The sequence below is a fragment of the Nycticebus coucang genome, chromosome 12 (assembly GCF_027406575.1).
Source record: "Nycticebus coucang isolate mNycCou1 chromosome 12, mNycCou1.pri, whole genome shotgun sequence".
NCBI lineage: Eukaryota > Metazoa > Chordata > Mammalia > Primates > Lorisidae > Nycticebus > Nycticebus coucang.
This window is the reverse complement of record NC_069791.1, coordinates 91,754,857-92,791,194: the sequence shown is the minus strand read 5'-3', so window position 1 is coordinate 92,791,194 and position 1,036,338 is coordinate 91,754,857. Positions and strand designations below refer to the sequence as shown.

Below are 1,036,338 nucleotides of genomic sequence, written 5' to 3'. Positions count from 1 at the left end.
GCATAACAAATGTTGTATTCCTAAACCACATCCCTGATCTTCCCCTGACCCCCAATACCTGCCTCTCCCACTGGCTTCCCTCTTCAAGCCGCTCAAGTCAGAACCCTTGGAATCATCCTTGAAATAAAAAAACATACATATGAGGGCTGTCTGGAAAGTATCCAGTTGTTGTTTTTCATGTTTTCTGTATTACATGGCTGGATACTTTCCAGACAACACTTGTGTGTGTATCATGTACCCTACATCCAACCAGCAGAGCCTGTTAAAACCTGTTCTTTTTACTTTCAAAATAGACCTGAAATTTGATCACTTCTCATCACTTTTGCCCTTGTTGAGGTGCCATCCTGTCTCTCTCCCCTGAATTATTTCATTAGCTTCCTAACTGGGCCCCCCATTTCCTCCGTAAACCATCCTGACCTGATACAGTTATAAAAACATAACCAGGGTGGGTTACGGTAGCTCACGCCTGTAATCCCAGCACTTTAGGAGGAGGAGGCAGAAGGATTGCCTCAAGTCGGGAGTTCAAGACCAGCTTGGGCAGCATGGCAAGACATTCATCTTCAAGAAAAAATGTAAAAAATTAGATGGACCTGGAATCCCAGCCCCTCGAGAGGCTGAGGCAGGAGGATTGCTTGAAACCAGGAGTTTGAGGCTGCTGTGAGCTATGATCATGCCACTTCACTCCAGCCTGAGTGACAGAGTAAGACTCTGTCTTAAAAAATAAAAAGTCTAATCATGTCACTTCTTTGCTCAACCCCAACCCCAGTAAATTTCCATCTCTTAAAGTAAAAGTGAAAAAGGTCCTACATAACCTGGCCCCATAGCATTCACCCCTTCGTCTTCATCTTTCCTACTCTCCTCTCATTCCACTCAAGCCACACTAGCATTCTTGCTGTTCTTGAGCACAAGGGGAGCTGGGAGTGGTGGCTCATGCTTGTAATCCTAGCACTCTGGGAGGCCAAGGCAGTGGATTGCCCGAGCTCAGGAGTTAGAGACCAGCCTGAGCAAGTGTAAGACCCCATCTCTAAAAATAGTCAGATGTTGTGGTGGGCAACTGTATTCCCAGCTTCTCAGGAGGTTGAGGCCAGAGGATCACTTGAGCCCAAGAATTTGAGGTTGCTGTGAGCTATGATGCCATAGCATTCTACCCAGGGCTGCAGAGTCAGAAAAAAAAAAAAATGTTGATCCTTCCCTTCCCTGCTTGACTTTCAGATGAGACTGAAACCCCAATCAATATCCTGTGAGAGACCTTGAATCAGAAGATCCAGCAAAGCCATGCCTAGGCTCCTGATCCGTAGAAACTGTATAATAATAAATGCATGTTCTTTTAAGCAGCTAAGTATAATTTGTTAAACAGCATTAGATAATACTTCACCTTCTCAATCTGGTCTTCCTTGACTTTTCTCTTTAAAATAGCAAACTTTATCCTCTCTGCCAGGAACTCCTAGCTCCTCTTCTCTGTTTAATTATTCTAAATAATGCATATCAGCTTGCGACATATCTTATACTTGTTGTATTTTTTAGTAGTCTGTCTCCCCAACTAGAAGTAAGCTCAGTGAGCACAGGGGTTTTCTGTTAATTTCACAGCTGTACCCTAATATCTAGCACAGTGCCCAGCATGTAGAAGGCACTCGATAATGTCTCTGAATAAATGAATGAATGAATTCTACTGACAGTCTTCCTACACATAAGTGGACAGGGCCCTAATGGATGCCAACTTTACATTTTCTCAGCACGACAATCCCCATAAGAAAAGAGATTTTTCCAGACATCTGTATTTGTCAATCCAGCGAAGTCCCAACCGTTGGGTCTTGTTCCTTCTTGTTAAGGGAAATGTGGGAAAATTTCCTTAATAGAGCCTGAGACCTTCTGACTTCTCAAGGGCAGTAGGTGAGGGTTTTGTTTTTTGTTTTGGTGCAGTTTTTGGCCAGGGCCAGGTTTGAACCCACCACCTGCGGTATATGGGGCCAGCGCCCTACTCCTTTGAGCCACAGGTGCCGCCCGGCAGCAGGTGAGTTTTAACACTTTCTGTTGTTCTCAAACAAGGTTCACCAAGCCCCATGGACCATTTCAGGAAAGACCTTGCTTCTGTGGTGAAGAAGAATTCGGCATTGTCTAAAGGGCGATTGCGCCACACAAACTTGAATGCAAATGTTCTCAGTAGCATTATGCGTAGTTGCCAACAAGCAGAAGCAATCCAAAAGTCCACTGGGACACGAACTGATAAAATCTGCTACAGCCATACAATGGAATACTTTTCTGCAACAAAAAGGAATGAACTATTGATACAAGCTGCAACATGTATCAATATGCTAAGTGAAAGAAGCCAGACACATAATGGTATGACTCCATTTATATGTAATAATCCCGAAAGGGAAAATACATAGAGACAGAAAGTGCAGTAGGTTAGTGGGGTAGAGGGTGGGAATGGGGACTGAGGGCAGATAGACACGAAAGATTTTAGGGCGGGGGAGTGATGGAGAATGTTCTAGAACTCTATTGTGGTGATGGTTGCATGACTCTGTGAATCACCAGAAGTTATTAAAGTGTACATTTAATATGGGTGAGTTTTAGGGCATGTAAATTGTACATCAACAAAGCTGTTTTAGAAAAGAAAAAGCTCTTGCTAAGAGTTTTTTTGGGTTCTATGTCTAAAGGATCTTCTGTCAAATTGTCTTTGAGAATGCTGCTTCCTCACTTCCTTAGCTGTGTTTCTATGAAAGATCAATGAAAAGCTTCCATCAGTGGCCTAAATAATATAAATGAAGTTTATAAATAAATTAATTAATACTTCCAAATGGCCTGATTTCTGCCCTGCAGAAAGCAGTAAAAGGGGTCATAATATTCTGACCATTTGAAATGGGTTTCTGGCAAGTTTACAGAATCTCTGTTGTGTGACCTCATCGCTGAGTGAACTGCACCAGGTTAAGGGATCACTGCACATTACAGCACTTAACAAATGCCACATTCATATAGGGAACAGCAACAGTGAAAGTAAAATCTTGCAGGGTGACTAAAGGGGGAAGGATGAAATACTGTGATTAGTCTGTCTCAATGTGACCTGCAATTCCCATTTCAATGCAGCCCAAGGAGGATGGAGGTAGCCTGGACCTTGGTAGCCTCTAAAGCACCACCCTGGACCAATGGCAGGTGTAAGGGAGGATGTAGCACTGTGATTGGCCCAGGCGGGGTCACAGCCCATGGCTGTGGAGGAGGGGGTAGTGCACCAGGATTGGCAGCCCCACTAGAAACATATGGAAAAAGAGAAGGACAGTTCCCAAAGGAAACAAGAAGACAGAAACACCAGGTAGCTTCTATTATTCCCACGTGTGGCAAAATCATAATGAGCCAAGCTGCCCTGTGGTTTAGGGCATTCAGTGTTGTAAAAGACAGTTTAACACACGCTCATGGGGAGTTATATTCAGGCCTTTTGTTAAAGCTAGCCCCATATACATCCCAGTCCTCGCTCCATGCAAGGGGACTTACGAGTATTGAAGAGTCTGGGTAATCCACATAGTAGGCAGCTCAGCGCTGAGTCCTTTTCTCACCCTATGCCTATGCAATACTGGCTACAGGAAACCAGCAGGCCTCAGTGCCAAATGAAAACACGAGGCCTCTTATTCCAAATTATTAAGAACTGCAAGATGGGCAGCACCTGTGGCTCAGTGAGTAGGGTGCCGGGTCCATATACCGAGGGTGGTGGGTTCAAATCCAGGCCCGGCCAAACTGTAACATAAAATAGCCGGGTGTTGTGGTGGGCGCCTGTAGTCCCAGCTACTCGGGAGGCTGAGGCAGAAGAATCACCTAAGCCCAGAAGCTGGAGGTTGCTGTGAGCTGTGTGATGCCACAGCACTCTACTGAGGGCGATAAAGTGAGACTCTGTCTCAAAAAAAAAAAAAAAAAAAAAAAAGAACTGCAAGATGGTGGCAGTGGTGCATCAAACCAATCATAGAGTCCCTCTGAGTGCCAGATCTTTACTACTACCCAGGTCTCATGCTGTGTCACCAGTCCTGTCCTCAGTGCATAAATTTCTTCTTCCTTGTCCCACTAGAGGACTTTAGTACTTCCTCCCTTGCTCCTCCGAGTCACCCCTGTACCCTCTCTTCCTTCAGTGTCACCCTCCCTCCCTTGAATCCAGAATTGAAAACTAAAATATGAAACAAAAAATCCAAATGATGAAAATAACCACTTCCCTCTGCAAACTCAAATCTAAGTATCACAGAAGCAGGAGAATCCTTGCGAGGCAGGAGATTGTCCCTTTTAAGAGCTTATCCCTAAAGTGTGTCTCACAGTGTTTACCCTTATCTTTGCTGAGAAATAGGCTCAGTATTCTTTGTGGGGCTTGACTTAAAGACAATGAAGAGAGTAGTTTCTGAGATGGAGCTCCAATCACCAGGGTTGTTGCCACTCGATAGTGTTTAATAGTAATAACTATTTCTTTTTATTGAGCCCTAAAAACAGTACCTGCATGTATACCTTGTTGTCTTCACATGAAGCCAAGCACAGAAGCAGAAAGAACTACTTATTGCATTTTTCAAGAAAAATGTGATGCAAAGAAATGTTTAGAAAATCATTCTATTTTTGGCTTTCAGAGGCGGCCAGGGTGCAACTTTCTTTGGTCATCCCAAATCTGGGTTCATCTGACACCAGCTGCCTCCACCATGCCACCTAAGTTAGACCCCACTGAGATCAAAGTCATGTTCCTGAGGTGCACTGATGGCAAAGTCAGTACCCCATCTGCCCTGGCCCCCAAGATTGGCCCCCTGGATCTGTCTCCAGAAAATGTTGGTGATGACCGTGAAACTGACTATTAGGAATAGACAGACCCAGGTTAAAGTGGTACCTTCTGCCTCTGCCTTGATCATCAAAGCCCTCAAGGAACCACCAAGAGACAGAAAGAAACAGAAAAACAGTAAACACGACAGAAATATCACCTTTGATGAGATTGTCAATATTGCCAGAAAGATGTGGCACCAATCTTTAGCTAGAGAACTCTCTGGAACCATTAAAGAGATCTTAGGGACTGCCCAGTCAGTGGGCTGCAATGTTGTTGGTCACCACCCTCATCATGTCATAGATGATGTCAACAGTGGTGCAATGGAGTGGCCAGCTAGTTAAAAAGTATAAAGGATAATATTTCAATAAAGGATCATTTGACATCCCCCCTCAAAGAAAATCATTTGAAGTCAGACAACCCATAAGTGGCATAGCTAGGATTTGAATCCAGATCTGATTGAGGGACAACATCTGAACACTCCATTTCTAACCCCATAGTGTCCTAGAGACCAGACATAGGTCAAATGGAGACCTTATTATCTTAAGCTGCATTTTTATGCCTTTTGCAATGTTCAAATTCTGGTAAGATTGATCAACCTCAAAGGTTATCATGAGATAAAAAAAAAACAAAGAGGCCAGCCAACGTGATTTTGGTGTAAGTTAATGTCAAACCCTACCTGAATACCCATTACTGTGGGTTCAGAGTTGAGATCAATGAAGCTCCAGCCGCTAATCTTACTGAATAAACCATAATAGGTGATTAGTAGAAATGGGTAAGTGCAAAACATGGGTGGGAGATTGGGATGCCAGAGAAGAGAAGGCACTAAAAGAGTGGAAAGTTTCCCAGCTCTGCCCGAGACATTGCTTGGATCATTTATTCCACCAAGTGCATTGAGCATGAATTTATATGAGCCAGCGCCATCCTGGGTGTGAGCGCAGAAGCTTTTGCACCCAAATTGCTCAGCATTCAAGACCTTTTCAAGACCGACCTGTCTTGTAGAGGGAATGCAGACAACGTGGAAACCTGGAGAAGGGGAGGGATCATACTGGGGAGAGCTGACTTAGAGGAGTGGTGCCAGGCATGGAGACGGGGGAAGTGTCTGTTGACTGTCATACCCTGAGTCGTGTTAACAGTGACTCCTCTTTGCAGCTGGGTGACTTCACTGGGGGACAATGTTTGCCTCCCTGACCACTAGACCTCCCTGATGAGGGATAAGGTTTCCCACCACAGTCTCAGAAAGGATGGCATCCAACACCGAAGGGTGCATTTGGGATGAGTTCAGCCAATAACTCTAGGACTCTTCCCTAGATCTGGGATGACCCAGAGACAGAAAGACTGTCCCTGCCCTCAGCCCCATCCTTCTGCAAAGAAAATGCTGCAGCAAGTAACCATGTAATTACTGAGTGAGGCCAGTCTCAATCCCAAGCCCGCTGTCAAGCTGTTGGTTCAGTCAGCTTCTCAGAAAGAGCCACCTGTCCCTGTCCCCTGATTCAAGTCTTGCAGGGGATCCTCATTAGGTACATCGGAGCCTCCTACTAAGTGTCCCCTGCCGCCAATCTTATAAGGCTCAGACCCTTTCTTGTCTCAGAAAGATCATCTTCACTTGTGGGGTATAATTATGTGAACCCTGAAGTGCCCTGGAGCAAACGTGTCACTTACAGACTATGATTCAGTTGTGCAAGATGAGTGAGGTTCTTTGTTTCATGATTCTTCTCATCTGGTCTGAAATGGCTTCCTGGTTTAAGAAACTTGTCCTTTAGAGATAACTCAATCTCCTCTTATTTGAAACAGTCTTTTTCTAGGAAATAGAACTAACAGGACTCTGCCTCAGCTCAAGGGGTGTCCCTTTCCTGAGATGGATGAAAGGAACATGTAAGGATCCCAGTGGTGGATGGTGCCTGTGGCTCAGTGAGTAGGGCACCAGCCCCATATTCCGAGGGTGGTAGGTTCAAACCTGACCCCTGCCAAACTGCAACAAAAAAAATAGCCAGGCCTTGTGGTGGCACCTGTAGTCCCAGCTCCTCAGGAGGCTGAGGCAAGAGAATCACCTAAGTCCAAGAGCTGGAGGTTGCTGTGAGCTGTGGCGCCACAACACTCTACCGAGGGAGACAAAGTGAGACTCTGTCTCTAAAAAAAAAAGAAAGAAAGAATCCCAGTGGCATTCTGGGAAGACTGCTGAGTCTGCAGGACCTCAGCGTGGGGGTGGGGGTGCTCATCCACTGCACTGGACTGGGACAAAAATGGAGCTTGGTGCTGCACTTGCACCAGCCCTGAATTTTGCATCCTAGGTGCTTCCCTTGCCTTGAACCCTGCTTTGGCTCTCTGCCAGCTTCTGCTCTACTGTTTTCGCTGAGGAGTTGCATGTCTACAGTGGTCTGTGATGGGTTAGCTCCTGGATTTCATGCTAGAGTCTGTGCCCAGTGATAGTGGTCTGTTCCCATCTCCACATGCATGCTCCTATGGTTGTTTCTTGGGGGTGGGGGGTGCTTGGAGGTGTGGAAGTTCTGCACCTCAAGTACACCTCCACTCTGTGTCTTCCCTCGGTCTTTGTTACTCAACCATCCTCATGCCACCTTGAATGTGGTGCTGCACCAAAGCAGGTTTCTCCAGGAGACCTGCGATCTCACTGGGCTGTACCACAGAAAGTGGGACACCATCCATGATTCTCTCAGATCCCCCCCAAAACCTCTCTGGAGAGTTCTACAATGCATTTGCTTTTGCTACTTCTCCAGAAAATAGGGATTAAGGGCTCTTGAACCTAGCTCTGACCTCCTGTCCTTTTTCCTAGTTCTCTTTCTTCTAGTCCAATAGATGGTTTACCTCCCCATTATGTCTTAGAGGAAGCCCCTTTTATCATTGCCTCCTGTTTTCTTCCTGTGCAGTAGTTCCCAAAGTATGGTCTCCAGAACAGCAGCATCCACGTCACCTGGGAACTTATAAAAAATGTTAATTCTTAGCACCCTTCCCAAACCTTCTGAACCACAAACTCTGGGGTAGACCCCAATAATCTATGTTTTAATAAGTCTTCCAGGAGATTCTGATGCGTGTTCAAGTCTGGGAACCACTGCTGTAGGGTATAAACCAATGGTTCTCCATCCTGCCTGCCTTAGAATCACCTGTAGTGCTTTTAAAAATTATTGATGTCTAAGCTCCACTGCAGACTAATTCAATCAGAGGCCCCTGAAGAAGCCAGTCAAATATCAGTCTAGCCAGGTCTAGATCAACAAAACTATCCAACTGAACCATAGGCTCTTAAGCAATAATAAATGACTACTGTTTGAGGCAACTAATTTTGGGGGTACTTTGTTATGCAGCAATAGCTAACTGATACACAGCATCTCTATGAACTTCTGATGGTACATTGATCTCCCTCTGTCCTCAAACTCAGCCCTCAGTTCTGTTTCATGGGTGTTCCAGCCACTGGGAATATATCCTGGCATAGCTCCCCAAGCCAGACCTTCCCACTGACCCTGCTGTAGAGCACCAGAAAAGAGAACCAGTGAGGAGCAGAAAGAAGCTCCAAATCAGGGCTGGCCAATAGAAACATAACATGGGCCACATAATTAATTTTACATTCTTTAGTAGCCAAGTTTTTGAAAGGGGCAAAAAGAAACAGTAAAATTAGTTTCAATAATATATTCCATGTGTATTTTATTTTATCATATATTTTCTTTATTCCAGTATATCCAAAATATTATCATTTCAACACATGGCCCTAGGCATATTGCAGGTGTTGACCACCCACCTGCAGCTACCCTATTGGACAGAGCAGCTAACACATGCCTCTTCTAGAGCAATGGTGACAGCAGGTGTGAACAGGACAGAGGAGCAAGAGGAGATGAGCCTCTCGCCATGTCAACCAAACCTTGACCCAAGAACAATTACATGCTGCCAGTGGCAAGACATCTGCCAGTATTGTCCTTTTGCCTTTCTGCCCATTCTGCCTGACTCAGCTCAGATGCCACAACTTCTGTGAAGCCTTTCTTGAATGCCCATAGCACTAACTTCAGAATTCTAAAACAATTCTAAATAGCCTATCCCAATAACAGCTACCATTTTTTGAGCACTTACTAAATGGCAGGTGCTGGGCTGAGGACTTCACTTGAATTATATCATTGGATTCCTCATGCACAATACGCCGAGATAGCAATTATTATCCCCATTAACAGAAGAGGAAACAGGCCTGGCACAGTGGCTCACACCTGTAATCCTAGCACTCTGGGAGGCCAAGGCAGTGGATAGCTTGAGCTCACTATTTCGACACTACCCTGAGGAAAAAGTGAGACCCTGTCTCTACTAAAAGCAATAGAAAAACTGAGGCAAGAGGATCGGTTGAGGCCGAGAGTTGGAGGTTGCTGTGAGATTTTATGCTACGGCACTCTGCCCGGGGCCACAGCTCTGTCTCAAAAAAAAGAAAAGAAAAACCTGAGGCAAAAACTGAGGCTCAGGGAGGTAAAGGGGCTTCCCCAGGCTCACTCATCTAGTAAGCAGAGGAGCCAGGACCAGAATCCATGGTTGTCGGGCTCTGGAACCCATGCTTTTAATGCCTGGCCTGTTGCCAATCAAAGTGTGGTCCTTGCGCCAGCAGCATCAACACTGCCTAGATACTTAGGAAAAATGCAGAGTCTCCGGCCATATCGCAAATCTGTGGAATCAGAATCTGCATTTTTACAAGATCCCAGGTGGTTCGTGGGAATATTAAATTATGAGAGGGTCTAACCAAGGCCAGCTGTGTTGTAGTTACTTGTATATCTATGTGTGTCTCACCTCTAGGCCACCAGCCCATCAAGGGCAAGGACTGTACTTTTTCAGCTGTTTCCTGAACACCTACTGTAGAGCTTGGCATAGTAGGTGCTGGGATCAGTTTCATAGTCAAGTTCTTCTCATCCCACCCGTTCACCCTTTGGAGTTTGTATAAATTGGCCCACTTCTTTTTTCTTTTTCTTTAAATCCTGCCTGGGGGAAAGAACAAGAATATGCCGTGCATGACTAATTTAAAAACATCTGCCTGTGTCCTCAACAATAGACTGTTCCACTTAAAAGTGCAAGGCCTGGCAATGCCCTGGCATTCCTGGTACCTAGGATGGACTGCACCCACTGCGGAGCTAACCCCCCAAAGCTGTCGGAAGCCAGGGCCAGGGCTCGGTGCCAGTCTGATGTTTGCTTTTCAGGAAAGTAGTCTTTCCTAATAAAATGCATTCTGCTATTTTTTTTTTTTTGAGACAGAGTCTCACTTTGTCACCCTCGGTAAAGTGCCATGGCATCATAGCTCATAGCAACCTCAAACTCTTGGTGATTCTCTTCCCTCAGCCTCTCAAGTAGCTAGGACTACAGGCACCTGCCACAACATCTCACTGTTTTTAGAGGCAGGGTCTCCCTCTAGCTCAGGCTACCCTCGAACTCATAAGTTCAGGCAGTCCATCCGCCTTGGCCTCCCAGAGTGCTGGGATTACAGGCGTGAACCACCACACCCCACCCAATTATGCTATTTTAGAAAGTGCAAATCTTTCAGAGCTGCTTAGCAGAGGTGGGGACTAGAAACAATCGTGCAGAGCCTGGAAATTGCCAGGACAGGGCTGACACAGAGGACTGCTTCACTGAGCCTAAGACACACCCGGCCTTCAGAGGATGGTCAGCCTATAGACAAAGGAAGACAGGAGGCTAGAACTGACAGTTAACCGGATACAAACCTGCAGGAGCAAAGACAGGGCCTGAGGCGCAGGCTCTGGGAACTCAAAACAGCTTCTCCTCTGCAGGGGAATTTACCTGGGACAGAAACAAATTCCCGCAAAGTTGTTCTGTTCTGTCAGTAACATTAATCAGGGGTGGGGCTGGAACTGAGTGAACACCCCCCAGCCTCCATCAAGAGCCCCAGGTTGTCAGGCCTCACCTCCCACGGCTAGATAGAGGCAGAGCGCAGCGGCCTGGCTGAGCAGAAATAGACTTCCTTGTGATTCAGGCAGGCGTAAACCCCTAAAGTATCTGTTCACAACAGGCAACTGAGTCACAGCCCTGCGGGGCTATCAGTGACTGGGTGTGACAGAGGTGCAAGGTGGGGAAGGAGGCATCAACCTTCCCAGACTGATCTATTTGCTGGGTGGGTCCTCCTGACTCCACACAGCACCGGAACAAGCCATATCTGAGTAGTCACCAGACCCCTGAGATCCAGTTGCCAGAGACCTTTTAAACTGACCCACCTGAGACAGGTGCTAACTGAGACAACTGATTCGGACTTTTTGAACTGAGCCAATAGCCCAAGGACTATTCAGGTGGTGCCCTGGGAGTGTGGTTATAGGAAGGTTTTATTTTCCTTTTCCAATTGTTGCTTGTCGGGGGCAGGGTGACTTAATTGCTGGTATTTCTCCACAGCTGAGACTTCAACCCAGAGTAACTGTTTCACTAGGGTCGAACAGAGACCAGCTGAAAACAAGACAGAACCACTTAGCCCAACCACACCAAACAGGTCCCCAGTTTCTCAGGCCATAGCACTGTACAGGTCCTCGATAATGCTCCAGGGGGAAAATCAAACGGTGTAAAACAATCATGGGGTGTAATCGGCGGAAAAACTCAGGTAACATGAATAACCAGAATAGATCAAATCCCCCTCCCCAAGGAAAGATATGGCAGATGTAACTGAAGATCCCATTCATAAACAGCTAGCCAAGATGTCAGAAATTGAATTCAGAATTTGGATTGCAAACAAGATTAATAGAATGGAGGAAAATTTGGGATTAGACATTCGAGCACCAATTCAAAAGTCGGAATTAGAAATTCGAGGAGAAATTCAAAAGTTGTCTCAAGAATTTAACAAATTTAAAGACAAAACCACCAAAGATTTTGACACAATGAAGCAAGATTTTGCAGCCCTCAAAGATCTGAAAAATACAGTAGAAGCCCTCAGTAACAGAGTGGAGCAAGCAGAAGAAAGGATTTCTGACATTGAAGATGAAGTCTTTGAACACTCCCAAACTCTCAAAGAGGAAGAGAAGTGGAGAGCAAAAATGGATCATTCTCTCAGAGAGCTCTGGGATTATTTGAAGAAGGCTAATATCCGCCTCATTGGAATCCCTGAAAGTGATGAAGTGGGCTCGCAAGGCACAGAGGCCCTTCTCCATGAAATTATGAAAGAAAATTTTCCAGACATGCCAAGAGATCCTGAAATTCAGATAGCAGACAGTTTCAGAACCCCGGCATGACTCAATCCCAATAAGACATCCCCCAGGCATATCATAATTAACTTCACTAAAGTTAATAAGAAGGAGAAAATTCTGAAAGCAGCCAGATGTAAGAAATCCATTACCGGGCGGCACCTGTGGCTCAGTGAGCAGGGCGCCAGCCCCATATACCGAGGGTGGCGGGTTCATACCCAGCCCCGGCCAAACTGCAACAAAAAAATAGCCGGGCGTTGTGGCGGGCGCCTGTGGTCCCAGCTACTCGGGAGGCTAAGGCAGGAGAATCGCCTAAGCCCAGGAGTTGGAGGTTGCTGTGAGCTGTGTGACGCCACAGCACTCTACCGAGGGCAATAAAGTGAAACTCTGTCTCTACAAAAAATATATATATATAAAAAAAAAAAGAAATCCATTACCTACAAAGGGAAGAATATTAGAATGACTGCAGATCTCTCTGCTCAAACTTTTCAAGCCAGAAGAGGGTGGTCGTCGACTTTTAATCTCCTAAAGCAAAATAACTTTCAATCCCATATCCTGTATCCAGCTAAACTGAGTTTCATTTATGATGGAGAAATTAAATACTTTAATGACATTCATATGTTGAAGAAATTTGCCATACCAAACCAGCTCTTCAGGATATTCTCAGACCTATCCTCCATAATGACCAGCCCAATCCTCTACCACAAAAGTAAACTCACTCAGAAACTTTTGATCAAACTCCATCTTCCACAGTGGCGAAAGGATTAAAAATGTCCACTGGACTTTCAAAAAACTTGATACCCAAAATTTTACCAGACTTATCAATATTCTCCATTAATGGGAATGGCTTAAACTGTCCTCTAAAGAGGCACAGGTTAGCTGACTGGATACAAAAACTCAGGTCAGATATTTGCTGCATACAGGAGTCACATCTTACCTTAAAAGATAAATATAAGGTGAAAGGATGGTCATCCATATTTCAGGCAAATGGTAATCAGAAAAAAGCAGGTGTTGCAATTCTATTTGCAGATACAATAGGCTTTAAACCAACAAAAGTAAGGAAGGATAAGAATGGTCACTTCATATTTGTTAAGGGTAATACTCAATATGATGAGATTTCAATTATTAATATCTATGCACCCAACCAGAATTCACCTCAATTTATAAGAGAAACTCTAACAGACATGAGCAACTTGATTTCCTCCAGCTCCATAATAGTCGGAGATTTCAACATTCCTTTGGCAGTGTTGGATTGATCCTCCAATAAGAAGCTGAGCAAAGACATTTTAGATTTAAACCTAACCATCCAACCATTTGGATTTAGCAGAACATTTCATCCCAAGAAAACTGAATACACATACTTCTCATCAGCCCACAGAACATACTCCAAAATCGATCACATCTTAGGTCGCAAGTCTAACCTCAGTAAATTTAAAGGAATAGAAATTACTCCTTGCATCTTCTCGGACCACCATGGAATAAAAGTTGAACTCAGTAAGAACAGGAATCTGCATACTCATACAAAAACATGGAAGTTAAATAACCTTATGCTGAATGATAGCTGGGTCAGAGAGGAGATTGAAAAGGAAATTGCCAAATTTTTGGAACAAAATGACAATGTAAACACAAATTATCAGAACCTCTGGGATACCACAAAGGCAGTCCTAAGAGGGAAATTTATAGCACTGCAAGCCTTCCTCAAAAGAACGGAAAGAGAGGAAGTTAACAACTTGATGGGACATCTCAAGCAACTGGAAAAGGAAGAACATTCCAACCCCAAACCCAGTAGAAGAAAAGAAATAACCAAAATTAGAGCAGAATTCAACAAAATTGAAAACAAAAGAATTATACAACAGATCAATAAATCCAAAAGTTGGTTTTTTGAAATGGTCAATAAAATAGATAAACCTTTGGCTAATCTAACCAGGAAAAAAAGAGTAAAATCTCTAATCTCATCAATCAGAAACAACAAAGACGAAATAACAACAGACTCCTCAGAAATTCATAAAATCCTTAATGAATATTACATGAAACTTTATTCTCAGAAATATGAAAATCTGAAGGAAATTGACCAATACTTGGAAGCACATCATCTTCCAAGACTTAGCCAGAATCAAGTGGAAATGTTGAACAGGCCCATATCAAGTTCTGAAATAGCATCAACCATACAAAACCTCCCTAAAAAGAAAAGCCCGGGACCAGATGGCTTCACGTCAGAATTCTACCAAACCTTTAAAGAGGAATTAGTACCTATATTACTCAACCTGTTCCAAAATGTAGAAAAAGAAGGAAGACTACCCAACACGTTCTATGAAGCAAACATCACCCTGATCCCCAAACCAGGAAAAGACCCAACAAGAAAAGAAAATTATAGACCACTATCACTCATGAATATAGATGCAAAAATATTCACCAAGATCCTAACAAACAGAATCCAGCAACACATCAAACAAATTATATAGCATGACCAAGTTGGTTTTATCCCAGGGTCTCAAGGCTAGTTCCATATACGTAAATCTATAAGTATAATTCAGCACATAAATAAATTAAAAAACAAAGACCATATGATTCTCTCAATTGATGCAGAAAAAGCTTTTTTTTTTTTTTTTTCTAACAGTTCTGGAAGCTGGGAAGCCCAAGATCAAGGCACTGTTACATTCAGTGTCTGGTAATGGCTTGCTCTCTGCTGTCAAGGTACCTTCTCGCCATGTCCTCACATGCAGGAAGAGTGGGAGAGCAAGGCAGGTCTCTGAAGCCTCTTTCATAAGTCCTGTCACAGGGTGGAGCTCTCCTGACCTAATCACCTCTCAGACGCCCCACCTTTTAAACCATTGCCTTGATAATTAGGTTTCAACAAATGAATTTTGGAGGAACTTATACTACATACATCCAAACCACAGCAATTGCTATATGATTGCAGAGCAAAACTAAAGCAAATACCATATAGAAAAAGCTTTTGATAATATCCAGCATCCCATCATGATCAGAACACTTAAGAAAATTGGTATAGAAGGGACATTTCTTAAACTGATAGAGGCCATCTACAGCAAACCCACAGCCAATATCGTATTGAATGGAATTAAATTGAAATCATTTCCACTCAGATCAGGAACCAGACAAAGCTGCCCATTGTCTCCACTGCTCTTTAACATTGTAATGGAAGTTTTACCCACTGCAATTAGGGAAGAAAAGGTGATCAAGGATATCCATATAGGGTCCGAAGAGATCAAACTTTCGCTGTTCACAGATGATATGATTGTATATCTGGAAAACACCAGGGATTCTACTACAAAACTCTTAGAAGTGATCAAGGAATACAGCAGTGTCTCAGGTTACAAAATCAACATTCATAAATCGGTAGCCTTTATATATACCAACAATAGTCAAGCTGAAGAAACAGTTAAGGACTCTATTCCATTCACAGTAGTGCCAAAGAAGATGAAATATTTGGGAGTTTATCTAACAAAGGACATGAAAGATCTCTATAAAGAGAACTATGAAACTCTAAGAAAAGAAATAGCTGAAAATGTTAACAAATGGAAAAACATACCATGCTCATGGCGGGAAGAATCAACATTGTTAAATGTCCATACTACCCAAAGCAATATACAATTTTAATGCAATCCCTATTAAAGCTCCACTGTCATACTTTAAAGATCTTGAAAAAATAATACTTCGTTTTATATGGAATCAGAATCACACTTTATAAACCTATTTTAATGTTGTCTAAACCATCTCAGTTAAATGATACTTGAAATTTATACATATGTTTTATTCAAAGCAACAAATCACTTTTTTTTTGTACCAGTTTGAGACCATTCTTTCTTTACAATGGAATCATATAGGATCATTAGGCTATAAAATTCTAGGAGATACCTCGCACAGGGTAGCCTGTGTTCATAGCACCCCCCAGAGGTGTGCAGAGCACAGCTTGCTCAGCCACACATATGAAATCATGCTAAATTTAAACTTCTCTGGTCCTCGATTTCTTCATCTGCTAAGTGAGCTTGTTCTGGGAAGATTTGGAGGTCCCTGTGAGACCTTAGATAATATGGTGACAAACCATAACTCTTCACACAGAAGAATAATGGGCAAGAACGTAAAAGGGTCTTATGTTTTCACAGGAAATGTTGCTGTTGCTTTGCAATGTGAAGAATAGAAATGGTACTGAAATATTCCCCACAATGCAGGGGGTTTTTTTTGCTATAAAATATCATTGTCAACAATCCAGAACACTCTGGAGCTTAATTTCCTTAGGAACAAAGTATGTCCTTACAGTAACCTAAAAGTGTTCCCTCTTCTTCATCAGACTAACAGCCAATAGGCCACTGATCCTTGAAGGATGCTATTTATGGGCAGTGTGCCCGCTATGATTTGGCATGACCTTTTTTCCCATATCTGTCTACTCCCCAGAGGGACTGACCCTCTTATTACATTTTCCCAGCCTGGAGTTTAGCTCCACAGGCAACCTCCTGTCATTTATTTGTCTGATGGGTATTATTTCTTCTAGAATCTAATTAGGGTCTTTTAAAGAGTTCAGCCTGGGAGGGAGGGAATTAAATATGACTCAGAATGTGTGCTGCCCAAAGTCAGGCAAAAAGTGAGACAATTATTCATTGATTTATTCATATATTTATTCAGTCCACGAGCCCTGACAAGAAACCTTCTTTCTGTGCCAAGCTATGCTAGGAGTTGAGGCAAAGATAGAAATGGGGAAGATCCTCCACCTCTCAGAGGAGTTCAGCTACGTGTAGGAGAGAGCCTCCACTTAAAAGGAAGTAATCAAACATGTGGCACACAACGCCATATGGCCACCAAGTCCCCTTTCATTTTCCTCTTTGTTTTTACTTTTCTTTTATTATTATTATTATTATTTTCTTTTTTGAGATAGATTCTCACTCTAGGCAGAAGTGCAGTGGCCTTACCACAGCTCAAGATAGCCTCAAACTCCTGGGCTGAAGCGATCCTCCTGTCTTAGTCTCCCGAGTAGCTGGGACTACAGGAGTACACCACCATGCCTGGTTAATTGTTTTATTTTTTGTAGAGATGGGGTCTTGTTCTTGCTCGGTCTGTCTTGAACTCCTGGCCTCAAGCAATCCTGCTGCCTCGGCCTCCCAGAGTGCTAAGATTACAGGCATGAGTCACCCATTTTTCTCTTTTTGGGCATCATAGGAAGACTATATTTCATAGCTACCTTGCAGTTGGGTGAGGCCATGTAACCAATTCTGAACAACAGAGTATATTGGAAGTGACCAATGGGAAGCTTTTAACCCTCTGTTACCCTGATTTGGGAGCCAAGATCTGTCAGCCTGAGCCTCTGAGTGACTGTATGAAACAGAGCCCCTCCACCCTGACCATCCTTATTTAGATGCTTAAAAGAATGAGAAATTACCTTTGTTTTCTTAAGCCACTGAAATTTAGGAATTAATTCATTACCACAGTATAATTTAGCCTCTCCTGAGTAATTTAAAATCTTAACTTTCAAACCAGTTAAACTGATGATGGTAGGTAGACTTGGGGAGAAAAACTATATACTGTATTTCATTTATTTGGTAAGAGTTTGCAGAGTATAGATTTCGTGTGCTGGGAGTTATAAACTGAGTAAAGTCTCTGCCTTAACAGGACTCATAATCTGATAATAACGACACAAGGCCAACATGTAGTAATTGTTCAATAAATAATAGCACTATAATTGCAGCTCAGGTGCAAAAAAGATTCACACATGCAATGCACTCCCAGATTATAACTTAACACATCCAGATTATAACTGAGGAAATAGTGCCTTGGATTGTGTTTTTTCTTGTTGCTGTAGTTCCCTTATAAGCATTTTACTAGCCTGTGACAACTTAAAACAGTTATTTACAAAACTTCAGAAAGTTGCCCTTTTATAAGGAAAGTCAAATTCAAACTCACTTCCCAAAATATTGACCTTTCAAAGAAAATCAGAGTTAGTAAGTGCGGTGTGGAATCCTGGATTTGATCTCAGATCAGAAAAAGGACATCAGTGGAAAACTTGATGAAATCTGAATAAACTCTAGAGTTTAGCGAGTAGTATGTGAATTTCTTAGTTTTGACAAATTCACCATAGTTTTGTAAAGTGTCCCCATTAGGATAAACAGATGAAAAGCATAGCGGAACTTGTACTATCTTTGCAACTTTTCTGTAAACCTAAAATTATTTCAAAATAAAAAGATAGGCCCGTCACGGTGGCTCATGTCTGTAATCCTAGCACTCAGGGGGCCAAGGTGGGCAGATGGTCTGAGCTCAGGAGTTCAAAAGCAAGCAGCCTGAGCAAGAGCCAGACCCCAGCTCTAAAAATAGCTGGGTGTATGGCAGGTGCCTGTTGTCACAGCTACTTGGGAGGCTGAGGCAAGAGAATTGCTTGAGCCCAGGAATCTGATGTGTCTGTGAGCTATAACACCACGGCGCTCTACCGGGGGGCAACAAAGCGAGACAAAAAACAAAACAAAATAAAATAAAAAGATAGGTACAGTGGCTAATGCCTGTAATTCTAGCACTTTGAGAGGCCGAGGCAGGAAGATCACTTGAGAACAGGAGTTCAAGACCAGCCTGGGCAACTGCCTCTAAATTTGTTTTAAAAACTTAGGTGGGGCTCAGTGCCTGTGGCTCAAGTGGCTAACATACACCTGAGCTGGCAGGCTCAAATCCAGCCCGGGCCTGCCAAACAACAATGACGGCTTCAACCAAAAAATAGCCAGGCATTGTGGCAGGCGGCTGTAGTCCCAGTTACTTGGGAGGCTGAGGCAAGAGAATCGCTTGAGCCCAGGAGTTTGAGGTTGCTGTGAGGTGTGATGCCACAGCACTCTACCCAGGGCAACAGCTCGAGGCTCTGTCTCAAAAAAAATAAAACAAACAAACTAAAACAACTTAGCCAGGTGCAATCCAGGCTACTAGGAGGATAGCTTGAGCTGGTGAGTTCAAGGTTACAGTGAACTATGATCAGGCCACCCCTCTCCAGCCTATACAACAGAGGGAGACCCTGTCTCTCTCTTTTTTTTAATGTTTAAAATTCAGTATTTGTGTTTTCCAGGTTCCTACTTCACAGACCGTGTAAGTGAGGTGAATCTGTTGGTAGGATTGTCAGAAAAAAATATAGCATCACCTCCAGGCTAAGGTTGGGATAGGCACAGGGGTTGCAGGCGTGACTATGACGTGGGCCCTGACATCTAGTGTCTCTCAGTCCAGCCTGGAAACAGACTAGAGCCTGCGCACAGCCGAGGCCCTAGCCTAGTGCCTGGAACTGAGCCCAGTTGCTGCTGGTTGGATGAACAGATGCCTGACCTCACCGGTTCAAGATGCACTCACAGAGTACCTACTGTGAGCAGGGCCCTTTTCTAGGCACTGCGGATGCAGCAGTGACCAAAACAGACCCCCAAACTCTCTGCCCTCATTGTGCTTATCATAGGCCAGTGGTGGCAGGGAGGAGAGCAGTATCACTTTCTGACAGTGATAAGTGCTACAGAGAAAAACGGAGCAGAGCAGGGTTCTCAGGGGAAGGAGGCAGGGGAGCTTACAGGGCAGCCAGGGGAGCTTCTCTGGGTGAGATTTAAGCAAAGACCTGCGGGAGGTGAGATGTATATAAAAGTGAAGGGCTCAGTGCTCTGGCTACCATAACAGAGCATCAGACTGGGTGGCAGAACCAACAGAAATCTATTTCTCATAGTTCTCGAGGCTGGAAGTTCAAGATCAGTGTGTTGACAGCTTTGGTTTCTCCTAAGGCCTCTCCGTTGGTTTGTCAACAGCCACCTTCTCATTGAGTCCTCACGTGATCTTCCCTGGCTCCTGTGTTTTCTGTGCCCTTCTTCTTTTTTTTTTTTTAGCAGTTTTTGGCCGGGGCTGGGTTTGAACCCGCCACCTCCGGCATATGGGGCCAGCGCCCTACCCCTTTGAGCCACAGATGCCCCCACCCTAATCTTTTCTTATGAGGACACCAGTCATATTGTATTAGGGCCCAACCATATGACCTCACTTTACCTTAATTACCTCTTAAAGGCCCTATCTCCGAATATAGTCACATTCTGAGGTACTGGAGATTAGGACTTCAACAGGGGAATCTGAGGGCGACACAATTCAGTTCATGACAGTGAGTGAAGGAGTGAATGCACGTAGAACCAGTCTGCTGCTTTGCTTCTGGGCAAAAGAGTGAAGGCAGACAGAGAAACACAGAACTGAAGAAATGGGGAACAGGGGCGAGCAGTCACGGAAGAAAAAAAGCCAGAAATTTGACATGTGTTGTTTTTCAATTCCCTCTTGGCCAATTCAGAACGTGTTTTTCCCAGCTCTGGCTCTTAACTATTTCCAGAAATGGTTTTATTAACTGCTGGCCTGCCGCAGGATGTAAGAGAGAAAGCCCTGAATTTGGAGCCAGAAAACTAGGATCAGTTCTGCTGGGTGACCTTGGGGTAAGTCCCTTAACCTCTCTGAGCTCCCCTTTCTTATTCTATAAAATGGGGGTGAGAATCCCTGCCACATCGCAGAACTGCTTTGATGAGGTAATTGATGGGCAGATGAGAGCTTTGTAAACAGGGAAATGTAATATAAATAAAAACATACGGTATTACTGTGAAGCTTGCTGCGAAAACCACTGCAGACAGCTGATGACTGGGGCCCTCAGGCCATTTCACAAGGAGCTTATTTATTAAACCACAGCCCTTCAGGATAATCAGAGAACTGGGGAAGTCAGGGCTGGGGAGAAGAAAGGCTTAAAAAGAAAGACAGGGAAATATAGTTCACCGAAGCACAGAGCTGGTGACTCCTGCATTACCAGGGATTCTTGCTAACACTTGTCACCTACCATTGACACTGACAGGAGCTGACATTATTTATGAGCATCGCCCCTCACCCCCATCCCCGCCACCAGACTCTGTGCTAAGCCCTCCCTACACATCAGCTCACTGAGGTTGGAGCTATTGTGTACCCATTTTGCAGGTGAAGAAACTGAGGCTCAGAGGAGTTAATAGTTTCCCAAGGTCCTATGGCTATTAAGAGGCTGAATTGGGCCCAAACCTGTCAGCTACTCTCTTAACCTTCACCTACAGCCCCTCAGAATTCCTCAAAATGTCTCGAGGTGTGCCTGCCACTTAGTGGGTGCTAAAGATATTTAAGGGCTCTAAATTCTCTTGTGGACCCCAGCTCTGGTACTTCCCAGGTAAATAATTTGAACAAGGACAGAAACCACTATACTGCGCTCACCTGTCAACTCTGCTACTGCCAAGTGTGAGTTAGGAGTTGTTACTTAACCTCTCTGAACCTTAGTTCCCACAGCGGTAAAATGGGATGATAAAAGTCCATATCCCAAGGGTAAAACACACAGCCCAGTACCTGGTACATAGTAAGTGGTCAACCTGCCAGCTGGCGTTTTATAACAACAGCACAGTATCTATACCCGTCCAGGGCAACCGAGAGGAGCAAAGATAAAAACACAGGCTGGCAGGATAAATTTCAGATGTTCACATCCTGCTCCTTTCAGAACTTAGGATCAAGAAAATAATTATCTCAGCAAAAGACGCGCAGTTTTCCTTTGATTAAAAAACAAGAAATCGTGTGATGCGTTGTGTTTCTCTTATTGCTCTGCCAGAAAGCTCAGAGCGAAATCTAATTCTTATTAATTCTAACTGCATGAATCTGTGTTTAGCCCTCCGTGATGTGAAGAAGTATTTTCAAATTTCTGTTCTATCGGCTTTATTGTTCCTGTAACATTTAGAGTTGACTTTAAAGAAATTACTCATCCAGAGGCTGGAAAAACAGGTGAGGTAAAAATGATCAATACATATTATGTCATTGTAGTTTAAAGTAGTGCATCTGAAATCAAAGCATTACCTGTTACTTAAATTTTAGGCAAAAAAAAGGTAAAAGAGATTACTGTCAGATGAGATCGGGCACATTCAGGGTGGTATAACCGTAGACGGAGATTAATTTCAAAGTGAAATTTGTTCACATGAAACATTTAGGGGGTAAAAAAAATTGTAAATCCTCTCCGAGCTGCCCAGTCCTGTTTGTAAGCAAAAAGAGTCCATTGCTAGGTCCTCTGGGCCCTACCCAGCTGACACGTAGTTTTTTTTTTTGAGTCCCAGCTAGCAGAACAGAGGCCTGCCTCGTTTTCCCATGCTGGAGGGATTTCCTGTTTATCTTTCCGGATCATGTGTCCACACGCATGAGATGTGAATCTGGGGCAGAAGCCAAGATGACAAGAGCTATTTCTGTAAGCAGATGGATGTTAAACGTGCAGGGAGTGAAGGGAGTTTACATTTAAATTCAATTTCAGTCATGTTCCCATTGTCTGGGCTCTCCAGAAAAAGTAACTGTGTGGTGGGGGGGAAAGTGTGTATGTGCGTGCTTATATCCAAATGTGATATTCTCTCCGAATACTGTAGACCGTTCAAGGGTTTTCATTTTGGTGCTGGTGTAATGGCCAAAAGATTGGAAACAATATAACCAATGGGAACCATTAAATGATACATCCCTAAGATGGGGAAGAATTGCAGGCATTACCCAAGAAGGACACAACCACTTTGGAAAAGTTTGGCAGTGTCTAATCTAGCAACACTGAACACACATCTGGCTCCTGCAATAAAACACAAAGTTTTATCGTCTACCTTGGGGTTGCCCAATCAGGCCGCTGTGACATGCGGGGCCAGACCAGACTTGGGTTGCCGGGCCATCCTAGGCATTGCTAGGTGTTCAGCAGTATCCCTGGCCTCTAGCAGCCCCTCTGCAAGTTGTGACAACCTAAAATGCATCCGGCTATTGCTAAAATGTCATTATGTGCCACAACAGGATAAATATGGCAAACAGTGGTTAGCCAAAGAAACGCACGCACACAGAGTACATACGAGGGCCGTCTGAGTAGCTGAGACTACAACGCCGGCTATTTTTAGAGGCGGGTCTCACTCTTGCTCAGGCTGGTCTTGAACCTGTGAGCTCAGGCATCCACCTGGCTTGGCCTCCTAGAGGGCTAGGATTACAGGCGAGAGCCACCGCACCCGGCCTTCCTCAAGTGTTTTTCATAGTGTGAAACTTCATTGTGCTGTGCACTTTACCATAATCACGTTATAGTCCAAGAAGAGGTTTTTAAAATGAAGCGTATCTTGATGCCTTGATATAGAAAGATCTCCTATACATGTGGCAAATGAAGAAAAAGCAAACTGAAGAATACGGATATCACAACTCCCTTAGTGTTTGTAAAGGATGTGCCGGAACAGAGAGGACTCGCGCTGCTTGCTGATGGGGGTATAAATTGTTCAGCACCACAGAGAGCCCTGACTCATGAATAAATGCAGAAGTTGCTCAGACCCTGCCATTCAGCTCTTCTGGCCCCTGGAGATGTACCTTAAAGAAACTCCTGCCCTTGGAGCAAGGGGACATGGATAGGATGCTCACTCCAGGGCTGCTGGAGTATCCAGCTGAAGTTCAGAGAGGTAACTTGCTAAAGATCACACAGTGCATGAGTAGAAAAGCCAGGAGCCAATCCCAGGTCCACTTGCACTCAGAGCTCGAGCTCCTAACCACCTTGCTAAGGGACTGCTACCACCAATCCCTGCTGTAGGGATGGCTTGGAGGGGTGGTACAGCCAGGAACATGTCCAGCAGGCTCAGATGGCTTCCCAAGGACTCCCATCAGTGCTTCACTTCCCCAATGCAGAGTCCTCAGGTACTGGGAGGTGGGGCCTCCCTAGTCCATGCAGCTCATCCTCCTGGGTATGGGCCTCCTTCCTGAATCCTCCTGGCACCCCTTTATTCTGCTATCCCTTCATCTTGTCAACCCCTTGCACCCCAAGAGGTTGAAGATCTCACTTCTCTCCAGTCTGAGTTCACATCTGGCTAAGGGAGGAGAGCTTTCCAACCCCAGGGTGGGAGCTGGGCGGGGTGGGGGGGGTGGAATCCTGCTCAGCAACCTCTGAAACCAGTCTGTGTGTACTGATGTACTTTGGCTCCCCCAAAAGCAGACCCTGAAACAGGGATTGGAGCGTCGTCAGTAGCTTGTTCCCGAGGTGATCCTGGGAAACATTGGGAGGCAGCAGAGAAGGAGAGATGGGGGAAGGATGGCAGTCAAGGATAGGTGTATCACCAAGCATGTTCCTGCCCTGGGGACTCTGGGAGCCAGAGCAAAGCACGCATGCTAGAGGCATCTCTTGGGGAACCCGGGGGAGCTGAGGCATTTATCTACCAGTTCTCCCCATGGCTGTGGTTGGTCGAGGGCTGCTCCCTGAGGCTCTAACCCTCCAGCATTTCTGTCTTGTCCTGCAGTGGGTGCAAGAGTCCTGGGGCCAGAGCTACAGGTGTTCACAGTGGGCTGCCTTCAGCACCGGGAGGTGAGCGCAGCATTATTACCCAGGCTGGGGGTGAGCTGTGCCATCAACTGTGTCTGCCTCCTTCCCAGCCTTGAATTATACCACTACTTGTTCTCCTTTCCCTGCCTCCTCCGTAGGAGGTACCGGCCTTGGGAAATGAGGGGCAAAGAAAAGGACTCCACCCTCCCATGACTGTGGTTAACCTGGAATCCCTCCCTTACCCCCGCAGCCCAGTGGGAGACTTAACAGTGACAGCAGGCTCAGGCTTGACAGAGCTAAGCTTTTGCAGGAGGAAACAAGGGGGCCTCCTGCCTTTGGGAAGGGAAAAGCCAAGAGTTGATTGAAGTGATCAAAGGCAACTGGATCCTTTAGAGATGGAACGAGCTGCCAACACTTTCCGCAGGAGAGATTAAATGAACCCAGAAACTCTGTCTCTAAGCTGCAAAGAAAAGTCACCCATAGGGATGAACACGCCCTAGAAACTCTTGCAGGAGTCTGAGCTGTCCCTTGCTTTCTTTCCTCCTGGTTGGATCATCCACCAAAAAGGCAAATTCTTTCCCATAATGAAGGTGATGATAATAATACTTGCAAATGTCACTTTGGTAAGGTCTTTATATCTAGCAACTCCTCTCATCTTCCCAAGAAGCTGAAAAAGGAGGCTCTTATGATGTGCCCCATTTTGCCAATGAGGAAACTGAGGCTCAGACAAGGGAGGTCAGGGGTCACAAACTCAAATATGCACAGAGGTGGGCAGGCAGGCCATGTAAACAGGTGACTGAATTGGGTGGATATCACACATTGGTTATGATTATTGAGGACTCTGTGAACTAGAGATGGGGGCGCTCATGCCCCATTTGAAGTGCAGCCCTTCCTTAGACCCAGGCCCACTGCTGCACATGAGAAACTGGGCCCAGCATGGCCAATCTTATTTTTTAAGTGAAGATTTGGGTTTGAATGTGATGTCTGAGGGACTTTACCTAACAATTGCAATCAGTGTAACCTGGCTTATTATACCCTCAATGAATCCCCAACAATAAAAAAAAAAAGAATGTGATGTCTTCCCATTTTTATAAGCAGGTGAATCAGTTAGAATTAAGTCCCCCCTTCTAATAACAAAACGACCTCCTTATAACAAAATAACAGGGCTGAGCTAAAATCATTTCTTTCAAAAATTAAAAAAAGGCATTAGTGGCTGGGCACAGTGGCTCACACCTGTAATCCTAGCACTCTGGGAGGCCGAGGTGGGTAGATTGCTTGAGCTCACAAGTTAGAGAACAGCCTGAGCAAAAGCTAAACTCCCATCTCTACTAAAAATACAAAAACTGAGGCAAGAAGTTGCTTGAGCCTGAGTTGGAGATTGCTGTGAGCTATGTTGCCACAGCACTCTACCCAGGGTGACAGCTTGAGACTGTCTTGAAAACAAAAAAAAGGGGGGCATGAGTGATAAATCATCAGTTCAGGGCTGAGACAGAGTCTCCGTGGTGTTATCAGGAATACAAGCTGTATCTTCCTGTTTAGCCATCGTCAGTTCATCATTTACACTGTCAAGTTTACCTCATGGATCAAAATAGCTGCTGGTGCTCCGGTCATCTCTCCAAAGTAGAAAAATGAGCAACAGCCTGAGCAGATTATTTGATTTTTCTCCCCTCTACATTTGGCTTCCTTAGTTTATTTATATTGCCTACCAGCCTCTGTGGGCAATTGAATCTACAGGCCTTGGACTAAAACTAGGGAGAAAAATGAAGCCAAACTCTCTATTAGCCTTTTAGTATAGAGTTCTGCCTCACCCACAGATTGTTGACAGGAACTAATTGGATTCTTATATCCATGAATGTGGGATGAATCTCTCATTAGCAAAAAGTCATGGCTTGAATTTAAGAGCAACTTTTTTTTTTTTTTTTTTTTTTTTTTTTTTGTAGAGACAGAGTCTCACTGCATCGCCCTCCAGTAGAGTGCCATGACATCACACGGCTCACAGCAACCTCCAACTCCTGGGCTTACACGATTCTCTTGCCTCAGCCTCCCGAGGAACTGGGACTACAGGCGCCCGCCACAACGCCCGGCTATTTTTTTGTTGCAGTTTGGCCGGGGCTGGGTTTGAACCCGCCACCCTCGGCATATGGGGCTGGCGCCCTACCCACTGAACCACAGGCGCCGCCCTTAAGAGCAACTTTTTAAAGATAGATTGAATAACTTTGCTATGGTATTTTGCAGCTCCTCCAATCAAGAAATGGTCTTAGCCAGGCAACATGGCTCACGCCTGTAATCCTAGCACTCTGGGAAGCCAAGGCAGGTAGATTGCTTAAGCTCAGGAATTTGAGACCAGCCTGAGAAAGAGCGAGACCCTGTACAATGGTGCCTAACTGCTAGGATGGTCACAAGGATTTGTTCAGTTAATTCACCTTTAGAGTGACATCTGGTGTGTAGTGAATGTTCAATTAACATAATTATTATTAGGCTGGGCTCAGTGGCTCACACCTATAATCCTAGCATTCTGGGAGGCTGAGGTGAGTGGACTGCTTGATCTCAGGAGTTTGAGACCAGCCTGAGCCAGAGTTAGACCCTGTCTCTAAAAATAGCCGTGCATTGTGGCAGGTGCCTGTAGTCTCAGCTACTTGGGAGGCTGAGGCAAGAGGATCAATTGAGCCCAAGAGTTTGAGGTTGCTGTGAGCTATAAAGTCACAGCACTCTACCACAGCATCAAAGTGAGACTCTGTCTCAAAATAATAATAATAATAATTAGTAGTAGTAATTCTGAGGACTCTGGATTCCACCTGAAATGGTCCCCCTCCTCAGCACGGGGGCAACACTGGCTCGGGGCTGAACTCTTTCCAACTAGGCTGATGTCACATTGCTATATTGGAAGTCTACATCCTGTCATTGTCCCCTACACCAAGGTCTCAAGGCAGGGACATGATGTCATAGGAATTGATGTTTTTGTCCTGAAATTCTGGGCAAAGATGGATGGGGAGGGGCCTTTGTAGAGCAGCCCGTCTCTTCCATTCTGGTTGCAAAATGGGGAAGCTTTGGCCTGAGATTCTAGGGGTGTCCAATGATCTTCACTTCTTTCCCAGACATTTCTGTATTATTTGAACTTTTTACAGTAAGCATATATCACTTCTATGATCAAAAACAAAGGAGAAAGCTATTTTTATTTTGAATAACCAATCCGGGGCTGGCTCATGGCCTTTTGGCTCCCCAGGGTCACTTTCTGACCTATCTGGGTCACCTGCTCCTTGGCCTGGCTCTCTCTAAAAATAGTCCAGAGGAACCAGGAGGCTCTCCCTCAGTTCCTTTATGTGCAGATGACCCTGAGTCTAAAATGGAAAAAATAACACTGTCTGCTTCCTCGGCCCAAAGAAGCCAGAGACTGTAAAGAATTTCACACTGTGCCCAACACAGAATGAGCCCTTAATAAATGGCTCATTTATTATTATTAACAAGTGTTATTATGTTCTGTGCCAGATACCATGCATGCCTTATTTAATCCACACAAAAACCCAAGAGGGAGTTCCTATTATCATTCCCATTTTACATAGGAGAAAACTGAGGCTCAGAGAGGTAAAGAAATTTCTCCAAGGTTCTGAAGTCAAACCACATTGCATCTTCTGCCTGGAATGTCCTCTCTCCCAGTTTCCCCCAGTCCGAACTCAGTCCGATGTCACCTCCATGGGCTGCTTCACTCATCTGCTCCTTCCCTGAACAGTGCCTCCTTTGTCCAATTCTTTTTTTTTTTTTTAAACTAATTTATTAATAAAAGCATTCCCAGTCCTCTATTTGTAAGTTTTTTTTTTTTTTGCAGTTTTTGACCAGGGCAGGGTTTGAACCTGCCACCTCCAGCTTATGGGGATGGTGCCTTACTCCTTGAGCCACAGGCACCGCCCTTTTTTTTTTTTTTTTTTCAGAGACAAGAGTTTTTTTTTTTGGCCGGGGCTGGGTTTGAACCCACCACCTCTGGCATATGGGACCGGCGCCCTACCCGCTGAGCCACAGGCACCGCCCCAGCCAATTCTTTTTTTTTATTAAGTCATATATACATAGATCATGAACACATTTATGCCTTTGTGAGATTCAATGTGTTGGTTATTTGTACACATTGGAGTGCTTACATCCTACTAATCAACATAGCTTTCACCTCATTTACTTAATCACAGTGTTAAGACATTTGTGTTGAAGACTTGATAGATTTGACTTAGACCCTTGCAATATGCTCCATCTGGCCGAGGGCATCCCTTGGCTTCACACTGGAATCACCTAGGGAGCTATGAAAACGCCTGTTCCCAGCTGTACCTGAATCAATTATATCAGACTTTGGGTATAATGGTAACTTGGGGAGTGACAAGCGTCTAATACTGCGGGCTCAGTAGTGGTACTTAGTAATACTCCGCAGGTGATTCCAAGGGCAGCCAAGATTGTGAACAGAGGCTGTAGAGTCATTTGTGGGACTGTCTTAACTTTCTTTTAGGAAGGGCTGAAGTAGAGTGACCAGCTGTCTGGTTTGCCCAGGACTTAGGAGGCTCTGAGGACCTGGGGCTTTCAGTGCTAAAACTAAAAAGTGCTGGGCAAAGAGACTCATCAGTCACCTTGGCCGAAACCAGGTTCCCCTGGAAGAAAACCAAATGTGTCCAGGTGCCAGGTCAGTAACTAAACGTGCAGAGTCACTGGGGGAAAGCCCAGGAGGCAGCGACCAGCGCTGGTGTGAAAGCACCAGACCACGAAGAGGCCGTGCCCTGGCTGATGCCTTCAAATATAGTTTCCTGTATATGTTCAAAAAACTAGAAGAGAGGATTTTGAATGTTCCCAGCACAAAGAAACAATAAATGTTTGAGCTGATAGATATGCTAATTTCCCCAATTTGATCATCATACATTGTATTCATGTATTGATCTATGCTCCACGATCATTATGTGTCAACTAAAAATAAATTTAGTTTTTATTGAAATAAACATAACAAACGGTGCTGTGCTATCAAAGCAGACCTGCTTGTTTTGAACTTCCAGCAGATAACCTTCAACTTCTGCTCTACAACCCCCAGAAGAGCATCTTCCTGCAGTGGAATGTTCATGGACCAGTCCAGCTTCACATTAGCATGACCTGGGAGTTTAAAAACTCCAGATGATCAGGCCCCAGCCCAGACCAACTGAGGCCCAGTTTCTGGGGGTCACTGTAATGTGTGGCTAGGACTGAAGACAGCTGCCACGGATCATCCCCAGGTAAAGGGGGAAAGGTGGGGGTGTCTTCTCTTCTTCTTCAGTGTCTCTCTGAGCTCCTGGTGTTGACTTATAAGCTTTGAAGAGGATTTCTGTTCTCCCTGCTTTCTGCAGCCTCTGTTAAAAAATCTGGCCAGTTTGGCTCAGCGCCCATAGCACAGTGGTTATGGCACCAGCCACATACACGGAGGCTGACAGGTTCGAACCCAGCCCAGGCCAGCTAAATAACAATGACAACTGCAACCAAAAAATAGCCCGGCACTGTGGCAGGTGCCTGTAGTCCCAGCTACTTAGGAGGCTGAGGCAAGAGAATCACTTAAGCCCAAGAGTTTGAGGTTGCTGTGAGCTGTGACACAGCAGGGTGACATAACGTATCTCAAAAAAAGAAAAAAATCTGGCCAGGTGTGGTGTCTCATGTCTGTGATCCCAACACTTTGGGAAACCAAATTAGGAGGATCGCTTGAGGCCAGGAGTTCAAAAATAGCCTAGGCAATATAGTGAGCCCCTATCTCCAAAAACATAAACGTTTTTGAGATCAGCCAGGCATGGTGATATACACCTGTAGTCCCAACTACTGAAGAGGCTGGGGTAGGAGGGTGGCTTGAGCCAAGGATTTCAAGGCTACAGTAAGCTATGATCATGCCACTGCACTCCAGCCTGGGCAGCAAAGCAAGACTGCATCTCTAAAAACAACAACAACAACAACAAACAACAAATAAAAAAAATCAATAGTGAAATACCAAATAGGTACTTCCAACACGTTCATTCATTAGGCCCCATTGAAACTCTAAATACTGAGAGGTCCACATATACTCCCAGCTCCACTGTGTGACTCTGAGCAAGATGCTTAACGTTTCTGTGCCTCCGTGAATTCCTCCACCGTGTGACTCTGAGCAAGATGCTTAACGTTTCTGTGCCTCCGTGATTTCCTCCACATCCAACATCAATCGGGAATTGAACACTGAGGCACCCTGTGGCTATTCCAAGTGGCCTGGGGAATCCAGGGTCTCACCCTAGGCCTCTTGGCAGTGGAGAGAAACTTAGCACAATGATGTGAAAGCAGCAGGGGGTTCCAGCATGGGGAGAGCTTCTTGTGCAGAAGGGAGGAGGAAAGGCTTTTCAAGGCCATAGGAGGGTGTCACTGTGGTCTGTAGAGAGGGAGAATGGGATGCCCAGATTCGTGAGTGTGAGCGTCTGCCAGGGTATGCACGCTGGTAGCATATGGGTGTGTGTAGTTGAGTCTGACATGAGAATGTTTCTGTGCTACTATGGATTTGTGTATATGTGAACTTGCCTGAGGACTTGATGCACCTATGAGGATGTACACGCGACTTTGTAAGTGCATGTGTGTGTGGGAACTATGATGAGTGCATGCTGGATACGTGTGTAATGTGTGAGTATGTAGGCACGTGCACATCTGTGTGAGAGAATGGGAGGAGTGTGTGTGTGTCACTACTGGGTGTTGCTGGGCAAGACATTGACCTTCAGTGCCCCTGTTTCTCCATCTCTAGAATGAAGGTAGCACTGACAGGGGTGAATTAAATTCTTGCCAATTCTTGCCACCCCTGCCATTGATAGGTGAACCTGGGCTGGACCTGTCATTTGTTCTAATAGACTCTGGGCCTTAGGGGAGCTGCAATTCCTCGTCTACAGGTGTGAACATTTTTCTTGGCTGTGCTGTGAGAAGATAAGAGTCAAATGGTGAGGCTGCATGGAGGAAATGCACTGTCAGCCCCATTTCAGTTGCACCTCAGATGACTGTAGTTTCATCACCATGACAAGGAGCAGACCTGGCCAGCTGAGCTCAGTCAACACAGAATAATGAGAGAGAATGATGGCAGCAGTAGTTTTTAAGCCATTCAACATTAGACTTGTTAGTTATGCAGCAATAGGTAACTGATACCTCATTGAGCTTTTAAGTCCTTACAACAGGAGTTGGCAAACATTCCCTGTATAAAGGGCCAGAGAGCAAATAGTTTAGATTTTGCAGGTCAGGTAGTTGTTATCATAAGTACTCAACTCTGGTGTTGAAACGCAAAAGCAGCCACAGATAACACTGTATGTTAATAAATGAACAGAGCTGTGTTCCAATAATACTTTATTTATAGAAACAGGTCACAGACAGGATTGGGCCCACCGGCCACAGTTTGCCCTGACCCAGAATACTGCCAGGAACACAGTGTTAGCTGTGAGTGAATGTGTGTGAGGTCACGCGGGTACATGTGCTGTCTACACGTCAAGCATGCATCTGAATGACTGTCGATGTGTCTAGTGGGGGGTGAGGATCTATTTAGTCCTATGTCACAGCAAAGCAACAAGCTTGTACCCTTCAATATTTTAACACATTTATCCCAGGACTTCCTGCTTCTATTCTGGGAAGAAAGGGAAGCATAGGAAAGGCCAGAGAAGAAAGAGCTGGTGTGTCCCTGTCATTTTCATTTGGGTTAAGACTAAGAGGAAGCTATGATTGGCGGCTGGGCTACCATAGGGCAGGCAACCCACGCCTTCCCCTCTGCAAGAAGAGGATGAAGTCAGCCCTCTGGGGGAAAGGAGGCTGGGAGGGCACACTGTAAAATTTGAAAAAGGAAGCGTTTTAGACACTGCTTTTAAGGAAGGAATGGGGGAAGATCCCCCCCCTTCTTGCAGTGGCTTTTCCAGGCAACTTGTAAACATCTGCTTGCTTGTTTCATTTTAATCTCCCACTGTGGGACTCCTGAGAGGCTACTTCCTGTATGACTAACTTTCTTGGCTGGGTTTGCAAGGGCCAGAAATACAGAGAGCATTAGTTCCAGAGTCAGCAGATGTGGGTTCAAATCCCTGTTTGTACTTCCTTCCTAAATGGCTTTGGGGCGTATGACTTCATCCCACTGAGCCTCAATTTCTTCATCTGTAAAATGAAGGTGATATTAGCACCAGCTCCTAAGACTGTTGCAAGGATCAAACAAGAATCATGTGTGAAAAGGAGAATCACGTGTGTCCAGCATTTTAGCACCGAGTTTTGCTCTCGGTAAGTGCTCCACAGAAGGACACCCCGAAATAGATCTCCATGGGCTAGTGTGGTGGGTTTTCAGACTTCAGGGAAGCCATCTCTAATCCCCCAGGCTGCATGAGTTCCTTTTGATTTACAGTGTTATAGAAACTGATTTACCTCTGTTCATTATTTATCACTCACCAGCATGCTTATTTGACAAGTGGCTGTCTTCTCCAACAGACCATAAACTGCAGGCAAATGAGATGGTGTCTGTTTTGCTAACCACTGTCTCCCCAGAGCCAGTACACAGCCTGGCACATAGCTGACACTCAATGATTATTTACTGGCACCCATTGGGGTTTTCCAAAATAGAGTTATGATAGGAGCTCTCTTGAGCATTCTGGTGTATTAGTTAAGTTCGGCTGGCTATGCTGCAGGCTGCAGTAACAACAAAAAAACCTCAACATTTTGTTTCACTGATCTAACATCACAAAAGTTTCTTTCTTTTTTTCTTTTGAGGCAGAGCATTGCTGTGTTGCCCTGGCTAGAGTGCAGTCATGTCATCATGGCATCATAGCTCACTGCAACCCCAAATTCCTGGGCTCAAGCAATCCTCCTGTCTCAGCTTCCCGAGTAGCTGGGACTTAGGCCTGTACTACCACTCTGGGTTAATTTTTCTAACTTTTGTAGAGACAGATAGAGTTTTGCCCCTGCTCAGGCTGGTCTTGAACTCCTGACCTCAAGCAATTCTCCTGACTCAGGATCCCAAAGTATTGGGATTATAGGTGTGAGCCACCACACCCAGCCACAAAAAGTTTATTTCTGACTCAGGCAAAGTGCAGAATGAGCTGGGTGACTCTGGCAGGGTGCTGTTCTCTTTGCAGTGACTTACCTTATCTTATGACACCATGATCTTGACCCGTGGTTTTATTGCCTCTACAGAATTGTGCATAAATCCCTTCTGCTCCCTGCCCATTGGTCAGAACAAGTCACTTGGCCCTGACTAACTGCAGGGTGGCTGGGAGGTAGAGGTTATTGATGGATATTCTGCATGTAAAAGTGTTTCTGCCACATGTGGGGAGGGCGCAGACTTCACGGCTGATCTTAGGGCCTGGGTTTAGTGACGGAAGTTCAAATGTACTTTCAAGACTTGGAGAGTGGGGATCCATAATAATTAGACGGCTTTTGAAAACCAAGTATTTATCAGAGAAAAAGCAATCATCATAAATCCCTTGCTTAACATGTGGAGCAGTGTTTCCAGTCTATAGTTTCTTGCAATACAAGATCCGGAAGGCTTCTCATCTCCAAAGGCTACAACCATTTGTCTGCATAGTTGAAATATGTTTTAATGGTTTCATTGTGATAAGGATTGATGATTGCCCATCAGAGGCATAGCTCTGAAATTCGAGGAAACTAATGATTGAATAAACCATGAAGATAAAAATCTTTTTAGAGATAGGTCCTTAAAAGCTTTTAGCCTGAGTCTGGCATGCAATGGGACTCTTAAATTTTTTCTTTTTCTCTGGCTTTATTGGAAGGTGCCTGGATGGACTTTAATTATTTTTAAAAAGCCAGCTCAGAGTCACCACAGATGAGAGAGAGAGAAATTGAGACAATGTGGGCAAAACCACTGAATATTCATGAAAATAGCCAGCATTTTGCAAAGACAGGCTGTGTGATGATGTGTGTTATCTCCAGTCTGGAAGACTTAAAGAACCAGGGCACCGACCCTCTGAACACAGAGGCTTTGCTTTGCTGTGAAGTTTGAGGATGACTCTGATGCCCTTTATTTTGTTTATCTCCTTGTTCTTGGGGTTAGAGAAAGGAGGAACTGCCAATGGCATTAAACCTTGCACCTGCTTGGCAATGATATTTTGCCTCGGGTCTCTCAGCTGAAGAGCCCTTTCTTAGGATTTTATCTCACCACCATCATCCTATCGCCTGTCTCTGTCACAAAGCAGACCTCACACACACGAGCTGGGGATTCCACAATACCTGGTGGACAGATCACAACTACTCTACTGAAAGGTTCCAGAAGGGCCCATCTGACTTAAGTTAGTGGCCGACAACACTGGCCACACTCTAAAATCATCCAGGGATTTCTGCACCCTCAGAAGTTCTGATCTTGCTGGTCTAGGAAGGGGTCCCAAGCATGGACATTATTACAGAGCCCCTCTCATATCATTACAGAACCAGAATCGAGAACCACTCACCTAAGCTTTCTGCCCAGAACACAAGCAATGAAAATCAAACCAGGGAGAAAACTCACAGAAGATGACACACTTTAGAAGCAAGAACAAGATATGGGGGTGGTTGATCCTCTCACTGGATCTTCTGCCTTCTGGGTATGAGTACAACAAATATTCACAACTGCAGACTCATTCACAGTCCTCTAGGGAAGGACGTTGGGTGGTAGGGAGACGTCGGGCCTGTGAGTACCTAAGGACTATCCTATCTTAAGAAATGGACTCACACTTTTTTCCATTTGGCAGCAGCCGTCAGGTGAGAGGGAAGTACAAGTACATCCAGGAGCTGCGGAGGAAGAAACAGCCTGATGTAATGCTCTTTCTTCTGAGCAACTGCTGCTGGCAGTACGGCCAGCTCTCTGCACTCCACAGGGCCCCCTGCCCTACCCTGTTGGATAAAGAATACAGACTGGGATACAAAGCTAAAAGGTTATGTCATTTGTAGAATTCCTGTGCGCTGTGGTGGCCGCAAATGCCCAGTTCCTACAGGTACAACCTATGGCGAACCTATCCATCATGGTGTTAACCAGTAAAGTCTGCACAAGCCTTCAGTCTGTTGCATAAGCCTTCAGTGTGAGCTACTGTGGGGCTGTCAGAGTCCTGAATTCTTACTGGGTTGGTGAAGATTCCATGTACAAATTTGGGGGGGTTGTTCTCGTTGAACTATTTCAATTGGCTATCAGAAGAAATCCTGACATCCATCCATTGGATCACCAAATCAGTCCACAAGCACAGAGGGAAGTGTGGGCTCACATTTGCAAGCCAAAAGAGCCATGGCCTTGGAAAGAGCCACAAGTTCCACCACACTATTGGTGGTTCCCACCATGCAGCCTGGAGAAGGTGCAATACTCTCCAGCTCCACTGTTACCACTAATGTAAGTGGTACTAATATATTAGTGGTACACTAATATAAGTAGTGTTTGTAAAATTCAAACCTAATAAACAATTTAGGATGGTTAAAGAAAAAGAAGAAATGGATTTATCTTCCCTTGTTTCCAAAGATGCTAATGCACTACTCCTAAGAGAACACAGCTAACATTTGGGTAACACTTTCTAATTTCACATGCATTACTTATTGACTCTCCCAATAAACCTATCAAATGAGGGATTATAACCCCCATTTTGAAAATGAGGGGACTGATGTCCAGACAAGTTAACGGACTTGCTCAGTGAATGGTACAGCTGTGACTTCAATCCTTATTATGGAGCACTTACTATATCCTAAAGTGTAGACAAGTAAAAATTATGTAATTATGGAAAAATAAGTTCCCTAATTCTCACTTATTTGACACAATCTTCAGGTATTTGTTTCTGGTATTTCTGTGACAGACTCTTATTTACCCACTAATACCCATTCTTTCTTCATATTTTGCTCAGGGTTGCTATATGCCATGTCAGAGACTCTCTTTCCCAGCTTCCCTTGCAGCTAAGAGTGGTCATGTGACATGATTCTGGCCAATGAGATGTGAGAAAATATCTACTGCGCTCCCCAATCCACTCTCTTTTCTCCCTTCTTTAAACAAAGTCACAATGGCTGGAACTACAATAGCCTTTGTGGGATCTTGACACAACAAACATGAAGATAATAGCAAAAATACCTGGAATAGCTGGACGCAGTGGCTGACACCTGTCATCCTAGCACTCTGGGAGGCCAAGGCAGGTGGATTGCTTAAGCTTAGGAGTTGGAGATCAGCCTGAGCAAGAGCAAGATCCCCTCTCTAAAAAATGGCTGGGTATTATGGTGGGTACCTGTAGTCCCAGCTACTTGAGAGCCTGAGGTAGGAGAATTGCTTGAGCCCAAGAGTTTGAGTTTGCTGTGAGCTATGACACCATAGAACTCTATAAAGTGAGACTCTGTCTCAAAAGAAAAAAAAAAACACTCTGGGAGGCTGAGGTGGGTGGATTGTCGGAGCTCACAAGTTTGAGAACAGCCTGAGCAAGAGCGAGACCCCATCTCTAAAATGAGCCAGGCATTGTGGTAGGCACTGTAGTCCCAGCTGCTTGGGAGGCTGAGGCAAGAGAATCGCTTGAGCCCAGGAGTTTGAGGTTGCTGTGAGCTATGACACCACGGCACTCTACCGAGGGTGACAAAGTGAGACTGTCTCAAAAAAAAAAAAAAAAAAAACTCAAAAGTACCTGGAATGGTAGAGAAAAAAGATGCAGGATGCCTGGGCCCTGATTCATCTGCAGTCTGCTGACTACCTACCTCCAGGCTTTTGGCTACATGAGAAAAACAAGTCCCTATTTCTTTAAGTCACTATAGGCTAGGCTTTTATAAAGTGTGGCCAAATGTATTTCATTTCCTACATGGTCTTTATTGTTGTTCTTTTCCTTTAAAATTGAATGCACCATCTACCTCCGTAACGCCAGGAAGCAGGAGACTGAGGCTGCAGCTTAACCACACTGGGCACACTGAATCATCGTGTCACTTGTGTTACTTTTGAAACCTGTGGCATCTTGTCACCGAATCAGCACTTTCATTTTCTCAGCTTCCATTTGCTTTGACAAGATAAGGCAAACACAAGAACATATTCAAACAGCTGTGCAAACACTTTGCACAGAGATGGCAGCAGTGCCACAACTCAACCCCTGCACTGTGGACCAAGCACCCCCACTGTGCTGCAGCTGATGAGGGAAACCCATATTTGCTGTGGTGAAGGTGGTTTTGACTTTTATATAGTCAAGCACCTATAGAAAAACACCTAATGGCTGTTTGAAAGTCAAAAGTATAGAAGTTAAGAACTTCCAAACCAGATTTTCCTAAGCATCCAAGTTCATTATTGCTGAATAACAAACTATCACTAACTCAGTGGTTTAAATCAGTGCTATCAATCTGAGTGGTACAATTATTGCTCAGCACCTAGGGCAGCCGGATGGTTCTCCTGAATGGGGCAGGCTCAGCTGATCTTGGCTGGGCTTGCTCAAGTGTTCCCAGCAGTCAGGTGGATTGTGGGGTGGGGAGAAGGTAGAGAGGCTGAAGTGGGATGGCCTCAATCACATGTCTCCTAGTCAGCTGGCTGTCAGTTCTAGGCACAGGTTTTTTGTTTGCTCCTGTCACAACACCCAGCTATTTTTTTTAAAGACAGGGTCTCACTCTTGCTCAGGCTGGTTTCGAACTCCTGAACTCAGGCAATCTACCCACCTCAGTCTACCAGAGTGCTAGGATTACAGGCGGGAGCCATCTCCAGCAGAGTGCGGGGTTGACTAAACCACGTGACCGCTCATCCTCCAGAAGTCTACTTGTTCCCGCCGCCTTGTTCCCTCAGCCGTCTGAGGCATAAACAAGTACTCTTGAGGCCTAGGCATGGAACTTGCATCACATCCCTTCCACCACATTCTATTGACTAAAGAAAGTCAGAAAACCATCCCACATTCAAGGGGTAGGCAAAAAGGCTCCTCTTCTTGATGGGAGAGACTGCAAAGTCGCTTTGCAAAGGGCATTGCTCGGGGAAGGGTTGGAGAACAGGGACAGTTTTTGTTAATCAGTCTGCCATAGCATCTAGAGTAAAATGTTTTCATAGTGGGGACTGTCACGGGCCTCACAGAAAGAGATGAACAAAAGCTGGATAGCAGAGAGACGGTTGTGGATGAACCATAGGAAAGAGACCCTGCAGTGCAGAAAGGATGAGCTTCAGCCAAGTGAGCAGAGGAAGAGGCAGGAGACACAGACCACGCGGAAATTCCATTCCCACAATTACTTTTACATTGACTTGTCCTGGGCACTTAACATGTGTCAAGCACTCTGCTTGCAAAATCTCACTGAATCCTAGTCACTTCTATCAGTGAAGTTCCATTGTTAATCCCATTTTATAGATGGGGGATCCAACTTCAGAGAGGATTAGGTAACTTGCAGAGAGACAACACAGCTGGGACAAAGTGCAGGTCACAAGATTGAAAGACAGGTCTCGGCGTTTACGCATGCTACTTACTGTACCGTCTCTAACTTGTCTTGTGGCCTCTGTCATAATTACTCAACTCTGGCCTTGCAGTCTCTGCCCTTGCAGTGTGGAAGCAGCTATAAACAGTAAGTAAATGAATGGGTGTGCCTGTGTATCAATGACCTTTACAAAAATAAATCTCAGGTGGTAGTTTGCCAACCCCCTGCATAATCCACTCTCCATGTTGCAGCCAGAAAGAGGTAAACTCCAAAGTGACAATGCCACTCTTTGTCTAACGCGATTCGCCAGTGCCCTCAGGATCAGTCCAAACTCTCAGGTCTGCAGAGTCGTGTGTGTGTTGGGGGAGGTGGGGGGTGATGCTGGAGCAAGTGTGGACCCTGGACCAGCAACATCACCATTGCTTAGGAACTTGATAGAAAGAGATGATCTCAGGTGCTGTTGAATCAGAACCTGCCTTCTAACAAGACTCCCAGGTGATCCACACTCTTCAGCTTGAGCTCAGACCTCAAAAGCCCTGGTGTCCAGTGCCTTCCTATCACTTCTCCCTCCCACTCACTTCTACTTTCTAGCCAAACTGGAATGTTCCTTTCACTTGTGCATTCAATACAGAATTCTTCTCCTGCATACCTCCCTTCACTTGCCTGATTCCAATCTTTGGAGATTTGTTTTTGCTTAGGCTAGACTACCCTAGCATCAGCGTCACAGCAACCTCAAATTCCTGGGTTTAAGGGATTCTCTTGCCTCTGCCCCCCTGAGTAGCTGGGACTACAGGCACCCACCACAACACTTGGCTAATGTTTTTCTATTTGTAGTAGAATCTTGTGCTTACCAGGTTGGTCTTGAACTCCTGAGCTCAAGGGAGCTCCTGCCTTGGCTTTCCAGTGTGCCAGGATTACAGGCATGAGCCACTGCACTGATGTAGATCTCCATTTAGGTGTCACTTCTTCCCAGGAGCCTTCTATAAAATCCTGCATGGGGTTCCCCTCTTTAGAAATTTTTCCCTGCCCAGCACCCATCAGACTGTCTGGAAATGCCTTCTTTAATCCTGCCTCTGTGAGCTCCTAACAGAAAGGACGTGTCTGTCTTGCCCACCTCTGTGTGTAGGTCTTCCATGCCCTGGGACAGTATTACTTATTGAAAAGTAAAAGAACATACCCCACCAACTTTTTTCCCTCTGGGCCAGTATCCTATGGAACTACTATTTCATCAACCTGTGGCTGCAGGTTTCCCTAAACTTTCACCTGGCCCTGAGGCTTTGAACAACCCTACAGAGTTTCCAAGATTCCACCCCATGATAAACCTGGTGGTTTTTCATATTAGCAAATGTTTACCACTTGGAGAGGGCCTGAGAGACTTCTGGACAGAATTCTTGAGCCACAGGCCAGGACTTGAATGGTGTTTGGGTATGGGGAGGGGGCAGACAAGAGAGGCAGGGGCAGAAGGCTCTAGGTATGGGGAAAGACTTGAAGACAGGCTCCCAGGGTGCACAGTGGTGGGGCTATGGACTGACATTTTTTTCACCTGTATATGGAGCAACTTTTGACTGCCTAGGAAAAAACCTCATACACCCCAGATGTCCACCAGCTAGTACAGGCACAGGGGAAGATGAGAGCCCTCCCCAAGTCTGACATTCAGTCCAGAGGTTTTTACAAGTTCCTTTATTAATAAAGCAAATATAAAAGAACAAGGTCCCCAAATGACCCATATGATTAAAAGTGCAAATTTACTTCAACCTGAAATAGAAAACAAATGGCAGGCCTTGACTGGACCGTGGAAATTTGGTGTGATTACGAGGCCTTTTAATCACACAATGGTAGCAGCTGAACCATATTTGATTAACTCTTTGGTCTCTATCTTTGGAACAAAACTTACCCTATGACTGCAGTCACCAGACTGCATCCTAATACAGTTTGCTATTTAAAATACCAATAAAATAGGAATGTTTTAAGTCAAGCAACTGAATCAAGGCACTTTTCTTTTTAAAGCAAAAGCTGAAAATATTCCCAAATATTAGACTTCAAAAACCAGATTACAGTATATATGATTTACCTGCACATTTTAGTCTCTTTCCGTACGTGATCGCACATTCTTCCCCTTCAACCACCTTACACTTGCTGTATCTCCACTCAATCATGTGCTAAGTAGGCATTAAAAAAAAGTCCTGTGAGGAAGTAACAGACAAGTGTTTTTTTAAAAAACTAAACAAATACCACAATGATAACACTAAACTCCTTTCCCTCTTGAGGGACCCTGGAAATGTTAGATTCATTTTCTCCAGACGCTGGAGAGGGAGGTAACAGTTTTTCCCCATGTGAGTAGATCAAAAGCCATTACATTACAGAGAAAAGGGACTTGTTCCACAAGCTAAACAAGATGCTTTGGAAGCACAAGAGTTTAATTCCTTCAGGTGCTAGGATGCCAATTTTAGCTGGAAAGAGATAAATTAAGGAATGAAGTCTGATCAGAACAGTGTTCTCAGAAATGGGAATGGTATAAGCCTAAGAAGTGTGCCCTCCCCTACCCAGCACTTTTTCTGGTGTTCACCAATCATCATTGCAAAGGTACAGGCTAGGATACCACTCCCCCAAAAGTTATTTTAATGTAAGAATACAACGCAAAAAAAACAAGTTATTCTGCAATCCTTCCTGATTACTCATCTGCAAACTCTGACAGAGCCAAGTTTACTCCAAATCACCAGGAAACAAGTGCCAAGAACCAGGGCCCCAAGTAATTATAGGATCTGACTTCAAAAGATGAACTCCAGGATCAAGGGTCTTTCTGGGAATTACGAGTTAAGTGTTATCTATGGCCATGTTAATTTTTTTTTCTTGTTTTTTTTTACTACAATAAAACTTAGTTCTGAGAAAGATGATGTGAAACATTCCAACTATACATACCACTACTGTATCCATAACAAAAAGTAGAACCTTATACACATTTGGGGTTGGTAACTGCATAAGGCAGGGGTTGCAAACTGGTGGCCCCCAGGCTCAACCACATGGTCCTTTGCACGTTTTAAGCTTATGTGTTTAAAAATCAGCAAGTTTCACTTTTCAAAAAAAAAAAAAAAATCCCAATTTCCAGCCTCCCCTCCCCTCTTTTTACTGCACGGAGCCCAGTAACAGCTGCCCTGTTTAAGGTGGGCACGGTTCCCACTGCCCGCCCACTTCTTTCCTTATTTACCTCCCCCCTTAGGCCTGCAGCCTGCCGAGTTTGCAACCCCTGGTCAGAAACAGCAGGTATATCTCCTAATCCAAACCTCCCTTGCATCCTCATGTGATTTTCACCTCGGTTTCCCTTCTCCCCTCTCTTCCTTTCACTTCCATCTTAAGTCCTCCTCCCAGTCTTCTGATTTCTTTTGGTTCATTCGAATTCCCCCTTCTTTCAGCTTCAGTTTCATTCTGCAAAAAACATCTCCTCTCAGCAGCCTAGGAGCATTCATTCCAGCAAGACTCCCAAGACCAGCCAGTGGGCGTTACTGAAGGGTGTCTCAGGCCCAGAACGGCTGACTCATCTTCCCCAAAAAGATTTTCTTCAGGCACTAGCCAGACAACTGGTTTTTGTTGCCCTTGTGGTGCCTTTGTGTATGAGAATATTTGCATATATGACTCTCCAGTACCAAGCATACACTAAAAGTGTGTACATTTCAGATGAAGAACAGGGCAGAGCCCAAATAAAATACAGAACTGAGCTTAATTTAAGTGCCTCGGGCAACCATCACACCCTGGCTAATGCACCATATTATTTCATTTGTACACAGTACACGTTTTGGCTTACTAAACATAGATCAAAATTGATCGAACTCTTAAGTTTTGGCTACCATGTACAGAGAATAATTGCTCAGCATGGCATTTAAATAAAACATGAATGTTTTAAAAATTCACAAATACAATGCCCCATTAATTAAAAAAAAATAAAATTTAAAAACCTTGAGGATGGATGAGGCTTTGGGTAAATAACCTGAAGAAAAAAAAAAAAAACAAGAACACTACAAGAACAGTAAGTTACCAGATTTATACTTCAAAATACTATTAAGATTTTTTTCAAAAAGGAACCCACTGATTCAAAAATATTTGGAAAATTCAGCTTTTAAAGCTTTATAATCCCTCCAATACCCTCACTGTCCCCCACTCCAATGAGTACAAGGGAAATGGTGACTAAGCATGGAAAAAATATATATATATGTAAAAAAAAATCTACTCTTGCATTTTAAAAACTAATTTAAAAAAATACTGTGCAGTTTCTATGCAGGAAGTTGCTGGACTGATCCCTTAGCTCAATGTAGTACCTTATGACCTAACATTGATCTCTAAAGCTAGGAATGACCTTTGTGGGGAACAGTCCCCCAAACATAAAAGAGACAGCACATTTGCAGCTGTTTCTCTTTCAGCCCAAGGTTGCAAAGGGTATATAACATACAAGAAGCTTGCAGCTCTGATGAAAAAGATTCCCTATAAATCATTTATTCACAATGACTTCCCACCAAATGAGTCTTCCAAAGAAAGGTTTATAGAGTCCCCTCAAAAAAAATTCAGAAACAATGCTTCTATTCACATAGCTATTTCTGTCTTCTAAGTTATACTTTCATGAGCCTAAGGAAGTACATGTCTTTGATTTTTAAAAAAAATCTCAATAATGCTGGGACTGGCTGCTTTTCCAAGATGATGGACTTTTCTGAACTGCAACTGAGGGCTGTGAGAAATTTGGGAGGACAGGAAAGATTTCAGAATGAGCCCTTCCTGGCTACAAAATATATCCAATCTGGTGATATTTATGCCCAAAGAGAAAAAAAGAAAACAAAGCAGAGTGCTATTGAAAGCTGTCTCCTCTGCTCAATGACCACAGAGTAACTATCTTCAAACATGGAGACCCAGACACTGAACTGTAAGTGAAATGTTCTGTAAAACCTATGGTGAATCAACAGCTCAAAGTTAGCTCATGGGCCCACATAAGGCTGCCAGGGCAAGGAAGAACCTTCCAACCACTAACCATCACTAGCATTCATTGAAAGCGCTATGTGGTAGGCACTGCAGCAGGCTTTTCCTTTTCATTAGTTCATTACGCTAAGCAGTTTGCTAAATAGCCTTAAAACAACAAAAAATTCTGCCTCCAGCCAGCAGCAAGCCCTGAAGAAGCACCTTTAAAGGCAAAGCCTGAAACACATCTTTCTCCAGACCTGACATGTTTTATGCCCTCACCAGTGCTGTCTTGAATGTGTATTTTACTGCTGCTTTGCACTGTGGCTGGCTCATAGGAGACGGGCAACGAGCCGGTGTTGACTGACTGGTATATATCCCAGCTTATACCTGCGGGGATGTTAAGCCAACATGCTGGCTGCTTTTCAAGCCTGCACATTTCTTAATGCTAAATGTAACTGGCCTCCCTTTCAAGACGCAACACTTGGTGCTAGCAATTACCACAAAAGGAGAGAACTGATCAAAATAAAGTGCTATTTGCTCTGGACGTGTCTCTAACCAGCTCTTGATTGCCTCTCGACACGTATGACTTAATTTTTGACAATCCTGTCGAACACCTGTGATTGCACTATTTGAAAAATACATTAATATTAATTTGAATAGTGGAAATTATGTTCCTCAGAACATTAACCTCTAGAATAGAACTTCAATTCCAGTTGTGGATAAAAATTCAGATTTTTTAAAAATACAAAGACAATAGAAAAATCCCAGTACCTAGCAAGTAGTTAAGTCAAAAATATTAGTTTGTTTTTTTTTTTTTAAGTTTTTGGGTGGATAAATCTGTATCTAAAAACTGAGAGAAGGAACTTTCCCTGTGGCTAGATTTTGCTTCCTCCACTGGACTAGCCTAAAAGCGAGATACTTCTACAGAATCATTCCACACCAACCAACATTTGGACAAACTCTTAGACGCTGCACTTGCAGAACTTGCCCAGAGCCTTTCCAGAGCTTTCCATTGCTTGCTCAGAACACACTAGTGGGTGTGAAGAACATGCTGTAAGTATTCAGGATTGTCAGGAGTGGTGACATTTGGGCCACCAAAGCCTGTGGCATCCTCCATATTTTCTAATACCTTCTACAATCTTGCATTTAACTGGCTTTATGGCCATCCCCACCCCCCACTCAATGGGAAAGGCTTTAGGAGCATTTGGCTAGGTGGGTGCTGCAGGGTTTACGGTTCCTCTTCAGGGAACCCCTGGGTGCGCTGACTCCGGGGTGGAGGGCACCTGGCAAGGTAACGGGGACCCCCGTAGGCCCGAAGAAGCTGGGGTAACCTTCGCCACGTGGACAGCAACCGCGCTGCTGCAAGTTCCCGGGAATGCCTGTCAAAAGAGGCCAGAAGATCAACTGGAGCAGCCTCACGCAGTACCTTTGGAAGGGGGCCCACCTCGGCAGCAGCCCCACCAGGGCCCAGGACACAGTGGAAGAGAGTTTGACGTCGCAACAGGCAGTCCCTGAGGAACTGCACCAGCTCTTCCAAGCACTCGCCTAGGTGTGCTTCGTCCCAGCCTTGTGCAGGGGTCCCCTTGCGCAACAGCACCGCCAGCAGCACTGTCTTGAGCACATATGAGGACAGGATGCGTCCCCACTGGGTGGCCGCCGTTAAGTCCAGCCCACGGGCACCCAGGTCCCGCAGAGCCTTTAGCAACTGCAAACACTTGAGGTAGCAGGCACCTGGAGGAGCCCGTTCCTGCAGCCAGCTCAGCAGCCTCTGCTCCTGGCGCGCCGTGTTCACACCCCACAGTACCTCCATGCGCAGGCCCCCAGGGAGCTCTGACAGGGGCCCAGTGGGTAAGGGTGGCAGTGGTGGTGCCACAAGGAAGACTCCATCTCCCACGTGGACTGCGGGGATGAGACGCACCGCCATAGAAAGGCGGCAGCACCCGTAGTCCGTGCGGCAGGGCAAGATGTGTAAAGTAGGGGGTTGCTCCAGGCCACCGGGGGTCAGGGTGACCCGGCAGCGCCCCTCCAGGCTGTAGCGCACGGTGGCCAGGGAGCGCTGCAGGTGCGACTGGAACCAGCGCAACACCAGAGTGGCAGAGAGGTGGCGCCGCCCACGCACATCCAGGCAGAAACCATCAGAGAAGGGTTTGCATTCCCGAAGCCAGTGGCCTCCTGAGGCCCCAGAGGGCGAGGGCGATGGCGAGGGCGGTGCCTTGAGGGCACAAACGAAGCAGCTGCGGAAGGCCGGGGCCAACTCTGGCTCCGCGCCCAGACTCCGTGGATCCAGCGCCACCAGCGGCGGGAGACGCAGAGGCACCAGCACGTCGAAGCCGTCGGGCCGGCGGATTTTATGCTGCTCGTAGGCGCTGCCCACCTGGATGAAGTCTCCACGGAAGGCCAAAGCCAGCGCTCCCCCTGGGATGGGGCCTGGGGACCCCCGGGCGCGGCCAGCCCGCACCAGCTCGCCGACGATCCGGCTCACGTGCGCCTTGCTGTGCCCTAGCACGTGCGGAGACAGGCGCACCTCGTGCTCGTAGTAACTCTCCAACAAGATGCTGAGTCCCGGCTCTTGGAAAGGTCTCCGGGAGAAGGTGGAGCGGTCTCCCAAACGGGGAGACGCAGGCAGGAAGCGCTGCCGGACTGCGTGGCGACAGCGCAGGAGGACATAGCCGAGGAAGAGCAGGGCGGCCGCCTTGAGCAACGAGAAGCCGCCGTCGGCGCCGTCGGGGGGCTCTGCCCGAGCGTCCCCGCTTCCTCGCAGCACGTGGTACAGGCACACGAGGGCGGTGCACAGACCCGTCACCAGGGGCCAGAAGACGCGGAGATTGAGCGTATAGTGCACCGACATGCCGGGCGCCCGGGGCCGCGGTGGTGGAGCAGTCCAGGGCGCGAGCCCCGGAGGCGCCCCCGGCCCAGCATGCGCGCAGCACGCAAGCAGCCCGCCTGTCCCCGTCTCCTTCGCCTCGGCGGCGGCTTCCCCCTCACAGGGCCGGGGGCAGCCGCCCTCCAGCTCGGCCTCCTCTTCCAGCTCAAGTGTTCCTTCCAGCTGCGGCCCGCCCTGCACTCTCGGGCCCCGGACCGCGCCCTGCGCCTGCTGCGCTCTGCGTCCGGCCGGGCCGCCCTCCCTGCCCGGAGTCCCGGCGCACCGCCCTCGGCCAGCTTCTGGCCCGGCCTGGCTCGCCTCCTACCCTGGGCGGCCCTGCTGGCTCTCGGGCCGCTCCCCTCCGCGCTTGTTCCCGTTACTCAGACCCCGGGAGTTTCCTCTTCCGAGGGGAGGTGAGGCCACGCCAGCTAAGCCGGGAGGAAATGCCGAAGTCTGCAGCGGAGCGCCGGGCGGGCGGGCGGGGTCGGCCTCCTCCCTGGCCTCCTCCTTAGAGCGACGCGGGGCGGCGGGAGGGACTTCAGGAGGCGCTTGGGACTGGCCTCCCGCGGGCCACCCCCATTCTCCCGCCCCGAAGGCACAACTGAGAAGGCCTGAAATCCGGGGCGGTGGCCTCGTCCAGGGAGCCTCTGGAGTTGTGCTCCGCTGAACTTACACTGGGAAGTTGGAAAGAGGAGCGCGCACGGCCAGCCTGCCCAACCCTCCCCGCCCCCGCCAGCCGTGGTGGCGTGGCAGGCCCTGGGACGGAAGTAGCCCCTGCCCGCCGCCGCTGTCTCTTCTTCAAACGAATATTCACTGAGCACCTACTCTGTGCCGGGGAGGAGACACGGAGCTGGGGAAATCGCCTTGTAAAAAGGGAATTTAAAAAGAAAGGCTCCTAGGTGGGCGCGGTGGCTCGTGCCTGTAATCCTAGCAGTCTGGGAGGCCGAGGTGGGTGGAATGCTTGAGCTCAGGAGTTCAAGACCAACCTGAGCAAGACTGAGACCCTGTCGCTACTAAAAATAGAAAAACTAGCGGGGCGATGTGGCGGGTGCCTGTAGCCCCAGCTACTTGGGAGGCTGAGACAAGAGTATCCCTTGAGCCCGAGAGTTTGAGGTTGCTGTGAGCTATGACACCAGAGCACTCTACCAAGGGCGACAGAGTGAGACTGTCTCAGGAAGGATCCCTGAGAGAGAAAATGCTTTGAAGAAACAAAACCATACAGAGGGAGTGAGAAGATGATGGCTGACCCAAGCGAGGCAGAGGAGCCCTGTGGGGTGACATTTGGTCTCAGACCTGGGTGAGGAGGAACCTGCCTTGGGAATAACAATACTAGTTTTACAGAGCATCTGTGTGCACATGCTGCTTTGATCACATGTGCACGTTCACTCCTCACATGAATCCTGTAAAATGGATGCTGTTATTTTCCCAGCAGCAAAATTATTATTTTATTATTATTTTCTGTTATTTTCCCAGGAAAACTAAGGCACAGATCGCTTCAGCTGCACACCAAAAGTCACACAGACTGTGCAGAGCTGTGCCTTGAACCCAGGCATTTAAACCCAAAGAAGCCCGAGGGCAGGACTCCCAGGGACCAGGGAATGGAAGGGAGCTTCCTCATCTCTGGGAATTTTTCTGGGTCCTTTATCAGGGCTGGAACCTCAGTCCGGAGAAGCCTGTTTGGTTTCATCACAAGGAGCACTCCCTGAGATAATCTGGATTTATTTAAATAATTATCTTTATTCCTTCACACTCATTGTACTTTCCTTGCTCCTACTGCTATTTAAGGAGAGCAAGGGAGCGGCACCTGTGGCTCAGTGAGTAGGGCTCCGGCCCCATATACCGAGGGTGGCAGGTTCAAACCCAGCCCCTCCAAACTGCAACAAAAAAAAATAGCCGGGCGTTGTGGCAGGTGCCTGTAGTCCCAGCTACTCGGGAGGCTGAGGCAAGAGAATCGCTTAAGCCCAGGAGTTGGAGGTTGCTGTGAGCTGTGTGACACCACGGCACTCTACTAAGGGTGATAAAGTGAGACTCTGTCTCTAAAAAAAAAAGTAAGGAGAACAAGGGTGAGTGGATTAAAAATTTCTGGCAACCAGGACTCAGAAGACGGCTCTTAGGCTACTCCCAAGAAATCCTGGATTGGGCCTCTGAGAGCTAAGCAGATCCGCTTTAGATCCCATCTATTAGTTATGAGACCATAGTCTCTTAGTCAAGATTCTTCAAGTTTCAAGTGACAGAAAAACAGCACAAACTCACTTAAGCAAAATAAAAAAGAATTTACTGTATCATGTTAACTGAGAAGTCCTATAAGGGCTCTGTTTCAGGTACAGCTGGATCTGGGTGCTGCAATGCTGTACAGACCTGCTTTCCCTCCACTACTTAGCTCTGCTTTCTTATAAGTGGGCTGTACCTCTCTGGCAGGTCCTTTCCATATGCCCTGGCTGCCCTGGTCTCCTCAGTGTGGAGAACAAGAGGGACCTACTTTCCTGAAAACTGCAGCAAATATCATGCCTTGGGATAGCCTTGGGTCATATGCTAAAAGTGACTAAGTTAGAAAATGCACTGATTAGACTTCTCTGGGTTGTATTCCTCATTACTCCCCAAATCCATATGTTGAAGTCTAAATCCTCAATGGGACTGTGTTTGGAGACAGAGCTTTTAGTCAGTAATTAAAGGTAAATGAAATCATAAAGGAAGGTCCTAATCCAATAGGACTGGTGACCTTATAAGAGGAAGAGAGAGATCTTTTTCTCCATGTGTTTGCAACAGAGAAAGGCTATGTGAGGACATAGAAAGGAGGTGGCCCCCTGCAGGCCAGGGGAAAGCCCTCAGCAGAAGACAGACCCTACTAGACCTTGATTTCTGGACTTTTTAGCCTCTAGAACTATGAGAAAACAAATTTCTCTTGTTTAAGCCACCTCATCTGTGGTATTAAGGCAGCCTGAGCTGATTAATACAGTTGGTACCCAAGCCTGAAACCAAGAGGTGGAGTCAGCCCTGTTGAAACTGTGGGAGTTGTGGAGGAGGGGTGACCCCCAAGGAAAGTCATGGTGCTGGGATTGGAGGAAGATGAGCAAGATGTTTTGGCACATAGAAAGGACAGATGGCCACCTCATGTGGATAAGTCTCTTAACTTCTTTTTGTTTCAATCTCTCCATCTGTAGAATGGGTACTACTACTAACAAGATGATTAATTTTCTCCCTGGCAAACAGAGTGGTATGCTATTTCCAACATACAAATAAAGGTGGTGCTCTATATCAGAGGTTGGCAATCACTTTTTTGTTTGTTTTTTGAGGCAGGGTCTCACTTTCTCTCCCTGGGTAGAGTGCCGTAGCGTCATAGCTCACAACAACCTCCCAAGGAGCTGGGACTAAGATGCCTGCCACAATACCCATCTATTTTTAGAGACAGGGTCTCTCTCTTGCTCAGGTTGGTCTCAAACTCCTAAACTCAAGCAATCCCTCTGCCTCGGCCTCGCAGAGTGCTAGGATTACAGGCGTGAGCACTGCACTTGGCTGGCAGTCGCTTTTTGTAAAAAGCCAAAGAGTAAATATTTTAGGGTTGGTGGGGGCATAAAGTCTCTACTACAACTGCTGAGGTCTGCGTTGAAGCAGCTGTATTAGATTCCTGTGCTGGCATAACAAAGTATCACAAACTTGGGAGCTTCATACAATAGAAATTTACTCTTTCACAGTTCTAGAGGCTGGATACTCAAAAGTAAATTGTTGGCAGGGCCATATCCCCTCCAAAAGCTCTGGGAAGAATCCTTCCTTGGCTCTTCCTAGCTTCTGGGGGTTGCTGGCATTCCCTGGCTTGTAGCCACATCATTTCAATCTCTGCTTCTGTCTTCATGTGGCCTTCTCCTCTGGGTCTGGCTCTTCTCCTTTTCTGTTTCTTGGGTTTTTTTGTTTGGTGTTTTTTTGTTGTTTGTTTTTGGGTTTTTTTGAGACAGAGTTTCAAGCTGTTGCCCTGGGTAGAGTGCCCTGGTGTCACAGCTCACAGCAACCTCCAACTCTTGGGCTTAAGTGATTCTCCTGCCTCAGCCTCCCAAGTAGCTGGGACTACAGGCGCCCACCACAACACCTGACTATTTTCTTTTTTTGGTTGTAGCTGTCATTGTTGTTTGGCAGGCCTAGGCTGGATTTGAACCTGCCAGTTCCAGTGTATGTGGCTGGCGCCCTAGCCACTGAGCTACAGGCACCAAGCCCTTTTCTGATTCTTATAAGGACATAGCAGTGGGATTTAGAAACCATCTGGGTAATCCCAACCATCTTATCTATAGAGCCTTAATTTAAGGATCCTGAACTTAAAGATCCTCAATTATGTCTATTAAGGTCCCTTTTTGCCAAAGGAGGTCACATTCACAGTCTCTGGAGGCACATGTCTTTGGGGACACAATTCATCCCACTATACTGAGTAAATGACGTTTTACTGCTAATTGGTCTCCATAGCTCATTTCCTCCAAAGTGTTCAAGGTTCAGGCCTCAGTATTTTGCACTTTGAAAATCTACTGTATGTGTCAGAGCAAATATGGAGATTCATTTATTCATTAATTTATTACTCACTTTTGTAGGTTCATACCATGTACCAGCCCAAAATGAAGGAAAAACAGGGCTCTGAGCGTAGGCTAAAACAGTAATTCAGGCAGTGTGGGTGTAGGTTAAGAAAACTCTCATGGTTTTTCAACTTTTGACAATTATTTCATTAAAAACCTCCTTTAATGTTTAATATTTAACACAGACCTCTCCTGTGTTTTTAATAGCTCAGTAAATATTTATACACATTCCCTCCCAATGTTTCTGACACCCAGGAGGTGTGTCCCACAGAGGAAGAATGGGAACACTGACGAAAGGAAAAGAGAAAGAAGTGACTTGGGAGAACAAGGACAGCTCGAGGGCAGGTGACATATGCTCAGGCTCTGAAGGGCAGAAAATGCCTGTCCGTTTGATGTCACATACCTCCTAGATGTGGCTTTTCCTGTGCAGTGTCTTCTGGAAGGCTGCAGACAAGCCCAGTGAGGCAGGTGCTGTTATTATTAGCATTTTGTTCATAAGACAAGTAGAGAGGTTAAATAACTAGCTAGAAATCACACAGCTGGCAAGTCTGACTCCAGAGCTGGGCTCTTAATCCCTGCGCTTCTCTCTCCTCTGCATCGTAAAGGGTTTTATAGGACAGAAAGCGGGTATTCTGGAAAGGCAGGTTGATTTCTAATGCATGTCCGTCTCCCCACCAGGTGAGGAGGATCTTGAAGTCAGAGACTTTGCCATATTCATCTTAGTATAACCCAGTAGCCTGTGCCATGCCTGGTACTTTATAGAGACTTCTGAATGAATGAATGAATAGGATTTTGATGAGCAAAAGTTCAGAGAGAACATTCCAGGTAATGAAAACAAAATGTGCACATGCTTGTGGTCAAGGAGCATGTGACCATTTGGGGTAATAGCTGGCCATTCATCCCAGCCCTACTCCAGGGAAATACATTCCCACGTTCCGTGGCATGAGGGAAGGAGCTACCCCACTTTGCTAGCGTGGCTGGTGGTTGAAGCAGGAGGCCTGACTCTGCAAGCAGCTCCCAGATGGGGCAGGGGCAGTAGCTCCCTTGGGGGCCCACGTCTGCTGGGTGACCTAGGAGTTCTTCCTGGAAGCTCTGCTCAGTCCTTTCCTGCATTTCCCAGTGATTCTCCAACTACCTGTGATAAATTACCTTTTACTGTTTTTTTTTCCTTTCAATTTTCCATTGGTTCTACTGTGCAAAACTCTTATACGACTCATGCCACGTATAACTCACAACTTCTACATCAGACTATCCCCTGCCCAGACAGCCCGACCCATCCATCACACCCTTGTGGATGTCATAGCAATGTCATGCTGAGGCAGGTGTTTCTAAACACTCTCAAGTGACTGGACCAGGGCAGCCAGTAACATGGGGCCCCACATGCAACTTTGCCAACAAAGCCATCCATTGACCAAGTGACCTAAGCTCATCTTTTTTCTTGGGGAGTCTGAATGGATGGGACACGGAAGCTGTGAGGAAGCAGAATCCAGAATTAAGTAGATACCGTAAGTAAGCAGACGCTATGTAACAGGCAAAGGCTGTGCAGCTATAGAAACGTTGGCAGGTCACAGGAGACTTGCATGAAGCCAGGGGAGCGAGAAGCTGACTCCAAGAATGGTGAACTATTCCAGCTGATTTGGGGGTTCGAGTGAGTAGCCACCTGGGTTCCCTGTAGTCCTTATATCAATCTATGTTGCATTCTGAGATCACAGGAAAGTGTCTTGTCCTTGCAACCCAGACTAGGGGTGGTGGTAGCTAAAATGGGGAGGCATGTGCCCCCAGATCCCTAGAAAACAGAACCTAAGGCTACATCTTGCCTGTGAATGTTTTATAGCAGGGTGCAAGTCCAAGGAAGCTTTGCAGCAAACAGAACTGGTTCCTCAGTCTTCAGAGTCTCCAGAGAGGCTGTACAAAGCTTATTCATCTCTAAACAGTCTGGGAGGAAAACGAGCAAGCAATTCAACTGATGGCTTTTTCCTATCTCCTGTCTCTCACTGATTAAAATGTGCCCATGGGGCCTTAATGGCGCCACTAGCTGGCCATGTCATTGGCTGATGGAGAAGCTGGCATCCTGAAAGTGCACATGTGGGTATGCTGTCCTCAGCCACACACAAGGAAGTCTTTGGTCTGTGGCCAGGGTGGCGGCTACAGGTTCTTTCCAGCTGTGAAAATGGAGTGAGCCATTGCTGGGTTTTCTCTGGTCAAGAAAAAGGCAAGTAGCTGGAGGCCCAGGAGTGTGGATGGGGCCAAATGGGTCTGGGGTGGCACATCAGCTGGGACTGGTACAAAAGGTTTCCTGGAGGAGCTGATTTTGGAGGATGGATTGCTAATTGTCAGATAAGAGGAAAGGAGAGGGCACACTGGGCAGAAGTCCCTTTGTGTATGGACTCCTGAAGAAATGAAAGACTGGGGTTTGGGATCCAGTGGGTCTGGAGTTTGGGGGTGTGGGGAGAAACGTTGAGAGATGAGCCTGGAGAGCTTCCCATGAGGCAGGTCGTGGTGGAGTCTGAACCACACTGTTTGGTTAGGATGCTCTTGACTGCAAGTAACAGAAGACCCCAATTCATCTAATTTAAACAAAGGAACATGTACTAGCCTCACATAACATGAAATTTAGAGGTGGAGTGACTCCAGGCACACTTGATTCAATTGGCTCAATCATGGCATCAGGATCTTTCCATGTTTCTGCTCTACTATCTACAGACTGGCTCTCCTCCTGGTTACAAAATGGCTGCCACAGATCCAGGCATCATATCCAGACTTAGCAACAGCCATCAGAAGATGAACCTATTAAAATAAAAAAAAAAAGGAAAGAAAAAGAAAGAAGGTGGACCTAGTACCATGTCAGGTACTTGACAGGTGGCTATCATTTTCTTGGGTCTCTGATCTATCTATTTTGAGACAGAGTCTCACTCTGTTGAGTCCAGGCTAGGGTACCATGGCCTCAGCCTCACTCAACAACCTCAAACTCCTGGGCTCAAGCAATCCTCTTGCCTCAGCCTCCCAAGTAGCTGGGACTATAGGTGCTCATCACAATGCCCAGATAATTTTTATATCCTTAGTAGAGAGGAATCTTGCTTTTGCTCAGGCTGGTCTCAAACTCCTGAGCTCAAGGGATCCTCCCACCTCAGTCTCCCAGAGTGCTAGGATTATAAGCATAAGGAACCACACCTGGCCTTGGGTCTATGTTAGAGGAAAAAATCTTTAGCAGAAAGCCCATAACTGGGTGACACCTGTGGCTCAGTGATTAGGGCACTGGCCTCATATACCAAGGGTGGCGGGTTCGAACCCGGCCCCGGACAAACTGCAACAAAAAGATAGCTGGGTGTTGTGGTGGGTGCCTGTAGTCCCAGCTACTCAGGAGGCTGAGGCAAAAGAATCACCTAAGCCCACGAGCTGGAGGTTGCTGTGAGCTGTGATGCCATGGCACTCTACCGAGGGTGACAAAATGAGACTGTCTCTAAAAAAAAAAAAAAAAGAAAGAAAGAAATCCCGTAACTTAGATATATAGTCACATGTAATAGCAAAGGAGGCTAGGAAATATAATCACCATCCTAGATTCCATGTGTCCTGCTGAAAGCAAATGTTTTATCTCTACAAAAAAAAAAAAAGAAAGTGAGTAAATATTGGGGGACAACTATCAGCCTTTGCCACAGTAGGAAACCAATAGTATCTGCTCCACGAGCTGTTATTGGTTTGCTCCAAGGCTAATTGCAATTCATTATTTGTGCCATTACAAATTAAATGACTTTCAAATAAGTTGTAAGTTGTTTTGAGAACAGGGATCATGGCTATCTTAGAGGTGCTCAATTACTAATTGTCAAATGACTGAATGAAATAATGAATGAATCTTATTTCAGAAGTGCAGCAAAGTAGGAAATGCTCTCCCTGTTCTCTGTTTTAGAGGCCATTGTCTATATAGAGTCATGAAGGATGAAACCAACATCAGTCAAAGGAAAGCTTTGGTCTGGCGGAGATGAAGGGCCACAAGAGAGCTAATAAGTCTCTAATGCAATTTGGTGCCAATAAAATGGTGTGATATTAAATTCAAGGCCATGAGATTTACACTATAAACGCAGCACAATTATAGACTAAGAATCTGATTCCCTACCTGCTCCAGTTCTCATTTGAGTCATTTTAAGGACGCCAACTTCCCACTGACATTGTCTGGTGATGTCAGGATGAGAATTTTGACAGTCATTAAATTTCTGGCTGGAGGGTCAGCAAGGCCAACGAGATTCAGAAATGAATGGGGCATAAAAACACAAAGTCCAAAAAGCCACTGTCGACAAAGGTAACATGTCAGCCCTGAGGCCCCCTCTTTCTGCTCTCCTGCTAACATTATAGTGATAAGGGCCAGCCGTCTTGACTGTTTTCTAGGAGAAAGGCAATGTTGTCATTAGCCATTTCATATGATTTAACTCAATCAGCCCTCACAATATAGAACAACCTTATAAGGTGGATTCTATCTTTATTCCCATTCTGCAGACCAGCGAACTGAGATATTGGCAGGATATGTGCTTTGCCTGAGATCACATAGCCAGATTCAAACCTACATCTCCTCTCTGATGTCTTTTATCGCCCCACACATGGCCTCGAGTAAGGTGTTTCCAAATAAATACCTAGGCTTCTATCTGGTGATGTTTTCCACAGTCTGGAACAAGAGCTGCAAAGTATGACATATGAAGGGAATTTCTCATAAAGCTTCATTTACAGTGGCATCTCCTCCTACAGGTCAGGGTCATGTCAAAGTCAGCACATACAAAATGAAAATTATATTTACTTCAATTCACCCTTACCCTGGATATATCAACGTAGGAGTTTGGGGTATACATTTGTTAAAAGTCATCAAATGGTTCACTTTAGACTTGTGTATTTCATTGTATCTAAATTTTGCCTCAACACCTTGTAAACACATATTGGATTCTGGTGAGTGATTAAGCATGCTGAAGGGTTCAGAAGTGATGCGTACTGTCCTCAGCAATTGCTCTTAAAATATATCAAAAATAAAATGCATTGATGAATGGAGGGAGTGGTGGCTAAATGGCTTGACATAAGATAAGGCCAGTTAAGTTAAATGCTATTGGCAAACTGGGTGCAGTGGCTCATGCCTGTGATCCTAGCACTCTGGGAGGCCGAGGCAGGTGGATTGCCTGAGCTCAGGAGTTGGAGAATAGCCTGAGCTAGAGTGAGACCCCATGTCTAAAAAAATAGCCAGGCATTGTGACGGTGCCTATAATCCCAGCTACTCAGGAGGCTGAGGCAAGAGAATCCCTTGAGCCCGAGAGTTTGAGGTTGCTGTGAGCTGTGACACCATAGCATTCTACTGAGGGTGACATAGTGAGACACTGTCTCAAAAAAAAAAAAAAAATGCTCATGGTAGCATCTAGGTTGTGGGCATATGGGTATTCATTGTATAATTCTTCCAATTTCTCTGTGTGTTTGGAAAAAATATTTAAGTATAATGTTGAAGGACAATGCTCAGTTGAGCATTTGAGGAAGGAGTTGGTTTGCGTGTAGGAGCCATGTTGTATGAATAATATGTCCCTTTTAGCACTCAGTATAGGGTGATTCTCACAACATGAGATAGTATCAAACCAGCAAATGAGGCTGGGAAATAAAGCCAGTGTCTTAGATTTCATGTGTTCTGATAACAGTAAGTTTTGTTACTATAAAAAAAAGAAAAGAGAATAAATATTGGGAGACACCATCTTTACACTCTTTAAAGCATTCTCTCCCCACCCCAAAACATTTTTGTTTGTGTAGCTGATTCCAACAACTGTAACTTATATATGATGTGGTTTCCATATAGTTATCTCAAAAGTCTGTCCTTTTTGAATTCAAGCAAATCAGCAAGAAAAAAAAAAATCAAACAACCCCGTTAAAAAGTAGGCAAAAGACACAAACAGAAAATTTTCAAAAGAAGATAGACTAATGGCCAACAAATATATGAAAATATTCAATGTCTGTAATCATCAGAGAAATGCGAATCAAAATCACAATGAGATAGTATCTAATTCCAGTGAGAATGGTTTTGATCAAAAAGTCCCAAACCAACAAATGCTGGCATTGACGCAGGGAGATAGAAAAGCACTTATGCACCGTTTGTGACGCTGTAAACGAGCACAACCTCTATGGAAAGGAGTATAGAGAGATACCTCAAAGATCTCGAAGTAAACCTACCCACCATTTGATCCAGCAATACCTCTAAGTATTTAGGCAAAGGAAAAAAAGGCATTTTATAAAAAAGACATCTGTATTTGAATGTTTATAGCACACAATTCATAGTTGCAAAGATGTGGAGACAACCCAAGTGTCCAATAAAAACAGGAGTGGATTAATAAAATGGGGTATATGTGGGGCGGCTCCTGTGGCTCAAAGGAGTAGGGCATTGGCCCCATATGCCAGAGGTGGTTGGTTCAAACCCAGCCCCGGCCAGAAAAACTGCAAAAAGAAAAAAAAAATGTGGTATATGTATACCACAGGGTACTGTTCAAGTCATTTTAAAAAATGGAGAGCTAATACCCCTTGTATTAACCTGGAGACCATTCTTCTAAATGAAGTATCACAGGAATGGAAAAACAGGCCAGGCGCAGCTGCTCACACCTGTAATCCTAGCACTCTGGGAAGTCGAGGTAGGTGGATTGCCTGAGTTCACAGGTTCGAGACCAGCCTGAGCAAGAGTAAGACCCCATCTCTAAATACTCTTAGAGTATTTTTTTTTTTTTTTGTCCGGGGCTAGGTTTGAACCCGCCACCTACGGCATATGGACTGGCGCCCTACTCCTTGAGCCACAGGCGCTGCCCTTTTTTCTTTTTTTCTTTTTTTGGTTTTTGGCCGGGGCTGGGTTTGAACCCGCCACCTCCGGCATATGGGACCGGCGCCCTACTCCTTGAGCCACAAGTGCCGCCCCTCTTAGAGTATTTTTAAGGGGTTTAAAACAATAAACATTTATCATTGTGGCAGGAGCCTGTAGTCCCAGCTATCAGGAGGCTATGGCAAGAGAATTGCTTGAGCCCAAGAGTTGGAGGTTGCTGGGGAAAGGCTTGCTGAAGAGGAAAGGACCACAGAGACTAGAGTACAGTACAGGAGAGCTGCGAGGCCACGGCACTTTACCAAAGGTGAAAAAGTGAGACTCTGTCTTAAAAGAAAAAAAAAAAGGAAAAACAAATATCATATGTACTCACTATTAAATTAGAACTAATTGATCAACACTTACATGCACATGTGGAAATAGCACGCATCAGAAATCAAGCAGGTGGGAAGAGGGAGGAGCAGATGGGTACATTCATACCTAACATATAAAATGCACACTATCTGGCTGAGGGGCACACTTACCACTTTGACTCTAACTGTACAAAACCAATTTATGTAAACAAAATATCTGTATCCCCATAAACTGAAGTTTTAAATATATATTTTAAAAATCTGTTCTTTTGGAGAATTTGTTCTGGGAAAATCCAGTTGGCATATTGTTAGGGCACTCAAGGAGTCCTATGGAGAGGGCCCCCTGGTGAAGAATTGGGGCTTCCTGCCAACAACCAATACTAACACGCCAGATATAGAACGAGCCGCATTGAAGTGCCTCATCCAGCCCCAGGCGAGCCTTCAGATGCTGCAGCCCCAGCTGGATCACAACCTGAGAGACCCTGAGCTAGGCTGCTCAGTGAAGTAGCTCCCAGATTCCTAACCCACAAAAACTGTGTGACATGATAAATGTTTATTGTTTTTAAATCCCTTAAAAATACTGTAAGAGAGGGTGGCACCTGTGGCTCAAAGGAGTAGGGCGCTAGCCCCATATACCAGAGGTGGTGGGTTCAAACCCAGCCCCAGCCAAAAACTGCAAAAAAATTAAAAAATTAGATTAAATTAAAAAAATACTCTAAGAGTATACACTTCTACTTTGTTGGATGTTAACCATTTTCTTCTAGGGAGAAATTAATACAAATGATAGTTAAAGCAGCTTTCTTTCCTTGAGTCCCAACTTAGTAAAAAGAAAAGTTGGCAATCCTAGGTTAACCCCTCAAATAATTTACCTGCTACCACTCAAATGTAGGCAGGGGTTTGCCTGCTTTGTTTCCTATTATCTCTCCACTGCCTGGCACACGTAGTCAATAAGTAAATATTTGTTGAATTAATTTCACTGGCTTGTAAAATCTAAAAGGTTGAGGAGAAGGCTACAACAAGATACCAGAAGTCACTAAGTCGTTACTGAGTACATGGATTGTTCAACAGAGGCCCCTAAACTATGGCCCAGTCCTACACAGACACCCTGTGATTATGTGTCTATAGATATAGTCCTCACGACACCCTAGTCAGTAGGAACAGAACCACAGTCTGTCCAGAATCCACTTTAATGCAAATTGCACACTCTCAATTTCACCCCAAGGAAGGAAAGAATGGTTCTTTCATCTCCTCAAAAACCAAGAAGACCCTGTGTGTTTTGATGGTCTGAAAAAGATTACTTGGCGTTTGTATTTCTCTGGTGGAGGAGGAGCAGAAGGGACTCTTCAAGGAAGCCTATCGACCAGTGAGTGAAACACAGCAGAGAGGAAACCCCAAGCCACCATTTAGGAGCACTGCCTCCCTGCGCTCTGCAGGGGCACTGCAGCAAACCACGCCACTTCCTGACATTTGATTACTTGACAGCTGGGTGCGTTCACAGCTAGCTCATGATTCAACGTACACAAACAGTAAGTTGCCCTGAGCCCTTGCTGTGTATCAAGCACTGTGCTTTAGGTATGTACTGTCACTAATACTCAGGGCCAGTTTTTAAGGTTGTTATTAATGTCATCGTTCATTTTACAAATAGGGAAGATTCAGAGGGATTCTGAAACCCATACGAACAAGAACAGATAGAAGCAAAAATTAAAGTCGTTTCATCTGACTCCCAGGCCAAGGCCCCTACCACCACACCACGATGACTCTTTGAATCAAACATTGAAGTAGTGTTGTCTTTAGGTCTATTCTGCAAATGAGAACTAGACTTGGAACCATATACTCAAGCTCCCAACAATTACTACGTATGGAGTTAGAACCTCCTAGTAGATGTCTCTTATTTTATCCTCTTTGGTATCCTTTGTCCCTTTTTCTGGTGTCAGCACTCCTGATTTTTCTCCACCCCTCCCCAGCTCTCAGTTCATTTGACAGGGTGACTTTGGCCCCAATGCCCAACCCAAGGAGAAGACACGTAACCTAAGCCTGTGCGATTAGAGTACAGTACGTCCCTGCTCGCTGTGTGGTTCACAGTGAGAAGGTGATCCAAGTAGATCCAATGTGTCTGTTGTACATGTGTCTGTTGGATTTTGCTGCATAACAAACAGTCCAAAACTTAAAGACTTAAATAATAAACATTCATTATTTTTCTCAATTCTATGGACTTGCAGGTGGTTCCCTGGCCTGGGCCAGCTCAGCTCATGTGTGTGGTCTCTTGGGGGGTGGGCTGGAGCTGAATGGTCTAGGATGGCCTCGCTCCCACATCTGGTGTTTGGTAGGCTGGTTCGCGAGAGAGGTCCATACCTGGAACTTGTCTCTGCTCCATGTAATTTCTCATCTCATCCCGTCTCATCTCGGGCCATTCCATGCTTGTCTATGTGACAGCAGCATTGCAAGAGAACCAGAGGAAACACTGTCACCTTTACCACATTCTATTGGTCAAAACAAGTTACAAATCTTGCCCAGATGTAGGGACAGGAGCAATAAATTCCACCTCTCAGTGGAAAGAGCTGCAAAGAATTTGAAGCTATTTGCAATTTACTTCAGAGTTGATCTTGGGACTTTAACTGGAAAATTAAGAATGAGAAGCCATTTTCCCATCTGGCCTACTGGCCTATTAAGCCTGGAGACGCTGGCAGATACAGATGTCCTGCAACCACAGGGGAAAGACTTGCTGGAAAGGAAAGGACCACAGAGACTAGATGTAGAAATTGGCTTCATTGGTGCTTCTAGATCCACCTCTACCTGAAGTTAGACTTTTTCTATTTATATTGGTTTGAGTCATTTCTGTAAGGGATTGGAAATGAGAGCAAGAAGGGTTTCTTTCCTTCTGAATGTCTTCTCCGATTCTCAAAGTGTCCCAAAGTCCGTCTCTGGAGCAGTGACAACAGTCATCCTCCATACTTGAATACTGTTCCTTCGATGATATTTGCGTTCCTGGTCTATCTTTTGTTACCCTTATACTGAAGTAAAAGACTTACCTAGAGGTGAGTGTGAGAAGCGATTGGTAAAGAAGATGATCCTGACACTGGGTTTCACATCAGTGTCTGCTTTTGACTTCAACAGATGGGGTAAGACTGTAGGAGTCCTCAGAAAAGATGTCAGCAGAGTTGTAACGTACTAATGCCATGGTGAGCAGGTCTATGGAAACCTTTTGACCCAGAAAAGGTGCCTGGTATAGAATATTGGTCATTTTTTTTTTGTATTGTCTTAATCTCAACCCTGAGCATTCACATCTCTACCGTTAGCAGTATACCCATTAGGGTCAAACCGAGAAGCCTTATCACAAAACCTAACCTCAGTGTTTACAACTTGGTTATTTGTACCTCTGAGGCCTTTCAGAAGGAAACACCTAGAAGTGAAAATGGATCATACAGAAATGGATGGGAATTACTGAGCTCTGGAATGTAGGAGAGTCACATCAGGAACACTTTTAATGTGTGTGGATTCAATCACAAGCACATGCCAGAAAGAGGGAGAGAGAGACTGTGACAGTCAAAATATTTCAGGGGAGGCATGTGCCATTGAATTCTCGCAGTGCATAAAAGAAGGGAGCTGGAATCTGCCGTTGTCCCCTCAGACTACCCCAGTTCCCACCTGATGAATGAGACTAATGCTTAAAGATTTCTATTTTCCTTCAATATGGGCCCTAGAAACAACAGCTTCTCACAGAGTTTACCTGGAGAAATGCAGTGATGTGTTCCAGCCCTGGAAAAAAATAAACCAGGTGTATGGCGCTCCTGGTAGACAGTACATACTGTGCTTTGCAGGGAATTTAAGGGATTATTTCAAGAATAGCTTAGACAATGCGTGGTTCTCACCATCCATCTGTGCTTGGAAACTCCTCCCACCTTATCCCCACCCTGAGAGGGATGGGAGAAGGAATAGGTCGCCTATTCACTCTGAAACCTTTAGTACCTCTCATCCTTTGGAATATTTAAGTCAACTGAGTTTCAAATACTCAAACTTGCAGTTTCAAATACACACCTTAACCGGTTTGAACCCGTGGCAAATGTTGATGTGATTTCTAAATCTTTGAAAGCTAATCTCACTCTGGAAGCTCTCCAGCAGCCTTCTACAACCAATCGCAAGTGGCCTAATTGTGCTGTGCTGGGCTGGTGTGAACAACTTCTACTGAGAGCCTCACCAGTAGCTTCACATCTGGCCACATCAGGCCACCCCAAGCCTAAGCACTTTGTCACTGTCTCTGGCCATCAGCTTGACTGCACGCCAAGTTGTCTTTGTGTACCTTGTACTTGAACACAGAAGCCCTTACTATTTCCTACTTTGCTGGGACGCTTTGTGAGGAAAGAAAGAGTGAATTTGGCTGTCTTTTTATAGCCCTCTCCAAAGGTCAGCCTTTCTTCTGTGGCAGCAAGTGGCCCACGACACACTGTGTGCCTAAAAGGGCTGGATCTTCAGCCCTGCCCTTGCACTAGGATTGCTCCAAACACAAAACCTACCACCCCTTTCTTTGCAAAACCACCTAGGGGTTTGATTTGATGTCTTTCAGTTCTGAACCTGCATGAAAGACACCACCCCCCCCGCCCCAAACACCTGGATCCTTTAGGAGGCCTGGAACAATACCCACCTTATCATTCATCTGGGAGTGCCCTGTTGGGACTGTACCCAGTATGGAGGTATGGAGCTGGTGTTCACCTTGCATGAGTAAAAACACAAAACCCAAGGTAGGCACAACTTGTTGTGACCACACAGGGGAACACTGTGTGACTTTTGTTCACCTGATAGGCATCTCTGTGCAGTATAGATAATTCATTCAACATTCATTGATTCAACAGATATTGTCTTAGTCTGGTTTTTGTTGCTTATAACAGAATATCTGAAACTGGGTAATTTATAAAAAAAGGAATTTATTACAGTTATGAAAGCTAAGAAGTCCAAGATCAGGGAGCCTCTGGTAAGAGCCTTCTTGCTCATAGTGAGAGGGCTGAGTGTGTTAATGCTGGCTCAGGACCCTCTTCCTTTCTTATAAAGCTGATAGTCCACCCTTGTGATACCCCTTTGATCCATTAATCCATTAATTGGATTAATCCATTTGTGAGGGCTCTTCCTCTTAGAGACCCCAGCTTTCAATAAATACTGTCACATTTGGGATTGAATTTCAACATGAGTTTTGGAGGGGATAAGCATTCAAACCATTAACACTTCTTTTTTTTTTTTGAGATAGCATCTCACTTCGTTGCCCACAATAGAGTGCTATTACATCACAGCTCACAGCAACCTTAAACTCTTGGGCTCAAGTGATTCTCTTGCCTCAACCTCCCATGTAGCAGGGACTACAGGCACATGCCACAATGCCTGGCTAGATTTTCTATTTTTAGTAGAGACAGGGTCTTGCTTTAGCTCAGGCTGGTCTCGAACTCCTGAGCTCAGGTGATCCACCCACCTCAGCCTCCCAGAGTGCTAGGATTATAGGCATGAGCCACCATGCCTGGCCTCCAGGCCTTTTTTTTTTGACTAACAACATTTTATTTTCATTTTATTTCTTTATTTCTGAGACAGGCTCTCCCCTCATCACCTAGGTTGGAGTCCAGTGGCACAATCATAGCTCACTGTAACTGTGAACTCCTGGGCTCAAGCAATCCTCCTGCCTCAGCTTCCAGAGGAGCTGAGACTACTGGTGCAGGCCACCATGCCTGGCTAATTATTTTATCTTTTTACAGATGGGGTTTTGCTATGTTGCCCAGGCTGATGGATGGCATTTTTGTAGAAAAATTGCACCTAGTTTCACATACGATGAATCTCCAAATACTTTAAATATGTCCATGGTTCTCTGACCCATAAATTAAGTCATTACAAACTGTTGTGGATTTGAAGAGCAGACGATGATTCCAATGAATTAAATTATGCTTCAAAGCCCTCTCTACCTGCCAAGGAAATGGATTTGAAAGCAATGTGAGGAGGTAAACTGACTGGTTTTAAGAGGAGTTTGATGTTGGAAGTGAGGCCGAAGAAAGAGTCCAGGGTGAATTTGGGCCTCTAGGCAGCTAGGTGGATCTTTTAATTCCCAGTAGCTGAACTATATCTGGCATAAGGCGGATGCTAAATAAATGTAAATGAAAAACCTTCTTGCCCTAACACCAGTCACTTCCTTTGACTTCCTTGTTTTTGATCATTTCCCTATTTGTTCCACCTAAAACTCACCACTGACTCATCTCCCCTTTAGGTTCTTTATTAATCAGGGTTCTCCAGAGAAACAGAACCAAGTATATATATGGGGGTGGGAGAAAGATTGATTTATTATAAGGAATTTGCTTATGCATCTATGAAAGTTGCGAAGTCCCAGGATCTGTGGCCAGCAAGCTGGAGACTGCGGAGAGCCGATAGGGTAGATGCAGTCTGAAAGCCACTGGCTTGAGACCCAAGAAAAGCCAGTGTTTCATTTCGAACCTATAGTCACAGCTCATGCAGTCAGGCAGCAGGAATTGACTCCTATCAGAACTTTTTGTCCTATTCGGGCCTTCAGCTGATTGGATGCGGCCCACCCACATCGGGAAAGGCCGTCTGCTTTCCTCAGGCTAGTGTAGTGATTTTCAACTGTTGTGATACGAGAGGATCTTAGGTGTGCCTGGAAAAATTTTAAAGATCTTTAATTAAGTTATTTTCAAAAGAAGTTTAAAGCACATAAGTATATTCTTTTTTTCCACTCTTTTTTTTTTTTGAATCAACATAATGTAAGTGGGCTGTGGAAGTTTAACTATAGGTTCAAGTGTGTCATGAGATAAAAAAAATGGTGAAAAACAATGGTCTAGTGACTTAAATATTTATCTCACCCAGAAACACCCTCAGAGACACACCCAGAATAATGTTTGACCAAATATCTGGGCAACTTGTGGCCCAGTCAAGTTGATACATTAAAAAATAAATCAGACTTGGTGCCTGTAGCACAGTGTTTATGGACCCAGCTGGTGGGTTCGAACCCAGCCCAGGCCAGCTAAACAACAATGATGACCACAACAACAACAAAAAAATAGCCGGGCATTGTGGTGGGCACCCGTAATCCCAGCTACTGGAAGGCTGAGGCAAGACAATTGCTTAAGCCCTGGAGTTTGAGGTTGCTGTGAGCTGTGATACTACAGCACTCTACAAAGGGTGATGTAGTGAGACTCTGTCTCAAAATGATAATAATAATAATAATAAGTCCTTTCCAGCTATTCAGCAAAATCTACTTTTTCTGGAGAGTTGATTTCTAGTCAATCAGGGTCCTGGCAAGGAGGAGAGGAACATGCAGAAGAGGATAATTTAAAGGAATTTAGGGACTATTCAGAAAGGTTAGGGAAGGCTGAAGGGAACTTAAAGTTGAAGGATGGTGAATCCCCTCAAGCACCTGCAACTGTTAGAAGCTGCTACAACTTCTGGATCTGAGGGGACAAGCATTATGCCAGACATTGTTCAAAGCACTTCATATGTTAACGTTAAAATAAAGTTTTATTGAGATATAATTACATACTGTACAATTCACCAATTGAAGGTGGACAATTCAACCGTTTTTAGTATATTCACAGAGTTCTGCAGCCATCACCACAGTCTTAGAACATTTTCATTGTCCCCAAAATAACCACCACCCCCACTTGCCATTATCCCTGCATGCCCCTGTTCCTCCAGCCCTAGGCACTCACTACTCTACCTGCCTGTTCTGGGCATGTCATGTAAGTGGAATCACCTATGGTGGCAAAATGTCAGTAGGGCAGTCACAAGTGAGTCTCTGTGACTGGCTTCTTTCACTTTGTGTATCATTTTCAAGGTTCATCCATGACAACCCCACTGCTCTCATTTTAAAAGTGAGGAAATTAAGGCACAAAGAGGTTAGGGAACACCTGGCAAGTGGCAAAGCAACGGTCCTTGAGCTCCCAGGTAGTGCAGACCATTACTCAGTCACCTGGGTCTTCATCCAACCCTTGAATGCTCTGTTGTGTATATGTCCTCACTTGTTTCAGTCTTCCCATCTCCAGTCTATTCTTCCCCTACTGCGATTTATATGCATTTAAATTCTGACTCCATCATGCCTCTTGGATTCAACAGACTTCAGCCCTTTTTATCTGTCCACCACCTGTTCTCCCTTCCCTTGCTGATGGGACTCTGCCTTCCTCTGCTGGAACTACCTCTACCTGACTCTCAGCCCAGGTGGTTTGGGTGGAGTTATTCCCACTCCACCTGCTTCAGGAGCAATCATGTGACCAGGCCTGGCCAATGAGAGCACCACATAGTCCACCAGATACAGTGATTGGTCAAGGATCAGGAATATAACCCGATTGGAGAAAAATGAGGCTAGAGGTAGAGAAGGGGTGTATCTCAGGGATTCTAGGAAAGCAAAGTTTTCCCTCTCTTGCAGATGCTAGAAGAGACTCATCTTTCTGGTGGATGGAGGGGTGTTGAGAGGAGGTGTGAGGAAGTATTATGAACATTTTGCTGCTGTGCATGAGGAAGGCCTTGCTGGTTGAGGGGAGCATTGTAAGCCTAATTCTGACAGTGTTGATATTAAAGGAGCAGGTGGGCGTTTGGTTTGAGCTCCTGGAGCAAGCCATACCTGAAGAGAATTTTGGGTTCTTCGTTTAGCAGAGCAAATAACTTCCTATTAGAAGCAAAGTGAGATGTTTCATGTCCCTTCTAAATGACATATGGGAGAAGTGTTAATTTCATGTTCTAAAATTCTGTTATTCCACATCGCTTGGAATAATATGTGCCCTCAAAGCAGTCAAATGAATAACTTAGATAATTATACTTTTAATGCCCATGTGGTCTTACTTAACCACATATCCAATGCATCAGCAACCAAGCACGACAGGTGTCATCTCGGTGCAGTTTTTTATTGTTGCAATAAAGCTTCTTGGAAATTAAGCATGGAAAATTCACACAAAGGCTGCTCTCCCCCACACCTAGCAGAATGGGGAGAGTGGCTGTTTGCCATTGTTTCCACCTGGTGAAGACAACTTGGTCTGTCACAGAGTCCTGACAGCTGGAAATATGAGTTGGAAAAAATTGCAACAGGTCACATACTAGCAGAAAACAGTGCAGGAAAAGTGGGACAGAATGGAAATCCTGAATTGGTCCGGGCAAGCAGGAAGTAAAACAAAAGAAGTTCATCCATGAGGGGGCAGATTTACAGTGAAGGCTTTTGTGGACTTGAATAAGCCATTGCTTCTTAACTAAGGCCATACACCAGAGCTCCTGTGTGAGTTTTTAAAATGTATTCATCCCTTAAGTTTCTGCTTCAGATTGAATGGACCAGAAGTAACTGCAGATTCTTTTTTTTAATCTTGAGTTTATTCTGATGTATATGTGCAGTTAAAAGCTTCAGCATTGAGCACTGGGAAATTCTAATCCTAGAAATAAAACTGAGGTTCTGTTTGTTTGTTCGTTTATGAGACCAAGTCTTGCTCTACTCCAGGCTTGAGTGCCATGGCCTCAGCCTAGCTCACGGCAACCTCAAACTCCCAGGTTTAAGGGATTCTCTTGCCTCAGCCTCCTGCCTAATTTTCTCTAGAAGAGTGTGTGTGTGTGTGGGGGGGGGTGTCTAGCTCTTTCCCAGGCAGGTCTGGAACTCCTGAGCTCAAGTGATCCTCCTGTCTCATCCTCTGGGAGTGTTAGGATTACAGGCTGTGAGTCATGGTGCCAGCCATGATTTTTTTTTAAGGGACAAAGTATCATGAAGAGGAGTCCTCAAAACCCAAAACACAGGAGCAAGAAATAAAAAGCAGTCTGATGGAGAGTTGAGACAGTGTTGTGGGTTAAATGTTTGCCAGGATCGGTTATGCTGAGTTTGGATGTAGATGGACAAGAGGACTGAGGGACAAGGTTCACCTCTTTCCCGACTTCACTCTTCCACCCTGAAGTTTCTAAGAGTGTTCATACTTAGACCAGGAGAATCATTTGTCATTACAACTGCTAGTCTCATTTCGTTCCATTCTTTGATTCCACGTGATTTTTTAGCTTAATTTATCAAACATTGGCTGAAAACGTGCTATTGGATCCTGCTTGATAATGGAAAGCTTTCCATTATCATGAGGTTGCAGTCAAGATTAGGCAGACACTAATTACCCCAACCCACCCCCTGATTTCTTCTCTCTCCCTTTTCTGAAAAAGAAAACGTATCCAGCTGGCTAAGGACACCCCAGTCGGAAGGACCGCGCATACGGGGACAGCCCGCGAGGCCCTCGGCACCTGGCAGGACACACACGTGACGCTGCGCTCAGGTTTGGCAGCCAGAGATCAGAGCGGATTGATGGGGCCAGTATCACCACACCGAGCAAACACCTGGCCTTGCCGTCGGGCGTCGTCCCTGCCTCCTTCGGAGTGGCGGCGGCAGCGGCGACGGCAGGCCAGCCTCGGGCTGGTAGGCGGGGCGCGGGCGCCCTCTGGGGGACACGGGCGGGCGCCGCGGGCAAAGACCTTCCTGGTCCTAGACGCGCGCGGAGCGATCTCCAGCCGAGGTCCGGAACCGCAGGACGCTCGCTCTGCCACTTCAGAGGCTCACCCGCGAAAACATTGAATGGGAAAGAGCTCAGAGCTTCCCGATGTTTCTCGGGAAGGGCAGAACGGTTTCGAGGCTGACGCTCCTCCACTTAGAAACGTTTCTTTTCCTTCCCTGAGTTGGAAGAGGTCGTGTTTTCTTGGTCCTCCAATCACCTGGATCATCTCAGGATCGCGGGGTCTTAAGCAGGACTTTAAAGGCGTCCTGAGGTGGGGGTCCAGATAGTAAATTCTCAGAGGTATGGAATCTCTAAAAAGTTAAAAACCTTGAGCCAGCACTTCTTCCCCAGGGGTCCTGGCTTCTGAAAGATTAGAAGTAACTCAGATTTCTGCCAATAGATGAAAAAATAAGGTAAGGAGAGGCGAGTGGCTTAGTGCTGAGGTGTGCAGACTGGAGGCGTGGGGGGAGTTCAGTGAGTGAGGCCCTCAGGACAGTATCTGGCCGTGGTAGCAGCTAGGTCAGTAGCAGTGGAGGCTTGCAGGTCCCGGGATGAAAAGCACAAATGGCAGGTCAAGGGCGTAACGTTTTCCATCAGGGAACGGTACAAACCCAAACATGTACTATGTGGACGAAAGGTTTCTTTTTTTTTTTTTTTTTTGTAGAGACAGAGTTTCACTTTATTGCCCTCGGTAGAGTGCCGTGGTGTCACACAGCTCACAGCAACCTCCAACACCTGGACTTAGGCGATTCTCCTGCCTCAGCCTCCCGAGTAGCTGGGACTACAGGCGCCCGCCACAACGCCCAGCTTTTTTTTTTTTTTTTTTTGTTGCAGTTTGGCGGGGGCTGGGTTTGAACCCGCCACCCTTGGTATATGGGGCCGGCGCCCTGCTCACTGAGCCACAGGCGCCGCCCTGGACGAAAGGTTTCTAAAAAGCACCTGGAAAGATATGTATTGAATTAATAATGGTTGTTTCTAGGGAATAACTTTGGAAAGGAGCTTTTTTCTTTTTTACTTATATGCAGTTTATATTGGATTTTGAGTTGAGGATTAATTTTAGAGATTAGAAATAAAGAAGAAAATGCACTGTCTTCTGTAGAAGGCTACTACTCACTAATCACAAGGCAACAGAAGAGGTCACAGAATTTGCTGTTAATCAACAGGAAGTATACGTATCACTGTAAACACCCTTAGCACTGCTGGAATATTTTACCACATGCATACAGGTATTTATTACAAAAAGTTTTAACCTTTTGGGTGGCATCTGTCGCTCAGTGGGTAGGGCGCCGGCCCCATATACCGAGGGTGGCGGGTTGAAACCCAGCCCTGGACGAACTGCAACAAAAAAAATATAGCCAGGTGTGGCGGGCACCTATATATAGTCCCAGCTACTCGGGAGGCTGAGGCAAGAGAATCGCCTAAGCCCAGGAGATGGAGGTTACTGTGAGCTGTGTGACGCCATGGCACTCTACCGAGGGCCATAAAGTGAGACTCTGTCTCTACAAAACAAAAAGTTTTAGCCTTTTAAAAATAGGACAAATTAACCTTGTATTTAGTAAGACAAAAGAAAAATTACTGTCAAGCACTGTGCTTAGCTCTGAAGACATGAAAATGACCCAGATGATCTCTGCCTTCAAGGAGTTCATGGTCTGGTTTGGTGCTTCTCCAAAAAAAAAAAAAAAATTTTTTTTGAGGTTGCAGTCTGTAGTCATCTGAAGGGTGGCTCCACTGGGGCCAAAGGATTCACTTCCAAGATGAAGTACTCACACAGCTGTCAGCAGGAGGCCTCACTGCTGGGCCATGTGATCCTATCTGCTGACTAAATGCTTGCATATCCTCAGGATGTGATGGCTGGTTTCCCCCAGAGTGAGTAATCCTAGAGGGAAAGGCAGAAACTGCAATGTCTTTCATGACCTATCCTTGGAAGTCACACTCTATCATTTCCACCATCTTCTGTATGTTAGAAACAAGTATATGCCTCCTACCTTCCATCAACAGGAACTTTAGGATGAAGGCTTGAAGGTAGTTGGGACATACAAAGGAAATGATTATAGCCAGTACTCTCTCTGGTCATCTGACACCATCGGCTCCTACACCGCGACCAAAGATGCAACCAAAAGATGTTGTGGCAGCAGGGAGTGTGGAAACGATGAATGTGGAGACTAAGGGAATGAGAGACCAGCGACTGATCTGCAGAGAAGAGCAGCAGAAACCAGTGATGACCTCGTCCCATTTGGGGACTGACCAACAGTGTCTTGGTGTGGTACCATTTCTCAAACTTCCAAAACAATATATCAGGCTATAGCTGCCAAGGCAGGCTATGGCACCTCAGGGAGTTCCCATAAAACTTATTAACATTTCAGATCATGGTCCAGATGGAGCCCACGGTGGCTGGAGAGGTTCTCTGCACCACCTCATCAAGGCCTACCTTCTCAGGGACACTTCAGTGAGAGGGAGAGAATGTCCACGTCTGAAGTGGCCAGTCATGGAAAACCTCTTCCACCTGCTGAGTGAGGACAGCTAAGAACTAGGATTACAGCAACTGAACCATCAGATTAATCAACAGACCCAGCTACATGGACTAGAGGCTGTTAGTAACAGGCTGGTGTTGCAGAGGCAAACGCCCTGGCAGGCCAGCCACAACCCCCACCACCACCTCCAAAATGGCCTGGAATGATCTCAGGTGAGCAGCTGAGCTTGGTATTGCACCAGGTGGAAAGAGAAATTAAGGAAGAGAAGCTGGGAACTGAGTATGGAGAACCAGTGTTCTCTCTGGACATGAAAAGTGAATTGAATACAAATAAACAAGCAGAGAATGGACAACCAGAACTGTAAAACAGTTCCAGATGAGGACCTCGTATTGACATTCCATGATGTACCGAGTGGGTCAGCCTCGACACAAGAGAATATCAGCCTCCTATCAAACAAGACCGGCTCTCTCTTGGCTTGATGCCCGTAGATCAGTGGTTATGGCACTGGCCATATACACAGGGGATGGCAGGTTTGAACCCGGCCAGGGCCTACTAAACAACAACTGCAACAAAAAAATACCTGTGTGTTGTGGTGGGTGCCTGTAGTCCCAGCTACTTGGGAGGCTGAGGTAAGAGAATCACTTGAGCCCAGGAGTTTGAGGTTGCTGTGATGCCACGGCACTCTACTGAGGACAAAATAGTGAAATTCTGTCCCCCTCCCCCCCCAAAAAAGACCAGCTCTCTCAACCTATTGGAGAATCCTGAAGGAGGAGGAGATAACAATGATGCCCAGAAATCAGGAGTTACTCCAAGTTCTCCCTAAAATATGAGTCATAATTTTATCTTTCACTCTTAATCAATTTGTAGGGCATAGGGGTAGGACAATGGGTAACCTCCAAACTTTTTTTCTAAGTGTGGTCAGAGAAATCCAGGAAATGTACCAGAGGCAACCTGCACAAACACCACTACTAAAAACAAACTCTGCACATAGTTCACATTAATGCATTTTTAATGTAAAGAAAAAGAAAATCAGCAGTACCTGCAAACAATTCAGATTAAATTTGTTTTGTTCTGTGGGAAAAAGAAAGTACAGCCCACACTCAAGGCAAGGAGAATTATGCTCCATCAACAGAGTATCAGGGAATTTGTTAGACATACATTAAAACCACCACAACTTGCTAAAATGCAAATTTTTATTGAGTAGGTCTGGAGAGGATCCCCAAATTCCACATTTCTAACACCCTCCCCCACATGATGTCAGTCCCTGGCCCCCACAGTGAGGGAATCAAAGACATGCAAAGAACTGTAATTCAGGTTCCCTCTTTGAAACTACACTGCTTGCAAGAATATAATTCTCTGTCATTCTGGCATCATCTCTGGATGGTATCCAATTTTAAAATCACATTTCCCCTGAAAGGTCAGATCAGTGAAGTAAGGGAAAGACAAGATTACCTTGTTAATACACGAGGACAAGCTGTAATGGAATTAAAAACAATCAAAGGAGGATTCAAAAAATCTCCCTGGCCTCGTTCTGGAAGCTCTCAGAAGCATAAAACATCAGCCATCAATTCTGAAGAGGAGGCTAAACAAACAGCCGGGGCTTTTAATAAGGATTGTACAAAGTGCCCTCCTAGGACTAAGATTCCTGGCTGTATTACAAGTATTTTATAATACTTGAAAAAATATTTTTTATAAATACTTGAAAAAATCATTTTCTCATTTAAAATCTTGGATTAGTGTTTGAATAAAACCATATAACCAGACTCTCTCTCTCCTGTGCTTGCATTGGGATCGCATCCTATCATTGTCTGGTTATTACCTGCTTTCCTACCATCTCTCCAAGCTTTGGTGGCAAGCTTCTCAAACACAAGGGCTACATGGTTGGCTGACTTAAAGAGTGATAAGTTAAAAAAAAATAATAATTTTTTCATTTAACAGCCTGGATTGAATATGCAGAAAGCTACATATCCTGCATTTTTCTTATTGGTATGGTCTATGCTATGCTTTGAAAGTGGTTTGTCCCCACCAAAACTGTGGTTGAAATTTAATCCCCAATGTGAATGTTGGTAGGTAGAATTTTATGGTTGTCTGTTCTGTGTTACTATAACACCAGAGGTATTTGGGTCATGTACCCTGAGCCCTCATAAATAAATTAATGCCCTCCGGCTAGGGTGGGCAAGTTCTCTTTCTTTTGGGAATGGATTAATTCTTGAGAGAATAGGTTGTTAAAAAGAGTCAAAATCTGGCTTCCTCGGTTTCACTCTTTTGCATCCTGTCTATGTGATCTGTGACATGTCCTCTGCCCCTCCACTTTCTTCCATGAGTGGAAGTGGCCTGAGGCCCTTACCAGATGCAGCTGCCCAATCCTGGACTCCCAGTCACCAGAATCATGAGCCAAAAGATCTCTTTATAAATTACCCAACCTTTATAAATAACCCAGTGTTTTGTTATAGCTACACAAAACAGACGAGACAGCTGACATACTGTAAAATCCAAAATTGTAAAGTATGTGATCTAGTGGGTTTAAACATATTCACAAAGTTGGACAACTATCACCTCTAATTCTAGAACACTTTCGTCACCTGAAAAAGAAACCTTGTAGGGCGGTGCCTGTGGCTCAGTGAGTACGCGCCGGCCCCATATGCCAAGGGTGGAGGGTTCAAACCCAGCCCCGGCCAAACTGCAACAACAAAAAAAAATAGCCGGGCCTTGTGGCGGGCGCCTGTAGTCCCAGCTACTCAGGAGGCTGAGGCAAGAGAATTGCGTAAGCCCAAGAGTTAGAGGTTGCTGTGAGCTGTGTGATGCCATGGCACTCTACCCGAGGGTGGTACAGTGAGACTGTCTCTATATAAAAAAAAAAGAAGAAAAGAAAAAGAAACCTTGTATCCATCAGCAGTTACACCCCCATTCTCTCCACCTTCTATCTCTGTGGGTTTGCCTATTTTGCATATTTCATGTAAATGGAATCCTACAATAAATGACTTTTTGTGTCTGGCTTCTTTCACTTAGCATGATTTTTTAAAATTATGGTAAAATATACATAACATTTGCCATTGTTAAATGGCATTAAGTACATTCACGTTGTAGTAAGACCACCACCATCCATCTCCAGAATTGTCTTCATCTTCTCACATGTTTCCACGGTTCATCCAGGTTACAGCCTGTTTCAGTATTTCACTCCTTTGTTATGGCTGAGTGAGTAATACTGCACGGTAGGAATATACCACATTATGTTCATCAGTCAATGGATACATGGGTTGCTTCCACTTTGGGTTATTGTTAATAATTTTGCTATAAACATTCATGCGTTAGTGTTTGGTTGAACATGTTTTCATTTCTGTCGAAATATTTGTACCTAAGAGAGGAGTTGCTGTATCACAGAGTAACTGTGTTTAACTGAGGAACTGCCAGACTGTTTCCAAAGCTGCTGCACCATTTTACATTCTCACCAGCGGCGTGTGAAGATTCCAAATTCTTCACATCTTCACCAACACTTATTATTTTCCATCTTTTTTTATTCCATCTTATTGTGGTTTCCCTAATGGCTAATTATGTTGAGTTTCTTTCCATATGCTTATTAGCCATCTGTGTATCTTTGTTGGAGAAACGTCTACTCAAATCCCTTGCCTATTTTTTAATTGGGCTATTTCTTTTTATGGTCGAGTTATTGAGTTATTTATATATTCTGGATACAAGTCCCTTATCAGATACGTGATTTGTAAATTGTCTCCCATTCTGTGAGTTGTCTTTTCATTTTCTTCATATTGTCTTTTGAAGCAAAGTTTTTATTTTGATGAAGTCCCAACTACCTTTTTGTTTGTTTGCAGCGTGAACTTTGGGTGTCATGTCTGAAAAACTACTGCCTAATCTAAGGTTGCAAAATTTACCCCTGTGTTTTCTTTTCAGAGCTTTAAAGTTTTAGCACTAACATTTACATTTTAGTCTAGTTTGAGTTAATTTTTGTATGTACTGTGAGGTAGGGGCCCGAACTCATTCTTTTGCATGTAGATACCCTGTAGGTTTTTAATTACCAACAAGAAGCATAGGGAATGGCCTTCTACAGTTTCCTTGTGGCATCTTTTCAATAAATCTCCACTGAATTTTCCTGTGATGCACACAGGACTAATCTTAAATTACCAGTTACTTGAAAATCACTTCTAGGAAGGGGAAACAATTTCTTCATTCAATTCTATCATCAACTATTTACTGAGAACCTATTATGAGTTGGTGATTATAACAAAGATTCCTGCCTTCATGGAGTTTATGTTCCATTCTAGCAGAAACAGGTAAGAACATAACAAGTAAATACATTAAATGATGCAGTAGAATATCTAAGCAAAGGAGATGAAGTGTAGAGTGGGGTGGGGTTTGCAATTTTGCAAAAGGTGGTCAGGATGGGTCTTCCTAAATTTGAGCAAAATCTCAGGAGTTGGTGAGGGATTTGATCACATGGACATCTGGGAAAGAACACTCCAGGATTTGATGACATGGACATCTGGGAAAGAACACTCCAGGCAGAGGGAGCAGCCATCTCAAAGTCCTTAAGCGGGAGTGTACCTGACCTTTTTGAGTAGGAGCAAGGAGGCTGGTGTGGCTGACGCAGAGTAAGGACAGGGATTAGAGGTCACAGAGGGCCAGGTCCTGTAAACCATTTTCGAGATGCTGACTTTCTATGTGAGGGAGCCATAAATAGCCACTGGAGAGTTCTGAGCTGAGCAGTGATATGATCCAGCTTATAGTTCAAAGGATCACTCTGGAGGTTGGGTTGAGAATGGATTGTGGGAGAACTGGGGCAAAACAAGAAGAGTAATTGGGAGGCTTCTGAAATAACCCAAGCAAGAGAGGAGGGAGGCTGGACCCTCAGTGGCAGTGGTAGACATGGTGAGAGGGAGTTAGTAAAACCCACAGGATGCCCTGGTCACTGGACAGAGATGTGCTAGAGGCAGGAGGCAAATGGGACTGCAGTGATTCTGACCTGAGCACTGGGAGGAGATAGTCACCATTAACTGCAAGGGGGAGCCCACTAGGGAAACAGGTTTGAGGGGTGGAGTGGAAGGCGAGGAGTCCAGCTTGGGGTATGTGGAGGTGGAAATTCTCTTTAACGTCCAGTGCCTCCTCTTGGACAAGTAGGCAGCAATTATAGATATCTGAAAATGAGAAGTCTGGACTGGAGATACAAATGTGAAGGAATAGCCTCAATGAAGACAGCCAAGGAAAAGATGGTAGACTGAGAACAGGGCCAAGGACCGCACGCCCAGACCCTCTGCCATGAAGAGATATAAGGGGGGCAGGACAGACAAGTGGGCTGTTTCCCAGATTTACAGCTGGGAAACATCTTTTGCATCTTTTTCCTTCCTTCCCCTTCTCTTCTCCCACCCTCCTTTCTTCCCTCTAAATTTCTTCCCTTTAAATGGGCACCTACTATGTACTAGGACCCAGAAACAAATATTCTTCCCTCAATAAACTCAGTCTTACATAGGAGAGAAAGAAAAAGGTACACACTTATAAAATAATGTAGACAAAGGCAACAACCAGAGCTTGGATTTTTAGTTGTTAGTCAACACTACACTACACTACAGACATCTCTTGTAACCTGGCACAAAAGACTTTGGAACCTAAAACTGTCTTTACTCTTATTCTCACCCATGTTGAATTTAGCACAGTTATAATCAGAGATATTCATTTAATCACATAAAATTAAACTCACTCTTGGTTGAAGAAAGAGATAGATTGTAGAGGATTAATCCAAACTATCCTGGTGTCCACTGTCCTCCAAAGCCAGACCCTCGAGAATAGCCCTGCCCAGTTGTCAGGTGCTAATCAAACACAGGGCACTGCATGGGAGACAAAGACCTAAAAAATGTGATTCTTTACCAGGCGTCATTGTGGGAGCCTGTAGTCCCAACTACTTGGGAGGCTGAGGCAGGAGGATCATTTGAGCCCAGGAGTTAGATGTTGTTGTGAGCTATGATGCCACAGCACTCTAGTCTGGGGCAACAGAGTGAGACTCTGTCTCAAAAAAAAAAAAAAAAAAAACAAGATAAAAAGAAAACCTTTTAGTTTATCAACAAAACTCAAATAATGATAATTGTACATTTCCTTCTCTGTAAATGCCACTTGTTAAATTACTGTCATCTTTTATAAACAGGGATAAATGGACATACTTCAAAATCTTTCTGATACATATATTGCTGCTCTGCAACCCGCTTGGATAACACTCTTCAAGACAGCATATGCTGGAGCCTGTTAAAAACAACAAGCAAATAAAAGAAACACATTATATGCTGATTTTTAGTTTAAGTTTCAGGGCTGGCAGTGCTGGCAGGGTTTGGACTTCCCTGGATAAGAAATACGATCTGACAAACAACTTAATTTGGAAAAAAGTCATTCAAAAGATCAAAATGCCTCTGCTACTGCCAAAATACTGGACTCATCCAATTTCTCATAGGAAAGGGAAAAGAAGCTCCTGAGAAAAAAGATAAGGAATGAAGCAAGAAATAATATTCCCAATCCAGAGCAATGTGCTTGCTTGCTTTTTTTGTCAAAGCAACGTCACTGGTTTTCTTCCCTTTGGCCATTACTTTATAATTTATTTTTCCGGAAACAGAAACCTCCTGTCCTCTCAACTTTCCAGATATGGTGCCCCAAAGCACTATAAGTAACAGAAGGTCCCTACCAATTCTGCATCATGGTCGAGACCTATATCATGGTGCTCAAGCTCTTCATCCCGAAATTTCTTTATCACCTGGTTAAATAAAAAGAAATCGCAGATAGTCAGCATTCCAACTCTCCTGCCATTCCATCTTATTTTGGAGGCTAAAGCGTCATAGTATAGTCTAAGACAGGCATAGGCCAACTTTTCCTGCCAAGGGCCAGAGAGTAAACACGTTAAGCTTTGCAGGCTATACAGTCTCTTGACCAACTACTCAACTCTGCTACTATAGCCCTGGAAAGCAGGTGAAGACATGTGCACGACTAGGCATGGGCATGTTCCAATAAAACTGTAAATTGTTATTTACAGAAACAGGTGGTTGGCCATGGGCCATAGTTTGCCAACCTCTGAGTTAGACTTTAAAAATTAAACAGTTCCCCTTTTTACGGGGAAAAAAATATCTGAGGGTGTCTATCAATTCTTAATTCATTTATTTAATCTAAAGGGTTCATGTTCACAGCATTTGCTCAGGGACAACAGAGGATAAAGACACAGAGAGAAGGCAGGCGTGACAGGATTCAAGAATCTCAGCTCTGCCTGAACTGTGTGACCAGGGCTGATGGCTTTACTTTCTATGCGTCAGTTTACTCACCTTTAAAATGAGGCACTGACTTGAATATCTCACCTTCCTCATCTCCTAATATTCTCTTATATTTTGTCTTTTTACATATACACATATCTGCCGATTTTCTCCTTGAACAGCCCCTTTCTGGAAGACAGTCAAATACCTGAAGAAGTTCCTCATATTTTTCAGGGTCCTCTTCCATCAGTGTCCTGATCTGGTTGTTGTAGTGATGCGCTATGCTCTCTTCCACTGCCACCGTGCAGGCCATTGCACCTTCCTTCCCAAGCAAGGCAGTTCCCGCCCCTAGAGTTGTTAAAACCGAGAGAAGGAAAGTAAGGGATAGATACCACTGGTGATGCAGAACATTTCTGGTCATGGTTTTTCGACTTCAGTACTACTGGAATTTGGACCTAGGTCATTCTTTGTAGTGGGGGCCGTCTCCTGCACTGTAGAATATTTAACAGTATACCTGATCTCTATCAACTAGATGCCGGTAGCACCAAGTGAGTTGTAATCCCAAAAGTGTCTTTAGGTATTGTTATGTGTCCTCTAGGGGGGGAAAGTTGCCCAGGTGGAGAATCACTGCTTTAGGTGGTACCAGATCCCAGTGTTAGACCTTGAATCACATAGTAAGAAAGTTATTGTCTTCTCAGTGCTCTTTTAACCTTCTGATTATGACCAAGATAAAGTCTGCATTTGGGATGAGCATGTCTTTGATCTTTTATACCACTTTCTCTTCTCCCTTTTTAAAAAAGTCAACAGATCTCAGGGTTAGAATCTTCACCAGGGAACAGTATCTGGCTACAATTGAATTATGTTAGCTTTCCCCTCTGTTGTGTATATTTTAATTGTACTTTCTATTTATAAAACTACTGACTTTAAGACTCTATCTTAAATAAATTGAAGCAAAATAGGGCGGCACCTGTGGCTGAGTGAGTAGGGTGCCGGCCTCATATACTGAGGGTGGCGGGTTCGAACCTGACCCCGGCCAAACTGCAACAAAAAATAGCCAGGTGTTGTGGCGGGCACCTGTAGTCCTAGCTACTAAGAGAATCGCCTAAGCCCAAGAGCTGAGGTTGCTGTGAGCTGTGATGCCACAGCACTCTACCAAGGGTGACAAAGTGAGACTCTTATCTCTAAAATAAATAAATAGATAAATTGAAGCATGCAAGAGGGACTTTACCTAACAATTGCAATCAGTGTAACTGGCTTAAAAAAAAAAAAAAAAGAAAAAATAAATAAATAAATAAATTGAAGCAAAATAAAAGCTGTCAATTTATCTTTAGAAAATTATTAAGTAAATGAATAAAAACAAGGATGTAAGAAGATACAGCAAAAATTATGAAAGTGGTACCTGAATGATTTAATCATCCTACATTCTTTTTTTTTTTTTTTTATTGTTGGGGATTCATTGAGGGTACAATAAGCCAGGTTACACTGATTGCAATTGTTAGGTAAAGTCCCTCTTGCAATCATGTCTTGCCCCCATAAAGTGTGACACACACCAAGGCCCCACCCCCCTCCCTCCTTCCCTCTTTCTGCTTCCCCCCCCATAACCTTAATTGTCATTAATTGTCCTATCAAAATTGAGTACATAGGATTCATGCTTCTCCATTCTTGTGATGCTTTACTAAGAATAATGTCTTCCACTTCCATCCAGGTTAATATGAAGGAAATCATCCTACATTCTTAAACTCACATAAGCTCTTCCATACAGACACGCACCTAGTACAAACCCCAACACGTTCCAAAATGGCATCAGAACTGTTGGCCGGACCCTGAATGTAACCATCAACTCATTGAACTTTTTCAAATGATCTTTTTCTTGATCCCACATTTTCTGCAAAAAAAAACATAAAAATAAAGACATGTAAGCATTCCATAGAGGCCTCCTGCTATGCAATGAGGAAGCTATGTGGCCCATCCCTGTGGCATACAAGCAGCAAAACAGAAATGGAGAAAATGGTGGGACCTGCTGTCTCCTCCACTCCCCTCAAAACATCAATGAAAAAAGTAAAATATCAGACTAAAAGGCATCTTTGATACAGAAAAGAGAATATCAATAAACCAAAAGATGAGCCAGTTATTTTAATTCCAGGTAAGAACAGTTCTGACAGAAGACTCTCACATCTACAGTGTGCCTATAATATGAAAAGGGTCTATACACATGAAAATGAGACATTTAACCCACTTCAAAATCAAAAGAGCAAAATACAGCTATTGGGTGATTTCCTTTCTATTACTAGCATATTAGTATCATTTACATCAAAGGAAAAAGGGAGAAAGATAACAGCTAACACTCAGATTAAGTGCCAGGTGCTGTCAAATGGCTTTATACAGGCAACTCACTGAATCCACACAAGTGCCCTGTGAAAGACAAAGAGATTAAATAACTTGCCAAAGGACTCAGAGCAGGCAGTTAAACTTGAACTAACTCATCTATTATATGCTAGGCATGGTGTTAGTTGCTCTATACCAGCCCATTTATTCCTTACCCAAACCCAGGCCATTTTGTGTTTACAGAAGTGAAGACCCAGAGAGGTCATATGATATCCAAGGTCACAAAGATAGCAGGTGACAAAAAGCAGAAATATGAATCCAGGTCTGTGTGACTACCAACTCTAGGCCCTTCCACTGTCTTTCAGTACACAGAATTTCCCTTGGTGCTCCATAGGGTAGGATTAAACCCCTCAGCATATGGTGCTTTCACCTAATGAAGTTATTTCTTGACCTTTTTTTTCATTATTGCCTGCCCCTGCCATGAATTTTTAATACCACAGATATATGGTTTGTTTATGCAGTATATATCTACCTATACTTTATACAGAAAAAGAATAAAATGCTTTTCACTCCCCACTTCCCTCAAGAACCAATTTTTCACTCTTGGGAGACAACCGCACGAATCTCCCTTGGGAATGTGATTCATGATTTGAAGTCCTTCAGATCCACCCATTGATAGGCCAGGCTGAGAGAGACAAGGCAGTGCCCACCTGAATGATGGGCCCGATGCTGGAACGACCCAGGATAGCCATCTGCCCGGCATAGATGCGGTTGGCTCCATATTCGCCTGCATGATCCACCCTGATTATTCGATCCACAGCTGCCCTATTGATAGTGTCCAAGGTCATTCTTGAATTGTAAAATCTGACACTGATTCTTCTTCCATAAGCTGAAATGCAAGTGTTTATTCTTCATTACTCTCTAGTAAAGCTGAGATTTTTCTCTTACAGAAGAAAGGGGCACTTTAGGACCAAGATCACAAATAAGCTCCCTGTGGGCTGCATATGCCCATTAATATATTCTGTTTAACATGCAGTGTTAAAACAGAGGATTTTACCTAAAGATCTGAATTTCTGGCCTGGTGTGGTGGCTCACACCTATAATCCCAGCACTCCGGAAGGCCAAGACGAACTTGAGCTAGAGCAAGACCTTATCTCTAAAAAAAAAAACTAGCCAGGCATTGCGGTGGGCACCTGTAGTCCCAGCTACTTGGGAAGTTGAGGTAAGAGGAGCACTTGAGCCCAAGAGTTTGAGGTTGCTGTAAACTAAGATGCCAAGGCACTCACTCTACCAAGGGTGACCAAGTGAGATTCTGTCTCAAAAAAAAATCTGAATTTCTTGCTTCACTTTCAGTGTATGCAGATCTGGAAATCCTGTCTGTCTTCTCAACAGTTAATATAGCAGCTGCTTCTAGATGGGAGTGGTTCTACAGTTCACCCACCCCTCCCAACCTGCTTCTCCCTAGCCAGGCTATACAGTAGAGAGCATTCAAAAACACAATGCTTTTCCCTAATCAATCGGCAGGGTGTGTGTGTGTGTGTGTGCGTGTGTGAAAGATACTGATATTTTTAAAAATCTCCTGCAGGCTCGGTGCCTGTAACACAGTGGTTATAGCGCTGGCCACATGCACTGAGGCTGGCGGGTTCAAACCCAGCCTGGGCCAGCTAAACAACAATGACAACCTCAACAGCAATAAAATAGCCAGGCGTTGTGGCGGGCACTGATAGTCCCAACTACTTGGGAGGCTGAGGCAAGAGAATCACTTAAGTCCAAGAGTTTGAAGTTGCTGTGAGCTGTGAAGCCACAGGACTCTACTGAGGGCGACACAGAGAAGACTCTGTCTCAAAAAAACAAAATAAAATAAAAATCTGTTGCACAAATCACCTCTGTAGCCAAGGTTGAGAACTACAGAAAGTTTCCTTAAAACACCCACATTCACTGGCGTTTAACTTTCAGACTGCAGCCTCTGAGCTTAGGTTTCACCTCATTATGGTCCAATAACAATTCAGCTAAACTTCTCTCATATTCAAAATGTAAAACTTTTTTAGGACAGACTAGATTTCCTCTTTAAAAAAAATATCCTAAGTCCTTAATTATATTCTCTGAGCCTTATATTAGGGTATCTCAAAAGCTCTCTCCTTCCTGTAACAGAAGAGTTTTGCAGGATGCTTAGGTGTGTAATTCACCTCATTTCACAAACATGGAAATAGAGACCCAGAGGTCATTTAATTTATAATGCTAGTTTCGACCTGCACTGGTATCACTTAGAAATATTTTCAGGGCTTGTATTCTGTGACTAACATGACCATGTGGGGAAAAAAAACTCATTTTGGATACATCAGTGGCTCTTTCATTAAAAAGGCTTGAGTGCTTTGGACACAAAATGATGGAGTGGGTTGCACTGAAATTTGGGGTGTTTCTGCATTTGAATTTTTATAGCAGGTAGGGTTTTAAATGCCACACATTAAACAAAAAAGCATAGACAAGGGGAATCAGAAAATGCATGTCTCATCTCTAACACTAACTTTGGATAAATTAGAATAGAAATTTCTTACATATAAAATTGGCAATAATCAGGCTGTCTCCTTAAGGGAAAAGATACAATAATAAAATTTTTCTGAGTGATGAGGATACGATGAGATATAGAAAGCAAAGTAACTTTATAAATAAAAATGAGTGATTCTTACTGTTATGCTCATTGGCTCAACAGAAACAAAAAAATAGCCGGGTGTTGTGGCGGGCGCCTGTAGTCCCAGCTGCTTGGGAGGCTGAGGCAAGAGAATCGCGTAAGCCCAAGAGTTAGAGGTTGCTGTGAACCGTGAGATGTCATGGCACTCTACCTGAGGGCGGTACAGTGAGACTCTGCCTCTACAAAAAAAAAAAGTTCATTTTTGGCCAGGTGCAGTGGCTTATGCCTATAATCCTAGCACTCTGGGAGGCTAAGGCAGGTGGATTGCTTGAGTTCAGGCATTCAAGACCACCTTGGGCAACAGCAAGACCCCATCTCTACTAAAAATAAAAAAATTAGCCTGGTGTTGTGGCAAGGGCCTGTAGTTCCAGCTACTTGGGAGGCTGAGGCAAGAGGATCTTTTGAGCCCAAGAGTTTGAAGTTGCTATGAGATATGAAGCCACAGCACTCTACCTTGAGAGGAAAAAAAAAGTTTTTTTTTTAATAAATAAAATAAAAATTATAAAATTCTCTTCCAATCCTTTTGATTTCATCAAGGAAGATATCTCCATTTACAGATGGTATATCCTGAACCTTCTAACACTAATCTCCCTTTCTAACAGAAAAAATTGGTCTTAGGTTCAAGCCCTGTTATATTAGCTATAAGAATCTTATAACTTGGCTCAGCGCCTGAGGCTCAAGCGGCTAAGGCACCAGCCACATACATCTGAGCTGGCCAAATTCGAATCCAGCCCCGCCAGCCAAACAACAATGACGGCTGCAACCAAAAAATAGCTGGTTGTGGCAGGCGCCTGTAGTCCCAGCTACTTGGGAGGGTGAAGCAAGAGAATCGCTTGAGCCCAGGAGTTGGAGGTTGCTGTGAGCTGTAATGCCACAGCACTCTACCCAAGGTAACAGCTTGAGGCTCTATCTCAAAAAAAGAGAATCTCATAACTTTTTGTTTTCAATGTGATTTTTATGATTACTCATCCATTTGGGGCAGGCAATTCTAATTTTCCATTTACCATAAGGATTTAGTTAGTTTGTTTTTTGAGACAGTCTCACTCTGTCGCCCTGGGTCTTGGCTAGAGTGCCCTGGCATTATCATAGCTCACAGCAACCTCAAGTCTCCTGGGCTCAAGGGATCCTCCTGCCTTAGTCTCCCCCATAGCAGAGACTACAGACGCTTGCCACGACGCCAGGATAGTATTTCCCCCGGCCCCCATTTTTAGTAGAGATGGGGATCTCACTCTTTCTCAGGCTGGTCTCAAACTCGTGAGCTCAATCAATCCACCTGTTTCGGCCTCCCAGAGTGCTAGGATTACAGAAGGGAGCAACTGCGCCCACCTAAAGATTTAGATTCTATTAAATTATTTTATTTAATTAATTTATTTTTTTAAGACAGAGTCTCACTATGTCGCCCTGGGTAGAGTGCGCGGCATCACAGCTCACAGCAACCTCAAATTCTTGGGCTCAAGCGATTCTCTTGCCTCAGCCTCCCAAGTAGCTGGGACTACAGCCGCCCGCCACAACGCCCGGCTATTTTTTGGTTGCAGTTGTCATTGCGTTTGGCCGGCCCGGGCTAGATTCGAATCCGCCAGCTCTGGTGTATGTGCCTGGCGCCCTAGCCGCTGAGCTACAGGCGCCGAGCCAAATTATTTTATTTAAAATGGGACATGGTTATACAAGAACCATATTTAGTAATCAAAATTTCAGGCAGTTCTGCCATAAAGTAAAAATTCCCGAGGTGAAACACGAATGATTTGAGAAGACAACCTCATAACCATTTTCCGAGACAGCTCAGAAAGCAGGAGCCAAGATCCAAAACTCAGTCTGTCTACCCCAAATTCCATGCTCCTTCCACTGCACTTACGTTTTCATAGTTTACAGTGCATAAAATGACCCGAAGGTCTTAAAATACTAACACTATGTAGGTCAGGGATGGGGCCCAAGAAAATGCACTTTTAACAGGCGCCCACAAGAGGCTGATGCTAGTGGTTGTCGGGCTACACTTTGTATGGCAAAGCCGAGGGGAAAAGACTACGTACGGAGACACTCTCCGTACACTGAACTTTCACTGTCGCCAACTGGCCTTGCTACGGAACCTCGAACACACCCGCAGCGACGTCACTGCACAGGTGTGCAGTTAGGTCACTCCCCAACACAACAAACCCACACTGACCCAACACCCCAAGAGTCACCGACGAAAACCAACCCTCTCCAGCCCATCTCTCTAGCCGCGTACTACAGGTTCCGCCCCGCAAATAAGGGACGCAGCCACTCTGTCGCAAGCCAGTGACGTAAAACGTCTCCAACGTGACCTCTACGACCCGAGCTTCAGGAGAAAATTCCTTAGTTCATCAGTCAGCACGTGACAACGACCGCGGGTCCCGCTGTACCTGAAAGGGGCCGCCAGATGCCCAGACGAAGCCACCGCAGGGAGGGAGCCGCCACCACCCCGGCGCAATTCATTGCCAGGACAACAAAGCAGCCACTTAGTTAGAGGGGAGCCAATCGTGCCCTTGGCGCGAACTGATGACGCACAGCAGGCGTAAGAAAGACGGGACCCTCCCTGGCCCCGCTGGAAACGCCCCAGACCCCTGCTTCCGTTCGATTGGTTGGTAAAGGCAAAAAGAAAGATTCTATTGGATATGGTCACTGTCAATCACCGGGGAAACGGTGGTATTGTCGCCTTAGGTGGCCAAGAAGTTAAGAATGGTAAATTACTCGCCGAGATTCGGAGAGTGTGTTTATTTCTCACCTAAGTTCTCGGGAAGGAAGGCTATAAGGGAACTACTTATTGACTGAGGCATAGTATTTTCGGCTTTACCTACGTAGAAAGAGACTTTTCTGTATTTGTGTCGTACATCCACTTTAAAATACTAGAAGTTACGTGCTGAAATTGAATTCTCCACATGGTCAATAGTGTCATCTCTAGGTGGTAGGGTGAAAGTTGGCTTTAAATTTACTCCTAGTCCTTTTCGCTATTTTCAGATTTTCCACGGGGAACATGTATTGTTTTTGTATCCACTTTACTATATTTTTGGTGTGCATGTATATTGTAGCAAGTTGGGGTGGGGTTTTATTATTTGGAGAGAAGGGGAAACTTAGCAACATGTAACACCTTTTAGAGTGCATATTAATTTATACAGCGTAGGGATCTAGTCAACAGAAACAGTTTTTCAAATGAGTAAGGTATATGATGGCAAAAATAAAGATGCATATCTTAAAGTATAGAAACAAAACGTTTAATATTTGTTGGGATTGTGAGAAGGGAGCTTTTACTCTCTACAATTACCTATCTATTTTATTCGAGTGTATTTATTTCCTTATTTTTTGAGACAGAGGCTAACTTACTCTGTTGCCCCAGGCTCGAATGCCCTGGCTTCCGCCAAGCTCCTGGGTTCAAAGGAACCTCCTACCTCAGTCTCAGCCTCCCAGTAGCTGGGACTGCAGAACCCTGCCAACACATTCAGCTAACTTTTCTATTTAGAAGAGCTGAGGTCTCACTGTTCCTCAGGTATGGTCTCCAACTTCTAAACTCAAGTGATTCTCCAGCCACGGCCTCCCAGAGTGTTAGGGTTACTGGTTTGAGGCACTGTGCCCAGCCTATCAGAGTTCATTCTAAAATATTTTAGGATACAAAACGTGTGAAATAATTTAATTTATATTTCTAGTTTTTGTAAAACTGTGTTCGAATTACTATAATAATTTAAAATTAAGATTTAATATTTAGTAAGGCTGATGTAACTTTCTCAGGTAAGGCTACTGAGAACATAAATCTGGCTCTCAAAAGCCTTAAAATGTTCAAAACCGTTGCCATAATCAAACTTCTAGTCTCTATTCCTAAGAAGAAAATGTTGACAAAGATTTGTATGTACCAGTTATTTCTTGCTGGGAAAATTTGGAAACAAAATGTAAAACAGGGGAATATTTTTAAAATTATCCATTTGTGGCCAAGTGTGGTGGCCTTAAACCTGAAATCCTAGCACTCTGGGAGGCTGAGGCTGGTTGATTGCCTGAGCTCAGGAGTTTGAGAACAGCCTAAACAAGAGCTAGACCCTCTCTCTACTAAAAATACAAAAATTAGCTAGGTGTTGTGGCAGGTGCCTTTTGTCCCAGCTACTTGGGAGGCTGAAGGAAGAAGATCACTTGAACCCAGGAGTCTGAGGTTGCTGTAAACCAGGGGTCCTCAAACTGCGGCCCGCGGGCCACATGAGGTGGTGTGAATTGTATTTGTTCTTGTTTTGTTTTTTACTTCAAAATAAGATATGTGCAGTGTGCATAGGAATTTGTTCATAGTTTTTTTTTTTTTTAAACTATAGTCTGGCCCTCTAACTGTCTGAGGGACAGTGAATTGGCCCCCTGTTCAAAAAGTTTGAGGATGCCTGCTGTAAACTATGATGCCAGGGCACTTTACCAGGACAACAGAGTAAGACTCTGTCTCAAAAAAAAAAAAAAAAAAAAGATAAGATTAACAATAGATGTCTATGGTGTTATGAGTGATTTCATTTTTCTGTAGTTTTTGATTTTCTATAATATTTTTTATAATGACGAAATTTCAAAAAGAAAAAGCTTATTCTCTAATTCAAAACTAGAAAATAAAATGAATGTGTATATATATATATATATATATATTTTTTAGACAGTGCCTTATTCTGTCACCCAGGCTGAAGTAAGTGGCACTAATATAGTTCATTGCTACTTCAACCTCCTGAACTTAAGTGATCCTCTCACCTCAGCCTCCCTGGTAGCTAGGACTATAGCTCTGCACCACCACACCAAGCTAATTTTTAAATTTTTTGTAGAGACGAGTTCTCACTGTGTTACCCAGCTTAGTCTCAAACTCCTAGCCTCAACTGATTCTCCTGCCTTAGGCTCCCAAAGTGCTGGGATTATAAGGCAAAAGCCACCACACCAAGCCTTATATATATTAGTTTTCCATTTTAAAGATGAAATAGAACTCAAGTTCATGACCAGCCTGAGCAAGAGCGAGACCCTGTTTCTACTAAAAATAGAAAAACTAAGGCAAGACAGTATCTTGGGCCCAAGAGCTTGAGGTTGCTATGAGCTATGATGCCACAGCACTCTGCTCAGGGTGCTAGAGTGAGACTCTGTCTCCTAAAAAAAAAAAGGTAAGGGAACTATAGCTCAGAGAAGTGAAGACACTTGAACAAAATCACACAATTAAACAAGTAACCCAGCTATTCTGTGTCCCAAGCACATCATATGCATTGGAAATACACCACATGGAACTTAACTAGTAAAGCCACACACTGTATAAAGAAAATAGATTCAGAAGTTCTTTCTTCCCAAGAATCAAACCTTGTAATGACACCCTGGAAAAATTAATTCCATTCTTCTCTGATATTTATATAAGAGGGTAGTTACAATCAGATTTATGGCTGCAGGAATTTATTCTTCCAACTTACAAGTTAATGCAAAGTAAAGACTTGCCTAACTGGATTCTTCTCTTTGCTGGGATGAGAATATTCTGTGATTGTGTGAGCCTGCAACGCTGCCTTAAGAACAAGGGCCTGGAGCACACTGGGGCAAGACAGACAGGGTTTGCAGGTTCTTTCAAACTTTCAGTTTCCAATGTTTGTAAAGGAGGAGAGGGTGAAAATCACCTAAGTATATATTAGCCTTGGAATGGTTATGAAGTATACCATTTATGCTACAGAATGCTATGTAGCCACTCAAAATACTTTCAGATGTTATTAAGGAGGGAAAAGGTGGGATCTCAGATACACATTACTTTACACATATAGCCACACATATGTATCTGTTTGACTATGTAATTCTCTGGCTTCAGCAGAGCTAAGAAGTCTTTCTTTTTTTTTTTTTTGAAACAGTGTCTCACTTTGTCACCCTGGGTAGAATGCCATGGCATCATAGTTCACAGCAACCTCAAACTCTGGGGCTCAAGTGATCCTCTTGCCTCAGCCTTCCAAAAAGCTACAGGTGCCCAACACAACATCTAGCTATATCTAGAAACAGGGTCTTGCTCTGGCTCAGGTTGGTCTCAAACTCCTGAGCTTAAACAATCTTCCCTCTTCAGCCTCCCATAGTGCTAGGATTGTAGGCATGAGCTACCTCACCTGGCCTCAGAGCCAAGGAATCTTAAAAGCACTTATCTGGCTCGGCACCTGTTGCTCAGTGGTTAGGGCACCAGCCACATGCACCCGGGCTGGTGGATTCGAACCTGGCCCAGGCCTGCTAAACAATGACGACAACAAAAAGATAGCTGGGCATTGTGGCAGGTGCCTGTAGTCCCAGCTACTTGAGAGGCTGAGGCAAGAGAATTGTTTAAGCCCAAGAGTTGGAGGTTGCTCTGAGCTGTGATGCCACAGCACTATACCAAGGGTGACCAAGTAAGACTCTCAAAAAAAAAAGGCACTCATCTGATAATTGCATTAAACACCCTTTTCTTCTCTTTGATTCTAGGAAAAAGCAAAAAACAACTCTACAAATTGTTACTGTTTTCCATGATCATTTGATTCGTAACAAAAAGCCTCCATGAATTCAAAATCAGAGTCACATTTTAAAACCTTCAAGACATGTTTAATCAGTAGTTTTAATGCACATTTGTCAGAGAGCTGTACTTTAAAAATAATACAGACATCATCTGGTTATTAAAGTTACCAAAACATATAAAAAATTCAAGTACGAGGTATATAAATTAGCAGCATCTAGCTAAAACTAATATAGTAGTTAGCATATTTCAGTATCACTTTTATAATAGGGAAAGAAAACAGCCATATATTTTCATTGTGTACATCTCGCACACACACACACAAATAGAAAATTCAAGGGTCTTCAGAAGCATGCTGAAGACAAGAAAATTGTATTATAGAGGCACTGGGCTAAAATATGTATAATCAGAATTTGTTTTAAAGTAAGGTTGGGTGAACTGTGAGTTATTCAGAATTTCACGATACCAGTTATTAGATTTAGACACTTAAAAACTTTAACAAGACTGCAAGGTGAAAGGCTCATTGATCTCACAGGTAATTATCCCATGCTAATACTATCTTTGTGGAAGAACAAGAAAACAGTTGTGGCAAAGGGACAAGAATAGTATCTTTGGTCTTTGGAGCAAGGAATCAATCATTTTTGAGGAATGGAAGTAGGGGTGGGGATTATTCTTAATAGTGGCAGCTTTCTAACACCTGCCCCCACTTTAAGTTCCAGGCTACTCCTCAGGAAAGGTTTAGAGCCACTGAAAGAAAAATAACGGAAGAAAGGCTCCAACAGTCCATTACGAAACTACAGTACTTTGAAAAATATTTTGAAGATATTAAAATACAAAGCGATTACGTTAAACAATAACTTAGGCTTTTGTTAAAAGGTTCAGAGCTTTCAATTTCTGGTAAGCTTGTGATGAGGTATTTATCGCATATGGCTGTTACAGTAACAGAAATCTTAGATATTCTGCATGTTTTGTAAAACAAAGGCACACGCGTTTAAAATTGTAAGCATAGGAAAATGATAGTCCTTAAAAATGTGGACACATTTTAAGAAACCAGCCCCCAGTTCAGCTCAGTACACATTCATGGGCTGGTCAGATTATTGGCTGAATGGCAACCCACATCTCCAAACTCTTACATAAACTCTCAGCTCCAGTGTCAAACTGCCCTTTCCAGCCTGGCTCTGAAATTGTATAAGTGTCCTTCAGAAATGCAGGCCTCAGTGTATACCAGGAAGGGAAATGGCATTTGGAAGTCTGAGAGACAAACTTTACCTGTCTCTTACTTTGAAGGCACTGGGTCCTCCTCAAGTCTGAGAACTCAGGACTAGATGGGAACTGAAGGCTTGTGGATAACTAACCCCCTAAAGACAGTCTTCTCCTGAGTAATAAATGAGGCTACAGCAAAATGCTCTGAAAGCTAAAAAATCAAAACAGCCATGCTGCAGCAATTCCCTTCCTCATGAGGTTTAATCCAGGTCATTCAAGGACTATTCGCACAGTAGGGATGGGATTTTTATTTCCTATTACTACTACTATGAGCTGAAATAACATAACCATCCTCTTTATATTCTCACCATTTGTTTCCAACCTCACTATTTAAGGACTTCTGCTCATTAAAAAAAATATATGTATCATGTTTTAAGTCAGCCAAACCTTTGAAAAGGGTCACTGCTTCTTAAGGAATATTCCTCAGCCTAAAACCCCTACAACATGGTTCACAGGAAATAATCCATCCTCGTGAACAATAAGCTCTAAAGCTAACTTTAAAAGATGACACAAATAAGCTCTTAAAAGACAGAGAAGTCTCTCCTCAGTTCCTGTAAAAGCTTGAATAACTTAATAAGTTAATGGTAGAGTCATCAACTGAGCTGCTGGTCTCCAGGAAAAGGCTCAGGTTTGCCCTGGTTTTTGAAGTCATAAGGGCTGGGTTAGGTAAACACAGGTACACATATGGAGCCACGCTCAGGAAGAGCCTAAACTGCAAAAAATATATTTTGAAATTTCCTCTGAAAACCCTGGTGGACTTCATGGACTTGACAGAGCCAGCACATCAGCTGAGAAGCAACAGGCAACAGCAATGGCCCGCTCAGTCTATGCCGGTGGGTTCCTCATCGGTCTTTGCTGGTTGGTTCTTCATGTCCCTTTGGGCTTCTGTTAGTTTCTGGATGAGGTAACGTTTATCACGACTTTCCTAAAAAAAAGAAATGAGGTCACAAGTACACTTAATATGTTTGAAACAAATCTCCTAACTATCTTCCAGACTCAGAGCTAGGGGTTCTAACCACTGGACTATCATAATGACTTCTGATCTGATCTGCCTCTTTCCACTGTGTCCCTTTCCCAGCCTACTATCCCCATAGGACTAATGCTTTTTTATTTATTTATTTTTGAGACAGAGTTTCACTTTGTCACCCTTGGTAGAATGTCATGGCATCATAGTTCACAGTAACCTCAAACTCTTGGGCTCAGCGTTCCTCTTGCCTCAACCTTCCAAGTACCTGGGACTACAGGTCCCCACCACAACGCCTGGCTACTTTTAGAGATGAGGTCTTGCTCTGGCTTAGGCCGGTCTCAAACCTGTGAGTTCAGGCAATCCACCTGCCTCGGCTTCCCAAGTGCTGGGATTACAGGCATGAACCACAATGCCCAGCCCTACTTTTGTTGTTGTTTTTTTTAAAAGATGCACATAAGGCCAGGTACAGTGGCTCAGATGGCTCACTCCTGTAATCCTAGCACTCTGGGAGGAAGAGGCCAGAGGTCACTTGAGGTAAGGAATTTGAGACCAGTCTAAACAAAAGTGAGACCCCATCGCTACTAAAAATTGAAAAAATTAGCCAGGCATTGTGGCTGATGCCTATAGTTCCAGCTACTCAGGAGGCTGAGGCAGGAGGATCGCTTGAACCCAGGAGTTTGAGGTTGCTGTGAGCTAGGCTGACACCCTGGCACTCTAGCCCAGGCAGCAGAATGAAACTGTCTCCATAAAAAAAAAAAAAAATGCACATTAGACTTCCACTTAACACCCTCCAGTGACTTCCCATTACACTCCTAATAAATGCCAAACTTCTTCCAGACCCTTAGGCTATGCTATGACTGGCTGATACTACGATGTCTTCTAGTTTCTTCCTATCACTCACCACCCCACAGCCACACCTCTCTCTCCATCCTGGCCCCAGAAGTGCCTAGATTATCACTCTCTTGCCTAATTGCCTAATTAGGACTTCCAGTAATTGGCTCCTCAAAGAGGTCTTTTTTTTTCTTTTTCTTGAGATGGAGTCTCACTCTCTGCCCTAGCTAGAGTGCTGTGGCATCATACCTCACAACAACCTCAAATGATGGGCTCAAGCAATCCCCTTCCCTCAGCCTCCCAAGCAGCTGGGACTACAGGTGTCTGACACAAGGCCTGGCTAATTTTTCTATTTTTAGTTTTCTATTTTTCTCACTCTTGCTTAGGCTGGTCTCAAACTCCTGAGGCAATCCATCCACCTCAGCCTCCCAGAGTGCTAGGATTACAGGTGTGAGCCACCGCACCTGGCCTCAAGAGGCCTTCTGCAGCCACCATCTACATCAGCAGATGGCCGCCCCCTGGTCACTCTGCCTTGTTTTCATTATCTTCATAGCAGTTGTGATTCTTGGAATTTATCTCATTTCTTTAGCTACCTAGCAGTTTTGTCTATCATGTCACCAGTGTATCCCAGCACCTCCCACCATACAGAGCACACAGTAGGTGCTCAATATACAGTAGAACCTCCCCGCCATAGTTGACCATCTCCATAACATTGACCACCACCTTAAATTGACCTAATTTTCATAGACTGGACATGCACCCCATGTACGTGTCAGTACAGTAGGCCTAGTTCCTTCCATTGACCAGTTTTTTACAGTCCCATGGGCGGCCAACTTACAGAGGTTCTACTGTATATGTTGAAGAGAGAGATGAGTCAGTGAATGAATGAAGCTGCAGGTGGCTAAGACTGAAGGCAACGTTTGGGGGAGGTGGCAGTGAAAAGCGGCCACAGCAATTCTGCTCCCTCCTTGGGAAAAGCATCACTTCTCAAATGATGACCTAGATAAATGGCCCTAGCCATGGCTCTCTGGGCCTATGCTTCCTTACCAGGGACAGCTGCTCTCGGAGCTGGACGACCACACGTTTGTGTGCCCCAGCTAGGGCGATGAAGTAAAACATAACGAGGCTGCAACACAAGACAGACAGGTCATGAAGAAGTTCGGCTCATTGAAGGCCACTAGAAAAACAATGTTAACACATTTTGCCTGGACCAGTTTTACTCTTGTTATGAAAAAAAAAAAAAAAGAAAAGAACACCCTCATTTCTCATTTCTCCCAAGTAGAGTGTGTGAAAAACAGCTTGTGGAGTTTTTTCTATTTTTGCCAATGGCAGGAGAGTCTGATGTAAGCCTTGGTTGTGAGCAAATACTAGAAGTTGTTGATGGAGAGTACAGAATGAGAGACAGATGGTCTAAATCAGCTGGGCAGATAATTAACATGTGGATGATCATGGTGGAAGCTCTCAGGCTTATTTCCTCATCTGTAAAATGGGAAATTGTAGTAAACCCCAGTGCTTGCAAGCTTGAGATAATACTCCTTTGATTAAAAGCTATTAAAAACTAGTTCCTGGCAGGTGGTGTCTGTGGCTCAAAGGAGTTGGGCGCCAACCCGATATGCTGGACGTGGCGGGTTCAAACCCAGCCCTGGCCAAAAACTGCAAAAAAAAAAAAAAAAAAAAACTACCGTAGTTCCTGTCTTCTGTGCAAGCCCAGATCTCAAATGGGGGTCATTGAAGTTATTATCTTTGGTGAGAGGGGCTGGTGGCATGGGGCAGGCCCCCATGAAAAACAGTAGGCAACCTCCTTTACTGAAGGAGAGCGGGTTTCCAGTCCAATATCACCACATTAAGACTAATGAAATGAGAGCCAGGTAACCAGGAGATCCTGGAAACACTGGTATCTTCTGGAAGTCCCTGCAAGCTACACAAGAACGGCCTCCAAAGACACAAGAAGTCAGATCAGATAACTGCCACCAGGTGGCGCCAGCCAAACCACAGCTGGGATGAAATGATTAGGGTGAGCAGCTGGAACCCCCAGATCCTGTGAATTCCAGGCTCAGTAGCTGCACAGCTCCCCTGTGTCATTTAATTAATCTTAGCAGAGGCATCTGACTTTTTACAGATGATTTTTTTTTCTGGCCCACTTCTTGCAAGGTGGTGGAATTGTACTTTAATAACATCAATCAATACATCATAGGATGATTTCACGAGTTAGTGCAGGTAAGGTACAATCAATTCCAGTTGTTCATGGCTTGTAAGTGGTAGAGCCAGGGTTCGTGTGCATGCTCCTAATCTGGTACTCATCTCTCTGTCCAGTAATCTGTTTCTTTTCAAAGAGCAGGCGATTTTGTGAATAATCAGTAGTGTTAACAATAGGCAAAGTTTATTGAGTTTTTACAAGCCAGGCATTGGGCTAAGTGCCTTACATATGATCTTTCTGAATCTGCTCAAAGACCCTCTGGAAGAGTGACTATTATTATAACCATTTTAGAGATGGGAAAGTGAGGCTGAGAGAAGCTTAGTGACTTGACAAGTTCAGGGTGCCCCCATCCCCAATTTCCCAGCGGGAGGAACCCACATGCCTCAGATGAAATACTTGCCAGGGTCTAGGTGCTTCTCACTCACCAGATGATCATGAAGAAAGGAACTGCAAAGGCTTCTGATGTGATGCCATGGACCAAGGATTGCAGCGAGCTGGGGAAGGTGCCCACCGTCTGGGGGATGACCTCCCAGGTGGTATTGTAGTTGGTGAATGGTCCACAGGCCTTAGAGGATGGGATGCTGCCAGGACATGGACCAAGGGGCTCAAAATGAGGTGTCCAGCACAGTTTGAATGTCCCACCTCTGGACACCCAGAACATTTTGCTAGCAATGGCTTACAAGGAACCACCTGACCTTTTGGGCCCTCTGGAATATTCTGCTCAAAAATACTTACCTTGAAATGTCATCAATTCTCTAGCCCTAACTTCCAGTTTAGTGGAAATTGAGGATGGAAAAGCAAGTTAAATGACACTGTAAGAAAACAGACAAATCATAGGCAGCGCCCATAGCACAGAGGTTATGGCGCTGGCCACATACACTGAGGCTGGCGGGTTCGAACCTGGCCTGGGCCATATAAAACAACAGTGACAACTGCAACAAAAAAAATAGACGGGTGTTGTGGCGGGCACCTGTAGTCCCAGCTACATGGGAGGCTGAGGCAAGAGAATCACTTCAGCCCAAGAGGTGGAGGTTGCTGTGAGCTGTGACGCCACATCACTCTACCGAGGGCGACATTGTAAGACTCTGCCTCAAAAAAAAAAAAGAAAGAAAACAGACAAATCCAGAATATGGGCATTCTATTCTCTGATCTCTTAATTTAGAACAAGGAAATTTGCCTGGACTCTTCAAAGAATGGAAGATTAAAAGAAACTGAGGAGATACAATAAATAAAAGCAATGGGTAGAACTTGATTGTTATTTTTAAAATTAAGCTATATGAGACTATTTTTGGGATAATTGGAGAAATTTAGAAATGGCAGGAATGTATTAGTATTAATTTTTTTAGGTATGCTATGTTATTGCAGATACACATGAAGGAGCACGTTCTTATTCTTAGGAGCTGCGTACGGAAGTACTTAGGGGTGAAAGGTTTTGGTGCCTACAACTTAATTTCAAATGTTCATCATCATCAAAAAAGGGGGGGGGCATACAGTAGAACCTCCGTAAATTGACCACCCAAAGGACTCGAACAAACTGATCAACATACAGAGGTGGTCAACCTAAGGAACTAGGCCTGCTGTACTGATACGTACATGTGGTGGGTGTCCAGTCTACGAAAATTGGGTTAACTTAAGGAAGTGGTCAGTGTAGGAAGGTGGTCAGCTATGGAGGTTCTACCGTATATGTAATATATACATAGAAAACATATAATCAATCCTCCATATCTGCAGTTACTGCATCAGCAGATTCAACCAACCTTAGATAAAAAATATTAGAAAAGGCTTGGCACCCATAGCACAGTGGTTATGGTGCCAGCCACATACACCAAGGGAGCCAGGTTCAAACCTGGTCCAGGCCAGCTAAACGACAATGACAACTGCAACAAAAAATAGCCAGGCCAGAGTGGGAAGGATGGGCGGAGGGAGGGTGATTGGTGGGATTACACCTGTGGTGCATCTTACAAGGGTACATGTGAAACTTTGTAAATGTAGAATATAAATGTCATAACACAATAACTAAGAAAATGCCAGGAAGGCTATGTTAACCAGTGTGATGAAAATATGTCAAATGGTCTATAAAACCAGTGTATGGGGTCCCATGATCGCATTAATGTACACAGCTATGATTTAATAATAATAAAAAAAATAGCCAGGCGTTGTGGCGGGTGCCTGTAGTCCCAGCTACCTGGGAGGCTGAGGCAAGAGAATCACTTAAGCCCAAGAGTTGAAGGTTGCTGTAAGCTGTGACATCACGGTACTCTACCAAGGGTGACACAGTAAGACTCTGCCTCAAAAAAAAAAAAAAAAAAATTAGAAAAAACAAAAAACCCCAATACAACAATAAAAATTACAAATAAAAAAAATAGTATAACAACTATTTATAGAGATTTACATTGTATTAGGTATCACAAATAATCTAGAGATGATTTAAAGTATATTAAAAAAAAGGATACGTATCAATGCAAATATTATGCCATTTTATGTCAGAAACTTGAGCCTCTGTGGATTTTGGTGTGCGTGCAAGGATGTTTTCGAACCAATTCCCTAAGGATTCTCAAGGGAGGACTACATAGCAAAATGTGAACAACAGGACGTCCTGTTGATGAGTATGTGAGTTTCACTGTTGCTGTTTTTTTCAACTTTTCTATAGAGCTGAAATTTTTCAAAATAAAAAACAGGAAAAAAATGAAAGAAAATTACAATGGAAAAACACTAAAATTAAGAACCGAAAGAACTGCCTAAATCCACATCACAAAGGTCTATGTTTAAGATTTTCCATTGCAAACCTACTTATACGTAGAGATAAAAATAAATTCCTAGAATTAAGCTAAATATAGTTTAAAGAAATAGATGAAGAATTTATAGTCCCTTCATACCGTGGAATACTAAAGAATCAGTGAGAGAGAAAAGAAATAGAAATAAGCAGATGGCTGTCTCCCAGAAAAGCTAAGTACTGTAGGCTCGGCGCCTATAGCTCAGTGGCTAGGGTGACAGCCACATACACTGGAGCTGGCAGGTTCGAATCCAGCCCAGGCCCACCAAACAACAATGACAACTGCAACCAAAACATAGCCGGATGTTGTGGCGGGCGCCTGTAGTCCCAGCTACTGGGGAGGCTGAGGCAAGAGAATCGCGTAAGCCCAAGAGTCAGAGGCTGCTGAGCGGCACCTGTGGCTTAGTGGGTAGGGCACCAAGGGTGGCAGGTTCGAACCTGGCCCCGGCCAAACTGCAACAACAAAAAAAAATGCTGTGCATTGTGGCAGGCGCCTGTAGTCTCAGCTACTCAGGAGGCTGAGACAAGAGAATTGCCTAAGCCCAAGAGTTGGAGGTTGCTGTGAGTTGTGATGCCACGGCACTCTACCGAGGGCGATAAAGTGAGACTCTGTCTCAAAAAATACAAAAACAAACACACACAAAAAAACCACTAAGTACTATAATTGGCAAATAGAATTAGAAAATGAATTTTCATTATATTTTCTTTTACAAATTTTGAATTTTTGCTATGTGAATGCATTCCTTATTTTATTTTATCTTTTGAGACAGAGTCTCAGGCTGTCCCCCTGGGTAAAGTGCTGTGGTGTCATAGCTCACAGCAACCTCAAACTCTTAGGCTCAAGAGATCCTCTTGCCTCAGTTTTTCCATTTTTAGTAGAGATGGGGGTCTTGCTTTTTCTCACTTTTTGCTCAGGCCGTTTGCCCCATCCCCATCCTTATTTTAAAGAAATCAAAGCTGGCTGGGCGAGGTGGCTCATGCCTTTAATCCTAGTACTCTGGGAGGCTGAGGTGGGTGGATTGCTTGAGCTCACGAGTTCAAGACCAGCCTGAGCAAGAGCAAGACCCTGTCTCTAAAATATAGAAAAATTAGCTGGGCTTTATGGTGGGCACCTATAGTCTCAGCTACTTGGATGGCTAAGGCATGAGGATTGCTTGAACCTAGGAGTTTGAGGTTGTAATGAGCTATGATGATGCCACTGCACTCTAGCCCAGGCAACAGAGCGATAACCCAAGTAGAAGTAGGCCAAGACATTCAGTCATGAGGGACTTGTCAATCTCTGCAGGTAGAACACCATGAGAAAAGCCAATAAAGCATGCTATGGACTCTTTAATATAAAAGAGGAACAGGTCAAGAGGCCAGGAAATGTTCTAGAAAACAAAGCCATATTTACCGTGACATGCTGATTGTCAGAGGTATTATTGCCAAACACAGCCCGATCAACAATACCAACAGGAAGAAGAAATTAGAATTGGACGCTCTGAACTGCCTGGGGGAGGGTCTGCAGGTATAAAGAAGACTCAACTAAGGGAAGAAAAGGAAAGAAACATATTAAGATCAGTAAGTACAGCTTCCATGAAGTGAAATTAGCATGTTCATGCACTGCGGCAAGAACCTAAATCGGTCTAACCTTTCTAGAGGGTAGTCCGCTGTGCCTCAGTCGGTAGGGTGCCGGCCCCATATACCGAGGGTGGCGGGTTCAAACCCGGCCCTGGCCAAACTGCAACCAAAAAAGTAGCCGGGCATTGTGGCAGGCGCCTGTAGTCCCAGCTACTCGGGAGGCTGAGGCAAGAGAATCGCTTAAGCCCAGGAGTTGGAGGTTGCTGTGAGCTGTGTGAGGCCACGGCACTCTACCGAGGGCCATAAAGTGACACTCTGTCTCTACAAAAAAAAAAAAAAAAAATGAAAAAAATGTTTAATCCAGACTCCAATTATGGGGAATTCATGATGATGAAATAGAAAGGAAAAACGAGCCAAAACATCTGAGAGGATGTTTCCTGCTGCAGTCACTGCTAACAGGGCATAACTGGAAGCAATCTAAACACCTATCAGTGGGAGTCAGCAGGTTAAAGTTAAAGGTTAAAGTACATCAAGGTGAAGCATGGCGGTCATGCCTATAATCCAAGTTATTCTGAGGAGGCAGAAGGATTGCTTGAGGACAGGCATTTGAGACCAGCCTGGGCAACACAGTCAGACCCCGTCTCTACAAAAATAAAAAAAATTGTTTTTTGAGACGGAGTCTCAAGCTGTTGCCCTGGGTAGAGTACCATGGCATCATCATAGCTCACAGCAACCTCCAACTCTTGGGCTCAAGCAATCCTCTTGCCTTAGTTTTTTCTATTTTTAATAGAAGTGAGGTCTCAATTTTTGCTCAGGCTGGTCTTGAACTTGTGCGCTCAAGCTAGCCACCCGCCTTGGCCTCCCAGAGTGATAAGATTACAGGCATGAACCATCATGCCTGGCTTTTTATAAATTTTTTTTAAAAATTAGCCAAGCGTGGTGGTGCATGCTTACAGTCCCAGCTACTAAAGAGGCAGAAGTGGGAGAATCCCTTGAGCCCAGAAATTTGAGGCTGCAGTGAGCTATGATGATACAACTGCACTCCAGCCTGAACAAGAGAGTGAGAACCTGTCTCTAAAAAATAAAAAATAGGCCGGGTGAGGTGGTTCATGCTGAGATGGGTGATTACCTGAGCTCAAGAGTTTGAGACCAGCCTGAGCAAGAGTGAGACCACATCTCTAAAAAATAAAGAACTTAACTATTTTAGACTGTTATATAAAAAAAAAAACCCAACATTTATATCACAGGATCAAAACAATTCTTAATAAAACTCAAAATTATAAAAATGTGAACAATTCATTCAGAATCTTTCCAGAATAAAAAATATATTTTGAATAAGGGATGCAATTTTAACACGTCTCGCAGGATGTGGGGTAGGTTTCAAACATAAGATCAAGAATGATCCAGAATCTGACCCCCCACTTCCCTCTTCTCCTTACCTCTTTCACATAAAAGATGATAATGAATTTCAAGGTTGCAATTGCAGGAAGAAGAGGTGAGAAAAAGGCCCCAATCCAGCAAATGGTCTGCCCATAAACGATCCCCAGGACATTATCAGGAATGGCAAACTCCTGCTGTCCCCAGCACTGAATCAGCTTCCATGAGGAACAGTAGGTCACGAGGAGCCTGGAAACAAACCAATTACTTTCTTTTCTTTTTTTTTTTTTGAGACAGAGTTTCACTCTGTCACCATGCGTAGAGTGCCATGGCGTCATAGCTCACACAACCTCAAACTCTTGGGCTTAAGCAATCCTCCTGCCTCAGCCTCCTGAGTAGCTGGGACTACAGGTACCCACCTCAATGCCCAGCTAGTTTTTTTTTTATTTTTAGTAGAGACAGAGTCTCACTCTTGCTCAGGCTGATCTCAAACTCTTGAGCTCAACCAATCCACCTGCCTTGGTCTCCCAGAGTGCCAGGATTACAGTGTGAGCCACTGCACCCAACCCAGACAATTTCTTACCTGGGCTCCCAGTGTCTGCCAACGCCACAGAACCATGTCCACAAAATCAGGGCCATTTCCATGCATATTTCTCATGGAAACTGCACGTCTTAAAGACAAACTGTAGTGAACTCTGAGCGCACTCAGAGTCCAAGTCTCAGATCCACAACTCAGTACAAGTTTCTTTGAGTACAAGTTCCTTTGACTTCCTCATTTTTCTCATCAGGCACATGGAGGGCAGGATTACAATGCAACCTACCCTACAGGGTTGTGGTGAGAATAAATGACAAGGGAGGCCTCTTTACCCTGGACTCTTGACTTGCTATTTATGACAGAAAGTATCTGCATCCACAGAGAAAGTGGCTTACAAGGCCCCCCCACCTAGCAATGCCACCTCCCAGAATCCTAGAAGCTTCCTTCAGAAGTCCCAGGGCAAGGGGCCCCAGACAGACATACATAGGTGTTCACTGCGGCATTGGCACAGATCAGCAAAAATACCACCGGCAACCTGAGTGCCCATCAGTAGGGGCTGGACTGATAAATAACTATAAATCATGGATACAGTGAAACATTATACAGTCTTTAAAATGAATGAAGAGGCCAAGTGAGGTGGCCTGTAACTCTAGCACTCTGAGAGGCTGAAGTGGGAGGATCCATTGGAGTCAAGAGTTCAAAGCCTGCCTCGGCACCCCTGGCACAGTGGTTAAGGTGTCGGCCACATATACCGAGGCTGGCGGGTTCGAACCCAGCTGGGGCCAGCTAAACAACAATGGCAACTGCAACAAAAAAAATAGCTGGGTGTTGTCCCAGCTACTTGGGAGGCTGAGGCAAGAGAATTGCTTCAGCCCAAGAGTCTGAGGTTGCTGTGAGCTATGACGCAACAGCACTCTACCCAGGGCAACATAGTGAGACTCTGTCTCAAAAAAAAAAAAAAAGACTCAAGGAGAAGAAGAGAATAACAAAAGTGATGACACAGAATGGCACTCTTGATGGTGACAGTGGTGTTTTGTTGAGTTCTGTACCATGGAATGTTCTCAGTGCTTTCATCTCTGTTAATTGTCTCATGACATGGCTATCCCCATTCTACAGGTGAGAAAATAGGCAAAGAGCTTAAACAACCTACAGAAGGTCCCATGACTAGCAAGGTGCAGGGAGAGGCCTTGAACCCAGATCAGGAGATGTGGCACTCACTGCCACCTGGGGGGTCTACTCTGACAGTACTATGCTGGTGGCAGAAGGTCATCCTCAGTAAATCCTCATGGAAAGTGGTGCTGTTAATAATACTTCCACTCGGGCAGTGCCTGTGGCTCAAAGGAGTAGGGACCTGGCCCCATATGCTGGAGGTGGTGGGTTCAAACCCAGCCCCGGCCAAAAACTGCAAAAAAAAAAATACTTCCACTCTCCAGCAGGGCATGGTGGCTCACGCCTGTTATACTAGCACGCTGAGAGGCCAAGGTGGGAGGATCAGTTGAGTTCAGAAGTTCGAGACGAGCCTGAGCAAGAGCAAGACCCCTGTCTCTACTGAAAATAGAAAAGTTAGCCGGGCACCTATAGTCCCAGCTACTCAGAAGGCTGAGGCAAGAGGACTTCTCAAACCCAGAAGTTTGAGGTTACTGTGAATTAGGCTGAGGCCACAGCATGCCAGTCCAGGCAACATAGTGATACTCTGTCAAAAAAAAAAAAGATTTCCACTTTCCTTGTCACCTTTATACAGGCAACTAATAGACCCTGAGGGTGATGGCCTGGAACCTGCAAAACACCGGTTGTCAGTGGTTCCCGGGGCTGTGGAGTCATCCATCACTTTCTGGGGAGAGGCTGCACGGGGGACCACCAGCTGTGTGTGTTAGGGGGAGGGTATAGGTGTAAGAGGGACACCGCTCACACTTACTTTCTGGGAAAATCCACAAAGAGCGTCACAGCCAAGATAATGATGAAGTCGAAGATCATCAGCTTGTACATTTCCTGCCCAACTTGGGTCTCCCAGCACTGAAACCAAAGAGAAAGAGGGAGACTGAGAGGTCCTATTGGAGGCAGAGAAAGCTCCTCACACTCCCCCTTCAGTCTCCAGTCCCGCTGATCCAGCATCAGCTGACATGACATGCCTTTGAAGCTTCAGAACAGACTACAGTTTCCAAGCCCTTAAAAGCACCTGGCATGCTTTTAAGATGCTACTTCACACCTGTTCTCTTGACCACAACACTGTACCCCAGAATGACCTGCCCAGCCAGACACCCCCAGCCCCACAGCTCACTGGGTAGAGTTTCTGGTTGTAGCCACAGAGTTCACACGTGCCGTTCTCACAGGACGTGATCTTGGAGCCCAGCGTGAACACCAGCACACAGATGGTGGCCAGCCGCATAAAGACACACCTTCAGGGAAGAGAAGGAGGAAGGGGGATGGGTACAGCAGGCCCTCGGGGCAGGCAGGACTTGGGATCTGGGGTGGCATGCAGGAGCTGCCTTTCTTAAAATCAAACCTGCAAATGGGTTCAGAGTCTGATGAGGAAAGTTCTGAAGATTGACGGTGGTGATTCTTTTTCTGTTTATGTTCTTTTTTTTTTTTTTGTAGAGACAGAGTCTCACTTTATGGCCCTCTGTAGAGTGCCATGGCATCACACAGCTCACAGCAACCTCCAACTCCTGGGCCTAAGCGATTCTCTTGCCTCAGCCTCCCGAGCAGCTGGGACTACAGGCGCCCGCCACAACGCCCAGCTATTTTTTGGTTGCAGTTCAGCCGGGGCCGGGCTTGAACCTGCCACCCTCGGCATATGGGGCCGGTGCCCTACCGACTGAGCCACAGGCGCCGCCCTTTTTTTCTGTTTTTAATACTTTTACTTATAATATTTAAAAAAGAAATGAGTTTTCAAATCCTGAGTTCTGCGGAGGGACCCTGAATGGTTGGTTCTTGGATCTCTGATGAGGAGGCACAACCTGGTGCCCAGGAGGGTAACCCCAAGAGTACAGTCCACTGCACAGTCAGTACTGGCAGAGGGCTGTGGCTGCTGGCATTCCTTTCCTTTCCATTCCCTTTCCCTTCCTTTTTTTTTTTCTTTTAAGACAGAGTCTCACTCTGCTGCCCTAGGTAGAGTGCCCTGGCCTCAATGCTCACAGCAACCTCAAACTCTTGGGCTCAAGCAATCCTCTTAGCTCAGCCTCCAGAAGTAGCTAGGACTACAGGTGCCCTCCACCACACCTGGCTAGTTTTTCTACTTTTAGTAGATATGTGGTCTCACTCTTGCTCAGGCTGGTCTCAAACTCCTGAGCTCAGGTGATCTACGGGCCTCGGCCTCCCAGTGTGCTAGGATTATGGAGTGCGCCACCAACACCTGGCCCATGGTGGTGATTTTTGCACAACACTGAGAATGTGCCTCATCTACTAACTTGTACACTTAAAGTGGTTAAAATTATGTTTTACTACAATTAAAAAAAAAAAAAAGGATCAGGAAGCTGAGAACTCCTAATTCTGTGATAATATAGTTACACCACAGAACACTATTCATCCCTAAAAAGAACAACTTGAATCTTTCATGTATCAGCTTTGAGGGGCATCTGATATACAGAGAAGTGGGAAAGGGATGCTGTGGGATATCATGTAGATATGATCCTATTTTTAGAAGACAGGTAGACATGTGTGAATGTTTATTTCTTGGCAAGAAAACCCAGGACCATGGAGAGGGAGGCACATTGGCTATTCCCAGGGATTCAAAGGAGGTGAGCAGAGAGGGAAAGTTGTTTTTTAAAGATGGTTTTCTACTGGGGCAGTGCCTGTGGCTCAAAGGAGTAGGGCGCCGGCCCCATATATTGGAGGTGGCAGTTCAAACCCAGCCCTGGCCAAAAACTGCAAAAAACCAAAAAGGATGGTTTCCTATTGTTTGGTTTGTATTAAAAACTAGATAGAAACATTAAAAAATGGAAAAGTTCAACTCACAACCATGTGCTTGCACTTATTACTAAGTCTGTTGCCCCTGATGGGACCTCCTGATGGGATAAAGCAGATAGGACATCACACTTCCGATGAGGTTTCCATAACTAAAAAGTGAAATGGAGTCTAATAAAAACTCTGACTCTGCACCGTAGTTTACAGAAACTATGGGTATAGAAAAACAGATTAAACATACCCCAAGAAAACAATGAACGAAATCCAGAATAGGAGGTACGTTACAGGATAAATGGCATCACAAAACGGGAGGGAAAATTCTTACAACAATAAAAAGGATGTAAGTGACATAACAACCAAATCACAGCAGGTGATGTGAACAAATCAACCACAAAAAGCCATCTGCCATCCCACCAGGCCACCAGGGAGACTGACTCAATTTGATTAGGTGTGATGATGGTTATACAGCAGAACCTCCAGAGCTGACCACCTCCCTGTGTTGACCTAATTTTCACAGACTGGACAGGCACCCCATGTATGTATCAGGAGAATAGGCCTCGTTTCTGATGTTGACCAGATTTTTAGAGTCCACTGGGTGGTCAACTTACAGAGGTTCTACTGTATTTTTTAAAAAATCCCTTATTACTTCAGAGATATACTGACGTGTTTACAGGTGAAATGACATGTTGCCTGAGATTTCCTTAAAACAATCCAGCAAAAGTGGGAATGGGGGATGGATAAAACAAGATTAGCAAAAGGTTGAGAATGGTTGATGCTATGTGATGGGCACATGGGAGTCTGTTATACTACCCCGTATCCCCGAAAATAAGACATCCTCCGAAAATAAGACCTACTTACAGGAAAGATAAGGTGTCCCCTGAAAATAAGACCTAGCGCATCTTTGGGAGCACACCTTAAAATAAGACACTGCCTTATTTTCGGGAAAACAGGGTATTTGTTCTTTTGAAAATTTCCAAAATAAAAAACTTTAAAAAGTAAGATGTAGGGCGGGCGTGGTGGCTCACTCCTGTAATCCTAGCACTCTAGGAGGCTGAGGCAGGTGGATTGCCTGAACTTGGGAGTTCAAGAACAACCTGAGCAAGAGACCCTGTCCCTACAAATAGGAAAAAAAAAACAAAAAAAAAAACTACTGGGGAATTGTGGCATGTGCCTATAGTCTCAGCTACTCAGGAGATTGAGGCAAGAGCATCACTTGAGCCTAAGAGTTTGATGTTGCTGTGAGCTATGATACCATGGCACTCAACCCCAGGGCAACTGAGACTCTGTCTCAAAAAAAAAAAAAAAAAAAAAAAAGATGCAAATGTAAGCTCAGGAATTTGAGGAGCAGAAAGAGAACTCTGAAGTTTCATACAATTCCTACCTGGTCCTCTGCCCTGGACTCTGCCTATGCCTGTCATTTATGACAGCTTCAGAGCAATACTTTCTTGTATGGGCCTGAGCCTAAGTCCTCAGCTGTCAGTGTGCTAATACCTGGGCCAAAAATGTAACACCATGACTAAACTCTCAAATCAAAGACATTTCACTGCTGGTATAGACACTGATTCATTCATGGGGGCTGTCTGAAGGTTGAGGATTCTTATTTCAGCGGCAAGATGTACCACCACTGATTAGTAATGTCTGCCACAGGCAAGGAGCAGACAAGTGGTGGTCTGCTTGGCATGCAGGCCATCTTCGAGTTATGCATTACCGAAGAATTGTAAGCCGGATCTCAAAACCTGGGGAATAATCCTCATAGTGGATGATCTTGGCGAAAATGATGGGGGTGATAAAATTGGCCAGTGTGATCACGATAGATGGTAGGTACAATATCAAGAGGTTCTCTCCAAAAACCATCTTGTCAATCTCCTAGGAAGATAAAAAAAACTTACTGGTCAAAAGCATAATAAATTGCAACCAAATGAGTTAACACTAAAAAAATTCAACTACGCACATTTGACAAACAAAACACATGGTCAACATGTGTTCAACATGGCCTATAAACATAAGTCATCTCCCTCCTCAGGTGCCCAAACACAGGTATCTAGCACCATGCTGGAAGAAAAATGAGCTCTGTTGGATTTATTTAGGTGACATATAAAAAACACAATCCATGTATTCGGCATAAATTGGCAAATCAAAGTCTTTTCAAGGATGTAGTAGTGATGAATATGGAAGAGCCATTTTCTCCTTTCATAGCAACACACTATTTAGCCACATACATAGCTATCCAGAATAAAAAGCAAACGTCCTGCCATGCTCTTTGGGAGGCCAAGGTGGAGGATTGCTGGAGAACTGGAGACTAGCCTGAGTGACTTGAGACCTTGTCTCTGCAAAAAATGTAAACAATGAGTGAAGTGTGGTAATAATGTCTACCTGGTTGGCCCAGCTACTTGGGAGGCTGAGATGGGAGGGTTGCTTGAGCCCAGGCGTTGGAGATTGCAGTGAGGTATGATCAATTTTAAGACCCCGTCTCTTAAAAAAAAAGGAACTATCTTGGCCTCCCTTATAAGTAGGTACAGCTGTGACTAAATTCAGGCCAAGGGGATATAAGTTTAAGTGCAACATCCAGATCATGACCTTCAAGGGAAGGGATGTGCATCTCAGCCCCTTCACCTCCTTCCTATTGCCTAGAGTGTAAACATGATGGAGAGCTCATTTTTACCACACAGAAGAGGGCCATGCCCTACAGACAGCCATGCAAACTGGGTCCCAGATACATGATTTCAGGAAGCAGTGCCACTAGTCCAACTTCAGTTTTCAAAACCACTGCCACTTTAGGTAAACTGAGGCCCTAGCTAGTAAGTAGAGGCATAGGGATGTCAGGGTACAATCCAGGCAATCCAACCTAGATTTGAATATTGTGAATTCCAGGACAAGTAGGTGTCTCAAACACTCTTATTTTAGATGCTTTTTAAAATTTAAAAGTGGAAATTGATCATCTCAGATTTTCGGCTCTCCATCGTATCAGGCAAACTTTTATCCCTAAGCATAAAACAGAAATGATGGCAGTATTTACCGCACAGGTTCACAATGGAGTTAACGCGATCCCCAACCAGACTACAAGTTAAACTGACCCTCGAGGAGTACTCACTTTCTTCATGTGTTCTTGCGAGAAGATAGTTGCTATATAGATCGCATAAAAGCACGCGACTAAAACAGCCAGAACAATACAGTTCAAAAACAGTCTCAGAGAGTAAATGCGTATCGTTTCTTCTGAGGTCCTTTCTGCTATTTTCTGCCGTATTCTTTCTTCCTCCAGATCTGCCTGGGGATCAAAGAAAATTTATCTGTGAGTGCTGGAGATGTAGGAATATTCAGGAATCGGATCTTTGATTATACCCACCCCATCCATCTGTACAACTTGCCTTAAATATTCATCTCTACTGAGATACGTTCCCAGACTAACCCAAACAAATTGTTGTGACTTCTAAGTGCCTAAGACAAGGCAGAAACTCTCATTTCACTCTGCAATCAGGCTTCGCAATACACATGAAAACAGAGCTATAATCTATTCATGGCATTTCCTACATATAGTATGTGTCATTTTTTTTTTTTTTTTTTTGTAGAGACAGAGTCTCCCTGTACCACCCTCGGGTAGAGTGCCGTGGCGTCACACGGCTCACAGCAACCTCTAACTCTTAGGCTTACGCGATTCTCTTGCCTCAGTCTCCCGAGCAGCTGGGACTACAGGCGCCCGCCACAACGCCCGGCTATTTTTCTGTTGCGGTTTGGCCGGGGCTGGGTCCGAACCCGCCACCCTCTGCATATGGGGCTGGCGCCCTACTCACTGAGCCACAGGTGCCGCCCGTCATTTTTTTTTTTTAAATAGGGGAAAGCATAAATGCAGTCCACTGATACCACAAATTAGGCAGTCCAGTTTCCCACATTTGGGGAAATCACAGGAGTCAGTGCATCTGGAGTGCAATGGATAAGCCCAGCCCTGGGAAAACTACCTTGGTGATCATGGTATTGCTCCTGCCAGTTAAGTATAGTATGTGTCATTTTTTTTTTTCTTTTGAGACAGAACCTTACTTTGTTGCCCCCAGGTAGAGTGCCCTGGTGTCACAGCTCACAGCAACCTCTTACTCTTGGGCTTAAGCGATTCTCTTGCCTCAGCCTCCCAAGTAGCTAGGAATACAGGTGCCTGCCACAATGCCCAGCTATTTTTAGAGGTGGGGGTCTTACTCTAGCTCAGGCTGGTCTTGAACTCGTGAGCTCAGGCGATCGGCCCACCTCGGCCTCCCAAAGTGCTGGGATTACAGGCATGAGCCACCGCGCCCAGCATGTGTCATTTTTTAAACAACATATAGGTGGGTATTGTTATTTTTTCTTTTAACCCCATATGGTAGTCTCTTGATTTTAATAGGAGAATTCAATTTGCTCAGATTCCATGTAAGAAATAATAATACATTTGATTTTATTCCTTCCACCTTATTTTATTAGGCTTTGATTTACATGGCTCCTTCTCTTTCTCTTTTTTCTTTTCTTTTTTCGAAACAGCATCGTGTGCTGTTGCCTACGCTAGAGTACAGTGGTGTCATCATAGCTCACCCCAACCGCAAACTCCTGGGCTCAAGAGATCCTCCTGCCTCAGCTTTCTCAGTAGCTGGAACTACAGGTGTGCACCACTACGCCCTGCTTATTTTTCTATTTTTTTTGTAGAGACAAGGTCTTGCTCTTGCTCAGGCTGGTTTTGAACTGCTGGCTTCAAGTGATCCTCCCACCTGGGCCTCCTTTTTCTCTTTGATGGGTTTGATCCAGATGCTCTTCATTACTCTTCCTCTCCTTATTAATTTGGAAATTTTCTTGCACAATTTCAGACACTTACTCTCCACGCCACCCTGTTATCATAACATTCACTCCTCAGTTCCCTAGAAGGCATGTTGGGGGGGGGCGCACAATCTCCTAGCCACGGTGTGTCCCCACCTCTTCACCTCTTTTCCCAGACCCAGTTCACCAGCGCCCCTGCTTGGATGCAAGGTGATAAACCCCTGTAAGCTATTGGCAGTGAAGAGCTCTTGAAAACTACATAGGGGGAACTTGCTAAGCATCGGGGACAGCCTGGCCCCCACCCTAGATCCTCTGCAAGCTGCACACTCAGCCTCCCAAGGCAGAACTTTGCAGGTGGGGACCCTTCCCAGGAAAACCCAACAGCACTTACCCGGAGCTCGTACCTCAAGCTGCTGTGCTTCAGATCCGCAGTGGTGCGGTTGGTGATGCAGAAGTTCCAGCCAGCAAAGATCTTGTTGCAGTAACTCTGGAAGTGCTCCTCACTCCGAATCAGGTTGATTTTGAACCCTTCCACTGACCTGACCCCAAAACACAATCATCCTTCTTGTAAGAACAATAGCAAAATAGAGGTTCAAGAATTGGTTTTGTGTAAAATTTAAAAAGTTACACGTGGCTGCATGTTTAGCCCATTCTGACATGGTCAAGTTGGACCATTCTAAATACATGTGGTGGAGTGCCGGGTATCTCATTGTGAAAAATCATTTCCTTTCATTCACCAAATGGCGTCTAACACCACTGGAATAAAATGCAAACTCTTTAATACGGCCTAGGGATCCCCTGCCTCTCCTATGTAACTACCCTGATTCTCCTGCCTTTCCATAAACACGCACATCCCTAATCCTGCCTCGGGACCTCTGCCCATGGTGCTTCCCACTAAGAGATAGTTCTTCTCCTGACTCCTCCCGTGGCTGGGGTCCTTGCTGTTTTAGCAGGTTTCAGCTCAAATATCTCCTTTATGATTCCTAACCCCCATCTAAAGTCACAATACTTCCACTGCAAGTCGGTTCCTTTTATTTTCTTCATGGCAATGACCTTAATCTGAAATTTTCTTCTTTTTCTGTTTACTACTTAAAGCCCCTTACTCTAACTAAATTTTAAATTCCTTGAGGGCAGGTACCCCAGCTGTCCTGCCATCTTTATATCCAGAATGCCTGGGCCATACTATGGCCAATATGAACTCATGGATAAATGAATGAATATATGACTTAGATAATAAGTTAAACAGATACTTAGTGAACATCTGTTTAGGCCAAATATGACTCTGTTGCACATTTCATAATTTTTATTCCTTCAAATGCTTTCATGGAAAAAATATACCCTTTATATAAAAAATATATAAAAACACTACATGCCACACACAGTCCTCTGTGGATGAAATGGTTTATTTTCAGGATTTGCCAGCGAGGTGTAAAGAAAACAGATTGAGGGCGGCGCCTGTGGCTCAGTGAGTAGGGCGCCGGCCCCATATACCGAGGGTGGCGGGTTCAAGCCCAGCCCCGGCCAAACTGCAACAAAAAAAATAGCCGGGCGTTGTGGCGGGCGCCTGTAGTCCCAGCTGCTCGGGAAGCTGAGGCAAGAGAATCGCGTAAGCCCAAGACTTGGAGGTTGCTGTGAGCCGTGTGACGCCACGGCACTCTACCAAGGGCGGTACAGTGAGACTCTGTCTCTACAAAAAAAAAAAAAGAAAGAAAACAGATTGAAGTGGAAGGAATTATTGTGGTCAATCATTCTGCCAAAGGGTCACGGCAAGGATTTCATATCAGAATCACCTGGGTTGTTTTCTTAAAATGCAAGTCCCCCAAATGGGTTCATAATCTGAGATTTTCAATTTAGTAAATCTCTTGGTGCAGGGAATATCCAGAAATACACTATTTTATAAAGCTCATGATGATTCATCCCAGTTGAAAACCTCTGATTTATCTTTTTTTTTTCTCTTTTGAGACAGGGTCTTGCTCTGTTGCCCAGGCTGGGGTGCAGTGGTCTCAAATTCCAGGGCTTAAGCATTCCTCCTGCCTCAGCCTCCTGAGTAGCTGGGATTACAAGCACGTGTCACACATGGAGTAATTTTTTAATTTTTTGTAGAGATGAGGGTCTCACTGCCCAGGCTGGTCTCAAATGTCTGGCCTCAAGTGGTCTTCTTGCCTCAGGCTCCAAAATTGCTGGGATTATAGGTATGAGCCACTGTGGCTGGCTGAAAACCTCTGATTCAGGCCAAACCTATGTTTTACAGATAAGGAAGCTAAGATCCAAAGAAAGGAATATTATTTCTTTTCTTTTCTTTTTTTTTTTTTATTTTTTTTTGTAGAGACAGAGTCTCACTTTATGGCCCTCGGTAGAGTGCCGTGGCCTCACACAGCTCACAGCAACCTCCAACTCCTGGGCTTAAGCGATTCTCTTGCCTCAACCTCCCGAGTAGCTGGGACTACAGGCGCCCGCCACAACGCCCGGCTATTTTTTGGTTGCAGTTTGGCCGGGGCCGGGTTTGAACCCGCCACCCTCGATATATGGGGCCGGCGCCTTACCGACTGAGCCATAGGCGCCGCCCTTCTTTTTTTTTTTTTTTAGAGACAGAGTCTCACTTTGTCACCCTTGGTAGAGTGCTGTAGCATCACAGCTCACAGCAACCTCCAGCTCTTGGGCTTAGGCGATTCTCTTGCCTCAGCCTCCCAAGTAGCTGGGACTACAGGCACCTGCCACAACACCCAGCTATTTTTTGTTGTTGTTGTTGCAGTTTGGCTGGGGCCAGGTTCAAACCCACCACCCTCAGTATATTGGGCTGGCGCCCTACTCACTGAGTCACAGGCACCGCCCAGGAATATTATTTCTCTAGATCCAGGGAGTTGGAGCTGGTGCTAATTTGATGACGATAATGATGATTTTAATTTTATAGATGTCTATGAGGTGCTGGCTTGTTCAGTGAATCCTCCCAACAACCTTCCCAGGTGTATATATTCCTTGTTACAGTTTGGCCCGGGCTGGGTTCGATCTGCCACCCTTGGTATATGGGGCCAGCATCCTACTCACTGAGCCATAGGTGCTGCCTCAGGTTTATATATTTCATAGGTGAAGAAAATAAGAATCAAAGAGGTGAAGTGTCTGACATTCAGACCTTCGTCTCTGGATTCCAAAGCCCGTACTCTTTGCCACTCTATAGCACTCCCTCCTCCAGTGCCATGGCAGGCCTTTCCCTCATTGCATCACACCCAGCCTTCCCTTCACCATCTTGCCCAGAAAGCAACCAAGGCCCTGAGGTTGGTGAGCCTGAGCAAGATCAAGCTGTCCATCAAAAATCTGTGAGTCAGGCTTGGCACAGTGTCAGCCACATACGCCAAGGCTGGCAGCTTCGAACCTGACCTGGGCCAGCTAAACAACAATGACAACTGCAATAAAAAATAGCCGGGTGTTGTGGTGGGCACCTGTAGTCCCAGCTACTTGGGAGGCTGAAGCAAGAGAATCGCTTAAGCCCAAGAGTCTGAGGTTGCTGGGAGCTGTGATGCCACGGCACGCCATGGAGGGCAACATAATGAGACTCAGTCTCAAAAAAAATCTGTGGTTCACCTTCTATAGTACAGTGTTACCACTGGGAAGTGGCTGCCCAGCCAGGGACATTTCCCAGCCTCCCTCACAGTTAGCTATGGTCATGTGACAGAGTGCAGCCAATGGGATGTGAGTGATATACATCACTTCCAGGAATGGCCTATAAATACCTTCCACATGGCACTCCATCATGCCTTCTCCTCCCAGCCTTCAGCAGAATCTTCAAAGCCACATGCTAAAGATGGCCGTACTTCAGTCAATGTAAGTCCGAGAATGCCATGAGAAGGATTCTATCACACTAACCTGTGCCCCTACCCAGAATTGTCATGTAAAAAAGAAAGATAATGTCTATTATGCTTGAGTCATTGTACCTTTGGAGACAATCGTCTGTTACAGTAATTAAATTTCCATTTTCTTGGAAATTACTATCTCTCATTAAACCACTTATCTACCATGGAAAGCCATGTTGTCCTGTGACCCTAACCCCCTGGCCATAGTTGAAGTGTTGGGGCTGAGTACCTGAATGAAGCAAAGCCAACATGTCTCTTCAAAGGATTTCTGCACCTGTGCCAGGAAGTCACAGGCAGAGGGAAACTATAAGATGCCCTATTTCCCACTACTTAAGGAAACTGCCACTCCACAAAAGAATTAAAGATGAGGGAACTTTTGTTTTTGATCTTGTTAATAAGCCGTGGCTCCATCTCTGTCCTTACTGTAATCTGAGTTTCCTGCCTTCCTTGGTTCTCTCAGGCACTCAATACCTCTTTGCCCCAGCTAGCCAGATTGGGATTTCTGCCACCTACAACCCAATAGAGACCTAGTTAATATACAACCATACTAAAGATAAGGTGTGCACAGGTGCTGATGGGATTGCCAGCTGTGTTCAATAATGACTGAAGTAACCGAGGCTGCTACACCAGCTCCCAAATCCTGCCTCCCACTTCATCCAGGTCTCCTTGGGTGCCAACATACTCACAAATCTTTCCCCACAAACCCCACCCCTGAATGCCACTCATCCTTTGGGCAAAGGCTCCCAGAGCTCAGAGCTCAGAGCTTACAGACACCAGCCATGAAAGGTAATTCAGAGATAACACAATGACAAGATGAATCCTTATGCCAAGTGTGGTGGCTCACGCCTAGAATCCTCGCACTCTGGGAAGCCAAGGCAGGTGGATTGTCTGAGCTCGGTAGTTGGAGACCAGCCTGAGCAAGAGTGAGACCCTGTCTCTTAAAAAAATAGCCAGGCGTTGTGGCAGGCACCTGTAGTCCCAGCTACTTAGGAGGCTGAGGCAAGAGAATTGCTTAAGTCCAAGAGTTTGAGGTTGCTGTGAGCTATGATGCCAGGGCACTCTACCCACGGTGACAGATTGAGACTCTGTCTCAAAAAAAAAAAAAAAGATAAAACTTTACCTTTTCACTATCCAAATAAGGCTCAGGGCCAGGTAGACAATTGTGCTTAACACATAAGCCAGGGGAAGATCATAGGTGAAGTTCTGAAATTTCACGCCGTCGATGGTGTAATGTCCATAAAAGAGGCTGGTCTCCTCCAAGAAACCCTGAAAGAAACCCAAGGGCATGAGGTCAGACTGATCAGCTCACTGTAAGGAACCAGAAGCAGTTCCCGCCTCAAGGTACTAACACTACATACGTATCTGAGTGTCCTTACTTCATCCCCAGAGATTTAGGGGTACCCAGTCACACTGACCAAACCTTAGCATTACAAATGCACAAGTAATAATCCAAAACTGAAATTAAGAACAAAATTCCATGTGCCACAGCATCAAAAAAGACTAAAACACTAAAAAAAAAAAAGACTAAAACACTTAGGAGTGAATTTAACAGAAAAAGTGCAAATCTCATAGTCTGAACGCAGTAAGTCATTGGGGAAGAAAATTAAGGAAAGCTAAACAAATGGAAAAACATCCCATGTTTGTGCGTCAGGGGATCCACTGCAGTACTCATCAAATTGATCTACAGATTCAACAGAATCCCTAACAGAATCCCAGCCAGCTTCTTTTTAGAGACTGACAAGCTAACCCTAAAATTTATATGGAACTTTACAAAAGACCCAGAACAACCAAAACAACCTTGAAAAATAACAATGGTGGAAGGTTCATATGACCCCACTTCAAAGCTTATTACAAAGCAACAGTAATCAAGATATGTAAAGCTGGCCTAAGAACATATGGATAGGGCCAGGCAAGGTAGCTCCCACCTGCAATCCCAGCACTCTGGGAGGCCGAGGCAGGAGGATCATTTTAGCTCAGGAGTGAGACCAGTCTGAGCAAGAGTGAGACTCCCTTTCTAGTAAAACTAGAAAAATTAGCCAAGCCTTGTTGTGGCAGGCACCTGTAGTCCCAGCTACTCAGGAGGCTGAATTGGGAGGATCGTGTGAGCCCAAGAGTTTGAGGTTACTATGTGCTATGATGATGCCACTGTACTCTACTGAAGGTGATAGGGCAAGACTCTGTCTCAAAAAGAAAAAGAAAAAACAAAAACAAATGCCATGGACAAATACCAGGCTTTCTACCCATCTGTTCAGAAAAATGGAAGCTCAAAACCATGACAACTTTCAGAATGATATTACTATTTATTTGTACTTCATAATATAGCAGAGCTTCTCAACTGGGGGCAATTCTGTCCCCCAGAAAACATTTGGCAGTGTCTAAAAACATTTTTTGTTGTTACAGCTGGACAGAGTGTGCCACTGGCATCCAGTGGATAGACACCAGGGGTGTCCCTCCACATCCCATAATACACAGGATGGCCCCCACAACACAGAGTGCTCTGATCCCAAACACCGATAGTGCTGAGGTTGAGAAACCCTGGTTTAGAAGGCACAGATGGCCTCTTTTCATAGCTGCAATCTAACTTGCTAAAAAAAAGTGGGATGAAAAAACTAACACATACCCACAAAATCATTTTTTCAGAAGATGATAAGAAAAAACTTTAGAACTACTCTAAGAACAATGAAATTAATTCCATTTTAGAGCAGGGGGTATTAACCTAGCATCCATAGACTTTTAAGACATTTCAAGGAATCTGTGTAGGCCTGTGTACATGAGGTGTGTGCAGAAGTGAGTCTGTGCATCACACATGTTTCTGTGTGTGATTTCTGGGGGGTGGGGACACAGCTTTCATCCATACAGTTTAGCACCCCAAAATATTTAAGGTTTTCAGCATCAGAGAAATTAAATAAATTCTATCCAGGTTCATTTTCACTGAAACTTCTTTCTGTGGGGGGAACACGGTATTTTGTTACAGTAGGAAGGTGACAAGGACTGTGAAAAGGACAATGGCTGCAAGTGACAGAGCGTGTTTCCTGTCCTGCTAGCAGGGGTGGGTGAACATTGTCCTTACTGCTGTAATCACAAGTCCTGTTTCTTTTGTGCTTGACTCTCACTGCACGCATTCAGGAAACTGATCTTTAAATCCACCAATTTTCAGTATATTTAGGGTCCAAATAAAAGATTATGTTAAATACTTACAGTTCCAGAAAGCAAGTCTATGATATAACTGTAAAAGTAAATGAGTCCAGAGCTACTTATTGGATATTCTGTGCATTGTATATCTGCAAAGAACAAAAACAAGAACGTCAGCTGAAAGGCTTTTGTAGTCTCTGTAACTTTTTTTTTTCCCTGACAAGAGTCTCACTCCATCACCCTAGGGTAGAATGCCTTGGTCATCATGAGCAGCAGCCTCAAACTCTTGGGCTCAAGAGATCCTCTTGCCTCAGCCTCCCAAGTAGCTGGGACTATAGGTGCCCCCCACAATGCCCAACTAGTTTTTCTATTTTAGTAGAGACAGGGTCTCAAAACTCAAGCAATCCACCTGCCTCGGCCTCCCAGAGTGCTAGGATTACAGGCATGAGCCACTCTGCCCAGCCCCAACTAGTTTTTCTATTTTAGTAGTGACAGGGTCTCATTCTTGCTCAGGCTGGTCTAGAACTCCTGAGCTCAAACAGTCCACCTGCCTCAGCCTCCCAGAGTGCTGGGATTACAGGTGTGAGCCACCATGCCCAGCTTCTGTACTTGTTTATCACAATTTGTATATAAGCACATACAGTCATATGTTGCTTAACAATGGGGCATGGTGCTTACACAAACCTAGATGACTTAGCGTGCCACACACCTCAACTATATGGTACAGCCTACTGCTCCTGGGCTGCACACCTGGACAGCATGTTACTGTACTGAATATTGCAGTCAACTGCAAGACAATGGTACGTATTTGCATAGCTAACCATAGAGAGGTACAGCAAAAATATGGTATTATAATCTTATAGGACTACAAATGCAAACAATGTAACCTAATCGTATATATCCTCATATTCATCCCAAATTTAAAAAAAAAAAATCTTACTACTGTTGCATATGTGGTCTGTTGTTGAATGAAATATCATTATGTGCCATATGACTGTATATATACGTTTTTGCTTATTTGTTTGTGAATGTGTACTTGTGTATTTGTGATTTTCTATGTGTAATCCCAACCCTAATATGTCAAGTACAGTAGCATTTCCTTCTATTTTCTTCTTTTTCTATTTTCAGTATTTCCTTCACTATTCTCCCTAAACATGTGGGGAATAGATGTCTTCTCTATACATTTCGTATGGGGATCCATATTGAAAACATGTTTTCTGGCTTGGTGCCCGTAGCTCAGCAGCTTGGGCACCAGCCACATACACTGGAGCTGGCAGGTTCGAATCCAGCCCAGTCCTGCCAAACAACAATGACAACTACAACTAAAAAACATCCAGGCGTGTGGCAGGTGCCTGTAGTCCCAGCTACTTGGGAGGCTGAGGTAAGAGAATCACTTAATCCCAAGAGCTAGAGGTTGCTGTGAGCTGTGACACCACGGCATTCTACCAAGGGTGACAAAGTGAGACTCTGTCTCAAAAAAACAAACATGTTTTCTGCTTGTACGTGTGTTTTGTGATTTGGGGTTCATGTCTGCATACGCTTAGGGATATGTGATTCATATAACTGTTATCCCATCTGAAGTACAACTAATATAGAAAGATTGCTATGTGTAAATACATTGTTTTACTTTCAAGAAATCCATATGGTCAGGTGTGGTGGCTCACACCTGTAATCCTAACTCTCTAGGAAGGTGAGGCGGGTGGATCGCTTGAACTCACGAGTTCAAGATAAGTCTGAGCAAGAGTGATACCCTGTCTCTACTAAAAATGAAAAGCTGAAGCAAGAGGATTGCTTGAGTCCAAGAGTTTGAGGTTTCTGTGAGCTATGACACCAGGGCACTCTACCAAGGGCAACAAAGTGAGACTCTTGTCTCAAAAAAAGAAAAAAAAGGTAGTTGAACCAGTTTCTCTAAGACAGTTCTCAAACTGTGGGTCGCGACCCACAGGAACTGTATTAAAGGGCATTAGGAAAGTTGAGAACCACTGCTCTAAGGCCATTTTCAGCTCAGCTCTCTTATAATTGTAACATGCATGTGTTTATTCTTGCAACAAATGTTTCTTCATCCCTCTGCAGCAGATATAATAGTAGATAAAAAGATGAATAAGAAACAGTGGTTATGGCGCCGGCCACATATACTGGAGCTGGTAGGCTCGAACCCAGCCCAGGCCAGCTAAACAACAATGACAACTGCAACCAAAAAATAGCCGGGCATTGTGGCAGGCACCTGTAGTCCCAGCTACGTGAGAGGCTGAGGCAACAGAATTGCTTAGGCCCAAGAGTTGGAGGCTGCTGTGAGCTGTGACACCACAGCCCTCTACCAAGGGCGACATAGTGAGACTCTGTCTCAAAAAAAAAAAAAAAAAAGAAAGAAAGAAAACACAAGTTCAGCACCTATTGTAAAGTCTGGCACACAACCAGTATTAAATAAATGGGACTCGACAGCCACAAGCAGGCTTGGAGAGGGAGAGACAAAGGAGGCAATGGGAGAGCACAAAGGGAGCGAGGAATGAAATGAGACAGAGTCTCACTTTATGGCCCTCGGTAGAGTGCCGTGGCCTCACACAGCTCACAGCAACCTCCAACTCCTGGGCTTAAGAGATTCTCTTGCCTCAGCCTCCCGAGCGGCTGGGACTGCAGGCACCCGCCACAACGCCCGGCTATTTTTTGGTTGCAGTTTGGGTTGGGTGGATGGGTTTGAACCCGCCACCCTCAGTGTATGGGGCCAGCGCCCTATTGACTGAGCCACAGGCGCCGCCCTATAAGTTGGCTCTTTAAAGACAGGAAACGTGTCTTATACCTCTATTAGCTCCTCCATGGCATCGTGGTACACAATAAGTTCTCAGGGAACGCTTGCTGAATTGGACTGAATTTAGAGAATCAGAAGCCACCTCAAAGCTCATCTAATAATCTCACTACTCAAAATGTGGTCTCCAGAGCATCAGCAACACCCGAGAACTTGTTACAGATGCAGAATCTCAGGCTCTACTTCAGAGTTACTGAATCAGTTTCTGCATTTTTAACAAGCTCTGCAGGTAGTTCCTACAGTCCTTGAGAAGTTCTGATTTAGTAGCTCATCCCTCCCTGCCTCCCAGAACTTCTGCCTATTGCAAGACATTATTTCCATCCATCACCTAGAATCATAGAAACCATGAGCTTAAGCAGGCTATCCATCCAGTCCACATCTACAGGAGGATCTCTGTGGATATGAACTCACTGTGGCAAAGGTCTGTTCTACAGTTGCAATCAAATCAGATTGAACAGAATCCAGTGGGCATTCAGAGAGTCTGAAGAGCAGGACCTTGCACCCAGCCTGTGCTCAGTCAGAGGTTGTTGGGGGAAAGGTTTGAATCATCTACTGTGATCTCCCTGGATGATCCCTGTGATAGTTAATTTTATGTGTCAACTTGCCTGGATGTGGGTGCACAGACATTTGGTCAAACATGATTCAGGGTGTGTCTTTGAGGGTGTTTCTGGGTGAGATGAACATATAAATCAGAAGACTGAGGAAAGCAGATTGTCCTCCCTAACATGGGTGGGCTTCCTCCAGTAAGATGAAGGCCTGAACAGCACAAAAATGTTCCGTAGGAGAGGATTTTGGCCTGCCTGACTGCTTGAGCTGGAACATTGGTCTTCTCCTGACTTTGGAATCTACCTGAAACCTTGGCTCTTCGTGGGTTTCAATCCTGCTGGCTCTTAGACTTGAATTTACATCATTGGTTCTCTTGTTCCTCAAACCTTCAGACTTAAACTACAACATTGATCCCCTGTGTCTCCAGTTTGCTGACCATAGATCTTGGAATTTCTTAGCTTCCATAATTACATGCTACAATCCTTCTCAAAAAAATAAAAAAATAAAAAATAAATAAATGGGACTCATAAGCATTATCCTTATCAGAGATAAAAATCTTGAAATAAACAGTCTACTTTTGTTATCCTGCATTACTCCTCCCAAATGCCCAGATGCACTCAGCAGTGGCCAAGTAACTTGCATTTTTATGTGTCATCTCTAGGCAGAAGCGACAGGAGCTAGCATAGGTTACAGTTCCTTGGCCACTGTAACTGACTGATCACTGACGATCAATGATCCAGACAGAGGCTGTTCCATCAGATGGAACCCAGAGTGAAAACCACCAACCCATGATGGATATATAGGCTGTGAGTAAGAAATAAACCATTGTGGTTATCAGGCACTGAGAGTTATGGGGTCATTTGTTTCTGCAGCATAGCCTAGGCTATCCAGACTAATACAGTTACCCCAAACTTACAATAAAGATTCTTAGCCAAAGAAGCATTGTAGCAAGGTACGCAGCAAAAAACACGCTTCATGGTAAACTAGGCCTAGGACTCACCTGTGTCTTTGAATGGAATGAGCACAAAGCTGCTGTTGGTGATCTTGTATTTGGTAAGTAAGATTGGGAGCAAAACCAGCATAAAGATGATCAGAAATATCACCAAATTCAGCAACACCAAGAACCGCAAGAAGGAGAAATAGGATTGAATCCCAGTGCCAAATTTCCCTGGAAAAAATAAATTCAGACATCATTGACCAAAAGTATTGACTGACCCACAGATGTTGTAGCTTCAGATAGCCACAGAAAGCTAAAGTTAGATATATCTTGGTGGGAACTATTCCCATGTAAATCTACAACCTTGAATTAATTGTATGAGAATGCTGAGGGAGGCCTCAGTATTTATTTTCTCTCATATGAAAAAGACCAGACTTCATTTTATTTATTCATTGCCTTTTGGGGAAATCACTTGACCGTATATGTATGAATTTGCTTCTGAACTCTATACTGTCCCATGGGTCTACTTGTCTATCCTTGTACCAATACTAGACTGTCTTATTTATTCCATATTTATAATAAGACTTTCAGCTTTGTCTCCTTTAAAATTATCCTAGATATCCTTGTCTTTTGCTTTTACACTGTTTGCTTCTACACTTTTGCTTGTACACTGTTTGAATCAGTGTATTGATTTTCACACACACAATCTGCTGAGATTCTAACTGGAATCACATGAAATATTATATACAGGTCAATCTGAGAAGTGATATCTTTTTATACAATTGAGTCTTCTGATCCATGAACATGGTATATTTAGGTCTTCTTTAATTTCTCTCAATCATAGTTTATAGTTTTCTGTGCAGAATTATTGCATATCTTTCTTTTTGTTCTTTTTCCCTTTTTTGCATATCTTTCTTTAGCTATATTCCTAGGTATCTGACATTTTTGATGCCACTGTAAATTTCATCACTTAAAAAATTTTATTTTCTGGGTGGCGCCTGTGGCTCAGTTGGTAAGGCGCCAGCCCCATATACCAAGGGTGGCGGGTTCAAACCTGGCCCCGGCCAAACTGCCACCAAAAAATAGCCGGGCGTTGTGGCGGATGCCTGTAGTCCCAGCTACTCGGGAGGCTGAGGCAAGAGAATCGCTTAAGCCCAGGAGTTGGAGGTTGCTGTGAGCTGTGTGAGGCCACGGCACTCTACCGAGGGCCATAAAGTGAGACTCTGTTTCTACAAAAAAAAAAAAAAAAATTTATTTTCTACGTTTGTCAGTAGCACAATTAGTGCTACAATTAGTGGACTTTGCTAAATTAACAATTAACCTTGTTAAATTAACGTATTAATTCTAATAGTTTTCATATTTATTTTCATCTGCAAAAAAAAAAAAGACATTTCTTCCTTTTCAATTATTATTCCTTTTACTCCCCTGATACTACATCAGGTAGTACTTCCAGGGTGATGTTGACTAGAATCTGTAATAATAAGCATATTTTTCTCATTCTCAATCTCAGAGGAAAAGCTTTCAGTATTTCACTGTCAAATATGATGCTTGATGTAGAATTTTTGCAGATGTTTTTATTACATTAGGTAAAGTCTCATCTATTATTTGCTAAGAATGAGAAGGGAAAATTATCAATGCTTTTTTTCCGTATCAATTGGGATGAGCATATAATTTTTCTCCTTTGTTCTGTTATTGTGGTGAATTATGATAATTTATTTTCAAATAGAAAACCATCTTTCCACTAGACAATGATTAAATTGCTGAGGACAGACAGCATCCTGAAGAGCAAGGGTGTCTGCTGGTTCTTAGTGGGGACAAAGAACGTATCTTCAGAGACAAAAATATAAGATATCCAGTCTTTGCCTCTCTCTAATAATAACGTGCCAGAGGCAAGAAGCTTGCTTATCACCCCTTCTCTCATGCCAAATGAGCACCCAGCCAGCCAAGAATTCACAGAGGCAGAGCAACTGAAGAGAAAATCTAAGTCCCAATCCCAGACAGAACCTGCCCTAGAATGCACAAGTTATTTTCTGAATGAAAATCAGAGTACAAGGGGCGGTGCCTGTGGCTCAGTGAGTAGGGCACTGGCCCCATATGCCGAGGGTGGCGGGTTCAAACCCAGCCCCGGCCAAACTGCAACAACAACAACAAAAAAATCAGAGTGCAAGATTTTAGCCACTCTGTCCAGTTCTGAAGCCTGAATGCCTGGGTTCAAACCCTAGCTCTGCCTCATTCGGGCTGAGTGAACTTGAGCAAGATCTTAACCTCTCTGAGACAGGCATATGGTAAGTACCTATATGAATGGTTCTTATGAAGATTAACTGAGATAAAATGAGCAATATGCTTACCACAATGCCTCGTTTATACAAATGCTCCATAAAAGTTAGCTTTTATTAGTTTGTTCCAAACATGATGTTACACTTAAATCTCAAGAGAAAAAGTATGAGTGTGTGGTTGAAGTTTTAAGGGAGCCTATGAAACCCATTACAAATATGCCTACACTCTTTCAAGTAAACCAACAGCAACAAAAAGGTATGTTAGCAGTTTTGAAGAAATGCTTGAGAAATGTTTTGCTTGATTGCTCACAGCAACCTCAAACTCCTGGGTTCCAGCCATCTTTTTGCCTAGGCCTTCCCAAGTAGTTGGGACTACAGGTGCCACTACAATGCCTGGCTAGTTCTTCTGTTTTTAATAGAGTCGGGATCTCACTTGCTGAGGCTGGTCTCAAGTTTTTGAACTCAGGCAGTCCACCTGCCTTGGCCTCCCAAAGTGCTAGGATTACAGGTGTGAGCTACGATGTCCAGTCGAGTCTTGCTCTATTGCCTGGGTAAAGTGCACTGGCATCATTATAGCTCAGCTCCCAGCAACCTCAGACTCCTGGACTCAGGCCATTTTCCTGCTTCAGCTCCCAAGTAGCTGGGACTACAGGTGTATACAACCACACCAGCTAATTTTTCTATATTTAGTAGAGATGGGGTCTGCTCATGCTCAGACTGGTCTCCAACTCCTGAGCACAAGAAATACTCCCATCGTGACCTCCCGGAGAGCTAGGATGACAGGCGTGAGTCATGGCACCCACCCAACCTAATAACAACCTTCCTATTCAATTTCAAAGTAGCAAACACATTAGTCTTAGTAAAGCATCACAAGAATAGAGAAGCATGACTCCTATGTACTCAATTTTGATATGAGGACAATTAATGACAATTAATGACAAGTGGGGGTGGGGAAGGGGAGAGCAGAGAGAGAAAGGAGGGAGGGGTGGGGGAAAGGAAAGCAGAGAGAGAGAATGAGGGAGGGAGGTGGGGCCTTGGTGTGTGCCACACCTTTTGGGGGCAAGACACAATTGTAAGAGGGACTTTACCTAACAAATGCAATCAGTGTAACCTCGTTTCTTATACCCTCAATGAATCCCCAACAATAAAAAAAAGAAATTTCAAAGTAGTGATGTGTGTGAATGAAGATAATGACAACAGCTGGAAAGGAAGGAAAACATCCATAATTTGCCCTGATGGTGAAGACATAGGTTCCACCAAGCCTAACAGTGGTTTGTTGCTAACATTCATCATGGAAGGAAAGAAAATGCTCAATTCAGCTAGTGTTTATTAAAAATGAAGCTGTACTGGGTGGCGCCTGTGGCTCAAAGGAGTAGGGCGCCGGCCCCATATGCCAGAGGTGACGAGTTCAAACCCAGCCCCAGCAAAAAATGCAAAAAAAAACAAAAACAAAAGATGCTGTACTGTTTTTTCCCCAGACACTTCTGCAGATGAGACTGCAGAGAATTTGAGGTACAGTACCTTCTATGCTGCGAATGTCATTTCGCCACAACTCCAGATGGGTCGTCATCTCGCGAGCCTTCTCCAGGAATCTCTTCCAAGACTTGCTGCTATACCGTTTCCATTGATCCCACTCGGAGAGATACTTCATTTGGGTCTCCTGAATGTCCCTGTATTAAAAACACGATCATGGGGCGGCGCCTGTGGCTCAGTGGGTAAGGCGCCGGCCCCATATACTGAGGGTGGCGGCTTCAAACCCGGCCCCGGCCAAACTGCAACCAAAAAATAGCCGGGCGTTGTGGCGGGCGCCTGTAGTCTCAGCTACTCGGGAGGCTGAGGCAAGAGAATCGCTTAAGCCCAGGAGTTGGAGGTTGCTGTGAGCTGTGTGAGGCCACGGCACTCTACCGAGGGCCATAAAGTGAGACTCTGTCTCTATAAAAAAAAAAAAAACACGATCATGGCTCAGCTCCTCTGGCACAGTGGTTATGGCGCTGGCCACATGCACCGGGGCTGGCGGTTGGAACTCGGCCCAGGCCAACTAAACAACAACGACAACTGCAATAACAACAAAAATATAGCTGGGCATCGTGGCGGATGCCTGTAGTCCTAGCTACTAGGGAGGCTGAGGCAAGAGAATCACTTAAGCCCAAGAGTTGGAGGTTGCTGTGAGCTGTGATATCATAGCACTCTACTGAGGGCTGACATAGTGAGACTCTGTCTCAAAAAAAAAAAAAAAGGCTCGGTGCCTGTGGCTCAAGCAGCTGAGGCACAAGCCACATATACCTGAGCTGGCAGGTTCAAATCCAGCCAGGTCCCGCCAAATGAGTGCTGCAACCAAAAAACAGCCAGGCGCTGTGGCGGGCTCCTGTGGTCCCAGCTACTTGGGAGGTGGAGGCAGGAGAATCGCTTGAGCCCAGGAGTTTGAGGCTGCTGTAAGCTGTGATGTCACGGTACTCTACCCAGGGTGACAGCTTGAGGCTCTGTCTCAAAAAAAGCCCCCATGATCATGACAATGGCAATGGCAGCATCATCGCGCCTCCACATCCAATAAAACTGCAGCTGAGAGGGTGGGAGAAACCTGGAGGCTCACACACCGCAGCTGGGACTATAAAGCAGTGCAGTCACTGTGGAGAACAGTTTGGCAGTTTCTCCACATGGTAAATGTGGAATTACCATATGAGCCTGCAATTCCACTCCTAGGTACAAACCCCAAAGCACTGAAAATAGGGCTCTGCAATGAAGATGTACCATGAATGTTCATAGCACCACGATTCCCAATGGGCAAAAGGTGGGAATGACCCAAATGTCCACAGAGAGACGAGTAGGTTAAAAGTCCTGGTGTGGCCCCACAATGCAGTATTCCGCTTTAAAAAGAAATGATGTACCGATTTGTGCTACAACATAGACGAACTTTGAAACGCGCTAAGTAACAGAAGCCGGACACAAAAGGTCGTGTTACTATAGATTCCACTTGCACTAAATATCCAGAGTAGGCAAATCTACAGAGACAGACAGTAGGTTAGGGGCTACCTGGGGCTGAGGGGAGCGGGAAACAGACAGTGGCTGTTTAATGGGTACCAAGTCTCCACTGAAGGAGATAAAACATTTCCGGAACTGGACAGTGGTGACAATTGCACAACATTCTCAGTGTACTGAATGCCACTGAATTGTACGCTTTAAAATGATTCAAACTAAACTTTATGTGTATTTCTTACAATAATTAACAAAAAGGGTTTTGTTGTTGTTGTTGTTGTTTTTGAGTCACAGTCCTGCTTTGCCACCCTTAGTAGAGTGCCACAGCATCATAGCTCACAGCAACCTTAAACTCTTGGGCTCAAGGGATTCTCTTGCCTCAGCCTCCCAGGTAGCTGGGACTACAGGTGTCCACAACAATGCCCAGCTACTTTTAAATATGGGGTCTCGCTGTTGCTCCGGTTGGTCTTGACTCCTGAACTCAAGTGATCCACATGCCTTGGCCTCCCGGAGTGCTAAGATTATAGGTGTGAGCCACCACAACCTGCCTTGTAACTAACAAAACATTGTAAAAAAATTTTACAATTTTTTAATTTTATAACTCCTCATTATTTACAGAATAAAAAGCATATCCTTTCAGCTGGAATTCAAAGCCCCTCTCAGCCAGGCCCTGGCTTCCAGGCTGCTCCGGTCCTCTCCTCGGCCCCAGGCCAGGCATGTCTCATGGATTCCTGAACCTGCCCTTGGGGTTTTGGCACCTGCCTCTTTCTACTCTGTGAACACTGTACATTCTTCCTCTTTTCCAAAGGAGGCATAAAAATTGCTGTATGGCCACCTCTATTTCCTTTCCCTCCTTCTAAGTTGCGAAGCTGGTATTACAGGCCAGGCACTGGGCTTATCTACAAGGGCTTTTCTCTTCTCTTTTCGGGAGGAGGAGACAGAGTCTCACTCTGTTGCCCAGGCTAGAGTGTCATGGCCTCAGCCTAGCTCACGGCAACCTCAAACTCTTGGGCTCAAGTGATCCTCCTGCCTCAGCCTCCTGAGTCACTGGGACTGTAGGTGCCTGCCAGAATCCCCCACTGATTTTTCTATTTTTTAATAGAGATAGGGTCTCACTCTTGCTCAAGCTGGTCTCAAACTCCTGAGCTCAAGTGATCCTCTTGCCTTGGCCTCCCAGAATGCTAGGATTATAGGCCAGAGCCATTATGCCCAGACTTCAGTGGACTTTTCGATCTTGCACAGATCCAGCATCTCTGGTCTATACCTACTAGATGCTGGTAGCACTACCCTTCAGTTGTAACAATCAGACCTTGTCAAATATCCATCAGGGGGCAAAATTTCCTCCAGGTAAGAAACACTGGTCTAGGCACTGCCTGTAGCTCAGCAGCTAGGGCACTGGCCACATACACTGGGGCTGATGGGTTCAAACCCGGCCCAGGCCTGCCAAACAACAATAACAACTACAACAAAAACATAGCCTGGCGTTGTGGCAGGCACCTGTAGTCCCAGCTACTTGGGAGGCTGAGGCAAGACAATCGCCTAAACCCAGGAGTTGGAGGTTGCTGTGAGCTGTGATGCCACGGCACTCTACCGAGGGCGACAAAGTGAGACTCTATCTCTTAAAAAAAAAAAAAATGTATTTTATGAATAAAATGCATCTCTGCCCATAACGTACATTAGGTAGTTTCCAGGCGACTAACAGACAAACCTTAGTCTCCGCTTCTCGGAGATGTTCAGCGCATACTTTCGAATGGATTGGCTATTGAGATTATCAGTGAGTCCTTCCTCCAGGTTGGAGCCATAAGAGTCTGTCGGCTTCAGCAGAATGCCACTTGGCTTGTCCCGGCTAAGGATGTTTGTCCTCCTGCGTGCAATGGACCGGTAGCTTGGCAATTCTTGAAGGAAGTTGACAGGTGGAGAGGAGAAGCAACTGGAGTCCAGAGAGGGGTTCTCTGGGTAAGAGAGAAGAAAGCCATTATTCACTTCAGTGAGCTTGGGAGCCAAACTACAAAACCTTAAGAAGAGACTTGGACCCCATAACTAAACCTTGCAGATAATAACTGGCAACAAGAACATTTGGATCTGGGTGGGCATGATGGCTCACTCTTGTATTCCTAGCACTCTGGGAGGCCACTGCAGGAGAATCCCTTGAGTTCAGAAGTTTGATACCAGCCTAAGCAAAACTGAGACCTCATCTCTACGAAAAATAGAAAAAATTAGCCCGTATTTCAGGGGGCACCTGTAGTCCCAGCTACTCAGGAGGCAGAGGCAAGAGGATCCCTGAAGCGCAGGCATTTGAGACCAGACTGAGCAATGCAAGACCGCATCTCTACTAAACTAGAAAAACTAGCAGGGCATTGTGGTGGGTGCCTATAGTCCCAGCTACTCAAGAGACTGAAATGGGAGGATCATTTGAACCCAGGAGTTTGAGGTTGCTGTGAGGTAGGCTGATGCCACAGCACTCTAGCCTGGGCAAAAGAGTGAGACTCTGCCTCCAAAAAAAAGAATATTCACATCTTATTTTATTTACCATGATGTTGTTTATGGCAATGAAATCGTCTGCAAATGGGTTTATGTTCTACAGATTTGTGGGTAAACGTGCTTTATTGTATGATATCTGATTTCTAATCTTTGCCTACAGCCCATTAGCTAAAAGTATGGCATTGGGCAAGTTTTCTAAATTCTTTTTTGCATTTGTCAAATGGCGCTTGTAATATTAGCTCCAAGAATCCAAACGCACAGAGACAACAACATCAACAACAGTAATAATAGCATTTACTGAGCCCTCCCCATGTGTCAGGCCCGGTGTCAAGAACTTCCCACATATTTATGGAATTTGGGCTGGCCTGGTGATCTGCTCAGACCAAGGGAGTACAGTATAAATGATGCTTTGCCCTCTCTAAGCCCAGCCTTTGCTGGCCTCTGCTCTTCTCTGCAGCCCTGCAGCCTTGAGCTCATGGCTGAGACCATGGGGGATGATGTCTGAGCTGAGGCCACCCCAAACCAGCCTTCAGAGTGAATGACATCTATAATTTGCTTGCATTTAGAGAGCTGGTGATTGGGGGTGCTAGAAGAAAGCCAGGTCTATCTGACTCCAAAACCCTTATTCCTTTCTAGAAGCAAGCTTTGCTGTAGCAGTCGAAGGCAGGTGGACTTTCTGTTGAAGAGGAGGGAAGCTATCCTCATGCCCGATCAGATTTTACTTGTGGGAATTCTGAGTAGAGACAGACAGGACTCAGGAAAAAGAAAGAGGACGCAGGGCGGCGCCTGTGGCTCAGTGAGTAGGGCGCCGGCCCCATATACAGAGGGTGGCGGGTTCAAACCCGGCCCTGGCCAAACTGCAACAACAAAAAAAAATAGCCGGGCATTGTGGTGGGTACCTGTAGTCCTAGCTACTCAGGAGACTGAAGCAAGAGAATCACTTTAGCTCAAGAGTTTGAGGTTGCTGTGAGCTGTGATGCCACCGCACTCTACCGAGGGCGACAAAATGAGACTCTGTCTCTAAAAAAAATAAAGAAAGAAAGAAGGGCGGTGCCTGTGGCTCAAAGGGGTAGGGCTAGGGCACCGGCCCCATATGCTGGAGGTGGCAGGTTCAAACCCAGTCCGGGCCAAAAAAGAAACTGCAAAAAAAGAAAGAAAGAAAGAAAGAAAGAGGCAGCATAATGACCTCAGGAATTGCCCCTATAAGCAGCAAAGCATCTATGACTTTATGCAAGATGCTAAATTGCTTGGGTTTGAATCCCAGCTCTGTGGTATGTTAGCTGTGTGTCTTTGGGAAAGTTACTAACTTCTCTGTACTTCACTTTCCTCATCTTGAATACACACGCCTGCAACAACTCTATCTACCATGTTTCTTTTTTTTTTTTTTGTAGAGACAGAGTCTCACTGTACGGCCCTCGGGTAGAGTGCCATGATGTCACACGGCTCACAGCAACCTCCAACTCTTGGGCTGAAGCGATTCTCTTGCCTCAGCCTCCCGAGCAGCTGGGACTACAGGCGCCCGCCACAACGCCCGGCTATTTTTCTGTTGCAGTTTGGCCGGGGCTGGGTTTGAACCCACCACCCTCGGCATATGGGGCCGGCGCCCTACTCACTGAGCCACAGGTGCCGCCCAATCTACCATGTTTCATATCTGGTGCTAGGGATACTGCAGTGAATGAAGGAAATGCCCTGCTCGAATAGCGCTTATATTCTGAGATGGGGAAGGAACGATAAGAAAATGAACAGGCGGCTCGGTGCCTGTGGTGGCTCAGCATCTAGGGAGCCAGCTACATACATTGGAGCTGGTGGGCTTGAATCTGGCCTGGGCCTGCCAAACAACAATGACAACTGCAATAAAAAATAGCTGGGCATTGTGGCAGGCGCCAGTAGTCCCAGCTACTTGGGAGGCTGAGGCAAGAGAATTGCTTAAGCCCAGGAGTTTGAGGTTGCTGTGAGCTGTGATGCCACAGCACTCTACTGAGGGTGACATAGTGACCCTCTGTCTCAAAAAAAGGAAAGAAAAGAAAATGAACAGGCAATAAACATTATGCAATGAAAAAAAACCCAAAAAACAGAGTGATGTAAGAGCACAGAGGTGACACGGGGGTATGTGCTGTTTTTGATAGGGCAGGGTCAGGTATGGTTTCCCTGTGGAGGTAAAAACCTGGACAGAGGGAAACAGGAAGTGCAAAGCTCAGGGATGGGGGTGTGTGCGTGGCATGTTGGACAAGAGTGAATGGCAGGAGGCTGTTTTGCAGGTGGACATACACGTGCGAGGCTCCTTCTGTGCTCCCCTTTGATCTAAGCTAGACCGGTGACTTGCTTTCCAAAGGATGCAACAGAAGTGATGCTTTGCCAGTCACAGCTCCAAGTCCTAAGAGGGCCTGGTGGCTTCCTCTTCTGTGCTCTTGGGACCTAGGCTGCTGTTGAGATGCCCAGCTACTTGGCTCAACCATGTGGAGAAGAGGCAGTAATCCTACGAGGGAGGAGAGCCACAGGTCCCCCCCATGTCCCTAACACCCTGGGGCATCCTCACTGGGCACTGCCACGGAGGCTGTCATGGGCGCTCCGACCCCAGCAGACGGCCCATGCACTGCTTCATTCTCGTGCACAGAATCAGCAGAAATGACAAAATGGCTTAAGCCACGGCGTTTGGGGTAGTTTGTAAAGCAACAATGGAAATACTGAGGTCAGAGAGGTGGCTGGGGCCAGACTGAGTCAGGCTTTGTAGGCTGTGGCAGGACCTTCCTATGTGACTGTGCCAGGAAGCCACTAAGGGCTCTGGACTGAAGCATGTGGACACTTTCAAGAGTCACTCTGGAGGGTGCAAGGCTGAGGACAGGACTCCCGCCACACTCAACACTAAAGATAATCACAGGGGGCTCAGCACCCGTAGCACAGTGGTTACAGCACCGGCCACATACCCCGAGGCTGGTGGGTTTAAACCCGGCCCCGGCGAGCTAAACAACAATGACAACTGTAACAAAAGATAGCCAGCATTGTGGCGGCCGCCTGTGGCCCCAGCTACTTGGGAGGCTGAGGCAAGAGAATTGCTTAAGCCCAAAAGTTTGAAGTTTCTGTGAGCTGTGATACCACAGCACTCTACCGAAGGTGACATAGTAAGACTCTGTCTCAAAAAATAAATAAATAAAATAAAATAAATGATAAGATGATCACATGGGTAGAAGGTCCCAGGGCAGAGCCTGGCACATGTCAGACTCCGTGAATGCACTAACCGGAAGGGCTGGGGGAGGGCTGGAATGGGCCGGCCATGGCCTGGCTCTTATTGGGCCCATCTGTAATCTTTCCCTCTTGGACGGGCATGTTTAGACGCAACAGAGCAGCTTTCCCACTAAAGATGACAAACGGACACAAGCCTGGGGCTCTGCCAATGCCATGGGCAAGCCTGTGAGTCTCCCCCACCCCTTCCTGCCCTGCCCAGCATACCCTGAGGGTATGACACACTTCCACAAGCAGCTCCCTACTGGGGGCCTAAAGGGTCCAACGGCTGCCACCCTCCCTCTGGGCAGCAACAAAGAACTACTATTAACCAGAAACAAGGGCCTTTGAATATGGAATAGCACAGACTTACTGAATATTTAACAGCAGTGAGGTCAGGGACCCCAGGCTGAAACACTGGACATTAGCCAAGCCACACCCCCCCCCCCCATGACCAAGCCACCCCAGGGGAGACAACAGCTGCCTCAGAGCAGTATTTTTTCATCTCAAGAACAGGTCATAGAATACCATAGGTGGAGTTACAAACACCATAAATAACAGTGGCTAAGATTGATGGAACATTTACCTCCTATCAGCTATTCAAAGTAACACTCCAAACTATTCTTTGAATAGAATTATCCCCATTTTACAGATGAAGAAACTGAGGCTCAGAGAGTTTAAGTATCTTGCTCACACAGGAACTAGAAGACCTATCACAGGTTTGTTAGACCCAAAGCTGCAGCCTTCCCCATGAAAAGATTTAGTGGGCTGTGGATTTGAAAGTGCTTTGTAAAAGTTAAAATGCCATATAGATAAACTAGATAATTATTTGTTCTATCATCCACCGCCACAGGAAAAATATGTTCTATTCACATTTCATATAGACAGTCCCCAGTGGAAAACTACTTGCAAAAACAGCCGTCATGGAAGAAGAATCATTTTTCTCCTTCAGACACTCTGGGGAAGTTCCCTACCTTCAAACAAAAAATGTCATGACCACATCTGCGAACACAGGCATCGCTATTTTTATGACTAGGATCCACCTCCTCTTGTTTTCAGGCAGGAGCATGACATCACCGATTTCTCACACCAACCTGCAGAGGTAGGCAGAGAAGGCTTCACGGCCCTGACTCTTCAACAGGGGTAACTGAGGCCCAGAGAGGTGACATGCCCAAGGCTTGGCTGTCAAGACAGACTCCTGATTTCACTGCCACTCACTTCATAACGCAGAGCGTCAGTTTTCTTCTTATCCGTAGAGATTAAGAAATCTCCTTATAGTTATTGTCAGACCTTCTACTGAGTTCGTCCAGCCAAGAGTGTCTCTGTTGGCACAGCCACTTAAGTCCTGTGGGGGAGCATATTTCAGATATTGGGGTGCCTCCATCTAAGACTACCTAGAACTTCCTGGCCACTGGAGTCAGATTTTCAGCAATTAGGAGATGATAGTTTAGGTGGGAGGATGACTGGGTAATTACAGGAGATGAAGGAGTGGGGGAGGTGGAGCTACTTTTTCTGCTATGTTGTAGTTTTCCAGGTCTTTAAGGAGAAAGTGAGTCTCTCTGAGGCATAGAGTGGTGTCTTCTTCACAAAAGAATGAATGAATAAATGAATGAATGGATGGATGGATGGTCAGAGCAGGAACCTGCACAGCAGCCTGAGGTCTTAACTTTCTCTGCAGCTCTTTCCACAAGACACCAAATCCTACCAAGGAGCATGAACCCTTCCAGGATGTAGGCACCAGCCCAGTGCGATCTAAATGGCACTAAAACCCCTGCCAGCCTCCTCAGTGTGCTTGCCAAGAACCTGGCCCAACCCTATTTGGTGCTGTGTTCATGCACAGTTTAGCTTCCCACTCACTGGGAACAGAGCACGGAGGTCATCAGGTCCAGGCCTCTTGCCAGCTGCCATGGGAATTAGTTCTGCCTGACAACTTTCATGGAGCCCTCTTGCACCAGATTCCGGGCTGGAGGCTAGGACTCAGGAGAGGATGAAGACTTGCTCTCTGCCTTGATGAGCTTTTCTTTTCTTTTTTTTGAGACAGGATTTCACTCTGCCACCAAGGCTGGAATGCATGCCTCATGATAGCTCACTGCAACCTTGAACTCCCAGCCTCAAATGATCCTCTTGCCTCAGTCTCCTAAGTAGCTGGGACCATGGGTGCCCATCACAACACCTGGCTCATTTTTCTATTTTCTTCCGAGATGAGTTCTCATTATATTGCCCAGGCTGGTCTTGAACTCCTAACCTGAAGTGATCCTCCCACCTCGGCCTCCTAGTGCTGGGATTACAATCTGACCACCAGGTCTGACCTCCATGAGCTTTTGCTCACTCCGTCAACCATCACGTAACTCCTGTGGGCCCATTCACTGCGCTCACCCATCATCAGTCTGTCTTTTCTGTTTACTCCTCTGACTCTCTTCCTCCCTATTAGGCTGCAACATCCATGAGCGCAGGCACCTTGTCCCTCTCCATCGCCCCTGAATCTCCAGGGTCTAGAATAGTCTGGCACACGGCGAACGCTCAATAAATACCTGCTGAGTGAATGAATGAATGGATTTGATGCTGTGGACACAGGCAATGCCCAATCACCAACCAAGCTGACCAAAGTACGTGCTTTGCACAGCAGCAAAGCAAAGGGTGCCAAAAAAATAAGAAAAATATTGATGAAATTTAAGCATTGAACATTATTCTTTCCTATAGGGATGATACATTTTTTTACAATTGAAAAAAATTACCAAAGGAGGAAAAAAAAAAAAAAACTGACCAAAAATACTGACTGAGATGTAGACTCCATATTCCATTCTTCTTATTTCGGGTTACTTTATGCAAACCAGCCCTATTAGAAATGTGCTCTGCTGGTTTTTTTCCTCATTAAATGATAAATGTTGTACACACGGAGAATCCAATATCACCAACAAGGCAAAGCAGACATTGATTTCGGCACGTTTTAGACTCCTTTCCACTTGCTATGGTTTGACATTTATTTCGGATGCTAAGTGGAGTTTGGGTGCCTGAAAAATCTGGGCTTATACCTACCAAAGGGTTTTAACCCAGGTGCTCCAACTGTCCCAGGACACTAGTTGAAGCTGCTATGACGCAACTATGAAGTAAAAAAAAAACGGTTCCAAGGCCAGGGAGTCATCACTGCCCCACCCCTGGAGAGAACACCCACCATTCATCTGTTCTTTCATTCACTCACCCACTCAGTCACTTGAAAACATTCACTACATGAGTCAAGCCCTTTTCTAGGACTGGGACGCAGCCTTGACTACAACAACACAGCACTTCCCACTTTTGCAGACCTGATGTGCTATTTGGAGGAGATACACATTAAACAAGAACAATATACTTCACACATGGTGGTAGGTGTGTGGAAAAAAAAATAAAGTCTGGAAAATGGGGAAACAGGTTGGCTAAGGATGGTGTCCTGAGAAGGGGGCATTTGAGCAAAGCCTTGAAGGGAGAGAGAAAAATAGCCCTTTAGCTGTCTGGGAGAACAGCACCCAAGGGAGCAAGGAGGGTAAGTACAAAGGCCCTGGGGCAGAACGGTGCTCACAAGGGAGAGATGGAGAGGAGGTCAGGGGAGAAACAGGCCAGGCCACCCGGGCATGCTGAAGGTACTGGCTTGTTCTCAGCTGGGAACCAAGGCAGGGCGGAGGGATTACAGCAGAAGAGTGACTATCTGATTCAGATTTAATAGCATCCCCCTGGCTATTTCTGTCTTTAAGCTACACAGGGTAGTATGGCTGAAATCCAAACCAGGGCACCACTTGTTGGGCTTCTGCAATGAAGGTCACATTCTATACCCGCATTGTGCAGTATGGTGACCACTAGCCCCATGGGTCTATTAAATAAGTAAAATATGACTGGTGTGATTAATGGATTTTTAATTGTATTGGACTTAATTAAATTGACATTTCCATAGCTGCATGGGGCCAGTGGCTGCTGTCTTGCACAGCCTCGAGGGACCTTGCTCACGGGCAGTCCAGATCCTAGTCTGAGAAGAGAGGAGCCAGAGGCCCTGGGGGCCTCCTGTGTCTGCCACATTCCAGAATAGCAGGACAGGAGGACCCACATGAATCACCATAACCAACACCTGGGTGGGGCCTGGTGACTGGCTGGCTCCAAAGCTTTACCACCAGATGAGCAAACAGTCTTCAAAAGCAGTGACTAACTCTGTAATCAGAGCAACTGCTCAGCCTAGAACCCAACTCTCCTGGGTTTCAAGGCCGGAAATCATACAGTGAGCTGTCTGTGGAGCAGTCACTGATTCTGTCTGTCCAAGAAAGTGGCAAGGTACAACAGTTAAGAGCACAGGCTCCAAAGAAACCCTGCCTAGATTTTCATCCCAGCTCCACCTGCCATCTGTATAAGCTGGCAAATTTCTTGACCATCCTGTGCCTCTGTTTTCCCACCTATAAAATGGGAACAACAGTTCCTACCTCATAAAGCTGTCCTGAGGATTAAGTGGCTACCATATTTAGAAAAGAGGGCTCGGCGCCTGTGGCTCAAATGGCTAAGGCCAGCCACATACACCTGAGCTGACAGGTTCGAATCCAGCCCAGGCCCGCCAAACAACAATGACATGTACAACCAAAACAAAATAGCTGGGCATTGTGGTGAGCTCCTGTAGACCCAGCTACTTGGGAGGCGGAGGCAGGAGAATCGCTTGAGCCCAGGAGTTGGAGGTTGCTGTGAGCTGTGATGCCACAGCACTCTATCCAGGGTGACAGCTTGAGGCTCTGTCTCAAAAAAAAAAAAAAAAAAAAAAAGAGGGTGGCGCCTGTGGCTCAGTCGGTAAGGCGCCGGCCCCATATACCGAGGGTGACGGGTTCAAACCCAGCCCCGGCCAAACTGCAACCGAAAAATAGCCGGGTGTTGTGGCGGGCACCTGTAGTCCCAGCTACTCGGGAGGCTGAGGCAAGAGAATCGCTTAAGCCTGGGAGTTGGAGGTTGCTGTGAGCTGTGTGAGGCCACGGCACTCTACCGAGGGCCATAAAGTGAGACTCTGTCTCTACAAAAAAAAAAAAAAAAAAACTTAAATAAAAAAAAAAAAAGAAAGAAAGAAAGAAAAGAGGTCAGCAAATCTCTTCTATGAAGAGCCAGATAGTAAATATTTACTATTTACCATATCGTGTCTTGGAACTACTTATCAGCTTTATGCAGGAAAGCAGCCACAGACAATGCGTAAATGGAAGGGCATGGCTGTGTTCTTTTTTTGTTGTTTTTTTTTTTTGAGACAGAGCCTCAAGCTGCTGCCCTGGGTAAAGTGCTGTGACATCACAGCTCACAGCAACCTCCAACTCCTGGGCTCAAGCGATTGTCCTACCTCCGCCTCCCAAGTAGCTGGGACTATAGGCTCCCACCACAACTCCTGGCTATTTTTGGTTGTAGCCATCATTGTTTGGCAGGCCCGGGCTGGATTCCAACCTGCCAACTCAGGTGTATCTGGCTGGTGCCTTAGCTCCTTGAGCCATAGGTGCCGAGCCGAAATGGCTGTTTTCTAATAAAACTTTATTTACAAAAGTAGTTGGCAAGCTGGATTTGGCCCAGGGTCCATCCTTGGCATAGAATAGTGCTTGATATTTTATGCCATATACTTGAAGGCTATAGCTCTATTTGTTTATTTTTACTTTTAATTTTTTTTGAGACGGACTTACTCTGTCACCCTGGGTAGAGAGTCATGGCATCACAGCTCACAGCAACTTCAAACTCTTGGGCTCAAGAGATCCTCCTGCCTCAGCCTCCCAAGTTGCTGAAACTATAGGTGCCCTCCACAATACCCAGCTTTTTTTCTATTTTTGATGGAGACAGGATCTCACTCTTGCTCGGGCTGGTCTCTAACTCCTGAGCTCAGGCAATTCACCAATCTCAGCCTCCCAGAGTGCTAGGATTACAGGGGTGAGCCACTGCACCCAGCTGTTTGTTTATTTTTGAGATAAGGTCTTGCTCTGTTGTCTGGGCTAGAGTACAGTATTGTCATTATAGCTCACTGCAAACTCAAACTCTTGTGCTCAAGTGTTCCTCCTGGCCTCAACCTCCAAAGTAGCTGGGACTACAGGTGTGCCACCACACCTGGCTAATTTTTCTATTTTTTGTAGAGATGGGGTCCCACTATGTTGCCCTGGCTATAGAGTATAAAACACTACAAGTAACAGAAAAAAATAGCTCTTGGCTTTAGCCAAAATAAGCACTGTAACATGGAAGTGTTCCTGTTACTGCCAAATAAAAAAAGGGATGGTACATCTTACCCACATATGGAATTTTTTTTTTCTCGAGACAGAGTCTATGTTGCCCTCAGTAGAGTGCTGTGCCATCACAGCTCACAGCAACCTCAAACTCTTGAGCTCAAGTGACTCTCTTGCCTCAGCCTCCCGAGTAGCTGGGACTACAGGCGTCTGCCACAATGTCCAGCTATTTTTGGTTGTAGTTATTGTTATTTACCAGGCCTGGGCTGGGCTTGAATCTGCCACTCTCAGTGTATGTGGCTGGTGCCCTACTCACTATGCTATGGGTGCCAAGATGGAATTTTTTTTTTTTTGAAAGAGACAATTCCTGGCCTTAAGCAATCCTCCTGCCTCAACCTCCCACAGTGCTGGGATTATAGGTATGAGCCACTACTCGCAACCCTCTGGCTTTTTTTTTTTTTTTTTTTGAGACAAAGTCTCACTATGTCACCCTCAGTAGAGTGCAGTGGTGTCACAGCTCACAGCAACCTCAAACTCTTAGGCTTAAGAGATTCTCTTGCCTCAGCCTCCCGAGTAGCTGGGACTACAGGTGCCACAACACCAGGCTATTTTTTGTTGCAGTTGTCGTTGTTTAGCTGGCCTGGGCCAAGTTCGAACCCGCCACCCTCAGTGTATGTGACTGGTGCTGTAACCACTGTCCTATAGGCACCAAGCCCTTCTGGTTATTTACTGATAAATGTAATATACATGAAGAGTTTAAATTTGCAGTGGGGGATCTTCTTGCTGTGGACCAAGCTATCATCATATTCATGTGGAGTGTTTTTTTCTCCTTGGCCAAGACCTCTTTCAAAAAAAGGTTCCAATGTTTCTAGAAGCAGTAAGAACAAGGAGCCTTTATTGAGCTTTTAGCATGGGCCAAGATTGTATCAAAACCTAAATACTTAGCTCCTACGAGCCTCACAATTCCTTTATCCTATGGGTCCTTCTTATGTCATATCCTCATTTTCCAGCTCTGAATATAAGGTTGAGCTAAGGTGTGAACCATAAGACTTCAGCATGTCTTATCTACTCTTATGCCTCTGGCAATTAGCATGAGGCCTGGCACATAATAGGTGCTCAAAAAACACAAGTCAAATGATTACACGGGAATATGAGCTTTAGAACTCAATGTTCTTCTGTCAGTAACCTGTCAAGTAACTTCTCCAAGCCTTAGTTTCCACAGGGGCAACACAGGCAAATAACACATCCTTCAATGAGTTGCTGTGAGAAACTGAAGTTTCACACACAGAATCCAAAACGGAACTGCTGACCTGGGCCAACCAGAGCCTCATGAACCAGCTCCTGCCACCTGACCTCACTCATCTCTTCCTCAGAGCTCCAGACCTCCTCAAAGGTCATTCCCACCTCCAGTCCCCTGTGCCCTGAACGCTGTTCCCACCTGCACTTCTTACAACTGCCTCCTCTACGCCCTTCAGGCCTCTGCTCAGAAGCCACCACCTTGGGATCACCCCATTTAAGCAGCTCCTTACCCTCTCTGTCTTATCAGCCTATTTATTTCCTTCCCAGAAGTTAGGGCTAGCTCCAATCATCCTATTTCTCTCCCTCCATCTCTTTTTTAGAGATAAAATCTTGCTCTGTCAGCCAGGCTACAGTGTACATAGTTCACTGCAGCCCCAAATTCCCAGGCTCAAGCTATCTTCTTGCCTCAGCCTCCCGAGTAGCTGGGACTATGAGAATGCACCACAGCACCCAGCAGACTTTTTAAAAAAATGTTTTGGAGATGGGGTCTTGCTGTGTTGCCCAGGCTGGCCTCATGCAATCCTCCCATCATGGCCTCCTATTTTCCCCTGTATCTGTTTAGTGAATCCCCCTTGAACAGAAGCTCTGTGACATCAGGGACCCTGCCCCTCCTTCACCAGCAGATTCCCAGGGCCTGGCACACAGTAATCACTCAAGGTCAGTTCTCTTCCCTTCCTCCTCCCCTGAGGGTGGGGACAGCCCGGCAAAAGGTCTAGGTGGTCCCAGACTCAAACAATACTCCTTCAAAAAGCAATCAGATTCCAACAAAGGTTACAACACTAAAAAGTTATTTCCCCCTTTTATCCCTCTAAATTCTTCACTTCCTGAAAAAACAAACAAAAAAGGCCACCAGGGGCTTTTGGGCCTATTCTAGGCCTGAGTTGCTGGGCAGAGCTAGTCTTTCTAGACAGAGAGGAAAAAAATAACTCAGACGGGTGGGTCACCTGAGAACTAACCAGTCTGAAAACGGCCTGTGTAATCTATAGCTGTGTCCAGACCTGCCTCCTGCCAGAGACACTTTTAAGGGTGATGAGTGACTGAGATGAATGGGTTTAGCAAATAAGGGGGAAAAATAAACAAATGGTTATTTGTCTGCAAGCTTCATACTAAAACAGGCCCAAGAATAGTTATTCAACTTTATAAATCCCAAACAGCACATCTCTAGAAAGTACAAGCACTGCCCAGTCACCAGACCTTATAACCTCAGGGCCAGAGAAGGCCCAATAATCATAAGAATAAGGGCACCAATAGATCCCACTTAGTGCTCAGTTTTCTGTTTTGTTTTGTTTTTTTTGAGACAGAGTCTCACTCTGTTGCCCAGGCTAGAGTGCCATGGAGTCACAGCAACCTCAAGCTACTGAGTTTAAGCCTCCCACCACAGCCTCCCGAGTAGCTGGGACTACAGGCGTCCACCACAATGCCTTGGCTAGTTTTTCTATTTTTAGTAGAGATGGGTTCTCGCTCTTGCTCAAGCTAGTCTTGAACTCCTAAGCTTAAGCAATCCTCGCACCTCAGCCTCTCAGAGTGCTAGGATTACAGGTGTAAGCAACTGGGCCCAGCCTTTTTTTTTTTTTTTTGAGATAGGGTCTCACTCTGTCACCTGGGCTAAAGTGCAGTGGCATGATCACAGCTCAATGTAACCTCAATCTCCTGGGCTCAAGCAATTCTCCTGCCTCAGCCTCCAAAGTAACTGGGACTACAAGTGCTGCCACTATACATAGCTAATTTTTCTTTTCTTTTTTTTTAGAGACAGAGTCTCACTTTGTTGCCCTCAGTGGAAGGCCATGGCTTCACAGCTCAGCAAACTCGGGCTTAGGCGATTCTCTTGCCTTGGCCTTCTGAGTACCTGGGACTACAGGCGCCTGCCACAATGCTTGGCTATTTTTTTTTGTTGTTGCAGTTTGGCCGGGGTCAGGTTTGAACCCACCACCCTTGGTATATGGGGCCGGTGCCCTACTCACTGAGCCACAGGCACCACCCAATTTTTCTATTTTTTGTAGAGACAGGATCTCCTGACTCCACCTCCCAAAGCTACTGCACTGGCCCTGAGGGTCAGTTTTTGACATGCTTATCTCCTTGAGTCCTCTCAGAGATCCTAGCAAATGGGGTATAATTATTTGCATTTTATAGATGGGAAAGGTGAGGCTCTGAGAAGTTACAGGACTTGCCCAAGGTTACACAGCTGATCCACAAAAACCACTGCCAGAGGTGTTCTTCATTTATTTATAAAGGGGAGGGGAAGGGAGAAAGGGAGGAAGGAAGGAAGGGAGGGAGGAAAAATGGAAGGAAGGAAGGAAGGTCAGGTTCCAGCTCCTCCTACAGGAGCAGCCCAGAGGGGCTGCTGAGTTGGGTCCCTTTACCTAATAGATGTTTCCTGCTCCAGAAGCCCAGACCAAGTCTCACCCTCTGGTGGGCAAGGTCAATCCAAGTATAGTCTCATCAGGGCCTTCCAGGTCCCTTCGTGAGAGCAGTGCCCCTTCAGGAGGGCACAGGAGAGGCTGGTGTCTCTGCAGTCATACACCGTGGTCAGCTCTCGTCAGATCACCACTTTATGGCCATATAGAGATCCTGTTTGAGTCATTTCAGTACCCCTCACCCTTGTCCCTGATGAACAATGGTGATAGTCACGCATCACAGAAGGTGAAAAGGCACTGATTTTGGCCATTCCTCAAAAAAGTTAAGCATAGGCAGGGTGCAGTGGCTCACGCCTGTAATCCCAGCAATCTGGGAGGCCAAGGCAGGAGGATTGCCTGAGATCACGAGTTTAAGACCAGGCTGAGCTACAGTGAGACTTCATCTCTAAAATCAACCAGGCATAGTGGTGGGCACCTGTAGTCCCAGCTACTTGGGAGGTTGAGGCAGGAGGATCACTTGAGCACAAGTGTTTGAGGTTGTATGATGACACGGCCCTATACTGAGGGCAACATGATCCAGCAATTCCACTCCTAGACACATATCCAGAAGATCTGAAAATAGGGCCGCATGTGGTGGCTCACACCTGTAATCCTAGCAGTTTGGGAGGCTGAGGCAAGTGGATCGCCTGAGCTCACAAGTTGGAGACCAGCTGGAGCAAGAGGGAGACTCTCTCTCTGAAATAATACGTGGGCATCATGACAGGTGCCATAGTCCCAGCTACTAGAGAGGCTGAGGCAAGAGAATCACTTTAGCCCAGAGTTTGATGTTGCCGTGAGCTAAGACACCACGGGACTCTACCGATGGTGACAAAGTGAGACTCTGTCTAAAAAAAAAAAAAAAAAAAAAAAAAATAGATATTCAAACACTTGTCCATAAATGTCTATAAGCAGCACTAGTCACAGTGGCCAAATGGTGGAAACAACCCACATGTCCATCAATGAACAGATAAGTGGATAAAATTCCACACAATGGAATATTATTACTCAGCCATAGGAAGGAATGAGTTTCTAACACATGCTACAACATGGATGAACTTTGAAGACATTATGCTAAGAAGCCAATCACAGAAGATTACATCTTACATGATTCTACTAAGTAAAAAGTCCAGTCTAGGCAAATCCACGGATACAGACAGCAGATTTTTGGTTGCTGGAGGTTGAGGGGTGGGAAATGGGGACAGACTGCTTAACGGACATGGAGTTTCCTTTTAGAAAGATGAAAATGGGGTGGCGCCTGTGGCTCAGTGAGTAGGGCGCCGGCCCCATATACTGAGGGTGGCGGGTTCAAACCAGCCCCGGCTGAACTGCAACAAAAAAATAGCCGGGCGTTGTGGCGGGCGCCTGTAATCCCAGCTGCTCGGGAGGCTGAGGCAGGAGAATCGCGGAAGCCCAAGAGCTAGAGGTTGTTGTGAGTCCTGTGACATCATGGCACTCTACTGAAGGCGGTAAAGTGAGACTCTGTCTCTACAAAAAAAAAAAAAAAAAGAAAGAAAGATGAAAATGTTCAGGAACTAGACAGGACATTTAAGATGGTCTATTATGTGAATTATACTACAATAAAAGAAAAAACGGGAAAGAAGGGATGGAGGGACGAAAGCAGGCAGGCAGGTGGGCAGACGGAGCTGGTTGAAAATAAGCTGGTATGAGGTACTCAGTGAATGAAATATGGCAAACATTTGACAAAGGGAATGAAGAGTCCATTCAACAAACAGCAAAGATGCCAGGTACTAAGGGACCAAGAGGCAAAGTAGTCTCAGGGACCATGAGTGACTCTCAAGAAGGTACTTCAGATAGGGCGAGGCTTTTGCTGGGGAAGTTGACGTGGTGATTAGTAGTGAAGAGGGTCTGGTCTTGGGAAGGGCATGTGATGTGAAGAAAAGGGAATGACAAATGCAAACACCTAAGGAGGGAAAGGCTGGAAGAGACTCCCAGGGGCTGGGACTGCCCGGGAGAGAAGCAGCAGGAACAGAGACTGGGGAGAAGAGTTGGCAGGGGCTGGCCCAGAGCAGCAACCCTCACTAGAGGCCGCTGGGATAAGGTGTTTCCCTGCTGTTTTCTCCTATTTTATAGATGGGAAAACTGAGGCTCAAGGCCACACAGCTTATAAGAGACTAAGTCAGGGCCTAAACCCAAGTCTGTTCGATTTGTCCCAGCTCTTAAAGATGACACAACTCAAGGGAAATGAGAATACAGTTCAAAAGATATTTTGATAGGGTGAGTCCAGGAGGCTATGTGGGCACAGACAGGGACCCAAAGTCTAGTCTGGGTGAAGGACAGTAGCCTGCAAAGGCTTCTAAGAGGAAGTGAGTGACACTACATTAAAAGAAGAGAGGTGGGGGCCAGGAGTGGTGACTCACACCTGTAATCCTAGCATTCTGGGAGGCAGAGGTGGATGGATTGCTTGAGCTCAGGAGTTTGAGATCAGCCTGAACAAGAGCGAGACTCTATCTCCATTAAAAATAGAAAAATTAGGGCGGCGCCTGTGGCTCAGTGAGTAGGCGCTGGCCCCATATGCCGAGGGTGGTGGGTTCAAACCCGGCCTGGCCAAACTGTAACAAAAAAATAGCCGGGCGTTGTGGTGGCGGCATGTAGTCCCAGCTACTTGGGAGGCTGAGGCAAGAGAATCGCCTAAGCCCAAGAGCTGGAGGTTGCTGTGAGCTGTAATGCCACAGCACTCTACTAAAGTGAGACTCTGTCTCTAAAAAAAAAAAAAGAAAAGAAAAATTAGCCAGGCATTGTGGCACTCACCTGTAGTCCCAGCTACTTGGGAGACTGAGGCAAGAGGATCACTTAAGACTAAGAGTTTGAGGCTTGGCACCTGTGGCTCAAGCGGCTAAGGCGCCAGCCACATACACCTGAGCTGGCGGGTTCGAATTCAGCCCAGGCCCGCCAAACAACAATGACGGCTGCAACCAAAAAATAGCCGGGCGCTGTGGCCGGTGCCTGTAGTCCCAGACTGTGGGAGGCGTAGGCAGGAGAATTGCTTGAGCCCAGGAGTTGGAGGTTGCTATGAGCTGTGATGCCATGGCACTCTACCCAGGGCGACAGCTTGAGGGTCTGTCTCAAAAAAAAAAAAAAAAAGACTAAGACTTTGAGGTTGCTGTGAGCCCTGATGATGCCATGGCACTCTACCCAGATGGAGTGAGACTCTGTCTCAAAAATGTATAAGAGAGGAGTATGTTTGCTTACAGTCCTGAGAGAGGAGGAAATAAGTAGTTTGGCAGCTCAAGAAGCCAGATGGAGACCAGATCATAAATGTCATTAGGCTTCAACCTTACTCTCTAGGATCATCCACTTTGGGGGAAGCCAGCCACCATGTCATAAGAACACTCAAGCAGGCTTGGTGCCTGTGGCTCAAGCGGCTAAGGCACCAGCCACATACACCCGGGAGCTGGCAGGTTCAAATCCAGACCAGGCCTGCCAAACAATGATGGCTGTAACCAAAAAAAAAAAAAAAAAATAGCTGGGCATTATGGTGGGCACCCATAGTCCCATCTACTTGGGAGGCAGAGGCAGGAGACTCGCTTGAGCCCGGGAGTTGGAGGTTGCTGTGATCTGTGATGTCAAGCACTCTACCCAGGGCGACAGCTTGAGGCTCTGTCTCAAAAATAAATAAATAAATAGGACAGCGCCTGTGGCTCAGTGTGTAGGGTGCCTGCCCCATATACCAGAGGTGACAGGTTCAAACCAAGGCCTGGCCAAAAACTGCAAAAACTGCAAAAAAAAAAGAAAAACAAAAATAAATAAATAGGGTGGTGCCTGTGGCTCAAGGAGTAGGGCGCCAGCCCCATATACCCGAGGTGGTGGGTTCAAACCTGGCCCTGGCCAAAAACTGCAAATAAATAAATAAAATTTAAAAAATAAATAAATAAATAAATAAATAAAAATATTAAAATAAAAAAAAAAGAACACTGAAGCAACCCTCTGGGAGAGCCACATGGAGAGAGACCGAGGCCTCCTGACAACAGCTGGCATCCAGTCACCACCCACGTGAGGAGGCCGAGGCCATTTGGGAGGAATCCTCCAGCCCCAGTCAGACATTCAGATGACAGCATCCCCAGATGACAAGATCCCCAGTCAATACCTTCACTGTAACCTTGTAAGAGACCCTGAGGCAGAACCATCCAGATAAACACTCTCAATTCCTGATCCACAGAAAGTGTGAGGATATAAATGATTATTATTGCTCTAAGCCACCAAGTTTGGGGGCAATACATAAGCACATAGATAACTAATACAAGAACTTACTAAATTATTTAAATAAAGGAACTCACCTTCCAGTAATCCTTATAATGACCCCCTGAAGTAGGTATTATCATTAGCTCCATTTAATACATAAGGAAACTGAGGCACCAAGCACAATTGCCTTGGTCAAAGACAAAACAAGTTAAGAGAAGAAACAAGCATTTGTGCTTGAGACTCCAGAGTCTCTCTATATAACCACTACATTACAGCTGCCAGTGTGGCTAGAGGTACATTTATTCCAAATACATGTAGCTTTTGCCATGTGCCAGACACCATTCTAGTTCTAGGGAAACAAGACAAAGCCCTGTTTTTCATGGCACCCACATTCATAGCTAGAGCAGAACCAGTTGAGGGAAAGTCATAGGTGATAAGGGCCTAGGAGAGGGTCTGGGGTTCAATCACCAGGCCTTCTTGGACTCCATGGAAGAGCCTGGAATTCTCAGGGCAGTGAGAAGCCACTGGAGAGGGTTTTTGTTTTGTTTTGTTTTTTAAATTCTTTTTTTTGAGACAGAGTCTCACTTTGTCACCCTGGATAGAGTGTCATGGTGTCATAGCTCACAGCAACCTCAAACTCCAAGGCTCAAGGAATCTTCTTGCCTCAGCCTCCAGAGTAGTTGGGACTGGGCGGTGCCTGTGGCTCAAAGGAGTAGGGCGCCAACCCCATATACCAGAGGTGGCGGGTTCAAACCCAGCTCCAGCCAAAAACTGCAAAAAGAAAAAAAAAGAGTAACTGGGACTACAAGTGGGTGCCACGATGCCCAGTTTGTTTTTCTATTTTTAGTAGAGATGGTCTCATTTTTGCTCAGAGTGGTTTCAAACTCCAGAGCTCAAGGCATCCTCTGGCCTTGGCCTCCCAGAGTGCTAGGATTACAGGCCTGAGCTACCATGCTCCGCCCACTAGAAAGTGTTAATTAAGCAGGGAAGTGATTTGTCCTATCATTTAGAAGGATGTTTGCTTCCCATTCTTTAAACCAGACCCCCTTTGTCTCTTGTCTTCTTGTCCTCCCTCCTCCAGCAACTGTCATTGCACGGTGCCCATACAATGGGTCATTGTTTACTAAGCGCTACAAAGTTACGCACACGGTGCCAATGTGAGCCTCCCACCCACGTTGGTGTACAAGGTCAAAAATTGTCGTCTGTCCAAGGGGAAAGGAGTCCTTTTAGTTAGAGGGGCCGGTTACAGTACTCATAAAAGACATTTAGAGGGTTCCCTCTAAGACTCAGCAAAGATCCAATAAAGATGAATCTCATACCCTCTGTATGGGAAATGTTTGTGCTAAAGTAAGACAAAGATAAATAGAAACCCACTAGGAAAATATGTGAATGGCTATTATTGAAAGGCAGAAATTGAGCTGATGACAGCAGTTTTAATATTGAGCTAGGAATTAATTAGCATTGAACTCAGCCTGACTTTTGTTTTCTGATTTCTGAGCACTTTTCCCAGGGTTTGAGTCTCTTCTAAATTTTTTATTTTACACAGTAAGAACAATGCATACATGAGAAGGGCCCAATGCCCAAATCTACATTTATGTTACTCCAAATCCTTAGTTTTGTTAAATCTTTAATCTCAAAATGAAAAAGAGAAAACACTGCAAATAAAACTCACAGCAGGGTCTTACACTTTGCTCAGGACAGACATAAGATTAAAATGGTATAAGGAAGCCAGCCTGGGTGCTGGCAACTTTTCCATCTTGACTGGGTGGCGGTTATACATATTTATGTAAAAACTCATGGAGTTGCACGCTTTACTGAAAATTCTATCCAATAAAAAAGAAAAATGATTATAATATTTGGCTGGCTCCCATTTACTGTGGCTATATATAGTACCAGGCACTGTGCTAGACACTTCACACGTTTCTCAATTAGTCCTATCGCTGTCTTATTCACATTTTAACTGCTTAAGATTCTGAAGCTCAGAGAAGGCAAGCGGCTTACCACAGGTCACACAGCAATGAACAGTCGCGGCAGAGCTGCATTTCAACTCGGTCTAATTGTAAAGCCTGACATGTTCAGGAAGGCAGGCATCTCTTACCAGAATTAGGCTGTTTAGCGCTGGGCGGCTCTAGTAATCTTTTCATTTCACAGATAAAGTAATCTGGAGACTGGCCCGAGATCTTTCGGTAGACTACAGAAAGGCAAGCCCACCACGGCCCGAACTGCCATTCTAGCGCCCCCTTTGGCCGGGCACGTTCTCTCTGAATGGGGGTGAGGATGGATTGCAGGAAGGAGCAGGGATAAAAAAGATCCCCTTCTCACGTGGCGCCCTCCCTGCGCCCGGAGTGCGATCGCCGCGCGGCGTCCTGGCCACCTACCTTGGTGTGTGACCGGCTGCCTGCCAGGCCTGCCGGGCAGGACCGCGCTGGCGCTGGCCTCGCTCACGCTCATGGTTGCGCCCCGCGCCCCCGAGACGCCGCCGCCTCCCTGGTCTCGGCTCCCGCAGCTGGGATTCCACTTTCCGGAGCCGACGTCACAGAGGCGGGGGCGGGGCACCGAGGTGGCCCCTCCCACGCCCGCCGCCCGCGGGACCCCCTGAGGGATCCATCCGAGAGACCCGGGAAAGGCTCCATCCAGCGGCGGCGGCAAGGAGCCACCTCCTGGATGTCTTCCTAAAATGTAAAAAGATAACAATACTAAAAAGAACCAGAGCGCTTTCATTCTATTTTATAGAACGGAGGTGACCCTGATATAAAATTTTTACAAATTAATTAATTTGCAGGGAGCTGTGAGGACGTCACTGCACTGTAACCCGGCGACAGGGCCGAGTGAGACTCTGTCTCAAAAAAAAAAAAAAAATCGAAAAATGAGAAAGACTAAAAAAAAAGAAAAATGAGAAAGACTAAAGATTCCTGACATAACTGATGCTATTTTTTAAAAAGACCAAAAATAATTAATTTAAAAAATAACCAAGATGGCTCGGCGCCCGTGCCACAGTGGTCACGGTGCCAGCCACATACACGGAGGGCGACGGGTTCAAACCCGGTCCGGGTCAGCTAAACAACCCTAACGAAAAAATAGCTGGGCGTTGTGGTGGGCGCCTGTAGTCCCAGCAACTTGGGAGGCTGAGGCAAGAGGATCGCTTGAGCCCAGGAGTTGGAGGTTGCTGTGAGCTGTGATGCCACAGCACTCTACCTAGGGCGACAGCTTGAGGCTCTATCTCAAAAAAAAAAAAAATGCTGAACAAACAAGTATATCTGGTAAGATACAATTTACACACAAAAAGAAAAAAAAGAATATATAAGAATATAGTTTAGGCAGTTACATGTTTGTAACTGCCTAAACTATCTCAGAAGAGAGTGTGCAGGAAACTGGCTGCCAGCTGTTGCCTCGGGTGAGGACTTGGGGGGCTGGGTGAAGGGAGGATTTTCACTACAGGTAGTGTTTCTCTTTTTAAATTTTTACACTGTATCTTCGTTTCATCTCTACCTCTATACATATCCATATCCAGTTTAAAACATAAAAGTTATTACTAAGTATAAAAATAAATTACTAAACACATAAAACGATACATGGGGAAATGTAGCTAAACCTCCTGTACAGAATTCCAAATGATTTACCTAGATACTTCACAAGGGGCAGTAAAACTTTACAGTAGGTAAAACTTGGCACGCACTTTCGCAGACAGGTTAATCAAACTTAGCATCAATGAAGTCATGCAGGTGGGTGATGAGAAGGGTGCTTTTCCTTGGTGATCTTTCTGCCCCAAACCTGTAATCCTAATCTAATCGTGTGGAAAATATCAGACAAACTTAAGTTGAGGGACATTCTACAGAATACCTGATCAGTATTCCTCAAAAACTGCCAAGTTCATTAGAAAAGAGAAAAGTCTTTGGCAAGTAAGATTGTTGCAGAAAGAAAAAAGAAAAGTCTGAGAGATTGTCAGAGAGAAGAGGAGCCTTTTAGAAGAGGAAGGAGGCAGGCAGGTGGACTTGGATTTCGGACAGACGGTGAATAGGACAGAGACCAGCGAATCCATGAACTGCTCTCTTATTTCAAGAAGGTGCAGGCGTCTTCCCACAGCGCCCCCATCATCTCTCTCAATCCTAGCACTTTATTTTTATTTGTTTTGTCTATTTCCCTATACAACAGGGTGTCCCAAAGGTTGCTCATAAAGTTGCTATACATAGGAAAAATGAGAAATTGTAGCTAAATATACCTTTATTTATAAAATATTCAAAACAAATTTTACAAAGCGGTGGCCAACGCCCAGAGAATATTTACAAAACTTTGTGAATTGTCTATAATCCCAGCTACTTGGGAGGCTAAGGCAGGAGGATGGCTTGAGCCCAGGAGTCTGAGGTTGCTGTGAACTAGGCTGGTGTCATGGTCCTCTAGCCTGGGCAACAGTTGAGACTCTGTTTTAAAAAAACATATATTGGGGCAGCACCTGTGGCTCAAAGGAGTGGTGCACCAGCCCCATATGCCGGAGGTGGTGGGTTTAAGTCCAGCCTGGCCAAGAGCTGCAAAAAAATAAAAAACATATATTGTAAATTATTTTAGTTACAGTTATTACAAAATTATTGTACTACAATAATTTACAATATTTTGCAACCGTGGTTCAGGGGATCAAAGTGGAAGCGCTCCTCTTTGCCCCAGCCCTCCAGTAGCTCACCTAACCCAGCACCACAACCTCTGCCAAGTCAAAGCCTGCCTCTTGACTGTCCTCCAGATTCGTCTAAGTCAGGTCAACCAGCACTCAGAGCCAACCTTTCAGAAGAGGAGGTCTGATCTTGTCACTTTCTTGCTTAACCAATGGTTTCCTCTTGTCATGTAGAATCCATACTCACCCTTCTAACTCTAGGCTGGCTCACCTCTTCTGTGCCATTTGGAAATGTCTAACATGTTCCTGCCTGTGGACTCTTCCTCCCCCTCTCTAGAGCCTGCACCTCAAGGCTCTCTCTCATTTCATCTGCTTCTTTCTTCACACATTAAAAGATGGCCACATCACAGCCCTAAGATTACATAAACTTTGCAAAGATGGAGTAGTGGTCTCCGCGTTGCAATTCTCAAATCCTGGGAAGAGTCTGATATACTTAAATCAAGGATAAATTCCTGGGCAGTGCCCACAGCTCAGTGGGTAGGGCTCCTGCCACATACACCGAGGCTGGCAGTTTCAAACTTGGTCTGCACCAGCTAAAACGACAATGACAACTGCTACAACAACAACAAAATAGCCTGGTGTTGTGGTGGGTGCCTGTAGTCCCAGCTACTTGGGAGGCTGAAGTAAGAAAATCGCTTAAGCCCAAGAGTTTGAGGTTGTCGCAAGCTGTAACGCCATAGCCCTCTACCAAGAGTGTCATAGTAGACTCTCTCTCTCTCTCAAAAAAAGAATAAATTCCTGGCCCTATCCACTGTGGCCTCAATGCAGGTAGCCATTGTAGCAACAGGCCTCCTGGGGCATCTTGCTTCCTTTGCCCATCATCCTACCTCCCACAACTGTCACTTTACAAATTATCTACAAGAGAAATCCTTTGCAAATTGTAAACCTAAGTAAATGTTAATGCAGTAGCCATGGCTGTGTAAGATTCATAACTTTTGGGGTGCAAAACCAAAGAACAGGGTATTGGACACACCCAAAGAAAAATACTATTCCTCTTAAGACTTCTGACGCCACAGGTGTGGGTTTTGTCACACTAACTAGATCTCTAACTCTTCTAACACCAACTGGGTATCTTATAAATCAATTTAATTCTGACACTACCTACCTGGAGTTAATGTCAAACTCCATAGATAAGAGCTCAGTCCCAAAAGATTACCCCCACTTGAAGTTTAATTTCCAGTCTCCACTTGAGATGCCAGCTGTGAGTGACCCATAACTTCAGCCTGTCTTGGCTACAAATTGGCTGTTCCCACGACCCCCACTTCACATTTGATAATTTACCATGAAACTCAGGGAAACTATTTATTTTTGAGTCAGAGTCTTACTCTGTTGTCCTAGGTAGAGTGCTGTGGTGCCATAGCTCACAGCAACCTCAAACTCTTGAGCTCAAGTGACCCTCTTGCTTCAGCCTCCCAAGTAGTTGAGACTATAGGCACCCACCACAACAGTTGGCTGGTTTTTCTTTTTTTTTTTTTTCAGAGACAGAGTCTTACTTTATAGCCCTCGGTAGAGTGCTGTGGTGTCACAGCTCACAGCAACCTCCGGGACTTAGGCAATTCTCTTGCCTCAGCCTCCAAAGTAGCTGGGACTACAGGCGCCCGACACAACACCCAGCTATCTTTTTTTGTTGCAGTTTGGCCAGGGCCGGGTTCGAACCTGCAACCCTCAATATATAGGGCTGGCGCCCTCCCAGCTGAGCCACGGGCACTGCCCTAGTTTTTCCATTTTTAGTAGAGACAGGGTCTTACTCTTCCTCAGGCTAGTCTCAAACTCGTGAGCTCAAGCAATCCACCTGCCTAGGCCTCCCAGACTGCTAGGATTACAGGCATGAGCCACCGCCCCCAGCCAGGGAAATAATTTTACATTTACCATTTACTATAAAGGATACAAATGAATAGCCAGATGAAGGGCAAGGTATGGGGAAGGAGTGTGGAGCTTTCTGCCCTCTCTGGGAGCACGACTTTAGAAGCACCCCATGTATACACTAACTCGATGCTCTCTAGAAAGCCCGTTGTCTAGGGTTTTTATGGAGGTTCCATTACTAGGCATGATTAATTAAACCCATTAGCCATTGGTGATCGAAGTCAATCTCCAGACATTCTCTCCTTTCCAGAGGTCCAGGGTCAGGCTGAAAGTTTCGACCCTCCAATCACATTGCTGTTTCCTTTGGCAACCAGCCACCATGCTGAAGCTATCCAGGGACCTCAACCACCAGTCATCTCATTAATTACCAAATGACACTCTTATCACTGGAGAGTCTAAAGGTCTTAACATTTCTTGTGTCAGGAACCAGGAACTAAGAACAAATATTGTAACAAAAGTTGTTCCTATCACTCTTATCACTTGGGAAATTACAAAGGTTTTAGGAGCTCTGCCAGGAACTGAGGGCAGAGACCAGATATATTTTTTAGACACACACACCAATAGAGGCATGCTCATAATTTTAGTTCATTTATAGCAAAAGAATTAGCCAATGTCTTTGCTTTTCTGAATTTTCATGAATAATTTGAGTTTGCTGTTGGCTAGTTTGTTTTCTTTGGATACAAAGTCTCTCTGGCACCCAGGCTGGAGTGCACAGGCACAATCATAGCTCACTGCAACCTCCAACTCCTGGGCTCAAGTAGTCCTCCTATCTCAGTTTCCCAAGTATCTGGGACTGCAAGCAGCCAACACCATGCCTGGCTAATTTTATAGGTGTGTGTGTGTGTATAAATATACATATATATTATAAAATATATGTTATATATTATAATATATATTATATAAATAATATTTATTTAGTTTTCCTAAAATATTCTTTTTTTTTTTTTGAGACAGAGTCTCACTTTGTCACCCTTGGTAGAGTGCTGTGATATCATAGCTCACAGCAACTTCAAACGCTTGGGCTCAAATGATCCTCTTGCCTCAGCCTCCCAAATAGCTGGGACTACAGGCACCCACCACAACACACAGCTATTTTTAGAGACAGGTTCTCACTCTTGTTCAGGCTGGTCTGGAACTCCTAAACCTGCCTCAGCCTCCCAGAGTGCTAGGATTATAGCCATGAGCCACCATAACCTGGCTTGCTTGCTTTTCTTTTCTTTTTTTTTTTTTGAGACAGAGGACAGAGTCTCACTCTGTCACCCTGGGTTGAGTGCTGTGGTGTCATAGCTCACAGCAACCTCAAACCCTTGGACTCAATCCATCCTCTTGCCTCAGGCTCCCACTGTAATGCCCAGCTAGTTTTTCTGTTTTTAGTAGAGACAGGGTCTGGCCTCAAACTCCTGTGCTCATGCTATCCTCCTGCCTTGGCCTTCCAAAGTACTAAGATTACAGGCATAAGCCACCATGCCTGGCCCTGGCTAATTTTTTAAATTTTTTGTAGAGACAGGGTCTCCCTATGTTGCCCGGGCTGATCTCAAATTCTTGGCCTCAAGCGTACTCACACCCCCTCCCCATAAGGCATTCAGAAGCTTACACAGATAGCATCCTGGCAAAACAGGTTATGGGAGAGGAAGAAGTGGAATTCTGTTGAAGGGCAATAAAGGATTACCAGGGGAAATGAATGGATCAGGAATAGAGATTAATTGGTAAATACGGGAGAACCTCTGTAAGTTGGCCACCCAAGGGACTGTAACAAACGGTCAACTTATGGAGGTGGTCAACATAAGGAATGAGGCCTATCATACTAGTAATACACATGTGGTACATGTCTGGTCTATGAAAATTAGGTCGACTTAAGGAGATGGTCAATGTAGAGATGTGGTCAACTCTGGAGGTCCTATTGTAGTTCTCTTTGATAGTGAAATGGTCTGTCCAGGTGTGGTTGCATTCTTATAAAGAGGGGAAGAAAAAACAACTGTTCTCAGGGGTCTGGATTTTTTTTTTTTTTTTTTTTTTTTGTAGAGACCGAGTCTCACTTCATCGCCCTTGGTAGAGTGCCATGGAGTCACACAGCTCATAGCAACCTCTTGCCTCAGCCTCCCAAGTAGCTGGGACTACAGGTGCCCACCACAAGGCCCAGCTATTTTTTTGTTGCAATTTGGCTGGGGCCAGGTTTGAACCCACCACCCTCGGTATATGGGGCCGGCACCCTGCCCACTGAGCTACAGGCGCCGCCCTGGTCTGGATTTTTGGTAGGTGAAGATCTGGGCTGTGGGAGAGACGGGGAGTGGGAAAGTGGGAGTGGGGTGGGTCAGAGACCCTGAGGCTTCTTCAGTTCAATATGTCAATATGCCATATTTTGGGGTATCTGTTTCTGAGCCCCTAATATTTAGTAGTAACCAAATACTTTTTCCCAACAAGGAAGAAGAGGCAAAGTCCTTACTCAGTATCGATGCCAAAACACTTGCTGCCTCATTGGGGCCTCTCTTGAAGAAAGACATTGACACCCCAGTAGGACCAAGGCTTAGCAATCCACACAAATGGAGATACTCACACCCACACAGATGTCTCCTCCTCAGGAGGTCAGCAGCCATTTTCTGCCACCTGAACTGGAAAGCAGATGGCCAGCATACAATGTGAGAAGGAAAAAGCCGCCTCAAAAAGAAGCTAAGAGGAGAGAAGGGAAGCGAGAACCCCTGCCCTAGTTCACTTCAGTCTTCACTTCTATCCCCTTCTGAGGCTCAGTTACTTCCCACCCAATATTTTTTCCAATTAGTTCCCATTATCTCTTAAGCAAGTTAAACTAGATTTTTTGCTGGCACAATTATAAGAGGGACTCTACCTAACAAATGCAAACATTACAACCTAATTCTGTGTACTCAAATTAACCCAAAACAACAATTAAAAAAAAAATGTTAGGGGTGGTGCCTGTGGCTCAGTGAGTAGGGCGCCGGCCCCATATACTGAGGGTGGCGGGTTCAAACCCAGCCCCGGCCGAACTGCAACAAAAAAATAGCCAGGCGTTGTGGCGGGCGCCTGTAGTCCCAGCTGCTGGGGAGGCTGAGGCAGGTGAATCGTGGAAGCCCAAGAGCTGGAGGTTGCTGTGAGTCCTGTGACGCCATGGCACTCTACCGAGGGTGGTAAAGTGAGACTCTGTCTCTACAAAAAAAAAGTTAGATAAGCATTCATAACCAGCCTTGAAGACCACAGTTGGACATTCCTGGTAGGCAAACCAGCCAAATGGGTAAAACAAACACGCTTGGGCAGGCTCAGTGGCTCACGCCTGTAATCCTAGCACTCTGGGATGCTGAAGCAGGAGGATTCTTTGAGCTCAGGAGTTCAAGACCAGCCTGAACAAGAGTGAGACCCATCTCTGCTAAATATACAAAAATTAGCCAGGCATGGTGGTGTGCACCTGTAGTCCTAGCTATTCAGGAGACTGAGGCAGGAGGATTACTTGGACCCAGGAGTTTGAGGTTGCTGTGAGCTAGCACTCTAGCCCTCTAGCCTGGGGCAACACAGGGAACTCTCTCAAAAAAAGGGGGCACTTTCATTTACTTCATAAGATGTCTCAGGGCTTGGAACCTGTAGCACAGTGGTTACGACACCAGCCACATACACCCAGGCTAGTGGGTTCGAACCCAGCCCGGGCCAGCTAGAACAACAATGACAACTGCAACAAAAAATAGCTGGGCCTTGTGGCGGGTGCCTATAGTCCCAGCAGGAGGCTGAAGTAAGAGAATCGCTTAAGCCCAAGAGTTTGAGGTTGCTGTGAGCTGTGACGCCACAGCACTGTACTGAGGGCAACATAGTGAAACTGTGTCTGGGAAAAAAAAATGTCTCAGGATGGGCCTGGAAGCTCAATAATGTCATCAAGGACTCAACAAGGACTCAAGGTCTTTCTCTCTCTGCTCTGTCATTGCCGAGGCCATAGAAAAGCTTTTTCCTCTACCACTAACAGTTCAGTGAAAATGAACGGAGAAAAGGCAGACCAATAGGAGAAAAAGGCAAACATGGTTTATTCATGTGCGTATGGGCTTGAGAGCCTCACACAGAGTAAGAGACTGAAGAGAGGCCAGATGGTTGAGGCTTAAATATTTCCTTCATAGAGAAGCGATGTATAAAATCTGAGGGAGACTTTTTTTCTTTTTTGGTAAGTGATTCTCTTTGTAAACTGTATGAAACCGGTAAGTTACTCAGGAAGGTGGAGGCAGAACTGCGCAGGAACAAATCTTTCAAAGGCGTCCTCAAAGGATGAAAAGTCTGTCTCGGCATGCTGAGAACTCCCAGCCTCTTCTCCTGTGGTTAATCTTTCCTGGTTATTTGATGAGATTCCTTCCTAGGGAAAGGGCCTTAAGATAGACATCTTTCTTTTTTTGAGACAGTGTCTTGCTCTGTTGCCCAGGCCAGGGTCCAGAGGCATCATCATAGCTTATTGCAACCTCAAACTCCCTGGGCTCAAGTGATCCTGCTACCTTAGCCTCCCAAATGCTAGGATTATAATCAAGAACCCCCATGCCCTGCAAATAGTTACTTTTCTTTTGTTTTTGTTTGAGACAGAGTCTCAAGCTGTCACCCTGGGTAGAGTGTCCTGGCATCACAGTTCACAGCAACCTCAAACTCTTGGGCTCAAGCGATTCTCTTACTTCAGCCTCCCAAGTAGCTGGTGCCCACCACAATGCCCAGCTATTTTTTTGTTGTTGCAGTTGTCATTGTTGTTTTAACTGGCCTGGGCCGGGTTCGAACCTGCCAGCCTTGGTGTATGTGGCTGGCACCCTACCCACTGAGCTACGTTCGCTGCCTATTTTTAGGAATTTACTTTAAGAAAATATAACGCCAGCTTGGCACCTGTGGCTCAAGTGGCTAAGGGGCCAGCCACATACACCTGAGCTGGCGGATTCGAATACAGCCTGGGCCCACCCAACAACAATGACGGCTGCAACCAAAAAATAGCAAAAATAGCCAGGTGTTGTGGCTGGAAAATCGCTCGAGCCCAGGAGTTGGAGGTTGCTGTGAGCTGTGATACCATAGCACTCTACCCAAGGTGACAGCTTCAGGCTGTCGAAAGAAAGAAAGAGAGAGAGAAGAAAAAAAAGAAAGGAAGGAAGGAATGGAAGGAAGGGAAGGAAGGAAATATAATGCCAGGGTCAGACTTCATGGCTCATGCTTGTATTCTTGACACTCTGGGAGGCCAGGTGGGAGAATCTCTTGAGCTCATGACTTTGAGACCAGACTGAGCAAAAGCAAGGTACTGTCTCTCCTAAAAATTGAAAAACCAGCTAGGACAGTACTTACGGCACCAGCCACATACACTGAGGGTGGCGGGTTCAAACCCAGCCCGAGCCAGATAAACAACTGCAACAAAAAAATATTCAGGCGTTGTGGCAGGTGTCTGTAGTCCCAACTACTTGGGAGGCTGAGGCAAGAGAATTGCTTAAGCCCAAGAGTTTGAGGTTGTTGTGAGCTGTGACGGCACAGCACTCTACTGAGGGCGACATAGTGAGACTCTGTCTCAAAAGAAAAAACAGCTAGTGTAGTGGTGGGCACCTGTAGTCCCACTTACTCGGGAAGTTGAGGTAGGAGAATCGCTTGAGTGCAGGAGTTTGAGGTTGTTATGAGTTAGACTGACACCACAGCATGCACCCTCGCCTGAGCAATAGACAGAGAATATATATATATAAATAATTCAAATATCTTACCATGGGCAGTGCCTGTGGCTCAGTGGGTAGGGTGCCAGCCCCATATACCGAGGGTGGCGGGTTCAAACACGGCCCTGGCCAAACTGCAACAAAAAAATAGCCGGGCGTTGTGGCAAGCAACTGTAGTCCCAGCTACTTGATAAAGTGACAAAAAAAAAAAAGAAGAAGAAGAAAAAATATATCTTCATCAAGCATGGTGACTCATGCCTGTAATCTCAGTGTTGCAGGAACATGAGGCCCAACAGAGAGAAAGAGCACCCAGACACCATGTTTATAAGAGGAAGGGCTTTATTTACTGGCCGGGAGCTTACAGCACAGAAGAATTCCAAACGACTGCGCACCCACCGGCTTGGTCTTTCCCTTTTTATCGACAGTCAAAAAGTTCCACCCCACAGGTACCCTTCTCACTGGCCGGTTTGAGTCAAGTGGGAGATGCTATTCCAGCCCCTACAGAACTGCAGAATTTCACGGAACTTGGAAATTTCCAAGTTCCAGGAAGTTAAGTTTACAAATTCCCAAGAGCTGAGTCACCGTGGAGAGGACCCCACAGGTGTATCCTTGTGGTCCCCTTGAGAAGACCTGTTCTCCTAGACCTCACCTTTCTCAGGCATCCTCTCTCATCAGCACTTTGGGAGGCTGAGGAGGGAGGATCCTTGAGCCTAGGAGTTCAAGGCCAAATTGGATAACATAGCAAGACCTGGTCTCTAAAAAGAAAAATTTTTTTTGAGATAGAGTCTCACTTTGTCACCCTCAGTAGAATGCCACGGTATCACAGCTCAGAGCAACCTCAAACTCTTGGACTTAAGTGATTTTTCTGCCTCAGCCTCCCAAGTAGCTGGGACTACAGACACATGCCACAACACCTGGTTTTTTATTTTTTTTTTTAGAAACAGAGTCTTCACTTTGTCACCCTGGGTAGAGTGCTGTGGTGTCACTGCTCACAGCAACCTCCAACTCCTGGGCTTAGGTGATTCTCTTGCCTCAGCCTCCCAAGTAGCTGGGACTATAGGCGCCTGCCACAACCCCCGGCTATTTTTTGGTTGCAGTTTGTCTGGGGTATACCTGGCTATTTTTAGAGATGAGGTCTTGCTGTTGCTCAGGCTGGTCTCGAATCTGTGATCTCAGGCTATCCACCCACCTCAGGCTCCCAGAGTGCTAGGGTTACAGACATGGGCCACCACGACTAACACAAACCAGTCATTGTTGCCAAAAATGCTGGGGACTGCTGCTTTAAAGATATAAGGGCTCATGTTCCCTTCCTAGGGGGCTCAGACACATCTGGAAACCATCTCCTTCCAGTCTCTGGATTTTCTACCTCACTGTGTCTGATCCAACCCAAAGCCACTTCCTCCCCTCTTCACTCAGCACAGACCAGCCAGCTCCTTCCCATCTCCCCGGAAGGATCTATTTTTAAACCCCTTTCCTGCCAAGAGCTGAATCCTAATAAAGGCTGAGATTCCGCCGGGGGAATGCTCAGGGCATAACAACCAGCTGTCCAAGAACACAAAGGCCCAGGAACCATTTCTGTGAGGGAGGAAGGGAAGGTCTCTTAATTTTTTTTTAGAGACAGAGTCTCACTTTGTCACCCTCCTTAGAGTACTGTAGCATCACAGCTCACAGCAACCTCCAGCTCTTGGGCTTAGGCGATTCTCTTGCCTTAGCCTCCCAAGTAGCTGGGACCACAGGCACCCGCCACAAAGCCTGGCTATTTTTTGTTGCAATTTGGCCGGGGCTGAGTTTGAACCCACCACCCTGGGTATATGGGGCCAGCGCCCTACTTTCTGAGCCACAGGTGCCGCCCTTTTATTATTATTATTATTATTATTTTTGTACAGACAGAGTCTCACTTTATCGCCCTCGGTAGAGTGCTGTGGTGTCACACAGCTCACAGCAACCTCCAGTTCCTGCGCTTAGGCGATTCTCCTGCCTCAACCTCCCAAGTAGCAGGGATTATAGGCGCCTGCCACAACACCTGGCTGTTTTTTGTTGCAGTTTGGCCTGGGCCTGGTTTGAACCCGCCAGCCTTGGTACATGGGGCCGGCGCCCTACTCACTGAGCCACAGGCGCCACCCAATTTATTTATTTATTTATTTTTCAGACAGTCTCACTTTGTCACCCTCGGTAGAGTGCTCTGGTGTAATAGCTCACAGCAGCCTCAAACTCTTGGGCTCAAGCGATTCTCTTGCCTCAGCCTCCCAAGTAGTTGTGACTACAGGTGCCTACCACAAAGCCTAGTTATTTTTAGAGACAGGGTCTGCCCTTGCCCGAGCTGGTCTCGAACCTGTGAGCTCAGGCCATCCACCTGCCTTGGCCTCCCAAGTGCTGGGTTACAGGTGTGAGCCACCACACCCGGCCTCTAAAACTGGCTTTTATAAGGAGTGCACAGATGGGCCTAGGAGACAGTTCAGTAGCTTGACTAATGCTGTTTGACCTCTCTGTGTCTAAGTTTCCTCATCTATAAAATAGACATGATAATAGCAAGAGTAGTGTATTGTTTACAACAAATATTTATTATTTCTCACACTTTCTGGGAGTTAGGAGTTCAGGAGGGCTTAGCAGGGCAGTTCTGACTTAGGGTCTCTCATGAGGTGAGATGATGTATGGGACTGCAGTCATCTGAAGGCACAACAGGGGCTGGAGGATCTGCTCTTCAGGTAGCCTCAGTTCCTGGAGGCCTCAGTTCCTCTCCACATGGGTCCCTCCATAGGGTTGCTTGAGGATCCTCACAACATTGCACTTAACTTCTCCTAGACTGGGTAACTCAAAAGAGATAAAGAAAAAGGAAGAAGTGGTGGTGTCTTTTATGACTTAGCCTTGGAAATCATATACCATCATTTCTAATATATTGGTTACACAGATTGACCCTACTCAGTGTAGGAGGGGATTATACAGGGATATGAATACCATGGGCCAAGGATCATTGAGAGCCATCTTGAAGAGTGACTACCACAAGTACCTAACTCAAAGAGCTGCTGCAAGGATTAAACACATTAATATGTGGATTCCAGACCAATGGCCTGTATATAGTAAGTGCTTATAAATGTTAGTTTTTACTCTTATTGGCCCATAGGGTATGAGTTTCACTACATATCACTATCACTGTCTTTTTTTTTTGAGACAGAGTCTCACTCTATTGCCCAACCTACTCACAGTAACGTCAACTCCTGGGCTCAAGTGACCTTGAACTCCTGAGGTCAAGCAATCCACCTGCCTCAGCCTTGTAGAAGGCTAAGATTACAGGCATGAACCACCACGCCCAGCCCAAACAAGTCCTTGTTGCCAAAAATGCTGGGGACTGCCTTAGCCTCCTGAGTAGCTGGGACTATAGACACCCACCACAACACCTGATTAATTTTTCTATTCTTGGTAGAGATGGGGTCTTGCTCTTGCTCAGGCTGATCTTGAGCTCCTGAGCCCAAGAGATCCTCCTGCCTCAGCCTCCCAGAGTGGTAGGATTACAAGTGTGAGCCACCACCCCTGGCCATCTCACTCCCCATGGCATGACCACGCCAAGGTTTTTTCCGAGTGGGTAGGGGGACATTTTCCTAATTTGTGATGTCAGGTAGGATGGAATAATGGGATAGTGAAATAGTTGGATCCCCACATAGGTCGGTTGGCTTGACTCCATGTCAAATCTACAATGCAGTATTAGAGGGCTCTGAAAGTCACTATAGGCTGAGATCTGAAACATTATAGTTCTGAAACTTCCTAGCATGGAGATTTTAGGCATGTTTTGTTTTGTTTTTGTTTGTCTGCATCTCTCTCTCTCTCTCTCTGTTTCCATATTTGCAAAGCCACCTCATGGAGATGTTAAATGAGGTCACACGTGATGTCAAGTACCAGGCAGGCTCCTGGCTTGAAGTGTTGAGTCTAGCTCCCATTCCTTGGTCTAAGTTAGCTCCCTTTTCTGTTACCTCACCTCGGGAAAGTACCCGCAAGGGGGCACTGGTGAGCAAGTGCAAGTGGATTACAGCCATCTCCTGAGAGACTGGTGTTTACACCCTGCAGAGATGCTCAGCGGCCACCCTTGTGTTAGTTGCAAGCATCTCCAGAGTATAAACACCATTCTCTCAGGAAATGGCTCAGTGACATTGTCTTGGATATAAATGAGTGCTCCAGGGGCTGGCCACAGCTCTACTCTGCCTCTAGGGAACCTCCCTTCTGGTTGCTGTGGAATTTTCACAGCCACTTTCATCCTATAAAGCACTGACTGAAATCCCATTTGTGACAAGGAGCCTTAGTTTTCACCACCTTTAAAATAGATGGTGTCATACTGTCCAGTCTTTTCCAATCAGATTAGCTGAGGAAATCCTGCCAGAATCAGGGCCTTTCAAAAATGCTTGAACGAAGGCAAAGTAACATGGTTACATTAAAAAAAAAAAAATTTTTTTTAAAACCAGCTAATTATGTGATGATCCAGATCTTTTTTCTTTTCTTTTCTTTTTGTTGCAGTTTGACCGGGGCTGGGCCACCTGAGCTCAGGAGTTTGGAGACCAACCTGAGCAAAAGTGATACTCTGTCTCTACTAAAAATAGAAAAACTAGCCAGCTGTGGTGGCAGGTGCCTGGAGTCCCAGCTACTTGAGAGGCTGAGGCAAAATTATTAGTTAAGCCCAGGAGTTTGAGGTTGCTGTGAGGTATGATGACACCACTGCACTCGACCCAGGGCAACAGAGTGAGACTGTTTTTTTTTTTTAAAAAAAAAAAAGGACATGGTTGAATCACTGTTCTTCACTGTTGGGTACCTTGATCCTGGATCCTGGGAAAGCCCCTGGGCTTTGTTTCTCCATCAAACACTGGGGTCTGGAAAGAGTATAAATTGTAACTGTACTAACACCCCTCTCGTGAGGTTTCATAAGTGTCACACATGATAACAGGCATGAAAATGCTTTGCACACTGTGGATCATGGTGCACACGTGTAAGGAATGTGCCAGCAAAGTTGAAGCTGATGAGGATGAGGATGAGGACTATAGGTCCCCACTGAATTTGAGAGTTGCTTTCTTTCTCATTTCTTACTTTTAGCCCCAATGACTGAATTCATTCAACAGATATAGGATTTCTGTTATATGCAGGCTCTGTCCTAGACAATTTTTTTTTTGAGACAGAGTTTCACTTTGTGGCCCTCAATAGAGTGCTATGGGGTCGCAGCTCACAGCAACCTCAAACTCTTATTTTTTGGCTGGGACTGAGTTTGAACCCACCACCTCCAGTATATGGGGCCAGTGCCCTACTCCTTTGAGCCACAGGCACTGCCTGCAACCTCAAACTCTTGGGGTCAGGTGATTCTCTTGACTCAGCCTTCCAAGTAGCTGGGACTACAGGCGCCTGCCACAGTGCCTGGCTATTTTTAGAGACAGGGTCTCGCTCTTGTTCAGGATGGTTTTGAACTTGCGAGCTCAGGCAATCCACGCACCTTGGCCTCCCAGAGTGTGAGGATTATAGGCATGAGCCACCACGCTAGGTTTTCTGTCCTAGATGTTGAGGATTCAACAACTAGAGAACACAGCAGACAAAAGTCCTGGCTCTTATATTCCAGAGGAGGGAAGAAGGCAAAACACACATGCACCTATAATGTGTGTGTCAGGCAGGGAGGAGTCTTTTGAGAAAAAAATAAAACAGAAGGGGTAGGAGAGAAACCTGCCTGGGGAATGGTATTTGAGTCATCAGATGTGAAAGAAAAAAGGGAATGGGTTAGGTAGACTTCTGAGGGAATGTTGGCTGCTTCAGGCTAGGGAATGGCAAGTGCAAAGGCCCTGAGGCAGTACTGCTACAGAAGGTGGGGAATAGTAGGTCACAGGGGTTTAAGGGTACAGCATGAATGGCCCTATATACAGTTTGGGGGACTTTGGCTTTTGTTCTGAGTCAGCTAGGAGCCACTGAAAGGATCTGAACCGAGCAAGGCAGGATTCCATGGGCAGTTATAGCTTCACTCTAGCTGCAGGGCTGAAAATAAACAATCTTGTGGAGGGACGAAGATAGATACTGAGACCCCTGAAGAAGGCAGTCAGTAATCAAGAGAGTACCGCTACTATTATCCCCGTCTGATAAGTGATAAAATAGAGACCCAGAGAGGGCTAGAAACTTACTCAAGGTTACTCCTACACACAGCTAGGAAGTGCTAGAGGCAAGCTTAAAAGTTTTCTCTGTCCAAACTCCAGTTTGTGTGTCTAATCATTGTGCACACAGCCTTTCTGCTTGAAGTAAAGACGTGGTTGAATCATATTTTGATTTCTGGACCCAAGAGGTGTTAGTAGATGTGGTAAAAAGTGGTTAGATTCTGGACCTAATTGGAAGACTGAACCACCAGGATTTGCTGACAGAGCAGAGGTAAGAAGTTAAAAACAGGAGAGGCATCAGGATTTCGCTAAGATTTCTGAGCTGCCATTTCTTGTTTGGGGAGATTACGGAAGAGTAGATTTGAAGAGGGAGTTGCAGGAGGTAATTTTAGCCTTGTTAGATTCAAGATGCACCCTACATTATTTTTTTGTTTTCTTTTTCTTTCTTTTTTTAAGACAGAGTCTCACTATGTTGCCCTCGGTAGAGTGCCGTGGCGTCACAGCTTATGACAACCTTAAACTCTTGGGCTCAAGCGATTCTCTTGCCTCCTCCTCCCAAGTAGCTGGGACTACAGGCTCCTGCCACGATACCCGGCTATTTTTGTTTGTTTCTTTGTTTAGCAGATTTGGGCCGGGTTTCAACCCATCAGCCCCTGTGTATGTGGCTGGTGCTGTAACCGCTGGCAACCACTGTGCCATGGGCGCTGAGCCAGTGCACCCTACTTTGAAGTGGAATGATGGATTCTGATCTTGCAAGGTGACATTGCAAAAAGGTATACTTACAGGGATAGGAGGAATGTGTGACCCTTTTGCAATATATCATAGCATATAAAGTGGTCAGCACAGTTGTTATTGTGTACTTTTTATTTTAGTTAACAAACACTTACATAATCTTTATGTGTGTCAGGCACAATACACACACACCCATACACAACCACATTATATGTGCCACTCAATAGCCCAATATGGTAGATACTATTATGGCCTCCCTTTTACAGATGAGGAGAGGCTGAAGCACAGAGATTAAAACATTTACCCAGGATAATAAAGCTGGCAAGGATATAGCAAAACTGGAATCCAAATGCAAGTAGTCTGACTTCAGAATCCCTGCCCTTAATTACAATGTTAATTAAATAATTAACGAACTGAATTATTTTTCAGGACATGTAGGCTGTTTTGTCATTATTTTCACTAATTCTATCCTCAAAGCAGAAAAGTTCAGCTGGGCAGAGAAATGCACTGTATGCAATAAATTTAGACTGGTGGCTTGGCGCCCATGCCACAGTGGTTATGGCACCAGCCACATACATTGAGGATGGCGGGTTCGAAACTGACCCAGGCCAGCTAAACAACAACAATAAATAAATAAATAAATAAATAATAGCCAGGCATTGTGGTTGGCGCCTGTAGTCCCAGCTACTTGGGAGGATGAGGCAAGAGAATTGCTTAAGCCCAAGAGTTTGAGGTTGCTGTGAGCTGTGATGCTACAGCACTTTACTGAGGGCAACATAGTGAGACTTTGTTAAAAAAAAAAAAATTCAGACTTGCCATGTGAAACCTCCCTCCCTCCCCCCACCACACACTCACATTTAACTCGGACTCAGATGCTTATGGAAGCATCATTTCCTTAGGGAAACCTGCCTCGACAGGCAGAAAATCCCTTCAATCAGACAATTAGAAATTCTTCTTTCTCTCTTTTTCTACTAGCAGGATTGACTGGGTATTCAACTATAAATTCTTTTTTTTTTTTTGTTTTTAGTATATTGTTGTACACTACTCTAGAACATTTTCATTTTGCAAAACTGAAATATGGGTATTTTATTTATTTTTTATTTATTTTTTATTTTTTTATTGTTGGGGATTCATTGAGGGTACAATAAGCCAGTTATATGGGTATTTTATTAAACACGAATTCTCCCTGTCCCTCCCTTAAACCCTTGGCAACTACCTTCTACCTTTTTTTTTTTTTTAAGATGGGGGGTTTCACTCTGTCACCAGGTTGGAGTGCAGTAGCACAATCACAGCTCACTGCAGCCTCAAACTCCTGAGCTAAAGCTGTCCTCTGTCCTCCACCTCCAGAGCAGCTGGGACTTCAGGTGCGACTGGCTCTGCTCTATTTTCTGTTTCTATGATTTTTTTCCCCACATCTATGTACTGAGGATTTCTATGATTTTGATTGCTTCAGACACTTCACGTTGAGTGGAATCATATAGTTCTAACTATCTGTCCTTTTGTGACTGGCTGATTTCCCTTAGCATAAGGTTCTTGAGGTTTATTCATTTTGTAGCCTGTAACAGGATTTCCTTCTCTTCTAAGGTTGCAAAATATTCCATAGCACCTGTATAAACACATTTTCTTTACCCATTCCTCTGCCCATGGACATTTAAGTTGCTTCCAATGCTTGGCAATTGTGACCGATACTGCAACAAACACGGGTGTGTAAATATCATTTTGAATTTGGGGGGGTAGACTGCTGGATCATATGGTAATTCTGTTTTAAATGTTTTGAGGCTACGTCATACTGTTTTTCCCTAATTTTACCAATTCTCACCAGCAAAGGACAATTTCTCCAAATTCCCACCAATATATACTATGTATTTTGATAACAGGCATCCTAATGGGTACGAGATGATACTTGTGGCTTTGATTTGCGTTTAGCTTATGATTAGTCATAATCAAACCTCTTGTTATTAGATGATGTGGCTACCCGCCAGCGTTTTGGAGAGGGCAGCCCAGCCCGCGCGCCTTCTGGGTCCTCTGGCCGGCTCACAGCATCTGGTGGGCGCTGGGTCAGGCTCGCTGGATGGAAGTCAAAAATGAAGGCAGACTCCGGGCAGGGAAGAGAGGTCTGGATGCCAGCAGGTGTCCCAATTCAGCGCTCGCAGGAACTCGCAGGAACTCTTCGACCAAGAAGAAAGCAATGGGCCCTCCAGGCAGGAAGTCCGGCTCCGGCGCCGAGGTGCGCCACCTGCGGGCTGCCCGGGACCCGGGTGGCAGATGCGACCCGCAGCTGGGCGTACTCGGCGGGCGGCGACAGCGCCAAGCGCTGGGGACGCCAACACCGGCTCAGAGGTGAGGCTAAGGTCTGGCCAGCGCTGGGGCTGTCACCGAGAACCGGCTCCTTGATTACGAGAGGATCGGTGGGAAGAACTGGGTGCCCCAGTGGGGTGTGTCCCCAACGCAGGGCAACGGCGGGGTGGACAGGTGTGGCAGCTGTGGAAGGGGAGCGGAGAGCGGGCGGAATGGGTATAGATAGAGACAGAGCTACCAGGGCAGGAATTGGAGAGCGGGTGGAATAACGCTTCTGAGGAATGCACACCGTCTGCCACCCCCTACCGCCCACTCCTCCCTTCAGCCCCCCCAAACACGGCCCTCCCCGAAGCTGCAAGAAGCAAAGAATAATCGCACCTCTTTCCTAGGTCTTCACCCGACCACTAAGTTTTACTGCCGTGCGGCGACATGCATCACAGTGCCGGCTTTGAAATCGCACAGTTTGTGTGCTGGGCACCTTTGAACAAGTTGCTTACCCTCTCTGGGCTCCACTTTCCGTTTCTGTAAAAAAGGGCTAAAAATAGGATTTTCCTTATGGGAGTTCTGCGAACCTTATATGTACTGGGGACCCAAAAAGTGCTTCCTAAATGTTAGATGTTGTTAATCTCCTGAGATAGGGCCTCTTGGCCCCATTTTACCCACAGAAAATTTGGGCTCAGTAATTTAAGTAACTTGCTCATGGCAATTAAGTGGAAACCGCAGGATGTGAACCCAGGAAAGTCCAATTGGATTAATGTTCAATTCAGTTCCCACTATTTCCCAGAAGAATGAACTAGGGTTAGTTGCTTTCTAAGACGTCTTTTCCCTTCTGTGAAATGAGTTTAATAATGCTCCCTCACCTACAGGGCAGGTGATATTCTTTCTTTCTTTTTTTTTTTTTTTGAGACAGTCTCACTTTGTCCCCCTTGGTAGAGTTCCATGGTATCACAGCTCACAGCAACCTTAGACTCTTGGACTCAAGTGATTTTCTTGCCTCAGCCTCCTGAGTAGCTGGGACTATAGACAGCCGGCACAACGCCCAGCTATTTTTAGATGTGGGCTGGGGTCTCTCTCTTGCTCAGGCTGGTCTGGAACCTGTGAGCCCAGGCAATACACCCACCTCCCAGAGTACTAGGATTACAGGCTGGGCCTAGGGCAATGATTTTCAACTGGAGTGCTGCGAGATGATTTTAGGCATGCTGAAACATTTTTTTAAAGAGCATTGATTGGGGGCGGCACCTGTGGCTCAGTGAGCAGGGCGCCGGCCCCATATACCAAGGGTGGCGGGTTCAAACCCGGCCCCGGCCAAACTGCAACAAAAAAATAGCCGGGCGTTGTGGCAGGCGCCTGTAGTCCCAGCTACTTGGGAGGCTGAGGCAGGAGAATCGCCTAAGCCCAGGAGTTGAAGGTGGTTGTGAGCTGTGTGATGCCACGGCACTCTACCGAGGGCAATAAAGTGAAACTCTATCTCTAAAAAAAAAAAAAAAAAAAAAAAAAAAAAGAGCATTGATTGGCTTGGGGCCTGTAGCACAGTGGTTATGGCACCAGCCACATACACCGAGGCTGGCAGGTTGGAACCTGGCCTGGGCCAGCTAAAACAACAATGACAACTGCAACAAAAAAATAGGCTGACTTTGTGGCGGACGCCTGTAGTCTCAGCTACTTGGGAGGCTGAGGCAAGAGAATCGCTTAAGCCCAGGAGTTTGAGGTTGCTGTGAGCTAGATGTCACAGCACTCTACCAAGGGTGACATAGTGAGACTTTGTCTCAAAAAAAAAAAAAAGCATTGATTAAGGCCAGATGCAGTGGATAAACCTGCCCCATGTCACCTGAATGGTCTGTAAAAGAGTGGACATTTGAACCCAGATGTATTTGATCATAACATCGGTATGGTAGTCATGGCAGCAGAGGAGGCTTTGGGAGGAGCTTTCAGGTGGGGAGGACAATTGTGGAGTGGTTATCCCAGTAGATCTGGGTTCATATATTAGCTCTGAGTAATTCCCATTACCTCCTATCTGTGTGAATGTAGGAATTATTTGACTTCTCTGTGGCTCAGTTTCTTTACCTGTAAAAGGAAGACAATAATGGTGCCTACCCCATATGGCTTTTGTGGGGATTAAGGATGAAACACTCAGAAGGGTGCCTGGCACTTAACAGATAATCAACATCAGCTATAGTAAATGCTGTGACCCCCCTCTACAAGAGTAGGCGCTGACACAGCAGGTGTGTTCACTTAGCCGGCAGAGGGAAGTGTGGGATGGCAGGAGCCAAGGTGACAAAGGAGCTTCCCTGCCTTCTGAGGGGTCCACAGAACCAGGCCCCTGCTTACTCCCCACTGCTCAGAAATTCCTGAGAAGCCTCTTGTGTTCTCTGCAGAGAGAGGGCTGGCTGTCACCCCATGTCCGCACTCTTCATCAAGGGCACCAAGAGGCTGTCTCAAGGACCCTCCACTCTTGTTATACAAAGAGGGCACAATGTCCTCTCCACCTCAGTTTGTTCCTGCTTGCAGCAGATGAGGCTTGGGGGGAGGTTACGAGTGGGAAGGACAGTTGTAGGGTGGTTATCCCAGCTAGATTTGGCTCCAAATATTAGCTCTGAGTAATTCCCAGGTCTGAAACTCCCACAAGTTGCCTTCAGAGCCTCAGTTCCCTCATGTATAGAATGGGGACAATAATAGTACTTCCTAGGGTTGTTGGGGGGATAATCTGAATCATGTGTAGGAAGCATTTAGCAAAGTGTCTGGTGCATAATAAATGACAGCTATTATTGCTCCTGTTATCTGATGCTTGGGCCTCTTTCTCCCTTCCCAGCCCTAGGTTCTGGGGCTGTACCAGTAGAATTATCTAGGAGGAGTAAATAAAGCCCCCTCCCCCACCCCCATCCCCTTCTCACCTACAATGTCTTAGTCCAGGGATCTCTGCTTGTCAAATTCTTGGACAGTTTTATTTTCTGACAGACAAATGCTGCCCTTAAAAGTACTGGGGCAGTTTCTGGGGCCAGTAAAGCTGGCATGGGATGGGAAGGACACTGCTCTATTCTCTGGGCACTGCATGCTTTAATATGGGCACTTGGTCAGGAGAGGGATCCTAGACTTTTATCATAATCATAGTTTTTCACGTCTGTTCTGCCTAGGCCGTGCCAGGCATTGTGCTAAGCCCCAGCTCCTACTCATTTACAGAACTTGGGCTCCAGTGCCAGACTGCCTGGGTTCAGATCCTGTGTGCTGTTGCACCAAGTGACTTCAGCCCTCTGTGCTTTAAACGACTCATCCACGAACTAAGGTGATTATGATAGTACCTAACTCATGCAGCTGATATGAGGATTAAATACAACACATATATGGTGAGTAAATGTTGATGCCAGGTGTGGTGAATCACGCCTGTAATCCTATCACTCTGGGAGGCAGAGATGGGTGGATTGCTTACAAGTTCATCTCTAAAAAAGCTGGGCATTGTGGCTCACGTCTGTAGTCCCAGATACCTGAGAGACCGAGGCAAGAGAATTGCTTGAGCCCAAGAATTTGAGGTTGCTGTGAGCTATGACACAACAGCACTCTACTGGGAGTGACAAAGTGAGATTCTGTCTCAAAAAAAAAAGTCGGCCATTTATATATGTTATAATTATCTCCATTTTATAGCTGAGAGACAGACAGTATGCTCAATGACACACCGAGTTATCATACTCTTGCACCTGCCCATTTATTTCCACTTCCATCGTAAGCCACAACTCGCTGATTCCATACCCGGTTTATTCATCAGCCTCTGTCTAGGATCACTGCTTCCTGTGTGTGAGGCTCCCAGCATCTACTGCTTTTGGAAGCTTTCCCTCTCTCTAACTTCTAAAACTTTAGGGACTCCCAGTGACCTTGGAAATAGTTTTCTTTTCTTTTAATCTTTCTATTGTTTTATCCAATTGCAAACATAATCATATCTAAGTTTTTTTGTTTGTTTTTTTTTGAGACAGAGTCTCAAGCTGACACCCTGGGTAGAGTGCCATGGCGTCACAGCTCCCGGCAACCTCTCACTCTTGGGCTTAAGTGATTCTCTTGCCTCAGCCTCCCAAGAAGCTGGGACCACAGGTGCCCACTACAATGCCCGGCTATTTTTTGTTGTTGTTGTTGCAGTTGTCATTGTTGTTTTAGCTGGCCCCAGCCAGGTTCGAACCCACCAGCCTTGGTGTATGCGGCTGGCGCCCTACCTACTGAGCTATGGGCACCACCATATCTAAGTTGTTTTACAATTTTTTTTTGTAAAAATATTTGCATAGAAGATGAAAAACCCCTCTGGTTCATTCTCTGGTAATAATCACCATTTACAATATTTCTTTCTTTTGCTTTTTTTTTTTTTTATTGAGACAGAGTCTCACTCCATCAACCTGGCATCATTCACAGCAACCTCAAACTATTAGGCTCTAGTGATCCTCTTGTCTCAGCCTCCAGAGTAACAAGGACTACAGATGCCACCACAGAGCCTGGCTAATTTTTCTATTTTTTTTTTTTTTTTGTAGAGATAGGGTCTCGCTTTTGCTCAGGCTGGTCTCAAACTCCTGAGCTCAGGCAATCCACCCGCCTTGGCGTCCTAGAGTGCTAAGATTCCAGGTGTGAGCCACCACACCAGCCTGTTTGGAATTTCATGTATGTTACTCCAGGGGCAACATACATGATGCCCCTCCTCCTGGATATGATGATAGGGAAGACTTTAACTTGTTTTTAACAAAAAATGAGATCATACTGTTCAAACTGTATGTAACACACAGGAGAAAATTTTCAAAATTTAACCTATTTTTTTTTAAGTTCCATTGTCAAAACGTTTAAAATCTAAGGGATATCTAAACAAATATTAAAAAGTCTGTCCCGGGCAGCGCTTGTGGATCAGTGGGTAGAGCGTCAGCCCCATATGCCAAGGGTGGCAGGTTCAAATCCAGCCCCGGCCAAACTAAAACAAAAAAATAGCCGAGTGTTGTGGCTGGTGCCTGTAGTCCCAGCTACTTGGGAGGTTGAGGCAAGAGAATCACCTAAGCCCAAGAGCTGGAGGTTGCTGTGAGCTGTGACGCCACAGCACTCTACCAAGAGCGATAAAATGAGACTCAGTCTCTACAAAAATAAATAAATAAATAAAAAATAAAAAGTCTGTCCCTTCATATATGTCCCTAGCCACCAATTCCTTACTCTAGAAGCACCCACGATTGGCAATTTGGAGTCCACTGCAGACACAGCAAGGAACATGTAACTACAGTTTATGGGGCAGAATATAGATGTCATAAGCTGAACTATATAAACGTATGGTATAATTTCTAGAAGGGGAGAAATGGTGGAGAAAACGCTAGTGGAGAAAATACTGAGGTGCTAATTTCCTTGTCTTATGCAATGGGGAGTCAGGAGATACTGTCCAAAGTTCAAAGGACTTTCTAACATTTACAGCTGTGGCTCGCAGCTGGGGGCAATTTTGCCTTCCAAGGGCTATTTGCCCTTTCCTGAAGACAGATTTGTTTGTCATAGCTTGCAGGCAGGGAAGAGCTGGGTGTCCGGCTGGCACCTAATGAGGATGTTGCACAGAACGGTGTCCCACGACAGTTGTCTGTCCTGACTTATAGCCACAAAAGGATCACAATTGCTACTTTTCTTCACCTTCATCCCTTTTGGCATAGGTCCACATTGATTGGCAGGCAGAGCACCGTGACCCAGGTGTTCCTGGAACCACACGCTTCCAGGTACTGTCTTCACCCCACAGAAGACAATTTTTGGGGAAAACCAAACTACCTTCTTGGAGACCATCACTTACCTCCTCTCATTTCCTCTAATTGTACAATTTATAAATCACATCTCTGGCACAGGAGAAAGTTTTGTTTCTCCTTTGGAAAGCTACTATTTTGCATTGGGGGGGGGCTAATACATCAAAGATTGAGAAGTAACTATAGGCCCCCGATTCTTCTTCGGAATTATAAAAATAGGGCATCCTTTTTTTCTTTTCTTTTTCTTTTTTTTTTTTTTGTGGTTTTTGGCCGGGGCTGGGTTTGAACTCGCCACCTCCAGCATATGGGACAGGCACCCTACTCCTTGAGCCACAGGTGCCACCCCCCTTTTTTTCTTTTAAATGATAGTCACCCAGATTCAAATGCCATGGGAAACAGATCTTGTTTGTCCTGGCATTCAAAAAAGTACAGAAATTTTACTCAGCCCTGGATTGTCTGCTTTTTTCCTTTCTTTCTATATGAATACAAAGCCTCCTTCCTAGAAATAACCCTTTGTGGAGGATTAGCATTCCTTCCATTGGGGTTTATTTATTTATTTTTTTGTAGAGACAGAGTCTCACTTTATGGCCCTCGGTAGAGTGCCGTGGCCTCACACAGCTCACAGCAACCTCCAACTCCTGTGCTTAAGCAATTCTCTTGCCTCAGCCTCCTGAGTAGCTGGGACTACAGGCTCCCGCCACAACGCCGGGCTAACCATTAGGGTTTAACCCTGGGAACTTGAGTCTTTGCTGGCTAGAAATAATCTGAGCAGTAAAATAGTCTAACCTTTTTCAAAAGTTAGCTGATGTAGCCCTTGTCAACACTTTGAGAAGCAGAGTATATTGCTCCCAATTTCCAGATTTGGGGAGGGTGAAACTGAGGCTCAGAGGGCTGGAGGCATTAGAGTCTTAGAGTGCTGGAGTCAGGATTTGAATTAAAGTTGAGCATCTTGAAATGTGAGCTGGTTTCACCATGCCTGTTTTTTTGTCCCTGAAAGGGACATTCCATTGGTGATCATATTTACAGAGTTAAACCTGTAGTCAGAATGTGGCCCCAAGGGAGGTATCTACAGAACAAAGTGGCCAGTGCCTGGGGGTGTCTAGTGGAGCATCCTGTCCCAGAAAAATGCTTCATTCTCTGGGGTTAAAAAAAAAAAAAAAAGCGTTGTCCAATTGTGAGAAATAAAATAGAAAGAAAGTTGCTCTTTTTTTTTTTTTTTTTGAGACAGCGTCTCACTCTATCACTCCCCTGGTTTGAATGCTGTGGCATCATCATAGTTCACAGACACCTCAAGCTCTTGGGCTCAAAAGATCCTCCTGCTTCAGATTTTGGAGTAGCTGGGAGCACAGGTGTCCACTTCAATGCCCAGCTAGTTTTCTATTTTTAGTAGAGATGGGCTCTTGCTCTTGCTCAGGCTGGTCTCAAACTCCTGAGCTCTAGCAATCCACTTGGCTGGGCCTCTCAGAGTGCTAGGATTATAGGTGTGAGCCACGGTGCCCGGCTAGTCAGCTCTTTTTGTTGCACTGATACCAAAAGAACATTAGTGAGAGAGAGGGGCTGCGGTTCAGGTAGAAAGAAATGCAGAATTTGGGACCTGAGTTAGGGCTTCATCTTTGCACTCAGTACACCAAGGTCGTAGATGCAGTCATGTTGTGGAGGGTGGAAGACTGATTTGCATTTTAACCAGATGAGACCTAGTTATGCACTGGCTGAGAAGGAAAGAGATGATAACCACGGTGGCATAAAATTGCAACAGAGCTAGATAAACAACCTCTCCCTGGGAGTTTTTTTTTTTTTTTTTCTCTCTCTCCCTGGGAGTTGAGTGGCACCCAGCCCAGCAGTGTGACCAAGACAGCAAGGAACGCTGCGTTTATGGGAACACAGCGCAGACACAGAAAAAGGTAGAAAGAGGATCTCTGTCTCCTGGCTTTGGACCACAGAGTGGATATAAACTCATCTGGATACCCCTACAGGACTAAGGGCAGGTAAGACAGGGAACTTTGGAGGTGGGGACAGAAACTGAAGCTACCTGCTGCTTACTACCGCAGACAGGTCCAGAATAGATACACAGGAAATTTCTGTTAGAAGAAAGAATGACAATGGGGAAGTGAGAGGCCAGAGAGTGTGTTGAGAACAAAAGCAAGCCTGGAGCTTGAGTTGGGATCTGGGCTTCCCTGGGTCCTGACTGTGTGAGAGTCATTCTACCTTTCTGGCCTTGGTTTCCCTGGCTATAGAATGGGTAGTACGCTGATGGCTCTCACCTCCTCGGATGGATATCAGAGCTAATAAAAAAATACGGTGCACTGTAAGCACTCAATAAATGTTACCTCTATGTCCTCTTCCTCCGCCTCCTTCTCCTCATTCTTATCCTTCTCTTTTTCCTCTGATAACAATGATGTCGATGATGGTGATAATCAAAGTTCAGGGTCTGCAGTCAGAGAGGTATGGGTTTAAATCCCATTCTTTCCCTCTTTAGCTGTGTGACCTTGGATAAGTTACTTAACCTTTCTGGGCCTCAATATAATAAAATGGGCATAATAATACCTCCCCATAAAGTTGTTTGAGGATTCAACTACTAATGAAAGTGAAGGGCATAACACCACGATTGGCACTCATAGTCTTTATGCTTATTATTATTGTTTGACTAGATCCCTTCTGCTCTGTAGAGAAGAAAAGCTCAGTGCAGATGAATGTCAAAGGGGGGTTATTGTCATGTTTTGCTAAGAATGGTCCTCTCCCCAGAAGACAAGTTCAGGTTGAAGGTATAAAAGTTCAAGGAATCACTTGATCAATCCTGTTTCTCAGAATAGGGTGGCAGGAGATGACTATGTCATTGCTCAGGTTATTTATGGCCATCTAAGGTTCAGAGATAAACCCCAGTTGCTGGAATTCCATCATTAGGTAGGGTCATTATCTGTGAAGGAATTCACAGAGAGATTAATTATCTATCGGGAAAGAAATACTATTTCCTCATTTTCACAAATGCTAGAACAAATTCCTATGGCATTTGAATCTAGGTGAGTATCATTTAAGAAAAAAAAATCCTATTTCTAGAATTCACAAGAATTGGGAGCCTGTGATTACAGTTCCCAACTTTTGATGCATTAGAACCCACATTAAAGGCAAAACAGTGGCTTTCCAAAGGAGGAATGGAATTTGCTCCCGTGAGAGAGAATTGAGTTATAAATTATATGACCAGAAGAAAGGCCTTAAAATAAGAGGAAGTGGGTGGCAGTCTCCAAAAAGATGTTTTGATTTATCCTAAGAACTGTCGTTTGTGGGGAGAGGGACAGTACATGGCAGAGTGAGATTCACCAAACACCTGGATCTGCCTGCCAGTCAGTGTGGTACTGAGCCAAATGGGCTTGAGGCAAAGATGGAGCAGTAATTCTGATCCTGTCTTTACTGAAAATGATGATATTTTATTCATCATAAATTCTATTTCATTTACTTTTTTTGTTTTCTTTTCTTTTTTATATTTTCTTTTCTTTTAAGTATTTATTTATATAGACAGAGTCTCACTCTGGGTGAATACCCTGGCATGATAGACCACAGCAACCTCAAACTCTTAGGCTCAGGCGATCCTCTTGCCTCAGTCTCCTGAGTAGCTGGGACTACAGGCACCTGCCACAACGCCTCACTATTTTTAGAGATGGGGCCTCACTCTTGCTCAGGCTGGTATCAAACTCCTGAGCTCAGGCAATCTACCCGCCTCAGCCTCCCAAAGTGCTAGGATTTATAGGCACATCACAGGTGAGCCACCAAGCCTGGCCTATTTTTATTTTTATTTTATTTTATTTTATTTTTATATTGAGTTGAAATATATATATTTTTTTATTATTTATTTATTTATTTTTATTGTTGGGGATTCATTGAGGGTACGATAAGCCAGGTTACACTGATTGCAATTGTTAGGTAAAGTCCCTCTTGCAATCATGTCTTGCCCCCATAAAGTGTGACACACACCAAGGCCCCACCCTCCTCCCTCCGTCCCTCTTTCTGCTCCCCCCCCATAACCTTAATTGTCATTAATTGTCCTCATATCAAAATTGAGTACATAGGATTCATGCTTCTCCATTCTTGTGATGCTTTACTAAGAATAATGTCTTCCACGTCCATCCAGGTTAATACGAAGGATGTAAAGTCTCCATTTTTTTTTAATGGCTGAATAGTATTCCATGGTATACATATACCACAGCTTGTTAATCCATTCCTGGGGCCTATTTTTATTTTTTAAAATATTGTATTAAAATATTATTTATCCTGATTACTGGGATTTGGGGCTCTTTTTTTCATTATTACTTTTATAAATAATGTCACTCTTCTCAAAATAATTTTGTTTTGGAGACAGGGTCTTGGACTCAGCACCTATAGCTCAGTGATTAGGACGCCAGTCACATACACAGAGGCAGGCCGGTTCAACCCGGCCTGGCCTGCTAAGCAACAATGACAACTACAACAAAAAAATAGCTGGGCATTGTGGCAGGCACCTATAGTCCCAGCTACTTGGGAGGCTGAGGCAAGAGAATTGCTTAAGCCCAAGAGTTGGAGATTGCTGTGAGCTGTGACGTCACAGCACTCTACCCAGGATGACGGAGTAAGATGCTGTCTGAAAAAAAAATTTTAATATATATTTATATATGCTGTCTCCCAAGCTGGAGTGCAGTGGTGCCATCATAGCTCACCACAACCTTAAGCAATCCTCCTGTTTCAGCTTCCCCAATAGCCGGGACTACAGACACACACCAGCATGCCTGGCTCACTTTTTCTTTTTTTTTTGGTAAAGATGGTGTCTCACTATGTTGCCCAGGCTGGTCTTGGATTTCTGGCCTAAAGCCATCCCCACTTGCCACCTCCCTTGGCCTCCCAAAGTGCTGAGATTGCAGGCATGATCCACCATGCCTGGCCTGAGCCCACTTTACTTTTGTGTCCTGAACCAGCACATCTTACTCCCTTACCCTAGTCTTGGCCCTATTTCGAACAGCACTGAATCTACAAACTTCCAAACTTGACATCATACTTACCCTGCATGGGCAAAAAGGTAGCAGAATTCAAGAGATGAATGTTGAACAAATCAGAGTAGAAAGGTAATTTGCTTCCCAGAGAGAGATGAAGGAGGGACATTTAGGATACTATATTCCTAAGAAAACACTACTTTGGAGTCACTGTGCAGGCATCTCTGCTGACTTATGCACTCTGATTTCTTGGAAACCTCTGCCAGTCGTGTGTTTTTTATTATTTATTTATTTTGAGACAGAGTCTCACTATGTCACCTTGGGTAGAGTGCCATGGCATCACAGCTCACAGCAACCTCAAACTCTTGGGCTTAAGCGATTCTCTTGCCTCAGCCTCCCAAGTAGCTGGGACTACAGGTGCCTGCCACAACACCCAGCTATTTTTTTTTTTTTGTTGTTGTTGTTGTTGTTGTTGCAGTTGCCATTGTTGTTTAGCTGTCCGGGGCCAGGTTTGAACACGCCACATTCGGTGTATGTGGCTGGCGCCCTCATCCCTGTGCTACAGACGCCGAGCCTGTGTGTTTGTATTTTTTTTTTTTTTTGCAGTTTTTGGCTAGGGCTGGGTTTGAACCCACCACCTCCAGTATATGGCCCTACTCCTTGAGCCACAGGCACCGCCCGTGTTTGTATTTTTTAAGTCCTTACTTAACTTGTTTGTCTTTTTCACCTGGATTTTTAGACGTCGCATCTTTCATTTTCAAAAAGTTGTAAGAGATACATGCATGACCAAAAATATTTCAAAAGACACAGAACAGTAGATAGTAAAAGTTAAGAGATTCCTTATCCTGTCTCTTACACTAAATCTTGTACCGTGGAGGTAACCACCCTTAGCCATATGTGGTTTTAGTTCTTTTCACTGGTTACCACCAAAAATCTAAATGACGTCTTGCTTTGTCATATGTCGAGAGTAATTGACTCTATTATATGAAAGCTCCAGAATTTAGCTCACTTAGACTTTGTCCTTTCTCCTTTCTCTTCTCTTCTTTTCCTCATTTTATTCCCTCCTAGTTTTGTTTTATTATTTATACATTGTTGTTTCTTTTGTAGGTAGACATCAGGGTATCAGGACTTTTGCACTACTGACAGCTTGGCCCAGGTCATTCTTTGCTGTGTGGGGCCGTCCTGCACATTGCAGGATATTTAGCAGTATCCCTAGCCTCTACCCAGTAGATGCCAGTAGCACACCCCAGTTATGATTACTAAAAATTTGTCAAATATTGGTTGGGGGCAAAACCACCCTCAGTTGTGAACCATTGTTGATGGGTGTGTGTGCAATTGCAGAAACTTGGACAGTGTCTCCTCACTCCCCACTTCATAAAATGTGGCTCTGAGTTCCCCCACATCTTCTACTCAATTCTTCCCCCCTCCATTTCTCCACTTCTAGAAGTTGTATTTTACGTAGTGTAGCTTATAAACTACATTTCTATGTTTCTTGTGTTGTAGGCTGAATATTATGAAAACGCAGTTTTTTCCCACTATACTCTCAGCACAGAACTCTTCTGGGATCAGATGTGTGGGTATTTTTCTACAGCAACCAACTCTTCAACATCAGCTGGGTGCCCTCAAATTTAATTACATTCTGACACAATCGGCTGGGAGAGGTGGCTCAGGCCTAGCACTCTCTGAGCTCAAAAGTTGGAGATCAGCCTAAGCAAGAGTGAGACACTGTCTCTAATAAAAATAGAAAAATTAGCTACATGTTGTGGTGGGCATCTGTAGTCCCAGCTGCTTGGGAAGCTGAGACAGGAGGATCGCTTGAGCTTAGGAGTTTGAGGTTGCTGTGAGCTAGGCTGATGCCATGGCACTCTAGCCTGGGCAAGACAGTGAGACTTTATCTCAAAAAAAAAAAAAATCCTGACACAATCTGAAGTTAGTGTCAGAACCCAGTGATTAAGTGCTCAGTCCCATAAGACTGCCTCCTGCTACAGATGCTAATCACATGTCCAGGCTCTGGAAACTTCTGACTGACCAGCTATAAAGTAGATGTTGCCATAGCTCCTTTTCAGGATTGATCATTTACTAGAACAGCTCACATGGCTCAGGAACACCTGCTATTATGAAGGAGATGATGAAGGATACGGATGAACAGCCAGATAGAGAGGTACATAGGGTGAGTTCCAAGTTCAGGAGTTTCGGTCCCCATAGAGCTGGGGTGTGTCACACTCCAAGCGTCTGGATGTGTTCAACCCGGAAGTTCTCTGACCCCTGCATTGAGGGTTTTTATGGTGTCATCACATAGCATGACTGATGATTTTTTTTTTAAGAGACAGAGTCTCATTTTGTTGCCCTCTGTAGAGTTCTGCGACGTCACAGCTCACAGCAACCTCCAGCTCTTGGGCTTAGGCAATTCTCTTGCCTCCCAAGTGGCTGGGACTATAGGTGTCCGCCACAACGCCTGGCTCTTTTTTTATTGCAGTTTGGCTGGAGCCAGGTTCAAACCTGCCACCCTCGGTATATGGGGCTGGTGCCCTACTCACTGAGCCACAGGCGCCGCCCAAAAATGACTGATGATTAACTCAACCTCTAGCCCAGCTGTTCTCATCCTGTGGGTCATGACCCCTTTGGGGGTCAAATGACCCTTTCACAGGGGTCGCCTAAATACATCCTGTATATCAGATATTTATATTATGATTCATAAACAGTAGCAAAGTTATAGTTATGAAGTAGCAACAAAAACAATTTTATGGTTGGGGTCACCACAACATGAGGAACTGTATTAAAGGGTCCAGCATTAGGAAGGTTGAGAACCACTGCTCTAGCTCCCCTGAGTTCCCAGAGGATGGGGATGGAGTGAAAGTTCCAAGCTTCTAATCCTGGTTTGGTCTTTCTGGTGACCAGCCCCTACCCAGGAACCCCATTTCGAGTTATCTCATTAGAACAAATCACACTGCCATTATCCAGGAGATTCCAAGCAATTAGGAGCTTTGTGTCAGGAACCTGGGATAAAGACAAAAGATATATTTCTTTTCTTTTTTTTGAGACAGAGTCTCACTATGTCAGCCCTTGGTAGAGTGCTGTAGCATCACAGCTCACAGCAACCTCAAACTCTTGGGCTTAATCGATTCTCTTGCTTCAGCCTCCCAAATAGCTGGGACTACAGGCACCCACCACAACGCCTGGCTATTTTTTATCGTTGTTGCTGTCGTAGTTGTCATTGTTGTTTAGCCTGGTCTTGATGTATGTGACTGGAGCCATAACCACTGTGCTATGGGTGCCAAGTCTTCCCTTCCCCTTCCCTTCCCTCCCCTCCTCTCCCCTCCCCTTCCCTTCCCTTCTTAGACAGAGTCTTAATCTGTTGCCCTGGGTAGAGTACCATGGTGTCATTGCTCACAACAACCTCCAACTCTTGGGCTCAAGCGATCCTCTTACCTCAGTTTTTTTTTTTTTTTCCTATTTTTAGTAGAGACAGTGTCTCACTTTTGCTCAGGCTGGTCTCAAACTTGTGAGCTCAAGCTATCCATCCTCCTTGGCCTCCCAGAGGCATGAGCCCCAAAGATATATTTCTTACTATAAAACACAGTATCACATACGTGGATCATAAAAATTAAGACTAAGGGCTTGATGTGGTGGCTCAAACCTGTAATCCTAGAACTTTGGGAAGCTGAGGTAGGAGGAAGAACTTGATGCCAGGAGTTTTAGTCCAGCCTGGGCAACATAGAAAGACCCCAATCTCTACAAAAAGTAAAACAGAAAATAGCCAGGCATGGTGGTGTATGCCTATAATCCCAGCTTCTCAAGAGGTTGAGGCAGGTAGATCACTTGACCCTAGAAGCTTGAGGTTGTAGTGATCTACAATAATGCCAATGTCACCTGGGTGACAAAGCAAGATTTTATGTCAAAAAACAAAACAATTGAGCACTAATAAACCTGACTACAAGGCTATGGTTACGTGCCTATTAAGGAAGTTGGGCCCATAGAAAGGAACCTGTAACTAACTCTAAGTCACTTAAACTGAGCCTCTGAAGGAAGTGGATTCAAAGGTCCAGGTGAGCTGATTTTTCTTTTCCTGACCTTCCTTGATCACGCACATTCAGGTCAGAGTTTAGTTTGTTCATGTCTGAATCCTTCTTTACATCTCTTAGGGGATTGCTTGTTTTGGAGTTTCTTTCCCTCCCTCCTTTCCTTCTCTTTCTTTCTTTTTCTTTGACACAGAGTCTCACTGTGTTGCCCTGGGTAGAGTGCCATAGCTCACAGCAACCTTAAACTCTGGGGCTCAAAAGATCCTCCTGCCTCAGCCTCCTGAGTAGCTGGGACTACAGACACCCTCCACAACACCTGGCTAATTTTTCTATTTTTTTTTTTTTTTGAGACAGTCTCCCTTTATCACCCACGGTAGAGTGCTGTGGCGTCACAGCTCATAGCAACCTCCAACTCCTGGGCTTAGGCGATTCTCTTGCCTCAGTCTCCCCGGTAGCTGGGACTACAGGCGCCTGCCACAACACACGGCTATTTTTGTTGTTGTTGTTGCAGTTTGGCTGGGGCCGGGTTTGAACCTGCCACCTCGGTATATGGGGCCAGCGTCCTACTCACTGAGCTACAGGCGCTGCCCTAATTTTTCTATTTTTAATAGAGATGGGGTCTCACTCTTGCTCAAACTGGTCTGGAACTTCTGAGCTCAAGCAATCCACCTCCTGGGCCTCCCAGAGTGCTAGGATTATAGGCGTGAACCTCTGAGACCCCAGCATGAAGTTTGTTTGACAGAGAATTTTTGTTGCTTGACAATAATTTTTGTTGTTGACAGAGAAAACAGACAGCCTTTACTATCTCGGAGGTCACCCCAGACTTAATTCAATCTTTGTTGAGTGACGTCATTTGAGCCAACTGCTTTCTATACCTGAGGCATTTCTTCCTTTCTCTCGAATACTTTCCTATACACTTGTTCTTTAAAAGTTGCTTGTCCTGGCTTGGCACCTGTAGCTCAGCGGCTAGGGCACCAGCCACATACACCAGGGCTGGCGGGTTCGAACCCAGCCTGGGCCTGCCAAACAACAATGACAACTACAACCAAAAAACAGCCAGGCGTTGTGGCGGGTGCCTGTAGTCCCAGCTACGTGGGAGGCTGAGGCAAGAGAATCGCTTGAGCCCAAGAATTTGAGGTGCTGTGAGCTATGATGCTACAGCACTCTACCAAGGGTGACATAGTGAGACTCTGTCTCAAAAAAAAAAAAAGAAAGAAAGAAAAATTGCTTGTCTTGGCTCAGCACCTGTGGCCCAGTGGTTAGGGCACCAGCCACATACACTGGGGCTGGTAGGTTCGAACTCGGCCCGAGGCAGCTTAACAACAATGACAACAACAACAACGAAATAGCTGGGTGTTGTGGCGGATGCCTGTAGTCCCAGCTACTTGGCAGGCTAAGGCAAGAGAATCTCTTAAGCCCAAGAGTTTGAGGCTGCTGTGAGTTGTGATGCCACGGCACTCTACCGAGGGCTACATAATGAGACTTTGTCTCAAAAAAAAAAAAAATTCCTTGTCCCTTATGTGTGGTTTTGCATAGATATTCATTAGTGAAATTGGTCTGTAGTTCTCCTTTTCTGTTGGATCCTTTCCTGGTTTTCTTATCAGGGTGATGTATGCTTCATAGAACATGTTGGGGAGGATTCCTTCCTTCTCAATGTTTTGGAATAGGTTGAGAGGAAAACTCAATTCAAGTTGGGTGGAGGGGGAATGAGGGAGGGGGAATGGTGTGCTCCCATTTAATGGACATGATGTAAGGGTACATGGCACCCCTCCTGGGTGTAGGGCACAATTTCTAAATGGACTCTACCTAACAAATGCAAACATTGTAACCTAGTTGTCTATACCCTCACATTAACTTGAAATTTTTAAAAAAGCCACAGTAAAAAAAAAAAAAAAAAATTGCTCATCCGGAAAGCACTTTTTAAAGAACAAATTCATAGGTGGTTAACTTTCATAGACTTGAACTATCTGTGTATATCTCTGTTTTGTCCTCAATATTGCTTTGTAGCTTGTTGGACACAGGAGTTTAGGTTAAAATCATTTTTCCTCAGTGCTTTGAGGGCACAACCCTATTGCTAACACGTGTGCTGTGATGTCTGATGTCAGTCGTCCTTTGTAGATAGCATGGTTTTATTTCTGAACGCTTTCAAGATTTCCTCTTCAGCTGTGATGATTCTACATCTTATGAGGATGAATTTCAGTGTGGCTGTTTCTCATCCATTTCATCCACATTTGGGGGCCCGTTCCGTCTGAAGATCATGTCTTTCTTCAGCCCTGGGTATTTTATTTATCTTTAATAATTTCAATGCCTGTATTTTCTTTGTTCTGGAATTTCTATTTTATAGAAATTGTGCTTCCTAGACCAGTTTTCTAGATCTCTTACATTTTCTAACATATTTGACATTTTTTACTCTTCATTCTAGGAGGTTTTTCATGACTTCATATTCTGACCCTTCTATAACATTTTAAACACTTAGGTAGTCACAATTTTTAAGCTGTTCTTTTCCTGTAATAATCTGTTTGTTTTTCAGTGGATGGAATTTTCTCTTAAATTTCTTTAAGGATAGCAATTATAGATCAATCCTAGATTTAATGAAACTTCCCCCTGTGCACTCAGATATCTCAATGAATCCTGCCATTCAGGGACAAGGTCTGCAGGGGAAATAAACCTGCAGACTAATATCAGCTATATTCATTGATTGAATTAAAAGCTCTTAAATTCTTTTCCCCAGGGCAGAACGAGATGACTCATGCCTGTAATCCTAGCACTCTGGGAGGCTGAGGCAGGTGGATTGGCTGAGATCACGACTTTGAAACCAGCCTAAGCCAGAGTGAGACCCCATCTCTAAGAGGGAGACCCCATCTCTAAAAATAGCTGGGTGTTGAGGTGGGTGCCTGTAGTCCCAGCTACTTGGGAGGCTGAGGCAAGAGAATCACTTAAGCCCAAGAGTTTGAAGTTGCTGTGAGCTATGACATCACAGCACTCTACTGAGAGTGACAAAGTGAGACTCTGCCTCAAAAAAAAAATTCTTTTCCCCAAATTACCTCTATTTCTGCTAAAGTTCATAATTTTTTTTTAATTTTTGCTTTCAATTTCAGCTGGATTTCCCTCTTCTTAGTTTGAAGTTTATTTTATTTTATTTTTTATTTTTTTTCTGTTCTTCCTTTAGCGATTCTCTTGCCCTTTGCCTCCCAAGTAGCTGGAATTAGAAGCGCCCATCACAAGGCCTGGCTTCTTTTTTTTTGGTAGAGATAGGGTTTCACTCTGGCTCACTCCTGCTCATAGTGGTCTCGAACCTCCGAGCTCAGGAAATCCACCCGCCTCTGTCTCCCACAGCACTGGGACTACAGGCATGAGCCACCATGCCCCGCCAAATTTTTGTTGTTGTTCTTATTGGTCCACTTCTTCCGTGTCTTTGATTTTTTGTGTGTGTGCCTTTGGTGATCCTTGTTTAGTTATTTTCTTTCTTACTTTTTTTTTTTTTTGAGATAGTTTCACTCTGTCACCCTGGATTGAGTGCAATGACATCACAGCTCACAGCAACCTCAAACTCCTGGGTTCAAGGGATTTTCTTGCCTCAGCCTCCCAAGTAGTTGGGACTATAGGCGCCTGCCACAACACCTGGTTAGTGTTTTCTATTTTCAGTAGAGATGGATTCTGGCTTTTGCTCAGGCTGGTTTCAAACTCCTGAGCTCAAGCCATCCACCGAACTCAGCCCTGCGGCAAAGAATTTAAGAGCTTTTAATTCAACCGATGAATATAGCTGATGTTAGTTAACTCTGCGGAAGGCAGGTTTATTTCCCCTGCAGACCTTGTCTGTGCATGGCAGGAGTCTTTGAGATATCTGAGTGCACAGGGGGAAGCTTCGTTAAATCTGGGTTTTCCGTGGGATGCCAACTCTCTCCTTTAGGGCTTAATTCTTCCCAGAAAGATCATAGCATTGGTTTAGAGAGAGGCTGTCTGTGTCTGTGAAGCTAGAGGGAACCGTCCACAGAAATCCGCCCCCTCCTCATTCTTAACACCCACAGCAAACTCTTGGGTACTGAGTCCCCAAGGCCACCTTTGGGTACAACAATTCTTTTTTCCTTCTTTCTTTTTTTTTTAGAGACAGAGTCTCATTTTGTCACCCTCAGTACAGTGCTGAGGCATCACAGCTCACAGCAACCTCTAGCTCTTGGGCTTAAGCGAGTCTCTTGTCTCAGCCTCCCGAGTAGCTGGAACTACAGGTGCCTGCCACAATGCCTGGCTATGTTTTTTGTGGTTGTTGCAGTTTGGCTGGGGCCGGGTTCAAACCTGCCACCCTCGGTATATGGGGCTGGTGCCCTACCCACTGAATCATAGGTGCCGCCCCCTCAATAATTCTTTATAAGGATTCACAGAACTCAGTGAAAGCTGTTAGGCTCATGGTTCTGGTTATGACAGCTAAAGGATGTAGGCCGAACTCAGCCAAGGGAAGAAGTACACAGAGCAGCCTCTGGGACAGAACCAAGTGCAGATGCTCCAGTTGTCCCCTCCTGTGGAATCCTGGACAGATCAGCGTGAGACAATATGCACTGAGTGTTTTCAACCTGGGCAGCTTACCTGAGCCTTGGTGTCCAGAGTCTTTACTGAGGCTCAGTTACGTAGATGTGGCTGATGTCCACATGGCTGAGCTCCATCTCTAGCCCCTGTGCAAGTCAACCCCATGACCCAAAACCTCCATACTAAATTTCATTGTCCCCAACTGGCTAGCCCAAGGCTGCAGATAAACAGACACTTTTATTGAGTAGGACATTCCAAGGTCTTAGAGATGACTTGCCAGGAGCCATGGGCAAGGTAGGATCTTTAGGTAAATTCATTGTTTTTTGTTTGTTTGTGTTTTTGAGACAGTCTCAAGCTGTCGCCCTGGGTAGAGTGCTCTGACATCACAGCTCATAGCAACCTCAAACTCTTGGGTTTAAGCGATTCTTTTGCCTCAGCCTCCCAAGTAGCTGGGAATACAGGTGCATGCCACAACACTTGGCTATTTTTTTTTTTTTTTTTTTGCAGTTTTTGGCCAGGGCTGGGTTTGAACCTGCCACCTCTGGCATATGGTGCCGGCGCCCTACTCCATTGAGCCACAGTTGCTGCCACGCCTGGCTATTTTTTGGTTGCTGTTGTTGTAATTGTCATAGTTGTTCAGCAGGCCCAAGCCGGGTTTGAACCTGCCAGCCCGAGTGTATGTGGCTAGTGCCCTAGCTGCTGAGCTACGGGAGCCAAGCCTCTTCTAGGATTTTTATCATTTCATGCCTTAGATTTAAATCTTTTACCCATTTTGAGTCAATTTTTTTTTTTTTTTGTGGAGACAGAGTTTCACTTTATTGCCCTCAGTAGAGTGCTGTGGCATCACACATGTCACAGCAACCTCAAACTCCTGGGCTTAAGAGATTATCTTGCCTCAGCCTTCCGAGTAGTTGGGACTACAGGCACCCATCACAACACCCAGCTATTTTTTTTGTTGCAGTTTGGCTGGGGCTGGGTTTGAACCCGCCACCTTTGGTATATGGGGCCAGCACCCTACTCACTGAGCCACAGGCGCCACCCATTGAGTCAATTTTTGCAAGTGGTGAAAGAAAGAAGCAGGGCTAGGGCTGTGCCTGTAGCTCAGTCGACAGGGCCCCACCCACATACACCAAGAGTGGTGGGTTCAAACACGGCCTAGGTCTGCTAAACAACAATAACAACTGAAACTGAAATATACCTGGGCGTTGTGGTGGGCGCCTGTGGTCCCAGCTACTTGGGAGTCTGTGGGATAATTCGGGTGTTTTTTTTTGTTTGTTTGTTTGTTTTTTTTTGAGACAGAGTCTGACTATGTCACCCTTGGTAGAGTTCCGTGGTGTCACAGCTCACAGCAACCTCCAACTCTTGGGCTTAAGTGATTCTCTTGCCTCAGCCTTCCAAATAACTGGGACTACAGATGCCCACCACAACAACTGGCCATTTTGTTGTTGCTGTTGTTGTTGTTGTTGTTGCAGTTGTCATTGTTTTAGCTGGCCTGGGCCAGGTTTGAAACCACTACCCTCGGTGTATGTAGCTGGCACTGTAACCACTCTGCTACAGGCACTGAGACAAACATTCGGGTTTTTTTGACACAGAGTCTTGCTGTGTCGCCCTGGGTAGGGTACTGTGGCATCATCATAGCTAACAGCAACTTCAAATGTTCTCTGACTCCCAAGTGTTCCCCCTACCTCAATCTGCTGAGTAGCTGGCACTACAGGCTCTCAGCACCATGCCCAGCTAGTTTTTCTATTTTTAGTAGAGAAGGGGTCTCACTCTCGCTGAGGCTGGTCTTAAACTTCTGAGCTAAGGCAATCCCACCCACCTGGGCCTTCCGAGTGCTAGGATTGTAGGTGTCAATCATCACACCAGGCCCTTAGGTAAATTCTTTACTACACAATGTCCATCCTAAAAATCAGAGGCACACTATAGGTGCCAACATGGAAGCAACCTATTTCAACTACATTGGGACTTTAGGAGGAAGGCAAGGCCAGCCTGTGGATTTAGCTTGACATCCTGAATCGACATCAGATGTCTTTGTTCTGGGCTAAACATAATATGATATCCACTATAGGATTTTGCTCCTTCATCATGAGCCACTTCAAGAAATCTGATGTGTGACCAGTCAAGGACAAATCAGATTTGTCTTGTGGCTCAGTGCAGGCACCTGGAACTTGGAGTTCAGTAGACTCAGGTTCTGACCGTGACTATGAACAAGCCATTTATCTTTGGGAAGTCACTTTATATCACTGGAAAATATAAAGCATGGGGTGGCGCCTGTGGCTCAGTCAGTAAGGCGCCAGCCCCATATACCGAGGGTGGCGGGTTCAAACCCGGCCCCGGCCAAATTGCAACCAAAAAATAGCCGGGTGTTGTGGCAGGCGCCTGTAGTCTCAGTTGCTCGGGAGGCTGAGGCAAGAGAATAGCTTAAGCCCAGGAGTTGGAGGTTGCTGTGAGCTGTGTGGTGCCACGGCACTCTACCAAGGGCCATAAAGTGAGACTCTGTCTCTACAAAAAAAAAAAAAAAAAAAAGAAAATATAAAGCATGATGGTGCCAATTTTGGAATCAGCCTGCCTGACTGATTCCAGGTTCTCTCTCTTACTGGCTGTGATTCCAGGCCAAGTGACTTGGCCTTTCTGTGTGTCAGAATCCTTTTCAGCAAAACAAGGATAATAATAGCACCTATTCCTAAGGCTAGGGTCTGGTTTTAATGGGTTAATGCCTGTCAGATTCCTATTGACAGTATTTGGCGCATACATTTTAGTTGTTGGTTTTGTTATCATTGGTTTCTGGGTCTGTTTTCCACTCTGCAAATCCAGAGCCATGATACCTGGGTTGTTATGTAATGTTTGTTTAACTAGGCATTATAGGACTATAATAAGGACCTGAATTAGTCTGATTAAGAACTAAGCTACTGGTCTCAGGGGCAGATCTGGAAGGAGATTCTTTTTCCCTATAAGAGAGAGGCTTGACATAGACCCAGACTCAAGGGTGTGGGTAAAGCTCATACCAGCTTTATTGCCTCCTCCTGCCTCTCTCAAACTGGTGGTGGAGAAGAGGGAGGATCCTTAGGCCAAGGTTGATCATTTCCCAACTGCTCCTGGAAGGATTCTGAACATACTGAGAGTAAGAAAGGGGAAGACAATGGGTTTGTGTAGCCTACAGGTCTCCAGGGAGTAGAGGCGCAGAGCAGCCTGAGCAGGAGGGAGTTGAGTAGCAGAGCAGCCCACTCCTAGAAGATTTCAGCGGGTGCAAGAGCTGGGATGTGCACCTTGAGTTGTGCCCTGCTCTCCTAGTGAGGGAGGGGTTCCTTGCTTGTCTGGGATCGGGTGGGACAGTGCAGCCAAGCTGCCAAGGCTTAAGCAGAGGCAGTTTTTCCCTGGTCTCAAAAAAAAGTGTGTCTATCTATCTATCTATATATCTATATCTATCTATCTATCTATCTATCTATCTATCTATCTATATATAAACTCTTCTTTTTTTTTTTGAGTCTCACTTTGTCACCCTTAGTAAAGTGCTGTGGTGTCATAGCTCCACAGCAACCTCAAACTCTTGGGCTCAAGCTATTCTCTTGCCTCAGCCTCCCAAGTAGTTGGAACTATAGCCACCCTCCACAACACCTGGTTATTTTTAGAGATGGGGTCTCACTCTGGCTCAGGCTGGTCTTGAATCCATGAGTTCAGGCAATCTACCTGCCTCAGCCTACCAGAATGCTAGGATTATAGGTGTGAGCCACAGCACCCAGCCCTTCTCATCTTTTTTTTTTATTTTTAGCCCTTCTCATCTTAATCCAGTGTTATAAGAAGCACTTGTTGCTTCAGTGGTAAATACATTAGACCATTTTCTTGATGGAATTTTCTAGTCATATCTAGATGATGCCCTTGTGCAATTAAAATTCATTTTCTTTTTTCCTTTTTTTTTGCAGTTTTTGGCCAGGGCTGGGTTTGAACCCGCCACCTCTGGCATATGGGGCCAACGCTCTACTCCTTTGAGCCACAGGCGCCGCCCCTCTTTTTTTTTCTTTTTTTGAGACAGAATCTTATTCTGTCAGCCATGCTAGTGTGCCATGGCATGAGCCTCATTCACTGCAACCTCAAACTCCTGGGCTCCAGCAATCTCCTGCCTCATCCTCCCAAATAGCTGAGATTACCTGCTATGATGCCCAGGTAATTTTTCTATTTTTAGTAGAGAAGGGGTCTCACTCTTACTCAGGCTGCTTTCAAACTCCTGACCTCCAGCCATCCTCCTACCTTGGCCTCCCAAAGTGCTAGGATTATAGGTGTGAATCACTGCACCCAGTTAAAATTCATTTTCATGTTTTAGCTTCTGACTTTTTTTTTTTTTTTGTAGAGACAGAGTCTCACTTTATGGCCCTCGGTAGAGTGCCGTGGCCTCACACAGCTCACAGCAACCTCCAACTCCTGGGCTTAAGCGATTCTTTTGCCTCAGCCTCCCGAGTAGCTGGGACTACAGGCGCCCGCCACAACGCCCGGCTATTTTTTGGTTGCAGTTTGGCCGGGGCCGGGTTTGAACCCGCCACCCTCGGTACATGGGGCCGGCGCCCTACCGACTGAGCCACAGGCGCCGCCCAGCTTCTGACTTTTTTTTTTTTTTAGACAGAGTCTCATGTTGTCACCCTCCGTAGAGTACTGTGGTGTCATAGCTCACAGCAAGCTCAAACTCTTGGGTTCAAGAGATCTTCCTGCCTTAGTCTCTAGAGTAGCTGGGACTATGGGCGCCAGCTACAATGCCTGGCTATTTTTTAGAGACAAGAGTCTCCCTCTTGCTCAGGCTGGCCTTGAACCTGTAAGCTCAGGCAATTCACCCGCCTCAGCTTCCCAGAGTGCTAGGATTACAGGTGTGAACCACCACACCTGACCTAGCTTCTGACTCTTTATCACTTGTTTAACAAGCTGAAAATGTTATATTCTCTTTGAATTCATAAAAAATACTGTAATGACCTGCCCTACAGACTTAAATAAATGTCTTAAAAACTTAGTAAATTCTTTTGAGGAGGGCAAACACTAAAAAAGAACAAGGCAGCCTGAGCAAGAGTGAGATCTCATCTCTAAAAAAAATAGCTGGACATCGTGGCGGGTGTTTGTAGTCCCAGCTACTTGGGAGGCTGAGGCAAGAGAATCACTGGAGCCCAAAAGTTTGAGGTTTGCTGTGAGCTATGACAACACAACACTCTACTAAAGGTGACAAAGTGAGACTCTCTCAAAAAAAAAAGAACAAGAAAACATAACTATAGGTATTTTGCTGTATTTATACTTCCTCCTTCCTATTCATAGCTTTGATATTGCTGCTTTAAAATCAAAGACTATTTCCTGAGGAGTCTTGAGTTTGGCTCCAAAAAGACCCACAGTTGTTAGATCTCACGTTAACAAACGTTTAGTTGTGGGGAAATTTTTGTTAAGTGAGTGATGGAAGGAATTGCCCTCGCATGCTTTTTAGACACTATTTATGTTCCCTTTATTTCCTGGTTCTAAACATTACACACCACATACAAAGGAGTTCCGAGGCGTTTATTTGTTATTGCAAATAACAAAGGACAACTGACAGCCAAAGCAATTGTTGAGTTAACATGACAAGCTAGAAAGAACAGCGCAGCTCAGGGAAACAAAATCAACACCTCCGCTGAAATGCGTGTGTATCCGAGCATTGCTTGCCCTGGTGCCTGGGCAACTGCTTATGAACTTGTGGTGGCCATCACCCTTTGTGTTGGGATTGTCTTTCCAAGATCAAGTGCCTGCAAAAGGAATCAAAGCTTCCAGAATTGTTATTGTGAAAGTTTGGTTGAAACAAAATGCCTGGGAATAAGTGGTTTCTTTCTTTCTATTTTTTTAATCACCTTTCAAGAATTCTTAGTATTGTTGGGGTGCAGTGGCTCACAACTGTAATCCTAGCACTTTGGGAGGTCGAGGCGGGTGGATTGCTTGAGCTCAGGAGTTTGAGATCAGCCTGAGCAAGAGTGAGATCCCGCCTCTACTAAAATATAGAAAAACTATCTGGGGCCTGTAGTTTTAGCTACTGGGGAGGCTGAGGCAAGAGTGTGGCCAGAGCCCGAGAGAGTGAGGTTGTCATGAGCTATGATGATGCCAGGGAACTCTACCCCGGGTGACAGAATGAGACTCTGTCTCAAAAAAAAAAAGAATTCTTAAAATTATAGACTGGTAAGTATTCTCTGTGTGGGGGGAGGGGGGAGTGAGGAGTGAGGGGAGTATGCAATTGTATTATTGCTTAACGTCCACTGTTACCCCAAACTTTAGTTATTTGCATTTCACCTCCATCACTTTTACTATTCTTCTTACCATGCATACCTTTTACTTTACTGAATAAATTTATCTTAAAAGGAAACTTACGTCACTATTGTCAAAGGGAAACTTGTATCAGGTGCTTATAAACATTGGCGACTATATATTTATAGACATATGCATACATTCAAGGGGGAAAAGAAGCCATGTTATTAAATTCTAGATAGATTATGCCCAGTGGAAGAAGCCAGTCTCCAAGGGCTACATATGGTGTGATTTCGTTTATGTGACATTTTGGAAAAGGCAAAACTGAGGAGACAAAGATCAGCTCAAAGGTGGGATAAAGGGAGAAGGAGAGGTCGACTGCGGAGGGGTAGCAGGAGGATGGAACTGTTCTGTATGCTTCATTACGGTGTTGGTTACATGACGGGAGATCCACTCAGAAGTGGCTCTGCGCCTGTAGCACAGTGCTTAGGGCGCCAGCCACATACACCCAGGGTGGCAGGTTCGAACCTAGCCTGGGCCAGCTAAACAACAATGATAACTGCAACAAAAAATTAGCCAGGCGTTGTGGCGAGCGCCTGTAGTCCCAGCTTCTTGGGAGGCTGAGACAAGAGAATCTCTCTCTCTTTTTTTTTTTAGAGACAGAGTCTCACTTTATCGCCCTTGGTCGAGTGCTGTGGCATCACACAGCTCACAGTAACATCCAACTCCTGGGCTTAGGCAATTCTCTTTTTTTTTTTGAGACAGAGCCTCAAGCTGTCGCCTGGCAAGAGAATCTCTTAAGCCCAAGAGTTTGAGGTTGCTGTGAGCCATGACGTTACCTCTATCAAGGGTGACATAGTGAGACTTTGTTTCAATAACAAGAAAACTGATAGAACTATATATCAAAAAAAATTTTTTGTTGTACGTTAGTTTAAAAATGAAACTCTTAAATTCTAGTCATAAGTTGTGGCCTAATGAAGATTCTGAATTTGAATCTTTGCTTTATGTTTGTTCAAAAAGAGTCTGTGGAAAATTTAGAGAGGTGTTGAAGATGTTTTAACACCAACTGAGACTTTACCTACTTATTGACTAGGAATATTGAATACGTATTTAAAAGAAAGTAAGGATTGCTGGGAAATTCCTTGTTCATGAGGGAAATCCTTTTAAGAATTCCTAAAACTGGGTGCCTGTAGTGCAGTGGTTAGGGTGCTGGCCACATGCTCCAAGGGCTGGTGGGTTCGAACCCAGCCCAGACCTCCTAAACAAAAAAATAGCCAGACGTTGTGGTGGTTGCCTGTAGTCCCAGCTACTCAGGAGGCTTGAGCCCAAGAGTTTGAGGTTGCTGTGAGCTATGATGCCACGAACTCTACAGAGGGTGACAAAGTGAGACTCTGTCTCAATAAAAAAAAAAAAAAAAGAATTCCTAAACCAATTCCAAGCCCTCAATTTATAAATGGGATGTGTTTGCAAGAGAAGAAAATCAGTTCGGTGCCCGTAGCACAGTGTTACAGCACCAGCCAAATACATTCAGACCATAGTAAGCAGTTTAGATTTTGTACTAAAAAGCAGAGATGAAATGAAATGTCACTGAAGAATTTTAAGCAGGGTTGGGGTGGAGGTGGGGAATTACTGAATCTTTTTGGTGGTGGTTGTTAAACTGTGCCCTTCTGTTTTTAACTGTCTCTAGTTTTTATGGTATGCCTGGGAAGTGCTGCCTTCTGGGTCCCCAAGGGAATCTTCTTCACTCTCTTTAAAACTCCCAGCTTTTGCCTTGTCTTTGCTCCTTGGTCCCCCGGTAGGAGAGGCAAGCATGAAAGTATTGCATTTGTCAGCTGTCTTTGTCAGGTGGGGGTAGGGTTGCAATGTGTTCAGGGATGCTGGTTTTTTAAATTCCCTTTTATTGCTGTGATGACTTATCTGTTCAATACTACAATAGCAATTTTATTGTGTTTGCTTTGAGGCATTAAGTAAATGGCATAATTCAAACTCATGGAACTTTATAGCTAACTTTGATTTATTATTTTATTTTATTTTTTTTTAGAGACAGATTCTCACTTTATTGTTCTCGGTAGAGTGCCATGGCGTCACAGCTCACAGCAACCTCCAACTCCTGGACTTAGGCTATCCTCTTGCCTCAGCCTCCCAAGTAGCTGGGACTACAGGCCCCCACCACAATGCCTGGCTAGTTTTAGAGATAAGGTCTCGCTCTGGCTCAGGCTGGTCTTGAACTTGTGAGTTTAGTCTATCTGCCTGCCTCAGCCTCCCAACTCTGATTTATTTCAAAGCTTCTGTAGCTTATTTGGAGTTTGTACATGGGAGAAAGAATCCACACAGTAGGATTATTTCAGCTGTTGTTTCTTCTTTCCCCCTTTCACCCAGACACAGTGCTTTATTGCTTATCTCCTTTCTCTCAGCTTTGTTCATTGTTTACCTTTCCATAAAGAAGGCTTCTTTTTAACTGGACTGCACTCATTTTGTTTTTAATTTTCTGCCTTTAATTAGTGGGGGAGAACTTTTTTCTTTTTTTTGAGACAGAGTCTCATTTTGTCACCCTCGGTAGAGTGCTGTGGTGTCATAGCTCACAGCAACCTCCAGCTCTTGGGCTAGGGTGATTCTCTTGCCTCAGCCTCCTGAGATGGGACTACAGGCACCTGCCACAATGTCTGGCTATTTTTTTGTTGCAGTTTGGCCGGGGCCACATTCGAACCCACCACCCTCTGCATATGGGGCCGGCACCCTACCCACTGAGCCACAGGCATTGCTCAGAGGGGAAAATTGTTGTCTCAATTTGTTTTTCTGCTTGAAAAATCTTAATTGATTTCTCAAAATATATAACTAAATAAGTAAATTAAAAAGGAATGCAGTCGGTCAAATGTAGTGAAGAACTCACTCAGCTTATATTTAAATTCCTGTGCCCGCTTATCATCTGTGAGAACTCATAAAAATTATGAAGTTCTACCAAACCTCGTTGTTCTCATCTGTAAAATGGAAGCATGAAGCAACCTCTACTTGTGAAAATTAAGTAAGCAGACTGGATGCCATGGCTCACTTATTTAAGTATGGACTTGCACTTTGGAAGTATGAAGCAGGAATATTGCCTGAGGCCAGGAATTCAAGACCAGCCTGGGCAATATAGCAAGATCCCAACTCTAAAAAATTTTTCTTTTAATTAGCTGGGCATGGTGGGGCATGCCTGTCATCCCAGCTACTCTGGAGGCTGAGGTGGGAGGATCACTTGAACTCAGGAGTTGGAGGTTGCTGAGAGCTATGATTGTGCCACTGGGCTCCAGCCTGGGCAACAGAAGGCAACCCTGTCTCTAAAAAAAAAATCAAAAAGAAGATTAGGTTAGAGTACCCGTGCGCGCATCATTCCTCTTGATAACCTGGCTCAAAGTAAGCAGTGGAATTTATGATGTCTCAGAAGTACACCTTTTCTTACTTTATCTATCTCTTCCTATTTAGGATTCACTTTCATCTAAAATGTCACCTTTCTGTCTAATGAAAAGATCTTTCCTCTGCTTAACTTCCTTTTGCTTTTTTCTTCTGAATTTTTCTTTACATCATTGACTTAGAGAGCCCTTGAGGTCTTCCCCTGTTAATCTCAGCCTGAGGAAACCATTCTCAAACTTGTGATAGAGTGGGGTGGGGATGTTGATTTTGCACCCCAGAGGACATTTGGCAGTGCTTGGGACATTTTTGGTTGTTACGACTTGGGGCAGGTACAAGTAGCATCTAGACGGTAGAGGCCAGACATGCTGCCAAATATGCTCCGATGCATAGGACAGCCCCCGCTGCCTGCCAAACAGAATTATCCAGCACAGTGTTAATAGTGCTGAGATCGAGCACACTGGTTTAATGGAGGCTCATGCTGCAATTCCTGGTTCTCTGTGTTAGTTTCTGGCACTGCCTTCTTGGAGGCTGCGCAGGGCTCTTTGATTGGGTGTAGTCTAGAGAAAGGGAAAATGAATTTAGACGAATATTCCTGGTTGTCCTTCTGGGATGACAACATGAAAATGAATAGGCTACTTACCGTACCTGTTGGAAATCGGTACAACTGCTTGGAGGAACAATGGGCCTTCTCCAGTGAAACTGGAAACACCCTAACCAACAACCCAGCACAACCACTTCCAGTTCTCTTCCTTTGGAGAAACCTTCACACAAGTGAGTACAAGGAGACCCGGATGAGATGCACGCCGATCGCTGCTTGCCATAATAAAAATGGGAAACAGCCCAGATGTCCAGCAGAGAAGGAGTAAAACCCGGCAGGATGGTCACAGGCTGGTACACAGTCCTATGATAAAGAAACTTCTAGATAAAGAAGCTTCAGTTACTAGAGCTACCAAGGCAGATAGAACTCAAAACCAATTTTTGCTGCATAAAATATAGATGGTGTGATATTATATATATACAATATGTATACATAACTTAAATATAAGGTACATATTTTTCATATTTTTTTTTAGAGATGGGGGTCTCACTATAGTGCTGAGGTTGACCTCAAACTCCTGGAATAAATAATCCTCTTGCCTCAGGCTCCTGAGTAGATAGGACTTCAGGCATCTTCCATGATGCACAGCTAATTTTTCTATTCTTAGTAGAGACAGGGTCTTGCTCTTGCTCAGGCTGGTCTCGAACTGCTGAGCTCAAGTGATCCTCCCGCCTCGGCCTCCTGGAGTGCTAGGATTACAGGCAAGAGCCACCATACCCGGCCTCTTCCAACTTCTGGTAGACCCAGATGCTCCTTGCTGTGTGGGGGGATAACGCTAATCTTCCCATGATCTCTCGCCTGTGTCTCTTGACATGGCCCCCTCCCTGTATGTCTGTCCAGATTTCCCTCCAAAGACCTCATTTTGACTTGGTTATGTTTGCAAACACCAAGGCATACATTCCAAGGTTCTCGGGGCTAGGATTTCAACATAGTTTTTTGTGGGAGACACAATTTATCTCATAACAGTGGTCAAAGGATGAATAACATGTCCTGAAAAGCCACATGGCACACACATGAGCGTGGTTTCCTCCAGGCAGAGGGGAGCAGGGAGAGGCAGGAGAGAAGTTTACCAGTACTGTTTCATTTCTTCGATAAAATAAATGCAAATCTGGAATGAATATGAATGGGTCATCAAAACTATTTTGTCATTGTCATTCAGCTAATTCAGGAATCTTTAGGGGATAAATTACACCCTAGAATATAGATAAAGTCACACTCAGACTATTTTTATTTGGCTCTGTGCTGCTTCTTATATTCAGGTTTTTATTTGTTCTTTTTATTCTCTATGCTTCACTATTGTCTAATTTTTTTTTTTTTGAGACGAAGTCTCACTGTGTTGCCCTTGATAGAGTGCTGTGACATCACAGCTCACAGCAACCTCAAATTTTTGGGCTGAAGTGATTCTCTTCCTCAGCCTCCCACGTAGCTGGGACTACAGGTGCCCGCCACAACACCCAGCTATTTCTGTTGTTGTTGTTGCAGTTGTCATTGTTGTTTAGCTGGCCCAGGCCAGGTTTGAATCCGCCAGCCTCAGTGTTTGTGGCTGGCACCCTACCCACTGAGCTATGGGCACCGCCTGTTGTCTAATTTTTTGTTGTTGTTGTTTTATTAAGAGAAACTAAAAGGAGGCATTTGAGACAGCATTTTCCACTCGGAATTGTACCTGACTGGCTTGTACAGTATGAGAACATCTTATACAGAAGTTAAAGTATTCTCTCTTCTGCTTTTCAGGATGTGAAGCTCAGCCTGCAGTCAGTAACTTGGAATATTTAGACATCATTCCAGCATCAGAGATTATAACCTCCTATAGATCATCTGTAGCTCAGGTCCTATCCAAAGCCAGCCTGAGAGAAAACACAAGGACATGTGACTCCAGCTATTCCCAACAGCATCAGAAGACTAAGTTGGTTTGTACAAAGCTTGCATCTATTCGGGACAAAGCTAGAAAAAATAAGGACAAAAAAGTAAGTGTTCACAAAGCTAAATTTACTCACTTAATTCAACTTCCTTCTTTTTTAAATTAAAAAAAAATTTTTTTATTTAATTTAATTAATTAATTTTTTGAGACAGAGGCTTGCTCTGTCACCCAAGGTAGAGTGCAGTGGTTTCTTTTTGTGTGTGTAGTTTTTGGCCAGGGCTGGGCTTGAACCCACCACCTCTGGCATATGGGACAGGCGCCCTACCCCGTTGAGCCACAGGCACCACCTGAGTGGTTTCTTTCTTTTTTTTTTTTTTTTTGTAGAGACAGAGTTTCACTTTATGGCCCTCGGGTAGAGTGCCATGGCATCATACAGCTCACAGCAAACTCCAACTCCTGGGCTTAAGCGATTCTCCTGCCTCAGCCTCCTGAGCAGCTGGGACTACAGGCACCCGCCACAACACCCGGCTATTTTTTGGTTGCAGTTCAGCCGGGGCTGGGTTTGAACCCACCACCCTCGGTATATGGGGCTGGCGCCTTACCGACTGAGCCACAGGCGCCGCCCCCTGAGTGGTTTCTTGATAGATCACTGCAACCTAAACTCCCAGGCTCAAGTGATCCCCCTGTGTCAGCTTCCTGAGTAAGTGGAACTATAGGTATGTACCATCACACTCAGCTAATTTTTTTGTTTCTTGTTGTGTTGCCCAGGCTGGTTTAAAACACTTGATCTCAAGCATTCCTCCCACTTTGGCCTTTCCAAGTGCTGGGATTACAGTGCCATGGCATCATAGATCAGAACAACCTCAAACTCTTGGGCTTAAAGCAATCCTCTTTGCCTCACCTCCCGAGTAACATGGACTACAGGCACCCACCACAACACCCAGATTATTTTTCCATTTTTAATAGAGATGGGGTCTCACTGTTGCTCAGGCTGGTCTTGAACTCCAGAGCTCAAGCACTCCACCTGCCTCAACCTCCCAGAGTGCTAGGATTACAGGCATGAGCCACTATACCCAGCTGCTATCATCATTTTTAATGTCCTTATTTAGCAAAATAAATTGTTGGTGGCTCTAGATTCTTTCCTTCTCCCTTCCATACAAAAACAATTAAAAATTATTTGGTTGATCTATTTTAAGTCAAATAGGTGATGGTTCATTGGAACTAGTTAAGAGTTTCTGTAGAATCACTTTTATAATCTTGACAGTGGGTCTTAAATGTGTATTTTATATCATCTGCAGGACTATCGTTAGCATAAAGAAAATTAATTGCATTTGGGTTGAGAGGTTAACCTTGTTATGTGTTGACACGACAAAGTTCACCCCTTTAGAAGATAAAATACACAGCTGAAGTCAGACGTGTGGCCTTTTTGGTTTTATGAGGCATCTTCCTGCATGCGGTTGCTGGTCAGGTTTGGTGTTTTATAAGCTCTTTTCCCTTTCTTGACTTTCAGGTAGGAAATGGCTTCAATTAGTAAAATTAAGTTTTGGACAGTTCAGTGTCTGCGTGTCTACATGTTCTAGCCTGGAGCCAGGGTCAGGAGATGGGAAAAGGAGATTAGACACAAGAATCATAGCACACAGACATCTGAAGTGTTCTCTATGACAGCTCCATGATATCCCGCAGTACAGAGGATGGTGGGGTTTTGAATAGTTTCCTTTGTTCATCATTACCTCCATATTTGGGCCTGGCACTCCTTAGTGCTTCCACCTGAGTCTGTATGTTTTGTGAGATCACTTTGGAGATGCAGAACAGAGCTGGTGATCTTGGTTTATGTTAGCTTGAACATCAGAAACAGCAGGGAGCCAGATAAACAGTCTGAGTGTGATGTGTGACCCCATCTATATTCTAGAATGTAATTTTGTTTTTTTGGAACAGAGTCTCACTGCGTCTCCCTCAGTAGCGTGTAGTGGCATCCCAGCTCACAGCAATCTCACTCTTTTTTTTTTTTTGTATACATGCATCAGCTTTTATTCATTTAAAATGCACAATTCAGTGGCATTTAGTATACTCCCAAGAGTCACGTAATTGTCACCTCTAATTCCAGAATATTCCATCACCCCCAAAAGAGGCCTTGTCCCCATCAGCACTCTCACCCCCTTCCCAGCCCTGGCACCCATGAATCCAAGTCCTATCTTTGTGGATCTGCCTGTTCTGGACATTTCACATAAATGAATATCACACTGTGTGTCCTTCTGTGTCTGCGTCTCTCACTGAGCACGATGTCCTCAAGATCTGTCCACTATGTGACCTATGTCAGAGCCTCGTTCCTTGTCACAGCTGAGTGATATTCCAGTGTGTGGATAGACCACGTTGTCTTTATCCACTCATGCCTCGTACGGACATTTGGGTTGATTAACTCATTTATACCTGTGTGCGTATTCTTTTCTTTTAAGGAACTCTGCTTTGGAGTTATCGCCCATAACAATTGTGGCTTCTCACTCTTTTTGTGGAGGTGAACACTAAGGTGTCTACTTGAGGCTTTAAAAATGTCTCCTAAGGATGAAACCAAAATGATTTTTATTGGGTTTAGCTAAATAGAGGCCACCAAAGGTAGCTTTGCCAGTGCCTTCTTGGGGACATAGACCCAGGTCCGTGCTGCCAGCTCTGTTCTTTTAGAGACAGACTGTCCAAGTTCAGCCAGGACCTGAGGTACATGTTTTAACTTTTATTTATTTATTTTTTTTATTGTTGGGGATTCGTTGAGGGTACAATAAGCCAGGTTACACTGACATTATTCTTAGTAAAGCATCACAAGAATGGAGAAGCATGAATCCTATGTTCTCAGTTTTGATAGGAGGACAATTAATGGCAATTAAGGTCATGGGGGGTGGGGAAGGAAAAGCAGAGAAAGGGAAGGACGGAGAGGGGTGGGGCCTTGGTGTGTGCCACACCTCCTGGGGGCAAGACATGATTGCAAGCAACCTCAAACTCTTGGGCTTAAGTGATTCTCTTGCCTCAGCCTCCTAAGCAGCTGGGACTACAGGCACCCACCACAATACCGGGCTATTTTTTGGTTGCAGTTGACATTGTTGTTTAGCTGGCCCAGGCTAAGCTTGAACCTGCCAGCCTTGGTGTATGTGGCTGTCATCCTACTCACTGAGCTACAGGCGCTGAGCCTCTAGAGTGTAATTTATTCCCTGAAGATTCCTGAATTAGCTGAATGACAAAGACAAGATAGTTAGGATGACCCGTTCAAACCAGGGTGCCTTGCAACATCAAAAAAGGCTCTCCTGATTAGCAGCAAGCTATTGCTTGGAAATGTGATCAAAAGCCATTAAAATAGTGAAGTGAGAAACCCTAAATGGATGTCAAAAGGAGAACTTGAAATAAATATTCATAGTTGAGCAGCCCTTATTGAGGAGGTAGAAAAATGAAAACTAGAGAAAGAAAAAGAAGATAGTACCCGCTTTGTATTTTTTCCCAGGATACCAAGAAAAATGATCTTTTTTGAACAGGCAGCCTGTTTCATTTGCTCCTCTAATAGTTTTTTTTAAATTTCAGAATATTGTGGGTTACATGAATTGATTTTGCACAGTATGAGTCAAAGTTGTAAGTGTGCCTGTCACCTGAATAATGTGCATTAGAGCATCAGTGTGAATTTACCTCTCCCACCTGCTTTCTTTCTGTCCTGGAGTTCTACTACTAGAACTGCCAGTGGGTGCTGATGGGGTTCCTCTAATAGTTAACAGGAAACTGGGAGTAAGGTTCTCGGAGGGCCACTCCCTCTTCATTTGAAATGAATACATGACCGTTTCCTTGTGGTCACTTCCTTCTCTTTCTTTCCCAATCCTTTTCTGTAGGCTTAGCTTTTTGTTTGTTCAGAAATCTGTTCCAGTGCAGGTGGGCGTGTGAGAATACCACTGTGTCCAGACTGTTCAGAAGACATGTAATACATAAGCGCCTGTCCAATGTCAAGAGAACAGAGAACTGTGCCAATGTGCCAACAGACATGAGGCTCATAAAACATCTATCCATCCATTTACCAATATATCTGTACATGCTGTATGCGCATCTATCTGAGTAAATATATACACACATTGTGTGTATATACACATACCTATATATGTATTACATATGTGTATAAATCTGTCACAGAGTTCATACAAAGACCAAAGGATTTGTATCAGTCAGGCTAGACTAAGCTCTGCTGCATCAAAATAAACTAAAATCTCAGTGGCCTGACAGATAAAGGTTTATTTTTTGCTCATGAAAAGCTATTGTGGGTTGATTAGGGTGGCGGTGGGGGTACAGTGTATGCATATAAAGTCCTGCAAAAACCCAGGCTGGTGAACTGGTCCCCACCTGGATTGTCACTGGTTGCTGTGGCAGGAGAAAAGGGATCTGGGCCAGGTGCAGTGGTTCGTGCCTGTAATCCTCGCACTCTGGGAGGCTGAGATGGGTGGATTGCTTGAGTTCATAAGTTCAGGACCAGCCTGAGCTCGAGCAAGACCTCATCTCTAAAAATGGCCAGGCGTTGTGGTATGTGCCTGGAGCCTCAGCTACTCAGGAGGCTGAGGCAAGAGGATCATTTGAGCCCAAAAGTTTGAGGTTGCTGTGAGCTATGACACAACAACACTCTACTGAGAGCGACAAAGTAAGATTCTGTCTCAATAAAAAGGCAGGGAGGAGGATCTGGAGTGTTGTGTATTTTTTTCTGGAGCCAGGGTCTTGCTATGCTGTCCAGACTGACGTGTGGTGGCTCCATACAGGTACAACCATAGCTCATTGCAGCCTTGAACTCCTGAGCTCAAGCAATTCTCCCATCTTAGCTTCTGGAGCCTGAGTGACTAGGACTACAGGCATGAGATGCTGTGTGGCTTTTTTCTTTTCGTTTTTCTTTTGTCTTGTTTTGAGGGTAATGTGGCTCTAGCTTTGGCCTGGAAGTCACTTACATTCCACTTCATTATCCAGAAGTGGCTCTGTGTGCACCTCCTCACAATGACCTGGAAGGGACACATGAGTTTCTAATCAACTCCTCTCCTGCATCTTGTCCTGGAGTCCTTAGAGCTTCTGAGCGTTTTGTTTGCTGGTGACCTTAAGCCGTGGCTTCATTTAGCTGTTATCTGATACCTTTGGAAAGGTTCTTATGATAAATTCTTTTCATAAGAAAATTTCATGGGCTCGGCACCTGTGGCTCAAGCTGCTAAGGCGCCAGCCACATACACCTGAGCTGGCGGGTTTGAATCCAGCCAGGCCCACCAAACAACAATGACGGCTGCAACCAAAAAATAACCAGGCGTTGTGGCGGGCACCTGTAGTCCCACCTACTTGGGAGGCAGAGGCAGGAGAATGGCTTGAACCCAGGAGTTGAAGGTTGCTGTGAGCTATGATGCCACGGCACTCTACCCAGGGCAACAGCTTGAGGCTCTGTTTCAAAAAAAAAAAAAAAAAAGAAAATTTTATGAATGATCAATTTCATAAGAAATTATCATAAGATCCTGGGGGAAAATGTGGCCCTCTTGAAAAACTGATATGCTCCCTTTTTCTTCCCTCTCACCACAAAAATAAGTTCATGGGAAAATTCATTTCTCAGCCTAGGAATTTGTAGGATTGGTCCTTCCTCTACTTGATTAGAAGACATTTCCTGTCTTCCTTCCTTCCTTCTCCACCTACCACCACCACCGGGACAGGGTCTTGCTCTGTCACTCAGGCTGGAGTACAGTGGCCTGACATAGCTCGCTATAGTCTCCAACTCCTGGGTTCAAGCAATTCTCCCATTTCAGCCTCCCAAGTAGGTGGATCTATAGATATTCATCACCACACCCGGCCATTTCCTATTTCTTTAATCATGCCCTGGTGAGTGCATGATTTTTATCGCTTACTGACTTTTTTGTTTTTGAGACAGAGTCTTAAGCTGTCGCCCTTGGTAGAGTGCTGTGGCGTCACAGCTCATAGTAACCTCCAACTATTGGATTCAAGTGATTCTCTTGCCTCAGCCTCCCAAGTAGCTGGGAACTACAGGCACCTGCCACAACGCCTGGCTATTTTTTGGTTGTAGTTGTCATTGTTTGGCAGGCCCGGGCTGGATTCAAACCGACCAGCTCTGGTGTACGTGACTGGCGCCCTAGCCTCTGAGCTACAGGCGCCGAGCCTGTTTACTGACTCTTATCTGTTTTGAAAGTTACCAGGGGTTACCTCGTACATAAATTAAAATGGCTGTAAATAATAGCGTCCATTCAGTGATTGCTTCCTTGATGCCGGCTGCTTGACGTGCCTTATCTCATTTATTTCTTACCACATCCTAGGAGATATTATTGACACTATTGTAGGGATGAGGAAACAAACTCAGAGAGGTTAAATGACTTGCTCAAGTTCACCACACAGCCAGCAAATGAAAACCAAAGCTAGTTCTGCCTTACACCAACGGCTGCGTTCCTAACCACCTCCATCTTACGGCATCAGATAGACAGACAGTTCAATTCAGGTAACGTGTCCTGTCTTCACCTAGCTTTTGTTTTCATGAATACAAATTTTCTGTGATTTATATGTAAGAAAACTGAAAGTATTTGTGAGCTACCATCCTTTGTTTATTTCAACTGGTATGATGGCCCTTGGAGAAATAGAAGGGTCTACATCATATTTTCTGGTTTAAGTATTTTTCATTTAGAAATAATACATTTCTAGCAATGTGCACAACTCTCAAGTATGCAACATTTTTTTCTTCTTTTAAAAATTTTTTAAATATTTTTTTATTAAATCATAACTGTGTACATTGATGCATTTATGGGTTTCAGTGTACTGATTTGATATGCAATGTGAAAAGCTTACCTTAAACTAAGTAACACATCCATCACAATTATACTCTTTTCTTAATAGTTTTGAAATGTACCACTGCATCATGCACATTAGGTGAGGTCCCCCAAATACTCCCTCCCCCCTCCCCCCCTCTCCTCTTCCCTTCTACTTTCTGGACTATAGCTATGTTTTGCCATTCGTATGAGTGTGTAGGTGATTATATATTGATTTCATAGTAGTATTGAGTGCATTGGATAATTTTTTTTTCCCATTCTTGAGATACTTTACTAAGAAGAATATGTTCCAGCTCCATCCAGGTAAACATAAAAGATGTGAAGTCTCCATCTTTTTATGGCTACATAATATTCCATGGTGTACATATACCACAGTTTGTTAAACCATTCATGGGTCAATGTGCACTTGGGCTGTTTCTATGTCTTGGCAATTATGAATTGGGCTGCAATAAACTTTCTGGTGCATATGTCTTTGTTGTAAAATAATTTTTGATCATCAGGGTATATACCCAGTAGAGGAATTGTAGGATCAAATGCTGGGTCTACCTTTAGTTCCTTGAGTATTTGCAAACTTCTTTCCAAAAAGGTCGTATTAGCTTGCATTCCCACCAGCAGTACAAGTGTGCAACTTTATAAATTTTTACACATACACACTCATATATACCCTGAGTAGCCACCACCAAAGATCACCACCCACCTCCCCAAAGACTTTCTTTCTTTTTTTTTTTCTTGAGACAGAGCCTCAAGCTGTCACCCTGGGTAGAGTGCTGTGGCATCACAGCTCATAGCAACCTCCAACTCCTGGGCTCAAGTGATTCTCCTGCCTCCGCCTCACAAGTAGCTGGGACTACAGGTGCCCGCCACAATGCCTGGCTATTTTTTGGTTGCAACTGTCATTGTTGTTTGGCGGGCCCTGGCTGGATTTGAACCCACCAGCTCAGGTGTATGTGGCTGGCACCTTAGCCGCTTGAGCCATAGGCACCGAGCCCCCACAGACTTTCTTAAGGCAATTCTTGTTTCCCTCCCCAGGCTAGCGCTATTCTGACTTCTTGCATGATTTATTAATTTTGCTCTTTTTGAACTTTGCAGAAATGTTAGAGAGCATGAACTCTTTTGTGCCCAGCTCTTTCTCCTCATCTTTATTATACCTGTGTGTTTCCTCCACATTATTGCAGGTAGCAGAGGGTTAGCCTTTGTTCTGCGGCTTTTTTGTTTTGGAGACAAGAGTTTCGCTTTGTTGCCCTTAGTTTAAGGATTGCTTAAACCCAAGAGATAGAGGGTGCTGTGAGCTAGGACACCACAGCACTCTACCCAGAGCAATAGATCAAGAGAGTGAGACTCTGTTTCCAAAAAAAAAAAAAAAAAAGGTTCTGTGAATATTTTTATTATCGTTTGGTAAATAGACTTATCTCTCTCCAGCTAATATATCTGTATCTGTTTTTAATTTTTTGAATTTACTAGGCATTGTTTAACTGATTAGATATAATAACTTGGGCTTTGATAGGCTATGGAAGTTCCTAGATTATAATTACATTAATTTCTAGTTTTAGAACACAAACAAGTTCGATGTCCATATTATGAAAAATACTTTGCAATAAAACTGAGCAATTAGTCTTCATAGCGTTACAGATAGTTTGTACTGATGTTCTTGTTGGCAAAACCAGTGTATTAGAATTCTTCTCTTTCGATGTCAAATGACGGAAACCCAGTTGAGATTAACTTTAGTCAAACAGAGAATGTAAAGACTCAAGCCTCTGGTGGTTGGCTGCCTCCAGCTACAGCCAGATTCAGGTGCTTAAATGATACCCTCAGCATCTGGTCTTTCTGTTTGCTCTGTTCTCTTCCCAGCTGGCATCATTCTTAGGCAAAACTTCTCCACTGTGACCACTGGCAGCTTCAGGTTTATAACTTCCTAATTCCAAGTCTAGCAGAGAAAGAGAGAGCTTCTCTGTTCTCTACGGTTCTGGCAAAATTCCCAGAATTTTTTTTTTTTTGAGACAGAGCTCATTGTCGCTCTGGGTAGAGTGCTGTGGTATCATAGCTCACAGCAACCTCAAACTCTTGGGCTCAAGTGATCGTCTTTGCCTCAGCCTCCTGAGTAGCTTGGACTACAGGTGCTCACCACAACACCCAGATAATTTTTTCATTTTTAGTAGAGATAGGGTCTCACTGTTCCTCAGGCTGGTCTCGAACTCCTGAGCTCAAGCAATCCACTTGCCTAGGCCTCCCAGAGTGCGAGGATTACAGGCGTGAGCCACCAGACCCAGCCCAAATTCCCAGAATTAAATCTCACTCTCTCTAACTGGAGTGTAGGCCTCAACCCAATCACTGTGGCCAGGAAGAAAATACTTCTCATTAGGTCACATGCCCACCCCCAACCCTCAGGGATTAAAAGAAAGAAAAGTTATGCAAGGAAAAGTATCACCACAAAAGAAAGAAATGGATGCTGGGCAGGGCAACAGTAATGAAAAACAGACTTCAACTCTGCTGAGAAACGTGGAAGGGAGTTGGCAAATGAACCTTCTGAGACTATAGGTATTGGCAGGAAGTTAATATTGTCTTTAGCTCTAATTACTCAAAAAGTTTAAGCCTTGCCATTTACAGAGAGATAAAATTGTAAACGTTGGCTGAGCCTGAAAAATATTCTACTTCCTTCTTTCGGAGGCCTCACCATTCATCTCACGACACTGGTGTGGACCTGTGGATGTGTGTTTGTCTTTTATCCCTTACCCTTTCCATGTTGGGTCGGGCAATAAAGACTATTGGTTCTTCCTTTAAATTTTCTCCCCTGCACATTTTCTTCCTGGTCCCACTGGCTCCACACCAGAAGCTCCAGGCTAACGTTCCATCCTTTAGAAACCCCAGGGAAGTGAAAGCACCGCTTTCTCAATAAATCTAGCCCAGGTCCTGAAGGGCCAGGTTGGGTTATGTGCTCGTTCCTGAGCCAAACCCTGTGGTCAGGGGGATGGTGAGCAGTGATTAGCCTGGCCTGGGTCGTGTGATCATCTGGGAGAGGGTCAGAAATGTAATCGACTCTTCCCTGCATCCCCTGGACCAAGAGTAGGGGAGGGAAAAGATGTCCAGAGGAAAATCAGGGCATTAATGCCAGAAGGGGGAATGGCTAACCAGCAAACAAAACCAACAGATCTCTAGCATACTTAGAAACTAAAACCCTATCACTTCTGATTTGAAAGTACACCGTGTCTGTAGATTGGAACTCAGGAAATCATGTTTTCAAACTGGAAGAGGTCATAGCAATTGTCTCCTTACCCAAGTCCTCTCGTTTCCATTAACTATTTTTCTTTTGCGCACTCATACTAATATATGCTTTGAACCCTACAACCTCACATGCAACCAAATCTCAAAAAGTCCTTGCTCATTTCAATCCTTTGGTTCACTGCTCTCCTTCCACCCTCCAACGGAGGGAGTGTATTGATTAAGATACAAGCTTGGCTGCATGTATCAAAGACCAAAAAAACAGTGGTTCAAATAAGATAATAGTTTCTCTCTTGCATCATAGTCTAAGCTGATATGATGGCTCTGCTCCATCAAGTCACCAGCAACCCGGGCTCCTTCTAACTGTTGTACCAAGGTGGGTGCTGCCTTGGTATGCATGGCCAAGATGGCGCGATATCATTTTCATGTTCCAGCCCACAGGAAATAAAAAGACTGAGATAGGGAGGGATAAAGCCTTTCCTTTAATAGCACAACCCGGAAGTTGTAGGCAGTGCTTGTGCTCATCCTTCGACCACTCTCATGTCCACACCTAGCTGCAAAAGAGTCCGGGAAATAGCATCTTTATTCTGTGCAGCTATGTACCCAACAGTGAAAGAAAGAACAGATACCTGATGTTAACCAGCAACCTCTGCAGGGAAGAGAGGGGGAAATATCTGACCTTTTCTTTTCTTTTTGTTTTTTAGGCATAAGAAAAAATATTCCTGACTAATTGCAAATTGGAAACATTTTAACACTCCGGGGTGAAGAATCTGTACCATATCAGCATGTCTGCCTACTACAGAAATAATAGGTACAAGGACGATCCAGATGACCCTGACCATTCAGGGTCTCAGCACCGTAGGCAGGGATATTCAATAACTCAGGATCATCCAAATTTTCCAGCTCCTGCGAATAATCCAGACTACCCCAGCACCAAGAGAAATCCATACTCTAGAGGCTCCAGAACAAGTCCAGACTATCCTGTATCTTTTGCAGAACCAGATTATCCTGCATCTCCGAATAATCCAGTCCATCCTAGCACCAGGAACAATTCATTCTCTGCAACTTTTAGAACCAGTCCAGACTACCACAGATCCCTACAAGAGCCAGGTTATAATGAATTTCAGAGGAATCCATACCCCCCAGGCTCATCTGGACAGTCACATTACCCCACATCTCATCGAAATTCTGATTTTACATATTCTAGAAGCAGTAGAAATTATGCAGACTCTGGAACAGATCCAGATTATTTTGGCTCCTTAGGCGAACCAGACTACCCTGAAACTCAGAGCAACACTAACCATCGTGGCCCCAAAGGCAATTCAAATCATTCAGGCTCCAGAAGGAATCTACAATATGCTGGTTCCAGAATCAATACACACACAGACTCTCTGGGAGAGCCTGATTATCCAGGTGCCAAAAATCAACCTAACTCTCCACACTTTTTTGGAGAACCAGACTATCCTGGTGCTGAGGACTATCAGAACTCTCCAGACATTTGGGGAGAACCTGATTATCCAGATACTGAGAATGGGCATGATTATGGCTTTTCAAAGACTTGGGAAATGACCAGGGGGTAAGTTTAGACTTATCTCTCCAGTGGGAGTGGGGCTGAGTGCTAAGTCATCAAGTCAATGGAATTTGGTTGGTATGGTTTACATTAGGGTCATGTACAATGGTTTCCACGATCTGATCTCATACGCTACCTATGGACCTTGCCTGGGCCATAGACTCTCAGCCTGAGGCCTAAAGTCCTTACCTGAATTTAATCTTTTTTATTTTCATTTTATTTTTATTTTTTTACATTTCAATTTTTTTCTTTAAAAGGAGTGAGTTGTGTACGGGGGGTTAAATGCTTTATAGACAAGAAAAAAACCCTGAGCTAGAACTAATGTATTCATCACCATCATCTTCATCTTCCTCATCTTCATCATCCTCTTCGTCTTCCTCATCTTCCTCCTCTTCCTTCTTTCTCTTGCTTTTTTCAGCCTTGATGACTCCCTTTTTCGCTGCATCAGGTTTTCCTTTAGCTCAGTCTGCAGCAACATCGTTTTTGTATTTTTCCCTCAGCTTTGCAGCCTCCTTTTCATCAGGCTGCTTGTCCTCCGCAGCAGTGTTACTCCACATCTCCCCCAGCTTCTTTGCAACATCACCAATGGATAGGCCGGGATGTTCTCCTTTGATTTTTGGGTGATACTCAGAACAGAACAAGAAAAAGGCCGAAGGAGGCCTCTTGGGTGCATTGGGATCCTTGAACTTCTTTTTTGTTTCCCCTTTAGGAGGGATGTAGGTTTTCATTTATCTTTCATAATATTTCTCTTTCATAACTGTCCGCCTTTGCCGTATCTTCAAATTTTCCTTTCTCTTTAGCAGACATGGTCTTCCACCTCTCTGAGCCCTTCTTAGAAAACTCTGAGAAGTTGACTGAAGCGTCTGGGTGCTTCTTGTGCTCTTCCCGACAAGTTTGCACAAAGAATGCATAGGATGACATTTTGCCTCTCGGCTTCTTCAGATCTCCTTTGCCCACGTTTAGTTATTTTTCCTCAGCAAGGCACAGAGTCGCCCAGTGCCCGTCCGGCTCTCACTTGCCCCAGCACTGTCTCTATGGAGCTCAATGTACTGCCTTTATTTTTATTTTTTGAGACAGTGTCTCACTTTGTTGACCTCAGTAGAGTGCTATGGCTCTACTGGTCATAGCTCACAGCAACCTCAGACTCTTGGGCTCAAACGATTCTCTTGCCTCAGCCTCCCAAGTAGCTGGGACTATAGGTGCCTGCCACGATGCCCAGCTAGTTTTAGAGAAAAGATCTCTCTGTAGCTCAGGCTGGTCTCAAACTTGTGATCTGAGGCAATCCACCCACCTTGGCCTCCCAGATTGCTGGGATTACAGGCATGAGCCACTGTGCCCAGCCCTGAACATAATCTTTCATCACCTCTTGTTTGGATCACCTTCCTAGTCTCCCATTTTTTCCTATACCAATCTCTGTAAGATATCTGGATCCCCACAATTTTGGGGTTTTGTTTTTTTTTTAGTAGAGATGGGAGGGGGCTCATCATGTTGCCCAGGCTTGTCTTGAACTCGTGGCCTCCAGAGATCCTCCCACCTCAGTTTCCCAAAGTGCTGGGATTACAGACGTGATCCACCACATCAGCCTCACTGGTTTGACTGTGCTACATTGCCAGTGGGGTTGGGGTAACACTTGAGAGTCATAAATACAAAACAAACATTTTAACCAGAATTACATTAACGGTAATGAATTTTTTTCAAGAAAATCTTTTGAAGGTCTAACTCCATGAAGTCAATTTAATTCCTCAATAGGTTTTCATAGAAGATGTTTGTACCACTTCTGATTTTTCTACTTTCATTTTTATTGTCTGAAATCTTTGTTGTCAGAGTTGATTATTTTTGACAAAAACTTTATTACAGGATTGATTCATTGATCTTCTTCATTGTTATTTTCCTCCAATTTTACTGATTGTAATTTTCACCACCGGCACCATTCCTTTAAAGCCATTTTTTCTTCTTTTTTTGAGACAAGAGTCTCACTTTGTTGCCCTTGGTAGAGTGCCATGGTGTCACAGTTCACAGCAACCTCAAACTCTTAGGCTGAAGTGATCCTCTTGCCTCATTTTTTCATTTTTAGTAGAGATGAGGTGTCACTTTTGCTCAGGCTGGTCTCGAACTAGTGTGCTCAAGTGATCCACCCACCTCAGCCTCCCAGAGTGATAGGATTACAGGCACAAGTCACCTCGCCTGGCCTTTTAAGGCCATTTTTAAACGTTAAGTTTTATATTAAGGCCACATTTAAACATTAATTTTTTCTCGTTTAGATTCTGTGTATTTAAATTTTGTCTGAAATATTTTAACCTTCTCTTTAATCTTTTGTCCTTGACAAATTTTACCAGATATAATTCTAGACATTGATAGCATTAGTTTGGGTGACTTAATTCTATCAAATCTAATTTTTTCTGTGTCAAGTTTGTCCATGTTTATGTTGCAAGAAGATGTGATTTTTAGGTCAGTTTTTTTTGTTTTGTTTAATCTCTAACAAATTTTACCATGTGAAATTTTAACCAATATGAGTCTTATTTTTCATTAACTATTTCTACAAGTAATATTTATGAATTTGGTAAAAACTGATGGTTTCTATTTATCTCTAGAAATAAGGGTAGAGGATATAGGTGGACAGTATTCGAAGTATCTTTAGGACTTAAATATCAATGTTAAGCAGACTAGTTCAAACATGTCTTCCTTGGTCTTATCTTCCACTGCCTGATTAAGTATTCAAAAACACACCTTTGATCCTGTCACTCCTCTGCTTTTCATCTTCCCAGGGTCCTCTTAACCTCTGGGAAAAAGGCTACACACAACTTCAAGTGTAGAAGATTCATGAATCAGGGTACACTGTGCTAAGGGAAGATGCCAGCCAAAGGCCAGCCTATTCGATCTCCTCCTATCTCTCCTACGCTCATCCTGCCTTGACCCTATACTCAAGGTCAGTGGTTTTTGACCTGAGCTGATCCTTAGAGTTACTTGGTTACCTGGGAAACTCTAAAAATAATACAGATTCCTGAGCCCAACTTTCAAAGCTTCTGATTTAATTGTTTGGGACAGGGATTAGGAGTTTGTGTATATTAAATAATAAATTGAGTATTGTAGCTCTAGGTTAGTTGATTTCATAACACTTCCTTTATATATTCAGCTCTTTCTGGCCTCACTTCGTTATTTATGCTGTTCTTCATCCTTGGAATGCTCTCCTCTGATCATGAATGTATCCTTCCAAGCTCACTCAGTTGTCTCTTTTCCGTGTAGATCTCCCCACCACAACCACCTCTTAGTCAGCATTCTCTTCTTCCTCTGAGCTCCTTGGGCCTGTCTTCTGATCCTTCCCCATTTCTACTTGTACACCGTAGTATAATTGCTCACAGCTGTGTCTAAGAAGCTGCACCAGATTGTTCTGGGAGCCTCTCAAGGGCGGAAATCCCATGTCTTCATCTTCGTGTCCTTACCCCATAGCCTGGGCCTAATACGGATGGGTGGGTGGATGGATGGACAAATGGATAGATAAATGGGTAAATGAGTGAATGACTGTCCTCACCACACTATTGGATGGATAGTGATCCATCATTTTGGGTTGTTAGGACATCTTCAATAAGCCTTCATTTCATCACAGGGGTGATGGCTCCTTGGGCATCCTTAGCGGAGAGAATGAAGACTACCCTGAAAACATTGAGATGACATCCATGGGGATGGCACGTTCACATAGGCACCCTCTGCCAGGCGCTCCTGGAAAAGGCTATGGTAAGCATTTGCCAAGCAAGGATCATATCCTGGGAAGTAAAATCCATGGACTGAAGAATGTAATCAATAAGGAGCATAGCAACAGAATTGGTGTGTCTTTGCCCCCTCCAACACATCCTCCTTAGACACAGGCGTTGAGAACTCAGTGTCTAGAGAAGCCATTTATCATCAATTATCAAAGAAGGCAAGTAAAGGGTGTGGGAAATGGGGATCTGGTTGTCCTGTGCCTCCTGACGGTGGCCGAAGTTCAATGTGGCCCAGTGTAGTTATGTGGCAAAGTGGGCTCAGGGTGGCAAGATCCTCAGATTTTTCCAAAAGAAGCTAGACATTTGTTTTTTTATGTGAAACCTGAGTTTTTTTTATAGGCTCTGAAATAATTGTTAAAAATTAAAATCGTTGACCCAGCACAGTGGCTCACTCTTATAATCTAGCTGTAATCGCCTGAGCTCAGGAATTTAAGACCAACCTGAGCAAAAGTGAGACTCAGTCTCTACTAAAAACAGAGAAACTAACCAGGCATTGTGGTGGATGCCTGTAGTCCCATCTACGCAGGAGGCTGAGGCAAGTGGATAACTTGAGGCCAAGAGTTTGAGGTTGCTGTTTGACTGACCCTATGGCACTCTACCTAAGGCACAGAGTGAGACTCTGTCTCCAAAAAAGAAAAACACTGAGCTGGGCAAACAAAATTAATTTTCTTGTGGTTTTCCAGCAGCTGCGCTTAGTTTAGTGTATTCTAAAGGTGTCCAGGGATCAGTATATGTGTGTTCAGAACTTCATGGAAGGCAAAGGGAGTCAGAGGCAGCTCTGTCCTCAGGTCACTTCAAACCTAAATAGATAAACCAAAGCGGCACATCAAGACTAAAGAAAATCAGCAAGCAGACTACTAATATTTGAAAAATCATGTTGTCTGGGCGGCGCCTGTGGCTCAAGGGTTAGGGCGCCGGTCTTATATGCCGGAGGTGGCGGGTTCAAACCCAGCCCCGGCCAAAAAAAAAAAAGAAAAGAAAAATCATGTTGTCCTCCTACAAAGTACAACAAAAGTTGTGCCCCACTTTTGTGGGTAAAAGCAAGATGCTTAGCTCCAGGAAGCAAAGGACATTCTGAAGAGTTCTTACCTTGCAGGAGGAGAAAAGGGATTTGTCCCTCTTAGGGGAATCCAGTTCAATATCCAAGCCATGTTATAGGAATTTAGAGGCTCTGAAGGACAAAAAAGAGAGGGCGTGTTCAGCCAAGAAGAGAAGAAGCAATCACATGTGTTGCGTTACCCCATCCTGATAAACTCTTTACCCTTAAGACTTGGTATTCACCTATGTCTCCTCCAAAGCTCTGAAAGGTGTTAGGTGGTCTTCCTAGAGTCACAGTGCCTGGCACACAGTAGGCACTTGAGAAAAACGAACTGAACTGACAGCAACAATGGTAAGAGTCATGTCAGTTTGTCATCAGCACTGGAGGTGCCCGTGGAGGACTGGTCAGCCCTGAGGGAGAACACGAAGAAGGCAGAGTGGACGCGATGCATTGCCACAGACTGATGAAAGGCACTAACTGTTGCACATTGGCATAGAAAGTATTCATGCTGAAGCCCAGGCATCCGTTGTTCAGCCCATGCCTTCCTCAGTAGGGTGCAATGCCAAAGGAAGAAAATTTGTTCTTGAAAGGCCAGAAAAAATAAGTCTCACTCTTTATATGTATAAAGCACAGATATACAGGTAGTACATAAACAGACACACCATTTACCACAGATAAATGGATCTGTGGTATTAGAATTTCATGGAGGAGGGTGATGAAGAAAAATGTCTAAAAAGACCCTTGAGGGGACGGATAATGAAAATAGATTGAGACACTGACCGACTCTAATGCAAGTGGAACTAAAATGCTGAGCAGTTCTTCAAGCTTCCCGTGCCCTGGGATTGCCAAGAGCCTTATTTTTATTTTCTTGTTTAATCTGTATAACAATCTTTCAGGCAGGCACACTACTGCTCTCCTTGTCTTAACAGATAGGAAAACATATCCAGAAAGAACCATGTCCAAGGTCACCCAACTATACCCAACTACTCAATCGACAGAGCCAGGATTGAATCCAGTCACTCTGACCCGCAACCTGACCTCTTACTTACCCTACATTACTGTTGGGTAGAATCAGGGCAAAGACAAACAGGTCTCTGCCCAAGCTCTATTAAACACTGGAAGTTAAAATGCTTTGAGAAAATAAAAACCAGTCAAGTGTGGCTTCCTTCTCTGGGCTCCTTTGTAGGACAAGGGTTTTAGCCCTTGGCAATTGCTTATGCCGTGTCACCCCATCCTGATAAACTCTTCACCTTTAATAAGAATTCATATTCATCTATGTAGCCTCCAAGGTTCTAAAAAGTTTTAAGTGGTCTTCGTAGTGTCACAGTGTCTGGCACATAGTAGGCACTTGAGAAATATTAACTGAATCAATAGCAGCAATTGTAAGAGTTGTGTCAGTTAACCACTGGCGCAGAAGTGCTGCATAACAAACAAGTCCATAAACCCAAAGTAATACAATAAACAAGCATTTCTTTCTTTCTTATACGTCATCAGGATTGGTTAGGGTTTGGCAGAACTAGGCTGAGTTTGATTGTGCTTGGCTTCTGGTCATGGGTTCTGTTTAGGTACAATGTCCTCCTTCTTGGACCAGTGAGCTACCTCGGGCTCCTCCTGTGGCATAAGCTGGAAGTAGCAAGCAGAAACACACAATGTCTTTATTTATTTATTTTTTTTTCTTTAGAGACAGAGTCTCACTTTATCACCCCAGGTAGAGTGCCGTGGCATCACAGCTCATAGCAACCTGCCATAAGGCCTGGCTATTTTTTGTTGCAGTTTGGCCAGGGCTGGGTTCGAACCCACCACCCTCAGTATATGGGGCTGGTGCCCTACCCACTGAGCTACAGGCGCCGCCCAACACACAATGTCTTGAAAAGCCTTGGCTTAGAACTGGCAGACAGTCAGTTCTGCCATATTCCTTTGGTAAAAGCAAGTCACATGAGCAATCCCAACATGAGTGGAGGTGGCCAAGATGGAGCACATTGTAATATGTGCTGAATAACAATTAATCTACCACAATATATGTTATGAGTTTACTGTGTGCTAGGATTATTGAATCGCTTTGCAAATATTAACTGATTCAACTGCCCCAACGAGACTATATGAAGGTCCTTTTATTATTCCTGTTTTAGAGAGTAAGATATTGAAGTTCAGAGATGTTCAGTAACCTGCCTGGGGGCACACAGCTAATAAGTAATAGAGCCAGGGATCATTCCCAGGCAAAAAGTTCCAGAACCTCCGGCAATAGATTTTTGTGCACTGTCTCTATCAAAATGTGTTCCGTTTTCTCTATTGAAGAGTTTATGTTTAATGTTTGCCATGGACTGAATAAAAATATATTGAAATGTGACGCTGTTGAGTCAATGCTAAGAGTGGACTATGCCTAAGGAAATGACGCCATATTTCATGTTTATTCATGTGTCACCATAAAATGCCACAGTTGGAAAGAACTTCTATACTCACCTAGAAGAGTATTTTTCAAACTCTGAGTTTAACTCATTAACAAGTTTTAAAATAAATGTGTAAAATGAAACAGAAAAGTGTGGAATACAGTAAGAATATGTAATAGTGCAGTTTATTAATCAAGCAAAATATTGTTTGGTGAAACTTGTCTTTCTGTTCTGTATGTATAGGTGTGTTCTGGATCTCAATGTAATTTATTTTTAACTATGGCTCATAGCAGTGGTCCCCAGTCTTTTTGGCACTAGAGATGGGTTTCACGGAAGACAGTTTTTCCATGGACGGGGGAATGGTTTTGATACAAGTCTTCAAGAAACTGGCTTATTATGGTCTCTGTGCATCAAACCTCTCTGCTACTGATAATCTGTGTTTGCAGCCCCTCTCTAGGACTTGCATCACCACCTCAGCTCCACCGCAGATCATGAGGCATTAGATTCTCACAGGGAGCACATGGCCTAGATCCTTCACATGTGCAATTTACAGTAGGGTTCACTCTCCCATGAGAATCTGATGCTGCTGCCGATCTGACAGGAGAAGGAGCTTAGGCAGTGATCTGAAGGATGGAGAGCAGCTGTAAATACAGACACAGGTGTGTTCACTCACTGCTACTCACCTCCTGCTGTGCAGGCCAGTTCCTAACAGGCCACAACCTTATACCGGTCCATACCCAGGACTTGGAGACCTCAGGCTTATTATCAAATGAAAACAATTGATCCAGGCTGATTATATTTAACAGTATTGTTTTTGCATTTTTGTCCTATTTCCCATCCAAGTTCTCATTTTATTTTTTTAAAAGAATTCATGATATGTAACCCAAATACTTAATCATTGGTCTGTTAGAACCTCAAAGATAAGGCCTCAGTCTTAGGAACCCTTACTGAGCGTTATTGACACATGATAACTATTGCAGGCTCAGAAATATCTAGTGTGGTGAGATTAATTGGCAATGTCTCTCTCGTCTTTCTTCTAGTGAACCCTGCTTACATAGGTGAAAGTGGTCCTGTCCGTGCTTATGGAAACCCACCATTGTCTGAAAGTGATTGGCACAAGTCACCCCAAGGTAAGGCTTAATGGACAGCCACCAAAAACTCAACCGTGGAGAAGGAATCTAGTCATCGCCATTTCTTCGTGGCCTCTGGTGCAGCAATTTATGCAGTCCTTGCTTAATTCATCCCAAGGGAGTTTTCTTCTAAACATACAGTTTTTTCTTTTCTGCTTATCATTAGAAATCTTCTGATTGTAAATGACAGAAACCCACCTCAAATGGGCATTGGCCCAAGAAGAATGTATTGGCTCATGTGTTGGGAAGCGTATGAATTGAAAGCAGAAATACTCCCACTACCTAGCAGAGTGCCAGGCACATAGTAGGTATTTCAGAGATAGTTGTTGGATTAAATTTGTTGAAGGAGTTACAGAAGCCAGTGCCCCCTGGACTCTCGTTTTCTATTCATTTCTCATCTTTGCTTGACTCACTTCCTCTTAAACTTGACTCCAGCAGAGTCAAGTGTTGTCCACAGGCCACAGAACATGGCCAATGGCAGCCCACACGAACCCCCAGCTTAGCTACCTCTTTAGGATGTCTTTTTTTCTCCCTGGGTCTGCCCACCAGTGCTGGGAAGGACTCTGGCCAGCCCTACTTGGAGCACATGCCCACACTTGGACCAATCATTTTTACCACAGGGGACAAAACTGGATCATCTGTGTAGGTAGGGATGAAGTGCATTGATCTAACTTTTCTTCAACAGTCATACAGTTATTATGATGGTACAGTGTGGAAACAATCACAGTGGTGAAAGACAGAAGGCTTTGAAATCAGTTAGAAGCTCTGTAAGGTATCACTGTGTGCAGTGATGAAGGTCTGATTGGAGGCAGAGACTGAGAAGTCAAAGGAAGCAACAGGAGTAATCTAGGTAACACTGGAGCCAAAAGGCAAGTTTGTGAACAGCAAAGAATAAACTAATAAGGCCCTCTATATAAAAATGCATATGGAGGCTGGGTGCAGTGACTCATGCCTGTAATTCTACCACTCTGGGAGGCCTAAACAGTAAGATCCCTTGAGCTCAGGAGTTTGAGACCAGCCTGAACAAGAGCAAGACACCAACTCTACTAAAAGTAAAAAAAAATTAGCTGGGCATTGTGGCAGGGGCTGATAGTTACAGATACTAAGAAGACTGAGGCAAGAGAACCACTGGAGCCCAGGACTTTGAGGTTGTTATGAGCTAGGCTGACACCATGGCATTCTAGCCTGGGCAACAGGGTAAGACTTTGTCTCAAACAGAAGAGGAAAAAGAATCACAAAATTGCTTTGAAAGATGGACTAGATGTTGGTGTTGGTGCATAGCTTCCCAAGGGGAGTACTTTGAAGGTGACCTTAGTGATATTCAGCAATGGGGTTTGTAACACTTCTTCTAGGATGGGCTCTCAAACTTAATCGTCAGATCTTGTGTGCGTCTCTGTGTGTTTGCATTTACAAACACATACATACATGGGTATATTTCATAATCCATGTGTATCACAGGGACCCTATGGAAGAAGAGTCCCCAAAAGGCAGAGAGTAGTAAAGAAATAGAGGACCCAGCAAGAGAAAAGATGAACCTTGCTGTCTTCACCATTCTGCTTTGTGTTGGTTCCAATTCTCAAACCATGTACAATTAATTAATTGGTAAGCAGCCTCATGATAAAATGTAGCTTTAGATTGAAAATGGCATAAATGTATTTATGATCTATGCACCAAAGACGTAATAAAAAAAAAACTGGGCAAAGAAAAAAGTAGCTTTAGTTGATTATGCTATGCACCTAGAAAGCACCTAGCACATAGTAGGCACTCATAAACATGAATGAATGAATGAATGAATGAATGAAACATCAGCATCTTGTTCCAGGAAAGGGTTAGGATGAAGTAATCAAGAACAGTGACTTAGCAGTAAAGAGGTTTATTTTTCTCATATAACAAGAAATGTGGAAGGAGTCCAAGGTTTGTATAGCAGCTTCAGCCACAATGCCTTCAAGGTCTGAATCTCCAAGCTCCTTCTATAGCTTCTTTCTCCACCGTCCTTAGCAGCTGAATGTTTATTCCCTTGTTTTCAAAATGGCTATGTCTAGGCATAAAAGAGGAGAAATTCTGAAGGGCAAAGTGTCGCCTTTTAAAGAGCATTTCTGGAAGTCACATATGTCATTGGCTAAAACTGGGCCACAGATTCACCCATAACCACAAAGGAAGGTGGGAGATTTTTAACTGAGGATGGTGTCCACACAGGAAAAGACGTTTCTGCTAGTATGAGAAAAAAGGAGAATGGATATTGGAGGCAGACTATAGCAGTGTCCACCACCCGATGAGCCACTATTCAAGACAAGCAAGAGATAATGAGTGTATCACTATAAACCCATCTGGACTCATGTAGGCATATAACAATGATAAATATAAAATAAAAGTTGAGGCCAGAAGCACTACATTGATAACAAAATCTTGCCCTTTGATTAGGAGGCATTTAGAAGAATCTCTTCTTCCTGTTTCTAGAATTCCACTGTCTTAAATGAAAGATTCTGTTTCTGATCTCCTGCCTAGCTACCGAGACAGAATTCTCGGCAGGAAAAGACACCTCCTCCTGAGAAGACCCCTCTGCGGGTAGATGTGGGAAGTTACGTTGCAATTTGTGGGGGGCTGGCTTTGGTGATCTCATCCTGGTGATCACATCCTGGAGATGTGACTGGTGCATCCTTTGGTGATTGCCGTCACTTTTCCCTGGGAGGCCCCACAGTGCCGGTGTGAGTGCTGTGTGAGGTCTTTGGAAGCCCATCGCAGGGAAGAACAAGGCTTGTAGGAGATAAGAGATGCTGTCTGAAGACCAAGGGAATGAAATTGTCATAGAGGTTGAGAATGTTCCATCTGGGCTGCAAAGCCATCCACCTTCAAATTGGATTTGTCAAGAAAAGGTACTGGTTAACTCAAGCTTCAGCTTGATTTCCTCCGTGTCTGACGTTGACGTGATAGACGCTCAGATTTTCCGCAAAAGGAACGATAAAAAGGGCAACCGAGTGTTACGGTTTTCAACATCTCTGAATGAGTCAATTTCTCAGACCCTTCACCGCCCAGAATGCCTGGGCATGGACGCTTCTTGTTCTTCACATGAAACCATTCAAGGTAGTAAAATCCCGGGAAAGAGGGGGGTTGGGGAGGTGGCCAAGAAGCCTTCCAAGTTGTGTACAAGGTTTTTTGTTACTTTTAAGACATCTAGTAATATAGAACGTTTGGGAGGTGAACTTAGGATGCTGGAGATGAAGGAAGGGACCAGTTGGAGAACTCCCTGCGATTATAACAAAAGCTCACTTTCATCAAGCTTGTTTCATGCTCAGAACACCTGCTTTTGTTATCCATCAGATTTAATTTTATTTACTACCCACGCTGCACCTTTGAGGCAGGCACTTCTATTTGCTTGGTGAGGAAACTGAGGCTCAGAGAAATTCAGTGACGTGCCAGATCTGGGATCCAAATGCGCGTCTGTCTGATTTCCCAGCCAAAGTCGTTAGCCACTGCTCGCCTTGGTCGGATCCCTCCTCATCCTGGCTTCAGGCAACATAGATGCCTCTTGCCGCCAAGAGACCTCCCAGCCTCTCTGCTCCTGACCCCAACAGAGATGTTTTTCTTGTTTTTCCTCCATAATATTCTAGACATAATGTCTAACAGCTCTCAGTGATTTCTGGGAGAAGAGAAAAATCCCTTGGCACCAAAGTATTTTGTGGATTTAGCTCCTTTACTGAAAAAGACTAGGGCATCACTTCTCATGTGGGCGTCTCCCTGCATCTGTTTTTCCCCTTCTCCTTTCTTCCTCTCAGTCTACTCACTCTTCCCACTCAGAAGAGACATAATTTCCATGTCTCCAGCAGAGCTCTTTGAGGGATTTCCCTTCTACCTAAAGCATGTTATTAAAATGAGCCTGGTGCTTTCTCCTGGGTGTTCCAGCTCAGTGCTAGGCCCATGGAGCCAGCCGGCTCCCTGTGCTCCTTAGCCACCGCCAGCACATCACTGTCCTGCTGGACTCCAGCTGGCTTTACTCACTGGTGCAAGATGGTGACAGTATTCCAGTATCACATGCAGACACACAATATCCAAAGGAAGAAGGTTCTGCCTTTTTCATGCTTTTTGCTTTTATATGAGAAGGAAGAGAACTTCTCCAAGAAACTTTCCAGCAGACCACCCCTCAGAGAACATTGGCCAACCCCGTGTCACATGCCTGTGCTTAAACCAATTGCCTGCGTTGGATGGTGGGTGGTGGGAGTTGGACAGGACTATTGGGATTGGCTTAGACTCACTGAGACCTGCTCCCACCCCACAAGAAAGCTCAGGGTCATGTGAGAGAGGGGGTAGATTCCTAACCACAATTGGGGTGGAGGCTCACATCTGTAATCCTAGCACTCTGGAAGGCCGAGGCGGGTCGATTGCTTGAGCTTAGGAGTTCAAGACCAGCCTGAGCAAGAGAGAGACCCTGTCTCTATTAAAAAAAGAAAAATTAGCCTGGCATTGTGGTGGCACCTGTAGTCCCAGCTACTCAGGAGGCTGAGGCAAGGGGCTCACGTAAGCCCAACAGTTTAAGGTTGCTGTGAGCTGTGATGCCATGGCACTGTATCCAGGATGACAAAGTGAGACTGTCTCAAAAAATAAATAAATAAATAACCACAATTGTGATTCTATTAACAAGAAGAGAATGATTTGGGGGTAGGTGACCAGGAGCATCCACAACCATTGACTGAAAATATGAACATGAGTTAGTAGGAGAAGAGGAGGGAGTCGTTGCAGTTAGGTGGAAGAGCATATAGCAATAGTCAAGGAGTGGAAAGGAGGCACTTGGGCCTGGGTTCGGGGTTGGGGGGCAGTGGGACAGCAAAAGGAAGCAACCTGGCATGTTAAGGCGAGAACAAAGGGGTAGGCTGACCAAACATGCAGGATCTTGTTGGCTTTACAAAATGTTTTTTGTCATGAGAAAGAGAAAAATATTAAATTGGAAGAGAGTGCAACCATTATCATTTGCTCTAGCTTTGAGCTTTAGCACATATATATGTCTTCTTGTTGTTTTCCTTGGTGAGCTGTGGGGATCCCCAATATTATTCTTCCCCTGTGCTCTTATAAAAATATCCCCTACCTTCAGCACTGTACTTTAAAATGTTATGATCCTATTAAAGAAAAAAGAAACAAAACTCCATTTATTTATTTTCTTTTTTCTGCAGAACAAAAGTTAATTGCATCTCTGATACCCATGACATCCAGAGACAGAATTAAAGCCATCAGGAACCAGCCAAGAACCATGGAGGAGAAAAGGAACCTTAGGTATGGATCAAAAACTTCTCTTTTTTCCCGGAATTCATGTGAACCTCAGGCTTCTACTTTTGTCCCATCTCAAAAAGATAAGAAACAAATAATGTGGGAGAAGAGACAAATCTTCCTTACAGAAGAATTCTAAATAACCTGGGTAGGTACTCCTCTCTCCCATGATGAGAAGGACATGTCCCTTCTGTGGTGTTCTCTCCTAAAACCCTTAACTCCAGTGTAAACAGGGAAAACATCAGGCAAATCACAACTGAAGGACCTTCTACAACTGCTGAAGTCATCAAAACCAAGGAAAGTCTGAGAAAACATGGTAGCTAAGAAGATTCTAAGAAGACATAACAAATATATGCAATGTGGTACCTGGATAGGATTCTGGAATTTAAAGAATGCACATCAGTGGGAAAAATAGTAAAAATCTCAATAGCCTGGAGTTCAGGTAATAGTAATGTACCAACCTCAGTTTCTTAGTTTTGTTGGAAACTTACATGGAAAGGTAAGGTGTTGAGAGGGGAGGCTGGTGAGTCTCTGCCTTTGCGTCTTCACTAAATCTCAAACTACTCTAAAATAAATAGTTTACTTTGCAAAACAAAAAAAGGAAGGCTGTAGATATTTCTGAGTCCAGCAATTCAAAAACAAGGATGAGGGCCATTTGAGCCCTCAGATATTACATTAATTATTTTTTTCTTTATTTTTTTATTAAATCATAGCTGTGTACATTAATGCAGTCATGGGGTACTATTACATGAGTTATTCCTCAATCTTTTTCTTTTTCCTTTTTGCAATTTGTAATAGTCGGCAGACACTAGTAGAGTGGATGTAACAATTGCTTATAAATGATTAAGGATTTAGTTTTTCCTAAGGTTTCAAAGATCAACCTCAAAACCCAGCAGGGATTTGTCACTAAGGAACTCATGAGTGGCAGAAAGAAAATCAAGCCAAATCAAGATGGAAGAAGATTGCAAGGGGAGGACCAAAAAGATCTGGTCTGTCCCAATCTTCTGGGGCAAAAAGGGGGGTGCGGTGGGGGCAGATTTGAGCTGAGCATTGAAAAAACAGTGAGGTGGAAGTAGGCATTTGAGGCCGACCAAAGAAAGCCAGGAAAGGACCAGAACACAGTAGATGCAGTGAGTTCATGGAAGGGTAAAGACATCAACTGCGACTGGGTCTTTCTCCGAACATTCTTCTATTTCAAATTCTGCCCAGTTCCCTCTGTCACACAATAAGGGCCTCCAAGGTTTTATGGTAGGGTTTCTCAACCTCAGTATAGCTGACATCCTCGGGCTGTTGTGGGGGCTGTCCTGGTCATTGCAGGATGTTTAGCAGCACCACTGGCCTCTACCCAGTAGATACCAGCAGTACCCCCCATTCCAGTCTGATAACCAAAAAAGTCTCCAGGCATTACTGGTTGTCCCATAGGGGCCAAAATCGCTCCAGGTCTCCTCCATATTATCATTCATATCCTCTAATTTTTCCTTTGCTCATTCTGTTCCACCCTGACCTCCTTGCTGTTCTGCCCCCGTTTGGGGCTTTTTTTTGAGACAGAGTCTCACTATGTTGCCCTCAGTAGAGTGCCGTAGCATCACTGCTCACAGCAACCTTGAACTCTTGGGCTTAAGCGATTCTCTTGCCTCAGCCTCCCAAGTAGCTGGAACTACAGGTGCTCACCACAATGCCCGGCTATTTTTTGGTTGCAGTTGTCATTGTTGTTTAGCAGGCCCAGGCTGGGCTCAAACCTGCTGGCTTTGGTGTATGTAGCCAGTGCCCTACTCACTGAGCTGTGGACACTGAGCCCATTAGGGGCTTTTTGTTGGCCATTCCATGTGCATCGGACATTGCCACATTCATATGACCAATCCCTCCTCTCCTTTTAACAGGATGAGGCTGAGATATCATTGTATTTCACATTTTAATCCTGTCCCTGCACCATTATTTTTTATCTCTTTGCTCTGTTTTTTTCTTTTTCTTTCTAATGGTGCAAATCACCTTCTCATATACTCTAGTTAGTCCATTTTGTTATGATGTTTATCGTTTATTGTCTTTCCCTTCCCATCCCAACAAGGATGTTGGCTCCATGGGCTGAGGAAATTGATCTCTTACCACCTGGAACCGTGCCTGGCACAATGGGCACTCAGTAACTATTTCTTGAATGAATGAGTTACAACATTGGTATCTCTCATTTTCTTCTGCTTTTCTCACAGGAAAATAGTTGACAAAGAAAAAAGTAAACAGTCCCATCGTAGGCGTGAGCTCAATTGCTGCGCTCAGTGTGTAAACTCCATTTCACAAGTAAGTCAGGCTTTTTCATAGTCAGGAGAATGGGCACAGCAAGAGAGTGAAAAGAAGGAGGGAGGGAAGTGAGGAGAAAGAGGCCGAAGAGAAAGATGAATCAATATTCAGGGTGATTTCATTGCTCGGAGCCATTAGGTCAGTATTGGTGTGGAGAAACCAGGCAGGCATAAGGAAAATCTAAGAGGATGCTTAGTTAGTTGGCCATCTGGGCCGCTGAGCAGCGCCTTCCTCAACCACAAACCTGGGAAGTTAATACCACCTTAGAGGGTAGTTGTGAGGATTAAATGAGATAATATTTGTAGATATGCTTAACACTGTGCCTGGCACATAGTACTGCTCTAGAAATGGTGGCTGTGTTTACTATTAGGTTACCTGCTCGGTAGATGTTTGTTGCATAAATATCAAGCCATCCACTTTGCATCCCACCCAACTCCAGGCTTATCAGAAATCCAAGAACAGCCTATCGGAAATCCTCAATTCCATCAGCCTATGGCAGAAGACGTTCAAGGTCATTGGAGGCAAGTTTGGCACCAGCGTCCTCTCCTATTTCAACTTTCTGAGATGGCTTTTGAAGTTCAACATCTTCTCGTTCATCGTGAACTTCAGTTTCATTATAATCCCTCAGTTAACCTTGGCTGAAAAGAACACCCTCCAGTTCACTGGACTGGAGTTTTTCACTGGGGCAGTAAGTTCTCTATTTCCCTGATCCCAAGTTTACCAACTCAGAAACCCAGCAAGTGACTTACCTTGCTGGTCACCCACTTAGACCTCTCATTTTGCCTGGGGGCCAATTGGATGGGGAAAGGTGTTGTTTAAGGTTTTTTTGGCGGGGCGTGCTGTCTCATACCTATAATCCTAGCATTCTGGGAGGTGGAGGCAGGAGGCTCCCTTGAGCTCAGGAGTTCAGACCAGCCTGAGGAAAAGCAAGACCCTGTCTCTACTAAAAATAGAAAAATTCTGGGCCTCCCCAACAACAATGACAACTACAACTAATATATATAGCCAGGCATTGTGGCAGGTGGCCTGTAGTCCTAGCTACTTGGGAGGCTGAGGCAAGAGAATCGCTTAAGCCCAGGAGTTGGAGGTTGCTGTGAGCTGTGATGCCACAGCACTCTACCCAGGGTGACAGCTTGAGGCTCTGTCTCAAAATAAATAAATTAAAGAAAGAAAAAGAAGGAAGGAAGGAAAGAAGGAAATAAAGGCAAGATTATCTGGGCACGGTGGTGGATGCCTATAGTCCCAGTTACTTAGAAAGCTGAGGCAGGAGGATTGCTTGAACCCAGGAGTCTGAGGTTGGTGTGAGCTAGGCTGATGCCACAGCACTCTAGCCTGGGCAACAGAGTGAGACTCTATCTTAAAAAAAAAGCGGGGGTGGGGGTGGGGGTGGAGTTTTCTTTCACAGTAATATATAGGCATCATAGTAGATTTTCTGTCTCCAGAGGTGACCACCATCGTAGTATACAATATAGTATATGGATAGCATATGGAAAGGAGAAGTGAGCTAGATGCTTGGGACACTAAGTAATCATAAGAAACACTGGTAACATCTCAGTAATATAACACCTTGGTGGTTGGGCGGTGCCTGTGGCTCAAGGAATAGGGTGCCGGCCCCATATATGAGGGGTGGTGGGTTCAAGCCAGGCCCTGGCCAAAACTACGAAAAAAAATAACACCTTGGTGGTAAGGGCATGGGAAAGGGTTTCGGCTCTCAATATGAGAACATGAGAGCTCCCGAGACGAGAGCATCAGGGATTGGCAGTCTCTACACCTGTGGTGCAAGAGCCACGAGGTGTAAGAAGCTGCAGAAGGCAGCGAGAGAGCGGACGAACATTCTCACTGATCCGCTCACTCACCCTGACCATTTCACTTCTCCCGCCTGCAGAACGCCTGCATGGCGTTTCTCTATGAAAGACTGCTAAGATTCATTCTCTTACTAAGACTGCTTCTCTTTTTCAGTCTTTCCCTCTTTCTCCCTTCTGCTGAGGCAAATAGCCCGTAAGCACCTAAGGATAATTGTTCCCGAGCAAGATAATAGCATAGCGGTCCGTGTCTGGACCATAGATAAGCCGGGTGGGAGACCTGGCCAGTCCTGGCCCCCCACACACCATGAACAGCTTGTTTATGTTGTTATCCACATTTCTCTTTTCTGACAATTTTTTTTTTTTTTTTTTTTTTTTAGTCAGAGTCTCACTCTCTCACTCTGGGTAGAGTGCCATGGCATCATCATAGCTCACAGCAACCTCAAACTCTTGGGCTTGAGCAATCCTCTTGCCTCAGCCTCCTGAGTAGCTGAACATACAGGCACTCACCACAAAGTGTGGCTACTTTTTCTAGTTTTAGTAGAGACCAGGTCTCAGTCTTGCTCAGGCTGGTCTCAAACTCCTGAGCTCAAGTGATCCTCCCGCCTCGGCCTCCCAGAGTGCTAGGATTACGGGTGCGAGTCACTGCACCTGGCCTTGTCTTTCCCCTAATGATATAGTGGACATCTCTTCTTGTTGATATTTATAGATCTATGCTTTCTTTTTTAATATTTATCTCTACAAAGTACAAGGCTCCCTTTGAAACATTCCTACTGTAGATAGAAGAGAACTAAGAAAGTTCATTTTACCTCTCTTCCCTGGTTCTACTATTTTTAGACTGTGTTTACTTTCTTTGCAAACACTGATAATAGATAGGTAGGTAGATGATAGATACATAATCATAATTTTAAAACTAAAAAAAGGTTAGGATTTTGCTATATGTCTTATTCTATGGTGATGTGGAAGGGATTAAGCAATCTTAAAAGCTTTTTGCAGAATGTCATGAGAGCCAGGCTCCTATCACACTCACTACTCGGAAATAACTCTATACATCTGAAAAGGTCTCTCTTGACTTATCTACAAAAAGTACCATATTACTTTTTTTTTTGAGACAGGGTCCTAGCAGTCTGGGAGGCCAAGACAGGTAGATTGCTTGAGCTCAGGAGTTCGAGACCAGCCTGAGCAAGAGCAAGACCCTGTCTCTATCAAAAAACAAAAACAAAAAACTAATGGGGCATTGTTGTGGCTGCCTATGGGCCCAGCTACTTGGGAGGTTGAGGCAAGGGGATCACTTGAGCCCAATAGTTTGAGGTTGCTGAGAGCTATGATAGCACAGCACTCCATTCAGGGCAACAGAGACTCTGTCTCAAAAAAATATAAAAAGCATAATTATTGTGTACATTTTCTCTTTCATTTTTTCTCATTACTATTTTCTTTTATATATTTGCATGTAGGGAGCATTTTATTAGGAAAAATTTCAAAGATACAGAAAAATAAACACCCGTATACTCACTATATAGATTTTTTTTTTTTTTTTTTTTTGCAGTTTTTGGCCAGGGCCTGGTTTGAACCCACCGCCTCCAGTATATAGGGTCTGCACCCTACTCCTTGAGCCACAGGTGCTGCCCACTATATAGATTTTAAATTGCTGTATTTGTTTTATTTTATTTCTGGAAGCATTTACAAATAACTTACTTCAGGACATTTTACTCTGAAATTCTTCAACATGCATTTCTTTTCTTTCTTTCTTTTTTTTCTTGAGACAGAGTCTCACTTTGTCTCCCTCGGTAGAGTGCTATGGTGTTATAACTCACAACAACCTCATTCTCTTGGGTTCAAGTGATCCTCTTGCCTAAGCCTCCTGAGTCACTAGAACTGCAGGCACCTGCCACATCATCCCACTAATTTTTCTATTTTTAGTAGAGAAGGGGTCCCACTCTTGCTGAGGCTGGTCTAGAACTCCTGAGCTCAAGCAATCCACCTGCCTCAGCCTCCCAGAGTGCTAGGATTACAGGTGTGAGCCACTATGCCCAACAAGCATTTCTGAAAAATAAGGACACTTTCCAGGTCAGACACAGTGGCTCATGCGTGTAATAGAAGCACTCTGGGGGTGGCACCTGTGGCTCAATGGAGTAGGGCGCCAGCCCCATATGCTGGAGGTGGCGGGTTCAAACCCAGCCCCATCCAAAAACTGCAAAAAAAAAAAAGACATACTAAAAGGTAAACTGTTAAAAAAAAAAAAAAAAAAGAAGCACTCTGGGCGCATTGCTTGAGCTCACAAGTTTGAAATCAGCCTGAGCAAGAGCAAGACCCTGCTTCTACCAAAAAAAGAAAAAAAAAAAAAAAAAAAGTCCACTGTTGTCCAAGCTACTCGGGAGGTTAAGGCAAGATGATTGCTTAAGCCCAAGAATTTGAGGTTGCTGTGAGCTATGACAATAGGGCACTCTACCCAGAGTGACACAGAGAGACTCTGACTCTAAACTTTAAAAAAAAGGACACTTTTCTGCAGCTACAATACCCTTATCATGTCTAACAAAATCAAACATTAATATTATTTAAAATCCAAGTCATTGAAATTTTCCCAATTTTTTAATAGACAAAATATATCTTTTATAATTTGTTCAGATCAAAGATCAGATTTTTGCATCCTGTTGCTTTTTCTCCTTACATCTCTACTAACCTAGAATTAATCTTTCAGTCCCAGCAGTGGCTTTATATAGAAACTGGATCAGTTGTCCTGTAGTTTCCAGTGTCCTACACCTTTTGGAATTGTCTGATTATTTCCTTGTTGTCTCTTTCATTTGTTTCTCTGGCTCCTTATGTCCTGTGAGCTGAACTGCAGACCTGAAGGCTTCATTTGTTCCCTAATAAGCATGTTTGGTTATAATACTTATTAGGTGACGCAGGCACATAGTGCCCGGCTATGTTGCTCCTGCTGATGTTTCACTTGGTCACTGGGTCCAGGTGTTTACAGCTGGATGTCTTCATTTTAAAGTAACATTGGTTTGGGATTCCCAGTCTGAGAGCCGAGTGATAAAGAGTCTAGGTTCTCAGTGACCTCAGATGGGTGCCTCTTTCATGGAAATCTACATGTCTACATTTCTCACATTCAGAAGAGGTCAACTCTGCTGACCACAGTCACTCGTTTTCTCAAAAGATCCACCTAACTTAGGGTTTATTGTCCCTTTCAGGGTTATTTTAGGGACACGGTGATGTACTATGGCTTTTACACCAATTCCACCATCCGGCGTGGGGCCAGTGGGGCATCCTACAACATGCAGCTGGCCTACATCTTCACAATTGGAGTTTGCCTGGTCATCTGCTTTTTCAGTTTGCTCTTCAGGTATGGAGTGTCTGCATGTCCTGATTCTGAGGCTTATTTTAGAGTTAGGCAAAAATCCAAGAAACTTGAATCATACCTGGGAATAGTTTCTCTGCACTCTCGGCTTTCTATTCCTTGTCTTGCAACATAAAATACGTCTTTAGAAGAGAGGTTTTCCTGTGCTTTTAAAGAAATCTGTCAGGGCGGCACTTGTGGCTCAAAGGGGTAGGGCGCCAGCCCCATATGCCAGAGGTGGTGGGTTCAAACCCAGCCCTGGCCAAAAACTGCAAAAAAGAAAAAAAAAGAAAGAAATCTGTCAGTCTGCATATACAGATGTGATGACCCAAGCAATGATATAGACAGAAGAATAGGATGGGCAATGTCGCAATGTCACACAAGAGGTCAGACAAGAGGTCCACATGGAAAATACACACACTGGCTGGGTGCCTGTAGCTCAGTGGTTAGGACACCAGCCACATACACCGGGCCTGGTGAGTTCAAATCCAGCTGGGGCCTGCTAAACAAACAAAATAGCCGGGCATTGTGGTGAGTGCGTGTAGTCCCAGCTAATCAAGGAGGCCGAGGCAAGAGAATCGCTTAAGCCCAAGAGTTTGAAGTTGCTGTGAGCTGTGATGCCACCACACTCTTCCAAGGGTGACAATAGTGAAACTCTGTCTCCTTTAAAAAAGGAGCCGGTGGGGAGGGGGGGCGGGGGGGAGGTGGGGGGTGCGGCTCGGCACCTGTAGCTCAAGCGGCTGGGCACCAGCCACATACACCAGAGCTGGCAGGGTTGAATCCAGCCCGAGCCTGCAGAGCAACAATGACAGCTGCAACCAAAAAATAGCTGGGTGTTGTGGCAGGCACCTGTAGTCCCAGCTACTTGGGAGGCTGAGGCAAGAGAATCAATTAAGCCCAAGAGTGTGAGGTTGCTGTGAGCTGTGCCGCCACAGTACTCTACCAAGGGCGACACACTGGAACTCTGTCTCAAAAAAACCCAAACAAACAAACAAAAAAGGAAAATACACAATAACAAAAGTGTTCAACCTCCATATGAATTTGCTAGGGTGCAAGGAACCACACACTGGGTGGCTTAAACCGTAGAAATTTATTTACTCACAGTTCTGGAGCCCAGAAGTCCAAGATCAGGGTGTGAGCAGGGTTGTTTTCTCTCAGGCCTCTCTTCTTAGCTTGTAGATGGCCCCTTTTCTTCCTTGTGTCTTTACTTGATCTTCCCTTGGCACATGTCTATGCCCTAATGGATTAGGACCCACTCTAATAACTTCATTTTTAACTTAAAGACCTCCAAACAGTTATATTCTGAGGTCCTGGGGGTTAGGGTTTTCATATATGGATTTGGTGGTGGGGAGGAGACAATTCAGCCCATAACCACCTCACTTCCAGGACACTAATTCAAAGTAAAATGAGATTTTGTCCCATTCTGTCCAACTAGGAAGTGTTTCTCAAATTTCTGTTACTGAGTGGCAGCAAATTTCAGAACTGCAGTAGCCACTTTTTTCAGCATTTATTTTGTGCCAGGCTTGCACTAAGTGCTTGCTGAGCCTGAGATATCCCATAATAATAACAGCTACCTTGATCAAGAGCTTGCTGCTCTAAGTGCTCAACTGACTCTTGTGGAAGGCTGAATAATCTGCCTCTAACCCCCTAAATGTCCTTGGCTTAATTTCTGGAACTTGTGATTATGTTACTTTACATGGCAAAAGATGCTACAGATGTGATTAAGTATCTTAAAATGGGGAGACTATCCAGATGGTCCCCGTGGACTCACAAGAGACCTTACAAAAGGGAGGCAAGAGGTCAGAGAGAGAGATAGAAAGAGTGGCTGGCTCTCTGGCTGGCTTTTGGGATGGAGGAGGTGGCCATAAGCCAAGGAATAAGGACGGCTTCTAAGAAGCCAGAAAGAGCAAGGAACTGGACTCATCTCTAGACCCACCAGAAGGAACACAGCCCTGCCAACACTTCCTTTTAGTTCTGTAAGACATATTTTCTGACTTTTGACCTCCAGAAGTGTAAGATACATTTGTGTTATTTTTTTATTTTTATTTTTGTAGAGACAGAGTCTCACTTTATGGCCCTCGGTAGAGTGCCGTGGCCTCACACAGCTCATAGCAACCTCCAACTCCTGGGCTTAAGTGATTCTCTTGCCTCAGCCTCCCGAGTAGCTGGCACCACAAGTGCCCGCCACAACACCCGGCTATTTTTTGGTTGCAGTTTGGCCAGGGCCGGGTTTGAACCCGCCACCCTCGGTATATGGGGCCGGCGCCTTACCGACTGAGCCACAGGCGCAGCCCCACATTTGTGTTATTTTAAGCCACTAAGCTGGGAGTAATTTGTTACAGCAAAAAACTGTAAACTGAAAACTGTTAGAAAACAAACACAATTCTTGTAACAACTCTGAGAGGTTGGTACTGTTGTTATCACCAGATGGGGGAAACTGAGGCTAAGAACAGCCAATAGGACAAAGATCTCTCAGTTGGCAAATCCAGGATGCCAAGCCAGCCATGTGTGATCCCAAAGCCAGGACTGGCTCTTCAGCATTACGCTTGTGACCACACCTTCCAGACCAGACAAAGAGCTTGGGGCTGACTCTTTCATGTTGCCTTTCACCATTAATGATAGGACTGTCCTTTGTTTAATCCCCACACTCCCCAATACCTGCTGTAATAACTCTTGGTTTGGTTTCTGCCTTCCCTAGCATGGCCAAGTATTTTCGGAACAACTTCATTAATCCCCACATTTACTCCCGAGGGATTGCAAAACTTATTTTTTGCTGGGACTTCACTGTCACCCATGAAAATGCTGTGAAACTAAAACAGAAGAATCTCAGCACTGAGATAAGGGTAAGACAAGCTCACTCTACCCAACACCTTCCTTTGACCAGTATCCTTGCCTTCTCCAGTATGGCTGTAACTTTCTGCACATAATAATGGGTTGTTGGGTGGTGCCTGTGGCTCAGTGAGTAGGGCGCCAGCCCAATTACCGAGGGTGGGGGGTTCAAACCCAGCCCCAGCTGAACTGCAACAAAAAAATGCCAGGTGTTGTGGTGGGTGCCTGTAGTCCCAGCTACTTGGGAGGCTGAGGCAAGAGAATCGCTTAAGCCCAGGAACTGGAGGTTGCTGTGAGCTGTGTGATGCCGTGGCACTCTACCGAGGGCAATAAAATGAGACTCTGTCTCTACAGTAATAATAATAATAATGAGTTGTTGTACAGAACTGAAATATGTCCGATAGCTATGAAAAAATGAATTATTGTTTTATTGCCCATGAGATTTGCAAAATTTAAAATATTTGTAATGCCTGGTTCTGGTGATGGTGTAGAGAAATGGACATTTTCACATGACAAGGTGGGTTTGTAACTGGTGCAACCTTTCTGGAGACCGATTTAGTGATTTATATCAAACTGTTAAATGTACATGCTTCTTGCCTTCACAAGTTCTACATTTAAAATTTTATTCTAGGCCAGGCCTAATAGTATAATTCCAGCACTTTGGAAAGCTGAGGTGGGAAGATCACTTGAAGCCAGGAGTTGGAGACCAACCTGGGCAATTTAGCCAGACCATGTTTCTAAAAATATATATTTAAGAAATTAGCCAGGGACTGGGTGCAGTGGCTCACACTTGTAATTCTAGCACTCTAGGAGCCCAAGGCAGGTGTATTGCTTGAGCTCAGGAGTTTGAGACCAGCCTAAGCAAAAGAAAGACCCTATCTCTACTAAGAATAGAAAAAACTAGTCAGGCATTGCTGTGGGCACCACTGGTCCCAGCTACTCAGGAGGCTGAGGCAAGGGGATCTACTGAGCCCAAGAGTTTGAGGTTGCTGTGAGCTGTGATGATGCCAAGGCACTCAACCCAGGGCACAGAGTGAGATTCTATCTCAGGGAAAAAAAAAAAAAGAGGCTCGGCACCTGTAGCTCAAGCAGCTAGGACACCAGCCACATACACCAGAGCTGGTGGGTTTGAATCCAGCCCAGGCCTGCCAAACAACAATGACAGCTACAACCAAAAAATGGTAGGCGTTGTGCCAAGCGCCTGTAGTCTCAGCTACTTGCGAGGCTGAGGCAAGAGAATTGCTTAAGCCCAGGAGTTGGGGGTTGCTGTGAGCTGTGATGCCACAGCACTCTACCCAGGGCGACAGCTTGAGGCTCTGTCTCAAAAAAAAGAAATAAAAAAAATTTAAAAAGTAATGAATTTTATTCAAGGGAAGTGATTTTCAACCCACAGCAATCTTGTCCCTCACCCTGCAGGAGACATTTGGCGACATCTAGAGGCTTCTTTCATTGTTACAGTTGGGGAGGGGATACTCTTGGCATTTAGTGGCCAGGCTGATAGAGGCCAGGAATGTGGCTATATGTCCTACAATGCACAGGACACCTGTCACAGCACAGAATTGTCTGTCCCAACATGTCAATAGTACAGAGGGTGAGAAACCCTGGTCTATAGAAGCAAACTTACTAGAAAGAGCAAGCAGAATTTATAAATAAGGGGCTTTGAGAAGAGGTTGCAGATGGCAACTTCTTCTTCCGTGTGGACACTCAGCCTTATTCTTGAGAATGAGCTCTGCGATCTCAGTGCACTTCCCTCCAGAGCAAGGTCCCAATCTTGTCTTAGTCCCGTGGAAATGGAGTTTGGGATTCTTGGCCCATTTGAGAGTGCCCCACCGGTCTCTCAAAATCCATATCTTTCACGAACCTTCCCCTCTCTGTCACCTGTGGGATTCTGCTCGGTCTGTGTCCCCCTGGGGATCTATGCTCGCAGTGGATCTGTGGGTTTACTTGACTTTCTTGCATTTCTAGGAGAACCTATCAGAGATCCGTCAGGAGAATGTCAAGTTAACACTCAATCAGCAGCTGACTCGCTTCTCTGCCCACGTGGCAGGCTGGGTTGTCTCTACTGGAGTGGCCGCCGCCTGCTGCGTAGCTGTTTATTACCTGGCTGAGTACAACTCAGAGGTAACCAAAGAGGCAGGAACACCAAGGTCGGGAGCAAAGAGAACCAAGTGAAGGGCTGGGATGCTGAGGGGAGAGTGATGTAGAGCTCACTGCTCCACCCAGGATCTGTGGCCGGTAGCGTGAGCACCAGCAGGGAGCTTGTTAAAAAAACAAAGAATCTCCCCTGCCTGTGAACTCAGAAGCTGCTTCTTAGCAAAATCCCAGATGATGTGTATACATACTACAGTGAGACGTTCTGGGCTAGTGGAGAGGTGGGAACTTTGGCTGAAGACCTGGGATCAAGCTCTCATTTCTTCCTTTTTTTTTTTGGAGTCTCACTTTGTCATCCTTGGTAGAGTACTATGGCATCATAACTCACAGCAACCTCAAACTCTTGGGCTTAATTGATTCCCTGGCCTCAGCCTCCCAAGTAGCTGGGACTATAGGCACCCACCACAATGCCTGGCTATTTTTAGAGACAAGGTCTTGCTCTTGCTCAGGCTGGTCTCAAACTCCTGAGCTCAGGCATTCCACCCGCCTCAGCCTCCCAGAGTGCTAGGATTACAGGCGTGAGCCACCACGCTCGGCCCTCATTTCTTCCTTTATTATTGTATCCCTGATACCTCCCACAGTACCTGGCACATACCATCAACTGATGGGTTCTGGCAAATGATTTAATCTTTTCAAGACTGGGCTCTTTATCTGTAAAATGAAGTGTGACTCTACCTGGCTTTTGGCCTGTAGTAAGGACTAGAAATAAATTACGTGGTGAGTCTACCCAGTACCTGGTACCATGTGGGATAAAGAAATGATTTGGGGCCAGGGACAGTGGCTCATACCTATAATCCTAGCACTTTGGGAGATTAAGGCAGGAGGATTGCTTGAGGTCAGGCGTTTGAGACCAGCCTAAGCAAGACCCTGTCTCTACAAAAAAAAAAAAACAACAGAAAAATCATCCAGACATGTGGTATGCACCTGTAGTCCCAGCTACTCAGGAGGCTGAGGCAGGACGATCACTCAAGCCCAAGAGTTGGAGTTTGCTGTGAGTTACGATGACACCACTGCACTCTAGCCCATGAGATGAGTAAGACCCTGTCTCAAAAGAAAAACCCCCCAGAAATTATTTGGGTTCTAAGATTAGTTACCTGGATGACCTGGACAAAGTAGTTTTTCTATAGGTTCTATAGTTTTTCTTTCTCCTCTGGAAAATGGGGCCAAAATATCCAATCTGCCAACCTATAGGACAGGTTGGTCTGATTATGTCATTTTCTTTAATAGCTTCTCATTACCCTCAATATAAAATCTGTCCTCCAAGGCATATGTGAAAGATCTTTTATAATCTGACTCCTGCACACATTTCTAGCCTCGACACCCCATAACTACCATAACTCTCACCAACAATACTAAGCAGGGTGTCCATAGTTCCTTAAACACACTGTGTATATCCTGGTCTGTAGCCAGAAACATGCAGTTCATTGTCCACTCCCTACTTCTTCCATCGGGCAAACTCCTTAGCATGGGTGTCACTCCTCCAGGAAGCCTTCTCTCACCTCCACCACCCCCTGCGCTGGGCTGAGTGGGGTGTTTCTGTTTCCCCTGTGCTTTTGTCATGAGCGCACTGAAAATGCTTGTGCATGTGTCTGTTTCTTCCTGGCACCTGGCCCAGCACATTGTGCATAGCAGGTGCTCAACTAAATGGATGAATAAGTGAGAAGCCTGCAAAAGGATGGGTGTGTGATTATGCAAACCTCAGGGTTTGCCATCGTTGGAATAAGGTCTGTCCTGATAGAGGAGAAATTGAATCTCAGGCTTTAGGGGCCTGGCATAGCTTACGGATGGATGTAAGTGGGGACTAGGTAGCTGCAGTTTAAAACAGACTTACAAGCTCCATTTTTGCTCACCTGAGATGAAAGGGGGCAGCCCAGGACAAGAGGTGGGAGTGGAATTGTTCCCTCTGAACATCTGCTCTGTGCCAGGCAGAATCAACTTTTTGCACAACTCTGGTGTTCACCAATGAATGGTGACCGTGATTCCCTGTGAATCACCCCAGCTGTGCCATTTAGCAGCCATGGGGCCAGATCTGGCCTTGCTTAATCTTATTTAATTCTTGCAACATCTCTATGTGGTTGTGTGGTTATCTCTCCATCTTACAGATGGGGCTCAGAGAAGCTAACCATCTGGCCCTAAACCTTGCAGTTTGTAAGTGTGTGTGTGTGTGTGTGTGTGTGGTGGTGGTGGTGGTACAATGATATTTGAACCAAGGTTACCCTGGCTCCAAAGATATCCCCAAGAGTTCGAGGGATGCTTTGGAACCATCTAGAGCAGGCGTCCTCAAACTTTTTAAACGGGGGCCAATTCACTGTCCCTCAGACCGTTGGAGGGCCGGACTATAGTTAAAAAATAAAACTATGAACAAATTCCTATGCACAATGCGCATATCTTATTTTGAAGTAAAAAACAAAATGGGAACAAATACGATTCACACCGCTTCATGTGGCCCGTGGGCCGCAGTTTGAGGATGCCTGATCTAGAGGTAGATGGAGGCAGGATGAGGCCTTGAAGGGAGGAGGTGGGAGTGTGAGACATCAGAAAAATCCACTGGAATCCCAAGACCTCGGGCCCTACTCCAAGCCAAACGCGAGAGTGCTGCATCCCCTGGAGGTGCGGTGCCCTCCTGCCCTCACACAAAGGTGCTGTGTGGGCTGGCAGAGGAGCCACATCCCCAGGGCAGTACTCAAGGACAGGTGAGGCCTGGTGGACATGAACAAGGCACAGGGGGAGGGGAGCTGTTCTGTGGTGATTGGTAGTATTCCCTTGTGCTGTGGCTTTAGCAGACTCCTCTTAGGCTCCAACATTGAGAGAGCGTCTCATCGCTCCAGGCTTTGGGTATAGAAAACAAAGTCACAGAATGACTGAGCTCAGGCCTCTAGCTTAGACATGCCCTTATTCCTATCTGCTACTTCCTTGCTGGGTGACCCCAGGCAAGTGTCTTTGCCTCTCTGAGCCTTAGTTTGTTTGGAACAGGGTTAAGTGCTAAATACATGGTAACTTGATAGTCCACCATGAAGGAGCTAGTGTTTTCCATCAAGAGGGCTTTCTGGTACAAAGTTATGATTTAATAAAAAGCAAACATTTTTAATGGCAAAAAAAAAGAAAAGAAAAGAGGGCTTTCCGAGGGAGGTAGAGAGAGGTCCAGTGTACAGAGGGAACGTGATTCTCTCCTCCCCTCTCGCAGTTCCTGAAGACCCACAGGAACCCCGGGGCGGTGCTGTTGCTGCCTTTCGTGGTGTCCTGCATCAACCTGGTGGTGCCACGCCTCTATTCCATGTTCAGGCTGGTGGAGAGGTACGAGATGCCCCGGCACGAAGTCTACATCCTCCTGATCCGGTAGGTGCTCTGTCAGGGGGTGATGCAAAAGGTGATGCTCCAGCATCAAAGCTCTGCTCTCCACAAAGAAGGAATTTCAAGAGTAGAGTGTGTTTGGCATGACATGGGCTAATAACTATAAAATAGGAGGTGCTCTGAGAAAATACAGTTACGAAATACGAATGCCCTTTGCTCAAAGTAAGCTTCCCTTTCTCAGAGGCTGCCTGCCTGAAGATTAATGTAGCTCCCATGGATGATGAGGGGTACAGACAGGCAAGCTGTGCACTGCACCAAGTTCCTGCTAAGGACTTGTGTGGGGACAGAAATCATCTAGTGTCCCCTTAGTCAAACTGTGAATCCATACCCATTGCATCAGATGGGAAGAAGAGGTGTATTTTTGTAATTCAGCCACCAAAAGAGAGGTGAGAGGAGTGCTTTTGGCAATTCATTGGCTCAGAAGGGGTGTCTTTTTGTGATTCCCACAAAGGCATCATATGGGCTAGAGGTGACCCCAGGTCTTTGATAAACAAAGCCTAAAACTACCCATGTTTTGTCTTTTTAGCTTCTTCCTGGCAAGTTCTCTGACTAGTTCTTGGTTATGGTGGCATTTATAATAATAGGTCTGTACAATGCAAATTGAATTTCATTTCTTTTCTTTTTTCTTGAGACAGTCTCACTATGTTGCCCTCAGTAGCATGCTGTGGGGTCACAGCTCACAGCAACCTCAAACTCTTGGGCTTAAGTGATTCTCTTGCCTCAGCCTCCCAAGTAGCTGGGACCACAGGTGCCCGCCACAATGCCTGGCCATTTTTTGTTACAGTTGTCATTATCGTTTAGCTGGCCCAGGCCAGGTTCGAACCTACCAACTTCTGTGTATGTGGCCGGCACTGCAACTACTGTGCCATGGGCGCCATGCCCAGATTGAATTTCTTTACAGATCAATTCCAGAGTCCTTGACTTACTATGGCCTTGAGACCTGGCTCCCAGCCAGCTCTCCAGCCTCATTTCTTTCTTTCTTTCTTTTTTTTTTTTTTGAGACAGAGCCTCAAGCTATTGCCCTGGGTAGAGTGCTGTGGCATCACAGCTCACAGCAACCTCCAGCTTCTGGGCTCAAGCGATTCTCTTGCCTCTGTCTCCCAAGTAGCAGGACTACAGGTGCCCACCACAATGCCCAGCAATTTTTTTGGCAGGCCTGGGGTGGGTTTGAACCTGCCGGCTCAGGTGTATGTGGCTGGTGCCTTAGCCGCTTGAGCCACAGGCGCCGAGCCTCCAGGCTCATTTTCTACTCTGCTCCCTCACTGACCTCCTAAGTGCTTACAAACACTGGCCCCACCACTGGGCCTTTGCACTGGCTGTTCCTTCTGCCATGAATGCTCTTCCAGCAGATGGTCATAGGGCTTACTACATGACTTCATTTTGGCTCCTGCTTAATAGGAGTCACATCCCAAAGGGGAAGGAGGACTCAGGTACTGACCACTGATATTTTGTATATTTGTTTATTCAGGACAACAGAACATACAAAAGCAAAACATTGTTGGGGTCAGTCTCTGACACTCTGTCTTTGGGATGTGTAATGTCACCTTCTTGGAAAGGTCTTCCTTGAGCACCCATTAAAAACAATAGCTTTTAAATCTTCCATTCAGGTGATTAGAAAGAATAGTACTAAAGTAAATAATACAAATAATAAAATTAAAAAATAATAAAATAAATTAAAAAATACAAAATAAATAAAATAAAAATAACACCTCCATCCTGCCTTCCTCTCCTGCATTACCATTTTCTTACCACTTCCTGACATTTTTGTATTTATTCATGTATTACCTTCCTTCTCCATAAATTATGGGGGAATCTTTGCATTGTTCAAAGTGGCTGGGAATAGGTGCTCAAGAATAATTGGTGAACAGATGAATGAGGAAATCAATCAGCCAACCAGTTAGTCAATTATATCTGAATTCTATACCCTCATTATTCCTCACATCCCACCCACCAGGTCCAGGGCACCACTTTTTTTAGGTATGTGTAACGGGGGACACATTAGGTCTCACTGGCACCCCATAATCTTGCATATTGGGCAAGAAAAACATAAAATATCATCAGCCTGATGATAGAGTTGTTAAGATTAAGGGAGATGATTTAATAACAGTTTTAGCAGAGTATCTTGGGTCAGCAGCCAGCGAATATTTGTACATTTACTGTTATAATCGGAAGTTGCTGGATGTCGTGGCTCACACCTGTTATCCTAGCACTCTGGAAGGCCAAAGTGGGAGGATCACTTGAACTCTGGGGTTCAAGACCACCCTGAGCAAGAGTGAGACTCTGTCTCTACTAAAAATAGAAAAATTAGCCAGGCGTTGTGGCAGGTGCCTGTAGTCCTAGCTACTCAGGAGGCTGAGGCAGGAGGATCCTTTGGACCCAAGAGTTTGAGGTTTCAGTGATCTGTGAGGATGCCACTGCACTCTAGCCTGGGTGACAGACCAAGACTTTATCTCAAAAAATAATAATAATGGGGAGTGAAAACAGATCATTCAGAGATGCAACAAGAGAGTGTATCAGTTGGTATGAATTAGCTTGTGTTGCAACAAACACCTCCCCACCCCGCAAAGTCTCAGAGGCTTGTAGCACAAAGATTTATTTCTTGCTTACGCTTCACATGCATTGTGAATTAGCAGGAGGGATCTGCTCACGTTACTCAGTGAGGGATCCAGGCTGAGAAAGCAGGAACTGTCTTAAATATTGCTATTTGCTATTCTAAAGGGACAGTAGGGAGTTCTGGAGAGAGATACACTGCCATTAAATGTTCCAGCTTAGAGGTGACACGGATGATGCACATTGCTTCTACTCACAATTCATTTGCCAGAACGAGCCACATGGCCCCACCTAACTCTGGGGAGGGGCAGGAACTTCTGTCCTACCATGGCCCAAAAGGAAACATTTGCAAACGGCACAAAAGCCTGCCAGGAAAGGGAATGATAAATGTTTTCTCTTTTGTTTAGAAACATCTTCCTGAAAATATCGATTATTGGCATTCTTTGTTACTATTGGCTTAACATTGTGGCCCTGTCCGGTGAAGAGGTGAGATTTCCATGCTGTTCTGCCTTGAGTTTGGTTTCTCAGCTTATGGGACCACCAGGGAGGACATGAGTTTCTTGAGAGCCAGTAATCCCTTGTGGGAAAAGAGAGAGAAGCTAATCTGGAAAACACCATAAAGCGGGAGTGGTCTTAACAAAAAAGCTCAGATTCCAGAGTCAGGGAGACCTGATTCAAAGGCCAGCTGTGTCATCTGCAGTCACTTAACTGCTCAGTTTTCTCGTGTATAAAATGGGGATTAAACAATATCATGTGCAGTATAAGTATAATGCCCAGAATATGGTATATGTGCAATAGCTGGTGGTAATTTTAATGCCAAACTGTTCTAACAGCCTTGGGTTTTGAACAAGATTCTCTTTGATCCTTGATGTTCTGTTTTCCCGATTACTTGGATTTTACCCATCTACAAGCGCATACTGCTGCGAGTAACACTCGTGTCCTAACCCTGATTGATCCTGACCCTCCCTCACTTGACGATAGCTTCTCAGTCCTCCCTCACTTTAGGGGATGGGAGCCTGACCCCCTTTCCTGAGAGCGGTGTTCCATGTGGACTCAAGAACAGGCTAACCTCCTGGGCTTCTCATTGGAATGTCCCTTCCCCTGCTAATGGGTCTCCCATGAGAATGGGCCGCCTCCTCACACCAGCCATCCTCAGCTCATGGCCATTCTGACTCTTCACTTACACAGGGTGCCCTGTGGCTTAGAGGAGAGTCAGGGAAACTGAGGCCTCTCTCCAACTCACTGCCACTCTTTGTTCCTGGGCCTCAAAACATCCCTGCTATATCCAGACACAAACCATGAACATGGCACCTTCAACTTTTCTCCCTAATTATCAAGGAGGTTCAAAAACTTGCCCTCCATGTTATTTGGTTAGAGTAATTCTTCCATCTATCCCTTGATTGATCCATCCATTCATTTATCCATTTGTCCATCCATGTATTAATCCATCATTAAACCACTTATCCATCCATATACTTATCCATACTCATCATCTATCCATCCTTCCATACTTGGGCTGTGTATCCAAAACTTCCCTTCCTTCTTAAGCCAAACCCAAAATCTCCCAGTCTATCAGCTGATAGCACTGACTTCCTGCAAAGATTATATAACCACCAGTTTTTCTTTGTTGTTTTTTTTTTGAGATAGAGTCTTACTATGTCACCCTCAGTAGAGTGCTGTAGCGTCACAGCTCACAGCAACCTCAAACTCTTGGGCTTAAGCGATTCTCTTGCCTCAGCCTTTCAAGTAGCTGGGACTACAGGAGCTCGCCACAACACCCAGATATTTGTTGTTATAGTTGTCATTGTTGTTTGGCAGGCCCAGGCTGGGTTCAAACCCGCCAGCTCTGGTGTATGTGGCTGGCACCCTAGCCACTGAGCTACAGGCATCCAGCCTTAACCACCAGTTTTTATAAACTAATTCAAACGTTCAGTTTACAGTTGCCTGATAAACCTCTGGGCCATTTTCTTAATTAAGCAGATATTAATTGATTTTTTTGTGAGGTCAATAAGCAAAACGGTGGAGGCATTCTTAGCCATCCTTAGCCACCTGCTGTGTTAAAGAAACTGATTAGCCCTGGCTGAGAATCTGGATCCAGAGGGGATAGGATGGAGATGAAACAATTTTTTTTTTTTTTTTAATGAGAGACAGAGTTTCACTTTATCAGCCTCACACAGCTCACAGCAACCTCCAACTCCTGGGCTTAGGCCATTCTCTTGCCTCAGCCTCCTGAGTAGCTAGGACTATAGGCACCCACCACAATGCCTGGCTATTTTTTGTTGCGATTTGGCCGGGCTGGGTTCAAACCCGCCACCCTTGGAATATGGAGCCAGTGCCCTACCCACGGGACCACAGGCGCAGCCTGGAGATGAAATATTTTAAGGGGAGAGATCGTGAAAAGGGAAACTTTTGATATTTGTGGAAGGCAAACCTTAATGAGGGGGAAGAATGAGACCAAAAAGAGAATAAGCACCCCTGAAAAGAAACTCAGCTATATTTCTGCAGAGAGGGGCCTACTTTTCTGGATACACAAGGACTCAGTCAGACTGAGCCTCCAGCCAGGTTCTGACAAGATGGGAGTTGAGCTGCTGCTGTAGCCCCTTGCAGCATCCTGACTCTTGTTTGCCTTCCAGTGTTGGGAAACTCTCATTGGACAGGAAATCTACCGGCTCCTTCTGATGGATTTTGTGTTCTCTTTAGCTGATTCCTTCCTGGGGGAATTTCTGAGAAGGTAAATATTTGTCAGTATGAGTAATTAGTACCTGATTCCGTAACCAAAAGCTGATTCTTGGCTGAGTGGGCGTTCAGGTCCTTTATGTGATCAAAGTGTGCACTGTCTGCCTATCATCTTTGGGATATTGTTCTCTTTTAAATTAATGAAAATTTCACCTTAACCTGACAGTCCTGTTGTTATAGTTCATTTGGTTTTCTTGACCCTTTACAACTTCTTTTGCAAAAAAAATTCAAGAAATGAAAGACAAAAACTGAGCTAATTGAAATCTTATCCACTGTAGATAATTTAAAATTCCTCCAGAGTTTTGTATGTACACATTGCTGTGTGCAACTATACTATATACTGCTATATAATTTTCAAAAAAAAAAATGGCATCACACTGCAAAGTCATTGTAGAGTTTGCTTTTCTTAATCGATCACTAAGCCTTGACATCTTCTCATGTCAGAACATATAGTTCATCTCATTGTTTTAATTTAATTTAATTAATGTGCTAATATTTATATTAGCTAGCAGGTCTACAAAACTGAGGCACTGTCATCCTTGGCCCCTGTGTAGCTCTTTGTTATGTATTCATCCATTTAGTTTGATTTTTTTTTTTTTTTTGTAGAGACAGAGTCTCACTTTATGGCCCTCGGTAGAGTGCCGTGGCCTCACACAGGTCACAGCAACCTCCAACTCCTGGGCTTAAGCGATTCTCTTGCCTCAGCCTCCCAAGTAGCTGGGACTACAGGCGCCCGCCACAACGCCCGGCCATCTTTTGGTTGCAGTTTGGCCGGGGCCGGGTTTGAACCCGCCACCCTCGGTATATGGGGCCGGCGCCTTGGCGCCTTACCGACTGAGCCACAGGCGCTGCCCTTTTTTTTTTTTTTTTTTATTTTAGAGACAGAGTCTCACTCTATTGCCCTCGGTAGAGTGCTGTGGTGTCACAGCTCACAGCAACCTCCAGCTCTTGGGCCTAGGCAATTCTCCTGCCTCAGCTTCCCAAGTACCTGAGACCACAGGCACCCACCACAACGCCTGGCTATTTTTTTTTTGTTGTTGTAGTTTGCCCAGGGCTGTGCCTGAACCCACCACCCTTGGTACATGGGGCCAGTGCCCTACTCACTGAGCCACAGGCGCCACCCCATCCATTTAGTTTTTAATACTGTGATGAGCCTCTCATTCCTTGTAGACATTTATGTATTTCTACAATGTGCTGTAGTGATCAGATGTTATGACCCAATGTTGATTCTTTTTTTTTTTTTTTTGGTAGAGACAGAGTCTCACTTTATGGCCCTCGGTAGAGTGCCGTGGCCTCACACAGCTCACAGCAACCTCCAACTCCTGGGCTTAAGCGATTCTCTTGCCTCAGCCTCCCGAGTAGCTGGGACTACAGGCGCCCGCCACAACGCCCGGCTATTTTTTGGTTGCAGTTTGGCCGGGGCCGGGTTTGAACCCGCCACCCTCGGTATATGGGGCCGGCGCCTTACCGACTGAGCCACAGGCGCCGCCCCCAATGTTGATTCTTACCTTGTGGGTAGGATCGATGCCAAATTTCCTCACTCGGTTCTACCAAAACACACTTTTATGCCAATTTCTGTCCATGGCCTGGAATAAAAGGTGAAAAAAGTCTTTTGACAGAACTTTTTTATTGGAGACTCCTCTTTTATGAAGAAATTGACATGGTCTCAATCAAGTTCTCCAGATAAATGATTTCCTCCTTATGGATTTAGAAAACAGAAAAATATCATTCATTTGCTAGTAGTAGCCACAAATTTAAATTTTGAGTTCAGAGGTGCTGAATTTATCTGGTTTATGCAAAAAGGTTTAATAAGAAAAGAGGAGTATAAACAAATAATAGGTGGGAAAGTTTAAATAATTAGGGTAACAAATGATCTCTAGAATTTTTTTAAACCACGTTAGTGGTACCTCTACTTGACTACATTATGTTAAATCTATTTTCTCTCAATTCTCTCAACTAGTTCTTCAAAACTATGCTTATATACTTAGAACTTTTCAAAAGTTTGCAAGGGTTCTCATACAAGTTAATTCCAAACTGCGAGGGTCTCTTTTGTTGATTGTTTTAGTCTGGGGGGTTCTTGAAAGAGGTTTTGATTTAGGCATGATTTGAGTACTCACCCCAGTATGTTTTCACAGAATCATTGGGACGAAGTTTATCGCAAATCTTGGCTTACAGGAGTTTGACATTGCCAGGAACGTTCTAGAACTGATCTATGCACAAACTCTGGTGTGGTAAGTTTTGTGACTCTGTGGGATACTCAGTAGTTGCGACCTGACTGTGGAGTTGGTATTTTGGTGATGAGACTCCAAAATGTGTTGTTTTTAAAGTGACATGGGTGTTACCAAATCCAGCCAGTTTGAGAGCCATGAATATTTAGCATTTAGACTATTCTTTTCTCTAAAAAAAAAAAGAAAGAAAAAGAAAAATACAGATGCAGTGGCACTTGCTTGTAGTCTCAGCTATTCGGGAAGCTGGGACAGGAGGATCACTTTCATCCAGGAGTTCTGAGCTGTAGTATGCTGCGCCAATCAGGTGTCTGTGCTCAGTTCAGCATCAATATGGTGACCTCCCTGGAGCTGGGGGGCCACCAGGTTGCCTAAGGAGAAATGAACCGGCCCAGGTCAGAATCAGAGCAGGTCAAAACTCCCATACCGATCAGTAGTGGGACAGCGCCTGTAAATAGCTACTATACTCCAGCCTGAGCAACATAGTAAGTTCCCCATCTCCAAAAAAAAAAAGAAAGAATGAAAAAATAGACTATTCTTTTCCTTTGTGAGAACTTGAGGGCTTCAGACAAGAATCAGTATTAAAGCAGAGATCTTAACCTGGAGGCCCACAGGCCATGTCCCACCTTCAGGTGTGTTTTGCTTGTCCCATATGGTACTTTTCTTAACAATTTTAATTAACTACTGCTGTAGTTAGAAAGTCTGTATGCCCCCCAGATTCATATGTTGAAACCTAACCCCCAATGTGATGGTATTAGGAGTTGGAATCTTTGAGAGGTGATTTGATTTTTAGTGGTGGATCCTTTATGAATGGGCTTAGTGTCCTTCTAAATGAGGCCTCCCAGAGATCCTTTGCCTCTTCCACGTGTGAGGACACCTCACATGCAAGAAGGCACCATGTATGAACCAAGATAGCAAGCCTTCGCTAGACACCAAATGTGTTGGCACCTTGATCTTGGACTTCCCAACCTCCAGAACCATGAGAAGTAAGTTCCTATTGTTTATAGCCACCCAGTTTCATTATAGCCACAGAAATGGATAAGACAATCACTTATATTTAAGAATTAGGAGATTTCATATAAAATTTAAATTTCTGGCTTCTCTCCAGAAAGATGTGGCCATCTCTCATCATAGCAATATTTGGCCAGGCCTTGACCTGGGGTGAGCATCTCCGGGTTGCCACAGTTTCCACCTTGAACTCTTGTCTCCCAGCACTGAGCTGCCGTTTCTTGCTGCCTTTATGGTGTTATTTTGGATGCAGACTTTACTTTGCTTCCATGTCTCAAGAGAAGTTAGAGAAGCAATAAAGGACAAGAAGGCAGTGTGTTTCCTATATTTGTCCTGCTTCACTGATGTGCCATTTGGTGGGGTCTCTAGGGGTCTTTAGGATTTAAGACTTCTGGTTTAGCAACTGTGTGTGTGTGTGTTGTGAATAGCCAGCTAGTCACATGAATTTTTCTTTATAAACTCATCTAAAAATCTCAAACCAATAGTCAATGACTATTTTTCCTTTTTTTTTAGAGACAGAGTCTCACTTTGTCACCCTTGGTAGAGTGCTGTGGCATCACAGCTCACAGCAACCTCCAGCTCTTGGGCTTAAGCGATTCTCTTGCCTCCGCCTCCCGAGTAGCTGGGACTACAGGTGCCCGCCACAATGCCCAGCTATTTTTTGTTGCAGTTTGGCCAGGGCTGGGTTGGAACCTGCCATCCTCAGTACATGGGGTCGGCGCCCTACTCATTGAGCCACAGGCGCCGCCCTCTTTTTCCTTTTTTATTTTAGCATGATGGAGTTAATACCAGATGTCTTGTGGTGGTATATCACATTTCCAGGTTCCATCTGATGGTGGGGTGGGTAATTTGAAAGTAGTAGATTTGGAATTGGATAAACTTTGATTCTAGGGATGGCTCTGACACTCACTGAGGTCACTAGGCTTCTCTGAGCCTCCATAAATGGAGCTGTTGTATTATTACCCTGTGTTATATGATTTACCCACATTACTTTTTTTAAGAAAAAAGAAAAATAAAAGTGGGCTTGTAAGTGCTATATGACTGAGCAATTTTACTTCTGGGTATATATCCAGAAGCACTGAAAGAAGGATCTGGAAGAGATATTTGCGTGCCTATGTTCATAGCAGCATTATTCACAACAGCCAGAAGGTAGAAGCAACTCATGTGTTCATGGACAAATGAGTGGATAAACAGAATGTGCTTTCAATCTCCTGACCTGTAAAATGTGCATAATAATAGCTGCCTTTGGCAGGACGAGGTGGCTCACACCTGTAATCCTAGCACTCTGGGAGGCCGAGGCAGGTGTATTGATTGAGCTCACGGTGTATTGATTGAGCTCATGGTGTATTGCTTGTTCAAGACCAGCCTGAGCAAGCAAGAGCAAGACTCTGTCTCTACTAAAAATACAAAAAACTGAGGCAAGAGCATTGCTTGAGCCCAAGAGTTGGAGGTTGCTGTGGGCTCTCATGACTCCATGGCACTCTACCCAGGGCAACAGCTTAAGACTCTGTTTCAAAAAGAGAAATAACAAAATAAAAATCAAAAATAATAGCTGCCTTTGAATTGTGTTGTGGATTAAATACCAAGATAGATGAAAGCTGCTTCACAAACTCCAATATACCATACAACTGGAAAGTATTTTGTTTTCTGACTGTTTAAAGTTGATTTGAGTGATTTAGCTATCTGCAGATAATTCAATGTCAGTGAATTTATTTTTAGAGATAGTGAGGACTTCTCTCTGGTAGTTGAAGTGATGTATTTGCTCACAGCCAGGTCACCCACTGGTGATTTGGCAGCTTACAAAAGCCTTTTACCCACATTACTTCCACTGTAATGCCTTGGGCCAACTTCCTGAAACTCTCTCTAAAACTTAAGTTTTCTAATCTTCCAATGGTGGAGATTTAATAGCTCTTACAGGGTTAGGGAGAAGATTAAATAAGAAAATATATATACTAAGTGCTTAGCATGTACTTGACCCAGAAATGTACAAATGGAGTTATTACAACTGTTGTTATTCTTATGAGCACTCTTTTTTAAATTGTAGTAAAAAATGCACAATGAGTATATTCACAGTGTTGTGCAGCCATTCTTAGGGCTTTTTAATCTTGCAGAACTGAAATGCCATATCAGGCTACAATTCCTCATTTCCTCAGTGTGGGGCTAGAATTTCTTTAATTCCTAACCCTTGCCTATTTCCCCTTAAAAAACAAAAACAAAAAAAAAAAACAATAAAAGAGCAGGCTTTGGGCTGAGAGCCTTGACAGACAGTGGTCACCGTGGTGACCACCATTTTACTGTCTGTTTCTATGAGCCTGACTACTCTAGATACCTCATATGGTCTTTTTTTTTTTTTTTTTTTTTTTTGAGACAGAGTCTTACTGCTCTGTCACCCAAACTAGAGTGCCGTGGTCTCAGGGTAGCTCACAGCAACCTCAAACTCTTGGGTTCAATGATCCTCCTGCCTCAGCCTCTTGAGTGACTAAGGTATCTACCACCATGCGCAGCTAATTTTTTTTTCTATTTTTAGTAGAGACAGGGTCTTGCTCTTGCTCAGGCTGGTCTTGAACTCCTGATTTCAAGTGATCCTCCCACTTTGGCCTCCTAGGGTGCTAGGCTTACAGGTATGAGCAACCCAGTCAGCATTCTTCTTTTTTCCACTGGCTTATTTCACTTGGCACAACGTCCTCAATATTCATCCCTGTTGAAGCATTCCCTTTCTAAGGCTGACCAATATGCCATTGTATGCATAGAGCACATTTTATTGTTTTTTATTTTTTATTTTTTTTTGTGACAGAGTCTCACTATGTTGCCCTCAGTAGAGTGCGGTGAAGTCACAGCTCACAGCAACCTCCAACTCCTGGGCTCAAGCCATTCTCCTGCCTCCGCCTCTCAAGTGGCTGGGACTACAGGTGCCAGCCACAACGCCCGGTTGTGGTTGCAGCCGTCATTGTTGTTTGGCAAGCCTGAGCTGGATTCGAAGCCGCCAGCTCATGTGTATGTGTCTGGCGCTTTAGTGGCTTGAGCCATAGGCACCAAGCCCATAGACCACGTTTTATTTATCCACTCATTTGTCCATAAATGATCGGGTTGCTTCTACCTTTTGGCTGTTGCCAATAATGCTGCCATGATCATGGGTGTGCAAGTATCTCTTCCACATCCTGCCTGTAGTTCTTTCAGATACGTAACCCAGAAGTAGAATTGCTTGATCATATGGTACTTATAAGCACTCTTAAGGGTTTTTTTTGTTTTTTATTATTTTACTTTATTTATTTTTGAGGCAGAGTCTCACTCTGTTGCCCCATACTAGAGTGCTGTGGCATCAGCCTAGCTCATAGCAACCTCAAACTCCTGGCTTCAAGCAATCTTCCTGCCTCAGCCTCCCACGTAGCTGAGACTACAGGCTCCTGCCACAACACTCAGGTAATTTTTCTGTTTTAATAGAGCCTAGTTTCACTCTTGCTCAGGTTCATCTTGAACTCTGGAGCTCAATCAATCCTCTCACCTTGGTCTCCCAGAGTGCTAGGATTACAGGCATGAGCTAATGTGCCTAGCCTGTGTTTTTGTTTTGTTTTGTTTTTTTGAGGCAGAGTCTCACTTTCTCACCCTTGGTAGAGTGCCATTGCGTCATAGTTCACAGCAACCTCAAACTCCCAGCTACTTTTTTTTTTTTTTTTAAGAGACAGGGGTCTCACTCTGGCTCAGGCTGGTCTCGAACTGTGAGCTGAGGCAATCCACCCACCTTGGCCTCCCAGAGTCTTAGGATTACAGGCGTGAGCCATCTTGCCCAGGACCTGTTTTTTGGTTTTTTTGGGGTTTTTTTGGTTTTTGGGGGGCCAGGCCGGGCTTGAACACGCCAACCCCAGTATATGGAGCCAGCGCCCTACTCCTTGAGCCACAGGTGCTGCCCTGTTTTTGAGACAGAGTCTCATTTTGTCGCCCTCGGTACAGTGCTGTGGAGTCACAGCTCACAGTAACCTCCAGCTCTTGGGCTTAGTTGATCCTCTTGCCTCAGCCTCCCGAGCAGCTGGCACTACAGGTACCTGTGGCAACGCCCAGCTATTTTTTTGTTGCAGTTTGGCCGGGGCTGGGTTTGAACCCGCCACCCTCGGTATATGGGGCCGGCGCCCTACTCACTGAGCCACAGGCGCCGCCCCATTTTTGTTTTTTAAAAAATAATGTGGTCATTCTTTCTCCTTGTTTGTATAAAGGAAAAAAAGAAAAAAAAAATTAAAAAACTAAAATAATAATGTGGATTAATTATATGATATAGGGTAATGATAATATAGCCACATTTATTGAGAGCTCACTGTGGCCAGGCTTTTTAATCCTAGATTTTGAGCTCTCATAATACTAATTTTTTTTTTTTTTTTTTTTTTTTGGTTTTTGGCTGGGGCTGGATTTGAACCTGCCACCTCCGGCATATGGGACTGGCACCCTACCCCTTGAGCCACAGGCGCCGCCCAATACTAATTATTTAATGAAGGATTCACAGAGAAAAAATGACAATAGAAATGACCATTATAACTTACGGACCTTTGAGGTTTTTGTTGATAAATTGTCAATAAGCACCATTGAAAACACTCATCTTTTTTCACCATGGCAATTGTAGATTTATCTTTTGTGGGTTTGAGGAGAATATTGCCTTTAAGTTTGTAAAGAATATAATAGAATGACAGAGAAGTAGTGTGTGTCAGGGATGATGGCAGAGATAAGGTGGGGAACATGTTTTCCAAACTTAAGTCTTTTCCACAGCAGCCTGCCTATTTTTTGGCATAGCACCTGTATTTTTATCTACATGATATTTTCTTTTAAATTGCTTGCCTTTTAAAAATCACTCAAATACATTTTAAAAGAAGTCTTTATTTTACAATCATTAGTGGAAAACCAGTGCCATTTGGCAGAAATCACAAGTAACTGGAAAAATAAAAGCAATTTCATTTTAAATAGTCATTAGAGTCTAGCTAGACGCTGCTGTGTGCTGAGGCTCTTGGTCCAAAGCCTACTCCTTTTTTAAAAAAAAATGGGAAATTGCCAAGTGTTAGGAGCTGAAGACATTCTCAGCCCTACACTGTGAGTTTCTTATTTTGGTGCTCAGGAGCCTTGAAGGAGACTTGGGAAGAAAAGGCTTTTCTCATTTGTAACTCATGCAGTTGAATGCTTTGTCCCAGCAGGACCTCAGACCTTCTGGAATAGGATGGGGCTGGAGAAAAATGGAAGGGGGTGGGGGGGAGGGAATGTCCTGTGATTGGGACATGCTAGCTTTGGGCATGCTGAAGGCCATCTGTGGGTCTAGTGGCTGTGTGAGTGATTTTTCTACAAAATCTCCTTTCCAGAGCAGGACAGAGGGCAGCTGTGGATACTGTGTGTGGCAGGAATTTGTCTGCTTTGCTGTGATGAGAGAAGTCCCCTCTGTGTTTTTTTTTTTACTAGGGTGACCAGAACACAGTACCATAGACTGGGTGGCTTATAAAGCAGCAACTTATTTTCTCATAGTTCCGGAGAGTGGAAGTGCAAGGTCAAGGTGTTGGCAAGGCCAGTTTCTTTTGAGGGCCACGAGAGAAGGATCTGTCAGGCCTCTTTTCCTTCCCTTTCAGATGCTCATCTTCTCCCCATGTCTCCACGTGGTCTTGCCTTTCTGTGTCCTAATCTCTTTTAGGGACACTGGTTGTTTTGGACTAGGGCCCACCATGGTGACTTCATTTTCCTTCCATGGCTTCTTAAGGTCTCTGAAATACAGTTACATTCTAAGGTACTAAGGGTTAAGACTTCGCCGTACAGATTTTGGGGGAGTCACAATCTAGGCCACACCCACCCCCTGCTTTTACTCCCACTCCCTGTGTCTATTCTGACCTCTGATGCTTACCCTCTCTCCCACACAGGATTGGAATCTTCTTCTGCCCTCTGCTGCCCTTTATCCAGATGATTACTCTTTTCATCATGTTTTATGCCAAAAATGTGAGTCAGTCTGATGTTGCAACCAATTGGCTTTGCCCTGGCACATGTGACCTGGTGGCGGTTGAAGCGGAGAAGGGGACACAGGGAAGCTGGTGCTTGGCTGGGATCCCCTCTGGCCACACATGAGGGGCGGCTGCTTCTCTCTCTTCAGATCAGCCTGATGATGAACTTCCAGCCTCCAAGCAAGGCCTGGCGGGCCTCCCAGATGATGACTTTCTTCATCTTCCTGCTCTTTTTCCCATCCTTCACCGGCGTCCTGTGCACCCTGGCCATCACCATTTGGAGGTAGGAGACGGTGACCCTGGGTGAGCATTTAGAGACTGGGTGACTAAGCATTTGTTTTAAGATGTAGATTTTATTATGATTCAGGTATGGTGAGGCCAACCAATCAGGATATGATTGCCACTGAGTTCTTAAGAGGAGGAGGCCGCTCAGTGCCATGCAGGGCTTCATGGGACCACCAGGGTCTGGCAGGAGGCAGAGGGAGCAAGGGAAAGACATGGGAGAGAGCCTTTGTTGTGGTTCCTGTGGTAAGGAATGGGGGAGGAAGGGGAAGCAGACTCAGTTCTACTAGTTTGAATAATCTCAGCAGGCTCTGGGGTTCAGGGCCTGTCTTGAGTTGTCCAGCACCTGGCCCTGGGGTGATTAGGGCTAGAGAAGAGTGGCCTATAGTGTGAGAGCCTATAAGAGTAGGAGGTGGTTGGAGGTATAGGATCTGGATTGGTTAGTTTGCATATGAAAGGTGTGCTCTGCAGCCTGGCCCTGCGGAAGGACAGTTAGACCCTAAATGTCAAAACCCTGGGTGTGGTGGCTTACACCTGTAATCCTAGCACTCTGGGAGGCCCAGCCAGGTGGATTGCTTGAGCTCAGGAGTTGGAGACCAGCCTGAATTAGAGCAAGACCCTGGCTCTAAAAAGAATAGCCAGGCATTGTGGTGGGGGCCTGTAGTCCTAGTTACTCAGGAGGCTGAAGCAAGAAGATTGCTTGGGTTCAAGAGTTTGAGGTTGCTATGAGCTAGGATGCCATGGCACCAAGAGTGACAAAGTGAGACTTTGTCTCAAAAAAAAAAAAAGAAAAGAAAAAAGACTTGCTTGATACAGTGTTTAATCTAAGTTTCCTTGGTAACCATAGATACTAAAATCAAGAGAGGAGCCAGGCATAGTGGCTCACACCTGTAATCCTAGCACCCTGGGAGGCTGAGGCAGGAGGATTCCTTGAGCTGAGGAGTTCGAGATCAGTTTAAGCAAGAGTGAGACCTCATCTCTACTAAAAATAGAAAAATTAGCCAGGCGTGTTGGGGCAGGCACCTGTAGTCCCAACTACTTTGGAGGCTGAGGCAGGAGGATCACTTGAACTGGGGAGTTTGAGGTTGCTGTGAGCCATGAGGATGCCATGGCATTCTAGTTTGGGGCAACCGAGTGAGACTCTGTCTCAAAAAATAAATAAATAGATAAATAAAGGGAGAGAACAAATCCTAGTTTGGTCACCACCCTTTAAAGTGCTATAGTCAGGAGTAGCTTCCTCACTTCTGCCAAGAACTGAAACTTCCCAATCCCCACATCAACAACAGAGTTTCATTTCCATTATATGAAGGGCTGAGTGACCTGGCTCCCTCCTACCCAGCTGGCCTCCTCTCCCTTCAGCTCTCTAGCGTTCCAGATCCTCCAGGAAGTGCCTTCCTTTTGCTTGGCTGCCTTCTCTCCACCCTCCAGGTTTCCAGCTCCAAGGTCATTTTCAAATCTGACCTTCACAGCCCTCTTGGTCAGTTGTCTGTCCCCACCACTGCTTTCTCTCAGGCCTGAGTTTCTTTCCTTCATTCCATCCTTCATAATTAGAAACACCTTTGTTTGAGACTTTGTTTACTCATTGCTTATTCAGCTTTCCTGCTAGAATGTGAGCCCAAGAGGGCAGGGACTATGTCTTGTTTAATATGGAACCCTCAGAGCCTGGCTAGTACAGAGCTTGGTAGAATAAACCTCTGTTAAATGAATGAATGAGCAAACTAATGGGTGAATGAATGAACAAACAGAGGAGTTGATGTTTAGGACCTGTGGATCTGGAGCCATGGGGAACACAAGCAGCTTCAGAGAAGGCTGCTTTGCTTCGCAGTGCCCTTGTTCCTCTTGGCCTCCTACTCGCTTTTCTTTCTAACCAGTTCTTTGTTGTCCTCTGCTCATTCACGACAGCTGACCACACCTGGTCCTCATTGCCAGCTGTGGCTTCTATAGTTGACAGCCAAAAAGTACCAAAAAGTACCTCTTCTTAAAGAGCACTTTGCAGAAATTTTGCTCTTTTTTCATTAAGTTTGAGTAAGAAGGTTTTACCTTGTAGGAGAGCCTAGTAACATCTCTACGAATTTTTTAATTCAAGTTCCCAAGAAAGTAGTCTGATTGCCCCAATCCATTTCTTTGAGCTAAGACACTGCAGAGGTCACTCTGCCTGGCCTTTGGATTGGCCACTGTTGGATCAGGTGATGCCTCTGGTCCAAGAGCTGACCCTTGGAGTGTAAGTCACACCAGCAAGGCAGTGAGTGACAGCATTTCTGTTTTTCAAGGGGCATGTGGATAGAACAGGCAAGAATTGCTGTTTCTAAGTCCAGAGCCCAGAATGGACACATTGATTCTAAAATAACTATACCTCTATTACGTGGATGCGTGAGTATGAGGTCATCACCTGGGTGGGGCAGGGCGGTTTGAACCAGACAAAGACGGAACCCAAGCTGGGCACAGGCAGTGCACACGGTTCTGTCAAGAGCCGAAGATGGCAGTGAATGTACACTGGACATCAGTCACTGGTAATAACTTAAGTCGTCATGACGTACTGGCCCGGATCAATAAGTCTCTGCAGCTGCATCTGACAAAGATCGAACAGTTGTGTTCAAGGGCTGTCTATTGTCAGTTTATGGACATGCTGTTCCCTGGCTCCATTGCTTTGAAGAAAGTGAAATTCCAAGCTAAGCTGGAACATGAGTATATCCAGAATTTCAAAGTATTACAAGGAGGTTTCAAGAAGATGGGAGTTGGGTGGCGCCTGTGGCTCAGTGAGTAGGGCGCCGGCCCCATATACTGAGGGTGGCGGGTTCAAACCCAGCCCCGGCCGAACTGCAACCAAAAAATAGCCGGGCGTTGTGGCGGGCGCCTGTAGTCCCAGCTGCTCGGGAGGCTGAGGCAGGAGAATCGCGGAAGCCCAAGAGCTGGAGGTTGCTGTGAGTCATGTGACATCATGGCACTCTACTGAAGGCGGTAAAGTGAGACTCTGTCTCTACAAAAAAAAAAAAAAAAAGAAGAAGATGGGAGTTGATAAAACCGTTCCTGTGGATAAATTAGTAAAAGGAAAGTTTCGGGACAATTGGGAATTTGTTCAGTGGTTTGACAAGTTTTTTCATGTAAACTATGATGGAATAGCCAGACAAGGTCAAGAAATTTCAGTGGCTTCCTTCTTTGGTACTCCAGGTCCGCATAAACCAAAGATTGGCCCTGACATGGTGGGAAAGAATCTTGGCGTGAGGGCGGCGCCTGTGGCTGAGTGAGTAGGGCGCTGGCCCCATATGCCGAGGGTGGCGGGTTCAAACCCAGCCCCGGCCAAACTGCAACAAAGAAATAGCCGGGTGTTGTGGCGGGCACCTGTAGTCCCAGCTGTTCGGGAGGCTGAGGCAAGAGAATCGCGTAAGCCCAAGAGCTAGAGGTTGCTGTGAGCTGTGTGACCCCACAGCACTCTACTCGAGGGCCGTACAGTGAGACTCTGTCTCTACAAAAAAAAAAAAAAAAAGAATCTTGGCGTGAGTAGCAGGGATGACCAGGCAGCCAAGTTGATGAAGCAGATCAGAGTATTGCAACTTGCCCTTGAAGACTTGGAGAAAAAGAGAGATTTCTACTTCAGAAAGCTAAGGAACATTGAATTGATTTGCCACGAGAACAAGGGGGAAAATGACTTTGTATTGCAGAGGATAGCAGACATTGTCTATGATACACATGAAGGGTTTATGTTACTTACGAAGGAACAAGAAGAGTATTAACAGCCTGGAGCAGCAGAACATCTGAATTCTTCATGCCAAGAATATGCTTAATTGCAAAATATTCTCCTTTATTAAGTGCCTCTTCTTAAAGAGCACTTTGCAGAAATTTCACTCCTTTTTCATTAAGTTTGAGTAAGAAGGTTTTAGGAGAGCCCTAGTAACAGCTAGTTGGTTCACCTGGGGAGCAGAGAGGCTGCGGCAGCAGTGGGTGGGTGGGTGGGGAGGTTCACTGTGTGAACCTGGGAGCAGAGAGGCGGCTGGGGAGGGGGAGAAGTTCATCATTGCATACAACAAAGGTGTTATGTAATATGCTGAGGTGGTGACCTTAGTAGAGCAATGTAAAGACTGAATTGAATTTTAAGCTAATGTGAAATCTTGGCAGAGAACATTGTAATAAATAAATGCCTTGGGGGTATTTAAAATATGCTTTCATATTTCAAAGTATAACATATAATATGACAGGAGATTTTATGTGTTTGATATTGTATCTGGGAAGGAAGGGGCAGACCTTAAAATCTTTGGAAACTGGTGTCATGGGGTCTTACAGGGCTATTCAAATCCTCATAGGCCCAGGATTGACCCAAAAGGAAAGTTTAAAAAGTTGTTCTGTAAATCCCTTTGGTGTCATTGAGCAATCGCACCCCTTCTAAGGAAGCAAGAGGCCTGGTTGCCTGGATGACTAGAGGGTGCATTTCAGCACTGAGACGTTATGAGTTGAAGAGCTTGATTTTCATTCAGCATTTCTCTGATGACTTTTCCAATTATCCTTGAGATTTCTATGTAGTACGTCTTTTTGGGAAATGAGATGTTTTTTAGTCTAATAGCTACTCTTGGGGACTTGCCCACATCTCTGGGATTTGCATGGGGGTTGTGTCCCATTTTACTGCCTTCTAGGTTTGCTCCCTTTGGCCACAGGGAGGCTCCTCTTTGGTTCTTTAAAGTGTGTTGCTTAGAGTTAAAACCGTAGCAGGCTGGTGATGGTGCTGCAAGTTTTTTTCTAGGCCTCTGACAATAGAAAATTAAAATTTTTTTAAATTTTTAAATTTTTTTGGCACTATTCTCTTTGGAGGCAAAATTCATTAGTGTGTTACTAAATGTTAATTTTATTTTGCAAACAATTCAGCATCGTATATTAAAATATTTCCTTCCTTAACTCCCTCCTCCCCCCATTTTCTTTGCCCACAGCCTATTCAACCCTTTTGTTTGGCAGAATTCTGCAAACTGTCTTTCATCCACTACTGAGATTGTTCAGGCCCTGATGTATTTGTATCTATTTGTTTCTGGTGGTAGTTTGTTTTAAAATGTGTGTAGAGGCTCAGCGCCTGTGGCTCATGCCGCTAAGACGCCAGCCACATACACCTGAGCTGGTGGATTCGAATCCAGCCTGGGCCTGCCAAACAACAATGACGGCTGCAACCAGAAAGTAGCGGGCGTTGTGGTGGGCGCCTGTAGTCCCAGCTACTTGGGAGGCAGAGGCAGGAGAATCACTTGAGCCCAGGAGTTGGAGGTTGCTGTGAGCTGTGATGCTACAGCACTCTACCCAGGGTGACAGCTTGAGGCTCTGTCTCAAAAATAAAAATAAAATGTGTGTAGAAAGCAAGTATTTTGTGATAAAATTGTGTAATGCGTGCTCTGGGTGGAATTCAGAGGAAAACCCAGATTCAGTGATTAACAATGCCAAAAAATGCAAGTAAGCAGCCATTGTTCAAATGACAGTGATGTTACTTCTCTTTTGTGGCCTTTTAAGACTTTTGTTGCCTTAAAATTCTATGTTATTGGGAACCCATTTTCCACCTGGTCTTTCTTGACAGGGTTTCAAATTCTGTATTTCAAAAATAAAAATAAAGTAGTAACAATACCTGTGTCTTGTGCTAGAGATGTTTTTCCATCCCTTATTTTACCAGACTGAAACCTTCAGTGGACTGTGGTCCATTTCGGGGTCTGCCTTTCTTCATTCACTCCATCTACAGCTGGATCGACACCCTAAGGAAAAGACCTGGCTACCTGTGGGTGGTCTGGATCTATCAGAACCTCATTGGAAGCGTGCACTTCTTTTTCATCCTCACCCTCATTGTGTTGTAAGTGGGGTACCTCGGGAAACTAGTTGGGGTGAAAAGCCAAGAGCTGGGGGTGGCACTTTATTAATATGAGATGTGGACAGCCCAAGGGATATTTGGTTGGAAAGCAAAGGGTTGCAGCATACATAGCTCAGTGTTATGGGGGATTCTACATGTAAATAGGGTTTTAATAAGTTACTTAACATCTTGTCCTAGTTTTTTTTTTTTTTCCTGTTTGTTCATTCTATTCCTCTTAAGAGAGGCTATGAGGGGCGGCGCCTGTGGCTCAAAGGAGTAGGGCGCCAGCCCCATATGCCAGAGGTGACGGGTTCAGACCCAGCCCCAGCCAAAAAAAAAAAGAGAGGCTATGAGAATACTATGAAAAAATGGATATAAGAATGTTGAGAAAAATTATATGGGCGGCGCCTGTGGCTCAAGGAGTAGGGCGCCGGTCCCATATGCCGGAGGTGGTGGGTTCAAACCCAGCCCCGGCCAAAAAAAAAGAAAATTATACACAGGGTGCCAAAAAATGAATACACATTTTAAGAAAGGAAAAAACTGTATTAAAATTGTAATACTCTAGGCTGGGCATTCTGGAAAGTGCCTGTAGTCCCACCTATGTGGTTGAGGCAAGAGAATCACTTAAGCCCAAGAATTTGAGGTTGCTGTGAGCTGTGACGCTATGGCACTCTACTGAGGGTGACATAGTGAGACTCTGTCTCAAAAAAAAAAAAATTGTAATACTCAATTCATGTGTAACTTCTGCAATTATAAGAGAGAAAAGATACAAGATAACAAACATTATCAGTATATATTGAATATTACAACTTTATTAATTTTTTGAGACAAATTCTCACTTTGTCACCCTCTGTAGAGTGCTATGGCATCTTAGCTCCCAGCAACCTCAAACTCTTGGGCTAAAGCGATTGTCTGCCTCAGCCTCCCAAGTAGCTGGGACTACAGGCACCTGCCCCAATGCCTGGCTATTTTTTAGAGATGGTGTCTCGCTCTTGCTCAGGCTAGTCTCAAACCTGTGAGCTTAGGCAATCTACCTGCCTTGGCCTCCCAAGTGCTGGGATTATAGGTGTGAGCCACCATGCCTGGCCAGAATATTATAATTTTAATGCAGTTTTTTCCTTTCTTAAAATGTCTATACATTTTTTTTGGCACCCTCTGTATATTGGATTCTTTCTGAGACTGTACTATGTTAAAATGGTTTGGGCATTATTGTATGCTGGCTATCATGCTTTAATTTTCAAATTTAAAAAGAGCAATGTCTTATGCCAGTATTGCATGAAGCTGGGAACAAAAAGAGCAATGTCTGACTTCTCGTGAAAAAGTAGATTTGCTAACACTAGGCCCATTTTCCTGCCTGTCATAATTAGTTGGCTGATGTGTGACAGTCCCTCTTTAAAATCTTAGCCCTTAGGGCATTTGAGATTGTAACTCCTCACGTCAAGAGACACAACTCAAAAACAAACTATTGGAACCAGTTGATGTAGACCACTGTTTTCAACCTTTTTCATCTCATGGCACACTTGAACCTATAGTCAAACTTCCACAACACATTTAAGTTATGTTGATCAAAAAAAAAAGAATATACTTACTGTGCTTTGAACTTCTTTCAAAAATAAATTAATGATCTTTAAAAATTTCTATGGCACACCCAAGATCCTCTCACAGCACATAGCTTGAAAATCACTGATGTAAACTGTAGAGAAACTCCTCAATTTTACAGATAAGAGTGATGAGACTTACAGAGACAGGATGATTTGCAGAGACAGGATCAGAGGGAGAGACTGCAGGGCCTCTCAGAGATAGAGGATACTGGAACCTGGCTCTCCTGGCTCTAGGTCACACTTTCCCTCCCAAATGCCAGGCTGCCACTTGGCTCCTTAGAAAGGTGAGTTCTGGTGCCTCACTCCTCCAGACTTCTCCTAATTTACTGGGCCTGTGCTGTTTTTATCCACTTTTCTCACACCAACCAATTCTCCAACTCTCTGAACACCAACTGGGTATCCTGCAATTTAATTCAATTCTGACACTACCTACCTGACCTACCATTAAATCTCACGAGTTAAAGGCTCAGTCCCACAAGATTGCCCCCACCTCAGATGCCAGTTCTAAGCTCTAGCTCAGGCGTCCTCAAACTTTTTAAATAGGAGCCAATTCACTGTCCCTCAGACCATTGGAGGGCCAGACTATAGTTTAAAAAAAAAAAAAACTATGAACAAATTCCTATGCACACTGCACATACCTTATTTTGAAGTAAAAAACAAAATGGGGGGCGGTGCCTGTGGCTCAACCAAGTAGGGCACCGGCCCCATATGCCAGAGGTGGCAGGTTCAAACCCAGCTCTGGCCAAAAACTGCAAAAAAACCCAAAATGGGAACAAATACAATTCACACCGCCTCATGTGGCCCGTGGGTCACAGTTTGAGGACCCCTGCTCTAGCTTATCACCTGTACTTCTGATCTACCACCTACACATTCAATGGTTCCCTTCTCATGTTTAATACTTTTCTGGAATGACTTACATAACTCAGGAAGGCATTTTACTATTGCTGGTTTAATAAAAAATGTACAACTTAGGAAGGACCAAATGGAAGACATGCCAAGAGGAAGGAGTGTGGGGAGGGGGTGGTGTCGAGCTTCCACTCCATGATTGATTACATCATTGGCCACTAGTGAATCATTCAGTTTGCAGTCCTTCTGTTCTCCCAGAGGTCATGAAGGGGGTATGGGCTGAAAATCCCATCCCTCTAATTATGCCTAACATGCCTTGGGCTTCTGGTAACCAGCTCCTATCCTGAAGCTATCTAGGCTTTTGGGGCCCCCAGCCACCAAGCATCTCATAAACATTCAGAGAGTCCAAGGGTTAGAGCCAGGGACAAAGGCAAAATACTGTATAAATAATATATTTATCACTGCAGCAGCTTGTGAGAAATGCAAAATCTTAGGCCCTACCCCAGACCTATTAAACCAGAATCTGTATTTGAACCAAACCCTAGGAAATGTATATCACATTGAAGTTGAGAACAGCAGTGTCCAGATTCACAAACTCTAGCTGCACATTAGAATCATGTATGTTTTAAAAATTCTGATATCTGGCCCCATGCCCAGAGATGCTCAGTTAATTGGTTTGAGGAGGGATCCTGGCATGGGTCTTATCTCCATCTCTTCTGTGTGCAGAAGAGAGATAAGAGATTCTGTGTGCAGGCAGGTTAAGAAGGATTTCTCTAATGTACATAACCTATAACTCACCCTGACACCTTTTCAAGAACATGTTTGGGCCAAAATCTATTTGCAAGCAAACATTGCTGTTCCTTTGCAGTTTCCCATTGAAATTCAGAATCTACAATGCATGGACAAAAGTGTTTCTCATTCTTTTCTTCCAGAATCATCACCTACCTTTACTGGCAGATCACTGAGGGGAGAAAGATTATGATCAGGCTGCTCCATGAACAGATCATTAACGTAAGTCACACTGGACACTTCTGTTATCCTCCCCACTCTATCTAACACTTTAGAGGGAAATTTTTAAACATTCTAAAATAGAATAGTACGTTATACAGGCATATCCTTGTCACCCAGCCATTAACATGTGTATACTCTTATTTCACCTACATGATCTCTTCCCTACAAATCTCTGTGCTGTTTTAAAGAAAATCTTATGCTTTATATGTATTTTTAATCTGTTATAACTTTTGTATACATCGCTATGAGATAATGACTTTTTAAAAACATAACCACAACATGGGCATGGTGACTCATACCTGTAATCCTACCACTTTGGGAGCCCAAGGCAGGAGAATCACTTGAGGCCAAGAGTTCAAGACCAGCCTGGGCAACATATTGAGAACCTGTCTCTACAAAAAAATAGAAAAATTATCTGGGTATGGTAGCTAATTGAGTGAACCCAGGAGTTTGAGGTTGCTTTGAGCTATGATGACAGTACTGTACTCTGGCCTGGGCAGCAGAGTGAGATCCTATCTCAAACAAACAAACAAACAAACAAACAAAAATAACCACCATATCATCATCACACCAGGAAAAAAAAACTTAGTAATTCACTGTCATCTAAAATCCAGTTAAATGTTCAAATTTCTCCGATTGTGCCATTAAGTTTCTTTGAACAGTAGAGCTGTTCAAATCAGAATCTGAAAAAGGTCTTATGTTGCAGTTGATTATAACTTAATTTTCTTATAATCTATAGCCATTCACAGCCCCCCTTTTCTTGCCTTTTTATTGTTGGAGAATGCAGGCCATTTGTTTTACATATTTCCCATATTCTGCTTATATCTGATTTTCAACCCTGTGGTGGTATTTGGTATATTTCTTATTTCCTTTAAAGTAGTGATGAGAGCTAGAGACCTGATTAGATCCAAATCCAATTTTGTAGGCAGGTGATGCAATGTCCTTCTGTGACATTGCCTGGAGACAGATAAGGTCTGGGTGTTCCTTTCTCTATGATGTTAACAGTGATCAGCTGGTCCAAGCTCTTTTAGCCCGGTCCATCCATCTTAAGGCTCCCATAAGCCTTCCACCTAACGGATTTAGCAGCTTTTGTTTAGTAATGCCTAGAACATCCATTCATTTCCTTAAAAATTACAACATAGTCTATAATTCCTCTAGCATTTATTAGCAAGGATTCGTCTATCTACAATACTTTTTGTGGCTGGGTGCAGTGGCTCATGCCTGTAATCCCAGCAGTCTGGAAGGCTGAGGCAGGTGTATTGCCTGAGGTCATGAGTTTGAGACCAGCCTGAGGAAGAGTGAGACCCCATCTTTAAAAAATAGAGACATAAGTACTTGTGTCTAAGAGCATGGGAAAGAAGCAGAAATCCCTAGTGTTATATCTGCTGCCATTGGGGTTACAGAGAATTTGAGTTGTTCTTTTGGAATGTAAAGAAAGGGCATAGATTAGTTATGCTTTTCCCCCCTTCTTTGCCTTCAGAAATATCATCAATGTTTCTGATGGAGAGCTCTGGATGGTTTGGGAAAGTCTTATGAAGATCTCAGAATGGGAGGAATTTGGTTTCAAAGCCTAGCGTTGGAGGGGTGTAGTGCTAAGTCAACTGGGGGAACATTTGGATGGCATGATTTGAAGGCACTACAGACAATGGACCACAAAGCCAGGGACATTATCTCCAAAAGAAACCAGAAAAAGAGGCTGGGAACAGGTTCTGCAACAATCCTTCTCAAAGTATGATCACTTACATCAAAAACACTTGGATGCTTGTTAAAAATGCAAATTCTTACTGCCTCGTCTCTCAACCAATAACAGCAACAGATAACATTTGTTGTGTACTTACGTGATGCTTGGCCTTGTGCTAAGTGATAAACAAAAATTCCTATTTGATTTTTAAATCAATCTTTTTCTTTCTTTCTTTCTTTTTTTTTTTTTGAGACAGAGTCTCACTATGTTGCCCTCAGTAGAGTGCTGTGGCATCACAGCTCACAGCAACCTCAGACTCCTGGGCTTAAGTGATTCTCTTGCCTCAGCCTCCCAAGTAGCTAGGACTACAGGCATTTGCCACACGCCTGGCTATTTTTTGTTGTGGTTGTCATTGTTTTAGCTGGCCCAGCCTCTGTGTATGTGGCCGGCGCCCTAGCCGCTGAGCTACAGGTGCCGCCAATCTTTTCATTTCTTTAACTTTCCATTTTAATATTAAGGAAACTGAGACTTACAGAGTGAAGCCATTAGCCCTAAGTCACAGGACCAGTAAAGAATAGGATGTGAACCAGGCAACTCGAAAATTTGTGTTCTTAACTATAATGCAGTTTAGTCTCTGGATAGAAATCTATTAAGGATGGCCTAGGAGTCTGCAGTTTTGCACAGTCTTCTAGGTAATTCTAATTTGCCCTAGAGTATGAAAACACCCCCTACTGGCCAGAGATTTCCAAACAAGCTGGTCACATCAAAGACAGTTCGGGGACTTAACATTTTAACTGCCAGGTGAGTTGTAGTTAACTCATGCTAGTTTTGACCCTGGGGCCTTGTGACACATATATAACTCACATGTCTCTTCACCTAATAAGATACTGTGGCCCTGGCTGGGCAAGGTGGCTCATGCCACCTTGCACTCTGTGATCCTTGCACTCTGGGTGACTGAGTAGGAAGATCACTTGTGATCAGGAGTTTGAGACCAACCTGAAGAACAGCAAGATGCCCTGTGTCTACTAAAAATAGAAAAAAAATTATCCAGGCATTGTGTCAGGTGCCTGTAGTCCCAGCTACTCGGGAGACTGAGGCAGGAGGATCACTTGAACCCAGGAGTTTGAAGTTGCTGTGAGCTAGGCTGATGCCATGGCACTCTAGACTGGGCAACAGAGTGAGACTCTGCCTCAAAAATCCCCCTAAAAAACAAAAAAAGACCTAACTAGTGAACTCTAAATAAATCCTGTAATTAAAAGAAAAATCACTATGGCCCCAAGAGAAAAGAATTTTTTTTCTAGTTTGGCATTATTAGTGGGCACTAATTCCCAAAGACAGTTCTTCTGGGCGGCACCTGTGACTCAAAGGAGTAGGGTGCCATATGTTGGAGGTGGTGGGTTCAAACCCAGCCCCGGCAAAAACAAAACAAAACAAAAAAAAAAACAGTTCTTCCTTACAGAAGAATTCCAATTAACAAGTATAGAAGGATCCAGGCACCATGGCTCATGCCTGTAATCCCAGCACTCTGGGAGGCTGAGGCAGATAGATTGCCTGAGCTCACGAGTTCGAGACCGGCCTGAGCCAGAGTGAGACCTTGTCTCTAAAAATAGCCTGATGTTGTCCCGGGCACCTGTAGTCCCAGCCACTTAGGAGGCTGAGGCAAGAGAATAGCTTAAAGCCCAAGGGTTTGAGGTTGCTGTAAGCTGTGATGCCACAGCACTCTACTGAGGGTGACACAGTGAGGCTCTGTCTCAAACCAACAAACAAAAAAACGTGTAGAAAAAATGAAGGAAATAGAAAATTATCTTGAAGCAAACATCACGGTAATAATTCTTACAATCAAGATCCACTGGTGGATGCTAGAATTAGTGGGTAAAAGTTTAAGGAGGAACAAGGGCATGGAAATGGGATTGCTACAATTGACCTTGACTACCTCTACACACAGGTGGAATGTTCTGCTCTCTTATCTGCTACAGTTTCCTATTCACAGGAAACTGATTGATTACACCCCCCTGTGAGAAGGCTTGCCCCTTCCTTCCTTCCTCTGCCCAACTTGAACTACTGCCCTCCATCAATCAACACAGATATCTTTGAGAAATGAAATGTCCTTGATGTTCTTAGGGGCAGATCTCTGAACTTTGGCTTTCTCAGTGGGAGGACAGGGAAGACCCAGGCAATACTAGGTTCATAGAATAGGCTTGTGGGGCAAGGAGCATGCCAGGAAGGAGGATACTGAAAACTCCTGGTCCTGGGCATGTAAGTTGTTGCTTCTGGCCGCAGACTAGAGGCTGCTGCTCCATCTTGCTAGGGGAATTGTTTTAGAGGAGAATGTTGTAATGCAGAAGTCATAGTGGAGAGAGGGGGTGATAATTTGGCTTTGGGGTGAAATGTTTCTTTTCTTTCATTAAGCACAAACATGGCAGCTATATCCATCCAACTTCTGGGACCTTACCTGCCTGAACATCATCAACCTTCTTGCCCTCAGTTGCTTCTCAACCTCACAGCACCATTCAGCCAAGTGTTTGTTTTCCCTTTTGGCAGGAGGGCAAAGATAAAATGTTCCTGATAGAAAAGCTGATGAAGCTGCAGGATACGGAGAAGAGAGCGAATCCCAGCGGTCTTGTTCTGGAGAGGAGAGAAGTAGAGGTGAGGCTGCAGACTGCATCAGGGAACTAGAGACCAAGCTGTTGGGATCTTCAACTTCTGTGTTCAGGCATTCCTATGATTTTTATTTAAAAAATAATATTCCACCAGGTGCAATGGTACATGCTTACAATCTTAGCACTTTGGGAGGCTGAGGAAGGAGGATCCCTTGAACTCAGGAGTTCAAGACCAACCTGAGCAAGAGCGAGACTCCCTGTTTCTACTAAAAATAGAAAAATTAGCCAGGCATTGTGCCACGCACCTGTAGTCCCGGCTACTCAGGAGGCTGAGGCAGGAGAGATCGCTTGAGCCAGGAATTTGAAGTTACTGTGAATTAGGCTGACGCCACAGTCTGGGGCAACAGAATGAGAGTCTGTCTCAAAAAATTAAAAAAAAAAAAAATTCATTCATTTAATATTTTCCATGCTGGACTTATTCTAGGCGCTGGGGTATGGTGAACAAACTTGCATGGTTACTTTATAGAACTCAATGACACCAAAGTAGGCCCACTGAGTTGAAAAGTACCCTGAATCTCATCCCACTATTAATACTTCAGTATATTTTCTATTAGATCTTCTTCCTTAGGCATCTGCAAACACACCTGCATCTGCTAATACTTAATACTTGAATTTTCTTATTACAAAAGTGAGACGATATTATACATATGGTATCATAAAATTTTCCCTCCGCTTAATATTAAATCTCAGATATTGTTTCATTTTGTACATCTTTGGACATTTGGGTGGTTTCCAGGTTTTTTAAGTACTAAAAATGGTATGTAATGGAATATTTTTGTTACAATTATGTATTTCTGCCAGAGGGTGCTTACATTATAATGTTAATGGATATTGCTGTATCATTCTCTTAAAAAGATCTTACCAGTTTCATTTCTACCAAGAGGGCCTAAAGATGCCTAAAACCTTGTTCTAATTCCAACCCCCTTGCTGGCTTCTTCGGTGTCCTGGATAATATGGGTAAATGGTAAACCCACCGTAATTCAAACGCCACTCATCTTAGAAGTTGTGATCTTGATAGAAGAGACTATTTGTGACAATTAATGCTGTCAGCCTGATTTAGGTAAGGGATCTGGAGGCCCAGTGCTAAATCCTGTTAGGATAGCGGCCTGTTTGTATTCTGGGTCCTAATATATTACCTGGTATAATGTAAATGCTCAGTAAATATCTGTAGAATGAATGTATGGAATTACTGCCCCTAAAAAGCAAAATGTATTTGATATTTCTATAGCTGAGGCTTGGTCTTAATGTGTTGCCCCTTAATTTTAAAATTGTGGGGGACTCACAAAGGGTGTGAACTATGCAACAAGTCCCAGAATCTACATTCTTTCATAGTGATGTGGACACCCATTTTCTTTTTTTTTCAGCAACAAGGCCTTTGGCACTTGGGGGAATGTGATGCTGTCCCTGGTGAGTAACCCAAGTGGCACAGGACAAGACACTAATTTGTCCAGGCATATATCCCAAGATGCAGGGTCGCACTTGTTTGTATATCCATTGCTCTTTCGATTGCAAACCCAACTCAAATTGGCTTCAGCAAAAATCCAAGAATGATTCTTACTTTAGGCCTGGCCCAAAACTGGAGCCTGCAATGTCATCAGAACCTGTTTTTTTTGTTTGTTTGTTTGTTTTTGTTTTTCCAGTTTGGTTCTTATCCATAATCTTAGTTCCTTTTATAAATAGGGATCTTCCGAAAGACAGCTGTATAAACTTCTTGTATCTTCCCAGATTCAATCTAGTGGGAAAGAATGGGGTACCCAGAGTTCTCAGAGTGTTTCATAAGATCTTATTGGGTGGTCTACCTATTCTTTTTTTTTTGTTTTTTTTGGATTTTTTATTTTTATATTTTTTTATTTTTTATTTTTTTTATTGTTGGGGATTCCTTGAGGGTACAATAAGCCAGGTTACACTGATTGCAATTGTTAGGTAAAGTCCCTCTTGCGGGTGGTCTACCCATTCTTGAGGCCAATTGCTATGGCTATGAAAATGTGGCAGTTCCCTTGGTCAGATATGACCCACGTGCCTTATCTATAGATACAGGGGGTGCAACCATAAAGATCACAGGACTGAGAGTAGAGAAGGTGGTTTCCTAAAGAATATCTGGGGCTGATGCTACAAGGAAGAGTGAATGCTGGGCAGGAAACACACACACACATTCATCTTTTGGAATAGTGTTTACTCGTGACATCTAGTGATGGGAATTCAAGAGGGAAGGTTACAGAAACTAAAAAGGAGCCAAGGAAGGCATGAGAAGCTGTGGGATCTTGGAGGCCAATTTGGTTTTTCCTTTATAGAGATGGGGTAGTGTCTTATTTCATTAACTTCTCTTTCCCGTGTCAAACCCAGACCTGCGATTTAGGCAATCGGTTCAAGAAGATAATCCAAGAACTTGATGATTATTGTGATATCCAGATACCAATCAAACAAGGAAAGATGAAATATTTTCCATGACATCTTCCATGGGCCTTTAGGGATTTCCCAGAGGGCAATACAAGCCTTCGGTGAGGAGCGGAAACTGACTACAATGTAAATATCCAAGTAAAAATTGGGCATTTCCTGCTACTTTTTCAACACCTGGATTACAAAGTTTTCAAGACCAAGTACCTGAGGTTTTCCAATAAAGACTGTTGTCATATTGAACCTAGCCCACAAAAACCTGGGAAGAGATAACTTGGGAATGATGTGTTTTGTTTTATCTTCAAGAAATAAGTCTATGAATGATTAGCCCTTGGGAATCTTCCTTCCCAGAGCTCCTAGACCTGGCAAAGATTTAAAACTCCTGCTAAGAAAAGTGATCCAGTTTGAATAAAAATGTGATCCTCAAGTAGAGTTGTGAAGTTTCTGAGTTATGGAACCTGTATTCATGACTTTGAGCTAAAAACATCCCCATGCCTCCTAAACATGAAGTATAACCAAAGGTCTTGTCTCAGAACTTTCTTGCATATTATATACACAAGTATTTGGAATAGGACTGGAGTGATGGAGGGAGTTCTCTCCTATGAGGTTTTATTTATTTATTTTTGAGACCGAGCCTCAAGCTGTCACCCTGGGTAGAGTACTGTGACAACACAGCTCACAGCAACCTCCAACTCCTGGGCTCAAGTGATTCTCCTGCCTCCGCCTCTCAAGTAGCTGGAACTACAGGCACCTGCCACAACGCCTGGCTATTTTTTGGTTGCATCCATCATTGTTGTTTGGCGGGCCCGGGCTGGTTTTGAACCTACCAGCTCAGGTGTATGTGGCTGGCGCCTTAGCCGCTTGAGCCACAGGTGCTGAGCCTGTTTTATTTTTTGTTTTGTTTTGAGACTAGATCTCACTCTGTTGCCCAGGCTGGAGTACAGTGGCATCATTACAGCTTGGCATCACTACAGTCTCAAACTCCTGGGCTCAAGCAATCCTCCTGCCTCAGACTTCCCTTGTAGCTGGGACTATAAGCACTGTGCTATCAGCCCTGCCTAATTTTTCTATTTTTTGGATGGTGGGGGTGGTGGTATGCACTTGTAGTCCCAGCTACTTGGGAGGCTGACACAGGAAGATCATACCACTGCATTCCAGCCTAGGTGACAGAGTCCCTGTCTCTAAAAGCAAAGTAAAGTCTTATGTTGAACCAAACATGAACCCGGGGTGATATATGAAATGTGTGTGTGCATATGTAATCAATGTGCATGTATATTTTTGCAGATTCACCAAATGATTCACAAGGCATGTGACTGTTATTAAAAGTGAAGGGTCTAGCAGATGGGTGCAAATTACTCAGTGGAGAGGAGTCCCCTCTGAAGTATTCACTGTCATTAAATCTAATTGGAATTGAATTTAGAAAACATTTAAGCTACCTTTGAAACACAAGCACCCAACCAGTATTATTGCATTCACTTATTCATTCCTTAGTTCACTTCATTAGCAGAATTAATTTCTTTTGGTATCATCTTTGGTAGTGGTTGCTAGTAGATTTGTTCATTAGTTCATTCATTAAATATGGGTCAAATGGTGGCGAAACAAGATGAACAAATCATGGCACTTGCTGTCTAGCAGATTAATTTAGACATGAACTTAATGCTCAAACAATATTATGGTTGTGATAGGTGTTCTGAAGGGGCGTCACAGGGGAATAAGGGAGACTTGTCTGTGGGGTCAGTAAAGCCTTGGGATGGTGTTTGAAATGATTTCCCTCCTCTGGGTCATCATGATGCTGTTTGTGCTGCTTTGGTTTCTGTACTGAAATGTGAGCTCCCTTTCAGAGTGTCACTTCTGGTTGCTTACCACCTACTAAGTGCTTCTCTAAGGAATTCTTCTCCAACTACCTCCCTCCCTTATCTTCAGTACAGCCCCTGTGACTCCTAAAGGTATAAATGCAGTGGAAAAATCTGGTCACCAGGTCTTATGTACACATTTTGATGTGAGAAGGATGCTTTCAACACTTCCCTTGGGGCTGGGTGTGGTGGCTCACACCTGTAATCCTAGCACTCTGGGAGGCCAAGGCCTGCAGATCGCCTGAGCTCACAGGTTCAAGACCCCCATCTCTAAAAATAGCCAGAAGTTGTGGCGGGTGCCTGTAGTCCCAGCTACTGTGTAGGCTGAGGTAAGACAGTCACTCAAGCCCAAGAGTTTGAAGTTGCTATGAGCTATGATGTCACAGCACTCTACAGGGGGCAGGGGGACAAAGTGAGACTCTGTCTCAAAAACAAAACAAAAAAACATTTGCCTTGAGACAGACCATAACAAAACAGACTGGGCGGCTTAAACAACAAAATTTTCTTATAGTTTTGGAGATGGAAGTGTAAAAGTGTTGGCAGGGTGGGTTTCCTTCTGAGGCCCCCTCCTTGGCTTGCCTTAGCCACCTTCTCACTGTGTCTTCACATGGTCTTTCCTCAATGCACTTAGATCCCTGGTGTTGTGTCTAAATTTCCTCTTGTTATGATGCAGGTCAGATCACATTAGGAACTACTCTAACGGCCTCATTTTCACTTAATCACCTGTTTAAAGGCCTTGTCTGCAAATACAGTTACATTCTGAGATATTAGGGGTTAGGACTTCAACATTTTCATTTTGGAGGACACAATTCAGTTTGTGATGGAGGAGAATTCTATGGTTAGGCAGCAGGGTTCTCAGGGAACTGCTTATAGCAACCAGGCCAGGCCTCACTGTAGACCAGCTAAGTCAGCATTGTTGAAGCAGAACCCAGATATCTGTACTTTTTTTTAAAGCTCCCCATATGATTTTAGTGGGAAGCCAGGTTTGAGAACCATTGAGCCAGGATCTACAGTAATTCTTTCCAAACTTGCCTGACTGTAAGACTGCAAATTTTGTCTCAAAGTGATAAATTTTTTTGCATTTTTTTTTTTTTTGGGCCGGAGCTGGGTTTGAACCCTCCACCTCTGGCATATGGGGCTGACGCCCTACTCCATTGAGCCTGCAGGCGCCACCCCAAAGGAACATTTTCTAACGGTCCCTTGAAAGCTGGAAGATCCCCTATAGTTTTAAATATCAAAAAGGGTAACTGTTTTAGAATTTCTGCAGGATTCAGGCTTCAAATGACTATAGTGAATGGCCGGTTCATTTCTTATGAGGCAATGAGATGATTTTGTGTGTAGTTCAAGTCTATAAGGAGTGATTAAATAGCATAAGATTTGCTTATGTAATTATAATCTTTGAAATGAGGGCCGGGAGAGGTGGCTCATGCCTCTAATCCTAGCACTCTGGGAGGCCCAAGAGGGTGGATTGCCTGAGCTCAGGAGTTCCAGATCAGCCTGAGCCAGAGTGAGACCTCATTGCTAAAAATAGCTGGGTGTTGTGGCGGGCTCCTGCAATCCCAGATACTTGGGAGGATGAGGCAAGAGAATCGCTTGAGTTCAAGAGTTTCAGGTTGCTATGAGGTATGATACTGCCAGGGCACTCTACCAAGGGCAACAAAGTGTCTCAAAAAAAAAAAAAAAAAAAGAAAAGACAAGTGCTAAGAATTGAGCTCATTAATGGAAATTGTCTTTCAGAATGGTAGCTCAATTCTTAACACTTGTCTTCCTTTCTTTTTTTTTTTTTTGAGACAGAGTCTCACTTTGTCACCCTTGGTAGAGGGAGAGCTCCCTAAATTCTCAAAGTTGGAACTTTTTCATTTTTATGACTGATTAACAGTGAGAAAGACCCCAGAGAGGAGAGCTTAGGTATGGAGCAGAGGAAGCATCTGCTTTGCTCAGGATCGTACCTGCATGAGAAAAATAATGCCTTCACCTGTGTAGTGTTACTACTGCCCTACCCCCACAGTGTTTCTCCAATCCTGATCACCTAGGGATCCTGTTATAAGGCAAATTTTAACTTGTGAGGACAGGGCCAGAGTCTGCATTTCTAACAAGTACTGTGGGTCTGAGAATTAGAGCACTTCCATTTTTTTTGTTATTTAATCTTCGTAAAAATATTATACTATTAATACTTTTTTTTTTTTTAGACAAGAGTCTCTGTTGCCCCAAGCTAGAGTGCTGTGAGGTCAGCCTAGCTCACAGCAACAAATTCCTGGGTTCAGGTGATCCTCCTGCTTCAGCCTCATTGGCACCTGCCATACTACCCAGCTAATTTTTCTGTATTTAGAAGAGATGAGGGCCTTGCTCTTGCTCAGGCTAGTCTTGAACTCCTGAGCTCAAGGGATCCTCCTGCCTTGGCCTCCGAGAGTGCTAGGATTATAAACATGAAGCCCAGCACACCCATCCTACACTGTTAATGTTTTTCAAAACACTTCGTTATCACTATAATTTTAGAGCAAATATTATGATTACCTTTTGATAGATGATGAAAACTTAGGCATGCCCAGGTTAAGTGATTTGTCTGAGGTCTCAGTTAGTGACAGAATGGAGGACTCTGAGTTTCCTGGAATCCTGTCTGAAATATGTTTCTCTAACTTGGAGGTTCTGAGACTTGAGTGTGCATCAGAACCATGTTAACAGCTTGTTATAAGAGATCATGGGAACCCAACCAGAGTTTCTGGTTCAGAAGTTCTGGGGTAGGATTTAAGAATTTGCATTTCCGCTAACTCCCCATAATGTGGATGTTGAGGACATGTCCAAAAAGACAGCATCCATCCTTTGAGAACCACTTTGCATTCTCTGTTTGCCATTCAGTGTTCTACTGATTATTAAAGTTTGGTAACAGAATAAATAAGGTCATTGTTCTTCGATATTTTTTATCAAAAAAGTCATATAACCTTGCCCTACAGTGACTATCACTCAATGCTAACTAACAAGTGTGATGCTTACATCACTTTACCCTTGTGCTGAAAGCTGGGGTTGATTGTCCTGTTGAAGCCCTGTACCCACTTTAGGAAGTGGTAGCTGGTAAATGGTAAAAATAGATCTTGATCAAATTCTTATTGAAACAGGATTGCAGACATCAGTCTCCAACTAAGAAAATGAGTATTGTGTAATCAAGGAATAGTGGATTGCTTAAGCCTTTTGAGGTTGCCCTTTGTTATGTCTGTCTTTGGCACCCTTCGACACAGAGGGGCAGTCAAATAAGTAGGAGAGGATGTGATTTTAATCTGTGCTTTCTCTTGCAAAGAATGCTTATCAAGCATGATTTTAGCCAGCCTCGGCTTCTTTCTTGATGCTGCTCAATCCTCAATCATTTGTCTATAGCCCTAAATTTTCATCTCACTCTAGGTCTATCTGTGGTTTACACAAGAAAATTTCCATTTGAATATTCTGTAATTAGTAATTTATTGAGCATTAACTATGTAAGTGGCCCCATGATAGGTGTTGGTAATGATTAAGATGGTTCAAAAACATTTTTTGAGTCCTTGCCAGGCACAATGATAAGGGTTAAGAGTATGGGGTCTGCCAGGCACGATGGCTCATGCCTGTAATCCTAACACTCTGGGAGGCCAAGGTAGGAGGTACGTGTGGTCCCAAATACTCACGAGGCTGAGGCAGGAGGATATTTTGAGCCCAAGAGTTTGAGGTTTCTGTGAGCTATGATGCCATAGCACTTTACCCAGGGTGATAGAGTCTCTAAATGAATTAAAAAAATAAAAACTGGAAAAAAAAAAAAAAAAAGAGTATGGGTCTGGAATTGGATCACCTAAGTCCAAATCCTGATTCTATCTATGTAACTTTGGCTAAGTCACTTAACTTACCTGTACTTCAGTTGCCTTTACTGCAAAATGGGATTATAGGGTACCAACTTCATAGTGTTGCTGCAAGGACTAAATACTGTACATAGAAAGCATTTGAAAGTGTCTAGGACATGGCAGGCAGTCAATAAATGTTAACAAACATTTTACGTGCACTCTTTCATTTAATCGCAACCATCCCCTGAGCTGGTACAAATTGTACCCCTTTTTTACAGATAAATTAAATAACTTGCCCAAGGTCATACAGCTAGTAAGTTGCTCATAAGGAATTCAGATTTGCCTTTCCCAATCCTAAATCCTGTTTTTAATGCTTTACTAATCCTTCCAAGGAAGTACTTAACTACTATTAATAGTTGTTAACACCTTACTTTATTATCTAAATTCTCCATTGTTTAAAGCCCAGACCACCTTAGCAGATGACCTAAATCCTTAATTTGGCTTGGCTAAATCAAGGGCAAAATGAATTTGGGATGACAGCCAAGAGACAGAGAACTCCTGGCTGTCCAGTGGTCTTCACACAACAGAAAGGAAGTTATTAATTTAATACTTCCCCCAAGAGAAACCCTTCCCTGTCCATTAGTTGCCTGTGCATTCTCAGAAGGTACTCTAGAGCTGCATTCAGTCTCCAGATGTGTCTTCTTTAGTTACCTTTTTGCCCATCTTTTCACTCTAGTCATAATGTGGCATGGATGTATTAATACATGCAGTTTAGAAATTTGTTCCATTTAGGCGGCACCTGTAGCTCAATGGGTAGGGGGCCGGCCACATATACCAGGCTGGCCTGTTCCAACCCAGCCCAGGCCAGCTGGACAACAATGACAACTGCAACAACAACAAAAAAGAAATTTGTTCCATTCATCGAGCAAATCTTTGTTAATTTTGAAATTCAAAAAAATTTCTTTGTCGTTGTTGCTCAAAAATATGCCATGTCCCAATTATTATGTTCCTGCTAACACTGACTGTTTGCTTCTCATGGCCCCCTAGCTGTGTGGACTTCTGGCTTTGCAAAACTCTCAATGCCTGGCCCTACAGGGGTGAGGCTGTTGACCTGTTGGAGAGGTGCAGGAAGGAAGCCACAACAAAGTTGTGACCTAGGATGAAGGCCGTAGATGGGATGGAAAGGTGGGAAGGGGTAAGCTAGAGGAAATAATAGACACTTTGCCATTTTTTTAAAAAAAAAAGTCAACTTTAAATATTGCTGCTTAAGTTCATGATAAAACCCATGGAGGTTCATGTGGAAAAGAGCACAGGGTTGGGCAGACTTGCTGAGTGGTTAAGAGCAGTGGCTCTGGAGGCACCTTAACCTGTGTTGGAGTATCAATTGTACCACAGACTCAGAGACCTTTGTTGTGACTTTAACAAGGCATTGCCTCAGTTTCCTCATCGGTAAGAAGAATGTTAACACCTCCCTAAGATTTTTGTGAGGGTTGGATAAGATAATGCAGGTTAACCCACTTATATATTTCCTGGCCAATTGCAAACAAGAAATTTTAGGTATCATGAGATCAGGCTCTGCTATATATCACACACAAGCTGTGTGATTTTTGAGGCAACTCCTTCCTTGCCATAGGTTTTAGTTTTCTCATTTGTAAAATGAAGATAAGCCTAGATAGTCTTGGGAGGTTTTTCTAGTTTTAATTATCTATGATCATCTGTTACAGAGCAACCTAATAAGCCAGGTGCAATTCAGCTTGCAGCACTTAATTCAAAATATGACAAATAATTCCCCAGACTGGTTTCCCTACCATTTGTTGCTACACACTGAATTCTCGCTGGATTACACATAGCAGCTTCCCCAAATTCCTTATGCCTTAGGATAGGATTTTTGGGACACAGTTTTCCCTTAGTGCTCCTTTTAATAATTTAATTAGTATAGCCTCAAGTTTGACATCTACAGTACATTGTTAACGTAGCTGAATACAAATATTTGAAATAATTAAGATACGTAAGCATGGCAAGTTTTAAAATGTCAACTCTTGAGTTATCATGCACGTCTCATGCATGTACATCTGCATCCCCAACTGCACAACCCAATCTGTGCTTATCCTCACTCGATCCCTGTGTCTGTTTCATATAGGTCGGGGCAGTGGCTGTTGTGCCTTTTCTCAGACCCAGATTTTCAAGAGCAACAGTGGGGGCGGCGCCTGTGGCTCAGTGAGTAGGGCGCTGGCCCCATATGCCGAGGGTGGTGGGTTTAAACCCAGCCCCGGCCAAACTGCAACAACAACAACAAAAAAAATAGCCGGGCGTTGTGGCAGGCGCCTGTAGTCCCAGCTGCCCGGGAGGCTGAGGCAAGAGAATCGCGTAAGCCCAAGAATTAGAGGTTGCTGTGAGCCGTGTGACTCCACGGCACTCTACCCGAGGGCGGTAAAGTGAGACTCTGTCTCTACAAAAAAAAAAAAAAAAAAAGAGCAACAGTGTTGAACTCAGGCATTCATGGAGCATGGCGGCAACACTGGGTTTTGTTTTAGTTCAAGTAAAAATGAAAGTACCAACTATTGCTTGTGTGAGCCATCTGATCCCCCCAGGACCTGGGCTAGCACAAAGGGTATTCTGATATCCCTGCCTAGAGCCACTGGCAGTTTCTGAACCCGTATTTCCTCCCCTACGTAAGTCTAGAAGTGAGGTTCACAGTCCTCCAACATGCTGTCGGTGATGTAGCTGGAACCAAGATGGGATTCGTAGTAACTTTTTTCATCAAAGGTATTAACAGTCCAACCAACAACCTGAATTCCTTTAGCTGACCACTTCTTCAAGTAGTCCCTGGAGAAAGAAGAAAAACCAATCCTGTTAGAATAATGTCCAGCTATCCCAGGAATCCAAAATGGTCATTAAATACGGTGTTCATTGTGTATCCAGAGAGAACCTAACTGGCCACTTCTCTGCAATCAGATGGATGCCACAAACCCAGCATGTTGTGAACCTCCTCCACAGTATTCCAGCTTAAAGTTCTTTCGTACCCCGTTTTCCCCAAAATAAGACATCCTCCGAAAATAAGACCTACTTACAGAAAAGATTAGACGTCCCCTGAAAATAAGACCTAGCACATCTTTGGGAGCACACCTTAAAATAAGACACTGTCTTATTTTCGGGGAAATAGGGTAGCTTGCTGACTGATACTCACCTTCCCTCCAATGTCTTGGCATAACCACTGAAGGGCCTGGCCCTTAGCTGTTTCTTTGGCCTCATCTCATACCACACTTCCCTTTTCTTTTCTATGCTGCAGAATATTAATTTTCTTTCAATTTCTTGCAAGAACGATGCTCCTTCCTGCCATAACACATTTGCGGGTGTCTTTCCCTCTGCTGGGTTACCCCAGATCTTATTCACCCTCAGCTCCTAGCTTAATTACCACTTCCTTGGGAACGCTTTCCCTGACAACTCAGACTAGCTCAGATGACACAGGCTACGCACAATGTTCTCTCCTACATGGCATGCATTTTAGATATCTTAGTTGTAATTTTATGTTTATTGGCTTTTTATTTGATCAGTCTCTCTCTCCCTCCCTCTCTCTTGGATTTGGCTGTGAACTCCATGAAGGCAGTGACCATGGCTTTGTTTCTTCAACACTGCATCTTTAGCTTCTTAATATGGTACCATACAATAGTATGGGCAACTCACCAAATATTTACTGAATTAGACACATGTATGTCTAAAATGAAACTTACAACTCTAATCTGCTGAAATATACAGCTATAAATGTGCCAAAAGAAAGATTCAGAGATTGCCATCAGGTTAGGGAATGGAAGGTTTTTTGGACAATATGTGGCCTATAGAGCCTACGACGTACAGGTAAGCAGGAGGGAAAATACTAGGAGTGAGGCTGGTGCCTACAGATGCCTTCACCATGGCTCTACTTGACATCTTGTGTTGGTTTTCAAAATGAGCCTAGCGTAAGAAATAAAATAATTTCCTCACTACAGTTTGGAAGATTCAGTTTTTCTCAATATGCTAAAAAAAACCCAAGAATATCTGATGAATCTGAAGAAAAGAAGAATGCTATAGAACCAACTCAATATTTTGGAAATGGTGGGCGGCGCCTGTGGCTCAGTCGGTAAGGCGCCGGCCCCATATACCGAGGGTGGCGGGTTCAAGCCCAGCCCCGGCCAAACTGCAACCAAAAAATAGCCGGGCGTTGTGGCGGGCGCCTGTAGTCCCAGCTGCTTGGGAGGCTGAGGCAAGAGAATCGCTTAAGCCCAGGAGTTGGAGATTGCTGTGAGCTGTGTGAGGCCACGGCACTCTACCGAGGGCCATAAAGTGAGACTCTGTCTCTACAAAAAAAAAATAAAAAAAAAAAGGAAATGGTGAAATATGCTTGAATTCTCCCCACCTAAGAAGCCAGCAGCTTTCCAATTTAGAGGCACTGTAAGCTTTGCAGGTCAGAACCAATCCTGGATGTCAACTCTGTTATGCCTTCCAAGAAAAGCATTCAGGAAATGTGTCAGAAGAAAACAAAAAACCTTCCAACTTACGGGGATACAAAATCCTTTTGCATGAGGAAAGCTGAAATTCCACACAGGTACCACAAGATATTATGCATGCTCCAATCGAGCAAAATGTCCATTACCACAAACATGGAATGTTTCCAGAAAGAATCGAAGCGTGGTTTCCCATCTCCTGTATGGCTAAGGCTCCAAGGTCTGTGAGTCAAAGCTGTTATTACATTCTTATCTGTTTTTCTCATCTGAAAAGGAATTTTGAGAAGTAAAATAATTATAAGTCAACTAATACTCATTGGTTTAGATTTAGCCAATGTACTCAATCAGATGAGGGATCATAGTACTCTGCTCCAATCTCTATTAATAAGTTCTCTTTTGTAAACGTTTTGAGAAAATGATGTATAAATGTGAAGTATTTAATATGCAGTATTAAAGAGAATTTTTTTTTCACAATCCTAAAACTGCATCAATCCTATTTTAATATGAGAAAATTACAATCTCAGGGTCAAATTTCAATGCCATAAGAGTAAATTTTTAACTGGCTATCAGTTTAAATTCTGACCAGATATAATTAATTATAATTCGCCATGATCACTTCAAGAAGGGCTGGTTAGCTTTGATCCTTTCCACAGCAAAAGGCTGAAAAGAGTTGTGGGTATGGGGAGGTGGGATAAGAAGGACATGAGAGAAGGGACTATGAACAGAGAATGAGAATCGGGCACAGGAGATATGGGTAGATGTGGACAGAGTTCCTCAGTCTGGGTTCTCCCCCTCCTCTTGAGAAAAGTCTCATACATTTTGATGGTTTCTATGGTCAAGAAAGTTTGGGAAACACTGTTCCAAATGTCAAAAAGCCCCATGACCCTAATCTCAATGTTAGCTTCTATCTTGATAGGCTCTAATTTCACTGTAAATATTTTAATGTATGCTTGTTGGTCACTGTTGAAGAATGCTATAGAACCAACTTAATATCTTGGAAACTGGTAAATAAAGGGGAAGATTATATCCATTTATCCTTCCTGTTGGTAACTAAATAATAGAGGAGAAATTTCTTTTATAGAATTTAAGTAGACTGATACAAGAAGAAGAAATACACAATGAAAATATCAAATTTTTTGCAACCCCCTAAATAAATACAGAGATCTGGTCACGGAAGTATCAATTAACAGCTAACAACAACAACAACAAAGTGGACCAGATGTCACAACAACAAAGTGAACCAGATGTCACCTATCTCCTGATGGAAAAACACCCTCACCTACAAAATTATCTTGCCAAGAATAATCAACTCTGACCTGATTAACTCAAGCCCATCTACCTATTTTATTTCCTACAAAGTCCCAGGACCCTAATGTCAGCTTCTATCTGGATAGGATCTACTGTCTAGGAAATAAAAAGAATGTATTAAACTATATTATTTTAATCGGCAAAATCCAGACTTGGGTAAACTCTACAAAACAAATAATCTCGTTTCTTTATAACACAACACAAGAAGAAAAAGAACTTGCAGGTTTTAAGATTTAAAATTATAATACGTAGACCTTATTTGGGTCCTCATTCCAATGAACAATTTATAGAAAACAAACAAAAAACCACTTATGACATTTCTGAGAGAAGTGAAAATTTATACGTTGGATATTTGTTAATAGTTTAAGATGGGACAATGGCATTATGGCTATTTTTTTTTTTTTTTTGTAGAGACAGAGTTTTGCTTTATTGCCCTCAGTAGAGCACCGTGGCGTCACACAGCTCACAGCAACCTCCAACTCCTGGGCTTAGGCGATTCTCCTGCCTCAGCCTCCCGAGTAGCTGGGACTACAAGCGCCCACCACAACGCCCAGCTATTTTATTTTTTGTTGTTGCAGTTTGGTCAGGGCTGGGTTTGAACCCGCCACCCTCGGTATGTGGGGCTGGCGCCCTGCTCACTGAGCCACAGACGTCACCCCATTATGGCTATTTTTTTTTTTTTTTTTAGAGACAGAGTCTCACTTTATTGTCCTCTGTAGAGCACTGTGGCCTCACAGCTCACAGCAACCTCCAGCTCTTGGGCTTAGGTGATTCTCTTGCCTCAGCCTCCTAAGTAGCTAGGATTACAGGCGCCTGCCACAATGCCTGGCTATTTTTTGTTGCCGTTTGGCCAGGGCAGGGTTCGAACCCACCACCCTCAGTATATGGGGCTGGCGCCCTACTCACTGAGCTATAGGCACCGCCTGACATCATGGCTGTTTCTAAAAGGGCATACTTCTGGCTCGGTACCTCTAGCACAGTGGTTATGGCGCCAGCCACATATACCAAGGGTGGCAGGTTCAAACCCGGCCCAGGGCCAGCTAAATAACAATGACAACTGCAACAAAAAATAGCTGGGCGTTGTAGTGGGCGCCTGTAGTTCCAGCTACTTGGGAGGCTGAGGCAAGAGAATTGCTTAAGTCCGAGAGTTTGAAGTTGCTGTGAACTGTGACAACACAGCACTCTACTGAGGGCGACATAGTGAGACTCTGTCTAAAAAAAAAAAAAGACATACTTTTAAAGGTATTTAATGAAATGTTTATGGATGGAATGTTAGGATTTGCTTCAAAATAACATTGTGGAGTATCAGTGGGGATATGAGTGAGATGAGCCAGATCATGGTTCAAGGAGGGTTCATTGTATTATACTATTTTTATGAATATTTTAAGTTTTCCATAATTATGAGTTCTTTTTTAAACATATGTTCTGCTTTAACAGAAATTGGGCTACATAACTCTTTTCTGTTCTGAGATTTTTACCAAAGGAATCTAAATGAGTCTGTAAACAATATAAAAGAAGGGGCTAAGAAGAAATCATGGCATTTTAAAATGAGGTATGAACCCAGGCACAGTGGCTCACAACTGTAATCCTAACACTCTGGAAGGCTGAGCTGGATGGATCTCTTGAGCTCAGGAGTTCAAGACCAGCCTGAGCCAGAGCAAGACCCTGTCTCTACCAAAAATTATAAAAACTAGCTGGGCGTAGTGGTGGGTGTCTATAGTTCCAGGTATGTGGGAGGCTGAGGCAGGAGGATCACTTCAGCCCCAGAGTTTGAGGGTGCTGTGAGCAGTGACACCACAGCACTCCACTACCCAGGGTGACTGAGTGAGACTCTGTCTAAAATAAAATAAAAATAAGGTTAAAATAAAATAAAATAAAATAGGGTGTGAGTACATTCCCCTTCTGGAGTTTCTCTTACTAACATAAAAGAGGAACCTCTTGGCTCGGTACCTGTAGCTCAAGTGGCTAGGGCGCCAGCCACATACACCAGAGCTGATGGGTTCGAATCTAGCCCAGGCCTGCCAAACAACAATGATGATTACTACAACCAAAAAAAAAAAAAATAGCCGGGCATTGTGGCCGGTGCCTCTAGTCCCAGCTACTTGGGAGGCTGAGGCAAGAGAATCACTTAAGCCTAAGAGTTGGAGGTTGCTGTGAGCTGTGATGCCATGGCACTCTACCCGGGGCAACAGCTTGAGACTAGAGAAAAAAAAAAAAAAAAGAGGAACCTCTTAACTGTCACCGTGATTTAATTCAATTTAACAGGCATGTATCTTAGGTTTTCTCAGCCCGCTACTATTATCTCTACCAGTTAACCTAATATTATCTACAAGAAAAAAATCCTGAATATTACCTTATAGATAACTTCTGGCAAGAAAGAGCAGACTATACTACTATTGTATAGTTGTGGAAATTCCATATACATTTTCTTTAGAGCATCAGTAGCCTGTAAAATAGAGAGATTGACATATTTAAAATCTATTTAAATGTGACAGTCCCAGCCATAAACTATTATTAAATATATAATACAGGTGGCCATAAAGTCTCATTATTTTAAATTTCATATGGTCTTTACAGCCACCCTGTATATTAAGTACAACCCTATGAAATGAAACCGAAGTTTACTAATACATAGTGATAATGACAGCATTGGCAGACTCCATTATCCACAGGGTTCTATTTTAAACTCATACCAGCAGTAAAGAAAGACGTAGTTAGGGAAGTGCCGCTTGATCATCTCAATGAAAGGCACACCCCTTTTGCCAACTTTTGGAACGTATGGCAGGCTGTAGGCCAGAGGAGGCTGGACACAAAATTTTCCTTTCCTTGTATCCTAGTTTAGCTACTATGAAAAGTACTTTTATACCGCTAATTCTATCACCTTCTGCCTCTCCTAGATGAAGTGTGAGCCAAGCAGCCTGGGAACTACAGAGGGTAGATTTCCTCAGTCCAGGGGGCTGGGAGGACACATCATCCATCACCAACATGGAAGGAGAAGCAAGGGGATGAGGGGGGAACTGGGAAGGGCTGGAAATCTACTAATTCTTCTCAAAGTGAACAGAAGTTTCTTTCTATATTAGATTATTAAGAATGAACTGTTTGATTTGCGTAAGTACAAAGTTTTACAGTTGGTATTTCTGACATTTCACTTTGACACTTGTTATTTATTTATTTATGCATTTATTTTTTGAGACAGAGTCTCACTGTATCACTCTCAGTAGAGTGCCGTAGCGTCACAGCTCTCAGCAACCTCCAACTCCTGGGCTTAAGTCATTCTCCGGAGTAGCTGGGACTACAGGCGCCCACCAAAACGCCCGGCTATTTTTTTTTGGTTGCAGTTGTCATCATTGTTGTTTAGCTGGTCCAGGCCGGGTTCGAACCTGCCAGCCACTGAGCTATGGGCGCCGCCTTGTTTTATTTTTATTGTGAAGGTACATCTTCATTCTTTCAAATACATGTTTTGGCTCGATTATCTTTCACATTTTTTTTAGAGCAATTTTTGTGAAACCATGGATAAGGCAGAAGTTCATATTACTTTCAAATATGAGTTCTGTTGCACAGTCAGTGCCAGCACAGACAGCTTGAAGCATCAATGAAGTGTTTGGGAAGGGTGTGGCTAAGGAACACACAGTACGTCGATGGTTTGAAAGTACTGTTCTGGTGGTTTTGATTTTGAAAATGTGCCATGTGGGTCATTAGTAGTACAGCTAATAAATGAAAAGGCCACAGTAGACTTTAAATACTGACATTTTGTAACCCCTGCTGAATTGACAGCGATAGCAGCTGACAACAGAAAGGACACTAGACATTATGTGGACTCAATGCTGCTGCATCACAATGCTTGAAATACTGCTAATTTTTGGAATGTCACACATAACCCATAACTAAATATAAGCAACAAAATTCATTCTCCCCTCAAAAAAAAAAACAAAAAAAAAAAACCAAAACACAGAAATCATTCATGTCATGCTTCCTCTTCACTAATAACTGAAAGAACTGCAGGACTAGAGATGTTTTCTTGGTATTTGAATTAACACATGCACTGCAGTAACTCTTTGCCTACACTACTAATTCAATTCTCATAACAACCCTATTGTGGAAGTTTCTTTTATTATTCTCATTTTGCCCAGGAGAAAACTAAAGTGACAGAGCTCAGTAAAGGTCTGTAGGACTCCAAAGACTGTGATCTTGGCTACTCTGCTCTACTAGCTCCATTTTGTTGCCAACAGTTGTCCTCTACACTACCATTTTGGTGATTTAGATCACTATGTTCTATGCAGTTTTGGTGGAATACTTGTGAGCACCCATCTAGAAAACTCAAACACCTGGATGTTTTTTAAAAATTTTTTTCTACTTTTTCTTTCTTATTCTAAGGGAATAAGCATGAAAATCGTCAGTACGCCATGGGTGAAATGTGGGGCCTATTAGGGTTCCCAATGAGGGCTGCATCAGCAACAAAACCTGAGGTGCTCATTAAAAATACATGTTACTCAATCCCACCCTGGACATTTTCAGATCACGAGGTATTCTCCAGGAATTCCAAGTGTCTCTGGTGCAGACCAATTAGAAACAGATATACCCAACACATCAGTTCATTGAAATAATAAATTAACATTCTCTTCTTTCTTCAAAAATGAGAGTTTGTTGTAATAAAATTAGATCTTAGGCACACATTTCAGATTTTAGCAGCTGGTTCCACCTGTATTATGGGATTAATAATAAAAAAAAGTGGCATCATCAGAATTCTTAACCAGTAGATGGACATTAACCGATTATAGACAGTGCTAGGGGAAAAATGCTCAAATTGCCCAAATTGGAAAAAAATACTTGTTCTTGAAAAGCTGGTTTTAAGAGAAAAAACGTGATCTGAACATATTTCCCCATCAATTTTAATTGCAATAATATGTTTTTATGAATAGAGGTGCATATTCTAAAATTTAAAATTTTATCTAGCACTGTCATACACATTTGAAGAAATAAAGTAATTCTCCAATAAAAGTATACTTACTAAAATCACTAAATAACAAAACTAAAATAAAGGATAGAAATTATAGAGGGAAGACTATGTAAAAGATACATATTCTGTTCACTATTAAAAGCTTTAAATGTCGAAGTTTCTTTAAATTTAGCTTGTAGTTGTCTATTTAAGGTCCTTAATTTAAAAGCCAGATGCAATTGGCAACAACTGCATCTGGCTTGTGTACAAGCTTGTGTACACATCTGGCTTGTGTACAACTCCTAAATTTGTTTTTATGAGGTTACTTGAATGGTCTATCCCAGAAATGTATCTTTTTTTTTTGAGACAGTTTCACTTTGTTGCCCTCAGTAGAGTGCTATAGCATCACAGCTCACAGCAACCTCAAACTCTCAGGCTCAAGTAATCCTCCTGTCTCAGCCTCCCAAGTAGCTGGGACTACAGGTGCCTACCACAACGCTCGGCTATTTTTAGGGTTAGGCTCTCACTCTTGCTCAGGCTGGTCTTGAACTCCTGAGTTCAGGTGATCTACCCACCTCGGCCTCCCAGAGTGCTAGGATTACAGGAGTGAGCCACCGTGCCACCGCACTCGCCTCCAGAAATGCTTGTTTACTGATTACTTACTATCTTTTGTAAATGCTTTATGCAAATAAAAGAAATTTGACTCTTTCTTCTAGTGCTGGTTGTAGGATACTAAAAGGTGTTCAAAGGTTCCATAAAAGGTAAAAGGTTATAAAGTTCCACAACTTACTGTTTCCTTAATAGATATAGATTTTTACATTGTATACTTATATTAAGTACTTTATAATTTATATAAATCATTTTTTTTTTTTTGAGACAGAGTTTTACTTTGTCGCCCTCGGTAGAGTGCCATGGCATTACAGCTCATAGCAACCTCAAACTCTTGCGCTTAAATGATTCTCTTGCCTCCAAGTAGCTGGGACTCAGGTGCCCACCACAACGCCTGGCTATTTTGTTGTTGTTGTTGCAGTTGTCATTGTTGTTTTAGCAGGCCTGGGCCAGGTTCTAACCCACCAGCCTCAGTGTATGTGGCTGGTGCCCTACCCACTGAGCTCAGGTGCCGCTCACACATAAATAATTTTTAAGAGAAAATATAGTTAATTTTGGAAATGACTAGCAATTAATTTTTTTTTTTGTAGAGACAGAGCCTCACTGTACCGCCCTTGGGTAGAGTGCCATGATGTCACACGGCTCACAGCAACCTCTAACTCTTGGGCTTACGCGATTCTCTTGCCTCAGCCTCCCGAGCAGCTGGGACTACAGGCGCCCGCCACAACGCCCAGCTATTTTTTTGTTGTAGTTTGGCCGGGGCTGGATTTGAACCCACCACCCTCGGCATGTGGGGCTGGCACTGTACTGACTGAGCCACAGGTGCCGCCACATTTTTTTTTTTTTAAAGACAGAGCCTCAAGCTGTCGCCCTGGGTAGAATGCTGTGGCATCACAGCTCACAGCCACCTCCAACTCCTGGACTCAAGCAATTCTCCTGCCTACTCCTCCCAAGTAGCTGGTACTACAGGCGCCCTCCACAACACCCAGCTATTTTTTGGTTGCAGCCATCATTGTTTGGTCGCCCAGGCTGGATTTGAACCCGCTGGTTCAGGTGTATGTGGCTGGCGCCTTAGCTGCTTGAGCCACAAGCGCCATGACTAATTTTTTTCTTTTTGAGACAGTTGTCTTACTTTGTTGCTCTGGGAAGAGTGCTGTGGCATCATGTCTCCCAGCAACCTCAAACTCTAGGGCTCAAGCAATCCTCTTGCCTAGGGCTCCTGACTAGCTGGGACTACAGGCACCTGCCACAGTGCCCACTTATTTTTAGAGATAGGGGTCTGCTCTTGCTCAGGCAGGTCTTGAACTTCTGAGCTCAAGAGATCCGCCTCCCTCAGCCTCCCAGAGTACTAGGATTACAGGCATGAACCATGCACCCAGCCTTTAAATGTCTTCTTAAGAAAGTAAATTCCACAGTATAAATGGTACCTTTTTTGCATGGCCTTTTACATCAAAGAAGATTGTGAGGTTATAGTTTAGGCACTCTGCAACAGCTTCCCTCAGGGTAGGGATCTTTTCATTAGGGAAATCATTCCTATAAGAGAGAGAAAAGGAATAATACACTGTAGGAAAGAGAGAAAAAAGTTTAGTGGAATATTTACAAATGTCTCAATCAAAAGTAAGGAGCATTTTCCTTACAATATATTGTTGGTAAATATAGCCACCCTACTGTGTTAGAACTTACTCCTTCTATCTAACTGTATGTTTGTGCCCGTTAATTAACCTCTTTTCGTCTCCCCCCATAGCCTTCCGAGACACTGATAACTATCATTTCATTTACTATCTCCATGAGATGAACTTTTTTAGCTCTCACATATGAATGAAAATATGGAATATTTGTCTTTCTGTGCCTGGTCTATTTCACTCAATATCATGACCTCTGGTTCCATCCATGTTGATGCAAATGATAAGATTTTGTTCTTTTACATGACTGAATAGTATTCCATTGTGTGTATATACCATACTTTCTTTCTTCATTCATCCATCAATGAATACTTAGGTTAATTCCACATCCTGGCAATTGTGAATAGTGCTACAATAAACATGGGGGTGCAAGTATCTGTTTGATATACTGATTTCTTTTCCTTTCTTTTCTGGGTTGTACAGAAGTTCTGTTTTTAGTGGGGCTTTTTTTTTTTTTTTTTGAGACAGAGTCTCACTATGTCACCCTCGGTGACAATGCCGTGGCATCACAGCTCACAGCAACCTCCAACTCTTGGGCTTACGTGATTCTCTTGCCTCAGCCTCCCAAGTAGCTGGGACTACAGGTGCCAGCCACAATAGCTGGCTATTTTTTGGCTATAGTTGTCATTGTTGTTTGGCAGGCCTGGGCCAGTTCGAACCTACCAGCTCCAGTGTACATGGCCGGCGCCCTAGCCACTGAGCTACAGGCACCAAGCCTATTTTTAGTTTTTCTCTGTATCCTTCTCAGCATCTGTTATTTTTTGTCTTTTTGATAACAGCCCCCTTCTGAGTGAGATGATATATTATTGTTTTGTTTTGTCTTTCCCTAATGATTAGTAATTTGAGCTTTTTTTCATATACCTATTGGCCATTTATATGTTTTCTTTTGAGAAATGTCTGTTCAAACCCTTTTCCCACTCTGTAATGGAATTTTTTTTTTTTTTTTGCTGTTGAGTTCCTTGCATGTTTTGGATATTAGTTCCTTGTCAGTTGAACAATTTACAAATATTTTCTCTCATTCAACAGGCTGTGTGTTCACTCTGTTGACTGTTTCCTTTGCTGCATAGAGCTTTTTAGTTTAATATCATATCATTTGTTTATTTTTGTTGCCTGTACTTTTGAGGTCTTAGCTATAAAATCTTTGCTTAGAGCAATGTCTTGGAGTATTTCTCCTATGTTATCTTCTAGTAGTTTTATAGTTTTGGGTCTTATGTTTAAGTCTTTAAAATCCATTTTGAGTTGATTTTTGTATATGGTAACAGGGGTCTAGTTTAGATCTTCTGCATATGGATATCTAGTTTTCCCAGCATTTACTAAAGAGGGTGTCCTTTGCCCAATGTGTTTATAGTGCCTTTCAAAAATCAGCTGGTTGTAAATACATGGATTTACCTCTTGGGTCTCTATTCTGTTCCATTGGTCTATGTGTCTTTTACACTGATACCATGCTGTTTTGGATATTGTAGCTTTGTAGTATATTTGGAAATAAGTCACGTACTGTGAGGCATTCACATCTTTTTTCTTCTACTTAGTATTGCTTTGGCTATTCAGGCCTTTCTGTGGTTCCATACAAATTTTAGGATTGTTTTTTTCTATTTATATGAAGAATGTCATTGGTATTTTGATAAGGATTGCATTGAATATGTAGACTGCTTTAGTATGATTATTTAAACAATATTAATTCTTCTGATCTATGATTATGTAATATCTTTTCATTTGTTAGTGTCCTCCTAATTTTTTCTTTCTGTGTTTATTGTAGTTTTCCTTGTAGAGGTCTTTCATCTCTTTGGTTAAATTTATTTGTAGGTAGTTTTGTTTGGTAGATATTATAAATGAGATGCTTTCTTGATTTCTTTATCATCTAGTTCATTATTGGCATAAGAAATGCTACTGATGTTTGTTAATTTTGTAGCCTGCAATTTTACTGTTTATCGGTTTTAATAGTTTTTTGGTGGAAAATTTAGCTTTTTCTATAAATGAGATCATATCATCTTCAAAGAGGGATAATTTATAACTTGCTCTTTTCCAATTTGAATGCTTTTTATTTTTTTCTTGACTGATTGCACTGCTGGGACTTCTAAGACTATGTTGACTAGTAATGATGAAAATGAGCACCTTGTCTTGTTCCAGTTCTTAAAGAAAAGGCTTTTAGCTTTTCCCCATTCCACAAGATAGGGTTAGCTATGGATTTGTCATATATGGCCTTTATGATGTTGAGGCATGTTCCTTCTAGTTTGTTGAGAGTTTTTATCATGAAGGGTTATTGAATTTTATCAACTATTTTTTTCTCTCTCTACTGACATGATCATATGGTTATCTTTTTTTTTCTTTTGAAATGACGTATTGTGTTTATTGATTTGTGTATGTTGAATCATCTGCATCCTTGGGGTAAATCCCACTTGATCATGGTGTATTACCTTTTTGATGTGTTGGATTTTGTTTGCTAGTATTTTGTTGAGAATTTCTGCCTAAGTGTTCATCAGGGATATTGGCCTGGAGTTTTCATTTTTGTTGAGTTCTTGTCTTGTTGTGGTATCAGAGTAATTATGGCCTCATAGAATGAGTGGAAGAATTTCCTTCCTTTCAGTTTTTGGCAACAGTCTGAGGAGGACTGGTATTAGTTCTTCTTTATAAGTTTGGTAGAACTCAGCAGTAAAGCCACCTGGTCCTTGGCTTTTCTTTGCCTGGATACTTTTTATTACTGATTCAATTATGTTACTCATTACTGGTGTGTTCAAGATTTCTATTTCTTCCTAACTCTATCTTGGTAGGTTGTATGTGTCCAGAAATTCATCTGTTTCCTCTGTTTTCCAATTTGTTAGCATATGATTATTCATAATAGTCTTTTTGTAAAGACTAATGACCTTTTGTATTTATGTGGTATCAGTTGTAATGTCTCTCTCTCTCTTTTTTTTTGAGACAGAATCTCATTCTGTTGCCCAGGCTAGAGTGTCGTGGTGTCAACCTAAGTCACAGCAACCTCAGACTCCTGGGTTCCAGTGATCTTCCTGTGTCAGTCTCCTGAGTAGCTGGGACCACAGACACCCATCACAATGCGCAGCTATTTTTTCTAATTTTAGTAGAGACAGGGTCTCACTCTTGCTCTTGCTGGTCTCAAACTCCCGAGCTCAAGTGATCGTCTGGCCTTAGCCTCTCAGAGTGCTTGGATTATAGAAGTGAGTCACCATGCCCAGCCTCCTTTTTTCATTTCTAAGTTTATTTACTTCAGTTTTTCTCTTTGCTTTGTTAATCTAGTTAGCAGTTTGATTTTATCTTTTCTTTTTTTTTTTTTTTTTTTGGTTTTTGGCCAGGGCTGGGTTTGAACCCACCACCTCCGGCATATGGGACCAGCACCCTACCCCTTGAGCCACAGGCACCGCCCGATTTTATCTTTTCAAAAGACCAATTTTTTGTCTCATTGATCCTTTGTATTGTTTTTGTTTTTTTGAGACAGAGCTTCAAGCTGTTGCCCTGGGTAGAGTGCTGTGGCATCACAGCTCACAGCAACCTCTACCTCCTGGGCTCAAGCTATTCTCCTGTCTCTGCCTCCTGAGTACCTGGGAGTACAGGCACCCACCACAACATCTGGCTATTTTTTTTTTTTTTTTTTTGGTTGCAGCTGTCATTGTTTGGCGGGCTCAGGCTGGATTCGAACCTGTCAGCTCAGATGTATGTGGCTGGCGCCTTAGCCGCTTGAGCCACAGGTGCTAAGCCTGTTTTTTTTTTTATAGTCTCCATTTCATTTAGTTCTTCTCTGACTTTTATTATTCCTTTCCTTTTACTAATTTGGGGTTTGGTTTGTTCTTGTGTTCTATATCCTTGAGATACATTGTTCAGTTGTTTATTTGAAGTTTTTCTACTTTTCTGATATAACATTTGTTGTTATAAGCTTTCCTCTCAGAGCTGCTTTTACTATATCTCATAGGTTTTGGTATATTGTGTTTCCTTTTTCAATTGTCTCAAAAATTTTTATTTCCTTCTTAATTTCTTCATTGACCCAAATGGTCGTTTGGAAGTATATTGTTTAATTTCCATGTATTTATACATTTTTCCAAAGTTTCTCTTGTTATTGATTTCTAGTTTTATTCCATTGTGGTCTAAGAAGATACTTCGTATGATTTTGAGTTTTTAAAAATTTGTTGAGAGTTATTTTGTAGCCTAAAATATGGTCTATTCTGGGGAATGTTTCATGTGCTGATGAGCAGAATGTGTATTCTGCAGCTATTGGAAAAAATGTTCTGTAAATGTCTGTTAGGTCCATTTGGTCTATATTAGGCAGTTTAAGTCCAGTGTTTCTCTGTTGATTTTCTATCTAAATGATTTGTAATCATACAGTATGTAGCCTTTTCAGATTGGCTTCTTTCATTTAGTAATAATGCATTTAAGATTTTTCTTATTTTTTTGTGACTTGATAGCTTATTTCTTTTTAGTGCTGAATAAGGTTCCATTATCTGGATGTATCACAGTTTATCTATCTGTTCACCTGCTGGAGAACATCTTGGTTATTTACAAATTTTGGCAATTATGAATAAGGCTATTATATACATCCATATGCAGATTCTGTGCAGACTAGACATAGAATTTTTCAGGCCATAATTTTTCATTTTTAATCCTTAGTTTAATCCAGAACAGTGGCTGGTAAATTTGACCCAAGCAGTATTAATAGTTACAAATCTATTAATAGTTTCTGCTACACCTCTTCACCAAGGCAACCAATTCAAATGTTAACAAAGTCAACGTAAAGGTTGAAAGAATCACGATGGAGGTTATTTAATCATATTATTCAGAGTTTATTGTACTTGGGACTGAGTAGATTAAGAGTATCCACTAAGTATACACTAAATGTAATCACGAATTTCCTTTATATTGTATGAGACCTTCAAACATGTTGTGGTCTTTTTTTTTTTTAATTAAATCATAGCTGTATACATTAATGCAATCATGGGGTACAATATGCTGGTTTTATATACAATTTGAAATATTTTCATCAAATTGGCTAACATAGCCTTCACGGCATTTTCTTAATTATTGTGTTTAGACATTTATATTCCACACCTAGTAAATTTCACATGTACTCGTGTAAGATGCACTGTAGGAGTGTTCCCACCCATGTTGTGTCTTTTAACCATAAATAGTTGAGGATGTAATTATGTAAGAAGCAACAAGTAAATGGCTTGCACGAGCACTTTTATAAAGGGTCAGGCAACTGGACCTCATGGTGGTGCCCAAGATATTTTTAATTCAGATCCTGGTAATAAGTTAGCACTGACAACATAAGACTAGTAGATGAGTAGAATTGACACAGACAGCTGAACACAAACTAGAGATTAGAGATTGATAGTCTTTGTTTTCTTATGTTATAGATGTTCCTTTTCTAGTAATTCTGTGCTTCTGATTGACTCTAAATTGGGGTTCCCTTGGGTTCAACTAATTTGCTAGAGTTACATGCACAAATTCAGAAAACATTTACTCATGTTTACTGATTTATTATAAAGGATAGTACAAAGACTACAGATGAAGAGATGCATAGGGTGAGTCATGGGGAAAAGGGTGCAAACCTTCTATACCCTCCCCTGGTGTGCCATCCTTCAGGAACATTCATGTGTTAAAATTACAAATTTCTTGACCAAAAAACAGCAGAATGACAAAAATCATGTAATTTTTAGGAAACCACTAAATTTCTACTGATTTAATAACATAATAAGTAACCCTCCTTACCAAAGGGCATGGTATATGCTGCTGTTGGAGAAATCAGACTTAAGATTATAATTTCTCTAGTAAAACTCTATGCAGGAGAAATTTGTAGGAATACATAAGTCTACTGACGATATTGGGCATTTATTTAAATGTAACTGCTTAAAATAATTATTTTTCTTTTTTTTTTTGGCCAGGGCTGGGTCTGAACCCACCACCTCTGGTATATGGGGCCAGCGCCTTACTCCTTGAGCCACAGGAGCTGCCCAATAATTATTTTTCTAATACATAATTTTTTGAAAATGGTGGCTAAGTTCTTGACATAAGAAATCAGCTTTTCTCTTGTTTGAAATTTTACTGTACATAATTTAACTTATGGTAATTCAACTATATTATTTTAACTATAAAATCTTGGGTTTTAAAAGGAATAAGAATAATTTAAGTCTTATAGGTAATTCTGCCAACCTTTCTAGTTAATGTCTATTCCCTGGGAGAGAAAGATGGGAGATCTGAATTTGTTGTGAGGCTAGTTTGACTAGTCTTAGTCTCCTTCTCCACGTCTTAGGATAAGCATCTCACCACAGTGGGCATAACTTTAGAATATCTATTTTTTCCTACAACATGGTCCCTAAACATGCCAATTATTTCATTTAGTGTTTAATCAAAGAAAACACATTCTGTTCTAATTATGGAGCAAATATTAGTTGTGTTAAATATATTAAGATGGTACACTGCCTCTGATATGCCTTCTTAAGAAATTTTTAAGGGTGATGCTGACCTTAAGCATTTTTTGCTTTAAGTATTAATTTTAGCTTGAAATCTTATTAGCTACAATGGTAATTTTAAAGCCAGCCTTTCTCTTTCACGCAGCAGAGCAATGAAATCTCTAATGACACTCAAGAACAGCCTGGACTTGTAACTTTCAAGTATTATCAATATTCTTTCCAGTCTGCAGTATGATTTCCTTTGGCTGACTTGAATTTCTTTCCTATCCTAGGAAAATAAAGTCTAAACCGTCTTTCAGGGAGAATGATAACTTAATCACTGGGTCAAACACTCAATATTCAAGGAGTATTGATCGCTGTTCAGATAATTGATATTACCTCAATAACAGTAAGCACGCCCTTTTCAGTATTACAAAGACAAGAGGAGAGGGATTCAAATGACTACATTCCAAATACATTACCCAATATACCAATTCTTTTTTTTTTTTTTTTTTTAGAGACAGAGTCTCACTGTACCGCCCTTGGTAGAGTGCCGTGGCGTCACACGGCTCACAGCAACCTCTAACTCTTGGGCTTACGCGATTCTCTTGCCTCAGCCTCCTGAGTAGCTGGGACTACAGGCGCCCGCCACAACGCCCGGCTATTTTTTTTTTTGTTGTTGTTGTTGCAGTTTGGCCGGGGCCGGGTTTGAACCCGCCACCCTCGGCATATGGGGCCGGCGCCCTACTCACTGAGCCACAGCGCCGCCTCCAATATACCAATTCTAAGAGTATTTATAGCTACTAGTGATGGTCAGGGTGTGGGTTCTATGGTCATATAAGTTTGAGAAACTCTGTGTTAAAGTTAAGAATTGATTGATGTGGACTTTATGTCCCCAAGAGGAATAACCAGAGTATAGTGTCTGATGTTATTTGATCACAGAACACTTTTCTTGCAGAATATCTTATAGGACTAGTTCTGATATATATACTTTGGAAGCTACCAGTTTAAACATACCAGGAGGGACTCAAATTAGTCATCTAAAAGACCTTACACTCTCACATGGTTGAGAGACATTGGGTGCAACAAAAAACAGCATGATATAGTGGATGTTTCTTTGAACTAGAAACTGGGATATCTACATTCTAGACTTGGTTTCTTTACGTACCAGTTCTGTGTCCTCAAGTAAGTCATTTAACTTTTCTGGGATTTTCTCTGAAAGCAAGATTGATCTAGATCTATGATCTAGATCTATCTAATATGGTAGCCACATATGGCTATTTAAGTTTAAATTTACATTTAAAATTCACTTCCTCAGTCTCACAAGCCAATTTCAAGGTCTCAGTAGATACAGTTGGTTACCATATCAGATAGCACAGTCTTTCCATCATTGCATAAAGTTCTACTGTACAGTACTATTCTAGATGATTTCCAGGATACTATTTCTATAAGTGTGATTCCTCAGAAGCTTGTTACAAGGATATGAAGAATTAAAAGGGTTAGGTTAAAAGGTGATCTTACTACTCAAAGATTTAAAAGAATGTATAATTTGTTTCTTGGAGTATATGAAGGCAAGTGATTGCTTTCAGCCCCATGATTCTATAATTTATTTATTTATTTTTTTGAAGTTCTGTTTTCCTTTATCTTTCTATAATTTAAATGACGGTACAAAGTAACTGTTAGTGACTAGACAGAGTATTATCATAAGAATAATTCTCAGTTGGAAAGATTAAAAACATAACGCCAAAGTTCTATTGTTTCTGGCACCTGCTCCTAACTTAGGAAACCCATTTATAGTTCAAAACAAAGTGAAATGACTCTCTTGAAGCAGAAATGTAATTAGAAGGGGCCTAGTCTGTGACCTCCAATAAACGCTAAAAGATATGTTTAAGTGACAATAAACTACTTACCTGAGTCTATGATTTGCTGCAGGATTAAGCTTCCTAATTTGTTCAAATGTCAAATCACACAATCGACCAGTCCCATCAGTTGTCCTATCTACTGTGTTATCATGCATCAAGACAGGAACCCCGTCAGAAGTAAATTCAATGTCCAGCTCCACTCCTGTTGCTCCGTTCTTAGCTGCCTTAACAAAAACATCAGCAATATTACTGTCAAATGGCCACAAACATCATTTTGCATCTAAACACTCAGAAGACAAACAAGGCTAAGTAGATAGTGTTTTGGGGTTTTTTTTGAGACAGTCTTATTTTGTCACCCTCGGTAGAGTGTTATGGTGTCATAGCTCACAGCAAACGCAAACTCGTGGGCTCAAGTGATTCTCTTGCCTCAGCCTCCCAAGCAGCTGAGACTACAGGTGCCCGCCACTATGCCCAGCTATTTTTAGAGACAGGGTCTCATTCTGCCTCAGGCTGGTCTTGAACTCCTGAGCTCAGGCAATCCACTTGCCTCAGCCTCCCAGAGTGCTAGGTTTACACAGGTGTGAGCCACTGCACCAGGCCTAGATAACTGTTCTTATTGATTCCTTCCGCTTCTCCTACCAAAAAGCAACCCTGACTTGTTTTCCACGGATGTTAACCTTACTTTAACTCTTGACTGATCCTTTAAAACTTCAAATTTCCCTACCCATCCCACTCTCACAGTGGCAGACAGGGAAACTCAAGGAACTTAAGTTTTCTCTGGATGCTTTAACTATATGGGTCATCAATGGCTTACAAATAATTAGACAAATTCCACTGTTTACCTACTCGGTCGGTACAGTAGCTCTGAAGATTACCTCGTGTTTGTTGATGAGTTACATAGCTCACTACTTTGACATAAACAAGATGAGTCGAGTTTTGTTGGTTTAACTCACCCTCTACAGAAACACCAAGCCTGCTTCTAGGAAACACTATATAGTAGAACCTCTGTAACCTGCCCACTCAAGGGACTGTAACAAACCAGTCAACATAAGGAACTAGGCCTACTCTACTGATACATACGTGTGGTGCATGTCCAGTCTCTAAAAAGTAAGTCAACTTAAGGAGGTGGTCAGTGTAGGGAGGTGGTCAATTATGGAGGGTCTACTGAATTTTTAAAGGTAATATAATTAATCACTTTTAACCGTTACAGGTAGAAATTTTTCTACTTAAAAAAAAAATCCTTGGGTGGCGCCTGTGGCTCAGTCCTTAGGGCGCTGGCCCCATATACCGAGGGTGGCGGGTTCAAACCCGGCCTCGGCCAAAAAACTGCAACCAAAAAATAGCCAGGCGTTGTGGCGGGCGCCTGTAGTCCCAGCTACTCGGGAGGCTGAGGCAAGAGAATCGCTGAAGCCCAGGAGTTGGAGGTTGCTGTGAGCTGTGTGAGGCCACGGCACTCTACCAAGGGCCATAAAGTGAGACTCTGTCTCTACAAAAAAAAAAAAAAAATCCTTTCCTACTCTCATGTGCAAAAGATACACAACTATATTTTCTTCTGAACGTCAAAGTTTGGTCTTCACATATATGACCTTGATATCCGTACCCCCATCCCAATTTCATCACTAACTAGCTATGTCATTTAGTCAAGTTACTTACCCATTCTAGCCTCAGTTTTATCATTTTTAAAATGATATTTCTATAATGATACTAAGAGGAGTTGTGGAGATTTAGAAATAATGCATGTAAATTACCAAGCTTTATGCCTGGCTCAGAGTTGTCACTCTGTACATATAAGCCATTATGATTAGGAAAGCCTAGGGAAAAAGTCATTTCAATAATCTATACTGATTATTTTAAAAGATAGGGCTTTTATAAATTAAAGACAGAATAATGTACTGGTATGTCAGCACAGGCTATATATTTTATAAGATAAAACATATGGTACATTTTTCTCACTGTAATATAAATATTATTCTTATTCCTTGTTGCCGGCACTATAATTGGATTAAATTATACTTCTGTTCATCTTTATTTGACTACAACACAAAATGGTGAGACATGGGGGCGGCGCCTGTGGCTCAGTCGGTAGGGCGCCGGCCCCATATGCCGAGGGTGGCGGGTTCGGGCCCCACCCCGGCCAAACTGCAACCAAAAAATAGCCGGGTGTTGTGGTGGGCGCCTGTGGTCCCAGCTGCTCGGGAGGCTGAGGCAGGAGAATCGCTTGAGCCCGGGAGTTGGAGGTTGCTGTGAGCTGAGGCCACGGCACTCTACCGAAGGCCATAAAGTGAGACTCTGTCTCCACAAAAAAAAAAAAAAAAAAAAAAAAAAAAAAAAAAATGGTGAGACATGGTATGTTAACAAGAATACTAAAACAAATGAATAGTTCATTTGTTTTTTTCTAAGTGGTTTATTAAGGCCAAAGACAAAAGACAAAAATAAAAGTTCTATAAAAGAAACACTGGTGTGGTGCCCGTAGCTCAGTGGTTGGGTGCCAGCCCCATATACCAAGGGTGGCGGGTTTGAACCTGGCCCCAGCCAAACTGCAACAAAAAATAGCTGGGCGTTTTGGCGGGAGCCTATAGTCCCAGCTAATTGGGAGGCTAAGGCAAGAGAATCACTAAAGCCCAGGAGTTGGAGGTTGCTGTGAGCTGTGACGCTACAGCATCTACTGAGGGCAATAAAGTGAGACTCTGTCTAAAAAGAAAAAGAAACACTATATTAGAGTTTCTTAGACCACATTGTCTAATGACTGCTTTCAACTTTCTTTACCAACACTTCTATGTTATTCCAATTATAGAGACAAGATAAACACCTGGTTCTAATTCATATATTAGTATATACAGGCATACTTCAGAGATATTGCAGGCTCAGTTCCAGACTATGATAGTGAAGTAAATATTTCAACAAAGAAAGTCACACAAATGTTTTGGTTTCCCAGTGTATACATAGTATAAAAGGTATGTTTACACTATATTATAGTCTACTAAGTGTGCAAAAGCATTATCTAAAAAATGATGAATACGTCTCAATTAAAATGTACTTTATTGTTAAAAAATGCTAACAATTGGGCAGCTCCTCTGGCTCAGTGAGTAGGGTGCTGGTCCCATATACTGAGGGTAGTGGGTTTGAATCCAGTCCAGGCCAAACTGCAACAACAACAACAAAAAAATAGCTGGGCATTGTGGCGGGCCCCTGTAGTCCCAGCTACTCGGGAAGCTGAGGCAAGAGAATCACCTAACCCCAAGAGCTGGAGGTTGCTGTGAGCTGTGACGCCACAGCACTCCACTGAGGGTGACAAAGTAAGATTCTGTCTCTAAAAAAAAAAAAAATATATATATATATATATATACACACACACACATATATATACACACTAACAGTCATCTGAGCTTTCACTTAGTAATGATGTTTTTGCTAGTGGAGGGTCTTACCTTGATAATGATGGCTGCTGAACACTAAAAATCTGTTCAGAGGAGGCACCTTCACTAAGGATCTTAGCTAGATCTTCTGGATAACTTGCTGCACCTTCTACATCAGCATTTGCTGCTTCACCTTGTGCTTTTATGTTACACAGAAAATTTCTTTCCTTAAGTTTTTTTTTTTTTTTTTTTGTAGAGACAGAGTCTCACTTTGTCACCCTCAGTAGAGTGCCGTAGCATCTCAGCTCACAGCAACCTCCAACTCCCGGGCTTAGGTGATTCTCTTGCCTCAGCCTCCCGAGTAGCTGGGACTACAGGCACCTGCTACAATGCCCGACTATTTTTTTTTTTTATTGCAGTTTGGCTGGGGCTGGGTTTGAACCCACCACCCTTGGTATATGGGGCCGACACCCTACCCACTGAGCCACAGGCGCCGCCCCCTTTCCTAAAGTTTTATGAACCTGTCTCTGTTTCAAATTTTCTTCTGCAGCTCTTCACCTTTTTTTTTTTTTTCTTTTTAGAAACAGAGTCTCACTTTATCGCCCTTGGTAGAGTGCCATGGCGTCACAGGTCACGGCAACCTCCAACTCCTTGGCAGCGATTCTCTTGCCTCAGCCTCCTGAGAAGCTGGGACTATAGGTGCCTGCCACAAGGCATGGCTATTTTTTGTTGCAGTTTGGCCAGGGCTGGGCTTGAACCCGCCACCCTCAGTATATGGGGCCAGCACCCTACCCACTGAGCCACAGGCGCCGCCCAGCTCTTCACCTGTTGTAGTCTTCAAAGAACTGAAGAGAGTTAGGGCCTTGCTCTGGATTTGGCTTTGGCTTAAGGGAATGCTGTGGCTGTTTTGATCTTCTGTCTAGACCATTAAAACTTTCTCCATATAAGCAATAATGTTGTTTTGCTTTCATATCAGTCGTGTGTTCACTGGAATAGCAAGCACTCTTAGTTTCCTTCAAGAATTTTCCCTTTGCATTCACAACTTGGCCAGCTAATTTTCTGCCTATCTCAGCTTTACACATGCCTTCTTCCAAAAGCTTAGTTATTGTAGCTTTTTATTTAAAGTGAGATATGTGCTACTATTCTTCCTCTCACTTGAACACTTAGAGGCCACTGCAGGTTATTAACTGGCCTAATTTCAATGTTACTGTATTTCCGGGAATAGGGAAGCCTGAGGAGGAAGACAGAATGGCTGTTTGGTAGAGCAATCAGAACACACACAGCAATGATTAAGTTCACCATTTTATATGGGCAGGGTTTGTGGCACTCCGAAACAATTACAATAGTAACAGATCACCGTAACAGATATAATACTAATGAAAAATCTTGAAATATTATAAGAATTACCAAAATGTGATACATAGACAAGAAATGAGAATGTGCTATTGGAAAAATGAAGCTAACAGACTTGCTGGGTGCAAGGCTGCCAGAAAACTCCAATTTGTAAAAAAACACATTCTCTGCAAAGTGCAATACAGCGAAGCTCAACAGAATGAGGTATGCCTCTACTTCATACTCATCTTTTTATGTTAGGAAATTTATCTTATCATAATATTTTTTTCTTCTAAACATACAAATTTCACATAAACTAGCTTACACAAATGTTGCACTTTTATTACATTTTTATGTTATTTGTTGGTTCGGAACTATAACAATAAAGTTCAGTAGTAGTATAGTACAATATAGTTCAGATCCATGTTTGCCATGTGTCAGATGCAGGGGTAGGAGCTGACTTCTAAAAGGGCACAAAAAAATATTTTAGGAAATGGATTTGAGTTGTACATATTTACGAAAATTCATCAAAATGTGCACTTAAAATATCTTTTATTGTATGTAAATACTTTGATAAAGTTGATAAAAAAAGTTTGCCTTAGGCTCAGTGCCTGTAGCTCAGTGGTTACAGTGCCAGCCGCATACACCAGGGCTGGCGGGTTTGAACCCCACCTGGGCCTGCAAAACAACAAACACAACAACAACGACAACAACAAAAATAGCTGGGCATTGTGGTGGGCGCCTGTAGTACCAGCTACTTGGGAGGCTGAAGCAAGAGAATCAGTTAAGCCCAAGAGTTGGAGGTTGCGGTGAGCTGTGATGCCACGGCACTACCATGGGTGATATAGTGATACTCTGTCTCAAAAAAAAAAAAAAGTTTTGCTTTGACAAATTCATTATATTTAACACACTGCCACACTAGAAAAAGTTTTTTCCTTGGGGCCATATGTTTTATTTACTAAAACAGAAAAAAACTTATAAAACAAAATGATCCTAAAACATACAATAAAACGTAATATAAAAACTTGAAAATAGTGTAAGAAGTTAATGTGAAACTTGAAAAACAGTTCATAACTCACATGGCAGTTAATGTGTTAAATGGCTTCTAAAATGTTTCACTGAAATCTATCTTTCAAACTAATCCCTGTAATGTAAGTTAATACACCGTAAGAACTTACTTAATGGTGACTGACTGTGAAGAAAACCATCGACTCTACTACTCTCATAATACAGAATGGCACAGAGGTTTTTCAACGAGATTTTCCATTCTGATCAAGTTGAAAATCATAATCCTTTTTAGTTACTAACTTTTATATACTAAACAATTCACCCATTCAAAGTGAACAATTCAATGGTTTTTCAGTATATTTACAGAGTTTTGGAACTATCTCCACAATCAATTTGTGGATATTTTCATAACACTCAAAAGGAAACTTGGTACCCATTAGCAGTCAGTATGAATTTCTGCTCCCACCATCTCAACCCCTGGCAACCACCAGTCTACTTTCTGTCTCCATGACTTACTTTGCCTATTCTGGACCTTTTATTTAATAGAATTAAATAAGTAGTCTTTTGTGATTGACTTCTTTCACTTAGCATAATGTTTTCAAGGTTCCATGTTACAGCATGTATTAGGACTGCACTCTTTTTTGTGGTTGGATAAACATCTTATAGTGTGGATATACCAGATTTATTCATCCATTCATCAGCTGACAGACATGTGTGTTGTTTCCACTTTGTTGGAAATTATTAACAATGCTGTTATGAACATTCATGTGTAAGTTTTTGGGTGGATACATGTTTTCAATTTTTCTTTTCTTTTTTTTTTTTTTTGAAGATGGAGTCTCAGTCTCACTATATTGCTCAGGCTGGCTTCTAACTCCTAGACTCGAGCAATCCTTCCACATCTGCCTCCCTAATAGCTGGGACTGTAAGAGGAGAAATAGCTTCAAACCCCTGCCCCCTTAGCTGTAAAAGTTACTTAAAGACCTAACTAGTTTCCACATTTTGGTGTTGTACATTGAGCTGCAATGAACAGTCTAGTGCAAGTGTCCTTGTGGTAAAAGGACTTTTCTTCTTCTGGGTAGATGCCCAGCAATCGGATTGCAGGAGCAAATGGGAGGTCTAGCTTGAGTTCTTTGAGGGTGCTCCATACTGCCTTCCAAAAAAGTTGTATTAGTTTGCAGTTCCAGCAGCCGTGTAAGAGTGTTCCCTTCTCTCCACACCCATGCCAGCATCTGCAGTTTTTTTGTTTGTTTTGCAGTTTTTGGCCAGGGCTGGGTTTGAACCTGCCACCTCCAGCATATGGGGCCGGCGCTCTACTCCTTTGAGCCACAGGAGCCGCGCAGCCATCTGCAGTTTTGAGACTTGGTGATGTGGGCCATTCTTACTGGGGTTAGATGATATCTCAGGGTGGTTTTGATTTGCGTTTCTCTAATAATTAGGGATGATGAGCACTTTTTCACACGTTTGTTGGCCATTCGTCTGTCTTCTTTAGAGAAGATTCTATTCATCTCTCTCGCCTAGTGATCTAAGGGATTGTTGGCTCTTTTTATGTTGTTAATTCAAGTTCTCTGTAGATCCTAGTTATCAAGCTTTTGTCTGAATGCCCACCAACCTAGGAATGGATTAACAAGCTGTGGTATATGTACACTATGGAATACTATTCAGCCACTAAAAAAAAAAAATGGAGACTTTACATCCTTTATATTAACCTGGATGGAGGTGGAACACATTATTCTTATTAAAGCATCACAAGAATGGAGAAATAAGAATCTTATGTATTCAATTCTAATATGAGGACAGTTAAGGTCCTAGTACACAGTGGGGGGTGGGGGATGGGGAGAGCTGAGAAAGGGAAGGAGGGAGGGATGGGAGATCAAGGGATGGGATACACCTTTTGGGGATGGGACACAAATATAAGAGGGTCCTTATCTAACAAAAGCAATCACTGTAACCTGGTTCTGTGTACCCTCAATGGATCCCCAACAATAAAAAAAAAAAAAGATGTAACTAGTTATCAATTACCATCCACCAGTATCAGTCACACCCACCACTCCCCCACCTGACACCATGAAGGTCATCCTGACCCTGGGCTGAAGAAAAACCAACAGATGGAACAGATAAAGAATGTGAGAGAGTCCTGTGGCTAGAGATTAGAGGGCTGGGTGATATACAGCTAAAAACAGTAACTCTGGGGGATGGTATAAGAATTCTGTGAAGTTTCTCAAAGTAAGGAAGGCTTTGAGAATAATTTCCCTGTTTCCTGGCATTCTGAATCTTATTAACAAAGGACACCTTTAACCCACATGAACGTTTGGCTCTTGCTCCCCATTCTGGCACTCTGACTACAGGACTATAGGTGTATGCTACCATGGCTGGCTTATTTTCAATTTTCTTGGAGTAGAAAAGTAGAAATGCTCGATCATATAGTGACTATATATTTAACCTTTAAAGGAACTGCCAGACTATTTTTCCACTAGCAGTGTAGGAAGGTTCTCAACATCTTTGCCAACCCTTGTTATTTTGATGATTGCCATTCTGGTAGGTATGAAGTGACATTTCATTGTGGTTTTACTAATAATATGCATTTCTCTGATGGCTAATAAAGTTGAGTATCTTTCCTCAATGGACATACTGACTATCTGTACTCCGTAGTACTTCCAACAAGTATTTACTGAGTACCTACTATTTATCAGGTACCATTCTAAGCAGTTAGTGGTAAGCAAGAGAGGAAAGTCCACAAATATTTACTGAGTGCCTATGTATCAGGCACTGATCTAAGCAGTGAGATAGTGGTGAGTAAGAGAGAAAAGGATCATGGATCTTACATTTAAGTAGGAAGAAACAGATTACAAACATGTAACACATAAATCATAATAATGATAAATACTTTTTATATTTTGAAGAAGAAAATAGAGTAATGTGAAGTTAAGGTAGGTGGGGATCACTAGACAAGGAGACCAGAGAAGTCTTCTCTGAGAATATGTCATTTGAATTGGCTGAGACCTTAATGGTAAAAAGGAGTAATCATACAAAGAGCTGGGGAAAGGGTCTTCAAGCAGAAGAAACCAAGTATAATACCAAGGCCACAAGGTAGAAGGGCACCCCAGGTGGCAGAAAGTGTTGATTACCTACAAATCTATTTCTCTTTTTTCCCCCGACAATGGAGACATGTTCTGCCCCAGTGTTCAGCTTTCTTCTGTGTTTGAGTAACAACCTGAACTATTTCCACCCCACAAGGAAGGAAGGCTTCTCAGACACAAGAAAGAGGGAATAGAGTCTTTCCTTGAAATTGGATTCTGGTAGAAAAAATGTGATGCCTGGGATTGCACTGGCCACCTGGCAATTACAACGAAGGCTAGCAGATACAATCAGTCAACAGAACCTGGGCTGTCCATAATCACAAACTGAACAGCTGGAGGTCAGACGTCCTCCACACACATACTTCTCTCCTGCAATGTGAGATAATAAGTCTGCTCATTGACTAAGATATTTGAAGTTGGGTTTTCTATTACATGAAGCCAGAAGTGTCCTAACAAACACCAAGAGTGGCTCAAACAGAGAGAGCAGGGGCCTTGAGAAAGGTACAAAACAAAAGGTTTTCTGATTTTATCTAACTGCAATAGGAAGTCCCTGGAGGGTTTTAAATAATAGCAGGATATGACCTGATTTGTACTTTCATTCTAGTCCCTGTGTAGTAAATGTACTGTGGGTATAATTTCATTCCTTTGCCATTGTTTAAAATATGATAGTATATCTGATTTTGGAACACATTTATTTCACGTACATCAAGTATTCTATATCTAGTTTATAATCCACCAGAAATTCTACCACTGTCAGAACGTCCTCCTTGATTTTTTTACATAGTAAAATGTTTAAGAATATAAGGTATGTGGTATGAGCAGCAAACATAAAAAGGGATAAGAGGATAGGACAAAAAACAAACTTTGATGGAAATAAAAGTATGTACAGTTGTCCCTTGGTATCCCCAGGAAGGATTGGTTTCAGGGCTCCCAGGGATACCAAAATCAGCTGATGCCCCAAACCCTTATATAAAATGGTACAGTATTTTCACATAACCTACAGACATCCTTTTATATGTAGTCCTCACCAAATGTCATCAATGAGTTTCTGGAAACTGTGACTTTAAGTAAAAGGATGTTCAGCAGTTCCTTAAACAACCTAGTTTCATTTAAATTTTTTTTGTTTTTTTGAGACAGAGTCTTATTATGTCACTCTAGGTAGAGTGCCGTGGCATCACAGCTCACAGCAACCTTAAACTCTTGGGCTTAAGCGATTTTCTTGCCTCATCTCCCAAGTAGCTAAGACTACAGACTCCTACCACCACCACGCCCAGCTATTTTTTTGTTGTAGTTGTCATTGTTGTTTAGCAGGCCTAGGCTGGTGTTTGAACCTGCCAGCCCTGGTATATATAGCCGGCGCCATAACCACTGAGCAACGGGTACCAAGCCTGTACTGGTTTTGTCTGTATTAGTTTCTAACATTGTATTGTTATTTGTTATTTTATTTTATTTTATTTTTTGAGACAGAGTCTCACTTTGTCGCCCTAGGTAGAGTGCTATGGTGTCAAAGCTCACAGTAATCTCAAACTCTTGGGCGTAAGGGATGCTCCTGCCTCAGCCTCCCAAGTAGCTGAGACTACAGGCACCCACCACAATGCCCAGCTATTTTTTTTGTTACAGTTGTCATTGCTGTTTAGCTGGCTTGGGCCGGGCTCGAACCCACTACCCTCAGTGCATGTGGCTGGAGCTGTAACCACTGTGCTATGGCACCACGCCTGTATTGTTATTTTTTATTGTTTTTTTTTTGTTGTTGTTTGCTTGTTTTCCCAAATATTTTCAATCTAGCTTTGTTGAATCTCAGGAATGGGAACTCACAGATACAGAGGACTACCACATTTCGTTTGAAGTCAACAGAGAAGTTATGACTAAAAAGTTCCCTGGTAATGACCTTATATTTTAACAAGCTTAATTACCACATCTCATTTCCTCTTAAGACCAGGAACTAACTTGGCACAATGTTTATTACCATTATTACATTACACGAAGACATGCTCAACTTAAATATATAAGACATGAATGTAATTTAATATAATCTCTTTGTAACACAAGAGGATATGAAACACTAGAGGTGTATGTGTATTTCACATACATACTTCCTCATCATTTAGTATGATTTGCATTCAGTCAAACATGTTCCTAGTCGAGCTGCCACATCTGTCAGTAAATACCTAAAAATACTTTCTGCACTCAGTTAATAGTGAGCTATACTTTAAGGCAACTTACATCAAGGTAAAGATGAAATGGAAGACAATTATGTGCTTTTTTTATAGTAATTATCATCCTTCTTTATATGACAATGGTATCTAATAGCAAACAAAATGTAATACTAACATATGTATAGGCAGTCCCCAAGTTACAAACAGCCAACTTACATACAACTTTCATTTATAAACGGAGGCTATTACAGGTAATAGGTATCTATTCCAACTTACATACAAATTCAATCTAAGAACAAACCTAAAGAACCTATCTCACTCGTTACCTGGGGACTACCTATATATATTACTTCATCAGGCCTCTCTGAGTTTAAGAATGCAAAATACATTCTTCCATAGCTTTAGATTTATTTTTTATTTATTTATTTATTTATTTTTTTGGCCGGGGCTGGGTTTGAACCTGCCACCTCTGGCATATGGGACCGGCGCCCTACCCACTGAGCCACAGGCGCCACCCTAGATTTATTTTTTAAAAAGCTGTTCTGTTTCTCTTCCATCACAAAGAACCAAGTGAAGAGAAGTGTAAGAGATGTTTAACCTTGGTATACACAAAGAAATTAGTTGCTCCCCGTGAAGTCAAAGGTTGCCCACCTGACCTTTTTCCTTACTTTATTTTATTAAATCATAGCTGTGTACATTAATGCAATCATGGGGTACAAGGTGCTGGTTTTATCTACAATTTGAAATATTTTCATCAAACTGGCTAACATAGCCTTCAGGGCATTTTCTTAAGACATTTATGTTTTAAGACATTTATGTTCTACACTTAGTAAATTTCACATGTACCCTTCTTTAGACTTAATTTTTTTTTTTTTTTTGTAGAGACAGAGTCTCACTTTATGGCCCTCGGTAGAGTGCCGTGGCGTCACACAGCTCACAGCAACCTCCAACTCCTGGGCCCAAGCGATTCTCTTGCCTCAGCCTCCCGAATAGCTGGGACTATAGGCGCCTGCCACAACGCCCGGCTATTTTTTTGTTGCAGTTTGGGTGGGGCCGGGTTTGAACCTGCCACCCTTGGTATATGGGGCCAGTGCCCTGCTCACTGAGCCACAGGCGCTGCCTTAGACTTAAATTTTTTACTTTGATTTTAAAGAATCACGTCATCTTTGGATTCTTGGAATAAATAGTTTATATCTGTGTGAGTCCTACCAGGCTTTACTTTATGTATTTTAGCTCACTGAATCCTCACAACCTATATGCTATATAGCATTATTATTCCCATTTTACAGATGGTGACACTGAGGACAGAGCTGAGAGGAGGGCTAAGAGAGGTGCCAAAGGGTGCCTTGCTTGCGGCACACCCTAGTCACAACCATGAATGGGGGACACAGGGAACTTAACTAACTTCTTCATTACACAATATCACCCCCCAGCTGGACAAACAAGCCAAGTTTTTACATCCTGGAACATATTATCATCTATGACAAAGAGTATTGAGGCATGGAATCAGAAGGCTAAATTCCAGAAGGAGCTGTGTGTGCTTTGAATCATGGTTTCCCTATCCATTCAATGTTAAAATAATATCACAAAGAAATAAGAGGGTCAGATATATTTACACAGATGCAAATATGCCTAATGAACTGAAAAGCCCTCTTACTATACAAGCTGGCATTATCATGAAGTTGGGAGACTGTCAAAAACCAGGTGGTATCAAGAGTCACAGGGATGTCTTGTGGAAAAGGGAGGCAAAACTTGAACCTGAGTTCAGCTGCCAGGGTTCCGTGAGAGTGAATGTGTTTAGGAGTACAGATGATAAGGAGATGACTCAAGTAATTTAGAGGACAAAACAAAGACTATTGTCCTGTGAAAGGTGATGGATTTAGCAAAACCTCAATGACTGACCAAGACCCTACTTGACCCGGCCCATTTTGTACTGTATTGACAAACCACCCTGGGCTCTCTGTTCCTTGAAGTCAGGCCACATAACGCTTCTTCTGTTGCCTGAACATTCCAACACCATTCCCATCTCAAGACCTCAACATTTGCTTTTCCCTGGCTGGCTCCTTCTCATAATTGCGGTTTCAATTCAAATGCCACTTCTTCAGAGAGGATTTCTCTGATGACTTTTGCCTAAAGTTGTATAACTCCTTCCGCCCCTAGTCATTCTTTATCTCATAACTCTGTTTTTCATTGCACTTTTCACTTTCTTAAAGTATCTTATTTATGTGTTTACTTGTTTAAGGCCAGTCTCTCCCACTCCAGTGTCAGCTCTGTAAAGCAGGGTCCCTTAGGGTCTTGTTGCTGGCTGTAACCTCGATATGTAGCACGTAGCAACTATATAAATATTTGCTGTGGTCTGCAAACATCTGTAGTTGGGAGATTCCTAGACACTGGAAGGGATCAAGGGCCACCGGAACGTATTCCTTGTGGACGAGAGAGGAACTGACAACGGGGAGCCCAGGGAACCCGTGGAAGGACGTAAAGAAATCCAAGTTCTTCTGGAGGACCGAGGGGCCCGAGGCGTGGGGGGCTCACCTGCCGAATGGCCGCCAGCGTGTTCTCGGGCGCGTCGTGACTGCCGCCGCGGTGGGCGATGGCAGAAACGCGGTCCCGGGGCTTAAGCACCTTCAGGGCTCTGTGGGAAGGCACCGGCTCAAAGCTGAAGATGCGCAGCAAGATGAAGAGGCTGCCTGTGAGGAGGCAGGCATTAAAGGGGCTGCGTGTCAACACCACCAGCACCAAGAGGAGAAAGGAGAAGGGGCCCATGAGCCCGCCCTGGTCCTCCCACAGCCACATGCCGGCGCCCGCACGGGCACTGACGGGAGTCCCGGACCTGCCGGGACAGGAAAGCGAAAAGCGGGGAAGAGCGCCCCAGGCACAGCTAGCACCCTTTGAGAGGACCAGCGCCGCACAATGGCGGCGGCGGACACTTCGGGAGAGGCAGCCGACTGTCCAGCCAATCAGGGCCTGGGATGGCACCATTGGGGGCGGGGTCGCTCCGTGGCAACGTGGGCGGTCCTGATCCTCAGGCCCCGCCCAGGCTCTAATTCTAAAGTGCCTTTAGCACTCCCTAGGCGGGAAGGGCAGGAAGAACTGTCAGGTTATCGAACTCACGAGGCGGGGTTTAATGTTATTCGCTGCACGGAGCTAATTACTGAGATAACGAGGATTGTTAAGGGAGAAAGGATTTTTCTTTTTTTTGTTTTGCAGTTTTTGTCCGGGGCTGGGTTTGAACCCACCACCTCTGGCCTAGGGGGCTGGCGCCCTACTCCTTTGAGCCACAGGCGCCGCCCGGGAGAAAGGATTTATTTCAGAAGACGTGTTAACTGGGACAGGGAGGCATAGGCTACCTTAAATCTACCTCCCTGATTAGCAGGGAGGTTTTTATGGAGGTTGAAAATGAAAAAGTATAAATATATTATTATATGTTTGGGGTGAAGTGCAGGGCATGTAAGTGTAGTGAAGAATTATGTTAGTACATCCATCTTATGAACAAAAAATGGACTAATTCTTTTTTAAGGTGGAAATTTTAGTATTATAATGAGCTGGGGTTAATATGGCTCATTATTTTAGTCTTGTGTGTAGGTTTAATTACTGTAGAATTGGAAGCAAATTTAGTGATTCCTTTATCTGCTCTTGTAAAAACTAAAGTCCAGGGAACCTTGAATGGGCAGGGTGCTTATACTATTTATTTTACTTCAATTCAAGGTGTCACATCACCAGTTCAGTTGCTTTTGACACAGCAATGACCCCCGCAGGGTCCTTGCTCTTGTGATACTCACATTCTCCTGGGGAAAATGAAGCACAGCTAACATTTACAGAGCATTTACCATGTCCCAGAAAACACTTCATATGGCTATTTTTCTAACAATGGCTTTGGTATTATCTCAGGAAACTGATTTCCATGGACTTTAGAAGAATTTTTCAGGTTATGAGAGAATAAAAGAGCCTTACAAAGGAGGCACAATCAGATTATATGTAACTGGAAGGGTTTCTAATGATTCCTTTATTTCATAAAAGTCAGCAGTTAATAGCACAGTTAGAACTAACATCAAGCTCCCCATGGCTTGTGACCTTTACATTACTACTTATACTAAGGGCTTAAGTACCAGGCGCTGTGCAACTGCTACAATTGTGCATAGCTAGCTACATTTGTGATAGGCACTTTTATTTTTTTTGTAGAGACAGAGTCTCACTTTACTGCCTTCGCTAGAGTGCCATGATGTCACAGGATTCACAGCAACCTCTAGCTCTTGGGCTTCCGCGATTCTGATAGGCACTTTTAAAACCGCAATTTTACATACGCAAAAATAGACACTGAAAGGAAGGTCCCGGCCAGAAGATAAAGCTGAGTTAGGGAATGGAAAGGGGACACTAAATCATATTTTTAAAAGCTCATAACGTGTTAGATAGAAACTTTTGCAAAATATCCAGGAATTTTAATATTACCCGTTACCTCCCCCCCCACACCCCGCTGATTTGCAAAAGGCTATAGATATCTTACGGCTTCGAATTGGCATCTTAGATTCAGCAAGTTTTATCTACAGTGAAAAAAATTTGGAACGTTGGAAAACATTTCAGCGCCCATACAGACTTTATCTCTACACAGATAAACAAAAAATGGCAACTTCAAGGAGCATAAGGGGCTTCAGATCCTGAAAAGGGTTCTTATTAAAACAAACAAATAAATGAAAGACTAAAACATAAAAGAGGGGCTACCTTTCAGTGAAGACTACGTTTCCCGGCGTGCAGCGCGCTTGCCGTGAGTACTACCTCTCCGTCAGGCGTGCTCAATGCACCTTGGGGATTGTAGTTTTCTGGAGAGCCAACCGTTCCAACTGCCCGGGAGGAAACTACCGGAAGCGCCGGCCGGGAGAGGTGGAGTCTGAGTGGCGGCGGCCGGGGCGGCGGCGGCGGTTGCCAGGAGCCCGCGTTGCCGCCTGAGACCCGTAATATGGCGGGGAGAAGGAGGAGAAGGCGGCGGCGGATCGAGCTGCTCCCTGTCGGTACCAATTGAGCCTCTTGCTTCCTGACAGGGTCCGTGGCGAGGGGAGAAAACCTGACGGGACCGTGGGGAATCAGGTGTGTGCATGAGCAGGGGCCTCGACCCTCGGCGGGTCGGAACTGAGAGGCAGCCTGGCGAGGCAGAATTGGCGCCCTGAGGCTGCTGAGGGCGGGCTCTTTGCTGGCTCCCGGGTCTCGAGCCTCTGGAGAGGCACGGGGGGCGGGAATGCGGGAGCCCGGGGGCAGGGAGCCCCGGGCTTTGCGGTGATGCTCCGGTGCTGGCAGCCCTGGTGGTCCCTCGGCCCTTGTCTTCAGAGGAGCTGGTGGAGCTGGGCGCAGGGCGCTGGGGTGAGGCAGAGGGTCCCCGGTGAATTAAACCCGAGGCAGAGCCAGAGAATCATCTCCTGGTGATAAAACTGGGCCGTTCTTTTTTTTCACTCCCCCCTTCGGCGCTGGAGAGGGATGTGTCCCCAGGGTGTGCACTGACCATTTCTGAACCCCGGTTACCAAACCTAGGGCCCAAGCTGGGAGTGCTGTTTACTCCGCCTTTGCCACTCTGGGGCATAATAAAGCGAATATTCTGGATTGCTCGTAAGGCTGCTAGGTGGTTCCCACCCTTTGCCTCTACTGCCTAGTTATGATCTCAGTCCCCTTTCCCTACCCCACTTTAGGCAAATGGCAGCCATCTAGAGGTTGATTTGATGGGGAGGGCTTGCGGGACGGCGAAATGAGGACGCTGTTGTCCCCCTTTCCATGTTTTTAAGTTACGTTTGAATCCTACCAGGAACTAAGCTCTGTCGCTGCCCTCCAGAGTTCACAGTCTAGCGTCCTTTTCGTGAGAAAAATAGCCCTCATTTATTGATGCTTTCTGCGTGTCCAGCAGTATGCTAATTGCATTCATGTATTAGCTCGTGGAATTCTCCCCAAATCCCTTTGAAACCAGATAATCAGAATTTTACAGAGATACAGAATTTTACAGAGATTACGGAATTTTACAGATAATCCATTTTACAGAGAAGGAAACTGAGGCCTAGGGATGGTAACTGGCATGTCAAGAACATACAACTGGTAGAAATCTTCCCATTTACTGCTGCTTCAATAAGTTTGCTTCTTTGGGGGAACTGATAGGTAAACTACCAGCTAGGTCTGATTTGAAAACAAGGTAGGGTCTGTTCCCGTGTCACTTTTAGCATTCCTTTTTGCGACGTTGTGGCAGCGTAATGGTAAGGAACAGATAGGACCACAGTCTGTGGGGTTTGCAAAGAGGCTCGTTCGGAAAAGGGTTAGTAGTAGCACTCCGTGATATAAATGGAGAAGGCAAGGCGTGTCTGAACTTGGCTGCAGCTGACAAATAATTGATGGAAGGAGACCAGTAATGCCTGATAGTGAAGTATGGGGCAGTAGATTTGTAGTCAAGACTTTATTAAAATAAAACCTTGTTAACAGTAGAAATTGTGGTGTGAGAAACATAATGCCCTCTGCTTAATCTTGGGATATGGACTGGTCACTTTTTTTTTTTGTAGAGACAGAGTTTCACTTTATCGCCCTCGGCAGAGTGCCATGGCGTCACACAGATCACAGCAACCTCCAACTCCTGGGCTTAAGCGATTCTCTTGCCTCAGCCTCCCGAGCAGCTGGGACTACAGGCGTCCGCCACAACGCCCAGCTATTTTTTTGTTGCAGTTTGGCCGGGGCTGGGTTTGAACCCGCCACCCTCGGTATACAGGAGCTGCCCTGGACTGGTCACTTTTTAAATGTTACCTTTGCAGTTCATAGGTCCCAGTTTCTCAGACCTATATGAATGAATGAAACGAGCATTCTCTCAATTCCATTCTTCCTAGCTAGCTTCTTTGGTGTATAGTAGTCCACCCTCTTCTTTTTTCTCCAGTTTACATTATTGTTTGAGTAATTACCCTAATTCATTTAGTGAATACTTTTATCAAGATCCTACCGTGCGGAGACATTGTTCTGTGTAATGGGGATTCAGTGAGCAAGACTGAAAAGGTACCTATGCTTATGGAGTTTACATTTTGATGGAGGAAGACAGACAAAAATCCAGGAAATAAGATAATTTCAGATATCTTGATACGTCTGAAAATTGGGAAATAGCAAGGTAGTGTGGTAGCGACTGAGGCAGGGCTAATTTAAATGAGACAATCAGGGAAGGCTTCTCTTAGGACATCCAGGCTGACAGTGAAGGATAAGAAGGATCCAGTCATGCTCCAGGATCATTTGGTAATTGCCATAATCTCCATATTAGCACTTGTATTTGAATGATTAATACATTGTCGTAAGCTGTAAATTATGCTATAATAGTTATGTATAACTATACATTAGCAATATGTAGGACATGTACTATTTAAGGGATCTGAATAGCTTTTTGAAACAATGAGGCATATCTTTATGATGTTATTGAAAGAAAAATAAAGCTATTGCCTTACATTTTCTAGACTTTTAACACTGAATTTTTCACTTTGCTTGCATGTTCATAGAAAGTATATTACTTCATTTATATAAATAACCTATTTATGTTCCCTGCAATACTGAATGCATGGGTTGTTTCAGAAAAGTACTTTAAAGTAGTTTAGCAGAAATGGGTTCATCTGAATGTCTTTTACATCTTAGCTACTGCATACTTTGGTTGTTACAATACATGTATAATGTGGGTTGAAACCTAGACTAAAAATATTTATGCAGTAGGGTGTTTTATTGTTTTACTTAAGTTATTTTTATGAACATAAGCTTGGAAAATAATCTCATTCATGCTCTAGCTAACCTTTCTTTAAACTCTCACTTTGCATAAATTGAACATAGATATAATTGATGGAATTGTAGGAAGTTTTGTTATTGATAAAACTACCAGTTGGCCAAAAGTAACAATATATCTTATTTTTTCTTTATCTAACCATAATTTTGAATATGCTTTTTTTAATTTCTAATTGCACTACTTGTCTCTGTCACTTAAGTGTACTGAATTTTTAAGTACTTTGTGGCCTACTGTAGTATCATATTCTATCTTATTTCATCTTTGCCCATGTCATTAGTTGAATTTCCCTACCATCTCTTTTTTTTCTTAAGTAGTTAATTCTTTTAAAATGAATACATATGAGATGAAATACATCAGGCCAAAAATAAATAAATAAATAAATAAATAAATAAAATGACACATAAAGGAATATTATTGTATTAGTTTTCTGTTTGCATAGTTCATACCTTTGTTGGTTATGATTGTTATTTCTTTTCCCTCATTTAAAGGAAACTGCCACACACAATGCTATGCAAACAATAGTTAATCAATATTTAATATTTGTTAAAAGAATGAATATGGGGGGTGGCACCCCGTGGCTCAGTGGGTAGGGTGCCAGCCCCATATACCGAGAGTGGCGGGTTCAAACCCAGCCCCAGCCCGGGCCAAACTGCAACAAAAAAATAGCAGGGCGTTGTGGTGGGTACCTGTAGTCTCAGCTACTCAGGAGGCTGAGGCAAGAGAATTGCCTAAGCCCAGGAGTTGGAGGTTTCTGTGAGCTGTGTAATGCCATGGCACTCTACTGAGGGAGATAAAGTGAGACTCTGTCTCTACCAAAAAAAAAGAATGAATATGGGGCTTATCCTTCCTGGTTACCTTTTAGTTTCATAGCTGCCATTAAAATTTCCCAGAAATTGTGAAATTACTCAATTGAAAGTTTTAAGTAGTTTGGTGATGGTTCCAATTCTTAACAGTAAAGTAGAATTAATATCATTGGTATATGGCATACTTCCTGGACTACAGCTCAGATTTTACTTTACAAATGTAAACAATATGTAATCAAATTGTACCCTCATATTAATCTTTTTTTTTTTTTTTTTTTGAGACAGAGTCTCATTATTTTGCCCTCAGAGTGCTGTCACATCACAGCTCACAGCAACCTTAAACTCTTGGGCTTCAGCGATCCTCTTGCCTCAGCCTTCCAAGTAGCTGGGCTACAGGCACTGGCCACAATGCCTGGCTATTTTTTTGTTATTGTTATTATTATTTAGCAGGCCCAGGCTGGGTTTGAACCCACTAGTCCTGGTGCTTGTGGCCAGCGCCCTAACCACTGCGCTATGGGTGCCAAGCCTAAAATTAAAAAAAAAAAAAGAAAGAAAAGTTCACAATATATATAAATTTAAAAAAATAGAATTAACACCTGTCAGTGGATTTTTTGTTTTTCACCTCTGAATTGGCTGGTGCCATGGAGTCAAATAGAGTCTTAAGATATGCAAGCTGAGATGGGATGATCACTTGAGCTCAGGGGTTCAAGGCTGTAGCGTGCTATGATTCCACTTATGAATAGTCACTGTAAGCTAACCTGGGCAACATAGTCAGATTCTTTCTCTTAAATAAAAAAAAGTATCCAACTAGGGTAGTGCCTGTGGCTCAGTGAGTAGGGCGCCGGCCCCATATACCGAGGGTGGAGGGTTCAAACCTGGCCCCGGCCAAACTGCAACAACAAAAAAATAGCCGGGCGTTGTGGCGGGTGCCTGTAGTCTCAGCTGTTCTGGAGGCTGAGGCAAGAGAATCGTCTAAGCCCAGGAGCTGGAGGTTGCTCTGAGCTTTGACGGCACGGCACCCTACCAAGGGTGATAAAATGAGACTCTGTCCCTTAAAAAAAAAAAAAAAAGCATCCAAGTAATAGCCTTTGAACTTTATAAAAGAAAAAGAATTTTTTTCTTTTCTTTTGTTTTTGAAACAGAGTCTTATTTTGTCGCCCTCGGTAGGTGTCACAGCTCACAGCAACCTCCAACTCCTGGGCTTAGGTGATTCTCTAGCCTCAGCCTCCCAAGTAGCTGGGACTACAGGTGCCCACCACAACGCCTCGCTATTCTTTGTTGTTGCAGTTTGGCCAGGGCTGTGTTTGAACCCGCCACTCTTAGTATATAGGGCTGGTGCCTACCCACTGAGCCACAGGTGACACCCCAAGGAAAAGAATTTTTTTTTTTTAATTAGAAAAAGAATTTTAAAAAGTAAATATTCTTGCCAGGCCTGGTGGCTCACACCTGTCATCCTAGCACTCTGGGAGGCTGAGGCGGATGGATTGCTTGAGCTAACGAGTTCTAGACCAGCCTGAGCAAAAGCAAGACCCCATCTCTATTGAAAATAGAAAAACTTAGGCAAGAGGATTGCTTAAGCATGAATTGGAGGTTGCTGTGAGCTATGACCCCCATTGCACTCTACCCAGGGTGACAGCTTGAGACTCTGTCTCAAAAAAAAAAAGTAAATATTCTTTTAAGTAGATCTTATCTTTTTTGCATTTTTACCTTTGTATGGTCTGTATACTTTATAGGTACTTGTATGTGATGATAAATACTATCAAAAAAATACGTGTATATATCTTATTTTACAATCTGTTTTTGTTTTTTTGTTGTTCCAGTTTGGCCAGGGCTGGGTTGGAACCTACAACCCTTGGCATATGGGGCCGGCGCCCTACCCACTGAGCCACAGGCGCCGCCTTATTTTACGATCTGAAGTTGGTAAAGTGGTATGGAACTTTGTTTCCTTTAAGGAGAATTGTTAATATTCGTCTTAAATAGTCACATTTAAAGATTAATTTACATACAAAAATATTAAAAAATATTTAATATTTAATATATGAAACGATTTTGTTTTCAGGTGATTTAGTATACCGGAGAATTAGCTCATGGTTAGTCAGATAGTACTGGGAAGATCAGTTATAGGAACTGTGAATGCCAGGACTGTATTCTGGTCTACAAATTTGTCAAGTAATTAAGATCTGGTTTTCTCAGCATGTTAAAAATGCTTTTTTCTTCCTGGTAGTATAATTGTGAGAAGATGGAGGAGTATGAGAAGTTCTGTGAAAAAAGTCTTGCCAGAATACAAGAAGCGTCACTATCCACAGAGAGCTTTCTACCTTCCCAGTCTGAAAGTATTTCACTTATTCGCTTCCATGGAGTGGCTGTGCTTTCTCCACTGGTAAACTTTGTTCTTGAATAATTTTTTCTGTAATGAACCATGCGGGTACCTGACACTTCTCTCCTAAATATTCTGGTATACGTCTCCTAAAAACAAGGGCATTTTCCTATATAAAACCTTAATATCATAATCACACCTTAAGAAAATGAATAATAATTTTTAATAGCACCTAATATTCTGTTCATATTCAGATTTCCCGATTTGTGCTCAAAATATCTTTTATAGCTTTTTTTCCCTAATGTGGACCCAGTGGAAATTCACAAATAAAATTTTTTATTATGTTTTTTTAATTTCTTTTAATGTAGAACAGTACTTGTACCTCTTAAAATTTTTTTTATGATATTGAATTTTTGAAGAGATCAGACAGATTGTCTTGTCTAGTGCCTCACATTTTGGATTTGTCTAATTGTTTCCTCGTGGTGATATTTAACTTCTTCCTTTAGTCCTTGTGGTTCTTGTAATTTGGAAGTTAATTCTAAAGTTTGGTTAGAATCAGCTTAAACATTTCTGGCAAGAATTCTTTGGAGATGATGCTATGTACTTCTTAAATTAAGTCAGACGTTATATAATGTTTAGTTGTTCCTCTAATTAGTGATGTTTAGTTTGACATCACTTGCTTATAGTGGTGACTGTCAGATAGTTCTTTAATATACATGTTTTTTCCTTTTTGTTTATCAAGTAAACTGTGTAATGATTCTTTGGTACCAAGTAAATAGAGAAAAAACTTATTTATTTATTTATTTTTTTTGAGACAGAGTCTTACTCTGTTGCTCAGGTTCAAATTCTGTTGTGTCAGCCTAGCTCCTAGCAAACTCAAATTCCTCCTGCTTCAGCCTCCCAAGTACCTGGGACTATAGGTGTCTACCACAACACCCGACTAATTTTTTATTTTTACTAGAGACAGGGTCTAGCTCTTGCTAAAGCTAGTCTCTGAACTCCTAAGCTGAAGGAACCCTCCTACCTCGGTCTCCTATACTGGTAGGATTACCAGCATGTGCATCGTACCTGGCCAGGAAAAAATTTTATAATATTTTTATCAGCTATTTGATGACATGTTGCTTGACTTAATATGGACCAAAATGTCTGAGGCTTGCTGTGTGGAGCCTATGACTCCATCAGTTATTTATTTATAAACAACATCTGATATTTATACACCTAATCCACACTTTTATGTTGTATTTGATAGACAAATTGCAATGTTTGAATCATTTTTTAATGATTTTTTTTTCATTTACAAAGTATAAAATAAGTCTTGACTCTTAACATAATGACTAAACTTCCCAGGACTTAATTAAGACGTTAATCTATCATAAAATGATATGTAATGCTGGGCAGTACCTGTGGCCCCATATGCCGGTGGTGGTGGGTTCAAACCCAGCCCCGGCCAAAAACGGCAAAAAAAAATGTAATGCTTAGAAGCTTTCAATTTTTTTAGGTAGATTAAATGTTTATTGGAGGTTACAATCAGGTGAAATAAAAAATGTGTTCTGATTTTGTAGGCAAATAAAACATCTGTTTCTTTTATCATTAAACCTTCATTTTCTTGAGGCAGCAAAGAGATAAGTGCACTGATTAGAAGATTAAACATTGAAGAATCTAACTGACCCAGTGAAGTAAGATACTGAAAACAAAATAATATTAAAGTGAATATTTAAGTGAAGTAATGAAAAGGTTCAGCAATGGCCAATAAAGTAATGAAAAGCTTCAGCAATGGCCAATAAAAGGGCTAATGTTATTTCTATTATTTTAGAACATTTGATAAGTGAACATTTTTTTCTTTTAACTTTTTTCAATTGAGAATTATTTACATACAGTAAAATGCACAGATCTTAAAGTGTCAAAGTTCCATGAATTTTGATATGTGGCATACACCAATGTAACTTACATCCACACAGGAGATTTTCATTACCACAGAAAGATCTTGTATGTCCCATCTCACTCAATGTCCCTACACCACTGTTCCTATTTCTTTCAAAATAGATTAGTTTTGCCTCTTGCACATGTTTTAAATCATTCTCTTCAAATATATTCTCTGATTTTATGGTATTTTTTAGCTGAGAAATAATTACATTTTTATGATGTTTTATAGCTTAACATTGAGAAAAGAAAAGAAATGCAACAGGAAAAGCAGAAAGCACTTGATATAGAAGCAAGAAAGCCGGTTAATAGGAAGAAATCTTTACTGACTCGTGTGCAGGAGATTCTTGAAAATGTTCAGGTGTGTAATTTGACCATTCTACCTCTTTTAGGTTATAATTAAGAAATCATAAGGTAAGCATTGATGATAATTTTTCAGAAATATATTTGTTTTCTTTCTTTCTTTCTTTTTGAGACAGAGTCTCTCACTCTATTGCCCAGGGTAGAATGCCCTGGCATCCTCATAGCTCACGGCAACCTAAAACTCTTGGGCTCAAGTGACTTTTGCCTCAGCCTCCCAAGTAGCTAGGAAATACAGGCACCCACCACAACACCTGGATAGTTTTTCTATTTTTATTAGACACGGGGTTTCACCCTTACTCAGGCTGGTCTCAGACTCCTCAGCTCAAGCAATTCTCCTGCCTCAGCTTCCAAGAGTGTTAGAATTAGAGGTGTGAGCGAGCACACCTGGCTTTTACTTAACTAATCATCAATATACTTTACTGTTACGTTTGAAAAACTTTATAATTTTTGATATTCCATTTCAGTTACTCCAAAGAGAATACACTTGCTCGTTAGTGTTGCTCAGTACTTGAATCAGAGGATACTTAGACAATGGAGCCACATACTGAATATAATTGCTTATTGTCTGCATCTTATGACTCTAAAAACATTGAATTCTTAATGATAAACTGATAGAATTGGTCATTGTGGTTTACCCCTAAACAAATCAGACTATTGACTAAATGACCTTCTTCTCATTCTCTGCTAAATAACTGCCTCCAATTTTTTTCATGAAAATTCTAATCTAATTTAGATTAGATAAACAGATACCTGGATGTATCCTAGATCCAAGTTAAAATCATTTAAACAACACATCTACCTTTTTACAATTATTTTTATTTTGATTAATATTGTATAGAAAATTTGTTTTAAGGTCTGCATCACTTTATACTAAAAAGAAAAATGAATTAAGTTGAAAACATAATTTCTGGGCAGCGCCTGTGGCTCAAGGAGTAGGGTGCCGGTCCCATATGCCAGAGGTGGTGGGTTCAAACCCAGCTCCGGCCCAAAAAGAAAAAAAAAAAGAGAACATAATTTCTGCCATATACAGCACTGTATTGCGGTCAACGTCTTTTTGTTTTTTCATAATCTTAGGGGTTTGTGGTTTGTGTAGTTCATACCAGGTAACACATGTATGATGAACCTTAGGGTATTTCTGCTACTGCTACCTTCCTTTCTCTGTGGGTAGTATGTAGTGTGAGTAGTAGATTTTAATTTGCAGTTATAATAACTGTCAATAATAAGTTTAAAAATATGATGTGTAAGGCTAATTTAATAAGAGGTAGGTTTTTGATTTACTAGATATTGCCTATTATTGAAACAAAAATGGCATAGGGTTCTTGGTCCACTGAGGAAAGATAAAATATACTAGTAATAAAATTATTGTTGCATTTAAAAGCTTTCTATTTAAAAGAGCATATACAATCTTGAATTGTGATGAATTATTCCTATAGAGAAATTTTATACAAACAGATTTCTAGTGTCTACTTCACTTGTAAAACCTGTGATTCTGTGATGTTTTTGTTGTAATATTTAACTTGTCGAAGGTTCATTTTAGTGGTATATAAAAAAACATAGTTGCTGAATATTATAAATGCAAAATGTGAAATATTTTAACATGGAAATCTAATTTGCTTAAACTTAGGAACATTTTCATGGATGTAGTGAATCTGTATCTCTTTTGGCTTATTTTGGTCCTGAGGCTTGCTTTGTTGTACTGTTTATTGCATAGTACCTGGAAACATTACATGTCTTGGGATTTGTAAAGTAAAATAGGAGAGCCATATGGGTCTAGGTCAAAACAAACACATACAAAACAACCTGAAAATCATTTAGTATTTAGTATTTTGAAGTCTAATGGTTTCTGCCAGCGTAATACTTTCTTTTATGTTCTTTGGAAACCATCCTAGTTTTCTTTTTATTCTTTTGCAAAGTTAGATTTAGATACATTATTATTATTTTATTTTATTGGAAATTTTTAGAAATATCTTTTTTCTTTTTCACTTTGTTGCCCTCAGAAGAGTGCCATGGTGACACACCTCATAGCAACCTCCAGCTCTTGGGCTTAGGCGATTCACTTGCCTCAGCCTCCCAAGTAGCTGGGACTATAGGCCCCCGCCACAACACCTGGCTATTTTTTTGTTTTTTTGTTGTTGTTGTTGTTGTTGTTGCAGTTTGGCTGGGGCCGGGGCTTGAGCCTGCCACCCTCGGCACATGGGGCTAGCGCCCCACTCCCTGAACCACGGGTGCCACCCCGCTTGGCTATTGTTTTCGTTGCAGTTTGGCCGGGGCCAGGTTCAAACCTGCCACCTTGGTATATGGGGCCGGCGTCCTACTCACTGAGCCACAGGTGCTGCACTGGATTTAGATACATTACAGTTTATCTATTTTAACATGTATTTTATTTTTTATTAGATCTCTTGTGTATATAGTTGTTCTCATCTTAATGCATCAAATTTTTGTCTATTATGCTGCTCTAAAATGCATTAACAGGCTGTTGTTTTAACTCACAGTTAATCTAACCGAATTTTGTTTTAACAAATTTAGTTTTACGTTGAACTATTTCTTATTTCTAAGAAATATAAGCTAAATGACTGGGCTATTATTTACTATAAATTTGCCTCATTTTATGGAGGGGTGTTAAACCTTGGAGTATGCATGTAGGAGTTAGGAGTCTTATTGCTGAATTATTTTTGCTTAATCAGTTCCTGAACAAGTTAATCTTTGTTAGAAAGGGATTATTTACATGCAACACTTAATTACTTGCTATTTATTGCATATTATTATTGTTAGGTGATAGCTGTCTTAGGAGGAACAATTTGGTGATATGAATAAGAGAAAGTTAAGGAAAATACTTCTATTCTAAGATTAAATTATACATGGATATATGAATATGTGTGTGTATATACACGTACATTTATGTTTATATTTTTATCAATTTAGATGATTTCCTTTTTTTCTTTTAAGAAATAGGCCTTAATAACCAATAGATGTTTTTATAGTAATTAGAATCTCATGTGACATAGTTTACCTTAGAAACCAGTCATCTTAGCTTTTGTTTATATTTTCAAATGTTAGAACTCTAAATCTTCAGTTTTAGTTTTATGTTAGAAAACAGTGAGGCTTTTTGTGCAGTGAGGAAATACTAATTTTCAAATTTCCCTTTTCAGGTTAGAAAAGCACCTAATGCCAGTGATTTTGATCAGTGGGAGACTGAAACTGTTTACTCTAATTCAGAAGTCAGAAACTTGAATGTTCCTGCTACATTTCCAAATTGCTTTCAAAGCCCTACTGAACATTCTAATTTAGCAAAGCTTGAAAAGATAGCTGGAATTTTGCCATTGGAGAATGAAGACCAATGTAAAACTAATGAGATAGACTTAGCCAGAGATTCAGAAGGATTTAATTCTTTGAAGCAATGTGATAGTTCAAATATTAGTCATGCAGAAAATGAAGTTTTTCCCAAGATCTCTTCAGCAACCCCACAAGAGACTCTTATTTCTGATGGTTTCTTCTCAATAAATGAAGAACAGGATCCATCACTTTTGGCAGAAGTCACCCCAGATCCCTATGTAATGAGTCTTCAGAATCTAATGAAAAAGTCGAAAGAATATATAGAAAGAGAACAATCTAGACGCAGTCTGAGAAGTAGTGCAAAGAAGAGTGTTAATGAGAGTCATTCAGACAAAGAAAATGAGGCTGTTAAAGTGACTGAGTGTATAAAGGAGAAGGCCCAGATGATAGGCAAACACTGTGTTTCAACTATTCCTGACAAACCAAGCCTTAATAAATCAAATGTTCTTCTCCAAGGTGCTTCAAGTCAAGCAAGCAGCATGAATATGCCTGTTTTAGCTAGCTTTTCTAAAGCAGATATGGCTATACAAGCTGGCCATCCCACTGTTCAAGATTCTGATTCTGATTTTAAAGTTGTTCCTACTTTTGTTACTGAAAATAATGCTATCAAAAGTCTTACAAATTCATATGCCAAATTACCTAGTCCAGAGCCAAGTATGAGTCCAAAAATGCATCGAAGGCGTTCCAGGCCATCATCAGAATGTCATATACTTATAAATAACCCAATAAATGCCTGTGAATTAAGCCCTAAAGGAAAAGAACAGGCGGTGGACTTAATTGTCCAAGATACTGATGAAAGAATAAATGTACCTGAAACTGTGCCAAAGTTACCAATTAATTTAGCAGGAGTTTCCTCAAGTAAGGTTTATATCAGCAAAAATACATCCGAAGTCATTGAGGATGTAGTTTTAGGTAAATCAACAGGACATCAATTAGAAAATAAAGTTATTCATGGACTTGCCACTGTGGAAGGTCAGTTAACATCTGATGAGAGAGGAGCACACAAAATGAACAGTACTTGTACTGCAGTGCCAAAATTGCCTGAACCATATGCTTCCACTCAAAACTTTGGAACTGTGGGTGGACTCAATTCAGCCAGCATGTCAGAGAAAAACTCCTGCAATTTACAAATGGAATTGAATAAATCTTATGATGTAAAAAACCCATCTCCTTTACTGATGCAAAGCCAGAATACCAGACAGCAGATGGATACACCTACAGTGTCCTGTGGAAATGAACAATTTTTGGATAACAGTTTTGACAAACTTAAACGGAGACTTGATTTAGATATCGATAGTTTGCAAAAAGAAAACTGCCCTTACGTCATAACTGGAATAGCTGAACAAGAAAGGCAACATTTGTCAGAAAAAAGATACTCTAAGGGATCTATCTTTATTAATAAGAATAAAATGTTAGATACTAACTCCAAAGGTAAGGAAACTTTGAAGTGTTTGATACTTGGTATGTAGATATTACCTTCATTTTACACTTTTAATTGATGTTTTAAAAAATTGTATTAATCTGTTCATATGGCCACTTCATTTATTTTATTAGAAAGTATATAATTAGCTGTAATTCATTATTATTCGATAACCTTTTTAAAAGGATTTTCTTAAATGGCAAAGCTTTCATAGTCCACTTGATATTGAGAATATTAGTATTATTATAAAATAATATAATATTAGTGACAGAAATAGTTCTTACATGAAACATCATATGTAGTTGTAATCCAAAGTATTGCTGTGAGAACTTTTGGACTATGATTTCTTTTTTTTTTTTTGAGACAGAGTCTCACTGTCTCCCTTGGTAGAGTGCTGTAGTGTCATAGTTCACAGCAACCTCAAACTCTTGGGCTCAGCCTCCCAAGTGGCTGGAACTATAGGCACCCACCACAATGCCTGGCTATTTTTTTGGTTGTAGTTGTCGTTGTTTGGTAGGCCTGAGCTGGATTCAAACCTGCCAACTCCAGTGTATGTGGCTGGCGCCCTGGCTGCTGAGCTACAGGCATCGAGCCTGGACTATGATTTCTAATATTTTTATCAATTTGTTCTTTCATCTGTAATGAGATCTTCATGTAGTTGGCCCCTAGAGAAAGCATCACAAATAAGGCTCTGAATATTGTTTCAAGAATAATTGTTTTATTAATAAAAATTATTTTTTCAGGATTTTTGTTCTTTGCATCCAGTGTTACATTGACAATTTGTTAAAGTATGTTTTTCTTCTTCATCACTTCATGACTTTTGTCATGGTTCATAATTCTTCCTTACTGATATGGAAGACATAAAGTAAATTTTAAGTTCTTAAGCTTATGAGAAATACAGGGTTGGGACATATCACTTAAAACCTGTGCATCTTTATAAAAGCTCTAGTAAGAACAACTGGTACTCGGGGAGCCAATTTGGATCCTCCAGGCAGGCAACATAGCAAGGCTAGAGGCCGCTTCAGTGAATATCAAAAGTACACAAAATCAACTAAGTGGCAAATCTGGCAGTGTTTTAGTAAGTGCTTTAAGATGAGGCCAGTTATGGAGGCAGCTTGGGAGCTGTCACGGTGGGGTGAGGAGGCAGTGTGGTGCGCTGAGATGCTGAAGCTGCCCACAGCTACGTGAAAGCTTTTATTATCAGATAGAGCTGAATGGACTCCTGATGTTAACTGAGTGGTTGAGCTGAAGGTTATAATTCTACTCCTGTTTTTCCAGTTACCCTTGACTATGAAAAACTATAAATAAAGTATAAATTGTTGCTGAATAAAGTGTATTTAGGAACAAATTATGGGAAGACTACAGCAGTAGCACAATAGTACATAATATACTTATTTTTAGAGACAATCATTGTGTGTTTGGAAAGAACGATTCTTTGAATTTAGCTGAGCTAGTGTATAATGGATCCATGAATATATACTTGATACATCTATAATACTTGGTATTTCAGCATTTTCATATGTCTTATTACAGCTTTCTATTCAGGAAGTTTGCGTAGTCATGATGATTTCTCTTGTGCTTTTTAGTTAGTAACTAAAATATCTGGAATTTTAATGTTCAGTTTTTTCTGGAATTTCAAGCTGAGAAATCTTGATACCATCAAAGGAATATTTACTTTAAAAATCAAAACAAGCAAAACTATAAAATGCAAAACCAGAGATGCTGGAGAAGGACAAGAGTCAAAAGATAAGTAGTGTTAAGATGCAGCTGAGGACCACATCAACTAAAGTTAGAGTCAAGAGAATCTTGCCTGAACATATAATCTTAGCTCTGTTAGTTCAGATTGTGATAAGATCTGTTGAATGAGTGGGTATAGGTGGTGAGGTACAGGTCTGTCTTTATTAGACAGCGTGAAGTACGAACAGTGGCAAATGACAATGTGGTTTAAAATGGAGACCTGGCTATATCTTGATTGTATTTTGTCAGATTCAAGAATGCTTTCTTGTCAGAAGAACAATTTAAATTGATGGTATAAGGTATCAAATATTAGACTTGTAATGAATCTTCTAAATTTGAGGGGATGTATTTCCTTACAGAAAGCGAGGAGATACTAAAAAACAAGATGTTAGCTTTTGAAGAAATGCGAAAGAGACTAGAAGAACAACATGCCCAGCAGTTATCACTACTCATAGCTGAGCAGGAAAGGGAACAGGAAAGACTGCAGAAGGTGAGGAATTAAAATGTAAGGGGAGATTGGGCTGGTATTGAAACTTAGCCAAAGATAACTATGAATTTTGGTCATGTATAGAATACTTGTAATTTTTCCCCATGTATCTTAATCCAAGAGAGTTATTGATTTTGATATATGGGTAGTATTCTTTTTTTTTTGGAGACAGTCTTAACTATGTCAACCTTGGTAGACTGCTGAGGCATCACAGCTCACAGCAACCTCAAACTCTTGGGCTTAAGCAATTCTCTTGCCTCAGCCTCCCTAGTAGTTGCAACTACAGGTGCCCGCTACAATGCCTTGCTATTTTTTTGTTGTTGTTGCAATTGTCATTGTTGTTTAGCTGGCCCGGGCCGAGTGCATCTGTCAGCCTCGGTGCATGTGGCTGACTCTATAACCACTGCACTACGGGTGCTGAGCCATGGGTAGTATTCTTATTGTCAAAATGTGAGGTTTTATATTTAGATACTTATCTAAAAGTAATTGTATAATTTATCAAAAAGATACTTTATTGAATCTTTAATTTAAAACATTTAATATTTTTAATAGACTTTTTTTTCTTTTTTGAGACAGTTTTTATTTTGTCGCCCTCGGTAGAGTGCGGTGGCATCACAGCTCACAGCAACCTCCAACTCCTGGGCTTAGGCAATTCTCCTGCCTCAGCCTCCTGAGTAGCTGGGATTACAGGTGCCTGCCACAACGCCCGGCTATTTTTTGTTGTGGTTTGGCTGAGGCGAGTTTTGAATCCCCCACCCTCGGTATATGGGGCTGGCACCCTACCCACTGAGCCACAGGTGCTGGCCAAAACATTTAATATTTTTAAGAGATATTTTACAGATATATGCTGAAGTACACACTCTGTAAGAACTATATGATAAGAACACTTGTTATAATAATGTATCACATTTTAAAATCAAATAAATTTTCATAGTTTTATTTGAGGAGGAAAAGTTGAAATAAATACTAACAATAATTTACTGATTATGTCTTCTTTTGGCTAAGCCTAACATGGTACTGTTTTGGGATGTAATTAAACACAAGCTCTACCATCTTATAATAAACTGTTAATCTATAGGAAATAGAAGAGCAAGAGAAAATGTTAAAAGAGAAGAAGCCAATCCCAGCAGAAGCCTCTGAATTGGACATTGACAATATGGTAGAGTTAGAATGGAGAAAAATAAGTGATTCTGGTTTGCTAGAAACAATGCTGTCTCAAGTGGATTCACTCCATACTTCAAATTCAAATAGTTCTGGTAAAGATTTAAAAATCCTTTTCCATTTGAAAAAGTTATCCTACAGTAAGATATTTTATTTGGCACACTTTATAATTGTAGCTCCTTTTAAGTAATTCCATCTTCAACCTACAGCTGTTTGCCAGCTGCTTAGTAACCAATGAAAAACGACATGATAGCAGATCAAAGACTTGTGAGCAGGTGCTCATGAGAAAAGACTGCCTTAGTGAGGAAAATATTAGGAAATTCAGTTCAGAGCCCAGTCTGTGATCATTCATGCAGCAGGTGATCTACTTCAACTGAAAACAGTTTGCTGTCTGCCAAGTGATCTTGAATTACCTCTAAGTCCCGAGTCCCTGTAGTAGCTTATCTTCACATCTTCAATTATCCTGAGATGTTGTTTGTGTTAAAAAGATCCATCTGTGCATAAAGCTTAAAGTTCATAAATATTTAAGTCTGCATGTGGATCGGTTTACTAGAGTAAAATGGCATCGGTTGTTATTCTCTCTCTTTTTTTTTTTCTTTCTGAGACAGAATCTCACTCTGTTGCTCTCGGTAGAGTGCCGTGGTGTTTTATCTCCTCAGACTCCTAAGTTTAAGCCATCCTTTTACCTCAGCTTCCTGAGGCACTAGTACTACAAGTGCCTGCCACAACGCCCAGTTAATTTTTCTTTTTTAGTAGAGGTGGAGGTCTTGCTCTTGCTCGGGCTAGTCTCAAACTCCTGAGCTCAGGTGATCCACCTTCTTGGCCTCCCAGAGTGTTAGGATCATAGACATGAATCACTGCGCCCGGCCTCAGTTGTATTCTTAATGAATATCACAGTGTTTAATTTGATGTTCTTCATATTTTTATTATATGACATCAAGTATAATTATGTATATTTCTCTAGGTTTCACAAATTCTGCTCTACAACATAGTTTTGGTTCTTCAAATGAAGCACCATTCTACCTCTGGGGGTCATCACCTAGTAGCTTGACCAAACTCTCAGTAACAAGGCCTTTTGGAAGGGCCAAAACTAGATTGTCTCAGGTGAGCGAAGTTAATGATCTATAGCCGTCTTTCTTTTTTTTTTTTTTTTAAGAGCTATACCTTCTTATGTTGTACAAATGAGCATCAATAGGTATCATGTTTGTCTTTTTTCTCCTAGGTTTTTAGTACAGAAGTACAAGCAAAATTTAATAAAATAACTGCAGTGGCAAAAGGATTTCTTACTCGTAGGCTTATGCAGACAGATAAGCTGAAGCAACTTCGACAGACTGTGAAAGTAAGATTGTTATAAATTATTTGTATCTCATTTAAAATTTCTATTAGCTAAGCTGACAGATTAGTTCAGAACTTAGGCAGATCAAATATTTTTTTAGTCACTGTAATTATTATTATTATTATTATTTTAGAGACAGAGTCTCACTTTGTGGCCCTAAGTAGAGTGCTGTGGTGTCACAGCTCACAGCAACCTCCAGCTCTTGGGCTTAGCTGATTCTCTTGCCTTAGCCTCCGCTAGGACTACAGGCGTACACCACAATGCCCAGCTATTTTTTTGTTGCAGTTTGGCCAGGGTCAGATTTGAACCCACTACCCCTGGTATATGGGGCCGGTACCCTACTCACTGAGCCATAGGCACCACCCTGTAATTATTAGTATTACTCAGATAATTGTATAAGTGATATGTAAATGAAGGGGGGGGTTCTTTTTGTTTTGCTTTTTGGTTTTTTTTGGAGATAGGGTCTCGCTCTGTTGCCTAGACTCACTGCAACCTCAAACTCCTGGGCTTAATTGATCCTTCTGCGTAAGCCTCCCTAGTAGCTGGAACTACACATTTGTGCCACTATTCTTCGCTAATTTTTCCATTTTTTATAGAGGTGAAGTCTTGTGTATTGCTCAGGCTGGTCTCAAACTCTTGGCTTCAGATGATCGTCTTAGCTTAGCCTCCCAAAATGCTGGGATTATAGGCATGAGTCACTGTGAAGAATGTTTGACTTTTAATAAGTAATAGTTTTAGTTTTGATCTTAGGATAGTCAGCCCACTGTATTTGTGGGTTCCACATCTGTATTTTGCATCTGTTAATTCAATCAACCATGGATTGAACATATTAAAGAAAATGATGGTTGTATCTGTACTGAACATAAACAGACTTTTTTCTTGTCATAATTCCCTAAACAATATATTGTTAACAACTATTTACATAGCATTTATGTTGTGTTAGGTATTATAAGCAATCTGGAGATGATTTAAAGCAGCGGTTCTCAACCTGTGGGTCACGACCCCTTTGGGGGTCTCTTGCATATCAGATATTTACATTATGATTCATAATAGTAGCAAAATAACAGTTATGAAGTAGCCACGAAAATAATTTTGTGGTTGGGAGTCACCACAACATGAGGAAGTGTATTAAAGGGTCACAGCATTAGGAAGGTTGAGAACCACTGATGGGAGGGTGTTTATAGACTATATGCAAGTACTATATATCATTTTATGTAGGAGACACGAGTATCCATAGATTTTGGTATCTTTGGGGGTTTTGGTACTAGTCACCTACAGATAATGTGGGACAACTATAATTTTGGATTGAGAAAAAGACAAAAAGGAAACTAGTGATAATGAGTCTTTCTAGAAAAATGTTTTTGAAAGAGCATTTCTTTTTTCAGGATACTATGGAATTCATGAGAAGTTTTCAGTCAGAAGCACCATTAAAGAGAGGCATTGTTTCAGCACAGGATGCTTCACTTCAGGAAAGAGTGTTAGCTCAGGTAACAAACCACACATATCCTTAAGGCTTTTAAGAAACAGAAATTTTACATTTTTTCTCTTTCCATTTAATCACCGAAAATAGGTTTCAATGACAACTACTTTAACTTTTTTTTAATACATAAAAAAGTGTTAATAGTTTATATAATATTACTGAACTCCACTCATCTTTTAAATGCATATGGTATTTTTTCTTTTGAACCTAGTTGCGTGCTGCCCTGTATGGCATTCATGACATATTCTTTGTAATGGATGCAGCTGAAAGAATGTCTATTCTACATCATGATCGAGAAGCTCGAAAAGAGAAAATGCTCAGGCAAATGGTATGTTACATGATTTTCTGATGAGTGGAGTTCTTTTGGGTTTAGGGTAGTTGATACTAAATGTCATTTTTTTATTGACCTCATCACCTTTCCAATATTTGTTAAGAAATTCTTAGGATTACTGGCAACATTTAAATCTGTAGACTGATTTAAAAGAATTACATAATGAAAGAATTATATATTATTTTCTGATTGGATTTTGGAGTTGGAGTTTTGAATGTTTTGCTTGGATGGCTTGTAAAACACTTAACAACAGGCTCAGCGCTCATAGCACAGTACTTAATGGCACCAGCCACGGACACTAGGGGTGGTGGGTTCAAACCTGGCCCAGGCCAGCAAGACAACAATGACAACTGCAACAAATAATGGCTGGGCGTTGTGGCAGGCACCTGTAGTTCCAGCTACGTGGGAGGCTGAGGCAAGAGAATTGCTTAAGCCCAAGATCTTCAGGTTGCTATGAGCTGTGACGCCATGGCACTCTACTGAGATTGACACAGTGAGACTCTGTCTCAAATAAATAAATAAATGAATAAACAATAAAATAAAAAATAAAAAACTTACCAGCAGCTCCTGATTAAATTCCCTGAAACTCTGATGTGGATTTTGCCTTTTTTGAAATCAGTTAGAAACAGACTTCAAATTACTTTGAAATATATCAGTATTGGTAGTTTGTGATTTGAATTAATGATCTTAGTGTGGTTGGCAAAGGGAAAACAAGCAAAATTTATTTCACTGGGAAAAAGTAATTTTAATTACTTGATTATTAGAATCAGGCTGTCTCAGAAGACTAAGTTAAAGATAAAAATGTTAGTAAAGAAGACTGGGTGCAGTGGCTCATGCCTGTAACACTGGGAGGCCAAGGCGGGTGGATTGCCTGAGCTTAGAAGTTTGAGAACAGCCTGAGCAAGAGAGACCGCATCTCTAAAAATAGCTGGGCGTTGTGAAGGGCACCTATAGTCTCAGTTACTTGGGAGGTCAGCAAGAGGATCGCTTGAGCTCAAGAGTTTGAGGTTGCTATGAGCTGTGACGCCACGGTACTCTACTGAGAGCAACAAAGTGAGATTCTGTCCCAAAAAAAAAAAAAAGTTAGTAAAGAAAAGCTTTTCCAGGAATTTTGGGATCATCCTATATTATGTTATAGTATTATTGGCACCAGAAGTTTTCTGTTACTTTTGTATTTTAAAGGATAAAATGAAAAGTCCCCGAGTGGCTCTTTCAGCGGCAACACAGAAGTCTCTTGATAGGAAGAAGTACATGAAGTAAGTTTTTTAATATTATGTTATATTAATTAGTATTAAGCCAATTAATTTTAGTCATTTGTTGGTCTATTTATATATCAAATTAGAAAGAACAGTTAACTTTTCTACCATTGATCTGCTAGAAATTCCTTTTTATACAAAGAAGTTTTATTTGCTTGGCACCTGTAGCTCACTTGTTAGGGCGCTGGCCACTGGTGGGTTTGAACCTGGCCTGGGCCTGCTAAATAACAACAGCAACAACAACAACAACAAAAATATCTGGGCGTTATGACGGGTGCCTGTAGTCAACAACAACAACAACAAAAATATCTGGGCATTATGGTGGGTGCCTGTAGTTCCAGCTACTTGGGAGGCTAAGGCAAGAGAATTGCTTAAGCCCAAGAGTTTGAGGTTGCTGTGAGCTGTGACACCATTGTGCTCTACAGAGGGCAACATAATGAGACTCTGTCTCAAAAAAAAAAAAAGAAAAAAAGAATAAAATCAGGTGGTAACATCTGATTTCATCTTTAGATAAATTTATCAATTCCTAAATTTGTCCACATTTAACTTGTATAGTTGATAGCCAGCCAGCAGTCTTAAAAACAGTAAATCCTTATATTCAATATTTACCTTCTTATCTTTTAAACATATTCTTTTTCTGATACCCTAAAGATTCCCTAAGAAGAAAAACTTAATGAGAAGAATATCGATAAACTATCTTTTACAAATCGTTCTTTCTTGAAAGTAATCTTTATATGCTTAGAATACTTACAGTGGTAAACCAATTTCTAAGCGATGATTTATTTGTGTCATCCAATATTAGACTTGTAAGGATGTTTTGTTCCCTTCTCTAAATACATTGTTTGTATCCTTATTTTTATATTGTGTTAGAGCTGCTGAAATGGGAATGCCAAATAAGAAATTTCTGGTTAAACAAAATCCTTCTGAAACAAGGTGAGAAAAATCACTTAGTCTCAGTGAGAGGCTTTTTTAAAGAAAAAGTTTTCATAAATCCTGATCTTCTTTTTTGTTGACTTTGTTCTACTTTACATCAGTAAAACACTCCTTGCTGGAGGATCTTGGGCTTAGGATTCATGTTAATACCTGGTCATATATCTAGTCCTACGTGTCAAATCAGATGTACTTGGAGCTTTGTGTGGGACATGGTATCTCTGGTGGAAATTTGAGCTTGATATGTCTTGAGTTCAGTCCACATTCCAGAGAATCTTTGAGAATTATAAACCTTAAAAAGGCTAACTTAGTATTTCTGAACCATTTTCTATTCTTTTTTTTTTTTTTGCATTTTAATATTGTAGCATTTATTAAGAATTACAGAAACAGATGACATACTGTTTTAATATACTATTTAAAACTTTAATAGTATTTCATTTTAAGTGATGGAATCATTCCTTATGAGCATAATAATCAGAATCATCTCCAGAAATGTCTTTTAGACAAGTTGTAATGATGTACGAGAGTTTTTTTTTTTTTTTAGAGACAGAGTCTCACTTTATGGCCCTCGGTAGAGTGCCATGGCATCACACAGCTCACAGCAACCTCCAACTCCTGGGCTTAAGCGATTCTCTTGCCTCAGCCTCCCAAGTAGCTGGGACTACAGGCGCCCGCCACAACGCCCAGCTATTTTTTGGTTGCAGTTCAGCCGGGGTCGGGTTTGAACCTGCCACCCTCGGTATATGGGGCCGGTGCCTTACCCATTTTCTATTCTTTTAAAATGAAAGTGATATTTTCTTCTCTCACGTTTGAAAGGAAAAGTTATCTTTTGTTAAGTATATAAGAGAATGACCTAAAATCACAAGGGTTAATGCATGTTGGACATCTCTTCCTCATAAAAACCTAAGGTTTGGGATCTTGGTGAACAAAATATAAGTACCCCCAGCCAGGCGCGGTGGCTCACGCCTGTAATCCTAGCACTCTGGGAGGCCAAGGTGGATGGATTGTTAGAACTTACGCGTTTGAGACCAGCCTGAGCAAAAGTGAGACCCTGTCTCTACTAAAAAAATATAAAACTGAGGCAAGAGGATCACTTGAGTTGGATGTTACTGTGAGCTATGATTATGCCATGGCACTCTACCCAGGGCAACAGCTTAAGACTATGTCTCAAAAAAAAAAAAAAAAGTGTGTGTGTGTATAGAGAGAGATGTACCACATTAATATGCTTTAATCAATTTGCTTTGCTTTGTGGTTGTATCATTGCATACATGACTTCCATTTTACTGTCATCATCTTTCATCCATTGAAAGAAAATGAGAAAACAGAATTAGTTTTTTGAATTAACTTTTTATTCAATTTGTCAACAGAGTCCTTCAGCCAAACCAAGGACAGAATGCACCTGTTCATAGGCTACTTAGTAGACAAGGGTAAGAATGTGACATACATGGGTATTTAAGAATATTCAAATCAAGATTTGCTCTGAGAAGGAAAAATATAACGTTCTTTACATAAAGGATAACTATTTTTCAGTATGTTTTTTTATAGCATTGGGAAAATCTTTTAAAAGTTTTGTCTTCAAATATAACCCTCTTCGTGTAATGTTGTATATTTTAATTATCATCTTACGTTGGCATGTTTTTACTTTTCATTTCATACCATTTTACTCCTTAAATAATTTAAATATCCATATAGTAGATTCAGCATCAACAAAGTGATTCTCCAACAAAGTATAAGTCATGCTGTAGTCTCTTGCTGAAGCAAAAGTATAGCTTTCCTTACTATGCACATGCGTGAGACTTAAATTCTTTTCAAGCTTATTTGTGCTTTGAACATTTGATGCAGTGTGGTTGCTTTCTTTGAATTTTGAAAATTTAGACCTTAATGCAAGTGACTTATTAATTTTTTTATATTCAATTAGAACCCCTAAGACATCAGTGAAGGGGGTTGTGCAAAATAGACAGAAGTCTTCACAGAGCAGAGTGCCTAACAGAGCGCCTGTTTCAGGTGTGTAGAAAATGGATTCCTGAAGCCCATTCAATAGAAAGAAGTGCACACGCTTCCCTGTAACCCAAGCCACTGAAGTTTAGTATGTTGTCTTTCTTTGCCACCATAATTTTGGCATATTCACAGTCATTCCTGTTAGGGTTCCTTGGTATATTTTGTGACAGTCAAGAAATCTTAGTAAAATTGTGGTTCTAATCTTGATTTCTTTAATATTTCTATGGAAAACTTTTTATTCTGAAAATTTTGTAGAATTATCCATGCTCAATTCAGAAAGCTTTTTTTTTAATGAGTAGAAGATAATGATCATCTGCTGCTTAAATCTATGTATGTCTCTTCAACTTTGGGGGAGTCTATCACCTAGGAATATTTGTGTCTGTGCGAAAAGGGATGAAAACGTTCTCCCTCTGACCACAAGATCATATGTGAATATGCCGGGTTAAGGGGGGGGTCGGTTCTTAATGTTTTCCTTAATGAGAAGCTTGAGCCAAGTCTCTCCTTATGTTCGTTATTGGAGGAGCATTTAAAAGTTAACTGAAAACTATTTTAAAATTTTGTTTATGGTGGCAAGAAGACAAATTCAGTGTTGAGCTACCTTAAAGCTCCTAACTAAGTGCTTTAATACTTTTTAGGTATATTTGTTAAGACACTTTAAGTTCACTTAAAATTATGTGATCCATTTAAAAAATGCTTTCAAGGTTTGGGCACTTGTGGCTCAAATGGCTAAGGCACCAGCATACACCTGAGCTGGTGGGTTTGAATCCAGCCCAGGCCCGCCAAACAACAATGATGGCTGCAACCAAAAAATAGCCGGGCATTGTGGCAGGCACCTGTAGTCCCAGCTACTTGGGAGGTGGAGGCAGGAGAATTGCTTGAGCCCAGGAACTGGAGGTTGCTGCGAGCTGTGATGCCACAGTACTCTACCCAGGGTGACAGCTTGAGGCTCTGTCTCAAAAAAAAAAAAAAAAAAGAAAAGTTTTAAAAATGTTATACATTAATTTAACTATACTGCTTTCTGAACATTTAAAAGAAACCTAGATTAATCATTAGCAATTAAATCAACTGTAATCTTTCCATTATATAATTAGGCAAATTTTAGAGCTTTTATTACTGATTTCCTTAGATTTAGGAGGGAACAAGCAATATAAGTGATGTCTTCATGTTATCACCATTTGTTCACATAAGTTCAAAGAGGGAGCAAACTATTGATCATGACTTTGAAATGATGCTGACTTTTTGTGTATATGTATTGCATATGATTCATAATGTCATACATATATAGGATAATTTAAAAGGTCATCTTTTGGAAATCACTGTGACAGTCAATTGACTTGTTTACATACTTGAAGATTTTGCTTATTCCATAGGCAGCAGCTAATTTGAGAGATAACCGTTTGGAAAAGCTCAGACTTAACACCAGTGGAATTTTCAGACATTTTCAGTTATATATTTTTGATAAATCTTAGCTAGTTGGAAAGTGATTGAGGAATCAATATTGTTTTGCCTAATATTATCAATTTGCCACAGTGACTCTCCATGTTCTTTTTCATACATTTCATTTCCACTATTTGTCACTTGTGAATTTATAAGCCAAATAGCAACTACTGTTTTACACTAAAGGTGTAAAAGATCAACAGGCAGTCATTGATGTTAATAACATGGTGAGGTCCAGTACTTAGAACTATTGAGTTTTAATTGCATTGCAATTTAATTATTAATACAAATAATTGTAATTGCTTAACCTTTGAATTAACATGGACAATTAATATGTTCCTAAACAAGCTACCAAAATTCTTTCCTGTATTTTCTGAAGATTTATTTATATATGCGTGCATATTTAGACAATTGAAAGTGTCTAAAGAATTTTATTTTTTTTTACATAAACTGAGAATTTGGGATACTGACTGGTTAAAATGCTAACTATGAATCTGAACAAAGGAACCCATTGTTGCTCTTAGATTACTCTTTCTTGCTTAGATTTTTAATGGCCTGGATTATGTTTCATCCAAATTTGAAATTATGCTTTGATTTGCTCTACATGGAGATAAACCTTTATGAAGTTTATAGGGACCTCATTTGTGTTATGATAAAAGTAGACTGAAGTAAAATTCCAAAGTGTTAAAGTATGCTGCAAAGCATTTAAAGTTATTTATAGTTTTAACAAACTAAATTGCAATCTCTGATGTCATGTCTTGAAACATATTTCTTGATTTGATGTTTTGTGCTTGACTAGAGTTTGTAGTGAAATTCAGAAACTACTGATCAGAGTAGGAGGTGGTCATGCAAAATGGTTAAGTAAAATAATGAATCAAATGGAAGTGGGTTCTTAGAGGTCTACTTCTAGTTTTGTTAACTAAAGCAGGTACTCTTCTATGCTTCAGTTATGTTATCCTCTACTTCGTGATTATTTCCTGTAAGGAGTAAATATGATGAAGATGTATATTGCTTAGCTAAGTGCTTGGTACATAGTAAGCACTCATTAAATGGTACCATAGAAAAAGCTACCGTTGAGAAATAATATTAGTTTTGCTTTATTTTTAGGAGTATATGCAGGAAAAATCCAAAGAAAGCGGCCAAATGTTGCGACAATTTAAGAAGACAGCATTCATTAGGATAAAAAGGGAGAGGAGGATTATTCTTATATTCCCTACCCAAGAGTTTTTATTTAACCCTCAACTCTGTTTACACCACTGACATCAAAAGGCTGAGCAATTATGTGGAGAATGTGGTCAGTCTGGCTAATTCCCGCCACATGCCTCCATTTTCCTCTCAATAATAGGTTTGGGTAAGACAAATTAGTGTTTAAGAATTGCCTCATCTCTGTGCTTAACCTACACAATTACCAGTTTGTTTTATGCACCCAGATATCTACAGAGATCCTTTTGGTAAACTTAACAGACATTTGGATTTATTTTTAGAAAATATTGAAAAGATGACAAATTATAAGTTCTAAAATTTAATTCATCTCTATGTACTTATTGCTGAATTTGATAAACAAATTAGATACTATTTTATGCACGGGGAAATTATTACAGAAGATTGTTTTTCCTTGGCTTTAAACTTTAAATGCTCAGATTAGTCTCTCAATATCCATAGTCTTTGATTTACCATATAGCTGACTGGTCCACCTAAAATTAATCATGGAAGTAGCTTTGAGTCACATCCTATCAACAAGTTGTCTTACACATGTATGTTACCCCAGTACTTACTGTCAGAAATATTTGTACTAGCTTATAAGATCTTTTTGTGAAGGGTAACCAGTTTTGAGAAGATAGCACAATCTTCTTGAATGTAGCACTTAGGAATGCATTATTACATACATCTCTGTAAAATAAGAATTACATGTGTTGCATGCAGTTACATTTTCTAGTTAGCCTGTGTATTTTGTTTCTTCATAGTCTGCTTTTTCTAGCATGTTTGATTTAGAAGAGAAAAAAGGGCTATATAATTATAATGGTAAATCCAGATTTCATATGAGATAATAATATTGCCTAGTTAAAATTTTGCATCTTACCTGGTTGATCCAGCTAGTAGGAAAAAAAAACCCAAAAAACTCTGCATTGCTTAAAGGCACGAATGTTTAAGGTTTTTCATCACTAACATATTCATTAAAAGTATCAACTGATAAATGTTAACAAGAGAACATGATTTTATGAAAGAAATGTCACTGTTAATTTATCATTTTTAAAAAGGGCTTTGTGCTTCTCACATAAAATTGAGACTGTGTATACTTAATCTTTCTAACTTCAGTTTTAAAGAGATATTGGTATTTTGAAAATGCAGCATATATATTCTTAATGCCCTTTTAAGAATATGGGATAAAGATAGTTTTTTCTGATTTTTTGTTCTGTTTACATCTAGCCATAGACAGAAAATAATAATCTACCCTGGGTGTAAACTTGATTTTCTTTATTGCAATAAATCATTCACTGAATGAGTGAACGAGAAAATTAGAAGACAGTCAAAAAAGTCCAAGTTACCAATTTTTAAATTTATGGGCAAAGTATATTAAATTATCTTCTTAATATGATAAACTGTGCTTTATCATTCTGAAAACTCAGGATACGGTTTCCTTACATTATTGTAGGTTTCTTTGGTAAGAAAAATGCTAAAAGTTTTGTGTGTACTAATGCAAATTAGCTAAAACAAATAGTATGTTATAGAGAAAGGTAAAACTACTTTTAGATTAAGGATGAAAAACTTGAGTGGTGTTTTTAATTTAAAGTTAAAAGTATGTGTGTTTTACACTTTTTTTTTTAAACGTTCACACCTTTTCCTCATACAAGTGCCAGACATTGTTTTGTGCTTTTGATGGATTTTTATTTATATACATTATTTTTATCATTTTTACTTTGAGTGGAATGTCCATTAATGTAAATTGTATTTATTTTTATACTTTAATTTCCCTAGTTTTGCTTCTAGGCAAAAGGTAAAATAAACTTTTCATCTTAAAGGAAATCTGGTTTTATCTTTTTTATTTATCAAGGAAATGACTATTAAGGAACAGATATTGAAAAGTTAATGGCCAAAACAATCTTATAATGTGATCATGTTTTATAATTAAGTTCCATGAAAGGTATATCCACCATTTAACATGTGACCCATGCCACTGCTTAGTCCATCATTGTTGGCAGAAGTTGGACTTTTGCTGGACATTTCTTAGCTTATTAAGGGCTCGGAGCCACTGGGGAAGTAGAGGAAGAAAGGAGAGAATGCTGAGGTTGAAGGTCACATCATAGCTGCTGATTTGCACAGCTTTGAGAGTCCTGGTCTTGCTACTGCCTACTCAATCTAATGTGAGTGTAGTTAAGTCCCCCTCACTTGCCCATTAATAAGGAGATGTTGCATTTTATCCTCTGCAAGGCTGTAAGGAAAAAGCCCTCTCCTTTGGCTACCTTTCATCCCGTTTACTTCATATGTTGGGAATAGTGGATATGCCTGGAAACTCCTTATTATTCACACTGAGCTAAAAAACTGAAGGACCCATTCTGGAGATGAAGATCCTTTTCCACCCTTTGTCCCATGAACAATCACAGACACCACCTTCAAATGAAAAGAGTTATAAAAACAAACAAATGGAGTTGGAACACCATTTCCAAAAAGGGCTTTGTGCTTTTTACATAAAGTTGAGACTGTGTATATTTAATTGTTCTAACTTCAATTTTAAAGAGATATTGGCATTTTGAAAATGCAGTATATATATATATATATATATTCTTAATATCCTTTTAGGAATATGGGATAAAGATCATTTTTTTTTTCTGATTTCTAAAGGCCCATAGTGTACATCTGTGTAGGTTATAAAAATAATTTTTAAACAGGAGAACTTTTTGTTACTGCATACAGCAAATCAAACTGGAATATGGTATACTTATCTATTCTCTTCTTTGGTCAGTGTTTCTTTATGGCTCTCAATTCTTTTAATTTCTCAAGGACATGAACAAAGCTGCCACCAGAACCTTGGGTTTGCTTCTCATCTTATGGTGGAGAAGATCTCTTAGTTACTCACATATTCCATAAAGTTAACAACCTATTTCAGAATTACTTCCATGGTCTGTTTCCTACACATGATCTAATTGGGGTTTGGTTGAATATGCTTAACAGGATACTGCACTGCCCTATGGCCTCCCCCATCATCCACAGTTGCTGCCATTACTTTGGTGTCCAAAGGGACCACCAGCTGCAACGCAGCCTAGGAACTTGTTAGAAAGGCAGAAGCCCAGGCCGCACCCCACATCTCAGAGCCTGCATTTTGATGAAGTCTCTAGGTTAGTGATGTTTACAAGGAAATGTGAGAAGCACTGCTCTTTTGGTAGACTGCGCAGTAGTTGCCTCAGACAGAAAAGCTCTGAAAACACAGATATCACATAGGTACCATATGATTATGTGCTATCCTCAAAGCATGGTTTCTCTTGATTGTTGACCATGTGCCAGGCATTTTATACTCATCTCCCTTCACCTTAAAAAATCAGAATTATCAGCCGGGCATTGTGGCGGGTGCCTGTAGTCCCAGCTACTCGGGAGGCTGAGGCAGGAGAATCGCCTAAGCCCAGGAGTTGGAGGTTGCTGTGAGCTGTGTGACGCCACGGCACTCTACCAAGGGCAATAAAGTGAAACTCTGTCTCTACAAAAAAAAAAAAAAATCAGAATTATCGTAATTTCACAGATCAAGAAACCAGGATTCCGTGTGCAAAAGTAGAGCTGACAGTATATTCTATTGCCTTTTCCAGAGGAACTTGAGACCATGGCTTTCTGACGTCTTTCTGTTAAAAAAGAAAAAAACCACTTGAAAGTAAAAGTAAAAAGCAAGGATCAGATGCTGCCTTGTGATCAACAAGAGTGTCCCCCATTGTTTGGTTTGGAATTAAAAATAGATGATCACGGTGTTTATTTCAGAGCCTTATAGGGAGGAAAAAAATGAAGGTTGCATGCAAAGTTTTCAGCACAGTGCCTGACACACAGTAATAAGCATTTAGTAAATGGTAGCTGTTTTGAAAATATGCGATATTACATCCACTTTTTTAAAAATCAGAGAAAGCACAAGAGTTCATAGTTCTGTAATTGAAATGTGTATCCACCATCATAGTATGAACTAAAAATCTTAAGTCCTCCTTCCAGCTGACTGAATGGACCCCCTTCCTGGCCAAAGGGCCCCCAGAAATACCCTTCTAAATGCTGGTGGTCTTGAGAAGGGTAGTCAGACATGCCTCCCCATCCTCCCCTCTCAGCTTGGAGCTACCCTTTGTAACTCATTAACAGGCCTAAGACTATACAAGACAAAGCTTTAGTCACACAAGCAGGTTAAGACAAAGCATTTCTTTAACCAATTAGAAATGAAAGAATATTTAAACCCACCTATAACCTGTAATTCCCTGCTTCAAGACATCCTTTCTTTTCATGCCACATCAACATATGCCTTCTATGTATTGATTTATGAATTTACATGTAATTCCTGTCTCTTTGGAATGTTTAAAATCAAACCGTGACCCCAGCGAGACCACTGTGACTTCTTGGGCGTGGCTCTCAGGACCATCCTCACGGCTGCACGCATTGGGCACTGAATAAAATTCTTTAAATTATTTTACAGAGTTCGGGTTCTTTTCTGTTCTCAATGTTAACGTACAGCTTTGCCAAGTGTGAGGAAATGCTAACCCCAATTCCCCCATTGGGTCTAGTTCCTGTTAATCACATTTGTATCCAGGGCAGCCCGGAGATCCAAGATGTTAGTAGTGGGAAGGGGATACTGGAAGTTCCTCACTCCCGGAAAAGCACACAAGGAAAAGCGGGGCCCTAGAGAGGGCGTGTGGCTTATTTAGAAGCAACAGCGAATTGGGGCAAAACCAACTGGCTGAACCCAAACACCCTCTTCCCACTCCGGCTGCCATTTGCCATCTCCGCTACGCCAGCGTCTGAATTCTTCTCCGCCCCTGGAGGGCGCAGGTGAGCTCGACGGCCAGCCGCATAGTCGTGCCCTTCACCATCATGGCCCCGGTGGCCTTGCCGCGCAGCCAGCTGCCCCTCACAATCATGGCCACGGAAGCGCTGTGGAGCACCGCCCGGCCCAGGGCTTGCCCCTTACAATCATGGCGCCGGCGAAGTCATTGCCTGGGCTCTGAGGAGCCGTGCTTGCCCCTCACAATCATGGCGGCCAGGGCGGGGTCTGGCTGGGAGACGCCGGCCTGGCGGTCTTCAGAATAAGCAGTCATGTGACTCGGAAGATGGCCGTCTTTCCTTGGTAAGGAAGAATCCGCGGGTGGGTTTTAGCGGGGCTGTCCTTACTGTCTCTGCGAGTGTGAGTTGCTCTCCTTGTTGGGTCTGGTGGCCTCTCACCCCACCTCGAGTTGTCTTGACCACAGAATCCGCGGCCGCTACTGCGGTCCAGAGGCGCAACCTGAAGCCGGACCGGTGGGTTCTCGGTTCTCCCTCCGTCTACAGCCTCGCTGCGTCTTCCCTGGCCCTCTCTCCATTCTTTCCCTAAAGCAAATCTCAAGCTTCCAGTGTCCACTTTCCCAGAAGTTGGCTTGGGTTCTGTGGGCAGTGGATGAGGGGAACGGAGGACTCAGCACTGAGTCTGCACGACTCTGGGCACTGGGCTGTTGGTTTCCTGAGCTACTCTAGTTCACCTACAGCTAGGGGAAGGCTTCAGAGAGGAAGAGACTTAAATTGGGGTTGGGGGAATGAATAGAGTTCACCATATGGGAGGGAATGGCATGTGCCATCTTTGGCAGCCTGGAGGGCTCTTGTGGCCGGAGTAGCTAGGAGTGACTGAAGCTTCAGGCTCCAGCAGGTGATTGGCATGTCTGTGTGCAGGCAAGAAGTGGAGCAAGTTGTGATGCTGCTAGTGACATTGTTGGGGATGGAATATCTCTCTTGTATCTCAGAAAACAAGATAATTTTCTGATCTTTCTCTTCAAATGATGTGAAGTAACTTACATGGAATGAATGAGTGAGCAAATGAAAAGTGTAGCCCTAGACTTTAGAAATAATCAGGTACAACTTGCTGATTTTATGCTTGGCAAACAGTTGTCTTTTATTCCCTTCACTTGGCTGACACTTAGGAAACCACTTCCTTGACACACTAAATCAGCACCATGTACCTCTGAGCACTTCCACACTGTTGAGTTTTCTTGGACCTACTTACTCGTGCTGGCTTGACCAAAAGGCTAAGCACCTTTTTGAGAATCAGTAAGGCTGAAGCACCAAAAACATGAGAAATAGCTGCTTGCAATGAATTTACCTGGAATTTGTAATCAGAAAATTCAGGAAGATGCTATTTTAATCTCTACATCCAAGTACATTTTTACCTTTGGTATTTTTATTTTAAATTAGACACGTGCCATAACCTGTTTAATGTCCAGCGTCTAAATAGTTGGAATCCTCATTCTAAACATTTCTGTGTGTGGTACTGCATGTTTGTCATTCATTTATTCATTTTCTCCATTAGACTTCTTGCCCCCTCAAAGTTAAAGGGACTGAGTTTTATCCATCATTGTATTCTCAGAAACTAGAACATAATGTCAGGTGCTAAATAATATTTAAGAATGAATGGGGGGAGGGGAGAAGGTTTTTATACAAGAATAATAAAGTGAATTAAGTCTGGAAAAAAAGGGGGTTTATACAAGAATAATAAAGTGAATTAAGTCTGAAAAAAATGAATGGGGAAACTGGGGAAGATCACAGACGAGGCATGTGTTTCTGTCATTAAATTTACATCTATCAAGCCTTTATTTTGTGTCACTTATCATGCCAAGTGCTTAACTTGCAACATCTCATTTAATCCTTATAACAATCCCATTTTTCAAGTGAGGAAATGGAGGCAGAGAGATAAAGCAATTTACTTAAAATCATACATACAGCCCACAAGGAGAGCTGCAGTTTGGAACTGAGGCTGCGATTGTAATCCTTGTCAGCTAGACATCAAATCTAAGCCTAGGCTGAAGTTTTTGGCTTGTAGGGTTCCCCAAATCCCACTATGTTGTCAAGGGTATCCCAGAGAATGCCTTCTTTTACTCACACTTTTTTTTTTCCCTGATACTTTGTCCTGGCCTAAGATAGGAGATGTCATCTTTATATCTTGAATCACATTCTCTGTTTAATCCTGTGAAGCACGGTTGGAAATACCCCATTTTTGAAGTCGGAATTTCTACATCATTTTCAATGAGCTTTTTTTGGAGGGTAATATTGTGATTGTGGGAGAAAAAACTGTGTGGTCAGATTATGGGTGACTAGAAAATTGCTTAAGTAAAATAGCTGGCAAAAACCCATTTAGTGGATTCCAGTGTTTCCAGTATAAAGGGATTAATTTGATACATCCTAATGGCATTTCTGTGTATCCATATTATCAGAGGTAAGTAATTTTAAAATAAGGAGTTGTCATCCTCTAATGTGCATATAAGCCATCTGAGATTTTTGTTAAAACACAACCAGATTCTGATTCTGTAGATCTGGGGATTTCAACCTTGTCAGGTGATAACCATTGCTAGCCATCTGTGGAACACACTTTACATAGTGAAGGGCTAAACCGAGTGACAGTGTGAAATGGGGGCCTTTTTATGTGACAACTGACTTTGAACTAGATGGGGCCTTTGCATTGCTGAAGGTTAGGATTGTGGGGAATTTTTTTTTTTTTTTGCAGTTTTTGGCCAGGGCTGGGTTTGAACCAGCAACTTCTGGCATATGGGTCTGGTGCCCTACTTCTTTGAGCCACAGGCACCGCCCATTGTGGGGAATTTTTACTAGCTATAGTATAATCAGCTGTATTAGCAGGAAAAAGATTTTTTGAAAAGATGCTCACTAGAGGTCGCTGTTAGCCTTGCCAAAGACCTCAGGATTGAAAAAAATGTTTTTTTACTCTTAAATCCAGTGGGACATCTTTCTGTACTGTTTAGAATTCATTTTCTAGTTTGAAAGTACTTTAGAATTTGTGTTGCAGTTGTGTATTAGGCAATAAACTCACTGTCATTTTTGTTTTCAACTTTTGACCAATGAGACCATTCAAGTAATAGGGGACAAGAACTCTCCTTACCTTAGGCTCCTCTGAACACACTTTTCCACAAGGCCTTGGCCTCCCTGTGTTCATCTTGTTCTGCTGATCAATCACATCACACTTGATATCTGATCAAGTTCCCCATCCCCTACCTTTGATGTTGGTGGCCTGCCTTTAGCTAAATCTGTTAGGCCATTAAGCAGCAAGAATCCTTCCCCACACCACACACACACACACACACACAAAATGGCTCCTCTCCTCATTTTCCATCTACTCACTTTGTTGGCTGTAAATTATCAGCCTCTGTTGAAATTCAAAGTTGAGCTTCATCTTTTTCTCCCTTGCAGTTGAGTTGACCCTTATTGTAGTACTCTTGAGTATAGTCTTTTTACTGTATTAACAAGTATCAGAATAATCATTTCTTTAACACAGGCCTGCTTGGTATTTTCACTTTGGAAGCCAAAAGCAATAAAACCCTGTTCACATATGAACTCAACATAAAGTTGTTCTGTTCAGATGAACATAATGATATTTTTTCTTAAATCTGTTAATTTGGCGAATTAAACTGAATAATCTTCAGGATGTCAAATGATGTTTAGAGTGTTCCTTCTTAGCATAGGAAAAATATTTGTGCTTCAGTGGAAAACTCAGCTGGAGGTTGCCTTCAGTCTCTTACCAACATGGCATTGTGTTTTGTCAAAGCGTGCAAGCCCAGAAGGCAATGGAGTCTGCAGAATGGAAATTAGCTTTTCATAACACAGTGACACCCCATCACCTTGTCCTGTTGGGAGCAGGTCACTAGTTCCTGCCACACTCAAGAGGAGAGGTTTATGCAAAGGTATTATTAGCAAGAAGTGGGGACAGGTGTAGTGGCTCACGCCTGTAATTCCAGCACTCTGGGAGGCCGAGGCAAGTGGATTGCTGGAGCTCAGGTGTTAGAGACCACTCTGACCAAGAATGAGACCCTGTCTCTTTCTACTAATAAATAGAAAAACCAGCCAGGCGTTATGGCAGGTGCCTGTAGTCCCAGCCTACTTGCGAGGGTGAGGTAGGAGGATTGTTCAAGCCCAAGAGATTAAGGTTGCTGTGAGCTAGGCTGATGCCATGGCACTCTACCAAGGGTGACAGAGTGAGACTGTCTCAAAAAAAAACAAAACAGGAAGTGGGGGATCCCTGAGCGTCATCTTTAAAAATCACCTACCACACCAAACTACAGAATGTGTGTTCTTTGGATTCTCCTTGCAATAGGTTGTGACATCTCACCAGTTTCTTCATTAATGAGTTAGTCTTTAATATTTGTTTACTTTTATGTCTGTATAGTTTCTGGGAGAGTTTGTTTAAGATCAGCATTCTATATATTCAGAAGATTTCTTCTGTGAATTCAGATTTCTCCTATAGATGACTACACAAATATTCTGTTTCTTTCATCATTTTTGCTAAGTTTTGGTTTTCTAGGAATTTGTTCATTTTATCTAAAATTTCAGACATATTACTAAAATTATATTGTCATACTATAAAATTATTCATAAATATTCTTTATGATCTTTTTAATGATTGTGAGATTTATAATTGTAGCGCCCTTTTCATTCCTAAAATTACTGTTTGGTGTCTTTTTTCCAATCATTCTTGTTATGGGTTTTATCAATTTTTATTTTATGTTTTTTAGCGACAGACCACCCCATTTCACAGATAAGGGAACTTAGGATAATGTGCCACTGGTTGTGATGGCCCATCACAATTTTTATGAAAGTACTCGGCTCACAGAACCTTATGTATCTTATTTTTTTTAAAAAAAGTTTATTTATTTATTTAGAGGCAGAAGTCTCACACTGTCACCCAGGCAGGAGTGCAGTAGAACGAGATCTAGCTCACTATAGCCTGGAACTCCTGCGCTCCAGGGATCCTTCTGCCTCAGTCTCCTGAATAGCAGGGTCCACTGGAGTGAGCAGCTGCATCCGGACAATTCTTATTAATTCTTATGAACTTGTTAACGAAACACGTTTTGGCTTTGTTGATGTGCTCTTGTACATTTGTTTTTTATTCCATCATTTGCTGTCATTTCCTTTTATGTGTTTTCTTGGATTTAATCTGCTCTTCTAATTTCTTTCTTTCCTTTTCCTTTTCTCCTTCCTTCCTTCCTTCCTCCCTCCATCCCTCCGTTGCTCCCTCCCTCCTCATTCTGTTGCCCAGGCTAGAGTGCCATGGCATTGACCTAGCTCACAGCAACCTCAAGCTCCTGGGCTCGAGCCATCCCCCTGCCTCAGCTTCACAAGTACCTGAGACTACAGGCTCCCGCCACAATGCCTGGCTAATTTTTTTATTTTTAGTAGGTCTCATTCTTTCTCAGGCTGGTCTCAAACTCCTGAGCTCAAGGGATCTTCCAAATTTATAGGGAAGAGCCACCGTGCCCAGCCTGTTCTTCTGGTTTCTTAAGATGAGTACTTAGATTGTTTACTTTTGGGCTGTCTTCTTTTCTGATGTATGTAATTAAGGCTATAAATTTCCTTTTAAGCACAGATTTAGCTGTAGCTCACAAGTTTTAATGTTATATTTCTGTTATCATTTACTTAAAAAATATTTTCTAATTTCCACTTTAGTTTTTTCTTTGACTCATGTCATTTAGAAGTACAGTTGAACCGCAACCATTTACTTAACATGCAGATTTTTTTTCCTCCTCTACCACCCTTGAGACAGCTAGATGAACCTCTCCTCTTTCCTCTCCTTGTGCTTTTCTTTTTTTTTTAATTTTGAGACAGGGTCTCACTAAGTTGTCCAGGCTAGAGTGCTGTGGCATCAGCTTAACCCATAGCAACTTCAGACTCCTGGTTCAAGTGATCCTGCCACAGCCTCCCAGGTAGCTGGGACTAAGCACCTGGCTAATTTTTCTATCTTTAACAGGGTAATTTTTCTATTTTTAGTAGAGATGGAGTCTCACTGTTGCTCATGCTGGTCTCTTAACTCCTGAGCTCAAGGAATCCTCCTACTTCGGCCTCTGAAAGTGCTAGGATTATAGACATTAGCCATTGTTCTTGGCCTCCTTATTATGATTTTCTTTCTTTCTTTCTTTCTTTTTTTTTTGCAGTTTTTGGCCTGGACTGGGTTTGAACCCTCCACCTCCGGCATATGGGGCCAGCACCCTTACTCCTTTGAGCCAAGGTGCCGCCCGCCTTATGATTTTCTTAATAGCATTTTCTTTTCTCTGGCTTACTTTATGGCAAGAATATAGCATATGATAAATGTAACATACAAAATATATGTTCATTGACTGTTCATGTTATCAATAAAGCTTCTGGTCAACAGTAGTCTAGTAGTAGTTTGGGGGGAATCAAAAGCTATGTGGATTTTCACCTGTGTTGGGTCAGCATCTCTACCCCCTGTGTTGTTCAGGGGTCAGCTATAACAGCCGTCCATAAAGTTCTGAGCAGTTTAAAATTTACAGCTATTTTAAATTGCACGTGAACTTTGTAGACACCCTGTATAATGTTCTATTTGCAAACATTTGGGGAATTTTTCAGCTTTTAAAAAAAACTTTTTATTTTGAAATAATTACAGATTCACTGGAAGTTGCACAGTTGACTGTGTGGAGGTCCTATGTCCCCTTCGCCTCCTCTCCCAGTGGCAACATTCGACTTAACTGTAGTGCAAAAACAGGAGATGAGCAATTCGCAGATTTTATTCCCATTTTACCAGTTTTCTCTATACTCATTTGTAAGTGCGTATTGTTACTATTATGATCGTTTCTGCCCACAGAACACTTACACCAAATGTGGGGTCTGCTCCCTCATACCAACCAGTGTTCTAACTTTCTGGATGCTAACTGGGTGTCCAGCGATTTGATTTAATTCTGACCCTGCGTACCTGGAGTTAGCCTCAGGTCCCACAGACTGTGCCCCTACTTCAGACAATTGCCAAGCTCTGGGCCTCCTACCCACACCTCTAACCAACAGGGTATAAAGTGGGGTTTCCATAATGCTGTCTTGAGTTCAGTAATTTGCTAGAGTGGCTCACAGAACTCAGGAATTGAGTTTATATGCTATTGCTAGTTTATTATAAAGGATACAGCTTAGGAAGAGCCGCCTAGGGCAGGGTATTGGTGGGGGCAGCACGGAGGGGTGAGGGTGGTGGAGCGTCCGTGCTGTCTGAGCACACCACCTTTCAGCACCTCGATGTGTTCACCAGCCCAGAAGCTCTGTAAGCCCTTTATTTAGGGGTTTTGGAGGATCCATGACGTAGGCATGATTGATTAAATCATTGGCCCTTGGTGATTGATCTCAACTTTCAGCCCCCTCTCCTCTTATTTGTAGGAGTGGGGAAGGGCTGAAAGTTTCAACCCTTCAAACATGTCTTGTTCTTTCTGGTGATCAACCCCCATCCAGAGACTATTTAGGGGTCCCCAGCTGCCAATCATCCCATTAGCACGTTACAAAATACACCCTCATCACTCTGGAGATTCTAGGGGTCCTAGAAGCTCTTGTGCCAGGAATTAGGGACAAAGACCAAATATGTATTTCTTATTGTATCATAATATTACAGTTGTTTTTATTGTTTTATTGTGTGTAGACCCATGTAACTACCACCATAATCATTAGAAACTGTTCCATCACCACAAAGGTTCCTTATGCTGGTCTTGTGGTCACATCCACTCCTGCATCCCCCACACCTCCACCAGCCCCATTCCTACCTCTTGGCAACCAGTAATGGTAACATTTCTACCGGAAATGTTAGGTGGGGGGTGGTGGCTCACACCTGCAATCTTAGCAGTCTGGGAGGCTGAAGTAGGTGGATTGCCTGAGATTAGGAGTTTGAGAAAAACTAGCCGGATGTTGTGGCAGCCACCTGTAGTCCCAGCTCCTTGGGAGGCCGAGGCAAGAGGATCTCTTCAGGCCAAGGGTTTGGGGTTGTTGTGAACTATATGATGCCACAGTACCCAGGGCAACAGAGTGAAACGTCTCAAAAAATATATATATATATATTCTGGGGCGGCACCTGTGGCTTAGTGGGTAGGACGCCAGCCCCATAAACCTTGGGTGGTGGATTCAAACCCAGCCTCGGCCAAACTGCAACAAAAAAATAGCCAGGCGTTGTGGCAGGTGCCTGTAGTCCCAGCTACTCAGGAGGCTGAGGCAAGAGAATCGCCTAAACCCAGGAGGTGGAGGTTGCAATGAGCTGTTGACTCCAGGGCACTCTACTGAGAGTGGTAAAGTGAGACTCTGTCCACAGGCGCCGCCGGCCCCATATGCCGAGGGTGGCGGGTTCAAGCCCAGCCCCGGCCAAACTGCAACAAAAAAGTAGCCGGGCGTTGTGGTGGGCGCCTGTAGTCCCAGCTGCTCGGGAGGCTGAGGCAGGAGAATCGCGTAAGCCCAAGAGTTGGAGGTTGCTGTGAGCTGTGTGACGCCACGGCACTCTACCGAGGGCGATAAGGTGAGACTCTGTCTCTACAAAAAAAAAAAGAAAAAAAACTTAACATTTAAAGTGAGACTCTGTCTCAAAAAAAACTTCTGAAATGTTGTCATATCAATGTTACATAAACACAATCATATACTATGTAACCCTTTGAGCTTAGCTTCTCCCACACACACTCCCCCAAACACACACTCAGCATAATACCCTTGAGACCCATCCAGGTTGCTGCATGTATCAGTAGTTTGTTTCTTTCTATTGCTGTCTAGTGTTCCATGGCATGGACCTGCCACAGTTCACCATTTTACCCACTGAAAGACATCAGAATTGTTTCCAGTTTTTAGCTATTACAGATAAAGCTAAAACATTTGTGTATAGGTTTTTGTCTAGCCATACACTTTTATCTCTCTGGGATAAAGGCCCAGGAGTCAGGAGTGTGACTGTTGGGTCCTATTGCAAGTGTATGTTTCGTTTCATATGTACTTGGAAAGACTGTGTATTCAGTTGAAGAAAAGTATATTCTGGCTTTAAAGAACAGCAAGCTTTAAAGAACGGCAAGTGTATCATCTGCCAGTTAAATCAAGCTTGTTCAGATCTTCAGCACTTTTTTTTTTTTGGTATTCTGTAAATTATAGAAAGTGGTATGCTAATCTCTCCCTCTTGAGATTTCAAGTTTGTTTGTTTGTTCTTTTAGTTCTGTCAGTTTTTCTTTTATGTATTTAGAATTTAGAATCTACTGTTGGGCACATGCCAACTTGATTATCTTCCTGGTTTATTGGCCCTTTTACTATTATGAAATATCTCTCTTTACCTCTTTTTTTTTTATTTTTTAGAGACAGAGTCTCATTTTTTTGGACCTCATTAGAGTGCTGTGGCATTATAGCTCACAGCAACCTCAAACTCTTGGGTGCAAGCAATCCTCTTGCCTAAGCGTCTCTGGGACTATAGGCACCCACCACAATGCCCCGCTATTTTTTAGAGCCTGGGTCTCGCTCTTGCTCACCTGGTTTTGAACTCCTAAGCTCTGAAAATCCACCCACCTCGGCCTTCCAGAGTGCCGGGATTATAGGTGTGAGCCACTGTGCTTGGTCCACTCTTTATCTCTTGACCTGAAGTATTCTGAATCTGACATAAACAAGAGCATGCCAGGCCTTTATCTTTTGGTTAGATCTGACAGAGTATGTCATTTTCTATGCTTTTTACTTTTAGCCTCTCTGTGCACTTACATTTAAATTATGTGTCTAAGGACGTATGATTGGGTTTTGGGTTTTATTTAGTCTGACGTTCTTGATATTTTAATTGGATATTTGGTCAATTGCATTTGGTCTAATATATCTGGGTTATATTGTTAGTAGTGGTTTTTTGTTTTTTTTTGAGACAGAGTCTTGCTCTGTCACACTAGATAGAGCTCAGTGGCATCATAGCTCACAGCAACCTCAATGTCTTGGGCTCAAGTGATCCTCTTGTCTCAGCCTCTGGAGTAGCTGGAACTACAGGTGTCCACCACAATGCCTGACTAGTTTTTCTTTTTTTTTTTTTTTGCAAATATTTGGTAAAATTTTGTAGTTGGTATTTTCTTTTTTTTTTTTATTGTTGGGGATTCATTGAGGGTACAATAAGCCAGGTTACACTGATTGCAATTGTTAGGTAAAGTCCCTCTTGCAATCATGTCTTGCCCCCATAAAGTGTGACACACACCAAGGCCCCACCCCCCCTCCCTCCTTCCCTCTTTCTGTTTCCCCCCCCCATAACTGACTAGTTTTTCTATTTTTAGTAGAGATGGGGTCTCACTTTTGCTCAGCTAGTCTTCAACTCCTGAGCTCAAGCGTTCCACCTGCTTTGGCCTCCTAGAGTGCTAGGATTACAGGCGTGAGCCACTGCACCCAACCTGAGTTATATTACTATTACGTTCTGCAGTCAGTATTCATTTAGTTTTAGGCTAACTTGTACTGCTTGCTGTTCTTTAGTGTGTGCATGTATGTAGATGTGTATACACACATGCATATGTATGCATACATATTTAAATATATACCACATATGTACATATGGTTGATGGTTTCAACTGAGATTATTATTATGATGCTTTCAGCCCCCCCCCCCCACTTTTATTTTTTTTGGTGAGGCAGTCTCACTCTGTTGCCCAGGCTAGAGTGCTGTGCTATCATCATAGTTCACAGCAACCTCAAACTCCTGGCTTCAGGTGATCCTCCTGCCTCAGCCTCCGAGTAGCTGGGTGTACAGGTGTGAGCTACCAGGTCCTGCCCAGCATTTTGTCTGAAATGTTCTGATGCTGATGCTGTTCTCAGTTTTCATTTGACTGGAAATTTATTTAATTTGTTCTTATGTTTGAAGGAGAGTTTCAGTAGGTTAGAATTCTAATTCTAGGTTGGCAATTATTTTCTTTCAGTACTTTATTATTTTATTTTTGAGACAGACCCTTGATCTGTCCCCTAGACTGGAGTACAGTGGCATTATCATAGCTTACTGCAACCTCAAACTCCTGGGCCCAAGCAATCCTTCCTCCCAAGGAAGGGACTACAGGTGGGCACCTCCATGCCTGCCTAATTTACTGTTTTTTGTAGAGATGGGGTCTTGTCATGTTGCTCAGGCTGGTCTTAGACTCCTGGCCTTAAGCAGTTCTCCCACCTTAGCCTCCCAAAATGCTGGGATTATAGGCATGAGCCACCATAACCCGTCTTTCGGTACTTTAAAGATATTCCTATGTCTTATGCCTTTCATCTTTGTGCTGACATACTAGTCTTATTGTTGCTCCTTTGAATATAAAGTATCTTTTTCCTTTTAAGAAATTCTCTCTGGCTTGACTGTAGTACAGTAGTTACAGTGCTAGCCTCATACACCAAGGCTGGTGGGTTCGAATCCAGCCCAGGCCAGCTAAAACAACAATGACAACTGCGCCAAAAAATAGCCAGGCATTGTGGCAGGCGCCTGTAGTCCCAGCTACTTAGGAGGCTGAGGCAAGAGAATCACTTGAGCCCAAGGGTTTGAGGTTGCTGTGAGCTGTGATGCCACAGCACTCTACCAAGGACAACATAGTGAGACTCTGTCCCAAAAAAAGAAATCCTTCTCTTTCAGTGTCAAATGACAGAAATCCAGTTCAGATTAACTTTAGTCAAACAGAGAATGTAAAGACTCAAGCCTCTGGTGTTTGGCTGCCTCCAGCTACAGCCAGATTCAGGTGCTTAAATGATGCCCTCGGCATCTGGTCTTTCTGTTTGCTCAGCTCTCCTGGCTGGCATCATTCTTAGGCAAAACTTCTCCGCTGTGATCACTGGTAGCTTCAGGTTTATGACTTCCTAATGCGGTGGCTCCCACCTATAATCCTAACACTCCGGGAGGCTGAGGCAGGTGAATCACCTAAGCTCAGGACTTAGAGACCAACCTGAGCAAGAGTGAGACTTCATCTCTAAAAAATACCCAGGCATTGTAGTGGGTGCCTATAGTCCTAGATACTTGGGAGGCTGAGGCAAGAGGATCACTTGAGCCCAGGAGTTTGAGGTTACAGTGAGCTATGACATCACAGCATTCTACAAAAGGGTGACAGAGTGGGACTCTGTCAAAAAAAAATAAAAAATAAAAAAAATAGCAGGGTGTTGTGGCAGGCACCTGTAGTCCCAGCTACTTGGGAGGCTGAGGCAAGAGAATCACTTAAGCCCGAGTTGAGGTTGCTGTGAGCTGTGATGCCATGTACTCTACCAAGGTTGACAAAGTGAGACTCTGTCTTTAAAAAAAAAAAGAATCAGCAAATGCCTGAGAAGGAAAGGTGGATGAAGGGAGCTGGAATCACCTTAGCAAGTGTCCCTTCCTTCTGGTTTCTGGTCTTGTAAGCCTAGATTTAAAAAAAAAAAAAAAATTAGTGTTTTCTTGTTGGTCTTGGTAGAAATATGTTCTGCTTTAAACTATCCTATCATTTATAAAGTCTCAGCAAAAGTTCTTCCTGTTTTAGGTGCCCTAGGAGTTAATTGGCTTCTATGTTTTGCTGTTTACCAGGCATTCCAGGAATAGGAACTACAAAGCTGAGTTTGCATCATGCCGCCTAGAGGCTGTGCCACTGGAGTTCGGGGACTATCACCCTCTGAAACCTATAACTGTAAGTTTTGTTAAGGGTCCCTCTAGGTGACAGTCTCATCCCCTGAAATGACAGACATGTCCAGGGTTCTTTCCATTTTGCCATGGAAGCTGCTTTTGCATATTTGAATCACCTCGTGTGTTCCCGGCCTTTCCTTTGCAGTGTTGGCCCTGCCCACCACTGTTTTTGCTCCCTACTTTCTCATGTTAGTGAGGTCGTCAAGGGAAGGAGATGACTTTGTTCCTGTACAGATGTGTCAACAAAATACGTCTTGCTGCTTCATTTTTTTTTATTTGGAATAGCAAGAATCCCTCTAATTACTAGTGTAGGGCGCTGTCCTGAATAGCCTCTCAGTCTATTTATGAGTTTATTTAAAAAATAAAACAAAAACAGGCAAGAGACACAGACAGTCCCTCTTTCCTGGGTTAGCACTCTTTCATTAGCAAGGAGTGGCTACTTGGTGGTTATCAGTGGGGAGCACGTGCGGTTGTCAGCATGGGGAATCTGAGACTGTGTGGAAATGATTACATACAGCAGAAGATCCCAAGACCGAGATTCAGCTTCCCAGGGCTCTTCAAGACCCCAGACTCTCATGTAGAACAGTGGCTGACCCCACAGCAAGTTGCTTCCATTGCCCGGAACTCATTCCCCAAGTGCTAGCAGAACAGCTGCAGCAGCTCCAGGCTTATCCTGCCAGCTTAGCAGCACCAATAGCAGAGAGATTTCTTTTCTTGACAGTTTGCATTGACCCAGTTTTGTTAGTGTCCCTCTCTGAACTGACTTGGTGACCAAGGTTATAAAATATGCAGAGTAATTGGGTTAGGTCTAGTGCCCATCCTGGGAGCTGGGAGCAGGGAGCAGGGTCCATCCCACCAGGCCCATAGGAAATGAACAAGGGGGAGAGAAGTTTTCTCAAAGAAAATTTGGAGACAGAATCCTGGGTACCAGGCAGACAAAAACAACAAATGTGCAGCAGCAAGAGGAGCTTCTCTCTCCTACGCCGCAGTCCGACTCATTTCAGACACCAGTCACCCAGAGTTAGTGTCAGACTCCACAGGTTTTTGAGGGCGAGGCCCTCAGTAAGGCTGCCTTCACTTCAGGTGCCAGCTGCAAATTCAGAGGGCCCCAGGCTACAAATCCAGGGATTTCCCACAGTCCCCAGCAGGTTTGATAATTTACTAGAATGACTCACAGAACTCAGAAAAGAGTTACTCTTACAATTTTATTGTAAAGGATACAAGCAGAGACCATCCAGATGAAGAGACATATAGGGCAGGTTTAGGAGGAAGCACAGAGCTTTCAGAATCAGGCACATCACCCCTCCCAACCCCCTGACGTTAGTGTGTTCTCCAACCAAAAGCTCTGCTGCGTCTTGGTGTTCAAAATTTGTACTGGAGTTTCATACAGACTTCAAATCCTGGGTTGGTCTTTCTGCTGACCAGTCCCCATCCAGCAGCCCACCGGGAGTCTCCTCATTAGAACATATGTTCCTGCCATCCAGGAAATTCTCTGTATCAGAAAATGAGCAAAGTGCAAATAAATATTTATTGTGTTATAATCACCTTCTAAATTGCAATGGCCCTACTTTTTCCTTCTATTTAAAGATAAACTTAGACACATTAAAATTTTATTGAATTCATTTGAGCATTCAGCATTTCATGAATCAGGCAGCTTTAGACTTCAAACAGGTCAGGACTTCAGTGAGGGGGTGTGAAGGGAAAATACCCTATAAAAAATTTTTTATTTTTTTTTTAATATAAAGCCTCACTCTGTTGCCCAGACTAGAGTGCCATGGCATCAGCCTAGGTCACAGCAACCTCAAACTCCTGGGTTCAAGCAATCCTCCTGCCTCAGCCTCCCAATTAATTTTTTTTTTTTTTTGAGACGGAGTCTCATTCTGTCATCCTAGATAGAGTGCTGTGGCATCATATCTCCCAGCAACCTCAAACTCCTGGGATTTAGCAGTCCTCTTGCCTCAGCCTTCCGAGTAGCTGAGGTACGGGTACCCACCACAACACCCAGCTAGTTTTTCTATTTTTAGTAGAGGTGGGGTCTCACTCTTGCTCAGGCTGGTCTCAAACTCTTGAGCTCAGGCCATCCACCCACCTCAGCCTCCCAGAATGCAGGGATTATATGCATGACCATTTAATTTTTTAACACTGCCTAAGCCCTACTCCCTACTTTTCCTTCCTTCATTGCTGTGATTGAGTCATGTCAATTTATCATAAAAAATAAGCACCCTCTGCAGATTGATAAGCTCCTGCTGCAAACAAACCTTCGATTCAGCTACCAGAATGAGATGAAATAACCTAAATGAGTCTTTCACTGGGAAAAGTCAGGGGAGACCTACATTTCTTACCTCCAGTAATTTCCCCCACAGGTCACAGAATCAAAGACAAAGAAAGTGAACCGGAAAGGAAGCACTTCTTCCACGTCCTCCTCTTCCTCCAGCTCCGTGGTGGACCCGCTGAGCAGCGTGCTCGATGGGACTGACCCCCTGTCCATGTTCGCAGCCTCTGCCGACCCTGCAGCCTTGGCAGCAGCCACGGTAACACGCCCCAGTGCAGCTGCGGGATTGGTTCTGTGTGTGCAGGGACGAGTGGTTTTCTTTGCCTTTTTGTTTCTAAGTTGTGTAAGTAATGCACATGGTTCATTCTGATGTAGCAATTTATTTAGATCATCCCTGTCATTCACGGGAGGACATTGCTGGTGAGAGACTGGTGTAGGTTTAGAAGTTTCTTTCTTTTTTTTTTGTTTTTGGCCGGGGCTGGGTTTGAACCCGCCACCTCTGGCATATGGGACCGGCGCCCTACTCCTTGAGCCACAGGCGCCCCTTCCTTCCTTCCTTCCTTCCTTCCCCCCTCCCTCCCTCCCTCCCTTCCTTCCTTTTTAATTTTTTTTTTTATTATATTTTTCTTTTTTTCCTCTCTCTTTTTTTTTTTTTTAAATAGAGACAGTGTCTCACTCTCTTGGCCAAGGTGGAGTATAGTAGTATAATACAACTACACTCTGGGGCTCAACTTCTGGGGCTCAAGCAGTCCTCCTGCCTCAGCCTCCCAAGTGGCTGAGACTACAGGCATGCACCATTATGCCCAACTAATTTTTAAATTTTTTTAGAGTTGGGGTTTCACCATGTTACCTAGACTGGTCTCAAACTCCTGGCCTCAAGCGATCCTCTCACCTTGGCCTCCTAAAGTGCTGAGATTACAGGCTTGAACCACTGACTGTGCCTGACCAGCCTATGTATATTTTTCTAAAGATTAAAATGATATTACCCCTGAAGAGATTATCTTGCCTTTCCTTAGGACAGCTCCAGAAAGAAACGTGATAAAGATGATAACTCCATTGTTGGATCAGATTTTGAGCCTTGGGCCAGCAAACGGGGAGAAATCCTTGCCCGTTACACAACTACAGAAAAGCTATCTATTGTGAGTACCAATAGACATTCTCCTGGGGCCTACTTCAGAGTTAGTAGGAATTTTTTTCTTTTGTTTTTTGAGACAGAGCCTCAGGCTGTTGCCCTGGGTAGAGTACGTGGCATTACAGCTCACAGCAACCTCCAACTCCTGGGCTTAAGTGATTCTCTTGCCTCAGCCTCCCAAGTAGCTGGGACTACAGGCGCCCGCCACAATGCCAGGCTATTTTTTGGTTGTAGTCTTCATTGTTGTTTGGCAGGCCTGGGCTGGATTTGAACCCACCAGCTCTGGTGTATGTGGCTGGCGCCTTAGCTGCTTGAGCTACAGGCACCGAGCCAGTAATTTCTTTTTGTTGTATTGCCCCAACTCCTAGGTTCTGTAAGTTTCACTTACTTATGTCAATGTTCCTTGAGAGGAAAATATGCTGATTGGTTTCTCAAAACAGTGTGTGAAGAATTGATGTGGGACAGTTCAGAGGAAGAATTGGACCAGCAGGTCCTGTTTGGGGAAGGTTTGTAGAGATGGGGCTTCACAGAAGAGAGGAGAATACCCCCCCGGGGAAGGACAGTGTTGGCTTGGTGAGTGCCACATAGCTGGGTTTTCTCCTAGAGCTAGCAGTTACTGTTTATTTGGGTGTTTACTAGAGAAAGTAGTTGGCCTGAACCTGGAGACGTATATGGAGCACAAGGCTTATCCTCCACTTGGCGAGTTGCTCATGGAGGAAAGGCTCAGGAGAGCCAAGACCAACCAGAGGAAGGCAGGTCCATGCTGGTATTACTTAGGGTTAGGTTTAGTTGCTAATAACTGAAACTCCCTACAAGGATATAATTAAGAGTGCTGACAACCTTTCTTTATCCTGAGACAAGTCTAGAGGTGGGGAATCCAGCGCTGGTATGGCAGCTCCAAGGTCATCAGGGTCCAGCTCTTTCTGTCTTCTCTGCTGTGTTTAGTATGCCTCATGTCCAGGTTGGTAGACAGAAGGGAGACAGGGAAAGAAAGCTGTACCTCTTCCCATTTAACACAACTTCCTGGAGTCTCTGGAGTCTGTAACTGTATCTCAGTTCATTTGTCTTAAAGGTAGTCATAGGCCACACAGCAGTGTACCCACCTTCAAATCAAGCTGTGAAGAGGGAGGACAGCAAAGGCTCCGCTACGACACCACTCTGCTCCCTTTTTCTCCTAGGGCAGGCATGTGCTCATTGAGCAGAATGATAGGCAGAATTACTGGACTATTTACTTTTTTTTATTCTTTTCTTAACTTGGATCACTAATTCTCATCTGAGAGTAATTTTATCCCCCTGGAGGTCATCTGACAGCATCTGGGGCCATTTTTGATTGTCTGAGGGTGCTACTGGCATCTCGTGGGTGGAAGCCGGAGATGCTGCTAACCATCCTCCAGTGAACAGAATCGTCCCCCACAACAGACAGTTATCTGACCCCAAATTACAGTAGTGCAGAGGGTGAAAAACCCTGATTTAGAGAAGGTTCAAATGGTTCTAGTCTGTGACTCTACCGCATATCACAACTTTTGGTATTTGTTGGCTCACCTTGAGAGAGCCCTGAATTAAGTAGACATTTGACTCTCTAGTTGTTGTTAGTGACAAATATTTTCCTTCATTGAATATGTATTTCTGTCTTTCACTTGGATGAAATATGATGACCCTGTTGTCTTAGATTTTTAAGACTATTAACGATTTTCTTATCTTTGCAGAATCTGTTTATGGGATCTGAAAAAGGTAAGATGAGGTTTTTCGTTGTTGGTTTGCTGGGAAACTTCTGCCATCACCTTTAATATAATTTTACAAAGGAATAAAAAGTTTGTATTGTGCAATCCTAATGTTTAATTCACTTGATACTTTTATCTCTTAGATTGTGTATAGACGTAGAATTAAAGTGTAACTTAAAGCATGAATAAAAAAAAAAGACCAAAGAGGTTACTGGGAATAAAACATAAGCTTATTGTTTCAGAGTTGCAGAGGAATAGTCTACCCTCTTAGTACTGCCTCTGTCAGCAGGAAATTGCTTTAGAGACCCTTCCCTTTGCCTTAAGTCTTTGTCCCTGGTGAAATAAGATACTGGAAAGGGTGGTCACCTGCTCAGGATTACAGGCCACTGGTTCTTGAATAGAGCAGTGCTCACTTTCTTCTGCCAAGACACACCGTCCAAAGCTCTGAAACACGGTGTCTCTGACTGCTGTGCAGCAGAATTACCTGGTTCTGGAGTGACTAACAGATCGCATGCTAGAGCAGGAACAGCTTTGCTGTGGACCTACTTCGATCCCAGACCATAAAAAATAAATCATACCAGAGCGGCGCCTGTGGCTCAGTGAGTAGGGCGCCGGCCCCATATGCCGAGGGTGGCAGGTTCAAACCCAGCCCTGGCCAAACTGCAACAAAAAAAAATAGCCGGGCGTTGTGGCGGGCGCCTGTAGTCCCAGCTACTCGGGAGGCTGAGGCAAGAGAATCGCATAAGCCCAGGAGTTAGAGGTTGCTGTGAGCCGTGTGACGCCACAGCACTCTGCCCGAGGGTGGTACAGTGAGACTGTCTCTACAAAAAAAAAAAAAAAAATCATACCATCACATACCTATCAGTTTGGAAGGATCAAAGAGATCAATGATACCAAGTGTCTTAGTCTATTTAGTATTGCTGTAGAGCAGTGTTTTTCAACTTTTTTTTTTTTTTGAGATAGTCTCACTTTGTCACCCTTGGTAGAGTGCTGTGGTGTCATAGCTCACAGCAACTTCAAACTCTTGGGCTTAAGCTATTCTCTTGCCTCAGCCTCCCAAGTAGCTGGGACTACAGGCGCCTGCCACAACACCTGACTATTTTTTTTCTTTTTTTGAGAGACAGGGTCTCACTCTTGTGCAGGCTGGGCTTGAACCTTGTGAGCTCAGGGCAACCCAGCTGCCTCTGCCTCCCAGAGTGCTAGGAGTTTTTCAACCTTTTTTTAATCTCATGGCACACTTGAACCTATTGTTAAACTTCTTCGGCACACTTAAGTTGATCAAAACTAAGAGTAAAGAAAAGAATATACTTACTGTGCTTTGAACTTCTTTTGAAAATTAATTAATGATCTTTACAAATTTTCATGGCACATGTAAGATCCTCTCATGGCACACCAGTGTGCCAGAGCACACTGGTTGAAAATCAGCTGCTACAGGGCAGCGCCTGTGGCTCAGTCGGTAAGGCGCCAGCCCCATATACCGAAGGTGGCGGGTTCAAACCCGGCCCTGGCCAAACTGCAACCAAAAAAAAAAAAAAAAATAGCCGGGCGTTGTGGTGGGCGCTTGTAGTCCCAGCTGCTCGGGAGGCTGAGGCAAGGGAATCACTTAAGCCCAGGAGTTGGAGGTTGCTGTGAGCTGTGTGAGGCCACGGCACTCTACCAAGGGCCATAAAGTGAGACTCTGTCTCTACAAAAAAAAAAAAAAGGAAAAAGAAAATCACTGCTACAGAGGAGCACCTGAGTTTGGGTAATTTATATTGAAAAGAGGTTTATTTGGCTCACAGTTTTGCAGGCTGTGCAAGACATGTGGCACCAGCATGTTCTGCTGAGGACCTCAGGCTGTTTCCACACATGAAGGAAAACAAATGAGAGCTGGTGTATACGGAGATGACGTGGTGAAGGAGGAAGCAGGAGAGAGGGGGAGGAGGTGCCAGGCTCTTTTCAACAACCAGTTCTTATAGGAATAAGAATGAGTTCTCTCGGGCAGCGCCTGTGGCTCAGAGGAGTAGGGCGCTGGCCCCATATGCCGGAGGTGGCAGGTTCAAACCCAGCCCTGGCCAAAAACTGCAAAATAAAATAAAATAAAATAAAATAAAAAAGAATGAGTTCTCTCTAATTTAATTATTGGGAGAATGACACTAAGCCATTTATGAGGGATCTGCCTGCCCTGTTTTCTCAAACTACTCTTACCAGGCCCCACCTCCAGCATTAGGAATCACATTTCAACAGGCAAGTTGATGGGGTCAAGCAAACCATGTCCAGCCCATAGCACCAAGTATTGATCAGAATGTTGAGCTATGTGAACTCTCACACACTGCTTGTCAAAATGTAAAACGATACAACCATTTTGTAGAAATTTTGCTTTATACACTAAGTTTGAAGATGAGTGCAATGTTCTGAATGTTTGTGTCCTTCCAGAATTCATATGTTGAAATCCTAACCCCCAAGTGATGGTATCAGGAGATGGGCTCTTTGGGGAGGTGATTACGTCATGAGGGTGGAGCTCTCATGGATGGGATTAGTGCCCTCACAAAAGAGGTCCAAGGACTCACCCTTACTCCTTCTGCCATATGAGGACATAGCAAGAAGGCACCCTTTATGAACCAAAAAGCAGGCCCTCACCAGACACTAAATCTGCTGGCATCTTGGATTTTCCAACCTCCAGAACTGTTAAAAATAAATTGTTGTGATTTATACGCCACCCAATTTATGTATTTTGTTATAGCAGATCAAAGGCATTAAGACAGTGGGTCTGGCGGCACCCGTGGCTCAGTGGGTAGGGTACTGGCCACATACAACAAAGCCGGTGGGTTCAAACCCAGCCTAGGCCAGCTAAAAAACAACGATGACAACTGCAACAAAAAAAAACAGCTGGGCATTGTGGCAGGCACCTGTAATCCTGGTTACTTGGGAGGCTGAGGCAAGAGAATCTCTTAAGCCCAAGAGTTTGAGGTTGCTGTGAGCTGTGATGCCATGGCACTCTACCCAGTGTGACCTTGAGACTCTGTCTAAAAAAAAAAGATAGTGGGTCAACTCTTTGATCCAGCAGTTCCACTGCTGGAGTATACCCTCAATCAATAAGTTGCTCAGCTACGTCCTGTAGGCCAAGTCTTGTTCACTACCTGTTTTTGAAAATAAAGTTTATTGGAACACAGCCTGATTTGTATACCTGTTACCTATGTCTGCTTTTCTGCTACAATGCTAGAGCCAAGTAGTTACAACAGAGAGACTACATAACTCACAAACCTAGAATATTTATATCAGGCCTTTTATAACAAAAGAGTTTTCTAGCCCTTCCCTAGATCCATGTTTCTTCAAGTAGGCGCAAGGACCAGCCACAGTGACATGACATGGGAGCTTTTGAGAAATAACAGCCTTGCCCCAGACCTTGTTTCACCTTGTCCTGTGTCTGGCCTGCAGCCTGGAGTCCTTTCCTTCATCCCTCCCCTCCGGTCCCTGCTGACAGTGAGATGTGTGCTGACAGATGCTGGAAGGAGGCACAGCTAGTCCTTTGCTTGAAGAAGGCTTTGAAGCCCTGGTCTTTCCACCTAAGGGCAGACAGTGAGATGGTTGTTGTGTTAGTATAAGGGCACACCAGTTCTACAGTGTGAGTATGAGCCTGAGAAGGCCTTTTGTTCTTGGAAAACAATTAAATGATGGATTTTTGGCGTCCGTATCTGGACCACTTTTCTTTAGCAATAAACAAATGATACAGAGCAAAGTTCGTAAATCTGGAATGTGGCAGTTAACCTTTCTCTAGGCTGGCCCCCTGTGTTCCCAGAGGCGGTTTTAAGTGGGAAATGTTTTGGATGGAACTTTGGTTACATAGGGAAGTTGCTTTGACAATCTCAGTTTTCTGTAATGAAATCATTTTCTAACGTCTTTATTCATGAAGTGTGGAGTGAAAGATGCCTTCCATCAAGGGTATTGGAAAAGCCACCTGGGTAACATAAATCCATTCTGTTTAGGCAAACCTGGGACTGCTACATCTGCGATGTCAGAGAAGGTTCGGACCCGACTGGAGGAGCTGGATGACTTTGAGGAGGTGAGCAAGTTATTTGTGGGGCACAGAGAATGGGGAGGGGGGTCCTTCTCATTCCTTCTGCCAAGTGAGATCAATCTGAGTGGCTGCTCTTTGATTAATTCTTGAGCAGCACATCATGCTCAGTCCTCCTGAGGCAATGACTCTATCCAGGGAAAGGTGCCAGCTGTGCAGTTGGCCGAGCTGATGGAAGCCTGACTTGGGCTGCGTTTCTGAAGACTTCTTTTCTTGTTGTAATGACTGAGCAAAGCTGGGTCGTCTGGGGACAGTGTCTAATGATAAAAACCAGCTGGAGTCACCTTCCTGGGAAACAGCCTTGATAGTATAAAGATCTTTCTTTGCAACAGAAGTTGCATATGGCTGCTCTGCTGGCTGGATATGGTCCACAGGCATCTTTTAATTGTTCTGCATGCAGTTTGACTCTTAAAAATTGGTAAATTTGGGCTGGGCACAGTGGCTCATGCCTATCATCCTAGCACTCTGGGAGGCCAAGGCAGGTGGATTGCTTGAGCTCAGGTGTTTGAGACCAGCCTGAGCAAGAGCGAGACCCAGTCTCTTAAAAAAGTAGCCGGGTGTTGTGGCAGTTGCCTATGGTCCGAGCTCTTGAGAGGCTGAGGCAAGAGGATTGCTTAAGCCCAAGAGTTTGAGGTTGCTGTGAGCTATGACGCCTTGACACTCTATCCAGGGTGACAAAGTGAGACTCTCAAAAAAAAAAAAAAAATTGGTAAATTTAACAGACAAATGTAGATTTCTGTCTCCTCTCAAAAAATTCCACATGGCAGCTATGGGCCCACAGTTTTGCATTTGAGCAGAGTATGCGTTGCCCAGGTTACTATGGGCCTTCCTGTCCTGATTCCTTTGCAAACAACACTAGCCTGGCCCTTAGAGATAGGTGAGTTTGTATCTTCTGGAATGTCACTTCGAGAGGCAGCCTGGCATGGTGGGTCAGAGGACAAAATGTGGATCCAGACTCCTGACTTTGAACCCCAGCTCTGCCATTGGGTAATTCTGATTTTAGACAAAATTTTAACTGTTCTGTTCCTGAGTTTACTTATCTGTAAACGAGGTTGATAAACAGTACCTACCCATAGGTACTGTGTTACAGGGATTAAGTTAATGTATATGAAATGCTTAGAATGGCACCAGCACATGGTGTAACCATCATTACCCTAAGTGTAGCGGCCATAGTCAGACTGCTTACCAACAGAGCAGTTGCCATGGGCATTCACCTTTCCTGTATCTGTTTCTCCATCTATAAAACAGGGATAAAGAATAGGTGTGCAGATTGAATGAGTGTACTGTGGAAACCACCAAGGGCCACATAATGGCTGTTGCTGTTGCGCTGTCCTTCCTCTTGCCCCTCAGTGTAGGATCCGCCCAACTCTGTGATCAGAGCTGTTATGTGCTCAGCTGAGTCTAGTAGTACAGTTTTTAATTTCCAATTTGGAAATGATGGATTTTGAATGATAGTGCTCAAGAACCTCAACCTGTGTATTGTCAGCCAGCTCTGGCTGGTAGTGAGGAAATTGCTGAGGGATTTAATCAAAGCTCTTTAGTCTGAATCTGAAAGTTACCAAAGCTGGCTTAAGTTGAAAATGAAGCTATATTGGAAGGAGACAGGGGCACTACCCTGAATCCAAGGAACCAAAGAGCCTCCTAGAAACATGACAGCTGTCCTTTCTGTTTCTCTCCTGTTTCTGTGTAGCCCCTGGTTGCCAATTCATTCTCTGGTTCTCCGTTTTTTTGTTTTTTTTTTTTTTTCTTTTTTCTGCAGACTGGTTTCCTTGCCTCTCCCTTTTTGCAGCAGCAATTGGCTGTCCCATGGTTTCCAGGTTAACATATATCAGTAAGGATATGGCTAGGTTATGCTGTAGTAACAAACAAATCCCCTGTCTCTGTGGTTTAATATAACAAAGGTTTGTTTCTTGCTCATGTTACACATTTAGTGCAGGTGATAGACGCAGCACCATCTCACAGTGCTGCCATCTCAGAGTTTGGCTTCCAAGGTTGTCAATAGCAGAGGCTGAAGAGAGGGTAATTTTTCACTGCCTCAGTCCAGAAGGGGCATGTACCACTCTGCTCGTAGCCCATTTGTCCAAACTGGTCACTTGGTTCCTGCTACTGCAGAGGGGCAGGAAAGTCTCTACACTTTAAATGACCAGTTGAGATCAGTCTAAATGACCTGAATATTCTTTTTTTATTTCTTTTCCCTTCCCTTCCCTTTCCTTCTCTCTTTCTTTCTCTCTCCCTTTTTTCTTTGAGACAGGGTCTCACTTTATCACCCAAGCTAGAATACAGTAGCATTATTATACCTCACTTTAGCCTTAAACTCCTGGGCTCAAGCAGTCCTCCTGTCTCAGCCTCCCAAGTACCTGGGACTACAGGTGCATGCTACTATACCAGACTAATTTTTTAAAATTTTTCGTAGAGATGAAGTCTCACTGCATTTCTCAGACTGGTCTCAAACTCCTAGTCTCAAGAGATCTTCCTACCTCAGCCTCCCAAAGTGCTGGGCTTATAAGCATGAGCCATGCTTCCCAGCAACTTTTATTTCTTTAATAGGAGTTGCTCACTTGAATTCCAGGAAATGGAAATATGAAAAGAGCCCTCATCTTATGATGTGTGAGCATGACCCTCACTGCTGTGAGTTGTATGAGTGGCCTCTTAACAATAGCTGAGGGTTTTGAAGCACTTACTGTGTGCCAAGGACTGTTACCATTTCATCTTGCTCTCATCTATGGTCTTCTCTCTGCCTCAAATATGGTCTCCTTGGTTTAGTTGCCACCTCCCTATGCCTAGTTAACACCTGTGCTCCACTCTCACATTGGGAGTTTGTCTCGAGCATCACTTCCTTCAGGAAGCCATTCCTTACCCCACCCTCCCTGAGTCTACAGTCCATTTCTTTGTTACCATTATTTTTCCCATTCTAAGAAAACTTTTTCCTTCACATGTGAATATCTCTGAAATATGAGTGCGTTCCTCTGTTGGTGCCTATCCACGCATGATCAGTATTTAACTTCCTTGGTGGCCTATGAAATTGTTGTGCTTTTTTCAGTAGGCAGCTCAGATTCAAAGAACTGTGATATGTGGCCTCATAAAACTGTGTTTCCTCACAAGCGCTTATCTCAGTTTGTGTTAATGTCCATCTTATCCTTGGTAACTTAAGCTCTATCAGTGCAGAAATATACTTTTTTATTTTTTGAGACAGAGTCTCAAGCTGTCGCCCTGGGTATACTACCATGGCGTCATAGTCCACGGCAACCTCAAACGCTTGGGCTGAAGCCATCCTCTTGCCTCAGTTTTTCTATTTTTAGTAGAGACAGGATCTCACTTTTGCTCAGGCTGTCTCAAACTCAAGAGCTCAAGCAATCCACCTGCCTTAGCCTCCCAGAGTATTAAGATTACAGGCCTGAGAAATATATTTAACCCTTGAACAATGGAGGGATTAAAGGTGTCAACCCTTGGCACAGTCAAAAATTTTTAATTTTGTCTCTTCAAAAACGTTAATAATAGTTTGTCTTACTGAGAACATACACAGTCGATTAACACTTTTTGCATGTTATGTATAATCTACTGTGTTCTTACAAGAAAGGAAGCTAGAGAAAAGTAAATGTTATTAAGAATATCATAAGGAAGAGAAAATATATTTACTATTGATTGACTGGAATTGGGTCATAAAAGCAGTTTTCATCCTGGCTGTCTTCACACTGAGGAGAGGCTTAGGAGGAGGAGAGAGAGGAGGGGTTGGTCTTTCTCCCTTAGAGGTGGCAGAGGCAGAAGAAAATCTGCATCTTTGTGGACCCACACCTGTGTCATTCAAGGCTCAGCTGTGATGTCTTTGCTTGGGAATCCTGAACAAAAATATCTATATGCATCTAGGACCCTGCCTGGCACACAGTAGGCCCAATAAAAACTGGTTGCATGAGGTAAGTCCTGTTATTTTGATTTGCAGACAGGGTGCAAGGAAGAAACCAGCAAACCCAGATGCATATAGCTAGTAAGTGGCTGAGCGGGAAGGTGGCTTAGGTCTGACTCGCCTCCTTAGCTAGTCTATTAACTACTATACCTCTGCCTATCACTGTCAGAAAACTCAAAGAACCTGGTGGGGATATGAGGAAAATTTAGAGACTAAGCTCACTAAAGCTCATCCCCAGTATTCTTCATGGGGATGATGGTGGAACATCGTTTTTCTACTATTCATTCACTTTCTATTCTTTCCCCACAGGGTTCCCAAAAGGAGCTATTGAATTTGACTCAACAGGATTATGTGAATCGCATAGAGGAGCTCAACCAATCACTGAAGGATGCTTGGGCCTCAGACCAGAAAGTGAAGGCTCTAAAAATAGTCATCCAGGTCTAGTCTAGTGATCTTATTTTTTCCCCCTGTCTCAGAACTTCCTGTATAAAACTCCTTTTGTGGATAATTAAGGTTTTTAGAGGCCTACCTTCAAAGTCTTACCATCATTTTTTTGTTCATCTCTTTCATTTTCACATGCTTGCTCTGATAGCCGTGATTATGAACTTCAGGTCCACCATATACATCTGCATAATTCCAGAAAGCGTCCTTCACTCTAGGATACAGAACTAATGATACCCTTCGGTCGTGTAGTAAATTGGCTGTAGTACAACCCCTGACACATTTATGACTCGTGCACACTAAAGATTGAGTAACGGTCTTTTGGGTTTACTTGACGAGATTGGCTTGGGTACGCATATCTTTGGGATTAATGGCACATGTCCTTGATAAATGCATTTTTTTTTCGTAGGGGGCCAGGAAGATTGTGTCGAGATGACAAATGCATTTTTAAGACATATGCTGCGTAATTATGTGACAAGGAAAAGAGGTTTGCAGTGTTAGGAGAGATTATTGCATTTTTTTGTTGTTGATGAATTTGTTGATCCAATGACAATTCTTTGATCACAAGAACAAACACAAGAGCTGTTTTCATTCAGAAAACAGCTTATTCTGTTTCTTGGCCCCGAAGATCTTCTTATCGCAGCAAAACATGCTCTGAAGTACACTATAAAGGGAATAATTATATATATTTTCATTTTTGGAGCAGAGTTAACAAAGGATATCTGAATAGCCATTTTAGTTCAAAAAGACAGATCCCATTCTCAATTTATGGTAATGTGACATTTGTTTTCTCACCTGTCTTTTGAGAGAGAGGAGAGCCCAGGAGTCTTTGCACTGGACACTTGAAGTCCTTTGAGATGACTTCTGATATGGCAGGGGTGATTTTTTTGGCATTTCATGATAAGAGGCAAGCCCAAGCCCGTTTCTCTTCAGTCACTTTTGTTTACAGAGTAAATACTCATGAAGAATGGTCCTCTTGTCCTGGAAGCACATGATGAGGGTTGCTTGCTGAGTGGCTCAAGTGAGAAACTATCTGTACTAACACGTGCTGCTTCAAAGTGTTTTCACTGCCAGCATTTCTCCGTAGATGACTGGAGTGCATAGAGCTCAGGCTTCTGAATGTTTTACATCTGGAGGAGATTTGATTCATGTTTTCTCAAACAAAATAATCATAAGAGTGTGTGATTAACTCCACGTCTGGTTAACAGTAACAATCCTACAGTATTTTTTTTTTTTTTTTGTAGAGACAGAGTCTCACTGTACCGCCCTCGGGTAGAGTGCCGTGGCGTCACACGGCTCACAGCAACCTCTTAACTCTTGGGCTTACGCGATTCTCTTGCCTCAGCCTCCCGAGCAGCTGGGACTACAGGCGCCCGCCACAACGCCCGGCTATTTTTTTGTTGCAGTTTGGCTCGGGCTGGGTTTGAACCCGCCACCCTCGGCATATGGGGCCGGTGCCCTACTCACTGAGCCACAGGCGCCGCCCAATCCTACAGTATTTTAAAGACTGCCTTCTTTATGTAGAAAACAGGTATAGGTACAGAGTGTGGGGAAATGAGAACAGTTCACCTTATTTGCTCTGTAGTAAGGTTTCTTTTTGGTGGGAGTTGGTGGCTGCTTTAGTGAGGCATATTTTACATATCATAAAGTCCACCCCTTGTAAATAAGTCAGTGATTTTTAGTAAATTTATAGCATTGTGTAACTATCACACAATCCAGTTTTAGAATATTTTCATAGCTCCTGAAAATTCTTTCAAGCCTGTTTGTGATGAAACCCGGGCTGCCACACCCAGCCCTGGAAAACACTGATCTGCTGTAAATCTGCCTTTTCCTGGACATCTTACGTATATATGGGATCATTCACTATGTAGTGTTTTTCTGTGGCTTTTTTTTACTTAGCATAGTGTGTTTTTTAAACTGATATATACTAAGCCTAAATGTTTATGGGTACAGAGTCGTATTTCTGTACATGCATACAATATATAATCAAATAAGGCTAATTAGCATATCCATCAACTCAAGCATTTATCATTTCTTTGTGTTGGGAACATTCAAAATCCTCTCTACTAGCTATTTGAAAACACACAATAAATTGCCATTAACTATAGTGAACCTACAGCACTGTATAACACTAGAACTTACTCCTTTTGTCTAGCTGTAATTTTGTACCCATTAACCAACTAATTTCTCTCAGTCCTCTTCCCCCTAACCCTCCCACTCTCTGTTCTTCTCTCTCCTATGGGTTCAGCTCTTTTCTTTTTTTTGAGATAGAGCCTCAAACTGTCGCCCTGGGTAGAGAGCCGTGGCATCACAGCTCAAAGCAACCTCCAGCTCCTAGGCTCAAGCGATGCTCCTGCCTCTGCCTCCCAAGTAGCTGGGACTACAGGCGCCCGCCACAACGCCCAGCTATTTTTTGGTTGCAGCTGTCATTGTTGTTTGGCGGGCCTGGGCTGGATTCGAACCCACCAGCTCAGGCATATGTGGCTGGCGCCTTAGCCGCTTGAGCCATAGGCGCTGAGCCGGGTTCAGCTCTTTTTAGTTTCCACATGTGAGTGAGAACATGTATTTATCTTTCTGTGTGTCCTCCAGGCTCATCATATTGCTGTGAAAGACATTCATTTTTATGGCTGAACAATATTCCATTGTGTATATATACCGTATTTTCTTTATCTACTCATCTGCTGATGGACATTTAGTTTAATTTTATGTCTTAGCTATTGGGAATAGTGCTGTAGTACACATGGGGGTGCAGATATCTCTTAGATACACACATTTCTTTTCCTTTGGAGAATACCCACTGGTAGGATTACTGGATCATATTATAGTTCTATTTTTTTTTGAGAAACTTCCATGTTATTTTCCATGATGGCTGCACTAATTTACAACCCCACCAACAGCGTATAACAGCTCCCTTTTCTCCACATCTTTTACAGCATTTGTTGTTACTTCTCTTTTTTCTTTTAGATATGGGGTCTTGCTATGTTGTCCAGACTGGAGTGCAGTGTCTGTTTACAGGCATGATTGTAGAACACTATCGCTTTGAACTCCTGGGCTCAAGCGTACTCCTGCCTCAGTCTCTTGAGTACATGGGTCCTCAGGTTGGGAATACACACAGTGTCAGGCCTGTTTTCTCTCTTTTTGATAACAGCCATTCCATTGTGATTTGCATTTGCATGTCCCTGATTGTTAGTGATATTGAGCATTTTTTCATATACTCATTGGCCATCTTCTTTCGAGAAATGTCTCTTCATCTTAAATCATTCGCCCATTTTTTCTTTCTTTTTCTCCCATCCCCCAAAACAGGGTCTTTCCCTTGGGCTAAAGCATAGCTCATCATAGCTCACTGCAACCTCAAACTCCTGCGCTCAAGTGATCTTCCCGCCTCAGCCTCCCAAGTAGCTGGGACTACAGGCACATGCTACAACACTTGGCTGATTTTCCTATTTTTTTGTAGCAAGAGATAGAGTCTCGCTCTTGCTCAGGTGGTCTCACACTCCTGACCTCAAGCAGTCCTCCCATCTTGACCTCCTAAAGTGCCAGGATTGTAGGCATGAGCCACTGCGTCCAGCCTCATTTGTCCATTTCAAATTACTTGTTTTTTAGCATAATGTTTTTGCAGTTCATCCATGTGGTAGTATGTATAAGTACTTTGTTCCTTTTTACTGGTGAATAGTATTATTTTGTATGGATAACCACATTTTGGTTATTAATAAGTTGAATGACATTTGGGCTATTTCTATTCTCGGGCTCTTATGACTAATGCTTCTGTGAATAATTGCATACAAGTCTTTGTGTGGACTTAACCTTTTCGTTCTTCTTGGGTAAATCTCTAGGAATGGAATTGCTGGGTCATAAACACAATCATAGCTCACTGGAACCTCAAATTCCTGGGTTCTGCTTTAACTTTCTAAGTAGCTGGGACTATGAGCACGTGCCACCACACTTGGCTAATTTTTTTTTTTTTTTTTTTGTAGAGACAAGCTCTTGCTTTGTTGCTCAAGTGATCCTCTTCCCTTGGCCTCCCAAAATGTTGGGATTATAGGTGTTAGCCCCAGCACCCAGTCTCTTTAGATAGTTTTGATACTAGTTCTTTCTTAATAGAATGATCTCCTGGTATGTGGGTTGTTTTATCATTTTTGTAATGGTGTCTTTTGAAGTGCTGAAGTTTTAAAGTTTAACAAGATCTTATTTGTCAGTTTTCTCATTTTAGCTTGTGCTTTTGGAGTTGTATCTAAGAGCTCTTTGCCTAACCCAAGGTCATGAACATTTTCTTTCTGTTTTCTTGAAGTTTTATGGTTTTAGCACTTAACATTTAGGTCTATGGTCCATCTTGAATCAATTTTTGTGTATGAGTGAAGGGTCTGAGTTTATCATTCTTACATGTGGACAGTTGTCCTAGCAGCAAAGAAAAGACTATCTTTTCCCTATTAAATTATCTTGGGACTTTTGTCAAAAATTAGTTCACCATAAACGTAAGAGTTTGTTTCTTAGCTCTCAGTGTTATCCCATCTATCTATAAGTCCCTGTGCCGGTTCTAGTGTGTTGATTATTACAGCTTTACAGTTAGTTGATTATTATTATTATTTTTTTTGAGATACACTCTCACTTTGTTGCCCTCGGTGGAGTGCCGTGGTGTCAAACTCTTGGGCTCAGGTGAATCTCTTGACTCAGCCTCTTGAGTAGCTGGGACTATAGGTGCCCACCACTACACCAGGCCATTTTTAGAGACAGGGTCTCACTCTTGCTCAGGCTGGTCTTGGTCTCTTGAGCTTAAGCAGTCCACCTGCCTCAGCTTCCCAGAGTGCTAGGATTATAGGCATGAGCCACTACGCCCGGCCTATAGTCAGTTTTGAAACTGAGTAGTGTAAGACTTTTAACTTTGTTCTTTTAAAAAATTGGCTATTCTGGGTTATTTGCATTTCTATATGATTTTTAGGATTAGCTTATCAATTTTTACCCCAAAACCTCCGCCAAACCAAGAAAAACTTCTGGTATTTTGATAGGGATTGCGTATAAAAGAGTCTTCTGATGCGTAAATTATACTATCTAATCATGGGCATCTGCTTCTTTTCTTTGTTCTTCATTATGAACAGTGGTACTGCGCTCATTCTTGGGCATGTCTGCTGGTGCCTATGAAAAGCATTTCTCGAGATAAAAGCACATACCTCAAGAGTGAAATTGCTTGGTAGTAATAAGCCCTGTGCCTCTTTAGCTTTACAGATAATGCTGAGTTGTTTTCCGTAGTAATTGCGCCAACATACCCTCGCAGTAGTGGTGGGCACATGAGAGTCTCTGCTTCTCTGTGTTCTACCACAGTTTGGTATGAATAGATTTTCTATTTTAATTTTTCCAGGTAATACAATCACCTCTTAATTGTGGTTTTAATTTCAGCTCCCTACTTATAAATTATGCATATTTTCACATGTTTTTAGGCCATTGAGGTTTCTTTTTCTATAAAATGCCTTTTGCTGATTTCCATTATGATGTTTGGATTTTTTTTTTTTTTTTTTTTTTTGTAGAGACAGAGTCTCATTTTCTGGCCCTCGGTAGAGTGCCGTGGCCTCACACAGCTCACAGCAACCTCCAACTCCTGGGCTTAAGCAATTCTCTTGCCTCAGCCTCCCGAGCAGCTGGGACTACAGGCGCCCGCCACAACGCCCGGCTATTTTTTGGTTGCAGTTTGGCCGGGGCCGGGTTTGAACCCGCCACCCTCGGTATATGGGGCCGGCGCCCTACTCACTGAGCCACAGGTGCCGCCCTGGATTTTTTTTTTTTTTTTTAACTGAGTTTTAGGGTTTTAAAAATACATTCTGGGTGATAATGGTATCCCTCCCTCCCTTTGTCCCTCCCTCGGCACTCAGCCACAGCCATCTTTTAATTTATTCATTTGTTTTAGTTATTTAAATATTTTTTAAAATCTTAATTTTAAAAACTGCTACTGTCCTTCCAGAAAATTGCTCATTAGAAACAAAAGGAAAACACCCTTTCAGTATATTTCCAACAATGTTGGTAGGTTTGATAGCAACTATTGATGTTTCAGCAAGAGTAATTTATCAGTCACTTGTTCAGATAAATATTGTTACAAACATTCTCAAGCTTGGCTGCACGTTAGAATCATCTGGAAGCTTTTCCAAATCCAAGTGTCTTTTAAAGTACCCAAAAGACTAGAGTGGGAATGTTAGTAATGCAAATAAATTTTAAATGCCTAAAGTGATGGGTACCCCTGTTACCCTGATTTGATTAATTCACATTGTATGCCTGTATCAAAACATCTCATATACTCTATGAATATATACAACTATTATGTACCCAGAAAAATTAAATAGAAAACAATTTTTTAAAACCCAGTGTCAGTTGGGCACCTGTAGCTGGGTGGTTAGGGCACTGGCCACATGCTCCAGGGCTGGCAGGTTCAAACCTGGCCTGGCCCTGCTAAAAAAAAAAAAAAAAAAAATAGCCAGGCGTCGTGGTGGGCGCCTTTAGTCCCAGCTCCTAGGGAGGCTGAGGCAAGAGAATCGCTTAAGCCTCAGAGTTTGAGATTGCTGTGAGCTATGACGCCACTAGACACTTTATAGAAGGTGACAAAGTGAGACTCTGTCTCAATAAAAATAAAAACATAAAAACCCAGTGTCCAGGCTGTACCCTATACCAGTTTAATCAGAGTCTCAGGGTGAGGGTGGTAAGGAGTAGCCACCATTATTTTTAAAAACTCGCCAGATGATTCTGAAGTTGAGAACAGTTATTTTATAAAATGCTTTTATCCCATTCAGAATGTACTACAGATTATGAATAGCACAAACCCAGTGTTTCCAAACTTGTTTGTATTCCCAGTTACTGGAGCCCTTGTTAAAATACTGTTTCCTTGGCTGGAGGTTGTTTTTTTTTTTTTGTTTTTTTTTTCTTAAAGATACAGTCTTGCTCTCACTGTGTCACCCAGGCTGAAGGGCAGTGGTGCAATCATAGCTCACTGCAGCCTGGAACTTCTGAGCTGAAACTATCCTACCATCCCAGCTTTTGGAATAGCGAGGACTACGGGCATCCTGCTAACTTTTTTGTTTAGCTGGCGATTTTGACCAGTAGGAGTGACATGGAGCAGGAAATTTGTATTTTTAACAAATAACTTGATTCTTACTAGACAAGTTTAAGAAAAGGCACCAGAGCTTTAAAAACTGACCTCTTCAAGATAGTGATTTTAAAAGTAACTTCAATTTATTAATATAATAAGATTATAATGGCTTTAACTTTGGATAAAAAAAATTCTGGTTCTGGTTAACCTTTACAAAATACATGTTCTGTGAAACCAACTTGAGAGGAAATCAGTGCACAGATGTTCGGGAAGTCCCAGCTGTGTTTAATTTGAAATCTTCTGTTTAAATTCTCTCTCTTTCACCTCACCAGTGGGCAGTAAGTCATCCCTGAGAAATCTGTAAGCAAGGTTCTGGGTAGTAACCTGGGAGCTGTCATATTCCTAGGAACCAAGAGCTGTGTATTGTAAACAGTCTCTAAGATTCCGGGTTGTTAGTTTTTTTCCAGCCCTGAAATCTCATGGGGCGATTATTTAAGTTGGAACTCTCACAAAGGGCATATGAAGATCACAAAGCAAGGCGCCGGGAGATGGAATTCCACATACATCCAAATGCCACGTTTGGTGTCAGCACCACTGTTTTAACAGCTTACTTCCCCCCCTTTCTCCCAATAACATCTGGGCTGTAAGAGGATGTTTCTCAAATCAGACACATTGTTTACTTTTAGGCTTGTAATGCTAAGGAGAAACTTGGTGACTCTAACAATTTAGATATTGGGTAACATGGCCAAACTGAAAACATATGTCAGCCTGTTAGAAGACATTTTAACCATTCTCAGACATATTAGAGATCATTCTAGGTGTGTTATTCTCTGTATATTGGAAGTGTATATGAAAGGGCCCTTTCTAAATGTCCAAAAGCTTTTTTATTGTTAAGTGATTTTTTTTCCTGAGGGTCAACAACTGGAACAATAAAATAAGCAGTTACTTAATTCCTTATGCTGACTTTTGAATTTGTAAAGACTCCCAGGCATTAAATTTAGTTCGTCTAAGTAGAAGTACCTTTTTTGTTTCTGTGTAAAAGATGACTTAATCTAGGGTGGTGGGGCCACATCGTGTGGCCATAGTCTTCCGTTAAGAGTTCTGAACATGTCAGTGGCCCTTGGGCATAAGTGAGAATATAGGGTTGAACAGTTCCCTGCAAAGCTGAAATGTTCTCAGTGATAAGGATTGTATTTCCAGAGAAACGTGTACTTTTTGGAGCTCATCCTACTTCCTTTTTAGAGGGAAATGCAGGAGTGAGTATAAATAATTGATGTGAGTTTCTGAAGCCTTGAGTATTTACTTAAGGGATCATTTCATAGAAAAGCACTATAGAATCCAGACCACCCTGAAGTAAACCAGAAGTCAGGCTGGAAAGAATTTGGAACAAAGATGGGATTACCTGAGAGGCCTATGACTTGTGAGGTAACCTTGATGTCTCTCAGTGACTTCGAGTGCTATTCCTGTTCAGTATACAAGTAGAATCATTCCGGATAAGACTTCATTCTGGGGTTCCTGGAGCCAGGTGATAAATGTCTTTCCTTAAGAGGCTCTGTGGTGAGCAGTCTGGCTCTGTCTGTCCAGAGCACAGTGGTTTCACTGATCATTATATCCCAGAGCCTAGGACAGGGCTTGGCTTATGCTAATTACCTTAACTTGTGTATAGAAGTCATTAATTTTCCAGGCCTGGAGAGTCCTAACCAAGTCAGACTCACCAGAGTAAGTTTTCTTTTCTTTTCTTTTCTCTCTTTTTCTAGTGTTCCAAGCTTCTTTCAGACACCAGCGTCATTCAGTTCTACCCGAGCAAATTTGTCCTTATCACTGACATACTTGATACATTTGGTAAGTCCCGGTCACATTCATCTTAGATCTAGGAAATGTGTTTGTTTTGTCGGGAATTGGGTGGTAGAATTACTCTAAATTAAGTTCTGTGATTTAAATAATTCGGTAATTCATGGGAAAGACAAAACCGTATCTCCCATGCCCATTAACAAATGTATTATTTTTGAAAGAATCATAAATTTTATTTCCTTTAATCTTCTGATGGGCTAGTAAAGTGGAGCAGGGCAATCTTGGAATGCATATGTCCTATCTGAACCAACTCCAGTACATTGCTGTCTCATGGGCATCTGAAACTGACTTGGCATCTATTCCCAGCCTTGTCCCTCCCTTGCTGGGTTTCTGTCTAAGGAAATGCACCATCATTTGCCCAAGCTGGAAATCTGAGAGTCTTTTCCCATATGCTCACGTCCAGTCACCAAGTTCTGCAGTTCAGCTTCCTAGATCTCTCCCCAGGATGTCCATTTTTCTCTGTCTTTGTTGTTAAAATCCTAATCCTAGTTGTCATCCTTTCCTACCTGGATGATGGCTACAGCTCCCGTGAAGTGTTCCTGCATAATTGTGGCTGTCCCTGGTCTCCCATGCTCCATGCCACAGGCAGAATGATCTTTGGGAGCCCAGTAGAAAGGTCTAGACTGACCCTCTGAAGTCCAGTAAAAATGTCTAGCCTGGAGAGGATGACCTGAAGGAGCGGAGGCCCCTGTGCTGCTTGGCAGTGGTTGGTTGAGCCAGGACATGATGACAGCAGTTTGCCCAAACCATGCAGCCCTCTCCGCTGCCTGTGATACTCAATGGCTGAAGAAGTAGGAAATAGGGTGGCCTTCTGAACGCTGAACACACAGGAGGTCAGAATGGAAGCATTCAGCGTCTTACCAGTGGAATCTCAACCTAGCAAGTCTTGTCCGTAACTCACGAAAAGATCTAATATGTCAGAAAACAAAACGTCTGTCAGAACTGTTCAGCTCCGCGATCCCAGTCTTGCCCAGGAGACTGAGCCTGAGTGTATTAGCTAACGTAAGTGGCAGAAAACCTAACTAGCCATGGAAAATGGGATATTTATGGGCTTACGCTGAAAAGTCCAGGATCAGTTTCTGGCTTCAGGAGGTGGGATGTAGGAACTCAGAGAATATTATCAGAACCTTATCTTTTTATGGTACTGTGCCTTGGGTTGGCTTCCTTGTCAAGCTTCACAAAGTGTCCTGAGCTTCTGGCAGCTTTACTGCTAGTGGTCCTATAGCAAGGAAAGAGCTGTTTTCTCCAAGCATTTCAGCAGCACTCTCAGGATTCCACTTAAGTGACCTGGCTCAGGCCACATGTCATTCCCTGGGCATTTTTAGTATCAAGGGATACAGATTTTCCAGGTCTAGGTCACCCCAAAAGAAAAGAGGTGATGCTGTTACCCCCCAAAAGGAGTAGATGCTCAATGAACAGAAGAGAAGAGATGCCCCAGCTGAAAGATAGGACCTGTTGAGTTCAGATGACTTGGAGAGGCAGTCTGCTGGCACTAGAGTGCATTAGCAAATAGAAGTCTGTAAAATCCCTGCCTTGGTGCTTGTTTCAGTGAGGAGAATTTGCAGAACAGCTAGGTATGGTAGACGGTTGTATATTAGACAATGACTTTAATGTAGAAAAAGGCAAACAAATAGAGCAAGATGGTGGGGGGGGTGAAGGGGAATGCAGGGGACTGGGCGGGTGATAGTGGGGACTGCAGTTTTAGGGGGGGTCAGGGGAGGCTGAGAGGTGGTGTGAGCAGGTGCTGGAAGGAGGTGAGAGAGAAGCTGTGTGGCTCTATGAGGTAGGGGGCCAAGGAGCACCTGCTGCAGAGATCCCAGGTGGGGGCATTGGGATTATGCCAGGCAGGTTTGGAGAACTGGCTATGGTAGTTGGAAGGGAGATAGGCAAGGGGGAAATGGGCAGGAGCTGACGTGGCCAGAGATCACATTGTCCTTGGCGGCCGCCGGAAGGACTTGGGCTTTGACTCTGAGGGCATGAGGCGTCTCCAGAGGGCGCCTTCAAGGAAGCGGGGGCATCAGTCAGGAAGAGGCCAGCACCTATTTCTGATTTTTGTGGCTGTCCCATTTCTCCTGGTGAATCTGCCCACTGGCCTGATTTCCCTCACCTTCCTCCTGCAACTTTCTTTTGCATGAGTCAGCACCCCTGAGCTGGACTAGTTCTGGGATGCTAATGAGATCCAGTTTCTGCCTTGCAAGCCTTGCCAGACCCAGACTGTGCACTCACCTTGCAAGAACTTTGGACAGTCACTGTGCCAACAGCCCCCCGCTGGCGGCACCCCCAACCCCACAGCGAGCCAGGCTGTAATATGTACCTGCCATCTCTGCTACAGTCCAGAAAATAGCTGGGCGGGGGCTGGGGGGGTACCATTGTTTGCATCTTTGTTGATAATATTCCTCAGGCTGGCTGGATGGCTCTGGCCTGTAATCCTAGTACTCTGGGAGGCCGAGGAGGCGGGTGGATTGCTTGAGTTTAGAAGTTCGAGACCAGCCTGAACAAGAGCAAGAGCAATCTCGTCTCTAAACATAGCTGGGTGTTATGGTGGGCGCCTGTAGTCCCAGCTACTGGGGAGGCTGAGGCAAGGCGATCACTTGAGCCCAAGAGTTTGAGGTGGTTGTGAGCTGTGACACCATAGCACTCTACCCAGGGCAACAAAGTGAGATTCTGTCTCAAAATAATAATAATAATAATGATGATGATGATAATAATAATAATAACAATGTTCCTTAGGATTATTGAGGCAGCTTGCATGGACTGGTGTTCATGGAAACTTTGTTATGCTATGGGACAAATGAATTTTCACTTCTTTTTTTTTTTTTTTTTTTTTTGTTTATTTTATTTTATTTTATTTTTTATTGTTAAATCATAGCTGTGTACATTAGTGCAATCAAGGGGTATGATGTGCTGGTTTCACATACAATCTGAAATATTCTCATCAAACTGTTCAACATAGCCTTCATGACATTTTCTTAGTTATTGTATATAGACATTTGTATTCTTCATTTAGTAAGTTTCACCTGTACCCATTATAAGATGCACCGTAGATGTGGATCCACCCATCACCCTTCCTCCACCATAACCTCCCCCCAACCTTCCCCTCCCTTGGCCCTTTCCTCATAGTCTTGTGCTATAATTGAGTTATAGCCTTCATGTGAAAACTATAATTTAGCTTCGTAATAGGGCTGAGTACATTGGATACTTTTTTCTTCCATTCCAGAGATACTTTGCTAAAAAGAATATGTTCTAGCTCCATCCATGTAAACATGAAAGAGATAAAGTCTCCATCTTTCTTTAAGGCTGCATAATATTCCATGGTATACATGTACCACAATTTGCTAGTCCATTTGTGGGTCGATGGGCACTTGGGTTTCTTCCATGACTTAGCAATTACGAATTGGGCTGCAACAAACATTCTGGTACAGATGTCTTTGTTATATTGTGATTTTTGGTCTTCTTGGGATAAACCTAGTAAAGGAATTACAGGATCGAGTGGCAGGTCTATTTTTAGGTCTCCAAGTATTCTCCAAACATCCTTTCAGAAGGAACGTATTAGTGTGCATTCCCACTAGCAGTGTAGAAGTGTGCCCTTTTCTCCGCATCAACGCCAACATCTCTGGTTTGGGGATTTTGTTATGTGGGCTACTCTTACTGGGGTTAGGTGATATCTCAAAGTAGTTTTGATTTGCATTTCTCTGATGATTAAGGATGATGAGTTTTTTTTCATGTGTTAGTAGATCGTGCGTCTGTCTTCTTTAGAGAAGTTTCTCTTCAAGTCCCTTGCCCACCCTGAGATGGGATTGCGTGTTCTTTTCTTGCTAATACATTTGAGTTCTCTGTGGATTCTGGTTATTAGACCTTTATCAGAGGTATAACCTACAAATATTTTCTCCCATTCTGAGGGCTGGTGTTTGCTTTACTTACTATGTTCTTGGCTGTGCAGAGCTTTTTAGTTTGATCAGGTCCCAGGAGTGTATTTTTGATTCTGCTTCAATTGCCTGGGGAGTCCTCCTCATAAGATATTCACCCAGGCCGATTCCTTCAAGAGTTTTCCTTGCACTTTCTTCAAGTATTTTTATAGTTTCATGTCTTAATTTTAAATCTTTTATCCAGTGAGAGTCTATCTTAGTTAATGGTGAAAGGTATGAGTCCATTTCAATCTTCTACAGGTTGCCAGCCAGTTCACCCAGCACCATTTGTTAAATAGGGAATCTTTTCCCCACTGAATGTTTTTAATTGGCTTGTCAAAGATCAAATATCAATAAGTAGCTGGATTCATCTCTTGGTTCTCTATTCTGTTCCAGACATCTACTTGTCTGTTTTTGTGCCAATACCATGCTGTTTTGATCATTATCGATTTATAGTTCAGTCTCATCTGGTAGTGTGATTCCTCCTGCTGTGTTTTCATTGCTGAGAAATGCTTTGGCTATTCAAGGTTTTTTCTGATTCCATATAAAACGAAGTATTATTTTTTCAAGATCTTTAAAATATGACAATGGAGCTTTAATAGGAATTGCATTAAATTTATATATTGCTTTGGGTAGTACAGACATTTTAACAATGTTGATTCTTCCCAGCCATGAGCATGGTATGTTTTCCCATTTGTTAACATCTTCAGCTATTTCTTTTCTTAAAGTTTCATAGTTCTCTTTGTAGAGATCTTTCACATCCTTTGTTAGGTATACTCCCAAATATTTCATCTTCTTTGGCACTACTGTGAAAGGAATAGAGTCCTTGACTGTTTTTTCGGCTTGTTTATTGTTGGTATATATAAAGGCTACAGATACATGGGTGTTGATTTTGTAGCCTGAGACATTGCTGTATTCCTTGATCACTTCTAAAAGTTTTGTAGTAGAATCCCTAGTGTTTTCCAGATATACGATCATATCATCTGCAAAGAGTGAAAGTTTGATCTCTTCTGATCCTATGTGCCCTTGATTGCCTTTTCTTCCCTAATTGCAATGGCTAAAACTTCCATTACAATGTTAAAGAGCAATGGAGACAAAGGGCAACCTTGCCTGGTTCCTGATCTAAGTGGAAATGATTTCAATTTAATTCCATTCACTATGATGTTGGCTGTGGGTTTGCCATAGATGGCCTCTATTAGTTTAAGAAATGTCCCTTCTATACCAATTTTCTTAAGTATTCTGATCATGAAGGAATGTTGGATATTATCAAAAGCTTTTTCTGCATCAATTGAAAGAATCATATGGTCCTTATTTTTTAGTTTGTTTATGTGCCAAATTACATTTATAGATTTACGTATATTGAACCAGCCTTGAGACCTTGGGATAAATCCCACTTGGTCATGGTGTATAATTTTTTTGATGTGTTGTTGGATTCTGTTTGTTAGGACCTTATTGAGTATTTTAGCATCAATATTCATTAGTGATATTGGTCTATAATTTTCTTTTCTTGTTGGGTTGTTCCCTGGTTTGGGTATCAAGGTGATGTTTGCCCCATAGAATGTGTTGGGTAATATTCCTTCTTTTTCTATATTTTGGAAGAGGTTTAGTAATATAGGTACTAGTTCTTCTTTAAAGGTTTGGTAGAATTCTGATGTGAAGCCTTCTGGTCCTGGGCTTTTCTTTTTAGGGAGGTTTTGTATAGGTGATGCTGTTTCAGATCTTGATGTAGGCCTGTTCAACATTTCCACTTCACTCTGGATAAGTCTTGGTAGGTGGTGTACTTCCAGGTATTGGTCGATTTCTTTCAGATTTTCATATTTCTGAGAGTAGAGTTTCTTTTTTTTTTTTTTTTTTTTTATTGTTGGGGATTCATTGAGGGTACAATAAGCCAGTTACACTGATTGCAATTGTTAGGTAAAGTCCCTCTTGCAATCATGTCTTGCCCCCATAAAATGTGACACACACTAAGGCCCCACCCTCCTCCCTCCATCCCTCTTTCTGCTTCCCCCCCCATAACCTTAATTGTCATTAATTGTCCTCATATCAAGATTGAGTACATAGGATTCATGCTTCTCCATTTTTGTGATGCTTTACTAAGAATAATGTCTTCCACTTCCATCCAGGTTAATACGAAGGATGTAAAGTCTCCATTTTTTTTAATGGCTGAATAGTATTCCATGGTATACATATACCACAGCTTGTTAATCCATTCCTGGGTTGGTGGGCATTTAGGCTGTTTCCACATTTTGGCAATGGTAAATTGAGCTGCAATAAACAGTCTAGTACAAGTGTCCTTATGATAAAAGGATTTTTTTCCTTCTGGGTAGATGCCCAGTAAGGGGATTGCAGGATCGAATGGGAGGTCTAGGTTGAGTGCTTTGAGGTTTCTCCATACTTCCTTCCAGAAAGGTTGTACTAGTTTGCAGTCCCACCAGCAGTGTAAAAGTGTTCCCTTCTCTCCACATCCACGCCAGCATCTGCAGTTTTGAGATTTTGTGATGTGGGCCATTCTCACTGGGGTTAGATGATATCTCAGGGTTGTTTTGATTTGCATTTCTCTAATATATAGAGATGATGAACATTTTTTCATGTGTTTGTTAGCCATTCGTCTGTCGTCTTTAGAGAAAGTTCTATTCATGTCTCTTGCCCATTGATATAAGGGATTGTTGGCTTTTTTCATGTGGATTAATTTGAGTTCTCTATAGATCCTGGTTATCAAGCTTTTGTCTGATTGAAAATATGCAAATATCCTTTCCCATTGTGTAGGTTGTCTCTTTGCTTTGGTTATTGTCTCCTTAGCTGTACAGAAGCTTTTCAGTTTAATGAAGTCCCATTTGTTTATTTTTGTTGTTGTTGCCATTGTCATGGCAGTCTTCTTCATGAAGTCTTCCCCCAGGCCAATATCTTCCAGTGTTTTTCCTATGCTTTCTTTGAGGATTTTTATTGTTTCATGCCTTAAATTTAAGTCCTTTATCCATCTTGAATCAATTTTTGTGAGTGGGGAAAGGTGTGGGTCCAGTTTCAGTCTTTTACATGTAGACATCCAGTTCTCCCAACACCATTTATTGAATAGGGAGTCTTTCCCCCAAGGTAAGTTCTTGTTTGGTTTATCAAAGATTAGGTGGTTGTAAGATGTTAGTTTCATTTCTTGGTGTTCAATTCGATTCCAAGTGTCTATGTCTCTGTTTTTGTGCCAGTACCATGCTGTCTTGAGCACTATGGCTTTGTAGTACAGACTAAAATCTGGTATGCTGATGCCCCCAGCTTTATTTTTGTTACTAAGAACTGCCTTAGCTATACGGGGTTTATTCCGGTTCCATACAAAACGCAGAATCATTTTTTCCAAATCTTGAAAGTACGATGTAGGTACTTTGATAGGAATGGCATTGAATAGGTAGATTGCTTTGGGAAGTATAGACATTTTAACAATGTTGATTCTTCCCATCCATGAGCATGGTATGTTCTTCCATTTGTTAATATCCTCTGCTATTTCCTTTCTGAGGATTTCATAGTTTTCTTTATAGAGGTCCTTCACCTCCTTCGTTAGGTATATTCCTAGGTATTTCATTTTCTTTGAAACTATGGTGAAGGGAGTTGTGTCCTTAATTAGCTTCTCATCTTGACTGTTATTGGTGTATACAAAGGCTACTGACTTGTGGACATTGATTTTATATCCTGAAACATTACTGTATTTTCTGATGACTTCTAGGAGTCTTGTGGTTGACTCTTTGGGGTTCTCTAAGTATAAGATCATGTCGTCAGCAAAGAGGGAGAGTTTGACCTCCTCTGCTCCCATTTGGATTCCCTTTATTTCCTTGTCTTGCCTAATTGTATTGGCTAGAACTTCCAGCACTATGTTGAATAGTAAAGGTGACAGAGGACAACCTTGTCTGGTTCCAGTTCTAAGAGGAAAAGCTTTCAGTTTTACTCCATTCAGTAAAATATTGGCTGTGGGTTTGTCATAGATAGCTTCAATCAGTTTTAGAAATGTGCCACCTATGCCTATACTCTTCAGTGTTCTAATTAGAAAAGGATGCTGGATTTTATCAAATGCTTTTTCTGCATCTATTGAGAGGATCATGTGATCTTTATTTTTGCCTCTGTTAATATGGTGGATAACGTTTATGGACTTGCGTATGTTAAACCAGCCTTGCATCCCTGGGATGAAGCCTACTTGATCATGATGAATGACTTTTTTGATGATAAGCTGTAATCTATTGGCTAGGATTTTGTTGAGAATTTTTCCATCTATATTCATGAGTGAGATTGGTCTGAAGTTCTCCTTTTTGCTTGGGTCTTTTCCTGGTTTTGGTATCAGGGTGATGTTTGCTTCATAGAATGTGTTGGGGAAGATTCCTTCTTCCTCAATTTTTTGGAATACTTTCTGCAGTACAGGAATAAGCTCTTCCTTGAAGGTTTGATAGAATTCTGGAGTGAAGCCATCTGGACCAGGGCATTTTTTAGTTGGAAGCTTTTTTATTGTTTCTTTGATCTCAGTGCTTGAAATTGGTCTGTTCAGGAGCTCTATTTCTTCCTGGCTAAGTCTAGGGAGAGGGTGTGATTCCAAATATTGATCCATTTCCTTCACATTGTCAAATTTCTGGGCATAGAGTTTCTGGTAGTATTCAGAGATGATCTCTTGTATCTCTGTGGGATCAGTTGTTATTTCCCCTTTATCGTTTCTGATTGAGGTTATTAGAGATTTTACTTTTCTATTTCTAGTTAGTCTGGCCAATGGTTTATCTATTTTATTTATTTTTTCAAAAAACCAACTCCTTGTTTCATTAATTTTCTGAATGATTCTTTTGTTTTCAATTTCATTGATCTCTGATTTGATTTTGGATATTTCTTTTCTTCTACTGGGTTTAGGCTTAGATTGTTCTTCTTTTTCCAATTCCATAAGATCTCTTGTGAGATTGTTGATGTGCTCTCTTTCTGTTTTTCGAATGTAGGCATCTAAAGCGATGAATTTTCCTCTCAAAACTGCTTTTGCAGTATCCCACAGGTTTTGGTAGCTTGTGTCTTCATTGTTGTTATGCTCAAGGAAGTTAATGATTTCCTGTTTTATTTCTTCCTTCACCCATCTGTTATTCAACAGAAGATTGTTTAATTTCCATGCCTTTGGGTGGGGTTGAGCATTTTTGTTAGAGTTGAGTTCCATCTTTAGTGCCTTATGGTCTGAAAAGATACAAGGTAAAATTTCAATTCTTTTGATTCTGTTGATATTTGTTTTGTGTCCCAGGATATGATCAATTTTGGAGAATGTTCCATGGGGTGATGAGAAGAATGTATATTCTTTATCTTTGGGGTGGAGTGTTCTATATACGTCTATCAAGCATAGTTGGTCTAGGGTCTCATTTAAATCTCTTACATCTTTGTTTAATTTCTGTTTAGAGGATCTGTCCAGCTCTGTAAGAGGTGTGTTAAAGTCCCCTGTTATGATGGTATTATCAGATATCATATTGCTCAGACTGAGTAAGGTCTGCTTCAAGAATCTGGGAGCATTTAAATTGGGTGCATAAATATTTAGAATTGAGATGTCTTCTTGTTGTAGTTTTCCCTTGACCAATATAAAGTGACCATCTTTGTCTTTTTTGACTTTAGTTGCTTTAAATCCACATGTATCTGAAAATAAGATTGCAACTCCTCTTTTCTTCTGAATTCCATTTGCCTGAAAAATTGTCTTCCAACCCTTGACTCGGAGCTTTAATTTGTCTTTTGAAGCCAGGTGTGTTTCTTGCAGACAGCAAATGGATGGCTTGTGTTTTTTAATCCAGTCAGCCAATCTATGTCTCTTCAGTGGGGAATTCAAGCCATTAACATTTATTGAGATAATGGATAAGTGTGGTAGTATTCTATTCGTCTTATTTGGTGAGAGTCCATTGCTTAGTTTTATCTTTTGCATCAGTGTGGAGGTTAGGTTCTGTCCTTTAATTTCTGAGTTCTTACTATGCTGCTGATCCATTGTGGTGGTCAGTGTGCAGAACAGGTTGAAGTATTTCCTGTAGAGCTGGTCTTGTTGTGGCGAATTTCCTCAATGTTTGTATATCCGTAAATGATTTGATTTCTCCGTCAATTTTGAAGCTTAGCTTAGCAGGGTACAGAATTCTGGGCTGAAAATTGTTCTGTTTAAGTAGATTAAAGGTAGATGACCATTGTCTTCTTGCTTGGAAAGTTTCATTAGAGAAGTCTGTGGTAACTCTGATGGATTTGCCCCTGTAGGTCAACTGGTGCTTACTCCTGGCAGCTTGCAGAATCTTTTCTTTTGTCTTGACTTTGGACAGGTTCATCACAATGTGTCTTGGAGAAGCTCGGTTAGAGTTGAGGCGACCCGGGGTCCGATATCCCTCTGAAAGCAGTGTGTCAGAATCTTTGGTGATGTTTGGGAAATTTTCTTTTATAATATTCTCTAGTATGGCTTCCATTCCTCTGGGGCATTCTTCTTCCCCTTCTGGATTCTTTTTTTTTTTTTTTTTTTTTTTTTTTTTTTTTTGTAGAGACAGAGTCTCACTTTATCGCCCTCGCTAGAGTGCCGTGGCCTCACACAGCTCACAGCAACCTCCAACTCCTGGGCTTAAGCGATTCTCTTGCCTCAGCCTCCCAAGTAGCTGGGACTACAGGCGCCCGCCACAACGCCCAGCTATTTTTTTGTTGCAGTTCAGCCGGGGCTGGGTTTGAACCCACCACCCTCGGTATATGGGGCCGGCGCCTTACCGACTGAGCCACAGGCGCCGCCCTTCTTCCCCTTCTGGAATTCCTATAATTCGTATGTTGGAACGCTTCATAAAGTCCCATAATTCTGACAGTGAACGTTCTGCTTTCTCTCTCTTCTTTTCTGCCTCTTTTACTATCTGAGTTATCTCAAGAACTTTGTCTTCTACCTCTGAAATTCTTTCTTCTGCATGGTCTAACCTGTTGCTGATACTTTCCATTGCATCTTTAAGTTCCCTAATTGACTGTTTCAGTTCCTTCAGGTCTGCTATATCCTTTTTATATTCTTCATATCGTTCATCTCTTATTTGATTCTGTTTTTGGATTTCCTTTTGGTTATTTTCCACTTTATTAGCAATTTCCTTCATTGTTTCCATCATTTCTTTCATTGTTTTCAACATGTGTATTCTAAATTCCCTTTCTGTCATTCCTAACATTTCTATACTGGTGGAATCATCTGCAGTAGCTACCTCATGGTCCCTTGGTGGGGTTGTTCTAGACTGGTTCTTCATGTTGCCTGGAGTTTTCTGCTGATTCTTCCTCATGAGTGATTTCTTTTATCTGTTTGCTTGCCCTAATTTTCCTTTCACTTCTTCTTGCTCTTTAAGTTCTTGTGCCTGTGGACTAAAGGTTACAGGACCAGAAGGGTGAGAAGGTTGAAGAGCAAAAAAAAAGGGGATGAAAGAAAGGAGGACCGAGTGATAAGAAAAAAAGAAAGATAGAGAAAGGAGAGGGGGTGGGTATAAGGAATATTGACAAAAAGAAGAGAGGCACAGAAAGAGGGAGACAGGGCAATATAGGTGTACAGTAGGGTACTTTGACACAACCTTAAAAAACCCCACCTTCTGGGGGTGCCCAGTTTGGTGGTTCCCTTGAGGTCAGCAGCTCTTTGCTAACCTGATCAGACACAGTACCCCACCTCCACCAAGTAGAGAGGAAAGACAAAAATGGTATAAATCAAACCAAAAGAAGCAAACAGAAAACTTTACAGGGATAAAATTGGGTGAAAAACCAAATTATATCGGTAGAAACACTAGCAAAAATGAAGTTGAAGTTATTAAAAAAAGCAGCAATGGGAAATTATAATTAAACTAGGAAAATTGAGAAAGAAAAAGGGATCTGTGTGGAAAAGATTGAAATTAAAAAAACAAAAGAATATCAGCAACGTCAAAATAAACAAACAAAAAAAACAACCAAGCAAAAAAAGAAAGAAAAAAATACACAACCAAAAACAAAGCAGTTTGTATATGTTATTGAATATTGTCTGGGCAACACGTGGTCTTCTGGGGTATGAGATGTTAGTCACAGTTCAGATACGACTGGAGGCTGCTGATTACTCAAACCCCAGCAGGTAGACACCCTGAATCTCTCTTCAGCCTACTTAAAAGGCACTTCGCACTTGTAAACTTGTTGAGCAGAAGCTTTCCCAGCTTTCTTGCTAGAATCGCTGCTGAAGTGGCTATCCACTTACTCAGTGTGCCAAAACCGGTCTCACTCTGCCCCTGAGGGTTAGGGCTGCAAGGCGGCTCAGACCCCACCCTTAGGCTACTTGGTTGCTGGGTTACCAGCTCCCACCCGTTTCTAGCTCTGCGACCCTGAGGGCGGAGCTTGCCGGGGCAGATCGCTGACAATGGATCCGTGTGACCCACTGCCAAACACTATTAGCTCCGTCTGGCTCAGCGGCTCAGACTGGGGCCCTAGACAACGGCCAGAGTTCTCGCACTCCCGCTCAGGCCTTCCCCAAGGCAGTTCAACTCAGTGCCAAGTCCAAGGACATCAAAACAGTTCACAGGTAAGGCCTTTCTGGTTTGCAGTCTCGCTGCTACTGAACTTACAGTTGTGGGCGGGTTTAGACGGATTGAACACACGCGACCACTTGCCGGTTTTCCACGGATTTAGTCCTCCTCTTGGGGTCCAGAAGTATCTCGCTGACTCCCTGTATCCTCATAGGAGTGATGATAGGCAGTTCCCACCAGCCAGAGACGCCTGGAGTCCTATCTCCCCAGACTCACGGTGCCCAGATGCAAGGAAGCTGTTACTCGGCTGCCATCTTGCTCCGCCTCCTCGAATTTTCACTTCTTAAGAAAAGGACTGAATAGGGTGGCGCCTGTGGCTCAGTGAGTAGGGCGCCGGCCCCAAATACCGAGGGTGGCTGGTTCAAACCCAGCTCCGGCTGAACTGCAACCAAAAAAATAGCCGGGCGTTGTGGCGGGCGCCTGTAGTCCCAGCTGCTCGGGAGGCTGAGGCAGGAGAATCGCGAAAGCCCAAGAGCTGGAGGTTGCTGTGAGTCCTGTGACATCATGGCTGTCTACCAAGGGTGGTAAAGTGAGACTCTGTCTCTACAAAAAAAAAATAAAAATAAAAAAAAGGACTGAATCTCTACCTTGCTTGGTGAAAGTCTGGAGGCCTGGGGTCTGCCTTTTTGTGCATTGTCATGGCTCTGCTCCATAGGACGATGCACGATGCTCCAGAAGTTCAGTGGTTGTCGACAGGTTGATAGAGCATCTTGTGGTGCAGGGGTATGGGACAGGGCCCTGGAGTCCAGAGAGACTGGCGTGCACAAGTGGGAACAAGTGCGCCTGGCTTTTGTTGTGATTTCACTAGAGGCAGTGGTATAAAGGCTTTGATGCCTGCCACTCCTTCAGAGTTGTACAAACTGCAGCCTCAGTTTCTTCTCCTGTAAAATGGGGATACCATCGATCATACCTGCTAGAGTTTCTGGAGAGAAGTAAATGAGAGAATATGTAAGAAGCATATGATGATTTTGCTCTCCTAAGAGCTTGCTGGCAGGATGAGCAGAATCAACTTCGAATGACACTTGGCACACAGTCAGTACTCAGTGCCAGCTGTTGCCACTGGGTTAGTTACCTATTTTCTGGTCTTTGATTTATGAGAAAGTGAGTCAAGATAGGAAATAAATCTAGGACCAAGTATTATTTAGTTGTCCATTAACTTTGTAAGAGAAAAAACAGCTATTCAACCAAAAATAATTTTGCAGGCTGGTGATGGTGGCTCGTGCCTGTAATCCTAGCACTGTGGGAGGCCGAGGCAGGTGCATTGCCTAAGCTCAGGAGTTCGAGACCATGCTGAGTAAGAATGAAACCCTGTCTCTAAAAAATAGCCAGGTGTTGTGGGGGGTACCTATAGTCCTAGGAACTTGGAGGCTGAGGCAAGAGGATTGCTTAAACTCAAGAGTTTGAGGTTGCTTTGCACTATGATGCCATGGCACTCTCCTGAGGACAACAAGCTAAAACTCTGTCTCAAATAAAGTAAAAATAAAAGTAGAAAAAGTAGCTGGGCATTGTGATGGGTGCCTATAGTCCCAGCTACTTGGGAAGCTGAGGCAAGAGGATCACTTAAGGCCAGGATTTTGAGGCTGGTGTGAGCTGTGACGCCACAGTACTCTAACCAGGGCACATAGTGAGATTCTGGGGATATAAGGTGAAATATACTTTTTATGGGGGGGGATTATCTTTATTTTTAAAGAAAGTACTTTTAGAGAGATGGCAACTTTTAATATAGGACGTAGAGGCACTTTGTGCTGCATCCATTCTGTGCACATAGAGGCTAAGAAGTCACGCAGCTGCCCATCATGGCTTTCTGTGTCATGGTCAGGGGTAAAATCACAGCAGCCACAACACTGGGGTCCTGCATGTGTCACAGGAGAGGCCTAGGAGCACACGGCCCTGGCTAAGGAAAGAACATCCCAGCAGGAGGAAAGAGGCAAGTGGCTTTGAAAACTGGGGCTTGTTCTCTAAGGCTTCCTAGGATCTTCTAAGTGGAATCGACGGTTTGGAATGGCGCTTCTTATCCTTGGCTGCACACTGAAATCACCTGGGGAGTTTTAAAACACTCCCGATGTCCCAGCTTACCCCCTAGACCATTTCTATCACAACCTCTGAGGACAGACACAGACATCCACACATTTTCAAGAGCTCTAGGTACTCTGAATGTGCAGCTAGGTTCAAGAAGCACTGGTGGAGAGGGAGGAGGGAAGCTTGTTGCTGTTTCTGGAGATCCTGGAGCTAAGGCAAATTTTAGCTCAGAGGCCCACTGGCATATGCCTAAATCAGTGGTTCTCACACTTCCTTGTGTATAAGAATTTACTAGTTGAGGTTATTCAAAGTCCATATTCCTAGTTCTTACTCTCCAAAATATTCTTTTTCTTTAGCTTTGTGGGCTCCAGAAATGTGTATTTTTAACAAGTGTCTTTTATTTGTTTATTTTTTAAGACAAAGTCTTACTGTATTGCCCTGGGTAGAGTGCTGTGGCATCATCATAGCTCACAGCAGCCTCAAGCTCTTGGACTCAGGAGATTCTCTTGCCTCAGCCTTCCAAGTAGCTGGGACTACAGGCACCTGCCATAACGCCTGGCTAGTTTTTTTTGTTTGATGAAGAGCTCTTGCTCAGGCTGGTGTCAAACTCCTGAGCTCAAGCGATCTACCTGTCTCGGCCTCCCAGAGTGCTAGGATTATAGGTGGAAGCCCCTCTCCCAGCCTTCAACGAGTGTCTTTGGGCAATTGTAATGTAGGTCCCCAGTAGGAGAGGCTCCCAGGGGGTACCTCTTAGCTTGGCTGGCTTCCTTCACTTGGTCCTATCATTATGTCATTGCTTGGTGATGACATTTGAGCCCATGTTCTTTGACTAGAAATGCGCCTTACATTTTCCATTTTCCTTTCTCTTTTGCCACGTAAAGACAATATATGTTGTTCTTTACTGCCCTGAGAGATAGGATTATGGAGGAAAAACTCCCACATAAATAGAAACACTTTTACATTGAAGGTGATTTGGGAGGATTTAGAAAATGAATAAAAACTGTAATTTTTACCTGCTGCATAATGATAACATTTTCCAAAATATATGTACAGAATAAATAAAAATTTTGGTACTAGTGTAGGCTTCCCTACTACCCACCTGTGTTTATAGAGTTTTACTGGAACACAGCTGCGACCATTTGTTTACATACCGCCTGTGGCTGCTTTTGTGCTACAGTGGCAAAGTTGAGTAGTTACAATAGTGACCAGTGACCTGGAAAACCTGAAATATGTTCGTCTATCCATCTAGCAAGTCTTGTGAACCCACTGTATGCCAGGCACTGATCAGGCTGGAGCTGCGTCCATCTGGGTAGTGTATGTGCCATTTCAAGGGGCAGCTACTAATCTGCTCTCGTTGTGTGTTAACTTGAAGGGACATGGGTACATTCTTGGCACATCTTATATGAAAAAGCAAGAAACCCAGTTTTCTTACATGTGAGTTCTCCCAGTTTTTACCTATTGGTAACTAATTAAAAAAATGTTAAAGCATTTTGTGGGCTGTTGTGGTGTGGGCCTAACAAAACTGATCGTAGATAGTATGTTCCCACCTCTGGTCAGACTACTCATAGACCGTAGTCTGTGAGTGAGACACTAGCTGCTTATTGGGCCCCAAGTTTCAGTTAAGACTCCAAAGGGTAAAACCAGTCATTTTCCTGCTTCTTACAGAAAGTAAAAGTCCCCTTTTCATTAGAAATGAAAAACAAAAACAAAAGGAAAACATGGCTTAAAATCTGTCCCACTAGATGGCAGCATACCATTACAAGTTAGAGCTTGTCCCAGAGAGCACATTGCCAAGTCCCTCGTTACAAACGTGTATTTATTTAGTGTTTGCTTTGGAAGAGTGAGAGGCTAACACCATCTGTCCTTCCCTTCCCAGGAAAGCTCGTGTATGAACGCATCTTTTCCATGTGTGTGGATAACCGCAGTGTCTTACCAGGTAATGCCATACCTATTTCTTGAATGTCATTCTGTCCTAGAGTCAGGATTCATTAAGACTCAATAAAATTTAGCCAGGTGTTGTGGCGGGCACCTGTAGTCCCAGCTACTTGGGAGGCGGAGGTAGGAGAATGGCTTCAGCCCAGGAGTTGGAGATTGCTGTGAGCTGTGATGGCACTGCATTCTACCCAGGGTGACAGCCTGAGGCTCTGTCTCAAAAAAAAAAAAAAAAAAAAAACAACAACAAAAGACTCAATAAAATTATTAATTTGGGATGTGTTAAAAGGAAAGAAACAAAACATAAAAGAAACTTTGAAGATTTCTGATCATCTCAATCTTCCAAAAACATTAGAAGGTTTCTTAAAAGGCCTGTCTAGGAATTTGTACGAGTGGTTTGAATCTGCAAGAAATGAAAAAGTCTGACAGATTCAGCTGGAACTTTCACACCAACTTATTTTCCTCTGCTGCTTGACATTTTAGTATTTTTTCTTCCTTCCTTTCTTTCCTAAAAAGCAAATTGTTTTGGAAAAAAACTTCATATATATTAAAGAACCATGTCAAATAAATACTAGTAACTGACACATTAAATTCAAACTATACCCAAGTGATTTTGCATTAAATATATTACCAATCAAATTTGAATTCTCAAGAGCTTATAATGGGACAAATACCTGAACAATTTCTTTTGCCATATAAATGATAACAGTGGCATGTCTAGGGTGGTGCCTGTGGCGTAGTGAGTAGGGCACTGGCTCCATATACCAAGGGTGGCTGGTTAGAACCTGTCTCCGGCCAAACTGCAACAAAAAAAGGTAGCAGGGCGTTGTGGCAGGCGCCTGTAGTCCCAGCTACTCTGGAGGCTGAGGCAAGAGGATCACCTAAGCCCAAGAGCTGGAGGTTGCTGTGAGTCCTGACGGCACGACTCTCTACCAAGAGTGACAAAGTAAGACTCTGTCTCTTAAAAAAAAAAAAAAAAAAAGACACGTCTGGCAATGCAGAACTCTCAGCTAGCTTCCTTTTTAAAAAATTCCTCATTTTAAGTTCTAAGGACTGTTGTGAGGAGATATTCATATCCATAAATGTTCCCTCTTCACTCTGACTCCCTCTGCTTCTAGCAGTGTTACCTCCCCAGGAGATGAAGAGAGAGTAACCTATCATTTGACCCATATTCTTTTACTTTCTTTTCTCTCTCCCTTCTTTCCTTCCTTCCTCCCTCTCTCTTTCTCTCTCTTTCTCCCTCCTTTCCTCCTTTCCTTCTCTCTCTCCCTCTCTCTCTTTTTTCTTTTCTTTTCTTTGAGATAGAGTCTCACTTTGTTGCCCTGGTTAGAGTGCCATGGTGTCATCATACCTCACAGCACAAACTCTTGAGCAAGGACTTGAGCAATCCTGTTGCCTCAGCCTCCCAAGTAGCTGGGACTACCAGTGCCTGCCACAATACCTGGCTCTAAAAATAGTAGAGATGGGGTCTCACTGTTGCTCAGGCTGGTCTCAAACCCCTGAGCTCAAGCAATCCACCTGCCTTAGCCTCCCAGAGTGATAGGATTACAGATGTGAGCCACCACACCCAGTCTATATTATTTTTTCTTTGCCTCTTCCTTCCTTCTACTATTTCTTCTCTTTTTCCCTCTCCCATCTCACTACTTATCTTTTCAAAACCATTTAATGTGCACATTACTCTACTTCTAGGCCTAGAAAAGCTCTTCAGAACCATCTTGTATCATTATGGACAGGCAAAACCAGGGCAGAATAGTCAAGGTCTTGCCCAAGGCCCTGCCACAGCCAGGGAGAGCCTTGCTCTTATCTCTGCACCTGCATTATCCAATATGGCAGCCACCGGCCACATGTGGCTCTTAAGCATTTTGGTTGTGGCTAATCCAAATTGAGATGATTGAGATGTGCTTTGAGTATAAAAAAAAGACATGGTGGCTCATGCCTGTAATCCTTGCACTCTGGAAGGCTGAGGCATCTGGATCTTCTGAACTTAGGAGTTTGAGACCACCCTGAGCAAAAGTGAGACCCTGTCTGTGCAGAAAAATAGAAAAATTAGGCTCGGCACCTGTGCCTCAAGCAGCTAAGACAACAGCCACATACACCTGAGCTGGCGGGTTTGAATCCAGCCCGGGCCCGCCAAACAACAGTGACGGCTGCAACCAAAAAATAGCCGGGCATTGTGGCGGGCGCCTGTAGTCCCAGCTATTTGGGAGGCGGAGGCAGGAGAATCGCTTGAGCCTAAGATTGTTGGAGGTTGCCATGAGCTGTGAAGCCATGGCACTCTACCCAGGGTGACAGCTTGAGGCTCTGTCTCAAAAAAAAAAAAAATAGAAAAATTAACCAGGTGTTGTAGTGGACACCTGTCGTCCCAGCTTGGTAGGGTGAGACAAGAGGATCACTTGAGCCCAGGAATTCGAGGTTGCTGTGAGTTGTGCTGATGCCATTGCACTCTGCTGAGGGCAACAGAGTAAGACTTTGTCTCAAAAAAAAAAAAAAGGTAAGTATTTGATCAGGATGACTACAGTCAAGTCCCAGAAAAATTAGGAATAGCCCTTGAAGTTCAGATGTTACTGAAGAATAGGAAAAACCATACTGAAGTACCATAAATACTGTTTCCTGTTTACTCACCACATTGCAAAAAGGGAGGTAGGAAAAGCAACGATTACTAAGATCACAGTGTAGAATACTTTAAAAAAAGAAGACATCAGATTCCAAAGACCTAGAACAAACAAAAGACCCTACAGTAGCTCAGAAGTAATTTTTTTCTATTGATTACATGTTGAAATAGTATTCTGGATGAATTAGGTTAAAGTATACTATTCAAGATAATTTCACCTGCTTCATTTCACCTTTTAATGCGGCTCACATGGTATTTCTGGGCCCCTCGCCTCCACTGCATGAACGCCTCTGATGATGGTTTTTTTTTTTTTTTTGTAGAGACAGAGTCTCACTGTACCGCCCTCGGTAGAGTGCCATGGCGTCACATGGCTCACAGCAACCTCTAACTCTTGGACTTACGCAATTCTCTTGCCTCAGCCTCCTGAGTAGCTGGGACTATAGGCGCCCGCCACAACGCCCGGCTATCTGATGATGTTTTTTTACTAACTCTTCCTGTGCACTCGTCTTCTCAAGTTGGGAGGCGGTAATCCTGGAAAGGCAGGCACAGGGTGACCTGACTGTAAAGGTCTTCTCTGCCTGCTTGAGAATTTGAGAAATCTTAGTTCATTTATTTAATTTACACTTGCCAACTGGCATTGCCTGTGTTGCACCAACAGCAGCAACCTTCCACCAGCAGGTGGAATTAAACAAGTAGGTGTTTTCTTTGGCAGTAACAGCATATAAAAAAAAAAAATACTTTTTGATTCAGATTTCATCTCTTTCTATTTTCTACCTAACCACTTACAAATATTTATATTACTTGCCTGTCCCCCAGAGGCACTTGAGTTTGCATTTTCAGTGACTATACAACATTTTAGGACCAATTAAAGAAAAATTCCTAGTAATTAACTCCCTACCTAAACCTCTGAAAGCTCAAAATAAAAGGCTGGTCCTTGTCTAGCTATATTAATTAGCACTTCTACCCCTAAAATTCTTCCCTCACCAAATACCTGTTTTTTGCCTTGAGCAATGCAAATTAGGCTTTTGCATTATTTTTTTCCTTTTAGTTAAAATCTTAATCTGTACGTGTTTTCTCTGGTTCCAAGAACCTGAAAGGGAAAGGGGACAGACTTTGCACAAAGTTGTCAGTGATCTGGGGAATGACTCCTAACTATTGTGAAGAATGCTTTTGAAATCTCCTGTGCAGAATTCTGCCCAGAGAAATTATATATGAAGAGAAATCTGGTGGCATTTGTACTCATTCTTTCCATTTGAATCAAGTTCTGACTGGTGAAGCCCTTTGCCTTCAAGATGCAGTGTCTTTTGGGTTCATGAAAAGTACATACTATTTGATTTTTTTTTCTAACATTTCTTAATCCAGATCTGGGTGAAGAAGCCATTTATTCATTCTGAATGATAAGATCATTTTATTTCCAGCTTGGGAAAAATAATTTGGGTTTTTATTTTTTTATTTTTATTGTTGGGGATTCATTGAGGGTACAATAAGCCAGGTTATACTGATTGCATTTGTTAGGTAAAGTCCCTCTTGCAATTGTGTCTTGCTCCCCAAAGATGTGGCACACACCAAAGCCCCACCCCCCTCCCTCCTTCTTTCTCTCTCTGCTCTCCTCTTCCCCCACCCCCACCGTGACCTTAATTATCATTAATTCTCCTCATATCAAAATTGAGTACATAGGATTCATGCTTCTCCATTCTTGTGATGCTTTACTAAGAATAATGTCTTCCACGTCCATCCAGGTTAATACGAAGGGTGTAAAGTCTCCATTTTTTTTAATGGCTGAATAGTATTCCATAGTATACATATACCACAGCTTGTTAATCCATTCCTGGGTTGGTGGGCATTTAGGCTGTTTCCACATTTTGGCGATTGTAAATTGAGCTGCAATAAACAGTCTAGTACAAGTGTCCTTATGATAAAAGGATTTTTTTCCTTCTGGGTAGATGCCCAGTAATGGGATTGCAAGATCAAATGGGAGGTCTAGATTGAGTGCTTTGAGGTTTCTCCATACTTCCTTCCAGAAAGGTTGTACTGGTTTGCAGTCCCACCAGCGGTATAAAAGTGTTCCCTTCTCTCCACATTCACGCCAGCATCTGCAGTTTTGAGATTTTGTGATGTGGGCCATTCTTGCTGGGGTTAGATGGTATCTCAGGGTGGTTTTGATTTGCATTTCTCTAATAGATAGGGATGATGAACATTTTTTTCATATGTTTGTTAGCCATTTGTCTGTCTTCTTTAGAGAAGGTTCTATTCATGTCCCTTGCCCATTGATATATGGGATTGTTGGCTTTTTTCATGTGGATGAATTTGAGTTCTCTATAGATCCTAGTTATCAAGCTTTTGTCTGATTGAAAATATGCAAATATCCTTTCCCATTGTGTGGGTTGTCTCTTTGCTTTGGTTGTTGTCTCCTTGGCTGTACAGAAGCTTTTCAGTTTAATGAAGTCCCATTTGTTTATTTTTGTTGTTGCAATTGCCATGGCAGTCTTCTTCATGAAGTCTTTCCCCAGGCCAATATCTTCCAGTGTTCTTCCTATGCTTTCTTTGAGGATTTTTATTGTTTCATGCCTTAAATTTAAGTCCTTTATCCATCTTGAATCAATTTTTGTGAGTGGGGAAAGGTGTGGGTCCAGTTTCAGTCTTTTACATGTGGATATCCAGTTCTCCCAAGACCATTTATTGAATAGGGAGTCTTTCCCCCAAGGTAAGTTCTTGTTTGGTTTATCGAAGATTAGGTGGTTGTAAGATATTAGTTTCATTTCTTGGTTTTCTATTCGATTCCAAGTGTCTATGTCTCTATTTTTGTTCTAGTACCATGCTGTCTTGACCACCATGGCTTTGTAGTACAGCCTAAAATCTGGTATGCTGATGCCCCCAGCTTTATTTTTATTACTAAGAACTGCCATAGCTATATGAGGTTTTTTCTGGTTCCATACAAAACGAAGAATCATTTTTTCCAAATCTTGAAAGTACGATGTTGGTATTTTAATATGAATGGCATTGAATAGGTAGATTGCTTTGGAAAGTATAGACATTTTAACAATGCTGATTCTTCCCATCCATGAGCATGGTATATTCTTCCATTTGTTAATATCCTCTGCTATTTCCTTTCTGAGGATTTCATAATTTTCTTTTTCTTTTTTTTTTTTTTTTATTGTTGGGGATTCATTGAGGGTTAAAGTCCCTCTGGCAATCATGTCTTGCCCCCATAAAGTGTGACACACACCAAGGCCCCACCCTCCTCCCTCCGTCCCTCTTTCTGCTTCCCCCCCCCATAATTTTCTTTATAGAGGTCCTTCACCTCCTTCGTCAGGTATATTTCTAGGTATTTAATTTTCTTTGAAACTATGGTGAAGGGAGTTGTGTCCTTAATTAGCTTCTCATCTTGACTGTTATTGGCGTATACAAAGGCTACTGATGTGTGGACATTGATTTTATATCCTGAAACATTACTGTATTTTTTGATGACTTCTAGGAGTCTTGTTGATCTTTGGGATTCTCTAAGTATAAGATCATGTTATCAGCAAAAAGGGAGAGTTTGACCTCCTCTGCTCCCATTTGGATTCCCTTTATTTCCTTGTCTTGCCTAATTGTATTGGCTAGAACTTCCAGCACTATGTTGAATAGTAAAGGTGACAGAGGACAACCTTGTCTGGTCCCACTTCTAAGAGGAAAAGCTTTCAGTTTTACTCCATTGAGTAGCTGTGGGTTTGTCATAGATAGCTTCAATCAGTTTTAGAAATGTGCCACCGATGCCTATACTCTTCAGTGTTCTAATTAGAAAAGGATGCTGGATTTTATCGAATGCTTTTTCTGCATCGATTGAGAGGATCATATGATCTTTATTTTTGCCTCTGTTAATACAGTGGATAACGTTTATGGACTTGCATATGTTAAACCAGCCTTGTATCCCTGAGATGAAACATACTTGATCATGATGTATGACTTTTTTGATGATAAGCTTTAAACTGTTGGCTAGGATTTTGTTGAGAATTTTTGCATCTATATTCATGAGTGAAACTGGTCTTCAATTCTCCTTTTTGGGTGGGTCTTTTCCTGGTTTTGGTATCAGGGTGATGTTTGCTTCATAATACGTGTTGGGGAAGATTCCTTCCTCCTCAATTTTTTGGAATAATTTCTGCAGTACGGGAATAAGCTCTTCCTTGAAGGTTTGCTAGAATTCAGGTGTGAAACCTTCTGGACCAGGGCATTTTTTGGTTGGAAGCTTTTTTATTGTTTCTTTAATCTCAGTGATTGAAATTGGTCTGTTCAGGAGCTCTATTTCTTCCTGGCTAAGTCTAGGGAGAGGATGTGATTCCAAATATTGATCCATTTCCTTCACATTGTCAAATTTATGGGCATAGAGTTTCTGGTAGTATTCAGAGATGATCTCTTGTATCTGTGGGATCAGTTGTTATTTCCCCTTTATCATTTCTGATTGAGGTTACTAGAGATTTTACTTTTCTATTCCTCGTTAGTCTGGCCAAAGGTTTATCTATTTTATTAATTTTTTTCAAAAAACCAACTCCTTGTTTCATTAATTTTCTGAATGATTCTTTTGTTTTCAATTTCATTGATCTCTGATTTGATTTTGGAGATTTATTTTCTTCTACTGGATTTAGGCTTAGATTATACTTCTTTTTCCAAGTCCATAAGATGGCTTGTGAGTTTGTTGATGCGCTCTCTTTCTGTTTTTCAAATGCAGGCATCTAAAGCGAGAAATTTTCCTCTCAAAACTGCTTTTGCAGTATCCCACAGGTTTTGGTAGCTTGTGTCTTCGTTGTTGTTATGCTCAAGGAAGCTAATGATTTCCTATTTTATTTCTTCCTGCACCCATCTGTTATTCAACAGACGGTTGTTTAATTTCTATGCCTTTGTGTGGGGTCGAGCGTTTTTGTTAGAGTTCCACCTTTAGTGCCGTAGGGTCTGAGAAGATACAAGGTAAAATTTCAATTCTTTTGATTCTCTTGATATTTGCTTTGTGTCCCAGGATATGATCAGTTTTGGAGAATGTTCCATGAGGTGATGAGAAGAATGTGTATTCTTTATCTTTGGGATGGAGTGTTCTATATGCGTCCATCAAGCACAGTTGTTCTAGGGCCTCATTTAAATCTCTTACATCTTTGTTTAATTTCTGTTTAGAGGATCTGTCCAGCTCTGTAAGAGGAGTGTTAAAGTCCCCTGTTATTATGGTGTTATCGGATGTCATATTGCTCAGACTGAGTAAGGTCTGTTTCAAGAATCTGGGAGCATTTAAATTGGGTGCATAAATATTTGAATTGAAACGTCTTTTTGCTGTATTTTTCCCTTGACCAATATAAAGTGACTATCTTTGTCTTTTTTGACTTTAGTTGCTTTAAATCCACATGTATCTGAAAATTGGATTGCAACTCCTCTTTCCTTCTGAATTCCATTTGCCTGAAAAATTGTCTTCCAACGCTTGACTCAAAGTTTTAATTTGTCTTTTGAAGCCAGGTCTGTTTCTTGCAGACAGCAAATGGATAGCTTGTGTTTTTAATCCAGTCAGCCAATCTGTGTCTCTTCAGTGGGGAATTCAAGCCATTAACATTTATTGAGATAATTGATAAGTGTGGTAGTATTCTATTCATCTTATTTTGTGAGAGTCCATTGCTTAGTTTTATCTTTTGCATCAGTGTGGAAGTTACGTTCTGTCCTTTGATTTCTGAGTTTTTACTTTGCTGCTGATCCATTGTGATGGTCAGTGTGTAGAACAGGTTGAAGTATTTACTGTAGAGCTGGCTTTGTTGTGGCAAATTTCCTTAATATTTGTATATCCGTAAATGATTTGATTTTCCATCAATTTTAAAGCTTACCTTAGCAGGATATAGAATTCTGGTGGAAATTGTTCTGTTTAAGTAGATTAAAGGTAGATGACCATTGCTTCTTGCTTAGAAAGTTTCATTAGAGAAGTCCACAGTCACTCTGATGGATTTGCCCCTGTAGGTCAACTGGTGCTTACTCCTGGCAGCTTGAATCTTTTCTTTTGTCTTGACTTTAGACAGATTCATCACAGTGTGTCTTGGAGAAGCTCCGTTAGAGTTGAGGCGACCTGGGGTCCGATATCCCTCTGAAAGCAGTGTGTCAGACTCTTTGGTGATATTTGGGAAATTTTCTTTTATAATATTCTCTAGTATGGCTTCCATTCCTTTGGGGCATTCTTCTTCCCCTTCTGGGATTTCTATAACTCTTATGTTGGAACACTTCATAAAGTCCCATATTCTGATAGTGAACGTTCTGCTTTCTCTGTCTTCTTTTCTGCCTCTTTAACTACCTGAGTTATCTCAAGAACTTTGTCCTCTACCTCTGAAATTCTTTCTTCTGCATGGTCTAACCTGTTGCTGATACTTTCCATTGCATCTTAAGTTCCCTAATTGACTGCTTCAGTTCCTTCAGCTCTGCTATATCCTTTCTATATTCTTCATATTGTTAATCTCTTATTTGATTCTGTTTTTGGATTTCCTTTTGGTTATTTTCCACTTTATTAGCAGTTTCCTTCATTGTTTCCATCATTTCCTTCATTGTTTTCATCATGTGTATTCTAAATTCCCTTCTGTCATTTCTAACATTTCTTTATAGGTAGAATCCTCTGCAGTAGCTACCTCCTGGTCCCTTAGAGGGGTTGCTCTGGACTGGTTCTTAATGTTGCCAGGAGTTTTCTGCTGATTCTTCCTCATGAGTGATTTCTTTTATCTGTTTCCTTGCCCTAATTTTCCTTTCACTTCCTCTTGCTCTTTAAGGTTCCGTGCCTGTGGACTAAGGTTTCGAAGAGTCCTTTTGGTACAGGACCAGAAGGATGAGAAGGTTGAAGAGCAAGATGGGATAAAAGAAAGAAAGAACAAAAAGAAAATAGAGAAAGGAGAGGGGGTGGCTAAAAGGGAATATTGACAAAAAGAAGAGAGGCACAGAAAGTGGGAGACAGAGCAATATAGGTGTACAGTAGGGTACTTTGACACAACCTTAATGAAACCCCAACCTCTGGGGGTACCCGGTTTGGTCATTCCCTAGAGGTCAGCAGCTCTTTGCTAGCCTGATAGGGCACAGCACCTGACCTCCACCAAGTAGAGAGGAAAGAAAAAAATGCTATAAATCAAACCAAAACAAGGAAACAGAAAACTTCACAGGATAAAATTGGGGGAAAAAAAAAACAAATAATAGGGCTAGAAACACTAGCAAAAATGAAGTTCTAGTTATTGAAAAAGGCAGCAATGGGAAATTGTATTTGAACTAGAAAAATGGAGAAAGAAAAGAAAGAAAAAGAAAAAATCTGTACGGAAAAGGTTGAAATTAAAAAACAAAACAACAGCAACAAAATAAAAAACAAAACAAAAAAAAAACAACCAAAATCAAAGCACTATATATATCTTGTTGAATATTGTCTGGGCAATAGGTGGTCTTCTGGGGTATGAGCTGTTAATCACAATGCTGATATGACTGGAGGCCTCCACTGATTTCTCAAACCCCACAGGGTGGAGACCCTAAATCTCTCTTCAGCCATCTTAAAAGGCACTTTAAACTTCTAAACTTGGCTAAGCAGAAGCTTTCTCAGGAAAGTGCTTGTCACTGCGATCACTGCTGAAGTGGCTATCCACTTACCCAGTGTGCCAAAGACGGTCTTACTCTGCCCCTGAGGGTTAAGGCTGTAAGGCAGCTTAGTCCCCGACTTTAGGCTGCTCAGTCACTAGGTTACTAGCTCCTGCCCAGTCCTTGCTCTGTGACCCTGAGGGCGGAGTTTGCCAGGGCAGTTCCCTCACAATGGCTCCCTACGGCCCACAGCCGAACACTATTATCTCCGTTGGGCTAGGTGGCTCAGTCTGGGGCTCTAGACAACGCCCAAAGTTGTCCACATTCCTGCTCAAGCTCTCCCCAAGGCAGTTCAACTGAGTGCCAAGTTCAAAAACACCAAAACAGATCATAGGTAAGGCCTTTCTGGTTTGCAGTCTCACTGCTGCTATACTTATAGCTGCTGGAGGGATTAGATTAATCAAACACACGCAACCACTTGCCAGTTTTCCACTGTTTTTGTCCTCCTCTTGGGGTCCAGAAGTCTCTCTCTGACTCCCTGTATCATCAAAGGGATGATCATAGGCAGATCCCACCAGCCAGAGATGCCTGGAGTCTTATCTCCCCAGACTCTCGGTGCCCAAATGCAAGGAAGCTGTTACCTGGCCACCGTCTTGCTCTCCAATTTGAGTTTGTTGTATGATGGTTCTCATTATCATCATCTCAGCATTCTCACCTGCAGTCTTTCCCCGTGGCTGGTGTGGGTCACATGAGAGGAGGCAGTGGCCTTAACTAACCTGGCCTTCCCAACATGGACTAAGGATGCCAGTCCCTATAATTCTGTTACCTAAAGAGACCTTTAACTGCCAGTGTAGAGAGTTGGCAAATAAATGATGGAGAACTAGACTCATGGTCTCCTGCCTCTTCCTAAAATATCCACAGAAGTTCAGGTTTGAAAAAGAAAGCACATAAAAGAAAAACAAGTGAGAACTAGAAGGAAAATCTCTGTTCTTTGTTATGTCAGAGTCTCTTCTGGATTAATTTTTAGATTTTGAATTCATTCCCACATAGCAGGCTGAGTCCTAAAATATAAATCATGCCGTGCTGTGCTACTCCTGTGCTCAGAACTCTCAAACTCCCCACCAAGGCTGCAACCCTAGTGTGAGCTAGTGTGTGTCACCTGCTTTTCCCATTGTGCAAGACCCACTGGCTTGCTTTCTTTTATGTAACCATGTTGAAGTCAGACCTACCTTAGGGCCTTGCCCCTGCTGGTTCCTCTCCATGGACTACATCTCCTCCACATCCAAGTATGGCTTGCTCCCTTTTGTAATTCAGGGCTCAGCTCAGATTCCTCCCTCTGCGGGAGCCTTCTCTGACCATTATATCTAAAGAACTCTACCTCGCCCCCAAATGTCACTCAGGGCATTCTGTGTTCCAATGCCTAGTTTTATATCTTTCATAGTACTGGCTACTATTGGATAGTATTTTAAGGGGAGGTTGCCTGCTTATTTTTTTTTTTCTTCTTTATCATTTGTCTTCCCCCACTGGAATGTAAACTTGATGAAGATGCGCCCTGCCTTATGCATAGTTACCTCCTCAAAGCCTAGAACATTCTTTTAGTTGGCCCTTAAGGCATATTTGTGACGAGTAAATGAGGTAAAGAAATGTAATATTTAGTATGCTATAAGATTGTAAAGTCCTACATAATATAATCTATTTCTTAAATTGTCTCTTGAGCTAGAAGGAAAGCCTAAAGACTTTGTGTTGGTACATGCCAGAGGTAGGGAACTTTTCATGTTGGAAGGCTGCATTAATCTAGCTATAATCAAATAAGGCCACATTCAAGAAACTTCAATTAGGTATGCTCAAAATTGTACATTATTTGATAAAAATCTACTGTGACTTAATTTCAAAAAATGAAAACTGTTAATTTTAAAGTTAACCTTTCTTTTTTGTTTTATTGTTTCAGATTAATTGAGGGTACAACAATTTAAGTTACATTGTTTGCGTTTGTTAAGCAAAGCCCTCTTATAATTGTGTCGCACCCCCAAGATGTGTGCCATGCACCCTAGTAATTAACCTTTTAATGACTTTGTTGTGTCTGCTTTTTGTCGGAAAGCATTTGAATGTTCGGTGGCAACACAGAGGTCTGCAGAGTCGGTTGATCCTCTAGAGGGATATCAGTCGTTTGTGACCTTAATGTTGTCTTAATTTGGGTTCAATAGGAGAGGGTAGATTTTTAGCAATAAGTGGTTGAAAAGCAAGAAATCTTTCTTCAGGCAAGTTGCAGAAGGTGTGGGTATTCTACTCCATTTTTCCGTATTTCAATCGGATCTTTCTTAGCATCAGGCAATGCCTTTAAAATGTCATCTACCAAGAGCTCAATCTATTCCTTCGATAGTTCTTTAGGTGCCTTGGTGATATCAACCAGCTGAAGCTAGAATGTTACCTTGAGCATGATGTCATGATTCTCAAAGTCAGGGAACCTTTCATTGTGTTCTCCAGTTAATAGGTCTATAACAGCTGCATATTCTTCAGATGACTGGCATATATCATCCTGCTCATCAGTGACCTTTGCTAACTGGGGAAAATGTTCATCTAAAATTTCCCTTTGAAGAAAAAAGTGTTTTGAAAAAAGAAAGCTTTTTCATATATAGTTCCATCATATAGACTTAGTTTTACCATGCAAAGAAATATTCAAGTCATTTTGATTTGACATGATATCACACAGAAATGCTACATTCCTATAGAAATCTTCTTTCAATAACTCACATTGCTGAATCTGTTCTTCATAAAACTTAACTATCTGTTCTCACGGAGAAAAATTTTGGCTAATGCTATTGCTGTAATAGTGCTCTTAAACATGATATGCAAATCCACACTGAATACCTCATGTTTCATGAAACTGATGATGCCGTGTTGTATTTGTATGATACAGTTAACAACGCTTATGACTGTTGCAAAGTGTCAGTTAAAATAGTAGGTTTAGCACAGAGATTCTGCTGATAGAAGATACAGTGAAAAAAAAATGAGAACATCTGGATATGTTAATATTTTTTTATCTGTGCAATAAACCCTTCATGTTTTCCTATCATGCAAGGAGCACTGTCTGTACTTAACGCTCACTAAATTTACCAAATTCAGTCCAACTTCACATTTATCTTGAAAGTTATTAAAGTAACTTCATCCGTTTCTGTTCACAAAAATGCCCGAAGCAAGTGACTCTTCCTAGCAAAGAAAATCTTCTGTTATGACCCCAATGAAGTATAGCTTCCTTTTCTGTTTTTTGATTTTCTTTATGGGACGATGGAAAGATGAAATGAGACAACCCGAATGAAGTATAAAACCTGCACCGAGTCAGTTGATTGATCCAAAGAGATTGAATAATATATATTTTCCTTCAGAAATATAGCAGGAAGTTGTTCTGTTAAGCTGTGGCTGATTCGTGCTGACAGTCAGTTAATGGTTCTCCTTGAAAGAGGCAGTTTGTACTTTGAAACATTATTGGGGTCTAAGTATCCTACAGTTTTGACCATGCATTCTTTCACAGTTTCTTTTTTTTTTTGTAGAGACAGAGTCTCACTGTACCGCCCTTGGGTAGAGTGCCGTGGCGTCACACGGCTCACAGCAACCTCTAACTCTTGGGCTTACGCGATTCTCTTGCCTCAGCCTCCCGAGCAGCTGGGACTACAGGTGCCCGCCACAACGCCCGGCTATTTTTTTTTGTTGTTGTTGTTGCAGTTTGGCCGGGGCTGGGTTTGAACCCGCCACCCTCAGCATATGGGGCCGGCGCCCTACTCACTGAGCCACAGGCACCGCCCCTCTTTCACAGTTTCTACATCACTGAATGGCTTCCCTTTGTCCCCAAATATGTAAGCTACTTTTTTAATAAGTTGATTTAGTGGCATCACTTCCAGGTCTTATTGCTGCTTGAAAGAATTGTCTTGGATTTTGATCTTTTAATTTCTGTAATACAACCTTTTATGTCACTTCCTCTAATTAAAAATATTTCCAGTCCTTATGAGTGTTATAATGCTGATGAGCACTGATTTTCTTTTGGAGACAGAGTCTCACTATCTCACCCTCGGTAGAGTGCTGTGGTTTCACAGCTCACAGCAACCTCAAACTCTCGCTTAAGCAATTCTCTTACCTCAGCCTCCCGAGTAGCTGGGACTACAGGCGCTCGCCACAATGCCCAGCTATTTTTTTTTTTTTTTTTTTTTGGTTGTAGTTGTCATTGTTGTTTAGCAGGCCTGGACCAGCTTCAAACCCACCAACCCCTGTGTATGTGGCCGGTGCCCTAATCACTGAGCTATGGGTGCCAAGCCAGCATTGAATTTCTTTAATGGCAGTGTTACAGTTGCACAAAGCAAGCAAATCATCGCATCTTTAGCAGAAATAAGATAATATTGCAATTCCCAGTCCTCCCTGAGAAATCTGTTTTCCTTCCTTCAGTGTTCTCTTGGTCTTTGACATGATAGGCTCTTCAGCAGACAGAATTAAAAAGTACTGTTGAGATGCACAGCTGTTCAGAAATTGGCTTCAAACAGAAACATAGTGCACCTTTATCAAAAGTTGATGACAGACTGGCACCCCATAAACTCTCATCAGTGGGCCTCATGCAGTAGGGGCCTGCCAGTCAGGCAGGGAAAGTTAGAACTAGATCATGAGTGTAGCAGCTGTCATTTACCCCTTGTGGCTTACTAATGTTCTAATTGTGCCAGTCATCTGGGAGGATTATTTCATGAAAACTCATTTTATTCCCTGGTATTTTAAAAATAAAATAAAAATATAAAAGATGAATTAAAATGTATTAACAAAAATAAAAGGTTTTCTTTATATAAAATTTTGGTTTGGTCAAAAGGCTGTGCTTAAGGACCTAGAAAGTTACATGTGGCTTTAAGGCCATAGATTCCCCTCCCCTAGTTTATGCAGATTGTTATACGGCTTGCAGTCAGTGTGTATATTCAGGACTATCTGCTTTTAGAGTGATTTCCAGATCTTTTAGGCAAACTGGATCACTGTTTCACCCTTTGCCGACCCTCACTTCCCTCAACTATAGAATGAAAGCTTTTATAAATGACCTCAGACATCTGTTTTTGCTTTTGGATTTTAAGACACACAATTCAGTCATATAAAAGGAAATTATCCCCAAAGGACAAGATTGACAAGTGAATTTAAGAATATCCCTTATCCAGGCTGGGTGTGGTAAGCTCACGCCTATAATCCCACCACTTGGGAGGTTGAGGCAGGTAGATTGCCTGAGCTCACAGGTTCAAGACCAGCCTGAGCCAGAGCGAGACCCTGTCTCTAAAAAATAGTCAGGTGTGGTGGCAGGTACCGGTAGTCCTAGCTACTTGGGAGGCTGAGGCAAGAGAATCGCTTGAGCCTAAGAGTCTGAGGTTGCTGTGAGCTATGATGGCATGGCACTCTACCAAGGGTGACCAAGTAAGACAATGTCTCCAAAAAAGAAAAGGATATCCTTTATCTTTGCCTGACTGGGTCTCTTGAAAGTAGAAGAAAACTTAGTTTATGTGTACGGATTCAGACAAGGAAGGGGAAAATGGTCATTTCCCATCCTTTTGAAAACAGCAAATTCTCAAATGAATAAAGCATGCCAGACATCCAGAAATAGTAAATACTTGAGATTACAGTTTCACAATATCTACAGTTGTGATTAGTGACTGTTCTTTATTAGAGAAGTACCTAGAGGCTTATCTTTTTTGCTGATTTCATAGAAATTTGTTTTGTTTTGTTTCTCGAGACTGAGTCATGCTCCATTGCCCTATTTAGAATTCAGGGGTGTCATCATAGCTCACTGCAACCTCAAACTCATAGAGACTCAAGCCATGTTTCTACTTCAGCCTCCTAAGTAGCTGGGATTACAGGCATGCATCACAATGCCTGGCTAATTTTTTCTATTTTTAGTAGAGACGGGGTTTCCTTCTTGCTCAGGCTGGTCTTGAACTCTTGATCTCAAGCCATCCTCCTGCCTTGGCCTTCTAGAGTGCTAGAATTACAGGCATAAGCTGCTATTCTCAGCCCTGATTCCATAGAAATTTTGATAACTTTAATCATATTCCAAGTTGTCAAATTAGAGCTACTCACTGTAAAAGAAAATGAGAGCTGTATTCTAATTAACTTTTCTCTTTTTGGTTGAATCCTAAAAGTATAAAACATGCTCAGTGATGGAATGGAGCTCCAATCTTTGCTGAAATCATTTAGAAGAAATCATTTCTGTGTGAGAGTTCGACAGTAGCCTTTTCTGTATCGATGAATTTGGTTATTTCTTCATGTTTCATGCTCTCTTCCATTCCTTAAGATATATATCAAGTCTAGATATGAGAAATACATTGCTGTTATTGTTTTTAATTAAAAAAAATGTTTCAAGATTAGGCTTGGGTGCCTGTACCAGAAAACTTAAAATAATAATGAAGTTCAGGGAGATTGGGGCAGCTAGCCTCTGGTGCCAGGGATCCTGACTTCTGTCTTATTGTTCTCGTGGTCCAAAATGGCTACAGAGGTTCCAGCTATTGTATCTGCATTCCAGTCAGCACATAGGAAGAAGGAGTAAGAGAGGGCAAGCCCAGAAGTTGCACTTCTCTTTCTATATCTTGGTGCAGAACTCACATGTGCATATGACCACACCTAGACGCAAGGATGGCTGTTTGCCCAGCAGAAAAAGGAAAGCTCTATTGTTAAAGAGGAAGAGAAGAGATAATGGGATAAAGTGGCAGTTTCACTGCATGGTGACATGGTCTGTGAGTCATCTTGAGCTGGAGCTGGCAGCCTAACTCTGGCTGGTTTCTCACCTCAGGGTCTTGCTTTACCTTCAGTAAAATGTAAAGCACTGGTCCACATGATGCATAGAGCAAAAGCTTAGTCACATTTCATGTTGTAGTTGCAGTTCCCTAAAGCATCTAGAATCCTGAACAATATTGTCTTAGTCACTGGTAGGTAACCAAGAACCCCTGGTTACATTAGAAGCAGTGATTAAGAAAGTAGTCAAGGAGGCTAGAGTGCCTGGGTTGAATTCCTGCTCTTACATTTGCTTTCTATGTGCCCCAGGCAAGTTTCTAATCTCTGTGCCTCTTCTGTACATCTGTAAAAGAGGATAATAAAAGTACATGCCTTGCAGTGCTGTTGCAGGGATTAGGTGAGCTAACATCTGTAAAGCACTCTGAACAGCACCTGGCTCCTAGAAAACCTGAGTGTGGTCAAACTCTTGTTATCTGTTGCTTCCTAATAATGATAATGATACTTGGAAGGGAGGGCATCGAGGGACTGAATACCCTGCCCCCTCTTCTGCTCCATGGTAACTTGTTCCTATTCCAGGACTCGTAGAATTTAGGGGGGCTGATGGTTATTGTTTTTGTGTTACAGATCACTTTTCTCCAGAGAATACAAATGACACAGCCAAGGAAACATGTCTAAATTGGTTTTTCAAGATTGCTTCCATCAGGGAACTCATTCCAAGATTGTATCCTTTTTTTGTCTGATGATTTTAAAGATAATAGAAGCCATGTGATGGGATGCCCTGAAATTCCTGTTGAAAATCTGGTCTCGTTACGGTTGCTAGCCTGAAAATACAGACACGCCACGCTGTAGAAGCCCTTGGACTCTTGCTCTCTCCAAACAGTTTTTTGTTTTTTACTTTGAATATGATGCCGTGTATCAGGCTTTTGTTTCCTTGAAGAACATGCCTACATTAATTCTCTCGATTGAAATGCTTCGTCTTTGTGTTTTCTCTGGTTCTAAGAACTTGAAAGAACAGGTCAGGCTCTTCTGCACAAATGCCAATATTTGTGAACCGAAAATTCAACATGTACACAAATCGTATCTTAGTTAACTAAAGCTCATTCTTTCCCCCAGAAAGCCTTGATTGGAAATGTTCAAAACCCAGTTTAAATTTCGGCATGCAACCAGGAATCAACATGTAACGTTTTCCATAGTTTATTTTAAATTAGTATGAAAACTTGAAAACCATGTAGAGAAACCACAAGCCACTAGCTTACTTCAAGTTTGGGATTGTTTAGGGTCATGGTGACCCCATCTGAGACCTGCCTACTTTTGTTCATGAATAGTTTATAGTTTTTTCCCTGTAGCAAAAAGGCTGTCTGGAAAATGTCTTCCTTAATAGAATGTGTTTGTAGTTACGTGGAAGCATCCATCCTGAAGTGTAACAAGTTCCTCTCTAAAACGTAAGGCTCTTTTCTAATGCCTAGAATTATAAAATTGCTAAATATCAAACACACACATACATACACGCACACACATTAATGGCAAGTGTAATAGTAGCTGTTATTCCTTGAGTACTTAATGAGTGCTTCTCAAATGAAAACTTGATGGAGACACCATCTTAAGTCCCATGTTACAAAGGAAAACTCAAGCTGAGAGAGGCTGGTTGAGTAGTCTGTGGAAGATTTGAATTCTGGCTGTGCTATTACTAGCTTTGTGGTCCTGAGCAAGTTACTCAGGGTCCCTGAGCCTCCGTCTTTTTCTCCTTTGAACATAGCCGGAAGAAGAGGTCTATGAGGGTCCTCTGAGCTCCATGTGCAAAACTAAGTCTTACCCGGCAGCAGGCCCAACTCCCTGTTGCTGCTGCTGTTGTTGATGAAAACTCTGATGTTAGAAGCAGAAGCCTATGCCATTAGGGCTTAGGGCTGGTTCATCACTAACATTGGTTTTGGGGTTTCTTTTAGATGGAGTCTCACTATGCCGTCTAGGGTGGTCTGGAACTCCTAGACTCAAATAATCCTCCCACTTCAGCCTCCTGAGTAGCTGACACTGCAAGCACATGTCACTGGGCTTGGCTACATCACAGACATATTTTGAGAATAGTTTACAGAGCTTGGGAAATCCAGATCTGTTTTCTGCAGAGCTGGGGAAACGCTGAGTCATATTGGATAGCTAGGTAATAAATTTTTTGAAGCCAGGGACTGACTCATGGTGCTCCATTGATAGCCTCTATGACTGGATTTATAATTTATCCCAGATGTATCTATCTGATTGGGATCTAGGGATGCCTGGGACAGTTTGGGGGGATAACGGGTACTGAAGAAACAGTTATTTTGCCTCAACAGTTGGGGGAGCCTAATGCCTTAGGAACAGGGAAGTCCTATGTTGTAGGAGAAGTAAATCGTAATTCAGACTGACGGGGTGGGAGGATGTCTGTGTCAGCCTCAGGTGCTAGGAAGGAACAGGGGAGAGCACAGTAATCAGTGCCCAAGGAATATAGATGGGGAGAGCAGATCAAGGAATGACCAGTCAATGGAAAATCACTGGAGACAAAAACTGTTAAAATTAGTGAAATGAATATGACCTCCAGCAGAAAATAATGTGGTTAGCCTCCAGCCCTGAGCAAATGATAAAGATGAAGGAAATCGCTCAATGAATGAATTGTATCAAGAGAGAAGCACTGTTGTTACATTGCCTTAGAAAGCTCTGAAATTTTGACCTTGGTGTGTTCCTGAAACTTGATCCACCCCCCTGAAATTTAGGAAGTTTTAGCTTATTTTTTTTTTTTTTTTTCAAAAAATAAAAGAACAGCGAGTTCTCACATTGGGTGTAATGCTGTCCTTCTTTTTGTCTCTGACAGGGGAATTTCCGAGTGCCTGCCTCGATTAACATGCATGATCAGAGGGATTGGAGACCCCCTGGTGTCAGTGTACGCCCGAGCCTACCTGTGCCGGGTAGGCCTTGCCAGACGCTGCCCTCTGCCTCCATCCTGTGTCCTTAACTGTCCACGTGGGCTTCTCCTGCCCTGCCCCACAAGTCATTGAGAGAAGGACTTGATTAGCTGCTAATTTTAGAACATGGCTTTTCCACAGAAAGTAGAGCTGTAGGATTTCTTTTAAAAATTAATTTTAAAGTAGAACAACTTCCTATAACTTTAATTAGGAAGGATTTAAGGTCATCCTCTTAGAAATGAACTGGTTTTCAGAATTAATTGTTTCTTGGTTTTTGCTGGGAAGGAGCCTCCCAGAGCCGGTCAGACAACAGGTTGCTTTTCATTGACTTGAAACATGCTCTCCCTGTGTCTTGAATTTGATTGCTTTATTAGTTCTTTTGTCCTCTTGTTAAAGAGTTGGCTCAGGTGCAAGTTGGCAAGGCTGTTGGACAAGGGAGCAGTGCCCCATGGGACAGCAGGTCTCAAGGCTCAGAGGGCTTCAGGCCTGCTGTAGGCAGCTATTCTGATGGATTGGGAGGGTGTGTGTGTGCTGATAATAAACCACCTGTCCTTTCTCTCCTTTAAAGCACCGTGAGGCTTCTACTTAAAACTAGTACGGTTTTTCATTTGCAAAAAACACCACCCTTGAAACAGATACGGTCACTTTCCTCCAACCCTAGCAGGGCTGTATCCTTGTGAGGACTTCTGGAGTAGTAGGATTCTTCCATCTTTGTTCCTTCGGCATCTTGTACCTTCAGAGAGAGCTGTTGTCCCGATGAACCCCAGGCATCCTTGAGGACAAAGCTCCAGTTAGAAACTCCCTCATGAGCCACTCTGCATGTTATTAAATCAGAAGGCAAGAACTTGTAGCCTTTGATTTGCTTCTATATGACATCTAGCAAATGACAAGAAGCCCTATGGTCTCAAGTGTCACAGAATACTCAGTCCCTGCCCTTGGTAAATAGTAGACATCCATTATGAAGGACATTTTTTATAGGTCTTCTTGATACTGAGAATGAAAGAAAAAGTCTTTGTTTACAGGCACCCTGCTTGCACTTTGGAACAGAAGCCAAAGTGTCCATCACCCTCTGCATAAAACTTGGGGGGCACTTTTCATCCAGGAATAGCAGGTATGTTTCCAAGGCCTTCAACTTTTTTTTTTTTTTTTTTGTAGAGACAGAGTCTCACTTTATGGCCCTCGGTAGAGTGCCGTGGCCTCACACAGCTCACAGCAACCTCCAACTCCTGGGCTTAAGCGATTCTCTTGCCTCAGCCTCCCGAGTAGCTGGGACTACAGGCGCCCGCCACAACGCCCGGCTATTTTTTTGTTGCAGTTTGGCCCGGGCCGGGTTTGAACCCGCCACCCTCGGTATATGGGGCCGGTGCCTTACCGACTGAGCCACAGGCGCCGCCCGGCCTTCAACTTTTGAACATTGAAGCTTGAATACTCCTCCCAAGTCAGCGTTTGCCAAGGGCCTCCTGTACACGAGACAACCTGCTGAGTTCTGTGGGAGAGACGCAAAGATATCTTTGCATATTTCCATTCTACTGCCTCTCACCAGGATGTGGCAAATTCTTTGAACTCACTTGACATCCGTTGACTAATCGATTAATAAAGACTTAGAATCTCTGCTGTGGAAAGATGATTCTGGTTATTTAAGAGAAAGCAGAAAGGGAGGACATACACATTTCTTGCAAACCTGTTTGGTTTTAAAGTTTGAAGTAAAGTACATGAGCTAGGGAAAAGATCACATTTGTTATATATAAAGTGCCTTTGAGTGGCAGATGCAACTTGGAAACATAGTGACAATGAGGAAAAGATGCAGAGGACAGATCAGACCCATCCCAGAAGACTGGTAGTGGAATGCCCCGCATCCATTGAGCTCCTTCTTACTAGTCCAGGCAATGCCTTGGTTTCCCCGGTTGGGTAGTTACTAAAAGTCTTTTGACATAGAAAGAATAAGAGATGACCTGTACATTAGTAAGGGTCTTTTCCATTGCAAGTGGCAAAAATCCAATAAATTCTATTTCAAGCAAAAAGAGGAATTTATTGGCTTGTGTGTCGGGGAAACCCGGGGTAGTGCAGGCACAGTTAGATACAGGACTTAAGAGACCCTTGTCAAGAGTCTACCTCTCCCTCCATCACTCAGCTGTGCTTTCTTCTGAGCTGGCTTCATTCTGTGGCTTGCTCTTTCTATATGGTGGCTCATATCAACTCTAGGCTTCTAGCCTACCAATGTAGGAACCTGTTGGAAAGAGTGTCTTTACCTCAATAGATCTAACCAGAGTCTCAGGGCTGATTCTCAGCGGGCCACCACAATTACCAGCCCAATCCCACATTAGTCACTGTGGCCACGGGACAGGATGTGCTTAGTGACCAGGCCTGGCTCACATACTCACCCTTGGAACTCAAGAGTGTGGTAAGTCGGGTACTACCACAAATCTCATTGTCTGGAGAGGAAGGTATGATCCTCTCCCCCAAACAAATCATTTTGCTGATACCACAAACAGCAGAAGTGGGGTGAATGCTGGACAGACTGCAATAGCAGATGGAAATCTCAAGCAACTACCTTTGTTGCTCTGGGTAGAAATCTTTTAGACCCGAGCAGATTTCCAAGCTGCTCATTTGGCTTGATAAGAAGGGATAAACAAAAGCAGGGAATGGAGTCTGGCGTGGCGGGGCCTGAAGCTGTTTATTAGAGGAAAGTATGACTAACCCCTTCAGCTCATCTCTAGTGCTTACCCACCAGGTTGGCCTTTGCTGTCACCTAACAGATAATTATTGCCTTTTCTATGATATGATTAAGTGGAAGAAAGACAATAGAATCAGCACTCAGAAGAACTGGATCTGATGTTTGTTGTTACTATTTTTTTAATCTATGTGCTTGTCCTTGGAAACATCCCTTCTTTTACCCAGCAACCACAGAGCTGCTCCTGGAATTTAACACCCTTTCGAATAATAAATCTTCCCAAAGAGAATGTTTGCAGCTATCTAAAACACATCATTATTGTTAACCATCCTGACTTCTGGGTGTGGGGAGGTGAGTGGGAGAAGTCAGTCCCTATTTGAAGCAAGGGGTTTCCAGAAAGCATCTTCTTTTACGAAGTTGTTTTTGTTTAGTTAAGCAGCAATTTGGAATTGAGGCGTTTCAGAGGAGCTCAGTATAAAGACTATTATGAAACACTTATAAAGCAGTATAAAGAATATTATGAAATACTATAACACAAATGTATGTTTTAAACATGCGAACTCCCCTCCTTGGCTCCTACCTTCAATTTGTCTAACCCCTTTGCCCCTCTGTCTAACCCCTTTGCCCCTTCTTCATAATTAACAATTTTCTTCAGCTGGAAATGTTATATGATCTGTTTTTTAAACAAGGAACTCAGGGGCCCATGGATTATAGTATTGTTATGCTTCATTTTGTCTTATATACAATTGCTTAAAATATATTAAAATTTACATTTGCTTCCCTGGCTGCCTAGCAAAGAATGAATCTGTGTAGCTCTTAACATGCGGGAGTGGCAGCACACTACCTAAAATCGAAGCTGACCCTCATCTAATAAGTATAACCACATGTGTGTTTATCATTTTTTTTCTGAGAGGAAGAGAAGATTTTAAATGTCATCTTGAGAGTACATTCCTTTTTAGGGCTATATTGATTTTGTTCTCTTGATCCTCTGTTCTGAAGTCCATTTGTTACCTTTGGGAAATCACAAAGGTGATTACTGCAAATGTGGCCCTTTTTAAATTATTATTAAAAATAGCTTCTGTGGTTTTTCTTATGAAAGCAATGCCTGTTTGTTGAATAAGAAAACATAAGCAGAAAGAATAAATGTTTATCTTTGGACTTTTTCTCTGTTACATACGTGTATATATGTATTTTTTGATGAATAAAAATGCCATCACGCTGTAGTTATCATTTGCAACTCGTTTTTCCTTTGTCAAGGTAATCTTGTTTTGTTTGGCTGCAGGTGGGAATGGAAGTGGCTCCACATCTCAAAGAAAGCCTAAATAGGAACTTTTTTGACTTCCTCCTTACATTGAAACAGGTAAGAAAACACTCCCAGGACAGCTAATTGATAGAACAGTTATATGACAGCAAATTCACAAACACCTTTGGTTTTCCAAGTTGAGAATGCCTTAAAGCTCTTCAAATATGCTGCAGACCCCAGAAAATTACACGAGTGTCTGTTGTAGACAATTAAAATGTGTTGATTGTACTGAACAAGTGAAGAGAGTTAATATGCATGTGTTAACAGGAAACGTCTCCTGTTGATCAGCCTTTCTTCTCAGCATCTGCTGGCTCCATTTTTATCAGGTTACTTCTTTCCACGGTGTGTATTCCCAGAACAGCTCAGTTTGGTGACATGAGAAAGTTTTTGTATGTTTTTTCTAGTTTAAAAAAAGAAAACCAAGTTGAGAAACCAGGCTGTTTCTCTTGGGGACATCCAGATGCTTAGAAATGCATAGTCTTTGAGTTGCATCGTCTTTGTTTATTGTTTGATTTTTCTCTTCCTTTTCCTAAGTGTTTATTTGGTCTCCTGTAGATTCATGGGGACACCGTCCAGAACCAGCTGGTGGTCCAGGGAGTGGATCTCCCATCCTACCTGCCCTTGTACTCCCCGGCCATGGACTGGATCTTCCAGTGTATCTCCTACCACGCCCCTGAGGTACCTGCAGGTGGCTTCCGTGTGACGCTCCCCTTCACCTCCCCCTCCCAGGAGGGACACCCAGCTTCTGTCTCCAAGCTGTGGCAGCCCCTGCATTCTCTGCCCCAAAATGTTAACAGGGCCCTCTCCTAACAGCTGCAGCAACATCAACACTCTCCATCCTTTACAGGATGCTCACCTCATGGCTGTCTCTGTGCTGAGTGCTTTTCCTAAATCGTTCATTTTGGGGTGGGGTTGGGATTTGGGGGATTTTTTTTGTTTTTTGTTTTTTGTTTTTTAAGACAGAGACTTACTCTGTCACCTGGGTAGAATGCTAGGGCATCATCATAGCTCACAGCAACCTCAAGCTCTTGGGTTCAAATGATCCTCTTGCCTCAACCTCCCAAGTTGCTGAGACTACAGGTGCCCGCTACAAAACCTGGCTAGTTTTTCTGTTTTAGTAGAGAAGGGGTCTCACTCTTGCTCAGGCTGCTCTCAAACTCCTGAGCTCAGGCTATCCACCCTCCTCAGCCTGCCTGAGTGCTAGGATTACAGGTGTGAGCACCTCATCCAGCCAATAGTCTTGTTTAACAACTCTGGGAGAGGGGCTGTAATCATTCAAAGATGCCACATACCTGTGTAAGGTCACCCAGCTAGCAAGTAGTGGATTCTGGACACAAACCCATGGACTCTGACTTCAGGGCCAATAGTTTTATAAGCCCCTTCGTTTACCTTCCTTTGTCCCATTTTTTTGTAATAATCCAATAACATTAGTAGAACAGTTAATATTTTCCCCATTTTATGAAAGAAAAGTAAAATTTAGATAATTACGCTTACAAGATTATTTTGGGGGGTCTAATTTTAGTATTGTGAGGAGTTAAAGTAACATCAGAATCATAACAGAGATACTATTTTTTTCTTCCCTGAGATTGAGCAGGGAACTTGTTATGCTAGTTTTGACCCCAGGGTTTCATGAAGCATATGTAACTCACATGTCTCTTGACCTAATAAAACACTGTGACCCCTTTCCCTAGGATGGCAGTTAATGTGTTAAAGATTCCTGCCTTTTCATCAGTGGGGCCAACACACGGTGAAAGCCTTCCAGAAAAATAAAGGACATGATTTTGACTAAACAATCCTACTTCTAAGAATTTATCCTGCAGAAATCATTAGATGAATGCATAAATATAAACATACACACACACAGGTTTGTTCATAGTAGTCCAGAATTGGAGGCAGGCGTCAGAGGGGATTGGTTAAATTATGGTATGTGCATTGAGTGGAATGTTATGATGCCATTTAAAACAATGGAGACCCATGAAGATCTGTCCATACTGACGTAAGGGTGTTCACAACCTATTGCTGAATGTAAAAGAGTGGTTACACACGTGGCTGTGGGTGTCGTCAGTGGCAGTGTGGCCTAGTGTTCAGGTGTGAGCCTGAGTCACAGTACCTGAGGGTGCATCTCAGCTCTGTTATAGCTGTTGTGATAAAGGAGGCTCTGAGCCTCCTTTCCTCATCTGTCAAATGGGAGTGGTAACAACAATTCCTACTTCTAGTCTGTTGCAAGGACCAAACAAGACCTTGCACCTGCAGGGCTTGGTATAGTGTCCCCCACACAGAACTTGCAAACACCTTTTTTCTCTGCATGAGAGAGTTGGGAAGGAGACATGACAGAATATCACTGGAGGGTAAGATTTGGGGCCATCTTATTTTTCTTTGCCTATCTGTGTTTTCTAACTTTTCAGCAAGTATATGCTGTTTGTATTTTTTTCTTTTTCAAATTCCAAAATTGGAGGAGAAAAACGGGACATCTTACATTTCAGGTGAATTTTCTTACTATCAAGTACATTGATTTTAATCAAGCTGGTATGAAGGGAAGATTGGTTGAAAAATTGCTGCCTTTTCTCTGGGATCCTTGGCATAGTTTCAGCAACTACGTGCTGTCCCCACCTTGGGGGAAAACCTATTACGAACTTGAGTGTCAAAAGCTAATCTGCTGAATGACGGAAACATGCAAGCAAGATTGATGTGAGGAAGATAAGAACACTTATTTTTTCTTATTTTAATGAAAGGCAGAATCAGATTAAAAACAAAAGGTATGTGTCATAAGGCATTCTTCTTTTTATTTTAAGCTTCAGTAATCTCAAAGGATGGCAGAAGCTGGGAATAGAGTTTCCCTGGGACTAAAGCTCTAGGAAATCATTACTGCAGTAGAATAAGTGATTAAAAAATCAGGTCACCTGAATAATAATAAACTCTGATTCTTGGGGGAGTTAAATAAGGCATGTGTAGTGTCTTGTTAAGAAAAAAAATTAATCATTTTCAAAATGCAGGAGAATCGATGTCAGTAAGGAAGGTTGTGTTGCAGATGTGTGTTACAATTTGATGGCTAAAAGCTCTTGACAGTGCTGCATGTGAGTCAGCTAGGGAGTACAGGCATGTGTGTCTTTAAGAGGTGAGGCCTCCAAAGTAAAGGCGGGTAAAGTTTGGTTGCAAAGTTGGAATATGTGTACATGGCAGGCAGTTGGGAGAGGGAAAGGAAGAATGCCTTTAGCTGTGAATATCTGATGTACAAAAGTTTCAAATCAAAATTGAAATTATAAAAAATAAGACCATGAAGCATCTTAGTTCGTTTGGCTGCTATATCAGAGTCCCATAGGTCAAATGTCTTATAAGCGACAGACATTTATTTCTCACAGTTCTGGAAGCTGAAAGTCTGAGGTCAGGATGCCTGAGCCAGGTTCTAGTGTGTGCCTTCTTCTTATCGTATCCTTACATGGTGGGAAGAGAGCCAGCTCCATCTCTGCCTCTTGTAAGGACACTGATCCTATTTATGAGGGCTCCAGCTTCATGACCTAATTACTTCTCAAAGGGACACCTCTTAACCTCTTTACTACCATCATCATAGGGATTAGGATTTCAATCCATGAATCTGGGGAGACACGAAGATTCAGTCCATTACAGGGAGTAATGATTCAAAAAGTTTTGTTGTTGTTGTTGTTGTTGTTGTAAGACAGGATTTTTTTTTTCCGTGCAGTAAAAAGTGGATTTATGTATCAGATTTCAGGCACAGTCTGCGCTCAAGAAAGCAACCTTTTCATAATATCTGCCTTTAGGCAATGAAAACAACTCCCTTGATAAACTTCTCATCTTTGTCAGGCAGCAGCTGATTGCCTATTGGGGTGGGGTGGGAGGTGTAGAGGAAAAAAGGCCCATCAGCAGGATGTAGATGGTATGGAGTCTCCTGATTTCTGGCTGAGCCGTGGGATGTAAACCGTGTATGTTGAAGAAGTAGAAAGTACGTCATTCAAGGTTGGGACAGGCACTTGGCAGACCTGGTTTAAATGCTGCTGTGTTGCTGTGGGCTCTTGATGTCCCTGTGCCTCAGTTTTGCCAACTGTAGAATGGGACCACTAATAGAAGCTTCCTCTAAGGGCTGTTATGATGGTGACTGTCATGATCCACTTCAGTGCATGGCCAAGACCTGGCACTTAGTGGGCACCAGGCAAATGAGGGTGGCTACCACCGTTATGGTCAGTTCTGACAGGCCTCACTGGAGCAGACAGGGGCTTGAGCCAACCTGAAGGCCAGGGACAAGCAGGGGATGGAAGGGACCTGTACGAACAGAGGCAGGTAACAGGCATGATAAGGGGACCAGCGTTACTGGAGAAGGGTGAAAAATGAAGCAAGCAAGGAGTAGACCAGGTTGCGTGGGCCACGTTTCAAAGGTTGTTGAACAAATGTCAAGAGAGCAGAGCATTCCGAAGGTTTTTTGCTCAGGGGAGTGATTTGAACAAGGTGGTGCTTGACAATCAAATTGGCAGAAGCAAACCAGATGGATTAGGAAAAGGTGAACTGGTTGGAGGCCATGGAAGAACAAGAGGTGGAATGGATAAGAGGGAATTTCATAATCAGGAAAAAAATTGTACTAATAAAAATATAGATTTATTGGGCGGCGCCTGTGGCTCAAAGGGATAGGGCGCCGGCCCCATATGCTGGAGGTGGCGGGTTCATATCCAGCCCTGGCCAAAAAAAAAAATGCAAAAAAAAAAATATATATATATATAGATTTATTGAGAATAATTTGGAAAAGATAAAAAAAATTCCAGAAGAAAAACAGCCACCCCAAATCCTGCCATCCATCTGTAACGGGTCAGTGCTAACATTTGAGTACATTCTTTCTCTCCTCTCCCTCCCTCCCTCCCTCCTCCTCCTGTCTCCTCTCTCCCTCTTCCTTCTCCCCATCTCTCCTCCTTCTCTCTCCTCTCTCCTGTTTTGCAGGTCAGAAATTTTCCCTTCTTTAATTTTTTTTTTTTTGAGACAGAGTCTTATTATATCACCTTCAGTAGAGTGCTGTGGCATCAGAGCTCACAGCAACCTCAGACTCTTGGGCTCAAGCAATTCTTTTGCCTCAGCCTCCTACTAGCTGGGACTACAGGCGCCCACCACAACACCTGGCTGTTTCTTAGTTATTGTTGATAGTGTTGTTTAGCAGGCCCTGGCTGGGTTTGAACCCACCAGCTCCGGTGCATGTGGCTGGCGCCCTATTCACTGAGCTATGGGAGCTGAGCCTCCCATGTTTAATTTTGTTATGATTTTCCCTCTCTTAACATCATAGCAAACATTTCCCTTGTTTCAGAAGTTTTGTGCCCATCAATCATTTCAGTAGGCCTTTATAAGGTGGAGCTTTTTGCAGATGGAGAATGGAAGTAGGAGGTAGATGCAGCTAAACTTTCGAGGCTCTTGCACAATTCCCTCTTTTATGAGGCTCAGTCTGTGCTGAGCTCTGTGTCAGTTGCTTTCCTTGGCTTTTCCCAATTCAGTTTCATGGCTTTTTTAGGCCAAGTTCTACTGTTGTTCCCAATTTACAGTTAGGTACTCGAGGCTTTGAAACTGGCTTAAGGTCACACAACTAGAAAGAATCAAAGCTACCTATCCGTTTTGGTGGTAACTCTTGAAACCAGCAGGTTCTTTGAACTCCTCCTCTGTACTTTTTCTTTCTAGGTATCTGTTACTGATTGCTGTGCTTGAGATGGGATTTAAAGGTCCTAACAGATTGACCCATGGGACTATGGACATACTATAAATTATAGTTTAAACATTCTAAAACACAATTATCCTAGTAATGCAAATTCAAGAATAGCCTTGGTCACTGTGAATCCCCCTTAAACGTATAGTCCTAATATTTTGAATTAGAAAGAAGTCTCAGTGAAAGAGAAATAATAGGAAAAATTAAAATTTTCTCTTTTTTAATACCTAGGGTATAGAATTTCTTTTTATTCACATTGAAATATTGTATTTCTTTGAAACTTGAGCATATTAACTCTGGATTAGGAGAAGGGTATTAGATTTTAAGATTAGTTTCTAATTTTGTTCAACGTTTATATTTTTGCTTCATTTAGGAAAATAAGGGGGAGAAAGAAGAAGGAAAATACAACTTGCATATGATTTCATTCTCTTTCATGAAGCAGTATTTGTAAACACTGGAGTTTATTTAGTAAAGACAGAAGGACAAATTTGGCAGTAGCTTGGACTTCATATTAGTTAATCTTGGTATAGAAAACAGAAATGCAGCCTTGGCCTGGCTTTTCTTAATTTCCTGTACTTTTGAAATGGGGAAATTAACCCTAATCTGGGATCACCCTAAAAAATTAATTTGTTGGCTCGGTGCCCATAGCACAGTGGTTATGGCGCCAGCCACGCGCACCGAGGGCCTGGGTCTGCTAAACTACAATGACAACTGCAACAGCAATAACAACAACAACAAAAAAAATAGCTGGGTGTTGTGGCAGGCACCTGTAGTCCCAGCTACTTGGGAGGCTGAGGCAAGAGAATTGCTTAAGCTCAAAAGTTTGAGGTTACTGTGAGCTTGACACCACAGTACTCTACTGAGGGTGACCTAATGAGACTCTGTCTCAAAAAAAAAAAAAAATTCATTTGTTAAACATGGTAGTGGTTCTACAGATTTATATATATTGATGAAATATCATGGAATTAGACACAAAAGCATATTCTTCCTTCCAAAAAAGGCTTTTTTATAAAACCTGGTGAAATAGTCTAGTTAATCGTATTAGACCAGTGTCAGTTTCCTGACTTTAATAATGCACTATAGTCATAGAAGATGTCACCAATGGAAGAAGCTCGGGTGGTGAGTACCCAAGGCTGCTTTCTATGTTTATCTGCAATTACGTATTGGCCTATAATTAATTCAAAATCAAGAAGGTTTTAAGAATCTTATCAATTAGGGGCAATTTGAAAAATGTTACAATATATCCATGGTATAGACTCCTCAGGCATTAAAGAGTAAGGCCTGAAACAGTAACCAAAGTACTGTTAAAAAATAATAATAATAAAAAAAGAGGAAGGTCAATTTGAGTGTACTAACATGGGAGGAGAGAGGACTGTGCTAGATTCTGAAGTAAAAAAGGCAAGTTGCAACCCAATATTTATAAAGTTATTCTGTTATGTAGTAGAATACTTTTGCAATAATATATACCCACAGGGCATAGGGAAAGTTCTAAATAAACACCACTGTGCGGACAGTGGTGATCCCTGGGAAGTGGCAGGTGACGGAGGGAGGGCGCGTGCGTCTTTCTCCATGCATGCTGGTGCTGTTTGAACCTTTGTCCAGAAGCATTCTTTATAGTTACAAGTTTTATAAAAACAATACAATTTTGTATATAAGTGACATGTAGGGGCAATGACAACAACAAAAGCCTAAAACGAAGATGAGTGTTCTGAGTAAATGCCTGCCTTGTGAATCTTCTGAGCCTTCAAGCTGCGACGCCTGTGGAAATGGAATACGCTGAGCTGTGAGGTTTTCAGTGGTTGATCCCAGCCAAGAGGCTCGTTCCGATCTCAGTCTGTTTTGAACTATTGTTCATCTTGTTCTTGCCAAAGATAATCGATTCCGTCACTTCTCAGAAAAAAAAGAATTTAATAACCCCCAGCTGACCTGCCTGGGAGCCATAATGTTTGGCTCTCTGGGCACTTACTGTATTCCTAGATTCCTATATGACAACAAAGCTTTTTAAAAAGGTTATTATGTTCTTGGATGCGTTTTTAATGCATTCATCCTTTGTGAAAAAGAAAACTTCTTAAGCATTTGTCGTGTCTTAATGATGAGAATCTTTTGTCTATGTGTTGGCATTTAACTGGGTGCTTCTTTCCAGCGGTGGTAGGCCGAGACATCTCATTTCTTTGTGTGTGTTGGTATGTGCTTCCACAGGCATGTATGCAAGTAGAATGCGCCCGTGCGGGCTTGTGTTCCTGCCTGTCATCCTCACTGTCTTATCCTCAGCACCTACAGTAATGGCTGGTATAGCTGTCCCCCAGTATGCTCGGGGATCGGTTCCAGAGCCCCCATGTATATCTAAATCCACACATACTCAGTTAGCCCTGTGGAACCCACGCATACCTTGGTTTGGCATCCTGAGATTACTGCATTTGGGCGAGTGAGTGGTTGGAATAAAAGAGTCCACATGTAAGCAGACCTGTATGGTTCAGACCCTTAAAATTGTTCATTAGGTAGGCATTGAATGATTATTTGTGCATGTTGGGGAGTGTTGGTGCGATACACAGAATATCCCTTTCCCTTTCCTATTCTTTTTCTAAAACCATGTTGGTATTGGTCTTTAAGAATGGCTTTCAAAGATAAATACCCCGTGAGTGGGTTAGGGAAGCCATGTGTGACGTCATTAGTTTTGTTTTCAGTTAGGCTGCTGCTTCTGGATGCAAGGCTCAAGCATGTAACTAGCACAGCCTGCAAGTGTAATTCAGCGTTTCCTCTCCTGCAAGTACAGGCTATAGACCAGGCAGCTTCAGTCCATCTTTCTGCTCTGCCATCCGATTCCGGCTAGGAGCAGAATGGCTGCAGCCATTCCTGGTATCATGCCCAGATGTGACTGCATCCAGAGGTGGAAAGGTAGGGGGCCTTTGATTCTTGAGTCCCTGTTTACGAAAGCAAAACCTTTCCTCAAAGCTCCCAGAAGACTTCCCATCCTGCTTCTTACAGTTGGAAAGGGGTCACGTGCCCATGTCTAAACCCACCTGAACAAGGAGAATAAAAGACTGTCACTGATTTGGACTTTTGTTGGTCTGCTTGGGCTCCCATTATAAATATCACAGACTAAGGACTTAAACAAAATAGACTATTTGTTCGCAGTTCTGGAGGCTGTAAGTCGAAGATCAAGGTGCTGGCAAGATTGTTTTCTGGTGATGCCTCTCTCCTTGGTTTGCAGACAGCCGCTTTTTTCTGTGCATCCTTCCTGTCTCTTCCTCTTCTTTCCATAGGGACACTACTGTGGGATTATGGCCACACCAGAATGACCACATTTAACCTGAATATCTCCTAAAAGACCCATGGTCAATCATCACCTTTATTTAGGCAACACCTGGTGACACAGAGGGACATAGCTGGAAAGGGTGGAATTGTGCTTAAGATGATCCTTCTGTTTTCAGACTTCAGGGCCAGATTTTGATACAACTCTCATTTCCACCACTTACTGGGAAGGGGCTTAACTCTGAGCTTTGGCTTCCCCATCTGTAAAATGGGATGTTATGTGGGCCGCACAAGGCTGCAGGGAAGAGTAAACAAGAAAAGGGAAATACAGCAGTTAGCTGGCACCTGGAGCAGTGCTCGTGTCCTAGTCCTAGGGTTGACCTTCCCCAAACCACTGCCCTAAAGGACACTTCTTTCATTGATTAAAAAAAAAAAAAAAGGAGCTCTCTCAAAGATATGTAATTGTCTTAAGATAGCTCCAAAGCCATTAACAGTATTCCAATGAGTAAAACATCTCCTTCCTTTTGAGAAAAAAATATACTTCAAAATGTGTTGGAGAAGAAATAAGGCAAAGAACGTGGCCTTTGATGTCAGCCTGCCAAATTCCCACCTAGCTGCTGTCTCAGGCTCTGTGACCTTGGGTGAAATGTGGCACTATTCATGGCTCGGTTTCTTGTATGTGGAATGGGAGAATTAGAGCCCCGCCTTGAGGGTGGTTGGGAGAGGTGAGACCCTACGTGCAAAGCACTTCTTGCCATGTCTGGTGGGCACTAAGCTGTGGCCCAGGGCTGGTCACATGCATTACTAAGTATACCATGGGCACTTTGTGAAATGGGAAGGAGCATGGGGGTCAGAGAAGAGGAGGGCAACACATAATTTCCACTCTTCCTTGTGCTCTGGAGCTCAGGAGGTGACCCTGCCATTCTGTAGTAGCCTTTTTTTTTTTTTTTTTGAGACAAAGTCTCACTTTGTTGCCCTTGGGAGAGTGCTGTGGCATCATCAGAGCTCACAGCAACCTCAAACTCTTGGATTCAAGCGATCCTCTTGCCTCAGCCTCCCGAGTAGCTGGGGCTATAGGCATCTGCCACACCACCTGCCTATTTTTTGAGAAGGGGTCTTGTTCTTGCTCAGGCTGGTCTCGAACTCCTGAGCTCAAGCAATCCACTCACTTCAGCCTCCCAGAGTGCTGGGGTTACAGGTGTGAGCCACCACACCCAGCCCTATCCTGTAGTAATCTTGCAGATGGGATAGTAGCATTTTTATCCTCAGAGTAAAGATGAGGCGACTTAGGCTTAGCAAAGTCTGAGACTCACCTGAGGTCTTGCTAATGGTAGTTGGTAAGGCGAGATTTGAACCCAAGTATACCTGACACCAGGGCCCTGCCTCCTATCCATTCTGCCAAATTCTAGAAAAGTATCTTTCCTCCTCTGCCCTCCCCATCCCTACCAGGCACTGAGAATTATGTAAATGGACATGTGGCTACATTCACTTAGAGTATTACTTTGGAAATCTCTTAGAAATGCTGCTTTAGAGCCTCCAGCCTGATGATTTTTTTGTTACTATTTTTAACATACTAGGCTCTGCTGACTGAGATGATGGAGAGATGTAAGAAACTAGGAAACAAGTAAGTATTTTAAGATTCATAATTCATGAGTTTGAAAATGGACTTGACTGCTTTTTTTGAACTCGGTGTACTTATTACCTGAGCAAGAGAGCTGACCCAGAGGCAGGTTAGCACAGAGGCTTAGACTGCTGCAGTCCAGGTGTCTGCCCTCCGATCATGGCTTCACTCCTTCTTAGCCTTGTGCCCTTGGGCTGCTTACTTGACCTCTGTGTGCCTCAGTCTCCTTATCTGTAAAGTGGGGATAATAGTAGTATTTTCCCCATGGGGCTATGATAGGTGATTGGCCAGGAGGAACTTGGTCTTGCTGTCTCCCACACTTATGAGGTTTCCCCGCTGCTGGCCTTTCGGTGGTAGATGTGTGACTTTTGTTTATAACTGTGTTCCTAGTGCCTATAACATAAGACCTCTTACATAAGAGATGTGGATATATATTGGCAGTGTGGCTTAATATTGTTACTTAATGTTTAACTTTATTAGTGTACCTGCCTACTGAAGGCTTGTTTTTCTTCTGTTTAAGTGGATTGGATTGCTTGCTGATTTATCTGTCTATTCATCCACCCACCTATCTGAACATCCAGTTCATTCAACATTTTTCAGGTTCCAAATACATACATAACACTACGTTAGTCTCTAGAATCTTCCCCTCTTCCCCAAACTTACCATTAAAGGGCTTCCCAGCAATGTACGTCCTAAAATTAAAGCCCCTTTCATAAAGCGCTTCAGCTGACTTGGTACGTTTTCTGTCTCGCAGTGCCTTGCTGTTGAATTCCGTCATGTCAGCCTTCTGTGCGGAGTTCATTGCCACAAGGTCCATGGATTTCATTGGGATGATCAAAGAGTGCGATGAGTCTGGTTTCCCCAAGGTAGGCTCATGACTATGCTCAAGGAGAGAACAAAGGGGCAGTGTCTGTCCAGTAGCTCTCGAGGGAGAGAATCTGGTGTTGGGGGCAGCATAGGCCAGCTGGAAAACAAGTGAAGACTCTGTTCCTGAGGAATGTGACAGAAGATAAATGAGAGGGTGTGACTGTTAGACAGCATGGAATTGCTGTCCATCAGGTTAGCTTGCTTTGAAGTATTTAGGAAAGTCTTGGGTCTACCATCTTTAAAAATATATCTCAGTCATTTATGAAATGCTTTGTCCAGTGAAGTATTTTGGCCCATGAATTAGACAGATGCACAGAGCCAACTCTTTACACTGCTCTGCTCAGTGTGTGGATCTGAAGGAGAACTTCAGAAGGAGGTTGTTGGAAGATTAACTCTGAGAAGGACTGAACATTACAACCTTTTCTCTTTTTTGTTATGCTCAAGGTACTTTGACTTAAAATCTCCAGTAATATGATGGTTTGGTATTTTTCTTAGCATCTCCTTTTTCGGTCCCTGGGGTTAAACTTGGCCTTAGCTGATCCTCTGGAGAGTGATCGGCTTCAGATTCTCAATGAAGCTTGGAAAGTTATCACTAAATTGAAGAATCCACAGGTGGGTGACCATTTGGATTTTAAATTGACCATTTGTTGTTTAAGTTATGTGGTGTACTTACTCATTTAAAAAATTATCTTTCTGGCTGGGCATAGTGGCGCACACCTATATTCCCAGCACTTGGGGGGCTGAGGCAGGAGGATTACTTGGAGCCAGAAGTTTGAGGCTGCAGTGAGCTGTGATGGAGCCACTGTGCTCTAGCCGAGACAACTGAGCAAGAATATGTCTCAAAAAAAAAAAAAAAAAATTAAAGAAATGTATCTTTCAGCTATCATTTCTCCCGATAGGTAAACAAATGATACAATTAAAATAAATAGGTTTCTTTAAAAACAAAAAGCTATAATTAGTGAAAAATTAATTCACATACCCCCCCCCAAGAATGCCACCCTTTGATTCTTTCGATTTTTTTTTTTTTTTTAGAGACAGTCTTGCTTTACTGCCCTCGGTAGAGTGCTGTGGCGTCACACGGCTCACAGCAACCTCCAGCTCTTGGGCTTACGTGATTCTCTTGCCTCAGCCTCCCGAGCAGCTGGGACTACAGGCATCCGCTACAACGCCCGGCTATTTTTTTGTTGCAATTTGGCCGGTGCTGGGTTTGAACCCGCCACCCTCGGTATATGGGGCCGGCCCCCTACTCACTGAGCCACAGGCACCGCCCATATTCTTCAAGCATAGTCTAGCTTCCCAGATTTGTACCTCGGCCCAAGGACTAATTCTGAATGGAAATCTAATTTGTTTCAGGCAATGTATGTTTTTCTATAACTTAAGCCTCAGGGTTAAATTATCAGTGGGGCACAGTTTTCTATACATGAACCATTCTTGTAATTCCTATCACTCGTCAACTCTTGGAATTGGAAGGGATTTGTATGAGATGAACTTTTTCCATAAGGTAAAGCATGTTGTGCATATTGTAAAGATGTTTTACTTTTTCTTTGTAGGACTACATTAATTGTGCTGAAGTGTGGGTGGAATACACCTGCAAGCATTTCACAGTATGTATAACTGTGGTATTGTTTTTATAAGAATTATAGTTTTTCATGTTTGCAAATGAAGCTAGTTTAGGCACTTAGGCATTTTACAATGATAATCATTCTTATAGCTTATAAAAATTGTGTTCTTTATAATAAAGTAAGGTAGAGTATTAATATGTGCACTGTAACAAAAGTGTTCCATGCTTATATGTACTTGGGAAAGTCTGCATTATACAAAGTTAAACAGTGTTTCTCAGTGTAAGACACCTTAGAGACTTTTATGCTTACATGTAATGTGACTTTGCATGGGGGTCTGATAAGCGTCATTTCCTAACTATGTTTGACTTGCATGTAATTTTTTTCCTAAGCAAACAGAGATGCTTCTTTCACTAGGCACAGATTAGAGCCAGAGTTTGGGGAATACCAGGCTTGTCAAAGAGCAAACACGTTAGAAGTAGATGGGAATGTGTTTGTATGCCATTGCCAGTTGCTTTTTTAAATCATTTTTGAAAAACTGAAGTATAGCATTGTTATGGTCTGAATGTTTGTGTCCCCCTAAAATTCATACACTGAAATTTAATCCCTAGTGCAATAATATCAAAACCTTTGGGAGGCGATTAGTGGGGTTAGTGCCCTTATAAAAGAGACCCAAAGAGGCTTGTTGGCCCTTTCCACCATGTGAGGACATGGCAGGAAGGCGCTATCTATGAGGAATGGGCTCTTACCAGATATCGACTCTGCCAGTCCCTTGATCTTGGACTTCTCAGCCTCTAGGATAGTGAAAAAATAAATTTCTGTTTATAAGCTACTCAATTTATGGTATTTTGTTATAACATCCAGAGCAGACTAAGATAAGCATATGAAAAAAAATGCAGATGTTGGGCGGCGCCTGTGGCTCAGTCAGTAAGGCGCCGGCCCCATATACCGAGGGTGGCGGGTTCAAACCCGGCCCCGGCTGAACTGCAACCAAAAAATAGCTGGGCGTTGTGGCGGGCGCCTGTAGTCCCAGCTACTCGGGAGGCTGAAGCAAGAGAATCACTTAAGCCCAGGAGTTGGAGGTTGCTGTGAGCTGTGTGATGCCACAGCACTCTACCGAGGGCCATAAAGTGAGATTCTGTCTCTACAAAAAAAAAAAATGCAGATGTTGTGAGTTTGCTGCTCAATGTATTTTCATAAAGTACACCCATGTAGTTACTATCCAGAGCAAGAAGTAGGAAATAATTTACCCCCAGCACTCCCCAGCACTAGTCACACCCACAGCCTTTAGAGAGTTGAAGATAACCCCCATCCTGGTCTTTAACACCAGAAATTGGTTTTGTCTCATTTCGAGCATTACCTAAATGTTGGTCCATTGATGTTTTTTTTTTCTTTTTGCAGAGAGACATACTTTATTATATTTTTAAATTGTTGAGTGCATTCACAAGGCAGAAAAAAACAAGCTTGTGCAGGGTGCTTCAAGCTGGGTGAAGCAGACTTAGGCATTCACAGCAATGAAAGCTCAGCACTATCAGAACAGACTTCTGCAGCTGCAGGCCCTATTTTTATTTTACATTTTATCATGGAAATTTTTAACATACGCTCTTCCTTGTTTCCATCACCCGGAAATTATCTACTTGTGATAAATCTTGTTTCATTTATATCCTTACAACTTCCCTGCACCCCTGGAATATTTTGAAACACATCTTAAACATCCAATCACTTCTGCCAGTATTTCAGCACATCTGTAAAATACAAGGATTCCCTTTTTGAAACAAAATCTGAATACATTATTTTAACTTAAAAAGTTAATAATTCTTCGGTATCATCAAATAGTCAGTATTCCAGTTTCCCCAATTGTCTTTTAATTCTTTTAGTTTATTTGTTCACATCAGGATTAGAATAAGTTATTAATATATACATTGCTGTGGACTTCTTAGGGTACTTTTGATCTGTAAGTTTTCTCTCAGTCGCTTTCTTTCCCTGTTTCTCGCCCCCCCTTCCCTATAATTTGTTTTTTGAAAAAATTGGGTCTCTTGTTCTGTTGAGTTTCCAAGACTGGGTTTTGTGGATTGCACCCTAGTGATGATGTTTAGCCTGTCTTTCTGCCTGCAGTTATTTTCTGTAAATCAGCACTTTGCTCTAGAGACTTGAAAACCATCCCTCTAGTGAGCCATACAGAAATAGGCCCTGGGCTGGGTTGGCCTGAGGTCACTGCTGATGTACATGGCAAAACTGAACAGTGAGCAGTTAGATCAGGTGGCTTATGGGGATGAGACTGTGCTTCCCACACAATGTCTCACTGCTTTCCCTGCAGGTGCCTAAGGGAGGCACCTGGGTTGGGTGGGCAGGATGTGGCATGGCCAATTTCACCACAGCTCAGAGAGAACAGGCATGATGTAAGGCCTCATGACCTTGGAGAACAGTGTTTAGTCCTGACTTTGTGCAAGGCTATAGAACTAGACCAAGTTGTATGGGTGGGATTTCCCTCCTTCTGTTATTTTTAGCAGAATATTTGAAACCTTTTCCTGGAAGAAGTGTGATATATTCTGAATATCTTAATTCTTTCCCTGATGAAAATGGTCACTGATTTCCATTTAGTAGGATATAGGTTGATTTCCTTTCCCTGTTTAGAAACGAGAGGTGAATACGGTTTTGGCTGATGTCATCAAGCACATGACTCCAGATAGAGCATTTGAAGATTCCTACCCTCAGGTAACGGATTTGCATTTCTCATTTCAACAGTGTTAAGGATTTTGTTCTGTTGAATTAAATAGTTGTGTTTGAATCATAGCTGTGCCATATCCTAGCCATGTGCCCTTTGATCAGTTACTTAACCTTGTTGTGCCTCAGTTTTCTCACCTGTAAAATGGGGATAATGATAGTCTTATCCTAAGAATTGTTGTGAGGCTTAAAGAGATGTGATATGGGAAGCCCTCATACAGTTGCTTCACACCTGGAGAAGCAGGAGCATTGATGTCACCTGTAAGTAGGATACCTATGTTTTGGCTGGGCACAGTGGCTCATGCCTATAATCCCAGCACTCTGGGAGGCTGAGGCAGATGGATTGCTCAAGCTTAGGAGTTCAAGAGCAGCCTGAACAAGAGTGACACCCCATCTCTACTAAAAATAGAAAAAAACTAGCCAGGTATGGTGGCTTATGCCTGTAGTCCCAGCAACTCGGGAGGCTGAAGCAAGAGGATCAATTGAACCCAGGAGTTTGAAGTTGCTGTGATCTACGGTGACACCACAGCACTCTACCCAGGGCGACAGAGTGAGGCTCAAACTCAAAAAAATAAATAAAAAATGTCTATATTAGTTAAATTAACTTTTTTTTTCTTTTTTTTTTTATTTGGAAATAAATTTAAGCTTATTGGGAAGTAGAAAAGAATAGCTCATAGAACTCCTATTTTCGGGCAGCACCTGTGGCTCAAAGGAGTAGGGCGCTGGCCCCATATGCTGAAGGTGGCAGGTTCAAACCCAGCCCTGGCCAAAAACTGCAAATAAATAAATAAATAAATAAAATAAAATAAAATAAAATATTAAAAAAAAAAAGAACTCCTATTTTCTTTACCCAGATTCACTACCTATTAACACACACAATCATATGTGTTACTACATGCATGTGTGCACATACATGTATATATGTTAATTTTTTCTGAATTATTTGAGAATAACTTTATACATCATGCCACATCTTTGTTTCTAAAGAGTTCAGTGAGTATTTCCATAGAACAAGGACATTCTCCTACATAACCTTAATTCCATTATCAACTTTAAGGAATTTAACATTATGTTAAATTATGTCAAGTATCCCATGATTCACACTCTAAGTTTTGTCAGCTGACTCAGTGTTCTTTATGGCAGGGCTTTTCCCCATCAGTTGTAGAATCCAGCTTGGGATCACTCTCTATAAAGTAAGTCTAGACCGAGGTGAGATTTTTATTTAACAACGTGATGTTCCAGAACTATTGCCTGATACTGCTTTTGAACTGTACTTGGTGTAAGGCAGTTAGATATATATTTTTGTAAGAATTTTAGAGTTTTTATCTTTTGCTAATTTAAGAATTTTTCACCATTTGCTCATTAAAATGGTTCATCATTACAATTTACTGGGCAGCTACTGACTACCTGGCCTTTCTCTAAGTGTGATAGAAACAAGCCATGGTTCACGCATGGCACCTGGTGCATAGTAAATAAATATCACTGAATGAGTAAAACTTACAGATGAGATGGGTCATTTCCTGGGGCTTGTCAAGACTTCACATGAAAACTAGTATGCATTAGAACTTTTGCTGAAGAAAATAATGCCTTGACTACTAGGGTCCCAGTTAGTTGAAAACTTCAAAGAACAAAACAATTTTAAAGCAGTCTGTTTCAAGAGAGAGTAATTATATTGTATTAATTTGGTCCTATCCAAGCACAACTTTTTAAAAGACGCCTTGGGGGTGGTGCCTGTGGCTCAAAGGGGTAGGGCACCAGCCCCATATGCCAGAGGTGACGGGTTCAAACCCAGCCCTGGCCAAAAACCGCAAAAAATAAAATAAAATAAAAGACACCTTGGAGCCAGCCAGCCCTCAAGACAGCCATCCAAATCGGCAGAGAGCTTCTTGCCTGGAAGGAATTGTGTCTATGGAGAACTGGCTTACTCTAGGTTAGAGACAGGAAAGTATAAAGTGAGTGTGGAATGAACACACACAAATGCATATGTATGTATTTTTTTTTTTTTTTGTACCAGAATGTAAGGAAGTGATTGAAAAACTAATGGGGGTGGGGGGGAGAAAAAAAAAGAAAAACTAATGGGGACCTATGGAAAGGGTACAGGATCAGCTGGAAGGGGCTCTCATGGGCTTCTGCTTTGAGCATCAAAAAAAATTGGGACAATAATGGATTGTAACCCATTGAATAAAATAGGAATCCATGAATCCATCCGTATGAGGAATAGATACATAGATGAGGGGATTGATTGAGAAGTGCAGAAGGGGCTGGGCACCTGTAGCTCACTCTGTGCACCAGGGGTGGCGGGTTTGAACCCAGCCCAGGCCTGCTTAACCAGAAAAAAGAGAGAGAGAGAGAGAAATGGAAGAAATGGTAGAGTTGGAAATCACCATTGTGCAGCCATCACTGTAAAGACAAGGATTGTCTGCATTCAGACACAATCATTAGCACATGTTAAACCTGGGAAGAAGAGTTTAGCATGCGTTGATGAGGAGAGAGATTCTTTTGAGACCTGTGCATATCTTAAAGGGTCTTCCTATTGAGTAGGTGTTAATTGCAAAGGGGTAAGTAGTGACAATACAGCAGAGAAGCTGAACCATCCTCAACCAGCTAGCAGTGAGAGCAGGTGGCCAACGGGTATCTGGAGATGTGGTACCCTAAGAAAGACATAGCATTCTAGTCAGTAATGTACAAGCTGAATCTCAGCACAAGAGAACATCAGGCATGCCCAAATTGGGGAGACTTACATAATTTTTCAAAAATCTCATTGACACAAGTAACAGAGACAGGCTAGTAAACTGTTCTGAGTTAATACAGATTAAAAAGACAAGAAAGCAGAATGCAATGTGTGATCCCAAACTGGTCCTACACAGAAGAGAGGAAAAATAATGCTATTAAGGACTTACTGAGACACCTGATAAGATTGGAAATGCATGATAGATCAGATCAAAGTGTTTTCATTATGTCAGTGTTAACTTTCCTAAACTCGGTAACAGCAAAGTGGAAATGTCAGAAAATGTAATTATTAGGATAGAAAATGAAGTATTAATGGGCATGGGACATGATTCCTGCAGTCTCATGTGGTTCAGGGACAAAAATATTAGGGTAAAGCATATATGGGAGTTCTCTTACTATTTGAGCTTTTCAGTAAGTGTGAAAATTATTTAAAAAAAAAAGTAAAAACATATAACACATGTTAAAAATGTCTTTGTTTATAAATTCTATCATTGGATGGATAGATGAGGGGATAAAGCAAATGTAGCAACATGCCAGCTTTTTCAGAATCGAAGAAGTGAGTAAACAGGGGTTTCTTGTGTAATTCTTTCAGTTATCTCTATGTTTCAGCATTTTTAAATTGAAAAAATATAGTTTATGTGTAACTATGCTTAAATATTAAAATGTGTTCTTGTTTTAAAGGGATTAGTTGCTTGTGTTCAGACAGGACGGCAGTCTCATAATGCTCCCCCTACAGCATTGTTCACCATGAAGTTTTGAAGTCCTTTATTAGTCTTTTGCTTAACTCACCTATTAAGCTGCCTACTTATGAAACGGGCTTATACATCTTCATACTCTTTGTTACTAGAACATGAGAGATTTGCTTTGGAAATGATTTGAACAGCAATTTTTTAATATAAACAAAGTGTCAGTAAATTTTCTTGCCAGCAACTAGAGGCAGGGAGTTGTATTTTTTTTTTTTTTTAGAAGTAACACTTTCTTGCTTCTCGTGGACCAAAGCCCTGTCCGTTTCGTCAGCCCTGTGCATCTCAGGATGAGGAGTGGTAAACATCAGTACCTGGGCATTTGTGAGACAGACCTCACAGATTGTGCCACTGTCCTCAGGAAATGCAGTAACCTTTGACCCAGACAGCAAACTGTTCAAATCTTCTCCACTGAAGTAGTCAAGAAACTACTCATTGTGACATAGAGTCCCAAGGAGTTAGAATAAGGATTGACAAACTGTGGCCCATAGGCCACCTGTAGCCGGCCACCTGCTTTTGGGAATAAAGTTTTGTTGGCACACAGCCACACCTATTCATGTACATGTTGGAGTTGAGTAGTTGTGATGGACTGTAGGCCCTATATAGGAAAAGTTTGCCCACTCGTCTAATAATAACAATAGCTGAATAGTTAATGGAGAATTTTCTAAGGGCAGGCACCACAGTCAGCACTGTATATGAACCATCCCATTGAAGTCTCATAGGTATTGCTTCAATCTTTATTTTACAGATGGAAGAAGGTAACACTGACGCACAGCTCCTTCCCCAAGACTACAGAGTAGGATGGACAGAGTAAATGGGCAAACTCAGACTGAGAAAGGGCCTAACCTAACCCCAATTCCCCATTCCTTGAACAAGCCAGGCTTATTTTATTTTATTTTATTTTTTAAGACAGAGTCTCAAGTTGTCACCCTCGGTAGAATGCTGTGGTGTCGTAGCTCACAGCAACCTCCAACTTGGGCTCAAGTGATCCTCTTGCCTCAGTTTCTCTATTTTTAGTAGAGATGGGGTCTTGCTATTACTCAGGCTGGTCTCAAACTCGTGAGCTCAAGCAATCCACCCGCCTCAGCCCCCCAGAGTGCTAGGATTACAGGCATGAGCCACTGCTCCTGGCCCAGGCTTACCTTATTATAAACTATAATTGTAAATTATGAAAGACAACTACCTTTTTTAAAAATTCCAAGCTTTATTAAATAACCTGTGTTTTTTGTTTTACAGCTTCAGTTAATAATTAAGAAAGTTATTGCCCACTTCCATGACTTCTCAGTTCTTTTCTCAGTGGTAAGTAGCATTTCTTAATTGTCAGAGGTAAGAGGTTCTCATGATACCCCAGGCCTGGAGAAGTACTTAACGGTTCCTTTTTGAAGTAGTTAGGTCCAAGCATCTTAAGTCTTTATGTCCCAATAACTTAAGCAGCATTTGGAATAAATAATACACATAAACTGAAAGAAAAATGCTATTTCTTTTTCATTCGTTTCTTAGTCATGGGATGTGTGCATCTGTTGGTTATTGTACAGTGTCTCAAACCTTAGAATCGTATTGGGAATCCTCGTTTCTTCTTCCATGTTGATTTTCACTGGGTACTTGCTTTTTATCACACAATTTAATGTTGAAACTGAAATTCATCGAGCTAGTAGTTGTCTTAGTAATCTGACAGAGTTGAGATTTCCTGTGACTCCCTCAACAACTTACAGTATCCTGTGGCATCTCTTTGAGTTTGCTGCAGTGCCCTAGGCAAGTAGGAATCTAGGCTGTTCTCCATATAGTAGCATCCTCTGTTAACTTCTGTCCTCTAGGATCCATTCATGTGTACTCCCAGGATTGAAAGGTTTTGTGTTTCATAATAGAGGCTAAGTACACACAGGGCTGGCACTTCACATGCGTTGCTTCATGTCATTTTCACACCACCGGTGGGAAGTAGGGTTGTTGTTATCAGTAGTGGCTTTTTATCCATAGGGGTATGTTCAAAGACCTTCAACAGAAGCCTGAAACCATGGACAGTACCAAACCCTACAGATACTGTGTTTTTTCCTATACCTACATACCTGTGATAAAGCTTAATTTATAAATTGGTCACAGTAAGAGATTGACAATAATAACTGATAATAAAATAGAGCACTTGTTAATATAATAATATGTGGGCATCATTACTGATAAGCTTTGTGGCCCTTATTGAGTGAAATACAGGTTACTTAAACATAAGCACTGCAATACCTGGAATTTTCTATTTAATATTTCTGGATGACAGTTGATCAGGGGTAACACAAAAGCAAAACTGTGGATATGGGGAAACTGCTGTACTTCCACTTTACAGATGAGAAAACTGATGCTGGTAGAGGTAGAGTAACTTGCACAGGGTCTCACAGTCACTGACAGCGGGGTCAGATGTCAGAGCCAGGCAGTCAGGTCTCAAGGTCACTCTTTGACCAGCTCTGCTCTGACTCTCCTGTCTCTGCTCATTAACACAATCACATAAAGGCTCAAGTCTGCCTTGCATTTTGCAACTTAGAAAAGCTTATGGTCACCTACAGGCGGCCTAGATAGTTTGCCAAAATATTAACTGGTTTTGGCACCAATCCCTTGGATACATATATAAGTTGTTTTAATAATCATAGTTTTAAAAAAACCCAATTGGATCTTCTCCCTGCTTTCAGGGGAGTCTTTGTCTGACCTGCCTCAGACAGGTGAACATCTCTTCTCCTTTTTTTGACTTCTAAAGAAAAAGTGACCCATAGATTCCTTCCTTACAGTGACGTATGTCAATTGCATGTAGAGTGCTTTCTTTATTTTTAGGAAAAATTTCTGCCATTTCTGGACATGTTCCAAAAGGAGAGCGTGCGGGTGGAGGTTTGCAAATGCATCATGGAAGCCTTTATCAAGTGAGTGCAACATGGTGTGATCAGAAGCCTTGATTCTCAATGCCTTTGTGAAACTTGCTGAGAAGAAATCAATTCATGCACTTTGAGGCTTAGCGCCGTGTACATTATTTCATACCAAAACCACCAGTGCAAGGAAACCCACATTAGAAGTAGCAGTCATGAGAGAAGTATATACTTAGAGCTTAAGCAGACAGACTAGCAGGTAATAGTATGAGCCTGACCAAAAGCTATTTTTTTCTCTGATATGTCTTTGGAAAGAGCAGTCTTCTGATGAACTGCCTCCAGAGTAACATTTTACAGAATAAAAATAAAGGCATACTTATGAAAGCACCAGTACTAGAAAGGTTTACATTTTCGGTTGACTAAATTTGTGATCAGTTTTCAAATTTACTCCCTTTTATTCTGTTTTACTAAGTCTGTGTTTCCCAAAACTTCCCTACTGCTAGTGGTATATGAAATAATTTTAAGGGAGTATGTGGAGAAAAGATTTTTTTTTTTTTTTTATTGTTGGGGATCATTGAGGGTACAATAAGCCAGGTTACACTGATGGAGAAAAGATTTTTAAAGTTATTTATTGATTTTAAATTTATTAGATAATATGTAACTATTTAATGTGATTTCGTGTATGGTATTTTTTTTAGGACAAGATAAAGTAAAAAGCTACCATTGTTTTAAATATGAAGTATATAGATATGGTTCAGTTTGGAAAATTGAGTTTAGTATTGCTCACATGTTTTAAGCTTTTCTTGTCATCTTTCTAAAAGATTAATTCCTTGCTAAAGATTAATATTCTTCAATTCACAATTAACATGCTTAGAAGAAATACACCTACCTACTTTACCTATAGCTACTCTGGTTTCTTTTCAGATCAATAAATCTTTCGCCTTTTACTACTTTACCTATAGAAAGATTTGTTATGAGAGTTTATCCCTGCTACAGAGGAACCTTATTTAAAACAAACAAACAAATAAATAAAAAGAATTTATCATTTCACATTATTTGAAAAGCCAAATTAATAGTTTTGCCTGGCACTTAACTCAGTTACAGACAGGCTGTAGATAGCTTCAGATGGTTCAAGAAATGTTAAGAAAACAGGTTTGCCCTTTATCTGACTTAGGAAAGGGAGCAGTTTTATGATGATTTTGCAATTAGGAGTTACAGTCTGTGTGGAAGAGCAAACTGGTTATTTAAAGAAGAATTATGAGAAACCCAGAACATCACCCATTGCTGGTGAACTAGGCTGGGTGAAATGGCAGCCGGATAATTTGCTGCTTCTGAAATGTGTACGGTGGATGAGAACTAAATCTATGCTTGCATTGCTGTCAATGGACAGAGCTTTGACCATTACCTTTAAATGTCTTCTTAGGCATCAGCAGGAGCCCACCAAGGACCCCGTCATTTTGAATGCCCTTTTGCACGTTTGCAAGACCATGCATGACTCTGTGAAGTAAGCTTTGCTTAAGGCTGAAATGTAACATGGATTGGGTTTTAATACCATCTGATAGTACGTTAGGGAATGACTTCTCTAAGCTGCCACTGTGAATAATATTACTTTATTGGGTCCATCGAAATTCTTTCTAATGAAGACATTCCAGCCCAGGGTAGGAGGGAGGCTGAGGGTAACCTTTTTGAGAAAATGAGATGGCAGATGGTTTTACAATGGAATTTCTGTTGCGGGGAGAAAGCCTGGTTTCATTCAAGTGAACTCAAACTCTATGTCTCCTGGAGATTTCTGAGAATAGCAGATAGTGTAATAATGAGTTCACTCATCCAGTAACATAGCCTTTTAATTTTATCTAATTATTAGCCAGTTATTTGAAATGCAAATGCATTGTTTGCATTTCTTACATGAAGGACTTTGCTCAGCATACTTGAGGCTCAGACCTGTCCACAGGCCTTACCTTTCAAAAGTTGAATTATGCTTCCTTTGCTTTCTAATTTTTTTTAAACGTGTTTTCATTTGAAACTATGACTATGCTTAAGGCAATTCTTGCTTATTTGTGGCTGAAATTTTAGTTCCCCCCAAAATTTTAAACACAGCAGCTTGAATTATTGGAAAATATTACAAGAATGAAGAAAATTGTTTTGGAATTTAGCCAACAACAAGATGAATTATAGGTGAGGTGTGGTGTCTCACACCTGTAATCCTGGCACTCTGGGAGGCTGAGGTGGGTGGATTGCCTGAGCTCAGGAATTTGAGACCAGCCTGAGGAAGACACCATCTCTAAAAAAAATAGCCAGGTGTTAATGGTGGGTATCTATAGTCCCAGCAACTTGTGAGGCCGAGGCAAGAGAATCATTTAAGTTCAAGAGTTTGAGGTTGCTGTGAGCTGTGACAGTACAGCATTTTACTGAGGTTAACAAAGTGAGACTCTGTCTAAAAAAAAAAACAAGATGAATTATATTATTTCTTTTTTTTTCTTCTTTTTTTACTCTCTTAATTTTAGAATCTTTATGTCCATGACTTTTTGTGCTTTCAAATTCATGGGTAGTTATAAAAATCAAAGTATTGAGACTTTATATAGTAAATGGAACTCGTAGATGTTAGTTGGACAAAAATAGAAATAAAGACACAGAAACATTCAGAAAGGCACTTATATTCATAGGACGTTGGGTTTGGGGCTTAAGTAAAATAGAAGGTTTATTTCTCTCTTCTTCAAAGTATGAGTGAGTAGAGAGACCAGAGGTGGGGTAGGGTAACTCTTTTCAGATATCATCCAGGGACCCGGGTTCCTTCTATCTTGTTGCTCTGTTCTCCCATTGGGGTGTTGCTCTTGTCTTCCTGCTGGAAGCTGACCTACTTTAACCGTGTCCATGTTCCAGCCTGTAGGCATTGGAGAACACCAGGTTTCTTTTAGGGACAACACTTGGAAGGCTCTGATATCGCTTGTTTTCATATTTCGTTGTTCAGAACTGTCTTATAGCTATGCCTAACTAGGACAGAGGCTGAGAGTGCTGTCTTTTAAGAACTAAGGGATTGTCTTGGTGCTCATAGCTCAGTGGTTAGGGCACCAGCCATATGCACTGGGGCTGGCAGATTTGAACCTGGCCTGGGCCTGCTAAACAACAATGACAACTACAACAAAAAAATAGCCAGGCGTTGTGGCGGGCGCCTCTAGTACCAGCTACTTGGGAGGCTGAGGCAAGAGAATTGCTTAAGCCCAAGAGTTTGAGGTTGCTGTGAGCTGTGACACTACGGCACTCTACTGAGGGCAACATAGTAAAACACTGTCTCAAAAAAAAAAAAAAAAGAAAGAACTAAGGGGTCATTGAATGTTGAAGTACAGTGAGAAATCTTTGCCAAAACTTATTTTCCCTTAGAACAAACCAACAAAAAGCTTGATTCCTATTTTCTCTGGGCTCTTAAAATTTTTTGAGAATAAATTTGAGGAACTACACTAGAACCTTCATAGCTGATCCCTTCTGTACATTTACCACCTCCTTAAGTTGACCTAATTTTCATAGACCAGACATGGACAATATGTAACATCAGGACAGTAGGCCAAGTTGCTTATGTTGACCAGTTTGTTCCACTCCCTTGGGTGGTCAACTTACAGAAGTTCTACTGTATATAGGCCTTCACGTATATAATCAAAACTGTAAGGATTCAACATTTTCTTATTTGTACTTGTGTGAGTTTCCTATTAAACTATAGCAACTGAGATCTGTGATTTACTTTAAGGTACATCTGAAAAATAAGATGGGTTGTTGGACGGCAAGGGGAACAGAAAATTCTATGATAAAGCAAGTATTGTAAAATGGTAATGGTAGGATCTTGATGATGGGTGTATGGATGTTTGCTGGAAAGTTCTTTCAACTTTGCTGTATGTTGGAAATTTTTTATAATTTGTTGAACAAAATTTTTCTGAAAGGTAGAATTAGATCTTGCTCCCCAAATTCCAAGGAAGAGAAAGTTTATCTTTTATTTTCCTGTTAATAAGTATATCTTGAGAATAGCATCTTTGAGGGAGGTGAGAAATACATTGAAATTGTGTTAATTTGGGTTACATATTTTTATCAAAAGAAAAATAAGCAGCCTGTTTGGGGGAGGGGGTTTAAATCTAGAAAAATGCAAAATGTTCTTACTTTTGAAATTTTTTAACTTCTTATGTTTTTTTTTAGATCCCTTCCTTTATTGCCTCAGTGTTAATTATGTACTATTATTGATCTTAGTGCACTCACTCTTGAAGATGAGAAAAGAATGCTGGCATATTTGATAAATGGATTTATAAAAATGGTAAGTATTAGGGAAGAAGTTTTAGTGCACTTGGAAATGTGATGTAATTGTTTATCCTCATGCTGGTGAAAGCAGTTAACATTATGTTCCATGGTGCTTTTCATTCTTACTGAGATAAGATGAAATTAGAAAACATCTTACATTAGCCAGCACTCTCCTGGGAGCAAAGAGAGCCAACACAAACTGGCTTAAGGGGGTAAAAAGTGGGGAGGGACATTTCTTGGCATTCATGACGAGAAGTCCAGTGGCGGAACTCTCCAAAGGCACAGCTGGCTTCAGGACCTCCGTGATGTCCTCAGCACCTGCTGTCCACGTTCCTCTTTGGCTCAGTGCCCTGCCCTGTGGGCATCCTGCTGAGGTGGGATCGGTCCCCGTGACAGCTCACAGTTTCCCTTCCCCCCAGCACTGCAGCCCAGCATGAGCGGCTCCAGCAGAAGTCCTAGGATTGAGTCTCTTTGGGTTTCGAGCCCGAACACACCTGTTGGCTAGGCCTGAGGGTCATTTCCACATCTGGGTGACCCAAATCACCAGGACCAAGAGTAGAGAGAAGAAGTCCCTGAAGTGCTGATCATCAGATGATGGAGGAAACCATGCTGGGGGTGGGGGGCAGAATACCAACTGTCCCCAATCCCACCCATCTTGCTTATCTACTGCTGTGTAACAACTCGTCCCCAAACTTAGTGGCTTTAAATAAGAGTGTTTTATTAGTTTCTACAATTCTGTGGATTGGCTGTGTAACCAGAATGACCCAAGTAGTGTCTACTGATGTGGCAAAATCAAACTGGAGGATTTGGGGTGGCCTCGCTCACAGGCCCACCTCAGCAGGATGCCCCAGGGCCATGGCACTTCCTGTAGGCTGAGGCAACTCAGTTTTCTTCCACGTGGCCTCTTTTCCTCTCTCTAGTGTTCTCTTTCCAGTCAGTGTTCTTAGTGGAGCCCTCTTACATGGTGCTGGCGTAAATGGAGCTGCACGGGCTTTGAAGGCTGAGGTTTAGAGATCGCAGAATGAACCTACGCTACGTTCCATGGCATTTTGTTGGCCACAAGTCACAGGACATCTCCCCCTCCCCCACCATGGAGGGTGGAGACTCTACCTCTTGATGGGGAGCGTCCAAAGGGATGTTGTAAAAGGACAGCAGAGTAGAAGGGATTATTACAGCCTTCTTTAGAAACATTTCACCATTATACCATCTTAGCCTGAACCGTCTTTGCCTCAAAGCTAAAACACCAAGTGCAGCCTGCATCTTCTGTTTTAGTAGAGAGGTCAAAACCAGCTCTGACCAAGATGAAACTGATGAGGTCACTTTGTAAATAACCTTGAAATTATGATTTGTTCAACAGTAGGGGTTGGTTTAACTGTCTGCCTGACTGTAGATAAAATATCAAATCAGTTTTGATGAAAATTCAGAATTAGCTTTTCAACTTCCACATTAAGAAACATACGTATGGATTTTCCCAGGTGACTCTTCTTTGCTCTTAGTTTATATACTGATCGTGAGGTATTTATCTTTTTATAGTTTTGCCTGAAATTTACTGAGTTATAAAGAATATGAGGAAATAAGATGTGAAATCTGATAACTGGGAGGCGCCTGTGGCTCAGTGGGTAGAGTGCAGGCCCTATATACTGAGGGTAGTGGGTTCAAATCCGGCCACAGCCAAACTGCAACAAAAAAATATCTGGGCGTTGTGGCGGGCGCCTGTGGTCCCAGCTACTCAGGAGGCTAAGGCAAGAGAATTGCCTAAGCTCAGGAGTTGGAGGTTGCTATGAGCTGTGAGATGCCACAGCACTCTACCAAGGGTGATAAAGTAAGACTCTGTCTCTATTAAAAAAAAAAAAAAAAAAAAAAAACTTGATAGCTATAATAGAAATAGCAATGTTAAACCTCCTCTGGACAAAATGATTGATGTAGTAGAGTTTTTCCTACTATTCAGCTGTTCATAAATCTGAAGAAAAAGGAAAAGAAGGGATTTTTAATGATAGAAAATTTTCCACCTGTGTTTACAGCAACCACCAGTAAGCTGCTGAGGTTGGATCTCCCATCAGGAAGCAGACAGTTATGACTGTTTTTAGGGAAAGCCTTCTGACAAATGGCTGCCAACAACCAAATTTATGTTCTGTGAAAAGGCCACAGCTGACAAACAAAATTCCATTATTCTCTTTCCAGTGGTTTCCTTCTAAGCCTGGAAAATTCTATTTACACTTTGAGCTTCTGTTTTGTACCCTTTGACTTTTCCTGTTCTAGTTCAATGCCCGTGTCATAAAGATGAAATAGTCATAATACTACTTCAGTTATACTGTGTGTGCATGGAGGTTTTTGTGTGGTTTTTTTTTTTTTGCTTGTATTTTCTTTGAAAATAATATTGGCCTGCTCAACATCTTTCTCCTTGATTGTAGGTTTCCTTTGGCCGTGATTTTGAACAACAGCTAAGTTTTTATGTGGAGTCCAGGTCAATGTTTTGCAATCTGGAACCTGTTCTTGTGCAGTTGATTCACGTAAGGATTCTCATTCATTAGTTTGTTCTCTTGATAAATGTTTATTGATCATCTACATCCCAGTCTTAATCTAGGATTCTTCTAGCCTCGATTGTTACTGTTCTCTAGTGTATGAAAGGCGGGTTCTTAAAGGTTAGTAAATCTACAACTTTGCTTAAATCTTTGGATAGTTTTTTGAGCCTCCTTTTTTCCTGAAATTTGCATTTTCTCATTTCTGCATGCCAGCAGCAAAGAGTTAAGTGATTTGCACTGATTAGTTATAGAAGTACTGGCCAGTACTTCTTGCCTCCTGTCCAGAGGTATCCACGTTTCTGGGATCATGGCATCTTCTGTAACTTTTCATCCCCCATTCAAAAGGTTTAATAACAATTCTGTTCATTGAGATGTTAGGTTGAACTCTGGAAGGCCAAGTTGGGTGCATTGCTTAAGCTCAGAGGTTGAGACCAGCCTGAGCTAGAGCGAGACCGAGTCTCTAAAAATAGCCGGGCTTTGCGGTGGGTGCCTGTAGTCCCATCTACTTAGGAGGTTGAGGCAAGAGAATCACTTGTGAACCCAAGAATTTGACGTTGCTGTGAACCATGGCACTCTACTGAGGGTCAGAAAGTGAGACTCTGGGGTCGGCGCCTGTTAGGGTGCCCGCCATATACTCCAGGGCTGGCGGGTTTGAACCCAGCCCCAGCCTGCTAAACAACAATGACAACTACAACAAAAAAATAGCCAGGCATTGTGGCAGGCGCCTGTAGTCCCAGCTACTCGGGAGGCTGAGGCAAGAGAATCTCTTAAGCCCAAGAGTTTGAGTTTGCTGTGAGCTGTGATGCAACAGCACTCTGCCAAGGGCCGACATAGTGACTCTATCTCAAAAAAAGATGTTAGGTTGAGACAACTTAAGTATTATTTTTATTTCATGCTTAAATGATTGTAATTACTAATGAGGTGTGTGTATCTACTAGGCATTTCACAACTTCCTAAAATTTACACTCAGATTGGCCACCTACCCTTATTTCCTCTTTCGTGTTGATTTTTACACAGTACTTGGTTTTTATCACGGTAGCTGCAGAAACCATTTCAAAAGTATACGACGTGGTTGGAAGGAATTTAATGCTGCCCAAATTCATAAAGGAATTTAATGCTGCCCAAACACTGGCCCTCTGCACAGTGTTGAACACCAAATATTGCTGGTTTCCCTAAAAAAATTTTTAGTGCAGTACCTTAGGCACCATGTTGCCCAGTCTGGGAACCTTAGGTCCAATGTTTTTTGTATCTGTGGAAGGGTTCCCTAAGGCTCTTGAATGACTTTAAGGAGAAAAGAGCTATTCAAGGAGAAAAGTCTTTGTATGTATTTGTTCGCTGGTTGGTAGGTTACTTAGCCTAAGTTAAGGTCTTAAGTTTAAGACCTAAATGTAGAGATCTTATCTGTAAAGCCAGGGAGGTTATAATATCTACCCTGTGGGATCGTGAGGATTAGGTGAACTAATGAACGTACAGCTATTAGAATAGCATCTGGGACACTGTAGGTAATGATGTGATTTCTGTCTTTACTGTTCTTATTGTTAGTATTGCGTAGCTGAATTGTGTGGTCTGCTCTCAGATTTGGAGGTTTCTCAAGATCTTTACAATCTTTAAGCTCAGTGTGGGGGGCATTCCGGAATTGGAGTAAGTGAACCCAGGCTATTCATTAAACCAGAAAATGATGATTTTTACTGCTGATCGATAGGCATGACTAAGTGAGTGAGTGCCTTTTTTCTACCCTCTTGGAGATGTTTGCTCAAGCCAAGATTGAATCAGGGCTGGTGACCCTTCTGGCATTTTAGGGTTCAGTGCTAACCAGTCTTGATTAGCTTGTTCTCACTGTCTGTCTGTAGTTAACGTTCAACTCTCTATGGAAGATGTTAGTCTGAGTTAGCCATCATTTCACTACTGTTACTGTTGTATTTATTAACAAATTCAGAGTGTGAACCGCTTGGCAATGGAAACGAGAAAAGTGATGAAAGGAAATCATTCCAGAAAGACAGCTGCATTCGTCCGGGTATGTTCTAAAGATAAGGGCTCTCAGATTTGGAACTCCAGTGGGCTGTTTACTTTGCAGGTTACTAAATAACTCTTCCCAGAAAAAGACAAGTATGTCCTGATAAGAGTGGTTAAGTATCAATTTTGGGGATTAATTTTTCCTTGAGTATCTATGGGATCATCCATTTCCTTAATGTTTTCAAAAGAAAGATCAAAAAAGTCTGAATTTGAATGTGTTCTAAGGAGGTGGATGAGAGGTGGTTTTGCATTTTAATGTACCAGCCAAATTGGCTCTAATTTTCTCTAATAAAATAACAATATAATATTACTATATTTTTATGCCATTATAAAATACTTTCTGATATGGTAATTTGTGTATTACTGATATAGTAATATGTGCCTGTAACTGGAAGGCCTGTTTTTCCTCTGAATAAAAGTGATGCTGAACTTTAAAAAAATTTTTCAGCTCAAAATGTTATCAAATTTGATGCTGCTCAAAATGTTAACAAAGCAATACATGTCCATGTTTTAAAAATGAAATTATGCTGAAAAGATTACAGTGAGAAATAAGCACCCTGGCCCTGCTTTCCTCACCTGGTGCCTTGTGCCTCAGGGTCAGCATCCCAAACCTTTCCAAGCAGCTTCCCTGGTTGCTTCCATATTTTTAAGGAATCTGTTGAAACGGTTGCTTCTTAGTTTATCAACGTTAGGCGTTAACTTATTTACTTCCTGCAAGGATGGACGAGGGTTTGCTTTTTTGTATACTATCATTCCCCTCTCCATTCTTTCATCAGATGGTACAGAGAGACGGAGGGAGTCACTGATTTAAGTGTTTTTGTGTGGAAATGGGCGGTGGGTGAGAGGAGTATTGATTTACCAGGATGGTGTTGCTGATGTACCTGCTGTGCTTCGCCCTTTCTTTCCAGGCCTGTGTTGCCTACTGCTTCATCACCATCCCCTCCCTGGTGGGGATCTTCACACGTCTCAATCTCTACCTGCATTCTGGTCAGGTGGCCCTGGCCAACCAGTGTCTCTCCCAAGGTAAGCCCTTCATTCTGTCAGCGCTGCATTGCTGCTTTGGAAAGCTGTGTCTGCGTACGTGCATGTGTGTGAAAAGAGAGAGATTCCTTTAGGGAGGAAAGAAAAAAAGATCAATAAATGATGAGTTTTAAATCTGTTTCTCTAGTAGGAAGCACATCAGACACATACACGTTGGTAGAGTCAGACAGATGATCGAGCACAGACATTCTTCCTATAAGTACTTTCTTGAATCTGTCTCAGACAGAATAGGCCAAGCAGCAGACATCCTGAGCTAAACATGCCTAGAGAATTTGAGAGGTTCGGACTGCCTAACCTCTCATTTGTTGTGGTGGATGTGATGTTTGTTTCTGTGTTTGAACCCCCGGAGACACCCCCAGAGAATCTAATCTGTGTAAATGAATACCCTGTATCTTGAAGTTTGGGATAAAGATTCTTCCCAAGACTGATCTTTCTGTACTACCCACAGGAACCATCCACGAGGCAAGGGTGCAAGGGATAGTTTATTTGGAAGGAAGCGATCCCAGCCGAGTTTCAGAGATGTAACGGGGAAGCGAGTTGGGGAAGGGAAGGAAGGGAACAGAGGGGCACTTGCGAGCAGGGTGATGTTTTGGGCAGGTGAGGTTCATTCCCGTCAGGCAGATGGTATGAAACACACTCAGCTTTACTCCACCTGAGGGGCAAAGAAGACAAGCTGTTTACCCCTTGCTCCCATCTGTCATCAGCTGAATGTTGCTCCTGGGACATCAATTTCCTGGCATTCTGGCCTGCTTCACATCTGAGCCAAGAGAATGCTTTCAGGTGGAGAGTCCTAGGTGTTTTCTTCAGAACACCCTGGTCCTCACCTGGGACAGTATATGCCAAGGACTTGCAGTCAGGTCACCAGCAAAGCATCCACCCACAGGCTGTAACACAGAGGGTAAAAGAGATCTTGGTGTGACATTTATGGAGCATTTGTTATGTGACAAGCCCTTTCCATACATGATCTCACTTTATCCTCCTAACAGCCACATGAGGCTGTTCCTATGGTTGGTGCCTCATTGCCCAGGTTAGAAAACTGAGGCAGGGAGTGACGAAGTGGTTTGCCCAGGTAGGTCCTGAGTCATTAAGCCAGCTCTCAGTTCCCAATCTGTGGGGCTCAAGGCTGAGCCCTTTACCACAAGATTGACTGGGCGGTTTAAATGAATACTAGGGGACTTCCTTAACACTGTAGGAGGTTGACTGATGTTTTCGGGGATGGTTCCCCCCAACCTCATGGATTATCCAGCGGTTCTCAACCTTTGAGTCATGATCCCTTTGGGGGTTGAATGACCCTTTCACAGGGGTCACCTAAGACCATCCTGCATATTAGGTATTTATATTACGATTCATAACAGTAGCAAAATTATAGTTATGAAGTAGCAACGAAAATAATTTTATGGTTGGGGGTCACCACAACCTGAGGAATTGTATTAAAGGGTCACAGCATTAGGAAGGTTGAGAACCACTGGATTTTGCCATGGATAGCCTCTCACCACTAGCTGCTGGTGGCTTGAATGGGAGAGTGGTTATTGCTCCATGCTTTTCTTTTTCTTTCTTTCTTTTTTTTTTTTTCTTTGAGACATAGTTTTTGTCAGCCTCGGTAGAATGCCATGGCATCATTATAGCCCAGAGCAACCTCAAACTCCTGGGCTTAAGCGATCTTCTTGCCTCACCCTCCTGAGTAGATGGGACTACAGGTACCCATCATGATACCCTGCTAATTTTTTTTTATTTTTAGTAGAAATGGAGTCTCACTCTCTTGCTCATCTGATCTTGAACTCCCAAGCTCAAACAATGGCCTTGGCCTCCCAGAGTGCTAGGATTACAGGGGTGTGTCAGTGTGCCCAGCCCGTCCATTCTTTTAACCACTGGCATGGCGGTTCTGGGGTTCATCTGAATCTTGATTCAGGTGAGTCAGCTCTGGGCAGTGATGTCTTCATACATGGTTGCTGTCTGAGAACATTTTTAAGTTCTGCTTGATTTTGCTTTCAACTCCTAGGGAACTGGCAGTAGCTTCCCCATGCAACCACACACGGCCTCTGAGTCTCTCTGGGATCTGGTACTGCCTGCTTTCCATCCTCTCCTCCCACAGGGGTTAGCCATGCAGGCCTTTTTCTGTTCTTTGAGCATACTGAGTTGTGTCCCAATTCAGAACCTTTGTGCTTGTTGTTCCCTCTTTCTAGAATGATCTTTCCCCAGATATTTGCATTTTTTTTTTGATTTTTTATTGCAAGGCAGATGGTGAGAAGCAAGCCACAGCCCTTCAGGGAAACCTCTCCTAATCACTCTCCCCAGTCTACAGTACTCTGTGCCATGATCCTCAGTCTCATCACTGCACATTCCATACGCTGACATTTCTTTTTTTGTTTCTTTGTTTGTTTTGTTTGTTTTTTGGAGACAGAGTCTCACTTTGTCACCATTGGTAGAATGCCGTGGCATTATCATAGCTCACTGCAACCTCAAACTCTTGTGCTTAAGTGATTCTCTTGCCTCAGCCTCCCAACTAGCAGGACTACAGGCACCTGCCACATCAACCAGCTATGTTTGGAGACAGGGTCTTGCTTTTACTCAGGCTGGTCTCAAACTTGTGAGCTCAAGCAGTCCACCCACCTTGGCCTGCCAGAGTGCTGGGGTTACAGGCGTGAGCCACTGCGCCTGGCCCATGACCGGACATTTCTTAACTGTGTGTTTGTTTACTTGTTTAGGGTCTGGGACACCCCTTCTCCCCACTAGGACAGGCACCAGTCCTTGTGTGCTTTGTCAACAGGGAACTTTCTCTTAGTTCATGCTGTGGTAAGGATGATGGGTTAGCAACAAACAGAATTTTCAAAAATGAATAGCACAAAAAATCAGATGATATGCAAAGTGAAAATTAGAAAATGCTTCCTTAGATGTTAGAAATTGTAAGTCTTCTTCTGAACTGGTTGTCTCTGAGAAAGTGCAGGCATAGTAGACCCAGATGAGAACACCTCAGTTTGATTTCACCCGTGGTGTTAGGAATGGACTGTGAACTCCAGATATCAGAGTTGCAAACTGCAAGTAAAGCAAGCCTAGGTCTGTCTTCTTCCCCCTTTATAAAATCAGGACCATTATTTTGAATCTTGTACATCTTAGAAAATTTATGACTAGATCCCAAGAAAAGGCTTCATGCTATTTTTTTTTTTTTTTTAAGCAAAACAAAAAGCTAAATAAAGGCTTATCCATCATCAAATATTTGGTGCTCCCAAGAACTGGTCAAGGAGAGCAGTGAATGGTTTTCTCCCTGTTGTACTGCCCTCCCTCCCTGTTTGTGTCCCTGGGTCCCTGTCACGGGCTCTGTGCACAGATGTGGATGGCACCCCAATGTTGAAACTTGGAGCTCCTCGCCTGCCGCCCACCCCAGACACTTTAACCTCCTGCCAGAGAGCAGGAATGTGGCGTCCACTGCATGTTTAATAATTTAGCTGATGATTTTTACTCAAATCTCTGAATGCTATGGTACTAAATGTAAAAGCCTATTATTTTTGTTCTGAAAGCCACACGCCGTGACTGCTGGCCAAAATAAATAATGCATTCAATTACTGAGCATGGGAAGGCTAAATATAAATTAAACGAAGCTTATGGAAATAGGCCACTTTTGTTTGCCTCCCTAAACATCCTCCCTTTTCAGCTGGTTATAAAATATCTGCCTCCCTGGAGTTCGCTTTCTTGCCTTCCCTAATCCAGCCTTGGTTGTGTCTTATTTATCTGGCTGCGGCTTTGCCAAGGCTGAGTCCAGCCCAACAAGTAAACTCCCGTTGAACCCTGAGGCAGGCCAGTGCAGGATGCTGACGCAGGCTCCTCACGGGGAGGCCCGACTCTCCCAGCTCTGTTCCTTTGTGCATATGGGCATGGAGACTGGATTGTGCAGAGATTTGGTGCAGAAGCTCTTGCCCCCACCCCTGCCCCAGGGTATTTTGGAGAAACAAAGAACTTGCAGACCAATTATTTGGTCATTTGCTTTTCAGCTAGCCTGTGACCTGTGATTGTCTGTTTATCTCTTCTTTCCACCCCTTCTCTAGATAACTTCTTGCCCTTGTTTGTCAATGGCTCTTTCAAGATTAGTTACCAGCCACAGCAAGAGCAGATTGTTTTGCTCTTTATTTTAACCTTTGTTCCTTTATCTTTATAGTTTCTAATGGGGGGTGGGTATTAGAAGTAGTATTTAAGGTGGGTCATAAAAGAAGAAGGTAGGTTTATGAGGACAGTGGAAGGGGAGAAGGAAGGGACTGTTGATATTCCATGCAGAGTAATTGGCCTGAGCCGAAGCCTAGAGATGTGGAGTTATATGGTGTAATTGGCCAATAGTAGGATATAGGATGAGGCCCTAATGAACAGTGGCTTTGACTCTCCTTCCTGCAGTGTTCCCATTGTGACTCTCATAAGCCAGATGCCAATGGACAAGTCCACCTTTCTGTGCCTCAGTTTCCCTTTCTGTAAAGTAGATTTGATGACAGTCGTGTCTGTCTGTTGAGTATTAGGTCAGACCTGGCTAACGCACCTGGCCCGCTGGCACACAGTAGCTGCTCAGCAAGTATTATCTTCCCTCAAATGATGGAAGTATGCCTGGGGGTTGGGAGCTAACTATATACAGTATCACAGCTCTTTGGTTTCAGAGTTTCAAAAGACAAGTTATTTCTTATATACAAAAGCTGGAGGAATCTATAGGAGAGCCGTTCTTCTTTTCAGGTTTAAACTGCTGAGTTATACTGGAAATAAGAGATTTGCAGGTCCTCCAAGGCTGAAACAGAATAGAAAGAACAATTAAAGCAAAATAGTGGTAAAAAGAATTTTTTATTTTTTGTTATTATCACTAATAATTTGCCCACCTTCTTTGGGGTTCTGTACCTTTTTTTAAATTTTACTTTCTTTTATTTTTTTGTATCTTCATCCTTCAGAACCCACCTTCTCTACCCCCCCCCCACATCCCTAGACAAACAGAGAGTGAGGTCAGCTTGTCCTGTACCATGTGTCATCACACACATGCTCTTCCTTCCTTGCACTTAACGACATTGTTATTTAGCTAGTAAATATGTAAGTAATTGTCTGCTTGCCCCTGTAAGAGTGCCAGCGCCATCAGGTCTCATCTCTCTGGTTTGCTCAAAAAGTTTCAGATTTTGGAGCCTTCCAGATTTAGGATTAGGGGTGCATGACCAGTATCATGGCGCCACTGGGAACTATAATGACTAAGGGAAATCACCTGGGACAATCGTGTGGAAGAGAAAAATAATTTTGTATTTCCTCTTCCTGGGGAGTCAAGAGTGGCATGTGCAGAATGAGAACAGTTCCCATACTTGTCAAGTCTTTGGAGTTTATGTTTTTGTTTTTAGATAGAGTCTCACTCTGTTGTCCTGGGTAGAGTGCCCTAGTGTCACAGCTCACATCAACCTCAAACTCTTGGGCTTGAGCAATTCTCCTGCCTCAGTCTCCTGAGTAGCTTGGACTATAGGCGCCTGCCATAACTCCTGGTTGGTTTTTCTATTTTTAGCAGAGATGGGGTCACACTCTTGTTCAGGCTGGTGTCAAACTCATGAGCTCAAGCAATCCACCTGCCTTGGCCTCCCAGGGTGCTAGGATTACAGGTGTGAGTCACTGTGCCGGCCAAAAGTAGATTATTTTAGCTGGAACAGTTCACAGGTGAGCAGATGCATGATGCTTGTCATCCACGTTCACACCTTGTTCATGCATGATCTGTCTGTGTTGGAGAATGTAAGAGCCCGGGCTAGATGGCAGCCACTGATGGAACCCATAGAAAAGGGGTAAGGGTAAGTCTCTGCCTTAAGTTCTCTCAACTCCTGGCAGTGGTAAGCCCTATAATTTGTTTCCTCCTGTCGGCGATCCTGGTCATTTTTACATGCAAGCCACTGTGCCAAGCATTGTGCTGGGAACAATAACGTACGTAAAGAGAGTGCATGCTGGTCCAGGAGAGCAGGTCTATTCACAGTTATTGCACAGGGCAGCAGGTACATAAGATTTGCCAGGAAATTAGAGAAATCACCCTTGATTTGAATGGGCAAAAGAGCTTCATTGAAGAACCTGAGAAGTCAGGGCTGCATATGCTGAAGTGAGGCAGGGGGCGTTCTGGGTTGAGGCAACAGCACAGGTAAAGGCCTGGAGGCTGGGACACCGGTACACCTGGAAGAATGAATTGGAGACCAAGTCACTGTCATAGTTTGAGGCCTCATTGTTGAGGGTCTGAACTCCCAGCAAAATAGTTTTATTCAGCGTATGTTATTAGATAGGTGGTTTATCTTCATTTTACAGATGAGGAAACTGAGGCTCAGGATTTGTCCAGTGAATAAGCAGCCTTTTCTGACTTAAAATGCTCTTTTAATCACTATACCTCCCTGTGAAAGGTTAGTTCCAGTCAACTATGGTAGACTGAACATTAGGTAAACTTATTTAGGAAACAAAGAACCAGAATTTCTTGCTTGAGGAATTGTAGGCCTGATATTCCCAGAGAGAGCACACAACTCACATGAGTTACTACAGGGATGAGAGAGGGGTGAGCCTGCTGCAGTGGGCCTGATATTCACAGAGAGAGCACGCAACTCACATGAGCCACTACAAGGATGAGAGAGGGGTGAACCATGCTACAGTGGGCCTGATATTCACAGAGAGAGCACGCAACTCACATGAGCTACTACAGGGATGAGAGGGGTGAGCCATGCTGCAGTGGGCCTGATATTCACAGAGAGAGCACGCAACTCACATGAGCTGCTACAGGGATGAGAGAGGGGTGAGCCATGCTGCAGTGGGCCTGATATTCACAGAGAGAGCACACAACTCACATGAGCCACTACAAAGATGAGAGAGGGGTGAGCCATGCTGCAATGGGCCTGATATTCACAGAAAGAGCACACAACTCACATGAGCTGCTACAGGGATGAGAGAGGAGTGAGCCACGCAGCAGTGTCCCAGAGGCAGGAGTTAGGCAGCACATGGACTGAATGTGCCTTGACAGTTCAGAGATGAAAGAGGCAGTGTGTGTACTGCTGAAACTGGGAAGTAATTTATATAAAACCAACTGGGGTTTTCACATTCTATTGATATTCAGAGTGAAATTAAAGGACATTGTGCTTAAATCAGGTGGCAAAATCAAGGTTAGATGAAGCTGTTGTTGGTAACAAGCATTAGTGAGGTATTTAGTTGTTCCTAGGCATTCATATTTCTTTTTTTTATTTTTGTAGAGACAGAGTCTCACTTTATGGCCCTGGGTAGAGTGCCGTGGCCTCACACAGCTCACAGCAACCTCCAACTCCTGGGCTCAAGCGATTCTCTTGCCTCAGCCTCCCAGGCAGTTGGGACTACAGGCGCCCACCACAACGCCCAGCTATTTTTTTGGTTGCAGTTTGGCCGGGGCTGGGCTTGAACCTGCCACCCTCAGTATATGGGGCTGGCGCCCTACCGACTGAGCCACAGGCGCCGCCCGGCATTCATATTTCTTTAACTCTTGCTCTGTGTACATATCACCAAAATAGTGACTCCTAAATCCTCAAGCTTGAATATGTTTTATTACAAAAACTTAGTTTAGTAAAAAATGGTATTCTTTTTTTTTTTTTTTTTTTTTGTAGAGACAGAGTCTCACTTTATGGCCCTCGGTAGAGTGCTGTGGCATCACAGCTCACAACAACCTCCAACTCCTGGGCTTAGAGCGATTCTCCTGCCTCAGCCTCCCGAGTAGCTAGGACTACAGGCGCCCGCCACAACGCCCAGCCATTTTTTTTGTTGCAGTTTGGCCGGGGCTGGGTTTGAACCCGCCACCCTCGGCATATGGGGCTGGCGCCCTGCTCACTGAGCCACAGGCGCCGCCCGGCATTCATATTTCTTTAACTCTTGCTCTGTGTACATATCACCAAAATAGTGACTCCTAAATCCTCAAGCTTGAATATGTTTTATTACAAAAACTTAGTTTAGTAAAAAATGGTATTCAATCTCTATTGCTGATTTGCTGTTGAATACATTGGTCATTTGGAACTTGAGCTTTACCAAAGGCACCCCGGTCTCTTGGTGATAGCACATCATCTTCATTGAAACAGTTTGCAGGAATAGGACATGCCCTAATGTTTTCTGTACACAGTAGTTTCCATTACATTGTCAATCAAAACCTACACTTATATAGGGATAAAAAATCTTAAAGACTGGGAAAGATGTTTTGCAGTAGTATTTATAGACCTCGAGAGAGTGATAATTCTTGTGGCTAGAACCTATTTTAATAAAGTATATTCAAGGGATAGGAGTCTTTAACCCCTTGGAACATTTTGTCTTAAGAAATTGCGATATTTTCCTTACTAGATTTTCCTGGACTGGGATAGCTGTCTGTCTGAGTTATCTGGGAGGGCTTATGATGAACTGAAGGTCTGGGAGTAGAGTGAATTACCTTTGAGGGCTTATTTAACCTCAGGAGTTTATGACTCTGCCTCATAGTAAAGCTTTCCATTAGCACAGACCTAATGTATTATTAAAAAAAAAAAAAAGGCATCTCTGAGGGTGGACTGGGTTATCACTTCCTGACTGTCTCTTAGGATTCATGATTGAATCCTATTCCATATCACCAATGCCAAAGACACAGGATGAATTTATTCCTATAGGTCATAGTCAAATTGGAATTTATTATTTCATGTGTTGAGAGTGTTCAGGGGATATTGTCCTGCATCCAATTGAAAATATGGGCAATATGTATGTGATTTTATCATAAAAGTTCAGAATGCTCATTTAAAAACATGTCAACAATACAGAAATATAGGACTTTTAAAAAGCAAATAGCCCCAAGATGAAAGTCCCCAGTAATATGATCGTTCTCTTCTTCATTTTACCCCCCAAAATATGCTGTTAACAATTTGGATTTTTTGTTTTATATACCATTTAAAAATATGCATTATTCATTCTTGCTATGTTGCCCAGGTTGGACTTGAACTCCTCGAGTGACCCTCCCACTTTGGCCTCCAGAATAGCTGGGACCACGGGGGCATGCCACTGTGCCAGGCTTCATCATTCTTCTGTTCTCTCTGCCTCTCTGTGCTGCCTTCCTTCCCCTCGTCTTCTCTTCCTTACTCATCTCTCCACGTTCTCATATATGCATGCACTTCCCTCCCCCTTAGAAATAAAACAGGGGCCAGGCGGATGGTGGCTCATGCATATAATCCTAGCACTCTGGGAGGCCGAAGCGAGTGGATTGCTTGAGCTCAGGAGTTCCATACCAGCCTGAACTAGAGCAAGATTCCATCTCTAAAAATAGCTGAGGACTGTGGTGGGCACCCGTAGTCCCAGCTGCTTGGGAAGCTGAGGCAAGAGGATCACTTGAGCCCTAAGAGTTTGAGGTTGCTGTGAGATATGATGCCCCGGCACTCTATCAAAGTTTGAGACTCTGTCCTAAAAACAAAAAGAAAAAGAAGAAATAAAATGGGGTTGTGACTTCTACAGTGTTTTTCATAAGCTTTTTCTGGCTTATCAGAACTTGATCTCTCCCCACCCTGACTCTTGTCACTGTAATGACTGTTCTGTATTCTATTTCATTTTTTTGGAAGTGCTATAAGTTATAATATTTCCCCTAACTTTGCACTTTTGTTCCCGCTCCAAACTCCCATTGAAAAATATTTGGACTTTTTCCACATTTTTGCTCTTGTAGACAATGAGCAACCTGCATCTTAATTCTAAGCATTTTGAAGCTTTCCGACAGTTGTCCAGTTGACTGACATGGAACAAGGAACCCTATTGTTGAGCCAGAGAGGTATTCAGTGCCTCAGTACGCAAATCAGATATGGGTGGGGCTCTTCAGGTGGGTGTGCCTGTGGGCGACCACGGCCCTGAGTTATCTGCAGGAGCCAGAAGAGGTCCTAGAGCACAGTGTGAAACATTTTCAAAGCCTTAAGAAGAATCCTTGCCAGTGGAGCTGCCTGAAGAGCTTCAAGTCTGAAGTCCAACTCACTTCATGGAGCTAATCACAGAGGCATCCTGTGCGGAGCAACATTCCTGGTCGGTCCCCACAAAGTGTGGGCCACCCTAGGTTGTGCCTAACTATGTGCCTTACGTAGACAAGGCACGGGGTAGCAGGAGTGCAGAGTCCACGCAGCGTGTGGCCGCCCCCTCTGCCGGGGCTTGCTCTGCTCTGGTTAAGTACGAAGAGGGATGCTCCTTAGAACTACCGTTTTGCTGTATTGCTCACTCTCTGTTTTCAACATTTCTTTCTTTTTTTTTTTGAGACAGAGTCTCACTTTGTCACCCTTGGTAGAGTGTTGTGGCATCATAGCTCACAGCAACCTCAAACTGTTGGGCTTACTTACTTCAGCCTCCCAAATTGCTGGGACCTACAGGCACCCACCATAATGCCCAGCTATTTTTAGAAATAGGGTCTTACTCTGGCTCAGGCTGGTCTCAAACTCCTGAGCTCAGGTGATCTACCCACCTGGGCCTCCCAGAGTGCTAGGACTACAGGCATGAGCTACCATACCTGGTCTTGTTTTCTGCATTTCTGTAACTCAGAATTTCACAGCAAACGTTATTTATCTTTATATACTCAAGAAATATTATTTCAAATATTTATCTTTAAATTCCAAACCTGTAACCTAGTAGCAGTTAGTGAAAGATCTGATTTTCCTTCATTCTCATCTACCACTCCAGGATCACAGCAACTAGTCTGGCATTTATTTTTCTTTTCTTTTTTTTTTTTTTGAGACAGAGTCTCAAGCTCTCGCCCTGGGTAGAGTGCCACAGCATCATTGTAGCTCACAGCAGCCTCTAACTCTTGTGCTCAAAGTGATCCTCTTGCCTTAGTTTTTCTATTTTTAGTAGAGATGGGGTCTGGCTCTTGCTCAGGCTGGTCTTGGATTTGTGATTACATTACATCATTTGCATTTGTTAGGCAAAGTTCAGGTTGTAGTTGTGCCCTTCACCCAGGGGTTGTGCTGTATACCCTTCCATTGTGCCCAGAGATGAGAGTTTACTGATACCCGTGTCTCCAACCCCGCCCCTTTCTTTCCTCTTCCTTCCCCCCACTTGAATTTAATTGTGTTTTTTTTTTCTCATGTGGGAGTGTAGTTGTTTTCTGTTGGTCTCATGTAAGTAGAGTACATTAGATATTTGCTTTTCCATTTTTTATGGTACTTTACTAAGAAGAATGAATGTTCTTCAACTCCATCCAGGTAAATACAAAAGATGTAAAGTCACCATCTTTTTTATGGCTGAATAGCATTCCATGGTATACATATATCACAGTTTGTTAATCCATTCATGCATTGATGGGTACTTGAGTTGATTCCATGTCTTAGGGGTAATCATTCTACCATAAAGACATTTGTACTAATTTGGCATTTATTTTGCCTGGCTTTTGTTTTTTCCTTTTTTTTTTTTTTTTTTTTGCCTGTACATAAGTATATACACATTTTTTTCTTTGCAAAGATAGTCTCACACTGTGTACACCTATATGCCTTTTTACATTTAATATGTCAGAGGCATCTTTATACATCAAAACATACATGTACATGTGCCTTGTTCTCTTTATATAATTTCCTCAGTGTGGTGGTACAATAATTTCTGTAACTAGTCCTTTACTGTTGAGTTGTTTTCAGTTTTTCTCCCAATGAGCTTAGAGTTGTTATAAAGACATCTTTCATTCCAAAAGGACAATTGATCCCATTATTTATCTTAGTTACACAGCATGGATAATCCAGACATACAGCTTACCTAGTATCTTCAGTTGAGTCCTGATTTCCAGCTTCTATTTGCATCTCACCTTCCCACGGTTGTTTGTGACGTATATTTTGGAGCCTGTTCTATAAGGTTTTAGGTACTTTGTGTTTTGGGTGTGTTTGGTTTCTCTTGGGGTCCTTGAAGAAGTTTTTCCAATATCATGTTCTTTTGATGTTCTATAGACCCTTTGAAACTTCCCAGGCTGAGAAACAGGAGAGGCTGAAACCTCAGATGGAAAATTGAAATTCAACTGTTCTATGATAATTGTCTAATAAGTATGCCTGGCCTTTACCCATTATATAAACACACACATACATAAACACAGTATCTGTGTTTGAGAAAGAAAGAAAAAGAAAAGGGAAAATATATATGGTTAGAAACATACCCAAGTAGCAGGGAAGGGGGACCTGGGTGATTAGTCTGGTTCAGTACATTTAAGGTGAGCCCAGGGAGCCCATTTAAAAAATAACCCCTTCAAAGAATACAGTCCAGCGGTTTTGTATATTCACAGAGTTGGCAGCCATCACCACTAATTCCAGAACATTTTCATTACCCCAAAAGGAAGCTCTATACCCATTAAGCAACCACCCCCTATTTGCCCTACCCAAAGTCCCTGGCAGTCCCCAGTCTGCTACCTGTTTCTGCGGATTTACCTGGATTAGATATCGCATGTAAATGGACTCTTATAATATAGGTCTTCTTTGACTGCCTTCTTTTACTTAACGTGATTATTTCAGGGTTTACCTAGGTTGTAGCACGTGTACATGTATATAGCATGCATGTAGACTTTGAAGAACCACCAGGCTATTTTTTTTGTTTTTTTGTTCTGTTTTGTTTTTTGGTTGCAGTTTGGCTGGGGCTGGGTTTGAACCCGCCACCCTCGGTATATGGGGGTGGCGCCCTTCCCACTAAGCCACAGGCACCGCCCCACCAGGCTGTTTTCCAAGGTAGCTGTATTCTGTTATATTTTGGTTTGAGGGTCTGAGAACCTGTATTTTTAGGAAGGATCCTGGGGATTCTTACAGTAGAGTAGTTTTCTTATTTTTTGTTTTTCTTTAAGACAGGACCTTGCTCTGTCTCCCAAGCTAGAGTGCAGTGGTGTCATCATAGTTCACTGCAACTTCAAACTCCTGGGCTCCAGCCATTCTCCTGCCTCAGCCTCCTGAGCAACTGGGTCTATAGGCACGCACCACCACACCTAACTCATTTTTCTGTTTTTTTGTGGAGATGGGATCTTGTTCTTCCTCAGGCTGGTGTTAAAACTCCTGCCCTCCAGTGATTCTCCCACCTCAGCCTCCCAGAGCCAGCGTGCCCCTCTGGTGGAGCAGTTGTGTAAAACACTGCCTCTACGAGTAGTGCAGTCCCTCTTACTGTGAATACAGGGGTGGTGTCTGTGCTTGCTCTCTGCCAAGTACTCAGCAGTGTTGTAGGACATGTTGATTACGGCATGGAAGGCAACAACCGAAAAAGCATAGTCTCAAGTACAATGAGCCATAGGTTGGGGTCAGCCCAGGCCTGAGTGTTTATTTGGTTTTGATTTTAAGATGGGGTGTGGAAAAGAAAGCTGGGTGTCCTGTGAAATCTTGGAGGATTTGGATGAAGGAAACCAGTGTGTGTACTTTCTGCTTTTTCCTTCCCCTCGTAGAACAAGGATAATATTCTTTTCGAATGGGAATCTGAATTCTCATTTAGGTCTTTTTTTAAAAAAGCCTAACTAATCCGTATTACCTTGAATTATCTTCTGTGGCTTTTAACAGCTGCAAAGTAAAGTGTTATGTGATGCTGACGTGAGTATTCTGAACTTTATTTTTTTACCCTCAGTAGAGTGCTATGGCATCACAGCTCACAGCAACCTCAAACTCTTGGGCTCAAGTGATTCTCTTGCCTCAGCCTCCCAAGTAGCTGGGACTACAGTAACCTACTACAATGCCTGCTATTTTTTTTTTTCAGACAGAGTGTCACTATGTCGCCTTTGGTAGAGTGCTGTGGCATCACAGCTCACAGCAACCTCAAACTCCTGGGCTTAAACAATTCTCTTGCCTCAGCCTCCCAAGTAGCTGGGACTATAGGCACCCATCACAACGCCTGGTTATTATTATTTTTTTTTAATTGCAATTGTCATTGTTGTTTGGCAGGCCTAGACTGGATTCAAACTCACCAGCTCTATGTATGTGGCTGGTACCCTAGCCACTGAGCCACGCTTGACTATTTTTTTTTGTAGAGACAGAGTCTCACTGTACCGCCCTCGGGTAGAGTGCCGTGGCGTCACACGGCTCACAGCAACTTCTAACTCTTGGGCTTATGCGACTCTCTTGCCTCAGCCTCCCGAGCAGCTGGGACTACAGGCGCCTGCCACAATGCCCGGCTATTTTTTTGTTGTTGCAGTTTGGCCGGGGCTGGGTTTGAACCCGCCACCCTCGGCATATGGGGCCGGCGCCCTACTCACTGAGCTACAGGCACCGCCACGCTTGACTGTTTTTAAAGACGGGGGTCTTGCTCTGGCTCAGGCCAGTCTCGAACCTGTGAGCTCAGGCAATCCTCCCACCTTGGCCTCCTAGAGTGTTTGGATTACAGGCGTGAGCCACCGCACCTGACGTCATTCTGAACTTTAAAGCGGAAAAACTATCTTCACATACAGTAGGATCTGGGTTCTAATTACTAAGATCGAGTACTTTCCCAGACAAGATTTTCTATATGGGGCAAGTCTTCTGAGGATAGAAATAAAAATCTGTGAACCCTGCAAGCCTCATCCCTTAAATAACTGTTTACTTTAGCTCCCTCTTTGAGTCTGGGAACTAGGTGGGGAACTGAGAAGAGCCAAGTGCTGGGGATAAAGCTGTTCTCTCTTTAATGAAGCATAATGACAGCCACATTCTCTGGGCTGCTCTGTAACAAACGCACACATGGGGGGGAAATGGTCTTTCAAGTTGCTCAGAGCAGAATTTTTGTTCCCACTGAGAACCTTGTTTCGTGATATCCTTACTTTACTGTGAGACTGCTGGAGGGACTAAGAATATGAGCCACTCAGCTTGGCGCCCGTAGCACAGTGGTTATAGTGCCAGCCACATACACCGAGGGTGGAGGGTTTGAAACTGGCCCGGGTCAGCTAAACAACTGCAACAAAAAAATAGCTGGGTGTTGTGACGGGCACCTGTAGTCCCAGCTATGTGGGAGGGTGAGGTAAGAGAATTGCTTAAGCCCAAGAGTTTTGAGGTTGCTGTGAGCTGTGACGCCACAGCACTCTACCAAGGGTGACATAGTGAGACTCTGTCTCCAAAAAAAAATAATAATAATAAATAATAATAATAATAATATGAGCCACTTAAAGGCAGGGCTTAGGAGTTCCTATGGGTTCCATTAATAGTGCCTTCTACTTCTATTTGTCACTATTTGCAGCCTCTGACTCGTTCTGGAAGGTTCAGAATAGACATTTGGTACCTTTTCCCTGAGCCCCATATTTAATCTCTGTCCCCAAAAAGATTGAGGTCAGCTGCTTCATGTCTTACTTAGCCGGAAGTCCACACTAGGTTCCCAGAAAATGAGCTTTAATTACTGTGATTATGTTGGTCTCATTGCCACAGTGATGTTGTCTATTCTTGTTCCCACTTTTTATTTCACCCGCCCAGGAGAGTGCCCTGTTCACAGTTGGCGCTTAATAAAGTTGCTTAGAGGAGTATGAAAAGGGAGTGAGTGCATGGTTCAGGAGAAAGCCTTGGGAAGAAGCTTCCAGAACAGAGCAAACTTTATACAGAAAGCTGTGAGGATTGTCTTTCTATGACATGGCTCTTTTCCTTTGAATAAGCGAAAGAAGCCAAAATCTCAGCATCTGTCTTCAGATACATACTCTTTTCATTAAATGTGGGCCCTTGTTCCCAGGAAAGGCAACGTTTGTTGTTGGCTTTGCCCTCCAGTGTCCTGGTCAGGTTCCTGCTCTAATTCAGGGTACCATCCACCACTGCATTGTTCTCTTTGCCTCACTGGAAGTCCTTTCAAGGTGGAAGTATATTTAGACCATGAAAACTTTTGATCATGTTGTGTAGTTTAAAATTTCATTTTTCAGGTCATTGTTTTGATTGCTTTGACCTTGAGGCTTTTTCTCACAGTTGATACCTTGGCAGTTCTAGCAAGAACGCTCTCCCGCTCCATTTTCCCCTCCACCTCCGATCCCTTCCTCTCTCCCCATCCCGTCCTTCCTCTGTCCTGTTTCTCTCTCTGTCTCCTCCTTACCTTCCTTTTTCTCCTCCCTTTGAACTCTTCTCCTTTTACAGATTATTTCATAGCTCTTAAAAATATCTTCGTTTCTCTCATGATTCTGTGGAACTATTAATCAAGAGTCTCTGAAGCTGTGTGTATGGTGCGTGCATGTGTCTGTGTGTATGAATGTGTTCTTTCAGACATTTCGATGGTTATTTCTTTAACAAAAATGGTGTGCACAAGAACAGATTCAGACAAGCCAGGGCTCAAATTCAGAATTTGAGCTGTGGCTTCCCTACCAATCAATGCTGGGACCTCCTGCAAACATAAGATGTCTTTGCAGGACACCTTATTCCCATCTGTGAAGTAGAGCAGGTGACAGCACTTTCTCACATGGTGGAAGTGACAATTCATTGAACTAGTCCAGGTTGAGCCCTCAGCCTAGGTAACTGTCATTTCTAGACTACAAAATTTTCTAGAAAAAAATTTGCTGCCTGCTTTTCTCATTTAATGATCTAAAGGCAATTCAGTGGAGGGTTTAACAGGGGCACTCTGTCACAAATTGCTGGCTGTATTGGGCCCTTGGCATGGCCTGATTTTCACATAAGTCAGGACAGGCCTCTAGGCCATGTGAAGTAGAAAGCCAACCCTAAATTTTTCAGAGTTTTCATACATGAACTTTTCTTCTGTTTTGCAGCTGATGCTTTTTTCAAGGCCGCGATAAGCCTCGTTCCAGAAGTTCCAAAGACGATTAATATCGATGGAAAGATGCGGCCATCAGAATCATTCCTCACGGAATTCCTCTGCAATTTCTTTTCTACTTTATTAATAGTTCCGGTACGTTTTCCTGGAGGAGCCATAGGAGAAGTCATTCTTTGACTTACCTTATGGTGTGTATAATACGTATTCTTAGCCCTGTAAGTGCAGGGATGGTCTAGCTAATATTTTTGTGCTGATTTTATGATTAGATGTTTGAATTGCTCAATGAATTTTCCATTCTTGCCATATCTGGGGCATGTTAGTTGTGCTTTGTGTTAGCCTGGGCTGCTATAACAAAATACGGTAGACCAGGTAGCTTAAACAGCACACAGTTTTTTATTTCTCATAATTCTGTAGGCTGGAGTCTGAGATCAGGATGCCAGCTTGCTCAGGTTCTACGGAGGCCCCTCCTTCAGGTTGCAGACAACCATGTTCTTGTTCTGTCCTCATGTAACAGAAAGAGAGGGCGAGGACAAGCTCTCTGGCCTTCTGGGCAGTTGGTCCTCTGGGACCTCTCAAAGGCCCCACCTCCAAATATCATCACAATGGGATTAGGGTTTCATTATATGAATTTCAGGGGAGAGAAACTTTCAGTCCATTGCACACTCTGTACAGCTAAGGCAGAGGGTTGCCCAGTAGTTAAGGGCACAGTCCTCTAGACCAAGGTGCCTGGGGTAGAATTCCAGCCCTGTCTTCCAGCTCTGCAGTCTCAGGCAACTATATGCTATTTATTACTGGGCTGCAGTTTCTTCATCTATAAAATGGAGATAATGTTTTAGCATCTCCCTATCTGATGCTGTGAGGATTAGGTTAGCGCATGCTGTTCATGTGGTCAGAACAGTGCCGTGACATGTGATAAGTTCTAGGAAAGGTCACGTCATGGCAAAGTTCTTTTGATGGCAAGTAAGAGAAATCAAAACAAGATAGTGGAGGTCAAAAGGAACATTGTTGGGTGGATGCTGGGTTTCTAGAGGAATGGGAGTGATGGGCACTCAGGCTTGTGCTAGAAGAAATTAAGGAAGAACCGGAGGAATTCCTAGATCCTCTCTCTAGCAAGGGTTCTTAACTCAGGATCCACCTACTGCCTCCTGGGAGTCTGGCAGAAGGACCACATAAATTTGAGTGCGGAAAGAAAAAAAATGACATCTTTATTTTCATCACCCTCTGAGTACAGTTTGCCTTTCATTCAGTTACGAATTGCAGGCATCAAGCCACAATAGTAGTAGCACTATCTGGGACTTGGTCACTAAAAGAAATCAACAAATATGTTCATGTCACATTTCAGGTGTGAAAGATACTTTGGAAGATTGTTTATGCTCTTCTTTCCTTAAAAAGCACAGTGGTTACTTGGCCCATTGGTAGGTCTGTTAATACATTGATTTTGCAAGTAAGCAATAGATTATAATATCACAAATGCATTGAAAAAATATTCCAGCAACTAAATTTTAGTGTAGTTGGTTTTCTTTGCAGCCTTTTATGTTTTATTTTCTACATTAAAAATAGTATTCCAAGGAATCCATAGGCTTCACCTGGATGTCACAGATCCAAGGCACAGAACAGGTAAAGACCCCCTCCTTGAGCTAAATGTGCATAGGAATCCTTGGGCACTTGTTAAAATACAGATTCCTGGGGCTCCTCCCAAAGAGTCTCACTCAGTAGGTTGAAACAGGCCCATGAGTTGGTATTGTTAGAGCTTCCTCAGTGATTCAGATGTAGGTTGGTCCTAAGAAGCACCCTTTGGGGAACGTCACTGTGAACTTGGGCCAAAAAGTGACTCAGCTCCCATGGATGCAAGGTTCCTTTTTAGGGTGATGAGAAATGTTCCAAAATTCATTGTATAGATGTGATGATTGTACAACTCTGTAATATGCAAACAATCATTGAATTGGTTATTTTAAACGGGAATATTGTTTGATGTGTGAATTATGGCTCAGTAAAGCCGAGAAAACAAAAAGTGAGTCAGCTTCCAACTCTCCCTTTTCAGATTTCAAGTTTTGGAGTGAGTGGGTGGTCAGGAGGCTGGGCTCAGGCTGCAGATCTGTCAGCAGGGCGGGGCCTCTCCGTGTCCTGTGAGCAGGCTGGGCAGCACCCCAGAATGGGACAGTGCGGAGTCAGCCGGCAAAGCTGCAGAGACCTCTTCAAGAGCTCCTTCACTTGGCGCTTGAATTTAGCGCTTTCGGATCCCTGCATTGGTTCTTTATGTTCACTTTTCCCTCCTCTTCAGATAGTCTACTGAGGTCTGACAATTAAGGTCTCAAATTCATCCTAATAGAAGTGCTACATGCCTCATTTCTGAATATCAAACCAGTCACCAGGTGGCCAAGTAGAGTGCTTTGGAGGTGACCTTAGTGATAGGATAAGCTCATGAAATTAATTGTCCAACCTTTGGTAGTTCCAGTGAAAGGATAAAATCAGGATATTGAATGATGTGGTTGATAGAAACCATTGATCACTATTAATTGGGATGTGTTTACTGCCTGCATGTTAAAAATCACTGGAGTCTTTTTGAAAAACCTCCTTAGAATCAGAAACTTGTGTTCAATCCTGACCCAAAGACTTCATTGCTCTGGGTTATTAAAAACGTTTGGTAACTTCTTAGAGCCTCAGTTGTTACCTTTCTCAGATGTCATCAGAGTGCCCAGCTTGAGGGAGTACTGTGAGGATTGGATGAAATGGTAGCTATACAGGTGCTTTGTAAACCATAGTTTCTGTCCCTGGGGTGACAAACTGGTAGCCAGAGGGCAGGCTAAATACCCTGTGGTACCTGCAGAGTTGTTACTGACAGTGCATCTCACAAGGAGGTACAGGGTTGTTAATGATCGATGACCCTGAACAAATACGGCGCACTGTAATGTTTCAGGCTTGGTCCACGCAGGGCAGTCATGATGACTGGCTTTTTAAAGGCTAATATCCCATTTTATGTGTAGGCAGTCCCTGAGTTACAAACGTTCAACTTACATACAGCTCGTACTTACAGACAGGAGCTATTCCAGTAAATCCCTGAGTTACAAACATCCAGCTGCCATATGACTCACACGTATGAATGGAGGCTATTACAGGTAATAACTAAATGTACCTGTTCCAAGTTACATACACATTCAACTTAAAAACAAACCTACAGAACCTATCTTGTTCATAGCCTGGGGACTTCCTGTATGTAACACATTTGTTTATGGATTCATCTGTTAATGGACATACACATTGTTCCCACATCTTGGCTGAATAATAATGTAATGTAATGTAAGTAATGCTGCCATGAACATGAGAGCGAAGATATATCTTTGAGATAAAATAGCCTAGCTAGAAACGGGATATATTGTGGGAGTAAAAATATACCCAGTAGTGGGATTGTTGGATCATATAGTAGTTCTATTTTTAGTGGGGTTTCTTTTCTTTCTTTTGTGACAGACTTTCACTGTGTTGCCCTGGCTAGAGTGCCTTGGCTTCAGCCTAGCTCACAGCAACCTCAAACTCCTGAGCTCAAGTAATCCTCCCACCTCAATCTCCATAGTAGCTGAGACTACAGGTGCCCACCACAACGTTCAGCTATTTTTTAGAGATGGAGGTCTCGCTCTTGCTCAGGCTGGTCTCAAACTCCTAAGGTCAAGCGATCTTCCTGCCTCGGCCTCCTAGAGTGCTAGTATTGTAGGTGTGAGCCACCATGTCTGGCCCTATTTTTAGTTTTTTGAGGAACCTCCATACAGTTTTTCATAGTGCCTGCATCATTTTGCTTTCCCACCAACCATGTGCAAAGTTTTGTGGTTTTGAGTTTTTTTTTTCTTCCCTTCAATTTTTTTGTAGAGACAGAGTCTCACTGTTACTCAGGCTGGTCTCAAACTCTTGAGCTCAAGTAATCCTCTGGCCTCAGCTTCCCAGAGTGTTGGGATTACAGGTGCAAGCCACTGTGCCCAGCCTGCAAAGATTTCTTAAAGGATGGGTTTGGAAAGCTTTGATTTATTTTATTTGTTTAGAAAGATTAAAGCCATTTGAGACCATATAGTCCCTGGCCTGCTTTTCTTTTTTTTGGAAACAGAGTCTTACTATGTCACCCTCGGTAGAGTGCCATGACGTCACAATTCACAGCAACCTCAAACTCTAGGGCTTAAGTGATTTTCTTGCCTCAGCCTCCCAAATAGCTGGGACTACAGGCACCCACCGCAACACCCGGCTATTTTTTTGTTATGGCTGTATTGTTGTTAACAGGTTCGGGCCGGGTTCAAACCCACCAGCCCTGATATATGTGGCGGGCACCTTAACCACTGGACTACAGGCACCGAGCTGGCCTGCTTTATTCATACTTGAAAATGTAGAAGTCAATGTTCCCCAGCGTGGCCCTCTCCTCTGTAGACAGTGAACTCTTGGAGCATTTTGAAGCCTTTTGTTTTGGTGTCAGTAGTTGTCATCCTCTTGGGAGACCACTTTGCTGAATAAATAGTCTTCTCTATATAATATAATTGAACTGATGCATTTCATGTAACAACACGTGGTAAGACAACTAAAGTAGAATTGACTGAACAAGTTCAGTGCCGCATTTCCTAAGGCCTAATCCATTGTGAACGTGTGTTTGATTCAGTTGCGATTTGCAGGAAATGGAAAAACTATTGCTATTTTTTGGCACTATTCATCAAGGATGCAGCAGGGAGATGTTATTTCTCCTTCTGATCCTGATGAAAAGGTCCTGCCGTGAGCATAGCAAGGTGTCAATGTGTAAGTTTCACTCATTCAGTCAATCCCATAAATATTTGTTGATCCGAGAATTGAGAAGTGAGCAGGAGAAACACATCCTTCTATTCAGGAGGACAGACTTAATGCTAAATTAATACTTAACTGCAATTATGTAAGTGTCAGGAAGAACTGCAGGTGCCTCTGAGAGCTCCCAATCTGAGAAGTCAGGGGAGTTACCTGAGAAAGTGCCATTTAAGCTGAGATTGGAGGGAGAACTAGTAAGTAGTTAACTAGGTGCAAGGGGGAGAGGGGGGGGCATGCTGGGTAAGGGCCTCGAGGTAGAAAGGAGCCCAGTGAACTGGAGGGGCCAGCAGAAAGCCACAGTGACTGGCACGTGGGGAGAGCACGAGGGATGCCTGGGAAGCTGGTGAGGCAGATGGGGCCAAGACAAGCAGCAGGCTGGTGGCTGTCTCCCCTGCTCCAGCTCTGCCTTCCTGTCCCCTCCTTTCTTTCCTGTCCTGCTCTCCCTCCCAGCCCACCTGTGTTCTGTCTGGCGCCTTTTCTTTTTTTTTTTATAAATGTACTTTATTGTATTAATTTATTTTATTGAGACAGGGTCTCACTCTGTCACCCAGGTTGGAGTACAGTGGCATGATCATAATTCACTGCAGCCTTAACTCCTGAGCTCCAGCAATTGATCCTCCTGCCTCAGTCTCTGGAGTAGCTGGGACTACAGGCACCACGCCCAGCCTGGCTCCTTTTCTAAAGGTCTTTATTATTTGTTTAATCAACAGTCATATAGCTCATACTGATGAGCCAGCCAACAGTTCACAAATAAATCCTCAAAAAAAACCTGTTACTGTCATTTTCACTTCACAGAAGTGAAATTAGGCACAGAGAGGTAAAGCGAGGCACACAAAACTGAGAATTATAAGTCAGAGTCCCAGCCACAATGTCTGGGCTCAGCCACCATCTTCACTGCCCCTCATCTTGGCTTTCCTAGGAAGGTAGTCACTTCTGTGGTGTATTATTTCTCCCAAGGGAGTGGGGTTTAACAGAAGAATTCCTGCAGACCAGAGGTCCAGAGGGATATTGCTAATGGGGGGAGTCAGGCCCCTGTAGGCTAGGTGGGCAGGAGTTGGAGCCCTGCCAAGCACCCCTTTGGGAACCGTCTTTTCAGCATTTTTTTGCTCTGCCTGGAGAGGTAGCCCTGCCTGGGACACGCAGGAATACTTTTTCCCACTGGAACTGCCATCTGAATCCAGGCACTTTTTCTTCTTTAAAAAAAAACAAAAACAAAACCTCTGTCCACATTGCTTCAGTTGTTGGCATTGAACCATCAAAGTATAATTTTTTGGAAAATTGTTACAACCACTGAAGCATAGATATCACGTGGAAAATATTTTCCCTGTTGGGGAAAGAAGGTTGGAAACAGAAGAAGGTTGGAAAATATTTTCCCTGTTGGGGAAAGAAGGTTGGAAACAGTCTCTTACCTCTTCAATTGTGAGCAAGAGCTCACAGCGATGCCTCACTACAAACCTTTTCTTGTTCTACATTTTGGAAAACGTGTTGCATGCTCTCCCACAAGAGTTACGGCATTTGTATTGAAATTAAGTTACTGGAACATTCAGATTGTTGTCTCTTCCCAAAGCAGATCCTTACATAAAATATATTTTTGAACATCCACATAGCGAAAATAGCCTAGTTAGAAACAGCTGTTAGCAAAGGAAGGCCACAAGTAGTCAGTTGCCAGCTGAGACCCAAATGGAAGGCGGACCTCGGCATGCACAACTTTGATGCATGGGGTTCGCAGCGCTCAGACCTTGAGCACCACGTGTCTTCTTTCTGGTCCATACCATGAAAGCAATTACTGCAGATGTTACCAGCTTCCGTAAAACATCTCGCGCCGTTCCACCATGAGGGCTTTCACCCACTGAAAGCCTTACTGCATGCGCTATAGACGCATGTTCATGTTGGATTAGGCTGTTTTTGATTCCCACCCTCCTTGGCGATAATGCTTCTCACGTTCCAGGCTTGTATTCAAAATAGTTGGCTTCATGTATGCCTTGTCCCTGGTTAATCTACAGAGAGGCAGTGTAAATATAGCATCAACAATTAAGAATGTCCGCTCTGGAGCCAGACTGCAAGGATATGAATCTTGGGTCCCCTAGATACCAGCATTGTGGCCTTGGGCCACATAACCTCTCTGTGGCTCATTTTCTATCTGTGAAATGGGGGCATCTTCCTGGAACATAGAAAAGCTATGGTAGCAGCTACACGTTGGCTATTATCATTTGTTTTTGTTCCCACCCCAGTGTCTAGGACATAGAAGGTATTGGAAGAAGTGTAGTCTTTCAGCATTATTTACCTGGTGTCTGCCATCTGCCCAGCGCCATCCCGGGAGCCAGGGCATCATTCACATTGTGCTCCTGGAGGCGCATTGACAATACAGTGTGCGGGCCAGCAGACTGGCAGTGTGTTAGCAAACACGACAAATCCTGCAGATTATGGGCTAGAGAGAGAAACTGGTAAACCAGGCAATATTGCGGGGCTTGCACTGAAGGAGTATGATCTTTTGGAATGGTGAGAAGTGATCTGAAGATAACAAGACAGGCTGATTGGTAAAGAAAAGTCCCCTCTAGAGTGAGGGGACTCTAGACAAACCATCATGGAAGGTGTGTGGAGGAGCAGATGTGTAATATGAGAGCTGAAGGATGCCTGGGGGCCGGTCTGGCCAAGCCCTGGGCGCCAGGACCGCAGTCAGAGACAGCAGGCCTGTGCCAGCACACACATCACCCCCTCCCTGCCTTGTGCCGGGGAGTCTGGCTTCTGGGGACTGTGTCACCTGCCTTGCCTTCCTCTGGCTCCCATTTTTTTCAGCCAATAGAAGGCACCAGCAGCATGGGGGTGAGGGGGTGGGGGGAGTTTCTCTCCCTGCCCCCATGCTGGCTGGGCCATGGTTTAGCAATGGCTTTGTTCTTGCACCCCAGGTGGCATCTAGTGCCAGATGGCCTCCCCCAGCTGCGGGGCTTGCAGGTCCCAGGAATGCCTTTCCCCACATCAGGGGCACTGGTGAAGGTGTGAGTGGGGCAAGTGAGGGGGACGTGCATGAGACAGGGCACTGGGCGTGGAGGGGCTGCCTGAGCACATCTTCTGCCATCTGCCTGGCATGGGAAGCCCTTGGAGCATTTTAAGCAGGGAGAGCCTCATAATCACACTTGCCTTTTTGGAACTGAATTGAAACCACTCACTTTTTGACATCCTCCTAACACTTTTTTTTAGGATTCTTTTTAGCATCTGAAAAACAGTGTTTGCTGTAAACTCTGTGACTGTCTCTTGGGTTTTTCCTCTCCCAAGAGGATCCTCCATTTGGCCGTTGCTGTGGTTGAACGTCCTAAAGAGTGAGGCTCTATTTAAAGTCAGTGCCTGGAGTGGTGGCAGTGATCATTTGTGGGCTTATCTAGCGTGGGTGGCTTCTGTTCCATCTGCCACGAGACCCACAATCTTGCTTTTCTAATTGGAACAGGACTGACTTTTTTCACTGCTATCTACAGAAAAACAAGAGTGTAATTTTAGAAACAGGCCATTAAACTGACAGGTAACTTTGCTTTCTACTTCCTTGGACCTGAAAAGGGAGGCTCTCAAAATGTGTTTGCCCAGATGGGAGTGTGCCGATTAGTGGAAATCACGTTTTGTCACTTTCCTCTGTACAGTTTAACCAGGCGTAGGAATGCACCTTGCCTTTGTTAAGTAACTAGCGTTTTAATTTCTCCTAAGCTGTTGAAAGGAGGACTTGGATCTCTGTGCTGATTTTTTTTTTCTGTTTACTTCATCTCTAGGATTATTTATCCTTTCTTATTTCTCCACTAGGATCATCCTGAACACGGGGTCCTGTTTCTGGTTCGAGAGCTTCTTAATGTGATCCAAGACTACACCTGGGAGGACAGCAGCGACGATAAGACCCGCATCTACACCTGCGTCCTGCACCTCCTCGCTGCCATGAGCCAGGAGACCTATCTCTACCACATAGACAAAGGTAGTAGCAGCATCCCCCCCTGCCAGGCCTTGCTGCACTTGGAGTCCACCAAAGGGAAAGGGAAGGGACCATTTTCATTTTCTCTTTCATTTATTTTCTCCTTGTGTTTTGACTACCCTAAACTTCTGATCCAGGGTTTCCCTAAATTTACCTTGATCTACTACATACCCAGGAAAGCTCTTAAGAGTACAGATTTCTGAGCCCCACCCTGTCCCTTCTAAGTTAGAATCCCCAGGGAGAAGCCTGAGAATCTGTATCTTTAACAAGCACCTAGATTATTTTGACCATCAGACCAGTTTACAGAAATACTCTTTTTGATCGGCTACAGAATGACCCAGGACAATGGCTAAATGTGCACACAGGTGAGCTTCATGCCAGGGCTGATGCTTACCATAGTCTCAGGGGGGCTTCCAGCAGGGGAGTTTGTGACCTGCTCTTCAAGTGATGCCACAGTTCATCCAGCCCTTGGTTCAGGTGATTGGGAGGAAGGAGGTCCCCTGCCTGCTATTGGCCATTTTGAATTTGCTGGTATGAGTTTGGAAGCAGCCTCCTCACGGTGTGAGTGTAACACGGAACCACCCATTTCTAGGCCTTCTGCTACTGAGCCTAAGTGTCATCCTGATTAACAGAACCTCAGTTTCAATTTTTGGCTTCCAGAAACTGCCCCATTGTTAAAAAGTGCCTTTGCCAGTAATTGTACACCTTGCAGTTTTAAAAACTGTCTCTAAGCTGGGCGTGGTGGCTCATGCCTGTAATCCTGGCACTCTGGGAGGCTGAGGCAGACAGATTGCTTAAGCTCACAAATTCAAGAGCAGCCTGAGCAAAAGCCAGACCCTGTCTCTAAAAATAGCCAGGTGTTGTGGTGGGTGCCAGTAGTCTCAGCTACTTAGGAAGCTGAGGTAAGAGGATCACTTGAGCTCAAGAGTTTGAGGTTGCTGTGAGCTATGATGCTACGGCACTCTACTGAGGGCAACAAAGTGAGACTCTGTCTCAAAAAAAAAAACAATAAAAAAAAACTGTCTCTATACTTGGAAGTGGCAGTAACAAATAGCAGTACTAAGGGATGGCCCTCTGTCATATCTCTGTGAGGCTTTCTCTTGCTGGAATTTAGGGGCTGCGGGTACTGATGCAACTAGGGAGGCTGGTGAATGTGAGGACGGCGGCTCCCCCGACCTGAGCACCAGCTGCGTGCCAGGGATCACTCCCGACTCTGAAGGCCTTTTCCCCCTTCAGTCCTCTTGCTGGAATTTAGGGGCTGCGGGTACAGATGCAACTAGGGAGGCTGGTGAATGTGAGGACGGCGGCTCCCCCAACCTGAGCACCAGCTGCGTGCCAGGGATCACTCCCGACTCTGAAGGCCTTTTCCCCCTTAACAGCTTTGCTATGAGGACAGGCATTATAATGCCCCAGGGAGACCCAGAAAGACATTATTTACTGAAGGGGTTCTACTAATTAGTGATGGGATCTTTTAATTAAAGTATAGTGGGCGGCGCCTGTGGCTCAGTGAGTAGGGTGCCGGCCCCATATACCAAGGGTGGAGGGTTCAAACCCGGCCCTGGCCAAACTGCAAAAGCAACAACAAAAAAAAATAGCCAGGCATTGGGGTGGGCGCCTGTAGTCCCAGCTATGGGGGAGACTGAGGCAAGAGAATCACCCTAGCCCAAGAGCTGGAGGTTGCTGTGAGCTGTGACATCACGGCACTCTACCGAGGGCAACAAAGGGAGACTCTGTCTCTAATAAATAAATAAAGTATAGCATGTGACATACATAAAATGAATTGTAAAACTCAGTGAATTATCACAAAGTGAATGCAACCAGGTGACCACAGCCCAGATCAAGAAACAGAGCACTGCCAGTTCCCTAAAGACACCCCCCATGCCCGTTCCAGGCAGTTCTGCCACCTCCTGTCTGAAGGCACACCGCTCTCCTGGCTTCCACTATCATCAATTCATTCTCTGGTTTTTGAATTTTGTGTAAATGGAATCCCTTCACAAGCATTCTTTGGTATGTGGCTGCTCCCACTGAGTATGAGGCGTGAGACTCACCCGTTGCTGGTTGTGTATAGCTGTAGTTACTGTGGCGTGTTCTGCTGTATGAACATGCCAGGGGGGTTCATTCCTTTATGGAGGGACGTCTGCATGACGTTTAGTGTCCGGGTCCGTGTCCGGGCTGCTCTGAGTAGTGCCTCCTTGAGCTTCCACGTATGTGTTTCTTGGTGTCCATCTCTTTGGCTATCTGCTGTGGGCGTGGGTAGGATTTGCTCCTATTCTCCCTTGGTAGATGACACCTCATGGTTTCCAAAGTGGCTGGGCCCATTGACATTCTCACCCGGCGGGAATGGAGCTTCCATTTGTTCTGTTGGTATAGTCAGTTCGTGTTAGCCGTTCTGATGAATGTAATTTGCGTTTCCCTGATGGCTAATGAGTTTGAGCACTTTTTCCTATAATTGATGGCATTTTTATTTCCTCTTCTGTGAAGTGCACCTTGTGAACAATACAGAGAGTTCTGAGGACCACACAGGGACATGGAAGTGGCCCCGTCACAGGAGCATGCCCTGGGCTTTCCCTACCCTACTCTTCCTCAAGTAGATTCAGTTAATCCTGTATCTGAACAAAACACCAGGGCAGACTGCAGAGCCAGATTGCTGGCAACAGGAGCGAGGCTATATTTGATAGGCAGGAGTCTAGTTTTCTAGCTTTTAAAGATGAGGACAGAAGGATGGATTTTCTTTTTCTTCTTAGCCCAGCTGTGTTTACTTTGGATACACAATTGTGACCTGTCGAGTGCCTTAGTAGGGGAGACTGGCGGGGGTGGGAGAGGGCTGTGAAGGGGCTCTGCAGGGGGTGGGGGCTCCATTTTTCCCAGAAAGGGAGCTTTTTAGATATACTGACACAGCTTAGAACTTCTGGAAAGAGGGGTTAAATACTTTTTGCACTTAGGAAAGATCCCTTAGCTGTTTTCCTTCCTGATTAATAGAAAGAGAAGGCTCTGAGATTACCTGGACCAGTAACTCCAGTTCTTTCACAATAACCTGCAGGAAAGTGCACGTTTGGTGTAGAAAGGAAGAATATTTTTAGACACCAAATGTTTGTTTATTTTTGGACAGAGTCTCACTCTATTATCTAGACGAGAGTGCAATGGCCTCAGCCAAGCTCACAGCAACTTCAAACTCCTGGGTTCAAGTTATCCTCCTGCCTCAGCCTCCCAAGTACCTGGGACTACAGGTGCTGGCCACTCCACCAAGTTAATTTTTCTATTTTTAGTCTCACTCTTGCTCAGGCTGGTCTTGAACTCTTGAGCTAGGATTATAGGTGCCTCGCCAGAAGGTTTATTTATTTAATGTGCAGAGAGAGTATATTTTTGTACAACCCTGGGTGCTTCTGTGAAGCTGAGGCACAGCCCTCTCCACTCTTCTATACCACCTGCCAGGCCCTTGAAGCATTCGGGCTTGTGACCCGGGTCAGACAGATGCAGGGATCATGGGCTATTTTTAGTGGCCATTTGCCAGGAACATCATCTCTCCCCGTCACGAGAGCCACGTCTGGACTCATAGGCCCTCTCTGCACTCTGGCCTGACCAAACAACCTCTATTCTCAAATCTACCCTTTTCTTTCTCCCTCTATAGAAAAAAAAACCACCAAGTGGCAGCAGGGAAAACTCATTTACCCTCTACTAACCCCCTTTTCCACCTTCTGTAGTGAATTTAGCCTTTAGGGCTCAGCCTAGATCTCATTGGGGAATTCCATCCCAAGCGTAGATTTTAGCATATCATGGTCCCCTGTATTGTTCCTTCCTGGTACTCAGCGCATGCTGTGGCAATTGCCTGTTTTCCTGTCTTGTCTTTCCTGATAGACTGTGAGCCCCACAAGAACAGGGTCAGTTCAGTCTTGCCCCAGTTCTTAGCCCAGAACCTGAGCAGGCCTTATTCACTAGGTGCTGTTGTGTGTGTGTTTGTGTGTGTGTGTGTCTACGTACACACGACCCATCATGTGTGAGGAAGCAAGCCGTCTGCTCTTAACACACCTCTGGCCCCTCTGTGAGTTTGGCCCTTCCCTCTTCTACAGTGCTGGGATGTTCAGAAAGAAAGTAAACTCCAGGCTGGGCAAAGTGGCTCATGCCTGTAATCTTAACACTCTGGGAAGCTGAGGCGGGTGAATTGCCTGAGCCAGGAGTTCAAGACCAGCCTGAGCCAGAGCGAGACCTCATCTCTAAAAAAAAAAAATGGCTGTGTGTTGGGCGGCACCTGTGGCTCAGTGAATAGAGCACCAGCTCCATATACCAAGGGTGGCGGGTTCAAACCCAGCCTCTGCCAAACTGCAACAAAAATATAGCTGGGCCTTGTGGTGGGCACCTGTAGTCCCAGCTACTCGGGAGGCCTAAGTCCAAGAGCTGGAGGTTGCTGTCAGCTGTGCTGCCATGACACACTACTGAGGGCGACAAAGTGGGACTCTGTCTCTAAAAAAAGAAAATAAAAAAAAAACATGGCCGGGCACCTGTAGTCCCAGCTACTTGGGAGGCTGAGGCAAGAGAATCACTTAAACCCAAGAGTTTGAAGTTGCTGTGATCTGTGATGCCACAGCACTCTACCCAGGGCAATAAAGTGAGACTGTGTCTCAAAAAAAAAGAAAGAAAGAAAGTAAACTCCAGCCAGGAGGAAGACTGGGAGTTTATGCCAGGAACTATTCTGGTCCTCAGCAATAGACGTGAGAAATTCCTTCACCACCAGTTTTGCCTCCTTGCAAAATCAGGTGGTAGTAAAGGACTGAATTGAATTCTTTCACTTCTAACAAAAATAACTGCCATCTTCAACCTGGGAGATAGTAGTCATGACATTGCAACCACAGCCATCTCAGATATTCTAAGATTGACTCCTATGGTCCAGGGCTGTTTACTCCCAACCTTGCATCAGAGAAATATTTGCAAAGGAAAGCAACCCCAGAAGAGTCCCCATAAGTGGGCTGTTCAGGATTAGATTAGCGATTACCTACAGACAGAGAGGCTGGGGAACAAAACAGAAATCATCCATTCTTCTTACTCTTAGGCAGTATGTCTGCAACTTGCTAAAAATGGCTCATTAAAAAAAACATTGCATATCTGTACTTGGATGTAGAGAGAGCAGACAAGAGCGCTTGCACAAAAGTAACAAAATGTTATTGATGAGTGATTCCAGGCAAGAAGTAGGCAGGTGTTCGTGGTACTGTTTTTTTCTACTTTTCCATAGCCTTGACATTTTTCATAATAAGCTGAGGAAAAGAAGAATCAAGAGTTTTTGTTAGGGCCGGGTGAGGTGGCTCACGCCTGTAATCCCAGCTGTCTGGGAGGCCAAGGCTAGAGGATCTCCTGAGCTCACAAGTTTGAGACCAGCCTGAGCTAGAGCGAGACCACTGACTCTAAAATTAGCCGGGCATTATGGCAGGTGCTTGTAATCCCAGCTACTGGGGAGGCTGAGGCAAGAGAATCGCTTGAACCCAAGGGTCTGCGGTTGCTGTGAGCTGTGATGGCACAGCACTCTACAGGGGTGATAAAGTGAGACTCTGTCTCAAAAAAAAAGAGTTATTGTTAGCCAGGCAGTGGTCGTTTAGGCCTGTCATCTCAGCACTTTGGGAGGCCTAGGCGGGTGGATTGCCTCAGCTCAGGAGTTCGTGCATTGACGCCATGGCACTCTATTGATGGTGAAAAAGTCACACTGTGTCTCCAAAAAAAAAGTTATTGTTCTTGGAATATGGACTAGAAATGAACAAAAATCACCTCTGAAATTATTTTATCTATTAAATTGCTATATGCTTACACATGCCCATGTCCCAAAAGATTCAAGGCAGATTATAGGAAATATGTAAAATAATGAAATAAATTTTTTAAATTTAAAAGGTTGGTTCTTAGGAAATTAGAAATTAAGAAGTAAATATATATATTTACTATAATTAAGAATTAAATAGATATGTGCTAAATATAGGGGCTTTACTATGTATCTTGTCATTTTTTAAAAAAATTAATCATGTATGGTAACTTTTAGTAATAGTATGCTATAGCAATAATTGTAACCATAGATTGTGTATATTTATACCACAGAGCATGGAACCAAAACTCTCTTGATGGTCATTATGTTACTGCTTGTACCATCATTATCAACACCAGCGTAATGAACACCACAGACATGCATGTTTGTGCACCTGTTGAATTATTTTTATTATTTTTGAGACAGAGTCTCACTCTGTAGCCCTGGGGTTGAGTGTCCTGGCATCATCACAGCTCACAGCAACCTCAAACTCTTGGGCTCAAGGGATCCTTTTGCCTCAGCTCCCCTAAGTAGTTAGAACTACAGGCATGTGCCACTGTGCCTGGTTAGTTTTTTTAATTTTTTTGGTAGAAATGGGATTTCACTCTTGGCTCAGGCTGATCTTCAACTCCTAAACTCAAGTAATCTACCACCTTGGGCTCCCAGAGTGCTACGATTACAGGTGTGAGCCACTCTGCCTCACCTAGATTATTTTCTTAGGATAAGTCTCTTGGAAGGGTTTTTCCAAGTCAAAGCATATGAATTTTTTTGTACTAAGACTTAAAAAAATTTCGTTTTTATTTTATTGTGGTAAAATATACATAACATAAAATTTAGCATTAAGTGGACAATTCACTTTCATCAAGTACATTCACAGTGTTGCATAGCCATCACAGTTATCCATTTCCAGGATATTTTCATCATCTCCCACAGAAACTCAGTGAGCAGTAACTCCTCCACACCCCCTCTCTCCAGCCCCTGGAAACCTCCATTGTACTTTTTGCCTCTATGAATTGGCCTATTCTAGCAACCTCAGATGAAGTCATATAGTATTTGTCTTTCTGTGTCTGGCATATTTCACTAGGAATAATGTCTTCAAGTTCATTCATGTTTTAGCATGTGTCAGAATTTCATTCATTTTTAAGGCTATATGATATTCCATTGATGGATATTCCACATGTTGCTCATCTGTTCATCTGGTGATGAACCCTTGGGTTCCAAATCACCCCTCTTAACTATTGTGAACTGTGCTGCTGTGAACACTGGCATACATGTGTCTGTTTGAGTCCCTGTTCTCAATTGAGTTCGGATACACCTAGAATGACAATTGCTAGGTCCAATGATAATTTTAAGTTTAAATTCTTGAAGAACTGCCATAATGTTTTCCATAGCAACTGTACCAGTGTACATTCCCAACAGAATGTATGAGCATTCCAGTTTCTTTATATTCTTGCCAGCACTTTTTTCCATGTTTTATTTTGTTTAATAATAGACATTATAGTGGGTGTAAATGGCGTTGGACACTTTTAAGCCTTTTCACACCTATTTCAAACTATTAAACATCTGCCAATAATTTTCCCAGACCTACATCAAAATCAATTGTTATCATTCTTTCTCACCTTTGTTGTATAAGTGATTATGGTTCTGTGGTTTATTTTTCCATTCTTTGATTTCTAGTGAAGCTGATATTTGTTATAAAATTATAGGGCAAATAAAGACCTGGGCTTCTCTGAGCATTCATGGCAAGTGCCTGTCAAATGCGATCCTTGTTTCTGTAGCTGATAGCCAGCGGTCTGGTGAGTGTTTCTGTTCGGTGACAGATGGCTTGTGACTTACACGGCAGTGCACTGTCCACTGCGGTGTTCTCTCACTGTCTGCCTCACCCGTCAGCAAGTGAGTGCAATTTGCCATTTGTTACAACTTCACAGCCCTCCTGCATTTCTCATGAATATTGTCTTTCGAATTATGTATATATGAGAGAACTTCCTACTTGTTCCTTAGAGACAGTGATGAATATTCTTTAAATGGGGTGAGAAAAGCAAAACAAATTACATTACACTGGATGCTCGGTCTCGTCCTATGACGGCTGCTGCCTAGAGTAAAACATGTCCAGCCAAGGGCAGCATGAGTCTCTGCTCCCTCCTCCCATCAACTGACCTTCATGCAAATGCAAAGCGTGATCTGGGTGAGGAAGGAGATTCTACAGGGTGCGCTGCTGCTCTGTACTTTGCTTTTTGCATGTATTTGTCAATCTTGGATAAAAAGATAATAATCAATCTTGGAGCTATTTCCATACCAGCATTCAGTAGTCACTTCTTATTCTGAGGGATAAGTTCCAAGACCCCCCATGAATGCATGAAACCTCAGACAGTATTGAAACCTGTATACGTTATGCTCTTTTCTACAGTGTTATGGGTGGGCAGCATCACAGCCCAGATAAGCTGAATGGGGGATGATTAACGTTCTGGGCGGAACAGAATGAGATTTTCTTATGCTACTCAGAAAGGTGTGTAGTTTAAAACTTAGGAAGGCTGGGCGGCGCCTGTGGCTCAAGGAGTAGGGTGCCGGTCCCATATGCCGGAGGTGGCAGGTTCAAACCCAGCCCCGACCAACAACCACATTTAAAAAAAAAAACTTAGGAAGGCTAGATGGTTTATGCTTTTAATCTCACACACTTTCAGAGGCCAAGATGGGAGGGTCGCTTGAAGCCAGAAGTCAGAGATCAGCCTGAGGAACATAGCAAAACTCAATCCCTAAGAATAAATAAATAAATAATTAGCAGGGTTCATGTGACTGTCATTTGTCCCAGCTACTTGGGAGGCATGAGCCCAAGAGTTCACAGTTACAATGAGCTGTGATTGCACCACTGCAACTCCAATCTGGATGATCTCTATCTCTAAAAAAAGAAAGAAAGAAAGAAAAATTAAAGAAAAAAGAAAAGCAACTTACAAATTATTTCTGGGACTTTCTGTTTAATATTGTTGGACCATGGTTGACCACGGGTAACTGAAACCAGGGAAAGTAAAACTGTAGATAAGGGGAGCTCACTGTCGATAGATCTGCTGGAGTTTTTGGAATGGCTGAATTATATGGTGTGATGGTGAACACTTCAGTTGTTTACTTTCTTTTCTTCTTTGGCTAGGGCCTGCTACAAAACCTGGCGAATCCCCCTCTGCCTTACAGTGTTGGTTCTTTCTCTCCATCCTCCCTTTCCTTCTGGATCCTTTTTGGCTGCTTTTATCCCAGTTTCCAAACCCTGCCTCTCCCTGGCCAGGATGGCTGTGGGGCTTATCTCACTGCTCTTGTTTGTTCATTCCATCAGTTGACTCCAATGACAACCTCTATGGGGGAGATTCCAAGTTTCTGGCAGAAAACAACAAGCTGTGCGAGACGGTGATGGCTCAGATCTTGGAGCACCTGAAAACCCTGGCGAAGGATGAGGTGAGCACCCTCTGCCCTGCCACTTGCTCTGAAAGCACAAGTTTGCAGGGTGGTTTGACGTTGCTTCATTCTAGAAAGGAAATGACATCATGTGAGAAATGTGTTTCTGTGCAAACCATTTATTGAGCACTTCAGGGGCTTTGTTCTTGCTGTTTTCTCTGCCTAGAATGCACCTCCCCTGGGGCTTCCCCTGGCTGTTTCTTCTCATCATTCAATTCTCACCTCAAAGGTCCTTCCTGGGCCCCATCTCCAGTAGCGGCCTTGCTGCTGCATGCCTCCACTGACTTGGCCCGGTGGCACTTGATCCCAGTCTGAGATGTTCTATACATGTATCTGCTGGTTTGTCACCTGCATCCCCTGCTAGAATGTGGGCTCCATGGGGGCAGGGACCTTGTGAGTCTTGCAGAGACTCTGTATCCAAACGACCAATTTGAGACAGGGTCTCAGGGACCCATCCCCTCTCCACACAGAGCCTCGCATACAGCAGGTGCTCTACCAGTGTGTGGTGAATAAATGGCAGCATAGCTTCTTATACTTTGACACTTTCAAAACCCACAATACCCCTGTGACATGTAGATGTTACATTTATTCTCTCTGAATGGGAAGGGAAACTGAGGCTCACAGAAGGTGTGCATAAACCCTGCGGTTTCCTCTGGCTGTGACAGCAGCAGAGATGATTCTTTTTTTTTTTTTTTCTTTTGCAATAGTCTCACTTTGTCACCCTGAGTAGAGTGCTGTGGCATCATAGCTCACAGCAACCTCAAACTTTTGAGCTCAAGTGATTCTCTTGCCTCAGTCTGCTGAGTAGCTGGGACTATAGGTGCCCTCCACAATGCCTGGCTATTTTTCAGAGCCAAGGTCTGGCTCTAGCTCAGGCTATTCACCCACCTCAGCCTCCCAGAGGGCTAGGATTACAAGTGTGAACCATATCACTTAGCCTTCTTTTCTTTTTTTTTTTAATAATTTTTAGTGTTTATTCACCAAAAATTCGTTGAATATGTACTCTATATCTAGGATACAGGAGTTAGAAAGATAGATAACTCTTTAATAAACTAACATTCCACTGAAGGAGACAGCAGTGAACAATATCAGGTAATCATAAGAGTTGTCAAGAAACTAAAGCTGGTGGAGAAAAGGGCACACTTCTACACTGCTGGTGGGAATGCACACTAATATGTTCCTTTTGGAAGGATGTTTGAGAACACTTAGAGATCTAAAAATAGACCTGCCATTTGATCCTATAATTCCTTTACTAGGTATATACCCAGAAGACCAAAAATCACAATATAACAAAGACATCTGTACCAGAATGTTTATTGCAGCCCAATTCATAATTGCTAAGTTATGGAAGATGCCCAAGTGCCCATCAACCCACGAATGGACTAGCAAATTGTGGTACATGTATACTATGGAATATTTTGCAGCCTTAAAGAAAGATGGAGACTTTACCTCTTTCATGTTTACATGGATGGAGCTGGAACATATTCTTCTTAGCAAAGTATCTCAGAAATGGAAGAAAAAGTATCCAATGTACTCAGCCCTACTATGAAGCTAATTTATAGTTTTCATATGAAGGCTGTAACCCAACTATAGCACAAGAAATATGGGGAAAGAGCCAAAGGAGGGTGGTGGTGGAGGGAGGGTAATGGGTGGGGCCACACCTATGGTGCATCTTAGAATGGGTACAGGTGAAACTTAGTAAATGCAGAATACAAATGTCTACATACAATAACTAAGAAAATGCCATGAAGGCTATATTAAACAGTTTGATGAAAATATTTCAGATTGTATATGAAACCAGCACATTGTACCCCTTGATTGCACTAATGTACACAGCTATGATTTAATAATAAAAAAATAATAATAAAAATTATGGAAAAAACAAGAAACTAAAGCTGGATTAGGGGGAAGAAAGTGGTATCATTTGGGAACTTGGAAGGATGTCTATGTTATCTTATTTTAAATTCAATTTTATTTCTTTATTTGACGTGTAATTTTTTTTTTGTTTTTGAGACAATCTCACTTTCTTGCCCCCTGTAGAGTGCTCTTGCGTCACAGCTCATAGCAATTTTAAACTCTTAGGCTCAAGCAGTTCTCTTGCTTCAGCTTCCCAGGTAGTGGGACTATAGGCGCCCACCACAATGCCCAGCTATTTTTTAGAGATGGGGTCTTACTCAGGCTGGTCTCAAACTCATGAGCTCAAGCAATCCACCTACATCGGCCCCCCAGAGCACTGGGAATATAGGTGTGAGCCACCACACCCAGCCTGACATGTAATCATTTTATAGATTTATGGAATACACAATCACGTTTTGAAACATCTGATATATAGATTGGATCAGGGTAATTAGCATCTTAATCATCTTAATCATCTCATATGTGTTTCTTCACACTAAAGCAACAGTTTGGTTTAATTAGAGGTGGATACTGACCACATAAATGGCCCTTGCCTAGAACCCCAGTGCCCACAATTAAAATAAGGTCCAGAATCATTTCATTTGAAGCTATTTTATTTAAAGTTTATGTTTCTTTTTCTTTGGGGGAAAGGGGTTGATGATGATAATGACTCTAAATCAGAACTCTAAAAAAATAGAAAAGCTGGAATGTTTCTAAACATTTCACCTTATATAAATACCAGGGACTTTCACTGAAGTTTTCCATATATACACATGTATTAGAAGAATGTGGGTGGATTGAGTTGAAGTTGAACATAGCATTCTTCGTTTTAATAGCACAATGTGGGGCAGCGCTTGTGGCTCAGTGAGTAGGGGTACCAGCCCCATATACCGAGGGTGGCAGGTTCAAGCCTGGCCCCGGCCAAACAGCAACAAAAAGATAGCCAGGCGTTATGGAGGGTGCCTGTAGTCCCAACTACTTGGGAGGCTGAGGCAAGAAAATTGCTTAAGCCCAAGAGTTGGAGGTTGCTGTGAGTTGGGACGCCACGGTACTCTACTGAGGGCAACAAAGTGAAACTCTGTCTCTACAAATAAAAAAACAAAAAACAGCACAATGTGAAGTTCAGCACAAGCGACCCCACTGGAGTTCTCCAGGGTCTGGTAGCCCAAGAGCAGGTCTGGCCCTTGTGCCTGGACCCCTCAACCCAGGAAGGGCCAGGTCGTATTTCTCCTGGCCCATATTTCTCCTGGCAGCTTCCTGCTGTGGGAAACCCCGGTGCTGTGCCCACCATCCCATCTCTTAGCACTGGTAGCAACTCCGCTTCCAGAATTGTCCCCTTAAGTCCACATGAATGTGCCAGCCGTTTTAACCATGAGCTTTATTTTGTGAAATTGTTTGTTTGGGTGTGGTGGAGCTGGGAATGATGCCAGACCATAGAGCTTCCTGGAAATGACAATTCTCATAGGAAAAGTAGCTCTTTTCTATTTAAAACCTCTGGTGAGAGGAGGGGGCCCCAAGGCCCTGATTTGGTCTCCTGTGTGTTCGTGACGTTTTCAGGATTTGGACGTCTGCTGGCGTGCTTTCTCATCCCTCAGACATGTCTCTAATTATTTCACTTTTAATGCGATGGCATTTAAAACATGTTGGAATTGAGCTTTTTAAGGTAAAATGCTTATTGATAAAATATGGAATGGAGAAATAGTCAACTAGATTTATTTTATGTTCCTTGATTGACTTTTTAAAAAATCTCTACTGCTTCAGTGAGAGTCTCCTCAGGGGAGACTTTTAGTTGAAATAGAATTTTCTTTTAACTTGGTCTAGATCTAGGAAAGTAGGGCGCTTCTATTGTTGTAGGCATCAGACAAGGGCCAGGTTAAAAAGGAAGCAGAATGGCCTTGGGTTCCTGACTGAGGCAGAACTGATAGGACAAATGAAGACCCAGCAGGTGGTCAGTTTCAGTTAGTGAGTCTGTGCCCAGTAGGTGCCGGCACCCTCTGCTCCTTTGGGCTCAGGCGCCCGAACCACCACCTGCTCCATGATGATTAGGCTCTGTGAGGTTGGCTCAGCTGCTTTATGATGGTTAACTGGTCTAGGCTGTTGCCAAGGCAGGCTCAGTGGGGGGTGGAGGGGATAAGGTTCTTAATTGCCATGCAGCCATCCACTCAGGAGAGGACAGCAGGAGAGGGTGACCAGTTGGCTCAGTAGTCAGCAGAGTGTGACACTCAGTGAGTGCCACGTGAAATACTCGTGGGATGTAGAGTGGATAAATGTGCTTTGGTTTAAATCAAATCAAACCATTCTCAACCTTAATCTCTCCAGGCTGGCCAGCTGCAGCAGGCAAGTTCCTTACCCTCTTCCTTACCCTACCCTATATGATGTAACCAAGGATCCATGGCCCAGGGAGGGATGTGGGTCTGAGCACAGGGTCTGGAGTTGGAGAACTGGATCTCCAGCCCGCCTCCTGCACTTACCAGCTGTGGTCCTTAGGCAAGTTCCTTAACCTTTCTGAGCTTCAGGCCCTCATCAACAAAATGGGAGGATATTAGTTTCCAGTTGCTGCTGTAACCAATTGCCACAAACTTAGCAGCTTAAAACATCTATGGCAGGTCAGAATCCAGTGCTGGCTGGGCAGATGTCTCTGTTCCGGGTTTCCCAGTGGGGCTCTTACCGGATGCCCCAGGAAGAATCCATTTCCCTGCTCGAAGGGTACAGCCAGACTGAAGTCCTGTGTGATTATAGGACTGAGGCCTTGTTTCCTTGCTGGCTGTTGGCCAGGCATCCTTCTCAGCCTCTGGAATTCACGTGTTCTCCTCTGCTTGTGGCCCCCTTCTTCCATCTTAGACACTAACGGTGGTGGGTGTGTCCTCCTCCTGCTTCAGATCTTCTTGCTCATCTTCCCTCTCCTTTTTTCTTCCACTGCTCATCTCTGACTGGCCAGGGAAATTTCTTTGCATTTAAGGGCTCACGTGATTTCCACTGGGCCCACCGGATGATCCAGGGTAATCGCTCTACCGTAACTCTGCCTGCAGAGTCTCTTCATAGCAGCACCTGGATGGAATCTTGGGGGACAGCTTAAGAATTTTGTCCACCATGGGAGGTTAGGAATGTACCTGCCACAAAGAGTTGTTGTGAAGATTAAATTAGGCGAGTCGTATAAAGCATAGGGCAAAATCCCTGGCACACTCTCTGGGCTCCGTGGCCATCAGCTGCCAGGGAGCAAAGCAGTTTGTAGGAGGCTCCTGGAAGCATGGATACTCTGCATAGTGTAGCCAGGACCACCCCACAAGGGCTGGAGCATCAGCTCTGACCTGGTCCCATGGGCTTCTTGAAATAGCAGATGCCCACCTATTGATGTAACCTTCCCAGGGGCCTTCGTTTACCTTTGGGAGTTTTCTTTTTTCCTGGGCCTGGTGTATTTTGGAGATTGATTTTCCCTTTTGTCTGTGCTGTTCAAAGCTGGGGTTGAGGTTTCTTCTACGATGATATTATGGTTAGACTTTTTTTTGGTAAGGTACCTCTCATACCACATTATTGAGCAAAAGAAGAAAGATGTGGTGTTAGCATATGAAATGGTTCTTCTTAAAGTGACATGGGAGCCAAGTGTTGGCAAGCTGAATTCGTGGGGAGCCATCATTTGGTCTTTATTATCAGCACCTACAGGAAAGGAAGAGTGACCACAACTTTGGGCAGTTTGAGGACACATCTGAAATAAACATGCTAAAGCCTTTCAGTTTTAAATTGTACTTGCATTTAAGCAAGGCTTGTCGATGGGCTAAGCCTCATTCCCCAACCCTACTAACCGTTGAGTCTTTTCCATGTCAGGAGTAATGACCATCTGTGGGGCACAGAGCTGCATCAGCTTACTGAATTCCTCCCTTATCCTATGCCATGGGAATCTTATTGTCATTTACAGAGGAAGAAACTGGACTGCTGAGAGGTTAAGCACCTTGCCCTACAGCAAATATGTAATAGAACTGGCACTGGAAGCCAGGCATGACCTAGCCCAGAGCCAACAGCATTTCCTGAACCTCAGTGAAAGGTACTAACCTTCCTTTTCTATTTCAGGCCTTGAAGCGCCAGAGCTTGTTGGGACTTTCCTTCTTTAACAGCATCTTGGCCCATGGGGACCTGCGTAACAACAGACTTAACCAGCTCTCTGTCAATCTGTGGCACCTGGCACAGAGGCATGGCTGTGCAGACACCAGGACCATGGTGAGGCATTCAGAGGGCCCCACCACATAAGCCTGCCAGCCAGCATACAACCATCCTCAACGTAGCATCGGGACCTTGGCATAAAACAGCCCCAGCCTCCCCTTTTAGGAAGGCACCAGGCCCCAAAGTTCTGCTGGGTCACTTCTAGTGCTAAAAAGCAAAGCATTCAGTTTACTCCCTCTGAAAAAACAAGAAGAAAAAAACATCAGTCATTCTTGACTGCACCCAAATCTGATTTTAGGTCAGGTTACAATCTAAGTAGTTTTATCTTAAAGACTTTGATTTCTTCCCTTCCCTCATCCTTCAAAAGACCCCCTATTCTCTGCTAAGAAGCATTACGTTCACCTAATGGCTGATTTGTTAGAGCCCTGGGTCCAAGGATAATGAATCAGAAAGGAGATGTATCTTTCTTTTTCTTTGTAGGTGAAAACACTGGAATACATCAAGAAACGAAGCAAACAACCAGACATGAATCATTTAAGCGAGCTGGCCCTCAGACTGCCTCTGCAAACAAGGACCTGACCCCTGGGCTCATCCTCAGGCTCAGGAACTTTCATTGCCAAGTCTAGAAAGTCGTTTGCTGCCCCAAACTCTCATTGGAATTTAGGTTTTTTGTTTTCTTTTTTTTTTATTGTTGGGGATTCATTGAGGGTACAATAAGCCAGGTTACACTGATTGCAATTGTTAGGTAAAGTCCCTCTTGCAATCATGTCTTGCCTCCATAAAGTGTAACATACCCCAAGGCCCCACCCACCTCCCTCCTTCCCTCTTTCTGTTTCCCCCCCATAACCATAATTGTCATTAATTGTCCTCATATCAAAATTGAGTACATAGGATTTTGTTTTCATTTTTACATATATACAAATTGGTTTAATCTTTGGCCTCTACCCAGGTTCTTCTGACAATGCAGAAGTGGGAATTGTCAGAGCATTAAAATCAAATCGTCTTCATCCAGAAGCAGCATTTTACTGTTTGTTTGCACAAGTGCCCTTCAGGTTCTTAGTAAGCACCAAGGGCAGGAGCCAATGGGCCTTTAGTGAGAAAGAAAAGAGGGCAGTAACATCTTTCTTTTCTGGGAGATGTTTATGTTTTATTTCTTAGAAAAAGGACTTAGAAAGAAGTCCACTTTTAAAGTGCCATTGTTCTTAGACACATTCTAGACTTTGTACCCTAAAGTTAGAAAGCACTCGAAGTCTGGAATTCAGTGCTACTTACACCTCCTAGAGGGATTTATACAAGGCAGATTTATCACTTAACTCCTTTTCCTATCAAAGGCACCTCTTGATTGGTCCTAGAATACGTCAAATCTGAGATCCACTGTGGCTTCAGTATACTTTACACTGTATATGTGAATAAATGTCCTGAAGGAACATTTATGTTTATGACTATTTTTGACTCTTTCTCCAAGAGAGAATGCATCTAAATATATTAGCCTGGTTGGCTTTGCAGCCGTAACTCTAACAGCATGTGATCCTGTCTACTGTTCTATTACCAGTTTGGTGAAACCTGATTCTTATATTACTGCTGGTTGAGCTTCTGCCTACACTTCATTTTGAATCAGTAAGAGCATTAATACTGATTGGTAATTGACAACCCATGGAAAAGCGTCCAAGTTGTGGATAAATAATAGTACCTGACCTATTGGGCTTGTGAAAGATATACACTGGACATAGATTATATTTCTTCTTTACTCTGTGCAATACAGGATTACAGGTAACACATGGCGAACCTCAGAAAATTAAAAGTGATTTTTTAAAAATAAATTCACCATTTTAGGACCAGTATTATTGCTTTGGATTTTCTAGCCAACTTGATGGCAAACACCCCACTTCTGCCCCCTAGGAATTCTGTTGAGAAAATAGCCTCCATAAAGAGTAACAGACACTGAAGAATGCCTCATTGCCTCCCCTTTACCAGACACAAACTCAGGAAGCATTGTGGTTTACTCAAATATTCTTGTCTTTATTTCAAAAAATTTTCATTAAAATTACTTTACTACTTTTACCATGTGACACTATTTAAATGAAAAACAACTGACAGATGCACAAATTATGCTCTTTAGGTCACTTCTACTGTGAGGTTACACATGTTGGACAGCATAGTTACCAAGCCTGGGCCAGTGAGTTCTTTCTCACTGCTCTTACATGAACCTGAAATTGGACTTTCACATTAGGTTGGGTACATATTATACCAAATGACCTTATGAATCCTACCGCCTGGCCCAGGCAGTGACGTAGATTTTCTATGTTCTGTGTTCTTGTGTACAGTTTCCCTCAGCCCATTACTGATTGAATAAGCCAGTCGTGAAAATCACAGTCTACCTAGGAGGAAGTCTACTATTGTTAGGAATGATGGAGCAATAAAAGATCCAAGAACTTTTAAGTATGGTAAAAAATGAGGAAAACCTCTGCATGAGACCTATATTAGTTTTCTATTGTTACTTTAACAGACTACCACAACCTTAGTGGCTTAAAACACAATTTTATCATCTGACAGTTCTGTTGGTCAGAAGTCCAGCTGGTTTCACTGGGCTAAAACTAAGGTGTCAGCAGGGCTATAATCTGTTCTGGAGGCTTCAGGGCAATGAGTTTTCTGACCTTTTCCAGCAAAAAACATTGCTTGGCTTGTGGCTCTTTCCTCTCCATCTTCAAAACCAGCAAGTGGGTGGTTAAAGCTTTAAGTCTCTCTGACACTGACTTTTGCTTCGGCATTTTAGGACCCTTGTGATGACATTGGGACCAACCAGAAAATCCACAGGATAATCTCATTTTAAGATTAGTTGATTTGCAACCTGTGTTTCCTTCTCTGTAACCTAACGACGTCACAACTCCCAAGGATATTTGGGTGGGGTGGGGGCTTCTGTTTGCCACAAAGCTGAATATTCTAATAGTTTCCAGAGCTGAGCACACAGCTTCTTTTAAAGGACAACTGTGTCTACTTGGCAAATACTTTTGATGGGCCAGTCTGGGTGTGGAAAGGTGGCCTCAAGGAAGGGCCTGGTGGGTTAAGCAAAGACAGGCAGGATTCACTTCAAGGAATAAAATGGTAAGAAGCATGAAGTTTTGTAGACAAGTGTAAACAAGGCAATTGTTTGCAGGAAACAATTGTAAGTAGGAAAGGATCTTGCCTTGCCCTAGAGTCACTAAGAAATCGCTAAGGGAAAAACAGCCAAGGTAGAAAAGAGGACTATTAAATATTCAACTAAGGTCTTCCTTATTTATTTTGGAGACAGTCTTATTTTGTCACCCTCGGTAGAGTGCTCTGACATCATAGCTCACAGCAACCTCACTCTTGGGCTCAAGTGATTCTCTTGCCTCAGCTTTCCAAGTAGCTGGGACTACAGGTGCCTACCACACCTGCCTAGTTTTAGAAATGGGGTCTTGCCCTTGCTCAGGCTGGTCTCCCAACTCCTGAGCTCAGGCAATCCACTGCCTTGGCCTCCCAGAGTGCTGGAATTACCAGGGTGAGCCACCATGCCTGGCCTTTAACTAAGGTCTTATCTGTGCTATGTACCAGACCTGCACTACTATCTCTTCCAAGTTCCAATGCCTTATTGATAGGCTGTGTTCAACAGTCGAGACACAAAGAACATGAAAAGCACACTAGAAAACAACAGTTTGGAGAGGATGTTTGACACAGGAAAAGAAGGGGCAGGGCAGACTCAAGCCAGTGTTAGTTAATTTTCAAAGAATGAGAGCACAGAGAGTAACTCTCCCCAGACTGAACTGTCCCCAGACAGGGACCTGCTCCTTTGAGTGATGGTAGTCTGCACTAGTAAAAAGCAGAAAGACGAGGTTAAGTTCATTGTGAGGACACTAGTCTTGGCTGCCCAACCTTCTCTGGTTACAGAGTAAGTTCTTATATACATAGAAAAGCAATAAACCTTCTCCTAAGCAAATGGAACTCATAAGCCAATGGTGATATATCAAGTCAGAAAGTCAAGCTCTACTACAAAGACGACTTACACTAAGTAAAAGGCCTGGCTATCACATCCTACTGAGAGCCATCAGTCACCAAGGCTTGGATGGGGCAAGGCAGTAGACACTGAATCGTCCTCTCCAGAACCACCAGAAGGATGGCTGAGCACATTCACTGGTGAGGTGACCTAGGGCATGTCCAAACTGTAGTGTGTGACATCTTGGCAGGACAAAAACGAGAGCAGAACAGTTGGTTGGTTCCATTTTACACCAAGTGAATTCCTATAGTGTTTCTCAAGGTCAGGAGAGATTTGTTCCTCTGTCGAAGGAGCAGGTGCCCACAAAGAGCTAACTCAAAGAAGGAAGCCTGCCTTCTGGGCTTTTAGATGGCCTTTCCCATTGTGTATCTCAACGTGGAAACCAAGTTCTTGTCCTAAGGGAAGTGACCTAAACAGGTCCTTACTAGTGCTCCCTGATGCTTGCTGGTTGTAGTCAAAGCCCAGAAAAGGCCAGCTACAGAAATGCCTTCCTCATCTTTGCCCCGTGGGTCAGCAGTGGACACCACTCTCGGCTCCTAGGCATCTACCTCTTACTCTTCCAGACTGACCTGAGGGAATCTCCCTCCTCGTGAAGGGGGCTGGTCCACGAACAAACAACGAGTCATGAAGAAAGGTCTCTTGAAAGGCTTCTAGAAGTTCTTTTAAACCACAAAAAGATTTTTCTTCCTCAAGAGCAGGGGTTCTCAACCTGTGGGTCACGACCCACAGGGCTTGTATTAAACGGCTGCGGCATTAGGAAGGTTGAGAACCACTGCTCTGGAGTATTCTAGGATCTTGATATGCTGCCTGAAATTCCTACTGCCATCCTTCTACTAGCTTGATGAAACCAACACTGAAGATGACAAGGCAGAGAGGAAAAGACTGTTTCCTTGAAGGGCTGCTGAATCAATCCCCTACATCAGGTCTTTCTGCCACATGGTACTGATTTCCTGGCTGCTCAGGCCTGCCTCAACTGGGATGACTGTAGCAGGTGCATTCAGGCCACATGATGTGAAAATTTAACCACCTATATTTGGGGATGCAAAAAGTGAGGTGCATGGAAAGCAGGTGGTCAAGTGTGACTTGGATTATTGTACCTGAAGCTCTGTGAGGATTGCTATGGAGTCCAGGCTTGTGAACACTGTCCCCATGGCTGATAAGGCAACTTCCTATATCATCCCCATGGGCCCGTGCCACCTTATACTTGACCTCTGCCACTTATGTCACCTGGATTCTCCTTGTGACTGAAGAGACTCTAATAAAACATATCCCTGGGAATTTGCTATTGGTTCATTTGCAGAACCAACCACTTTCTAAAATGCCTTGGTCAGAATTGTTGCGGCACAGAAAGCTCAAATCCAAGCTCAGCACGTAGGATCAAAGGAGGGCAGCTGGAAAAGTAAGCTTTCTCAGCAGCAGAGGAAGCTCGGTCACATAACTTGGTGACAACTCAGACACCTCTTTTCCTACAAGCTATTCCAAGGTGAGGGAAAGGAAAATGAGCTTGCTACTCATTATGTATCATGAATTCCCTTCCCATAAGAGATTCTGACATATCAAAAAAAGTCTGTTTCCTCTCAAAAAAATTTTAATCCCCAAGAAGGAATAGGGATAGTGGCTCATAACTATAATCCCAGCACTTTGGGAAGATAAGACGGAAGGCTCTCTTGAGGACAGGAGTTTGAGACCAACCTGGGCCACATAGTTGAGACCCTATTTCTAAAAGAAAAAACATTTTAATTAGCCAGGTGTGGTAGCATGCACCTGTAGTCCCAGTTTACTTAGGAGGCCAAGGTGGGAGAACTGCTTGAGCCAAGGAGTTCAAGGGAGCTATGACCACACCACTGCACTCTTGCCTAGACAGTACAACAGGACCTTGTCCTCCAGTGCGCCCCAAATAAAAATCCCCCCCAAATATTCCAGGTGAGATGAAAGCCCTTAAAGGGACAGTCCCTCTAATAAATAGTAACTCAGGGGGTACAAAAGTATAATTTACGCTTACTGGTTGGGCAACCCTGGGCAATTTTATCACTGTATCCCTGAACCTCACTTGCCTCATCTATAAGATGGGGGTAATTATAGCACCCTTTTCATATTTATGAAGAGTAAATACATTAATGCAAAGAAAACACTTTAGTATGTGCCTGACGTGCTAAACACCCAACAAATGTTAGCTATTGTTATATATACATATGCATGTCTCCAACATGGATGGAATGCTTAACACAGAAAAAAGTTAGGTTTCAGCTACTCACATGTTCTCCCAGCTCCTGAAACATGAGCAACCCCACCCCAGCTCATCTAAGCCCACCAAGATAGTTGTCCTTAATCTTCACAGGTGTCCAGTTCGAGACACCTGGCTTTCATCAGTATAACTGAAGAATAAAAGCAATTTTGGCTGTTTTGCAGGACAAAACAGTAGAATTTAATCTTCAAACCTGATAGATTTAGAAGCGTTTCTGTCGATATAAAAGATTTTGTCTGCGGCATTAGAGAAACCAAGGCCAGCTCCTCGGCTGTACTTCCAGCTCATGGCCCGATCGTAGTCCCGCTGCAGGTTCTGCTGCAGAGTGTCCGCTGCCTTCTTGTTGAGGGCCATGTTGGGCCTTCCAGCCATGCTAGGGGGCCGGTTGAATGAAGGAGACAGATTTTTAAAGCCACCCATAAGTTTGAGAAATTTCAGTTTCTGTTCCTCATTTTCAAAACCAGCAGTATCCCATTGGCCAAACTGGGTTCCCTGTGGTAAGAGAAGAAAGGAGGTTATTTTCCTTGGCTCCAAAGCCCTTTCCTTCCCCTGATCCCGGCCTCACCAGGGAGGACCCAGCTGGTTAAACACTTGCTATGCCCCAGAAACAGTGCTAATATCAAAGCTCAACAGTGATAATTTTATTAATCCTAACAAAAGCCCTGTGAGGAATACTGTTGTTATTCCCTTTTTACAGATGAAGAAAAAAGAGGTTTGCAGCTTAACTAGAGACACAAACCCAGTGGAATTCCCACTCAGATTTAGAGTCAACACCTGAGGCCACTTGGGCATGCACAGCTGCCTTTCTTCCCTATTCCTTCTCCTACACGTCAACGGCTCAGGGCACCTCACCTCACTATACAGAACACCTCGCCTACCCATGGCATAACTCACACTACCCACACCACGCCTCACCTCACCTACAGCACATCTCACTCCACCTCTCTACACAGCACACCTCACCTCACCCATAGCACACCTCATGTCCCAACTCCCACAACAGCACCTGGCTGTTCATCTATCAGCCTAACATTCTGGCCAGCTGGGTGGGAACCTGAAATGCATTTCTCTTCTCAGAAGCACTGCATTTTATAGCACGCAGGGGTGAAGGCCCACCAAGGTGAAAGGTTACATAGCCAGGTCAGAGGCTAAGCCAAGACCAGGAACTTGGGGAGCCAGAGCCCTCTACCACCCGTGAATCCCCATGTACAAGAAAATGCAAGAGAGCCCCTTATGCCCCTTCCTTCTCACTTCTGTGGAGAAGCAAGAAACCCAGCTGCCCAAGAAGACATGACTTTGAAGTTACACAGACCCAGGGAGAAAGCCCACCTGGATGACCCAGGTCAAGTCACCTCATCACTCTGAGCCTCTATGTCAGTGGTTCTCAACCTTCCTAATGCCGCAACTCTTTATTTAATACAGTTCCTGTGGGTCGTGACCTATAGGTTGAGAACCGTTGTTGATGTCATCTCTAAGAAGGGTCACCTCTAAGAAGGGGGCGTAACGTCCTCTCACAGGGCTTTAGTGAGGCTGAAGTCAGATTTTTTTTTTTTGAGACATAATTTCACCATGTCGCCTTCAGTACAGTGTTGTGTCATTACAGCTCACAGCAACCTCAAACTCTTGGGCTCAAGTGTTTCTCTTACCTCAGCCTCCCAAGTAGCTAAGACCATAGGTGCCCGCCACAACGCCCAGCCATTTTTTTTTTTTTTTGGTTGAGTTGTCATCGTTGTTTAGCAGGCCCCGGCTGGGCTTGAACCCGCCGCCTTTGATGTATGTGACTGGTACCCCACTCACTGAGCTACGGGCGCCAAGCCCTGAAGTCAGATTTTATACCAAAACCCCAGAGCACAATGCTTGGCAACATTTTAAATTCTCAATAACTGGCATTCTTCTCACCTGTCCCCAACCAGACTGCTGGCTTCCATGCTACCTGGGAACTTTCTGCCTAATAAGCCAAATGCCAGCCTAGCACTTACTTCTAGGTCAGCTTTGGAAGAACAATAAAAACTAGTTGTCACTACAGCTGCCCTGAGTGAACTGGTGACACATTTCTCCCAGCTCCACGGTGGCCCAGGCACAGAATTACAGCTTCCCTGACCTAACCTGCAATTTTCAGGGCAAGAAGGCACCAGTGACAGCTTCACTCTGGGTCTGAGGAGGGCTGCTGCCCCAGTGCCCATCAGAGGGGCCCGTGGCCAGTGTTGAAGTGACCCTAGGTTCTACAGATCCCAGCTGTTGTGCTCTAGGATCACCCTCTTGCCATCAGGTCCTACCAGCGAGACCACTGGGGCCACTGGCTCCCAGTCACACTACCCTGCTCCCTGCTTTCCTTGCTCAATCAAGGTATCCTACCAGCCCTGCTCAGCTCAACAGAGGCAAGACACATGACAAAGTCCCACCGCAGAACCCAGCGACGTGCAGTGTCTAAGCTCAGAGCCCCAGAGGCCTGCCACCACCCCCACCCCTGCCTCCTGCTGCAGTTCCCAGCAGCTCTCTGGGGCATCGTTCACTGCTGGCAAGAACTTGCCATAACAAGTCCTCAGCAATCCATCCGTGAACACCCCACCTGCCCAGGACTGGAAAGAAAGGTTCAGGTGGCTTAACTGGCCTGGCCAGCTCTTCAGGAGGAAGGCAAACATCCCTTTCAGAAGGAAGGAAGTTAAGTTCAGGACAAACTCTGCTGTAGGCTGAAGCTGGATAGACTTGGTTCCCCAATTCCAACCTCGTGCTGTGAGGAAGGACAGGGATACCCAGCACACCCATCTCAACCCCAACGGGGCCCTACCATCCAACTCACCGTCCACTTCCTGGTTTCAGACGCTTCTGTTTTGCCCGACTCACGATCAATCTCTTCTTGCAAGGCCTTTCGCCTCACCTGAGCAAGGATGAAAGAGGGAAATGAGATAGAGAAAACTCTTTTGAACTTCAAACCCTAGAGCCTAGACAGATAAGGAGCTGGAGGTCTGAACTTTACTCTGCTACAGCGATGGGGGCAGCTTCCATCTAAAGCGTTCCAAGCATCTCAAGAGCTGCTGCAGTCCCTTGGCCTACAATGAGCAGGCTCATTGATCCTGTTTGACCAGGGTTTTTCTTGAGAATGAATCTTCCCAGAAACTGAAGCTTATCCTACCTTTAGAACATTTTTTTGTGTGTAATAGCCATTTGGGGTGGAAACTTTCCCAAAACACAATGGCAAACCCCTGGCTTCTTGTGCAGAGGATACTGTAGTGAACATTTATGAAAAAGAGCATTGATTTCTAGAAAGAAGATAGACTGCAGTCAGGCAGAAGCTAGTTTGAACTCTAATACTGCCATTAACTAGCTGTGTGGCCACAGGTCACTTAACCTTTCTGGTCTATTTATCCACAAAGGACTGGAAATGTCAGCTATGCTGAAGAGTAAATGGGAAAAACACAAATATGTAAAGAACCTAGGAGAGCACCAGGCACACAGTAGTTTCGTCTTAAAAACAGTTGCTGGCGCGTCTCAGGGCCGCCACTGGAGCACCAATGAGTTTACTGCTCTATATAAAAGATTCCAGGGCATTATCTTCCATCCCAAGGAAGAATTCAAGTGTAACTGTGCTTCCCCCAATTTGTGGCTCTTCCCTCTTCTAATATGCCACGGCTGCAAAATGAGATGATCGTTTATCCTCAAACTTTTTTTTTTTCTTTTTTGTAGAGACAGAGTCTCACTGTACCACCCTCGGGTAGAGTGCCGTGGTGTCACACGGCTCACAGCAACCTCTAACTCTTGGGCTTACGCGATTCTCTTGCCTCAGCCTCCCGAGCAGCTGGGACTACAGGCACCCGCCACAACGCCCAGCTATTTTTTTGTTGCAGTTTGGCCGGGGCTGGGCTTGAACCCGCCACCCTCGGCATATGGGGCCGGCGCCCTACTCACTGAGCCACAGGCGCCACCCTATCCTCAAACTTTCTAAACAGGGGGCCAGTTCACTGTCCCTCAGACCGTTGGAGGGCCGGATTATAGTTTAAAAAAAAAAAAACAAAACGATGAAAAAATTCCTAGGCACACTGCACATATCTTTCTTTTTTTTTTTTTTTGTAGAGACAGAGTTTCACTTTATTGCCCTCAGTAGAGTGCCGTGGCGTCACAAAGCTCAAAGCAACCTCCAACTCCTGGGCTTAGGCGATTCTCCTGCCTCAGCCTCCCAAGTAGCTGGGACTACAGGCGCCCGCCACAACGCTTGGCTATTTACACTGCACATATCTTATTTTGAGGTAAAAAAAAACGGGAACAAATACAAATATAATCACACCACCTCGTGTGGCCTCATGTGGCCCAGGGGCCGTAGTTTGAGGACCCCTGTTTAAAACTACATAAAAGAAAAAGCTCTAGGGATGAGAGAGAAAATGAAGGTTCACCACTCTAGTGCAATCACACTATGGATGTGGAATGATAGTAACAAGTGTGCATTTGCCAAAATGGAGAGCAGTTCACAAATTAAATGATAAAAGTACAAATAACATGACTCAATATTGTTTGAAAACTGCATGTCTATATAGTCACAAGGGAAAAAATCCGGAAGGATATAACAAAGGGTTAACAGAGATTATGATTATGCAGTAGGATTTCAAGTATTTTCTTCTCCCAAAGCATGTGGTTTTGTCCATTTTTAAAAATAATGAATTTTTACTATTTATGAGAAAAATTTGCCAAATGCCTATGAATTTTCTTAGAAATTATATTTAATAGGCTCAAATAATTACAAAGCAAAGGGGTGTTGACCGCTCAGGGGTGCAGGATCTTGCAGTATCCTCAGGGGCTAAGGATACATGGAAAAGGAGCCCAGGGAAAGGTCTGGGGCCTGGATGATGGGGGGTCTATCACTTCCATCTCCATGTGGCCACACAGCCCCATCACAGCAACTCCAGCAGCATTGGCCCCAGCCTTCTCCTGGTGACCCGAACACCACTCTGACCCGCAAGGAGACTAGTGAGCTCCCATCTCTTTGGCACAAAGCCCTAGCAGGGGTCTGTCAACAATCCTTTTGGCCTCACTGAGGTCCCCTCTGGGTCTAGGCTTAGGGAGTGCTCCCCAATATCCCAAATCGAGTCTGGTACTTCCTCATCTCTGGCAGGTCTCCCTTCTCCCAGTCAGCTCACTTCTAAGCACTCTCTCCATTTCTTCTTTGCTCCAGGGCCACAACAGAGGACCATCTATGTCCCACCCTCACCTATGGCTTCTCTCGAGGCACTGATGCAGTGGTCAGCCTATTCCTTGCTAAGGAAGCATGAAGATGGCAGTCAGGGAGTCGGCTGCCATTTATGATGCACAGATATGAGGCCACCCCTGCTGAGTGCCCTACAAACACAACCTCATTGGGTCTTCACAGCAATCTGCAAAGGCCTCTGCTGTTATGATCCCTCCTTCACAGAAAAGAAAACTGAGGCTGTGCCTGACCAGGGTACCTGGGTAATGGTCCAACACCAAGCCTGTGCAGCTACCCCTGTCCTGCCAGGCGTTGGGGTCACAATTACACCTTCTCCTCCAAGGTCTCAGGGACATGCCCCTCCCCCCGCCAACTCTGCAGCAGGTTATAGGGAATAACCATTCAGGCCCCTCCGCCATAGTCGAATGGTCCCAGCAAGAGGTGGGAAAGGGCACGAGTTCCCTGTCCCCAGAAGAATGGAGCAGAAGCCAGCCAAGTGTCTTTTGGAGTCCCCAGCACCTCTCAGCCCAGGATCACATGACCTGGCAGGTGGGGACTGTGCCTCTGGGGGTGGCAAAAGGCAGCGGAGGGGACCAGGAAGGATCATACCTGGTCAATGTGTGCCTCATCCATGTTCCCTTTCTTTTCCAACACCACCTCTAGGTCTGGGTCTGGATCCTGCAAGAGAGGACAGGGGAAGGGAAGGTGATGAATGGTCTCTGTCACAGCAACCCGGCCAGGGTGAGATCATGACAAGTCCAGAAATGACCCCAGATAATATTATCAACCCTGCCACCCAGATAAATCTGTCAACAAATCCTTCCTATTCTCTCTCTTCCAAGATTCACCCCATAAAACAGTGGCACTTGGCTATTTCACAGACAAAGAAACTGAGGCTCAGAGATTACAAGGTCACTCCACAGCTCAGCAACATGGGCGGATTCTAACCAGGTCCCCTGACTCAGGGTTTAGTGTGCTACGTATCCTCCTACATATGTCATCTAACCTCCTATGGTGACACAAACCAGCCCAAGGACAGAGGCCGTGGGCCTGCTGACAGCCCTCTCCTCCACACTGCCACCCTTGAGTCCTGGTCAACACCTTCTCTAGTGCCTAGACGACCATGACCATCTCTAAGTGTGCTTCCCCACCTGCACCCCCAGTCCACTCTGCGCTGTGGCTTAAGTGACTTTAAAAACTGAACTGGTTCATGTCACCTCCCTCCCCCAAACCCACGAAAATCCAGACCCTGAGGCTTCTGTGGCTCTCTACAATTTGGCCCCTGCCCTCCTCAACGCAACCACTGGCCTGAGCTCCCCTACCTCCCTCTAGCTGGGTCTCTGCACCTGCTGCTCCCTCGCAAGGATGGCTGGGACCCAGGTCCGCCCTGACCATGCTGACACAAGCCACCCTCTCACTGCCCTTAACCCCCAAGACACCCCTAACAGCGAGACCTCGGGCCACTTTCGATCCTTCAGTAATGACAACTGCTGACATTTCACACTTAAAGCCCTTACTTTCAGTGTGCTCCGCCTGGCACCCAGGGTCCTTTGTGAAGATCCCTGAGTGGTTCCCTTCACTCACAACACCCAACCAGGCCTGAAGCACGTGTGTACCTACCTGACTCAGTAGCTGCTCCCGGAGTCCCCGTCACAGCAGAGGGAACTACCTTTCACGGGGCTCCTGGAAAGATTCAAGACTCTGACAGGGGCTGGGGCAGGCCTCCAAAGCCTCTAGCCTCACAAACTCAAGTTCCTGTTTTTTGTTTTTGTTATTGCAATTATGAGGGTTTAAATTTTTAGCTTACATTGTTTTCACTTCCAGGGTAAAGTTTCAGTGGTAAAAAAGCCCCTTACCCGGGGGTGTGTTATACACCCTCACAATGTGCACAATAGTTGAGATCCTGCCACATACCCTCCTCCTCCTTCTGCAAATCCTCCTCCCCCTCCCCTGTACTAGACTATATTTAGTGTTTATTGTTTTATTGTTCATATGAGCATGTAATTATTTATATATTGGTTTCATATTAGTATTGAGTACACAGTGAACTTATTTTTCCATTCTTGTGATACTTTACTAAATAGAATGTATTTCAACTCCATCCAGGTTAATATAAAAGATATAAAGTCTCCATCTTTTTTTTTGTAGAGACAGAGTCTCACTTTATGGCCCTTGGTAGAGTGCCGTGGCATCACACAGCTCACAGCAACCTCCAACTCCTGGGCTTAAGCGATTCTCTTGCCTCAGCCTCCCGAGTAGCCGGGACTACAGGCGCCTGCCACAACGCCCGGCTAAAAGTCTCCATCTTTTTTAATGACTGAATAATATTCCAAGGTATACATATACCCCAGTTTGTTGTTGATCCAGAATTGATTCTTGCTGGATAAGACTTAAATTTAAGACATGAAACAAACAAAAAAAAAAAAAAAATAAGACATGAAACAATAAAAATTCTAGAAGAGAACGTGGGGAAAACTCTTGAAGATACTGGGCTAGGAAAAAAAACTTTATGAGGAAGACCCTCACCCCCTTGGCAATTGTAGGAACACCAAAAATAAGTAACTGGGATTTGATCAAGCTAAGGGTACCACAAACAAAGCAAACAGACAGCCTTTGGAATGCATGGTGTGAATCTGACAAAGGCCTGATAACCAGGATCTACAGAGAACTCAAACAATAAGAGCAAACAACCCCTTCTCTGAAGATGACAGACGAATGGCCAAGAAACACATGGAAAAATGCGCACAATCTTTAATAATCAGATAAATGCAAATCAAAACCACTCTGAGATATCACCTAACCCAAGTAAGATTAGCCCACATCCACAAAGTCCCAATACCAAGTTCCTGAATAAGAAGACAGTGGTGAAACCAAGGACTAGGGCAAAGCTGGAAAAATCCAGCAACCAGAACTAACTCCTATAGGGCCCTAATATGAAAGCCACCCCTGCCTCTCCCAACCCTGTTAGCTAAGTGCAGGCCACATCCACCCTCCCGACAGTCCAGCTCCAGAGGGCTCACGTCTCAGAAGTGCTGAAGACATTAACAGCCATCGTTATCATGGCAGGCATGTAGGGACATGGCTGGTCACCCAGCAGACTGGTGCAGCGCTGGGGACAGAATGTGGGGATTGTTTTAATGGAACATAGTCATTTCCTGGGTTCCATAATACTGGCTCCTAGGAGAGGTCACACAGATGGTTTCTGAGAAGGGATAAATCCCGACTTCAGAAGCCAGACTGCCTTGGTTTGAATCCCAGCTCTAGCTCTCTCTCCCTCTCTCTTTTTTGAGACAGAGTTTCACTAGCTCTAGGCTATTGAGAGCCTAGCTCTAGCTCAGCCTACCTCACAGTAACCTCAAATTCCTGGGTTCAAGTGACCCTCCTGCCTCAGCACCCCAAGAAGCTGGGACTACCGGCACTTGCCACTACCCCCAGCTAATTTTTCTATTTTTAGTAGAGACTGGATCTTGCTCTTGCTCAGGCTGGTCTGGAACTCTTGGAGCCCAAGTGATCCTCTCACCTTGGCCTCTAGGATTAGGATTAGAGACATGAGCCACCACACCTGGCCCCAGCTCCATCTTTTAACAGTTAGGTGATCTTAGAGAAGGCCTTTAACTCTCTTTTTGTCTGTTAAATGAGGATACCCACAGCAGCTACCTCACTAGACTTACCAGGATAAAACAGGTTAGTACATTGTGAGCACTTAGCATAGTGACAGGCACATAGTAAGTGCTCAAAAATCATCAGTCACCAGCCACTTGGATGGGCCAGACACCTGCTTAGAGCAGGACACATATCATGAAACAGGGCAAACCCCATCCTGTTCCCTGGCCCTGGAGGTGGGACAGCAGGAAAAGGCCACAAGTCTGAGGAGCCCCCAGCCCCTGCTGCTCACCTCTAGCCTCCAAACCCACACTCTGGGAAGCTCGTCACCACGGAGATGGGCCATCTCCCATTCCCTCCTGTTAATAGAGCCCAGGTTTTCCTTCCAGAAATTGAAGCCTCCATCTCAAGACAGTGTGGCTTAGGCGGGATTGACACCTTCAATCCCTCACCCCATTTCAGATGAGGGCTTTTAGCTAGGGTGTCCCAGCCAAGCCTGTGAGAGCAGACATGGGACATTTCCTGTCACCAGTTGAGAGGTGACACTCTTCTTCGAGAGTGGCTGAACTACAGGCAGTCCCTGGGTTACAGACAATCTGACTTACGGCGTTCTGTTCTTGTGAACGGGCTCCCAAGGCTTCCCCACAAGGATAATTAAATTAGTAACTCAGGGGCCCATTTCTTCTGCGCATGCAGACAAACCCGCATAGTGTGAGCTGTTCCTGGGTGCAGCATCTTTATGCTAGTACCCAGTGTCACAGAGAAGTAGCTGACAGAAACACAAGAACACCAAGTATCTGATCCAGAGCCAAGAAAGTTTTTGACAAAAGAATGAACTGAAGGCTTTTGTCTCTCTGAAGCAGGATTTGCTAAGCTTAAAGAGCAAGATCCCAACACCAAATGATTTACAAAGGCTTACAGGGTAGTTAGAGAGAACATCAGCTGATACAAGGCCATTTATGATGAAAAAAGGGAAAAGGCCAGGCAAACCCTAGATGCTTTTCTCAAGAAACCAACTTCTGCGCTAGCTCTCCTCCTCCAGCAAGAGAACAAACCTGAGTCTCCAGCCCCCACTCCATCCTCTCTAGCACCATTTCCATCACCATCTATTGAGGCACCTTGTGCCTCAAAAATGCCCTCCCAGTAAGCAAGACACAGATGCAACATTAGGTGAATGTTGACGTTTACCTTTTTTTTTGTAGAGACAGAGTCTCACCGTACCGCCCTCGGGTAGAGTGCCGTGGAGTCACACGGCTCATAGCAACCTCTAACTCCTGGGCTTACGCGATTCTCTTGCCTCAGCCTCCAGAGCAGCTGGGACTACAGGCGCCTGCCACAACGCCCGGCTATTTTTTTGTTGCAGTTTGGCCGGGGCCGGGTTTGAACCCACCACCCTCGGTGTATGGGGCCGGTGCCCTAGTCACTGAGCCACAGGCGCCGCCCAACTTTTACCTTTTCATTTTTAAATCTCCCTATCCGGTTTCAAGTTTTTGTATGAGTTTGTTCTTGTGTTCGCTTTGCTTGAATTAAAGAGCACAACAGTTTCTGTAGCTTATTATTACAGTAGGGGAGCACTATTTTTATTATTACAGTGCTACGCTGTATTATTATAACCAAGTAAGAGCCACTATAGCACTGTTAGTATTCTCACACATGAGCAGCTCATCAGGGATCTGAGTTACACACAAATCCAACCTAAAGATGTTCTCAGGAATGTATACCACCCATAACCGGGGACTGCCTGTATTTGGTTCCTGAGTATCGGATAGCCAAGTGGCAAGAGTTCAGAAGGCAAAAGATTTGAATTTGAAAAACGATCCCAACGGATTCAGATCCTAACTGAAGACAGTGAAAATTTGGGTAGAGTTTTGATAGCAAGGAATACCTGTATTACTCATGATACTGCATAAGCCTTTCTGGATCACCCATAACCTTTCCAATTACATTTGTCAACAAACCCCCTTTTCTGGCTGAAGTCTATTTAATCAAGAGTTCTGGCAGATAAAAGCCCAAGCACCCATGAATGTGCACGCACACACCATCCCAAATCCCACCTCGTTCTCTTAAGGCAAGAGTCTGTTTTTGGAGGAAAACCTACCTCCTTCCAAGGGTCTCCTGCTACCCCGCTGTCTTTCTTCCTCTTCTTCTTCTTCTTCCTTTTCACAGCCACCTCCTCCAGGACTGGCTGCTCTACCTTCTTCTTGGATTTCATTTTTTTCTTTGCTGGTGCCTTGGGGCCATCTCCTAAGGGGATGTATTCTGGAGCATCAATTTTAACTGGCTTCATTCTACTTCCTTTCCCACTGCTCTCCGTGGACCCAGACATCTTGGAGTGGCCTAGGAGAGAGTCTCCCTCCTGGTGGACCTTTTTTTTCTTCTTCCCTTTCCCACTTGATTCCCTGGCACTCCCCTGCTTCCGTTTCTGCCCTGCGGCTGCCTGCTCCTTACCCTCCCGCCCCACCGAACAGGTGTACCCGTCCCCAGCACTGCAGAACCAAGGGTCCCGGACTGAAAAGGCTGTGGGGTCCTGGGCCTTTTTTTCCTTCTTGTGTTTTTTGAGCTTCTTGCCAACTCTGGTCACCGCCTCCTCATTCTGTCTGGGGTCTGGAGAGGTCTTTGCCCCCAACCCATGGGACATGGTTGGAGGTAATGAGGACTTCCTCCTCTTTTTCTTCTCCCCACTGAGAAATTCCGAGTGGCCAAGCGCCTCCTTCCTGGGGCTAGGTGACTTCTCTGTCTGTCTGGCATGACAGGTGGTCTCAGGTTCTAGCTGTTCCTCACAAGGGGTGCTATAGCCTTTCTTTTTTTTCTTTTTCTTCACTAGAGGCATCTCAGGTGTCTGCCCTTGGACCACATTCTTAGAGGGGGATGTGGCTCTTATAGGAGAAACATTGGCAAAACAATTGTCCCTGTTTAAAACTGAGTATTGAGTCTCTGGTTCTTTGACCACCTTCTTCTTCTTCTTTTTCTTCTCTGGTAGCCCAAGGCCCAGGTCTGCTTTTTGGGTCTTGGTGATCATTCCTGAAAAATAAAACAAATGGTACAAGTTATTCCCACACCAAGCCACCCTGTATCTAAGTCTACCAAGCATTGCCAAGAGCCATGTTTCTTTGGTAGATGGTCTAAAACGTGAGAGGATAGGGGAAAATAGATATGTTTCCTTTGGAGCAAAAAGAAACGATGGAATAGCACGAAGTTTAAATTCAGACAGCCCCCAAGTTCAAATCCAAATTGCTCTAAGTCAATCAGCTAACCTCCCTAAGCCTCAATTCCTGTATCTGGAAATAAAGGAAAACATCATAATGCCTCCTTCCTCAAAGGGGTGTTGGGAAGAATAAATGCAGTAATCCATACAAAGTGCTTAGTACACTGTTAATTCCTTTTTTTTCTAACCCCCTTCCTCAAAACTCTAAACCTAAGGATTTACTCAACAGATATTTACTGACTGCCTGATACGAGCCAGCCACTGAGGACACAACTGCTAACAAGCCAGACAGACCAGACCAGCCACTGCCCTTGGGGCCTTACCTTTTACTGGATGAAGCAAAAGAGAAATCTAGAGAAGAGGTTAGTCCTTTTTGCTGGTTCCCATCAGAGGCAACAACAGTGGCAATTAACCCCTTTATCTGTGGTTATCTAAATAGCTCTCTGCTTTGGGTCTGGAAATGAATCTCCCCACTCTCACCCTGAATGACTTCCTCTCCTAATTGCCTTCCCAGGTGGCTAGTAATAAGAGCAAGCAGTTCAGTGATAAGAGGAGCCCAGGCTGGCCTCAAAAGACCTGGGTTCAAAGTGACTCTGACAAACTCCAGCCACAAGGTCTTGGTTTCTATGGACTTCAGTTTCCCATTCACAAGACAGAGCCTGAATCAGAAGTTGCCCGGGTTAGGGACCACATCCAACCTGCAAGCCTATTTCACTGTTTTTAAAATTTCAAACTGATTGACAACATTTAAATCATTAAATGCTGATGACACACAACAATCTCAAATACCCAGCTTTTCCTGAACAAATGTTAGAGGTACCGTGAGAAGGGACTGGGGTCCTCAGTACACTTCAGCTACCAGCTGGGCCATTTGTACCCAGTCACAGCATAGTTCCTGCTGTTTCCTGGGCCACAGGGCACAGAAACATTCAGGGAACCTAGAAACAAAATATCCCCTTGTAGAAGTTAAGGTTATGGGAGCAAAAAGTCAGGAGCTGCTCCAAGATATAGACCTCAGCCTCAGAGCCTAGAGGGTCCATTTTGGACTTGGCTCACTCCTAGCAGCTTCAAAGAGCCAGGCCAGGTTCTGTTCAAGTTCATTTATAACCCAGTCCAGGAGCATCTGGAGAATCAAGGGAGTGACCATACTCACTTATTCATTCCTGTCTATCCTGCTTCCTGGCATATTCCCAGAGCCTAGCTGACACACAGCAAATGCTCAATACTCACTGATGCCTGAATGAATGCTAGAAATACGGATATAAGATAAAAACCCACCCATCAAGCAACAAGTAGGCCAAGCACAGTGGCTCACACTTGTAATCCCGGCCTCTCAGGAGTCTGAGCCTAGGAGTTAAGAGACGAGCTTGAGCAACACAGCAAGACTCTCCTCTCTAAGAAAATTAAAAAATTAGCTGAGCTGTCGTTCAAGAACGTATGGGACAAGATCTGTGAGGGTACGCAGCCCGGACTGGCCAAGTGATGGCACTTGTCTGTAGTCAAAGCTACTCAGGAGGGTGAGGCAGGTGGACTCTTGCCTGTGTGACAGAGCACAACCCCATTTCTTAAAAAGAAAAAAAAAGGTAGGTGATGAAGGTAACAAGGTATACCAATGACAATTCAGGTTATAAAAAAAGCAAAGGCACTGTTAAGGTCAGGATGATGGAGCTTGTATAACCTGCCCTGGCTATGGTCAGGAAGTTTCTGAAGTGCAGAGGTTTCCAGGTTGGGCAACTGCAGTGTGGTGGTGTTAACCCCTGAGACAAAAGGTACTGAAGGTGGGTGGTTGAAGGCATGGAGGAGACAGGCTGGTTTAGACAGATGCCTTGGGAAATCCAAGTGGAAATGTTCACTGGTCAGGTAGATAGATGGGTCAGAGGCTCACGGATGAGCGTACTAACACAGGCAACATAAACTTAGGGAGAGTAATTAAGCTTTAAAGAGAATGAACCTGAGGCAATAGCTCAAGAAACACAGTTGTCCCCCTGGGTTTGCCCTTCTGAAGTTTCAGTTACCCATGATCAACCGTGGTCCAAAAATAGGTGAATACAGTGCAATAAGATATTTTGAGGTATTTTGTGTGCACACGTGCATTCACGTATTTTATTACAGTGTAATTGTTCTATTTTTTAACTAGTTATTGTTAATCTCTTACTGTGTCTAATTTATAAATTAAACTTTATCATAGCACACATAGTAAAAAAACTTAGCATTTATAGGGTCTGGTACTATCCATGGTTCCAGGGATCCACAGGTGGTCTAGGAACTTATCCCTCACGGATAGGGGGCTGCTGTACCGATGTTTAATAAATGGGTAGGAAAAGAGAGACTTCCAAAGGAGAGAGAAGGTGCAAACCTGGAGAGGCGGAGCCAAGGAGGTCAAAGGTCAAGAGGGCTTCAAAAGAGAAGCTGATAAGAACAAAGAAGGCTACAATGGGAGGTGGCAGATCAGCTTAAATTTATGTTCCTCCTTTTCGCCACTCAGAACCCTGTAGCATCCTCCTCTTCAGCCCTGCGACGCCAAATGTATTCACTTTTCAAGGAGAAGGGAAGAAGTGAACCTCTATCTCCTGCAAACGCTTTCTCCAAAGCTCTCTTAAATAATCGCAGTAGCCTTGTGAGGGTCGGCGTGAATATCCCACCTCATAGGCTTCGGAGACTTTAATTCACTTGCCCTAAGTTCCAAAGTCAGTAAGGGGCAAACCAGGGACTGGCAAACCCCGCCAGTGTGACTTCAAAGCCAGTGCAGCAATACTTCCGAAGAATCAATAGTAGGACGCAAAGGAGCCAGGAAGTGAGATCGCTCCATCCAGCGTTCCGCGGCACCAACACTTCCGCATAAACACACACAGGATTACGTGGGGTCCCGGGCCAGCTCCAAGGCGGGAGAGCTTCCTAGAGGCGGCTCTGGCCGAGGCGTTCGCACACCAATTTGGGGTGCAAGGGGGCTGCTTTTACCCCCCTTCGCTGCCGTGCAAATCCCGAGGACCAATCTCCAGACCCCGCGCCGCGCTGCGCCGCCCCGCCTGCATCGTTCCCCCAGCACTCACCGACAAGCCAATCCTCCCCGCCTCCACGTGAGAGCCCGCTCCGCCGTGACCCGGAAGTCAACTTCCAGTCGCTGGCCCGCCCCCTTGGGTTCCGGCTTCTTCCGGGTCGCGGTCGAAAGGCGCAGGCAGTTGCCGTGGAAACCGCAGCCATGGCGGCGCCGCAGGGGCTATCTAGCCGTGGCGCTCCGCGAGAGGAGCCAAGCGGCTCCGCGAACTCGTCGTTCACCCGGACGCCAGTACTCACTGCGTCCCCTGAGTCCCTGATTGTCTCGCTGGGGCAAGTCGCCGAGCCGCCGGGCAAGAGCCTGTGGGAGCAGATCTGCGAGGGTAGGCCCGGAGGGGCGGGACCCGGGCGGCCGGGCGGGGGCCGCGTTTTCTGAGCGCCCACTGTTCGCCAGGCGGCTGACGCGCGAGGCCGACGGACAGCAGCGCTGCGCACCTGCAGCGCAGAGGGAGACTGACGCTCAGTGCGGCCTCTAACCTGGATCCTTAGGTCAAAGAGGAGGGAAAGCAGACTAAAGAGAGCCATGTGGTGTGGACCAGAGGTTCTTAAATCTCATTTAGTGATCAGGGAGGAACGCTGGGGCCGAGATGGTCACTTTAAAACGCAGGTGGGATCCAGGGAACCTGCACTTTGAGGGGACACCCAACGTGATCTCATATAGGTAGTCGGTGGCCCACACTAACCATGGCGTGGACACATAGGTTTTAATCCCTTCTTCCTTCATACTTGGTCTCCAACACCCCCAAATGGAGTTTACCTCACCTTTCTCTGTGGCCCTTCGCATACCTTGGTCCTGAGGCTCTACAATACTCTTCACTTATGTGGGACAAGTTGTTTATTTGCACTCTCTGTAAGGTGGGAGTGATAATGGCATCTATTTCTTGGTGTTAGGAGGTTGGAACCAGACAGTTACAGAAAGTGCTTAGCAAACTGCCTGATTTGCAGCAAGAGCTGAGTAAGTGTTCTTAATGAATAATGTTGAATGGTGGGGTGTTTTTTTTTTTTTTTTCTCTACCTGAGGATGGTAAACTCGGGGTCAATGACACAGATGTTTCCATCTTGTGGCCACCGTCACTATCTCAACTGACTGAAACAAGCGCTGTCTAATATAACTTTCAGTAATCTGGGCTGTCAGATATAGTAGCCACTAACCACAGGTGGTTATTTAGCATTTAGAATGTGATTAGTGCATTTGAGGAACAGAATTTATTTTACCTAATTTTAATAAATTTGAATAGCCACGTGTGGCTAGTGGCTGCTGTATTGGACAGTGCAGGTTAGTAAATGTTTTCTGAATGGAAAAAAAATGATGCATATCACAGAGAGAAAAAGAGAGCAATTAGGTGAAAGAAGTGAAGCAAAAGAATGGTAGGCTCATAGTTGGTAGATACGCGTAAAGGCCATGTATTTCAAGTCCATCCTGTACGTAAATTACTTCTCCATCATTATATTGCACTAGAAAAGTCTGTTTCATTTTGAATCATCTTATGGTAACTTTCAGCCTTAGGTCTTTACCCTTGGGTACTCTGACGCAAGGAGCTAATTACTCTACTACAAAGAATCTGCTCAAATATTTGAAGGTAGTTACTATGGCTGGTTTTTCCCCAGAGCTTTCACTTCACCAAGTAAACAGCTCTTTACAATTCAATTTACGGGTGGGGTGATGTTGGGGAAGTTGTTCAGCCTCATCTGTAAGAAGGGGATAATCCTACCTACCTCACAGGGATGTTGTGAGGACCAGATAATATTATGTATGCAAAGGTGCTTAGCACAGTGCCTGGCATTTAGAAAGTAGTCAATAAATGTTCATTATTGTTGACAAACATGCTTTGTGTTGTGTTTTGCAGTCAATTTTTTTTTTTTTTGGTCAATCAGGCCTATGGGGAGAAAGCAAAGGCAAAGGGTTTTGATGGTGTCTGAAAAGCAAGTGAATTGACACCACTTATACAATGATAGTTACCAGAGGAAGTCAGTGAGGTCAACACTGACAGATTATACACACGGGCACTAGGGTGGTTATTATAACATAGATGAATAAACTCAATTCTTTTTTTTTTGTAGAGACAGAGTCTCACTTTATCGCCCTCGATAGAGTACTGTGGCCTCACACAGCTCACAGCAACCTCCAACTCCTGGGCTGAAGCGATTCTCTTGCCTCAGCCTCCCGAGTAGCTGGGACTACAGGCGCCCGCCACAACGCCCAGCTATTTTTTGGTTTGCAGTTCAGCCGGGGCTGGGTTTGAACCCGCCACCCTCGGTATATGGGGCCGGCGCCACCCTAAACTCAATTCTTAAACATCTAGCAAGTGGAGTTTATATAACAAACATAATAGTAAGTAAACTTAGTTTCTCACAATGAACATCAAAAAATAGGCTTTGTGGTGATCCTATATTTGAGGTTAAAATTATCATTCTATTAGAACAGTGGTTCTCAACCTTTCTAATGCTGTGGCCTTTTAATACAATTCCTGTGGGTCATGACCCACAGGTTGAGAACCACTGTATTAGACAATCTCCATATAGAAAACAGACCTGCCAAAATCGGTGAATAAATGTGACTTTTTTTTTTTAAAGACAGTTTCACTTTGATGCCCTGGGTAGAGTGCTGTGGTATCATAGCTCACAGGAACCTCAAACTCTTGGGCTCAAGCAATTCTCTTGCCTCAGCCTCCCGAGTAGCTGGGACTACAGGCACACACCACAATGCCCAGCTGTTTTTTTTTAAGAGACCGGGTCTCACTCTGGCTCAGGCTGGTCTTGAACCTGTGAGCTCAAGCAATCCACCTGCCTCGGACTCCCAGAGTGCTAGGTTTACAGGCATGAGCCACCGCACCCGGCCAACATGACCTTTAATGTACCTGAGTAGTGCTCTTTTGTATGTATGTGCATGCCTGCCTCTGTGTAACTTATTTGTAAGTGTTCTTCAGTTTTCTTCATCGTCACTCCAGTGACAAGAGCTTTGTATTCTCAAAAGCACTAGCACCAATAAGCTTCTTTCCCGCCAAGGCTTCTAACTGAATTTTGTAGTAGCTTGTGACTCATGGTTAACTATGGTTTTAACCAAGACTGAGTCAAGGTATTTGGAGCTTACAGTTTTCTATTTTGATACTTTTGTGATTACTCTCAACAACATCCTTATTATTGTCTTTGATTCATCACATAAGTTAATCAAACATCCTCTGGCTTCAGCTCTGAATGCTATGATAAAAATCTGGTCGCCCCATTCCACCTGCCAGATACTGACATGATCACTTCTGAATCAGTGCTTGTTCCTCCAGCATGGCAACTAAGCAAGCCAGAGAAAAATGATCCCAGTCGGCTCTCAGCACTGCTCAGCATCAGCATCTATCGTTGCTTTCTCCTGTTGCCTACATCTACTCATCCACATGTTTAACTCCCTCCTCAAATGTTCTGTGGTACCACTTAGCACAGGAGGCATTCACCAGAAGAGTTAGGCCAGGGGCCCTCAAACTGCGGCCTGCGGGCCACATGAGGCGGTGTGATTGTGTTTGTTCCCATTTTGTTTTTTTACTTCCCAATAAGATATGTGCTGTATGCATAGGAATTTGTTCTAGTTGTTTTTTTTTTTTTAAAAACTATAGTCCGGCCCTCCAACGGTCTGAGGGACAGTGAATTGGCCCCCTGTTTAAAAAGTTTGAGGATGCCTGAGTTAGGCAATCAGGAGTGGGGAGGGACTTCTGCAGTGTCTTTACACCAACACACATTTGCATGCGTTCACATGAAAGATGTATTCGCCCAATTACACACCTCTCAGCCCCTGCTGTGCTCTTGCTATCTTAGGATCCTGCAGTATCACTCTCCTCTCCTAGATCTTAAACTTCTCCTCTGGCTTTTCCTTCCAAACACTCTCAGGTTTGTCATCTCAGGAATAATGCTCATCTTAACCCCTTTCCTCTTCTAGTTGCTATTACTGTTCCCCTCTCAAAACCAGATTCTGGAAGAAACATACTGCTCTCTGACTTATATCACTTTAATTCCCATTTATCAACTCAGTGCAGACTAGCGTTACCTTGTTTCTCTAAAGAAATTATTCTTATACATCCAGACAACCTATATTTACCAGCGCTGGGAACTGTTTTAAATCCTGGGCCAGGCATGACTCTAGGCATTCTTCTAGACACAAACAGCTCTCTCTGCCACCTCAATAAATGTCACCATTGTTCACTCAGCTGCCCGGTCCTGAAACCAAGGAGTCATCTTCCCTTTAACTGTGATCCCCACGCTCATTTGCCAATAATTAGACAACCTACCTGCTTAGCATCACCGCCCTGCCCCAACTTTCCACCCCTCCCCAGTCCTCATGCCTGCCACTTAGATCAGGCCCTTACCACTCAGTACCCCTCTAAAATTTAAATCTACTTATATTATGCTGACCTACAATTATTTCCATAGCTTTCATGATAAATTCCTTAGCTTAACTCTTTAGTCCTTTATGCAATCTGATCCCTGTTTACTATTCTTGGCTTATTACACACCATTGGCCCAAATCCTCCTAATGGCAAATATTTATCAAACTGTTCATTATGTACCAGACACTGCTAAGTGCATTACTTCTTAATTTAGGCCTCACAGCAGCTCGGTAAGGATTTTGCCTGTTGCACAGATGAGGAAATTGAGGCTTACGTTAGGAAACTTGTCCAAGAAAGTGGCAGAACTGAATTACACTCATGTCTGTTTGACACTCAAGTCCCAAGCCCATAAGTGAGATACCAGCATGCTTCAAAGTGTAGACTTGGAGTACCTACGTCAAAACCTTCTACATACTTGGTTTTTTTTTTTTTTAAACAGAGTCTTGCTCTGTCACCTGGGCTAGAGTGCCATGGCCTCACCCTACCTCACAGCAATCTCATACTCCTGGGCTCAAGTAATCCTCCTGCCTCAGCCTCTCAGGTAGATGGGACTATAAATACCTGCCATCACGCCCAGCTAATTTTTCTATTTCTAGTAGAGATGGAGTCTTGCTCTTGCTCAGGCTATCATAAACTTCTGCCTTGGCCTCCCAGAGTGCTAGGATTACAGGCGTGAGCCACCACAGTTGGCTGGAAACTTGTTAAGATGCAGATTCCTTAGCTCTATCCTCCCTGACCTGATGACTCACTCTTCAGGGGTAAGTCTGTGGGCTCTTAATGTTACACACACACTCTACAAAAGGTACAAGGCAGGGGATCACTGTTCTATACTGTGCTTTTGAGTGCACTCTTACCAGTGTGCTATGCTGTTCCTTTCCTCCATGACTTGTACAAGCTTTGCCTCTTACTGGAATATCTCTGCCTTCTTCTTGTTTCTTTGTCTCTAAACATTCAGTCCAAGTGGCCTTTCTGGAAAGCCTTCCATAATTCCTCAGGCCAAGTTCAAAGCACCTTCTCTTCACTACTTCTAGATCTTTGGTGTAGCAAAAATTCATATTGCTACACCCTTGGCTTACTAGTCACTGCCTCAACAGAATATAAGCTCTTCTGCCTTATTCATTTGGCTCTCCAGCAATCTTAGATAACCCCTTGCTGTAGCATATGCCCACCAAATGTTCATCAGATTTACTTCCAGCTTCTTCACCTTCCTGGTCCATCCACTCCCAAGAGGCTACTGCGGGAAATGTTGTATTTTAATTGATATGTCCGTTAGAAACACATTCAGCTGCAAATAACCGAAAGTCCAAATCCTAATGAATGGCCTAAACAATAAAGACATTAAATTCTTCCATCTCAGAAGTGTGGAAGGGAGAGGTTCTAATTTTGGTACAAGGGCTCCACTCTGCCAACTGGATTGCAGCCTTCTTCTGCTGGCTCATTCTGCTCTGGCTCTCTTGCAGAATATTGCCTTTGCTGTATTAAATGAACATTCACTTTCATTTGTTCTTAGATTAATGTTCATTTGTCATGCATATAACATTAATTCCCCTAATCAATTAATCTTATTTATAAGCTTCACTAATTGAAAGAGTGTAAACATTTATAAATTTGACATACCTGATTTTCTTAAGCACTTCTAATGCACAACAGAGCAGACAAATTTTTCTAAGCACTGAAGCAACTTTTAGAAATCTAATTAATCAAACTATGGTAAATCAAGTTGTTCTACACAGTTCAATACTCTTTATAAACTTAATCAAATTCTCTTATGCCTTTCAATGCAACAGTACCAGTCTATAATCAATTATATATTTCCAATTGAAATCACAAGGTAAAAGTGACAAATTCTCAAATATGTCAAATTTTCAAATATTTTTGAGGCTTTAACAAACATCAGAGTTGATGGAGCTCGTATATTTTCTTATCCTTCTACATAAACATTTCAACCATATATCTTTTCTTTTTTTTCCTTTGTCTTTTTTTTTTTTTCTTTTTGAGACAGAGTTTTGCTCTTTCCCCAAGGCTGGAGTTCAGTAGTGGTGTCATCAAAGCTCACTGCAACCTTGTAACCTCCAACTCCTGGCCTCAAGCAACCCTCCTACTTCAGCCTCCCAAGTAGCTGGGACTACAGGCATATGCCACCGTGCCTCAGTACATTGCCCAGGCTGGTCTCAAACTTCTGGCACAAAGCAGTCCTCCTGCCCCAGTCTCCCAGAGTGTTGGGATTAAAGGTATGAGCCACCATATCTGGCCAACTACATATCTTTTATAGTTACGTGATGAAGAAGTTTGTATATTTTATATGAAATTTAAACTCAGCAATTTCCATGGAAAAAATATAAATGGCAAGTAGTAATTAAATAAATGGAAGTGCAAGTTAAATGTCATTAAAAATATGTACATGTATTAGATTGATTTTACTCCCAAGAAAAAGGCAGACTTTCACTATTAGGAGTATATATGGCAATTTGGCCCAAGTTTTACATTGTTCTCTCCTTTGACAGAAAAAGTTCACATCTAAGAATTAATACTATAAAACACCTATATTTGGGTCAATGATATGTCATATCTGTTACATAATTTATGTATATATACATACATAAATGTGCTCATTGCAACATTGTTTGTAATAGTGAAACATTGGAAACAACCTGAATGTCCACTGAGAGTACAGTGGTTAAATCAATGCAGCACGTCACATATGTAGCACCATTGAAAGAAGTCCAAGGTTCAACACCTAGAGTTCTTTTTGGTACATAATAGGCTCTCAGCCAATATGAATGACTAAATAAAGAGAAGTAACTTGCTACTTTTTATTTTGTTCATTTGTTCATTCAGCAAATATTCTTTGGAGGTTTAGTGGTGAGCTCAAACAGAACCAGGCACTTCCCTCACAAACCATAAGTCTATTGGAAAATATAGTCATTAATTTTTTACAAATTTCCAATAGGGAAAACTAGTACGAATTATGAAGAAAAAGGATATAGTGCTCTGAGATTCTATGCTTGGGCAAGTTGACCTAGTCTAGGAGATTTAAAGTAAGCAAATGTATACTAGACATACATATATTAGTAAACACAATGCGAATATCCTGTGGCTTTCTACATAAGACATTTCTGTATTATTTGAAAATTTCTTTCAATTAGTATGTCTAGCTTTTGTAACCAAAGGTATAAATGTTTGTACTTTAAACCCAGTTTTTCACACAATATCAGTGATTTTTGAGACAGTGGAGAAAAGATGAATATACAATACTCACCTGAGAGGAAAAAATAAAGGTGGTAGAGCTACATCAGGTGTGGTGGGCAAAATTCTACCACAGCCCCTAAGACTCTTGACACCTAGTGCACGTACTTCTCTATTATTCAGTCAAACACAATTCCATGTGCTGCTGAAAAAAAGTTTTCTCAATGCATATAGTTTTTAATCAGTTGACTTTTAAATTAGGGAGATAATCGTGGGTGGGCCCGAACTAATCAGGTGAGCCCTTAAAAGAAGTCAGAGAGATTCAAGCGTAAGTGACTCTCCTGCTTGCCTTGAAGTAGCCAGAACCATGTTGGGTGTTGACCATGGCAAGGACCTGAGGGTTGCCTGTAGGAGCTGTTCTCAATTGACAACCAACCAGATAACAAGGACTTCATACCTATAACCACAAGAAAATGAATTCTGCCAACAATGGATGAGCATAGAAAAGGACTCCAACCCTCAGATAAGATCACAGCCATGGCTGTTGGCTTGAATTCAACCAGATAAAATCCTTTTCCATTGTCAGACTCTTGACTCAAGGCAATTGTGAGATACTAAATTCAACTTGTGGCTCGGTGCTGGTCACATATACCAGGGCTGGCGGGTTCAAACAAACAATAACAACTACAACAAAAAAATGGCTGGGCATCGTGGCGGGTGCCTGTAGTCCCGGCTACTTGGGAGACTGAGGCAAGAAAATCCCTTGAGCCCAAGAGTTTGAGGTTGCTGTGAGCTGTGATGTCACAGCACCTTACCGAGGGCCCAAGGGCAGCATAGTTAGACTCTGTCTCTAAATAAATAAATTAATAAATAAATCATCCTGCTTTACATCACTGAACAGAAAACGAATACAACTGGTATTGGAAATCATAGTTGCTTATAAGCCTGATGTACTTGTCCGCAGTCTGATATTTAGGAGTTGGGAAAAAAAAGTTGAGAGGCTGAGCCTTTGCTACCTGGTTACGTAACTAGTAATGGAATAAAATTTGTGTCTTCTACAGCTATATTCCACTAATACCGTCTTGCCCAGAAATTTATTTTTCCTCATAACTGCAAGTGATTGTGTAATTGCTCTTTCCAGAAATATTTTTAGCAGGCTTAGTTTTAGGCATGTAGCTAATAGAGCCCATGAGCATTTTCTGCCCCTCTCTGAGCCACAGTTGTTGCTTCCCTACAGAACCCGTGTAGACTGCTGTTTGCATTAGTCCACCCTCCATGTATGCTATTGGCATCTTTTCTTAACCACCCTCCATATTCTCCTCCTCGCTTTATTCCTTGTAGGTGTCATAATATTTGGGTCTAATCTGAGGTTGTGTCTTCTCAGAGTCTCAGCCTTGAATCTTTCATGCAAGAGACCACCCATCTCTTTTTTTTTTTTTTTTTTTTTTTTTTTTTTTGTAGAGACAGAGTCTCACTTTTTATGGCCCTCGGTAGAGTGCCGTGGCCTCACACAGCTCACAGCAACCTCCAACTCCTGGGCTTAAGCGATTCTCTTGCCTCAGCCTCCCGAGTAGCTGGGACTACAGGCGCCCGCCACAACGCCCGGCTAGAGACCACCCATCTCTTACCTGTTTTTACTAAGATGGCTCACATTAATTATTAACTTGTAAGGGCCAGTTTTTGTTTTTGTTTTTCCTTTCTGCATACCTCCAACCAAAATAAAATGTAAGAGTGTTTTATTCAAAGAAAAGGACATTATATCGCAAACTGCAACGAAGTATGGAATTGAGGGTTTTTCCCCCTTCTCTTTAAGAATATGACGCTGAGCAGCCTCCCTTTCCAGAAGGATGTAAAGTCAAAGAAGAAGCTGTGATTTCTGTGAGTATTGCCCAGGCATCCATTTAAGTGAGAGGCTTTTCAATGATAATAACACTGAGGACCAGTGAATGACTGACAGGAAGGTGGCTAAGGGAAGGCACTGGAGCTAGGACCATAAAAGAACTGGGGCCAAGCCTAAACCAGCTACTAATGGTGTGACTCAGAGGGCATCGCGTGACTTCTTTAAGCCTTAGTTTCCATGTCTATTAAATTGGATAGACAATCCTTAACTAACTCACAGGGCCCCTGTGGGGCTCAAATGAGATCCTGGATAAGAAAAGTCTTTCCAGTGGATCTAACACGATGCCCAAGTTGGGGACAGCTGCAGATGATGCAGGTTTCTCCACGTGCCAGGGTGGGCAAGGTGAAGACTGTGCTAAAGAGACAGGGCCAAGAAGGCAGCCGGGAAAGGAGTCTGCCTTGGAACTAAAGAGGGGCTTAATGGAGTTTAAAATTTAAAAATAAGCAAGGTTCTGAGCGATGAAGGAACTTAAACAGGGTCACAGGAACAGAACCAAAACCTATACCTCTAGATAGGTTTTCCTATTACTGGCAACTTCCATTACTGCAGCAGCCTCTAATGTAGGATTTTTGCTTCTAAAACATCTTTCTTATTCTGAGATTGTTCCTTTTTTCATAGGACCCTGTCCTTGCTTTATGAATATAATTTTTTTTTTTTTCTTTTTGCAGTTTTTGGCCGGGCCGGGCTTGAACCCGCCACCTCTGGTATATGGGGCTGGAGCCCTACTCCTTTGAGCCACAGGCGCCGCCCTAATTTTTTCTTAAATTTCTCTGCAGATACTAATTATAGTCCACTCCCTGAATTATTAGTCCTTCCAGGGCCAGTTGATCTGTAAAACAGTTCTTGATCTTCATTTTTTTTTGTTTGTTTGTTTGTTTGCTTTTGAGACAGTGCCTCAAGCTGTCCCCCTGGGTAGAGTGCTGTGACGTCACAGCTCATAGCAACCTCCAACTCCTGGGCTCAAGTGATTCTCCTGCCTCCGCCTCCCAAGTAGCTGGGACTACAGGCACCTGCCACAATGCCTGGCTAATTTTTTCGGTTGCAGCCGTCATTGTTGTTTGGCGGCCCAGGGCTGGATTGGAACCCACCAGTGAGGCTGGCGCCTTGAGCCACAGGCACCGAGCCTTGATCTTCATTTTTTATGCTGTTGATTTTCTTGATCTATGTAGAGAGCTCTGATTGTTCATTAAAAATTTAAAATGGAGGCTTCAGTGAATTTTTCTCTACAGCTGGTATATTAGGGTTCTCTGGAGAGAACCAATAGGATATATATAGAAAGAGAGAGATGAGAGGGGATTTACTAGGGAAATTGGCTCATGCAATTATGGCGGCTGAGAAGTCCCATGGCAGGCCATCTGCAAGCTGGAGAACCCAGGAAGCTGGTGGTGTGGCTCAGTCTAAATCCAAAAACCCCAGAACCAGAGGAAATGATGATGTAACTATTAGTCTGAGATTGTGACCAAAGGCCTGAGATCCTCAGGAGCCGCTGTTGTGAGTCCTAGAATCCAAAAGCCAGGGAATTGGAGTTCTCAGGTCAAAGAGCCATCCTGGCTCTGGAAGAGAGCAAAATCCTCTGCCTCTTTGTTCCCTCTAGGCCCTCAGCTGCTTGGATCTGAGAGCAGATCCTCCCCCACTCAGTTCAGCAACTCACATGTCAGTCAGAAAGAACGCTTTACCAGCTATCGAGGTATCCCTCAACCCAGTCAGGTTGACACCTAGAATTAACCATCACAGCTGGTGTAGTTTTTGCTATACATGTGGCTTTGTTTTCTGAATGGGTCTTTTATATGAACAGAAAAGTGCTGGCTAGGAGCTCAGGAAGAATGTCCACTGGAAGACTTTTCTTCAGGGTGAGCAGGCAAAGAGTCAGTACGGCATGTTCCGAAAGTGACCCATAAAGTCACCTATACACAGCAAAAATGGGAAATTGTAGCTAAATGTACCTTTATTTAGAAAATATTCATTACAAAATTTTATGAAGAGATGGCCAACATGTACAGAATATTTTGTAAATTTTTTTTAAATTTTGCAATGAATATTTTATAAATAAAAGCTACGGTTTCATTTTCCTGATGTATCCTAGGTATGACAACTTTATGAGACACTTTTGGGACATCTTATATTTTAGGATCGGGCAGGGAGTCTTTCCAAATCAATTGTTTTTCTTTTGGCCACCAACATGACACCTACATATTAAGTTCTAAGTAGTACTGCTCCTTCCCAGGGCTGTTTGTTTCATTTGTTTACAGAGAGTCATTGGAAAGGAGGGGGAGCTGGATGTAAAACACTGGTGTGAACACAGCTTCATAAGTACTGAGAGGGCCGAAGCTGAGGTGGGGAGTGTGGGCAGAAGGCCAGTGAAAGCCAGTCAGATTGCCACTTAATACTCTGAATATTGCTCCCTTGTCCTTCCCGCCCTGTAACACCTGTCAATTCTGAGTGTTGAGCCCTTTCGGGATTCTGGTGGGAAGAATAGACTTCATCCCTGTTTTTTTTGGATATGTTTGCAAATCTTGCATCCACAGATGGTCCTCTGATTCTTTTCTCTACTAGGGTTTTGCTCCTTAACTGTCATTCATAGGTGTCTTGGGGGGAAAGATTTAAATTCAGTGTGTCCCCTTGAACCTGAAGTCTGATACAGAATTTTATTCCTTTGGCTCAACACCCATAGCTCATAGCTTAAGGGTGCTGGCCACATGCACTGGGGCTGGGGTTTGAACCTGGCCTGGGCCTGCTAAACAACAATGACAACTACAACAACAACAAAAAATAGCTGGATGCTGTGGCGGGCGCCTATAATACCAGCTACTTGGGAGGCTGAGGTAAGAGAATCGCTTACACCCAGGAGTTTGAGGTTGCTGTGAGCTGTACTCTACTGAGGGCAACACAGTGAGACTCTGTTTCAAAAACAAAAAAAGAAAAGAAAAGAAAAAGAATTTTATTCCTTTGGAAGTTTATAAGAGAAAATTTATTTATACTGTTTATATGAATTGACTCTCCTCCCCTACCTACCACCAGGTTTCACCATTGGAGGAAATGCTTTCCCATGGCCTCAATATAGAGCAATATTTTCCAGTTCCCCAATTCCCTATGGTCCCACAGAAACCCTGTCCTGAAGATAAACCAGAAACAACTGATCCAAAAACATGTAAGTAAGGAAGTTAAATTTCATTTTTTATTGTTTTGGTCTTTTAACATTGCAGAACCATGGAGTGGGGATGGAAGTGGACAAATACACCTCAAGGAGCCCACATAAATGAGAAAGAACGTGTTCTTGTTTTAACTTTTCTTTTTAAGAAAAGTCCTTTATTCCACTGGGATTTAACTTAAGGTTAAAATGTAGTAAAGGTAATAAATGACAACGAACCTACTTTGATCCTACATGAGTGAAGGGTAAACAAATGTAAAAAGTAGAAGAAAACATGGTGCTGCCTTGTGTGTCTGTGGCAGCCAGAGGTGTAGGCTGCAAATCTGAGCTCAGTTCCTTGGGCCCTTCCCTCCTATTGGTTTGTTCTGTGCCCACTGATAGGCTGCTTTGGGCCTGGTCCAACCACTGCCTGCAGCACTGTGGCCATAGGCTCTGACCACTACAGTACTTGCCTTGCTTTTGTCCCCCTGGCCACATTGGCTTCCTTGCTGTTCCAGCCTTGGGAACCTGGCCTTATGTAGGACTCCGCCTACATCCTCGTCAGACTACAGAGGCTCCGAGGAACATTTTAAGTTGCCTTAGTAATACAGCCCAACTCTGCAGTCTGGAGTAAAATGTAACATTTAAGGTCATGTTATGGAACGGACAGTACCTTTTTCTGGCTCAGAAGTAAACATTTCTCCCAGATCAACTTGAACCATTTGAGATTTGCACTGGGAGGTTTTCTTTGTTTGTTCTAGGTCCCCCCAAAGAATATTTGGAAACTTTCATCTTTCCAGTTCTGCTTCCTGGAATGGCCAGCCTGCTTCACCAGGCAAAGAAAGAAAAATGTTTTGAGGTCAGTTGTTTGGCAGGGTTTCTTTATTTTTAAACTCTCAATAATTCATTTTTATCAGAGGATAGCTCATTATCTCAGTATCATCAAGTTGTTCTCAAAACGATCCCTTTGGGAGGGAAAGCCTGTGTTTGGGTCGCTTACCCAACGCCAGCCACACCACCTAGCTGTGCACATACATGCGCTGCCATCTGTCTGGCCACTGGAGCTCCGGAGAGGTTTTCTGCCTTGCCTGGCCCCCCTGCTTGCTTCTCCTGTGCATTTGGCATCCCCCGGCTCTCTTGTGTCCTGTTCATTACATGTGCTGCTAAAAGCTCTCCTTGCCTCTCATTTGGCTCTGGATGGATCTTACCCCTCTTGCCGCTCCCTGCCCCACTTCACGCCACCTGTCATGCATGTAACTTGCTTCTGGAGAGGCCTGGCACACAGTAAGTGCTCAGAAAGTAGCAATCATTATCACACTGCAGCCAATTACCTGTACAAACTGAGTTCTGATCCTGACACACCCCCATGTAGACACCTATAAAGGCTCCCTTCCTCCTATAATTCACAAGATACTTTGGGTATATGTGTTCCCTGCATGTCTTGAATTCTAAATTTGGATAATTCATACAAACAGAGTAAAACATTTAACATTGACCAAGCACTTGCTTTGTGCCAGACATTTTTCTAAGTGCTTTGTTATCCATTATTTCAGTTAATCCTCATAATAGCCCTGTAAGGCTCCCTCTATTATTATTATCTGTATTCTGCAGATAAGAAAATAGAGGGACAAGGCTGGGTGCAGTGGCTCACGCCTGTAACCCTAGCACTCTGGGAGGCCGAGGCAGGTGGATTGCCCTGAGTTCACAGGTTCGAGACCAGCCTAAGCAAGAGTAAGACCCCGTCTCTAAAAATAGCCAGGTGTTGTGGCCAGCTACTAGGGAGGTTGAGGCAAGAGAATTGCTTGAGCCCAAGAGTTTGAGGTTGCAGTGAGCTATGATGCCAGGCACTTTACCTAGGGTGACAAAGTGAGACTCTGCCTCAAGAAAGAAAGAAAGAAACAAAGGAAGGAGGGAAGGAGGGAGGGAAAGGGGAGGGAAGGAGGGAAGGAAGAAAGGAAGGAAGGAAAGAAGGAAGGGAGGAAGGAAGAGAATGGAGGAACAGAGGTTTGAAATGTAATCAAGGGCACATGGCAGAGCTAGGGCTCAAATCCAGATGAAATGATTCGAAATTACACTAAAAAAATTGGCAGTAGGGCGGTGCCTGTGGCTCAAGGAGTAGGGCGCCAGTCCCATATGCCGGAGGTGGCGGGTTCAAACCCAGCCCCGGCCAAAAATCACAAAAAAAAAAAAAAAAAAATTGGCAGTAATTGCAGTGCCAATGCCCATCAGTATGATACCTCTGGGGTCCGTACTACCATTCAGAGTTAACAATATCACCGAGTAATTGCCTTTTACCACAGATCCCTGTCAGAGGAACTGCATACCGGCCTGATGGTGCTTTTAGATACCGAGGAGACAAAGTTTTCACGTATTCTAGGAAATATTCGATTTTTCGTTAGCCATGCCTTGACATTACGCTGCCTCTCCTACCTCTGAATCACCCGTATTATACTTTCTCCTTGTTGCCTGCCACCTGACTCACTCAGCATAACATTACTCTCACAGACCTCACTGTGACAGTTGTGTCTTTACTTGAGGCAGAAATGTGTTATGAGACATTGATCAGAATTTGGGCAGCACAGTGATAAAGGAAGAATTTGGGGTATACTCCAGGCCGCAGCACAACAATTGACAGTGATGGATACACATGCTGAAGACAGTAGCCCTCCGCCTGACTTTCAGGGTCCTGCCCCATCTTCTCCTTCCAGTCTCATGTCCCTCTCCTCTCCTTCACTGCTGGCACCCTCTGGCCAAACAGAACCATTCTGAGTCTCCTACACTCGCCCCTACTGCCTAGCCTCTGTGCATCTGTTCCTTCTTTTTTTTGAGACAGTGTCTCACTATGTCACCCTCAGTAGAGTGCTATGGTGTCACAGCTCACAGCAACCTCAAACTCTTGGGCTCAAATGATTCTCTTGTCTCAGCCTCCCAAGTAGCTGGGACTACAGGCACCCGCCACAACGGCCACTTTTTTTTTTGTTGTAGTTGTCATTTTTGTTTGGCAGGTTCGGGCTGGGTTTGAACCTGCCAGCACCGGTGTATGAGGCTGGGGCCCTAGCTGCTGAGCTACAGGCACCAAACCAGTTCCTAATTAAAAAAAAAAAAAAATCCTTGCAGTCCTCTGCATGTTTAAGTTCTTCTTGTTTTTCTAAACTCAGCTCGTGACATCCCCCGCAGGCTTCTAGTCACTTCCTGGCCCAAACTAGAAGTAATTGTTCCTAGCTCTCAGATTTCAGAATATTTCATCCATTCCTCATTTTATGACAAATTAAGACATCCTTAACTAAGACATTCTTAACCCATGTATACTTAATTTTATATGTATCTGTCTCCCCCAATATTTGAAGCTCCTTGAGGACAAATTTTCTGTCCTACAGATTGTCTGTATTTTTTTTTATTTTGTATTTGTTTGTTTTATTTTTTGAGACAGATTCTCACTCTGTTGCCCAGGCTGGAGTGTAGTGGTAGGATTCGTAGCTCACAGCAGACTCAAACTTCAGGACTTCTAGGGGTGTGTTTTTTCTTTTTTGCCGCACACTGGAAGGAGAGTTGTCTTGGGTCACACATTAAATACACAAAAACTAACAAAAGCTGATGAGCTAAAAAAAAAAAAAAAAAGGTTTGTGTATAATCTTCCCAATATTCAACATCACAAAAGAGCAAAACTGTTATCAAGTAATCTGCAGGCAGGCGGTCCCTGGGCCACAGGTTGGACACCTCTGGAAGTGATCTGCCTGAGCCTCCTGAGTAGCTAGGACTACAAGAGTGCACTACCCCACCCAGCTAATTTTTCTTATTTTTTGTAGCGATAGGGTCTCACTCTGTTGTGTAGGCTGGCCTCGAACCCCTGGCCTCAAGTATTCCTCCTGCCTCAGCCTCCCAAGTAGCTGGGACTAAAGGAGTGGGCCACAGCACTTGGCTTCATTTATTTTTGTATCTTAATGCCTAGCACATGGTAAACATATAGTTGGCTCTCAATAAATGTCATATATATTGAGTGTATAGTTAGACATCAGAGAGCATCACTATTACCATGTCCTTGACCAAAACCCAGCTCTCTTGTCTCTGGGAAGGCTGATCTATTGGACTCATCCCTGTAGGAAAGCACTGGAGGGGAGAGTGGAGAAGAAGATATCCATTTCATGACTTTAGTCAATGGGGGCAAATAGCATAGGGTGAGTCTCTATCTTATATTAATGATGCAAGTAATTTGTAAATAGGGCCTTGATTTATAGCATAGTTATTAACAGCATGACTCTGGAGTCAAAGTTACCTGATTTTGAAGTCTCCCTCCATCCCAGCTGGCTACACAGCCTAGGTCAAGTCATTTCATCTTTCTGAGCCATTATTATTTTCTTACAAGTAAAATGAGGATGATCATAGCACCTGCTCATGGAGGTACTGTGCTATTGAAATGAGATAACACATGTAGAGTGCTTAGACCAGTCCCTGGGCCACGGGAAAAACTTAATAAATGTTAACTTATTTTATTATTATTATTTTTTTTTGAGACAGAGTTTTGCTTTGTTGTCTTCAGCAGAGTGCTGTGTCATCATAGCTCATAGCAACCTCAAACTCTTGGGCTCAAGCCATCCTCTTGCCTCAGCCCCCCGAGTAGCTGGAACTATAGGTACCCAGCACAACACCCGGGTATTTTTTTTTTTTTTTTTTGTGGTTTTTGGCCGGGGCTGGGTTTGAACCTGCCACCTCCGGCATATGGGACCAGCACCCTACTCCTTGAGCCACAGGCGCTGCCCAACACCCGGGTATTTTTTTAAAGAGATGAGATCTTGCTCTTGCTTAGGCTGGTCTTAAACTCCTGAGCTCAGATAATTCACCTGCCTCAGTCTCCCAGAGTGCTACAATTAACAGGTGTGAGCCACTGCACATGGCCTAAATGTTAACTTATTATTTATCATCAGTGTTCCTGTACTTCCCAGATAGGATTGGTTAAACCTGTTACCTGAGTGGCCTCACCTTTAGTTCCTTGGCACCTAGAGGCCTAGGTCAAGACTTGGTCCCAGCTCCCAGAAAAACCATCCAATCCGACGGTGATTACATGAGGAAGGTTTATTTAATGGATCATTTCATGAGGGAGGTGGGGAAGAGGGTACTTCATTAATCAATCCTGTCTAGAGATGTATCTTACCAGGGTATATGTGAAACTTGGTAAACGGTCTGTGAAGCTAGTGAATGATGCCCCATGAATATATCAATGTACACAGCTATGATTTAATAAAAAAAAAAAAAAAGTCCTGTCTAGAAACATTTTTGTTTTCTCCAGGCAACCCCCGGTCCACACACCCTTTGCGGATCCCTTCTAGATTCAGCTCTGATTGCATCTCAGCCTTTTGGCTAAAATCAAGTGTAGTACCTATTCTAATCAGTTTAAAATCTGATGTGTCCTCTACCTGAGGACAATATGTTAAATGGATTTTTGGAGCAGGCAGTTGGAATAGGAGCTGGCTTCATCCGATCCATGCATCGACCTGGTATTGCAGTACTTCTAGAAATGGTGCACCTGCCTCAGGGAATAAAAAACAAAACAAACAAAAAGAAAACAATTCAGCTCTGGCTCTCGTCTTGGTGGGAGCTTCACGTCTCTCATTTTACCAAAGACACAGCTGTGAGGCTTTCTTCATATTGCTCTGTTGTCAGAACTGCTTAGTTTTGACTCACAGCCCTGGTGAATTCAGATCTAGGAACCTCAATCCCAGACTTGCTACCTCAGATCTGGTTGTCCTGTTTGAACCAGGAAATATCACAGTGATCAGGTATAGACTATTAAATCCTGGTGGTCACTTTCCTCTTACCTCATAGCATTAGTGTTTGACGATGATAATTGTCAGAAATCGTATGAGAAGTTGGAGAAGGTGTCTCAATCATCAGTTGCCCAGTAAGCATCAGCGCTGGTCAAAATGCTTTCCTGGTTTCACCTTTATGGTAACCCTCTAAACCAGTTCCCCTTTTTCATCAGCCACTTTTTACAGAAGAGGGCCCTGGAACTCAGAAAAGTTGAGCGTTATTTAAGATCTCCCAGTTAATAAGTGACAGAATACACCATCAACCAAGGTCCATACCAGGGGTGTCCAACTTATTTTTTCTCTGCCATACATTGGAAAAATAAGAGTTGTCTTGGGCCACACATTAAATACACAAACACTAACGAAAGCTGATTAGCAATAAAAAGGTCCATGCATACTTTTTGTGATATACAACACCATAGATAACCAAAAAAAAAGTCTTCACAATATCAGCATGCAGACTGCGGGCCACAGGTTGGACACCCTTGGTCCAGATGATCCTACAGCTTGGGCTTTCATCCCTCCCAAAAAATTGGAATTGGAAGCTATTCTCTAAATAGTTCCTAGAAATACTGATTTTTTTCATTCATAGCTATTTTCTGGAGAGCAGATTGTGACTTGCCTTAGGTTATAAAGTCTAAACGTCTTTTAATTCCTTATTTTTCGTTTGCTCATTAGGTTTCCCCTAACAACTGAATTCTTATCCATTATTCATAACTAAACTTCCCCTTCTATATGTAGCATTGGACAGGTCCAAGGTGTGGCTGGAATGGGAGTAAGGCGGGCAGCAGGAGAGGGTCAGAGAGCAGAGCCCTTAGTCTGGCCCTGCCATTGTCAGATGGTTTTGTCTCTGTGGCTTCAGTTTCTGCTGCTAAATGAGGAAGACCAGACCATCTCGTAAGTCATGTGTCAGTGATGGTATAGTTTTTTTTGTTTGTTAGTTTTGCTGTTCACCAAAGTATATTGAGTGCTGTGCTTTTTGTTACATTGAACAAAGGATGGAATATCATGATGAAACAGTGAAGTGAGCACCATGGAATAATCTTTGTTTGCATACATGTAAAGAATTTCTGCAAGCAGGTTAAGTCACCTGGGTTTAGTTCTGTTCAACTAAAATTTATTAAGCCCTGCTATGTGCTGATCAGGGGGTCACAGAGAGGATAAGCCAGTCCCCTGTCCTCCAGAAAACCACAGACTAGTAGTAAATCCTTTGGTAGGTTAAGGATGATGATTAACTAAGGTTGGTTTTATTTTTCTCCTCTTTCTGTTTTTTTTCACTCCTGCATGTGAGAATGAAGGAAGAGAAACAACGAGAGTGGATCTGGTGCTGGGAATTGATTTCTAGACCTTGGGGCAGCTATATTCCATTGTTTAGCCTTTATTCTGATTTATTCAGCTTTATTCTTCTGATTAATATCCCTTCATAGGGCATAAAATCAGCTAAAAGGGCAGTAATTAAGATTTTACACTGAAGATTGCATATTTAATATTTTCCTATAAATAATTTTATAATGAGAGGGCTAGACACTTCTGGCCTCTGGGCAGTGATACAAAGCTCTTAAAGAATCAGAGGAATTTCTATTTGTATCAGAGATGAATGAGGCATCCTTGTGCCAACTTATTTTTCATCTTTGATATCCTAAGATGAGCTGCTTCTGGGACTAAATGAAAACAATCTAAAGATCAAATGTTACAGGTGCTTGAATGGAGCAGTAACGTTTAAATTTTATGATGAATGAACAAGGAATGTAGAATTAAAACTGTTCACTTCAAGAATGGATAAGCTTTAAAGGTAGCCAGGCACACTGGAGTTCTTAATCCTATCGGACCACTTCCTTACAGGGAGGCCCTAAGTAATCTGTGAGCCTCAGTTTCCTCTGCTATAGAAGAGATGATAGAGCTGTCCTGTCATTGGGAGGAAGAGGGGAAGTATTTCATCATCCTCACAGACACAAGGAAAGTTAGTTTCCTACCCCTCTTCCTTTTAGGCTGTGCCAGGAAGCTCAGTATTTTGAATGCTACAAATATGCGAGGCGGGTAAACTATTATTAACTTTTTTCATTTTCCTGGCTTAGGATTTCTTAATCAAATCTAATTCTTTCCATTTTCTCCCCTGGTCACGTAGTCGTTTATGAGTTATTTTTGCAGACTTAAAAATTACAATATCGCCATCTCAACATTTGTTACACCCAAGTAGAAAGTCGGTTGTACAACAGATTTATATTTTCTTAATTCAGCTGTTCCTCACACCCCATCACTTGGAGTAGATGCTTAAACTGAATGATAACCGGCCTCCAACCAAAATTACATAAGTAGAGCACTCTTATCTATCACCCTCAACTGCACTTGCATTCTAAGGCTCTTACATAACAGTGTAATTCATTGTTTATTGAGACCATTCAAATTATATCTTGAAATAGCATTTATATTAAGTTGCTCAAGAATAATTGCTGATTTGTATTTGGCTGTTAAAATGCTGACTACTATTTATTTATACATTATTTCATTATTTTCTGTTTTGTTCTATGTTGTTCCAGCCCTCACAGTGCCTGGAACACAGTAGGGACCCAATATTTATTGGATGAATGAATGAATATGGTTTCCCTAAAGGCAGAGTATGTTTTTAAGACAGGAATTTAGTTACCAGAGCACTCTGTGGAGGTTGGTGACCTTTTTGTCAGTTTGCCATAGCTGTTACATGGTTATTTATTAACTATACCTGCAGTATCTGGATCTCCTGCCTCTGGAAGGAGACTGCCCAGGTCTGTTGAGCCCCTTGGAGCTAACAGCAAGGAGCAAGTCCCCTGAAGTTAAAGAGGCATCATAGACAATGGAGAGCCAGAGGGTTAACAAGAGGCTGGATTCAAGAACACTTTTTAGAGCCCTTATTTTGTACCACACTTTTTCTATGTATATACATACTTTACCCCAGGAACTCACTTAATCTTCCCACCAATGCTTGGAGGTGAGTACTGTTATCAGCATCTTACAGATAAGAGCTGTACAGTGCTGAGGTTAATCAAGAAGCTCAAGTACACAACTGGTAAGTGGCAGAATCAGGACTGGATCCTGAGTCTAAGAATTTGACTACTACACCAGGCTGCCAGTTGATCTAATAGCTTCCCAAAAGCAGAGGCCAGATTCTGATATGAAAGCTAGGTCTGGAGGCTGTGGAGAGGAAGGGTGAGAAGATAGCTAGCCTTTATTTGGGTTGTCCCGTGAGTAGTATGAAATTCCAAGAAAGAGTGGGGCATAGAGCAGAGAGAGAGAGGGCAGGAGGTAATACCTAATTATTAAAATACTTTGCCATAGAGCACTTGGCCAATTGTACACATGCCCGATGTATGGTGTGTGGTGTGTGTGGGTGTAGGAGCAGGTGTGTTAAGCAAACATGAGGCAGAACATACAGGTCTGTCCTCAATAACCTATGTAAGCTTGATGATTTTGATTTTGATTCACTAACCATCTGATTGTTTTATGTATATCATTTTAAGTATTATGAATTTAATAAAGTTGCTAACCGAATAGTTTGCTTATCCTTAGATGTTTAACTCTTAAATTCTCAGAATAAAATTTAGCTTATTTAATAACCAGGTATTTCTCTAGCCCTTAATTTGGCGGTTCTCGACCTGTGGGTCACGACCCACAGGAACTGTACTAAAGGGTTGCAACATTAGAAAGGTTGAGAACCACTGCCTTAATTTTTGGAGGAGATTATAATTGGGAGAATAAACATATAAGCATATAATTTCCACGAATTATCTCAGCCTAAGAATTAGAACATGACTCTATGCATTTCGTGGTGTGAGTTTAGCAAGTGAAATAGATTGATTTAACCCTTTCTCAGATAGTTATTTTCAACCATCTCTATAAAGGTCATAGAGAAGATTTAAGAGACATTTGTATGACATTAAAGTGACAGTCTATAAATAAAGTCAATGGGCCTTCTACTTTTACTGTGAAATTAGTCAGTGCCAGCAGTATTTTATATTGTGTTGAACAATATACTTTGTGAAAGATAAAGAATGGAAAATGATTGCCTTGTGCAAATAGCTAGTGGAAATACATCTGTGGGCCGACAATAGATATTGTATAGACATTTCCTGTGTACACTTTTTTATGCAGCATGTGTAGCCCAAGCCAAAGGTAATTAAATGCAGATAATAAATAGTATCTAAATGTGTTAGCCAATAAAGGAAGAATCATGCATAAGTCGAAAATGAGATGAAAATTTTGGGTACTTTGCTGTCCTAAATTATATTCTAATATTTTTACAATATTTAAAAATTTTCAAATAAGAGACCCAGTGCAGAGGCTCATGCCTGTAATCCTAGCACTCTGGGAGGTCCAAGACAGGTAGATTGAGCTCAGGAGATCAAGACCAGCCTGAGCAAGATTAAGACCCTATCTCTAAAAATAATAGCCAGGCGTTGTGGCAGGCGTCCTTAGTCCCAGTGACTTAGAAGGCTGAGGCAAGAGGATCACTTGAGCCCAAGAATTTGAGGTTGCCATGAGCTATGACTCCATGGGACTCTATTGAGAGTGACGAAGTGAGACTCTGTCTCAAAAAAAAATTTTTTTTTAAATAAGTACAAGTTACTTTTGTAATCAGAAAAGATAGACATTATAAATAATAATAACATTTAATAACATTAATAATAATAACATTTCCAAGTCGGTATATTGACCTTCCTACCCTGACTAGGTTATTTTCTCTTTCTTCCCTTTTTTTTTTTAAATTTCCGATCAATATGAGGGTACAAACAATTAGGATACAACGTTTGCATTTGTTAGGTAAAGTCTCCGTGGTGGTTGTGACCCGCACACAGGAGGTGTGCCACGTTGCATCCTCCCTCTTCTCTTTTCCTCTCTCCCTCCTCCCCTCAACTTGAATTAGTATGTTTTCCTCTTCTGTGGATGTGTATTAGTTCATCTACTGGCTTCGTATTGGTATTGACTACATTGGATACTTGCTTTTCCATTCTCGGGACACTTTACTAGGAAGACTGTTTTCAACTCCATCCAGATTAATATAAAAGATGTAAAATCTCCATTTTTCCTTCCTTTTCACTGACACACTGAGTGAATAGCCTCACCTCCGTCTTTTTGCCATCCATTCTCTTTAATGTGACACTCTGGTATCCAAATGCTCTGATACAACTCTTTTCGAGTTTACTGAATGACCCAGTACTGAAAACTTCGGTGACCTATTTCAGAGATGCAAAGGAGGCTAAGATGGGTGGGGCAGAGCAAGAGGTGATTTTGGCAGGGTCAGCCCAACTGTGGCTGTATCACACAGGGCCCTATTGGCTGCGTCAGGTAGGCCAGTGAAGAGTGTAGGTTTTATATTAAGAGAGAGGGAAATAATTAGAGCAGTGACTTCCACCCTTTTGAGCCCAATGCTCTATTGTCATAGTTTGTATAGTGCCTGAAATGCTGAGATAATATAAACCTATTCATCAGTTACCTGATTGCTGTGTTGTATAACAAGCGACCTGAAAACTTCATGGCTTGAAATAATGATTTATTGTTTCTCGTGATACTGTGGGCCCACTGGGTGGTTCTTCTGCTGGTCTCCCTTGGGCTTGTTTGTGACTGTGTTCAGCTGTTGAGTGGGCTGGGCTGGAAGGTCCAATTCAGTCTCACTCATGTCCAGGACCTTGGTGCTGGCTGTGGGCTGGAGCACATAAATTCTCCTCTGTGTGGCCTCTCATCCCCCAGGGGGCCAGCCCAGCTCCTTTATAGTGCGGCAGCTTTCCAAGAGGGAGAAGGCAGAAGTACAAGCCTAGGCCTTTGGGAACTCCACCATTACTTCTGCTGCATTCCATTGGTCAAAGCAACTCATAAGGAAGGGAAAATAGAGTCTTTTCAACTTCTGGTAGAAGTAGCAAAGTCACATTGAAAAGGAGCATGGACTAATTAGGGGTCGTTATCTATCTATACAGTAATTTCCAAAAAGTATATAGTGATCATTTATAATATAGCAAACTATAATGTAAAAGAGAAATAAAATGCAAGTAATTTATAAGTAGTACATATTTTTCTTTTTTATTTATTTTTTTATTTTTAAATCATACCTGTGCACATTAATGTGATTATGGGGCACCATACACTGGTTTTATACCCTATTTGACATATTTTCATCACACTGGTTAACATAGCCTTCCTGGCATTTTCTTAGTTATTGTGTTAAGACATTTACATTCTACATTTACTAAGTTTCACATGTACCCTTGTAAGATGCACCGTAGGTGTAATCCCACCAATCACCCTCCCTCCGCCCATCCTCCCCCCTCCCTCCCCTCCCTCTCCCCCCTCCCTCCCCTCCCTCTCCCCCTTCACCCTATTCTTAGGTTATAACTGAGTTATAGCTTTCATGTGAAAGCCATAAATTACTTTCATGGTAGGGCTGAGTACATTGGATACTTTTTCTTCCATTTTTGAGCTATTTTACTAAGAAGAATATGGGCACTTAGGCTTCTTCCATGACTTAGCAATTATGAATTGGGCTGCAATAAACATTCTGGTACAGATGTCTTTGTTATATTGTGACTTTTGGTCTTCTGGGCATAAACCTAGTAAAGGAATTATAGGATCAAATGGCAGGTCTATTTTTAGGTCTCTAAGTATTCTCCAAACATGCTTCCAGAAGGAACATATTAGTGTGCATTCCCACCAGCAGGGTAGAAGTGTGCCCTTTCCTCCACATCCACGCCAACATTTCTGGTTTTGGGATTTTGTTATGTGGGCTACTCTTACTGGGGTTAGGTGATATCTCAGAGTAGTTTTGATTTGCATTTCTCTGATGATTAAGGATGATGAGCTTTTTTTCATGTGTTTGTAGATTGTGCATCGGTCTTCTTTAGAGAAGTTTCTCTTCAAGTCCCTTGCCCACCTTGAGATGGGGTCACATGTTCTTTTCTTGTTAATACGTTTGAGTTCTCTGTGGATTCTGGTTATTAGACCTTCTTTTTTTTTTTTTTTTGAGACAGAGTCTCACTTTATGGCCCTCGGTAGAGTGCCGTGGCCTCACACAGCTCACAGCAACCTCCAACTCCTGGGCTTAAGTGATTCTCCTGCCTCAGCCTCCCGAGTAGCTGGGACTACAGGCACCCACCACAGTGGTTATTAGACCTTTATCCGAGGTATAACCTGCAAATATTTTCTCCCATTCTGAGGGTTGTCTGCTTCCTTTACTCACTATGTTCTTGGCTGTGCAGAAGCTTTTTGGTTTGATCAGGTCCCAGTAGTGTATTTTTGATACTGCTTCAATTGCCTGGGGAGTCCTCCTCATAAAATATTCACCCAGGCCGATTCCTTCAAGAGTTTTCCCTGCACTTTCTTCAAGTATTTTTATAGTTTCATGTCTTAAGTTTAAATCTTTTATCCAGTGAGAGTCTATCTTAGTTAATGGTGAAAGGTGTGGGTCCAGTTTCAATCTTCTACAGGTTGCCATCCAGTTTACCCAGCACCATTTGTTAAATAGGGAATCTTTTCCCCACTGAATGTTTTTAATTGGCTGTCAAAGATCAAATAACGGTAAGTAGCTGGATCCATCTCTTGGTTCTCTATTCTGTTCCAGACATCTACTTCTCTGCTTTTGTGCTAGTACCATGCTGTTTTGATCACTATGGATTTATAGTACAGTCTCAGGTCTGGTAGCGTGATTCCTCCTGCTTTGTTTTTATTGCTCAGTAATGTTTTGGCTATTCGAGGTTTTTTCTGATTCCATATAAAACGAAGTATTATTTTTTCAAGATCTTTAAAGTATGACTATGGAGCTTTAATAGGAATTCCATTAAAATTATATATTGCTTTGGGCAGTATGGACATTTTAACAATGTTGATTCTTCCCAGCCATGAGCATGGTATGTTTTTCCATCTGTTAACATCTTTGGCTCTTTCTTTTCTTAGACTTTCATAGTTCTCTTTGTAGAGATCTTTCACGTCCTTTGTTAGGTATACTCCCAAATATTTCATCTCCTTTGGCACTACTGTGAAAGGAATAGAGTCCTTGACTGTATGTTCGGCTTGGTTATTGTTGGTATATATAAAGGCTACAGATTTATGGGTGTTGATTTTGTAGCCTGAGACATTGCTATATTCCTTGATCACTTCTAAAAGTTTTGTAGTAGAATCCCTAGTGTTTCCAGATATACGATCATATCATCTGTGAAGAGTGAAAGTTTGATCTCTTCTGACCCTACATGGATACCCTTGATCGCCTTTTCTTCCCTAATTGCAATGGCTAAAACTTCCATTACAATGTCAAAGAGCAATGGAGACAATGGGCAACCTTGCCTGGTTCCTGATCTAAGTGGAAATGATTTCAATTTAACTCTATTCAATACGATATTGGCTGTGGGTTTGCTGTAGATGGCCTCTATTAGTTTAAGAAATGTCCCTTCTATACCAATTTTCTTAAGTGCTCTGATCATGAAGGGATGCTGGATATTATCAAAAGCTTTTTCTGCATCAATTGAAAGAATCATATGGTCTTTATTTTTAAGTTTGTTTATGTGTTGAATTACATTTATAGATTTACATATATTGAACCAGCCTTGAGACCCTGGGATAAATCCGACTTGGTCATGGTGTATAATTTTTTTGATGTGTTTTTGGAGTCTGTTTGTTAGGATCTTTTTTTTTTTTTTTTTTTTTAACTTTATTTTATTTTGCAGTTTTTGGCCAGGGCTGGGTTTGAACCTACCACCTCCAGCATATGGGTCCAGCGCCCTATTCCTTTGAGCCACAGGTCCTGCCCTGTTTGTTAGGATCTTATTGAGTATTTTAGCATCTATATTCATTAGTGATATTGGTCTGTAATTTTCTTTTCTTATTGGGTCTTTCCCTGGTGTGGGGATCAAGGTGATGTTTGCTTCGTAGAATGTGCTGAGTAATATTCCTTCTTTTTCTATATTTTGGAAGAGGTTTAGTAGTATAGGTACTAGTTCTTCTTTAAATGTTTGGTAGAGGGCAGCGCCTGGGCTCAGTGAGCAGGGCGCCGGCCCCATATACCAAGGGTGGTGGGTACAAACCCAGCCCCGGCGAAACTGCAACAAAAAAATAGCCGGTCGTTGTGGCAGGTGCCTGTAGTCCCAGCTACTCAGGAGGCTGAGGCAGGAGAATCGCCTAAGCCCAGGAGTTGGAGGTTGCTGTGAGCTGTGTGACGCCACGGCACTCTACCGAGGGCAATAAAGTGAAACTCTGTCTCTACAAAAAAAAAAAAAAAAATGTTTAGTAGAATTCTGACATAAAGCCATCTGGTCCTGGGCTTTTCTTTTTAGGGAGATTTTGTATAGTTGATGCTATTTCAAAACTTGATATAGGCCTGTTCAATATTTCCACTTCGTTCTGGCTAAGTCTTGGTAGGTGGCATGCTTCCAGGTATTGGTCGATTTCTTTCAGATTTTCATATTTCTGAGAGTAGAGTTTCTTGTAGTATTCAGTAAGGATTTTTTGAATTTCTGAGGGTTCTGTTGTTATTTCATCATTACCATTTCTGATTGATGAAATTAGAGATTTTACTCTTTTTTCCTGGTTAGGTTGGCCAAAGGTTTATCTATTTTATTGATCTTTTAAAAAAACCAGCTTTTGGATTTATTGATCTGTTGCATAATTCTTTTGTTCTCAATTTCATTTAATTCTGCTCTGATTTTGGTTATTTCTTTTCTTCTGCTGTGTTTGGGGTTGAAGTGTTCTTCTTTCTCCAGTTGCTTGAGATGTTCCATTAAGTTATTGACTTCCTCTCTTTCCGTTTTCTTGAGGAAGGCTTGCAGTGCTATAAATTTCCCTCTTAGGACTGCCTTTGCAGTATCCCAGAGGTTCTGGTAATTCATGTCTTGATTGTTGTTTTGTTCCAGAAATATGCTGATTTCCTTCTTAATCTCATCTATAACCCATGTATCCTTCAGCATAAGGTTGTTTAGCTTCCATGTTTTTGTATGGGTATGCAGGTTCCTGTTGTTATTTAGTTCAACTTTTATTCCATGATGGTCTGAGGAGATGCAAGGAATAATTTCTACTTTTTTAAATTTGCTGAGGTTAGATCTGTGGCCTAGGATGTGGTCGATTTTGGAGTATGTTCCGTGGGCTGATGAGAAGAATGTGTATTCAGTTTTGTTGGGATGAAATGTTCTGTAGATGTCTGTCAAGTCCAGATGTTGAATGGTTGAGTTTAAATCTAAAATTTCTTTGCTTAGCTTCTTTTTGGAGGATCTATCCAGGACTGCCAACGGGGTGTTAAAATCTCTAACTACTATGGAAGTGGAGGAAATTGAGTTGCTCATGTCTGTTAGAGTTTCTCTTATAAATTGAGGTGCGTTGTGGTTGGGTGCATAAATATTAATAATTGAGATCTCATCATATTGAGTATTACCTTTAACAAATATGAAGTGTCCATCCTTATCCTCAATTATTTTGGTTGGTTTAAAGCCTATTGTGTCTGCGAACAGGATTGCAACGCCTGCTTTTTTCTGCTTTCCATTTGCCTGGAATATAGATGACCATCCCTTCACCTTGAGTCTATATCTGTCTTTTAATAAGATGCGATTCTTGGATGCAGCAAATATCTGGCCTGAGTTTTTGTATCCAGTCCGCCAACCTAGGCCTCTTTAGAGGACAATTTAAACCATTCACATTAATTGAGAGTATTGATAAGCCTTTCGAGAGACCGGAGAACATTTTTAATCCTTTTGTGACTGTGGAAGTTGGAATTTGATCAAAAATTTTTGGGGTGGGTTTACTTTTGTGGTGGAGAATTATGCTGGTCTTTATGGAGGATAGGTCTAAGAATGTCCTGGAGAGCTGGTTTAGTTGTGGCAAATTTCTTCAACATGTGAATGTCGTTGAAGTATTTAATTTCTCCATCATAAATGAAGGTCAGTTTAGATGGGTAAAGGATCCTGGGTTGAAAGTTATTTTGTTTTAGGAGATTAAAAGTTGATGACCATCCTCTTCTAGCTTGAAAGGTTTCAGCAGAGAGATCTGCAGTTATTCTGATATTCTTCCCCTTGTAGGTAATGGTTTTCTTTCGTCTGGCTGCTTTCAGAATTTTCTCCTTCATATTAACTTTAGTGAAATTGTTTATGATGTGTCTGAGGGATGTCTTATTTGGGTTGAGTCTTGCTGGAGTTCTGAAACTATCTGCTATCTGAATTTCGGAATCTCTTGGCACGTCTGGAAAGTTCTCCTACATAATCTCATGGAGAAAAGACTCTGTGCCTTGTGAAGCCACTTTGTCATTTTCAGGGATCCCTATAAGACGAATATTGGTTTTCTTCAAATTATCCGAGAGCTCTCTGAGAGAGTGGTCTGTTTTTGCTCTCCATTTCTCTTCTTCTTTGAGGGATTGGGAGTGTTCGAAAGCTTTGTCTTCAATGTCAGAAGTCCTTTCTTCTGCTTGCTCCATTCTGTTACTGAGGGATTCTACTGTGTTTCTCAGATCTTTGAGGGATGCAACTTCTTGTCTTAATGTGTAAAAATCTTTAGTCATTTGGTCTTTGAATCCATTGAATTCTTGAGATAACTTTTGGAATTCTAATTTAATCTTATTTGCTATCCAGATCCTGAATTCAATTTCTGACATCTCAGCTATTTGTTTGTGCATGGGGTCTTGTGCTGGTTCTGTCTCATTGATCTTTGGGGGAGTTGATCTACTCTGATTATTCATATTGCCAGAGTTTTTCTGTTGATTTCGCCTCATGATTGTTTTTCACCATTGCCTCTGGCTGTCCTCAGAGTTGGGGAGGTGTCTCTCCAAGATTAGACCCCAGTGGGATCACTCTATTGTTGCTGGATCTTTGTAGGGAGTGACCCTGTGTAGTTCCTCTGGGGCTGCTCTAGCTAGGGAGTTCTGGTTGTGGAAGCAGCTCCGGTTTGTGACACAGCTGGATCCAGCAACAGGGCTGGGGGTGGTGCGCATGGTTCTGGGAGTGCCAGGCGCCCAGTGACCTTCGCACAGAGAGCGCAAGGCTCCAGCAGTCTCTGGCCAGGAGAAGAGCTGTGCACAGAGGCAGGGAGGGCTCCAAAGGGCACACAGCTACCAGAGTCCCTGTCCAGATGAACGGGCCAGTGTTGACGCTGAGAGGACACTTAGGGAGGACGCAGGGTTGTGTGGCTCCTGCAGTTCCTGGTCAGGGAATGTGGAGGCCCAGTGGGTGCGGGTCACCGGTCAGGGGTCGCTACACAGCTCTTATAGAGGTCTGGGCAGCGCCAAGCCCAGGAGTTTGAGGTTGCTATGAGCTGTGACGTCACCGCACTCTACCCAGGGCAACAGCCCAAGGCTCCAGTGTGCCAAAACCGTCTCACTCTGCCCCTAAGGATTAAGGCTGTCTATTTTTTCAAGATCTTTAAAGTATGACAGTGGAGCTTTAATAGGGATTGCATTAAAATTGTATATTGCTTTGGGTAATATGGATATTTTTACAATGTTGATTCTTCCCATCCATGAGCATGGTATGTTTTTCCATTCGTTAACATTTTCAGCTATATCTTTTCTTAGAGTTTCCTAGTTCTCTTTATAGAGATCTTTCACGTCCTTTGTTAGATAAACTCCCAAATATTTCATCTTCTTTGGCACTACTGTGAATGGAATAGAGTCCTAAACTCTATTCCATTTTTTTCTGCTTGACTGTTTTTTCTGCTTGACTGTTGTTGGTATATATAAAGGCTACCAATTTATGAATGTTGATTTTGTTACCTGAGACTCTGCTGTATTCCTTGATCACTTCTAAGAGTTTTGTAGTAGAATCCCTGGTGTTTTCCAGATATACAATCATATCATCTGCAAAGATGAAGGTTTGATCTGTTCTGACCCTATATGGACACCCTTGATCACCTTTTCTTCCCTAATTGCAATGGCTAAAACTTCCATTGCAATGTTAAAGAGCAGTGGAGACAATAGGCAACCTTGTCTGGTTCCTGATCTGAGTGGAAATGATTTCAATTTAACTCCATTCAATATGATATTGGCTGTGGGTTTGCTGTAGATGGCCTCTATCAGTTTAAGGATTGTCCCTTGTATACCAGTTTTCTTAAGTGTTCTGATCATGAAGCGATGCTGGATATTATCAAAAGCTTTTTCTGCATCAATTGAGTCATATGGTCTTTGTTTTTTAATTTGTTTATGTGCTGAGTTATACTTATAGATTTAGGTATATTGAACCAGCCTTCAGACACTGGGATAAAACTGACTTGTTCATGATGTATAATTTGTTTGATGTATTGCTGGATTCTGTTTGTTAGGATCTTGTTGAATATTTTTGCATCTATATTCATCAGTGATATTGGTCTATAATTTTCTTTTCTTGTTGGGTCTTTTCCTGGTTTGGGCATCAGGGTGATGTTTGCTTCATAGAACGTGTTGGGTACTCTTTCTTCTTTTTCTATATTTTGGAACAGGTTGAGTAATATAGGTACTAGTTCCTCTTTAAAGGTTTGGTAGAATTCTGAGGTGAAGCTATCTGGTCCCAGGCTTTTCTTTTTAGGGAGATTTCTTATGGTTGATGCTATTTCATAACTTGATATAGGCCTGTTCAACATTTCCACTTGATTCTGGCTAAGTCTTGGAAGGTGACGTGCTTCCAAGTATTGGTCAGTTTCCTTCAGATTTTCATATTTCTGACAATAAAGTTTCTTGTAATGTTCATTAAGGATTTTTTGAATTTCTGAGGAGTCTTGTTATTTTGTCTTTGTCATTTCTGATGGATGAAATTAGAGATTTTACTCTTTTTTTCCTGGCTCAGTTAGCCAAAGGTTCGTCTATTTTATTGACCTTTTCAAAAAACCAACTTTTTGATTTATTGATGTGTTGTATAATCCTTTTGTTTTCAATTTCATTTAATTCTGCTCTATTTTTGGTTATTTCTTTTCTTCTACTGGATTTGGGCTTGGAATGTTCTTCCTTTTCCGGTTGCTTGAGATGTCCTATTAAGTTTTTAACTTCCTCTCTTTCCGTTCTCTTGAGGAAGGCTTGCAGTGTTATAAATTTCCCTCTTAGGGCTGCCTTTGTGGTATCCCAGAGGCAGAGATTCTGATAATTCATGTCTTCATTGTCATTTTGTTCCAAAAATTTGGCAGTTTTCTTCTTAATCTCATCTCTGACCCAGCTATCATTCAGGATAAGGTTATTTAACTTCCATGTTTTTGTATGAGTATGCAGATTCCTGTTGTTACTGAGTTCAACTTTTATTCCATGGTGGTCCGAGAAGATGCAAGGAATAATTTCTATTCCTTTAAATTTACTGAGGTTATACATGTGACCTAAGATGTGATCAATTTGGGGGTATGTTCTGTGGGCTGATGAGAAGTATGTGTATTCAGTTTTGTTGGGATGAAATGTTCTATAGATGTCTGCTAAATCCAAATGTTGGATGGTTAGATTTAAATCTAAAATTTCTTTGCTCAGGTTCTTATTGGAGGATCGATCCAACACTGCCAAAGGAGTGTTGAAATCTCCAACTATTATGGATCTGGAGGAAATCAAGTTGCTCATGTCTGTTAGAATTTCTCTTATAAATTGAGGTGCATTCTGGTTGGGTGCATAGATATTAATAATTGAAATCTCATATTGAGTATTACCCTTAACAAATATGAAGTGACTATTCCTATCCTTCCTTACTTTTGTTGGTTTAAAGCCTATTATATCTGCAAATAGAATTGCAGCACCTGCTTTTTTCTGATTACCATTTGCCTGAAATGTGGACGACCATCCTTTCACCCTGAGTCTATATTTATCTTTTAAGGTAAGATATGATTCTTGTATGCAGAAAATATCTGGCCTGAGTTTTTGTATCCGTTCAGCAAACCTGTGCCTCTTGAGAGGACAGGTTAAGCCATTCACGTTAATGGAGAATATAGATAAGTCTGGTAAAATTTTGGGTATCAAGTTTTTCGAAAGTCCAGTGGACATTTTTAATTGTTTCGCTACTCTGGAAGTTGGAGTTTGATCAAAAGTTTCTGAGTGAGTTTACTTTTGTGGTAGAGGATTGGGCTGGTCATTATGGAGGATAGGTCTGAGAATATCCTGAAGAGCTGATTTGGTTATGGTAAATTTCTTCAACATGTTAATGTCATTAAAGTATTTAATTTCTCCATCATAAATGAAACTCAGTTTAGCTGGATACAGGATCTGTGGTTGAACATCATTTTATTTTAGGAGATTAAAAGTCGATGACCACCCTCTTCTGGCTTGAAAAGTTTCAGCAGAGAGATCTGCAGTCATTCTAATATTCTTCCCTTTGTAGGTAATGGTTTTCTTACATCTGGCTGCTTTCAGATTTTTCTCCTTCATATTAACTTTAGTGAAGTTAATTATGCTGTGCCTGGGGGATATCTTATTTGGGTTGAGTTGTGCTGGGGTTCTGAAAGTGTCTGCTATCTGAATTTCAGAATCTCTTGGCATGTCTGGAAAATTCTCTTTCATTATTTCATGGAGAAGGGCCACTTCTTCGCTTTCAGGGATTACAATAAGGTGAATATTAGCCTTCTTCGAATTGTCCCTGAGTTCTCTGAGAGAATGATCTGTTTTTGCTCTCCATTTCTCTTCCTCTTTGAGAGTTTGGGAGCTTTCAATATCTTTGTCCTCAATGTCAGAAATCCTTTTTTCTGCTTGCTCCACTCTGTTACTGAGGGATTCTACTGTGTTTTTCAGATCTTTGAGGACTGCAAATTCTTGCTTCAATGTGTCAAAATCTTTGGTGGTTTTGTCTTTAAATTCGTTGAATTCTCGAAAAAACTTTTGAATTTCTCCTCGAATTTCTAATTCCAACTTTAAATTGCTCTTAGAATTTTTAATTCCAACTTTAAATTGATCCAAGAATTTCTAATTCCGAATTTTCCTCCATTCTATTAATCTTGTTTGCAATCCAAATTCTGAATTCGATTTCTGACATCGCGGCCATCTGTTTCTGAATGGAATCTTCAGTTATATCTGCCATATCTTTCCTTGGGGGGGTTGATCTATTCTGATTATTCATGTTACCAGAATTTTTCCACTGATTCCACCCCATGATTATTTTACACCATTAGACTTTTCCCCTGGATCTTGCCCAGGACCCGTACAGTGCTACGGCCTAAGAAACTGGGGACCTGTTTGGTGTAGTGGGGCTAAGTTGCTCTGTCTTTTTTCAGCTGGTCTCTGTCCAACCCTAGTGAAACAGTTACTCTGGGTTGAAGTCTCAGCTGTGGAGAAATACCAGCAATTAAGTCACCCTGCTCCCCACAGGCAACAATTGGAAAAGGAAAATCAAACCTTCCTACAACCACACACCCAGGGCACCACTTGGATAGTCCTCGGGCTATTGGCTCAGTTCAAAAGGTCCAAATCAATTGACTCAGTCAGCACATGTCTCAGGTGGATGAGTTTAAATGGTCTCTGCCAACTAGATCGCAGGGTTCTGCTGGCAACTCAAATATGACTTGTTCCAGTGCTCTGTGAGGTCAGGAGGACCCATCCAGCAAATAGATTAGTCTGGGAAGGTTGATGCCTCCTTCCTCACCTTGCACCTCTATCATACCCAGTCACTGATAGCCCCGCAGGGCTGTGACCCAGTTGCCTCTAGTGAACAGATACTCCAGGGGTTTGCACCTGCGTGAATCTCAAGGAAATCTCAGCCAGGTCATTGCTCTCTGCCTCTATCCAGCAGGAGGAGGTAAGGCTTGACAACCTCGGGCACTTGATGACAGAACAGAACAGAACAGAACAACTTTGCGGGAATTTGTTTCTGTCCCGGCTAAATTCCCCTGCAGAAGAGAAGCTGTGTTGAGTTCACAGAAACTGCGCCTCAGGCCCTGTCTTTGCTGCTGCAGGTTTGTATTTGCAGCACAGTTAGCTGTCAGTTTTAGCCTCCTGCCCTCCTTTGTCTAGGCTGATGATCTCCTGGGGGCTGGTGCATCTTAGGCGCAGTAAAGCAGTCTTCTGGGTCAACCCCGCCCTGGAAGTCAGCTGGCACTCCGCATGCGTTTTCTAGTCCCCGAGCTCCACCCAAGCCAGTACCGCCTCAGGCAAACCCTTTACTCACGGGGCCTGCGTTTCCGTCCCAGATCTGTTCCGTGGTGGTTGCCACCTGAGTAGATGCCCGGCCTCCTCTGGTTGCCCAGGGAGACAGGGAGTGTGGCTTCGGAATATCCGGGAGTGAGCTCTATTGTTGCCAAAAGACGGTTGCTGCTTTGTGCCTTGGGGCACCATCGCTCCCATGTGTTTCCCTCTCAGCTGACCATCCTCTCCTCACTCCTGTGCCATAGAATCAGCACTGGCCAGCTGCAGTTTAGTCCCTGTCCACACCCCTCAAGGAATCACCCAAGAATCTGGACTCCTGGGGGACATGCCTCCAGACCTCAGAGTGAGAGTGGAGGGGAGTGCTGGGAGCTCAGAGTTGCAGGTAGAGAATATATACAGTTTTATACAGTTTTATGCCTGGCAGGAGAACGCCGTGGCACCCTAGTAGGGGAGGTAGGTCCAGTTTTTAGAGGGTCTCTCCCGTGGAGTATAATGGGAGGATTTTTGAACTCTGCTTGTTTGTTTATGGGGTACTCTGAGCCATTCTCATGGGGAAGGGGACTCCCGTCGGCTTGGTGATGGATTTTGTACGTTTGTTTGTATCTTTGGGGTCACAGCTCGCCTCAGCAGGGTTGATGTGCATTCTTCAACCTTCTCTTGGTGCAGCTCTAATCCTCCAGGTTTGCTACATTTCTGTCCTTTAACTCTCCTTCTGGACGGTAGCCTCTGTGGAAAGCTGGCTTCAGTCAGCCATCTTGTCTCCTTCCCCATATTTTTCTTTTTTAAATGCTCAATTAAAATCTCACCAGAAGATACGAAGTAGTCACTTCATATATGTATGTAGAATCACCACGCATGCAACGCTATAGAAGGCAAACTGAATCCCATGTGTTGTGCCAGTTGCTCAAATACTATAAGTGGTGTTGCCCATGGTGACAGGATTTTCTGAATTGGTAGAAAACTCTTAGAACAAAGTACAATTTTCTTTTGATGTAACATGATAGTTGCTCTTCTAGAAAAATCAATGTGTATTATTATAAAGCTATGCAAAAAGACATAACGTTCATTTGTTAAGTGGAGTAAGGCTCTAGGCTCAGGTAATTATAAACAAGTTGATCCAGTAAAATATTTGAAAATATTTGGTATGTAGGAGAGTTTCTGATTGCATGCGACAATCCTGTTCCATTGCAGTATATAGTATAATTCTGGTTTAAAAGTCTAAATGGATCGGTAGGGGAGAATCTATTTTTTTTTTTAACCTCTTTTTGTTTCTAGAGGCCAGCAGCATTCCTTGCCTTACGACTTTCTCATCTTCACAACCCATAACAGTATCACTTCCACCTCTGCTTTGGTCATCACATCTGCTTCTCTGTCTCCGACCCTCCTGCCTCCCTTCTTAGGATCCTTATGATTACACTGGGCCTACCTGGATAACCAGGTTAATCCCCCCATCACAAGACCCTTAATTTAATCACATCTGCAAAGTTCTTTTGCCATAGAAAGTAACCCAGTTACAGGTTCTGGGGATTAGGTTGTGGACACCTTGGAGGGTCCATTCCTCAGCTGTCCACATCCAGTGTATCCACCCTGTGTATCTCAAGGGAGAAACATTCCAGGGCTGCAGGGCCAGGTAGGTAGTGAAACGGGCCTGGGTTAACAGCAGAAGTCTGAGGAGGCAGCTGCTGTGCTTCTCAGTTCCTGCTGATTGTCACCATTAGGAGACTGCTCTCAGTATGACCACATCTTTGGGGTTTTCTTTTTCTCTGTTTTTCTGTTGTTTTTTTTTTTTTGCTGTTGGGAATCACTGAAGGTACAAAGAGCCAGATTACACTGCTTGCATTTGCTGGATAAAGTCCCTCTCTTTGGGATTTTTAATTCAAGCCTCCAGATTTTATCATGAACTGTCTCATTTTTTTCTTCTTTGAATCGGGATCTACCTATGTTGCCCAGACTATTCTAAAACTCCTGGGCTTGGGGGTTCTCCTGCCTCAGTCTTCTGAGTAGCTGGGATTACAGGTGCCTACCACAGCCCCGACAGTCTGAATTTTTAACTGTTGATAATTAACGTTAAAAAATTAAATACAGAATGTGAGCTAGATTTCCCCAGCTAGTAACCCCTGTTTTGTGTTCTTGACTTCTATGAGCTCCTGGCCTGCCATTCTTAGCTATCAGTCCACCCTGCCTCAGGTCCACCAAGACAAAAAGAAGCGTCCCAGGATATACCCTTGGGAACACAGCTACTACTATTTGTGAAGTACCTTTTTTTTCCTACAGTTTTGTTGAGGTGAAATTGGCAAAAAAAATTATATATAATTAAAGGGCTACAGCAAGATGATATGATATGCCTATGCCTTGTGAAATGATTACCACAGTCAAGCTAATTAACACATCCACCATCTCACATAGTGTCTTATCTGTTAGCGTTACTATATAACAACGTACCATCAATTGGGTAGCTTATAAACAACAGAGTCTTTTTTTTTTTTTTTTGTCACCCTTGGTAGAGTGCAGTGGCATCATAGCTCACAGCAACCTCAAACTCTTGGGCTTAAGGGATTCTCTTGCCTCAGCCTCCCAAGTACCTGGGAGTACAGGTGCCTGCCACAACACCCAGCCATTTTTAGAGACAAGGTCTCGTTCTAGCTCAGGCTGGTCTCTAACTCCTGATCTCAGGCAGTCCATCCTCCTTGGCCTTCCAGAGTGCTAGGATTACAGGCATGAGCCACCTCACCTGGCCAGAAGTTTATTTCTAATAGTTCTAGAGGTTGAGAAGTCTAAGCCTTAGCTCTTAACTCCAGGAAGTGGCCTCTTAAGCCAAATGGGGATGACTAGAGTCCACCTGGCCACATTTCCAGGCTGCTTGAAAGCTTGTTAGCCGTGTAACTGCTGGCTCCTGGATTCTCTCCCTCTACTTTCCCCACCAGACTTCATTCCCTCATCCTGGATCCAGATGCTGGTGTGGCTCACCTGGCCTTTGGGTGTGGACCTCACCTCACTCACTGAGCCTCAATTTTCTCATACATGAAAGGGGAACAATAATATTAATGTCTACCTTGCCGGCTTGTTCTGATCACCAGGCTAGATCATGTGGGGAGTTGCTTAGCAGTACCCCCAGCATATGGCACGCATTGAGTTCTCCATAAACTCACTATTAGGATTATTCTTTTTTTTTTCTTTTTTCTGTTGCTCAGGCTAGAGTGCCATGGTGTCAGCTTAGCTTGCAGCAAACTCAAACTTTTGGGTTCAAGTGATCCTCCTGCCTCAGCTCCCCATGTAGCTGGGACTATAGGTGCCAGCCACAACACTTGACTAGTTTTTCTATTTTTAATAGAGACGGGGTCTTGCTCTTGCTCAGGCTGGTCTAGAATTCCTGAACTCAAGTGATCCTCCCACCTCAGCCTCCCAAAGTGCTACAGGCCTGAGCCACTGTGCTTGTCCCTGTTATCATTCTTATGCACTATTGTAAGCATTTGCAAAATAGCAACAATGAATATCACAGTGGGCCTGACCTCATGCTACCCATAATCCCTGTAAACCTCCTAGTCCAGGCATTTTGCATCTCCTATTTGATCACTGCCTTTAATTGGCTAGACTCTTCTACTAATCTGTTCTACATATGTGGAACATATATAACAGGTTAGTGTCCAGATCATAAGGAATTCCTACAAATCAATATGAAAAAAAGAGAGCAACACAATAGAAAAATAGACAAATGATCAGGAAGTTCACAAAAGGGGAGACCTAGAGAGCCGAAAGCAAATCAGATGCTTAACCTCAATAAATATCAAGGGAAATAAAAATAAAACCACAGGAAGATCATTGCTCACAGATTGGCAAAGGTGTAAAAGTTTGACAACATAAGGAATGGATGAAACTGTGGAGAAGGGAACTTTCATACACTAGTGTATAAGAGAAGAATTTGGCAGAACCTAGTAAAATTGAAAATACATATACTCTATAATCTAGATTTCACTACTAAATCTGTACCATGGCTAGAATACTTTTGCTCTGAAGAAGGGATATTAAATGCAACATTGTTTAAAATATTAAAAAGTGGAAGTAACCTTAAACGTCTATCAATAGTAAACCAAACAAGAACATACCTTGAGGGAAAGACTCCCTAGTCAATAAATGGTTCTGGGAAAACTGGATATCCACATGTAAAAGACTGCAACTGGACACACACCTTTCTCCACTCACAAAAAATTGATTCAAGATGGAGAAAGGACTTAAGTTTAAGGCATGAAACAATAAAAATCCTCAAAGAAAGCATAGGAAAAAACTGGACGATATCGGCCCAGGGAAAGACTTCATGAAGAAAACTGCCATGGTAATTGGAACAACAACAAAAATAAATAAATGGGACTTAATTAAACTGAAAAGCTTCTGTATAGAAGCTTGAGACAACAACTAAAGCAAATAGACAAGGAAGGATCTTTACATATTTTCAATCAGACAAAAGCTTGATAACTAGGATCTATAGAGAACTCAAACTAATCCACATGAAAAAAGCCAACAATCCCATATATCAATGGGCAAGAGACATGAATAGAACCTTCTCTGAAGAAGACTGATGAATGGCTAACAAACATATGAAAAAATGTGCATCATCCCTAATTAGTAGAGAAATGCAAATCAAAACCACCCTAAGATACCAGGGTGAGAATGGCCCACATCACAAAATCTCAAAACTGCAGATGCTGGTGTGGATGTGGAGAGAAGGGAACACTTTTACACTGCTGGTGGGACTGCAAACTAATACAACCTTTTTGGAAGGAAGTATGGAGAAACCTCAAAGCACTCAAGCTAGAAGTACAAGTTGGATCTATCAGGTGTAGCATACAAATGTCTTCATACTATATAATTGGGTAAAAGAGGTGAAAGCTATGTTGATTAGTAGGATGTATGCTCTCCAATTTGTACAAATAATCAACACATTGAATCACATAATGGCATAAATGTATTTATGATCTATGTACAAATGACTTAATAAAAAAAAAAAAAGAACTCAAGCTAGACTTCCCATTTGATCCTGCAATCCCATTACTGGGCATCTACCCAGAAGGAAAAAAATCCTTTTATCGTAAGGACACTTGTACTAGACTGTTTATTGCAGCTCAATTTACAATCACCAAAATGTGGAAATAGCCTAAATGCCCACCAACCCAGGAATGGATTAACAAGCTGTTGTATATGTACACCATGGAATATTATTCAGCCATTTTAAAAAATGGAGACTTCACATCCTTTGTATTAACCTGAATGGAAGTGGAACACATTATTCTTAGTAAAGCATTACAAGAATGGAGAAGCATGAATCCTATGTACTCAATTTTGATATGAGGACAATTAATGACAATTAATGTCATGGTGGGGGTGGGGGAAGGGGAGAGCAGAGAGAGAGAGAAGGAGGGAAGGGTGGGAAAGGAAGAGCAGAGAGAGGGACGGAGGGAGGGGGGTGGGGCCTTGGTGTGTGCCACACCTTTTGGGGGCAAGACATGATTGCAAGAGGGACTGTACCTAACAAATGCAATCAGTGTAACCTGGCTTATTGTACCCTCAACGAATCCCCAACAATAAAAAAAAAGCAAGTCTATCAATAGTAAGATAAAACCTCTTTATAACAGCTTTATTGAAGTATAATTAAATCTACTCATTATGTCCAAGTGTGTATAGATAGATGAATGGATAAACAGAACGTGGGCGCACGGAGTGGAATAGTATTTGACCTTAACAAGGAAGGAGACCCTGACACATGCTATGAGATGTATGAACCTGGAGGACATTAGGCAAAGTAAAATAAGCCAGTCATGAAAAGACAAACAGTATATGACTCTACTTATATGAGGTACCTACAGTAGTCACATTCATAGAGATGTAAAGTAGATTGGTTGTTGCTGGGGGCTGGGGGAAGAGGAGAATGAGTTGTTGTTTTTTAATGGGCAAAGAGTTTCATTTTTGCAAGATGAAAAGAATTCTAGAGATTGGTTGCACAACAGTGTCAGTGTACTTAACACTACCAAACTGTACATTAAAAAATAGCTAAGATGGTAAATTACATGTGTATTTTACCATATATATATTTTTTTTTATTGTTGGGGATTCATTGAGGGTACAATAAGCCAGGTTACACTGATTGCATTTTACCATATTTTTAAAAGAGATTTAAGAAATCTACTCATTTTCAGTCAAGCAATTTTTTTTTCTTTTTTTGAGACAGAGTCTCAAGCTGTGCCCTGGGTAGAGTGCTGTGGCGTCACAGCTCATAGCAATCTCAAACTCTTGGCGTCAGCCTCCCAAGTAGCTAAGACTACAGGCTCCCGCCACAATGCCTGGCTTTTTGTTGTTGTTGTTGCAGTTGTTATTGTTGTTTAGCTGGCCCAGACCGGGTTCAAACCCACCAGCCTACGTGTATGTGGCTGGTGCCCTACCCAGTGAGCTACGGGCACCACCGTAAGTCTAGCAAATTTACAGAATGGTGCAACCTTCACATCAATCTAATTTTGGAACATTTTCATCACCATACACCGCCAAAATCTCTCATGCCCATTTTAGTCATTCTCCATTCCCACTTTCAGTCCCAGGTAACCACTGATCTATTTTCTATCTATAGATTTATCTGTTCTGAACATTTCCTATAAATAGAATCTTACAGTATATGCGATTTCCATCTGGTTTGTTTACTTAGTACCATATTTTTGAGATTTGATGTTGTAGGAGATATTAGTACTACATTTTTGTTACCAAATAATATTCCAATGTAGGAAGATACCATATTTTGTTTGGGCATTGTTTCTACTTTTTGGCTATTATGAATAATGCCACTGTGAACATTTGCATACAACTCTTTTTATGGACATACATATTCATTTCTCTGGGATAGATACCTAGGAGTGGAGGAAATTGGGTTTTTAACCTGACCTATTACGTTTAGTTGGATATTGTGACATTTAAATAAGTCCAGATAGCAGAACCCAATTTCTAATTTTAGAATGTAGCACTTAAATATGAAATATGGCCTCTAGTGAGGGCCTGTGTGTCATGAATTACCAGTTATCCTAAGTGAGTGTTGGAAGGCTGACCTTTCCCAAGTAATGGTGATCACTTTTAAATGGCAATTATTGTCAAATATTTTTTATATGGCAAGCATCATTTCACACTGTGGTTTTATTTAATCATTACAGTATGCCTGTGCATGGGTGGTTTAATCTTCTCCATTTTGTAATTGAGGAAACTTAGGCCCACAGAGACACCCAAGTTCATATGGTGCTAAGAGAAAGACCCAAGGTTTGAACTCCAAAGGCTGACATTCTTTCCTACTTATGTCTCCTGGTGACGAGGCAGTGGGTGCTGAAAATATCTCCCACTGTGACTCTTGGAATTGCTGTCAGATCCAGTTTGTAAGCCATGCAAGAAAATCTTATTATAACTTTACAGTCATGCGTCTTTTCTTTTTTCTCTTTAACAAAAGATCATTGATCACTTCATTTCCCAAACTTGGCTGGGAGTTGCTTTTGTTTCTAAAAATCAAAGTCATCCTCAAAGAACAAGGCTTTAAAAAGAAAGTCAACAGACTCTGACCCGAGAGTGACCCCATGGTTCTTTTACAAAATAAAGGGCAGTGGCTTTGTGGCAGAATTTTCCTTCAGTGGCCTGAAGCTTTGTCCTCTTCATTTCAGAAGCATGGCCTTATGCCAGATGGCTGTGGTGGCAGTCTTGACTAACTGCCAAAAAAGGGGACCATTATCATTTGGTCATAAAGTGCATTTCAATTATTACATACTGCACCAGTTAACTGTTTGCTGCATAACAAACTACCTCAAAAGTTAGTGGCTTAAAATTGCAACCATTTGTTTAGCTTGCTATTCTGCAAGTCAGCAATTTAGCCGGTGTTGGCTGAAAGGTTTTCCTTGCCTTGGCTGGGTTCATTCAACTATCTGTAGTCAGCTACCAGGTAGACTGGGTGGCTGGCTGGTCTAGGGTGGCTCAGCTGAGGTGAAGCACCTCTATTGCACTTGATCTCTCATCCTCCATCATCTTAACCCTGGGTTGTCCATATGGCAGCCAGAATGGGTTGCTAGGATTCTGATGGACACCCTCAAGGCCTCTTGAACCTGAGTCATTTTCACAACCTAGTGTTACTTTCACACATTACGTTGGTCAAAGCAAGTCACAAGCCAGCCCATATCCAAGGAGTTAGGATAATATCCTTCTGCAGCATCGGTATTCACACCAACAAAGGAGATAGGAAATCAATTCTAATTCTTTTTTTAAATTTTGTATAAATGTGTAGGGTACAAGTACAATTTTGTTATATGATAAAAATCTTATAGTGGTCAAGTCATTACCCATTGCTTGAATTAAGTAATTTCTCACCATCCACCCCTCTCACACTCCCTCACACATCTGAGTTTCCATTGTCAGTCATTCCACTCACTACATCCATGCGTACACATTTTTTAGCACCTACTTATGAGTGAGAACATGCCATATAAGACTTTCTTTGCCTGGCTTGTTTCACTTAAGTTAATGACCTCCACTTCCATCTATGTTGCTGCAAAAGACATGATTTCATTCTTTTTTTATAGATTCCACTTCTTGATGAGAAGAGCAATAAAGTTCAAATTGCAAAGGGTGTGGATGCAGGAAGGGGTGGAGGATGGTGGCCCTTTCTGCAAATTGCCCCATACACTGCATTAGAAATAATATGGACTGGGCAACAGCTGGCAAGTTTGACTTCTGGCTAACAGCCTGGTAACTTCAAGGAAGTTACTTGTCTGCAACTCTCTCCTCTCCTCATTTATAAACTATATGTAAGATTATTGAGAGGATTAAATGAGCTAATGGGTGAAGGGGCTAGATCTGGAGTCCCAATATCTAGGTTCAAATTATTATTATTATTTTGACACAGAGTCTCACTATGTTGCCCTCGACAGAGTGCCACGGTGTCACAGCTTACAGCAACCTCAAACTCTTGGGCTCAAGCAATTCTCTTGCCTCAGCCTCCCAAGTAGCTGGAACTACAGGCGCCCACCACAACGCCCGGCTATTTTGTTGTTGTTGTTGTTGCAGTTGTCCTTGTTTAGCAGGCCCGGGCCAGGTTCGAACCCCCCAGCCTCGGTGCATGTGGCTAGTGCTCTACCCACTGAGCTACAGGCACTGCCCTGGGTTCAAATTCTTATTCTTCCATTTATTAATAAGTGACTTTTGGCAAGGTATTTAGCCTCTCTGTGCTAGCATTTCCTAATCTGTAAAATGGGAATAATATGTAGTACCCAGTGGTAATATGTAGTTGTTCTGAGGATAAATGAGTTAAAATTTAAAAGAGTGCCTGGCATTTAGAAAACACTCAGTATATGTTAACTCTTGTTAACCTTATTAGTGTTATGCTTGGAAAACAGAGAATCTGAAAAAGGCGTGTTATCCCTGGAACTGTCCAGATTTTTGTAGTGGTAGCTGTTATGAAGGAGGCAGTACAGTGTAAAGGAAGCTTAACGATTAAGCATAGAATTTGGAGCTGTTATTACCTGAGTGTCGGGCCTACTTCCACCTTTTTCTAGGTAAGTGAATTTGCACTTTGCAAACACTGTGATCATGTAATCTTTATCTTTCTAAACCTCACTTTCTTCCTCTCTAAAATGGAAACAATAACAGTAATTGCTTCATATAAGGGAGTGTGTGAGAATTTAATAAGATAATGCATTAAAGCTGCAGGCCCAACTTTGGGGCTGCAGACTGGTACTGGTACTTGTCTATGGCCTATTAGGAACCAGGCTGCACAGCAGGAGGTATATGGCGAATGAGCAAGCAAAGCTTCAGCTCTGTTTACAGCTGTTACCCATTGCTTATATCACTGCCTGAGCTCTGCCTCCTGTCACATCACTGCAGCATTAGACTCTCATAGGAGTGTGAACCCTACTATAAGCTGTGCATTCTAGGGATCTAGGTTACATGCTCTTTATGGGAATCTAATTCCCACTCCCTTAATCCCCAGACCCATTTTTTTGTTCCATGAAACTGGTGCCAAAAAGTCTGGGGACTACTGCATTGAACCACTCAGTTCAGTGCCTGGCACACAGCTACAGTGAAAGGTAGCAATAAAATAAGAACAAGATTAAAATGGAAACAAAGTTCCTTAGACTTGGAATGAAAGACTGAAAATGAAGACAGTCTGCAAGGAAGAGGTGGGCTGAGACTGGCTGTATGGGGGCATTGAAAGGTGGGTGGTGGTCTCAGAAACCTGGAGGCCAGCTCCAGCTCAGAAAGGCAGGGTGACTGGGCAGCTAGCTCCAGACCCCTAGGAAGATTCCTTAGGAAGATTCCTTAAACTCTGCAAGCATCAGTATTTTTTATCTGTTAAGTGGTAAGGGAGATAATCATAGTACTTAACCTCACTAGGGCTGCTGGGGGATTGAATAAGATGTTGCGTGTCAGCACAGTAAGTGGTAGACACTGTTACTAAGAATTCTGCTTAAAGGAGAGAGGCAAAAGTGAGCAAGTGAAAAACAAGAGAGAGAAGAGATGGTCCAGATTGACAGTGAGAGAAAGGATAAATTGAATGTCAGACAGAAATAGTGAGAAGCATCAGGACAGACTTATCATCAGAGCTTTTGCCAGAAGCTTCTTCCATTTACAGAGGTCTTGCCTTCTCCAAACAGAAAGCAGGCTTTGAAGGAATGCTCCAGACTCATTGGTTTCTTGGAGGCATGACTGTGAAGCTGGGTTTGCGAATAATTTTGGTCCTGAAAAAGGAGTTTTAGTGGGAGTAGGGTTTTTGGAAAGACTTGCCTTCTCCTTCTTCAACGTGCGTTAATGCTGACCTTGCTGATCTTTCTAATATAGTGATAGCTGCTTTCCCTGGTGTCCCTGGGCTGGCCAGAATCTATAAGAGTTGGAAAGGGAAAAGGTTCTAAAGCAGAAAATTAACTGTAATTGTTAAGAAACTTCAGCATTCTCCTTAGACTGGTTGGTTAAAAGGCCACAATGCCATTCTGTTCTACCACGCACTGGTTGTATTCCACTGAAACGAATTAACTTTGAGAGATAAATAGCATCATAAAAATTAGACATTACACTTAGGTTGATGTTCTTAAGCAATTCCTTGACATTCAGCCATGCCTTTGGATTAGTTTAATTGGAACACAAGAGATCAGAACTTAATTAGAATTTAATTGAACTGCTATATTAAACAGAGCTGGCTCAGTGGCTGCGTTGTGAACTCCACTTGAAAATTCTTTCCGATGCTTCTCGGAAAATATTTTGGGCAATCAGAGTAAAGATAATGATTTTTACTGTAAGCAATTTTTGATAGAAAGGGTTATAACTTTAGCAGTAAAACGTAGTGCAGACTCAAACAAGTTTGTTTCAGCTGGGAAGTGTTAAGTATGCAGAGATAAGCTCACATTTGCTGGTGTTAACTCTTTGAGGCAAGGTCCTGAAAGTGACAGAAAACCCTGTTCAAACTGACTTAACTATAAAAATAATTTTTTTTTCCTTTTTTTAAAATGCAGATGAGAGGCCCACAGGGAGATCTTCTAGCACAGTTTAATTTGGTGGCCCAGATGATGCCTTTACCAGTTGTTCTTTCTCTCTCCATCTCTTGATGCTGTTTCCTGTGTACTGGCTTCACCCTCAGGGGGGCCCTCCCCTTGTGGCACCAGTCTAAGTACCCCAGTAAGGCTCAAGTGCAGCAGGAAGAGAGAAGATCTTACCCAGAGTTTCTAATGGAGCCAACTCAGATCAGTTACCTATTTTAGAGTAAGTCCTTAGAACTAGGGGAATTTAGTGCACTGTTAAGCATGGAAAGAGGTCCACCCAAAGCACCTAGTTTTAGAGTTGGGGAAGGGTAGATTCCCAAAAGGAACTAGGGTGCTGTTACCAAACGAAGGTGGAAGGAACACTGGGTGGTTGTCTTGGTTAGTTCTTAATATGTTGCAGCTGATAGAAAACGAGCTTCCACGTTAAGTGGGATTTATTGACTCAGGAAACTAGAAGGTTCCAAGGCAGAGAGGGAAGGCTTCATGATCTGTCTGATTCAGGGGCTCAGTGCCACAATCGAGGAGGTGCTCCTCTGTCTCTCTGCCAGGCCTCTTGCAGAGTCCACTTTATCCTTCGACTGGCTTTCCTCAGAGTGGCAAAATAGCCCCACCACAGGCCTAGGCTTTGCATCCATCTACTACCTCAAATAGATGGAAAATGTGCAAACTCTTTCAGAAAAGCGAAGGACATTTCTTCCCAGAAGCCCCAGCATGTCTCCTCTCACATATCCTCACTCTGAAATGGGTCACGTGCCTATTCTTGATTCAATCAATGAGTCTCTTTGATCAGGATAAATGTGGACCCGATTGGCTCAGGTATGGGTGTAGACTGTCTTACTTGAAGTGGAATTATCTTGCCTGCCTTATCAGGGTTCATATCTAGAGCTGGAAATGGAGTCAATTACCTGCAACCATCACAGGTTACTACCCAGATCAGGAATTGGGGGAGTGATGGTTGCTGGATGTTGAATTAATAATCACACTAGGGCCGGGCGGCACTTGTGGCTCAAAGGAATAGGGCGCCAGCCCCATATACCGGAGGTGGCAGGTTCAAACCCAGCCCCGGCCAAAAACTGCAAAAATAATAACAATAATAATAATAATAACAACAACAACAACACTAGGGCCATGTCATTGAATTAATAATCACACTGGGGCTCATTTTCTTTATCTCTGGTGTTTAGCACAGGGCTGGACACATAGGAGATTCTCAGTAAATGTCTGTTGAATATTGAATAGTGCACCATGCTTAATGCAGAAAGAAATTAGGAGTTTTATGTATAAGTAAAATGATGGCTGAAAATAAATTCCATCTCAGCTTTATTTTTTTTTTTTATTAAATCATAGCTGTGTACATTGATATAATCATGGGGCATCATTCACTAGCTTCACAAACCATTTACCAAGTTTCACATATACCCTTGTAAGATGCACTGCTGGTGTAATCCCACCAATCTCCTTCCCTCTACCCACCTCCCCCCTCCCTCCCCTCCCTTTCCCCCTTCCCCCTATTCCTAAGTTGTAACTGGGTTATAGCTTTCATGTGAAAACCCTAAATTAGTTTCATAGTAGGGCTGAGTACATTGGGTACTTTTTCTTCCATTCTTGAGATACTTTACTAAGAAGAATATGTTCCAGCTCCATCCATGTAAACATGAAAGAGGTAAAGTCTCCATCTTTCTTTAAGGCTGCATAATATTCCATGGTGTACATATACCACAATTTATTAATCCATTTGTGGATCGATGGGCACTTGGGCTTCTTCCATGACTTAGCAATTATGAATTGGGCTGCAGTAAACATTCTGGTACAAATATCTTTGTTATGATGTGATTTTTGGTCTTCTGGGTATATGCCCAGTAGAGGAATTACAGGATTGAATGGCAGATCTATTTTTAGATCTCCAAGTGTTCTCCATATCTCTTTCCAAAAGGAATGTATTAATTTGCAAGAATTTGCAGCCCTCAAAGATATGAAAAATACAGTAGAATCCCTCAGCATCTCAGCTTTAAATATAGATTAAATGTGGAGTCTTTCTTTGACCTGTTGGTTTATTTTTATTTCCTTGCTTATTTTTTATTTTTATTTCTTTGATTTTTATTGTTGTTGTTATTGTTGTTGTTGAGACTGAGTCCCACTCTATGCCCTGAGCAGAGTTCAGTGGTGTCATAGCTCACTGCAACCTCAGACTGTGGCATCCCTCTGCCTCAGACTCCAAAGCCGCTGGGATTACAGGTGTTTGCTGCAGCGCCCAGCTGGGTTTTTCATTTTTTTTATGAGTCGGGGTCTCACTCTTACTCAGGCAAGTCTTGAACTCCTGAGCTCAAGCAATTCTCCCTCCTCAGCTTCCCACAGTGCTGGGATTATGGGTGTGGGTCACCTTACTGTTGACCTGTTGGTTTATTTAAAAAAAAAAAAAAGGTGGCATCTGGGGAGAGGCTATGAGACCACTTCTCCTATCCTATCCCATGGACCATAAAATTTTCCCATTCGGCTTTTGGGTGCTCATCAAATTCCATTACAATGAAGAATATTGTAAACCACAGTTAATATCAGGAAACTATTTCTAACTCCTGACAAGTCCTTTGATGATCTCATGACACTAAAATTTGCTACTATGAATAATTCCGTAAAACAACCCCTGTTTTTTCCTCTTTACATTCCATGCCCTTGTCATAATCATTTATTAAAGTTGCTTTCCTTTTTTTAATCAAATACCTGAATATCTTTTTTTTTTTTTTTTTTTGTAGAGACAGAGTCTCACTTTACCGCCCTCTGTAGAGTGCCGTGGCGTCACATGGCTCACAGCAACCTCCAGCTCTTGGGCTTATGCGATTCTCTTGCCTCAGCCTCCCGAGCAGCTGGGACTTCAGGCGCCCGCCACAACGCCCGGCTATTTTTTTTTGTTGTTGTTGTTGTTGTTGCAGTTTGGCCGGGGCTGGGTTTGAACCCATCACCCTCGGCATATGGGGCCGGCGCCCTACTCACTGAGCCACAGGCGCCGCCCCTGAATATCTTTTTAAAAGTACAACTCTGGTCACTGAGGGGAGAAACTCCATTTCCTGGGTTTGACCGATAGGAGAAGTTAGAAATGCCATCAACTTTTGTTTGAAAAAAATTCTAAAGAGTAGAGAAAATAGATTCTGGCAGGAAAGGTGTGGTAGAATTATTTCAGCATTATTCCTTTTCATCAAGAACACTTTTAGAAATGACCGTGTGGTCTGGGTGGGGGTGGGGGTGGGGCAGCTAGAAGTCTTAGTCAATGTTATTAGTGCATATTTTGAACTTCTGTTGAGAAGTATTATTTTTCTCTGATGAAATTCTGACTTGGTTTAAAAAATGTAAACACCTGTTGGAAGTTTGCTATGATAAGTATTTTGGCATCTGCTCATAGGCAAAGTGGTTGCTTGTTTCTGGGATCATAGTTTTTGACTAGTGTTTGTCATGTCTGGGAATTCTTGGGTATCTCAAAGTGTATTGTAGAAAATCTCTTATGGGGGAAAGGATGTTCTATGCACATGGCAGGTCCACGGTACTTAAGTGCTGCTCTTCATCCTTCCTGTGTCCATGTCCACGTCACCCGGACTATAAGTGATTGAACTAGGGGTGTGTATCAGGCCCTTGGGCAGCCCCTTTTAGATGGCAAAGTGGCCATGAAATGGTATGGTCCAATTGTTTTGCCCAACAGGAATAATCTGTCCTGGGAGCGTCTAGCAGATCATTTCAATGAGATTCTCCTTTCTGGGGAGTTGGTATGTTGTATTATCAAGAGAAAAGGCAGACTGCAGTGGACTGTAGTGTAGGTAGAAGGAGAGATATGCCAAGCAACAAGGACAAAGCTTTAAAAGCCATTAGATAGCAGGCCTTGAAGGCAGAGAGAGGAAGGAGAGAGACTCTGTTAGAACTGCAGAAGAGAAGCAGCAAGCAATAAAAAAAGCCATGCCAAGGAGATGAGTTCCTCATAGAACTAGAACTAGAACTGTTGGTAGATGACTGTTGTTAGGTGGCCTCTCCTGTGCCCTAAGCAGCCATGAACAATGGTGCAGTTCTTCCTGAGATCTGGCTCTACCACCAGCCAGAGATTTTTTTTTTTTTAGAGACAGAGTCTCGCTTTGTCGCCCTTGGCAGAGTACTGTGGTGTCATAGCTCACAGCAACCTTCAGCTCCTGGGCATAGGTGATTCTCTTGCCTCAGCCTCCTGGGTAGCTGGGACTATAGGTGCCCACCACAGTGCCCAGCCATTTTCTGTTGCAGCCTGGCTGGGGGCTGGGTTTGAACCCGCCACCCTCGGTATATGGGGCTAGCACCCTGCCCACTGAGCTACAGGCACCACCCAAGATTTTTTTTTTTTTTTTTGGTTTTTTTGCAAGGGCTAGGTTTGAACCCACCACCTTCGGCATATGAGACCGGTGCCCTACTCCTTGAGCCACAGGCGCCGCCCCCAAGATTTTTATTTTTAATTGGGGGAGACAGAATCTCACTTTGCTACCTTCTGTAGGGTACTATGGCGTCATAGCTCACAGCAACCTCAAACTCTTGGGCTCAGGCAATTCTCTTGCCTCAGCCTCCCTAGTAGCTGGGACTATAGGCACCCAGCACAATGCCCAGCTATTATTTTTGTTGTTATTTGTTTGTTTAGCAGGCCCAGGCTGGATTTGAACCCACCAGCCCCGGTGCATGTGGCTGGCGCCCTAACCACTGAGCTACTGGCACCTAGCCCAATGAGATTCTTATTTTTCCTACCACCCCTTCTACCTTTCCAGTCACCTGCTATGCTAGAATACATTATTGTTCAAAAATGCTTTGGGTCTCTTTTGAAGGATCATGTGATTCCTTTGCTCAGTGGAATGGATGGACCCGACATATGTTATTTTCAAACACATGCTTAAAAAGTCAAAACACAGTTCACCATATTCTTTTTATTGGTTGTGCTAAGAGGTGAGACTTTAGATAGAAGCAGCTCTGTCAGCCTCAATCTCACGGTAAAGACCACATGAGACAGAGAGCCGTGGCTGATTAAAGTGTTCATATAATATGAATGAAAAATAAACTATTGCTGATATAAACTACTGAGATTTGGTTGTTCTTGCAGCAAAATTTAGCCTGATCTGACCGGGGGTGGGGAGGAACCCAGTAACAGAGATGCTATGCTCTGAATGTGTTGTGTCCCCTTCAAATTCGTATGATGAAACCTAATCTCCAGCATGATGATGTGGGGGGACAGGGCTTTGAGAGGTGATTAGGTCATGAGGATGAAGCCTTCTGAGTGGGATCAGTACTCTTATAAAAGAGGCTCCAGAGAGCTAGCTACCTTGCCCCTACCTTGAGAGCACAGTGAGGAGGTGCGATCTATGAGGAACCAGACACCAAATCCACTAGCTCCTTTGTCCCGGACTTCCTAGCCTCCAGAAGGTGAGAAAGAAATGTTTATTGTTTATAAGCCAACTAATTTATGATATTTTTTATATAGAAGCCCAGATGGACTAGGATGGTGAATAAACTGAGCATATTTTTATCCCTTGCAATAATCTCAAAGAGTCTCAACCAACACAATGCCCTAGCCAGCCACACTCAGTCCACTGAAGTCACAGCCTGTGCTTTTGACTTTTCTGGGGTGAAATTCTGTTAGTTGCCCAGTGCAGATTCAGTTGCTTTCAAATTCCGGTTGTTTTTCTTCCCAGTCCTCAGGCCTCTAGTGTGTCTCTTATAGGTTTACCCAACATAAAAATTGGTACAAAATACTGTCTGGATTGAAACCTTATGAATTTCGGCCTTTTCTTTCATGTGGTCTTGGTCTATGATGATTTTCTCCTCCTTTGTCTGCTGCCACTCCATTTATTTTTATTTGGTTTTATTTTGCTTTTTTTTTTTCTTAAGAGAAGGTCTCTCACTCTGTTGCCATGATCAGAGCTCACTGCATCTTCCAATTCCTGGGCTTAATCAGTCCTCCTGCCTCAGCCTCCTTAGTAGCTGAGACTAGGATTACAGATGTGTTCCACCATGCCTAATTTTTTTTTTTTTTATTGTTTGGAATTCATTGAGGGTACAAAGAATTAGGTTACACTGATTGCATTTATTAAAATATGTCTTATAATTGCGTCTGGCCCCCAAGAGGTGTGCCATACACGGTGACCCCCGTCTCCCATCCTCCTCCCCTCTCCCCACTCCCTCATTTCCTTACACCTGACTTATATTAGGTCATCTACTGCCTTCTTATTAGAATTGAATACATTGGATTCTTGCTTCTCCATTCTTGTGATGCTTTACTAAGAAGAATGTGTAAAAAAAAAAAAAAAAAAAAAGAAGAATGTGTTCCACCTCTATCCAGGTTAATATAAAAGATGTAAAGTCTCGGGCGGCGCCTGTGGCTCAGTTGGTAGGGCGCCTACCCCATATACCGAGGGTGGCAGGTTCAAACCCAGCCCCGGCCAAACTGCAACCAAAAAATAGCTGGGCGTTGTGGCGGGCGCCTGTGGTCCCAGCTACTCGGGAGGCTGAGGCAAGAGAATCGCTTAAGCCCAGGAGTTGGAGGTTGCTGTGAGCTGTGTGAGGCCACGGCACTCTACCGAGGGCCATAAAGTGAGACTCTGTCTCTACAAAAAAAAAAAAAAAAAAAAAAAAGATGTAAAGTCTCCATCTTTTTTAATGGCTGAATAGTATTCCATGGTGTACATATACCACAACTTGTTAATCCATTCCTGGGATTAGATTGTTTCCACATTTTGGCAATTTTAAATTGAGCTGTGATAAACAGTCTAGTGCAAATGTCCTTATGATAAAAGGATTTCTTTTCTTCTGCGTAGATGCCTAGTAATGGGTTTACAGGATCAAATGGGAGGTCTAATTTGAGTTCTTTGAGGACTCTCTATACTTCCTTCCAAAAAGGTTGTATTAGTTTGCAGTCCCACCAGTAGTGTAAAAGTGTTTCTTTTTCTTCACATCCACACCAGCATCTGCAGCTTTGAAACTTTGTGATATGGGCCATTCTCACTGGGGTTAGGTGCTATCTCAGGGTAGTTTTTGTTTGCATTTCTCTGATGATTAGGGATGATGAGCATTTTTTCTAACTAATTTTTTAATTTTTTATAGAGACAGGATCTCTCTATGTTGCCCAAGCTGGTCTGGAACTTTTGGTCTCCGGCGATCCTCCTGCCTCAGCCTCCCAAAAGATTGGGATAACAGATGAGAGCCACTGTGCCTGGTGACCCCCTCCCATTTTATTATTATATAAAAAATGTTTCAAGCAGATAGAAGAACTGAGAGACTTTTAGAGCAAATATCCACGTATCAGCCACCTACATTCTACATTTACTATTTTGTTTGATTTATTTTATCACAAATCTATTCACCAGTCCATCAGTCTGTCCCTGTGTCCGTGCACCTTGGCTTTTGGCTGCATTTCAGAGTAAGTTGCAGACTCGTGATAATGTCTTTTTCCTTGGCACTTAGTTTTTTTCCTTTTTAATTCTAGATTTAAAAGACAATTTTTTTGAGCTTTGTTTGAGGCTCCCTTAACTATTTCCTCTGCTCTCCCAAATTTGCTCATTTTCACCCTTTAACAATCTAGAGCTCAGTGCATTTGTCCACATTATATAAACCATGGGTACCCATACTATCTGAATCTCATGCTTTAATTTTTCTCTCTTCCTTCCTCTCTTATCTCTTCACTCACCACAACTTTTCATTTGCTTTCTTTCTCTCTTTCAGCTCCCCAGAAGATAATTTTTAAACTAAACAACAGCTGAACAATATCCCCACTGTTCTGCCTGTCTGGGTATGCACAGCACGTCCACACTTGCCCAGAACAGAAGGAAAACACAATTTCTTCTATTTTATTTCTTTGCATCAAAAGTGATTAAATATGTCTGCATGACCTTCATACATCAGACTGTTTGGCTATTTTTAAAGTCTATTTATTAGGATAAGTCAATCTGCATTCCCTTCATAGAAGAAATCTTTACCACTAAAGGATGCGATAAATGCCAAGGGAACAATGCATCTTTTGTGGGATGAGAGACAAACACTGCCATCTAACAATTGCCAGATTGTTTAAATATTATACGGCAATTCATGCTAGTTACATATTAGCATTGTTGTACAAGTATTTTCTTATTTTGGACAAAGATGGTTTTCTGAAGGGAATCCTACTCTTGCAAGGCAGATGAGAAGACCCCATTATGAGGTCTAGTACATTCTGTGTTATTGCCCTGGCCAGCAGTGTTTTAACTTTTTTTTTTTCTCATAAAAGCTTATTGGCAATGAGGTAAAAGACTGCAAATTACCTCCATCAATTCAGGCATCGCTATATTTTATTTACCAAAAGCTATAATAAAGCTTTCGGAAAAAATCTTAAGGCGACTTTCCTTTTGGTTGAACATCAATTATCACAACAATCTTTTCAACCTGATCTGGGATTATACAGGTGTGTTGGCCATTTCAAAGTGATGGGAGGAAAAAAGAAAAAAAAATACAGAAAAAAGCTTATAAAGGACTCATGCATGTTTATCTAACAAAAGCAATCAACCTCTCTTCCTTTGTCCTACTCAGATGGGCAAAGTAAGAATATATTAATATGATTAATTGACTTTATGCCAAATTCCAACACAGTCAAATATCTGCATATAGGCCAAGTGCAGTGGTTCACACCTATAATCCTAGCACTTTGGGAGGCTAGGGCAGGAGGATCACTTGGTGAGGTCAGGAGTTCAAGATAGCTGGGCTGTATATGACAGACTTTGTCTCTACAAAAAATAGAATAATTATCAGGGCATGATGATGCACTTGTAGTCTCAGCAACTCAGGAAGCTGAATCAGGAGGATTGCGAGCCTAGGAGTTTGAGGGTACAATGAGCTATGATGATGCCACTGCACTCTAGCCTGGGCAACAGGATGGAATCCTATCTCAAAAAAAATTAATATACAACTTTTGACTCCCCCCAAACTTAACTACTAATAGCCTACTGTTAATTGGAAGCCTTATTAATAATAGAGACAGTAAATTAACACTTATTTTGTATGTTATTTGTATAATATACTGCATTCTTTTTTTTTTTTTTTGTAGAGACAGAGTCTCACTTTATGGCCCTCCGTAGAGTGCCATGGCCTCACACAGCTCACAGCAACCTCCAACTCCTGGGCTTAAGCGATTCTCTTGCCTCAGCCTCTCGAGTAGCTGGGACTACAGGCTCCCGCCACAATGCCCGGCTATTTTTTGGTTGCAGTTTGGCCGGGGCCGGGTTTGAACCCGTCACCCTCGGTATATGGGGCCAGCGCCCTACCGACTGAGCCACAGGTGCCGCCCAATATACTGTATTCTTTTTTGTTGTTGTTGTTGCAGTTTTTTTCTTTGGCTGGGGCTGGGTTTGAATCCGCCATCTTCGGCATATGGGGCTGGCGCCCTACTCCTTGAACCACAGGCACCACCCAATATACTGTATTCTTATAATAAAGTAAGGTATAGAAAAGAAAATGTTGGACAGGGCGTAGTGGCTCATACCTGTAATCCTAGCACTCTGGGAGGCTGAGGCAGGTGGATTGCCTGAGCTCACAGGTTTGAGATCAGCCTGAGCCAGAGTGAGACCTAGTCTCTAAAAATAGCCAGGCATTGTGGTGGGCACCTATAGTCCCCGCTACTCCTATAGTCCCAGCTACTCTGGAGGCTGAGGCAAGAGAATCACTTGGGCCCAAGAGTTTGAGGATGCTGCAAATGGAAGACATTATTCTTAGTAAAGCATCACAAGAATGGAGAAGTATGAATCCTATGTACTCAATCTTGATATGAGGACAATTAATGACAATTAAGGTTATGGGGGGGGGCAGAAAGAGGGATGGAGGGAGGGGAGTGGGGCCTTAGTGTGTGTCACACTTTATGGGGGCAAGACATGATTGCAAGAGGGACTTTACCTAACAATTGCAATCAGTGTAACTGGCTTATTGTACCCTCAATGAATCCCCAACAATAAAAAAAAAAAAAAAAAGAGTTTGAGGATGCTGTAAGCTATGATGCCATGGCACTCTACCAAGTGCAATAAAGTGAATCTCTGTCTCCAAAAAAAAAAAAACAGAAAAGAAAGTTTTTAAGAAAATCATAAGGAAAAGAAAATATATTTACTATTCTTTAAGTAGAAGTGGAGCATCATAAAGGTCTTCATCCTGCTCATCTTCATGTTGAGTAGGCAAGGAAGAGTCAATTGTCTCAGAAGTGGCAGAGGCAGAAGGGGAGGCCAGAAAGGCAGGTGCACTCAGTGTGACTTCATTGAAAAAAAATCCACATATAAGTGGACCTATGCAGTTCAAAGCCATGTTGTTTAAGGGTCAGCTGTAATTTAATTATCTCTTCTCTCTTTAGAGGAAAAGAACCAAATTCATTGCCTGTGATTTTCTGACCGAGTGGTTATACAAGTAAGTTGTTCATGTCTTTGAATATTCAGTGACCCTAAGGATTCAGTAGTGTTCATTTGTAAGCAGAACAGCAACAATTGACTTGAAATCTTGCTTATTGTTTTCTTGTTCAACATATGGCATCATGACCAGCCAAAATCCAAAGAGGATAGGGGAGCAGTTCACAGAATTCTTCTCCATTCCGTTTGTGAAGGAGTACCTGGAGAAACAGTAAGTACAACACAGGCATTGGATAATTTATTACCAATTTTAAGATTGTGCTAGTGATAGTTTTCTCCAATCTAAGAGTATCTACTCATGTGATTTATCTAGGACTCTGGGTCAGTTATATCTGTGGCTCTTGTCTCTGGCTATTTTTAGCCTAGGCTAAGGTCATCTTATCCTTGCCAGTAATTTACTCAAGAAGCACTTCAGAAATAAAATAGAAAACTAAAAAAAAAAAATTCTTATCATAAGTAATTTATCTCTCCATTCTCTCATAGTTTCTCTCTCTCTCTGAAGGTCATTATGTCTCAGGAACTATTAACTAAATTTTCTAAATATTAAATTTTAGTTGTATGCCTCAATTTCCCATTTATAATGTTAGATAGAACATGACAGATAAATCTCTCATTGACCATTCTAATCTGAGTGTCCTTCCACCATGGAGGTAATCGGTTCAGACTACAGTGCATCCTTCCAGAGCTCTTAAAATTATTTCACTATATGAAATTAGTTTATATCATAACAAATCAGTAGTGTTCTTTGGTATGAGCTATTTCTGTCAATGCTATATAACAGTGATGATGATGATGGTGGCAGCTAATATTTATTGAGGACCTATATCATTGTTCTCAGCATTTATACCAGTGAACCAATTTGTTCTTTATAACAGTGTTATTACCAGTTCTGTTTTGCAGATAAGGAAATGTATTATTCTGCAGCTTGTTTTTATTTAGCCTAAATACATACTTTGTGTGTATATGTGTGACACAATCTTGCTCTGTTATCTGGGCTAAAGTGTAGTGATATCATTGTAGCTCATTGCAACCTCGAACTCCTAGGCTCAAATGATCCTCCCGTATCAGCCACCACACATGGCCAATTTTTCTATTTTTTGTAAAGAAAGGGCCTTGCTTTTGCTCAGGCTGGCCTTAAATTCCTGGCCTCAAGCAATCCACTTCCCAAAGTGCTAGGATTACTGGCGTCACAACCCCGAATACATACTTTTGAGATCTAGCCACATTAATTCAATTATAACTAATTCATACCTTTTGATGGCTTTATAGTATATTTTATTTCTAGATTTGCATAATACAGCCATTCATACAAGAAATAGTTACAGAGTACTACTATGTGCCAAACATCATTCCAAGTACTTGAGATAGAACAGTGAACAAAGTAGCTCTAAATCCCTGCCTTCATGGAATTGATAATATGTATGTTATATATATTTACATATGTAGTATATTCCAGATCATAAGTAAATAAGTAAAATAAAGTAAAAAAAAGAAAAATAAAGCAGAGGCTGGACATGGTGGCTTATATCCATAATCCCAGCACTTTGGAAGGCCAAGGAGGGAAGATGACTTAAGGCCAGGAGTTTGAGGCCAGCCTGGGCAATACGGTGAAACCCCACCTCCACGAAGTATTTAAAAATTTGCTGGGTGTGGTTGCACATGCCTGTAGTTCTAACTACCCTGTTTCCCCTAAAATAAGACATCCTCCGAAAATAAGACCTACTTACAGGACCGATAAGACGTCCCCTGAAAATAAGACCTAGCGCATCTTTGGGAGCACACCTTAAAATAAGACACTGTCTTGTTTTCGGGGAAACAGGGTAGCATGCAGGAGGCAGGGTGGGGGGAATACAAGTATATGGAATATTGAGGGGGCTAAATGTATAATAAAATTATATGTTAATTTTATATATAGTAGTCAGGAAAAATCTCACTTAGAGAATGACAGTCAAGCAATGTTCAAGACATACCTGGAAGAAAAGAGAGCTCAATGTAACAAAAATAACATATTTTGCCTGTTACTTTGAAAATGTTTCCATGCCTGGTCTTGCAAGAACAATGGCAGGAAATGGAATCCCAAGGAAATCAAGTGAGACTTACAAATTCACATATTAAGTAGAATAGAAGACCTTTAGTTAGACACTTAACTCTCAAATGTCACATCTTTTGCTTAAATCTGCTCCCCTTGAGAATGCCAAGTTAAATAGACTCTTGGCTGACTTTCTCCATTTTGAGAATTAAAAAACTCTAGATATTATCAGCTTTTTTTTTTTGTTTGTGTTTTTGCAGTTTTTTTTTTTTTGTTTGTTTGTTTGTTTTTGGCCGGGGCCGGGTTTGAACCTGCCACCTCCAGCACATGGGGCCGGTGCCCTACTCCTTTGAGCCACAGGCACCGCCATTGTTTGTGTTTTTGAGACAGAATTTCATTCACTATGTCGCCCTAGGTAGTGTAATATGGCTTCATAGCTCACAGCAACTTCAAACTCTTGGGCTTAAGCGATTCTCTTACTTCAGTCTCCCAAGTAGCTGGGACTACAGGCTCCCGCCACAACAACTGGCTATTTTTTTGTTGCAGTTGTCATTGTTGTTTTTTTGCAGGACCGGGCCATGTTGGTACCTGCCAGCCTCAGTGTATGTGGACTGCGCCCTAATCACTGAGCTATAAGCACCAAGCCATCAGTTTTTATTTTTTCTTTCTTTCTTTTTTTTAAGAGACAGAGTCTTACTTTGTTGCCCTCAGTAGAGTGCTGTGGTGTCACAGCTCACAGCAACCTCCAGCTCTTGGGTTTAGGCAATTCTCTTGCCTCAGCCTCCCGAGTAGCTGGGACTACAAGCACCGGCCACAGCACCTGGCTATTTTTTTTTATTGCAATTTGGCCAGGGCTGGGTTTGAACCTGCTACCTTCGGTATATGGGGCTGGTGCCCTACCCACTGAGCCACAGCCGCTGCCCATCATCTGTTTTTATTTATTTATTTATTTATTTATTTATTTTGAGACAGAGCCTCAAACTGTCACCCTGGGTAGAGTGCCGTGGCATCACAACTCGTAGCAACCTCCAACTCCTGGGCTCAAGTGATTCTCCTGCCTCCGCCTCCCAAGTAGCTGGGACTACAGGCTCCCACCAAGACGCCTGGCTATTTTTTGGTTGCAGCTGTCATTGTTGTTTGGCGGGCCTGGGTCGGATTCGAATCCACCAGCTCAGGTGTATGTGGCTGGCACCTTAGCCACTTGAGCCACAGGCACCGAGCCATCTGTTTTTATTTATTTATTTATTTGCAGTTTTTGGCTGGGGCTGGGTCTGAACCTGCCACCTCTGGCTTATGGGACTAGCGCCCTACTCCTTTGAGCCACAGGTGCCACCCCTCTATTTTTATTTTTTTTTTAATTTTTTGAGACTACACTTTGAAAGGAGGGCAATATTGGAAAATCTTGTTTGTTATTTAGCTTATATACCTGTGCCTAATTTTGTCCACTATGAAATGGAAGGCCCATAATTTATTGGTTTGCATATTTTTTTCTAAGACAAGATTTTTTTCAGTATCATTCTCCAAGTTGCTGCTTTGCGTCGAAAATGAAACATTTTCCCATGTAATAAACAATGAAAAAGAATATTAAAAATAAGAGAATTTCCCTAAATGAGAATCCATTCAAATCCCTAGTCATTTATTGTACAAATTTCTTAATTTAAAATGGCATCCGACATTTGCTACTTTACTTATGCTATAAGGTAGCAGTAACAATCTTTTCAGCTGCACTCATCAACAGAAATACAAGAACTCTTGCTTTAACTGGCATTTGTATTCTCTATCCAGACATCCTCAAACTGCGGCCCGCGGGCCATGTGAAGTGGTATGAATTGTATTTGTTCCCGTTTTGTTTTTTACTTCAAAATAAGATATGTGCAGTGTGCATAGGAATTTGTTCATAGTTTTGTTTTTTTTTAAACTATACTCCAGCCCTCCAACGGTCTGAGGGACAGTGAACTAGCCCCCTGTTTAAAAAGTTGGAAGATGCCTGGCTCTATACCATTACCTTTCAGAGAGATGCCCAGATGCATGATAAAAATTAACATGATACTAATCTAATTCATCTGATGCAACTACCCAGTTAAACTGCACAAAGCTTGGTGCTGTGGGAAAAAACAGCCTCTGGAGTGAGAGAGGTGTGGTTTACAACCAGTTAAAGTTTCTATAGTGAGCACTATAATACAGATGGTAACAAAACAGGAAAGGAAAATGTGGAAGCATGAGACCATCCACGTGCTCTCCCTAGCAGGCCTGGAGCCAGCCCAGCTGGGACAGTGGCCAAGCCTGTTTGTGCCCAGATTTGGTCCTGGGAGGCAAGAAGTCAGGTGCTGTTTTCTTCTCAACGATGGTCTTGAGCAGAAATAGACAAGCAAGTAGGAACCACGGTTTTTAAGGAGAATGAGGATGGGAGCTGGGAAATGATAAATGTCTAATCCACGTTTTCTCAACCTCAACGCTATTTAGGACTAGATCACTTTGTGTTGTGGGCAGCTGACCTGTGCATTGTAGGATGCTCAGCAGCATCTCTGGATGCCAGTAGCTCCTCCTACAGTTGTGACAGTCAAGAATATCTCCAGGGGCGGCGCCTGTGGCTCAGTGAGTAGGGCGCCGGTCCCATATGCCGGAGGTGGCGGGTTCAAACCCAGCCCTGGCCAAAAACCATAAAAATAAAAAAAATAAAAGCTTAAAAAAAAAAAAAAAAGAATATCTCCAGACACTGGCAAATGACCCCAAGGGTGGGTGGGGCAAAATCTCCCATGGTTGAAAACACTTGGTTTAATTCAGTGATTTTCTGTCCTGATTACACTTTAGAATCATCTGTAGAACTTTGGAAAAATATTGGTACCTGGCTTTACTCAAGATCCATTACACCAGAATCTTCAGGTATAGGATGGGCATTGGTATTCTTTTTTTTTTTTTTAGTTTCCCAGGTGATTGTAATGTATAGCCAGCTCATCTATCCATAGGGCATAAAAAATGCTGCATCTAGGAAATAATAAATAGTACAACTGAGCCATTATTCTGCTCAGCGTGTAAGCACTTTTAGATGTATTCTCTCATTTCACCTTTACAACAACACTAGGATATAACTACTAAAGCTGAGACTGGGAAGTCAGGAAGTTGACAGTGCAGTGAGGTGGGTCTTGGGCAAATATGGTGATTATTGGGGCAGGAGCATGATGGATGGACATTGTGAGTAGAGCTTAAAGATGTAGAATGGGCTCGGCTCCCATAGCTCAGTGAGTAGAGTGCTGGCCACATACACGGAAGCTGGCGGGTTCGAGCCTGGCCTGGGCCTGCTAAACAACTGTAACCAAAAAATAGCCAGGTGTTGTGGCAAGCACCTGTAGTCCCAACTACTCAGGAGGCTGTAGCAAGAGAATCACTTAAGCCCAAGAGTTTGAGGTTGATGTGGCCTGTAATACCATGGCACTCTACCACAGGTGACATAGTGAGAATTTGTCTCAAAAAAAAAGTAAGTGAGAGGGAAACTCTGTTAAGGCTTTTTAAAGGAAGCAAAACTTAAATCACAGTAGGACTTTAGGCAGTATTGGGTTGAGGTTAAGAGTATAAGTTTTCAGGACAAACCAATAGTCAAATTTCTACTCTACCACTTACTGATTGTGTGACCCTGGGCAAATGTTTTATTTATCTATTACTGTGTAACAAATTGCCCCAAAACTTAGTGACTTGAAACAATACATATTTATTATCTTAACAGTTTCTGTGGTTCAGGAATTTGGTAGCAGTTTAGCTGGATGGTTCTGGTTCAGAGTCTACCATGCGGTTTCAGTTGAGATGTCCCTGGGACTGCAGTATCTGCAGGCATCTGAAGGTTTGACTGGAGCTGGAGCTTCTGCTTTCAAGGTGGCACACCGTGGTGCTGGGTATTGGCTGGAGGCCTCAGATTTTCCCCTTACAGGTCTTTCCATGGGCTGCTTGTTTATCCTCACAATGCGGTGACTGGCTTCCTTCAGAATGAAAGACTCAATTCAAGCACAAGAAGGAAGCCACCCTGCCTTTTATGACCCAGTCATGGTATTCAAATGCCTCTATTTCCACCACATTCTATTAGACTAAGTACCCTATTTGAAGGGAGCATAATTAAGCATCATCTTATGAAGGGAGGAATATCAAAGAACCTGTGAACATACATCACGTTTTAAAAGTAGCATAGCAGGTCTGTCTCTAACCCTTCATTTCCTTGCTGGTAAATGTGGTGGTTGTGAAGCTGCAGGAAAATGATACAGCTACAAATGGGATGATGAACAGGTCCAGCCTGTAGTAATATGTGGCTCACTAGGTGCTAAGTAGTGGCTTGTTGCCATTGGCAGACATTGTAACTTTGGAAGGACATTCCGGGCTAAAGACCTAAAAATGGTAAAAAAAAAAAAAAAAGACAGGCCTTGGTCCAGCATAGCTGGCTTCTGGGGTGTGTGAGGACATAGGAATGAGAAGGGAGATAAGGCTGGAAGGTATTAATGATTACAGGATGAATTAATGGTTTTCAGTAAAAGTACGAGGCTTGGGCATTATTCCATAAGCAGGAGAGAGTATTCAAAGGTTTTTGAGTAGAGGTGTCATGGGATCAGACTGTTTTGGAAGGATAATTTGCAATGTAGTGCAGAGGATATATGAGATAGGGAAGGCTTGAAGTTTGGGCTACTGGTTCCAAGGCCAACCCCATGTTTATAGCCCTGGTACACTTGAGTTAGGGTGATGAGAGTAGAAACGAAGGGACGTAGGATGGGTAAAATGGACAGATGACACAGGTTAACTTTAAGGGTGTGCCTGAAAAGGTGCGCCTTGCTCCTGGGTATGTGGGAGGTCCATAATGGAAGCCAAGAGACCTACCCAGAAAAGTAAGTGCAAGGGTAAATGTGATGATTCCTGATTTGAGATTGAGACTTAGCAGTAGCGTGTGGACAGAAGCGTTGATTTGGGAATCAAGATCCCCACCTCTAATGTATGGAGTGAACCAAGACAGACAGACTGAACTTACGGGTACCCCATAGTTGGTTCCAGAAGTTCAGTGAAGGAGGCACTTATTCTGAGTCATGAGGTTGGCAGTGGTGCCCATGGCTTGTCTTGAAGTTGGGTTTGCAAAACAGCCATCATTTCAACTTAGATTCTATGTTGATTGGAAATAACCAGCGGGCATGGATAAGGGAGTATTCAGTTTCTGTTGCTGTTGTTAACAATCACCACAAACTTGGTAGCTTTAAAACAACACAAATTTATTACTATACAGTTCTGGAGATCTGAAAACTGACACAGATCTCACTGGGCTAAAATCAAAGTGTTGGCAGAGATATATTCTTTCTTGCAGGCTCTACGGGAAAACTTGTTTCCTTGTCTTTTCCAGTTTCCAGAAGCAACCTGCCTTCCTTGGCTTACGGCCCCTGCCTCCGTCTTCCAAGCTTGCCTCTCCCTGACCCTCCCTCTCAGTCATCTCTCCCTGATCCTCCCTCTCAGTCATCTCTCCCTGACTCTCTTTGGCCTCCATCTTTCCCTTTTAAGGGCTCATGTGATTCCCTTAGCTCATCTAGATCAGTGGTTCTCAACGTGTGGGTCGCAACCCCTTTTTTTCATTTGTAGATACACGACAGTTAGGAAGGTTGAGAACCACTGATCTAGATAATCCAGAATAATATAATAATCCAAGAAGAGTGGATCACTTGAGGTCATGAGTCGGAGACCAACTGAGCAAGAGTGAGACCCCATCTCTAAAAAATAGCCGGGTGTTGTGGTGGGCACCTGTAGTCCCAGCTACTTAGGAGGCTGACACAAGAGAATTGCTTAAGCCCGAGAGTTTGAGCTTGTTGTGAGCTCTGATGCCACGGCATTCTACCGGGGGCAAGAAAGTGAGACTCTGTCAATAAATAAATAAATAAATAAATAAATAAATACAATGGTATTATAGGTTTTTGTTTTTTTTTAAATGACATATGGCTCAGTGCCTGTGGCTCAAACGGCGCCAGCCATATACACCTGAGCTGGCAGGTTCGAATCCAGCCCAGGGCTGCCAAACAATAATGATGGCTGCAACCAAAAAATAGCCGGGTGTTGTGGCTGGTGCCTCTAGTCCCAGCTACTTGGGAGGCAGAGGCAGGAGAATCGCTTGAGCCCAGGAGTTGGAGGTTGCTGTGAGCTGTGATGCCATGCCACTCTACCCAGGGGACAGCTTGAGGCTCTGTCTCAAAAAAAAAAAAAAGACACATACTAAGTGAAAAAAACTCTAACAACACAGAAAAATTAAAAGGAAAAGGACACAAATCATCTAAGAACGCACCTCCTGGTTACCGCCATTGTTGACATTTTCGTGAACTTCTTTTCAGATACTTAGTTCTCCATCCATCACCACACATGTATAGCTACAAGAGACGTGTATTTATCCCTCAGAGACCAGAGCTAAAAGGGAGAGGAAATCTGAGGTGAAGGGGGAAGAGTGGAGGAGGTTCACGATGGGAGCTGTCATGTTGCTTGTCCCTGTGGGTGTGAAGGCATCTGCCGAGAGGGAGGCCGAGGCAGATTCTCCAGGCTTAGGGAGGACGGGACGGGGTTACAACAGCTGCTCTGGTGAAACCGATAGGGAATCAGCTAGGGATAAAAAGAGACGCCCAGCTGATGGCCTGAATTTGTGGTGTGAATAAACAGCCTGCTTATGTGTGTCTCTAGCAGCCCCCTGCAACCCTGGGAAGGGGGTGGAGAGAACAGATGGTTGGTGAAATCAGGGTTGAAGACTGGCAAAGCTAATCTGGTAGAAGGTCTAGACTGGGCCCAGGGACTCTTAGGTACAAGTGAAAGCATTGTTTCCTTTTCTAAGAATAATATCTCACATTTTTGTCACAAATTACTGTATTTCCTGAATTACGTGTTAACGCTTTAATAGCCAATTTTCAGGAAGAGAAAGAAACACGACATTATGTGTTCACATTAAAAGTAAGTGACATACCAAACTCAGAAACACTAAAATGAGCTTGGGAGGAGATCTTAGAATCAAGAAAATACGTTTTTAAAAATTCCAGTGTGTGGCTTTTAATTGGATCTTGAATCAAAGAAACAAATTATATAAAAAAAGCAGGAGACAATTGGAAATTGAAACAGTTAATAGACAGTTGATGAAATAAGGAATTATGATTTCTTTTGAGATATGATAATAATGATTTCATAGTAATAATTAAAAAGTTTTACCTCTTAAAGAAATGTGCTGGAATATTAATGTATGAACTTATATATTCTATGGATAAGGGTGGGGGGAGGGAATTTACTATTAACTGATATGGAGAATAGTGTATTTAAAGCTAGCTGGTGGAGGCTTGGCACCTGTAGCTCAAGCAGCTAGGGTGCCAGCCGTGTACACTAGAGCTGGTGGGTTCAAATCCAGCCCAGGCCTGCCAAACAGCAATGACATCTACAACCAAAAAATGGCTGGGCATTGTGGCAGGCACCTGTAGTCCCAGCTACTTGGAAGGCTGAGGCAAGAGAATCGCTAAGCCCAGGAGTTGGAGGTTGCTGTGAGCTGTGATGCCACAGCACTCTACCCAGGGCGACAGCGTGAGGCTCTGTCTCAAAAAATAAAAAATAAAAAAACAAAGCTAGCTGGTGGAGATGTGGGTTCATTTTATATTTTTCTGTCTACTTTTCTGTATCTTTGAAAATTTCCATAATAAAAACTTAAAAGAAAAAGGAAAAATGAGATTTTTCAAAGCTCCCCGTGAGCACTATGGGCAAGGAGGTATATCTATTGAGTGATAGTGAACCAGGAGGGCTGGGGGCTGTTCCCTACCAGAGGAAGCTGGAGTGTCAGGCAGTGGGGGACTGCATTTTCATGTGATCATGCTGAGAAACTCAAATAGAAAATGACCCTGGGGCAAGGAGAGATGGCAGGTGCAGCCCAAGCAAGAAGTGTTGGGGATGGGGAGGCTTAGGTCACCCCCTGGGCTACCCCTCCTGAGGCCTGGCTCTGGCTGCACATACTATCCTGACCAGTTCTCATATGTTAGTCTCAAGCTCCCTTACCTCTCTGACCCAAACCCAAGTCCCCTCAGCAATGATAAGAAGGAGGACTAACATGATCAGAGCCTTGGGTCTGCCATAAACAATGTGGCTCCAATCATCTCAGAGTTCCTGGGGAACAAGAAAATGGATTTCTAGGTCAAGACTCAGTAAACTTTTCTGTAAAAGATAGTAAATTTTGGGCAGTGCCTGTGGTTCAAGGAGTAGGGCTCCAGCCCCATATACCAGAGATGGTGGGTTCAAACCCGGCCCCGGCCAAAAACTACCAAAAAAAAAAAAAAAAAAAGAAAGAAAGAAAAATAGTAACTTTTGTAGCCTTCACAAACCACAGGTGGTCTCTCAACTACTCAACTTTCTTTTTGTAGCATGAAAACAGATATAGACAGTAGGTAAATGAATGGGTATGGCTGTGTTCCAGCACAACTTTATTTACAAGAAGAGGTCTTGGTTAGATTGGGCCCACAAGGTTATAGTTTGCTGATCCCTATTCTAGGTGGACAACAGTAACCTTCCCAAACCATGTTGTTAGGTAAAGGCAAGAAACAGTATAAATAGAAATGAGTAGGTGGGAAAGATGGAAAGACGGAGAATACTATAATGAGATCAAGAATTCAGGAATTTCAGGGCAGCACCTGTGGCTCAAAGGAGTAGGGTGCCCCCATATACCGGAGGTGGTGGGTTCCAACCCGGCCCTGGCCAAAAACTGCAAAAAAAAAGAATTCAGGAATTTCAGCTGTGAAATGTGAAAAGTATTCAGTGATGAGCCATTCTAAGATGTGACCATTCTATTGGGTTACTGACATAGGCATGAGCCACCATACCCAGCCTCATAAAAATATTATCCCGGCGGCACCTGTGGCTCAGTCGGTAAGGTGCCGGCCCCATATACCGAGGGTGGCGGGTTCAAACCCGGCCCCAGGGTAGGGTAGGGTCGTTGGAAACATGTGGACCCAAGGCCACAGTTTTAGAGGTGTCAGCAGCATAGGTAATGAAGTAGGGGAGAAGATTGGTGGGAGATGGTTGAAGAGGATGACAGTAAGTCAAATTCCAGAGCTGTCAAAGGAAGTATAGCAATGTCCTGGAAGTCAAAGAAGTGGAGTGCAGTGCAGTGGTGAGGAGCTTGGGCTCTGGAACCTCAATCTGCAATCCCAACCCAGCTCCACCACTCTCAGCTCTGTGACTTTGAGCAAAGATGACTTAATCTTTCTGAGCCTCAGTTTTTTCATCTATAAAATGGTCTTAAATATAAACAAAGAAAGTTCCCTACCTGAGGGTAATTCTGGGGCCAACTAGTAAGAGAATACCTCTTCTTCTCTACTTTTTTTTTTTTTTTAAAGAGACAGAGTCTCACTTTATCACCTGCAGTAGAGTGCTATGGCATCACAGCTCACAGCAACCTCCGGCTCCCAGGCTTCGGCGATTATCTTGCCACAGCCTCCTGAACAGCTGGAACTACAGGTGCCTGCCAGAATGCCCGGCTATTTTTTTGTTGCAGTGTGGCCGGGGCCTGGTTCGGATCCACTACCCTCGGTATATGGGGCCAGCGCCCTACCCACTGAGCCACAGGCGCCGCCCATCTACTATTGATACATATACCAAGCAGGTACATTCCAGCTATCTAAAGAGAGTTATTTAATTTATTCATCTAATATTTATTGAATACTTAAATGTGCTACAAAATTATGGTACAGACATACCGTAATGCCTTTGAACTATGAAACAGAAAAATGTGGTTCTTGTCTTCATGGACAGACAGATATTATGTATACTTGACTGAAGTATATATGTACTTAATTTATGCTAATTCAACAATATGGTCTTGGGAAAAGAGAGACAGAGAAGAAGAATAGAATGAGAGTTTTTAAAATGTAGGCAGTTCTTGCCATTGTACTCTGGAGGTGAAACATAAAATAGGACATATGACTCAGCTCTTTTCTTAGTTGTTCTCAATTTTGTGTGACCCTCATAACACAAGCAGCTCATAAAACAACTGCTTCCTTCTGTCTATTTGTCTGTGTGGATATATTCCTACCTACCACAAATATATCATGTTTACTTGGGTACTACTCAATTTATAAATATTACCTAATGCAACTCATAACATAAAAGTGTCGCCACAAAAATATATTTATTTATTTATTTATTTATTTTTTGAGACAGAGTCTCACTTTTTTCATCCTGGGTGGAGTGCCATGGCGTCATAGCTCACAGCAACCTCAAACTCTTGGGCTCAAGAGATTTTCTTGCCTCAGTCTCCTGAGTAGCTGGGACTAGAGGTGCCCACCACAATGCTTGGCTATTTTTTTAAAGACAGGGTCTCGCTCTTCCTCAGGCTGGTCTCGAACTCCTAAGCTCAAGCAATCCACCTGCCTTGGCCTCCCAGAATGCTAGGATTATAGGCATGAGCCACCATACCCAGCCTCATAAAAATATTATCCCGGCGGCACCTGTGGCTCAGTCGGTAAGGTGCCGGCCCCATATACCGAGGGTGGCGGGTTCAAACCCGGCCCCAGCCAAAACTGCAACCAAAAAATAGCCGGGCGTTGTGGCAGGCGCCTGTAGTCCCAGCTACTAGGGAGGCTGAGGCAAGAGAATCGCTTAAGCCCAGTAGTTGGAGGTTGCTGTGAACTGTGTGAGGCCACGGCACTCTACTGAGGGCCATAAAGTGAGACTCTGTCTCTACAAAAATATATATATATATATTATCCCTATTGTATTAGGCTAAACTAGGCTAGGTTGCAGTTATAATCAGTACCAAAATGCCAGTGGCTTGACCCAATAACAGCTTATTTCTTGCCCACAAAAAAAAAGAGTTGTAAGGTGAACAGCCCTCTTAGAAATCATAGCTATTTATGGGCAGTGCCTGTAGCTCAGTGGGTAGGGTGCTGGCCACATACACTGAGACTGGTGGGTTCGAATCCGGCCCAGGCCATCTAAAACAACAGTGACAACTGCAACAAAAAATATAGCCAGGCATTGTGGTGAGCACCTGTGGTCCCAGCTACTTGGGAGATTGAGGCAAGAGAATCTCTTGAGCCTAAGAGTTTGAGGTTGCTGTGAGCTGTGATGCTATAGCACTCTACCCAGGGTGACTCCGTCTCAAAAAAAAAAAAAAAAAAAGAAAGAAAAGAAAGGAAGGAAGGGAAAGGGGAGAGGAGGGAAGGGGAAGGAAAGAAGGAAGGAAGGAGAGAGGGAAGGAAGGAAGGAGAGAAAGAAAGGAAGAAATCATAGCTATTTAATTTAAAATATGTGACCTCTGAGGTCACTGAGGCAAAGGAAGAAAAGAAGGGAGGAGGAGCCTCAGTTCATAACCTTCTCAGTCTAGAATGTTGTTAACTTTCTCATCTGTCCTCCAGAGCATGGCCTCAAACCAACTGCGAGGAAGCTGGGATATATAAGGGAACACTCGGATAATGGTTGAACACTCGCTGTCCTGGCTATAGGCATACACATATTTCTTTCTTTTTTTTCTGAAGCAGAGTTTCATTCTGTTGCCTGGGTACAGTGCTGTGGCATCATAGCTCACAGCAACCTCAAACTCTTGGGCTCAAGATATCCTCTTATCTCAGCCTCCCAAGAAGCTGGGACTACAGGCCCCCCCAGCAATGCCTACTAATTTTTCTATTTTTTTTTTTTTTTTTTAGTAGAAGCAGGGTCTCACTGTTGCTCGGCTGGTCTTGAACTCCTGAGCTTCAGCAATCCACCTGCCTTGGCCTGCCAGAGTGCTAGGATTATAGGCGTGAGCCACCGTGCCCGGCTGGCATGCACGTATTTCTGAGAAAGAACTGAGGCACAGAGAAATTGAGTTTTTGTCCAGAGTCACAAGCCGTAAATAGCAGAGGCGAGATTTGAACCCAGGCACTCTAGCCTCAGAGGAGTCCGGGCTATTAAGAACGTATTTGACTGCCTCTTCCATTCACTTGGTCCCTAAAGTGATCAGCACCAAGAACAGGAGAAAATTGACTGTGTGAGGAATACTTGAAAGACACTATGTCTGTAGGTGGGTAATTTAAGGGATTTTAAGGGGAAATTCTGACGAAATGCATTTTCATCTATGTCCTGATTTTAGACTACAACCCCTATGCAAGATGCAATCCCTTTGTCTATTATGTGTTTGCTGGCATTTATTGCCTTAAATATTCTTTCCTATCAGCCTGGGGAGTTGGGGTCTTATTTTAATGTTCTTAGTGAGACAAATTCTACCAAGCCCAGCTGTCTTCAGTGCTCGGTGTCATTATATTGTCAAATCACAGCTGGTAGGTTGGGGACATTTGTCATGGGCGGCTGCCGATTGCTTATCACATAAATGATGGGGCTTTCTCCCACAGGTTCCACCATAATTTAGCATACTCTGCAGTCTGTCTGCCCCTTCTGCGTTACCCATTTCTTTTCTAGGACTTTTTTACATGTTGGTCTTTTCAATGAAATCTGCCTTTGATCTGAAATTAATTTTTGTGTAATGCTGTTTCCACTTTTTACACAAAGAATAGGTATTGCTTTTTTTTTTTCATTAAGAAAAACTCAAGTTTTCTTTTTGACCAGAGGAACAAAAGGTACATTTTAACAAAACAGTCAAATCCACAGAGAACCCCAGAGCTTAGGCCAAAGATCTCTGTTAAGACCTCAGTTGAAATTAGCATCTGAAACCCATATTTGGGGTGGGCAGCTCTTACGACTTTTTTTTTTATAGCTACATTTTTATATAGCCAGGGACACTGACAACCCTGAAAAAATACTCTTAGGTTTATAGAAATAACTATGTGTAAAATATGCATATTTATTAAATAAATTTTACAGTGAAAGGAAAGGTTTAAAGTAAAGGCTCATCATGGAACGAAATAATTCTGGACCTAAAAATATCATGCAAAAGGATGTTTTATTTTAAATGGCAGGAACATGGCTGACTTTTATTTTCTCCTTTATATTTTTCTATGGCTTTCATATTTTCTAAAAGATTACTTTAAGAATGACAGTCACGCCTGTAATCCTAGCACTCTAGGAGGCCGAGGAGGATGGATTGCTTGAGCTGAGGAGTTCGAGACAAGCCTGAGGAAAAAGCAAGACCCCCATCTGCACTAAAAATAGAAAAAAAATCTAAGAGAAGAGGATCGATCGCTTGAGCCTGACTTGGAGGTTGCTGTGAGCTATGACGCCATGGCACTCTACCCAAGGCAACAGCTTGAGATGCTGTCTCAAAAAAAAAAAAGAGAGAGAGAGAGAAAGAATGATAAACAGTTGCAAAACTAAAGGGCATTTGTTCAATTTCTTGCTTTCTGTGGCAGACATTTATGTTCCTCAAAGGATCACCCCCTTTCATCCTTGGTCTGTATGGTTGAGGGCATGAGCTGACTGTACCTCTGGATTTGGGCTCAGGTATGTGACCCAGGCCTGGCCAGTCAGAGCAGTGGATCCCACTGATCATAATAGTTGCTTCCCAGATTGGTCCAATCAGAGATAATCTCAAGACTTTTCAAGAAGCAACCAGGGAAAAGTTTCTCTCTTTTCCAGTAAACTTTGAGTTTATAATTTTTTTTTTTTTATTGTTGGGGATTCATTGAGGGTACAATAAGCCAGGTTACACTGATTGCAATTGTTAGGTAAAGTCCCTCTTGCAATCATGTCTTGCCCCCAGAAAGTGTGGCACACACGAGTTTATAATTTCTAAAGAGATTGTGCCTGACATAACAAAACGACTGAGAGTTAACAAGTATCTGAGTCCCTGTGATACTCTTTCAAACATTCTGGCCATGCCTAAAGCCAACACTATCCTTTTTCAGTTAAGTAAGGCTATAAATATCCCCTCTTTTTGATTTGTTTAAGCCAATTTGAGTTAGTTTTGTTATACTTGCAAATGAAGGAGTCCTAACTGATATATTCTCCTGCATGGAATTGCTCCAGCTATCCTCTAGTACTGGGTATTGGTCAGCTTTCTTTAGGTTCTGCTGCAGTAACAAACATCCCCCAAACCTCAGTGCTTTATGACACCACACATTTATTCCCCACCTGGTTATATGTCAGCTGTATGTCAGCTTTGGCTCTGCTCCACGTCTCTTTTCATTTCAGGATGTAGGATGAAGGGACATCCTCTCCTCAGTCCCACAGCAGAGGGAGAAGAGCAATGACTATTTAGCTATGCACATTCCATTGGCCAGCGCAAGACATATGGCTAAGTTCAATACCAGTGTTACAGGAAAGTTGACACTTATCACAGTAACTGTAGGTTTTATGGCAAAGAGTAGAGTTGCATGATTCTGACACAGAGAAAGGCTCAATAATTAGGAAAAATAATACAATCTACCCTGTACTCTAAAGTTTGATGAGGGCGTTTTCTCTTTCACCTACCTTTACCACACTGGTGGGTTATGTCATGTCTCCTATAGTCCCTACTCCTATTTAGGGATCCAGCATCTCCCTCTTCTGCAGGATGTAGTCAGAGGCTATGAAATTATTTGCTAGTATATTAAGAACAGGAAAAGTTTTACTTATTTCAGCCAAAAATAATTGCCCTCAGTCAGATTCATTTGCAAAAATGAATAACTAAATAGGTGCAGAGAACAAAAGTGCACCGTGGCCTCTATGGCCTCCTGTCCCAGGGGAGCAGGCTCATGAAAGACATCATTAAAACCAAGATCTCCAAGGAAACAAAGATTGCGTTTTTGAAGAGAAAAGAAAAGGTTGCTTTGGGTGAAATGTCTTTTCAGCTAAGTTTTATCCTTAGACAAAAAAAAAAAAAAAAAAGAAATCCACGATACTTTCATGTTGGGGAAAGGTATCTTATGACCAAAAACTGAGGTGGGAACAAAAGTGTCCCTGTGCCATTTGAGGACAAGCTCCAGCCATAGGATGATCTATTTGTGCTGAGGTTAATGGTGGGACTGAGAACGCTCATGTCTTCAAAATGACACAGGAAACTGTACTTTGTACTAAAGATTATAATTAAATAGTAGCATGGCAGAAAATTTGCAATTATGCCCTCTTTGATTAAAAAAAAAAAAACTCCTTTTAACATATTTTGTCTTGCACAAAAGGAGATTTCTGTGTTAGTAATTTGGGGAGCCAGAGAGTCTCAAGAGGATAGTAAATTGTTTTTGCTCGTTACGTTCACATTCAATCTTTACACCGAGGTAGGGAAGAAAGCTGTTCCCTGAATTTGGGAGATGCTAAGGTGTTTAAACCCTCGAAGTGCCTCCTCTCACTGGAGGTGTGCCATGGGGGTGGCCCTTTCTCTGGAGTTTAGGAGCTGTGCTGCTTCCTTTCCCCTTTCCTGTAGTTTCTAGACGGCTACTTAAGAACAAGCCTGAGGGAGGCAGTGAGGCAGGCACATCTAGGTTTGTCTTAGCTCAGCTATCCATTAGTTTAATAGGGCTGCTGTAATAAAATAGTAATACCACAAACTTGGTGGCTTAAAACAACTTAAATTTATTCTCTTATGCTCCTGGAAGCTAAGGTCAAAATCATTTTTACTGGGCTACAGTCAAAGTATTGGCATGGTTCCTTCTGGAGACTTTAGGGAGAATACATTTTCTTACATTTTCTGGCTTCTGCAGGTCACCTGTGTGCCTTGGCCCATGGCCCTCTTCCTGCGTCACTCCAACCTATGGCTTCTGTCTTCACATCTCTTCTGTAGCAGCCTCTCCATCTACCTCCCTCTCATAAGCAGTTACATCTTTGGGCCCACCTGCGGAATCCAGGATAATGGTCCCTTCTCAAGATCCTTAAGTTAATCACATCTACAAAGTCCCTTTTGTCACACAAGGGAATATACAAAGGATGCCCAAAAATGCATACACACTTTTTTAAAAGGAAAAAACTATATTAAATTTGTAATGCTCAAGTCCCATTTGACTTCTGCAAGAAGCAATTACAAGATGTGCTCAATGTGACTTATATTCATCTTTTGTTATTGGTAAATATATTGAGTATTGTAATTTTAATACAGTTTTTCTTTCTTAAAATGCGTATGCTTTTGGGGGGGTGCCCTCTTATATAGGCTATTGCCATCCCTGCAGGAAGTTTCTTTGGACAGTGCTATTTAGAGTTTCTCTCTTAACCAATCACTGGGTGCTCTGTGACCAGTCCTGCAACATCACACACACACATACATATTTTTCAGCACCTTCTGTATATTCTCAGGGTCTATGAAATGGATTTGGAGGGCAATAAAAAGAAAAACCTCTGTTTTTCTACTTACAAGACATCTGACACCAAATGGATGGGTTTTCCACACCAAGCAATCCTCCAACTCTCTGAAAATACCATTTGGGTGTCCTACAATTTAATTATGACACTAACTGCCCAGACTTGGCGCAGACCTCGCAGGTAAAGGGATCAATCCCATAAGACTGTTTTCCATTTCAGAGGCCAATCTAAAGGAATGGGTCTCCAGGTTTCTACTTGGCTACAAATTAGAGGTTCCTGTAACCCCTTCTTCTGTTTTGATAACTTTTTAATAATGGCTCAGAGAACTCAGAGAAACACTTACTTACATTTACTGGTTTATTATAAAGCATATCACAAAAGATACAAATGAAGAGCCAGATAAAGAGATACACAGGGTAAAGTCTAGAAGAGTCCCAAGAATTCGAGCTTTTGTCCCTGTGGAGTTGGGGGTGTGCCACCCTCATGGCACATGGGTGCTTTCACCAACCCAGACAGTTTAAATCTCGTTGTTCAAGAGTTTTTAGAGAGCTCAATCTCCAGTCTTCCACCCCTTCTGGTAGATCTGTGGTTGGGTCTGAAAATTCCAACCCTGTAATCACATGGTGTTTCTGGTGACCAGCCACATCTTGAGGCTGTCTGGAGGCTCCACCCCAAGTCACCCTGTTAGTATAAGCTCAGATGTGATCAAAAGAGTCTCATTATGAATAACAAAAACCATTCCTATCACTCAGGGAACGCAAGGGCTTAGGAGCTCTGAACAGAACTGGAGACAAAGATCATATATATTTATCATTATACCCGAGGGACCATTTTTCAGCTTACCGTTCTTGGATAACCTGGAACCAACCAGTCCATTCGCATCTCAGAGCCTTGCTCCCTTCTGTGATGGTGATAGGAATAACCCTTACCTTGGATTGTTACTCTGAAGGTTAAAGATGGAATCAGAGTTCTTTCATACAAGCAACAGAACTTTAAGAGCTACTTAAGAAAAAGGAGTATATGTTGGAAGAGATAAAACTAACAGGCATGAAGAAAAAGGCAAGGACCTGGCCTTGGAAAGCAGATATAGAGATCCAGGGAGTACAGGAATCCTCCAGGTTTCTGCCAGTCCACTCAAGATTCCTGTTCCAGGGAAACAGCATCTGCTTGGCCACACTTGGTCCCCAGGGGCACTCCTTGGCCAGGGAGGGCCAGGCCCTGTGGCCCACATGCCCCAACTCAGGGTAGGGAGCTGTCAGAGCAAAGTCTGAGGGCTGATACCAGAAGACTAGGGGAGGGTATCATGAGCATATGAAAATGAAAGCTGCACAGGGCCCATAGCAGGTGCTCACAGAATGCTGGCTTTTACTTCAGCCTTCATCTGAAAAGAATAGTAGTTGCTGCTTTTGTAAAATGGAATGTCTGTTGGTAGCAGAATGACCAGGCAGGTAAAAGGTCTGCATTTAACCTCAGCTCTGTCACTGAGGAAGAATCACAAATTATCGGAAATAAAAGTATAAAAAGTTCCCCCACTCTCAATAACTATCCACTGTATTATGTTGATTCCTCTTACATCAGGGGAGCAACCCAAATTCCCTAACTTTCTGGTCATTTCCATTGGAGCAGTGCACGTTTAATGTCACTGTAAGGATTCAGACTGTATATTTTTATTTTTATTTTTTTGAGACAGAGTCTCATTATGTCACCCTTGGTAGAGTACCGTGACGTCACAGCTCACAGCAAACTCAAACTCTTGGGCTTAAGTGATTCTCTTGCCTCAGCTTCCCAAGTAGCTGGGACTACAGGTGCCTGCCACAATGCCCAGCTATTTTTTGTTGCAGTTGTCATTGTTGTTTATCTAGCCTAGGCTGGGTTCAAACCTCGGTGTATGTGACTGGTGCCGTAACCACTGTGCTACGGGCACCGAGCCCATCCTGTGTATTTTTAAATCCTTAGTATTCAATCTCATACTGGATGTAAAACTCATCTTCCATTCTTAAAGTCACAACTTTCTATGATTCAAGGTTCTGGAACTTGGAAGAAGGAGGAAATTATCCCTTTATTTTCACTAATCTCTAACTTAAATTCAGTGTCTCCTTTAAGTATGAATATGGGCAACAAGCCTTGGTGGCATCTGTAGTACCTGTGACTTTGTCATTAATAGCAATTACATATATTTTCATATATTATAGTTGTTGCAGAGATCATGAAATATCATTTACACTTGTCACTCCTTTCAAATGAGAGCAGTTAATTAACCTTGTAGTTGCTCTTGTTATTTACTGCATAATTTAGAAGCACATATATTACTATAGCCTTAGGTGTTCTTTTAATACTGTGATGAATTTATTTCAATAAAATTAGTTTGTTCTAAACCTAAGTATTTACTTTTGTGTTAAAAATATTATTCTGAGAAGGAATCTGAACCACCAAAGTAGAAAGGGGTCTATGCCACAAAAAGGCGAATATCCCCCGTGAGAAGTTTGCAAAGGGTGGGAGGAAGGTAGTCTGCCTTTGCCAATATTCCCCTTGGCTGGGCTCACCCTTTGGAGCTAAGGGAGGGAGGGACAATATGCAAGAAAAGGTTTATTTAAGTTTTTCGGTAAGTCATGTTAGAGAAAACATGTAATCAGTTACAAAGAAGCTAAATAACATCACGATAGGGGCAAAAAATATCAAGTATCACAGCCTTGGTTTTTCAGGTTGTTATACCCGAATCCCACGGAGTGAGCACATGGTATTGCAGTTTGTGTGGGGAGCTGTTATCTAAACACACACGCAGCTTATGCAGCTTCAGTGATGAGGTTGGTAAAATTGGACTCGGCTCTGTGTTTAACCAGGACAATGATTCAGCCTGATGTTGGGGTAATAACTGCTTGTTGATCTCTCAAAGTGGAGATTAGCGAGGAGGATGAAAGCAGCATCTTGTTTTAATAACGTGATTTAAGGCATGAAGGAGTAATGTTCCACTGGATTTTGGAGCTATCCTTCTGTTCATAGAAGGCTGCAATGAAAGAATCCTTCGGGATTCTATCCTGATGGCTAGTCACCCTATGTCTGGAAGGACCAGTCCAGATAACTTCTATTGTACTTCTTACAAATATTTGGCATTCATAAGTCAGAAATGTGATGCCTCCAACATAGAGTGCTTGGGAAGCCCATTAAGGTGAATGGCAAGACCTCTGTAAGGGCTCTTTCACTGAATATGTCAGATGGACATTATCATATACTGAGCCAATGTAAGACTTTATGATGATTGATTTAGGACCTGTGCCATCTTTGTAAATAGCTTTACATCTGGGTTGTGCTCGCATGTTCCAAGAAAACAACTTAATCTCTTAGCTAATAAAAAGTGGATAGAATCTGAATCCCAAAATCCAATTTTCAATCTGAAGCAAGCTTTTCTCCTTTCTTCTTTATTTTGTTTAAATGTAATTTTGGATGGTACCTCTTTAATTAGAACTTAGAACTTAGCCAGGTGTGTGGCAGGCACCTGTAGTCCCAGCTACTTGGGAGACTGGGGCAAAAGAATCACTTGAGCCCAAGAGTTGGAGGTTGCTATGAACTATGACACCATGGAACTCTACTGAGGGTGACAAAATGAGACTCTGTCTCCAAAAAAATAAAAACAAAAATAATCGTCTTAGAACTAGATGGAGAAGTTGATAATTCTACTTTCTCAGATTTTCTTGTTATGTGTTTTGTTAGTCCTGCAACTCCTTTACTTAGCATCCAGAAAAGAGGAAAGAAGAAAGAAGTGTATTTATATATGCACAACAACATCAGAAAAATAAATTCTTGTTCCTTCTCAGGATGATAGCATTGATTCTTACAGGTCAAATATGTTTAAATTCGCATTTGAAAAAAGGAAGAGGACATGACAAATGAGCATTGCCAATGAAGTAATTCCTCCTGGAAGCATACTCACCGGTACTGTCGTGCCTGTTTGAACATGCAAAAGCGGCTGCTCTGAGGATGTCTGGTTTAAGCCCTGGAGGAGCCTCAGCTGCCTTCTCCTGTGATTGACACACTCATGTCCTCCTCCCTCCCCAGTTCCCTGGTGATGAGCAGTCGCCTCTTTATTTTTATTTGACCTGAAGCCAGTTGTGCTGATTCCAAGAGAGAGAAAGGGGCCTGGCATGGCTTCTGTCCCTTCAAGCTGGCCTGCTGAAATGATTGCTAATTCCCAGGGACTACTCTTGGAAGAGTAAATCCTTTTCATTTGGCCTAATCTACAGGAGCTTTCTCATACTTATTTTTGGTTTGGGAATGAGACAGCACCCCATTATTTCGCTATGAAAGCAGGGATGTCACTAAAGGTGGCCTCGTATTGCTGCTTAAAGGCCTATTAGAAATCTCATTTTGCTTTTTGGAGATGTCATTGTGATGCAAAGCGGTTCAGGGTTTCATTTCTGGTGAAAGCCCTTTGTTGATCTGCAGTTCTCCTTTCCTCCTGCTATTCCAAAACAAGAATACTGTTACTTTGAGGATTTCATGACATCAGTGGTGAAAAACATACTTCAAGCAAGAAAATTACAGCTGAACAGAAAGGCGCCATCAAATCTCCTCTCAGATACAAGTGACAAACTCCACTTTGTTCAGCTGTCTTCACACAGGATTTCCCTGTGGAGGTTCAGACAAATGAGTATCTGCTGGATTATTACCGTGAGCTTCAATGGGAGGGCATTTTCTATGATGAAGGCCCCCTCCCCCATTTTTTTCCTTTGAGGCAAATGACAGTGTTTTCTTCTATGTAACACTCAACAGCTGCTAGACCCTGACTTCATGTTGATGACCTTTTGTGCTGGCCCTTTCTCGTCTCTGGGCCATTGCCAGTGTTTCCTGGGCATTTTGCATTTTCAGCAGGAAATGTTCAGTGACTTTGAACACAGAGTCCCTTTACCTCTCTATGCTTTAAAGCATGTTCCTTTAGCTCTAAACAAAGGGTAGCGATAGTTGATTATTCATGTGAGGATTTAACAAAATCACATGCAGAAAGCATTTAGTGGGCTACTGGGCGCCGAGGAGACCACTCATCCCACAAGTATTTATGGAGTACCTACTATGTGCCAGATGTTTTATCCTAAGTGCTGGAAATACTAAGAGGACCAAACACAGGACCAGTCTCTGCCCTCATAGAACTTTCAGTGTAGTAGAAGATTCGAGTATTTATTGGATAATCACATGGGCTTATTTCTCCATATTGGGTCAAGAACTAGAAAGAAAAGTTACAGGGAGCTTCATTGGGCCCTGACCTAAGCAAAGGACACTTTTCAATAACACATGAGTGGAGATCAGAAGGAATAAGAGGAAACCAGGAGAAAGAGATATTGAGCCCCCACCAGCCCTAGGTGCATTTGAGCAATTAGGAAAAGGTGTCTCCACTATTTTGGGTCCCCACACCAGAGAGCAGAGCATGGGCTGGGTTTTAGTGCCCTCTGGCTCATCTGTTGGGTGCCCTGGAGCAGAGGGACGACTTGATAGCTGTACGGGGTATCCCTGGCTGGGAGTAGGGGGATAGAGGAGGAAGAGTAAATGCCTTTGAAAAGGCCCTGAGGTGGGAGAAGATGCACACCGAGGAGCTGCAAAGGGCCAGCCTGGCCAGAACGCAAGGAGCAAGGCTTCTGGGAGGGGTCCAGAAACCCTCAATTAATACCAGGGGGTGTTAACGCTTACAGCACTGCCCTCAGACACCACTGCCAATACACCAAGGTCTGCTTAGAAACAACAAGGTCTCTCCAGAAGCCGTAAATCTGTCACCAGTGAAGGGAAATTAGTTCGGGGATGTGATTTGTTGGCGTCAAACAACTGAAATGTGTCGAGTAAGGACAGTAGATGAGGAGCGACATTTAAGGCAAAAGGCAGGTAGCCAATGGGCCTCTAGCAAAAGTTGAAGGTACCATCACAGCCCAGGAAACTGGATATCAGTCGAGAAGAGGTGAAAACCGAAACAACCAAAAAAAAAAAGCCCACCACATTATGCAAATAAAAATGGAACTGAACATTAGGGAAACGTTTTTAACAATGCTATCATTTTGACGGTGTAATTATCTCTCCAAAGAAATGGAAGAGTCTCCTTTACTTGGTCTCTTAGAAAGGACCTGTCCAGACAGAAAACCAGAGCTGGCAGTAGCACTGCCCTTGCTGTAAAGGGTGTTGATAACCCTCATGTTCTTCCTGGTTTTGATTTCTTTGATTCTGGAATAATTCAAAAGAGCATTCATTTATTCAAACAGATATAGTGTATCAAGGTTTTCTTTCTCCTTTTTTTTTTTTTAAAGACAAACTTTAAAGGGAAATAAAAACCCTGATCCTAGAGAATCATGCATTGTTGCCCGTGGCTTTGCAGTCTGAGCCAGGCTAGGCATCTGCAAATGTTTGCCCAGTTCGGGTGCGGTGTGTCAGCATGCTTTGTGAGGGAAGCCTGGGCTTTGGGATGGGATGGGTCTGGGCCTAGATCCTGGATAGACTATCCTATAAGCCATGTGACCTTGGGCAGGTTGGTCAACCTCTGCACACAATTACAGTTACTGCAAGCTCTAGTTCAGGGGTCCTCAAACTTTTTAAACAGGGGCCAGTTCACTGTCCCTCAGACCATTGGAGGGCCGGACTATAATTTAAAAAAAAAAAAATTATGAACAAATTCCTATGCACACATCTTATTTTGAAGTAAAAAAAACAAAATGGGAACAAATACAATATTTAAAATGAAGAACAAGTAAAGTTAAATCAACAAACTTACCAGTATTTCAATGGGAACTATGGGCCTGCTTTTGGCTAATGAGATGGTCAATGTTCAGTTCCATATTTGTCACTGCTAGTTGTAACGAGTGATGCAAGTGTGCATCAGTTAGTCTAGACCTGGTTGGAGATTTCAGATGTTTCATTCTGGAAAAAGTTTGTTCATAGACATAAGTTCCACTAAAGATGGTTGCCATTTTGACTGCATGGTTCCTGAGATTAGAATATGTCTCAGAAGGGAGAGATGCATAGAAATTAGGCTGCTTGACTTGAATGCATCTTTCAGAGAGTCACAATTCTGCAGTTCAGCCAGTTCCATTTGGTAAATCGTATCCACATTTTCAATCTCAATAGAAAATGGGTTATGGAAAAGCTGTATGTCCTGTTCCTGGAGATGAAGCTCTTTAAATCTAAATTGGAACTCCTTTTGCAAATTTTCCACACATGTTTTATTTGGGAATGCAACCAATGGATTTTCTGCTAACAGATTTTGAGTTGTGGGGAGGTGGCAGAAATTTTCCTCTTTCACTTGTTTGATGAGGGGGCCTAATTTTACTTCAAATGCTTTCACATGTGATTGCATATCACAGATGAGCTTCCCCTTTCCTTGAAGTTACACATTGAAATTGTTGAGTAGCTCTATTACATCTGTCAGAAAGGCAAAGTGCCATTTCCATTCTGCATCATTGAGCTCTGGTACTTGTTTTTTGAAAGCAGAAAAGCTATAATCTGTGGAAGTAGGTCATAGAAATGTTTCAAAATTCTCCCTCAACTCAGCCAGTGGACTTCTGTGTGGTACAGAACATCTTCACAGGCAACATTTAGCTCAGACAGAAATTTCTGAAATTGTCTGTGGTTTAGTGTATTACCTCTAATGAAGTTAACACAAGATACCACAGTTTTCATAACAGAGTCCCACTTCGGTGATTTATTACACAGCGCTTGTTGGTGGATGAGGCAGTGTATGGCTGTTGGATGAGAATGGTTATGTTTGTCCATCTCTTGGTTAATGCGAGCAATTACTCCTTTCTTAGATCCCACCATGTTAGAGCACCATCAGTTGTCACACTGGCTAGTTTTGCCCAGTCCGGCTCCAAACTATTCACAGTTTGCCAAACCTTTTTATAAATATCCTCTCCTGTCATTGTTCCTTTGATTCTTTGCAGTGCAGGATGCTCTTCTGTGACTTCGAAATAGTCATTCATACCACGAATAAAAATTAGAAGTTATGCAGAATCATGAACATCATTACTTTTGTCAAGTGCCAAGGAAAAATAGGAAAGGTTTTTTGCAGAGTTTTGCAAATGCTGATGCAAATTGTCTCCCATTTCTTCAATCCTTCGTGTAATTGAGGGTCCTGAAAGACACTGTACTAAATAAATTGGCCTTCTCTGGACACATCTCTTTGGCAACAGAAAGAAGTCATTCTTTAACAAATTCTCTCTCCATGAATGGTCTGCCAGTGCATGCTATTATCTTGACAACTTGAAAATTTGCTCACAGTAATGAAGTATTTAGCTATTTCTGCTTCACAAAAGTATTTTGCTGAGTTGTCAATGTATATTTCAGTTTTAATATTTTATCTTTTCTCACTTCTCCGACCAATCATATTTATTTTTATGTTGAGTTTGATAATGTCGATGCAAATTGTATTCTTTGAACACAGACGCTATATTCTGACATATCAAACACATAGCTCTTTCCTTGTACTGCATGAAAAAGTAATCATAGGGTGGCGCCTGTGGCTCAGTGAGTAGGGTGCCGGCCCCATATACCGAGGGTGGTGGGTTCAAACCCAGCCCCGGCCAAACTGCAACCACAAAATAGCCGGGTGTTGTGGCGGGCGCCTGTAGTCCCAGCTGCTCGGGAGGCTGAGGCAAGAGAATCACATAAGCCCAAGAGCTGGAGGTTGCTGTGAGCCATGTGACGCCACGGCACTCTACCGAGGGCAGTAAAGTGAGACTCTGTCTCTACAAAAAAAAAAAAAAGAAAAAAAGTAATCATAAGTCCACTGTTCTTTGAATATCCTATACTCCGAGTCAATTTTTCTCTTTCTTGATATCATTGTTTCCTAGGGATTCCAAATTGCTATTAGTAAAATACCAATATATATATACACAGTGCTCCAAAAATAATATACCAGCAATAACTTTGCCCACACAGAGACATATAGACTGCACTTCCCATCAGTACAGTCTGATCAGTGTCCATCAATGCAGCCTTGCCAGTCCACATCATTTCAGCCTCACCAGTGCCCATATGGTGGAACTCTGCTTTTACCTCAGGCTCACACTGGTGTGATGTGGGAACAGGCATGATTACAGAGCTGGTTCCTCCACCACATTTCCAGTTCATACTACCCTGTGCGAACCGCACTGCAATCTGTGAACTCACACAGGACTGCAGGAAAAAAGAGGCATGTATGCCTTTTTTCTTCCAAATCTAATGCGAGTTGAGCCGTATAAGCATATGGCTGAACTCACACTGCTCAGAGATCGCAACAGTGTGAACTGGGGCTTACACAGCACACAACATACAACATCATACACAACTGAATAGCAATCAGAATATAAATGCACTTACTGGCAATTAAATTAGGTTTCCTACTCCTTGGCTGTCTGCAGAGCCGGATTAAGTTCCCATGGGGCCCTAGGCAGATTACCAGTTTGAGGCCCCCATGCGATAACCTGAGCACTGACCATTTGCAATAACACTGCTGACAATTTGCATTAATACTGAACGCTAACAATTTGCATTAACACTGAGCACTTACAATTATCATAACCACTGAGCACTGACCATTTGCATTAACACTGAGCACTTACAATTATCATTACCACTGAGCACTGACCATTTGCATTACCTCTGAGCACTGACAATTTGCATTAACACTGAGCGCTGACTATTTGCGGTATCACTGTGATGCAACCCCCCTAGAAACTACCCCCAACCAATTAACCAACTTTAAAAAAAAGGCTTTCCTAACTTCAAAAAAAAAGCTCTTCTAACTTCAAAAAAAGGTGCCCCCTATCTGCAAAAAAAAAAAAAAGACCTCCTAACTTCAGAAAAAAAAGGCCCCCGTTAATTGCAAAAAAAAGGCCCTACTAACTGCAAAAAAAAAAAAAAAGACCTCCTAATTTCAAAAAAAAAAAATCTGAACTTGTTCTTACCTCAGTCCTTAGGCAGCAGCAGGCTATGCACAGGCAACCTGGTGACTCCTCCGATTACACCAGAGACTGAGAGGAGGAGTCGAGAGACAGAGAGAAGGAGGGGCGGGGAGAGACAGAGAGAAGGAGCGGAGTCGGAGAGTTGGCGCACATTCCACACATGCGCACTGCGGCCCAGCCAGACAAGTCGGCTACTAAGCAGGACAGGCAGCTGTGGCAAAAACACCCAGCGGGCCGGATAAATGTCCTCGGTGGGCTGCATGTGGTCCACGGGCCGCAGTTTGAGGACCCCTGCTCTAGTTGATATGGGGCAGAGCTTTGAGGTGAGGGCACTTGGGAATCGCCTACTTGCAAAGTCTGTTTTGGGGATCTGGCACGAGGAACAGCCTCTGTGTGGTCCACAGCCTTTCAAGAGTTTATGCCTTTGTACTGTATCTGAAAAAGCTTGGCCCCTGCTTTTCAGAGATAGCTGTGCTTTGCTTTCAGGAAACATAAAAAACCAGAATTAAGACAGACTTATGAGATCTGGTCCACAGTTAATGCTGTTATTACATTTTTAGGGAAAAAAAGACTATGTACTCTTGATTTTTTAATGTGGGAAGTATGATCAAAAAATTCCATAACAATCTGAAAAAATACCACAAAAGCAGACACTATCAACTGACCCAACATTGAGATGTTTTATTTCTTATTATGAATGCAATAAGAACTTTAAAATATGCTTGAATTTAGACCATATTGATCTGGAACACATACTAATCAGAGATAAATTACAATATTTTGCTTTCAGGAAGGAGATGAACTATAGTACTTAATTTTCTTTCAATAGCAAGAGCCCTTTATTATGTTTCAGTCACAATGTAGTATAAAGACTACTGTCTCTCTGCCTCTTGCATTCTGTCTATATAGTCTTATGTCAATAACATGTATGTTGCACCTTTGGGACTGACATGCAAATTTAGCCACCTGAGTCTTTCAAGGGTAGAGCAGGCTAACAGAAATTTAAGATTATGCTGGTTTAAAAAAGATCCATCTCAGATTTTAAAATGAGAAATGCCAACTCAAGCATGCGCTTTTCTATCCAAAATGACATTGCTGCTGTCTAAGAATGGATGGATGAAGCACTTAGTCAGAGAGACCATTATGTTGTCAAAGGTAGTGCCAAGGCTAAAGGATGTATTCTCAGGGGCATATGCCCGTGTTATTGCTTTTCAGCCCGAGGCCACCAATCCCACTGTCTCTCCTGCTGACAGAAGTAGAAGCTGCTCTCCTCGTTCAATCCTTCTGGAGAGCCTATCTGGTAAGAAGCACGTGCAATCATGGTGTTTTATTATTTTTTTTATTTAATCATAGCTGTGTACATTAATGGGATCATGGGGCACCATACACTGCTTTTATAGACCATTTGATACATTTTCATCACACTGCTTAACATAGCCTTCTTAGCATTTTCTTAGTTATTGTGTTAAGACATTTATATTCTACATTTACTAAGTTTCACATGTACCCTTGTAAGATGCACCGCAGTTATAATCCCACCAATCACCCTCCCTCCACCCATCCTCCCCCCTCCCTCCCCTTCCTCTCCCCCTTCCCCATATTCTTAGGTTATAACTGGGTTATAGCTTTTATGTGAAAGCCATAAATTAGTTTCATAGTAGGGCTGAGTACATTGGATACTTTTTCTTCCATTTGATATATTTTACGAAGAAGAATATGTTCCAGCTCCATCCATGTGAACATGAAAGAGGTAAGTCTCATCTTTCTTTAAGGCTGCATAATATTCCATGGTGTACATATACCACAGTTTATTAATCCATTCGTGGATTGATGAGCACCTGGGCTTTTTCCATGACTTAGCAATTATGAATTGGACTGCAATAAACATTCTAGTACAAATATCTTTGTTATAATGTGATTTTTGGTCTTCTGGGTATATGCCTAGTAGAGGAATGATAGGATTGAATGGTAGATCTATTTTTAGATCTCTAAGTGTTCTCCAAACATCTTTCCAAAAGGAATGTATTAATTTGCATTCCCACCAGCAGTGTAGAAGTGTTCCCTTTTCTCCACATCCACACCAACATCTCTGGTCTTGGGATTTTGTGATATGGGCTAATCTTACTGGAGTTAGATGATATCTCAAAGTAGTTTTGATTTGCATTTCTCTGATGATTAAGGATGATGAGCATTTTTTCATATGTCTGTAGGCCGTGCGCCTGTCTTCTTCAGAGAAGTTTCTCTTCAAGTCCCTTGCCCAGCTGGCGATGGGATCACTTGTTCTTTTCTTGCTTATACGTTTGAGTTCTCTGTGAATTCTGGTTATTAAACCTTTGCCGGAGATATAATCTGCAAACATCTTCTCCCATTCTGAGGGCTGTCTGCTTGCTTTACTTACTGTGTTCTTGGCTGTGCAGAAGCTTTTTAGTTTGATCAAGTCCCAGTAGTATATTTTTGAAGCTGCTTCAATTGCCCGGGGGGTCCTCATAAAATACTCACCCAGACCAATTTCTTCAAGGGTTTTCCCTGCACTCTCTTCTAGTATTTTAATAGTTTCATGTCTTAAGTTTAAATCTTTAATCCAGTGAGAGTCTATCTTAGTTAATGGTGAAAGGTGTGGGTCCAGTTTCAGTCTTCTACAGGTTGCCAGCCAGTTCACCCAGCACCGTTTATTAAATAGGGAATCTTTTCCCCACTGAATGTTTTTAATTGGCTTGTCAAAGATCAAATAACGGTAAGTAGCTAGATTCATCTCTTAGTTCTCTATTCTGTTCCAGACATCTACTTCTCTGTTTTTGTGCCAGTACCATGCTGTTTTGATCACTGTTAATTTATAGTATAGTCTGAGGTCTGGTAGCGTAATTCCTCCTGCTTTGTTTTTATTTCTGAGTAATGTCTTGGCTATTCGAGGTTTTTTCTGATTCCATATAGAACGAAGTATTATTTTTTTCAAAATCTTTAAAGTATGACAGTGGAGCTTTAATAGGGATTGCATTTGAATTGTATATTGCTTTGGGTAATATGGACATTTTAACAATTTTGATTCTTCCCAGCCATGAGCATGGTATGTTTTTCCATCTGTTAACATTTTCAGCTATTTCTTTTCTTAGAGTTTCATAGTTCTCTTTATAGAGATCTTTCACGTCCTTTGTTAGATAAACTCCCAAATATTTCATCTTCTTTGGCACTACTGTGAATGGAATAGAGTCCTTAACTGTAGCTTAACTATTGTTGGTATATATAAAGGCTACCGATTTATGAATGTTGATTTTATAATCTGAGACGCTGCTGTATTCCTTGATCACTTCTAAGAGTTTTGTAGTAGAATCCCTGGTGTTTTCCAGATATACAATCATATCATCTGCGAAGAGCGAAAGTTTCATCTCTTCTGACCCTATATGGATACACTTGATTGCCTTTTCGTCCCTAACTGTGGTGGTTAAAACTTCCATTACAATGTTAAAGAGCAGTGGAGACAATGGGCAGCCTTGTCTGGTTCCTGATCTGAGTGGAAATGATTTCAATTTAACTCCATTCAATATGATATTGGCTGTGGGTTTGCTGTAGATAGTCTCTATCAGTTTAAGAAATGTCCCTTCTATACCAATTTTCTTAAGTGTTCTAATCATGAAGCGATGCTGGATATTATCAAAATCTTTTTCTGCATCAATTGAGAGAATCATATGCTCTTTGTTTTTTAATTTGTTTATGTGCTGAATTATACTTACAGATTTACGTATATTGAACCAGCCTTGAGACCCTGGGATAAAACCCACTTGGTCATGATGTATAATTTGTTTGATGTGTTGCTGGATTCTGGTTGTTAGGATCTTGGTGAATATTTTTGCATCTATATTCATTAGTGATATTGGTCTATAATTTTCTTTTCTTGTTGGGTCTTTTCCTGGTTGGGAGATCAGGGTGATGTTTGCTTCATAGAATGTGTTGGGTAGTCTTCCTTCTTTTTCTACATTTTGGAACAGGTTGAGTAATATAGGTACTAATTCCTCTTTAAAGGTTTGGTAGAATTCTGATGTGAAGCCATCTGGTCCCGGGATTTTCTTTTTAGGGAGGTTTTGTATGGTTGATGCTATTTCAGAACTTGATATGGGCCTGTTCAACATTTCCACTTGATTCTGGCTAAGTCTTGGAAGGTGACGTGCTTCCACGTATTGGTCAATTTCCTTCAGATTTTCATATTTCTGAGAATAAAATTTCTTGTAATATTCATTAAGGATTTTTTGAATTTCTGAGGAGTCTGGTGTTATTTCGTCTTTGTCGTTTTTGATTGATGAGATTAGAGATTTTGCTCTTTTTTTTCCTGGTTAGGTTAGCCAAAGGTTTGTCTATTTTATTGACCTTTTCAAAAAACAACTTTTTGATTTATTGATCTGTTGTATAATCCTTTTGTTTTCAATTTCATTTAATTCTAGTCTAATTTTGGTTATTTCTTTTATTCTACTGGGTTTGGGGTTGGAATGTTCTTCCTTTCCAGTTCCTTGAGATGTCCCATCAAGTTGTTAACTTCCTCTCTTTCCATTCTCTTGAGGAAGGCTTGCAGTGCTATAAATTTCCCTCTTAGGACTGATTTTGCGGTATCCCAGTGGTTCTGATAATTTGTGTCTTCATTGTTGTTTTGTTCCAAAAATTTGGCATTTTTCTTCTTCTTTTTTTTTTTTTTGTAAAGACAGAGTCTCACTTTATGGTCCTCAGTAGAGTGCCATGGCATCACACAGCTCACAGCAACCTCCAACTCCTGGGCTTAAGTGATTCTCTTGCCTCAGCCTCCTGAGTAGCTGGGACTACAGGTGCCCGCCACAACGCACAGCTATTTTTTGGTTTCAGTTCAGCCGGGCCGGGTTTGAATCCGCCACCCTCAGTATATGGGGCCGGTGCCTTACTGACTGAGCCACAGGCGCCGCCTGGCATTTTTCTTCTTAATCTCATCTATGACCCAGCTATCATTCAGCATAAGGTTATTTAACTTCCATGTTTTTGTATGAGTATGCAGATTCCTGTTGTTACTGAGTTCAACTTTTATTCCATGGTGATCCGAGAAGATGCAAGGAATAATTTCTATTCCTTTAAATTTACTGAGGTTAGACTTGTGACCTAAGATGTGATCGATTTTGGAGTATGTTCCGTGGGCTGATAAGAAGTCTGTGTATTCAGTTTTATTGGGATGAAATGTTCTGTAGATGTCTGCTAAATTTAAATGTTGGATTGTTAGGTTTAAATCTAAAATTTCTTTGCTCAGCTTCTTATTGGAGGATCGATCCAACACTGCCAAAGGAGTGTTGAAATCTCCAACTATTATGGAGCTGGAGGAAATCAAGTTGCTCATGTCTGTTTGAGTTGCTCTTATAAATTGAGGTGCATTCTGGTTGGGTGCATAGATATAAATAATTGAAATCTCATCATATTGAGTATTACTTTAACAAATATGAAGTGACCATTCTTATCCTTCTTTACTTTTGTTGGTTTAAAGCCTATTGTATCTGCAAATAGAATTGCAACACCTGCTTTTTTCTGATTACCATTTGCCTGAAATATGGATGACCATCCTTTCACCCTGAGTCTATATTTGTCTTTTAAGGTAAGATGTGTCTCTTGTATGCAGCAAATATCTGGCCTGAGTTTTTATATCCAGTCAGCTAACCTGTGCCTCTTTAGAGGACAGTTTACGCCATTCACATTAATGGAGAATATTGATAAGTCTAGTAAAATTTTGGGTATCAAGTTTTTCGAAAGTCCAGTGGACATTTTTAATCAAAAGGTGAGTTCCTTATTCATATTAATTAATATTAAAGTCCCTTATTAATATTATCATGTCAGTCCTCAGGAAGGATGCACTATAAAAAATTCCTATCAAATACATATGAGAGTAGTATTGTGTATCTTAAGCTAAAAAGTGTACATCTTCTCCAGTTCCTTGGCAGATAGAGCATGAATGTTAACAAGCTTCAGGTACACACGAAGCTCCCTTCCTAGGTAGCTACGTGGGTCCATCCAAGTCTGAGAGTCAGATGTCAGTGGAATTTAGATTTAATACTAGCAGTGGCCAATACCACCACAGGGAAGAGTTCCAGTGGACTTATGTGGAGGCCAAAGATCTCCATATTGATGCATTTTTCTTATCTGGTGTAGGAAAAAGAGACTGAGATGAATACACTGGCAAATAGTTATCCATCAAGAAGCTACATTAATCGCAATGAGCTATAGTCAGTCAACAAATGTTTGCTGTGTGTTCGTTAGTGGAATTGTCTATGAGCTTAGGAGCATAGGAGCTTATTATCTAAGGCAATATTGTCCAGTCTTTCCACTCCATTCCAGAAAACATGGGCAAAAGTCAAGTGTGAAAGTTAAATAAGAGACTTGCACAATAAAGGACAGTCTGTGCTTAAAGAGGTGAAAAACCAGTTTCAAAAAGACCTAAGCAAGGTAAAGAAAACGGGCTTGGTGCCCACAGCACAGTGGTTACGGTGCCAGCCACATACACCAAGGGTGGCAGGTTCAAACCCAGACTGGGCCTGCTAAACAAACAAACAAAGAAACAAACAAATAGCCAGGCGTTGTGGTGGGCACTTGTAGTCCCAACTACTTGGGAGACTGAAGCAAGAGAATAGCTTAAGCCCAAGAGTTTGAGGTTGCTGTGAACTGTGACACCATGGCACTCTATCAAGGGCAACATAGTGAGACTTCTCCTCAAAAAAAAAAAAAAAGGTAAAGAAAACGTAAACAAATAAAAGACATCTTGTGTTCACTGACTGGAAGATTTGATGTTATGAAGATGTCAGTACTTCCCACACTGATCTATAAGTTCAAATAATCCCTATCAGAATCCCAGCTGGATTTTTAAAAAGAAATTAGGAAGCTTATCCTAAAATTCATATGAAAATGCAAGGGACCCAATAGTCAAAATAATCTTGAAAAAGAAGAACAAAGTTGGAGGACTCGTACTTCTCTATTTCAAAACTTAGTGCAAGGCCAGGAGCAGTGGCTCGCATCTGTAATCCTAGCACTCTGAGAGGCTGAGGCGAGTGGATTGCTTGAGCTCAAGATTTTGAGACCAGCCTGAGCAACAGGGAGACTCCAAGACTCTAGTCTCTAAACAAAAAAAAAAATGGCCTGGCAATGTGGTGGGCGCCTGTAGTCCCAGCTACTTGGGAGGCTGAGGCAAGAGGATTGACTGAGCCCAAGAATCTGAGGTTGCTGTGAGGCTGTGGCACTCTACTGATGGTGACAAAGTAAAACTCTGTCTCAACACACACACACACACAAACTTACTACAAAGCTAAGTAATCAAGACTGAATGGTACTAGCATGAGGATAAATATATATATTATGGAAAAGAATTAAGAGTCCAGAAATAAACTCTTATATTTATGGTTAATTGATTGCCAACAAGGGTGCCAAGAACATTCAGTGGAAAAACAAAGTTTTTTCAACAAATGGTGCTGGTACAACTGGATATCCACATGCAAAAGGATGAAGTTAGACCTCTACTTCATATCGTATACAAAATTTATTTCAAAATTAATTAAAGACCTAAATGAAAGGGTGAAAACTATTTAAAAAATTGAAAGAAAACTAAGATGTAAATTTTCATGATCTTGAATTAGGAAACTGTTTATATAACAAAAACGTAAGCAATAATAGGAAAAAAATAGATAACTTGAATTAATCAAAATTAAAAACTTTTGTACTTCAAAGAACATCATCAAATGAGTGAAAAGACAACCCACAAATGGGAGAGAGTATTTGCAAATTATATATTGGATAAAAGTCTAACATCCATAATATATAAAGAATTCTCATAATACAAATAGTCAAAAATGCAAATCCAATTACAAGATTCACAAAGGATTTGAGCAGACATTTCTCCAAAGAACATACACAAATGGCCAGGCGGGGTGACTCACACCTGTAATCCTAGCACTCTGGGAGACCAAGGCAGATGGATTGCCTTTGCTGACAGGTTCGAGAGCAGCCTGAGCTAGAGTAAGACTCCATCTCTAAAAATAGCCAGGCATTGTGGTGGGTGCCTGTAGTCCCTGCTACTCAGGGGGCTGAGGCAAGAGAACTGCTTGAGCCCAAGAGTTTGAGTTTGCTGTCAACTATGATGTTACAACACTCTACTGAGGGCAACAAAGTGAGACTCTGTCTCAACTCCCCACCCCTAAACCAAAAAAACAATAACAACAAAACATACAAATGGTCAATAGCATTACTGGTTATAAGGAAATTAACCGACCACATACAACAAAACATACAAATGGTCAATAGCATTACTGGTTATAAGGAAATTAACCGACCACATACAACAAAACATACAAATGGTCAATAGCATTACTGGTTATAAGGAAATACAAATCAAAACCACAATGAGATATCACTTCATACACTAGCATGGCTATAATAAAAAAGACAGGTGTCAGTGAGAATACAAAGAACTTGGAACCTTCTTGCACTGCTGTTAAGAATGTGAAATGGTGTAGTCACTTTGGAAAAGTTTGGCAGTTCCTTAAAGTGTTAAACTTTATGATCCAGCAATTTCACTCTTAGGTGTTTTAAGATAATCAAAAACATTTTTCCACACAAACACTTGTGTATGGATGCTCATAGAAGTATTATTAGTAACAGCCAAAAAGTGAAAATAATCCAAATGCACATCAACTGATAAATGGATTTCAAAATGGTACATTGATAAGATGGAATATTATTCAGCCATAAAAATGGCATACTAGGGGCAGTGCCTGTGGCTCCGTGAGTAGGGCGCTGGCCCCATATACCGAGGGTGGCAGGTTTGAACCTGGCCCTGGCCAAACTGCAACAACAGAAAAATAGCCGGGCATTGTGGCAGGTGCCTGTAGTCCCAGCTACTCAGGTAGCTGAGGCAAGAGAATAGCCTAAGCCCAAGAGCTGGAGGTTGCTGTGAGCTGCGATACCACGGCACTCTACCAAGGGTGATAAAGTGAAACTCTGTCTCTAAAAAAAAAAAAAAAATGGCATACTAGGCTTGGTGCTCGTGACTCCTCAAGTAGGGCACTGCCACACTGAAGCTGGCGGGTTCGAGCCCAGCCGGGGCCTGCTAAATGACAATGACACTACAATAAAAAAAAAAAAAAATAGCCTGGCGTTGTGGTGGGTGCCTGTAGTCCCAGCTACTTGGGAGGCTGAGGCGAGAGAATCACTTAAGCCCAAGAGTTTGAGGTTGCTTTGAGCTGTGACGCCATAGCACTCTACAGAGGGCGACATAATGAGACTCTGTCTCAAAAAAAAGGGATACTATTAAATGCTACCAATTGATGAATCTTGAACACATTATGCTAAGTAAAAGAAGCCAAAGAGAAGAGGTCATGTTTTTGCATTAAAAGATTCCATTTAAATAAAACATCTAGAATAGAGAAATCTATAGGCGGAACTAGATTAGTGGCTGTCAGGGGCTGGACAGAAGGGAGAATGGGGTTACTGCTAATGGATACAGGGCTTCTTTTGGAATGATAAAAATGTTTTGGAACTAGATAGTGGTAAAGGTTTTAAACAGCTTTGTGAATACACTAAAAACCACTGAATTGTAAACTTTAAAAAGGTGCATTTTATGGTATGTGAAAAAAATAAATACAATAGGAAAAATATAAAGCAAGCCAGCATTCTATGTATTCTTCGGATACACGTTCTTGATTTGGGGGCTGATTTTGGCAGTAAGGACTAAACGTACTGTGACAGGCAAGAAGGGGCTTTCAGGAATTTATGAAATAGATTCTTAAGGCTCCACTCACAGCAAGTCCTTACGCATACCTTTTCCTTACCCACTACCACGTACGTCTGACTATACTTGCCAGGAAGGTTTTTATTTTAATTAACAAACCTTTACTTGTATTTTCTCAAATACTATGAAAGAAAAATATAGTCTCCCATGAAGTTTTTACGTGTGCAGTAAAATGCGCATTACATAAAATTTACCATCTTAACAGTTTTTAATTGTACAATTCAGTGGCATTAAGTATATGCACCCATCAGCACCATCCATCCATCTCTAGGACTTTTTCATCATTCTAAGCTGAAACTCTGTCCCCATTAGACAGTAACTCCCACTTCTTCCTCTCCCCAGCCCCTGGCAACCACCATTCTGCTCTCGCTGTCCGTGAATTTTACTACCCTAGGTACCTCAAACAAGTGAAATCATTCAGTATTTGACCTTTTGTGACTGGCTTATTTTACTGAGCATAATGTCCTCAAAGTTCATCCACATAGCTGTGTCAGAATTTTCTTCCTTATATTTATTTATTTTTTTACATTAGGTTTCCATTTTTCTGCCTTCACAAAATTAAAAAGGCTTAAAATTTAATAACAATAATAATATTTAAGTAAGGACTAGAAACAAAAACCTCGTAAAGAACAAACAAGCAAAAATACATTCAGAAAAGGAATCAGACAATTGCTACATCGAAATATTAAGCAATAATAATAATGATGATGCAAAGAAAGTAACATTTACATTGTCAAATAAGAGTATGTCTATTATAGAATACTTTGAATTTTCTTCCTTTTAAAGACTGAATAATCTTCATGCCATGAAGTCTTAAAATCTAGAAGTCTGACGTCTTTAGTCATCTAACACAAAAGTAGCCAGACGTCTCATTAAAAATATGTTTTAACCGACCACATTAACAGAAATGTCATATGATAAGAGAAGCTGTTGGTAGTGCACTGTTCTTGGGAGCTCTGACTTTTTAGTTTTGTAAATTTTATGACTAGACTTAATAAGCACTTCTGTAATAACTGACGTTCTCTCATTTCTTCTTGCAAAACACTAGATTAGTGGTTGGAAAGTCAGATTCTTTCAACATGCAAAATTTAATGTTGGTTGTTTTTCTTAAAACTATTTGAATATTGTGAATGAAATCTTGTCCTCTGAAAACTCCAAAATGTGGTGGGTGATAAGTCACACTCTGCTGTATCACTGGTGCTGTTTGTTTTCTTAAATCCTGGATACAGTTGGTAACAGTCGATTAAGAAAATCCTGCTCTTTTGTGAAGTTCAAATGAGGTTCTTGCAGCCATAATGATTGGAATTTCTTTAATGATTCAAGAGGCAGAGACCAAATAAATCCACTGTATATTTATTCTGTCTAAATAAGTTCCTGCAGTTTTATGCCTTCTTACTCATTTGTTTTATTTTATTCTAACTCAGCCTAGATACCCAGGCATACGTTAGCAATCCTTCCCTCCTCCTAACATCAGCTGCCCGCCAGGCATTGGGACAACTGATAATCACAAAGGCTATCAGTCATTACCCACGATTTGATGAACAATTTGGTGTGAGGTTGCTCCAGCAGCCCCTCTGTGGCCTCACAAAATAAAAAACAAAAAAGAAAAAAAAATGGAGATTTTTGATCTCTACTTGCAGAGAACAAGAATCTGTGCATTGATCAAACTGACGGGAGGGGAGTGAATGAGCGACCCTCCAAGGAGAAACAGCTTGATGTAAGCAGAGTAAGGGTTTAAAGTGAGACAAGCATCACTCTAACTGTAGGGGACACTCACTACATCCCTTTGGCCACGGGACTTAGTTCATGGTGGGCAGGGGACAGAAGTCAGGCCTGTCACTCTGGGATCTTCATTGGAGATGTTGGGACAGAGCAGCAACCCATTCAACCATCTTAGTACTGTGTGAAGAGCCTGTTGGAAAAGTGGCCACAGAGACAAACAGAGCTAAGAGACAGCGAAGGGAGGCTGGCCTGTGAGGACATCGTTTGAAACCTGGATTCAGCTATACCATATATTCAAGATGGATTTTGGTCACTTACAATCTAGAGTCCTGACAATATAATTTTCAGTATAAAAATTTCCAGATTTTTTTTAAATGAGACAGAGTCTCTCTCTTATGCCCAGGCTGGAGTGCAAGGGCATCATCACAGCTCCCTGCAACCTTCAACTCCTGGGTTCAGGTGATCCTCCTGCCTCAGCCTCCCAAATAGGTACATACTACAGGTTCATACTACCACACCTGGCTGATTTTTAAATTTTTTATAGAGACATGTTCATTTTGCTGTTGCTCAAGCTAGTGTTGAACTCCTGAGCTCAAGCGATCCTCCTACTTTGGCCTCTCAGAGTGCTAGGATTATAGGTGTGAGCATTACACCTGGCCCTAGACTTTTGATTACTTATACACAAAGGAAGATGTTGACACACAATAAAAATCTAGGTCCCCTCATGCAGAGCAACCATCCCAGTTTGTCCAAGGGAAAGACTGTGGCTTATATCAGGTAGAAGCTTGGAAGTGGCTGCAGAGGGGATCCTACCCCAGAGAGCTTGAGCCCAGGAGTCTGAGGTTGCTTTGAGCTGTGGCACCACAGCATTCTACTGAGGCGACAAAGAGAGACTCTGTCTCAAAAAATATATATATGTATATATATATATTGTTTTTATAAAGGAATAAAAACTTTATTTAAATAAAACTTAGAAACCTAGGTTCAACCATGCTAATTTTTCGCGTTCTTCTTTAGTTAACATTTGGCATCATTAAATTATTTTTTTCTGAGCCTTTTTAGTACTCTGTGTGTATGTTTGTCTAAATGAGTTATTTATGTTTCCAGTTGCAAAAAAGTTTGATGATTTTGCCTGTGGACCTACTGTGTTACTGACAACTAATAATAAGCCACAAATCATTTGGAGAACAGTTTGTTCTCATACACAGAGAAAGTGTGTGGGAGGCTGAGGCAAAAGAATCACTTAAGCCCAAGAGTTGGAGCTTGCTGTGAGCTGTTACGCCACCGCACTCTAACAAAGGCAACATAGTGAGACTCTGTCTCTAAATAAATAAATAAATAAATGGCATTCTGAAGACCCTAAATAAAAAGTGGTGGGCATTCAAATGTGATTGGGTATGATTTTCCTTTATTTTATTTTTTCATGATAAACTCTTCTTTTCTTTGTAGAGAAGACATGACCTATGCTGTTAGGTAGAACATGGATGAAGAAAACAACCTGGGATAAAACCAAGCAACTGTGTAAAAGCTCTTCAAAAAAACACAAGAGGAATAGGGTTTCTTTTGGTTTTGTTTTTGTTTTTTAAGGGAAATATTTTTGTTATGCTTCCCATGCTTTTTCTTCAGAAAGCAGAAATTCCAGCTTACGCCTTAGCACTTAATTTTTTTTAATTTGAAATTAATAATTTATTTATTTTTTTTTATTACAAATTAATAGAAAAAAGTTTTATTCATGTCAGGCAACTGGCTAGGCTATTAGGCATGACAATTTTTTTTTTTTTAAGATCTCCTGAAGGTCCCATCACTAGCCTTAATTTTCATGTCTTAATGTTATGTCTGAATGGAAAGACTTGTTTTATTCTTTCCATGTAAAACATGCCCTATGGCAACTTTTTTTTTTTTTTAAATTTCAGATTAACAGGAGAGCACAAAAAATTGGGTTACATTGTTTGCATTTGTTAGGTAAAGTTCAAGTTTTAGCGGAGGCCTTCACCCAGGGGTGTGGTGTACACCCTTTACATTGTGTTCATTAGGTGAGAGTTTATCAGTCCCCCTGGCTCCTCCCCTTTCCCCTTTTCTTCACCCAACTTGAATTTAATTGTGTTTTTCTTTCATGTGGGGGTGTAGTTGTTTTATTTATTGGTTTCATGTTGGTGTTGTGTACATCAGATACTTTTCCATTTTTGTGATACATTATTATGAAGAATGTTCTTAAACTTCACGCAGGTAAACAAGTTTTTAATAATGTGGAGGCTGGCCATTATGGCTCATGCTTGTAATCTTAGCACTCTGGAAGGCTGAGGCAGGAGGATTGCTTGAGGCCAGGAGTTTGAGACCAGCCTAAGCAAGAGTGAGACCCTCTCCTCCACCCCCCCCAACTAAAAATAGAAAAACTAGCCCTGTAAGTAGTCCCAGCTACTTGAGAGGCTGAGACAAGAGGATTATTTGAACCCAGGAGTTTGAGGTTACAGTAAGCTGTGATGGTACTGCACTCTAGCCCAGGTGACAGAGTGAGATCCTGTCTCAGAAAATAAAAATAATAACTCTAACAGTAGACAGATCTATTTGAATCCTGACACATCATGTTATTAATAACTTTGGGTAGGTTCTTTAACTTTTGAACCAGTTTTCTTTTTTTTGAATTTTTATGTTTACATTTATTTCATGTTATTTACATTTTTAAACTTTTTTTTATTAAATCTTAACTGTATACATTTATATGAAGGTACAGTGGGGGACAATGTGAAGATTAAATATACAATGTGGAGTGCTTAAATCAAACTGAGTAACATAACCATCACCTCATTTACTTATTTTCTGTGGTAAGACATTTGTAATTTAATTCATAGTTATTTTTAAATATACCCTTGCATGGTGCACAGCCTACCAAATGCCCTCCTTCCTCCTTTCTCTCCCCTCCTTGCTAGACTATTTTTGTGTTTTATCACTCATATGAGTGTGTAAGTGTTTATATATTGGTTTCATAATAGTATTGAGTACATTGGATACTCTTTCCCATTCTTGAGCTACTTTACTAAGAAGAATATGTTCCAATCCATTCAGGTAAACATAAAAGATGTATAGTCTCCATCTTTTTTATGGCTGAATAGTATTCCATGGTACATATACCATTTATGAATTGATGGGCATTGGGGCTGCTTCCACAACTTGGCAATTATGGAGACAATAAACATTCTGGTGCAAATGTGTTTGTATATTAAATAATGTTTGTTCTTCTGGATAGATACCTAGTAATGAATTGCAGGATCAAACAGAAGGTCAATTTTTAATTACTTGAGTATTCTCCATACTTCTTTCCTTAAAAGTTGTATTAGTTTCAATCCTACCAGCAGCGTAGAAGTGTTCCCTTCTCTCCACATTCACACCAGCATCTGCAGTTTGGGGACTTTGTGATGTGGGCTATTCTTACTGGGGTTAGGTGATATCAGAGTGGTTTTGACTTACATTTCTCTGATGATTGCAGACAATGAGCATTTTTTTCTTGTGTTTATTGGCCATTCAGGTGTCATCCTCAGAGAAGTTTCTGTTCAAGTCTCTTGCCCACAAAGAAATGGGGTTGTTTGTTCTTTTCTTTGAGTTCTCTAAAGGTTCTGGTTATCAGACTTCTGTCAGAATCATAATATGCAAAAATCTTCTCCCATTCCAAAGGCTGTTGCTTGCTTTAGTAGTAGTGCTTTTAGTGCAGAAACCTTTTAGATTGATCAAATCTCAGTAATTTATTTTTCGTGTTGCCTCAATTGCCAGAGGGGTCTTCCTCATAAAATATTTACCCAGGCCAGTATCTTTAAGTGCTTTCCCTGCACTTAAAGTATTTTTATAGTTTTATAAAAACTAGTATTTTTATAGTTTTATGTCTTAAATTTAAATCTTAAATTTAAATTGATTCAGTGAGAATCAATTTTTCTTAGTGGTGAGAGGTGTGGGTCCAATTTCAGTCTTCCACTGGTCTCTAGCCAGTTCTCCCAGCACCATTTGTTAAATAGGGAGTCTTTTCCCCGGTGCATGTTAATCAAAGATTAAATGATGATATGTAGCTGGGGTCATCTGTAGATTCTTTATATTCCATATATCTACATCTCTATTTTTGTGCCAGTACAGTGCTGTTTTGACACTGTAGATTTACAGTATAAACTGAAGTCTGGTAGCATGACGCCTCCAGATTTGTTCTGATTTCTAAGTATTGTATTGGCTATTGGGGATTTTTTCTGATTCCATATAAAATTAAGTACTATTTTTTCAAATTCTTTAAAGTATGACATTGGTGCTTGGGGATTGCATAAAATCTATAGATTGCTTTGAGTAGTATGGACATTTTAACAGTGTTCATTCTTCCCCACCACAAATGTGGTATGTTTTTCCCTTTGTTATTGAACCAATTTTCTGTTTGTAAAATGGGAATAATAAATAGTTTCTGCCTATGAAGATTAAATCAGATGTTTAATCCAAACAAGGGGCTTGGCACAGTGCCAAAAACTTAGTAAATTCACAGTAAATATTATCTATCATTGTTATTTATTTATTTATTTTTTCTTGAGACAGAGACTTTATTGCTCTTGGGAGAGTGCAGTGGCATCACAGCTCACAGCAACCTCAAACTTTTGAGCTCAAGTGATTTTCTCGCCTCAGCCCCCTGGGTAGCTGGGACTACAGGCGCCCAGCTATTTTTACTTCTGATGTCTCCACTCTGCCTCAGGCTGGTCTTGAACCTGTGAACTCAGGCAGTCCACCTGCCTCAGCCTCCCAGAGTGCTAGGATTACAGGTATGAGCCACTGGTTGTTGGGCCAGTTGCTGTTATTCCTGTTTTTGTTGGTTCTACTTTCCTTAATAGGGCATCTCTTTTTTTTTTTTTTAAAGAGACGGGGTTTTGCTATTTTGCTCAGGCTGCTCTTAAACTCCTGGCCTCAAGTGATCCTCCTGCCTTGACCTCCCAAAGTACGAGGATTGTACGCATGAGCCACCACTCCCAGCCAGGGCACCTAACTAGTGGCCGCCTTGCAGTTATTCAAGGGCAGCAAACAGGCCTCTATCCAGGCTTCCATCTACTTACTGTTGTTCTTTGCACCTGCAGCTGTCAATCCCGGTGCCTTTTCTTGCTTCGTCCAGGGTTCTTCTTTGATGTCTCTCCTGGTCACCTTTTCTAAAGTAACACCCCCTGGCCACCCTCCAGCCTCTTATTCTGCTTTATTTTCTTCCTATCACTTATCACCTACCTGAATTATATTAGATGTTCACTTGTTTCCAAGTTCTGAGCTCCTTGAGAACAGAGGTTGTTTGACTTGTTCATTGCTGTATCCCCACCCCTAGGCCAATGTCTTGCATACTGTAGGTACTTAAAAGTTGCCAATGAATGATCGAATCCCTTAAATGATGTCCTTACTGAGTGCATCTGACGACAAAGAAGGGCAAACTGTATTGTTCCATGTTCTAACCTTCCTCTGTGATTTGCATATAGACACTTTACTTTTGTGGTGAGTTGCTTATGCACTGGGATCTTTGAACTCAACAGCCACTGGCTTGTGACTCACCCAAAGATTACACTTGAGAAAAGCATATTTGTTTTATCATTGGCTTTTGGGAACCACCTCCTCACCAACCCTTGTAATATAAAGAAAGGAAGTGTGCTATTGGAAATCATGGCCCCAAGGCAGGCTTGAAAGGAGAGGATCAGCTAAAGGTGCACTCAGGCATAGTTCTTCTGAGTAGTGGACAGGAAAAGTTTTTATGTGGAATTTCTCTTCTGATTGCTGATATCGGCTAGCAGGTGCCCGGCTAGCAGGTGGGTAGACTCTGCCAGCCAAAGTCAGATGCGTATTGTGCAAAAGGAATGCTAAAAATGGGCGTTGCATCAGATTGCCTCCAGTTCCTCACTTGATGGCCCACAGCCATCTCCTAATAGCCTTAGAGGGTTGGTCATACCTTTGTGACTTGATGGGCCATTTCTGCCCAGACTTCTCTAGTGGGAATTCCATATAGAAGGATTTATCTTCTGTATGGAAGCTGCTTATCATGTGCTGGCTCATGGTTATAGTTTCAGTACATTTCTGCTGCTGCATTACCCTCCCAACCAAACATTTAAAATCTAAGTAGTCTTTTCTAGAGCCATCCCAGATATACTTTTAAGACCTACACATTTCAAATTAGTTTTTAATATTTTATAACTGGTAAAAACGGTGTTTTGCTTAGGGAGGCCAAGGCCACCTATACAAGGCTCACTGATCAAGTGAAATAAAATTGCCAAGCTTTTCAACAACGTAGAAACCTTAGTTCTAGATTGAGCATTTATACGTTAGCTAAGATTTGAAGTGGAATGTACCCAAGCATTGCTGTCACCAACCCTTCTGCCATTTCACTCAAATAGAGGCCTTGCGCCTTCCATTGAGACATGACCTCCTCTGATTATTCTTTCATTAGACAAACATGTATTGGGATCCCTACCAGGAACAAAGCTGGGTACTATAGAAACATGCAGAATATCCTCTACACACTGCACCAGTTCCGTGAAGTAGGCAGTTATCTATTACTATTATCTTTTTTTTTTTTTTTTGAGACAGAGTCTCACTTTGTCACCCTTGGTTAAGTGCTGTGGCGTCACAGCTCACAGCAACCTCAAACTCTTGGGCTCAAGGATCCTCATCCTCTTGCCTCTGCTTCCCAAGTAGCTGGGACTACAGGCACCTGGCTATTCTTAGAGATGGGATCTCGCTCTGGCTCAGTCTGGTTTCAAACCCGTGAGCTCACACAATCTGCCTGCCTCTGTCTCCCAGAGTCCTAGGATTACAGGTATGAGCCACCGCGCCTAGCCTTAGTACTATTATCTTAGGTGCTGATGAACACACCAAGGCCTAGCAACCCTAAATTGCTTGTCCAACCAACATCACACAGTAATAAGGGGTAGAGCCAGAATTCAAGCCTAGGTCTGACTGTGCCCAGAACCCCATCCCTCTTTTGTAAAAAAAAATCCACTTTTACATTCTTACCAGCAACGTAGGAGTGTTCCAGTTGCTGCGTGTCCTCATCAACATTTGGTATGGTCAGCCTTTTTAATTTTAGTCATTCTAATGGGTATGTAATGTTATTTCATTGTATTTGTGTGTTTTAATCAGGATTATCAAGATACATAGTGACATATAGCAAAATCTATCTTTTTCAGTGTGTAGTTTCTGAATTTTAACAAATGTATACCACCTAACCTTATAATCAAGATATAAAACATTTATATTATGCCCCCAAGTTCCCTCTGTAGTCAATCTTTCCCCCACCAGCCCTTTGGAAATCACTGATTTGTTTTCTGCTCCTCTAGTTTGCCTTTCCCAGGATATTGTGTAAATGGAATTATGCTGTGTATAGCTTATGAGTCTAGCTTCTTTCGCTTGGCCTGATGCTTTTTTTTCCCCCTTGGAGACAGTGTCACTTTGTCACACTGGGTAGAATGTCATGGCATCATAACTCATAGCAACCTAAAGCTCTTGGGCTCAAGAGATCCTCTTGCCTCAGGCTCCTGAGTAGATGGGACTACAGGTACCCGCTAAAACATTCAACTATTTTTTAGAGACGGGGTCTTGCTTTTGCTCAGGCTGATCTTGAACTCCTGAACTCAAGCAATCCACCCGCCTTGGCCTCCCAGAGTGCTAGGATTACAGGTGTGAGCCACCAAATCCAGCCCTTGGCCTGATGTATTTGAAGTTCTTCCACATGTTTGGGTATATAAATAGTTCTTTCCTTTTTCTTGTTGAGCAATATTCCACTGCAGAACCTTCAAAGAGAAAAAGCACAAAGGAAGGAGTTTTTAACTCCGTTGGTGAATAAATGGATGTCAGTTTTACGTAATACTGGCTTATTTGTATACCTATGGATTGCAATGGTCTCAAACCTTACTATGTATCAGAGTCACCCATGCAAGTTTTTTATTTCATTATTTCACTGAATAGAAGCAAGCCACAGAAATATTTTATTTTTTAATTTCTACTACTTAGGACCTCATTCCCTTGAATTCTTATTCAGCTGGCCATGGTGAGAGCAGGAGATGGGTGTTTTTTAAAACCTCTAGGTGACTGGAACATGTAGCAAGGGTTGACACTTCCTGATAGATTAGAATTGACTTTGCTGCCTGCCAATCGAATGACCCAGGACAAATCACAGAACTCCAAATCTCAATTTCTTTCTCTTTAAATTGAGAATAATATTAATCATCCAGTCCAGCTCACTAGGTTATCGTGAGGATTAAAATGTGGCAACATGGGCTGCGCCTGTGGCTCAGTGAGTAGGGCGCCGGCCCCATATGCCGAAGGTGGCGGGTTCAAACTCAGCCCCGGCCAAACTGCAACCAAAAAATAGCTGGGCATTGTGGCGGGAGCCTGTAGTCCCAGCTGCTCGGGAGGCTGAGGCAAGAGAATCACGTAAGCCCAAGAGTTAGAGGTTGCTGTGAGCCGTGTGACGCCATGGCACTCTACCTGAGGATGGTACAGTGAGACTCTGTCTCTACAAAAAAAAAAAAAAAAGAAAAGAAAAATGTGGCAACATTTGAGAAAGTATTCTTAAACTATCAATGTAAAAATGAATGATAGCATGATTAAGGATATCTCTGGAACAAAGGGTGATATCTTCCTTAGTGTGTTACAGGAAGAGAAGGCCCAGTGGAGAGAAAAAGCACCCAAACAGCACGTTTATAAGAGGAAGGGCTTTATTTCAGCCAGCAGTGCTTATGGCATAGAAGAATTCGAAATGGCCATGCTCCCCCACTGGCTCAGTCTTTCCCTTTTTATCTCTAGTCAGAAAGCTCCAACCCACAGGTACCTTTCTCATTGCTCAGTTTGAATCGAGTGGTCGATGCTGTTCCAGCCCCCACAGAACTACAGGATTTCATAGAAGTGGAAACTTCCAGGGTCTAGGAAGTCAAGTCTACAAATTTCCAAGAGCTGAGTCACCATGGAGAGGGCCCCGCAGGTATATCCCTGTGGTTTCCTTGAGAAGACCTGTTCTGGACCTCACCCTTCTCGGGTGTGCTCTCTCAAGTGTACCTTGTTTCTTGGGACAGAATGGAACCTCAGACCTTGTGAAAGTGACTCTGACTCCTGAGAAAGAGGCCCATTTGAAAAAGAGAACAGGTACACTCTGGGGGATCCAAAAAGACCTATAATTTTATCAGTCTTAAAAAAAAAAAAAAACCTCATCACCATAGTGCAAATAAACAAAAAATATGAACCTGTTAAAACTACAATTCTAGGCTACAACAGGATTTTACTCGGAGAATGCTCACATCATCCCTTTCATATGGTTTGTGATTAAGGTGGTGATACGAAGATGGCCTGGGAATAAATCAATTTCTACAAGTTAGAAATAGGAAGGGTTCATACCAGCCTGGTGCTGGCTGGTACTTGCCTTGGGTAGCCCTAAATTGGTGAGTGTGAAGTAGTTCCATGAGCCCTGAGGCCCCACTGCCAGTGCTGCTCAGGCTGCAGCTGCCCTTCAAGCCAGATGTGCATTTACTGGGTGTTATGTAACTTCTGGTTCCTTCACCCAATATGCCTAGTCCAACTTTTTTTTACCAATTAGTCACTTCCTGGGATCCAGTGTATAAATCTAGTATTGCATGTCTTGCATGGAACTGTTTGCAAAGGTCTTATTTTGTGTACCATATGTATCCGTAGTGTGCACTGCCATATAATATAAAGAAAGGTCTACACATAAGCAATGTAACCGTCTATCCAAGTGTTATACCAACTAAAACACCAAATAAACCTTGAACGGTGAAAAAAAATGAGTGATATCAATATAGATGTAATTATATATCCATATCTTTCTTATTTGAACAATACCAAAGTTTCCATTTTGCAAACAGATAGATATGAGAAGTTTTAAAGAGCAAATGGAAGGAGCACTCTTTCTCCATCAATTTTATGCATGCCATTGAAGATCACTTGATGTATCAAAGAATAACTGGGATGCCAACAGACATGGTGCAGGGAAGTGAGATCAAGACTGGGGTGATGCTGGCAGAACTGGGCACAGCTGCAGGCCATGGTTCTTTGGCAGGATGGGTTAAGTCAGCGTGTTTGCAGAAAGTAAACAGTGGTGTAAACTAGAACAAGGTGAGCAGAGGCATGGCTCCAAGGATGCTATTACAGAGCAGCTCACCAATCCTCACATCAGAGCAAGCGAAGGAAAGGGCCCTTGTCCCTGGCAAATCTCCTGGGAAGAGAGATGTCACTTTGCAACCACATTTGACCACATTTGAAAATATTGCAAGAAGCAGGTGTGTTGGTTTGTTATGGAGGAAAATGGACATCTTTTAATGGAAAAGACTTTATTAATACTTTTATTATAAAAGAGCAGCTACTCATTACTAGCAAAAGTCAAATCATACGCAAGTGTTTTAAAGTAAAATGTGAAAATCACCATTCCTGGCCTACCCCAAACTTGCTTCTCAGATGAAACCACTGTTAACAGGTATGCATACACCTTTTCTGCGTTTTTCCTTTGTGTATATGAACATTTACGTGTATTGATTGTAATGTGTGTCTTTTTATAAATATGACTTTTCTAACATAAACATGGGTTCGGACCACATGGCCATTCTGCAGCTTGCCTTTTTCATTTGGCATTGAGAGTAGCTTTCCACATCAGCACACAGAGATCCATAATGAACATTTGTACTTGAAGAGAAACACACTACCAGCATAGCTGATAGCTTGGAGCATAGCCAAATATTTTCATTCAAAATAGTCCCAACCAAGGTGAGCCCTGAGATGGCAGGACTGAAGAAATCCTTAGGAGCTGGTCTTGATCTGATTTGATTTCCTCATGACGTTCCGACAGTTATTCAAGGTCCAGATCCTTTTTTTTTCCTTCTGCTTTCTCTTGGGTGTTGCTTCCCCATATTGTTGGCCTGCTTTCCTGAGCTTCCTCCTCCTCCCTTCTGGGAGGGTGTCTCCGGGTGCAGCTGTTCCAGGCAGGGGGCTGGGGGTAGGGTGCATTTCCTCTCTGTGTGTGCATTAGCCATCCCTCTGGCTTTCCTCTGTGGACAGACACCCAACCAGGTGAGCCAGTGTCATGTAAAGCAGTACTTAGCAGGCTGACTTGTGGTGTGGCCCAAGTGAAAAGAGATGGCACAGAGACAAGGGCAAACAGCTTTGTGTGAGTCACATTTTCCTGGTGTATGGCACGCTGTCTGGAACTCCTGCAAGACAACTTTTTAAAACTTTGCAATTTGGGGGGCTAATTTGAAAGCTATATAGCATGCTGGGTAAGCAGGTAGGCGCTACAGTTGGCTCAGTTCATTCGTGAATATTCATTCACTAGATGAATGAATATGAATGTATATGTATATGAACCAAATGTATATGAACATTTATGTGTATTCATTGTGTGTCTTTTTATAAATATGACTTTTCTAACATGAACATGGGTTCAGACCACATGGCCACTGCCTCCTATGTGGCAGGCAGGCAGGCATTGTTCTAGACTAGTGACTTCTTTATTTTTTTATTATTTTTATTTTATTTTATTTTTTTGGCCGGGGCTGGGTTTGAACCTGCCACCTCCGGCATATGGGACCGGCGCCCTACCCCTTGAGCCACAGACGCCGCCCTAGACCAGTGACTTTTAATCTACATGCCATGCCGCCAGAGGATCTTAGGCGTGCTACAAAAGTTTTTAAAAGACCATTAATTTGCTGGGCCTAGTGGCTCAGGCCTGTAATCCTAGCACTCTGGGAGGCCGAGGCGGATGGATCGCCTGAGCTCATGAGTTGGAGACCAGTCTGACTTAGAGCTAGACCCCATCTCTAAAAATAGCCAGGGGTGGGCCGCGCCTGTGGCTCAGTCGGTTGGGCGCCGGCCCCATATACCGAGGGTGGCGGTTTCAAACCCGGCCCCAGCCAAACTGCAAAACCAAAAAATAGCCGGGCCTTGTGGCGGGCGCCTGTAGTCCCAGCCGCTTGGGAGGCTGAGGCAAGAGAATCGCTTGGGCCCATGAGTTGGAGGTTGCTGTGAGCTGTGTGAGGCCACGGCACTCTACCGAGGGCCATAAAGTGAGACTCTGTCTCTACAAAAAAAAAAAAAAAAAAATAGCCAGGGGTTGTGGCTGGTGCCTGTAGACCTAGCTACTTGGAGGCTGAGGCAAGAGAATTGCTTAAGCCTATTTGCAGTTGCTGTGAGCTGTGACCCTACAGCACTCAACCGAGGGCAACAAAGTGAGACTGTCTCAAAAAAAAAGTTATTATTTAAATAATTTTTGAAACAAGTTCAAAGCTCAATAAGTATATTCTTTTTTTTTTACTCTTTTTTTGATCAATGTAATTTAAGTGTGCCATGGAAGTTTAACTGTAGATTCAGTGTGCCGTGAGATAAAAAGGGTTAAAATACACCATTCTAGACACTGGGCATACTGCAAGGAAGAAGACAAAGTCCCTGTCCTCATGGAACTTGCGTTCTTGCAGGAGGCTATAAACAAATAGGTAACATAATGTCAAGGCGTGTGTCAGGTAGCTACTGTCACAGTAATGCTGCTTAACAAGTCACCCCATAACCCAGCAGTGTACCATGTGCGTGTACCTCTCACTCACATGTGTGCAGGCCAGTCATGTTTCACCCGCTGTCAGTTGGGTTTTGGTAAACTTGGCTCCAGGCCATGGGGTTCTGTTTAGTTTTGTTCTAGGCCAGTGGTTCTCACCTTCCTAATGCTGTGACCCTTTAATGCAGTTCCTCATGTCGTGGTGGCCCCCAATCATAAAATTATTTTCGTTGCTACTTCATAACTAATTTTGCTACTGTTATGAATCGTAATGTAAATATCTGATATGCAGGATGGATAGGGCGACCCCTGTGAAAGGGTCATTCGACTCCCAAAGGGGTCGCGACCCACAGGTTGAGAACCTCTGTTCTAGCGCCTTCATTCTTCTGTTATCAGCAGGCTGGGCTTTGGCACATGTCACTTCCACACCTATCCCATTGAGCAAAGCAAAGTCACATGGCCAAGCCCAGCGTCAGTGGGGCAGGGAAGTGTACTACTTGCTGAACAATTATTTACTACAAATAACACTGTGAAACAGGCTGGGGATGGTGGCCCACACCTGTCATCCTAGCACTGTGGGAGGCAGAGGCAGGTGGATTGCTTGAGTTCAGGAGTTCAAGAATAGCAAGAGCAAGACCGTGTCTCTACTGAAAATACAAAAATCAGCTGGTGTGGTGGGCGCCTGTAGTCCCAGCTACTTGGGAGGCTGAGGCAAGGAGTTCTCTTGAGCCCAAGACTTTGAGGTTCTTATGAGCTATGATGATGTCATGGCACTCTACCCAGGGGGACAGAATGAGACTCTAACTAAAGGGCTGGAGAATAACTGATGCTATTCTTTAGATGGTGAGTTTGCTTAGGTCAAGGCTTCTCTGAGAAGGTGTAGTTTGAGCAGAGACATGAATGAAAGGAGGGTCAGTGTGGTTGAGTAAGGTGCGCTGGGGGTGAGTGGGAGAGAGGTGAGAAAGTAGTCAGGGATCAGACGCTCTGGTGTCCAATGCGCATTTTCATCAGAATTTTATTCTGATTTGTGGTGGTATTTTAAGCTGCTGGGTCTGGTGAGGGGATTATAGTGCAGCAGTGGAAACGCACACAATAACTCAGGCTTCTGTAGAGAGAGCACATGTGGTGGGAGGAGGGAAGTAGAAGCAGGAAAACTTCCCTGTGATATCCTCACCATCTGTAACCATTTGAAAATACAGAATCCCAGGCCCCACCCCAGGCCTCCTGAAGCACAATCTGTATCTTAGCAAGATCCCTGGGTGAGTCTTTGCATGCTGAAGTTTGAGGAGCAGTGCTGCAGCTGACAGCCTGGGTGAAAGTGGTTTTAATCCCAGTTTGCCAACTTTGTGACCTTCTGTAAATTATTTAATGTTCTAAGCCTTCATTTATTTCTTGTAAAACAGGGATGATAACGGTGCGTGAGGGTACAAGCGAAATGGTGCACATCAGGTGCTCAGTGCAGTGCTTGGCACATGATGAAGGCCTCATAGCTCTTAGCTCTTTTTTTTCTTTTTTTCCTGGAGACAGGATCTCACTTTGTCACCCCCAGTAGAGAGAGCGTGCTGTGGGTCATAGCTCACAGCAACCTCCAACTCCTGGGCTCAAGTGATCCTCTCGCCTTAGCCTCCTGAGTAACCGGGACCACAGGCACTTGCCATAGCGCCAGGGTATTTTTAGAGGCAGGTTCTCACTCTTGCTCAGGCTGGTCTCAAACCCATGAGCTCAGGCAGTCCACCTGCCTCGACCTCCCAGAGTGCTAGGATTACAAACATGAGCCACCATGCCCAGCTCTTAGTTCTTTATTGACTGAATCTGATTCAGGCATTTGCTTCCCCAGGAATATATTCCTGATAATTTCCTAATGGTGTTCCTTTCATGTTTCTTTTTTTTTTTCTTTTTAATTCTCTGTCAAAGAAAATCATGTTCTTTTTTTCAAAACATCCTTAGGCACATCAGAAAAACGTTTGTCCTGTTAGTTCCAGCCATACTCTGGAGTAAAGGTAACCAGTGTCCATGGTCAGTTTCCAACCCCAGTTCTCAGGGCAATTTTCAGGGCCATCCAGCAGACCAAAATAAGCCACAGCACTATAAATAGTGGATTTGGGCTGCTTTGGGCTTAAATTCTCAGGCCAGGCCCTTCCCCTCCCCACTACCTACTACTGTAGTTGTTTAAATATATTTTAGGTTTTAGCTAAACGAATTTTCCTTTATATGCCCAGAAAATGCTTTGCCAACTTGCCAGACTGTCAGCAAAACCTCGCCTTTTATTTGTTCAGTCAGAGTGTACCCCAGGTATGTGATGAAAGCTGATAAATCAAACTCCAGGTTCAACTCAGTGGTTCACTTAGAGTTCACCACAGTGATTGGCATTGGGCCTCAGGGATTTGAGAAGCTTGAGTGCCCTCTTCCCTTGCCCTGTAGCCTTTTATTAGCATTTCATTCCTCTGAGCCTCATTTTCCTTATCTGTAAAGTGTGGCTGATAATAGTAATGAATTCTAGTTCCTGGGGTGGTTGTGAGGAATAAATGAGAAACTGCTCATATAATAGGACTAGCTATATAATTTGTTAGGGCCCAGTGTAAAGTGAAAATGCAAGGCCTCTTGTTTAAAGTTATTAAGAATTTCTAGATGGTGACACCCGAGAATAAAGTAAGTGTGAGGCCTTTCTAAGGACAGGCCCTGTGCAACTGCAGAGGGCAATGCCTGGCCCTGCATGTGAGGCACCTAGCACCCTGCCTGGCATTAGTAACAGCCCAAGCCCCAACTTTCCAGGGTCCTATTCTTTCCTTCAGGGCAGAGTTTATGGGTAAAGTGCACAGCTACAATTTAGTCCCTTCTGCTAAGTAACAATTCACCCTAATACTTAGTGACTGAAAACCATAGCAGAGCTCAATGGAAAATAAAATAGCACTTGATTATTTTTCATGATTCTGTGGGTTGGATGTTTCCTCTCTGGTCTTACCTGGGCTCGCTTATGTGGCTGTGTTGTCCTGGTGACCAGGCTGTGCTAGAAGGCCCAAGCTGGCCTCACATGTCTGCCAGTTGGTGCTGGCTATCAGCAGGGGCAGTTTGTTCTCCTCGTGTGTTCTCATCCTCCAGTGGGCCAGGCCAGCTTTATTAAATTGTAGTGGAATTTACAAACCAAGGGGACAAAAATAGAAACTTCAAGTCTCCTTGAGGCCTATACTCTGAAAGGTGCACAACCGCACTTCAGTTACCTTCAAGTGATGGAAAGGCTCACATTCAAGAGAGGGCTGATAGGATACCCCATTTAATGAAAAGAATGGCAAAGTTTTCAAAGGGGCAGGAATTCAGGGAGCTGTTATTCACCAGGGCCACAGTGGATGAGTTCTTAAAGTTTACCCTGCATCAGAATTATCTGGAGGGCTGGTTAACACAGAGATTTCTGGGCCCACTTCCAGAAAATCTGAGTCAGTAGGACCAGAACGGGGCCTGAGAACTTGCATTTCAACCTAGTCCTCAGGTGATGCTGATGCTGCTAGTCTGAGGACAATACTTGGAGAGCCGCTGGCGGAGGAGTGAAGTGTTCACATTTTGGTCTAGACCAGGCGTCCTCAAACTGTGGCCTGTGGGCCACATGAAGCAGTGTGAATTGTATTTGTTCCCATTTTGTTTTTTACTTCAAAATAAAATATGTGCAGTGTGCATAGGGATTTCTTCATAGGTTTTTGTTTTAAACTATAGTCCAGCCCTCCAATGGTCTGAGGGACAGTGAATTGGCCCCCTGTTTAAAAAGTTTGAGGATGCCTGGTCTAGACCAATGGTGTTTAACGTTGACTATATATTAAAAGCACCTGGTTGGCATCAAGTTTTTTTTTTTTTTTGTTTTGTTTTGTTTTTGAGACAGAGTCTCACTCTGTTGCCCTGGGTAGAGTGCCCTGGTATCATCATAGCTCACAGTAACCTCAAACTCTTGGGCTCAAGTGATCCTCTTGCCTCAGGCTCCTGAGTAGCCAGGACTACAGGTGCACACCACCACACCCGCCTGGCTAGTTTTTCTATTTTTAGTAGAGATGGGGTCTCACTCTTGCTCAGGCTGGTCTGCACTCGTGAGCTCAGAAGATCCACCCTCCTCGGCCTCCCAGAGTGCTAGGATTATAGGCATGAGCCATTACACCCGGCCCATCAGCAGTTTTGCCACCATGCCTGACCCATCAGCAGTTTTGTTTTGTTTTTTGTAGAGACAGAGTTTCACTTTATTGCCCTCGGTAGAGTGCCATGGCATCACGCAGCTCACAGCAACCTCCAGCTCCTGGGCTTAAGCGATTCTCTTGCCTCAGCCTCCCGAGCAGCTGGGACTACAGGCGCCCGCCACAACACCCGGCTATTTTTTGGTTGCAGTTCGGCCAGGGCCGGGTTTGAACCCACCACCCTCGGTATATGGGGCTGGCGCCTCACTGACTGAGCCACAGGTGCCGCTCCCATCAGCAGTTTTTTAAAAACATTCTCCCAAGTGATTCCAATGTGCAGCTGGAGTTGAGAAATACTTCTTAGAAGTATTTCTATTAGTAGACTAGTTGGGTTCAAGTCCTCACCAGTACATACAAATTTAGGTAAATTATTTCACCTCTCTGACTTTAGCTCCTCATTAAAGATGCAGATGGCAACAGTTCCTACTTCATAGGGTTGTCCTGAGGATTAAAAGTTATTATGTATAAAACCCTAGAACAGTGTTGGCACTAAGCATGTAATAGTGGAAGTACTACATAAATGTCAGTTCTGAGTATTAGTGGTAAAGAAAAGATCAAAGCATTGTGCAATAATAAGGTCTTTGGCATAGCAAACTTTGCTGTAATTTAACCCTGTAAATCATTGGGGAATTCGTCAAATACTTTAAATGCTTTTGCAGTTTTTTCATTCCTTAATTATTTGGGTAAACAAGTCCCCAGGACAGTTGGATTAACTTTATCAGAACTGTTATCTCAGAGCTGTTGGGGGAAATTCCATTTTTTCTAAGTAGGCACTGTGATATGGCCTCATTATTAAAGGGACTTTAACAAACAATAGGTGTGACTTCCTGGGAGAAGTCCCTTTTAGGTCTGACACTGTAAAGACTACTCCACCAAAAAGCAGCTGCTGTTTATGAGTCATGCCTTCCTGAGCACTCCTTCTTGACTTTAAGGATTGGCAACTATCAACATGGCATTTGTATAAGAACTGAAACCAAAGCTGTACAGATGTTGAGGTCATGAGACTTGTAACATTAAATTCATTATTAGCATTCTCTTCATTAGAACAGGATTCCCTAAACCAGAGCATTAGAATCACCTGGGGTTCTTGCTGAACGTACTTCCACCTCCTGAATTAGTAGCTAGAGGGCAAAAGCCCGGGATTCTACTTTTAACAAATGCCCTAAGTGATCTCAAAGTCATAAGGTAAATTTAGGAAATAGTCTTAAAGTAATAACATAGATGGAAGAGGCAAGAAGGTAAGGGCTACAGTTCTAATGTCCAGTCAAGGATCAGAGCAGGGGCTAGCAACTACAGTGTATGAACAAATCTGGCCCACTGCCTGTTTTTATAAATAAAGTTTTATTGGGACATGTTGTGTCCATGTGACCATTTTTAAACATATTGCCTGTGGCAGCTTTTGTGCTACAATAGCAGAGTTAGGTTGTTGTGACAGAAAACATATGGCCCACAAAGCTAAAAATATTTATTATCTGATACTTTACAAAAAAACGTTCACTAATCCCTGGAAAGAGACATAATCTCAGACCTGGGCAAACTTGGAATTGAAACTAATAGTTATGAGCTCATAATAAAAAATAAACCAACAGGAAAGAGGGGGAGTCAGTAAATACAACCAATTAGAAAATCTAGGCCTCTAAGAGTAGCAATTTGAGACTTTGAAATAATTATGTTTAAGGTGATTATAGACATTTACTAGAAAAATATGAATGTGTATATAAACTTCACTAAAGAATAAGACAGTATGAAAAAAGGGGAGAATTCAGATTTGAAGAAGAGTTAAGTGTAACTTCTAGAAAGGAAAACAATTGAGTCAATGGTCTAAAGTAGTGCTTCTCTGGCAGGGCGTGGCGGCTCATGCCTGTAATCCTAGCACTCTAAGAGGCTGAGGTGGGTGGATTGCTTGAGCTCAGGAGTTCAGAGATCAGCCTGAGCAAAAGTGCGACCCCAGTCTCTTAAAAAACAACTGGGTTTTGTGGCCGGTGCCTGTCGTCCCAGCTACTTGGGAGGCTCAGGCAAGAGGATCTCTTGGGCCCAAGTGTTTGAGGTTGCTGTGAGCTATGACACCATGGCAACATAGCTACTAAGGAAACAACAAAGAAAAGAATAGAAGAAAAATATAAAATAGTGCTTCTCAAACTTCAGCGAGCATCAGAATTTCCTAGCGATTTTGTTAAAATCCAGATTCCTAGGCCTCACTCTATAAAATTCTGAATTAATAGGTCTTGGGTGGAGACATTTCTTTTTTTTTTTTTTGTAGAGACAGAGTCTCACTTTATGGCCCTTGGTAGAGTGCCGTGGCCTCACACAGCTCACAGCAACCTCCAACTCCTGGGCTTAAGCGATTCTCTTGCCTCAGCCTCCCGAGCAGCTAGGACTACAGGCGCCCGCCACAATGCCCGGCTAGGGTGGAGACATTTCTAACAAGGTCATGAGTAATGCTGATACTGTTAATCCATGGACTGTCTTTGGGGCATGAGCTAAACAGCAGATAAACACAGCTGAGGAATAGTAAACTGGATGACTGGTCTGGGGGAGAGAAGGCAGCAGAGAGATAGAGATGAGAAATGTGGAAAAATAGTGAAGAGACAAGGATAGAATGAAAAGGTCCAACATAAGTCTAATAGGAATTCCAGAGGGAGACAGTAGAATGAATGAGGGAGAAGTAATATTTACAGAGATACTGAGTAAAAATATTCCAAAGTTGAAGAAACATGAATCCTGAACTCGATCAACAAGGACAAAGCTATACCAAAATGCTTCATGGTGAAACTGTGGAATGCTGAAAGCAAAGAAGAAGCCCCCGAACTATTGATATCTCCAAGGAAAGATTACTTACAAAGGAGAAACCATTGGAGCGGTTACAGACTTCCGATCAGCAGCATTATATGCCAGAAGAGAGTAAAGTGTATAATCATCTAGTCCTGAGAGAAAATAAGATTCAACCTAGAATTACATGTTAACTAAATTATCATTCAAGAAAAAGGGCTATAAATAAAGACTTTAAAAAACACATCTCCACTGAAAGAACCACTGAATTATATACTTCTGTTAGAAGGAAGCCGAACCTGTCAGGAAGGAGAAAGATGCAAGAAACAGTGGTGAATGAGGAAGCTGATATGTCTAAATAGCTGTTAACCAATGGGAAATAGACATGGGAAAACTGAAATATTAGATAACATGAACGTTAAGAAAGAGCAATCGGAATTAAAGCATTCTCAAGTCCTTGTATTGTTTGTGAGGGGACTGGACAGATTGGTTTTAGAAGTTGTTTATTACATTATAACAAAATCTTAAAGAATATAGAACATGAAGTAACAGCTCAGTAGAAGGAAACAAGTAGAATACAGAAAATCCAATGCAATAGAAAGCAGGAGAGGAAAAAAAAAACCAGAAAAGCAGGATAAGTAAAAAAATAAACAAGAGACAAACACAAATACATGACTAACCTCAATAAACGTAAATAGAATAAAGCCTTCTCTAATTTTCAAATTGGATTAAAAAAGAAATCTGCCTCTGTGCTAGAGGTACAGGAAACACAAAATGACCTGAAATGGTAAAGAGATGGGAAAAGACAGACACCAGATTCTAACCAACAGAAGGCTCACCCCACATTATTAATAGCAAATAAAATAGGCTTCCAAGCAAAAATCATTATCAAGAATAAGATAATGATAAAGGAATAACTGTCCTTTTCTGTATTTTCTACTTGATTATATGTTTTAATGCCATTTACAACCCATCTAAGTGAATTTACTACTCACTAATGTGCTGTAACCCCACTGTTTGAAAAATGCTACTCTAGAACACATTTCTAAACCTCTGTAAAAGCCCCAAGTAACTCTAAGAGACATACTGCCGTACCACAAAAGAGTATCTGGAACACTTCCACTATACCAGGGAATAGGTGATAACTACAGGTTTTAGAAATTAGGTCCCTAAGACAGTAAGGAATATTAATAACCACCAGAATGAGAAATCAACTTTTGTTTTGCCAACAATCTGAGAAGAAATCCCAAAATTTCCTTATCAGGAGAAAATTAAATTCATGAGACAGTGATGAACTCAACATTTTATTGGTAACTTTTTTTGTTTGTTTGTTTTGTTTTGTTGAGACGAGAGTCCCACGCTATGTCCCTGAGCAGAGTGCAGTGGGTGCCGTAGCTCACTGCAACCTCAGACTCAGGCTGTGGGCACCCCACTGCCTCAGCCTCTGGAAACCACTGGGATTACAGGTGCTCGCCCTGGTGCCCGGCTGGGTTTTTCCATTTTTTTCATGAGTTGGGGTCTCACTGTCACTCGGTGGCTCACGCCTGTAATCCCAGCACTGTGTGAGGCTGAGGAAGGAGAATTGCTTGAGATCATAAGACCAGCCTGAGCAAGAGTGAGACCCGTCCTCTACTAAAAATAAGAAAATTAGCTGGGTGTGGTGGCAGACGCCTGTAGTCCCAACTACTTGGGAGGCCAAAACAAAAGGATATCATCTAACTCCAGCAAGAGTGGCTCACATAACAAAATCCCAAAACTATAGATGTTGGCAGGGATGTGGAGAAAAGGCAACACTTCTATACTGCTGGTGAGAGTGCAAGCTAATACATCCCTTTTGGAAGTATGGAGAATACTCAGGGATCTAAAAGTAGACCTGCTATTTGATCCTGCAATTCCTCCACTAGGTGTATATCCAAAAGACCAAAAATCACTTTATAACAAAGATATTTGCACCAGATTGTTCATTGCAGCTCAATTCATAATAGCCAAGTCATGGAAGAAGCCCAAGTGCCCATCAACCCATAAATGGATTAATAAATTGTGGTATATGTATACCAAGGAATATTATGCAGCCTTAAAAAAGACAGAGACTTTGCCTCTTTTACATTTACATGGATGGAGCTGGAACATATCCTACTTAGTAAAGTATCTCAAGAATGGAAGAAAAAATATCCAATGTACTCAGTACTATTATGAAACCAATTTACAATCACTCACACTTTCACATGAAGAATAGATCACAACTATGGCCCAGGATGAAGGAGGGAGAAGGAGGAATGGGAGGGGAGGAGGGAGGGCAGATTGAGGGAGGGTGAATGGTGGGATCACACCCATCGTGCATAAGGCAAGGGTACATGTTGGATCTATTAACTATAGAGTATAAATGTCTTAACACAATAAGTAAATGAGATGTGGTATATATTAACCAGTGTGATGTAAGCATTTCTAATTCTATATGAAACCAGCACATTGTACCCCATAAATTCATTAATGTATACATGATCTATGCATTTATGATTTACTAAAAAAAATATAGCATTAATATAATAAATATACTCACCAATAAAAGCACTATCAGATTCTAGTAATGAAAAAAAAAGAAAAAGAAAAAAAGAATCTTTTGAGCCCTAGAGTTTGAGGTTGCTGTGAGCTACGATGATGCAGCAGAACTCTACCCATGGCAATAGAGTGAGATTCTGTCTCAAAAAGAAAGAAGGAAGGAAGGGAGGGAGGAAGAAAATTGCAAATATATATTTCCTTTATGTTGAAACCCACTTTTCTTGAGTATAAAATCCTCAGTATGGGGCCAGGTGAAGTGGCTTATACCTGTAATCTCAGCACTTGTGAGGCCAAGGCTGGTGAATTGCCCGAGCTCACAGGTTCGAGACCAGCCTGAGCTAGAATGAGACCTTGTCTCTAAAAATAGCTGGGCATTGTGGCAGGAGCCTGTAGTCCCAGCTACTTGGAGGCTGAGGCAAGAGAATTGCTTAAGCCCAAGAGTTGGAGGTTGCTATGAGCTGTGACGCCACAGCACTCTACCAAGGGTGACATAATGAGACTCTGTCTCAAAAAAAAAAAAAAAAAGTCCTCAGTATGATCATTAGAATGCACGTCATAGGACAGATCTAAGAAATTTCCATGAGGCATCTCAGGCCAAGTTGGTGGTTCCGTGGGCCGTTCTGAGCATTACTGAAGGGTCTAACCATTATGTTCCTTTCCAGCAACTGTAACATAGCAAGGCCCTTTCCTCCAAGAAATTAGAAAAACTCCAGGGAATCACTCAAAGAGGGTGGCTGTTGCTAGGTTTTTGTCTGTTTTGCCAAGAAGCAGGGAAAACAACTGCGCTAAGAGGAACCCAGAATGACAGATCTATGAAGGCTCTTTTCGGAGTCCTGGGCAACAGCCTTCCTCTTCCCTGCCTGTAGTGACCTCCTCACAGCCCCAGTACTCTCCACCAGCTGGCTAATGCCTAAAATTATAAAATCATGTACGTACTCAATACTTTGTGACCCTTGCGAGGAGGCCTTGCTTTCAATTTTATGAATCATTGGCTCTTTAGCCACTTGGCTTGGTGTAGTCAGCACTTGGCAGCGCTTAGAGCCAAATCTTGATTATTCTCATTACTTTATTAATTGATTTAGGAAATTACTAACACAGTGAGAGCTTACTATACGTCAGACACTGCTTTAGCACTTTAAATGTATTATCTCAGCTTGTTTTCACATCAGCCCAAAGAAGAAAACATTTTTATTATCTCCACTGTACGGGTGAGGAAATTGAGGTTCAAAGAGTGTAAGTAACTTACTCAGGGTTCCTGAGCTTGTAATATGTATACCGGAGGTCCAGGTAGTCCCAACTTCTTGGGAGCTTGTAATATGTATACCTGAGGCTGCCTAATTCAGAATTGGCATTTGTACTGGCTTTCAGCACAGATATATTTAATTGACATCCGCATAAAGGAGTTTTTTGTGTGTATTTCTCTTACCTCAAATTCAAGTACTTAAATAATGTATACTTTATTTGCATGCCTATCTTAGAAGAGCAAATGAACACCACACAGTGATTTTAAAAAAAGAAAAGAAAACCACTGGTGAGGTAGCCTTTGTTTTACAATGAAATTGTTTATGTGTTAAACATTACACTGCACTCTGTGGTATTTGCTGATTGGCACAACCACCACCATTGAAACCAATTCACTGATCGTAATAATAATGACTGGGATTAGCCCAGTTCAATGGGCGCATGCATCCCCCAGGACTCACAAAAGCCTTCTTTAGAGATCCAGGCTTTCCTGGTAATGAGAGGTTAACTAACAAAGCTGCTGTATTCTACACGGGTAAATAGAAGTTCTAGTTCAAAATGAAGGAAATCAAGGAAAAGATGAAAGACTCTCTGGCCAGAGGGAAATCATGCTAACCTGGTCAGCAGAATGCTATGAACAAGTGCAGGCTTCTAGAATGATGGGGAAATGCGTGTTTCTCTGTGTTGAATATTTAGATGATGGAGAACCAAATGATAGTAGGAAAAATTCATAAATTATTTTTAAGTTAAAGAACTGAAGCCTATTACTTAAAATTTAGACACTTGTTATATTCCTAAAATAATAGATGCACATTGTAAAAACCGAAATAATCCAATCCACACAAATACAACATGAAAAATGGCAACCCCAATCCCACTTCCTCCACAGACAAACCGACTTCCTTGTACATCTTTCCAAACATTAAGAAGCAGCCATGGGCCTTTGTGACATACCTCTGGCAGTGGTGGTAAATCTCGGGATCATGGGCTCCTGGTTTCAAATTCAATGTCCTATCTGTCATTTGGTGACTCCAGAAGAAGATTAGATACAAGAAAATACTTCTGAAAAATCATCATGAACCCCAAACTGGAATGAATCTTCTCTTGAGCTCTCTCATTCCATAATGGCAGTCCTGTGGCAGGAAGGATCTCTCACAGTGGCTGATGGCAGAGGAAGAGGTCTGTGCCTGGGGCCAAGAAGCAAGCTGGCAAAGAAATCACAAGTCTTTCTTCAAACTTTGAGTTGTTGCTACCAGGAGATAGACCTTACAGGGCTGTCACAAGACTCAGGGAGTTCATGCCACAGTTCCTGACCCCAGAAATACATGTTAGGGAGCAGGTACTAGAATAGGTCCTGACCCCTGCCTGGGAAGCTGCAGACCTAGGTAAGATAATATCATCCAAAATGTGGAGAGAGGGCATTGATTATGCTGGAAAAGTTGAAGAGACAGCATGAAGGAAGGACAAGCCACAGATGGTGTTACTGAGAATGAGAATAAGAACTTGACTCCAAAACAAAACTTGACTCCAAAACACAAGCTATGACTTGTGACGGGGGAATCTCTCTAGAACGTCAGCATCAATGCTATTGGCCTGGTAAAAGCTTTAGTTACTGGGGGGTGATTATTTGGCATCAAGCAGTCTGTGCTGGAGAGAATCTCTTTGTAATCAACAAGTTTTGAAAGGCTTTTGTTTATAATGGGCCTTCCTTTCCCACCGTGAGATCCACTATAAGGAAAAATGCTACCATATGAGGAATGTGAGAAAGGCTTCAGCCAGGCTAGCCTTATTTCACATCAAAGAATCCACCTAAGAGCGAGAGCATAAATGTGATGACCGTGAGAAGGCTTTCAGCGAGGAAACCTTACAGAACCTGTGTGAAATGGAGGAGACCTCCACCCAGACATCAGGAGAGACATCTGAGAAACGTGAATTTGGAAATCTTTTTCCATGAAATCACCAGCTTTTTTTTTTTTAGTACTGAAGAATTCACATTAAAAAATCCTGCCAGTGTGATGAGTACAGAAAAGTCTTGCAGAGATTGGACCTTGGGAAATGTCAGCAAATTCACATTAAGGAGGTTCTTATAAATGAGAGAACTGTAGACAGAGATCAAGTCTCAACAGCAGAATCTCCACAGTACTGAAAGGCTAGTACAATTGATGTGAATAGACAAGTTGTACAAGGAGAATTCTTTGTTTTTTTTTTGAGATAGAGTCTCACTTTGTCACCCTCAGTAGAGTGCTATGGCATCACAGCTCACAGCAACCTCAAATTCTTGGGCTCAAGAGATCCTCTTGCCTCAGCCTCCCAAGTAGCTGGGACGACAGGCACCCGCCACAATGCCTGGCTATTATTTTATTTTTTCACCATACACTGGTTTTGTATACCATTTGACAAATTTTCATCATACTGGTTAACACAGCTTTCCTGGCTTTTTCATAGTTATTATGTTAAGACATTTATAGTCTATATTTAGTAAGTTTCACATGTACCCTTGTAAGATGCACCGTATGAAAGCTATAAATTAGTTTCATAGTAGGGTTGAGTACATTGGATACTTTTTCTTCCATTCCTGAGATACTTTACTAAGAAGAATATGTTCCAGTTCCATCCATGTAAACATGAAAGAGGTAAAGTCTCCATCTTTCTTTAAGGCTGCATAATATTCCATGGTGTACATATATCACAATTTATTAATCCATTCATGGATCGATGGGCACTTGGGCTTTTTCCATGACTTAGCAATAATGAACTGGGCTGCAATAAACATTCTGGTACAAATATCTTTGTTATAATGTGATTTTTGGTCTTCTGGGTATATACCCAGTAGAGGAATTGTAGGATCGAATGGCAGGTCTATTTTTAGATCTCCAACTGTTCTCCAAACATCTCTAACAGACATGAGCAATGTGATTTCCTCAAGCTCCATAATAGTCGGAGATTTTAACACTCCTTTGGCAGTGTTGGATAGATCCTCGAATAAGAAGCTGAGCAAAGATATTTTAGATTTAAACCTAACCATCCAACATTTGGATTTAATAGACATCTACAGAACATTTTATCCATCACATCTTAGGTCACATCTTAGGTCACAAGTCTAACCTCAGTAAATTTAAAGGAATAGAAATTATTCCTTGAATCTTCTCGGACCACCATGGAATAAAAGTTCCTTCTGGCTATTTTTTTAGAGATGGGGGTTTCACTCTAGCTCAGACTGGTCTTGAACTTGGGAGCTCTGGCTATCCACCCACCTCACCCTCCCAGAGTGCTAGGATTACAAGTGTGAGCCAGCCCCCGTGCCAGGCCTTAGGAGTGATTATTTTAGATTGCCCATTTTAGCCACTAAGAACATTAAATAAATGTCTCACATCAAGAAAAGTAAAGATCAGAAGATCTTTTTCCTTTTCCAGAGATATCTACGTATGTAAGCAACCAGAACTTTTGAAATTACTTGCATCTCTGGACTTGTGATCTGTCTCCTGGATGATTATCTGTGGATTGGGTGACATGTTATTTCCTTTACGCCTACTCCAGTCTCCTATCTTTAATTCATTCAACAAGTATAGTCAGTAATATCATTGTATGCTGTTTGTTGTAAATATGTATTTTATTTTTCTTTGTGGGCTAAATAGGCTTGTATAGGTACCCCAGGAATCAAAAAGCACATGTATAATGTTTCAGTAAATTGTAAAAGGAACCAAATCGTTGAATTGCTAGGCACTTACGTAAATTTGGGATTGCCTCTGTGTTCTCCAACACAAAGCCATGTAGATGTCCCTTGGAGATTATATTTTTTCTAGCTTTGGTTTGGTTATTTTTTTAAGATAGAATAATAAACCAGGCATGGTGGTTCAGGTCTGTAATCCTAGCACTTTGGGAGGCTGAGGTGGGTAGGTTGCTTGAGCTTAGAGTTTGAGAATAGCCTGAGCAAGAATGAGACCCCATCTCTACTAAAAATAGAAAAACTAGCTAGACATTGTGGCAGGTACCTGTTGTCCCAGCTACTCGGGAGGCTGAGGCAAGAGGATTGCTTGAGCCTAAGAGTTTGAGGTTGCTGTGAGCTGTACACCATGGGCAAGAGAATGAGACTCTGTCTAAAAAAAAAAAAAAAAAAGATAGAAACATATATTTCACATCTAGTCCATTGACAATTGACTGGTATTTTTTCTTATAGATAACACGTAATATAACATTGTGAAGGCTAATACTTTAAGTAACTTATCATTTTCAGTTCTAAAACTTAATAGGCTAGAAGAGGGAAGAGTATTTACATAAGGTGTCTGTTAGCAAGTTGATAATATAGCTCAATCTTTGCTTGTCATAGGAGAGTGAGACTTGTACGTTTTATAGTAGGTCACTAAATGTAGGAACCATGTCTTTCAAAACTTTACAGTGATTATTTTAGTCCTGGCCTTATGCCTGCTATACATCCTTACATCTTTTGCAAGTGTATTATAGTCACTATTTTAAAAGAGGACGGCATTCTATAAAAGCCTTTTCCAGCATTTATGGAAATCACATTTTTTCTTGGATTTTTCTTTTCTTTTCTCACTATGTCGCCCTCAGTAGAGTGCTGTGGTGTCACAGCTCACAGCAACCTCCAACTCTTGGGCTTGCCTTAGCCTTCCAAGTAGCTGGGACTACAGGTGCCCGCCACAATGCTCAGCTAGTTTTTGGTTGTAGTTGTCCTTGTTGTTTGGCAGGCCCAGGCTGGATTCAAACCCGCCAGCTCTGGTGTTTGTAGCTGGTGCCCTAGCCACTAAGCTACAGGTGCATAGTGGATCTGGAGCCTTAGATCTATTATTATATAAAATAATTTCTTTTTTTTTTATTGTTGGGGATTCATTGAGGATACAATAAGATCAAATAATTTCTTAATGTTGAAACTACCTTGCATTTGCGGAATAAAACTCAGTCATGAAAAAGGAAAAAAAAAAACTGTAAAGAAAGAATTTGACCATAATAAAACATAGTCACCTTGCTAATTATAACTGGTGTTGGCAATTCTTTGATGATTCAGAAGATCCTTTGTGTTTATTCTCATTGAGGTTATTGGTTATCGCAGTATAGAATTATGGGTACTCATTCCTTGTACAACTTGTCTATTCCTGTGTGCTTAGATCTCAGCTAATAGGCAGCTTGTGGGAAAGTCGTAATCGCTTTTTTTGCCCTCCCCCGCCCCCCAGGAGGGTTTGGGTTTGTTCCGACCATAGCTGAAGCTATGACTGGCGAGATATAATAACTCATCCTCCCCAGAACAGAGATGTCCCAGGTGCCTGATCCTTATGAACACAGATGTTAGGAAACTGTAAAAACATTGGTTCATAATATTAATATATAAAGAATTAGAGGGCCTAGCTTATGTTCTATGGCATTTAATATAGAGCCTTTTTTTTACTCTCTGGAATTTATGTGATAGTACTTTACATATATATAATGTTGTTACATATATTTATAGATACATTGTATATATTTGTTGTTAACAGAGAATCTTTTATTTAAATGTTTAGCTGGAAATAACCAGCTGTCTTTACTTGGGGGGGGAAATTACTTGAGTAATTTTCTTTTCTTTTCTTTTTTTTTTTTTTTTTGAGACAGAGTCCCACTATGTCACCCTACGTAGAAGGCTGTGGCATCACAGCTCACAGCAACCTCAAACTTTGGGCTTAAGCGATCCTCTTGCCTTAGCCTCCCAGGTAGCTGGGACTACAGGCACCAGCCACAATGCCTGGCTATTCTTTTGTTGTCATTGTTGCTTAGCTGGCCTGGGCTGGGTTCAAACCCGCCACCCTCAATGCATGTGGCCAGCATCATAACCACTGTGCTACGGGCACCGAGCTAAGTAGTTTTCTTAAGACAAGTTAGTCACCCATTTCCTTGGAGAGGATGTCATAGGAAGGACTTTATCTTGCTTCAGTGTGATAAGGCCATCCGTCCTAATTCCTCTTGGTGAATAGAATTCTGGGGTAGAATTGTATCTATTTGCATAAAGAACCTAGGAATCTTCTGAGAGGAGAGGGCTTGAGATGGCTCTGACCCCAGCATTTCTCCCTAAGATTCCGTCCTAGCACTCTAAGAGGCCAAGGTGGGAGGATCGCTTGAGTGCGTTTATTTGAAACCAGCCTGAGCAAGAGCGAGATCCTGTCTCTACTAAAAATGGAAAGAACATAGATGAGCATGGTGGCAGGTGCTTGTAGTCCTAGCTACTAAGGAGGCCGAGGTAGGAGGATTGTTTGAACTCAGGAGTTTGAGGTTGCTGCCACGGCATTCTAGCCTGGGTGACAGAGTGAGATTCTGTCTAAAAAAAAGATAGGCTCAGCACTCTGGGAGGTGGGTGGATCACCTGAGCTTAGGAATTCGAGACCAGCCTCAGCCAGAGTGAGATCTCATCTCTAAAAATAGCTGGGTGTTGTGGGGGCACCTGTAGTTCCAGCTACTTGGGAGGCTGAAGCAAGAGAATTGTTTGAGCCCAAGAGTTTGAGGTTGCTGTGAGCTGTGATGCCATAGCACTCTACCAAGGGCTACAAAGTGAGACTCTGTCTCAAAAAAATAAAAATTAAAATTAAAAAACACTATCAAGAGGCTGAAAATATAATGTACAGAATCAGAGAAAATACTATAAATTATATATCTGATAAGGGTGTAATGCCCAGAGTATATGTATAATGAAAACTCTTACAACTCAGTGACATAACTGACAGACAACCCAATTTTAAAAGGGGCAAAAGACTTCATACACATTCTCCAAGGAATATATACATATGTTCAAAAAGCACATGAAAAGATGCTCAGTGTCCCTAGTCTTTTGGAAATGCACATAAAAACCACAATGAGACACTCACTAGTATGACTATAATAAACAGCTGAGCTGGTGACATACACCTGCAATCTCAGCTACTCGGAGGACTGGGACAGGAGGATTACTTGAGCACAGGAGTTTGAGTCTAACCTGGACAACATAGCAAGACACTATCTCTAAAAAAAATAAGAAAAATTAACCGGATATAGTGGCATATGCTTGTAGTCCTAGCTACTCTAGAGGCTGAGGTGAGAGGATCGCTTGAGCCTAGGAGTTTGAGGTTGCTGTGAACAATGATGACGCTATTGCTCTGTAGCCAAGCTGACAGAGCAAGACTGTGTCTCAAAAAGTAAATAAATAAATAAACCCCGAACTGTTTATATATATATATGTATTTTTTTTTTTTTTTATTTTGTAGAGACAGAGTCTCACTTTATGGCCCTAGGTAGAGTGCCGTGGCCTCACACAGCTCACAGCAACCTCCAACTCCAGGGCTTAAGCGATTCTCTTGCCTCAGCCTCCCGAGTAGCTGGGACTACAGGCGCCTGCCACAACACCCGGCTATTTTTTGGTTGCAGTTTGGCCAGGGCCGGGTTTGAACCCGTCACCCTCGGTATATGGGGCCGGCGCCTTACCGACTGAGCCACAGGCGCCGCCCGCGAACTGTTTATATTTAATAGTTCATCTGAGAGCTGAAAGAGCAAACCATTATCATGGAAACCTCTTTGGAAAATGTGGTCTTCTATTCTCAGGCTGTCTCACAGCATTCTTTTCTTACTCTTCATTTATCTTTTAAAATGAACTTGACATATATCCACATATGTAAAGTCACTCACTTCCAGACTGCGAGGCTGACTCCTCTGGCAAGTGGAGAGGTAAACAGATGACTCAGGAAGAGGAAGGGTAGGAGTGGCTGTGATTTTTCTGTGCCTTCTACAGCTTTCATCTCCCAGGACTGTCTCATGTCCTTGTACCTTTTGCACAGGCCGGTATCTCTCTCTGGGACACTATTACCCTCCACCCTCTTGTCCTCATGGCTAACTCTAGTTCATCCTTCCAAGCTCAGCGCAGGGGCATCTGCTCCATGAAGTTTTCCCTCACTCTTTCAAGCTGGGTTAGATTCCCTCTCTGTGTTCCCTTGGACTCACCAGTTTCCTTAGTCTTACACACCTTCTTGATCCTATTCCTGTGTCTCCTACTAGAGTCTAAGTTTCTTTTCTTTTAAAACAGAGTCTCACTTGGTCACCCTCGGTAGAGCGCTATGGTGTCTCTCACAGCAACAGCAACCTCAAACGCTTGTTCTCAAGTAATCCTCTTGCCTCAGCACCTGCCATAACATCCAGCTATTTTTTATTTTTTAGAAATGGGGTCTCACTCTTGCTCGGGCTGGTCTCCCAACTCCCAAGCTCAAACAATCCACCATATTGACCTCTCAGAGTGCTAGGATTACAGAGGTGTGTCACCATGCCCAGCCTTAGACTCTGAGTCTCTTAAGAGCATTCAGAAGCAATATACCTGAGTTCAAACCCCAGCTCCATCATTTCCTAGCTGTATGACTTGGCAAGCCACAAAAAGTCAGTTCTCTCTTCTGTAAAATGGTGATAATCATTCCTGCCCTGTTGGGTTGTTTTGGTCACTAAGAATTTTTTTTTTTTTTTTTTGCAGTTTTTGGCCGGGGCTGGGTTTGAACCCACCACCTCTGGCATATGGGATGGCGCCCTACTCCTTTGAGCCACAGGGGCTGCCCTGATTACTAAAATTTATAAAACACTGAAACAATGCCTGGGAAATAAGTGCTCAGTAAATATCAGCTATAGTAGTAATAAAATTAAAATAATTGTTATTACCATTAATTATCTCTTTATTTTCAATGTCTAGTGCAAAGGCTAGTGTAATTTAGGCACTCAGTCAACTGGTATTAAATGGGGCATTAGCTGTGATTAATCAAGAACTGTGCTGTTCTATAAAGTATCCACCAGCTAGCTGTGGCTACTAAGCACTTGAAATGCAACTAATCCATATGCAAAATGCTCATCGTCCCAAATCATCAGAGAAATGCAAGTAAAAACTATCCTGAGATACCACCTAACCCCAGTGAGACTGGCCCACATCACAAAGACTCAAAGTGGTAGATGCTGGCATGGATGTGAAGAAAAATGAACACTTTTACACTGCTGGTGGGACTGCAAACTAATACAACCTTTTTGGAAGGAAGTGTGGAGAACCCTCAAAGAAGTCAAATTAGACTTCCCCTTTGATCCTGCAATCCCATTACTAGGCATCTACCCAGAAGAAAAAAATACTTTTATCATGAGGACATTTGCGCTAGACTGTTTATCGCAGCTCAATTTATAATTGCTAAGATGTGGAAACCACCTAAATGCCCACCAACCCAGGAATGAATTAACAAGCTGTGGTATATGTACACAACGAATACTATTCAGCCACTAAAAGAGATGGAGACTTTACATTTTTTGTATTAACCTGGATGGAGGTGGAACACATTCTTCTTAGTAAAGTATCACAAGAATGGAGAAGTAAGAATCCATACTAGTACTCTGTTCTAATATGAAAGCAGCAGAAGAGCTAATACAAGGTGGTGGGGGGTTAGGAGAATGATGGAGCAGGGGGAGGGTAGGGGGGGGAGGGGAGGTCACGGTGTATGGCACACCTCTTGGGGGTGGGACACAATTATAAGAGGGACTTTACCTAACAGATACAATCAGTATAACCTAATTCTTTGTACCCTCAATGCATCTCAAACGATAACAAAAGAAAGAAAAAAGAAATCCCATTAATTAAAAATGACACGTGCTATAAAGTGCAAACTCGCACATGTTGAAGCCTTAGCATGGAAAACCGAAAGTAAAATACAAGTAAATTTGTGTATTGATTACATGTTGAAATAATAAGAGTTTGGATATTTTGGTTTCAATAAAATATCTGCTTAAAAATAATCTCATCTGCTTGTTTTTACTTGTTTTTACAAGTAAAAACAAGACTGTAAGGAAATTTAAAATTACACACGTGGCTACATTATATTTCTGTTGGATGGCACAGACCTAGAATGTTCTCAGCCTACCACCAGCATAGCAGATCTTCCCACAACCTCAAATATGATGTGAGCTTTAGGAGTATAGATAATTCATTTAGGGCCAGGTGCGGTCCTCACACCTGTAATCCTAGCACTCTGGGAGGCCAAGGCGGGTGGATTGTCTGAGCTCACGGGTTTGAGATTAGCCTGAGCCAGAGCGAGACCCCCTTCTCTAAAAATAGCTGGGCATTGTGGCCGGCACCGATAGTCCCAGCTACTTTGGAGGCTGAGGAAAGAGAATTGCTTGAGCCCAGGAGTTTGAGTTTGCTGTGAGCTATGATGCGACAGCACTCTACTGAGGGTGACAAAGTGAGACTCTGTCTCAAAAGAAAAAAAAAAAGATAATTCATTTAGAACAATGATTCATTGAGCATCAAAAGTACATCCACTTGATTTGTAAAGGATTTTGTATGCGGGGTTAGTCAGGTATGTACAGAAGTATGTAAAAAGATGGACTGAATCTTCGCTGGAATTTTCCAGGTTCGCTGTAATCCTGAGATTCAAGAATTGCGTCAGTGGCAGAAGAAACTGCGTGAGGACAAGCACATTCGCCAGCGAGTCAGAATGTTCTGGATCAACCAAGAACACAAAGGTCAGTTGCTCGATTCACAGCCCCTTAGTTTATTCAGGAAAAGTCTGATTCTTATTCTAGGCTCAAGAGGGAAGCCTCTGAGGTTTTATAAAGTCCTTGTGTCTGTGCAGAACTCAATTTGTCAATGAGGAAAGTGGCTGCATATTAAGATTCTACCCTGGAATGACAGAGGTGATGTGATATAATTTACATGGTTATTTCTCTCTCCCAGGGACAAATTCAGTGTTACCTTCTGTCTGCGGAGCTTTATTTTTCAAGCTGTAAGACATGGAGAGTAACCCATTATTTTGGAAACACAGTGTCTGTCAACATGATGGATGGTTATTCTTCTAAGTTGCTGATTGTGTGTCTGAACTTAAATGGCATTTTATACTGTCTTCTCCCCTTTGTGATGGTTAATTTTATGTGTCAACTTGACTGGGCCACATGATGCCCAGATAGGTGCTTAAACATTATTTCTGGGTCTGTGTGTCAGGGTGTTTCCAGGGAGCTTAGCACGTGAATTGAAGGACTGAGTAAGGCAGTTGGTTCTCCGCAATGTGGATGGGCGTCATCCAGTCTGTTGAGGGCTTGACTAGAACAAAAGGGTGCTGGAAGGTTGAGTTAAACTCTGCCTATGTGAGCTGGGACATTGGTCTTCTCCTGCCCTTGGCACTGCTCCTGGTTCTCAGGTCATTAGCCCTGCCTGGAATCCACATGCCATTGGTGCTCCAATTCCCAAGCCTTGGAACCACATCGCTGGCTTTCCTGCATCTCTAGATTGCAGATGGCAGATCATGAGGACTTTTCAGTCCCCATAATTTTGTGAGCCAATGTCCTGTAATAAATCTCTGCCTTATGTCTATTTAAGATTACTTAAATTTCTTTCTTTATATATAAATAATAAATACATAATCTCCTAGTGGTTTGTTTCTCTGGAAACCGCTGACTGACACATCCATTTTTGAGAAATTTAAAACATATACACACATACACACACACACGGTACAAAGAATCATAGGCACCTATCATTTGTCATACACAGGTGTCACCATTTTGTCCCTATTTGCTTTTATTCTTTTTTTTTTTTTTTGCAGTTTTTGGCTGGGGCTGGATTTGAACCTGCCACCTCTGGCATATGGGGCTGGCGCCCTACTCCATAGAACCACAGGCGCCGCCTGCTTTTATTCTTTTTTATTTTTAAGCTTTAAGTTACCACATATTCACAGTCGGAGAATTAAAAAAAACAATATGTGGAAAGGAGGGAGACATAGGGGCATCTGTCTCTCCCCCTCCATTGTGATTTTCTCTTGGCTGCTTCGGTGTCTCTGGCAGAGACTGCTTGCCCATGCCCGGCCTGTGGGCAGGCATCCCCACCTTGGTTCTCCGACTCAGTATGTTTCAGTATTTTTCCCACAGGAGACACCATGTTGAAGAACCTGACTCTGACTCTGTTTTTTCCACAACCACCCTAGATTCCCCTGTGTCAATGCACTCCAAGCTTTTTGCCCTTGGAGTCTCCTTACCCAGGGGTTAGCCTTCTTAAGGACATTAGAAAGGCAGTTCAAGTTACCTCCCAATGTCCACTTGAACCACAGGAAACCAATGGTGGACACACAGACTTCTGCCCTCCTCTCTTTCTCTGCCCCACTACGTCTCTCCACGGCTGCTCAAACAGGCAGAATTATCTGCAGATCTGCTCTTAAAGCACATGTCTACCCAGGTAACAGGATAACAGACTCCCTTTCCTGAAGATACCCTTAATCTTTTCAAGTTGTTCTCTTTGATCTCCCCTTCCTTGCCAGGAAAAAATAATTTTATATCACAATCTAGTTCATAAAAACATACAGATGTTTTCATATATAACTAAAATTTTTATAAAGACACTTGTACTAGGCTGTTTATCGCAGCCCAATTTACAGTTGCCAAAATGTGGAAACAACCTAAATGTCCTTCAACCCAGGAATGGATCAGTAAGCTGTGGTACATGTATACCATGAAGTATTATTTTAAAAAAATGGAGATTTTGCAGCATTTGTACTAACCTGGATGGAGGTGGAACACATTATTCTTAGTGAAGCATCACAGGAATGGAGAAGTGTGAATACTATATATTCAATTTTGACATGAGGACAATAATGACAATTAATGACATGGTGAGACATGGGGGAAGGGGAGAGCAGACAGAAAAGGAGGGAGGGGCTGAGGGAAAGGAAAAGAAGAAAAAAAAACAAGAAAAGAAAAGAAAATAGTGACTAATTTCACATAAATTGGAATTAATTTTGACCAAAGTACATTACTTAAACACTAATTTTTAATTCAACTGGTTAATATGTTGTTTAGGATATTGCATCCTCATTTATAAGTAATATATGTTTGTAATTTCCCCTTTATAATAATATATTTTCTCCAATTTTAATATTAGGTGTGCCCAGATCAAGTAGTATGATTTTGAAGTATTTCTTCTCTTTCTATTGTTTATAAGATTTGACATGATCTGTTTTTCAAAATTATCTTTTACTTTTATTTATAAATATTAGTTGTCTATTTTTTGATACTTAAAAAAAAATAAGTTAATTAATGACTCCCTACTGAATCTCAGAGTCAAAGCCTTCTATAATAAACATACTCTTATTTGACAATGTGAATGTTACTTTCTTCGCATTATTGTTATTATTATTATTATTTAATATTTTGATGTAGCAATTGTCTGATTCCTTTTCTGAATGTATTTGTTCTTTCTTTACGAGGTTTTTGTTTCTAGTCCTTATCTTAAGCATTGTTATTGTTATTAAATTTTAAGCCTTTTTAATTTTGTGAAGGCAAAAAAATGGAAACCTAATAAACACATGTATATGTAAAAATTAGAAAAAAAGTTTTAGGAAAAATTATTACATGCAATGCCCTCCAATATTTTCTATTCAACTTAGGTTTTTGTTTTTTTTAAATGTTAGATACAACCTAACATAAATTGATTTCATGGCCCACTAATATGTCATTGGATGGCACCCGATGTCAATGTTAACATTAAGTTTTCCAGGTTTTATTGCTCGGCCATGATGGAGACCCTGACGAGATGTGGGATCCCCCATTTGTTTTATGCTTTTTTGAAAATGTGGAACCCTTTGTGCCTCCGTGTCCTCAGCTCTGGGCAACAAGCCAAGGCCTGCTGATGCTTGACTGTACATCTGTTGTTTGTTTACTTGTCTTCCCTACTAGAGTATAAGCTACATAAGAACAAGGACCATGTCTGGCTGGCTCACCTCCTAGGACAGTGCCTGGCATAAAGTGAGCACCGAAGAGATGTTGATAGAATGAATTAGTGAATGAATACCTGAAGTTGTAAGGTTTAAATGAATCAACATATGGAAAGTGCTTGGCGCTAACCAAATTGGCGGTCTTAGGGGCCCTTACAAAGATGCAACACGATCTATTACTGTGTGGCTAGCTCAGCACAGGCCTCTCTTCTAAGCTCAACTGAAGTTTCATTTCACTTCAAAATTAGAAGGCAGTTGGGGCTGTCATCAGTTTAAAGGTCGAGGAAAGTGCAGCATGCCTGTTTCTTTCTGTGGTTCATTATTCTTCAGAGTTGATTTGCACTTGGTTGGCGGGTGGAGTGGGCTTGCCCTGGAGCAGGGAGAGTAGACTGGATTCCATGCCGTCATCCAGCCAGCAGGGGAAGGGCTGGAGGGGCCAATGGAAGCTTTCCATTTCTACCACCTGCTACTCATTTCCTTTGCCACCTTCCACACTTTCCAGAGCAAGCAGTGCTTTCCAAACACGATGATGTGAACTGATGGATAAATTCCCATGTATGTGGAGATGGACATGACCCTTGGGCAAAAAAGTCAATTCTGAAGACTGTCCCCAGGTCTGTGGTCAGCTAAGAAGGAAGTCAGTAGAATATAACAGTAAAATATCTGATCTAGTTAACTTCATTAAGCCTCAATTTTCTCTTGTACAAAATGGACTAATGATAGTACCTGCTTCATACAGTTGTTGTTAAGGGATTACAAGAAATAATCTTTACAAGTTCCTATAAATGTTAGTTATTGTCATGCTAGTATTTTAAAATATCAATGTGCTTTTGAACAATTTTGTATTGATTTCTTCTAATAGACTCTAAGCTCCATGGGGTTCCATGTAAAGACCATGTTTGTCATATTCAACATGATCTGGCACAGAGCAGGTGGCCTGTACATATTTGCAAAGGAGGCTTTGAGCTTCATTTTACAGGGGAAGAAATAGAGGCCCAGAAAGACTGAGTGACTTCCCCAGAGTCACGTAGCAGTGGAGGGCCCAGGAGTTCCTTTTCTCTGTTTAGTGTTCTAACAGAACCCCAGTGAGAGACACAGAGAGATAAAGCACTCTCTTGGATTCTATCGTCAGACCCAAAGTTCTCAGGAATCTTCTGGAACATGACATATGACTTGTCTGATTTCTTATTATCTGGGCTTCAGTGTTCTTGCTGTTTACATTTCTACTGACTGAAACCCCTAGCTGTGGGTGCAATCTGCTGCCCACCAAGGAAAGTAGAACTTTTTGTTCCCTTCAAGTGTCACCAAGCTGAATCATTATTAAGTTCATGCACTAGAGTTACTTACTATTTTAAACCCTATGAATCTTGGTAGTGTGGAGGTTTAGAAAATAAATCTCCCCTGCCAAGGTGACACAGTAATTAGACCTCAGAGACTTCCAGTGAAGTGAGAAAATAGATGTCAAGCACATGCTAGTTCTCTACAGATTTGCAGTAAAAAATAGTGGTGCGATTGCAAATGTAAATGGTTTTTCAAATTCATTAAAAACAACAGCAACTCGTCATTGTACAAATCTAGCAGACATTATCTTTTTCCGGTATTGGTATCCATATTGTGCTCTGGTATTTACAGTATGAATAAATTTTGCCAAGTTCCAATCTTGGAGCAACCTTGGCGCAGACAGGAGGTCTGAGGGAGCGTCACATCAGCTGTCGGGGTGGAATCGTGGTCTTATATAGCCTGTCTCACATTACACTGAGTCAGAGGCCGCCCAGCCCAAGCAGTATTTTCTTCTAGGACAGGAATGGCGTGAGTTATCCTTGTGTCTCTATCCATTGGGACAGATGCGAGAATTATTTTGAAATGCATGTGGTAAGAATTTCAGCCAACATAATTCAAAAGAAGATGCCTAAGTAATTTTTGAGATATAGTCACAAATTCTGTCTTGATTAATAACAAATTTTTAGCTTCACATAATTAGTAATTATTTTAAAATATGCTTTGTAAGTGAATATCCACATTTTATTTGGAAATCTAATGTGAACAAGGAGAGAGAAACCATAGAAATGTTCTCATAACATCAGATAAAGTTTTGTATATATAGGCACATTTGTGTACCTATGTATATGAAATTTATAGGTACACACACACATGCCTGTATATCATAACATCAGATAAATTTCTCCTATATGTGTTTGTAACTGTATTATTTATATATGTACAAATGATCTTTAAATGACTTTATCTCTTCTTGATGTTTTGAATAGAATGCAGAAGTTGCAGGGAAAGATTGATCTGTTAAAAGAAATGGATTGTTTACTTTTGTTTGCTTAACTATTTCCTACTTCATTCCAAGAGTGGTTTGTATTATAGTAGTTATGGAAACACATAATATTTTTAGGTAAAGGTGGTAATTAAGCTAAGGAAAAATAAAGGTTAGGGAAAAAATAAAGCCACTAAGTGCAGCAAGTGAAATACTAGCTCAACGGCCTAAAATTGTAAAATATTTAATTGACAAATAAAATTTACATTCAAGGTATACAATGTGATGATTTAATATACATGCACAGTATAATTAATTATTATAATCAATCAAATTAATTAAATTAATTAACACATCCATCACCACCCGCAGTTACATTTGTGTGTGTATGTGTGTGTTGGGGGGAAGGAAGGTAAGGTAAGGCTTAAAGCCTGCTCTCTTATCAAATTTTAAGTCAACGATACAGTACTGTTAGCCATCGTCATCACGTTCTACATTAGATCCCCAAGACTTACTCATTTTATAACTGAAACCTACTATACCCTTTGACCAACAAAGAAATTTCTTCGAGATAAAGATGGTAATACAATCTGTTACATAATTCACAGTCTCTATGAGGAAAGAAGACAAACCAGTTCAGGAGATACTTTAGGTCCTTCTCGAATGCATTCTGCAATGTGAATAACAGCCTCATAAATGTTCCTATAATAAGTAGAAGTGACTCTGAGCTTCCTAGAAGCCACAACAATAAAGGAAGTAAGATCATTAATAGTTTACTATGTCCTTAAGATTTAAAAGTTTCTTGGAAGAACACTTATGCCTGGAGCCAGATTTGATTGTTTTCTCCTAAAGGGGACACTGTAACAGTGAACATCATCCTTTCCCTAAATATAACAACAAGTTGTGGAAGGTGCTGGTGGCTCAAAGGAGTAGGGCGCCAGCTCCATATACCAGAGGTGCTGGGTTCAAACCCAGCCCCGGCCAAAAAACGGGGGGGCGGGAGGGGGGAAGTTGCTTATAGCAACATTTACTTCTAGAGGGAAAAGATGAAAGCTGAGGGCAGGGAATGGAAACCAGACAATGTTCTTTTCCCTATGTTAAATTTAGAATGTAATGACGAATCCTAACTATTAGGATTTCCCTGTGCTTTAAAGGCTGTTCTTAAAATTAGCCCCTGTTCTTGGCCTCCCCACCTGCTTATGACCTTAGGATGCACTAGAAGTTATTTCCTTCTTACCCTGTGTTATTGGGTAAGACAGCAGAGAAGGAGGCCTGCAACTCGGGAGTAGCTGTGATTTATCAAGCTAAATTTGTAAGCTATGTACTAAGCACCTTGTGCTTCCACGGAATCCTCACACCTGCTATCTCAGAGAGATGATAGCTCCACTGTACAGATAAGGAAACTGGGGCTAAGAGGATACAGGACTAGCACGAGACCACATAGCTAGAAGGGCCTAGGGCCAAACATCAGGGCTTTGATGTGCTAGATGCCAAGGAGGCCAGGGTTGTCCCAGGCCATGCTGTTTAGTAATTCAAGTGCCCAACAGGGCATGTAGGCCTAGTACAGAGATTCCCAATTGGGTGCCCAAAGGTCCCCAAGCTGGACAGTGGGCAGCATTTGACCACGCCTCCTTGCCTGCACCCTAACACCAAAATGGCCCCAGGCTGCTGGTATAGGAGGTCTGGGTGTAGGGAAGGTTAAATCTCCCATCTAAAGGTTACAGGATCTGCACCTATATTTTGGAGAGATGTGTTTATCAGAGCAGGAACCCAGGGCTAAGTGAATAAGGATGAAGATGCTCTGATCTCCCTCCTTCCAAATCCCCTGTCCATCTACAGATGAAGAGCAAAGAAGGGTTTTGCCACCAAAGAAGGGACCTGTGTACAAGGAACACTCTAGCCTGAGGAGGTGGGTTCTGACATTAGTTGAGGCCCTTTGCGACTGACAGTCTATCACATAACAAAAAATGTCACATCTTTAGGGAGTCATTTTCCAGAGATAACCACTGTTGAGTGTGTCAGCCCTCAGAGTTTTTCCATCCATCTAGCAATATACAAATATATATATGTGTGTGTGTGTGCAACCATATTATATCTATTGTATTTTACCTTGCTTCTTTCTTCACTTGACCGTGGTCATTGACATCTTTTCATGCCAATACATACAGATCTATTTCATTATTTTTAGTGGCCTTATAAAAAGGATAGATCTGTTTTATTTTTGAGACAGAGTCTCATTCTTTCTTCCTGGATAGTGTACCATGGCTTCATGGCTTACAGCAATCTCAAACTCTTGGGTTCAAGTGATCCTCTTGCCTCAGCCTCCTAAGTAGTTGGGACTACAGACACCCACCCCAATGCCCCAGCTAGTTTTTCTTTTTCTTTTTTTTTTTTTTTTTTTTGAGACAGTCTCTTTTTGTCACCCTTAGTACAGTACTGTGGCATCACAGCTCATAGCAACCTCAAACTCTTGGGCTTAAGCGATTCTCTTACCTCAACCTCCCAAGTAGCTGGGACTACATATGCCCACCACAATGCCTGGCTGTTGTTTTAGAGACGGGGTCTCACTCTGGCTCTGGCTCAGGCTGGTCTTGAACTCAGAGCTCAGGCAATCCACCTGCTTCAGCTTCCCGGAGTGCTAGGATTACAGGCCTTAGTTTTTCTAATTTTAGTAGAGAGGAGGTCTTGTTCTTCCTTAGGCAGGTCTCGAACTCCTGAGATCAAGCGATCCACCCACTTTGGCCTCTCCCGTGATAGAATTACTGGCATGAGCTGCTGTGTCTGGTCTGTACTGTACTTTTTATTTTGAACCAATGCCCAGGAATGGATATTTGGCTTGTATTGTGAACAATGCTCGCTAAACATTTTTATAGATAACAGTCTTGTATACTTACAGGGCTATTTCTACAGGACAAGTTCCTAGAAGTGGAATTGCTATGTCAAAGGACATGCGTATACGACTATGAAATTAGACAGTAATTACCATGTTATCATCCAAAAATGCCACATCCATATATACTTACTGCCACCAACCCACTGTGGGACTTTAGATGGATGATGTAATCTTCGGCTACGTTTTCTCTACTCATAAAATGAGAATCATTATCCCTCAGTAGTAATTCCAAATGAGGTCATTGTTTTGATAATACCTTGGCTCTTTAAGAAGAAATATCTCTGTAAATCTAAGGTGTTATTTTCATTTTATTATTTTTTTCTCTTACATCTCTTCAAACATCAGTTTATTCTCCATTCTAACCCACCAAAGAATAAAAATTTGATTAAAAGACATCTAGTGTCTTCATGCCTTTGTATTAATTTCATCCCCACTGGGATGGGGATGTTTGGATGACATCAACTTTCACATGTTACCTTTTCATTTAAAATTTGCAAAAGTCTACATGGCTAGGATATGCCTTGTATTGAAATGCTTAAAGATCCCTACCAACAGGATCTGCTGAGATTAAAAAATAAAATAAGAGATGATTTTCTTTCTTAATGGCTTGTCCCCAGATTTCACAATCCTATATTTAAGTTTGTGCAGATGATCTCTTCCAACCTCATTAGCTTTGTTCCTTCCTCGGATTGTTTAATATTCTTCTATGTAGTTACATAGATGTAGGATGCTTTTGTAGGGTCTGAATAAATCTACAAACCTCTAGAAATCTCATGGCCAGATTGGACTAACTTTCCCATTTCTCAGTCATGCAACCTTGAGTGGATTGCTTAACTTCTCTGTGACCCAGTTTGTATAGCAATATAATGGCAATGCAGAGTTTTTGTGAAGATTAAGGGAACTGGAATAGTGCCTGATTCATAGTAAGTGATGAATAAGTGGTAATTATTATTATTAAGCAATATAGGGTTAATATATGTTGTTATGAAGAATATTAGCTTTCGGAGTCTGACAGAACTGGAGTCCTTCCTCTTACATCAATGTGGTTGTAGGCAAATTGCTCATCCATCATCCTCTCGAGGCTCTCTGCTTTTATCCTCTGCTATATGGGGACAATTAGAACCTGCCACAGAGGGCTCTGGTGAGGATTAAATAAGACAGCCATATATGGGATTAAACAGATGGCTAGCACCAAGTGAACGGTCAGTAACTGGTGGCTGGTTGTAGTAATACTTTTAAAGCAGTCAGCAACAAATGAAGTTCTTATTCCAGGTAATTTACCTATCCACTGGTTCTCAGTCCTAGCTGCAGATTAGAATCTCCCGGGGGAAATTTATAAGGCTATATCAGGCTAGAGGCCAGGGAAAGTGATTACATGGTTTATTCTTAGTAGAGAATGTGTTATAACCACATCAGTAAAGCCCTAATACTATGGATTAGCTACAATATCCCAGTAAGAGCTTTGGATTCAAAGAAATCTTCTTTTGTGAGACTCTTCTCACTAATGCAATTTCATTCGGATTAAAGTTCAGGGAATGTGAGTTCCTGCCCAACTCTGCAATTTACCAGCTACACTGGCCTGGCTTTCTGCTTTAAAAAATTTAAGAGGTGAACAGAAAAATCTCTGTGACAGTGGAACAGAATATCCATAGGCGTTTGCTGAAGTATCTGCTGCCTTCGATGCCAGAGGCCTGCTCTTGGGCAACTCCAAACCTTGCTGTTGTCTTGGTGGTGGCTGTTGGGTTTGGGAATTTGGTCTCAAGACTGAAGACCAAAACCATCTATGTTCAACATAGATGGTGAACATTCTGCTAACTACTGGGCTTTCGTCAGGGAGAGTGGGGTAGGATGGTGGGAGGCCAGAAAGTAACCCTGGAAGTTTAGAGGTTGATGAAGGGTAGAGGGAGTGTGGATTGGGTATTTGGTGATGCAGGAGTGTTTGAGGGAAAAGAATAGGGATATTTAGGAGGTTTTTGTGAAATTTGATCATCTACGCTGAAACAGGGCCCCTCCTGTCACCACCTTGAGGGAACTCTAAATGGAAGTTAGAGCTAATAGGAAGGGCAATGGAAAGTTGTGCCTGGTGTGTCCTGTTGTGTCCTCCCGTGGCCCTGAGCTGCCAAGCCTCCGGTGTCTGTAAAGGTCCTTGATCTTCATAATAGCTCTACTTAAGTGTCTACCACATGCCAGGCACTTTCCACATGTTACTTCTAATCTCCATGGCAAACTGAAGGAGTAGAAACAATTACTGCCCTCATATTTAGGGACAGGAAACTGTATCTTGGAGACGAAATCATTCTCTTCGGTCACACAGCTGTGGAAATTTAGAACTTTCCACAATAACACCCCACTTTGCTATTCTCACAACCTTTATTTCACTCAGACCTCGCACAGATAGACTGAAGGAGAGGTCTGGAATGCATGATCTCTGAAAATGCAGGCGGAGCTCAGTGCAGAAGTGACGGCCGTGCCCCTGGAAAGCATGAAGCACTGAGAGCTGCTACAGCAAGGACGAGTCTGGAAAACAGCGTGCTAAGTGAAAGAAGCCAGGCACGCAAGGCCACTCATTATATGATTCTATTTATGTGAAATGCCCCAAACAGGCAAATCTGCAGAGACTGAAAGTGGATTAGTAGTTGCCTTAAGGCTGGGGTCCGAGGCGAGAGGATTGTGTGCTGGGGGGGTAAAGGGGTGATAGCTAAAGGGTACAGGGATTCTTTTTTGGGTAATGAAAAATCGCAAAATGATAGTGCTGATGGTTGCACAACTCTGTACATATAGTAAAAGCTATTTAATTGTGTACTTTAAATGGTTGAATCGTAGGCCCGGCGCGGGGGCTCATGCCCGTAATCCTAGCACTCTAGGGTAACAAGGTAGGTGGATTGCTTGAGCTCAGGAGTTTGAGACCAGCCTGACCAAGAGCGAGACACCATCTCTACTAAAAATAGAAAAACTAGCCAAGTGTTGTGGTGAGTGTCTATAGTCCCAGCTACTTGGTAGGCTGAGGCAGGGGGATCACTTGAGCTCAAGAGTTTTTTTTTTTTTCTTTTGAGACAGAGTCTCACTTTGACCCTCGGTAGAGTGCCATAGCGTCACAGCTCACAACAACCTTAAACTCTTGGGCTTAAGTGCTTCTCTTGCCTCAGCCTCCTGAGTAGTTCAGGCACCTGCCACAACACCCGACTATTTTTAGAGAAGAGGTCTAGCTCTGGCTCAGGCTGGTATGGAACCTGTGAGCTCAGGCAATCCAGCTGCCTCAGCCTCCCAGAGTGCTAGGATTACAGGCGTGAGCCACTGCGCCCAGCCTATCCCAAGAGTTTGATTTGAGGTTTCTGTGTGCTATGACGCCAAGGCACTCTACCCAGGGCAACAGAAGTGAGACTGTCTCAAAAAACAGCCAAAAAGGCAAAAAAAAAAAAAAAAGGTTGAATTGTATGATATGTGAATTATATCCCAATAACAACTGTTACAAAAAAGAAAGAGTGAAGGCCCAGACCCCAAATAGCCCTGGCCAACTCCCTCACCTCCATCAGCCTCTGCTAATGTCACCTTCTCAGTGAGTCCTTCCTAACCACCTGGTCTCTTCACCTTTATACCCATCTTGTCCCCATTTAACATGCTGCCCATGGGGTGATTAAAGAAGAACTGACCACTGTCATATCTTTATCACAGCATGCCACTTCTGATGGGGATAGATCAAGAGCTTGGTGTCGATGCCACCTCTCCTTCATAGCCATGGGAAGTTAACACATTGTGGCTGCCGTTCAGCCCCTGCTGTGATGAGAGATACGGACTGAAGCTGGCTCCAGGGTGGCTGAGTGCCGTGCTTCCCGTCCACGCTATGTGGGGCTTAGTATGGAGTACCTGTTACGTTGCAGAAGTAACTGTGTTAGTTCCCTCACAAATTATCTTTGATTATGTGGCACATTTAACTTAGTCACCAATTTGTGATTTATAAGCCAGGTGCAGTGGCACAGGCCTGCAGTCAGTCCTAGCTGCCTGGGAGGCTGAGGCAGGATGATTGTCTGAGCCCAGTAGTTTGAGGCTAGCCCAGGGAGACAGAGCGAGACCTAGTCCCTAAAAATAAGTAAGTAAATAAATGAAATTCTCTTTCAAAATAATTTTAAGCATTAATTCTTTTGTATCACCCAGGATTTTAATGATTTATTTTGTTTGTTGTCTGTGTCACTGTACTAGAGTGTGAGTTCTCGGATCTTTTTTTTTTTTCCTTGCTGTTTTGTTCACTGGTCTATCAGCATTTAGAACAGTGCCTAGTACATGGTAAACATTCAAGAAATAGTTTTTGGTTGAATGAATGGATCTGTGTTATGTAACCTCCTTCCCAAGTCATCCAGCTTAGTAGATGCTCTATGGGCAAGGTCAATCTAAAGTAAAGAGAGGGAGGCACCTGTGGCTCAAGGAGTATTGTGCTGGTCCCATATACCAGAGGTGGCAGGTTCAAACCCAGCCCCAGCCAAAAACTGCAAAAATTAAAAATAAAAAAAACAAAACTCTTTTCAAATAAATAAAAAGAAAATAATAGGCTTCCATATACTGTAGCACCTCCATAGTTGACCACCCCATTCAGTTGACCTAATTTTCACAGACCAGACATGCACCCCCTGTGCATAGCAGTACAGTGGCCTCGTTCCTTAGGTTGACCAGTTTGTTGCATTCCTTTGGGTGGTCAACTTATAGATCTTTTACTGTAATATATAACCACATAAAGACAAAAAGTCTACTAGAATAGAACCCCAAAATGTAAACGGCAACTGTCTCTAGGTGATTGATGAGTTGATTGAGGCCTTTTTTCTAAAATTGAAACACAAGTGATAATTTTTCTTTTTTGATTATCCATATTTTCTAAAATAACAAGAAGTGTTCATGTTTCCTGCGTGATTAGCATGAAGCAAGCATTCTCCAAAGCACTTCACTTGTGCGTGTAGTAGCTCAATTCATCTTCACAGCAGCCTTTTGAAGTAGGTACTATATAATCTCCATTTTACAGATGAGGAAACTGAGGCACAGAGAGATTGAACAATATATCCAGGGACATAGCGAGAAAGTAGCAGAGCTGAGCAGCTTCACTCCAGATTCCTTCCTCTCCCCCACCTCGTTATGCTATAATGCACAGATGTTATTTATGGAGTTAAAATGCTCGAGAGAAATCTGTTGGTGTTGGGTTTCATACGAAGTCCACCAGGACCTTTGATTGTATTGCCAAGGGCGTAAAGGATGTGCTCCTTTATGCCTGTTAGCCTGGCTTACGCGTAACGATGCCGCCTGCCAAACTGTCCCTCCTTCTCCCTGTGAGCGCTCGTCCAAGCTGTTGACACATGGTATTCACCCTTCAAATCTAAATTTAGTATCTGAACAGCTAAAGTGTCTTGCCAGTTCTCAGATTTAACTCTTCATTAGTCTGGGATGGGGAAAATTTTAAAGGCACAGAGCTGTGGAGGCTGGATGTTAAGAAACACAAAGCAATTCCTTTCAAATAATTTAAAACCTGTTACTTTGTCAAGGTAATACCTTCTCATTATGAAAAATGCAGAGAAGTATCAAGAGATTTTAAAATGTTACCCACCTCACTGACACTGGTAATACTTTGTTGTATAGGAAAACTTTTTAAAAGTATCTTATTTTGCCCCACCCAGCTGGGAGACTAAGACATCTTTTCCTTATATTGTTACCACGTGCCTTGAATTTTTCTCATTTTCTTTCTGTACTCTCCAGAGACTTGTCATTTAAGAGATGTCAAAGTGACATTTGAAGCTGTCCCAGGAGGAGCAGCTAATAATGATAGAGTCGTGGTCTTGGGGTACTAAGACCTCTAATTTGAACTTTGTCTAGAAGCTTCCTAACCGTGTGTCCTTAAGCAAGACACTTACCTTTCTTCATCATTCATCTTTCAAGTGGAAAATTAATTATTTTTCTTACAAAAGTTTATTCTTGGCTCAGCGCCCATAGCACAGTGGTTAGGACGCCAGCCACATAGACTGAGGCTGGCAGGTTCGAACCCAGCCTGGGCCAGCTAACCAACAATGACAACTGCAACCAAAAAATACCCAGGCATTGTGGCGGGCACATGTAGTCCCAGCTACTTGGGAGGCTGAGGCAACAGAATTGCTTAAGCCCAAGAGTTTGAGGTTGCTGTGAGCTGTGACACCACGGCACTGTACTGAGGGTGACATAGTGAGACTCTATCTCAAAAAAAAAAAAAGTCTATTCTTCAATGTACAATAGACTTGAAGACAACACTTTATTTTAGCTATAGGTGGCAAAAGATATTATGGCAGGGAATATAGATGTTAAATAGGAATCAAGGGTCACCATCATCTTAGGCACAGGGAACAGCTTACTTTTTGCCAAATTTTTTTTTTCTTTTGAGACAAAGTCTCACTATGTCACCCTCAGTAGAGTGCCATGGCGTCACAGCTCATAGCAACCTCAAATTCTTGGGCTTAAGCGATTCTCTTGCCCCAGCCTCCCAAGTAGCTGGGACTACAGGCGCCCGCCACAATGCCCAGCTATTTTTTGTTGCTGTTGTCGTTGTTATTTAGCTGGCCCAGGCCGGGTTTGAACCTGCCAGCCTGGTTGTATGTGGCCAGCGCCATAACCACCGTGCTACGGGCGCCAACACTGCCAGATTTCTTAATTCCAGCTGCGGCGAGGGGGCCCTTCCCCATGGCCTTCATGCTGATATTACTCTTCCATCTCCTTGGTCTGCTTCTTGGGCTGTTTCAGGTGCTTTTTTTTTTTTTTTTTGAGACAGAGTCTCACTGTGTCTTACTTTGTAGAGTGCCGTGAGGTCATAACTAACAGCAACCTCAAACTCTTGGGCTCAAGCGATTCTCTTGCCTCAGCCTCCTGATTAGCTGAGAAGCGATTCTTTTGCCTCAGCCTCCCGAGTAGCTGAGACTACAGGTGCCTGCCACAAGGCCTGGCTATTTTTTGTTTAGCAGGCCCCAGCCGGGTTCGAACCCACCAGTCCTGGTGCATGTGGCTGGCATCCCAACGACTGAGCTACAGGCACCAAGCCTCAGGGGCTTTTTCTTGCCACCTTCACGGTGGGACATGGCAATGCCACCCCTCCCTCAGACTCTGCCGCTAGAAACCCTGTAAAATGAAATTAACACCCCCAATCCCAAAAAGCCCAACTAAGAGGCAAATTTACTTGTGTTTCAAAAAAAAAAAAAGCTAATACTAACCTACTAATTCTTACTGGCTATGTGACCTTAGACAAGTTACTTAACCTCTTGAGTTTTAGTTTCTCCATCTGTACAATGGAAATAATGAAAAGTACCTAAGTACCCCCCTGCACTGGATCCCAGAGAGTCTCAAATGAGATAACGCATGCTCCATGCTGAGTTCAATGTCTTGCACATACTAGATGCTCAGTCATGATCAGTGACTACTATTGGAAACCGTACTATTTTCTAATTGTCTTAGAGCATTGTTTTTTTCCAGAATGAATGGTAAAATCAGTTGGTGGATGGCCACAAACATTTTCAAAAATGAAACAGAATAGAGATAGCAAACATAATAGCATGCTTAGCTTATAGTAAGGGCAATATTGTTTGGGGACGTTTTTGTTTGAGGTGTGTTTTGTGTATTTTAAGAGCAATGTAAAATGTATTTTTTTAAATTGTAGGTGACAGTTTAAAAATATGAAAACCACAGGATTAGATAACATTATATATATTTGGTTCTCTTGGTCTTAGATTTTACCTGATTTGGCAAGGTATTGTGTCTTTGGCTTTTAAAACCAAGGTAGTGCTAGGAAATAGCAGTATTGCTTCTGTAAAAATGTATTTTGGGGCCCAATTCCATTAAATTCTTTTCAAAAATAAATCCATATGAGAGATGTCATCTACCAAATGGTGCTAGGAAAAATGTTGTTACCCTGGGGAAAATGGTTTGCTTCTTCCCTGACTTGCCTTTTTTGCCTTATCTGCCAGGATGCTCAGAGGTCACTCTAACGCTCATTTATAGCAACTTCTTAACTGTTATAGTTAGCATATCTAAATTCTTCATTTCTCTTTAGACTTGGTTTTCTTTTTCTGTTTTTATTTACTGTCTTTGGTCGTAAATTGTCTCAAATCCTTTTAAGGAGGAAGCAGGATGTAAATACATTCAGGAGGAGACAGGTATTTTCCTAGTTTACAACACAGAGAGGATGTAAACTTCGGATGAGATGTACATCTCAGATGAGATGATGTGAAAGAACAGGAAATGTTGAGAAGCCCTGGAAGGCTTCATCATACATCATTAGGGTGTATCTGGCTTGCAGAGGTGGGAGTTTCATCTGCTTTGTAGACAGGAATATTGCGGGCATTTGAACAGAAGTTTAAAAATAGCTTTCTTCTTAACAGTATAGAAGAAATACTTGCCTTTTGGAGAAAACTGAACAAAACGTGGGTAATTTTAAGTCTTACCATCTAGAAATAATCATTATTAAAATCTCATCTCTCTTAAGCAGTTTTGAGACAAAATTCATATATCGTACAATTCAAAGTATATAATTCAATGGCTTTTAGTATATCACAGATGTCACAGCAATGTCACAGAATTTGCAACCATCACTACAATGAATTTTAGCACATTTTTATCATCCCATTCCTCCCAACTCCAGACAGCCACTAATTAACTTTCTTTTGGGGTGGGGCAGGGTGGCTCATGCTTGTAATCCTAGCCCTCTGGGAGGCTAAGGCTAGTGGATCACTTGAGTTTAGGAATTCAAGACTAGCCTGAGCAAGAGCGAGACCCTCATCTCTACTAAAACTAGCTGGATGTGGTGCTGGGCACCTATAGTCCCAGCTACTCAGGAGGCTGAGGTGAGAGAATCACTTGAGTCCAAGAGTTTCAGGTTGCTGTGAGCTATGATGCCATAGCACTCTACCCAGGGCGACAGAGTGAGACTCTGTCTCAAAAAAAAAAAAACAACCCCCAAAACAAAACCCCCCAACTTTCCATCCTTATGGATTTGCCTATTCCTGATATCTCATATAAGCAGAGTCATATAATATGTAGTTCTTAATGACTGTCTTTTTTCATTGAGCACGTTTTCAAAGTTCACCTGTGTTGTAGCAGGTATCAGTACTTTTATTCCTTTTCATGGCTTATATTAGTTAGCTTGGGCTCCTATAACAAAATACCACAGTTGGGCAGCCTAAACAACAGAAGTTAATTGTCTCATAGTTCTGGAGGCTGTAAGTCTGAGATCAGGGTCCCAGCATAGTCAGGTTCTAGTGAGGGCTCTCTTCCTGTCTTGTAGACAGCCGCCTTATTATGTCCTTACATGGGAGAAGGAGCTCTCTGATGTCTCTTCCTCTTCTTATAAGAACACTAGCTCTACTGGATCAGGCCTCTACCCTTGTAATCTCATCCCCCCCATTAATCTTAATTACCTCACTAAAGGTCCTATCTCTAATACAGGCATATGGGGGAAGTTAAGGCTTCATTATATGAATTTTGAGGAGGCGGAACTCAGTCCATAGCATGGCTGAATAATATTCCATTGTATGGATGTATCACATTTATTCATTCATCAGTTGATGGGCATTTGAATTGTTTTGGCTATTATGAATAATGCTGCTATGAACATTCATGTATAGGGTTTTGTGTAGATAAATGTTATTCATTCTCTTGAGCATATACCTAGCAGTAGAATTAATGGGTCATATAATAACTTTAGGTTTAATTTTCTTTTTTGGAGACAGTTTCATGCTGTCACCCCGGCTAGAGTGCTGTGGCATCATAGCTCAAAGCAACCTCAAACTCTTGGGCTCAAGCAATCCTCTTACCTCAGCCTCCTAAGTAGCTGGGACTGCAGGCACCCACCACCATGCCCAGCTAATTTTCTATTTTTTGACCTTCTGACTTCAACTGATCTGCCTGTCTCAGCCTCCCAGAGTTCTAGGATTATAGGCATGAGCCACTACTCCTGGATGTTACCGTAGGTTTAACCATTTGAAGAACTGCCAGACGGTTTTCCAGACTGGCTTAACCATTTTACATTCTCTCCAGCAGTGTATGAGGGTTCCAGTTGCTGCACATCTTTGCTAACACTTGCTATAATCCATGTTTCATTATAGCCATCCTTGTGGGTGTGAAGTGGTATGTTATTGTGGTTTTATTTATATTTCCCTGACAGCTAATGATGTTGAGTATCTTTTCATGTGCTTATTGGCCATTTATTAGTATATCTTCTTTGGAGAAGTATCTATTCATATTCTTTGCCTTTTTTAATTGTATTATTTGTATTTTTATTATCAAGTTGTAAGAATTCTTTCTATATTCTAGATATAAGTTCTTTATCAAGTATATGATTTGCAGTTCTCTGAGTCTTATTCTTGATGGTGTCTTTTTAAGCATGACAGTTTTTTGTTTTTTGTTTTGAGACAGAGTCTCACTTTGTCATCCTGGGTAGAGTGCTGTGGCATCATAGCTCACAGCAACCTCAAACTCTTGGGCTCAAGTGATCCTCATGCCTCAGCCTCCCAAGCAGCAGGGATTACAGGTGCCCGCCACAACGCACAGTTATTTTTTTAGAGATGGGGTCTGGCTCTCTCTGACTCAGGCTTGTCTGGAACCTGTGAGCTCAGGCAATCCACCTGCATCAGCCTCCCAAGTGCTGGGATTACAGGCGTGAGCCACCATGCTTGGTTTAAGTGTGAAAGTTTTTAGATTTTTCATAATGTTTACTTTATTTTTTATCTGGTGCCTATTCTATGATTCTAAGAAATCATTGCCTAAGTTAAGGTCACGAAGTTTTACTCATTTTTTTCCTAAGAATTCTCTGGTTTTATCACTTTCATTTAGGTCTTTGACCCATTTCAAGGTAATTTTTGTATTTAGCATAAAGTAACTTCATTCTTTTGAATCTGGATGTCCACTTGTCAAGCAGCATTTGTTTTTTTTTATTTTTTTATTTTTTTATTTTTGGCCGGGGCTGGGCTTGAACCCGCCACCTCTGGCATATGGGACCGGCGCCCTACCTGTTGAGCCACAGGCGCCGCCCAGCAGCATTTGTTGAAGAGACTCTTCTTTCCCCTTTGAATGAACTTGGCACCCTTGTTGAAAATTGATTGGCCATAGTGTAAGTCTATTTCTGGACTTTTCAATTCTATTCCATTGATTGTTATGTCTATCCTTAGACTAGCACCACACAAGTTTTTTTTCTTTTTTCTTTTTTTTTTGTTTGTTTTTTTGAGACAGAGTTTCACTTTGTCACCCTTGGTAGAGTGGCCGTGACTTCACAGCTCACAGCAACCTCAAACTCTCAGGCTTAAGCGATTCTCTTGCCTCAGCCTCCCAAGTAGCTGGGACTATAGGTGCCCACCACAATACCCGGCTATTTTTATTTTTTTATTTATTTTTAATTAAAAGATCAATTTTATTTTATTTACTTTTTTATTGTTAAATCATAGCTGTGTACATTAGTGCAATCAAGGGGTACAATGTGCTGGTTTCATATACAATCTGAAATATTCTCATCAAACTGTTCAACATAGCCTTCATGGCATTTTCTTAGTTATCGTATGAAGACATTTCTATTCTGCCTTTAGTAAGTTTTACCTGTACCCATTCTAAGATGCACCGTAGGTGTGGCCCCACCCATTACCCTTCCTCCCCCCTAACCTCCCCCTTCATAGTCTTGGCCCTTTCCTCATAGTCTTATGCTATAGTTGGGTTATAGCCTTCATGTGAGAGCTATAATTTAGCTTCATAGTAGGGCTGAGTACATTGGATACTTATTCTTCCATTCCTGAGATACTTTGCAAAGAAGAATATGTTCCAGCTCCATCTATGTAAACATGAAAGAGGTAAAGTCTCCATCTTTCTTTAAGGCTGCATAGTATTCCATGGTATACATGTACCATAATTTGCTAGTCCATTCGTGGGTCGATGGGCACTTGGGCTTCTTCCATGACTTAGCAATTATGAATTGGGCTGCAATAAACATTCTGGTACAGATGTCTTTGTTATATTGTGACTTTTGGTCTTCTGGGCATAAACGAATTATAGGATCGAATGGCAGGTCTATTTTTAAGTCTCTAATTATTCTCCAAACATGCTTCCAGAAGGAACGTATTAGTGTGCATTCCCACCAGCAGTGTAGAAGTGTGCCCTTTCCTCCACATCCATGCCAACATCTCTGGTTTTGGGATTTTGTTATATGGGCTATTCTTACTGGGGTTAGGTGATAGATATCTCAAAGTAGTTTTGATTTGCATTTCTCTGATGATTAAGGATGATGAGCTTTTTTTCATGTGTTTGTAAATCGTGCATCTGTCTTCTTTCGAGAAGTTTCTCTTCAAGTCCCTTGCCCACCCTGAGATGGGATCATGTGTTTTTTTCTTGCTAATACGTTTGAGTTCTCTGTGGATTCTGGTTATTAGACCTTTATCAGAGGTATAACCTGCAAATATTTTCTCCCATTCTGAGGGCTGTCTGCTTACTTTACTTACTATGTTCTTGGCTGTGCAGAAGCTTTTTAGTTTGATCAGGTCCCAGTAGTGTATTTTATACTCGGCTATTTTTAGAGATGAGGTCTCACTTTGGTTCAGGGTGCTCTCGAACTTCTGAGCTCAGGCAATATACGCACCTTGGCCTCTCAGGTGCAGAGAAGTTTTAAAATTGGGAAATGTGAGTCTTCCTACATTGGTCTTTTATTTTAAGATTGTTTTGGCTCTTCTGGGTCCCTTGAATTTCCACGTGTCATCTTTCTAGTCAATCTTTTTGAAAATGCATTTCTACCTTTAATTTTATCTCTATGAGACTATACTGCATAGCAGTTATTTTCATGTGTCCCTGTTTTTTTACCTGCCTCTATTTTATAAAGTCTTTCTTTTAATGATAAATTTATTTTACATGCAATTCACTATATAATTTGGCTATTTTCCTATTGGACACTTCTTTCTAAATTTGCCATTGTAAGGCCGGGCAAAATGGCTCACACTCTGGAAGACCATGGCAGGTGGATTGTCTGAGCACAGGAGTTCTGAGACTAAACTGAGCAAGAGTGAGATCCCTGTCTCTACTAAAAATAGAAAAACTAGCCGGGCATTGTGGTGGGAGCCTGTAGTCCCAGCTATTCACTGAGGCAAGAGGATTAATTGAGTCTAAGTATCTGATATTCCTGTGAGCTATGATGATGCCACACCTTCTCTACCCAGGGCAGTGGAGTAAGACTCTGTCTAAATAAATGAATAGGGGTGGTGCCTGTGGCTCAAAGGAATAGGGTGCCGGCCCCATATACCGGAGGTTATACTGGGTTAAAACCCAGCCCCAGGAGAGAGATTAAAGATGGCGGCCGAGTAACAGCTTCCCTGCAACTGGGAACAGCGAGTCTGGGGAGACAAGACTCCAGGCATCTCTGGCCGGTGGGATCTGCCTATAATCATCCCTTGAGGATACAGGGAGCCAGCAAGGGATTTCTGGACCCCAAGAGGAGGACAAAAACAGTGGAAAACTGGCAAGTGGTTGCGTGTGTTCAATCGACCTAATCACGCCGGCAACCGTAATTACAAACAGCAGTGAGACTGCAAACCAGAAAGGCCTTACCTGTGAACTATTTCGGTATTCTTGGACTTGGCACTCAGTTGAACTGCCTTGGGGAGAGCTTGAGCAGGAGTGTGGAGAACTTTGGGCATTGTCTGGGGCCCCAGACTGAGCCACTGAGCTGGGCGCAGGAAGCCATTATGAAAGAACTGCCCCGGCAAGCTCCGCCCTCAGGGTCTCAGAGCAAGGATTGGGCGGGTCAAAGTAACCTACCCACCGAGCAGCCTAAAGGCGGGGACTGAGCTGCCTTACAGCCTTAATCCTTAGGGGCAGAGAGAGACGGTTTTGGCACACTGGAGCCTTGGGCTTTTGCCCTGGGCGGAGTGCCGAAACATCACAGCTCATAGCAACCTCAAACACCTGGGCTTGGTGCCACTCATTCCTCCCTAAGAGCTGTGCAGTGACCCCCGAAAGGTGACCCGCACTCACCGGGCCTCCACATTCCCTGACCAGGAACTGCGGGAGCCACGCAACCCTGCGTCCTCCCTCCTGTGTCCTCCCAGCTTCCACACTAGCCCGTTCACCTGGACAGGGACTCTGGTAGCTGCGTGCCCTTTGGAGCCCTCCATGCCTCTGCGCAGAGCTCTTCTCCTGGCCAGAGACTGCTGGAGCCTTGGGCTCTCTGTGCCGAAGTCACTGGGCGCCTGGCACTCCCAGAACTGAGCACACCACCCCCAGCCCTGTTGCTGGATCCGGGTGTGTCACAAACCGGAGCTGCTTCCACAACCAGAACTCCCTAGCTAGAGCAGCCCCAGAGGAACTACACAGGGTCACTCCCTACAAAGATCCAGCAACAATAGAGTGATCCCGCTGGGGTCTAATCTTGCAGAGACATCTCCCCAACTCTGAGGACTGCCAGAGGCAACGGTGAAAAACAATCATGAGGCGAAATCAACAGAAAAACTCTGGCAATATGAATAATCAGAGTAGATCAACTCCCCCAAGGATCAATGGGGCAGAAACAGCACAAGGCCCCATGCACAAACAAATAGCTGAGATGTCAGAAATTGAATTCAGGATCTGGATAGCAAATAAGATTGAAATTAGAATTCCAAAAGTTATCTCAAGAATTCAACGGATTCAAAGACCAAATGACCAAAGATTTCAACACATTGAGACAAGAAGTTGCATCCCTCAAAGATCTGAGAAACACAGTAGAATCCCTCAGTAACAGAATGGAGCAAGCAGAAGAAAGGATTTCTGACATTGAAGACAAAGCTTTCAAATGCTCCCAAACCCTCAAAGAAGAAGAGAAATGGAGAGCAAAAACAGACCACTCTCTCAGAGAGCTCTCGGATAATTTGAAGAAAACCAATATTCGTCTTATAGGGATCCCCGAAAGTGACGAAGTGCCTTCACAAGGCACAGAGTCTCTTCTCCATGAGATTTTGAGGGAGAACTTTCCAGACATGCCAGGAGATTCCAAAATTCAGATAGCAGACAGTTTCAGAACTCCAGCACGATTCAACCCAAATAAGACATCCCCCAGACACATCATAAACAATTTCACTAAAGTTAATATGAAGGAGAAAATTCTGAAAGCTGCCAGACGAAAGAAAACCATTACCTACAAGGGGAAGAATATCAGAATAACTGCAGATCTCTCTGCTGAAACTGTTCAAGCTAGAAGAGGATGGTCATTGACTTTTAATCTCCTAAAACAAAATAACTTCCAACCCAGGATCCTGTACCCAGCTAAACTGAGCTTAATTTATGATGGAGAAATTAAATACTTCAACGACATTCACATGTTGAAGAAATTTGCCACAACTAAACCAGCTCTCCAGGACATTCTTAGACCTATCCTACATAAAGACCAGCGTAATTCTCCACCACAAAAGTAAACCCACCCAAAAAGTTTTTCATCAAATTCCAACTTCCACAGTCGCAAAAGGATTAAAAATGTTCTCCGGTCTCTCGAAAGGCTTATCAATACTCTCAATTAATGTGAATGGTTTAAATTGTCCTCTAAAGAGGCCTAGGTTGGCGGACTGGATACAAAAACTCAGGCCAGATATCTGCTGCATCCAAGAATCACATCTTACATTAAAAGACAGATATAGACTCAAGGTGAAGGGATGGTCATCTATATTGCAGGCAAATGGAAAGCAGAAAAAAGCAGGCATTGCAATCCTGTTCGCAGACGCAGTAGGCTTTAAACCAACCAAAATAATTAAGGATAAGGATGGACACTTCATATTTGTTAAAGGTAATACTCAATATGATGAGATCTCAATTATTAATATTTATGCACCCAACCACAACGCACCTCAATTTATAAGAGAAACTCTAACAGACATGAGCAACTCGATTTCCTCCACTTCCATAGTGTTAGAGATTTTAACACCCCTTTAGCAGTCCTGGATAGATCCTCCAAAAAGAAGCTAAGCCAAGAAATTTTAGATTTAAACTCAACCATTCAACATCTGGACTTAACAGACATCTACAGAACATTTCATCCCAAAAAAACTGAATACACATTCTTCTCATGAGCCCACGGAACATACACCAAAATTGACCACATCCTAGGCCACAAATCTAACCTCAGCAAATTTTAAAAAATAGAAATGATTCCTTGCATCTTCTCAGACCATCATGGAATAAAAGTTGAACTAAATAACAACAGGAACCTGCATACCCATACAAAAACATGGAAGCTAAACAACCTTATGCTGAAGGATACATGGGTTATAGACAAGATTAAGAAGGAAATCACCATATTTCTGGAACAAAACAACAATCAAGACACAAATTGCCAGAACCTCTGGGATACTGCAAAGGCAGTCCTAAGAGGGAAATTTATAGCACTGCAAGCCTTCCTCAAGAAAACGGAAAGAGAGGAAGTCAATAACTTAATGGAACATCTCAAGCAACTGGAGAAAGAAGAACACTTCAACCCCAAACGCAGCAGAAGAAAAGAAATAACCAAAATCAGAGCAGAATTAAATGAAATTGAAAACAAAAGAATTATACAACAGATCAATAAATCCAAAAGCTGGTTTTTTGAAAAGATCAATAAAATAGATAAACCTTTGGCCAACCTAACCAGGAAAAAAAGAGTAAAATCTCTAATTTCATCAATCAGAAATGGTAATGATGAAATAACAACAAACCCCTCAGAAATTCAAAAAATCCTTAATGAATACTACAAGAAACTCTACTCTCACAAATATGAAAATCTGGAAGAAATCAACCAATACCTGGAAGCACGCCACCTACAAAGACTTAGCCAGAATGAAGTGGAAATGTTGAACAGGCCTATATCAAGTTCTGAAATAGCATCAACTATACAAAATCTCCCTAAAAAGAAAAGCCCAGGACCAGATGGCTTTACGTCAGAATTCTACCAAACATTTAAAGAAGAACTAGTACCTATATTACTAAACCTCTTCCAAAATATAGAAAAAGAAGGATTATTACCCAGCACATTCTACGAAGCAAACATCACCTTGATCCCCAAACCAGGGAAAGACCCAACAAGAAAAGAAAATTATAGACCAATATCACTAATGAATATAGATGCTAAAATACTCAATAAGATCCTAGCAAACAGAATCCAACAACACATCAAAAAAATTATACACCGTGACCAACTCGGATTTATCCCAGGGTCTCAAGGCTGGTTCAATATACGTAAATCTATAAATGTAATTCAACACATAAACAAACTTAAAAATAAAGACCATATGATTCTTTCAATTGATGCAGAAAAAGCTTTTGATAATATCCAGCATCCCTTCATGATCAGAGCACTTAAGGAAATTGGTATAGATGGGACATTTCTTAAACTAATAGAGGCCATCTACAGCAAACCCACAGCCAATATCGTATTGAATGGAGTTAAATTGAAATCATTTCCACTTAGATCAGGAACCAGGCAAGGTTGCCCATTGTCTCCATTGCTCTTTAACATTGTAATGGAAGTTTTAGCCATTGCAATTAGGGAAGAAAAGGTGATTAATGGTATCCACGTAGAGTCAGAAGAGATCAAACTTTCAGTCTTCGCAGATGATATGATTGTATATCTGGAAAACACTAGGGATTCTACTACAAAACTTTTAGAAGTGATCAAGGAATATAGCAATGTCTCAGGCTACAAAATCAACACCCATAAATCTATAGCCTTTATATATACCAACAATAACCAAGCGGAACAAACAGTCAAGGACTCTATTCCTTTCACAGTAGTGCCAAAGAAGATGAAATATTTGGGAGTATACCTAACAAAGGATGTGAAAGATCTCTACAAAGAGAACTATGAAACTCTAAGAAAAGAAATAGCTGAAGATGTTAACAGATGGAAAACATGCTCATGGCTGGGAAGAATCAACATTGTTAAAATGTCCACACTGCCCAAAGCAATATATAATTTTAATGCAATTCCTATTAAAGCTCCATTGTCATACTTTAAAGATCTTGAAAAAATAATACTTCATTTTATATGGAATCAGGAAAAACCTCAAATAGCCAAAACATTACTGAGCAATAAAAACAAAGCAGGAGGAATCACGCTACCAGACCTGAGACTGTACTATAAATCCATAGTGATCAAAACAGCATGGTACTGGCACAAAAGCAGAGAAGTAGATGTCTGGAACAGAATAGAGAACCAAGAGATGGATCCAGATACTTACCGTTATTTGATCTTTGACAAGCCAATTAAAAACACTCAGTGGGGAAAAGATTCCCTATTTAACAAATGGTGCTAGGTAAACTGGCTGGCAACCTGTAGAAGATTGAAACTGGACCCACACCTTTCACCATTAACAAAGATAGACTCTCACTGGATAAAAGATTTAAGCTTAAGACATGAAACTATAAAAATACTTGAAGAAAGTGCAGGGAAAACTCTTGAAGGAATCGGCCTGGGTGAATATTTTATGAGGAGGACTCCCCAGGCAATTGAAGCAGTATCAAAAATACACTACTGGGACCTGATGAAACTAAAAAGCTTCTGCACAGCCAAGGACATAGTGAGTAAAGCAAGCAGACAGCCCTTAGAATGGGAGAAAATATTTGCAGGTTATACCTCTGATAAAGGTCTAATAACCAGAATCCCTAGAGAACTCAAATTTATTAGCAAGAAAAGAACACGTGACCCCATTTCAGGATGGGCAAGGGACTTAAAGAGAAACTTCTCTAAAGAAGACCGACACAAAATCTACAAACACATGAAAAAAAGCTCATCATCCTTAATCATCAGAGAAATGCAAATCAAAACTACTCTGAGATATCACCTAACCCCAGTAAGAGAAGCCCACATAACAAAATCCCAAAACCAGAAATGTTGGCGTGGATGTGGAGGAAAGGGCACACTTCTACCCTGCTGGTGGGAATGCACACTAATACGTTCCTTCTGGAAGCATGTTTGGAGAATACTTAGAGACCTAAAAATAGACCTGCCATTTGATCCTATAATTCCTTCCCAGAAGACCAAAAGTCACAATATAACAAAGACATCTGTACCAGAATGTTTATTGCAGCCCAATTCATAATTGCTAAGTCATGGAAGAAGCCCAAGTGCCCATCGACCCACGAATGGACTAGCAAATTATGGTACATGTATACCATGGAATACTATGCAGCCTTAAAGAAAGATGGAGACTTTACCTCTTTCATGTTTACATGGATGGAGCTGGAACATATTCTTCTTAGCAGAGTATCTCAGGAATGGAAGAAAAAGTATCCAATGTACTCAGCCCTACTATGAAGCTAAATTATAGCTTTCACATGAAGACTATAACCCAACTATAGCACAAGACTATGGGGAAAGGGCCAAGGAAGAGGAAGGGAGGGGGGAGGTTTTGGTGGAGGGAAGGTAATGAGTGGGGCCACATCTATGGTGCATCTTAGAATGGGTACAGGTGATTGCACTAATGTACACAGCTATGATTTAACAATAAAAAATACATAAATAAATAAATAGAGAAGGAGAATAAAAAAAAAAAAGCCCCAGCCAAAAACTGCTAAATAAGTAAATAAAAATAAATCCAATGAATATACAAGAGAGAACATATAAAAACCTATAATATTTTTAAAAAGTAAATAAATAAATAAATGAATAATAAATAAATTTGCCATTGTAAATATTGCTGTAGTGGCTGTCCTCATTTCTAAATTTTTGCATGTACATAGGATTACTATCATAGGATAAATTCCCTATAAATGGCTTTAAGAGAGTCAACTTTAATTTTTGTAGCTATTGACGATATTTTCATGTACTGAAGGCATTAATCTTTTAATCCAAACTTTGATGTGATTTCCCTAAAAGCAGCAGAACAGGTAGAAAAAAGAGGACTCAAACCTCACATTTGCATCACTAACCTTTCTGAGCCTCAGTTTCTGAGGATATAATAGTACCGTCATAGAGTTGCTTCGAAGGTTAAATGGCCTAGCAGAAAATATGACATCTTATAGGAGCCCAATAAGTAGCACTACTATTACTAATTATTATTTTAATTATTGTTGTTGTTATTGTTGCCGGATACAGTAAAAGTTGCAACAGCGAGCAGAAATGGAGCTATAAACCTATGATGAGATGGTGGGATTATATCCAAGTATCTCTAGTCAGCCTGGGAATTTCAATCATAATGAATAGGTGTCAAATAGTTTTTCACATTAGCCAAAGAGAAGTGTTTTGATATCATGGCATCAAATTCATGTCTTCATTCCTAAATCTTTGTAACAATCTTTTCCTAGCAGTGGCTTTGAGAACATTTAATTCTACTTTGTGTAGTTATTGAAAATATTTTTTATATACTGAAAACATTTATTTTTTAATCCAAACGTACCTTAGCTCCAAAAAAGCAACAGTTCTGTCTGCCGTGTTCATTTTAGTCTAGTAGCAAACCCATAGAAGTTGATGATGAAGGTCAAGAAGGCAAAAAGGAAGGGGGCGGCCGCCCAAGTTGAGGTTTGTTGGCTTCTGGTTACCTTGTGGCAGTGGCAGTGTCTAAGGAGCTTAGCCTATGAATCCAGGCAGACTGTGGTTCAAGTCATGACAAGGGCTGTCATTTGTTATGCACCTTCTATGGGGAAAAAACAAATTCCGTTTCCTCTTCTATAGACTTACAACACTTGTAAGTCAAAATGTGCACGTGGCGGGTATCTTTCACATCAAGCAGCTTTTCAGTTCTCTACAGTACCAACTGGGCATTCTACGGTTCAATTCAGTTCCAATACTACCTGCAGCTAGTGCAGACCCCACAGGTTCAGTCTCAGCCCCACAAGACTGTCTCTACTTCAGAAACTGATCACAAGTAGTAGGTCCCCAGGTTACCACAGCTTCTGTCCAACTTGGCTACAAATCACAGCTTCTCATGACCCTCTCTCAGGTTTGGTCATTTGCTAGTGAGGCTCACAGAACTCAGGGAAACAGTTTACTTACTAGGTTATCAGTTTAGTGTAAAGGCTATCACCTAGGAACAGCCGGGTGAGAGAGAAGGACAAGGTATGACACGTGGGAAGAGACGTGGAGCCTCCGTGCTTACCACAGGCTTGCCACCCTTCTCAGCACCTGCAGTGCTCAGCAACCTGGAAGCTCTCTGAACCCATCCTTTCGGGTTGTTAGGGAGGCTTTATTATGTTGGCATGGTTGATTAAATCATTGGCCAATGGTGATCAACTCAACCTCAGACCCTCTCCTCCCTAGAGTGTGATCACGTGGTTGGTTTCCCTAGCAACCAGCCCTCATCCAGGAGAGCCCCTGTCACCAGTCATCTCATTAACATACAAAAAGACACCTGTCTCTTCAGAGCTTCCCAAGAGTTTTAGGAGCTAAGGGCCAGGAAACCAGAATAAAGATCAGAATATATTCTTTAAATTATATCACAATATCACATATCTGTTGTGTGCCAGGCACTCTTCTGCAGGATTTTTTGTGTGTGATCTCAGTTAATGTATTTAAATATTAAGATCATCCTATGTAATAAGACTCACAAGGAACCCAATTTTATAGCTAATGCAAACCCTTCTGATACCAAAGTTTGAGCATTCTCACTGAACAGGAGCACCTTCACATTGCTGGGAAGGCTGTGTGTCCTTTGGACAGCCTGAAGGCTAAGAGAGTGCTGGGGCATTAACAGGAGGCTGGAGTAGGGTTTTGTTCTTTGGTTCAACAAAGCCTAACTGAGCACCTGCTCTGGGCAAAGGACCGGGCCTTGCCAGATGCTGGGGATGCCAGGGAAAACATTAAGCCAGCATGTACCTTGATCTGCCAGAAACTCCAAGTCTAGTGGGGAAGGCAGCCACTATTCAAGTGATTACATGAATGCTTGATTACAAGCTGTGAGGAGTGCTTTGAAGAAGTTCAGAGGAAAGGCCTTGGGTGGGGGATTTGAGATCACATCTGTAGGATGAGATCTGAAGTGCTGTAGGAATTAGCTAAAATTGGAGGGCTTTCCAGGCTGAGGGAATGACCCTGTCTCTCAAAAGGGAACTGAAAAAAGACCCTTATGAAGGAGCAGGAGAATGCAGTGGCCTACAGGCCTTGTTGAGGTCTTTGGAGTAAATCCCAGTGTTAGCCCGGCTGCCAGGATCACAGGGCTTTATGCAAAGATGAGTATGGTGCAGGTCGGGGATGGATTGTATGACCTGGTGGCAGTGATAATGGATAGAAGTGTATAGATTGGTGGCGCCTGTAGCTCAGTGAGTAGGCCACCAGCCACATATACCCAGACTGGTGGGTTCAAACCTGGCCCCGGCCAGCTAAACAACAGTGACAATTGCAACAAAAAAATAGCGGGATGTTGTGGTGGGTGCCTGTAGTCCCAGCTACTTGGGAGGCTGAGGCAAGAGAATCGCTTAAGCCCAAGAGTTTGAGGTTGCTGTGAGCTGTGATGACACAGCACTCTACTGAGGGCGACATAGTGAGACTCTGTCACAAAAAGAAAAAAAACAGAAGTGGATAGTTAGGAGACATTGATGGGTCAAAACTGACAGAAGTGAGATGAACGATCCTTTCTAAAAACTTTGGAGATAAATGTTTCTCACTGTAGTAAGTGGTTGAAAACATTCATATTTTCTTTTCAGCATACCAGGGGCCTTCCTATTCGAAAGAACTCTGGATAAAACCCTTGGAATGTTAACTCCCCTCTCTTTCTCTTAGCATTTTCTTAGTCCTTGGAGTTTCTGGACTTGAGCTGTCTGCCTTGGGTTCTGAGTCAACCATCAAGATGAGTGAATATTGCTTCAGAATCCCTAAGTACAGATTGACATAATTTCTCAATTATTTATTACCTTGGTATGCTTACAGAGGAACTATTTAAAAATAAACTGGAGGATTTGGTTTCCATTTCTCTTAAAGGCAACATTTAATATACAGAGCTTCTGCCAGTCTGAACTGGATGAGAACTGTTTATACCCTAAAGTCATTCAAAATGCCTGGGATGTTTCTAAAGGTTCAGTTTTGGCAGCAGCAGCTGAGAATGCAGAGATAAATAAAAAAGTCGTAAGACATGGCTGAAGGAGTTTGTCTGTGTTCATTCACACCCATGACTCACTAGGCTTTTGAAGATACAGAATTTCGAAGGACAGCCAGATGGTGGCTGTTTAAACTGCGCTGTGGTGCTAAAACTCCAATCTTGACGCAATTCAGCTAATTGTGAAATGAAGACACCCTTGCAAATTTCAGTTGTAGGAAGAAAATACTCATAGATGTATAAACACAAGTGAATAACATAAACAAAGACTTACCCCAATGATTTAAAGAAATTTAGTTTTAAGTATTTGTTTTCAAAATTCTGTATTTTCCAGTTTTTATTTTATTTTGTAATTTTTTCTTTCTTTTTTTTTTTTTTTTTTTTTTGTTTGGCTGGGGCTGGGTTTGAACCCACCACCTCCAGTATATGGGGCCAGTGCCCTACTCTTTGAGCCACAGGTGCTGCCCTGCATTTTCCAGTTTTCTGTAGTAACTGCATTATTTGTATAATTAAGAAATAATTTTAGTGAACATTCACCATATGCCACACAATGTGTACCATCTTGTTTTATCTTTGCATTCTACCAGACATAGTGGTGGTGGGGTCTTACTATCCCCATTTTGTGGCTGAGAGAGCTGTCCATAAAGTTGAGATGACCCCATTGATAAATGGTGGCAGGACTCAAAGCTAGATCTCTCTTCTTCTAGGAGATGTACTCTTAGCAACTAAGCTGTGCCTGGATGGCCCCTTCTTGACTCCATTGCTGGCTTTGCTTCCGTAGCTTCCCTTCCCCTGTCAGGACCTCAGTTTTCACCTATAAAAACCAGCATTTTATTAAATGTATCCCTTTCCAGGAATCGCGATCCTTTCCAGGGTCAAAACTGATAATCCCATGATTCAGTCTCCATAGAACCAGTGTTGCCATTTCCAGGACCAAGTGTGCCCATTAAAATTACTACCTTCCAGGGCACTTTGCCTGTAGTTAACTTTAGCAACTCTGTTTAGAAATCAACAACAAAAAGCTGCAATTATTGCACATTCAAGACTGTCAAGTTCTCCCCGAGTTCCTTATTCCTTCCAAGTTGGCTCAACTTTCCTAAAAATAAGGCAGTACAACATCTGGCACTGTGGAGAAATAGAGGTACATTTACCAGACTCCTGACATTTACCCCCCGAATGTCAACATTTATTTCTTTGTAGAAAGAAATCATCCACAATTTGTTCTTCCAGTGTGTGCGTATAGAGGAGGGGAGAGCAATAGAAATTTTTTTTCTATGTTTTTCTATATCTTCAAATATTGTATTGCTTCAAATAATGTATTGCTTTTTACAATGGAAAAATTAAATCTTGGTAATATATATTGTACATTCCCCCCTGCCTTCCTAATTTTAGGACCCAATTCTTTGTGTGTGTATGTGTGTGTGTGTGTGTATGACATGAAGGTTAAGAGCAAAACATGGGCTTTGGATTCAAACCGACCAAGGTTAGAGTCTTGGCATGGCCATTAACTTAGCTCTGTGACTGTGGGTAAGGTGTTTAGCATATGTGAGCCTCAATTTCTCAGTCAATAAAATAGAAATGATGGGCTCTGCATCTGTAGCTCAGCAGCTAGGGCGCCAGCCACATACACCAGAGCTAGCGAGTTCAAACCCAGCCTGGGCCTGCCAAACAACAACAACTACAACCAAAAAATAGCTGGGCGTTGTGGTGGGTGCCTGTAGACCCAGCTACATGGGAGGCTGAGGCAAGAAAATCACTTAAGCCCAAGAGTTTGAGGTTGCTGCGAGCTGTGACGTCATGGCACTCTACCAAGGGTGACACAGTGAGACCCTGTCTCAAAAAAATAATAATAAAATAAAAATAAAATAGAAATGATGATACAGTATCTACCTCCCAGGGTGGTGGCTCTGACCATAGTATCCAGAATCCAGTTAATGCTAATTTCCTGATTAATTCAGTGATATTGTAAATATTCTGTTGCAAGTGGTACCCTCAGGGACTGCATAGGTAACTGCTTTGGGTCTGCTTGGCCCTGGAGCCAAAGTTAAAGGTCTTCAGGTGTTTCTGCCTATGCCTTCCTTCCTCCCCATTTTTCCTATTTTATTTTTTGTGATTGAGGTAAAACTTACATATTGGAGGGTGCACTGGTCATAGCATACAGCTTCACGAATGTCTTTATATGTACACACCATATAAGCATCTCTCCTTGATGGAGATAGAGCACATGTCCAGCACCCCAGCCAGCTCCCCTGTGCCCCTGCCCAGTCAGGACCCACCTTCCCCCCAGGTAAACTTCATTCTGACTCCTTTCACCACAGAATCATTTTGCTTATTTGCTATCGTCACATAACTGGAAAACGGCATGAACTCCTTTGTATCTGACTTCATTTGCTCAATATTAGGTCTGGGAGATTCAACTAAATTGTTGAGGGCCGTGCTGGTCTGCCCCTTTTCATTGCTTTATAGTAGTCCTTTGTATGAATATCATGTCAGTTTGTATCAGTTCACTTAAGGATGGATGCTTGAGTCATACCCAGTTTGGGGCTGTTATGAAAAATGCTGCTTTTTTGGGCAGCACCTGTGCCTCAAGGAGTAGGGTGCTGGCCCCGTATACCAGGGGTGGAGGGTTCAAGCCTGGCCCCAGCCAAAACTGCAAGAAGAAAAATGCTGCTTTGAACATTATTGGATTTTTTTTTTTTTTTTGAGACAGAGTCTCACTTATTAAACCTTGGTAAAGTGCTGTGGTGTCACACTTCACAGCAACCTCCAAATCCTTGGGCTTAGGTGATTCTCTTCCTTCAGCCTTCTGAGTAGCTGGGATTACAGGCATCCACCATGACATCTGGCTATGTTTTTTTTTTTTTCTTTATTGTTGGGGATTCATTGAGGGTACAATAAGCCAGGTTACACTGATTGCAATTGTTAGGTAAAGTCCCTCTTGCAATCATGTCTTGCCCCCATAAAGTGTAACACACACCAAGGCCCCACCCACCTCCCTCCTTCCCTCTTTCTTCCCCCCCCATAACCATAATTGTCATTAATTGTCCTCATATCAAAATTGAGTACATAGGATTCATGCTTCTCCGTTCTTGTGATGCTTTACTAAGAATAATGTCTTCCACGTCCATCCAGGTTAATACGAAGGATGTAAAGTCTCCATTTTTTTTAATGGCTGAATAGTATTCCATGGTATACATACACCACAGCTTGTTAATCCATTCCTGGGTTGGTGGGCATTTAGGCTGTTTCCACATTTTGGCGTTTGTAAATTGAGCTGCAATAAACAGTCTAGTACAAGTGTCCTTATGATAAAAGGATTTCTTTCCTTCTGGGTAGATGCCCAGTAATGGGATTGCAGGATCAAATGGGAGGTCTAGCTTGAGTGCTTTGAGGTTTCTCCATACTTCCTTCCAGAAAGGTTGTACTAGTTTGCAGTCCCACCAGCAGTGTAAAAGTGTTCCCTTCTCTCCACATCCACGCCAGCATCTGCAGTTTTGAGATTTTGGGATGTGGGCCATTCTCACTGGGGTTAGATGATTATCTCAGGGTTGTTTTGATTTGCATTTCTCTAATATATAAAGATGATGAACATTTTTTCATGTGTTTGTTAGCCATTTGTCTGTCGTCTCTAGAGAAAGTTCTAGTCATGTCTCTTGCCCATTGATATAAGGGATTGTTGGCTTTTTTCATGTGGATGAATTTGAGTTCTCTATAGATCCTAGTTATCAAGCTTTTGTCTGGTTGAAAATATGCAAATATCCTTTCCCATTGTGTAGGTTGTCTCTTGGCTTTGGTTATTGTCTCCTTAGCTGTACAGAAGCTTTTCAGTTTAATGAAGTCCCATTTGTTTATTTTTGTTGTTGCAATTGCCATGGCAGTCTTCTTCATGAAGTCTTTCCCCAGGCCAATATCTTCCAGTGTTTTTCCTATGCTTTCTTGGAGGATTTTTATTGTTTCATGCCTTAAGTTTAAGTCCTTTATCCATCTTGAATCGATTTTTGTGAGTGGGGAAAGGTGTGGGTCTAGTTTCAGTCTTTTACATGTAGACATCCAGTTCTCCCAACACCATTTATTGAATAGGGAGTCTTTCCCCCAAGGTATGTTCTTGTTTGGTTTATCAAAGATTAGATGGTTGTAAAATGTTAGTTTCATTTCTTGGTTTTCAATTCGATTCCAAGTGTCTATGTCTCTGTCTTTGTGCCAGTACCATGCTGTCTTGAGCACTATGGCTTTGTAGTACAGACTAAAATCTGGTATGCTGATGCCCCCAGCTTTATTTTTGTTACAGAGAACTGCCTTAGCTATACGGGGTTTTTTCTGGTTCCATACAAAACGCAGAATCATTTTTTCCAAATCTTGAAAGTACAATGTTGGTATTTTGATAGGAATGGCATTGAATAGGTAGATTGCTTTGGGAAGTATAGACATTTTAACAATGTTGATTCTTCCAAGCCATGAGCATGGTATGTTCTTCCGTTTGTTAATATCCTCTGCTATTTCCTTTCTGAGGATTTCATAGTTTTCTTTATAGAGGTCCTTCACTTCCTTCGTTAGGTATATTCCTAGGTATTTCATTTTCTTTGAGACTATGGTGAAGGGAGTTGTGTCCTTAATTAGCTTCTCATCTTGACTGTTATTGGTGTACACAAAGGCTACAGACTTGTGGACATTGATTTTATATCCTGAAACATTACTGTATTTTTTGATGACTTCTAGGAGTCTTGTGGTTGAGTCTTTGGGGTTCTCTAAGTATAAGATCATGTCATCAGCAAAGAGGGAGAGTTTGACCTCCTCTGCTCCCATTTGGATTCCCTTTATTTCCTTGTCTTGCCTAATTGTATTGGCTAGAACTTCCAGCACTACGTTGAATAGTAAAGGTGACAGAGGACAACCTTGTCTGGTTCCAGTTCTAAGAGGAAAAGCTTTCAGTTTTACTCCATTCAGTAAAATATTGGCTGTGGGTTTGTCATAGATAGCTTCAATCAGTTTTAGAAATGTGCCACCTATGCCTATACTCTTCAGTGTTCTAATTAGAAAAGGATGCTGGATTTTATCAAATGCTTTTTCTGCATCTATTGAGAGGATCATGTGATCTTTATTTTTGCCTCTGTTAATATGGTGGATAACGTTTATAGACTTGCGTATGTTAAACCAGCCTTGCATCCCTGGGATGAAGCCTACTTGATCATGATGAATGACTTTTTTGATGATAAGCTGTAATCTATTGGCTAGGATTTTGTTGAGAATTTTTGCGTCTATGTTCATGAGTGAGATTGGTCTGAAATTCTCCTTTTTGGTTGGGTCTTTTCCTGGTTTTGGTATCAGGGTGATGTTTGCTTCATAGAATGTGTTGGGGAAGATTCCTTCTTCCTCAATTTTTTGGAATAATTTCTGCAGTACAGGAATAAGCTCTTCCTCGAAGATTTCATAGAATTCTGGAGTGAAGCCATCTGGACCAGGGCATTTTTTGGTTGGAAGATTTTTTATTGTTTCTTTGATCTCAGTGCTTGAAATTGGTCTGTGCAGGAGCTCTATTTCTTCCTGGCTGAGTCTAGGGAGAGGGTGTGATTCCGAATATTGATCCATTTCTTTCACATTGTCAAATTTCTGGGCATAGAGTTTCTGGTAGTATTCAGAGATGATCTCTTGTATTTCTGTGGGATCAGTTGTTATTTCCCCTTTATCATTTCTGATTGAGGTTACTAGAGATTTTACTTTTCTATTCCTCATTAGTCTGGCCAATGGTTTATCTATTTTATTTATTTTTTCAAAAAAACAACTCCTTGTTTCATTAATTTTCTGAATGATTCTTTTGTTTTCAATTTCATTGATCTCTGATTTGATTCTGGATATTTCTTTTCTTCTAGTGAGTTTAGGCTTAGATTGTTCTTCTTTTTCCAATTCCATAAGATCTCTTGTGAGATTGTTGATGTGCTCTCTTTCTGTTTTTCGAATGTAGGCATCTAAAGCGATGAATTTTCCTCTCAAAACTGCTTTTGCAGTATCCCACAGGTTTTGGTAGCTTGTGTCTTCATTGTTGTTATGCTCAAGGAAGTTAATGATTTCCTGTTTTATTTCTTCCTTCACCCATCTGTTATTCAACAGAAGATTGTTTAGTTTCCATGCCTTTGGGTGGGGTCGAGCATTTTTGTTAGAGTTGAGTTCCATCTTTAGTGCCTATGGTCTGAGAAGATACAAGGTAAAATTTCAATTCTTTTGATTCTGTTCATACTTGTTTTGTGTCCCAGGATATGATCAATTTTGGAGAATGTTCCATGGGGTGATGAGAAGAATGTATATTCTTTATCTTTGGGATGGAGTGTTCTATATGCGTCTATCAAGCACAGTTATTCTAGGGTCTCATTTAAGTCTCTTAGGTCCTTGTTTAATTTCTGTTTAGAGGATCTGTCCAGCTCTGTAAGAGGAGTGTTAAAGTCCCCTGTTATTATGGTATTATCAGATATCATATTGCTCAGACTGAGTAAGGTCTGTTTCAAGAATCTGGGAGCATTTAAATTGGGTGCATAGATATTTAGAATTGAAATGTCTTCTTGTTGTATTTTTCCCTTGACCAATATAAAGTGACCATCTTTGTCTTTTTTGACTTTAGTTGCTTTAAATCCACATGTATCTGAAAATAAGATTGCAACTCCTCTTTTCTTCTGAATTCCATTTGCCCGAAAAATTGTCTTCCAACCCTTGACTCGGAGCTTTAATTTGTCTTTTGAAGCCAGGTGTGTTTCTTGCAGACAGCAAATGGATGGCTTGTGTTTTTTAATCCAGTCAACCAATCTATGTCTCTTCAGTGGGGAATTCAAGCCATTAACATTTATTGAGATAATTGATAAGTGTGGTAGTATTCTATTCGTCTTATTTTGTGAGAGTCCATTGCTTAGTTTTATCTTTTGCATCAGTGTGGAGGTTTGGTTCTGTCCTTTAATTTCTGAGTTCTTACTTTGCTACTGATCCATTGTGGTGGTCAGTGTGCAGAACAGGTTGAAGTATTTCCTGTAGAGCTGGTCTTGTTGTGGCGAATATCCTCAGTGTTTGTATATCCGTAAATGATTTGATTTCTCTGTCAATTTTGAAGCTTAGCTTAGCAGGGTACAGAATTCTGGGCTGGAAATTGTTCTGTTTAAGTAGATTAAAGGTAGATGACCATTGTCTTCTTGCTTGGAAAGTTTCATTAGAGAAGTCTGCGGTCAATCTGATGGATTTGCCCCTGTAGGTCAACTGGCGCTTACTCCTGGAAGCTTGCAGAATCTTTTCTTTTGTCTTGACTTTGGACAGGTTCATCACAATGTGTCTTGGAGAAGCTCGGTTAGAGTCGAGGCGACCTGGGCTCTGATAGCCCTTTGAAAGCAGTGTGTCAGAATCTTTGGTGATATTTGGGAAATTTTCTTTTATAATATTCTCTAGTTTGGCTTCCATTCCTCTGGGGCATTCTTCTTCCCCTTCTGCAATTCCTATAACTCGTATGTTGGAACGCTTCATAAAGTCCCATAATTCTGACAGTGAACGTTCTGCTTTCTCTCTCTTCTTTTCTGCCTCTTTTACTATCTGAGTTATCTCAAAAACTTTGTCTTCTACCTCTGAAATTCTTTCTTCTGCATGGTCTAACCTGTTGCTGATACTTTCCATTGCATATTTAAGTTCCCTGATTGACTGTTTCATTTCCTTTAGCTCTGCTATATCCTTTTTATATTCTTCATATCGTTCTTCTCTTATTTGATTCTGTTTTTGGATTTCCATTTGGTTATTTTCCACTTTATTAGCAGTTTCCTTCATTGTTTCCATCATTTCTTTCATTGTTTTCAACATGTGTATTCTAAATTCCCTTTCTGTCATTCCTAACATTTCTGTATAGGTGGAATCCTCTGCAGTAGCTACCTCATGGTCCCTTGGTGGGGTTGTTCTGGACTGGTTGTTCATGTTGCCTGGAGTTTTCTGCTGATTCTTCCTCATGGGTGATTTCTTTTATCTGTTTCCTTGCCCTAATTTTCCTTTCACTTCCTCTTGCTCTTTAAGTTCTCGTGCCTGTGGACTAAGGGTTACAGGAGCAGAAGGGTGAGAAGGTTGAAGAGCAAAAAAGGGATGAAAGAAAGGAGGACCGAGTGATAAGAAAAAAAAAAAAGAAAAATAGAGAAAGGAGAGGGGGTGGGTAAAAGGAATATTGACAAAAAGAAGAGAGGCACAGAAAGAGGGAGACAGAGCAATATAGGTGTACAATAGGGTACTTTGATACATCCTTAAAAAAAAAAACACCTTCTGGGGGTGCCCAGTTGGGTGGTTCCCTTGAGGTCAGCAGCTCTTTGCTAACCTGATCAGATACAGTACCCCACCTCCACCAAGTAGAGAGGAAAGACAAAAATGCTATAAATCAAACCAAAACAAGCAAACAGAAAACTTTACGGGATAAAATTGGCTGGAAAAACCAAATAATAGCGGTAGAAACACTAACAAAAATGAAGTTCTAATTATTGAAATAGGCAGCAATGGGAAATTATAATTAAACCAGAAAAGTTGAGAAAGAAAAAGGATCTGTATGGAAAAGGTTGAACTTAAAAAACAAAACAACAATCAACAACATCAAAATAAACAAAAAAAACAACCAAACCAAAAAAAAGAAAAAAAAAAAAAACACAACCAAAAACAAAGCAGTATGTATATGTTATTGAATATTGTCTGGGCAACACGTGGTCTTCTGGGATATGAGATGTTAATCACAGTTCTGATACGACTGGAGGCTGCTAGTTTCTCAAACCCCAGCAGGTAGACACCCTAAATCTCTCTTCAGCCCACTTAAAAGGCACTTTGAACTTGTTCACTTACTGAGCAGAAGCTTTCTCAGGGAAGTGTTTGTCGCTGGAATCACTGCTGAAGTGGCTATCCACTTACCCTGTGTGTTAAAACTGGTCTCCCTCTGCCCCCGAGGGTTAGGGCTGCAAGGCGGCTCAGACCCCGCCCTTAGGCTACTGGGTCGCTGGGTTACCAGCTCCCACCCAATTCCAGCTCTGCGACCCTGAGGGCGGAGCTTGCCGGGGCAGATCGCTCACAATGGCTGCCTGTGACCCAGAGCCAAACACTATTAGCTCCGTCTGGCTCAGCGGCTCAGACTGGGGCCCTAGAGAAAGGCCAAAATTCTCTGCACTCCCGCTCAGGCTCTCCCCAAGGCAGTTCAGCTGAGTGCCAAGTCCAAAGACACCAAAATAGTTCACAGATAAGGTCTTTCTGGTTTGCAGTCTCGCTGCTACTGAACTTACAGTTGCGGGCGGGTTTAGACGGATTGAACACACGCGACCACTTTCCGGTTTTCCACTGTTTTAGTCCTCCTCTTGGGGTCCAGAAGTCTCTCGCTGACTCCCTGTATCCTCTCAGGGGTGATGATAGGCAGATCCCACCAGCCAGAGATGCCTGGAGTCCTATATCCCCAGACTCACGGTGCCCAGATGCAAGGAAGCTGTTACTCGGCTGCCATCTTGCTCCGCCTCCCCGGCTATGTTTTTTTTTTATTGTAGGGATTCATTGAGGGTACAATAAGCCAGGTTACACTGATTGCATTTGTTAGGTAAACTGCCTCTTACAATCATGTCTTGCCCCCAGAAGGTGTGGCACACACCAAGGCCCCACCCTTCTCCCTCCTTCCCTCTTTTCTGCTTTTCCTCCCCACCCCCATGACCTTAATTATCATTAATTGTCCTCATATCAAAATTGAGTACATAGAATTCATGCTTCTCCATTCGTGTGATGCTTTACTAAGAATAATGTCTTCCACTTCCATCCAGGTTAATACGAAGGATGTAAAGTCTCCATTTTTTTTTAATAGCCGAATAGTATTCCATGGTATACATATACCACAGCTTGTTAATCCATTCCTGGGTTGGTGGGCATTTAGGCTGTTTCCACAATTTGGCGATCGTAAATTGAGCTGCAATAAACAGTCTAGTACTAGTACAAGTGTCCTTATGATAAAAGGATTTTTTTCCTTCTGGGCAGATGCCCAGTAACGGGATTGTAGGATCAAATGTGAGCTCTAACTTGAGTGCTTTGAGGTTTCCCCATACTTCCTTCCAAAAAGGTTGTACTAGTTTGCAGTCCCACCAGCAGTGTAAAAGTGTTCCCTTCTCTCCACATCCACGCCAGCATCTGCAGTTTTGCGATTTTGTGATGTGGGCCATTCTCGCTGGGGTTAGATGGCATCTCAGGGTGGTTTTGATTTGCATTTCTCTAATAGATAGGGATGATGAACATTTTTTCATATGTTAGTTAGCCATTCGTCTGTCTTCTTTAGAGAAGGTTCTATTCATGTCTCTTGCCCATTGATATATGGGATTGTTGGCTTTTTTCATGTGGATTAGTTTGACTTCTCTGTAGATCCTAGTTATCAAGCTTTTGTCTGATGCAAAATATGCAAATATTCTTTCCCAATGTGTAGGTTGTCTCTTTGCTTTGGTTGTTGTCTCCTTAGCTGTACAGAAGCTTTTCAGTTTAATGAAGTCCCATTTGTTTATTTTTGTTGTTGTTGCAATTGCCATGGCAGTCTTCTTCATGAAGTCTTTCCCCAGGCTCATATCTTCCAGTGTTTTTCCTATGCTTTCTTTGAGGATTTTTATTGTTTCATGCCTTAAATTTAAGTCCTTTATCCATCTTGAATCAATTTTTGTGAGTGGGGAAAGGTGTGGGTCCAGTTTCAGTCTTTTACATGTGGATATCCAGTTCTCCCAACACCATTTATTGAATAGGGAGTCTTTCCCCCAAATTATATTCTTGTTTGGTTCATCAAAGATTAGGTGGTTGTAAGATATTAGTTTCATTTCTTGGTTTTCAATTCGATTCCAAGTGTCTATGTCTCTATTTTTGTGCCAGTACCATGCTGTCTTGAGCACTATGGCTTTGTAGTACAGACTAAAATCTGGTATGCTGATGCCCCTAGCTTCATTTTTATTACTAAGAACTGCCTTAGCTATAAGAGATTTTTTATGGTTCCGTACAAAATGCAGAATCATTTTTTCCAAATCTTGAAAGTACAATGTTGGTATTTTGATAGGAATGGCATTGAATAGGTAGATTGCTTTGGGAAGTATAGACATTTTAACAATGTTGATTCTTCCAAGCCATGAGCATGGTATGTTCTTCCATTTGTTAAAATCCCCTGCTATTTCCTTTCTGAGGATTTCATAATTTTCTTTATAGAGGTCCTTCACCTCCTTCGTTAGGTATATTCCTAGGTATTTCATTTTCTTTGAATCTATGGTGAAGGGAGTTGTGTCCTTAATTAGCTTCTCATCTTGACTGTTATTGGCATATACAAAGGCTACAGACTTGTGGACATTGATTTTATATCCTGAAACATTACTGTATTTTTTGATGACTTCTAGGAGTCTTGTGGTTGAGTCTTTGGGGTTCTCTAAGTATAAGATCATGTCGTCAGCAAAGAGGGAGAGTTTGACCTCCTCTGCTCCCATTTGGATTCTCTTTATTTCCTTGTCTTGCCTAATTGTATTGGCTAGAACTTCCAGCACTACCTTGAATAGTAAAGGTGACAGAGGACAACCTTGTCTGGTTCCAGTTCTAAGAGGAAAAGCTTTCAGTTTTACTCCATTCAGTAAAATATTGGCTGTGGGTTTGTCATAGATAGCTTCAATCAGTTTTAGAAATGTGCCACCTATGTCTATACTCTTCAGTGTTCTAATTAGAAAAGGATGCTGGATTTTGTAAAATGCTTTTTCTGCATCTATTGAGAGGATCATGTGATCTTTATTTTTGCCTCTGTTAATATGGTGGATAACGTTTATGGACTTGCGTATGTTAAACCAGCCTTGCATCCCTGGGATGAAACCTACTTGATTGTGATGTATGACTTTTTTGATGATAAGCTGTAATCTATTGGCTAGGATTTTGTTGAGAATTTTTGCATCTATATTCATGAGTGAGATTGATCTGAAATTCTCCTTTTTGGTTGGGTCTTTTCCTGGTTTTGGTATCAGGGTGATGTTTGCTTCATAGAATGTGTTGGGGAAGATTCCTTCTTCCTCAATTTTTTGGAATAATTTCTGCAGTACAGGAATAATCTCTTCCTTGAAGGTTTGGTAGAATTCTGGTGTGAAGCCATCTGGACCAGGGCATTTTTTGGTTGGAAGATTTTTTTATTGTTTCTTTGATCTCAGTGCTTGAAATTGGTCTGTGCAGGAGCTCTATTTCTTCCTGGCTAAGTCTAGGGAGAGGGTGTGATTCCAAATATTGATCCATTTCTTTCACATTGTCAAATTTCTGGGCATAGCATTTCTGGTAGTATTCAGAGATGATCTCTTGTATCTCTGTGGGATCAGTTGTTATTTCCCCTTTATCATTTCTGATTGAGGTTACTAGAGATTTTACTTTTCTATTTCTCGTTAGTCTGGCCAATGGATTATCTAATTTATTAATTTTTTTCAAAAAACCAACTCCTTGTTTCATTAATTTTCTGAATGATTCTTTTGTTTTCAATTTCATCGATCTGTGATTTGATTTTGGAGATTTCTTTTCTTCTACTGACATTAGGCTTAGATTGTTCTTCTTTTTCCAACTCCATAAGATGGCTTGTGAGTGTGTTGATGCACTCTCTTTCTGTTTTTCGAATGTAGGCATCTAAAGCGATAAATTTTCCTCTCAAAACTGCTTTTGCAGTATCCCACAGGTTTTGGTAGCTTGTGTCTTCATTGTTGTTATGCTCAAGGAAGTTAATAATTTCATGTTTTATTTGTTCCTGCACCCATCTGTTATTCAACAGAAGATTGTTTAATTTCCATGTCTTTGTGTGGGGTCGAATGTTTCTGTTAGAGTTGAGTTCCACCTTTAGTGCCTTATGGTCTGAGAAGATACAAGGTAAAATTTCAATTCTTTTGATTCTGTTGATATTTGTTTTGTGTCCCAGGATATGATCAATTTTGGAGAATGTTCCATGGGGTGATGAGAGGAATGTATATTCTTTATCTTTGGGATGGAGTGTTCTATATGCGTCTATCTAGCACAGTTGTTCTAGGGTCTTGTTTAAATCTCTTATATCTTTGTTTAATTTCTGTTTAGAGGATCTGTCCAGCTCTGTAAGAGGAGTGTTAAAGTCCCCTGTTATTATGGTATTATCAGATATCATATTGCTCAGACTGAGTAAGGTCTGTTTCAAGAATGTGGGAGCATTTAAATTGAGTGCATAAATATTTAGAATTGAAACGTCTTCTTGTTGTATTTTTCCCTTGACTAATATAAAGTGACCATCTTTGTCTTTTTTGACTTTAGTTGCTTTAAATCCACATGTATTTGAAAGATCGCAACTCCTCTTTTCTTCCGAATTCCATTTGCCTAAAAAATTGTCTTCCAACCCTTGACTCGGAGCTTTAATTGACACCTGGGTATTTTTGTTGTTGTTGTTGTTGTTGCATTTTGGCCAGGGCTGGGTTTGTACCCACCACCCTCGGTATATGGGGCCAGCACCCTACTCACTGAGCCACAGGCACCACCCTGGATATGTTTTTTGATTACATGAATCAGTTGTAGATTTTGAATTGCTGGATCCTCGTATATACAAATGTTCAATTCTATTAGCTATGTCCAAGTCATTTTCTAAAGTGGCTGCACAGTTTATATTCCTAGTGTATATGTGACATGTGTGAGCATTCCAGTTGCTCTGTGTCTTCACCAAATTTCAATGTAGTGAATCTTCTTCATTTTAACCATTCTGGGGGAGAGAGTAGTGGCTTCAATTTCCTTGATGACTAGTGATTTTTCTCCCCCCCACCCTTTTTGTGCTTATTAAGCACTGGGAATACCATTTCATTCCTAAACCAAGTTGTGCTTTGGGATATCTGATAGATCAACTTGCCAGAATGAAGTTTAAAGCACGAGCACATATGACACATGCTCTGAGTTTGGGTAATACATTTCTGAACATCTACACTGGTCTCCTTTGCTTACTTTCAAGTTCTTGGGTGTGTTTAACAGTGGAGCTTGCGAGATCATTAACTTGCAGATGAGTGACATCTTAGGAATTTTAAAAAGATACTAAGTGAACTCTTTAGCAGTAATTTCTAAAAGTTTATATTTACACAGACCATTTGGGGGGAAAGGAAGTCACATGTGCCGAGTACGTACTTGGTGTACCAGGTGTTAGTGTCACAGGAAAGTAATTCCTAATGCTGGGAATCATGGATGTCCAAGTGGGTCCTTGGCTTTGCATGAGAAGGAATTCAGGAGCCAGCCAACAGTGTAAAGTGAAAGCAAGTTTTATTCATGAAATACAGAAGATCTACTCCACAGACAGGAGAGGCTAGTTCTCCCTCCTAAGGAGAACAGCTTTTATGATTTTCTGGAGTTTTTTTTTTTTTCCTTCAATTTAAGCAATGTCTTAATCATAAGCTAAGCAGGGGAGGAGTATTCATGTTAATTTTTAGAAAGGGGTGAGATTTTTCTTGAACCGGGAACCCTGTCATGGGGTCAGTGGGAGTTCCTTTTAGCATGCTAATATATTATAATTAGAGTATAATGAGCTGCAAGGTCAAGCAGCTGCTAATTTTCTTGCCATCTTGGTTTCCACTGGTCTTAATTTGATTTGTCACCACATCATGTTTTTGATTGGGGTGGCTAGGGGCTTTTGCCTGTGTGTTAAGCAGTGCTTACCGGTTCCCTGCACACACTGAACCAGGCATTTTAAATGTGTCATCTCCTCTAATCATCATAAGGACCCTGTGAGGTGGAGATTATTATACCTAAAGCTCAAGTGAGGAAATTGAGGCTGGGGGCAGGGGTGGACTGTTACGCAGCTATTAAGTGGCAGAGCCATTATTTGAGTATGGAAACTGCTGGACCAAAAGTCTGCCTGTCTGTTGGCAAGCAAACTGGGGGGTGAGCAGAGAGGACATTATTTTTCTAGCATTTCACTAATCATAAACTTTTCCTAGCAAACATTTCATAAATATATCTTTGAACAGTCGCTTCTCCTATGGCAACTTCACATGTGGGTGGCTGTCTTTCACAGCCTCCCTCCATTGGATCTGATGGTCCTGGGAGGTCAGAGTACTTCCACAGCTTCCAGTTGCTTGTTTTTTGTTTTTTGTTTTGAGAGAGAACATCTTGCTCTGTCTCCCTGGCTAGACTGCAGTGGCATCATCATAGCACACTGCAACCTCAAACTCCTGGGCTCCAGCCATCCTCTTGCTTCAGTCTCCCAAGTAGCGGGGACTACAGGCATGTGCCATCATGCCCAGCTAATTAAAAAAATACATTTCGGGCGGCACCTGTGGCTCAGTTGGTGGGGCGCCGGCCCCATATACCGAGGGTGGCGGGTTCAAACCCGGCCCCGGCCAAACTGCAACCAAGAAATGGCTGGGCGTTGTGGCAGGCGCCTGTAGTCCCAGCTACTCGGGAGGCTGAGGCAAGAGAATTGCTTAAGCCCAGGAGTTGGAGGTTGCTGTGAGCTGTGTGAGGCCACGGCACTCTACCGAGGGCAATAAAGTGAGACTCTGTCTCTACAAAAAAAAAAAAAAAAAAAATACATTTCTAGAAACAGGTTCTTGCTATATTGCACAGGCTGTTCTCAGACTTTTGACCTCAAGCACTCCTGCTTTGGCTTCCCATAGTGTTAGGATTATAAGAATGAGCCACCGTGCTTAGCCTCAAATGCCTCTGAACCCCATTTCTTATCCTGCCTGCCTTGCCCTCATCTTTGAGTACTAACTGCGGTAATAGTATTTAGGGATTGATTCCTCTGATTTTTTTTCTTCCTTCTGCTATATTTGCAGATGATTCCTTTATTTTATGTATTTATTTATTTTGTATTTCTGTATTTATTTATTTTTTTGAGACAGAGTCTCACTATGTCTCCCTGGATAGAGTATCGTGGAATCACAGTTCATAGCAACCTCAAACTTTTGGGTTTAAGCCTGTGGTTCTCAATCTTCCTAATGCCGCCACCCTTTATTTATTGCGGTTCCTCATGTTGTGGTGACCCCCAACCATAAGATTATTTTCGTTGCTACTTCATTACTGTTATGGATCATAAGGTAAATATCTGATATGCAGGATGTATTTTCATTGGTCGCGACCCACAGGTTGAGAACCGCTGGAGTGATTCTCCTGCCTCAGCCTCCCAAGTAGCTAGGACTACAGGCGCCCGCTGCAACACCCAGCTATTTTTTTGTTGCAGTTGTCATTGTTGCTTTCAGCAGGCCTGGGCTGGGTTCAAACCCACCAGCCCCAGTGTATGTGGCCAGCGCCCTAACCACTGAGCGATGGGCACAAGCCTGATGATTCCTGTAGAAAGAAAGTTTCCCCCAACAATAGCAATTCCCCCTACATGTATATTGTAGGACATTTAGGAAAACAGAAACTCATCTGATTCCTTTCAATCATTTAGTTCTTTTTTTTTTTTTTTTTTTTTTTTTTTGTAGAGACAGAGTCTCACTTTATGGCCCTTGGTAGAGTGCCGTGGCATCACACAGCTCACAGCAACCTCCAGCTCCTGGGCTGAAGCGATTCTCTTGCCTCAGCCTCCCGAGTAGCTGGGACTACAGGTGCCCGCCACAGCACCCGGCTATTTTTTTGTTGCAGTTTGGCCGGGGCTGGGTTTGAACCCGCCACCCTTGGCATATGGGGCCGGCGCCCTACTCACTGAGCCACAGGCGCCGCCCCCTTTTTTTTTTTTTTTTTTTTTTTTTTTTACATAATTGAGATGCAATGCTGTAACTTGAGACAATGGGTGCGATTTTGGGGGTAATGAATATAATTTTGTACTGGGAGTCACATTTAAGGGTTGTCCTATGAAAACCTCACCCAGGATGGATGTGAAATAGGAGTCACTTGTTAAAAAACAAAAAACAGGGCGGCGCGCCGGCCCCATATGCTGAGGGTTGGCGGGTTCAAACGCAGCCCCGGCCAAACTGCAACAAAAAAATAGCCGGGCGTTGTGGCGGGCGCCTGTAGTCGCAGCTGCTCGGGAGGCTGAGGCAAGAGAATCGCGTAAGCCCAAGAGTTAGAGGTTGCTGTGAGCCGTGTGATGCCACAGCACTCTACCTAAGGGCCGTACAGTGAGACTCTCTCTCTACAAAAAAAAAACAGACTTTTTTTTTTTTTTTTTCAGCTTTGGAAAGGCAGGAGAAGGATAAAAGATAAGGTAACTAAATCAAAGAACTGAGTTTCTGCCGTATTGTTAGAGACATCCCAGTTGGCTTTCAACTCCAACAGACAGAAGCCTGGGAGCCCCTGTGCTGTACTTGTACTCCTTGGAGACACTGCTAACTTTTTATTAAGCAATTTTAAATTCGCATCATCAAAATTTATAAGACACATGCCACTGTATTTTCCTTTTAAGATCGCGCCTACCTTAAACTTTGCTAAAACATTTTTTAATGACATCATCATATTTTGTCAAGGTTACCAGATACTTAGTCATTCCCTGTCAGGCATTGAGGTTGTTTCCCGACTGTTGATGTGTCGAGGATGTGGGAAGAAGCACTTGCATCTGCGTCCATCACTATCTCTGATCACAGAAATCTTTACCACCCTGGTGGAAGGCAGTTGTGAGACCGTGACTCAGTTGAGTTTAAGACCATGAATACACAAGCCAGACAGCCCATGGTGTGACCTTGAGCAAGTTACATAACCTGTCTGTGCCTCCATCTCCATATCTGTAAAACTGGGGAAAATAAAGGTATTTAACCTCACTGTGACGTCATCTGTGTCAAGGGCTCCGTAAATACTATAAAAGGATTTGCTTTTAATATTTACCAGGAATCCTAGAAGTTGGGTGCTAACTGGTTAAAAAAATAACATTTCACGGTTTCCTATATATATTGCTGACTTGAGAGTGTGAATTGATCTCTTTTTTGTAACCTTTGGCCCTAGCAACATTATGTTCAGATCTGTGTGTTTGATGAACATTTATTGAAGCAACTTCTCTCAGCAGCTTGTGAACATCTCTTGGTTCTTTTAATTCTGTTGATTTTTCTGCCTCCCCCTCTAGTCTGTGAATTCCTTAAGGGCAAAGACTATTGGCTACGAATAACAATAGCTAATATTTAACCAGTGCTTACCTCTCAGCAGCGCTGAACACTTTGCATGCCTTGCCTTGTTTCCTCTGCCCAGCAACCTTAGGAGGCAGGTGCTGCCCTCAAACTTGACCCCCAGTTGTTGACTCAGGCCCTAAGCAAACAGGCAGTGAATGCCAGGCTGTGCTGCTCCTTCCCAAACTTGCCAGATCAACAGAATCACCCACAGCACTCAGGTGGAGGGGATGCTGATTCTCAGGCCCTATGCCTAGAGATTCTGATTCTAAGATTGGGGCAGGGCCCAGGAATCTGTATTTTCACCCCAGGCAATCCTTTCTGCTGAGGCCTTGACTGCACAGCAGTGTACTAGTGGCTGATGACCTTGGGGCCCCCAGGTTTCCTCGCCTTGAGCTTTAGGCTGCTGGCTGGGAGGCTTTTCTCTGGGCTGTGAATGGAGTTCTCAGCCCTATCACTGGCTGAGACAGAAGAGGATTCAGGAGACCAGGGGAGATGATGTACCCACTCTCATTAGTATGCAAGGCCCTTCTTGTCACATTGCCTTTAATTGAAACTGAAGGGCTGGCACATCTCTCACTGGGATTTTCCACTCTCAGCCCTTCCGGAACTGGCCCGGCACCAGCCTGCCAAGGGAGACAAGGACGGCACAGGGGCACTGAGGCATCTGTCTCTTGGTATTGGAAGCCAACCACAATGATGTAGAACTCAGGTGGAAACTGGGTTCTTTCAGCATCCCTGCTCCGCCTCCCTCACCCCAGCTTTCCTCCCTTCCTCCCTTCCCCCACTTACTGAATTGCTATCTGTGTTAAGTAAGTTACCTTCTGTCCAGATCAGAAGAAGACCACGCAGAGATTTGATCTGTTTCTTAGTTTTCAGCAAAATAGTCCTTGCACATGGTTCTCATGGTTCATAAGATACACAGGATAAAACAGAAGGTCCTACTGAACATCTTCAGTCCTTCCACTCACTTCAGCCCTAGATATAATGACTTTGAACTCTTAGCTATTTCTCTGGTGGTTATGTCTGTGTCTCTAACAGGCTTATTTTTATGGCAGATAAGATTTATATATAAAAAAAGATTTTAGACAGGATTTACTGATTTTCGGCCATAATAGATGAAGGTTAGCCCACTTATAGCCTATCTCTATCATCCCCCAAACAGCTAAATTGTTTTTCTGTTCTGTTCCTTTATTGGTTGACTTGGTTAACTTCAAGCAATTTACTAACATCTTTCTTTTTACTATTTTGGGGATGGAACATACATACAATAGTGACTATAACACATATACTGAGTAACTATAAAGCAAATACTCATGCAGCCACCACCCAAGAAACAGAACATTGTCACTTTTTTTTTTTTTAGAGACAGAGTCTCACTTTATTGCCCTCGGTAGAGTGCCATGGCATCACACAGCTCACATAAACCTCCAACTCCTGGGCTTAGGTGATTCTCTTGCCTCCGCCTCCCAAGTAGCTGGGACTACAGGCACTCACCACAATGCCCGTCTGTTTTTTTGTTGCGGTTTGGCCGGGGCCGGGTTTGAACCCGCCACCTTCAGTGTATGGGGCCCGGCGCCCTGCCCACTGAGCACAGGTGCCGCCCCAGAACACTGTCACTTTAAAGCTCCTCCCCAAACATGAAGTCTCCTACCCTGAGGTTTGTGATAATTGTTCTCTTGCTCTTCTTTAGCGTTCTCTTCCCTCTGTATGAATCTCTCAACATTTAGATTTGCATAAATAGAATCCCACTGGATGTATTATTCTGTGCCTTGCATCTTTCTTTCAATGCTGTTAAACTGATCCAAGTTGATGTGTGTAGCTGTGGCCCATTCATGCTCACAGTTGTATAATCACTGGCCAAGTAGACCATAATTTGTTTGTCCAGTCAACTGTTGACAGACATTTGGGTTGTTTCCAGTTTTCTGCTATCACGAGGACCCTAACGCACATCTCCCAGTACACGTGTACAAGGGTTTCTGCAGGGGGAATGCAGGATTGGAATACCCCGTTACTCATTGCCAGACCCAGGTCCACTTGATAACACCAGTCACCCTCCAGAGACTGTGACATAATTGTGTGGGGCCTGTGCAAAACTCCCCAGTGTGAATTCCACTGTGAAGTTTCATATCTCACCTTTATTTCCAAATTGTTTACTGTGTCTCAACTCTGCTTTGAAGGTCCCTAGTTCATTCCTTTCTGGTCTTCTCTCTCAAGGTTTATGTGAGACCTTTTCCCAGGCAAGACCAAAGTATAAGGGGTGGTAACAGGTTATCAAGGCATGGACAGGAATTGGTTAAAATACTGGGATAAAGGCATGTAGGTGAATTCTTCCTTCTGGAAGAACTGAAGAAAACTAAAAAACCTCAAGGGCTAGGGATTCCTCCCAGAAGCCAATCTCTCCCTCCAGCTACTATAGCCTCCAGCATCTATCTGCCGGCTGTATACCAGAGCACTCTAACAGCTTAGATAAAATTTTGAGACTCCTGGTCGGCCAGTACAATGCTTAGAAGTTGAGGGGAATTCTAGACTCCTCTGAAGGTCCTACAGTCATGTTTCTTTTCTTTCTTTCTTTCTTTTTTTTGCAGTTTTGGCTGGGGCTGGGTTTGAACCCGCCATCTCCGGCATATGGGGCCAGCACCCTACTCCTTTGAGCCACAGGCACCGCCCAGTCATGTTTCTTTAAAGTGATTCCAATCCCAGTCTGTTCCTCAACCCTGGCAGATCATTAGCAACACACCAGAGCTTTGTCTAAACACCGATGCCTGGGACCGTGCCAATGACATCAGTTTCCGGGTGGACACACAGGCACCAATAGGTTTCAGAAGCTGACCATGTGATTCTCAGATACAGCCAGACTAGAGAACCAGTGGATCTCAAACTTCAGCATCCACCACAATCACTTGGAGGCCTTGTTAAAATGCACATGGCTGGTTCCAGCCTATTCTAGTTTCTATACACCTGGAATGGGGCGCTGCATACGTCCCCCAACCACACTTAGAAAACCATCTTGCAGGTCTTGGGCGGCGCCTGTGGCTCAGTGAGTAGTGCGCCGGCCCCATATGCTGAGGGTGGCGGGTTCAAACCCAGCCTCTGCCAAATTGCAACAAAGAAAATAGCCGGGCGTTGTGGCAGGCACCTGTAGTCCCAGCTGCTCGGGAGGCTGAGGCAAGAGAATCGCGTAAGCCCAAGAGTTAGAGGTTGCTGTGAGCCGTGTGACGCCAAGGCACTCTACCCGAGGGCGGTACAGTGAGACTCTGTCTCTACAAAAATAAAAAAAATAAAAAAAAATAGAAAACCATCTTGCAGGTCTCAAGTTCACACCTGATACTCTCCAAGTTTACCTGCGTCCCTCCCTGTGAGGATCCAGAGCATCCCAGCTTGTGTTATGCAGCCAGGTTGGAGGCTTGCAATAGGCTGTGGAAATGGCACATGCCACAAATCAGGACATTGTCTTAACTTCTATTCAGCTGTTAAACAATCACCAGCACATCATGGATCAGTGGGATAGTGGGAGAGCTCTTAGCAAGGTGTGATGAATCCTTGGCTATTCCTGTTCAATGTCATTGCCAATAGCGTCTAGATCAGGGGTCCTCAAACTACAGCCTGCGGGCCACATGCGGTGGTGCGAATTGTATTTGTTCCCGTTTTTTTTTTTTTGCAGTTTTTGGCCGGGGCTGGGTTTGAACCCACCACCTCTGGCATATGGGGCTGGCATCCTACCCCTTTGAGCCACAGGCGCCACCCTTGTTTTTTACTTCAAAATAAGATATGTACAGTGTGCATAGGAATTTGTTCATAGTTTTTTTTTTTTAAACTATAGTCCGGCCCTCCAATGGTCTGAGGGACAGTGAATTGGCCCCGTTTAAAAAGTTTGAGGACGCCTGGTCTAGATGCAAGGGTCCTCACTGTCGTTGTCCATAGCACTTCCATATTACATAGAACAAAAAAGGTGTATACAGTGAAAAATATTATTTTGAAAAAGTCCATGACCACAAGCCCCAAGTATTAAAAATATTTTTCTAGTTTGAGTTACTAATACAATGATTACTAATACACAACAGCAAATAAATACATTACACATTTTGATAGTTATTAAATATAGAAAATAGACTCTGGGGCCTCAGCATTTCAAATTGCCTTCTTGTTCGGCATTTGGGGATTGTCTATACACTGGGCCAAAACTAAACAAGTCCACGCCTAGAAGCTGAAGAGCTGAAAATGGATTTCCTTTAAATGAACCAAGACCAAGAACCCTTGGAGTCTTTGTGTACCCTCAGTTTGAAAACTGCCAGGCTGCTCTGTAGCGCTGAAGTCATTCATCCCACTTCCATCAGGAAATAATGGCATTGCATAGGACAGTATACACACCCCACCTCTGTGCTGACATCTGGCTAGTATATGCCCTTATCTGCAGGGAGATCAGGACTGGAGGCAGGTTCGACTGAAACCTCAACCCTACCCAGATACAACTCCACATACCCTTTCTACCAGAACAGCGCTTCACACAAATCAGAGCCTGCAATCTGCTCAAATGACCTTTCTGGCATTAACATACAAGACAAGCCTTTGGGACACTAGACAGAAAGCTGTATTAAATAAAAAAGGAAAGGTCTTTCTAAAAAGACCCCCCCTCCCCCACAGACATAGGGGACTGAGTTTCCATATTTATTTTGGGAGGGACTTTATACACGTAGGGATGATTTTCCCTTAGAAACACTGCCATACTGTGTGCCCAGCTAACATTCCTATTTGGCAGACTCAGAAAATCAGTGGTGTCACATTCTTGTCCAGACCGTGACACAAGAAAAAAAAAAAAAAAGATTCTCTTCTGACCTTGCAATTGACCCTAGCAATAACCTGTTTTTCATTCTGGGTTTGTGGAGGGGAACAGGATTTGTGTTGACAGGTTGAGTTGAGTGGGAAGCCTAGAATCTGTCATCATCTTTAGTAAAACTTCCTTCCTTCAGTACCCTGACCTGCAAAGCACACTTTTGACCTTCTTCTGAACGGAATTAAGAATTTCCAGGAAGCAGTATTGAAACTTCAGGTGCTGCCCTTAGAGCACAATGGCCCAGTGTTCTTCTTGGCGGATCTGTGGGGCTCAGTGGGTTTTGGTGCAACTGACTTTGTCCACACATCAGAGTTTCCGGGTTCCAACTGACAAGTCTGTCTACATATGTAAATTGATCCTGACTTTCTCTTTTCATTTCTTTGTAGTGAAATGCAAAATGGAGGATGATGAGGTGCCTGCATTATGTTAACCACAGTTGGTATCTTTTCCTGTCGGAGCACAGCTTACCCTGGGCAAGGAAAATGTCTAAATTTCGTTAACGACAAGACTTGGTACAGGTGAAAATAGAATCTTTTCCACACAAGATAGCATGTGTTGCAAACATGGTTTAGTGCAAATAGTTTATAAAAGAAAAATACCAGTCTTAACTTTCTGCATTATCCCCAAACTTTATTCTTTTATCTAGATATTTTTTCAGGGCTTCAGGAGTCTACATCACCTGCTGTTAAAATGTACAGTGATGAACTCCAGTCCCAGGAGATGTTGAAGTGCTCTTCTTACCAGTGTTCCCACTTCAGGCTACTTTTGCGAAGATCCATAATCTCATTTAAGTCCCAAACCTCTGAATTGTGTTTTACGTTTATCTGGTGACTACTCTTTTTATAAAAAAGACATTATTGCTTATGATCATTTCCAAAGGAGACCAGACCTTGACTTTTATGGCAAGCCCAACAAGATGACATTTAACCCAGATGACAGTAACAAAGGAGTTTTGTTGTCTAGGCCCAAAGTATAAAAAATTCCCACTTTGAAGGGTACATTAATTTATGACCCTCATTTGTTCTGTGGTTTGCCCATTAACTAAGATTCTTCCATTCAAAATGCCACAGATTCAGCCTCGGGGCAAATAAGCCTAATAGTTGTATTGAGTTGTTTGACAAGCTACCACGCACCTTAAGTAAATAGTAAAGCTTTTATTTTTGTGTTAAGAACAGCATTTTGAAAATAAAACCTATCTGCCCATGCTTTACAACCTTTTAAATTTGTAATATTTATATAGTCATTTATGGTATACATTGATTGTCTTGAAATGTCTTTTATGATTTTTTTTATAAGTATGCGACAGTCAGCCAGGGGAAGATAAAGGTACATTATAAAACATACATTAATGCATTTAATAAATATATATTATCTATCAAAAATGAGCCATAGCTCTTCATTAATTAATAAAAAGCACCTGCTGAGAACTCCTGTAAGCTGGTAGAATCATTGCATCATTGGATTATAAAAGCCACAATGCTCCCTTTCAGTTTGGGGTTCAGCCTGAGGTGGTCAACTCAGCCTTGGCCATCCAAGAATACCACTCCCAGGGTTCAGCCTCAGGCAGTCAACTCAGCCTTGGTCACCCAAAAACACTACCCCCACTTCACGCCTGTTGATGGGCCCTGATGGCATCTGTGCTAAAAAAAAAAAAATCTCTGGGCACCCAGCTTCCAACAACTGGATCTTCAACCCTAGAAACCCTTGAGACACACATAAATTCCCAGTTTGTAAACTGTCAGATCCGATTCCCTTTTCCCCTACCCTCCATCTCCAGTGGAGAAACCCAGGATGGAACGACAACTTTCTATTAAAAAGGGGGACAAGAGTGGCTGTTATAGTCCCAAAGCGATTTTAATAACCAGACATGGAACGATTTGTGCTTACAATGAGGGATTTTGATCAGAGATGCTCTCCTTCCAGGTCGTTTTCCCTAAACAAGTCTTATTTACACAAACAGATCTTTAACAGAGGTGCCATTTAATTTTGACTTTACACTTCACTCCATGCAGGCAGCCGGCTGCCACCTGCCACAGTCTCTTGGCAAAGATGCTTCCTGGTACTTTTCAGGTGAAGTCAAAGAGCTGCCCTCTCCCTTCTTCCCCCACTCTCGCCTCCTTCCCCCTTGTGAAGGCATTCAGCCCACTCTCAACCTTAAAGTCACAATAAAACAAAACCCAGAAGCAGCAAAAATGTATTAGATTTAAAAGGGGGGAAAATGATCTCATTAAGTGAAGTTTACAGTGGTTCATAGATGGTTCTGTTTTTATGGTGGGGAGACACTGCCTCTGGCAGCCAGTTGCTGTGCTCACCTTACTTGGTTGGACAACAAAGAACTTAGAAAAACGATCATGTGAATCACTCCATCCCTCGAATGGTATCAGAAAGCTCCAAAGGACTCCAGGGAGCGGGGGTGAGCAACCATCTCCTGGCACAAGAATGTGTAACACTGTCGTTTTTTGACTGCACTGGATCAAGGTGTATGGAGATTATTTTTCTTTTCATAATACTGGGTCTGCATGCAGCTTCCCTATTCCAACCCCCAGTCCTAGGATCTTTCCCTCCCCCCCCCCGCCCACCTCAGTCCACCCAATGATGGTCCTTGAGCAGAGGATTGGAATTGGATTCTCTAGAAGCAAGCACATGCTCTGGGCAGAGGCAGGGTGCTTCCTGGAAGGTCAAGTAGGAGTGACATTCTGGGGCCATGCTTTTTCTTCCCCATGCAGGGTAACACAAGGAAATAAACTAGCTGTTAAGGAAACCTGCAGGAGAGCCATACAGGGATGGCTGGATTGACCTCAGTTTCCCCAGGGCTTTGCAAGGATGGGGGAGGGGGCACAGCAGAGACCAGGGCCTTGAGAAATATCAAAAGGTTTATTAAAACATACTCAGCTCAAATGTGCTGGCTTATGAAGAAGTCAATTCCCCCCACCCCCAAACACTAACCTTTTTCGTTTTCTTTAAAGGTTAAAGGCTTACGGGTAGTTTTATAGAAAAAGCAATGTAGTGATTAGAGTATATGCAAAAGGACCCACCCTTATTTATACATTCCATGACGTCAGTTTAAAACTCTTTGCATTGAATCCCTGCTAGCGATTATGCTGGCCAAACAGTGCAGAGAACATGGGGCTTTTGATGGCCAAGATGTTCAAAATGCTAAATAATGAAAGGAATGACTTGCTTAGGACAGATGGAAACCATGACAGAAACAATGGGCTTTGAGAAAGGCCATTTTCATGGAACCTGCAGAAAACCAAGACAAAAATGCCCCACACACCCATCAAAAGCAGCAAAAAACCCTTGTGTGATCTTTTCCACCCAGGAACTTCACCATATTCATGGAGAAGACCCAAGAAGTCCCTGGTTGCTAAGAGGCAGAATGTCATCTCCCATCCTGGAGGGCAGGCTGGAAGCTCTGCCATGTGACATCATGGAGGAAAGCCTGCACTGCTGCCTGCCTTCCAACCTGCCCCACACAGGGGCTTTAAAATGGTGGCCCCATCTGAGCTTTTGACATGAACATGGGAATAAAGTTGGCAAGGGTTTGGAGGGGTACTCCTAACTACGGGAAGTGAGTGAGATGATCTGGCCCCAATTCAGAATGTTCTATGGCTCTACAAGGGGAGGCGCAGGACTTTTTCACCATTGGTGCTAGAGCAAGAGGCCCACAGAAGGAACAGCAGTTGGTCACCACTTTCTAAATGTGATAGTCACTTCAACGCCCAGCAAGCCTCTTCTTTGGCACATGCCAAGGTCTCTTCACCACTACTGGCTATAAAGCTCACCCCACGATTCATTTGGGCCTTGCCTTGGAAATCTCTGTAACTCTGACACCCCCTGAAATGTGCAAACCACCAGCAAGCCAGTGGAAAAGTTCGCATTTGTCCTCCTCAACAAAATGGTCATCTCCAAGGGGCCACCTGATGTCCAGCATTTGCTGGGGAGGGGCCATAGAGTAGGGGCTCCCCCATATGCAGCTGACACCAGCCTGGCCCACCAGCTGTGGATTTGGTTCTGTTCTACCCCTAGAGGATGAAACAGTCTTCCCAGCCACATATTCGAGGCAGCCTAATACTATTTGCAATTAGCTTTGCTTTAGTTTGCGGGGATTGAGGTTGGTTTGGTATTATGTGTCTGTGTGTGTGGCAGGGGAGGGGAGGGCAGTCGGTGTTAGCTTTTCAGTTCATCAGTGTTCACATTTACATGAAATCCCCTTGGCTGGGATTTCCAAATTTCCTGGCTGTGAGGCGGCCTTGTTCGGCTACTATTACCAATTTCTCCCTCACGAAAGTCACAGCCAGGGAATAAAATTGGTAAGAGAGATTCTTATTCTCTGGAACTTAAAGTCTTTCACCAAAGGTGTCTTCCTGTGTGACTTGGCGGAGCAGTTGGGATCTGGAATAACACATAAGGATAACACACTAAGAACTCTATGCTTTTGTAAAGTCAACATTAGAAACCAATTCATTAACAAATTGCCATATTTTTATCTAGATAGGCTGAACAATAACTCTCAAGAAAAGAAGCAACCACTGCGTGTTATGCTGCTGGGGTTCCTGAGACAGTCACGTCTCCCCTTTTCTATAACCGTCCACCCCTAAAGAATATAAGTTTCCTTACCCAGAAACCCATTCACTTTCTAAGTCCTGGGTGTTTTTACACGCGTTGGCTTGAAGGAACCAGGAGGGCTTAAAAGTGAGTGATGGGGCCTTTTCTAACCATATTTATTATAACACACAGGCTGAATGCTTGTGAGTCAGGCGTTTCTCAGCCCTGGACAATAGAGCAGCCCAGTGGATGGCAGGGGGTTTTAAGAATGCAAATCTGTGATTCTATTTATCTTTGAGCCTGTTCCAAACCAATGCCTTGAATACCATTCAAAGGCCAGGAAACCTGAATTCCCTTTAGAGATCAAAGACCATCCCTAACTCACATTAAAAAAAAAAAAAAAAGCTCAGGTTGAGTTATGGAATTGGCACATGATATAAAGGATGGAAATCCAATTTACACATGTAAACCGGCTCATGCATCATTTCTGAAAGAAACATGTGGCTATGTTTGGAAATTAAATGTAGGAATGACAGTTGTGTCTTTGGATTGCTGGAGAAACAAAATGATGTACTTCTGCGGAGGCAAACATAAACGATGACAATTCTGCTAGAGGTCTGTTTGGCATCAGATAGTCAAACTGCTTTTCTGTTTGAGGGATGGTAATAGCTTCAATTCCTTAAGACTTCTCTTAGGAAGTGGGGGGTACCCCAGGGGTACCAGCTGGGGCCCAAAGACAGAGGGAGACCCAGGGACTTAAAATAATTGATGTCAACAAAAACTGCTAGGGAGTTCATCATTTTGGGCTTTTCCTAAAAGTCACCTCGCAGGGAGAGGCTTGGTTGGGATACTGTATAAAGAAAGCCAAAAAACTCAGTTGGGTACAAAAACCCCAAGAAATATGGACTCTTTCCAATGAATCTACAGGTGGTTAAGTAAGTACAGGTGGATTTTTCCGTGCATGGAGAAAAGGGGCAGAAACAGAAGAAAAACAGAAGCTTTGCATGCATTCTAGCTGCAAGGGATGTCGCCTTGAGCTGCTGTCTTTGCAGGCTGAGGATGCAGCCTTCACAGAGCAGCAAGTCTCAGATGAAGCTGCTCCCGCACACGGTAACGCTCTTAGCCTTCCTGCCAAAACATCACATCTTAATACTTACAGTCCCACCGTTGAGCACAACGGCCATCTCGGTCGGCTGATACACGTTGCTTCTAAACGGAGCGGTGGGTCTTTTCCCCAGGCTGCCACTGGGTCTTTTCCCCAAGCTGCCATTGGGAAATCCTGCTGTTCGCAGAGCTGAGGGAGAAAGGAGTTGGCAATACAACAACACCAAAAGAGAAACACAATTTTGTTTTCTTCCCCCAACAACGGGAGCTCTGGGCACCCTGTCCTCGCCTACTCCAATAGCTCCTCCCCTTTGTCACAAGCCTGATTCAAAACAAAAGTCACAAAGGAGCTTTGTTCTCAGGCCCTCTAGGAGTCTGACTGGTCTCAGGGAGCTGGGCGAGTGGTGATAGAGCCCAGGGCTGAGGCTACGTCCCTCCCTTCAGCCACCAACCCCCTGTAAGCTATGGGCGACGAGTACCCCTTAGGTCTCCTTTGACAAAAGATCTCCTCACTACAGAATGTCATTCATGTAACATTCAACATCCCATCACTCAGAACTGCTCTTTCTGGATACACAGAGAGGAGGAAAGCCCTAAACGTGGACATCAAGTTCACAATAGTATCCCTCATCTTCATCAGAAAGTGACCGAGCAGAGAGCAGGACTCTAACCACACAGTCTTCTAAACAAGAATAAAAGGGACCCCTGAAGTCAAGATGGCAAAATCTGTTGGCACTTTTTCCCTCTGAAAGGTAGGTAAAACTGGTGTTTCTAACTCACTGAACTTTTAGAATATTTCAATTTCCTTTTTTTGTAAAGAAAACCAAATAGAGGGCGGCGCCTGTGGCTCAAAAGAGCATGGCGCTGGCCCCATATGCCAGAGGTGGAGGGTTCAAACCCAGCCCCGGCCAAAACTACAAAAAATAAATAAATAAATTAAAAAGAAAAGAAAGAAACCAAATTGATATGAAAAGACATAGAGGAGTCCTAAATGCATATTGCTAAGTGAAGAAGCCAATGTGTTTAAATTAAAGCTACTATATGATGCCAACTTATATAATGTTCTGCAAAAAGGCAAATTTATAGAGATTAGTAGTAGCCAGGTGTTTGGGTGGGGGAGGGATAAATAGGTAGAATTCAGGACGTTTTTAGGGCAGCAAGACTATTTTGTATGATGCCATAGGGCGGACGCAGGTCATATGTATTTGTCAAAACCCAAGGAATTGGGCAATACAAAGACTGAACTTGAATTAAAACATGAACTTTACTTAATAATAATGAATCAATATTGATTCAACAACTGTAACAAATGTCTAAGTAATCCAAGATGTTAATAGTAGGAGAAACTCTGTGTATGAGCTGGGTGGGGGATGGCATGGGGAACTCCCTGTACTTCTTAATTTTTCTGGAAACTTACAACTATTCTAAAAAGATAGTTTTATTAAAAAAAAAAAGTGAAAGCACTATTAAAAAAATAAAGTTGTTTCAATTGCAAGATGGCATCTTCATTATTTTCATTGAAAGTACAAATTTTGCTTTGCTATGATAAACCTCACTTAAAAGTCTTCCCCAAAGGGAGGCACTTTTCTAGCTAAAAAGCGGCAAGACAGCACAGGTTTTCTACAAATTACCCTAGGCAGGGACCAAAATCAACTTAGTAAAATAGTTAATCTGTCCAGAGTGCCAACCAGGAGCCAGGCATTGTGAAAAGTACTTTAGATGTATAACTCTATGTTGTACAAAAACTCATGTAATTTTCATAGTATGAGAGGTACTTTTATTATTTCCACTTTACTTGGGGCACAGAGTGTAAGTAACTTGCCCGAGGTTCCACGGTGGGGAAGAGCCAGAAGCAGCATTTGAACCCTGGCAGAGAATGTGTTCTTACCCTCACGCTTCACTGGTGCCACACTTTTTAACCACCATACTTGGTTACTTAGAAGCAACTTGAAGTTAAGTGATATTCAGGACTGTTCAGCTCAGACTGGATAAAAGAAACTGAGGCAGGGTGGGAAATGCATGTTCCCGTGATACTTATGAAAACCTTCCTTGCTTTGGCATCACCACACCTTCAAGCAGCTCACTCAGTGCTTGGCAAGGAGCTGCCCTTCCCAGGAAGTAGTGATGAGATTCCTGGGAAGCTGCACAGGGCTGTGGGAAACTTTAGTCTACAGACTTACTGTTCTCCATTACCAGGCCGGACGTGCCTGGGGCAGGGGGAAGTCCAAACAACACTGCTTTCCCTGGCACCTGTGGTGGGGGAATCTGCCTCCAAACACATACTGGCTCTCCTGTCCATCTGTGGGCTAGGGTACTTTGGCCTCAAGGGCCCTCCTCCTTAATAGCTATTTGTGGTTTTCCTCTGGTAAATATCCCTGCCACATAGACCCTGGAGTGTTGGCTACAACTGTTTCTCCCTGGCCTAGCAGGTCATCACATTGGCTCAGGGAAGGGCAGTCAGCTAACCCTGGGATTTTTTGTTCAGGCATCTTGGGCAATGTTCCTCTTTTCCACTGGGTCTCTGTGCAAGCCTGCAGCTACCATCATGGGGCTGCCATAATGGAGAGAGACCAAATCCTGTCACTACTTCAGTCTCCTGAATCGAATCAATCCTTAAGTCTGCTTCATTTTTCTAGTGCTTATTTGAATTGTATTTTTTATTATTTGCACCTTACTCCAACTAACTATAACTCTACCCTGACCTGGGCCAGATCTGAAAGGCAAGCACAGCTCACCCATGGGGGATCCCCATGAAATGAAAGCTCATGTTAAACGCCAGCCTTTTCTTACACAGACACTGCCAAGTAAGGCCAGGTTGGCCCTGTCCCCAAAACCAACTCAGGGCCTTCCCGTAGGAAGCAAAAGGTCAGTTTAAATAACCCCTGGCTCTGAGAGCCCAAGGCCCCTAACAGAAGAAAAAACACTTTTCTTTCTTGCTCCTTTGAAAGGGGAAATTTAATGTGCCTTGTTAACGCTTTCCAAGATGTGACCCAAAGTGCTACATCCCTCAGTATATTTTAATCTTCTATCACACACCTCATGTCTTGTTGATGCTTATTCATATGTAAATGGGTGCAGTTGTACTCCTGTGGAGTCTCACTCTTGGGGAAGGAAATATGGGGCAGAGGCTGCTGGGGTTTGGCAGAGCCATAATACAGCCTGGAGAAGGCCCTTCCCATTTCATGAGCATGTCAAGATGGACTCTCAAGGGAAGAGAACTTGACAGCCTGATGAGAGAGTTAAAATGCAAGAGAAACAGGCCAATGTAGCCCTGGGCCTGGCTACTCTATGAGACCCAAGGATTTGGGCAAGGGTAAGGCCCCTCCTGGGGCCTGGTTCTTAAAATACAAGCTGGCTGAGGTCAGCACCAAAGACTCCAACAGCTGTTCCCTCAGTGCCCAGGAAGCGTACCCGGAGGATCCCCAGCCAGCACACCAAAGGTTTCTAGAACAAAGGCTATCTTAGCCAGGACTCCAACTCAGCCTTTCTGCATGAGCTTTCTCAGGCTTTGCCTGAGGCCTATTCTGCCCCAGCCCATATGCATTTTGGTGGAGACACATTTGGCATGATTCAAAAGAGGGTTACTGAAAAAAAAAAAACAAAAAACAAAAAAAACAGTCTGGGGGTGGCGCCTGTGGCTCAAAGGAATAGGGCGCCTGCCCCATAATGCTGGAGGTGGCGGGTTCAAACCCAGCCCTGGCCAAAAACTGCAAAAAAGAAAAAAAAAAAGTCTGACAACAGCTGAGGTTGCTAAAGAGGAGGTGAAACGAGGCTGTCATGCAATTATCAATTTACTGTCATGAATTAGTTCTACTCTTCTGAGGTGCTGTACGTATAGTAACTCCTCACTTAAGTATCATGGACGGGTTCTTGAAAACTGTGACTTTATGCAAAACAACATACAGGAGGGTCCACGAATGATGTTGTTTGGTTATGAAGTTGATGAGAAAAAAAAAAACTGGCTTTGTTTTATGTTGTTTCGCTTGAAGTTGAAGTTTCCTAAAATCTATTGATGATGTTAATTGAGGACTCACCATATTAAGCTTTTAAGTGCAGACTCTTCAACCCATATTTAGGAATATTTTTTGCAAGAAGTTAATCAAAAGCCCGAAGATGAATGCATAAGAATGTTCACTGCAGCACTGTTTATTGTGGAAAGCCAAAGTTAAGTAGACTATTCCACAGCTAAAGATCAGAAAAATAAACGAAGGTGCCTAATGGGAAGCTCTGCATTATGAGAATACCATAGGTCTGCAGTTACTGACCTGGCAGGGCCTCCATGACACTGACTTAAGTAAGTACATTGAAGACCACCACTTAGACCAGGGGTTTCAACATGGTTATATCTTAGAATCTCTTGGGAGCCTAAAAAATACCGACTTCCAAACTTAGACTTAAGCAGAGTGAGGGGGCAGGCACTGGTAATTTTTTCAAGTAGCACAGGCGATTCTACCAGGTGGCCAGATTAAGAACTGCAGTGTCACGTCGTGTGTGTGTGTGTGTGTGTGTGTGTGTGTGCGCACACGTGTGCACTGAGAGATGTCTGGCTAGATGGGAGCAACCCGTTGGCAGTAGTTGTCTCTGGCAAGGGGATTTTGAACAATTTTTCTTATTTTTACTGACCTAACCTGCATGGTTTCTTGCTGATTCTACATCGTTATTGTTGCTCCTTTACCACTAGAAAGGAATAATAGAAGGATTTTTGCTTTGGGAAAGAAAGAGGGGATGGAAGGAAGGTAACTTATTTGTTTTGGAACATGTCAGAGGGTGAAGCCACTGTGAGGAAGATGGGGGTGTAGGGCACCTCTCAAACCCTCTATCATCCCCTGTACAAGCATCGATCCTGTCAGTACCAACGTGGGTTCCAGACCCTGTGGATCTCTGGCCCTTCTGTGGATGTGAAGTCCTGGCTGCGTTTTTACGAGAAAGAGTGTGTGTAATGGAATTCAGAAAACCAACTTTCCCCTTCCCTGCTCTGCTGTGAACTTACGAGTTTGAACAAGTTGCCTGACATCCCTGGCCCTCAGTTCCTTCCTCTGCAAAATGGGTCTGATCACCTTCATCTTTCCAAATGCACAGAGTTGTCCTGAGACCATAAATCAACTAACGTGATTTAAGAAGAGGAGGGTAAGTCCATGGAAAAGTGGCTAAGCCTGTGAGCTCTGGATCCAGCCTGCCTGGGTTCAGACCCTGGCTCTGCCTCTTAGGCAAGTTGCTTAGCTGCCCTGTGCCTCAGTTTCCCCATCTGTAAAACAGATCTCTTGGAGTTATTGTAGGGCTTAAGCGAGATCAGCCACTGAAATCCTCAGAACAGTACATGGCCCATGGTAAGCACCTAACAAAGGTTATTCTTAACTTTAAAGACCATAATACTCGAGTAGTTCTGGCATCTTGGTTTTTTTTTTTTTATTTTTTTATTTTTTTGTAGAGACAGAGTTTCACTTTATTGCCCTCAGTAGAGTGCCGTGGCGTCACACAGCTCACAGAAACCTCCAGCTCCTGGGCTTAGGCGATTCTCCTGCCTCAGCCTCCCTAGTAGCTGGGACTACAGGCGCCCGCCACAACGCCCGGCTATTTTTTTGTTGCAGTTTGGCCGGGGCCAGGTTTGAACCCACCACCCTCGGTATATGGGGCCGGTGCCCTGCTCACTGAGCCACAGGCGCCGCCCTCTTTTTTTTTTTTTTTTTTGAGACAGAGTCTTATTATGTCGCCCTCAATGGAGTGCTGTGACATCACAGCTCACAGCAACCTCTAACTCTTGGGCTTAAGCAATTCTCTTGCCTCAGCCTCCCAAGTAGCTGGCACTATAGGCACTCACCACAACACTCAGCTATTTTTTTTGTTGCAGTTGTCATTGTTTAGCTGGCCCTGGCTGGGTTTAAGTACGCCCGCCTCAGTGCATGTGGCCGGCACCTTACTACTGAGCTACGGGCGCCACCCTGGCATCTTGGTTTTACTACAAGGAAATAAACATCTCATTCAACAACACTGGTCTTAACCTTTTGGGGGCCACAGGTCACTGTGAGAATTTTCCTGGACAAAATTTTGCATCCACTTTAGGTTCCATAGGAGTCCATGGGTCTCAGATAAAGAAGGTCCTCTCTGGGAGGAGATGGCAAAGGGATGGTCCCAGGGCTGACCTCTATTTCAGCCCTATCTTCTCCTGGCACCCCAGGGAGCCACTGCCTTCCAGCTGGGCTGCCGTCCTGGCCAAACCTCTGGACAAACCCATGCTGGAACTTTCTGGTCAGAAGAGAGCAACTCTGATAAAGGCCACATGGGAATTTCTAACCCTGTCCACACTGGGGTTCCCTCCTGGGAGTCTGGCCAGGGGGAGAGGTGCAGAGGACAGCAGGTACATCCTGGTAGGAGGAAGGGATGTGGACAGCTGCAGAAGATATGATGGTTTGATGTGCTCCCCTCAGTCTGAGCCCTCAACCCAGCGAGGCTGACCAGGTTGTATGACCAGTGCCTGAGCACCAGGCCCCTGGGTGGACATCACTGAAGAGGGAATTGTAACAGTCTGGAAGGGGCCACCTCCTACCTTACATTCCCGGGCAAGTCATTTAAATTTCTTAAGCGCCTCCATTTATTCATCTATAAGATAGAGACTGATGAGATAATGCAGGTTAAAGACAGGATAGTGCCTGGCACATGGTTAGTGCTCAACAAACAGGGACTCTACCAGATAATCATTATCACTACTGTTAGTTGCTGTAGCCCCTGATACAGCTTTAAGTAACTGAGAAAAGGCAATTTTATTTAATCTTGAGTGCTGGGAGTCTAATTCTCTTCAAGTGATGATTCCAAGAGATACTTCCTAAGCACAGTAGAGGGGATTCGGTGCCTGTAACAGACCCTTTAGGTAGGCCACCTCTGGATCCTGCTAGAGCAGTGACAGACAGTCCTCGGTACCCAGTGTCACCACCAGAGCCTACCACATCGCTGTTTTTATTCCTTGGAATCCAATGGAACTCATTCAGCCCATTCACAAGTTATGTAGGCTGCTGATGACAATGGGAAACAGGAGTTGGGGACAGACGCCTGACCTCCTGTCCTTCCTGGGCCAATTGTGAGGCTCATTCTACATATCTCCTCAGAGACTTCCCAGCAGAATTGAGCCCCATCTGCCCATAGCGGTAACTGCCTCAAGAATGCCCTTATTCCGGCATTTCTGCCTTCCCCATCTCATTCTCCCAGCCCTCTTCCTGGCTGGGACGACCTCCCAAGTAAACACCCTGCCCTGAGCCCTCGTCTCAGACTCTGCTTTTAGGGGAACCCAGCTAAGGTGCACATACAACACACCGGGGGCCAGGGAGGCTTCGCGCTCACCGTTAACTTTTCTCAACAGCTCTAGGAGGCACATTCTTTTATTATGTCCACTTCACAGGTTTAAAAAGAATGGAGGCTTAGAGAGGTCATGTCATTTGCTCAAAGCCACACATCTAGGAAGTGGCAGGGCCGGATCTGAAGCTAGATGTCTGCCTGCAGGGCCCAAATCTATACACTATGACTGAGGCAGGGGAGGGGACAGGAGCAATCTCTGTGTTGGTATCAGCACAGGGGCCAATGTTTGTGGACTCTAACCCACCAGGACTTCCCTGGGACCAGAACCACCTATCCCCACTGCAGAGAAGGAGGAACCTCCCTGGGACGATGAGTCGCTGGGGCTGAACACAGCCAGGTGGCACCCCCTGTACCTGCATTGTGTTCATCCATCGAGAAGGCCTTGTTCTCCATGTAGGTCCTTGGCAGCTGCACGTCCTCCTCGAAAGCCGTCTCTCGCATCCTTGGCTGCGATGTGTCGAAGTAGTTGGGCGTGTTTTCCTGCAGGGCCGGGAGAAGGGTGCAGTGGATCTCAGGGATGGCGTGGAAGATGACGAAGACCCAACCGCTGGCCGCCAGTGTGATGGCCAAGGTGGGGTCGTCCCAAGCATCCCCTTCCTGAAGCTTGATGTTGCCGAAGAGGTACATGGTCATCCAGGCCACCCAGATGAGCACAGAGAGGAAGGCCGTGATGAGGAGGAAGGCCCCGTTCAGCTTCCACCTCTTGAACTTGCCGCACAGCGTAAAGAGGGCCAGCCCCAGGGTGACCACGAGCAGTACCATGTCATAGATGAGGGCCATCACGAAGTCCATGGGCTCATAGTCACAGGCTGGCCTGGTGTCACGCAGCATGGTCAGCACCAGCCACTCCACGGCGATGATGACCTGAACCAGCATGAGGCACAGTGCCAGGCCCACCAGCTGCCAGCCCGCGGGGCCTGTGCCATGGCGCACCAGCCTGCGCACACGCCATGCCTGGCTCAGCAGGCAGGAGAAGCACAGCGCGAAGAGGACGCCCCAGAGGAAGCGGCGCACGGAGCAGATCGTCTCATCCTCCTGGATGATGAAGGCGAATGTCAGCCCAAAGAGGCCCAGGGTCCCCAGGAGGAAGAGGAAGTGGAGGCCCACCGGGCTTTTCTTCTCCTTGTCCTTGATGAATGGCAGCCGCACCAGGAGGATGAGCGTCAGGAGCAGCGTGATCAGGGCGCCCGCCCCGGCCACGGCCTCCACCACGATGCCCCAGATGGCGTCCAGGTCGCACAGGGACACGTACTGAGGGAGGAGGTCCAGCCCGCAGCCCCGGGACGTGCTGGCGTTTTCAGAGGCCACAGAGGTGATCGTGGAGAGCAGAAGGAAGGCGAGCACCTGGTGAGTTCTCATCTTTCCCTCTGATACCACGAACATTCTAGAAAAGCCAAGAAGAGGGGACGTGAGGAAGAAAGATTGATTCGTTGCAAGATTCCCCTTCTCCTTACCTCTTGATGAAGACCCAGCTCATTTCAAACCTGCTAGCCCACACAGACACCCTGGGAAAAGGTGCCCCTTTCTCTAGGCAGGGGTATTTTGGCTACAGCTGCAACCCTTGGCTGGTGCAGTGAACAACCTGGGACCATCATTGCTAGGGGCTGCAGGACAGAGAGGGAGACTCAATTTGCTTTCTCTGTGTACTTTTTTGTATTCTTTGAATTCAAGACTCCAGGCCACATCTGACCTCTTATAAAATAAGGGAATAAAATGAAATGTCAAAGAGACAGCCACTGGCCAAGTGCTGTGCTAGGAGAATGGGAGGGATCTCCTGGCTTCACCCTCTCAAGGCTAACATTTACTGAGTGACTCCAGGCCGGGAAATACTCACACCAGTCCTCAGAATGCCCTGTGAGGCAGGTCCTATTATGAGTTCCACTTTACAGTGGACGAAACAGTCTCTAGGAGGTGACAACCCTTGCCCAAGATCACACAACCATACTTCTGAAAGTGTCCCCACTCTACAGGCTGCCAGCATTTCAGACGCAGTATGCCCCAGAGAAGTTAAGTCTCCCTCAGTTCCACGTGTTGTCTCTTCCTCACACACTCCATGCTCCCCCTCCAAAAGATCTGAGGACTCTCCTATTCTCCTTTTCCTCTGTCCCAGTCTGTCTCTTCCTGAGACGCCTGCTGGACCCTCTCTGCCACCTGCTTTCCTATCCTCATGTGAGCTGGACATAGCAGGCTTGGTGACAGCCTTAACCCAAGTCTCTTGCCCCTCCAGCTCCCTCTGCCTGGACCCCCCCACCCCCGATGGGCTCAACTTTGAGGCCATCAACTCAGACCTTGGCCAAGGTCATACTCCACCCCTCTCTACCATAGCCTCTGGTCAACTTCTTTCTCAGCTCTAATTGTGTCTGTCATTTTCTTTCTGTTTATTTTGTCTCCCCCTTCCCTCCCCCCTTCTGCATTGCAAGATGTGTGTGACAGGGCAAGGACATGGGCTCTCTTGTCCATCAGTAGACCAAGCTTTCTCATGCTCAGCGTGACTGACATTTGGGCTGGATCATTCTTGGTCCTGGTGGGCTGTCCTGTGCACTGTAGATGTTTAGCAGGATCCGGGGCTCTACCTACTGACACAACCCCACCCCCAACTGTGACAACCCAGAATGTCTCTAGACATTGCCAGATGTCCCCTGGGGGAGCAACATCTCCTGGATGAGAACCACCAGTGCAGACTCAAGCACTACACATGGTGCTGAGCAGAAAGTAAATACCATGTGAACAAGAAATGAGACGAGCATGGGAGACTGTCTTCCATACCACTGTCACCAGCTCCATGTTTTTGAAGGGATCCTGGCCTTCAGGAAAGCCACCGAGGAAGCGGTGCTCGACACTCACTTCTGGGCATCTCAAGCCAGATCTACTGCCTGAGCCCAGCCCCTGCGGGGTTGCGTTCAGCCACCTCCCCGTATCTCCAGAGCATCCCTGGGGCTTCCTTAAGTAAATGCAGTATCGACCACCTCTCTCTGCCGGAGGGCCCATGAGTGTCTCAGATCCTGCCTTGGCTGTGAGGCCTTCGACTGGCATAAATTATTGATGCTGCTGAAGCAGAAGCTGCCTGGTGTTGTAGGGCTCACATCCTTTGCCTACAGATGAGAGGAGGCAGGCTTGGCACAAAGGGCACTGTGCTAAGGTTCGCTCCTTAAACAAGCATCCCAGTATCCTCTCAGGCACATTAAGGGGTGAGAACGCACCCCCAGATGTCGACAACAGCCTGCAGCCCAGCACTATCTGTGGCCCTGCAGCGTCTATCACCGGAGGGCCACCTGTGTGTGTGCGCTTAACTGTGTAGTTGTTTGCTTAACTGACTTAACGGAGTCCTTTGAATCAATCTACTTGAAAGAAAACCAAACACATTAAAGTATTTATCTTTTGACATTTTAAAGTCGCTTGTTGATGTGATCCATGTTGCATGTCCCAATGTCGTGCCCTTTGGAAAAACATTATGCTAGACAGAAGTGCTTATCGTGATGTCCCGGAAGCATTCCGGGAATCAAGATGTAAGAACTGCATGTGTCAGAACAAAATGCCATCAGTCCCTGACATGGTGGAGGGGACCTGGAGCAGACACCCTCAGACATCTCATCCATGGCCAACTCGATTAAGAGGCTTCTCAGCAAGTCCCAGCAAAAAACAACCCAAGCAGCCCCTCTAAGTGGCCCACCGGTCAATGCCATCCTTCCATCCATCCATCCTCAGGGTGGCAGGGAGGATGACAGGTAGGAATGAGTTTTGACCACTACTCCTACCCTACCCCTCCTCCCAAGCCCCTGAGGACAGTGGTTCTCATCTGGGGGCCACTTTGTCCCCTGGGGACATTTTTGCTTGTCACAACTGGAGAGTAGGGTGCAAATGGCATCTGGTGAATAGATATGAGGGATGCTGCTACAATCTTGTAATGCATAGGACTAGCCCCCACAACAAAGGATTATCCAGCCCTAAAGTGTCAATTGATTATCCAGTCAATATTGTCAAGGTTGAAAAAGGCTGGTTTGAACACTCCAGGACAGCATTGAACCAGGCGGGCTCCTCCACTGCAGGGTCGTGCCCCGCCCCACCTCATCCTGCTCTGACAAGAACTCAGCCTGAATCTCCTCTTTCTAAGCCTGCCTGCAAACTGAGACTGTTTTTCCAGCTCCTTCCTTACCCTCCTTAGCCCTCCAACTACAACAGAAACCCAGGGGGATGAGGGGAACCCCAGGATAGTGACCGTGATTCTGCAATTGCACCGAGTCCTATGGCCTTGGTCCAGGCCTCCTCTCTGACCCAGGAAATGGATACACTCTTGCTTTCTGCTTTCATCCCATAGGGTGGAACCCTCTGCTCTTTCCTGGACAGCTGTTGTTTTTGTTGCTCAGCATCCGGTTCTCCTATTTCCAGAAAGAGCTCCTGGTTTTCCTTTGGAGAGCTACCTTGAGCACCAGCTCCCAGCCTGGATAGCAGGCCCGGGCCTGGCCAGTCAGAGCATTTATCCTACCTACCCTTTGACCAGTGTCTGGTTCGTGGACAGGCACATGATCTGAGCCAGACCCATGAGAATGAGCCATGGGACTGCTGCTTACCCTAACTGGAAAGAGGTCTCCCCTTTCTGCTGGGGTCGATTAGGCTGTAAGGATAGAGGCCTGATGCTGGAGAAGAACACATCTGCCATCACAGGGAGAACGTGTCCGACAGCAAAGTTGACCCAGAGCCCTACTACAGTGAACAGCTGGATTCACCCATTCCTGAAGCACGCACTGGTCTCTGCAGTACCAGCAGCCAATCAAGTTCCCTTTGTTTGGATTAAGCTAGTTTGAGCTGAGTTTCTGTCACTTGCCACCCAAGAGGTTCTACTATTCCTCCCACATTTCATAGCCTCCTTCTTCCAGGAAATCCTGTCTACTAGACATCTAAGCATGTAGATGCCACTGATGGCAGCCAGGGATAGTTGGAGGGGTCCAGGTGTTTCAAGTGGGTCTTAATCATTGTAAGGATGTACCCATGAGGTGACAACAGCCCCACTCTGTAGAACAACGTCCAGGATGGTTGAGAGGTGGTTTTCCATACCTCTTCACAGAATGAAGCTGAGGCAGGCTCAACCAGGATGTCTGGGGGATGCAGAACTGCCCTGCAGAGTTTTCTATTACTGCAGTAGCCACAACAGCAGTGAGCTGTCAACTCTCACAGGCTACCTGTGTTCTGGGCACACTCTTGCACATCACTTGGAATAGTCTGTACAACAACTCCGATGAATCAAGTACTATGACCATCCCCACCTTGCAGGAGATAAAACTGTGGTACTGGGAGGTCAGTAGGCTTGTCCAAGGTCACAGGTCACATTGCCTGAAAGAGGTGGAGTCATGAGAGAAACAATTGTACTATTGTTTCTGAGCTCTTAGTATAGACTGAGGCTTTCCAAGTGTCACTTGGTGAGCTTTTTGCTGGCCATTCCCTCTAAATTAAGTTCTCCCTGCCCCTGTTAGGGTCCGTGCCAATACTTTTGATTGTTGTCTTTGCAGCATGTGCCACAATTTTTAATTATTTTATTACATTTTTGGTTTGTTCCTCACCGTCCACTTCCAACCCATGCCCAGGACCTTGTCTGTCTTGTTCCACACCAACTCCCCAGTGCCTGGCACGTGGACAGGGCCCTTGATCCAGTCACTCAATGAATGAACTGATAAACAGGGTCTTCAAACCTCACACCACCCCAGAAGGGCGAATGTTCTCATTCCCATTTATAGAGAAGAAAACTGAAGATCTGAGAGTTTTTTGTTTTTTTTTGAGATAGAGCCTCAAGCTGTCACCCTGGGTAGAGTGCTGTGGCATCACAGCTCACAGCCACCTCCAACTCCTGGGCTTAAGCAATTCTCTTGCCTCAGCCTCCCAAGTAGCTGGGACTACAGGCACCCGCCACAATGCCCAGCTATTTTTAGGTTATATTGTCATTGTTGTTTGGCAGGCCCAGGCTGGACTCGAACTCACCAGCTCTGGTGTATGTGGCTGGAGCCTTAGTTGCTTGAGCTACAGGCGCCAAGCCAAGATCTGAGAGGTTTAAAGACAAACTCAGGTACTCAGGGCTGGGCATGGTGGCTCACACCTATAACCCTGACACTCTGAGAGGCCAGGAGTTTAAGACTAGGCTGAGTAAGAACAAGACCCTGTCTCTACAAAACATAGAGGTGTGTCCCTGTAGTCCCAGCTACTCAGGAGGCTGTGGCAGGAGAATCCCTCAAGCCCAGGAATTTGAGGTTGCAGTGAGCTGTGATGCCACTGCATTCTAGCACAGGCAACAAAGCAAGACCTTAATCTCAAAAAAAAAAAAAAAAAAAAAAAAAAGTCTGGCACTTGGACTGGTAACAGCAGTATTAGGAAGCTTGTTGGAAACACAGACTCTCAGGGGGTGGGTCCCACCACCCTTATTTCCACAAGCCCTGCGGGTGGGATGCTTGCTACACTGAGACTGGATAAACAGGACAGATACAGCAAGGGACCAGGACCCACAGCCCTGGCTCCTTCCACCTCACCATCCCAGTTCGAGACAGGTCTTTCCCACTCAGGAGCTGTTGCCCACTCTCACATAAGCCTCCATCCTGCTAAGTTAGCCACCTGGAGTCTCCCACCCCCAAGAGCCTGGCAGCTCCACAGGAAGCCTCAGCGGAACAATACCAGATTAGAGGTTTCAAGTCAGCCTGGAGGCAGGGCTGACTGGGAAGGGATGAATATATGGCAACAAACCCGTGGGATGCAGGCGTGCGGCCTCAAAAGGAGTAATGAATAAATGTGAACAACACGCAAGACTCGGCTCTCATACTAATTACCCTTGCTGTCAGCCAGCCTCCCAGAAATGTGACTCACTCAGATGCTCTTAAATATACTGCATCTCACACACACACACACACACACACACACACACACACACACACACACTCCTCAAAGGAGAAGCAGCGCGCTCTCCTCTGCACCAAGGCTGTAAGAGGCTGCAGAGGCTGGAAAGTTTGAACACAGGCAGGCAGGATTCCTTGCATGAGGAGGACAGGACGTGCCTGGAGGCCACACACATGGCTGGCTCTCCTGGCCCGGAATCAGACCTCCCAGCTTCAAGTCCTGCCCTGGGCCACTTGCTAGCACCTTGTGACCCTGGGCAGCTGATTTAACCTGTCTTGCCTCAGTTCTATCATCTACAAAATGGGGGTGATAATAGTGCTCACAGCATGGGGTTGTGGTGAGGATTAAAATACTTAATAATTAGGACAGTTAGTTAATACAGGGTAAGTACTTTATGTAAAGTGTCCACTAAATAAGCTAAAAATAAATAGGCTGGGCACAGAGGCTCACATTTGTAATTCTAGCACTCTGGGAGGCCAAGGCGAGCGGATTGCCTGAGCTCACAGGTTTGAGACCAGCCTGAGCGAGAGCAAGACCTCGTCTGTAAAAATAGCCGGGCGTTTTGGCGGGCACCTGTAGTTCCGGCTACTTGGGAGGGTGAGGCATGAGAATCACTTGAGCCCAAGAATTTGAGGCTGCTGTGAGCTATGATGCCATGGCACTCTACCAAGGGCAACAAAGTGAGACTCTGTCTCAAAAAAAAAAATAAAAAGTTAAAAATAAATAAAGATTGGCAAATGCTCTCTTGCCTAAAGTGGTGAACTCTCTTGAAACCGATTTTTCTAGGAAGGGCAGTTGCGATGGAGGTGGTAGTGTAATTCAGGGGCTCACTTGGGTGTTTGTCCTGGGCTGGTTTCCAGCTTCCTCCATCACACACCAACCAAAGAGGTCCCTGAGGTGGTTTGAAAGGGAAATGCCTGTGGGGGTGATCTGCCCTGGGGACCCCCAAACTCTCTGCTACCAATCGCAGGTGCTGTAAGTGGGGACCTTGCTGTGAAGGTAGAACTCAGGACAGAGGACCTTGGGATTTCCTGAAACCAGGCATCTCTCTTGTGGAGTCAGAGCCAGGACATCTACAGACTAGATACCAGCTATTCTCCCGGAATCTGCATCCCCCATCTTCCCATGTACCCTTGGGAAAAGAGAAACAAAATGTATAAAACCATTCTGGAACACACCATTCTGCCTGGCCTTGCCCCCGCCTCTGCCCTGGGTTCCCTCCCAGCCCAGCATGTGTCCTCCCAGGCCTGGCAGCTCAGAGGCATCTAAACCCACCTTCTCTAAAGATGAATCACTGGAACATAGAAGGGAGAGAAAATGAGTTGACTGAGGGGAGGTCTTAGCTCCGGGCATATGTAATAGTTCAGTACACAGATAAACACCTGGCACCGAGTTCACACTCTTATCAGACTCCTTGGGAATGGAGTCAGACAGAACTATGTGACACTGGGCATTCCTTAACCTCTCTGAACCTCAGTCTCTTCATCTGTAAAATGGGGATCATTATAGTGTGCCTTCAGGAGGCTGGTGGGAAAAGTGTGAAAAATATTCAGTTTGGAACCTGACACAGAGTAAGCAATAGGTATGGATTTGTTAAAAAGACTATCAAGATTTTCACTGCCCTGTTGGGACAATGAACGCTGAGAGGTGAAGCAGCTTTGGGCAGAGACTTACTGGGATTTACAGGTCAACCCGGGAATGGAATCCATTTCTCCCAGCTCCTGACCCCGAGGTCTTTCCACTGCACTGCTGTTCTGACTCCCCCCACACCAGACAGAGGCCCAGAATGGGGCTGCGGAGCCGGTCTCCCCACGCATGCTAGCGTTACACTCGAGTCCCAGCCCACTGTTGCGTTTCCTGCTCACCAAGATTAGACTGTTACAAGGTTTCCTGACATTAAACACTTTCCCAGACCCACATATCTCACTCTCTGATATCTTTTCCAAGTTGTAGGATCTCAGAATCTTAATTTCTCTATGCAGACTAGACCACGGCCTATTTGGGGGCTTTCAAATTAAAAAACCCTCCTAGGTTAGTAAACAGCTTTACAAGAACACAGGCTCCCTGATCATGAATATGCAAAGCAGCTCCAGTCCTGTAAATAAAAGCCATCATTTAAATGCAAATTACATCCCGGGCTGCCCTTACAGGGTGGATGGCTCCTCTCTGGGGTTCTTATTCTGAGGAGAAAATGTGACTAACATGGAACCCCCAGGAAGTCCTGCAAAGTGAGAGTGCTTGGGGAGGGCAGGACAGCGGTGGGGGGCTCTCGGTAGGGTTGGTTAAGGTGGGTAAGAATTGCTGGGAAATGGGCAGTAGATTTTAAACCCCGAGCCGCTCTTTTAGTTACCTCACAGCACTGGACAGGCTTAAAGCATTCCCCACAGGCTGAATGGAGCCCCTTGGAGGCATTGCTATCCCTATAGACTGAATGGAAGGGGAGCTGCTTTCTCTTGCAGTGGTCAGGGGAGCTTTTAAAAATCAGATCCCGTGACTTTCTGCTCAAAACCCTCCAAGGGCTCACTGGCCCAAGCAGAATGAATCTTAAACACCTTTCCACAGTCCAAAAGATTGTGATCTAGCTGGTTCCTGCCACCCCCCACCCACCCCCAAATCTGTCCACAGGGCCAGCCACAATGGCCTTTGTTCAGCTCTCTAAGCCTTTGCACTGGCAATGAGCTCTTCTTGGCTCTGTCCTCCCCAGAGATCCCCCAGTGGCAGGTTCCTCACCTCGCTGGGCTCCAAGTCAGTTCTCAGGTGCACTTTCTTTTACATCCCTGTTTTATTTTCCCATTGGCTCTTATCTCAATTGGATGTTACATACTTATTTGCTATTATTTATTTGCCTGTTTAGTGTTTGTCCACTCACCTCCCCCATCCTCTGAGAGCAGAGGCCTGTCCATTTTATACAAGGTAGTACCCCAGCACCCAGTGCTGTGACTTGCACATTGATTCAAAACTAAAATTAACCAATACAGATTTGGGGCTTAGCTTTCTAACAAAACCGCAGGTCTTGCTGCCTCTGCTCCAAATGGCGCCACCCCCTTTCTTTTCCAACTCAGCTGACCCCTTTTCAGACTCAGAGCAGGGAGCAGATAGGAAGCTGCGTTCACTCCACAGTCTAGATACAAAACTGACCGGGAGGGTTTCCAACCAACAGATGCCAATTTGCATTCTATTTACATGTCATTTGCATGCAGTTTAACTCAAAGTCTGAAGGCTCCACAAGCCCCTAGTCTCCACTAAGAAACTTCTGAATTAAGGTTCCTTGGCAGCAGTGCGAGGATTTTTGTGCCAGATCCCTCCCCCTCTCCACTTTGCATGTATTTGCGGGGTCCCCCTGTGCTTCCTGGACTCCGCTCAGGTGCCCCCCAGCCTGGTGCAGTTGGGCAGCCAATGTGGCGCGTGGGCTGGGGCCCCAGGCAGGGACGCCGCTGCCCGCCACACTCCAGGGGCCTTTGTCCGCGCTCCAAGGAGCCGCCCCCTTAGCGAATGGGGGACGTGAAGGGGGAACTGGCTAGGCCTGGGTGTGACAGAGCAAGAACCGGGAATGAACTCGTTGGGCTGCGAGACCTCTGGGGCAAGGTCGGTGTCTCCTCCCCCCCGGAGCCAAGGCAGGAGTGGGTTCCTCCCGTGCAGGCGGTATAGACCCTGGGATGTGTGCTGTCCTGGAGGGGCTGGAAGCCCATGTCCCCCAAGGAAAGAGGCCACAGCACAGGGACAGTCCTTCCGTCCCCCCTCTGGCCGCCTCTCCCTGAGGTCCCAGTGCTCTGTGTCTGGAACTGAAACCCCACCCCCCACCCTTGTATGCAGTCCCCCCACTCCCTCAGCCCAGATCTCAGCCCTGCTTCTTTTCTCCCCTCCGTGTCCTCCTCTTTCCTCTCCCCAGCTGGGTAATGCAGAGCCACGGCCGGCTGCGAGCCGGGCCCCCAGCCCCTGCGGCAGGTGCGGCTGCTACCCCAAGTCCGACCCTCATGCCCCCGGCTGCGTCTTCCAGGTCCATGGTCAGCCCCCCACCCTCTTGTCATGCGGCCCCAGGACCTGCCCCCGGCTCCTAGCACACGACTAGTCACTCGGGCATGGCTGGACTCCTTTACCTGGGGTCGCCCTCGACCCTCCTCCAGGACTCGGCTCTCCGCCGGGTCCTGTACGGTCCTCCTCCCCCCTTGCACTCCTCTCCTGCCGCACTGTGGTTCTCTTAGCTTGACCCCACATTTCTCCCAGCAGAACTCCTTGGGAGGGGGCCTGGGAGGTTTAGAAAAGCACAAGAAGCGGACGCCCCAATCCTCCTACTTCTACGGCGGGAAAAGTTTCTGGGGTCCCCGCAGCGTCCTCCACCGCCTCGGCGCAGCTCGCACTCACCGACCCCCGCGGTCCCGCAGCGCCGACGCTCCCGCTGGCCCTCGGCCAGAGTCACATCTCTGCAGCGCGGCAGCTGCTCCAGCTCCGCGCGCGCCTGCCTGCGAGTCCGGCTTCACTGCGTCGCTGTCTCGCGCTGCTGCCGCGCGAGGCGCCCCCTGGCCCGGCCCGCGCTGCTGCAGTGGCCCCCGCCCCGCCCCCGCCCCGGGATGGCCACGCCCCCAGCCCCGCCTCCCGCCCACTGGCTGCTCTGCGCTGGGCTGGGCGTCCGCAAGGCTGATACCCGGGCGCGAGTTCACAGCTTAGTACCCAGATCGCTGAAACGATCCCCTCCCACCTCCGGTGTCCCTAATTCCGACCACCCCTCCAATCCATCGGGCGCCCATAAATATCCCAGACGCTCCGGGCAGCTCCCCAGGGTGGGGGGCATTTCCCAGACACCGAGGGACACGGCCTCCGCCGCGGGGGTCCCAGCAGAGGGGCCTTCCTCCGCCCCTGTCGCTCCACCGCAGGTTCAGAAGCAGTGACTTCCCCGAAACACACCAGCACCGGGGTCCAGGACGCAGACTGGATTCGGCCGGTGCCCTCCAAAGTCACCGGCGCCCCGGCCACACTTGGATGTACACACACCGCTTGGCCTCCTCCCGGTGGGTCCCTCCTGGACACCCTCCTCTCTCTTCTCTATCCGCACACCCGGGGGTCCCGGTGCCTTTACTCACACTGAACCCAACCCCCGCGTTCTTGACCGCTCCACACACACGTCCACACACAGGGTGCACCCCCTCGCGAGTCTGCGCGCAGGATCATCGCTTCCCCTACCGCACATACCACCCACGTACGCGCAGGTCCGCCACTCTCCTGTCACTCTCAGCCGCCCAGGTCACGGGCCGCGCGCTGTGCGACACTCAGGGTACCAGCCGCGACGCGTGCCCACCGGGCGGCCGGGGGACCTGCCTGAAGGAGGGCTCCGGGGCAGCCTCCCACCCTGGCACTGAGACCCCCTCCTAGCTCACCCGCTGTCCGAGGTAGCCATTGCCCCGACCAGGCCCAGGGAGCAGCAGCGCGTCTTGGAGCTGGTTCCCTGGGTGACCTTCAGACCAGTAAACCCGGGCCTGTCTCAGGTCACTCCTCTCCGGCCAAAAACAGACTTTTGAGGAGCTCCCTTTCTCTCACTCTGATTTCTCAGGGTGAGACCCAACTCCCATCCCCAGCCACGTAAGACACGGCAGAGAGATGACCCCCGCTTCCCCTCTGGGGGTTGGGGGCAGGAAGGCGAGCTGCAGAGTAACAGTCCCCTTCTGGGCGTAGCTGCAGTCCCTGATCATTCCGCAGCGTCAGATACCCAGGACCCTCCGACCTCCCGGTTTCTGTCTCCGGTCAGGTCACGCACCCCTCGGGCAGCCATCTCCGCCAGTACCTTTTACTATTTTTAGACACAAATAGAAAGAAAGAATCACAGGGTAGAATTTTCCTCCCAGTTTTATTTGCCGATGTATCATCTGCGCCTAGAACAATCCCTGGCATACAGTAGGCGCTCTTTAAATACCCTTTCCCGTGTTCACGCAGGACCGTAGAATTGGAAAGTGGATGGGTACTGCCACCTGGTGGTCTACAGGGGAAGTGACGCCAAGATCCTCCTGTATACATGGGTTAAGGGCCCCTTGGAGAGCCTCAAAGTCCTCTTCGGTAAAATGGAAATCATTTTCATGTTACATGCCTCTTGGGGATGTTGAGAAGAAGTTTAAAGATCCATGGATTGATACTATAACTACTACTACTACTAGCTAGTGTTTACTGAGTGTTTACTGTGTGCCAGGAGCTGTTAAAATCTTTAATGTACTATGATAATAATACTTAATATTTATATAGTGCTTACTGTGTGCCAGGAGCTACTAAAATCTTTAACTCATTTAGTCACCCTAGGGACCCTTTAGGCCAGATACCATTCTCCCCATTTTACAGGTGGAGATACTGAGGCCCAGAGGGTTAAAGTACTGGCTAGGGTTATACAATTGGCACAGCCAGGCTATCTGGCTCCACAGTCCATGCTTTAAACTTGGTGTCACTTATTGCAAAGTTAGACATTGTCACAGGAGCCTTATGGCCTTGGAAGCTTACTCAGTCTCCAGCCTTGGAGAGAATGGCTTTAGGAGATCTGGGGAACTTTGTCACCTTCACAAATGCTCAGTCCATTTTAGGCTAATGAAAACCAGTGGCTTAGCCAGGTGCAGTGCCTCACACCTGTAAACCTAGGGACTTTGGGAGGCAGAGTGGGAGGATTGCTTGAAGCCCGGAGTTTGAGACCAGCCTGAGCAACAGAGCAAGCAAGACCCTGTCTCTTAAAAAAAAAAAAAAAATTGGCTGGGCATGATAATGCGCATTTATAGTCCCAGCTCTTGGAATGCTGAGCCTGAGGCAGGAGGATTGCTCGAGCTCAGGACTTTGATGTTTTGGTGAGCTGTGATGAAACCCTTGTTTTCCAGCCTGAGCAACAGAGCAAGACCTTGTCTCCAAAAAAAAAAAAAAAAAAAGAAAAGAAAGGAAACAAATGGCCCCCCTGGTTTTATTCCTCCCCTGGTGAAGAATAGAACCATAGTCTCTGCCTGTGGCCGCCCAGTGACAAATGTCATGGTGTGTAGTTAGGTATTTGTGTGGCTATTTGGTGTCTGTCTATATCTCTGGACTATATCTCAGTGCTGTCCAATCTGGACTCTCCAATACAGTAGCCACTAGTCACATGTGGTCACTTAGCCCTTTATATGTGACTAGTATGACTGTGGAATTGAACTTTCAGTTTCTTTCTCTTTCTCTCCTTCCTTCCTTCCTTCCTTCCTTCCTTCCTTCCTTCCTTCCTTCCTTCCTTCCTTCCTTCCTTCCTTCCTTCCTTCCTTCCTTCCTTCCTTCCTTCCTTCCTTTCTTTGTGCTAGGATTACAGGTTTGAGCCACCACACCTGGACTTAGTTTTATTTACTTTTAATGAATTTACATTTAATAGCCACATGTGTCTGATGGCTTCTGTATGTATAGTACATCTCAAAGCTCAATGAAAAATTTCTTGATGAAAAGAATAATTTAGTTCTAGGCTTGCTTTCCCCTTTAAGGTATATCTATTCTGGGTTCAGATCTTTCATGATCCTCTTTTCTCTGTGAACAAGTAGATCACCTCTTCTCTTTAAAGATGGAACCTTCCGAGGTAGTGTCTGTATCTTGCATGTGATAAAACTAAGGCTTAGGAAAGGTTGAGGGACTTTCCCTCAGCCTCACAGCTGGTAAGTGGCTAAGACAAGCTTACCTATCTATGGTCTTCCCACTTCACCCCATTGCCTCACAGGTGAAATTTCTGGAAATAGCAACCTAATTTCATGGGGTTAGGTTGAATTAGTTTGGATTTTCTAACATGTAATGAGCAGTGTAAGTCACAGACTGTAGGTATTAAAAGCAGGAAAGAGTGCTGCAGTTGATTGGTGATGTCTGTCATGGGCACAAAATAGTGGATAGAAGGCAATGGAGATGTCCCACATTTGGGTGCTCCTGGCTGATCATTTTAAAGATTCATTCAGAGATGCAAATATCCTGGAGTGTCAGGCTGAGGTTTGGTGGGGGTTCAAGCACTTAGTGACTGCCTGAACATAGGACCCCAATGGTTTATACTAAGTGCCAGGCTCTGTGCCAGAACCTGTTGGTCCCTAGATGGATGTGATCCCACCCTCTGGGAGCTCCAGGTCAGTGGAGGAGGCAGACTCCCTTAGTAGAGTGAGGGAGATGTTAGCCAGGGCATTGTGAATCCACCTACCAGCCATCTTCTTTTCCTTTCCTGTGTTGGTGTTCACAGGTTCTTGTCTGTGGTACGCAGATTGCTTGGACTAGCCTTATCATGGCACTTATGGTCCCTGGGAGGCCACCATGGGGGGACATCCACCCAATGTTCCCAAAGCTGTCAGTTAAGAAATGTTCGTGGGCGGCGCCTGTGGCTCAAGGAGTAGGGCACTGGTCCCATATGCCAGAGGTGGTGGGTTCAAATCCAGCCCTGGCCAAAAACCACAAAAAAAAAAAAAAAAGAAATGTTCGTGTAACATGACAATTTTTTTTTTTTTTTGGTTTTTTGTTTTGTTTTGTTTTTTTGTTTGTTTTTGAAACAGTGACTTGCTCTGGCACTCTGACTAGAGTGCTATGGCATTATAGCTCACAGCCATCTCAAGTTCTTAGGCTCAAGTGATCCTCTTACCTCTGTTTTTCTATTTTTAGTACAGATGGGGTCTCATTATTGCTTAGACTGGTCTTGAACTCCTGAGCTCAAGCAATCCATTGCCTTGGCTTCCCAGAGTGCTAAGATTACAGGTGTGAGCCACTGTGCCCAGCCGCCGAACGGAACAGTTGCTATGGTTTAAAGATTAAGGATACTTATTATCACAGAATGATAAGTTGGGATGTAAGTAATCTCACAATTGGTTTGTTGTTCAATGATGGCAACAAGGGCACAGATTCTTTGCAGTCTTCTCTGCCACCCTTAACGTGGCACCTCACAGTCACAAAATGGCTGCCACAGCACCAAGCATCAAATCTTCACTTGACAGTCTCCAATGTGGGAAAGAAGGTTTTCAGGAAAGAGAATTCTCCTTGTGAGCCTCTCTATTAATCAGAAAGAAAATCATTCCTAGAACTGCCCCCACTTTCTGCTCCAGATACAGGATTCCCCTCATATTTCCTTAGTTAAAAAGGGTTATGTAGTTTTCCTGAGTGCAAAGGAAACTTGGGAACTGAACACTTGGCACTAACAGACTGAAAAAGGAGGGTGTGGGAAAGGTTGTTGAGGTAGAAGCTGGCTGCGTCTGGCCCAGGTGTCCCGCCTCAGAGTGTGCAAGGAGCATGGGGCTGGATATGCATATGCTATGTCCACCCATGAAAGTGGCTTCTGAGCATCTGACTCTTACCCCTGTGTCTCAGAAGGAGCAAAACCAGACCTAGTGCTGGATAGGAAATACATGCTTCTCACCCCTGCTCTCCTCCCCTCTGTTTCTTCTGAAGCAACTATGTCTCCATAGAAGTGTCTTTCATGTCTCTGTGGAAGGTTTCTGCTTTCCCATTCCACCACCAAAAAGGAGCTGTATGTCCCTAAAGGCAAACTCAAGTCTCCACGTCTGTGTAAAACAAAGAACTGTTTGCCTGGTGCAGTTCTGGGTTATTTATTTTAGGCTTCCATGAAGCTCTCCATAGAAGTTTCAGAAATCTTGGACCATTTATCTTTACTCAGTTATCAAGCTCGGAGTAGTGTGGGCTCCACTTCAAGAGAGAAGCCAGAGGTGGAGCCCAGCTGTGCCCAGGCTGTAACTACTGCCTCAGCTGGTCATCTCACCCCTGGGCAGAAATCCTATCATCAGTGGCCTTAGTTTCCCCTTAGCACACTGTGCTGTGCTTTCGGTCACCTGGACTCTTGTCCAAATGCACGTTTTAGTTCAGAAGGATGGGAGAGGATTCTGCACCCCAATAAGCACCTGGGTGGGCTCACAGAACCACACTTTGAGTAGCAAGACCTTGGCACAGTACCACTCAGTTCTGGGTGCTCATTAGAATCCCTTGGGTCATAAAAAATAAAGATAAAGAAGCACTTGGGTTCTTCCTGGACTAATTATGTCAAAATCACTGCGGGTAGGGTTCAGGGATCAGTCTGAAGACTGAAGCAGGCTGGGCAGCTTCTGTGGCTCAAGGAGTAGGGTGCTGGCCCCATATGCTGCGGGTGGCAGGTTCAAACCTGGCCCCGCCAAAACTGCAAAAAAAAAAAACCGCAAAAAACTGAAGCGGGCTTAGGCCATTGTGGAGCAAGGTAGGAGACAGCAGAAATATAGGGATTGAATCACCAGATGGTCACGTAACCTTAGACAAATCACTTAGTTTTTCTGCATCTATAAGGTGAGGGGATCATAACAGTCCCTACCTGTTAGAGCCATGTGAGTGGTGACCGAGTGGACACTTGCAAAGGACTTTGCATCATACTTTGGACAGAGCCAGGGGCCAGGAAGTGTTAGGTGCTGCTGTTTTGTTTTTTTTTTTTTAGACAGAGTCTTACTTATGTCACCCTTGGTAGAGTGCTGTGGCGTCACAGCTCACAGCAATCTCAAATTCCTGGAATTAAGTGATTCTCTTGCCTCAGCCTCCCAAGTAGCTGGGATTACAGGCACCTGCCACAACACCCAGCTATTTTTTTGTTGCAGTCGTCATTGTTGTTTAGCTGGCCCAGGCTGGGTTCGAACCTACCAGCTTTGGTGTATGTGGCTGGCACTGTAACCACTATGCTACGAGCGCGGAGCCAGTGCTACTGTTTTAATTTAAAAGGACTTGGAGGAGATTTCGGTAAAGAAAACAAACCCGATCTCTAATTACTCGTTACTCCTTTGGTGAGTACAAATTGGGTGAAAATATGCAAATATGCCTGTTTCTTTCCACTTTCCCCCTTTCCTCAATGTACCGGCTGATTCTCAAAGTGTGGCCCAGGGAACTTTTCTGTGAGACCTGCAGGATCAAAACTGGTGTTTTTTGTTTGTTTGTTGTCGAGACAGTCTCATTCTGTTACCCGGGCTAGAGTGTAGTGGTGTCATCACAGCTCACAGCAACCTCAGATTCCTGGTTGCGAGCAATCCTCTGGCCTCAGCCTCCTGAGTAGCTGGTCAAAACTGTTTTCATAATAGCATTATGACCTTTTTCTCCTTTCTCACCATCATTCTCACATGTGTATACAGTGGAGTTTTCCAGTGGCTTTCAGACACCTGATATTGCAACAGCCTGATGGCAGCAGCAGATGTGAAGACCCAGCTGTCTTCTATCAAGTCAGACATTACAGAGAATTTTAAAACATGGAAAATGTCTCTGAGCTGCTCACTAATTGCTTTTTGTTTTGGAAACTACAGTTATTTTTCGTAAAGAGCTTTTATGTTAACGTGCAAAGGGTTTACTATTGTTGTCTTTACATAAATGAATAAATACTTAAAAAATTCCTTGGCTTTAATTTAAAATATGGTAAATTTATTTATTTATTTAAACTCCTTCAAGTCCTTTTAAATTAAAACAACAGCTCTAAACTCCTACTGGGCACTGACCATCAGAGGCAGTTCGCAAAATACTGGGGGTCTTTGGGATCATCCATCAATTTTAAGAGTGTAGAAGGGTCGCAAGACCATAAAGCTTGAGAACCACGTGAAGGCACAATTATTTAGAAATGCTCTTCAAAAATATTAGCAAACAGTTACATAGCATTTACAGTTTTCCAGGCTCCGTTCTAAGCACTTCATATATACGTAATAAATAGATACACATACAGTTTTCTGGTCCTCGTGTGCTATGACCCCATTTTGCAGAAGTGAAAGTTGAGGCACAGAGGGGAATTATCAGAAAGCTGTTTGAGTTCCCAGACTAGGGGCCATGGCCCTGGGCCTAGGGGGCAGAAGAGGCTCCTCCTGGGGCTGTTCCTGCCGGTTGAGGCCTGTTCCTGTTCAGCCCCACTGCTAGGGGAGGGAATAGCCTCACTCTCTTCCTCCTCCTCCTCCTCTCTGCTTTCCCCATTTCTTGCTCAGGGCTTGGCCCAGCCAACTGTGAAAGATTGGAGCAGACAGGCCAGTCTGAGGTGGGAGCTGTGAGGTGGGGCCGGGAGCCTGGGATGACTCGCATTACATAAGGGACAGGGGACAGTTATATAACAGAGGGAGAGGAGGGCAGGCCGGCGAAGTAAGTCAGGACAAGGGGAGAAACAGGGAGATGGAAGAGGATGGAAGGAGAGAGCAGAGGAGACTATCTGTCTCCAACCTGGGAGGCTGCCGTGCAGGAGGCAACTTGGAAGGGGGGTGGGGCGGGGTCCTCCGTCCTGTCACCACCCCATTGCCAATGCCTGCCCTGGAAGGCTCCATCCTTCACTCTCTTGGCCCCACTGAGCACAGATGATTCTGGAAATCCTCTAATGTCTTTTACCATTTAATTAATTACAGCCAGTTTCTTTTGCTTGCAAACAAGAACCTGGAGTCCTATAGAACCCTTTCCTGCCCCAGTACTAGAATGGATAGGGGTCTAGAAACTTCTAGGCACCTGGGAGGTGCTCAATGTATGCATGTCGAGTAATAAATACACAATAGGTACTTACACATTTTCTTGTCATAGTTTTCACTGGCATATTTTTCTACCTAGTGACCACTTTGGCAGGCCAGTACCCCAGTGACATCTATTCTCTGCTGCCAACAGGGGAATGGTCCTGCTCTGACCTTCATTTAGTCAGTCAGCAAACGCTACCCAGGTGCTGTGCTAGGTTCCAGGGATGCAGCTGTGAACAGGGTGTTTGCGCTATTCGTCCAATATTTCTATTGGAAGCTCACCGCCTTTGAACACCGCCTTTGAACACCTGGTAGGACTGGACCCCCAGACTCTCTGTGGGTGGCTGTGTTCTGTGACACCACTACTGGCGAGTTCTGCTGGAGGTGATTGGTGTCACTCTATGAAAAAGATTTCGTGACTGGCGTGAGACCTTCCAGTGCTCTTTTCTCTCTGTAATGTGCAAGATGGTGGCTGCTGTCAGCCTGGGACTCTCTTGGGAGTCTGGGTGCCTGGGTGACCACAGTGAGCAGAGACCCAGGAAGGATATGTTGCACAAACAAGAAATAAATTTTGCTCTTCTATTTCACTGAGCATCAAGGGTGTTTATTTTTCCCAGTCTTCCAGGAGTTTGCAGTGTGATTGGTGGAGGAGGCACACGTGTGCTTTGTTTCTCTCTGTCATTCCCACTCCTTTTTTTTTTGTTTGCGGTTTTTTGCTGGGGCTGGGTTTGAACCCGCCAGCTCCGGCATATGGGGCTGGCGCCCTACTCCTTTAATTCTGACACCATCTACCTGGAGTCAGCCTCAGACCCCACTGGTAATGGGGTCAGTCCTGCAAGACTGCGCCCCCACTTCAAACACCATGAGTGCAAGTTGTCTCCTGTGCTGTGACTGACTGGCTATAAATAGAAGTTCCATCATCTGCTGGAGGGGCCCCCAGAACTCAGGAGAGCACTTAGTTTACTGGTTTGTTATAAAGGTACACAAAGGGTTCGGATGAACAGCCAGGTGAAGAGGTACGTAGAGTGAGGTCTGGGAGGGTCCTGCTGTAGGAGCTTCTGTCCCCTGGTTGTTTTCACTGACTCGGAAGCTCTTCAACCCCTTCATTTAGCGTTTTTTTTTTTTTTTTGAGACAGAGCCTCAAGCTATTGCCTTGGGTAGAGTGCCGTGACGTCACAGCTCACAGCAACCTCTAACTCTTGGGCTTAAGTGATTCTCTTGCCTCAGCCTCCCAAGTAGCTGGGACTATAGGCGCTCACCACAATGCCCGGCTATTTTTTACTTTTTTTTTTTGGTTGCAGTTGTCGTCGTTTGGCAGGCCCTGGCTGGATTTGAACCCGCCAGCTCTGGTGTATGTAGCTGGTGCCTTAGCTGCTTCAGCTAAAGGCACCGAGTCATTTAGGGTTTTTATGAAGTTTCCATCATATAGGCATTGATTAACTCAATCTGCAGCCCCTCTCCATTCCCAGAAGATCAGAGTGGAGGTGAAAGTTGGAAGCTTCTAATCTGGTGACCAGCCCCCACCCAGGAATCCCATTGAGTCACCTCCTTAGAACAAAAGATGCTCCCATCACTCGGGAGATTCCAAGGAATCTGTGCCAGGAATTCAGATCAAAGACCAAATATTTGAACAAAAGGTACATCAAACACCCTTATTGTTCAGAAAATTACCAGCATTTTAGAAGCTCCAAGGACTAGTGGCAGAGACCAAATCTGCATTTCTTATTGTATCACCACATTAAATCTACCCTCTGGGTGCCACGCCTGTAGCTCACTGGCTAGGGCATCAGCCACATACACTGGGGCTGGCAGGTTCGAACCCAGCCTGGGACCTGCCAAACAATGACAACTACAACAAAAAAAATAGCTGGGCATTGTGGAGGGTGCCTGTAGTCCCAGCTACTTGGAAGGCTGAGTCAAGAGAATTGCTTGAGCCCAAGAGTTTGAGGTTGCTGGGAGCTGTGATGCCATGGCACTCTACTGAGGGGGACATAGTGAGGCTCTGTTTTTTCTTTTTTTTTTTAAAATCTGCTCTTTAGCTTCTGGTTGAGTTCAGCAGAAGAAGGGAGAAGGAGGAGACTTACGGTATTTATTCTTCTGGCTTCCTCCTTGAACCTCAGGCTGGCTAAAGCCCCCAAGTAAAGGTTATTTCTTTTTGTGGGGCAGCCAGTTCTGTGGAAATTCTCCCATCTGGCTTTTGGTAACAGGTAACCACTTCATCCCCCATGGGACTGTGAAAGCCCCATGCTGTGCGGGAAGGCCACACGGAGGAGAACTGGGGTGTTCTGGTCCACAGCCCCAGCGGAACTTGCAGCCACCAGCAGTACCATCTGCCAGCCATGTGAGAGCCACCTGCACACCCAGTGCTACTGAGCCCTCAGATGAGTGCAGGGCCCACTAACAATAGGAAAGGAGAAGAATCAACAGCTAAACCCAACTAAACCTCAGAATCAACGGAGATAGTAAGATCTTATTGTTGTTTGAAATCACTAAGTTTGGGGTTTTTTTGTTAGCCAGCAATATTAACCCAAACAACATTCTTCACATTGTTCTATTTTAAGGGTGTTATCTTTTTTATTTTTATTTTTTGCAGTTTTTGGCCGAGGCTGGGTTTGAACCCGCCACCTCTGGCATAGGGGGCTGGCGCCCTACTCCTTTGAGCCACAGGTGCCGCCCAAGAGTGTTATCTTTTTGTTAGAACTCTGACTCATACAATCACAAATAGATAATTGTAAGATACAGTATGTGCTCAGAGAGAGGTAGTTTGGGGCCATGTGAGCTCAGAAGAGGCTCTAGAGGGGGAATGTCAACCTAATCTGATTCTTGAGGGATGACTAGTAGTGTAGGTGGGTGAAAGGAAGGGAACAGGCCTCGATAGCATCTGAGGAGCTGCACGGAGTCCAAGGTGGCTGGTGCCCAGATAGCAGGCAGGCAAGTGGAAGGACGAGGAAGGCTGCTGCCCCATGGTTGGGAGTTTAGGTCTCATCTTGAGGGCCACTGGAATAAAGCTACATGATCAGAAGCATGTTCTGCAACTTTCATTCTGGCTACTGGAAGGAAGATGGTTGGGGACCTGCAGGGATGTCGCTGCAGTTAGAGAGAGAACAAGGAGCTGATGACTGGACTTTAGTAAACCCCACCACGACCATGGTCAGCCTCAGCTGCCAGAGAAGACTAAAATGTCTGTATAGGAACCATGGAGGGGTCTTGGGGAGACTGAGACCTCTGTCCCCTTCCCTTCCCTTCCCTATTTTTCATTAATTAATTAATTGCCCTTGGTAGAGTGCCATGGAATTACAGCTTACAGGAATCTTAAACTCTTGGGCTTTTTAAAGAGATTCTCTTGCCTCAGAGAATCTCAGGTGCCTGCCACGATGCCTGGCTATTTTTTTTGTTGCAGTTGTCATTGTTGTTTAGCAGGCCCGGACCAGGTTTGAACCCACCTACCTCGGTGTATGTGGGCAGCGCCCTAACCACTGAGCTACGGGTGCTGAGCCCCTAATTTTATTTTTAAAACAGTTTATAGTAAAACAGTTCCCTTCCCCACCATGAAACTAACATATTCTTATTGTAGAAAATCCATAACATGAAACTAACATATTCTTATTGTAGAAAATCCATAAAATACCATAAATTTCAAATGAAACAAATTCACCATGATCCTGCTGCTCAGAAAGAACTGCTTATTTTTTAAATTCACTGATACATACTTTATTTATTTTGTAGTTGTATTCTTGAATTAATTTATGTATAGTTTTAAGTTCTGATTCAAACATTTTACACTGTATACTGAATATCAGGGCATTATGACTGAATAGTTATTTGAAAACATTTCAATGACTGTGCCATTTTCAATTGTCAGCCTAGATAGATGATAACCTGGTAATGTTTGTTTGTTTGTTTGATTGGTTTTGTTTTAGAGCCAAAGCAAGTTTGTTAAAGTTACAAAGACGCCCACTCAAACATACTGACAATCAAGGCGCTGCATGTGGCCCCCACCACCAATCTGGGTGGGCCCAAGTGCCGCCTCCATGTCTCACTGATGGTGCTGCACCTCAGCGTGGACCAGGATGCCCTTTTCTTCCTCAAAGACTTCTTCACAAGCCTGGAAGCCAGTATCGATCCCATGGTCCCAGAGGAGACCTCTGCTGAGGTTTGCCCTGAGACGTGAGTCCAGCCCAGCAGCCCACAGGAAGCTACAGGCAGTGGACGCAGCTCCTCCGCTACTGCTCAGCAGCCCATCTACTTCAGGGAGTTCCGCTTCATGTCTGAAGTGCCAATCTGACTGGACTGCCACGGCAAGCACGTCACCATGAACCAGGTGGGCACATTCGCTGGCCTCCTCATTGGCCTGGCCCAACTCAACTGCTCTGAGCTGAAGCTAAAGCGCTCTGTTTCTGGCGTGGGCTCCTGGGTGTGGACAAGGTGCTCAGCTATGCTCTCAGTGAGTGGCTACAAGATATCCGCAAGAACCAGCTACGCAGCCTGCTGGGGGGTGTGGGCCCCATGCACTTGGTCATCCAGCTCTTTCAAGGGTTCCAGGACCTACCGTGGCTGCCCATCGAGCAGTACCAGAAGGACAGGTGCCTCATGCGGGGGCTGCAGCGAGAGGCTGCCTCCTTCGGCTCATGCACTGCTTCTGCCACCCTGGAACTTAGCAACTGGTTGGTGCCGGCTATCCAGACCTAGAGGGATCCCCAGAGAAGCTGGGAGCCAGCCTGTGAGGGAGACAATCCTGAGAGCCCTATAGTCAGTGCGATGAGTTCTGTGGTGGGGGAGGAAGGCCCTGGTGGTGGGGGCCACAGCTGAGACGGTATATGACATCCTGTCCCCAACAGCACCCGTCTCATGCTCCCTGTAGGACAAGTGCTCTGCAAGAAAGCTGCGCAAGGGCCAGAAGCCCGCTGACCCTGGCATGGCCAAGGCATATGACACAGTTCGAGAGGGCATCCTGGACACAGCTCAGACCATCTGCAACATGGCATCTCGAGGCCATGAACAGAAGGGGCTGACAGGTGCCTTGGGGGGCGTGATTCGCCAGTTGCTTCCAACAGTGGTGAAGCCACTCATCCTAGCCGCGGAGGCTATGTCCAACCTGCTTGGGGGAATGTGCAACCAGATACTTCCTGATGCACAAGGACCACAAGGACCATGCACTCAAGTGGTGCTCAGAGAAGGCCCAGGACTGAGCATGGGGCATCTGGGATTCGAAGGGGTGCTGCCCACCCACCCTCTTAGCCTGCCTGCCGTGCTTAAGTCAGTGCCGCCAGCTCCTGAGCCTACCAAGAGCTCTGACTCACAGCTGGGGCAGGCCCAGGCCCTTCAGGGCATGGCCACCGTGACGGATACCTTCCCAGCCTGCCCACTGCCAATCAGCTGTGAGAGGGGGCCTCCCTGCCTTGGGGCCTTGGCCCTATCTCTGCACTTTTCCTCTGGGGAGAAAGGACATTGCCTCTCCCTCCCACCTGGGCCCACACTGCTGCCCTGTCCCAGGATGGAGGCTTTTGGACCCTTGGACCCCAACCCTACCTAGCCAAGTGTCTTTCTGTGTCTTGGGGGGAGGGGGACAGACACCGTGTGGTTCGATGTATTATTTTTAAGCTCCATGAGCATGTGGGACAGTGTCTGCATGAAGTGGAATAAACTGTGCCCACCGCCAAAAATAAATAAATAAATAAACAAATAAAGTAACAAAGACACAAAAGGAAGGCTTGCTCCATTGGCACGGCAGCAGAGAGTCGCCTGATAGTGTTCTCTTAAAACAAATTTTACACATAAAACTTTGTGAAAACTAATTTATGAGCATGGATATTGTCTCCCCAGATCTGCGATTAGGTAACCATTTTTCTTTTTGTTGTACAGTTAGATTATATCTAAATTTTCCCAGCTTAGTAACAGTCTGGAAGCAGAGGTACTTATCTATATGATTTTTTTCAAAAATTATTTCTTTAAGTTGAATTTCTTTTATTTATTTTTTTAGAGACAGAGTCTCATTCTGTCGCCCTTGGTAGAGTGCTGTGGTGTCACAGCTCACAGCAACCTCTAGCTCTTGGGCTTATGTGATTCTCTTGCCTCAGCTTCCCAAGTAGTTGAGACTACAGGCACCCACCACAATGCCCGGCTATTTTTTTGTTGCAGTTTGGCCGGAGTCAGGTTTGAACCCGCCGCCCTCTGTATATGGGGCTGACGCCCTACTCACTGAGCCACAGGTGTCCTCGTTTCTTTTTTTTTTTTTTTTTAGAGACAGAATCTCAAGCTGTTGCCCTGGGTAGGGTGCCATGGTGTCATAGCTCACAGCAACCTCTAACTCAGGCCCAAGTGATCCTCTTGCCTCAGTTTTTCTATTTTTAGTAGAGACAGGGTCTCGCTTTTGCTCAGGCTGGTCTCGAACTTGTGATCTCAGGCAATCCACCCACCTTGGCCTACCAGAGTGCTAGGATTACAGGTGCGAGGAACTACGCCCGGCCTGAGTTGAATTTCTCAAAGCAGATTTTCTGTTTTGGGGTGTATGAAGACTGGTAAGGCTTCCAATCCAGGAATTTTGTAACAGTGCACACTATTTAAAGTAACCATGACTTTTAAAATTTATTTTTGGGTGGATACTTATGTTTCCATGGAACAAAAACAACAGTGTAAAGAGATACCTGGTACGGAGTTTCCTCTGGTGGGAGAGCTGTAGAGAGCTTTTCCATGGACAGGTCAGATACATTTTCTCATGGAAGCAGCTGGGGCTCAGTGGGAGAAAAAGACACCTCTTTTTTTCTGTGAGACTCTGTCACAGTGGCCACAGCTTAGTGAGTACGACTGGTCCGTCTCAGCCCCTCTTACTTCCTTGCCCTGCGCTGGGCCCACACGGTCTCTGTTGCAGCCAAGTTCTCTATCCCTGCAGACGTTCACCCCACGGAAGCTCCCCGCAGGTAAGCTCCCCCACCTGCGCATGCTTTCACAGGTTTTTATTTTTTGATATTCAAGTATAAGCAAATAGGAGTATAGTCTCTTGCCTTTTTCACTTAACAATGTTATCTCCTTCTGCATGAAGTTCAAAGAATGTTAGGAACTGAATATTTGTGTCCAATTTTGTGTTTAAAGTTCAGATGCCGAAATCCTAACCCTACAGTATTAGGAAGTGAGGCCTTTGGGAGGTGATTAAGTCATGAGGGTGGAGCCCTTATGGATGGGATTAATGTCTTTCTTTTTTTTTTTTTTTTTTTATTGTTGGGGATTCATTGAGGGTACAATAAGCCAGTTACACTGATTGCAATTGTTAGGTAAAGTCCCTCTTGCAATCATGTCTTGCCCCCATAAAGTGTGACACACGCCAAGGCCCCACCCACCTCCCTCCAACCCTCTTTCTGCTCCCCCCCATAACCTTAATTGTCATTAATTGTCCTCAATCAAGATTGAGTACATAGGATTCATGCTTCTCCATTTTTGTGATGCTTTACTAAGAATAATGTCTTCCACTTCCATCCAGGTTAATACGAAGGATGTAAAGTCTCCATTTTTTTAATGGCTGAATAGTATTCCATGGTATACATATACCACAGCTTGTTAATCCATTCCTGGGTTGGTGGGCATTTAGGCTGTTTCCACATTTTGGCGACTGTAAACTGAGCTGCAATAAACAGTATAGTACAAGTGTCCTTATGATAAAAGGATTTCTTTCCTTCTGGGTAGATGCCCAGTAATGGGATTGCAGGATCAAATGGGAGGTCTAGCTTGAGTGCTTTGAGGTTTCTCCATACTTCCTTCCAGAAAGGTTGTACTAGTTTGCAGTCCCACCAGCAGTGTAAAAGTGTTCCCTTCTCTCCACATCCACGCCAGCATCTGCAGTTTTGAGATTTAGTGATGTGGGCCATTCTCACTGGGGTTAGATAATATCTCAGGGTTGTTTTGATTTGCATTTCTCTAAAGGATTAATGTCTTTCTAAAGGAGAACTCAGAGCCTTCTTTCTATGGTAGGAGGACACAGTGAGCAGATGGTGTCTGTGAGGCAGGAAGCAGAACTTACTGGACATCAATTGGCCAGTGCCTGGATCTTAGACTCCCCAGCCTCTAGAACAGTGAAAAATAAATTTACGTAGTTTATTGATTATCCAGGCTATGGTATTTTCTTACAGCAACTTGAATGGACTAAGAAAAAGGGATTAGGCTTTTCAGGACAAGATGGCCACACCAGCAGTGACAGCAAGTGACCACTCCTGCCCCAGCGCCGGCTGCACTTCTGTCCTTATCTTCAGACCCGGCAGGGGCAGTGTCTACTACAGCTCTGGGCCTGATGCGGCATCAGCACAAGCCCCAGCGCAGACCCTGTGCCCTCACTGACCGGTCTGGCCCTTCCAGGGACCTTCCCTGGCGGCCACATGGTCAAACTGCACCCAGGCATTTTGGGCTCCATCATGCACGACTACCAGAGATGAAATGAGGGAGCTGCCCATGTTACCGGAACCCTCCTGGGAACTGTTACAAGCACTCAGTGGAAGTTACCAGTTGCTTTTCAGTGTGGCACAATGAGTCAGAAGATGAAATGGCTGTTGACATGGAATTTGCTAAGAACATGTATAAATTGCACAAAAAGTCTCTCCAAATGAGCTCATCCTGGGCCCATATGCTACAGGCCAGGATATCATAGAACACTCTGGGCAGATCCATGAGTACTACAGCCTGGAGAGCCCCAACCCTATTCACCTCACCGTGGACACAAGTCTCCAGAATGGCTGCTTGAGCTCAAAGCCTATGTCAGCACTTTAAGGGTGTCCCTGGGAGGACCGTGGGAGTGATGTTCACACCTCTCACAGGGAAATCACACTTATGTAGGACACTGCACACACTGAAGTTGACCTGATCATGAAGACCTGTTTTTTCTTTTTTTTGAGACAGAGTCTCACTATGTTGCCCTTGGTAGAGTGCTGTGGCATCACAGCTCACAGCAACCTCCAACTCTTGGGTTTAAGTGATTCTCTTGCCTCAGCCTCCCAAGTAGCTGGGACCACAGGTGCCCACCACCAATGCCCAGCTATTTTTTGTTGCAATTGTCATTGTTGTTTAGCAGGCCCGGGCTGGGTTCGAACCCACCAGCCCGGGTGTATGTGGCTGGCACCCTAACCACTGAGTTCTGGGTGCCGTGCCCATGAAGACCGAGTGACTGGACTCTCAAGTGACTTGTGGCAAGTAGGAGGGCGTCAGCTTGCATCCTGGATGCTGTAAGCTCGGTGTTGCAGCATGCAGAGGATGTACTGTCTGGAGAGGTGTCGGCTGACAGTACTGTGGGTCACTTCTTGCTGAGCCTGGTAAATAGCTCCTGAGGACTTGGAGACCTGCTCAGTAGCAACATCAATGATCTGCTGATGGTGATCTGCCTGGCCCATCTCATACAGTCACAGATTGCTCTGAGTGAGAAACCTGTGAACCTGTGACTGGGCTCCAAGCAGCTCTCCTGCCAGTCTGGGTCTCACCCTAGGACTGAGAATAAAGTAAAGGAGAAATGGTTTCTTCATGGTCTTGAGTCACACTGAGTCAGTCAAGCACTTGAGACTCTGATAAACATAGTCTACCTGTTATAAATGAAAAAAAAAGGGGGATTAGAACTTCTTTGGTATATTGGGATAATCTTCAGTGAAACTAGGATGTGAGCTTGTGTCTTAGGTTCAGTGTCAGAGCTGGGGTTTTTATTTAGGGAGAGGGTCTCTTCTGATACGCTGGGTGGCTGAGGCTGACAGCCTCTAGGACTTAGGCCCTCTGGCTGGAGCAGTGGCTGAGAATGTGAGTGCGGGTGTGGGGCACCTCTGCAGCTCTGGGGGAACAGGGCAGAGAAGGGCAAACTCACATACATGGTGGTGGGGTGCAAGAGCATCTTTTCAGATCCTCCTATATATTTGATGAGCTTTCTCTCTTGACTCTTAAAAAAAAAAGCCCTACTATGAAACTAAGCTTTCATAGGAAAGCTATAACCCAATTATAATCTAAGAATATGGGGAAAGGGGAAAGGGAGGAGAGGACAGGGGGGAGGATGGGTGGAGGGAGGGTGATTGGTGGGATTACACCTACGGTGCATCTTACAAGGGTACATGTGAAACTTACTAAATGTAGACTATAAATGTCTTAACACAATAACTAAGAAAATGCCAGGAAGGTTATGTTAACCAGTGTGATGAACAGACGTCAAATTGTTTATAAAACCAGTGTATGGTGCCCCATGATTGCATTAATGTACACAGCTATGATTTAATTAACAAAAAAAACTCCGCTGACCTTTATCTCTTCGATTGCCTATAAACTTTGTTCTTCTTAACCCACCCACTTCCCTTGGTTGCATACCAAAAGAGGCGGCATTGGTGAAGGAAAGTGCAGGAGAGAGACAGGCTTCCTTTCCCCCAGGCTCTAACTGAGAGTAGCCTGCATCCCAGCGGAGGGGGCAGTTTATCCTCCTCCGCCTCTCTCTTTGGGAGATGTAGCTCTCCAGCATGGGAACCATGCCATGTGGGTGGACGTCAGAGGTGGTGGTGTCTGAGCTGACCCCTAGACTTCAGAGACACTTATGAAACAGAATAATTGCATGAGAAGGTATCTTAGCTTAGGCTGCTATAACAAAATAGCATAGAATGGGTACCTTACACAACAAAATTTCTCGCAGGGGTCCTCAAACTACGGCCTGTGGGCCACATGAGGCGGTGTGATTGTATTTGTTCCCGCTTTGTTTTTTTACTTCAAAATAAGATATGTGCATAGAAATCTGTTCATAGTTTTTTAAAAAAAACTATAGTCCGGCCCTCCAACGGTCTGAGGGACAGTGAACTGGACCCTGTTTAAAAAGTTTGAGGACCTCTGAAGCTTAGACGTCTGAGATCAAGGTGCCAGCATGACTGGGTTCTGAGGAGGACTCTCTTCCTGGCTTGCAGACAGCCACCTTTTCACTAGGTAGTCATGAGACAGAGAGAGAAAGAGTGTTCTGGTTTCTCCTCTTCTTTTTTTTTTTAACAGAGATGTTATTTAGTATTTTATTTATTTATTTATTTTTTCTTTTTTATTGTTGGGGATTCATTGAGGGTACAATAAGCCAGGTTACATTGATTGCAATTGTTAGGCAAAGTCCCTCTTGCAATCATGTCTTGCCCCCACAAAGTGTGACACACACCAAGGCCCCACCCCCCTCCCTTCGTCCCTCTTTCTGCTTCCCCCCCCCCGCATAACCTTAATTGTCATTAATTGTCCTCATATCAAAATTGAGTACATAGAATTCATGCTTCTCTATTCTTGTGATGCTTTTCTAAGAATAATGGGGGCTCTGCCCTCATGGCGACATCTAAATCTAATCAGCTCCCAAAGGCCCCGCCTCCTAATACCATCACATTGGGGATTAGGGCTACAGCATATGAATCTGGGCGGGGATATGCAAGCATTCAGTACATAGGAGAAAAAATATTTGGGGGATCCAGGTTGAGCAAGAGGTGCTCATGGGTGTGTGCACAGAGAGAAGATGAAGTCAAGTGGGAGAATGCCGCCTGCTGGGCTGCCCTCCCCCCGGAGGCTGGTGTTGCAGGTGAAGACCTTGGGAAGCAGGCTCTGAGATGGAAACTGGCACACAGAGAGGCTTTGGGGAGTGTTCTTGGGATCAGCACCTGGGGAGGAAGGAGGCAGCACTGGGCAGAGGGAGAAGTTGGGCTTTGGGGCTTTACACTAGCTCTGGAACTGGGCTGGCACTGCAGAGTCGTCCCACACTGGGGTGGGGGGCTGGGCCTGTATCCTCCTATCAATGCTGGCTGACTGCAGACCCTGCATGTGTTTGCTTACCCCTTCCTGAAGGGGGGAGGCTGGGTGGTGACTCGCCTGGGAGCAGGTGTTCATTGTCTCTGCTCTCTACTACTCACTCTCGCTCCCCTTGCTCTTGGCTGGGTCCCTGCTGGCCTCGACAGTCTACCTGGGCACTGCCCGAGACCACTCTCCCTGAAGGTCCAGAGCCCACAGTCACCGTCCCCTCCTTTCTCAGACTGTGGCTATTGCATCTGACCATTTCCCAGCAAAGGTGAGCCAGAGGTGTCCGAGTGGAGTCACCTGAGGGCTAAACACCTTCTCCCCTGGCCCCACAGCAGGCAAGCAGTCCACCTCCTGCTCAGGACCCATTGATTCTTCCCCCCAGGGCAGGGGCTCCTTTCTCTGCCTGTGTGTCTCTCTCCCCACATGGAGCCAGAGGGACCAGATGGCGGCTGTAGCTTGAAATTAAATGGGAGGTTGTTTGTGTCCCCTGGTGGGAATGTTTTTCCTGTGGAGCCGAGACCCCAGCATGCTGCAGAGCCCAGAGCTAGGAGAGTCTGTTCTCACCTTGCTCCCCACACTGTAGGTGGCACACCCAGCTTGCCTCCCCCAGGGTCACCCCTGCCCGCTCCAGTGGGCACTGGCCTGCAGTCTTGGTCATGACGTGTCTCTGACTCCACATTTAAGTTCACTGGTTCACTTTCAAATTCCTATTCAGTGGTAAACTTGAACTAGGATTGATCCCCTTTCTCCTGCTCTTGGACAGCATTTCCTGCAAGTCCCACTTGGGGGAGACATCTCTCTATGTCCTGACTGTTAAACGGTTGTCTCATTTTTAATTTTTTTTTTAAAATTCTGACAGTGTCTTGGGTGGGTCCTACACTTTGGGCTTGGTTGTAAGTGAGAAGATGGGATCCAGTAGAAGAAGTTATAGTATCCCTGACAAATGTTTGACCTTACAGCCTCTACAGTGCCCAGAGGGACGCGGATCCCTGGGTTCTCAGATGTGAAACTGGACACATCCTTAAAGGTGTGTGAGAATGTCTAACTTCTGAGAAATAGTAATATTATTTATAATGTATATGAACATATACTGGTTTATAAGTTTATTCAATTATTCATTTATTCTTGGCCTTATTTCAAGAAAAAAAAAAAGAGGCAAGCCAATATATTACCAATTGAATAGCTTTGGAAAGAACATACTTTTTTTTCTTTTAAACAGTTTCACTCTGTTGCCCCAGGCTAGAGTGCCATGGTATCAGATCACAGCAACCTCAAACTCCTGGGTTCAAGTGATCCTCCTATTTCCGCCTCCCAAGTAGCTGGGACTACAGGTACCCACTACCACACCGGCCAATTTTTTTTAGTAGAGATGGGATCTTGCTGTTGCTTAGGCTGGTCTCACACTCCTGACCTCAGGCAATCCTCCCACCTGGGCTCCCAGAGTGTTAGGATTACAGGCATGAGCCACCTCATCTAGCCAAGAACATAGTTTAGAAAATAATCAAATCGGGTGGTGCTTGTGGCTCAACAGAGTAGGGTGCTGGCCCCATATGTTGGAGGTGGTGGGTTCAAACCCAGCCCCTGCCAAAAACTGCAAACAAAAAAAAAAAAAAAGAAAAGAATCAAATCACAGTGTGCTTGTGCTGAATTTGCTTGGGATCTGAAAGGTCCAAGCATCAGCAGGTGGTATAAATTCACAATAGTGAGGGCCACTGTTGAAGTTGCCAGCACTACACAATCAGCTGCTCCAAAGTGCAACAGCTTAAAAATACAACCTTTGGGCTCAGAGCCCATAGCTCAGTGGTTGGGGTGCCGGCCACATACACCAGGGCTGGCAGGTTCAAACCCTGCCAGGGCCTGCTAAACAACAATGACAACTACAACAAGAAATAGCCAGGCATTGTGGCGGGTGCCTGTAGTCCCAGCTACTTGGGAGGATGAGGCAAGAGAATCGCTTAAGCCCGAGTTTGAGGTTGCTGTGAGCTGTGACACCATGGCACTCTCCTGAGGGCGACATAGTGAGACTCTGTCTCAGAAAAAAATAAAAAAATACAACCGTTGATTTGCTTATGACTGTGTGATCTGCCCAGGGTTTGCCTGTGCTCATCATGGCATCGGCCAGGGCTGGAATATGGAAGGGGCCCTCTCTGCACGTGGACTTTTTCTCCAGTAGGGGAGTTAGTCAACACAACAATGGCCGGGCTCCAAGAGGGCCAGTCCTACCAGGCTAAGCCTCAAAGCAAACCTCTGCTGGCATCCTGCTGGCTAATGTCCTGTTAGCTGGAGCAAGTCACACGGTCAAACCAAGTCAGTGTGGGAGGGCACGAGGGCACTCATGGGGGCCACTAATGCCACTGTCCACAGCAGTCACTTACCTCTCCTGCAGGAATGTTAGACAGACCTGTGCTTGAATCCTGCCCTGCCATGTACCTGTTTATTATGGGTTGAAATGTAGCCCCTCTGCTATGGTTTGAGCCTTTGTCCCCTCCAAAACTCGTGTTGAAACTTAATCCCCAGTGTGACAGTATTAAGAAGTGATCGGATCATGAAGGCTGCGTTCCCATGAATGGATTAATCCTCTCATGGTTTAACAGGTTAATAGCTTATGATGGGCGGGGAACTGGTGGCTTTATAAGAAGAGGAAGAGAGTCCTGAGCCAGCATTAGCACACTCAGCCCTCTCACTATGTCTTGTCCTGTGCTGCCCTGTCCACAGTCCCCACCAGGGAGAGGCTCTCATCAGATGCACCCCTGACCTTGGACTTCTTAGCCTCCCCAAAACTGTAAGAAGTAAATTCCTTTTCTTTATAAATTACCCAGTTTCTGGTATTCTGTTATAAGCAAGAGAAAAGAGACCAAGACACTTCCCTTTCTAAACTTACCTGTTGAAGCTCTCCCCTCTCCCACGGCCCCAGGACATTAGAATGTGACCTTGTTTGAAGTTGGGGTCATTATAGAGGTAAGCAAGTGGAAGCGAGGTCATTAGCCGGGTGCTGACCCAATATGACTAATGTCCTTGTAGATGGAAAGGGGAGGTTTGGACACAGAGACAGACATACACAGGGGAAGATGATATGGAGGGACAGGGAGAAGACAGCCATCTGCTGGCCAAGGAGAGGCCTGGAACAATCCCTCACAGGTAAGGGACCACCCCTACCACCACCTTGGCTGTGAGCTTTTGGCCTGCAGAACTCTCAGACAATGAATTTCTTTTCCTTTTCTTTTTTTTTTTTGGGGGGGGGGGCACAAACTTCCTCTAGAGTGCAGTGGCATCATTATAGCTCACAGCATCCTCAAACACCTGTGCTTAAGCCTTCCTTCTGCCTGAGCCTCCCAAGTAACTGACACTATAGCTCGTGCCACTGCACCTGGCTAATATTTCTAATTTTTGTCAAGACTGTTTCTTGCTCTTGCTAAGGCTGGTCTCGAACTCCTGAGCTTAAGCAATCCTCCCAGCTCGGCCTCCCAGAGTGCTACTATTAAGGTGTGAGCCACCGCGCCCAGCCAAGATGATGCACTTCTATTATTTAAGCCACCCAGTGTGTGGCACTTGCTGTCAGCAGCCTCAGGATGCCAAGACATAGCTACAGAGCCTTGGAAAAGTTATAGAACTTGTTTGCAGTTTAGTTTTCGCCTCTGCAAAAGAGATTTAATAATAATAGTGACATGGTTTGATGCCACGTGCAGTCAATGAGCACTTCTTTTTTTTAGACACAGAGCCTTGCTTTGTAGCCCTTGGTACAGTGCTGTGGTGTCACAGCTCACAGCAATGTCCACCCTCTTGGGCTTAGATGATTCTCTTGCCTCAGCCTCCTGAGTAGGTGGGACTACAGGCACTCGCCACAATGCCTGGCTATTTTTTTGTTGCAGTTTGGCTGGGGCTGGGTTCGAACCTGCCACCCTTGGTATATGGGGCCGGTGCCCTATTTACTGAGCCACAATGAGCACTTCTTAATTACCAGGCATCATTTGAGGCCCTGGGGACACAGCAGCATGGGAGATAGATGAGGATCTTAGACTCCTTCGTGGCAGGCCAAAAATAAGCAAGTGAATAAAATAATAGAGAAAATTTCAGATAGTGATAAGTGCTATAAGAGAATAAAAGAGTGATGGGTGTGGGTGCAGGCATCTTTGGATGTAGTGGTCACGTCAGGCCTCTGAAGGAAGAAAAGGAGCCACACGTGGAAGATGAGAGGGAGGGGCCATTCAGACAGCAGAAAGGGCAAGTGCAAAGGGCCTGGGGTGGGAATGGGCATCACATGTTGGAGAAACAGGAGGAAGGACAGAGTGGCTGGAGTGTGGTGAGCAAGATGGAGGGTGTCCAGCCGTGAGGTCAGGGGAGGTGACTGAGGACCAGATGCTCAAAAAATGTAATTGGAAGTTTGGGTTTCATTCTAAGTAAGGGGGAGACCTGGGAGGGGGGACAGCAGAGCAGCAATGAGATCTGATCTTTGAGTTAAGGAAGTCACTGTGGCTGCGGGGTGAATGGCACTGAAGTGGAAACAGGGGACCAGGTGGGAGGCTGCGGAAGATGTCAGGAGACTTTCACTGAACACGAACTTCTGGCTGATCTCAGCCCTCTCTGGCCCTTCGCCTTGTGGTGGCAGAAAGATGCCACCCAGGACACCTATGGCTTAGTCCCCAGATCCTGTGCATATTTACATGGCAAACGAGACTTTACAGACGTGATTGATTTAGGGTCCTTGAGATGAGAGATCATGCTGGATTATCTGGGTGGGCCAAATGGAACCACAAGGGTCCTTCTAAGGGAAAAAGAGAAGGAGAGTCAGAGGGAGATGTGACGATGGAAATGGGGTGGAGAGACTTGACTGCTTACTGGAGAGGGACTGACGGGGTTCAGGACATGCTGTCCCCAAACATGGCGCCTTGGCACGTGAGGAAACAACAGAAGTAGGAGGGTCTCTCTCACCTTCCCCTATCTCTTCTCCCCTGGAGTAGGTCATCACAGCTTTATTTCACAGGTGCCCTCCTGTACCCGGAGGAAAGGAACATCCTTATCCTGAAGACGCAGAGGTGCCCAAAAGAATCCGAGCGAACAGGCCTCGCTACACTCCTCCTGGATTACCATAGCCTGCTGTATCCAGTCATAGTTCTCCTTGACTGTCCACTTTCCAATGACTGTATCACAAAAACCTGCAGGTTCCCCAGTTTCTTTGGGTCTTCACTGAAGACTCCTGTGTCCTGTAAAACTTGTGTTCGATACATTTGTGTGCTCTTTTCTTGTTGATCTGCCTTTTATAATAGTAAGTGCTTCAGCCACAAACCCAGGATGGGTGCAGAAATAAATCTTTCCTCCTTCACAGGACAAGCCAAGGAACGCAGGCAGCCTCAGAAAGCTGGAAAAGACAAGGAAATACTGACACCTTTGCTTTTAGCTCAGTAAAACCTGTTTCAGACTTTCAACCTCCAGAACGTTAGGGTGATAAATATGTGTTGTGGTAAATTGGGAAATCTTAACTTCACAACCCAGCAGGCTGGGATTTCCTCACTGCTACACTGCCGATCCCCCACTAGGGGTCAAAATTGTCCACCAAACCCCAGGGAAACAGGAGAATGAGCGGTGGGCTTGGAGCCAGCCCCACCTGAAGGCTGCCAGCCCCACCTGAAGGCTGAGAGTGTAGAGCAGTGATTTTCAGCTGGTGTGCCCTGAAAATTTTAAAGATAGTTAATTAAACCGTTTTCAAAATAAGTTCAAAGCACAGTGTTTTTTTTTACTTTTTTTTTTTTTTTTGATCAACATAATTTCACTGTGCCATGGAAGTTGAAATACAGGTTCAAGTATGCCATGAGATTAAAAAGGTTGAGAAACACTGGTGGAGAGTGTCTGACAGCACCTACGTGCTGTTTGGCTGCATGTACACCAGTGTTCAGCATAGAGCAAGGCATTTACTTGTAGAAGGAAACATTTCAGAGAAAAATAATGTAATAAAGAATCTGTGCGGGCCGGGGTGCAATGGCTCGTGCCCATAATCCTAGCACTCTGGGAGACTGATGTGGAAGGACTGAGCTCAGCGAGTTTGAAACCAGCCTGAGCAAGAGCAAGACCCCTCTCTACCAAAAAAATAGAATCTATGCCAAGCAGGGCTGTGCTGAACAGGGTATACATGTCATTCAACACAAATACGTGCCTCCTGCTTTTGAATGTGTGGAGCAGGAACCAGTGTGAGCTTCCTAGGGCGGCTGTAGCCTATTACCAGGTAGCTTAAAACAACAAAAATGTATTCTTACCCAGTTCTGGAGGCTGCCAGCCTGCAGTCAAGGTGTCTGCAGGGCACGCTCCTCTTTGCCTCTTCCAGCTTTGGGCCCCCCCATACTTGTGGCTGCGTAACTCTAACCTCTGCCCGTGCCTCGCCTTGGGACCTCTCTTTGGGACCCCTCCTTGTCTTATAAGCAAACAAGTCTCTGGATTTAGGTTCCATTCTTGTGCTTATCCTAACTAACTCCAACTTTTAAGGCCTTATGCCCCCCCCCAAAAAACACATTCTGAGAGGACCTGAATTTTGGGTGGGTGGGGGGACAATTATTCAGCTCCCTTACAGAGCCCATTGATTGAGGACTCATTTGCGCTTCACTGCTTGCAGTCCCAGAAGGCACTTGAGGAAGGGATTGTTTTAATCTTTGTTTTACAGTTGAGAACATTGAGGCTCAGGGGGCCTTAGCAGCTTGACCAGGTCACTGAACCATTTGTTCGTGTATTCAGTAAATAAATATAGTGGGGCCCGGGGCACTGTCTTTGGTGTTGGGGACGCAGCAGGCAGCAGGACAGTTGAGAATCCCTGTCCTGTTACAGCTTATGTTCTCCTGGGGAGAGGCGACCAGCAGAAGACAGTCTCAGATCCTGAATCATGTAGCACCTCAGATGGGGGTGAACAGTGTGGGGAAAGATACAGTGCAGGGAGATGGGGGCAGGGGTGCCGGCTGTGCCATTTATTTATTTATTTTTTGATAGACACAAAGTATTTAATTAAAAAATTGTACATGAAGTTTGATAAAAATGGGTTCTGTTTTTGGTGAACATATTTATTTATTTATTTATTCATTTTTGAGACAGAGCCTCAAGCTGTTGCCCTGGGTAGAGTGCTGTGGCATCACAGCTCACAGCAACCTCTAACTCCTGGGCTTAGGCGCTTCTCAATTGCCTCAGCCTCCAGAGTAGCTGGGACTACAGGCACCTGCCACAACACCTGGCTGTTTTTTGGTTGCATCCGTCCTTTTTGTTTGACGGGCCCGGGCTGGATTCGAATTGCCACTTAGGTGTAGGTGGCTGGCGCCTTAGCCGCTTGAGCCACAGACACCGAGCCAACGTATTTATTTTAAACATCTAAAAATGATTATTAATGACTAGAAAATTCACTGTCTTAAAATGAAATAATAGAAGTATTAGGAAAACATTTACAAATTGCCATCATTTTTCTGATGTCATAGACATGATTTCATTTACAATGACCATACTATCCCCAGCATCTAATATATTATCAGAAACGTAGATTCAGACAATTGAGTACTGTATACTATGAATGAAAGAGTTTATGCAAATTTCCAGAAAAAATATTAATGTAGTTCTTTTAAGCGACGACTATGGCTAACCTATGTTCTATAATGAGAATGTATCATTTTACAATATATTTTGTTACTCAAAAACATAAAGAAGAACACATTTGGGCTGAGGCTTGGAGGGGTGCCAGGTGGAGACACGGGGACATCTGGGGAAGAGTGTTCCTGGTATGCCACGCTGCGCTCTTTCTCTCCTAGGCCTTGTTAAATTTTGCCAACCTTCAAGAGCCAACGGAGCTCCCTCCCTTCCTGTGCCCACTTCTGAATCCCAGAGGGCTCCTGCCCCTGCTCTGAGACCCCACCGTGACCGTCCCGCAGGTCCAAGGAAGCGGCCTGCAGTGGAGCATAGTGGCCACAGGGTGGCAGTGTTTCCCGCACACGGAGTTCCTCGCCCAGCTCCGAGGCGCTCCGGGTGTAAGTGGTTAAGCCAGGCCTGTTTCTCTTTGTCCTTGAAAGGATAGCAACTTTTAGCTCCAAAGAGCGTTTTCCTTTGTGCTCGATGGCTCTTTGAGCCTCCACTTTCTGCTTCTGAAGGATGAGTAAAGACGAGGGGCGGGGGCGTCAGGGTGTGGAAAGAGAGTGGGACTCTACCTGGAGGCTTGTTGAGGTGATCACAAAAAATTTTAGGGTTTGGAGTAGGATAAGGAACTTAACCTCTTAGTGCCTATGTTGGTGGAGATGTAAAAATGACCCCAACTTGGGGAATCAGGCTCATCTGGTCTCAAAACCCATTTTCCTTCTAGCTCTGTGATCATAACCTCTCAACCTCAGTTCCCTCCTCTGTAGAGTGGGTTTAATAATATTATGAATCAACTAGGTAATCCAGGTAAAGAGCCCAGCCCAGTCCTTGTCATGTTATAAATGTACGCTGTATTTTAATCCTGGCTTGGGGCAGGGAAGGGGATGGTAGTTATGGGGGGAGGCATCGTGGGGGCTCAGAAATACAGCAGATGAAAACACCCAGTCATTTCCTGGGGTGGGTTGGGGAAGGCTGAGAATCTTGGCTTTAAACCAGAAGTGAAGATAAAATAGCAACCACAGCAGCTGCTGTTTCTGGGTATCTGTTATTTCATTTGTTTCTCACCACGGTCTTAAGAAGTGGGGTTATTATCTCCACTGTCGTTGAGGTTAGTAAATTGCCTAAGGTCACATAACTGATGGATCTGAACTTTCAGATGCCAAAGCCATTGAGCTCAGCCACTGTGCTGTAATGTCCTCCAGTTTCCCTGATAATATGATTTCCTAATCTGTACTGATAAGGGCTCTGGAGATGATAATCTCTTAGAACACCTATTTTGTGATGTAGATTTCTGACCCACCCTGGCCCACACCTCCCCTGCTGATAGTCTCCAATTCCTTTTTTTAGAAGCAGGATCCTGCCCAGGCAGGAGTGTAATGGTGTGCTCTTAGCTCACTGCAGCCTCCAGCTTTTGGCCTGGAGCAGTCCTCCTGCCTTAGCCTTCCAGCGTGCTGACATGACGGGGGTGGGGGGGTGGGGATGGGGGGCGTGAGCCACTATACTGGGCCTTCAATTCTTCCTAAAAAACAAAAACAAAGTGGGAATTATAGCCTGGCTCCAGAGAAGATGTATGCCCACCTTTTTTTTCTGAACAATTAATGTTTTAAAATTTTACTTTTTACTTTTTCTTTTTTTTTTTGTAGAGACAGAGTCTCACTCTATGGCCCTCGTAGAGTGCCGTGGCCTCACACAGCTCACAGCAACCTCCAACTCCTGGGCTTAAGCGATTCTCTTGCCTCAGCCTCCCGAGAAGCTGGGACTACAGGCGCCCGCCATAACGCCCGGCTATTTTTGGTTGCAGTTTGGCCGGGGCCGGGTTTGAACCCGCCACCCTCGGTATATGGGGCCGGCGCCCTACCGACTGAGCCACAGGCGCCGCCCACTTTTTACTTTTTCTTATGGTAATTTTCACAATCACACACAGTATGTGCATGTGAGGTGTATCCATCGCCCAGATCCAGTGGTTGTTAACATTTGCCATCTTGTTTTATCTATCCCCACAGCCCAAGTCCAAAATTTTTTTCAAGAAGGAGTTCTCAAGATTAACTTGAAAAAAAAAAAAATCTGGCTGACATGTGGCTCACACCTGTAATCCCAGGGCTCCGAGAGGCTAAAGCAGGAGGATTGCTTGAGCCCAGGAGTTTGAAGCTTGCAGTGAGATATACTTGCGCCCCTGCATTCTAATTTGGGCAACAATGAGACTCCCATCTCAATCAAAATCAAATCTTGTTGGTGGGGTGTGGTGGCTCATGCCTGTCATCCTAGCTCTCTGGGAAGCCAAGGAGGGAGGATTGCTTGAGCTTGGGAGTTTGAGACCAGCCTCAGACTGGTTTGAGTTTGAGCAAGCGTGAGACCACATCTCTACTGAAAACAGAAAAATTATAAGCGGGCACTTGTAGTCCCAGCTACTCCAGAGGCTGAGGCAGGAGGATGCCTTGGGCCTAAGAGTTTGAGGTTGCTGTGAGCTATGGGGGATGCTATGACACTCTACCCAGGTCGATAGAGTAAGACTGTGTCTCAAAAAGACCTGAAATCTTGTCAAATCCACTCCACTCCACTCCACCCTTCACACTAAGTTTTTTTGTTTGCTGGCAGTCCCCGAGTTACAAATATTTGACTTGCACTTATGAATGGAGGCCATTATAGGTAATAGGTAAACGTGGCTGTTTCTAACTTACATACAAATTCAAGGTAAGCACAAACCTGCAGAACCCATCTCCTTTGTTAAATATGGCTGCAATGGGAAGTTAGGAGGTAGGCAGTTAGAGAGTAGGGCAGTGACTCAATGACTGCAGGGCACTAGGGTGGTATCTTGGCCTTTTTGTTTGCTTTTTTAGAGACAAGGTCTTGCTCCGTCACTTAGGCTGGAGTGCTGTGGTGTGATCATAGCTCACTACAACATCAAACTCCTTCCACCTACTTAGTTTCCTAAGCAGCTAGAACTGCAGTGCACATGACCTATTATATCCAGCTAATTATTTAGAAATTTGTTTTTTGGGGTGGCACCTATAGCTCAGTGGGTAGTGCGCCAGCCACATACACTGAGGCTGGCGGGTTTGAACCTGGCCTAGGCCTGCTAGACAACAATGACAACTGAAACAAAAAAATAGCCAGGCGTTGTGGTGGGCGCCTGTAGTCCCACCTACTTGGGAGGCTGCGGCCAGAGTTTGACTCGCTTAAGCCCAAGAGTTTGAGGTTGCTGTGAGCTGTGTTGACACAGCACTCTACCGAGGGTGACATAGAGTCTGTCACAAAGAAAAAAATTTGTTTTATAGCAATGGTGTCCCACTATGTTGTCCAGTTTAGACTTGAACTCCTGGACTCAAGTGATCCTCCTGCTTTAGCCTCTCAAAGTGCTGGAGGTCAGGCATGAACCACTGTGCCCAACCAGGCTTGCCTTTTAACTTCTTGTTACAAAATGGCTGCCAAAGCTACAAGCATCACATCCTTACATAACAGCATTCAAAACAGAAAGGGTGGGGGAAAAGGAACAAGAGGGCCATCTTCTTGTTTGAACCTGTAGTTTTCCACAGGAATGGTATTGACCCCAGGGAGTATTTTTGGAAATATAAAGGACATTTTTGCTATCACACTGATGAGAGGGTGTGAGGGCATTTAGAGTACAGGAGCCAGAAATATTAGATATCTTGGAATGTACCAGACTGTTCCCCCAATCCTCCCAGTGAAGAATGTCCCTGCCAGACATCCATTATAATCACCTGAGTCTAGAACCTAACTCCACCTTGTATATGAACATAACCTGCTTTGAAGGTTTTCAAACGCACCAACTTTTCCCAGGATGCAGGTATAGAATGTAACGAGGAAATCTGTACTTTGTTTTGTTCAGAATGTTAACAGAGTTTGCTCCATCACCATTTCCAGAACTCACACTGCTGTTGACAACCTGCTGGGTGTGGTGTTTGAGGGACCACCAGCATCCGGCGGTTGTGGCTATTGGTTTTATAGTGATTTTCTTTTTTTTTGTAGAGACAGGGTCTCACTTTATTGCCCTCGGTAGAGTGCCGTGGCCTCACACAGCTCACAGCAACCTCCAACTCCTGGGCTTAAGCGATTCTCTTGCCTCAGCCTCCCGAGCAGCTGGGACTATAGGTGCCAGCCACAACGCCCGGCTAATTTATAGTGATTTTCAATCTAGCTGCAAGGATCTGGCTGCTTCATCCTGATGGCTTCTAGATAGCTGTGCCTGAACATTTATATATGGAAATACAGATAAGTTTTTATGAAGATCCTTTTTATGAAGATCCTTTTTTTTTTTGTAGAGACATAGTCTCACTTTATCACCCTTGGTAGAGCGCCGTGGCGTCACAGCTCAAGCAACCTCCAACTCCTGGGCTTAGGTGATTCTCCTGCCTTAGCCTCCCGAGTAGTTGGGACGACAGGCACCTGCCACATGCCTGGCTGGGTTTGAATCCGCCACCCTCGGTATATGGGGCTGGCGCCCTACCCACTGAGCCACAGGCGCCTCTCAGAAGATCCTTTTATTTTTTTCTTTATATTACATCAAGTCATTATATGGATTTAACAAAATTCTAGAATTTCCTTTTTAGGGAGAGTAATGGGAGAGTTACAAATTTTTCTTTTGGACAAAATGGTAATATCTTTTAGTACTGGCTAGTAGTGTAGCTGTGGTTACAATCTGATGTTTTTCAATATTTCTCTGTGCTTGAAATTTTTAGCAAATAGAAGATAAAAAATAAAAATGCAAAATTATCATTATGTATTTTTATTATGTCTCCATTATGTGAGCAATTGTTGTAAACCCTTAATATGTCATTTGATTTAATCCACACAAAGTACTTCTGATAGATGTACTATTGTCCCCATTTTTCAAATAAAGAAGCTGAAATATAATGAGTTTCACTAATCTCCAATCGGAAAACCTAGGATTCCAATGAAAAGTCCTCTAACTCCAAAGCAAGGTCTTTAAAGATTACAAATGTTTTTATTATAAAAACAGAGCCAGTGGGTCTGAAAGATGGTGAATGTTTAGCCTGGAAGTACATCCCTGAGATGAAGCCATCTTCCCTGAGTGCTTGGCCATCTGATGCTTGTCAAGATTGGGGGGGCTGCTGGCCAGGTAGAAGGGGACAGCTGTCAGTGTCTGCCCTCATCTGACTGTGGATGCTGGGGCCTCAGCAGAGATCCCCAGGCTGCTGGGTGGCCCAGACGAGTGAAGCTTCTGATGATTGAGTATGAGTGTTCACTGGGCAAAGGGGGTGCACACACTCATGTGAGTGTATGTGCAGGACAGGCCACGGAGCTGGTTGTGGGGAAGTGTTCAGGTGGAGGGCACTGTGTGTGACAGACTTGGGAGTCCTATTGGAGATGGTGGGAGGGGCTGCATGGCCAGAGGAGGCGGAGGCTGGGAGATGAGCTTGGGAAGCCAGGCAGGCTCCCCGAGGTGGGCTGAGGAGAGGATTATGGACTTCATCCTAGGGCAGGAGGGAGCCATTGAGAGTTCTGAGCAGATGAATAAAGATGTTGGCTTTGAATTTCAGTAAGCCCAGGTATGAAACAAACTGGAGGGGAACTGGAGCAGGACAATTTGGGGCAAGGTGATGCAGTGACCCCAATCTGCTGCTTATTAGCCAGGGAACTTTAAAAATGCTCTCTCAAAAAAAAAAAATGCTGATCTCTGGACCTCATGCCCAGAGGTTTTCATTAAATTGGTCTGGGGCGCAGCCTGAACTTCAGGATATATCATGTATGTTAAAACCTCTGATTCAGGTTAGGATGGAAGTAATGGTGGTTTAGATGCAAAAGTCATTAGTTAGAGAAGCGCTTTGGGGGAAATGTGTGCAATTTTGGGGGTTCTTCCAGCTGCTTCTGTAACTGATTAATATAAACCGTGAGGTTTGAGTGTGGAGGTGGCAAGAATTTTAATTCCCTAGGCTGTGTTTCTTTTTTTTTTTTGTAGAGACAGAGTCTCACTTTCTGGCCCTCGGTAGAGTGCCGTGACCTCACACAGCTCACAGCAACCTCCAACTCCTGGGCTTAAGCGATTCTCTTGCCTCAGCCTCCCAAGTAGCTGGGACTACCCGCGCCCGCCACAACGCCCAGCTATAGGCTGTGTTTCTTTAAGCCAGCATTGTCCCTTGAATTTGGGGCCTTTGTTAAAAATGCATACTCCCAGGCCCCATTCCAGCCCCTCAGAATCCCCTTTCCCAAATGATTCTTATCAACATGCACTCTAGGGCTACTAAGCCTTCCGGTGGTGGCTCTTGTAATTGAGTGTCCTTCAGAATCACCTTGAGCAGTGGTTCTCAACCTTCTTAATGCTTCCTAATGCCACGACCCTTTCATACAGTTCCTCATGTTGTGGTGACCCCCAACCATAAAATTATTTTTGTTGCTACTTCATAACTGTAATGTTGCTACTGTTATGAATTGTAATGTAAATATCTGATATGCAGGATGTATTTTCATTGTTACAAAGGGGTTGCAACCCCCACCTTGAGAACCGCTGACCTAGAGGGTTCTTTAACCAGTACATTGGGTCCCACCTCTAGAGTTTCTGATTCAGTAGGTGGAGGCAGGACAGAAGAATTTGCTTTTCTCATAAGTTCCCAGTGATACTGGTGCTGTGGGTTCTTGGACCACATTCTAAGAACCACTGGCTAATAGCAGCTGCACGTTAAAACCATCCAGAAGCTTTAAAAAATCCTGATGTCACAGGATCCCTGCCACACCAGGGCTCCAGGACCTCAGACCTGCTGGGGTTATGATCCAGACATTAAAAAAAAAAATACCCAAACAACCAAAACCCTTTCCCCCAGTGATTCCAATGTATACGTGGGGCTGAGAACCATTACCTTAAATCTGAACTTCAGGACCTTCAGCCCCACTCTTGAGTCAAAACTGGAACCAGAGATCCCTGCATTTTAAACTAGCATCCTAGGTGCAGTGAAATTTGAGAATCATTCTCTGGCTACATGGTTCCTGCCATCCTGCAAAACCCCCGTGAACTGGGAAAAATGATGTGGAAATGCCTCAAGTCATCTAATGATGCAATTAATAGCAACAGCTTCCGTGCACTGAGCCCTGATGCAGGCTGGGGTATCCAGATACAGCCTCTTCTGTTTCCCAGTATAACCATGAAAAAGAGGTGGAAGTTATTAGCCCCATTTGATATATTGGGAAACTGAGGCCCAGAGAAATGAAATGACCCACCTAGGGTCACTCTGTTGGTAAGTGGTAGAGTCAGGATTTGACCCTGAGATGCTCAAGCTCTGTGCCTGGCATGTTGGCTTTTGTGTGAGGTCATCGTCAGGCAGAGATAGGGTGAAAATTGGGGAGACTTTGCAAAAGTACAAATTATTTTATATCAGTGAGGATGTAGCCTGGGTGGTCAGGCCTCGACAGACGTAAGATCTGCAATGAACAAGATTTGTGAGGGCTGGTCATCTGGCCGCCTCCTTCTGGAATTGGCTCGTTGGTATTAATGGATGAGCCGGCCTCATTCGGGCAGTTGTAATTAACACGCTGACTGCTGAGATTTTCCCAGCCTGAGTCACTCCCGAATGCCATAAAGCATCGCTTAACGCAGCCCATCCAGCTCATCTGTGATAATGTTCTGGGGCCTAGGCCTGGCAGGGAGCCGGCCCTACACTCAGGGTGGTCAGCAGAAATGAAGGACTATTGGCATTTTCAAACCAACAGCTCAGTCTGGGCACTGAACATTCCTCTGTCCAGTCCGACATTGACTCCAGAAACTTAATTAGTGGGGACCGAAGGAAGACAGGCACATAGGATGTGAAATGAAGTTTGTGTTCACGTCCACGTGAGCTGCTCAGAACCCAGTAATGGAAGCTTAGGATCAGATAACTTTGAAGTTAAATCTCTGCTCTGCCCCTTTTTTGGGAGAAGTGACCTCATCTCTCTGAGCCTTGGTTTCCTCCTCTGTAAAATGGATAATTATGATGCCAGCCTCACTGGCTCATGATGACAGTAAAATAAAATAATGGAGGCCATGCCCCTGGGAACCCTCCCTGGCACCATGCCAAGCACTTAATAAATGTAAGCTCTTACTAGTATTTACCTATATAGTTACTTATTTATGAGAGGAACACAGCCCCCAAAATATATACATTTACTGGGGAAAGGAATAATAAAAATAGGCTTAGAAAATCAATGGGGAGCTAAATGGTGGTAGTTGCTGAAGTCTTAGTGTGTGTTTTCTTAAAGTTCTGAGAAGTAAACATTTCTGCATTGGGCTTGAGCCGATTCACTCTTTGAGCCTCAGCAAAGTATTCAACAGAGTGTTTGAAGTTCTCACCAGGTACAGTGGTTGGGGAAGGGTCCTGTTATCTCCCAGGGGTGATGCTTCCCACCCTAGCTTCTAGTTTGTGGTGGGGGTAAGTAATCCAAAGATTGGATATATCTGTGGTTGGGTGGCATGGAGGGGGGGTGTGTCAAGAAAGACAGGAAAAGAGGGTTGGCACTTGTAGCTCAGTGGCTAGGGTGCTGGCCACATACCCTGGGGCTGGCAGGTTCGAACCTAGCCTGGGCCTGCTAAACAACAATCATAACAACAACAACAACAACAAAAAACAGCCAGGTGTTGTGACAGGCACCTGTAGTCCCAGCCACTTGGGAGGCTGAGGCAAGAGAATTGCTTAAGCCCAAGAGTTTGAGGTTGCTGTGAGCTGTGATGTCACAGCACTCTACCGAGAGTGACATAGTGACACTCTGTCTCAAAAAAAAAAAAAAAAAATAAGAAGAGATTTTCATGAGCCATCCACTGTCTTTGGCAATAGCCACAGTAGTAATAGCTATCATTTAAAAAAAGATATTTTATTTTGTATGCTTTTAATTATTATTATTATTATTTTTGAGATAGAGTCTTACCTATGTTGCCTAGGTTGTACTTGAACTCCTGGGCTCAAGCAGTCTTCTTGCCTTAGCCTCTCAATAGCTGGGACTATAGGCCTGTGTCACTGTGTCCAGCTTTTGAGCACTAATTCCATCTATTTGTTGGAGTCTGGAGATACAACCTTGACTTGTTGACCCTTTAAGATTCTATGTCCCAGCCTCTCTTACAGGGTATTATGTGAAGGAAAAGAACCAGGTTTTATGAGCGATAACTAAAGAAATGGCCAATTTCTGGCCAATAAGATGGAAGTGGACTAGTTTGTGAGGCTTATGGTTAGCTCCTGAAGTGGGGGGAGGAGGGTTCTCTTATTTCCCTGAGGTCCTTGCCCTGTTTTGTTGTCTGTGAAGCAGACGCTGTGGCTAGCACTCTAGCAACTATCCTGGGCCGTGAGAGCACCTTGAAGATGAAAGCACATGCCAAGGACCATGGAAGAGAAAGACAGAAGGAAGCTGGGCTCCTGATAACTGGGGGAACCCACAAATCAGAATTAATTTTCTGTGGAATGAGAGAAAAGGAAACCTCTGCACAAAAGGAAAAAAGCAAACCTCTGCACTGCACAAATCCAGGAGCACAAGTTAAACGATAGTCTGAGTGAATGATGGCACTTCCTGGAATTGTATAGTTCACACCCGTGTGGTTGTACACAGCAGCCCTTACAAAGTCCCCGCTTAGGACCTTGACCATGAGGTTTGCCAATGTATTAGCCTAGTAGCTGGACCATGCTCAGTCCCCCAAAATATTGGTTGCGGGATGAAAGGGTGAATACAAACAACAGATTTAGTGATGTCCTAGGCTGGGTTCTGAAAGCCCCTAGTTGGGCAAAGCACAAAGTGATGGTGACAAGGTGGGGTCAGTGCTCCAACCAGGGTGAACAAAGGATCCCAGGAGTTCTGAGGGAAGGGTCCCGATGGCCCAGAAGCTCTGTGCCAAAGGAGGCCTTTCTTTTTTTTTTTTTTTTTGGCCGGGGCTGGGCTTGAACCCGCCACCTCCGGCATATGGGACCGGCGCCCTACACATTGAGCCACAGGCGCCGCCCCAAAGGAGGCCTTTCTTTTACGTGGTCTTAATTTTCCATCTGAAAAGTGAGGGCGTTGTTGCAGACAAGAGGTTTCGTTTAATCTTTGTTGGTTTTTTTGTTTGTTTGTTTAATTTTATATGTTGTTTGCTTTGAGTAGGCAAAGTTCGCATGGCAAAAGAATCAAACAGTCCAAAGCATAGGTAGAAAAGCAAGTTTCCTGTTTATTTCAAACACCCAGAACCTCACTTCTCCTCTCCCTTGCAAAAACCCCAAACTACTGGTAACCAGCCTGCAACCAGCTTGTGTGTGTGTGTGTATGTGGCATCTTTCCAAAGAAAAGATAAAATATAAGTATATATATGTTATATACACACCTATATATATGCTACATAGGTGTGTATCAAATCTGCATATCTCTAAAATGGAAGCTTATTGTTTTAAAATTGTTATTTATTTTAAATCCAAAGTTTGACTTAAAAAGTAATGATATTAACAATTATTAGATGATCATTACTGAAAATAATTTTGCCATTAATCTCACACGCTCTGTTTCACATCTTATTATTATTATTTTTTCATTTAATAAAATGCCTTGGGATGGTTTCATTGCCCTGACCCCTCCTTTTATTTAAACAGTTGCCTAGTAGAGTCTTCCACTGTGTGGCTGTAACTATAATTGATTTAACTGCTCTCCTGCTGGGAAATGGGTTATTTTCGAACTTTTGCTCCCTCAGATAATGCCGCAGTGAATATCCTTGTACTTCAATCTTTTTACTCATGTGTGCAATTACATCGGTTGTTAAGTTTTTAGGAGTGGAACTGATGGCTCAGAGATTAAAAGAACTTATAATTTTCATAGATGCTGCTGTGTTTATCTGCAGGGGGTGGTACCAATTTGCCTTCTACCCAGCCTGTTTTCCCACCACTTCATCAACGCATCGCCAAGCTTTTGGATGGGTGGTTTCACTTCGAGTTTTTGGGGTATGAATTAAATAACCATCTTTTCACATGGTTAAGAATCATTTGTACAGTTATACCTTACTATCTGCTGGATTGGTTCCAGGACTCCTCTCTTATTTAAAATTGCATAGTATTTGCATATAATCTACTCACATTCTCCCGTATATTTTAAGTCTTCTCTAGATTCCTTACAATACCTAACACAACATAAATGCTATGCAAATAGTCGTTATACTGTATTGTCTTTTATTTGTATATTTTTCTTATTATTTGCTTCCTCCCAGTAATATTTCTGATCTGTGGTTGTTTAAACCCACAGTCGCAGAACCCCAGAATAGCTGGGATCAGGGCTGATTGCATTTCATTTTGCATCCACTTTCTGTTCTTCTCCTCTGCGCTTTTTCCACTGGATGGGATTATTGGTCTTTTCATTATCCATTTATAGAGGCACTTTACAAGCTTAAAGAACTAGCCAGGCCTTGTGGTGGGCATCTGTAGCCCCGACTACTCAGGAGGCTGAGGCAGGAGGATTGCTTGGGCGATCTGAATTTGAGGTTGCTGTGAGCTAAGGTGCCAGGGCACTCTACTAAGGGCAACAAAGTGAGACTGCCTCAAAACAAACAAACAAAAATTATGAAAGGGGATCAGGCTTTTGTTGATGATTATCAAACTTTTGATCTTTGCCACTCTGACAGGTGGGAAATAGTGTCACGGGTGAGGTTGTGGCATTGTTGGCATCTCTCTCTGCAAACTTCCTGGGCTTGCTCTGCAAATCTGCCGTTCCTACCCAGGCTGTGTATACATCAACCCAGGCCCCAGGCATGTGGGTCAGGGCACTTCAAAGAGCACCCCAGCTTGGTTATTAGGGGAGGCATCCAGGACCCAAGGGCTCTTTTCTGCTTGGATTCCTTCAGAGGAAACATGCAGCAGCAGCACGAAGGAAGTTATGGGCGAAGAGGATTGATAACCCTCCTTGCGAGGGGGGCCCAGTGTGGTTTGCAGGGGGAGCGGTGTAGGGGCTACCATGGCTGGTTGCCATGGTAGCTGGCCAATCCTTTGCGCTTGGTCTGGGGATCTCGCACCAGGATTCAGGTGTGCTGGGCCTAAAGTTCGCAGGCTGGTGGAACTTGGGGGTTAAGGACGCAGGGTCTTCAGTTCTCCCAGACAGCAGGAGGAGGGACTTGGCAGGGCCCCGGCATTGCCCAAAGGGATCATGGCTAAAAACTGTGTCAAGGAAAAGATCCCTGCTCATCCATCTCTCCCTTTCTGGAAGAATTCAGTGCATCCATCATTTCATTTCAGAAGAGGCAAACAAGAAGAAAATGGTCTAGGAAACCGAAATCCCAGTACTGCTGTTTTGTCTGACGAGCAACGCTTGAAATGAAGAGTCTGCACAGAAGGGTTGAAGGAAATCAAGTTAAGGAGGATAGTCTTAGGGATTCAGAAGGTGGAATGAGACCTATTCTGAATCTTTCTGTGCTGTTTGGTATAAAATTGTTTTGAATAAAGACAAGGTAATATTTATAACAATAGCACTACAAGCCTTATGTTACCGTTACCGAGTCCCCTTCTGCAGTAAAACCCAGGGTAGATTGTTTTTTAACACTGCTGTCCTTTATGTGACAAAATTATTTTCAGTAAGGACCATTAATAATCAGCAATACTCATTATCTTTTGCTTCATACTTAGATTTGAAATTGATGATTGATATAAAAAGAGGTTACTATACTATAATATTTAAATGTATTATTATGTTACTATACTATAATATTTAAATGAATTACTATAATATTTAAATGTATTATTTAAATTCAATAAAATATTTAATATGTGCATCTTCACACTGACAAACAGCCTTGAAAAAAATATTTCATATATGAATCAAAATTTGGACTTACCAAAAAAACAATTACATGTTATAGTTCATACCATTTTGCTGCTTTTAATTTTTTTTTGCATTTTTTTATTGTTAAATCATAGCTGTGTACATTAGTGCAATCATGCTGCTTTTAATTTTAAACACAAATAAAAACTCCAAGTGGTCGAATAGAATGATGGAAGTGATAAAACTCAGGGTCTTTTGTTTTCTTTTCTCTCTTTTTCTTTCTTTTTAAATTTTTTTTGTAAACCCAAATGAAACCTTAATTTTACTCTATGACAAAATCTCTCTCTCTCTTTTTTTTGAGACAGTCTTACTTTGTCACTCTCTGTAGAGTGTTGTGGCATCATAGCTCACAGCAACCTCAGACTCTTGAGCTCAAGAGATTCTCTTGTCTCAGCCTCCAGAGTAGCTGGGGTTACAGGCACCCCACCACAGTGCCTGGCTATTCTTTCCTTTAGAGACAAGGTCTCCCTTTTGCTTAGGCTGATCTCAAACCTGTGAGCTCAGGAAATCCACCCTCCTCGGCCTCTCAGAGTGCTAGGATTACAGGATTACAGGCATAAGCCATCATACTGGGCCAAAAATGTCTTTCTTTTCATTTAGATCACCACACGATATTGTTTATTTCCAATATACTCTTTAAACACATGAATATTGAAGGTTGAAGAGGTTAGAAATATATTCAAAAAACACCCAAACAAATGAAAACTGTTGTGATCTTGCAATTGAAATCGAGTGGATGTTGGAGAGTCTACTAAGTTGGACAATTAAATTCATAAACTCGTCCTAGAAAAAGTGCTACCTACCTCGTTGCTGAATATCATTACAGTCACCTTCCAAGTACTCCTCTGAGCCATCTGGTGAATGTAGCTGGTTTACCTGGCTCGTGGTTCTGTACGCTGTACAAGAAGCATGGAACCAGCATCTTCTTCAGGTTGGTACCACTCATGTTGGAAGGGGAAGGGGAGACAGTGTATGCAGAGACCACACTGGTGAAAGAGGAAGCCGTGGAAGAGAGGAAGCTAGTGAGAGGGAGGGAGGTGTTAGGCTCTTTTTAACAATGAGCTATCTTGGGAACAAATAGAGCAAGAACTCACTCATAATACCCTGCATTAATCTATCCATGAGGGCCCTGCCCCCACGATGAAAACACACCCCTGTAGGCCCCACCTCCAACATCCGGAACCAAATTTTCAAATGGAGTTTGGAGGGGTCAAATATCCAAACCGTAGCACTGAGTCACTTGTGTATGTGAGGGGCTGACTGTAGAACTAGTTCTCTAAATTAATTCAGAACACAATGTTTATTAAAGATCATATCGGTCTGTGACCACCCCAGAGGTATAAATCACACCAGTAATTTGATTAGGGAAAATTTTATAAAGAATAATTAACTAGTAGCAGGGATTTAACCACCATGAGAGGTAAAGAAAACTGAACAATACGGGAATAACAGATGGAGGAAGCAGTTACTACCTTCAGGACTGAAAGTACCTAAGTGTATTAGATTTTTATTGTTGAGTCATGAATTAGCACAAATTTAGGAGTTTAAAACAATATCTGTTCAGCTGCTATGAAAAACAGTGTGGTGGTTCCTCAAAAAAAAAAATTACCATATGATCCAGCAATTCCAGTTCTGGGTATATGCCCAAAAGAATTGAAAGCAAGGATTCAAACAGGTATCTGTACGCCCAAGTTCATAGCAGTGTTATTCACAATAGTCAATAGGTGGGAGTGACCCAAATGTTCCTCAATGAATGTGTGATAAAGAAACTATGGTGTGTATACACATATATATGTATAATAGAACATAACATAGCTTTAAGAAGGAAAAAATTCTGATACATACTATATCATGGCTCCACCTTAAAAACATTATGCAAGACACAAAAGGACAAATAGTGTAGTATGCCACTTATTTGAGGTACCCTAAATGGTCAGATTCATAGAGACAGAGTAGAATTGTGGGTTTCAGGGAGCAGGGGAGAGGAAAATGAGGTTATTGTTAATGGAGACAGATTTTCAGTTTGGGTGATGAAAGAGTCCCAGAGATGGGTGATGGTTGCACAACAATGTGAATGTACTTAATTACACTGAGCATTGCACTTAAAAAATGGTTAAAATTGGTATATTTTATGTTATGCGAATTTTAGCACAGTAAAGAAAATTAACCCCCCCTCCATTGGTTAGCTCACAGTTCTGTAGGTCAGCAGTTCTTTGTTCAGGGCATGACAAGAAGGCAAAGGCAAAGTGTCGGACGAACTGGATTCTCCTACTGAGGTTCTGGAGAAAAATTCACCTCCATGCTCATCTTGTTGGGACATTCCTGATTTCTCTCCCTCGTTGATGTGGTTTCAGGGTTCTGAAACCCCAAGGAAGGAGGGTTTCAGAACCCTGCACTGGCCAACAAGGTAGCCACAAGCCATAGGTGGCCATTTAAATTTAAGCGAGGTCAAATGAATGACATAATATTAAAATTCTGTTTCTCACTTGCCCTTTTCATACTTTAAGTTCACTGTAGGCACATGTCACTGAGGGGCACTGTGTGGGACAGTGCTGATGGAGAACATTTCTGACATCACAGAAAGTTCTATCGACTAGGTGCTCTGTGATAACTGGAGATGGTGATGAGGGGGTGTGAGCTGGAGAAGCTGAAGTGGGAGCAGGGACTGGACCACGGATACCCAGGAAGGTCTTGGTAAGGAGTTGGATTTTAAGTCCAACTGGAAGTCATGATGGCTTTTAAGCGAGGGCATGGCATTGCCTGGTTTCTGTTTTAAGAGGATCAATCTGGCTGTTCCGGAGTTATGCATTGCAAGGAGGCGGACATGGAAGTGGTGGGTGGGGGGAGGCCCAGGGAGGGAAGGGGGAGGTTTGTGGGGAGGTTCACAAAGTGGTTGCCGCAGCTAATGATAGGATAGTGGTGTTTGGTGCTGAGCTGTGACAATGGAGCTGGACAAAAGCGGACAGATACAGGAGACATTTAGAAGGAGAATGGGTAGAACTTGCTCCCCCTAGGCTGTGGGTGAGCACAGAGAGTGTGCCGTGAGGGTGGCTTCAGGGACCTTCAGGGCTGTAACTAATACAGGGAGAGACCTCACTCCAAACAGGTGGTCTCAACCCTGGGTGGGAGCTTTAAAATATACAAGGCACTCAGGACTCATCCGTTAAGAGTCTAATATATTGGCCTGTTGGTGGGGCCTGGACATTTGTATTGTTTCTAAAAGCAGACTGGACTCCAGAGTCAGTGAAAACCAAAGAGACTGTGTTTTCCCATGCAATTGTAATGTGCATCCAAGCATAAGAGTCACTTTTTAAAATAAAAGGGTACACCAGGGAGCCTGTGTTGGGTTCAAACACAGTATCTGGAGCAGGAGTTGAGTGTTTCGGAGGCACAGCCCAGGGGTTGCCATGCATCTCATTGAGTAAAATAAAAAAACCATCAAAAGGTAAAATGTAGCTCAAGGCATCAGTGGGTTGAGGCATTTAGCTTTAGTGGGAGATTAGCTTTGGCATCAGAAGTTCCAGCACAGTTATCGACAGGAACCATCAGTGGAGATAACTTTAATGGTAATGGGTTGACAGTTTTGGCATCAGCAGAAGACATTACCGCAGCTATTAGGAGCTGGAAAGGCAGGAGTCAGAGTTGGCCAAGCAATGAGGTCACTGTACTTGACGTTGTTTTTATCTGCCAGCATTGGTTCCTTGGGAGGATCCCTCTCCCTGTCTTTCCCTTGGCCATGGTGTGGTCAATCATGGCGTCCCCCTTTGGCTCTTTGGCTGGGCCAATTGTAGTATAAGCCTTTTCTGGATTCAGTGATTGGTTCAGAGGTGGTCCAATCACAGTTCTTCCATGAGCGGTTGTATCTGGATGCTGCACAAAATGGCATCATTTAGGTTATTGATGTAGGGGTTATCAACTGCTGCTTAGTGGATTACCCTAGAACATAGTGGCTTAAACAACAGTGTTTTATTATCTCTCAGTTTCTGCAGGTGGAGACTTCAGACAAGGCACAATGGGATAGATTGTTTCTGTTCTATGACGTCTGAGCTCTTAGGCGTCTTTGACTATGGATTCATATGAAGACACCTCCACACATAAGGTTTGTTGCTGATGCTCGTTGTCAGCTGAGCCTAATGGAGACACCAGTGTGTGCCTCTAGCCCCACTAGGTGGCTGAGCCACAGACCGTAGTCTAATCACCCTCATACCACTGGAAAATCAGCCCTCAATGGGACATCTCTGGGCAAAGTTAAGCAGACGGCTCCTGCAAGGTGACTTTTACATGGACTCCAGAGTCAGTGAACACAAAATAGATTGTGTTTTCTGATCCCAAAAAGGCAGGATGTCATTCAGCCAGTTGGAGAAAAAAGTTCAGCCCCAAAGGTAAGTGGAAACCAAATTTGTCTGCCTCTCATCTAAGTCCCAAGGTTGGAGCAAGATCTGGAGGGCGGGGCTGGTTTTTGACCTTGAAGAGGTTGTTAATTACCTTGAATGGGTCCCACGTGATGCTTTTAAGCAGACAGATTTTTGCCCAGAGAGGATGGAGTGGGCAGTTTGGTTTGGGCCTGGAGCAGGACGTGAGTGAGGTTTTATAGATCCACCTCCCTGGCTGTTCTGAGCTCATCCTTGGGTCGAGGAGGCCAGTATGGTCTGAGGGGCAGAGAGCGAGAGTGTGGTCAGACCCAAAGAGTGTGTGTGGGATTTCTTGCTTTGTTTGTTTTGCTTTAACTCAGGAGCACTGAGGTGTGGTGTAGCAGGAGCAGTGAGTTCTTCCTCCAGCACCCTTCTCCTCAAATGCTACTTTTTCGACAATTTGTTCACGGTATGTGGCATAGAATTTATCATTCAAACCAGGACACACTTAATACTGATATTGGGGCCAACAGGTGAAAATGAAGGATCTTGCAGGCCAGAGTTGTATCGCCATCCTGGGGCAGAGTGGAAACATGCTTGTGTAAAGAAGGGGGTTTGATGTCAGCAAGAAAGGAGAGGCGTTCAGAGAGGGGAGCAGAGGGGTGGAGGCTTCTTAACTGTGCTGGCCTTTGCCCAGATGTGTCCCTCATCTGTAAACACCGGTTTGCCTGCTTTCCACTTGGCTGAATTTAGGCGGGAATTGGCTGAAAAGGTATAGTCCTGAAAGTCACCATGACCTTTTGACTTTTATTTGATATATCATAATATACCTGCAGTAAAGAAAAGTTACGTGTGTGTACTCCTGTGGAACCACCAGCCAGAGCAGGATTTAGAATGTTTTTCCGGCTGGAATTTTTTAGAGTCTTTCATCCTACTGGGAAAGGGGGTTGTAATGTGTTTATTTTCGATTCTTACATCATGCTGCCGTTAGTTTCCTATGGCTGTTGTGACGATTGCCACACATTTAGTAGCTTATAACAACACAAACGTATCATCTGACAGTTCTGGAGGTCAGAAATCTGATGCAGGTCTCACTGAGCTAAAATCCTAGGGTCAGCAAGGCTGTGTTCCTTGTGGAGTAGCCAGGAGAGAATCCTTTTTCTTGCCTTTATCCAGCTTGCAGGCAGCCAGCATTCCTTGACTCCAGGTTCCTTCCTTCTACTCGTACAAAGAGCAATGTCCAGTTGACTTTCTGATATTGCATCTCTCTGAACTCACTTTTCTGCTACCCTCTTTCCAACATACAGACCATTGTGCTGGACCCTCTATCTGGGTAATCCGGGGTAACTCCCATCTCAAAATCAGCTGATTAGTGACTTTAATTTCAATTTAATTCTCTCTTGCCATGTAACATAATATATTCATAGGTTCTGGGGATTAGGATGCATGCATTTTAGGGGAGCGTTGCCCAGTTACTTCACATACATATATTACATGTATACTCATTAAGGAACAAAGCCCCCTCACCTCAACTCATTATAATATTTTCACTGTTAAACAGTGCAAATTCCTGGGGAGGGAGAAGAGGAGGAGAGAGTTTATATGTATCGAGCACATGATGTGCGCCTGGTACATAGTTTTGGGATTTCACAAAGATGATGTCAGTCTTAGAAGTTCTTGGTTGTGTATAGTTAGAGATGCTTTCTACTGCAGGGGACTTAGGCTGACTCCCACAGCCTTCAGCAAATTGGGCTTTATTTCTCTCATATAAAAATGTCTGGAGGTAAATGGCTGTTGATCTTGGGTCAGTACTTCAGTAGTGTCAGGGTTAGTACCTTTAAGTTCTGTCTGTTTTTTCTATCTGCTTATTGCCTCATGGTCAAAAAATGGCTGCCCCTGCGCCAGGCATCATCATGTATGTTTTCAATACAAAAGGTGGAGAGAAGGAAGAATGGCACCAACTTCAATTATTAGTTTATTTATTTATTTTTAATCAGAAATGCAAAATCTCTTTCAAAATTCTCCCTATTCTGCAGATGTCTATCTATATATTATAATATTTGGGCTATGATCATTCCTAGCTGGGAGGGAGGCTTGAAAAGTGATTTGTTGTTGTTGTTTTTATCCCTTTTTAGTCAGAGCCAGCAGGGGAAAAAGGGGGCTGGGAAAAGAATCCAGCAGCTAAGCAGTTGTGTTTACCAGGGTGAAATTGTTCCTATTGTCACTGACCTCTTTACCTCCCTTGCCTAAGGTCTCATAGGTTGAAAGTGGAGGAGTCAAAACTCAAATTCTTTTTTTTTGAAACAGATTCTCATTATGTCACCCTTGGTAGAGTACCATGGGCATCACAGCCCACTGCAACTTCCAACTCCTGGGCTTAGGCAATTCTCTTGCCTCAGCCTCCTGAGTAGCTGAGACTACAGGCACCCGCCACAATGCCTGGCTATTTTTTTGTTGCAGTTTGGCTGGGGCCGGGTTTGAACCTGCCACGCTCAGTATATGAGGCAGGTGCCCTACTCACTGAGCCACAGGCGCCACCTGAAAAACTCAAATTCTTTTTTTTTTTTTTTTTCAGTTTTTGGCCGGGGCTGGGTTTGAACCTGCCACCTCCGGCATATGGGGCTGGCGCCCTACCCCTTTGAACCACAGGCGCCGCCCGAAAACTCAAATTCTTAAATTCACACACATTCCACTGCTCCACACTGCAACTTAATATCTTTAAAATAAAATTAGTGGCAAAAGTATTCTTTACTGAGTACAATTTACATAGAGTAAAATACACAGATCTTAAAAAGTACAATTGGATAGGTTTTGACAAATGTATACACCTGTACACCATACAGTACTCTTGTGACCCTTCCCAGTTAAAACCTTACCTTTCCACTACTCTGATTTTAGCACCGTATTTTTGTTTTGCATTTGAAAAGAATTTCATACAAATGAAATCATAAAACACCTGTGCTTTGGGGTTTGGCTACTATTCCCTCAACATTAGGTTTTGGAGATTCATCTGAGTTTTTGCCTGGATCAGTTGTTTTCTTCCCTTTTATCAATATATTCCATTGAACAGATATACCGTAGTTGGTTCATTCTTTCTTCTGTTGGTGGTTATGTGAATGGTTTCCAGTTTGGGTGATTATGAATAAAGCTGCTATGAATGTTCTTGTTCAAGTCTTTTTTGTGGGCATGTGTGTTTGTTTCTGTAGGATGTCAGCCTAGCAGCAGAATTGCTGGTCATGTGTTGGCTGCATATATACTTGGTTAGAAATGGCTTGGATGCCTTTTGATAGTGGTCCTAATACAAGAATGGCAAATGGAGAATGTAGGGAAAAGGTCCAGGAAAATTAGAGCTTCAGGGACTTCAAGCGTATGAGTAAGAGAGGATGATGGCCACGTGGCACCTGGCAGGTGATGAGGATGGATGCAGAGAGGGACATGGGATTGACACACGGCCTTTCAGCTCTGGCTGCTTTTGAAGTGTGTTTCCAGATATTCTGATTTTAGGCTATTGGTTTTCAACCTTCGCCTCCCATTGGAATCACCCACGAGCTTTAAAAAAATGCTGGTCCCCGAGTCCTACCCCCAGAGTGTCTGAATTCAAGGCATGTGGCCTGAGCATCTGAAGTTTTAAAAGGTCTTCAGGTGACTCTTATGTGCCACCAGGGGTGGGAACCACTGCTTTAAAGCAAATCCTTCCTAAACTTTAATGTTAAACTGCAAATTCTGGTTCAGATCATCTGGAGTGGCGCCAAGATTCCACGACTCTGACAAGCTCCCCGTTGTTGCTAACGCTACTGGTCCGTGGCCCTCACATTGAGCAGCAGTGTTTAAAGAGAAACTACAAATATGGTTTTTTTTTTTACATGGGACATCTCATAATTAGAATACAAACAAGAAAACAAACAGATGATTGTGTACACTGAACAAGTCTGTAGCTGACTTCCCTGAGGGCTACTGGTTCAATGTGTGTGCGTGTCTCTCAATCTCTCCCTTTATAGCTCTTCTGTAGGTTTCCTGTTATGTCAGGATGCTGGGATTTTGTGACATCTAAGACAAGATCCCTGTCTTTCAGGGGCTCAGATGTGGGTGGGTCTGGAGGCAGGGATGGACAGGACGGTGGGTGGGCTGTCGGCCTGTTTTGGGGACAGGGTGATCTGAGAAAGGCCTCAGAACAGTCTTCCCCACACAACCCCAGGGCAATCTCACCCATAATTGGCATAACTGGTTTTCCTGCTGCTGAGACTAGGCTAGACGAGGTCCAGACAGCGCCCCATCACACCCCAGCATTAGGAGCACGCATTTCTCCTCTCCCTTTATCGGATCAAAGTCTTCCATCAAGCTGTCTGGTTCTGTCTTATTCAATTAAACTTTTTAATCCAATTTGACCCATGCATTCATCTTCTTTGAAATCTGAGAGACGACAGCAGCTGCTACAAATTGAGAGTAAATGGCTGAATTAGCTTTCAGAGCGGATTCGACGAGACTCTTTCTTTCCAGAGACCAACGGGCTCTTCAGAGGCAGCTGGGTCTTTAGAAGAAGGTAGTTGGGGGCTTGGAGGAAGGGGAGAGGAGTCATAATCACCCTACGCCTTGGGACTCTTGGAGAGACGGCACGGCACAGAGTCAGGTGCAGCTGGGTGATATCAGATAAATGTTTGAAACTCTGTGCCTCAGTTTCCCTACCTGTAAGATGAAGATGAGAACAACACTTCCTACCTCCTAGGGCTGTTGGGAGGATTAGGTGCACCCCAAAATCTATGCGAAACTTACACAGACTAGCACTTGGTGTGTAATAACACCTATACGTGTTAGGCAGTATCTATACCACACTGGATGATTTACTCGGCATGTCCACACACAGTGTGGGGGAGCCATGTCACACATCCATTTAACTTTGTGGGAATTAAGCCACAAAAGCTTGACTGATACATCACCTATCAAAGCGATCAAACCAAACAGCCTTTACCCAGGCATTTTTTTTTTTTTTGGGCTGGGGCCAGGCTTGAACCCGCCACCCCCTGTATATGGGTCCAGCATCCTACTCCTTTGAGCCACAGCTGCCGCCCTACCCAGGCATTTTTTTAAGGTTGTTTAACTAAAAGACTCGCATTCTGTTGGAGGAAAAACTAGGACAGTTAATGATGCTCAGAACCATCCTTACTTTATGGATAACATAAAGGATCTTTCAAGGTGAATTTTGGGCTATCCATGGTTTTTGTCTGATATACTGACTTTTTTCAAATTTTCAACTGATCTTGGCCTTTCTCATGTCCTACCTATGTGATCCTTGTCCACCCTAGTGAAGTAGGCAGGGTGTGTGCAAATAATCAGATAGCTGAGTGTGATGCTTCGGACCGAGAGCTTGAGAATCAAACTGCCTGGGTTCAAATTCCATCTCTGGTACTTACTCTTGGAGGTACCAGAGATGAATCAATCTCTTTGTGTCTTCATTTTCGTATCTGCAAGCAGAAAATATTCTAGTAATGATAATAAAAGTAAAAATAATAATACTCATCTCATAGGGTTGTTTCAGGATTAACTGGGTTAATGCACACAGAGGGCTTGGAACAGTGGCTAATAAATGCCAGTCGAAAGCTGCCATAGCTAGGCCAGGCTCTGTGGCTCACACCTGTAATTCCAACACTCTGGGAGGCTGTGGTGGGAGGATTGCTTGAGCTCAGCAGTTCAAGACCAGACTGGGCAGGAGTGAGACCCCCATCTCTACTAAATATGGGAAAATTAGCCACGCAGGGTGGGGGACTCCTCTAGTCCCAGTTACTCAGGAGGCTGAGGCAGGAGTTTGAGGTTGCTGTGAGCTAAGCTGATACCATGGCACTCTAGCCTGGTTGACAGACTGAAACTCTGTCTCAAAAAAAAAGTCATAGCAAGAGTAAAAATACAATGATTAATGGCAGACCTTGTGTGATGCATTTGGTATGTATGATTGTAGTTGAACCTCTGCTTTCTGCAGAGGTGGGGAGGTTTGCCAAAGTCCTCACGCAAGCTCAGCTCTGCTGCTCATGAGCACACTAAGCCTCTGGCGGGACCCTGTAAAAAAGTATAAATGGTGTGAAGCTGTCCCCTCTAAGGGTGTCCACAAGAACTTGAGGTTACTGAGCACCTACTATGTGTTGGGTGTTGTGCTAGCTGCACAATCTCATTTAATGTTCTCTGAGACTCTGTGAGGTAGCTGCTGTCACTAGCCCTACTTTCATATAAACTGAGGCACCAGGGCCTGGATCTGCTTCATTCTGAGGTCCTAGCACCCATCCCGGCTCTGTTGGGTGTAACTGTTTACTGGAGGAGAGTTTGTCTTCTGGGGTTAAGGCGTGATCTGTTTCATTCATCATCAGAAAGATAAGGAGGAGGAAAATCTGTGTGAGGTTTGAGGGGAACACACAGGAAAGTGGGGCCCAGGGGCAGGCAGCCTGAGAGAGAGGTCAGCTGGGGTTGTTGTGATGCATTGTCTCACTGTCTGTGAGAATACGGGGATCCGTCAGACAGAAATCCAACCAGAAGGTAGCATTTGGGGCAGCGCCTGTGGCTCAGTGAGTAGGGCGCCAGCCCCATATACCAAGGGTCATGGGTTCAAACCCGGCCCCGGGCAAATTGCAACAAAAAATAGCTGGGCGTTGTGGCGGGCGCCTGTAGTCCCAGCTGCTTGGGAGGCTGAGTTAAGAGAATCGCCTAAGCCCAGGAACTGGAGGTTGCTGTGAGCTGTGACACCATAGCACTCTACCAAGTGAGACTCCGGCTCTAAAAAAAAAAAAAAAAAAAAAAAAAGAAGGTAGCATTTGCTGTTTATGAAGCTATTTATGGGGGGTGTCTCCCCCTTCCTAGAGATGTTTGGCTTCATGTTGGGGTGTGTGTGCATTGGGGAAGGGGCATGAGCAGGAAACAGAGTTTGGGTGGCCCCAGGTGGGTTTACTTATGACCTTCATGTGACTTTCACTTGGCCTAGAGAAGAGAGTCTTTGATCTGTTGGGTTTAAATTTCACTCTGCTGTGGGTAGGGAGATTTGGAAAAGGCAGGGTCTAAAGTGGGTTCAAATCTGCTAAGGGACTTTGTGCAAGTTACTTAACCTCTCTCTGGTTCAATATTCTCTTCCGTACCATGGGATAATAATCTCTTTCTTTCTTTCTCTTTTCTTTTTTGTGCAGTTTTTGGCAGGGGCTGGGTTTGAACCCGCCACTTCTGGCATATGGGGCCGGTGTCCTATTCCTTTGAGCCACAGGCACTGCACTGCCCTGCCCTGCCCTTCCCTTCCCTTCCTTTTCTTCCCACCCCAATCCATCACAAGGCCTAGAACAAGTGGATGCCCCTAATCTTGCTGCTCCCTGATTTTCTGAAGTCAATTATTTCTGTATAAATCAGGAGAACCCGCAAGGCCTTGGAGACAGATAGCCTTGGCATGTTTCCAGACTCGTGGGCCTCAGTTATCTCATATGTAAAATGGGAGTGACAGCAATAGTGGCCTTTTAGTGCTATGAGCATTAAGACAAGGAATGAATGCAACATGGTCAGTCATGGTCATTATTTGTGTTAGTTTTCTTTTTTGTTCCTTTTCATCGCTCATTTCCTTGAAGCTGGGTTTCCTGACCCAGAAGAACAGGACAAGATTTGTAGGGTGGGACTAGGCGACCACAGAGCTTTCTGCTTTCTTTTTTTTTTTTGAGACAGAGTCTCAAGCTGCTGCCTTTGGTAGAGTGCTGGGGCATCACAGCTCACAGCAACCTCAAACTCTTGGGCTTAAGTGATTCTCTTGCCTCAGCCCCCCCAAGTAGATGGGACTACAGGCTCCCGCCACAACATCTGGCTATTTTTTTTTTTGTTGTTGTTGTTGCAGTTGCCGTTATTGTTTTAGTAGGCCCGGGCTGGATTCGAACCAGCCAGCCTTGGTGTATGTGGCCGGTGCCCTACCCACCGAACTACAGGTGCTGCCTGCTTTCTGCTTTCTGTAGCACCTTCTCTATTTTTTGCTACATTTGCGTGTTGTAACCACACATCACCTCCATGTGATGAATAAGGAAAGCAAGGTCCACAGAGGTCAAGAAGCTGACTAAGAAGCATCTGGTAGGTGAGGGTGGAGCTGTGCCTGGTCCCCACAGTTCCTCGCCTCCAGCCAATTGTTCTTTGCAGACCTGGGGTTTTTAACTGAGGATGATTTTGACCCCATGGGACATTTCACAATATTTGGAGATATTTTTGGTTGTCACAAGTTGGGGCAGGTGTGCTAGTGGCATCTAGTGGGTATAGATTAGGGACACTGTTAGTTATCCTGCAGTGCACAGAACAGCCCCTCAGCCCCACAGTAAAGCCCCAAGCCCCAAGTGTCAACTATGCCACAGTTAAGACACCCTGGTCTACATCTCATCTTAAGGCGATGCTGATTAGTCTAAACTAAGAAGGACATTTTAGAGCCTTATCAGGTAGCAGCCACTGTTTGAACTTTTCTTCTTGTATTCGTATACACTAATTTAATACTCACAACAATCCCAGAAGTAGGTCATAAGAGCATCCCTATTTTATAGCTGAGGAAACGGTGGTACAGAGAGGTTAAGTAACTTGTTCAAGGCCACATAGCTAGTAAGAACCGGGATCTGACCCCAGGTAGTCCTGCCCTAGCACACACACCCTCAATCTCTATACTTTGGAGATAACAGAGTAGGGAGGGAATTGGTTATGAGTGAATTTGGGGATAGATCTGGGTCCTTTTTTAGAGGACTGGAAAGGCAGCCAGTCTAGGTAGTATTTTCTGTATTTCTGTCTCCTGGGAATGCCTCACCTTCCTTCCACCTCCAGCCCTGCCAACTTTGTTTCGTTGCCCTGCTTTAACTCCACTGCCCTGTTCCATTCTCACCTTAAGGTTCTTGTGGGGATTGTCAATTTCAGATTTGACTCTCCTAGCAACACCCCCCACCTCCCAGACCAATCAGAATACTTCCCCCGGCTTCTCTTGAAGAAGAGGTGGAGATAGAGGAGCAGTCCCTTTCCGTGATGGGTAGAGTGTACATGCCAGGAACAGCCCGGGAGTGGCAGGAATGAGGGAAGGTGGGGGGAGCAAGAGAGGGAGAGAGAGCGGGTGAACGTATTCAAATTCCTGAATCCAGTTGTCCCCAGGTATTAACCTGCCTTTCCCAAGATTGGTAAAACCTTCCCAAAATTATTGATACATAGTCAATAATTTCTTGCCATTTTCCTCTAGGTATTTACTATCAGGTTTCTAGGTGTGAATTTTATTCATCCTGCTCTGGGCTTGACTTCCTTCTGGATTCTAAGGATAGGTATCTTTTGAGGATCTGGAAAATTCTCAGCCATTTTCTCTCCCAAAATGCTTCTCTTTAACCATTCTTCGTAGTCTTTCCTCTTTTGAATTAGATATTGGAATATCTCATCTGTCCGTCCACCCATCCTTCGTCCTTCCATCAATGGCATTTTCGTCTCTTTATCTTGCTGAGCAGCAGGCATCAAGTGAAAAGACGGACGCAGAGGCTGGACGTGCTACCTCATCTAGCTCACTGTCCTCCACCAAGGAGTAGGCTCTCTTTACAACGCTGTGGCAGCGTCTCTCTTTGCAACTGTGAGTTTTCTGTTGTGGAAGATTCATTGTTTGCCCTTGGTGTTGACCTCAGGGACTGGGTAGGGTGGGGGATGCAGCAAATCATCGCCTTGTGGACTCCCCAGGGTTTGGGATGATGGAGCCTCTCAAAAGGCTTTGGGTGACGGCGTATCATGCAACTTTGCTGAATATTTATAGCTCTTGCTATCTAATGCATTTTCTCTGTACACTTTGCTGCCATATGTGAGATATATATATATGTATGTATGTATGTATGTATATGTATATGTATATAGAGAGGGATAGATAATTTCCACCCCCCAAAATTATCCTGTAAGGTTTTTCTTTTTCTTTTCTTTCTTTTTTTTTTTTGCAGTTTTTTTGGCCGGGGCTGGGTTTGAACCTGCCACCTCCGGTATATGGGGCTGGTGCCCTACTCCTTTCAGCCACAGGCGCTCCCTTTTTTCTTTTCTTTTCTTTTCTTTTTTTTTTTTTTTTAAATGGAATCTTATTCTGTTGCCCAGACTGGAGCACAGTGGCATCATCATAGCTCACTGCAACCTTGAACAATGGAGCTCAAGCAGTCCTCCCCTCTTAGTCTCTTGAGTAGCTGGGATTACAGGCACACCACCCTGCTCAACTTTTATTTTTTTGGATAGATACAGAGTTTTTCTGTGTTGCCCAGGCTGGTCTCAAACTCTTGGCCTCAGGCAATCCTCTTGCCTCAGCCTCCCAAAGTGCTGGGATTACAGGGGTGAACCATGCCCAACTCCTACAAGATTTTTGGTTCTCTTTTTCCCTCTGTTTTTCTCCACAGTGCCTGGGTGCTGGGGGACACTTAGCACATAGCTAAAGAAGTTGTTCTTGTCCTTTCCTGATCATGGGGGATGTGGGAGAGGTGGTTGATGTAGCCATTGTGGGATTCCAATCACACACGTTCCAAACCCTTTGGAGAGGCCAACCAGAGCATAGCCTGGAAAACATCCATGGCATTTAGCAACCTTGAGGTCATTGGTGATCTTCACAAAGAGAGGTTTTAGAGACTGGAACAGGATTGCAGGGCTGAAGAGTGAGCAAGAGGGGAGAAAATGGAAATATGTGTAGATTCCTCTTTTCTTTCTTTTGTTTTTATACAAGCTTAATTGCAAAGGGACTATGTGCCTGGTAGTTTTAAGTAGCATTTCCCTAGCTATGATTGAAGTTGAGCCCCTTTCCTTCATTTTATTGGTCATTTGGATATTTTAGATGTTGTAGTTTAGAATAGAGTGTGCAGGGAGAGCCTCACTGAGGAAGGGATTTCTGAACAAAGATTTGAAGGAAGTGAAGAAGATGATTCAGGAAAAAGTGTGTGTAGTGGAAGGAGTCAGGATCTGCGGCACGTAAGGAGCTCAATCCTATATGGGAGGAGGCCCTGGGCACAAGACATGCATTGATTCTCACAAATGCTGGAGTGAGAGGAACTTGGGGCTCAAAGAGGTCAAGCAACCTGTTTGAGACCACGCAGCTAACAGTGCCTGTGCTGGGATTTGAACCCAGCCATGACCGTGGACCCTTGCCTCTTTACTCCATGAAGTATCAGGGAGACCACCCAGTCCCTTTCCTGAGAGGCCAGTTCTCCCCAAGAGCAATGCTCACAAATCCATTTCACACTGAGAGCTGGTAAGCTGAGTGCTGAATGGAATTCTAAGGAGAATAAGAGCAGGAACCCGAAGGACTATTTGTGCCAATAAACTGATTTTTTATGTCCTCCTGCTGCTGGGTTACAAGAAATCAGCCAGGCCTGCTGCTGCCCAGGGAGTCCCCTGGGAGGTTTTTGGAAGCCCCTGTTGCCAAGGCAACGCAGGCACCCTCTGGAAGTGCATTGTCCTGCACGTGCTCCCAGCTGGTCGCTAGGCCTGGCCAGCCTCTCCTGTTGTCCTTTCCAGCAGGAAGAGGAGGTGGAGCACAGCAGGAGAATTCAGGGGACCCCCCTCTCCATGTCAGGTCCTCACTCCTCTATCCACTCAGAGTGATGGTGTCCTTGCAGAGCTCCACAAGGTGGGCATGACCTGTCCCCCATTGTCTCTCTGGGATTCTCTCTTATCACCCTCCCCTCGCTCCAGTCCATCCTCATTGCTGGTCTCTACCACTCCAACCCTACCCTGACCCCAGGGCCTTTGCATATGCTGCTCCCTTTGCTTGGAAGGCACTGTCCCCAGAGTTTGGCCAGGCTTATGCCATCATTTCCTTCTTCTCTTTGCTGAAATCTCAGCAAGGATGTCACTGACCTCTCTTTAACATTTTAGTCCCATATTCTCTATTCCTTGCTATGTATTTTTCTTATACATCTTATATCTAACATATATACTTATTCTTTTTGCTTACTATGGCAGGTAGCCCCCATAAGGGCCCCCTGTACTCCCCCCTCCTGGTATTCATGCCCTTGTGAAATCCCCTCCCACTGAGTGACTAGTGACATTGAGGGGAGGTCATTCTGTGATTAGATTATGCCTCTGAAGCCAGCCCTTAGTATTATCTTCTCAGCTGTCATGCTTTGATGACACAAGCAGCAGTTTGGAGAGACCCATGTGGCAAGGAACTGAGAGAGGCCTTTGGATTGTAACCAGCAAGGAACTTGGGCTCTGAGTTAAACAACTTTCAAGGAACTGAATCCTACCAATAACCATGCGAGGTTGCAAGAGGACGCTTCCCCAGCTGAGCCTTCAGTGTGACTCCTGCTTCCGCCAACACCTTGATTGTGCCTTGGGAGAGACCTGTGAGCAGACGACCAAGCTGGTCCAGGCCCAGGCTCTATGACATAGTCATAGAAACTATGAGATAATAAATGTGGGATGTCCAAGTTGCAAAATTTTGGGGCAATTACTTATATGGTAATAGATAACTAACACATGCCCCTTTTAGGATGTAAGCTCCACACTCTTGTTAAGGTTGCCAGTGATGTTAGTGTCTAAAATCCAATGGACGCTCTTCAGTCTATATTCTGCTCAACTTTGCAGGAGGAACATGTAGCACCAGTCCTGGCCCCGGGGATGTCTGCCTGCCTGGCTGGCCCCCTGCCCTGGTGAGCAGAGCAGCATCTGGACACACACTGCGAGCGTGTGGGGCCTTGCTTTTTGAGGGTACAACCAATTCATTTTCAGGGAGATGTTGAAGACATTGCTCAGCTGGGCTGGTGGGGAGTGCCTAAGGGAGGGGAAGGGAGACCAGAGAAGGCAGGAGAAAATCAAGGTTAGGCCTCCACTGGAGCAAGCACATCTGGATGGAGAGCGTCAGCTTTTGCTTCCCCCAACTTTTGTCTTTGGAGGTTCATCTTCCCTGGTGGCTTATGGAGAAGGTGGATACACTGCTGGATTCAAGGGTGACAGTAGCCCTCATTTTAGTCCAGGATCCTATTCTTTTGTTATTTTTAAATAATAGCTTTATTGAGGTATCATCTATATGCCATTGTAAGTGTACAAGTCAATGATTTTTTTTTTTTTTTTTTTGAGAGAGAGTCTTACTCTGTTGCCCAGGCTAGAGTGCATTGGTGTCATCTTAGCTCATAGCAACCTCAAACTTTTTTTTTTTAAATTATTAAACCACAGCTGTGTACATTAACGCGATCATGGGGCACCATACACTGGTTTTATAGACCTTTTGACACATTTCCATTACACTGGTTAACATAGCCTTCTTGGCATTTTCTTAGAACCTCAAACTTTTGGGATCAAGTGATCCTCCTGCCTCAGTCTCCCCAGTATCTGGGACTACAGGCACACACCACTGTATCTGGCTAATTTTTCTATTTTTTTTTTTTTTTTTTAGTACAAGCAGGGTCTCACTCTTACTCAGGCTGGTACGATTTTTAATAAATTTATAGAATTGATAACTATCATCACCATTCAGTTTTAGATAATTTCTAGCTTTTCAAAAAGATCCCTCATATCCATTTATAGTTGTTTCCAATTCTCACCCCCAGCTCTAGCCACTGCTAATGTACTGTCTACATAGATTTGCCCTTTCTGGACATTTCATATATGTGCCATCACACAATATGTGGGTTTTCTTTTTTGCATGTGGCTTCTTTTGTTTAGCACAACGTGTTTGAGATTCACCATGTTGTAGGGGTATCATCAGTAGCTTGCTCTTTTTTATTGCTGAGTAGTTTTCTGCTAAGTGTATGCTGCTCAATGATCATTTAGATTATTTACAATTCTTGGCTATTAAATAATGCTGGCATGAACATTCTTGGGAAGTCTTTGAGGGGACATATGTTTTTATCTCTTTCAGTCAAAGCCTAGGAGATGCTATTCCTAGTACCCTCAGTCGTGTGGGTAGACGACTGGAAAGATTTTATGCAAGGCTCAGAAACTACCACAAAGAAAGAGATGTGGGGAGACCTTGAGACTCACCTCAGCTTTCTCTTTCCCTTTCTCTAGGCATTATATCATAGTGTTAAGAATCAGCTTGGGAGTCAGTCTGTCTGGGTTGGGACCCCAGCTGTGTGACCTTGGGCAAGTGTCCTAACAGAATGTGCCTCTGTTGCCTCCTCTGGGAAATGAGAATCTGCAATGGACTGAATGTTCATATATTGAAGCCTAATCCACAATGTGATGATATGAGGAGGCAGGGCCTTTGGGGGTGATTAGGCCTTGAGGGTGAGGCTCCCATGAATGGGATTAGTGCCCTTATAAGAAGAGACACAGAGAGATGATCTCTCTTTCTCTCTTCCCCTTTCCCTTTCTTCTCCCCCTCTTCCTTCCCTTTGCCATGTTGAGGACATAGCAAGAAGATGGCCATCTGTAAATCAGAAAGAAAGCCCTCCCCAAAGCCTAACCATGTTGGTACCCTAATCTCATGCTTACAGCCTCTGGAACTGTGAGAAATAGCTGTACTCTATGGCATCTTGTTATAGCAGCCCAAACTGACCAAGGTGGAGTCCTGATGTTTCCTTCATGGGCCCATCCATGTGGTGGTTAAAGGTTTCCACTGTACACATAGTCTTCCCTTCATCTCCTGCCCCAGGACCTAGACCTTTATCTTGTCCCTCCCCTAGAGGGAGGAGACGCCCACAATGCCCCACCAGACCAAGTTCCCACAAGAATAGACCTGAAATGCCAGGAATAGACCTGAAAGTCCAGAGAAGCAAGGGATGCAGGTGAGTTGTAAGGACCAAAGGCAGGGTGGGAGAGGGAGTTGTAAGGACCAAAGGCAAGAGGTGGGTGGAGCTGGGTTCAAATCCCTGTTCCACTTCCTAGTTATCTCTAGAGTAATAATCCCTATGTCGGGGTTATTGCAAGGATTGAGACATCTGCAAGGAACATGGCTTGCTTGAGGTAGCCATATATATATATGGGATATATATACTCTGGGCTTTGGAGCCAATCAGATCTGGATTTGAATCCAGCTCTGCCATTTACTAGCTGGGTAGCCCTTCTGAAGACTGTTGCCACTCTGTGCTTTAGTAAAATGAGAGCAAGAGTGACTATGATTTCACAAGTATGATGTGAGGTGATTTAACATGACACAGTTGCCCCACTTTACCTGCTCAGCAACATGAAGGGGCTATTTATCAAAATGCAGCTTCTCAGCTTCATCTCCAGGTCAATAAAACTGAGGTGGGTCCAGAAATTGGCCAATTTAATAGGCAATCCAGGAAACATCAAGATAAGTATGCAGAGCATTTTCCTTCTGTGTATTTATTATTATCTTACTAATTATAACATGTGCCATACAGCATTATTTGCATTGCACAGAACCTGGCTGTGATGGGATGTCCACCCAGTCACCTATGGACAGGTACCCTCACTGTCCCTTCTCACACTCCCCCACCTCCTGCCTTTTTCCAGGGCAGCTGAGCTGAGGAGCAGTCTCCCATGCACGGAACATCCATCAGCTCAGGTCGAGTACTGCTGAAAGGTTCACTCTCAAAGCAAAGTGTTTCTCTGCTAAACTCATTATTTCTTCCAATAGAGCCAGGAAAGGATATCATCTTAAAAACCTGTTCAAGGCCCCAGCCAGTAATGTTTCTCAGCACTATTTGCTTTGGGAGAGCAAAGACATAAATAAGTCTTGCTTCCTGGATCAGCCAGGGCCCAACACAAAACAAACAAACATAAACCCCCAAAAAACAAAAAAAGAAAGAATCTAAGTTTTTAAAAATCACAGGGAAGTACATCCATAGGGGGTCAGTGACACAGGGGAAGGAAGAGCTGGGGAAGTCCAGCAGGAAGCCACTGCCTTGGTAGGGCTGGGGGATAAAGACAAGTATTTGGGTTGGCAGATCCTCAGGGCTTGGGATCTTCCACAAGAAGCTAGTACTGTGGCACTTTGTTTTGTAGGGGCTGAAGTCTAAGACAGAACCACTGCTGGAGAAACCATCTGAGTCTGGCATGCAGGAGGAAGAAATGTCCTTTCTTTGTTCTTCCTTCCCCCAACCATGGCAAGACACTAACAGATTCAAGAGCATGGGAAACACAGGCTGCAGGGGAGGGGTTGGGGAGGAGTCTTTGAGAGCAAACAGGACTAGGATTGCTACACCCCTGTCCCCCAAATGTCCTAGCGCGGGAGTTGGCAAACTACCACCCAGGGGCCAAATCCAACCTGCTGTTTTTGTAAATAAAGTTTTATTGGCACACAGTATTGTCCATGGCTTCACGTGCATGCCAACAGCAGAGTTGAGTAGCTGCAGCAGAGACCATGTGGTCTGCAAAGTCACTCTGAAATATTTACCACGTGTTCATTTTACAGAAAAATCTGCCAATCCCTGCTCTCAGAAGGTGTCTGTGGGGAAAAAAATGCTTTCCCTATGGAGGGTGTCTTCTAGGAGCTATCAGGGATCCTGTGGGAGAAGACAGGCCGGAGATCTGATACACAGTGGGAGTCCTGGGAGACCCTCTTCCTTTTTTGCTGGTTTTGGCCATAGAAGAAGTGATTTGACTGGAGAAGTTTCAATCTTCTAGCTCAGGGGTCCTCAAACTGCGGCCCGTGGGCCACATGAGGCAGTGTGATTGTATTTGTTCCCGATTTGTTTTTTTTTACTTCAAAATAAGATATGTGCAGTGTGCATAGGAATTTGTTCATAGTTTTATTTTTTAACTATAGTCCGGCCCTCCAACAGTCTGAGGGACGGTGAATTGGCCCCCTGTTCAAAAAGTTTGAGGACACCTGAAGAGCTTTAGGAGGGAGGGATTGTGGATTTCCAGGATCCATTAGGACCTGTGGAGCTATCCATTTGTCACCCGGGGGGAATAGCACAAAATGTTCCCATCTTGTACCATCTGGTAACTTTACTGACAGGTGGTCCTTGTTACCCAAAGGTAATTTATATTAGGGTCAACCCACTAAAAGTGAATCACCTTTAGGGCACTGTAGGTCAAAGGTTAGAGCACCGGCTTGTGCACTGGGGCCCACGGGTTTAAACCTGGCCCAGGCCTGCTAAAAAAACAAAAGTGAATCTCCTTTAAAAGAACACCAAAATTTCATTGTAGACAGTGGGGAAAAAAATGAAGAAAAAAATAAAAGATGGAGTTATAAAATTGGAAAAGCTAAATTTTCTATTCCATTTCATGGAATATAATTTTGGTTATACTAACACCTTGCACTGAATCTTAGGATGAACAAAAAAAGACTCACTGTTTTTATGGCACATAGTTTTTCTACAGCCCGACAGTGACGTCCTTCACTTCATGTTTAACATCATCATAAAGAGTTTTTTGTTTTGTGCTAAGTTTGAGAACTTCATTGAATTTCCCAAGGCTCTCTCAATCCATCGATAAATTAACATTTAAATTTCAGTGCCCTGGAGCAAGTCTCAATCATCTCCTCCAAGTTATAGCTCAGTCTGACACATGCTTGGTAACAGATATTTCAGGATGGAGTTGAATCTAGAAGGAAAAGAAGAAGCCCAAGTTAGTACTAATTGATTAATCACTTTGGAAACTGAGGAGCACAAATATATTGTTCGGTTGAAAGTAATAGAAACCAACTGAAAGTTGCCTAGGCTACTAGGGGAGTTTTGGCACACAGAATGCAAGCAAGGGGTGAAACAGCCACACGCAGGAAGGGCCACGACACAGCTGGGGGACCTGATGAATCTGGGGAAGCTGAGCCATTGCTGTCTTGCTTCTGTCCCTCTCCCCGTGTTAGCTTAGTTCTCTCATGGCGTCCAGTCTACTCCACGTGGTAGGAAACCTTGTTGCCATTGATGTTGACTTACGAAAACTGCGGTCATACCAACCAGACAGAGGGCACTTCCTGCTCTCTGTGGCCTCAAGTGAAAAAAAGAAAAGACTTCTTGGCCCTTTGTTGACCCAGCTTGGAGCAAATGGCCATCCCAGAACCACCTAATTGTGTCTTGAGGTCAAAGAACTTGGCGGCTGTTAGGGAAATCTTATAAATGGAGCTGGCATGGGACTAATTCCCTGAAGCAGCGGGGAGTTCTGGGGGACACCACACAGCAGATACCTCTATGGGGGCTGATCAGCCTTGCTCAGCCCTGCTTCTCCTACCCAGATATCGCAGCTCAGAGAGCAGCGTGGACTCTCGTGAGTAGCTGGGCCTTGGGTACAGTTGAGCCCCAGATGTATTCTGTGCTCTGCTCAGAGCTGGCTTTCTCCTCTTTCAGGCATTGTCTCCTCCAAGGGGCTGTCTCAGTTACCTCCAATCCAGAGAGAGTTGTCTGCTTACTTTTTTGTGCCTCAACATTTAATTTATACTTGTGTGCTTACTTATCACGCTCTGCTGTGTGAACATTCTGAAGGTAGAGGTTATGTACACATTTTGTACACAGCATCTAGTAAACACTCAATAATTGCTATTTTTGCTGATTGAAGGGAGAGCTTCCAGACAGTAATTAGCACATGGGGACAACATTTGGAAATGTCAGTTGTGTGATTTTTGGGAAAAGGAGGCAGCATAATAGAGAGGATAGAAACCCAAACTTTGGAACCAGCGAATGTGGATTCCAGTTCTGACTCTGCTGTTTACTGGCTACATGGCCTTGGGCAAGTTACCTACCCCCTCGCCCTTCAGAGGTTAAAATGTGTATGTGTGTGTGTGTGTGTGTGTGTGTGTGTAATAATAGTACATTTTCCCATGCAACATTTAGCACAATGCCTGGCACATATTAGGCACACAATAAGTGGTAGCTACTATTATTGTAAGGTGGTTAGCCTGTTCTCATTTTTTCATTTCTGTGATATGGGGATGCTGCTGTCCAGTAAAATTAAGGCAATAAATCAGGAAAAGAAATTCTGCAGAGGAAATGTTCTTCATAACCCCAAAGCTCACTAGTTGGGAATCTTAATGCTCTTTGGTGCAGCAGCACTTGAGTGCTACTTTAGACAGTGGCCGACTTGGATTTCACTTTATCCACTTAAATTATTCTGGTCTAAATAGCAGGTGTATCCAGGGAGACGGGATTCATCTGATTAGAGCAAACCAGCCACACGTGCTCACCAATCCAGCCCCCCTCAACTGTAGACCCCAATTCAAACTTCTAAAGTGGTAGCTTCTCTTGTGAATCCTTTATTAATTTTCTTTTCAAGCTTCTTATTTGTGATTTCATTGTAGTTAAGATAGGGCAGATGTTTTACATAAAACTCATGTTATTTCATCTATTCATCGATGATTATAAGAGAAAACAATTGCCACCTTTGGGAGTGAAGGTAATCATGGAAGTAAATATTGTGGTTCCAGGGAGCTCCTTGGGAGCGTCCCTTGTCTGCATTTGAATATGGAGGTTAGAGGATGTCCGTGACTTGCCATCATCTCCCACTTCGTAGCCTTTAGGCTGTGCCAGGTGAACCCCCAGGTAGGAAGGTGGTTGTTACCTTCTGGTTTGATGCTTTCCTTTCTGCATCCGCCTCTGTAGACTCATCATTATGAGAAAGGAAAAAGCTTTTCCCTAACTAGAGTCCCCTTAAAGTAGCAGCTCTCAATTTGCCTGATCTGAGAATCACCTGAGTCTCTTCTAAAATACGGAGTCCGGTTGGATGCCATGGTGCACACCTGTTTTCCCAGCTGCTGGGAAGGCTGAGGCATGAGGATCACTTGAGCCCAGGAGTTTGAGGCTGCAGTGAGCTATGATGGCGCCACTGCACTGCAGTCTGGATGACAGAGTGAGTCGGAGGGAGGAAGCAGGTTCTGCCACAGAAGGCTCTGGGTCAGTAGATCTGAAGTGGGAGTAGAGGATGGAAATGTGTTCATGCATTGCAGGTGAGTCTTATAATTAGGGAACCTTAGGAAATGATATCTTAGGCTAGTGATTGCCAAATTTTAATGTACACATGACTCACCCAGGAATCTAATTGAAATGCAGATTCTAAATTGGTAGGTCTGGGACAGGACCTGAGATTCTGCATTTCAGATGTGCTCCCAGGTGTTGCTGTGGTCCACCCCATGCTTAGGGACCACATTTAGGGACCTTTAGCTGCTTACCTGTTGGATATTTAAGAATACATTGGTTGGCAAAAGTATTAGGGGTTAGGGACTTAGTGAAGATACTGGTTTGCATAGGTTGTTTATTGGGGTTTAGGTAATTAAAGAATCATTTTAAGGATTGCTATTTTGCATAAATTACATATATTCAGATTTTTTTTAGGGGACCTTCATTGTTTAGAGCAATGGACTTCTAAGTAGGGCATCCTTTAGGGTGTGGGGAGAGAAATTAAACTTTTTTTTCTTTATTTTTCATTTCATCCTTAAAAAATTTCTACTTTCCTGATGATTTATAATCATCCAATATACCCATGCAGTACACAGGCATATAATTTATACATACATGTATGCATGTCTGGGGATGCACCCTCAAACACATTTTAATAATGAGGTATCCCATAATGAAATTTGGAGGCCATGGTTTTAGATTCTCATGAAAGGAATGAGTTTTATGGGGAGGAGTTCTCGAAAGATGAGGTAGTTGTTTCCAAAAGAAGAAGGCTGGGCAGACAGCAGTCAGGGCTCACTTCCATCCAGACCACGGACCAGAGCGCTGCGTTCAGACATCCATCCATATGGAGGGCACAAGTTCAGATGGGACACTTCCTGGACCTTTGTTGCATGTGCCTCTCTGTCTATCTTTCTCTCCTGTCCCTCCTCACCCCCACTCCTTCCCTCTCTCTCTCTCTCCCTCCCTCCACTCTCTTTTTCTTTCTCCCTCCCTTCTTCCTCTCCCCCTCTCTGCTTCAGGGCCCTCCCTGGAAAGATGCTTGTGTCCAGGCAACACAAAGACAGCCCGGCAGGATGAACTCATAGACCTTTTCCAGAGCACAGGAGAAAGAACTCTGTGAGCAGTCCCTGTATTTTCATCTTTCCTCAATTCTGCTCTTGGTTCCTACTACTCAATGCCTTGCCTTCTCACTTGTCTACTGAGTGGGGCTGAAAGGTTTGACACACATCAGTGTGATGAATATAGTCAGTAGAGTCAGAGAAGGTGGTGGATTCGGGCCACTGATTTACGTCTCATGAAAACTGAGGGTAGAGGTGCAGTGATGAGAACAGCAATGTAATTGAAGGGATGGGTGACCACTCAGCTGGGGGCATGAGCTTTGGTTACCAGACAAGTCCACCTTCCTGAAGGACACTGTGTCTTTCTTAAGTTAATACAGAGATCATTGACCAGCAAAGTTAGAGATATTACTGGGCCAAAGGTATGTCCCATGGGAGTCATGTAAGGTTCAGGGCCATAGTGATAATCTGCATTGCTGCCTAAGGTGCCTGGGATCCAGTATGTATATAATACGTGTTGACTGGGTGCATACATGGCTGATGGTTAAGTTCATGAACTCATCCTAGAAAAAGTGCTACATACCTCATGGCTGAATATCACTAGGATGAGTTTTCAAATTTAATTGTCAGATCTTGTACAATGGAAACTCTGATGGCTATTCCAGAAAGAGTTTGAAAATTGCTTTGAATGGTAGACTAGGTGCTGGCATCAGTGCATAGCTTCCCAAGGGGGGGGTACCCTGAAGGTGAATGTAGTGATAGTCAGCATTGAGGTATGTAGTACTTTTTCTAGGATGAGTTTATGAACTTAGTTGACTGACCTCTTAGGTAAGTTTGATTTTGTTGCTTTCAGGTTTTATAAGTAACTAAATCATCTTGCACCTCAGATCCTTCAGCACCAATTCATTCATTTGACATTCAAGAAATCAATTCTAAGGGCCAGGTATTGCCCTAGGGGCTGGAGACATAACTGAAAAAAGACAGACAAGGTCCCTGCCCTCTTAGAGCTCACATTCTTGGAATCAGATAATAACAAATAAGCAAATCAATAAAGGAGGTATTTTCAGATAGTGGTAAGTGTTATAAGGAAAACAAAGTATGATAATGGACAAGAAATGGACCAAAAAAGTGGCTAGACAAGATGGTCAGATCATATTTGAGCTCAGGCTGAATGAAGAGAAGCTGGCTGTGAATTAATCTGGGGAAGAACCTCCCAGGCAGAGGAAACAGCAGATGAAAAGGCCTTGCAATGGAACTGACTTGGCATAATTAAAGACCAGAGAGAAGGGCCATGTGGCTAGAGAAGTGATCAGGGTCTAGACAACCTGGGCACCCGCAGGCCCCAGCAAAGATGTTCACTTTCATTCTCATTGCAGTAGGAAGCCAATGGAGAGTTGTAATCATCTAATGTTCATTTTTAAAGGATCTCTCTGGCCAATATTTGGGGAATAAAGAGTAAGAGTGAAGTTGGAGAGACCAAGAAACAGGCCGTGGCAATAACTCATGCAAGAGGCAACAGCAAACTAGCCTAGAGAGATGAGACTGTTGGCAGGATTCTTGCAGCCAGTATGTGACCCTCGGCTCAAATCATTGGTTCAAGAGTAGCCAGGCTGCCAATCAATGGACCAAGCTTCCAGCGAGAGCCTGGGTGACTTGGAGCTAAAAGAAGGAGAAGCAGCTTGGGATACTAATAATAAGGATTGACCTTAAGACTGTTCTTTGGTGCTGAAGGCTTCTAGTAGATTTCCCAATTAGGGCCACAACTGGATGCAAAATGGGCATCGGTGAGATAAGAAAGTGTACCAGGTGAGAGTGGCGATGTGATACAGCAGGTGTCTGGACAATTCTGATCCTTGGCTTTCAACAGAACTCCAGGCCTTACGGAGCCAAGCTGTATTTGTCCCACAGCACCTCCTAGTGGCTACCCTGAGATAGACTCATTTTCTCTCTCACTCTTTCCCTTTTCCTCCCTGCAAGAGTATTATATGCAATGGATGCTTCCTCTTGTTCTCTGTCTTTGAACACAAATCTACTTCAGAAATTTCACTGGTGCACATGCAAATTACATGTGCTCTCTTGTGCTTCACTTTCTTGTTCATCTATTTCTCAGTTCTTTTTTTTTAAGCAAATCTTTTCCTTTTTTCCCCTTTTATTCTCTCCATTTCAAATAAAAGCCTCAAATGGTCATAACCAGGCCAGCCAAGTAGCTGAGCAGTTTGGGTAATGTATTTGTATTAAGGTGAAAAAAAAAAAAGCTAGTTTTGAGCCATCTTGTTAACCTCAAAAGTCATCGAAAGACAGGAGGTTGCATTCAGAATCCACACAAATGTCTCCCTTAATTTTTCTGTCATCTTAATAATTAAACCTGCTTTAAAAAAGCCTCCCCAATTTTGGAGACATATATTCTACTGTGTGCAGAGCATCTGGCTTCAACCTCAGATTGTCTTTTATTTACTTAGTACTTCAGTTATCAGCACTCACCAGCATTGCTTCCTACTGTTTTAAACATTGCAAGAATAGGGAGGGCTTCACTTACTTTAGTGTTAAATATGCTCTTGAGAACGACTCTGGGAACTCAACCACCAGATACTCCTGCAAGATATACTTTATTTAACTTGGGAGATATTTATAGAGCACTTACAATGTGCCAAGCACTGAGCTGAATGACAGCATTGAGTGAAATTTGGTCTCTCACAGCCTGTGTGAGAGAAAACCAAGGAAACAGGTTAAGTGTAGTAGTATAGTATTTGGCAGGATAATTTACTGATATGTTAGTTTGTGTTCATTGTATCTTTATTTTTCCCTTTTCCCGAGTCAAAGCAGATTGCTAGGTCTTGCATTTACTAATGCTTTGGGGTGGGATTTACAAGATGGAAAAATGAATCTGCTTAGAGTCAGTAGTCTGTCAAGTGTAAAATACTTAAACTCACAGAAGGGATGGAGGAGGAGGAAGATGGGGAGCAAGGAGGGCACAGAAGGGCAAGGTCAAACCCTAGAGTCTGGGAAGACTGAAGGTTGGTAGTTAATTTGATGAGTTGGTACCCCCATCTCTCTCAAAAGTGACATCTTATAGAGGGGCAATTAATCCAGGATTCTAAATCACAAGAAGCAAGATTTTCAGTCTTGGCAGAGATTTTGGTGCCTCTCCCTGGGGCAGAATCAGAGAAACATAGGAATTCACAGGACTTGGGTGGGCTGAGATCCAAACTTGGCAAACTATGGCCTGCTGCATGTTTGTGTGAATAACATTTTATTGCAACACAGACATGACTATCCATTTATTTATGAATTTGCCTTTGGCTGCTTTTGCAGTGCAGCAGCAGAACTGAGGAGCTGCAACAGAACTTGTAGGGTCCTCGAAGTTTATTATCTGGCCTTTTGCAAAAAAAAAATCTTTGCTGACTGGCTTGGATAATGTACATCTCAGCAGAGATTTCACTGGCCCAAAACTGATGAGTATTGGGCTAAAACCTGAGAACTTTTGGGTTGCCTACAGGGGTAGTGGGTAGAGAAGGTGTTCTGACAGGCCTCCTGACAATGACTTAGGTCTGCTCTTCCCTAGGACAATGGGATGGGGACCCAGAGTTCCATTTAAGTTGATATAAAGAAAATAAATCTTGCACACTGGAGATTTGTGTATGTTTTGATAAAAATAGCATGATAATATTATAATACATTATCCAGTGCGTTCCTCAACTCCTGGAAATTCCTTATATCACCATCCCTCCCACCTGAGATTGAAGTTTTCTGCATTTATCACTGTCTGGGGAGGCTGTTATAGCAGAAATGCACAGAGAAAGGAAAAATGACAGTGCTCAGCTTTTGAGTTTCAAAATGGGTTTTTGAAACTCCTGGCATCTGATAATAATTTTCAAAGCCAAGACTTTTGCTTTAGAAGAGCTAGCTTAAAAAATGATTTCAAAAGCTTAAGTCCTAAAGAGCTTGGGGTGTAAGGTTTATTCTATAATCAAAAAATTGGAAAGGATGGATGAAGAGGCAGCTTTATTATTACAAGAAGGCAGAACATCTCCCTGGGAAGAGACAGAAAGAGGAGATACAAGAGAATTAGGTGCTGGCAAATATCGTATCAGTTATTTTTTGCTGCATAACAAACAGCCCCCAAACTTAGTGGCTCAAAACAATAACACTCATCTATTTTGCCCCCTGTTCTGCAATTTGGGCAGGGTTTGGTGTGGAGGGCCCCTCTTGGCTCTGATGGCATCAGCTGGGATGGCTTGATGGGTGGGGGTGGTGGGGAGGTTTAGGCAGATCCACTCTCAAGTTGGCTCATTCATACAGCTGCTAAGTTGGTGCTGGCTGTTGCTTGGACATTTTCATAGCACAGGATCTAGTTTTTTTTTTTTTTTTGAAACAGAGTCTCACTATGTTGCCCTTATGCCATGGTGTCATAGCTCACAGCCACCTCAAACTCTTGGGCTTTTTAAAGCGATTCTCTTGCTTCAGCCTCTCAAGTAGTTGGGGCTACAGGCACCCACCATAATGCCTGGCATTATTTTTTTTTTTTTGAGACAGAGCTTCAAGCTGTCGCCCTGGGTAGAGTGCTATGGGATCACAGCTCACAGCAACCTCCAACTCCTGCGCTCAAGCAATTCTCCTGCCTCTGCCTCCCAAGTAGCTGAGACTACAGGTGCCCACCACAATGCCTGGCTATTTTTTGGTTGCAGCTGTCATTGTTGTTTGACAGGCCTGGGCTGGATTTGAACCTGCCAGCTCAGGTGTATGTGGCTGGCGCCTTAGCCGCGTGAGCCACAGGTGCTGAGACCCCAGCTATTTTTTTTGTTGTTGTCATTGTTGTTCGGCAGGCCCTGAACGGGTTTGAACTTGCCAGCCCCAGTGTATGTGGCCGGTGCTCTAACCACTGAACTACAGGCACTGAGCTGGGATCTAGGTTTTAAGAACAAGTGTTTTAAGAGAGGAGGGTAAAAATGCTTGTCCTTGAAATGATCTAACCTTGGAAGTTCCATAGTACTTCTTCTGCCTTACTCTGTTGGTGGAGGCAGTCGTAAAGTTCTGCTTAGCTTCCACATAGACCTCACCACTCATGGATGCAATATCAAGATTACATTATAAGGATAGCATGTGGGACAAGAGACGTTGTTACCTTTATCTTTGGGAAATCCAATCTGCCACATGTGTATTTTAGAAGGGGCCTTGTCTTCTCCCCTCTTCCCTGACTCTTAGGCAGGGTAGGGGTTTGAATAAATAAGCTCTAGGTAGGTTGAGGGGCTCTAGGTAGGACAGAGAGGACCCAGGTCTCAGCTGTCAGGCCTCACAAGGAAGCTCCTAGCCAGCCTGGCTTGGTCCCCTGCATAGGAAGTGCTGCGGCTGTTGTCTGGATTGGTCGGGGCGGGCTCACTGAGCTGTCAACGTCCCCAGCATCTTGAAGGGAGACAGGAACACATTCTACATCCAGCATTATCCTGATCAGGGCACTGAGAGCCTTGTAGAGGGAATGAAGGGTAATGGTCATCACTGACTGGCAACCAGAAAGCATTAAGTCCCTGTGATGTCAACAAGGAGTAACAACAATATTTGGTTAAGACAAGAAAAGGGGATGTCAAAAGGATACTAAAGTCCAGAGAGTGCCCCCAGCCAGTGCCATGCTGCCTGCAAACCTTGCAGAAGTTCGATACAACTCCAAGGAGAAGGCCGAAGGGAGCAGACCGTGAAATAACTAATGAAACCTTGCACTTGCTGAATTCTTCCTGAATTGTCCAAGTTTATACTCAATTGAACAGGATTCGGTTTCCTGCAGCCAGATAGAGAGGGGGCTCTGGAAAATAATAAAATTCAGTTATAAGGAAGTAAAAGAGATTATATTTTTGCTCACCTGGTCTGTGGTGTTTAAAATGTTATACCTGCTGGACAGAGATATGCATGGGCTACTAAAGGCAGCGTAGAGCCAAATGATTTTGAAGAAATATTTAAGAGGTAAAGTCAGGGCTTAGTAGTCTAGGGAGGTCATGACCTTTTGGAATCCCCTGCATTGTAAGGTGCCTGTCTTCCCTGAATCTCTGTGGAGCTGAGGGGGAGCCTGGAGATAGACGTGGTTTTAATCCTTCTCTTTCTGAAACGCAAGACAGAGCCGCAAAATTGAACAAAAAATGATGGACATTTTTGCATCTCTGTCCAATTTGGCTAAGGCTGTATCAGCTCCATAAGCAAATAAGTACTTGGCATCTCTCGGCAGGTTTTTCCTCGAGTCTCATTAGTTCCCCAAATGGAACAGCTGCTGCTAAAGCAGTTTGCTTCACCAGCCCAGTGCTGGCTCCTCTGCCCGCCCTTCCTCAGCTCGGGAGGAATTAATTTCATCTGGAGCAGAGCTCAGAGGCACTGCGGTGACTTCTGTTGGCGGCCAAAGGGCTCCAAGCAGCCAAGTTAAACACGGTGGGGGATAAGTGAGCTCTGTTGTCGCAGCTGATGGCCAACATGCCAAGACCCCTTTAGTTAAGAGAATGTCCCGGTGCTGGGCAGGAATCTGAGAAGTCTGCACACACAATCTCATCCTGAGTATGGCTCGTGCCTGGGATGCCCCTCCAGGAGGGCACGTGGCGCTCAGGGCTCCTCAATCTAGTTTTCTACATTTATGCCAACCTTGTACTCTTTGCCCCACAGGGAAAACAAATTGTGTCCCTACAAGGGCTTCCTTGGCCCTTGGCAGCAGGATCTTTTAGTGGCAAGGCTTCTCAAACTTCACTGGGAACAGGATGCCTGAGGATCTTGTTAAAAAGGCCAAAGTTGGCTCAGTGCCTGTACACAGTGGTTATGGCACCAGCCACGTATACCCAGGCTGGCAGGTTTGAACCCGGCCTGGCCTGCTAAACAATGACAACTGCAACAAAATAATAGCTCGATGTTGTGGCAGGCACCTGTAGTCCCAGTTACTTGGGAGGCTGAGGCAAAAGAGCCGCTTAAGAGTTTGAGGTTGCTGTGAGCTGTGACACCATAGCACTCTACTGAGGGTGACATAGTGAGACTCCGTCTCAAAGCAAAGAAAAAAAAAAAAAGGCCAACCTTGATGTGGTCTGAGACACTGTGCATTTTTTGAAATTACTATTTTTATTGTACATGACACACAGCTTGCTGTTTTAACCATGTTTAAGTGGTTAAATATGGTTAACCACATTCACCTTGAAGTATAACCATCTCCCAGAACCCTTTCATTTTGCAAAACTGAAACTCTGTAGCCATTTAACAACTCCCAGCCCCTGGGAGAACCCTATTCTACTTCCTGTCTCTATGGATTTGGCTACTCTAGGGAGCTGGTGTCAGTGTCTTTTTATGAGTGGCTTATTTGATGTCCTCAAGGCACATCCATGTTTGTAGTATGTGTCAAAATTTCCTCCCAAGAGTGAATAATATTCCACTGTGTGTACCACATGTTACCCATTCATCTGCTGGCGGATATTTGGGTTGTTTCCATCTTTTGGCTATTGTGAACAGTGCTGCTATGAACCTGGGTGGGCAAACAAGATTTTGCATTTCAGATATGGTCCCAGGAGGTGCTGCTGCACCTCCTGGTTCTTGGACCTTACTTTGAGCAGCCAGGGTCCGGTGGTGAAACTGGGGCCCTGAATTCTGACTCCCTGGACTATGTCTTAGATCTGCTGTTTTATTAGCTATATGACTTTGGGCAAATCATGCCACTCCATTGGCTTCAGTCTCCTCCTCTGTGAAATGGAATAATCATGGGCCCTGCCTTGGAGGGCTGGACTGAGTATTGAATGAGATGGATAACATGTTAACTGCTGCACCCGATGCCTGGCATATGTTAGGTTGAGCCATATGAAATTGCCATTTTTATAGGTCACGACTGGTCAAATATCAGCAATTTCATATGGGTCAATCTAATAACAAGCTTTTCAAATGGTTTTAATAATCATTATTGGGCAATGTTAATGTTCACCCTCATGTACAAATAGTAGTTACTCATCTCCTTCTAGAATTCAGGCTGTGTCTTGGGGGCTCCCTTCAGGGAAAATCACCACCCCGTGGCTTTTCTCCCCATCCTGCCCTGACCCCATTCAGCAGACCCAGCTGCCACCTGGGCTGACCTTTTGCAGTATGCCTGCCCCTTTCCTCAGGTCTGCCACTGTGAATGCCCAGGGGTGCACTCCGCATTTTTCTGCCTATAGATACCCTTTTAATTTGTGTACATCTCACCCTAACAAATGTATAGTTTTGCTAGTGACCTGATTTTACAGGGTTCAGCAACCTTTGAAGACAAATGGGTCTTGTTTACTAGGACAGTCCAACTTTTGCTGGCCCCTGCCTTCACCTGCATGATTCAGGACCCCAGGGGCCCTCGGCCTGGGTCTTGCCGCATCATCCCTACAGACCTGGAGATGACTCACATGCACCCTGGACCAGTGCTCTTGGCTTCTGTCCTGTGTCTTCTGGCTGATCTTGGCCATCATTTCACCATGACTAGTGACTTGGTGCCTCTAAAAATGCCAAGGCCCTGGTTGGCTATTGTATTCTCACTCTGGTTGTCCCCCCAAAGTCAGCCCCTTGATATGCTGAAATAGCACCGCACCTATGTCCATTTTTGTGCATCCTAGTCCAAAGTGGAGAGAAGGCCTTCCTCACCTACTGTGGGTCACATTTTGTCCTGTGGACCTAAGACTGTAGTTGGGTCTTATATTGAAACTGGCTCCTTTGGCTGTTGCCTCCAGACTGATCTCCAAGAGGCCATGTGGGGGCAGACCCCAAGTCACCCTCTCCATCGTTCCGTAGATCTTTGTACCTGAGAGCCCAAACCTTTGCTTACTGGCCCTTCCTGCCATGTATGAAAAGCGTAGCTGCTAACTTGGACGGCTATTTTAGATTTTATAATTTTCCCCCGATTGTTTGCTTCCCAATAATAGGATAATATATGTGATTGAAGTGCCTTCCTGGTGGGAGGAGTGATATTTCTGCCAATGCCGTGCAGAAGGATGTGATGACTATCTGAGCAAAAGCTTTAAACTTGCTCTTCTCCTTCTGCCACAGGAATGGCACATGTCCGGGCCAATTCCAGATGGGGGCTGCCGTTCCATGTGAAACCAGGAACTAAACGTTGGAGGTAAGTTGCTGAAACTTTGGAGCTATTTGACACTATAACAAAGCTGATTAATATAAGGGCTTACCATGTCCTAGGCCCTGTTGTAGATATTTCACATGTGCTATTTAGTGATTCATTTAACTCTTAAAGCAACTTTTCAAGGTATGTAATAGTTAGGATAGGGTAGGTTTTGCTGCAGTAACAAGCAAAACAATATTCTAAATACTGCATGGCTCAGTTAGAGGTTACCTTTTCCTCATGCTGTATATCTGCTCAAGACCAGCAGGGGAGTCTCCTTCTCATTGTTACTGAAGGACCTGGGATGATGGAGGCTCTAATTCTGGCATGTGGTCACAATATAAGAAAAGACACACCACAAACAGCATTGGCTTTTTTTTTCTTTCTTTTTTTTTTTTTTTTTTCTAGAGACAGAGTCTTACCTTGTCACCCTCAGTGGAGTGCTGTGGCATCACAGCTCACAGCAACCTCCGGCTCTTGGGCTTAGGCAATTCTCTTGCCTCAGCCTCCCAAGTAGCTGAGACTACAGGCACTCACCACAAAGCCTGGCTATTTTTTTGTTGCAATTTGGCTGTGGCCGTGTTTGAACCTGCCACCCTTGGTATATGGGGCTGGCGCCTTACTCACTTAGCCACAGGAGCCACTCCCCCCACCCTTTCTTTTTTGAGACAGAGTTTCACTCTATTACTCTGGATAGAGGGCGATGGCATCAGTCTAACTCACAGCAACCTCCAACTCCTGGGTTCACATGATCCTCCTGCCTCAGCTTCCTGAGTAGCTGGGACTATAGGTGTTCATCATGACACCCAGCAATTTTTAGTAGAGATGAGGTCTCACTCTTGCTCAGACTGGCCTTGAAACTCCTGAGCTCAAGTGATCTTCCTGCTTGGCCTCCCAGAGGGCTAGGATTCCAGGCATCAGCCACTGTGCCACCAGGACCAGTGCATTGGCTCTTAAAGGTCTGCCTTGAAGTGATAACATGTCATTGTGTTCATGTTTCATTGGGTCAAAGCAAGCAACGTGGCCATGCCTCACTTCAAAAGGATACCTAAAGTCCACATAGAAACCCTACAAGAGTGGGTGAGCTTCTCTCTAGTTCACAGATGAGGGTGCAGAGGCTCAGCAAGGTGAAGGACTTGCCCAAGGGGCTGGAGCCTGCATTTGAATGCAGGTCTGTCTAACATCAAAGCTCATCTCTTAACTAGCATGCCCTTCTGTCTAGTAAAAATTGGTTTCTTTCAGGCCAGAGGACTTATGATTCCCCCAGGAGAAGTTGTCTTATCTTTGGACATTCAGCTTCAGAGATTACAAACTGGTGGCCCAAGGGCTGGATCTGACCTCAAGGAGTAATTTTATTTTTTGACTTGTATGGTGTTAAAAACATTCTTTACAATAAGTGCAATAATACAATATTTATTTATTTATTGAGACAGAGTCTCATTATGTCACCTTCGGTAGGGTGCTGTGGTGTCACAGCTCACAGCAACCTCAAACTCTTGGGCTCAAGTGATTCTCTTGCCTCAGCCTCCCAAGTAGTTGGGACTACAGGTGCCTGCCACAATGCCTGGATTTTTTTTTTTTTTCTTTAGCAGACCTGGGCCAGGTTTGAACCCACCAGCCCCAGAGCATGTGGCCGGCGCCCTAACCACAGCTATGGGAACCCAGCCAAGTACAGATATTAAAAATTGAAGTATATCGCAAACACACACAAATCTCCCTTTTCCAAATTCCTGGGCAAGTGAAGATCTCCTCCCAGTGGGACACATGGGCAGGGGCTAAATAGGGCCACTGCTTTAGGTGGTGTCTATGCTTTTCAATTTATCATCTCCCCTCATTTCCTAGCCCAGTCCACTCATTTGTCCTACCTATCTGGATGCAGCAGGCATGCGAGTTTTGACCCTACTCTAACTTTCCCCTACTCCATGTAGAGAATTGCTGGGTGGAAAACCTGCCTAGGCAGTCAGCAGACGTGAGAGGGGGGTGCAACTTCGTGTCCAAAGAAATGAGCACAGGGGCTGCCCATCAATAAAATGGTAACACAATAATCCAGAGCTACTAGGACAAGCAGGTTAGACACAGAGGAGCAGGCTCGGGGACAATCACATTCAATAAATATGAATTTTATATCAGCAAGTTTTTGCAGCCAGCTCATTAAACTGGAGTAATAAGTATGGGGCTCAGTACCCTCTTAATACACTGCAGTCAGGAGGAGGCTGATGAGAAACCAGTCAAGGGGCTCACTGGGGGAATCGATACAGGCAACAAGAGGACATTCATCACTGCTGTTGAGGAGGCCCAAGAAAGCCCCACAGCACTCGCTTGCAGCCCGAGCAGGAGGAGGCAGAGGCAGATAGGAACACAAAGCATTCAAGGCAGGGAGATTCATTAGTGGTCCTGGTGAGATTCAAGGGTTCCTTTCTTTAGGAATGTTGTTCCTGCCCACTTCAGCACAGGGTTGTTACAGCAGTTCGGTAACTGTACAACTAGGGCCTACCATTCCCACTGTGTTTATGTGAACATATCTGCTGGTGTTGTGCAGTGCACAGTCTGTGCAACTGCACATGGCAGGCTTATTCCTGCACTTCCAAGTCCCATTTATCCTTCCAAGTAGAGTTCAAATTCCATGGCCTTCCAGAAGCCTCTTTGAACCTTACTTCTTCTGAACTGCCTTTACCTTTAGCTGTTTCAGTTTTATAGCATTGACCATTTCTCTAGAGAGTTCTTCCCTGACCAACTCTTCCCTCTATAACCTAAATGAGTTTTATTGTTCTTTCTCACAGCATCATATTCTTCATGGCATTGATCCCAATTTGCTCTTAAATATTTATCTGTGTGATTATGATTTCATGTCCTTTTCTGCAGCTCAAATGTCACCTCCCTAAGAATGGGGACAAGGGCTTGATTTGTTCACTGCTGTAGTCTTACTCTTAGCACATAGTAGGTGCTCAGCAAATATTAATACATAGTGAATGAAAGAAAGAGCACACAGATCACTTCGTTTACTACTCTGCAGGCTGAGGGAGTGCAGGGACTGGCCTTATTCGTGGTTGGGTCCCCAAATATATGGCACAGGTCTAACAGGACATGAGCTCCCATGATCAGACGAAATTTACTCTGCAAATATTCCTTCTTGGTTTTTTGCTGTTTCTGCTACTCTTGTCTTTCTCGCTTTTTGTCTGAGAAGTTTTCCTATATAATTGACAAACGTGTTCAATCTTCCTCAGAGCATTGCCTAGCTCAGAGGGTCACCAATTATATATAGCCCACGGGCCAAATCCTGTTTATTGCCTGTTTTGTAAATTAAATTTGATTAGAACACAGCCAAGCCTATTTGTTTTCTTCTTGTCCATGGGTGCTTTTGTGCTACCGCTGAAGAGTTGAGTAGTTACAACAAAGAGCCATATGACCTGCAAAGCCTAAAACATTGGTTACATGGCCCTTTACGGGAAACCTTTGCTAGACTTCTGGTCTAGCTCAATGTTCTTGAACCAATCATTTAACTTCTCTGAGCCTCAGTTTTTCTATTATTTGTAAAAGGTTATATAATGTTTACTTCAGAAGGTTGTTGGGAAACTTCACGTATCAATACATGCTTGTTTCATCTCTTTCTTTGCTACTTTTGTATACAGAATTTGGGCCCTGCTTCCCAAACCTCAACAGAATGTCCTTGTTTTTGTTTATTCAGTCAACATTTATTCATTGATAAAAGACTTACAGAAGGGGCCTGGCTTAGAGTAAATATGTGCTCAACTATGTGCTGAGTATTTTGTTACAGGATTCAGGGGTGAATGAAACGTAGACTCCAGCTTCACAGATCTCCTGGTCTGTAAGGGGTGACACAATCGTCAGGTAATCTCAGCCACCGTGATATGTGCAGGGGAGGAGGGGGTGCAAGGAGCTGAAGGACCCTACCTGGCACAGCAGGCATTCTGGAGGAAGTGACATTTGGCTGAAACTAGAAGGAGTGAAGCTTGGGGAACAAATTTTAGAAGGACAGATTCTGGAACACTAGCTAAGTTTGTACTTGATGGGATAGAAAGATGCTGCTGAGAAATGACAGTGATCTGATGAGCAGCCAGCTCCTCGGTGAGCAGAGAGGCTGGACAGGAAAGTTGGGGTTTGTTGTGAGGGGCTTGGACTTCTTCCGCTGCAGGTCTATCCCCAGGAATGTGGGTGCCCAGCCCCAGGTGGGTAGACAGCATTTGAACCCAGGTGGTCGGTGTTTAGGGATTTGACTACATTCTTTTCAAAACCTTAGGTACAGAGATTAAACAGCTGGCCAAATAAAGACTCAAGGCTGCCAGCTTCAGACCTCTGAGTAAGGGGATGAAAATGAACAGCATAAATGTAAAATGACGATGGACTTAAACATTTGGATTGCTAGTATAAAACAGCACTCTTTCAAGAGCTGCTTTGTTCTTCATGGATGGAGATGTATCTGGCACCAGCGAAGGATGCTGTACTGTGGTTCCCAAGGTTCCGTGTGTGAGAAATTCTTTTTGGGATATTTGTTTAAGATGCAGACGCCTGATCTTTCAGTGAATATCTGATTCAAAGACTGGGGCCAGAGCCCAGTAACCTGCACTTTAATTCTGGTGGGAGTAATGCCCGGACCACGTTTCAGGACGCAGTGTGATGTGGGAGTCAGGGAAGGTCTGGTCTAGCCTCCAGGTGAGTGATGAAAAGGGCAAGATGCTGTTCTGTCTCTGAGCATCAAATCAGGGGAAAGAACTCTGCACTTGAGTTCAGAAATAATGACCACATCACTTCCCTGCCATATGCCCAGCCTTGGACAAGCCGCCTAATCCCCCAAACCTCAGTTTCCTTACCTGTGAAATGGACATAACAATGTGGCGAACATGGAATTCATTAGCTTCTGTGCATTATTAAGTCTCTGAACCTCAGTTTTTTTGTCCATAAAATGGACAATAATGATACTGAAGATGTTAAAAGATCATTGGGCAATAAAAATAAAAAATTAGAGGAAAGACTATTGGGGAAATTAAATGAGACAGAAAAAGGGGAAGTAATGAGGAGGCTGTTGATAAGTGTTTCTTCTCTGCTCCTTCCTACCTTTACTGGCCCGGTTAATTGCTTCTTCTGGGTGAATTTATTGCTTTGAAAGAAGATGCTCATTCGTTCACCGTGGGCACTTAGCTCAGCTAGTTAGAACTTGGAGTTAACGATACTCCAATTGTGGTTTGATCCCTAAGTTGCTGGGGGGATTTTGTCATTTCAGAAGCCCCCCAGTGGGTTTCCTCCCTCCAGTCGGCACCTACCAGCCCAGTGCCTGACATATCAGGCTAATGAAGGACAGAGGGAGGGCTGAGGAGGGTTTGGCTCTCACCATGCCTAGCTGAACCTCTTCAGAATGAGGCACAGGTGTGTCTCAGCTTCAGCATCCTTCAATCTGAAGGCAGTTTGTTATTATGAGTTTATTAATGGGTGGCTGAGCAGGCTGGAAGAACTTTTCAGACACTCCAGAGGGCCCGGCCAGGCCATGCTGGCAGCTGGCTCCGCTATCCCATGGGGTTTCTGGGGGATGGAGGGAGCTGCTTCTGGGACCACCCTTCTCCAGGTTCTCAGGAGGAACTTTATCAATCTGTAGGGAATTCTGGAAAAGCCTCCCTGGCTACTTCTTTAGACAAAAGCAACCAAGAGGAAAATTTGTATATGGAGAAAATATCAGTGGGGTAGCCCCTGGGTGAATGTACCTATTTGACTATTTATTTATTAATTTTTTAAAAGAGACAGGGTCTTACCCTGTTGCCTAGGCTGGAATACAGTGGATAGCTCATTGCAGCCTTGAACTCCTAGGCTCAGGTGATTCCCCTGCCCCAGCCATGTATCTGGGACTTACAGGTGTGTGCCACCATGACTGGCTAATTTTTAATTTATTTTTTTAGAGATAGAGGTCTTGCTCTGTTGCCCAGGCTGGTCTTGAACTCGTGGCCTTACGGGATCTTCCTGTCTCAGCCCCTCAGGTTGCTGGGATTATAGGAATGAGCTATTGTGCTTAGGCTATTTGTTGATTCTGATTATTGGTTATAAAATACCTGAAATGTTTTCCCTGCAAACAATTGAGATTACAGATAGTTCTAAAGACCCTTCGTCCTTTATTCTCATTCCAGTACCCTTATAATTTTTATTATTACCATTGCTTTTATTTTTGTGTATATTTTTCTAGACCAATAATAATAACTATAAATATAGTATTTGTATTGATATAGCACAAACACTCATTGAACATCAGCTTTATATTAGTTCATTTAATCTTCACAGTAACCCTATGATGTGAATACTATTATAATCCCCATTTCACAGATGAAGAAACTGAGGCTCAAAGATGTTCCCAAGGTTGTAATGCCAGTAAATAAGTTAACTGCAAGTTTATCCCTGGATGTCTGAGTTCAGGGTCTGTTTTCCACATACTGTAGATGTTTATATATTCATCACGGATAAATGCTATTTGTGTGTGCATGTGTGTCTATGTGCACATTGGATTTTTTGTGATTTTTTTGGCCGGGGCTGGGTTTGAACCTGCCACCTCCGGCATATGGGGCCGGCGCCCTACTCCTTGAGCCACAGGCGCCGCCCTCACATTGGATTTTTTTTAAGTGTAAATAGTATCTTACTGAACAGTTGTGTTTGATATTGTTTTCTAAAAAGGTTTCAACTAACAATGTGTCTTGTAGTTTTTGCCATGTCAACAGATAAAGACTGACTTTGCTATTTTTTTTTAATCAATTTTTTTTTTTTTTATTGTTGGGGATTCATTGAAGGTACAATAAGCCAGGTTACGCTGATTGCAATTGTTAGGTAAAGTCCCTCTTGCAATCATGTCTTGCCCCCATAAAGTGTGACACACACCAAGGCCCCACCCCCCTCCCTTCGTCCCTCTTTCTGCTTTTCCTCCCCCCCCAATAACCTTAATTGTCATTAATTGTCCTCATATCAAAATTGAGTACATAGGATTCATGCTTCTCCATTCTTGTGATGCTTTACTAAGAATAATGTCTTCCACATCCATCCAGGTTAATACAAAGGATGTAAAGTCTCCATTTTTTTTAATGGCTGAATAGTATTCCATGGTATACATATACCACAGCTTGTTAATCCATTCCTGGGTTGGTGGGCATTTAGGCTGTTTCCACATTTTGGCGATTGTAAATTGAGCTGCAATAAACAGTCTAGTACAAGTGTCCTTATGATAAAAGGATTTTTTTCCTTCTGGGTAGATGCCCAGTAATGGGATTGCAGGATCAAATGGGAGGTCTAGCTTGAGTGCTTTGAGGTTTCTCCATACTTCCTTCCAGAAAGGTTGTACTAGTTTGCAGTCCCACCAGCAGTGTAAAAGTGTTCCCTTCTCTCCACATTCACGCCAGCATCTGCAGTTTTGAGATTTTGCGATGTGGGCCATTCTCACTGGGGTTAGATGATATCTCAGGGTTGTTTTGATTTGCATTTCTCTAATATATAGAGATGATGAACATTTTTTCATGTGTTTGTTAGCCATTCGTCTGTCATCTTTAGAGAAGGTTCTATTCATGTCTCTTGCCCATTGATATATGGGATTGTTGGCTTTTTTCATGTGGATTAGTTTGATTTCTCTATAGATCCTAGTTATCAAACTTTTGTCTGATTGAAAATATGCAAATATCCTTTCCCATTGTGTAGGTTGTCTCTTTGCTTTGGTTATTGTCTCCTTAGCTGTACAGAAGCTTTTCAGTTTAATGAAGTCCCATTTGTTTATTTTTGTTGTTGTTGCAATTGCCATGGCAGTCTTCTTCATGAACTCTTTCCCCAGGCCAATATCTTCCAGTGTTTTTCCTATGCTTTCTTGGAGGATTTTTATTGTTTCATGCCTTAAATTTAAGTCCTTTATCCATCTTGAATCAATTTTTGTGAGTGGGGAAAGGTGTGGGTCCAGTTTCAGTCTTTTACATGTAGACATCCAGTTCTCCCAACACCATTTATTGAATAGGGAGTCTTTCCCCCAAGGTATATTCTTGTTTGGTTTATTGAAGATTAGGTAGTTGTAAGATGTTAGTTTCATTTCTTGGTTTTCAATTCGATTCCAAGTGTCTATGTCTCTGTTTTTGTGCCAATACCAAGCTGTCTTGACCACTCTGGCTTTGTAGTACAGACTAAAATCTGGTATGCTGATGCCCCCAGCTTTATTTTTATTACTAAGAACTGCCCTAGCTATACGTTTTTTTTTCCGGTTCCATACAAAACGCAGAATCATTTTCTCCAAATCTTGAAAGTACGATGTTGGTATTTTGATAGGAATGGCATTGAATAGGTAGATTGCTTTGGGAAGTATAGACACTTTAACAATGTTGATTCTTCCCATCCATGAGCATGGTATGTTCTTCCATTTGTAAATGTCCTCTGCTATTTCCTTTCTGAGGATTTCATAATTTTCTTTATAGCGTTCCTTCACCTCCTTCGTTAGGTATATTCCTAGGTATTTCATTTTCTTTGAAACTATGGTGAAGGGAGTTGTGTCCTTAATTAGCTTCTCCCCTTGACTGTTATTGGTGTATTCAAAGGCTACTGACTTGTGGACATTGATTTTATATCCTGAAACATTACTGTATTTTTTGATGACTTCTAGGAGTCCTGTGGTTGAGTCTTTGTGGTTCTCTAAGTATAAGATCATGTTGTCAGCAAAGAGGGAGAGTTTGACCTCCTCTGCTCCCATTTGGATTCCCTTTATTTCCTTGTCTTGCCTAATTGTATTGGCTAGAACTTCCAGCACTATGTTGAATAGTAAAGGTGACAGAGGACAACCTTGTCTGGTTCCAGTTCTAAGAGAAAAAGCTTTCAGTTTTACTCCATCGAGTAAAATATTAGCTGTGGATTTGTCATAGATAGCTTCAATCAGTTTTAGAAATGTGCCTATACTCTTCAGTGTTCTAATTAGAAAAGGATGCTGGATTTTATCAAATGCTTTTTCTGCATCTATTGAGAGGATCATGTGATCTTTATTTTTACCTCTGTTAGTATGGTGGATAACGTTTATGGACTTGCGCATGTTAAACCAGCCTTGCATCCCTGGGATGAAGCCTAATTGATCATGATGAATGACTTTTTTGATGATAAGCTATAATCTATTGGCTAGGATTTTGTTGAGAATTTTTGCATCTATATTCATGAGTGAGATTGGTCTGAAATTCTCCTTTTTGTTTGGGTCTTTTCCTGGTTTGGGTATCAGGGTGATGTTTGCTTCATAGAATGTGTTGGGGAGGATTCCTTCTTCCTCAATTTTTTGGAATAATTTCTGCAGTACGGGAATAAGGTCTTCCTTGAAGGTTTGATAGAATTCTGGTGTGAAGCCATCTGGACCAGGGCATTTTTTGGTTGGAAGATTTTTTATTGTTTCTTTGATCTCAGTGCTTGAAATTGGTCTGTTCAGGAGCTCTATTTCTTCCTGGCTAAGTCTAGGGAGAGGGTGTGATTCCCAATATTGATCCATTTCCTTCACATTGTCAAATTTCTGGGCATAGAGTTTCTGGTAGTATTCAGAGATGATCTCTTGTATCTCTGTGGGATCAGTTGTTATTTCCCCTTTATCATTTCTGATTGAGGTTGCTAGAGATTTTACTTTTCTATTTCTCGTTAGTCTGGCCAATGGTTTATCTATTTTATTTATTTTTTCAAAAAACCAACTCTTTGTTTCATTAATTTTCTGAATGATTCTTTTGTTTTCAATTTCATTGATCTCTGATTTGATTTTGGATATTTCTTTTCTTCTACTGACATTAGGCTTAGATTGTTCTTCTTTTTCCAATTCCATAAAATGGCTTGTGAGATTGTTGATGCACTCTCTTTCTGTTTTTCGAATGTAGGCATCTAAAGTGATGAATTTTCCTCTCAAAACTGCTTTTGCAGTATCCCACAGGTTTTGGTAGCTTGTGTCTTCATTGTTGTTATGCTCAAGGAAGTTAATTATTTCCTGTTTTATTTCTTCCTGTACCCATCTGTTGTTCAACAGAAGATTGTTTAATTTCCATGCCTTTGTGTGGGGTCGAGCGTTTTTGTTAGAGTTGAGTTCCACCTTTAGTGCCTTATGGTCTGAGAAGATACAAGGTAAAATTTCAATTCTTTTGATTCTGTTAATGTTTGTTTTGTGTCCTAGGATATGATCAATTTTGGAGAATGTTCCATGGGGTGATGAGAAGTATGTATATTCTTTATCTTTGGGATGGAGTGTTCTATATGCATCTATCAAGCACAGTTGTTCTAGGGTCTCATTTAAATCTCTTATATCTTTGTTTAATTTCTGTTTAGAGGATCTGTCCAGCTCTGTAAGGGGGTATTAAAATCCCCTGTTATGATGGTATTATCAGATATCATATTGCTCAGACTAAGGTCTGTTTCAAGAATCTGGGAGCATTTAAATTGGGTGCATAAATATTTAGAATTGAAGTGTCTTGTTGTATTTTCCCCTTGACCAATATAAAGTGACCATCTTTGTCTTTTTTGACTTTAGTTGCTTTAAATCCACATGAATCTGAAAATAAGATTGCAACTCCTCTTTTCTTCTGAATTCCATTTGCCTGAAAAATTGTCTTCCAACCCTTGACTCGGTGCTGTAATTTGCTTTTGAAGCCAGATGTGTTTCTTGCAGACAGCAAATGGATGGCTTGTGTTTTTTAATCCAGTCAGCCAATCTATGTCTCCTCAGTGGGGAATTCAAGCCATTAACATTTATTGAGATAATTGATAAGTGTGGTAGTATTCTATTCATCTTATTTTGTGAGAGTCCATTGCTTAGTTTTATCTTTTGCATCAGTGTGGAGGTTAGGTTCTGTCCTTTAATTTCTGAGTTCTTACTTTGCTGCTGATCCATTGTGGTGGTCAGTGTGTAGAACAGGTTGAAGTATTTCCTGTAGAGCTGGTCTTGTTGTGGAGAATTTCCTCAATGTTTGTATATCCGTAAATGATTTGATTTCTTCGTCAATTTTTAAGCTTAGCTTAGCAGGGTACAGAATTCTGGGCTGGAAATTGTTCTGTTTAAGTAGATTAAAGGTAGATGACCATTGTCTTCTTGCTTGGAAAGTTTCATTAGAGAAGTCTGCAGTCACTCTGATGGATTTGCCCCTGTAGGTCAACTGGTGTTTACTCCTGGCAGCTTGCAGAATCTTTTCTTTTGTCTTGACTTTGGATAGGTTCATCACAATGTGTCTTGGAGAAGCTCGGTTAGAATTGAGGCGACCTGGGGTCCGATATCCCTCTGAAAGCAGTGTGTCAGAATCTTTGGTGATATTTGGGAAATTTTCTTTTATAATATTCTCTAGTATGGCTTCCATTCCTCTGGGGCATTCTTCTTCCCCTTCTGGGATTCCTATAACTCGTATGTTGGAACGCTTCATAAAGTCCCATAATTCTGACAGTGAACGTTCTGCTTTCTCTCTCTTCTTTTCTGCCTCTTTTACTATCTGAGTTATCTCAAGAACTTTGTCTTCTACCTCTGAGATTCTTTCTTCTGCATGGTCTAACCTGTTGCTGATACTTTCCATTGCATCTTTTAGTTCCCTAATTGACTGTTTCAGTTCCTTCAGCTCTGCTATATCCTTTTTATATTCTTCATATCGTTCATCTCTGATTTGATTCTGTTTTTGGATTTCCTTTTGGTTATTTTCCACTTTCTTAGCAGTTTCCTTCATTGTTTCCATCATTTCTTTCATTGTTTTCAACATGTGTATTCTAAATTCCCTTTCTGTCATTCCTAACATTTCTGTATAGGTGGAATCCTCTGCAGTAGCTACCTCATGGTCCCTTGGCGGGGTTGTTCTGGACTGGTTCTTCATGTTGCCTGGAGTTTTCTGCTGATTCTTCCTCATGGGTGATTTCTTTTATCTGTTTCCTTGCCCTAATTTTCCTTTCACTTCCTCTTGCTCTTTAAGTTCTCATGCCTGTGGACTAAGGGTTAGATGAGTCCTTTTGGTACAGGACCAGAAGGGTGAGAAGGTTGAAGAGCAAGAAAGGAAAGGAAGGAGGACCGAGTGAAAAGAAAAAAAAAATAGAGAAAGGAGGGGGGTGGGTAAAAGGAATATTGACAAAAATAAGAGAGGCACAGAAAGTGGGAGGCAGAACAATATAGGTGTATAGTAGGGTACTTTGACACAACCCTAAAGAAAAACCACCTTCTGGGGGTGCCCATTTTGGTGGTTCCCTTGAGGTCAGCAGCTCTTTGCTAACCTGATCAGACACAGTACCCCACCTTCACCAAGTAGAGATGAAAGACAAAATGCTATAAATCAAACCAAAACAAGCAAACAGAAAACTTTACGGGATAATATTGGGTGAAAAACCAAATAATAGTGGTAGAAACACTAGCAAAAATGAAGTTCTAGTTATTAAAAAAGGCAGCAAGGGGAAATTATAATTAAACTAGAAAAATTGAGAAAGAAAAAAGATCTGTACAGAAAAGGTTGAAATTAAAATACAAAACAACATCAACAACATCAAAATAGACAAAAGAATAACTAAACGAAACCAAATAAAACAAAACAAAACAAAAAAAAAACCCAAAACACAACCAAAAACAAAGCTGTATGTATATGTGGTTGAATATTGTCTGGGCAACACGTGGTCTTCTGGGGTATGAGACGTTAATCACAGTTCTGATACGACTGGAGGCTGATTTCTCAAACCCCAGCAGGTAGACACCCTAAATCTGTCTTCAGCCCACTTAAAAGGCACTTTGAACTTGTAAACTTGCTGAGCAGAAGCTTTCCCAGGAAAGTGCTTGTCACTGAAATCACTGCTGAAGTGGCTATCCACTTACCCAGTGTGCCAAAACTGGTCTCACTCTGCCCCTGAGGGTTAGGGCTGCAAGGCGGCTCAGACCCCACCCTTAGGCTACTTGGTCGCTGGGTTACCAGCTCCCACCCGATTCTAGCTCTGCAACCCTGAGGGCGGAGCTTGCCAGGGCAGATCACTCACAATGGCTCCCTGTGGCCCACAGCCAAACACTGTTAGCTCCGTCTGGCTTAGCGGCTCAGAATCAGGCCCTAGACAACGGCCAAAATTCTCCGCATTTCCGCTCAGGCTCTCCCCAAGGCAGTTCAACTGAGTGCCAAGTCCAAAGACACCAAAGCAGTTCCCAGGTAAGGCCTTTCCGGTTTGCAGTCTCGCTGCTACTGAACTTACAGTTGCGGGTGGGTTTAGACCGATTGAACACAAGCGACCACTTGCCGGTTTTCCACTGTTTTAGTCCTCTTCTTGGGGTCCAGAAGTCTCTCGCTGACTCTCTGTATCCTCACAGGGGTGATGATAGGCAGATCCCACCAGCCAGAGATGCCTGGAGTCCTATTTCCCCAGACTCATGGTGCCCAGATGCAAGGAAGCTGTTACTCGGCTGCCGTCTTGCTCCCCTTCGACTTTGCTATTTTTAATGGATGTTAAGTACATCGCAGACTTCATCAACTGCAAATATAATTATATTTTTGTTTTCTTTTTTTTGGTCATCCTCATGCTGTTGGGCACATTTTCTCCTTTATTTTAAGTTAAATTTTTCCCTTAATTTTTGACTGAAAAATATACATTTCTTAGCACTTAGGATTTGCATTTTGCGGAGGTACATTGCCATGCGCACTCACCCTGCATCCTTGTGCATGGACTGTGCATTGTTTCTTGTGGGCTGTGTATCTTGTTGTTGTTTATATGCTGAGGACACAGACCATGCCCTTGTTATTTCTGTATTGCCATCCCTGGTATTGTGCCTGGCATATAGTATGTACTCAGTGAATGTTTGAATGAATTAGTGATTGAATGGCTTATTAGTTATTGCTGATTAATAAATTACCACAGGTAGGGTGGTGCCTGTGGCTCAGTGGGTAGGGCGCTGGCCCCATATACCGAGGATGGCGGGTTCGAACCCAGCCCCAGCCAGCTAAAACAGCAATGACAACTGCAACAACAACAACAACAACAAAAAGCTGGGCATTGTGGCAGGCACCTGCAGTCCCAGCTACTCGGGAGGCTGAGGCAAGAGGATCACTTGAGCCCAAGAGTTTGAGGTTGCTGTGAACTGTGATGCCACAGCACTCTACCAAGGGCAACAAAGTAAGACTTTGTCTCAAAAAAAAAAAAAAATTACCGTAAGACTTAGCAGCTTAGAAAATCACATGTTTATTATATCACCGTTTCAGAGGGTCAAGAATTCAGACAGAGTTCAGGTGGATTCTGGGGCTCAGGCTGCCATCAAGATTTAGCCGAGGCTTTGGTCATTTCAAGGCTCAACGGGGCAAGGGTCTGCTTTCCAACTCACGTGGGGTTGGCTGGACTTAGCTCCTCATGGTTGTTGAAGGGAGGGCCTTGCTTCCTCTTGTCTGTTGCCACATGAGCTCTCTAACATGGCAGCTTGCTTTATCAGGGTGTGCAAACTGGCTGAGAAAGTAATAGAGTCTGCTAGCAAGACAGGAGTCACATTCTTTTGTAACCTAACATGGAAATGGTATCCCATCACTTTTTGGTTGTGTTTTGTTGATTAAAAGCAAGTCACCTGCCCTCAGAATGGGAGAGGATATTTGCAGGTTATGTTTCCAACAAAGGTCTGATAACCAGAATCCACAGAGAACTCAAACTTATTAATAAGAAAAGAACAAGTGATCCCATTTCACTATGGGCAAGAGACCTGAACAGAAGCTTCTCTGAGAAGATAGGCACATGGCCTACAGACACATGAAAAAATGCTCATCATCTTTAATCATTAGAGAAATGCAAATCAAAACAACTTTGATTTGCATTTCTAACTCCAGTAAGAGTAGCCCACATAACAAAATCCCAAAACTACAGATGTTGGCGTGATGTGGAGAAAAGGGAACACTTCTCCACTGCTTGTGGGAATGCAAGCTAATATGTTCCTTTTGGAAAGAAGTTTGGAGAACATTCAGGGATCTAAAAATTGACTTGCTGTTGGATCCTGCAATTCCTCTACTTTGGAGTATATCCAAAAGACCAAAAATCACTTTGCAAAAAAGGTATTTGTACCAGATTATTCACTGCAGTTCAATTCATAATAGCCAAGTTATGGAAGAAGCCCAAGTGCCCTTTGACCCATGAATGGATTAATAAATTGTGGTATATGTACACCATGGAATACTATGCAGCCTTAAAAAAGATGGGAAACTTTACCTCTTTTACGTTTACATGGAGGGAACTGGAACATATTCTTCTGAGTAAAGTATCTCAAGAATGGAGGAAAAAGTATCCAATGTACTCAGTATTTCTATGAAACCAACTTATATTTATTCACACTTTCTTATGAAAGATAGAACACAACTATAGCCCAGGATGAAGGAGAGAAATGGAGTGGGAAGGGAGGGGAAGGGGGAGTTTTGATAGAGGGAGGGTGAAAGGCGGGACCACATCTATGGAGCATATTGCAAGGGTACAAGTCAAATCTATCAAGTGTAGAACATAAATGTCTTAACACAATAATCAAGTAAATGAGGTGAAAGCTATATTAATTGGTTTGATGTAAGCACGTCAAATTGTATTAAAAAACCACATTGTACCCTGCATATGCATAAATGTATTCATGACCTATGTGTGTATGACTTAATAAAAAAAAATAAAAGCAAGTCACGGGCCCCATGTATACTAGAAGGGAAAGAGTTACATAGGAACTTGAATACCAGGAAGCAGGAATCACTGGGAACCCTCGTAGAAGTCTGCCTATCACCAAAGAATAATTTTAATAATAATATCAAATAACAACACAACTGACCCTTGAACAACATGAGTTTGAACTGTACAGGCCCACTTATACGTGGATTTTCTTCCACCTCTGCCATCCTGTGACAGCAAGACCAGCCCTTCCTCTTCCTCCTCCTCCTTGGCCTACTCATTGCGAAGATGATGAGGATGAAGATCATTACTATTTAGTAAATGGTGAATATATTTTCTCTCCCTTATGATTTTCTTAAGACCATTTTCTTTTCCCCACCTTACTTTATTGTACGACCATAGTATATAGTACATAGAACAAACAAAATACATGTTAATTGGCTATTTATGTCATCAGTAAGGCTTCCAGTCAACATGCTATGACAAGGTAAGTTTTTGGGAAGTCAAGAAGTTATACTTGGATTTTCAATCATGTAGGGGGTTGGTGACCCACGCTGTTCAAGAGTCAATTGTATTTGTATATTTCTTATAGATTACAAAGAATTTTAATGGTCATTACTGTATTTTTATGCTCACAGCTACCCCAGAAAGTAATTACCATAAGATTATTGGAGTAGAATTAGTATTCTGGTCTTCCAGTTGAGGAAATTGAGACTCTGAATTTAAGCGACTTGCCCAAGATCACACAGCTAGCATGGGAAAGAGTCAGAATTTCAACCTAAGAATTATTCTACTAGTTTAAGCTTTAAACTGGGATTTGGCTTGACATAATCTCAAATACAGGGGGGTACATTCTGAGGGGGTTACAAAGAAGCATCATAATAATTTCCATCCATTTCCATGTGATGGAAAAGGAAGGGACTTCTTTTGAGTTCTGGATAAATGACTTCTGGCTGTGAGACTTTGGGCACTATTGTCAGTCATCCTCCCTAAGCCTCAGTCTTCTCATCAGCAAATGGGGTTATTGTGAGAATTAAATGCCGTAATGAATGTATGTGAAGTGACGCTCAGGGTGCTTGGTACTTAGTCTACACCCTTGCATGCTGCTGCTGGTGTTTTGAGAGCTGGTTGGACAGCAGTATTGTTTATAAACATGTATCACATGCTTTTGAAAGCTTTTTCAAAATCTAATTATTAATTGTTAATGAGCTGAGCCTGGGGCTCCTCTTTCTGAGGTATCATTTAGGATGGCTTTTCTCTGTTGATTTTGCACACACAAACCCACTTGATTAAGAATTGATGAAAAAAAAACAAACCTGTCATAATTCAAGCACATAAAAGATGCTCCATGAGAGGAAGTCTTGACAGCCATGAAATTAGTGCATGAGTATGGTTGCCATGGTTAATCGGGACTGAATAATTGGCCTCAGTGGGAACCTGCTAAGTTAGGCAATGGATATCAAGAGAACTTACCCACTGGGGAAGCGCAGAGTCACCCAGAAGGCACACACTAGGTGGTGGGGTTTTAGGCAGATGGCCACACTTTTGCTCTATGAGTTCTGGACCAATTGAGAAACTAATAGACATCGGAGTCAGGAAGGGATTAAAATGTTAAGCCTGTTGCTGGCTAATCTGGTTTGGAGCACATGCCTTGGTTCTGTGGGCCTAATCAGCCTTCTTAATATTCCTTCCCTGGGTCCACAACTTGAAAACTTTTTAAAAATTTATTTATTTATTAAATCATAGCTGTGTACATTAATGCAATCATGGGGTACCATGTGCTGGTTTATATACAATTTGAAATATTTTCATCACACTGGTTATGAAATAATGCTCATTATCCTTAATCATCAGAGAAATGTCTTAACTTGAGACCTTCTTAAGGGTGAGGTAGGAGGGAGGAGGTGTGTGGGGGGGAACGAAGGGAAAAGAGAAGGGAGGAGGGAAGGAGGGGTAACACCTAAACTCCACCCGGAAAGTGAACAATGAACCCATGAACCATAGACTCTTGCCAATTTACCAATCAGATCCATTTCTTCGCCTCCCAGGGGGAGGAGCCAGTGAAAGGCTGAAGAAAAGGTAAAGGCTTATTTACTTAAATTTTAATAATTGTGGAAGTTAGTATTTTATGAACCAGCCTAGATACTGGGTGAGGGAGACTCTGGTTTTCCCTTTTCATCAGGCAATGATCATGCTATAATAAAACCAAATATTTACTGAGTTTTTACTGTATGTCAGGCATTGTGCCAAGCTCTTTAAATGAATGATCTCATTTGGTCCTCAACCACCCTTGGAGAGTGAGAATAAAATTAACTACATATTACAAACGAGGATAGTGGAACTGTGACACCTTGTTGGCAGTCCAAGGTCACGCACCTAGTAAGTGTCATACTGAGATTCAGATCCAGGTCTGTCTGCTCTCATACCCTGTGTTTTTTTAAATACCAGTTTTCTCAAGAGATGATCCATGTAATTCCTGATCCAGAATCATCTGGGATGTCTTTTAAAAATGCAGATTCCCACCCCGGCTGATTCTCAGCCCCAAACACTGACACCTGAGGTCTCAGGAAGGGCACAGGGATGTGTACTTAAAGAAGTATCCTGGGCGATTCTAATAAGCACCACAGTTTGAAAATGATTGCACTGGATGGATAGATATCTAATTCAGCTTTTGCTAATTTATCTTTGGGACAAGAAAATGCGTATTTATTTCCAAATAGGATTTACTGATTTTTACTAATTTATTGAATCTGGCAGCTTGTTGGGAGTTGGATAAGCCAAGCCTCACTGGTCTAAGGTGTCTGAACTCAGGCAAAGGTTTGGATGTCACCCTTGGTACAACTTCAGAGGATTTAAACTTTTACCTTTTGTCTGGTGGTGACCAGAGAACTCAAGACCGGGGTGGAGAGTTGGAAAGGAATTGTCTTCTGAAAAGCTGACCCCCTCTTTTCTTTTTAGGACATGGTCATTGAAATAGATTAGTGTTGTCATCTGCATATATTTGCATATATCTGCATAGATTTACATACGCTGGGGGATATGCATAGATTTCTCCTGTTAATTGCCTCCATTCTTCAGTATGCTTTGTATATCGGAACTTCCCACCCTCCTATCCTCTGATTTGGACCTTCTTTACTTCTTATTTCAAAGGTGCGTGTGTGTGTGTGTGTGTGTGTGTGTGTGTGTGTGTGTGTGTGTGTGTTTTGTTTTGCTTTTTTTTCACTCCACGTTAGGACCCTGACATGGTTGCTGGAACAGGTGGAGTTTTCTTTACTTGCTAATGGGAGGCAGTGAAAGTAGCAGTTAACAGAGTGGACTCTGCAGTTAGATAGATCTGGGGCCAAAATATGGTTTATTTACTTACTAGCTGTTTAGTATTGACTAAATCACTTAACTGTCCCAAGGCTTTATTTCCTCAAGTATTTCTTATTTTGTTTTTTGGAGACAGAGTCTCACTCTGGGTAGAGTACCATAGTGTCATAGCTCCCAACAATCTCAAACTCTTGGGCCCCAAGGATCCTCCTGCCTCTGCCTCCCCAGTAGTTGAGACTACAGGCACCTGCCACAAGGCCTGGCTAGTTTTTCTAGTTTTAGTAGAGATAGGGTCTCAGTCTTGCTCAGGCTGGTCTCGAACTTCTGAGCTCAGGTGATCCACCTGCCTCAGCTTCCCAGACTGTTAGAATTATAGGTGTGAGCCACTGTGCCTATCTATTTCCTCAACTATTAATAGGAATGATAATGGTATCTATCTAATACTGTTGTTGTGAGGATTAAATATATGTAACGCAGTTAACATACTGCCTGGCACATGGCTCAGAAAATGGTAGCAATTAATATGGCCATTCTTTTGTGTTGATGATGATAGTAATGACACAGTATGCATGATGCTGCCCAAGCTATGGCTCTCTTAACCCTGGAAGATAAGCACTCAGCCAAGGAAAGAGTTAAGTGATAGTGTGGTTTTAAAAATATGTCCGCAAATTCTTTAATACTCTTCCCTTCAAGACCTGGAGCTTAGGCCCTCTCCAGCTGAGTATGAGTTGGACTTAGTGTCTAACTTCTTTTTCTTTTTTTGAAATAGAGAATTAGTTTAAAACATTTTTATTTTCTAAATTTTATTTACTTATTTATTCTTAAATTGACGGATCAAATTGTGTGTTTTTACTGATTACAACATAGTGCTTTGAGGTATATATGAACGTACATTGCAGAATGGTTAAATCCAACTAATTAACAAATGCAAACTGGTAACTTCCATAGTTACCAGTTTTATAGTAAGAGGACATAACATCTACACTCTACATTTTTCAAGAATACAATATGTCATCATTAATTATAGTCACCTTACTGTACAACAGATTTCTTGAAATTTATTCCTTGGTGCCTAACTTCTAATGAATACAATATGGCAGAAGTCACAGGATGTAATTTCCAAGATTAGGTTACAAAAAGACTCACATTTCCATGATTATTTATTGCAGCTCAGTTTACAATTGCCGAGATGCGGAGTCCATCCAAGGGCCCGTCAACCCATGAATTGATTAATAAATTGTGGTTAGCCATAAAAAAGATGGGGACGTTCCATTTTTTTGTATTCACCTGGATTGAGCTGGAGAACATTCTCTTTAGTAACGTATCACAAGAATGGAAAAGTAAGTATCCAATGTCTTCAATACTAATATGAAGCCAAAGTAGACTAAGCCAAAGACACCCATACAAGAGAAAAACTCAACTTAATTCAAGTTGAGAAGAGGGGGAAGAGAGGAGAGGAAAAGGGGAAGGGAAGGAAGAGGAAGGGGAGAGAGTCGGGAGAGGGGAAGGGGGTGGGGGAGAGGAAGGGAGGGGAAGGGCGAGGAGGAGGAGGGAGAGGGAGGGGGCTTGCTGTGCTCTCACCTAGTGGGTGTGACGTAAGGGCATATGACACACCTCCTGGATGAGGGACACAACCACTACAGAGACTTTACCTAACAGATGGAAACATTGTAATCTAATCATTTGTACTCGCATATGAATCTCAGCGTCCATCTTGGGTGGATGTGCTTTCTCTTTCCTGATTCACTCTCTCTGGAAAACAGCCCCGCCAAGCCCCTGCCAACAGCCATGTAATTGAACTAGAAAGTGGATCCTCTAGCTCTTTAGGAGCAGATGCAACTAGAACCATAAAGCTGAGCCTCTTCACATTCCTGGCCCTCTGAAACTGTGAAATAATGTTCACTGATGAAAGTTTTAGAATAATTTTTGCTGTGTTTTGGGGTAATTCTTACATATAACGAGACCATTTTAGAAGAATGTATTCCAATTTGTGGATGTTCTTTCTGAGTGACAGGGGTTATGCTTATTGTTCTGAAGGCTAAATGCTCCCAGTGGTGCTAGGTTTGTGCAGAAAAGCATTGAGACATAGCTGGAAAATTGGTGAAGTTTAATTTGTCTTTGACCGCTGCCTACGTGACTGCTTCCTTCATTTGCATGACATGTTCACGTATGTTTCTAGACTGAAACAATTCACAGGTACATAGGAGAGAAGAGATTTCTTTTCTCACCCATTGCTAAGTTCATGGCTGAGGTCCTCATAACAAAAGATAGAGTAAAAAGAGAAAAGCATACTCAATTTTTAACACATGAGAGTTTTCTGTGACATGAGAGCCTTCGCAAATGAAGACCCAAAGGAACAGGGAAACCTGCCTACGTTTTAGGCTCAGGTTTGATGAACAGTGTACAGTTGTGCAGAAGTGTGATTGGACAAAGTTTGTGTGATCTAATAGTAATAAACTGCGGGGTACTTAGTTAGGCCCGTTTGCTCAGATTCCTCTCTGCATCCCTGTGTCTTCAGAGGTAATGACATTCCTTTTTTTCTGGGGATAAGGAGGGCACTCCTGGAATGAGGGTCTCATGATCTACTTCAGGGAATGTTAGGGAATTCTTTTATGGCCGAATTCAGGGTAGAAGGGCAAGGGGAAAGTGAGAGAGACCTTCCTGCTTCTGCTGTTTTCTCAAATGTCAAAGTATCATATTTTGGGGTAGCATGTCTTGAACCCCATAACATTACTCTAGTTTTGCAACAGCTATCCAGCTACATTATTAGTAAAAGTACTCGATAGAGGCTGAAGCACAACTGGGCTAGGTTGAAGGTTATGTTCCAGTTCTCTTGGGAAGCTCACAAACATTTTTCACATACCTTCTTCTTCCATCCATAAAGCATAGTAGATGCCATCCATTCATTTACAAATATGAGCTATTCACTCTGTTAGGCCCTGGGGAATCTATGGTGAAAATAACAGTCTCTGCCATTACAGAGAATATATCCTAGTGGGAAAATCTGGAGGCAGCAGACAATTATACAAACAAAAATAATAGTAAGTCCAAAATTATGATAGATGCATTCATTAGAATGTGTTTAACCATAATGGAAGAAAATCTTGATTAAAACTTGCTTAGGAATAAACTATTTTATCCCATAGACCTAGAAGTTCACATGTTGGGTGGTCTCTGAGCAAGGAATAATCAGCAATTCAGTGAGGTCAAGAGGACCTGACACATGTTCTTTCCATCTTCCGTTTTGCCCTCTGGAGCTGGCCTCTGGCCTCATCTTGGCCACCTGTGAGGCTTCATGCTTCATCATTCTGTAGCAGGAGAGATGCTAAAATCTCCCATCTAGGCCTTGACTGTATCTCTTCCCTTCAATCTGATTGGTCAATTTAGATCACAGTGATCTTTCCCAAACCAATAACAATTTCCAGGGGGCATGCCTTGTTCTGATTGGTTAAAACTGTAGAGTCTACTTCCCAGACCAGGGGATGGGTCACCATTGTCCTTAAAGTGTGAGTGTGTGTACACATTTGGAAGATTATGTATGGCATCACAAGATGGAATGGGCCAGGAACTTTGAGTGTTACTGCAGAGCCAACATTGAATCTCTCCTAATTTATAAAGAAATATGCAAGTCACAAAATTCTGTACTTAGCAATGATATTAGTCTGTAATATTATTTGCAGCACATTTCAGCATTGATGGAATTTGCAGCACCATTTCACTGTGCTGTTTTTTGATTTTACCACTTAAGCTTATAATGGCCTGACTCCCAACTGTAAGTTTTTTTTTTTTTTTTTAAACTAGGCCCATTTTAGAACCACTGTGGAAACCTGAAGTGCTAGTGAAAGAATACTTGCTCCCTGAAATCCTTTCAACGGAAGGAACACAGATGTGAGGCACAGAAACATTCTGCCCATAATAGGTGCAGACAAAAAGGTGTGTGGATTGTTTGAAGCGACCATATGCTAGTCTAGCATCCTCTCATTCTGAGGTGGAGAAGGCAGCTGCCATGTGCTTCCCGAAGGCCAGAGACTCCGGTCAGCAGGGTCCTTGGCCAAAGTCCTTCTTACACACCTGTCAGCTTCTGTAACTGTATTTGGAGCCCTACCGGCTAATTCATGCACAGTAGTTTTAACTAATTTTTATACCCAAGCAATTCTGGATGTTATAAACCATTTATTGTCTAAGAAAGACATGATTCTCTGTTTTTGAACTCTTATGCTGTCTTTTGCCCTTATCCACTTCAACAGCCAGAGCCAAATTTTCCTTTGGTCTTGATGTGATTGAGGATTGGTGACTTCTTTTCTTCTAATAGCTTTACCCCCTTGCTACACGAGTGGTGTGCATTCATTACAGAACATATAGATGAACAAAAGGAAGAACGTTAGAATCACCTGCAGAGCTCACTGTGCTACTCTCTCAAAGGGTCTCAGATGCCTCTTCAAGAAAGGACATGTTGTTGGGTGTGCTGTCTGTGGCCAGTACCCAGCAGTCATCCCTTCAGAGACTGCCTTGCACACTAGTTGGGGTTCTCCAGAGAAGCAGAATCACTAGATACATACGTAGATGTGCCAGAAGTGGCCTTGTATGAGGAATTGGATCATATAATTATGGAGGCTGAGAGGTCCCATGATTTGTTGTCTGCAAGCTGGAGGCCCAGGACAGCTGTTGTTGTAATTTAGTCTGAAGGCCTGAGAACTAGGGGAGCCAGCTCTGTAAGTGCCAATCTGAGTTCCAGAGTCTGAGCTACAGGGATGCTGATCTTAGATCTTAGTGAATTTGCCCCTTCTCTATTTGTTCTATTGGGGGGGGGTCTCAGTGGATTGGATCGTGCCTACCATATTAGTACTCATTTTTACTTAGTCTTCCGATTTAAAAGTGAATATCCTCTGGAAATCCTCTCACGGACACACCCAGAAATAATATTTTACTAGCTATCTGGGCATCCCTTAGTCCAGTCCAAGTTGACACAGTAATCATCACACATTGGGTACAGAAGGTCTTCAGGGGGTGGCCCACATCTAATGACTAATGCATCAGGGGGCATAAAGATCTGGGTACTTTGGGCCACCTTAGGACACCCTGAAGGGTTGTTCTAGATCTAGAGCTCCCTATGTAGAAACTCAAACGTTCCTTCAGTCCTATTTAATCTCTCTCCTGTTCCATGAGCCTTCCTTCATCAACATGCTTTTTGCTAAACTCCATCTCAGGGGCTGATTCCTGGGGACTCAATGTATGACATCATAAATCTCATTCTTGGCACATAATCACTTTGCACATTTGGTCCATGTTATGGCAATCCTTTAAAATATTCTTTGTCTTCCTACATGTAATATTTTTTTGTTTTTGTTTTTACAAAAATAGGATCACACTGCACAAACTGTGCTTGGCACAGTATTGTGTGGTGATTAAGAACATCGGAATGGAAGACAAATTGTGTTTAAAGCTCTGCCCTGACAAGGCTTGTCATCTTAGACACGTATGTGTTTTTTCTGAGCCTCAGTTTTCTTGTCCATAACATGGTGGCAATAATAGTACCCTCTTTGAAGGTTGTTTTTAGGATTCACTAAGAAGTGTATAGAGTAAATCCTCAATAAATATTCATTGCTATTGTTTTTTTTTTTTTTAAGGAGATTCAATCCATATTATATTTTTTATTTATTTTTTATTAAATCATAGCTGTGTACATTGATATGATCATGGGGCATCATTCACTAGCTTCACAGACCATTTACCAAGTTTCACATACCCTTGTAAGATGAGGGGAGGGAGGGGGGAGGTGGGTAGAGGGAAGGGGATTGGTGAGATTACACCAGGGGTGCATTGCTATTGTTTCATAACTGTTTTTTTCTCAACATATTGTAACATTCTCCCATGACATAAAATATTCTTTTCTATCATTGTTTTAATGACTTCACAATGTTCTGTTGTAAGAGTAGGCCATAGTTTATTTAACCAAGATCCTTTGCAGAAATATCCGCATGTGCAAAAGCCAGAAAGCAGAGGGCATGTGAAGCTGAACATGATTCAGTATATGGGGGAACTGGCAAGGAGAAAACAGGATCAGATCCACGTGGACCCTGTACCCTCTGAAGTTTGGGTGTTACTCCGTGGTTGGTTGCTGCCAGGTAGCAAAGGATCTCTAGTGGTGCAATTGCAGACATTGTGTCATCTGGGAGGAAGAGGAGTTTTCCTGGGCACATGTGAGGGGTGTGCTAGACCTGGTTTGTGAGGCTTTTGTGCTAGGCACAGAAAGCTGGGGGGGGGGGGCAGCATGCTGCACTGTTTGCTTATCTGCTTCTGGAGAGGCAGCTGTTGTCTTACTCCCTAATGATAACCTCACATCCTGAGTGGCCAGGATGCTCTAAGCTCCCTTACCTGAATACACTCCTCAAATTGCATTCCTGGAGCAAACAAACAAACCATCAGACCATTGTTAGCTATTGTGGGCAGAATCAGTTCACTTGTGGTGAGGGATCATTAGCAAGGGCAGGGAACTCAAGGGCTGGGGCAGAGGGAAGGTGAGCTCATTGGGAGGAGTCCTTGTTTGCTTTCTCCACATTTGAACACCAATAAGCCAACAACACTATAAAATTCTTGTGAAACAAAAGGGGCTCCTGGTGCAAGCTGTTTTGAAGTTTGAATTTTATGATCTTTTTATACCCTGGAGAGGTGTAGGCTATAGGAAGAGGAGAGTATCACTGTAAAGTAGAGCAGGTTGGGCACTGAACAACCCATTCACATTATAGCTGGTGAGACTGGCAGCCCCTAGAGCTGGGCAGTGTTCAGCTGGAAGGGTTGCATGCAGCAGCCCTTAAGTAGAGGGCTTGGGAGAGGACCAAACTCTCAATGAATCACTTCCAGGGTTGGAAAGGAGGCAAACATTGACCTTCTGGTTCTTCTCCAGAAAAGAAAAAAGAATTTCTCAATTTTTTGCAAAGACAGGAACGTATTTAGACTTGGAAATCTCTTCCCTATTATTAACCTAGCTAATTTTCTAAAATAATGTATATTTTTATATTTGAATAGGCAACATTTCCACATGGTGTAAAATTCAAAAGGCGAAAAAATGAAAGCCTCCTTTTTGTCCGTTAGATGCTAGGTTGCTTTCCTCTAAGCAGATTGTCCTTATCCTTGGACAACCTTAATCCTACTTTAAGACTTTGAGAAGTTTTCTCAACCCACTGCCTTTCTGCAGCCAGCCAGCATTCTTTGTAGAATTCACTCATCAACTGGTCATCCTCCTGCCCCCTTCCTCCCTTCTCTCCTTCTTTTCTTCTCTATTTCTCTTTCCTTCCCACCCCCCATGGGCCAAGGATTGAGCTATCTGCACTCCTTTTTGCTTGGTAGATTATCATCATTTATCCAGACAAAGCTACCTTTTATTTTATTAATGAATCAATTCCCTTTTATTCCACCCCTTGCCAGCTCCCAATAGACAGCATTTTTAATGTGTCTAGTTTATACCCTTTTGTTTATATGTGTTCTTGTAAAAGGGGAGGCATGCATTTTCAATACATTCATGCTCTGAGGATCTGCTCTGGGTTAGGCTTTGTGCTGGGGATTCGGGAAGCACATGCTGGTTCAGCTCTGAAGGAGTCTCTAGGGTGGACATCATTTGGGAATTTTCCTTTGCTTTGTGTTTCCATACAAGGAACTCCCTCCCTGTTTTTCCCACCCCCTCATTGCTTCCCTGTGTCTACCTGTTTCTGTTTTGCTATCTCTGTTTCCCATGCTTACTTAATACTGACTCTGATCAGTCCCTTTACATAGTTAATCTCATGAATCTGCACCCTGCTCTGTAAAATAGTGGACCCTGGCTTGATGGTTTGTCCAGAGGGTCTGCTGTTCTCTGCACTCCCCCCAGTGGGCCTATGCCTCAGTACATTAACAAAATGTCATTATCTTCTGAAGATTTCATGCATGAGGGGTGGGCGGTTCACACTGCTCAGGATTCAGCAGAAACCTGATCAGATTCCCCACTAAACTCTGTGGGTTTGCCCACCAAGTTTTCTTTTCTTGTTTTATTTATTTATTTATTTTGAGACAGAGTCTGACTTTGTCACCCTTGGTAGAATGCAGTGGCATGTCACAGTTTACAGCTCACAGCAACTTCAAACTCTTGGGCCTAAGTGATTCTCTTGCCTCAGCCTCCCAAGTAGATGGGACTGCAGGTGCCCGCCACAATGTCCGGCTAGTTTTTAGAGACGGGGTCTCACTGTTGCTCAGCTGATCTTGAACTCCTGAACTCAGGCAATCCACCCACCTCGGCCTCCCAGAGGGCTAGGATTACAGGCGTGAGCCCTGGTGCCCAGCCAGCCCACCAAGTTTTCTTCCCAGCAGGGTGCTCATCTGCTTTCTTTCTCTCTTTCTTCTTCCTTTCCTATCTTGACATCCCCCAAGATCCCTCTAGAGTCCTGAGGAATCAACATTCACCCTCAGCACCCTGCTTTAAGCAAGAAAGAATCTGGAAGTTAACTGTAAAAGCCATGTCTTGGCAGGAATAAATAGGGGGATGAGAGTGGAGATGGAGATGGCTTATGGGATGAGAGCAGGAACTGGGGTGGGTGTCATTGTCTGCAGAGAAGACAAACCAAAACAAAACTAAAAGAGACGGTATCTTTCATTATCACCACACATTGGCTGCAAGTTTTAAACATTGTGTATGATAAAATACTCCCTCCGACGACCACATGTCACTGTGATTGGGTGTGTTAATGAAAAAGAAATCAATTTACAATTAATTAACGAGGTTTACACTTTGGAAAAAGGAGAACTTTATTTCTCGTGAAGGGTAGTAACCCGTTGGGTAGCCAGAAACAGAGTCGCAGCCAGAGCCCCTCTGATTCAGGGGCTCAGAGTCCTATATGCTAAGGACTGTGCTAGGCATTGAGGAATGTATTGGTGAAGCACACACACGCGTGCACACATGCGTATACCTTGCCTTCACTGATCTTATACTCTAGAACAAGAGCTGGCACACCTTTTCTATAAAAAGTAAGGGTTAGATAGTAAATATTTCAGGCTTTGCAGGCCACAGATGGATGGTTTCTAGGTGATGATTTCTATCACCTATTTTTCTTTGTTTTCCTCTAAAACTCTTTAAAAATGAAAAAACTCATGGGCTCTACAAAGACAAGCCACAAGCTGACCCCTCTTGTGGTGGAGTAAGTGAAATAATAGTTATTAAGTATTCTAGGAGACATGATGATGATGTAAAGTGCTCAGCACAGCTCCTGGCCCGGACTCCAGCTCAGTTAAGTAGTTAGCTGTTTTACTTCAACCTCAATCTCTGATGCATTTCCCTGGAAATTTATGCCCCTGCCCTGATCAGTGTCCTTTGGCATCTTGTCTCAGAACCAGACCCGTTGGCCATTCAGCCTCACAGAAATGAGCAGGGCTCCATCAGCAGCTCTCTCCCTCCCATCAAGGGCCGCAGGGTGGACATCCATCTACCCTTTGGCCACGGCTGGCAGCCTTTGCTACTCTTGCTGCTGGCCTCCTGCCTGGCCAGGACACACTTCCGCCTGGGTCCTCTGCCTCCCAGGGAAAATAGCTGGAACCAGCTGGGATGACTCACAATGCAGTGGCCATGTGGCTTGGCTCTCCACAGGGCCACAGCCTCTTTATGCCAGCTGAGGGGGTGGCGGAAGTGGACGAGCCACTGCTCAATATGTCCTCTCCCCAGGACGGGTGACCTGAAGACATCTTTCTGCTGCCTGCAGCTTTCTGGATGTGGAGTGAAATGGTCCAGAGCTAAGTTAGTTCCCTCACTGGGCAGTCAGCCATCAGCTCTCACATTCTGGGGGGGCGGGGGGAGGGGAAGATTAGGAACTGAGCCTGCTTTTGGCATTTTCAGGAGCTCTTGAACTTCTGGTCTCACGGGACTGATGTATCTTGTCCTCACGGCTTAGTACCACCCCGGTATCTTTAATGTACTGCAAAAACTGCCCCCTGAAGGAGACTTCCTTAGGAGTGGCTCGGGTGATGGGGGCAGCCTCCTGATCTTCCTCCCACTTCCACTTTGACTTTCTCTGTAATCCATCTTGTACGCTACATTTGGCACGATCTTGTCAAAATACAACTTTGATCTTGACTTTCCTGCTTTAAAAACCCTTCAGTGCCTCCTTATAACCCTCAGCATAAAGCTCAGAGTCCTCAGCTGAGAGGTGGGGCTGTAATCACATACATTGGTTCCCAGAAATTTCATGCCTTCACAGTCCCATCCCCTCTCCCTCCTTATCAACTGGTGTCCTTTCTTCCCTCTTCTGAGCTTCTACTTGCACTAATTTTAATCCTGTTTCCTGAGTGTAAGCAGAGTGCTTGAGATCTTGGATTTGACTTCCAGTTCAATCTATTGCCAGCTGTGTGGTCTTAGGTAAGTTACTTAACCTCTCTGAGCTTTAGTCTTATCTGTAAAGTGGAACTGATAATAGTGCCTGCCTCATAGGGTGTTTTTGCTGTGAAATTGGGTGAGATAGTACATGTAAGTGTCACCACCCTCACTGTGCATGGCACATAGTAAATGCTCAGTAAATTCATCAACATTATCATTGGCTGACACTGTGACCAATTTGAGGACAGGGACTATGGCTTCCTCTCTGGAACCCCCTAGAACCTAACACAATGCCTGGCTTCTATCAGGCATTAAATTAGCTTTTGTCTGAATGCTGTCGAATCAAGGTCATAAAGAAAACCAGTCCATCCTGTGTATTAAAGTTTATCTACATGAGGATGTTCATTGCGGCCTTCACTTGGAGAGTAAAGTATTGAAAAACCACTGAAAACTCAGCAATAAATTATGTTACATCCTTACTATGGAATACTTTGAAGCAATTAAAAACAATGATGTCACCCCCATAAGTGCTGACATAGAAAAATATCCAAGACATATTCTGTGAAAAATTCCAGTTTATGCCAGCAGGTATAATAGGATACTGTGTGTGTGTTTAAATAACATTTATGTGCCAAAAATGATTCAAAGGAATCATTTTAACAGTGATTATCTCTGGGAAGTGGAGTGAGGAGGGATAAAAGGACTTTTGGTGTTTACTTTGCTATTTATACCAGAGGCCAGCAAACTATAGCCCTTGGGTCAAATTTAGCTTAAACACAGTTTTATCGGCACACAGCCATACCCATTTGTTTACATATTGTCTATGGCTGCTTGTGAGTTTCAAAGGCATAGTTGAGTAGTTGCCACAGAGACTGTAGAGAAGAGACCACATGGCCTGTGAAACCTAAAAAGCTAATACCTGGCTCTTTACAGAAAAAGTTTGACCATCTCTGCCTTACCTTTCTCTGTACTAATTCGTTTAAAAAAATAGGATGGAGTATATGAATTTTTATTGATTATAGGGTAACACGACCTTATTTTGAGTCCACAGGATGCCGAAGTTCAGGACTATTGTATCCGTTAATCTTTTGCCTCAATAATGTTATAAAAAATATTACCCCAAAACTCAGTGGTTTGAAACAGCTGCCATTTGTAAATCATCGGAGTGGTTCTTCTGGCCTCTGCTGCGCTTAGTAATGTATGTACGGGTTTTGTGGGAGGCTCTGATGATCTTGGCTAAGCTCTCTCACATGCGATCTTCACTGGGACAAGTGGGCTGCCATCCACGTGGTCTCTCATTTTCCCTCAGGATGTCCTCAAGGTGGTGGCGGTGTTCTGACAACAAATGAGGGAGCAGGCTTTTGAGGCCTGACGCCTTCACTTCTATTTCATTCTATTGACCAGTATAAGTCATGAACCAGGCCCAAATGGAGGGATAGGGAAAAGGACCCTACCTTTTGGCAGGAGAAGTTGCAAAGCCACAGTGTAAATGAAGGGGTGGAGAATTGTGCACAGTTTTGCAATCAATCTATTGCAATGACTCCTTTACCCTTACAGAGCACTGTCACCCCCATCCTGTCTTCTGAGCGTCTGAATCTTACTGATAGGTAGTCTAGATGATATTATCCATATTTTACAGATGGTGGAGGTGCCAGAGATCCAAAGAGATTTTCTCCAAATTGCTTAACAGGGCAGGCTCAGACTAGAACTTGAGCACAAGTCTCCAGACTCCCAGTGCAAGTCTCTTCCCAGTGGTCCAAGAGGCTGGTTTTCTTCATCTCTGTTTAACATGGGCCCTGGGAGAACAGTGAATTTATCTTATTTATCTTTATATCCCCAGTGCCTGGCACAAGCCAGGTGTTCAGTTGGCACATGGGCGCAGTCAAAGACTATTTGAAACAAAGCACAGTGAACGGCAATATACTAAACATGAACCACTCGTCAACAAAACTACTTTCTAAGGAATTCCTCATCCAATGGGTCTTGAAGCTGGATGATCCAGGAAGATGATTAAGACTGGTCACAAAACTCTCCTAGACCCCCATCCATCGAGGCAGGGTCTGGAAGGTTCTGTATTGTAATGGGGCCCTCACCTATTCAGTCCTTTTTTTTTTTTTGAGACAAAGTCTCAAACTGTTGCCCTGGGTAGAGTGCCATGGTGTCACAGCTCACAGCCACCTCAAACTCTTGGGCTTAAGCGATTCTCTTGCCTCAGCCTCCCAAGTAGCTGGGACTACAGGTACCCACCACAATGCCTGGCTATTTTTTGGTTGTAGTTGTCATTGTTTGGTGGGTCTGGGCTAGATTTGAACCTGCCAGCTCAGGTGTATGGGGCTGGCGCCCTAGCTGCTTGAGCTACAGGCGCTGAGCTGTGTGGTGTGATTTTGGAATTGCTCCTGGCCTAGAATCTAATTCTTTTTATGTGTAAATTACCTAGAATTGTATCTATGTTTGTGCTGTTAGAACAAAATACCTGTGGCTGGGTGCCTTCCAAAGAGCAGAAATTTATTGCTCAGAAACCCCCAAGGTCAGGGTGCCAGCCGGTTTAGTGTCTGGGAAAGGCCTGCTCCATCAATAGCATCTTCTTGCAGCCTCACCTTTTAATACGACCACATTGGTGATTAAGTTTCAACACATAAATTTTAAGAAACATTCAGACCATAGTGGTTGGTTTCTGTTGCTTGCATTTACAACCCTTACTCATCCTGGTTGTAATTATTACAGTGTATCCTGCCACTGTCTTAAAGACATCTTTTCTCTGCCTCCGTTTCTTTATATTTAAGATGTGGAAAAGGGATACCCTTCCTAAGCTCTGGAGGGTGAAGTGGAAGCCCATAGAAAAGGAGATGGGAAAAGGATAGAAAAAGGAAATTCACTGGGAGTTATTCAGAATTGGATCTTGTACCACAGAAGACTTGCCTAATTGTTCTGAAGATTTCACACTAATGTGTGGGGTGAATGATTGCCTCCACCCTGGGAGTGAGAATCGTGCAGCTGCTCACACTGAATTAACCCCCAACCAGCATCAGCAAAAAGATGTGAGTGACTCTGGCCTCCTGAGCTGCTTGGCTGTTGGAGAAGTATATTAGTTTCCTGGGGAAGTTATAACAAATGCCACAACCTTGTGACCTAAAACATCAAAAAATTATCCTCTCATAGTTTTGGAGTCTAGAAGTCGGAAATCAAGGTGTCGGCAAGGCGAAGCTCCCTTGAAGTCTTCAAAGAAGAATCCTTCCTTTCCTCTTCTAACTTCTGATAGTTGCTTGAAATCCTTGATGTTCCTTGGCTTGTAAATGTTTTTCTGTCTCTGTAGTCACGTGAAATTCTCTCACTGTATCTTTTATTGTAAGGACACTGGCCATTGGATTTAGAGCCTACTCTAACATGTATTCATTTTAACTCGCATCCAAATTACATCTGCAAAACCCCTATTTCTAAATAAGGTCATGTTCACAGGCACCAAGGTTTAGAGCTTGACTATATCTTTTTGAGAATACAATTCAACCTATTATAGAATGGAAGGGAGATCAGTGTTGTAAGAAATGGTTTGTTTTTCTTTCAGAAGTCGGGACCACAGGGGAAAATGAGCAATGATTAATTTCCAATGAGTTCAAGAAAAAGATGCACATACTTTTGGTCACCTGTAGTCTATCTGAGCCCACGAGTCTTTTGTAAAATGTGAACTTGATCATTTATTACCCTCATGAAGTCCTCTAGCAATTTTTCCCTTTGCATTTAGAATGTGATCCAAACTCTTCACTGAGGTCCCCACAGCTCTGTGAGACCTATCTCCCGTCCCCTCTCTCCACCTCATCTGTGGCCTCTCAGCAGCTTGACTCCTTGGCTCTAGCCACACCATTCTCCTTAAAGCTCTTGGCAGGTGTCAAGCTTTCCTGCTTCTCATAGCGTCTCCATACACAGCTTCGTCTACCTAGAAAGCTCACCTGGTTAACTATTGACCATTGCTCAGGTCAGGGTGTGTTCCCTGATCCCCCAGTTTAAACTGGGTCTGTTCTCTCTCTTAGTATTCTATTGGTTTCCTTCATAGCTTCTGAAAATTGAGAAGTCTTTAGTTAGTTGTGGTTAGTAATTTAGTCCCTGTTTCCCCACTAGACTTAGAGTCACAGGAGGGCAGGACCAGCATGCTGATCTGGTTTGCTGCAGACCCTTAATACATGCTCCTAGGACTACAGTACCTAACAAAGAGTAGGTGCTGTTTGCCAGATGAATGGATGAGTAGTTGAGTAAGCTGGGAACAGTTGGCTTTAATGAATGACGCTGTGCTTCAAATAGAAAAAAGATGCAACTGACCAGGGCAAGTTGGGATGTCAGGTGGAAAATCCACATCCCATGATTCCAGGCTACCTGCTTCTAAGTATTTCCTTTACCTTCGGATCACTGCTGAGGGTTTTGATCCTTGTTCAAAGTATTCTCCATGGAGACTTCTTCTCTAATCTCAGAGCCACTGCTTGGGTTTGTTCTTTGGTCTTTGTGCAACGTCACCTCATAGCCCTCAAGTCTCTTCTTCGTAAAGCTGCCAAAGTGGTCCTTGTAAAATGCACATCTAGCTATGTCCCTTTCCAATTTCAAATCCTTTAATGGTCCTTTATTGATTACAGGGTAAAATCTCAGCTTCAGATCTCTAATATCTGACTTGAGGGTTATCTCCTTTTTGTTCCTGTTTTTTTTTTTTTCTTCTTTAAACCTTTTACTTCAAAAATCTCTACTTATTTGGGATTCCCCTGGCCCAATTTTGTTGACTTTCCCCTCTGCCCATAAAGCCCTCCCACATCTTTATCCAACAGGTAAAACTCCTATTCATTCTCCACACCCCATCCTGGATTTCCTCTCCTCCAGGAGTCTTACCTCAAAGTATTTTTCCTGGAAGAGTTTACAACTCCTTTTGCAGTTTTATTGTACTTACTTTACTATACTGAAATTTACTTGAGTTCGTGACAATGTACCCTGTGAGAAAGACTGTACTGGATATGCAACAACTGTCCTGGTTTGCCCAGGACTGAGGTTTTTATAAGGACATGTAACTTTCAGCACTAAAACCAGGACAGCTCCAGGCAAGCCCGGGAGGTTGGGCAACCGGCTGGTGGTGAAGTGCATTGACCATAGAGATGGGAAGTCAAGAGTTTGAATCCTAGTTCTGTGGCATATTAGCTGTGTGATCCTGGGCAAGTTACTTGACCTCTCTGAGTTTCGTAAAATAGGGATAATAATTGTACCTAAGGCAGGAGTTGTTGAGAGGGTTAAGTAAGAGCTTATTCATTGTTTGTGTTACCTTGGCCAACAAATATTTGCTTGAGTACTTTCTGTGTTTCAGACCCTGGCCTTGGATCTTGGAAACAGCATGGTCACAGGGATAGAAGATAACAACCATCCTGATTTACTTTATGTCTCTTAGCATCCCGCCCACTACCTGGCTCATAGAGAATGCTCAGTTCATGTTTTGTAGAGAGCAGGAAACAGTTTTAAACCACCTTTTGCTGATATGTTCACTGTGCTCTGGGCTTAAGGACCTTGGCACATCTGAAAACCTTCTATATTGACCCTAGCTCTCACGAATCTGGATGAATGCTGGTTGTAGTTGATGATGAGACTTTTTTGGGGGTCATTTCTGCACATAAAGATGATGAAACTACCTCAGGGCCCTTGCACTTGCTGTTGCCTCTTCCTGGAATACACCACCCTCCCACCTCCCTTAGTTGCTAGCATGTTCTCCTTCAACTGTCTCAGAGAAGACTTCCCTAACCAGCCTGGCTAAAGTAGGGCTCCCCATTCTCAGCCCTTCTTTTATCCCATTATCTTATTATTTCTTCCAGAACCCCATCCTGTGCTAACTTTCTCTAATGGGTTTGCATGCTTGCTCTCTTTCTCCTTCACCAGCATATTAAGCTCCACAAGGGCAGAGACTTAGTTTCAGTGGATCACCCATGTTTCCTGAACAAGAACTGAGCCTGACACATGGTAATTACTCAATAAATGTTTGTCCGGTGAACGAATTGTCCTAATTGTAATAGCTAAAATTGATCAGGCACCCACTTCATGTATGACCAGGTTAGATCATTTCATCCAATCTTGCCAATGTGACCTCCTCAGATCTTATTGCTGAGGAAACTGCTTCTCAAAGAGCGTAGGGGACCTGCCCCTAGTGGCCCGGCTGGTGATGTCATAGTTTGGTTGGGGCATAGCCCCTGCCTTTCAAAACCCTCTATTCCCAACCACCCTGCTGTGTATTCTGCTTCCCGGGGCATAGGGAAAATGTCTGGACTCTTCTCTCCCCACCTCAGCCCCTTGGGATTAATTACAAAACTCCAGACTGCCTCCAGCCTTGTGTAGGAAGCTTTGTTTCCATTGGGGGTGGGGGGGAACAGCTGTTGGGAGGGGCCTCCTGGGACCTGCCAGGTTTGGATGTGTCTCCGGCCCCAGAGCCCCTGAATTTGCACGCACTGCTTGTGACTCTGCTGCCTGCACGACCGCCTGGCCGTCACGTAGCGCTGGACCACAGGTGTCCTGCACCAGACCCTCTTTCAGGAGGAAAATGCAATTAGGGACGCTCAGTTGGCAGACTTCATCTCCATTCCTGCCGTGGGAGAGGGATCACAGGGCAGAGCGCAGGGCTGTGTGTGCGTGCGCCTGTGCGTGTGCACGTATGTGTGTTTCTAGGATTAACCCCCGCAGGCCTGAAAGCGTCCTTTCAGGAGTCACAGGACATTGTTGGGAAGGGAGAAACTAACATTTTCCATTCCTGCCAGTGATTATTGCCTTCTCTTTCACTAATAATAGTTACATTAGCAGACTAGCTCTGTGCTAGGTACTAAGTTGAGGACTTTGTATGCATCACCTCATTTAGGACACATAACCCCTGTGTGAGGTTAGTGTTGGTGTCAATCCCATGTTACGGAGGAGAAAAAGGGCTCAGTGAAGCTGAGTCTACTCAGCTGGGGAGAATATGAGACAGGGATTACACCCAGGTTGGTCAGACTCCACTTACCTACCATATTGTACTATTTTTTCAATAGCCTTCATATTGCTTTTCTTTCTTTCTTTCTTTCTTTTTTTTTTGGTTAGCAGGCCCTGGCTGGATTCGAACCCACCATCCTTAGTGCATCAGGCCAGTGCTCTAACCATTGAGCTACAAGTACTCAGCCTGCTTTTCTATTTGTAAACAGACTGAACCACCTCTCTCTTTGGGTTGACATTCAAAGATTCTTCCATGCAAATATTGTATCCTACATTTCATTTTGTATAAGTACCAAGCTTTGTAACTCTTTCCTAGCCATCCTTAGATTAGCCAGAGTAGGCAAAGTTGTGCTGCAGTAATAAACATCGCCAAAATATAGCTGCTTAACCTAAGTTTCTTTTTTACTCCAAGATTTTCTGCAGGTGTGGGTGACCATCCTTTGTGTATTGGCTTAGCCCAGACTCTTTCAACAATTGCTTAACAGGGAAAGGGAGCACATAGAAGCCACTCAGTGGCTCTTTAATGCCTCTGGCAAAAAGTGATATATGGCACTTATGCTGTCATTTAATTGGCCAGAGAAATTCCCATGAGCATGCCCCACCTTGAGGGAGTGTATGACAGAAAGAGAGGGAGCCACAAATCTTGGGGAATCCTAGTCATGTCTCCCCCCGTTGTCTCTTTCCTCTCTTTTTCCCTGTCTGCCTTCTGTGACTGATCAACTCTTCTTGAACACCCATCAAGCCTCCCCAGCCTTCTTGCTGTCATATTGCTAAGCACAGGTCTATAGGGACAGATCCCCGACTTTGGAGACACATGAGCCTGGATGAAGTTTTTAGATCCACCAAATTTCTTTATTAGCTGGGTGGTTTCTTAAAAAGCCTTATTTATTTACTTAATTTTGAGGCAAGATCTCACTCTGTCCCCTGGGCTAGAATGCAGTGCCATCACCGTAGCTCACTATTGCTTCAAACGCCTGGGTTCAAGCAACACTCCTGCCTCAGACTCCTGAGGAGCTGGGACTACAGATGCATGCCATCATACCTGGCTAATTTTAATTTTTCTATTTTTAGTAGAGACAGGGTCTCACTCTTATTCAGGCTGGTCTTGAACTCCTGACCTCAAGTGATCCTCCCACCTCAGCCTCCCAGGGTGCTGGGACTACAGGGATGAGCTACTGTGTGTGCCTGGCCTAGCTGAGTAAACGGAAGCAAGATACTTGAAATTGCTTGGTTTCAGTTACTTCATGTAAAATGAGGTTGATAAGAGGCCCTGCTGCATGACATAATCTATGTAAAGGCCCTAGCACTGTGCCCAGAGCTTGGTAAGATTAGTAATAGTCGCAACATTAACAGCACTTACATCCATTCAGTAATTAGAGTAGGTGCTCACTAACTGCTATCCATGAGAATTATTTTGACTACTCTTGCTTTTTAATTGTATTAGGGTTAGATATGAATGCTTATTATCTCTCTCCTATTTATTTGTTCATTTATTCCAAAGGTCTTCCTCAAGAGTCCTTTATGGGCTATGTGCGGTCTTGGCAGTTGGAGAAATATTGGGGGGGAAGTTAGCCCAGTTCCTGCCTGCCTGGAGACTTCTTTCTCCACTCTCTTCCCCTCTGTGCTTCTCTTTCTTCCTCTCCACTACTCCTCTTTTTCTCTGACTCAAAGTTCACCCCCAGTAGACATTTAACAGATTTTGACGTTGAATAATATCAGGGTGTCTTCTACAAGACGGGACATGAGGATATAGGAGTGAACAAAGCCGGGACCATTCTTGCCCAACAGCACAGCAGTAATTTTCACTTGGGGAATGGATAGTGTGGCCTCTGCGTGTAGGTTGTGAGTGGGTCTCCAGAAGCCCACGCCATCTGGTTCAAGTTCCACTGCTTCCTTTGTCCCCAGCATCCTCTATAAAACTGTCTTGGGCATTCTTGTCTGTGCCAGGACTGCTGGGGCTGCATGATTCTGCAGGAGGCTTTGGGGATAGAGCAGGGACTTGGCTTCCTGGGCCCCAGCCTCCAATAAACCTCTCTCTCAGGCATGTCAGGGCTCTGCTCCATGTTCTCACATGAAAGGCCAGAGTTGATGGACAAGGCTGCCTTGTTCACCACACCTACCAGGACTGCACACCTTACAGGTGCACTTCTGCAGAAAGAGACCAAGAGGGTCCCTGGGGGGACGCAGCTGCGGGTTACACAGTGCCGATAACTGGGATTTCTCAGGTGAAAGCAAGGCCTGATTTACCAGAAAGACTGAAGGACTGGGAATGGAGAGACCCTGTGGAAGGTTCCAGCTTAGCCTCGAACATGCTGCTTGATCCAGGAGAAATTCCTGGTCTCTGGTATCAGTTCCCCATCTGTGATGTCTGATTCCTACAACATCTTCACTATTTGGTCTATGTGTAGTACCTGGAGATGTATTCACTCTTTTTTTTTTTTTAAATGACTCAGTTTAAATGTATATAATATTTTTACCATATATTTATGTCATGAGTGAAAAGACAGTTATCAATGGCTATAAGTAGAAGACAGACATGAAAACAAATTGGAGGAAAATAAACCCATGATGCTAAATTCTATGCAGAAGCTCTTGTCTTCTGGAACATCTGAGTCTGATTTGTTATATGAAAAAATGGCACATTTTGGAGAGGTGTTATAGGCACACAAATACCAGATGGAGACTTTCATGTGAGGCAATCAGAAGGGTAGGAAGCGGATGCAGAGGGGAAGTAACTTCCTGTTATGTGAATTGATATTATTCAATGTCATATCCGGGTACCATGTGAAAACTGGTCTTGATGCTCCTCAGTCATACTCATTTCGGAAGCCTCCATGATTTGAAGTTCCTGTTCAGACATTCTAGGATTTTTTTTTTTTTTTTTGAGACAGAGTCTCACTTTGTTGCCTTTTGTAGAGTGCTATGGCATCACAGCTCACAGCAACCTCCAACTCTTGGGCTCAAGCAATTCTCTTGCCTCAGCCTCCCAGGTAGCTGGGACTATAAGCGCCTGCCACAACTCCTGGCTATTGTTTTTAAAGACAAAGTCTTGCTCTAGCTCAGGCTTGTCTCGAACCTGTGAGCTCAGGCAATCTACCCACTGCGGCTTCCCAGAGTGCTAGGATTATAGGCACGAGCCACCGGGACATTCTAGGATTCTTGAATACCCCGATGAACTTGCTGTATTTATTTCATTATTTGTTTTTAACACTCACCACCACCTGGTGAGCTGTGGCATTGCTTTGTTTTTAACATGAGTTGATTAAGGGCTCAATGTGGTTGGTCCCCAGGCCTCCCATTCCTGCTTAGCTTTCTTACTTTTGTCATACAGGCAATTTCAAACATTTTCTGTTCTCATGCCTCTTGGTAGTTGCTGTCCTTTCAGCAGGTGGTTACAGATGACATCCGTCAATAGTGGCCATCCTTGGTCTCCTGCTTCCCCTTCCTATGGGCCAAGAGCCCACTCATCTGTTCCTTGGAATCCCCCCCCGGGTTATCGGGGTCTTTATTCCATCAATAATCTCTAATTTCTCCAGAATTTTCAACTTCTCACCTGTATTCTTCCCACCTACATTTATTAGAGTGTATAAAAATTCTTCCCCATAAATGTACAATTTATTGGGCAACAAATAAGACCCAAAGGAACCAAATTATTTGGGAAAATACCTTCTACTTTTCTTTCTGTGAGGATGATTACCTATCATTTGACAAATAGTTTAATCTGCTAGAGCAGGGGTCAGTAAACTACAACCCATGGCTCCAATCTGGCCACTGCCTGTTTCTGTAAATAAAGTTGTATTATAACATAGCCATCCCCATACACTCAACATCACATCTGTGGCTGTTTTCATGCTACAATGGCAGAGTTGAGTAGTTGTGACAGAGACTGTACTGCCTACAAAGCCAAAATTATTTATCATGCAGTCCTTTGTAGAAAATGTGTGGGACCTCCATGCTAGAGAAGAACAACGTGAAGAAATGATGATGGGCTGCTTCAAATTTATCACATGTCTGAACTATTATCTTAATAGAAATGTGGCATGGGCCACAATAAACCATAGCTTGGGCCAGGTGCGGTGGCTCATGCCTGTAATCCTAACATGCTGGGAGACAAGAAGGGTGGATTGTCTGAGCTCAGGAGTTCAAGACCAGCTTGAGCAAAGTGAGACCCCCATCTCTACTAAACATAGAAAAGCCAGCTGAGCATAGTGGTACGTAACTATCGTCCCAGCTATTTTGGAGGCTGAGGCAGGAGGATTGCTTGAGCCCAGGAGTTTGAGGTTGCTGTGAGCTAGGCTGAGGCCATGGCACTCTGGCCCAGCTGACAGAGTGAGATTCTATCTACAGAAAAGAAAAACCCCGTAGCTTGGCGGTTCCAGGTCTGGACCACACACTGGATGTGCAAAATTTGACACATCCAACTTTTTTTTTTTAATGGTGAACCATTCTCGTATTTTATTTTATTTATTTCAAATTATTATGAGGATACAATTTTTAGATTACATTGCTCTCACTTCCAGGGTAAAGTTCCAGTTGTAAAAGAGCCCCTCACCCCGGGGGCTCACAATATGCACAGTAGGTCCGATCCCACCACATGCCTTCCCTCCTTCTGTCAATTGTCTTCCCCACACCCCTCCTCTTCCCCTTCCCCCTTCCCCCTGCCCACATACTAGACTACATTTGTGTTCTATTGCTCATAGGAGCATGTAATTGTTTGTATATTGGTTTCATATTAGTATTGAGTACACTGGATATTTATTTTTCCATTCTTGTGATACTTTACTAAGAAGAAAGTGTTTCAGCTCCATCCGGGTAAATGTAAAAGTTTTGCCTGTGTTAAAGAAACTTGGTGTTCAGAGCATTGTCTTATGGGAGCGGTGTTTCCAGAGGAGTAAACCTGGGTGATGATGATGATATTTCACAACAGCACACATCCATTCAGCATGCTAATCACAGCGTAACCATGTGAAGTGATGATCCAGTGAAAGCCCCTTAAAGTTTTACAAACCACCACGTTATGTCCCAGAAAATGCCTGTGTGCTGTTAACTCACAGCTTGAGCTCACCTATCTTTTCCATGTAGCTCATTCCTCTTCCCATGCTTTTTTCCCAGAGGAAACACACCCCTTTAAATTAGAATCTGCTTATCAAACTTTCTGGATGCAGTAGTTAGTCAACATGAGATGAAACAGATATTTGAAGATGTTAAAATATTTGAAGATGTTAAGATTAGAGTATTCCTGTGTTAGAGTTTTGGATGCGTTTCTGAAGCTGGGAGCAATAGAGGCCAAGCGTTCCCATGTTCTAAAACAAGGTGCTAGACTGTTTTGGTAGGACTTCGGTAGTCGTCTGAATTGGATTTTCCAACACTGGCCTGTTGCTAGCCTCCAGACTGTGGAGAAAAGGCTAAAGATTCATTTGGGGTTGAAGAGAGTAGAGAGCAAATAAACTAAAGAGTAACATTGTCTTTAGGCTCAGCACCTGTAGCTCAGCAGCTAGGGTGCCAGCCACATACACGGGAGCTGGCGGGTTTGACTCCAGCCCAGGCCTGCTAAACAACAATGACAACTGCAACCAATAAATAGCTGGGTGTTGTGGCAGGTGCCTGTAGGCCCAGCTACTTGGGAGGTTGAGGCAAGAGAATCACTTGAGCCCAAGAGTTTGAGGTAGCTGTGAGCTGTGACTTCACAACACTCTGCCAAGGGCAAGATAGTGAGACTCTATCTCAAAAAATAAATAAATTTAGAAGAAGGTGTGTGTGTGTGTGTGTGTGTGTGTGTATGTGTGTCTGTATGGTGGACTTAAAGACATCTACTTGGAAAGGTTGACTTATATCCCTTGAACCTTAAGGAACAGAATAACTGTTACCTGTTTGCATATCTAAAACATTCAAAGCCAATGCTCTGGCAGGAAGCAGATTATAAGACAAGGTTGGCTGGAAGCAGTTTGCATTCCTGAGTCTCACTCAAGTTTGCCTCTGAGTCACCCCTGAGAGGCAGTGGCTGGGGGTCATCCTCAAAGGTACACCTCATGCAAGGGTCACCTGGTGATATAAAGTTGTCCTTATAGAAGTGTGGGCTGCCAGATGCCAGGACCTGGGGACACAGGAATTAAAAAAGTGTGTTTCATGGGGCAATGCTAAAAAACAAAATAAGTTTATAGTCAATCCTTATTCCCACCTTCAATCTCAGGTACCTATTAAGGTACTTCCTGTCTCTATAGAATTGCCTTTTTCTTTTTTTGCATTTTATGTAAGTAGGATCATGTAGTAGTGGCCTTTTGTGGCTGGTTTCTTCCACTGTGCGTGTTTTTTGAGGTTCATCCATGTTGTAGCATGTATTAGTATTTTGTTCCTGTTTATCATTCCACATATTCTATTGCATGGATGGAACTGTGGACAGGGACTTTGTCAAGGTTCCTGAGGTGGTTCTAATGTGTAGAGCAGGTTGAGAGTCATTGAACTAAACCATTCCATTATGAATAAGAACCTTTGAGATACTCAGCTAAACATGTTTAAGTTTCTCCTGGTTTATTAAAAAAACAAAACAAAACTAACAAATCTCCCCCATGCAGTGAGATGTTCCTTCCTTTCAATCTTCCTTCCTGGTAATCTTCTTGGTCAGTGTCTACAGTTCCTCATCTCCTATCCACTTCTGGACGCACTAGCTGCCACCCACCTTCTGACCTGCCCACTGCTCTGAAACTGCTCAAGTCCAGAGAGATGTCTTTGTCATCCTTGACCTTAGCCTTGGGAGCATTTGTCCAGTTAATTGCTTCCTCTTTCTTGAAACTTGGACATTACAACATCACAACTTTACAGTTTTTTCTAAACTCCTGTTTCTTTTTATAAATACATTATTATTAGTTTTAGAGAAAGTGTCTTGCTCTTTTCCTCAGGCTGGAGTATATTAGCACCATCACAGCTCACTGTAACCTCAAACTCTTGGGCTGAAGCAATCTTCCTGCCTTAGCCTTCTGAGTTGCTGAGACTACAAGCACACACTATCATGCCTAGCTAATTTTAAAATATTTTGTAAAGACAGGGTCTCACTATGTTGCCTAGCGTGGTTGTCTCAAACTCTTGGCCTCAAGCTATCTTCCTGATTCAGCCTCCCAAAGTACTGGGATTATAGGTGTGAGCCACTGTATCTGCCTTGAATATATTATCTGTATAAGTTTTCTGCTACCGTGTAACGAATTACCACACATTTAGTGGTTTAAAAAAACATACATTTATGATCTTAGTTTCTGTGGGTCAGGAGTGCATGCACAGCTTCCCTGGGTCCTCTACTAGGGTCTGACAAGGCTATAGTCAAGAAGTTGGCTGGGCTGTGTTCTCATCTGGAGTCTTGGCTGGGTTAAAGTTCAGTCCCAAGCTCAATCATGTTGCTGCCAGAATTTGTTTCCTTGTTGTTATGTGACTGAGGGCTCATGGTTCTTGCTGGGTGTCTTAGGTCCTAGAGGCCACCCACAGATCCCTGCGACCTGGCCCCCTCACAGCATGGCTGTAGCTTATTTCTCAAATCCTTCAAGAGATTCTCACTCTAGTCTGTTAAAGCAGACAGTAGAGTGATCAGGGGAGTGACGTCCCATTACCTTTGCCATATGGCGTGACCTAATCACAGGAAAGACACCCAACACCTTTGCCGTATTCCATTGGTTAGAATCAAGTTACAGGTTCCATTTGCCCTCAAGGGGAGGGGAATATATAAAACCATGACTCACTGGGGCTCAGGGTATATCTGCCACATTCTTTTTTTTTTTTTTTTTAATTTGGCCGGGGCTGGGTTTGAACCCACCACCTCCGGCATATGGGACCGGCGCCCTACCCGCTGAGCCACAGGCGCCGCCCGATATCTGCCACATTCTTATAAAATATTGTAAGTCATAGTAAAATAGAACACTCAACTCTATAGTATCTTGGCATTTTGCCTTTTGTTTTCTAAAATAACGAAACTTTTCACAGTTGCAGTCCTTTGGGTCTCTGTTCCCTCCTTTTTTTAAAATTCAGATTAATATGAGAGTAGGAATGATTCGGTTATATTGTTTTTCAAAGGTAACACTTGACTGGTAGTTGAGCCCTTCATCCTGGGGGTGTGTTGTATACGGTTACCTTGTGACCACTGTGACAATTCCGTGAGAGTTTACCAATCCCTCTCCCTCCTCCCCTTCCTCCTTTCTCTCTTCTCCTTCCCCAACTTGGGTATACTTATATTTTTCTCTCATATGGGTGTTTTTTTTTTTTTCTATTGGTTTCCTGATGGTACTGAGTCCATTGGATACTTGCATTTCCATTCTTGTGATACTCTAGAAGAACGTGTTTAAGTTTCATTCAGGTAAATACAAAAGATGTAAAATCTCCATCTTTTTATGGCTGAGTAGTATTCCATACATATACCACAGTTTATTAATCCGTTCCTGGGTTGATGGGCACCTGCGTAGCTTCTACATCTTAGCCATTGTGAATTGGGCTGCAATAAACATTCTAGTGCAAATGGCCCTGTGATAAAATGATTTCTTTTCTTCTAGGTAACCACCTAGTAATGGGATTGCAGGATCCAATGGAAGGTCTACATTTAGCTCTTTGAAGACTCTCCATACTTTTTTCCATAGAGGCTGTATTAGTTTGCAGTCCCACCGGCAGTGTAAAAGTTTCCTTTCTCTCCACATCCATGCCAGCACTTACAGCCTTGGGATTTTGTGATGTGGACTATTTTCTCTGGGCTTAGATGATAACTCAGGGTGTTTTTGCCCTTCTTATTTTCTCCTTTTTATCCAAGAAGTAATCACTATACAAAATTGGAATTTAGAATCTCCATTCATATTTTTATATTCTGTATAAATGTAGGTATAGGTGTATGCGGGGAAAGTTTATATAAATGGAATCATAGCACACATAGACTTCAGCTTTCAACTTTCCTTTTTTGGTGTTTATCCAGCGTGACACATGTGGCTTTAGTTCATTAATTTACTTTGTGGTATAGTATTACACTTATTCACTCTCCTGCTTCCATTTTTTGTTGTTGTTGCTTATGCAGGAATGATGCAATTAATGTTACTGTACCCATATTTTTGTGCACATGTGGGAGAAATTTTTCTATTTCCATATACCCGGAAATAGAATGATTTGGTTGTAAGGAAATACTTCACCCTGTTTTCTCTACATATCCCAGTTTCTCTTTATAGTGGTTGGGTCCGTTTTCACCCCCACCAAAGGCCCTTGTTTTTTCCATATCTGCCCAACATTTGGGGTTGTCTCTTTCTTTTAATGATTGTCAATCTGATAGTTGTGAAAATTGTTGATGTTTGTTTCAATGTTCCTATTTCTGATTTTTTTGTTGAACTAGGACATGCTTTTTATTTTCATTAACCATTCAGGCTTCCTATTCTAGGAACTGCCTATTCATAGTCATAACCTTTCTCTATTTTTCTAAATGTGTGTCAAGGTGACCTGACCTTTAAGAGGTACCTTTTCCCACCTATGCTTGGAATGGGGCACCATTCTGTCCCCTTGCTGGCCTTTGCATGGGGCCCTTGTCAGGAGTGGTAACAAGGAGATCTGGGGTTCTTCATAATCAGGCAACATCCCCTGAGGACATGAGACAAGGGAGGAGGGACGGGGGCCTGCGGAGATGATATCTAGCAGACTGAGAATTTGCAAAATGCCCACCTTGACTCCCAGAAATATGCAAGGGGGGACCAGTGTGAACACACAGAGGCAGGACATGAAAATGTTAGGACGTATGGTTAATGGCACATTTTCAGGGTAGCTCTTTCTGTGTTCCCAGGATGCTGGGTGAGGGACATCTTTGGCTTATCACACATTTTAGGATTTCTGGACTGTGGAATAATATGTATGGATATCAGTTCATTACTTTTATAACCCCGGCCGTATCTATAGAAACTAAAAGGAAAAGTTAATCTTGTAAAGACAATGCTGCCTCCCCAGACAGGTTTCTCATATGACAAAGTTTCCTTATAACCCCCGAATTCATTTCTCTGTTTCCTTCATGTCATGGAGGGCTGGCTTGGGCTCCGCAAACACCAGGCACTTATTATTATTATTATTTTTTGCAGTTTTTTGGCTGGGGCTGGGTTTGAACCCACCACCTCCAGCATATAGGGCCGGTGCCCTACTTCGTTGAGCCATAGGTGCTGCCCCAGACACCAGGTACTTAGGGATTACTTGGAACCCATGGATGGGAAAGTTTTTTGGTGAGCTGGAGCAGAGCTGCTATGGTCATTGTCTTTCCACATCATCTGGATCCCTGATCAGGTATTTTTCTAGTAAGGACTAGACTCCAAAAGCAATAGTAGTCAATAATCCTGAAGCTTTGGGATAACCCTGTACTTTCAAGTGGCTTTCAATCTTTAATTACTTAGGTCATTGATTAAAACAACAGCAACAACAATAAACTGCTTTTGAGACCTGAGCATCCATCCATCTACCCATCCCATTCATCCATTTATTTATCTGTTTATCCCCAAACCACTTAATGAGTACAATGACTAAGTACTTGTCTGATCTGAAGGAGAAAAGATTTTTGTATTCTCCTGAGTAATGTAAGCTTATCTCAGGTTTCAACGCCCTCCTTTTCATACTTATTCATAAATCATCTGGAGGAAATACCTTTTGTTTTATTTTAGGAAGTGTATGTATGTTTTCTGATAACAAAACATTCATCAGATCAGGTACTTGCATATTTGTAATTTAGATAGTGAAAGCACCAGTATCTTTTATTCTCCCATGTTAACATTTGGGGATACTTTTCAGACACACACACACACACGTACACACTTAGGCTTCCCCTGCATTTTTAAAAAACCAAGATAGCTAGGAGGTTGAGGTGAGTGGATGGCCTGAGCTCAGGAGTTCGAGACTAGCCTGAGGAAGAGCAAGACCCCATCTCTAAAAATTAGCCTGGCATTGTGGTGGGTGCCTATAGTCCCAGCTACTGGGGAGACTGAGGTAAGAGGATCATTTGAGCCCAAGGGTGTGAGGTTGCTGTGAGCTATGATGCCATGGCACTCTACCAAGGGCAACAAAATAAGACTCTGTCTCAAAACAAACAAACAAATAAAAAACAAAAACAACAAAAAAGATAACGTTAAACAATACATGTTATTTTTCACTTAAAAATATAATGTACATATCATAACCATGGGTACATACAGATCAAACTCATTATTTTTAAATCAATGCCTGATATTCCATTTTGTGGAAGCTTACTTATAAAATTTCTTATTCATGGATATTTAGAATACCTGTAGTTCCAATAAGCTATTGTTATAAAATAAGTTTGTGATATCTTTATTCAAATATCTCTCTGTATGGTTTGTCAACAGTTTAAAACATGATAAATGCCTAGAACCAGGATTGCTGAGTCCAATGGTAGATGTGCACATGTAAAATTTTAGTAGTTATTGATAACTTCCTTTCTAAAAAGTTTATATAAGTTTTTACTTCCACTAATAGTGTGCATATTCTCACATCCTCACTTATACGAGGTGTCAGTGACATCTGGCAAGATAGAATAACTTTGTGTTGTTTTAGCTTGCATCTCTCATTCTCTCTCTCTCTTTTTTGAGACGGAGTCTCTCTTTGTCACCCTTGGTAGAGTATTCTGGAATCATAGCTCACAGCAACCTCACACTTTTGGGCTCAAAGTGATCCTCTTGCCTCAGCCTGCCAAGTAGCTGGGACTACAGGTGCCCCCATAGCACCTGGCTATTTTTAGAGACAGGGTCTCACTCTAGCTCAGGCTGGTCTCAAACTCCTGTGCTCAAGCAATCCACTTGCCTCAGCCTCCCAGAGGGCTAGGATTACAGGCCTGAGCCACCGTGCCCAGTGCATCTCTTTAAATAATAATGAACGTTACCATGTTCTTGTATGTTGATTATCATTGGTATTTCTTATTTTATGAATTGCTTGTTCATATCATTTGCATACTTTTACAGAGGTGATCTTCTTTACCTTTTTATTTGTAGTTACTCTTTATAGATTGAATATTTTGTGCATGTGGTTTTCCACAGTATGTTTGTTTGAAATATATGTATTTTATTTTATATGATGTATTTTATCACGAAAAAGTTTAAACTTTTTATGTGATTAGATCTGTTAATTTTTTATTTCCTTCTCCTCCCTACTTTTGGTGTCACACTAAGAAAAGGAACTGTTAAAAGTAAGTTAAAATGAAGACCAGCCAGTGAGAATCCCTGAGCAGACAAAACCAGTTAGGTCTCAAGAAGTGACTTTAACCTTGTTTGATTTGCAAATATAAGTGAAACATAACTTGAGCTATTTCTTGCCAATGCCTATATTGAAGAATAAGAGAACTTAAGTTTGACCAATCATAACAGCCAATAGACTCATAATTATACAACTACTGATTTTCCAGCAGGAGGGTAGACCAAATAAGGCAACTATGTAACTGTAACCAATCAAATGCTTTCTTTGCATCTGTGTTTGTCTTATAGACCCCTCCCCATTGTGTTCTTTTGGTGGAGCTCCCAAATCTCTCCGGTTTGGAGCTGCCCAGTTCATGAATTGCTATTTGTACAAATGAACTCTTAAGCTTATTTTATGGTGACACATTTTGCCCTCTTAACACTACCCACACTTAAGACTATTACAAAAATTCTCCCTGTTTTGTTTTGGCATTTTTTACTTGTTATATTTAAATCAATTTATCATGGATTTGAATCCATTTCGATTGTGACCTAAATTCCTACATATACATGGATATCTAGATTCAACCCCCTCAATTCACAGATGAGGAAACTCACAAAAGGCGGGATTTGGTGACTTCACTCATGCAGTTAATAGCAAGCTACAACTAGAACCCAGGACTTTCCCTTTCTTATCCAGCGCTGTTTCTAACTTTCATCCTTTACCATTATCTGACTTTTAGTGACAATTTTTATAACTTCTATAACTTCTAATATCTAGGACATTTATATTAATATCTAACCCAGTGGTTTTCAGCTGGTATGCTAAAGAAATCTTCTTAGGTCTTCTTCCAAATTTCAATCAGAGAGTATAATGTTATTTCAGCTACAGTTGAAGAAACATGCTGTAAATCAGTGTCTATCAGATGAGTGAGGCATGGGATGTTGTGTGGAGTGGGAACAACTTTCAGGAAGAAAGAAGAAAGAAGTTTAGTTTAACATCGTGCTGGTGACAAAGAATGACCGAATGCTTATGGTGGAGTTTCATTTCATGCTGTCTGAAATCACTTTATTAAAAATTCTGCAGGAAGATCATTAAGTGAATTGTTCATTTTAAACTTCTCAAGATAAGAAAAGTTTTCATAAGTTCCAGATACAACTCATCTTTAAGAAGAACTTAGCAAGCTCACTGCTGAGTCATTTACCTCAGCTGGTAAAAACCTTAAAAATATCATTGATTTCCCATGCTAAGCATTGTTTTCTGAGCTGGGTAATTACATGAACAATCCTTGAAAAGCATTTTAAACAATCAGAGAAAAGGCATTTAATGTCCATAATACAAAAATAAAATGTTAAATCTATTAGAGTTAGGATAATTGTTATTTTCATCAGGGAAACCATTAGTAACTCAATCAACAATGCCTACGCTATCATGATATTGGGAACATGGAAACATTTCAAACTTGTTTACCACCCTTAAAGGAGAAATAAATATTTCTGATCTAAATTCTCCATGAATTACGAAGGACAGTTAAAATCTTCTATTGATGGAAATAAGGTCCTGAAATGAACAAATAAGGTGGAATTGAGGATAACAAAAATTGTCACTGAAAGTCCCTTAATAATTAATAAAGTAACATATTGCATATAGCAAAAGTATCCGTTGGTATTAAAATGTCAGCCTAAATAACAAACAGAGAGAGGCTCTCTAAAAGAAAGTGGTATTTAATCAGGGCATTGTAATGAGAGTACACATACCATAGTGATCTAGGTGTGTACCGAGGAAGGTAACGAAGACAGAGGAAAGCTGCAGGAGGATCATGTAATAGTTTTGAGATAATTATCCTTGGCTACAAGGATCAATAACGAGGGTGACGCCGGGTCCAAGATTGGATAGGTGGTTGCTGAGCAGGGTGTCGCAGGAGTATTTATTGTGTGTGATTGCAATGGCCTCAGTGCAAGGTTGCAGGTCTCGTAGCGTGTTTTGTAAAAGTTTTGTCATCAGGCATACAAGTACGAGAATGCTCATCATACCTTTCTTCAGCTCTATTTGTTCAGACTTTTTTCCTTTTTTTTTTTGACAGCAGTGACTTCATTTTGATTCTGAATACTTTCATGAGTCCAATATTTACTCAGTTGAGGACCAATTGAAGTCGTTGGCTTATGTTTCACTAAAAATCCATGTTTTCAGGCACCAGATCGCTCTTAGGAGATGCTCACACGTGAGAGGTGTGTGTGAGTGGGGACTGAATCAATCATAGATTTGTGAGTCTTGTTCAGACTCATTCTCAAGCTGCAGAATGCAGAAGATAACCCTTACTTTCTCTGTGTGTACAATCTTATTTCACATTTCAGTTCAGCCAATACAAGATGGAATATTTAAACTGGGCTTTACTAAAGCTCTGAGGCTATGGCAGAAAACTAACAAAGAGAACTGTAAGAAGACAGTCATATTTAAAGTCGAGCTGTCTTATTAGTGGGGTCTAAGGAAAAACAGCTTGGCCCAGTCCTTTTTCTTCTGGCTTCAAAGCCCACATTTAACATCTGCTCTCTGGGAGGATGACTGTACCCATTTAGACTGTCCATGTCAAGACAAAGAGAAGTCGAGCCCTTTCTCTTCCCTCCCTGGGCTCATTTCCTTTTTTCCTGTCCAATAACCTGCTTTTCCTCCTGATGATAGATGCTATGATGACCAGACCCTGTCCTTTCCCTCATGGTTATGGCCTTTGCCTGGCAGACATCTCTGGGACAGCCATGTCAGAACACACCACCATGCCCCAGACAATCAGGTCCACTAAGGGCACACCCATACAGCAATGAAAGTCATTTCCTTACAGCCTCTAAGAAATCAGATATTTACAAGATTAATTTACAATAACAAGAAGCCCTTGTCTCCAGCTGAGGAATATTTATATCTTTTCTCAGAGCCCTGAAGACACACTTGACATAGTGTGGACAGGTCACCTCTATCAACCCTCACCCACCAAACAGGACTATTTCCATTTTTCTCATTATTGGAGCCAAGTGATTGCAACCTTAATGAGATGGGCAAGTGGCCTTTATGTGGCTGCCATCACATCATGCTGAAGGCTGAAGTTTTGCTCCAGAGATTAACAGTGGGTGAAAACTGAGAGAAGGAATGAGGGTAAAACTGGGAGCTATATTTCAAGACTTTGAAATCGGATACGGAATGACTGATGGCCTGCCTTCTTTCTCCTAAATGCTTGATGCTGGGTCTTTTTCAGGGACTGTCACTGGATGACTGCAATGAATGATATGCTTTCTCTACTTTGGAGAAGAGAGAGCTGGAGCATGACAGAGTTAACTTCCTGGGAGTGCCCTCATCATTTCAAAGTGCACTCAGTTTTTGAGAAGACCTGGAATGGGCAGTGTTCTTCTTGTCCCTATTATAGGGAAGTAGTAATAACATGAGTTATTATTAACATTCCAGATACTTTAAATTGTTATAAATAATTCCCACCATCCCGTTTTAAAGTTGATACTAATGTTATTCCCATTTTTACAGATAATGCAACAGTAGCTCAGAGATTGAAAGTGACTTGACCATGTCACTGGTCTGGAAATCAGTGAAGTCGATATTTGAACTGATATCTGCATGACCCACATCCCTTTATACCAGAAGCCTGCTTTGGGGAGTTGCAATGCTTTAAAAGTGTCTTATGCTGGTACTACCCTTTTCTCAATCCCCAAAGTGCTATTTGGTGGCCTTATTTTAATTAAAGTCAATTAGAATTATTTTTTATTTTAGAGATTTTGGAGAACTGTGAGGCGGCTCTGAGAGACAGGTAGATCAGAGCTGAGAATCTCTGTTTCTGAAGATAGAAAATACCCTTAGGGCATTTCAAAACTGTTACAGATAGAGTATAAATGTCTTATCACAACACATAAGCAAGCAAGGTGATGGTTACGTTAATAGGTTTGCTGTAAACATTCCACACTGTTTATCCATTCAGCACATTGTACCCCATAAGTGCATTAATGGACACAGTCATGATTTAATAAAGAAATAAAAAAAGAAAATACCCTTATGTGCACCCAACAGCCTATTTTGAGGATGAGGCACTGGGAGGGTCAGGGAATATTTTCTTGCCCTTTCTTTAAGTATTTTAGCAGTACAGCTCACCAGTCTCCTGGTGGGCTGTGAAATTTCCTGAGCTGCATTTGTCGAATTCCGTAAGCCAGGAGGAGGTGAGTGTAGGGGAGCCGTGTTCTCCTTCCAGGAGTTCTACATCAGCCCATACTTAGGAACTCATGATTTTAATCTCAACGTGTTTAAGAGGTGACTTCTTCCAACCCTCCTCTTTCACTCCACTCCCAATGGAGAAGGAAAGTCTTGACCGATTTTTAGAACTGGGAGAAGGAACACAATATATGGGAATAAGCCCCCTTCCTTCTCTATTTCTCAGGCTAACCTGCCCCCAGGAGGAAGGAATTCCTCCTATGTGCCCATGTTTCATATGGGAGCCTTAACTGGATTGTGGCCTTCCAGAGGAGGGTCTAACGTCCCATCTCTGTCTTCACCAATAGGGCTTGACTTGAGAAGCAGAAAGTCTGGTCACAAGAGTCTGGGTAACTATTTTTTACATAATCCCAGACTGTCTCATGTTTGGCCCAAGATCTACAAATAGGAAATCCATTGGCTGAGGGTCAAACTGAGATTTTCCAATATATCCTTCCAGTAATAGAACCAATCATTTATTTCCACCAGTCTAGTTCTTTAATCTGTTTCTCAGTTTGTTCCAACGCTGGAGTGGGAAGTAGATGGGTATGATTTGCCGGCCCTCTGAAGTCTCAACAGTAAAAATTGTACACACCAAATTGTGGGAGAGTCTGAATTAGGGAACTGGTCAAATGCCAGATTATTTAGGAGCACTGTATTGTAATGTTCCAGTTCTTATAGGCAACCAAGTGTTATGAAGTAGACAAGTGTGGTTCTCAGTCCTAGATGTGTATCTAAATCACCTGGGATTGTTTTTAAAATGCTGCTGCCTTGGATACCCATTCCTAGATGTTCTGATTTAATTCATCTCAAAAAAGGGTCTAGACATAGGTTTTAAAAAACCCTCTAGGTTAGGGTTTTAAAAAACCCTCTAGATTAGTCTAATGTGTGGATAAGTTTGGGAATCATTAAAGAAACCGCTAAAGCCTCCTTATTTAATTGATCATCGTTTCCCAAAGTGTAACACTTATAACACAGTGTGTGAGTGGGTTTAGATACCACAAGGCTTGGCTTTGATAATAGTGAAACATGCTGTGAAAAATTTGCCTTTCTGATTTGCCATCAGTCCTTCTGGTTAAGTTAAAAAGAAAGTCTTAACACAGTGAGATTTAACACCTATCTTTTAACAAAAGAGACTAGACATCAGGTTCAGAAAATAGCATGTCTTGAGAATTATTGATGGGTCTTTGATCTTCTTATGCAATTTCTTTCTTTCTTTTTGTAGTGACAGAGTCTCACTTTATTGCCCTCGGTAGAGTGCTGTGGCGTCACACAGCTCACAGCAACCTCCAGCTCCTGGGCTTAGGTGATTCTCCTGCCTCAGCCTCCTGAGTAGCCTTCATATGCAATTTCTACCCATTTAAGGTGGGTAATACTGGTTTTCCATTTATGGTAGCAATATACAGTTTCTTAAAAAAAAAAATCAGTGGTTCTCCATGTTATTGTTTATTGGAATCATCTGAGATTTAAAAAATAGTGATGTTTAAATTTCATCTTGTGCATTGGGATTTTCAAAAGCTCCCCAAGGGTATGAAATCACGGTCTTTAAAGTTCATTAGGTGAGTGCTCCTCAAACTTCAATGTGTATATGAATCACCTGGGGATCTTTTTTTTTTTTTTTGTAGAGACAGAGTCTCACTTTATGGCCCTCGGTAGAGTGCCGTGGCCTCACACAGCTCACAGCAACCTCCAACTCCTGGGCTTAAGTGATTCTCTTGCCTCAGCCTCCCGAGTAGCTGGGACTACAGGCGCCTGCCACAACGCCCGGCTATTTTTTTTTTTTGGTTGTAGTTTGGCCGGGGCCGGGCCTGAACCCACCACCCTCGGTATATGGGGCCGGCGCCTTACCGACTGAGCCACAGGCGCCACCCACCTGGGGATCTTGTTATAATTCAGATTCTGGCCTAGCAGGCTGGGGTGGGACCTGTGATTCTACATTTCTTAGAAATTCCCAGGTTCTACAGGTACTGTTGGTAGGTCAATTATGATTTAAGAAGCAAGGCCCTAGTAGAACTTGCTTCTGTAGGAAATGCTGTCTTAAATATTTCCACAAAGTAAATAACGATGGTGCAATTCCTTTTTTATGGGGGAGGGCAAATCTGTTATATATATCCATACATAATATTTTTTTTTTTTGCAGCTTTGGCGGGGGCCGCACCCTATTCCTTGAGCCATAGGTGCCGCCCCATAAATAACATTTTCTTAAAACAGAAATTATTCTTCTTGCTTAAATAAAAGCTGTGGCCAAACATTTCAGCACCTTGGACAGATGCACAGGGAATTATTTTAAAGGGCCAGTGCCTTGAGATGGAGAAGGACCATGAGCTAAAAATCTGTATATAAAAATATGTACAATCAGTGTAACCTGGCTTATTGTACCCTCAATGAATCCACAACAATAAAAAAATATGTACAAAAATAGTAACATTGAAAACATTATGAAGGATTGAAAGGAAAAGTTAAAAAAAGTACCTTGTTAATGCCATCCATGTTAGGAGAGTCTGTATCTTATCTATAATCTTGCAGAGCTGATACTCTAATCAGACAGATTTCATCAGACACGTGAACGGGCTCATGAAATAGAAACATATGGTATTATGCCCTGGTGATTTCTAACTCCTTGTTAACAGAACTAGAGGATGACTATAGCTTCAATGTCAACTTTGGATGATGAAAAGGCTAATGGGACCAAGCTGCTAATTCAGAGGACAGAGTGTGGGATGTTAACAAAAGCATATCAAGGTGGCCTGGTGAAGTGGCTCTTGGAGCTCCCAGGTGATGCACATACTGCTGAGAGGTGGACCGTGGTGCCTGGAGCAAGACCCTAGTGGAATTGCTCCTGTAGGAAATGCTACCTTAAATATTTTCATAAAGTACATAATGATGGGCCAGTTCCTTTTATAGATAAGACTCCTGCTCTTGTGGCACTTCCAAGATTGGCTCAAATACCAATTCATAACTTATTCAATATATCCTCAAGCAAGTTTAATTTAATCCCCATGAGAGTTGGTTGCCTCATCTGAAAAATGGAGGCAACAACGTTCCCCTTCAAGAGTTATTGTGAGGATTAAGGTAGGTAAGAAGAGCACATCAATGCCTTATTCAAAATCCTCCAATGTCTTTCCACCACATTCTCCACAAAGCTCTACATGACTTGGCTCCTGCCCTCCCCTCCCTGCCTTGTCCCAGGCCACTCTCTCCCTGGATCACTATGCTTGAGAAATACTAGTTTTCCATTTCTTCCATGATCACTTGAGGTTATTTGCATTTCAAAGCTTTTGTACTTTCTGGTCCTTTTGCCTGGAATGCTCTTTGGATGGCTGTCTCCTTTTTACTTGGATTTCAGTTTTGTTGATACCTTTTTTTTTTTTTGAGATAGAGTCTCATTCTGTAGCCCTGGGTAGAGTGCTGTGATGGCATAGCTCACAGCAACCTAAAACTCCTGGGGTTGAGCAATCCTCTTGCCTCACCCTCCCAAGTAGCTGGGATTACAGGCATGCACCACTACACCCAGCTAGTTGTTCTATTTTTAGTGGAGACAGGGTTTTGCTCTTGCTCAGGCTAGTCTTAAACTCCTGAGCTGAAGCAGTCTATCCACTTCAGCCTCCCAGAGTGCTAGGATTATAGGCATGAGCCACCTCAGCTCACTTGTTGCCACCTTCTCAAATTAACTTTCCTTGACCGACTTTTCCAGTGTTTTTGCCTGACACTTGTCACTTAAGATTATTTTTTTTCAGCAGTGATCACTACCACCTGAAATTATCTTATTTGCTTCCATGAGTATTTTCTTTCTCACTAGAATGTAAGTGCCACAAGAGCAAGAGTCTTATCTATCTTGGTCATTAACGAATCACTATGACTAGATAGATCTTGACATACAGTGTATTATATAAATAAACTAAAATATTTATGTCAGAGTGCTTGGGATCTGTGGTTGATAGATGATACCTACTCTCTTGATCTTCTTCATTTCTATCCCCCAAACATGTTCAATGACAACCTGGTCATTGGAGATGCTATAGATTAATAAGACATTTCTAATCATGAAGTCTTAAAGCAAAACTTGCAAGGGCCCTTAATCTATTCTGTGTTTCTGTGAAATGTGTAGGAGGGAAGACAATTAGAAAAGATTCTACTAACACCCAGGTTGTGTGGCTTTTGGTAAAGGATCTCTTGGACCTTAGTTTTTTGTTTTGTCTTTGAGTGAAATAATTTCTAAGGTACCCTTTGGCCTTCTAAGGGTTCAATGATAGTAAAAATAAGAATATAAAATCTGCAGTTATTCTACAATTGTTTTCTGCCTCATCTTACTCTTGATCTATTCTGCTGCTGGCTTCTGTTTGAACTTGGCCAGTCAGAGGTATTTGTAAGATATCAGAGAAGAAGACAGAGGTGTCCCTTCCTCTGATGTCTCTGACAGTGGTGTGGCCCCTCTGTTCTGAAGGCCTCTCCTCCAATTCCCCACCCCTCGGTGAGGTCACTAACACTCCTTCCTGTCATCGCTCCGTGACAGGAGTAAGGAATCCCATTATTTCTAGCTGCTACATGTTTCAATAGTTCTCGTTCCTTCCCTTAATCTTGCTCAGAGCATTGTTCACAGTCTTTTGATTAAAGTCTTTTCATCAAAACCATCTGGTTGAGATTTGAGTCCTTCTAAACTCTGATTGACAGACAACTCACTTCGAAACGTATCCAGAAAAGTACATTCTAAGAACTCTCATTGCAAGCCATTTCTGGGGTTAATAGACATCTTTATTCTATGTAATTTCTTCTTTGGGTTTAATGTGGATTGTTCAGCCTGTGGTTTAAGTCTCACTTCCTCTTGCTCCATCTACAGTGCAGGGAAATATCATGTCACTGCCATTCTTTGGGTAACAAACCTCCCAAGACCTGGTAACTCTTCATGCAGAGAGTTGATGAGAAGACATCTGTCTTCCCTGTGGCCCAATTTGCTCCTTTTTTAATCAGAACATTTTTTCCTTTTTTTTTGGTGGCAAGACACTGACACATTTTCCCAATAAACCCAGGAAATTCACAGTATCTATTTATCCCAGTAGACATGAGCCTCTTATCCCCCTTGTTGTGTCTGGCAAGTACTCAGATTAATTGCAAAATCTCCAGAAAGGCTGGGCTAACACATTTAGCTGAGTGCACTAATAAAAGGATTATTATTTAATAGCTCGACCTCCATCAACTTGCCTTTTTTCTGCCTCCCTGAATTGGTGAACAAAATTAATGAGGCTGCTGTAGCCATGCCTAAGAGCTTCCGTTTGCTACCCTTTCAGAAAATTCTTTGCTTTTCTGCAATTCTCACTCAACTCCAAAGTCACTTTTATTCTCCACCACGTTGATGCAAAGATGGATTGTGACAATAGTTTGTGGGCGGCTGTCAGAATTGATGGTGGTTTGTGTGGGAAAATGCATAGCGAGTTTGAGAGCTGTGGTTAGAATTCCAGATAGAGTCAATTAAAAAAAAGTTCTACTCACAGGGACAGGTCAAGCCGAGTGTTTTAATTATGATGCTGTTATAATATATCTTACGCTTGGATAAACTGGCTTTGAAGAGTTGCAAAGCTATGCAATAAACTCGCTCTAAAAAGGGCATACAACTAAAGTGATATTTTGGGGGATGACTTAGAATCTTGCAGGGAAGATAATGAGGTGAAGTGGGAAGAATGAAGTGGGGGGTTTCATTCTGGACAAAATCATTCACATCCTTGGTCCTAGCATCCTTATCTGTAAAATGATACACAATTGGAGGCTTTTAAAAAAAGCTCTGCTACATGTATTAATGATCACTCTATGAGGTATCTATTGGGATTATAATTAGCTCCATTTTATGGAAAGGACATTGAGATTCAGAGAGATCAAGAACATTACCTAAGCCTGCAGAGTGATAGCCTTTAATAACCAACTCCGAATCTTGGGTTCCTGACTGTAAGAGCTTCTACTAATGCATACCTTGAAGACAACCAGAAAAAATTAAATTTTGCACCATTTTCTAGATGGGAACAGATTTTCAGAGATCTTTAAAGACTCGTTCAAAACTACATCTAGTAAATGGTGGAGCTGGGACATAAACCCATGACTGATGCTAAAGTTCAGGCTTTGAATCTTATGCTAGATTTCCACTATGATTACAGCCATCACTGTTTTGAAAATGTATAGAGGATGGGCTCAGAAGTGAATTCGAATTTATATCCAGTGAACTACCTAATTTAGGATTATACTGTGTATGACACAGAGTTCAGTGTTCTCAAGTTCTGAAATACATCTGGCTGACCAGGAGGTAGGCAAGACTCCAGTTTTAATTCCAGCACCCAGTATAACGCATAAGTGAGATGCCCATATAAAAGTTTTAGTCTATATTCTGAAATCTGGAGTACATTTGGAAGGACCCGGGCACAGAAAGACAAGTATTACCCCGTTTCCCCGAAAATAAGACATCCTCTGAAAATAAGACTCACTTACAGGAAAGATAAGACATCCCCTGAAAATAAGACCTAGCGCATCTTTGGGAGCACACCTTAAAATAAGACACTGTCTTATTTTCGGGGAAACAGGGTATATGATCTGACTTATATGTGGAATCTAAAATGTTGAACATGTAGAAGTAGAGAGTTGAATGATGGTTACCAGAGGCTGAGAGTAGGTGAGAAGGAGGAAATGGGGAGATGTTGGTCAAAGGGTACAAAATCTCAGTTGGAGAGGAGAAATAAGTTTAGTGATGTGTTGCACAGCGGGGTGACTACAGTCAGTAATAATGCAATGAATGCTTCAAAGTAAATGAGAGCAAATTCCAAATGTCTTACCAGAAAAAATGAGTAAGTGAAGTGACAGATATGTTAATTGGCTTGATTTAATTATTTCACATTGTATATGTGTATCAAAACATCAGATCATATCTCATAAATGTATACAATTGTGATTTGTCAATTAAAAATAATACTAATAAAAATCAGCATTCTGCACTTGCTTAAACATACTCTATGCAAATACCAAACACCAAGTATGCACCATATTAGAATTTATTACATACAAACAAGTCCAAACACAATATATTATCTAATTAAGAAAATATGAACATTTACTATTTTGCTATGGTAACCTACTATTCCATTCTTTGATCTGGAATAGTCAACATTAAAGTCTTTTATTCACTTCCAATAGGCTCTCCATGTTGGAGTAGGAGGCATCAATTGTGCAAAGTGATCCTTCCCAATTGCTGGGTGTTTGCAAAATGGAAGTCTGTGCCCTCTCACGGTCTGTCTTTTATGGTTTGTCTGCCATTCCCCTCACTTCCTTCCCCATGAGACATTTCAGTCTTCAAGTTGTTCAACAAAAAGACGCAGCAGGATTGTATATAGCATCATGGCAATGCCCGACCAAGGACACAAATTGTACAGCAAGAGAGCTGCTACTTAACAGTCTTTGAAAGAGACACCCCCAAAACCTCACATGAGGCGATTGTCTGAGTGCCATCAGCAGCGGCTGTTTACATGACAGGCTTCAAAATTCAAGGCTTTATTTCCAAAACTGGCCTGAAAGAAAAGGCTTAAAAGTTTTTAAAGTATGGAAGTTAAAGAAAACCTTTTCCTTACCATCCACAACTATTTCTATAAATAATAATAAATTAGAAGTCCTTAGATGATCTGAAATAAATTCTAGGAGCTATGTATCAACCTAACACAACAAGTATTGGTATACTTTTTAAGCAGAAGACAGCAACTCACTGGTGAGCCTTCAAGAATCGGACTTTTTAAGAAAATGCCATGAAGGCTACGTTGAACACTTTGATGAGAATATTTCTGATTGTATATGAAACCAACACATTGTACCTCTTGATTGCACTAATGTACACAGCTATGATTTAACAATAAAAAAAAGAAAAAAAAGAATCAGACTTCTTTTAAACATTTAGCAAAATATAAAACATAGAAGGAAAAGAAATCATACTACTAGTCAGTAGAGCCTCTGTAATTGAGAGAAGTAATTAACGAGTGTCTGAGGAAAGCATTCCCATTGCACACTCAGTTTGGAAACATCAACAGTTAATTTTTACATACAATTAAAAATGTGGAGCAGAGGCTCAGCGCCTGTAGCTCAGCCGCTAAGGCACCAGCCACATGCACCAGAGCTGGAGGGTTCGAATCCAGCCCGGGCCTGCCAAACAACAATGACAACTACAACCAAAAAATAGCTGGGTGTTGTGGCAGGCACCTGCAGTCCCAGCTACTTGGGAGGCTGAGGCAAGAGAATCGCTTAAGCCCAAGAGTTAGAGGTTGCTGTGAGCTGTGAGGTCACTGCACTCTACCCAGGGTGACAGCTTGAGACTCTGTCTCAAGAAAAAACAAACAAAAACATGGAGCAGAGAGTATTGAGATTCACATACATTATTTCTGTCTTATATATACATTCTCAAGAAGGAATTGCTTAACCTTTATTGCACTTTGACTCATTCACATAGAGCTCAAACTAGCATTTTTTCAGAGCTACATGTTTAAAAAATAAATACATAAATATATATTCAGTATAGGTGGCCTTTGGTCAACGTTCATTCATAAAGGGGTATCAGGAAATCGCGGGATAATAAACACATATTTAACTACAGGTGCTTGGCAAAAACGAGACAGAGAGAAATGCAATTTAAGGGACATGGGGAAATCTGCTTACCATGCCACTCCACGAGCGCATGCCCTGGCGAGCGTGAGATGGGAGATAGGAATCTGCTTGTCCCTCAGTCAGACAACTGCCATGAATCCCTATTTATGGGAGCATCTTGCTACACCAGGGTGGTCCTAATGTTCTCAGGTACACTGGAATCATACAGTATGGTCCCTAAATGCAAGCCAGCTCTGTCTTGTCATCAACCAGAGAAACAATCACCTATTCTAATGCTGGAGAAAAACTTAGCTGTGTTAGGTTTTTAAAGGGATAGAATATGATCTCCAGCATGGCTCTTTTCTGAGATCTCTGCAAAGGTGACTTCGGCTCTGTCAGATTTTTGTCTTTTACATTGACTTTAGAATCTGATCCTTGGGTCTTATGACACTATTGCAATTATTGAAAAAGCATAGGAATTAGGACCATCAGGACTAAAACGACCTAAAATTATATTGAGTCAGTATTGAGGGTATTGGCTGAAGGTTAGGGCACGTGTTGCCCTGAGGCCTTGTCAACCCCATTCATTTATTGCAAATTCCCTTAAAAGGGATAGACACGTCTTCCAATTTAGGGACAAAGTGCAGTAAAAATCCAGCCTGCGGAACTAAGTATTCCAGGTGGATCATCTGCTTTTTTGTTTGGTCACCAAAAAATATCATATCTACACTTCCAGAATCATTTTGGCAGTTTTTTTTCTTCCCAAACACTGAGAATCTTGGAGAGAAGTTAAAAAAATAATAATAGAGTAATAAAGCTAAATAAGAGGGACTCCAACATGGATTTCTCTTTCAAAACACATCACTGAATACATAGGGATCTAGAATGATCAAGAATGTATGTGGGCACACATGAGCAGTAATTTCCAGGGAAGCCCCTATTCACTACATCCCGGAATGGCTCTTGCCCTGGATAGGCAAGGGGAGAAGAAATAAATACATTTATATTTAATCATTTTGTAAAAGAGAACTGGCACCGCCCCTTTGAGCCATGTGCGTCAAAGGGCTCACGTGCTGTCACTACGGACACATGTTGTGACAGTGTTTGCAATGCCAGCTGGGCTTTGGGGCAGAGCTTAGAATGCCTCCTTTCATACCCGGAGAGCTGCAGTCCCTGACCCTTGAATATTAAATTCAGTTCGGAAGTCACTTCAAATAAAACAATTTGGTGAGGGCTTCAGCAAGCAAGGAGGTAAGGTTGGCAACTTTACATGGAAAAGGCTTCTCTAGGAAGCTTGAGTGGTACCAAAACAAGAAGCAATTTGGGGTGAGAAAAGGGATCATATATAGGTGACACAGGGATGGATTGGAACAATGGCAAGAGTGGGGCTTATTTTTTTGTTTTTCTGGGCTCAAGAATTCTTCCTTTCCCCCCATGCACCAGGCAGGGTCTTTGTTTGGGAGGAGAGAGATAAAATCTATACATAATGGTAAATAGAAAACTGTATTTTAGACCCCAGATCTGAGGGTCATCAGGTGTATTGGTTTGGAGCCTTCCTGAAGAAGCTCCATGGTGCCATTCTGCAGCCAGATGTGCCAGGGCCACTCCAAGACAACGACCTTCTCTGGGACAAAGGGTACCCTGGAGAAATCCTGAATCAGTCGGCATTGTTAGCTGCTGGGAACAGCACAGGGAAGCAATGAATGACCTTAGCTCTTGGAAGAAGAGTGAGGTGCTACAGTGGCTTGGAGTGTCACATCAATGAACAGTTCCCAGTGACTCTGGGTGGTGTCAGGGCGAAGTCGCAGATGATTTCTCTACTGTGTGTCCCAATTGGTCACAAGATGATGATAATGACCTTCGGTGGAATCTTCAAACAAGTAGGAACTTATGCTGTCCACACGGCTTGGTAAAAATAAATGCATAAGTGAAAATAAGATTCATGCTTTCCTTTTGTCTCTTCCATCTTTTCTCGTCTACCAGCCTGAAAACTGCCAGTCTGTGGAGACAGGAAATCAGGATAGCACTCTTCAGGAGAGCTGTTCAGCCACAGGATGGGAAGCCCTCCCATCTGGAAAGAAGTTAGACAAGAGCACTAGGTGCCAAACCTAGGGGGTCATGGGGATACTTTTATAGGCTTTCCATTTTTGTCATACTGGTATACCAGCATCTTGATACAGTGTGAGTTCGCCGGCGAGATCCAGGGGCTGCTTGTTATGGAAAAGTTGTGGTTGGTGTAGAATTGCACAGGTTGCTTCTGGCACTTAAAGAAGGCCTTGAGGGTGGCGGCTGCCATGGTGCGGAACCGCTTGCTGATGAAGCAGTAGAGGAAGAAGTTGATGGCTGTGTTCAAGAGGGCCAGCATGTTGGCGACGTCAGACATGATGTGTGCCAGCCAGCGGTTCTGGATGGGCGCGCCGTAGAGGTGATAGAGGATCATGACAATGCGGGGGGCCCAGAGCGTGGCAAAGATGGAGGTGATGGTGAACAGGATGGCAGTGGTTTTCCCCGTGGAGTAGCCACGGAGGCGAAAGTTGCTCTTCCTCCTGAGCTTGTACACGATGATTGAGTTCAAGATGAAGAAGATGGAGCAGGGCACCAGGTACACGGTGAAACAGTGAATCCAGATGAGGACGTGATGCACAGAGGTGCTGATGTAGTCTTCAGTCCAGATGTTGGGCCACCAGTAGTAAGGGATGCTGGTCAGGAAGCAGATGATATAGACACTTACGATGACTTTCCTGGTACGGGCTGGGTAGGACACCGTGTGGTATTTGAGTGGGTGGCAGACGGCGATATACCTGTCAATGGTTAATGGAACCGTAATCCATATGGACGTGTGGATGGATGAGAATTCCAGCACTTCTATGATTTTGTCAGGGACCTGAGGCATCTGCATGTTCAAGATGAAGTCTTCCAACAGGAAGTCCACAAAGACGATGAAAAAGAGGACCAAGATGTCAGCAGCAGCAAGGGCCAAGAGATAGTTGTAGGAGGACTTCTGCCTTCTGGCCACCAGCTGAGAGAGGATGATCACTGTTAAGATATTTGCTGTGGAGAGAAGAGAGTCTGGTTTTATCTTTGGAGCAAAGGTGATGTCTTTGGTTACTGTGGAAGACCCTAGCCATGTGTTGATGGGGCAAAGGATGGAACCAATGCTTTCGAGGGATGACCTCCACATTCCAAATAGTGTCTTATACAAACACCTGGAACTATTTTAAAGTTATGCTTATTATGATCTAGTTTGTTCCTGGTACTACCATGAGAATTGTCTTCACTTTAGAAATGAAACTGGGGCTCTGAGAGCTTAAGGAACTGGCTTAGAGCCATGCAGTTAGTAATTCATGGTAATTCAGGAGCCAAACTTGATACCAAATCTCATGGTCTTTTCTTTTGTCAACTTCAACTGAGATGGCTTTTCCCACTATATATGTTCAGATAGGAGACTGGACTATGTAACTTCTTAAGAGCCTTTTGAGAACTTGGATTTTAGGATGTTTCCTTTTTAAGGGGATTTAAAATTGAAAGGGTGGCGAAGATTGTGACCTTCAGATTAATTTAAAAATAGGCAGGCCTACAATCCTAGCTCTCTGGGAGGCTGAGGTGGGAGGACTGCTTGAGGCCAGGAATTTGAGACTAACCTTAGCAACATACTGAGACCCTACCTCTCCAAAAGAAATTGAGAAATCAGCTGGGTGTGGTGGTGGGTGCCTGTAGTCCCAGTTACTTGGGAGGCAGGAAGATCGCTTGAGCCTAGGAGTTTCAGGTTGCACTGAGCTATGGTGAGGCCACTGCACTCTAGACTGGGCAACAGAGTGAGACCCTATCTTAAAAAAATTATATGTATTTTGGAATAGGTAATCTGCACACGTAGTACATAACTAAAACTAAGTTAACTGATGACTCCATACTAAACCTCAGAGTCTATCATCTGTTCTATGATAGACATTCTTATTTGATAATGTGAATGTTACTTTTTTTGCATTATTATTATTATTGCTCAATAAAAAAATATTAGGGAAAAGTACATTTCTCTTCCACTCTTGTTCTCCAACCATCCAAGTTCTCTTCCTGCTGAGAAATCATAGTTAATAAAGAATTTATCCTTATGTAAGTCTATATAATATGCATGGACAAAGTTTTTGTACAAATAGCAACAATGTGTGACCCCTATTTTTCTTGGGGTCAGATTTGATTTGAAAATGTATCCACATAATTTTCTGATAAGTTTTTAAAAAACAGATATCTCTTGAATTAGTCATATTTAGAAAGTGATTAGCGACTCACTTCAAAATGTTATTCCAATGGATAATATTTGGAAGTCATTCTACACATTTATTCTCATAACCCACCCTGAAATTTGAATACTGTTAACTATTTTGCAAACAAGAGTGTCAGAGAGGCTTGGTGCCTGTAGCTCAGTGGTTAGGGTGCCAGCCACATACACTGAGGCAGGCGGGTTCGAAACCAGCCTGGGCCTGCTAAATAATAATGACAACTGCAACAAAAAAATAGCTGGGTTTTGTGGTGGGAGCCTGTGGGGAGTCTTCCCTGGTGGGAGTCCCAGGGAAGCTGAAGCAAGAGAATCACTTAAGCCCCAGAGTTTGAGTTTGCTGTGAGCTGTGACGGCACAGCATTCTACCGAGGGTGACATAGTGAGACTCTGTCTCAAAAACGAAGTCTCAGGGAGCTTCCGTCCCTTGTTTGAGGTCCAGTGACACAGATAGAACACAGACATCTCTTCCTCCCCGCCACCCTTCTCATTCTCTCTTTTCCTTTCTGGGTAGCTATTTAAACTATTACACAATAGTTCACATGTAAAAATGTCTTCTAATAAATACACCCACATATCCTGGTGTACTCATCACTCAGATTAAACAAATTTTAACATTTTGCCATATTTGCTTCAGCTCTTTTTTAAAAAAGAAATGACACTATAGATATAGCTGAAGCCCTATCTGAAATAGTTCCATTATTTTACCTCTTTCCTTTTTTCTCTCCCTGGAGGCAAGCTCCATGACATAGGTGGTGTGTCGTACTCAGGGCCTGTGTATACATATTACATACATAATATACATATGTATTACGTCTGTGTACATTTTCCTTGTTTTCTTTCTTTTTTTCTTCTTTGAGAGAAGTCCTCACCCAAACTGGTGTCAGGTGGCTATTCACAAGTATGGTCATGGCACATGACAGCCTCAGACTCCGGGCTCAAGCAATCCTCCTGCTTGAGCCTCCCCAGCAGCTGGGTCTACAGTGTGCGCCACTGAGTCTGGACTCTCACTTTCTTTTATATCAAACCTGCCAGTATTCTATATGCTGCTTTTATCATTCAGCTTTATTTTATTTTATTTTTTTTGAGACAGAGTCTTACTATGTCACCCTTGGTAGAGGGCCCTGGTGTCACAGCTCACAGCAACCTCAAACTCTTGGGCTTAAGCGATTCTCTTGCCTCAGCCTCCCAAGTAGCTGGGACTACAGTGCCCGCCACAACCCCTAGCTATTTTTTGTTGCAGTTGTCATTGTTGATTAGCAGGCCAAGGCTGGGTTCAAACCCATAAGCCTGGGTGTATGTGGTTGGCACCGTAACCACTGTGCTATGGGCACTGAGCCCAGCTTTATGTTTTTTGAGACCTATTTTTGTTTCTACATGTAGATCTCGGCCAGTCATTTTAATGACTAGGTAGCATTCTATTTATGAACAAACTCCAGTTCACTTACTCATTATTATGTAGGTAAATTATAAATAATTTGTTATATTAAAGATGTACATATATTTAAATTAGTCCCAGAATTTTTTTTGTTATGAGGCATTGAAATTATTAATAATCTCTTGCTGTGACTCTTCATGAGAAGTACTTATACATGAGAATTTCTCTGGGATAGTACATACATGCAAATGTACTTATTATTTAATTGAGAGTGTGTGCGTGTTCATCTTTAGCAGATATGGCTGAATTGCTCTGTAAAGTCATTTTACCAATTTATACTCCCAACAGCAGAATATGAGAATTCCACTTGTTCCATATCCTCTTAGTACTTGATATTATGTTTTTTTTTTTTTTTTAAGATTGTGCTGTTTTTGCTCTTGTTTAAATTATTTGAAATAACATTTTTGAAGGGGCAGAGTTCAAGTACTGATTACATTAAGCGGCTGGAATTCAAACCGAGGACTGACATCCATGTTGTAGACCAGTCTGTGATCTTGCTATCTACTTCAAGTGGCGTCGGGGTACCACGTAGGGATGTTACACTACCTGCCGTCTAAAGAAAAATGGTATTTCCTACTTTAGTCGCTACTTCAGAAAAGAGACCTAGGAAAGCGAAGTCCTTTATGTTTGTAACCCAATATTTCAAAAGTTTATTCATGCATTTGACAATGTGTTTGACTACTCTGACCTTTGCCTTGTGAGGGGATGGTGAACAAAATAGACCTGGTCCGTGCAGCCTGCATGAAACCTAGATTTTATTAGGCAAGAAAAACAATAACAGAAAGACCACAGAAGAAAAATGCCTTGCTGCAAGATATAGTAAGAGCTATGAAGGAATATATGGGAGTAGGAATCAGAAAAAGCTTTGCTGAGATTTGTAGGACCAGTAGTAGGTAAACAGGCAGAGAGATTGGAAGGAAAAAGTATTTTTCAAGCAAAGGAAACAGCACGTGCAAAGGCTCTGAGGTGGGGGCAGTACGAAGACTTGGGTTTATTAAGACCAAGAACTCTCATACTGATTTCTGCTGGCCTCATAAGCATTTTTGCATTCTATGGCATTCTTCCATTAAACAGCCTTGCCATGGTCTGTTGAAAGTGCTTCAAAATATTTTACTCATCCAGAAATCCTTTCAGAAGTATTTAGTATCTACATTCCATGGGCAAAGACCTGTGCCTGGCCCAAGGTGGGTATAAACTGCTGGGTCTACAGTGTGCGCCACTGAGTCTGGACTCTCACTTTCTTTTATATCAAACCTGCCAGTATTCTATATGCTGCTTTTATCATTCAGCTTTATGAATTCAGGGTCTCCACTCAGAGAGAGTGTAGAAACGTCACGTAAGTGGTGAGGTGTTAGGGACATAAACGGGAACACGAGTTAATGCAAAAGCTGCTGGAGAAAAGATACGAAACAAAGGCAAAGGCTTTGGAGTAGGGTCTGGGACAAAGACCTGGCTTCCAATCCCTTCTCCTCTGATCTAATACTATTGTTAGAGCTTATGGAACTCAACCTATAAAATCCGGTCTGAAGCTCTCCCATTGAGTCAAGGGCAAGAGCACTGTGGCTAAGAGTGTGGGCCCTGGGCCAGGCTGTCTGGGGCTCAGACGTGGCTCTAGCACCTCTTGGCACTTTGACTTTGGGCAAGTTCACTCCATCTCTTTGCACCTCTGTTTTCTTCTTTATAAAATAAAATTAATAAGACAATCTGTTGTTCTGAGAATTAGGTGCAATAATTTTCATTAAGTATTTACAACAGTGCCTGGCATGTGTTAGCTAGTGACAGAGAGACCATCCATTCAACAAATATTAATTGGGCGTTTACTCTGCCAGGCACTATATGAGGCACTGGAGATATAGAAATGAACAAAGTAGACAAGGTCCCTTTTGTTGTGCTGTTTATAGTTTAGTGTGGAAGACAGAGGAGAAATAAACACACGCAGATGCACGAGAGAATAAGACCACCAGATGAGATAAAGGGATAGAGGACTTATTTTTAGATTGAAAAATGACATTGGGTTCAAACAAGGATGAAGGGATGGGATCTGTCATGAAAAGGTCTGTGGGGAAATGATTCTAGGCACATGGGGTAGAGATGAGCTCCCCGTGTTCAGGGAACATAAAGACATGAGAACAGTTTCCCATTTTACAGATGAAGAAACTGAGGCTTGGATTTTTAGGTAATTTCCTCAAAGTCACAAACTGACCTAGTGAAAGAGCCAGAAAGTGACTCAGCTCTGTCTGACTTCATGGCCTATCAGATTCTGCTTTATTTGGGTCACAGGTAAGGGCTGTTGATGCCTGTTCCCCTAGTTGCCCCTGACTTAGAAGAGTGCCATCATTTCTCAGAACCTCTTTTTTTCCCATCAGTTCAACAATGCCCACATTCCCGCTCACGGCTCTGCCCCTGAAGGAGGCAGGAAAGGATAAATGGTGAGGTCTCCCCCAAAGAACTGCTATCTATATATATTCTGCAGTGAGTGACTCTTCGCCACTGTTTCTTCCTCCCCAGCTGAACCCTGTTTGAAGTGTGGTGTTAAAAAATTTTCCATATTCAAACTCTTTAAAAATATTCCAGCCCCAATCTACTTAATGCTTTAAGTCAGGCAAGTCATCAACTCCTAACAAAATTGCTAGGTATTCATATTTGACATTTCCTTAAGTTTCTGGTAATTGCCTCTCTTGAGAAACTAACCCTTAGACACCGAGTTTCCTTTGCCTTTGGTACAGGTCGATTTCCCCTCAAGGCAACCTCAAGAACACTCAGGACCTCAGTTGGGGGGAGAGAGAGAGAGATGGATAGATAGATAGATAGTTATGGGAGCTGGGGGGGGGACCCAGAGGGGAAGAAAATGATGTCTGGTTATTGATTGTCTGAAAAAGAAATGAGAAGGTAAAGTCTTCAAATCTTAAGGCTTGACATTTGCTATAATTCTCCATATCAAAAAATCTTTTCTTTTCCACAGTGGCACTTTTTTCCCAAGGAGAAAGACTGGTGTTGACAGGATGCGCTGCATTTATAAGGGGTGAGTAAACGAAGAAGCCCAAGTCATCACTGAGTGAAATTCCATTTCTCAGCTTTTCTTTCTAACTGACTTAAGAACTCTGTCGTCGAGGAAACCCAAATAAGCCAAGCAAGCCCAGATGAACTTCATGATCAAAGTGTAAACCCATCTACAAAACAAACCCTTTCGGTCAGTGGTGTCGCTGGACAGGTTTAAGCTCCTGAGTAATAATAAAGCCCATGTTTTGTGACTGGAAAGCTTGTTTGGTTATCTTACTGGGGGAATCCATTTCCTACATTTTGTAGCTTCTTGTGCTCGAACTTGAGAGGGTTTGGGGAGTGGCTTGGGTTGTCAGACTGCGTCACTGGACTGTCTGCTAGCCCAGAGAGAAAGGGTCAAGGTCTTCTGGAGGTATCTTCTGTGTCTCTGATGACTAAGAGGCTTGTACAGTTTCCGTGGAAGCAGCAGCTGGACTGGGAATTCTCAGTTTCTATCTCTTAGTTCTGCTACTTTTCCTTTTTCTTGTCTTTGACAATTATTTTTTTCAATTACAAAAGCAATATGTACTTGTAAAAAAAACTAAACACTGTATCAGTGTGTAATAATAATATTAATAGAAACGGCTGACATTTTTTGAGCATTCATTATGCCCAGGGCACTTCTAAGGATCTTATATACATTTACTTTTCACAAATACATTTAATGCATACATTTAATTTTCACAACTACCCTTTGAAGTGAATACTAGGATTTGAGAACATTGAGGTTCAGAGAGGCTAAGCAAACTGTTTGAGGTCACACAGGTAGCAGGTAGTGAGCCGGGACATTAAACCAAGCTTTTTGTCTTCTGAGTTCATACATTTAACTGTTACATTAGAAATTAGAAAAGGTAAATCTGTCAAATCCCCATCTTCCTGAGATGGTGTGGTAGCTAGCCTTGTAGATGGCCTCCAGTGAACCAGTGTTCTGATATTCATGCCTTTATGTGGTCTCCATGCCTTGAAATTGTTTAAGTCCTAAGTCTCCAGGTCTTTAGAAGAGGAGAGAGAATTGCTTATCCCAGCTAATTAGATTCCTGGGGTAACATTTACAAAACCCATTGGTATGCCTCTTAGATTATGTTTTGTGAGTTTCTAAAGAGAGACCTTATTCACCCCTTCAGTCATTAGAACCCCCCTCCCTCCTCCCCAGTTACATGCACTCCTCCCCTCCAAAGTTGTGCATTGTAAGGGTCAGCCCTCCTGTCACACAGACCCCTGGCCTTGTGACAAATTGCAGCAATTGTTATTTACCTGCTCTGGGAGGGACCCCATAGATAGAATTTTTAGGAAGAGCAATTTCTAAGTCTCCTAAGTAAGAAGTCAGCAATGTCCTTGTTCAGATCAGCTGAAGGGTGAAAATAATTATGGGATGGGGTACTGCCTTAGGAAGCTGTCACCTCCCTCGCTGTTTCCCGATCCACTCTGGGTCTTGAGGTGGAAGAAGAGGAAATAAAAAGATGATGCCAACGAGACTTGGTGTTCAGTCTTTTTGGCCTCTGTGAACGGTGCTGCAGACCCTACAGAGGTCCTGTGCTGAGTGGCTCCCTAGGAGAGGAGCAGGAAAAGCATCCCCCCTGGGCAGCTGTCCTACCATGTATCTCAGGCAGTGCCCGCTGGTCAGGCACCATCTTTTCTGCCTCTGATTCCACTTGCCCCAAGGCAGAAACCTGGATTGTGGCCCTTTCTTTCTATAGTTGGTTATGAGGGCACAAAACTGAGTATGGACTAATGAGGTGGTGGTTAGGAAGTGGGGACACAGCCCCCACTGTGGCAAAGATAACCCCAAGGCAAGAGGATGGTTTCCAAGTTCCTCAAAGGGCTACAAAGACCCATTTGGTCTTTTCACTCCAAATATCTGGGTGTATAAGATTCAAATATCTGAATCTCACCCCAAGTATCTGGGTGTATAAGAACCTGTCTTAATTGCGAGTGTAGTAGTTAAGAGTACACTCTGTGCAGGCAATCAACCTGGGGTCAGATCTCAGGAGAACCGTCTAACCATCCAACTGTGTGGAGAGTAAGTGACCTCATGTCTCTGAGCCCCCTGCCCTCAATCTGTGAAATGGGCATCATGGGATAAACAGTACCCAAATAAGTTGATCTGAGGACATAAGAAATAATACTGGCGCAGTACTTAACACAGTCCCTGGCACATAGTAAACATTAAAAAAAATTAGCCATTGCCACTTTTTTTCAGTTGAGCAATTACAGTAGGCCAGACCCTGTGCTTTATGAAAAGATGGGCATTCAGGAGAGTCCAAACTCTCAAGGAATTCCAGAGAAGATTCTGGTTTCTTTCCACGGCTGATTGCAGGCATTAGCTACCTTGTCGACCTACAAGGAAGTTCTTCATTGCCTCTAACCTGAGCCCTCTAGGTTGCAGCTGTGTTCTGATCCCTGCATGCAACTTTGTGTCTTTGCTCTAAGGAGGAGAATGTTGGTCTTTATCTAAGGAACCAAACCTTAGGGTGCTGTTTCTACATCATGACTCAGTTGCCTCTTGCATCCTCTGAAAGTTATAAAATTTTAGCTCCTGTTTTGATTGCTTTTAATATTATTTGTGGCTTCCATGAAGATGTTCTTCTTTATTATTTTTCTTATGAAGACATCTTTTCTTTTTTAACCACATTTTTCTTGTGGAGATCTCTTTTTTTTTCTTTTAACCACATTTTACCACATGAGTGACTTATTTTCAAAGCTCAGGTTAGTGTCGTGTCTTTCTTTCTATCTCCCTGTGTGAATTCTCCTGCCAAGGGTAAGAGGACATCTTGAAGTAGAAATAGTGGGGATATTTCCTCTTCATCTCTGGCAGTGGCCATCCTGGCATGTTGGAAAGTGTTCTAAAACCAAGGCTGGGCTCAGTGGTGCTTTGCTGGATTGGTGATGTCTACCCCGAGGATTTGTCCTTCAGGCCTTGGACTCTGGATTCATGGTGTAGCCTCTCTGGCTTCTCCCAGAAATTAACAAAGCAGTAGTGAAGTTCTAGTGAAGACTAGAACAGTTGAGATATAGCAAGTAGGCAGCTGAGGAGGCAGGAAGAGCTAAAATGGCTGCCATCCTGGGCAGTCTGACTCGGGGGATGGGGAGCAGTGAATTAGCATTAGGCTGCAGGGTAGGGTCAACCTTGCTAAACAATTGACCTTCTCTTGGCAACAGAATTAGTTCTGTCTTTTTGACCAGGAAAAGCTTTATTGAGTAACCAAGGCAACTTCTAGCTTTTTATCAGGAAGCCACATCATAACCAGCCAACAGACCCAAATCGCATATCTTGGTAGCAAAGTTGGTTTCCTATGACTACCTTACATCGAGCACTCACTCTGTGCAGGGCGGCCTTACAAAGAGGAAATGATTTTATGTGATTCCCTATGAACATTTTTTACTTTAAAAGTTGTGGATTTAGTTTAAATTGGTATCAGAGGAATTTTTTCTATTTGGGGCAGTAGGGTAAGCTGTGTTATAAAATAAGTTCAGTTTACTTAAAAAGTGAGTTGATTAAAAAGAAATCTATAAGATGACAGTGTAGGTGGAATGCACCTTCTGGTCTCCATTTTACAACGAGAAAATGGATATTCAGAGAGGGTAAGCCACCTACCCAAGAAGACACAGCTGTTAAGTTGAAGAAGCATATTGAAAACAGTGAGTGGTGTCATCCTGGGTCAAGTTCTGCACTGAGTGATGGATGCAGCTGTGTTTTATCAGTTCTGGGAGTTTGTCCCAAAGACAGATCGGGGCAGGGCTTTGCGTGAACAGTTCCTGGGCATGCAGGCAGATTTCGAGCAAACACAGAACACAAGAGTTAACAGAAAGCACAGGACACTTAAAAGGAGAGACATATATTTTGGGGTCTGGCAGATCTGGGTGAGTCTCCTGATCTGCCCTTTTCTAGCTTGGGCAAGTTGTATAAGCACCGAGTTTCCCATTCTTCAGCCATAAAATGGTGTAATGGTGGTAACTGGTTCAAAGGGTGCTGTCAGGATTAGAGAGAAACGCCACCCAAAGCACAGAGCCTGGCCTAAGGAAAGCATGCAGTAAGTGGTCAAAGTTATTAAGTACAATTGTGATGATCAGTTTGGCTAAGATGATGAGTTGAGCCGGACAAAGGCCCCCCATGAGGGGGAAGAAGCACCTGGCAGATCTACGCATAGGCTTCTGATACATTTCTTGAGGATGTGAGAATTGGCTCTAGAAAAGACTCCTCATTGGCCGGCGCCTGTGGCTCAAAGGGGTAGGGTGCCGGCCCCATATGCTGGAGGTGGCGTGTTCAAACCCAGCTCCGGCCAAAAACTGCAAAAAAAACCAAAACCAAAACAAAACCCCAAGAAAAGACTCCTCGTTTCTTAGACTCAGTGAGCGAAAGTATCCTTAGGCTACCTCAGGAGATGCCTCAGTGTTGCATTGGGTTCTGACATAGACATCTCTGCATGCCCCCTTTTTTTAAAGATCTCAGTTCCCATATCTATAAAATGGGTCAGTTCATAACAAGCAATAATAATGTTAATAGTAATAATGATAGCATCATAACTCATATTTAGGGAAGGTTAAGTGGGAGTTTAGCAGGCAGATACAGCAAGGGAGTGTGCTCCAGGGAGAGTGAACAGCATGTGCAAAGTGACAAAGGCGTGAGGAGAGGTCACATCATTCCCTTAGAACAGCTAACAGTTGTTGAGCACTTACTACCCATCAGGCTCTGAGCTTCAGCCTCCTGCGTAGCTGGGACTACAGGTGCACATAACACCCACCTGATTTTGATATTATTTGTAGAGATGGGGCTTGCTATGTTGCTCCTGGGCTCAAGCAACCCTCCCACCTTGGCTTCCCAAAGTGCTGGTACAAGTATGAGCTGCCACCCTGACCCTAATCACTTTCCTGAGCTCTCCACTGCCCCATTCAAAAGTGTGAATGATGCAACCCACTAGCTGACTCTCCATTGATCTGTCCTGCATTCTTGGTTTCTGTCCATCTTGCCCATCCATTGACTTCCAGCTGGTGACTGCCTTGGGCACAGGATGCTCATTTGTTTTTGCTGTTTTGTGGACCTAGGGTGATGGTCACCGAGTGCCAGAGAACCAACAGGAAATCAGAGGCTTCTTTGCTGTTCATCTGGAGTTCACTGGGGTGTCAGAGGCTAATTGAGGCTCCGCTCGGGTTGTCGCTGTTTGATTAAACATCTTGAGCTAAGCATCATCCATCTGCTTCTCCCAATGGCTGCCAGGGGTAGGTATTTTTAGCTGTGGGCAAATAGCTTATCAATTGTGCATACAAAATGCAGCCAACACAAAGCCATCATTTTCTGTAACCCTGCTTTGTTCTTCCATGCAGGCAAGGACAAAGGAAGAATTGAATGAGGTTGGCATTCACTTATTCATTCAACAAATGTTTACTGAGCTGCCCCACTGTGTGTCAGACACTGTTCCAGACACAGGGATGCAGCTATTCACAAACACACAAGTGGGCCACCTCCACATGGAGCTTCCATTCCATTCCAGATTCCAATTCCTGTGGAATTCTGCTCTGTTACCTACTACATCTGTGGCTTTGGGTAAGTCACGTTTCCCTCTGGGACTACTTTCATTCCAGTGAGTGTGTACTATGTACCACTTCCCGTGCTGAGGCTGCTGGGGAGAGGTGACATATTTCCCCTTCTAGCAGAAGCAGAGAAGGAAAGAGGCCACATGGGCCAAGCAACAAGTTTGTGATTCAGGCATTTCTTGGGTCACGTGGAGAGGAAGCAGCAATGTGTTTGAGTTTATGGCCAGGGAGGTTTCGGAGGAGCATGAAGGAAAGAGTGGGGAGAACGGAGAACAGCACTTGAGGGTCCAGAAACAGCATGATCGAAGGCAGGGAGGCATGACAGTGAGTGACACCATCAAGAGATAGAGCCAGGAGTGGTGGCTCACACCTGTGCAATCCCAGCTCTTGGGGAGGGGGCCAAGGTGAGAAGATCTCTTGAGGCCAGGACTTTGAGACCTGCCTGGGCAACATAGTGAGACCCTATCTCTACAAAAAATAAAAAAACGGAAACATAATAAAGACATTTTCTAAAAAAGACTTGAGCCTATAACCCAAGCTGTCTTTCTAGCCTTAAGGCTTCTCTTTTCAAGGTCCGCTTCCTAGAGCAGCTGCCCTGCATGCCCTGTAGCTAAGCCTGTATATAAATTGCAGCCATCAGTGTTGATTTCACATCTCCAGCTGCTTCCTAGCATTAGGTCTGCATTCAGTGTTTCCAACTTAAAAGAAGAAAAAGTAACACCATGTGACAGCAGGAAAAACAATGAACCAGGACATGCAAAGGTCCCAGAACAAGCTGTCTGGTTTGTCTACGCATCCACCGTGGCAGAGGCCATGAGTGCTGATCACAGCTAAAATGACTGCCCCTTTGACGACTGAGAAGGCACTTCAGGGGCTCACAGCATCATCTCAGAAAAACAAGTGGCAGAGGACAGATTCTGGAGCAAAGTCGCTGCGATTCAAACCTGCCTCTAATGCTTTCTTGCTGTGTGACCTTCAGCAATTTTCTTGACCCCTCTGTGCCCTTAATTTGCTCATCTATGAAAAGGCTGATTTTATACACACCTAGCAGAGGGTTTTCTAAGGATTAGATGAATTGATACAGGGCAATGCTGGAACAGTGCCTGGTACCATGTAGACCATATACCTTTCAGCATCATTAATATTGTGCTAATATTAATATTAGACTTTCTGGTTAAAAGTCCGAGGGTGCTTACTTTGCTGATTATTATTAATATATTGCCAAGCTCTTACACAGTTTCTGGCATAAAATAGATGCTCAGTAAATATCTGTTGAATGAATAACTAGGAATATAGATTAACACAACATTGCAGACATGTGGAGGGGCTGCGTAAAAGTTTCGAATGTATTGGAAGATTACTTAGGGTTTACAGAAGAAGATGAATCAGGTGATGTAACCAAGGATAACTGGAAGTTACTTGGTATTCAGTGTGTGAAAAAGATGCTCAGCTCCCTGAGAAGAGGTTTTGCACCAGAACTTTCCATGTGAATCAAATTCAGTTCAACATAAATGTAGTGGTGCTCACGCATGTGCCAGAACCTGGTTCAGGCTCTCAGAATACAAGACCCATTCCACAGAACTTAGCAAATAAATCATCCTAAAGCAGCAGGAGGAGTCATTTCCAACTCCCTGCTCTTTTCAGTGGCTCTATAGTAGAGCTTGCAAACTGAAATAGGACCAGGCAAGAAATATTCATGCCGTGCCAGGGATCGTAGTGAATAGGCCAGCTTGTGCAGCTACTGTTTAGCTCCACTGGGTGGTTTCCCATGATAGAATGACAACTAACTGGTCAGGTCTTTTGATGTTTCAGGAGAGGCTTGCAAGCAACACACACACACACACACACACACACACACACATATGGCCCATGGATTGCTGGTTTGAGACTTCTGCCTTATAGGCTCCAAATCAAAGTCCTTGCACAGCCAACAAGGGACCTCCCATGCCATCAACTCCCTTCTGCAGCCCAAGTAAGGGCACCTTGCACTTCACGTTAGGACCTGCTGCCTGAAAGTGCAGCACTCTTTTTTTTTTTTTAACCTTCTTGGCACTTGCATAGGTTATTTCTTCGGCCTGGTATGCCTTCCCCACCTACGACCCTTTGCTTAGCAGATTATTTTTAAAGCCTTCCCTGATCTCAGTGCACTCAGTTAAGCACCTCACTGGCTAGAGGATTTAGTTGTTTATTTTTATTTTTTAAAAATTTCAGATTAATTTGAGGGTCCACACAATGAGGTGACATGGTTTGAGTTTATAAGGTAAAGTCTGAGTTGTAGTTGTTTCCTTCACTCAGGAGGTGTGCCATCCACTTGTGCATTGTGCATTTTTTTGGGGGGGGCAGATTTGCCAAATAGCTGGAGTATTTAACATACAGTATTTCTGCAACCATCTTCTTCGAGATCTTTATCACCTGCTGACTGGGAGCCTCTGGAAAGAGAGACTGTGTCTCTTTGCTCTGAATCTTGAGGGCTTATACAGGGCTATCAAAAAGTATATACTCCATCAATGTTTTGGAATGAAAGAGTGATGGATGGATGGATTTATGAATGGATGGATGGATGGATTCCTCCAGGTTCTCTGTGGAAGATTCTTCTTGTCACTTTCATGGTATTCCATTATATGTGTGGATATGATCCCTTTCCTCTGCTTTCTACTCTCTGGACCCAGTGTCCCCAGGTAGTCTCTTTTGGAACTTCTTCCTGTTACTGTCTGTGATGGCCGATGGATCTGAGTTCAAATTGGAGTGCAGTTCAAGTTCTGCACTTATTTGAGCATGATACTCAGTTTTCTCATCTGTGAAATGGGGATATCTCATAGGGCTTGTCAGGAAGATTCAGTAACCCAACATGTGCAAAAATGTCAGGATCATAACTGGCATGGAGCAGATGCTCAGAAATACAATTCCTATCCCTACCAAGGACGACAGGCATTTTTTTCTCTTGGGACACCTTTTTCTGGTTGAAAAGTGGGAAGGTTCAGCACACCGATTCTGAAACTTAAACTTCATGGGGTGGAATCCTACGTTTGTCAATCCTGAGTTTTTTGACCCCACCTAAGTTTCTTAAACATTCTGTACCTTGATGTCCTTCATCTGTAAAGTGGGAATAATAACTGTCTCCATGGTTTTGGTTGGAGTTAGATGACTTACACAAATAAAGTGCTTAGAAGAGCAGCTGGCACATAACAAATGCTCAAAATTCCGTTCTGGTTGTTTACTAACCCAATCCAAGGGGCTCTGGAGTGAGGAGGATTCTGTTGTTTCATTGAAACACGCAGGCCAGTCTCCCTTCTCTTCCCAACTTCACGAATCTTCACTCGCGACTCTGTTCAGGCACTTCACTACAGGCTGCAGATCTCACAGTACATCAGGACTAGCCTCTATCCTCAAGTTTATTAGCCCAGTGGAGAGGCCAGATAGAAACCCACGCATGTGGCAGAAGAGGCATGCTCTGGGAGCCCTTAAGAAGGGGTAACAAATCTGCTCTAGAAAATCCTGGTAGGCTTCTTGGAGGCAGTGGTACATATGCAAGCGATACGGAAGCAGAGGAGCCGGTCAAGTGACCGGGACGCAAAGCTGGCCAATAGTGGGGAGTGGAATGTGCAAAGGTCAGGAGGCAGGGTGGCTGTCTGAGCAGCTGCAAATGTGGCATAGAATGGAGGTCACAGACTGGCAGTGTGTGGAATGAATTCGGGGGGTGGGGGGTGGGAGGCAGATGCATCTTTAAAGTTTTAAAATTAGTTGCCATACACATAAATTGGAGTATTTTGTGTCCAATCCAGGATGCGAGCTGTTTGGAAAGTCAGAAGGGGGAATGCCATGCTGGGGTCACATTTCCACAGCAGGGCTGCCCTCCAACTCAATAAGCGTCCACCAGGCTTTTATCATTCATGTCACCTGTCTGTTCTTTGAGAGAGAGAGAGAGAGGGGAGGGAGGCCTGGCTGGACAACAGGTAGAGAAGTACCAACACATGATTTCTTTCAGCAGCTGCACAGCCTTGTTAGAGTTGGGTGTGGTTTGGGACGATGGGGGAGGGAGGAGTCATTGAATGGCTTTCAGCGTTAAAGGGTTTTACTAAGTACGGTGCTTATTATTTTTGTCCCAAACCAGACATCTCTGAGGGGAGATGTGACAACAGAGGGTCCTTTAAACTCCTCACCGAAACGTGCCCTCAAATACAGATTGGTTTTAGAGCATCCAACTGAGTTGACAAGAGCAGAAATGCCGAGAAGTCACGTCCTCCCACACAATGTGCCTCCCCCATGCCCTCTTGGGTTAGCACAGGGAAGGTTCCATGGGATCTGGATGTTCAAGAACAGTAGAAAATTCTCTGCTGCGCACAGCCCAGCTGCTCGCTCCCCAAGGCCACCTTCCGAGTGGACGTTCTGTTCCATCATGGGACCTGCATTCTCCCAGCAGACGCGAGCTTGAAGCAGCAGCCCCTGTATCGGGAGATGTGGACAGACACAGAACAGGCCATGCCCAGAGGACAATGTCTAATTACCCGGGGGGCCTCGGGAAGCATTTTCCTTTGGTTGGAGAAATTGTTTTTTGTACCTCCAGCCCAAGCACACAGCCGAATGGCATGTAGGTCAAGGAGGTGTAATTATATGGAAATGGTTTTATGTTTGGGAACTTCTACAGACCCACCTCTGCACCCTGGGAGGGGCACAGAGAAAGCAGCTTCTAACTCGCTGGAGCTGGGTCCAGCAGGTGAAGGGGGTGTGTGTCCTCCTGACTTGGGAGGCATCTGCGTCTTTTCTGGCTGTAGGACACATGCCTGAGTGTCACAGGGAAAAAGAAGGAATGCCTCCTTGGCTCAGTGGTGACGAGTGTGGGTGCTAGATCTCGATCTGATACATAATTGCTGTGTGACCTTGGGCAAGTAGCTGAACTTCTCTGTGCCTCTGTTTCTTCACCTGTAAAATGAGACTGATAATGGGGTGCATGGTAGAAGCCACTGGAATTTTGACTTCTGCCACATTCTCCATCCCGTTTCACCGGCCCCTCCTGTTCACCCTATGTGAGCACTGCAATTGAAGCTCCCAGGATAAGCCACACTCTCCCCACCCAGCTTCTGAGCCCTTGGCTATGCGGTTCTTGCTTTTTCTAATACTGGCTCATCCATTCTGGACTCTTTCTGTCCTTCATGAACCAGCCTGTCCAGCCACCGGTGATGACAGACGGACATCCTCATCTCCTCTGCTGGAATCCTGCCTCTGACAAAACAACCTGCTTTCCTTTTCCCTTGAAGCAGAAATACCATTTCCAACACAGGGCAGGGGAAGCCTCCGTAGGAACACCAGGTGGTTCTCCCTATCTCCCACCTTTAGAAATAAAAGAAAATATAAATAATGGCAGTAGCTACAGTGATGGGGATGATGATGATGACAAATGATGCTCTGCCTTTTTCTGCCAGGGGGGAAGTGGTCTTAATAATAAAAATAATGGCTTCCATTTAGCAATCTCTTATTATAAGCTAAAAGCTGTGATAAGTGTTTTACACTTAATAGTCATTGCTGCTCCCTTCTCCTCAAAGGCAGGTGTTATTAGACATTTTCTCTGGAGGAGGGGATTAAGATCAGGTTTAGAGATTTGCCCAAGGTTACACAGCTGGTAAGGTGATGAGCCAGAAGTTGAGGACCTTGTCTGTCCAACTGTCAGTTGCTAGACTTTTTGTAATCCTGTGGCTCTCTCCCACCCTGACCCATGCCAATTTAACATCTCTTTTCGAGAATACTGCCTGTTGGCAACTAAGAAGTGAATGAACCGGCTTATCAGGCTCTTCGGATAAAGTCATCATTAAAACCAGGTTTTCCAGGCTCTTGGAGATATAGGAAAAGGTGGTTAAATTGGATTTCTGGATTCTCAGGTCCATAGAGTTAAGAGAGGAGAGGGGCTGGGGACCACTGTTTCCACTGACAGCCAATTAGCTGTGGGACAGAACTTGTGCCCACCAGCCTGCAAGTCTATCCATGACATGGGTACCATCACTGGGACTCCCCTACTCCATGGTGCCCAGACCTTTCTAGCTGACCCAGGAAACAAAGGCCCTTCCCTACCTGCCCGGCGTTTCTGTGAATGAATAAGACATTTGCTGGTTGAGCAAGGAAGGGGTAATCTTTCTTGGCAGAGGGAGCCACAAGTACAAAACCAAGGAAGTGCGAAAGCATGCTGTATTTGCAAAACTGTAAAATGACAGGCTTGGCTGGAGTGGGACCTCAGGGAAATGTGGGATGAGAATTCAAGAAAACCAGTGTGATAACCTCAGTGAAATTGCTTTGCAAACTCCCAAGGTTGTTTTGGGGACCGAAGGAGATAATGTATGTGAGGCAGTTTTGCACACTGGAAAAACGTTCGGCGAATGCGCATTATCACAAGATGGTTCAGAGGTGGCCTGATTTATTGGGAGCGAGACAGCAGAAAATTAAAATATCTGCTAATTCCTCTTGAATTCACATTGTCAAAAGCATTCATAAATGAAGAATTCTAATTTCATTGCTCTCATCTCCTTTTTTTTTTTCAGATGAATAGATTGTAATAGATTTCAGAAGCTAATACAAATTCTGCCAATTTCCTGATCATTATCATCACACAGCCAGGTTCTGAGACTGGCTTCCCATTTTGTTGCCTGCCTGTAAAACCACATCTAGCGAATGCTTCATCAAAATACCACTTAGATGCATGTCTTGTTTCTTTCCTTGGTCATCCTGACACTGGAAGCTTTGGGAGGACAGGTTTGTGTCTGTCTGGTTTAGGGCCACATTCTTAGTCCCTAGCGCCGTCTCTGACACATGGTAGGCACATGGGAAATGTTTGTTTAATGCAGTACCTGCCTCAGATGTCATCATTTGGTACCCAAGTTACTACACAATTTCTTAGCTCTGCTTAAGTTCCTCTGTTCCCAAAGCCATTCTGTCTGTGCTCAAAAAAATCTGTTTTCCTCATTCTCACAAAGTACTGTTGGTAAAACTAATTTAATGAACACCAAATACGAATGCTAATAAAAAAGAATCTAAACCAGGCGTCCTCAAACTGCGGCCTGCGGGCCACATGAAGCAGTGTGAATTGTATTTGTTCCCGTTTTGTTTTTTACTTCAAACTAAGATATGTGCAGTGTGCATAGGAATTTGTTCATAGTTTTTTTTTTTTAAACTATAGTCTGGCCCTCCAACAGTCTGAGGGACAGTGAATTGGCCCCCTGTTTAAAAATTTTGAGGATGCCTGATCTAAACCAAAGCCATAGGTAGGAAGCTAAGAAGTGTACTATTTGAGAAGGGACAATGGTTATTGTTATTTTTTTTCCCAGATAGTATAATCATATGTTTAGAAAACCCAAGAACATTGACTGAAAGGTTATTAGAACCAGAAAGAGAGTCATCAAGAGGGCTGAAGCCCATATGTATCAGCAATGGCTGTCTAGAAAATGGAGTGGGAAGAAGATTTCCATTTGCAACATCGTAATTGCTCACCTCTAAGGTGAGCAACATGTGAGCAGACGTGGGGGAGAATGGCCTTCTCAACTCTGGTCTGCATTTTATCTCTTGGGTCTCCAAGCAACCCCACCTGGTCTCAAAGTCTCACACAAAACTGTTTGGCTCTTTCCAGTGTTAAAAAAGATAAGGCTCAAACTCCATTTGCCTGATGGGAAAATTAGATGCCACTTTCATTATCAATGTCATCCTCCTTTCAGAGAAAACCTCCTTGGTGTGTGAGGTGATTGCTCTATCTCCAACATGGATAATCAATTCCATTCCCCGGTGGTGGGTGTCTCAACCCCACATCTCCATTTCTGGAGAGGAGAATTAAGGCTTTCATGAAAATATCTTCTTGTTGATCTGGAAACAAAGAACGTCCTGCCCCAGCACGAATCTCTACCTCTTGTTCAGTCCGGCAGATGGAAGCACTTGGTGTCTGAGTCTGAAGCCTAAGCCTGTCTCTGAGCCACTCAACAACCTGCCATGCACCTCAGGTTCCTCATCTATACAATGGGGCAATAATAGTACTTACTTCACAGGGCTAGAAGGATTAAATCAGTCTATTCAGGCAAAGTGCTTAAAACAGTGCCCCATAAATAGCAGGCTCTCAATTAATGTTAGTTATAATTATGGTAAATGACTGTTAATTTAATTTCTCACTCAAGAGAGAGCAATCTTACTATCCAAGTTCTGGCCATGACTGCTGCACGGGGGAGCGTGTGGCGGAGAGGCCTGGGCACAGAGGTAGTGTTTGGCCACTGGTTCGGGGTTATGACATCATCCTGAATTTTCTCCCAAACAACAAATTATTACCCTATATGGTAGGTAATAGGTTGAACCACATCCATTAGATATTTTAAATGATAAAAAGTGGCCAAATACTGACAAGTTCATATCATACAACCTAATAATTTCGCAATTTACTTGTTTTGCACACTGGACAGGTGTGCAAAACAAGGGCAAAGAAGTTCAGTTCTCTTCTCCACTTCTTAGCAATGGTTTGACCCAAAGGAGCGGCTCGGCATATGTGTATGATGAAGAAATGGACGCATGGGCAGGACGCGTGTTTCATATCAGGTCTCAGAAGGGAGGAAGGTGAGTTCCAGACAGTAGGGGCAAAAAAGTCTATCCTTCTCAATAACCCCACTCCTCAACCCAGGAGCAGGTTTGGGGCCAACCTCTTTGTTCATGGTACACCCGCTTTCCTTTCTGCACACCACACCTCCATCTTTACAACATGGTAGTTGCTTTCTTCATCTTCCCAGCTAGACTGTGCCCTCCCAGAAAGTAGGAACCCAGATTTACTCGTCTTTATGGCACCGCAGTAGCTAGCACGCAATTCACAAATGAATGAACCACTGGAAACTCCTTGCAGGATTCAGGGGGAGGGTTTCCATTTTGGAGGTTATTCATGCCTTTGGCCGACAGGTTACCATACAGAGGAGAGTGATGAGCCCTGGGTTGGAGGTGCGGGAATGGAGCTTCACGTTTCAGTCTTGCCTCCTAGAGAAAGCTCCTTAACTCATCTGAGCTTAATGGCTGAATTGTTTGTAATTTTAATTCACTTTGCATATTGGCCAGCATTGTATTAACATTGATGATTATTATTGACAACTCTCTTAATGTGCTAGGAACAGAGTCTGGCACATGATAGGTGGTCAATAAACCCTCTCACTATGTGAACTGCATTTGGAATTCTGAGCCCCTGACTGAAATCGAGCCCACTTACGGGTGATAAAGGAAACCTTGGAGGGATCTGGAAGAGGAGAGAGATTTTCAGGGGAATTGCCTCACAATATGCTACTTTAAGGAGGAGGCAACTCAGCTTTTTAATTTATAATTTAGGTATAGGGTGGAGAGAGAATTCACCTATCTGTTCTTGCTAAAACATTATTTCAAGTAATTAAAACATCTGCTTGGGGAGAGGGCAATGGGGACACAGCTAGGAGAGTCTTTAGTCAGGAAGGAAGACATAGTTCCTCCAAATGGCTGCAAAGACCAGGCTGGGAGGATGAACCAAGACCGAGGTCTGAGGATACAGCATTTATCTTGCCCTGCTCCCTGAATACCAATGTCTAGAGTAGGCCCAGCACAGAATACAAGCAGCAGTGAAGAAGCTTGTCATATCTCTGCTCTGCTGCTCACTCGCTGAATTACCTTGGACAAGCCACTTTGCTTCTCAGAGCCTCAGTTTCTCCATCTGCCAAATGAGCATGATAAAAGAATCAGCCTCACAGGCACTGCTGTAATGAGGCGATAGGGAGCAAATGCTTAGCTTAGTGTCTGGCTCAGAGTAAATTGCAATAAATGGTCATGGTGATGATGAAGATAGTTTTTCTTTTTTTTTGAGACAGAGTCTCACTCTGTCGTCCTAGGTGGAGTGCCACGGCATCACTGTAGCTCACAGAAACCTCAAACTCTTGGGCTAAATAGATCTGCTTGCCTCAGCCTCCCGAGTAGCCTCCCGACTACAAGTGCCCACCACAAGGCCTGGCTAGTTTTTCTATTTTTAGTAGAGCCCGAGTCTTCCTCTTGCTCAGGCTGGTCTCAAACTCCTAAGCTCAGGCTATCCATCTGCCTCGGCCTCCCAGAGTGCTAGGATTTTTGGCTTGAGCCACAGTGCCCAACTTTTAAACATAGTTATGATAAAGGTATATTCTTTAGTATTCTTCAAAGCTAGTATGAGGATTACATTGATGGGATTAAGAGGGGATTCATCTATCATCCATCCATCCAATACTTACCAAGCCCCTTACCATGTACCAAGGCCCACTGGAGACACTGAGTTAACAGATGACTTAGACGCCATGCCTACTGCCAAGAGTGAATCATCTAACTCAACATCTTTTCAGTGTTCTCGGGAAGAGAGATAAGTGTTCCTGGAATTCCCCAGGAATTTAAATTCCTCACTCTCATCCCATTTTAGAACTTGCCTCAGGTGGTGCCTGTGGCTCAGTGAGTAGGGCGCTGGCCCCATATGCCGAGGGTGGCAGGTTCAAACCCAGCCCTGGCCAAACTGCAACAACAACAACAAAAAAATAGCCGGGCGTTGTGGCGGGCGCCTGTAGTCCCACTGCTCGGGAGGCTGAGGCAAGGGAATCGCGTAAGCCCAAGAGTTAGAGGTTGCTGTGAGCTGTGTGACGCCATGGCACTCTACCTGAGGGCGGTACAGTGAGACTCTGTCTCTACAAAAAGAAAAAAGAACTTGCCCCATTTTATTATGATTACTGATTGGCCTTTCTACCTAACTGGACTGTGAGTTATTCAAGAGCAAGGACCATTTCATGCTCGTCTTTGGCTTTCACTTCATTCTTATCCCTTGTAATTCTTGGCATGAGGTAAGGCCTTGTTATATAGAATCTGGTCGTAAATAATGCAGCTTAAAGAGCTTAGGTGGGGATCTGATAGGAAATCCTTGACAGTCTTTTTTTTTTTTCCTTTGTATTTATTTATTTATTTATTTCCTTGACAGTCTTAAAAAAAAAAAAAAACCTCTTCTATTGGTTAAACACCTCCCATGTGCTCAGCCCTTTCTGTACATTGTCTTACGCATTCCTCTCAGTAAAATGGCAATCATCCTCATTCTACAGATACAGATGCAGAAGTTCACAGAAGTTAACTCTTGATAGCTAGAAAGTCCAGTAGGAACTCAAATCCAGGTCTTAAACACTTCCTTTCTTACAGGAAAGGCAGCTGGAGTGGTTGGAATGGAGGTAAGTCCAAAAGTGTAATAGTGTGATGATCAATAGATGTAGGATGTGTGTGTGTGTGTGTGTGTGTGGTATACATGGTCAAATTTGACAAAAGCATTAAAGCAGCAAACTCAGACAGAGGCAAGACAGGGAACAAAAGTGAGAGAAACCAGTGAAGTATAAGAAAAATCTTTGTGTTGGGGGAGGCAACAATGGTTCTCAACCTTCCTAATGCCTCCTCATGCCGTGACCCCATAATATGGTTCCTCATGTTGTGGTGACCCCCCAGCCCTAAAATTATTTTCGTTGCTACTTCATAACTGTAACTTTGCTACTGTTACGAATCGTAATGTAAATATCTGATATGCAGGATGTATTTTCATTGTTACAAAGGGGTTGTGACTCACAGGTTGAGAACCGCTGCAATGGGGAGAGGTGGAGGCCGCCACAAAGTGGATGGCACAAGCCCCTTCTAAGGGAAGGTATGGGTACTTGGCTGTAGACTCTTGGTAAGTCAAGGAGGGCCCAGTTTTGCCAGACCTTGACATTTTTTAAGAGTTTAAGAAATATGGGTTTTTATAAGTCTGTGAACAGTACTTAAGGGAAGGTGCTACTTTTAAAGGAAATTTTAAATAATAGGTTATTCCCACATTTGGAAAGGTCTGTCTCTGGCTGGCTGTGGGCTGGCCATGACCCCTAAGGGTGGTTGAGAAGGATGTTAACCAGCATACATCTGACCAACCTTTTGAGGGAAGGATTTAGCACTAAGAGTGATTGGAAAAGTCTTCTGATTTCCCAGAGCCATCCTTCTCTGGCTAGAAGGTCTGTTTTGAGAAGATCCGGAAGCAAAAAGCCAGCCTTTTCTTCTCTCTTCTGTACGCTAGCTCTGCCCATTCTCAAGATGTCCTTGGAGTCTCCACTAGTCTTGGGGCATTGCTCCCTTCCTCCTGACGCACTGTGCATCATCAGGAGCAAGTGCAATAATGGTGACAATGTCCCTCCATCATGCTGATCAGAACTCAATACTGTTCATGTGTTAAATGGCAGTGCTGAGGTGACCTCTCCTTTCTCATTCGCCTCTGTCAGATGGCAGTAGAGCCCTGCACTTGTTTTCTCTCTGTCTGGGATTCTTACAAGTGACAGCAGGGTCATTACCAGGACTTGCCCACTGCCACGATGGAGATGATCTCTCTGCACTGGGCTGCGGAAGCTTCCCAACAGCCTCCGAGAGCTGAGCACAGCTGTCCTTGGTGTCTGAGGACATCCTTGGCATGCTCACTTCCCTGGGTTGGCTGTGCTTGATGTGGAGACCGGAGGTGGTGGTGGCTGGGTGGGGGTAGGATGGATCCCTGACTCCCACTCTTGCTGTGGGCCAGGCTGCGTCCTGGGCAGCCTGCTGCTGCATCCCTCTCCACCCCGTGCCCATGAGGGTCTTCCTGTGGCCCTGCCACCTCCCTCTCTTGGCTGCACCCTCTCACTCCCATTCATCCACTTTTATCATTGCACCCAGAGAGACCTTAAGAAAAAACTCACATTAGATCATGTCGACTCTTCCAAGGCTCCCATGTCTTCTTGCAGATCTCCGAGTGAAATCTCAATCCCCTGTCATGACTGCACAGCCCAGCCCCTGCCCACCTCGTCCCCTTCTCCTCCTGCCTGGTCACTGTGCTGCAGCCACACTGGTCTTTCCCGCCGACTCATTCCCACCTTTGGGCTTTTCCCCTGGGCGTTCCCTCTGTCCCCCTGCACTTCCCTGCCTGGCTCCTTCTCAGGACTCAGCTCAACCATCCCCTCTTTGAGGCCAGGCACAGTGGCTCACACCTACAATCCTAGCACTCTGGGAGGCTGAGGCAAGCGGATTGCCTGAGTTCACGAGTTCAAGATCACCCCTGAGCCAGAGCGAGACCTCATCTCTAAAACCAGGCGTTGTGGTGGGCGCCTATAGTCCCAGCTACCTGGGAGTCTGGGGCAAGAGGATTGCTTGAGCCCAAGAGTTTGAGGTTGCTGTGAGCTATGATGCCACAGCACTCTACCAAGGGTGACAAAGTGAAACTCTGTCTCAAAAAAAAAAAAAAAAAAAAATCCCCTCTTTGCAGCGCCCTTTCCTGACCTCCTTCCTCACGTAGCTCCCTGCCGCCTCATGCTGGGATCTCTGTGGCAGGCGGTTCTCAGATAGCTCTCCTGCAGGCTGCTTTCTTTGCTGACCACCTGTCTCCCCGGCAGAGCGTATACCTGTGCCAGGACTTCTTTGTATTCTTCTCTGCTTTTCTCCCACTGTCTAGATGAGCACCTGGCATAAGAAAGGGGCTCCATACAGATGTGCTATGTGAATAAAGTTGATATGATCACTCCCATTCCTAGATGGAGAAACTGAGGCTCGAAGAAAGGGAAATCACCTGCTGACCACCTTCCTGCAGGCAAAACTGCAGGGCTAGACTGGAACTCAGGGCACCTAACTCCTAAACCAGCCTTACTTCCACGATACTCTCTGCTGGGGATAAGGGGTGTTCTGGAAGGGTCCTGGCTCTGCAGGGTGGTCACTAAGTAGGGCGTATTCTGTGAGGGGCAGAGTGTGGGCCCCATGCTTCCTCTAAAGTAGGGGTCCTCAAACTTTTTAAACAGGGGGCCAGTTCACTGTCCCTCAGACCATTGGAGGGCCGGACTATAGTTTAAAAAAAACAACAACTATGACCAAATTCCTATGGACACTGCACGTATCTTATTTTGAAGTAAAAAAATACAAAACGGGAACAAATATAATCACACCGCCTCCTGTGGCCCGCGGGCCGTGGTTTGAGGACCCCACCCTCCTCATGGCCCTGCCCCTCTTGAACTCTCTCTGCAATCATTGCTCCTTTCTGCTACGTTCCAGGGAAACTGCTGCTTTTCTTTCAAGAGGCAGATGATGGTTCTTGTCGACAGCTCTGTGGAGCTGACCTGTTGTGGTGAGGAATGCTAACAGCAAAGGGCTGTAGCAAGGACAGAACCACCAACTGTCCTCCACCCTTGGCTGCAGGGTGTGCGAGTGTGGGTGTGTGCACATGTCTGCAGGTGTGTCTGTGTGTGTCTGCATCTGTGTGCGCGTGTGTGTGTGTCTGGGTAGAGGCCCTCGGTTGAAATGATGCGGCTGATAGCTTGCCTTGCACTTAGCTGAAAATGATAAGAAATGTCTGTGGCAGAAAAGCAATTCTCCCAGCTCTGTCAACTGCCAAACATGCTGGCAAACAAGGGGGGAAAGAAAAGGAGTCGCTGGTGGATACACAAGCTCATCGCCTGTGGGATGTGTTGTCCCCACTTGGGGTCACTTCACCTGCTTTTACAGAGCGCTGGCTTCCTTCCTGCTGCACTCTGCTTGCACCTCACACCTGCCTCCCCCTACTTGGGTCACTCCAGACTCTCTGGCCTTCATTCTGTCCCATACACGTGTGCACCAGCCCCCTCCTGCCTCAGTGCCACGGCGCAGCCTGCTCCTTCCGCTCTCTTCCCTCTGTCCTTCCCTTCCTCCATCCTGCAGATTTCTATGGCTCCTTCTTATGGAGAGCTTTCCTTGGCCTCTCTGTCTGGGTCAAGTCTCCCAATTACAAGCTCTCTCACAGCACAAACAGTTCTCCTTCATAACCATTTTGCAGTCGAATTTATATATATATTTGGGTTTCTGGTCGTGTTGGTCTTGTGTGTGTGTGTGTGTGTGTGTATCCCACAAAAGTAGGCAACAAGTACTTTTGTGGCTTGCCATGTGCCTAGCACAGTGCCTGGTACCTGGTAATGGTGGGGACATGGACTGATAGATGGGTCGATGGATGGCGGACGGATGAATGAATCAAGGGATGCAGATTTAAGTCATCTGATTGTGTTCTCTGAATTCTATTTTCATCCATCCTTGCCATGGGGCAAAATAAAAACACACATTTGGGGGTAAAAGTCCTAGCTTCCTCTTAATAAAGCTTAGTGGCTCATGGCTGTCGTTTAAGAGAAGCCAAAGCCATTCTGCTTCCACTTTATAGAAAAACAAAGATCCTGGGTTACCCATATAGAAGCTCCCTCTCTTTGAATCTTTGTGGGATCCAAGGTAGCCACGCCCTCCCCACACCCAGACTCTACCTTCTTTGCATTTTCCTTGGTGGAGGTGGAGGTCAGAGGCCAAACACACTGGATTTGGGACCTGGAAGACTTGGGGTCAAGGCCCAGCTCTGACTTTAGTTACCTATGTGTCCATGGGGAGCTTCATGGCCCTCTCAGCCTCAGTCTTTCCATCAAAGGCATTGCATTAGATCAGTGTTCCCAGACATTAGTGATTGGCCAACTGCAACGGGCTGAATGTTTGTGTTCCCCTCAATTCATATGTTAAGTCCTAACCCCCAAGGTAGTGGTATTAGAGGGTGGGGCTCTTGAGAGGTCATGAGGATGGAGCCTCCATGAGTGAGATTAGTGCCCTTATTAAAGGGACCCCAGAGAGCTCTCTTGCCCTTCCTTGTCCTATTCCCCATGTAAGGATGGTACTTCAAGAAGTTGGCCATCTGCAACCTTTAAGTAAGCCCTCACTAGAAATTGACCCAGCTGGTACCCTAATCTGGGACTTCCAGTTTGCAGAATTGAGAGAAATAAATTTCAGTTGTTTATAGACACCTAGTCTATAGCACTTTGTTATAACACCCAGACAGACTAAGATGTCTACTAACTTTACCATTTTTGTCTCATACTTGTATCACTTGCACTATTATCTATTTAGCATTTTGTTTGAAAGTGATTTGCTTTTTTTCTCTTAAATTTATACTTTATATAATAGTGCTGTCTAATATAAATGTAATGTGAGCCATGTATTTAATTAGCAGTCACACTACAAAAAGTAAAAACAGGAGAAATTAATTTGAACAGTATTTTTTTATTTAACTGCACGTACTCACAATGTAACCAATGTAAATTAGTAAAGAGATATTTAACTGTTTTCCATGCTAAATATTCAAATTCTGGAGTGTATTTCATCTTTAGCTCATCTCTCCATGGATGCTAAATTTTCAATAGAGTTTTTTGAGCTCTATTTAGATGTTGTAGAATGTGCAGTTGAAGGAGTAGATCCACATACCCAAGTTATTTCAAGCAAACAGTTATTTTCTAATAACTGAATTGGGTATTATATTTTAATTGCACATTCATTGAAATAAAACGAAATTAAAAATTGAGTTCTTTTGAGGCACTCACCAAATGTCAAATGCTCAAAGCCACATGTGACTAGTGTTTCCTATATTGGAAACAATATCCAGCAATCCCTGATCCTAAACCAGCCTTCCTGTTGTAAACAGAAGGTAGCCTCAAACATAAATACAATGACAACACGAGGGTTACATTAAATTCTAGCTAGATTGCCAAGGTCTGAGCCAAAAGCCCGTTCTGCATCTGGTAAAAAGCAAGGTTTAGTCCATATTTAAAAGGTGTTAAAGATCCTCTAGCACCAAGCCGAGACTTTCCCTTTCATGGATTCAGAAGGATTAAGAAAACTGAAAAGGGATTTAATGCTGCAGACTTGTACCATGTAAAATAATCCTATATACCAACAAAACAACCCCCCACTAAAATCCAGGCGATCACTCTGAGCTCTAAAATTTCTCCACCTGTTTCTCCTTTATTCCTAGACCTGTATTTCCTCTTAACAGGCCACTAGCAGGGTGGTTTCATGAAAAGTGACCTAAGTAAGAGTTGGGAAAACTAAGTTCTAGTTAAGACTCTGCTGTTTCTAACTCTGGAACTTTCAGAAAGGTCTCAGAGTCCTCATTTTCTACAACGTGGATGTTGGCACTCATCAAAGACGCAGCAGCTGTGGGGTACAAGGCACTGTGCATGCTGGGCAGCCCTGATCTCTTTCCATCCACACCATAAACCCTGTGAGACAGGCACCGATCTACCCATTCTGTATACAGGAACACTGAGGCTCCAAGAGGGGCAAAGCAACTTGCTGGAGCCTCACCAATAGGAAACCAGGAGGCTGGATTATAAATCCAGGTTTGGGGACCACGGAGCCCACATCCTAACCCATCATGTTGTCAAGATTCTTCCTGTTCCCACAAAAGGTGGATTTGTGCTCCAAGACATTGTTAACATGCAGTTTGTGGTCTTTCTTGGAGCTTTTACTTCCACTGTATGCCAAATCCCTGGTTTCCTGAGTTGGCATGGTTTTTGTGTTTAGCCATGTATTTCTCTGGGTTTTCATTCCGATTTTCCCTTACCTGTCCCTCTGGATTCTTGTTTTTATTCTCCACCTGCTGTGACCCTCTTGGTGTTGTCAGCGCATCCAGCAGCTTTCTCCAGCCCTGAGTTTTGAATTGGCAGCCTGGTGCCCCATCTCAGGCCTGTTTGGTTTGGCTCTCAAAGAGCTGGCTTACGCAATATTTAAATTTTTTTTAACTAGTTGCCAATACTGAAACATTGGATGTATCATATAAAAAAATCTGGACTTCTAGATTTTTTGGAATGATTTGGCAACTTTGAACCACTGGCTGGAAAGCTGAGTGTCAGGGGCCCTTTCTAGCTCCCTCAGTCCTTGTCCTCCCTGTTGGAGTCACCCTCCCCTGAGTGTTCATCTGTCATCCAGGAGTGTGTGCTGCTATTTTCTTATAAACAAGCCTGGGAGCAGAACCACATATTGTTCTGTCATTTCCTAGCTGTGTGCCTTTTGCTAACTGTCCCAAAATTCTCATTTGAAAAATGGGCATAATATATATACATGCCTCCGAGAATTGTCATAAGAATGAAGTGAATTAGCACATGTGAAGTGCTTTGACAAGCGGATAGTAAGCACTACATAGTGTTAGCAATTAGTGAAAGGAATGTGCAGGGTTTGTGTGTGTGTGTTTTGTATATATGTCTCTATCACTCAGGAAAAATGAGAGAGAAACCAAGAGAATCACAGGCTTTCAGAAAAACAGCAGGGAAGCATGATTCTTTGGGTAAGGGAAGCATTTCTTAAAACTGGATCACTTCGTTCATTCATGTTAGCTGAGTGCCTTTTGCTGGTATTTAGATTCAAGGCTCCTGGCCACCGGGATTGCACAGTGCCCTCAGCAGGGCTGGCAGGTATTCACCTATGTGTTTCAGATCCACCCGGGAGTTCAGAGGCAGGACCCTTTCTGCTCATGGCCCTGGCTGCAGCACCCCGCACAGCCTTGCTGGTGGTACTTGACGTCTGCTTGCCAGCGTTAACTGAAGGCCGTTTCATGTTCTGGACTGTTATTATTTCTGGGAGTTTGACTGAGTCACAGGTAACTCTTTTAGGTGGATACGTTTCTTAGGCTTAGAATGGAATTGACTCCTCAATCCATCGGATCACTCTCTCCTACTTTGCCAGGGCATGGGGTTTCATTTCCACTCTGACTGGAATTGTGCATTCATGGAAAAGACCTGGGCATGGAGTGAAGTGTGGCTTACAGGGTATTTCCAAGGCATGAACTTGTGGACGTGATAGACAATAAAACAGTGCAAGTCACTACTTTCTGAGCTCCTACAGTATGTGAGGGACTGTGAGAAGCCCTAGCATCTTTTACTTTTTATTGCTACAGCCACAACTCAGGGCACTGAAGGTTAGTAACATTTATTAAACTCTTACTCTATGTGAAAGCAGACATGGACCAAGAATGGTGCTAAGCACTTTTCCAACCCTACGAGGGAGGTGCTGTTATTATCTCATCTCATAGCTAAGGAGGGTAAGGCTCAGACAGGGTGAGAAATTTGCCCAAGGTCACAGTCTAGCAAACAGGGGAGGCATGATTAAAACCTAGTCAGTTTCATATGAGCGACTACTTGCTTAGCTGCTGAACGTGGCTGCCCACTTTTTTACAAATGAGAAAACTGGGGCTCAGAGAGGTGAAGTATTATAACCGAGATCACACAGTCAACACAGGTAAGCTACAGATTCGAATACGTGTCCGGCTGCAATGCGATATATTTCACCCTCAGCCTCTCCAAGCAGAACTAACATGATCATTACAGAAGCCGTGCAGGGGTAAAGACTACAAAAATGCTGGTCTGGACTTCAGCCCTAACCCAGCCCAGGCAGCCTCTACCATAGGTATGTCCTTGGTCTGTGCTCATGTCCTCCTGTGGGCCACGCCTGCAACTGGAGCTACACAGGCAGAGTCCAGTTCTCCTGGGTCATTGACAGACCCATTAAAAAGGACTCATCCCAGGTTACCCTGGGAGTTATTGTCAGAACAAGCCTGGGATCCGGGACTCCTGATGCAGTGCTCCTTGTACTATAACCAGACACCTCTGGGGAAATGTGCCTAAGGATGGGCCAGACAGGTACAGAGGTGAATTAGGTGCTCCCTGGAGGGTCCCTTTAGGATTAGAGTACATGTGTGCTTTTAAAAAGGGCAGCCATGAAGTAACGTGTGGCATATGTACAAATACACAATGGAATACTATGCAATTTCACAGAAGAATAATAAAGCTTCACGTATATATTTACGGGTGATTTATATATAAAACAAAAAAGTGAAAGTGTAGGACAGTGTGTATAATGTGCTCATGTGGGGGAGAATATAAAAAGGGAGAGCTGAAATCCTTAATTTGTGTTTGCTTGTGCATGGGCTAAGATACCCTGGAAGAGTATGTAAGAAACTAAGACTCGAACAGCAGTGGTTGCTTGTATGGTGGTGGCGGTGGAGTTGAGAATCGGTGAAGAGAGGAAAGTGATGGAAAGGAGACTTTTCAGTACATGCCTTTCTATATTTTTTAGGCTTTTGAAACATATGAATGGCATCTATTCTTTAGCTCCTGAAAATTGGTGTCTTCTAGGGATATAAGCTTAATGTCCAGTTCTTCTGGTTTTTCAAGAGAACTTGGGAATCTATTTAAGTGATTTTTTTCCCCAATCTATACATCTATAGTAAGTTTTTGCATGTTAACCATTAATCCTGAGAAGACGCTGAACTAACTTATTAGTTTGTCAGAAGGTTTTTTTGGTGGAGTCTGAGATTTTCTGTGAAGTCTATTATATCAATTGTATATGGAAACAATTTCATTTCTTCCTTTCTGTATATCTTTTACTTCTTTTTCTTGCCAGATTGCACTGGCTAGGACTTTAGGTATGATACTGAATAGGAGTGGTGAGAGCAGTCATTCTTGTTCTAGATCTTAGAGGGAAAAGCATTCAGTCTTTCATTATCAAATGTGATGTAAGCTGTAGGTTATTTATAGGTAATTCTTTATCAGGTTAAAGAAGTTCTCTTTCTGTTTGAAGTTTGATGATTTTTTTGGGTCATGAATGTATATCAAACTTTGGCAAATGCATCTGTATCTATGGAGATGGATCATATAAGTTTTCTTTTTTAGTTTGTTAACACGGTGAATTATATGGAATGATTTTCAAATGTTGAACCAGTTGTGCATCCCTGGGATAAACGCAAGTTGGCCTTGCTGTGTTATCTTTCTCATATATTGCTGGATTAGATTTGCTAATATATCGTTGAGGATTTTTTTTGTCTACATTCGTGAGGAATATTGGACTATAGTTTTGTTTTATTGTATGTCTTGTCTGGTTTTGATAGTAGAGGAAAGCTGGTGTTATAAAATGAGTTGGGAATTTCTCCTAATCTCTAAATGATGAAAAAATAACTTATTGGGCGATTACTGTGTGCCAGGCATTATATTCAGTGTTTAACTTGCTTAATCTTCACAGCAACCCTATGAAGTATGGACTATAATTATCATCACCCCTACTTTACTGATGGGGAAACTGAGGCACAGAGTGGTTCAAGTCACTTGTCTAAGGTCACACAGCTTTTAAGCAGCAAAACCAGGATTCAAATCCCAGAGATCTAGCTCCAGAGTTTGTATTCTTTGTTGTTGTTGTTTTGTTTTTGAGACAGAGCCTGACTTTGTCATCTTCACTAGAGTGATCTGATGTCATAGCTCACAGCAACCTCAAACTCCTGGGCTCAAGTGATTCTCTTGCTTCAGCCTCCTGAGTATCTAGGACTACAGGCACCCATACCACGACACTTGGCTATTTTTTTTTTCTTTTCTGGGCCAGGGCTGGGCTTGAACCCACCATCTCCTACATATGGGGCCAGTGCCCTACTCCTTTGGGCCACAGGCGCTGCAAACACCTGGCTATTTTTAAAGATGAAGTCTAGCTCAAGCTCAGGTTGGTCTTGAACTGGTGAGCTCAGGCAATCCACCTGCCTCAGCCTTCCAGAGTGCTGGGATTACAGGCCAGAGTTTGTATTCTTAACCTGTTTACTACACTTTCTCCAATTAGAGATGATTTCAGGCTAATGAAAACACATCTGCAAGGCTCAGTCCAGCCTACAGGCTCCCGGTTCCCTACCCTAGTTAACAACAATGGTGACTACCGTGTGTCAGGCTTACTTGCTATCTGTCAGGCTCCAACTCATCATCTCCCTTCATCTCCTGCGAATTCTCAGAGGGAGATATTATCATCCTTTCTTGGCAGTTGTAGAAACGCTGCCTTCTGCTGGGTGGCGTGCAATTTCAAGCTATCATCTCCTTCCTCACCTTGTCTGTCTTAACATCCGTGCCACCTTTTAGAAGGTAAAATAAAAAGAAAAAAAACCTCTCAAATCTCATTTTAATTTCATGCTGTTCCTTTCTTATCAGGTGGGTTCACCCATCCCTCTCCTCACTGTCTCCCCCCAAGGGTTCAAGCTTGTCTTTTCCTTCTACGATGCCTTTTCTTTTGCACTACCATGTCCCCATCAGCCTAATCTGTGTCACCAACCTTTCCTTTTTGGCCGTGCTAATTTATTTCATGTGTCTCAAGCAGTGAGAGACATTTTGCTTACTTAAAAAGGAGGAGGAGAGAGGAAAAGAGATGGAGTTTTCAGAACAGCTGGGGCACCAATTTTCTCCACTGAGCACACAACATGAAGGGCCAAGGTTAGTAAAGACAACTTCCTGGCAGTCCTGAAGGTGATGTGATGCCATGAATGGGGCAGGTGTGTCTGCATGTTGGCTTGACTGTGTGAGTGTAGACGAGGTCCTCTATTCTCTGAATCTCAGTTCTCACCTCTGTAAAATGTGTTCAGAGATTTGTATAGGTTACAGCATTATGAGAATGACTAAGTGCAGTGATATAGGTGACAAGGATCTGGTGTGGAGAAGGCAGTGAGTAATGAGTGCTTTCCTTGGGCCAGATATGGTAGGAGGCCATTTTTGCATAGATTGTCTTACTATCTATACACTGCTGTGTAAATAGGTACTACTCTTACCCCAATTTTACAGATAGAGAAAATCATGGTGCAGGGAGGCGAAGAATTCTTAAGTGGCAGAGCTCTATGACTGTTTCACATTAGAATTTCTTGGATCCCACACCTGACCAGTTAAATTAGACTGGGGCAATTGCTAAAAGCAGGGGATTGGACTGCATGTCTTTCCCCATGCTCTTCTTCCCCACCTAGAAACCGAAGGTAGTCAGAGACAACCACTACTTTCCCGGGTTACTAACTGCCCCATTGCCAAACATTCCTCATCCATCCTTAGTTCCCACCCACATCTCCAGCCACTTCTGGAAGGATTTGGAAAACTTGGGGTGAGTCCACTGCCAGGAACAGTGATTCAATTAAAATCTCAGTTTTCAACAATATTAGCAAGGCCTTCGGTCTGTTACTTCACACATAGCCTAGCTGTGCCTCCCTGTCTGTGGGAGGGTAATGAGGGTTTGCTAATTGCTGGTGGCTGTGGGGGGTTAGTGATGGAGTGGGGACTACTGTGGTGAGCTTTGCGAGAAGAGTCACATGCTGAGCTAAGTGCTTTCCTCTGTGCACCCCTCAGGCCTTCCTTTGGCTCACTGGGGCCGGGGCTGAGCCACATCACCCTCCCCCCTGACAACTCAATCAGCTTCATGGCAGCCACAAAAGCAGCAGGGCAGCATCAATCCATGAGTGTCCATCACCAAGCTGAGTGCTTAACTTGTGCCATCATCTTGAGTAACATCATTCCTGCTCACCCCCATTCTAGGGGGTAACTACTCTCCTAATACCCATTTTATAAGATGGGGAAACTGAGGCACGCATAGGCCCAGCAGAGCAGGATTAACACTCGGTTGCCAGGACATACTTGCCTCCTCTTATGGTTCCAATAGGATGACTTAGGGATTTCACCTTTGAACTGACCTTGGGAGAATGGTATTTAAACAGCCATCAGCTCCTGCCTTTTGGATAAGCCTGGTCTCCCTTGTCATTCTTCTCTAGGTTGCTTGGCCCTTCTGCATCCATTTGCTGCCTCTAGAATCATAAACTTCCATTTGTGAGCTCCTTGGACTCAGGGACTGTACCTTAGGAGTCTTGGAGTCTTTAATACCGGGCACACTGTAGGAGGTCACAACTATTAGCTGAGCATGTGAGCACATCATTATCTGCCAAGCTCTAATCCTAATTTCACTTTTTTAAGTTCCAAAGCGCAGTGCCTGGTATATAGTAGTTGCCAATGCCATGGGTCAGGAAGGCCAGAGCTGGCATAAGAGTTGGGCTGGGAAGGTCTAAGACCTTGACCTCTACCTTGAGGTCTTTGAAAGTCTGAGGTTTCTCGTGCCCCTCATCCCCATGTCCCTGCTTTGGCTTCTTGGAGGGTCAGTCTTCCCCCTGTCTTTATGTCTCTGTCCCTTAAAGGGTTTTCATTAGAATAGCCTGAGAGGGTGAGTGAGTGGCCAGCTCTATCAGTAGAGGAGGTGGAAGGGCAGGAGGGGGCCCCGGAACATTCTTGATGGTAGGGCAGAGGGGGGAGAGGGCCTACTGCTTTTCCGGTTCAGCAAGCATTAGCAATAACCAACCTTTTCAAAAACTCATTTCCCAAAAGACTGCTCTGGGGAAGAGGCTAAGGAGGGCTGAAGGGGGAGGTAGAACCTGGATTGAAATCAATCTCAGCTCAAGGTAATTACAGGACACGTGCTACCACCCCAGCAGGACAAATCGGAGGCTGAGCTGAGCTTTTCTCCGAGGGCAGCCAGAACGATTAGTTAGGAATAAAAGCCTCATCACTGGCCAGTGGGGGGGTGGGGAGGGAAGGGGAAGAAGATCACACATCAGTAAACTTGTGCTTTCTCATGCCTGCCAAATGGTGGTGGTGGTGGGGATTTGTTTAAACGATCTCATCAGGGACCCTGGCTGCCAAGTTGAATGTTTTAGAAAGAAAAATCTTGGCAAGGCTCTGAACAATTCAGCTCCCAAGTTCCCAGTATCCCAGGATGCTAAGGTTCTGAGACTAGACAATGACTAGATGGATGATGCTAGGATTTAGGCTATACATCGGGGTTTTTCTTTCTGCTCATTTCTGTCCTTCTTCTCTCTCCATGCAAGTGATCTTTTGGAATCTATGTGCTACAAAGACTGTCTGGAAGAAGGGGGATCCAAAACTGGAGTCCTAGGAAAAAACCTCTCTCTCTCTCTCACACACACACACATAGAGCCCAGGCAAGCATCCCCTGCCTCCTGCTTAGCTCTCTTCAGGAATTCAGCATAAGTCCCAGCCACACTTTGGAGAGGACATTAGGATGTGAGACCAGCCAGATATCTGCAGCAGGGTGGTGGATCTGGAGGCAAAGCCAGGAGTCAGGCATGTCCTCAAGGAGACTGTGACCCCCCTGAGGTGGCAGCTAGGCAGTCTCATATGTCTCTGCACCCTTGCCCTGGCCAGGATACAATCCCAGAGTCAGCCCTTGCTTCTTCTCAGCCAGCAGGGAGACCCCCTTCTCAGTCAGGGTTGGGCAGCAAGGGCACATCCTTGTCCCATCCCAGCACCTCCCAGCAAGAGAGTGCCAAGCGTGAGGGTCTCTGCCTTCATACCAGACAGGGACAGGCAGAAGAGCCCTGGGATGGTGGATGTGCCAGGGACAGGAGAAGGGAAGCCTCCAGGAAACCTGTCCAGAATGTGCACTCAAGTCACACACAACCCTCCACGGACCCCCTCATGGAAGCCGACCCCTCTGGACACACACACACACAAATGCACATTCGAATCTACACTCACCAACTCACACTTACACCATGCGCATCACTCATGAAACACACACACAGAGCCCTGCCAAGCCACGGCAACTTCCTTTCCCCCCTCAATCTGGAAATCTCTGCAGTTGCCCTTACGGCATAAACTTTTTCAAAGGGGCTGCAGGGAACCAACGGTAAAGGAGGATGGGGCTGTGGGCTGTGGATAGGGTCGCTCGGCCCGTGGGGCCCCCGGCTGCCTTCCCTCACCCCGCCTCATCCCTCACCTGGTAAACCGAGGCACAGCAAGAGGCTGTAGTAGACCACCGGCACGAAGCCCAAGCCGCAGGCCGAACCGGGGGACCAGGACAACGAGCTGTTGGCGATGAGGTGGGCGTGCGTGTGCTCCATGAGCGCGCCCCTCGCTCCCCTCGCCGCTTCGCGCCCGGCCTGCCAGCCCGGCTCTGGACGCCGGCTCGGTGGCAGCGGCGGCGACAGCTGGAGCAGCAGCGCCTCTCTGCCTGCAGGACTTGCTTCCACCCTTGGCCGTGGTCCCCTCTGCTAGCTCTGCACCTGCCCGCGGAGAGTCCAGGCTCAGCCCTCCCGCCAGGCTCGGGGAGCAGGGTGCGGGGATGCGGGGACCCGGGGACTCGGGAGGGGCTCCCGGAGCCGGTGTGCGCCTCCCGCCTCGGAGCCGGGGGCTGGGCCGGCGCTCCCGCAGCCAATCAGCAGCTGTGTGTGTGTAAGTGTGCGCTTATCTGAGTGTGCGCGCGCGTGTGTGTTGGGGGTCGCGAGGGAAGGAGGGGTCCTCTTCCCTCCTGTCTGGGCTCTACTTTCAGGGGGAAGATGGAGTGAGACGTGGGAACCCCCAGAGAAGGGCGGGTGCAGAACAGGCGGTGCCCGCCTGCAGCCCCGCCGAGGGGCGTGGTGTGGGTGGGACCCTCTCCTCCCGCGTGTCCTCGGCTCGCCTTTCTCCACTCTCCTCGCGGCCACCTCTCTTCCCCTCACCACGGCTGTGAGGAGTCAGTCTTCAGACAGAGGCTTCTACACCAGGGCCTGAGGGGTGGAGGGTGCGGGCGAGGAAGGTTAGGGGAGGCTGTTGGAGCAGCGAGGATGCTAAAAGCTGTGGGTGATATGGGGAGCGGAGCATGCCAGCTCCCGAAAGAGGCGTACCTGTGTCCCTGTGCCTAAATGTTGACTCTGGGGGCGGCCAGCGGTGAACGCCCCCCGTTTAATAAGCCCGCCACATGCCATCTTTCAGTCAGGAATGAAGATGTTGCAGCCACGCAGACACACCCACACACACACAAAGACACAACGCCCAGTCACGTGGGGGCACTCACACACTCACTTGGGCGCAGGGATCCCCTCCCATCCCACACCTAGACAGCGAGTCCTCATCAACACACACACACACACACACACACACACACACACGTCCCTCGGAGTGGCCTGGAGTGTTTGAAGTTGTACAAAGGGTAGGAATGGTAAGGCAGGCGGGATCCAAGCCATGCGGTGGGTGGTGGATGGGTTCCTCTTTCTCCTTGCAGTATGTAGGCTCACAGTGCAGCTCTTTTGGGGGCCTGGGGGAACTGGGATGGGAGAACATTCAGTCTGGGGTTCAAGACAGGTAAAGATTCTTCAGGAAGACTCAGGCAAAGCATTGCTAGGTGCAGGCTGGAGCAGCTCCCAACTCAGGAGCACTGAGAGAAATCTGACACACGGCGGGCTCCCCTTTTCCAAAGACCTCCTTATAACATTCATTCCTAGAGAGAAGGAACTGGCTTCCCCAGCCTCTGCCAGGCCTCCCAATGTGGAGAGGACCCTTGCCTGCCTATCATGTCCAAAGGGCACATGTCCAGTCCTGGTCTTTGTTAGGGGCTCCCCCAGGGATTGGGGGAAGGGCCTGGACTGCCCCCGGAGGCAGGGTAGAAAACTTCAAAGCAGGGTCAACATCCCAGGGGAGGGGCTGCTGGACCTGTCTGGGTCTGTGATAAGCAGGGAGGCAAGTGGCCCCCTCAAAGGGGCAGAATATTACAGAATCACCTGGGCTCAGCAGGGCTGGGGCTGTGATTTCCAGCCCTGTTAGATATTGACATTTTATTGTGACCTCTTTCATTGTTTAAATGTGACTACCACAAACAAAAATGAAACAAAAAAACACTTTGTTGATAAATGAAAGAGGGGTCTGGCCCTTGTCGAGGCTCAATAAATAATAGTTCAAAACTCTATAGATTGGATTTGCCTGCAGGTGGCTAGACCGAGATGAGAAATGAGAAATGCGTATGGAGGTGGGGGAGGTGTGCGATTTGGCAAAGTCCTCCCAGTCTGAACAGTGAATCACGGATCAGGCCTCAGGGTTTTTGCATTGGTGGTTCCTTCTGTTGGGAATGCTCTTCCTCCAGAGAGCTGTGTGGCCTGCTTCGCATTCTTCAGGTCTTTGCTCCTGTGTTCTCTCCTCATTGTGGTTTTCCCTGACAATCCAATTTAAAACTGAAATCTCAAGGCTGGGTGCGGTGACTCAGTAATCCTAGCATTCTGGGAGGCCAAGATGGGTGGATTGCCTGAGCTCATAAGTTGGAGACCAGCTTGAGCCAGAACGAGATCTTGTCTCTAAAAAAAATAGCCAGCAATTGCAATCAGTGTAACCTGGCTTATTGTACCCTCAATGAATCCCCAACAATAAAAAAAAAAGGAAAAAAAAGAAATCCAGGTAACAACATACTTGTGGATTTTAAGTTGAAGTAACTTTGTTAAAATAACCATTAAATCATATTAGTACCATATTGCAAAAAAAAAAAAAAAAAAAAATAGCCGGGTGTTGTGGCAGGTGCCTGTAATCCCAGGTCCTTGGGAGGCTGAGGCAAGAGAATCTCTTGAGCCCAGGAGGCTCAGGTTGCTGTGAGCTGTGAAGCCACAGCACTCTACTGAGGGCAACAAAATGAGATTCTGTCTCCAAAAACAAACAAACAAACAACCCCCCCCGAAATCTCTACTCCCCTTCCCATGCTGAAATATTCACTTCTTTTGTTCCTCCTCTGATTTTTCTCCATAGTACTATCTAGCACCCTCAACAGATCATATGCATTGTATTTATTTATTTTGCTTTTTGCCCATCTCCCCTCTTAGAAGGATGGGGCATCTGGTCTGTTTTGTTCCTGGCTACACCCCCAGCTTCACACAGTGCCTGAATGTTTCAGACTCTCAGTAAATAGTGAGAGAGTGGTAGGACCCAGCCAGTACTAACCTAGGACGTGCAGAGCCCAGCGAGATGAGTTTATTTCTGTCTTTGCAGGCCAGAGTGTCAGAGCATAGGATGCTGTTGGGGTCCAGGTCACAGTCTCAGATGGGCCTTATTGTGCCTGAGCCTTACTTCTTCATCTGTAAAATGGGGATGAAGGAAAACAGGTCTGCCTTTCTTTCAGGAATGTTGATCAGGGAGAATGGGAGGAAAGTGGTAGAAACTCTGTAGACTGCCATTGTGGAGAGTAGGGCGTGGGACTGGGTCCTCTGCTGGCTCCATCAGGAAACTTAACCATTTGTTAAAGTCCAAATTTCCTAGGAAATGGATAATTAGGATAAGAGAATCTTTAAGGTTTTGGGTCAGGTTGATCTCAGGGAAGGGGCAGGATGAGTTAACAATAAAAGTCTATTTAATTTTGCTCAAAGGCCTAATCCACTTGGTTGGCTCTGTATGATAAGGGCGTGCTCAAGCTAGCAACTGTGGTTGGCTAAATTCATTCATGTATTGATTCTTTCAATAGACTTGTACTGGATGCTTAACATGTGCTGGTCAGGACCAGCCACATAATTTTCAGGGCCCAGTGCAAAATGAAAATGAAGGGTCTCTTGTTCAAAATTTATTAAGAATTTCCAGATAGCAACAGGTGAGCCTTGAACCAAGAGTGGAACACTTCTAAGTGAAAGGCCCTTTGTGGCTACATGTGTCACATGCCCATGAAGCTAGTCCTGCTTAGGGGACAGAGGTGAATAGGTAAGAGCTGACATTTACTGAGAGTGTATTTAGAAACAAATAAACCAGATAGTACTCATTTTATCTTACAGTGACACTGGAAAGAAGGTAAAATTATTAGCCCCATTACACAGGTGAGAAAACCGAGGCTCCGAGAAATTTAGTAATTTGCTCAAGACTATCCAGCTGTGTCCAAGTCTGGTGGAAGAGACGCACATGAGAGAAAATGACATATACTGTAACGTGGGCTCCATGTGACACAAAGGTAGCATCTTCATCTGTCTTGTCCTCTACCGTGTCCCCAGGGCCAAGAGCAGTGCCTCATAGGTGTCCAGAAATATAAAAATAAATATATGCAGCACATTAGGGGAGGAGATGTAAACTCAAGTACCTATAAGCCTGCACAGGCAATAAATGTGAGTTAGACAGAAATATTATATATCCTTCACTTCCATAAAGAAATATGTCTGCCTGGGCACAGTGGCTTGTGCCTGTAATCCCAGCACTCTGGGAGGCCAAGGAGGATAGATTGCCTGAGCTCAGGAGTTCGAGACCAGCCTGAGCAAAAGCGAGACCCTGTCTCTAAAAATAGCCAGGTGTTGTGGCAGGTACCTATAGTCCCAGCTACTTGGGAGGCTGAGGCAAGAGGATGGCTTGAGCCCAAGAGACTGAGGTTGCTGTGAGCTGTGATGCCATTGTACTCTACCTGGGGTGACAAAGTGAGACTCTGTTTCAAAAAAAAACAAAACAAAAAGGAATATGTCATCTCCCATTTTCTTGAAAACACTTGGCCTTTGTGGTCTAGATTTTATTTTTCCATTCTTTGATAAAGGCAATAGTCTGCAGGAATAATTCTTTAAGAAAAACAGCAACATAAACAGCGTGAATTATCATGAAAACTTTACTCAGAGTTGGGGGTGTAATAGGGAATGGTGGGGCCTGTGACAAGTGGAGGAGTGTGTGCTAGTTACTGCACTGGGTTCTGGGTACACAGTTGTTTTAAACAGTTGAAAAAGTCTCTGCTTTCCTGGATCTTAAAGTCAAGTGCAAGAGGTGAATGTGAATCAATTTATACACAAATGTGTCTGTGAGATGAATAGAACCTTCTCCAAAGAAGACAGACAAATGGCTAGCAAACATTTGTGTGGCGGTCAGGGAAGGCTTCTCGGAGGAAGTGATGTTTGAAGTGAGATATGAAGAATAAGCAAGCATCACATAGGTGAAGGGGTGTGGAGTTGATGCGAAGAACTCTGAGAAGATGTGGGAGTGTGTGTGTGGTGGCACAAGGGAGCTCCATGCAGTTAGAGAGCAGGCAGGGGAGCTCTAGGGAAGAGTTTGCTCTTTATGGCTGGTTTGAAGCAGGAGAGTGCTGTGATTATTAGATTGTGTTTTCTCTATTTTTTGTTATTTTTCATTTTTATAGGTTTAGGGGGTACAAGTGCAGTTTTGCTACATGGATATATGGTGTTGTGGTGAAGTGTGGGCTTCACCTGAATAGTATACATTGCAGCCAGGTGGTGCAATGTTTTATTCCTCACCCCTTCCAACCTCCCCCCTTTCTGGAACACTCCATGGTCTGTTATTCCACTCCGTATGGCCATGCATACCCCTAGTTATGTCCCTTATAAGTGACAACATGCAGTATTTGATTTTCTGTTCCTAAGTTACTTCACTTAGGACAATGGCCCCCAGTTTCACCCAAGTTGCTACATTTTCAAACTGTTGCTGTGTCAGGGAGGTGGAGAATTGATGGAAAGGAGCCATGATGGAAGTGGGAAGACAAGGTGCCAGGCTGTTAAGTTGGTCATGTGAGAAACAAGAGTGGCTTGGACTAGGGTGTAATGATGAGTGGGTGGGCTTCTCCAGAAGTTAGGAGAATGAGTGTATGAAGGTGGGGAGGGGGGATAAAGAGAGAGAGAGAGAGGGAGAAAGAGATATGGAGGGAGGGAGAGAAAAAGAGTCAGCTATGTAGAAAGAGAGAGGCAAAGAGAGTCAGCAGACAGACAAATAGAGAGACAGACAGATTGGTAGGGAGACACACAGTGATTATGACTGAGATTGTTCTGGATGGAAGGGCTGGTGAAACAGGGCTTGGATGAGTCTAGGGCCACTTGGCTGAGCTACTCTCTCCTCTGACCTCTCATGAGAATAGAGCTCGTCCCCTGGTTTCTCCACACTTTTCAAGCCTTCTCTGAAAGACGGCCCCATCCTGACCTGTATGTCCTGCTCTCCCTCCTAGACACTCTTTGCTCTGCAACTCCTTTTGCCACATTGTCTTACTGCTCAGGGGTTATCTGTCTCCTGTCCTTCCTGTATTCAGATCACCTCCTGCAGGGTAAGTGTCCTGCATCTGTGAACCTTCACCGCAGAACCTGATTACAGTGTCTGTAAATAGTTGAGGCCTTAGATCCAGACTGGGTTTGAATCCCAGCTCAGCTCCCTGGTAATTGCATCTTCTTCAGGACTCCTTTTATTCAAATTGATGGAGAAAAGCTGAAACTAGCTCAATTTTTTTTTTTTTTTAAAGGAAATGTACTGGCTCTTAAAACTGAAAGAACAGAAGTTTGCCTGCAGGTCTAGCTGGATCCAGGTGCAATGAGGTACTTAGTATTTCCCATTGATCAATGCCTTCTACTTTGTCTTGATTAGTTGCATTGTTAAGCAGGTTTTTTGTTTTTTTTTGAGACAGAGTCTCACTATGTCACCCTCGGTAGAGTGCTGTGGTGTAATAGCTCACAGCAACCTCAAACCCTTGGGCTTAAGCGATTCTCTTGCCTCAGCCTCCCAAGTAGCTGGGACTACAGGTGCTTGCCACAATGTCCAGCTATTTTTTTTTTTTTGCTGCAGTTGTTATTGTTGTCTAGCTGGCCCAGGCTGGGTTCGAACCCATTATCCCTGGTGTATGTGGCTGGTGCTCTAGTTGCTGAGCTATAGGCACAAAGCCTTTTAAGCAGGTTTTAACTGGTCAGGTGTGGTTCACGTGTCCAGTGATAGAGCCAGGAGAAGAGGTTAGTTCTTCCCAAACCACATGGACTGTGAGAGGAAGCGGCTCAGTTCCTCAAAGGGAAATTGGGGTTATTCAAAAGATACTGGGAGATGAACAGAACCTTCTCCAAAGAAGACACACAAACGGCTAGCAAACATATTAAAAAATGTGTGTGTCACACTTTATGGGGGCAGGACATGATTGCAAGAGGGACTTTACCTAACAATTGCAATCAGTGTAACCTGGCTTATTGTACCCTCAATGAATCCCCAACAATAAAAAAAAAAAATTAAAAAAAATATGCTCATCGTCCCTAATTATTAGAGAAATACAAATCAAAACCACCCTGAGATATTATCTAACCCCAGCAAGAATGGCCCACATCCCAAAATCTCAAATGTGATGCTGGCATGGATGTGGAGAGAAAGGAACACTTTTGTTAGGTACAAATGGTGGGACTGCAAACTAATACAACTATTTTGGAAGGAAGTATGGAGAATCCTCAAAGCACTCAAGCTAGACCTCGCATTTGATCCTGCAATCCCATTACTGGGCATCTACCCAGAAGGAAAAAAATTCTTTTATCATAAGGACACTTGCACTGGACTGTTCATTGCAGCTCAATATATATTCGCCAAAATGTGGAAACAGCCTAAATGCCCACCAACCCAGGAATGGATTAACAAGCTGTGGTATATGTATACCATGGAATACTATTCAGCCATTAAAAAAAATGGAGACTTTACATCCTTTGTATTAACCTGGCTGGAAGTGGAAGACATTATTCTTAGTAAAGCATCACAAGAATGAAGAAACATGAATCCTATACATTCAATTTTGTTATGAGGATAATTAATGACCTAGTACATGGTGGGGGGTAGGGGAAGGGGAGAGCAGAGAGAGAGAAAGAGAGAGAAGGAGGGAGAGGAGTGGGGGAAAGGAAGGGCAGAGAGAGGAAAGGGGGGGGCGTCTGGGTGTGTGACACACCTTATGGGGGCAAGACACGATTGGAAGAGGGACTTTACCTAACAATTGCAATCAGTGTACCCTGGTTTCTTGTACCCTCAATGAATCCCCAACAATAAAAAAAAAAAAAAAAGAAAAGAAAAAGATACTGGGAAGAATGGAAATAGAGGCTGGATTCCCAACACGTGTGCAAGCTGAATTCAGCCCACGGAAAGCCAGTTTGTTAGTCTAGTGTTAGATCTATGTTGTATGTTTTATTTTAAAAAAAAATTTAACATTTTTTTAACAGAAGATTTAGATTCACGGAAATACTGAGTTGAGGGTACAGAGATTTCCCATATTCCCCCTGTCCCCAAACATGCATAGCTTCTCTTGTTACCAACATCCGGCACCAGAGTGGCACGTTTGTCACAACTGGTGGACCAACATTTACACATCATGATCAGCCCAAAGTCCACAGTTTACATTAGTTTACACTTGCAGGTGTGCATTCCATGGGTTTGAAAAAAATGCACAGTTACTTGTGTCCACCATGAGAGTGTCATCTGGAGTAGTTTTACTGCTCTAAAGATCCTCTGTGTTCTGCCCGTGTATCCCTTCATCCTCCCCCAGACCCTCTTGTTTTATTTTTTTTATCTCAAAAATATCTTTTGTATGAACCATACAGAAATACTTAACTAGTTCATGGTGAAGTTCTGGGCTCAAGTACCACTCACTTGAAAATGCATCAGAAAATTAAAAGCATTGATGGGTAGATAAAATGGATAGAAGGGGGGCATCTGCGTTAAAGCAAGATGTGTGTGATAGAATTTAGCTCACAGGTAGTTGAGTTTTCACGGGAAAATTTCTTTCAACTTAATGTATGCTTGAAAATTCTCAAGATAAAATATAGGGAAAAATAGCTTGGTGTAATGTATCTTGACCAAGTTCCTTATTACAAGCAACTGCTGAAACTAACATCTGCAGGTGGTGTTTCAGTTCTTTAGACATTCAGCCTTTGCGTCGTGCAGAAGACGAATCCTTCCCTGCTGTTTGTTGAAATGGTACCTGAGATTTTTTTCCCTGTTGCTCCCAGTTCTCCACTGACTTGCTTTGCTTGAGCCTTTGCCAGTTTGTCTTTGTCCGCAGGCTTTTGTTTGCTTTGCACTAAGAACTATAGCATCACGTCTCTCTGCTGTTTGTTTTACTCCACAAGCACGGCTCCTTGCTGAGGATGTCTTGGTGAGTCACTGAGGGTCTATTCCAGTGGTCCTTGTACCAGTCATTCACTACAGTTCTCTGAGTGCATGTTAGTTCTCACAGACTTTGGATAGAGCCTTTTGCTGCTTGTCGATGACCTGTCAAGGAGGCCAGGGGCAGCCACTGAGCAGGGTGGAAATATTTCCACAGTTGCCTGCCGGTCTGCTTCCTGCAGCCAAGAGGGGAAAAAAAAGACAAAGAACCCAAGTTGCACCTGGGTGAATTTCGGTGACACGGGAAGAGTGATTGTGGATGAAGTGAAGGAAATGGGGTCTTTCCCGGAGAGGAAGGAGGGAGCAAGGGTTCGGGGTGTCTTGTGTGTGGGTGTGTATGTGTGCGTGTACATGCATATGTTCATGTGTGTGTGTATCCGTGTGTAGAGTGAGGGAGTGTGTCAGCGGTCGAGATATTGATGTGTTAGGCAAACAGTCTCTTCTTTCTAGTTCAGAGAGACTCAAGAGGCTCCTGAGTGTCCTTCAAGATTCACTCTGCTCTGGGAAACCTTATCAGATGGGAGTTGGGTAGAAAAGAGAAAGGAAAGGGAGGCTGAAGAGAAGAGAGGAGAGAGAAGGAAGGAAAGGAGAGCACAAGAAGGGGGACTAAGAAAGGAAAATGGGAAAGTGGGAAGAGAAGGAGAAGAGGGGAGGAGAGGTGAGGAGAGACAGAGGGAAGAAAAACCCCACAGCAGAATATGTCACCAAATTACCTGCTGTCTGTCAGGTAGGAAAACATGTGATGCTGAAGAGTAAAACAAACAAAAATTTTATCTGAGCGTGACATATTGTGATTATGTAGCATTTAACTAATCTCTGGGCAGTGGTTATCTTGCATTTTGGGCTTGCCAGAATCTTATTCCCCTTCCTAACAGATTCTGATTTCTTTTTGGAGAGTGAATCTCCCCTCCTTGGCTGCGGTTTTGGATAGAGAGTGAATTCAGGCTCCTGCCGCCTCATTTCAGAAGCAGAAGGAGCCAGATCCTTTGGCCCAGGGCAGTCAGAGGTGGGCAGGCAGGTGCCATGAGCGTGGCCAAGGAGAGACTGTCTTTTTGAGCTTAGAATCTTGAGTGAATGAAACAAGGGCGGGAGAAGAGTTTGCATTTCATTCATTTTGGAGGAGACTGCTGGGCAGGTCTGATCTGTTCTGGGGCTATTGCTGTGGTTCTTGCTTTCTGCTCATTCCCAGATTTGTGGCTTTCTGTTCTTCCATGAGCCTCCCCCCAAAACCCCCATTATGTCTTCATGTTCATTGCAGTGCTATTCACAACCACACAAGATGCAGAAGCAACCTAAATGTTCATCAGTGAATGAATAAAACATTGTCTATCCGATCCATATGATGGAATATTACTCAGCCCTATAGAGAAGCAAATCCTGCCATGCACAACAACATGGATGAACCTGGAGGATATTATGTTAAGTGAAATAATCCAGCCATAGAAGGATAAATATTGTATGATTCCACTTATATAGGGTATCTAGAAATGCCAAACTTATACAAGCAGAGAGAAGGATGGAGGTTGCCAGGTGATGGGGAAGAGGAAATGAAGGATTGCTATTCAATAGGTACAAAATTTCAGTTATGCAAGATTAATAAATTCTAGACATTAAAGTACAGAATTACACCTAAGAAATAATGCCATATTGTACACTAAAAAATTGGCTAAAAGGGTAGATCTCATGTTAGATGTTTTTGCTATCATTAAGAAAACCCCACAAAACAAAGAGCACAAAGACTGTCCAGACAAGGCTCTGTAGAGATTTGCAGGATATATCTAAAAAAAAAAAAAAAAAAATCCTTTTATTTTAAGTCAGTTGGAGAGGGTTTCTGTTGCTAGCGACCCAAGGACGTGCATTGACCAGCCAGTTGGTCCTTGGCTCTTGTTACAGGAACACTTCACAATTGATAGAACTTTACTTTGAATAAGTACAGCCACAGACACCATTTTATCTTAATCCTCATCATCACCCATGTGAAGCAGCCGGAGCTGATATTATCAGCTCATTTTACAGATGAGAAGTTCAGAGCCCAGGAAAACAAGCAATGTACCTGTGATTATCTAGTGTTTGCGAAGTAAAGAACTCACAAAGATAATTCCTTTCAATCCCTCTGTTTTACAGGTGAGAGAATGAGCCCAGAGATGTTAAATGAAGTGTTTAAGGTCACACGTGGTATCAGAGCTGGAATGCAAATCTAGCTTTTATAACTTGAAATCAAATGCGATTCATTGCGTAATTGAGAATTGGCTCCCAAAGCAATAATAACAGGAGCTTGTGGTTGACGTTATGTCTGTGTGTTGTGTGAACACAAAAGCTACTGGATGTCATTTTTTTCCTCCTTGATTTGTACACCATCAGGGGCCAAGAGTTCTCAAACCCTGTGTATAACACCTAGAACATTCCAGGTACTCAAGTTGTCAAACTAGAAGCAAGAGAGATTTGAATATTTTTTCCAGCCAGAACATTCTCCCCATCTCTGAGCTTTTTTCTCCCCTCAACCACTCTACTCCAATTGCCCCAAAGTTCAATTTTCTTTAAGAGCCTCAGAAATAGTCCTAAGAGGGAGGCCTGGGGTATTAAGAGTGGTGAGAGTGACGGTACTTACCAGAATCCTCCCTGCAGGGATAAAACATTGAAATGTGCAGAAAGCATGACTCATCAATGTGCAGATAAGGCTGGTTCCGCCAAGTAGCAACCATGACAAAAGCAGAACAGCCAGGAAGGCCAGCAGGTAGGCAATCTCGTGGCTGGGCCAGATGAGGTGGGGACAGAGCAATGAGCTGTCCTGCTTGGGAAAGTTCCAGAATGTCCTGAACACCTGAGCACTGAAGGCTGCCTCCTCTTTAAAAGCTATGTCTTCTTGGACGCTCTGCGTCCTGGATCTCAGAGACCAGGTCACAGTGTGCGTGGCGTTAGAATATCACTCTGCTTTCTTCTGCAGTGGACACTGTGTGGGGAGGAGCTGCAGGAGACTTGGAGACTGCAGGACTCTGTCCAAGGTTTCGCTGGTGAAGGTCAACCATACACCCGAAAGCTGATTTCTTTCTTTTTAAAAATTTCACTTATTTATTATTAATCTTTAAATCATAACTGTATACATTTATGGGGTACAATGTGATGACTTGATATACAACATGGAATGCTTACATCCATTCCATCCAAGTGACTAACATTACCATCACCTTACTTATTTTTTGTGGCAAGACATTTAAAATTTACTCTTAGTTATTTTGAAATACACCCTTGCATTGTGCACATTAGGCAGAATCCCAGCAAATGTCCTCCTTCCTCCCACCAATAGCCCCCCTTTCCCTTCCCCTTTCCCTCCTCACTCCTCCCCTTTGCTAGACTATATTTGTGTTTTGTGATTTGTATGAGTGTGTAAGTGTTTATATATTGGTTTTATAACAGTACTGAGGACATTGGATACTTTTTTCCCTTTCATTCTTGAGACACTTTACTAAAAAGAATATGTTCCAGCTCCATCCAGGTAAACATAAATGATGTAAAGTCTCCATCTTTTTATGGCTGAATAGTATTCCATGGTGTACATATACCACAATTTGTTAAAATCATTTTACCCCACAAGGACATTTGCACCACAATGCTTATTACAGCCCAATTTACAATTGGCAGGTAATTTCTAAAGCCAGCAGGTCACTGGAGCCTTCTTAAGTAATACACGTGAAGATTTCCTAAGTTGACAACTTCCTATTCTGAAAACAAACAGGATCTGTCAACGTGGTAAGATTTCAAACTCCAGAGCCTGGTAGAACTGGGTTTAAGAGACCTATGGGACCTCGGCTATGTCATTTCTTGTCTCTGTGTCACCGTTTGCTACATGTAAACTAGAGGTAAAAATAGCAGCTACTTCATAGGGTTGCTGTTGGGATAAAAGAAACAACTCAGGGTTTCCTGAAATTTCATTATTTCAGTATCACCCGCGTGATTCTGGTCACTTGTACTGCGCTTTACACGATGCCATTGTTTAAACTGACTCACATAAAAGTACCTCAATTAAAAAAAAACTAAATATTTAAAATGTATGAAAACATTACTTCATACATGCAAACTAGTTTTTCCTTGCTCTATAAGGAAGGAAACCATTAAAAAAAATTATGGGGCGGGAGGAAGCCAATTTCATTAAAATTCTGGATAGTGCTATTGGCTGCCAAAGCTCTGAAAGTAAGTAAGGCTGGCTCATTCTTTGTTGAAAGGAAGAATTAGAAAACGTTAGAGAGGTGTTAAAGACATGCTAGCACCCCCCTGAGACTTTCCCTTGATGTAATTAGAATGATGGGAAAGGGATGAACTCTCACCGTGTGCTTCAATATTACATAGTATTGGGCCTAAGAACCCCTAATATGATCTTGTTTGTGGTCTCCACTGACTGTATTGGGGGAAACAATACAATGTTGCACTGCCCACGGCTCAGCCCACTGGACACGGTCAACGTGTATTTATTCTCTTTCCCATCCCCCTTTCCTGCTGCTTTTTGAGGGACTGCTGAAGATTTAAGTCATAGCAACAACTCCCCTGATGACTACATTAAAAAAAAACAGAGCAAAAAACAACTCAACTGCTAGGGCTGGTTTGGTTTGTGGAGGGTTGATGGGAAATTTGCTCTCCGTTTAATATGCAGGTCAGCACCCATCTGTTACAGAGTTTTTTTCTATTCTAAACAAGTCATTAGTGGTCAAAATGTGTTACAGCAGGAACGAGAAAGAAGTAAAATTTTTGAGGACTTCTCACGTCTTTGATTCTTTGCATACATTGTATAATTTATTTCTCACAACTTTTCATAATGGAAAGCATTGCCCTCATCTTAGAGGTTATATTAATAAAATTAATTATGGAAAGCTGGCTTTGTGATAGGAACTCTGGTAATAACTGTTCTGTTAACACTCCCCCCCCTGCCCAATGCTTTTGTTTCTAAAGCAGAAAAAAATAATCGAAAATACCAATAAGAATGATAAGGCCTCCCAGGATCTATCTCTTGATTACTTCTTATACTGCCCTTCCCTTTGCTCGGTACATTCAGACACACTGGGCTTCTATTCTTCTCCATGAACGTGGCAAATTCTCTCTTGTCTCAGGGCCTTTGCACTTGCTGTTCCCCCTGCTAAATCACGGTTCAAGGCTCTGCTTAAACTTCTTTGTCTGTGTCCAAAGCAGCTCTGTGTTTGATATTATTCTATTTTAATGACCTGTTTATCATCAATTTCCTCCCACTTTAATGTGAACTCAATGACAACGGGGGACCTTGACTACCTTATAAACCACCAGAACATGCCGGGACTTATATGGAAGGTCCTCAGTAACTTTTCATTAAATGTATTTCTTATATTATGTTATTCCTCTACCCTAACAAGTAGCTGAAACTGTCTTCTCCATTTTTATAAATTCAAAAACAGCACCCTGGAGAGTTTATAAGTAACTTACCTTAGGTTACATAGCTTGTAAATGGCGGATAAAGATTTAAACCTGGATAGTCTGACCCCAGAGCCGTTCTACTGAGTCCTCAGAGTGAAGTTGCATGCATAAGGTCACCTAGATACTAAAGCATTCCAGGCCAGCCCTGTCTGGTGCAAAAGCCAGCAGATCATGTTGTTTCTTGGAAGAAGAGAATTTGGGACTTCAGAGCACTGATTGCCTAAATGCTTGAGGTCATTTGTGCCCATGTTGGTCAATGGAGAGGTGATTGAACTGCAACCATTAGTCACATCTCATAGATTTTTGGTCAAAAAAGTGCAGAAGGCAAGTGCAATAATTAATGAGGTCATCTGGCTTGGTGGTCTCATAGCTAGTCCCAGAGGGTCAGTCCCCAGAGCCTGTTCACGTTTCTGTCAATAGAGGTTCACTTGACCTGTAATGTCCACCTTTCCTGTTCTCAACTGCCAACTATAGATCATGCTGTAGCACCAACCTATGAATGTTAGTTATCCTTCTTCCATTCTAATACATCCTGCAAAATGTAACTAATAACAGTATATAACTCATGGGTTTGTTGTAGAAATGAATTATTAAATGAAATATCAGATCAGTCAATGTGTTCCTCCTGTTCCACAGCAAAGCACAAAGAGCTCTTTACAATTTGGGCTTAATCCATTCTTCCATATCTCTGTGCTTATCACTGACAGAAATGGCCCAGTTCTTTGGCAACATTTGGGGATTCAAATAAACATAGTTAGATTCGAATGTCAGAACTCTTGCTTACTAAAAGCAAGGAGTTGGCCAAGTAATTTAATCACTTTAAACCTCAGTTTCCTCATTGGAAGAAACAGTATTCCCTAACCTTGCAAAATTATGCGGATACATTAAATTGTGCACACAGTATTTGTTGATCGACAATCATTTCATCTCAACATTCCTTTGAGATGGATGCAATTATCATATGCATCTTAAGGATGAGGAAACAGAGATTCTAAGAGAATGTGTCTAAGTACTTGTTTGAGGTTCATGGCTAATAAGTGATGAAATCAGATTTGAATGTAGTTGGCTTGACTCAAGATCCTGTCTCACCAATGTCCAAAGAGGTAAAATATCATCAACCTTCAGATTTTAATTTTTTTCTCCTACTCTATTACATATGTAAATATGTAAAATGGAGTTAATAATAGTGTCTATCTTATGGGTTTGTTGCAAGGATGAAATATCAACTCTAAAAAGCTTAGTACGTTATTTGGAACATAGCAAGTCACAATGAATCCTATTATGATTAGTAGTGATGACATTATTATGCTTGACTGTATCAGGTTGCATTTGGCTGCAAATAGCAAAAAACATGATGCAAATGGGTGAAACAAAGGGAATTTATCTCTCATATGACAAGATATCTTGAGATAGAACTTGCCCCAGGCTGTCACATCAGTGGTTGAGTGACAGTGGGCTAGTGATTTCCCTAAGTCTCAGATTTTGTTTTTGTCTGTGAAAACAAATGGTGGCGATACCATTGGCTAATTTTCGATATTATAGTGAGATTACGTAGAATAATGCAAAATACCGGATATCATAGCAGCTAATTAATCTTTATCCCAAGTCTCAGTCACCACAGAATAGTAAAATGGTATTGGATATTTAAACATTGAATTGAAGGATGTGAGTCTTTGTGGCTAACTTGCTTAATTTTAATTCCTCTTAGAATATCAGTAACAGGAGGGCTAACTATAATAATACTTGTAACCTTTATTTTGTGCTTGCTAAATGACAGGTGTCATAATTTTTACTTTGCTTGTGTTAGCCAATTTGATTCTCATGACGACACTAATCACCCTGGCATTGGGTCCATTTTACTGTTAAGGGTTAGTTAAGTGCCTTGACAAGGTCAAGTAACTAGTAAGTGGTGAAGCCAAGAATTAAACCCTGACTTGTCTGTACTAAAAGCTCCACACTTTTAATGCTTCTACCATAGTGCATCGATTTCCTGTTAGGAAACCCACCTCCTTCACCCGTAAATGGGGATAACAAGATCTTTCCTTGCCCACTTCACAGGGTTTGAGGGACAAACAGATAATATTGAGTCTGAGAAATCCCCATGCAAACTCTAAATTACAAAGGACCCCTCTTGTTAGTATGGATGGAAGTTGGTGCTAGACACGAGAAGCACAGTCCAGGGCCTTCGGTGGTAGCCATGGATGGGGAATGCTCACCATCTCCCTCTTCCTTAAGGACTCTGAATCCTTGGTCTCCCCTCCCTCTCCACATCACCGCACTGAGGGATTCATATGCCTCGTTCTGTTTCATGTGCCCTGGGGCTCTAGTTCTTCCTCCAAGGGAACTAGATATTATGATAAATTAATCAGTGCCAAGGGGCTAATGAAAGAATGATATAAAAGGTGCTGGAGGCACCACCATCCCCCGCCCCATGCCCTTCTCCTTATTTCTCCACCTCTCAAGATGTCCACTTTGCTAATAACTTCTGGAAAAAAGTGCCCTCTGTTCTCTCAGCTCACCTTCCTCTATTGCAGTGGCTCTCAACCAGGAGCTAATTTTGCTCCCCAAGGGACAATGTCTGGAGATATTTTTGGTCACTACAGCTGGGAGATGGCCTCTAGTGGGCAGAGAAAAGGCATTCTGCTCAGCATCCCACAAGGCACAGGACAGCTCTTCTTCCACCCCAACACTCACGGTAGAGAAATATCTGGACCATAATGTCCAAAGTGCTGAGGCGCGGGAGAAACTCTATTATCAGATTTCTTTTTCTTTTTCTTTTTTTTTTTTTTTTTTGAGACAGAGTCTCATTCTGTCGCTCTGGGTAGAGTGCTATGGTGTCACAGCTCACAGCAACCTCCAACTCCTGGGCTCAAGTGATCCTATTGTCTTAGCCTTCCCAGTAGCTGGAACTACAGGCACCTTCCACAGCAACTGGCTAGTTTTTCTCTTTTTAGTAGAGACAGGGTCTCACTCTTTCTCAGGCTAGTCTCAAACTCCTGAGCTTTGGTGATCCACCTGCCTCTGCCTCCCAGCGTAGTAGGACTACACTGTGCCCGGTCTATCCTATTCCTTAAGGATTTTACATTATGAAGGTGAATTCAGTGGGACAAGAGTGGTCAAGGGTGGTGGTTTTGGTATCATGTTTTAAAAATCGTTTCATGGGCCACAGTTTCCATTTGCCCAGCATTCAAGATTGTCTTTTGCTAATGCCCCCTTGGCATAAGAATGAATATACAGTACCTTGCTCGTACCTGCAGAAAGGGGCAGCGCATGTGAAACAGGGATGCTATCTTAGTCTGTCTCATGTTGCTCTAACAGGAAAAAGAAACGGATTTCTTACTGTTCTGGAAGCTGGGAAGTCCAATATCAAGGTGTCAGCAGCTGGTGAGGGTCTTCGTTCTGTGTCGTTTCGTGGTGCAAGGCGAGAGAGTGTGGGAGAAAACAAGAAAGCGAGGGGAGCCTAAACTCAAGTTTTATAACAGCCCTAACCCCTGTGATAAGGACTTTAATACATTCACGAGGGAATAGCTCTCAGGACTTTACCACCTCCCAATACTGCTGCTTTGAGAATTAAGGTTCCAACACATCAGCTTTGGGTAACACATTCAAACCTTCGCAGATATAGACAAGCTGATGGCACTGGAGATACTGATTCTAGCCACTTTTTAGCACCTGCCCTGCCCTTTTCAGTTCCATCATTTTTCTTCACTTTCTGGGGGACTCCAATAACAGGAACATTGGATCTTTTGTTATAGACCCACAGGTCCCTGGAACTCTGTCCGTTTTTCCTTTTTTAGTCTATTTTTACCGTGCTGTTCAGACTAGGCAATTTTTATTGTTCTGTCTTCCACTTCACTGGTTATTTCCTCTCTCTCATCTATTCTGGTGTTAAACCTATTCACTGGGTTTTTAAAATTTTTGTTGCTGTATTTTTAAGTTTACAAATTTTCATTTGAACAAATAAGTAAGTGAACGGTTATGTTGATCAGTTTGAGGTAAGCATTCCATATTGCATATCGAATCAGTACACTATACCCTGAAAATGCACACAATTATGATTTAATAAAAAAATTAAAATTTCACTTGGTTTTTCTACCTCTCTTCTCTTTGTTTGATAACACTTTCTGTTTATTTACTGAGGTTTTCTGGTTTTTTTTTTTTTCACTTGTTATGAGTGCATTTATTGTTGCTTATTGAAACATTTTTCTACTGGCTGCTCTCAATTCCATGTTAGATTATTCTAACAAGGAATCTTGATGTGGGCATTTATTGATTATCTTTTTTCACTTAATTTGAGATATTCCTGGTTATTAGCATCATGAGTGATTTTTAGTTGAAGTAGACATTTTTGTATTATGTTAAGAGACTCCGGATCGCACATCAAGCCTCTTTAATATTTTAGCTGTTTTATCTAATACTGCTCTGGCAGAAGAAGAGGTGGTGGTGACAGCTATTCTTGATAGAAGTTGTATGTATGTTTGTTTCATATATATAGTGTCTAGAACTTTTAGTTGTACTTAGTGGAGGAATGGGCAAAGTAGATCTAATTGACCTTCTCAAAAGTCAGTCAATTTCTTTCATTCTTTCTGCACCTATTAGTGGCAGAAAGGTCGTACACTGTGCAAGTGCATACATGTTGCAATCAGACCTAGCCATGCCAGAATCCTGACAACAGATAGCATTTCTCGAATTGCTTGCACTTAAATTCTCTCATTTGACTATCACATCAAATCTGTATTTGTTCTCATCAACATAACTTTAGAGATAGGAAACAGACTGGGTGAGGCCAAGTCATTTTTTCAAGATTAATTGGTCCTAAATTTTCTACCATATCATAGATGAGATACAGATAAAGAGATACCCAGAAAGAGGGCTATGGGGTGGCAGCTTGGTATAGGGTAGCATAAGCAGGTGGCACAGTAGGCTGGAAATAACCCTGGAGTGGACACCACAAGACCTTGGATCTAGTGCTAACTTTGCCACCAGCTTAGTTGTGTGATCTTAGACAAGTCACTTAACCTCTCTGGGCGCTGCCTTCAAGGAAATGAAGAAGGGTAAGGCTAGACAGTACCTAAGATGCTTTACACTGCTATAGTTTTATGATAAATCTAAGACACATTAAGTGCCAAGGACATTTTAGCTGCAACATACAGGAGAATGAAGATCTATTAAACCCAGAAAGAGAGACGCACAGCACATTACTGAGTGCTGAAAAATACTTTAGTAAAGACCTTGATCGGAGGAAGAAAAAGGGTTATGATCTGTGAAGTCATTTTAAATGCCTCAAGGTCATCCAATAATTCAGGCTGACTTTTCTCGTGGAATAGATGCCTTTTTGTAATGAGAAAAGGAGCTGGGATCTACCTCTTTCTTGAGACTTGCCTTGAAGTCCCAGGCTGACCTGAGCTACTCTCCCTATTCTGTCCCATATCAGGTGTCTAGTGTGGCTCCCAAATATGATCTGTGTTCCTCCAGGGAAGGAAATTGTTTTATATTATCAATCCCAACCAAAGGAGTTTAAGCACTCACTAAGGGCTTGAGCTTGTCTGCCTCACAAACAACCCTATGCATGTACCACATTACCCCTAGTTTTTGTAATATGCAGAAGGAAAGTGAAGCTCAGAGAAGGCCAGGATTTGTCCAAGGTTATTCAGCTTCTAAGTGACATAGCCAAGATGGTAACTTCATTCTCTGATGCTGAGTGACCGTCAATCTTGACTACTACAGCTATGTTGTGTTTGGTGCCTTATTCATCTTTATAACCCCAAAGCCCACTGCTGTGTTCAGAACAAAGTCCTTGGTCACTAAATGTTTGTTGAATTGGTACGTACATGGAAGGGTTGAAGGAAGAAGTAAAGATGGTGGAAGGGTAGGTTGGTAAAAGGGTAGATAAAAGAAAGGGTGCAAGATGGGCAGACTGTTCCATAGATAAAGAAGAATGGGTGGGTGGATGGATGCATGGATGGAACACCCTGCAATGTATGGGGGGCACAAGATGTGTGAGGGAGCCCAGGCCCTGCTTACTAGGGATCTACTGGCCTCCAATAATACCACTTACACGGCTAGAGAGCAGCACAGCTTTGGAGGCTGGTCTGCCTGACTTAGAAGCCCATGTTCTTAGCCCCTCTGGTAGGATTCTGGAGAGATTCTAGAGCAGTGGTTCTCAACCTCCCTAATGCCGTGACCCTCCCTTTAATACAGTTCCTCATGTTGTGGTGACCCCCAACCATAAAATTATTTTTGTTGCTACTTCATAACTATAATTTTGCTACTATTATTAATAGTAATGTAAGTATCTGATATGCAGGATGTATTTAGGTGACCTCTGTGAAAGGGTCATTCGACTGCCAAAGGGGTCGCGACCCACAGGTTAAGAACCTCTGATCTAGAGGATTCTAGAGGATTCTAGAGATGGAGCTCTACTGCAGAAATCTCTGAGCAACAGGGTTCTGTGGTCAGATGGGTGAGGGGCAAGGTTTGGAATATGGGGAAGGGAACATCCAACGGGCTTGGAATGGAAACAGAGGCTGGTCCCATTTTGGGGGGGAGGAAGCTGGCAAGAGTTAAATGATCCAGATATGACAATCAAGGTCTTTGACAGTTAATAGTTGGATGACCTTAGGCAAGTTATTTTATTTCATCGAGACTCTGTTTCAAAAGGAAAGTATCACTGCACACGTTTTATAAAGCTATTTCAACAGTTAATTGAAATAGTATATGTATAAAGAGGCCCAATAGAAATGTCCTGTTTTTATTTATCCCCTGGACCTCTGTCTCCAGAACATTCTATAACCAAGAGAGAAGGGAGCAGAAGCAGGGGTTGGGAGAGCAGGTTCCAGATGAGATTAGAATGGGAGTAGAAGGTGATTACATGTCATTTATTTTTCCAGGTAGCTGCTTCCACTTCATGCCTGTCTCCTTGTACCAGTTCCACTAGTCACCATCTGCTGTCCTTAGCCCAGGTGTGGGAAAAAAGAGAGAAGGAGAAAAGGGAACTCTCAGGCTCTGCAGGCAGGGTCTGTGGAGGAGAAAGTGCTGCTGCTGGTGGCGGGTTGGGATGGTGCTGGAATTACCCAGGATGGAGCTGTCGAGTTAGCCGACCTTGGCTTTGCTTGCAGCGTAGGTGGATTCTCTCTGTTGCTGTGATGCAGTCATTCAGTAAACACTTTTGAACATCTGTTATCAGTCCAGCACTGTGCCAGACCCCTGCAAATAAAGGTATGAACAAGGCATCATTTGTATCTTCCAACTTGGGACCAAGGGGTCCCAAGTTCAAAGACCTATAGAGGCTGTGGTAGGGTAAAATTAGCTACTATAATAAACAAATCTCAACATTTCAGCTTTAACACAGTAAGAACGTTTTCCTTGCCAAGCAAACAGTCCAGTGTGGGTATTCATGGTTGGCAGAGAGTAGGTGGGGTAGCTGATAAAGACTTTTCCATGTTCCAGGGTTGGCCTGGGCATCAATATTCAGCTGACAGATATAGGAGGGGGGAGAGGATTTTCCATGGAAGATTTTTATGAGCCGGGACTAGAAGTGGCCTTTTTCACTTTTTAGAGCTTGTTGGCTAGATCTTAGTCCCAGGTTCATGTCCAACTGTAATCTAGCCGTGAGGTCAGGAGGAAGAAGAGAAGGGGTTGGTGATTTAATATTAGCATCTGTCACGGGAGTCCAGTGGCAGTGAGTGAAACAGTGTATCAGGACTGCAGTGGCTGGGCAATGGGCTTCCTGACGGGAGTGGAAGAAGCCCCTGTGTCTTAGTCCGGCATTGCTGCCATGTGGGAAGTGTGGCCAACTGTTAGACTTATTCAAAAGAAACTGAAAATATGGATTTCAAAGTGTAATCTCCTAGTTCTTAAATATTGGCAGTTAATTTAAAAATTTGAAGGCATAGTGTGGGTCCTATTCTGTCGGGTCCATGGGTGCCGGCTTTTGGCCTCTGGCTCATAGTCCAGCTAGAGCGACTCAAATAGGTAATGACACTTCAGAGTGATGAGAGCAGGCAGCCTATGTTGTGTCATTCATGTAGTTGCCGGATAGTTACTGAGCCTCTACTACAGGGTGTCCATAAAGTTCATGTGCAATTAAAAAATTGCACACTATTTTAAATTGCACACGAACTTTATGGCCACACTGTATAAGCTGGTTCTGTTCCAGATGCTGGAGAGAAAAGTGTTAACAAGGCAGACATAGTGCCTGACTTCAAGGAGGTTACAGTCTACTGCGGAAGGCAGGTATTGGACAAGTATATACGGAAGAGAACAGGTGCAATGCATGTGCATGGTAAGTGCAGCTAACCTGGACAGGGGAATTAAGGAAGCCTTTCTATAGGTAAGAAGTTCCAGGTTAAGATATGTGGTATGAGGAGCAGCTATGCAGGTGAAGGGTGCTGAGGGGAAGTCTTTTCCAGGCGAGGGAACAGTATGTGCATAGACCCCTGAGGTAAGAAAAAGGATGGTGCAGTTGAAGAACTCAAGGAATTCCAGTGGGATTGGAAGCATAGAGCCACCTGAAGGACAAAATTTGCAGGGCCCAAGGGTACAAATGAATACCCACATACCTGTGCCTAAGTGCTATCCCTAGCATTTTAAACTATCTGTTGAATTTAAAAAGCAAAACACAAGTAAAATGAATTATATTAATAATTCATGAATATCAAGATCCAAAGCCAAATTATTTAAATAAAAGCAAAATTTATTTCAGTTTTAAGAATGTATAGTCAAACTCGTTAAATAATTTTAGCGTTCAAAGTTCAGCTAGTTGTTGTCATTGTGAAGGACAGATACCAGGCTTCACACTCATCCCGAATGGAATCTAGACTTAAAATGATGTAAACTTCAGATTAATTTAAATCTTTAATATCACAAAATGCTTCTAAGCTGCCGCGTCCAATGATTGCAAATACAGTGCCAATTTGTGAGTACCTCTGCCCCCATGAATTGAAACATTAGGGGAGGCAAGAATGGCTGGCTGCTTGGCTTTACTAGAAAACAATGCTTCATTTGGTAAGAATATATTGCATTCATGTTATCTGAGAAGAAGGATGTGACAAGTTAATTTGTATTTTTCCTTACCTAAGTGTTTTCAATGCTGAAATCTCTGCTTTCTAAAGCAGTGGTTGCTTCCAGAATCAGCAAGGGCAATACAGACAACCCTTCATGGCATTTGAATGCAGATCCTTTCACTTTGAAGACACACAACCAAGAATACAGGGAAGCATTTCCTGGGGGCTAATGGTGTCAGCTGTGCCAATGGATGTTTAGGGCGTGGATCACATTGTGCTGGCAGCGCTGCATGACAGATCTCAATAGCTGTCCTCATGTTCTTTACTAAATTTAATTTTGCATGTGTTTGTGATATGTGGGGGCTGACCAGTGGGGAATTCCTGTCTCCCAGATCTAAGGTGTTACTGACTTTCAGAGTAAGGAGGAGAAAGGTGCGAGAGAATTTGCAGGAAAGGACCCAATCATGTAGAATGTCATAGACCTTATACATATAAAGGGGGTTGGATTTTATCCTAAGTGTAATGGGAAGACATTGAAAGGTTTTAAGTGAGAGAATGACATAATCGAATTTGGATTTAAACAATATTACTCTGAACTTTGTGTAGAGGAGATATTTGAACAAGGCAATAGTGGATGTGAAGAGAACAATTAAGAGGCCATCCCCATAATTTCATACACCATAATTTCTTTGTTTCTGTGGATGCATCAGCCTTGATTGGGGTCCTTTACATGGGAGAAAATGTTAGCATTTATCCTGTATTTGTGTTCAGTTGGAGATCGGGCTAGGCCAATACCTTTCTGTGCATAGAGAAAAGCTCTTTAGACGTCACTCTCTGAAACCCTCTAAGATACAAAGCTTGTCTTAGTTCAAGCTGCTATAACAATGTACTAGACTGAGTGGCTTATAACCAACAGAAATTTATTTCTCATAGTTCTGGAGGCTGGAAGTCTGAGATCAGGTGCCAGCGTGGTCAGGCTCAAGGTTGTAGATGGCCAACCTTCTTGTATTTTCACCCTGGGGAAAGAGTGAGAGAACTCTCTGGCATCCTTTATTAAGGGCACTAATCTCATTGGTGAGGCTCCATCCTCATGACCTACTCACCTCCTAAAGGCCCCTCCTTCTGATACTATCACACTAGGGGTTAGGATTTCAAGAAATAAACTTTAGTGGGGGGGAGACAAAACAGTCCATAACAAAATTCATGGAGGAATAGAATGTGGTCTGATCAAACAGGTCAACGTATTTCCTAAACACCCGCGAATTAACCTCCAAAACATTTTATTATTTAAACAAGGACCATGAGTGACCGATCTATGATAAATGTGGTCAACTGGAAATTTCTGTATGACCTTTAACATTGTCTTTGGCTCCCCAACCAAAGAATAACCCAGGCCAGTAGATAATCATTCTGTGGTGTCTCTTCCATCCATTCCTTTTTTCATTCACCTCTTTGTTAGATCAGGACCTTATAATCTTGTGTGTGATATTGTAAAAAGAGCTTGAGTTCGGGTGGCACCTGTGGCTCAAGGAGTAGGGCGCCAGTCCCATATGCCGGAGGTGGCGGGTTCAAACCCAGCCCCGGCCAAAAAAAAAAAAAAAAAAAAACCATAAAAAAAAAGAGCTTGAGTTCTATGGTCATACCAGATTTGATCTGAATTCCATCCTTTTTGGGGTGATTGTTTTTACCTTTACAAACCACAGTTTGGCCATCTCTGAGATGGGAATAATGACTGAGCCCATTTGGAGAAGAAATGAGGTCATGGGGTTCAATAACCAGCATGTTTAGTTCCATTCCTTCTTGTGGTACTTTAAGGACTAGTGACAGGTCAGGTCCCTCGGCACTAGCAGAGGGCTCTTTCTCTACTTGAGATCTTCCTTGTCTCAGGCAATGACTTCTCTCTCAAGAGATATGTGGCTAGTTTCTTGAGCCTCGGGGCTCTGTGGAAGAGCTTTATTCTTCCAATCCAGACATAGCTGACACTATTTGGTTTTCCATCCACAAGCCATACCATTCTCCTTGACAATGACTCTCACGGCCCTGTGCTCTGGGAAGGTGAACCACACACAGTACCTTTAGCTATTGAGACTGAGCCATAACTGGCCCACTTCCGTCACTTACTGGTTGAACAACCATGTGCAAATTGCTTTATCCGTCTAAATCTCGGTGTTGACATCTGTAGAATGAGGAGATGGGCAGATGAGAAGCTATATGGAAGATCTTTGGCATAGCAGGGGCCCTTGATGAATGGTGGCTGTCTTTATTCTTCTGTGGACATATGACTGCTTTGCTTTTAGTTAAATGCAGGGTAATGGTTTCCAGCTATGTGGTTTAGAGGCTGTGAGTCCCTTTAAACGATACTTCTCACACTTTAATTTCACAGGAATCACCTGGGAGTCTTGTTGAAATGCAGATTTTAAATTCACTAGTCTGGGGAGTGGCCGAGAGTCTACATCGCTAATGAGCCTCCTGGTAGTGCTCACGTTGCTGGTCCCCATTTGGAGTAGCAAGGTCTGTAAGGTTTACAACATGTAGAGGTCCTGTTGATGGAAAGGAGAGAAAGGTTAGACGTTGTCCTTTGACTTTTCTTCTCAGGCAGGCTGCTAGTCCTACTGCATTAGGTTTCTGTTGAGTAGCAGGAATTGTCCTTAGTCTCTAAATCTTAGAGGTATCACTGCTCAAGGCCACACATAACCCAGGCAAAGCAGCATGTGAACCCAGGGTTGGGTGATGGCCTGATTCTTCAAGGCCAGTCAGTCCATTTCTGAATGATGGCTCCTCATGACTAGCAAATTGTTCTCCAAACGTGGGTTTCCATTTAACTGCTTCAGGAAAGCCTAACCCTTCCAACACAAGCAGAGCTTGTCTGGGTGTGCAGAGGCACTTAGGTCTCAGAGAGAAGGTTACTCTGATTAGAGGAATTGCATTTCAGATCCAGCTTCTGATTGGTTCCTGACAATAACATCGCTGCCAGAATAGATGTATCTGGAGGATGTGGCTGAAAATTCAATCTTGTGGTGATTTGAGGGAGGTGTATGTCATCTGATGTCCTGGAATGAAGTAACCTGGGCTGTAACCTCAGGTTTGCTGGAAAACAGCTGGAGGAGGGGTTCAGGCTACTGGGCTCTGTTGTCATGTGTTTTGCCTCCTAGGGCCACCTGTCTCGGGGCTCTTCTCTCCTTCCTTGGAGTCTACATTAGGTGTTGCAAAGAGTGAGCTTCAAGGTTTATTATCTGTGTCTTCTGACGTGCTGTCCCCCCACCCCACCTGATCTGGGGAATATTCTAGGCTCTGACAGGGTTTCTCCCTGTCTTCAGAACTTACCTCTTCCAGAAGCAGTGGGTTTCCTCTCCTGGTTTTTCTTTTCCTCTCTTCCCTCTCTCCCTTCTTCCCCACCTTCCTCCAGCATCAGTATCATTGTTACAGCTGATGTTTCATGTTATTATTATGATCTTTACCATGTACTGCTATTTCACCAGGTCCTGAGCACTGAGATAGGAGCTGTTTGCCTATCATTTCATTTGATCCTCTCAACAATTTGTTATCATCTTCATCTCACTGGATCTCAGAGGAACTAAGCCTCTTGTCTAAGATCACAGCATTAAAGGGTAGCAGAGCTGGGATTTGAGGTCAGATTCATCTCACCCCAGAGCCCATGCTCTTAACCTTCATGTTATCAGAGTCTTAGTCTTAGAAAGAGAAAGGTGGAGGGCCCGTGTTGTGCCAGTTCCAAAGATGGCTCCCTCAGTCTGTTTGGACACTTGATGGTTTAGTGCTTGAAAACTTGGCCCAGGGACCCAGACACCTGAGTTTAAATCTTGGCCCTGCTTCTTCCCAGGTTTATGACTGGCACCAAATATCTGAACCTTTCTGGCCTGGCTTTGTTTATCTGTAAAATGGGGACAAAAAATTACCTGTTTATTAGTATTTCCATAGGGATTAGATAGGTTAGAAAGTTCAGAAACTGTCTTAGCTCATGTCAGCTATCACTTTCACCCAGTTTTGCTATTTTGAGTGGCCTTTATTTGCAAGTTATCTATTTTGTTCTTTTAATGATCAATTCACAAAATTTGTATTAAACACCTTCTCCATGGTAGGTACACTACTTAGTGTTATGAATATTCTTTAATAATTTCTCCCTAACTGTGGCCAAAACCAAGTTGTTATCACTTGAGCAGCCTCAGTTTACTCTTCTCTATTGGAATGAATGACATCTCCCTCCTAGGACGGTTTGGAGAATTCAGTGAGAGACGATGTGACAGGTTCACAGTGGTGCCTGATTCATGCTTGTTGGACAGAATATAAATGAAAGCCCTTAGCAAGCTCTTACGATCTTGTGAATTTACCCCATGGCATTCAGGTTCAAGAAACATATCCTCTCTCTCTCTTTTTTAAAGGAACAAATTAAATTGATGTCTAAGGCTCACCTGCTTGGTTAAGGGGCTTGATTCTGCTCCCTTGTGAGATTACAAGAACCCCACATTCCTGAGAAGACTGCGGAAGTACTAGCAGGTCTTTGGTCCTCCGAGGTCTCCTTTCTTGTGTTTATTTTTGTGCTACACCAGCTGAATGTTGGTCCTTCCTACCTCTAGGGGGCGCCCTGCCATGCCTGGGAGTTAGCATTGCTTTCTCAAGGCTCCCCTGGCCTGCCCCAGGCTTGCTCACAGAAATGCACCACTGAAGTTGTTCTCACTGCTGTTGCTGCTGCTGGATGGGGGACCGGATGGGGGAGTTTTGGACTCCTTGGGGCTTGGTGGTAATATGGCATGAGGGCTGTTTCCTTCGGGGTGCTCCCAGGTTCAGAGGTTTTCTCATTCATTTCTTGCTTCTTTGTGCTTTCTGTGGTTACCAACTGGATTCCTTGGTGGGCCTGACTTTTTTCCAGCAAGACTCCTTCATTCCAGGATTGGTGGAAGGCAGGGAAATTACCTTTGTTCTTCCTTCCCTAAGTCAGTGCAATCAACACAAAATTTGGCATATGGATACAGCACCCCAGCCATTGTAGACACAACACAGATTATGTTATGTAGCTATGGTATCTCTGTTCCTTATTTTCTCTCCCAGAGAAATCAGCTCCCACCGGTGGACAGGAAAAGGGTTGGAACATTATTCTTAACCAGGTAGCAGGTATTTTGCACACATTATCTTGTTGAATACTGAAACCTATGCTGTCAGATAGGGATGACTTTCATTTTCCTGATGAGATAATTGAAGCTCAGAGTAGTTAGATAACCTGCCCAAGGTCAAACAGCTAGAAAAGAGCTGGGCTTTATATCAGGCTATCTGCCTAACACCCACATGCTGCTCACTACACTTTCAGATCTTCTGTGTCTTTTTATTTATTTTGTGATCACTATAGAATCTAATGTTGTGGATGATAATAAATGCTGATGGAAAGAAACTCTTCACAAGCTAAAGAAGTTCAAAAGTCACTCTGTGTTGAAGTTCTACATGGCTTAAGGCAAACAGGCTATGAAAAACCCTCTTTGATAGACCCCTTAAACACATTCCATGCATTTCTCATCCTTCTCTTCAATGACTTAGCACCTTACGTGCGTGGGGCATTTTCAATTAGGGAATGACATTGAAATTTTAAAACAGCTGAAAGATCATTCATTGCTATTTGAGATCTTAGCAGTTGTGAGCCCTAGACTCAGCATTAAAATTCTTCACATACGTCTTTTCACAATATTCTTTTCTTGGAGTAGGTACTATTATTATTTCCAGGGTATGGATTAGAAAACTGGAGCTCAGAAAAGTTAAGAATTGTACTCAGGGTTATAAAGTGACAGTGATGATGTGTGAACTCAGGTCTATGCGATCCCCAAGGCTGAGCTCATGGTCATTTTGTTATGCCAGCTATTAGGACTGGGCCAGGATGAACATTATAATCTATGTCAACTCAAATTTCTGTGAGTGGCATAGCTGAATTCCTTCACTCATCTGAGGTCCAAACATGAAGAATTCAGGAGTTTTGAACATGGAGGTGATGTTTTTATGTAGAAACTTCATTATAGAATGTGTAATATAAGATCTCAGACTACCAGACTACTGTCGAACACTTGGAATAAATATGAGGGAGATGGCTACTGTGATGGTTAATTTTATGTGTCAAAATTGATTGGTCTATGGGGTACCCAGATATTTGGTTAAACGTTATTAATGGGTGTGTCTGTGAAGGTGTTTTTGATTAACACTGAATTGGTGAACTGAGTAAAGCGGATCACCCTCTCTAATGTGGGTGGGCCTCACCCAATCTGTTGCATACCTGACTATAATGGAAGGCTGAGTAAGAAAGAATTCTTTCTTACTGTCTTTGAGTTGGGACATCAGTCTTCTATTGACTTTGGACTTGGACTTGAGGTTGGGTCTTTGGCTTTCCTGGTTCCCAGGCCTTCCACCTCAGACTGGAACTGTACCATCAACTCTCCTGAGTGTCTAGCTTGCTGACTGCAGATCTTAAATTTTTCAGCCTCCATAATTGTGTGAGCCGATTCCTACAATAAATACCTTTAATATATTTATAGCCCCAATTGGTTCTGTTTCTCTGAGAATAAAGACTAACATAGCTACCTCCGTGTTTGCATTATGTATCTCACTTCCTGGCATTCCTAGTTGCTGGAATAATGGCGAGCCTTCATCGGCCTGTATACTTAAGGAAACATCCCAGTTTATTACAAATTATTTAGAAGAACTTGGCCATGGTCTTCTGTTTGCAGACACCATTAGCATTGGGCAAGATAGGGAATGGCTTCATTCTGAGTGGTTTCTAATCAGTGACAACAGATGTTCATGGGAGGCAGAATTTTCTTTGAATCAGTGTTTTGATAATAACATTAAACACAAATACTAAGGTAGACAGAGGAACTTTAGTTTGGGCCATATGTGCTTTTGCTAAGAGATTTTGGGTGATTGAGTGAAGCAGTGTTCTACTGTAGCTGACTAATCTGAGGCAATTGGGGCTGTTTCCTGCTTCCCGGATAGCTGCAGATAGGAGAAAGAGTGTTTCACTTAATAAAATCCAAAATAAAAAGAGGGCAAAATCTCTTTCCTTTTGGAAATATCTCATCTCTGCAAGAATTCTCTTCTTCCTTTGGAGGATCCAATGGTGTGCTAAAGCTATTTCAGCTCCCACTGGCTCATAAAAACAGAATGTTTTATATTCAAGAATTTTGTTAAACTGTTGGTAGCTTGAAATTAGCTATGCTGGGATAATTCACATCATTAACTCTTTCAAATGTTACCAATCAGGTTTTTTTCTATGTAAAAACCTTATCCTGGTTATAAGGATTATAGGTGACATTATGATTTTTCTCTGTCCAACATCCATTCCTTAGCCTCTTCTGGCAATAGCAAACATTCTTAGTCATCCCAAGCTACATTCTTACTCTGCCCCAAGTTTTGGGGGACAATGACCATATTACCCAGGTTCAAGAGTGGTCATGTCACCTAGGCTTGGCCAATCAGAAAATTCCATCCTCCTGAGCACAGTGATCAGTTCACAGATGCGCATGTGACGCATTGAAGACAATCAGAGCTAATTGAAGGAGTTTTGTGATACTCCAGGAAAGAGAATCTGGCTTCAGTGAAGGAGAGTTGTAAGAGCTTGGAAGAGCACTGGAGAGCAAAACACCTGAGTAGGTGGAGCCATACCAGGTTCTGAGGACGTGGGTTGAGTACCTGCCAGCTTTGTTGCAAGCTAGATATCTCTGAATTTTGAAATTGCTGAGCCAATAAGTTTGACCTTGCTCCCATTTCTGTTTAGCTTAATCCTATTGATATTGGGTTTTCTGTCCCTTGAAAGTTACAAGTTGTAGCTGAAATAGTCTCAACTTCTTGCTGGGTCTTTCCAGTTTTCATACTCTGGTTCCAAATGAACTATGCAAGAAAATCTAATAGAGGATTTGGTAGAGGAAGAGGAAGAAGAGCTTATGTCTCCAATTCCACCTTAGTTTACTGAAATACATTGTGGTTTTCATCTATCTTCTCCTCTGGACCTAAACACATTTTTGCTCAAATGCTAGTTTTAGCATTTTTTAAAAGCTATGTGAACTTGGGCAACTCTTAAGCTTCTCTGAATTTTAGTTCCTTCATCTGAAAAGCCAGTAGTGAGACATAGTGAGTAATGTAGTGAGACATTTATTAATGTCTCACTCCCAGGGTTGATATGAAAACAAAGTGTTTTATATTCAAGAATTTTGTTAAACTGTTGGTAGCTTGAAATTAGCCATGGTGGAATCATTCACATCACTGACCCTTTCAATTGACTCTTTCCCTTAATTGAGACAATTCCTAAAAAAAGTACAGTGTTTTGCAAAGACACTGTATTTGCAAAATATTGCCATAATTGTTGGTTAAATAAAGATGTGTGGGGTAACCTGGGACCTTATATTACAATTTTATAATGCAGTTTCTATGGAAAAGTATCTTTCAAGTTGCAAGATGCAGATTTCCTCCTATTCCAACACCAACAAAATAAAGGAATTTTTAGGCTACACCATGGAAAATAAAAAATTTGAGGTGAGGGGAATGGCGTACAGATAGAAAGGATCATAAATCTCCTGCTGGTCCATCCCTGAGGGTGGGTTCTGACCTGTTTCATTCTCCTTTGTATCCTTAGGGCCTGTCGCATAGTGGGATTCTGAAACTGTTTGTCAAATAAACACCTCCCCTACTTTTACCACTGGAGAAACAGACTAAAAGAAGATTAAATACTGGGCTAGGATGCCTTCACTTTACAGTGTATGAAGAGACAGATAATAAACATTATCTTAAAACCTGGCACCGGATGAGCTCAATGGTTTAGACAAATGCTACTCCACAGTAATATGATGTGAACGCCATATCAAGTTTTAAATTTCCTAGTTGCCACATTAAAAGTGCAAAAAGAAACAAGTGAGATATTTTAATAATTACATAAACCCTATATGTATATATAGAATGTATTAAAATTATGAATGAGACTGTTGCATTATTTTTGTTCTACGGTTTCAATTCCAGTGTGTATTTTACAACACATCTCAATTCAGACTAGCCACATTTCAAGTGCTCAGTAGCCACTTGGAGCTAGTGGCTACCCTATCAGTTTAGGGGTAAGACCTAAAGAGTTTTCAAAGCTGTTTGGAAGGAGGTAGGAGGATCATTGAAGTGAAAAGTGTTTCAGCAAAATGGCAGAAGGATGCATGCTTCTTTGCAGCATCTTGAGTTATCTCTCTTAGATTCTGCAAAGATTGTTGGAAAGTCCAACAATCCCGTCCTCCTTGGTGGTAAGAGTGGTTGTTTAGTGTGAAAACTGAAGAGGAACTCAAATTTCTCATTTGGCACAATGTGGTCAACCAGAAGTGCCAGCAAAGATGTTTCTTTGTTGCCGTGGACTTCACGAGAGTCTTGGGGGAGGACTTTGGACAGGAATGGAATTCACTGGGAATGAGGGAAAAGTGTGCCTGGGTCGGCAAGTGTGTGGGATGCAGAGCAGAGGGGCATGAGGGATGGGCAGGAGCACTACATAATGTCCAAAGTTCTAGAGTGGACGACGGTGTAGAAGATGATGCTGTTTAGCAAGCAGAGCAATCAGCTGACCTCCGGTGAACTCTGACAGACACTCATGATGAAGGCATTTTCCATGCCCCTAAATCAAGACATTCAGGTTTCTGAAGAGGGGAAGAAAAATGAAATCAAGTTTCTCCTAGAAATTTCAAAGATGCCATTGATTTGCAGACTTAGGAAAATTGCATTTTCTCTCTTGGCTTCAAATTTTTTTTTCCATTTGCAAAATGAAACCGATAATTCTTACTTTTATAAGGGTGCTGACAATAAAATACAATGATAGATGCACAGGCATTTTGAAAGTAAGGCATTCAATTATTGTTATTGTGATGCTTATCGGAATGAGTTTGGAAAGATCTCATAATTGTTATCGAAAATCAAGCTTGAGGCTCTGGACTAGTGGATTATGTAATTATTCAAAAAATATTTTGAATCAGAGTCAGAAAACCTGAATTCTGAAAGTTTATGACAGTCGTCGACGTTCCACCCATTTATTCATGTATGTGTCTATTTGTGCTGTTGTTCAAAATTTATTGAGCACCTACTGTGTGCTAGACATCATATCGGATGTTGGAAGACCCCAGGAGCAAAATATGTTTCCTGTTAACAAGAAGGGGAAAGGAAATGTCACACATAACTCTAATCACACATATTTTTAAAGTTCATTACCATCGACAGACTTTAAAAAAATATATTTTTTATTAAGTGCTTAAAAAAACAGCAGTGTTTTCTAGTGAGCATCATTATCCCCATGTTGTTGACATAAAGACTGAGGCATAGAAAGATTAAGCTGCCTTGGCCAAAGTGGCCTAGGTGGGAGATTCAGGACCCAAACCAGGGACTTCTTAATCCCAGTTCAATGCTGATGATGGGTGGTTTGAAATAATAACAGCAGCTAAGATTATTGAAAGTTTTTTATGTGCAAGGTGCAATGCTGACTGGAGATACTCTCCCGACGTCAAAATTGTTAATATTATCTCTAGAGGCAGACCGGCTGAAAATGTGTGCATGCATTTATGCACGTGTGTATACCCAATCGATTAAATACTTACGACATGCCAAGTACTTTACGTGTCTACACCCAATTGATTAAATACTTACTACATGCCAAGCACTTTACGTGTGTCACAACATTTAAACTTCACAACAGCCTAAGGAAGTTGGCACTATTATTATGTCTACTGTGGATGGGAGCAGTGATGTTCAGAGAGGTTAAGTAACTTAAGTGGGTTCACACAGTAAGAGTGTTGAGAGCTCAGAAGAGAGACACTTATTGGTAGGTCTGGAAAGGTAGGGGAAAGCCTCCAAACCCACAGCAGTGAATATGTCTCTGGAAGATGCTGGTAATAGAAAGAAGATATATCTACACCAAGGATCGGGTACTGGGCAGAACTGGCCTGGGGTAAACTTTCAGTCTCTGGACATGGGTCCTTCCCCAGCATCTGGAAATGGCAGCATTCTTTCCCCACACCCTGGAACCCAGGAGCCCTCTTGTTTTCCATGGCTTCCAGAGTACCCCTGGGCAGACCTAGTCTTCTCCTGACAATATGAGATGGTCACTGGCTCCTATGCAGATCCATTCTCTGCTATGACAGTAAGAAAATGTCAGTTAATTTCATTGACTTTCCATTCCCGCAGGGGTAAAATGGGCTCTTAGCCTCAATACTAGTGATCATAATGATAATACCAATATGATAATAGCTAATTTTTATTAAGTGTCAGGCTGATACACACTTGGGCTACTCATTATCTTATTCATCCCCACAACGACTCTCTGAGGTGGGTACTACTGTTATACCTATTTGAAAGTCTGAGTCTCAGAGAACTTAAATAACGTGCTCAGGGTCATGGAGTTGGATTATAGAGCTGGACAGATTGGTTCCAAAGCCTACTTTTAACCAAAAGGCCTAAACTGAAGGACATTCAGGGTTTTAACGATATTTCTTTCATTGTCTGCTTCTTGGAAAAAAATATTCATGAAGGCATTGAGAATCAGGAAGCATTGAAGGTGGACTTGACTTGAATGCTAAGAACAGTTACTGGATGTATTCGTTACCTATTGCTGTGTAACAAATTACCTAACACCTTGCCGCTTAGAAGAACAAATGTTTCTTATCTCACCATTTCTATAGGTTGGGGATCTGGGGTGATTTAGTTGGGTGATTCTGTCTTAGGGCCTCATGGTGCCTGGGGGCTGCAGCCAGCTGAAGGCTTGAGCAGGGAGGATGCACTTGTGTGCTCAGGTGCTCGTTGATGGTCACAGTTCCTTGCTGCCCATTGCCTGGAGGCCTCCATTCCTCATGTGGGCCTCTCCAGAGGGTACTTGGGTGTCCTTATAACATGGTACCAGACACCCCCAGAGTGCGTGATCCCAGAGAGTAAGCCCACTGCAAAAGCCACAGTGTCTTTTATAACCTACTCTCAGATGTGATTTATCATCCCTTCTGACACATTCTTTTGGTCACAATATGAGAGGGGAGAGCAGAAGGGTGCACTAGGAGGTGGGGATGGGTGGGGGCCATATGGGAACAGCCTTATCTGGACCCCAGCCCTTCTCCCCAGGGATCTGACTCTATCCATTATTCTCCATTCAGCCCCCTGGGAATGTCGTAGCCATTTTGTGCCCCAGTGCCAAGTGGGCAATGGTGCTTTGTGAGTGACCTGCAGCCTGGACAACACTGAGGCTGCCCACTGTGGGAACCTGGACATGGGGAGCTTTGGGAGGTGGGGAGATCAGGTATGATGATAGTCGGGGAATGTGGGGATCCCATTTTTAGGACTCAAGGTTTGCCTACTCAGCAGGGTCCTAGAGCTGGAAGAGAGGGTCCATATAGGCTGTCTCATCTGTAAGATGAACATAAGGCCTTCCATCTTCTCTCTTCTGCTCCTGTGCAGAAAGCTGTACCTCCCATGAGAAATGAGGTCTGCCGGGTAAAGGGAAACACTCCCTGGTTCTTTATTGAATCCAATCATTTACATCTCATTGAGCCCAATCAAATTAGCCACTTATCATATTAAAGTGGCAAAAGAGGGATGTGTCAAGCAGTGCTAATTCAATAGGAAAGAGGGACTGACCGACTGGGAGCACCATGTCATAGGATTCTGACGCCTGTCTTCAAGAGGTGGAAGTCCGATATCCCCCTCTGCCAGTGATGGTCTTGATAACTTTCCTCCAACAGCTTGGCTGGATGCCACATATTGGCCAGGCAAGGGAAAAATAGGAGTTCTGAGCCCTGTAGAGGCATGGGATGGGAAGTGTGGAATGAAGGAGATGGGTGATATCATACCTTAGGGGAGAACTGTGATTTCAAGATATAGGTCGGTATTTAAAGGCATGAGATTTGGAGCCAGACTTCAAGCTTTCTAGATGTGTGGCCTTGGGCAAGTTACTTGACCTATCTGGTCATTAGTTTTCTCATCCACTACATGGGAGATGGTAATATTGTCACAGAGGGTTTCCACTGCAATGCTACACAGGCAGTATTCCAGAGAAATCTATTCCCTTTTCGCTTCTCTTTTAATCCTTCTCATTACATGAAGGAACAAAGCTGTTTGTCACGAGGTTGTCAGTACTATCTCTTTAATGCTTATAAAAACTCTCTAACCCTTTTGCGGCTGCTCGGGTGTTAGGGAATGGTGAGAGTTGAAATCATGGAGGCTTGCACTTGAATCCTTCTTGCCTTCCTTATTAGCTGTGTGATCTTGGATGAAATGCTTTAACCATTCTGCATATCAATTTCCTCATATGTAAAAAGGAAATAATAGCAGTACCCACGTCATAGGTTTGTTATGGTGCATAAATGAGTTCATGGATGTAAAATGCTTAGGACAGGGCCTAGTTCATAGAAAACAATAAATGCTAGTTCCCATTATTATTCCTTAATTCAGCCTCTTCTCTGCCACTTCCTCTTTCAGACTCTCATAACCTCTGCATTTCACTCATTAGAACTATTTGCACTTCCTGGCTATGCCTCAGGGCCTTTCTACATGCTTTCTTCTAACTGGAATATTCTTCTCTCAGACTCTGCCCTGGCCAACTCCTGCTCAATTTCTAGGCCTCAGCTGACATGTTTCTTCTTCTAGGAAGCCTGGGCTGACTCATATTCTTGTTCCCTGTGATTCTTCCCTATTGCAATGTTTTGGAATTTGTTTCTTTCTTGTCCTGGGACTCCTGAGTGCTTCAAGAATGGGAGGATTCAAGACCTTAGTCTGTTCATAGCCCCAGGACTTCTCCCAGAATCTATACCTGGTGATGGTTGCCTATCACCAGAGGCCTGATAGGATTCTATACAGTCATTGACTCATGTAATTCTCAATTTTTTGAGATAAGTTTTGTTTTGTTTTTAACAGCTTTATTAAAATATTAATGAGGTAGACACATAAACTACATATATTTTAAGTATACAATTTGGTAAATCTTGAATTCCAATGTATGCACAGTGAAAACAAAACCACGATCAAGTTAGTGAACATAACCATCAACCCCAAACATCCCCCTGGGTGCTTTTATAATCCTTCTGCTCCTTTCTTCCTTGCCAACCCTGCCCCAGGCATACCGTTGTGTTGCTATCACTAGCTTTCCACCACTAAAGGTATGTGTGCATTTTCTAAAATTTTATGTAAAAGGAATCGCACAATATGTACCTTTTTTTTTTTTTTTTGGTGAATTGCACACAGCGTAACTGTTCTGAGATGCATCCATTTTGATGTATATATCAGTGTTCATTCCTTTTCATTTCTGAGAGGCATCTGTTGTGTGGGTATAACACAATTTGTTTATTCATTTACCTGTTGATGGACATTCAGATGTTTCCAGTTTAGGGCTATTACAAAGAAAGCTGTTATGGACGTAGATTTTATGTTTATCCCATTATGCAGAGGAGGAAACTGAGGCAGGGAGTATATCAGTTGCTGAAGGTCACAAAGCTAACAAAGGAATCAGTGGTGGAGACTTAGGATGACTGAGGTACTGTGGGTCCAGAGCCCAGGCTCTTTTTACCGTAACTCTATGTTAAGGAAAATTTCAAACATAAGCAAAAGTAGAGAGAATAGAATCATTCACACCCATTGATCCATCACTCAGCTCTGACAATGATTAACTCAGAGCCAATATTGTTCCATCCTATTTGTACATTTTAAAGGATTTTGCTACAATATTCAAATACAAACCCCAGACGTAATGTTATCTCACTTACAAATACGTCAGTTTGTATCTCTCACTGACATGAATGTCAAAAAAATTACTGTGGAAATTTCAAATCTAGCCCAAAGTAGAGAAAATAGTATAATAACTCCCTTTATACCTCTTTTTAGCTTCAAGAGTTGTCAGCTCATGGGTGGTCTTGTTGCGTTAAGCTCTCATCTATATTCTCCTTCCTTTCCCTGCCAATTATTTTGAAGCAAATTTGTTATTTTATCCGTAAATATTTCAACGTGTACTTATAAAAGATAGGGAGTCTTGTGAAACAATACAGCCATAATGCCATTATCACACCTAAACATTTCACAGTCATTTCCTTTCACATCATTAAATATTCAGTTGACATTCACATTTCCCCAGTTGTCTCATATTGTTTTATTGTTTTCTTCTCTCTCCCTCTCTTCCTTTTTCCCTCCCTGCCTCCTTCTCTCTCTTTTTATTTTTTTCTTTTATAGTCTGTTTGAATCAGCACACAAACAAGGACCATATGTTGCAATCAGTTGAGATGCCTATAACGTCTGTTTTAATCTATGGATTCTTCCTCTCCCTCTCTCTCCCTCCCTCTCTCTCTCTCTTTTTAACCTTGCAGTTTGTTTGTTAAGAGAAACCAGGCCATCAAGGCCATTTTCCATAACCTCCATGCCATTATCACTCTTACAAAATTAATAATAATCCTTGATATCATCTAATACCCATCTGTATTCACATTTCCTTGATTGTCTTGAACGTGTCTTCAAAAATATTTTCAAATCAACATCTATACAAGCCTCTGTTGCATTCAGTGGTGGCATGGTGGTTCGTCTCTTCTGGCCCAAACAGTTTGTCCATCCCAATTGTCCATCCCAATTTGTCATGTCATCACTGTGCTCTACAAACTGCCCGACAGCCCAGGTTCTAAAGGCCATGCTATAACCCACTGGACCCCACCTTCCCTCCTTATTAGTACTCCACAAATGATCTTTGAATGAATGAATGAACAAATGAATGAATGAATATCTAGGAAGAAGCAGCTGAGAACATTGTCTGAAGTAGACTGGATGGATGTCTGTGTGCACGCACATGCACGCGTGCACAGCAAAATAGAATGATATATCGTAACTTGCACAGATAAAGATGAGAAAAAACAAGCATTTAAGACCCTGACCTCTGACTCCACATGGCCAAGGTCAGAATCCTGGCCTTGCCACTTACAAGCTGGGCAGCTTTGGACATGTTATCTAAACCTTTACCCCTAGGGCTATTGAAAGGACATAATGAATTGATTCATGCAAAGTGCTTACAACTGTGCTAGCGTGTTATGAGTCCTCAATAAACGTTGGCTCCCATAATGATAATTAATTTTATTAAAAGGGAGGGTGGAGGACCCCTTTCCAGAGCTCTGCAGAGCACAGTTTCACAGTTGTTGGCCTCAGTGACACCCAAGGACTTCTCCTTCTGCCCTCACTTTATTTGGAGCTCATTCTAGCCACTAGAGCCCACCACCCCACATTCTGCAGTCGTCTGTGTTTGGGAGGTCACCAGGTGGGTGGGAATCCAAGAAGTCATATTTCTTGCCTGTCCTGATTTAGTCAGAAAACACCTGCCCTCCTCCTCCCACTGTTCTCCCCTGGCACCCATGCTGCCTCAGCCCTGCTCATATCACTTTCAGGGACGATCTTGCAGACATGAAATGACCCAGTGCCAATGTTGTGTTTTGAAACCAAACCCTGAAACCTATCTCCTGCAATTTGGCTGCCAAAACCAAGTACATCTGCTTTAGGGCAATTAAGAAATTGCAGCCCAACAAAGGAAAACGTGCTGCTGAACAGGCTGTGTGTGCTGTTAAATATTCCCAGGCTGCCGACGGGGTGTCGCAACAGATCAGGAGGGAATCTTGGTTCACGAATCAGGAGGCTCAAAGCAAAACCAGCCATCAGACACCCTGAGGTCTTTTTATTAACAGTGAAATGGCAATGACTAATGCCTTTGAAGTGATGTTCTGTGCCGGGCACTGTGCTACATGAAACATCTCATTTTCCGCGATTTGATCTTCCTAGCTCGTCTAGGATGTAGGTTGAATTGTTCCCATTTTACAGATGAAGAAAGTGAGGCTTAGAGAGGTTATGTCATTTGCATAAGATTTTTACTGGGGTAGAGCTGGGATTTCAACCCACTTCTGTTCAGAGCTTTTAACCCTGCCATTAAACATCCTCTTAGTCAGGAAATATGTCATTTCATAAGATGCCCTACATATCATGCTCCGAGCTCTTGGTCAGCTGTGATTAGAAACCATTGCTTTGCTTCCTATGATAGGACATGTCTGTGTCTCTAAAAGTGAGTTAGACCCAAAGATAAATTCAATACACTGAAAAACAGCATTGCAGATCTACAGGAGGAGAAATCTGTGCTAATTTGATGGTTAATGAATGAATGTCTCAAGATGTTTCCATAAAGACAAATTTTTAATTTATATGATACATTAGCAGCCTTGAGATAGATGCTTTTGTTTGAAGTTCATCTTTCTCAGTACCTAACAGCTTGTTGGTTTGCTGGCCTAGATCTATAGGTCTGACCTCCCTCACCCCAGCTGCAATTTCCCCTCTCATCTTCATTACTTTCTCACCCCACAGTTTTCTCCTGATTTCAGCGTGTTCTGGAAAATAGTTTATATTAAACTCTCTCTCTAACACTCCTTGACTGTAGTAACAGAATAAGTTTACAAATCTTTGACTAATTGGCTGGTAACATTTAAGCAGTGTGTTGGAATTTTGCGTAGGATGGTAAGCCAGAAAAACATGTTTTTACTTGAACTTGGCTGTCAGGAAAATGATTTATTTGTGTGTCTGGGGAAGAGGTGGGTCCTGAGAGAAGATCTAGTAGCAGATGGTCTGAAAATATAGTGGGGCATCTTTTAGAAGAAGTGTAATCTTTTCACCTACAGAGATCCTTTGGAGTTATAAGCTATAAACAAATTGGTGTTAAGCTGGCTTTGTTAAAGAAAAAGGAAATTTATAATGGGAAAGACAGAAGCACCTTCAGGTTGCTCCAACTTGGAGGAAACTTGAGTGACATTCTGACTTCCTGACTCATCAGGAAGTTTTAAAGGTTGGGGGACTTGCTCAGCCCTAACCCTGGAGCCCACTGAAGTCCTCTTTCTTTTATATTCCATGTCAATCTCTACCTTTGGGAGGAAGGTAGGTAAACATGTCCACCTTCTCTGTTGGTATCCAGGTTCATATCACATCTGCTCTTACCTGGATCATTGCAACAGCCTACTAACTGGTTTCCTGGATTCCTCTCTGGGCGTCTGTTTGTGGCACCACAGCCAGATTGATGCTGTGAAGGCACCAGTCATATCATGCAGCTCTTTTGCCAGTTTTTCCCCACCCAGGGTAAAAGCCCAAGTCCTCACTGGACTGTCAATGCCCCATAGGACCTGGTTCTATGCTCTCTTCCCCTCACCTTCACTTCCCTCTCACCACACCAGCCCTCTTTCTGTTTTCGCACACACCTGCAGTCAGCCCTACCTCAGGCCCTTTGCATGTGTTATTCCTGCTCTTGGAATGCTGTGTCCTCAGATAGCTACTCACTATTTTGCTTCTTTTTGTATTTTACCCAAATGGCCCTTCTAATGTGGACTTTCTCCTCCCATAGTCTAAAATTTTAATTCCCCACCTTCAGCACTTCATGTTCACCTCCCCTCCTTTATTGTTTTCTCCAAAGCACTTATCATTAATCTGCCATACCACATACATTACTTACTTTTCTTGTTTATGGCTACTTTCTCTGCCCTCTCCCCACCCAGCACTTAAAGCTTCCTGAAAGCATGTGTGTTTGTTCACTCTGTCTCCCCCGACTAAAGCAGTGCTTAACAACTATTTCTGCGTGGTAGAATGAGTTTATGTTTTTCGGAGAGTCCATACAAACCCACCTTCTTTACACCAATGGTTATAAGTTTTATAATAACATCTTTTTTGTTATGATAAGTAGGTTTCTTTGCATGAGGATCATAATACAAAGTCTGGCTACTGAATTCTATGATGTGATTGTTACATATGGCTGACTTCAAAATCAGGTGGCTTCCCGGGAGATAACTGCAGAAGGAAGACACTTAGATGCAACTAGAAAAATGAAGAGTTACCTTCATGGGACACCGAGGTTACAGGCAGGGGAGGACTTGAGTGCCTCCAAATGATGGTGACCTCAAAGGATGGTGTCAAGTTAAAGAGCGCAAGCTCTTGCATCAGACTGCCTGGCTTCAATCCTGGCTCCATCTCTTGCTAGTACGGTGATGAAATCTGGGCAAATTCATGTCTCCAAACCTTAGTTTCTCCATCAGAAAAACGGACGATAATGATGGTGCTGACCACAAAGAGGCTTCAAAAATGGAGAGAAACAAGCCACACTTAATGGGCAATAAGAAAGAGCTCTGGAAAGGTGAGGCGTGGTTGTTAGGCTGGGGAAAGAGGGGTCATTCAGTGATGTTACTGGGACAAGAAGCCAGGCACCTCTGGAGTATCTAGGGTGTGATGTTGGGACTTTCACATACTGGGAACCATGGGAAGGGGGCGAAGTTCCCAGAACTTGGAGCCTCCGAAGTTCAAATCATTTCCAATCTTCCACTCTGGCTGTGGGAAGAGGACGTCTTTGGGGGTGTGGGCTCAGGCAGGTCTCTCTTTCTTTGAGAACTGTTGTTTCCTCTGTTGATGGGAAGTCCCTGTGGCAGGTTTGTGTTGCCTGCCTCTGCCCTTAGGGGAAAGCTGATGACATCGGACCCGGATTGGAACAACAAAACCGTATCTCCTGGGAATTTAGAATTGGGACTTGGTTTTCATGGGTACTTGAGCTGGAAAGATGTGTGAATTTGGGAGCTGTGGGACAGCCATGTTCGGCCATGTGTGCTGAGAAGTTTTAGGAGGAGAGAGATACAGGGATTATCTGCCATGTGGTGGTGGTGGAGGCGGGTCACTCATTGTCCCACCTTCCTTTTCATGTGTAGTGAATTTCACTTTCTGTCTCGGTGGAATCAAAGCTGCCTCTGGTCAAAAGAGCTCAAAAGGCCACATCTTTGTTTTCCAGCACTGGTGGCCACAGGTGCAGAGGGAAGTGGTACAGGCTTGGTCAGCTCTGTCCAGCCACCTGGGGCTTGAATCTGGAGCACATGCTACACAAACACGGAGCCACACGAGAAGAATGATGACTCCTTAGAGAAAAGACTAATACCTGATCGGTGGCATGAATTGTACACAGTGAACCTGGCAGGTATTGTCCTACCAGCCAGCCAAGAAGCTATGTAAGACCAATGAGGTCCATCAAGGGGTCTCAGGAGCCATCTGAAAGAGGATCCCACTGGCTCAAAACAGAACAAATTGAATACCAATAGGACCAGGACTTCTATGGACTGAAAGCACTTCTCATGTGTTGAAATTCAGGAGTTCACCATGATGCTAACCAACAACAGTAACGAAACCCACAGGGTCCCTTGGAAGACACTAATTTACCAATGCATTAGTTTGAGAACTGGCAAGGAAAGGGAGGCAGTAAAGCATTTATCCTACTTTCCCTACGCAAACTGTCAGAGTAACCAAACAATGGAAGGGCATGTTTATCTTTATAAATAGTCTAGCTCATAAATGAAGAAGGATTGGTAGAATTTCCCCATATTTAATACGTAACGAAATGAAGGATTTGGGAAGTGATTGCCAATGCCTGCTGATATCTAACAAAAAGGGTAAACGGGCCTCCTGGGCCATAATCAGGGAGCAGTCAGCAAGAGCACTGGAATCAGATCAAGCCTCCAGATCCGACTGCCGATTTCTAGGAAACATAGCAGGAACAGGAGCATGTCCAATTCAACTGTGGAGATAGACTCCATAAGTCAGATTGTGGGGAACGTGACAGAAACGGATTTCCCTTTTTTCTTTAAAAATATTTTTAAGGGCGGTGCCTGTGGCTCAATGGGTAGGGCACTGGCCCCATATACTGAAGGTGGCGGGTTCAAACCCAGCCCCGGCCAAACTGCAACAAAAAATAGACAGGTGTTGTGGTGGGCACCTGTAATCCCAGCTACTTGGGAGGCTGAGGCAAGAGAATTGACTAAGCCCAGGAGTTGGAGGTTGCTGTGAGCTGCGATGCCATTGCACTCTACTGAGGGCAATAAGGTAAGACTCTGTCTCTAAAAAGAAAAAAGTAAATAAAATAAAAATATTTTTAAAAATGATTTTCTTGTATATATTTGAGGTATACAATATAATGTTTTATGCATGTATTGAAAAGAATACTCTAGTTGAGGAAATTAACATATTCACCATCTCCCATAGTTTCTACTCTTTCAGCAAAAATCCTGAGCACAGTATGGTCTTACGCATGTATTAAGGAGAGTCCTCATGTTGTCTGTTACATCTGCAGACTCATTCATCCTACGTATCTGATATTTGGGATCCTTTGACTTACACCTTCCCATTTCCTCTTCCTCCCTCTGGTCCCTGCTAACCTAAAAAGAGAAGAGGGTGAGCAAGCTTATTATTATTTTTTTATCTTTTATTTTTGTCTGAATTCAGGGAACTTCATTGATGTTACATGATAAGGTGGGGCTCTCTAGGCCCCTCCTGTTCTTCAGAGGGTCTGGTGTGGAAACTGTGTGGAGGGGAGATTCTCAGTGAGGTGGGGGCTGAGTAGGCAGGGGCACCCCAGCAGCTCAGGGCTTCCTTCTTCCTCTTGTGCTCTGGCTGGGGCTGGTGGTCTGGAGGTTTTTACTCCTTGGAGGCCACGTGGGCCATAAGATCCATCACCATGTTGCCGTAGCCAAATTCATTATCATGAGTTTGACAAAGTGGTCATTGAGGGCAATGCCAGCCCCAGCATCAAAGGTGGAAGAATGGGTGTCACTGTGGAAGGCAGCCAGGATGCCCTTGAGGGGCCCTCTGATGTCTGCTTCCCCACCTTCTTGATATCATCGTATTAGGCAGCCTTCTCCAGATGGCAGGTGAGATCCACGACTGACACAGTGGGGACGTGGAAGGCCATGCCAGTAAGCTTCCCATTCAGCTCAGGGATGACCTTGCCCACAGCCTTGGCTGCGCCAGTTGAGGCAGGGATGATGTTCTGGAGAGCTCCTCTACCATCACGCCACAACTTCCCAGAGGGGCCACCCACAGTCTTCTGGGTGGCAGTGATGACATGGACTGTGGTCATGAGTCCCTCCATGATGCTGAAGTTGTCATGGACGACCTTGGCCAAGGGGGCTAAGCACTTGGTGGTGCAGGAGGCATTGCTGACAATACTGAGGCTGTTTTCCTAATTCTTGTGGTTCACACCCATCACAAACATGGGCGCATCAGCAGAAGGGGCAGAGATGATGGCCCTTTTGGCATTCCCCTGTAGGTGAGCCCAAGCCTTCTCCCTGGTGGTGAAGATGCCAGTGGACTCCACAACATACTCCGTGCCTGCCTCACCCCATTTGGTTTTGGTGGGATCTCACTCCTGGAAGATGGTTATGGGATTTCCATTGATGACAAGCTTCCCATTCTCAGCCTTGACTGTGCCATGGAATTTGCCATGGGTGGAATCATACCGGAACATGTAGACCATGTAGTTGAGGTCAATGAAAGGGTCATTGAGGACAGTATCCACTTTGCCAGAGTTAAAAGCAGCCCTGGGGACCAGGCACCCCATACGACCAAAGCCATTTATTCTGACCTTCACTTTCACTATGGGGCCTTGGGGATGAGGCTGGCGCTGCAACTAGAAGCAGTGGCTGTCTGACGAACGGGAGGACCAGAGAACCAGCAAGCTTATTATTGAAAGAGACTTATAGATAGCAGCCAGTGGTAAGCTATGGGTCTCATTTCAATCCAGAATGTAGCAAATAATTATAACAAAAATACTATGAGATGATTGTGTAGATTTGAACAGTGACTTGGCATTTAATAATTTTGAGGAAATATTGTAAAGTTCTAAAGCGTAATGATAGTTTTGTGGTTCTATCAACAGGGACACCTATTTATCTATTTATTTTTTTTTATGGTGATACATATATCCTTCTCCATTGGGGAAATTTTGTCCCCTGGGAGACATTTGGCAGTGTCTAGAGACATTTTTGGTTGTCACAACGAGGGGTAAGGAGGTGCTCCTGGCATTTGGTGAATAGAGACCAGGGATTCTGTAAACATCCTGCAATGCACAGGATGGCCTTACAGCGAAGAAGTCTTTGGCCCAAGATGTCAATAGTGCCATGACTGGGCAACCCTGTTCTAGAGATACATGTTGAAATAGTCATGGATAATAATATAGGGTAAATGGCATTTGCTTCAAAACGTTGTGGGGATGGGGCAAAGTAGGTGGAGGTACAAATGAAAGAAGATTGGCCATGAGTTTGAGAATTATTTAAATTGGTGATGTGAGTTCACTATCCTATTCTATTTACACGTGTATGTGTATGAACATTTTTATAATAGAAACTTACAAGCATGATACAGGCATAGTGAGGATTGTATTCCAGGCAGCGGTGCCCACAGCAGCCCGAGGCGCCTGGTAGCAGTGGTGGAGAGCTGGTGCAAGCTGAGATACTTGGTTTTTAGTGGCAGCAAGGGTGGCGTCCTCACCGGGTTTGGGCTGTAGCATGACTGGGGCTGTGGTTCTGGCTGTCTAGCCTCTTCTTGCTCCTGCTTGTTTTCGTTTTGTTCCTTGACCTTCCTAGAGATTCTAAATCTCCTGATAGCCTTTCAGTAAATTCCTTTTCTGTTAAACTCAGCTAAAGTCAGTTTATGTGCAGCCAAGAATTCTGACTGGTAGAAGAACAGAATGAAGCTGACATACAGGGAGAAAGACCATGGAAGGGGTGGGAGGAGGAGAGAGAGAGAGAGAGAGAGAAAGAAAGAGAGAGAGAGAGAGACTCATGGTTTTTGATTTCTTCTTCTGAATTCCTACCCCCCCTAGATTTTTAAAAATTTATAATCAACTCTCCTTTCTGTGAAAGCAAATGTAAGGGGTCTTCTTTTATTTGCAATCCAAAGATTCTCAGTGTAGACTCATTGATTACACATTTACCAGACTACCTTCCTGCTATGTCTGCTTTTGCTCACTCCAGTGCAGATGTCCCATAAATATTTGTTGAATAAATAAATGATTACAATTTGAGCTTAGACAAAGAACCAATGTGGTGTTCACACCAGCAGAGGCATTCTGGTCCTCTTGGCATATAATCATCATTGCAAATGAACACTATGGGTCCATTCTGGTATATAGGTCAGTCTCTTGTGAGTTTTGCCAGCGTATGTCAGTCTCCCTGAACACACAATGGATGCTGGGATTCCGAGTCCTTGTATGACTGGGTACCAAGGAATCCATGACGGAAAGGCCCTGTGAGAGGCAGCTTTCCCTCCTGTGCTGGAGATAATCTTCTGTTGATGGACATGGTTCATTCAAACTTCATTAACTAGTGTGGCACATAGGAAGACTTTCTTTTTTTTTTATTGTTGGGGATTCATTGAGGGTACAATAAGCCAGGTTACACTGATTGCAATTGTTAGGACTCCTAGAAGTTATCAAAAAATACAGTAATGTTTCAGGATATAAAATCAATGTCCACAAGTCAGTAGCCTTTGTATATGCCAATAACAGTCAAGATGAGAAGCTAATTAAGGACACAACTCCCTTCACCATAGTTTCAAAGAAAATGAAATACTTAGGAATATACCTAACGAAGGAGGTGAAGGACCTCTATAAAGAAAATTATGAAATCCTCAGAAAGGAAATAGCAGAGGACATTAACAAATGGAAGAACATACCATGCTCATGGCTGGGAAGAATCAACATTGTTAAAATGTCTATACCCAAAGCAATCTACCTATTCAATGCCATTCCTATCAAAATACCAACATCATACTTTCAAGATTTGGAAAAAATGATTCTGCATTTTGTATGGAACCGGAAAAAACCCCGTATAGCTAAAGCAGTTCTTAGTAATAAAAATAAAGCTGGGGGCATCAGCATACCAGATTTTAGTCTGTACTACAAAGCCATAGTGGTCAAGACAGCATGGTACTGGCACATAGGAAGACTTTCTAAACAGGGTTTATGAGAACAAACTTGGAGTTGAACAGCCTTGGGTTATGATCCTAACTATGCCACTTGCTAGTGTGTTTTCTCAGGCAAGTATTCAACCTCTCTGTGCCTCAGTTTCCTCATTCATAAAATGGACTATATTAAGGATTAAATAAAAAAATATACACACATACATACAAGCACTGGCACATAGAGAACATTCTTTAGATGGTATTATTTCTAAACATTTTGGTTACTGTTGTTGTAGGGAGGTTCTTCTGGTATAATGACCACCAACCAGGAGATGTTTAAAGTAGAAGATAGTCAACCTTTAGACCCACTTAAGGCCCATGGCTCCCATTATGTCATTTGGTTGATTCAGTATGGGCCAGCCCATTAATTATGCAGCATTGATAACCCCATGGGCCTGGTCTGGAGGAGAGACTTTTTGCATGTGGGGGGCTCCAGTGTTTTGCTGACCGACCTGGGCTCTACCATCTTCTACCTGTATGAACTCCAGCACGGGGCCTAATTGCAATGAGGTACTGCAATCGGGAGATAATTGCAGCTAGCCCACGTGGGCGAAAATTAGATGCAATGATATGTGTAAGACTCCTGCCACATGATGGGGGGGTGTCAAAAATTGTTTCACTTCATTCCATTTATTTTTCTAACTTTCAGGATTGCTAATGACTCATTTCTACCAAAGTGGTCTTTTGGCTGGTTCACGTTGTTTCCAATTTTGTGGAGAGAGTACTTAAAAATTCCTTGACGATCATACTGTCTGAAGTTACAAGTGGTGAACCCCAGCTCTGTTACCACAAAGCCCTATTAGCTTCAGATCATTTATCTTAGGACCCCAAAAATGGAAACCTGTGAGTCTTCAGACTTGCTCCCTTCAGCTCACACAGAACTTTAGTTTTTAATTTTTTTTTTTTTTACACATGGGGATCTTGCTATGTTGCCCAGGCTGGACTTACAGTGTTTTCAAAATGGGGAAATTCCACTAAAAGTTTCATGACTTCACTTGAAAAATCAAAAGGTCTTTTTTCCCCCCACAGGGAAGAAATTGGTTGGAGCTAAGCTATGGATGGTCCCTCCAGACAGAGCAAAATTTTCCATTTCTCTGCAGTCCCCCCACTCTCTATTGTCTCACTCACTTCGCTTACTTCTTATACCTGGCTAGTCCCTCAGGACTGTAAGATCATGTCTGTAGAAATGTTAAAATTCTTTAACATGCCACTCATCAGGAGGTAGGGTCTATGTCCTCTGCCACTGCACCTGGGTGGGCCTGTGACTGCTTTGACAAAATGAGTATGGAAGAAGTGACATTGTGTGAATTCTGAGGCCAATAAATGGCCAAAGCTTCTGCTTTGCTGTCTTGGGGCACTTTCTCCAGGGGAAGCCAGCTGCTATGTAAGAAATGTAACAATCCCAAGAGTGCCATGCTGGAGAGGCCATGTGCAGGTGCTCCTGAAGATGGCCCTAGCTGGGCTCCCAGGTGACAGCCATCATCACCTGCCAACCATCTGGGTGACATAACTTGAATCTGGATCCCCCAGCTCTAGTTGAGTCTTCAGATGATTGCAGCCCATTGAACATCTGACTGCAACTCCATGTGAGACCCAAATCTGTGGTCCACAAAATCATGAATAACACAAAATGGTGGTTGTTTTATCCCATGCAAACTTGAGGTGGCTTATTATATAGCGGAGATATTTGGAACAAGAATTTGTGTTGGGTCCATTTGATAGTCATCAAACTTCCGGAGGATACACTGGAAGATGATCTGGGTTCTTTCATTTTTCCAGCAGCTGTAGTGAGAACTAAGAGTCAGGGTGTAGCAGTAGGTTAATTCATCCATTCATTCATACATTTATCTATCCAACAAATTTATGGAGTATCTGCTACATGCCAGACATTTGCTAAGTGCTAGAATTTTGGCTGTGGATCAAGAGAACCAAGATTTTTGCTCTCAAGAGCTTTGCTATCTTACAAATATATAGTATATCAGGGGTGGTTAAAGGATATGGAGAAAAATGAAATAGAAGAGGAAAATAAGATTTGCTAAGGCATGGACGGGGGTTCTATGACTGTTATTAGTGGCCACCAAAGTATCTTACTATCCTATTCAAGTTTAATAACAAGAATAATGACTAACAGCAGCCATTTATTGAGTGCCAACTACCTATTGGCTTTTATATGTGTATTTCCATGTACATTTCACAAGTCCAGGAGGTAGGCACGATGATCCCCATTTTAATGGTGAGGAAACAATGATTTGGAGAGAATGAACTCATCATTGGCAGGGTGATGAGCACCCAAGACTGACTCCTATGCTCTGCTTTCCTCTAAACCAGTGGTTCTCAACCTTCCTAACCATAAAATTATTTTCGTTGCTACTTCATAACTGTAATTTTGCTGCTGTTATGAATCGTAATGTAAATATCTGATAGGCAGGATGTATTTTCATTGTTACAAAGGGGTCATGACCCACAGATTGTGACCCACCTATCCCCTCCCCACCTCTGCAGAGCTCCATTATCTGGGCAGTGAATCAGAGATCCAACTGATGATACTTTGCTTAGGAGAATATTCTCCAAGTAGATCCAGATTTTTCTAAAAGTTACAAAATCTGTGTGTGTGTGTTTATAGCTGAATAGTACTCCATGGGTAAAGGACACACAACTACAACATGGACTTTAACCTTACAGAAGCAATTCATGTAACCTAACTTAATGTATGCTCATGTTCATCAGAAATTTTAAAAAAAAGGACTAGGCAGAGAAAAAAAAGTCTGATGATGATTTCTGATTCCGCAGTGCAGTGTCAAAGGAAAAGGAAAAAGAAAAAGAGAAAATGATTCCCTTCGGAGAAAAAACAATCAGGAAATGAAGGGACACACTTGAAAGATTATGTATTTAATGTTTAAGCCTCTTCCTCTTGTCCCTCAAGTTCAGTTTAGCATCCGACTGGCAAAACTGACAATTTATGAGGATCTTGGGCAAGTAACCGTGTGAAACTTCCCTGTGGCTCTGGAGATGGCAGGCAATTCATCCTACAGACCGTGGGGCTTTTAGGGTAAAATAGTTCTCTAATATTTTTTCCCTTCTGCTCATGCTTTTCCCAAAGGGCAACAAATGGCAATAGTTTGCTGAGAAAGTGCTGTATATGGTCTTGAATGAGACTGTTCTTCCGCCTCGAGTCACTCTGTAAGAGAAAGGGGAATGATCAATTTCCCCCCACCCCGCCCTGGTTCTTTGCCCCTCAAGCCTGAGTCTGAGTTTTTAGAACTCCAGTGGCCATTCCAAAGCTGTCTCTTTCTTAGACAATCCATCTTTTTTTCAATCCTTCTCTTTTTTTCCCCCGTGGCCACAGAAGAGGAAGAAAAGTACCACTTTTCTTCTTTTTTTCCTGGTAATTATCCAGAGTTAGGGCTTCTGGGGGAAAAAAAATAAACCTTGGACAGGGGTCAGGATGGTGTGGGAAGCTTTCTTGGAAAAGTGTAAAGCAGACTAAGATGATATTGGCAAGGGGAATTCTGGGCCAAAGAATAGACCCTCCCTCTTCTCATCGCCAGGTCGCATAGAACTAACGGCTGCCAGGCCCCGTTCTGGATGTTTCTCGAATCTAGTTTTCCCTAACCCTCAAAAACATGGGAGGGAGGCATAATTGAATCACAGAGGGGTGAGGTGACTTGCTGAAGGCCTTATTGCTAGGCTAGTAAGTGGGGGAAAGAATATTCCAGGCATAGGACAAAGCAGGAGAAAAAGTCACAAAATCAGCTTGTGACTACTGCAGGTGACAGGCAGGCTCTGGGAGCTCTAACCCTAAAGGCAGTGGGAGCCCCCCAGGGATGTTTAAGCTGGAGAATGGCATCATATCATCTGCATTCTTGGAGATCATTCCGGAGGATGATCTGGAGGAGGACCCAAGAGGAGACAGGGTAGCCACAGAGGAGGATCTTGTCTCTGAGACTGTGGCAGGCAATGGAGGGTTTTAGAAGTAGAATGCAATAAGACCTGTGTCTTCAAGGAAGACACAGCCCAAGGGATGAAGAGCCTTTGCATCTGAAGGGAGATAATGTGGCCCTGGGCCACAGTGCCAAGCCTTGTGTGAGTGGAGTGGCCCATTCAGATCGGATCAACAGAGTCTTCCTGTTGGTTTTGCTTTGGTTGAGAGAAGCAAATGAACTTGCTAAACTCCTGCTTCATTCTTACAGATCTCCTCCTCTTAAGGGGTGTGTGTGTGTGTGTGTGTGTGTGTGTGTGTGTGTCTACACAGGAAGCACAACCATGGCCACCAAATCACGAAAGAAATATTTTTGACTGTGAGACACTACTTCCCTCCTACTCCAGCCAATTTCCACCAGCACTCAGAAGCTGTCACGGCACAGTCTGATGGTAGCCAGACCTGAATTCCAGTCCAAGCCCTGCCACTCCACGGTGTGACTTTGAATGGGTCATTTCCTCTCCGTGTGCCTCAGTTTTCTTACTCGAAAAATGGGGATGATTGTGCCATCTTCCTCCTCCTTGGGTCATTGTGAGCATGAGACGACACCTATTTATATATTAAACTCAGAGCCTGGTATGGAGGAAGCGCAAAATGAACATGACCATTATTTTTTGCCGGATTCCTAGGTGTGATAGCTTCAGTTCACAATCTGCCACAATCTCACAGTTGGAGAGCCATTCTGGATTCGACACAGATCTCAGTGTACAATTCCAGAAAGCTCAAATAAATAACTCAACTTGGACTGAGCTCAGTGGTCCAGAACATCCGATTCTGAAGCGTGGCCCTAGGATCATCCCCGGGAGGGCACAGCCTACGTGGAACTAGATCAGCAATACCTGGGGACTCAGTGCCTCATGACTGCCTTTCGTCATCTGAAGCCCACAGCTGAAATTTCCCAGTAGGGATCATTAATCACACCAGCCACTGATTCCACAGACAATGGGGCTGAAGCTACTTGGCAGACCTTTGCGCAGATATGGTTCTCGGTTATTATCCCTGATTCCAACCCACTCAGGGGAAAGGACAAGTGAACGCTCACTTTCCTGTGGTAACAGTGGGCCACTGTTAGAGGCAGATCATGGGTTAGCTTTGAACCTCACTTAACTCAGAAGCTCTATCCTTGCTTTCTCCCACCCTGTCCTTCCCCCGAAGGGTAGCAAATGCTGACCTGCTAGGAAATATTTGATTGGGCCGAGGGGGGTGAAAGGAAAAGGGAAACCAGTGTATGCCCCACATCCTCCCACACGCCATTTATTAATTCCAAGTTTCACCAAATGTTCACAATCACCCAGCAAGGCAGGCACTTTCATTCCCATTCCCACTTTAAAATGAAGTTCAGACAGGGGAAGTGAAGGGCCCTGAGACACACGGTAAGGAAGAGACTCAAACAGTACCTCATTGTACTTCTTCCTATTGATTCTCACAGTTGTTCCACTGTTCCATTTTAATAGGTGGGGACACGGAGGATAGATAATGTACTTGAGAACTCACAGTGCAAAAGTGGTAGAAGTAGGATTTGAACTTAGGTCTTAAAATGCTACACCTCAGGCTATTTACACTATAATCTACATCCTTTCTGCCCAAAGCGTGGTCTGTGAACCAGCAGGTTTAGCATTATCTGACACTTGTCAAAAATGTGGCCTCTTGGGACCCACCTAGATCCTCTGAATCGGAGTCTGCATTTTAACATGGTCCCCAGCGGATTGTGGGTACCCTGAAGTTTAAGAAGCAATGATGTACATGGTCCACTTTTTTTTTTTTTTGTAGAGACAGAGTCTCACCTTTATGGCCCTCGGTAGAGTGCCATGGCCTCACACAGCTCACAGCAACCTCCAACTCCTGGGCCTAAGCGATTCTCTTGCCTCAGCCTCCCAAGTAGCTGGGACTACAGGCGCCCGCCACAACGCCCAGCTATTTCTTGGTTGCAGTTTGGCCGGGGCTGGGTCTGAACCCACCACCCTCGGTATATGGGGCCGGCGCCTTACCGACTGAGCCACAGGCACCGCCCACATGGTCCACTTTTGCTCAGTGAGAACAGAGACACTGCGGCAGCAAGTCTCCAAAGATGGACCCGGGGATTCATCCCCTTTGCCAGGTGCATGCCACTCCTCACAGCAAGGAGTGGAATTCATTTACTCACCCTTGAGTCTGGGCTGGTCTTGTGATTGGCTTTAACTATCAGAATGCACAAGAGGCGATGGTATTGAATTTCCAAACACTTTGTACTTCCTGCCTCTGAGAACCTAGCTGCCATGCTGGGAGAAGCCCAAGCTACCTGGTGAAGACATATGAGTAGGAATTGAGGCACTGTGGTTGATAATCCCTTTTGATTATACACCCAACCCAAGCTGCAAGCCAGCGGAATAAGCCGTCTTGGACGTTCCATCCCAGTGAAGCCTTCAATGACCTTATCCCCAGCCAACATCACATAGAAAAGAAGAATCACCCAGCTGAACCCAGTCAACCCAAGGAATCAGGAGAAATAATAAAATGGTGGTTGTTTTAAGTCACTAAATTTGGGTAGTTGTTTATGCAGCAATAAATCATTTAAAGAGAAGTTGGTAGCTAGAAGTAGAATGCTGCCAGAATATCAACCTAAAACATGTAGCAATGGTCTTGGAACTAGGCAGAGGGTAGAGACCTGAAATGCTCAAGGAGGCTGGGAGGTCAATGAGGAAATTGCTATCAGAGGTAGGAGAAAATGAAACTTGAGTGATGAACTGCCAGGACAATTAGCTAAACTGTCCCCAGCAGGAGTGTGGAGATAGAAATGGTGCCCAATGAACCTCTCAATTGGTTAGGGAGATTTCCAAATAGACTACTGAAAGTGCCAGCTGACTTTTATTGGCTCAGAGGTAATATTTTTATTAATTAAAATTCAATGAAGTTAACAATTCAGTTCCTTAATTGCACTAGCCTGATTTCAAGTGCTCACAAGACACCCATGGCTTTTCTATTGAAGAGTATAGAATTTTATAAAGCGTCATCACCATCGCAAAAATTACTCCCATCCAGGATTAGTCAGGAAAGTTTGGGGAAGGATTACGCTAAAGCACTGGTACTCAAAGTGAGGTCTTGGGCCCAGCAACAGAAACATCACCCGAGAGCTCCGTAGGAATGACACTTCTCCGGCCCTGTCCAGACCCACTAAAGCAAAACCTCTGGGGGTGGGGATAGGAATCTACGTTCTCACCATGCCCTCCCTTCCAGGTCATTCTTATGCCCATAAATTTCAAGAAATAAGCACTCAACTAAAAAGAGTTAAGGAAAATGACTGTTTTATAGTTGAGGGAAAGGTTAAGGGAAACAGCCACCAGCAGAGGGGAAATAGAAGAGCCATCACTGAGCCCCAAAGAAAACTGGAGCCCTGGAACAGTGGCTATCAGGTGGCCAAGACACATACTCATTCCAGACCCAGGGCAAAGAAGGAAGGGTTGGCAGGAAGGGTAACCAATCCCCTCTCCCCCTCCTTCCTCTGTCCTCTAATTTTTTTAAAAACTGGAGTCCCTCTGGGTCCAGACTAATCAAAAGCCAGAGGACCGGGAAGTCTCCTCTGTACATGGGAGGCAAGAAGAGCATGGAGGATGTTCCTGGAAGAACAAGTGAAATCTAACCAGCACATGTGATTTTGATGCCTTAGCTATGTTCTTAAAAAAACATATTTGCTACATAGATGTATAAATATTAACATTAAAAAGATGTTAAAGTACAAGTGAAAACCACCTTATTTACAATGTGTTGGGGATCTGTGCTCTGGGAATGCTGTGTCATCATACAATTTTAAGAAAGAAAATAATCACTGTTGACATTTCCTTCCTGTTTATTTTCCCCTCCGCTCTTCTCTCTCCCTCCTTTTCCTTCCCTTTCCCCCTTTTCTCTCTCTTCACCCCTTCACCCTTCCCCTCTCTCCACCTTCTTCAATCTCCCTACCCATCTCTATATTACGTAACCACATTATAGTAAATAAAGTGTTGTAGCCCGTCTTTTTCATTTTAAGCTACGTTTTGAGCATTTCCTTGTGCCATTAAGGATTCTCTGAAAACATGTTTTTTTAGCGGCTGTGCAGATGGTTTAAAGATGATTGTTATTGTAAGCTGTCTCAAATCCTTTTGGGAAGTAGGTGGTGTACAATGCATAAATTATAAATGAAAAGCAAGTTGTTCTTAATTTTACCCTCAACCTCTAAAGTGCAGCAACTCTTTGTGCATCTGTTTCTCCAAAGCCATAGAGACAGAAGTGACAGTAACAATGGCCACGGAGGAGCCCCTTGGTGGGTGGTGGATGGGCCTTGACCTGGGAAGGAAGTCCACACCCCGATTCTGTCCGGTTTCTGACCATGTGACCTTGGAGAAATCTCATTGGTCAAATGAGGGTGATTGGACCATAAATGAAGTTGGGATCAGAGTCCATGCTTCTAAGTCTACAGATGGAGTTCCTTTTCCTCTGGTTGGAGCTGCCTCCAGATCTGTACCCCCATCTCTACCCCAAGCTCTTGCCACCCTGTCAAGAAGATTAGAAAATCCTTTCCAGGATTAATGGGAAAAGGGTGGCGCCCTGCCTTCTTGTCAGGCACCTCAGTGTACATGCTGTCCCTGGGTTACAAGCATTAATTTATTAATTGAGAAAACTCTGAGCCCACAGCACCCAGCCGTCCAGTTGGTATTATCGCACCCATAATTCAATACCCCATTCAGTGCCTGCTTCCTCCAAGACCCCTGCCTGGGAGCGAGGCTGGAGGAGCCAGCTCCCGTTGCCAGGCCTGTGCTGTGATCTGTGTCAATCAGGCCCATGTTCAATGTTCTATTGTCTTCTGGCTACACTCTGGGCATCTTTGTCACACCTACCTGATTGGAACTGCCAGCAAAGTCTATTATCCTCAACTCCACGGAGTCTCTGTCCAGAGGCTGTGTTGTATGGAGGGGGAAATTCTGCTCTAATGAGAACAAAGATCAGGACCTGACTGCCAGACTGAGCAGTGAGAGAAGAAATGGAGCTGGTGTCTTGAGAGTCTCCCATGAATTAGGAAGAGAGAAGCCCAGTAAGTCTTAGTGTTAGATAACAGGGTTTGATTTTTACATATTCCTCTAAGCACCTAGACATTGGATAGGAAATTTTATGATTTTTATATTATAGTGCATACGTGTTATATTTTCTTATGTAACTTATTTTGTTACTCACACATATACATACATATACATTTTTTTCCTGGGATAATAAAGTTACTAAAATAAGGAGTAATGACCATGGCTAGGAGGGAGCAGGTGAATTGGGAAGAGGGTTTAGAATGTGAAGATTAGTCACAGAATCCTGGCTCTGCCACCTACTCTCTGTGGCAGTGGTCCCCAACCTTTTTGGCACCAGTGACTGGTTTCATGGAAGACAATTTTTCCAGAGACCAGGAGGAGGGCCAAGGGTGCGATCCGATAGGAAGCGGAGTTCAGGCGGTGATGTGAGCTGTGAGTGATGGAGAGTGGCTATAAATACATATGAATCTTCAGCTCACTCACCCACTGCTCACCTCTGGCTGTGCAGTCTGGTTCCTAACAGGCTGTGGACCAGACTGGACTAATACCAGTCAGTGGCCTAAGAGTTGGGGACTGCAGCTCTATAGTATAGCCCTTTAAGTCCTCTGGCCTTGGGCCTCTGTTTTCCCATTTGTGAAGTGGGAATCATAACCTGCTGCTGTTCGGGTGAGTATGTGTAATTAGATTCAAAGGGCTGTGAGACTCTGCATTCCAACTTCTACTTTTCTATATGGTTCTTCACAAAGGATTGACACACACAATGACCAAGAGCTCAAGGATAGCGGTGAGGGAGGAAGGCGAAGGGGAACGGGTCACAGGGTCCTGCCTTGGTGGGGATGGTGGGCTGGCCTGGGGTGCAGGCAGAGCTGAAACAGGGATGGAGACTGGCTTTGACTTTTGCCCAGTGGCTGGCCACATGGAGGCACAGGGACAAAAGTAAATGAAAAAGATTTCTGCGCTTCACTCCATGAGGTAAGAGGATAACCCAGCCTATGCTGAGAATGAAGACCCTTTCCTCATCTTCCAGATGGGGGCTGGAGAATGCAGAAAGAAGGCACTTCTGGGGCCCATCTTGCTGGGTCAACCACCTAAAGCAGAAGAAAGCAAGTTTGTCTTTCGATGTAGTGACCTGTTAGATGACTGTTGGATGAAGAATTTCTGTTCATGACTGTTAGATGAACAATTTCTCTGCCTCTGGGTTTAGGTGAGACAGGGATGATGAGGATACAGAGGGGTGGAAATTCTCTCCTTCTCTGAGGAAGAGGCTAGAAATGTGTGCAGTGAGGAAGAAACACATCTGCCTTCAAAACATCCTCTAGGTGTGGTCCTTCTGTCATTGTGTTAACTGTCTAAGCTGCAGGTCAGCTGAGTGTGACTTTCCTCCTGGGGGAAAGGAGAAGCAGCCCAGCGAGGCAATTCTACTTCTGTTTTCAGGAGAATTTCCTCTTAATACATCGTTGGGTGTTTTCCTGGAACCAGCAAGATGGATGGCTCAGCTCTTGCCCACCAGAATTCTCTGAAATAGAATTATGATAACTCATTGATTACATGGAGGCTCTCTGCACTACATGGGCTGAAAATTCGTCTCTGTTTCCATCCCCACCTCACATAATACCTGTGATGTTGTGTGATGTGACTTCCCAGTTGTCATATCCTGTCCTGAAGGGAGACCATATAACCCTTCTCCAGTTGACTCCCCTTCTAATAAATTAGAGTTCAAAGAAGACAAAGTCTGAAATTCTCCTCTTCCCAGTTTTGTACTCTGTTTTGTCCTAGCCTGAGTAGTTCCTATTCATTCAACTGCATGAATAATAATAATAATAACAACAGGATTAGTAGTAATAATAGCTGTTCTATTTGATCACTTACTAGGACTACAAGCCAAAGACTATTCTAAGAATGTCACAGTATTAATTTATTCAATCCTCACAATCTTCTTATGAGATCAGTGCTCAATGTATTATCTTCATCTCTGTTTTCTAGATGAGGAAATTGAGGCACCGAGGAGCAGAAGTGATTTGCCTGAGGTTGCGTGGCGGGCTGTCCCCTGAGTCCACACCATTAACCACTAGGCTACATGTGCCTGTATTGGTGTTATCTGGGGAGGCGGAAACACAGAAAACAGGAGAGAAAAAGAAAACAAACTCCATAGTCTATCCCTCACCAGGATGCTGGTCACTTTATTCCAGTTGTGTGGAATTTAAGAGCCGTGAACTTAAACTCAGCTGGGAAGAATCTGCTGTGTAGAGGATGTTCCTGTTTTCCCCACCCTGGAGAGGAACCTTCCCCCATGTAGCCAGTTGCCTCCCTTCTCACAAAGTGGTTCTGTTCTATTTTATTTGCACTGGTCTTCCTGCTGCATTTGGATGATTTCAGAGGTGGAAGTCCCAAGTCTTCCTTGAAGACTTCTTTTCTTGAGAGTCCTGCCCACATATTTAAAGCCTCAGTCTCCATTTCCCCTTTGCAACAAGGGTTTCTGGTCCATTGGAGCTGAATTGAGTGTGGATTTTACTGAGGACAGATCTTGCCACAGGTACCTCATAATGGACAACTCTCTAAGCGATGCTTATGACAAGTGTCTTGTGCTGTTCCAGGGTTCCATTTCCTGCTCTTGTCTCTATTTTTCCTTCTTCAGCTATAACTAAGAGATTTACATCAATTCAAGGAAAGTCAATTGCTGAATAGCAATTTTTAGCAAACTGGCTTTTAGGGAATTGGTTTTTATTGTACTGGTTTGCTTGATTCCACATCTCATAACTCATAACTCGTAGTTTTTTTCTCCATAGAAGGAAGAGAGAAAAGAAGGAAGGAAGTATGGAGGGAAGGAAGGAGGGAAGGGAAGGGAAATAAGGGAGGAAAGAAAGAAGAGAAGGAGAGAGGGGGAAAGGACCATCAGTCCTGAAGTACAGGTAACAAACTCATTGACTGAAAAACTGACAACGCCTAGCTCCAATTTTAAAAGAAAAGGACTTCTTATGGATACATCTAATTCCCTGAAACTGCTAAAATTTTAGCTCTTGTCCCCAGGAAAGTCTTTCTCCTAGTTCATTTTTTTCTCCTTAGCTTTGCCATTATCCACATATGACAAGACCAAAATCTGCTTCTAAAGGTGACCCCTGAGTTTTTGCACAAAGTTAGTGTCTGCCATGTGTCCTTAGAGTTTTGGGTTTTTCCTACACCACAATCCAATAAACTCAAGCCTCTGTAAACTGCTCTGCAAAGGACTGGACACTGTAAGGGCTTAATAGCTATGATGATCGGCATGACATCCAATTATTTCAGGCAACTATTTATTGAACTCCCAGTACATGCTGAGCTGTATACTAAGCTCTGTAGATGCAGAGTTGAACAATAATAATTAAAGTTAATTTTTATTGAGTACTCAGTGCATACCAAGCACTTTCCTCCATGCCTTATGTGGATTAACTCTCTTGATTCCACAATCACCCCATTAGGAGCTCTGGAGTAAGCCTCCAGAATGGTTTGCTGAACCACTGGTCTCCACTACCCTTCCCAGCCCCTCCAGAGCCTGCGGTCCAGGCTGGGCCAGAAGTTTGGGTGTCAGGGCTGAGTAGTGAGGGATGTAGGAGGCCCTGGGGAAGGGGACCGCCTAAATCCTCTTCTCAGAATCACCATGTGCAGACAAGTTCTTGAGATGTCACTAAACTGAATTGCTCCTCCACAGACTCCACTTGCTCAGCCTCCATCCATAATTTCATAACCCAAACAGCCGAACCACGAAGGAGGCGGCTTCTTGTTGTTGCTGCACCATCTGTTTTTCTGCTTAATGTGTCTTCCTGGGGAACACACAGGAGCACTCCACTCCGCCCATCCCCGCACCCGCTGTCTAGGCAGCGCCGACAACAGAGCTCTGGAACCCTCCTCCAGTGGGCGTGTAGGACCTTGGCAGTCCCAGCCACGTGTCAAGGTCATGCTTCCCTCCACACTTTTGCCTGCATGTTTGTGGAACATTCTCTCTGCTGCATATTCACGCCTTCCTTGCCCTCTGTGCTGAGTTCGGAGCTCACTGGTACTCCCAACTGTTTAGATGACCCCCTGTGAAGTCCCCCTCAGGCATGGGCATTTTGAGTCTAAGATTCCTACACAGCACCCCTGCACACCCTCTCTGATCAATCCTAATCTCCTGGGAGGTGCCTGTGGCTCAAAGGAGTAGGGCACCAGCCCCATATTCCAGAGGTGGCAGGTTCAAACCCAGCCCTAGCCAAAAACTTCAAAAAAAAAAAAAAATCCTAATCTCCTTTTCTTCATCTAGCCTCTTTGCCAGCCTTGACTTAGGACTCAGTTTATGTGCCTCCAATGAGTGAGGAGACCAGTTCTCTCCTTCCTCTACCCTGCCAGCCCTGTCCCCAGGTGTCAGCAGGGGCGACTCTACTCCCCTGCTGCCTTCTCTGTGTGTCAGGCTAAACACCTCAGGCCTCGCTTTCTCTCACACCTGCGTCTGATCTGCCAGCAAATCCTGTTGGCTTCACCTCCATACAGCCACAATCTGACCACTTCTCATCGCCCCCCCCCCCAACCTCATGATTATCTCCTGGCCCGAGCCACCAGTGTGAATCCCTGGTTGTTATGACAGCATTCTAAATGGTCTCCCTGTATCCACCCTCACTCCATAAAGGCAGAATGAGTCTTTAAAAAGATAGTGTATCTTATTTCTCCTCTACTCACATCTATTCAAAGTAGAGTCCAGGGTGGTGCAAGGCTTTACACATCAGACTCCTGCTACTTTGGGCCGCAGCTTCCAACACAAATCCTCACTCTTCCTGTCTCAGGGCCTTCCTGGAGGGTCCCTGGACTGACAAGAATGTTCTTACATCAAGGCCTCTATGCTGTTGCCTCCTTGAGGGATATTCTTCTCTCACATCCCCTCAAGGGTTCCTGTAGGTCTCTGATCAAATGTCACCTTCTCTGAGAGTCTGCTGTCATTTCTATACCCTTCATTGTTTATTGCCCTACATAATACTTCTAACCTTCAGCATATTGTATATTTAGGTGTTTTTCATTTTCTTTCTCTCTCCCCTCAAAGCTCCATGAAAGTAGGGACTTTGTTTCATTCTCTGCTCTATCTCAGGGCCAAGAACAGAGCTTGGCACGTGGTGCATTCTCGGTAAAGATGCAGTAAGTGCCTTGGTCTGAGAGGTGGGAACTGAGGCTGTGTGGCAGATCTTCTGGGTTCTAGTCCCTGCTCCACTTGTTAGTTAGTATCTGGTTCTCTAGGACAAGCTATCTAACTTCTCTGTGCATTGGTTTCTTCATCTGTAGAAGGAATATGCATTGTTGATATGATTAAATGAGTGACTACTTGTGAAACATTCAGACCAGTGTTTAAGAAAAGAAAACACAAAACATCTCAAACCATTTTTGTTCCTTGTTCTCATCCAACACAACATTCAACATGGAATTCTTCTGTGATCAATGTGTGCGTGGGTTCCCTATCCACGAGCGGCAGACAGCAATTCAATTCAGTTCAATTCTGACAAAATCTACCTGGAAATAGTGTCAGATCCCGCAGATTGAGGGCTTAGTTTCCAAGACTGTCCTCCACCACTTAGATACCTATTACGAGTCCAGGCCTCCAGGACTTCTGACCAATGGGCTTCAAGTTGGGGTTCCTACAACCTCTTCTTTGCATTTGATTAATTTGCTGAAGTGGCTTCTTTGCATTTGATTAATTTGCTGAAGTGGCTCACAGAGCTATTTATGATTTTTTTTTTTTATTGTTTGGGATTCATTGAGGGTACAAAGAATTAGGTTACATTGATGCATTTGTTAGATAAAGTCCCTCTTATAATTGTGTCCCACCCCCAAGAGGTGTGCCATGCACAGTAACCCCCCAGGCCCCTGCCCCTGTCCCCACTTGCTAATTCCTCTACTTCCCCCTTGTATTAGCTCATCTGCTGCCTTCATATTAGAATTGAGTACACTGGATTCTCGCTTCTCCATTCTTGTGATGCTTTACTGAGAAGAATGTGTTCTACTTTCATCCAGGTTAATACTAAAGATGTAAAGTCTCCATCTTTTTTAGTGGCTGAATAGCGTTCCATGGTGTACATGTACCACAGCTTGTTAACCCATCCCTGGGTTGGTGGGCATGTTTGCAGTTTTATTATAAAGAGTGTTACAAAGCATACAGATGAAGAGGTCTGCAGGGTGAGGTGTGGGGAAAGTGTGCAGGGCTTCCACATCCTCCCTGGTTCCTCCAGGAATCAACCCTCCTGTATTCCCCTCTCCCAAAGCTCCCTGAACCCTCTTCTATTGGCCTTTTAAGGAGACTTCATTGTATAGGCATGATTGATAACCCATGTGGAAACATGATTGGACAAAAAGGGTATGATCTAAACCCACCAAGGTCTGTCTGTTCAGACTCTTCTTGTCTTATGTGTGCAGCATTCCTTCCTCCAGGGCTGCATTCCCCACCTCTTGGGCCACAGACTGGTACTGGTCCACGGCCAGTCAGGAGCTAGACTGCCCAGCAGGAGACGTGTGGTGTGTGAGCGAGTAAAACTTCATCTTCATTTACAGCTACTCCCCATCGCTGACGTCACACCTGAGCTACACCTTCTGTCAGTTCAGGGGCATCATTAGAGTCTCAGCAGCTTGAACGCTACTGTGAACTGTGTGTGTGAGGGATCTAGGGCATGTGCTGCTGCTTCTTTTTTTTTTTTATTATTAAATCATAGCTGTGTACATTAACGTGATCATGGGGCACCAGACACTAGTTTCATAGACCGTTTGACACATTTTCATCACACTGGTTAACATAGCCTTCCTGGCATTTTCTTAGTTATTATGCTAATACATTTACATTCCACATTTACTAAGTTTCACATGTACCCTTGTAAGATGCACCGCAAGTGTAATCCCACCAATCACCCTCCCTCTGCCATCCTCCCCCCTCCCTCACCTCCCATTTCCCCTTCCCCCTAGTCTTAGGTTGTAACTGGGTTATAGCTTTCATGTGAAAGCCATAAATTAGTTTCATAATAGGGCTGAGTACATTGGATACTTTTTCTTCCATTCTTGGGATACTTTACTAAGAAGAATATGTTCCAGCTCCATCCATGCAAACATGAAAGAGGTAAAGTCTCCATCTTTCTTTAAGGCTTCATAATATTCCATGGTGTACATATACCACAATTTATTAATCCATTCGTGGATTGATGGGCACTTGGGCTTTTTCCATGATTTAGCAATTATGAATAGGGCTGCAATAAACATTCTGGTACAAATATCTTTGTTGTGATGTGATTTTTGGTCTTCTGGGTATATGCCTAATAGAGGAATTATAGGATTGAATGGCAGATCTATTTTTAGATCTCTAAGTGTTCTCCATACATCTTTCCAAAAGGAATGTATTAATTTGCACTCCCACCAGCAGTGTAGAAGTATTCCCTTTTCTCCACATCCACGCCAACATCTCTGGTCTTGGGATTTTGTGATATAGGCTAGTCTCACTGGAGTTAGATGATATCTCAAAGTAGTTTTGATTTGCATTTCTCTGATGATTAAAGATGATGAGCATTTTTTCATATGTCTGTAGGCCGCATGCCTGTCTTCAGAGAAGTTTCTCTTCAAATCCCTTGCCCAGCCTGTGATGGGATCATTTGTTCTTTTCTTGCTTATACGTTTGAGTTCTCTGTGGATTCTGGTTATTAAACCTTTGTCAGAGACATAACCTGCAAATATCTTCTCCCATTCTGAGGGCTGTTTGCTGGGCATGTGCTTCTTATGAGAATCTAATGCCTGATGATCTGAGGTACAGATGAGGCCGTGATGTTAGTGCTGGGACTGTGGAATTGTGGGAAAACAAACTCAGGGCTCCCAGGGATTCTGGATTAGGTGAGTTGTATGATTAGTTCATTATATATTACATTGTAATAATAATAGAAGCACACAGTAAATTTAATGTGCTTGAATCACCCCAAACAATTCTCCCAGCCCCTGATCAGTGGAAAAACTGTCATCCATGAAACTGATCCCTGGTGACAAAAAGGTTGGGAAGCAAGGCTCCAAGGTATGGGGCAGGACTCTCTCTGGAATGAGGGTCTTATGATCTACAATCAGGTTAGTTTACTGAGATTCTATTTCCTGAGGCCAGCTTATAAGGCACCCAAATGTCATAACAAAAGACTGTGATGAATGATATGGGAGTTATGAGCCAGGAACTATGGATGAATAAGTATAGAAATTAAAAATATAAAAACTCATAATATCACAACCAGTGTCCAGCACATCCTTCCTGTGCTCTATAAATGTTCACGCTTATCACATGGTAACCAATTACTTTATTATGTGCTTAGATGTTGAGGAAGTCTCTTCTCCCAGCTAGAGCCTAAGTCTTGTGAGGAAGGTGTTTCAACCCTTGTATATCCCTTATGTCTGCTGTACAGTAGACACTGAGTAAATATGGAGTGAGTGAGGGCTGAAGGGATGTCAGGCTGGGCTCGATTATTTAAAAACTCCTCTGCATTGCAAGATGCTCCATTTGGGAATAGTTGGGAAGGAATTCAAATAACCTTCTCCATTAGATGGTGACGGATTGTTACGAGAAGTGGCTTTTAGAGAGCGTAGCCCTCCACCTGGGAATTCTGCATCCTTCCTGGGGGGTGGGTGATTCTCCCCTAAGTTGCTAGTCACACTTGAAACCACTCAATAGCCCTTGACGCTCACTGTCACCTGTTCTTCCACTCTAGCCTTAACACTCATTTCTCTAGACTCAGGCAGCAGTTAATTTAAGGTAGCAATTAAATGGAGCCAAATTGCTCTTTAAATACCATAGACCATTTAATGGAATAGCTTTGGTCTGCCAAACAGAATTAATCCCCAACACGAGAAAAATGCTCCAAATGCATATATGTGTGCTTATGTGTATTTTTTTCACTTCTGAAAATAAATGGAAAGATTTTATTTTAACTTTTTACTATGAAAACTTTCCAGCACACTCAGGAGTAGAGAGAAGCATCTAATGAATTCCCATGCACCCAATGCTCAGCTACAGCTCCCAAATTCCTCTTTTTTTTTTTTTTCCTGCCTGGAGTTGGCCAGAGTAAATCCTAGATATCATACTATTCTACTGTAAACATAAAGGAAAAAGACCTTTCTTTACAGTACTATGTGGCCATTGTCACACTCCAAAGACCAATAATAATTCTCCCATAGTTTTCAAGACTCAGTCTGCACTCATTGCTCTGAAATGGGAAGTTAGGAAGGATGGGCTACTGGACCTGCTGAAATGCCATCTGACACCCTCCAACATCCTTCTACTATTGAGCATATCCTCTTTCCAGCTCTGTTGAGGCTATTCATTTCTCCCATTGCAAAGACTTCCCCCCGGCACCTCTTTCCTCTGCATAAAAGCCAATTTTCTTTGGAGGGTTTGGAGAAGGGACTTGGCAGGGGTTTCTATAGGTAGGTCCTCTCCTGAGGGACCAGCTTTCCCCACTTGTCCTTAAGGATGGAGAAGATATTGTAAGATGCCTGTCACCCAGTGAGGGAGGGTGATGCAAATGCTTGCCTCACTAAGCCAGAAGTGCAAGGCCAACAGTCCATCATTTCAGCAGCAGATGCTGTTGCCGTGGTACTTCAAGATACCATTTGTGTCAATCTGTTTAGATTTGTCTGTCTGCCTTACTCTGTCTATCCATCAGACTCACCCACCCAAGCATCCATTCATCAAGCTAGTCATAATCATGCTTTTAAATCTATCTAAAGCAGTGGTTCTCAACCTTCCTAATACTGTGACCCTTTAATACAGTTCCTCATGTTGTGGTGACCCCGAACCATAAAATTATTTTCGTTGCTAGTAGCAACATGAGGAACTGTATCAAAGGGTCATGGCATGAGGAAGGTTGAGAACCACTGATCGAAATGATTGCCCTAAGCTGCCCACTAGCACTTGTAATTTATCCCATTACTGATAATTACTTAAAGCCCATTGAATTTTTGTCCTACCAACTCATGAAGAATCTTAGTCTCCCAAGAATTCATCTCATCTTTAAACATACTCTACAGTTTACTTACTTGATTTACTGGATTGTGAGCTGCACAAAGGCAGGCATTTTGTTTTTCATTCACTATTGTATCCCTAGAGCCAAGTTCAAGTCTTGGCATATGACAGGTGTACAATACATATTTGATACGTAAATGAATAAATACTCATTATCATCCCCATTTACAGATGAGCAACTGAAGCTCAGGGAGGTTAATAGTCCTGTCCAAGGTCATGTCTAGATAACAGAAAAGCTGAGCTTTGAACACAGTCTCTCCAGTTTATATTATGTCCCTCATAGAGTGTCATATTGCCTCATGCCCCTAACAGAGTGCTCTATTGCCTCCAGTAAATTAGATACTCCACGGGAAAAGTTATACTCTGGCCGCTGCGTCCTACTATCTCTTTAGGACGTTCTCATTATTGTCAAGCCTAAAATAGAAGTCATGATTTGGAAAAATTTGGTTTTCTGTTATCTCCCCACCTTTTCTCCTTTGATTTGGGCACTTGTGTTTCTTAGTCACAAGCAAGAAAGTTGATTTGGGTGTAATGGAAACATGAAAAAAATGTAACAAAAATAATCTAGAGCCTTCTTTTATGGCAAAAGATGTTGGGGATATGTTTGGGGATGTGATGACCCTTTGCCAAAAAGTCATTCTCATGTGTTTACTTCACCAAATATTTCTTTCCTCTCTCTCTCTCTTTTAGACAGAGTCTCACTGTTGCCCTGGGTACCATGGCGTCATCATAGCTCACAGCAACCTCAAACTCTTGGGCTCAGGAGATCCTCTTGTCTTAGCCTCCTGAGTAGCTGGGACTGGCAGGTGACTGCCACAATCCCAGATAGTTAAAAAAATTTTTTTTAGTAGAAACCGGGTCTTGCTCTTGCTCAGGATGGTCTCAAACTCTTGAGCTCAGGCAATCCACCCACCTCAGCCTCCTAGAGTGTTTGCATTATAGCCGTAAGCCACCCCTGGGCTCAGCCAATTTAGCAAATATTTCTCGAGCACTTACTATATTTTAGGCTTCCTAGGGTACTGGAAACATAATCATGAAACAAGGCACAGAAACTACTCCCTGTGGCTGCAAGATGACCTTCAGCAAAACATGGGGCGAATATAAACATGTGTATGAACCATGTTTAGCTTTAATCTTTTGCATACTTAACTATTCATTTTAGCTAATTGTTTGGCTAATTATTATTATTTAATTACATTTGATCCATTTAATTGTTTAATCATGTATGATATTGTTTAATCATTTGTGCTTGTATATTAAAATTTTCTAATTTTTCAAAAAATAGCCATCTTACTTTAGAGCAGTGTTTTTCAATCTTTTTTGTCTCACAGCACACTTGAATCTACAGTTAAACTTTTGCAGCACACTTAAATTATGCTGATTAGAAAAGAAGTAATAAAAAGAATATACTTATTGTGCTTTGAATTCTTTCAAAAATAATTTAATTAATGATCTTTAAAGATGATTTTTTTTTTTTGTGGCACACTTAAGACCCCCTAATGGCACACAGGTTAAAAACCACTATTTAATTAACTGTTCAGAATGTAGAGTAAAATGTGAAATTATCTGATTTTAAAATTTTACTGTTTGGGTCATATGTAATTGTCATTTTCTTGGTAAAAATAAAGTGAAATGTTGACAATTTCCTGTGGTTCAATTTTCTTGTCTGATTCTAAGTGAAAATATTGGGTCATCTTGTCTAATCCTGGGGCTCATCTACTGGAAATAACAAAATAATTCCAGTGTTGGGGCTATAGTGAAGTATATTCTTAAAACTTGGTCATTGCAGTAGGTTATGTGTCTTTAGGAGGCTAGGTGGAGAAGTCACATAGCCTCGTAAGGAGTTAGAAAGGTGATGAAAAAATAAAATCACCTTAGGAAGACTGACTAGTTATCAGACTTGTAAAATGTTAACATAACCTGATTGAAAGTATTAACAGAGTCAAATAAAAAAAAATGTCAATCAAAAAAAAGATGAGCAGGATATTGTGCGAGATGAGAGAAGAGAGAGAGTTATTGGGATATTCAGCTCAGCACTGTCTATCCAGAAAGGCATTTTGATCAACAGACTATTTTTTTATATTTGAAGTCTAATTTACATATGATAAAATCTTCAGTGTTCAATTAAATAAATTTTGACTATTGTCTACAACCTCCAAAACCAAAACATAGTACATTTTATTCACTCCAGAAAATTCCCTCAAGCCTCTTTCCAATCAATGTCCACCTTCCCCTCCCCCTTTTAATTTTTCACAGGGAATATTTTTCACTTTGGAATAATTTAGCCTGTTCAAAACTTCATTTATGTAGTGAATAGGGTCATCTAGTATATATGTTTTTGTGTGTAAGGCTTCTCTCACTAAACATGCTTGAGAGATTTATTCTCGTTGTTGGGTGTATCAATTTTTTTATATTGCTGAGTAGTATTCTGTCATATGAGTACACTATAATTTGTGTATCTGTTCTCTTGTTTATGACTGATGAATGAATTTCTTTTACTGTGGTAAATACGCACACACACACACAATTTACCATTTTAACCATTTTTAAGTGTGTACAATTCAGTGGCATTAATTCACAATTTGTACAGCCATCACCACTATCCATTTCCAGAAATTTTCATCATTCCAAACTCTGTACCTATTAAACAATAACTCTTCATTGTTACCTCCACTCAACTCCTGGTCACCTCTATTTCACTTTCTGTCTGTATGAATTTGACTGCCCTAGGTACCTCATATAAATAACATTGTTTTATATTTGTGGTCTTTTGGTGACTGGTTTACTTCACTTACTACACTGTTTTCAAAGCTCATTCATGTTGTGGCATGTGTCAGAATTCCATTTGTTTTTAGGGCTGAATAATAGTCTATTGTATATATACATCACTTTTTCTTAGCCATTCATCCAATGATAAACACGTGGGCTGTTTACACCTTTTAGCTATTGTGAATACTGCTGCTATGAACATTGGTATGCAAATAAAAGTTTGTATTTCAATTTCAAAAGTTTGCTTTCAATTCTTTCGGGCTTATACCCAGAAATGGAATTGCTGAATCATGTGATAATTCTGTTTAATTTTTTGAGGAATTGTCATACTCTTTTCCATAGTGGCTGCACCATTTTCCAGACCCACTAGCAATGCACAGTTCTCTTTATCTTTGACAATACTTGTTATTTGCAGTTTCTTTTCTTAACTAAGAGCCATCCTAATGGATGTGAAGTGGTATCTTGGTGTAGTTTGATTCACATTTTCTCTAATTGCTAATGCTGTGGAGCATTTTTTTGTGTGCTTACTTGGCATTTCTATATCTTTGCAAAAATGCCTACTCAAGTCTTTTGCCTTGTTTTGAATTGGTTTGCTTTTGTTCTTGTTGAGTCGTAGGAGATCTTTGTATCTTATGGCTATTAATCTCTTATCCAATATATGTTTTACTAATATTGTCTTCCACTCCTGGGGTCTTTTTTTCATTCTCTTGAAATTTGATTTTAATGAAATCCAATGTATTTATGTTTTTCTTTTTTTGCCTGTGCTGTTGGTGTCATATTTAAGAAACCCAAATCCAAGGTCATGAAGATTTTCCCCTGTATTTTCTCCTAAGAGTTTTATAGTTATAAATCATTTTGAAGTTTTTTTCAGGATATATGATATAACTCAAGAGTCCAACTTCATTTTTTTGCATGCAGTGATCCGGTTTTACCAGCATCATTTGTTGAAAAGACAGTCCTTTCTCCTTGAGTGATCTTGATTCTTTTTTTGAAAATCAATTGACTATATGTATGAGAATTTATTTCTGGTCTCTATTACATCTGTTGGTCTATATGTCAGTATCAAACTGTGTTGATTACTATAGATTTGTAGTAAGTTTTGAAATCAGGAAGTGTGAATCCTCCAAACTTTGTAGTTTATCTTTATTTATTTTTTCTTTTCTTTTCTTTATTTATTTTTTTATTAAATCATAGCTGTGTACATTAATGCAATCATGGGGCACCAGACACTGGTTTTATAGACGATTTGACACATTTTTCTTAGTTATTGTGTTAAGACATTTGCATTCTACATTTACTAAGTTTCACATGTACCCTTATAAGATGCACCGCAGGTGTAATCCCACCAATCACCCTCACTTTGCCCACCTCCCGCCTCCCTCCCCTCCCTTTCCCCCTTCCCCCTATTCTTAGGTTATAACTGGGCTATAGCTTTCATGTGAAAGCTATAAATTAGTTTCATAGTAGGGCTGAGTACATTGGATACTTTTTCTTCCATTCTTGAGATGCTTTACTAAGAAGAATATGTTCCAGCTCCATCCATGTAAACATGAAAGAGGTAAAGTCTCCATCTTTCTTTAAAGCTGCGTAATATTCCATGGTGTACATATACCACAATATATGAATCCATTTGTGGATCAATGGGCACTTGGGCTTTTTCCATGACTTAGCAATTATGAATTGGGCTGCAATAAACATTCTGGTACAAATATCTTTGTTATGATGTGCTTTTTGGTCTTTTGGTTATACACCTAGTAGAGGAATTATAGGATTGAATGGCAGATCTATTTTTAGATCTCTAAGTGTTCTCCATACATCTTTCCAAAAGGAATGTATTAATTTGCATTCCCATCAGCAGTGTAGAAGTGTTCCCTTTTCTCCACATCCACGCCAACATCTCTGGTCTTGGGATTTTGTGATATGGGCTAATCTTACTGGAGTTAGATGATATCTCAAAGTTGTTTTTGATTTGCATTTCTCTGATGATTAAAGATGATGAGCATTTTTTCATATGTCTGTAGGCTGTGCACCTGTCTTCTTCAGAGAAGTTTCTGTTCAAGTCCCTTGCCCAGCCTGCGATGGGATCACTTGTTCTTTTCTTGCTTATACGTTTGAGTTCTCTGTGGATTCTGGTTATTAAACCTTTGTCAGAAACATAACCTGCAAATATCTTCTCCCATTCTGAGGGCTGTTTTCTTGCTTTACTTACTGCCTTCTTGGCTGTGCAGAAGCTTTTAAGTTTGATCAGGTCCCAGTAGTGTATTTTTGAAGCTGCTTCAATTGCCCGGGGGTAATTGAAGCAACTCCTCATAAAATACTCGCCCAGACCGATTTCTTCAAGGATTTTCCCTGTACTCTCTTCTAGTATTTTTATAGTTTCATGTCTTAAGTTTAAATCTTTAATCCAGTGAGAGTCTATCTTAGTTAATGGGGAAAGGTGTGGGTCCAGTTTCAGTCTTCTACAGGTTGCCAGCACCTGGCACAGTTCACCCAGCACCATTTGTTAAATAGGGAATCTTTTCCCCACTGAATGTAAGCAAGAAAAGAACAAGTGATCCCATTGCAGGATGGGCAAGGGACTTGAAGAGAAGCTTCTCTGAAGAAGACCAGTGCACGGCCTACAGACATATGAAAAAATGCTCATCATCCCTAATCATCAGAGAAATGCAAATCAAAAACTACTTTGAGATATCATCTAACTCCAGTAAGGTTAGCCCATATCACAAAATCCCAAGACCAGAGATGTTGGCGCAGATGTGGAGAAAAGGGAACACTTCTACACTGCTGGTGGGAATGCAAATTAATGCATTCCTTTTGGAAAGATGCTTGGAGAACACTTAGAGATATAAAAATAGATCTGCCATTCAATCCTATAATTCCTCTACTAGGTGTATACCCAGAAGACCAAAAATCACATCATAACAAAGACATTTGTACCAGAATGTTTATTGCAGCCCAATTCATAATTGCTAAGTCATGGAAAAAGCCCAAGTGCCCATCAATCTACAAATGGATTAATAAATTGTGGTATATGTACACCATGGAATATTATGTAGCCTTAAAGAAAGACGGAGACTTTACCTCTTTCATGTTTACATGGATGGAGCTGGAACATATTCTTCTTAGTAAAGCATCTCAAGAATGGAAGAAAAAGTATCCAATGTACTCAGCCCTACTATGAAACTAATTTGTGGCTTTTTTTTTTTTTTTAATATTTTACTACTGCCATCTTTTTTTATTATTTTTTTTTATTTTTTTTCGGTTTTTGGCCGGGGCTGGGTTTGAACCCACCATCTCTGGTATATGGGACCGGCGCCCTACTCCTTGAGCCACAGGCACTGCCCTAATTTATGGCTTTCACATGAAAGCTATAGCCCAGTTATAACCTAAGAATATGGGGAAGGGGAAGAGGGAGGGGTGGGAGGGGGAGGAAGGACGGAGGGAGGGTGATTGGTGGGATTACACCTGCGTTGCATCTTACAAGGGTACATGTGAATCTTAGTAAATGTAGAATATAAATGTCTTAACATAATAACTAAGAAAATGCCAGGAAGGTTATGTTAACCAGTGTGATGAAAATGTGTCAAACAGTCTATGAAACTAGTGTCTGGTGCCCCATGATTGCATTAATGTACACAGCTATGATTTAATAATAAAAAATAAAATAAATAAAAAATAAATATGGATGTGCTCTAAAAAAAAAGAATTCTTTTTTTTAACAAGTCTCTCTGATTACACAGATGAGAAAGTCTGATGCCACTGCGCGCTTAACACTTCTCTAAATTATTTATAGTGAAGAGTATGTTTCACTTTTGGTATCTTTAGCAAACCTTGGTATCAAATTATGTTTTAATGGCATCATCTTATTTTATTTGCATTTATTTGGCCTTGATTTATTCGTCTCTTCAAGTGATACAGATTTTCTACTTATTTGTATCTGCAAAATAATTATAAAGATATAAAGTTTTATTTGAAAATGTGTATCAATTAATATATAAGAGAGTTCACTTTTATTTTATTTATTTATTTTTATTAAGTCATATATATATAGATCATGAATATATTTATGCCTTTGTGGGAGTCAATGTGTTGATTATTCGTACAAATTGGAGTGCTTACATCCTACTAATTAACATAGCTTTCACATCATTTACTTAATCACAGTGTTAAGACATTTGTGTTCTATCCTTGATAGATTTGACTTGTACCCTTGAAATATGCTCTATAGTTCTCACCATTAATCCTCCCTCTATGGAACCTCCTTCCTCCCTTTCCATCTGCCTCCTCTTCCCTCCTTCATCCTGGGCTATAGTTTCATGGAAGAAACCCAAGTGCCCATCAACCCATGAATGGAGTAAGAAATTATGGTATATGTATACCATAGAATATTATGCAGCATTAAAAAAGATGGAAACTTTACCTCTTTTATGTTTATATGGATGGAGCTGGAAAATACTCTTCTTAGTAAATATCTCAGGAATGGGAAAAAAACATCCAATGTACTCAGTACTACTATGAAACCAATTTATAATCACTCACACTTTCATATGAAAGAAGAGAGTTCACTTTTAAAAATTATGTAAATGTATTATTTGTTTAATGGCATTCTAGTACCAGGCAGGAGTTAGAAGCAAATTATTTTCCCATCAAGTGAATGGTGTTTTATACATGGAATCTAGATGTGCGGGGCATAGATTAAATAGATGTGAATTTGGATGATGTCCCATCTTCCCTAAACCCAGTAAGGAAGAAAGAGGAGGGTCCTTAGCCAAAGAGAGAGGTAAAGAACTACACTTTTTAAATCTTCAGACAGACCATTAATACAACAAGCTGAGAATCCCAAAGGAAACTTGTGTTATGTGTGTCTAGTTGGCGAGGATTAGCATGTCCATCAGTGGATCTGAGCACAGCAATAACAGTGGAATGGGTTGGGTGGTTGTCCCCATTGTTTCTGTGGTTGCCGTTTGAACATAATCCAAACTTGTTAGTGTTGGCCCGGGTTTCCCCAGTGGGGGCTGCCCAGGCATATAAAAACATCAACACTTGTAATTCCACAGTTCTGAAAGGCGAACACATATTAATGTTTCAATATACAATTGGTATCTACTTTCAATTGCCATGTGAGTTGCTTTTTAAAGTTGCTAAGACAGTTTTACATTTAAGGAAGACACATAAGCTTTGACTATATCAGAAACTATGTGTTGACAAAGGAAAAAAAAACCTCTTGATCTAATGAGGCTATTTGTTTGAGGGCTCTAAGCCTCTCTCCATAAAGGGATTGTCTATTAGCCCCTTTGCAAGATATTAAATAATAGTACAAGTGGATATAGCAAAAAGTCATGTAGGCAGCACCGAGTGACTGAAGTTTGAGAAATATGAGGCAAGACCATCTGTCACTGTTAGAAGGATGCGTCAGCCCATCTTATCTTGATGCTGCTGAACATTAGATTCATCTAGGTCTTCAAGCTCTGAGCATCTAATCATCAGATGACCTTTGAAAATTACTTTCCTGTTGACAGGGAGAGAAAATGCTGATCGCATGGAGGTAGAGAAATCCAATCTGTGTGATAAGGATTTTGCATCGAAAACTATTCAATTAATTTTTGGGTTTTCAACATTCATCTTGAGAACTTTGGTAATGTGAATCTGCAACTGAAAACGGATACATCGTTGGCATGCCAGCAAAACCAGAGACTCAGTCTGCAAAGCTGAGGTTTGTATGTGGGATTAGGGCATATGTGCTCAGGTAATGACTGGCTTTTCCTGGCTCTCTGTGGGAACTGTGGGATGGAGATGTACCTGAGGGTAGAGCTCTTGAGGGACCAGCTGGCTCCTGGACTGGCTTCCACAGAGCTGGCCATTTGGTGCCGTTGACTGTATCTTTCGAGTTACTGCTAATGTGCCCTAATCCTCCTGACTCCAAATAACAACAAGGAACTCAGTATAAGGAGTTAGGACATATTTAATGGTTGAGGATAGTTACATGATTTTGGCAAACTAAGACAGGGCAACCAATTCCACCTTGGTGGGAATTTATTTATGTGGCTTCATTCAATTCTAGACCAATTTCTGTTTACAGGATTATGTGTCACAACTAAAGAAACTTCAAGGTTTTGTTTCTCCTCTCCTCTCCTGTCCTTCCCTTGCCTTCTTCTCCCCCTTCCTCTTCCTTTCTCTTTCCTTTCCTTCTCTTCCTCCCTTTCTCTTTCATTCTCTCCTCCCTTTTCTTTCTGTCCACAAATGAGCACCTCCTTTGTGTTAAATCCTGTGTGGGGAGCAAGGGATAGACAATGCAAATAACCACCAGTCTCTTAGACCTTACCTGAGTGAGGAGTGAGGAAGGAGATAGATGTTAGGAGTAATACACGATTCTGAAATTGCCACTCAGTCAAAAAACAAAGAAAGAAAAAAAAGACTAGTCATGATACTGGTCCTTGTTAATGTTTAGCAAACAAGTTGTGCTGATTCATAAAGACCTCACAACAACACTGTGAGAAAGATATCGGTATTATCCATTATCTGATCAGAAAACTGAATCCCAGAGAGGTCAAGTAACTTGCCTAAGGTCACACAGCTGGGAAATGGACAAACCTGGATGGAAATTCCAGCAGTCTGCTTCTTGAGTTTATATGTGGTTTTAAAACACTAACTGTATACACATTTGGAAGGACTGTAAGGGGGAGAAATGAAGGGTGCCCTGGGACCTTAGAAGAGAGACATCCTCTGGTGTATTAGGGTGATGGAGATGTGATTGGAGGAGAGAGTACCAGAAGCCACAGGCAAAACCAAAACCAAAAAAAAACCAGCAACAATTTACTGAACAAGAGGAAAATCTCACAAAACAGGGTCCTCCAAGTGCTCATGATGGCAGCCAGCTACAGATAAGAGGAGAGAGGATCCTATATAATCCTCAGAGAAGTGTCCTTTGATTACTACCTCGGACGTCCTGGCCCTCCTGACAGTTTGGGGGATGCTGACCCTTTGTTCCACTGCCCACCAAAGGCAAGGCCTGCATGACACTTAACACACTCCTGTGTGTCTATAGCAGGGCAATTTCCCTGGAGTGACACCCCCTTCTACCCTTATAGGACCAAGCCTCATGCTGCATTAAAGTGTATTCCTGCAGCCCCTAATCCCATCTTCCTGCTGGATGGGGAAGTGGGAGAAGATTTCTAGAAGAAGCGGGCTCTGAAGGGCAGGTAGGAATTTATACATGTATGTCACAGCGGTGGTTGAGGAGGAAAGAGAGAGAGAGCAGGGGCTGCCCAGACTGCTGGCAGCAGTGAGTAGGGATGGGGTGGGATGGAGCCAGTGGTAGGAGATGAGATTGAGAGACAGTCAGAGGCCAGGGTGTGCAGGAGGGCCTTGAAAGCACAATCATGACTTTGACTTCTGTCCTGGGAGTAACAGAGCATTCTGAACACCTTTGGAAAGACCGTAGGTAATAATTCTGACTTAGATTATTAAGCATTTATTCCCATATATACCAGGGACAGCATTAACTCAAGTGATAGTTCATTTATTCCCCACAATAACCAGTGGTATGGGCTCTATTACTCACTCCATTTTACGGATGAGTAAGCTGAGGTATGGAGAGATTAAGAAATTTGCTCAAGGCCACTCATCTAGTAAATGGTGAAGCTGGATTTGAACCGGATGTTCTGTATCCAGGGTCTGCAAATTTGCCCTTTCTTTATGTGATGTGACTGAATTGATCAGTATCCACCAGGATACTGGCGATTAGAAGCCCCTCTTTTCCAATGGACAGCTTTCTGCATGCTTTTCCAGGTGTCGCTCACCTTCATCATGAACCAGCTAAGCAGCTGAAAATTCCATCCTTTGCAATTCGGTTTCAGAGCGCGTATGACTGGGCTGAGACGAATTCGAGTTTAATCTTGCATGCCTAACGAAGTCGCAGAGGTATCTCAGAAATTCCCCTGCTTCTATTAGTGAAATAGTGTGTGAGGCTTATTTCCACTGACAGGCGGTTTTATCATTATTTTTAAAGCAGGGACTTGTCTCAAATAGTTCAGGCGGTGTCAAAAGGAGAGATAACAAACCTCCTAGAATAAAATGTCAGTGCAGGAAAGGAGCTAAATATCAGTTAGCCCAACCCCCTCAATACACAGAAAGGACAGGGATTGTCCCAGTGGCTTTTCCTCAGTGCCCCATGCCATCTGTCAGCAGGTCGCCCCTCTGGCTGGGGAGCAGTGTGGCATGAGAGGACAGGCTGGGAGCTTTGGTAACAAGGAGACCTGAATTTGAATTCTAACTCTGCCAATGTTTTGATAGTTGTGGAGCCTTGAGCAAGTGACTACTTTCCTAGAATTGAGAATCCCCATTACTAATATGGGGCATGACAATTGCCTTTCCAGGGGGGGTTGTGAAGATTAAGTGCTTATCACAATGCCTGGTGTCCTGTAGACACTCAGTGAATAGTAGTTTCCAGTCCTCAGTGCAAGTAGAGAATAGGGAGCAGAGCTCCCTACCCTTGGAGAGCTTATCATCTAGCAGGGAGACAGACCTGCAAACAGATGCATTTGTTGCTGGAATAGAGGAATTCATAAAGAGGGTCTGACTGCTTGGGAAGTAAGGGAAAACTCTAAAAGGTAACATTTACCTAGGGCTTTGAAGGCTGAGTAGGAGTTTATTATGTAGGTTATCAGAGAAAAGGTTTCCAAGTAGAGGAGGCAGGATAACAATGATGACAACGATGATAACAATAAAGAAAAAACAAGAGTTGCAAACTCTTCAGCAGGTAGCTCAGCAGGTTGAGTCCTGTCCACAGATGTGTTTTCTTTGGCTGCTTTAAAAGTCTGAATTTGAACACATGTCCTTAACAGTTCCTTACAAGCCCTATCACTCCACGGACTTTCTACCTGGCCTGGTTCACACTTTTCTGTTACCTTCCCAATGTCTGAGGCATTTGAATTTGAAACCTCTAAGAACAGAGTGGCAAAGAGCATTGACTTTGGGATAAAAGAGATGTAGATTTGAGTTCCAATTTCATGTATTCATGTAAGATTGACAACATGGTGGTAGCGTTTGTAACTATTCAATTTGTGTTGTGGTAAGATAGAAATAAGAGCACCTGGTTGTAAAAATTTTGCACCAAATGGTTTTGTGCTTTTCAGTAACTTTGATGAATTCCAATTTCATATTTCACTCCCAAATTCTCAATATATAGCACGTGTGCTAGGTCAGGTCTTATGAGAAGTAGATGTTAATGTGAGAAAAGAGGTGTGTTATGGACTGAATGTTTGTGTCCTCCTTAAATCCATGTTGAAATCCAAACTCTCAAGATGATAGTGTTAGGAAGCGGGGCCTTTGGGAAGTGATTGAGGATGGAGCCCTCATGAATGGGATTAGTGCCCTTGTAGAAGGGATCCCAGGAAGTGCTCTCACCCTCTCTCCATCATGTGAAGATATGATGAGAAGCTGGCTTTCTGCACCCAGGAAGAGAGCTTTTCCTATAGCCTGGCCACACTGACACCCTCATCTCAGATTTCCAGCCTCCAGCAGTGTGAGAAATAAATGTGTGTTGTTTAGGCCATCTAGTCTGTGGTACTTTATTACAGCAGTCCAAACCGACTGAGACAAGGTACAAAAGGTTTATTTGGAGAGAATGCTCATGAAAGATAAAAGGGAGAGAGCAAGAGTCCACAGGGGAGACTTCAATGGTGGTATAGGTAAGACATTTGTGAAAGGAGAGAGGGAAGGATAGATTGAGTAGGAAGAACCTCACAGCATAGTATAGCTCCAGAAAGTCTCCACCAGGGTGATGGGGATCACCAGAGCAGAAGAATGTCCACTAGAGGAAACCTGTGATGGCAGGAATGGCTCAGATCTAGGACCTCCTTCTGACCCTCCTCCTCCAGTGCTCAGCCAGTGGCTGGGAGCAGCCGGCCCAGTAGAAGCATAGCCTGGTGTAAATGCTGCCATAGATACAACGGCATGGTGGCTGGAGGCTGTCAGACAGCCCTGCTCCCTACAGCAGGTTATCTCCAAGGCAGATTCTACAGGGCACCTGTGTGGTTGTTACAGAAAGCCTCAGTAAATCTCTGTTCAATATAATTGAATTGTCTTTGCAAACTGTTGACTCAATGCAGTGATACTTCAGCATGGTGAGTATTTATCAACATTATTAAGGGCTGAGTTGTGTCTCATAGGGCTTTATTATGGGCTGAGTTGTGTCTCATGGATTGATATGTACAGAAGGACGATGATATGAAGATATAGGGAGAAGATGGCTTTCCAAGTTAAAGAGAGAGGTCTCGGAAGAAATGACCCTCCTGTCCCCTTGATCTTGGACTTCCGGCCTTCGAAACTGCGAGAAAGTAAGTTTCTGTGGTTGAAGCCATCCAGTCCATGGTACTTTGTTATGATGTCCTCAGTAGACTAATGTAAGCACTCTGTTAGATATTTTATGGTTCTCACAGAGATACATGGCCAGCGTGGTGCTCTTTAATAACAGGAAAAACCATTACTAAAAAAAAAAATCCACTTACTAAGCACGAGCCCTTACCATGTTTCCTAGTTTCCTAGGATTTTCCCTAACAAGTTACCAGAAACTGGGTGGCTCAAAACACCATAAAAATAAATTAAGAAGAGAAAATTATCCTCTCACAAATCTGAAGTTAAGATTTTGGTAGGGTTGGTTACTTCGGGAGGTTCTGAAGGAAACACCTTCCTAGATCTCTCCAAACTTGCGGTAGTTGCCGGCAATCCGTGGTATTCCCTTGGCTTGTAAACACATCACTCCAATATCTGCCTCGGTTGCTCCATCACTTCTTCTCTGAGTCTCTGGGTGTCCTTTTCTATCTCTTATAAGGACATTCTCATCTCTCATTGGATTGTGGGTCCATCCTGATCCAGTATGATCTTATCTTAATCCTTGTTTGTTTTAATTATATCTTATTTCTAAATAAGGTCACATTCTGAGGTTCTGGGGGGGCGGGGCATGAGTTTTTGGGAGGGCACTATTTAACCCAACACCATGTAATATCTTATTTAAGTCTCCATAAATTCTATACTGTAAGTCTAATTAATACAGGTGGAAAAAAAGGTGAGGTTCAGAGAGGTTAAGGTCCAAGGTCACACATCTCCTAAGCTCTCAAGCCCAGGATTTGAATTAGTTTTCTAGTTCCAGAATTACCAATCTCTTGTGTGGGTTCTTAAAGAAAGAAATCCAAAGAGGGTCACTATCCACACCCATCCAAGAAACCACTCATCTGATTTCCGTCACCCAAGCTTAGTTTTGCCTCTACTGGAATTCATATGCATGTAAATGGTATCAGATAATGTGTAGGCTTTTATGCCTGGGCTTCTTTCACTCAATGTAATGTTTTTGAGAATTAGCTCTGTTATATGTATTAGTTGTTTGTTCATTTTAATTGATGATTATAACTCCGTTGTATGCATATACCACAATTTAAGATGAACATTTGGATCATTTCCAGGTTCTGTTTATTAAGCTATATGTGTTATGAACATTCTTGCAAAAGTCTTTATGTAAGTACATGTTTTCATTTCTTTTGGGTAAATACTTAGGATTAAAATTGTTGGGTCATATGTAACTATATGCCAGACAATTTTCTAGGGTTGTTTACCATTTTAAATTTTTATCAGTAGCGTATTAGAGTTCTGGTTGCGCTATGTCTTTACCAATATTTGGTGTTATCAGTCTTTAATTTTTGCCTTTTTGTTATATATAAAGTAGTATCTCATTGTAGGTTTAATCTACATTTCCCAGAAGATCAATGCTGGCATCTTTTCATGATGCTACTTGGGCATTTGAGTATCTTCTTTGTGAAATGACTAAATCATTGTTCCATTAAAATTTTTTAATTTTAGGTCGTATTTGTTTATGTATTCCAGATACAAGTCATTTATCATATATATATATTATAATTTTTATCCCAATCTGCCACTTGTCTTTTCGTTTTTTTAATGATATATTTTGAAGACCAGAAGCCTTTACTTTCAATAAAGTTTAATTTATTTTTATTTTTGGCTTTGTGGTTAATGTTTTTTTCTGTCCTGCCTGAGAAATCTTTCTTTCAAAAATATTATCCTATGGTTTGTTTTAAAAGGTTTCAAGATACTACCCTATGTTTTTTTCTAGAAGTTTTAAATTTTTAGCTTGATATTTAGATTTTTGATCCATCTGGAATTAATTTTTGTGTTTGGTGAGAGATGAAGTTTGAATGAACTAGGGACCTGTTAGTCCATGGTTAAATGATCTATCCATGTGCTATATAAATAATAGTAACAATAAGAGAAAACAACATAAACAATATAAACCTAATATGTGTATGAACTCAGTACACTTACAGGTGCAAGGAAAGGAAGATATATTGGCTCATGTAATTGAAAAAGTTCAGGATGAGATTTAATAATTTGTTAGCAATTTTTAATTGTAAGTACTAGGACATGGAAGAATTCTAAAATACAAATAATTTTAGAAAAGAAAGAAAAGGGTGGGTATGGCTAGATCCAGGGGTTCAAATGATGTGATCAACATTTTGTTTCTCTCTCCTCATCTCAGATATTTTTTCATTAATAGAATCTCCATTTTCCAACACTCTGTCCTCATCATGGTGAGATGGTCATGAGTAATTCTAGGCTTGCTTCTCATTCTCTCAGCAACCAGGTCCCTAGTTCACTCAAATTTCCTCAATAGTTTAATGGACTAAATTTTAGTGATTTCTAAAGGATGGGCATCTAAAATGCATAGGGTTAGGATATTGCCATCTGTCAGCTTGCAGCAAATGCCCCCAAAGTCATGGAGGATCCCCCTGCCATTGGGTTATCCAGTTTTAGCTTTGAGTTTTCTCTATTTGCCCAGCCCAGCCTCCTTTTCTCAATTTAGAAGCCCTGAGCTATTGATAGGCCACTATAGAGCCTATCAAAATAGAGCAGTGATTTGGATCTCTGGAGTCAGATATAACTGGTTTGTAATTTCACGTTTTACTAGCCGTGTGATGTTGGGCATGCTGGTTGACTTCTCCGAGACTTAGTCTTCTTACCTAGAAAAGGAATATAAAAATAATATTCCTCTTAGAATTGTTGTGGAGGAAAATGAAATAATCTATGCAAAAAAATTAGACTGTAGCTTGATACCTAAATAAATATCAACTATTATTATCAGAGAGCTAGACAATAATGAATTCAAGTCATTCCACAGAGCAGATAAACATACAGGCTAGTGCTTTAATACTTCAGACTAATCACAATAAAGGTTCTTTTGAAATGTCTAAATTATAGATTGCAAGAGAAGTTCAAGGTGCCACTCTCCTACTATTTCTTCTAAGTAAGCTCTGTCCAATGGACACTGTACACAATCATCACTAGACAAATGAGAATACTTTAACACTTTCTTAAACAAGAAAGAACCTGCTGCATCCCAAATCCAAGGCTTTCCGGTTAAAAACTGGAATCCAAATTGGAGCCTCTTACTCCCTAAGTCCCTAACTTGAAGGCAGCTAGTTTATCAGTGAAAGATTGGCCAGACCTACCATGCAGATTCATGCAAAGGAATACAAACAGCAATTCTGACTGGTGGGGAACAGTGCTTCCTACAAGCAGATGGAAAAGAGATGGCTCTGCAGCGCTGGAATGCAGATACTGAGAAAGCAAATAACAGGGAAAGAGGAATAGCGACACACCATGCATTAGCAGTAGCTACTAACATGGTGCCCTGTTAACCCAGAGACAAAGGCTCTCTCAGACCAGAGGGGGAGTAAAAAAAGGAACTAAGGAAGAAAATATCAGAAGCTCTCTATGTAGATTTTCCTTGCAAAAGGTGAAGGGGAGAAGAAGAGACTTTGTCTCTTTTAAAAATTCTTTTAATTCAAAGCAGTTTTATGACCTTCGAAAGCCAAACTCAAATTAACATAGTGTTGCTAAGTAAAGAGACTTCCAGGGCTGGGTCTTCTATAATGAATAAATACCATTCATTTGTAATTAGCAGCACCCAGCTGCATAAGAGCAATTAATATGCTAAGGCGAACTAAAACAGGAGGTCCTCTTAGGAAAGCAAAACATCAAAGCTTTCTTGGTTTACTCATATTTGCTTATGTGATTCTGAAATAGCAGAAGCTTTCTCCCTTGCTCTTTTGTTATTTTATTCTAGTCAACGTGCAGGAATAGCAAGGTTTCCATGATACAGGAGCATTGTCAGGGAGTGTAATGCCACAGGCAGCCTTCCTTTTTGCACTCATGTTTGTGTTTTCTTTCTCTAGAGGTGTTACTGGCTCGTGTAATTGGAAAGTCCAGAAGATTTAACTCATTGCAAATTTTGCTTTTGTTTCATTAACCATTTGTGATTTGTCTATGCTCTCTTTGCAGAAAGGGCTCTACTAATGTATTATGAGATCTGACAATTGAGTTTGTGAACTTGCTACCATGCGATTATGTGGGCAGCACTGTGTAAACAACTGGGTAAGGTTTCATAACTGGTATATCAGTGCCTCGTGTTTGTGTAGACATGTGGTGCTGTCTTGCTCAGTGGTGTTCATTAGTGTGTGTTTTTGTGTGCCATACCCAAAATATTGGAGCTTGAATTAGCGCAATGAACAAACATTTGTGAATTTCTTTTTAAACTTGGCAAGAGTGGAAGTGAAATCAGGACCACATTAGTCCAAGTTTATGGGGAAAAGGCCATGAAGAAAATGGCAGTGTACAAATGGTTTAATTCAATGTTTTTCTGAAGGGAGAGAAAGTGTCGCTCATGAAGAGAGGTCAGGGCATCTAGTAACAGGCAAAACTGATGAAAACATTGTGAAAATTCATCAAATTGTGCATTAAAATCAGCTGTCTGTGAGAAGCATAGAAAACCAAATAAACATTGGTAGAGAAACAGGAAAATCTTAAGTAATAATCTTGGCCAACAACTCATGGCTCTTGCGTCACAACAATGCACCAATTCACATGGCACTGAGTTTTTATCCAGTAAACAAATTATTGTATTGGAACACCCTCCCTACTCACCTGATCTGGTCCCGATGACTTTTTCTTTACTGGAAGATAAAGGAAATATTGAAAGGAAGGCATTTTGATGACATTCAGGACATTGAGGGTAATACAGCGACAGCTTTGATGGCCATTCCAGAAAAAAGAGTTCCAAAATTGCCTTGAAGTTGAGTGCTGGGCACTGGCATTGGTAAATAGCTTCCCAAGGGGAGAACTTCGTAGATAACTGCAGTGATATTCAACAATGAGGTATGTAGCACTTTTTGTAGGCTGAATTCACAAACTTAATTTCAGACTTTGTACATGGAAAAGCTCTTATTCCCCCAAATCCTTTAGGCTCTTACATGGATTGCTTTGAGGAAACGGCCTCCCCCAGGGCAGCAAAGATGAAGGCTTGTTGAGAGCTTTCCCATCCTTCCAAGACAGACCAAAGACTTGATGTTGGTGGTACCTCTCATTTGTGGGGCTGAGCTGGCCCAGTCTCATTAGCACTTGATGTCACCGGCTATCAATCAATTAGCAATTAATCAGCTGCTGAAGCAGCTACCCTCAAGGCCTATCTCAGTTGTTTCAGGGGAGTGTTTCTTCAAAAGGATGCAATTTTCAGATGTATGAACTTTTGAGAGAGCATATGCCTTGCATTTGTCAAGAAGAACCTATAATCTTATGTTCACCCCTCATTTGCTAGGCCAATCCTTGCTTTATGGCATGAGGAGAAACTTCAATTTCGGGCAAAGTATAATGAATTATAAATTACAGCAAAAGCATGCAGCTGCTATGGCACAGACACAATATGACCAGCGAGGTGATGGGAGAAATGTCATCATAATGGGAGGCTTTTACATTCTGCAGCTTAAGGTCGGGCAAGGACAAATGCTGTGGAGACTCACTTCTGCTGCTCCTGAGCTATGTGCACTTGGGCAATAAATTTATCTCCCTGAGCCTCAGTTTCCTTTCTATAAAATAAGGATGACATGCCCTGGCTCAAAGGGAACTGTGAGAGTTGTACTTTGCCTGGGACACAAAAGAAGGGTCCATAAATAGCTTTAATTATTATGAGAGGAAGCCAGATACTGTAGAGTATGTTTCTGATCTGATTTCAAAGCCTGCCTGCTTGTATCAGGAGGGCGACCTTCGGCGATTTATTTAACTTCAGTGAGAGTCAGTTTCTTCGTGTGTTAGCTGAGGCTGCTGCTCCATACCTCATGGTGCTGTTGGGAAGATAATTGAAACTGTATATTCAAAAGCATTGATGGGTGCTTAATAAACCCTGGCTTCTCTAGTATATTGATTTGGGGGGAGCTTAGTGGTAGACTAGGGCAGAGAGACACCCTGATGAGCTATTTGACCCAGAGCCAGTTACTTAACTTCTATGAACCCCAGTGTGCTTCTCTGTGGAGGGGATGGCGCAATATTATTTTGACACAGTTAAATGGGGAAATATGGCTAGGATGTCACACATAGCAATGCTAGCACCTGTTTGTTGAGTGCTTACTATGCACCAGACATTGTCCTAAGTAGTTTATACATATTAATTCATTAAATCCTCACAAAAACTTTGTGAATAGGTACTCTTATATTATGCCCATTTTACCAACAAAGAATTTGGGGCTCTGAAAGTTATGCCCAAGGTCATTTGCTAGTGAGTACCAGGGATAAATTGAAATAAAGCCAGTCTGGCTCCAAAATCTTAACCATTGGGTTCATTTCCATCCTGAAACCTTCAAAGACTCATAAAGGGGATTGAAAGGGAATTAATAAAAAGTAATTCTCTGGTATTGTTGAATAATAGCACCATGGACTACAAGCAGGCATGGTCCTTGTGGTGTGGTCAGGTCAACTTTTAAGGGCCAGCAATGTTGACAGGACTCTGAGTGGTCAGCACAGGGTAGAAAGGGGGGCTTTCTACCTAAGGTTGTACAGGGTGCAGAGAGTCTGCTAGGTCCACCAGTCAGATAAATGGTTGGCATGTCTGGTTTAGGGAGTAAGTCTCATGGAGTAGGGTAAGGTCAAAGTTGGGACAGTGGAGTTAAGCATTCAGAGTTTTGCTCCAGGCTTTCAAAGAATAGAATTCGGAGACCTTCATAGACTCTAAGGAACAAGAACTAAGAGTAAGTCTCTTCCGAGAACCTTTCTGCTGGATCAATGAAAAGCAACAGTTTTATATAATATTTCTCCAGATCCTGAGAGTTCAATTGTCCTGCTTTGGGTCAAGTGGGAAGGGCAGGCTGCTTTGATTGATATTTTTCAATGATAGTGCTATGTTACAGTGCTATAATAATGAGAAAAGATTAGGTTAGGTTACAGCACCCTCACCCCACCCCTTGCGAGGCTCTTATTCCAAGATAGTTGATAAATGCTTCATGAGAAAATAAAAATTAGAGCAGGGAGGTGGCTTCTGGAGGGCTGGGGCATGGGGAGGGTAGATGGCAGTATTCAACAGGGTTGCTACATTGAGTCTCATTGAGAGGATGGAGATTAGAGCATGAATGTGAACGTGGTTAGCGAATAAAACATGGGAAGCTCTAGGGTGAGAGCTCACCAGCCAGAAGGAACAGCACATGCAAAGGCCCTGTGATGGAGCATGGCCTTTCTGTAGATGATCCTGTAGCAATAAAGCCGGGGTGGCAGAGGCACAGCACATGGGGTGGGAAGAGGTAGGAAAGGAGGCCATAGAGCTCATGGGAGTGGGGGAAGGTAGAGAGATCATGCAGGCACTTGTAAGATGCTGTTAGGACTTTGGATTTTACTAAGTGAAATAGAAAGCCTGCTTTTCTAAAAAAAAAAAAAAAAAAACACAGAAGACTGGGTTATACTGAACCCTAACTTCCCCAGAGCAACACGGGGCTTGACCTCAGTATCAGTTGTCCCCTTAGGCATTTGCTTTCCATTTTGCCACAGTCTCCTCTGTTCCCTACTACCGCCATCCTGGAGGGCTCTACTCACATACTTGTACATTTCTTCTCTGGCCTCTAAGCCTTTAAGGTTGCAATTCTTGTTTTGCCGATTAATGTGTCTCAGGCAATGGCATCCTTAGAAATTAACTTCTGTCGAGTGAAAACTTGGTTCTGTTTACAGAGAAAACAAATGCATCACTGGGGCCCTCCTAGCCTGGATTGATGCTGGCTGGATCCCAAGTCGTTAATAGCAAATTGGGTCTGCTGTGGAAAGATCCATCACGACCCCCACCTTGTCAACCTGCCTCATACTTCAGAGACTCCTCCTACTTCGTCTCTGGCAGGGCTTGGCATTGATGTGGGGTTTAATTAAAAGAATATCACATGCCGGCTTCTTCCGCTGGGGATGGGTAGGCTGGGCTGGGCTGGGCTCAGCTGGATTGGGGAGAGGATACGGGATTCCCTAGGCTCTTTAGCAAGGCTGTTTGTTGAATTATAATGTTGCCAGAGCTGGGCTAGAGGCACCTGGAAAACAAAGTGGCTTAGGAGGAAAAAGTTCTTCAAAACTGATGTGTCTTCACCTACAGAGGCTTTGCTATTGTCTTTGTCAAGGCAGAATGACCCTGCAGGACATTTTGGTGCTATGATCCTGGGCCTGAGTCTGGCCTCCTGCATATTGGAACAAGGATGAGTGTGGGACATGAGAATAGGAGAAGGGATGAACATGAACTACATGTAAGGGTCAGGTCAGCTGCCCTAGTCCTCAGAAATGGTATGAGGAAGGTAGCTTTGCCTTCACCCCCAAAGTCCTGACATGCAGGTGATGGTTTAAATAAGCAAATGGGTATTTGTAAGATTTTTAATCAGTGGTTCTCAGGTGTGGTTGCTCTTTAGAGTCACCTGGGGAGCTTTAAAAACTACTGATACATCAGTCACATCTTGGGTGCATTGAACTAGAATATCTCACAGTGCATCCTGGAAATCAGTGTTTTTAAAATTCTCAGGTGACAGCTGGGGTGGGTGGAAACCAGCACTTTGGTCATCTAGGCACCACCTTTGTGGGTTTTGCCATCTCTGGTCCTCATCATAAAAATGAAATCAAGATAACATTTTCAAATGCTAGCTGCTTGACCATTGCCCTCCCATGGCTGTGAGCCTCCTCTGTCAACAAGGAGGATGAGGGAGCACAGAGGTGTGTTAGGGACATCTGAGCCCCCACCTGCAGTCCTCTTCTTGGGTAATCAGGAGTGAAGAGCATTGAAAGGAGACCACCCTTCCTATGATATAATTCTGGGTTGGCTGATCCCATGGTCAGGTGACCCTCATGTCATCCCATGAGGGATGACACGTGAGCTACATACTTAGGGAGGACAGTGAGAGAAGGAACATGTCTGGGTCCCTGGGTCCTTTTTCCTACGTCCTTTCTCTCTTTACCTTTCTTGAGTTTCCTCCTCTTCTTGTGTTTCATTCCTCCCCCCTTACCTTTCTCCTACCCCCTTCCTTGTCTTCCTCAAATTTCATAGAATCTCTGTGAGGCCTGCACCATCCTCCCCATCCCTCGCCTGGTGTCTCAGCCTGCTCTGCTCGCTTGCTTCCCCACCCTCAAAGCATCAGTCTGTGTCCGTCTCTCTCCTACTCTGAAACCCTGGTGACCGCAGACCTGCTGGTATCTCAGTTTAATGGTCTTTGCCTGGAGCTTTAGCCCTCTTTCACCAGCTTTCTCCATCAGGACCTTCCCTGCTGGTCAGTGAATCTGGCCTCACCTGTCCACTTTCCAAGCCCACATAAGGACCCTCCTCTCCATTGTTTTACTCAGGCCATTTCATCTGCCTGAATGTCCATCCCTTTTTCCTCCTCTATCCAAATCCTCCCCATCCATCCGTGACCCCTTCCCTGGGCCCCTTTGGAGACTGCTGTGAACACTTAATCTAGACACCCTTGTGACCTCCCCACATTCTGCCTGGTGTGGTGTGGTGGGGAGGGCCTGGCGTGGGGTGCAAGGCTGCACTGTCCCATTTCCATGTTCACCTCTGTCATTCACTGACTGTGATTTTGAGAAAAATCACAGAACTTTTGTATCTCACTTTTTTCATTTGTGGAGGAGTGAATAGTAATAGAGGCACCAATGAAGCAAGTTCATGCGCAATGACTATTATGTGATGATAACTTGCCAGAGGCTCTAAGCCAGGCATGCTAGATTCTGCCATTTCCCCACTGTGTACGCTGGGTGCAGAGGCTTCCTGTGCCTCAGTCTCCACACCTGTAAATGGGTGTAATACAAGTACCTATTTCATGGGGTTGTTGTCAATGAAGACCTTTGGGAGAATGCTTGGCAATGTAGTAAGTAGTCAGAAAATATTACCCACAATAATTGTTTTCTCTTGTGTACATAAGATATAAATGTCCAGATTAGAGCTTCGCACCTGCACCATGCCCCCAACCCTGACACACACATACACTTCTCCAAAGTGAGAAACCCGAGGAGAGAGAGAGACTCAAACCTTCTTGGCAGTGGCAAAGGCAGACATGACAGCTAATTACCTCTTGTCATTATGGATTCTGTCCCAGCTGCCTTGCTCAGAGATTTTTTGCACAAGATGATGGAGGTGTCATGAGGACATCTGGGCACTGCTATTCAGATGGTACAGTGGACCAGTAAATTGTCTGGACTCTCAAAGGTCGTTTTTCTAAGAATTCTAGTGATTCCTATTTCTCCATGATACCAGCTGGATGACAGAGCTGTGGGTGACCCCTTACTTCCCCTGGACAAGGGCGTGGGGCAGGAGTTTTCAGTCCATTCATCCAAGGCTCCGAATCTTTCTTTGTCTGGGCTGCCTAGAGAAGCAATTTATATCTCTGAGGACAGTCTGCCTTGGGCAGGAGCCAGCCTACTCTCTCTGCCCCTTGTTTGGAGATACATAAATAATAAGAAAGAAGTTCTCACACAGCACACTGACTAAAGCCAGGCCCCTCAAGCCTGGTAGAAAGGAGAGAATGGTAAATCCAGGAGTGAGAAGAGCCTGAGGAACTTGTAGCTCAAGAATACCTGTGGATTTCATGTAAGCTGGAGGCTGTCAGCGCTCACGTGTGCCCCCAAGCCTGGGCAATAGGAAGGGAGGGTAATACTTACGTACTGCTTCCTGGCTGGGAGGTTTCATCCTTCATCTCTTTTGATCCTCACAATCTAAGTTAGGAAATATTCTCCACATTTAAGTAAGCAGAAATGAAAGCTCACAGGGGTTATGTGACTTGCCCAGGGTCACACAGCTAACAAATAGCCAAGTTGGCATTCTAGTTTAAATCTGTCTAATTATTATTATATTTTTAAAACATTTTGTGTGGCTCGAAGAGAAAAAGAAAAGAAGGAGTTGCCATATGTGAATCCAAAAACTAAGATGTTTTGAGGCTTCCTCTGCTACTGCTACCACCAGCTGACTTTCACTGAGCTCTTGTTAAATGAAACGTGCACAGTTCGGCCCGTCACATACCTCATTCCAGCTCACCCTAACATTGCTCCTAGGAAGTTCACATCACTAATACTTTACAGCAGTGGAATCTGAAGCCCAAAAGGGCGGGGCAAAAAAGACCGGGTCCGTCTGGATTCTTTTCATCGTGTCTTGTGCACTGACTGCTCTTTTCCCTGTCAGTTGGAAGCTTCTGGGGGATCTCTGGCTGTGATAGGCTGGAAGCCTGCTTAGCACAGCCCCAGGAGGAGCCCTGGAGGGTCCCACAGAGCAGTGGTTTTCACATCATTCCATATCATGCTTTGTGGAACTCCAGGGATCCACAGAGGTGTCTTTGGAGACCAGTAGAGGGTGCTGGGGTGAGTAGAACTCTGTAATTTTGAGCAAAAACAGTCAGATCTGCTTCTCTCTCATTTGTTACATAAACTGAGCCCCACACCCCACTGCAGATGGCGGAAAGCATCCCACAGCATCGCATGGTTGCACGCCTGGGCAGCCCCAGTTCAAATCCCAGCTCTCTATTTACTAGCTTGAGCAATTGCCCTTGGGCAAGACACTTAATCTTTTTGTGCCTTAGTTTTATCAGCTGAGTATTAATCAGGATTCTCCATAGAAACAGAACTAATAGGATATACAGTAGAACCTCCATAGTTGACCACCTCCTTAAGTTGACCCAATTTTCATAGACTGTACATGCACCACATGTATGTATCAGTACAGTAGGCCTAGTTCCTTATGTTGACCACCTCTGTATGTTGACCAGTTTGTTAATAGTCCCCTGGGTGTCAGCTTACAGAGGTTCTACTGTATAGAGATTTACAGAAAAAGATTCATTGTGAGAGACTGGCTCACGTGATTTGGAGCCTGAGAAATCTTGCCATCTACAATCTGTAGACTGGAGGCCCAGAAAAGCTGGTGATGTAGTTCCAGTTCAAGCTCAAAAGCAGGAGCTATTGGTGTAAGTCTTAATCTGAGCCTGAAGACCCAGGAATTAGGAACTCTGATGTCTGAGCGCAGAAGAAGATGATGTGCCAGCTAAAGAAGACAGAAAATTCGCCCTTCTTCCTCCTTTAGTTCTAATTAGACTGCAAATAGATTGGAGGGTGCACACCCACATTGGAGGAGGGCCATTTGCTTTATCTAGTCTGTAGATCTAAACTCCAATATCTTTGGGAAACACCCTCACAAACATACCCCAAAATAACGTTTTACCAGCTGTCTGAGCATCCCTTAGCCCAGTCAAGTTGTCACATAAAATTAATCATAACAAACGGTAAAATGCAGAATATTATAATAAAGCCTACCTGTGGGCTTTCTTTGAGAATTAAATGTGAGTGCCATATAACTGTTCAGCCTAGAACATAGTAAATGCCAATAAAGGCTAGTTTCTCTCCACCACTGTGCTTTCCTTTACATAATCCAAAATGTTGTCCAGGGCAATCACTAATTTTCCAAGAAGGATGGACAAGAGTCTGAATCATTTTTCATTTATCCCCTCAACATGGCTAGTTGGCGTAACTATTGTTTAAGTGCCTACTATGTGCCTGGGGGTTGAGTTATAGGAGTGAAGTGAGGGTGGGTACAGAATATTCTATGCTATTTGATTATACATCTACACATTTATCTATTCATCTAATCCACTTATTCATCCAATGGGCATTAACTGAGTACTTATTATGTGTTAGGTAATGTGTAGGGACCTGCTTGGGTATTTCCCAAAATTCAGGGCTTGCATTGCTTCAAATTCGAATTCTGCCTCCCTTTCCATAGCAGTTGGTCTTAAGGTCTTCTTAACAGTGGCACTACCTTACATGTCCTGGAGAGCAGGGCAGCCTCAAACATTTAGTGGGCAGACTGCCAATAAAGAGGATGAGATGTCAGCTACCCTCATGGTTATGGATGTGGACCTCATAGATATTTCCATGTTGTATCATTTTCTTTTACATTTTGTTGTAGTGCTCTGATCTGGTTCTAAATTCCTTCTGAATATAGAAAAAAAATGTACCAGGACAAGGGATATCCCCAATGAGTGGGAACCTATGAGGACTGGAATGTGATCTTTACTACGTTATAGTAGAGTGATAGAATGACAAGTTTTTCAGGATCTGTCTATCTCTTTTTTCATGTGTATATATACGTTAGTGAGACAACCACATTGGTATGAACCAATGAATGAATGAGATGAAAGTGTGCAAAGGACTATAGTGCACGTGTATTTGAGTGTGTGTCAGTGGATATACATTATTGTGGGTCTCATGTGCTTGGATTGCTATATAAGTGTGTGTTTCCATTTGAGCTTGTATATTTATGAGCAGCTGTGTCCATGAGTATGAAAAGGAGACTTCTAGTTGTTTCACACATCCATTATTCAGTTCTTTTATGGTAATAGACTTTTTTGCCAGGCATATGGCTTCTTGGAATAAAGATTCTGGTATCCCTTGTAGTAAGGTATGGCCATATGGCTAAGTTCTGATCAATAGGTGTGAGCAGATGCAATGTGAGCAACTTCTGAGTTGTGCCTTTAAAGAGCAGTGATGTGCTGTCTACATTCTTCCATTTTCTCTGCTCGCGCCAGCTGGAATGCAGGGTTGGGGATGAACTATCTTGGACCATACAGCTGAGGGCAAGAGCTTACACATTGGAAGAGTAAAAAGAGGGAAGGATCCTGGGCCACAAGCACTCTTGAACCTTCTTATGAGCCCAGCATTTCTTATTATAGATTATTTCACAAAATAATAATAAACATTTTATTCAAGTCACCTTCTTTTGGGTCTCAGTGATAGCAGCTAGAGCAGCTCTACTAAGGTATATTTTAACTTAATACAATGTGTGTGCATATGCAAGTTCTAGTGAAGTTAATTTTCTGTAGAGTTCAACATCTCAAATTAGATATCTGCATATTATCTGGCTGGAAAGGCTCTGCCTGGAATTTTACTAACTGCAACTTCTTTGGAAAGGGAAAAATTTGAGGTTGCAGTCTTGAGAATCCAACTGTAGGACCATTTGATATGCTCAGGGGAGTTAAACAGGGATGTTTTCTAGTCAGAGGTCTTCTAGTTAGAGCCTTCTGTGACCTTGAGAACCTCTCATCCAGGCTTTGGTTTCTTCCCAGAAGACTGAGGAGTTGGACTACATTATCCCTATGGATCTTAGCTTACAGGTTTCATGATGGGGGGCTTCAGCATTAGTAGAAATTCTCTTGGCTTCCAGCCCATGGAAGTTCTGAGTATATTCCTAAGAAGACACATCCAGCTGGAAAGCCTATGGCTCCTGATGCTTCAAGTTGAAGACTATGGCCAAGAAATCCTGCAGCCGGTTGGATACATAGAGGCCCATGGGCCTCTGGCCTCAGATGCCCTGAATAAATTTTTAAAGACTTGCAGGTGCATAGCTGCCTTAGCCAAAGATTATTTGTGAAACAGGCATGAATTTGCTTTACAGTGCCAGGATGCAGAAAGCTTTACATTTCTTCATTTTTCTAAATCAAATTAAATCTGGCACTGAGCCCCCACCCACGTAACTGATGAGAGGTACTGTATCTGTCATCTCTGGGCTGCCTCCCACATGCCGTAGGATTGTATCAAATCTTGGGGATTACTCTGGTGCTAGGAGGGGTGTGGTATTCAGCTGTCAATTTTAGGAGATGATCCCCATAGTGGTTAAGTTGAGCTATGGCTTAGATACAGGGATCTATGTATAGCCTTGAAGGTCATGGTTCCTGGTGATCACCCCTAGGATCCAGGGATTGCCCATGAGAGATTTGGAGCACTGCAAGGGAGAACACAACTTCAGCACTTGTAGAATCTGCATCCCTTCACTCTTAGTCTTAAGGACTCCAGTTTTCCCCGAGGGTGTCCCACCATTCCTTTCTCCACTCCTACCATTAGCCCTTCTCTCCTTCCCTCTGTAGGAACTCCAGCTTCATTCCATGGTCAGTCTGACCTACCAACTACAGAACTGGGTGGGGGCTTTGTTTCAAGGGACTCCTGCAGTTCAAAGACACTCTGGCTACTTCCTCTCCCTCTCGAAACTGGCCTAGACCTTCTCAGAGGAACATAACTTGAGCCACATACTAGTAGCTATGTTAAAAAGAGTAAAACAGAGGAGGCGGAGCAAGATGGCAGCCGAGTAACAGCTTCCTTGCTTCTGGGCACCGTGAGTCTGGGGATATAGGACTCCAGGCATCTCTGGCTGGTGGGATCTGCCTATCATCACCCCTGAGAGGATACAGGGAGTCAGCGAGAGACTTCTGGACCACAAGAGGAGGACTAAAACAGGGGAAAACCGGCAAGTGGTCGCGTGTGTTCAATCCGTCTAAACCCACCCGCAAGTGTAAGTTCAGTAGCAGCGAGACTGCAAACCAGAAAGGCCTTACCTGTGAACTGTTTTGGTGTCTTTGGACTTGGCACTCAGCTGAACTGCCTTGGGGAGAGCCTGAGCGGGAGTGCGGAGAACTTTGGCCTTTGTCTAGGGCCCCAGTCTGAGCTGCTGAGCCAGACGGAGCTAATAGTGTTTGGCTCTGGGTCACAGGCAGTCATTGTGAGCGATCTGCCCCGGCAAGCTCCGCCCTCAGGGTCGCAGAGCTGGAATTGGGTGGGAGCTGGTAACCCAGCGACCAAGTAGCCTAAGGGTGGGGTCTGAGCAGCCTTGCAGCCCTAACCCTCGGGGGCAGAGGGAGACCAGTTTTGACACACAGGGTAAGTGGATAGCCACTTCAGCAGTGATTTCAGCGACAAGCAGTTCCCTGAGAAAGCTTCTGCTCAGTAAGTGAACAAGTTCAAAGTGCCGTTTAAGTGGGCTGAAGAGAGATTTAGGGTGTCTACCTGCTGGGGTTTGAGAAACTAGCAGCCTCCAGTCGTATCAGAACTGTGATTAACATCTCATATCCCAGACAATATTCAATAGCATATACATACTGCTTTGTTTTTGGTTGTGTTTTTTTTTTTTTTTTTTGGTTTGGTTGTTTTTTTTGTTTATTTTGATGTTGTTGATTGTTGTTTTGTTTTTTAAGTTCAACCTTTTCCATACAGATCCTTTTTCTTTCTCAATCTCTCTAGTTTAATTATAATTTCCCATTGCTGCCTATTTCAATAATTAGAACTTCATTTTTGTTAGTGTTTCTACCGCTATTATTTAGTTTTTCCAGCCAATTTTATCCCGTAAAGTTTTCTGTTTGCTTGTTTTGGTTTGATTTACAGCATTTCTGTCTTTCCTCTCTACTTGGTGGAGGTGGGGTTCTGTGTCTGATCAGGTTAGCAAAGAGCTGCTGACCTCAAGGGACCCACCAAAATGGGCATCCCCAGAAGGTGGGTTTTTTTTTTAAGGTTGTATCAAAGTACCCTACTGTACACCTATATTGCTCTGTATCCCTATTTCTGTGCCTCTCTTCTTTTTGTCAATATTCCTTTTACCCACCCCCTCTCCTTTCTCTATTTTTCTTTTTTTTTTCTTATCACTCGGTCCTCCTTTCTTTCATCCCTTTTTTGCTCTTAAACCTTCTCCCCCTTCTGGTCCTGTAACCCTTGTCCACAGGCACGAGAACTTAAAGAGCAAGAGGAAGAGAAAGGAAAATTAGGGCAAGGAAACAGATAAAAGAAATCACCCATGAGGAAGAATCAGCAGAAAACTCCAGGCAACATGAAGAACCAGTCCAGAACAACCCCGCCAAGGGACCATGAGGTAGCTACTGCAGAGGATTCCACCTATACAGAAATGTTAGGAATGACAGAAAGGGAATTTGGAATACACATGGTGAAAACAATGAAAGAAATGATGGAAACAATGAAGGAAACTGCTAATAAAGTGGAAAATAACCAAAAGGAAATCCAAAAACAGAATCAAATCAGAGATGAACGATATGAAGAATATAAAAAGGATATAGCAGAGCTGAAGGAAATGAAACAGTCAATCAGGGAACTTAAAGATGCAATGGAAAGTATCAGCAACAGGTTAGACCATGCAGAAGAAAGAATTTCAGAGGTAGAAGACAAAGTTCTTGAGATAACTCAGACAGTAAAAGAGGCAGAAAAGAAGAGAGAGAAAGCAGAACGTTCACTGTCAGAATTATGGGACTTTATGAAGCGTTCCAACATACGAGTTATAGCAATTCCAGAAGGGGCAGAAGAATGCCCCAGAGGAATGGAAGCCATACTAGAGAATATTATAAAAGAAAATTTCCCAAATATCACCAAATATTCTGACACACTGCTTTCAGAGGGATATCGGACCCCAGGTCGTCTCAACTCTAACCGAGCTTCTCCAAGACACATTGGGATGAACCTGTCCAAAGTCAAGACAAAAGAAAAGATTCTGCAAGCTGCCAGGAGTAAGCGCCAGTTGACCTACAGGGGCAAATCCATCAGAGTGACCGCAGACTTCTCTAATGAAACTTTCCAAGCAAGAAGACAATGGTCATCTACCTTTAATCTACTTAAACAGAACAATTTCCAGCCCAGAATTCTGTACCCTGCTAAGCTAAGCTTCAAAATTGACGGAGAAATCAAATCATTTACGGATATACAAACATTGAGGAAATTCGCCACAACAAGACCACCTCTACGGGAAATACTTCAACCTGTTCTGCACACTGACCACCACAATGGATCAGCAGCAAAGTAAGAACTCACAAATTAAAGGACAGAACCAAACCTCCACACCGATGCAAAAGATAAAACTAAGCAATGGACTCTCACAAAATAAGATGAATAGAATACTACCACGCTTATCAATTATCTCAATAAATGTTAATGGCTTGAATTCCCCACTGAAGAGACATAGATTGGTTGACTGGATTAAAAAACACAAGCCATCCATTTGCTGTCTGCAAGAAACACTCCTGGCTTCAAAAGACAAATTAAAGCTCCGAGTCAAGGGTTGGAAGACAATTTTTCAGGCAAATGGAATTTAGAAAAAAAGAGGAATTGCAATCTTATTTTCAGATTCATGTGGATTTAAAGTAACTAAAGTCAAAAAAGACAAAGGTGGTCACTATATATTGGTCAAGGGAAAAATACAACAAGAAGACATTTCAATTCTAAATATTTATGCACCCAATTTAAATGCTCCCAGATTCTTGAAACAGACCTTACTCAGTCTGAGCAATATGATATCTGATAATGCCATAATAACAGGGGACCTTAACACTCCTCTTACAGAGCTGGACAGATCCTCTAAACAGAAATTAAACAAGGATATAAGAGACTTAAATGAGACCCTAGAACAACTGTGCTTGATAGACGCATATAGAACACTCCATCCCAAAGATAAAGAATATACATTCTTCTCATCACCCCATGGAACATTCTCCAAAATTGATCATATCCTGGGACACAAAACAAATATCAACAGAATCAAAAGAATTGAAATTTTACCTTGTATCTTCTCAGACCATAAGGCACTAAAGGTGGAACTCAATTCTAACAAAAATGCTCGACCCCACCCAAAGGCATGGAAACTAAACAATCTTCTGTTGAATAACAGATAGGTGAAGGAAGAAATAAAATAGGAAATCATTAACTTCCTTGAGCATAACAACAATGAAGACAAGCTACCAAAACCTGTGGGATACTGCAAAAGCAGTTTTGAGAGGAAATTCATCACTTTAGATGCCTACATTCGAAAAACAGAAAGAGAGCACATCAACAATCTCACAAGAGATCTTATGGAATTGGAAAAAGAAGAACAATCTAAGCCTAAACTCAGTAGAAGAAAAGAAATATCCAAAATCAAATCAGAGATCAATGAAATTGAAAACAAAAGAATCACTCACAAAATTAATGAAACAAGGAGTTGGTTTTTTGAAAAAATAAATAAAATAGATAAACCATTGGCCAGACTAACGAGGAATAGAAAAGTAAAATCTCTAGTAACCTCAATCAGAAATGATAAAGGGGAAATAACAACTGATCCCACAGAAATACAAGAGATCATCTCTGAATACTACCAGAAACTCTATGCCCAGAAATTTGACAATGTGAAAGAAATGGATCAATATTTGGAATCACACCCTCTCCCTAGACTCAGCCAGGAAGAAATAGAGCTCCTGCACAGACCAATTTCAAGCACTGAGATCAAAGAAACAATAAAAAAGCTTCCAACCAAAAAATGCCCTGGTCCAGATGGCTTCACTCCAGAATTCTATCAAATCTTCGAGGAAGAGCTTATTCCTGTACTGCAGAAATTATTCCAAAAAATTGAGGAAGAAGGAATCTTCCCCAACACATTCTATGAAGCAAACATCACCCTGATACCAAAACCAGGAAAAGACCCAACCAAAAAGGAGAATTTCAGACCAATCTCACTCATGAACATAGACGCAAAAATTCTCAACAAAATCCTAGCCAATAGATTACAGCTTATCATCAAAAAAGTCATTCATCATGATCAAGTAGGCTTCATCCCAGGGATGCAAGGCTGGTTTAACATATGCAAGTCTATAAATGTTATCCACCATATTAACAGAGGCAAAAATAAAGAGCACATGATCCTCTCAATAGATGCAGAAAAAGCATTTGATAAAATCCAGCATCCTTTTCTAATTAGAACACTGAAGAGTATAGGCATAGGTGGCACATTTCTAAAACTGATTGAAGCTATCTATGACAAACCCATAGCCAATATTTTACTGAATGGAGTAAAACTGAAAGCTTTTCCTCTTAGAACTGGAACCAGACAAGGTTGTCCTCTGTCACCTTTACTATTCAACGTAGTGCTGGAAGTTCTAGCCAATACAATTAGGCAAGACAAGGAGATTAAGGGAATCCAAATGGGAGAAGAGGAGGTCAAACTCTCCCTCTTTGCTGACGACATGATCTTATACTTAGAGAACCCCAAAGACTCAACCACAAGACTCCTAGAAGTCATCAAAAAATACAGTAATGTTTCAGGATATAAAATCAATGTCCACAAGTCAGTAGCCTTTGTATACACCAATAACAGTCAAGATGAGAAGCTAATTAAGGACACAACTCCCTTCACCATAGTCTCAAAGAAAATGAAATACCTAGGAATATACCTAACAAAGGAGGTGAAGGACCTCTATAAGGAAAATTATGAAATCCTCAGAAAGGAAACAGCAGAGGATATTAACAAATGGAAGAACATACCATGCTCATGGATGGGAAGAATCAACATTGTTAAAATGTCTATACTTCCCAAAGCAATCTACCTATCAAAATACCAACATCGTACTTTCAAGATTTGGAAAAAATGATTCTGCCTTTTGTATGGAACCGGAAAAAACCCCGTATAGCTAAGGCAGTTCTCTGTAACAAAAATAAAGCTGGGGACATCAGCATACCAGATTTTAGTCTGTACTACAAAGCCATAGTGCTCAAGACAGCATGGTACTGGCACAAAAACAGAGACATAGACACTTGGAATCGAATTGAAAACCAAGAAACGAAACTAACATTTTACAACCACCTAATCTTTGATAAACCAAACAAGAACATACCTTAGGGGAAAGACTCCCTATTCAATAAATGGTGTTGGGAGAACTGGATGTCTACATGTAAAAGACTGAAACTGGACCCACACCTTTCCCCACTCACAAAAATTGATTCAAGATGGATAAAGGACTTAAACTTAAGGCATGAAACAATAAAAATCCTCCAAGAAAGCATAGGAAAAACACTGGAAAATGTTGGCCTGGGGAAAGACTTCATGAAGAAGACTGCCATGGCAATTGTAACAACAAAAATAAACGAATGGGACTTCATTAAACTGAAAAGCTTCTGTACAGCTAAGGAGACAACAACCAAAGCAAAGAGACAACCTGCACAATGGGAAATGATATTTGCATATTTTGAATCAGACAAAAGCTTGATAACTAGGATCTATAGAGAACTCAAATTAATCCACATGAAAAAAGCCAACAATCTCTTATATCAATGGGCAAGAGACATGAATAGAACTTTCTCTAAAGACGACAGACGAATGGCTAACAAACACATGAAAAAATGGTCAGCATCTCTATATATTAGAGAAATGCAAATCAAAACAACTCTGAGATATCATCTAACCCCAGTGAGAATGGCCCACATCACAAAATCTCAAAACTGCAGATGCTGGCGTGGATGTGGAGAGAAGGGAACGCTTTTACACTGCTGGTGGGACTGCAAACTAGTACAACCTTTGTGGAAGGAAGTATGGAGAAACCTCAAAGCACTCAAGCTAGACCTCCCATTTGATCCTGCAATCCCGTTACTGGGCATCTACCCAGAAGGAAAGAAATCCTTTTATCATAAGGACACTTGTACTAGACTGTTTATTGCAGCTCAATTTACAATCGCCAAAAGGTGGAAACAGCCTAAATGCCCACCAACCCAGGAATGGATTAACAAGCTGTGGTATATGTATACCATGGAATACTATTCAGCCATTAAAAAAAATGGAGACTTTACATCCTTCGTATTAACCTGGATGGACGTGGAAGACATTATTCTTAGTAAAGCATCACAAGAATGGAGAAGCATGAATCCTATGTACTCAATTTTGATATGAGGACAATTAATGACAATTATGGTTATGGGGGGGAAGAAAGAGGGAAGGAGGGAGGTGGGTGAGGCCTTGGTGTGTGTCACACTTTATGGGGGCAAGACATGATTGCAAGAGGGACTTTACCTAACAATTGCAATCAGTGTAACCTGGGTTATTGTACCCTCAATGAATCCCCAACAATAAAAAACAAACAAAGAAACAAACAAACAAACAAACAACCCCTTAAGGAAGACAAAAAATGTCTACCAAAACCAGTTATGAATTCTTGTCAACTATTTCCAGAAGGAAAATAAATCATTAGGCATACATATTAGAGCGTCATCTTGCATCAGAAGAAACAAATTGTCATGTGCATGTAAAAGGATGCGTGAGAGTAGAGGTGTTGGGAGGGTTATTATTCAGAAAAGTAAATAAAAGAAAGTTTCCAGGAAAAAAAAAAAAAGAGTAAAACAGAGTGGATAAGATTTATGTTAGTAATACATTTTATCTAACCCAATATATTTAAAATATATTGCCACTTTAACATGAAGCAATATGATATTATTAGTGAATATTTTACACTCATTTTGGGTGCTAAGTCATTGAAGTCCAGTGTGTATTTTCCATATAGACCACATTTCAATTTGGATGAACCTCTTTTTCAGCGCTCAACAGTCATACTTGGCTAGTGGCTACCATATTGGACAGTGATCTCTTAGAACAATAAAACAAAAACAAAATTGTGGCTGTTCCTCTAGGAGATGAGGAAAAGAAAAATTATCTTTTTGTCTTTCTCTCCTTTAGCTAAGAAGTAAGACAGAAATTAATGTGTCCATAGATTATCTTGACACATTGGGTTATAGAGAACAGAAGTCACTTCAAATAGCTTAAGCAACTCAGGAACTGTTTTAGAAGGATGCACAGGCATCTCATGGAACCTGGGAGTGGGAGATGCAGCTTTTCAGGGACAGAGAATCTAGTGGCATCAGAGACAAATTCTATTTCAGTCTCTCTTCCTTTTTCTCTGCTTTGCTCAGGCCAGAGAATATTTCCTGTATTTCTCTCTGTACTTGAGCTTTACCCTGCTCTCTCAGAGATTGGCTTTCTCCATTTTCCATCTTAGAGAGCAGTGGGACTAGCCCAGTTTGGCCTCCTGGCCTTTAATTTACATATTGTAGACATCCCTCAGGTACTCAAAGCTAAAGAACCCAGGCTCCCAATGAGTGCCCATTTCAGATTTGTGAGGGAAAGAATTTGATTGGATCATCTCAGCCAATGATTTGGCTTCCCCTGGTCAGGGTTTTTTTTCTTTTTTTGCATCCAATAGGCTGTGTCTAGGGGTGAGGGGGTAGAGTCTCTTACAACAGAAAAGTTCTGTATTTAATAAATGGTGCTGGGTGAATGGGCTGGCAACTTGTAGAAGACTGAAACTGAACCCACACCTTTCATCACTAACAAAAATTGATTCTCACTGGGTAAAAGTTTTAAACTTAATACATGAAACTACAGGGCGGTGCCTGTGGCTCAGTGAGTAGGGTCCCGGCCCCATATACTGAGGGTGGCAGGTTCGAACCTGGCCCCGGCCAGACTGCAACAACAACAAAAAAAAGCCGGGCATTGTGGCGGGTGTCTGTAGTCTCAGCTACTTGGGAGGCTGAGGCAAAAGACTCACCTAAGCCCAGGAATTGGAGGTTGCTGTGAGCTGTGATGACATGGCACTCTACTGAGGGCGATAAAGCGAGACTCTGTCTCTACAAAAAAAAAAAAAAAAAAAAAAAAGACATGAATGCCGGGGAAACACTTGAAGAAATTGGCTTGGGAGAATATTTTATGAGGAGGACTTCCTGGGCAAGTGAAGCAACACCAAAAATATATTACCGGGATCTGATCAAACTAAAAAGCTTCTGCATAGCGAAGAACACAGTAAGTAAAGCAAGCAGACAGCCCTCAGAATCGGAGAAGATATTTGCAGGTTGTGTTTCTGACAAAGGTTTGATAACTAGAATCCATGGAGAACTCACACTAATAAGAAAAGAACAAGTGATCTCATTTCATTGTGAGCAAGAGACTTGAACAGAAGCTTCTCTGAAGAAGACAGGCGCATGTCCTGCAGACACATGAAACAATGCTCATCATCTTTAATCATCAGAGAAATGCAAATCAAAACCCACTTTGAGATATCATCTAACTCCAGTAAGATTAGCCCAGATCACAAAATCCCAAAACTACAGATGTTGGCATGGAGAAAAGGGAACACTTCTGCACTGCTGGTGGGAATGCAAACGTTCCTTTTGGAAAGAAGTTTGGAGAACACTTAGGGTACTAAAAGTAGACCTGCTGTTTGATCCTGCAATTCCTCTACTAGGTATATATCCAGAAGACCAAAAATCATTTTACAACAAAGATATTTGCACCAGAATGTTTATTGCAGCCCAATTCATAATTTCCAAGTTATAGAAGAAGCCCAAGTGCCCATCGACCCATGAATGGATTAATAAATTGTGGTATATGTACACCATGGACTATTATGCATCCTTAAGAAAGAAGGAGACTTTACCTCTTTTATGTTTACATGGATGGAGCTGGAACACATTCTTCTCAGTAAAGTATTTCAAGAATGGAAGAAAAAGTATCCAATGTACTCAGTACTATTATGAAACCAATATATAATCATATGAAAGATAAAACACAACTACAGCCCATGATGAAGGAAAGAAGAGGAGGGTGAGGGGAAGGGACGGGGGAGTCCAGGTGGAGGGAAGGCAATCAGTGGGACCTCACTTATGGTGCATATTGCAAGGGTACATGTCAAATCTATTAAGAGTACAGTATAAATGTCTTAACACAATAATTCAGTAAGTGAGGTGAGGGCTATGATAACCAGTTTGATGTAAGCATTCCAAATTGTATATAAAATCAGCACATTGTACCCCATAAATGCATTAATGTACACAGTTATTATTTAATAAAAAAACTGTTAAGAGAAAAAAGATAACAATGCTAAAATACTTAAAAAAAAAAAAAAGAAAGAAAGAAAAGGAGAACAAAGACATGGGTTAGTGAGTGCCCACAAAGCATCTATTTCCATGATGAGCAAGGAGCTGGAACCCGAAACATTTCATGGCTGCTGTTTTTGTAGCCAAGAAAAATTCAGCAGGCATAAAATTGACTCCAGACTTCTGTATTGAGCAAAAAATGGGACTTGCATACATCTATGTTTCTAGCTGCATTATTTTCAATAGCCAAAAGTGGAAGCAACCCAAGAATCAACTGATAAATGGCTAAACAAAATGAAACGTGGCATATACATACGATGGCATACATGCATTCGGCCTTAAAATGGAAGGGAGTTTGATATATGCTGTAACATGGATGCATCTTAAGGACATTACCCTCAGAGAAATAAACCAACAAGAAAAGAACAAATACTGTGTGATGCCATTTGTTGAGGGTATTTAGAATAGTCAGATTTGTAGAGACAGAAGGTAGAATCGTGGTCTCCAGGGGTTGGAGGGAGGGAAAAACAGGGAGTTGTTTAATGGGCATAGAGTTTCAGCTTGAGATGAAGAAAAAGTTCTGGAAATGGATGGTGATGATGATGGTTGTGGAACAAGGTGAATGCCATTAGTACAAATGGTTAAGCTGGTACATTTTCTATTATATGTATTCTACCACAATTTTTAAAAAGTATGGGCTTGACTACTAGGTTTATTTTAAACCTGGTCATTGGTTAAGAGAATTAGGAAAAAGCAGGTCCATTTATTTTGAGACTTTTTCCACTCTCAGAGAAGGAGGTGTTCTTGGATCACATTTGAGGTAATTAAATCTTTGCTCGTGGTAAATTATACATAGGCATTTTCTTTTCCTTTCTCTCTCTCTCTCTTTCTCTCCTTTTTCAATTCTAAGGCTTATATGTAAACAGACAAGAAGTCCTGATGACAACACAATATTTTACACTTTGGGTTTAACCAAAACACAACTGTGCTCAGAATGGGCATTCCTGGAAGAAAGAAAATACGTTAAGTTATAAATCCTTGCAGTCTGTTCTTGCTGTAGACCCATCTTGCTCACTCCCTTTTCTTGCACCATATCTAGTTGATGGTAGAGAAGGAAAACCGGAAGAAGCCTGAGGGCTGAGCCTGAGTAGGAAGAGGAGGGAAAACCGAAAGACTGGCGAGGCTGGATTTATGAGGGAGTTTAAGGGAGTGTAGAATGAGAAAAGAGAGACAGGCTCTCAGAATTTCATTTTGTGTTATGAAGGTCTTTTTCTCTTTGTCATTTGCTGCAGCAAAGATGTAGACTGCCTTCCTTCCCATTACTGTTTGTTTGCATGTCCTAAAGAGATGAGATAAGGCACAAGGTGACAAGGCTGCGTATGGCTCACATCTGTAATATCTGGATCTTCTGCCTGACAGTAGTGGCTGAATTGGTTAAATTTGACACAGGAGTGAATCCTTGGCGCCATCCTTAGGGTCTTGTTCTTGTAACTCTTTTCTTTTCTATTGCGCCACCCAAGACTCATAAAAGGCTCCCTGTCTGAAACGATCAACTCAAGGAAGCAAAAGCAGTTCCCTCTGTGAGGGAATACTGCAGCAATTATCACTTTATGTCATTCTGGAGCTCTGTGAAAGAGCTGAAGCGAGAAAAGATAATGGTGATGACGGAAATTATGTTGAAAATAGCTGTATATCACTTCATTTAGTGCAGGGGGAAGTCAAAATGTTCATAAAAGTCTATTTGGTCTGCAAGCAAATAATTTAAGTCATTCAAACTCGGTCTTGTTGGACCGTAAAGCCACTGGCAATATTTGGTAGAAAGGACTCTACAGAAAAATAAATTATATTTATTGAACTGAACTTCAAGTAATAATCCTGCCACCTACTCTTTTTTTTCTGGCCTTCCACATTCTATGAATTTTGATGAATTACGAAAAGTTCTATGGCAACATAATCACTTAAACAAAAAGCCATCCAGGTAATAACACAAGCACCTTTAAACCAGAGAAAAATTCATTTGCCTTATATGTCTGACCACTATTTATTCTTTCACTGCTCTGATTGCATTTCTCCAAAATAAAATTCACAGTAACCCTTTTTTGTCTAAGGCTCCAGATGTTCCCTAGAGCTACCATTCTAGTCAACAAGGGACTACTCCAGGCTATCAGCAAAAAATGCAATTCTTGGATGACGTGGGTCAAATTCCACCTGTCTCCAAACTGTGACTCTGAGCTTGTTATGATTAAGTGTAACACTGCACTGGTCCAAACCTATGCCTCCTTTATACAGAAAAGATGCAGGGATCTTGGTTGAGGAGCATTCCAGGACCATGCCAAACCACAAAATAACACGTTCTTTTTTTTTTTTTTAGTTTTAATTTGTTTTTTATTATTTTTATTAAACATTGACTAGATACCAAAAAATATTTAGAAAATGCACAAAGATTATGAAGAAAATTCTTGTGCATCCACTACCCAGTTTAAGTAAAAGGATGTTCCCTCCTTTTGTGGAGGGTCACCTCTTGTTTCTCCCTGATCTCATTCCAGTTCCTTCCCCCTGAGAAGTTAGCACAATCTTCTGAATGCCTCATTCCCTTGTTCTTCTTTATTGATGACTCTGAGGAAAAACCACATCCTGAAATCCCCCATAATTGCTTAAATCTTGATTTCCTGATCTTGACTTGTCTGCAGCGCTTCTGAAAATTCAGCTCCCGCATCACTTTCTCCAGGGAGATGTCTAGGATTTGCCCCAGGACAGGTTATCTTATGTGTCTTTCCCACAGGCTATTCATAGTAAGCATTTATTGAAATGTTTGATTCTCAGGATATTTAATCTCCCCATCTTTGGAGAATTTATCCATTCACTTTTTTGTTCAACAATGTTAATTGAGGGCCAGCTACGTTCTAGGCACTGGGGACACAGTAGTGAGGAAACCAGACACAAATTCCTTCCCTCTGGAGCTTACATTTGAGAAGGGAGAGATAGACATCATTTAGATAAATAAAAATATTGTATATTATAAGGTGATAAGAGCCATGGGCAAAAACGTAGGATGGAAGGGTAAAAAGGACTGTGGGGGTCAGAGGAAGGTTTCAGAGGTTTAAATAGACTAGTCCTGCTGAGAAGGTGACATTTAAGCAAAGCCTGGAAGGAAGGCTTCCTCTTTCCCTAAGAGCTTGAATGGTGGGTGGTAGAGTCTGCCTCTACCTGCAGAAACTCAACAAATCAGATGCTCACTTTCCCAGCATAACTTGCAGCTGGAGTAAGGATGGGTGACCCAGGGTGACTGAACCCAAAGACCTGGAAATCTAAAGAAGCTGAGAGGGGGGAGAAGCCATTCTGGCACAGCTGTGGCAGCAGTGTGTGGGTTCAGGGCATGGGGTCAAGAGTCCAGCGCAATTTACTTCAATCCAGAGAGGAGTAGTGTTGTTAGATTAAAAGGACTAGTGTTCCCTGACTATGGCTGTAGGATTCTCAGCATGGTAGAGTCATGATTAAGGTACCAGCTTCTGCCAATCCTCCCTTTTTCTACCTGTTTTAGAAGCCTTGATCTTCAGGCTCTCTGACGCTTCTGTGAGTTTCCTGATACCTTTCTGATAAATTCCTTTTCTGCTCAAATAAGCCAAAATTGGTTTCTGTTGCTGGCTACAAATAACCCTGATTGGCATATCCCCATTCCATCCTGTGCTTGCTTTTATTAGTGCTTTTGTCTCAATGTGTGGCAATGCCTGGTTCACCATGTGTCTCTCACGTACTGTGAACTCTTGAGGGGAAGAACCACTTAGTTATTGCTCCTTGTCATGTCTACAGTTTCTAGCCTGGTGCTTAGCACACACTCGGGGTTCAGTGTGCTTCTGTTGAATTTATGAATGAACAAAAAGGGAAAGAACGCATAACTGGAACTTCTGAGTTCACACTTTTCCTCACAGCATCTTTTCTTTCAAACACAGTCTAGAGGCCATGTCCAACCATATTCAACCATGCCAAATTGGCACTGCCATTCAGGTCTGATGTCCGTCTCCTGGGGCAAGCCTGTGAATATGAGTGCTTTTCATTGCTGGTGAGAGCAACGTCCCATCAGGGTTCTACAGCAGAACTTACTACTTTTAGAAAGGGGAAAGCACATCAAAAAGAGCAGTCTCAGCTCAATAAAGGGAGACTGAAAATCCATTAACTGCAGGAAACCAAGATGTCTAGGCACTTAATAATCTTGAGCAAATCATTGCATGGGCCTCAGTTTCTTCCGTAAAATGGGGAGACTGAAATTGAGATAGATCAAATTTCTCAATAAGCACACTGTTGACATTATGGGCTGGATAAGTCTATGTTGTTGGGGGCTGCCCTGTGCATTGCAGAATATTTAAAAATATCTCTGGCTTCTACTCCATAGATGCCAATAGTAATCCCCTAATTGTGACCAATAATATTCCCAGATATTGCCAAATGTCCCTGGTGGCATAACATCACCCCTGATTGAGAACCGTTAAATTAGATAATATCTAAGTTAGATTAGAAATTCTTGCGTTCAAGCAAGACTCAGGGCTTGTCCTTGGCCATATCTTCAGCACCTAGTGCAGTGTGTTGGCATCACAGGATTCATTCAGTCTACCCTGTTTCCCTGAAAATAAGACAGTGTCTTATTTTAAGGTGTGCTCCCAAAGATGCGCTAGGTCTTATTTTCAGGGGATGTCTTATCTTTCCTGTAAGTAGGTGTTTTTTTCGGGGAAACAGGGTATGTTGAATGAATGAGAATACAGATACAAATAGACACCTGCTTTGGTACGAAGAGAATCACACTGATGGTAGTGATATTCATCACCCATGTGACCATTCCTACTTGGGTAGGGTTTATCCAAAACTATTGGGTAGACATCCAATAAAAGTGGATGCCTTTTATTTCATATTTCTGATATAAATGAGCTAAAGCACTATTTAAAAATGGCCCTATCTCCCCACTTTGGCAACAAAATAGTGACTATAATTTTCAGGGAGGGTGCACTTGATTGTGATAGCTATATCAGATCATACCCCAAAACAGTTAACTCTGCATTTTATGAAGATGATAAAAAAGGCCAGTTGAGAAGACTGAGTCCAAATTTTGGAATGAGACTTGTACCCAGGTTATTGTTTGGGTAGCATAAGATTATATATAATGATTATGAATAATAATTTATAATTCCCAAATTCTTCATTAGCTTTTGCTGCATGAGACCAAGAAAGTGGTTTCCTTCCCAATCCATCCAAAACTTCTCTTATGTTTCCTCTTTTACTAATCTGCTTCTTGGCATCTTGTGCTGTCTGATAGGGGTTGCATTGCCTGCGTAGATCAATTTGGGGTGTATTGCTATCTTAACAACATGAAGTGCTTTTTCATTTATTTTGGTCTTTTTAAATTTCTTCAACAAAGTCTTATTATTTTGTACTTCTTTTCATAAATTTAATCCTAAATATTTTATAGACACTATTGTAAATGGAATTGTTTTCTTAATTTAATTTTCATATTGTTGCTGGCATATCCCAATACAATAGATTTTTGTATATTGATCTTATATCTTGCAACCTTGTCAAACTTGTTCATTAGTTCTAGTAATTTTCTAGTGGATTTCTTAAGATTTCTTATATACAAGATTGGGTCATGTGCAGATAGTGATAGTTTTAGTTCTTCCTTTCCAACATGGATGCCTTTTATTTCTTATTTCTTAACTAATTTTCCTGGCTAGAGCCTCCTGAATGGAAGAGGTGAGAATGGATATTCTTGTCTCGATTAAGATCTTAGGAGGAGGTGGTGAGAGCAAGATGGTGGCCGAGTAACAGCTTCCTTGCATCTGGGCACCGTGAGTCCAGGGAGATAGGACTCCAGGCATCTCTGGCTGGTGGGATCTGCCTATCATCACCCCTGTGAGGATACAGAGAGTCAGTGAGAGACTTCTGGACCCAAAGAGGAGGACTAAAACAGTGGAAAACCAGCAAGTGGTTGCGTGTGTTCAATTGATCTAAACCCGCCCGCAACTGTAAGTTCAGTAGCAGCGAGTCTGCAAACCGGAAAGGCCTTACCTGTGAACTGTTTTGGTGTCTTTGGACTTGGCACTCAGTTGAACTACCTTGGGGAGAGCCTGAGCGGGAATGTGGAGAACTTTGGCCGTTGTCTAGGGCCCCAGTCTGAGCCGCTGAGCCAGACGGAGCTAATAGTGTTTGGCTGTGGGCCACAGGGAGCCATTGTGAGCGATCTGCCCGGCAAGCTCCGCCCTCAGGGTCGCAGAGCTGGAATTGGGTGGGAGCTGGTAACCCAGTGACCGAGTAGCCTAAGGGTGGGGTCTGAGCCACCTTGCAGCCCTAACCCACAGGGGCAGAGTGAGACCAGTTTTGGCACACAGGGTAAGTGGATAGCCACTTCAGCAGTGATTTCAGTGACAAGCACTTTCCTGGGAAAGCTTCTGCTCAGCAAGTTTACAAGTTCAAAGTGCCTTTTAAGTGGGCTGAAGAGAGATTTAGGGTGTCTACCTGCTGGGGTTTGAGAAATCAGCAGCCTCCAGTCGTATCAGAACTGTGATTAACATCTCATACCCCAGAAGACCACGTGTTGCCCAGACAATAGTCAACAACATATACATACTGCTTTCTTTTTGGTTGTGTTTTCTTTTTTCTTTTTTTTTTTTTTTTTGGTTTGGTTGTTTTTTTGTTTATTTTGATGTTGTTGATGTTGTTCTGCTTTTTAATTTCAACCTTTTCTGTACAGATCTTTTTTCTTTCTCAATTTTTTCTATTTTAATTATAATTACCCATTGCTGCCTTTCTTAATAACTAGAACTTCATTTTTGCTAGTGTTTCTACCGCTATTATTTGGTTTTTCACCCAATATTATCCCGTAAAGTTTTCTGTTCGCTTGTTTTGGTTTGATTTATAGCATTTTTGTCTTTCCTCTCTACTTGTTGGAGGTGGGGTACTGTGTCTGATCAGGTTAGCAAAGAGCTGCTGACCTCAAGGGACCCACCCAACTGGGCACCCCCAGAAGGTGGGTTTTTTTTTAAAGGTTGTGTCAAATACCCTACTGTACACCTATATTGCTCTCTCTCCCTCTTTCTGTGCCTCTCTTCTTTTTGTCAATATTCCATTTACCCACCCCCTCTCCTTTCTCTATTTTTTTTTTCTTTTCACTTGGTCCTCCTTTCTTTCATCCCTTTCTTTCTCTTCAACCTTCTCACCCTTCTGGTCCTGTACCAAAAGAACTCATCTAACCCTTAGTCCACAGGCACGAGACCTTAAAGAGCAAGAGGAAGTGAAAGGAAAATTAGGGCAAGGAAACAGATAAAAGAAATCACTCATGAGGAAGAATCAGCAGAAAACTCCAGGCAACATGAAGAACCAGTCCAGAACAACCCCACCAAGGGACCAAGAGGTAGCTACTGCAGAGGATTCCACCTATAAAGAAATGTTAGGAATGACAGAAAGGGAATTTAGAATACACATGATGAAAACAATGAAAGAAATGATAGAAACAATGAAGGAAACTGCTAATAAAGTGGAAAATAACCAAAAGGAAATCCAAAAACAGAATCAAATAAGAGATGAACGATATGAAGAATATAAAAAGGGTATAGCAGAGCTGAAGGAAATCAAACAGCAATTAGGGAACTTAAAGATGCAATGGAAAGTATCAGCAACAGGTTAGACCATGCAGAAGAAAGAATTTCAGAGGTAGAAGACAAAGTTCTTAAGATAACTCAGATAGTAAAAGAGGCAGAAAAGAAGAGAGAGAAAGCAGAACGTTCACTGTCAGAATTATGGGACTTTATGAAGCGTTCCAACATACAAGTTATAGAAATCCCAGAAGGGGAAGAAGAATGCCCTAGAGGAATGGAAGCCATACTAGAGAATATTATAAAAGAAAATTTCCCAAATATCACCAAAGATTCTTACACACTGATTTCAGAGGCTATCAGACCCCAGGTCGCCTCAACTCTAACCGAGCTTCTCCAAAACACGTTGTGATGAACCTGTCCAAAGTCAAGACAAAAGAAAAGATTCTGCAAGCTGCCAGGAGTAAGGGCCAGTTGACCTACTTGGGCAAATCCATCAGAGTGACCGCAGACATCTCTAATGAAACTTTCCAAGCAAGAAGACAATGGTCATCTACCTTTAATGTACTTAAACAGAACAATTTCCAGCCCAGAATTCTGTACCCTGCTAAGATAAGCTTTAAAATTGACGGAGAAATCAAATCATTTACGGATATACAAACATTGAGGAAATTTGCCACAACAAGACCAGCTTTACAGGAAATACTTCAACGTGTTCTGCACAATGATCACCACAATGGATCAGCAGGAAAGTAAGAACTCAGAAATTAAAGGACAGAACCTAACCTCCACACTGATGCAAAAGATAAAACTAAGCAATGGACTCTCACAAAATAAGATGAATAGGATACTACCACACTTATCAATTATCTCAATAAATGTTAATGGCTTGAATTCCCCACTGAACAGACATAGATTGGCTGACTGGATTAAAAAACACAAGCCATCCATTTGCTGTCTGCGAGAAACACACCTGGCTTCAAAAGACAAATTAAAGCTCCGAGTCACGGGTTGGAAGACAATTTTTCAGGCAAATGGAATTCAGAAGAAAAGAGGAGTTGTAATCTTATTTTCAGATTCATGTGGATTTAAAGCAACTAAAGTCAAAAAAGACAAAGGTGGTCACTTTATATTGGTCAAGGGAAAAATACAACAAGAAGATGTTTCAATTCTAAATATTTATGCACCCAATTTAAATGCTCCAAGATTCTTGAAACAGACCTTACTCAGTCTGAGCAATATGATATCTGATAATACTATAATAACAGGGGACTTTAACACTCCTCTTACAGAGCTGGACAGATCCTCTAAACAGAAATTAAACAAAGATATAAGAGATTTAAATGAGACCCTAGAACAACTGTGCTTGATAGACGCATATAGAACACTCCATCCCAAAGATAAAGAATATATATTCTTCTCATCACCCCGTGGAATATTCTCCAAAATTGATCATATCCTGGGACACAAAACAAATATCAACAGTATCAAAAGAATGGAAAATTTACCTTGTATCTTCTCAGACCATAAGGCACTAAAGATGGAACTCAACTCTAACAAAAATGCTCGACCCCACCCAAAGGCATGGAAATTAAACAATCTTCTGTTGAATAACAGATGGGTGGAGGAAGAAATAAAACAGGAAATCATTAACTTCCTTGAGCATAACAACAATGAAGACACAAGCTACCAAAACCTGTGGGATACTGCAAAAGCAGTTTTGAGAGGAAAATTCATCGCTTTAGATGCCTACATTTGAAAAACTGAAAGAGGGCGCATCAATAATCTCACAAGCCATTTTATGGAATTGGAAAAAGAAGAACAATATAAGCCTAAACTCAGTAGAAGAAAAGAAATATCCAAAATCAAATCAGAGATCAATGAAATTGAAAACAAAAGAATCATTCAGAAAATTAATGAAACAAGGAGTTGGTTTTTTGAAAAAATAAATAAAATAGATAAACCATTGGCCAGACTAACGAGAAATAGAAAAGTAAAATCTCTAGTAACCTCAATCAGAAATGATAAAGGGGAAATAACAACTGATCCCACAGAGATACAAGAGATCATCTCTGAATACTACCAGAAACTCTATGCCCAGAAATTTGACAATGTGAAGGAAATGGATCAATACTTGGAATCACACCTTCTCCCTAGACTTACCCAGGAAGAAATAGAGCTTCTGAACAGACCAATTTCAAGCACTGAGATCAAAGAAAGAATAAAAAATCTTCCAACCAAAAAATGCCCTGGTCCAGATGGCTTCACACCAGAATTCTATCAAACCTTCAAGAAAGAGCTTATTCCTGTACTGCAGAAATTATTCCAAAAAATTGAGGAAGAAGGAATCCTCCCCAACACAGTCTATGAAGCAAACATCAACCTGATACCAAAACCAGGAAAAGACCCAAACAAAAAGGAGAATTTCAGACCAATCTCACTCATGAACATAGACGCAAAAGCTCTCAACAAAATCCTAGCCAATAGATTACAGCTTATCATCAAAAAAGTCATTCATCATGATCAAGTAGGCTTCATCCCAGGGATGCAAGGCTGGTTTAACATATGCAAGTCTATAAACGTTATCCACCATATTAACAGAGACAAAAATAAAGATCACATGATCCTCTCAATAGATGCAGAAAAAGCATTTGATAAAATCCAGCATCCTTTTCTAATTAGAACACTGAAGAGTATAGGCATAGGTGGCACATTTCTAAAACTGATTGAAGCTATCTATGACAAACCCACAGCCAATATTTTACTGAATGGAGTAAAACTGAAAGCTTTTCCTCTTAGAACTGGAACCAGACAAGGTTGTCTTCTGTCCACCTTTACTATTCAACATAGTGCTGGAAGTTCTAGCCAATACAATTAGGCAAGACAAGGAGATTAAGGGAATCCAAATGGGAGCAGAGGAGGTCAAACTCTCCCTCTTTGCTGACGACATGATCTTATACTTAGAGAACCCCAAAGACTCAACCACAAGACTCCTAGAAGTCATCAAAAAATACAGTAATGTTTCAGGATATAAAATCAATGTCCACAAGTCAGTAGCCTTTGTGTACACCAATAACAGTCAAGATGAGAAGCTAATTAAGGACACAACCCCCTTCACCATAGTTTCAAAGAAAATGAAATACCTAGGAATATACCTAACGAAGGAGGTGAAGGACCTCTATAAAGAAAATTATGAAATCCTCAGAATAGAAATAGCAGAGGATATTAACAAATGGAAGAACATACTATGCTCATGGATTGGAAGAATCAACATTGTTAAAATGTCTATACTTCCCAAAGCAATCTACCTATTCAATGCCATTCCTATCAAAATACCAACATCGTACTTTCAAGATTCGGAGAAAATGATTCTGTGTTTTGTATGGAACCGGAAAAAACCCCATATAGCTAAGGCAGTTCTTAGTAATAAAAATAAAGCTGGGGGCATCACCATACCAGATTTTAGGCTGTACTACAAAGCCATACTGGTCAAGACAGCATGGTACTGGCAGAAAAACAGAGACATAGACACTTGGAATCGAATTGAAAACCAAGAAATGAAACTAACATCTTACAACCACCTAATCTTCAATAACCCAAACAAGAACATACCTTGGGGATAGACTCCCTATTCAATAAATGGTGTTGGGAGAACTGGATGTCTACATGTAAAAGACTGAAACTGGACCCACACCTTGCCCCACTCACAAAAATTGATTCAAAATGGATAAAGGACTTAAATTTAAGGCATGAAACAATAAAATCCTCCAAGAAAGCATAGGAAAAACACTGGAAGATATTGGCCTGGGGAAAGACTTCATGGAGAAGACTGCCATGGCAATTGCAACAACAACAAAAATAAACAAATGGGACTTCAGTAAACTGAAAAGCTTCTGTACATCTAAGGAGACAATAACCAAAGCAAAGAGACAACCTACACAGTGGGAAAGGATATGTGCATATTTTGAATCAGACAAAAGCTTGATAACTAGGATCTATGGAGAACTCATATTAATCCACATTTAAAAGCCAACAATCCCATATATCAATGGGCAAGAGACATGAATAGAACCTTCTCTAAAGATGACACACGAATGGCTAACAAACACATGAAAAAATGTTCATCATCTTTTTATATTAGAGAAATGCAAATCAAAACAACCCTGAGATGTCATTTAACCCCAGTGAGAATGGCCCACATCACAAAATCTCAAAACTGCAGATGCCGGCCTGGATGTGGAGAGAAGGGAACACTTTTACACTGCTGGTGGGACTGCAAACTAGTACAACCTTTCTGGAAGGAAGTATGGAGAAACCTCAAAGCACTCAAGCTAGACCTCCCATTTGATCCTGCAATCCCATTACTGGGCATCTACCCAGAAGGAAAAAAATCCTTTTATCATAAGGACACTTGTACTAGACTGTTTATTGCAGCTCAATTTACAATCGCCAAAATGTGGAAACAGCCTAAATGCCCACCAACCCAGGAATGGATTAACAAGCTGTGGTATATGTATACCATGGAATACTATTCAGCTATTAAAAAAAATGGAGACTTCACATCCTTCGTATTAACCTGGATGGAAGTGGAAGACATTATTCTTAGTAAAGCATCACAAGAATGGAGAAGCATGAATACTATGTACTCAATTTTGATATGAGGACAATTAATAACAATTAAGGTTATGGGGCGGGGAGGAAAAGCAGAAAGAGGGACAGAGGGAGGGGGGTGGGGCCTTGGTGCGTGTCACACTTTATGGGGGCAAGACATGATTGCAAGAGGGACTTTACCTAACAATTGCAATCAGTGTAACCTGGCTTATTGTACCCTCAATGAATCCCCAACAATAAAAAAAAAAAAAAAAAAGATCGTTGGAGGATGACATTTAGTCTTTCCCAGTAAGTATGGAGTTAGTTGTCATTTTTTGGTAGATACCCTTTTCAGTGTGAAGAAGTTCTCTTCCATTCCTACTTTTTTGAGTGTTTTTATCATAAAGGGGTATTGTTTTGTCAAATGGTTTTTCTGTGTCTATTGAGCTGGTCATGTAGTTTTGTCCTTTGTTCTACTAATGTGGTGTATTACATTAATTGAGTTTCAGATGCTAAACCAACCTTGTATTTCTGGTGAAAGGATTGGTGTACAATACTTTTTTTTAATATCGCTGGATTCAATCTGCTAGTCTTTTTTTTTTTTTTTTTTTAAGATTTTTGCATTTATTTTCTTTCTTTTTTTTAATGATTTGCTCATTTTATTTATTTTTCTTTTTTATTTTCATTTTTATTTTTTATTAAATCATAGCTGTGTACAATAATGCAGTCATGAGGTACAATGTGCTGATTTTATATACAGTTTGAAATATTTTCATCTAACTGGTTAACATAGCCTTCATGGCATTTTCTTAGATATTGTGTTCAGACTTTTATATTCTACATTTAGTAAATTTCACCTTACATCTATTTTCTTAAAGAGACATTAGTCTTACAAGTTTTCTTTCTCATGATATCTTTGGTTTTGGTAATAGGATGTAACATGGGCTTTATAAAATGAGTTGGGAACTATTCCTTCCTCTTTTATTTTCTGGAAGTGTTTGTAAACAAATGGCATTGTTTTTAAAATGTTTGGTAGAATTAATTCATCAGTGTAGGCATCTGATCTGGAGCTTTTCTTTTGGGAGTTTTGTGGCTGTTAATTCATTCTCTTTACTTGTTACAGGTCTATGCAGATTTTGTTTTTCCTCGAGTTCAGCCTGCTCTTATAAATGCAGTTTTATTGGAACACAGCCATACCCATTCATTTACAGATTATTTGTGGCTGCAAAATTGGACAGCTGGGTCAAAGACTTGATGGAATATAAAGTCTAAAATATTTTCTATGTGGCCCTTAACAGAAAAATCTGGCTGACCCTGTTATAGTGCATGAGCTTTACTAGGATTTCACATATTGTATAACAGCAAATATGCTTATAGTTAATGAGCATCTTATAGATTGAACGGTGTGAAGTTGCCATTAGTATAGGGAAAAAAAGGTCAAATATTGACACATAACATATAGTTAAACTAATATAATTTACCAAGCATCTGAGGATAAATAAAATAGAGGCTGTGCCCTCAGGGAACTGCTGGGTCAGTAGGGGTGTCAGACACTCACATACACTCATATACCCACTTAAGGCCAATGAATGCCACTCTTGCTATTACAGAGACAGGAACCCGGTTTTGCAGGAACAAGGAGCAGTAAGGATGAAAGGAAGTGGCTGGACACTGGAGAGGCCTCTGAAGTGGCTCTGCTCCTGGATGCTGTGCCCTTGAGTTGTACCTCATAGAACATGCACAATTTCATCAGGTAAAAAGAGGCATTTTCCAGAGTTTTCCTTGGGGGAGTTGTGTGTGGACTTGACATTGAACCATAAGAAACACAGTGAATCTTTTTTCTTCAAACAATGTTGTTGCAGACAATTCACTTTTGGAAAATTGTTGCTTAAGAATGACGGGATACTATGTTAACCAGTTCGGTGAAAATATTTCAGACTGTGTATGGAACCAGCACATTGTACCTCACAATTTCATTATTGTACACAGCTATGATTTAATAAAAAAAAAAAAAGAATGACAGGATATTAAAGATCAAATGAGTCTGACCCCCTGATTTTTTAGAAGAAGCATGGAGGTGAAGTGGTCTTCCCAACGACACCCAGGTGTTGACTGTTTATTTTATTGTCTGGACTAGAACCTGCATCTCCTGGTCATCAACTCAAGGCTATTCCTATTAGACCACTTGGATGTACAAGAGAGCAGGGTCAGAAAAATCACCTTCTGGGGACACTGGATGCAGAGAGACCTGGATTGGAGTTCTGGCTCTGCCACTTACAAACTTTCTTACCTGGCACAGTATTTGTGAGCCTTAATTGCCTCATATGTAGACCCCATGGTGTAGAGGTTCCCAGCTCAGAGGCTGAAACCAGACTCTCTGGGTTCTGTGCCAGCACCACTACTTATTAGTTGTGTGACCTTGGGCATAATACTTACCATCTCCAGGTCAGTAATATGGGGATAATAATAGTATTTATGTCACAGAGTTATAAGACTGAGTTTAGGACTAAGTACATATAAATCATAGTGCCTCGGACATATGAAAAGCACTATATGTTAATGTTGCTATAAGAAAAAGACAAAAGGAAGGTTATAAGGATCAATCATCTTATTTAAGTAAAAGCATTTTCTAAACTTATAAAATAATATAACTAGAATTTATTGTTATCCTCTATGTGAATTAAGAGTGGCAGCCCAGAGAATGAAGCTGATGATTTTTCATTTCTTAAAGTTCTACTTTGTGGCAGGGATTTTTACCTATATCATTGAAGTATCATAGTAACTGAGAAGATGTTATTTTTTGCTGACAAGAAAGGTAGCACAGTAGAGCCTAGTAGAGAGAGGTTCACAGATTCTGGGGCCAGGCTGTGTGCATCTGAATCCTAACTTGTTCACTTACTGGCTATGTGAATAAAGGTGAGTTACTCAAACTCTTCATGCCTCAGTTTCTCAGTCTATAAATGAAGGTGTTGAAAAAAGTCGCATCTACTTCATAGGTTGTTCTGAGGATTAAATGAATTAATTTTGTGAAGCGCTTAGGATAGTGTGTGGCACCTAGTGTGATAAGAAAAAGAGAGAGAGAGAAAGAAGAAAAGAGAAGGAAGGGAAAGGAAAGGAAGAAGAAAGGGAAAGAATGGAACCCAGCTCCAAAGGAGATTGAGTAGCTTGTTTGCACTTCATGACTAATACCTGTGGGAGTTGGGATGAAAAAGCAGGTGTGTCCTGGTCCTCTCTGAAGCCTGTGCTCTTTCTGCTGAACACAGCTTAGGAAAGACAGGGACAGGAGATGTGTTTTAGGAGGTCGTGTAGAGCAAGTCCCCCAGGTTTCTAAAGGCAGCATCTTGTTCCAAATGGATGGTCAGGGAAGGCATGAACCACAAGTGGTGTTCAGCAAATACAATCATCAACTTGAGCACTCCACATCCAGCCAGGGTCTCTGAGGCCACTTGGTGGATAGATCCTTCTTCTGCTGTGTTCCAGCCAAGGATAGGCTGTGCGGGAGCTTGAAGTTCAGTCTTTCCTCTCTTTGACTGGCCATCCTAGGAGGGCTCAGGCAGGGTTTCAGGTACTCAAGGGCTGAATTTAGAAAGTATTGACCACAGGCGAAGTTTGAACTTGGCTGATGACACCATTGTGTTTTTTCAGGGACATCTTCATTGTCCACCCTGTAGCTCAGTGATTTTCAACCAGTGTGCCATGAGAGGATCTTAGGTATGCTGGAATTTTTCTTTTACAGATCATTAATTAAATTATTTTCAAAACAAGTGCAAAGCACAGTAAGTACATTCTTTTTTTAACTTTTCTTTTTTGATCAACATAATTTAAGTGTGCCATGGACGTTTAACTATGGGTCCAGGTGTGAGATAGAAAAGGTTGAATTAACACTGTTTTAGCTGCTCCTTCCCAGCTGAGCAAGGGTCCTGTCTGGGCAGGGTGTGGTTGGATTTGGATCATCTATTGGAGTCTTCATTTGTGCTTTGCACTCCTAGTCCCTTATCTCACTGAATTCTATTGATTTTCAGGTACACCACTATTTCCTATTTCACTAAGAAAAAACAAAACATACTACTAAGTAACCTGAGACACAGTGCTTCTTATCATCTAGAATTTTAATTTTATATTCATGAAAAGAACTTGTTAGCCTTTAGACCTAGATTTGAACATGTATCACTCATGTGGATACATAAAAATGAAAATTTAAGCAAACAATTCTTTAGGGTGGTCTTGAAATCTCTTCATGTTCAATGACTTGCACAGATCACTTTTGAACTCAGCGTCATCTGTGGTCACTGGTGTCTGTGTACATGACACAGCATCAGCCTTTGTGCTCCGTGATGTGGAGCTCTGTGATGTGCCTTTTCCCAGAAGGATCCTTCATGGTTGTCTCTGGGATTTTCTTTCAGTCCTCATACACCCATTCTACAAGTTTTGATGTTGTCATAGTTTTCAGTTGTACCAGTATGTGACAATGAAAGGTTTTTAGATAACAACTAAGACTCATCTCCTTTTCTTAGATGGTCCCTTGACTGAACAGTCAATGAGTGTTGAAGTATCACAGTAACTGATAAGATGTTATTTTTTTGCTGACAAGGAAGGCAGCACAGTAGAGCCTAGTAGAGAGGTTCAGGGTCTCAGGTGTCCCGCCATGCCTTTGGGAGTGACAACCAAATATGAACAGGCACAGGAAACAATAACTATGTCCTGACTTCCAATGATTAACAGCTATTGTAAGATGCCGTCAATATTGAGATGCCTCATAACATCAAAAATATAGTTTAGATGGATAAAAGAAGGTGGTTTCCAAGAAGGTAGCCAGTCCTTTTCGTATCTTTGCCTGGAAGATAAACTGCTCTCCTGACCTTTACTTCTGAAACCCCAAAATTTATTGAGGAAATAATGCTAGGTGGGCCTTCAAAAAGTGAGAATAAGGGAGATGAATTCTTTTGGGGTGGTGGTGGAGTAGAAATGAGAAGGGCAGAGAGAAGAGAAGAGTGAATCTCAGGTCCAGAAAGTGAGCAGGTTCTGGGAGAGGTTGGAATCTGTGGCTGGCTCCCTCAGAAGGCCTTGGGTGTTGAGAGATCAGGATCACTTAGGCACTGAACTTCCAGCTCTCTTGGTGACTCCCATGGCCAAGCAAGACCCCTCGGTAGCAGAGCTGCCTGACTCCAGAGGCTAAGTGGCTTGAGACCACCCAGAATATTCTGTGCTTTCTAAGAACATTAGTGTTCCTTTCTAATCCTTGGGAGTCAATGAAGCTCTGATAATGACTAGGATTTAATTTCCTGCCTGACCAAAGGAATGAGGCTGGGATTAAAATTTGATCTAGAGAAAATACAGTACTAGGATGGTTTTGTTCACTTAGTTTATAGAATAACAGCTAAATTCATACCTGTTACATATCTTTTGTGCATATTTAAAAACTTTGTTAAAAAATTGAAAACCTGCTCTGAGTGGAAATAAACCCTTTGTTAGTGCTTAACATTAATAGATTCCAGGAACTGGCTTGATCCTAGCCCATTTCCCCAGAACTTTTCTGTGGACTTCACTGGGCTTTATCCAGTTTTTGGCAATGTGACACTATAGGCATTGGGGCTAGATACATCTTGCACACTACTAATTGTTTTGCAAATTGTTTGACCCTCTCCCTGTCAGTGGTGTCCCTTCATCACTATGACAGCTCCAAATTCTCCCCGCATTTCCAAATGGTCCCTATCATGGGGGTGCCACCACTGAGAGAGAACCTTTGGGATAATGGGCTATTGGCTTTGCTGAGTGATGTGAGCAACTCACTTAAATGCTCTGGGCTCACATTTCATTCAACATTGTCATTGTGATAGTTTAAAGATAAATTCTTAATAGAAGCAGCAAGAAAGAGTATACAACAAAGAAACAATCCCCTAAACAACCAACTACATAAAAACATCATACTCTCTGAGAGTAATCATGGGAGAAATCAGATATGTGTTATTATTAGTGTTGCAATGGCTTTTCTTAGAATTACTAAAAATGCAAGAAATTCTAAACAAGTGCTACTTATCTGGTTTCTGCTCGACATAATCAGAAGAACTAAAGAAAACCACAATCATCATAACATTGATTTAATTTCAGACAAGTGATCATGAGAAAACTACTACTTTTGGTGAGGAGAAAAGGGAAGGAATGGAAGTTTTACTTACATAGCATTTTCTGTATGCTGAGTACTATAATAAATCCACTACATGCTTCTCCCATTCCATCTTCCCTGCAGCGCTGAGATTGGTGTTTTCATTTCACAGATGAAGAAACTGAGGCTCAAGGAGGTTTCCACTTGCCTAAGGTCACAACACTAGGAAAGGGTAGAGGCCAAAGTAAGATTCTGAGATGTACAATTTTTCTTTTCTTTTCTTTTTCTTTCTTTCTTTTTCTTTTTTCTTTTGCAGTTTTTGGCCGAGGCTGGATTTGAACCTGCCACCTCTGGCATATGGGGCCGGCTCCCTACCCCTTTGAGCCACAGGTGCCACCCAAGAGATGTACAATTTTTCATCACAAAACTCTCTGCAGGTCAAACTGAGAAGGGTGTGTATTAAAGCAGCTTTCAAGGCGGCCTCATTGGAAGGAAAATTCAAGTCATGACTGAGGGGCAGTCAAGGTGTACCTAGGAGATGCAGATAAGCCTGGAAGGTCAGGTGAGATGGAAACAGGAGAGCCTGCCTGGAGGTCAGAAGCCAGGAGGGCTGAGCTCAGGATGGAGTTCGGGAGTGGGTCATAGGAGGTGTTCATGCTGAGCCTGTGTGTAGTTCTGTGAACACATATGCACAAGCATCCCTGCCCCCACGTCTCCTGGGTGTCCCTTTTTTGCCTGGATTGGAAGTAGGAATGAAAATGGAGATTAAAAAGAACCGTGCAGTGTTGATGGACGATTGACTGTGTTCCGCCTGTTCTGTGTGCCTCTAATGCAGAATTCTGCAATAATCAGAATTCTGTGTGGGCTCTTCTCACAGGCACATTGAAAGTGTGTGCTTCTCAGATTCTCCTCTAGAATGAACCTGAGAGAGCCATTTCATTCCAGCCCTATCAAATTAGCCATTTCCTCCCATTTGTTCAGCTTGAACACAGCCAGTTAACAGGACACAGAAGCTGCTCTGGCCACTGTAGTTGCCGCTTCGTCCCTGGGACAGCTTATGTCAGGTCTCTCTGCCCTTCCAAGGTATCTGCTGATGTTGCCTTCTTGAAAGGAATAGTCTCCCCTATGCAGGGAACTTCCATTTTCTGAGCCAGTAACCCTGTTTCCTGTGCTCCAGCCACACTGATCACATTTCAGTCCTCCAGACGTGCTGGGTTCTCTCAGCCTTCTTCTCTACAGCCTCAATGCTGGCTGACTTGTCCTTCAGATCCTGACCAAGGCATCACTTTTCTCAAGAAGACTTTCTGATGCAGGCTGAGTAGGGATCCATATTGATGCTCCTGTATCATTTTGTAGCCAACTTTTATCCTGGCCCTCATCATCCTGAAATGACAATTATGGTGTTTGGTCCCCTGTGAGTTGACTTTGTTAGTGGTTAACATTAATAGATTCCAGGAACTCTTATTTTTTTTTTTTAATCTGAGGTGGGTCTAATTTCTGCCCCTGCAGATAGCCAGTTAGTTACTGACAGTATTGATACTCCTTACTTAAATATAGGGGAGAGTGCCTAAAACCTCTTATGGGAAGATCTGACACACTTAAGTGAAATGAATCGTGCCCACCTGGTGTAGTTCAAAGAAACTAGAAAACCCTCCTCATTTAAAGAATAGTGTACTTCTGATGTTAGATCTTCCACTTTTCTGGGGTTACAGGAAATTTTTCTTCTGTCAAAATTACATACATTCCTGGGAGGGTTAACCAAGTCATTTGGTATGAGTTAGGTTTTCTCAGAAATCCCAAACCAGGTCGACTAGAGGGATTGCTAAAGAAGTTAAAAAAAAAAAAGTTCCTGGTCCTTGGCCATGGGCAGTACAATTTAGCTGGGCTCCTGGATAAAGGGGTCATTAGCATACTCAGCCAAACTTTTAAAGGGAAAGTACACCAGCTGTAGCACCGCGAACTGTGATGGCAATTTATAGAATTAGATTTCGTTACAGAATCCAGTTTGTCGCACATATACAACTTAACTTCTCCCAGGGAAAGCTATGGATTGGCTCAATCCACTTTCATTCCTGCTCTCTTCCAAAATGCAGTTTTCCCTGGAACTATATAAACTGCATCTCCCAAAGAGGGTTTCAAACTAACAGATGCACGTGGAATTGCAATTCAGCACTGAGTTAAGTAAGGAGGGAGGTAACCTTTTTGCTGGTGTAACCCATAGCCTGGTGACTTGGCCCCATAGCCTGCAGATTCCTAGTTTGGCAGGCAGCTTCCTTGTTATAGTGGGAGCAGTTTCTTTCGGGGCTCAGTTCCACTGTGTTGCTTTGCGAGTTAGTCCTAGAAGCTCAGTCTTGAAGCTGTTTCTTCAGTATTCTCAATGATTTTAAACTCCTCAATGCACAAAGAAATACATAAAACACAGAGATCTGCGCCTTAACTAGCTGTAATGGCTTATGTTCTCTGCAACCAAATCCTGGACAATCACCTGTCCATTCTAGTTCAAACCAGTCATTCAATTTACATCTTCTCTCCAGAAAGTGTTGATCATAATCCTGTCCATTCTAGTTCAAACCAGTCATTCAATTTACATCTTCTCTCCAGAAAGTGTTGATCATAATCCCATAAGATCCAAAATATTTGCTTCTCCTCTAGGTCCCCATCCTAGATGAAGATCCATGCATGACCCGTCTCTGCTTCCCCTTCTAGAGCTTTTAATGTTTCTTCAGAAGTTAACCTAATTTCTGCTATGGCATCAAACAGCTGTTGAATGAATGAAGTAAATAATGAATTAATAAGTGAGTGAATGAATAAGGAGGGGAGGGAGTGATGCATGTTAAATGGCAACAAACTCTCTGGCTCAGAGCAGGTGCATGTTGAATAACTGCAGACTAAGTAAAGATATGAATAAATGACTAACATGTGTAGGTGGTGCTCACTATATTTTTACTGAATGAATTAAGGAATGATGTCTACCATAAAGCCTGGCCTATAACATTTTAAAACAAGTGAATGATATTTCCTAAACCTATATGGATGCTTCTCTACCATCTCTGCCTCCATTGTTTCCTACTCATGTTGGCCAGCTTCCATCTCTTGCCTCGGTCCCTTCTTTGGCTCTATCCAATCCATCAATATCCATTAATCTGTCTCCTGTCAGCCACCTTCTGGCTCATTCCCCACCAACAATGTCAAGTATCCACATTTTACATATCCTGTAAAAAGGAGGGGGTAAATAATAATGATTACCACCTACTATCTGCCCATTATGTCTTTAGTACCTACCAGTTGCTCTCTGTATATCATCAACAAACATTCACTATAGCATAATTATCTCTAGATGACAGACAAGGAAACTGAGGCTCAAAGAAGTATCATGTCCGTGCTCACACAGCTAGTAAGTGGCGGTACTGGAATTTGAACCTTGGTCTCTCTAGTGCCAAAGCTACTTTTTCTCTACAGCCTGCTAATCATGCATCTGTAGACAGATGTAAAACAGATACACACTTGTACCTGAATGCATATACATCTACACTGGGGTCTTCCAGCATGGTGACAGCCTGGACTGAATAATTCTTTGTCGTGGCAGATGTCTTGTGCATTGTAGGGTGTTCAGCAACATCTGTGTTCTTTACCTACTAGCTGTCAATAGCATTCTCCTCCACCTCAATTTAGACAATTGAACATGTCTCCAGATATTGCCAAATGTCCCCTGGAGGCCAACCTACCCTGGGTGAGAACTACTGATCTAAATAGTAGAAGAGGAAGTAGTTCAGCGTGTTTAGAATGTTGTAAGAGGAGAAAGTGCTAAGAGGGGTGAGACTCCGAGCTGGCCAAGACCTTGGTGTGGCAGATGATCAGATTGGCTGGGAAGTTCTCTCCAGGGATTGTGGTCAGCCTGCACCTGTCAGCTGTATGTGAATTCTGCATCCTAGAAACTAAGATAAGGAGCTGCTGATTCCATCAGAGACAGTGGGATGCCAACTTCTAACAGGTTATGTGGCCTTGGGCCCGTTGCCATCAGAGTAATAGAGTCACTTACATTTATTGATGGTTATTATGTGCCAGATACTAGTTTTAATGCTTCCTGTGTATTTACTCATTTAATCTTTCTGACAATCCAATAAAATAGCTACTAAGCCTACCCATATTGTATCAGTAAGGAAACTGGGTAAGCAAAGCTAACCAACAGGTACAATTACACATGCTGGAGTCAACATGAACATGCAGGCTCTGAACTACTGGTTTTATCTCCTCTGAGCCTGTTTCATCTGTGTGTAGATTGGGGGCTTGGACTAAATGATTTTTAAAATATCTCCTGGTCTGAAAATTCTAGGATTCTAGACATCATTAATGAAACACATGTTTATTAAGCATAGCTATATGCTGGACAGTGTGGACCATGAGTCTTCTCCAGGAAGTTACAGTTCTAAGACAGAGGAAGTAAGAAAAGCATGTTTTTATTTAAAAAACCAAGACAAATTGTAATGGCCACTGTTGACTGTGTTAAACATCAGTCATGTGTTAGACATTTGACCTGAGTTAGCTTTAATCCTCTCAAGAGTCCTGTAGAGGCATCATCACCTTTTCTCAGTTAAGCAATTGGAGTTCAGAGAGGTGACTGACTTGCCACTCGAAACCACAGAGGTTAATAAAAAGCACGAGGTGGGAGGCGAGTGTGTCATCCCAGGCACAGATGGGCCACTTTCCCTCTCTCTCATTCAGGGTAGAGCATGAAGCAGACTCTGAGGGCTTGCCTTCTTTGGCTCTAAGACTAGTCACAACCCAAGCATTGTTCTCTCTTTTCTAAGAGAGTCTGTGGAGGGAGCGGGAGATGCCATGTGGCTTGCAGTTGACTTGAAGAGTTGGTGGTCTCATTAGGAACAAGAGTAACGCAATGTTTTTTCCCTGGCTTGTTCCAGGTATGGTGGATGACTACTTTTCTCAGAACACTGAATGATGCTGCCCCATCTGGTATCCTTGAGACCGGGTGTCCCTATAAACACTCCACGTTGCATCTGCAAGCCTGGCATGGTCTCTTCTCCATGTCTTCTTTTATTTGTTTGTTTGGTTTTTTTTTGAGACACAGTCTCACTCTGTCATTCTGGGTAGAGTGCTGTGGTGTCAAAGCTCAAAGAAACCTCAAATTCTTGGGTTCAGGCAATTCTCTTGTCTTAGCCTCTTGAGTAGTTTGGGACTACAGGTGCCCACCACAATGCACAGCTATTTTTTTTTAAAATAGAGATGGGGTCTCACTCTTCCTTAGGCTAGTCTTGAACTCCTGAGCTCAAGAGATCCTCCTGCCTCAGCCTCCCAGAGTGCCAGAATTACAGACACAAGCCACCATGCCTGGCCATCTTCCATGTCTTATTCATACTCTTTCCTCAATTTGATCTCCTCTTTCCAACTCCTGCTCCATGCTGTCATTCCCTGGCAGACTCCTACTCAGCGTTTGTAACTACACTCAAAGTAACCTCTACCCAGCAGCCTTCTGCAGTTCTCCCAGTTTAAATGGCAACTGTCTGCACTTCCTTAGCCCTTGGTTTATATATTTATACCCATGATCATTATTCACATTTATGGCTTTCTCAGTCACTCAAATTTTCGTAAAGGGCAGGAATTGTGTTTTATACATAAACTATATAACGTACTGTACCCAGTTGATAATAATATTTGCTTATTCATTCCTGAGTATCACAAAATTACTGCAGACCACACAAGGCCTGTGTTGATTTTGGAGCAGGTAGGGTAAGTTTGCTCTGCTCCCCTGGAACACGCAGTGGACTTCAAGAGAAAGACAATCTAACAAAAATTGTGACAGAGTGTTCTTAGGAGTACATAACAAGGCAAGAGAGTAACAAAGGAGGAAGACAGACTCTATGTGAGCTCAGAAAAAATTTTCCAAAGGAAATTCTCCAGTCGGGCTTTGAAATGTAAATTGAAGTGGGGACTTTTCAGGCAGACAGAGTGGGTAGAGAGGAAAGCCTTTCTAGGCTGAGGGAAAAACCAAAACAAATTGTAATGGCAAAGAAGGCAAGCCCTCAGAGTCTGCTTCATGCTCTCCTCTGAATGAGAGCGAGGGAGAGTGGCCCATCTGTGCCTGGGAGAGACACTCGCCTCCCACCTCGTGCTTTTTATTAACCTCTGTGATTTCGAGTGGCAAGTCAGCCACCTCTCTGAACTCCAATTGCTGCCCAGAGCCCTGGAGGCCTGAAATAGTGTGGTGAGGTGAAGTTGGCGTGGATGAAGGGTAGAGTTTGTGCAGGGGTGTCAGGGGAGGTGGATGAGAGGTGGGAATGGAGAGGATGGGTTGTGAAGGATTCCTCATGTCCTACTGAGGAGTGTGGTTTATTCCCATAGGTGAGATGAAGCATCTGCTCAGCCCGCAGTCAGGGAGCTGCTGCCACCATCCCTGGCAGAGTCGTAGCATTTGTGTGTGTGTGATTAAGCCCACATTCTTGGGCACAGGACAGGAATGGACATCTACCCCCAACTGGACTGACCCAAAGTCTTTTCCCCTAGGATTTATCTTTGAAGTTGAGAAAGAGTAGAGTTAAATCTCTTCTTGTGCCTCCTATTTGACGTTTGAAATCACTTGTTTAGCTCCCTTTTTGGCTTCTTATTCTGACTGTTACAGGCTGAATTATGTGTTTCCAAAACTCAGATGTTGAGTTTCCTCTTAGTCTTCACCTCAGCATGTCTTGAGAAATGGGCAGTGATTAGGTCATCTGGGTGGGTTGTCCTCCAGTAGGCCCGGTGTCCTTATAAGAAGAGGACATGAGGACACAGACACCCAGGGAATATCACGTGAAGACGGAGAGAAGGTGGTCACCAGCAAGGCAAGCAGAGGGGCTTCAGAAGAAACCAACACCTGATCTTGGACTTCTGGCTTCCAGAATTGTGAGAAAATAAATTACTGTTGTTTAAGCCACCTAGTTTGCTCTGTTGTGGCAACCGGGAAAGAAATACAGTGGTTCTCTGGCTAAAGTCCTAACCATGCAGGCATCTGGCTTGTGGTCTGCAGATGATCCTTTATCTTCTCAACAGGCCCCCATGTTGGACCCTCCTGCCATCTCTCAGTTCACGATGGAGATGTTCAGAGGCTTGGTGGTGGTGGTGGTGGGGGGGGGTATTTCCCTCTCTATTCTGGAAACTTGCCTGCTCTTTCCAAATATACACATACTGGCCTCTGAAGGAAGTTTGAGCAGTTTTTCCCTCAAAAATTCAGTTTAAATGGCAACGGGGGACAGCTGGGCCTTAGTCTGATCACCTTGACCAGGGGCAGCATTCAGTGTGTGTGTGGCCTGGATATTGAAGTGGGTCTTGTGCAGGTGTTTCCTCCCTGGCTAATGCTCTTCCTTCTCCCTCACCCTTCCCACATCCTCTCCATTTGCCCCCCACCCCCACTCCAAGAGAACGCTCACTCTCTCTCTTTCCCATCTGCTTTCAAATCCACCTCCCAGTACCCTGGAATAATGAAGTCTGTATACATACCAATCGTTTCTGGGATCTGGCAGATTTAGCAGTCTCAGGTAACAGACAGTCAGGAGCTCCTCTTTTGCCCCTTAGTTACTGATGCCTGTTGAGAGCAGCTCCAACTTGGGGCCAGCTGGCTGGGCCATGGGGACCTCTTTTCTCCTGTGGATAGATTGGGGCATCTCCTTCTACTATGCGCGTCTGCAGCTGGTTGTTCTCCAGAGTATTTAAAATGAAACTGATGTCATCACATCACCCTATGAATTAATTTACTTCCCAAACATACCCCTGCCACATACATATCTTTCTCATCTGCATGAGAATTTAATATTCTTCTTATTAAGATAACCCTACATTTATTTTGTGCAAGCTAATGCCTTGGCCTTATTATGTTCTTATTTGCCCCTTTCTTGATCAGGGTTAAATCATAACTCAACTTATCAGAGAATGCTCATTCCAAGTTCCTTTTGTTGAAGGCCCAGCTGGTCTTGTTTTACTTCCCTGTATCTTATAATCCTAGAAATGATGAGGTGGTCATAGTCTACCTGCCCTGGGCATGAAGGGACACAGAAAGCTGAAAAGAAAAAGAATAATGAAGCAGACTCCCAATAATGGCAGAGAAGAGTGATGGAGAGATAGCACATGTTCCATGTTCTGTGTTCTAGGCAGTATTCTGTGTTTTGTTTCTAGAGCCTTCTCATTCTTAGGTGGCTGTGGCAGAGATGCCATTAATTCTGGATGTACAACCTCCCCCATTTCTACTGTATAAGTAGAGCCCCTAGTCTTTAGTGTGTCAACGAATGACACATTTACATTAAGACTGCATTGCCCAGCTTCCCCTGCAACTATGTATGGCCATGGGATGACAGGCTGGCCAAGGGGATGTGAGTAGAATTATTCAAATTGATATACTTTATATGACTTTTCAGAGAAGTATTGCTTTGTTCACTCACCTTTCCTCTTCCTATTGGCTGGATGGCAGATGTGTTAGTGAGTATTCTTAGGCCAAGCAGGTGAGACCAATATGCAGGCATGGCAGAGCAAAAAGATGGAAGGAGCCTGGGTCTAGGACAAAATAGAGTCACCTCACCAAACCTGGCCTGCTTACCTCTGAACTATTAAGTGGGAGAAAAATAGCTTACTAGTTTTAAGCCACTGTTACAATGGGATTGTGTTATATCCGTGGGGCCTAAATTCTTCCTGATTACTATAGGTGGCTTTTGTGTGTGTGTGTGTGGGGTGGGGGGAGGGTCCAGCCAAATTCTTTTCTTCAAATTCTTCAACTTAGTCTAATGTAGTAGAGCTCACTTTCCTCTCTTGGTCACCAGCTGCAGTGAAAGTGTTACAGAAAGAGCTGCCACAGCTATGCTTCCACTGTGTGAGGGCCCACAAGAAAGGGAGAGATGACAGAAGCTCTCAGTGGGAAACAGAAATGAGAGTTAGGCCTGGCAGCATTTGAGCTCCTGGTTCTAGTAGCTCCTGAAGCCAAATCTACCTCATGCTTTCTGCAGTCTCCTTAAGTGACCCACTAAATTGTACTTTTGGGATGATGCTCATTGAATTCAATTTCTTTTTCACTCCTTGCTACCAAGAGTTCTTACTAACTCCCATAAGCTAATGTAAATTCTCTCTGCCCTTATCTTTTCCCTCTGAAAATGTTTGCTGTTTTTCATTTTTATTGCTGGCTACCTACCAGTGAGTTCTAGAATTGAAAGAAAGCCAATGGTGGTTTTGAATTGGACAAGAGATGGAGTCAGATTTGCCTTTTAAGATGTTCACTTAGGGAGCCATGGAAGTTTTTAACTAAAGCAGAAGTGAATTCCCTGCAGCCAGCCAGGAGCAGAGAGGTTTCTGCAGGACCCTGCATAGTTGCCCAACTTCATAAGTTCCATAGTGGATGACACAGCTGCCACTCCTTTCCAGAGAATGGTCTAAGAGTCACCTTGAGGTTGGTTAGGAGGCATGGGAATAAGGATGGAGTATGTATTTCCAAGGAAGACTTTGCATGCATCTCGATTCAATAAAAGCTACTGCAGCAGGAAGGTTAAGTAAGTAATTGCTCGACATCACACAGCTTTTAAATAGGAATCTAGAATTTGAAAGCAGATCTAAGCTGTGGTTTTCTCATCTGTCAAATTGTGATACTATTTTCCATCTCATCTGATTATTGTGGGGGTTTAACTGAGATCATGTATGTGAAGTGATTGCCTTGGTAAGTTCTCAATAAATGGTAGCTTTGATTATTATGTTTTGGATTATAATTATTAATAAATAACTCACTGGGCCCCCTGGTCCTTGCCACAGGAGGTTGGATCCAAGATATAAGAGGCAGGGTTATTGCACTGCACAACTCCACACTTTAATGTGAAGCGTGTCACTGGCAGGCTGAACCCTGGCTCCAGGTATCAGTTGTGAGAGAAGATCAGAGAGAAAGAATTTTAAGGGCAGTTGTACTTTATAGACTTTTCTCAAGGACACAACCATATCCTCCTCCTATAGGAAGCAGAAATTTGGTTTTAGCTTAGAGATGCGCTCATCCCTAAGTGACCTCAGCTCTATATCTTGCAGGAAGACACCTGTAGGGGTGTGTGTGTCTAACATGGTTAAAGCTGTCTGCCGGTTCTTTGAAGCTACAGCTGCTCCCTTTCCATGCAACCCGCATGGTCTTCTGCGCAGCTGGACCAGAGGACACTTCCAGCTGCATTTGGATTCTTCCTGACAGCTGAGGTAAAATTTCAGGTATAGTAGGGTAGAATCTGCTGAGCACATTGTGTATTTCACACGACTTTTTGGACAAAGCCCCAAATCCTTAGCAAGAGGAATAAGTTCCCACACAACAGCAACTCCCACCCAGAGGGCCAGGCCCACTGGTAAATCCAAACCCTTCATAAGAGGTTCCCCCAAATCAGATCAGTGTTGATGTGACAGCATAAACCAAGGCCCTGAAGGGGAATGTTTGAGAAATGGTCACTGACAGGCACATTTTCAAGTGAAAGATAAATGCTGAATTATTTAGGAGAGAGAAATTTTAGAGGCAATAGAGGAGAGAGAGGAGCGGGATGAAGTGGCTGGTAGGGGTGAAGAACTTTATGAAAAGAGTAGAGGTTTTTAATGGAGGAAATCAAAGGCGTTTCAAAATTATATGGTATGGAATTTAATCCTTCTTCCCTATTCTTCTTCTCAATCTGGAGGAAACCATCCAGTTCTTACCAGTAAGATGTGGAGTGGATTTATTTTCGGGGAGTGTTGAAGTGTTTACTTTGGCTTTCTCATGGGTGAAGGCCCAGCTTGGAGATTGCCCATGGGAGGCACCTTACTCCTGGTTATTTTTGCCATGGCTTAGAATAACACTACAAATGGAGATATTCTAAGTAGAATACTGCTCTATGAGTGTCCTGCCACACCAGAGAGGAATGGCCTCAATGTAAGCTCTATAAAAGCAAAACATGTTGTCTGTTTTACTCATTGCTGTATCCCCACTACCTAGAACAGTTCCTGGCATACAGAAGGTGCTGAGTAATGGTTTTTCTGGGATCTATTTCATATAACTTTCTTGTCTCTTCTCCCCTCCTGCTCCACATGTTCCCTGCTTTAACCCCCTAGTTAGAAACAGTTTCTAGTTTTTGGAATATGTCCTACTTGATAACTTGCTCATTCACACATTCATTCTGCAAATGTCTACCGGTTTTCTGTTCTGTGTCAGGTGTTGCGCTAGAAACTGGAGACACTTGGAGATCAAAACACACAGTTGCATAACAGTGGGCAAAGATAGCACCGTTCTAATCACTTTATACACGTACACGTGTATACAAATATAAACCAGCAAGCTAGGAAAAACGTGATGAAGGACAATTATGAGAGGCTATAAAATTAGATTATAGCAGGATTTGTTGCAGATTGAAGAGGTGGTATTGCAAGCTAAAGCTAAATCTGAGCTCTGGAGGCCCATTAAGTAACTGAAAGAAAGATGATGAGTGTGGCCAGAGTAGTTGAGAATGAGGGGGGGGGGCATGTTTGGATACGAAATCAGAGAGGTCAGCAGGGGCCAGACCCCACAGAATCTTTCAAGCCATGGTAAATGTTTTGGCCTTCTTTCTAGAAGCAGTGGGGAGCCACGGAAGAATTTTAAGTGAGGTGGAGATGTTTGACATGATAAAATTTGCTTTATAAAAAGATCATTCTGGCTGAAGAGCTCCTTTGAGCTCCCTGCCACTCGTCTCTGACCCTCAAGCCTCTGCTGCCCAGTCTGGGGCCGTGCAATACTTTGTTGGTGGCGAGGACAGCCACAGTAGGTGACTGAAATCTCAGCCATGCATTTATTGATTCTTGGCTACTGTTCATAATGAACTCTCAGCTTCCCTGGAAGAGGGTGAGGGGCTGAGTAGATTTGCTGAGAAGAGGAGGAAGGGGTGGGGGGTTTGGAGCTTCCTGCTCTGTTCTCACATCTGTCTCTTTCTATTGACGCCTGCTGCCAGGATGATGTATTAGAATCCAATAAGCCGAACTTGTCTTTTCCTAGAAAGGGAAGGACTGGCAGGGGGAGAGGCAGGTCCATCACCATCAATGAAGGGGTAAACAGTTCAAATGGGCCACTCTATTAACTAGCAGGAGGAATCCATGGTGGGTATAGCACGTTGCTATGTCATTAATTCCAGTTCTCACCCAGAGTGTTTAACCTTTGGTGGCAGCAAAGACCTGCATACCCTAAGTCCAACGAGATGGCTGGGTACCACAATCCCTCTGGCTGCAGGGGCCAGGGCGGAAAAGCTTTTCTTCCCGCTGCCTGGGATGTTGATTACAGGGGTGGGAGCAAAGTCTCAGCAAAATGAGGGGGACTGGCAATAGATATATTGATCTTACGAACCCTCCTGCCCAGGAACGCCAGTGATGGTAATGATTTCAGCTGATGGAGGGCTTGCCTTGCACTTAACTTACGAAGTGAGACAGAGCGTATCTGGTTCAATTAGAGCTGCTCTTCCAGAAAGAAAGCTGTTTTTGTTGGGAAAACACTTTGGTCAATGTTGGGGCTGAGGGATATTCTTGGAAGCACCTGGGTGGATTTCCAGGGTTGTGGATTTCCTGGGGAAGAGGGGAATGACAAGAGGGGAAAAGAGGAAGTTATGGGCTGGTGACAGCAATATGGTGGAAAGCCACTTGCTTGGCAGTGTGAACTTTTCTCACGACCTTGCAGCACATTTCCAGGAGACCTCACAAAAACACAGAAGGGTTGATGTGACTTGATTTTTCACAGATCCCAGAGAAGGTGCAATTTTGGCATCTGCAGGGTACAACCCCAGCAGCAGGGGCAGGCTGACTTTGGTCATGTTCCCACCTCTGGACCAATCACAATGGCTGAGAGAGTGGTCTTTGATTGGCTTGGGTCACATGTCTGGCTGGAGAAGTGGGTAGAGCCCCATTCTGGGGCCTAAGCTGGGAAGGAGTAGCTTCACCCAGAGACAACTGGTCCTCAGTGTTGTCATCTCTGTGTCTCTTCTGTTTTCTCTGCCCCATTTCTTCATATACTACCGTTAACAGCAACCACAGCTACCCAGAAATAGAAGGTAGAGGGGCTAATACGTGTCAGGTGCTGTGCTGTGTAATTGACATAAATTACATCCTTATGAACACCCTGTGAAGAAGGAACTCAGAGGACAGGCAGTATGTCCAAAGTCATGCAGTTGGAACATGGGTTGGCTGATCCCATCCACCCAATACAGGCAATTCCTGAACCAGGAGTCCTCACAGGCCCTCTTTGTTGGACTTGCAGGGCTGCCTGGGACTGGGACTGTGGTCTCTGGTCTGGTGCCTTGTGGCCAGATGGAAGCTTACCTGGCCCAAAGTCCTGTGACTATGACTAAACCTCTTAGGATGGTGACACAGCTTCAAGAATTCCTCAACTTGGCCAATTCAAGAACTTGACAACTTGATGTTTTTAGATATTGAAGGATATTAAAGCTGATCTGGTGCCGCCATTTTGCAGACGTAAAAACTAAGACCCACAGAGGAGATCTAGCTAGTGAAAGTCTCACTGAAAGTTTGTGACAGGAAATCTTTGTACACAGACACTAGCGTGCTTTCCCCTACGTAAGATTGACCTCCCAGCTCCAGATCAGAAGAGTGAATTAGAAATGCCATCCTCAAACTCTTCAGCCAAAGAAGAGTTTGTTATCTTTCTTTTTGTCTGCTTGGGCTCACTCTGCCCACCCTCTCTGACTTTTAAAGAAAAGACTGTTAAAAAAGAAATCCAGTCTTATTGTGATGTTTTATTAATGAAGACTGCTGGTGTTTCAACAGTTTTAATTAGGGCTGAATTTTACTGTATTCAAACTCCAGGGAGCACCAGGGAAAGGGAGCCACTGAGAAAACGTAAGGATCAAATGAGTAGATTAATTAAATATTACCACATAGGCAGCTGAAGGCTGGCGGGCCTGCAGCCCTTTCCTCCCTGACGGTGGATGAGGAGGAGCTGGTTATCTCCCACAGGTGAGGGACTTCAGCCATACGTGTAAGTTTCAGTGTGACACCAGCCACCAATTGTACTTTGAGATAAGTATTTGGTTTCTTTTGTACAGACAGCGTGAGACTCTGTCTCAAAAAAAAAAAAAAAAAAAAAAAAAGGATAGGAAAATCCCCAATTTGGTCACTGCTTCCTCACCTTCTCCCTCTAGATACATAAAGTCTCAGCTGTTTTTCTGTAATGGGTTCATTTTGTTTAGCGTTCACTGTATGCCAGGTATGGTACTCAATTCTTTCAAAAGTCAACTCATTTAATTGTCATAGCAACTCCATGAGATAGGTATCACTATATCCTCACTTTGTAGATGAGGAAACTGAGGCAGGGAGAGACGGAGTCATTCATTTGCCCAGGGTTTCATGGGTGCTAAGTGGCAGAGTTGAAACCTAAGCCCGGGCTTCCAATTTCATACATATAACTACTAATCTCTGCCTTCCTCTACCAGTTGGTATTGATAGCTGACTCTCTTGTTTGTGAGTCCAGGGTGCTAAGATGTCAGCTTCATCTGTATTTTTAAGCCTCAACCTCCTATAGGCCCCTTATTTCATCAGGCCAGCAATTGGCTCTGAGCAGAGCCAGAGTCTTAACTTTAGATTAAATCATACTTCATATGGTGAAGAGGTCTATCTTTGGCATCTAGGTTCCTTCGCTTGCTAACTGCGTGACCTTGGCAAGTCACTTAACTTCCTTGTGCCTTAGTTTCTTTATCTATAAAATAGGGATAATAATAAAAATGTGTGGGTTATACATATATATCCCCGAAACATCCTTTGGCATGTGGAAAGCACTAACAGTTTGACTTAATTTTACTGTTACTTTTTTAACATTCTTCTTCTCAAATGGCTTGAGATTCTTTCAATTCCTCCCATTGAAGTCGTTTTCTGTTTTCAACCCTGATTTGCCCTTCAGATCCCTTGAGCTGTTCTGGCTCTGAACTTTGCCTTCTCAACTCCACCCGGATGTAAATGTGCCCTTTTGTATACCTGCTTCTTGAGAATCATCTTCTCTGGTCTACCTCAGCCCCTGACACCAAACACCTTATTGGTACCAAGCACCTGTCCTCTCACCATCAGAGTCAGTACTGCCTATGGCTCCAGTTGCTCTTATATGGACCAGGATCTTCTGTGTTTCCCAAAGGGCCATGGTTTCCCTGATCACAAAAGTGATGATGATAAAATAAAGCAACCTTCATTTCAAAAACCATGGATAATCAGTAAACCCATCAAGATGTGTTAGCTGGGAAGTTTTGAATTCCAGGTATTGTGGGGATACGAAGGTTGTAAGGCAGCCCTAGATTAAAGGATTAAAAATGGGTGTGTGTGTAAAATTCCCATAACATAAAATTTACCATTTTAATCATTTTAAAATGTACAACACAATGGCATTTAAAACATTCACAATGTATTTTTTTAAAACATACACAATATTTTGCAGCCATCATCATTATCTAGTTGTAGAACTTTTGCATCATCTCAAACAGAAACTCCATACACGTTAGCAATCATTCCCGACTCTCCCTATTCTTAGCCCCTGGCATCCACTAATT

General features: G+C 43.1%; 12 protein-coding genes, 2 non-coding genes and 5 pseudogenes across 28 annotated transcripts; 10 read left to right on the top strand and 9 right to left on the bottom strand.

Annotated features, from left to right (window-relative positions):
• Positions 1–34,879: 34,879 nt before the first annotated feature.
• On the top strand, positions 34,880–35,536 carry LOC128562032 (60S ribosomal protein L15-like; annotated as a pseudogene).
• Positions 35,537–40,204: 4,668 nt separating this feature from the next.
• On the bottom strand, positions 40,205–46,338 carry ITPRIPL2 (ITPRIP like 2). The gene has a single exon (XM_053557348.1). The coding sequence runs from the start codon at positions 46,326–46,328 to the stop codon at positions 44,709–44,711; it is 1,620 nt and encodes a 539-aa protein (XP_053413323.1). The 5' UTR covers positions 46,329–46,338; the 3' UTR covers positions 40,205–44,708.
• Positions 46,339–70,515: 24,177 nt separating this feature from the next.
• LOC128562532 (roquin-1-like) lies at positions 70,516–71,835 on the top strand (annotated as a pseudogene).
• A 4,709-nt stretch (positions 71,836–76,544) lies between these two features.
• Positions 76,545–85,792, bottom strand: COQ7 (coenzyme Q7, hydroxylase). 2 transcript variants are annotated; one of them, XM_053557564.1, is made up of 6 exons: positions 85,637–85,792; positions 81,280–81,458; positions 80,015–80,129; positions 78,453–78,592; positions 77,689–77,757; positions 76,545–77,255 (listed from the first exon to the last, which is right to left on the bottom strand). In XM_053557564.1, the coding sequence occupies exons 1-6, from the start codon at positions 85,707–85,709 to the stop codon at positions 77,178–77,180; spliced, it is 654 nt and encodes a 217-aa protein (XP_053413539.1). In that variant the 5' UTR covers positions 85,710–85,792; the 3' UTR covers positions 76,545–77,177. The 2 variants fall into 2 exon arrangements, with proteins under 2 accessions (XP_053413539.1, XP_053413540.1); XM_053557565.1 differs by lacking the exon at positions 85,637–85,792 and adding an exon at positions 81,627–81,695.
• Positions 85,793–89,805: 4,013 nt separating this feature from the next.
• On the bottom strand, positions 89,806–148,774 carry TMC7 (transmembrane channel like 7). The gene is made up of 16 exons (XM_053557567.1): positions 148,562–148,774; positions 128,112–128,355; positions 124,952–125,100; positions 121,218–121,385; positions 116,935–117,017; positions 114,857–115,002; positions 110,280–110,427; positions 108,210–108,383; positions 106,827–106,984; positions 103,494–103,611; positions 103,131–103,228; positions 100,743–100,929; positions 99,137–99,267; positions 95,396–95,551; positions 93,821–93,899; positions 89,806–91,900 (listed from the first exon to the last, which is right to left on the bottom strand). Exons 1-16 carry the CDS (start codon positions 148,632–148,634, stop codon positions 91,796–91,798), a joined length of 2,217 nt encoding a protein of 738 aa, XP_053413542.1. The 5' UTR covers positions 148,635–148,774; the 3' UTR covers positions 89,806–91,795.
• Positions 108,945–109,108, bottom strand: LOC128563062 (U1 spliceosomal RNA). Its single transcript, XR_008373723.1, has one exon. It is a non-coding gene; the product is annotated as a U1 spliceosomal RNA (small nuclear RNA).
• Positions 148,775–175,015: 26,241 nt separating the features above from the next.
• TMC5 (transmembrane channel like 5) lies at positions 175,016–270,912 on the top strand. The gene is made up of 22 exons (XM_053556247.1): positions 175,016–175,208; positions 198,675–198,907; positions 209,531–210,402; positions 214,001–214,128; positions 218,621–218,710; positions 223,873–223,972; positions 226,171–226,258; positions 226,698–226,946; positions 231,252–231,403; positions 234,096–234,240; positions 236,192–236,347; positions 239,562–239,713; positions 242,686–242,764; positions 244,912–245,009; positions 247,150–247,245; positions 254,127–254,202; positions 254,354–254,487; positions 260,122–260,295; positions 263,672–263,750; positions 267,973–268,077; positions 269,456–269,498; positions 270,435–270,912. Exons 3-22 carry the CDS (start codon positions 209,612–209,614, stop codon positions 270,479–270,481), a joined length of 2,982 nt encoding a protein of 993 aa, XP_053412222.1. The 5' UTR covers positions 175,016–175,208; positions 198,675–198,907; positions 209,531–209,611; the 3' UTR covers positions 270,482–270,912.
• On the top strand, positions 254,724–258,676 carry LOC128561711 (microtubule-associated protein RP/EB family member 1-like). The gene is made up of 3 exons (XM_053556262.1): positions 254,724–257,220; positions 257,492–257,719; positions 257,927–258,676. The coding sequence occupies exons 1-3, from the start codon at positions 256,963–256,965 to the stop codon at positions 258,215–258,217; spliced, it is 777 nt and encodes a 258-aa protein (XP_053412237.1). The 5' UTR covers positions 254,724–256,962; the 3' UTR covers positions 258,218–258,676.
• On the bottom strand, positions 269,713–311,274 carry GDE1 (glycerophosphodiester phosphodiesterase 1). Of its 3 annotated transcripts, none has more exons than XM_053556255.1 (7): positions 310,876–311,274; positions 297,460–297,635; positions 288,900–289,005; positions 284,281–284,373; positions 280,674–280,885; positions 270,042–278,964; positions 269,713–269,890 (listed from the first exon to the last, which is right to left on the bottom strand). In XM_053556255.1, exons 1-6 carry the CDS (start codon positions 311,134–311,136, stop codon positions 278,817–278,819), a joined length of 996 nt encoding a protein of 331 aa, XP_053412230.1. In that variant the 5' UTR covers positions 311,137–311,274; the 3' UTR covers positions 269,713–269,890; positions 270,042–278,816. The 3 variants fall into 3 exon arrangements, with proteins under 3 accessions (XP_053412230.1, XP_053412232.1, XP_053412231.1); XM_053556257.1 differs by having other exon boundaries at positions 297,460–297,631; positions 310,876–310,940; XM_053556256.1 differs by lacking the exon at positions 284,281–284,373 and having other exon boundaries at positions 310,876–311,267.
• Positions 311,275–313,183: 1,909 nt separating this feature from the next.
• Positions 313,184–340,854, top strand: CCP110 (centriolar coiled-coil protein 110). Of its 5 annotated transcripts, none has more exons than XM_053556244.1 (15): positions 313,184–313,422; positions 319,139–319,294; positions 321,384–321,512; positions 324,664–326,278; positions 328,364–328,494; positions 329,570–329,747; positions 330,617–330,756; positions 330,875–330,991; positions 332,374–332,475; positions 332,680–332,796; positions 333,982–334,055; positions 334,926–334,988; positions 336,353–336,412; positions 336,904–336,989; positions 339,528–340,854. In XM_053556244.1, the coding sequence occupies exons 2-15, from the start codon at positions 319,154–319,156 to the stop codon at positions 339,578–339,580; spliced, it is 3,006 nt and encodes a 1,001-aa protein (XP_053412219.1). In that variant the 5' UTR covers positions 313,184–313,422; positions 319,139–319,153; the 3' UTR covers positions 339,581–340,854. The 5 variants fall into 5 exon arrangements, with proteins under 5 accessions (XP_053412219.1, XP_053412217.1, XP_053412220.1 ...); XM_053556242.1 differs by having other exon boundaries at positions 313,244–313,342; XM_053556245.1 differs by lacking the exon at positions 334,926–334,988 and having other exon boundaries at positions 313,244–313,342.
• Positions 340,855–344,627: 3,773 nt separating this feature from the next.
• Positions 344,628–493,992, top strand: VPS35L (VPS35 endosomal protein sorting factor like). Its single transcript, XM_053556248.1, has 31 exons — positions 344,628–344,721; positions 356,881–356,980; positions 359,340–359,507; positions 360,265–360,387; positions 362,087–362,111; positions 366,067–366,143; positions 370,366–370,494; positions 379,321–379,405; positions 395,722–395,781; positions 413,293–413,389; positions 414,063–414,110; positions 415,508–415,601; positions 419,552–419,629; positions 420,128–420,250; positions 430,091–430,137; positions 430,889–431,000; positions 431,497–431,613; positions 432,552–432,605; positions 435,195–435,275; positions 439,994–440,056; positions 441,569–441,654; positions 443,021–443,101; positions 445,828–445,891; positions 448,287–448,385; positions 450,334–450,411; positions 451,319–451,433; positions 468,049–468,188; positions 476,646–476,811; positions 485,910–486,028; positions 491,990–492,136; positions 492,560–493,992. The coding sequence occupies exons 1-31, from the start codon at positions 344,705–344,707 to the stop codon at positions 492,656–492,658; spliced, it is 2,892 nt and encodes a 963-aa protein (XP_053412223.1). The 5' UTR covers positions 344,628–344,704; the 3' UTR covers positions 492,659–493,992.
• Positions 493,993–494,080: 88 nt separating this feature from the next.
• Positions 494,081–513,425, bottom strand: KNOP1 (lysine rich nucleolar protein 1). 4 transcript variants are annotated; one of them, XM_053556249.1, is made up of 5 exons: positions 513,371–513,425; positions 509,214–510,136; positions 504,122–504,190; positions 501,137–501,214; positions 494,081–498,828 (listed from the first exon to the last, which is right to left on the bottom strand). In XM_053556249.1, exons 2-5 carry the CDS (start codon positions 510,132–510,134, stop codon positions 498,517–498,519), a joined length of 1,380 nt encoding a protein of 459 aa, XP_053412224.1. In that variant the 5' UTR covers positions 510,135–510,136; positions 513,371–513,425; the 3' UTR covers positions 494,081–498,516. The 4 variants fall into 4 exon arrangements, with proteins under 4 accessions (XP_053412224.1, XP_053412227.1, XP_053412225.1 ...); XM_053556252.1 differs by lacking the exon at positions 513,371–513,425 and adding an exon at positions 513,279–513,330; XM_053556250.1 differs by lacking the exon at positions 513,371–513,425 and adding an exon at positions 512,677–513,267.
• Positions 513,426–513,491: 66 nt separating this feature from the next.
• On the top strand, positions 513,492–701,373 carry IQCK (IQ motif containing K). 4 transcript variants are annotated; one of them, XR_008373316.1, is made up of 10 exons: positions 513,492–513,697; positions 522,744–522,808; positions 525,849–525,978; positions 526,719–526,816; positions 570,646–570,698; positions 570,807–570,908; positions 600,008–600,092; positions 643,976–644,087; positions 698,714–698,845; positions 698,974–701,373. XR_008373316.1 is itself a non-coding variant. In XM_053556260.1 (9 exons), exons 1-9 carry the CDS (start codon positions 513,520–513,522, stop codon positions 698,755–698,757), a joined length of 867 nt encoding a protein of 288 aa, XP_053412235.1. In that variant the 5' UTR covers positions 513,492–513,519; the 3' UTR covers positions 698,758–701,373. The 4 variants fall into 4 exon arrangements, 3 of the variants coding, with proteins under 3 accessions (XP_053412235.1, XP_053412234.1, XP_053412236.1); XM_053556260.1 differs by having other exon boundaries at positions 698,714–701,373; XM_053556259.1 differs by lacking the exons at positions 698,714–698,845; positions 698,974–701,373 and adding an exon at positions 644,299–645,038.
• Positions 531,293–531,483, top strand: LOC128563073 (U2 spliceosomal RNA). Its single transcript, XR_008373733.1, has one exon. It is a non-coding gene; the product is annotated as a U2 spliceosomal RNA (small nuclear RNA).
• Positions 701,183–723,606, bottom strand: GPRC5B (G protein-coupled receptor class C group 5 member B). 2 transcript variants are annotated; one of them, XM_053556253.1, is made up of 4 exons: positions 723,572–723,606; positions 711,680–712,710; positions 704,033–704,169; positions 701,183–702,722 (listed from the first exon to the last, which is right to left on the bottom strand). In XM_053556253.1, exons 1-4 carry the CDS (start codon positions 723,589–723,591, stop codon positions 702,678–702,680), a joined length of 1,233 nt encoding a protein of 410 aa, XP_053412228.1. In that variant the 5' UTR covers positions 723,592–723,606; the 3' UTR covers positions 701,183–702,677. The 2 variants fall into 2 exon arrangements, with proteins under 2 accessions (XP_053412228.1, XP_053412229.1); XM_053556254.1 differs by lacking the exon at positions 723,572–723,606 and adding an exon at positions 722,562–722,733.
• An 8,020-nt stretch (positions 723,607–731,626) lies between these two features.
• Positions 731,627–735,819, top strand: LOC128562031 (autophagy-related protein 2 homolog A-like; annotated as a pseudogene).
• A 2-nt stretch (positions 735,820–735,821) lies between these two features.
• On the top strand, positions 735,822–740,046 carry LOC128562030 (eukaryotic translation initiation factor 3 subunit F-like; annotated as a pseudogene).
• Positions 740,047–860,012: 119,966 nt separating this feature from the next.
• GPR139 (G protein-coupled receptor 139) lies at positions 860,013–898,225 on the bottom strand. The gene is made up of 2 exons (XM_053557331.1): positions 897,816–898,225; positions 860,013–861,195 (listed from the first exon to the last, which is right to left on the bottom strand). The coding sequence occupies exons 1-2, from the start codon at positions 897,937–897,939 to the stop codon at positions 860,261–860,263; spliced, it is 1,059 nt and encodes a 352-aa protein (XP_053413306.1). The 5' UTR covers positions 897,940–898,225; the 3' UTR covers positions 860,013–860,260.
• A 44,378-nt stretch (positions 898,226–942,603) lies between these two features.
• LOC128562029 (glyceraldehyde-3-phosphate dehydrogenase-like) lies at positions 942,604–1,027,130 on the bottom strand (annotated as a pseudogene).
• Between the last annotated feature and the right edge of the window lie 9,208 nt (positions 1,027,131–1,036,338).

Coding starts and splice junctions, on each gene's coding strand:
- ITPRIPL2 (XM_053557348.1), bottom strand. CDS start 46,328: ATGTCGGTGCACTATACGCTCAATCTCCGCGTCTTCTGGCCCCTGGTG.
- COQ7 (XM_053557564.1), bottom strand. CDS start 85,709: ATGAATTGCGCCGGGGTGGTGGCGGCTCCCTCCCTGCGGTGGCTTCGT. Junction 77,758..78,452: donor AATATGAGGAACTTCTTCAG/GTATTTGACTGT, acceptor TTATTTAACCAG/GTGATAAAGAAATTTCGGGA. Junction 77,256..77,688: donor TCGACCATGATGCAGAATTG/GTAGGGACCTTC, acceptor TGTTTTTAACAG/GCTCCAGCATATGCTGTCTT.
- TMC7 (XM_053557567.1), bottom strand. CDS start 148,634: ATGAGCGTGAGCGAGGCCAGCGCCAGCGCGGTCCTGCCCGGCAGGCCT. Junction 103,229..103,493: donor ACAACCAGAAACTCTACCCA/GTGAGCTGTGGG, acceptor CTTTGGTTTCAG/TGCTGGGAGACCCAAGTTGG. Junction 91,901..93,820: donor TCCGAGAGCAGCTGTCCCTG/GTAAGGAAGCAT, acceptor TCTTTTTTTTAG/GAAAGTCGTGATAAACGTTA.
- TMC5 (XM_053556247.1), top strand. CDS start 209,612: ATGTCTGCCTACTACAGAAATAATAGGTACAAGGACGATCCAGATGAC. Junction 247,246..254,126: donor TATGCACAAACTCTGGTGTG/GTAAGTTTTGTG, acceptor TCTCCCACACAG/GATTGGAATCTTCTTCTGCC. Junction 268,078..269,455: donor TGGAGAGGAGAGAAGTAGAG/GTGAGGCTGCAG, acceptor TTTTTTTTTCAG/CAACAAGGCCTTTGGCACTT.
- LOC128561711 (XM_053556262.1), top strand. CDS start 256,963: ATGGCAGTGAATGTACACTGGACATCAGTCACTGGTAATAACTTAAGT. Junction 257,221..257,491: donor GAGGTTTCAAGAAGATGGGA/GTTGGGTGGCGC, acceptor AAAAAGAAGAAG/ATGGGAGTTGATAAAACCGT. Junction 257,720..257,926: donor TTGGCGTGAGGGCGGCGCCT/GTGGCTGAGTGA, acceptor ACTCTACTCGAG/GGCCGTACAGTGAGACTCTG.
- GDE1 (XM_053556255.1), bottom strand. CDS start 311,136: ATGTGGCTGTGGGAGGACCAGGGCGGGCTCATGGGCCCCTTCTCCTTT. Junction 284,374..288,899: donor TAAAAGGCCATGCAAAAAAG/GTACCATTTATA, acceptor TCTATTTTACAG/GCTACTGATGCTCTAAAGAA. Junction 280,886..284,280: donor TGCCAGAAGTTATCTATAAG/GTAATATTCAGG, acceptor ATTCCTTTTCAG/ATGAGAAAAACAGATAAGAA.
- CCP110 (XM_053556242.1), top strand. CDS start 313,295: ATGGCGGGGAGAAGGAGGAGAAGGCGGCGGCGGATCGAGCTGCTCCCT. Junction 321,513..324,663: donor AGATTCTTGAAAATGTTCAG/GTGTGTAATTTG, acceptor TTCCCTTTTCAG/GTTAGAAAAGCACCTAATGC. Junction 330,992..332,373: donor AACTTCGACAGACTGTGAAA/GTAAGATTGTTA, acceptor TTCTTTTTTCAG/GATACTATGGAATTCATGAG.
- VPS35L (XM_053556248.1), top strand. Junction 414,111..415,507: donor AACAAGTTCCTCTCTAAAAC/GTAAGGCTCTTT, acceptor TGTCTCTGACAG/GGGAATTTCCGAGTGCCTGC. Junction 445,892..448,286: donor TAAATGGATTTATAAAAATG/GTAAGTATTAGG, acceptor CCTTGATTGTAG/GTTTCCTTTGGCCGTGATTT.
- KNOP1 (XM_053556249.1), bottom strand. CDS start 510,134: ATGATCACCAAGACCCAAAAAGCAGACCTGGGCCTTGGGCTACCAGAG. Junction 504,191..509,213: donor CAGGAGACCCTTGGAAGGAG/GTAGGTTTTCCT, acceptor CCTCTCTTGCAG/GATCCAGACCCAGACCTAGA. Junction 501,215..504,121: donor ATGAGGCACACATTGACCAG/GTATGATCCTTC, acceptor ATCCTTGCTCAG/GTGAGGCGAAAGGCCTTGCA.
- IQCK (XM_053556259.1), top strand. CDS start 513,520: ATGGCGGCGCCGCAGGGGCTATCTAGCCGTGGCGCTCCGCGAGAGGAG. Junction 513,698..522,743: donor GTGGGAGCAGATCTGCGAGG/GTAGGCCCGGAG, acceptor CTTCTCTTTAAG/AATATGACGCTGAGCAGCCT. Junction 570,909..600,007: donor AAGGAGTACCTGGAGAAACA/GTAAGTACAACA, acceptor ATTGCTTTTCAG/CCCGAGGCCACCAATCCCAC.
- GPRC5B (XM_053556253.1), bottom strand. CDS start 723,591: ATGGCTACCTCGGACAGCGG. Junction 712,711..723,571: donor ATGGCTACCTCGGACAGCGG/GTGAGCTAGGAG, acceptor TGGCTTTTCTAG/AATGTTCGTGGTATCAGAGG. Junction 702,723..704,032: donor TTGTGCTCAACGGTGGGACT/GTAAGTATTAAG, acceptor GTGTTATTCCAG/ATCCCAACTGCTCCGCCAAG.
- GPR139 (XM_053557331.1), bottom strand. CDS start 897,939: ATGGAGCACACGCACGCCCACCTCATCGCCAACAGCTCGTTGTCCTGG. Junction 861,196..897,815: donor GCTGTGCCTCGGTTTACCAG/GTGAGGGATGAG, acceptor TTCTCTCCACAG/CAAATATCTTAACAGTGATC.